Source organism: Pleurodeles waltl, chromosome 11, assembly GCF_031143425.1.
Source record: "Pleurodeles waltl isolate 20211129_DDA chromosome 11, aPleWal1.hap1.20221129, whole genome shotgun sequence".
Classification (NCBI taxonomy): domain Eukaryota; kingdom Metazoa; phylum Chordata; class Amphibia; order Caudata; family Salamandridae; genus Pleurodeles; species Pleurodeles waltl.
Window position 1 is genome coordinate 136,095,015 of NC_090450.1, and position 1,018,066 is coordinate 137,113,080.

The 1,018,066-nt window shown below is 45.1% G+C and overlaps 1 protein-coding gene across 2 annotated transcripts; it reads left to right on the top strand.

Annotated features, from left to right (window-relative positions):
* The first annotated feature begins 165,549 nt into the window (after positions 1–165,549).
* On the top strand, positions 165,550–974,243 carry LOC138266585 (uncharacterized). Of its 2 annotated transcripts, none has more exons than XM_069215427.1 (7): positions 165,550–165,652; positions 433,638–433,858; positions 505,231–505,301; positions 746,161–746,206; positions 762,188–762,322; positions 903,013–903,127; positions 973,544–974,243. In XM_069215427.1, the coding sequence occupies exons 1-7, from the start codon at positions 165,563–165,565 to the stop codon at positions 973,757–973,759; spliced, it is 894 nt and encodes a 297-aa protein (XP_069071528.1). In that variant the 5' UTR covers positions 165,550–165,562; the 3' UTR covers positions 973,760–974,243. The 2 variants fall into 2 exon arrangements, with proteins under 2 accessions (XP_069071528.1, XP_069071529.1); XM_069215428.1 differs by having other exon boundaries at positions 762,188–762,256.
* The last annotated feature ends 43,823 nt before the right edge of the window (positions 974,244–1,018,066 follow it).

Here is a 1,018,066-nt window from a genome sequence, read left to right on the forward strand (position 1 = left end):
CACACTACCCCTGGAGATCCTGGCTTCTAGACACTGTCTACATTTCACTAATAAGAGATAACTGGACTTGGTATAAGGTGTACGTATTTTAGGTACCCAGTACAAACCAGGCCAGCCTCCTACTGGCCCTTAATTTGGATTAAGAAATTCTGGTGTGCATTGATAACAAAGCACTTAGGGCCAGATGTATCAAAGGTTTTTACCCATTCTCTTTCTATGGGAAAATGTGTTCGTACATATGGCCCTTAAAGAGGTGTTTAAGAAAAAAGTTCTGGATTTGATTTGTTCTTGTATATGGAGAATGGTAATTTCCTTGAAGGAGTCCTGTTATGATGTTGAATACATTTTTGTATTAGGAATTACATAGTTGATTGTCAAAATGAGTGGATGTCAGGATAAAAGTGACACATGCAAAGCGTTGGTTGAAGATATAGTGGAGATTTGTACTGTGACTTTAAGGGTGATTTCTGAGGAAGGATAGAAAGAGGATTTATATAAAAATTAGACAATAAGGAATTAATTCAGTTATTGCAGGACAACAGGTGTTATTAAAATGGCTTTGGGTGACATGGGAAGGCTATGTTTGATGGTGAAGAGTAAGTTGTCTTTAGAAACAGGCATAGTGTTGATATTTCCAGAAAGCATTTGGAAGAAAATGTTGGATTTTAGTTTAACATTTGAAGAAAACCTTGAAGGATGGAATTTGATTGGACAGGACAAATAATTTTGATTAGAAATAAGAGTTGCAGAAACGTATCACACCAAATTGAATTTCTCTGCATAGTTCCACTGGAAAGAGTTTATTTGAGTTATTCAAGGCACGTTTCCTTAGTACTAGGTTGTGTTCAGGCTGTATGTGTTGGAATAAAGAGGTGCATTTAATGGTATTACAATGTAGCATTCCAAGAAGCAGTGAAAGACAGCAAGAAAGGCTTGGTTAAACAATGGAAGTATAAAGGATACTCATGTTGAAGTAGGAGATTATGTCAAAGTCAGAGCTACAGCAGGTTTCTCAGAGTAGTTTAAATTCATGAAAGCAAAGAAAGTGGTCAAACTGTTCAAGAATGTGACAGAGAATGACGATGGCAGGATTTGGAATTAAGGTAGGTTGGTTGTACCTCTGGGGCATTTGAGGGAAGATGGTTTTATTGTGTTGCATGGTAGTGATGCATTGGACAAGAGAGCGGTGGAAGGGCTTGGTGGTTCTTGTGTCATTGGTAGATGTAGAAGTAGTGAGAGAGTGTCTAAGAAGCCCTCCTCGAAATTTTGTGATGCACTAATTCTAATTTATTTCATTGTTTTCATCTTTCCATTTTCAAGAACTTATTTTCCTTTAAGTTAGGTTGCTCCATTTATTACTTAAAATCTATTGTTCTCACTTATTGTTTGTGAGAAGGAGAGGTTTGGCGTATTCCATGTGAAGGTTCTGTTGTTCCTTGTTGGGTGATGGGGTTCTATATTCTGTTTTGTTGGGGAGAAAGTTGTGATGGTATTCCACCTTCATATCAACTAAAAAATATTGTTCTGTGGCCCAAAACAATATTTGTTACCTCGACATATTGGTCATGATATTTCGGCAGCACAGAGTGTCTGTTGTTGATATTCCAACGTACAGTTATTGTGATTCAAATGATGTGGGCTGTTTGATGGGAGAGGAGTCCTGAATGAGGTGCATTAAAGGCAGCTCTGCACATACCTGTATCTGATCCTTTATTCTGCACCAAGGTCACCTTGTTACATTAACTTTTGCCAAAGTCCCCTCTGTCCAGAAGTTTGCAGAGTCCATAGAGCTGGAATATATAAGAATCTTGGGTGTTCCCAGGCCAAGGACAGGGATTATGTTCTCTGCATTGCATTCTCTATGTTAAAGAAGGAGTGGTGATTTTTGCAATTCTAGAGATATTCAGAGGGTGGACAAAGCAAGACTTCTATCTCTTTTACAAATCCTATCATTTGAAGCCTTTTTGAGCAGCAACATTTAGGGTCGTAGAACATGCACTCTGGAACTGAATAGAAGTGTTAAATGCACAGAGTCCTAATATGGTCCAGACAAAGGTCAAAGACGAGGGTTGAACATGTAGATGAGAAGAATATTCTGCTCTTATACTCTGGCACTTGAGTTTCGTTTTTTTGCTCTTACAAATGCCACAAATCATTAACCTCCATTTGAAGAAAGCTGCTGATATTTAAATGAGGTTGGGCCCAGGTGGGTGCCACTCCAGTTTTTAATGGATGAGTCTCAGAGGAGAAGCTATGTCAACATTGTCTATGAATCATTCCCCTTCCCCATGCTTTCGTGTTTCTTTCGGTATAAAGTAACTTGAAGACAACTGTGGTCCGTCAAACGTAAGAACACCACAGTTACTGTGTTTTGTACTGAAAAGTCTAACTCAGAGAAGTGCATGCTTGTGAGCATCCGCATGTATTTGAATGTGAACACATATTGGTATGAGGGACGTGTGATTGCTGTGTAAAACTGTTAGTTTGAGGCTTTTCAAATGCTCTTAATAAAGAGAGACTATAGATCAAGAACTACTTTCTGACAGGAATGTTATTTCCGGTGTAGCTTGGAGTAGTAATTCAAAACCTCATATTGTTCTTGACACTCCTGTGGACAGTCTCACAACTCTTGTGATTTAACCAACCGCCCTACTGATATCTGAAACATAAGAAATACATGAGCTTTTTCTACTTTTAGTGGGTGGTTACTGTGTCTCTCACCAATCTACAATTATCCATTAGCCTCACATCCTAAGGTTGACATTTACCCAATACTGTTTCCTATGCCAACAACATTAAGGGGCAGATTTACAAGCCCCCAGCATTTTTATGATGTTAAAACGGCTTTAAGGTTGGCCATTCCCCTGCGCCATATTTACAAAGTGGGCAATTCATGCATTGCACCACTTTGCAAACCCATGCACCAAATTATGCCTTCATCAAACGTAATTTATGCAATGGGTGCGTTCCCATGCAGGGAGGCCTGAAAAAATGTCACAGTGAAATTTACAAGATTTCGCTGATCGATTTTTTTTAATGCTTGCTCAGGGCAGGCATAAAAGAGTTGCACCCATAAAAATCTTTGGGCCTTACTGTGCTTTGCTGCACTAGTGCCAACATTTTTTACGCTAGTGCAGCAAAGCGCCACAACAGCTTCACAAATGTTAACGCAGTCGTGGTAACGACTGCCATGGTGCACCTTTTGTAAATACAGCACAACCATAGTGTTGTTATGGGGTTGGGTGGGGGCAGGAAAATTGGTGCTTCAGACCGATGCGCCACTTTCTTTTAAATCTGCCCCTAAGTATGTTTGGATGTGTCTGTAGGCGGATGCTTACATTGAGGTATCTTCAACTACAAATTCCAAAAGTTTAGGGCCATATTTATACCTGTTTTGCGCTGAATTTGCGTCATTTTTTTTTACGCTAATTCAGCGCAAACCTAACTCCATATTTATACTTTGGCCCTAGACATGTCTAGCACCAAAGTTATGGAGTTAACGTCGTTTTCTGGAAGGGAAAACCTACCTTGCGTCAATGAGATGCAAGGTAGGCGTTCTGTCCAGAAAAGGACGATATGGCCTTAGTGACATATTTATCCCCCTGTGCAAAATCCAGCACAGGGTGATGGGGGCCTTAAATAATGGGGATAAGCTTGCTTAGCCCATTATTTAACGCCTAGGTATGGGCAGGCTTTAGGGGACCTGTAGGCAGATTTCCATGGTCAGAGACCATGGAAAAAGCCCACAGGTGCCTTTCCCTGTCCCCAGGGACACCCCCACCCATCCCCACCCACACCAGAGGTACACTACAGGATAGGGGACCCATCCCAGGTAAGTCCCAGTAAGTATTTTATTTTTTTTTATTCCACGCTCGGGGCCCTGACTTGGGGTCCCCTGCATGGCACTGGCCCCAATGACCATACCCAGGGGACATTGAGGTGGTGGGCATGGCTCCTGTCTTTACTAAAACAGGAGCCATGTCCTTGGGGGTTGTGTGCCAGGAATTGGCGCTACACTGCTTAGAGGCAATTTTTTTGCCTCTAAACAGTGTAGCGCCATAAATCGGCACACCTAGCCGGGGCTATACTTTTTCACGCAAGACTAACGCAGTTTTGCGTGAAAAAGTATCAATCTGGCCCTTAGTGGTGTTGAAAACATGCATAGTTGAATATCAGTCTGACAATATTGGGCCAGTTGACAGATCTGACAATCATTGTTTATTAATACGATTGTAGCGTATTGCATGGAGATTTGTTTTAACAAGATGTGCGGTGGCCTATTGTCTGGATTGCAGCTGTGTGATCTCAAATCATGTGAAAGGATGTGTGCAGTCAGTTGTGTTACAACTGTAATTCTGGGGAGCCAGGAGGGACACTTTTTCAGTCTCTTTGTGACATCGAATTTTTAACCAATTCCCGTCAGACTCGCTCAGATTGACAAGTGTCTTTAAAATTCTTTATGTTTTTTTATTTGTGTATTTATCAACTCTAAACATGAATGCAATTTTAATAATAAAATGAATTGCAGAAGCAATATTGATACAAATATTAATAAAAAAGGGAATAACATTTTATCAGTTCTGGGCAACAAGATATGATTTTTATGACAATAATGTGTTCAATAGGTAATGTAGCAATCATGAAACATCAATAACTTGTTCATGAGCCGTTTTGCCTCCAAAGGTTATGATCCCAAAACACTTTCAGAAGAGTAAAAATGATAGATTTTTTAATGTTTCTTAGTGATGATACACGTTCGCTTTTTGTTAGAAGGAAGAAAATGACATCTTTTCAAAATTAGTTTTATGTTAATGTCACTGTAAATTTCAATGTCATATCCCCCTGCCTAGGTGCCCCTAATCTGACAGTGTCAGAGGGATCTATCTTCATTTTCCCACTCTTTTCATAATCTAATCCTCAACTCTAACATGCAATTAGTGCCCCCGTCGCCCCTCGAATACCAAGCAGACTGATTGCTACAGCTCTCCCTGCGCCATCCGTTTAGCGATGCAGCCTGTAATGAATATGTACGTTTTGAAGACCTCGGCGAGGTGGGTCACAGGCAATCAACCTTGAATTCAATTATGCGAGTCAAGGTTAATGACTCGGCACGGTGGTCAGAGGCATCCGGGAGGCCGCAGATTAAATCAGCCTGTCAGAGCTGACAACCCAGGCAGGACTGAATCACTTGCGCGAGGAGCGGGGAATCATGTGAAGATAAAATGGTGTCACTCTCCGACGAAGATTACATGGAGTTCTCGCTGGCACATCTCATTGTAAATCTCCCTTAGACCTGTAATATGATTAGTCTTCAGAAAGGCATGTCTGGATTGTAACGTCGAGGCTGCTAATAAGGCAGTCTGCACCGCACCTACGCTCGGGGACCGCACCGCTGCCTCGTCATTTACATCCTAATGTAAATGCTCTGCGTAAGACTCCTGCTCATTTTTCTCTCTTCTCTGTACAGATAGCCTTTAGATTTTTTTTTTACCATTTTAATTAAGATATCACTCAACTTTTAAGAAGCTTGCTGCACGCTCAATTACATTTTATGGATTTGTAAACTGCCAGACGAGATCGTACTATATTGGGCGCGACAGTATCCAGCCCTGGCTTTTTACCAGATAAAGCCTTGCATGCTGGGACGTGTAGTACTGGCATAAAACGGGGGTATGATGCAGACCCTGACAGCCCCAGTGGCGTAGGGTGGACCCCAACCTTTCAGAGGGCCCCAACTCTTCAGAGGGCCCACAAAACATCACAGGGCCCACAAATCTTCAGGGACCCACATGGTTCAATGAAACTCTGTGAGGTCTGGGAAAGTCAGGGGCCCTTCATAACATTCTGCAGAGGGGCCCTATTATGTTGTGTTACGCCACTGGCATAAAAGTACTTGCAGAAAAGGTGATGGAAGAAAGTGATAGGGTGAAACACCTTTCCCAAATCTAAGTAAGTGACTATTCGGAAGGGAGAGGGATACTCCTGTTAAGAAGAATACATACATACATGTTCAGAAAATCATAGGCTTTAACAGGTTACTCGAAATATTCCAGTACTTTCATGGTGTGCAAGCTAAGGTTGACACCGCCCTGGGCATTGCAAGTTCACCTTCTGTGAGATCAATTTGAGAGAATGGTGTCAAATGGTGCATTTTAGCACCAGATCCATAAAACAAAGTCTAACTAGCTATGGATTGTACAGGCAGTTCAGAAAAAGCAATTTCATAGGTCTACAATCTACAATACTGCAATTCACGTTTTTTCATTTTCTTCACTGCACCTTCCAAGTTCATTCTCAAGCTGATTTTATACCTGAGAATATCATCTGGAAGTGATACTCACACAAGTAGACCCAGATATCCAAGCCAGAGCCTTTGTTTTATATGAAGGCTTCTTTGTAAGGATGCTATGCTTATTAAACCTTTGTTAGGATGAGGGCCTTTTTATCAGACATGAGCTATGACTGCCAACTTCCAGACTGGGCCCGATCAACATGTGGAGTGTGGCAGTGTTGAAGAGTCACTGGAACACTGAAAGAGACATTTCTGAGGGAATTCCCCTGTCTGAACATTATACTCAATATGTCTCGACTGATTTGCATTGTGCTTGCCATGAGCAGTAGTCTCCAGGACCTCTTGCAGGCTTAGGCCATGAGGTCTATCAAGCAACAAAAGTGAGAGCCAAGTATACTTAGAAGCACTTTGTCTCATCACCGTTTGTGAATACTTGTTGACACTGTAGGCACTCGGGTATAGGCCATGCAAAGTTGCTTTGCATGGCTTTGAATGGCCTCATAGAAATGGAATAAGACAAAGTAGTGGAAGTCGCTCCTTTGCCTTACTCTGCACCAGGGAGGCATTCCATGGGCATTGCAATGGTTTTCCCATGCAATACCTATGGCTTTTGATGCTGTCCCAGATTCTGCAGCACACATACAAAGAGGAAAACGCCTTTTAGGGCTTTTTTGTGCAAGAAGATGTCCCTTCCTGCACAAACACCATCCTGTATGCAAAGCAGAAACACTTGTATCATGGTGTAATGGTGACTGCGTTGGAGCCAGGCAGTCGATTGTTAGCCAGCCATGTCGCATAAATACAATGCATTCCTGCCCTTTCACACTAGCGTAGGGCACCGCAGTCTTGCGGTGCTCCCATACACCAATTCCCCATCAATAAGCCCCAAAGTTATTTTTAACTACAAGTAAAATAAAACATATTGCAACAAGGCTTCAAAAACATGCAACACACCTGCTTTAGAAAGGGGAAAGGGCATGAACAGTCAGGATCTGCCAAACACACATCAACAGGTGACACTCTCTATAACATCAACCAATCGCGCACAGCCCTCCCACAAAGGAAAGCACAACACTGACCAAAAAACACTTATTTCATTGTTTCAGTGAAAATATTTGTTGCCTGTCCTCTCATTGAGGGGAACAATTGTTTGAGGAGGAGTGAGATTATTTACTAGCCGAACATCAGCATCTTCTGCATGTCCATGGAAGCAGCCATTGCAAGACACCACTTCTCACCTGGTGCAATACTTGACATGTTTGTAGGCTGGGAGAAGCAGCTCAATTGATCTACAGCACATGCTCAGACATCACTGCACATGTTAAAATGCTGCCTGCAATCTAGTTCCTTGTCACTTGATTTATATATTTATTTGTTTATTTATTTATCCATTACCTTGTTGAGTGTGCGATTACCCAAGGGGTTTCTAGTGCTAGCCAAGAAAATACTTTCTGCATCCCAATGAGAAATAAGTAAATAACCTGATCAAACAAATAGAAAAGTTTTTACTTCCTCTTCAAAATTTTAAAATATTAGGCTGTAGGCATAGGTCCAAAGGCGTGCCATGCAAATGTCAATATTATAATCAAGCCAGCAGGATATGAACAAAGTAGCCTAGAAGATCAGTATTTTATAAACAATTCCAAAATATATGAAACTCGAATTTCTGGATAGAGAGGTTTGTGAACTGCACAGAAGGCACTAAACTGGCATCTCATCTTAATAGGCAGACAGTGAAGCAGTTTAAGAAGTGGGGAGATACTATCAGATTTTTCCTCCCAAAGATCAGCCTGGCTTCTGCATTTTGTATGAGTTGCAACCTCCTGATGAGAAAGGATCTTTCCAGGGGGGTCAGTGGAGATACCATGGGCATCTCACAGCAATGCAAAGCCATTCATGCTGCTTGTGACAGGTACTGAGATTCATCACGTAATAAAAATAGTTATGTTGAGAACAATTTCAACAGTTGACTCTTTGAAAATGGAGGTGCTGGAGGCTGTGAATGAGTGGCATATGGTTGATGTCTGCCTTTCTATAAAGTTTGGGTGGGGACTAAATGGCATGAGTTGTGATACAAAAACTAGTTGCAAGAGAGAGGAGTTGTGTTCTTACCTTAAGCTGGGATTCCCTGCAACAAACAGCTCACAGTGCACGTTAGAGTGCATGGTGGTGAAGACATGCTCCTTGAAGGGGGGGCGGGGTGAGATGAAGATGAGACACGGGGTCTGCCTCCAGGAAGAACTTTTGCAACCTGCATCCTGGTGAGCACCTCCTTCACCCATCTCCTCTCAACAAGCAGTTTTCTCTCCCCACAGTGCATGCCTCTGCCACAATATTCTGAAAGAGCCTTTCTACTCCTTTCACATGACCATGTTCTGTGCTCACTGGGGATATATGGAGGCAGACCATGTACTTACTTTTAATGATCAACAAAAAAGGTAACAAAAATGTATATCTCCTCTCAGTGAAGATTATTTTCTTCTAAGTGGGCCAGGCATTATTTGGATAACAAGTATGCTTATCGAGTCTTAGATATAACATGGTAAACACACAACATGTTTTGCTTTTGATTGAGTAATAGGTTGGACCCAGGAATTTAACTCTATTGTTCCAGAATCATATTGATGTTATATATGATGATACCACTGGATTCAAATGCCACCACTCAAGGTACCTATAGTAGGAGCTTAGCCTGAGCTTCAGAGGCCAACTAGATGAAAAGATATGTCCAGGAGGTTTTTATAAGAAAACATTAACACATGCCATCCACAGATAACATGATATTAACAATAGAAAATGTTGATTCTAAAGCATCTCAGAACACACAACACTCGAGTAAGTAATAGTAATCTTTATTGCAATTTGGTACAAATATCCTTAAACATTGTCAAAATACAAAAATGTATCCAACGTTAAAAACTCATTATAAATTCAAAACATGAAATAAACCTTAAATACAAAATACTATATAAATCTAACAATCTATATCTATACCAACATGCCTTCTATACTGAATGCTAAAGAAGGGTTATTACTGCCATGCATGTTTGAACACTCTGCACTCCATGTAGATACAGTTTTTAATTGAATGAATGCTCGTACTCATAGAGGAAATATAACACTGCTTGACATACAAATGTAGAGCTTTTCAATACATCCAAAAAGCTCCATAAATTATGGAGAGCATATACAAAGGATACATAATGCTTGGTGAGAGGAAACATTATACCACCACACACATCCACACATAAATGCACATTGCTGTCACCCACACATATCTGCACATGACACACACAAACCACATTAACCATTTATTTTGCATACATTTTCAATAAATCATAAGTGAAGTAAAAAACAATTTGCAGTGTTTTACCAAAATGTTTGGTGTAAATGTGACACTTTTCAGCAGTAAATGTGTGCAAATATTTATACACACACACACACACACTAGCACACACACACATACATATATTACCTACTGGTTTCCCATGTTAATTTCCGTAGACTCCTTAGACACACCTGCAGCCAGAACCGCTGGATGGAAATATACCAAATTTGGCCAAAATTTTTATTTTGGCCAAAGATCATGCTCTGCTTTATTTTGTGTAAATCCTTTCAATAGTTTTTGAGCTATTAAAGGGGAAGTATTTTTTTTACTATCTATGGCTGCTGATCCAAGGAGATCTCCTACCGAGATATGACTGGCTGCAAACACTTCAAACAAGAGGTGTTGGCAGCCATTTTGGAACTCAGCTGAGGCTAGAAAATAAATGAATAGGGGAGCCCTAGAGACCACTACCTCCCCAGGGTTAGATCTAATAGATATGCGGGGGGCACACAGACCCCAAGGGACCACCACCTTCATGGGGATACAATATTAAAATAAGGCAGGGGTAGTGCAGACCCCAAGGCCGTTAGGCCCACCACCTCCCTGGGGTGACATAGTGTATATTTTTGGGGGGCTGCATGGACCCCCCTGAGACCCGTGGACCACCACATCCCATCGGCTAAAATATAAATGAAGGTGGGCCTCCAGACACCCTGGACACTGGGTACCATCACCCCCCAGGCTAGATGTAATAGATATGCCAGGGTGCATAGACCCTGCCAGGCCCCAGAGACCATCGCCTCCCCAGGGCTACAATATTAAAATAGGGTGGGGGCCTGTGCGGAACCCCCCAGCCACCGAGGACCACAACGTCCTGGGGCTGTTGAAAAATAATAGTGCGGAGGGGCTGCACACCCCCCAGGCTTCAGGGACCACTACCTTCCGGGGGCTACATAGTCTATATTATTGAAGGGGCTGCACGGAGCCCTAAGGATCATCACCTCCCAGGGGTTAGAAAATAAATGAATAGGGAGCCCTGCAGAACCCTCTGGGGACCACAACCTCCCCAGGGCTATATGTAAGAGATAGGCAGGGGGGCTCATTGGACCACCCTCCCGGCCCCCAGGGACCACCACCTTCCCGGGACTACAATATTAAAATAAGGCAGGCATGCAAACCCACCGGGTCCCGGGGACCACCACCTTCCAGGGGCGACATAGTGTAGATTGTTGGGGCTGCATGGACCCCCCCACCCCGAGCCCTGGGGACCACCACCTCCCCTGGGCTAGAAAAAAATGAATAGGGGGCACTGTGGACCCATCTGGGCTTCAGGGAACACTACCTCTCCCAGCTGCTAGATGTAATATGTATGTGGAGGGCCGCACAGACCCCCCCAGTGACCACCACCTACCCAGCACTACAACATTAAAATAAGGCAGGGTGGCCGCTCGGACCCACCCTAGGCCCCAGGGATCACCACCTCCCTGGGGCTAATGAGAAATAATGATGCAGTGGCCATGCAAACCCCCCCGCCCCCAGACAACCACACCCCTGGAGCAATATAGAAGTAGGAATAGGAGTAATTCTTTACTTGCCTGATTAATTAAAATCTTAGCAAGACAAACTGAGTGCATGATCATTGCAACAGCGTGCTTGCGAACGATCCATAGGTTTTAACGCAGTGTGTAACGTTTTTGAACAAGATCATTAAGGGGGTCATTCCGACCCCGGCGGTCAAGGACCGCCGGGGCCGGCGGGAGCACCGCCAACAGGCTGGCGGTGCCCCGCAGGGCATTCTGACCGCGGCGGTTTGGCCGCGGTCAGAACAGGAAAACCGGGGGTCTCCCGCCGGTTTTCCGCTGCCCTCAGGAATCCTCCATGGCGGCGCAGCTTGCTGCGCCGCCATGGGGATTCCGACACCCCATACCACCATCCTGTTCCTGGCGGTTCGCCCGCCAGGAACAGGATGGCGGTATGGGGTGTCGTGGGGCCCCTGGGGTCTCCTGCAGTGCCCATGCCAATGGCATGGGCACTGCAGGGGCCCCCGTAAGAGGGCCCCACAAAGAATTTCAGTGTCTGCTTAGCAGACACTGAAATTCGCGATGGGTGCAACTGCACCCGTCGCACCTTCCCACTCCGCCGGCTCCATTCGGAGCCGGCTTCCTCGTGGGAAGGGGTTTCCCGCTGGGCTGGCGGGCGGCCTTCTGGCGGTCGCCCGCCAGCCCAGCGGGAAACACAGAATCACCGTGGCGGTCTTCTGACCGCGGAGCGGTGTTCTGTCGGGGGAACTCTGGCGGGCGGCCTCCGCCGCCCACCAGAGTTAGAATGACCCCCTAAGTCTATTGCGCGCCTCAAGTCACGTGGAAGTCCTCTAAAATTTGTTAAAAAAAATACAAAAGTGCAGCTAAAACCCTACATTCGCTGTATAATATTGTACATGAGTCAGTTAAAATTATGTTAAGTATAAAATCATTCCTAATACTGGAAGTTTTAGACAGAAAAGTGCTTGTAAGTATTAGCTTTGGAATAACGATCACGGGCATCAAGTTAACTATTTAGCTTGCAAGGCTAGAGATTTTAAAAGCATACAACTTATCTGCCATTCAGTTGGATCGAACATTTTTACCACTGCCGCTGGCAGGTACGGACCCAACTCATGATGAATACTGGTTTTAGCAGTTGACGGCGTGCTTCTCTTAAAGCTGGGCAGATACAAATCAGGTGAACCATGTCCTCTCTGCCGGCGTTGCATGGCCTGCATAACTTCTCATCCCCATTCTTCCATGTTGGTTGATCCACTAGAGACGGAAAGGACCCTAGTCGCATGGCAAGCAGCTGGCGTTTAATGTGTACTGGAAATGTTGAAATTAAATATTGTGCTGGTGCCAAACTGTTGTAGCTGTGCATGACGATCCAAGCGTGCGAGCGACCTGCAAATTTGTGCTTGTCATCTACTACAGATTGCACTCTGTTTTCCCTTTTTAGTGTGCAACAAAAGAGGTGGTATGACATATTAGAGTCCAATAAGTGTGTCATTTGCAGAGAGCACTGCAAGTACCTATTGTATACTGGCTTTGGGTCTTTGGCGACCGAATTCCTTAAAGTTGCAACCAAAGGGCTCATTTTATCTCCTCTTATTTTATACCAAGTTTTTATCGTGTGAAATTTCGTGTATAACTGTTGTTGTTTGAGGCCAAACTCTAGCCTAACTTGTGAAGGAGAAGCGGTGCAAGAGAGACGAAAAACTTGCTTATAGATTTTTATTTGTTGCCGTTCCAGGATTAAAGCATCTTTCCCATGTAGTGCTGCGCTTCCGTATGCAATGGCTGATAAGAGTTTGGCAGACATAACAGACAGTAGAAGTTTATAAGATGGCCCGTTTAACCTTTTGGCTAGGGCACAAAGGGCAAAAGTCAACGCTTTAAATTTCTGTGAGATATGCTTCTTTTGAGGCAAAAGATTCAGTTTGTTATCAATGTTGAGGCCCAGATGTTTGTAGTGACTGATCTCTTCCAATCCTGCCTTGCCTAGCTTGAGTTTTAATGCCCGGTTGAAGAAGTGCCCCATGGACTTGGTTTTCGACTTAGTGGTATTCATTTTCAGTTTATTTGTTGTTGAAAAAGTGGCCAGGGTGGTGACTAACCGCTGTAACCATACTTTTGTGTGGCTCAATTAAACTATGTCATCTGTGTATGAAAGATGTGATATAGACAGATTGCCCAGCTTCGGGGAGTGTGAGTTTGTCGCATTCAGCTTTGGAAAGAGATCAGCCATAAAAAGATTAAACAGATGCAGAGCTAGGACACATCCTTGTTTCAGGCCAATGTTTGTTGGAATCCTCCTTCAAAGTTTTGAGTCATCTGCTAACTTGATTGGCACCCAGGTTTTATCATATAGCATTCCAATGCTTTGGAGAATTCTTTCATGCAGGCCCCAACTTCGCAACTTATGCCAAAGGATGGCTCTGTCCACGCAGTCAAAACGCTTCTAAAATCTATGAAATATAGATGTAGCTTTTTCTTTAGGCGTTTTGATTTGTCAGTGTTAGAAATGGGGTCTTTGGTTGGCAGTCAGGTTACCCCCTGTTCAAGCAAGGACCCTCACTCTAGTCAGGGTAAGTCACACACAGTCCAAATTATCCTGTGCCCACACTCTGGTAGCTTGGCACTGAGGAGTCATGCTTATCTTAGAAGGCAATGTGTAAAGTATTTGTGGTATAGATCATACAATTACAAAGTATAACACCACAAAAATACGCCACACAGTGTTTAGAAATATATGTAATATTTATCTGGTTAAATGCAGGTCAAAACAATTAAGATTTAATAAGTACACTTTAAGTTATCACCGTAGGAAATGATAAAAGAAGTCTTTAAAAAGCAACAAATGTATCTTGCAAGCACAGAGTACCTGGTTTGCGTTCAAATTCTCCGCAAGGAGCTGCAGAGGAGGAAATGCATGGAAAACAGGGAGGTGTGTGTCGATTTTTTCTGGCGCACACAGATAATGTGTCGTTGAGTTTTCACGCAGGGAAGGCTTTGTGTTGATTTCCACTGCGCTGACCTGGATCCTCTTCGGGTTGCGGGATTCTCAGACACCCCGGGGACGAAGCATTGAAATCCTGGGTGTGCAGGAGGAAGTTACAGGAGCTGTGTCGATCCGGTGGGCGATGCGTGGAAATTTCTGCTGCATGGCTGGAGCTTGCATCGATTCCTCTCAAGAAGTTGGGCTGCGTAGTACTGGCTCAGCTTTGCATTGATTCTGTGGGTCGAGCGTCGAAGTCCGGGCGCAACGCTGATGCTGAGTCGATCTCCACTTCGGGGAGCCAGGCTGTGTCGTTCCGGTTCGGCGTGCAGTGATTTTCTCACCGCGATGCAGTCTGTGCATCGTTTACTGCAGGCTGTGCATCAAAGTTTCGTCGCACAATGAGTTCTTTTGGAAGATGAAGTCGTTATGGTCCTGAGACTACAAGGAACAGGAGGCAAGCTCCATCCAAGCCCTTGGAGAGCACTTCTCAGCAGAGCCAGAGGGCAGCAAGGCAGCAGAGCAACAGTGGGGCAGGAGTCCTCTGCAGAAAAGCAGTCATGTGTGTCCTTTGGGCAGCCAGGCAGTTCCTCTTGGTAGGTTGCAGATTTTGGTTCAGGGATTCTTCTCCAGTGGTATCTTGTCCAGAAGTGTCTGAGTTGGTAGGGTCAGAGGTGTCAGGCCCGCCACTGTTTGCGGTTTGTCTGAGTGGAATGCACAAGGGAGCTGTCAACTGACCCAGCCAGACGTAGATTGTAAGGAACAGAAGGATTTAAGTGCAGAGAAATGCTCACGTTCTAAAAGTGACATTTCTATAATAGTAATATTAAATCCAATTTCACCAGTCAGCACAATTTTATATGGCCATTCTGGCCATACTAAATATGACCTTGTTACTCCTTTCAGATCAGAATCTACCACTCAAACAGTATATGAGGATAGCCCTAATGTTAGCCTATGAAAGGAGCAGGCCTTACAGCAGTGTAAGAACAAATTTAGGAGTTTTACACTACTAGGACATATAAACTGCACAGGTATAAGCCCTGCCTTTTATCCACATAGTACCCTGCCCTATGTGTCACTTAGGGCCTACCTTAGGGGTGACTTATATGTGGAAAAAGGGGAGTTTAAGGCTTGGCAAGTACTTTAAAATTCCAAGTCGAAGTGGCAATGAAACTGCACACACAGGCCTGAGGCATGGTTAAGAGGCTAGGTATGTGGGTGGCACAACCAGTGCTGCCGGCCCACTAGTAGTATTTAATCTACAGGCCCAGGGCACATATAGTGCACTTTACTGGGGTCTTATAAGTAGATTAAATAAGCCAGCTGGGTATGAACCAATGTCACCATGTTTTAAGGGAGAGAGCATATGCACTTTAGCACTGGTTAGCAGTGGTAAAGTGTGCAGAGTGCTAAAACCAGCAAAAACAGTGTCCAAAAAGTGGAAGGAGGCAGGCAAAAAGTTAGGAGTGACCTTCCTAAGGCTGTCAGGCATAACAGTCAGCAATATTGCTTAATGCTTGTATGTTTATCGTGGTGCCATAGCCTTTCCTAAAGCCAGTTTGATTCAGGGGAACTAGATTGAATGAATTGGACCAGTCAATCAGATCATCCAGGATCAATGGGGCAAAATATTTGGCCTCAGAGTCAATTAGGGCGATCAATCTATAATTGCCCGGATTGGCTCGATCCCCCCTTTAAATATCAGATTGAAAATGGATCCTTTCCATATGTCTGGGATCATTCTAGTTTGCTCTATTTCCATAAAAAGAATTGCAAGTGGTGTAGACCAGTATTCTGGGTCAGCCTTGAATACTGCCTGCGGGAGGCCGTTAGGGCCAGGCGCACCGTTCCTTCTTAATAACTGGAGATACTGCCTTTGCATTGTATTCTACGTGGTTCTGGCGGGGATGGTTGAGGCTTGCTGGCTCTTTTAAGTATGGACTTACTTTGGGTGATTCTTGATTGAGAAAGATGTTAGCCAGATGATTTTCCCATTTTTCCTCGGGAATTGACGAGTAGTTGATATCCCTAGACATCCAGCCAATGCCATTAACCATAGCCCAAAAAGCCCTGGAGTTTGCAGGTTTTGAGTTGAAGAGCAGTTTTGACCAAAAGTTGTCCTCTGCCCTCTTGCGTTCAAGCCATACCTGAGTTTTATAGTTTTTCCTTAGGAACTTTATTCTAAAGCACATGGATTCTGTGACATGCTCTTTTTTTATTCTTCTTAGAGTGTACCTCAACTCCCTTCTTAATTAAAAAAATTTAATTGATAGGTTTAACAATGGTGGCCGTATCTGCATCGTTGTTGGATGCGAGGCGGAACTAAGTGAGGATGACGCAGCTAGAAAGATGGTCCACACTTCAGCTGCTGACGAGTGTGAAAAGATTGCAGTTTGAAACAAGTTTTGATTTTTTTTGCTAATCACTGGTAGTGAGGACTCTGACCAGGTCAGACGTTTTAGGTTGATAGATGCAAGGCTACCAAAATCAACAGTGACTGGCATGAAATATGGGGCATCCAAATTCAGTTCTAAGTGCTGGAATGAGATTTTGAATTTCCTCACTTGTGGTAATTGAGAAAGATTCATGGTGGTGCAACCTATGGTGGAGACCACCTTCGTACTATAGTGAGTTTAACTTGATGGCGTGTCATTTTTGCTCCTACCATTTAGGACCCTCATAACCAAATGCTCTAATACGTCGACCAGTTGCATGCCCAAGGCATCCGGTTTCTTGTGTGGTTGTGGGATTTGAGACAAGACTGACCATAGAGCATTTTCTGAGAGCAGCTGTTCATCAGGGTCTGGAGTATGAATTAAATGTGCATTAAAGTCACCCATAACTAGGATGTCCCGGGTTGGATGGGCATATCTTGTTTTCTCGATCTTATGCAATAATATCTTGAAGAGCTGGACTTAATGGCGTTTCCATGGATGTGCGTAGAAGTTAAATATTCCGAAAGGAGTTGCTTGTCGGTTGTCTCCAAAGGTGAGTTTGATGGCCTGTAGGTCATCGGTTGAGAATGCCGGTTGCTCTGTTGTTACACAGATTGCTAGGCCTCCACTCGGCCTGCCAGATCTGTTTGGTTTAGCAGCACTAATATGGTATAATATGTAACCACCTAGATTAACTGGGTATATTAACCATGTCTCTTGCAATATAATTAATTTGTAGTTGCAGCTGTTTGCTAATGCGAAGACGTCTAAGATGGTGCTTTTTGCTCCAGCGATGTTCCAGGACAAAATACTTATGGTATTCTCCTGATCTATAGTTTCTGCATTATAGTTTTGGAGTCAGTTGCGCCTTGGTGCATTTAAGGTATGGGCCAGCCACCTCCATTCTACATGTAAATCATTCTGTGATAGAGGGGTTACCGGCACATAGTTACAAGTGTTGGGGGTTTGTACACAGGAATTATCATAGTTTCCCACCTTCTTTTCTGCCGGGACTCAGTGGTTTTCATTCCAAATGCGGGTACATGATCCTTTAAGTCTGAATGGTGCTCCTTTTTTTCCGGAGTGGTGAACAAAAAGGGAAAAGGGTAGCGTGGCCTAGGCAGCTCTGAAAGGATTATCCCTCTTGCTTCAAACTGCTTTTTGGTGTCCAGGATCAGTCTAGTAATATCCCTCGATTACCAGATGGCGTGCGTTTGTTCTGGCCCCTGGTGGTCTTTGTTAGGAAGAAATTTCACTGATATTAAGTATGTGGACGTTATCTTCTGGGTTACTGGTAACCGAGCTAACAGCCTCAGGATGTTACCCCTATTCAAGCAGTCTTGTTGGCCTTGTGACGTGTACTGTGGAGTTAAAATGATTTGCCTTGATTCCCAGCTATGTGATGAATTATTACAGTGCTGAAGTTGGGGGGCGCAATCTATAATTGCATGTGGTGCCGAGTTCATCGGCCTTTCAAACTCACACTGTTCACTATTTTGGACCATCATAGATTGGCCCACTTGACTGTTTCATGGAGACTTGTGTTGCAAATCCGCTGTAGCAGTTTGTAGGTTCAGAATCATTACCTTTGTAGTTGTAAGTCCCTGCTCATTACTGATTCTTACCAGTCTAGTTGGGTAACACATATTTGGGATTGTTTCCATGATGGTTTCCCTAAGCTGGGAGCTCTTGGTGCTACGACGCGAATATTTTGCACAGAGCGATGATTCATTGGGCTGACAAACAGAGTGTATTTACTCTGAGCCACCAAGGTACTGTAATTTTGGCTTGTCTCTCTGAGAATCACTCATTTTGACACCCAGACAATCAACCGTATGTTGAGGGGAATCAACTTTTGTGGGTAGCTTTGATTTCACTGAAGGTGCCAGATTCCCGGGGCGTAACTTAACTCTCAGTGCCTCTACCTGTGAGCCATCCGTCGGATTCATTGTTGTTACTGATAGCGTCTTTGGGAGGTCCTGCTGTTATGGAGAGGAAATGAGTTGCACCTCCGACCACTTGTTGCCTGTGTATACTGGCTTGTTTTCAACTGCTGTTGTCGAGCATCCCTGTGTTTCTGTTTTTTTGGATAAAAGCGAATCCTTGTACTTTACATCCCTCATGTCCTGACAGGATGGGTAAAGTTGGTGTTGTTCCGTCATCCTATGCACTACGTATTTAGTATGATTGGGAGAAATTGATGATGTCATATCATCAGAGAGTAACTGTACTGAGTCTTTTACTACCCCTGCCCATGTAACTTTTGGATAGTTTAGGGCCTGGGATTGTCTTGAGGGGAGGGAACCCTGTTCCGGAAGCTTCAGTTGCACTGTAAACATGGGGGGAAAATTACGACTGCTGTCTTCACTTAGGATTTTTTTCCCTAGTCTTTCTGGCTCGTTTTTTTTTTGTCTTTTGGTTGGAAGGTTGGGCATCAGTTCAAATTCATCTGAGTGCTTTTCTCTCGGCGACACGGGCTTAGACGTCTGGTCCCCCATTATGCTGGCATGAAAGATGTTACAAGTATCCAAAGATGTTGAGCTTTTGGATTGGAGTTTTTGTTATTATTGGGTGGTCCAGAAATTGATCCTTGAACAATTCTTCTCTCTTGGTTTCATTTGTTGAGAGACTCAGGGGGTAATTTCGACCTCGGCGGTCTTTTGACAAGACCGCCGAGGGACTGCCGTGCTGAAGACCGCCAGTGGTGGCGGTTTTCCGCTCGGCGTATTATGACTGCTGGCAGCCCTCTGTCTTTTTTCGGACGGAGAGCCGCCAGCAGCCATACTGGCGGGCGGCGGGGAAGTGAAGGTTGCTCCACCTCCACCGCCACGTCAACAGAGCACTGCCCACTGAATCACGTTCTGTGATTCAGCATGGCGGTGTTCTGTTGACGGTGTGGTGGTGGCGGAGCAGCCCCCATGGATCCCGTCCCCTTCCGGAGGATCAACGGACCAGGTAAGTTAATCGTCCGTTAGGGGAGGGGGGTGGGGGGGTGTTGTGTGTTGTGTGCGTGTGTGTATGTAGAGGGGGTGTGTGAGTGTTTGGAAATGAGTGCGTGTCTGTCTCTATGTATGTCTGTATGGATGTGTGCGTGTATGTCTGAATGTGGGTGTGTGTGTATGACTGTGTGTGTGGCTGTTGGCATGTATGTCAGTGTGTGTGCGGGTATGTGTGTTGGTGGTGCCTGCGTGCGTGTCCGGTGTGAATGTGTAATGTAATGTTGGGGGTAGGTGTGGGGAGGGGGTCCTGCCACCTTTGGGGGTGGCAGGGGTGGTGGGGGGTGTAGGGAAAGGAATCGGGGTGGGGGGTGGGAGAGACCCCTATCAGTGCCAGTGGGTAACCACCATGGTCATAATTCCAAAAAATTTACCGCCAGCCTGTTGGCGGTAAGACCGCCGCTTCTCCGCCGACCGCCATGGTTGTAATGAGGGCCTAAATGACTTAATTGTTGCATTGTATGACTGGGTAGGCAAAACTTACTCTCATTTAATTACAATTCATCTAGTATATTTGTTAAGATGATAGGCAGTGTGCTCAGCTTGTCATTGATTGGTCCACACTTACAAGAGTCTTGCTGCGGCTCAGTTGTGGACTTTAAAATAGGTGGCCAGTTGGCTAGCTTATCCAGTTTACGGTTAATGTCAGCAATAGGTGATGCCATGACGTTCATTAGTTCAATATGCAGATCTAATCTGATTGCAAATTGAGTGCTGTCGTTGAGGGGTGGAGGGTATTTAAGAGTGAAGAATGTAGCCGAGTAAGCTCCCCTATCTTGCAACTGTTGGGGCCATCTGAAAGTTGACTCTTGGGGGGTTTTCATTATTGCAACTGTCTGGAAGAACCCATTGACTGGTACATATGGAATATCCATATTACTGAGTTCATTTATTCCCTTGGTGGTCGAGCCTACATCAAGGTGTAAGTCGCTCCAACCACTTGAGATTTCATTAACCGTGGTGGATACTTTTTTTTGTTGGGGTGCGGAAGAGCATAGCATTGCCTCTTTTGGCTGTAGTGATTGGTCCAAATACTGCTCTTTGATATTTGTCAAGACAAAGGTTCTCAAACCCAGAGCCTAGATTAGATCCTTATTGTTTGGCATGGAAATTGATTGCAACCATGAGTCCTCCAACTTAGTGGTGAAAAGACCACTGCAGGCTTCCGGCCACCTTTTGGGGCCCTGTGTATCTGGACTTTGATGCAACATAGAGGTTGACTGCTGATGAGTTCTGATGGACAGTGAGTCCTTAGGTGCCTCCAACTGATCTTCAAGTATAATTGGCATCTCTAGGCTGTGTGGGTTATCTGTTGTGGTTGTGATCAGTTGCGTGTTCTACTGCCCAATGCTATGAGCCATGGTTGTTGTTGGGACATGAACTGGTGCCTTAATCAAAGTACTGTTGGCCTGTGTGTATTTTGTTGGGGGGACTGCGCAGATTCTCCCTGAGCCCCGGAGACCGCCACCCTCCCTAGGGCTGCAAAGAAATTTAGAGGGGGGGTCTGGGCAAATGCCCCAGCCCCAGGGACTACCACCTCCCCGGGGCCATTGATATTTTAAAAATCATAGAGGGGGGCCTTGTGGCCACCTTCCTGGGCCATATATGACTTTGGGCACCACCCCACCGCCAAGGGGCTAGCCCATGCCGATCAAAGGAGGGGGCTTCAAGGCCCCCCTTTCTGGAGCCATTTATGGCCCTTGGGATCGCTAACCCCCAGGACCAGCTCCAGCTATATCCCTAAATGCCCACCCTCAAGAGGTAGCTGTTTGCTTTTGCCTTGCTGGAACTGTGTCAGCTCCCGCCAAGAAAAAGCAAACATTTTGCTTTCAGTAAGTGGCTAAAAGTGGAGATTTCATCTGCTTCCCTGCCCGCTGCCATGCGGGCAGAAAAAGAGATCAGAACATTGCTCCACACGCAGGGAGCTGCAGTTTCAGCGGCTCCCTGACTGGAGGAGCAATGCAGTTCCCACAGGAGGCAGGAAGCCGCTGGTACCACAGGGACTTCAAGGCTTCCCCCGTGGTCCCCCATAAAGGAATAGTAGGTGCCCTGGGTGGGGTCCGGGCACCCACCAGATCATGGCCGGGACCAGGCGATGGGGTTCCAGGGCCAAAATCAGCTGGGGTTGGGGGACATATTGCCCTCGGGGAGGAGGTGGTTCCCGGGCTCCGGGGGATATCTGCGTGGATTACCTCACTATTTCGAATTTATCGCCCCAGGGAAGTGGTGGTCCAAAGGGCCGGGGGGGCTGCGTATCCCCAATTATATTTATTTAATGTTGCCATGGGGAGGTGGTAGTCCCCAGGGCCTGGGGGAGGTCCATGTGGCTCTCCATATATTTATTTAATTTTGTCTCTGGGAGGTGGTGGTCCGGGGGGGGGTCAGTGTGGCCTCCTAACTTTTTAGGGTCGAGCACACAAGCGCTCCGTCCCTGTTGGAATCTCTCTTTGGGCTTTTAACCACACCCATGTCACGCCTGTCATTTTCATTGGTTTGTGGGTTTGCCTTTTAAAATCTACATGATTTCATTAGTGAAAGCCATACATATGTCATGCCTTTTCTGGTGTATAGCCCTCCTCGAGCGCACCGGCCAATTACTGAAAACATGTGGCTCCATTTTTTCAGCCTGGTTTCTGCACTACTTTATCTGTTTATTTTCCACGTAGGGCGATCTCGTTTTACATAGTGCAATCGTACTAGTTTTTTTGTTTTTCAATTTCAGCATGATCGGGCTGGGTTTCACATAGCACGATCTTGCTTGTTTTTGTTCTTTCAAGTTATGTGGCAAGAAAAGTACAGTTAGGAATTCACAACGATAATAGCTCTCACTCCAGCAAATGTGAGACCTGTTGCATTGCAAATGCTTGTTTTATTATGCAGCCCCGGGTGGTGGTGATCCCCAGGGACCAAGGGGGGCCAGGTGGCCCCCCATTTATTTATTTAATGTTGCCATGGAGAAGTGGTGGTGTCCGGGGCCCAGTTGGGGTCTGCGTGACCCCTGTAAAAAATTATCTTATATAACCCCATGGAGGTGGTGGTCCCCGGAGCCCGGGGAGTCCGCGTAGCTCAGGGAAGGCCATGCGTGGCAAGGGTTTGGATATTATAGTGGTTGGCCACAGAACCTGGTCGCAGGCCAGGCTTTGCGGCCATACCCCTATTGTGCACAGCCAAAGGCTTTGTGTGGCGCAGGGTTGGGTGGTTTTAAGGGGTTGGCCAGAGGGCCTGGTTGTAGGCCAGTCTCTAGATGCAACCCCCCTGTTTTTCCAGCCCAAGGCTGTCGTGCTATGGAGCTGGGTGGTTATAGGAGGTTGACTGGCTTGCAGGCCTGGCCCTGTGGCCAACCTCCAACACGCACAGCTAATTTACAGTAATTAAAATTATTTTACTTTAAAAAAAATTGAAAATCGATGAAAAAAACAAAGGTTACAGGGGCGTTATGGTTAGGTTCTGAATTTACTCGCACAAAACCATAGAAATTCAGCAGCTATAGTTGGAGATATTTCAAGTAACTATGTCTTGCGACTTAAGGTGACTATAATTCGTGCCCTCACCATACATTGCTAATTACCCTAGATATTACAGCACTTATGACAACTTTTATAACATCATTAAAAATATCAATGAAACATCAGAAGTCAAATAATTAAATCGAAAACTGTGCATGGCGTAGCACGAATTATAGTTATAGTTACTTTAAGGCGTGAGTTCTAGTTACTTGGAATAACTATAACTGTAACTGCTGAATTTCTATGGTTTTGTGTGAGTAAATTCAGAACCTAACTATAACGTTCCTGTAAGCTTTAGTTTTTTCAGCGAACATATATGTATGTGTGTGTATATATATATCTATCTATAGGCATATATATATATATATACATATATATATATACACCAAGAGATATCAGGAGCACTTTTGGGTGTCTTACTTTTCAGTTATTATTTTTCAATTATTTTTATGAAAAATGCAAAAAGCAAAGAAACAGTTGACGCATTTCGACCAACCCCAGCCCGCGATCAAGTCGGGAGTTGGTCGAAACGCATTGGTGTGCTCTGTTCTTTTGGGTAAGATACTGAACGCACCCAGTAATTACAGAACGGGGTAAATACCACTCAACTCAGAAGTCAAATCTCTGTGTAAACACAATTTATAATCAGGGCCATGGAGGCAAATAATGCCCCGTGCTTCCTGCTCTTCTGTCTGCAGCTCATGCACTAACTCTGAGGTTCTCGAGTTTAGGTATGAGCTGTGGACAAGGCAATTTCGGGAAAAACAAACATATAGACTCCACCTTCATCTTTAGTCCTCACGGAATGGCATAATTATAATGGCACTGTTCTTCACTATTATGCTCTGCCCCAACACATTCCAGGTAGGGAATATACAAACAGGTTGCTCTGAAACACTGAGCGGCAGCTGTGACTTGAGTTTCCACGCTGGCTCTCTTGAGCTACTCAGAAACAGCGTGATAGCGCATTGTGCTACAGAAGATGCAATTTTGTTAACTGATTTATTTTCACTACGTTGAAGGAATATTTTAATCGTGCAAAAAATAGTTTTAAAAAATCTGTTTATTTTATCTTTCCAGTAGACCACATTATCATCTTATACTAGGAAATATCATCTTTTTGAAAAATTCCATCTTCGAAATCTCAAATTCTCCTGAGCCTCAGACGCTACACTGAGTTTAAGTGCATTGTCATCTTTTTGAAAAATTCCATCTTTGAAATCTCAAATTCTCCTGAGCCTCAGACGCTCCACTGAGTTTAAGTGCATTTCCGTTACACTTTAATTGTATTGCATGCAGGACGCTGTAACAACGCACTGTGTAGACCCAAAGCTCTTAAAAGCGCTTTTATTTTCTACAATTGTTTTGTTTATTTTGCCATTCCCAATTTCCCTTCTGGTGTGAAAGAAGCCTGGCAGGTCCTGATGGAGATTTCAGTGCAAGAGACAATGCCTGCCATACACTTGGGGAAGTGTGATAATTACGTTTTGTCAGAGTGCTTGTTCTACATTTGAAATGTACAAAATGAATTATTGTTCTGTGGTAGGAGCAGGAAATAAATGTTTCCCTTCCTACGGTCAATATTTATTTTATCTGTCAGCTGAAAGGACCAACCCGGACACGAGGAAGTGGACCCAGTTCTTTGCAATCAGTTAAGGAGCGCCTGCACACCACTGCCCTGATGACTGCTCATTTCCTTGCTAAAACATCTACATTTTACCACTCAGTTGCTAACAGGGCGGGAAACACACAATTAAACCGATGACAGAAATCCAAGAAGAATAACTACATCGAATTAACTCCTCATTTAAAATAAGCATTGGCAAAACTAATACGTCTGGCTTGTCGAGTGAGTCCTGACCAAGACACTGAAAAGAGGTCTGCATCAGTGAAAAAAAAAAAAACACAAAACAAAACACGAAGTAAAAAACTATGGCCCATATTTATACTTTTTTGCGCCGCATTTGCGTCATTTTTAGACGCAAAAGCGGCGCAAACTTACAAAATACAACTGCTTTGTAAGCTTGCGCCGCTTTTGCGTAAAAAAATGACGCAAATGCAGCGCTAAAAATATGTAACGTGATGTCAGTAACCTTTTAGGATTTGAAATAGTCCCTTTTGTATAGCAATGCAACACTCCCTAGGAGACGAAATGACACACCAAACCAATAACATGAGTAAGGTAGGGTAATAATCCTCAGGGTGGAGTGAACCCCCTATGTATATATTTAGTAGAATTCTTAAAAGAAAAAAGGTCTTTCAGGCAGCTGCCCTAAGAAGCCAGACCCAATAATTGTTTTGAGCGTTTCTTTACCCCATCATGAGATACTTTCATGTTATTTTGCCTTGAAAATTCGTTAGGGACATTGTTGTTGTACCCAGATTGCGTAGCCTACCTGGGTATGGTACATGGTTAAATGAATAAAGATGAAAGAAGAGTACAGCCAACTAATAGGATCGTGTGAAAAAAAGCTGTTGTCAAAATTATATTTCAAATACCTTAACGAAAACTGGAAAATCTAATTTCTGGAGTAGTCAGTGACAAAGTAACTATTTAGAGCATCTGTTTCCATTTTGTGCATGACATAAAAGTCTGGATTACCCTCAAGGGATGCCATCAGTTTCATTCTGGGGACAGCAAACATTCTTGCTTAGCCTCACTGAGAGATCAACTCTTCCAACGCCATACACGAAAGACTGGGAAAAGGATAATGAGGCAGGCGAAATCGTGAGATGTAAATCTAAGCATTATTTTCCTTAAATTCTTATTTAATTTGGAGTTTTACACCTACAGCCTGTTAATACAGATAGCAAATTAGAATAAAGTCAGATTATATTCAGATCCACTGGCCCGGTTTCTTATCTGAGAAATATTTTGGAAATATTTCAAATGGATCATAAGGCTGGATGAATTATAGTGCTAAATAAAAAACAATTCCCTGACCATGAAAACGTAATTATAGGGAGATTTAAAGTAATGAAACATTAGCTATATAGAGAACGTTATAAATTTAATACAAAACATAACACTTGTGAGAGCAATCACAATTGCAAAATGTTAAAAATGGGGTTTCTGGTTGGCTAGGGTATGCACCTAAGCCAGGCTGATCCCACCCACTTTAGTCAGAGCGAGAGAATTACGCACCCAAGATAACTGCTGTTCACCCCCTTGGTAGCTTGGCACGATCAGTCAGGCCTATCCCAGAGGCGATGTATAAAGCGTTTGCACAACATACACAACACATGTGATGCACTATCCCCACCACAAAGGAAACACAACACCAGGTTATATAAAAATAAACTATTGTACACAACATCATTAGGCCAAACACAACATGCAAGTAATACCCTGCTACCCAAGCAGTTGTCAGAACATTACACAGTACTATTACTCTGCTAGCAGTACTCACATAGAACACATAAGTTACCGGATATCCTGCAACATAAGCAGTAGTCAGGTGAACATTACTAAAAAGAATGCACATGTCATAGTAAGCATAAATACCCATAAAAGGAACCTTGGAAACACATGGCAAGTCATCAAAACATATCACCATACATGTAGGATCAGCAGTGCCAAGACATTATCATGACTGCGCATAGTTTGACATTGTAACAAAAGCTCATGGCATACAGCGACAAAATCAGGATGAATGCACCCTCACCAATACTGGTGTCATTATAGACATATTGCCAAAAATGTCAAGGCCTTATCAGCAATGCGCCTTCACCTATACTAAAATGGGGGTTAACTCCAGCCCCCAAGGTGAAAAGTAGGTGCTCCTATGCTCCTTTAATCTCCCCACAGTAGTTTTGTGGGTTTCAGGGTAACAGCCCTGTTTCCCTTACTGGGGGCCGCTACCACAAAAAATGCGGCCCGAAACTGTGGAGTACAGGGTGGCGGCTCCTACCAGCCCCATCTCTCCGTGCTAAGGGACAGAAAGAAATCACCTGGCACCAACTACCAGCAGCTGTCCGCGTCCACGCGGAGTGGCTACCCATCTATGTCAGTTGCCTCGATTAGGCGGCACCCTCAGACCCTCCCCCAGGGCTTCCCAGGTACTGTGTGACTTTTACTGCCAGCCGGGTGGCTCCTGCAATCTTTGTGGATCTTCTGGACCCCGCGCCTCCTCCGTGCGGGGCTTCCAGCTCAGAGGTGCACCAACCAGCTCTCCCACTCCACCTGCAGGGAGGTCCTCTATCCTGCCCGGTCACAGGTGAAAGGACTTCCTCCCTGGGCCCGACACACTTCCAGTGGCCGCTCCAGACCTGCTCGGTCGTGGCGTTCACTCCTCTGGGGAGTAGCTCCTATTTGTGCCCTGAGGGCACTATCCCCAGTGCTCCTGTGCCCCAGGGGGCACCAACCAAAGAGCATGCTCCGTGCGTGCCGTATTTCCTTGATCCGCCTGGGTTGCGGCAGTGATGTCTGTGAGATCATTACACCCAATCCAGCGCTCCTCGTACGCAGCAACTTTAAACAAATAAAATCGCTTTACTTGCGCTTAAAGCTCACCTGGCAATGACAGAAAAGCGTTCTCCATGTGGTAAACAAATAAAGGACAGAGAGCTCTCCAGGCATTTCTGTCCCAGCACAGGAGCCTCAAACACTGCACTGTCCTCATGCTAAAAAGCAAATAACTGCATGGGGCAAGGGCCACAGCACCCAGCCCCTGGAAGACACAAGTGGAGCACAGGGCGGTAGGGCCCACAAAGCAGGCCAGCACAAGGGGTATGCAGTCAGTGGCAGTTTCTCCTAGTGACCCAGCAGGTCACAGGTCAGCACAGCGGCAGCAGTCCAAGTTCCTGGTGAGTCCCTCTAGCAGCATTCTGTCTCCATTTCTTCAAGAAATTTCTCTTGCATTTTACATGGGGACAATCCTCTGAACTTATACTCAGTTTTGCAAAGCAATTTCAAAGAGGGGGAAAAGAGGTTCCAACCTGTACAAACTGGTTCTAGGCATGTCCCTTCTCTCCTCCAGCACAGGCTCCACACATCATTTGGGGAAAAATGAGCCCTTTGTGTGAGGCCAGGGCAGAGGCTTTACAAATGCAGGTGTGCCCCGCCTTCCCCTCACTCAGCCCAGGAAGACCATTCAATATGCAGATGCACCTCTGTGACATCTCCACCCCACCAGTGTAAAGGCTGTCTGAAAAGTATGCACAAAGCCCAGCTGTCACCCTGCCGCAGACGTAGATTGGAGCCTAGCTGCAAAACACCAGAGTCATAAGCACAGAGAAATGCTCACCTTCTAGAAGTGGCATTTCTATAATGATAATAAAAAATCCACCTACACCAGTAAGCAGCATTTCTCACTACCATTACAACCATACCAAACATCCCTACTCTCCCCCACATAAAGCAGACAATACCCCAGGGTCATAAGGCAGGGCATTTCCAATGCAATTCTATGAACAAGGAAGCACTCACAGCAGTGAGAAACCAAATAGGCTGTTTGTCACTACCAGGACAGGCCACACAACCAGGCACATGTCCTGCCTAGATACATAGCACCCTGCCCATAGGGCTAACCAGGGCATAACTTAGTGGTGACTTACATTTAGCAAAAGGGGAGTTCTGGGCCTGGCAAGTACATTCAGATGCCAAATTCCTGTGGCAGAAAACTGTGCACGCAGGCCCTTTGCTAGCAGGCCTGAGATAGGTTTGAAACACTACTCCTTTGGGTGGCGCAAGCAGCGCTCCAGGCCCATTAGTAGCATTTAATTTACAGGCCCTGGGAATAGGGATACCACTGTTCAATGGACTTACAGGTAAATTAATTGTGCCAATTAGGTGTAAGCCAATCATACCAACTTTAGTAGGGAGGGCACCAGGACTTTAGCATTGATCAGCAGTGATAAAGTGCGCAGAGTCCCAGAGCCAACAGCAAGAGGTCAGAAAAAACAGGAGGAAGGAGGCAAAAAGTCAGGGCATGACCCTGCAAAAACGGCCAGGTCCAATCCTAAACCTAGTAGCCAAAATTAGACAACATTTTGACAGTGTTTCCACTTTCAGATCTCTATGCACATGTACAAGAAGACCTAATTCATTCAGAAATTAGAGTAAGTGAAATAAGTTAATTCGAGTAATGACATGTAAATGCTTTGGATGATGAATGTAGATGTAATGAGTGGACTTCATCAATGCAAAACTATTAAAAAATATATATTTTTATATTTTGTAAGACAGTGCTTTGATTTCTGGTATTATTACTGGCGACTCTAAGATTTTCACCTGTTTTGATAGTAATGGGGTCAACTTTGACCTGTCTCAATATTAAGCTAAACTCTGTCAGTTATCCCTCATTTGACATACAGCTCATAGGTATATTGTAGGCATACGTGACTGATTCCTGTCTGTATGTATATCGGTTTACCGAAGTCATCGTCTGCACTAGTGCCAGGGTCGAACTGTTTTCTGTCTTGAACAGCCAGGCCAACAACCACCCAGCTCTGTCACCTTCATTACACATCTTTGCCATATATGGCATGATTTACAAACTGTATTTTGTGGTACTACAGTGTTACTAATCACACCACAAACTGCAGTTCACAAACCTTCATGGTGGCGACCCCAGCCTCGGTCATTCCTATCTTTTCTATGAAGAGATCTCTGCAACACATGCAGAGATCTTTGCCCACATATGTGTACTTTATATATTAAATCTGTGAGGGCTATTTGGGAATGACTGGAAAATGTGAAATACTTTCTACTAAAAGGAAGAGTTTAGTGAGTAATTCAGGGTGTAAGGACGGACATGCAAATTCAAACACCCACCTGTAAGCCTATTGCTATTCATTAACTATGCTTCTAAAGTTAATATAGCCATCAGGTCCCAAAACAATAGTAAATGTTCTCCAGCCCAGCTTTGGAGAAAGTCACCCAAAATACGTGGTAATTCACAGCTATTACACCACACTCGCTTAGAACGGAATGGGAGCAGGGACTTAATATACCACGCTACAGGAATATATATGAAATATATAAAATTATTTTTGATTAAATATATTATCACATTCAAAATGCATTTAGAAAAATGTATATTGTATTATCTTATACTGTATTCTATTCTATTCTATTCTATTCTATTATATAATATTAAATATTCCTATGGCAATATAAATTGTAAATCATTAAATGTAAATCTGTATACGATATATTACATGTATTATTATAATAGATATATTATCAATAGTTTAGAGATTGTATATTACATTATATTTATGCATAATATTTATTTAGAAAAAATCTATTATTTAATTTATTTTCTAAAATATTTTCGAAAGTTTAAAATTAAAAAAAAATAAAACTATTTTAGATTATAAAAACAACTACCTATCAATTAAATTGAATACATATTTATTAAAAATAAGATGGATTTTTTTGTAAAATTGTGATAAAAAGAATATATATAAATTAAGTACACATATTTTAGTTACTTAATTTTTAATGGACATTCACTTTGATGAATTAATGTGCTGTAACATTTTATTGTATTAGATATAGGTTAATAACATTTATTTTAAATTAATTTACATTTTTATGTTACATTGAAATATTTTTTTTTAAATTTAGAATTTCTAAACATTATTAATTTTCCCTAAACTTTACCATAGCGGGATATCCATGGAGAACAGTGAAGGACTCTAGACTTGCATCTAAGTGCAAGAATAAATGTTCATGTGAGTAAATCTACACGTGCAAATTTACTTTTGTGAATAGGGCTCAAGGTTTTTTTAATCTTGGTTTTGCTTCTGTTCCTGTAGCTGACCATTTGAGTCCTTACTATGATTCAGCTCTGTGCTTGTCTTAAGTCTAGATAACATATCATGTTCCAAACTGTTCATCCCTTCCTCCATTTATTCCATCTCTTTTTCTAGCATCTTCTTAATGTCATTGCATCCTAATGTAGTGTTCCCTTATTACCATCTTAAAGGTATCCAATTCAATTAAAATGTAAGTCTTATAATCTTTCCTAAAACTGTGCATTGTTTTACCTTTTATCATGTTTCTAAGTGCCTGGTCCTCCAGTGCAGTTGCCTTGAGTTTGCCAAAAGGGATCACTGATCTATTTCCTCCAATGTACAGATACAGGAGCAAAAAGATTTTCTGTTTGAGCTAAAGATGTGTGGAGGCACCTATAATAGTAAATCTAATCGAGACTAACAAGCGGATAGTTTACATGCAAGAAAACAGTATCTTCTCTGGAAGCTGGGTTAGTTCTTGCCTAGAGTTGACCTATTCCAATTTAGCCGACAGCATCTCACTGCCCTAGCCAGTCACATTGGCCCAGTCTATCTCACTGACACTATTATAATCCCTTCCTGTCAGTATAGGATAGTGTTCATGCATAGATCAGTGAATAGATAAAGACAGGTAAAGAATCAAGAAATGTAGGGGGTCATTAGGAGTTTGGTGGACGTAAACATCTGTCTGCCAAACTCCTGATGAGGTGACCGCCACAGTGCTGGTGGTCTCCCCATCGGCCCCATTACAAATTTCCCACTGGCCTGACCGGCGAAACTAAGGTTTCAGCTGGTCAGCCCAGTAGGAAAAGTGTGGCAGCACTGTTCCCGGCTCATAATTGAGCCGGCGGCAATGCTGTTGCATGCAGGGTCCACCAGCACTCTTGAAATGTGCACTGTCTGAACAACACAGTGCGCTTTTCAAGGGTGCTGGGTAGGGGGACCCCTGCACTGCTTATGTCATAGGCATGGGCAGTGCAGTGGCCCCCGTGGCCCCCTGCACTCTGCCAGCTTTTTCATGGTGGTCAGACCGCAATGTAAAGGCTGTCTGAGAACAAGATTGTAATCAGCAGGGTGGCGCTGAGTTCAGTCTAATTACAACCACGACCACCGTCATTCCGTCAGGATAACTGACCTGGTGAAGACAGAGGTCTTTTGGTGGTCTGACCACCAAACTCCTAATTTGATGGTCAGGCTGTCAAAACCACTGCAGACTGACCCCCCCCCACCGCGAGTATGGCAGTCCAGTGACCTCCAGACTCTTAATTAGGCCCTTAATGTCCTTACATTAGAGGAATAAATGAGTGGCACCAGCAAATATACTCCATTCAGTGTCCGCAAATCAATATGTATTAAACCGCTAGCTCTTCCTGGCTGTAAACTTCTGTAAAGGTTAATCTAGGCCTCACCCATGACAGCACTTCTCTAGGGTATGCCAAGTTCCCGGTGTGAAACAATTGACCCCCCATCATTTATGTGTTATTTGGTTCCCTCTTCTGGTGTTAGATGTATTTCTCGCAGCATGACCAAATACGCCATCACATTCACCTCAATATTAAGCATTTTTTTTACTGAAGCCATGAGTGAAAACCTGAAGGTTGTGACACACTAGCTGCCAAGTGCCCTGCATGCCTATCAAACATTGTCAGTGCCATACCAGTGAGTATCTCCCATCCTAAATACACATTTGTGTATTTTCCCCTGATAATACAGGTCCATAAATAGCTTGCTTAACGCTCCTGTACTGCACGCTGCCCCCAGGGATGTAGAGCAACAACTCTCCACCCTATTTTGGCCCTCATTATAAGTGGCCAGAAGACACCTGGAGTTTTGACACCCTCGTAGTTATCAATTCCCAGGGTATTGGTAACCCTGGTAATGGGGAAAATCTAGACCATCACAAGTTGTCATCTAAGGGTCCACTTAGAAATAAGGAATTTTTCAGGAATCAGACATTTTGGGTATGATTCCCCTGGTGCTTGGTAATTATCCACTGACTTTTCATACAGAGATTCCTGATGCTTTCACCAGCTGAAATCTCTGTGTGAAAATAGTAGGTCTATGGAACCATTGTGTATTTCATAATTCTAATGGGGCTGATAGCTACTGTACCCAGCCCCATCAGAATTAATAGGCCCCTCATAATGAGGGTTAAAACAGATAAATCAGATATCAATTTCCCAACGTCCAGATCAAGTAGGAAGGACCTCTGGGGGATGATGTTGCTCCAAAAAGACATCCCTGCAAGCTGCACCCCTTACAAATATTATACATGTGCATTAATTTGTTCTACAGCCATCCCACCAATTTAGTGATCATCTATATATTCTCAGGTCAGCGATTCACTACGTGGTCAACACTTTGATTGCAGTATTATAGGAGATGTGGTTAAGTTATCATTGTGTTTCAGGACACTATTATTCTCAGAATCTGTGGAATTAGTCTCAAAATGACTCGCTGTTGCCACTGCAGCCTTCCGGTGAATTAGTCCTTGTGTTGGCTTTTCACTACTTTCAGGCCTCGATCTATGCCACCCTTTGTTTAGGGTTGTGCAAAAGTAGCATAATTTGCTTTAGTCAAATTACACAAAGTTATGCGTAGTTATGCAAAAATGCAAATTGGACTTTTTGCACTATAATTTAGCCAAAAGTTTAGGTAAAACATTGTTACATTTTGGAGTTTCTGTGAGTTTGCAGTAAATTGTTACCACAAATCGTGAATTCATGGTTAATTTTTACTGCAAATGGCACATAACTACACAGAGTGACAACATGGTATTATTTTGACAACTGTGACAATTTTGCATAACAACTACAATGCAAAATTCTTGGAATTACATGAATTACACAACAATAATTGAAATGTTGCCCTTGGGTCAGTCCAAGTAGGCAAGCAGCCTTTCCCTTAGTCCGACCTCAGGCTCCCTTAGAGCTGTCAAAGAATAATGTTTTATAATTGTTTAGTACCTTGAGACACACAGGAGAAAAGAAGAAAATGACGAGCACACCCAAGTCTTGATTGACCTCTTGGAAAGTAAAGCACTGATGGTGCACAGATATGACAATTTTTGTAATTTCAATTAGAAAGTGGCCCATCTATGTCTCTCCAATGCAGGAGACATGTCGCCACAAGTCTCAGTAGTGCACCTGAGGGTTTGAGTTCATCAGCTCCCTGTGCACTCTTTGCATCTCTTTCTAGACAGGCAGTGGCGCAACACAGTGCTCAAACGTTTCTCCAAGTAGGAAACCATGTCAGACTACTGTGTATTGCTGCATCAGGAATTACAATTCAGTTTCTTCTATATTGTCCCCATCTGTTATTATTATGCAGTTGGTGTAGTGACTTATTGGCTTAGTAGCTTCAACTGGAGTTCTTGTACTGTACCTCACTTTTTAGTGGATTAATGTTTGCTCATATGTGCTGATGAATAACTGTGCTCATAGGTGGTATGGGCTTAATTATAATCATGTACTGGACAAGAAAATGTGTTTGAGAGGCCTCAAAATGAGTTACTCCCTATTTGCCATGTAGGATCATTGAAGAAGAAGAGAGGCAGGAGGCAGGTAAAGTCTTCAAATGAAGAGCTCCATGACTGGGTGGAGTCCGTCCCAAAGAAGAAGCTTCTATGACAGAGGAGAATGACATTTCTGTTTTGGTTTGGTAGTATAGCCTGAGCTTTCCAAGTATCACATAACAGGAAGTCCAACTCAAGAAGACTTTGCACGACATCGGGAATGATTCAAATCAAAAGAAAAACTTCAACAAGAGGCAGCAGCCCATAAAAGGTGGAACACTTCAGCATGCCATTCTGTGAGTTTGAAGGTCACTATTTTAAGTGTGCAAACGTCAGCCTAGGGCATTAGTAGGATAGTAGTGCCCAACTATTACACTGGCTTCTTCCTTGCTCTGTCTCATGACCCTACATCTCAGCTTGAAAAATACGCTGAGATGCTTAATAAGCACTTTTTTAAAACAGTACTCAGATAACTGTTGACACTGCGTTTTACAGGCATTTTCCACATGATGCTCCAATAAGAGATTTTCCAAAATAGTAGCACCTAGTCATTGAAGGGTTCTGATCTATAATTTTCTGTGCTAAAGTCGTGATTGATGATTTTGGTTTGCTTGCTCTTTAGGCAACATGTCATAGATTTAAACTTGTTGTTAATTTGGTTTGTATTCACATTACAATATTTCTATTACCTTATACAAAATTCTGTAATTCGTTTGCAGTTCTGACTACGGCAACAAAGTCACCCGTATTCACTGGTGGCAGGAAGGCCATCTGTATTATTCCAAATATCTTTCTTTGTGTTCTTCAATGTGTGATACATTTTATTTCTTATAGATGTTAAAAAAGTGGATAATTAAGAGCACTGTTGTTTCACTCCACGTTTAGTTTTCAACATAATTTTCACTTTAGTCCAAAGTGGATGAGGACATAGCTCTTTCAACAGCTAGCTCAGTCATGTGACAATTATGTGCTGTTTCAGTTTACATAACAACTCTGTTCTGTCAACCATGCCAAAGTTATAACTGATGTCTAAAGTGGCTTTGCAAATTGTGGTTCTTTTCTGGTGGCTTTATGTCTCAAATGTATGGTACAGAATATGTTGGGTCTATTTTACAATGATTTCGTTTGAAAATGACTGTTGTAGTACTTTTGACTTGATCCCCAATTCAAGATGTAGCACCTATTCAAAACCATTGTGAATCAGGCCCTTGGTCTGTCATGGACAAGTCCACCTCTCTTTGAACATCTAACTATATAATGTTTCTTCTCACAGGAATTAATGCTGGCTAGGGGGCTCTTTGGAAATGTTCACATCCACCTCAATGAGGATGCTGGGCATGCAACGTCGGGGGTCCAATAGTACCCTCTTTGTATATGTCAACTGCCATGCTTGAGTATTGTTGCATAAGGAACTTTTTGGAAGAACAGGGGTGAAGCGTTGCTTATATTATTGGATTTAGTCCCTGGTGATTTCCATACTTCAGGTGGTTTGAAGCCTCTTTCACCATTTTGTCAGTAAATCAATTGCATACAGGATTCTTCAATTGATTAATCCCTTAGGCAATGCCCAATATTATGGCTTTAACTGCTACTTAAATTTGTGGTGGTTCTGTTCCTTCTAGCCCATAGTTTATTGTCATTCAATGCCTTTGTGTCTAAAACTTATAGATATTGCTTCCATATGCTCTGGACCTCCAGTGTGGAGTGCCTCATGAAAGACAATGTTTTTCAAGTGACTTTCCAGTCCTCTGGTGGTGATCTTTGCTTCGGTATGAGTGGTTACTTGATGATTTTTTCTTGCTATAGTTCATCAGATCTTGTAAGAGTTGTCTTGTAGGCAAATATGTTTAGTTCCTTTCATTTTCCTTGTCATTCAATGATTTAACCATGACTTGATTATGTGTGTAATCAAACTAAGTTGTCTGCCGCTGTCTGCCCAAGATCTTCACCTTTTATAGGTCATATTCTTAAGAGATCTATGGAACAAAAGTATCAGGGGCAAAAGTATTTTTCTAATGGAACCCCCAATAACAGAACCTCCTATGCGTTGCATCAATCATTCTGCCTACCTCCTCTGGAACTTTCTCTTCCCGTGGAAATTAGGTCTAAAACTACCCTTCAATCCTGCTTTCTCCAAAGATGCATCACTTTAGACTGCATCTGTCTCATTTACTCTTCTGTAAAGTAGTTGCTGGTGTTCCTGCAGTCTGTCTATTCTTTATTCTACCCTATTACCTGGTTATTGTGTGCTTACATTCTTTCTTTTCTCCTACCTCCAAACTACACATCCCTAGATGCCACTTGCATCCTCATCACCAGCCTCTTTGCTACTGCATTCTTACTCTACATTCTGTTCCCCCTTTCCCCTTCTTCTCTATCCTCTCCTAGTTCTTGCACTTTCCTTCTCCCTCTCTGTATTTGTCTGGTATCCCTTCTTCAATCTTTCTCAATCCTGTCTCCTCCTTCCGCCTTCTTCTGCTATTCATTCCTAATCCTTTGCTCCCTTTCATGCCTTCCCCACCCTTGCAACTCCTTCCCCTTCTTCCTGCCCCTCTCTCATTTGCCACAATCTAGTTCCCCCTCTCCACCAGTGTTCTAACTGTACCTCAATTCTTCTCCTCGCTTCCTCTTGTTTATTGGTTTCTAGTTCATTGTAAGACCTTACATCGCTGTTACACATCACTTCATTTTGTTTGCTTGTTTCTAGTTCATTAGAAACTGTTACGTTGCTGTTAGGTTTACTATGTAAATCACATCTATACCTCTTGGGCCCATGTAAATCGCATTTGTACCTCTTAGGCTATGTGCTATATAAGACTGTTAAATAAATACATAAATGCTTTTTATCTTCCATGTCACTTGCACTTGAGTTGAAAAGGGCCACCCTTGAAAACAGAATTAGAAGAAGCTCAACACACATCTCTCTTACAAATGAAATGTAAAGTTTTTTGTTGCTCAATTTCATTTTCCACCAACCGAATGTGGTATATTGTTGAAAGGAATGTTTGTATTCATTCTGGTGGCTAACAGCATGTTCCAGAATTCCAAATTTTCACTATATCTGCTCAACACATAAATGAAATCACTGCTTGATATTCTGCACAAAGAAGGGCAGTTTCCAATTGTACCCTCATGGTTTGCAGCTTTTTATGCAGCTCACCAGTCCTGCATCACACACATTTGTTAGAAATGGGGTTTCTGGTTGGCTAGGGTATGCACCTAAGCCAGGCAGAACCCACCCACTGTAGTCAAGACAAGGGAGTTACACGTCCAAGATAACCCCTGTTCACCCCCTTGGTAGCTTGGCACAAGCAGTCAGCCCTAACCCGGAGGCAATGTGTAAAGCGTTTGCACAACACACACAACACATGTGACGCACTATCCACACCACAAAGGAAACACAACACCAAGCTGTATGAATATATACTGTATTGTACACAATACAATTATTAGACCAAACTCCAAAATCAGTAGTATCCTGCTACCTTAGTAGTTGTCAGAACGTTACACATTAGTTACTCTGCAAACTAGCAGTAGTCACATATAACACACAGGTTACTCAGTATTCTGCAACATAAGCAGTAGTCAGGAAACACGTTATTACACTAAAGCACTTGTCATAAGAATATCATAAACGACCATATTAGGAACATTATAAAACATATGGCAAGTCATAAAAACATATTAGCATGTTATGCCCATAAAAATGCCCATAAAATGAACATTTGCATACACCTATGGAAACATCATCAAACAGGTAGGCAACATATAAATCAATAGAAGTCTCTAAAAATAACTTATGTTGTACATATTGTCATTTAGTACCTGGGTACGAGATGAAGGCACCTCCAGTGCCAAAAGAATGAAGAAGGAGCCCCCAGTGCTCCTCTGAGCAAAACTGGGGCTTCCTGAGCGCTTTGGAGTAGAGGGGGCGGCATGCACCCCCTCTGTATTACTGATGGGCCCCTCTGGGAACCCGTGATTGTTGGGGTCCCACTCAGGCCTCCACCGGCCCTCATGAGGGGGGGACCAAGGTCAGGCAGGAATCCAAGAAGGAGGGGGGTGCCACGCACCCCCTCCGTTTTAATGACGGGCCCCTCTTGGGGCAGGCGATCACTGAGGGACCTCCCTCGGGCCTTCACTGGCCCTCCAACAAGGTGGGGGCCAACATACCGGCACCCGCCCACAAGGGGCCACACAAAAGGGACCGGTGGCACAGGGGCCTCCGATGAGGCTTCCGCCCCGCCTGCGGTCCTGCAGCAAAATGGCCTCCGCATCCGGTGGGGCAGGGAGAGACTTCCTTCTCCCTTGCCCTTCCTGGAACGAGGAGAAAGGGCCCCGGTGTGGGGGTGAGCCTCCGATGAGGCCTCTGTCCCTGCCCAACGTCCTCAGCAACACTCAGCGGCCCACTTGGCCGTCCGAGAGGTCAAGCACCAAAGTAGGTGCTTGCCTGTTCCCCAGCGGCACTCCACGGAGCACGCTTCACCCTGGGGGCACAATAGGAGCATGCTTGCTTGCAGTTTTCCTCGTGTCCCGGGGGCACAGAAAGCAGAGCGACTCCGGCGCTGCACCAATTCCAGCCCAGGTCGCGACAGTGATTTATCCCTGCAGTAAAGCGCATTTCAAGCGCTAAAGGAATAAAACATGCCACGCTTTCCCTCCACAAGTGCTAAGCCTATAAAATGTAAAGCGCTTTCCAAAGTGCTAAGTCTTGGCTAATATTGAAGCATTCTTCGTGCTTCACAAGGTTGCAGGGGTCAGGGACCACAGCACCCTGCCCCTGGGGAGCAGAAATTAAGAAGCAGGCCCACAGGTGAAGGGGCCCAGCAACAGGCCAGCACAAAGAGGATGCAAAGAGGATGCAAGCAGGTGGCAAGTCCTTACAGTGACCAAGCAGGTCACAGATAAGCACAACAGCAGCAGTCTATGGCGGTTCCTGGTGAGTCCTTCCAGCCTTTTGTGTTCAGTTCTAAAATGATTCCAAGAGTCTCCAAATTGTGGGGAAAACTCCCCTGTACTTATACTCAGTCCTTACAGTGTTGTACAATGGTAGGGGAGAAGAGGTTCCAACCATTTACAAATGGTTCTGGGGGGTGCCCCCTCTCTTCTCCAGCACCGGCTCCGAACATCAGTTGGGGGTAAATGGCCCTATTGTGTGAGGGCAGGGCACAGCCTCTCCCTTCTCTCAGCCCAGGAAGACTATTCAGTATGCAGATGCACCTTGGTGACACCTCCACCCTCCCTGTGTACAGGCCGTCTGAAAAGTATGCACAAAGCCCCAACTGTCACTCTGCCCAGACGTGGATTGGAGTCAAGCTGCAAATCACCAGAGTCATAAGTACAGAGAAATACGCACTTTCTAGAAGTGGCATTTGTGTAATGGCAATAAAAATTACACCTACACCAGTAAGCAGCATTTATTATCACCATTACAACCATACCAAACATGCCTACGCTACCCCTCATAAATCAGACAATACCCTTTACAAATAAGGCAAGGCATTTCTAATGCAATCCTATGAGTAGGCAGCACTCACAGCAGTGAGACACCAAGTTAGGCTGTTTGTCACTGCCAGGACAGGCCATGCAACCTGGCACATGTCCTGCCTTCTACATACATGGCACCCTGCACATAGGGCTAGCTAGGGCCTACCTTAGGGGTGACTTACATGTAGTAAAAGGTGAGTTCTGGGACTGGCAAGTAAATTTAGATGCCAGGTCCCTGTGGCAGAAAACTGCGCACACAGGCCCGGCGCTAGCAGGTCTGAGACAGGTTTGAAAGTCTACTTCAGTGGGTGGCGCAAGCAGCGCTGCAGACCCACTACTAACATTTAATATCCATGCCCTGGGTATAGAGATAATGCTGTTCAAGGGACTCACAGGTAAATTAAATATGCCAATTAGGCATAAGCCAATCATACCAACTTTAGATGGGAGAGCACCTTCACTTTAGCACTGGTCAGCAGTGATAAAGTGCTCAGAGTCCTAGAGCCAACAGCGAGAGGTCAACAAAAAAGGAGGAATTAGGCAAAAAGTCAGGGGATGAACCTACCACAAGGGCCATGTCCAACAACATTGTACAGCTTTTTGTTAAGGCACTGATGAAAGTACATGCCATGTACAAGAACAGCTCCAAAACAGAACTACTACTGACAACTTCCACATGGAATCTGAATATGATCGCAGGATTTACCCAACCAACACCATACAGAGCCATTTAGTAGTTCTAATAAATAATCCATTTTGAATGGCATTTATATAACAGGCAGAAACCTGGGCTGTTGTTTTAAAAAGTTTTATGTGAAGAAAAGGCAGTTGCAATAGCCGTCTGACCTACGTGGGAATTTGCTGAACAGCATATTCCTTTTAAATTCAGACAGCCATACTTTATGTCGGCTTTGAAGTTTACTTGGTTCCCATAACGCCATAGCAATTGGCTAATTAGTCACTGTGTGGTCAACGTTTTCCTAGTGCATGACATTTGACCCCAGGTCTTGTCTGGTTTTGAACTTCCAACAATATATTACTGCTGCAGAGGGCCCTATAATCTACTTGAGCAGTTCAAGTTAATTAAGTGGTTACTTAGATCCAATTACTTTTCACAGGAAAAATGAAGAATTCATTAAGGCCTATTATCTCTTACACATTATGAGAAACGGGCATAGTGCTAAGTTAGAAGTGTACTGAAATAATAAAAGTTAGATTTTCCGTTTGAATGCAAAACATGGATGACTTCTGCAAGACCTTCTGCGCATTCTTAAGGCCGCACAAATACAGATATTTAATATGTTTCCCTGAAATGTTTGTAGGTTTATCTGACTAGGAGCACTTAGTGAAAATTGGAGCAATTAGGTTATTGGACATTCAAACCAAACAGAATGCTGTAATAATGAATGAACTATCTGAATTATGGGTCGGTCAATCTGCTAGACCTTTTAATTGGTTTGATTAGTTTATTAGAGTAGTACAGGTACTGAACTTGAAGCTTGCATTTGTGATTCGTTGCAAGCTCGAGTTTAATTTCACAGACACGAAAGATCCGTGGCCAGATTTCATTTATGTTGCTTGAATGTTTTAATTTTATTTGTGCATAGCAGTTTATCTGCCATCAGATAATGGCGGCAGCAAGCGGTTGGTAATGTCCAAAACAACAACGTAATTTGTTTCCTGTTTTGCAACTGCTGTCGGTACTTATCTGTAGTACTTCATTCATTTTAAAGTGAAATAATTGCCAACAAGGGGAAGAGTGAGTTGATGGCAGACGTTCATAAGTCAGAGCACATGGCTTTGTGATTTTACCTCTTCTATTCAAGGTACATGAATAATGGTCTCGGTGAAAGAAAACGAGAGATACCAACCATTAGGGGAAATAGCAGAAAAAAACAAGATTGATATTTTACGAACGTAAACAGAAAATTAAAGTGGTAAGTGGATAATGCCCTGAACAGTATTAATTTTGGGGTCAAGCAAAGCAGAGGTTTACAGGCACAAATAAATCTCTCACAGGAGATTTGGTTGTAAAAACACAGGTCATCGTCAAGTCTCCAGCTGGAGGGGAGAGGATGTGGCATTAAGCCAAGTGCTGCCCACTTTGGAAGTGGGCAACCAGGTTCGAGTCCCTGTGTCCGCTTATCATTCTGGGCAAATCGCTTCATCTTCTCGTGCCAAAAGATAACTAAACGATTATAATCTTACTTTGTGTAATGTATCTGGTGCTCATAGAAAGCGCACCAAAGCCCATGGTCCGATTTTGAGCTATAAAAAACTGCAAAAACAAATGTTTACAAATACTACACCTGCTGTTAATCCGACTAGTGGTGTTACAGCTCGCAATCCCCCTAAAAGGCCAGTGTGGCATGGGGAATAACATGCTTTGTTACCATGTCAATTATCCACAACTACAAACTAATGACTTTGACAAGTTCCTCCATGTTTGGCCAAAGTTCTCAAAACACAGTTACTGATTCCAGTTTCCACCCGATTTTATATTTTGGAGGCATTCAAATTGAAGGGCGGTGGTACAGGTGTATTGAGTGTGACACTTGCACAAACACTATACCACAGGGATAAATTAATTCACTTTTACGCTGCTGGGCTTAAAGAGGTGTCTGGCTCTGTGTTGTGCTGCACCAGCAAATCCCATCATGATGCGACCCATAGAACTGCGAGGCACATTTCTCATGAATGTAAGAAACTGAGTCATTAGTTAGAGGGGTGAAAGCCCCATTCATATAATAAACACAGTCCTTGTCAGGGTGAACCACCAAAGCCACTCAATTAATTTGTGCTTACCTCTCTGGTAGCTTGGCTTAAAAGATGTCAAGCTTAATTTAGAGGCAAAGTACTTAAGCTGCACATAAACAGTAATAAAGTGAAAACACAACACAAGAAACATTCCAAATGTATTTAGAATATAAGAGTAAAGATTATTCAATAAAATCATTGAGAATGACAACATTCCAATCAGTAGTACCAGAGATATTAACGTTCAAAGTTTTAGGTAAACATGGCGCCAAGAAGCACAAAGTACCACTCAGATTATCCAGTCACTCTAAAGGCTAGCAGCAGGGCCCAGACAGGTGCAGGCAGGTTCAGTTGGTGCTGGTCAGCGGGGCAGTTGCAGGAAGGTCTCTAGAAACCTTTTGTGTCCCTCTATCTCAGAATAGGCAGTTAGTCATCTGACCCTTGGAGTCACTCTAGGTAGCCTGGGACCAGGGAACGCAAGTCCAAACTTCCTCATTCAGACCACATAGCAGTCCTTCCAGCAGCAAGGCAGTCCTAGCAGCAGGACAGCCCTCCTTCTGAATCCTTCACAGGTATAGCAGTGTTCTGATAAGTGGTTCTGAAGGTCCTATTTTTTTAAATTCCTATTGCCAACCTTTGTGTGTGGGAAAACACAGACCTACCTCCAAAAGTGATTCTGGTCAGTTCTACTCATCCCCCTGGTCCTGGCTCCAAACTGTCTACTGTGACAAGGGTAGGCCTGGTGTAAGGTTTCTTTGTGGGGCTGCAGACAGGACCCTTTGAAATGTAATCAGGGCAGGGGGCAGTTCCTATCCAGTTGACTAGGGCAGTAAAAAGTAACTTAAAATCCAACTTTACCTTTAAAGAGGATTATAAATTATATTTCAATTGAGTGTAAACACAAATTCTCTACCTGCTCTCAATCTGAAGTCTAATTAAGTGTAATAAGGTAACCCAGAGTAAGGGCCTCATTACAAGTGTTGTGTTCTAACGATCACCAGACTTGTGGTGGCGGTAAGACCACCACACTCCAAGCAGTCCGACTGCCACATTACGACCGTGGGAGTCTGACCGCCGTCTCCGCCAGGAACACGTTTACTGATGGGCTGATGGCTGTCAGACTCGTCATCAGCCATGGTGGCGCTGATCTCAGTGCCGCCATGCTGGTCACGACTCCTGTTTCCATCAGCCTTACCATACCTGGGACCCCACAATGAAAAGGCTGGTGAAAACACAGTGCTAGGGTCCCCCATGTCCAGCACCCGCAGAATGCAAACTGTCTGCTTTGCACAGAGTGTGCATTTCAAGAGTGCTATGGTATTTGGAGATGAGACCAATAGCGTAGCAATGTTTGCACCGGTCAGCCCCGCCAGTCAGCTCGGTGGGAGCATTGTAATACGACATGGAGATGCAGCTTGCATGACGGCAGAGTCCTCCCTGTGGCTTTGTTGGTTCCATGGTGGGACCGCCAAAGTGTAATGAGGCCCTTAGTCTATGGGAGAAATCAGCCTCACAACAGTAAAAAAAATCACTTTAGAAGTTATTCACTGTCATGACATGTAAAACTTAAACACACATGTTGCACGTTTTACATACTATACATCCAGCACTATGAGCCTTTGGGGAATACCTTAGAGGGTGTTTTATTAGTAATAAAAAAGAAGGTTTAGGCCCCGGCAAAAGATTTATTTTGCCAGGTTTGAAATGACAGGTTAGACCTGCACCACATGCTGCAGATGCAAGCCTGAGACATGCTTTAAAAGGCTACCTTAGTAGGTGGCACAATGACTGCTACAGCCCACTTGTAGCATTTAATCTACAGACACTGTGTACATGGAGTACCATTTACTGGGGACTTATAAGTAAAGTAACTGTGCCAGTTTGTTGTAGGACAATGTTACTATGGTTTAAGTACCAAGCACAAGCACTTTAGCATTGGTTGGCAGAGGTCCTAATGCTAAGAAAATGAGTTTGTGGGAATACCATGCCACGAATGTCAGGTCTCTCAAAAAGGGTAGTGAGATATGCTGGTTTGGCATTTGTGTATATATATATATGTATATATATATGTATATATATATATATGATTGAAATCATAGCAGTGGGAGGATCATTTTGGGCTGTTTTGGTTTTGCACCGAGCACCTGTTTGTATGCACCTGCAGTTTGCAAAGTGAATTCCTTAAATCTGATACATCTCTCTGATACTGCCTTATTTCGGCAGTACATATTAGAAGCAGAAAGAGAGAAACCCAACTTACTGTTGCCGAGCTATAGTGTTTTAAAATCAAACTCTCAATCAGAGAAATATGGAGTTAAATGGATTCACTTTTTACACAGCTAGCGCATAAAACAATACGCTCAGCTCTGTGCTGAGTCAAAGCAGCCCATCAGGATATACCCCCGGTTGGCAAATTAGTAAAGTTGGTGCAATAAGTAGGGAGGGTGCTACCTTATGGAAAGTGATATTTTGGTTACAGAAAAGGAAGCTTTGTGAAGGTAAAACGTTACTGAAGTCAGGTTCTGATAAGCCATACAAGAAATTTACATTTTAAGTAACAATTATACATAATTCTTGTATGATAACGTCATGCTTTCAAAAGGCACTTCTGAAATGCAACTTTTTTGGTGTGACAGAAGTGAACTTTAGCTCACTAAGGGGCATGTTTATACTTGTTTTGCGCCAAATTTGCATCATTTTTCTTACCCAAATTCAGTGCAAAATTAACTCCATATTTATACTTTGGCACTAGACCAGTCTAGCACCAAATTTATGGAGTTAAGGTCATTTTTTGGACTTGGAAACCTACTTTGCGTCAATGAGATGCAAAGTATGCGTTCCTGTGCAAAAAAAGACTCTATGTTTATCCCCCTTGCTAAAATCACGTATGGGGGAGGAGGGGTCAAATAATGCCGCAAAGCTTGCTTTGCACCATTATTTAAATCCTGGGTCAGGGCAGGCATTAGGGGACCTGTGGGCATGTTTCCATGGAATAAGCCCACAGGTACCCTTCCCTGGCCCCAGGGACACAGCCACCCACACCAGAGGGACAGCGGAGGATGGGGGAGCCCATCCCAGTTAAGTATAGGTAAGTACAGGGAAGTATTTGTTTTTTAAGTGCCATTGGGGGCCCTGAAGTGGGCCCCTCTACATGGCACTGGGTACAATGGCCATGTCCAGGGGACCCTGGTCCCATGGGCTGGCCATTGGGGTGGTGGGCATGACTACTATCTTTTCTAAGACAGGAGTCATGTGGTATGGTTGGTTTTGCATCAGAAAATTACACTAGGCTGGTTAGAGTACTTTTTGCTACTCTAACCTGCTTAATGTAATTTTTTGGTGCAAAACCCCCTTCTTCCATACCGCCTGCCCCACCCGGCTAACATCATGTTTTTTAAGCTGGCCTACCCTTCGTACCGGCTTATGCCATCCCATAAATATGGTGCCCGGCTTGTGCTCAGAAATGGTGCAAGCCTGTGCAAAACCTTTTGGTGCAAAACTGCGTTGGTGCAGTTTTGCACCAAAAAGTATCAATCAGGGCATAAATGTGTAACAAAGGCAATAGGGTAAGAAAAGTGATAGTGAAATGGAGTAAATATGATGAATCATGTTAGTGGCATGGGTCTATTGATCCATTATGCATGCTGATTGGGTGTTAAGGGGTATGCCCATTACTGAGATCTCATGTAGTGTATGAGAGTAAACACCATAAGGAAGATTTGCTTCCCATAAGCAACACGTTGTTATTTGTGCTGCCTGTCCCCTTGTATCTCTTGTCATCTAAACCAAAAGCAGGTACAGGAATGTCAGGGCAAAGAACACATAGAAAGTAGTCATTGCACTTTTTATCACTCTAAACTATCTGAAGGAGAAGGAATCTTCCCTTTAATCAGTGCTTACATGCCTATGAATAGAGAATGCAGGACAACGGGCTACTGACATGACTGAGAGTAACCTGTGATAGGGATCTCTAAAGAAATATATGGGGTGTAAATTGAAACTAAACTAAAAGAAAGATTTGTAGAAAAGCAAATCATGGAATGTTTCATCAATTTTGTTGGAGCCAAACTGAGACAACACTGGATGGGACGGGCTATGAAACCATACGTATGGCAAGCTGAATGGCTATACAGGGTACCAGCATATGGTGAAGGAATGGAGTTGCAGACACATCCACATCCACCAACTGTTCATCAGCCATCAGAGGGAACTAACTGCCTTTGTTTCACTCTTTTGCCTTCTCTCATACTTCTTTTATTTTCCCACACACATCTCCATTACACTCTGATAGTTAGGTCTGTCCAGGCTGGGGGCAGGTGGCGCACTTTGGCCGGGCTTACCACGCAGTTACTCTTTTATTACACTTCTTTGTTTCATTAGTGCATTTGTGAGCAGGACAAATATAGAAACTTTCATAACCCACTAGGCGTTCAATGACATTAAAACAGCGAAAAAACAATTACCAGATGCAATAACTGATGTATAATAAATAAATAATGTAATACTCTAATGTGGAACCACCAGATTACCCAGAGAAATGATAAAACAACATTTAAGGTGATTCTCATCTTAGACATGTCCTTAAGTCATGTTCACAATGGCTTATCACCCCTGTATACAACGATGTATGCTACCAGTACCGTAAAACAGTGATCTTGGAAAAACGTTCAATGAAAAATAATGAACCCTAACAAACATCAATCATCAGGAGATCGCACGGAAGAGCAAATAGGGTTCTTTACCAATCATAGGACCACTGAGCATATATACACAGAACATGTCTTGATTAAGAAATGCCCTAATTGAGCAAAATGTTCACATAGGACAAATATTTGCACACTTTCTGTAGCTCCACAACCCATTTCCTCAATTCTGCACATATCATTCTTTCTAATACTCCTCAAAAATAGTATAGAGGAGAAGGTATATGACCTGATCTGAGAGATAAACTCATAAACAAAAAGCATCATAAAAGCATACAACTTCCAGACATTCACTTTTATTATGTTGTTCTGTTGTGTGGATTTGTAGGGCATACAAATCACCGATGAGGGTATCCAGGAACTTTAGCAGCTGAGTGGGTGTGTGGTCCCTGGGAAGTCCAGTCTTCAGCCTCTTGTGGAACTCAAGCAGTGAGGAGGATGCCATGATTTGTTGAGGGAGGTCATTCTATGTTTAAGGTGTGATGTAGGAGAACAATCGGCCTCCTGTTCTGCTTTTGTGAGTGAGATGGGTGTGTACGAGTGAGAGTGATGAAGAGAGTAGGTGTTTGGCAGGTTGGTGAAAGTGTGTGCTGCTGTTCAGGTATGCTGGTCTAATGTGATGGTCTTTGTATGTTTGCATGAAAAGTTTGAATTGACTGCATTTCTGAATGGGGGGGTTAGTGGAGTTTCTTGAGGTGCGGTGCGATGTGGGTGCAGTGTGGGAGGTCGAGTATTAGTCTTGCAGCTCCATTCTGGATGGTCTGAAGTCCATTGTGATGTATCACCTACATTACGTCTTGAAGGTACACAGATTAGCTGCTTGCTCTTAGCAAATGATCTAGCACTTCTGTCCCAATCAGAACAAGGCCAACAACAAGAAACAACAACCTAATACCTTCATGTAAATAAAAACAAACCAAGTATTGATGCTCTAAGCCAAAGGAACACACAAGTAATAATTGTTTACCTCGAACTGTGAAATATCAAACGCCTAAATTGACATAATTGAAGAAAACTTCCAGCAGATCAGAAAATATCATTCAAGTGTAGGAAAGTGTCAAAGAGAAGACCACACAAGTGATCAACATTATAGAGGACAAGGTCACATGCCTAAACCCCCTATTGAAAGCCTGATGAATTTATTTCATAATGTTTCTCAAATATATACTATGGTACAGCAGTAAAATATGAGGCTCTGTGTACTTCACTGTTTGCACAAATGGGAACCCAGTAAAACCGAAAACATGCTCTTGATGTTCTGCAAATACATAGTGCACAGAACTGCTTCCAACATGTCTGCTCAACAGAACTAGGACAACACTCACTACTGCTGCAACTTTCCATATACACTTCAAGAGAAGTAAAATCAAACACTTCATTAAATAATCTCGCAAAGCCCATACTACTGGTATATTAGTGGAAAGTAACCCTTAACTAGAAAAGATGCACAGTTCACAAGAAAGGAGGAACTCAGCTCAGACACACCCTGCCCAAATATATTTTACAAATACAAGGAAGCAGGCAATCCACTGGCAAATCCAAGTCTAGACACATCCTAAAATGCAATTATACAAATGAATAAAGAGGAAGTGTAACCTAGTGGAGTATTTACTCACTTGAGAATCCCAAACATAGAGACATTAATATACAGAAGCGATACCCTACTGAACTATTTTTTAACTCACTAGGCCCAACTAAAGACAGCTAATGGCTAAATCCAGTATCAACGGTTACATGCGCAGAGATCAAGGAAAGACCTGACAGTTGTAGAAAGTTGAACAAGACCAAATATTTGAACAAAGATACTTGATAGACAATAAGTTACATTTCTTAATATATTGCGCCAAATAATAAGAAACAAGGAATGACTACTATGAGGAGTCCTTGGCAGCATTGCCACCTTCACAAAGCAGAAGGATTAACAAATGCCAGGAAATGTCACATAATACCTGTCAGATTTTAAAAGACTCAGAGTCCAAAAGATTTTTATGTAAAATGATAACACTTTACTTATGGACCAATAGTGTTTTGTCAAATTATATTGAACTGAGAGAAATATTGCGAGGAAAAGAACATGGATGCCAATTCATCAAAATTCCATGGGTAGCGGATGTGACACCATGCATCATTTCATATTTACTTTCATTCACACACACATGCTTACAGAAACACACATTCACTCATACACACAGGTGCATATTTATACTTTTTGATGCAAAACTAATTAATGCAGTTTTGCATCAAAACGTTTAGCACCGGCTTGTGCCATTCTACAGCACCAGCCGGGCACCATATTTAAGGAATGGCGCAACCCGGCGCTAAGATTGGACTAGCGCAAAAAAAAAAAAAAACACTAGCCGGACGGGGGTGGCGATATGGGATAAGGAAGTTGTGCAACAGAAAATGATGCTAAGTTGGTTAGCAGCAAAAAAAAAGGCCACTAACCAGCCTTGCGTCATTTCCTGATGCACAACCATCCAAAAACATGACTCCTGTCTTAGAAAAGACAGGAGTCATGCCCACCACACCAATGGCCAGCACAGTGACCAGTGTCCCCTGGGCATGACCATTGCACCCAGTGCCATACAGAGGGCCCTTATGTGTGGGGCCCCAATATTTTAGGAAATACTTACCTATACTTTCCCTAATTACCTGGGATGGGGTCCCCCTTTCCTGTCGTGTCCCTCTGGTGTGGGTGTTCCTGGGGCTTGAGGTGGGCACCTGTGGACCCATTCCATGGTGTTTGATCATGGAAATGGGTCCACAGGTCCCCTAACCCCTGGTCTGACGCAGGAGTTAAATGATGGCGCTAAGCAAGCATCCCACCCTTGCGTCCGCCTCCCACCCATGCATCATTTTAGCACAGGGGATAGATATGGCTCTATGTGGATAGCATCTTTTTTTGGATGGGAATGACTACCATTGGCGCAAGATGGGTTCACACATCCAAAAAATGGCGCAGACTTCAATATTTTGACACTAGACGGGTGTAGCATTAAAATATTATTATGGAGTTAAATTTACATCGCATTTGTGTAAAAAATTATGCAAATGTGGCAGAAACATAAATATTCCCCACCATTTCTTTTACATAAGCACAGTCTCACCTGCAAGCATGCACACAACATTAATTTAAAATGTTTTTACTTACCTCAGCTACCACAGAGGGTCATGTTACAGCTAACTATACTCGATTTTTTATTACACTAATAGTAAATAACATATTATTCACTATTAGTGTAATTTTAAAAAACTGATTGAGAACGAGGAAGTGGAGTCCCATGCAACGTTCATTAGGACCAGCTGCCCCTGTGTTCCTTGCACTGAATTTGCCACCTCTGAGGCCACGGGTCGCAGAGGCAGTGCCAGGGGCTGCAAGGGGCAAGCCGGGGGTCACAGCTACGATCCCTGGTGAACCCTAAATGACGCCATGGAAAAGAAAGGGAGAAACTGTGAGAGAGAGAAACTGAGAAGGAGAGAGGGGGAAGAGAGAGGGAGCATACAAAGGAGGGATGCATCAAGAAATGTTGAACTAAGTGAAAGCTGGAACTTGGAAGGAGAAATCAGGCACGGAGAATGAGGATGTAAGGGAGAGATGGGATAGTGAGAGACATGGATGAAAGTGCGAAATGTGTCACTGAAAGACATTTTGCTCCTAGAGTATCACAGAGCAGAGACAGATTGGAAATATTGAGAGACAGCTTGCTTAGAGGTGGGATATGCAGAAAGAGTTGTGGCAGACAAAGTTGCCAACATTTGCTAAGATACTGTCATCAGTTGTCCTAGGATGGCCACCAATTTTCAGGTGGTTCAATTATGTGCCATGTATTTCCATAATAATGTGCTATGACATTGCCATTCTAAGACAGGTACTGTCTAGGTATTTTCATTTTCTGCTAATGAACTGAAATATTATGCCTGGTGCCTGGGTATTAGATATCACTTATGGTCATCTACTATCAACATATGTCAAGTATGCAGTCCTTTTCCTAGAAATTCTAACATAGATCAAACACTGCAATCACACGATTAAGTACAGTACGCAGAGGGCCTGATTACAAGTGTGGCAGTCCTCTGACAGCCACACTCGCATTGGCTGTCAGACCGCCGTGGTTGTGGCAGTCCGATCGCCACATTATGATTTTGATGTGCCGCCCTGCCAACCGACCACCGTCACCGCTGGGATCGGAGATCCCGATGGACTGACGGCAGGTGCAGGTTGCAATCAGCCAGGGCGGCGCTGACCTGCTGATTTCACCACCATGAAAAGGCTGGCAGAGAACAAGTGCAGGGGGCCACAAGGGGGGCCCTGTACTGCCCATACCTATGGCATGGGCAGTGCAGAGGTCTCCTTGTCCAACACCCTCGTAATGCGCATTGTCTGCTGTGGGTGCGAGTGGCAGCATTGCCGCTGGCTCTATTGCACATTCCCACTGGGCTGTCCAGCGGAAATCTTGGTTTCTGCCAGTTAGCCCAGCGGGAAAGTCATAATGGGGCCAGTGAAGAGGTCACTACTACAGTGGCGGCCACCCTGTAGAGAGTTTGGCAGACGAGTGTTCCCATCTGCCAAATTCGTAATCAGGGCCAGACTTTGTATCCTTTATGACATGTTTGACTCCACTTGGAGAGTATGGAAATCCTAGGCCAATATGATCATAAAAATCTATTATTTCAAGGTGCTCTGAAATGAAATTGAATGTATGGCTTGGTACTCTTACTTTTTATCTTCTAGTCGACTAGAACCTTCCCTTTATGGTTAGTCCTTCAGTGGCAGAGTTGTGTCAATTTGTGTCAGGTAAAAGCTACAAAGATCTATTGTCTGGTAACTGGTGTGTAAATAAAGGTATGTATCCAACAATGGGTAGATCATTAGAATTGCTTCATGATGGGTTCTTGCTCAGTCTAATCTTAAAGGTCAGTGGGTGGTCTTTCATGGGCCATGGAATAGCACATTTCAAGTTGTCTGTTACGTTTGAAATAAGGAAGCCAAGAGTCTCCTTCTGGCTTGGAATCTACCATTAGTCTCACAAGATGTAGCACATTAGACTTTTCTGTATGGTGACCACAGATGTTTTGCCTTTTTCTGGACTCCATTTTTGGTGGCATTAAAACTGCTTGGAAGGTGTCTTGCTAATCAGTACCACAGTGTGCATATTCTGCCCCATAATGGTATTGGTAAAGTTGATTTCACCCAAATGGTCTATTTAATGGTAAGTTGGTAATCACTGAGAGTTCTAGGATGTACTTTAAGAGAGTCATACTAAAGGGGGTCCATGTTACTTTTTTTATATACTTGTGCCAGCTGAACCCTAGTGGTAGAGTGGCTGATTTCCCCAGAACAATACAGGCATTTGTTGGGCAAAGAATATAATGTCGGCAGAATGATTTCCCTATACATGGCTCCTTACAGTGGAGTGAATAATTGCCAAAAGGAAGCTTTATGTCCCCAAATACTAATAGATTTTACTCTTGTTAATGCGTTACCATTGAATGGAAGGGAACCAGTTTGTGAGAATATTCAAGTTGCCCTACTACAGTGTGAAGGTGCTGAAAGGGCCTAGGCTGTGTCCCGAAAGGCCCCAGGAACTTGTAGGTGACTCCGTGCTAGCCACCAGGCTGGATTTGAGCCCCACCTAAGGTACTGGATACAAACTCTCATCTGTGAGCAAGTGGGCAGTGACCTAGTACCGAAAACTGACACCAGTCAATTGTCTCTGCTTTTTGATTCCTTTATAGACAGGGTTGACCACAGGTTAGGGACAGGGTTCTGACAAAGGAGACAGAAAAGGCCACATAAACTTGCTGGCTATGGTGCTGTCACAGGAGGCATAATGGGCTCCATACCTTGGTTGGCCATGGTGGTACTGTTCGCTTACTTAGAGACATCTATGAGTAGGTTAGGTTTAGTCCTATGACACGTAAGGTCTGTAGATGAGGAGAAGGGGTCCCCAAAGGCCGGATTAGTGTCAAAAACAGAACTTGACAAAGCAGTACTGATAGGTTCACAAGGGCATAGAAGATACAAGTGCCTCTGCAGAAGAGGCAAATTGTCATGGTTTCATCTGCTGAGTAGGGTAGTCTATCAAGGAATTGATTAATTTACTCTAGCCCTCAGCTGTATTGGTCTTGTGTAGCAAATTCACCTTTTCTACATGGTCATCCAGATTTTTTGCCTTTTTCTGGACCCTCCTACTTTTGCTGGTATTAGGACTCTGTGCATAGTACCTTGCTATTCAGTGCCACAGTGTGTTTGTGCTGGTCCAAAAATAATATTAGCAAAATTGGTTGCATCCTATTGGGCTATTTAACTTCCCTGTGAGGCCATAGGAGATGAAGTAGAACATGTGCCAGCATCATGGGAGTTCAATGTCATATGTGAGCTGCAGTGTATATACACACCACCCATATATACAACAAAAACATATGTCTTCCAGAAGGCCCACTGTGCTTTGGATGGGCTGCAGTGTAAAGGCACTGCAGTAACACATGGCAAGGTGAAGTACCTTTTGCATGCAGTGAAATCTATTTTCACATATATTTATAAGTTATTCCTTGTAAGCCCATAAGGCTCGTTATTTGGTATATAAAAAAGGGACACAGGACAGACCTAGGTGTGATTAAAATATTTATTTCTTCATCCCCACCTGAAAAAAAATGCTACACATTTCATTTAAAGTAATTTCTGAATTAATTTTTCAACTCTGATTTCATAGTGAAATCCAATTTGTGATTCCTTGATGGGGGAAGTAACTTTATAAAATATACTTTAAGCTGTCTGTGGCAGCATTGGCTTAGAACCAGTTCTGCCAATCATTACACCGACAGACCTGGAATACGCATGCTTGGCTGGGACGGTTAACAACTATGACTCAGAAGAGAATGGCCTGCATCTGAGCTTATGAAGGATGGGGTGGTGTTGACTGCCTCAGCCTTAGCAATCCTTCTTTTGATTTTTTTTTTATTTGACAATCAAAGGATATGCTCCTATTTATTCCCAAAAGACTCCCAACCCACCAGATCAGCCACAGTAAAAAAGAGGACCAGATTTGAGTCTATCAGGTGAGAGGAGAGTGGATCTAAATTGGCTGTGACTAATGAGATAAAGGCAGGCTTTCCTGAGGCAGGTGGGTGCAGCTATTTTCAAACAAAGGATCCTGGGTAATTTTACAGTAAAACAAATAGTGCGTGCTGCAGGAGGAGGGAGGGTGTCAAGAAAATAGCTAGGGTTCAGTAGCAGAAATTCTCCATTCAATTGCTAGTACACAGGATTAATATGGCCCCTCACCCACCAACTCCTCAGAAAATTCCTTGGCTTGTGAAGACTTCACCTGAAGGAGAAGGCCCTGCTGGAAGTATAATTTTGACTCCTGCTTGTAGAAAAGGTTTCTTTAAAAGACTCAAGAGGCTTGATTCTCAAAGGTGACATACTTTTGAGAAAGTTTAGTACTTTTCAATATTCTCTGAGTGTTACAAAAAACCTAGTAAGTCCAGCACAATGCATGGCCAACCACAAGTACTGCAACACTCCCCCACTGAAGATAATGGAGGTAGGGACTTAAAAGAAAACCCCATAGGAAATACTGTTAAATTCAATTCAATTATTTAAAACAGTATATTATATAAAAATAAATTACTGTTAAAAAAATATGTGAGATAGGACACATTTATTATTTAATTGTACAATAGTTTATTAACCTATTTGTAATTAAAAACAATGTAACAAAACATGTTATTAAAAAATAATTAACTTCATTTTAATTAGCTCTGTACACCACATTTAATAATTATTAATGTACTTTAAAACAGGCCCTGCTAGGTCCCTTTCTGAAGAAAGTCTCTGGTCATTCTACAATCTTCTGTAACTTTCCAACTATGTTTTCTTGCAAAATTGCTAGTTAAAATCCTTAAAACATAAATTATTTCTCAACTTTCTTTTTGGAATACACCTACTTTCTTGATTCCTTCCAGTCTGGGTTTGCTTAAATGAACAGCACTGAATCCTCTCTTGTGTTGAGTCTTTATAATCATATGATTTCTGGTTGCTGTTCTGTATGTAAAACAAATATATAAAACCAATTCAGATTAGTATTTAACATAAAAAGTAGTATAATATTTACTAAGTTAAATATTCTTTCCTAAACGTTACCAAAAGAAGACTATGGAATGTAAAGTATATAAAAAAATAAAAGAACAAAAAAAGTCAATTTAGCTAAAAATTTATATTACAAGTATATCTATTTTTAATATTCATGCAAAATATTTTTTGGTGTTTGCTTTCAATGTAGAACAAAATTGCTACAGCAATTTTGAATCAATTTACAATTATCTTTCTAAAGTTTAAATTAAAAAATATTTTCCACTGTGAGAAATTGAATTGTTTGTTGAGGAAGGTGTAAGCCCTTTTCAAACATCAGCCACAATCCTTGTCAGGATTATTCATAAACAGTCACTAAATTAACCTATGCTCAGCCCTCTGGTAGCTTGGCACAAAAGTAGTCAGGCCTAACTTGGATGCAATGTGTAAAGAATTTATGCAGCACACAAACATCAATAAAGTCCAAACAAAGCACAAGAAAAATCCCACACCAAATTGTAAACATTGAGTCAAATTTAATACATTATTTGACACCAAAACATAAAAAATTCAGTCAGTAGAACTGAAGATATGCACTTTTAAATATATAGATAAAAGTAGTGCCAGAAGGCGCAAAGCGCCACCTGAGGGTATCTGGGTGCGCTGAACCAGGACAAACTCACTCATTTAGGGTGACCGCGATGCAGCCCAGGTAGGGCACAGGGCCAAGTTTGCCCACTGAGGATTGTACCTTATGTCCTTGGAGCGCAGTCTATGCGTTGTTGCTTTGCGTGGCTTACCATCTTCCAGTGCCAATCGGATAAAGCTGTGCTGCAAGGATTTGCTGGGTTTGTGTCACCTTGCATCAGTTTGGATGAGCTGCTTTATGAGGCTTTTCGGCTTTTCGAGGCTTTGCATCACTTGGCATTAAATCCCATGAGGCTGGCAACTGTGCTGTGAGGCTTTGCGGGGCTTCGTGTCACTCAGCATCGGTTCAAATGAAGCTTGCGATTGTGTGGTCAGGCTTTGCTGGGTTTTGCACTGGATTTGATGGAAACATCAGCCAATCCAGGAGATTCTCTCTCTGATGCCAGCCAAAGTCCCAGGACCTTGGCAGGCGTGACTTGAGGATCAGGAACTCGCTCCAATAGAGGTCAGCAGGGCTCAGTCACATCCAGTTGCAGGTCCAGGCAAGTCTAGAGAAGCAGGTCATCTGGGCAATGTCAAGGAAGCCTCTGTAACTTGTTGTGTCCCTGTGGCCTTCAACAGGAAGTCAGTCAGCTGACCCTTGTAGTCACTCAGGTAGCCTGGATTGAAGGGAGCAGGTCCATGCTTCATTCTCACAGACAGCAGGGCAGGTTTCAGGCAGCAGGGACGTTTTTTTCTGTAGAATCCACAGGTCCAGGAGCATCCTGGGGAGAGGGTCTGATGGTCCTTTTTTATATCTGAAGTCAGCTTTGAAGGGGAAGACACTTCTCAAATTTCTCCCAACAGAAGTGTCTGGTATGCCAAGCCTCCCTGCCCTGGTCCCAGTCTGTCTGGGGGCACAATGTGCTACTGGAAATGTCTTTGTATGTGAGCTGAGCCACAGTTTTTGAAGTGCAAATGTGATAGGTGACCGCTTTACACCTCCCATCAAGCCAGGCTGGTACATCCTGACAACACCCAGATCCTCTATTTTGTGGCTGTCTGGGAAGAATACACAGAGGCCAACAGCCAACTATGCCCAGTAATGTGACCCAGGATGCAGGCATCAAATGGTTATAAGAAAACTCCAACTTTCTAAAAGTGGCATTTTCAGAATTGTGTCTTAAAATACGACTCTACCATTAAAGAGGATTTTAAATTACAATTCCTTGGACACTAAACATGACATTTCTACCTGCTTGAAACAAATATGGTCACTTATTAAATGTAATAAGGTAACCCAATGTTATCCTATGAGAGAGATAGGCCTCACAGTAGTGAAAACCTAATGTGTGAGTCTTTCACTGGCAAGCCATGTAAAGCTTAAAGGTAAATGGTCAGCTTTATAAATACTTTGTACCCTGCGCTAAGTGCTGTTTGGGGATTACTCGATGGGAGATTACTTAAATGGGTGGCACAATAAGGGCTGCAGGCCCAGTTGTGCCATTTATTTTTTAGGCCCTGAGTTTCTGTAGTACCACTTGAAACCTATGAGTAAATCAAATGTGCCAATTGGATGTAAGGCAATATTACCTTATTCAAAGGAGAGAGCACACACACTTTAGCTCTAGTTACCTGTAGTAAATTGCACAGAATCCTAAAAGCCAATAAAAATGGGTTCAGAAAATAGGAGGGATGAAGGTAATAAGTTTGTGGGTTGACACTGCTGAAAGGGCCAAAAACTGAACCCGCCTAAAAAAATAATAAAGAGTTAATGTGAATTAATAATTGTTATAAGTGATGTGTAAAATAAAGTATACTTTAAATAAAATGTGTGGTAATCATTTTTTAGATTCAGAATAGAGTATTAAAATATTTTATAACTGAATGATAAGTATGAAATGTTTTATATATCTTTAACATGCTTTTTAATTATCTATATTTGTACCTATTTTAATTTAATTTAACATCATTTCCTATAGGTTTTTATATTAAGCCCATATCTCCATTATTTTCTGTGGGAGGGTGTTACAATACCAGTGGTTACCACGTGTGATGCCTGACTTTCTCCTTTTTTTGGAGTAGCTTTCACTCGAAGTTTGTAAATATAAAAAAATAGTAAACGTACTCAAAAGTGTATATTGCTCAAAAGTGTAAGTTACATTTGTGAATCAAGCCCAAGGACTCCTAAATCCTACTAGCATGGAGGCACAGGAACTGCCATCCAAGAGAAAAGTGGTTTGCCTCGTGTTTTACTGATTCAGGAAAACAAAATGCAGCACAAGTACTTCTGACTCCAAGATGGCCAACCTGAACACAAATGATTGAACCCTGCACAATACCTGTCAGACGAAAGTTCTGGTGCCTAAAGGACCTACCGCTAGCGGCTAAAGGACTGACCATAAGGAACCTTTCCAGTAGTTGGAGAAATGTAGGACCTATTTATTCTTTCAATTTCGAGAGGATTGGACCAAAGTGAACAGCCTTGCCCTGGAAGGTCACAGCCAAAAATGGGCATAAAACAAGTTCATCCCTGGACTTTGTATAAAAGGAATCCACCTCATGGAGCACTGGCCAGCTGCAGCTTTCAGCCTTGCTCGGCTTTAGGATTTTAAGAAACAAAACATCGGCCCCTGAGTCTGTGAACTGATTATAAATTGTACGAGTGGCCACTCCTCAGAAGATACCACTCTAACAATTACAGTTTTACTGGCTGCAAACGTGCAGCCGGTGTGAAATGTGTGAGTGAAACTCAGGAAAATAGTATATACAGGGACCCATCCTGTACAACGTATGTAATTCCCCATTCAAGACCTGAAAGGGGGTTTATGACTTAACAACGCATGCATTTACAACTGCTTGCTTTGTATAGGCAATGCGAAGTAGACGCATTGCATGGTAATGGATGCGTAGTGAAGTCATTACGTTGTGATGCCCCCAAAGTTTCACCCTGAAAAGTTATAAATACCAAGTAGAGGGGCAGGATTTGAAATGCAAGCCAGAAAATATAGTTTTAGAAGCGTTTTTATCCGTAGTCCTGTGTGCGACAATCTCTACTCGGGCCCTGAGACCACCCTGTAAAATGTTTCTAGCGCCCTAGCGTGCTGCATGCTTAATTGAATCACTGTCTTATGTTTAGCGCTGGCCTGCTTTCTATTCATGGAAGGGCTTCTGTTAAATCTACATAGCTTAAAGAACAAATACGCTAGAAAGACTGAAAGTTAAATAAAGCTTAAGAAGGGATTTATCAGGTAAATGTTATGGATTGCTATAATTAAATTTATGGCATTACTCTGACTTTCAATTATTGGGCTTCACACTGCATCACTTTATATTTTGAGCTCTGTAACTAACACTCCTTACACTCGATCTTTCATTTAGAGAGGGATTATCAATAATTAGACACTGCGGCCAAATTGATCACCTAATCAATATCCACATTACTCAATAGCCGTCTAAAAACAATTCACTCTTGACATCGAAAGGGAAGAGTGCAATCAAATTAGCATGCCTTATTACTCACGGGTCAGTACATGCGCTTTTAAACTAAAAGGTAATTGTTAAATCAGGGTTAAAAAGTGCATTTATAACTGCTCAAGGAACTGTCATATAATGCAGCAATAGCAGGGGCGTCTGTTACAACCCTTTCCACAGCCATTTTTTAAATTCCTCTTTCGCTTGTTCATCAGTAGATTAGAAAATATTGAATTTAATGTATAGAGTCAGATGGTCTGGTTTCGAAATATTTATTCAGTTCTAACGAATTGACCATAAAAAAAAACAAAAATACGACATTAATATTTTAAAAACATGATTAAAAAATAAAATAAATTCAAAGCAAATAAAGCATAAAATAGAAATTCCTTAAACAGTAACTATTAAGGAATCCCGTTCAACCAGCTGTTGGCAGGAAATATAATATATACCCTAGTTCTGCCACAGTCCTAAATACAAATGACAATGCAAAGACTTAAAAACACTCAATTGCATATGCAGTATAGTTAATGAATGACCATAGACTCTTCCTCTCTATTCGTAGAAGGGCATTTCTAAATAATATGACTTTAACTCATCGTATACTTCTAGAATATAATACAATAAAAGTTTATAAGGTGCTTAAAATCCAGGTTAGAACTAGAAAGTAATACTTTTCCTAATTCAAACTGCACCCCTTATAAGTGAAGCAATACAATAGCATAATGATGGGTCCATCAGGGCGCACATACATTTTAAGGCAGCCTTATGATCCCAGGCATTTTTTGCAGTAAAAGATTGTTTCACGTAGCATCTCCACAATACATCATAAAAACTACAAAATAAGATAAAGTGCTTAGTGCTCTACTTTAAGGTGCCATTACATGGGCATAGGATCTTATCGATGGGTTGTTGCTTCATAACTGGAAAGGTGACTAAAAAGTGCAATATACTGAACCGCAAACCTAGTTAAAACAAATTGGTGCTGGGGATGTGAGACCATAGACAGATACGATTGGAAACCTTCCCCTCATTCACTAAGCACCCTATTTTCAGACCTAGTACCTATGTAAATGGATTTCATTTCACTCTCATACAAGGCCAACACACTATGTAGGTATTGGATCATAGGAGAGCCATGCAGCTCTTTAAGGGTATCATTACTATGGGAGAGACAAGTTATATTAAGAACATGTTCAAGTGCTAGACAGTCCATGATAATAGATCTTGTAAAAGTCATTGCAGGCTTAGCCTGATTGATAACCAAAGCTGAATTGGCTTACTAAGAGTAAATCCTCCCAAAAGTTAACCCAACCTCTTTGTGAATAATCTATGTCGAAACAGGAAGGAGTACTCAGCAGACACTTGAGGGAGGCATTCTCCTCAATCTATAGAGGCCACACGACACATAGCCCTAAATGCCTCCTCCATATATAGCAGCTGACAATGCTTTGGCTGTATATATATCCTAATAATTCATCTGACAGGGCAGCTAACAAGCCTGCTAGAAAATCTAAAGACACCCTCAGAGACCCTTCTCATGCTTAATCTAGCATTTTGTACAAGACTGACCCATGAGCCATTACTGGCAAATAATATGTCTAAATAGTCAAATGTGTTTACCCTCACAATCGGGAAGCCTTTAACGAAAAAGTGTTTGCACTTCAGTTTTTTTTCCGCACAAATCATCACAAATGTCTTAGTGTTGTTAATCTTCAATTTCCTCCCAAACATAAACTCAACAAAGCGGTTCATCAGTCTTTGCAAGCTGACACTAGCTCTTGACATCAATACCACGTATAGTAACACAGGGACTAATCGGTCAGCAACATTATGGGCGTCGGATTGCAGAGCCCTAAGGGCATCATCGACCCCGTTGATGTAGAGGAAAAATAGGAATGGGGCCAAGACACAACCCTGTCTGATTCCCTTCTTGACTTTAAAAGATTTAGTACATTTCCTGCTTGTGCTGAAGTGTACCTTGGCGGACAAACTCCCGTACAATTTAGCAAGAAAGATAATAATATTCTCAGGTACCCCCAGTAAATATAGGGTGTGCCATAAAATCGAATGGTCCACCAAACCAAAGGCACTGTAAAGGTCAGCAAAACACAGGTATAACGAGCCAGGCTTGGCCTTTGTGTATTTCTCAATAAGGAAGTTCAGGTTGACATGCTGTTCTACTGTCCCGAACCCTTTTTTGAAACCATATTAAACAACTGAGAGAATGGAATTACTGGTAGTCCACTGCTCCAATCTTTGCAAGCGAGCCCTGCCAATCAATATAGTAGAAGAATCAGAAGTGAATCTGGTCCCCCTTCTTAAAGATAGGCATTATGATGGAGTCTGCCCAGCTAGGGGGGATCGTATACTCAGCAGCTGTGTTGAGCACACGGGTCATGATAGGACACTAGAGTTCCCCCACAGCCTTGAAAGTGCCAACCGAGGTACCATCTGGCCACTTTACCTCATGCACTGCAATCTATGGGAAGAAGGACCTCCTCCAAGGTCACTTCGAGAGGTCTGCTACAAGTTGGAATGCCTGTCTTTTCTTTATCACCCACCAGGGAGCCAAATATGTCCTAATAATGCTCAACCCTTACATGAAGTGGCACGTGCAAGGTAGATTTAGGGATTGAGTCATCTTTTAAAAGGGGGGCATTGACAATGTTCCAGAACAGAGTGGCATTGTTCATCTCAGCTGCCTGGGCCAGTTTGACCAAGCCTCTTCCCTGAGGACCTTTGTCCTATTTGCTACTGCCAGATGGAAATCCTTCCTAAGTAGCTTAGCACCCGTGTGGTCCCTGGGTGAACTATGCAGTGCAATCCACAGCTATTTGGCAGCCTGAGTACATAAGTGATCAAACTAACTATGTTTTGTTGAGGACTGGGGGCTAGGTCTATAGGTCAAAAGGGCATTACATGTCCTAGCAATTTCTTCAAATGCATAAACCAGGCTTGTGTTATCTACCCTATCTACCCTATCGCCCACGTAGTATTTAAACTCTGCTGCATTAGAAATTAACAACCTTTGCAGCACCTCTGAAGGCTCAACCCCTGTCCACTTAATATAAACACCACTGGGCCTGGTGGCGTCCATGTTGGCAATAATGTTTTTTATTACCCACAGCCTCTTAGCATGTAGTAACAGAGATACAACTAAAGGGTTATGATCACTTACTGCAGTTGCCATTATTGTATAGCAAGAACAAGGTTCCTAGTTGAGTGGAAGACTAAAACATGGTCAATGGTTGTGCTAGCTCTTCTACCAATGAAAAAAGGGTATCTGGACATTGTTTACTTTGGTATTTGTCTCCAGTAATAATAGATCGTATTTACCAGGAATTAAGAGTCTGCCCACAGATGTTATGTAAAAAGTGTGGGGCTCCCTCATCTTTTCGATCGGTAATGACACACATCAATTTTGCTGAAAGAACACATTTCTATATATTAAAATCCCCAAGCCACAAAAAAAAAAATTTGGGGGGCTGTCTGGCAGGACACCTTTAAGGTAGTACTGACTGCACACCGGGTGGAGTCAAAGATAATATTATACAAGTTAATTAAGACCAAAGTAGTCCCACCCATGATAGAAAGCTGTACAAGCTGACAATAGGACAAGGCGTTGAAAGACCTTCTAACAACCTCAGCCAGCAGATGTGAGATTTAAATTTGGAGACTTCCCTTTGGGCAACCTGATAATGATGGTATGACAGGCGTGAAGATAGCAGAAAACACTTCTACATGGAAGGGATCAATGTACCAGGTTTCCTGGAGACAGATCACATGAGATGTAGAGGTGATATAAACCCAGTCTTCTGCGTTCAACTTGTTTTTAAGACTGAATACATCTGAGGAAGCAAATAAACATTCTACTTTATATCACGCTGAAAATTGTGAAGGGGATACAGCAGTTAGACTGAGGGCTCTTGGTATGACTGGCCAAATGAGAAGAGGATGGTTAGAGGCAAGGGCAACAGACCCAACTGTAGGCCCATGACTGAGACATAGAGAATTAATTACCTGATTACTCACTTCCTCCTTGTGGAATGGGTTACCAAGCATATGATGTCAATCTATCTTCTGCAAATCACTTAGAGCCTCAAACCTATTTGCTATGAAGATGGGAAATTAACAATTATCCGTGGAGGTCTGGACAGAGGGAGAGACAACTGGCATCATGCGAGATGGGTGCAAATGACTATAAAAATACTCCAGAGGAATAAATGTGATATTGCCAGGATTTAAGTTAAAACGTTTAAGGCCCTGGTCAAAATCTCTTGTGCTGCCCTATGATGTTTAACATTTATAATGACACAATCGTCCTTAATAGTTTTCCTGGAAGCTCCAATGCACCCAACCCTTCTTGTCATGTTTATTTGCTTAACTCCTGCAATAGCGAAAACAAACTTTGACTGTAACCAGTGGAGGGCCTTGTTTCTCAATTGATCAGATAACTCAACAGTATCTGGAGGCAAAGTGGGAACATTAGTCATTACTGCCAAATAAGGGCAGCAGGCAGGGGGTAAGTTGATGGTAACATTATTTATTTGCGTTCCCTCCCTCCCAGAGCTGCTATTGTTCACTAGTTGCAGGGGTATGCCTCACGGTGAAGTGACAGTTGGACTTATATTGCAGGGAAGGTGGTCAAGCTGTTAATTCTAGACTGCGTTGACTGGGTGAGGGATGGGTCTCTTGCTGGCCCCTGGACCAAGACATGGGAAACATTGTTCATTTGTCGGAAGGGCCCTTCCACATTCCCAACTTTATCAGCAAGTTGTGACTGGTTATTATGTTGGAGACTATTGCACTTTACAGTGTTGTGTGAAGGTACATTGCAGTTAGTTAAAAGGCCATTCTGACCAAGCAGCAATGGTCTTTGTATCAACTGAATTGTCTGGGCTACTGCACCATCAACCTCACTATGCTTTGACCTAATATGGTCTAAAGGTCCTTCAATGGCCCCCAACCATGCATACATGGAAGACAGCAAGCTTTCCATCATCCCCTTCAAACTGGGCAGCAAATTATCTTGAAATCTCTCCACCACTACAGGCAAAGGTACAGTGGGAATCTCTTTATCAGAGGCAGATGCCCTGATTAAGTTGGCAGGATTGATCTTTTTCACCACTTGTCATCTTTTACATTTGGCCGGGGGAGTGGTGTTACTTGGTGAAGGTAAAATGGTACTAATGTTCCGTCCTCCATCTCCTCAGAGGGATGGCCTTCCTGGCAATGCCTCTTGAGCTGCCAACAGGCCATGAACCACTACTAAAACAGTGGTGGTACCGGGTTGTGCTGATGACTCTAAGATTAGTAATACCACTAGGGCTGCAGCCATAGTGGCCAATAGAAGGCACTCTGCCTGTTTGATCTCCTTATTTAAAGCCCCCACATCACGTTTAATATATCCATCCAGAGATGCAGAGTTTGGGCCAGTGGTGGCAGGAATGGAGGCTTTACGTTTGGTCATGGTGCAGAACACAAATAGGGGCACTCAAAATAAGCTCAAAACTGAGACACCTTCAAAGGTATGACAACTCAAAGGCAGTGGTTCCATTGTTAGCCCCACAACCAGCTACACTTAGCTGTGAGCTAATGTCCTCTAAATTGACTTGGATAGCAGCCAAAATGAAATGCTGCCGCCAAAAGTTTAATTAAAAAGAGTGCAAGGCTAAACATGGTGGGGCCCAGCCCAGCCTCTGCCCAATTGATTAGCCTGGGCACAGCTTGGAAGCATCACTCGCTTTGTAGTGATACCTGGGGGTGTGCCCGCCTCCTTCCCTGCTCAAAAAAGATGGTGCCTCTTGCTGCTAGCTCCCCGGGACACAAAGGGGGTCATTCCTACCCTGGCGGTCCGAGACCGCCAGGGTAGGGGACGGAGGAAGCACCGCCAACAGGCTGGCAGTGCTTCTGGGGCTATTCTGACCGCGGCGGTAAAGCCGCGGTCAGAAAAGGGCTGCCCCTGTGAATCCTCCACGGCGGCGCTGCAAGCAGCGCCGCCATGGGGATTCCGACCCCCTTCCCGCCAGCCTGGTTCTGGCGGTTTTCACCGCCAGAACCTGGCTGGCGGGAACGGGTGTCGTGAGGCCCCTGGGGGCCCCTGCAGTGCCCATGCCACTGGCATGGGCACTGCACGGGCCCCCTAACAGGGCCCCACATTGATTTTCAGTGTCTGCTTGGCAGACACTGAAAATCGCGACGGGTGCAACTGCACCCGTCGCACACCAGCAACTCCGCCGGCTCCATTCGGAGCCGGCTTCCTCGTTGCTGGTGCTTTCCCGCTGGGCGGGCGGGCGGCCTTTTGGCGGTCGCCCGCCAGCCCAGCGCGAAAGACAGAATGACCGCCGCGGTCTTTTGACTGCGGAACGGTCTTCTGGCGGTACCCGCCAGGCGGGCGGCGACCGCCGCCCGCCAAGGTAGGAATGACCGCCAAAGTCCCTTTCAGGTAAGTTGCAGAGTGTCCATATCAAGAGTCAGCTCCACCAAGCACTCAGAGGGGGCATAATTTGTTTTTATTGGCATTAGGGCTCTGTGCACTTTAGCACTGCTAACCAGTGCTAAAGTGTTTGCACTCTTTCACTAAAATATAGTACAATTGGCCTATACCTGATCCCCATTGTCACATTTAATTTACTTATATGTTCCTAGTATATAGTACTACATGGACCTGGGGCCTGTAAATTCAATGCTATTAGTGGGTGTGCAGCACTGATTGTGCCACAGACTTAAGTAGCAATTTAAAACATGTCTGAGGCTAGCCACCCATAAGGCAAGCCCTAAAGGTCCATAGGGCAGGCAACATTGTATTTAAAAAGCAGGACTTGTGTTCTTGAGTTTTACATGCCCTGGCAATGAAAAACTCTTAAATGTGTTTTTCACTAATGTAAGGCCTGACAATTCCATTTAATTACACTGGGTTACGTTATATAATCTAGTCAGTACTAAAGTTTGATTGGGAACAGGTAGGAATGTCATTTTTCGGCTTGCACAAATTCTAAATAAAAATCCACTTTAATGGTAAAGCAGGATTTCAAGTCATAATTCTGAAAATGTCACTTTTAGAATGTTGGCATTTTCCTATCCTAAGCAATTGTGCAGTTCTTCTGCCTGTGTTCTGGGTCACATGAAAGAAAATGGTTCTGCTGTTGGACTTTGTGTAATCCTAACAGACAGTGAGACAAAGTGGACTGGGTGTAGGCAGGATGGGCACCCTGCCTTGATGTCTTGGGACAGAATTGTTCTCTACTTCACTTCTACTGGCCCACTTACCCAGTTACACAGTTGTGGGGATAGGCCAGGATGTCCCTCCTCTTCAAAGTCTGGCACCAGGTATATATTATGGACCCTCAAAACAACTCTTCAGTACTCACCTGGACCTATGGAGGAATTCATAAGGACTACATTGTACGCCAAAGGATAGCCCTTCTGTTCCGGCCTGTCTTCTTCTCCAGAGAACTGCTCTGCTGCCACCAGATGACTGTTCTGTTGGTTGAGGTCTATCGTACTCCCTAGAGGAATGACCTGCTGCTTGAAGGCCTGAGGAGAACCGGACCATCTCTGTGAACCAAGGACACCAAAAGTGACTCCAAGGACCAGTTGGCTCCCCTCCTGTGTGAGCTACAGAGATATAACAAGCTCTAGAGACCTTCCTGCATCTGGCCACTGCTGGAGTTAGTCCTTACCCCCCAATTGGTGCTCTTCCAGTTCTGGATGTTTGGAAGTGGTATTAAAGGTGCTGCTCTTACCTTACCTCAAATCTAAAATTTAAAAGAATGTTCACCAAACGTGCCAGAAGAACCGTTAGAAGACCAGGACCTACCTGCCAGCTGATCTGCCTAAGAGCATCGCTGTTTGGCCTGACTTCACAGTAGCTCTTACTACGTTCTTCTCCACAATAGTTGTTTAAGTCCACAGTTAAAAATCTTCACTGAGGCTCCACATCGACAAAGAGCTTTCCCAGATCCAAGCTCCCCCCCCCCCATCATTGATTACTTCACATAGAGCTGATCCAGAGGCTCACCAGTGACGACAATGCCTAGCAGATGCAGTCTTTTAACTTGCCCCGGTGAACTCTACCTTCTTCTACAGCAGATATTCTAAGTCTGAAGGTAAGGCAAGACCGGGCCCAATCCACGTAATGCATCCAACCTGCGCTCCATTGCAATCACCCTTTACTTTTGACTTGGCGTCTTTATTGTAAGACCAGATACCCGCATTGGCACTTTGATCTTTTAGGCACTAGATTGCACTAAAAAACAAAAAAAAATCATAACTCTTCTTCTACTGACTGGATTCAATTTGTTTTTGTCTCATTTTATTTATTAAACTTGGCTTTATTTTTTTAATTGGTTTGAGGTATATATATATATTTTTTTAACTTTATTACTGTTTGTGTACTGCATAAATACTTCACACATTGCCTGTAAGTTAAGGCTGATTGCTTTTGTGCCAAGACACCAAGGATTAAACCAGTGGCTTTTGTGGTTCAACCTGAAAAGTATTGTGGTTGTTGCTTGAGTAAAGTGTTTATCTCCCTTAATCTATAACACAATTTTTTAAGTTGGACACTAGAGGAAAGTATCTAAAAAAACAACTATGTTGAAGTGAAAATAAAAGAAAAAACTACATTTAAAAAGTCTTCACAAACTTATTAATTTTTTAAAAACTAACAAGACCAGCTAGGGTCCTAAAGGTGGTGCTTGGTCCTGATAACTAGGGAGAGGGTAGAAGCATGGGCTGTATTTGTTATACTGTCGGGACCGGTACTGTGTGACCAGAGGCACACTGTAAACTCTAATCTTAAAAGAATCTCTCTCAAAAAACATCATTGAAAATGCTGGAAACCTTTCATAATCAAATTGATATATCAAGTGCTTTCAATTTTCTGCAAGCCAGCACTAAAACATAACCAGCCTACTTTGGCCTAGCAGTGTATCATTCAACCAACAATGTGTTACCTCTTAAATTATTGAATGTCCTGTGCCAAAAATACTGGACAAAGGCAATGTTTGCTTTCTGTAAAGAGCCACATGCAAGTGCCTAGTAAGTGAAAACAAGATTCACTGAATGCCTTTTATCATTTCTTCCTCTTTTAGGGGCATATTCATACTTTTTGATGCAAAACTGCGCTAACACTGTTATGCATCAAAACGTTTAGCGGCGGCTTGCGCCATTCCACAACGCCAGCCAGGTGCCGTATTTAAGGAATGTCGCAAACCAGCGCTAAGCTTGGGCTAGCGTCAAGATAAAAGATGCTATCCGGGCGGGGGTGGTAGAGGAGCTGGAGGTTGAGCGTCAAACAATGACGCTAGGATGGTTCGAGGCAAAAAATACTGTTAACCAGCCTAGCATAATTTCCTGACGCACAACCATCCATAACACATGACTCCTGTCTTATGAAAGACAGGAGTCATGCTCACCACCCCAATGGCCAGCAAAGGGGACCAGTGTCCCCTGGGCTTGGCTATTGCACCCAGTGCTAATCAGGAGGCCCTATGTCAGGGCCCCCAATGGCACTTACAATTTTTTTAACAAATACTTACCTATACTTACCCTACTTATCGTGGCATGGGATCCCCATCCTCTGGTGTCCCTCTGGTGTGGGTGTTCCTGGGGTTTGGGGTGGGCACCTGTGGGCCCATACCATTGCGTTTAGCCATGGAAATGGGTCTACAGGTCCCTAACACCTGGTCTGACCCAGGCGTTAAATAGTGGCGCTAAGCAAGCTTAACGCCATTATTTGGGTCCGCCTCCCACCCGTGCGTCATTTTAGCACGGGGAATAAATATTGCACCATGGGAATAGCGTCATTTTTTGGATGGGAATGCCTACCTTTCATCTCATTGACGCAAGGTGGGCTCACACATCCCAAAAAATAATGATATCTCCAATATTTTGACAATTGACGGGCTACCGTCAAAATATAAATATGGAGTTAAGTTTGCACCGTTGTTGCATAAAACAAAAGATGCACAAACGGCGCAAACAGAGTACAAATATGCCCCTTAATGTTTTAGTTTTGCATATTGATAGAGACAACTTCATCTGTCTGCAGCAACAAAAACATGTGGAATGGACTTTCGGTCAGCTCACTTCAGCCACTAGCTCATTTATGTAAGCACCCTTCCTCCACAGCTGTGAAGAACATCTTATTCACATTGAGGAATATTCAGGCTCACCATTAGCTATTGGTTATTAGAAATGTTAGTCGTATGGTCCAATGAGAGGCCAACAGAAGGCATACAAATTTCCTTTCCTTGATTGCTTGGTCAGTGGCGGAAAGAGGCTATGCCATGTAGTGGACCAGGCTTGTGCTCCTAAAAGTGTTTATACATTTGTGAAGATGCTGCACCAATTGTGTTTTCCCTAAATAATGTATATGTTCCTAAAAGTGTTTCCACATTCCCACTGATGTTGCACTAAAGGTAATTTTGCATCTTATTGTGATTATGATCCTAAATCTGATTTTTCTAATAAGCATGATACCACAGTGCTGCTTTTTCATCATATGTACATTTACAGCTAAAAATCATTTTTCATCTCAAACTAATTTTTCAGCTATCTGGGACTGGTGTTCATAAAACATTTCCACCCTAATGCTTATGTATCATCAGGTGTTATTTTTCACCTCTGTGTAGTGTCAACCAACTGTGTATATTGATGCACACCTTATACACACAAAGCGACATTTTACTACAACAGTTTCACCTTCTACTAATTGATTTTTCACTTACATGTGATAATGCACTCTTGTTGATTTTGCCACAAAGGTGAGTTTGCATCTAATTGTGTTTGTGCTCATAAACATGATTTTTGCTAATAAATATGTTCTTACAACAAAAGCGTCTCATTGATAGTGTATAAAGGGTGATTTTTCACCTTAATGGTCTGTCAACCATATGTGATGTCATAATGATTCATACAATTTGTTTCACTTTATTTCTCTGTACTGAATGGTTTCGCACCTAACATATTCAAGCTGAAGCTGAATCTAATTTTTTGCCCCCAGGAATCTGAATGAGCAGCCACCAATTCCGAATGTATTTACTGCTGGAAATTTCAGCAAGTGAATGCCTTACAAGAGGAGAAATTTGAAAGGCAGATGTCACTGATAACGAAACGCTATCTAGGATTGCTTTGGATGGTAACAGAATTTGTAGATAAGACACAGAGGCCCTCATTATGGGTCTGGCGGTTGCATGACCATCAAATTCGCGGCGGTGGTCCCACCACCAAGAGGCTGGTGGTGGGACCACCACATTATGACTGTGGCAGAGCCACCAGGGCCGGACTGCCATCACCACCAGGCTGCTGCAAGCCGGCAGCCTGGTGGTCCCGTTGGTTTTCATCCTCCAGGGCAGCGCTGCTTGCAATACCGCCCTGGGGATAAGGAGTCCCCATCTGCCAGCCTTTCCATGGTGGCGGGGCCCCCATGCACAGCCCCGTCGTGCATTCCACTGCCCGAATAATTATTACCTGCTGCACTGACACATTGGCACCGGATCCATGTGCAGACAGTGCACATTTCAAGGGTGCTGGGCAAGGGACCCCCTGCACTTGTTCTCTGCCAGCCTTTTCATGGTGGGGAAACTGGCATGAAAAGGCTGGTGGAGAACAAGGTTGTAATCAGCATGGCTGCACTGAGTTTAGCACCTCTGTAGTCTTCCTCATTGGCTAACATGGGGCTCTATGGAGTATAGAATCCAATGAGGATCACCACCGGCAGTGACGGTCGACACCACCGTAGATGTGACCGCCATTTTCTGACTATAACCTCACTTGATTCCTGACTTTCCACAGGACAACACCTTGACTGCGTGTGCTGCTGTTACCTGTGTCTGGAAACTGCCATGGCCCGTGCGACAGGGGAAAGGGCCCTAGCTTTCACTGCGGAAGAGTTAGAGCGCTTGGTGGATGGGGTATGAACAGCTGTATGGGCTTACAGACCAACAGGTGAGTACACCATGGGGATGTTGCATGCGACAAGGCTGCATGGAGATGTGTGTGTGTGTGCTGGCAGTGTGTTGGGTGGGGGGTATGGCTGGTGGTAGTGTACATGCAGTGCTGGATTTTCTGAGTCATTGTTTCCCTCTGTTTGTGTTTTCCTTGCAGGTCTGCGCCCATCAGAAGGGCTTTTTGCTTGCCATTACCAAGAAGGTGTGGACCCCGGGGGTTTATAGCTGGCAGAGCACCCACTGCAGGAAACGGTGGGAGGTCCTGACACGCTGGGCCCGGAAGATCGTGGAGGTCCAGCTGGGACAGCCTCCAAATGAGGAAGGGGTGCTCGTCGGAACCTGACCTCCCTGATGGCCTGCATACTGGCGGGGCCTATCCAGAGCTGGATGGGCGCTTGAGGGCATCACAGCAGCCACAAGGGGATAAGTCTAGTGTGTGTGACAAACATCTTTGTTGCCTGGCATGGAATTCTGGTGGTGGGTTTTAGTCAGTGGATACCCCTTTATGGCAGCTCATACATTGCTGCATGGTCCAACTCAGGGTTATTGAGCGAATAGCAAAATCTGGATAGCTAGCCAGGTGGCTTTCCATGTCAGACAGGGCTTAGTAGGTCCGAGGAGGGGTGCAGATGGCAGTGTTTGGCTCTTACCTGCTGTGCTACCTAACCAATGGTATGCCAGTGCGGTGCATACTGCTCAATCTTGGTCCCTGTATGTGATGGTGATGTGTATGAGATCTGTGGTGTTGGTGCTGTAATTGACCCAGTGCTTCCTTTCTTTCCTCTCCTGTCCATGTGTGCATTAGCATCATTTGGCGAAGGAGCAGGGGCACTGGTGAGTGAGGGGGCTGCAGCCCACGGGACCCAGGAGGCAGAGTCCACTGATGCCTTGGGGGACCACTGGGATGGAGGGTGAGGGAAGCACCACAGCAGGGACAGGAGGTGACAACACTGACTCTGAAACCTCCTCCAATGGGAGCTCCCTGGTGGTGGCAGACACCTCTGGAACCACCCCAGCTACTGGTACAGCTGCCACCCCCCTAACAGCACTGCCCTCCCAGAGACCCCCACCGAGTTGCCGATGCCCACTCGAAGGGTGGGCATCTCCTTTGCCCCAGGCACCTCAGGTCCTGCCCCAGTGAGCTCTGTTGCCCTCAGTGAGGAGGCTATTGACCTCCTGAGATCCATCTCAGTAGGGCAGTCAACCATAGTGAATGCCATCAATGGGCTGGCTTCCCAGATGCAGCAATGCAATGCCTTCCTGGAGGGCATTCACTGTGGATTGACGGCCCTACAGAGATTGTTTCAAGCTCTGGCCTCCTCTCCGATGGCAGTCAGTGTCCCTGGTCCTACCGTCCCTCCTCCAACTACTACATCCCAGTCTGAGTCTCCTCAACCCCAACCCATCCCATGCACACATACAGACAAGCATGCACACAAAACAACACACAAGAGTGGCACAGATAAATACAGGTGCCACATTTCAAGCCACAAGCACCCACACAAACAACAGACAGATGCACACACAACATCCACGGCCTCCACTGTCTCCCCCTCAGCCTCCTCCTCCCTCACAGTCACATCCGCACTCACACCTGCATGCCCTGCATCAACAGTCCCAGATTCTGTCACCTGTAAACCCTTGCCCACAGACACCACAAGAGCAGACCTGCAGACATGCAGCCCACACACACAAGGCACAGTCACCACCACCATCATTACCACCTCATGCAGCACACCCACCTCACTTGCAGATACCACCACAACATCCATCTACACGTCCTGTTTGTCATCTCCCACCCTGCCTGCCCCTCAAAGAAACACAAACGCTCGCACTCAGACCTTCAACAGCCATCCACCTCACACACGCACACTGTCCATGCGCCTGCACCCAAGTCCAGCACACCTACTACTCCTACTACCACTCCCTCTACCTCCACCCCATTCCTCCTCCCACATCTCTCCCCAAAGTCCCTAAGAAGGTTTTCCTTGCCCATCTAGACCTCTTCCCTACCCTTACCCCTGTCCTACCCGTAAGTGCAAGGTCCCAACCACCCAGCCCAGCACCTCAGCCAACCAGTCTGCCACTGCTCCCACCCAAAACTCTGCTGCTGGCAGTAAGGGACCCCAGAGTGAGACGGCAGCCACTCCCAGCAAGGACACACCTCCACCTCAAAAACAGAGGTCTATGGAGGCGGAACCTGAGAGACAGAGGACAGGGTCAGTGGAGGCACTTCCGAAACCTGGAGGCAAGGACCCAAGACACATGACAAAGGCAAAGGGGGGCCCTCACAGGAATTAACCCAAGGATCCCCATCCACCACCTGAGGGCAAGGATCCCCATCCACTACCTGAGGGCAAGGGTCCCCATCCACCACCAGAGGCCATGTAGCCCCCACTCCAGAGACTGTGGCCTAAGACTCCCCTCCAGGGACAGTGGACAAGGAGCCCCCTCCAGAACCAGTGGGCATGATACCCATTCCAGAGACTGTGGCCTAAGACCCCCCTCCAGAACCAGTCGGCAAGGAGCCCCCTCCAGAACCAGTGGCCAAGATACCCACTCCAGCTGAGGTAAACCCCCACCACCCCCACTTCCCCCTGAGGTGCCTGCCCTTTTTCAACATGATGCCCCTGAACAGTGGAGTCTGGATGATGTCAGGAGTCAAGTTGGGGTTTGGACGATGCCCTGTGGCCATGTGGCCCTTTAGTACTTTGGACCGGCCATTGACCCAATCTGTACATTGACATGTATATAGTTATTTATTTATTCATTATCTTGGCTGTTGGCAGCATATTACAGTGGTTGTACTACAGGCATGTGTCCTTGCATTCTTTCCTCTTGGGTCCTGTAACTGTCGATGTACTGTGCAGCTGGTTGTGTGTGTGTGTATGGGCAGTACAGCCGTCTTGCACACAAGGGAGGGAGGGAGGAAAAGGAGAGTCACACGCACAACAGCCCCCCCAACACCATACACACAATCAGCTGCATTACAAAAACTATTTTATAGTGTAACACGGATGAAAAATGCAAGGACAAAGTGATTTTGCAAAAGTGAATGTAATGAGATCAACACAGCATAAAAAATACCCAGTCCAATATTTGCGTAGTCCACATGGCCACAGGCCAAAGTCCAAGGCTTCAACACGGAGAGAACACTGCAGGGGCATCAGTTGGTAAATAGGCAGGCATCTCAGGGGGATGCGGGACGGGGGGCACCTCAGCCGGGAGATGTTACAAGGCCACTGGTTCTGGTGGGGGGAACATGCCCTGTGCCTGGTCCTGTGGAGTGCAAGGTCACAGTCTCTCATGTGGGTGTCACACCCACTGGGTCTGGAGAGGGCAACATGCCCTGTGCTTGGTCCTGTGGAGTGCAAGGTCACAGTCTCTCGAGTGGGTGTCTTGCCCACTGGTTCTGGAGGGGGCATTGTGCCCTGTGCTCTTGATCCTGGGGACTGTTGGGCATGTGGGTGTCTTATCCACTGGTTCTGGAGGGGGCATTGTGCCCTGTGCTCTTGATCCCGGGGAGTGTTGGGCATGTGGGTGTCTTACCCACTAGTTCTGGAGGGGGCAACATGCCCTGTGCTCTTGATCCTGGGGAGTACAAGGTCACAGTCTCTTACGTGGGTGTCATACCCACTGGATTTGCAGGGTGAGTGTGGTGCTGCTGCTGGTGGGGGGAGGCTCCTGCCCATCCCCTGCAACTTTGGACGGCTGATCAGTGGTGGTGCTGCTGCTGAGGGGGGAGGCTCCTGCCCATCCCCTGCAACCTCGGACGGCTGCTCAGTGATGGTACTGCTGCTGGGGTGAGGAGGCTCCTGCCCATCACCTGCAACCTCAGATCGCTGCTCAGAGGTGGTACTGCTGCTAGTTGGGGAGGTTCCTGCCGATCCCCTGCAACCTGGGATGGCTGCACAACCATGGTAGGTGGTGGGGGCTCCGTCACAATTCCTGCCCCAGGCCCATTGGTCTTCCCGCCTGCTGGTGCAGGCTCCTTGCTCTTCCTGGCAGCTGGGGCAGGCTCCTTTCCCTTCTTGCCTGCTGGTGCAGGCTCCTTGGTCTTCCTGGCTGCTGGGGCAGGCTCCTTTGTCTTCCTGGCAGGTGGGGCAGGCTCCTTTCCCTTCTTGTCTGCTGGGGCAGGCTCCTTTGTATTTCTGGCAGCTGGGGCGGCCTCGTTTCCCTTCTTGCCTGCTGGTGCAGGCTCCTTGGTCTTTCTGGAAGCTGGGGCAGGCTCCTTTCCCTTGAGGCTGCCTGGTGCAGGCTCCTTCAGGACATGTGGCCTGGATCCTTTTCCACCACGAGTGGGTGTGGTAACGACTGGGCCCGTGGACTGTGTGGCTGAGGTGCTTGGCTGGGTTCTTCCTACCCTGCCCATACGTGCAGGATGGGTAGGGAAGAGGTCAATGGTGGATAGGAACAGTTGTTTAGGGACATTGGGGTGGGAAGAGTGAGAAGGAATGGGAGTGGAGGAAAAGGGAGTGGTTGTTAGAGATGTCTGCTGCTTTTGTTTGCAGGTACATGGGCTGCATGCTGTTGTGAGGTGGATGGCTGTTGTATGTCTGAGTGCTTTCATTGTGTACCTTAGGAGGGGGGGACAGACACAGTGGGAGAGGACACAGGGGACGTGTGCTTGACTGTTGTGGAGGTGTCTGCCAGTGAGATGTGTGTTCTGCTTGGTGTTGTGATGATGCTGGTAGTGAATGATGATGTAGTGCATGCAGGTGTGAGTGTGGACGGAACTGGGCGGGAGGTGGTGGAGGAGGAGGAGGGGGAGACATTGGAAATAGTGGATGTTGGTGTGTCTGCATCTGGATGGTGTTTGTGTGAGTGCCTATGGGATGAAGTGTGGTGCTTGTGTTTGCCTGTACCACTATTGTGTGTTGTCTTGTGTGCATGCTCGTCTGGCTGTGTGCTTGGGATGGGTTTGGGTTTAGGGGAATGGGACTGGGCAGTGGAAGTTGGAGTGAGAGGATAGAAACAGGGACAATGGCTGTCATCAGAGAGGAGGCCAGAGCCTGGATCAATCTCTGTTGGGCTGCCAATCCAGTGTGAATGCCCTTCAGGAATACATTAGTCTGTTGCATCTGGGCTGCCAGCCCCTGGATGCCATTCACAATGGTTGACTGCCCTACAGAGATGGATCTCAGGAGGACAATAGCCTCCTCACTGAGGGCAGCAGGGCTAACTGGGGTAGGGCCTGAGGTGCCTGGGGCGAAGGAGCTGCCCAGCCTCCTGGGTGAGCGGGCAACTTACTGAGGGGCTGCTGGGAGGGTGGTGCTGGTACGGAGGCTGGTGGCTGTCCCTGTAGCTGGGGTGGTCACAGAAGTGTCTGCCACCACCAGGGAGCTTCCATCGGAGGAGGTATCTGTGTCAGAACTGTCCTCTCCAGTCTCCACCGTGGTGCTCCCCTCGCCCTCCGTCCCACAGGTGCCCTCAGCATCAGTGGACTCTCCCTCCTGGGTCCTATGGGATGCAGCTCCCTCCGTCGACGGTGCCTCTGCTCCTCCGCCAGATGATGCTAATGCACATAAGGACAGGATAACAAAACAAAAAGGGGGGAGAGACAAAGGATACAATGGGTATCGTTAGCGTACACAGCAACCTCACACACAAGGAACAGGCCTACTCAATATGCCATAGCACTAGCAGAGAAATAGTTAGCAGCCAAGGCATGGAGAGGGGAACACACCCCAAAATGAAGCACACCTGGGACTCATGCAGCCCTGACCAGTTGTGGAAGCCTACGAGCTAGGTAGCAAGATTTTCCCTTCAGAACCCTAGTCATCAGGGGACCTGCGCTGCAATGTCAGGCCTGGCCTAGGGGCACCCACTGACACACATCCCCCACCCGGATACCACCCTACCATGCATAAGTTGTAATGATGGGCACTGTACTCCCCCCTTTATGGCTGCGGTGATGCCCTCAAGGATCCATCCAGCTCAGGATAGGCCACCTCCAGTATATGGGCCATCAGGGTGGTCAGGGTTCGACCAGCACCTCTTCCTCATTGGGAGGCCATCCCCAGCTGGGCCTCCTCCATCTTCTGAGTCCAGCGTCTCAGGTACTCTCACCATTTGCAACAGTGGGTGCTTCGCCTGCCATAGACCCATGAGGGTCTGCACCTCCTTCGCGATGGCATGCCATATACACTTCTTTTGATGGCCTGCAGAGGCAATACACACAGGAAAATAGAATTACACAAACAGTCCTGCCTGTTACACATATGGCCCACCATACCAGTTTCCATCACCATTGGCACACACATGGCCCAGTACACAACCTATACGCCGCCCAGAGGACATTCACCCACCCCCTTACACGAGGCCTTTACACACACCACTCCATGCATTCATGCCACATCCATCATGCCCAAGGTGTACTCACCTGTTGATCTGGAGGCCCATACAGCAGTCAGTACTGTTGGGTAAGACCCCATCCACCAGTCCCTCCAACTCCTCCGCAGTGAAGGCTGGGGCCCTTTCCCCAGTCTCACGGGCCATGGTGGGTTCCAGACACAGGTCACAGCAGCACATGCAGTGTAGGTCCTCTCCTGTGGAAGATCAGGTAGCAAGTGAGGATCAGATGGAAAATGGCGGTCATGTCCGTTGCGGTGCATACCGTCACCGCCGGCTTAGATCGCCATTGGCCACTGTCACCCATAGGGCCCAATGTTAACCAATGAGGAGTTGCACGGTGGTTCCCGACCGCTTCCTGCAACGGTACCCAACATCAGCAGAATTACCTCACCTCCACCTGTCCCTCCACACAGGACAGGCTGATGCCATTTTGGGGGGGTGGGGGGCAGACCCTAGAAAATTGCTGCGTCACTGGTGAAATTAGGACATACTGGACAAATCACACTGACCCATGCAAAGTTCTGTTGTAGCTCCATTGTTCAGTTTGTTACTGGGTCCTCACTCTTTTGCCCCATAAATACCTACCATTGCGGATGAATAGGAGATGGAGTCATACTCCTGTGTACTGACCCCTGGTGGACTTGGCAACACTGGAGGACAGGCATATAATACTCACCTATAGACTTGACAGGGCCACAATCACTGAGCTGTGTGCCCATTTGGAGCCTGACTTGATATCTGCTATCCGTCACCCCACTGGGATCCCCCCTCTTGTGCAAGTTCTATCAGTGCTCCATTTCCTGGCAACTGGTTCTCTCCAAGTGACATTGGGCTTGGCAGCAGGAATATCACAGCCAATGTTCTCAATAGTGCTGACAGGAGTGTTGTCTGCCCTGATTAAACACATGTGCAGCTACATTGCTTTCCCCTAGCTTTTGGTTGGTAGGGGATTTTTTAGGGTTTAGAGTGTGTATGAGTTTTTGGGTTGTAAGGGAATGTATAGGGAGGGTGTAGTTATTGGATTGTTAAGGGACTTTTTACAGTTTAGGGTGGGTATGGGTTTTTGGGTGGTAAGATATATTTCAGGGTTTAAGCTGAGTATGGGTTTTTGGGTGATCAGGGAATGTTTAGGTTTTTTGGTAGGTGTGGATTTTTGGGTGGTAACGGAATTTGTAGGTTTTAGGGTGGGTGTGGGTTTTTGGATGGTAAGGGGATTTTTAATGTTTAGGGTGGCTTTTTGAGTGTTAAGGGAATTTTTAGGTTTTAGGGTGGGTATGGGTTTTTGGGTATTAAGAGAATGTTTAGTGTTGGTATGGGTTTTTGGACGGTAAGGGAATTTTCAGCATTTAGGGTGGATGTGGGTAATATATATATATATATATATATATATATTCATTGATAGATAGATAGATAGATAGATAGATAGATAGATAGATAGATAGATAGATAGATAGATATGTAAAAATGAATATGTATATATAACTTTACCGTTGATGCCTTTACTACAAAAATGTAACTATTTTGCAGGTAAAAATCAAACCATTATATATATAAAAATGTAATTATGTATCTATATATTAACTTAAAAAAGAAAGGTTAAAGGAACGTTATATACATACAAAACCATAGAAATTCATCTGTTATAGTTAGAGATATTCCAAGTTAGTGTAACTCATGGCCTACGGTAACTATAATTTGTACCCCCACGATGCACGGTTATCTCATCCGTAATTTTACTGCAAATGTTACATTTTCAATGGTGTCATAAAAGATGTCATCAGTGCTGTAATAACTGGGGTAATTAGCAGTGCATGGCGAGAGTGTGAGTTATAGTTACCTTAGGGCAAGAGTTTTAGTTACTGCCAACCCCCTAGAACCACCCAACCCCGTATCTTCTGCCATGGGCAGCAGGAGTTGGCTGCAAGGCTTGGCCTGTGGTCAGGCCGAGCAGCCAACCCGCCCTCATAACCACACAAGCCTGTGCCACGCACTGTCTGTTGCTGTGTGTGGCGGGGCTTGACCACAGAGCCTGGCCTGTGGCCAGGCCATGTGGTCAGCCCCTTTAAGCTCCAAACCCCATGCCACTAACGGCTGAAGGGTTTGGAGCTTAAAGAAGGCAACATTAAATATATATATATATATATATATATATATATATATATATATATATATATATATATATATATTTAGTGGGGCCGCACAGGCCCCCCTGGGCCCTGGGCACCGCTAACTCCCTGGGGTTACCAAATAAAAACTGTTGGGGGGGGCTGCACAGACCTCCCGGGCCCCAGGGACCATCACCTCCCTAGGATAATATTTAAAAAATATACCAGGGACCCCAAGGACCACCACTTCTCCAGGGCTGCATTTTAGAACAATATGTAAGGGGGCCATGTGGACCCTCCCCGGTCCCCAGTAACCACCACCTTTCAGGGGTTATTTTAAAAATATGTGTAGGGGTGCTGCAAGGACCTCCCTGGCACCAGGGACCACCACCTCCCGGGGTTATTTTTTAAATCTATGTGGGGGAGCTGCATGGATCTCCCTGTGCCCTGTGGACCACCTCCTCCCCGGGGCCTAATGCATTTTTTAAGAAGGGACAAAGAGGGCCATGTGGCCTCCCTCCCAAGGCTGATTTTTGCCTCAAAGAGCCTCATCCCCCGGGCTCAGCCACATGTCTCTGGGTGCTCTGACCCCACCTAGGGCACCCAATATACATTTCTGGCGACTGTGGGGGGGGGTCTCAGGGCCCATGCAGTCCCACCTCGTTCCGGGCACCTGCCTTCTGCGGGAGCCAACATTGCTCCCACACACAGGGAGGTGCTTTGAATTGCAGCTCTCTGAGTGTGTGAGCATGTTTTCATCTCTTTCCATGCCTACATGTTAGCTGTCAGCTCCTGCCAAGCAAAAGGAAATGGCTACCTCCCGAGCTCCCAGCCTTCATATATTTGTGGGAGGGAGGGGGGCTGTGCTACCCCATCCCCCAGTGCCCCAACTAAACATTTTATTTATTTTTGTGGAGGGGGGGCCACGCAGCCCCCCCTCCACAGGCTGATCTCGGGCCCAGGGACCCATCTCTTGGGGCTGTGACAATGTCAGGGACCTGTGGGAGCCGGCATTGCTTTCACAGAGAGGGTGCTGCTGAAGAAGCTCCTTCTCTGTGGGAGCTATTTCCTCTTTTTCCCTGCCTGCATCTTTGCAGGCAGGGAAACTGAGGACACCTCTGATTGCAGTGAGGGAGAGCTGTCAATCTACCTTGCTGTGAACAGTGTTTGCTGTGACTTGGTGGCATAGTTCAAAGCTGCAGCCAAGCCTTAGCAAACAGCTATATACTGGGGGTGGGCACCCCAGGACATCAGTGGCTCCTCGAGGGGGGCCATGCAGCCCCACTCCAAAGAATATTGCCCCAGGGAGGTAGTGGTAGCTGGGCTGCATGGGGGGGCCTGCTCGCCCCCTCACATTGATTTTGTTTAAAGCCCTGTGGAGGTGGCAGTCCCCAGGGCTGCGGGGGGCACACAGCCCCCCACATAGAATAACAAGCCCCGGGGAGGAGGCGGTCCACAGGGTTGCTGGGGGGCTGCACGGCCCTCCCATATATAATAACAATTAAGCCCCGGAGAGGTGGCGGTCTCTGGGTCAGAGATAAGCCCAGGAGGGGGGCCCCGTGCGCCCCCTCCTATATTTTAAATATACCTCTGGGACCAGGTCCATACGGAAACTTTTATAAAACAAATGCGGGAGACCGCACTTTTTTCTTTTAATTTTTACTGCGAATTCATGATGTCATTGCAGTGGCATATTTTTTTAAAGTGCTTTTTTGATCTGGCATGGTCCCTCTGGGACCCCAACACCGGAGCTAAGGGGTCAGGGTGTTCCCATCCTGACTCCTTTTCCTTCTAGCTACGTTTATTCGTGGGACATGGCTGCCAACACATCCTGGTTGAAGTATTGGCAGCCAATCAGAGCTGTGCATTTCTCTGCACAAGCTCGTTATGGTTCACAAAGTATTCGAGACCTCAGATATACAAACTTAGATTTTCTTTAATTTCTCCTAAACCACTAAACAGATTTACACCAAACACCAGCTTGGACAATCTGAATACGGACAGCTAGCTTTCTGCCAAATTTGATGTAATTCCATCTAGTGGTTTGGGCTGTAGTCGTGTTCTAATGTCCTATGAGTATTAACCTGTTCGCTGCTAGGCTTTTCCTCCCCTTAGGTGCCAGGCCTTTTTTTGGCTATTTGGGGCAGTTCGCGCTTAGGCCCTCATAACTTTTTGTCCACATAAGCTACCCATGCCAAATTTGCGTCCTTTTTTTCCAACATCCTAGGGATTTTAGAGGTACCCAGACTTTGTGGGTTCCCCTGGAGGAGACCAAGAAATTAGCCAAAATACTGCGAAAAGTTTGTTTTTAAAAAAACAATTGGGAAAAAGGGCTGCAGAAGAAAGCTTGTGGTTTTTCCCCTGACAATAGCAGCAACAAAGGGTTTGTGGTGCTAAAATCAACATCTTCCCAGCTTTCAGGAACAGGCACTCTTGAAACAGAAAACCACATTTTTCAACTCAATTGTAGCATTTTACTGGGACAAACCCCATTTTTTACTATTTTGTGTGCTTTCAGCCTCCATCTAGATAGTGCCAGAAATAGTTGTGAAACCAATGCTGGATACCAGACAGCAAAACATTTCTGAATAGTAGACAAAATTCTGAATTCAGCAAGGGGTCATTTGTGTAGATCCTTTATGGTTTTCTTACAGGGCATTTCTCAAATAGGCGTATTTTTTACACACTGTCTTACATTTGGAAGGAAAAAATGTAGAGAAAGACAAGGGGCAATAACACTTGTTCTGCTATATTGTGTTCCCCCATGTCTCCTGATAAAAATGGTACCTCACTTGTGCGGGTAGGCATAGTGCCCGCGACAGGAAATGCAACATGGGCACATCACATTTTTACAATGAAATCTGACATGTCTTTTGGAAAGTGCCTAGCTGTGGATTTTGGCCTCTAGTTCATCCGGCACCTAGGGAAACCTACCAAACCTGTGCCTTTCTAAAAACTAGACAGCTAAGGGAATCCACAATAGGGTGACTTGTGGGGTTTTCACCAGGTTCTGTTACCCAGAATCCTTTTCAAACCTCAAAATTTGGCATAAAAAACACTTTTTCCTCACATTTCGGTGATAGAAAGTTCTGGAATCTGAGAGTAGCCACACATTTCCTTCCACCCAGCATTCTCCCAACTCTCCTGATAAAAATGGAACCTCACTTGTGTGGGTAGGCCTAGTGCCAGCGACAGGAAATACCCCAATATACAATGTGGACACATCACATTTTCCCAAAGAAAACTGACCTGTTTTTTTAAAAGTGCCTATCTGTGGATTTTGGCTACTAGCTCATCTGGCACCTAGGGAAAACTAGCAAACTTATACATTTTTAAAAACTAGATAGCTAGGGGAATTCAGAATGACTTGTGTGACTCTCACCAGGTTCTGATACCCAGAATCCTTTGTAAACCTCAAAATGTGGCAATAAAAACACTTTTTCCTCACATTTCGGTGATAAAAAGTTCTGTTATCTGAGAGGAGCCACAAATTTCCTTCCACCCAGCATTCCCCCAAGTCTCCCAATAAAAATGGGACAAAAAAAAAATAGGCTGATCTGCCCCCAAGTGGGGCAGAAATGGCTTAAAATAAATTTTCCCCACAAGGAGAGCGACCCTTGTCCAAGGCTGGGCCTGGTGCAGGATGTAAAGGTTACGTCCTGATCACCCGAGTAGTGCTGCCCAGGACCTAACCTTTATGTCCAGGGCACCGAAGGGGTTAATATGGGAAACGCAACTTTTTTGACCCAAAGACTCCACCCCCCGCCCTTTTGTCTCTGCCCTTGCTTCACGGATCACTGCAAAACTTTTCATGTGCAACAAGACTCGCCGGCACACTTTTTGGGGAAAGATTCGTCAAAATGTACCAAAGTCAAAAAATGCTTTTTCTATGGAAACATGGTCCTAACTATAACTACCACCATTAGGATACATATTAGGATACATATCTATCTATCTATCTATCTATCTATCTATCTATCTATCTATCTATCTATCTATCTATCTATCTATATTTATATATATATATATATATCTCTATATATATATATATATATATATATATATCTATATATATAGAGATATATATATACATATAGATAATATGTATCCTAATATGTTATTAAACTTGTTTGTAAAGCCATTCCTTGTGATGGCATTTGTTATTCCAGCATACATCACCTCGCGGACTTGTCTAACAAATCGGTGTATGGGCCGTTGTTTGGTCTGTTTGAGTTTTATGACATGGTGGCCAGATTTTCATTTTGATTTCTCTGATATTATCACAAGAGTTTTCTGCAGCAAGCTCAAATGCATGCAGTCTCTCATAACTTGCAAAACGCTCATATAGATTGTCTTTATGTCTTTATAAGTTCAAACCTACCCCAATTTGCAAGGGTAGGACATTGTTGTAGCTATCTGAGTCACTAATGCGGCCTCTTTTTATTAGGTGCCCGGGACCTTTTTCTATCCCAGTCCAATCCTAGTCACAGGATTACCTTGAACAAGAGCAACACTTACCAAATGGACGGTACACCAGTGGATAGCAAACCATGAGAAGGAAGGTTTGGTTCCCAAAGCCAGAGACGTATAGCAGATCCTGGTATGATTTGGAGGCCTAAACTTAGAACACCATGGAGTGACCTTGTGGCTATGTCTTAAATAATTGTTTGTTTGAGTCACCGTCGCATAACTTAGCATTCCAAAGGAGAAGTAAAAGGAACAGTCAAAGAAAGTGGTGTGAAATCAAGAAAACATGTTGCCATATTTCTGAAAATGATGCATAACGAGAAATATGTGAATTTTGTGAGATTTAGCTGGTGTAATAAATGATTTGCCTGGACATTATTAGTAAATACTATAGTAGATATTATGCAAACTATTCTTTGATTCGATAATTAATATTCCAGCTTTCCTACCAATAAACAAAACACGTAATATTATATCTGAACGTTAAAATAAAAAGTAACCCCGTTGAAAACTGATTTAGTGCATCACTAACATCAAATCTACAATAAACTGTTATTGCCAGATATAAGTGGAAATGTGTTCTGGAAACTCAGGGGTGAACTCCTCGGGCACGTCTATGTCGAAGTTATCACTCAGCACCGTACAATATATGCGATAAGAGCTAATGGGCATCTATTGTTTCTAATCAATGGGCGGCTAATTGTTACCGAGACCAAAGCAAAGGAAGAAAATGTAAAATGAGTGTCAAACAGCTCTTAAAGCCTCGCAGTCTTTCATGGCAAACCAAGACAACTTGTTTACAATATAGGAGGACTGACTAAAACTGCATTTAAAAACCGACGCATGTCAAATTATGTTTTTTTTTCAGTAGGCCTAATTTCCTTTGCTGCTTTTTTTATTTATAATTAACTGTTCTTAAACTGCCATGCGAGTAGAAATAAATGTGGCTTCGTAAACACGAGCCACATCTCATTAGGATCTTTGGATAAATATGAGGTCCTTTGACATCAAGAAAATACTTTGAAAAATAAAACAATAATAACTACAATTTAGTGCTGCATAGAGCTTCTAGCTTCTAGGCACTGTAAATAACAGATGCTAACATTACGTTAAATGGCCCTGATTACCAGTTATGCGCAACAAAAATAATGCACGCATTTGTGGATTAATTCGTTTGTGGATTCATTTCGTTCCTCATAATTATGAAATGTTTAGTTTTTCCTCAGTCAGCTGTAGGAAACATGGGAGAACCAACCCCATTTTCTTGCTGGTAGCCGATAATTCTAGTAACAAAACTGCTTGAGGTTTAGATTGCAGAAGAAGTCTCATTCCATGTCTCTTTTTCTAACAAGGGACACATACAATACTCCCCCACTAGAAAAAAAAGCATTAGTTTCCCTCCCCGCATTCCCCCATCCCCTCCCTCAACCCCCATCGCACCTACAAGCCCAGGGATACATTTGCCACTTGCTTAGACCAGGTGAAAATGGAAGCTCTAAATTTGCATGGATGTGGGGACTATGAAGCGCTTAATTTGTGGAGGTGTTTTCCGGTGTTGTGCACCTGCATTTGTTTGTAATCACTGGCATGCAAATCTGCCATATGCTGGGTATATTTTAAGCAACGTTCATTAGAGGAGCATTAAAAAAGAAACGTCTTCAGAAAAAATGATAAAATGTGAAGTTATGTCTGCATTTTTAAGTGACGTGGGTTGAGCGAGCTGCAGTGGACCAGCGAGTAATACTTTAGGCCCTGGCACTTAATTTTTTAAAGATTAATCGCTAGTATTCTCGGTCGTTCTACAACAGGAGAAATTGGTTCAACGTGGTTATTCTCCATTCCATGGGGTCTGAATTGTAATTACATCCTACTGGTTGAGTTTAATATGTGATAATGGTAAAATCGCATATGAATTTACAGCGGCCCAAGTACCGTGCAACTCACAATGAGAGCCATATGTTGATCAATTTATCGACCTTTGTAGGAATGGATAGGCGAATCTGCTTTAGTTAGCTCTACAATACTGTCCAAGTTCCATGTGTCTACCCTGGGGTATGTAATCCAGACTCGCACAGACACCACAAAGGAAACATTCTTTGCATAGCAACTCATATTTTAGATGCATGTATTACAACCAAAATATTCTTTGCAAATTATTCGACCTTCCTTTGACACTAGATCTGCACAATATGAAATACCTAAAAAATAGAAAAAAAGTTAACTATACCAGAAGAAAACACAGTATATATTGCTTGTGTACAAATGCACAAACATTTCAAGAGGAGAGATATGAATCCAAATTTTACTTACCTTATTAAGGTAGAGTACAGCAAAACAACAGAACCATGTTATTTTATATCATAACATTCACATTGACATTCTAAAACACTTTATTTTTCAATTGTTACTATAATACAACCTATGTCAAACATAAATGTTGTTCACTGTCACCCGAAGGCATCAAGCTGAACATTATAATTGCAATAGCTTAGTGAAGGGTTCAGAAGGATCACTCGATTTAAAGGTCCCTTTTAACTGATATCTGCTGGATGTCCCAAATGATATTCCACTCGTCAAACATTAGGTTATTTTTAAATAAACAACATCAGTGGCTACTTTACATTCTGCCTTTTGGGAATCCAGTGGGAAATGTGCTGTTCCTCCACCGTTTACCCCTCCCCCAGAGTATAGGTAAGTACAGCTGGCTTAACCTTTCTGCATAAGACAAGTCGGAAAGGATAAGTGGAAAACTAGAAGTAATACTGGGAGAGGAAGTGTTATGTTGACGAGAGTGGCAGGGGTTTACCCAGAGAGTATAGATCATGATAGGTAGGTATTGGTAAAGCTGTGGATTATTCAAATGGACATTCGAATTTTGTTTTGGTTCAGAGTTGTTGATCCCTGAAAGGCTATGGGAGCACTAGTTTTACCCAGGCATGGGGATTTACAGGATGTTCCAAACAAGTAGAAACACTGACTGATTCTGCTTCTTTGCTGAATGCTATTTTGGAGTTGATCCTTGTTAACAACCTTTTACCAGACTACATGAAGCACTATCAAGCAAGTGTTGTAAAGAGTGTATATCAGTATGGCACAGGAAAAGTGGTCAATGATGTTTTAGCTGCTGCTTTGTGTCCATTGGTTTAGCACCCCACAGCCACCACTAATGCCTGCTTTTTTTGCTGGTAGGACTGGATCTAACAAGGAGATATTAAAAATGACATGGGATAATCTGTTGTTAGCTCTAATGGGTTGAATGTAACAATCCTCAGTACGACTGTCATTGTAAGAACTGCCAATTCACATGGCGCCACTGCGGCACAGGATATTTGTTCTGTTCACCCAATGAAGCGCCAATATCAACCATTCAGCATCAGGTGAGCTAAAGCACCTACTTAGAATGGGTTTCAGCTTGTGTGGGGAGGTCCTGCACTTCTGAAATATATTCTGCATTTCACAACCTCCCTGGATACAAACAAAAGGTAGCTTCGGAAGTCTATTGTGATTTTGTCAAGGTGTGAGAGGCCAACCTCTTTCTAGACCATGACCCCCTCGAATGTCACTCGATGGCACCTCAGGCTGTGACAGACTGAAAGATGTACCCCATTTCCAGGTCCTGCTCTCTCTCTCACTTGGGGAAAATGTTTGTAAGTTGCCAACTCTGCATTGTGATGTCGATGTGGGTGGAAATTAGATTTCCACCCAAATCAGAATTCTATCTTTTCAAGCACACCTTCAGGATTTTCCATGGGCATGTTTTGCCAGGAGAAAACCTGGTGAAATGACTGTGAGGAAAAGGGGCTTGGCATGTAAGAAGTGTCTAGAGAAGTTAGTGAAGTTACTGAGTTTGAAAGTGGCTCCCTACTCCTAAATGTAAAACCAGGACTACTGTAATAATTCAAGAAATTACCATATAAATTAGTGAAAATGAGTGGTATTTCTAAGGGGCAGGCCTATCCAAGATGCTATGGAGCAATATACAGGGACAAAGACCATAGAGTCAGAGAGTGATAAGAGGGTTAGCTGGTTTGTGGACAGTTAATCAATTCTGAGGTAGTGCTTTTTTTAAAGAGGTGTATCCTCAACTATTTCCTAATGGTTTCAGATTTTTACACTTCTTATCCTGCAGTCTGATGTTATCCTGTCTACGCGTGACAAGATGCACAAGAGCTTGTGAGCTTGCCTGCTAGACAAGTGGGGTGCTGGTTGTGTTTGCTTTGTAATTGATGTAGCTGGTGACATAGATGGTGTAGGCTGGTGAGGCGAGCTGATGGACTTCCATCACTATGGAGAGTTACAGAATTACTGTATGTTGCATTATTGGTAATTCCGGGTGCAGAATTAACTGATGCAGTTTTTCCTCATCTCTTTTAATGACGGCCAGTGTATATCAGTTCTGCTACAAAGTCTTGTTTAATAAACCAGAACTTTAGGGTGTATTGAGAAAGAAAATAAATCAGCAAAGTGAAACAGCTGAATGCTTAGGATTTTAACCAGGTAGATGTGTGCTTCCAGCTAAAGTTCTTTATGTAAAGACAGTGTTGCTATTGAGCTTGGCACTTTCTGCAGGATCATCCCTAAACATTTTACCTTCACCCTACTGTGTGTGCAGTTTTAAACTGACACTTCTACTAGGCAAAATAAACCTTTTGCCAGGCCTAAGCCTTCTTTTCTAATACAAACAGGTCACCTGAGGGCTTACACTAAAGAAGTTTGTTGAAACTTAGGACATGTACCTTTAAGTTTTACATGTCCTGGTAGTGACAAACTCCTGCAGTAATTTTTCACTACTGCAAGACCTACCTTTTACATAGGTTAACATTGGAGTTACATTATAACATTTATTAAGTGATAGCTTCAAAATGGGAACAGGTAACCAGGTTGGAATTGTAATAAACAATAGAAACAGATAATCAGTTTGGAATTGTAATGAAAAATCCAGTATTAAGGTAAGGTTGGATTCTAAAAATACAATTTTAACAAGAATTTCCAATGCAATAGGTCTCGCATTTCAGAGCTATTGGTATTTTAAATAACAATGTCTTTTACTTATGTGTTTTGGTTTGGAGTGGAATAAATGCATACCAGGTGCCACATCAACCCTCCCAGGACTGTTGCTGCAGGAGAGAGACAACAAAGCTACCATCTTGGGAGTGTTTTTGCCTCATTACTACAGACTGGCTGCTACACCCTAGAGACGCAACCCTTTCTAGCGTGTTTACCTGAACTTTCATAGCTCCAAACAAGCCTCAAAGAGGCACCTTCATGGCATTTAATCCAGACATGGGGAGAGTCAACAGAGTTAGGAGCAAAGAAAAGGGGGCCGCCATATACTTCTGTGTGTTAAACTTTTAAATTAATTATTCCTCTACATTGGCAACACCAGCCTAACTTTTAAAAACATTGACTGTATACAAAGAGTATAACAGAAGAGGCACCTTAATGAAAATTAATTATGGTGATTTTGTTACGAATGGCATCTGCTTTGCAGTGCTATGAAATGGCAGAACCTCTATTACTAAGCGCTATATGAAAAAACGAGCTATCCCCGGACTGCCCCAACACACACCAAACAAAGAACCCTAGGAGACAACTCCTTTCACCTCTGGAGGTTATCAAGATCACCTGCTATCACTTAGTTTAAGCTCTACTCAAGTCAATTGGTTAATGCACCCACTGCAGACTTCTTGGCAGAACGAGAATGTCACAGATTACAATCCTGATATGGCTTTATTGTTGGAAAGTGAATTATTGGTAAGGGCAGGAAGGTGCCTACATTTAGAAATAGGCCACAACTCCCCCACTTAGGTCCAGTCAGGGTCTCAATAAATTAATTCTGGATCAACCCTTGGTAGCTTGGCAAAAGGGCCTCATTACGAGGCAGGTGGTCTTAAAACCACCAGTCTCGCAGTGGAGGTCAGGACTGCTGCTGCTGTGGCGGTCTGAACGCCACAAAGACCCTGGCGGTCAGACCGTCAGGGTGCCACCATCACCGCCGGGATCCATGATCCTGATGACTTGGCAGTGGCGGAGATCACAGTCAGCCTGGGCGGGGCTGAATGCAGCCCTGCTAATTACAATCTTGTTTTGCACCAGCCTTTCATTGTGGTTTTACCACCATGAAAAGACTGGCAGAGAACAGGTGCAGGGGGCCACAGGGGGCCCCTGCACTGCCCATGCACTTGGCATGGGAGGTGCAGGGGTCCCCCTGCCCAGCACCATCGCAATGTTCACTGCCTGCTGTACAGATAGTGAACATTATAAAGGTGCACCCTGCAGCAGTAGCATTGTCTCTGGCTCGATTACAATTCCGAGACAATGCTGCCGCCAATTTCCTACTAGGCTGGTGGGCAGAAACCAAGGTTTCTTGTCCGCCAATCTCAAAATCAGGCTCCAAGTGTGTAAAGCATTAAAAAATCACAAAACAGTAATAAAATAAAACACAGAAAACTGTTTAAAAATCCAAAAACAATTTATTACAATAGATTATATATCTATCTATAGTTTGACACCAAAACAAATAAAATCAGATAAGAGAAACTAGAGTTATGAATTTTTAAATATTAAATGTATTTTAGTGCATAGAAACTAACAGCGCCAATCTGGACATCTGGTCACACTTGACCGGGGCAAAGTCCAAATTTAAGAACAACTGCGATGGAGCCCTGCGCGACTACAGTGAGCGGGAGACATTGGTCAAAGTTTCACCTTCTGACTTTTTTTCAGGATGAGTTTCTTCAATGGAATGAAGTCGCAAGTTGGATCTGACCTCACTGTAGCCCTCTTCAGGTATGCATCGCAGGGGACCTTGGTGAAGAATTCTACCTTTGGACTTAGATAATTTTTTTGATGTAAATATTTGTCCCAGCCGAACTTAAAATTGGATGCGACCTCCCTGGAGCCCTCTTCAGATTCGCTGCGCGGGAAGCCTTGGTCGACTTTTTACGTTCTGACTTTGTCACTTTTTTGGAGCTTTTTCTCTCCAATGTCGGACGAACATCCAAAGAAAGCCGATTTCAAGTCAGCATTGTCAGATTGCCTTTTCAGAAGCCCCCAGTGAAATCCTGGAAGTCTGGGGTTCCAGAGCTTTTCAGCGGGACGAACTTGCAAGCCAGGCTGGGTCGCGTTAGACGTAAGCCGGCTTGACTCACAACATCGAGCTGGTCCACTTATGGAGCTTTTTTCCAAAAGTTCTCCAATATCTTCCAAACTTCTAGATCTTCTTCCAGAAGGTATTTGATGGGTTATTTAGTAGTCCACAGCTCACCCCAAGGTTCCAGAAGCTCTGAGTTGCTCCTTGAGTGATAGGGCTCCAGCTCCCAGAATGCACCTGGCTCAAATCCAAAAATGATCGTTGGACAGTGGGTAGCTGGTCAGTTTCTTCAGGGCTTAATGCAGGTGACTCTGGTCAGCCATTTTCTACCTGTAGCAAACAGGGAGTCCTTCTTGAAGCAGTTGAAGACAGGAAAAGTCCTTTTAGTGGTGAAGCCCAAGTGTGCAGCCGGTGTAATCCTTCAAAGTGTAGGGTCCAGGTGCAGGTCAGGGGTTCATCAGGAAATTCCTTCTTCTTCTTGCCTTGTTCCTTGTAGGGATCTGAGGTGGGGGTGCAGCTCTGCCAATTTTACCCTTGCTCCTGGGTTGGAAAGCAGGGGGGGCTCTTGACCAATCCTTTGCTGGCCACCACCCTCTTAAGTGACCACTTCCTGCGAAGTGTGGCAAAAATCGGCCCCAGTGAGCCGATTCTCCCAAAATCCAAGATGGCAAAAATTCAATCTCGAAGGTTAGGTCTGGCTGAGCCCACCTCCTGGTGTGGCTAAGTTTCCCTTTACAGACCCATTTTCAGCTCTCTATTAATCTAATCAGGGGACACCTGGCTGTCTGTTTTTGCAGGACTTGAGGGAGGTCCACTTGCTGACCCAAATGTCCTCCCCGCCTTTGAATTACAGTTTAGCTGCTGTCCCCCCATCCTGTGTTATCATCGGCTGAGGCAGTTCTCCTCCCCAGGCACTTCCTTTGTGTTCAGCCCAGGCCACTTCACATCTCATCAAGGAAGCCTGGCCAAGCTGTCAGAGCCTGACCAATCAGAGAAGGGCACTACAGAGCTGAAACTGGTATCTTTTAGGAAGAGTTTTAAAACTCTTTCTAGGTGCAAGTTATATTAAATTCAACAGTGGCAAGTTGTTGGATTTATTGTAACTTTTAATTTGGTAGTAAACATGCCATATTTAATTCCTTTCCATGGAAAATAAGACTGTATTATTTTAAAATAAAGTCTCCCCATGTTAGCCTATGAACCCCATTCACTTCAATAGGGGAAAACAAATGTGGCTATTTTTCCCTCACCAAGGAAACATCTTTTGTAAAGTCCCTGCTTATAGATACACTCCACTCAACACTGGGGACACATAGGGTACACCTTAGTGGTGAGTTATAGGTGAAACTAAGGTCACACCTGACTCCTGGGGGAGGATGTGGCATAAGGGCCAGAGCTGCTGACTTTGGAGCTGGAGAACACGGTTTGAGTCTCAGCGCCAGCTCAATATCCTGTGATTCTGGGGAAATCACTTCACCTCCCCTTGCTCCAAAAATGAATGTGTTCTTGTGTAATGTAACCAGTGCTTGGTTAAAGTGCTGTAATACCTTTGTATAGAGTTCACCCTAACATAACTCTATTTGAAGATGCCCAATTTACATCCAAAGGCTAGATGTTTTTATGCTATCAGGCTTGAGGCCGTGAAGTGCTTGGTCTGGAGTCATGTCTTTTCCACCATTTCAGAAACAACACCTTTCGCCATCTTCTTGCCTAGAACTAACCTATGTGCTTGGTTGGTGACCTTCCGGAGGTTATCAAGCACATGCGCTATCACCTAGTGTTAAGCTCTACTCAAGTCAGTGGGTCAGAGTTCTTGACAGAATGAGAATGCCACAGATTACCAACCTGACATAGTTTTTTCACCTCTTCATCTCTGCAAGGTTGATGCAAATGAATTATAGCAATTTTGTTAAGAATGGCATCTGCTTTGCAGCGCTCTGAAATGGCAGAACCTGTATTACGAAGCACTATATAAAAAAAACAAGTTATTCCCGGACTTCACCAACACGCACCAGGCAAAGAACCCTAGGGGAGAGGATGTGGGGTAAGGGCCAGAGCTGCCCACTTTGGAGCTGAGGAACACGGTTCGAGTCTCAGCACTGGCTCAACATCCTGTGATTCTGGGGAAATCACTTAATCTCCCCTTGGTACCAAAATGAATGTGTTCTTGTGTAATGTAACTGGTGCTCATGTAAAGCACTGTAAAACCTTTGTATCAAGTTTGCGCTATATAAAAATGCAAAAGAAATAAAGCACTCCAATACCTTTGTGTCAAGTTCATGCTTCATAAAACAAATAAACATTTTTCGCATGATGTCCGAAACCAAGGAAGAGGAAGAAACAATATATATCGCCATGAGCGTGAAGCTGCAAGGCAAAATAAAAAAACAGCGTGCTACATTAAGATATCCAGAAGATCATGCAATAATCCCTGTAACAGGGTCAGTCTCCAGATCGGTAACAAAACTGCCTAAAGGTGGGACAAACAAAAGCAGTTATCAACCAGGTCAAGGGATTTTTTGAAAGGCAGGCTTAGAAATTAATGAAGATGATGGGTATAGGATGGGTGTGGTTAAAGCCCACAGGTATAGATTACAACATGACAAGAAGAGCAGCGATTGCACGCTGCTATGCCCAACCTAAAAGTGACACTTTTAGAATGTTGGCATTTTCATTACCTAAACAATTTAGTGTCTGCAGCCTGTCACTGGGTCACATGACTTGGTGTAGTTGGCAGGTGAGTTTTGTGTATCCCCCTAAGCATCCACTCACAATAAAGAGCTTATGTGTGCCTGCATGGGCCATCACTAGCAGGATGGGAGGGAGGAGCTGGGCGCATCCCTACTTACACTTGAATAAGCTGTGTACTGCTTCATAGAAAGGATTGCATATCTCCTGTAGTTAGCCTGGAGCCACGGGAGGCAGAAATCCTGTGCACTTCAAAAGGAAACCTCTAGAAAGGCACCAAAGACTTTTGGGTGCAGCGCCACCTCACCCATCTAAAGTCTTTTATTAATTATAGACTTCTGTGTTGCCATGCTGCCCCCCCCTCTTGAGTCAGAGGGATTGAACCTGCACCTGAACCCAGGACTCTCAGATTCATTCCAAAGTCTAGTCTGCTGACCCTCTGTTCAGAGCCACATGGACATAACAGTCTCCCAACCACCTGAACAGGCACCCAGATCCAGCTGGAGTAAGCCCCTGACTCCCAAATGGTGCCCCTCAGGTCCTGGACCTTGGTGTTTTCTCAGTGGAGCAGACTTGAAGTTTTTGCACTTCTCACAACAGCTAACGGGCTCATTGAAGCCAAAATCTTATTACTTGCACTGCCCAATGCAAAGTGCTGTCAGTCTGACCCTTTGAGCTACAGCACCAACTTCTCGCAGGGAACGCCATCGCAAATCTTTGGCCTGACCATCCACAGCAACAGCAGGATCTTTGAGCTACAGTGATGACTGTCTACAATGCCCACCCTAATCTTTGTGCTACGACCAACATCTGTGGCACTTCACTGCTTCTCATGGCCTACTCCACCATGAGCGGTAATCTTTGTGCTGGACTGAGAATGTAACATTTCAGTACAATTAACCTGGTCTATGGTTCTGACCCATACTTCATTGTGGTCGGCCTGAACATGTGACTTTATGTCAGTCTCACATGACCTGATAGCTGCGAGTGGTGCTTTGGACTTTTTGGCTCTATTTTCACTTAAATCTTTGAAATTTCATGACTCTGGTTCTACTGGTTGGATTTTTGTTGTTTTTGTCTTCATTTATTTATGTATTCATTTTCTTTCTCAATTTTTCTAAATTTGTGTAGGAGCATTCTTGTGTTGAGTTTTCATGTTAATACTGTTTAAATGCTACATAAATACTTTACACATTGCCTGTACATTCTTGCAGAAGAGTTCACAAAAGTGAGCTGCAGGCCCCCAAATGATCATGTGTTTTGCCTAACAGGCTCCAGTGTTGCAATAGCGAAAATAGAAATGTTACATTTTGCTTGGAATTGTTTAACATGTGGAAGGTTGTTTCAAGCTCGCGTGATACTTTCTACCAGGAAAACAGATCCTGAAAAGTCAAAAAGTACGAATATGAAAATGTATTTAAGAAAGTAAAGAATATAATCTAAAATGTATCCCTCACTTAAAAAAATCCAAGCAGTTACAAAGAAAAATCTTAATCCAGTAAATGAAGGCATAGATAAGTGCTTCTGTGATGGAAATCTAATCAGATCCACACTGTATGTACCTTCTATTTTAGAGAAACAATCAGGGCCACTGGAATAATATGATTCTGATATATTTTCTGCATATTTTTAGTTTTTTTAATTTGCCGCATAAACCACCGTTCGCTGCATAATCTGCTGAGCTGAGAACATGTTTTTCTGCTTGTAACTGAAATGGGAGAGCGTGGTATAATCCTGCTGCTATGCAAATGTGTACTGGCCACGTTGTACTTCCTAAATGGTATATTTTCTCGTTATTTCAGTGGCAGCTTCACCCAAATGGTGTTAATATCCACATACACTCGAACTCTTCAAATATTGGGATTTTGAATGTGGTCAGAAGGAAAAAAAAACCGTTTCATATGTAGTTTTTAAAACAGGATTGAGAGAATGTTTCATTCTTTTTAATGGCTTTCTGTTGTTTCATGGTTGATGCCATTTAATGTTTGCAGCACAGAGATCGTATGTGGCCCAAGTTTCGTAAAGTACTGAACAATTCTAAGAGTCTCAAACACTTAATATCTCTTTTTGCCATTTTCATAAAGTGGCTCAGTGAAACACATTATTGGAGTGTAATGTATATTAATCTATAACAGGGCTATCTTTTGTTTTAAAATACTCATTCCGTAATTCCAGGAGCATAAATATTGAATTTACCGTACACTGTGCTTTGGGCAACCGATTTTCATTCTGAGCTCAGATGCACAGAATAACAAGCATTGGCTATGCCAATAGTTCTTGCTAATCCTTGAATATAAACGGGCCCAATTGGCATTCGTCCAGCTAAATGTTGTATTTTCAGCACTAATGGTGCAGTTTTTCTAGTGACCAATATGTGGCACTGAAATGCAGCAAATTGGATTTATTTTAACTTTTTTCTTAGATGTAGGATGAATGATGAGTCTATTGACAGCGACACCACAAAGCTTTTGTTGGAGGGTCAAACAGAAAAGAAGGAAAGCAGCAACAGCAAGGCAACTGAGATTGGCACAAAAGTCAATCAGTCTTGAACAAGGATTGACTTTGAGGTATATTGTAGACAGCGGTGTCTCTTAGTGAGGCTGTAGCTAAGTTGCGTTAGTAGCTGACGAATCTACCAACAAGCAAAAATCAATCAAACCAAATTGGATTTGCAGAGGGTGCTAATCACCCCTGAAGGTATACAGAACCATGAAAAGCTCCTGTGGGTGAGTCAAAAATATCAAAGGAGGAAATAGATAAGTGTTTTCAGGAAAGGCCAGTGTCAGATGTAAACGACTTAACTAGGGTCAGTAGGAAGGTTTTGAAGGACGGGGAGGAACGCTCAGTAGAAAGTGACAGGAAGCCCATTTAGGCCTGGCGTCTTGCTTATTGGTAGCTCCCTCAGAGCTCGTCGCAGCTTTGCTAGGGCGATTGGGGCATCCAAGAGTGCTGCATGCATGGGACGAGGAGGTCCCAGTAGCAGGTGTGCAGGTAAGAATCTATTAGACCTCAAGGGTATCTTCACAAGTGTAAAGGCTTTGATAGAAGTGGTGAAATGCATGCTGCTTTTCCCATTCAGTGATGTCCCAGGTTACGTCACCTGTCCAGATCTTTTCTATATGAGCCCTAGCATGTTGTTGACGCACTTGACCACCAAGAAGAGAACAACCCTGTCCCCCCATCGTAATGCTTCTGTTTCAGGTCAAGGAGGAACTGTCAGCCCCATTGGTCCTGTGATCCATGAGCTATCCTCACAATATCCTTAGCTGTTGCTTATTGCACCTAGAAGGAGCTGACTGATTAAGGCACTCAAGTGCCTCGATCCCAGCCATCAAGCCTGTTTCCATGAAGCGAGACTCCCTCGCAGGTGGGATTGCAGTGGACGAGATGACCCCCTTTGATGGTGGCCTTGAAGCCATAACAAAGTGTGTGTGCCGATACATCCGGAATGTTGCTTAGGTCGAAGTAGTATGTTATTCGCTTCTAGATCTCAGCGACATCAACTGGATTTCTGAGTAGTTGTGGTTGAAGTGACAATGCGGCGGACGTGTGAGTAGAAAGAGTAATCTTGGGTGCCAGAGTGTCTGTAACACCACACGTCCAATAACCCCAAATCTGTAAAGTCTCATTTGAGGGCAGCAGTCATAACCCCCACATCCTGGAAGGAGGAGCACTATGATTGGGTTCTGGGTCCCACACCCGGTTCAGTTTGCCGCCACCACAAGGTCATCAATAATTTCAGGTAGAGTTCGTCCTTGTCATGAAGCATTTTCAGGACACTGGAGCAGGAACCTGCCTTGCACATGATGGCCACTCCTGAGGTCTTAGTAGGGGCACACGCCCAAAAGCGAAGTGGTTATTTCAGATGTGATAAACAATAGCAATTCTCCTGCAGGAGGTGTGTCTCCTGGAGAAAGATGACATTGGGATCCTGTAGAAGGAACTAACACTAGTCCTGTTTACACTTATTAGGCATGTTCAGGTCTGGGTGTTAATAGAGTAGTTTAGTGTGGTATGTAGTGGTCACAACACATGGGAGTGGGTATAGTTGCTATGACATCAAGTGTGTGCAAATTGATGCCCAGGAGGGTGTGCTCTGGGTGCTGCAGCTAGAAGGCATTCCCATCCCCTTTGAGGGCCTGATGCTGGGGTGGGAGCCTTGATAAAGTGTAACTGACGTGGTGAGCGAATTGTGGGGCCCCAATGTTTATATCTTGTCCACTGGTGTATGGCAGTGTGCAGCATGAGCTGGAGGACAGTGGGCCTACTTCCTCCAGAGAGGCACCCGACCAAGAGGGAATAGGAGGCAAGGGAAAGAAACAAACAACAAAGGGCCAACAGAGCTTAACAGCGTCATTCAAGTTGTGGTAGGGCTGGTGTGCAAATGCCTCGGTCCTGTCAGAGTCACCCTCCTGTTGAATGAGTCGAGGTAGGGAAGCCATCAGGAATGTTTGTCAGGCCAATTGGAGAGGGTGGATCCCCAGACAGGGTAGATGGGTAGTCATATTAGCACAGTCAGCGAGCACCCCTTACCCCTGGACCTCCGTAACCAAAGTGGGCTATGGTCAAGGCCCACCAATAATTGAAGACATATCAGCTCTTTCCCATATTTCGTAGATGCTCAATAATGCCATGTTTCGCTCCTGGGAGGCAGAATCCTTGTGGCGTTTGTCCAAGTGGCAAGGCAAAACTGTTGTCCAGGCAGGATAGAGAGCCTCTCTGTTTGGCCAGCAGGGCAGGGCAGCGACAGGTCTCCATCTTGAGGATCAGCTTGTAGTCCTCCCAGGAAATGCTTCACTTCAAGGATCGGATGGTGCTCCCAGGGAAACAAGGTGGCAAAGGGATGGCCCAATTGGTAGTAAATATGAAGCTTTTACCACTTATCAGTGATAGGCTTGAAGTTCCACCTGTGGCACAGGGGAAAGATCTTGAAAAAACTTAAGAATGTGGCCACGGAAGACTAGGTCAGTCTTGATCCTGGAGGCCTGCATGATAGCTTCTTTGTCTGTAAAGAAGTGAACTTGCATCAGGATGTCACGGATGGAGTCAGTGCGCTCCGGTGCAGAGATCATATGATGGGCCCTATCCAGTGCAGGGAGAGGAGCGTTTCCATCACCACAAATCCCCCGCAAAAACTCTGCAGTGAATGCCATAAAGTTGGTGCCCTCTTAGGCATAACCCTGATGCAGATGTTGTTTCAGCAGCTTCGGTTTTCTAAGTCATCTTGCTTCATTGTCACCAGACCTTTTAACCGATGCCAATTTTACTCTAAAGGTCTTTGCTACCTATCAGTTCCCATGCTATTTTCTTGTAATGCTACATATTACCATACAACATTTATTTAAAGCCAGACCTATTAGCATTGTCAATGCTTGTTTGATTATTTTAAATTGCATTGTTACCTTCAATTTGGCCTCCAAATGGGCAATCAACATGACCACTTAATTCACATCTATGATGAGCCACTGCTGCATACGTCACAGTACACAGTCTAGACGATAAAGCTTTGCCACAAATAGGAATTTGGTTTGCAGAGAGAGCTCAATTAAAACGTGGCTGCCTTCAGAATTAAATACTCCAGACTTCTTTTAATTGGTTTATACTTTTTGTATCCACTATTGTGTGTATGATATAATCTTCACGGGCATATATTCTATCAGGCCCTAGAAACAGTACTGAATTTTCTATCATTGCATATGTAAAATTGGTATATTGTACCTTTATATGGTTTATTTCTAGTTAGCGTTCAGTCTTATGTAATAAAGCAATTAGGATTACCCTGTTTACTGTTACGTTGGGAGCTTTATAGTGAAATTCAGATTTTTGGTGAGCTTTTCTTCTAAAACGTATTCTCGATACTACAGGATGGAGAAATTATTGCTCAGGGAAACTGTGGATACGTTGGAATGTGAAGCTCTTTCTAGAAACCATAACCTTTGCTCCCATCAAATCACAGAAAACCACAATTCTTTGTTGTGACTTGATGATTTATGGAAGTGTTGTAGTGTTCAGTACTCACTTGGTCAGCGTAAGGACAATTACCTGATTAAAGTCTGCAGTGTGCTGTAGTAAATTAGGGAATGGGAAAGCATAATGAGTATTTCCACTCACTAGTACATAGAAAATGTATTTTAGACCATTACTATGTTTGTTTCCTAAAAGCACCATAGGTGTTTTCACTATGATGTTTCGATAGTAAGGAGTGCACATCAAAATGCGGCGTCGGAATAGTCTAAGAAACGCATGCACAGTTACACATCCAATAGATTATTTAATGTAAATGTGTACCATAAATCCTTTAGTGATAACAATATATTTTTTTATCAAAAGTGTTACACTGCAATTTTGTAGCGCTAGAAGTAATATCAGAAACGTTCTCGAGAGTGAACTGGTCTTTGTAACCATTTTTAGTACTCCCTGAGAACTTCTATGTTGCTGAAGATGCCTTTTTGTGCAGACCTTCTGTAATCCCTAGGGCATAAATTTAACATCTATACAATGTTAGTAGGATTGGCTCATTACAAGGACCGTGGCACTGCAGTACAGGAACTGCTTTGACCTTGCACCTGTGTTATGTTACAGTGCTGGAACGTGGCTAAAAAAGGTCTGAGGATAATGAGCAAATGACATCCGAGCAGGTGGATTAGGGTTAGTGTTCTCTAAAGGTCATCCATTTGGAATTGGTATGGTGAGTCTGTGGACCTTCCAAGTACTTCCAAATAAAAGTTTCTGCCATGGTCTGCATTGCTCCATAGGAAAGGGTTTCTTGGTCGCCCGAAAAAAACTAGCTAGGGTGTATGTATAGAGAGACCCACTGTATGGCAGAAGCTACGCCACACTCCCTTTATTTTGAAGGGGCACAACATTTGAAAATTGGCCATACTTGTATACGTTTTTCTGTAATCAGGCACAAGATCCCTGCCAAATCCAAACTCAACTAATGAAGGTTCACACTAGCACAACCTGAAACAATGGCCCCAAATTGTGTTTGTTGGTCAGGTGAAAATACTTTCCAATTTAATGATACTGAATTTACCAACCTTTAAAAGATCAACGGGTTGAGTCATCTTCTTGTATACCTTCCTGTTTACAGGAAAGTTCGGCAGTGACCACTTACAAGTTTACGTTTCCAAAACAAACATGATGACAACTCTTCTGACGAAACTATGGCACTCATAAAACAGTTGGAGACGAAAATAGGTGTTCTATTTTCATATCACATCTGAAAATGTGACGTGATCAGTCAAATCTATGCATCTTCAAATGCCCGCATACTAACACAAAGACAGAGGAGACCACAACTTTGTTGCACTTTTCTTCTCGTAAAATCCTATGGGATTTTGCTGCTGCCCGTTGAAGTCAACATTTTCTGGGCAGTCTTTTCTGTGCCAATCTAGGACATTAAGGGGCAGATTTAAGAAAAGTGGCACTGCATCCCCAGGCTCCCCCTATTGCCACCATGTGTGCGCGTATCTAAGATACAGCGCACCATGGTGCAGGGGAGGGAGCAATAGCATCATTTTTATTTATGCTTTTGATGTACTCTGCAGCAGTAGCACCGATTTCAAATCAATGATTTGGCCCTCTGCCTGTAACTGGCACTGGACTCCGGTGATTGGCCCTGCATTCCAGTGACAAAAGTACAATGCAGAGAAGAACAGCAAAATACAAGTTAACATTAAAGCAAATAAACAAAGGCAAAGAGTTGATGATGACCCAGTCCACAATTACGTAGCGTGAGGACTTAGGAAAGGTGACTCAGGATGCTTTTGACCTGCATGTGGCTTAGGATGCCGGTCGCTCTCTCTCTCAATCACAGGGCAGAGGCTCCCTGGGAGTCGAGGCCTTTTCAGTAGAATGTGATGAAATGCCCTCACGCTGGCTCTGAGCAAGCAAAAATGTGCCCAGAGAAAACTCGAAAGTAAACTCTCATTTGCAGAAATTGTCCACTAGAATCGAGAGTTCTCAGGTACTATTAATGAAAGCCATCAATAATTGTAGTGTTGTAAGAGGTAGGAAATGAAAAATAAGTGAAATATTGAAATCGTCCATTTCCTCATTATTTTTCCCACAAATTATATACATCGAAATGCAGAACAAATGTTAGTGCAGAACTAAGTTCTGTTAGTATTTTTGCACTAGGTGGCGCAGTTTTCTGAAATTATCCACTTTGATCAATTAAAGAAGTAAATGGCAGTTCAACAACGATTACTGATTATAAATGCTAAGCAAATTTAAAATGTACTAATTGTTTATTTTTAACTTTGGAATTCGAATAAACTTGCGCATAACACTAAACGTGTAATCTGGTTTCATCTGGTAGACATGGTCATGGTTTTTGTAAGTATACTTTCAGTTTCTTCCAACTTGATTCTGGATAGATAATTTAGCTTTTATTGTGGCACTCAGGCCTTGATTACGACCTTGGCTGATGGGCTGCTCTGTCACAGATGTGACGGATATCCCGCCCGCAGTTTTACAATTTCCATAGGATATCATGGAACTTGTAATACGGCGGGGTATCCGTCACGTTTCCCATCCGCCAAGGTTGTAATCAGGCCCTCAGTGTTTTAATGACAAGAGTCACGTGGTGATTAAAATCCATCCTTCATTTGCAAAGACTATAGTATTTCTAGATTGATTCACAAAAAAATAAAAAAATAAAGGTAAATAGGTATTCCTCATATTATTCGTACATCCACATCCTTTATTCAACTGTAGCCTTTGGACTGGGCACTTACATGCATATAATAAAGCCTTTGGAAAAGGATCTCACGGTTGAACAAACCTTTTAAAATTATATTCTACTATTATAGTGTCCACTTCACTGTTAAGTGCTTCAAAAGAACACCTGCCTTCTGAATCACTTTATATTTGGCAATTGTATATTCATGCTTCTTTTTTCAACAAGTCCTTATTTATATTGACCTTAAAATCTGTCATTATAATTTAAGTGTAAATTGAGCTCAAATAAACCAATGTGGCATGCGGCAGAGTTTCTTAATTAAGTTTTTATTTAACACTAGTACTCCAGAGCAGTAGCTGCTGGCCACCTCTCTACAGATCATATTACTATACTATCAAAACAACTAATTAATTGACCTAATCCACGGTGAACCTAAGATTAGTAAATACTTAGCGTCAGTTTCATTATAACTAGTGCTCTAAATAGGGAGATACAACGAGCAAGGCTTTTAATGGATTCAGAAAAGTTAAAACTGAAATATCTGTTCTTTCTGTTTTCTGCTTCAAGGGCAGATTTCACAGATGGCACAACTCATACATGTGAAATATTTTAAAATGTGTGAAATCAATAAAGAACAGATTTACACAAGATAACTGGCATTAAGCCACGATTTTGATATTGCAATCTTTTTACAATATATGCAAAAGTGTGTACAATTAAGAAAAACTGCTTAATTGGCGCTGATGTCGAGATGCATGTCCAGTGTGTGGATTTCTAACAAATGTTCCTGTTACAGTCCCATAAGAAAGTTTAATAAATCTCATATTTAACACTCTCTTCTTTGCTTGGCTGAACCATGGGCGTGGCTGCAGGAAGGGATTTGGGGTGTATTGTATGCTTTAGTAAATAGTTGGGTATTTTACAGCTAAAATTTTCATTCTTTAGTAAATAGTTGGGTGTAAGTGCTTTCAGTCGGGTAATGGGAAGTGTCTATCAGGTTTCACCTGGGATTTTTACATGCCCGCACTGACAAAAACACACTCCCTTACTCCTGTATATCTTTTGAAAGTCTTAAAAATGTTGATTGATTTGAGAAATGTTGTGTGTTAAGTACCCCTAATTATCCCCCTCCCCCCTTTCCACTGCGCTGTAAGCTCCCCTTATGTCCTACTTCTTATATAAAGGGTTTTAAAAAGACACACCCAAACCCAATATGGTGCCCTTGCTTTTCCACCCAACTGGAGCATTGCGTTTGAGTTGACCGCCTCGCACCCAGTAGTTCCATATTTAAAATGTCACTTATTTGCTTTTTATGGGTGAGCACAAAACGCTCTGTCCATAAAGTAATCTCTCTTTGGGCTTCAAACCTTGCCCAGGTCACGTCAGTCTCTTTTATTGGTTCCTGGGCTTGCTCTTTAAAATCTGCTTGCTTTCATTTGTGAAAGGCATGCATACGTCATGCCTTTTCTGGTGTTTAGCCCGCCTACACAGCACCGGTAAACTACTAGAAACATACGAGGCTCGATGTTTTTAGCATGGTTTCTGGACTATTTTATCTGTTAATTTTCCATCCAGCGCGATGGTGCTGGGGTTTACATAGCGCGATCGCGCTCCATTTTTTCATTTTCAATTTCAGCGCGATCGCGCTGCATTTTACATAGCGCGATAGCGCTGTGTTTTTTTTCTTTTAATTTGTGTGGCAAAAAAAGTTAGGTTAGGAGTTTACAACGCAAATAGCTCCAACTCGAGCAAATGCGAGCCCCGTTGCACTGAAAATGCTTGTTATATTTTAAATATCCTTGGGGTTCAAATGAATATTGACCGTGCTGTTCCTGCCAGACCGCATGTGATACTGAGACCATACAGGTAATCTGCAGACCGTGTTTTGTGGCACTTTACCTTCCATACTGGTTTCTTTCCTTCTCTGGGGACTCATAGCAGCATTGCCAATTGTTTTATTTGTTACCACCTAATACATTTGGGAACTTCAGACTTGCTGTTGTTCCTACTGTTGGAATGTGCCCTGCTTTTTGATTTAAGGTATGTCAGAACTAAACCTTGAGTTCCTGTCTCTCATATGGTCTTCATTGTCTCTAATCAGCGTTACATGTTACACTCCTGTTTCTTTTACACTTCTTGATTTTAGTATGATGCTTACTTACTTGACTTGCTCAGATTATGTCTATTTATTGGAATTTCCTGAGGCCAGTCCTACGCTACGGTAAGTGATATAGCCTCCCTTTTACCACAGAGTGGTGAACTCTTCGCCTTGCTCAGCTTTATCACTCTTGGAAGACATAAGTTAGCATGTTTTGATTAAGAAACCGCTTTGCACAGTCTCCCTGTCTCCCACCATGGACACCGTGGTACACCTGTCACCATGGAGACTTCTTCCACCAGGTTGCCTCGGGGTTAGTAGACAAGGTGTTATGGCTTCCCCTGATTCCTACTTTATGGTATTTTTGCTGACGTGCATTGTTCTTCTTCTTGTTTTATTAACTCTTACCTGGATTGGATCTTGTGTGCAATACCTTGTGCACTTTCAGCTAATAGTGGGACTCGTATGTATTGCTGACTCCTAATTTTATTATGCATAATAATGTATCACCATAATTATTATTAGTACTGCCTGATACTGTGGGACATTTGATTTATAATGCCTGTATCGATCATGGCTGTTTAATATGTAACCGTGCTTTTCATGATTTACCTGATCTAATTTTCTTGCAGAACAAATATGATTATGGGTGATAACACTTTTTTTACATGAATTGTGCCTTCTGTGAACATAACTTTCGGACATTATGATGGATTGTTTGTGCTTTTGAGCCAATATGGGCTTTCAGGCCTGTCTTAATCTGAATTATTGCTGTACATTAATGTGATTCTGATGTTTGACTATGTTATGCCCCAATGGGATTTTGTTTCATGTCCTTTTTGTGTAAAAGATGTATCTATTTAGTTTTGCTGATTGCCTTCTCCTTCTACACCCTTTTTTTCCCCATGATTCTCCCTTTCTGCCTTACCTCATTTAACTTTTTGTGGTCACTAACGGCCAACTAATTTTTCCATCCTGTTTTTGTGTCCTTAATCTCATTACATAACTTTGGACTCACCTGGGTGATTTGCATTTACCTGAACGTATGATTTATAATGTAATGTACTGCCAGCCTTCAAAAAGACCCAGGCTTCTGTGCCAGGAGGGGACAAAACTTGTGTTGGCTGACCATCATTGTGGGTTCATATCTGTTAATTTCAGAAGATTCTGCTGAACCAAAAAAAAATACAACATAATCTTGTCCACCATTTTGGGACTCAGTTGTAACTTTCACAACAATTGGGATTACTCTTTGATTTATTGACTACGCAAATCAGTTTTGTCCTAAGAACTTCTAGTATACAATGTGTGAATGGGTTAGGGGCGCCCCATTATTAAGGAAGAACTGATCACCAGATCTTACTCTATTGAGCAACTCTCACTTTGCGTGATTACATAACCTCTGTTCATCTAGGACAGGTTTTAACAAGATATCAGACTGTGATTGTTGGGAAATCTGAAGCAACCCACACCCCCCAAAATCATAATGACCAAGCTACACCTCTGGGCAGAACCAATGAATAAGGTGATCAAATTGAACTTGACTTACTGCAGCTAGAACTGGACTATTGCTCGGTGTTGTGTCCTGGCTCCCCCTGTGAGTGGGGTGTGGCAACACTGCGAAGCATGTCCTGCAACCATGCAGTACAGATACAGGGTACAGGTTATAGTCCAGCACTAAGCTCTTTGTCCAGTTCTCATGCACTCACTACCGAGAAGTATGACACATATGCTTGTACCTTGTATCCATGCACACCATCATCAATTTATATTTTTTTAAACACCCCTAATTTGGTGAGATTTCTCAAAAATCATAGGGCAGAATTGTATCTAAGCAAAAAAGGACACTCTCATTTGTCTAAGCTTTGTCTCAATACGTCCGTCTAACTTGTGATTTTCTTGGTAAAGTGTCTTTACTAATTTTTGAATTAAATATTTCATTTTACAACGCCTAAAATTACTTTTTCCGCTTTAACCAAAAATCCCTATCCTTAAATATATTGATACATATCTTATTTGAAAAGTTGTGTACAGATGGGGCTGAGTATTGCAGAGATACGTGATCCAAATGCTCTTTTAAAGGATAAATAGACTGAACGGCAGAGTTGTTTCACTGATATACCTGAGGCATATTACAGAGTCGGTGACAGAGGCTCTGTAATTTAGATACAATTCATAATCCACAAGAAAACGTTTTTGTTTGTGCAAAATAATTTTCATCTTAGATCCTTTATGCATATCGGCCAAAGTATGGGAGACAGGTTTATGAGATCGGTCCTACAAGGTTTAGCTAAGACAGGGACATTTTTGTCCAAGGTATAACTGTAAGGATCAACATGACACCGTACTAAAGGGGGGCTTAATGGATGTTGGGTAATTCATTGCAAAGTTAAACAATCTTAAACATTTGCATTTGCGCTTATAAACTTGTTCAGTGTCCGACATATCAGACGAATCTTACTATCTGATTGGCTACAAAAGTCTAAAAATATTTTGTTCAGCACCCAATTTGAGGTGTGCTGACCATACCTTACCATGGAAAAAGAGCTATTTCTGTGGCTGTTGGGGAGGGCATGATAACTCCTAACCAACCTAGGGACCAGAGGGTCCGGGGTAGAAACAGTGCACACCCATGACTGATAAATGCCCTCAATCAACAAAAATAATCAGTTTTGCTTTTGGGAACTGAATTTCTGCGATCACTCTTTTATACAGGACCAATAAATATTCTAAAAGACCACAAAAGGTCTTCCACTAGCATACTGACCACGGATTGGGTCTGTAGGATACACAAAATAAAATGTGGGTGAGGAACTGGGCTTAGGTACCTACAGAGCATGAGCATGCCCGGTACCCATAGGGCATGGGCAGGCCATGCCCAGTAGCTACTGCTTTCAAGGGGGTCTCTACAAAGGGCATGGCCAAATCTGATGTCCAGTCCTGAGTACCCATATTCCATTACTGCAGATAATAGCTTGTAGTTTCCACGGACTAGGATAGGGAACACAAGGCATGCCTGTGTCCAAATAGTCCAAAGTGTGCATAATACTGTCTGTGATCAGTTAGGGCAATAATGAGTACTAGGTAGAGTGTGTGACAATAGGACATGTGCAGTGTGCAGTTCCCGTAGAACATGGCAACTATGATATGTGGGTACTATGCATGATTGCATGATTACTTGGTCCTAAGTCCATGTCAGGTGCTCAGCACAAGAAGGGTACGACCACTGTGTATTCCATGTGGGTACAGCAAGCATTGGTACTGCACATTTGCCATCACATCGCCACATGCATTACGAGATGCCAAGTACCCACAATACATGACAAGAGGGGGAGTACATAATTACGCAGCTGAAGACGTTCACTGTAAAAGCTTTGCTTTAGGGACATGATCAGTCTTCCCTTAGATCTCAGACTGATGCCTGTAATAAAACGTTTATACATACCTGTTAGAAATGGGGTCTTTGGTTGACAGTCAGGTTACCCCCTGTTCAAGCAAGGACCCTCACTCTAGTCAATGTAAAAGAGAATCACCCTCAGCTAACCCCTGCTCACCTCCTTGGTAGCTTGGCAGAGCAGTAGGCTTAACTTCAGAGTACTAGGTGTAAGTATTTGTACCAACACACACAGTAACTTAATGAAAACACTACAAATGACACAACACCAGTTTAGAAAAATAGGAAATATTTATCTAAACAAAACAAGACCAAAACGACAAAAATCCACAATAGACAAGTCAAGTTATCAATTAAAAATCAAAAAGAGCCTTTAAGTAGTTTCAAACTCACACTAACACTGTCAATGCGAAAAAGTACCTTGGGCGTGTCAAAAATAACCCCGCACGGATGAGTGCGCGTCAAAAAGGGCTTGCGATGCATTGATTCCACTCACGAGTGGGACCGTGCGTCGGTTCTCCTTTCACCGGGTCGGGCGCATCGTTTCTTCTCTCCACAGGAGAGCAATGTGTTGATCCGGTCAGCACTCTCGGTCCGGGCAGGCCTTGAATTGTGCTTTCACGCACATCAGTACTTGCGTTGGAAATCCAGCCGCACGATGATCCGAAAACCCTGCAGCGCGGGTTGTGATCTCCAGCCTCCGTCAGCGATGCTGCACGTCATTTCTCCTGCTCTGTGCGTCGATTCTCTGGTTGTGTTTCCTGGCAGCGTCGTTTCTCAGCTGTGGAGCCGGCGGCGCGTTGTTTCTTCAGCTGCAGATCGGAGTTGCGTCGATCTTTTCCCTGCACGGCGCTCTGTGCATGGATTTCCTTGTCTTTAGGCTGCCAGCTTCTCCTTTCAGGGTCCCAGGAACTGGATGGGCACTACAGGGCAGAGTAGGAGCCTCTCTATAGAACCCAGGTGCTGGCAGAGAGAAGTATTTGCGGTCCCTGAGACTTCACACAACAGGAGGCAAGCTCTATCACAAGTCCTTGGAGATTTCTTCTCAAGATGGAAGGCACACAAAGTCCAGTCTTTGCCCTCTTATTCTGGCAGAAGCAGCAACTGCAGGATAGCTCCACAAAGCACAGTCACAGGCAGCGCAGCTCTTCTTCCTCAGCTCTTCAGCTCTTCTCCAGGCAGAGGTTCCTCTTTTTTCCAGAAGGGTTTCTAAAATCTGTGGTTTTGGGTTCCCTTCTTCTACCCAATTTCTCCTTTGAAGTAGGCCTACTTCAAAGTAAAGTCTCTTTTGAATGTGAAATCCTGCCGTGCCAAGGCCAGGCCCCTGGCCCTCACCAGGGGGTTGGAGACTGCATTGTGTGAGGGCATGCACAACCCTTTCCGGTGTGAGCGACCACTCCTCCCCTCCCTCCCTCCTAGCACAGATGGCTCATCAGGATATGCAGGCTACACCCCAGCTCCCTTTGTGTCACTGTCTAATGTGAGGTGAAACCAGCCCAACTGTCAAACTGACCCAGACAGGGAATCCACAAACAGACAGAGTCACAGAAATGGTATAAGCAAGAAAATGCCCATTTTCTAAAAGTGGCATTTTCAAACACACAATCTTAAAATCAACTTTACTAAAAGATGTATTTTGTAAATTGTGAGCTCAGAGACCCCAAACTCCACATGTCCACCCATTCCCAAAGGGAATCTACACTTTAATCAGATTTAAAGGTAGCCCCCATGTTAACCTATGAGAGGGACAGGCCTTGCAATAGTGAAAAATGAACTTAGCAATATTTCACTGTCAGGACATATAAAACACATTACTATATGTCCTACCTTAACCATACACTGCACCCTGCCCTTGGGGCTACCTAGGGTCTACCTTAGGGGTGTCTGACGTGTAAGAAAAGGGAAGGTTTACGCCTGGCAAGTGGGTACACTTGCCAAGTCGAATTTACAGTTAAAACTGCACACACAGACACTGCAGTGGCAGGTCTGAGACATGATTACAGATCTACTTATGTGGGTGGCACAACCAGTGCTGCAGGCCCACTAGTAACATTTGATTTACAGGCCCTGGTACCTCTAGTGCACTTTACTAGGGACTTACTAGTAAACCAAATATGCCAATCATGGATAAACCAATTACATACACATTTTGTAAAGGAGCACTTGCACTTTAGCGCTGGTTAGCAGTGGTAAAGTGCCCAGATTAACAAAAACAGTAAAATCAGAGTCCAGCACACATCAACAACCTGGGGAACAGAGGCAAAAAGTTAAGGGAGACCATGCCAAGGATGAAAAGTCTAACAATACACTAAATGCACTTTATTTCAGGGGGCATTATTGTCAGGCTCCAAACTTCAAATGCCAGTGAAATTCACCAGCAGAAGTTAGGGCTCCTAATGTTCACTACAAGGTACTTTCATGACCTCACAAATGACATTGCAGGTAACATACTTTACATCTTTGAAGACATCACATATGTTACCAACAATAATATAATTCATAATAATTCATAAAACAGTGAATTGCTGGCCAGATGATTCTAGTAGAGAATATTGAAGGCAGAACATTGAAGGGTCGCAACATTGTGGCCAAAATATTGAGGGACAAAATATCAAAGAGGTAAGTGCACAGAGGAGGTATGGATTTACTATTCTAAACTCTGCATCTACATATCCTGAAGATGTATATATCAACAGGACACATATATATGGAGCTGGGTATGGAAAATAAAAAAAAAACTTACCTTTCAATGTTTTGTCTCTTGATAGACTGGTCACGGTATTGTAACCTTTAGATATTTTGTCTTTGACATTCCCGATCTACACCTGGCCAGGCACAGGCTTATTTGAGTCTCATACAATTCCTGACCAGGCTCATATCTACTTTCATTCAAATAAAGAGACATCCATACTCCCAAAGCAGGAATGTCCACTCTGGCTGGCCCACTCTTGACCATCCCTTCCTAGTAAAATCCAAACTCATAGTGCATCTTTCTCTGGAGTGTTGGCCAAGATCAGGAGCTCACTGCCAGCAGGATTAAGGGTCATCCAAGAAATACTTTGAACTTTATGGGCAGTAAAGACCCAGCTTTTGCATAAACATGACCCGATCATGAGCAGGATGTAGGAATGCAGGTGCATGCTAGACTCCATTACCTCTTTACAGACCTACAAGATCAATGTGGAATAACTGGAGCGCACCTCTGGAGCTCATCCGCCCCATCAAGCACTTCACACAAAGGCAAATGCACCCTCACTCCACCAGCCAAATACTGTATTTATGACTTCCCATGTCTAACCTGTTGGAAGATCTTACATATTCTACATTTACAATTCTATCTCGTTTACATCTCTCAGCTCCACTTCATGCTAAGGGATGACAGGTTGAGATTACGGCTCTGAATCTCACATGACACCTGCTGTTTTCCCACTGTAAACCCACACTCTATTAACCATGGGCAAGGCAAGGTGGTAAAATGTAAACCCAGAAGCATTTTGGGGGATTATCAGGGGCATACAAATGCTGCAATATAATACAATGTCATATGTATCTGATTCTCCTCTGTGTAACATGCACAGGGCATGTTACAAGGCCATGCTGTGCATGTGACATTCAGTTGTACACTATAACTCTGTACTTAGCTGCAAACTATAACTTTTTATTTGCTTTGAGTATGGTCAAAAAACATGACTTCCGAACACTGCATATGGACTCAGCCATTTGCTGTATCTTGTTAGCCTTATGCCTTCGTAGGTAGTGGATATGGAGCATGGCCAAAGATCATCCAATGTGTGCACAACTCACTGTGATGCATTTGCTCTGTGATGCTCTGTGCATGGCTATGCTCTCTGTATGCTGCAAACATAGTCTGACTGTTGACCATGGCACAAATGCCCTATGCTCCTGCATGTGGCAGTGATATTCCATGACTGAAACACATACCCTGTGTGGCTATACTTAGAACAATGCACCATACACCAAATGCACTACTTTTTTCTGTCTGTTATAATTGATTTCCTATGACTCCTATGAAGGTAACATAATCCATGCAATGTTGCCTGTAATATGATTAGCAAATCAATTGGATGGCTCCATACCGTACCATAACTTCCCAATTTCATTTATTTTTTCAGCAAATTTGTGAGGTTTTCTATGATGCAGGTGAGTGTTTGCTCATGGTAGGGAACAACAATATCCCAGTAGCAGGTTTTTGGTAGTGAAATATATGTATTGGTTCGCTGGCCAGTGAATGGATTTCTCCATCATAGGTACTTTAGGGCTGGAACATGCAAAGAATTATGCTGTGCAATGGACATGCTGAGTTATACCCAGGGCCACTTGAATTATGTGATTTGCCGCTGCGGCATTTTCTTGCATAATTGTTGATTTTCCACATGATCCACCATCTGCTGCATAATCTGCAGGATTTAAACCGAAAAGATCTTCCTAGACGCAAAGAGATCATAATTTAAAAAAACAATACAGCGGCATGTGCTTCCACGTAGTGGAAGGCCATTCCCAAAGGTTGACTGTCCATGTTTCTGTTGCTTATTGCTGAATCCGGTGTCAATCTGGTACTAAGGGGGTGAAATCTTTGGCCAAAAGTCAATTTATGTAAATGACAAAAAAAAAGATGTAAACCATCACAAAATGTGCTGCATTATGCCACACAATTTGGCTTTTCTTGCCGCATAATCTTGTCATCCCTACTGCATACTTTGGTCCTCTGTTGCATAAATCCAGTGGCCCGGGTTATGCAGATCCGCGCTGGGCCTTGCCGCCTTAAAGCTCACTATTGCTAGTCAACTAGGTTCATGCGTCAGAAATACCAAACCAAACATACAAAGAGTAGAGGGGGCAAGATGACATCATACGTCAGCAGGAACCAATGCTTATTTTGCGCAACTTCTTCCATACATCAATCCAGGGAATAAGACTCCCTGTGCACCCATGTGTTAGCCACTAATCCTCTATGCGGATTTAGGCTAATGAGGGTGCCTGTTCTTCTTATGCAAAGCTCCCTCTCCTTTCAAGCACACTCGGTCTTCATCAGCATCCTAGCAGACATGCCTTAGGCACTAGTTTAAGAGGGAAAATGTACCCTCCATCAATGATTAGATAGTAAAATACTCTCCTAAACAGGTTCCGTCTAAATCAGCCCTCTGGGTCCCGGTGCTAGTACACCTGCCGCCGTATTGTTAAGTACCCTACAGCCCTTCGTTGCCATTGGTTGTCACTAAGAGACACATTAAGACATGAGTGAGACAACCTCATACTTATCACTTAATAACGAGGAAGATGCTTTCCTGCATTAAGCACGTTCATAGGAAAGAAAATATCCAAAACACAAACAGCAACAAACCAGAAACGGGATTAGGACTTTATTTTAAAGGTTTAAGCGATTAAACATTACGTTTTCATTAAACAATTGCACTCAGAAAACCAACACCTCAGGACGCAACACGTTTAATGCCCCTTTTGTCCGATAAAATTCGGAGCAGCTGGGGGCCAAACCGAACATCTGTCCTGAAAGGCCGATATCTCCTGGCTTCACAGCCCTACACAGCGACACATTATAGGGTCACTTTCCAGATAAACTTCCTTCTCGCTGTTAGTTCTATTCATTATATCTGGCATATTAAGTTCCTGTTTCTTGGCACAATGCGCACAATATTGCAACATATTGGCAGGCTCATTTGCTTTTCGCAGCTAGTGTTGTGTCCAAATAAGGCCCCCCTGGGATAAACACGTGTATATAGACTGCAGGAAAACGAGCCCCAGCAGCAGGTGGCCTTTGGCAGCCTAATGAACGTGGCAATCTGTTACTATCACTGCCACGCTTTTCACTAGACAATTAGGCAACTAAGCATGTAATTATTCGGACCAACAAGAAGAGGCTCGTCTCTAATTTCATCTTTTCATTGCTGTTTACTCACCCGCACTCCCCCTCATTAATGAGAGATTTTCCAGTCCATGCTAATTGCTTTCGATAACATTCATTTCGGTTGAAAGGGAAAGATTCTCTTAATTGAGAATCGAAAGCATCTTTTAATTTCGAGTGTGCCCTGCTATGGAAATCCGACTACTCTCAACAGGTTTGAGCTAATGAAATTAAGTTACAGCGCCGGTGCCGTTGTAATAGAAATAAAGTAATTTATTTTCATCGAAGCATGTGGTTGTGGTCCCGGGCAATTAATGCGGCGCGTAGAAAGAACCAACCTGGAGGAGGCTGTCTGGGTGAAGAGACCGCCTTTCGACAGGCAGGGCCCTTCAGCGCCTAGTTCATGCCCATCGTTTCTGGGTTATAGCGCCTCCCTCGTGCCTTTTTACAAAAGATGTAGAGGAAAAACAAAATAAATAGGAGTGTTGGCCTTTTTAGAGTTTGGAGGATGGGTTACTCCTCAACAACATGGTGGATGTCCCATCCGGCAAGTCAATGCATTGTAGCCTACAGCATTTCTAATATGACAGAGGTGATGTCCCCCACATTTTGAAAGACTATCTTGTCTGCCAAATTCTAAGTACAGCCCTTTATGTTCCTTGGCAAGGTGAGCATATTTTTTAATATATATATTTTTTAATGTTTCCAGAGAATAAGTGTTTTTTGACTTGCCTATATTGTTGTCACGCTTGACAAACTATCACAAAAAATATTCCCCAAAAAAGTGACCTGCTGATTCTTTTTGCACACAGAACGTTTTAGGGTGGTCCGTCAAAGGGGGTGCCATGAAAAAAGGGGAGTAAAAAAACGTGAGTTTCCCATGTAAATTCCATAGGAGTATTGAACATGATTACAGCCCGAACAACTGGATGGAATTACACCAAATTTAGCAGAAAGGTAGGTTTTGGTGTGCAGATTACACTATTGCATATTTGATGTAGATTTGTTCAGTAGTTTTTGAGAAATTAAAGGGGAAGTAAATGTGTATATCTAGGGCTGCGAATCCGTCACACCGTTTTTGCTGTGATCGTGGTGCATTTGTGAATGTGCATGCCTACAGGAATGCTGTGATTGGCTGGCTGCAACCTGACCAGAAAGTTGCGGTAGCCATTTTAGGTAACTGGACATGGTCCCCAGGGCTGAAAAATACAACAAAAAGTGGCATAAGGGAACAGGGTGGAAGTACCCTGACCCGAGAGCTGTGATATAGGGGTCTGTGGGGGTGAAATTATGTCCTTAAAAATTATTTTTTTTCAGGCCACACGATATTTGTGAGTACATCGCACTGCTCATTGTGGCCCTCCATGTAACGTTGCAGCAAATTCATAGATATCGGCAACAACAAAACAACATTCACAGTCATTCATACACTAATTCATTTACTCATAGTAGAACTCTCACTTCACTCACAGACCCACACAGACACTCATGCACCCACTCACAGACCCACTCACAGATCCACTCAGACCCTCACACACCCACTCAGACTCTCGCACACCCAGTCAGACCTTCATGCACCCACTCACCAACAGACACTGATGCACCCACTCACAGACACACTCAGACACTGACACACCCACTCACAGACCCACTCAGACATCACACATCCACTCACAGAATCACTCAGACCCTCATGCACCCACTCTCGCACCCAGACACTCTCACCCAGAGACACCCTCACACCCAGAGACACTCTCTCACACCTATTCTCACACCTAAAGAGACAGACCCTTTGGCCGAGCATGGGTTGGGTGGTAATACAGTTTTGGCTGCAGGCCATGCGGCCAACCCCGGCAGTGCACAGCTGAAGGCCGTACGTGGTGTGGGGTTGGGTGGTTATAGGGGATTGGTCACTGCGCCCATCCCCTGCCTCACATGGCCGAAGGCCACTCATGGTTCAGGGTTGAGTGGTTATATGGGTGATTGGAGGCTGGATTAAGGTAGAGCAATTAAAATTTCTTTATGTTAAAAAAACCATGAAAATTCACTTAAAAAAAAAAGGTTACAGGGAAGTTGTAGTTAGGTTCTGAACTTACTTGTACAAAACCTTAGGAATTCAGCAGTTATTGGTAGAGTTATTTCAAGTAACTGTAACTAACTAACACCCTAAGGTAACTATAACTTGTGTCCTTGCCATGCTAATTACCCCAGATATTACAGCAATCATGACAACTTGTATAACGTCATGAAAAATATCAATGGAGCATAAGCAGTCAAATTTATGAAGAAAAAACTGCATGGCTGGGGGGGCATGAGTTATAGTTACCTTAGGGCGTGAGTTATCGTAACTTGAAATAACTCTAACTATAACTACTGAATTTCTAAGCTTTTGTATGAGTATATTCAGAACCTAACTATAACGTCCCTGTAACCTTTGTTTTTTTAAGTGAATTTCTGTTTTTTTAAACACTATTTCCTAACTATAATGTCCCTGTATCCTTGTTTTTTTTCAGTGAATATATATGTGTGTGTGTGTGTGTGTGTGCGCACACTTGCGAGCATGTGTGTGTGTAAATATCCTAGTAGGCTAATTGCAGTGAATTCAGAGCTCTATGCTATCAACATCCTTCGGTTCACACTTTGCAGTTGGGTGATGTAGGTGGTATGTGTGCGACAACAGCATGCAAAAGGAGATTTGAAGGAACTTGAGCCCACTCAGGTAACAGGTTATGCTCTATTGTACAATGGGGAATTCACTACCTGAATGGGGTTCAAGGTATGTCTCTAGGTGCTTAATTTGTGGAGGTGGGTGCCAGTGGTGGGCACCTGCATTCATTTTATTTTTAGAGACCAGGGTTCATTTTTCTACATTAGACCATGTGCCAGAGGAACAGAAAGGCAGAAAAGGAAAAATTAAGAAGGAAAATAAAGATGGGAAACTAAAAAATGTAGAAAGGTGGGAAAAAAAAGAACCTATATGAGTGAAATAAAGAGACAGGAAGTGTTGGGAAGCGGAAGTAAAAGGCATGAAGTGGAATGCAAACCATATTTTACATTTATGTTTGTCCAACCGGAATTAGAGGTGATTTGCGGATAATTAATCGCAGTTATTGCAGATTTTCAGATGGCGGGTTCAAGTGGGCAAATATTTGAATAACTAGAACCAGTGTTTATGTAACTTAAATTGACTGGCTCTATCAATGAAGAAAATAAATAGCCGCCTTTGCAGCAGAAACCAGGTGTGAGGCCTCCGTTAAATTAATTATGAGCTCCATGATTGCTAGTTCAATTGTCCCTCTTTATTAAAATAAAGTACATAAAATAAAGTACATAAAACAAAGTACATAGAACGAATGCAATTATCAATAGCTGATATGTACAGACAGGGGAAGCGTTTGACCATCTTAAGATTGTATGACCAACTGACATGTGCATCAATTATTAATAATAAAAATGCTGTTGTTAAATCTAACTCATTATTTTTAGCCGCATTATTTCGAGTTTTTGAGATTGTCTTCCCCCAGTTTGAATTTTTTTCAATCAAGAGCACCGTTTGCTTGATTTTCACTTGGCCTTTAACTAATTGTCTGCATTTTGATATGCTGCCCTTTCTGCCTTGCAACCGGCAACCTAAAGTTGCTGTTGACCTGTCTTTGGCTTTGCTTTAATATCTGCATTATTCGTGTCCCTTACCAGCGAATATGTAAATGCTTTATGTGCTGTTCTAGATGCCTTCAAAAGATGCATAATGGGGAGCGACATATACAATGATATACTGCATGCAGTTATGAATATTTCAAGGAATTATGTTGTGCTATTGTGTGCACAGCTGAGAGTGCTGACATTTGATTTATAGCTTTATGAGCGTACCTGGGGTTTCTAAGGTTACCCAATTTCATTCATCCATAGATATTTGAGATCTACATAATCCCATCACATCATCCACTGTCTCTCAAAGTGATGTTGATAAATGGGACCTTCCTCAGATGATATTTTCATTTAGGAATGATATATCTCGCGATTTTTGGCTTTTTCAAATATTGAAGATAGTAAACGCTGAGGGCGTATGAATACAGTATGCACAAATGTAAAAATAAATCCAGGATTTAAATGGCCATGGTTGAATATGTGAAAGAGGTAGGTTTCTGTATCGAATACGCCTTTTCCTACTGTTAAGCATGCATGTATTATTGTGTGTGTGAATATATATTTCTTTATCACAGCAACAGTTTTGCAATTTGTAATGTACACTACAAATAGCTTAGCCACGTTCCACATGTGGGTTCCCTAATCGATGTATGGATAATACTTTGTGATTTGGAATTGATATGGATCATCTGGTTATTTTAGTAATTGTTAGAGCATTAAAAATCCGTAACTGTACATTACTTTTGTGCCCGTGCAAAATTGACCTTAATGTGTAACTTTGACCAAACTTCAGTGAGTCAATCTGAAAAAATGAAAATGGGCATTTGGTACCTCATACACAATCCAAGAAAGGAGAAATTTACACAGATATGAAAAGTCAGGGGCAAGTTGTACTAACATTTAGTGAGTCGCAAACCAGTTGCAAACCAGTTGCAAATTGGTTTGCGATTGTTAATTGAGTAGATTGGTATGTGCTATGGCTTTCTGAATGTCCAATTCATACCTTTGCTCATTGACGGGACAAGTTTAGAAATTGCTTTTTTAGCCACTATTAATACAGATTTACTATTTGTGATTCGTAAAATGTAGTGGTAGCTTACTTAGTCACTCTCCACAAATGTTAACTGTGATCCAGGTGATGATGCTGCAAGCACGCCTGGTCCTTAGTAAGTAAAATTACAAGGGGAGGCGTATAGGCCGATGAACCTTTTGGATCGCATGGAGTATCCTAGCTGGGTAGTAATCGATGAACATCTATTATCAATGTAATCAATCAACAACCACTAAAATAATCATCAAGCATGAGACAATAAATCAACATTTCATGAAGAGCCACAGCTCAATTATACGTTTTATCAATTTTATTTCCCTATTAGTTACAATACTAATTCATCAGGTTAGATCAAAATGTATCCAATCAACTCAGAATTAGTTCATTAATGACCACTAATAACATAATCTAATCATAACCTGAGAAAACAAATGCTCGAATGCTTCACCATAAGCCAACAAAGATGAATAGAACAGCATTAATAGCGGAGTTCAGCAATCGGTCCGTCAATCATTTGCCACTGTCATCTTCACCCAAAGAACCCTTACCTAACCCAGATTAGCATTTAGCATGTGGGACTTCATGCAAAAACTGTTTGGAAAACATAAATTTGGAAAACATCTAGCTAAGAGAAAAACTATTAAACAGCCAATTGGTACTTAGAAAGAAAGGTATAAAAGTTAATTAGTCACATTGTCATAGCTACCTATCCACAAAATGGATCAGCAACAAAGTCAGTCTTTGTCTTCAGGTCATCAATCGATCAGCAAAGCATCAGGCTCTCAAGAGCATGAGCCCAATGAAAGAATCTCGAACCGCGTCTCTTGAAGTCATCAATTCTCCCCTCGCATCTGAAGTTTTAGCCCCTTGTCATGACTTTTCATTAGAGTTTTTCAGTCCATCCCCCTAATTCCTAATTGGTCAATCAGTTCTCCATGTGTGACGTTACCCAATACTTTTTATTCTACATATCTAACAGTTCTAATATTTCGTCTTTCTCAGTTCATGGATTGGTCCACTGTACAATGTCTTCATCATCCGGCTCTCCAGGTATCGAAAATGTTACATGTTCCTCTTCAGTCAGTGTCTCTATTGTTCAAATCCTGGCAAAGTACATTCAGCCTACTCTACAGATAATTGTATCAAATTGACTTCCTCATCTCCTGTCCGTCAGTACATTGCAGAAAATTCTAGCAAAGCACACAGTTCACGGTCAGTTCATAGGCACCAGCAACTTCTACATTGTGTGTTTATTAATTCTGCTTCTGCCTGAGGCCTGGCAAGTAGGCCACGACTTCGGCTAAGTTAGCTTCTACGCTATAATGCAAAACATAGGTTATACATCTCATTATTGCACATTACTACATCATTATTACACATTTTCATTATTTCACACATTTTTAGTTCTTTTAGTACAAGTTCGTATAAGTGGCTGACATACCCCGTGGGCACATTTTGAAACATACACATTAATTTTTCTTCTACAATTAATTTCTCTATGAACATTTATAAATCATAACATATACACGTTTATTAATAATTTCTAATTAACATATCTGCGTCAATGCGCTGAAGGAACTTTGTAGTAAGGAAGAGCATGCTGAAAAGTCTCTTACTGTCTGTGCAACACCTACATCACCATCTGACATCCACCCTCAACCTATTGAACACACACGGCCTCAGCAAACATTTAATAAGGAGACAACAGCAGAGACTCAATATGCCTCAATATAGCCTAAGTCACCTAGGGCCAAGGTTGAGTGCGGCACCTTACGTTACCAAAGGGCCAGTGTGAGCCAACACACTGTCACAGGTATACCAGCTAGAGGTCAGTTTTTAGAAGTTTAGAAAGAACTGCTTACAGTGCAGTGTCAACAGCTGTGAAATATAGAGGGAATAGAACAGAACCTTGTTGGTGTTAGGGCAGCAGTGCGGAAGGGACTGAGTGTATTTTGTAAATGTATTAACAACTTAACTAAAACCATTAGTAGTTGCTTCACAGTGATGTCTAATTAATCAAAAAAATTAAGGAAACAACCGCTTATGTTTTCAGGTATTAACACTCATGCAAGCTCTGTAGATAGACTCCCATCCAGCGCCACCATTTTACCGCAGCATACAATTAACTTTCAAAATGAAATGACACATTGCAGTGTTTTACAAGCTACGGTCTAGATGGCCAGTGCACCGGAGGAATCCCATAAAGTTCAAATGCCCACCAGCAATATCAGTTCTTCTGCGAAGGGAAATGAAGACACTGCCACAATTAGTGCTGCATCTATGTCAGGGACACCCACATCCAGGCGATCAAGGTCTCGCAGTACAGAACTGTTGGAAGAGATGAAGGTTTCAGGTGTCCAAAAAGTTTATAATGGATGCAAAAAACAATAACAAATGTTGCTTATAATTGAGTATTTTTATTTCATTGTAAACTTTTGAAAACGTTGTAGATTATTCCCAGAAGTAAGATGTTATGTTTTTGTCTGAAAATGAAAAGTTTTATATTTTGTTTAAAATATCAGAGAAGTATGAAAAGAAGGAAGAATATTTTTCAAAATATTTTTTTTCTTACCTCAGAAGTGATTTAAAGCATTACCCGGGACCCCTTTCGTGTTCAGCATTGGAATGGCTCTGGCTCCTGGTATCATAGCCAAACTGGTAGAGCTATCACTGAGAATGGAGGATTGCTGTCCACGGGTGTTTAACCATAAACACCTAGGCTTCTAGATGAGTTATAAGGATTTTATATATATACTGTTTTAAAGAGCTCCTGTTTTGGATGAGTGACTGACAATGGACAGGACAACTGTTTGAGTGGGTGAATAAAGGATGAATGCACCCTGAAGGAAACATGTTGCTATGGTACGGATGCCCTGTTATGTCAGAGACTAGAAAAAGCCTCACGGGAAAAATGTCCTGGGGGGAAAAGGTCTCTTCTCTCACTGTTGGTGTGATGCTACTCAGGAAAGTGAGCCACTAGAGGAGAAAGTCTCCCAACTGTTTGCTAGGGGATGCAGCGTGCCAGCCAATGTGAGTAAGGAATAATAAGGATTATGATAACAGAAGGATTTGTGAGCAGGCTAGCAACCACACGTCATCTTCGGAAGAACATGTGAAGTGTTGTCAATCCCTTAACCTCTTTACCACTACCCAATAAAGATGATAAAAGGGAGACAATAGTGAAATTCCATGATAAGGGTTCCTGAGTAGAGGAAATGTGCAAGCTTAACCCCAGGTTAATTAAAGTCTTGTCATCAAGTCATAAAAGGCCTAAAAAGACTCAACTGTCAGTCATTAGATATTTAAAAAGTCTTCCAATAATAAATATAATCACAAAGGCAGGGGAAGAAAATGCCCACCCTTGTGTAATGGAGTGCTGCAAGAGCAACAAGGCAGTTAACACTTTATCAGTGGATAGATAGCATCCCACATTGCTATAGAGAACAAACAGTGCCCCATAAAGACTTTTCTCAGAAGGATTTTGAAGTTGGCTACAAATACATTATAGGGAATACCGACCTACGCATGATGACCAGTTGGCACCTCTCTGTGTTTGAGGATGGGTGAACTGGTTTTGTTGGGAAATGTACTGGGAATTGCATCAGCTGCTGTATTTCATAAAGGAATCAAAGTCACAATGTTAAAAACTATCAGTCTTTCATTCTGTTTGTCCTCTCTTGGTTTGTGCAGTTGCTCATGGAGAGCATTGTAAATTCCCTTGTTCATTTTTCTAGACATTTGGGAGAGTCTCTTTTGATTAATCTAGTATACAGATGATTAGGTTGTTTGAATAAATCATTCTTATTTATTCAGTTCTGCCAGATCCACAGAAAATGACCACAGTCCTTCAAACTATGAATATGATGGCTTCGGTAAAAGATAAATTAGTTTTGTTTCTCTCCATCGGTTTTTCTATAGAAATGAGCATACCGTCTATTTTCTTGTGGCTTGTTCAGAGGTTCATTTAATTGTGGCTCCAGGTGAACTTAAGCTCCATCCTCTGGGCAGTTAGCCATGTCACAAACGAAAAATGTTTTAGCATGGATTAGTGTGTGCATTCATCCTCTCTTTCTGATAGTCTGCTGCAAACACATTTGCTATACACGAGTTACAACCAGCTCCCATCACTGTTCCTTTATTGTACTAGAAGAACTCGGTTCTGATAATGAAATAGACTTGTGTGAGTCTTGCACATTGTATGATGAATCCTGTAAGTACTTTTACTGAATCAATTATGTGTTGCCTACAATTTCATGACATTATTGCCTGTTTATTATGGCGTGTTAGTGAACAAAGCTTCAATATCTAATTTAATAATATCTCATCCTCTGATTTAAATTTAGCATCTTTTACACTCCCGGTAAAATCTGTATTACCCCTGATATACAATGGAATAGTCTGAAAAATTGGTTTAAGAAAATGTCTACATTTTTATAACGAGGGCTCAAATACAGAGCAGCACCCAAAATAAAATAATGGATGGGGTGTTGGAACTTTTCAAACACTCACCTCCAGTCACAGATATGGGTTTAATTCATTGTTATTTTGCCTGCCCAGTCACCCCCTTTGGGCCCAGCCCATGGGAACAGTCCAGCCCGAACTCCAAAGCCAGGTTCTCCCAGGAACGGAAACAAGCATCCTGGGACCAGTTTCGGGGTATCACCCCTCATTAGCCAGGCTAGCTTTAATCCAGTGGTGCACCGGGCAAGGTGCCCATGCGTGGGCATATCCTACCCACTTGGGGTGCACATACCAACACCACAAAATAAAACAATGGATGGAGTGATGACACTTTTCAAACACTCACCCGTAGTCACAGGTCTGGGTTTAATCCATCATTATTTTACTCGCCACATCACCCTGGTTTGGACCCAGCCATATGCAGATTAGTCTTGACCCTGCTCCCCATGGGAACAGTCTAGTCCAGACTGCCAAGATAAGTCCTCCCTGAACCGGAAACAAGCATTTTGGGACTGGTTTCAGAGTATCACCCCTCATCAGCCATACAAGCTTGAATCCAGTGGTGCAGAGAGCAAGGGACACATGTCAGCCATTCCCTAGCCACTTAGGGTGCACATAGCAACACAACAAAATAAAATAATGGACGGAGTGTTAAAACTTTTCAAACACTCATCCTCAGTCACAGATCTGGGTTTAGTCCATTGTTATTTTGTTCACCACATCACCCCAGTTAGGACCCAGCCATATGCAAATCAGTCTTGACCCTGCTTCCTATGGGAACCTTTCAGCCTGAACTGCCAAGCTAGGTTCTCCCTGGACCAAAAACAAGCATCCTGGGACTGGTTTCAGATTATCGCCCCTCATCAGCCATGCTAGCTTGAATCCAGTGAGGCAGCTAGCAACAGACCCATGTCTGGGCCTATCTTAGCCACTTAGGGAGCACATAGGAACACCACAAAATAAAATAATGGACGGAGTGTTGAAACTTTCAAACACTCACCCCCAGTCACAGATCTGGGGTTAATTCACTGTTATTTTGCTCATCACATCACCCCAGTTTGGAGCCAGCCATATTCAAGTTAGTCTTGACCCTGCTCCCTATTGTCACAGTCCAGCCCGAATTGCAAAGCCAGTGCCTCGCTGGACTGGAAACAAGCATCCTGGGACTGGTTTGGAGTATCATCTCTCATCAGCCATGCTAGTTTGAATCCAGTGGTGCTGTGAGTTAGGGACCCACGTCTGGGCATATCCTAGCCACTTGGGGTGCACAGAGCAACATCACAAAGTAAAATTATGGACAGAATATTGAAACTTTTCAAACACTCACCCCCAGTCACAGAGCTGGGTTTAATCCACTGTTATTTTTCTCGCCACATCACCCCAGTTTGTATAAAGCAGCACACTGAAATAATGGGGCATTCATGGGAGCCTCCCAGTGCCTTAAGGAATTTTGAACAGTGTATAAAGCTGGGGCCTTGTGATGAGTTTTATCATGAAACTGTAATTCATTAATTCACATTATTCTTATATGCAGTGCTTGGCCGATCAATGTTAGAATCTGCTATTGCAGGTAGACCAGTGGATCACAGAGCAGTCTCACATAAAGTTCTTTAGTTGTTTAGTTGGAATTAAATATGTAAATTGTATTTGATAGTATGTTGTATCACAATTGCACCATCCTTATCTAAAGGCTTGATTGTGACATTTATATTATTTTTAAAGACAGTGAGACCACAACCTCTTTCTGACTTTGAAATGTAGATTATGATATATTTGGTTTTTTTTTCAATATTCTCTACTTCACAACTCTTGTATCTCAAAGTATTTCTACTGGCATGTGATGCAAACGAGTATTAAAGTAAGCACAGACATAGGCTTTTGGTCTACAGTTGGTTTGAAAGATTTTGAAGAAGCACAAAAATTAAAAATGTGTTGAAACAAATGTGGGTGTTCAGTAAATACAAATACTAACACCTTGTAAGACTCATCATTTCATTTGCAGTGGGGAACATTGAGAATACATTGAATATAGGTCTGGTCTCTTGAGAAGAGGAAATAGTTGGATAAGTTGCTACTAAGCACATTGGTTCTGTATTTCACATTTCACTGGTTAGAAATAATTAGTTTACACCCCTCTCCCGCATGCCCGCTATCCACCTCCAACTAAAAGATGGTATTGTGGAGTTGGATTCATGTCAAGGATGCTGAGGTGCAGTGCTCATTCTAAGTTGAGCTTTTTATATTAGTCAGAAAAAGGGCTCTGAAAACATAACAATTCACCTGTTAAAGCTAAGGTGAGTTAGCGTTCTTGTTTACTGCCCACATCAGACATGACAAAACCCACCACCCATCACCATGGATGTGTATAATACCCCTATTCACATACTTACTGAGGCCTCTGCACAGGGCCTGAATATGGATCTTGAGACGTATTAGATAAAGAGTAAGCTAGCTGGCTGCTACATCACTCAGTGACAGCACATTACTAACAATTCATGCGTGGGGGGGGGGGGGTCAAGTGGCCTAAACCCAATAAATACATTGTAATTATGAATTTAATCAATCTTTGGGTAATTAAGTTCAAAACCTTCCTAGAAAACAGCCCAGTGTATGATGTAGAGATATTCATGGTTTATAAGCATTAAAGCATTTAACTGCAAGGTATGTTGTCAACAACCAATAGGTGTGCAGCAAAGGGAGGTAGCACAGGGAACTTTAGTTTGATAAAGACGGAGTAGCTAACAAGAAAGGTTTGATGGCAATGGTAGACAAAGAGAGAACTGTCCATTGTGGCAAGTTGGTTGAGGGATTAAGGATAGAAAAAAATGTAGTTTTAATCAAGAAAAAATCAACAAAATAAAAGGTGATGTTGGTTTAGAACCTTATCTGAATTACATAAGTCAAGCTATAAGTTCTCCTCATATGTAAAGTTTAGATTAAATCCTTTGTCACTTCCTCCTTATTCATTGTTCTTAAAAAGAGTTAAAAGTGAGAGCAACATTAATTATTGTATTCATAATAGCACTGCTAAGGAAAACATACAGCATTTCTTGATCTTTTGTCCCATCTGTATAGGGCCATGCCCCAGGTAGAGGATTACATTGTTGAAAAAGTTGGCACAGTGAAGGTAGTATTGGTAATGTTAGTATGAAACTTTGCAAGACCAATATTAGTTCAATACACCATTCATAGTGATACATTAATTTAATACTGACAGTGAGAAAGTGAGTTATTAATTGGGGAATGGTATTCCACTACAAATACTAAGTTTACTATCTGGTGAGGTCCAGTTAAAGGTTTCTGTAATTTAATAGAGGAAATGTGTAAAGCATTTAAAAACAGTTACTAAGTCAAAACCACAACAAAATAAAAATCCCACTCCATTTTAGAAAAATTAGGTATAATTTTATTAACAAACTGACACTAAAAAAATAAAAATTCAATTAGGGGAACCAGAGATATGAATTTTAAAAGATTTACATAACAATAGCTCCGAAAAGCACAAAAACGCTAATGAGGGTTTAAGGTCACGGTAGAGGGGACATAAGCGCAATTCCAAACTGAATGTGATGGAACTTGTGTCAGATACATCAACTAGTTTCAACTCAGTCAGCGGTTGTACTTGAGACTTAGGGCCAGATGTAGCAAAGGGTTTTTCCCATTCTGTGTCAATGGGAAAATGTGTTTGTACATATGGCCCTTAGTCTCTGAAATTAAAGTAAGAATCCTTCAGCGGGGTATGGCTACAGGCTGCAGCTGAAGAAGTCTTCACGAAGTTGGTTTGGTGTTGGACAAGGTCCCTTTGAAGCTGTTGGTTTGGAGGGGACAGCTCTGAGAGGGTAAACTTGAATTTCACACCAGTGAAGCCCTCTCATTGGTTGGATACTTTTGGCTCCTTCGCCCTGTCAAGATTTTTCCCTTCAGACATAGGGCCTGATTTAGAGTTTGGCAGAGTGGTTACTTCATCACAACTGTGACGGATGTCTCTATTTTAGATCTCAGAATCCACCTGCATGGCAAGGTGGGACTGTGTCCAATGATGAGTTCCAGAAGACCAATGAGGGCCTGCCCAAGAGGATTTGCTGCTCTGAAGGAGCAAAGAGTGGTAGAAACTTGTTTTCTTAGCCCAGAAAAATCGTGCCTTGGCCATATAGTCTGCAGATGTTCTTGCCGTTGTTTCAGACGTTTTCAAGCTCAAAAGTCCTACTTAAGAAGAGGTGTTAGGAGAAGTCCAGTTAGACAAAGCAAAGGGCCTTGGCACCTCAGGAACAGCTGTTGGAGTGACGATTTGTTCCAGTAGAGGGCTCCAACAGAGTCCATATCAGGTCCAGTTGGTACTAGTCAGTTGGGCACTTTAGGGAAAAGGCCCTTTTGGAGCATGTTGAAGCTTTGTAGCTTACACGGTCAGATGAGAAACGTTTGCAGTCCACTTCTTTGTCCTAAGCATAGATGTAGCATCCATTGCCACCCTCTTCAGAACATGCTGCACCTGCAGACGAACAGAAGAAGGGCTGCAACTGCTGTTTGACACCTATTAGGAGACCTGAGGGGCTAGACCTCTTCCCATGTGCGCTTAGCAGAGAGAAGTGGACTCCAAGGGCCTGTTTGCCGACCTCCATTGTAAGTACAGGACCACTACAAGCTGCAATAGGCCTTATCCTTAAATGCATGTCTTCATGCACATGCATGCAGGGGAAAGTCCAGTTGTTTGGACAGGTGTGTGGTGAGGGAATGATGAAAGGAGCAAAAATCAAAGGGTAATCGTCAAAAAGAAAGATAAATAAAGGGGTGGAGAGAAGGAGAAAGACAGATAGGCAAATGAAGCATGAACAAGAACTACATAATAACAAACGAGCTTTGGCAAATCCAATAGGTATGGCTTTTATTAATCATGTAATAGCAGAGCCAATATGTCAGTTGTTTTGTTAGGAGCAGTGTTTAGTAATTGCTGAGCGACTGTGAGTTTATTGATTTCAGATGCCCTGGAAAGAAAATACCATAATAGGTCCACCTCTTAGACTACAGAAGTACGGAAGGTCGGAGTTGTGTGCCTTTGTTGAACAAACTCAGAAGAGTTAAGCAGTACCCTCAAAAACAATGTTATAAAAAGGTAACAGTATTGACGTTGTGAACATATAAATCCTATACAACATATTGTTGCACAGTAGGTACGTTTGGCATGAACGAGTATTTAGGGTCCAACTTCAAAAATGCTTAAGTGCGTGCATGTTTTTGCTTTCTGAAGTAAATAGTTGAAAATCTAACAATATGTTTTCCAGATAGCAAAATAGTCATCATGCCAGTATAATAAAGAATATGCCCCGACCCTGAATTACAAGCAGCGCCTCATGTTGCTTCAGCAATCTAACAAAAGGACTACTTCAGCATGATCACCAATGGGGAAGTAAATAACACAATGTAACAATCTATGAAGTGCCATGGCCTAGATTGACAACACACCGAGGTAATGACAAAGTGGGGAAAACCTAGGAAAGTCAATGGCTGAAGTGGATTGATCCAAAACCTACTCCTACTTTGTGGTACTTTGTACCAGTACCTTGTTAATGCATTGGTTGGATGTCTCCCAGACAGCTAAATCTTTCTGTAGCAGAACCTAACCTAAAACAAGGAAATGAGAAGGATAAATGGAGAGATAAATGGCAGAAAGAGATCAAAGAATGAAAGCAAAGCTCACAAAAATGAATCGCAGTGAGGAAAGAATGGTGGCAAACAGGACAGAAAAATGACATTTAAAGACACAGAAGAAGAAAAACTGAAAGGAAACCAGAATCGTGTACCTCCTCAAACTCTCCAGACTGCAATCCTGCCGCTGCCTGTAAACTGAAAGACCCACTGCCTCCTCACTCCCCGATCGAGGTGCAAGCCCCGGTCTTCATATTGTATTGTTCTTGGCAAATTGATCCCTCTCAATGACGTAAATCTCTTTCATAATTCACCACAGTGGTCCCAGCACCCTCCCATGTCTTTCTTGCACCCCCACTAGCCCCTCTCTCAATCATTGCTCCATTCTTTTATAACTAGTTGTGCATTGTATAAACTGCATAGATAGGTTTTAAGTGGAAGGCGTGAAAATGAAAATGAAAGCAACAATGCTGATCCTTATGAGAGAGAATTAGGAATTCCAGACACAAAAGACGCACATCAATAACACAGAGCAATATACAGGGTGTGGTTTTCCTAAAAGGGGAGCATACCTTATTTTGTGCCTGATTATGACTCAGGCGAAAACAAATAATGCTTTCTTACATTTTATTTGTTAGGTTTTTCTACTCCTGGAGTTTGAGTCTTGAAGGTCCTGAACTCGTTTTTGTGGCTGCCAAAGCTGTATGGAAAAATTGCATGAAGCTTTCGATGCAGCAGCACCCAAGTCTAATTTCTCATGAGAAAAAAAAAAAGCTTTCCTTTCCTTCCTCTACTACCCACAGCCCCCTTACCTCATCCCCCATCCCGTGCATCAACTCCACATATATTTTCCACCTGGTCAGAGCATTGGATAGGCAAATCATTGTTATTTTAAGGCTTGAAATATCAGCCACACACAAAGTAAAATTTCTTGGAGTTTTACTTGTAATTGCATGGTACTGAGGTGATTTTACCACACAAAACTGTAAAGCCTCGTGTAAATTTACCATACAGTACATTCTGGGCCTGATTCTAACTTTGGAGGACGGTGTTAAACCGTCCCAAAAGTGGCGGATATACCACCTACCGTATTACGAGTTCCATAGGATATAATGGACTCGTAATACGGTAGGTGATATATCCGCCACTTTTGGGACGGTTTAACACTGTCCTCCAAAGTTAGAATCAGGCCCTCAGTGTTTAATTTGAGCCTGTGGTTGCTGGTGGGGCCTACCAGCACTCAGTTCTGTGAACGAGGACTTATTTTTCGTTATCAGACTTTGACCCAGAACAAGGGAGCGCAAGGTAGAAAAAGGAGAAAGAGGTAGGAGAAGAAAGATAGAAAAAAAATGATAAAAGGAAAATACAAGGATGAAAAAGAACCTGCAAGACTGAGAAAAAAAAGGCTGTGATCGTGGATTCTTGTATGAAAAGACCCAGAGAGCAACATTTTGAGCCCTACCACTTATTTTACAAATTCGGTACTGAGTAAAATCACGCCTCTACTCTGCAACTGATAATTAGTCTTTATGTGTGGTAAAACCAAATATCATAAATTATATTTTTTCATTTACCAGTTTCCCTCAATTTTTAAGTAGAAACCTTATTACAAGCATGGCACCTGAGTAGGTGATTTTTTTTCCCTCCAGATTAGACAAAGGTAATAGATGCAACTTTTTCTGTTTCCACTCATCTCTATATTGATAAAGTGACTTTGTCACGAAGATCTCCCGACACTCCTCATTCAGGCCAGGTGGGAGGAGATAGTGCGAGAACCCCTAACAGCCAGGGAGTGGGTAAGGGTTCATGAGGGAGTACGAACGGTCAAATCAAAAGGCCAGTTCAACCTGCCACAATACAATTATGTACACCAGACATACCTTTCACCGAAAACCTTACATGCCGTATACACCACCCGATCGGATAGCTGCGTGCTGCAGGAGCCCCACAGAGGACTTTGTACACATGTTATGGGCCTGCCCATCTCTGTCCTCTTATTGGCAAGAAATACTACAGAACCTAAATAGGGCCACTGGCTCGACTGTGCAGCTAGAGGTAAGACAGGTGCTGCTGGGCCTGTTTCCCTCTCCCACCAATAAAAAACTCAGTAGGACGTTTTTGTCCTTCTGGGCTTGTAATTGGAAAAATGGCGTATGAAGATTAAATGACTTAGACCAACACCCCCACCTATATGGGCTGGCTCTGTGATGTCTCCAAGTGGGCAATTGCAGAGGAAGTGCAAATGAGAATGTCTGTAGGGATGACAACCTGAATGACAACTTGAGAGCCTGGTCGGCCATGTTATCAGATTTAAAGTAATGTAAGGTGGCCACCAGGTCTTTTTTAGTGGGGAAGTAGTAGGGAGAGGCATGGCTTGCACATGGATACACCATAGGCTTACACAGATTATTTCCTCTGAATTTACCTTGGATCCCTTTCTGGGACCCAGCACAAGAGAGGGGGGAGGGGGTTATGTCACAAGTTTACTGGGTTTGAATGTAGACCCCCCAGCTATTGTTTTCATTTTTGTTGTTAGACTTAACTGCTCTTCGTGGTTTCCAATGACAATTTTATAGTGGTTTGTTATGTAACACTGATATCCATTTCACCCTGCTGAACTTTAATATAAACTTTATGAATATTTTTTTTTACATTGTCAGGTATTTCTAGGGGCATAATTGCAGTTTAGGCCACCAAGGCACCTGCTTATTTTCCTGCATTTCAATTACCCCAATTTGACTCCTGCTTTACTACTTCTTTTTTTCTGCTATGGCTTATTTGTGCCTGTTTTAGGTTATTTTCTAACGTTTTTATTGCCTCTAAGACAGGAGTTGAAAGGCAATTAATTAATTCATGACCAATATATATAAAAAAAAACATTTCTTAAATCTATATGGCTCCGTTCATAATGTCTCCTTCAGTAGTTGAGATGTATGTGCTCTATGGCAATAATCAATTGATGCTCCATATTACTTTATTTGGGTAAATCTTAAACTATGTTACTTGAAGTACTTTTGGAGATGTGATTTATGATTACGCCAGGGAGTAATTTTAAGTAAATCAGAGTAATATGTATAATTTCAGGAATTCCATGTTATTCTTTGACGAGAAATTATCAATAATTATGCACTACTTCCTATTGTGTAATTGAGAGTGTTATGCAGGAAAATAAGCACAGTAACAACCAATGTAATGAGCATGAGTGACGTCTTGTGCTGCTCTATGTGTTGTTTTGCACCCATGTGTCTGTTTTGGACACAAGGGTGCATTTTGCACTGAGAAACTAGTAATAAATGCTAGCAGTAAGTTAGGGATAACCTACATGAAGAGCACACTTAGTAAGCATGTGCCTCTGCTTGCGCTGCTACTCATGTTTTGCTACATTTAGTGCTATTTCATGCATCCTCACATCTATTTTGGATACAAGGGAGTTTTATTACACAGAAGAAAGGGTGTTAAATGCAGATTTACTTTTCTCACTTAATTCCACAATATCTTTCTGAAGTTTTAGGTAATTTGTGTGATTAAAGGAATTACACGAGTAACACCCACCCCTACTTAGGATCACAAGAATTTAGATTAAGCAAAACATATTGCAGGTCTAAAAATCATTCAAAATGGGGGAAGGATCATACACATTGACTGAATAAAGAAAACTACTTATAGGGCAGAACAGTAACGGCCTCATTATGACCCTGGCGGTCTATAGACCGACAGGTTCGTAGTGGCGGTCTGAATGCCACATTATGACCGTGGCGATTGTGCACCGCCAGTTTTCCTCCACAGGAAGTACTGGCAGGAATGGCGGTCCAAATCCTCCATGGAAGCGCTGCAAGCAGTGCCACCCTGGGAATTATGACCCCCCTCTCCGCCAACATTTGCATGGCGGTAGCACCATGTAAAGGCTGGCAGAGACTGGGTGCAGGGGCCCCCAGGGAGGGCCCTGCACTGCAAATGCGCTTGGCATGAGCAGTGCAAGGGCCCCCTGGCCAGCCCAGTCGCAAAGTTCAGTGTCTGCTTTGCAGATAGTGAACTTTGCAAAGGGTGCTAGTGCACCCTATGCACTACAGCATTGCCTTCGTCTCATAACAGAGCTGGTGACAATGCTGTAGGCTGTTACCTGCTGGAAACTTTGTTTCCGCCCGTTGACCCAGTGGGTAACTTGTAGTTGGGACTGCCGGAAGGCGGTGTAAACCGTCCACCAAAGTCATAATGACCCCCTAAATATGTAACTTTTTCTAGGTGGTGCATGTGTTTTCTGCAAATCCAGTTCTACCATTAAGGAAAACCAGAGGCTTGTGATGGTACATCATGTAGAGGGGGTGCAAAAGTTTTGTAATTCATCATTCACTTTTAGAATTTTAGAATTTTAGAAAACTGGTGAGAAATTATGCATAATAACTCAAAATTCTAAACTGGCATTTGGTGCTGTATTTTGGAAGAAAGGAACATTTTGCTGTAAAAAAAACACAAGCTCTTCAAGCAGCAACTGCTTTGAGTCTGGTATTTTTGCAATATTTCCATACATTTGTGCTACATTTTTGCCATGGCATTTAATTACTCTGCATGGTGTAAGAGCATAACTTCCGGAATTCCATGTGACAAGTTTAATGCAAAATTTATGAAATTATGCGAAATGATGTCAATTTAACAGAAATTTCACCTAGGGCCTAATTATTTTTTGTAAATCGAGAAGATGTAAAAATACAAACTTACAGAGTACTTACAAAGCCTTTGCTATAATGTAGGACATACTGATGCACAGTTAAATCAAATTCAATGGTGAATGCTATGTCAATAATGAAAATTCAATTTTTCCTCAGAAAACATCATGTTGCCTGTGGTTGCCTTTGAGGCCGGACGTGATTTTGGACTTGATTCCAGTGTGATTGTGAAGTAAGTAGGACCATTTGTTTTTTAATTCTGTGTTTATTAATAAAATCATAAATTGCCTGGTTTGCTTAATGCAAAATGAATGTCTGCAAAATTATCAATGCTTTCAATGTAACATGCAATCTCCAAAACATTTAGCATCTATAACGTTTACGAATGTCTTAGAATATTGTGTCCAACTTTAATGCTATGAGATTTCGTCTGACAACGTCTGATAGAGAGAATAGGGGTTAATGCAGGCGAAGGAAAGGGGCAACGGCCGTGCAGGGAATCATAGTGGAAGGCTATGGGGGAGAAAGGCTGTGGTCTTGATGTGAGCTGTGACTGAACTCCCACAACACTCAAGCAATTTAATCCAGAAGAGTACATTTCATTTTCGTGGAATCTGGAGCTCACCTTAGGCTTGTTGTCTTAGCCAACATCATTTTCTTCAGAGAAAAGTATCTGGGGCACATTCCATAACCAGCTAGGCAAAAATAAATGTTTAAAACTAAAGATTATAGACGGTCTGAGACAAATCAATCATACAAAAATATAATATGAATTTTTTTTTTTTTTTAAATATAACATCAGATTTTTCTCCTTTTTGGGAGATCATGAATATTCATTAAAGCTTTTTTTCACAAAGGAAAAAGTCCCCCAGTGGAATTTTTTCGACAAAGTAAAAGTTGAATCCAACGTTTTTATAGCAGTGCCATTATGAAGAAAAATCATCCAGGCTTCACAATTGGCTCCCCAGTCTGGTCAGTTTGTTAGTTGGTGCTCACTACAGTTTCCAGGTCACAAGAAATGTTCAGTTTCAACTGTCCCACTGGATTATTTCCAGGTAGGCTACATCTTCCTCTCTATCTCAGGTCTTTCAACTTCCTTCAGTATTATGGGGATGATGGCAGTGTCACAGGAGCAAAAAGGTATCAATGGCAAGACCTTAACCGTCTATAGCCATGTGGGACAGCAGGAGGTTGGTGACACCAGACTTGGACCAAAATGATCTTCTTGTCAAAGCTGTGAGAGTGGTATGCCACTCATTCATTTTCTCATTTGTTGCTACCTGTAAATCTTAATTGAACCTTTCTGCCTCCTCCGTATTTAATTTTCAGAATTCTACTGCTTGATTGATCTTGAACATCCTATGTTTTCCCTAATCCACTGCACTTTGTCAACCTCAGTAGCACTCGCTCCTCAGTCTAATAACATTTATAAGCAGTCTTTATCCTTCTCACATTTTCCCTCTATATTTAAATTATCATTCCCATTATCATCTTCTAAGCTGCAAGTTGCAGTACTCTTTCTTTAATGTTTCAGGTCCCAATTCTGTTAATTTTGTTTATTTTTTCCTCCTTTTGTAGCTCACAACCTCTTTATACTTGTCTTTACTGTTTTCACGCACCCCTTTGCCATTTTCTCAAAAAAGAACATGATAATGTCAAATAGTCCTGAGGGTGACAATACAGGGGTTGAGATCAGAAAACACTAAATGAAGGGCTTATTTACCATGATGATTGGGCCTGCTGCAGCAGCCCACTAAATGTAATGTCCTCCAACATCCTGGAGAAAATGTGTCTTCTGAAATAACAGCATGAGTGACGTAGAGTCAGTTGTTTACTTCTAAAGCCCACAAATTAGGTGCCTTTATAAGAAATAACTTAGGTATCTGTCCCCAAAATGCTTGATGATTTCTCCCAGCACTTGTGGAACATTCTTAAGCTTTTTACTGTCCAAGAATCCTCTGGTGGGCACAGCTATCCGAGACAGAATTGAAATCAGAAGGAATGTCCTTCCCTAAATATGGAAAAAAACACCCTGACACAATTTCTGCAGAAGTGGAGTCAGTGGCAATGGGTATGTCCTCATCTTAATAAGGCCTTAAATTTTTTTAAAGGTATGTACCAATCAGGAAGGATTTGTAATCATATGTACAGTTCAGGTGGTAGAGAGTTAAAGATTGTTTTTGTGGATCCTGAGAGCATAAGTGTATTTATTCCTTTAAATCTGGAAATTTCAGTTCAAAGAATATTGGGGGTTATTCTAACTTTGGAGGAGGTGTTAATCCGTCCCAAAAGTGATGGAAAAGTGACGGATTTACCACCAGCCGTATTACGAGTCCATTATATCCTATGGAACTCGTAATACGGCTGGTGGTATATCCGTCACTTTACCGTCACTTTTGGGACAGATTAACACTCCTCCAAAGTTAGAATAACCCCCTTTCTGTCTTTTTGGGCTACAGATGCCTTAGAAATAAAAGTAATTGCTTGTTTAATGTCTTAGTATGTGTGATATGCAATTTTAAGTCTTTCCTACAGACCATATCTGTTGTGGGAGAACCATTATTACAACAAAAATAAAGTGAGCTTTGGATCAGCTAATTGCTTATAATTGGTTAGCTTTTTTTGTCACACTCGCTTGATTGTTATTTGATGGCTTTCCTTCCTCTTCTTGTGTGTGTCTCTTCCTTAGATCTTAGCTTCTTAACCATCCTTTTGAATGAAATTACTTTCACCTTTCCACTGCTTATATTCAGGGAACTACGTTTTTCTTTTGCTTTTAGTGCTCTGTAGGTGTCAATGTATTTTCTTGTTCCCTCTCGTGTTTGCTGCTTTCCCATCACATCCTGCTCCTTCACTCTCTGGGTCAGCCCCAAACCCCTGAAGCTCTTCCACTGCTTTCTTATCCCTCCAGGCCTCACTTGTTTTTTTTTTTGCATTTATGTTGTCATTACTTGAAACTCCGCCGACCTCATCCCGTTCTTCCCGCTGTGCAGCATTTGCTTTGCCCAATTACATCCCAACCACTCCAATTTTGCTCTCTCTTTCACCAGTTCATGTCCTCAAAAACTTTTCTTTTTTTCATGAACCCAAAAGCTTCATTTGACTGTTTCCCAAAGTTAGACCTGACAGTCTTAGGGTGGTCTTCCCCAAACTTTTTACCTTTCACCTCCTGTTTTTGCTGAATATTTTTGTTGGTCTTAGGACTCTGAGCGTTTTACCATTGCTGACCAGTGCTAAAGTGCATATGCCTCTCCCCTAAAACATGGTAAAATTGGTGTATACACACCCATACGGTAGGCCCTAGGTAGCCCATGGGGCAGAATGCCATGTAAGTTGAAGGCGACAATATGTACTTTTATGTTTCACATGTCCTGGTAGTGAAAAACTCCCAAAGTCGTTTTTCACTTCTCTGAGGCCTATTCCTCTAATAGGTCAGCATTAGGAAATACGTAATATACCATTCAGCTGTAATACCTAATAAGAAAGAAGTTGCTACATCATGTTTCATGTCATTGAAACAGTAATGATAAATCATCTTTACTGGTAAAGTCATATTTAAAATTATTATTTTAGAATTTCTGCTTTTCAAAAGTTGCCATTTCTCTGCTCCTACAGCTTTGGGTGCCTTGCAGCCTGTTTCTAATACACGCCTGGGCCGAGTGACAGCTACACTTTGTGCATTCCCTCTAGACAGCCACAGACACAGCAAGGGTGGGTGTGACAAAGGACTCATCTGCATTCATCTACATTCTGATGGGCCTTCCTGGCCTGGAAGGGTGGAAGGATGCTCACTCTTACACTTCAATAGGGATATGCTTGTCCCCACAAAAATGGCTAATTGCTCCCCTGCTGATAGTCTGGAGCCAGGACTGGGATGAAGAATTGAAGGAGCTGCTTTGAAGTCACCCACAGTTCAAAAGTACCTTTTGGTATAGGTATGGGCTCTGACCCTAGCAAATAAGTACACTTCTGGACTTGGGAAGAACACTGCTGGAGTAAAGACTGCTGTGCTGTAAGGATTTCTGCTTTGCCTAGACTGACTTTTTCAAGGAACTGCTTCGTTGCTGTGCTGAGCTGTCCTGCTGAATGCTGATCTCTGCCCTGCTGAGGACAAGGACTGGACCCATCCTGCTCTTCCCAGAGTGACTCCAAGGGCTTGCTGGCTTGCCCCCTGTTCTTCTTGCTTGAGGTGCCCCCTCCAGTCGTGGTCCTCAGAAGTGGGTTCTGCAACTGATTTCTGCTAAAATTGACACATAGCTTTGAATGTGGGAGCAATTCTGATGCATTGCTCCTTCAATGCCAACGTAGGGGCTGTTTGACAACAGTGCATTTACAGCCTCTGTGGCCCGACAACAGCGCTCTGCGCAGCTCAAAGACGACGCATCTCATTCCCTTCTGCAGAGCCCGACAACAATGCAGTGACCTGACTGCATAGAAAATGCTGACACATTGCGTCCTCATCATCGACGGTTTGCTCCATCAAAGGTACTGTTTCAGGAGACCTTGCATGGGTTCCAAGCCCCCTTACCCTCCATCGCGGTTGGCCAAACTTTGGATTTGCACCAGTCACTCGCGACCTCAAGTAACCTTTTGACCGTTAGTGACTTCTAAGCACTATTTTACATTTAATCTTTAACAATTTTACTGATTGAATTTTTGTCAGTTTGGTCTTGGTTTACTCAGATAAGTATCCTCTATTTTTCTAAACTGGCGTGGAGTCTTTTACTAGTGTTTTCATTATGCTACTGTGTGCGTGAGTGTTGCACAAATACTTTGCATATTGCCTTTTAAGTTAAGCCTGACTGCTCTGTGCCTAGTTTCCAGAGGGTGAACATAGGTTAAACGAAAGTGTGTAACTAAGGACTCCAACTAGGATTGTGGTCCTTACTTGAACCGGGTGCATAACTCTTCCAACTAGAGAGCAAATTTCTAACACCCACTCTTTGCTGATAAGGCACTTTTGTGTACATTTTATTCATCTGTTTTATTTTATCCCTTCAAGATGGCCTAATAATTAAAATTTCAAAATGATACCCCCTTATGAGGAATGTGTTCACATGCCTAGTGAAGAAGGCACACGAATATATGATTATGCTAGATGTACATATCATGTGTTTTGGGGGGTTCAATGCTATTCAGCATCAGCAATAACTCCTTTTTTCTCTTTGCTTATGCTGAAAACGATCAGCAAAAACATTGGTGAGGGCAATAGGTCTGTTCTGGCAAAGCCAAAAGGTGAAACCTATATCCTTACCAATGCATGTTTATTTAACCCCTTCTGTGCCTTGGACGAGATGATCTCGTCCAAGGCTACAGTTCCCCTGTGCCTTGGACGAGATCATCTCGTCCTAGGCACAGGGGAACTTGGGGGCGCGCTAGCGCACCCCCCGTGCACCCCCCTCCCCCCCAAGTCGGGGATGGAAGGGGAAGACCTTCCCCTTACACCCCCGCCCCCCCCCCTCACTCCCCCCTGTGACGTCAGCGCGCGCGCGCGCGCTGATGTGTCACAGGGGCCTCCCTAGTCGCGCTGGAAGCTCTGCTTCCAGCGCGATTGAAAAAGAAATGCAAAAGCATTTCTTTTTCAATCACTGGGAGGCCCGGAGGGGCTTCAAAGGGAAGGAAAAGTATTTCCTTCCCTTTGAAGTCCCTCCGAGGGTTTCAAAAGCCGGATTGCTTGCAATCCGGCTTTTGAAACCCCACTAGACACCAGGGATTTTTTTTTTTTTATTGAAAGTGACAAAAGGGAGCGACCCCTTGGGCAAGGGTGGCTCCCAGGGGGGGCATTTTTTTGAGAAGGCCTTTTCTGCCCCCCCTGGGGGCAGAAACCTCTAGGCACCAGGGACCATTTTATTTTTTTATATTTTTTTGTTTCATTTTTTTTTTTTTTTGGTGGGGAGCGACCACTTAGGCAAGGGTCACTCCCCTTGGGGGAAAATTATATTTTGGCCATTTCTGCCCCCCATGGGGGCAGATTGGCCTATTTTGATGAGGCCAATCTGCCCCCAAGGGGGGTAGAAACCACTAGACACCAGGGATTTTTATTTTTTTTATTGTTATTGACAAAAGGGAGGGACCCCTTGGGCAAGGGTCGCTCCCAGGGGGGGCATATTTTCGGGAAGGCCTTTTCTGCCCCCCCGGGGGCAGAAACCTCTAGGCACCAGGGACCTTTTTTTTTGTTTTTTGTGTTATATATTTGTTTTTTTGGTGGGGAGCGACCCCTTAGGCAAGGGTCGCTCCCCTTGGGGGAAAATTATATTTTGGCCATTTCTGCCCCCCTTAGGGGCAGATTGGCCTATTTTGATGAGGCCAATCTGCCCCCAAGGGGTGTAGAAACCACTAGACACCAGGGAGTTTTTTCTTTGCGTGAATTTCACGCAAAGGGAGCGAGCCCTTAGGCAAGGGTCGCTCCCTGGGGGGGAGGGCAATTTATTTTAGGCCATTTCTGCTCCCCCTGGGGGCAGATCGGCGCCAGGGCAAATTGTTTTTTTGTGTTTTTTTTTGTTGTTGTTTCTTTTTTTAGAGATGGGGAGCGACCCATCAGGCAAGGGTCGCTCCCCTGGGGGGCAAATTGTATTTAGACCATTTCTGCCCCCCTGGGGGCAGATTGGCCAATTTTAGGTCAATCTGCCCCCAAGGGGGCAGAAACCACTAGGCACCGGGGATTTGTTTTTTGGCGCCAATGTCACGCAGGGGGAGCGACCCCGTAGGCAAGGGTCGCTCCCGGGGGGGGGGTGGGGGTTGGGGGGGCAAATTTATTTTAGGCCATTTCTGCCCCGCCCGGGGGACAGATCGGCCTATTATTAGGCAGAACTGCCCCCAGGGGGGGGCAGAACCCTCTAGGCGCCAGGGCAAATATTTTTTTTGTGTTTTTTTTTTTGTTGTTTCTTTTTTTAGAGGTGGGGAGCGACCCATCAGGCAAGGGTCGCTCCCCTGGGGGGGCAAATTGTATTTAGACCATTTCTGCCCCCCTGGGGGCAGATTGGCCAATTTTAGGTCAATCTGCCCCCAAGGGGGCAGAAACCACTAGGCACCGGGGATTTGTTTTTTGGCGCCAATGTCACGCAGGGGGAGCGACCCCGTAGGCAAGGGTCGCTCCGGGGGGGGGTGGGGGTTGGGGGGGCCAATTTATTTTAGGCCATTTCTGCCCCCCCGGGGGACAGATCGGCCTATTATTAGGCCGAACTGCCCCCAGGGGGGGCAGAACCCTCTAGGCGCCAGGGCAATTTTTTTTTTTGTTGTTTCTTTTTTTAGAGATGGAGAGCGACCCATCAGGCAAGGGTCGCTCCCCTGGGGGGGCAAATTGTATTTAGACCATTTCTGCCCCCCTGGGGGCAGATTGGCCAATTTTAGGTCAATCTGCCCCCCAAGGGGGCAGAAACCACTAGGCACCGGGGATTTGTTTTTTGGCGCCAATGTCACGCAGGGGGAGCGACCCCGTAGGCAAGGGTCGCTCCCGGGGGGGGTGTTGGGGGGGCAAATTTATTTTAGGCCATTTCTGCCCCCCGGGGGACAGATCGGCCTAATATTAGGCCGAACTGCCCCCAGGGGGGGGCAGAAACCTCTAGGCGCCAGGGCAATTTTTTTTTGTGTGTTTTTTTTTTTTTTTGTTTCTTTTTTTAGAGATGGGGAGCGACCCATCAGGCAAGGGTCGCTCCCCTGGGGGGGGCAAATTGTATTTAGACCATTTCTGCCCCCCTGGGGGCAGATTGGCCAATTTTAGGTCAATCTGCCCCCAAGGGGGCAGAAACCACTAGGCACCGGGGATTTGTTTTTTGGCGCCAATGTCACGCAGGGGGAGCAACCCCGTAGGCAAGGGTCGCTCCCGGGGGGGGGGTGGGGGTTGGGGGGCAAATTTATTTTAGGCCATTTCTGCCCTCCCGTGGGACAGATCGGCCTATTATTAGGCCGAACTGCCCCCAGGGGGGGCAGAACCCTCTAGGCGCCAGGGCAATTTTTTTTTTGTGTTTTTTTTTTTTGTTGTTTCTTTTTTTTAGAGATGGGGAGCGACCCATCAGGCAAGGGTCGCTCCCCTGGGGGGGCAAATTGTATTTAGACCATTTCTGCCCCCCTGGGGGCAGATTGGCCAATTTTAGGTCAATCTGCCCCCAAGGGGGCAGAAACCATTAGGCACCGGGGATTTGTTTTTTGGCGCCAATGTCACGCAGGGGAAGCGACCCCGTAGGCAAGGGTCGCTCCCGGGGGGGGGTGGGGGTTGGGGGGGCAAATTTATTTTAGGCCATTTCTGCCCCCCCCGGGGGACAGATTGGCCTATTATTAGGCCGAACTGCCCCCAGGGGGGGACAGAACCCTCTAGGCGCCAGGGCAATTTTTTTTTTTGTGTTTTTTTTTTTGTTGTTTCTTTTTTTAGAGATGGGGAGCGACCCATCAGGCAAGGGTCGCTCCCCTGGGGGGGCAAATTGTATTTAGACCATTTCTGCCCCCCTGGGGGCAGATTGGCCAATTTTAGGTCAATCTGCCCCCAAAGGGGCAGAAACCACAAGGCACCGGGGATTTGTTTTTTGGCGCCAATGTCACGCAGGGGGAGCGACCCCGTAGGCAAGGGTCGCTCCCGGGGGCAAATTTATTTTAGGCCATTTCTGTGCCCCCCCGGGGGACAGATCGGCCTATTATTAGGCCGAACTGCCCCCGGGGGGGGCAGAACCCTCTAGGCGCCAGGGCAATTTTTTTTTTGTGTTTTTTTTTTTTGTTGTTTCTTTTTTTAGAGATGGGGAGCGACCCATCAGGCAAGGGTCGCTCCCCTGGGGGGGGGCAAATTGTATTTAGACCATTTCTACCCCCCTGGGGGCAGATTGGCCAATTTTAGGTCAATCTGCCCCCAAGGGGGCAGAAACCACTAGGCACCGGGGATTTGTTTTTTGGCGCCAATGTCATGCAGGGGGAGCGACCCCGTAGGCAAGGGTCGCTCCCGGGGGGGGGGGGTTGGGGGGGCAAATTTATTTTAGGCCATTTCTGCCCCGCCCGGGGGACAGATCGGCCTATTATTAGGCAGAACTGCCCCCAGGGGGGGGCAGAACCCTCTAGGCGCCAGGGCAAATATTTTTTTTGTGTTTTTTTTTTGTTGTTTCTTTTTTTAGAGGTGGGGAGCGACCCATCAGGCAAGGGTCGCTCCCCTGGGGGGGCAAATTGTATTTAGACCATTTCTGCCCCCCTGGGGGCAGATTGGCCAATTTTAGGTCAATCTGCCCCCAAGGGGGCAGAAACCACTAGGCACCGGGGATTTGTTTTTTGGCGCCAATGTCACGCAGGGGGAGCGACCCCGTAGGCAAGGGTCGCTCCGGGGGGGGGTGAGGGTTGGGGGGGCCAATTTATTTTAGGCCATTTCTGCCCCCCCGGGGTACAGATCGGCCTATTATTAGGCCGAACTGCCCCCAGGGGGGGGCAGAACCCTCTAGGCGCCAGGGCAATTTTTTTTTTGGTGTTTTTTTTTTTTTTTTGTTGTTTCTTTTTTTAGAGATGGGGAGTGACCCATCAGGCAAGGGTCGCTCCCCTGGGGGGGCAAATTGTATTTAGACCATTTCTGCCCCCCTGGGGGCAGATTGGCAGAGTTTAGGTCAATCTGCCCCCAAGGGGGCAGAAACCACTAGGCACCGGGGATTTGTTTTTTGGTGCCAATGTCACGCAGGGGGAGCGACCCCGTAGGCAAGGGTCGCTCACGGGGAGGGTGGGGGTTGGGGGGGCAAATTTATTTTAGGGCATTTCTGCCCCCCCCCCGGGGCCGGCTTAGCTACAGGCCAAACACCACAGGTAAGCACCTTGCAAAAAACACCTCTGTTTTCTGTGAAAAAATATGTTGTATCCACGTTGTGTTTTGGGCCATTTCCTTTTGTGGGCGCTAGGCCTACCCACAGAAGTGAGGTACCATTTTTATCGAGAGACTTAGGGGAACGCTGGGTGGAAGGAAATTTGTGGCTCCTCTCAGATTCCACAACTTTCTGTCACCGAAATGAGAGGAAAAAGTGTTTTTTGGGCCAAATTTTTATGTTTGCAAAGGATTCTGGGTAACATAACCTGGTCAGAGCCCCGCAAGTCACCCCATCTTGGATTCCCCTGGGTTTCTAGTTTTCAAAAATGCACTGGTTTGCTAAGTTTCCTCAGGTGTCGGCTGAGCTACAGGCCAAAATCCACAGGTAGGTACTGCTTTTTATAAAAAAATGTGATGTGTCCACGTTGTGTTTTGGGCCCTTTCCTTTCGTGGGCGCTAGTCCTACCCACACAAGTGAGGTATCATTTTTATCGGGAGACTTGGGGGAACGCTGGGTAGAAGGAAATTTGTGGCTCCTCTCAGATTCCAGAACTTTCTGCCACAGAAATGTGAGTAACATGTGTATTTTTAGCCAAATTTTGAGGTTTGCAAAGGATTCTGGGTAACAGAACCTGGTCCGAGCCCCGCAAGTCACCCCTCCTTGGATTCCCCTATGTCTCTAGTTTTCAGAAATGCACAGGTTTGGTAGGTTTCCCTAGGTGCCGGCTGAGCTAGAGGCCAAAATCTACAGGTAGGCACTTCGCAAAAAACAACTCTGTTTTTTTCCAAAATTTAGGATGTGTCCACGTTGCGCTTTGGGGTGTTTCCTGTCGCCGGCGCTAGGCCTACCCACGCAAGTGAGGTATCATTTTTATCGGGAGACATGGGGGAACGCTGGGTGGAAGAAAATTTGTAGCTCCTCTCAGATTCCAGAACTTTCTGCCACAGAAATGTGAGGGACATGGGTTTTTGTTAGCCAAATTTTGAGGTTTGCAAAGGATTCTGGGTAACAGAACCTGGTCCGAGCCCCGCAAGTCACCCCTCCTTGGATTCCCCTAGGTCTCTAGTTTTCAGAAATGCACAGGTTTGGTAGGTTTCCCTAGGTGCCGGCTGAGCTAGAGGCCAAAATCTACAGGTAGGCACTTCGCAAAAAACACCTCTGTTTTTTTCCAAAATTTAGGATGTGTCCACGTTGCGCTTTGGGGTGTTTCCTGTCGCCGGTGCTAGGCCTACCCACGCAAGTGAGGTATCATTTTTATCGGGAGAATTGGGGGAACGCTGGGTGGAAGGAAATTTGTAGCTCCTCTCAGATTCCAGAACTTTCTGCCACAGAAATGTGAGGGACATGTGTTTTTTTAGCCAAATTTTGAGGTTTGCAAAGGATTCTGGGTAACAGAACGTGGTCCGAGCCCCGCAAGTCACCCCTCCTTGGATTCCCCTAGGTCTCTAGTTTTCAGAAATGCACAGGTTTGGCAGGTTTCCCTAGGTGCCGGCTGAGCTAGAGGCCAAAATCTACAGGTAGGCACTTCGCAAAAAACACCTCTGTTTTTTTCCAAAATTTAGGATGTGTCCACGTTGCGCTTTGGGGTGTTTCCTGTCGCCGGCGCTAGGCCTACCCACGCAAGTGAGGTATCATTTTTATCGGGAGACTTGGGGGAACGCTGGGTGGAAGGAAATTTGTAGCTCCTCTCAGATTCCAGAACTTTCTGCCACAGAAATGTGAGGGACATGTGTTTTTTTAGCCAAATTTTGAGGTTTGCAAAGGATTCTGGGTAACAGAACCTGGTCAGAGCCCCGCAAGTCACCCCTCCTTGGATTCCCCTAGGTCTCTAGTTTTCCGAAATGCACAGGTTTGGTAGGTTTCCCTAGGTGCCGGCTGAGCTAGAGGCCAAAATCTACAGGTAGGCACTTCGCAAAAAACACCTCTGTTTTTTTCCAAAATTTAGGATGTGTCCACGTTGCGCTTTGGGGTGTTTTCTGTCGCCGGCGCTAGGCCTACCCACGCAAGTGAGGTATCATTTTTATCGGGAGACATGGGGGAACGCTGGGTGGAAGAAAATTTGTAGCTCCTCTCAGATTCCAGAACTTTCTGCCACAGAAATGTGAGGGACATGGGTTTTTGTTAGCCAAATTTTGAGGTTTGCAAAGGATTCTGGGTAACAGAACCTGGTCCGAGCCCCGCAAGTCACCCCTCCTTGGATTCCCCTAGGTCTCTAGTTTTCAGAAATGCACAGGTTTGGTAGGTTTCCCTAGGTGCCGGCTGAGCTAGAGGCCAAAATCTACAGGTAGGCACTTCGCAAAAAACACCTCTGTTTTTTTCCAAAATTTAGGATGTGTCCACGTTGCGCTTTGGGGTGTTTCCTGTCGCCGGCGCTAGGCCTACCCACGCATGTGAGGTATCATTTTTATCGGGAGACTTGGGGGAACGCTGGGTGGAAGGAAATTTGTAGCTCCTCTCAGATTCCAGAACTTTCTGCCACAGAAATGTGAGGGACATGTGTTTTTTTAGCCAAATTTTGAGGTTTGCAAAGGATTCTGGGTAACAGAACCTGGTCAGAGCCCCGCAAGTCACCCCTCCTTGGATTCCCCTAGGTCTCTAGTTTTCAGAAATGCACAGGTTTGGCAGGTTTCTCTAGGTGCCGGCTGAGCTACAGGCCAAAATCTACAGGTAGGCACTTCGCAAAAAACACCTCTGTTTTTTTCCAAAATTTAGGATGTGTCCACGTTGCGCTTTGGGGTGTTTGCTGTCGCCGGCGCTAGGCCTACCCACGCAAGTGAGGTATCATTTTTATCGGGAGACTTGGGGGAACGCTGGGTGGAAGGAAATTTGTAGCTCCTCTCAGATTCCAGAACTTTCTGCCACAGAAATGTGAGGGACATGTGTTTTTTTAGCCAAATTGTGAGGTTTGCAAAGGATTCTGGGTAACAGAACCTGGTCCGAGCCCCGCAAGTCACCCCTCCTTGGATTCCCCTAGGTCTCTAGTTTTCAGAAATGCACAGGTTTGGTAGGTTTCCCTAGGTGCCGGCTGAGCTAGAGGCCAAAATCTACAGGTAGGCACTTCGCAAAAAACACCTCTGTTTTTTTCCAAAATTTAGGATGTGTCCACGTTGCGCTTTGGGGTGTTTCCTGTCGCCGGCGCTAGGCCTACCCACGCAAGTGAGGTATAATTTTTATCGGGAGACTTGGGGGAACGCTGGGTGGAAGGAAATTTGTAGGTCCTCTCAGATTCCAGAACTTTCTGCCACAGAAATGTGAGGGACATGTGTTTTTTTAGCCAAATTTTGAGGTTTGCAAAGGATTCTGGGTAACAGAACCTGGTCCGAGCCCCGCAAGTCACCCCTCCTTGGATTCCCCTAGGTCTCTAGTTTTCAGAAATGCACAGGTTTGGCAGGTTTCCCTAGGTGCCGGCTGAGCTAGAGGCCAAAATCTACAGGTAGGCACTTCGCAAAAAACACCTCTGTTTTTTTCCAAAATTTAGGATGTGTCCACGTTGCGCTTTGGGGTGTTTCCTGTCGCCGGCGCTTGGCCAACCCACGCAAGTGAGGTATCATTTTTATCGGGAGACTTGGGGGAACGCTGGGTGGAAGGAAATTTGTAGCTCCTCTCAGATTCCAGAACTTTCTGCCACAGAAATGTGAGGGACATGTGTTTTTTTAGCTAAATTTTGAGGTTTGCAAAGGATTCTGGGTAACAGAACCTGGTCCGAGCCCCGCAAGTCACCCCTCCTTGGATTCCCCTAGGTCTCTAGTTTTCAGAAATGCACAGGTTTGGTAGGTTTCCCTAGGTGCCGGCTGAGCTACAGGCCAAAATCTACAGGTAGGCACTTCGCAAAAAACACCTCTGTTTTTTTCCAAAATTTAGGATGTGTCCACGTTGCGCTTTGGGGTGTTTCCTGTCGCCGGCGCTAGGCCTACCCACGCAAGTGAGGTATCATTTTTATCGGGAGACTTGGGGGAACGCTGGGTGGAAGGAAATTTGTAGCTCCTCTCAGATTCCAGAACTTTCTGCCACAGAAATGTGAGGGACATGTGTTTTTTTAGCCAAATTTTGAGGTTTGCAAAGGATTCTGGGTAACAGAACCTGGTCCGAGCCCCGCAAGTCACCCCTCCTTGGATTCCCCTAGGTCTCTAGTTTTCAGAAATGCACAGGTTTGGTAGGTTTCCCTAGGTGCCGGCTGAGCTACAGGCCAAAATCTACAGGTAGGCACTTCACAAAAAACACCTCTGTTTTTTTCCAAAATTTAGGATGTGTCCACGTTGCACTTTGGGGTGTTTCCTGTCGCCGGCGCTAGGCCTACCCACGCAAGTGAGGTATCATTTTTATCGGGAGACTTGGGGGAACGCTGGGAGGAAGGAAATTTGTAGCTCCTCTCAGATTCCAGAACTTTCTGCCACAGAAATGTGAGGGACATGTGTTTTTTTAGCCAAATTTTGAGGTTTGCAAAGGATTCTGGGTAACAGAACCTGGTCCGAGCCCCGCAAGTCACCCCTCCTTGGATTCCCCTAGGTCTCTAGTTTTCAGAAATGCACAGGTTTGGCAGGTTTCCCTAGGTGCCGGCTGAGCTAGAGGCCAAAATCTACAGGTAGGCACTTCGCAAAAAACACCTCTGTTTTTTTCAAAAATTTAGGATGTGTCCACGTTGCGCTTTGGGGTGTTTCCTGTCACCGGCGCTAGGCCTACCCACGCAAGTGAGGTATCATTTTTATCGGGAGACTTGGGGGAACGCTGGGTAGAAGGAAATTTGTAGCTCCTCTCAGATTCCAGAACTTTCTGCCACAGAAATGTGAGGGACATGTGTTTTTTTAGCCAAATTTTGAGGTTTGCAAAGGATTCTGGGTAACAGAACCTGGTCCGATCCCCCGCAAGTCACCCCTCCGTGGATTCCCCTAGGTCTCTAGTTTTCAGAAATGCACAGCTTTGGTAGGTTTCCCTATGTGCCGGCTGAGCTAGAGGCCAAAATCTACAGGTAGGCACTTCGCAAAAAACACCTCTGTTTTTTTCCAAAATTTAGGATGTGTCCACGTTGCGCTTTGGGGTGTTTCCTGTCGCCGGCGCTAGGCCTACCCACGCAAGTGAGGTATCATTTTTATCGGGAGACTTGGGGGAACGCTGGGTGGAAGGAAATTGGTAGCTCCTCTCAGATTCCAGAACTTTCTGCCACAGAAATGTGAGGGACATGTGTTTTTTTAGCCAAATTTTGAGGTTTGCAAAGGATTCTGGGTAACAGAACCTGGTCCGAGCCCCGCAAGTCACCCCTCCTTGGATTCCCCTAGGTCTCTAGTTTTCAGAAATGCACAGGTTTGGTAGGTTTCCCTAGGTGCCGGCTGAGCTAGAGGCCAAAATCTACAGGTAGGCACTTCGCAAAAAACACCTCTGTTTTTTTCCAAAATTTAGGATGTGTCCACGTTGCGCTTTGGGGTGTTTCCTGTCGCCGGCGCTAGGCCTACCCACGCAAGTGAGGTATCATTTTTATCGGGAGACTTGGGGGAACGCTGGGTGGAAGGAAATTTGTAGCTCCTCTCAGATTCCAGAACTTTCTGCCACAGAAATGTGAGGGACATGTGTTTTTTTAGCCAAATTTTGAGGTTTGCAAAGGATTCTGGGTAACAGAACCCGGTCCGAGCCCCGCAAGTCACCCCTCCTTGGATTCCCCTAGGTCTCTAGTTTTCAGAAATGTACAGGTTTGGTAGGTTTCCCTAGGTGCCGGCTGAGCTAGAGGCCAAAATCTACAGGTAGGCACTTCGCAAAAAACACCTCTGTTTTTTTCCCAAATTTAGGATGTGTCCACGTTGCGCTTTGGGGTGTTTCCTGTCGCCGGCGCTAGGCCTACCCATGCAAGTGAGGTATCATTTTTATCGGGAGACTTGGGGGAACGCTGGGTGGAAGGAAATTTGTAGCTCCTCTCAGATTCCAAAACTTTCTGCCACAGAAATGTAAGGGACATGTGTTTTTTTAGCCAAATTTTGAGGTTTGCAAAGGATTCTGGGTAACAGAACCTGGTCCGAGCCCCGCAAGTCACCCCTCCTTGGATTCCCCTAGGTCTCTAGTTTTCAGAAATGCACAGGTTTGACAGGTTTCCCTAGGTGCCGGCTGAGCTAGAGGCCAAAATCTACAGGTAGGCACTTCGCAAAAAACACCTCTGTTTTTTTCCAAAATTTAGGATGTGTCCACGTTGCGCTTTGGGGTGTTTCCTGTCGCGGGCGCTAGGCCTACCCACGCAAGTGAGGTATCATTTTTATCGGGAGACTTGGGGGAACGCTGGGTGGAAGGAAATTTGTAGCTCCTCTCAGATTCCAGAACTTTCTGCCACAGAAATGTGAGGGACATGTGTTTTTTTAGCCAAATTTTGAGGTTTGCAAAGGATTCTGGGTAACAGAACCTGGTCAGAGCCCCGCAAGTCACCCCTCCTTGGATTCCCCTAGGTCTCTAGTTTTCCGAAATGCACAGGTTTGGTAGGTTTCCCTAGGTGCCGGCTGAGCTAGAGGCCACAATCTACAGGTAGGCACTTCGCAAAAAACACCTCTGTTTTTTTCCAAAATTTAGGATGTGTCCACGTTGCGCTTTGGGGTGTTTCCTGTCGCCGGCGCTAGGCCTACCCACGCAAGTGAGGTATCATTTTTATCGGGAGACATGGGGGAACGCTGGGTGGAAGAAAATTTGTAGCTCCTCTCAGATTCCAGAACTTTCTGCCACAGAAATTTGAGGGACATGGGTTTTTGTTAGCCAAATTTTGAGGTTTGCAAAGGATTCTGGGTAACAGAACCTGGTCCGAGCCCCGCAAGTCACCCCTCCTTGGATTCCCCTAGGTCTCTAGTTTTCAGAAATGCACAGGTTTGGTAGGTTTCCCTAGGTGCCGGCTGAGCTAGAGGCCAAAATCTACAGGTAGGCACTTCGCAAAAAACACCTCTGTTTTTTTCCAAAATTTAGGATGTGTCCACGTTGCGCTTTGGGGTGTTTCCTGTCGCCGGCGCTAGGCCTACCCACGCAAGTGAGGTATCATTTTTATCGGGAGACTTGGGGGAACGCTGGGTGGAAGGAAATTTGTAGCTCCTCTCAGATTCCAGAACTTTCTGCCACAGAAATGTGAGGGACATGTGTTTTTTTAGCCAAATTTTAAGGTTTGCAAAGGATTCTGGGTAACAGAACCTGGTCCGAGCCCCGCAAGTCACCCCTCCTTGGATTCCCCTAGGTCTCTAGTTTTCAGAAATGCACAGGTTTGGCAGGTTTCCCTAGGTGCCGGCTGAGCTAGAGGCCAAAATCTACAGGTAGGCACTTCGCAAAAAACACCTCTGTTTTTTTCAAAAATTTAGGATGTGTCCACGTTGCGCTTTGGGGTGTTTCCTGTCACCGGCGCTAGGCCTACCCACGCAAGTGAGGTATCATTTTTATCGGGAGACTTGGGGGAACGCTGGGTAGAAGGAAATTTGTAGCTCCTCTCAGATTCCAGAACTTTCTGCCACAGAAATGTGAGGGACATGTGTTTTTTTAGCCAAATTTTGAGGTTTGCAAAGGATTCTGGGTAACAGAACCTGGTCCGATCCCCCGCAAGTCACCCCTCCGTGGATTCCCCTAGGTCTCTAGTTTTCAGAAATGCACAGCTTTGGTAGGTTTCCCTATGTGCCGGCTGAGCTAGAGGCCAAAATCTACAGGTAGGCACTTCGCAAAAAACACCTCTGTTTTTTTCCAAAATTTAGGATGTGTCCACGTTGCGCTTTGGGGTGTTTCCTGTCGCCGGCGCTAGGCCTACCCACGCAAGTGAGGTATCATTTTTATCGGGAGACTTGGGGGAACGCTGGGTGGAAGGAAATTGGTAGCTCCTCTCAGATTCCAGAACTTTCTGCCACAGAAATGTGAGGGACATGTGTTTTTTTAGCCAAATTTTGAGGTTTGCAAAGGATTCTGGGTAACAGAACCTGGTCCGAGCCCCGCAAGTCACCCCTCCTTGGATTCCCCTAGGTCTCTAGTTTTCAGAAATGCACAGGTTTGGTAGGTTTCCCTAGGTGCCGGCTGAGCTAGAGGCCAAAATCTACAGGTAGGCACTTCGCAAAAAACACCTCTGTTTTTTTCCAAAATTTAGGATGTGTCCACGTTGCGCTTTGGGGTGTTTCCTGTCGCCGGCGCTAGGCCTACCCACGCAAGTGAGGTATCATTTTTATCGGGAGACTTGGGGGAACGCTGGGTGGAAGGAAATTTGTAGCTCCTCTCAGATTCCAGAACTTTCTGCCACAGAAATGTGAGGGACATGTGTTTTTTTAGCCAAATTTTGAGGTTTGCAAAGGATTCTGGGTAACAGAACCCGGTCCGAGCCCCGCAAGTCACCCCTCCTTGGATTCCCCTAGGTCTCTAGTTTTCAGAAATGTACAGGTTTGGTAGGTTTCCCTAGGTGCCGGCTGAGCTAGAGGCCAAAATCTACAGGTAGGCACTTCGCAAAAAACACCTCTGTTTTTTTCCAAAATTTAGGATGTGTCCACGTTGCGCTTTGGGGTGTTTCCTGTCGCCGGCGCTAGGCCTACCCATGCAAGTGAGGTATCATTTTTATCGGGAGACTTGGGGGAACGCTGGGTGGAAGGAAATTTGTAGCTCCTCTCAGATTCCAAAACTTTCTGCCACAGAAATGTAAGGGACATGTGTTTTTTTAGCCAAATTTTGAGGTTTGCAAAGGATTCTGGGTAACAGAACCTGGTCCGAGCCCCGCAAGTCACCCCTCCTTGGATTCCCCTAGGTCTCTAGTTTTCAGAAATGCACAGGTTTGACAGGTTTCCCTAGGTGCCGGCTGAGCTAGAGGCCAAAATCTACAGGTAGGCACTTCGCAAAAAACACCTCTGTTTTTTTCCAAAATTTAGGATGTGTCCACGTTGCGCTTTGGGGTGTTTCCTGTCGCGGGCGCTAGGCCTACCCACGCAAGTGAGGTATCATTTTTATCGGGAGACTTGGGGGAACGCTGGGTGGAAGGAAATTTGTAGCTCCTCTCAGATTCCAGAACTTTCTGCCACAGAAATGTGAGGGACATGTGTTTTTTTAGCCAAATTTTGAGGTTTGCAAAGGATTCTGGGTAACAGAACCTGGTCAGAGCCCCGCAAGTCACCCCTCCTTGGATTCCCCTAGGTCTCTAGTTTTCCGAAATGCACAGGTTTGGTAGGTTTCCCTAGGTGCCGGCTGAGCTAGAGGCCACAATCTACAGGTAGGCACTTCGCAAAAAACACCTCTGTTTTTTTCCAAAATTTAGGATGTGTCCACGTTGCGCTTTGGGGTGTTTCCTGTCGCCGGCGCTAGGCCTACCCACGCAAGTGAGGTATCATTTTTATCGGGAGACATGGGGGAACGCTGGGTGGAAGAAAATTTGTAGCTCCTCTCAGATTCCAGAACTTTCTGCCACAGAAATTTGAGGGACATGGGTTTTTGTTAGCCAAATTTTGAGGTTTGCAAAGGATTCTGGGTAACAGAACCTGGTCCGAGCCCCGCAAGTCACCCCTCCTTGGATTCCCCTAGGTCTCTAGTTTTCAGAAATGCACAGGTTTGGTAGGTTTCCCTAGGTGCCGGCTGAGCTAGAGGCCAAAATCTACAGGTAGGCACTTCGCAAAAAACACCTCTGTTTTTTTCCAAAATTTAGGATGTGTCCACGTTGCGCTTTGGGGTGTTTCCTGTCGCCGGCGCTAGGCCTACCCACGCAAGTGAGGTATCATTTTTATCGGGAGACTTGGGGGAACGCTGGGTGGAAGGAAATTTGTAGCTCCTCTCAGATTCCAGAACTTTCTGCCACAGAAATGTGAGGGACATGTGTTTTTTTAGCCAAATTTTAAGGTTTGCAAAGGATTCTGGGTAACAGAACCTGGTCAGAGCCCCGCAAGTCACCCCTCCTTGGATTCCCCTAGGTCTCTAGTTTTCAGAAATGCACAGGTTTGGCAGGTTTCTCTAGGTGCCGGCTGAGCTACAGGCCAAAATCTACAGGTAGGCACTTCGCAAAAAACACCTCTGTTTTTTTCCAAAATTTAGGATGTGTCCACGTTGCGCTTTGGGGTGTTTCCTGTCGCCGGCGCTAGGCCTACCCACGCAAGTGAGGTATCATTTTTATCGGGAGACTTGGGGAACGCTGGGTGGAAGGAAATTTGTAGCTCCTCTCAGATTCCAGAACTTTCTGCCACAGAAATGTGAGGGACATGTGTTTTTTTAGCCAAATTGTGAGGTTTGCAAAGGATTCTGGGTAACAGAACCTGGTCCGAGTCCCGCAAGTCACCCCTCGTTGGATTCCCCTAGGTCTCTAGTTTTCAGAAATGCACAGGTTTGGTAGGTTTCCCTAGGTGCCGGCTGAGCTAGAGGCCAAAATCTACAGGTAGGCACTTCGCAAAAAACACCTCTGTTTTTTTCCAAAATTTAGGATGTGTCCACGTTGCGCTTTGGGGTGTTTCCTGTCGCCGGCGCTAGGCCTACCCACGCAAGTGAGGTATAATTTTTATCGGGAGACTTGGGGGAACGCTGGGTGGAAGGAAATTTGTAGGTCCTCTCAGATTCCAGAACTTTCTGCCACAGAAATGTGAGGGACATGTGTTTTTTTAGCCAAATTTTGAGGTTTGCAAAGGATTCTGGGTAACAGAACCTGGTCCGAGCCCCGCAAGTCACCCCTCCTTGGATTCCCCTAGGTCTCTAGTTTTCAGAAATGCACAGGTTTGGCAGGTTTCCCTAGGTGCCGGCTGAGCTAGAGGCCAAAATCTACATGTAGGCACTTCGCAAAAAACACCTCTGTTTTTTTCCAAAATTTAGGATGTGTCCACGTTGCGCTTTGGGGTGTTTCCTGTCGCCGGCGCTAGGCCAACCCACGCAAGTGAGGTATCATTTTTATCGGGAGACTTGGGGGAACGCTGGGTGGAAGGAAATTTGTAGCTCCTCTCAGATTCCAGAACTTTCTGCCACAGAAATGTGAGGGACATGTGTTTATTTAGCTAAATTTTGAGGTTTGCAAAGGATTCTGGGTAACAGAACCTGGTCCGAGCCCCGCAAGTCACCCCTCCTTGGATTCCCCTAGGTCTCTAGTTTTCAGAAATGCACAGGTTTGGTAGGTTTCCCTAGGTGCCGGCTGAGCTACAGGCCAAAATCTACAGGTAGGCACTTCGCAAAAAACACCTCTGTTTTTTTCCAAAATTTAGGATGTGTCCACGTTGCGCTTTGGGGTGTTTCCTGTCGCTGGCGCTAGGCCTACCCACGCAAGTGAGGTATCATTTTTATCGGGAGACTTGGGGGAACGCTGGGTGGAAGGAAATTTGTAGCTCCTCTCAGATTCCAGAACTTTCTACCACAGAAATGTGAGGGACATGTGTTTTTTTAGCCAAATTTTGAGGTTTGCAAAGGATTCTGGGTAACAGAACCTGGTCCGAGCCCCGCAAGTCACCCCTCCTTGGATTCCCCTAGGTCTCTAGTTTTCAGAAATGCACAGGTTTGGTAGGTTTCCCTAGGTGCCGGCTGAGCTACAGGCCAAAATCTACAGGTAGGCACTTCGCCAAAAACACCTCTGTTTTTTTCCAAAATTTAGGATGTGTCCACGTTGCGCTTTGGGGTGTTTCCTGTCGCCGGCGCTAGGCCTACCCACGCAAGTGAGGTATAATTTTTATCGGGAGACTTGGGGGAACGCTGGGTGGAAGGAAATTTGTAGCTCCTCTCAGATTCCAGAACTTTCTGCCACAGAAATGTGAGGGACATGTGTTTTTTTAGCTAAATTTTGAGGTTTGCAAAGGATTCTGGGTAACAGAACCTGGTCCGAGCCCCGCAAGTCACCCCTCCTTGGATTCCCCTAGGTCTCTAGTTTTCAGAAATGCACAGGTTTGGTAGGTTTCCCTAGGTGCCGGCTGAGCTACAGGCCAAAATCTACAGGTAGGCACTTCACAAAAAACACCTCTGTTTTTTTCCAAAATTTAGGATGTGTCCACGTTGCACTTTGGGGTGTTTCCTGTCGCCGGCGCTAGGCCTACCCACGCAAGTGAGGTATCATTTTTATCGGGAGACTTGGGGGAACGCTGGGAGGAAGGAAATTTGTAGCTCCTCTCAGATTCCAGAACTTTCTGCCACAGAAATGTGAGGGACATGTGTTTTTTTAGCCAAATTTTGAGGTTTGCAAAGGATTCTGGGTAACAGAACCTGGTCCGAGCCCCGCAAGTCACCCCTCCTTGGATTCCCCTAGGTCTCTAGTTTTCAGAAATGCACAGGTTTGGCAGGTTTCCCTAGGTGCCGGCTGAGCTAGAGGCCAAAATCTACAGGTAGGCACTTCGCAAAAAACACCTCTGTTTTTTTCCAAAATTTAGGATGTGTCCACGTTGCGCTTTGGGGTGTTTCCTGTCGCCGGCGCTAGGCCTACCCACGCAAGTGAGGTATCATTTTTATCGGGAGACTTGGGGGAACGCTGGGTGGAAGGAAATTGGTAGCTCCTCTCAGATTCCAGAACTTTCTGCCACAGAAATGTGAGGGACATGTGTTTTTTTAGCTAAATTTTGAGGTTTGCAAAGGATTCTGGGTAACAGAACCTGGTCCGAGCCCCGCAAGTCACCCCTCCTTGGATTCCCCTAGGTCTCTAGTTTTCAGAAATGCACAGGTTTGGTAGGTTTCCCTAGGTGCCGGCTGAGCTACAGGCCAAAATCTACAGGTAGGCACTTCACAAAAAACACCTCTGTTTTTTTCTAAAATTTAGGATGTGTCCACGTTGCACTTTGGGGTGTTTCCTGTCGCCGGCGCTAGGCCTACCCACGCAAGTGAGGTATCATTTTTATCGGGAGACTTGGGGGAACGCTGGGAGGAAGGAAAGTTGTAGCTCCTCTCAGATTCCAGAACTTTCTGCCACAGAAATGTGAGGGACATGTGTTTTTTTAGCCAAATTTTGAGGTTTGCAAAGGATTCTGGGTAACAGAACCTGGTCCGAGCCCCGCAAGTCACCCCTCCTTGGATTCCCCTAGGTCTCTAGTTTTCAGAAATGCACAGGTTTGGCAGGTTTCCCTAGGTGCCGGCTGAGCTAGAGGCCAAAATCTACAGGTAGGCACTTCGCAAAAAACACCTCTGTTTTTTTCCAAAATTTAGGATGTGTCCACGTTGCGCTTTGGGGTGTTTCCTGTCGCCGGCGCTAGGCCTACCCACGCAAGTGAGGTATCATTTTTATCGGGAGACTTGGGGGAACGCTGGGTAGAAGGAAATTTGTAGCTCCTCTCAGATTCCAGAACTTTCTGCCACAGAAATGTGAGGGACATGTGTTTTTTTAGCCAAATTTTGAGGTTTGCAAAGGATTCTGGGTAACAGAACCTGGTCCGAGCCCCGCAAGTCACCCCTCCTTGGATTCCCCTAGGTCTCTAGTTTTCAGAAATGCACAGCTTTGGTAGGTTTCCCTATGTGCCGGCTGAGCTAGAGGCCAAAATCTACAGGTAGGCACTTTGCAAAAAACACCTCTGTTTTTTTCCAAAATTTAGGATGTGTCCACGTTGCGCTTTGGGGTGTTTCCTGTCGCCGGCGCTAGGCCTACCCACGCAAGTGAGGTATCATTTTTATCGGGAGACTTGGGGGAACGCTGGGTGGAAGGAAATTGGTAGCTCCTCTCAGATTCCAGAACTTTCTGCCACAGAAATGTGAGAGACATATGTTTTTTTAGCCAAATTTTGAGGTTTGCAAAGGATTCTGCGTAACAGAACCTGGTCCGAGCCCCGCAAGTCACCCCTCCTTGGATTCCCCTAGGTCTCTAGTTTTCAGAAATGCACAGGTTTGGTAGGTTTCCCTAGGTGCCGGCTGAGCTAGAGGCCAAAATCTACAGGTAGGCACTTCGCAAAAAACACCTCTGTTTTTTTCCAAAATTTAGGATGTGTCCACGTTGCGCTTTGGGGTGTTTCCTGTCGCCGGCGCTAGGCCTACCCACGCAAGTGAGGTATCATTTTTATCGGGAGACTTGGGGGAACGCTGGGTGGAAGGAAATTTGTAGCTCCTCTCAGATTCCAGAACTTTCTGCCACAGAAATGTGAGGGACATGTGTTTTTTTAGCCAAATTTTGAGGTTTGCAAAGGATTCTGGGTAACAGAACCCGGTCCGAGCCCCGCAAGTCACCCCTCCTTGGATTCCCCTAGGTCTCTAGTTTTCAGAAATGTACAGGTTTGGTAGGTTTCCCTAGGTGCCGGCTGAGCTAGAGGCCAAAATCTACAGGTAGGCACTTCGCAAAAAACACCTCTGTTTTTTTCCAAAATTTAGGATGTGTCCACGTTGCGCTTTGGGGTGTTTCCTGTCGCCGGCGCTAGGCCTACCCATGCAAGTGAGGTATCATTTTTATCGGGAGACTTGGGGGAACGCTGGGTGGAAGGAAATTTGTAGCTCCTCTCAGATTCCAAAACTTTCTGCCACAGAAATGTAAGGGACATGTGTTTTTTTAGCCAAATTTTGAGGTTTGCAAAGGATTCTGGGTAACAGAACCCGGTCCGAGCCCCGCAAGTCACCCCTCCTTGGATTCCCCTAGGTCTCTAGTTTTCAGAAATGTACAGGTTTGGTAGGTTTCCCTAGGTGCCGGCTAAGCTAGAGGCCAAAATCTACAGGTAGGCACTTCGCAAAAAACACCTCTGTTTTTTTCCAAAATTTAGGATGTGTCCACGTTGCGCTTTGGGGTGTTTCCTGTCGCCGGCGCTAGGCCTACCCATGCAAGTGAGGTATCATTTTTATCGGGAGACTTGGGGGAACGCTGGGTGGAAGGAAATTTGTAGCTCCTCTCAGATTCCAAAACTTTCTGCCACAGAAATGTAAGGGACATGTGTTTTTTTAGCCAAATTTTGAGGTTTGCAAAGGATTCTGGGTAACAGAACCTGGTCCGAGCCCCGCAAGTCACCCCTCCTTGGATTCCCCTAGGTCTCTAGTTTTCAGAAATGCACAGGTTTGGTAGGTTTCCCTAGGTGCCGGCTGAGCTAGAGGCCAAAATCTTCAGGTAGGCACTTCGCAAAAAACACCTCTGTTTTCTCCCAAAATTTTGGATGTGTCCACGTTGCGCTTTGGGGCGTTTCCTGTCGCGGGCGCTAGGCCTACCCACGCAAGTGAGGTATCATTTTTATCGGGAGACTTGGGGGAACATAGATTAGTAAAACAAGTGCTATTGCCCCTTGTCTTTCTCTACATTTTTTCCTTCCAAATATAGGAGAGTGTGTAAAAAAGACATCTATTTGAGAAATTCCCTATAATTCACATGCTTGTATGGTCACCCCGGAATTCAGAGATGTGCAAATAACCACTGCTCCTCAGCACCTTATCTTGTGCCCTTTTTGGAAATGCAAAGGTTTTCTTGATAGCAATTTTTTACTCTTTATATTTCAGCAAATGAATTGCTGTATACCCGGTATAGAATGAAAACGCACTGCAGGGTGCAGCTCATTTATTGGCTCTGGGTTCCTCGGGTTCTTGATGAACCTACAAGCCCTATATATCCCCGCAACCAGAGGAGTCCAGCAGACGTAACGGTATATTGCTTTCCATAATCTGACATTGCAGGGAAAAGTTACAGAGTAAAACGTAGAGAAAAATTAATGTTTTTCTCTCCTCAATTTCAATATTTTTCTTTTTCAGCTGTTATTTTCTGTAGGAAACCCTTGTAGGATCTACACAAATGACCCCTTGCTAAATTCAGAATTCTGTCTACTTTTCAGAAATGGTTAGGTTTCTGGGATCCAGCATTGGTTTCATGCCCATTCCTGTCACTGACTGGAAGGAGGCTGAAAGCACAAAAAATTGCAAAAATGGGGTATGCCCCAGTAAAATGCCAAAATTGTGTTGAAAAATTGGGTTTTCTGATTCAAGTCTGCCTGTTCCTGAAAGCTAGGAAGCTGCTGAGTTTAGCACTACAAACCCTTTGTTGATGCCATTTTCAGGGGGAAATCCACAAGCCTTCTTCTGCAGCCACTTTTTCCATTTTTTTTTTTAAAAACTAAATTTTCACTGTATTTTGGCCAATTTCTTGGCCTCCTTCAAGGGAACCCACAAAGTCTGGGTACCTCTAGAATCCCTAGGATGTTGGAAAAAAAGGACGCAAATTTGGCTTGGTTAGCTTATGTGGACAAAAAGTTATGAGGGCCTAAGCGCGAACTGCCCCAAATAGGCAAAAAAAGGCCTGGCACAGGAGGGGGAAAAGGCCTGGCAGCAAAGGGGTTAATTTCTTATTGTTGTAGCGAAAGGAGTGCTTTCCAATCAGGTGGCAATGTCTTGACTCTGGGTCTGTCTAGCAGAAACAGACAGGATAACTATTGCTTGGGGTAGGGCAAAGAGCTGCTAAATCACTGCAAGCTTTACAGATATTTAGTGTAATGAGTGTTAATGCTCCACAAAGATTATCTTAGTGATCTAGTAGTCAGGCTAGGAGTTAGGATTTTTTGTCTGATGGAGGGTGGAATCCCTAGTATGTTAAATCTCTTTATTAGTTTCAAATACAGTAGTTATCAGTCACCAAATATTCACAAAGACCTCAGGGCATGTATATATTTCTTATCAGTTGGAAAATCTTCATCACTATTAAAGCTCCCATAATATCTGTGCAGCCAGACCCCAAAGATGAAAATCAAATAGCCCAAAAAATAATTCATTCAATCATCTAGATAGTGTGAAAAAGTTCAGGATTTCCTATAAAGGAGGTCCTGCGACACACGAATCACAACTTTGCAGGACTAATTCCATTGCAGATAGAAATTCAGAAGCTTCTGGTGCACTGGATGTGTGCTATGCACTGCATGCTATCTTATTGGTAGAATGCAACACACTCCCCCTTTCTTGTGCCTATGTCAAGCAGGCATTATTATTATTTTTTCACACAATACTCTCTGTCTTAGTAGATCAGACTTTGCATCAAAATCTATGGGTGTTTGCGGTGAACTGCCTCCAGTAATATCCAATTGATGCATAGTAGTGTAAAGTATTTTTTGAGCTGGCCAAAGTGCACCTTTCCTTTGTAAAACACGTTATGCTTTGAATAGTTAATTGAAGCAGGTGCTTCATGTCGCTTTGCAATACCCTTGTACCATTGCAAGCCTTAGTAAATTTGTGCCTGAATCGTATGTGTTGTTTCATTCTTTGAGTTCATTGTGTCCTGGTGACTTGTTGTGGGATTTTGGTATTGAAAGGTGTAGTTAGCCTTTAAATCCCACTCAACAATGACCGCTACAAAAGTTACCTACAATGGCCATCTAGGTATGGGTGAGAATTAATTTTAGTAATGATCAGGTGAAGTTCATATGTAAACACTATTATGCCGTTCTTGCTTATAATCACAAATAATACAATTATATGGCTAAAACATGTCCTGTCTTATTAGCCATTTATTCCCAAATGTGTGTGAGGAACCTATACGCATTAGGAAGCTACACTAAAGTGAATTGAAACCCTCAGCACTAGAGAAAGTAACTTTCAATAATGTGCCTCATCACTTTTATGTTAATACCATTGAAATCAATTTGTGCATTCACCAGCATATTAATCACTTATCATTTGTAGTATATTAATGCTGGTGTGACAAATCCATATAAAATAGCCACAGATTGGAGATAGGCTAAACAAAGCAATGTTTTCTACTACTTGGCCTCACGCTATAAGACTCTAGCCCTCTTGCCCCTAGAAAGACTATGGGTTGTACTGTACCTGGACAGTCCTAAAGCAACAAACCCGGTCTCCACTCCGAGCCTGCGCGCCAGCACAGTAACATGGATGCTAATTCACCAGAACGACAGTGGTAACCGGAGTTACATCACAAACCCCCAGTCTCATTTTATCTTTAAAGGTGGATTACTTGTCCACTCTTACATCCTCAACAGCCTCCTCTATGCTCCTGAGTGGTACCAAGCAGAAGGTAAAGGGAAGTACAGAAATTACACAGAGCGCGTACAGCCAGTACTCTCACTGTTCCTGCTTCTTCCCTCATGATCGTGAAACTAGGGGTAGCAAGAGTAGTGGCAGGCTAGGCTGCTACTCTGGCATTTTTTAGCCTTTAGGTCCACTGCAGGCCAGCTCACAACCAGGTTAGTGCAGACTGGCTACCTATTGCTCTGCACAACCACAGTGATGCCATGTTGTTCTTAGTCTATAGGGATAGAGATCTGAATGTGTTGTATGAAGTGAAATACAAAAAAAGTAGAACGGGGTGTCTGGGGTATAGATGTTAATGGCACAAGGAAAATATCTACGTTGAATATCTGTCCACTAGTTACTTTCACGGTGCACACAGCTGTTAGAGAAAGAGATAATGAATATATATCCCTGCCAAAGAAATAATGACTATACAACGCCAGCGGTTATGTTTGACATGAAAGTGACCATATGTTTACCGAGGCCATTAAATGCATGCAAAGATCTTATTAGTGAATGGTTATTGAGCTCTAGAATTGCATCACTTTAAAGGCCTGTCAACACATTCCCTTGCACTGTGTTCGTCTATCTCCTGGAAGAAATATTATTTTGATAATGACAAGCCAAACAAATTGCAATAACCTAAGTGGATGGAAAAGTAATATGTTTTCCACTGCCAAAGCCACAAATGGACACAGGTTACATCGATGTAAAGAGGTCAGACCACTGGAAAAAAATACAGGTTACATCGGCTATAAAAGTAGGAAGCACTGATCTGAGATGAGTGATTCATTAGAAATATTACCCTAATTGGATTATGCGAAACGGAATATAAACCTGCCAGTAACCTTGGTAAAAAGAAAGCTAAACACATTCCCTTAAGGAAGAAGAGAATCAAATTGGGTGTGTGTGATGACTTTCTTGTTCAGTCCTTTTATGTATTCCTTGCTTATTATTCCAAACGTCACAAACGCATATTCATTTTTAAGTGTGACAAGCAAACCTGCTGAACGTGTCAAGCAGAATATTAAGCAGCTTGCCCTTCGTTTATATCCTGGACAAAAAGGAAGTACACATTTAGCTCACACTTTCTCTTTCCCCCATCCCAGCTACTTTTCTCACCTTTTTTCCTACCTCTCACAAACCTAATGGAATTCACAAACTGTAACAAGCGTCAGTGGATAATGCAGCCGTTTAGGACAAAGAAAGGGAAGCCTTCGTTCTTTTGTTTGAATCCAGTCAAGCGAATGAAGCCATCATCTGGACCTGAAAGTAGACAGCACTTCTGTCCAGCCTAACCCTCTCCCCCAAATTGTTAGTCCCCTGCCTTATCTAAATTGCCTTGGATTATCAAGGCAGTCAGATTGTGGCAGGATTATGGCAATGTGATAGCAGACATCAGAATGGTGATGTAAGAACTGCTGTGATAATGTCAACATTACATGCAGCCTTGCATGGATTCCAAGAGGAAACCGTGCCTGGTGTAGGACTCAGAGACTTAGGTAGTCCCTGGGATTACCCCTCTCGAAGAAGTGCACTCCCAAGACACAATGGTAATCTCAAGGATTCACCGACAAAATGGAACCCCAAATAATTGACTGCTGGTACAGGACAGGAACTTCACTGAGTCCTACTGGCGTGGCCATTTTAGAAATTTTCAAACAATGCCTCTGAAGTCTTCTGGGCTGCGTTCCACAAACTGCATCAACACGGGCATTGTTTCTGGACAATGACCATACACTGAGTAGGAAGAGCCAAAGCCTAGAGCAAGTTGTGTGAGGGCCTGGCTCTTGATCTCAGTGAGCCATTGCAAGCCTCTGGCTCCTTTGTCTCCGAGTTTCCACAGCCACCAGACTGCCACAAGGACTCCAGGTGCTTGGCCTTAAAGCACCATACAGGTAGGGCATGGAATCAATTGGACCAGAAAGTAAGTCAGAAAACCGGTTGGTCTAGGTTGGTAGCCAGTCTTCAATCTGATTAAATTATACAAGTAAAAGACAGCAACGTTTCTTTTCATCTTAGCAGGGGAGTTCTGTACATTATTTCTTCAAGGCTTGTACCAAGTATAGTGGTCCCGCTTGGTGAGATGTAGTCAATCAAGGAGCTTCGCACAAAAATAGTAAGAGTGTTTCACTTATATTTAATAAACCTTACAGAAAACTCACCATCATTTCTATCAATTCTGGGCAACCCTGACTTTGTAAGGGGCATGTTCATGCAGTTACAGAACATATTCAAACTTATACTGTAGTTCCACCCACTTTGATGGAATACTGACTCTTTCCCTTAGATCCTTTTCAAGTATCTAGGAATACAAGCATCAGAAAAAACAAGAATCTCATTAGCATATATTTAGATGCACCCAGCAATGTAACATGGGCAGAAGATTATCTGCCCTTCACACAAAAATTATCTAACAGGTTCCCTATTATGCAGAGACAACCACTGAAATCAAGAACTGAGGCCCTCATTACGACTTTGGCGGTATTTTTCCAAGACCGCCGAAGCCGCTACCGCCAACATACCGCCAGTGTTGGTGGTCCAAAGACTGCCATATTTTGAGTTGCTCAGACCACCTCGGCCTGGCCAACAGAGGAAGAGAGGCGGTTCCACCGCCATGGCAACTGGACTCCGCCCGCCATATTACAATGCGTAATATGGGGTGGCGGTGTCCTGTATGGCGTTGCAGTGCTGGCGGTAGAAGACACTAGGACCCATCCCCTGCCGGACGACCATCTCACCAAAGCAGGTAAGTGGACCGGCTGAAAGGGGAGGGGTCTTGGGTGTATGTGTGTGTTGTGTGCGTGTATGTGTAGCAGAATGGGTGTGTATGAGTACGTATGTGTATGCATGTATGCGGGGAGGGTGTGTGTGTCCAAATGGAAGAGGAGGGAAGGGGGTGTTTTCGGGTGTGAGTGCGTGTGTGTTTGGAATCCAAGGGGTGGGTGTATCTGACTGAGTACATGTATGTGTGAGAATGGGGTGTCTGAGTGCGTGTATGTGTGCGAATGGGGGTGTTTGCATGTGTATATTTGTGCTAATGGGGTGTCTGAGTGCGTGTATGTGTGCGAATGGGGATGTCTGAATGCGTGTATGTGTGTGAATGGGAGAGTCTGAGTGCGTGTATTTTTGCGAATGGGGGTGTCTGAGTGCATGTTTGTGAGTGAGCGAGTTGGGGTGTCTGGATGTATGAGTGCAGTTGGGGGTGGTGTCTCCATGTTTGCGGATGGGAGTGTGTGCAAGTGTGTGGATGAGGGGTGAGTGTGCAAGTGTGCAGATGTGGAGATGTGTGCATGTATGCATATGCAGGGGGGAGTGTGAGAATGTAGGCATGCGTGGTGGGGTGGGGCTGTGCATGAATGCAGAGAGGGTGGGGGTGTGAATGATTGTGGAGGGGGGTGCGTATGTCTGAATGCAAGTGTGGTTGTGTCTATGTCAGTGTGAGAGGGGGTGGGGTGTTTTTGGGATATGTGCGGTTGGGTGTGGGTGGTGTTTGCAAGTGTGTGGATGGGTGGGGGGTGCATTGAAGTATTTGGATATGTGGGGGTGCGCATGGCGGTGACAGGAATGGGGATTCCTGTCACCGGGTGTGTCACCGCCAGGCTTTTCGTGGCGGGGCAACTGCTGCGAAAAGCCTGGCGGTATGCTGCCTCCTAATACGGCCAGTGGTCTGGGGCCTGCCACCGGCCCATAGGAGCTCACCGCCGGCCGCGTCAGTGTGACTGCACTGCCTACTTGTAATGCAGCGTTCTTTATCGCCGGGTCGGCGGTGGTAAGACCACCATCGTGGGTGTGGCAGTCTTAAGATTGCCACACTCGTAATGAGGGCCTGAGTATTTCAAAATCATTGTAAAAATAAAGGAAGAAAAAAAGACAAAAAATTACAGCGTGCCCCCTCCAGACATGGGGCGTGTGCTTCTCCATCAACATACACTTCTCAGGCAAACACCCAGCCCAATTTTAAGCCATAGATGACTACCAAAGTAGAACATATTCAAGAAATTTCCTCATTTTTGGACAAACTACAGTAGACCCATTTAGCTGTTTAAAATGTTTATAAAGTGTTATATCCCGCCTTGAGGCTGTTTATGAACACTTATCCTTTTTTACCTGTATGAAGAGGTGCTTCAAAATAGCAAGAAACTGAGATGAGTCAAAATAAGACCCCAACGTGATGCAATCTAAAGTGAAGAGTCAAGTTATTATTATTATTATTGTTATTATTGCTATTATTATTATTCAATTCAATATCATTCCAATAGAAGAATATTTCATGGTGATGTTTTGTTATTATTTCTTCCTTTAGGTCAGAGCCTAATACAGAAATGATGAAGTGGGTGCTTGTGAAGAATAAGATCCAAACACATAATGGAGAGTCAACTTTATTTAATGAAAGACTGCTTTCCTCCAGAAAGGTACTGTAATCTAGTTATTACGGCAATTTAATCATCCATTCTTATCGCTTCCCTTCCCATCAGAAACACATGCCCTCAGCAGGGCTCACACAGAGACGTGGCCTTCACGTTCTTTCCTTTCAAACAGAATTAGGAAGTAATAGCTCTGAAAATGGAGGGCCAGTGGTGTTCATGCGGTATTCCCTAATTCCAAATGTCACATGACATTGTATATATTTCAGATGTGATGGTGCATTTCGACTAGGTTGGGGCACCACATATGCGTTACATTTGTTGCACATTGAATGGAGTAGATGCTTCCTGTACCTCCTCAATGCAAAGGAATATCAATGCAGAGGAACAAGCTAAAGGCTAAAATCCTATTCCTTTAGCTACAAAATATATGATTTCATACTTAAGACTGGGCAGTAAACACTTGAGATTGTGAACCTTAAAGTACAATTGAAAATATGTTTTCATTTATAATAACCCAGTGGCTAAACGTCGTTTTCGTGCTAAATACATTAGTGCCCTTTCAGCTTTGTTATGAGTGTATTGGTTCTGCAGATCGTGATAATCTAGAAACCTAATTTAATTGGGCTGTTTTGTTTAGTAATACGTAAGGACGTTAGCCCTCTTGGTATATGACTATACTGTCTTACATTATAATGGACTTGATTCCAAAATCATTTTTCGGCCATAAAACCACTTTTAAGGCCAGGGGCGTTTCTTGGTCAATAAGATTGGGGGTGGGGGATGCGGAGGGTGAAAATTAGATCAGATTTTGCAACAATAATACTGGCCTACAATGTTAAAATGCATTATAGGTCAGTCAGGGAGCATGAGAGGGGCCTGAGGTGCAATGGAAAGGGGGAGGAATGCAAATTGGTAGGAGAACTAAGGCCCATATTTATACTTTTTTAGTGCCACATTTGCATAATTTTTTTACGCAAAAGCGGCACAAACTTCCAAAATACAATTATATTTTGTAAGTATGCGCCGCTTTTGCGTAAAAAAATGATGCACATGCGGCGCTAAAAATGTATAAATATGGGCCTAAGTGACAGACAGCACAATATTTTGTAAAATAACCAACATTCAAAACAGAGAGGGAGAAAGTCATGGGCGTAGATTCACGAAAATCCCAGGGGTAGCAGAAGTGACATCACATACCCTTTGACAGTAATGATATCACAAGAAATAACAGCATATGACCTTAGACCCAGATTGTTTTCAGAAAACCACATCACATGACCCCAACATCACACTTTCTCATACTCATTCTTTTTCAGTCTCATTCACTTGCATTCGTTCTTAATCTCCCTCATACTTACTGACACTAAGGCCCAGCTTTACTAATGCTTTGCACACTGTATGCATCCCTTTTGAGACGCAGACCAGGTGAAAAGTGTTAGGGTGGGATTTACTTTCCAACGCAAATCCTGATTTGTGTTGGATAGTATGCCAAAGTAACACAAAATTGCTGTAACGCAAAATTGCATTATTCACTGCTTTGCGTTATTTTGCATCAACTGTTTGGCCCATTGATGGTCCATGGGCATTCACATGCAGTCACCTAGGGGTTCTGACACAAATCCCTAGCTACAAACATTGGTAGAGAGGAATATACACCAAAATCTTATGACTGCTTGAAGTAGGCATAACGAGCAGAACTGTTTTCATTTCGCCTCATTTTCCAACTTTGCATGTGTACACTGGGAACAGCCAAAGCATAGTTTTTGTACTGTACAAAAGCTATGCTTCAGAGAACGCACACACCCTGGCACTATGGTGCCAGGGTGTGTGCGTTATAACTCGTGCCCTCACCATGCACAGTTGTGTTATCAATAATTTTATTTCAAATGTTGCAGTGAAATTATAAAAGGTGGGATAGAAGATGTCATCATTGATATACCATGTGGAGTAATTAACTGTGCATGGCGAAGGCGCAAGTTATAGTTACCTTAAGGTGCCAGTTATAGTTAGTTGAAAGAACTCTAACTATAACCGCTAAATTTCCATGGTTTTGTACGAGTAAATTCAGAACCTAACTATAAAGTCCCTGTAAACTTTGTTTTTCTCAGTGAATTTCTATTTTTTTTTAACATATAGTAATTTTCATTGCTATATGCTAATCCAACCACCACTGTACACAGCCTTTGGCCGTGTCTGGTGGCGGTTGGTCATAGCCAGGCCTTGAGGCCAACCCTCTATAAGCACCCAACGTTGCACCATGCACAGCCAGTCCTTACTGCCAACCGACCTAACCACCCAACCTGATGCTGTCCACGGCTCTTTGCGCATGTACTGCAGAAGTTGTCCGCAGCCTCTCTGGGTGTGAGGATAGGTGTGAGAGGCTGTATCTGGGGGTATGAGTGGCTGACAGAGTGTCTATCTGGTGTGGGAGAGTGCATACCTCAGTGTTTTAGTGGGTGCATCAGTATGTGCATGGATCTGTGAGTGGGTGCATCAGGGTGCTAGTGGGTCTGCGAGTGGGTGTGTGAGTGGGTGCATAACTGTCTAAGTGGGTCTCAATGGATGCATGAGGGTCTGACTGGGGTTGTGAGTGAGTGCACCAGGGTCTGAGTGGGTCTGTGAGTGGGTGTGTGAGTGTCTGAGTAGGTCTGTGAGTGGGTACGCAGGTGTCTGCATGGGTGTGTGAGTGGGAGAACTGATTCAAAGAGATACAGAAAGAGAGAAAGAAAGTGAGAGAGAAAGAGAGGTTTTTTAGCTTTAATATCTCATATACTTAGAATGAAATATTTTTGTTGGATTTAAAAAAATGTATTTATTATTTTCAAAAAAGTATAATATTTATTTTCCCTAAAAAAAAAAAAAATGGAAATAAGTCCAGCTGGACTCGTTCCCCCACAGCTCAGTGTGAAGGTCTGTGACCTTTACACTGAGGGGGGGGGTCTTTTTTTTCCCCTTTCTTTTTTTAGCCCTTTATGGGCTGTCTGGGACCGTGAGGCTCCCTCTTTATTTTTTGTTTTATTTTAAAATTGTTTTAATAAAATGCCCTTCAGCGGCTATTTGGGACCGCGGGGGAAGTCCCTGCTTATAAATTTAAATAATATGCCCTTTACGGACTACCTGGCACTGCATTGGAAGCCTTAAGGCTTCCTCTGCAGTTCCCTTTCTTCAGTAAGTACGGAGCTGCTTTAAAAGTAGCGTGCAGGGGACAGAGATGAAAGCTCTGCTGCTTGACGGCAGGACCTGATTTAAAGGTCCCGCTGTCAAACAGCAAAAAGTATGTCCCAGAGGTGGGCACCCTGACACATGGCAAGAGCCAGCCCTGGGGGGGACAGTCCCCCGGGCCATTAGAGGCTCCAAGAGGGGAGCCATGCGGCCCCCCTCCAACAAGTACTTAGCCCTGGGGAGGTGGTGGTCCCCTTGGGCGCAGGAGTCCCATAGGGATGTCCTTTGTTTTTTTGAAAATTTGCCCTGGGGGGTGGTGGTCCTCAGGGCAGCGGGGGACCACACAGCCCCCGCAATACATTGCATTTTGCCCCAAGGGTGGTGGTCCCCGGGGTGTGGATGGGCAACAGGCCTCCTGCATTATATTAGCTCAATGCCTAGGGAATTGGTGGTCCCCGGGGCAGTGGGAGGGGGCCAGGTGGCCCCCTCATACTATATGAAAGACCTGGGGGAGTGGTGGTCCCCAGGGCAGTGGGGGGTCACAGGCCCCACTATGTACAAATATATAAGCCTTGGTGAGGTGGCAGCCCCCCTCCGACTTTTTTTTTTTAAAGTCCCCACGACCTGGCCCACCTGCGGGCATTAGACTAACTAATTGCTGGAAAGCGCACTTCATCTTTTTAAATTTTGCGAGCGGATTCACGGATCCACCATGACTCCACTCATATAAATTTTAAAAATGCATTTTAGCCACGACTTCTGTTGTTGAAGTGTTATCAGCCAATCAGATCTCTGAACAAGATCGGCAGGGGTTGGGAATCCTTCATGTCCCTAGATATACAAATTTGGGTTTTCTTAAATTTCTATAAAACTACTGAATGGAATTACACCAAAACAAAAAAGTACTCTTCCTCTAGCAGGACCTACCTTCCTGACAAATTTAGTACAAAACGTCTTTTGGGACACTCCTTTTTTCTCGGTCCCACCGAACTTTTCCAGGCAGTGGCTGGCGGAACTTTCAAATGTGGTTGGAAGGTTTGGTGAAAATTCATCAAGTTGCACCAACGATATAGGCAAGTAAATAAACGCTTTTTATATAGAAACTAAGGGCCAGATGTAGCAAAACTTGGTTTTGCGACTCGGAAATTGCGACTTCGAGCGACTCGCAATTTCCAAGTCGCAAAACCATATGCAGAAAGGTGTCTCAGACTCCTTCTGCGAGTCGCTATGGGGTCGCAAAGACCCACCTCATTAAAATTAATGAGGTGGGTCGCAAATTGCGGCCCCATAGCGACTATGGGCACTCACTGATATGGAGGCCTGCTGTAGTAAGCAGACCTCTATGTCCGTGACTGCTTGTAAATAAAGCAGTTTTTTTTTTTTCAAGTGTAGCCCGTTTTCCTTAAAGGAAAACGAGCTGCACTTAAAAAAAAATCCGAAACCTTTTGTTTCGGAATTTTTTCAGGGCAGGTAGTGGTCCTTTGGACCACTACCTGCCCTGAAAAAATAATATGGGGTCCAGTCACAAAGGGAAAGGGGTCCCATGGGGACCCCTTCCCGTTAGCGAGTGGGTTACCACCCACTTCAAGTGGATGGTAACTGCGACTCCATGGTCGCAAATGGAGTTGCATACCACTGCAACTCGCAAATAGGAAGGGAACACCCCTTCCTATTTGCGACTCTGAAATGCATTTTGCGAGTCGGTCCCGACTCGCAAAATGCATTTCTGAATAGCAAACTCCGGTTTGCGAGTCGCAAACGGCGATTTTTGCAGTTTGCGAGTCGCAAACTGGTTGCTACATCTGGCCCTAAGTCCTAACTATAACTACCTAGTGGCAACTGCCACTAGATAATATATATGTGTGTATATATATATATATATATATATATATATATATACGCATCTATAAGTAGATATATATATTCCAAAGGTCTGTAAAATTCCAAAGAAATGTATGCAGACATAGTTCGAGTGCTAAGTGTGGTTTACATATACATATATGCAACTAGGAGAAAAAAAACAGTTTTGCTAAACTACAGTGAAATGTAGGTCCCATTTCCTTGAAACATCATTCAGTAAAATGTGTTGATGCGTGCTAGTATTTCCCAAAAAATATTCATAATGTAAAAATCAGTGTAACTGGTCCCAAAAAGAATATGGGAAACATGAAATAAACAAGCATTGGCAAAGCCAATAGGTCTGACAGTGGTGGTCAGCCTTTTAGTTTTGTAAATGTGTGTCTTGTTTTGACATGGTTTTGTAAAACTTTATTGTTGTGGGAGCTGCTGGACCCTCACCATCATTACAAACATTGGCAAAAAGCAAAAAGTATTTTTGATCTAAAAAAGCACATCTTGCCACAGTAGTTCAGTGCACTGAACATAACTACTTTATGTGCCAAAATGCTCCTTGTGAAAGAGCAGAATCTGCCACTCATAGTGAAGCCAGCTGATAAATAGAAAGATAGATGGAATTGAAATAAAAACAAAAGGTCTTAAAGAAAATCACAATGGTGGACCCATGGTATTTGTCCTTGCATTAGTGCAGATTTGTGGCTTTCATTAATTCACAAGAAGTAGGTCAGGAAATCGTACTCCTAGAAAATATTTGTGAACTGCATTTTAGCACGAGCAAATATGCATGTGTAGATTTGCTCCTGTGAAAATCTGTTGAGTGTTTACAAATTCCCTTTCCCTTCAACCACTTTTTCCCAACCCTAGAAGAAGTTTTATTTCTGCACTTGTCAGGAGTAAATTTCCAGCCTTTGTCTGTACGGGAAAAGATTAGACGAGAGCTGGTAAAACACCCCTAAAAAATACAAGTTAGTAAGTTTGCACAGACTCAAAAGGCATGCCAATCCTGGAACTATTGCTTACTCATATATGTAGATCAGCTGAAAGGTGGCAAAATAAGGGAATTGCTAGTATTCAACCCTTACAATAGTATGAGCCCTGGCATAATCAGAGAGGCTATTATCAGAGCTCATGTTTGAGATTGCTGCCATATCTTGTCACCGCACTACATGACACCAAAGAGAAAAGTGGCATTTTTCACAGGGCAAATAGATTTATGAAGCAATGTGTCCCATGGACAAGTAAATATTTTATAAAATACCACACCCCTGTCCCTAACAATGGTTTTTAAAGTGTGCTCAGACCAGACCTTGAACTTATCCTTTACTGTATATAAATCCACAAAGACCAAAAATCCCTGTGCCCATCTGTCCTTCATGGACTTAACATGTGCTTTTGACACAATGGATCGATCTAAATTATGGTCAATAATGGCACAATTAGAGGTCAATAATGCAATAATAACACTACTCTGTAGACTCCATGAACACACCACAGCCAAAGTTCGATACAGCAGGGAAAGGAATCTATAAGAAGAGTTTACCTCTGTTGCTGGAGTAAGGCAAGGCTACCTATTGTCCCCTTCTCTTTTTTTTTATTATATATTAAAGGCCCTGAGGACTACCTATGTAGTACAGGGAAAGACATATAAAAAAAAATTATGCCTAGTACCTGTACAACTGTATACAGATGATGCGGCCCTTAGAACAAGAACAGCCAATGGCCTCTAAATTTTATTGGACTTCTTTAACGGCTTTATGAGTAATCTGGGCCTTGGGACAATCCCAATAAAATCCTTTATAATGACATGTGGTCCAAAACTAGATAAAACCAGAAAAGTTAAGCTTGGCAGTACAGAGGTCATTCAAGTACCCCATTTTACCTATCTAGGTGTGCCTGTTGATGTTGATTTTAATTGGAGTTTTTTTATTGAACGCTAGAGTCTTACAAATCCAAAGGTTCTATTGATGCTGATTTTATATTTTCTAAAAGGTCAGGGTATAAACCAGTGAAAGAATTACTCTGTGTCTTTAGGAGTAAGTGTCTATCCATTGCTTCCTTTTGCGTGTGAGGTTATGCCAACAGCAACTCCCTTCAAATAGTTGAAAATACATTTTTGAGAAGGCTGCTGGCAGTGCTGCAGTCCACCCCCATGTCCTTTTGTCATGAAGAAGTTGGGCTTGGGTTCATAGAAGACCATATTAATTTACAGCCTTTGTCACTCTGGCTCAGAGTTTGGAAGAACCTAGAGGTCCATTTCTGTAGAACATTTTCTGGCTGACTGTCTGCCTCAGGATATTACCCTAGATATTCCATGGCTTAAGTATATAAACGATAACCTAACAAAGTTGGACATCTATCTAAATCATGTACATTTCAAACAATTTTTACAGTCTTAAAACATATTAAAATTCTTTAATATGGACAGTGTGGTTGATAATAGTGAGGACAGAAGTATCATCAACAGATTTATTATTGTTGTGTGTTGAGACAGGAACATCCCCTGAAAGGTGAACAGGCATGTACTCCTGCTGGGAATGCCTGACTACTTTTGAAACAGGCATCCTGACTTTTAGTTTGGTTCTCTTGTCACACTAATCTAGTGTGTGGGCTGAGGCCTAGGCTTGTTCCTGGTAATTCAATGTCCAGAACCATTTCTGTGGCATGGAGTGGCACTTCAAACGTGTCTTCATTGTGGGCATAGGATTACTATCCGTGGACTAGGTAAGTCACACATGGTGATTGCAGCTTACTGAGTTTATATCTGTCAAAAAGAGAGTGGTCTACTAGCTCCTCTCATATATAGTTCTGCTGTATGTGATACCTAGATCTGTGTGTTCTAGATCTGTGTGTTAGTCAAGTGTGTGTATTTGCACTGAGTGTGTAGCACATGTATGGTTCTAGAACTGTACATGTAGTAAGAGTCTGAATACTGGGATTCAATTTGGATGGCCCCTTGTTTAGCATGGTACTAGACAGAAGGTGGAAACTGTTTTCCCAGACAGTGGATGTGTACTGACAGAATTCCAGTGCATAGAGGGTAGAGACCAAAACACTGAAGTAAAGGGGGATAGAGACATGGATCCCCTTGGAAATTCAATAACAGCCTTGTTAGCAAAGGGCAGCTGATTAGTTCTTCCTAGGCACTGCAATTTGGTGGGTGATAGGCGAGATTACAGTTTCTGTTGTTCAAATTGAAGACACATCTAGATAGTGCTTGTCACACTGTCTGTCACTGATCACTGCTTTAGGAAGGCAGGTGATAGCAGATGCAGAGATCAGCTCATGTCCATCACATACCACCCCGAACTGCTACATCAGAAAACAAGTAACTGCAGAGCTTAAAATTCTGAGTAGGTGGAGAAACTGAGTAGCAGACCAAGGTATTAGGTAGCTGCAAAGAGTGGAAAGTGAACTGAACTGTTAGGCACATCTACATCTTGGGCATAATTAGAGTAAAATACACTTGTGCCTAATAAGTGCCTTGGCCTGTATGGCAATATAGGGTTATATAGACATTGGGGAACCCTGTTTGTGGAAGGTGCATATGAGAGGTGTAGCACCTCAAGAAAGATAAAAAATAGGATTGTAATCTTCTGTATCTTACTCTAGTAATCTGTGCAGCATTATGTTATCCTTTGTGAATGAAGTACTTTTTAAATTCAGAAGATAAGCACTCGGCAGGACTATATGATTTTGTGTCTGTTGGTTGACTATTGAGTTCTGGGTTCTTTCCCCCTACACCACCCTCCTAACTGCTCACTCGTGCAACTCTGAGAGTTATGAACAAAAAGAGTGTACTAGTCCCAGTTTTCAGACATAGTACGACAGAGCACAGGACACCTGAGCAAATTACCTCAACCACCACAGCTGGTGCCCGGTTGGTTCTGTCTTTCCTATTGACCTCATACCAGGTTTTGAATGTCCAGAAAACCATACAGTATATAGTCTGTTTGCTCTGTGCTCATGTTAGTGCTCTTCGGAACCATATAGTGAATGGTTTGCCACAACATGAATAGGCATATTGTTCTACTCTTGTTTGTGGGCAAAGGATATCAAGTAGCAGTTGGTTGATAATGCACTGAATCTGGTTGTGGACAAACAAACAAATTCAACATCAAATGATCTCTGACACAGGGTGACTTCAGCATTCTTATTTGTGAAAGACCTCTGCTGTTAAATAAATATAGAAATGTATATTGCAAATGCTACAGCCAATGGAATTCATATTCAGGTTTTGGCCATTGCTTGTAGATTTTCTCTTCAGAAGTAGTCATACAAAATTATACTATCTTCAGAATTATTGGACTGAATGTACCAGCATGCAAAATGCTGCTAAAAGTAAAGTTAAGTCTGACTTGAATTGCCACACATGGCAGGGTGTAACTTGGAAGTCATGTAACCCATTTTGTAAAAATGCATCAACATCAGCTGTAGCATTAAGGAGTCATTCCACTAACATATCTTAAAATGTCTCGAGGGAAAGAGTTCTAGCTGTGTTTTGACCTAACATAGGTGGAATATTAACAGATGTTGCTCCTTCTTGTTGAAGAGATGCTAACGCTACCTTCTGTAGGGAACGCACTAACAGACTTACACAGCAATTAGCTCAAAAAGGGGGTAATATGTCAGACCCTACACCATTTAGAAATATGTAGCATTCTTGCTACTAACCACTCAATGATAGCCCTAGACATACCACCTACACCCTAATTTGGGATGTAATCAATACTTTACAAAATCAAGCTGAATGGAATCTATTGATGTCAGGGTCACTGTACATGTCCAAAGCCTTTTATGAACTGTACTATTTTACACCAGATGGAGACAATGGCACAGATTAGAAAGGCCTCTGCAATGACAGTTTTCATTTCTATTTGGGTGGGTCTGAAGAGTTTTGATCAGATTTTTCAAAACCCCTACTTCACTGCTTTGTGAATAAATTATTTAGTAAATCTGCGGAGAATTATATAATCATATGCTGAAGAAAGGTGTGAGAGAAACTCAATGCCAAGAACAATTTCCCATTCTTTTTGTCTGAACAAAATCAAATCATGGAGGACAAACAGATGGTGTCAATTGATTTATCATTTAAATGTCTTCTGTTTGTTGTAACCACAAGCAGCTGCGGGAAATTGAGCCTAGAGCCCTTAAGGTGTTAACCTTAGCATACCAAGTGAAGGTACATCTGATGACGCCCTAAAGAAATGCCCTCAAGCAGATTCTTCATGCAAAACGATCTTGCTCAAATGGGTCAGTTAAGGTGCGTGCAAGCCATTTTCCTGCCTCACTGCGTCATTCAATCATTAGATCCATAATTTATACCCATATTGATCATTCCAATAATTTATATCTAGGGAGGAGAAACACCTTCTGAGGAACATAGGTGTATCTAACTGGCTACTATGTGATGAAGAAAGGATTATTTTTTAGAGGCCAATCATAATTTGTATTGAGTCCAAGTGGAAACTATTGTTGAATTCAAGATTATATACCTGTTGTTTAGATGTGTGATCATTCTGTGCCTCACTACCTAAAATTTAAAATAATTCCAGGAAACTATGACCCTATTTTCTGCAGAAAGAATCTTTGCACACATCTTTCATCTACACTATCCACCAATGGAACACAGCATTACTCCTGCAATAGCCACAATATGGACTGCTCTTCCAGAGAATTTATACATAAAGATACTTCAGCGTGATTCATATAAATTTTAAAGTATTAAGTATTGTAGGGGCATACACCCTTCTTTAGGGTATTACAGCCAGTGAGTTGGTGGAAAAGTGCAGCGAAGGGATGCAATCCGCTGACGGGGTGAAAGACCAACCCCCCCTACTTAGAGAGCTCAGTCAGACAGGGGGAGGGAACTCAGTGCCTCCAGAAGAGCTGCCATTGTTGTGGTTCCTCTGATGGTACTGAAGCTTTGTAAACGAGATGTCACGTTGAATGTGCCTGCTTGCACAGATTTTTGTTTTTTCAAAAACAAACTCCCAAAGAAGGAGTTTGATATTGAAAAACAAGAAAGAAACAGCGCCAACACACTGGGAGTTTTCTCCCACTACATGGAGGTAATTGTTTGGTTTCCTATTATGGACTGCCAGACTTTCCCTGCCAGTCTTGAACAGGAAAAATGTATGTAAGAATGCCAGCTCTATATAGGGTGCAGGGTAGTGCACTGACTGACGTCCCAATGCCAGACAGTCTGTGAGTCACAGGTTTCTGATGGTGGAGCCGCCGTAGGCTTTGCTGTTGAAAGCCTGGAGCTTCCCCTAGTTCTACATAGAAATGAAAACACATGTTTGGCAGGCAGGTGGGCTTGCATTTGATTTGCAGATGTCCCTCATTATCAAACCCTAAACTTCCAACCTAGATGACACTCATTGAACAGTGCCTTGAGAATGCACAGCATAAAGTGTTTCAAAACTGCTAATGTTCATCCATTCAATCATTCAAATAATAGTTATAGGTACTTTTGACAGGAGATTCTTCAACAGAGGATAATCCTTCTAAGAAGAAGTAGCTTTTTGATCAACAAATCAGGATTTGGGTTGCCATTAATTCCTAAATCACACTCCTTGTCACTGATCTAAAATGTACATGAGTACTGCAAAACTTTTTTATGAGACTTCAAGAGGTGTTGAGGGTAAATGCCAAGAGAATGGAGGTCAAAATATGTAACCATGATATAAGGGGATTGTCAGTGAAGGTGTAAGGGTAAGCAATCCATGCCAACCAAGAACAATCAGTAAAGTTTTGAATTTAATTTACTACACTTAGGGAAAACTTCACCTATACTTAAATTGAACTGACACAAATATGGTGTAAGGTAAGGTAACGTTTGCCAATTCATTTGAAGTTCTCAGGCGGTGTGTGGGGTAAGGCACCCTATTTTACTGGAGAAAAAAGAATGAAATAAAAAGAAAAGTATGAAATGTAAGTTTTAAAAAGCTAAAGAAGAGTAAGTTACACATGCTCATGAACAAAGCATTAGTCTGTGTTTAAGCAATTAATAAATTGCTGATGCCTATCTTTTGTGTCAGTGAAATCATTTGTGAATATTCAAAACATGTTTTTTACTTCCTCTTATGTATAGGCAAAGCCTTTAAATTTAGAAAGTGTCAACTTGTATCAATTCCTACATGAATCTAGCCCAAACATGCCATTTACTTTAAACTCTATGTGGCAGATTTGATTCAGTGATATCAGTGCAGGGCATACTTGTACAGTGAGAATCTAGCAGAGAAGCCAGTGAGTGATGAATCACCCTTGTCATATGAGTGAATAAAAAATGTGTGTTAATGGAGAGTACTACTGGTATGAACGTGGAGAAATATTAAGAGTTTTAGGCAATTATGGAAATCATTTTTGCCATATTTGAAGGTTTGTCGGATTGGAAGGAAAGCCACCAGTGGTTCCCCGCTGTATTTAACACAGGGGAAAATACTGAGTTGGCATAGGCTCGGGTGGATTAACCCTTGACCCAGCAGTCTGTCTGCCACAGGACCATTGGATCAAAGTGACTATGGTCCTGCTCTATTAAGAGCTGAACAATTACCATCATTATCTTCCTTTATCAGCCTATGGGTGGCCACCCATATCGTGTCTAAAATGCCTGCCAGGAAGTTGGGGATCTCTAAATAAGCAGGCAGCCCACCACCAAGGAGGTGGAAGTCATGACCTTGGCCCCCCTGGTAAAATGGGAGGATGTCCTCCAAGGCCAAAAAAGGGCCATTAGTCCCTACGTTTCTAGGCCCCATCCAGGCACCACAGAGTTGCATGCGGGACAGGGCATGTAGCCTGGTACATATAGACTTGATGTAAAGATAAAAAAATTCAAATTATATGTAAAGCAGAATAAAAATCCCTTGTGAATGTGCAGTGTGAGTAGCTTTTGCAGTAAATTACTACTTGTTAAACACTGCAATTTGAAAATGTTGAATGCAATTAAAATGTAATTTTTAATAGACAGCGCAAACCCAGTTTAGATTAAAGATAAGTCATAAGCAGACCTTTCTGTATGAGGAAGTGTGGAAATGTAAATGGCAGGGGAAAAAGGATTGGAGTGGTTGGAAATAAACGTGGGCACCCCTACAAATACATATTCTTTAAGTGTTCTGTGGATATTCACAACAATATTGCAGTTGTCTCCACGTTTTATGAGAGCCTAGGAGAAGACATTTATTCAGAAATTACATTTATTTTCCTTGGGAAAAAATGAAAAACTAAAGTGCAAGGGCAGTATTATGAACATTCCCAACATCTGTATTCAAGTGCAGAACGAAGTTATGAGCCTTTTTTTCACAAAATCATGCTTATTTAGATTTAAAATAGGACCGATTAACAAATATTTTGCTGTAAATTACACTTGCATTACTCCTGGCTTACTCCTGTTTTCCATATTTAGAATTAGAATTGCAAGAGTAAGGGCCTGATTTAGATATTGGCGGACGAGTTACTATGTCACAACGGTGATGGCTATCCTGTCTAAATCTCATAGGATATAATAGAATTTAGATTTCGGCGGACGACATATTAGTCACCATTGTGCCGGAGTAACTCGTCCCCGAATATCTAAATCAGGCCCTTAGTCACACCCACTTATAGTAAAATCTTTGTTCAATCGGACCTACTAATTCGCTGTGACCTCCTCCTGGTGTACCCCTTGACTTACTCCTGAATTCAAGGAGTCAGCCTGGATTATTCTTCATTTGCTCTTGAAATTTCAGGGGCCCTAATACAGATATAGCACTTGTTTCCTGTTTGTGCTATGGTGCACCTCTTAGCAGGTGCACCAGGTGCAAATAGGGAAATTGCGCCCTAATGTGTTGAATGCGTTGCCCTCACAGCAACAACTAATACGCACTGCCCCCCGGCAGAGCAATCAACAGAAGTAGTGAGCAGCTATTTAAAATCTGCTCGATGTTTCCCTGTGCAGGCGGCAAACCACTTGCACTTTTATGAGGGATTAGAGATCCCATTGCAGGTGTGTGCTGTAAGTGACTGCAGCTTCCTCCAAAGTTATGTCTGGAGGGCCCATGGGACCACTTTCATCCCTCCAGAGGACTGCGTTTAGCAGCCACTTTTTTGTGGCGCACTTTCAGTGCGACTCCTAAAAGCATGTTTGCCTCTGGACCCCCATCAGTGATATGGCATGGGCCCAGAAGCAAGAGATTCCCTCACTTGCACTGGGCCACATCCTCATGCAAATGAGAGAGCACCTTCTAATGACAGTGCTGGCTCTACATGAGCAACAGCGCTATCTGTATTTCAGAAGGGGCCACACAAGCATTTGCTGCCCTTTCTGTTATACCAAAGTACCCCGAGGGTGCACAAAGTGTGTCGCAAACACCCCTTGCACCCTTGGGGAACTTCTGTAATATGGCCCCATGAGTAAACCAGGGCTACTCAAGCGTAAGTCACACCCGCATAAGGAAATATTTTGTAAATCTGGCCTGTTGTCTAGAGCACATTTACTAATTCAGTAAAACTAAGATTTAGAAAATGAACAGCAGACAACACAGCTTGGGAAAATGGAGCAGAGGTTGCCTCTCCATTCTGAGCTGGTCTGCTGTCTGGAGCTCTTGTTCTACTTTTCAGTGTTACCATGTGAATGATGTGTGCTAAAGACAGTGCAATTCCATGAAAACAGGCACACCACTCAGCAAGTGGGGAATAGGACCAATTCACAAAGGCATTTATGAGTGCCTGGATTAGTATTATTGGAGTACTACATTGCATAATCATAAATGCTATTATGACTTGGCCCTAAAATGTTAGTAAAGGTGCAAAGAGGACAGCACACTTTCTTGCATTATTAATTGCACAGTAATATACCCTAAATACTCCTATTTTATATGTTTTGTGTTCAATTCACAAAGGCATCTAATACCCCTTGTAGGAACCCTATGACAGTACTACTTTACATACTAATAAATGCCTCTATTCTATCTAGTGAATGTGCTACAGCCCAAAGGGCTGCATAATGAGCAATTTCTGGGTGATCATGGCATTTGTTTTTAATTAAATCTGTTTACAGCATAAGCTGTAACTCAGCAATGATCCGAGTTGGAGGTTGAGCTGTGGACAAAATATCTCAGAAACTCAGACAATTGGGTGTCAATCTGTTGTCGGAATGTTTCAGAGCTGTGCTGTTTGCAACTCGTGCTCTACCTCTAATTATTATTCAAAGGCACTCAATGAAATAGCAAGGGAATAGTGCTAATGCTTTCAAGTGGTGGGCACTGGCACTTTAGCCCAGGATGTTTTTTCATCATCAGACTTTAACAAAGAGAAAGAGAAGACAGGTGGAAAATTGAGAAAAAAGGAGGCAGAGAAGGTAAAAAGTGGCAAAGATAGAGGAATAAGAGCATGCGAGAGTCAGATAAGGAGACATAGGGGGTCATTCCAACCCTGGCGGTCATCGACCGCCAGGGTGGAGGACCACGGAAGCACCGCCAACAGGCTGGCGGTGCTTCCCTGCCCATTCTGACCGCGGCAGTAAAGCCGCGGTAAGAAAAGGGGATCCGGCGGTTTCCTGCCGGATTTCCCCTGTCTGGGCTGAATCTCCATGGCGGCGCTGCATTCCGACCCCCTTCCCGCCACCCTGTTTCTGGCGGTTTTTACCGCCAGGTACAGGATGGCGGGAACGGGTGTCGTGGGGCCCCTGGGGGCCCCAGCATGATTGTCACTGTCTGCATAGCAGACAGTGATAATCGCGACGGGTGCAACTGCACCCGTCGCACCCCTGCAACACCGCCGGCTCCATTTGGAGCCGGCTTCTGTGTTGCAGGGCCTTTCCCGCTGAGCCGGCGGGCACTCCTTTGGCGGGCGCCCGCCGGCCCAGCGGGAAAGCCAGAATGGCCTCCGCGGTCTTTTGACCGCGGAGCGGCCAAATGGCGGTGACCGCATGGCGGGCGGCTACCGCCGCCCGCCGCGGTCAGAATGACCGCCATAAAGTGTAGAGTTGTGGATGGAAGAGGCATACAGTGGAATCAAGAATAAAAAGCCTTGTTATTTAGTACCCCCAGCCTTTGGGAGCGTCCTTTAAATAAAAATAACCAAGGCTAAGGAACCCTGCATGATTTTTTTTTACCAAACCTACAGGGATTTGAGGAAGTGATTCTGTAGTTATGCGAAGTTCACACTAACCCTACAATCTAGAATGTTGTAAAAATAAAGAATGGTTGCTCCACTAATGGAATCTAACAAATGAAAATCTTTCCTGTCAAGAAGTTTGAAAACTTAATATAATGGTGGAATATGAGGAGGTCTTGTACTTCTGTCAAAACCAATCTGCTGCATATTTGTTTGTGATTAACTATTCTTTGCAAATTCTTTGGCACCGGTTTGCTGACACGAGAAAATCTAAGTGGGAATATGGCTGGGCACCCGAATGACAATTTGTGTGGAAGCATGTGGAAATGTTCATTGTCCTCCCTTGACCTCCGTCTAATTTTCGGAACCGCTTTTCATTGCCAATTTACAGTATATTGGAAACATGTGGACAGATTTAGCTTCACAAGACTGATTTGCTAACTAAGGTCGTGCACAGTAATGAATAGTGATGACCTAAAATGTCCAAGCAAGTTGTATGGAACATTTTGAAGGGGGTCTGCTTACAGACCTGATTGTAGAATAATTAATGGAAACTATAACCACATCAAGATGACATTAAATGGAATTAAACGGCAATATATTTGATACAGCTGTGTGCTTTAATTTACAATCAAGGCTAGATTTTGAACAAACAATGTTATTTTTAGAGGTTTCCAATAAAAAAAGTTTTTTTTTTTTTTTAACAGAGGATTTTTTTAAAACAAATCCAGCACATCAGTGTTTACATTATATTATTCATGAAATCTGAAGAGTTTAGAAAATAATTGCTGCCACCAATGAAGTAAAGGTTCTAACGACTTCCTATTCAGAGACCCTTGTATGGTGTGTTTTTCATGTGGGGAGAGCTTGCTTCACCCAGCATTTTCAGAATGCCTCAAGCTCCATCAGTATTTGTAGATATTCTGCTATTGCCTTCCACTTTGCCGCATCAAATATGCTAAAAGGAATTCATGCTTCTGATGCATGAAAGAAATAAGCTGCCATTTGTGTTCTGACTAATTATTGATCATCTCACTTCCTGATGAAGGAATCTTCCAATCAGATACAGTATCAGACTATGCCAGAGAACACACTCATTGGGTGTTACTGGTGTAGTACCACACATCCAATTTCACACAAAATTACATGCGCTTATTGAAGGAGTTTGTGCATTGTCTGGAAACAGCGTAGCAGTGAAAGCGTTTTGGTTCAAACCACTGCTCGATCTTTCTCTACAGGAGGACTTTGATCACAGGGTGCATCCCTCACAGTGGTGTATTAATGTAAGGAATTAGATCTACAAATTTCAGATTAATACTGGGGAGATTGGCATCTCTCTCATGATGTAACAGGAGAAAGTTTATAGACAGGTCTTTAAAAATGAAGCTACACCCTAGGACCACCTCTTTTGAAGGCTCTTAAGGATACCAGTAGACATATTTATTATTTTATATTGCAGTATTAGAAGCCATTGAACTGCATTGAGCAAGGGTGAGACTGTATCACAGGGCCTTATTCACTAACAATGGCCTGCTGCTGCTCTGTTCCCTTAGCACCTTACACACCTTTCTAGCATGATGCAAAGGACGGTGGGTGATGTCTACCATAGGTTTTTACTGGATATACTTTTCCAGTACAAAATCCTGAGCCTAGACAATTTGTATAACATTCCACACATTGGATGTGCGTGGTACAGTGCGGCACAGGTACATTGTTTGGAATGTTTGAAGAAATTAGAATATTTTTCTAACTTTGCAGCAGGGAGGCATTACGTTTGACTCAAAGCAAAGTCTGACTAATTTAGTAGATCATACTTTGTGTCAAAAGGTATGGGTGCCTGAGTTACATGAATGTAACACCCCTTTGGAGAAAAGTGGCACAAAGTAGCTCAAAGCACAATCACAGCCAAAAAAGAGCACCTTTCCAGTGCAGAATCAGGCACAGTCCAGCTGCTACCCTATTCCACTTCTGCACAGCAGCCCTCAGATCTAGCTAACCTAACTGTATGCTTCTAGGAGCTATAAGTACACTGAATACATGCCAACATTTTCAAACTGGAAATTGGTAGATTTGAAAAAATATAGGCGAATGTATTTCCTGGTTGACATATTTTGAAGCAGAGGCAATTTTAGGCGGGAGACAGCTAGAATAAAGCCATTTTTGTGTTACAATATTGGGAGTCTACTGCCTGATTAGGTCTATTAGCATGTATTATATTCTAATAATTTGCTGTAACTGGTGTCTGTGGTGTGACACTATTCCAGCTACAATACACCTCTTATGACAGATGATAATTGTTTGGAAGTGGATTAAGTAATGAGCTACGAAATCTATGCTAAAGCCAAACTCTGATAGACTATTTTACAAGTCATTCAACAGATGGCCATTCTATTAATGCTTTCAGTTTATGTTCAATCCCTCTACCACACACAGGCAGTTATCAACGCCCACTAAACACCCACCCCACCCACACTCATTCCTTTTGGAAAACAAATGTACACATTTGTGTTTTTCATTTCAAAGACAACTCCACTTAAAAAGCTAAATATAGACTCGCTTTTCTGGATTTACAAGATAGGAAAGAAAGAATGGGGTTCAGGAAATGAAGGGTGTTCTATTTCTAAACAAATCAGCAGCAGCACTGATGGGCCCTGCTTTCCGCCACGTGTTTTTTAGCGCGCATTCACTTCCGGGATTGCGATAGGTTTTTATCAGGGAACAATACCAGGCTGTAAATTCCAGATTTCATTGCCTCTCTTTGCTAAGGAAATGCATTTTTTTCTGTATTCAGGGCAGGTCTGGTCATGGATGGTAATAATGACCCAGTCTGTTAGTACTTACGACTTTTTTCATTAATGATACGTCGCACATGTGGTTATTTAATCTGTTGACAGTGGAGTAGGTGGGATTAGAAGAGACTTTCTCCTGCTTTCTGCCAGCTCTGTCATAGTGTTCCTGGTGGTTCTTGAAAAGGATGCAGTAGCATAGCTTGGGGGTCATGGGCTGTAGCGGGAGCAATTAAACTTGGCCCCCCAGCCGGTACTAAAATACTGCTGTAAATGAGGTGCACGTTTCCCATCACACCCCTGAACCCCGGAGTCACTGCACCTGCTGCATTATGTTAATTACGGGTCTCCAAGTTCCTCATTCTACTTGTCTTTCCTTCTGGCATTCCTATCTCCACCCTGCTCTGCTGTTATCTCTTTAATTCGTTTCCTGCTCTCCTCTTAATCCCCTTTCTCAGTTTCTATCTCTTCCCCCTCTTCTATCTCTAACTCATCCTCATCTCCTTCCCGCCTTCACTCTTTCTTTTCCTTGCCCCCTTTGCTCATCCTAATCTATTTTCTTTTTTTTTTGCTGAACATTACTCCTTTTTCACGTTGTGTTACCTTTTCACCTCTTCTCCCTGTTCTTTTAGCCTCTCTTTTTCTTTCATCCTTGCCTGTCTCTTTATTATTCCTTTATGCTCTACATCCTTGGTGCCCCTCCCACTGAAAAGTAAGCACAGCCAAGACTACCCTACCACTTGAAAAATAAACACTGCCAAGATCCCGGAATGCACTGTGTCTAACGAACACACATAATTGACAGCCTCTGAAATAACAACAACTGGTGCAGTAAAGACTGGGCCCACTGGAACATGCAGTGCAGTGCACCACCTGCACCAATGGTAACTACGCCCCTTGAATGATGGACACATGGAGACGATGGACACATGGAGACTACATTGTTTGTTCAAATACAACTTTAAAAAGTCACACAGTACTGGCAGACTCATTTTGTGTAGTATGTTTTTTGATTAAGGGGTACTAAGAGGACCAGAATCTACATCTCCGGTCTTTATCCCTGTACTGAATAAACTGTTTACTGTTTTTTATCACGTCCTTTTGAAGATATTTCCAATTCCACATCAGTTTCTGGTTCTTTATTGCTTCAATACAGGGTCTGCTTGGAGGTAATGAGCAGTGGGGAGAATACAGTGGGGTGGAGGCTGAGTGGCTTTCTGGGGTCAAGGGAGGCTCTATTAGGTCTGGGGAAGTGTTTTCAGCTCCCCCCGTTGCTCAGAAGAATTACCAGCAGGGGCCAGGTACAACAGACACTGCAGATCCAGCAGATACATATCCAGATCCAGGTTCACTGCTTCCGGGCCAAGAATTGCCAGATGTTTATGGACCTGGAAGCTCCAGGCTACACAAACTCTTCCCGATCAGTAACCCCCCAGGGATACAGCACCGGGACACTTGTGATGAGGGCTTCAGAATGTTGCATACACTTATTCTGTAGGGCATATGTAATTACCAATGCCACATTACACCTTAGATTCATCCTATGTGCAATGCGATTTTCATTCCACTATGGTCCACATTAACACCAAATTAGGACATCAAATATACAACAATGATGACATCCATAGCCAAAGGTAAATAAAATTCATTCATTATGTATAGCACGTTTTGTGTATCTTTTTCATGATTTATGGATTACCGTTTCTAGGTGTGCTGACCATTGCAAGAGGGGGAAGGAATAAGCCTCATAGGGCTCTGAGGTCTTTTACTCCAAATTTGGATGGGCATTTTAATAAAAGCCTCCTGCTCACAAAGACTTGGGAGTTATAATAGCCTTATAGACTTCCAAGTGAGCTAAAGGGGTCAGAATACATTCACCTTCTTGCTGTTAGCCCTCAACTTCATCTCACGTCAGAAAAGCTGTAGTTGATGTATAATGACTAACATAACCCACTGCAGTTGGCTTCAAAGAAAATTCACTGTGTATAGAAAACAAATGTATTCTTATTTGCTTGTGTAGTAAAGTGTTCTATTAAGTTCTCGAGAGCACAGTAGATATTGCTTTATTTTCAAAAGATTCCTTATTGCTTCACACTCTGGTGTGGATTTTTCAAGTGCATTAAGGTAGGCATAGTTGTTAGAAATACTAATAATTCAAAAACAGTTGATAACGAATTAATCATACAGTACAATACGGGGGAGTCACACAAATGTAAGAATACTATGATGCGTGTTGAGACATAGGCATGGATAACATGGAACGTGCTAAGGTACAGAACATTGTAGAGCCATTAGGACATCTTTGTAAAGGTCACCAAAAAAAAAATAACAAGAAACAATAAAAAATATACTCTCTAAGTCTCAAATATATTACTAAAAGGTGCATAGAGTAAAAACATTACACCCTAATTTACACATTTTTAGAATCTCAGAAATGTGGTTTTCGAATATAGTGACCAGTAAAATTCACTGCATCTCTACTAAAGTGCTTCCTATGCCGAGTGCAGACTTTATAAAACCACCATGCCTATTTACAAATAGGAGCTCAAAACGTCTGGCCAGTGACTTCACAAGATCAGCAATAAACTGCATTCATCATCATACATTACAGTTGAAATGGTGGCGGACAGGCCTAACTAACATATAAAATGTGTCATACCAAACATATATGAATCTTCAAATAATATGATTCATGAATAGAAAAGCCGAAAAGCCTTGATAGCCTAAAAATGCTGCATCTCGAATAAGGTGCTACCAGTTTCTAGTGCAAACACTATATACAGTATCAATTCCTCTTACATATCCTTTCAAGTACACAAATAACAATTCAAAACAATGATACTTCAGTACTCGAAAAACTCTGAGCATCATTCTTTCAGGACCTATGCGGTAAAGTGCTCATGCCATAGCTTAGATGCTTTTCAAAGGTCATGGATACGTTCTCCCGTAAACTAACCTATACGTTCACTATATCTTCAACTATCATATTGAAACCAAGCAGCATATCTTCATTATGGAGCACTGCCAGTGTTACATAGCACAAATGTATCTCATACTGCGGAAAACCTTGAGAGGATGCCCACCCGCAGTGTATAGGCTTCCTCAAATGCTTCAGTCTTCCTCATTTTTGCATATCAAAGTTCTATACTTGGACATTCTGGCGTCCTCCATTTTTGCAGGATTGAACTGCGAGCAACTGCTATGCAAATGAACACTAGATATTGCATTTTTTTAAGTATGTGTCGGACATAGTTGTTATCGAACCTTATAATGGGAACCCAAATAAATAAACCGCATACTTGGGCATTTTAATGACATTCTGAGATGGATCTCCTGAACATCAGTTTGATCAGGTTCAATTTAAATAAAACTGTATAAAAAACAGTAGCTTAAAAAAAAAGCAATCATGGGTAAACAGAGGTCAAGAAATACTTTGAAGAGATTGCAATAGGGCTGTCAACCAATTCATATTCAGTCACAGGAAAGACAGCAGATATAGCTTCAGTCTTCTATGGCCATGACTCTAGAACTCACTGATTCCATATTTTCTGGACAAATCACCTTACCATCTTTCAAGAAAGCTCAGAAGACAAATGTTTTCATGGATACTTTTGACATTCATACAACCAACATCTGAAACACACCACCATCAAGGGTCTGAGATCCAACAGTATCTGGCAACTTTGACCAGATGTGTATGACTACTGAGACATTGACTTGCATTGTTTTCCATTAACCGAACTGCCTAGTGGAAATAGTGCAACACTGAGGTACTTTTGGAAAGTAAATTAATAACTAGAGAGAGGGAGAGCTACGGAGAGAGAGAGAGAGACCTTATTTAAGGCTGTAACTGATCGCCAGACAAAATGAACAATCAGACGGTGAATACACAAATATCTTGCTGGGTCCTACTCTTGCAATACTTCTGAGTCACCCTTGAAATCTAGGAGTACACCAGAAGTGAGACATGAGTAGTTATGGCTTACTCCTGCAATTCAGGAGTTAACCAGGTGCATTGCAAGATTAATCAGATCTCCTTATATGAAATTGATTATGAATCAGGTTCAGATCTCTATGAGTCACTCTGATCTTACCCATGGTAGATTGGCACAAGTCAGGGCTTCCCCAGAGAAAATATAGGAGCTGTATTTGACAGAATCAAAACAAAACTAAAGTTGAGAAATAAATCAAATAGAATTTCTAAACCTAGTAAGTAAAATACAATACAATAATGTAATGAATGATTTAAAGCAGTGGTTCCCAACCTGTGGTCTGGGGACCCCTGGGGCTCTGCAAAGCCTCCTCAGGGGGTCCGCGACTGCTTAGAAATTGGAAAAATATTAACAGATTAGGTCCCCAGCTTTTAGTAATGACTCATTGGGGGGTCCCCGGATTTCAATAATGATTCAGTTGGGGTCCCCAGGTTCCAGTAATGATAAAGTGGGGGTCCACAGAAGTCAAAAGGTAGGGAACCACTGATTTGAAGGACACAAAAATCAGAATCAGGAGTTATGTGGCTTTAAATAACAAAGCAAAAAGTGTCCTTAGAAAACAATCTGAAGCCTAAAATTCAATGTTATCATATGAGGCACCCAAGACCGGTACCAAGACGTCTTTTCAGGTTGAACAAAGAAAGGCAACTATTTGTTAAAGCCTTAGCGGTTTTCCCTGGTCAACAGTTTCAGCTTTCAACTTATAAATGTTTTTAGAGGTAAAAATCCTTCATGGGGGTACAGCAGGATGACGCAACCAAACAGCACTACAAACGTTTAACACCTTCCTTTCACTGTCTTGTGGTAGCCACTGTCTTGTGGTAACTTCAGTAACTTCATGCTTAAATGCTCCAAGTAGGACATATTTGGAAAAGCTGCCTGCTGAGGTTCTGTCTAGTTCATTTAATCTTGGAAACATATTTCAGTCCTCCAGAAGTTCTAAAACTTGTAATTTACAACTTTACCAAAGGTTCACTAGGTCGGCAGAGGCTCCAACAACAGATTCTCTTGCAGAAAAGAGCCTGTTGTAACAAATTCTTCCTCTACCTACCAGTGATCTCTGTGCTTTCACACCATCCACGAGTGTTGGGAATGACCTGACAGAAATGATTAATGCAAAGCAGATCCAAAGTTTGTTTACCCACTCTGCAGTCAGGCTTTATTGTACTAGAATTAACTCACACAGCAGGTGTGCTTTTCGCATGGTAGACTTGTGCAGCGAACTCCAAGCTAGTGTCATCCCTACCTAAATAGGACAGGGCAAGCATCACTCTTAGCTGGCAGCCGATTGCCTGATAGGCCACCGGATGTAGGTTCACCACTGCCAGCACCAGCTGAGGTTCTGCCAGTGGAAACCCTGGAGTTCCTCACTTTTGAATGGGGCGGTTGAACAGTGAGACTATTAAATGTAGTGTATGCCATTTTGTGATTTATGCCCCACATCTGCCAATTTCCAATAGACACCTTCTGCTCTTATGATCACACCCCTCAATGGAAGCATTTAGGCAGCTAGATCAACAGACGTGGCTCTCCTACATTGGATCTCAGTTCCTCTTCTTCTTGTAGGACTACCAGAAGATTAGATTTTCTAGCACTGAGAAAAGCCTATGAATCTTGGCATTTTAAACAAATCAGGATCCAATCTTCAGTCATTTCCTACATGACCGGATTGTGCTGCCAGGGGCTTCTTCTATTTCAGATTCCAGCAACGTTCTGATTCCTGTGTGATGGGAGCCCTAATTTGTAGTGTGCCCCCAGCATTGATTGGCAGTAATTTTCCAAAATGACCACATAGGTGGATATTCAGATTCTTTCCCTTGAGTCCCCTATTCTCAGCTCTAAGTCCTCCCATGCTAATCATGGACAGTCTTCTCCCCATCAAAGGAAAATAAGCCACCAAGATCACTTCTCTACTATGTGCCTCGTGGAGATGGGGCCAAGTATGTCTTTGGGAATACTTTTGTCAAAGACGATTCCTATAGTCCTCTTCCTTTGACAAATGCTTGAGATTGAAGATGGTTATGCATATTTTGTGTCACTTAGCAGCCAAAGGTCCCTCCCTTCCTTTCACAGTGGTGTGCTAAGCATAGGACTGGACTGCCTGCCATTGTTAGAAAATTTCAATCGTGCTTCCTTATCTTGATTGGCCTTTCAAGGTGAGAGTCAAGGAGCCAAAAGCTATTGTGCCTTCAGGCAGAGCACTAACTATGCAGGTTATTCACTTTCCATTTCTGTAGTCAACGCTTGACGAAACCCATTTAAACGCACTGCAGAAGGGTCTACCTGGGATTTGACTCCAATTTTCAGAAGAGCAAAGTTTAATAATTTTAAAACCTAGAAACTGGCCAAATAATTTAATTTGTACTTTTTATGAAAATGTTGCAAAAATGAAATGCGAAAGGATTCCTAGCCCTGTCCACAAATGTCTGCAGTGTTAACTTCCACTTCCCAGAGGTAAAATACTGCTATATCCTAGCAAAACTGAGAAAATGAAGGGGTGTTAGTGAAAAAGGTGATTTTCCTTCTGGGCAATATAGATGTACCCACAATAAATAATAAACACATTTTAAGTTATTGCATCCTCAAGGTCCTAAGATTGTTGGGTATTCACACATACGTTTTTAGGTAGTTGTCCTCCTTAGAAAGGCATGTAAAACATCATGTGTTGAAAGCAGTAGAAATAATATCTCACCAAAAGAAAGCATTTTCCCTGCAGAGAAAAGGAAATATCCCAGTTACTTATGCAACTGCTAGAGATTTCCAGGAGTAGACCTGGGATTTTTAGAAGTTGCAAATATACTGCACACATTGGGGAACACCTTTAAGAAGCAGATCTGTGCCTTTTCTTAAAGTCCTGGTTTGAGAATCTGAGACCTGATATGTGAAAATGCTTTGTAGTGGTGTAGCATGGGATTCGCAAAGTCACAGCCTCTATGACTTACAAAAATGTGTTGCAATGTATTAAAGGTACTTAAGTGTGCTGGAAAATCTCCCTGAATTGCAAGAGGAGAAGGCGTCTCCCTCCTGGATTTGAATTAAAATGAAATGTATCAGTGGTTATCAAACCCACTTGCAGTTGCAAACCATTTAATAGGCACCCAAAACCACATGCTTTAGTTTTAGTTAGGTTTCATTTTTCTGCATGATTAATCAAAACCCTTGGCAGAGTAGATAACTAATTATTAACAGCTAAAAGCTTATCGATAATGCCGCTGAAATAACAAATTGACATATGATTAGGCTCTTAAAAGGAGGAGAATGTGAGATGGATACCTCGTCTTCACAGCTATTGGGATCTCCTGTGCGCTAGGTCTATACAAAAGCCTTTGGAATATTTTATGTGCAAATAGCATAATAGTTCGATAATCCACTTAATAAACGTTTTCCCAGTGCAATGTGGAGACTGTGTGTCAACCTCACTGAAGCGCTCAACTGTCCTGGTTTAACACTGTAAAAAAAAAGTAATTATAATAGCAAACTGTTATGAAGATTTCAAAGTAAAACAATGAGATATCATACGTCCAGGGCAGCAGCCATAAAACGGGGGTGACCTTCGCTATGCTTCTCTGATCAGAGTATCTACCCCACAGATGTTCCCCCTTCGCAGTTCACAGCGGCTCGCTGGAGTGGTTTCGTTCTTGGTCTCGTGTGGCCCCGGCATGCCTTCATGAGGTATTTCACAAGACGGCAGTTCAGCTGTCAATCCGCTGGAATAAGACAAGCCAACACCACCCGCCTGCCTGTTTGAATCCCAGCTGGGTGAAAAGTGGCCATAATATCGCTGTCCTCTCGGTCATTAGTTCCTTGCAAATGCACTTATAGCGGGGTGGTGCTTCCGGGTGGTAGGTGCGGGAGCAATGGCAGTAGCAATGTGCCCTATCAGCATTTGGGAAACTTTTCTTTTATGTAGTAGGAGTATCCCATGTAGAGGTAGGGTTGGGCTGCCGCTTTTCTGTAGCTGTGCAGCACCAGCCATCCATGCCAGAGCAGCCTTATCCTGAATTGGCAATATTATTTTAATGGTTTTATTTACCTGTTTCTTAAGGCTGACGTGGGTTGCAGGCGATTCCTAGAGGGCCTGTAGACCAAGATATGTTATGGATCCCGTAAGGTAGGCCTTGGAGGGGAACTACTCCTAGTCATCAGTTCCAGCCAGGGGTGTGTGTTCAGTGTAAGCTCTCGCAGTTCTTGATTTGCTTGTATTACCCGGAGCAGTGGTGTTAGTGTCAGACCCGCCACCTTCTTCCTTCTTCTTTAGGTTTTTGAATGCCAGGGCAAAGATGTTCCCCTTTCTCTGGAGAGCTTCTTTCTTCTGCTTGAAAGAACCCTTTCAGTCTATAATGATGCCTAGATATTTACACTCCAGCCCCAACTCTAGGCATTGGCTTACAATGTACCAGCTTGAGGCTTTCCTGCTCACTCTTTCACTGACAGGGTTTTCATTTTACCAAAATTGATCTGTAACCCATTTCAGCATGCTTCAGTGAAATCAATGAGGCTCTGTAGTCTGACTAGTGTACGACTTACTGGCACCAGGTCTGACTTACTAGCACCAGGTCATCTGCAAAAAGGAGAGTCGGGAGGACTGTACCGCCAGCGTAGGGGCATGAGACTTGCAATAGTCCAGTATTGGAATTAGGTTGGCTAAAAAGAGAGTAAACAAGGTAGGGCCGAGTACACAGCCCTGCTTCAGTTCTTTTGTGGTTGGAATTCTGCTTGAAAGATGCAACCCAGACCCTACCTTTGCCTGGATACAAGTGTCTGTATGTAGTAAGACCGGTAGGTTCAGGTGGGCAGATGGGACATTCATATTAGCCAATTTTGACAATAATTTCTCTTGATCAATGTGGTCAAAGGCAGCCCTGAAGTCAATGAAGCAAAGGTACAGGGTTATCTTACCGTCTAGCACCCCATCTATGAAAAGGGAGATTGCCATGATGTTAGATAGAGTTCCCATATGTTTGCAGAATCAGGTCTGATTTAACGGAATTATGCAATTGGCTAAGGCCCAAGTTGTTAGCTCTTCTAGGATGGTTCCAGCAAAGTACTTGGTCTCCTTGCTGATAAGTGCTGCCAGAAGGCAGTTCTTTGCATTGCTGTTGTTGCCATGCTTGTGAGTTGGTGATATTATAGGCCCTCTACAGGAATCTAGGATTATTGCGTCGACTGAATCTGCCAAAATAAAGGATCCAGTTTCTCTGACCGGTATCTTGGGTCTTGTTTAAAAAGTGCGAACGGGGTCCCATTGGAAACCAGGGCCCGCTCCTGTCTCTGCATTACCTGACTGGTGACTACAAAGTGCTCTGAAGTATGGTCCGGGGGCATGCTTTGGGTGCAACCTACCTGTTTGGCTGCCTTTGTGGTTATGTTGCAAGGCCCGTGGAGTAAACGTTTCCTTGGTGCGCCTGATTGAGTTTTGCTCCACTCAGGATGGTTGAAGTGCTCGTGCAGGAACTTTGCCCAGGTCTCTTCAGTCAGGTGAGAGCTAATTCTGCAGTGGGTGAAGCACTGTAGTATGTTGACTGCGTGCTGAACCGCATATGATCATTGCTCTTTATGTCGCAAAGGAGCTTTGCCCAGAGCTAATCTTCTCCTTTTTTATTATCCAGGTTAGTTTTTTAATGCTGATTTATAGTGTCTCAGCTCCCATTGCAAAATATAATTGCCTGTTCTCCAGCGAAGTTTTCCAAGACTTAAGTTGAGGTTTCTCTAAAGCATCCTTACTAGCTTTAATTGTGCGCTTATCACTTGGCCCTGTTGATTTCCTTGCCTTAGCCCATTTTTCCTTGCCGTTGCAGTTGCGCTTGTATCTCTTAAATCTTTTGTGAAGGCTTCCCTTGTGACTACTGGGTTTGTGGTCTTGTATATCTTGCAGTATCTACTTAGTGGTCACCAAGAGTCAGTCCATTGAAGCAGAGCTGCATTTAACCCTTTAGTTATTCGTAGTATACACAGGCCATAGATTTCCGGCAGATAATAGGCAGTTGATGAACTTGCTTTTACCGAGATCGCTTGTGGGAGTTGGTCACTAGACTCTTCTTTGGCGAGTTTGTATGCTAAGACTTTATGATAGAATGGAAGAGTAACAAAGGTGTAGTCCAGTGCCGAAGAGGCCATCATGGAGTAGAATGTTGCCGCAGGCGGGTCGTCTTCCGCAAAGTGGCCGTTGAAGTGTCTAAAACTAAGATGCTCTAAGTTTCTCAACAATTGCTTGTCTGTTTTTACTTGTCTTCCCACTGGATTCCCCCGCTGCAGGGGGATGTCCCAGTACGAGCATGGAGTGGTTATGAGGTCATTACCTGCATGTGTGCCGAGTAAGTGTAGATTAAAGTCCCCAGACAGAATAATTTGGTTTGTTCTTCTCCCAAGAGCCTTTTTATTTCACTGATCAATATCTATGAACCCTTTGTCCTGCCTTTTGGGTGTAGATATCCATTTAAAATCACAATTTCCAGGTCCTTTCCCTTGCAGCGAGTCATTATTCTCACTGCTTTAGCTTCAATGTTTGCCGTAGATTTCACCTACAGTTCCTTTACTGCACCGATGCTTGCTGTTGAGATGTATATTAACACACCTCCCATGGGGTGGCCAAATATAGCACATTTACTGTCTGGGACATGATAGCCCGTGAAGCACTGCTTGTGAAATGGGTCTTCAAACCTTGTTTCCTGAAGTAAAATAATATCAAACAATTGTAGAAAGTGTAGCACGTGGCCATCAGTTATTTAATTTTCCAAGCCATTAGTATTCCACGAGCATATGCACAGTATGGGGGACTCGGCTTGCGGTTTCTTAATAACTTGCAGTTTTTGTCATGAGGTATTGCTTGCGCCATTTATTGTACGCTATATCCAAGAACAGCCCTAAGCTGATTCACTGTGTGTTTGTATTTTTTAGGTGTTATGCAGGTGTTGCTTAGTTATGCCTGCAGGGGAGGAGCTGCTTGCCTCTTTAAGTATTGAGAAAACCATTTTGGGGTTTTCTGTCCAGGCTTGGGTTGATTCAAGGCTAAAAGCGGTGGTAGATAACCAAGAGTTTAGTACAGTGTCAATGTGATACACCAGTCCTTAAAAACTGCTTTTTTGCTCAGAATCTTCCTGGCTATCTCTACAGTTGCCCATGTGGCCTTGGAGGCCTCCTTTCCAGATGGGCTACCACTTTGAATAAATTCAATAGTAATCACATCACATGATTCAAGGGACTCTAAGTCACTGACTGCAGCTAAAACGTCGCAAGATGCTACCCCTGTTTAATATATCTTGCCTCCCTTGCGATTCGTATTCTAGGAAGAATCTTCTGATGTTTGTGTCTGGCTCTTCTATTGGAGGCAGTGTGAGGGTGCCTGGTGCGCTGCTTGAGTACTGAGCTTGGAGATTTGCATAAACATGGTTGCATTTTTCTCTTTGTGATGTTAGATGAGGCTGTGGGCAGATTGTCTAGTGTTGTGTCCTCTGGCTGGGTACTTTTCAGGAGCCCTTCGACCGCTGGGGTACTAAGATGGTTGGCAGTGCCTAGTTGGGTGACCGATATTCCAACATAACCTAATGCTTGAGTATCTGCATGTGTGATTCCAGCTTGCAAAGTGCTCTGTTCACACGTACTTGGGAAAGCCCCAACATTTGTATCCCTTCTGGATTTTTTGATGGATCACCGGGCAGCATTTCACAAGGTGAACCTTCTGGCTGGGTGGCCCTCAAGGGGCCCTTGGCTGATAGAATGGCGGACTGATTGGCATTACTCTGCTGTCTATCCGCTGTGCCACTTACCTTGGGAGCTTTCGAGTCCGCAGTAGTGGTTGTCATTTGTGAGGGACTAGATGCCACAACCTTCTAATATGTTTTCCCGCATTGTCGTTGTGATGTCTTCCCGCTGCTCCCCTATGGAAGCGCTGAAGGTAATATCCATTCAAAAATACACAGTTATCACGTTCTTTCTGTTTCTGCCTTTTTCTCCTTTTCTTGCAGCGTGCTCAAGCTGTGTTCCTCTGATCTTCTAGTGACAACTGTAAATCCTCAGAGGCTGACTGTTGCTCAATATTGATCGGTTTGATTAGCTCTGGTTTATCTGGAACTTGGTTGGCTGTAGTCCAGAGGTCTTCCAACTGGGGGGCGAGCCCCCCTAGGGGGGCCTCAAGTGATCCCGGGGGGGCCCAGACTCTGGCCAAAATAAATATTATACAGATAGTCTTTGTTTTAAGCAGAAGCATGTTATTGCAGTTTTAAAAAAGGTAACAGCACTTAACTTCAATGTTTAAATAAGTTTAGACATATTTAAACATTGCCATGTTTATAAAATAATTGTGAAAAATTCTGAGGGGGGGCCAATGATTTTTATTTTTCAACTGGGGGCCGCGGCATTAAAAAGTTTGGAGACCTCTGCTGTAGTACCTGTCCATTCAGTCTCTAGCTGACACAGTTCAGGGCCTCTACAAGGAGATCCTAAATTGAGGCATAGTTTGGAAGGAGTGACACCATGGGTGTAGCTTGTAGTTTGTTTTAGGCCTGTTAATAAGTCACCCAGCATGGTGGGCAAAGTGGTTAGTTTTTCCACCACCGGACCACAAAAGCATCCGACTTGCATCAGCTGAGAATCAGCTTGTGCTTGTTTGATAAGGCTGTTCAGCTCGGTAAGCTTTTCATCTATTCCAGAAACTAACACTGCTAAGGAGCTCCCGAGTGTTAACTGGATGTCCATTTTATCGGATTGGCACTGTAGAGCATTCTAAAAGTTGCATAGTGTTTAGGAGCATTGACAAGATGGTATCTGTCTGCTCTTCCTTTTCTAGGCTTATATCATTTCTAACGGTATCCCTTTAATGCCCTAAGGGGTGTTCCGAATAAAAGATGATGGTAATTCCTCCCGTTCTTGAATTGCTAAATATGTTATGTCAAAGGGATAGTCTTGAGGCTGTTCCGCTTGATGGTAGTTGCAGCTTTGCTGGGCTGGACTGTGCTCAAGGGAGTTGGTTTGGCTGAAAATGCAGTTAATAGGTGTGAGAAATGGGGTCTTTGGTTGGCAGTCAGGTTACCCCCTGTCCAAGCAAGGACCCTCTCTCTAGGCAGGTTAAGTCACACACAATCCAAACTATCCTGTGCCCACCCTCTGGTAGCTTGGCACTGAGCAGTCAGGCTTAACTTAGAAGGCAATGTGTAAAGTATTTGTGCAATAAATCATGCAATAACACAGTATAGCACCACAAAAATACACCACACGGTGTTTAGAAAAATATATATTTATTTGGTGAGATGCAGGTCAAAACGATCAAGATTCAATAAGTATACATTGAAATATCACTGTAAAAATGATATAAAGTGCCTTTAGTCTTTTAAAAAGCAAAAAGTTTCTTTGCAAACACAAAGTACCTGGTTTGCATTCAAATTCTCTGCACAGGACCGCAGAGGAGGAGATGCGTGGAAAATGGGGAGGTGTGCATCGATTTTTCCGGCGCACACAGACGATGCATTGTTGATTTTCCATGCAGAGAAGGCTTTGCATCGATTTCTGGCGCATGAGCTTGGATCCTTTTCGGGGTGCGGGGTTTTCGGACGCCCCGGGGACAATGCGTTAAAATCTGGTGCTTGCAGGACTAAGTCACAGGAGGTGCGTTGATCTGGTGGGCGATGCGTGGAAATTTCTAGCGCATGGAAAGCGCTGCATCGATTCCTCTCAGGAAGTCAGGCTGCATCGTTCCAGGTCATCTTTGCGTCGATCCAGTGGGCCGTGCGTCGAACTTCCGGTCGCAACGCTGGCGCTGTGTCAATCTCCTTGTTGGGAAGTCGGGCTGCATCATTCCGCTTTGGCGTGCGGTGAATTTTTCACCGAGATGCAGGCTGTGAGACGTTTCGTGCAAGCTGTGCGTCGACTTTCACCGCACAAGGAGTTCTTTTGCAGAGATGAAGTCTTTTTGGTCCTGAGACTTCAAGGAGCAGGAGGCAACCTCTATCCAAGCCCTTGGAGAGCACTTCCCAGCACAGCCAGAGAGCAGCAAGGCAGCAGGGCAATAGCAAGGCAGCAGTTCTTCTGAGAAAAGCAGTCCGGTTGAGTTCTTTGGGCAGCCAGGCAGCTCTTCATGGCCGGTTGCAGGTGCTGGTTCAGGGTTTCTTCTCTAGGAAGTGTTTGAGTTGGTAGAGTCAGAGACCCTGCTTAAATACCCAAATGTGCCTTTGAAGTGGGGGAGACTTCAAAGAGTGTCTTTAAAGTGCACAACGTCCCCTTTCAGTTCCATCCTGTCTGCCAGGGTCCCAGTAGGGTGTGTGGCAGTCCTTTGTGTGAGGACAGGCTACTGTTCTTTGACATGTAAATGTCAGGCCCTCCACCCACCCCAGCCCAGGAAGACCCATTCAATATGCAGATGTGTGGAAGTGTGACTGAGCATCCTGTGTTTGTGGAAGTCTGAGTGACTGCACAAGAAAGCTGTCAACTGAACCTACCCCGATGTGGATTGTAAGGCACAGAAGGATTTAAGTGCAGAGAAATGCCCACTTTCTAAAATAGTAATATTAAATCCAACTTCACCAGTCAGCAGGATTTTGTATTACCATTCTGGCCTTACTAAATATGACCTGGTTACTCATTTCAGATCAGAAGCTACCACTCAAACAGTATATGAGGGTAGCTCTAATGTTAGCCTATGAAAGGAGCAGGCCACTCAGCAGTGTAAAAGTAATCTAGGGGTTTTACACTACCAGGACATGTAACCTACACAGACACATGTCCTGCCTTTTGTCTACACAGCACCCTGCCCTAGGGGTTACCTAGGGGTGAGTTATATGTAGAAAAAGAGGAGTTTTAGGCTTGGCAGGTACTTTTAAATGCCAAGTCAAATTGGCAGTGAATATTGCACACACAGGTCTTGCAATGGCAGTCCTGAGACATGGTTAAGGAGCTACTGAATTGGGTGGCACAATCAGTGCTAAAGGCCTACTAGTAGCATTTAATCTACAGGACCTGGGTACCTACAGTGCACTTTACTAGGGACTTATAAATAAATTAAATAAGCCAATTGGGTATGATCCAGTGTCACTATGTTTTAAGGGAGAGAGCATGTGCACTTTAGCCCTGGTTAGCAGTGGTAAAGCACACAGAGTCCTAAAACCAGCAAACACAGTGTCCAAAAAGTGGAGGGAGGCAGGCAAAAAGTTAGGGGTGACCACCCTAAGGCTGTCATGTCTAACACTAGGGCTTAATGGAATAATATCCAATTTCACCAGTTCTAGGCTCTCAGCTTCCTCTGACAGGGGGGTGCCCTGGCTGTAACTTGGTGTTTGGAGCTATACTGAGAACATGCCCAGAAGGGAATATAGTCAGAAGTTGTTGGAAAGGCTGTTTGGCCTGTTCTTTCCTGGCCACTCTGAGTTGTGGCTGGGTGTTGTGATGGGTGGACCTCATTGTCCCAAAATTACACTTCTGCCACAGAGTTTCCTTCCTTTTTCCCCTTTTTTTGTGAGCTGGAATATGGGGTATAGTGGACATCTTTCTTCCTTCCATGCTCCCCTTTGTGAAGATGGTGCTTTAGATTGAGGGGTCCTTGGTGCCCTCATTGGCCCATGCTTCTTCTTCTGTCTCCTTGTTTCCTTCCTTGACTTTTGTTGCGATAAGCTGGGATGTAGACTGTGGTGAGCTGCGTTGTTCCACTGTCTGATATGCTTTCTTCTGTTACTATCATTGCCGAGTCTTTGCTGCACAGAATATCTGGTGTGGCTCCCACCTCCTTGAGGAAGCCAGTGACTTCAGGTTGCACAGGTGAGGATATCCCTGTGATCCCATCATTGGTGGTGTATAGGCCTGAGCCACCACCCTTTAAGAACTGGAACTTTGTATATATCTCTGGGTGATTGTTGCATGCTGTCCTGAGCATACTCCTCTTCTTACTGGTTGGATTTCCTCTTGTTTGTGCCACTGATTGCAGCTCTTATTCCTGTGTAGTGACCACTAGGCGATCCTCACCCTTCTGGGGCCTTTTAACATTGACGTGTCATCTGTCCCCTTTTATTGTCCCAGCTGTAGTGGTACTTTGACCTCTCACTTTGCCAGACCTCATGGCGATCTTATGGTTATGGGTAAAATAGTTTGCAACCTTGCTCTGGGTTCTGGATTCTATGTTTCTAAGTTTGCCCACCCTCTAAAGTGCTGAAGAGGTGATGTAACTCATAGCAGAAGTGTGGAAGTGCCATAATTGGTAATGGTGCAGGGAGTCAAGAGAAAGTGAAGATCCAAGCTCCTATTATTATTACCAGCTTGCTCGGTATAGCTTGTGGCTTCTTAGTGTTATGTGTTGTCAGGTTGCTATTGCTCTGAAATAGCATTATAGTCACTACAATCACTACAGAGCTTGGGGCCCAGATGAGCTTTCTCAATGACTCTTGCTCAGGGAAGGTTACAATAGTTAAAGGGTGATGTTTGCTTCTTCTGTGCACCTTCTCACCCCTCTAGTACAGGCTGGGCAATGACTTGTGTAACAAAGGAGGGGGGCACGATCACGTACTCTCAGCCACTTAATGGAGGTGGTGAAGAATAAAGGCCCGGGTATGCTGATAAGACTGCTTGATTCCCTCTTTGTAGGCCCTTTCAGGAGGTGCAGGTGGAGCAGGTGTCGGTGTTGTGGTGGAGCAGAAGTGTGATAGGGCAGTAAAGCAGCGGGGGGCAGTCAGAGCATGCGAGCACAATGAGAGCAAGATGAAAGGGGTGAAGGAGAGGTGAACATGAGACAGTGGTGAGGCGGGAACTCCCCCTGTGGTGCCTACTAAGGCTAATAGGCTGTGGACCACAGCAAATTGCATCCTTGGTGTATTACATTAGCCTTGCCCTCCCATACAGCTCCCTGAGGTGACTGCGAGGTCTCCTGGACCATTGGTGTCTTCGTACCTGTAGCCTGCCTACCCGTTGACTTGAGCTGTCTTGCATTGTTGGCAGAGCCGCTTCTTCCCTCGGGTCCGGGACCATCTGTTCTCCGGCTCAACTGTGACCCAGCTCTGGCTCAGCTTACCAGCTCAGCCACTTCCTCCTCCTTCATCTCCCTCCCCACCATGGCTTTCACTGACTTAGTGCGCTTTGCACGCTGTAGGTGCTCTCTGGGATTGTGGGCGTGCCGACGAGCTCTTGCAATTCTGAACTCTACATTTCACCTCTGATCTCTACCGGATGGGGTTTGCGAAGTGGAAGCTGTCCATATGGCACAGCTCTCACCTAAGGAATGGTGGCTACTGACCATGGATGCACCAGAGTGTGGTTCTTGCTCAACCAGATCTCATTCTCTGGCTCTCACCTTTATTTTTAAAAAAAGTAGTCACTGTCTGTCGGATGGGCAGGGGCTGTAGTCCAAGAAAAATTACAGTTTGGAGGGGTGATTTCTGCTGTTCTGTGCAGATCTTCATCCTTGCATTTACAGGGATTGCAAAATGCCTCCCGTATCATACACATAATTTAGGCTGGAGTTTTTGCAAACACCTGCTATTGGGCTTCTGTGATGTGACTTGGTTCTTAGTTCCTGAAAAATAAAACACAAAGAAAATGTATGGAGGTAGCATTTATATTAGTTTCAATCCTTTAGAATGTGTACCTTTTTGGATGTACTTCCTACAGAGCTTTCCAAAAGATGTCACATTTGTGCCTCATTATTTGGTGCCTATGTTTGATATCTTACTGGAAAATACATTTTAACTATTTTATTAATGAGGACCAAGCTTGAGCAAATACTTTAGAACAGATTAGAAAGAATGGAGCTGGATTCAGAAAATAACATTGATTTAGACATTCAAACTCTGCAAAGTGTCAATAGGAATTTAGTCCTTTTTAAGGAAGATAAACACATTTGGTTATGAATAAGATATGTTAATGCTTTTCTTCATGAACATTTCTGACCCAAGATGTTCTATCTGATGAATCGACATTCACAACTGAAGCTAGACAACAAATCAACATATTTAAATAATGTGATGTACATTTGACTCCAGAAAAAAGAAAGAGAGGTTATAGGCCTGATTTAGAGTTTGGATGAGAGGGTTACTCCATCACAATTGTGACGGATATCCCTTCCAATGTATTACGATCATATAATAGCCTATTGAGATTGTAATATGGCGGACGGGATATCCGTCATGTTTGTGACGGAGTAACTCGTCCGTCAAATTCTAAATCAGTCCCCATGTTTTCAAACCATAAATGTTTATTAAATTTTGATGGGTTTCAAAAGACAAAATCATCTAATTTGTATCAATCAATCATCAATATTTGATGTGTAGGTGCCTATTTAGAGTTAGAAAAATAATACTGAGTACTAGTGATTTTAATGATATATTATTGTCATAAATAATTAACTAATATATTTGAACTTGAAGCACATTTTTTAAAAGGTTTAGTAATATATTTGTATTGTGTCTTATTAGACCGCATTTTAAATGGATGTCACTTTTCCCTCCATGTGTCTATGCTCCAGCATTTACCCCTGATGTTAGAATTCTCTTCTGTTACTCTCTTATAGGCTTCATCAAGCAGGGAATAAATTATGGCATTTAGGGCCTCATTCTGACCCTGGCGGATGGCGGAGGCCGCCCGCCAGGGTACCGCCGCTGAATGACCGCACCGCGGTCAAAAGACCGCGGCGGCCATTCAGACATTTCCTCTGGGCCGGCGGGCGCTCTCCAAAAGAGCGCCCGCCGGCCCAGAGGAAATGCCCCTGCAACGAGGATGCCGGCCCAGAATTGAGCCGGCGTAGTTGCAGGGGTGCGACGGGTGCAGTTGCACCCGTCGCGTATTTCAGTGTCTGCTTAGAAGACACTGAAATACTTTTCGGGGCCCTCTTACGGGGGCCCCTGCCGCGCCCATGCCATTGGCATGGGCACGGCAGGGGCCCCCAGGGGCCCCGCGGCACCCCCTACCGCCTTCCTGTTCCTGGCGGGCGAACCGCCAGGAACAGGATGGCGGTAGGGGGTGTCAGAATCCCCCATGGCGGCGCAGCAAGCTGCGCCGCCATGGGGGATTCTAAGGGCAGCGGTAAACCGGCGGGAGACCGCCGGTTTGCCTCTTCTGACCGCGGCCGAACCGCCGCGGTCAGAATGCCCTGCGGGGCACCGCCGGCCTGTCGGCGGTGCTCCCGCCGACCCTGGCCCCGGCGGTCTTAGACCGCCGGGGTCAGAATGACCCCCTTAGGGTTTTTCAATTTTGTGCATGTAATGTAATTGAGCTTCAGATGTTCAAATACTGATGTAAAAGGGTTACAGTATATTTTCAAGATCTCTTCCACTGTGCCTTGATTGTGGGATAGCACACTGGATCTTCTCTATACTCCGTTGACCTCTGAATGTTCCATTTTAGTTGAACTTCCTATGACATTGTGTTTTTCTGAGGCTGTAGGAAGCTTACTTAGAAAATGGGATAGTATTAATCGTATCTGAATTAAGCTGAAATTTCTGATTTGTCAAATATTAATCACACCATGTAGAAGCTGTGCATTTGCTCATTTGCTATGCAAAACTGAGTATAAATATTCTTGTTCCTGGAAGTGAGCGAGAGACTTTTACCTTTCCTTTGAGCTGCTGATATGCTGTGTTCTTTATGAAACAGATTTAGGGCCTGATTTAGATGTTGGCGGTAATGGTCCTGTAATCTGTTTTTCGAATGAGAACCCGTCCACTGCTTTGGCTTTCCACCTGCCGAATTTAGATGTTGGCTGTCCCATAAATGAAATACTGTGACATGCATATGGCTGGGACACAGTTGTGTTGAACGTGGATGGGCCCACACTGGTAAAGACACATAAGGCACACGTACACAAATGTCATTTTGGTGTTAGTATTCATTGCTAAATGAATGCTGGCATGAAAATGACAGTACAATTACACTTGTCAACTGTGTCCATGTGTGCACATTGTAAGGGGACCTATACTTTGATGTTATGCTTCCGGTAATGTATGTGAGTCTGTACGTATATGTATGTGTGTGTTTGGATTGACTGGTTGAGATGGATGGAGCTGGAGTGAGTTGTGTCAGTATGTGTGCCAAATGCAGCTAGATCTGATTTTGTGTATTGTCGGTTGTGTATTGTGTTGCTTTGTGTTAAATTCTCACACATGGAAACAAATTTAACTATATTGTTTTATAATTATTTCCCAAATCAACCTAAATTATGTGTGGGTAACTGTTTAAAAACATATGAACAAATGACAAACTATCTCAGAATGTCATGCAACACTCAACTCCTTACTTCCATTCGAAATCCTCACAAACTGGTTTCCTCACCTTCTGTTGCCCAGTGGATTAAATGGGTCATGTCTTTAGCAGGGATAGATAGTTCAATTTTGGTACTCATTCTTCCAGAGTGCCATGGCATCTAAAGCCTTTTGGGCAGGTTCACTTCTAGAGGACATTTTGAGATTGGCTGACTGGTCAAACAATAAAAATTTTCGTTCTTTTTATTTCAAAAATGTTCATACTGCTTCATCGGGGTGATAGATATGCTTTGAACACACATAATAGGAGCATCCTTGCCTGCCATAAAATGAAGATTTTCCTAGTATTCATGAAGGCAAGTTTTAATTTTATTATAGCCATTGAGGCGAGTATTATGCCACCTAAACTCCTATATTAATTATGTTTCTCCCACCCTTGCAATGTCTGCTCCATTGACATCTACTACCACATAATTGTTCTTCAAACTGCTTCAGTTTCTGTAATCCAGTTGTTGTGTAGCCATTTTAGTTATAGCTCCATGCACGTTATTTTAACAGACTAAGCCGCTGTGCACTTTAACCTAGATATATTTGATTCTGCTTTGTCTTATTATTGTTACAATAACCATTTTTACGGTTTTGTTTTATTTCCATATACCTAACTGTAGTTGCCTAGGCCAGCACTCTGTTCTCAAACAAGACATTCTGGATCACTCTGTGCTTCTTCCAAGGCTACAGCACCGTGCAATGCCAGTGAACGTGGTAGAAGTTTAATGGGCTAGATGTATCAACATTTCGGTTAGCGATTTCCAAATTGCGATTTTTAAGAAATCGCAATTTTAGAAATGCAAAAAGCGATGTATAAAATTTGAAATTTTCAAATAGCGATTTCTTAAAATTCGCAAACCCAATTTGCGAGATGCAAATACAGAATCGCAAAAAAAATTGCGATTTGGTAAATGAAATTCACAAATAGCAAAAACAGCAAACCGGAACAGCCTGATGACATCACAAGCAGGAAGTGAGTCAGCCCATACTGTTTCCAGGAGCCACACCCAAAGGAGCAGTGAGAGAGACACAGCCCAGCACCAGGGAGTCAGCATTGTGAGGAAGCCAGGAGCAAACTGCAACATGGCCAATGCTGGCAATGGGAAGGAGAATGGAGACAGGAAGGGTAAGCTGACATTTAGTGAGAAAGAATTGGAGGTGCTCATTGAGGAGGTTGTTGTGAACCATGACAGACTCTTTGGCAAGAGCTCACTCCAAGTACCTGAGAGTGAGAAGCGGAAACTCTGGTCTGACATACAGACAAAAATATGCGCAATGGGTGTTGCGCAGCGCTCTGTGGAGGAGATACGCGAGCGATGGTACGACTTGCGGTCCTGTGCCAAGGAGAGGGTGGCCAGCAGGCTTAGGGAGGCAAGGAGCACCGGAGGCGTACCATCCACCCACACACCCTCCACCCCTATGGAAGACCTGGTGGAGTCCGCATTGCTGCCAGAAGCTGTCAGTGGTGTAATTGACATCAACACCTCAGAGACACCCGGCACCAGCAAAGGTAAGGCCAGTGATTATGTGTATCCCCACATCTGTATGTACACATGCCCCTTAGGAAATAGAACCTAGCTTGATGTACAATGAAAAGTAGTCCATGTCACATCTTACATACAACACAACAGTGCCTTCTGGGAGTAGTAGTACACAACCCTAAGGTGAATACACCACATAAATAGCAAGATAGTGGGCAGCCACAGAGAGAAACCCCACAAATGATTCAGGGTGACACAATTTATTTGTACATATAAAGCAACACTGTGTAAATCTGTGACAAATGCTAGAACTGACATGCTGCACATTATCCTTGCAGATGACTCGGTCCCTGCTGCTGCAGGATCAGAAAACGTGGGGGAAGCAGAAACACAGCCACAGTCCGACTCAAATACAAGTGAGTCCTACAGTAATGTTCCAACTAGATGCAGGGCAAGGGTGTTACCACTGCCAGAGTACAACCAGGACTCAGATGAGATGCCAGAACATGACCCCACACCACCACCAGAGCCGAGTCCCACAGGAAGACAGCAGTCCATGCACCAGCGCCAGTCTACTCCCCTTAGGAGGCATCACGATGCAGGCAGACATGGCACAGAAGAAGGAGTGGGCCTATCAATCTTTGGCGGCCTGGAAGCTTCCATGCTGAAGGTGCAGCGCCTGCAATGCAAACATTTGAATTCACTGCACAGACAGTTTGTGTCTCACAATAACAATATGGGGTTACAAAACAAGCACTTGGAGACCCTGATTGAGGGACAGCAAAGAGTTGCTGAGAACACCAAGGAGTTGACACAGGCCGTTGGGGTACTATGCTCAGAGATATGGCAGGAACGTGTCAGCCAGCGCAGGCGCCAGCACCAATATTTGGCTAAGTTTGACAGCTTCTTTAGATCAGTCAATCAGCTTGCAAGTTCAACAGCCCTGATATCACGGCGTGCCGTTGCCACACAGGTGGAGATGGCACATTGAGTAGGGACATTGCACAGGGACTGGTGCAAATTACCAACGTAGTGGATGCCATGCAAACAGCACGCAGTGCCACAACCAGCGAACTGGGTGTTGGTGACAGTGAGGAGTCCTTTAGCCTCAGCAGTCTGTCAGGCCCTGTGATTGATCCAAGGCGTCGCAGTGCCAGACACAGTACTGCAGGTGAACCTGCTACTAGAGGTGCCAGCGAGGGCATTGAGCACTTGAGTGGAGTGCGTGGATGAAAGACGTGATGTTGAGGGCTACAGGGTACCACCTCGACATGTGTAATTAAGTCATGCTATGATGCTAATAGTGTGACACTGTTAATAGATCATGTCTGCCCATTGTGAATAGCTATGTCCTACTGACAAAATGTTTACCTGACGTCAAGGTAATAAAGATGCTAAATACTGAAAAACATATTATTGAAGTGTATTTGTCATTACTTACGTCAAAAATGGTTGCGTGTGATGTCAGCCCATCTTTGCCTGCCTTCTGCTGCACTGGTTCCGTCTGCTGGTAGAAGGGGTGGTAAGGGATCATCATCCTCATCTGAGTCTGGCTCCATGAGTTCCACCGGTATGCCCCTGGTGGTTGCTATGTTGTTCAGGATAGCACATGTGGCCACAATTTTGCATGTCGTCTCAGGGCTGTACTGTAGTGCACCTCCACTCCTATGGATGCACCTGAAACGGCTCTTCAGCAGCCCAAAAGTGCGCTCCACCACGTTGCGGGTAGCCCTATGTGCAGCATTGTACCTCCTCTCTGCTGGGATGACAGGGCTCAGGTAGGGCGTTAGCATATAGGTGTGCACTGCGTAGGCACTGTCTCCTGAATGCACAGAGAGTACAATGAGTACATTTGCTGTCTGACGTCATGCTTACATCAATGCGTTATTGTGAAGTATCAAATTACCTAGTAGATATCCTTCCCCAAACTCCCCAGCTAGCAGTCTTGTGTGTATACTGCTGTGGCGAAAGATGTAGGAGTCACGTGTGCTCCCTGGGTATTTGGCCACAAGATCAGTAATGATGTAGGAGGCATTGCATATCACCTGTATGTTCATGGAATGATGGTTTTTACGGTTGCAATACATATACTCGCTGGCCGATGGTGGACAGATTGCTACATGTGTCCCATCAGTGGCACCTAGCACATGTGGGTACTGTGCTATCTGGTAAAAAAAACTTTGGTTTGTTGTACTGCCTGTGGGATGTTGGGGAATCTGATGTACAGTTGTATGCTGCTCAGCATGGCATTGAAAAATGCATTAAAAAATCTAGAGCGGACACTCTGTGATACCCCTCCAGCTGCTGCTATGACCCCTTGATAGCACCCTGAGGCTAGTAGGTGCAGGGAGCATAATACCTGCACATGGGTGGGCATGCTATTGGTCCTGTGTGTTGTGTGCTTCAGCATGGGTTGTAGCTCAGCTATCAGGTCAAGTATCATGGCTGAGGTCAACCTGTACTTATCATAAATGTCCTCCTCAGTCTGGTCAAAAAGGGTTATGCGCACTCTGAAAATGTGCTCCTGTCTCCTCCTCTTTCTCCTCAAACCTGACAAGATACTCATTCTCCTCGCCATGACGTAGAGTGAAGCCATTGTGGAAGAGGGGCTGAGGCATTCTGGGCCTCTTTATATAGGTTGCACCTGGTTACCACCTGGTTTCAGTTCATGGTAATTTGCATGTGCAAACGGCCATTCTGCAAATAATCGCGAATTGTGATTTTTTGCTACATCACATTGCAAATCCATTTTTGCATGTCGCAATCTGCATCTCCCAAATAGCGGCACGATTTTGGAAATCGCTATCTACGATTCGCATATCTGTATCGCAATCAGCGCTTCGCTAACAGCAATTCGGTAAATCATTTCGCTATTTGCGATACGCTGCTTGCGACATGCAAATTCGTCTCTCATTCGCAAAAATTTGCAGTTTTTGCGATTTCTGAAAATCACACTGCAAATGCGTTTCATACATCGTGAAACGCATTTTTGCATTCGCAAACAGACATTCGCACCGTTTGCAAATGCAAAAACCTTTGATACATCTAGCCCCATGTCTTCAATATTCGTAGAAAATACACATTCTTACATAGGGACACTTTCTCAGAATATCAGCTGTGTTATATACCACCTGTGGATATACAGTTCCATAGGACTCGTAATACGGCTGGTGGTACATCCGTCACTTTTGGGACGGATTAACACCTTCCTCCAAAGTTGTAATCAGGCCCTAAGTCTTCCACCCCGCGGGCGATTCTGCCGCTCAAAATCCAGTGGTCTCATTAGAATAATGAGAGCTTATGCGACATGGCACCGCCAACGTTTGGTCAGGCTCTACTTTTCTGGTCCTCCAGAGTGTCTCTGTCTCATTATAATGATGCCTCAATACTGCATACCGAGACGTCCGTGGTACTGAGGATTTCCACCCCAGCTACGTAGGATACCCTATTTGCAGCTGGAGGTTGTTCAAGCTTGAACTTTAAAAGGAAAAACCCTATTTGGTATACCTTCTCTGAACTTATAGTTTGTCTATAATGGCGAATCCACAGCAGGTACAAATAGCAATTAATATGAGACAACCTCTTACTACACATTTATTAGCAAATGGCCTAACGCCACAGAGGGTACCAGTCACCTTTGTTGTGGATGCCCATGCAGCTTATAGAACAGAACTTTTTTATTCTTGGGCCGCATTTCCAGCCTGATGGCACCCTACCCCACACAATATTACCAGTAAGGTTAGGTCCTCTAAGTAATGATGGCCCTACCTGGCCTTTATTGGCCACTTATACACCACATCATGAAGTTGCAAACTTAGCGGTGGCTGAGGTTTGTTGTTTATGTACTGAATTAACAGCGATATATAGACGATTAGTACAATTCGTAATGCAAACATTAAATACAAGCCCAGCATGTGCTGCTCTAGCACATCCACATGCAGGAACGCCATGTATAAATCCTGCGACTGTACATTCAATAATGGGTAAGGTACCCGCCAAACGGGAGGAAACTCCGTTTTGGTTAGCACAAAAGATTAATGCGCTGGAGGCAGTATTTCCCCATACAGGACCTCAGGATAAACATATAATATTAACAATGTACTTGCCTTATGGGATGGTCCCTACAGTAGATAACTGTAATACCTGGGGCACAGCCTTTGCCACGCTCTCGACAACCGCACACGGTACACCGACACTGGCCAATTTACCGGAGGTGTTGAAACAAATTCAAGATGAGTATGGGGCTGCCCTGGCCCTAGATTTGGGGATGCAATTGATGAGCAATTTTGCCACAGTTTCCTCAATCATTTTAAGTAACCTTAAAGGGGAAGCAGTGCACATGCGGCTCCGTGACGTTCCGCAGCAGGATCAGGAACGCGAGCTGCCTAAAATAATCGCAGAAACTTATTCTAGCATAGGTCGAGACAGTTTAGGGGCCAGACCATCTAAACCATGATTTCAGGGCAAATCAACTAAATATTTTCCCAAGCAAGCTCCTTGGGGCAATAAGAAACGCTGGGATAAAAAACTACACACTCTTATAAAAGAGAGGGGAGAATCTCCGCTTATGGAGACCCCACAGAACAGATATAATCTCAGAGATAATATAAAACCGCCTGATAGATATCAATATACTGATACACGCCAATCTCGTTCCTTTCAGGACTCATCGGAAAAACGAAATGAGAGAGGTGGGCGATCAGAGCGAAGGACAGAGTACATAAAACCGAGACAGGAATCACAACGCTGTTGGGAGGTTTCTGTTAAAAAGGAAGAGAAACCCACCCAACAAAAACCATAATTCAAAAAGAAAAAAGTGGCAGCAGTCACAGTTCGACATGCCACTCAGGAAGAGGGTCCTCTTAAAGAACAAGAAGTGGGCTCTAGCACTGCTAGACAGCGCGGCAGAGGTCACAATAGTTCGCCAGAATCTTCTAGAGCATCTGAAGGTGAAAGCAACTGATGGCTTTATACAAGTAGAAACTGTGGACATGCATGTCTCCACACCTGATAGGGTATATAAAGTAACGCTGCAGTTAGAAGGAGACATTGAGCACATAAGAGACGCAATCTTTTGGGATTGTGTACTAAACATATATGATGTTTTGTTGGCCGAACAAGATTGGCCACCTGAATTTGTCCGCACCTGCCAATACGGAGAAGACGTTATTAAGCCTTCCTTCATGCCCCTTGTTCCAGAGGAACTCGCTGAATCCTATGCCGTTGATTGGGCTTTGGCACAGGCACCAGCGTTATACTGAAATCACGTAGGATGGGATAAGGAATTCCCCTACCATGTAATTCCAATTAAAAATGAACCTCAACCATAACCTCAGTATCCAATATAACATGAAGCAAAGGCACCTGTGAGAGAGATACTCACACAATTAGAGTACCAGGGCATACTTGAACCCTGTGTCTCCCCAATGAATAATCCATTATTCCCAGTAGCCAAACCAGACCATTCATATAGAATAGTCTTAGACTGCAGACACTGAAACAGTCTACACGCACTTATGCTATACAAAACTCACATAGCGCAGCACTAATGAACCATATAGTGTGTAAAAAATATAAAACAACACTGGACATTTCCATTGTTTTTTTCTGCCAAAATATAGCGCCTGAAAGTAGAGACCTAATAATTTTCAGCGCACTAGGCTCCCAGAAAAAATTCTGTAGTTTACCTCAGGGGTACAAGAAGAGTCCAGGACTGTTCGCAGCTCGTGTGACAGCAATTTTGCACGAGATTGATCCTGAAGCATTGTCCTATGTAGATGATATCTATCTTACGGATGATGAAATACTACAACATCTAAGACGGGTAGCCCGCATTGTTGTAGGATTTGCTGAATTTGGCTACAAATTCAATTTAAAAAAAATTGCCTTTTCCTCAGCGTCCTGTTTTTGGGATATGAGCTATCAAGTGAAGGAAAGAGTTTAATGCCACATCTCTTAGAGAAATGCGCACATTTACAACCACCAAATACGATTAAAAAACTCCAATCTCTGTTGGGTTTCCTAAATTTTGGCAGAATTTACATTCCAGATTATGCTACACGCATAAAACCTTTAAATGATCTGATACGTCCCGATTTTTCAAGTAAAATCTGGACAATTGAACATACATTCATTCTTCGAGATTTGCAAACAGACATGCTTGCAGCACAACACTTACACACGAGGGACAATAAAACACATTTGGTCATCAGAGTAATAGCTGGTGTCATTGGTTTCACCTATGTGACATTTAATGAAGGTGAGACAGTCCCGATTGCATACAAATCACACTTATATTCAGCGGCAGAACAACCCTTTGCTCCCACTGAGAAAATTCTCACTGCTGTACAGATGGCTGTCATTAAAGAAAGACCTCTTGCCCAAGGAAAACGCATTATTGTCGTTTCTCCGATCCCAGCCCTAGAGGCTGTTACAAAGCCAGCGTTCCGAACGCAAAAGCATTACATCCACGTTGGATACAATGGGCTACGTCCTTGACAGCCACTGATGTAGACTACATTTTTGACCCAAAGTTACAAACTCAAGAATTTTTACAGTACGAAATAGAATACCCAGTTCCAGCAAATACATTGCCAATTGAACAATATCATAGAGTCATGTACACCGATGGCTCAGCACAACCTGCAATTGGCACAAAACACCAATATTCTGCTGCTTGCGCAGTCGTAAGTGGCTACATGGAGGGTGATACATTTTGTCCTCTACATACCTGTACGCAAACCCTAGGGGATTGCACAGTTTGCAGAACTAAATGCTCTGCTGATGACACTGGAGCACAAGAATTCTGCACAGCCCACGCTGATTGTTTGTGATTACTATTACTGTGTCCAGTCCTTTAATGAATACCTGCATTATTGGCGCCAAAATGGGTTCAGAGATTCCAAAGGCAACACCATAAAACACAGACTTCTGTGGGGGAAAGTAGCAGATCTGAAAGAAACGCTACCAAATGTCCATGTTGTACATCCACTTGGAGACCAGTGCGTTGGGATACAAGTTGCTGGAAATACATTGGCTGATGAAGCCGCAAAGTCAGCAGTGGCTGTGGCTGCTGTAGCTGCAGTGACTCCTTTGAGTTCAAAACCAGACGCAGACATATGGGCTGCAGTGACAGCTAGGGCTGATGGTACACCCTATCCTAAAGGATTTCCAGACAAATATTCCTATTGAATGGGAGGTATGCTGACCGCTGAGGTTAAGATACTGGCGTAGGGGTACAAGACATTCCCAATAGAGATATAAGATCATAATTGATTAAAGTAGCGCATGAGGGGGTGGCATCTGCCCATGCTGGTGTGCGGCTACAATTTCGATCTTGTAGGCCCGTTATTGTGGCCAGGTCTCTATAAAGAGACCAAGCATTAGGTCCTTTGTTGTGACATCTGTCAACAAATTAAAGTTTCCACTGCCAAACGCCCGCCGCAGACACCCCTCTTGATTTCAAACAAACCATTACAATGTATGTAATTGGATCATTGCGGTCCCCTAACACCGGATAGTGCATATAAGTATATTTTAGTCGCTGTTGATTCCTGCTCCAAAGTTTTACTGATGTGGCCACAACACTCGGCTGACGCTCGGACTGTTATTAAAGATTTGTGAGTCTTTATCAGTACATATGCAGTTGTGGCTTTCCATTCGGACCAGGGCCCTGCTTTTGCCTCAAGGGCATTCAGGGACGCCATGGCTTCGTTGGGGGTCCAACTCCAGTACTCGCCTCCATTTCATCCCGAGGGAAATAGTGTCATGGGGCGATTAAACCATGATTTAAATCAATCCTTAACAGCCACAGTCTTAGGTATGGGTCGTAGTTGGCTTAACTATCTATATGGACTCCAGAGAGCACTTAATATTCTGCCTAGAAGGTCCCTGGCGGGTCGTACTTCATATGAGTGCCTGTTCGGAACTCAAATGTATGTTCTGGATCTTGATGGTCCTGGCGTGGAGGCAGCAGAAACTCCTTTTGACATAAATGAACGTGTCACTGTCTTACAGGAATTGCAACAGTACCATGACGATAATTCTTCTATCAGTGCTGCCTCCACAGGAATTAAGGATGTGCCTGTAACATCTATCGGCTGGATTCCCAGGCTTGGGGATCTTTTACATGAGAAAGTCACTGTGAAGAAGGAATTTGGCCCTTCTTACCGAGCACCAGTCCCAATATTAGGGATACATGGTACTAGAACTATAATTTTACCACCGTTGGCATGTACCAAAGAAAATCGTTTTGTCTCCATCGACAATGTCAAATTACACCATGTGGCCAATCCTGCACAGCCGACCAAGAGGAACGTCAAGTAGTTCCCGAATCCCTCTCACTACTGGTCAAGAAGTTCCTCTACAAGTTGTTTATACCAACACCAACACCTCTCCGAGCTTGGGGAGAGTTAAAGATGATCTTGCATTGGTTCCACTAACATCACACAATATAGAAACTGTTGACCGAGTTGACTCAACTCCAACAAAGATGGATGGTTCTATCTATAGTGTCCTACCATGGGAAACACCAACTCCTCCACTGACCACAGCTCCACCATTTGCACTAACTGCTTCTGGATATTTTGCCAACCTCAATGATGACTTCTCAGACTCTTTCGCCTCTTCGACAGCTGATCTGTCAGCAACACATAGGTGGTCATTACAACCCTGGCGGACGGTGTTAAAGCTGCGGTAATACCGCAAACAGGCCGGCGGACCAAAAAAGGGAATTATGACCGTGGCGGAAACCGCCAACATAGACAGTCACTTTAACACTCCGACCGCCACGGCGGTACAGACAAGCAGCGCGGCGGTCACCGCCAACAGACAGGCGGAAGACAAAGTACCGCCCACAGTATCACAACCCGCCAATCGGCCACCTTTTCCGGGGCGGATTCACAGTTGAAACAGCTTTTGCAATGCGAAAACATTCACCGGAACACACTCCACGACTGAAGGAGGCTACCATGGAGCCCGAACTACAAATACTCCCTGCGCTTGTCTTCCTGCTCCTGTACGATCACCAGCAACGTAGGCGCCGAAGACAACGGTGAGTACTGCACCTACGACATAGGGGAGGGGGAGGCAAAAGTCAGGGGGACACACACGCAACACCCCCACCCCCAACCCGACCCTTGCACACTACAACACACACACCAATGCAGTTCCAAACAGCACAGTAACAACCCCCAACCCCCCCGGAAGAATGCAAAGACAAAACAAAATCAGTTCAAACATTGTAATGTATCAAAATACAGTAACCTACTATATACAGATAGATATACACTTTCCAAATATATACATCACGATTAGCAGTGCAGGTATGCACATTTCAATGTCCGTGGACCACTGGGCCCAAAATGCATGGGCGAGGCCCACACTAGATGCCTGTCCACAAACGGAGAGAACACTGCAGGGGCATCAGATAGAAATACACCAGGCACCTCAGGGGGAAGGGAAAGGGGGGCACCTCAGCCGGATTACAGCACCACGCCAGATCCACGATGGGGCTCCATGCCCATTGATGTATCCTGGGGAGTGCAAAGCCACAGTCTCTCAAGTCTCTACAGTGGGTTGCTTGCCCACTGTACCATCCTGGGGAGTGCAAAGCCACAGTCTCTCAAGTATCTACAGTGGGTGGCTTGCCCACTGTACCATCCTGGGGAGTGCAAAGCCACAGTCTCTCAAGTCTCTACAGTGGGTGGGTTGCCCACTGTACCATCCTGGGGAGTGCAAAGCCACAGTCTCTCAACTCGATAACAGTGGGTGGGTTGCCCACTGTACCATCCTGGGGAGTGCAAAGCCACAGTCTCTCAAGTGGATAACAGTCTCCACTGGTTCTGGAGGGGGACTGGTGGCCAGAGTGCTTCATCCTGTGAAGGACAGACAGAGTGGATGCAGGTCTCCACTGGTTCTGGAGGGGGACTGGTGCCCGGAGTGCATCACGCTCCCCGTGACGGACCCTGTTCCGTCACTGTCCCAGCTGCACATGGGCTAACAATGCTTGATTTGGCGGGGCCTTGCCCTGTTCAGCGGTCTTCACCATGTCGGTCTTTGCCCTGTTCAGCGGTGCTTTGCCATGGCGGTGCTTTGCCCTGTTCAGCGGTCTTCACCATGGCGGTCTTTGGCCTGTTCAGCGGTGATTTGCCATGGCGGTGCTTTGCCCTGTTCAGCGGTCTTCACCATGTCGGTCTTTGCCCTGTTCAGCGGTGCTTTGCCATGGCGGTGCTTTGCCCTGTTCAGCGGTCTTCACCATGTCGGTCTTTGCCCTGTTCAGCGGTCTTCACCATGGCAGTGCTTTGCCCTGTTCAGCGGTCTTCACCATGTCGGTCTTTGGCCTGTTCAGCGGTGCTTGCCTTTGCTGTCTCTGACCTGTGCAGCAGTGTGTGGCATTACGGTCCCTCAGTGCCCAGCGGGGCTGTGGCTGCCGGGGCCCTCCAGGTCACTGACTCCGGCGGTGGTCTCCTGACCTGTGACGATTCGGGTGCCCTCCAGGGCACAGACTCCAGCGGTGGTCTCCTGACCTGTGACGATACTGGTGCCCTCCAGGGCACAGACTCCGGCGGTGGTCTCCTGACCTGTGACGATACTGGTGCCCTCCAGGGCACTGACTCCGGCGGTGGTCTCAGGACCTGTGACGATACTGCTGGAGGTGGCGTCCCGTCCGGCGGGGAGGATGGCGCCCTTCTCCGCCGTGCTGCTCTTCCCAGACTTTCGAGACTTCTTCTGCCCCTTCAACACCTTGGGAGGAGTCACAGCAGACTCAGCACTCCCCCCGGGACCCTTGTAAGCTGTTTTTCCGCCAGGAGTCTTCACCCTCTCCCGTCGGCCACTTTCCAACTTAAGGTGCTTTACAGGGGGTGGACCGGCAGTGCTTTGGCTCCGTGTCACACTGGCTGCCCTGGTGGCGGGTGCACTCCACACACCTTTAACACGCACCTCTGGTACCGTACTTTTTTTGGCTGAGGTGCTACTACGGGACCCATGAATTGGAGGGGTGGGGGTGGGGGGAAAGAGGTCAACGTCGCGGAGGAAGAGTTTCTGACGAACCTTGGGATGGGTAGCTGGAGGGGGTCTGGGAGTGGAGGAAGAGGAGGTGGTTGTAGGAGGTGTGACTTTAGGTGATTTGGGTGCAGGTGCAGGTACTGGAGGCTGTCGTGAGGTGGATGGATGTTGGGTGTGTGGGTGCCCGTGTTTGTGTACTTTGGGAGGGGGCGTCACAGACACACTGGGAGTGGACACAGGGGACGTGTAAATGGTAGTGGGGTGGTGAGTGCAGGTGAGCGGGGTGTGGTGCTGGGTGTTCTGGTGCGAGTCCTAGTGCCTGTAGATGTAGTGCATGCAGGTGAGAGTGTTGACGACACTGGGAGGGAGGAGGGAGACGACAAGGAGGGGGACACAGTGGAGGCAGTGGATGTTGCTGTGTCTGTATGTGGGTGATGCTTGCGTGAGTGCCTGTGGTATGTGTGGTGCTTATGTTTGCCTGAGCTACTTTTGTGTGTTGGGGTGTGTGCATGCTTGTCTGATGGTGTATTTGGGCTAGACTGGGGTACAGGGGATTGGGTCTGGGTGGAGGAAGTTGGAGGGGGGAGGCTAGACACAGGGACAATAGCTGCCATCAGTGCTGAGGCCAGAGATTGCAGGGTTCCATGAAGGGCAGCCTGACCAGAATGAATGCCCTCCAGGAATGCATTACCGTGTTGCAACTCCCTTTCTACATCCTGGATGGCATTCACAATGGTAGACTGCCCAACAGTGAGTGACCTGAGGAGGTCAATGGCCTCCTCACTGAGGGCAGCAGGGGTGACTGGGGCAGGGCCTGAGGTGCCTGGGGCGAAGGTGATGCCCACCCTCCTGGGTGAGCGGGCACGGAGCGAAGGCTGAGGGGCTGCTGGGAGGGCGGTGCTGGTAGGGGGGGTGGCGGCTGTACCTGTAGAAGTGGGGGGCAAAGATGGTGCCGCCACCACAAGGGAGCTCCCATCGGTGGACGAATCCGTGTCGCTGTTTGGTGATCCGGTGACCGACGTGAAGCTCCCCTCGCCCTCCGTCCCACTGGTGTATTCAGAGTCTGTGGTGTGGCCCTCCATGGCCATGTGGGATGCAGCTCCCTCGTGCTCCGGTGCCACTTTACCTCCGCCTGATGATGCTGATGCACAAAAGAACAGGGAGAGCACAAAAAGGGGGGGGGGACGACAGAAGAAAGACCGGTTGAGTGCATGGCTTACCGCTACTGTTGGCGGACAATACAGACACAGCAGCCCCCTGCACTACGCCGTGCTCTTGGCCTCTACAGATACAATTCCTGGGATCTGGCCTACATGGCTATAGTGGACTTCTGCACACATAGATGACACAGGGGCATGTATACCTGTACTCGGCACTCTACAGAGGTGGGGTGGAGTGCCACATAGCATGCATTACGGAGGGGCCTAGCCTACCTAACTCGCCCTGGCCTAGGGGGGCCCACAGCCCTCCTCCCCCACCAAGACCCCTCCACCTTGCGCAAAGTCTGCAGAATGATATTGTACTCACCCCCTTGTGTCTGCTGTGATGCCCTCAAGCGCCCATCCAACTCAGGGTAGGCCACCGCCAGGATCCGGAACATCAGGGGGGTCATGGTGCGACGGGCACCCCTCCCACGTTGGGAGGCCATCCCCAGCTGAGCCTCTGCCGTCTTCTTGCTCCAGTGGCGAATGTCCTCCCATCTTTTACGGCAGTGGGTACCCCATCTCTGGTGGACCCCCAGGGTCCTGACGTCCTTGGCGATGGCATACCAAATGTCCTTCTTCTGGTGGGCGCTGACCTACATGACATGTACAGGGGAAGAAGAGAAGTCATTAACAAGTGCACCGTCGAAGTGAGTGGCCCCCATCCCTACCCTTGCCATGTGGCACATGCATTCACAGTCCTTCATGGTCGCTTAACTCTGCCCCCTTGCTACTGACATCCAGCCCTCTCCACCCAGCATAGCCCATACAACGTGCTCCCTGTGTACTTACCTGTTGGTCTGGAGGACCGTAGAGTAGCGTGTACTGGGGGAGGACCCCGTCGAATAGCTTCTCCAACTCCTGAGCAGTGAAGGCAGGGGCCCTTTCCCCAGACGCAGCAGCCATTGTCCCTTCCAGACCGAGGTCACAGCAGCACTTGTAGTATAGGTCCTCTCCTGTCGAAGATCAGGTATCGAGTGATTGAACAGATAGTAAATGGCGGTCACGTCCGCGGCGGTGACGTCCGCGGCGGTGCGTATCATCACCGCCGGCACACTTCGTCATTGGCTCCTGGGACCCATAGGGTCCACTGTTAACCAATACAGCATTGCGCCACGGTCTACGACCGCCTACCGCGACGGTGTACAAGCCAACGCAGATACCTCACACCCCATTGTCCCACTTTAGAGGTCAGGCAGCCGCCATTTCAGGGGCCCACATGGCTTCATTTACTACTGCGTCACACATACCTAGGCCTACACTCAACACACATACATGATGAGTTTTGTATTTGGTGTCGTGTTCTGTGTAGCTGTGGGTACATACCTGGGATTTTGTTGACTCTGTGGTCGCTGTTGTCCTTCTTAGGCACCGTCAGCTGGAACATTTGAGGAGATGGCGGAATCCTCCGGTGTACCGACCGCTGGTGGACCTGTTAACAATGGAGGAGCGACATTTGATCATCACCTACAAGTTTGACCGTGCCACAATCCAGGAACTGTGTACCCAGTTAGAGCCAGACCTGATCTCACCAATCCGCCATCCCACAGGAATATCCCCTGACGTGCAGGTGCTATCAGTGCTCCATTTCCTTGCAAGTGGATCATTTCAAACAACAGTGGCCATGGCATCAGGAATGTTCCAGCCTATGTTTTCCAACGTGCTGTCCAGAGTGTTGTCTGCCCTGCTGAAACACGTAAGGAGCTACATCGTTTTCCCTCAGGTGGAGGATTTGGCTACAGTGAAGGGTGACTTCTATGCCCTGGGACATATCCCCAACATCATAGGTGCTATTGATGGCACCCATGTACCTCTGGTCCCCCCACGCAGGAGTGAACAGGTGTACAGCAACCGGAAGAGTTATCATTCCATGAATGTACAGATGGTATGTTTGGCAGACCAGTACATCTCCCAGGTGAATGCTATGTTCCCTGGCTCAGTGCATGACGCCTACATCCTGCGGAATAGCAGCATCCCTTATGTGATGGGTCAACTCCAGAGGCACCGTGTGTGGGTATTAGGGGATTCTGGTTACCCCAACCTGTCATGGCTACTGACCCCAGTGAGGAATCCCAGGACCAGGGCAGAGGAACGCTACAATGAGGCCCATGGGCGGACTAGGAGGGTGATCGAACGCACCTTCGGGCTCCTGAAGGCCAGGTTCAGGTGCCTCCATATGACAGGTGGTTCCCTATTCTACTCACCAAGGAAGGTGTGCCAGATCATCATCGCCTGCTCCATGCTTCACAATCTTGCTTTGCGACGCCAGGTGTCTTTTCTGCAGGAGGATGGTCCAGATGACGGTGTTGTGGCAGCTGTGGAGCCTGTGGAGCCTGTGGACAGTGATGAGGATGAAGCTGAGGAAGAAGACATAGACAACAGGGAGTCAGTCATACAGCAATATTTCCAGTGGCACACAGGTGAGAATTTTTTTTTAACTATCACATTCACTTTCACAATTCTACCTCTATCCTGTCTGTCAATTAGTAGCAGTATATGGTAACTGAGTTGTACATTTCCATTACGGTTTCACAGGTGTGGTTACCAACGTGTGTCATCTGCTTGCATCCTTCATGGACTTGTGATGTGTGACATAGGTATGTTGACATTACATTTTCGAACGGATTTTGCCATTGTCATAGTTAATACACAGTTTCATAATCACAGACTGACTCCAGATTGTTTTGTGGTTCAAGGGTGTTTATTGAAGTGCTAATTATTGGAGGGGGTGGCAAAATGGTGATGGGTGATGGTGGAGGAATGTCCATGGCAGAGTCCAGTCTATTAGTCACACAGGTGCATTGCCCATATGGGCATAGGAAGTGGAGCTGGGGCAGTTCAAATCTGGACAGGGTAACAAAGTGGGACAGTGGGAGGACAATCAGGGTGGTCTCATTTCTTGGCGGGTGTCTTGCCATCTTGCTCTGTCCTGTTCCTGGATCTCAGGGACCGCTTGCGGGGTGGTTCTCCGTCTGCAGGGGGTGTGGTGCTGGTGTGGTGGTCCTGTGGCGGGGCGTCCTGTCCACTAGCGCCGGCGGAGGTGGTGGGCAGTTCATCGTCCATGCTAGTGTCAGGGGCCCCTTGTAGTGCCATGGTGTCCCTCATGGTCTTTTGTATGTCCTTCAGCACCCCTACGATGGTGCCCAGGGAGGAGCTGATGGTTCTAAGCTCCTCCCTGACCCCCAAATACTGTTCGTCCTGCAGGCGCTGGGTCTCCTGAAACTTGGCCAGGACCGTCGCCATCGTCTCCTGGGAGTGGTGGTAGACTCCCATGATGGAGGAGAGGGCCTCGTGGAGAGGGGGTTCCCTTGGCCTGTCCGCCCCCTGTCGCACAGCAGCCAGCCCAGTTCCCCTGTGTTCCTGTGCCTCCGTCCCCTGGACCGTGTGCCCACTACCACTGCCCCCAGGTCCCTGTTGTTGTTGGGGTGGTGGGTTACCCTGGGTTCCCTGTAGTGGTGGGCACACCGCTGATTGACGTGTCCTGGGTACGGAGGTATGGGCCCGCTGGGTGGGTGCTGTGCTGGTGTTACTGGAGGGTGGAAGGTCAGTGTTGGGCTGTGCCTGTGCAAGGGGAACCGACTGTCCCAAGGCCCACGGGCTGGTCATCTGGATCCATTTGTACAGAGCTGCTGTCATCACTGTGGGCCTCTTCTGTGGGTGGGGTAGAGATGTCTGGACCCTCCTGTCTGGTGACGTTGGGTAGTGGTCCTGCAGGGGTAAAAAAGCATGATTATTGCATGTGTGTGTGTCATTGTGTGCAATGGGTGGGTGTGCGTGTACCCCAGTGCTAGCATTCCAGTGTGGGGCCTTGTGTGAGGATGGTTGGGGGGTGTTAAGGGTATGTGCTGTGGGCATGCTTTAGTGAGGGGTTACCATGCTTTGGTGTTGCATGCAGGGCTTGGTGTTGGGATGTGTAGTGTGTGTATTGAGTACATTAGTGAGGATTTGGCGTGATAGGGGAGGGGGTGAGTGTGGTGGTGTGAGATAGCATGCAGGTAGAGTGGGGGATATGATAGTTAAGATTTGACTTACCAGTGTCCTATCCTCCACCGACTCCTCCGAGGCCCTCAGGATGCATTATGGTCAAGACCTGCTCCTCCCATGTTGTTAGTTGTGGGGGAGGAGGTGGGGGTCCGCCGCCAGTCCGCTGAATCGCGATGTTGTGCCTGGACATCACGGAACGCACCTTCCCCCATAGGTCGTTCCACCTCTTCCGGATGTCCTCTCGATTTCTTGGATGCTGTCCCACAGCGTTGACCCTGTCGACGATTCTTCGACATAGCTCCATCTTCCTGGCTATGGAGGTGTGCTGCACCTGTGCTCCAAATAGCTGTGGCTCTACCCGTAGGATTTCCTCCACCATGACCCTGAGCTCCTCCTCGGAAAACCTGGGGTGTCTTTGGCGTGACATGGGGTGGTGTAGGTGATATGTGGGGTGGTGTATGTGTTGATGAGTGTGGTGATGTGTGGTGGTGTGGGGTGTTTTGAGCGTGGATGTTGTATGGGTGATGGTGTGTGCCTCTGTGTGGTGGGGTTGTCTATTGCTGTTGTCTCTCTCTGGCCTTCTTTCAGATATTTTGGTCGTAGGGGTTTGTGGGTGATGTGGGTGGGTGTTTTATATTGTATTGGGTGAGTGGGAGTGGTTTGTGTATGTGTATCAGGTGTGTGTATTTTGAATTGTCCAATGTGGCGGTGTTTTGGAGATGTGTGTGTATTTTGAGCGCGGCGGTGTGTACCGCCAATGGAATACCGCGGTTGTAAGACCGCCGCGTGGATTCGTGGGTCGTAATAGCATGGGCGTGTTTCTGTTGGCGTGACGGTGGAGGTTTTGTTTTCGCCAGTTTATCACTGACCTTTGGTGTGGCGGAGTTGTGTGGGTGTCTGAATTTCGGCGGATTCCGATATGTGGGTCATAATAGCTGTGGTGGGATTCCGCGGCCGCGGCGGTGTGTTGGCAGTCTTCTGCACGGCGGTAAGTGGCTTTTACCGCCAATTTTGTAATGAGGGCCATAATCTAAAAAACTGGCTTAAAGAAACATATTTTGTTTTTCTATGGAACTATCTATGGCTCTCTTTGACTGTCCTAACTTTCTGCTTCGAATTGGTTTTGTTATTACCTTTTTCTTATTAATACATGATCATTTTCTTCCTGAAAAATCAACCTTTGAATCTGTGAAGTTGGCTTTAAAACCACTTTTTTATCACATAAGGTCCAAAGAGACTAATCCTTTGTGAACATTTCCTCAGTACCAATTCCTGATGGGATTGTTTGGGACAAAGTTATATTTGATATTTATGGTCCCACGGAAGTAATTCAAATACCTTATGTGTTCAAATTATCAATGAATGATATTGTAATACCAGGCATTGTTTCTGATGATTGGGATGTGAAAACAGTTGATTCTATGATGACTGAATTGCAGTATTATACTGTCTTTGAAAACGAAGATGTTATCAATCTAAAGAGAACTACGGTGATATGTTTTGCTATAATTATTATGGGCACCATTTCATACATATAGCAAGCAGCCCCAAAACTGTTTTTAATAATACACAATGGGAACATTGTCCGACTCCACCACAGGGGAGTTCCAAAACATTTTCTGAAAAGTTTACATATTTTTCTCGGCACAATGTAAAAAATGCTGAGTCATATTATTTTAAGGTACCACCTATTAAGAATATACATATATTAATGATGAATACGAAATTTATATATTCAGAATCCTTTGTTTCCCAGTTGTCTATAGAAGCTATGAATATTGGCTGAAGTCGATCAATCTGAAAAGTGTATGGGGAACAAAAAATTGGCAAATTAGGGGAAAGGAAGCTTTATTTAGAACATGCCTCATTCCTGTACAAATGATATTTTTAAATGAAACAGTACAACAAACAAGTTGTTTAGGCTTAGCTAAAATTAAGGAATTAAACATGCCCAGTATACCTGCCCCTGCAAGGTTTTATAAATGCAAAAATATACAAATGCAACTGAAGATCAGCTTGACGAATGGATCCAGAATGTTTCACTGACACGTCCTGGCGGGTGGTTGTTGTGGCCAATATATACCGATGGGTGTCATGAACGTTTTATCAACTCCTCAGGGGGTTTTAGAACTAGTAGGCCGGACCCTCGCTATATATCATCCGAACATGCGGGTATAGTCACGACATATACTGTAGGAAAATTGTGCCAGCAATGGTTAAAATCATCCTCACTAGATGCGGTTAGAGAACACCTCAGCCTCCTCTCTAATAACACTGACTTACAGGACTTCCTGTTAGGCCCCAGAAAACACCATAGGAAGCATTTCTTATATGCAGTATATAATGAAATTTGGAAGCTTTCTCAACAAGAAGTAGCTGTCCGGTTAAGGCAAATAGACCAGGAAAAGCTGAAAAAAGCATTAGCTGTTGTGAATAATGAGATTAATACCTTGTCCGACCGTATATATACTTTAAATAATATCGTCTCTTCTGCTATAGACAATATACAAACAGATATGTCTTCTTTACATCAAGGACAAAGACAACGAAGGTCCATTATGCAGTTGGGTTGGACACTTCAAACGTTGAAGGCGGGTCGCGTTCCCTGGCAGCATGTCAGTGCGAGGGGGATATTTTCTTCCTTTAATTTAACGCGACAACAACAACTGATGGCTAAGAAGGAAGCGACTTATGTCATGCTTAACATCGAGAAATTAGAAAAGTTGCCTTTTACTGCGGCTGAAATACCATCTGCTGAGTGGCTAATACATGGGGTCATTAATCTGCCTATTTCAACACTTCAATTCACCTCCTGTTTAAAACACATTCCAGTAGGCAGATATGAGAAGCTGGGAGATAGTTACATTCATGAGGTGTGGGAGCTTCCCTTCTCGTACAAATGCTTCAGTGGCATGAAAGAAGTCTTTCTTAGCGGTAGTAAATGCAAGACTTCAGTCAGCCATTCGATGGTTTGTAAACAGCTGTCCTTGCATGAGGTGTGCAACGCCTCTGCTGCGAACTTGCCTTGTTATATGAAGGGAGTTCCAGTCCCCTTGATTAGACCCATGTTCCAGGTGCTTTCAAATGGGAGCTACGTCCTCCGCAATGGTGAAGACTGTTGTGGCATGCGGGCCGGAATAGTTTAGTTTTTTTGGTCTCTAAGGTCGTTACATGCTGCTGGAACATACTTCCCCTCCCACTAAAATTAAAGAGATAGCTGACATTTGGCAACACATTGCTACTTCAAATGTGAATTTTGACAAGTTGAGCAGACTCAAGGCTTTACTGTTTCAAAAGCATGTGGCCCTTACATCTGTACGCGAGACCTACGCACTTCAGGTAACAAGGTGATCGGCAGAAATACAGTCCCTATTAAATACAAACTTTCTGAGACACTTTGGTGAGCTTGTGGGATAAATATTTAATGCATCCAGTACAACTGGTATCGCACATTTTTTCAAAGCTGTTGGTTCTGGTTCATTCACACCTTCTCCTCCATATTCGGTTTGATACCATCAGCAATCCACTCAATTTTCTCTAGCATTTTCGGGGGATTTCCGATAACTTTGGCTTTATTAGCTGGCATCTTGCTGTTGCTATTTTTTATGCGCAATGGCTGTCCCGCCACAACAAGGAGGAATGAAGGCGCTCCCATTGGCGCAGCTGTGTCATGAACGCATGATGCAGTTTTTTGGAGCAACACTTCTGGAGCAATTGGAGTCTGGCTGGTCTTTGTCATTTAGACCGGTCTAGTATTGTGTGCAGCCCATGTTTTGGTGCCTCTGGTGCTCTTTCGAACATGCACTGGAAGTGTGTCTTTCAACGCAGCGCTTACCTACATTGGACGCTGATCTGTTGTTGTTCTCGCTGAGGGTTCATTACCGGACATGCGTATTGAGGTTGAGTCTGCTACGAGAAGCTACTTATAAGATACCCTTCTTGGAGAATGTAGCTCACGGCTCATCACTAGGCACTCCATGGAATGCTGCCTTGGCTGAGGCTACGGAACACAACTGCTCCTTGATCCTTCTTGGCAGTGACTTTATGACTTTAACATCAGTAGAAGTGGAAGATTCTCCCTGACTCAGGAATAAATTGGAACTTTTCAAAATTGACTTGCCCTTTGAATTAGGTTTGAATTAGGTGCTATGCCACATGCTCATGTTTTAGAATTGTCACGTTAGATGCTCATGTGTCCCTTCGACTTGTCATCATTTACATTGCTTTTACATATATATCTTAGGTTGAGCTTTTTAGCAATAAATGTATATATCTTTGGCTTTGAACCACTTTCAACCGACAAGGGGAGGGTGTTGTGTAGCCATTTTAGTTATAGCTCCATGCACATTATTTTAACACACTAGGCCGCTGTGCACTTTAACCTAGATATATTATATTCTGCTTCATCTTATTATTGTTACAATAACCATTTTTACCGTCTTGTTTTATATCCGTAAATCTAACTGTTTTTGCATAGGCCAGCACTCTGTTCTCGAACAAGACATCTTTAATCACTCTGTGCTTCTTCAAAGGCTACAGCACGGTACATTGCCGGTGAACGTGGTAGAAGTTTAGTCTTCGATATTCGTAGAAAATACACATCCTTATGTAGAGACACCTTCTCAGAATATCAGTTGTGTTATTATAAAAACACTTCCTTGTCCCTTACACGTTAGAGGGAGATTCCAGCCAGGGAACCACAACTGTATGCCGATTGCCGAATGCTTCGCTACAGATGCTAACGCAGAGTGCAGGCCTTTGCTCAGGTATGGGGGTTGATGTCTTCCCAGGGGAACCTGAAGGGCAGAATTAGAGCTTAACATGCTGTGCTCTATCCTAGCCTAGGTAGGGATTAGTCTATCGAAAATAGTGACAATATGATAGCGTTGTTCTTATGCTTCACTCTTCATATCACAATTTTAATACTATCATGTTGTGTCTTCCTGCTTATTGCAGCTCACGCCTTGCTATCTAAGATGCAGTTGTTTTATTAAACTCATTATTGAAACATATACTGCTTCTGTTCGTCATTTATATATGAGACTGAATTGTAAGTGAGAGAACCGGATGAGACTTGAGTGACCACGACTTCCCTGAGAAGTGCGCTCGGCTGCCCAATCATCACCATCCTTTCATGGGGATGAGGCACTGCTAGTTAGCTGGAGCAAAACCCGGATTGGAGCGACAGGTGTCACCTGCAGTGGATTAGACTTAGTCTCCCACACCGCGGGCGATACTGCAGCTCAAAATCCAGTATTCTCATTAGAATAATGAGAGCCTACGCAATACAGTTTCACCACCAGCAGACATGTCAACCTTCCTCAACACTTCTCATTTTATGACTTTGTCTCATTCTTTAGGATCCAGATAGTTGGACGCTTCTCAGGAGCTGTTTGCTTTTATTTTACTAGTTGCTATTGTCTTTCTTAGTTGGCCCATGTTTCATTCTACTTCATGACTTTTGCTCAAAAAACAGGTCTGTTCACAGTCAAGATAGGTATTATAGGTATTCTAGAGTCTTGATTGATCAACACCTAGACCGCTGTTCGTTCCTGGTTGGCTTATTGTTTTTCTAAGCCTCATGGGTTTGTAGTTTTTTCATGGTTCTTGACTGCTGCTATTTGAATAAAAAGCAATATTACAAGGCATAATAGGGCCTCTGTGTCTTGACATAAAATAAACATTATGTATCAATATCAGGTAGAAGTTTTATTTTAGAGAGCAGTGTCAGTGGGCTTAGCATGAGAGAGCCAAAACATCCTTATTATCAATGTTACAAAACTGTCAGGACACAAGTTACATATATAGATCAGTGATTTTATGGTATCCGAAGAGTGCTATGTTTTCAGCAGCCTTTGACTAGCAACGGGAACATCTAAACAATTTAGTTAAGAAGTGCCAAGTGTGAAAGAACCCCAGCATACCACTTGGCTACTGTTCTTTGTAGGAGAACTTTTAGCACCACTCAAAGTTGAGGCCATTTCAGGGCTCATCCTTGAAGAGTTCTCAGATCTAATATTGCACTGTGGAATTGAAGGGAAATATGTCTGACCACAGTGCATCCACTCAAAATGCTCAAAATGTGTGAAAAGAGGCATGTTATTGTACTTGTGGAATCCCCCCCCCAACCAGATTTACTGTGATAGCATCTGTGGTATGCATCTCTGTCCTATAATGCCACGCTTTTCCAAAACCAGAACGTTTTTTTCCTCACTCTTTGTATCTTCACTGACCTCACAGCACAACCTCTGTCACTGTTCTGGTTCCTTTTCTCTTTCCTTTCCTTGTGCCACGTTCTCCTTAGTTCTGATTCCCCATAATGATGCATCCTTCGCCTTCACAACAAAAGGTTGCCTAAGGTGGGTCGCAACTTGTCTTAATTGGTGCTTCACCAAGACATGTACCTTGACAGCCACATCAAAATGAGAAAGTACCACTGCAAGGGCTGTAGCAATTCTCAATGCTTGAATGAAGTCTAAATCCACAGCCCTAATTATAAGTGTGTCCGATGGGGTTGAGGCGGTTACTGAGCCTTGCAATTACCAACAATGCAGGTCTGATAAATACCTCTTATTATAAGTTTTATCTAAGAAATTGGTCATAGGATGCAGCATTTGGTGCATGTAGACCGAGTGTCCTATGCTTCTGTAATTACCAGACATTTTTCCCAGGTAAATGTTGCCAAGATTGACCTGCTGAAATTGACCTAAGTAGGGAAAACTGGGAAAGTAACATGTTTATGACACTCAGTAACTAGCCCATAAAGAAAACTCTGTAGGGACCAGAGCTCACAGAAATTAAAGCAGGGATCGTAATTGGCTCCCACTCAGAATCAGGACCTACCTCTCTGTAAAGCGCTTCTAGACAACTGTTAAACACTGCAGAGTTTCTAAATAGCTACCGAAGTATTATGCCTTTGCAATAAAATAATACTCTAGTTAATCATTGTTAGGTTTCTATTGTAGGCATCGTGAACACCGAGATTTCAAATGTATATCTAATGGAAAATATCCCTAGGAATACGCTCTTTTCAGAATGTTTTCAACCAAACGCACCCAAATGTGTCTCTGATACTAGTTTTCACCCGCATTCTATGATGGCATAGTTTTGCCACTCTTACCCTAATTCTTTTTTTTTTTTAGTCTCACAGCTTTGAAAATTGTCAAGAATGTACACAATAAATTGTCTAATCAGTGGTTTACTTGATGTTTCTAGATATAGTTGTGCCTTGATTTGTACAATAAACTCTAGCCTTTGCCAGACAGCTGACACAGTTGTACTCGTGCAAGCAGCTGGTATAGTTTCCCAGTGCCTTGCAGTGAGGCCAATCTGCTTCTGACATCACTTGACCTTAATGTCATGAGGTGAAGTGATGTCGCATCTGGGAATTGACATCACTGACCAGTGGCTCAAGATAACCAGTATGGCAATCTGCGAGCGTAAGGAGTGTTCATACAGGAGCTCTTAATTAAATAAGAACACTCCTAGAATACAGAACAGCTGTTTTAAAATAGTAACTTCACATGGCAAAATTACTGTACAATATACAGCACGTAATCTCGCACAGCACATACAAATACAAAAAAGAGCTCTCTCTGGTCTCTTCATGTACACTGTCACGACAGCGTGAGTCAAAAGCAGAGTCAGAGGTCGCTAATCACAGCAGTGGACAGAGGACGCGAGCATAAAACAGATAGTCAATAGCAACATTATAAGAAAATAGATTTTTTAGGAGTGGAGACTCACTGCTTAAGAAACTGGAATTTACGAAGGGCTGCGCAAACGTAATTTTGTCACATTTCATTACTTCAAAATGTAACGTCCATAAAAAAGTGAAGAAATACTTACAATGTTTGCAGAGTCACGAAATCATTTTTCACATTTGCTTATTTGAACTATAAAAATCACAGCCGCTGCAGAGCCTTCTAGTACAGACACACAGTCAATAGATGTTGATTATTAAAGGCCATTAGGTATTGAGAGTCGAGGATTTATTACAGAAAGCATACCCCCCTCGGCCGGCATTGGAAGGCTCTGGGCACTGGGGATTAGGTCTCACAGCTGTTAGTCTAGGGTAATCTATCAGGGGGTGGAGGAGCGTGTTCTCTCAATTAAGGAACAAGCAATTTTACTGATTTGCTATTGGCAGGCTAATAGAGATAATGGGTTTTGCTGGACAGCGCAGGTACAGTTCAGGCAAACAGTGACATTAGATAAATATAAAAACGGTTCATTAAACCATCATGATTGCTGCTGCGAAGCAATGTAACCGAGGGATGCGAGGCACCGCCGTGTCTAGCTGCAGCAGGTCTTTTTTAGCAGAGGGATGCATCGGAAGACGTCTGCGTCTTCTGTGCAATTCAAGGAAATGAACCCTATTCTTGATGACATAACAAATTCGCCATTTTGCTGAAGAGTGTTTTGCACAGCTGTGGTATGCAATTAATTGAGTGCATTCTGGTGCCTCAAAGAAAGACGTTCGTGCTAATATAGTTTAGCAACCATTATGTTATGGGAAGCAAGTATCACAGTAACAACTTGTACATTCGTGTGTCATATTACATGCTCCATAAAATACGCATCCTTTGGTATGCCATTTAAAGTGGCTGATTTGTTCATTCTTGTTAGAGCACCTAATATTTTTAGTTTGCAGTCTCTCCATGGGCCCCATTATGAGTCTGGAGGTTTTCTGATTGACATCCTCCGCCCACCCGGAATTACTGATATGTGGAAACCGGTAGTTCCCTGGAGGGGTAGACATAAGAGCAGGACTCAGTGTTTATGCAGTATTACCACATGCTTTTGTCCAATGAAATATTACTCCTGCCCCTCAGGATTACTGTGGATCCCGTAATTTCAGTAAAACTGCTACCATCTGAACTGAGATTACCACTGGACTAATAATGAGCCCCACTGTCATACTGGGTTTTAAAATCTGCTCTTCATTTAAATGGCAAGGCATTTTACCAACCTCTGTCGCTCATTTAATCTCTAGAGAATTTAAAGAAGGTCCACAGCTACTTCGCAGTAGCATGGTGATCTTGGTCACAAATTCACACTCATACTGTGACACAGCACTTAATTTGTTAAAGAATGAGTACCGGGCCAAAGTTTTGCTCAAAATCCTGCGGCTGGCCGACAGTATTGAAAGTCAGGGTGCCAAATACCAATTTAACTCCACCTCATGCCTCTTTAATTCACCCCCAGGCAATTCCTAGCCCTCTATCTGAATCCTTCAGGTTCAATTTCACCCTCGCTTTCTCTTTTTGTTCAGATTTTCTGTTTTTCCTTACCCCTTCTTTCCTAATTTTATGTTTTTTCTCTGTGTTATTTTGGATTTAGCATCTTTAGAGGAAAAATAAGTGCAAGTCTTCAACAATCAGTGCAGTGTGCCAAACCTTCAACCAGTGGCTCAAATTAAGCACTGCTGAGTTATAATTGATGAGTTAGTTAACTCATTAAGTTGGACTCTTAGCTCTTACTTCCTGGGTATTAAACGCAGTACACCAAATAATTGGACTTAGCCAAATGACATCAGGTTTTACACAGTATCAACCTAAATAGATTTCATCAGGTGGTCTAGAGTTGATATAGCATTGATAACTCTACTCTCAATGGTGAAGCAGTTAACAGGTTAATTACCAATAAGGAACCTGCACATCTGAAAGCTGCTTAACATGAACCCTTAAAACTGTTGACAAGCAGTCTTGGCTTCTGTTTGACAATTACCGCAAGGAGCTTTCTGAAAGAAAAATAGTGAAATCTCAGCAAGAGAACTTCAATTTTAAATTCTTAAAATCCAGTTTTCAAATGTGTACTGTGAGTATTTACAACTTTTTTCTTCTTTTAGTTTCTAGTGTAGACCAAATGTAGAACTTATCACTTTCTATGATAATGAAAACATGGGTGCTGAAGACTAGCGAGCAATGAAATTGTTAATGGTCAAAACTATCAAAAGTCTGAACCTAAATTCTGCATCATAGTTGGATTTAAAGCAGCTGAATGAAAGATAACTTTGATATATAACCCATTTGGAAAATGCATCTACTGTGCTTGTTTCCCAATTTTATTTTTCAATTTGGAATTCTGGATCTTTTCTTTCAACTGCGTCCTGAGGCTTGTAAAACAAACCTCACCCTTAAGTTTGTCTCATCAGCACAGCTCCTACTAATATATTATTATTATGATTCTCACGACTTGAACTCTGCTTGAGACCTTCCATCGTCTTCCTAACTAACCTATTATAAGTGAGCGGTATTGGCACAGTCTAGCCTGTCCTTCTGCTGAGGTGGTCAGTTATGAAACCTGTGATGCACAGTAAATCATCTCCACTGTTTCTTCCCTATAGGCCAACATAAAGGATGCTTTGAAAATCTGATAGACTTGCTGGACGGGCTATATCTCCTTCCAACTGTAACGTCATTAGTACATTGTATCTCCGACTTTATAAACGCTATTACAAAATAGTATATCCTAAATTTAATTTGGTCTGAAAAACTCAACATGCAATCATATTTGAGCTACCTATTTTAACTTTGTGGCTTTTAAAACTGTGACATTGTGTGTCCATTGTAAATATGGTGGCTTAAATGATATGCATATTTGCACCGCAGGACTTTTACCATCTCTTCTTCTTCATAACTTTTGCCTGAAGGACCCAGTTTCACTCAAACTTCATTTATTTATTTAGGAGCCACTACTTGTGCCTCTACAGAGACACGGGCTTATATGCCTACATTTAGTGATACATGTTCAAACAAATACAAACAAGTCTTTTTTACACTTCTTGAACTACTTCATAAAAACAAAGGTTTTATGCATCAGTGGTGATGAACCTTGAAAACAACACCTACAAGAATAATACATGACATAAAATCTGCTCGCCCTATTCACAAAGTTTCCAATTCTTCAGTATTGCTGCTTTACCATTCAAAAAGAAAGATACAACATATATGTCGGTCACACCTTGCACTCTTTCTTTATGTTGTGTGAATCACTTGAGTACCGAGCACATTCTCACAAGTTATTCCAATGTCTTCTTTCACTTTTTGTTTGATATGAAATGTTGTGGCGCTGATTGTCATACATATGATTGGTGTTCCAAATTATCAGTTCTGGGATCACTGTATTGTAATAACTGTCTATCCCAGTTTCCTGGCCAAAACACTTGGTACTCATTTGTCTAGATATGGACACTTTGCGCAATTGCTGGATGGCAAGGATTTAGAAAACCTGTGTTATACTCTAGCATGTGATGGTCGATTGATTTTTTAACTGTTCAGGTACTGTGATCAAAAAAGTACTCAGAGGATTAAATTCAAATCACCCTTAGTTACCCTTCCCTTTTTCAAGGTACACCAGAACCCATACCAGGACTTCACCCTCTGTTCTGGATACATTTAAAAATGTCAAAAATGTTTGTCTCATACTCGATTACACACACAAATAATGACTGGATACTTAAATCTCGATATTATCCCATAAGACTTTGAGTAAATAACATTCTTGCAATTTTTGCTGACAAAGCGTTTTGACATGGCTTCAGTCATATGCGTTCAATATTTTCATGCGGCTGGGCAGATTAGACAGTAAAAAAGAAAAGAGTTATAAATGACATAGAAAACGGTTAGTTTGGGAAAATGTATCCCTATCTAGTCAGCGATTACTACACATCTTCATACTCTACTAACACCAGTCAGGGTCCAAACTGTCCCTAGGTCTCTTCAACAAACATAAATCTCAGAGTTGTCAGCAGAATCTATACATGATACAGATCCCCTGGAGGGCTCTAGCATATTTACCCAACCACTAGTCTTCCAACCGTCTGGGGTGAAGTCAAAGAATCAAGAACGGAAGAGGGAGAGGCCCACAATGTTACAGTTACCCTCCAGGGGACCACCAAACCAGGCAGAAGTACTGCCAATGCCCCGCCCCCCAATAACTACCCATCTTGATATCATCCTAAATTACAATCTCCGATCACACATTTTGCCTTTTCACGAGATTTCTCCTCTCAGCAGAGATCATTAATTTGATCCCACAGAGAAAAGAGGCTTTCTATATTTACAAACGAAACATTTAATGTTCTCTAGAAAACTTAGATTGCCAGCCATCTTTGGGGCAATCAATTCTTTCTGTAATGACACCATAGCATACGCCCCCTTCTAGTTTCAACCAACCACTCCATTATATATCTATAGAAATTCAAACAAAACTAGTATGCAAAGAAACATTCGTATAAAAACAAAAAGATAATATGTTCCCTAAAATATTTCAAAAGACTAATCAATTGATTTGATAAACCTTGAGGAAAGACTTTGTATTATCATAAAACCTGCTGATAAAGTAGGTGGCATAGCCCTACAGGACATAGACATAGACACAAAAGAGACCTTTTACCATTGGAACAATACCTACCATTATGTTAGGTCGGACTATAACCCACTTAAGGACATTCAGGATTTGATTCTATCCCTGGCTACGCAAGCAAGTGATGAAGGCTTTTTGAGCTACAACACATTTCAGGTTCTTAACCCCTTCGCTGCCAGGCCTTTTCCCCCTCAGGTGGCAAGCATTTTTTGTTGCTATTTAGGGCAGTTCGCGCATAGGCCCTCATAACGTTTTGTCCAGATAAGCTACCCACGCCAAATTTGCATCCTATTCCAACATCCAACATTCTAGGGATTCTAGAGGTACCCAGACTTTCTGGGTTCCCCTGAAGGAGACCAAGAAATTATCAAAAATTCAGCAAAAAAAACATTATTTTCAAAGAAATTGGAAAAAGGGCTGCAGGGGGAGGCTTGTGGTGTTTTTCCTGACAATGGCATCACCAAAGGGTTTGCGGTGCTAAAATCACCATTTTCCCAGCTTTCAGGAACAGGCAGACTTGAATCAGAAAACCCCATTTTTCAACACAAGTTTGGCATTTTACTGGGACATACCCTATTTTTACTATTTTTGTGTGCTTTCAGCCTCCTTCCAGTTAGTGACAGAAATGGGTGTGAAACCAATCCTGGATCCCAGAAAGCTAAACATTTCTAAAAAGTAGACACAATCCTGAATTCAGCAATGGGTAATTTGTGTACATCCTAAAAGGTTTTCCTACAGAAAATAACAGCTGAATTAAACAAATATTGAAATTGAGGTAAAAAAACAGCTATTTTTCTCTACATTTTACTCTAACTTTTTCCTGCAATGTCAGATGTTTGAAAGCAATATACTGTTATGTCTGCAGGACTCCCCTGGTTCTGGGGATATATAGGGCTTGTAGGTTCATCAAGAACCCTAGGTACCCAGAGCCAATACATAAGCTGCACCTTGCAATACATTTTCATTCTATACCAGGTATACAGCAATTCATTTGCTGAAATATAAAGAGTGAAAAATAGGACTCAAGAAAACCTTTGTATTTCCAAAACGGGCACAAGATAAGGTGTTGTGTAAGTGGTTATTTGCACATCTCTGAATTCCGGGGTTCCCATACTAGCATATGATTTACAGGGCATTTCTCAAATAGATGTCTTACATTTGGAAGGAAAAAATGTAGAGAAAGACAAGGGGCAATAACACTTGTTTTGCTATTCTGTGTTCCCCTAAGTCTCCCGATAAAAATGGTACCTCACTTGTGTGGGTAGGCCTAATGCTCACAACAGGAAACACAAAATGGAAACATCACATTTTCAAATTGAAATCTGACGTGTTTATTTGCAAAGTGTCTAGCTGTAGATTTTGACCTTTAGCTCAGCCGGAACCTAGAGAAACCTACCAAACCTGTGCATTTTCAAAAACAAGACACATTGGGGAATCCACGATGGGGTGACTTGTGGGGCTCTCACCCGGTTCTGTCACCCAGAATCCTTTGCAAACATCAACATTTGGCCAAAAAAACTCATTTTTCTCACATTTTGGTGACAGAAAGTTCTGGAATGTGAGAGAAGCCACACATTTCCTCCCACCCAGCGTTCCCCCAAGTCTCCAGATAAAAATGGTACCTCACTTGTGTGGGTAGGCCTAGGGCCCGCAACAGGAAATGCCCCAAAACACAACATGGACACATCACATTTTCCCAAAGAAAATAGAGCTGTTTTTTGCAAAGTGCCTAGCTGTGGAATTTGGCCTCCAGCTCAGCCGACACCTAAGGAAACCTACAAAACCTGGGCATTTTTTAAAACTAGACAGTTAGGGGAATTCAGAATGGGGTGACTTGTGGGGCTCTCACCAGGTTCTGTTACCCAGAATCCTTTGTAAACCTCAACATTTGGCCAAAAAAACACTTTTTTCCTCACATTTTGGTGACAGAAAGTTCTGGAATCTGAGAGGAGCCACAAATTTTCTTCCACCCAGCGTCCCCCCAAGTCTCCCGATAAAAATGGTACCTCACTTCTGTGGGTAGGCCTAGTGCCCACGACAGGAAATGCCCCAAAATACAACGTGGATACATCACATTTTCCCAAAGAAAATAGAGCTGGTTTTTGGAAAGTAGCTAGCTGTGGATTTTGGCCTCCGGCTCAGCCGGCACCTAAGGAAACCTACCAAACCTGTGCATTTTTGAAAACTAGACACCGAGGGGAATCCAAGATGGGGTTAGTTGTGGGGCTTTCACCAGGTTATGTTACCCAGAATGCTTTGCAAACCTCAAAATTCAGCCAACAAAACACTTTTTCCTCACATTTTTGTGACAGAAATTCTGGAATTTGAGAGGAGCCACTAATTTCCACCCTGTGTTCCTCCCAATCTCCCAATAAAAATGGTACCTCACTTGTGTGGGTAGGCCTAGTGCTTGCGACAGGAAATGCCCCAAAACACAACAAGAACAAATCACATTTTCCCAAAGAAAACAGAGCTGTTTTTTTGGAAAGTGCCAAGCTGTGGTTTTGGCCTCTAGCTCAGCCGACACCTAGGGAAACGCGGTTCTGTTACCCAGAATCCTTTGCAAACCTCAAAATTTGGCCCAAAAACACTTTTCCCTCACATTTCAGTGACAGAAAGTTCTGCAATGTGTGAGGAGCCACAAATTTCCTTCCACCCAGCGTTCTCCCAAGTCTCCCGATAAAAATGGTACCTCACTTGTGTGGGTAGGCCTAGTGCCAATGAAAGGAAATTCCCCAAAACACTATCTGGACACATCAAATTTGTCAAATACAAAACTTCCTGTTTTTGCGAGGGGAGCACCTCGGTTTTTGGTCCTGGGCTCAGTGGACATACAGGGAAACTTACCAAACCCAGACATTTCTGAAAACTAGACACCAGAGGGAGTCCAGGGAAGTGTGACTTGCGTGGATCTCCCAGTGTTTTCTTACTCACAATCTTCAGCAAACCTCCAATTTAGCTAAAAATCACATTTTTCCAACATTTCTGTGTGGGATCACTACACCGGGCACATTTACTACCACCCAATAGTCTCCTCAGTCTCATGGTAAAAACGATGCCTCACTTGTGTAGGTGGGCCAAGTGCCTGTGACAGGGAAGAACCAAAAACTTGTCGAAATTGAGGGGAAACCAAAGCGAGTCCAAAAGGGAAGTTTGAAAAAAAAACATATTTAGGCTGACAAGTGGGGCAGAATTTTTATCGGTATGGATGAGATAATGCTGGGTGGTAGGAATTTTGTAGATTCCGGAAGGTTCCATCACAAAAATGGGGAAAAATGTGTAATTTCCAGCAAAGTTGGAGGTTTGCAGGGCATTACGAGTAAGACAATGGTGTGGGGTGCATGTGAGGCACACCACCCTGGACTCACCCAGATGTTTAGTTTTCAAATGTTTCTAGGTCTTGTGGATTTTTCTACATGGCAGCGTCCCAAAGTCCAAAAAGTGCAGCCCTCACCATTCCAAGTGGGACAATTTTGAGAGTTAGCCAAGCTCTCATGGCCCAAATGTAAAACCAAAACCCAAAATAATCAAATGTCCTCTTGCTTGCCATGGGATAAGATGTTTTAGTGTGTGGGGGAGAGGTGAAAGACTGTTACCCCCTTCAGTTGAGGTGGGGGCATAACCAAGCCCTTACTGATTGGTAGCCACCACCACACTGTTTTTCTTTTTTAATTCCCTGGCATCTAGTAGGCTTTCTGCCACCCCAGGGTGTGGATCGGGGGCAATTGCCCCATCTGCCCACGGGTGGGCAGAACAAATTGGCCCCATTTATTTGGGGTGGGGGTATGGCCATACCACCACCCTCTGACTTTGAAAAAAAAAGCTTCCCTGGTGGGCTTTCTGCTCCTCTTGGGGGCAGATGGGCCTTCCAAGGGGGCTGATATGGCGAACAGTAATGTGCCCCCATGGGGAGCGACCCTTGGCCAAGATGCTGCCCCCTAAACAAAACACACACATATACCCACAGCAATCCCTGATGCCTAAGTGGTTCCTGCCCCACCCTGGGGCAGATCGGCCTAACAGAAATAGGCTGAGCTGCCCCTAAGGGGGGGGCAGAATTGGCCTAAAAACAACTTGCCAAACCCCAGGGGTGCGACCCTTGCCAAAGGGGTCGCTCCCCTTGTCAATATAAATAAAATAAAAAAAGAATCCCTGCTGTCTAGTGGCTTCTGCATCCCACCAGGGGCAGATTGGCCTAATTAATTTAGGCCAATTTGCCCCCAGGAGGGGCAGAAAAGGCCTAATAAACAAAATTGCCCGCCGGGGAGCGACCCTTGCCTAAGGGGTCGATCCCCTTATCAATATAAATTAAAAAAAAAACATCCCTGGTGCGTAATGGCTTCTGCCCCCCCCCGCCCGGGGGGCAGATCAGCCTAATTAATATAGGCCTATCTGTCCCCAGGGGGAGAAAAGGCCTAATAAAAAAATTGCCCCCCCAGGGAGCTACCCTTGCCTGAGGGGTCCCTTCCCTTATCAATATAAATGAAAAAAAAATAACATCCCTAGTGTCTAGTAGCTTCTGCCCCCTCGGGGGTAGATCGGCCTAATTAATATAGGCCGATCTGCCCCCATTGGGGGGCAGAAAAGGTCTAATAAAAAAATTGCACCCCTTGCCCAAGGGGTTGCTCCCCTTCTTTGTTTACCTATGGTAAACAAACATCCCTGGTGTCTAGTGGGCATTCCTGCAGCACGATCGCTATGCGATCGTGCTGCAGGAATGCTCAGATAGACATGAAAAGCGAAGGAAAAGCCTTTCCTTCCATTTTAATTCCTCTCTACCTCGCCTGCCCCCATACCGAGGAGAAACTAATCTGTTTCTCCTCAGTCGCGCTGGAAGGATGGCTTGGGAGGGTGGAGGGGGAGGCCCTAGGGGGGGAGCGCTAGCACTTCCCCCGAGGGCCAGTCCCATGACGTAATTGTTACGCCCATGGTGCCTGAGCGCCGCACCACCGGACGTAACCATTACGTCTGTGTTGGCAAACCAATTAATAAAGTGCATCTAAGAATACCTGTTTATATATCCTTACTAAAATACTCAAAAATAGACTGAACTATGTAGGCAGACTAAGCCTATCGGCATGCGTGTCCATTCAAGAACTACTAAGGGCATATGTTGATTTCTTTATAAGAGATTTTGTATCTCTCACTGAAACTATATTAAACACAACATTCATTTTATTAATATCATTGAATATCAGCCCTTTTTTAGCAAAACACAGATCTCTCAGTCTCATTCGACCTAGAATCATTATATACCAATATACCACACGAATATTGTTTTCAAATAATAAAAAATATTAAATTCCAGACATTCATAGGTACAATCATCAATCAGTGGCTTTATTTTCCTATTACTCCAGGATCTAAGTAACACATATTCCCAATCAAACATACATCTATGGGAGAAGTTTTACTCTTAGCATTAGGATTAAAATAAGTATGACTGCCTCTGGAGCGTTAGCACAGATCTAAAGTTCACATACCACTACACTGATACTGAAATTGACTGTCCAGATCTCATGATAAAGATCCATGAAGGCGAATTATACACTAGGTTTTATAGAAAGTCTGCTTCAAGTAACGCCGTTTTACACTACGTCCTTCATCATCCTAGGGCTTTGAAAGATCACCTCTCCTATAGCCAATTTCTTCAGATTAGCCAATATAAAATAAACCTCTTCTAGGACACCCAGATACACAGTATTAGGCTTACAAAGAGGAATTCTCCCCTCACTAGTATATAATTAAATAAGACAACACATGGTACTTCTCTAAAGAATGCTTACAACATCTAAGCCAAAGGAATCTGACAGTAAGTTGGTATGTGCTAGCACCCTCAGCCTCTTATCCAATTTTGGGGCAGGGATACTTGTTCTGGACCTAACCATGTTCTCATTTCACAATAGCTGTATTCTAAAGGATATTAAACTTATGAGGATTACATTGCATCACTGCACACTTCAAATGTGGAAATTGTAGTGTGTGTAACCTCATTATGGAAACCAATTAACCCACGTTCTCAAATATTCAGGCACCTCTAACACACTTCTCCTATTACAATTCCCAATATGTTATTTACAACATTTGATGTCCTTGTTATCTCTCAAAGAATTATCAAAGGAACCAAATGGTGAAAAGACAAATTTGTAAACAGCATAGTAGGACTTGGTGCAAGGCCAGTAACATTCCTTTGTTGTCCCATTTTCTTGAAATTAATCATTCCTCAAATAAATGAAGCTTGAATGTGATTGTAGTGTTCGAGATTCCACTTAGAGTAGGAGAAATCACCAAACGTCTCTTGAGACAGAATTGAGATGCATCTTGAGAATTGACACCGTGGATAGAAGGCTGAATACAGTCGAGGACTGGCATGCTGTGGTTTAGCACAAACTCTGCACGTTTGCATGGGCAAACTCATAATTTTTTAAATCATTTCTCACATTCATAGGTTTTTTGCAATTAGTTTTTCAGGCTTTATAGTTGGCCGCCCTCTACTGCACATAGACTTCAGACAATGACCAGGCTGTGCACCTAATCCTATGTGGGTGAACAGTTCCCACAGCACATGGCCTTTGGCTATGTACACGCGTGTTGACCACAGATCCTACACACAACACTCTTCTGGAAACCACATTCACTTTAATCAGTAATATTAGGCTGATCTGCCCCCGGGGGGGTGGCAGAAACCTCTAGGCGCCAGGGCAATTTTTTTGTTGTTTGTTTGTTTGTTTTTTTAGAGATGGGGAGCGACCCATCCGGCAAGGGTCGCTCCCCTTGGGGGGCAAATTGTATTTAGGCCATTTCTGCCCCCCTGGGGGCAGATTGGCCGATTTTAGGTCAATCTGCCCCCAAGGGGGCAGAAACCACTAGGCACCGGGGATTTGTTTTTTGGGGCCAATGTCACGCAGGGGGAGCGACCCTGTAGGCAAGGGTCGCTCCCGGGGGGGGGGGGGGCTGGGAGGGGGGGAATTTATTTTAGGCCATTTCGGCCCCCCCGGGGGGCAGATCGGCCTATTATTAGCCCGAACTGCCCCCACGGGGGGGTAGAACCCTCTAGGCACCAGGGCAATTTTTTTTTTTGTGTTTTTTTTGTTTGTTGTTGTTTCTTTTTTTAGAGATGGGGAGCGACCCATCAGGCAAGGGTCGCTCCCCTGGGGGGCAATTTGTATTTAGACCATTTCTGCCCCCCTGGGGGCAGATTGGCCAATTTTAGGTCAATCTGCCCCCAAGGGGGCAGAAACCACTAGGCACCGGGGATTTGTTGTTTGGAGCCAATGTCACGCAGGGGGAGCGACCCCGTACGCAAGGGTCGCTCCCGGGGGGGGTGGGGAATGGGAAGAATAATTTATTTTAGGCCATTTCTGCCCAATCGGCCTATTATTAGGCCGAACTGCCCCCAGGGGGGGGCAGAACCCTCAGGGCACCAGGGCAAATTTTTTTGTTGTGTTATTTTTTTTTTTTCGAGATGGGGAGCGACCCATCAGGCAAGGGTTGCTCCCCTGGGGGGCAAATTGTATTGAGGCCATTTCTGCCCCCCCTTGGGGGCAGATTGGCCGATTTTAGGTCAATCTGCCCCCAAGGGGACAGAAACCACTAGGCACCTGGGATTTGTTTTTTGGGGCCAATGTCACGCAGGGGGAGCGACCCCGTAGGCAAGGGTCGCTCCCGGGGAGGGGGGCAAATTTATTTGAGGCCTTTTCTGCCCCCCCGGAGGGCAGATCGGCCTAATGTTAGGCCGATCTGCCCCCGGGGGGGGGGGCAGAAACCTCTAGGCGCCAGGGCAATTTTTTTTTTTTTGTGTGTGTTTTTTTAGAGATGGGGAGCGACCCATCAGGCAAGGGTCGCTCCCCTGGGGGGCAAATTGTATTTAGACCATTTCTGCCCCCCTGGGGGCAGATTGGCCGATTTTAGGTCAATCTGCCCCCAAGGGGGCAGAAACCACTAGGCACCGGGGATTTGTTTTTTGGGGCCAATGTCACGCAGGGGGAGCGACCCCGTAGGCAAGGGTCGCTCCGGGGGGGGTGGGGGCTGGGGGGGGCAAATTTATTTTAGGCCATTTCTGCCCCCCCTGGGGGCAGATCGGCCTATTATTAGGCCGAACTGCCCCCAGGGGGGGGCAGAACCCTCAGGGCACCAGGGCAAATTTTTTTGTTGTGTTTTTTTTTTGTTTGTTTGTTTTTTTCGATATGGGGAGCGACCCATCAGGCTAGGGTCGCTCCCCTGGGGGGCAAACTGTATTTAGGCCATTTCTGCCCCCCTTGGGGGCAGATTGGCAGATTTTAGCTCAATCTGCCCCCAAGGGGGCAGAAACCACTAGGCACCTGGGATTTGATTGTTGGTGCCAATGTCACGCAGGGGGAGCGACCCCGTAGGCAAGGGTCGCTCCCGGGGGGGTGGGGGCTGGGGGGGGGAAATTTATTTTAGGGCATTTCTGCCCCCCCCCCTCCCGGGGCCGGCTGAGCTAGAGGCCAAACTCCACAGGTAGGCACTTTGCAAAAAACACCTCTGTTTTCTGTGAAAAAATATGTTCTGTCCACGTTGTGTTTTGGGCCATTTCCTTTCGTGGGCGCTAGGCCTACCCACAGAAGTGAGGTACCATTTTTATTGAGAGACTTAGGGGAATGCTGGGTGGAAGGAAATTTGTGGCTCCTATCAGATTCCAGAACTTTCTGCCACAGAAATGTGAGGAACATGTGTTTTTTTAGCCACATTTTGAGGTTTGCAAAGGATTCTGGGTAACAGAACCTGGTCCGAGCCCCGCAAGTCACCCCATCTTGGATTCCCCTAGGTCTCTAGTTTTCAGAAATGCACAGGTTTGGTAGGTTTCCCTAGGTGCCGGGTGAGCTACAGGCCAAAATCCACAGGTAGGCACTGTTTTCTTTCAACAAATGGGATGTGTCCACGTTGTGTTTTGGGCCATTTCCTTTCGTGGGCGCTAGGCCTACCCACAGAAGTGAGGTACCATTTTTATTGAGAGACTTAGGGGAACGCTGGGTGGAAGGAAATTTGTGGCTCCTATCAGATTCCAGAACTTTCTGCCACAGAAATGTGAGGAACATGTGTTTTTTTAGCCACATTTTGAGGTTTGCAAAGGATTCTGGGTAACAGAACCTGGTCCGAGCCCCGCAAGTCACCCCATCTTGGATTCCCCTAGGTCTCTAGTTTTCAGAAATGCACAGGTTTGGTAGGTTTCCCTAGGTGCCGGGTGAGCTACAGGCCAAAATCCACAGGTAGGCACTGTTTTCTTTCAAAAAATGGGATGTGTCCACGTTGCGTTTTGGGGCGTTTCCTGTTGCGGGCGCTAGGCCTACCCATGCAAGTGAGGTATCATTTTTATCGGGAGACTTGGGGGAACGCTGGGTGGAAGGAAATTTGTAGCTCCTCTCAGATTCCAGAACTTTCTGCCACAGAAATGTGAGGAACATGTGTTTTTTTAGCCAAATTTTGAGGTTTGCAAAGGATTCTGGGTAACAGAACCTGGTCCGAGCCCCGCAAGTCACCCCTCCTTGGATTCCCCTAGGTCTCTAGTTTTCAGAAATGCACAAGTTTGGTAGGTTTCCCTAGGTGCCGGATGAGCTAGAGGCCAAAATCTACAGGTAGGTACTTCGCAAAAAACACCTCTGTTTTTTTCCAAAATTTAGGATGTGTCCACGTTGCGCTTTGGGGTGTTTCCTGTCGCCGGCGCTAGGCCTACCCACGCAAGTGAGGTATCATTTTTATCGGGAGAGTTGGGGGAACGCTGGGTGGAAGGAAATTTGTAGCTCCTCTCAGATTCCAGAACTTTCTGCCACAGAAATGTGAGGGACATGTGTTTTTTTAGCCAAATTTTGAGGTTTGCAAAGGATTCTGGGTAACAGAACCTGGTCCGAGCCCCGCAAGTTACCCCTCCTTGGATTCCCCTAGGTCTCTAGTTTTTAGAACTGCACAGGTTTGGTAGGTTTCCCTAGGTGCCGGCTGAGCTAGAGGCCAAAATCTACAGGTAGGCACTTCGCAAAAAACACCTCTGTTTTTTCCCAAAATTTAGGATGTGTCCACGTTGCGCTTTGGGGTGTTTCCTGTCGCCGGCGCTAGGCCTACCCACGCAAGTGAGGAATCATTTTTATCGGGAGACTTGGGGGAACGCTGGGTGGAAGGAAATTTGTAGCTCCTCTCAGATTCCAGAACTTTCTGCCACAGAAATGTGAGGAACATGTGTTTTTTTAGCCAAATTTTGAGGTTTGCAAAGGATTCTGGGTAACAGAACCTGGTCCGAGCCCCGCAAGTCACCCCTCCTTGGATTCCCCTAGGTCTCTAGTTTTCAGAAATGCACAGGTTTGGTAGGTTTCCCTAGGTGCCGGCTGAGCTAGAGGCCAAAATCTACAGGTAGGCACTTCGCAAAAAACACCTCTGTTTTTTTCCAAAATTTAGGATGTGTCCACGTTGCGCTTTGGGGTGTTTCCTGTCGCCGGCGCTAGGCCTACCCACGCAAGTGAGGTATCATTTTTATCGGGAGACTTGGGGGAACGCTGGGTGGAAGGAAATTTGTAGCTCCTCTCAGATTCCAGAACTTTCTGCCACAGAAACGTGAGGGACATGTGTTTTTTTAGCCAAATTGTGAGGTTTGCAAAGGATTCTGGGTAACAGAACCTGGTCCGAGCCCCGCAAGTCAGCCCTCCTTGGATTCCCCTAGGTCTCTAGTTTTCAGAAATGCACAGGTTTGGTAGGTTTCCCTAGGTGCTGGCTGAGCTAGAGGCCAAAATCTACAGGTAGGCACTTCGCAAAAAACACCTCTGTTTTTTTCCAAAATTTAGGATGTGTCCACGTTGCGCTGTGGGGTGTTTCCTGTCGCCGGCACTAGGCCTACCCACGCAAGTGAGATATCATTTTTATCGGGAGACTTGGGGGAACGCTGGGTGGAATGAAATTTGTAGCTCCTCTCAGATTCCAGAACTTTCTGTCACAGAAATGTGAGGGACATGTGTTTTTTTAGCCAAATTTTGAGGTTTGCAAAGGATTCTGGGTAACAGAACCTGGTCCGAGCCCCGCAAGTCAGCCCTCCTTGGATTCCCCTAGGTCTCTAGTTTTCAGAAATGCACAGGTTTGGTAGGTTTCCTTATGTGCCGGCTGAGCTAGAGGCCAAAATCTACAGGTAGGCACTTCGCAAAAAACACCTCTGTTTTTTCCCAAAATTTAGGATGTGTCCACGTTGCGCTTTGGGGTGTTTCCTGTCGCCGGCGCTAGGCCTACCCACGCAAGTGAGGTATCATTTTTATCGGGAGACTTGGGGGAACGCTGGGTGGAAGGAAATTTGTAGCTCCTCTCAGATTCCAGAACTTTGTGCCACAGAAATGTGAGGAACATGTGTTTTTTTAGCCAAATTTTGAGGTTTGCAAAGGATTCTGGGTAACAGAACCGGGTCCGAGCCCCGCAAGTCACCCCTCCTTGGATTCCCCTAGGTCTCTAGTTCTCAGAAATGCACAGGTTTGGTAGCTTTCCCTAGGTGTCGGCTGAGCTAGAGGCCAAAATCTACAGGTAGGGACTTCGCAAAAAACACCTCTGTTTTTTTCCAAAATTTAGGATGTGTCCACGTTGCGCTTTGGGCTGTTTCCTGTCACCGGCGCTAGGCCTACCCACGCAAGTGAGGTATCATTTTTATCGGGAGACTTGGGGGAACGCTGGGTGGAAGGAAATTTGTAGCTCCTCTCAGAGTCCAGAACTTTCTGCCACAGAAATGTGAGGAACATGTGTTTTTTTAGCCAAATTTTGAGGTTTGCAAAGGATTCTGGGTAACAGAACCTGGTCCGAGCCCCGCAAGTCACCCCTCCTTGGATTCCCCTAGGTCTCTGGTTTTCAGAAATGCACAGGTTTGGTAGCTTTCCCTAGGTGCCGGCTGAGCTAGAGGCCAAAATCTACAGGTAGGCTCTTCGCAAAAAACACCTCTGTTTTTTTCCAAAATTTAGGATGTGTCCACGTTGCGCTTTGGGGTGTTTCCTGTCGCCGGCGCTAGGCCTACCCACGCAAGTGAGGTATCATTTTTATTGGGAGACTTGGGGGAACGCTGGGTGGAATGAAATTTGTAGCTCCTCTCAGATTCCAGAACTTTCTGCCACAGAAATGTGAGGAACATGTGTTTTTTTAGCCAAATTTTGAGGTTTGCAAAGGATTCTGGGTAACAGAACCTGGTCCGAGCCCCGCAAGTTACCCCTCCTTGGATTCCCCTAGGTCTCTAGTTTTTAGAACTGCACAGGTTTGGTAGGTTTCCCTAGGTGCCGGCTGAGCTAGAGGCCAAAATCTACAGGTAGGCAATTCGCAAAAAACACCTCTGTTTTTTCCCAAAATTTAGGATGTGTCCACGTTGCGCTTTGGGGTGTTTCCTGTCGCCGGCGCTAGGCCTACCCACGCAAGTGAGGTATCATTTTTATCGGGAGACGTGGGGGAACGCTGGGTGGAAGGAAATTTGTAGCTCCTCTCAGAGTCCAGAACTTTCTGCCTCAGAAATGTGAGGAACATGTGTTTTTTTAGCCAAATTTTGAGGTTTGCAAAGGATTCTGGGTAACAGAACCTGGTCCGAGCCCCGCAAGTCACCCCTCCTTGGATTCCCCTAGGTCTCTGGTTTTCAGAAATGCACAGGTTTGGTAGCTTTCCCTAGGTGCCGGCTGAGCTAGAGGCCAAAATCTACAGGTAGGCTCTTCGCAAAAAACACCTCTGTTTTTTTCCAAAATTTAGGATGTGTCCACGTTGCGCTTTGGGGTGTTTCCTGTCGCCGGCGCTAGGCCTACCCACGCAAGTGAGGTATCATTTTTATTGGGAGACTTGGGGGAACGCTGGGTGGAATGAAATTTGTAGCTCCTCTCAGATTCCAGAACTTTCTGCCACAGAAATGTGAGGAACATGTGTTTTTTTAGCCAAATTTTGAGGTTTGCAAAGGATTCTGGGTAACAGAACCTGGTCCGAGCCCCGCAAGTTACCCCTCCTTGGATTCCCCTAGGTCTCTAGTTTTTAGAACTGCACAGGTTTGGTAGGTTTCCCTAGGTGCCGGCTGAGCTAGAGGCCAAAATCTACAGGTAGGCAATTCGCAAAAAACACCTCTGTTTTTTCCCAAAATTTAGGATGTGTCCACGTTGCGCTTTGGGGTGTTTCCTGTCGCCGGCGCTAGGCCTACCCACGCAAGTGAGGTATCATTTTTATCGGGAGACGTGGGGGAACGCTGGGTGGAAGGAAATTTGTAGCTCCTCTCAGATTCCAGAACTTTGTGCCACAGAAATGTGAGGAACATGTGTTTTTTTAGCCAAATTTTGAGGTTTGCAAAGGATTCTGGGTAACAGAACCTGGTCCGAGCCCCGCAAGTCACCCCTCCTTGGATTCCCCTAGGTCTCTGGTTTTCAGAAATGCACAGGTTTGGTAGCTTTCCCTAGGTGCCGGCTGAGCTAGAGGCCAAAATCTACAGGTAGGCACTTCGCAAAAAACACCTCTGTTTTTTTCCAAAATTTAGGATGTGTCCACGTTGCGCTTTGGGGTGTTTCCTGTCGCCGGCGCTAGGCCTACCCACGCAAGTGAGGTATCATTTTTATTGGGAGACTTGGGGGAACGCTGGGTGGAAGGAAATTTGTAGCTCCTCTCAGATTCCAGAACTTTCTGCCACAGAAATGTGAGGAACATGTGTTTTTTTAGCCAAATTTTGAGGTTTGCAAAGGATTCTGGGTAACAGAACCTGGTCCGAGCCCCGCAAGTTACCCCTCCTTGGATTCCCCTAGGTCTCTAGTTTTTAGAACTGCACAGGTTTGGTAGGTTTCCCTAGGTGCCGGCTGAGCTAGAGGCCAAAATCTACAGGTAGGCACTTCGCAAAAAACACCTCTGTTTTTTCCCAAAATTTAGGATGTGTCCACGTTGCGCTTTGGGGTGTTTCCTGTCGCCGGCGCTAGGCCTACCCACGCAAGTGAGGAATCATTTTTATCGGGAGACTTGGGGGAACGCTGGGTGGAAGGAAATTTGTAGCTCCTCTCAGATTCCAGAACTTTCTGCCACAGAAATGTGAGGAACATGTGTTTTTTTAGCCAAATTTTGAGGTTTGCAAAGGATTCTGGGTAACAGAACCTGGTCCGAGCCCCGCAAGTCACCCCTCCTTGGATTCCCCTAGGTCTCTAGTTTTCAGAAATGCACAGGTTTGGTAGGTTTCCCTAGGTGCCGGCTGAGCTAGAGGCCAAAATCTACAGGTAGGCACTTCGCAAAAAACACCTCTGTTTTTTTCCAAAATTTAGGATGTGTCCACGTTGCGCTTTGGGGTGTTTCCTGTCGCCGGCGCTAGGCCTACCCACGCAAGTGAGGTATCATTTTTATCGGGAGACTTGGGGGAACGCTGGGTGGAAGGAAATTTGAAGCTCCTCTCAGATTCCAGAACTTTCTGCCACAGAAATGTGAGGGACATGTGTTTTTTTAGCCACATTTTGAGGTTTGCAAAGGATTCTGGGTAACAGAACCTGGTCCGAGCCCCGCAAGTCAGCCCTCCTTGGATTCCCCTAGGTCTCTAGTTTTCAGAAATGCACAGGTTTGGTAGGTTTCCCTAGGTGCCGGCTGAGCTAGAGGCCAAAATCTACAGGTAGGCACTTCGCAAAAAAACCCTCTGTTTTTTTCCAAAATTTAGGATGTGTCCACGTTGCGCTTTGGGGTGTTTCCTGTCGCCGGCGCTAGGCCTACCCACGCAAGTGAGGTATAATTTTTATCGGGAGACTTGGGGGAACGCTGGGTGGAAGGAAATTTGTAGCTCCTCTCAGATTCCAGAACTTTCTGCCACAGAAATGTGAGGGACATGTGTTTTTTTAGCCAAATTTTGAGGTTTGCAAAGGATTCTGGGTAACAGAACCTGGTCCGAGCCCCGCAAGTCAGCCCTCCTTGGATTCCCCTAGGTCTCTAGTTTTCAGAAATGCACAGGTTTGGTAGGTTTCCCTAGGTGCCGGCTGAGCTAGAGGCCAAAATCTACAGGTAGGCACTTCGCAAAAAAACCCTCTGTTTTTTTCCAAAATTTAGGATGTGTCCACGTTGCGCTTTGGGGTGTTTCCTGTCGCCGGCGCTAGGCCTACCCACGCAAGTGAGGTATAATTTTTATCGGGAGACTTGGGGGAACGCTGGGTGGAAGGAAATTTGTAGCTCCTCTCAGATTCCAGAACTTTCTGCCACAGAAATGTGAGGGACATGTGTTTTTTTAGCCAAATTTTGAGGTTTGCAAAGGATTCTGGGTAACAGAACCTGGTCCGAGCCCCGCAAGTCAGCCCTCCTTGGATTCCCCTATGTCTCTAGTTTTCAGAAATGCACAGGTTTGGTAGGTTTCCCTAGGTGCCGGCTGAGCTATAGGCCAAAATCTACAGGTAGGCACTTCGCAAAAAACACCTCTGTTTTTTTCCAAAATTTAGGATGTGTCCATGTTGCGCTTTGGGGTGTTTCCTGTCGCCGGCACTAGGCCTACCCACGCAAGTGAGGTATCATTTTTATCGGGAGACTTGGGGGAACGCTGGGTGGAATGAAATTTGTAGCTCCTCTCAGATTCCAGAACTTTCTGCCACAGAAATGTGAGGGACATGTGTTTTTTTAGCCAAATTTTGAGGTTTGCAAAGGATTCTGGGTAACAGAACCTGGTCCGAGCCCCGCAAGTCAGCCCTCCTTGGATTCCCCTAGGTCTCTAGTTTTCAGAAATGCACAGGTTTGGTAGGTTTCCCTATGTGCCGGCTGAGCTAGAGGCCAAAATCTACAGGTAGGCACTTCGCAAAAAACACCTCTGTTTTTTCCCAAAATTTAGGATGTGTCCACGTTGCGCTTTGGGGTGTTTCCTGTCGCCGGCGCTAGGCCTACCCACGCAAGTGAGGTATCATTTTTATCGGGAGACTTGGGGGAACGCTGGGTGGAAGGAAATTTGTAGCTCCTCTCAGATTCCAGAACTTTGTGCCACAGAAATGTGAGGAACATGTGTTTTTTTAGCCAAATTTTGAGGTTTGCAAAGGATTCTGGGTAACAGAACCTGGTCCGAGCCCCGCAAGTCACCCCTCCTTGGATTCCCCTAGGTCTCTAGTTCTCAGAAATGCACAGGTTTGGTAGCTTTCCCTAGGTGTCGGCTGAGCTAGAGGCCAAAATCTACAGGTAGGGACTTCGCAAAAAACACCTCTGTTTTTTTCCAAAATTTAGGATGTGTCCACGTTGCGCTTTGGGCTGTTTCCTGTCACCGGCGCTAGGCCTACCCACGCAAGTGAGGTATCATTTTTATCGGGAGACTTGGGGGAACGCTGGGTGGAAGGAAATTTGTAGCTCCTCTCAGATTCCAGAACTTTCTGCCACAGAAATGTGAGGAACATGTGTTTTTTTAGCCAAATTTTGAGGTTTGCAAAGGATTCTGGGTAACAGAACCTGGTCCGAGCCCCGCAAGTCACCCCTCCTTGGATTCACCTAGGTCTCTGGTTTTCAGAAATGCACAGGTTTGGTAGCTTTCCCTAGGTGCCGGCTGAGCTAGAGGCCAAAATCTACAGGTAGACACTTCGCAAAAAACACCTCTGTTTTTTTCCAAAATTTAGGATGTGTCCACGTTGCGCTTTGGGGTGTTTCCTGTCGCCGGCGCTAGGCCTACCCACGCAAGTGAGGTATCATTTTTATTGGGAGACTTGGGGGAACGCTGGGTGGAAGGAAATTTGTAGCTCCTCTCAGATTCCAGAACTTTCTGCCACAGAAATGTGAGGAACATGTGTTTTTTTAGCCAAATTTTGAGGTTTGCAAAGGATTCTGGGTAACAGAACCTGGTCCGAGCCCCGCAAGTTACCCCTCCTTGGATTCCCCTAGGTCTCTAGTTTTTAGAACTGCACAGGTTTGGTAGGTTTCCCTAGGTGCCGGCTGAGCTAGAGGCCAAAATCTACAGGTAGGCACTTCGCAAAAAACACCTCTGTTTTTTTCCAAAATTTAGGATGTGTCCACGTTGCGCTTTGGGGTGTTTCCTGTCGCCGGTGCTAGGCCTACCCACGCAAGTGAGGTATCATTTTTATCGGGAGACTTGGGGGAACGCTGGGTGGAAGGAAATTTGAAGCTCCTCTCAGATTCCAGAACTTTCTGCCACAGAAATGTGAGGGACATGTGTTTTTTTAGCCAAATTTTGAGGTTTGCAAAGGATTCTGGGTAACAGAATCTGGTCCGAGCCCCGCAAGTCAGCCCTCCTTGGATTCCCCTAGGTCTCTAGTTTTCAGAAATGCACAGGTTTGGTAGGTTTCCCTAGGTGCCGGCTGAGCTAGAGGCCAAAATCTACAGGTAGGCACTTCGCAAAAAAAACCTCTGTTTTTTTCCAAAATTTAGGATGTGTCCACGTTGCGCTTTGGGGTGTTTCCTGTCGCCGGCGCTAGGCCTACCCACGCAAGTGAGGTATAATTTTTATCGGGAGACTTGGGGGAACGCTGGGTGGAAGGAAATTTGTAGCTCCTCTCAGATTCCAGAACTTTCTGCCACAGAAATGTGAGGGACATGTGTTTTTTTAGCCAAATTTTGAGGTTTGCAAAGGATTCTGGGTAACAGAACCTGGTCCGAGCCCCGCAAGTCAGCCCTCCTTGGATTCCCCTAGGTCTCTAGTTTTCAGAAATGCACAGGTTTGGTAGGTTTCCCTAGGTGCCGGCTGAGCTAGAGGCCAAAATCTACAGGTAGGCACTTCGCAAAAAACACCTCTGTTTTTTTCCAAAATTTAGGATGTGTCCATGTTGCGCTTTGGGGTGTTTACTGTCGCCGGCACTAGGCCTACCCACGCAAGTGAGGTATCATTTTTATCGGGAGACTTGGGGGAACGCTGGGTGGAATGAAATTTGTAGCTCCTCTCAGATTCCAGAACTTTCTGCCACAGAAATGTGAGGGACATGTGTTTTTTTAGCCAAATTTTGAGGTTTGCAAAGGATTCTGGGTAACAGAACCTGGTCCGAGCCCCGCAAGTCAGCCCTCCTTGGATTCCCCTAGGTCTCTAGTTTTCAGAAATGCACAGGTTTGGTAGGTTTCCCTATGTGCCGGCTGAGCTAGAGGCCAAAATCTACAGGTAGGCACTTCGCAAAAAACACCTCTGTTTTTTCCCAAAATTTAGGATGTGTCCACGTTGCGCTTTGGGGTGTTTCCTGTCGCCGGCGCTAGGCCTACCCACGCAAGTGAGGTATCATTTTTATCGGGAGACTTGGGGGAACGCTGGGTGGAAGGAAATTTGTAGCTCCTCTCAGATTCCAGAACTTTGTGCCACAGAAATGTGAGGAACATGTGTTTTTTTAGCCAAATTTTGAGGTTTGCAAAGGATTCTGGGTAACAGAACCTGGTCCGAGCCCCGCAAGTCACCCCTCCTTGGATTCCCCTAGGTCTCTAGTTCTCAGAAATGCACAGGTTTGGTAGCTTTCCCTAGGTGTCGGCTGAGCTAGAGGCCAAAATCTACAGGTAGGGACTTCGCAAAAAACACCTCTGTTTTTTTCCAAAATATAGGATGTGTCCACGTTGCGCTTTGGGCTGTTTCCTGTCACCGGCGCTAGGCCTACCCACGCAAGTGAGGTATCATTTTTATCGGGAGACTTGGGGGAACGCTGGGTGGAAGGAAATTTGTAGCTCCTCTCAGATTCCAGAACTTTCTGCCACAGAAATGTGAGGAACATGTGTTTTTTTAGCCAAATTTTGAGGTTTGCAAAGGATTCTGGGTAACAGAACCTGGTCCGAGCCCCGCAAGTCACCCCTCCTTGGATTCCCCTAGGTCTCTGGTTTTCAGAAATGCACAGGTTTGGTAGCTTTCCCTAGGTGCCGGCTGAGCTTGAGGCCAAAATCTACAGGTAGGCACTTCGCAAAAAACACCTCTGTTTTTTTCCAAAATTTAGGATGTGTCCACGTTGCGCTTTGGGGTGTTTCCTGTTGCCGGCGCTAGGCCTACCCACGCAAGTGAGGTATCATTTTTATTGGGAGACTTGGGGGAACGCTGGGTGGAAGGAAATTTGTAGCTCCTCACACATTGCAGAACTTTCTGTCACTGAAATGTGAGGAACATGTGTTTTTTTAGCCAAATTTTGAGGTTTGCAAAGGATTCTGGGTAACAGAACCTGGTCCGAGCCCCGCAAGTCACCCCTCCTTGGATTCACCTAGGTCTCTGGTTTTCAGAAATGCACAGGTTTGGTAGCTTTCCCTAGGTGCCGGCTGAGCTAGAGGCCAAAATCTACAGGTAGGCACTTCGCAAAAAACACCTCTGTTTTTTTCCAAAATTTAGGATGTGTCCACGTTGCGCTTTGGGGTGTTTCCTGTCGCCGGCGCTAGGCCTACCCACGCAAGTGAGGTATCATTTTTATTGGGAGACTTGGGGGAACGCTGGGTGGAAGGAAATTTGTAGCTCCTCTCAGATTCCAGAACTTTCTGCCACAGAAATGTGAGGAACATGTGTTTTTTTAGCCAAATTTTGAGGTTTGCAAAGGATTCTGGGTAACAGAACCTGGTCCGAGCCCCGCAAGTTACCCCTCCTTGGATTCCCCTAGGTCTCTAGTTTTTAGAACTGCACAGGTTTGGTAGGTTTCCCTAGGTGCCGGCTGAGCTAGAGGCCAAAATCTACAGGTAGGCACTTCGCAAAAAACACCTCTGTTTTTTTCCAAAATTTAGGATGTGTCCACGTTGCGCTTTGGGGTGTTTCCTGTCGCCGGCGCTAGGCCTACCCACGCAAGTGAGGTATCATTTTTATCGGGAGACTTGGGGGAACGCTGGGTGGAAGGAAATTTGAAGCTCCTCTCAGATTCCAGAACTTTCTGCCACAGAAATGTGAGGGACATGTGTTTTTTTAGCCAAATTTTGAGGTTTGCAAAGGATTCTGGGTAACAGAACCTGGTCCGAGCCCCGCAAGTCAGCCCTCCTTGGATTCCCCTAGGTCTCTAGTTTTCAGAAATGCACAGGTTTGGTAGGTTTCCCTAGGTGCCGGCTGAGCTAGAGGCCAAAATCTACAGGTAGGCACTTCGCAAAAAAAACCTCTGTTTTTTTCCAAAATTTAGGATGTGTCCACGTTGCGCTTTGGGGTGTTTCCTGTCGCCGGCGCTAGGCCTACCCACGCAAGTGAGGTATAATTTTTATCGGGAGACTTGGGGGAACGCTGGGTGGAAGGAAATTTGTAGCTCCTCTCAGATTCCAGAACTTTCTGCCACAGAAATGTGAGGGACATGTGTTTTTTTAGCCAAATTTTGAGGTTTGCAAAGGATTCTGGGTAACAGAACCTGGTCCGAGCCCCGCAAGTCAGCCCTCCTTGGATTCCCCTAGGTCTCTAGTTTTCAGAAATGCACAGGTTTGGTAGGTTTCCCTAGGTGCCGGCTGAGCTAGAGGCCAAAATCTACAGGTAGGCACTTCGCAAAAAACACCTCTGTTTTTTTCCAAAATTTAGGATGTGTCCATGTTGCGCTTTGGGGTGTTTCCTGTCGCCGGCACTAGGCCTACCCACGCAAGTGAGGTATCATTTTTATCGGGAGACTTGGGGGAACGCTGGGTGGAATGAAATTTGTAGCTCCTCTCAGATTCCAGAACTTTCTGCCACAGAAATGTGAGGGACATGTGTTTTTTTAGCCAAATTTTGAGGTTTGCAAAGGATTCTGGGTAACAGAACCTGGTCCGAGCCCCGCAAGTCAGCCCTCCTTGGATTCCCCTAGGTCTCTAGTTTTCAGAAATGCACAGGTTTGGTAGGTTTCCCTATGTGCCGGCTGAGCTAGAGGCCAAAATCTACAGGTAGGCACTTCGCAAAAAACACCTCTGTTTTTTCCCAAAATTTAGGATGTGTCCACGTTGCGCTTTGGGGTGTTTCCTGTCGCCGGCGCTAGGCCTACCCACGCAAGTGAGGTATCATTTTTATCGGGAGACTTGGGGGAACGCTGGGTGGAAGGAAATTTGTAGCTCCTCTCAGATTCCAGAACTTTGTGCCACAGAAATGTGAGGAACATGTGTTTTTTTAGCCAAATTTTGAGGTTTGCAAAGGATTCTGGGTAACAGAACCTGGTCCGAGCCCCGCAAGTCACCCCTCCTTGGATTCCCCTAGGTCTCTAGTTCTCAGAAATGCACAGGTTTGGTAGCTTTCCCTAGGTGTCGGCTGAGCTAGAGGCCAAAATCTACAGGTAGGGACTTCGCAAAAAACACCTCTGTTTTTTTCCAAAATTTAGGATGTGTCCACGTTGCGCTTTGGGCTGTTTCCTGTCACCGGCGCTAGGCCTACCCACGCAAGTGAGGTATCATTTTTATCGGGAGACTTGGGGGAACGCTGGGTGGAAGGAAATTTGTAGCTCCTCTCAGATTCCAGAACTTTCTGCCACAGAAATGTGAGGAACATGTGTTTTTTTAGCCAAATTTTGAGGTTTGCAAAGGATTCTGGGTAACAGAACCTGGTCCGAGCCCCGCAAGTCACCCCTCCTTGGATTCCCCTAGGTCTCTGGTTTTCAGAAATGCACAGGTTTGGTAGCTTTCCCTAGGTGCCGGCTGAGCTTGAGGCCAAAATCTACAGGTAGGCACTTCGCAAAAAACACCTCTGTTTTTTTCCAAAATTTAGGATGTGTCCATGTTGCGCTTTGGGGTGTTTCCTGTTGCCGGCGCTAGGCCTACCCACGCAAGTGAGGTATCATTTTTATTGGGAGACTTGGGGGAACGCTGGGTGGAAGGAAATTTGTAGCTCCTCTCAGATTCCAGAACTTTCTGCCACAGAAATGTGAGGAACATGTGTTTTTTTAGCCAAATTTTGAGGTTTGCAAAGGATTCTGGGTAACAGAACCTGGTCCGAGCCCCGCAAGTCACCCCTCCTTGGATTTCCCTAGGTCTCTAGTTTTCAGAAATGCACAGGTTTGGTAGGTTTCCCTAGGTGCCGGCTGAGATAGAGGCCAAAATCTACAGGTAGGCACTTCGCAAAAAACACCTCTGTTTTTTTCCAAAATTTAGGATGTGTCCACGTTGCGCTTTGGGGTGTTTCCTGTCGCGGGCGCTAGGCCTACCCATGCAAGTGAGGTATCATTTTTATCGGGAGACTTGGGGGAACGCTGTGTGGAAGGAAATTTGTAGCTCCTCTCAGATTCCAGAACTTTCTGCCACAGAAATGTGAGGAACGTGTGTTTTTTTAGCCAAATTTTGAGGTTTTCAAAGGATTCTGGGTAACAGAACCTGGTCCGAGCCCCGCAAGTCACCCCTCCTTGGATTCCCCTAGGTCTCTAGTTTTCAGAAATGCACAGGTTTGGTAGGTTTCCCTAGGTGCCGGCTGAGCTAGAGGCCAAAATCTACAGGTAGGCACTTCGCAAAAAACACCTCTGTTTTTTTCCAAAATGTAGGATGTGTCCACGTTGCGCTTTGGGGTGTTTCCTGTCGCCGGCGCTAGGCCTACCCACGCAAGTGAGGTATCATTTTTATCGGGAGACTTGGGGGAACATAGATTAGCAAAACAAGTGCTATTGCCCCTTGTCTTTCTCTACATTTTTTCCTTCCAAATATAGGAGAGTGTGTAAAAAAGACATCTATTTGAGAAATTCCCTATAATTCACATGCTTGTATGGTCACCCCGGAATTCAGAGATGTGCAAATAACCACTGCTCCTCAGCACCTTATCTTGTGCCCTTTTTGGAAATGCAAAGGTTTTCTTGATAGCAATTTTTTACTCTTTATATTTCAGCAAATGAATTGCTGTATACCCGGTATAGAATGAAAACACACGTCAGGGTGCAGCTCATTTATTGGCTCTGGGTTCCTTGGGTTCTTGATGAACCTACAAGCCCTATATATCCCCGCAACCAGAGAAGTCCAGCAGACGTAACAGTATATTGCTTTCGATAATCTGACATTGCAGGGAAAAGTTACAGAGTAAAACGTAGAGAAACATTTATGTTTTTTTCACCTCAATTTCAATATTTGTTTTTTTCAGTTGTTATTTTCTGTAGGAAACCCTTGTAGGATCTACACAAATGACCCCTTGCTGAATTCAGAATTTTGTCTACTTTTCAGAAATGGTTAGGTTTCTGGGATCCAGCATTGGTTTTATGCCCATTCCTGTCACTGACTGGAAGGAGGCTGAAAGCACAAAAAATTGCAAAAATGGGGTATGCCCCAGTAAAATGCCAAAATTGTGTTGAAAAATTGGGTTTTCTGATTCAAGTCTGCCTGTTCCTGAAAGCTAGGAAGCTGCTGAGTTTAGCACTGCAAATCCTTTGTTGATGCCATTTTCAGGGGGAAATCCACAAGCCTTCTTCTGCAGCCACTTTTTCCAATTTTTTTGAAAAAAACTAAATTGTCACTGTATTTTGGCCAATTTCTTGGCCTCCTTCAAGGGAACCCACAAAGTCTGGGTACCTCTAGAATCCCTAGGATGTTGGAAAAAAAGGACGCAAATTTGGCTTGGTTAGCTTATGTGGACAAAAAGTTATGAGGGCCTAAGCGCGAACTGCCCCAAATAGGCAAAAAAAGGCCTGGCACAGGAGGGGGAAAAGGCCTGGCAGCGAAGGGGTTAATGGACAGTGGGCTACTACCAAGATGGTGCCCATTTTTACCTACAATTTTTGTCTTTTCTCTTTAGAATGTTGATGGTCGATTAATACTTTTCCATTTTTTTTTCTTTTAAGATTTGTGATTACCGTTGGAAGGTTTTTTAAATTATCTTTAGGAAAACATCAGAAGTGGAATGGTTATTATACATAGATACACGATCATTGTAGGAGCATTCACTTTGGTATTCTGGCATATAGAAAGTGGACGTGTTTATAGTTGGTATTTCGGTACTTTCACTATGGTGCCGATCGTTTTCTATTTTCATTTTTTTTGGCTTTTAAATAGGATTACTGACAGGCGATCGAGTTTGCGATTTCACGATACACGCAGCTCGAAGTGGAGAGTGTAATATCCGTTCGCTACTGTCTCTTTTGGGATCTATGATCTCGGGTAGGTCCAGTGCTCGTATTTTGATGAATATATGTTGCGGATTACCGCTGAGCAGCGTTTGGGTAATCACGTTGTTTGATTTTCTTAGGGAAGTTACACGAGTCTGCTTTTGGTTTAAGGAGGCTCGTAGCAGTTTTTGAGGTGTTCGCTTTGATATTTTTACTTTTAATCATTTCACCATGTATGTTACCAGATACAATATTTATTGCCATGGTGTTTTACTACACAAGTAGTCTTTGGGAAACCTTTCTTTGGGACATGTGCACTTCGGACCCTTTTGGAATATCACTTTGGTGTTGGAAGGTTTTTAATACATAATTATATGTTATGGGAGTCGCTTTGGGATTTTCTCTCTCTCCACCCTAATCACTATGTAATTTTAGGATGTATCTACTTATATTAACTTGAGTTCTTGTATGGTTACCTTATAATGTCTAAAGAAATATTCAAGAATTATATTTCTCACGTTTGACTTTTGGGCATGTGAATTGGTATACACTGTCAATCAGTAGTCACTCTCCCCATATGTGGGCACTGTTGGTGACAATTCTAGTGTAGTTTGTTCATGGTATTTGCTTCATAAGTTGTATTTTCTATTTGTTATTAATAGAGACTTGCAAAGAATTAAGTTTTAAGCCCCAAGGAAGTCGTTGCGAATATTCTTCACTTGACGAAACACGTGTTGGCATTGTTTTGAAGACGGTTACTACTCTGGCCAAGGGGAAACTACTGGCTGTGTTTTGAAAGCTGTTACTTTTGACATTGTGAATTAAAACGATTGGACTTAAACTGTTAAGTTTTGTTTAATTGGCCCTTTTTTTCAACAAGGAGAAGACGTACGGACACTTACAATATGGACACTAATTCTTTAATTTACACTTAGGGGTCATTCCTACCTTGGCGGGCGGCGGTCGCCGCCCACCTGGCGGGAACCGCCTGAAGACCGTACCGCGGTCAAAAGACCGCGGCGGTCATTCTGACTTTCCCGCTGGGCTGGCGGGCGACCGCCAAAAGGCCGCCCGCCCAGCGGGAAAGCACCAGCAACGAGGAAGCCGGCTCCGAATGGAGCCGGCGGAGTTGCTGGTGTGCGACGGGTGCAGTTGCACCCGTCGCGATTTTCAGTGTCTGCCAAGCAGACACTGAAAATCAATGTGGGGCCCTGATAGGGGGCCCCTGCAGTGCCCATGCCAGTGGCATGGGCACTGCAGGGGCCCCCAGGGGCCCCACGACACCCGTTCCTGCCAGCCAGGTTCTGGCGGTGAAAACCGCCAGAACCAGGCTGGCGGGAAGGGGGTCGGAATCCCCATGGCGGCGCTGCTTGCAGCGCCTCCGTGGAGGATTCACAGGGGCAGCGGGAAGCTGGCGGGAAACCGCCGGCTTCCCTTTTCTGACCGCGGCTTTACCGCCGCGGTCAAAATAGCCCCAGAAGCACCGCCAGCCTGTTGGCGGTGCTTCCTCCGTTCCCTACCCTGGCGGTCTCGGACCGCCAGGTTAGGAATGACCCCCTTAGTGACTAAAATGTCCGGGTGTCTTTACTCTGGCCCCTTTTCCTTTCTTTTGTGCTTTTTGGTGTAAGATGGTGGCCAACATTTCCTAGTTCAAGTGTTGGCAGCCAATCAGAGCTCTGCATTTCCCGGCACAAGCACGTCATTATTTGCAAATCCAGAGAAATAGTAAGTCGTTGCAGCCAGAGATATAGAAATTTAGATTTCCTTTAAATTTCTCAAAAACTACTGAAATTATATATACCAGAAAGGCAAAAGGGCAATCTGCGTAGTGAAAACTAACTTTCTGCCAAACTTGGTGTAATTCCATCCAGTGGCTCGGGCCTTAGTCGTGTTGAAAGGTCCTATGGGAATTAAAATGGGAAACACAACTTTTTTGACCGGCCCCTTTTTTCTCGGCCCCCTGTTTGATAGATCACCCTCAAACTTTCTGTGCAAAACAAGAATCACCAAGGCAGTTTTTTTTTTTTTTTTTTTTTTTACATTTTGTGACGATTCGCCAAACTGTGCCAAAGATAGAGGCAAGTCTATGGAAACAGGGTCCTAACTATAAATGTTTGTGGCGACCACCACTAGGTAATATGTATGTGTGTGTGGTATGTGTGTGTGTATATATATTCATTTTCTCATAATAAATTTAGACACAAATATAGCCTAGACAGCTGAATGGATTTACACAAAATTTAGCATAAAGCTTGGTTCATAAAGAGTGCTTTTTGTGTTTTGGTGTAAATCTGTTCAGTAGTTTTTAAGCAATTAATGCTCAAAAACTCAGTATAATTAGGGACGCAGAGCCTCTGTGGATCCTGACAGATCTCAATCCGATTAGCTGCCACCTCCTCAACCCGGAAATGGTAGTAGCCATCTTAGGACTTGGGACTCAGTCTCGAGTCCAAAAAAAAGTAAAAAATACAAAACAAAGAAGGCAAGGTAGGAATAGTTTGACCCTCTAGAACTGCAGATGGGCTCCCAAAGGGACCCCGCCTGGGGCCGAAACCACTTAAAAAAAAATATTGCCACAAGTTAACAGAGGGTCCATTAATCGACGGTAATTAAAAAAAAAAAAGACAGCCTCTTGCCAGTTTCTATTAGACGTCCCCCAAGTGGACCAGGTGCTGGGGTGTGATGTGGGGTATGTTTTAGAGAGGGGGGTGCAGCCCCCCTTCCTATGCCCCCAAGAGGCCAGACCACCCCATCTCCTGTGGCTGATAACTTAAGTACAGGGGTGGGCAGCTGTTTTAACCCCCTCCCCAGGCCAAGAGAGGCCCGATGAAGCAATCCCCTGGGGCTTTATTTCCATTAAAGAGGAGGAGGACTGCGGGGAACCCCTATCCCTACACTCGCTGTGGCCCCAGGGCCCCAATCCACTGGGGCCAGCTCGGTGACGGTGTCCTGGGGTCACCGTCTTTTTTTTCTCCCTCCAGGTGGATCCACAAAGCTGTTCTTACCCAGTGTAAAAATCTAGATTTGGCATGTCCTGAGTGGGCACCAGGGCACGCCACTTACAAACAAAACTTGCCACCTCCTGCAGGAGCAGGGAGCCAGCGGGGCTACAGGGGCCCTCCCCGTGGCCCCTTGTAAAAAAACAAAAACGTGAGTGTCATGAATGGGGCCGGGATACTCATAAAAAATATTAAACAATTCAAAAGTGATTAATATATGAGCGGCCAGAGCATTTAATTTATTTTTCACTGCTCCTTTAGGGAGTGCCCTATAATGCCCTGGGAGGGCTATTTACATATATTATATATTTGGTGATATCCTTAAAATGGACAGGGCCAGCATCACCATTTTTTTGATGTTGCAGGAGGGTTGTAGGTACCTCAGCAGTCCCCCAGCAACACCAGAAAAAAACAAATATGTCTCCTAGGGCACTAAATCTAGGACATCAGGAGAACTTACTATATATTTTTTTTAAAAGCCTTTCCCAGTATGAAGCTTTTGCTCTACAGCTGGGATTGCATTGCCATCTAGGGGCTGGGTGTATTTTATGTGTTGCAGATGTATCACATAAAAAAATAAGTTCTTGATGTGGTTATTTTCACTATTGTATTTTATGAGGTGTACAATTTTAAGAGGTATTATTATTATTATTTTTTTTGCTAGAAGAACAAATAATATATTTCTAACTCTTTATTTTTACATTTTCACCTCCTAAATGTAATTATAAAAACTGTGTAAAAATAGAAAGAGTCACAGACATGTAGTTCAAAAACACATTATTATATATTATTTAAGTTGTTATTGAAATATGCATTTGATTATAATGATTGGCAATTAATGGAGAAAGATTATAGGTCTGCTTTATAATTAGGGTGAGGGTTTGGCTGCCTGTGGGTGTTGTCCTCTGGGCCTGGTCTTTGGCCATCTCCGCTACCCCCTGCCGTGCATGGCCAAAGGCCCTGCATAGCATGGGGTTAGCTACCTGCAGGTGGTTGGCCCTCCACCACGCATAAAATATTACCTTACATTAAAAAAGCCTAGAAATTAACTGAAAAAAACAAAGGTTAAGTAATGTCGTAGGTGTGTTCAGTAACAAAATAGGGCCTCATTACGACTTTGGCAGTCTTTTTGCAAGACCATTGCAGTGGCAGCCACCAAAAGACCGCCATGTTCAAGGTATTCAAACCGCCGTATTATGAGTCACACTCTGAAGACCACCACTAAACAGCCACAAATCCAACAACGCAAGGACACAGGAGTGGGGGATAGAGGCTGTTCCACCACTAGCACCGCAGTCCAGCAACTTTCCATCTACCTCATTATGAGCCACAATTCACCACAGTGGTTCTTCTATAGCGGAAAACCCCCTGCAGACGAACACAAAATCACATTGGACAGTTTGAATACTCATCACCTGACACACATACACGTACCAGACACACCTACTCACAGCATTATATAACACACCCACACACAACCCACAATCCTTTGCCACCAAAACGACATTCACAGACAGAGAGGAGCCACAAACGAACGACTCAGCACTTGTACACCATAGACATATACACACCTAACACTCACCACATACCACACAACTGCACGAAAAACACAATACACACATCATGACTGCACACAAACACCACAACAGGCCATCACACATAACACCCATCTCAACCCACAGCACAACCACCACCACGTCCCGTCAAAAGCACCCACCCTTTACAGACGATGAGTTGAGGGTCATGGTCAATGAAATCATCACGGTAGAGCCACAGCTGTTTATTGAGAACAGGACCAATAAACCCTCATTGCCAGGAAAATGGAGTTATGGGAGAGAATTGTCGACATTGTCAATTCAGTAGGCAACCATCCACGCACAAGGGAGGACATCAGGAAGAGATGGAATGACCTATCGGGGAAGGTGCATTCCATGACATCGAGGCACCAAATTCCCATGCAGAAGACTGGCGGTGGGCCCCCACCTCCTCCCCCTGTGCTCACCTCGTGGGAGGAGAAGGTCTTGGACATACTGAGGGCCTGACTGGAATACCTAGAGGACTGGACTCTGGTAAGTAACTACCACCCCCATGGCACAAATAAGTCCTGTCCAACATGCTTCCTCATCACCCAAGCACTCCCCAATCCACTCTATCTCCCACAACACCTCCCACCTAATCACTTAAAGCCCCTCTCCTGCATGCCACACCACCACCCAGCCCCAAAGCCCAAATAGTCCCTGGCAAGTGCATGGATAGCAATTTCAATAACAATCACTATGACTTCCACAATGCACTAGCCCAGCTACATCAAAACCTGAAATGTGCACTTCACATCACATCTCTTAAATGTATGACCATTGCATTACCTACACCAACTGGATGCTACAACTGAGGACCACTACATGGCAATGTCAGCAATGCAGTGGCACAACGCAATGGCAAAAAATGCCAAACACAACCACAGCAGTATCACCAAACTAAGGGCCACATACCCTAATCAACAACCCTGAAATGGATTGACAATGGGCTTGAAACAACAAAGGTATACTCCATGCACAACATGCACAGACAGGACAAGCAACCTTACATACACACATACCCTCCTCCCACTTGGACACCATGCTGTAATGTACACGCACATCTAGAAAGCCAGAATTGCCACAGCTAACAGGGCACACCTGTCATGTGAAACATCACACAGGAACAGAACCCACCCACTGAGCAATGTTAACAAGACTGATTGACAACAACCTCTATGGAGCATGGTACACATGTCACTATCAACTATCCACAAACAGTGTCTGCAGTGCTGCATCTGTCATTGCCATTGCTGGGAATCAAGTCAAGCCACTATATGCATCAGGCAAAGAGGCAACCAATCACACATCCACCGTTTAGCTCTCTCTCACTCTATCCACAAGTACCCCTGCCAATGCCATCATGGAAAGGATACCAGAAACCTACCTGGCCCATCTGGGACACCTGGTCAGTCTACCAGTCCCTGCCTCACCCTGCCCACATCAAACCCCCCACCCTGTGGCACCACCATCACAGCCAAACCTTTGTCCCCAAACCTGTGTCCAAAGGACTGGTCAATCAATAGTGTGCCGCACACAAAGGGACATGAGTCTCCACCTCACACCCAAGAAAATGAAGGTCCTGGTGACACTGGGAATGGGCACACAGTGCCAAGGACACAGGCACATGGTGGCACGGGTGTGGAAGGGAACCTGTGGGCAAGAGGATGGGGCACCAAAGGGAGTCACCTGACCAGGAATCCATCACCCAAGTCCAAGGAGCATGACATCAATCCTAGGACAGGAGGGGCCAGATCATTAACATGTTGTGGGGAAAACCAAAGACTGCAGAGGGAACACCACCAGGAGGTCACGCAGCAGTAGCAGGCCCACAATGCCACCATGGCCTCCATTGCAGGGGTGCTCAGGGGCATCAACACCACCCAGCGTGCTTCCTCCACCCACCAGCAGGCCCCTTCCACTAGCCACATCACATGTGAGCCTTCCACATCTGCGCCAGCTAGTGGAATTGAGGCCCTGCCATGGTAACCACAGGCCTCAGGCACCCCTCCCACTGTAGCAGAAGAACCCCCACCTCCGCCAAGGTGGATGTCCACCAAGACATCCACCTGGAGCAGATGCCAAGACCAAACCCACTGCCAGGACCTAACACTCTCCTGATTACTCTCCCTTGTGTGCCACTGAGACACCCTATTGACTGTTCAATGATATTCCTCCATTTTTCTATGGCCCTTGGACAATGGACCTGTGCTACCTACAGCTCTGTCATCTACTCTGATGATTGCAACTACCATGACCCGACTCATCACCTGTTTGCCACTGGATGCACCAAATATGTTTTACTCATATGTCCCTTGTATGCACAATAAATAAAACAGATCACAGCAAATGCACGTGTCTTTATTTTTACATTAACAAATGTTTGCAAAATGTTATGTGGCAATGGCACTCTAAATCAACAGGCAGTGTAATGGACAGCAGAGGGAGGCAAATTCTGCAGGAGACACAGTAAAACAGATATGTCCCAGGGCAGATGTAAGGTACCCATTAGGCCAGCCATGCACACTAGAGTAAATCCACTTATCCAACCTGCAAAAAGACAACGACAGAGAGTTCCATCAGGATAGAAGGCATGGTGCCACACAAACCACATATGCAACACATAGTTGTCGTGCAAGGTGTAGATTGGCAAGTAAACTAGGCACAACAGATATTATTGTACAGTATATGTATGTAGTATTGGCAACAGCGGCCTATCCATGACATGTATAGTCACTGAAGTCCATGTTTCCCTGTGTGTGTTAGAGGTATGTGTTAACTCATATTTGTCCTATCTCTCTCTCCATCCCTCTCTCTCTCTTTGTGTGCATCAGCATCATCTGGTGAAGGAGAAGGGGCACAGGCGAGTGGGTAAGCTGCAGCCAACAGACCCAGGAAGATGCTACCAGTGAGAGCGAGGGACCCAGTGGGACTGAGGGTGAGGTAGTGCCATGGGGAGACCGGATCTACCACCTCATCTTCAGAATGCTCCTCCTGTGGACACTCCCTGGCAGTGGTGGATCCATCTGGGGCCACCTCAGCACCATCTTTGTCCAACACCCCCCTTACTAGCACTGGCCTCCCTGTAGCTCCCCACCCAGTTGCCCATGCCCGCTCACTCAGGAGGGTGGGCATCTCCGCTGCAGGCACCTCTTCCCGAGTCAGCCCTGCTGCCCTCAGTGAGGTGTCTATTGACCCCCTGAGGTCCATTTCTGTGGGTCAGTCCACCATCGTGAATGCCATCCAAGGACCGGCAGCTCAAGTCCAACAGAGCAATGCGTTCCTAGAGGACATTCATGGTGCACTGGCTGGCCTCCAGAGATCCTTTCAGGCTCTGGCCTCCACACTGACGGCAGCCAGTCTCCCTGTGTCTACCGTCCCTCCTCCAACTACCTCTTCCCAATCCCAAACCCCTCTCCCCAAACCTAGCCAAAGCACATGCACCCACCGCAACAGTACCACTGACAAACACTGGCACCACAAGACCGACCACTGGCATGCACACAAGCAACAGCCACCTGACGACACCCCAACATCCACTCCCTGCACTGACTACCCCACTGCCCCCATCTTTCACAGACACTACACCAGGCACACTTGGTGCCACCACACCATCATTCACAGATCCAGCCACAAGTCCTATCTTACCCACAGTAAGCACAATATCAGACCTGCAGACATCCACCCCAGTCACCACATCCGCAGCCACCACAATCACCGACAACCCCACATGCAGCACATGTACCATACATACAGACACCACCCAAACAGTCACCCATCCAGAATGGCATCTCCCTGCACCTCTCCCCCTCCTCCCAAGACACATAAACACCTGCACAGACCCATCCAACAGACACCCAGCACTCACAAGCATTCCACGCGCACACTTGCACTCAAGACAGGCACACCAACACATCTTACTACCACTCCCTCTCCCTCCATTCCCAAACCCTTTTGCCATGACCGCCCTGCGTGTCTAAGAAGCATTTCCTCTCAGAGTTTTTCTTGTTCCCTATCCCTCTCCCACCCCGTCATACACCCAAGCGTTCTTCCTCCCTCCCTAAGTCCAGCCCTTACATCTCCAAGTCCTCCCCTGCCCCTGCTAGTGCCCATGCCCCTCCCACTGCCAAGAAGTCTACCCCTCCCAATCCCAAGCCCAAGGACATCCTTCCCAAACACAAAGCCAAACCCAAGCCCCAGCTCCCAAACCCAAGCCAAAAGACCCCCCCTCCAAAACCCAATCCTGCACCTGCCCTCTGCCCCGCCAATCCCTGAGATGCCTGCCTTCCCCCTTGATGCCCCTACCATGTGGAGGTCAATTTGCAGTCAAGAGTCTAGTTGGGGCACTCTAAGGTGCCATTTGTGTCTGTGGCACTTTGGACTGGCCATTGACCTTTTATTTGTAAATAAGTTTATATTTATATATATTTTTTATTAATACATCTGGCCCAACATGTTGTTGGAATCAATCTTGACATATGTGTCCCACCTTTATTTCAAAATGGCAGTTTTGTGTTTGTGGGCTTTGGTTTGTACATGTGTGACATGTGTATGTTGGTTGTGTCAGCTGTTGTGCTTGGCCTGCATGTGTGGGTGTGGCCCTGCCATTTGTCCCAAGGTCATTGCTGTGTGATGTGTGTAAGATATGTTTGTATTTGTTACATGTATGCATGTGGCAAAATTGTGTATTGTTTGTGTAGAGCCGTGTAATGGTGGTGTTGTGTGCCCTTGTATGGTTGTTGTGTGTGCCGTGATGGCTATGTCATATGTGTTGTGTGTGGTGTTGGTGTGTTGTGATGTATGCTTCATTGTATGGCAGTGTGATTGTGTTTATTGGTTGTCTGGTGTTGTTACGTGTTGTTGTTGGTATATGTTGTCATGTGGAGGTGTGCAATGACATTGCTTGGTGAAGTGTCTGTGTATTTGGGGTTGTGTTGTCATAACGTGTATCGGTGCTGTTGTGGATGGTTGTGTTGGACAGTGCCGGTGCTGTGTCTGTAGTTTGATGTGTGTATGGCACGTGTTTTGACAGTGATGTTAGTACAGGTGTGTGTGTGTGTGTGTAGTATGGGTGTGCGTGTGTGTATGTAGGTGTGCGTGTATGTGCATATGGGTGTGAGGTTACATGTGTGTGTTGCCGTAGCAAGCCATCCCAGATGTGTATGTTGTGTGTGTGTTAGTATGGGATTTTCCTCAAGTGTGAGGCCGGTGTGTGTACTCGCAGTTGTTGTCTTTGCCGCTGTCGCTGGTTCCAGAGTCGTTGTGTGAGCAGGAGCAGTGGGAGGACTTCCATTTCAGGTTCCAATGCGGCTCGAGTCAGGTATGTGTTCCAGAAGGTGGATGTTTCCTTTTATAGAGTTGGTTTCCGCCAGGGTTTTAGTGGTGGTGTGACCTCGGCGGAAACTTTGGTGGTATGCAGCCTTGTTATATGTTTGGCAAGAAAATGGTCCCCGCTGGCCTTAAGGTGCCTACTGGTGTCCATGGCAGCATGTCCGCACTGGCGGTACTAGCGGAGGTTCGGCTGTGTTCTGTTGGGAAGATCGCCATAGTCATAATTTGGCAGTCTTCACAGCCGGGCCGTTAGCGGTACGACCGCAGCCGCCAACATGGCGGTCCTGAGACCGCCAAACTCATAATGAACCCCAGAATGTTTTAAGCCCTAAAAACACAGAAATTCATTCGTTATAGTTATAGCAAGTAACTATAACTCATGCCCAAAGATAACTAAACCTCACAATACACACAAATACCTATGTGCAGAGTATAATACTGTGCCAATGTTTAGCATTGGAAGTGGATAAGAATCTGCAATCCTCCAGTGTGTTATGATGCCCCTCCACTTATATGTTGTGCTATCCATAGTGATAAAGACAACAATAATCTCAAGAAAGCAATGTGTGCTCTGCAGAACGATAACACAACACAAAACTCGTTCTTAGGAATCTTTTAAACGAATTGAAGATCAATACTAGTTACACTTTTTTTACTTCACATTTCTTTAACTATACAAAATCAACATTATATAAAACAGTTTTGATTGTGAAAAGAACATAATGTTTCAACACAGACTCAGAAGATCTGCAGTAGAACACTTATGTATACCTAATCCCCATAAACTACTAAATGAAAACAGAAGACGACCGCCCCCTCTCTTGAAACATAAAAGAATGGGGCAATTATCTATCCATCTATGACTCATTCAGTTTCCTGTCCCCGGTGATTCTTAATCTATATAAAATATTAGATTTCCTACCTAGTTGAGAGATTGTATTGCCAAGATGTAAGCAAAAAGTGACAGCAACAAACTATTTCTAAAAGTAAACTACGTTTAATAATTTAGGTTTGTTTTGGTTTGGTAAATTAATTTCTTTATGGTCTGTGAATGTACCTCAGTTTACCAAATAACGCGTTCCCTTTTACTTTCTGTTTCAGATATAAATTCTTGAAATTGATTAAATCAGAGTTTCATGGCAAGGGATTAGGCCAATATTTATACTTTATGATCGCCGCATTTGGACCGCTTTCTGACGCAAAACGGCGCTAACTTACAAAATACAATTGTATTTTGCAAATTTGCGCCGCTTTTGCGTCAAAAAATGACGCAAATGCGGCGCTAAAAAAGTATAAATATGGGCCTAAGATTCCCATTTAAATGAAATTTGTAACTGGGCACTTGCTCAGTACTGGGTAATGTCACATCCTCACCCTTTTTCTCAACCCCCAATAACTCATTTAATGGTCCAGAACACAGGTTTTCTAAAGGTATTTGTGCCGCCGAAAGGAAATTCTTTGCTGAGAAAGAACGTCAGTAACAGTGGTGTCAGAGAAGTTGCCTTGTCTAGGGCATCTCCTCCATCATCAATTCTGCCTCTATCTGTTCTGTCCCATATCGATCGCCATGTTAACCATGGAATCCCATAGAAGAAACAAAACAGCACATAAATGTCTGCTGTGTACTAGAAGAACCGCTAATTATGTTTTTATTTCTGAAGACGGAGCCTGTCTTCAGGAAAAAAACACAAGAAATGGAAAGTCCGTCATACCACCAGGGCTTGACAGATATGCCACAACTTTCCCCCAAAAATGTTCCAATTAGGCAGGTGGGAGTCGAGAGGAGAGAATGCACTCGTGTTAGGCAGAACACTTCACATGTCCTATAAGGCAGCAGGCCTGTTAAACCTGAAATGACTCCCTTCTGTAAGACACTCAAATTAAAGACCATTTATCAAATAATTAGTAGAACTGTGCTTAGTCTGATCATTCTCTGAGGGGAGTATATCTCTACTTTATTACTCAAGGCCTTTTTTCATAATATTTATTCATAATTCTGTATAAATACCTAATCAATAGCGAAGTCTATTCCAATGCATGGGGTTTATCCACGTTAATGTAGTTCTCATACTTCTCAATTGTATTTCAATGTTATATCTGATTACTATAGGCACTTTCGAACATATTATGTGTTTATTTGACAAATTCACTCTTAATAAACAATGTTAAAGTTTCTCGTGGTGAGATTTTTTGGGTTTATGCAACCATTGCATTATGCGTTAAGCCTATCAAACCTGTTGCAAATGTAGCAGTGTAGATACTTCCACAGTATGACGCTCCCACCGTTAACCAAACATATTAAATTATGTAAATAAGATAAATACTATATTCAGGATCTTCGCACAAAAGTTAAAAAGACAGAACTAATTCAAATATGCGAAAGGACCTTTTGGCACTGGTGATGAAGTCATCAGCCAAATCATTTAAAAACAAATATTACCATTTCCATCACGACAGGAACACAGTCGTTTAGTTAGATGTAACAGAGGCCCATATTTATACTTTTTGACGCTAAACTGCGCTAACGCAGTTTAGCGTCAAAAAATTTAGCGCCGTCTAACGCCATTCTGAAGCGCCATGTGGGCGCCGTATTTATGGAATGGCGTTAGCCGGCGCTAGCAGACCGGCGCTGCCTGGTGTGCGTGGAAAAAAACCACGTAGACCAGGCAGCGCCGGCGTAGGGGGAAAATGGCGTTAGGGCGTCTTAAAATGGGGCAAGTCAGGTTGAGGCAAAAAAATCGCCTCAACCCGATTTGCGCCATTATTTTCGACGCCCAGACGCCATTTAAATGACTCCTGTCTTAGTAAAGACAGGAGTCATGCCCCCTTGCCCAATGGCCATGCCCAGGGGACTTATGTCCCCTGGACATGGTCATTGGGCATAGTGGCATGTAGGGGGGCACAAAGAAGGCCCCCCTATGCCACCCAAAAAAAATTTAAAAATATAAAAAATTATACTTACCTGAACTTACCTGAATGTCCCTGGGGTGGGTCCCTCCATCCTTGGGTGTCCTCCTGGGGTGGGCAGGGGTGGCAGGGGGGGTCCCTGGGGGCAGGGGAGGGCACCTGTGGGCTCATTTTGAGCCCACAGGCCCCTTAACGCCTACCCTGACCCAGGCGTTAAATAGTGGCGCAAATGCGGGGTTTTTTGACCCGCCACCTCCCGGGCGTGATTTTTGCCCGGGAGTATAAATACGACGCATTTGCGTCGCCGTCATTTTTTTAGACGGGAACGCCTTCCTTGCATCTCATTAACGCAAGGAAGGCGTTCACGCAAAAAAATGACGCTATTTGCCCATACTTTGGCGCTAGACGCGTCTAACGCCAAAGTATAAATATGGTGTTAGTTTTGCGCCGAATTTGCGTCGAAAAAAACGACGCAAATTCGGCGCAAACGGAGTATAAATACGGGCCAGAGTACGTGCCGAATGGGACCGTACATCTTACTCAAAGGCTTGTGTGTAAGATTGTTGTCAACTAGGAAAGAGTTAAGCAGGACTGCCTTTGTAATGAGGTTGGTGAAGAAGTGAGTTACTAGAAAGTCTGATTTTATTTCCATAGTGGATATATTTAACGGTGTTTCCATGTAGTGCCAGGAACGGAGCCATTATTCCTTAATGATTAGTGGCATAATTTAGCGAATAATAACTTTTACCATATCTGCAGATGTTGATGGTTAAAAAATAAATATTTCCAACACAACGCCAAAAATAGTATCTGATGTCTTTAGGTGAAAACTGTAGTGAACACTTAAATGTCTGTTTCCAAATCACTCTTTCAAACACTCCGTAGTTTTCTGGAGAATAACATTTAAATATTTTTTTTCAAAAATGTGATTTGAGCAGCTAGCAGTACGAACAATAGGCATTGTGCTTGTGACCTAACCTGATGATATAACCAAAAAACAAGAAAATTAACCTGTATGCCACACAAAACATCATATGGCTATGTGAGCAGCATTCCAGAGAGCTTCTCATGTTCTTCCGTAGGAAACTGGTTAAGTCTATGGGTCCATAATAAGCATAACAGAAGGAGATCACTGTCCTCTTTCTTGCCTCCTCATCATTAATGCATTTTCACCTTTTTAAGACCCATGGAAAACTCTGAGGCCTTAAAAGAAATTCATGCAAAGCACCTGCCAACCACAGTAAACTTTCGACCCTTCTTATGGCTGATATAACTGAGGTGATCAACAACTCTACCACCAGGAAGCCCTCCTAGCCCTCCTAGCCTCTTCTGAAAATAAAACATCAGCTAGTCTGATAATAGATTCCCACTATCGGCTATCTCCGATCTTCCATTTCTCAGCAAAAATGTGTATTGGGCAGGGATCCCCGATGGTTCATGGGACAGGGAACCCTGTTCAGTACACATTTTGGTTGCTATGAGAAGTGTTTGTTAGAAGGTCTGCCGTCCAGTGGGCTCAACTCTGCAGAGAGGGCCGGCGATTCATCATGGTTCATATACGTGCGTCACATTGTGTTTTGTACATTGGAGTTCAGAGAGTGTTCCAATGTCAGTTATGGCATGGGCTGATGGTTACTGTGAACCAAATTCCTGCTTGTTATACAATGCAGTAACAGTAATTGTACTTGAGGACTTAGAAGTATTCCTTGTCTTCTGGTGTCCTGATGAGGCCGTTGCACAGATAGATGGAAACGCGTCAACAGTTTTTTGAAGGAGTCCAATAGAATGGAACTTATTTAGAATAGGTATAGCTGGGCAATTAGGAGGTCCTTTGAACATGGGACACTTTGCAGAGGTCTGACTACCTTCAGGTCGATCAGTAGCCATAGGATTGGTTACAACCACCTCAACATCAACTTTGGAAGTCACAAGGAATTTTGTTATCCTAGAATGTGGATTGATTTTGTTTGTTCTGAATATTGTATATGTTATACAGTTGGTTTTAGGTGTGGCATTGCAGCATTAACTACCAATTGTTTTTATAATAAACAGGTTAATGATTTGCTGAATAAATGCATGTCCGGTGACAACTATAGGGTCATTGGTGCAAAGTAACTGTTAAGTTTATTCCCTTATGGTTCCATAGTTCTTTGTGTTTACTGTTTTAGGGACATCTGAAATATAAAAAAAACATTAACAGAGCATTTAAGACACTTCTATTGTGTCTTAAATTTGGTAAGATCAACCCAAATTCATTCAGACATGTACATTTCACATTGGTAAAAATAGTAATCAATGGGAACGCCAAGTTTTGAAAACTTACAAAAACAAAACAAAATCATGATTGCACATTATAAACTTTGCTGTATCAAACATAGAAAATACATTAATTGCATTATCACCAGGCAGAAAGTAATAAGCAAATGTGTAAAGTGTCATTAAAAAATGGAAACAAATTCAATATTTTTTGAAGCCCAGAGGTGAATTTTAACTCTTACTCATTGAATCACAAAGTAATCAATTTACTCATGCATGTTCCAGCATTTTCTGAAGCGTTAGGCTGTGGGTCTTCATGCAGCAATTGAGCAGCTACAAGAAGCGACGTGGTGTGTTGCATAAGTGCCATCAAATTACCAAAAAGTGGTATCAGTATTAAAGTGAACAATTGTAAGTCAAGAATAGTTGATCCCTTCTCCAAGGATACTGTCTGCATAAATAGATGACTGTTTCATGAGAAAACTAGGCCTCAGTCAAAATGTCTATTGGGCTGACACAATGGCAAGTAATTTCGCCTGGTTTGCGAATTTTACAAAACTACGCAATAACACGTTCATATAATCATGTGCTGTTCGTGGCAAAAATATAAAGTGAGTGCCCCTGAACAACATATACAACCAGAAGTCGAGTGACTGTTGTTTGCGCCACTTGTGACTTTTTCGCTATTTGTATTTTGCGCAAAGTGCATCAACACATTCAAAATTGATAAGAGTATGCATTTTGTAATGAAATAGAGCACCAAAGGCCGGTTTGCCATTTCTTTTAATTATGCTTAATTTTTATGCTTTTGCTAAAATTTTGCATAGTTACTCAAAAGCAGATGAGAAAATATCAGGGTAGTAAGTGCTATATAAATACGATTACAATACAATACAATACAATATACATTCAAATAACGCACTTCACTGTTAAGTGGAGTAGGCGTGGGAAAAAGGCTAAAGGCTTAATGTGCTTCTGCTAACCTTCAATAACACCTAAGTGCAGTGGTTCTTATACAGAAGCAGTGCAAAAGCATAATTTAAGATTCCTTGGCAACCTTTGGGTAGCAAAAGTCGAACTTAAGACGTGCATTCAACATTAAAAAAAGCGGCTGCTGGAATCAAAGTGAACAGGTATAGTGTGATTAAAAAAAAATACATCCACCCAAGAGTATTACAAAATGAAGATCATATAGTAACTAGGAACCAAAAGATATCTGGGTTGTAAACTCGGGAAATAACATTAAAAATGGGCTTCACCAATGTGATAAATTTGACATCTGTATGCATACTTAAATAAAGACAGTGTGGATCAGTGGTTCCCAACCTGTGGTCCTGGAACCCCTGGTGGTCCGCAAAGCCTCCTCAGGGGATCCACGAATGCTTAGAAAAATAAATGATATTAACAGATTAATAAAGAGTATATAAAGTGGATAACTGTCCAATTAGTATTCTCAGATTTATTTGTGGGAGCAATCCAGGTGCGTGATACAGAATATAGTATGGACGATGAATGGCTTCATTTGAATTTGAAACACTCTTAACTTCCTAATAGAATTAAACCTTTTGTTTATTTATATTTGTTTGTAAATTAATAAAATGTGATATTTGTGTATGTTTCTGTATTTTTTGTGTATTGTTTTGCGGTTCAAATCAGTGGGAGGGGTCCCCAGATTCCGAATATGATTCAATGGGGGGTCCCCTGTTCCATTAATGATAAAGTGGGGGTCCACAGAAGTCAATAGGTTGGGAACTACTGGTGTGGATCTAAAGAAGGGTAAACAAATGTTCAAGATTTTGCTAATTTACTTTTCGGATCTTTCTAGCAGGTTATAGAGATATTTAGAAGGTAAGTGGACTTGACTGACTTCAAATTGGAGCCAGGTGACATATTTTAACTTGAGACTCAAAAGAGGGCATATAAACCAACTGGCTTTAAATGGATATAGGTAATGACTGAAAAGTGTTTTTCTTTTTCTGATGAATACCAAAATGATGATGCTTACTTTTTACTACGGCCCTATTCACAAAATGATATTTTAATATACACATGTTTACAGAAAAGAATGCTCATTTTGTACATACTAGGAAGGATTCCTGGCAGGCATACATGAATTTACTACTGCAGATGTCACCACCATAAGTACGGAAAACTCAGTATTAAATCCCAGGCAATGGGCGGATGATTTACAAACAGATCACCATGTAGCTCTGCTAATGCCACAAACATATGTTTGTGAGCATTTTAGAAATCCACTCCAACCCTTCCTACCTTGGAAATGGCCTGAGACTTACTCCAATCAGGACCAAATTCACATGTATATTGCTTTATAGTGCAGTGGCTATTTTGTTTTCTTAGTGACTCGTATCCTGTTAAATTAAAAACCGAAACACACTAACATTATTTTAACCTGTTAGGTGCGGGCGTCGGCCGCTGGCCGACGCCCACACACCCTCCCTGGTGCGGGTCACGACCAGTGGCCGACACCAGGAAGGGTATCAATAAATCCTCGGGTGCGTCGCACCCGAGGATTTTTATTTTTTTTTAAACCCCCCCCGGGAGACACGGAAGCTTCCGTGTCTCCCCCCGCCCCCCCACCCGCCCCTTTGTGACGTCGCGGCGCGCTGACGTTGCAAAGGTGTTTTCCCCATCAAAGCAGGAAGCAGCCTTGCGGCCGCTTCCTGCTTTGATGGGGAAAACGGCCTTTCTCACGTTCGGGAAGGCCTCGTAAGAAAGGGGAGTGTCTCCCCTTTCTTACGAGGCCTTCCTGAAAGTGTTTTCACAGCTTCCTGAAAGTGTTTTCACAGCTGCGATCAGGGGCCAGGAAACACTTTCAGGAAGGCCTCGTAAGAAAGGGGAGACACTCCCCTTTCTTACGAGGCCTTACTGAAAGTGTTTCCTGGCCCCCCGGTCGCAGCTGTGCTGCGATCGGGGGCCAGGAAACACTTTCAGGTTTCCTGGCCCCCCGATCGCAGCACAGCTGCGATCGGGGGGCCAGGAAACACTTTGAGAAGGCCTCGTAAGAAAGGGGAGACTCTCCCCCTTTCTTACGAGGCCTTCTCAAATTTTTTTTTTTTTTTAACCCCCCCCCGGGAGACACGGAAGCTTCCGTGTCTCCCCCCGCCCCCCCACCCGCCCCTTTGTGACGTCAGCGCGCCTCGCGGCGCGCTGACGTTGCAAAGGTGTTTTCCCCATCAAAGCAGGAAGCAGCCTTGCGGCCGCTTCCTGCTTTGATGGGGAAAACGGCCTTTCTCACGTTCGGGAAGGCCTCGTAAGAAAGGGGAGTGTCTCCCCTTTCTTACGAGGCCTTCCTGAAAGTGTTTCCTGGCCCCCGATCGCAGCACAGCTGCGATCGGGGGCCAGGAAACACTTTTAGGAAGGCCTCGTAAGAAAGGGGAGATACTCCCCTTTCTTACAAGGCCTTCCTGAAAGTGTTTCCTGGCCCCCCGGTCACAGCTGTGCTGCGATCGGGGGCCAGGAAACACTTTCAGGTTTCCTGGCCCCCCGATCGCAGCACAGCTGCGATCGGGGGGCCAGGAAACACTTTGAAAAGGCCTCGTAAGAAAGGGGAGACTCTCCCCTTTCTTACGAGGCCTTCTCAAACTGTTTCTGGCCCCCGATCGCAGCTGTGCTGCGATCGGGGGCCAGAAACAGTTTGAGAAGGCCTCGTAAGAAAGGGGGAGAGTCTCCCACTAGACGCCAGGGATTTCACTTTGGGGGGGCGGCCCCCTCGGAAAACGGGCCGCCCCCCCCCCGGGGGCATAATTAATAAAAAAAAAAAAGGTAGGTGCCCCCTGGGGGGGGGGGGGGGGGGCGCGATCGCACCCCCCCCCCAGGGGATTGTTTTTTTTTTTTTTTTTAAATAATAAAAAAAAAAAAAAAATGACAGGGGGTCGCCCGTGGGCAGGGTGACCCCCTGTGGGGGCAATTTTTTTTTTAGATGTTGTAGGGTTTCCCTGGGGGCCATTTTGGCCCCCAAGGAAACCATACAACAACTAAAAAAAATAGATCTATATATAGATCTATATTTATATATCTATGTAGATAGATATATCTATGTACATGGATATATCTATAGATATATCTATGTACATAGATATATATATATATAGAGGTAGATCTATATATACCAAAGAGATTTATAAAGTGTGCTACTCACCTGTGAGGGTCTCAAGGCGCTTGGGGGGGGGCGGGGGGAGGGAAAGGGGCTGGGAGGTTCACTGTTCGAAAAGCCAGGTTTTGAGGCCCTTCCTGAAAAGAAGTAGGTTTTGGGTCTTGCGAAGGTGGGTTGTGAGGGCGTTCCAGGTTTTGGGTGCAAGGTAGGAGAAGGATCTGCCCCCGGTGGTGGTGTGTTTGATGCGGGGGACAGAAGCGAGAGAGAGGTCAGCTGAGCGGACGTTTCGTGTGGGGGTGTGGAAGGTGACTCTCGTTGAGGTAGGCAGGGCCTGTGTTGTGGAGTGATTTGTGTGCGAGGATGAGGATCTTGAAGGTGATCCTTTTGTCAATGGGGAGCCAGTGGAGGGATTTGAGATGTGGAGAGATGTGTTCGTGTCGGCGGAGGTCGAGGATGAGTCGTGCTGCTGAGTTCTAGATGCGTGTAGTTTGCGCTTGAGTTTTAGAGTGGTGCCGGCGTAGAGGGCGTTTCCGTAATCAAGCCTGCTGCTGATGTGTGCGTGAGTGACAGTTTTTCTGGTCTCTGTGGGGATCCATTTGAATGTTTTTCAGTATACGGAGTGTGTTGAAGCATGAGGAGGTGAGAGCGTTGATTTGTTGGGTCATCGAGAGGGAGGAGTCTAGGATGATGCTGAGGTTGCGTGCGTGGTTGGCGGGGTGGGTGCAGGGCCTAGCGTGGTGGGCCACCATGAGGGGTCCCAGGTGTTTTTGTGTGGGCCAAAGAGGATTATTTCGGTTTTGCTTGAGTTGAGTTTCAGGTGATTGGCTGTCATATATATATCACTTTTGTCAATATGTGTGTGGTTTCCCTGGGGGGAAAAGGGTCCGACTTGTCTAGTGGCAGTTTTAGTGCCATAAAGAAGCGCAGAAGGTTTATATGCCTACTGCAAAGAGCAAATCTGTATTTTATGTAAATAGCTGAGTACATTAGCAAAGTCTATGGAGAGATGAAGGGCACTTTTGCTGGGTGGTAATGAGGGAATCCGAGGAGGAGGGAGTGGGAGCACCAATAATGATTGTTGGACTGGGCGCAGGAGGTGCTAAAGACTGTGACGAATGGTATGTGACAAGGTGTTTTTTGAGTGTCTTGAAAGTACGTGCTGATTGAGGGAAGAAGCGCAGGTAAGGTGGCCTCTACTGTTGCACGTATCTCACACACCATCGATTTTGTGACTGTCTACGTAGGCTAGTGTTTTAGAGCAACAGTTTAGCCAATAGCAGAGATGGCATCTTGATGGATGACTGCTGCCTACACTCGGGTTATAGAGGACCGCTCTGACATAGGATCAGAGACTGAGACATCAGATACTGAGACAGCATCTGAGGGATAGGACAATGGCGCAGACTCTGGGAGTGATTTTTCAGTCAGAGGAGTCCCATTCGATAACTCCTCTTCCAGTACATTATGAGGGAGGTGATGAGGACAGTCCTGCTGTCCCTTCGCAAGCTGTTTGTGCAACTGGGTAATAGTGGGTTAGGTCAACCCAGAGAGCAGGTGAATGCGGCGGCAAGCAGAGAGAGTGCGCTCTCTTGGGAGCTCCCCAATTTAGTTCAGCCCCAAATTCCACCACCCAAATCATATTGTGGAGACATCAAAATTATCCATGGCAAAACAAACTGGTTTTGTAAGGCAGGCACCTGTGTTTTTGGTCCTGGATTCGGCGGCCATATAGAGAAACACACTAAACCCAAACATTTCTGGAAACTAGACATTCGGGGGAGTCCACAGAGGTGTGACTTGTGTGGCTTCCCCAAAGTTTTCTTACCCAGAATACCCTGCAAAGCTGAAATGTTGAAAAAAAACTAAATTTTTCTCGCATTTCTGTCACACAAACTACAGGAATATGCTGGGATCCACAATATTCCTACCACCCAGTGACTCCTCACCTGTCCTGATAAAAACACTACCCCACTTGAGTGCCTACACCTAGTGTCTGTGTCAGGAATGGATCACCCCAGGGTCAACAGCTGCCTCACGTAAGGACCAACATTGACCGTTGTGTGATCTATTCATGTCGCAGGCACCAGGCCTAACCACACAAGTGAGGTATCATTTTTATCGGGAGGCTTGGGGGAACGCTGGGTGGAAGGAAATTTGTGGCTCCTCTCAGATTCCAGAACTTTCTGTCACCGAAATGTGAGGAAAACTTGTTTTTTTAGCCACTTTTTGAGGTTTGCAAAGGATTCTGGGTAACAGAACCTGGTCCGAGCCCCGCAAGTCACCCCTCCTTGGATTCCCCTAGGTCTCTAGTTTTCAGAAATGCACAGGTTTGGTAGGTTTCCCTAGGTGCCGGCTGAGCTAGAGGCCAAAATCTACAGGTAGGCACTTTGCAAAAAACAGCTCTGTTTTCTGTGATGTGTCCACGTTGTGTTTTGGGGCATTTCCTGTCGCGGGCGCTAGGCCTACCCACACAAGTGAGGTATCATTTTTATCGGGAGACTTGGGGGGACGCTGGGTGGAAGGAAATTTGAGGCTCCTCTCCGATTCCAGAACTTTCTGTCACCGAAATGTGAGGAAAACTTGTTTTTTTAGCCACTTTTTGAGGTTTGCAAAGGATTCTGGGTAATAGAACCTGGTCCGAGCCCCGCGAGTCACCCCATCTTGGATTCCCCTAGGTCTCTAGTTTTCAGAAATGTACAGGTTTGGTAGGTTTCCCTAGGTGCCGGCTGAGCTAGAGGCCAAAATCTACAGGTAGGCACTTTGCAAAAAACAGCTCTGTTTTCTGTGATGTGTCCACGTTGTGTTTTGGGGCATTTCCTGTCGCGTGCGCTAGGCCTACCCACACAAGTGAGGTATCATTTTTATCGGGAGACTTGGGGGGACGCTGGGTGGAAGGAAATTTGAGGCTCCTCTCCGATTCCAGAACTTTCTGTCACCGAAATGTGAGGAAAACTTGTTTTTTTAGCCACTTTTTGAGGTTTGCAAAGGATTCTGGGTAACAGAACCTGGTCAGAGCCCCGCGAGTCACCCCATCTTGGATTCCCCTAGGTCTCTTGTTTTCAAAAATGTACAGGTTTGGTAGGTTTCCCTAGGTGCCGGCTGAGCTAGAGGCCAAAATCTACAGGTAGGCACTTTGCAAAAAACAGCTCTGTTTTCTGTGATGTGTCCACGTTGTGTTTTGGGGCATTTCCTGTTGCGGGCGCTAGGCCTACCCACACAAGTGAGGTATCATTTTTATCGGGAGACTTGGGGGGACACTGGGTGGAAGGAAATTTGAGGCTCCTCTCCGATTCCAGAACTTTCTGTCACCGAAATGTGAGGAAAACTTGTTTTTTTAGCCACTTTTTGAGGTTTGCAAAGGATTCTGGGTAACAGAACCTGGTCAGAGCCCCGCGAGTCACCCCATCTTGGATTCCCCTAGGTCTCTAGTTTTCAAAAATGTACAGGTTTGGTAGGTTTCCCTAGGTGCCGGCTGAGCTAGAGGCCAAAATCTACAGGTAGGCACTTTGCAAAAAACAGCTCTGTTTTCTGTGATGTGTCCACGTTGTGTTTTGGGGCATTTCCTGTTGCGGGCGCTAGGCCTACCCACACAAGTGAGGTATCATTTTTATCGGGAGACTTGGGGGGACGCTGGGTGGAAGGAAATTTGAGGCTCCTCTCCGATTCCAGAACTTTCTGTCACCGAAATGTGAGGAAAACTTGTTTTTTTAGCCACTTTTTGAGGTTTGCAAAGGATTCTGGGTAACAGAACCTGGTCAGAGCCCCGCGAGTCACCCCATCTTGGATTCCCCTAGGTCTCTAGTTTTCAAAAATGTACAGGTTTGGTAGGTTTCCCTAGGTGCCGGCTGAGCTAGAGGCCAAAATCTACAGGTAGGCACTTTGCAAAAAACAGCTCTGTTTTCTGTGATGTGTCCACGTTGTGTTTTGGGGCATTTCCTGTCGCGGGCGCTAGGCCTACCCACACAAGTGAGGTATCATTTTTATCGGGAGACTTGGGGGGACGCTGGGTGGAAGGAAATTTGAGGCTCCTCTCAGATTCCAGAACTTTCTGTCACCGAAATGTGAGGAAAACTTGTTTTTTTAGCCACTTTTTGAGGTTTGCAAAGGATTCTGGGTAACAGAACCTGGTCAGAGCCCCGCGAGTCACCCCATCTTGGATTCCCCTAGGTCTCTAGTTTTCAGAAATGTACAGGTTTGGTAGGTTTCCCTAGGTGCCGGCTGAGCTAGAGGCCAAAATCTACAGGTAGGCACTTTGCAAAAAACAGCTCTGTTTTCTGTGATGTGTCCACGTTGTGTTTTGGGGCATTTCCTGTCGCGGGCGCTAGGCCTACCCACACAAGTGAGGTATCATTTTTATCGGGAGACTTGGGGGGACGCTGGGTGGAAGGAAATTTGAGGCTCCTCTCAGATTCCAGAACTTTCTGTCACCGAAATGTGAGGAAAACTTGTTTTTTTAGCCACTTTTTGAGGTTTGCAAAGGATTCTGGGTAACAGAACCTGGTCAGAGCCCCGCGAGTCACCCCATCTTGGATTCCCCTAGGTCTCTAGTTTTCAAAAATGTACAGGTTTGGTAGGTTTCCCTATGTGCCGGCTGAGCTAGAGGCCATAATCCACAGGTAGGCACTTTGCAAAAAAACAGCTCTGTATTTTGTGAAAAAAATGGGATGTGTCCACGTTGTGTTTTGGGGCATTTCCTGTCGCGGGCGCTAGGCCTACCCACACAAGTGAGGTATCATTTTTTTCGGGAGACTTGGGGGAACATAGAATAGCAAAACAAGTGTTATTGCCCCTTATCTTTCTCTACATTTTTTCCTTCCAAATATAAGAGAGTGTGTAAAAAAGACGTCTATTTGAGAAATGCCCTGCAATTCACATGCTAGTATGGGCACCTCGGAATTCAAAGATGTGCAAATAACCACTGCTCCTCAAAACCTTATCTTGATCCCATTTTGGAAATGCAAAGGTTTTCTTGATACCTCTTTTTCACTCCTCATATTTCAGCAAATGAATTGCTGTATACCCAGTATAGAATGAAAACCAACTGCAGGGTGCACCTCATTTATTGGCTCTGGGTACCTAGGGTTCTTGATGAACCTATAAGCCCTTTATATCCCCGCAACCAGAAGAGTCCAGCAGACAAAACGGTATATTGCTTTCAGAAATCTGACATCGCAGGAAAAAGTTACAGAGTAAAACATAAAGAAAAATGGCTGTTGTTTTCAGCTCAATTTCAATATTTTTTTATTTCAGCTGTTATTTTCTGTAGGAAAACCTTGTAGGATCTACACAAATGACCCCTTGCTGAATTCAGAATTTTGTCTAGTTTTCAGAAATGTTTAGCTTTCCGGGATCCAGCATTGGTTTCACACCCATTCCTGTCACTAACTGGAAGGAGGTTGAAAGCACCAAAAATAGTAAAAATGGGGTATGTCCCAGTAAAATGCCAAATTTGTGTTGGAAAATGTGGTTTTCTGATTCAAGTCTGCCCGTTCCTGAAAGGTGGGGAGATAGTGATTTCAGCACCAGAAACCCTTTGTTGATGGCATTTTCAGGGAAAAAACCACAAGCCTTCTTCGGCGGCCCTTTTTTCCCATTTTTTTGGAAAAAACTAAATTTTCACTGTATTTTGGCTATTTTCTTGGTCTCCTCCAGGGTAAACCACAAACTCTGGGTACCATTAGAATCCCTAGGATGTTGGAAAAAAAGGACGCAAATTTGGCGTGGTTAGCTTATGTGGACAAAAAGTTATGAAGCCCTAAGCGCGAACTACCCCAAATAGCCAAAAAAGGGCTCAGCACTGGGGGGGAAAAGGCCCAGCAGCTAAGGGGTTAAAGGTTGGAAATTTTCTAAGTGAATTTATAATACTACGATTTGTGCAGAATGTTGGGCAAGGTGCCCAAAAATTGTGATGCAAATGCATGCAAATCGACGTAAGTCATAGATTTTACTGAATACTGCTCCTGTACAAATACTCCCGTGCATTAGTGCTTCATATGAGTAAACGGACATAAATGTCCATTATCACGAAAAACTACTTATATATGTTGCTGTGGAAAACATGTTAGGTTTTCGAACACCCTTCAAACTACCACCGTGCAGGTACTGGCACCCTTCCAAGCACTGGTGGCCCAAGACCTGACATGGGTACTCCAATATTAAAACCCATCTGTTCAGCTGAATGTCAATAGAGTTGTTATGAATCCACTTTGGAAATAGCCCACCATTTAACAAGCGTTTGCAAAATCAATGGATCCAGTCCAGGTAAGTGCACATTGTTTTACAAAAAATATTCAACATGCAAAAGAAATGGCAATATTACAAAATAAAAGCTCAATCCAGCTGCCTAGGCTTACCAGTTCTATCACGGAAGTACACTTTTCTTAAAGCAGTTGTGCACATGTGATAAGGTAAAATGCCATCACTTATTGTCCAAGACAGCCAATAGCTAAAGTAGGTTGACCTATTGTCTAAATATGTGGTGGGCAGAATCAACATTAACGTTACATGCATATGGACCAATATATGAAGAAGGCTGACTGAAAGTCTCTGTGTGTATATAGATATTTATTTTTTATCATGAATTTCTTTGGTAAACATGAAACTTTTATGGAGGCTGCAGCTGTCTCTAAGCCAGACCTAAAAAAAGGAAAACAGGACTTAGGGATTGAGAAAAGCATAACTAAAGCTACTCTTTTACTGCTATTCATTGAATTAAAACATTGTTTTAAAGAATAGTTTGTAATTTGTTAAATTGCTCACCAGGTAGGAGGGACAGAAACCCTTCGTACTGTTGGTTCACATGTGACAGGTTGATGGTAAAAAGCAATCTTTTTAGACCAATATTGCACTATAAAAGTCTAGGTTAAACTATCCAGTCTGCTAAACATTAAATTACAAAAGGCAAGGGAGGGGTCATAACAGAAAGGATAGACTGACTATGCAAAGATAAAACAGAAATGGTAGTTTCCTTAGTTCACAAAGTGTGACACAATCTATTTGAAATGGCACAAACTAAATGAAAGATGGGTATTCTTAAAATTAAATTACAAAACACTCTGAACGCCTTGGCAGCAGCTAAACGTGTCCTTAATAGAATTCATATGGGGCCTCTGATGATCACAATGCTTGGAGAGTAGCCAGATAGTAAGTAATTTAAAAATCACAGGAAATTAAATTTTAGATTTAATTTTGCATAAAGTTTTTTTGTAATGAAAATGTCACACATAAATTATGAAGTCTGATTATATTCTTTTCTGGCTTTTTAATAAAATAATAGAGGTGCTTGACAGTTGAGAACAAATGCATATTTTATGTGAATGGCATTACGCTTAGTGAACGCACTCTTGGAAATAAAAGAGCAGATGTTAACGCTGCTATATCAGTTATCAGGTGCTCTGTTAAACAGCTGCAAACACGTCCACTTATTAAAAACTACTAACAGGCCTGTCTTCTAAATGAGCACATTTTATAATAATTGTGCATGCAGAGTTATATTTTGTTATTCATTTTTAGATTATAGTCCTAAGCACAAACATGCATTAGGACAATCAGTGAGAAAACAGAGAGGTGTCTGGAGTTCTGTCCACACTAGTTCCAAAACACCAATTACAATTTTCTATCTCTCTATTTTGGATACGATATGGTAATAAGCACCCAATTGTTATTTTCGTATGAAGCTCTGAACTTTTCTTATTACAGGCACATTCTGACATCAGAATGCACCTGTAATATGAAAAGTATCAAAACGACATGCTTGCAACAGATAAGTACAATTGAGTAGTGATGTCACAGCACCACTTAGATTTTGTGCCACTGTGTTTGTGGCTATCTTTGAATTGATCCTCTGAAACACATTTTATTTAAAATACAAAGTAAGTATGCCCTGGCACTAATTTTATGTATACCCTGCCAGTCTTTATGCGGCAGTTCACAAAGTATATCCTGGGGTAAGATGAATTTACAACTGGAAAAATAAGAACGTGGTCGTGCACCTATGTTACACATTTGTAATCATGTAAATAGACTTCAATATGCATATATAAGTAATATATGAGTGTCTAACGTACATGTGTCTAAAATATGGAACACATGTATACATCATGGACATATACATTTTGAATATCTCAAAGTGGTAGAGTGGTAAAGAAATTCAAAGCAAATGACTTTAACCATTTGGCAATTAGCAACTTATTGGGTGAAGTCAAACATGTAGAAATTCTCTATTAACATTTGCCTGAGCGCCTTTCTTAAATTTACATTTATCAAGCCAATCTGATGCTGAAAGGTTGGGAAAGTGCACCAATCGGTGCCATAGTAATAGGAATTGTGCTGGAAGGGTAAATTATATATTCAAAATAATGATAATACTGATCAAATGCATTCAAATTAAATAGTCAAATTCCACTAGTTTGTTAACCATATGCATGCATAATAGCCACTGAAAAAAAAATAGATTAAATTATTGTTCTAGTTAGGTTTAAACTTTAGTGACAACGTAACATTTTAAACTAAATAAAGATACTGAAATTCACCAGTTATAGTTATCTCTAGTAAATATAACTTGTGCCCTAAAGTAACCATAATTCATGCCCCCGCCATGAAGAATCTTGTCATCAATAATAATGTTTAAAATATTACAGTGGTGTTATCAATGTTGTTATAGAACCTGTCATTTGTGGGATAATTCGCTGTGCATGGTGAGTGTGTAAGGTATAGTTGCCTTACGGAACAAGCTATAGTTACTAGACATATACTATAACTGATGAATTTTAGTAATTCTTGAGTTTAAACGTTATGTTGCTACTGAAATTTTCACCTAACTTCACCCACTCAGGACGGGGTCCTAAGTCCTCGAGTTCTGTAGTGGCTTAATGCAACATTTTTCTTCATGTTGCAGGCAGCCAGTCAGAGCGCTCACTCCCACAGAAACCTGTTTCCTGTGAGAGCTCAAAAGCTCAAAAGGTAAAAAGTTCCCTGGGACAATCAGAGCGTTCTATTTTTTAAAGCTGGGCTTGAGGAACTCTTGCAAAGGTACATCGAGACCAATCATCCAGATATAGAAACATTTTTGAGAATTAATAGCTCAAAAACTGCAGAACAGCTTTGAACCAAGAACACGCTTTCCAGTTTTTAGTGTTCTTCAGTTCAGCAGATTTGTGGTAGTGCTGACTATAAACATCCACGGAAAATGCATGGGGCTTGTGCATTTTGGGACCCTCCCTTTTTCTTAGCACCCCACTTGACGGATCATTGCAAAATTATTCATTCACAAACTAGGCACATAAAAGAAACTTTAAAAAAAAGTTTTGTCGTTTTGTTGAGATCTGTCAAACAGCGCCAAATTTATTAGCAAATCAAAAACGGTATTTCCTATGCAAATGCTGACCTAACTATAACTACCCAGTGGTGACCACAACAGGGTAACATGAACTGCAAATAATATGTACCTTTAGGTTTCGTAAATTAGAGTATGCTATTGTTATATGTCAATATTCTATATTTATACAGTTGGACAACAACATTCATGCTTGATCTGGAAGCATTATAAGTGGTGACTACCCAAAATGTACTAAACCCTGCTCGTGTGTACTTCAGTCATTCTGCTGTTTAGACATCTGATGCCATAGTTACTCAACAAGCTATGGCTCAACTTACTCAACATGCCTTTATGTGTTTAAACTACAAACCTCCAGATATTTTAAGTGTAACACTGAACTAAAGAAACATTGAAAGTGTAATTATTTGGTAATACAAGAATGATCATAAACATTAGAGGAATTTTGGATTGAGTCCCACATATCAGAGAAGCAGCACTAATTCCTGGGTTCCTACTTTAGGTGTGTGCAATTTTTAGTTGAATGAAAATTCCTATTTCCTTCCAAATCGGCGTTAGAACAAAAAAGTAAACTTAACACAACAGGGGATTTTCCACAAAAATGTTGGCTGGTAAAACTGGAGAAAATCGTATGGTCAAACGGACTTCATTAATTGTTTGTGCACATTGGAATTGAGTATAACATGCAATACTAGCACATAATTCTCCATACTATTGTGTGTAAATGAGAATGGGGTGCAGTATTCACAACAAATAAATAAAGACCTCCATGCATTTGGTATTTACTAAATGCACAATTTGACCTGGGAGGCAGCCCGGTTTCTCACCCACTCAAAAGGAGGATCTTAAGCTCTCTAAAGGCTTTAGGCCCAGATTTAAGATGGCTTAACACCATTCTAAAGACACATTAGCATCATTTGTTTTACGCTAATGTGGCGTTAGAATGCCAAAAACGCTGCACCATATTTACAAAGTGGCACAATGCATGCATTGTGCCACTTTGTAACCCTTTGAGCTACATTGTGCCTGCGCCAGGCATAATGTATGCAAAGGGGGCGTTCGCCCGTTAGGGGGGGCAGAAAAAATGGTGTAAAGAAATCAAAGAGATGTCTTTGCATCATTTTTTTCTGCACTTTTAACGCCTGCTTTTAGCAGGCGTTAAAAGGAGGCTCCCATTTGTTACAAAGGGCCTCTGGGTACTTTGCAGGATTAGCATCAACATATTTGACGCTAATCCTGCAAAGCGCCAAACTAGCGTAAAAAATTCTGACGCTAGTTCCCTAACTACCACCATGGTGCGCCATACATTAAATACGTCACACACATGGTGGCATGGGGTTTGCTAAGGAGGGCTAAAATTCTGGAGCTGCGCCAGGTGCAGTGCCACTTCTCATAAATATGCCCCTTACTTTATTGCACCAGCAGGCTTCTTTGGGAGGGGACAATCTTTCAGGTCACCCTTGCAAAAATTTGCAAGATTTAGCAGAGAATTACAGAAAATAAACGTAAAATCTTGTAGAGCAACCAGAAACACAAATTAGAGCTTTCTATAAAGTGTAATCAGTGGTCTAATAAAAGGAATATTTATGCATGCTAATTTTAAAAGCCAGAATTGTTTGTGAGTGGCCCCAAACACGCAGTTCCTCCTTGCCATCCTTTAAAGTCACAGGTGGTCTCCCCTGACAACAGAAGTAAGCCCTCATTTTGAGTGGGCCGATATGCTGGACCTATTTTGCTCACACCACAGAGTTACCAATATCCAGGGTGTCCGGAACTCCAGGGTTGGGGAAAATCTAACCACTATGAGGGTCCTCTTAGAAATTACAAGAGTTTGTTAATTCTGCGCCAATTCCCAGGGTAATTCCTCAATTTGAGCCAGAGTTTCACCTGGATATTTTGACTGCTTTTATAGAGCTGCTGTCTAAATGCAGTTGCCAGCCCCATCAAGAGTTAAGAGCATTTTATGAACGAGTGGCAGAGATTGGAAACAGTCCTGAAACTACATACTGGTAATCTGACTAATTCTGGTGTATGTGTTGAAACCAGAGTGATTTTGGAATGTGCTTTGATCTCCCCTCCCCCCAGTAAGCAAACCTTTAAGGGTAAGAGGTATAAAGGTTTGTTCAATCCACTGCTTAGTTTCCTCGAGCTAATTCCTAGGGCATCTGTGTGGTGAATACGTTACTAGTTTGTAGAATTGAAATATCTACAGTTACTGAAAAATAGTAGGTATTTATTTAAAGTTGTAAATTATTTGAATGCCCCCTCCTTCTCCATGGCCCTGACCCCAGTCTGGCTGCAGGGATTAATGTGCTATAACGATTGCTGAGGCTATGGTGGCAGCAGGCATCATTAATTATCCTTATTGATTGCAGCTTTCAAAGATAAAGCATTATGCTGACTGGAAAATACCCTCTTCCTGCAAGGTCAAGGCTACAATAAGGAAGCTACATAATTGCATCAACAAACAAAGAAATACAAATAACCTGATGTGGAATTGTGTAATTATGATCCAATTACTGCATTTTCCCTGTTTTACAAAATGACAGCTCCTGTATTGTCAAGTAATTTTCCCGAAATTGCTTCTGTACATGATATTTGCATTGTAGCAGGTGACTGGAACTGAGCACTAAAAGGAGGGATCAGATTCCCTCCATGTCTTCTACTTGCTCCTGCTGTGTGACTAGGCTGCAAAACAGCAAAGGCCCAGAGGGGCTTGTCTGAAAATGCTAATGATATGTTAAATGAATTGGGATATGGAATGGAGGAAGTGATAATTGGTATTTAATCTTGCTATATGTATCTAGGCTAGGAGAAATAATCTAATAGCTTTCACTATTATCTTTTACACTTTCTCTCCCTCTCTCCCTCTCTTGTTCGCTCTTGATTAGTCTGGCTGGTTTGCCTCTCACTCCTCTTGCAGTGGCAAATAAAACAAGACTGACATTTAACATTGAGCAGGATATCTGTGTGTGTTGATAAAAACATGTAACAAGTCTACTGTTTGTATGCTGTCACCTGAAGACCAAGATGACTTTATTGGACTTTAGTGCAGGTTACTTAAAATATATTTTTCATTATTCATAATAGTTTGACACTGCTTACTAAAAAATACGTATTTTTGTAAGAGAGTAATAATTTATTTCCTGACCGTCAGCTGTAAGAGGACATGAAAGTTTATTTATGTTTTTCTGAAAGTGTGATTTATTGTAGGCCTATAGTCCTGTGGTAACAAGCACATTCTGAGCCTGATTTAAAGTTTGGAGGAAAGGGTACTCTGTGAGCCAAGCTCTCAGTATATCCACCTCATTTACAAACAAGTGGCCCCTAGGTGATCCCTTGACAGAGCCTCTGTTTGATCTATGACTGGATAGCATCCTCTGATGGCGAACTCTGTAGAAGCTGTCAGAGGGAGGGTATTATGCCACCCACCTTATTTAAGATGGATTAGAGTAATGTTCTTGTCAATGCCATATAAGAGCAATAGAAAAAAATAATAAATAATGACCCCCCATGCCCAAGCAGAAAACTCCCAGGTTGTGGAGGCCATTCGTTTTTTAAACAAACTCTTCTTTGAAAGTTTGCTTCTGAAAAACAAAATTAGTTTAAAAGTTTCTCAGATGGCTATCAAAATTGACAGTAGCCTTCTACCAACTTTTTGTACCTTTTGTACCTTTGAAGTGAACCGATGTGATATCGGTTCCTTTCAAGGTACAATGATGACCACTGGGCCAGTGGTCATCTCTAAATTTGATGAAGTACCATTGGTATGGCTGAGGTAACTACCTCTGCCATCTCAAAGAACATCACTCAGTCTCAAGCTCTAAATCAGTCATACCGTCTCTTGAAGTGAGGGTATTAGAAACTGCTGACAGCAAAGTATAGCCAACAATGGGGCTTCACGGCAACTAGAATGTTCAGGTTTTGTTTACCTTTTAGGAAAAAAAATGTTTAGTAAACAAATATGAATGATGAAGCTCATCAGTTTGGTTTGGAGATGTCTTTATCTAAAGTCATTTTATAGTTCTCTTAAAGGCATATCCTCCCAGAAGAGCTCACATGGGAGAGTTTGTAAGAGTAAGTGTAAGAGTTTGGCAGCATTTCCTCACCACTATAATGACTAGTTATCATTATCAATTATTTCCTGCAAGAGTATTCAGAGGGGTTCTTGCTTCTTTGAGAGTGAAGTGGTCTCTTAGCAGGCATTCATATTGGGGCACGAGGAATCAAGGCCACATAGAACACCAAACAGCGCACATTGGACCTACCTCTCATATGACAAAAGAGGAATATGGCTCAAAAAAGCACAATAACAAATCTACAGGCTTTTTCCCCCTCTCAGGTGTTTACAGAAGTTGGGGACCTGACAGTCAAAAAACAAGGCTTTTTACCATCATTAAGAGGGTGAATCTAAAGTACATATGGAGAGGAAAAAGTCTGTTTCATATGTTTATCTGGAGGTTGTCCAAGCACATAAAGTTTTTTAAAGAGAGAGAGTTTGACCCAGCCCAAAACACCAATGAAATATACGACTACTCTTTACATTTTATAGAGGAACGTGTCAATTGATAACATTCTAGTCATGATAGAAAACTGTGACAGGTTTAAAAAAGTGTATTGAATTGGAATTGAATGGTAACCCATGTGAATTAGATATTCACAGCAATGAAGAAGAAATAAATATTTGGGAACCAGAGCTCCTAAACTACTGGGAAGTGGCAATAAAATAATGGCTCTCTAGAGCATTTACCTGTAGATATCAGCAAAAGGATGTTCTGAGGAGAATAAATCCATCATTATCATAGAACATGTTGTGGTCCAGGTCATTGAGATAGCCGACATCAGTTGTTCTAAAACTGGGGCATGGTAAATAAGAAACTTTGGTCTCACAAATGTAGCAAGCTTAAAGAGAAAAGTAAGAGTTGTAAATCTTGAGATCTGCTAAGAGTCCCTCTGCACCCGCCCAATGTCCGACTAGGGGCTGTTAATAACAATAGCCACTTAAAGTGAGGTGAAGGAAAAAAAGGTGGAAGAGAGAGAGAGACAAAGGAACCCATCATCTGAAATGGTTTAGTCACAAGATCTTCAAAAGACTAAGGGCCTCATTATGAGGCTGGTGGTCTCCAGACCACCAGCCTCGCAGTGGCGGTTAGACCACAGCACTCCAGGCGGTCCGACTGCCAAGTTACAACCCTGGCAGTCAGACTGCCTCAAGACGGCTGTCCCTGCCAGGAACATTGCTCCCGACAGGCTGATAGCGGTGGATTAATCGTCAATCACGGCGGTGCTGACAACTCCACTTTCCGCCAGCCTTTCCTTGCCAGTCTCACTGCCATGGAAAGGTTGTCAGAAAGCCACCACTGGGTGGTCCACAGGGGGCAGTCGTGGGCAGTGCAGGGCCCCCCCTGCCCAGCACCCTCAGAATGCGCACTGTCTGCTTTGCTGAGTGCCAGTGTGCTACGGTATTGACCTCAGCTCTCTTAAGGGAGCTGAGGCCAATACTGTAGGTACTTTTCCCGCCAGTCAGCCTGGTGGGAATGTCATAATACTATGTGTGTTTGAGCCCTAATCAGGCATGCTAAAACTGCCTTGGAGCACCTTCTGATCCCTAGGCGATTAAACATGGTTTTCTGTGGTTTCTTACCAATAGGGTCTAGCCCTTTACAAAAGATATACAACATAAGCCAAAGTTTCATCTATAGCTAATACAGAGGCGCCACATTTGATTTCATCCTGTTTCCTTCCAAGCAGACCTAAGTATTGACTAAAATACAGCCTAATCAGTTTACATTCTGCTGGAAGGACAACGGATGGAAGAAGCATTTCTCTGCCTCTCAGCTTCCAAATCCACACAGATGGGAAACCATCGGAGGCAATCTCTCTGACAGCCCACGTGGACCACACCCTACCTTTCGCAACACCATCCCTGGCCTTATCACTCTGATCACCATTTGCTCCAACCACTACATCTTCCTGGGAGATCTTAACTTTCCACCTCATCAACCCCAGCGACACCAACACAACCAACTTCCTGGAAAGCATGAGCAACATCGACCTCAAGCAACTTGTCACCAACTCTATTCACATTGCAGGACACATGCTCAACCTAATTTTCATGTCCAGTGACAGAGTCAAGTTTCACAGCTCACTTGGACAAACCACTGCAGCATCCATTTCATCATCTCATGACCTCCCAACACTGGCACCAGTCCCCCAAGCTTCATGCACAGAAACTGGAAAACGAAATCAGATGACCAGTGGAACAACACCCTCAACTCCCACCTCCCAGATTCAACAGGCTTCAAAGAAATCTCCCAGTGGATCACTGAATGCATCGACACAGTCATCCCTGCCAAGCCAGCCAAGTCCAAAGGACCTGCCAGAAGCAATAGCTGGTTCACTGTGGAACTGAAATCCACTAAATGTAACTGTTGGCAACTAGAAAGGAAGTGGCACACCACCTTCAAGATAGAACCAGTACCACCACCTCCTGAAAAAAACAAAGAAGAACATCCTACAAGACCACATGGAAGCCAGCACAAACTGCAGACGGAGCTCTTCACCATCATGAAGGAGTTCTCCACCCCTACAGCCACAGGGAACAACATCATCCCCTCCCAAGATCTGTGTGACACCCTGGCAGACTTCGATGAAAAGATCTCAGCCATTTAGGAAAACTTCAAACCTCAATCTACTGCTGCTGACAGCACCTGCTTACTCACACCCACAAACACAAACCCTGAACATCTGCTTACCCATTGGGACCCTCTCATGACTCAAGCCACAATCTCCATCATGAGCTCCTTGCACTCAGGAGCACCCAAGGACCTCTGTCCTCACCACTTCTCCAACCTCTGGAGCAAGATGATTGGCAACAAGCTCAAAAAAGTCCTGAACACCTCCATCACCTTGACCTCCTCCCTTGAGGACTGGAATCACATTGAAGTGAGACCCATCCTCAAGAAATTATCCACCGACCCAGCAGAATCAAAGAACTACAGGCCACTATCCCTGGTTCCATTTCCAGAAAAGGTGCTTGAGAAGGCAATCAACCATCAATTCACTGAACACAATAACCTCCTGGACCCCTCCCAATCTGGATTCCGAGCCAACTACAGCACCAAAACAGCCCTGATCGCAGCCATCAATGACCTTCATGAACACTGGCAAAACTGCATCCCTCATCCTCCTGAACTTGTCAGCCACCTTCAACACTGTCTCCCCTCACATTTTGACCAACAAACTCCACTGCATCAGAATCCACAGAAACACCCTCAAATAGATCACCTCATTCTTCACCAGAAGAACCCAGAGAATCCGTCTCCTACCGTTCTCCTCGGAACCCAAGAAGATAACCTGCGCCGCCCCTAATGATCGTCCCGCAATCCCACTCTTTAAAAAATGTATTTGACCCATCGGCTCACACCGTCAGATCACACAGACTCAGACCAGGCCGACAACACTCAGCTCATCCTCTCACTGTCAGAAGACCCATCCACCACCAGAGCCAACTTCCACAGACAGAAGTCCTCATCTTTGGGAAACAGGTAACCCCAGTCCCTTCCACACCCTATACATGCTCCTCAAGCTCTTCAGGTGCTCTAAGTCAACACCAGAAGGACCATCATGCAGATGCAGGTACTCGTCACCAGCAGGCTGGACTACGGGAACACACTCTATTTACGAATCACCACCCCCCCACTGAAAAGACTACAGGCAATACGAAACTCAGCAGCCAGAATTATCCTTGACTTCCCCAGATGAACCCACATCACACCCCACCTCAAAAAACCTACACTGTCTCCCAGTCCTGAAGGTACCAGTTCAAAATGTTGACCCATGCATACAAAGCCCTGCACAACAAAGGACCAGCATACATCACCAAATGAATGACCTTCCCCAACCAACCAGGCACATATGATCTGCCTCCCTCTTCCGCACAGACACCGCCTGTTCCACTGATGCAACAGCCGAGGACGCTGATTCTCACACTTGGTGGCCAAAGCGTGCAGCGATCTTCCCCTGCACCTCAGGTCCACTTCAGCACTCCAGCAATTCAGGAAATAACTTAAGACCTAGCTGAACAAACAGATCACTACCTAGCAGTCAGCAATTCCAGTACCTTAAGCTCTTCGTGGGTGATTTGCCGCACAATATTACTTTGTCAAATATTATACAATAGAAACAAATAAAACTACAATCCAGGACTTATTATTAAACTTGATGGAAGTATTATTTCATAAGGAAATCTGTTTAAAACATTTAGGGCCTGATTTATACTTTTTTAGCACCACATTTGCCTCATTTTTTGATGCAAAAATGGCAGAGAACTTACAGAATACAATTGTATTGTCAAAAAATGAGGTAAATGTGGCGCTAGAAAAGTATAAATCAGGCCCTTAAAGCCTCAGTAAAGCACAGTGCAATTCAAGAAGTGCTAACTTGTTATTGTGATTATTAGAGAATTGTATTGTTATTGGAAACAGTCAATAAAGTCAGCAATAAAAAAGCTTTGGCCAACTCTTGCTCAAGGTGAACCAATTAAGGAGAAGATATAGGAGTGATGTTCTAACATCCACATTGGTCCCTGTCTAATTATGAATTCCTTATGACATTTGCAAAAATTTGGTAATCCCATGACTTCATTACTTTCACTAATTTTAATATATTTTAATATAGCAAATTCTCATCAATTTGCTTTTTCGGAATAAATTTGGATATTATTATACCTAGCTGTTTTTAAATAATATCAACTGAAACTAACAATATATCTAATCTTTGCGTTACAATCCCCATTTTAGTATATTACATTTTTCCCCACCAGTAGAAGTACAACAATAACAACTTATAAATGTTGTCTTTAGTTTTCCAAATAATATAACCTCTGGCAGGTTCAATAATTCTTTTAATAGAGTTTGAAAGTAGGATTCCAAGATTTTTGATTTTATCTAGCCATCATAATGTTTTAGTATTTGTTAAGCATATCCAATGTGCAAGGGACATGATGGGGAAAAATTAAGTTTTAATATTATCAAGGGAATGTCCAGACACTGTAGCATAGATATCTATCAATGTAGGATAATTGGAATAGAAATATCAGCAGCACTGGCATATAAATCTGATATATCAGATTGATAAATTAAAAAAAAGTAAAAATTGGAGCTGATACTTGGGGGCTGATTATGAGTTTGTTGAATGATTTACACCCTCCACCTAACTTCAGACGGGGAGGTTGCTGCCATAGTGACTACTTCCCCGCCAGCCCCCAAAAAAGTTTCCAGCTAGGTCAGCTGGCAGAAACCTGAGTTCTGCCTGCTGGCCAAGCAGGAAACAGCCTACAGGATTTTCTCTGGCTCATAATCGAGCCGGCGGCCAGGCTGTACAGCACAGGGTGCACCAGCACCCTCGCAATGTAGACAGTGAAGTCTGCGATGGTGCTGGCCAGGGGGGCTCCTGCACTGCCCATGCCAAGTGCTTGAGCAGTGCAGAGCCTCCCCGGGCAGCGCAGCCCTGGAGGATTAAGACCGCTGCAATCCCCAGACCACCGGGAACTTTGATCCTGGTGGAGCTGGCACTCACCTGGCAGCCTGACTGTCAGGGTTGTAATGTGGTGGTCGGAGCGCCGCATTGGCAGCAGTCCAATCGCCATCTGTCAGTCTGGTGGGCTAGTGAACGCCAGACTCATAATGAGGCTCTTAGGCCCATATTTATACCTTTTTAGCACTGCATTTGCGTCATTTTTTTACGCAAAATCGGCGCAAACATACAAAATACAATCGTATTTTGTAAGTTTGCACCGCTTTTGCGTAAAAAATTACGCAAATGCGGCGCTAAAAATGTATAAATATGGGCCTTAATGTTTCAAATTCATAGCAAAGTTTGAACATAAAGGCCCTCATTACAACTTCGACGGTCTTTTCAAAAGACTCATAAAGCTCATAATAGAGCTGGCGGCAATGTTGATGTGCAGGGGGTGCAGCAGCACCCGTCGCACATTTGAAATGTGCGGTGGGGCTGTGCCTGGGGGCCCCTGAACTGCCCATGCCAAGTGCATGGGGAGTGCAGGGGCCCCCAGGGGCACCCAGAGTCCCCCTTACCCTCAGCCTCTCCATGGCGATGATTACCGTCGTGGACAGGCTGGCGGTTGAGGATTATGATAGTGGTATGTTGGAGTTTGCGCCGCTTTTGCGTTCAAAAATTACGCAAATGCAACGCTAAAAAAGAATAAATATGGGCCTTAATGTTTCAAATTCATAGCAAAGTTTGAACATAAAGACCCTCATTACAACTTCGGCGGTCTTTTCAAAAGGAGCCACTATACTGCCAGTGCTGGCGGTATATCTGGCTCCCTATTATGACTTTTCCGCTGGCCCAGCGGAAAAGTCACATCAGCATTGCTGCCAGCTCATAATAGAGCTGGCGGCAATGTTGATGTGCAGGGGTGCAGCAGCACCCGTCGCACATTTGAAATGTGTGATGGGGCTGTGCATGGGGGCCCCTGGACTGCCCATGCCAAGTGCACCCAGAGTCCCCCTTACCGCCAGCCTCTCCATGGCGGTGATTACTGCTGTGGACAGGCTGGCAGTTGAGGATTATGATGGTGGTATGTTGGAGAGGCCGGCGATATGGCCGTGGCTAATGCGCCACGGTCATAATACGCTGGCGGTACACCACCAGCTTACCGCCGGATGCCAGGGTCGTAATGAGGCACAATGTTTGGCATCTATTTTTTTTTAAAGTAGAGCCAACATTTTTCAGAAACATAACTTGAAACAAGAATTGCCAAATTATGTTTAAATGGTTTTTCTATATCAAGCACCAATGAAACAAAAGGAGTCATAAGAGAAGGTAGTAGAAGACAAATTAGCCAGATATTATTTTGCACAAGTCTGCCTTTCAAGAATCTGTATTGGTCTGAATAGGTAAAGCTACTCAATTATTTCAATAGTCCCTTTGCTACATTTCACCCTAGATCTTTCAACCTTGATGTATTAAAAAGATGGGTCAATAATTGATTACAAAGGTAGGCTGTTGTCAGGTTTCAGCGAAACAATTATTATAGCTTCTTTGAAGGAGCCAGATACAGAGCTGCTTTGACTAAATTCACTTAAATAAGGTGAAGAGCTGTTTCCATTCACAGAAAGCATTTTCTAAAATTCTGCTGGTATGCTAGAAAGGCACAAGGGACTTTTCCTGAGCTGAGGGAATTTACACTTCAATTTCCTCAAGGCGTATAAGGGATTCCTACAATTGTTTATCATTTAGATAGAGCATAGGGAAATTAGAAGGCTTAAAATATAATTATTTCATTAGCACTAATTTGATTTGGTTTATTTAAATTACAGCAAGATATGTAAAATATAGCAATGACATGTTTAGCAAAAGTAACAGTTTTCCATATTTACAATAAATGACATTTACTTGGTCACTGTCTGTTTTATTGTGAAGATAGTTATCAGTAGTTTGTCTTATTTATTTGAAATAAAATATTTGGCTGTATCTATTATATTTGCAAAGCAGCTGTTTCTCTAAGCAATGCATACGATTCATAGCAACGTTTTTGCAACTTCAGCCTATTTGACAGAGGAGACACAGTTGTTCATATTTGGCGATTTTTATTTTGGTTAGAAAATTAGAGTTAAACAGTTTTCATGTGCCATTATGGAGATTGCTGTACCTTGAATATTTTATTTAAAAGTGTCCCAACGTATAATAGTTCAAGTTGTGTTTTTCGTATTAAAAGTAAAATACTGTTCAATTGCAAATCACATTATGGCCCTCATTACAACCCTGGCGGTCGGTGATAAAGCGGCGGTAATACCGCCAACAGGCCGGCGTTAAAAAAAATTGAATCACGACCATGGGGACAGCCACTTTAACATTCCGAACGGCACGGCGGTAGCAACAAACGCCGCAGCGGTAACCGCCAACAGACAGGCGGAACACAATGTACCACCCACACTATTCCAAGGCATCAAACCGCCAGCTTTTCCGTGGCGGTACCAACGTCATCAAACGCACGACGGAAACAGTCTTTGGAACGGAAACCACTCACCTCACGACACCCAATGAGGAACCAGGACGCCATGGAACCCGAGTTACAGGTCCTGCCCATGTTGGTCTACCTCCTCATCTACCAGGAACATCAAAGACGGCGGCGATGACCATGGTGAGTACTACACCTAGTACACAGGGGAGGTGGGAAGGAAAAAGAGAGTGACATGCACAGGCAACACGCAACACCCCCACCCCCACCCTTACCCACAACACCATACACACAAACACATGCAGCAACAGTACATGTACACCCCGTAACCCCCTGTTAGAACGCAAGGACCAAATGAAATGATTGTAACGAGTGTAATAATCGAAAATTCAGATAGGGCAAGATAACTTGAAATGATCAGTATCTACAAATATTTACATCAAGTACACAAGTCCGTATACTGTTTCATTAAATGTCCGTGGACCAGTGGTCCCAAAAAGCGTGGGCGAAGCCCACACATGACACTTGCCTCAAAATGGAGAGAACACTGCAAGGGCATCAGGTCGAAAAAAACACAGGCACCTCAGGGCGAAGGGGGGGGGGGGGGGCACCTCAGCCGGATAATTGGACTACGCCACTGCTCCTCGAGGGGGGCTCCAAGCCCACTGCTGGTCCTGGGGAGTGCAAAGCCACAGTCTCTCATGTCTCTCAAGTGGGTGCCCTGCCCACTGCTTGGTCCTGGAGAGTGCAAGGCCACAGTCTCTCTAGTGGGTGGTTTGCCCACTGGTTCTGGAGGGGGCTTGGTGCCCAGAGTGCTTCATCCTGCCAAGGACTGGGGTTGTGGATGCTGTTCTCCACTGGTTCTGGAGGGGGCTTGGTGCCCAGAGTGCTTCATCCTGCCAAGCACTGGGGATGTGGATGCTGTTCTCCACTGGTTCTGGAGGGGGCTTGGTGCCCAGAGTGCATCATCCTGCCAAGAACTGGGGTTGTGGATGCTGTTTTCCACTGGTTCTGGAGGGGGCTTGGTGCCCAGAGTGCTTCATCCTGCCAAGGACTGGGGTTGTGGATGCTGTTCTCCACTGGTTTTGAAGGGGGCTTGGTGCCCAGAGTGCTTCATCCTGCCAAGGACTGGGGTTGTGGATGCTGTTCTCCACTGGTTCTGGAGGGGGCTTGGTGCCCAGTGATGCTGCACCTGGGGTGTGGCAGTTCCCATTCCCTCACCTGGGTGACTGAGCCACACGATTTTCAGGGAACAGGTAGCATGATACTCCATGGAGGCAGAGACAGACTCCACCCTGCGGCGACTTAGCCTGCCAACTGCTGGTAGTGCCAGTGCTGGTTGTGGTGCCTCATGTACTGTCTGCAGGGTCCAGGACGTCTCTTGCAGCCTTGGACGGCTGCCCACTGGGGATGCTGCTGATGTCTGCTGTAGTGGCACTGGCTGGGCACATCGCGGGGCAGGTGGCGGTGGCTGCGGCGGTGTCTTCGGCGGAGATGCTGCCGGTTGTGCAGGTGTCTGCACTTGTGGAGGAGACACCAGGCCGACTCCTGCAGTCTCGGAAGGGTGCCCACTGTGGATGATGCGGGTGACTGTAGTAGAGGCAGCAGACGTGCAGGGGGCGGTGCAGATGGTGGTCATTGCGGTGGTGCCCAACGCCGTACAGGTTGCTGGTCTGTCTTGCAGAAGGGGTGACACCAGTCCCTCACCCGGAGGCTCCATGCCCTGAGCTGGCTTCCCCTTGCCCTTGTTTCCCTTCTCACCTTGGAATGGCTGCTGGGACCTTGGCACTGTTCTCTTTGGTCCTGAAAGAGGCCTTGCTGGGTAGTTGGTGCGGCTTTTCTCTTCGGCATGCAGGCCCCTTCTTTACCTTGGCAGGTGGCGGAATAGGGTGGTCCTTGGCCTCACTAGGTGGCACACTGGCAGCCCATGGCTGATGGGTGCCGCCTTCGATGTTCCCGGACTTGCAGGGACCACACTGGACGATGATTTTGTGGCTGAGGTGCTGGGCTGGGATCTGGACATCCTGGCCCTCGGGGAAAGACGGGGGGAGGTGTAGGGAAGAGGTCAATGGCAGCTAGGAAAAGTTTTTTAGACACACTGGGACGGGAAGATGGAGGGGGTTTGGGAGTGGAGGAAGAGGTAGTGGTTGTAGCAGGTGTGCGTCTGCTGAGTTTGGGTGAAGATGCATGGGCTGGAGGCTGTTGTAACGTGGATGGCTGTTGAGTGGGTGTGTGCCTGCATCCCACACTGGGAGAGGACACAAGGGACATGTGCATGGTAGTGGTGGTGGTGATTGCACGTGAGCGGTGTGTGGTGATGGGCGTGCTGGTAATGGAGGTAGTGGCTGAGGATGTAGTGCATGGAGGTGTGAGTGGAGACGAGACTGGGAGGGAGGTAGAGGAGGGGGACACAGTGGAGGCAGTGGATGTTGGTGTGTCTGCATGGGTATGGTGCCTGTGTGAGTGCCTGTGGGATGTGTGGTGCTTATGTTTGCCTGAGCCACTTTTGTGTGTTGATGTGTGTGCATGCTGGTCTGATGGTGTGCTTGGGATAGGCTGATGTAGAAGGGATTGAGGTTGGAGGGGGAGGCTGGACACAGGGGCAATGGCTGCCATCAGTGCTGAGGCCCGAGCCTGAAATGCTCTCTGCTGGGCTGCCATGCCAGAATGAATGCCCTCCAGGTATGCACTTGTTTGTTGCAAATGCCTCTCAACACCCTGGATGGCATTCAAAATGGTTGACTGCCCAACAGTGAGGGAACAAAGGAGTTCAATAGCCTCCTCACTGAGGGCAGCAGGGCTGACTGGGGCAGGGCCTGAGGTACCTGAGCGAAGGAGATGCCCACCCTCCTGGGTGAGCGGGCACGGGAAACACACTGAGGGGCTGCTGGGAGGGTGGTGCTGGTACGTGGGTGGCAGCTGTACCTGTTGTTGCGGTTGGCACAGAGGTGCCCGCCACCACAAGGGAGCTCCCATCAGAGGAGGAGTCGCGGTCCTGGTGTCCCTTCCTGTTCCTGTTGTGGAGCTCCCCTCACCCTCCATCCCACTGGTGCCTTCAGACTCCGTACATTCACCCTCCTGGGCCATGTGGGTTGCAGCTCCCTCCTGCTCCTATGCCACTGCTCCTCCGCCAGATGATGCTAATGCATACAAGGACAGGGTGACAAAACAAAAAGGATGGGGAAAGACAGAGGAGACACATGGTCAATGCCAGCAGCAACACCACCGTTGGCGGACACAACATACAGGGAGCAGCCCCATGCACTAGGCCATGCACTAACAGTTCACCTGCCCATGGGGGGCTATGCCTAAGCCCATTTGCTGCACACCTGGAACCCTCAGGAGGCTGACTAGTTGTAGACGGTCACTACCACTATTGGGGTTAGAGTGCCACAGTGCCTGCCTAACAAGGGACCTACCCTACCAAGTTCACCCTGGCCTAGATGAACCCACAGCCCACTTCCCCCACCCAGACACCTCGTAAAGTGTGCAGATTCAGCTGAATGAGACTGTACTCACCCCCTTGTGGCTGCTGTGATGCCCTCAAGCGCCCATCCAACTCCGGATATGCCACCGTCAGGATCCGGGACATCAGGGGGGTCATGGTGCGATGGGCACCCCTTCCACGTTGGGAGGCCATCCCCACCTGTGCCTCTGCCGTTTTCTTGCTCCAGTGGCGTAGGTCCCCCTATCTCTTGCGGCAGTGGGTGCTCCATCTACGATAGACCCCCAAGGTACGAACTTCCTTGGAGATGGCACACCAAATACCTTTCTTCTGGTGGGCGCTGACCTACAGGAAAGGTAAAGTAAGAATGTTTTTTATTCCCCCGTCCGGTTATTCTTACTCATTGGCCACAACTTCCCAACCATGCCCTGAAACACATACACTGACCATACTCACATGCAGGCCACAGTCACCCCCCCCAACCCCATTTATCTTCCATCCACGCCACTCCATACATTAATGTCACATACTCCATGCTCACAGTGTACTCACCTGTTTGTCTGGGGGATCGTAGAGTAGCGTGTACTGGGGGAGGGCCCCATCCACCAGGTTGTCCAACTCCTCTGCAGTGAAGGCAGGGGCCCTTTCCCCAGACACTCTAGCCATTGTCGCTTCCAGACTCAGGTCACAGCAGCACTTGCAGTTTAGGTCCTCTCCTGTTGAAGGTCGGGTATCAAGTGAGTGAAGAGTTAGAAAATGGCGGTCGCGTCCGCGGCGGTGTGTACCATCACTGCCGGCGTACATCGTCATTGTCTCCTGGAACCCATAGGGCCCAATGATAACCAATGCTGAATTGCGCAGCGGTCTTCGTCCGCCTACCGCAACGCTGCACAACGCCAGCGCAGATACCTCATTTCCCCTTGTCCCTCCTTACAGGTCAGGCAGGCTCCATTTCAGGGGGGCCCATGGCAGGGCACCTAACTGCGCCACTGCACTTTTGGGAAGGAATATGGACAGACAGCGCCACACACTGATTTATTCACATACCTATGTGGTATATGACCCTATGCTCACCCTTCTCCTCCATAGGGCACATCCACTGGGGCAGATGATGAGATGGCGTCATCCTCCGGTGTAAAGACCCCTGGTGGACCTGTTGACAATGGAAGACAGGCACATCATTATCACCTACAGACTTGATCGTGCCACAATCCATGAACTGTGTGCCCAGTTGGAGTCAGACCTGATGTCAGCTATCCGCCATCCCACAGGAATCCACCTTCTAGTGCAGGTCCTGTTAGTGCTCCATTTCCTGGCCAGTGGTTCCTTTCAAACAACAGTGGCCATGGCATCAGTGATGTCTCAGCCAATGTTCTATAATGTGTTGTCCAGAGTGTTGTCTGCCCTGCTGAAACACATGCACAGCTACATCATTTTCCCCCAGGTGGAGGATTTGCCCACAGTGAAAGGTGACTTTTATGCCCTGGGACATATCCCCAACATCATTGGTGCCATTGATGGAACACATGTGGCATTTATCCGCAGGGATGAACAGGTGTACAGAAACTGCAAAAGCTACCATTCCATGAATGTGCAGATGGTAAGTTTGGCAGACCAGTACATCTCCCATGTGAATGCCAAGTATCATGGCTCAGTGCATGACGCTTACATTGTGAGGAATAGCAGCATCCCTTATGTGATGGGCCAACTCCAGAGGCACAGTGTGTGGCTAATAGGCGAGGCCAAGGTCCCCACACAGTTTGAATAGGTGTCTGGGTATGGGGTAGTCCCTAAGGATTTGTGTATGTCTAACAGATGCCCCTCGATATTTGCAGGTGACTCTGGTTACCCCAACCTGTCATGGCTACTGACCCCAGTGAGGAATCACAGGACAAGGGCAGAGGAACGCTACAATGAGGTGCATGGGCGAAACAGGAGGATTATAGTGCGGACTTTCCGCCTCCTGAAGCCCAGGATCTGGTGCCTCCATCTGACAGGTGGCTCCCTATACTACTCACCGAAGAAGGTGTGCCAGATAATCGTGGCATGCTGTATGTTGCACAACCTGGCTTTGCAACTCCAGGGGCCTTTTCTGCAGGAGGATGGGCCTGATGTTGGTCTTATGGCAGCTGTGGAGCCTGTGGACAGTGAAGAAGAGGAGGCAGAAGAAGAAGACATAGACAACCGAAACAACATCATCATGCAATACTTCCAGTGAGACACAGGTAAGAGACTGGCACTGCTCCTCTCATATCAGACTACTGTATGACATTGCATAAATCTGCCTTTTTACCTCTGTGTATGGACCCTGACAGTTCACTTTAGCTTTCCTTTTCACAGATCTGGGTACCACATTGTGCCTTCTGTTATGTTTACTGCTGTCCAACAACTGTCATACTTTGGTATGTGCAAATGAACATTGCCATTGATATTTGTCAGAAAGGTTGTAATAACACATTTGTGAAAGTACAGACTGACTCCAGATTTATTTGTGATTCAAGGGTGTTTACTTAAGTGCTCATCAGTGGAGGGGTATGTGCAATGGGCTGGGGTGATGGTGGAGGAATGTCCATGGTAGATTCCAGTCTATTGGTATCACAGGTGCATTGTCCAAGGGGGCATAGGAAGTGGAGTAATGGCATTTCAAGGTGGACAGGGTGACAGAGTGGGACAGAAGGGTGACAATCAGGAGAGTCTTATTTCCTGGTGGGGGTCTTGGCTATGTTCTCTGTCTTATGCCTGGATCGCAGGGACAGTTTCCGGGGTGGTTCTCCTTCTGCAGGGGGTGGGGTGCTATGGCCTGTTGTTCCTGTGGCAGGACCTCCTGTCCACTAGCGCCGGCGGAAGGCTGTTAATAGTTCGTGCTGGTGTCAGGGGCCCGGTGGTGTGCAACTGTCTCCTTCATGGTGTTGGCCATGTCTGCCAGCACCCCTGCAATGGTGACCAGGGTGATGTTAATGGACTTCAAGTCCTCCCTAATCCCCAAGTAGTGTTCTTCCTGCAGCCGCTGGGTCTCCTGAAACTTGGCCAGTACTGTGCCCATGGTCTCCTGGGAATGGTGATATGCTCCCATGATGTTGAAGAGTGCCTCATTGAGAGTGGGTTCCCTGGGACTGTCCTCCCCCTGTCGCACAGCAGTCCTCGGAGTTTCCCTGTTGTCCTGTGGCTCTGTCCCCTGAACCATGTGCCCACTGCCACTGACCCCAGGTCCCAGATTGTCTTGGGTTAGTGGGTTTGCCTGGGGTCCCTGTAGTGGTGGACACACTGTTGATTGACGTGTCCTGGGACAGAGGGATGGGCCCGCTCGGTGGGTGCTGTGGTGGTGTTTCCTGAGGGGGGAAGCTCTGTGGCAGTTTGGGAATGTGGCTGGGTCACCGACTGTCCAGAGGTCCCTGATGGGCCAGGTTGGTCATCCTGATCCAGGCGTGCAGAGATGCTGTCATCACTGTGGGCCTCTTCTGGGGGGGGACTGGATGTGGCTGACACTTCCTCTCTGGTGACGTTGTGTGTGGGTCCTGTGGGGATGTAAATGCAGTGTTATTGTTTCTGCGTGTGACATCTTGAGCATGGGTATGTTTCCCTCTATTGTTGTTATTAGCAAGGCAGCTTTGTCTTGCGTGATTTGTGATTTGGTTGGCTAAGTGATTGTCACTAGTGTGCATGCTGTGTGATGGGTGTCCATGCAGGTCTGTGATGGGGGTCCATGCATTGGTGTATGCAGGGCTTGGTATTGGGATGGGTGGGTTATGATGGTGGGATATATGTGAGTTGGTGGAGTGATGGGGGTGATGGCAGGGGTGGGATTTTGTGATGGCATGCAGGTAGGGGGACTAAAGTAGTAAAGATTTGTCTTACCATAGTCCAGTCTTCCTGCTACTCCTGCCAGGCCCTCAGGATGCATGAACTTCAAGACTTGCTCCTTCCATGTTGTTAGTTGTGGTGGAGGAGGTGGGGGTCCACCACCAGTGCTCTGTACAGCTATCTGGCGTCGTGCAATGACGGAACGCACCTTCCCCCGTAGGTCGTTCCACCTCTTCCTGATGTCATCCCTTGTTCTTGGGTGCTGTCCCATGGCGTTGACCCTGTCCACGACTCTCCGCCATAGCTCCATCTTCCTAGCAATGGATGCCTGCTGCACCTGTGATCCGAATAGCTGTGGCTCTACCCAAATGATTTCCTCAACCATGACCCTTAGCTCCTCCTCTGAGAACCTGGGGTGTCTTTGTGGTGCCATGGGTGTAGTGTGAGTGGTATTTGTGAGGGTGTGTGGGGTGACGTGTTGGGGTGTGTGCTGTGAGGTTCGTGGATGGTGTATGGGTGATGGTGTTTTGTGGCTCTGATTCAGTGGGTACTCCTGGCTTGTCTCTCTCTCTCAGTTGTCAAATTCTTTGGGTCGTAAAGGGTTGTGGCTAGTCTGTGTGTGTTTTATATTGGTGTGGGTGTGTGGGTTTGGTGGGTGTATGTATGTCAGGTGTGTGTAGTTTGAATTGTTCAATGTGGTATTGTTTTGTTAGTATGTGTGTATTATGAGCACAGCGGTCTGTTCTGCCAATGGTTTACTGCGGTTGAATGTCCGCTGCGGTGATTCTTGGGTCATGATGCTGTGGGCGTATTTCTGTTGGCGTAACGGTATGGGTTTTGGTACTGTCATTTTATCACTGACCTTTGGACTGGCGACCATGTGTGTGTGTCTGTATAGTGGCTTATTTCTATGTGTGGGTCATAATACGCGTAGCGGTATACCGCTGCGGTCGCGGTATGTTGGTGGCAGTCAGCATGGCGGTAAGCAGCACTTACCGCCAATGTCATAATGAGGGCCTAAGTCTTTTAACCATTGTGGTATGGACTGGGGAATCTGAGATTTCCATGACATGGCTATCCTGTGTTTGAATAGCACAAATGCTAAGTCAATGAACCTGTGAAGGTATTTATCTCCTTTCTTTTTTGTGCGAAAGCTTAGCAGTCAGGAGGTCGGTGTCACAGGTAAAGGATGAGCAGTCATTTCCGATATCATCTTGGTAATTTTGTGCCAAGTAGTCTGTAAAACTGGACAGTCCATACCAGGTGGTAAAAAAACAGCTGAGGGGAGGTACAAGGCGGGCAAACTGGTTCATGTGTAGGGTACATGCGATGGATGCATTGAGGATCTAGATGCATGATGTATATAATTAAATTTGGTAAACCTGAATCTGGCGTTACGGGATATCTCCTTTACTGAGTGTATCGCTGTGTCCCCATCTGGTGCAGTCAGTTGTTGTGGCAGCGTCGTGTTCCATTTTTCGTGCGCTCTTTGTAAGAGGTTACTGGCAGGCACATGAAGCACTGTATACAGGGTGGTGATAGCACGTTTAGTGGTTCTGGCTGTAATGCATGAGATGTGGTAGACACTGTACCCCAGAGGCTGTGCATGCTTTGTAATCTAATATGATAATTAATAATTTGTCCAGGTGCAATTTTGTAGTTTGTAATCATTTCTGGGAAGGATCTGAGCGTGCCCTCCTAAAAGAAGTGTCCCATGAGGGTGGCCCCTTTTTCTGTCCAATGGGTGCGATCATGTGCTTGTGTGTTCTGTTTTATCCTGGGGACTTCCCATATTGAGAGCTCCGGTGAGTAGGGGATGGAAGGCCCTCTGAAGTGTAAATAACGGTGCCAGCATGTGTGTGCCACTTTCAGTAGTGGGGTCATAGTGGCACCTGATCTATTGGTATTGGTTAGCCAAGTGCATATCGTAACGCTCTCCAGGTGAGCTTGTATGGCCCGTGTTTCCGGGTGCAGTAGGGAAACTAGCCCTAGTCCGGCCATTGCAATTGTGCTGCTGCATAATATGTCTCAAAATGTGGGGCACCCAGTCCACCCTCTCGCAGGGGCCTCTGGAGTTTGGAAAGGGCTACTCTGCAGCGTCTGCCCCTCCAGATCAAATCCAAAAGCAAGTTATCCAATGCTTTAAAGAAGGTACGCCGTATCACTATGGGTAATGCCGAGAAAAAATACTGCAGCCGGGGTAGGATTAACATCTTGGATATTGCCACCCTACCAATCAGTGATAACGGTAATGATTGCCAAAAAGTAAGAGATGAGCGTATATTCGCCATCGCCCTATGTGTGTTGCCATCAAGAAGTTATTTTGTCGTATGATAGATATTACCTCCCAGGTACTTGAAAATATCATTTTGCCATTGCAAGTGGGAATTGTTCCTAGTAAGTCTCTCGGCAGGGTGGCACAGTGCCAACGGGAACACACATGATTTAGGCCAATTGACCTGGAGACCCGAGATCTCCCCAAAGATTGTCAGCAGTTGTTCGAGCTCAGATAGTGTAGTGCGTACATCTCAAATATAAATGAGAGCATTGTCCGCATACCACGTGGAACCTTTGCGAATCCCATATCCTCCAGGCTTCAGCTTGGTTACGCAGGTAGCATGCCAAGTGTTCCATGGACAAGGCAAAGAGGAGCGGTGACAGCAGACAACCCTGTTGCGTCCCTTGCTGTATCTTGAAACAGCTCGATATCACCCGGCCCGTCTTCACCCTAACCAATGGCTCCTTATACAGCATTTTAACCCATCGCAAGAGATGAGGTTTGAATCCCATTACTTCAAGACATGCAAAGAGGAAATCCCATCTCAGGGTGTTGAAGGCTTTCTCTATGTCTCAAGAAGTTCTTTTGTCGTATGATAGATATTACCTCCCAGGTACTTGAACATATCATTTTGCCATTGCAAGTGGGAATTGTTCCTAGTAAGTCTCTCGGCAGGGTGGCACAGTGCCAACGGGAACACACATGATTTAGGCCAATTGACCTGGAGACCCGAGATCTCCCCAAAGATTGTCAGCAGTTGTTCGAGCTCAGATAGTGCAGTGCGTACATCTCAAATATAAATGAGAGCATTGTCCGCATACCAGGTGGAACCTTTGCGAATCCCATATCCTCCAGGCTTCAGCTTGGTTACGCAGGTAGCATGCCAAGTGTTCCATGGACAAGGCAAAGAGGAGCGGCAACAGCAGACAACTCTGTGGCGTCCCTCGCTGTATGTTGAAACAGCTCGATATCACCCGGCCCTTCTTCACCCTAACCAATGGCTCCTTATACAGCATTTTAACCCATCGCAAGAGATGAGGTTTGAATCCCATTACTTCAAGACATGCAAAGAGGAAATCCCATCCCAGGGTGTTGAAGGCTTTCTCTATGTCTAGGGAGACTGCCACTTGATGTGTGACCCCGGGTGACGTATTGTGGATCAAGTGTAAAAGGTGCCTGTGGTGCGGCCTGGTATAAAGCCTGATTGGTCATGATGTACTAATGTGTGTATTACGGGGAGTATTCGGTTATCCAGTATCTTTCCCATTGTTTTACAGTCCAAGTTGAGTAAGGACAAAGGGTGATAGGATCCTACATCCGTTGTGTCTCGCCTCAGTTTAGGTAACACCACAATCAGGGCCTCGCGTAAAGAGTGTGGTAGGAAGCCCTGCTCAAATGTCACATGATAAACCTCCAATAATCAAGTGGTAAGGATGGTGGAGTACGTAGCATAATACTCAATGGGTAAGCCGTCTGTACCTGGTGTTTTGTTGTGGGCTATTTGTGAGATAGCTGTTTTGATCTCCTCTAAGTGTATGGGTTCCTCCATAATAGCACGTTGTGGGGCCGTGAGCCTAGGGAGGGACATGCCCCACAAAAAATCCTGTATACGGCCCACGTCCAGGTCAACCAGTTTCTCATACAACTGTCGGTAGAAATTAATAAAAGTGTCATTGATAGCCAATTGTGATGTGGCTACTGTGCCATCCTGCATCCTAATTGACATAGCACCTCGCGGAGAAGCCAGGCAAGCACCTTGCCTGAGCGATCTCCTTGGGCATGTTGCAGAGCCATTCATGCACGATAATCGTGTTGACTTAAGGTGGATTTCACTTCGTGTCGATGAACGCAGAGATGACAGAGCTGTGATGGCGATAAAGTTCACCTCACATCATGTATTTCTGCTTGACATAAGTCTTGTTCTACTTCAGAGAGGTCACGCAGTAATTGCCACCTAACTTCCCAGGTAGAAGCCAGGCAGTGACCACGGATCACCACTTTATGAGTTTACCCATTCCATTGCCCAAGAAGAGCCTGAGCCAATGTTTGTTAGGAAGTATTGTCGGATGGTCTGCGATAACGGCTACCAGAATGGAGGATCCAATACAGCCTCCATTTGTAGGCGAGAGGTAGGTATGAGGGTCGCGGTAAACCCCAAGTCAGTATCGCTGTCAGTGTGCTGTGGTCCGAGTGCGTTCTTGCTAGGTACTCTAAGCGATCTAGGAGGGGTCCGTTACTAGTGGTGCTAAATAGGATATCAATCCTAGGATCGAGGTCACGTACAGGGGAGTAAAATGAGTATTCACTGTCGTGCAGGTGGCCCATGCGCCATATATCACCAAGTCTCATATGTGTACTCCAAGTCCAAAAGTGGTGGGCTATACGATTACTGGTGGCAGTTGATTATGGGGAGTGAGAGCGGTTCAGTTGAGGGTCCCGAATGCAATTAAAGTCTCCACCCCAGACCGCCGGAACAAATGGGTCTTGGAATAGCACCAGTGTCAGAGAATCTAGGAATTTTGTTTGGTTTGCATTAGGGGCAAATACGGCCACCAGGTTCATGGGTGTGCCATCCAGCCTACCCTCCAAGATGACGTATCTCCCATCTGGGTCTATGGTTTGTGTCTTAAGGGCAAAAGGGATTGCAGTGGCCACCCATATGAGAACTCCCCTGGCGTATGCAGATGTAGTAGTGCCATATGTTTGTCCTTGCCATCTAGATCGCACTTTGCTTAGTTCTGAGGACGTAAGATATGTCTCCTGAAGCATGGCAATGTGCACTCCATGACGTTTGAGATATGAACGTAGTCTATAGCGCTTGGAGTAGGATTCCATACCCCTTACATTCCAGGTCAAGAATCTATATTGTGGAGCGAGGGGCAGTGAGGGTGTGTTAGACATAATTTCTAAAACAATGCATGGGAGATAATATCTTCCCAACTACTAGGTGTGGCTCACTCTAGGATCCCACGCTGCACTCACATCTGTCACTACTCATATTCATCTGCATTATTATCTTCCCATATCCGTAACAGTAATGTCACCCACACCGATGCAATGTTAAAAATAGTGAAGCAAGCAAGTAAAAAACAAAATATAACCCCAACATTAGGAACAATCCCCCCAGGGCCGCAACTATATAGTATACCGCCCAGTACTCAGAAACATGTGCGAAGTAACATTTACCATGATACCTCAATGAACAACTTGTCCAAAGATACATTGTGTGGGGGCGATGTCAACACAGTTACTAAGGTACCCCGCAGTGGAGCCCATGACGGATGATAAGGGAGGGTTCTGGAGGAGTCAATGTCTGCAGGAAGGCCTCATCAATGAATGAGGGAGGAAGTGGTATCAGTTAGGATATGATACCAGACTTATTAGTTGTTTGGATTCAAATGAGGTCGTCCACTGATCCAGGTGTGAGGTGAGGATCCCTGTTGCTGCCAGTTGAGGAAATCTCGGATCCGCCAGTGTTGGACCCCGACGTTTGTATATGTTCAGAGCAGTGAAGGAGTTGTTCTGACATTGTGTCGCTGTCACCACCGCTGAAGCCCGTTCTGATGCTGCTTGATTGTGATCTGGGCGGGAGTTGGGTGGGTTTCTATGACGCCGTCATGGTTTAGGGGTTACCCATGTGTCCATCTCTTTCTCTTCTCCCAGTGTTGCCGCCAGGCCTTTGGCATGCAGCCAAGTCCACACATCCTCCGGGGATTGGAAAACATGTGTTTTCTCTTGATCCATAACTTTAAGTTTCTCTGGACAAAGAAGAGCATATTTGATTTAGGTTGCAAAGCAATTGTTTAACCGATGTGTAGGACCCCCGTTTACGTTGTACCTCCATCATGTAATCTGGATATGCTGAGATCAGTGTACCTTCAAAGTGCCATGGTCCCTTGGTACGGAACAATTGAAGGATCAGGTCACGATCACCAAAATTCAATAGACGGACTATGAGAGGGCGCAGTGGAGCTCCCACTTTGGGGGGACGACCTGGTATGCTGTGAGCCCTCTCTATTTAGAACAAAAGGAGTGTTTTATCTTTTAGCACTGTTGATAGAAGCCATTTTTCCAAGAGCAGTTTGGCACTGGAAAGTTCTGAGCGCTCATGGAAACCAATAAAACAGATGTTGATGCGTTGTGAACGGCCCTCCGCATCTTCCGCCCAAAGGTGAAGGGTAGATAATTCTTCTTGCGTGGACGTTTTTTGCGTTTGTATTGATTGGAAGATCGGTAATACAGTTTGTGTGATTGCTTCGGTCTGGGTGACCCTTTCTGCAAGTTTACGATAATCCGCTCTCAACAAGTTAACCTCCAGAGATACTTAGTCAATCTTAACTTCCAGCGAGGTCCTAGTGTCTAATATTGCATGAAGAATTTTTTCACATTTCTCAGAATGGCTATTAAGCATGGATTCCAAGTGACGATTTGTGATGGAGAGTCCGCTGAATGAGTATCGGCTGTGTGCATAGTGTCTCCCGTCATATTGGTAGGCCACGGTTTCCCCATGACTTTGCGACGGAAGGGGCTAAGACAGCAAGCGCCCTCTTCTGTTGTTGGGTCATTGTTCATGGCGGCACACAAACTGTACTGTTGCGCATAAGTTGTACCAGTCGCAGGATAACAAGTCACACAAATAGCGATGCAGCTGAGCAACATGAGTCGTAACGCTGTGTGGTTAGCGAGTGAATGTTAGGGCGTATGTCTGTATTCTGTAAGGAAGGGAGGGCGAACAAATAGGTACCAGCACATACTTCCGTAGGTGGCGCGACAAGCAGGCTCGGTGTAGTCTCGCACGCACCAATGTTTCCCCGAAGGAGCGTGCAAGAGCCATACGCTTGTGTTTTGTTAGGTCATGGCATTTTGCACTGTGAACAGTAGTTCAGGCCCTCTTGTGCACGCATCCACATTGTTCCTGGGGTCCACTCCGCTAATGATTAGACAAGATCCCAACTAGGAGTTAGGTCGTGCGCAGCAGTGACAGCTGTAATGGGTGCTCTGTTGCCCCTTCCGCGATATCAGACCTACTGTTTTGCGGGACGGCGTCAATCCCTCATCCTCCATGATGTCGCATCCACTTCTCACCAGCTTATGGCATGGGAGGTCCGCAGTCAGGCGTGGCGCCAGCCAGCCTGGCGTCGCATGACGTTGGTCGCTGGATGTCTCCTTTTGTCCCAGGCAGGTAAGGCGGATGTCGGGGGAACCGTCCGCAGTACTCCGGCGGCCCTCGCCTCCTGTGCCATTCCACACACTAGGAGCGAGCTGCCATTTTCACCACTTCTGAGGCCTCCACAACATCGGGTGGTCTGAGTTTCACTGCGCCGCACACCGCACCGCTGACACTGTCTGGGGGTTATGCGAGCGTGGAGCAAGCTCGCAGGTCTGTGTGCTGTCAACAGAACCCCCCGGCTGCGGTAAAAGACAGGATAATGTTTGGGCCCCGTGCGGAGCTCGATAAGGAGTGTCCGATGCGGTCACCATCTTGGACACCCCCCCAAAGAAGTCAGACTTAACGTAGAGGCAATATGTAAAGTGTTTACGCAGTACTAAAACAGTGATACAGTCACAACACAACATGATAAAAATCCAAAACTGGTTTAATAAATAAAGTTAACTTTATTGAATAAAATTACACTAAAATGACAAAAAGCCAATAAGTAGAACTGGGGTTATGATTTTTTTAAAGATTCAAGTAAAAATAGCTCCAAGAAACACAAAGCACCAATTGTTGTTATCTGGTAACACTGGTGCAGGTGAAAGTCACCAGTTCAGGCCGATTGTGATAGAGTGTGGTTCAGATGCAGGGACCAGGTTTGTCCTGGTGCCAAGTTTGCCTTCTCACACTGTCCAAATTCAGTGGAGCACTTACAGCTGGAGCTTGCCATTGGCGAGAGCTGCAAGGAGATTGTTGTCAGCATGAAGAGCGGGTCACCGTTGGAGTTACGTGTTAGCAGAAATGCAGGTGGTCATTGCTTACCCAAAGAGCAGGTCGTCATTGGAGCATTTAGTTTGGCGGGAGATGTGAGCAGTAGTTCAGTATGTGAAGAGCCCAGTACTCCCGGATTTTCACCTGGAGTCGAGTTCTTGCAGTTTGCAGGTTGGAGGAGCACAGTCTGACACCAGGCAAGATCTATGACCTAGAGAGGTACCTCTTGGGAGTTAGGACTCAGTCCAGCTGAGGCCAGAAGCAGGCTCCTGGCCAATGCAGCTGGAGCTGGTAAGCTAGGTAGTTTCAGAAAAGGCCCCTGCAAGCTTGTTGAGTTCCTATAGTTCAAACAGTAGGTCAGCCAACTGACCCTTGGAGTCATCTAAGGTATCATGGGTTCAAGGCAAGCAGGTCCAGTTTTCCTTCTTCAGACAGCCGGCCAGTCCTTCATCTAAATCTTCATAGGTCGAGGAGTGTTCTCACAACAGATTCTGAGGGTACCACCTTTACACCAAGTGGCAGCCTCTGTGTGGGTGTCAATTTCTTTGTTGAACACTAAACTGGTTCTGGTCAGTTCTTTCCCTTCTCATGGGTTATAAATGGCAGGCAGGTCTAGATGAGGGCTGCATATGTCTGCGACAGGGCAGGCAGTTTCAGAAGTCAGGAACATTTTCTGGCTACCCTTAGAAGTTCGGGAAGAGCTTAGTACAATCCCACAGACCATCCTTATTAGGAGAGGAATACCCTTTCCCATACCAAATGCATTTTTGTCCTATGTCTTGAAGAAATACATATCACACCAAAGGAGAGTCATCAACAGTCTTGTGAACCTGCCCACTGACAGAAAGGCACAATAGGTGTAGCCAGAAATATGGCAAAAGTGGCATTTTCAGGATAATAATTTAAAACCTGACATTACCATTAAAGATGATTTTAAATTACAGTTAATAAAATGGAAGAAGTATTTCTCTGTCTTCCCAAAACTGAAGTCATCAATTATTGAATGCAATAAGGCAACCCATTTTTAGTACATGGGAGAGTTAGCCTTGCTACTTTGAAAAGTGATGTGTTTTTTTCACTGCCAGGACATTTCTAATTTTAAGTATACATTTGCTACTTTTTAAATATCAGGCACCCTGTCCTATGAGTGCTTATGGCTTACCTTAGGGGTGACTTGAAAGAATTAAAAATAAAGGTTAATGATAACCTTGAGACATGTTTTATAGTGTTACTTTAGGGGGTGGCACAATGGGTGCTGCAGTCTACTTGTAGCATTTAATTTACAGACTTTGGGTGCATGTAGTACCATAAGTACTGGGGACCATATGTAAATAAATGATGCCAATCATGGGTAGTCCACTTTTACCATGCGTAAAAGGAGGCATCACAAGCACTATACCAGTGGTCATCACAAACAAAGTGCTCAGAGTCCTAAAAGCCAATAAAAATTGGTTCAGCAAAAATAGAGTAGTGAAGGCAAACATCTGTGGGAATGCCATGCAAAAGATGGTCATTTGCCACTGTGTGTCTGCTGTTTACCAGGACAGGCCCCATGGCCCATAGTCCGATAGTGCAAGGTTAAAGTAATTTTTGGCTGGAGTCAGAGATTGAAGGACTAAGACTGCATTTTGTTTAGATGTACTCAATAGCATCAGTTCCATTCACTTCGGGCACCATTGTGAACTTCCACCTAACTCGTGCTCTCAGGGTGCTGAATCACAAAGCAGCATAAGAGGATTCAGGGATACTCCCACAGACTGAACTATGGACAGTGTAGGAGTCAGTGCTTAAGGATTGTGCATTCTCATGGAGAGTATAGCCAATGGGCAACTCACAAGTCGCAATGTCAAGGCACTTAGGCCCTCATTACAACCCTGGCAGTCGGTGGAGAAGTGGGGGTAATACCGCAAATAGGGCAGCGGTAAAATAATCGGAATTACAAGCATGGCGGTGACCACCATGCAAAACCACCACTTCTCTACTCTGACCGCCAGGGTGGTAAAGACCGCTGGGCTGGAGACTTCGGCCTCCAGCCCAGCGGCTGTCACTACACTGCTGGCGGTATCACGACCCCGTATACCGCCATGGATTTAGTGGGGTAGTAGGCACTATCAGTGCCAGGGAATATGAGCAGCCTCCACTTCACAGCCGACCGCCAGTATGGCTGCTGGTGGCGCTCCGTCCGGAAAAGGGCGGAGGGCTGCCAGCAGTCATGATACGCTGGGCAGAAAACCGCCTGCACTGGCGGTCTTCAGCACGGCGGTACCTCAGCAGTCTTGGTAAAAGACTGCTGAGGTTGAAATGAGGCCCTTAGCTTCTGAAGCCCCACAGCCAGCGAACATCAAGAGCTTCTCTGGATCTCCCAAAAGTAAGAGGTTCCTTACCTAATTCAAGTTTATCATGCATTTTCACAATATGTGAAAAGAGGTTTTCATTCAACTTCAGAATTTGAAACATTGTAATTCAATTCTGGGGACAGCAATCAAGTAAATTGTGTTTGATGAGGAGACTTTAGGCACAGCCAGAAATGGAGGCGGCCTATTTAATATCTGCCTTGAACAAGCCCTCACTAAAGTACTTGTTCTACCTATATCTGTTTCTGGATACTCTTTTTCCATTATCCTAAATCTTCAATGGGTGCAGTAAAGTGAGGTGAACAAGTCCATTTACATGTTCACTCTACAGCCATATTTAAGCTGACAACTTTCACTTTGTTTAAAAGAAAATTGTACACTTTAATAAGTGGCTGGGTGCTGTAAAAATGACAAACGCTAACCTCATCAAGCAATAAGATAAACCTAGTCTGCTTTGTTCCCACTGTGGTAGTGGGTATTGTTTTGGTACAAGTAAAGTAAGTAAAATAACAAGTAAGTATTTCACAAGGGAATTCAGAATCAGATAGGGAAAGTCAAGGGGGAAAATTAACTGTACAGAATGTGGCTATTAAGAGGGTAGCTTTTTGTCAATAAAAAAACACAAGGCTGTACTTAAAAGCAGTGCAATGACAAAACACAGCTTGGGAATGATATGCAGATTAGAAACAAATTACTCTATGTTTTTACAAAGCAAACCCATCTTCCCACCCACAAAAGGCCCACCCTTCTCCCCAAACAAATAGCCACAATGTCCCATCAATGTCCAAAGCCTTTCCCAACTTCCCTTCCCAGTACCCACCCTCTCTATCCATAACAAAACAGACCCTCCCACCAAAAAAAAACCTATTACAAAGGGCTTCTTAGAGGTGTCCAGGCAGGAGTGAAGGTATGCCACCTCTGAAGCCACGTTCAGCAGGCCCACACAAATCAGCGCCAGCCCACATAGGGTGCGATGGAGGAAGCCATCTGTTGTCGATGATGACACTGATGAGGGGGAGGTGGTGTTCCGCTGGGTGGCAGCAGTGGGCGATCCCGACTTCTGGAGGTGCTGGCAATGGTGAGGCTGGGATAGAGGCATGCCAAAGGGACTGGAGGCATGTGCCTCCTCCTTCTACAAAGCCAAACAATGTACTGCAGTACAAGGAAGGGAACGGTATATATTGTATTTGCCTAATTAGCCTAATTCAGGCACTTAGTCCAACTTTACATTCTGGCCTCGCCATCCTCCACAAATTAATTTCAACAGATACCCTCACTTTACATTAGGGGCTGATTTTTGTGCTGACAGGGACTCCACGTCAGAAACTCCATTGTGCCAGGAGGTGTGCACCTTTTACTTGTGGCCAGGGAGAGGAACTGACCTAGTGCTTTTAGCTCTCTTTGAACTCCTATGGCATTGGATGCTTGTTGTGCTGAACAAGACTTCATGTCACAATCTCCATTGCACCAGGAGGCACACACCTGTACCTTCGGCCAAGGTAGGAGCTGACCTAGCACTTTTAGCTCTCTTTGAACTCCTGCGCACAGGCTGCTTGTTGTGCTGACTGGGAGTTCATGTCCCAATCTCCATCGCACCAGGAGACCTAACACTTTTAGCACTCTTTGAACTCCTGCAGTGTGGACCATGCCCGGGTGGAGCATGGGTCAAGGGTGGGCCCGCCTGCACCAGTCAGCAGCAGGAAGCAGCAGGGCAGGGACACCACCCTGGGCCTTTGTGGGTTTTGTTCTAGATCTGGAGGACTTAAGTTACCTGATTTGAGACTCTTCGTTGACTTTATGGCCCCATTTGACTCATTCACATCTGACTAATTGATGACTGGTCATCGTCAGGTGGCGGTGTTGGTATTAAGAGAGGTCCTATGCCACAAATCTGTGCATGCCATCAAGGTGTTAAGTTCTCTTTATCCCCTCTTTTCCGTAAATTGGTGCTCGTGCCCTTTGGCACTTGCTGTGAAGGCTTTGATTGATATTTTAACATTTTGTTTTGTTTTTCTAGTATGCTACCTTGTTAGCAATATTTTTCAAATGAAAATATTTGAAGTGTTAATAAGTCATAGATAGTTTATTTCCTTATTGACTATATTGGGTGAGAGTGTGGCTACCATAGCAACTTACAATGAGTAAGATGAAAGCCACTGAAATTGTTTCTGCTGTAGCACCTCCTGCAAAAAGTATGTCCATGGACAGCATGTTGCACAGGGCCCTCATGTACTCAGCACGGAGATAGATCTAACTGAACGTTGTTTGTCTTTACATGTGGGGGAAACTTCAGGTCAGGATCAGGAACCTGACTAAGGGCCAGATGTAGGAAACTTTTTGCATGGCGCAAACAGCGAATTTCGCTGTTTGGGACATGCAAAAAGCACATCGCGATGCACATCGCGATGCCCATTCCCATTTTCTGTTCCCCTCTGTTCCCCTTCCTATATGCGATTCGCATTGCGATGCAGAATTGTGTTGTGACCGCGGTCGCAAAGCAATCCGCAGTTACCACCAGTATCACACTGGTGGTAACCCATTCGCAAAAGGGAAGGGGTCCCCAGGAGACCCCTTCCCCTTTGTGAATGGCACTGAAAACATTTTTTCAGAGCAGGCAGAGGTCCTATGGACCACTGCCTGCTCTGAAAAAATGAAACAAAAACGTTTCATTTTTTCATTTGTATTGCAACTTTAAGGAAAACGGGCTGCATTACAAAAAAAACTGCTTTATTGAAAAGCAGTCACAGACATGGTGGTCTGCTGTATCCAGCAGGCCACCATTCCTGTGAGTACTGCGACTCGCAAGGGGGTTGCAAATTGCGACCCACCTCATTAATATTAATGAGGTGGGCCTTTGCGACCCCCTTGCGACTCGCAGATGGTGTCAGGGACACCATCCTGCATCCGGGTTTGCGACTCGCAAATTGCGAGTCGCAAACCCGGAATTTCGTACATCTGGCCCATAGTTCCTTCCAATAGCACTGTTAGTACTCTAGATATATACTGGAGCAACACCAGCTTACCCTGGAGTACCTTTGGCCCCAAAAAGAGGTTTGCCTCAACGGCAATTGTTAAGTCCACAGGGAGAACTATCACACCCAGCAACTGGCCATGTAAGTTCAGTCGCTAGTGCCGATCATCCCAATCCTATCCCTACATCTCAGGTTCCTACTAGAATATCCTGCAAGGATTATACAGGTGAAGTTTACAACACTAAGCCTAGCAGGACTGATGACCTTTTGGAGATTTGGGTGCAAAAAATGTACGATGTTATTAGGAGTGAACTTTCCTAAATTAGCACGCATCTGGTAGCCATTGAGAGTGGGCTCACTTTAAAAGGGCAAGCAAATGTTATTTCTTTTGCAGCTGAATCTTCTGATCTCAGGTCTCAAAGGATTGGGAAGAACTTATCTAGGGAAGTTCGCTTCAGCAAAATTAGTTCTGGACTTCCCTCTATTGTGACATCATTAAAGCATAGACCAGACGAAGGTTCTCTCCATCAGGGCTGGAATTGTCCTGTTACTGCTCAGGCACCTCAGACATCCAAGCAGCCAGTCGATAATTTGTCCTGTAGAAATCCAGGGCACACAAGACAGGGGGAGTGCAATTCCACCTATCACAGAGATAAGGGCCCTGATAGGAGATCTGATTTACCAGTAGTCAATCTCTCTCCTGCTTCCTGTCCATATGTTGCAATGTTAATGAAAGTTCCCCAGTTACGCTCAGGCCAAACAGAGACTTTTGGATTTATATAATAAAACATTGAGATGGCTTTCGCTGCATAGGGAACTTCCCATGTCATTCTTTTTGTTAGAAGAGCAGCTTGGATTGGACCTGGCAGGGTGGACCGAGGTGAAGATTGTGTCATTGTAATTTTTAGATTCCCCTATTTTGGATCAAAGGATTCTATTCAGTCCTTTGGGAAACAACGTATCAGCTAGGAGTTCCATTGAGCCAATACCCTGTGGTTATTTCTATAGGCCAGCTGTTCTGACACATTTTTCATCAACTTGACAGCGGCAAAGGAGTGGTATAGCCTCAGCCGCTGTTCGCCCCCAGAATAGTACTACTGGTGATAGTTCTTCAATTCCAACTTACAATCGCTTTGAAGTTCTTGCTGAGGTGGATTGACTTAATAACAGTGTAGTATTCCCTTTTCTTTCAGAGGAAGCTGTTTATCCTACACTCGGGATCCCTTAAGTTGCCCCACTGGAGGACTATTGGGAGGACCGACAGAGCCAGGACATATTGGTATCCAACAAATATTGGGGGTTCCATTTTGCCTGGACTGTCCTCCTACTGGGGGTGTCGGAGACAATTCTGGCACAAACTCATTTACTTAAATTAATCTCATCTCCTGGAATGTAGCAGGCTTGGCAGCTAAAAAAGACATCCTTGAGTAGTGTGGGTTTATTGAGCATTATGATGTTTGTCTATTCCAGGAGACTTGGTCCATGTAGGCAGTCTATAGTGGAGGATTTGTGAACTTTTTTAAAGTAGCCATACCTTCTGGAATGGGTAGGCCCGCAGGAGACCTTTCAACATGGATTAATACCACATTGCAGGGTGTGCTGAGAGGAGTAGAGGTAGACTCACCAGATATTCTGTGTATTAATTGGACTGCTACTTCTAATGTCATTTATTATATCTATAATGTGTATATATAGTAGATCTACTTGGAATAATGAAGAATCTATTGTCATTGATTGTTTGGGGAAGTACCCAGCTTTACTTCCAGCTACAGCTAGGAAAATAGTGACGGGGGATTTTAATTGTCAGTATGAGCTCCTGGCCTTTGACATTCCAGCTATTAGTTTTGATGAAGATGGAGCTTGGTTAGTCATGGCCATTGAGGTAGCCCCTATTAAGAAATGGTCAATTTTAGCAGTTCAGATTAATGCCATGACTTTAAATCAAGGTTTATGTGCATGTAACGGCAGATCCTGCTCAGATAAGAGGGGTATTCGTACACATAATAGGCCTAATTATACAAGCTTAATGGACTATATACTGCTGGATGTTAAATTATGGCCTAGTCTGATTGATATGATGGTGTTGTCTCGAAATTATAGTGATCATTTGGCTTTATCCCTCAAAATTAGCCTCCCTATTGGAAGAGTACTGTATAGTGAGGAAGTCCCATTTAAAAACAGGCTTAAACTAACGAGTAACAGATTAATGGTTATGTGGAGCAGTGTGAAGTCTTCCCAAGGGTTTAGTAGCAAAATCTATAGTTTGGCTGTCGAGGGCATGGAAGATTTGGCCACCTGCGACCCAAGAGGAATTGTTGGTGAGATAAGGGGGAAGGTCAAGGAGGTTCAAATGCTGATGTTTTAAAAGTTCAGGAACCTCTTTTGTATTGAAATTAGGCCTATTGTGAGGAAAAGGAGTCCATCATCTTGGTATAACAAGTCGTGTAGAGATGCAAAAACTATGTTAGTTGCAGCAATTAAAAACCAAGCTAGACCTTTGATAGAGGCCGCTGGGCATTTTTAGAAAAAAGCAGTATCTAGCGTTAAAAGAGAGCATGAGAAGGCTGCCAGACTGAAGGACCATTGCTCCTTTTGGAACTTGGAGGTAGATGTATCAAAGGATTTTACCCATTCTATGTCTATGGGAAAATGTCCTCGTACATAAGGCCCTTGGTCTCTTCTGGCAGCAGAGTTGGATATAGCACCATTGAGAATAATATCGCAGCTGGTGTTTAGGTTAATCATTTTTCTAGTACATATACCCAGTATGGAGACTATCAGGCTCAACTTGACAACATTTTGAGCCTCGATGATTTTAGATTATGTAATGTAGCCACTCAGAAGTCAGCAGTACTCCTTGGGTGTCTAGTATGCTCTGAGGAGCTTGACCACCTGAAGGTTACTCCTGAGGAAATAAGTCAGGCTATTAAAAGAATTGGACCCAAAAACGCTCCCAGTCTAGATAAAATTCCGGGATGAGAGGGAAATCTGGACAGCAATATTGAAGGGTGCTCCAACTCCCCCGACACCCCTTAATTATAGACCTATTAGTCTATTAGATAGTTTTCAAAAATTATTTTGAAGACTTATTTGACCAGATTACAAGATTGGATGACGGCAAACAATATTTTGACTCCTGTACAGGCAGGATTTAGAAATTCAACCAGTACTATAGATCAAATGTTTCAACTCCAGATGGTCTCCTGGAAGACTATGGTTCTGCGCATGGGACATCTACATATTGTGCTCAGCTATTGACCTGGTTCCTAGAAAGATTCCCTGGTGGGAGCTCTTTGAGATGGAGGTGCCCAGATACTTGATCGATACACTGGTCAGATTGCACCAGTTAAATTATGCACTGGCCAGGTGTGTTAATGCAGGAGAAATGACAGAACTATTCCCAGTTACTAGAGGAGTCAGGCAGGTGTGTGTACCCACCCCTACACTTTTTACTTTATACATAAATGGGCTCATACATTTTTTAAATTGTTTTGATAATAATGCTACTAGGTTAGTATGAGGGTTCCTGCACTCATGTTAGCTGATGACTCTCTTCTCCTTTCAAAATCCTCTATGGGTCTGCAAAAATTCTTAGAGTGTATTGAGTGCTTTTGTAAGATAAGGGGTCTTGAAATCAGTGTAAGAAAGACCAAACATATGGTCTTAAACCCAGGGTGCTCTAGCAGGACAAATCCCCTATTATCTGGCATTCCTCTTGAACGTGTGCGTTTAGGTATTGCCCTAATGGAGTATATGGGATGGCAAACACACATTATGCAGCGAAGATTAGAGATGGAACAAATCATGGGCAGGAATATTAAAATGCTGCGGGGTTCTCCGTTTTGCCCAGTACAGCTGGCCTTACAGATTTATAGACTCCAGACTTTAGGGCAGCTACTTATGGTGCAGAGCTATGGGGGTACTTGGGTGTGCCCTCCTTAATTGTGGTAGAGAATAGGTTCATGCGACAGTTAGTTGGAGTTCCCATAAGTACTCCACTGCTCTCCCTGAAATTGGACCTCAGGTTGAGACCCATAATAGACTGTGTGGGGATTCGCCCTTTGTTATATTCGAGGAGGCATTGGGTGACCGCTGAGCTTGATTCTTATCGACAGGGGCCTGAGGAGATTTTACCTTTAGTTGGCTCAGGGGAATCCCCTGGCTAAGATTTGTGGAGGTTTCCTTGCAGGTGCATGGGATGTCTCATTTATGGACTTTCCCATGCGCTGCAGGGACGGTCACTAAGTCTAATATTAAAAGTGCCTATTCGTCTCGCAGAGATTTTTTTTTTACTTCACAGATGAGCCATTGTTCTATAATTAATTATTTCCTTTCAGTTAAGGATTCCTTTATGAAGGAGAACCTGCTAGATGAGATTGAGCTTCCGCTGTCCAAACAACTTTATCTACAACTTAGGAATGGAACATTGCCTCTCTGTGTGTTTACTTTTAGGTGGTTGTGTGCACAGAGGGGCAATGATACCTGTTGTCTGACTTGTAGGGCCAAAAAGACTGTAGAGCATGTGTTATTTTTCTGCCCAACATATTTGGCTAGTGGGAAGAGCTGGCTTGTCCCAATATGTAGAAATTTGCATGTCAGGAAATATCTGGTGGCTGTCAGGAACCTGAGAACTGATACTAGTAAACCGTTGGTATATGCTCTGACTAGATATCTCCTAGGCAAGTGGAGAAGAAGGTCGAAGGTATGTTTTTCTCCCCATATTGTATAGTAGGGAAGGGACCTAGCCATCAGTGACTACGTTATACATAGCAAATTAGACTTATTATTTCCTAATATTAGTGCAGGCCAATAATTTGCTACTCCTGTTAACGCATCAATATAAAGTCTCTGAATTGTATTGAAAGTTTTATACTGCTAAGTAAGTTAGAGGGATTAAGCTAGGTAGACCTTTAGCCATGCCATGGTGGGGTGTCACTGATCATCATGTACTACACGTATGCTTAGTCAGTCACTATGGTTGACAAATGAAGAAAGGGGAAAAATTTGAACAGGCGTAAATCCTGGAAACCATGAAATATAAATTGCTTGGAGAGAAAAATGTGGCACATGCCAAAGATTCAAATTTTCTAATTTTTGTAGGATGGGACTGAAGGAAAGAATGATGGAGTGACGTACCAGTAGAAAGTGACTGAGTGGGCAATGGAAAACACACCTTGTTTTCGGTTTTTAATGCATTGCAAAATTCATAAAGTCACATTAACTGAAGCAGATACACAGCCAACACTGCAGTGCTAAATTGAACCATGCTGCAGTTAGGTCACTGGTGGAGAAATGATGTAGGCAAGGAGGTGATAATGAAAGGTGGGATATCTGCCTCACTTAACAAATGAAGAATACTTAACTTGCCAGTAAGCAAGCTGTGTGACTCACCACTCATCCCTGCCACCACTGGGACTCCTCACCACCAGGGCCTCCTCCATTGCACTCCCTGCTGCCTCGCTGCTGGCACTAGCTCTGGCAGAGGTGGTCTGTGCAGCTAGAAAAAAACATAGATTACCCATTTGAGATACTGGGTTTGCCACTGAAGTAATTATTTTTTTGAAGAAAGTACAACAGCAGTACCTCACTACAGTTTGGTTAGCAGTATCTCTATCGCTTTGGGAGGTTTGTTCTTTGACAACGTGTTAGAAAAGCCAGAAAAGTTAGAAAATTCAACCCAAAACTTTTTTCTCCTAATGGAGGGACAGTGTTATGAAAGGGTGAGAGTGAAGCATAATGAAGGGGTGGAATGGTCAATGGTGGACACATGGTCCTAGTTGTCAAATGCAACAGGATCTCATTCCTTTCCTGCCAATTTGCACTGTAATTAAAACTGCTGATATACAGTATGAATAATAAGACAACTTTGGGGGTTGGGGGTGGTCAATGACCATAGCACTCTCTCTGTTTGACTGACGGAGCAAAAAAGCCTTCCCAACAAATATGTGTGGTGAATAAAAGCTTGCTGGGCCCTGCAATCTTCTTCACTGTACCAAAAATCAGTTATCTTTGTCTTACAGTACCACAAGACATATATCAGAGGGGAAGAGAAAGCTTAGTAAAAGAAATCAATGGAAAGCTAGACAGTCAAAAGTAAGCTGACAGAAACAGGAAATATAGAAATGCAGGTATAACAAACATTAGATAGAGGAGTTTAAAAAATAAGTAGTCCGTATATAAAAAAATACAGAAGGCTAGATTATTTTAGTAGTAGGGGGAGGTAAAAGTAAGAAACAATAATGCCAAATAGGACTTCCTGGGGCCAGCAGAACCATCTGCTGCAGCAGCGGCACTGGTGGTGTGGCTCCACCCACCGCGGCAATGGTGGTGGCAGACCCTTCACCTTTAGCCTCTGATGCCCTCTTTTCCTTTGGTGGCAATGTAAGAAATAAAGATTTTTAAAAAAGATTGGCGGTACAGTTACTTTCTAAAGAAATATTTTGACAGGCACGAACTGTAGCTTACTTTCAAAATCGGATAGCCTATTGCTCTATTCCTAATTTCATAAACCTAAACTACATCTTTAACTACTAATGCATTGCAACAAATGATCTTTGCTTCTCCACCTCCTTTCATGAGCCAACTAAGTCTCCCTTTCCAATGCATACTACACATCAAGGAGATTGGGACTATTTGAGCTGCATAAAGGTATAGAGAAGAACGCTAACTCCTTGATATACTACTACCGTAATAGGTAAAAGTGACAGGAAAGAGGAGTCAGCATTACTTTTTAAATATTCAGTGCAAGTGAGCACCGAGCACCTAGCTAGCTCAAGCTGGATCAGATTCAGAATCCAGACTGAATCATTAATTCGATGTCCACTTCACTCCTGTAGTGCAACACCCTCCTGTCTGTCTGAGCCTTACACCATGCACCACTACCCCTTCACAGGCCAGGACATGGCCCAGATTTATCAAGGGTTTGTTGTTTGTGTTGGCCTTGCCCATAAGGATTGTTTTAGTGCAGGGAGGTGTCAACTTCCTGCACAAACAATCCAGGCTTTGATGTACTGTATGTGGCACCCTTGCACTATGGCGCCAGGGTACCTGCATTGACAGTGTAGGATGCACCAGTGGCAATGCAACATATCTTGATAAATTAATGTGTTCCATTCCTGACCTCTCCCTTTGATGCAGCACATCAAGTTGTTAGCTGCCCTATGCTGCGTAAAATAGATGTTAATAATTCTGTGCCCTGAGGCCCTCAGCAAAGTGTATGCATAACAGATAACAGATAAACCCTGGCTTATCACTAAATCATATGCCCACTTATTTCGCAAAAAAAGACTGTGGACACACACAACTGCATGCACTCCCTGATACTTTTGCTAAGTGTATTTATTTAGGTGAGTGCCACATACTATAATAACCACTTGGAACTAGTTGCCTCAGCACAGTAGTGGTACCACGCTCGTAAATAAAATGTCCTTTTTGCACCGTGGGCACACTTGTTTTTTTGTTGAAAAGTTACATAATTACCCATATATCTATCCTATATCTTTACACATATATGATTATACACAAATATATATTATAGATGAATGGGTGGATAAAGGAAACAGTAAACATGTAACACACACATGCTTGCATTTGTACTTGACAAATTCACATTATATATATATTTATTTTTATATATACTTGTTTACATCGTGAAACATAAATATGCACAGTTAACCAATGTGAAATATATTTACATATCGTTATTTTTACAATAAGAAAAAAAGAAACATTAAATATGTATATGTCTGTGCATACATATATATATTTATTACTCACCAAGCCCCTCAACTTCGGCACGTAGCAGGTCGAGTAGGTCCAGTTCATGGTCGATAATGTCAGCCCAGCTGTGCATCAGCAACTGTGTTTTCTGCTGCACCCTTGTGCTGCAGCATACTCTCCCCCACAGCAGCCGATGCTCCCGCAAGTTGTACCCTTTGCCAGACATGCTGCCAGCATGGAGGGGAGGTGGAACTGGATCCAAAACACGAGTGCGGCCATCTCTACCTTAATAAAAATGGGGCAAAGCTGCACCCCTGCTTGATGCTGGTGCCCAAGGCGCGTGCATGACATTGGTTCTGGCGCTGATGTCTGCGTCTGCCAAGGAGGGAGGATATGGAGAAAGAAAACAGAAAGAAAGGAGATGGAAAATGAGGAGAAGGACAAACAGAAAGAAAGGAGATGGAACAGGAGGAGAAGGACAGACAGAAAGGAAAACAAACAAAATGAACTACAAAAAAAGTCACAAAAAAAGAAAAGTAAAAAAAACCACACACATAAAGTACACTCATAGAAAGACACTCGGTGATGAGAAAGAAGTAAGTGACAGGTTGATGATTGGGATGAACATCAGATGGGGTTGATTAGACAGATTTAAAAACAGGTCCGGCAGCACGAGGGGAAGCAGAAGCTGGTAAAACAAAATGGTTGCGCCCGTGCACAATGTGTAGTGCAGCTCTCACTGATTTTCAGCGTGAAATGCCCTACTGGCATGAAAACAACAGTGTGAAGAGCCGGTCAAGCATTTTTCTGCCCATTTGGGGAATTCTGCGGAATCTCGCCGAGTTTTTTTTGTAACTGCGGAATTCAGCGGAGTAAAACTCCACGAGCTCTACCCAGGCCTATTTAAAATAACAACTGAAGCTTGCCTAGAATATTATTTCAACATCTACAATATAGAGGCCAATGTTGAAAATATTAAATATTTTGTTTTGTATAATAAATATTTGAATACAAAATTATGAGCCAAGAGCGCTGTATCCATTATTTCTGTGCGTTTGAAGCAGTAAAGGCTGTTTATTTAGTTGGCTGTTCAAGTTCTGAGATCTTTACTGAGAAAACATTTATCAAGGTGGCCACCACGTTCTTTTAGAGATTCATTGTGAACCAGAACACACCCGTTTAAACCATGTTAGTTGTATGTGACTGTGTGTTGTTGTGTACACAGAAGTGCAACTCTAAGTGATAGTTCGTTTCACATTTTGTATTGCCTTTGTGACTGCCTTGGCTGCGCTTGTGGGATCGCTGAGTCTAAGGGAGATATAATGGGACTGCCAACTCAATCTTTAGGGGGTCTCATGCATTGATTGTAACAGTGAAAAGTCTGCTGTGCAGTCATTATTCTGTTCATCATGAAGACTGATTACTAAACAGTGCAGTAAGGTGTGCTGGTCAACACATGAATGACACTAGGTACCCAGTGGCTGAGGGGGGATGATTTATTTCTACCGCTGTGCGTGTACTGATCCTATAATCTGTTCAAACAGCAGGCACTGTTTCTACACATGAAAGGATGTTTATTTCTTGTAAGTGTCAAAACTGCATATTGTTCAAACACCAGCTCAAACAGACTTAAACTCTAAGGCTGCTGACTGCTTTAACTAACCCCTTAATTCCTCTGTCCCCGCCCCCTGACAGCTAAACATGTTTTTTTAAATAACTTTATTTTTCAGAAAAAAAGGGTGATTCGTACAGCCATGAATCTTACAATCATACATCAAGCTACCATTTGCATATAACAAGCATAGAAATCAGAGAACATAGTAAGTCGTATGCGTTTCCATATGTTAAAGCTTTGACTTTATTTAAAACAAGCGCTGCATATACGTTGAAAGCGGCTTTGTGCTATTTTCAGTTTATGTTCATAGTGAAAATCATTCCAGCTTCCACAAGAAAAGAACTGTTACCGTGAAAGTAAGAATGCGCCACCGTATATTCTGGTTTGTGTTTTTACAAGCATATGAAACAAAGAAATGTGCAGCCTATTTTGCTTCTGGTGGGAAAATGGCCTCAGAGCAAACCTCAAAGATATAAAAGAGGTTAATCTTTTTCATGGCCAAAGCCAAGTTTAAATCCAGTCCAAAAGCCACTTCTCACTCACAGCTTCAAAGGATTAAAATGATTATAGGGTTTTTATCTTCTTGCCTGATGCATAGGGTTATGTCAGAGTTATCTGGGAAACTGACACCGAGTTTCATCTTTGAGGTGAGAAAGTATACTGTTGACTACTGGCAGGCGAAGGGGAAACGTATTAACTCTAATGGAAACCTAGCCCGATGGTTGACTCATGGACATTTTACCATTCAAAATTACAGCAGTTTGTTCCTGAACGCAGTATATTCGTAGTTTCCAGTTTGTTCAATGTTGTTGCAATAGTGCATATGATTAAGCCGTACACCATTTACTATTTCAAGGATTTCAGGTGGAACAAACTGAATGCTGGCTATCATGTTACTTTTGCTCTGCATGATTAGGCTCTCACTATAAGCTGGACAAAACAGGTTGGGGAATTTACAACAAACAGTAAATACTATAACTCCAAAGTGAGGTATTTTCCATGTGTGGTAAATACCTCCTCTTTCGAATTTTCAATTTTAGAAAGAAGCTTAAAATGTGGAATCATATTTATTACAACGGATTCCATGTGTTGTGTTTTCTTAATACCCCCCTTGATAATTTTCAGAAAGTTTGACATGTCAGAATTTATCAGGGTAAAACTGCAAAGGTGTACTAATTGTCTGACAACTCTTACTTCGAATCACTGTGCAAACAAAGGTTAAAGAGACCTTACAGTTATGTGTTGCCATAATGCAAAAACTGATTCAAAACCGAAAGCACACTGAAAATCACCAGTTATAGTTTACTGCCCTAGCAACAACTGGTGCCCCCACCATGCACTGCTTATAACCTCACATATTACATCATTCATGATATGTTAAATCACAACATTGATGATATCACTGATGGCATCTCAAATTACATAATTGATGAAATAACTGATGACATCATTAAAGCTACTTTTCCTCAACTAGCTCTGTAAACCTCTTGATCATCAAAAAAGGCGGTAAAAGGGTCATAAACATTTATATGACAAATTGTATTTATGTAAATATACACCTATACAAAACACTCTAATACTGAAAACAAGTCTGAATCAGTAAATTGATAGTTAAATGGTGCACACTTTAGCTACTATTGAAGTTTTAATGCCAAGCAGTACTTGATATCAACAAGGAAGAGCCTGATCGCAACAAGTATGAGTGCAGATATGTTTCAAATAGGTTGTGGGTTAATTCAAAGCCTATTAGCAAAATGTGAGCGAAACTAAAGCTGTCCTTAAAACACATTATTCAACTTTGGATTTCTGTGCACATATGTTAAAGCATTCTCATATAGCACTATCAACAATTTCTATATAAACAATAGATTTCTAAAATGAGAATAATATACATTTATTATTGCCCCCTGTAGTGGCCCTTCTGGGTCCCCACAAGATGTGCCAGGAGGAGGTTAAGGTATTCTTACCCTGCCCCCTTATATTTTTGTTACTGAATTCCAGGACACAGGAATCTCACACCAGGAGGTTGGCTGCGGGGCCTGGTCTGTGGCCATGCTTGTTACCAAGTGTCCCCTGGGTGGCTAACCTCATGCATGCCCCACCCCACATTTTTCTATTTTATTTAAATACCACAGTCATTCTGCAGTACTGTAACCAAGCATCACCGCTGTGTGCAATCCACCATACAGCGCAAGCTTCAGTCATTGAAGCCTTCATGGTTACACAGTATGATTCCTGTAGGAGTACCACAGCATGTCATGGGAGGGCCGCACTTGTCCTCACTGGAGTACTGTGATACTGTAAGCACATTTAACAAAAATGTTTTGGTCCTCTGTGTCCTCCCTCAATAAGTGCCAGGGGTTCATGGTGTCCCTGCCATGCTCCCCTAGATGTATGTTTTTTACTTAACTTTGGAACTCAGGGACTGAGAACCTGTGTTCCGTAAAGGTGGCGACACCATTTCAGCTGAAGTTGCAGCCAGGCAATCAGTTTGCTTGGTCCTGCAGGACCAATATTGGTAGAATATAAAAAAAAAAGCTCCCTCAGCCAATGAGATTGCTCTATTTTTAGACTGAAACTTAGTAGACAGTGCAGCTAACTGATTTGTTAACAAAGTCTTGGGGACATTTGGACAGCTTCCCTGGGAATACATTCTACCCACTGCTTACCATTGGCTTTGTGAATTGTAACTCACATTTGCTTGCTTTCTATTTTCTGACTTTATTTGTTTTAGGCAACCCATTTCTAGCACAAAACAAAAATTGAATGTCTGTAAGTGAACTGCGCAGATATTTTAGAATATTGAAAGCACAAATGAAGCAATTTTTTTTGGTAATTCTGAAGTGTGATATGCAAACAAATGTTTTAGTATGACCAAAACAAATCAATACACTAGGTGTTGACATTTCCACACATTATCATTTGTGCGCTATGTACTTTAATCAGTAAAACTGTATGTCTGTGCAAATGTAAGGGTCATTTCAGTTGAAGAGTTGTTATCTGTAATGGCAGTGTGCTACCACACCATCTTACTACACTTACCCCACTCTGCACGACTCCATGACACTGCACTCCACTCTCCACCACTCTTTACTATGCCACTCTACTCCACACTGTGGTGCTGCACTGTATGCCACTTTACTCAATGCCTCGCTACCTTACACCACTCCATGTAGATGCACTTTCACCCCACACTCCTCTGCTATGCACTGCTTTACTCTTTGCGACTGCACTCTAGGCAACCTACACTAACACACTCTACTCTACTCTGCATCACTGCACTGACATTGACACTGCAATCTATGACACTCTACTCTACACCCCTGCAGTCTAGCCACTTCACTCTACTCTGAGCAATCCACTCTACACCACTCTATTCTGCTCTGTGCCATTTCACCCTACCCTGCTGCACTCTACACCATTGCAGACTACTATGTGCCAGTCTACTCCACTCTTCCCCACTGAACTCTCTGCCACTCTACACCAATGCACTGTGCACCACTGCACTGCACATCACTGCACTCTACACCACTTTACTCAAAACCAATACACATTATACAACTTCACACTACACCAATTTACTCTTCACTGCTGCAATGTATGCACCTATACTCTATTCCGCAACACTCTACCTTATGCCACTGCACTCTATGCCTCTCACCTCTACACCATTTCACTCTACATACCTTTGCTCAGCACCATTCTGTGTCTCTGTACTCTACACCAATGCACTCTACACCTCTGCATATTGGGATACTCTACCCTACAAAACTGCACTCTGACACTAAACTCTGTTCAACTGTACTCTGCACCACTCTACTCTGTGCCGGTGTATTGTATTCAGCACAACTCTACTCCTTACCATACTACCTCATATATTCACTGAAAAAACAAAGGTTAAATTAATGTTGTAGTTAAGTGCAATGCTGAGTAACAACATAACATTTTAAAATAAAGACTAACACAGAAATTCAACAGTTATAGTTATCCCAAGTAACCATAACTCATACCCTAAGGATACCATAACTCATAATTCGACGTTCCCAGTTTTCAAATTAATAATGTAATTACCCATTTTGCAGTGATATTATTAATTATGTCATTGAAGATGTCATGAATGACGTAATATGTGGGGTAATTAGCAGTGCATTACTTTCACATAAAGTAATATTTTGTTACGTACATAAAGCCAACTCCACGCTGCTCACAGCCATGCATGGCTTTTGCCATGTGCCTTGGGTGGGTTATCCACAGGGTCTGGCCACAGCCACCCTGTGGCAGCCAAACATGTAATGAGTGATGTAATATGTGAAGTCGTAAGCAGTGCATGGTGAGGGCACAAGTATTAGTTAATTTAAGGCATTAGTTATAGTTACTTGAAAACAAATGTGAGCTCCCACATGACAGGAACCTTTTTGCAGCTTCCACTAGGTGGTGGTAGACAAGATTTCCTTGCCCACACTCATACAGGCAAGGAAACTGTGTCCCAGGGGTGGGCTTTCAAGGACACCACAGAAGATCCTGCCCTGGGGATGCTGTTGGTTCCTTTTGGGGCTCAGATATTTGGACCACATGCCCCCTCCCCTACATGTAAAAATAGCACCAGGGAATGGAGTTCTAGGGCCTGAAAAGGCTCGGGGAGGAGGTCACACATTTTCTCCCCTTCAAATCTGTTTCAGCCCTGGAAAAAGGATTCCGAGGCCCAAAGACGGCTTGAGGGGTCCCATATAAAAAGCATTCAGACACTCTCCCCCCAGACTCTGGCAAACTCCAGGTTTTTTTGGTTACGTGCAGAAGCCTGTGGACAGGCCTTGACTTCAACTCCCCACTGGCAGCCAACCAAACTGGAATCGCTGAATTATACGTTTTTTTAAATATTGGAAGAGAGAGTGCACAGTCCCCCTCCTACAGTCTTTGGGGCCCCAGGCACCCCAACCCCTGATGCTGCATTATTTAGTTATTATGAAGGAGCGAGAAGCCCCACACTCTTAGCTTTTCCCTAGGGTCTTTTTTATTTTTTAAGGGTAAGGGCACCCTCCCCAAGCCAATAGTGGCCCCAGAAAACCAATTTCCACAAACACATATTTAAAGGGGTAAGGGCATGTGGCCCCCTCCCTAAGGCCCTAAGTATATATTTAGAAAGGAGTGGGGCTTACGTGCTCCTTCCGAGCCAATAGTGGCCCCAGGGGCCATATCCTGTGGAGCCTTTCTACTTTTTAAGTGAGGACAACAGGTTGCCTCCCCTCCTCAATCCTATACTAGCCCCTAAGATCACAACCCCCAAGGTCTTATGTGGTTGCTCTGCCGGCTCCCCATATGCACCCATCCTAGGTGCAGCGGAAGCCAGCTTTGCAGGTGTTTTTGTTTGCTCCCTCTAGAAGGGAGCAATTTTAGTTTCTCTGCCCAACAAAAGACTGCTCCCACCCTGCGGGAGCATTTTTTAAATAAATAAAAGCAGGCATATGATTCCCTATCTGTACTCTTATTCGGGCAGGGAAACTACTGTGTCCCTGTGGTGGGCTCCCTGGGACACAGTGTATGAGCAGGCTTCCCAGCAGTGGGGTCCTATAGGCCTTTACAAGCTCAGGGAGGGGGGCGAGGTTCAGGCTCAGGACGGGGCAACAGGATGGCCCCTCATCTTTCCATTGATGTTGCCTTGTGTGGAAGGGGAGGCTCAGGGAGGTTGACAGCATGCCCCGTCCCCTAAATACTGTATTACACAGCCTCCTGGGCCCAGGAGGACCAGGGGAGGATTTCAGTTGTGCTTTACTTTTACTTTTAAAGTTTTGCAGCATTTTTTTGTGTTTGATCCTAAGGGGATCCCCTTTGGGACACCACACCAGGCCCCTTTTATTTTTTTATTGCATGTTTTTCTAGGACTCCATAATAAGTCCAGAGTCCTAAGATGGCTGCTGCCACCTTGCCACCTTGCTGTTGATATGGTGGCAGTCAATCAGATCTCAGCTTGGGATCTGTTGAGTCTGCAGATATTCTGAGGCATCAGATATATAGAGTTATTCAGTATTAATTGCTCGAAACTACTAAACAGTTTAATACCAAATCACAAAAAAAACATTTTCTGAACCTTGATCTAGTGTTCTGCCAAATTCGATGTAAAGGCTTTTCGGTTGTGGGTTTTTCTAAAGCTCCCAGGGAAAATAGATGGGGAAAACGCATTTCTGGAACCCCTTTTTATCGCCCTGTTTGACAGTACATCCTGAAACTTTCCTGGAAGGAGCTGAGGTGGAAGAACATTTTTTGGAAAGTTTCATGGAGATTCGTCAAATGGTGCCAAAGTTAAAAACAAACCTAAAATGCTTTTCCAATAGAAACACAATCCTAACTAAAACTATCCATATATCCACATGCAAGTTACCGAAGCCATGCAGTACACTCGAGTCACAGCATCTTTCCTATCTATTTATTCCTCCTTCTATTATGGTCAATATCGCAATATCAGTACTTTCAACTTCTTAAGCATTTAATAGTGAGAGGGTTTTGTTCACCCAAAATCATAACCCACTGAAAAATCACATAGGTATATCTTCATACTGTCATACTGTGCAACTTTACCTCAAGGGATTCAAATCTGACATGTTAAACTCTTTATGTAACTGGCTCAGCATGTTTTGATATTCTAATTAGATTTCACACCTGCCTTTAAAGAAAATAAATGATATGGGAACCAACAGGTGCTGGTTAATTTAATTTTGGAACAAAGAGTGCAGCCAGAGTGCAAAAGTAAACAACAGACTTCAATAGGAGTAGGCTGACAAACCCCAGCAGGTGTTTGCAAAGGATTCCATCTTTATTTTACTAGTAATTGTCAGACGGATAGGGAAATATGTGTATTACAAAAACAATACATGTTTTTACCAAATTGAAAATATATTCAGGTCTGTCATACTTATGCTCCTAGTCTAACTATACAAATAGATTTTTGTCTGATTTTGAATTCTGTGATTTGAAAACTGAAGCCACATGATGCTGTGGCCAAATTCCTGTACTGCAACATAAGGTATTTACAGAGTTAGCAAATTTCATAGAAAATTCACTTTTGAACTTCAGAAAGGAGAACAACGTGCTTAAGGTTTGTTTTATTCCTTGTTTCTAAGGTGCACAACCACAAATATTGCAGTTTGCCTGCATGAATTGCACCAGTATTTTCTTGGTGAAAAAATTACAGGCGAACAGCAGTGATGTTCATAATTACTGCCGTGGATACAAGGCTGATTCAGGTGCAAACAAGAGTTTGCAACCGTATTGGATTTGTGTCATGTTATTTGCCACCTGCCTTTTACTTTCAAACAGGTCTAAACTCTAAACAATTAACCCACACCAAAACAGCATGTTAATATAAGCAGCGTTTTTGTTGTAGGTGCACCCAATTTGAAGACCGGTTTGACCTGGGTGTTATCACTGACATAAAAAATGCAGGCACTGGAATGTCTCCTGCATGGTATATCTGCATATTGCCTGCCCTAAGTGCCCTGATTGCATGAGAGTCAGATATCCTAACTTTTATTTTGACTTTGTGTAATGCACATCTTGCCTGTGCACAAAGACCTAGGCCTGTTCCAGACAATGCATATCCCAAACCTTGTCCTAGAGAGGTACTCCAAGTATGCCCTCATAGGTGCTACAGGAATATATTCCCTGTTGTGGTTTGAGTGTAGTATGTAGTGGTGGTAGCATTCCTTATTGTGTGACTCCTTAGAGTGACCAGGCCTGCTTTAATGAGAGTGAGGCCACTTGGTGCTTCTTGTATTATGTTTTCTGCTTTGTGCAACCCAGAACCATGGTCTGAAATCATGTGTGTATGTCAAGAGTGTTTCCATATAACCCATGTGGTAGTAGTCAGAGTGTGAGTATTGAAGCCAGTGGGATCCGTTATGGATGCCCCTGGTTTAGCATTTCACAGGAAAGAGGATGAGGACAGTATCCCAGGAAAGCCAAAGTGTATTTCCTGCATTCCATTCCTGTTGGTCAAAGGTGGAGAGTGAGACACTGAAGTGAGGAGGATGGAGAAAGGGCCCCTTTAGAAATCCCAAATAATTATTTCTTAGCCAATGGCTGCTGATTAGATCTTCCTGAGCACTGACATTAGGTAAATGCAGGGGTGAAGTATGAGACAGCAGTTTCTGTTCTGCAAAGTGAAGGGGTTTCTTGGTCAGACTGGCCAATGTGCCTATCCCTGATTACTGCTTTAGGAAGCTCGATGACAGCCTCACACTAGGTAACTCTTACTTACACCCAAACAAGCACAAGGTTTCTCATCAATAATTGTGTTGCAAATGTTGTACTTATATTATAAATTATGTCATAGAAGATGTCACTGCTGATGTAATCTAAGGGGTAAGTAGCTTCGGAAGGCAAGGGTGTGAGTTATAGTTACCTTAGAGCACTAGTTATAATGTCTTGATACAAGTATAAATATAACTGTTGACTTTCTATAGTTTTGTGAGTGTAAAATCTGAACCAAACTATGCTGTAGCTCCTGTCAGGCGACAGCAAACTACTACGTCCTAGTGGTGGGCACCTCGGGAGCCGGCCTTGGAGGGTGGCGGTCACCAGGGCCATAAATGCTCCAGGAGGGTCCCGCTCTGCCCCCCCCTCTTCAATTTGCATTGCCTGCCCCGGGAAGATGGTGGTCACCGGGGCCGTATATGGCTTGGGAGAAGGACCACACGTCCCCTTTCCCTATTGTAAATATAGCCTGTCCCTGGTGAGATGGTGGTTCCTGGGGCTGTAAATGGTCTGGGGGGGATCATGTGGTCGCCCTCCCACTGTCATATTTTGACATTGGCCCCAGGGAGGTAGTGATGCCTGGGGCCCCACTCAGCACAAGAGGGGGTCCGTACGGTGCACCTTTTACATATATGGGCCAAGCCTTGGGGAGGTGGTGATCCACAGGCTCATAAACGACCTTGGGAGGCCCTGCCTGGCCCCTCTCCACCAGTAATTTAAATGGCCTGCCCTGGGGAGGTGGTGGTCGTCGGGCTGAGATTGGCCTTTGGAAGGGGGGCTGCGTGCACCCTCCTCCCATATTAAACAGTATTGTTTGCCCCCAGGTCCTGGCCCACCCAAGGGACAAGTTTATACAGGTGTGGGAGGCTGCGTTTGTTTCTTTTTCTAATTTTTACCGGGATCAGTTTTGCGGCAAAAATGTAAAAAAGGCTTTTGGCCCTGCAGTGTCCCTGGGGACCCCTCCACTAGACCTACGTGGTCAGGGTCATCCTACCCTGCCCACTTTTCTTTTCTTTTATCTTTTTTCTTGGGACTCGGCTGAGTGTGAGTCCCAAAATGACTGCCAACACTTTCTGGTTGAAGTGTTGGCAGCCAATCAGGTCTCAGCATGAGATCTTTTGGATCTGCGTAGAGTCCTTGTCTCTAGATATATAATTAGTGTTTCTGTAATTACTCATAAACTACTGAACAGATTTATACCAAATTACAAAAAGCACACATTCTGGACCAAGATCTAGCTTTCTGCAAAATTTGGTTTAATTCTTTCCAGCGGTTCGGGTTGTAGTTGTGCCTAAAATCCCTATGGGACACTGCATGGGGAAAACACTTTTTGGGACCCCGACCTCTTTCTCGGCCCATGCTTCGCGAATCACCCAGAAACTTTCCAACCAGCAGCAGAAGTGAGTGGCAAACTAGTTTTTAAAATTTCGAGAGGATTTGTGAAAAATGGTGCAAAAGGTATTGGCAAAACAAAAAATACTTTTCCTACGCAAACTAGGTCCTAACTATAACTACCTACTGGTGACCACCAGTGGTGATTGAGATAGATAGACAGACAGACAGACAGACAGACAGACAGACAGATAGATAGATAGATAGATAGATAGATAGATAGATAGATAGATAGATAGATAGATAGATAGATAGATAGATACGTGTAGAATATCTAGGCCCTACCTGTTAATATTTTTTCCGATATTTTGCTCTCAATATTCTGCACCACCAATGTTGTTGGTTTGATATCCAGGGAGCACACCTTTGTTTAGGAAGATTCAATTAAAATGTGTTCAATGAGTGTGAAATGAGGGAACTCAGATTCTGAAGTTTAATGATTCATAACTGGAATTGCTAATACAACTAAAATCACTCAATGTACTTTAAAAATTGGAAATGATGCAATGACGAATGGCCTCGTTTAGAATTTGAAAAGCCAGAAGCACCACTATGAATTAGTGGTGCTCCCACCTGAATAAACTAAAGGTTCCCCATCTCAATTAGAGTGGGAGGACCCACGGGTATTCCTATTGAGGAACCTCAGCTTCTTCTGACATCAGAGACCATTTAGCCTTGTAGAAACTCTCTTTATAAAAAGAGAGATGATTTCTATGGATGGGTGAGTTTTATCTATGATCTCTGGACTTTCATACCAAAACATGGATCAAATAAAGAACGTTACAGTAATAAGATTTAAGATCAACTCAGATATACTGTGATAGTGCCATCTTAAGAAGGATTGTGTTTAAAATATGGACTTGTAGTCATGACTGGTGAAATTACTACTGCCATTTTAAAAGGGTCTGTGCATTATTTGGGTAATGTCCTTTCGTCTCACTATATGGATTTTTCGACCAATAATATTTGTGTTAATCTGTGTTAAAATGCTTCGTACTTGATTTATCTGTTCAGTAACTAAAAGCTCGTGTATATGATTTAAACTGGAACTGAACTTTCTCCCACAGCAAACACCAACAGTCATATTTTTATTTAAAAAAAACACGATTCAGCCCTTCAAAAAAACCTATTGATCCTATGGGTTACTGAATATTTATTTTAGAAATAATGTCACTTCGTTTGGGCAAGTTATAGATAATAGAAAAATCTGTAATCATTTGATTTAGTAGAAACGAATGCTACTTTTTAACGTGTTTTGACGTGTCCTAAACGCGGATCTATCTCGACTTTGTTCCAGCAGGGCATCTAATTTGACGTCTCGGTCTATCCCAGGCTCGTGGTGCTTGGGATGCTATAATTAACTCCTGCCTCCCTGCGCCCGTGGAGTCATTCATTATGAGCAGGTCCTTATCTTGTCATACCTTCGTGTCATTAGCAATGCGTTAGTGCATTAGTGGCCCGGCGTAGGTTTAACCCGCAGTGATTACGGCAGAGACTCTGGCTGCACCGTGAGTGATGCTTGAGGTCTAGAAATTGTTTTGCTAATTTCTATCAGAGCGAGATATATGATAACGGCCTGAGAAACTGGTTGCTGGGTGGTTCATTTGGCGACGATGACATCTAAAGCCACTGCATTGGTATATTGCCCGTCTTGATTCATTTATTTTTGCAGAGTTGGGAGTATTGCTTAAAGTTTAAAGAGACAATTGTGTGATGTCGCAGTAGGTTTCAAAACCCCAGATGACATCTTTAAACAAACGAACATTCTAGAATCTTTATTGTTGGTGATCAGAGGTAGCCAACCGGAGAGAGGCCCCTTTAAGAGAGTGAATATTAAATAACCAAAGGAACATGGCATGTGGGATTTTTTCACCTCAAGCCTACGTTATGTGCAACACATTTTACTATCCAAAACTATTTAATTTAAAACGAATTTGAGATAGGTAACCTCCATTTTTAACATAAAAATAAAGAAATACTCTTCACTAGTGTTTTTGGTATTGCAGTGAGTGTGCTGATTTGACTTCGTCCACGGCCTTTCTTTAGAAATATTCAAATGAAGAGCTTAAGTCTTTCCACACTTGTACTTCAGAGGTCTGATTGGTTTAGGGAAATTACTTCAAAACATCAGGCCGATTTAAGAGCCCCTAGCTCCATTCTAACGTCATATTAACGTCATTTTTTTACACTAATGTGGCGTAAAAAGGCCAAAAACGCCGCCCCATATTTACAAAGTGATGCACCAGGCATAATATATGCAAAGGGGGCGTTCACCAGTTAGGGGGGGGGCGAAAAAATGGTGCAAGGAAATCTAACAGATTTACTTTTGTCACTTTTTCTGCACTTTTAATGCCTGCTCAGAGTGGGCATTTAATGGGGGCATGCCATTGATTACAATGGGCCCTAATGTACTCTCCAAGAGTAGCAACAACATTTTGGCGCTGCTCTTGCAGAGTACATCAATTGCGTAAAAAAAACCACTATTCCTCCCTACCCTGCGCCATGGTGCACCGTATTTTAAATATGGTGCACACATGGTGGCAGTAGGTGGGCGCTAAAGGGAGCGAGGAAAGTGGTGGTGCACTGTGTGCACTTTTCTCAAATGTGCCCCATCGTTTGTTGCTCACAAGATAGGCCTCAATCACATAACCATAATGAAATTGTTCCAAACAATGACACATTATTTGATTTTAAGAAAGTTGCATGTCTTGAAAAATGTGAAAAAATTGTGCTCATAGTCTTTTACTTTTGTATTCTATTATTAAAACTTGCAGACTTTAAATAAAGGAAAAGCTGATTCATCTCTAAATCCAAAACAGAAACTCTCTCCTTCACCCAAATCGTTCAGACCATAAAGATTCCCCCATGTCTAAAATATATTATGGTAAGATACAAATAAAAACAATTGTGCAACATTTTGTAACTAAAAGTCTGTATTCAGGAAATGCTCACACTGTGGCCCGGATTTACTAATACTTTGTGCCGGGTCTGTGTAACTTTTGTTGTGTAAACACAGTGCAAGGGTGCGCTTCTTGCTTTGCTTTGTATCAAAGGCGTGTTCCACAGGTGGTACAGGGGAGTTCCCAAGCAATCACCCATTGGTTTTCGTGCAAATTGCCATCTACAAACATTGGTAGACAGGAACTTGTGCTAACATCTTATGCTTCCTTGAGTCGATCGTAGCGATGGGACATGTTTTCATATCTCCTCGTTTTTCCAAATATGCATATGTGATGCCTTGTACATCACTCACACAAAGTGGGTGAAGCCTTAAAGCAAAGTTTTTATACTAGAACACATACATTCCAGTACAAAACCTATGCTTCGGACAAGAAACACACACATGCAGTTGGCCACAAGGCTGTGAGCGTTGGCGCATTACTGCAAAAAGTGTGTCGGCACACGGGGACAGAAAAAAATGCACCACATCTTAGTAGATACATTACGTTTTCTCTCCTTTTGACGCAGTACAGGGCAGAAATGTTGGTGCAGTGTTGCCCTGTGTCAAAGAATAATACATCTTGGCCTGTATTTTGTGGGTCTGAATTGTAGAGCTACACATACTTTTTTGACAAACACATATGCAGGTGTGGTTAAAGCTGTTTCCTGCATCGTTTCATTGTTTAGGCTTGGAAATGTTGAAATGGAAGATGGCAAAGCTTTGGGTTGTCTAAAACTATATTTCTTATCCATTAAATATTTATATAAATCACAAATTGTGCCAGGTGCTTATCATTTCAATCTTCCTTTTTTAGACCTTTTAGTAAGGTCGTTTTTACAATTAATGCTTCAGCATGGTGCTAGAAAGACTTTCACCTTTTCAATAATAATTCTCTCCCGGATAAAATCAACTGTTCCTAGTAGGCGCTAAGTGAAACGGCATTTTTGGTATTAGCTCAGTGCCTATAGCTGTAGGTACTCTTCATACAAGTGCTGGCTAATAGGTAGGTGATGTCTGCAATAAAAGTGGCATACAACACAGCTTGTCGTTATTTTAAAATGTTATATTTTTAGGGATTTCAATTGATTGCAGTGACATTCTGGAACTGCAAATGACTATGCTTACAAATATGTCAACTTAAACTGAGCAGTGCACACCACGAAAGATAAAAAAATATTTATGCCCATCTTTTAACTTTTGAGTCTGCAACATGAGTGAGCAACAAATATCCCCAAATAGGCACCAAGCCAGTATTTACATTGTTAGATCTGGTGTGAGCCTATCCCTATTGGGTTTACTAAAATTATGTGTATAATAAACCCTTTTATAGAAACTTTCAACCATCCCTCTCTGTTATTGTGTCGTTCACGTTGTCCTTCTGCCCACCATAGCATACACCACGGAGCAGTTTGCCAGCTCCCTTTCACTGCAAGTGACGGCATTCTGCCCTTTCACAAGCAGCATATCAAAAAACAAAGCAGTTCCCTTGAGTGCTAGGGACTACTATGGCAATGTGTGCTTTTTTCAATCGAAAAATATATTTGCTCACAGTCAATGTTTTTTTAGATTGACAAGGGCCTGGCAGCTTCCCCAACTATAACATTGTGCCAAACCCATAACAAATTAAAACAGCTATGACAAAGCTGAAAGCACACACTATGAAGCAGTTGGCCAGCCCTCTTCAGCCTTTGCTAATTTCACCGTGAGCAATGGCATTCTGCTTTTTCACAAGGAGCACATCAACAAACTGAAGTTCCCTTCAGTGGCAGGAACTACTATACCAATGTGGATATTATTTGGGAACACAAAATGGTGATGGACGGAGGGCTGAAACTTTTCGGCACTCACCCCAGTCACAGATCTGGGTTTAATCCATCCTTCCTTTGCTTACCATGCCATCCCAGTTTGGACCCAGCCATATGCAAATCAGTCTTAACCCTGTTCCCCAAGGGAACAGTCCAGCCCGAATTGCCAAGCCAGGTCTGCCCTGGATTGGAAACAAGCATCCTGGGACCAGTTTCAGGGTGTCACCACTCATCATCTAGGCTAGCTTGAATCCAGTGGCACAGTGAGCGAGGGACCAACGTCTGACCATATCCTGTCCACTAAGGGTGACTTTAGCAACACAAAATGATGATGGATGGACTGCTAAAACTTTTCAACATTCACCCCATTCACAGATCTGGGTTTAATCCATTATTCTTTTGATCACCATGCCACTCCAGTTTGGGCCCAGCCCTATGCAAATCAATCTTAACCCTGTTCCCCATGGGAAAAGTCCAGCCCCAGCCAGGCTAGCTTGAATCCAATGGCACAGTGAGCAAGGGACCCACGTTGGGGCTATCCTGGCCACTAAGGGCGACTCTAGCAACACAAAATGATGGATGGAATGCTGAAAATTTTCAACACTCACCCCCATTCACAGATATGGGTTTACTCCATTGTTCTTTTGCTCACCATGCCACTCCAGTTTGGACCCAAACATATGCAAATCAGTCTTGACACTGTTCCCCATGGGAACAGTCTATCCCGAACTGCCAGGCCAGGTCTGCCTTGGACCAGAAACAAGCATCCTACGACCAGGTTCGGGGGTATCACCCCCTCATCAGCCTGGCTAGCTTGAGTCCAGTGGCACAGTGAGCAAGGGACCCTCATCTGGGCATACCCTGGCAACATAGGGCAACTTCAGTAACACAAAATGATGATGGACAGATTGCTGATACTTTTGATATTTGGGACCAAAGAATATTTTTGCTTTCAGTTAATGTCTTTTTTAGATTGACGAGGGCATGGCAGCTTCCTCAATCATAACATTTTCCAAAACCCATAAAAACAAAACACCCTTTGCCAAAGGCTATCAAACAAAGTCAAACCTATTGGCTTTGCCAAAGCTTGTTTATTGATAATTGAAACGTGCACATTTTATTCCCTTGAAGAAAAGGTGTATCCGCTCAATACATTCAAGTGGAATGCAGAGATAGGAAGCTATTGCAATATGTTACACTGGAGATCCCTACCTTAGAAAATGCAAGTGTGCCATTATTTAGAATACAATGTGTATGTACAAAATTCCACACATTGATTGTACCCCCTGCCAGCCCCCAGTTTTTTTGCTTCTTGAAAATGTATATTTTTTTACATCAGCAGTTGCTTGTGTCCTGCTAACAAGGTCTAACCCACTATAAGTTATATGAAAAACTTCTTCCCTTCTCTTCCAGTCAAACCTCTGCAATGTAAACTACACCATCATATCAGATATTAGATTTACTTTCGAATGTACCTAGTATCAAAAGGTAGCACATTATATATTTGCTGTTGAAGTTTTGGCCAACCTATATAAAATTCAAGATCTGTGTTATGAGACTGAGGAATGAAATATTTTCACCAAAGAGATATCGTTTAGATTATGTGTACCACACATAAACAAATATGGGAGGTGCGTTCTAAGATTGTATTGATGCCCCTCATTAACATGTCAGGTAAGCTACTAAAATTATGTTAAACGTTTATATCATGGATATTCATAGTACAGCCTGTGGCCTTATGCGGCCCCTCTGACCTTTACATACGGCCCATTAGGCAACAGGAGCACTGGGCAGCTGTTTGCTCGAGCGCACTAACAATAAAAATATTAAATAGACACACAATCATTTATTTCAAACTTAATTGGTGTTAAAGAAAGGAAGAAACTTGGGACTCCTGCACTTAACTCTAGAAACGCCTTCATTTTTAAAGACATCTTGCCGCATAAGTGTAAAACTAAGACAGTCTCTTCAAAATTAAAAAAGAGTATTTAGTTAACATGCAAAACATTTTCGCCTTAGCACAATTTATTTTATCAGTGCATTGAGATGTATTCATTTAAAAGTGATAGTTTTCAAACATAAATTTGGAAACATTAATGCTTCCCCTTACCCTGAGAACACCACAAATAGTAGATTAAAGAGGTAAGTCACTTGGTATGTGCACTTTATTGGTGGCCTGGGTTCCTATCATACATTAACCACATTATAGTTTATTAAATCAAACATAGAAGCAGGTTTTGTGCAACACACACCATGAATCATATATTTCGAGGTCCTCTTAATTGTGATAATGCAGAGAAAGGAGGGAAAGAGAGATTAAAAAACTTCCTAGGATCACAGAATTTTGAAAAGTGGGTAAACCGGGATTAACTCCAGGTTTTCCTGTTTCCTATTGTGTATTTTAGCCACTAGATGTATATTCTTTGCTTCTTCTATATCTACCTTGCCACTAATCCCTCCTGCCACCCCACCCCACCCAACTGCCACTGCCCTGGCATCAATGCAGCCCCCAGGCACATCACAGACCAAACCTTTTGGCCCGAAGGAAAATGTTTGCGAGTACCCATGGTTTATATTATGTGGGTCAAAATAAAAATATTAGTTTTTAATTATTTTGTGTCATTGTGAAGATATGAGAGGTACACTACTTTATACTTGTTTTTTCTTCTGCTGAAATAAATTAAATTATATTTATACTTCTTGACTGGATAGTTTAATCAGCTAAATAGATCTTCACAGCTGGTCATAGTTGCTACCCAAGCTTCAAAGGCTTTCCATTAACTGATAGATTAGAGAGCTGAAGACATGCTGCCCTAATCTGCAATTTTGATTGAAATGAGAAAGTGTCTTGTTACTCAGGTTTGTATAGGTCTGGACATTTTGTGTCCAGGTCTCTGGAGAAGGCTTCTTCACTGTAATTCAGCTGAAAAGTGAAGATTGCATATTTTGTGCAGTTGGCTAAACTGGTGATCAGACAATTTTATATTGGTGTGAAATGCATAAAGAAATGCTAAAATCCCTTTCCATCTTTTGGTTAACAAATATTTAGACATTCCTTAGAAATGAAGCAATCTTGAACGAAAGCTTAGGAGTGGCTAACAATTTTTCACTAATGTGCACTATTGCAGGACCTAGGCTGGCTACACTGCTCCTCAGTTCAAGCCTGGCTAAAATAAATGAAATAATCAATATATGTACTTTTTTTTAAAGAAGACGGTGGTGTTCTGCATTCTAGTGATGATGCTGGGTTCCAGAACACAGCATCATCTCTGGAATGTATGGTTATAGCAGCCACGGGAAGACTGAGGTGCAGACCTTTTTTTTGTCTGCTGGTGTGGCTGGGGCCCATTGGGTATTTTTTCTTTAAATAAATTGAGCCAATCCACTTCCATTGTTGTGGAGTACATTCTTACATTAGGTGATGAGAATGGATTGTTGATCTCAGGGAACTAAACAACTTGTTGGTGGTGGATCATTATCCACTTCCTAACATCAACAAAATGTTACGTTCCCTGAATGATGCTAAACACTTTTCCATGCTTGACCTGATGTTGGTTTATCATCAAATTAAGTAACACCCTTCTTCCCAGGATCTCACTACGTTTGTCACTCTCTTCGGCACCTCCACATTTCTCTGCATGCCATTTGGCTTGACTTCAACTGCGTCTGTCTTTCAGAGAGGTATGGAAAAATATTGAAAGGTGTGGAAGGGATGAAAATGTATTAAGATAACATTCTGATTTTCAGAACTGAAGTTGGTGAACATGATAAAAGGTTAGAGGAGGTTCTTAACAGGTTGCAGAAAAGAGGACTGACACTGAAGTCAGAAATGTGCAAATTTAGTGTACCACATATTGAATATCTAGGCCACATACTCACAGAGCAGGAATTTGACCAAAAGAAAAGTTAGTTAATGCCATCAAAGACTTACCACTTCCTCAAAACAAGGAAGAGTTAATGACATTTTTGGGAATGGCTGAGTTTTATAATAGATTTGCTCCCAGATTTGCAGAGAGATCTAAAAACGTGAGGTTATTGCTTAGCAAAGTTCAGGAATTAGTTTGGTACAAATTCTCTGGTGAGGAATTTGCAGACATAAAACAGTCTTGAAAATGCAGTGGAGTTAGGTAGCTTCGATGTCAATGATGAAACAATACTAATGACAGATGCAAGTTTTAAAGGCTTAGGGGCTGTCTTAATGAAGACGTCCGGTGACCAGAGCAAGAAACATTTATTTCTCTCAAGAAGTTTAAGGGGTGCACAGCTCAATTACTTGGTGGCAGAGAAAGAGGCTTTAGGTGTCTATTAGGCGGTGAGAAAGCTCTGGAAATTTCTATGGAACACATGTTTGAGATCATGACCGATCAGAAACCACTTAAAGAGGTCTTTTCAAAGAGAGGTGTTGATTTGGTGTCACACCACATTTATAGGTGGGTAGTGTCACTACAAGAATTTAAGTATATAGTGTCCTATGTACCTGGAGCAAGAAATGTACAGGCAGACTGTTTGTCAAAATCGTGTCACACTCAAAATGTTGGTGAAGAGGAACATGAAGAGCAGAAGAGAGAACTAGTGAAGGATACATTTTTGAAAAAAGGTTATGGAGATTATTTTGGGTGGTTGGAGTGCAAAGTTAAAAGTCGATTGGGAAATTCAAGGTTATGGATAAGTAAGGAACGAATTAGCAGTGACTAATGGATTGTTGATGAGGGGTAGTAAACTGATCCCGCCACAAAAGTTAAAGAAACGATTAGTTGACCTTGCACATGCCAGCCACATGGACATTTCTAAAAGCAAGAAAAGGGTCTGTGAAAATTAATGATGGCTGGCTATGGACTTGGAAACTGAAAGGGAGGTTAGAAGTTGTTTAGAATGTGTAAGGTGTGACAAAGTACTTGAATGCAGGACTCAGCCCTTGGTAGTGAGAGAAGAAGCAATAGGTTTTTGGGTAGTCATTCCGTTGGACATTTTGGGTCCAGTCAAGGTGACGTCATGTAACAAATATGTGATTGCTTGTATGGATATGTGTTCAAGGTGGCCTGAGATCAACGTTCTGAATTCAGTTGAGTCACAGGTGATCTTTGAATTTTTGGAAGACGTTTTAGAGAGAGAAAGTTTACCTGCATCTTTACTCACCGACAATGGGGTTCAATTAACCTCTGAAGTGGTAAAATGACATATTTGAGAAGTAGGAGTATAAAGCACCAGACGTCAGCACTATATCACCCTGAATCTAATGGCATGCTTGAGCATTTTATCATAGTGCTTAAGGAAAGTTTACAACAGTCTCTGGTGTGTGAGGTGGCATGGAAAAATGAGATAAGGAAAACAATTAGAGGATATCTTTATCACACACTCCATCACTGGTGATTCTCCTTTTCAATTATTCAAGAAAAGTATTCCAAATTGTGAGCTATCTCCGAGGTGGGTGAATGAGAGAAGGGAGAGAGTGGATGAACAAGTAGGAAATGTTGAGGGTTGGAGAGCGAGGGAACAGTTGAAGAGAAAGAGCATAGTAAATGGATCTATGATAGGAGGACAGGTGTAAGAGAAACTATTGTGCAAGTTGAAGGCTGAATTAAAATTAAGTCTCCACAAAAGGGTGGTTGAGCCCCAAAATTCAGTCAACCCTTAAAAGTGGTGAAATTATTCAAAAATGCTGTGAAGACAAGTGATCACAGGATTTGGAACCACAACAGGGTTGCTAAATACTATCCGGTGGACCAAGAATCAGAGTCAGAGATGGGAAGGAGACATGAAGATGATACATCAAAGGCTATAGAGAAAAGGCAACAGAGGGAAATTAAAATACCTGCATGGTTCAAGAATATATTTTGAAGTGCAACATCCTGAAAACTGAAGCTCTTGTTTAATGTTTTTACAGTTCATGTTGTTTTAGTCTGATTTTAGACTTAGTAAGTAAATAGATTTGGTTTCTTTATTGAAATGTTGTGTTAGTAATGTTGTATTAGGTGAGGGGGTGATGTGGTGTTCTGTATTCTAGTGAAGATGCCAGGTTCCCGTACACAGCATCATCTCTAGAAAGTATGGTCATAGATGGCAGGTGACGATTACTGTGCAGACCTGTTTTTGTCCGCAAGTGTGGCTAAGGCACTTTGGATATTTGTTCTTAAATAAAGTGAGCCGGTTCACTTCCATCAGTGTGGAGTACATTCTTACAAAGACTATTTCCTCCTTTGCCTGTAAGGCAGTGGAAATACTAGAATAGCTCTCCTGATTGCCGAACAAGAGGTTGTGCCTTCATGGTCTTGATTCAGTACTGTGAAGCCATTTTCCCGAGCATACTACAAATGGAGGTCTGGTCCACTTTCTGGGACCTAATGTGAAGTCTTCCTTCTGTGACTGGGGCTTCTGAATCCAAAAGCTCACAAAAGAGCTGAATCCAGCTGCCTATTTGGAACCCTAGTTAAAGTGTGAACTTCTGAGGGCCTCTCTAAATCTGTAGCTTGTTGCAAGGGGGGTGTTGACTTTCAGTTGATATCATGCAACTTTTCAGGGGACCTGTCTCCTGAAATCTGACTGCTTAGAGTTGAATATTTTTGAAAGGCCACTCATTATTCCTACTTGGTAAAAGCCAATTTCAGACAGAAAGGCTTAATGACTTTTTACCAGTCTTAGTGAAACGAATGGCAATAAATTGCAGTTGGACTGTATTCAACGGAACCAATGTCTAAGAACCAACTGTATATATTATGAGTATGGGGTAAATTTGTAGGAATCTCAACATTTTCAGGAACCAATTGAGTTTTTTGCATTGAAAAGCTATATATGTGTGTTTTGAATAACCATGAAAATCCTCCCAGTAAAAGCACAACATCAACTTGCTCAAGGTAACAAGTATGCTGCTTCGATAATTTTCACTCATGCAAAACATTTGCTATTCCTTTGAACACACACTTCATTCTTGCCTCAATAACATAGCCTGTAGTTTGGCCTACTGAGTCCAATCAAGTTCCAAGGTAGTTCTGTAGCATTGAGCTAAATATATCGGCTGTGCCAAGCCTCCTCTTCCTGATTTAGAAATGGGTCAAAATTGAACATTCTTTGACTTATGGAGGAAGTGGTAAATCCTGCTTTGGAGGATTCTCCAAAGGCAGAGGAGACTGTGGCAGAATTACCTTGCCATGCAATCTATATAGAGAATGCAGTTTTTTCAGCTTCCTTCCACACTAAGAGATTTACCTTTCCATTATTTCATAAAGAACACCTTGGATTTAAAAAAATCCCACAATCACTACGAACAAAATGTGAACATGAGCGAATGGCACTTGTGCAATTAGCTCTTGGGCAAAGACCGCCAGACTTGGATTCCCATCTCGAGTATGAACTTGAATTTCCACCTAAAATGAAATTAGCCTCAAAGTTGTAGTCAGGGCCGTAGTGGCCAATGAAATATTTCTAAAAACAAATTCACGTTTCTCCAGTGCCCTTCTTTTTAACACTCTATTTATGACATATAGATTGGGAAGCAATTTTAAAATTAGAATAACTCCATCAGTTCAGCATCGATGATTGTTTTCTATACATATTCTTTCCGAGTAATACAGATAGAATTGAAATGTAATTAAAACAGAATAAAACAGAAAATAGTCTCTGGAAATGATTTCATCAATTTGTCATCAACAACACATTCCAGCTTCTACCCATCCCCAAAGAAATTAGTCTCCAGACGACTTTCTTCAAATGATAAAATCTTTTTCTTTATTTGAAACATGGATTAGATGTCGAGGCACAGTTCACCTCCAGCCAGCTTCCTATATTATATATGTGTTGTTTAAACATTCAGCTATCAAAGTAGGCTTTATCTAAATGTAAGCCATATTTAAAAGAATTCTTCTCTAATTGTTTTTGTCTCGTGGTACTGTGATTTTATCTTTTACTAGAATGTCAGATATTTTGACTCAAAACATATTGAGGTGACGGTAGGTAGGTCTTCTTTTTGACAATATTTTTTGCACTTTTTTGTAAAGATAGACGTGAACAGGACATTTTTCCTTTGGTCTTAAATTGCTTAGTCTGAGAAATTAATTGGGAACAGACTACTCCTGTCTCAATTTGAATTTTTTTAGTATGTGCTTTTTATAATCTTTTCCTCAGACTTTTACAAAAGCATCCTTATTGTTCCAAAGTGGCCAGTAACATCAGGCATAAAATTGCACAGTAGTGCCATTGTTGCATGTTCATTGGTTCTCCCCAAGTACCAAATTCCAAGGAATGGAGAACAACAGGTCACACCAGTCTCTCCAAATGTCAAAATCGAACTGTCTCCGAGTTCTCTAATTGCAGGCACGATATTTTTTTATGGCTTGCAACAAGTCAAATAAATTGCTTGGTACCTAATGAGCTGTACTGGTCCCTGTACTGTGGTACTAAAATGACTGACAGGAGAAAAAGCTTTCTCAGCCCATGAGAAGGACCCTATTTAAAATGTTCTGGATGGCAAGAGTCCTGCTGGAATCCTGCAGGAATAAATCCCCGGATATACATAACTTTTAAATAACTTCATGACCACCCTGACCACCTCTTTGAACACAAATGTCTTAAAAACTTTAGAATGAATTTACACTACATAACAAAAAGCATGCTTTTTGATAAGGTTCTAACTGTCTATCAAATTTGGTGTAATTCAGTTCAGCTGTTTTTTTTCTGTATCTGGAAGCAGTGATTCCTATTGGAATGTACATTAGAAATCAATGTTTTGGGACAACCCTTTTATCGTAGTCCCATCTTGATAGATCAGCAGAAATCTTTCCTGTAAGGAATTAGAGTAAATTAACTTTTGTTTTGGAACGTTTTATGCTTATTTGTCAACTTGAGTCAAAGCACTGAAAAAAACAAAGATTATAGGGATGTTATGCTTAGGAAACAGATTTTAAAAATCCTTATAAATTCACTAAAAAAAACAAAGGTTACCGGGATGTTATGGGTTCACAAATTACACACACAAACCCATAGACATTCAGTATTTATAGTTACAGTTACCTCAAGTAACTATAACTCATGCCCTAAGGTAAATATAACTGGTGCCCCTGCCATGCACAGATTTCCCATCAATAATTTCACTGTAAATGTTCTCGTTACACTATCAATGACGTCATAGAAGATGTCATGACTGATGTGATATGTGCGGTAAGTAGCAGTGCACAGCAAGGATGGGGGGCCACGCAGCCCCCTCTCTGTTTTATAATTGGCCAGGCAGATGGGGTCCGTTCCCTCCATCCCCTTAACAAATAAGGTATTCTACCCCCAGGACAAGGGTCACGGGGGGGGAGGCAAAGAAAAGCAAGCACAGGCAACCACGCTTGCGTTTTTTCCAATTTCTCTGCGGTTCTCTGCAGTTTCCTGACAAAACTGAAACAAAAAGATTTTTGGCACCCGCCGGGGTCCATGTTGGACACCGTTACCAGGCCAAGGAGGTCAGGGTTTTTTTAACCCAGCACCCTTCTATTTTCTTTTTTTCTTTTTTCTTTGGGGACTCAGCTGATTCTGAGTTCAAAGATGGCTGGCAACACTTCCCGACTGATGCGTTGGCAGCCAATCAGATCTCAGCTTAAGATCTGTCGGAGCCGCTGACTCTCTGTGTCCCTAAATATCTATAAAACCTTTACTTTAATAACTCCAGAACTACTGAATAGATTTTCACCAAATCACAAAAAGCACTCTTTCTTTACAAAGATCTAGCTTTTAGCCAAATTTGGTCTAAAATCCTCCATGGAAAATTGCATGGGGAAAACGCGTTATGGGCCTCCACCATTTTCTCGAATCCCTCTTGATGAATCAAACCCAAATCATTTAAGACAGCAGCTCAAGTTAGTGGCAAACTAGTTTGGAAAACTTTGTGAAGATTGGTGCTAAAGTTATTAGCAAAATAAAAAACTTTAACTGCCTCTGTTTTTATGCACTATTGAGTATTAATAAACTCGATACTTGTTATTCGCCTGTGGCGCGGTCTATTCCTGCTTTGGAAAGTGGAACATGGAAGCGGGACATTTAAGATATATATATATACTGTATATATATATATATATATATATATATATATATATATATATATATAACATAAATCCTTAACAGATCATTAAGGCTCCAGCACTCCACGATGGTTTCAGGGGTTTATTTAAACAAAGCAGGAACGTGTTTCGGCGTGACCGCCTTCTTCAACCTGCGGGCCGCCATTTTGGCCCCCTTTATATATCCTATGTGTTACCATTCATTTAAAGCAATACACTGCCTTTAAAAACGTAATAACACCCGTGATACAATACATGTGAAAATTATATAATACATGTGACAAAATATAAAAATGTGACAAAAATGTACCAGTGTATAAGGCAAAATCACTAATAAGTATTTACCAGTCTAAATAAATCTTAATAAATCTGGTTAGATTACAATTAATCACAGAGAAACTGATTACGTGTAAATCTTAAAAGGGATCCACCGAGTCCAATCAATTTATACGGTTATTATATAAGGCATTATTAATTGGGACAATCGTTAATAAGCAAAATCTCATATATACAATCAAAATCTTACAATAAATATATATAAATATATAATGAACTTATTCTTGTCGCTATATCATCCATAATTAATCAACCATATCAACCTAAGTGTAGATATAACTCTTCACTCGAGTTCAACCCCACTGGTTCCCTTGAATCGAATGCCAATATATATCTGGACTCTAATTTCCTCAGATGTTTCTCCCTATCTCCTCCACGGATATCCTTTCTGATGCCATCTATTACACTATACTTAACATCTTCTACGCGACCTCCATGAAACTCGTGCATATGTCGGGCAACCGGATAAGACTCATCTCTATTGACTATTTCCCTCAAATGTTGTAAAATTCTTTTGTGTACCTGCAGTTTTGTGCTGCCTACATATAGCTTAGGGCAAGTGCAAGTGCATTTTGGAATATAGATTACATAATCACTTTTGCAGTCATATCTGCCTTTGATAGTATGTATTCTTCTATGCGTTTGTTCAATGGTGTTTAATGTTTTCCCCATTTTTGCACGCCTTACATTTGGTACATTTAAAGAATCCATCCTGTGTCTTTAGCCAACTCTTTTTAGAAGGTTTCTCGTGTCTCACATCGTTTTTAACCAAAATATCCCTCATCGATATTCCTTTCCTATAGGTTATCGTTGGTCTATTACTTATTAATGTGCCTATGACTGGATCGCTTTTGAGCATATGCCAATGATGTTGCAATAACTTTCTTACGGAGTCATGGGCAGTATTAAATGTGGTAATAAATCTCACAATCCCTGTATCTTTCCGTTTATTCTTTTCCATATATCGTCCCACAGCACAAGTTTCCTCTGATAGTAAACACCTTTTCTCTCCCCGGAATCTTCAACCATTTACAATTTTTGCTTGTCCTACATGCTTTGCACTTCATACAGCACGAAAATCCATTTCCCTGATTTGCCTTATAGTCAGTTACACCTGATATCTCACTTCTACATAAGTCATCCCTAAGTGACCTACTTCTCCTAAATGTTACTTGAGGTATTTCATCTATACAACTTTCCAATAGTGGGTCAGTTTGCAAAATATGCCAACTCCTGTTTAATATCTTCCGTACCTCATAGGCTGTGTTACTAAATGTTGTTACAAGTCTCACCTAGTCCTCACTCCCTTTCTTGTTCTTTTCTACGTGGTAGAGTAAATTGTCACTTCTTAATTTTTCCACTTTGCGCCTGGCTTGTTCAATAGTCCTAGTCCCACATCACCTCTCTAAAAATTTCTCACACATCTTATCACATTCTTGGTGAAAGTCCGACTCATTGCCACAATTCCTCTGAGCTCTTAATAACTCCCGATAAGGGATACTCTGTAACAGACTGCTCGGATGTGCACTGCGAGCATCTAGTAAGCTGTTGCCAGCTGTTTCTTTTCTATGCAGCTTTGAAATCAACCCATCTGTGGTTACTGTAATTTCCACATCCAAACATTTCGCATGTCTAGGATGCAAATGTTTAGTAAACCTTAAATTATAATCATTTTCATTCAATTTCTGCACAAAATTCACCGCTGACTTCTCATCACCCTTCCAAATTACAAAGATGTCGTCTATAAAGCGGCACCATAAAATTACATTCTTATCAAATTCTGTCATTGTCTCTGATACCTGTTCTTCCCACCAGCCCATGAATAAATTTGCGTAGCTGGGGGCGAAACATGTACCCATAGCTGTACCCTGCAGTTGTTTGTACAGTTTGTTGTCAAAGATAAATAGGTTGTTCCTAAGACAGAACTTCATCATGTTACATAACATTTCTGAATGAAAGAACAGTGACAGTGATCTTGCCCTTAAAAAGTGCCTAGTAGCATTAACCCCTAGATCATGGTCTATGCAGGTGTATAAGCTGGTAGCATCCAAAGTTAAAAGGAGATAGTCATCTTCCCACTGGATGCCCTCAATGATCTTCAAAAAATGTGTTGTGTCCTTCAAATAAGGTGGTAGCGCCTCAACAAAAGGATGTAAAAAATAGTCTATATACTTTGACGTATTCTCTAAGAGAGAGTCCATGGCCGAGACTATCGGTCTGCCTGGGGGGTTTGTCCTATTTTTATGGACCTTGGGTAGAAGGTATAATATTGGAATTCTTGGATGATCACTTTAAGGAACAAAAATTAATCCCAATCTATTAAACCTTTCTCCCTCCAGTCAACCAACATGCCATAATATTTGTCATTCATCAATTTGATATTCTCATGACAAATTCGTTTGTAACATTCATCAGAGCTCAGCTGTCTTAACCCTTCAGCCACATATTTAATGACATCCTGGATCACTACATTGCCACCCTTGTTGGACTGTCGGATAACAATAGTCCGATCTCTTTTTAAATCCTGGAGAGCTTTCCACTGTGCTTTCGATAAATTCATTTTACCATCCCTCCCTTTGTATCTCAATCTCTTTAGCTGTTTGATGACCTCACGTTCAAATACATTAATAGCATCACATTGAATCGCCAGTAAGAAAGTAGACTTTGGCTTGAAATTACTGGGACAAGGATTATCTAAAGGAATACCTAGTCCCTCCAAATTCAAACTTGCATCTTCGTGCACAGGTGTCCCATCATGCAAATCTGCAAGTGTATGTAAAATTTCAATATCTGAAATACACAAGTTGCTATATTCACATCTTACTTCTTTTTTCTCCATATTACTAACTTTAGTCTGATACCATTTTTTAAGCTTCAACTTGCGAATAACTTTAAAGATATCTATTCTGGTTTGTGCATAATTGAAACAACCCTTTGGGCAAAAGGAGATGCCCAGGGCCAAGAGGCACTCTTCGTCCTTGGATAATATTCTGCTTGACAAATTAATGACATCCATATCATTTACTTTCGGGCACGGGTAACCACTCCCATCGATCTTGAGTTTCCTTCTCCGTCTCCTATTCTTTGCCTGTCTGTTCCTCTTCTTCTTCCTCTGGGCCCACCCCCTCTGCCTCTCTGAGACTGTGACTCTTTGTACTGATCCGTCCATCCCTGATTCAAAAGTCAGAATTGTTTTAAAAAATTGGATCTCTCCATTCCCTTATCCATCACCACATCCTTAGACAATGTTGTGTCCGATACGTCTGACAGGTTACCATCTGAGACATCACTCTCCACTAATTCCTGTAATCTCTAGATTCTTCAGGCTTGATTCAGATACCTCATCTTTATACATATGATCATATTTACGATGAAAAGTTAGAATACGACCTGCTTGATAGTCCTTAAAATCTCTTATAAACTTTCTTTATTTTTTGCTTGTAATATCTTCCTCTAACTTAATTAATTTGTTTTCCAAGTCTCGAATAAAGTCATCCAATGTTTCTTGTGTGGTGATCATTAATAACTCCAAGCGTGTCTTATCAATCTCTTCTAGTATTTTGCTCCTATCCTTAGCTGCATACTTGACTAGTATCCGCATCATGTTCAGTGAGCTCTGTTTGGAGTTTTCAGCCCATTCTACTAACATTTCTGGATCAGGATCTTCATACGTTGGTATGGTAGAGATTCTCAGACCCCTTGGAACTCGCTCAACTTCAATATATTTTTGCAGGGATTCCACCTCCCACCATTTGGAAAGCTCTCTTTTGTGTAGTCTTTCCAGCCTCTCATTTAACATTTGTAGTTTCACTTCCGCACCAATACTCCCTTGACCAGATTGAGTGGACTGTGATCCTTTCATTTGGGAAAAAAACATCTTCCTAGATTTCTCCTTCCATTGGATTTCCCAATCAGAAGCCATGTTTGCTGTGATAACTTTAATAAACTCTTACCCTACTATGCAATATACGGATGTGGATGAAAAACCAAGTTCCACTTCATTAATAAATCATCCACTCTGCTCCTGCAGTACTAATTAGCCAGGGAGATGAGGGCAATTCATTGCATAAACTTTATAACTGTTATGAAATTACATATGAGGCAGAGCAACAATTAGTTCTAATCCTCTAAATGAGTAACTATTCCTGTTATGCTCCTTCAATAAAGTTAGAACCCCAGCGGCGGCAAATCTGTGGTCCCAATGTTCACACAAAAAAATCACAAGGATATAATTATCTTGTGTTTCTCCGAATGCAGCCTCAAGTTCTCCGTAATGGTGTGGCTCCCGTATATTCAAAATCCACAAGAAAGAAGAAGCCGTTGTGCTATGCTGCGTTATGCATCAAGCGCATCGTCGAATGCTTCTATCCCCAAAGCGATCTTTTTATATAATAAGCATTTAGTTATTGTGCTGTCTTCCAGCGCACACTCGTCTGTCCCCAATATCACTTCTAACTCCGAGGCACTCCAACGTTTGTGGACGGAGAGCACAGACGGACTGTTCTTCCGATGTGCCTAACTCCGCAGCGTCCACGTCTCAGACCACTTCCTGGTTCGAAGAAATCCTGCATTCTACAGTTTCTGTTTGCACGGCAGCATTCCTTGAATCCACAGCGTGTCAAACAGCCGCCACATCTCGGGACAGAGCCCCCACCTCACCACTCAATACCTTGCTGCAGTAACTTACGCATTTAAAATCAATATTTCCAAACACAAATTGTCCCCGTTATGCGGCCGTTACCGTGCAGCGGTCCTGGACGGGCTCGGGGACGCCCAAACATATGTTAATCAGCGCTCTCTCCTTACTCCAAAGGGAGACCCAGGTCACCTCCGTATGTATTTAAGAGTTTATTCACAGAAAATCAAACAAAATCCAACGCGTTTCGGCAATTAACCTTGCTCACGGATAGAGCAACATTTCTTCATCTCATTTAAATATCCTAATACATTAACATAAAAGGAGGACTAATTTTATCAGAATTCATGGCAGCCATCTTAACATGTCTATGTTTACCTGCAATGTAGCTACACTGGTACAATATATGTATCATAGTATTAACCATTTTCAAAATTACATCAAATTTTATGATTCTTACGAAAAAATTCATATATACATGCCCTTAAAGATATGATACTGCCCAAGTGGGTAAAGTTACTTTACCATACCGCTATTCTGCACCTAATCTTTTCATACTTGGCGAACGCCTTCCTCTCTTTCTCAAATCTAATGTTGTCCTCGTCTTATGTAAATTGAAAAACTAAAAGAAATTTCATGAAAAGAAAAGAAAATATAACTCAACCCTCACCACAATTTAAAAATCAAAATGAATACATCTGTAACATTCATCATTCATCCCAAATGTGTACTCAGTTCCTCACTGGAGTTTAACCCCATAAGGTCCACTGTCTCAAAATCTATAATATAACGTGACTCCATTACTCTCAACATACGTTCTCTGTTACCCCCTCGTTTACTCAATTTTACCTGGTCAATAACTACAAATTTTAAGAGGTTCTCGTTACCTTCATGGCAACTAGAGAAGTGTTTAGCCACTGGATAATTCTTGTCATTGTTTTTAATTGCCTGCCTGTGCTCTAATGCACGCTTTTTGGCAGTATGTATCGTGCTCCCCACGTATAATTTATCGCAAGGACATATGAGACAATACACACAATATATCGTCCCACAGCTAAAGTTTCCTCTGATAGTAAACACCTTTTCTCTCCCCGGAATCTTCAACCATTTACAATTTTTGCTTGTCCTACATGCTTTGCACTTCATACAGCACGAAAATCCATTTCCCTGATTTGCCTTATAGTCGGTTACACCTGATATCTCACTTCTACATAAGTCATCCCTAAGTGACCTAATTCTCCTAAATGTTACTTGAGGTCTTTCATTTATACAACTTTCCAATAGTGGGTCAGTTTGCAAAATATGCTAACTCCTGTTTAATATCTTCCGTACCTCATAGGCTGTTTTACTAAATGTTGTTACAAGTCTCACCTTGTACTCACTCCCTTTCTTGTTCTTTTCTACGTGGTAGAGTAAATTGTCCCTTCTTAATTTTTCCACTTTGCGCCTGGCTTGTTCAATAGTCCTATCCCCATATCCCCTCTCTAAAAATCTCTCACACATCTTATCACATTCTTGATGAAAGTCCGACTCATTGCCACAATTCCTCCGAGCTCTTAATAACTCCCATAAGGGATACTCTGTATCAGACTGCTCGGATGTGCACAGTGAGCATCTAGTAAGCTGTTGCCAGCTGTTTCTTTTCTATGCAGCTTTGAAATCAACCCATCTGTGGTTACTGTAATTTCCACATCCAAAAATTCTGCATGTCTAGGATGCAAATGTTTAGTAAACCTTAAATTATAATAATTTTCATTCAATTTCTGCACAAAATGCACCGCTGACTTCTCCTCACCCTTCCAAATTACAAAGATGTCGTCTATAAAGCGGCACCATAAAATTACATTCTTATCAAATTCTGTCATTGTCTCTGATACCTGTTCTTCCCATATATATATGTATATAAATATATGTTACCTAGTGGCTGTCACCACAAGGTAGTTATAGTTAGGATCTAGTTTCTACATAAAAAAGTGTTTTCTTACTTGCCTATATCTTTGGCACCGTTTGCCAAATCTTCACAAAACTTTCCAAAAAAAGCTGATAAAAAGGGGGGGGGGGGTCCAAAACACGTTTCTCCATTCATTTTTCCATAGGGATTTTGAACAGCGATATCGCCAAAACTACTGAACAGAATTACTCCAAATTTGGCAGAAAGGTATGTCCTGGTTCAGAAAGATTGCTTTTTATCTTTTGCTGTAATTCCGTTCAGTAGTTTTAGAGAAATTACAGAAAATCCAAATTTGTATATATAGGGATGCGAAGGATTCACAACCCCTCCCGATCTCGTGTAGAGGTCTGATTGGCTTATAACACTTCAATAACAGAAGCTGTTGAAGTTTTGGCAGCCTTCTTGGGACTCGGCTAAAGCAGAGTTACAGAAAAAAATTAAAAAATAAAGAAATGGGGCCAGGGTACGAACACCCTGACCCCTTATCTCTGGTGGTGGACTTAAAAGGGACCCCCCTGAGGGCTATTTTTTTATTTTTTTATGGCCCTCGCTTCATGATTATAAAGCCCCCAGGTGGACCAAGTCCTGGGGTCATATGGTTAAAAATGAAGGGGGGCCTCCTGACTCCCTTCTGCTCCCCCGGGGACTGACGTCTCCCCAGGGCTACACTTAATTATCAGCGGGGGCCTCTTGACCCCCTCCCACACCCCAGGGACCACCACATCCAGGGCAATTTTTTTTTTTATATGTGGGGGAGATCTGATGGTCTCTCCCACAGCCCTGGGGACCACCAAGCTTTAAGGCATCCCCCACGCTGCCAGATAGCCCGTAAAGGGCCTTTTATTAAACAAAAAATAAACTGTAGGGATCATGGGGGAGCCCTTGAGAGCTCCCTAGTGGTCCCAGATGGCCTATAAAGGGCCAAAAAAAGGAAAAAGGAAAACCCATAGTTCAGTGTGAAGGTTGCAGACCTTCACATTGAACATTGGGGGTTTGAGTCCAGCTGGACTATTTCCCTTTTTAAAAAAAAAATGTAAAAAAAACAAATTTTCTTTTTTTTACTATAACAAATACATTTTTTATTTTAAATTGGACACAAATATCTCATACTAAGTATGTCATATATCAAAGCCTAAATAAACTCTATCTCTCTCCCTCTCACTTTCTCTCTTTCTGTCTCTTTCTCTCAATCAGTTTCTCCCACCCGCACACCCACTCAGACGCTTACGAACCCACTCACAGACCCACTCAGACACTCATGCATCCACTGACAGACCCACTCAGATACTCATGTACCCGCTCACAGACCCGCTCAGATCCTCATGCACTCACTCACAACCCCAGTCAGACTCTCATGTACCCACTCACACACCCACTCAGACAGTTACGCACCCACTCACACAATCACCCAGACTGTCACCCACCCACTCACAGACCCACAGAAACCCTCATGCACCCACTCACAGACCCGCGCACACACTGACACACCCACTAAAACACTGATGTACTCACTCTCACACAGTCAATCTGACAGCCACCCTTACCCCCCAGATACACCCTCTCACACCTATTCTCACTCCCAGAGAGGATGCGTCTGACTCCCGCCGTGCACAGCCAAAGGGTTGTGCACAGCATGGGGTTGGGTGGTTAGAGGGTGTTGGCTGCAGGCCAGGTCTTGCAGGCAACCTCTCCTGCACACAGGTGAAAGCTGTGCACAGTACAGGGTTGGGTGATTATCGGGGTTTGGCCTCATGGCCTGGCCATACACTGCTAATTGCCCCACCAATTACAAAACTCATGACATCTTTGATATTATCATTAATATTATCAATGTATTATTTGCAGTAACAATTTTGATGAAAAAACTGTGCATGGCAGGGGCGCGAGTTATAGTTACCTTAGGGCACGAGTTATAGTTACTTGAGGTAACTCAAACTATAACTGGTGAATTTCTATGGTTTCATATGTTTAAAATGTGAGCCTAACTATAACGTCCCTGTAACCTTTGGATTTTTAAGTGAATATATACACACACACAGACACATACATAGCCTAGGCTCAGGTAACAACACGTTAAAAGGCCCCCACATTGCCAAGACATCCAATGGTTCCAAATTCCCTGAGCTGGCCCACCAATCCTCACAGACCCTGATCTGACCCTTATAGATAATCAACTGACCTGCTATTCAGCTCTCTGACCTGTTCTGGTGCTGCTCCACCACAGTCTGACAGACCTGTGCTACATTTTGCAAGAGCGCTACTGTAGTTTTCTGCTAACGCAACAGAACAACTACCATCCATTGGCTGCGTGAGTGCTCTGCTTCCAAGTGAGTCTGCCCATGGCCTGGTGTCCCACAATTCTTCTTCATTGCTGTTGACTGTGTCGGCTCACCGAAGTACTGTACCACTTCAGCCTATCAACTCTGGCCTGCCCCCTGTACCTTCATGTTACCTTACAATCCTACAGAAGGCAGTCTTGTACCCATGATCCTTGCATCATTTTTTACCGCACTTTTAACGCCTGCTCAGAGCAGGCATTAAAAGGAGCAGTCATTAAAAGGAGACTTCCATTATTTATAATGGGCCCCTATTGACTCGGCAGGAGTAGCGCCGATATGTTGGTGCTACTCCTGTAGAGTACATCAATAGGATCATGAAAAGTGACGCTACTGCCCTCTAACCTGCGCCATGGTGCACTGTATTTTAAATGCCGGCACACACGTTGTGGCGGTAGGGGGCGGTAAAGGGTGCAAGAAAACTGGTGCTGCACACAATGCAGCACCACTTTTCTTAAATTTGCCCCCTAGTTTGATAGTGTGCATGTCAGCTTCCATTTTAGGGTCAGGCATGCACTGACAAGGATAATAAGTGACCCTTCATTATTCCTTTAGCAGGTTCCCGTACAAACCACAGCCTAGGTTTCTTCGACTGTCGAGTGCAATATTATTTGTGAAATAAAATTGCCACTAAGAAATAATCGACCTGAAATAAACATTGAATAAAGAAATAGCAGGCATGAAATAAACTTTGCAAACACATATGATCTGCTGCTATTTCTCCACACACCTTCACTATGGCAAACGTTGCCCGGTTTAGTGAAGTGTTGATTTTTTTTGTTTTCCTTAATACTCAGTAGCCATACATTATGTGCCCTTAGAAAATCTATAACGATTTTTAAATTCACCGAACTTTCCTTTAAGAATATATTTTAGACCGTTTGTGCTGAAAGTACCTAAGAATTGCTTATCATTGAAAACACCTTTAACACTGTATCAACATTAGGGACCCAATTCACATTACTACGAGTAGTAGTGGCTTTCTCATTAAGTACACATGGCTCACTCCTGAATTCCAAGAGTAAACGAGAGTACTCTTGGCATATAATCTGCTTTTTTCCAGAAATTCAGGAGCAAGCCAGACCTACATGAATAAATCAAAGTAAATGTTTGTAACTCAAGCCTCAGGTGTTTGTGTGGTCAATTATTTCTTTGCTCTTCAAAGCTACATTTTGTGTACTGTTTGTAAACAGGCTAAAAGTAAAAGGTTCATAAAAAAACAAGGTAGACCAAGAAATGGAATGTTGCCAAACCTTTGTATTCCACGCGTTTTGATTGGCCCGTGGGAATGTAAACAATCCATCTGATGAGCAGGATTCAAGGATTCAAGCTGAATGGACGTGTTGCTGCTGAACAAACTGCCATTTTGGATTTATGAATCTCCTTTGCAGGCAGTCGACTATTGTGGGATGGAGAATAGAACCTAAGAAAGGAGACATAAATGAGAGTACCGAAAGTTGGGAAAAGAAAACCGAAATACAGTCAGCATTTCAAGTCTGGAAAAGTACATGAAAGGTCGCCGATCTAAAAATAAAACTCAGAAATACAAATTAGTGTGAGGGAAAGGAAAACATGTACGAACATGACAAGAATGGAAAAGCCTATTCGTCAAAAGAAAGGTACATTTATGAGAAAGCATACCAACATCCTATGCATGCGGTGTCCCCAAAGCACCTGCACAGGGAGGCCTGCAGCAGCTGGAGCGCCTCTCCATTTGTATTTCACCACCACACAGCTCGTCCACGGTAAGCTTCGAATGTGATGTGGTTAAAATGAGAGAATATTAATATTAAAACATGCAATTGTAAGTCATTTTACCAAGTTACGTGTGCAAGAACCCAAATATTGTGATCAATTGCTAATGCAGGAATCACAATATCTATACAGGAATAATTGCGTAATTTAGCAAGAATGTGGTTTTAGATGGAACAATTTACTCTCTTTCACAGACACCATCATGGATTTCGTCTCATTTTTTTTTTGTAAATCACTGATTCAAATGAGATTATGGTGTACAGTCATGATACTGTCATGTTTGATAGGCATTTAACAATTTTTGTAGTTGGTCAGGAGTGCTCCTTGAAAACATGTATAAGCCCCCTTAACTCTAAAATGTAGTCGTTTCTACATACACCATTTTAAACAGTGTAGTACGTGTGCAAAAACCTGTTGCACAAGTGTCATTTGAATTTGTAGCTTTTTTAACAGTGAAAATATATTTAGAATGCAGGAACCCCTTCCCCTACACTTCCACCAATGTTGAAAAAGATTCTTTCTATTCCCACTTTCGAAAACGATTTAGTCCTTCCTTTGGAAAGAGTACATTACTGGTCGTTTCCATGGAGGAATTAGCCCAGAAAATTTTTGTGAATTGCCACAAAGCACTTCAGGGCATATTCATTATGGTTTTGCCTCACTCACCCTTGTGCCTTGCAGGGGGTGCAAGAACGAGGCAAAAGCTAAGTCAGATTTATCAAGCCATTCAAAGACACCTTGCGTGGCCCTGCATGGCTTGATAAATCCAGAGTAACACAATGCTGCGCAAATCGCTGTGTTATGTTATTCTGCCCCAGGAAGGCATTTCATGGGTGGAGCATTGGTGTTCTTGCTCATCCATCCATGGACTTGGGCACATTCCCAGATTTGCCAACACTGGTAAACGTGGGAATCTGTCAAAATGCGACACCTCCCCAGGGGAGGCATAACGAAGATAAATATCTTTATTTCTCCTAATGTTTATCCCTTTCTAAGTGTGTTGCATTCTGCAGCACACATAGAAAGAAGTAAAAGCCTCCTAAGATTATTTTTTATGCAGGAAGGGGTCCATTTCTGCACAAAAATAAACGGGCTGCCACATAGGCACCCTTGCACCACAGCGCAAGGGTGCCTGCATGGTGCCAAAAGGGCGCCAGCACATAATATGTTAAATATGGCACATTTCCGCCCTTTCAGGCAGCGCAGCCAGGTGGCTTGCTGCACTGCAATGTGTGAAAGCTACATAAATATGTAGCTGCGTTTACTGTATTCCTGCCCTTGACATGTCAATTTTCACGTCTAAGTTTTACCCGATGCAAAAGTATTTTTCATGAATAGCAAAACTGGATGTATGATTTTACCAAAAATGCTATATGTATGTGTAAACTCAACCATCATGCACACATATCTTTGTAAAGTGATCCCCCACGCATATTGTTCATTTGCACAGGATTCTTGAAGAAGTATTACTTCCACCGTAAGCACAGAATGCTTTTTTATTTAGGATCATTTTTAAATTTCACGGTCATGCTACCAAATTACAGGATGACAATTTAAACAAGACCTATATTTTTATCATAGTTTGAGGAACTTCTTAACATTTTTAGAATTTTTTTTAATGACATATAAATGAAAGAGGGTTTTACAGTACCACACCTTGAGAAATACTTGGTCTCGAAATCAGGTTATTGGTTGATGAGGGGGGGTACAATCCTTGTCAGGGTGAACCACAGAAGTCACTTTTTCACCTGTGCCTAACCTCTGGTAGCTTGGCACAAAACCAGAGAGTTTTAACTTAAAGGCACTGTGTAAAGTATTTAAGTAGCAGACCAACAGTGATAAAGTGAAAACACAACACAAGAAAATTCCAAACCAATTTAGAAAAATGGATTATGTTTAAATAAATAACTTGAGGCCGAAACAACAAATATCCAATCAGTAGAAGTGGAAATATTGAACTTTAGAGGTGTAGGCAAAAAGTTGTACCAAAAGGTGTAAAGTGCCAACTAAGTGCACCTGGTCACACTGAGCCGGGACAAAGTCACAAGTTCATGCCGACTGTAATGGAGTGCAGGCCGAGTACAAGACCAAATTTGGCCTGCTCAGGTTTGTACCTTATGTCCTTTGGGAATCTTCACATTGTCCAGAGTTGACTCTGGCTTTGAAGGGCTTTGTGTCATTCGTTTCGATCTGATGGAGCCTGCAGCTATGCAGCAAGGCTTCACAGAGTTTTGAGTCACTCAGCATCAGTTCAAATGAAGCTGTGATGCTGTACAGCAAGATTTTGCGGGTCTTCAAATTGTTTCACACTGGATTTGATAGAACCTTCAGTTAGGCCAGGAGAAGTTCTCTCTGATGTCAGCCAGGGATCCAGGACCTGAGGAGGCACCTCCTTTGGATCATGAACTCACTCAGGCAGAGACCAGTAGGGCTCTGGCAGGTCCAGCTGCAGGCCTAGGTAGGTCCAGTGAAGCAGGGTATCTGGGCAGTTGCAGGGAGTGTCCTGAAGCTTGCTGTGTCCCAGTGGCTCAGACAGGAGGTCACCCACCTGATCCTTGCAATCGCTCTGCCTGAGATGAATGGCGTAGGTCCAGTCTTCCTTCTCAGAACACAAGAAAGGCATCAATCAGCAGCACAGTCATCCAGCAAAAGGGCAGTCTTTCTTCAGTAGTACCCATATGTCCAGAAGTGTACTGAGTAATGGGTCCGAGGGTCCTATTTTTATACCTGGTGCCAGCTTTGAAGTGAAGCAATGTCTGGAGTTCCCTCAGCCCCACAGATGCTTGTGGAATTTCCTTCCTGCCTGCCCTTGTCCCACAAGGCAAGGGGAGACAAAGGGTTAGTGTAAACCCTTTGTGAATGCAGGAGACAGCCACCTATTGAAGTGCAAGTGTGGTAGCTGACAGTTGCACCACCACCCATCTTGTCAGGATGGCCACTCTGTCAACACTCAGTCCCACTGTCTGGGAGGAATACACAAAGGTCAACTGACAACTATACTTAGTCTTGTGACCCAGGACACAGGCTGCAGGTACCAAATGGTTCAGACAAGAAAATGCCAACTTTCTAAAAGTAGCATTTTCAAAATTGTGACTTAAAGTCTTACTTTACCTTTACAAGTTTTTTTAATTACAATTCATTTGAGTGTAAAGATAACCTTCCTACCCATTTCCCATCAAAATCTATTAAATAGACTACTTTTGCTTTGAAATACAGGCTCCTGAGTTGTTATTAATGCAATAAGGGGACCCAATGTTATTCTATGAGAGAAGTAAGCTTTTCAGTAGTGAAACATGTATTTTAGAGTTTTTCCACTACCAGGACATGTAAAACTTAAAAGTACATGTCCAGCTTTTTAAATACACTGCACTCTGCCAATGGGTTGTTGTGGGCCTAACTTATAGGTGACATATGTATAAAGAAGGAAAGTGTAGGCCTGGCAAAAGGGTTATTTTGCCAGATCGAAATGGTAGATTAAAACTTCACACAGGCTGCAATGGCAGACCAGAGACATGTTTAAAAGGACTTCTGAAGTGGGTAGCATAGTAAGTGCTGCATGCCCACTAGTAGCATTTAATTTACAGGCACTGGGTACATTTAGGACCACTTTACTAGGAACTTATAAGTGAATTAAATGTGCCAAATCGCGCAAATTATACCATCTTTTAGGGAAAGAGCACAAGAATTTTAGCAATGGTTCGCAACGGTCAAGTGCACAGTCATAAAAGTCAACAAAAACGAGTTCAGAGAATAGAAGGAAGGATATAAAAAGTTTTGGGGTGACCCTGCAAAGAGGGACAAGTCCAGCTCCTGGTGAATAACAGCTGAGAGCAAAATCAGAGTAGACTGCAGACAGCCTAAAAAACAGTTGTCTGGTTCTTGAGAGAGCCTCAGATGATGGCAAGTTGCCTAGAATAGGAGTTCATCTGCATCCTGAGGTTTGACCATCCTCATTAGACTTTGGTACAAGCAACATTCCTTGAAGAAGTTCTGCTTATCCTCAGTACACTTCTTCATGTCTTCAATAATCGAAAGTGATGATTTTTGGTATGTGGAAAGTTGTACGTGGAGGAAAGAACACTAGATTTTGAACAGCTTATGCTGGAATTTTCACTTAATGAATCAAAAAGTTGTAACAATTCATAGCAAGGGTCTTGGACAAGCCAAGACAGAACATGAAAAAGACAAGTACTCATAGTAAAAGCTTTGAAGATTGGGCCAAATGCAGTTTGTCTCACCTGCAAATACCTTTGTACATTACAGTGAGTTAAATCGAAAAGTTGGTGATTTTGTACCTATTTGTTCTTTAAATCGTAACAACCAAGATCCAGGTTCACAAATATGTATTATTAGGAGTAGCTGGTGCCCACAGTTTTTGCACTCCTGGTTTACTCCAGAATTCCAGGAGGATATCTGAAATACTTCTGATTTCCTCCTTGAAGTCATGGTTTTAACTTGATGTACTACAGCAAAATGTCACAGCACAATCTCTGTGAATCGGGATCCAAATGTCGATTTCCATTTGGTTCACAATCAATGCAAACTCTCTTAGTAAAATCTGTGGTAAATTGCACTACCATGATTAAGTTATTTAACACCTTTGAAATGGATCACTGGCTTTTGTTGATCTACATTTCTACTACATGCTTGTCATGTCACCCTCTCCATGCAGGCACACCACTGGATGCACTACAGAGAGCAGAGAAAATAAATCTTCCTAGATCTACAGGCTGCATTCTTTCCAGCACTAACGCTACTGTTCAAGCATAAAATACCAAACATCAAATAATTTAGAGATTATTGTGCCCACTTGACAATTTAGCAAACATCCTTGTCCTATAATGTAATTTGTCCTTTGTCTTTGTAGACTTAAAAAGAAATGTGTGATTGCTGCACTCATACATATATTTAAACATTAATCTATCACTGAATTTCCCAGTAATGTTTGAGAAAGCAAAGGAAAGTGGCCGAATCAGAATTTGTTTCTTGGTTCCAAGTCCCTAACCATTAGACCACATGTCATCTCTTAAAATAACATACTTGCCTTAAAAAGTTCATATTTTGTATCAATTGACTAGGTTGAGATTAAAATTAATATTTTTTCTGCCTAGAAATCCACAACACAGAGATCAAATTTTCAATCCAAATTGTGAGTTGAACATTATGTTAATATAATCTTACTATTAAATAGACAACCTTTGCTTTGAAATACAGGCTCCTTTCGTTTTTATTAATTAGATTGCTGCAATGTTTCATAAAACAAACAGACATCAATCTGTCTAGATCAGTCTATTTTTAAAGATTTACCACACCATTTGCACCCCACGACAGAGTAGAGAAGAATCCTTTCCCATTTCTTCCAACAACCAATTATTCCATCCTCTCCCAGAATTGATAGTCTTCCCTCTTTTGATTTGCTTATTGTAGGGAATGTATTTGCATAGCAAATACAATACTGGGAAGATATATGGTAGTATCAGAACCTTTGTCTTTTGAACATGAAACTTGAAGTAGGAAGCTTAATTTTCATTCTGTCACACCATTGATATACCATAATTTGTTCATTCTAGAATGCAACACAGAATGGAAGCTGAGTATGACTATCAAAGGAAATTAGCTAATTTTGTTACTAGTCGTTGCCGCAGTGAACCAGTAAGTACTTTCTCTTTCCTGTGTTCATATTCATCACATGGTTCTGAGGCTTTTCACATTCTGTCCTATGAGAAAGTAATGTATCTATGAGGACTACATCACCTAGGGTGCTCCACAAATTATATATGCCTGGTTACTTCCAGTGCACATCAAAATAAGTGCCTGATTTGACACATTTCTATTAAGGTATTAGGAAAGGGTTGTAGTATTATGATGTTACCAGAAGGTAGTTCCATCATTTGGAAAATTTGAGGGGTAATCAGGGGTAGCTTTTTTACTAACTGGTCTTTTACACATCTCTACTTCTGCACCTAAGAGCTGCCAATAAAATGAACGACATTTACTAGAAAATGTGAGGTTTCACCGTCACAATTTCTGTTACTAACTACAATTATTGTAATTGGGCAAGAAAAAAAGATGTCTGGAGCCTGGTTATGTGAAGTTCTGTTCACTCTGCTGATATTTATCATGACACAAATGAGACACACGTTAGCTTGTGCTCAGCTAGTATGTCATACTTATGTTTTGAGTCTAATTCTGGACTTTGGAAGGCTGATTCACAAACCTATTTAGGGTTACGGGAAGTAGTACTACAGGAGTACTGTTATTAAGTATTTATATATGTCTCTTCAAATCTGACCAGGAACATGCAACTGCCTACTAGTGCTGGTGCAAAGATGGCACAGTCCTTTCAATTTGTACTATCTCTTTATGAATATTTCATGAACAGTTTTATTTTATTCACTTTTCAGCTGTCTTAGGGCTAATTCACAAAGGCATGCAGTGCATAAAAGAGGATTACTACTTTACGTACCCAAAATACATTTGTGTAAAGAACCCTGTCAGTTTTTTTGCAACCATGTGAGATAGACATACATTAGGACTCAAAGCTGCACAAATAGAGCCTTATAAAGTTAGTTTCAACAGAAAAAACATTTAATTCTGCATTGGATAATCATGTTAGCAACATTGTACCACAAACAAATGGAGTACCCTAACAGCACATTTAAGCTTCAAAGTTTGAATCAGTAGTTCTTGACACAAGAGAATGTGGTGTCAACTCCTAAGGTGTCCAACACTGAGGTTGGTAAATACATAGTACAATTCAAAAAAGCATACTCAGTGCCTGCTGAATGAGAGACCTGTAAAAGGAGTCACTCTGCCATAAGATCACAGACTAAGACGATTCAGGGCCTGATATGGAGTTTGGCAGATAGCATACAGTCCATCAAAGTTAAAGATCACCACCTCCCCAATGGTAATCTCCGTACCATGAATGCAACTGCCATTATGTCCCCCAGAAAAGGACAATACAATCTTTATACCATGAATCTGCTGTCAAGGAGGTGGAAAACTCTTATTTATACATATTCATATCATTTTTACATATGCTTAAAGATTTGTGTATGTGTTTGTTTGTGTGTGTGTGTGTGTGTGTGTGTGTGTGTGTGTACACACATAGCAACACCACAAAATAAATTAATAGACGGAGTGTTGAAAGTTTTCAAACACTCAACCCCAGTCACAGATCTGGGTTTAATCCATTGTTATTTTGCTTGCCACTTCACCCCAGTTTGGACCCAGCAGTATGCAAATCAGTCTTAACCCTGCTCCCAATGAGAACAGTCCACCCGAACAGCTAAGCCAGGTCCTCCCTGGACCGGAAACAAGCATCCTGGGTCCAGTTTTGGGGTATCAACCCTCATCAGCCAGGCTAGCCTGAATCCAGTGGTGCAGCAAGCAAGGGACCCATCTTTGGGTATACCCTAGCCACTTAGGGCACACTTAGCAACACCACATAATAAAATGATGGAGGGAGTGTTGAAATGTTTCAAACACTGACCCCCAGCCACAGATCCGGGTTTCATCCATTGCTATTTTGCCATGAATTTCACATATTTATGGCAGAAAATTAAAAAATAATGCTTTTTAGGTTCATCTGGGACCCCACCACCAGACCTAAGTAGTCAAAGTAGTCAGGGTGTCCCTTCCCAGGCCAATATTCCCTTTTTTCACCTTTCTTTTCCTTTTTTTCTACATTTTTAGTGGGACTCGGCTGAAGCCAAGTCCCAAGCTGGCTGCCAACATTTCCTAGTTTGAAGTGTTGCCAGCCAATCAGAGCTGTGCATTTTACCTGCACGAGCACGTCCTGAATTCAGGCCAGGGCTCTAGGCAGCTAAAGCTGCCGTTTCAAGCCCCTTGTGCTCCGGCCTGCCTAGGCCTCTTGTGTACTGTCGGTGAACAAGAGGCCTTAAACAGCAGCTTTTTCTGCCTATGGCCCTGGCTAACCAGGCCAACCATGCTTAGCGCTTAAGAGATCGGGTGCTTTCAGGCCAGGGTGCCACTAGGGCAGACAACACTCAGCCGCTCACAGATCTCAGTGGAATGCCAATGAGTTTTAAACCAACTTCGTGGAATTCTTCTGAGTAGAACTTCATGAGCTCTGCCCACCCCTAATATATATATATAGCTATATGCTGTGCATTTCCACTGGCCACCAATAAGCAATAAGCTTCTGCACTCTCAGGAGGGTGCACAACTACGTGCGGGTGGGCTTCATGAATTAAGAATACTTCAAGAAAAGGTCTGTACTCTTGGGTAAGGAATAAACACTCTTTATTTGAACGCGGTCACAACAACAAACACGTTTCGGTGAGCGCCTTCTCAGTGTTGGTGGCCCGCAGTCAGAAGCTCATTTTATTACTCCTAATTGGTCAACAGTTCTTATGTAGACATTGAGAAAGGACAAAAAGTATATCTTAACAAGAAAGAAAACAAAATATAAATGCTGCATTCATCTTAGAAGGATATTATCCCAATTCATTTAAATCCATCTTCACATTCTACAACCTCCTTCCACAATTCACGAAATAAGAAATCAAAAATTTGGTAAACAAAACAATGAATTGGTAATATTACCACCCCTAATCTGTGATTGATGCAAAAATTCATTCAATAATACTTACATAAGTAAATACATATGACAAACTCACAGTGTCCCTCTATTATATAACTGCTGACTTTCTCTCAGTAACATATGTTTTTATTAATACTATCTACATTCAGTGTTAATAAAGCCCTGTATGGGCATATTCTTGTTACTCACTCCCCTCTTATGCCGCCCTATATGGGCAAATCCCTGTATTCTCATAACTTTTACACAACATATATTTACCCTAAATGTGTTGCCAACTCCTATCAAGACCAAAAGGTACTCATGTCCAGATGTCAATAATATAGCGAGGCTATATTTCTGTATATATAGCTGTATATATATATATATATATATATATATATATATATATATATATATATATATATATATATATAGAAATAATCTTGACCAGGCCAGTAGGGTACGTATGAATCCCAATTTCCTTTTACTTGCACTATTTGGGCTTAGGGTCAGCTAGCAATCTAGGAATTCAATTAAACCCATACAATCTTTGGAGTTCCAGATGGTGTGACATGCCTATATCCCACTACATTTTCATACTCAGAATGCCTCGCAAATCTGAAATCCTGGCTAAACATCAAGATTTTCTTCACATTTGTGTGAGGGAAAACTTCCAGAATCTATGGACATCCACAAAGTTCCTTCCACCCTGCTTTCCCACACTTCTCCTGATATAAGATTGATCTAGCACCCATGACAGAAAGGAATCAAACTAGGGACCATGCCAGGGATCATACAAAGTTCAAGTGACAAAACTCAACAACAAAATGTATCTATGGGCCTCATTACGAGTTTGGTGGTCGCACCGCCAGACCATTATGTTGGCGGTTCTAAAAAGACCACCATTTTGGCAGTCTTCCAGACCATCCTATTACGAGTTACATAGGCAGGACCGCCAATCGCTACCCAAAAAAGGCAGCCTGCCAATGGAGCAGAGGCCTGGAAATAGGCAGTCCAACCTCCAGCGCTGTCAGCACTGCGGCAACCACTGACTTTATTGCAAGCACAGAGTTGCGGTCTGTGGTCACAAAAGTAATACATAAAAGCACATTTGATGAATTTGAAAACAACACAGCTGACACACATTGCCACACTGGACACACTTGCAAAGGACACTACAAAATACACCCCTTCACAAACCACAATTCTTTGCATTTTCACTCAGTGCCAAAGAACCACAACCAGCACATATTGATTACACAGATTAAACACCCCTTTTTCAACCATCCAATTGAACACTCTGCACATATTTTTGGCCATTCACACCCTATGGCACTTCCCTTGTTAAATAAGTAATTGTCACCCATTTTGTTTTGCTCTGCCATGTCACGTTCCTAAAATCCCCATTTTTCTGAGGTTGAGTTAAGACTCATGGTGAATGAAATTATAAGAGAAGAGCCACAACTGATGGGAGCACAAAGTCCAGCATACTCCTCCCAGCAGGAAAATCGAAATGTGGGATGGGAAAGTCAAACGTGAATGCTGTAGGCACTAACCTGCACACAAAGGAGGACATTAAGAAGAGGTGGTACAACTTCAGGGTTCATTCCCTGGTCTCCAGGCACCAGCTGTAGGCCAAGAAGACTTGTAGTGGCCCTCCCACTGCACAATTACATCTCTTTCCCTGGGAGGAGGAGGTTTTGGCCACCCTTCGTTCTGGAGGCTTGACAGCAATACCTGGTGGAATGGAGTCTGGTAAGTCATAACACTAATATGTCATGCATGCCAACAGCTCACCCTTTGCCACTTCTACTGTCACTCCACTCACCAGCCCAGTGTTCACCTGTCCAAAGACCTCTATTTGGCAACTCACAATTGAAGTGTACTCACTTGGGAATAGGACATTTGTATAGTGTGTGTAGTAGAGGGACTGACATGACTCCTACTCCCAGCAAGGACAGTTCTATAACTCCAAACTCCAGACCAGTGGTCACTTGTCCACATACCTCTAGTTGGCAAATCACAAATGAACTTCACTCACCTGGGAGGATACCATTTGTCAACTGTGTGTAGTGAAGAGAGTGACCTGACTGCAACTCACAGGAGGCACTGTTCCTCTGACTCCAAACACCAGAGTAGTGTTAACTTGTCCAAAGACCACTGTCTGGAAACTCACAATTTAGGTTTACTCAGCTGGGAGGATACCATTTGGCAAATGTGGAAAGTAAAGGGAGTGACATGACTACTAAGGCCAGGAAGGCCCTGTGTTTGTAAAACCAGCCACCAACCCAGTATTTCCTTGTCCAAATACCATTTTTTGGTAACTCTCAATTGAAGTGGACTCACCTGGGAGGGCACCATTGTATAGTGTGTAGTACAGGGAGTTACATGACTGCAACTCCCAGCAGCCCTGGTGTCTGTAACTCCAAACACCAGCACAGGGTTTACATGGCCAGAAACACCTGTTTGTATTATCTCCAATGTTATTCACTCACATGGGAGTATGCCATTTGTCAAGAGTTGGGAACTACAGGGAGTGCCATTACTTTAAATCCCAGCGGGCCCTGTAACTCCAAACACCAGCACAGTGTACTGTTGTTGAAGGACTCCTGTGTCTTAACTCTCAATTGAACTGTACTCATCTGGGAGGATAACATTTGTATTGTGTGTGCAGTACAGGGAGTTACATAAATGCAACTCTCAGGAGGCTCTGTTACAGTCACTCCAATTGCCAGTCCAGCATCCTCTCCTCTGAAGACTCCTGTTTGGAACTCACACATGAAGTGTACTCATGCATATGTTCATGTACTCATAATATTTGTATAGTGTGTGCAGTAAAGGGACTGGCATGATTCCAACTCCCAAGAGACCCTGTTTCTGTAACTCCAAACACCAGCACAGTAGTCACTTGCCCATCTATCCCTGTTTGTCAACTCAAAAATGAAGTATAATCACCCACCGGGAGGGGGTAATATTTGTATAGTATGTGTACTAGAGAGAGTGACCGGACTGAAACTCACAGGAGGCATTGTATCTGTAACTCCAAACACCAACCCAGTGGCCACTTGCCCATATATCCCTGTGTGTCAACTCTCAAATGTAGTATACTCACTTGGGGGGATAACATTAGAAAAGTGTGTGAACTAGATTGAATACCCTGCAACTCACAGGAGGCGCTGTTTCAACAACTCAAAACACCAGAACAGTGTTTGTTCAGTCCCCTGTTTGGCAACTCTCAATGTAAGTTAACTCAGCTGGGAGGATACCATTTGTATAGTATGTGTAGTAAAGGGACTGATATAACTGCTAAGGCCAGAAGGGTCTCTAAATGTTACTTTACTCACCAGCCTGGTGTCCTTAACTCCCAAGACTCCTGTTTGGTAACTCACAAATGAAGTGTACTCAGCTGGGGGGTTAACATTTGTATAGTGTGTACACTAGAGAGAATGACATGACTGCAACTCCCAGCAGGCCCTGTTTCGGTAACTCCAAACACCAGCCCAGTGTTCTCTTATCTAAAGACCCCTATGTCTTAACTCTCAATTGAAATGTTCTCAGCTGGGAGGATAATATTTGTATAGTGTGTGTCGTGCAGGGAGTTACACAACTGGAACTCTCAGAAGGCACTGTTTCACTAACTCCTAACACCAGTCAATTGCTCAGTTCTCTAAATACCCTTCTTTGGAAACTCACAAATGAATGAAGTGTATTCGCCAGTGGGGATGAAACCTATCAAGTGTATGAAGTAGAGGGAGTGACATGACTGCTAAGGCCAGGAGGCTGGTCTCTCTAACTCCAAACACAAGCCCAGTGTTCTTATGCCCAAATACCCATGTGTCTTAACTCTCAAATGAAGTATACTCAGGATAACATTTGTAAGATGGTGAAAAGTAGATGGAGTAACTGGAATGGAAAGCCCAATAGGCACTGTGTCTCTAACTCCAACCACAAAAACAATGCTCACCTGCCCAAATTAATTTATCAACTATCAATTGAAGTTCACTTATCAGGGAGGATGACATTTGTCAAGTGCATTTAATATGGACAGTGACCTGACTGCAACTCCCAAGAGGCACTCTTTCAATAACTCCAAACACCAGACCAGTAGTCACTTGTCCAAATACCCTTGTCTGCTAGCTCTCAATTGATATTTAATCACCTGAGAGTGACCAAGATACAGATCACGCTCAACTCTGAGATGTGTCTGGCTACCTAGCTCCTTCTTGACCTGCTAACCCAAGATGAAACTATTGAGGGCAGAAAGGGCAGTTTATCAAGTGTGTAAAACAATTTACCCAAAAGCATCAAGATGCATAACCAGAATGGTGTTGGCAGCAGCCACATTCACAATGCACTGACCACATGGTGACTCCAATCACATATACAACAAACTCCTGGGTCTGTCTGCACCACAATCAACTAGGCCTCAAAATAACCAAATACATATGTAGTGTTGCCATAGTTTTTCCTGCACCGGTGGCAAGATGGCATTCTCATGCCACCCTTCCAAGTGCTAATGATCTGCACATTTCAGCATCTGCTTGACTTAAATGGAATTGGCATGCTTCACGAATGTCAGGTCAATACAACCAACACAGTGGTTACTTGCCACACTAGGAATAACTACAAATTTAATTTTTGCAAGCTCTATGATTAATGTTACTATAAATTGTTGGAAGTAGATGTCAAAATACAACCAGTAATATTGTATCTTTCACATCAACAGGTCGAACTGCCACTGGGCACACAGAGGCCACAGAAGAGACTGCCACTACCCCCCTGGATGAAGCCCTCAGTGAAGAAGACACTCCTTAACATCTGGACGTGGAGGACAGTTCCGGCCAATCTGGGCAGCCTGGTGAGACACCAACAGTGAGGCTCACTGTGGCCATATCAACAACTCCCATCCCAGTTGCCTCAACAGCACAGGCAGCCATTTGCTCCCCCCCAACCTATATACCGAGCACAGTGTCTACCATCTTGTGCCCCCCAGTCCTGGATTCTAAACTGCAGCACAACAACTTGGACAATTAGGGTCTAGGAAACAGTGGGAGAGGGCACCCTGTGGCAAGGGCACAGGCCTCTGGGGTCAGGGTGTGTGGGAGGGATGCTGTGGGCCAGCGGGGTGAGGCCAGTGGGGCTGCTTCTGGTCAGGACACTATCAGCAATGTCTTGGGGGTCTATCAGGAGTCCCAAGGCGTGATGGGCCAGGTCTTGATCAAACTCCAGGAGATCAAGCAGCTACAGAAGGACGTGCATAGGGCCATGTGAGAACAGATGAAGGCCCACAAAACCAACATGACCTGCCTAAGAGGGTTGATGAGGGACATTCACACAGTCCTAAGCAGGGCTTAGCAAAATCAAACTTCCCCTTCTTATGGCTCATCAACACCAGGCACATCTACATTGGTGCAAGCCACTGGAAGGGAGGCCCTGCCAGTGGAAGAACCCACCCTGGACACCCTAGCCTCTGTTGCAGCAGGACCCCACTACCACGCAAGCGGGAACTTCCAGAAAAGAATCCAGGAGGTGCGAAAGGCAAAACACCCATCACTGCCAGCAAATGAGTTCTTCCTAAAGAACCTCCTTTGTTTGCCAAACATTCATTCTGTTGACTGATCCTGAACCACCTACCAGTTCCAATGGGAGGAGTACTCTGGAAATTGGATCCTCAGTGGTGTGGCATTTACTCCAATGATTTCATTCACCATGACTGACACTTTCATTTTTTTTTTTCTTCTTTTCTGTCCAAATTGTATTTACTGATTCAGCATTGTAATAAATTCACCCATCATAAACTCATTGTCTGTTTGCTTAATTTCAACATTTTGCTATGTAGACCATGTGACCCATTTGATGAAGATATAACTTACTTGTGCAAGGAGGGATATGTTACATGTACACACTGTCCTGCTCAAGATTACAACCATTGCACGCAAACACAAACGTACAAGTGTATGGTCACACCAAACATTTTATTCCAGTGTACAGCACATAAGCTGTCCATATGTCTAGGCCTTTTTGACACAAGAATGTGTGACTCATACTGAGTCAAATTACACATTCCAAGGTATAGCCCCCAAAACCACGTAATGAAAGGATTTGTCAGACATTGTCCTGTAGAATAGGCAAACATTAAAGTGTATGATGTCAGCAGATTGAGCCTTATCACATATCAGACCAAAGTACTCCAACATCACATAATCCATGATACAGACAGATGGCAGAACATTAGTCCTTGATCACAGGCCCATCGTAACCTAATGACCATGCATCTGGTGGTATGACACAAACATATGTCAGTGTTGTGGCACAGGCACTGTGGACTGCAGTGATGTAACACATCTACAGCTGCATACAGGTCCTACAAAAATAGTGTTTAGCCAATGTGAAGGGTGAATAACTTGGTCACAATCTATGGTTACATATTTCATGCTCACACGATGACACACATGATGCAATCGGCCCAACACAGCACACAAAACAAGTCCAATGTGCACTTCTGACCTTCTACCCAAACACGGTGCAAGCTGCCTTGGCACTGGTCTCATACACCCCGAATCTGCGACCTACATTACCTGGAACAGTCCATGTCCACTTTGTATGTCAGAACAGCATCAAATTCCTGCCAATGTGACAACTCTGAAAAGTACCTGTGCAAAGACACAAAAAGGAGTAAAGGCTTGAATACATTCCTATTATACAAATCACATAGCAAGCAACTGGAAATGTAATTATATTGCAAGGAAATTGACACAACAAAGCAACATCATCAAGGTGGGGATATGTCAAAGGGTAACTCTTCAAGCAGCCTTTGGCTGAATATTGCAGAGTATCAGCTCCCTGGTTGTTGCTAAAACACTCAGCTCCTCACCACAATTCATTGTACTGTCTCAGTAATGACATCACATGACACACACTCATAAAAAGCAGCTGTTAATGAGATCTTCCCGCAAGTCAGCTTCTTCCTCTTCACCACTGTCATCCTCACTTGGCATTTCAGGATTCTCACCCAGTGGCACTGCAGGCTCCACCTCCTGTGGAATGGACAAGATATTTCTCTGCAGGGCGATGTGGTGAAGCAAGCAGCATGCCACACTTTTCCGGGTGAGTAGAAGAGGGCTCCACCAGTCCTGTCCAGACAGCTAAATCTGGCCTTCAGGAGCCCAAAAGCCTGCTCCACTATCTGCTGTGTTCTTCCATGGACCTCATTGAAACTGACTTCCCCCGGCGTAGTTGAATTCCTTAGTGGTGTCAACAACCAAGGACAGTTTGGATGTGCTGAGTCTCCTGTTAAGGAATAGGACATATGTGCAACGAGTCACTCACTTAATCATTGTAACACCTGACATTGCACACACACAAACAGGACAGATGTTATGTATGAACCAGCCAAACCCTCTCTGGGTACAGTTGTGACATCAGCTGGGGTATGGTGCTGTTCTACATAATGAAGGAATCATCGTCTGAACCCAGATAACGGGCACACACATGAAATGTAGAGATCCACGAACAGACAACTTACACGTTGATGGAATGGAAGTTCATTCTGTTGCAATAAACTTGTTCATTGGCCTGTGGTGGGACCAAGCCAGCATGTTTGCCATCAATAGCCCCCACCACATGTGGGATGCATGCAAACCCATAAAAGTCAGCCTTCACATGGGCTAAATCCTTACGTTGGGGAAAACGGATATAGCTGTCAAGGTGTTTCAAAATTGCTGAGAGGACATCCTTCAACACCGGACAGAACGTAGGTAGGGACATACCAGCAGATAGGACCACTGTATGTTGGAAGGACCCTGTGGCTAGTAAGTGCAATAATGACATGACTTTCACAATGGGTGGTAGGCTGTTTGGATAACTGATAGCTGGCATCAGATCTGGCTCCAACTGATGACATAAGTCAACTATTGTTTGCCTATCCAGGTGGTAATACGAAATTATGTGCCTTTGCTCCATGGTCTGAAGGTCTGTCAGTGAACGGTAGACAGGAGGTTGTCACATCCTCCCTCTTCCTGGGTACCTATGCATGACAAGACATGATTTTCTAACATTAGTCAATGTGTCCACAGCAACATACATGATGCATGTCAATGATATCATGTAATAAGGCATTTCTGAGTGATAGACATGGCACCCAGTACACATCACAGCTGCAAATAACACAAGGATCACATGTGCCCCCCATGGTTATCAATATATGCGACCACAACATGGATATTGAGCAAACTCAAAGATGTGCACAATTGCCCCTCAACAGCCAAAATGACTGTTGGCTGCGGTAGACTGTGCCCCACTGTTAAATGCCATCTGTGCCCTGTAACATTCTTCAATAGTGTTTGAGTAGTAGGGCCTGCGTGACAAGACAGGATAAGGATGCCTGTGAGGTCAAAAAACTTTTTTCAGGTTTGATGCAGTTTTTAAAGCCAAATACTGCATTTCAGTCCGCCAAAATGGCAGCTGCCTGACCTGCTCCATTGGACATTAAGAACCATCCACAACTGCTTGCGGAAGTCGTCATGGCAGTTGCAACTGCGGCAGATACAGCCATAGGCTAACGTTGTTGCCAGTGGCGGTTGTGACTCAATGGCTGTGTCCACCAGAGGTGATGACCGCGTACATGGCGGATGTGACCACTGTGTTCTGCGGATTCACTCACTTGACTCTTACACTGCTGCCAGCAACACCTCCACGACCTGTGGGTGCAAACATGACACATCCAGCAGGTGATAGGGCCCCTAACTTCTCACCAGATGAGCTGGAGAGACTGGTGACTGAGTGCCTACCCCTGTATGAATAGCTCTACGGCTCACCAGAGGAGCAGGTAAGTACCTCAGGTGCACAATTGTCTCTGTACTCCTTTCCCTCTTCACAGGCTAGAATGTGCCCATGTGTGGCAGTTACACTTTTTGTATGCCTGTTGTTGCAGTCGGTGTGGCATCAATGGGATGGACAATGTGCAGGTATTGGTGGCCAGTGCCATATATGGTAAGGTCAGTCACATTGTGTTGTGTGAGGTTTTTGGGGTCCTAGATCCTCCTTGTGTTGGATGCACATAACTAGGTAAGGAGACATGAATGCCATCCACTTACATCTCTTACCTCATGATTGTTGTTTTGTAAATGTCAGCCAACTTGTATTTGCATGACAGCATGAGCTGTGTATGCATGTTGTATGAGTCATTTGAGAATCATGGGAGCAATGTGTATAGTGCCACAGATCTGTCAAACCACATCTGGCCTTGTAAAACTGTTGTGTGGAAGGCATATCATGACTCATTCTGCCCTTCAGGTTGCCACACACCACATGCCAAATTGCTGTTGGCTACATGATGCACTGTAATGCATGGAAGTGATGTGAATGGAGTATCATGTAGGTTCTGTCTGCTCAGCCTGCAGAGGCTAGGGCCTGTCAAATGTATCTCCCAGCATGGCACCTAGTCTAAGCTGCGGGAGAGTCACTGTGGCTATGCAACTGTGGCACTGTGCCCTCTCCCTGTACCCCATCAGATCCAAGCTTGTGGCCAACATGATGCTGTATTGGAAAAAAATGCCCTGAATGCCTCATTCCTTTGACTAGATTAAGAATGGGTAAAGAGGTAAATCATTAATCTAATCCAGATGTACATTTAGTATAATTTTCAATATGTGTCTTAGACTCATGACACGTCCCTTAATCCCATGCTCTGTTGTCACAATCACACAGGTCATATTTGTCCTGTACAGACGTATTGCATAACTGACTGTCCCAAAGTGCACTGTATTGATTCATGGGAGGCCTTGATATGTGATTTAGTAGTTTGGTCACATAGCAGAAACTACACAATGCATGCCTTTGTTTGTTGGATGCCATCTCTGTAAGATAGACACATATGTTCAAAGGAGTGTTCTGTGGTACAGGTACATACTACAGAACCCCACCCCTGAGGTGGCTCGAGTCTGAATTTCTTATCCCACATGTCCACACATGGAAAAGGAAGACTCTTCCTTTACTCACAGCCCCTTGAATGTTACTCATGTGTAATGTTGAGGTTTGTACTCTTGCAAATGCCTGTAGGCACTGTATGCTGTGAGTCATTCTCACAAACTGTGAATGTGTTGGTCCATTCAAGCCTAAGGAGTTTACCCTTCAGAAGCCACGTAGGTGTGTAGTGTTTCATTGTGGTTCACATCACAGTACAGGTTGCTAGAGCATGGGCTACCTGATGTCAGTAAGTTTGCTTAGTCATTTTAGGCCATGAGCAGGGTAGTGGGTTAGTCTGCAGATGGAAATATATATGTCTGTAGTCAGGTCCTTGTACTTATTGGCATGTGTGTTTCACACTTAGGGAGAATTAAGAAATAGAAAACCCCTAAATTGGTGCTAGTGACATGTATGTGACTCAACCATTTGTGATAAAACCTGTGATTGTAATCTTTTGATTTGTCTTATGCATCCAAGCACCTCAACGCCCTTCAGAATAAGAAACTATTGAGAGCCATCGCCAGGAAGGTGCGGACCCTGGAGGTCCATAGCTGGCGGAGCACCCACTGTCTCTAAAGGTGGGAGGACCTGAGACGTTGGGCCCGGAAAATGGCAGAAGTCCAGCTGGGGCTGTCCTCCCAATGTGGATGTGGTGCTTGTCATACCATGACCCCCCTAATGGCCAGCATTCTGGCGGTTGCCTACCTAGCCCTTGATGGACGTTTGAGGACAGCACAGCAGCCACAAGGGAGTGAGTACAGGGCACATTCCTGCCTGTCACATTGCCAAGTGAATGTGTTAGGTTTTGACAGCTCCCCCTGATGATTATGGACGAGCCATGTGTAACACAGCAGATGAGTGATTGTTTGTGTAGAAATGTCATGTGTTGCATACTGATGTGGCTTGCCTATTGGCCCAGGGACCTAGTACAAAGCTGTGTACAATCCACAAACAACTTGCTCTTCTGGGACAACGTATGGCTGTGTACATTGATACATTGTTGTTGTAGTGGTTATAAATTCTACGCCACAGATGACTACTCCTCAGTATTACAGGCCAAAGGTAAGGAAAGGATGTATCACTGTCCTCAGCCATGTGTCTGGTTAAATGAGTATTTTGACTTGTGCCAACCTGAGGCTAGTTATCTTCAGCGTATGACGTGTGTTGCTGCCTCACCACTGTCTGCAATTTGAAGATGGCCATCATACATGTGACAGAGCATACATTGTCCTTTGTGTGCAGCTACAGATCAATACTTTCCCTTGGTAAGTGGGGAAAGTCCATTGACAAGATTTATGTGCCAACACAGTTGCCAACATTCCTTGTGCCTACATGTCAGCATGTGTCTCTTTCTCTTTAGCACAACATTTCTAAGCTGCTGTTCCATTAATTTATCTACCTGTTTTGATGGGATGATGTCTGCATTCCCTCACATATATGTGCATGGCAACCTGTGTGTGGAATAAGACATTTACAATGGTGGTACATTTTATGTAGTGTCACATACAGGAGTGTATCAGCATTGTTTATTGGCTGACACATACCCTCATGTGTCACAGCATGCCATTTTGCATGTACAACTACTGTAGCAATGAGGGTCATGACAGGAAGGCCTAGAGTTTTTAGCCACAATGTGCATTTCTATGCCATTGATGTAGAATCATGTAGCAAAGTGCTTAGCACATGTGAAATGGGTAAGGTTTTTAACCTGAATGTTGGCATCCATCATGGGGTGACTTGCAGTTATGTTGAGATCACACATGTTTGGGTACAAGTATTCATCCACAGACATCTGGGTTTGCATGACCATAATGGAGACAATGATGTAGCTTCCAATTGGGCAACATGTTGTGAGTCTTCAACGACTACTTGCAAATCTCTGGGCCTCTCCAACATCCAAGGAACTAAGGGGCATATTTACATGCCCCTAGTGCCACTTTTAGTGACGCACCAGTGGTGCTGTGCACTGTGCCATATTTACAAGGTGGCGCTAAGCAACTTTTTGTGGCTTAACGGCGCCTTGTAAATATTACCCCTCCATCACAGTTTTATGCGACAGAGGGGCATGCAGTGGGTTTTGCTGTGGGTATTCCACTGCAGCACTAATCGCTTTTGATGCTGTCCCAGATTTACAAGGAATCGTAAATCTGAGGCAGCACCAAAAACAAATGCCACGCCAGGGGTGGCGTTAGCATGGCACAACGAGGAGAAATACTTTTATTTCCCCTCATTTTTGCCTTTTCTATGTGTGCTGCATTCCGCAGCACACATAGAAAGAGCAAAAGAAAACTAATGAGTGTTTATGTGCAGGAAGGTGTCTCTTACTGCACATAAACAATCATTCAATAATGACGATTTGCTACTTTATGTGTGCTGCATTGTGCAGCATACAAAGAAGTGCACATCAACATTGTAGATTGTTTATGTGCAGGAAGGGCACCTTCCTGCACATAAAAAATCATTCCCTTCAGCGCAGACACCCTTACACTATGGTGCAAGGATGCCTGCGTTGGCGATGGTAGCTAAGTGTAGCGCCAGTGCTAGGGGAAAACAGTGTGCACCATATTTTTGTAAATACGATGCATCCCTGCGCTTCAGAACTGACACAGGGCAGTGCTGTTAATTTTGCACTAGTTCCATGTAAATATGCCCCTTTATGGTGTCTACTGAAGCACTCAAAGTATGTCATTGTAAGGGGTCCAGACATTAGTGGTGATTTCCCTGGGGCTTGCTGATTCATTGTGTTGTGGAGTTTAGAGACATCTCTCCCTGACATTTTGCACATGATGTCTGCAGTGTTCATTTCCAAGCCAAAGGAGTGGCATATCTGAACAACATTAGTACGGCCTCCATTTACTCCACTGGGATAAATATCACTTGGTGAAGTATGCATTGTGTAACTGCTTCCAGTGTGACATGATTATTTCCATGTCACCTTCTCCAGGCTATTGTACTTTTGTCAGCAACAATGGCAGGATTTTGGAGCATCATTTCTTATTGTTGGGTCATTATGTATGTGACACATATATGTGTGCATAACCTTGTGTGGAATCTGTGGGAATGCAGTTGACATTGGCCTACTATTGAATGACAACAGGAAGCTGAGGTATGCTCCATGGGGCAAATCATTGAGGGTGATGAGGTCTCCTACTAGTTCAATGGTTACTGTGATTGCAGAACTTCAGCCAAGCAATTGTAGTTGTCTGAGATCCTGACTTTCCTGTGGGCAACTGTTGACAGTTCAGTTGGCATGCATGATTATGGTATGGCACATGTGTGGGCCACTTAGGTGAAGTTTTTGCTGTGCCCTACTTGACATCATCGTAATGTTTGCTAATCAGAGCTGTTGTTCTAGTGTGACCATGGACATGTGATGACCCTATTTCTCTTTGTATTTGCAGCATCAGCCCAGGTAAGCGAAGGAGACAAGACACAGCCAAGTGGGGACGCATCTGTCCATGGAATCTTGGGTCAAGATACCACTGACACAGAGGGACCGAGTGGCCCGGAGAGTGAGTGGAGTGCCATGACGGAGATCAGATCAACATCCTATTCATCATCGGATTCTTCACCAGTGGACACTCCCTAGTGGTGGTGGACCCATCAGGTGTACCCCTGTACCATCTTTGCCCACCACTCCCAGTTCTTTCGCCACCCTCCCTGTTGCTCCCCACCCAGTTGACTGTGCCTGCTCACCCAAGAAGGTGGGTCTCTCCTTTGCCGCAGGCATCTCTGCCTCAGACCCTGTTACGCCTGCTGGCATAAGCGAGGAGGCTATTGACCTCCTGAGGAGTATCTCTGTGGCACAGACAGTGATTGTGAATGTGATCCAGGGATTGGCAACCCAACTGCAGCCGAAAAGTGCATTCCTGGAAGGACTTCATGGTGCAATGTCTGGCCTATAGAGATCTGTTCAGGCTCTGGCCTCCACACTGACAGCAGCTAGTCACCCCCCACCTTCCGTCCCCCTACACCTCCCTCTTCTCAATCCAAATCCCCCATTCCCCTACCTACACCAAGCACACAGACCAATCCACATGCACCTACACCGTCATGCAAGCAAACAACCGCCACCCACACACACATCAGTCACCACTTCCCTAGACACCCCCACAAAATAAAGCATACCCACAGGCATCACCACAATAGTCAGTGAAATACCCTCCACAAACAGCATACATGCAGACACCACCCCAACAAACACACACTCCTCCACCTCTCCATATCCCCCAGCACCTCACCTCTCAGCCCTCAAGACATGCAAACACCTACACTCACACACTGAACAGACACCACCCAAATACAAGCATACCTCCCACATGCACACCCCCAAGACATCCACTCCCTCGGCCTCCAAATCCCCATCCCTTCGGCTGACCGTCCCCATGTTCCTAAGTCTGACTTTTTGTTTGAGCTTACCTTTTCCCCTGTTCCCTCCACCCCCTGTTTCAAAACCAAGAGGTCCGACCCACTTTCCAACCCATCCCTTCTGCCTCCAAGTCCTCCCTTGCCACACCTGCCCCCCTGCAAGCACCCATACCCCTCCCCCCAAGAAGAAGCCCACCCCTCATAAGAAGAAGTCCACCCCTCCCAAATCCCAACCCAAACCCAACCATTCCAAATCTGACCCCCACAAAGATGATCCCTGAGCTGCCTGCCTGCCCACTTGATGCCCCTTCCTGTGGAGGTTTCCTAGCAGTTAGCAGTCAAGTGACAGCACAATGAAGTTCCTGGACATTTCAATATGGATTGACAATGGCCTTGGCCTTTTCAATTTTGTTAATAAAAAAACACAAACAGTTGTTTTGCTGGGTGCACATTTGTCTTGCAATTTCTTTTTTACCTTTATGTTGTTCCTGAGTAACTTGTGTTGTCTGCCTACTGTTGTGTGTGTTTAAGCCAGCTTGCTGATCTATTTGCTGGTGTTTGCATTATCTGACTTTGTGCCAGTGCTGGTGTCCCCCAATACAAGAGTATATGTTGACTGTATGGATATGTGGGTATAAATGCAATGGTGGTGTCATAACATTGTCTACTGTTTGGTATGGTAAGTATTTCATCTTATGTTGTTTTAACATGGCACTGGCCTGGGCCTGGCTAGCAGGGCCCTGGGCACAGTCAGAGGCAGTTACCTTCAGTACCAGTCAGCAAAAAAATGGGGTGAACAGAGGATGACTTTGCAACAGGCCCCCTTTGAGAAATCTCCCCAAAATTTACCAAAAAGGTGCTAATGTTTCATGATTTTGTGCATGGAAAGATTTCGGGTGATCAGTCAAGAGGGGTCTGAGATAAAAAAGAGGTTCCTAAGGAGCAAACTCCCCATGCCTTTTCCATAGGCTTCTTTAAGAAGGCCTACAGTAAACATTGGTGAACAGAATTACACCAAATTTGCCAGGGAGCTAGATGGTGGTCCATAGATTAGGCTTTTTGTTATTTGGTGTAAATCGTTCAGTTTATTTAGAAATTAAGGGTCTAAAATATTTGTATAACTGGAAGGTTGGGTGCTCGAGAGGCTCTTGAGCCTCTGGAAGGAGCACCAATTTAAAAATGTAGCATTCTGATAGGCCCAGGGAGTGTGGGATCAAAAGAAATAACAAAATTGTGGTTGAGGCTGCTTTATTTCATTAAGGCACATGTAGTAGAGTACACTAGGCATTTAGGTACAGTTACAACTGGCCTGACAGACCCTGTAAGTCCCTAGTAGCTAATAGGGCATGGAGATTAGACGCCCAGCAGAATTTCTGCACGTGCATTGTGCCTTTTTGTAAATATGGCATGGTGATTTTTGCCTGGTTGAGCCACATCAGTGTCAACTATAACTCACTCCTCTCCCTGCTCTGGCATTTCTGTGCAGCTGCAGAGCTCCCTTCAGGAGATAGCCTCTCCCCTGGACAGCCACGTATCACCTAATCAAAGCAGCCTTGCTAATCCTGTTAGCACTGACCAATTAGAGGGGCCCCCAGACTGGAAATTGGCTTACTGAAAGAAAAGACTAATAACTTATTTTCTGTACAAGTTATGATAAATTCACCAATGGCAAAATGCTGGATTTATGAAAACAAATCTTTGAAGTCCTGAAATTATATATCTACACCTTACCTAACAATATTTACAATCAAATACAAGATTGCAATGTTAGTCTATGGAGCCCAGAATCTACAATGGAAGAAAAATGAAATGAGCAGTTTTCCCTCACCAGGGTAAACAAAACATCTTTTATAAAGACCATTTAAAAATGGGGCATTCTGATAGGCACAGGGAGTTTTTTTTCCCCTTTGGCCAAGTTGCTCCCACAGAAGTCAGACTCTCGCAGGAGCGAGTATTCTGATTGGCTGCTGACCACATCAGAAATATATTGCTGGCAGACATTACAGGAATTGGACTGGGTAGGAATACCATGCGGGGACCCAGGAGGACTCACCTGTGTGAAAAAATATAGATAAATTTTGCTGCAAACCTGTGAGATCGAAAAAATTATAAAATTGTGGTTGAGTCTGCTTTGTTTCATTAAACGTCATTAATCGTCGGGTGCGCCTGGGGCACCCACACCTGGGGACACATCCAGTAGAGAGTGGGGGGATGCACTTCCCCCTCCCTGAGCCATTATAAGGTCCAGGAGGCCACCCCTAGGTCTAAAATCATCAAAAAAGGGGAGGGGTCCCATGTGGCCACCCTACCCAAGCCATCACAGGGCCTGGGCAGCCAACCCCCAGGGTTGAAATTACTAAAAAGGGGATGAGCCACACTGCCCCCCTCAGCGAGCCTCTAAAGGTCCACTAGACGTTTTAAAGGGGGTTGGGGCATCTGGCCCCATCACTAAGCCTTTTATGGTCTGGAGTCCCCACCCCCGGGGCCAGCTCACATGCTATGTCCTGGGGAGCCCACCCCTGAGACACAGCAGTTTCCCTGCCCACACTGGCATGAGCCTGGAATCCTGTGTTTGCTCTCACTTGGCAGGAGCACATTTGAATCTTCCACCATACGGGAGCAAACACTGAATATGCTCACAGTGGACAGGAGCTTTGAAAATGCTCCTGCCAGCTGGGATCAAACTTTTTATCTGTTTCCTTGCCTCCACTGATGCGGCCAGGGAAGCACATCAAGATATTGCTCCCGTCTGGAGGGAGCAGCAGAGATAGCTGCACTCTGCTCGCAGGAGCAATGCCGTCTCCCACAGTATGTGGGTAGCTGGCTCTGGCTGCCTGGCTCTAGGGCTCCCTCCAGGCCCCCCAACAAGTGTGTGGGACACCGGGACCCCACCTTTAATTACTGCGGGGCATCGGGAATGGAGTCAGAAGTGCCAAAACGGCTCAGGAAGGGGCTGCACCGTCTTCTTCGCTTTAAGATAAGTAGTGCCCCCAGGGTCTTTTAAAGGCTTAGGTAAGGGGGGAATATGATTTGTTTCCTATTTATTATATAAACTGGCCCATGAGGATGGGGTCCCCAGGGCATAATAAGGTTTCTGGAGGGGGGCCCACTTCCCTGCGACTTGTAAATTAAAAAAGAGGGAGCTGCATGGTCCACCCTCCTAGTTCCGAATTGCCTCAGGGACAGCCACCTCCCAGGGGCACAAAAAATACTCAAAAGGGGAAGGGGGACCCCCTCTTGGGCCATATTTTTCCCTGGGGACCTCCACTTTCCTTGGGCATGGCCAAATGAAAAATGGGAGTGGGGCCACATGGCCCTCCTCTCGTGCCATTTATTCCCCTGTGGGACTATCACCTCCCTGGGGCTGGCATGAGCAAACTGAAAAATAGAGGGCCAATAATGGCCCTGGGGATTGCCACCCCCCAGGACCGGGTCGCCATCTCCTACTGGAGATAGCAGTTTGATTTTGCTTGGTGGGAGCTTTGCCAGTTTCCACCAAGCCAGAGCAAACTGTAAGTCTGCTTCCAGTCGATGGGAGAAGGAAAACCACTCTTGTTCATTGGGAGCAGACTTTTCATCTGTTTAGGAACACAGAAATACTCTTCTTATGTGCATGTTCAATAAAAAATATCAACAGGCATGACCAAGCTTCCGGTCACGTTCTTGTAGCCAGTGTTGATATGCATAGAGAAAGGCTTTGTCCAGTTACACACAAGGATACGAAGTCTGATGCAAAATTGCCCGCATCCGTCTTGAGCGAAGGTCAACTCTGATAGTACAGAAAACCAAAGCATCTGAGGGTTTACACTGGGCATGTGGAATACAGCCACCAAATGTGTTCTAATTTCTAGGTAGTGGGCAGAAGAAGAATATTATGGGGCATATTAAGTGACATTTCACACAGTGCAGCAGGTAAAGTTCCTGAGTGGTGTTGCGGGAAATGGAGAGAGAGAACAGCACCGTGGGTTTGCTCAACATCTAACCAATTTAAAAAAAAACAGGAGGGAACGACTACCATGCTTAGCCTATATCTCTGTACTTGCCCAAGGGGATCACACTATGGTGTTAAAATGATTCTTGCCCATTGGGATTCCAAGTTGCATGCTTCATCAGAGTCACAAAAATGGGATGCAATATTTTGTGAAATACTGCATCTTATCATCATCCTCCTCTAGTTGTTGATGAATCCCTTCCTCTGGTGCAGTCTGTTCTTCTGCTGCTTGACTCCTATCCACCTCATCATGAAATATGTTGTTGGGATACATAGCCCAAATCCTGCTCCTTCCCAAGGAGCAATGGTCAGCTTTACTCTGATAGTGCACCTTCTTGCACAATATACACGTAACTTCTTGACCACTAATTATTTTTTTTTGGTCATCTGGGTGTCGAAAAGACTGCCACCCCACTGACTATTTTTCAGGCCTAGGTGGGTGTGCTGCTGCAAATGTGGATAAGACCACAATAATGTCATCATCCTGTGATGCTGCACCTGTGCTAGGACTCGTGGATCTTGTTTTTGGTGTCTACTACTGTTCACTTCTGTCTGAGGCCAAGATGGATTCTGATTGTATGCAGGGCAAACTGCTTCTCCAAAATAACAATGTGTGATGTTCCTTTGGTACAGCGGTACTCCCACAGAAACCATACAGCCATTAAAATTGATACATTTTTAGGTGTTGTGGTACCACCATATCTAAAGATGGTAGTTCTTTACCTGTGACTAACAGTAACACCACATCTGAATCGTTGACGTGACTGTAGAGATGTATTCTGAAGAAAATCCAGCGCTAATGCTGCCATTGAGGAGTTGCACTTGTGTGCATACACATCCTCTGGACACTCTTGCCTCTTTTTCAGTGATTTCTCATTTTGTACGGGGACTCAACTAGAAATATATACAAGATAGATCCTGATGGCATCAGAGATGAGCTGGAGAGTCTCGGAAATAGCAGCAGGAGCAAAGGACCTCACCCTTGTCCACTGTTTGGCAATTATTCTCCATAGCACTCGAAGAAAGAAGGTATCTACAAGCGTGGTAACATGCATCCTGTGCGACAGAGAATTTTCCAAGGAAACTGGTAGAAAGTACTCATTGGAAACAACAGCAATTATGAAGCACTTTAATGCGTGGCGCAGCTCACGGTTGAGTAAACATCGAAGACATGAAAAAGATGAGGGTGCATCCACCTCTCCTCCTTCAGTCCATACTCTCCAGCCTGGTGATTCACTGCCTCTAGAAGTTTCTGCCACCAAAACCTGAGACACCAAGTCTTTGTGTGCGAATATTGCATGGTAGGAAACAAAGTGCTGCAGCTAGAGATCCGCAGTTGTCTGCACAGGAAGCCGACAGCAAGAAATATTTTTATTTTTGAGGTTTTTTTTTTTACTCAAGTTTTGAAGCCCTGTTTTTGTTATGTTTAGATGAATAGTTGAATCACAAATAAAATGAAACACAAAAAATATTAGAAATCTCTAAAAAAATAGGATTCTGTTAAAACCACCTTTCCTGGTTCAAAAATCGAAAAAATATATTTTATTTGTCAGACGTACGTCTAAACGTTAAAATGTGTTTCTAAATTTTAAAGTAATATTCTTTAACGCAATGTTGTGCAGCATACAAAGTGCACCACATTCTTCCAAACCCCGTCAACAACAACCACCATCTGTGCATGTCTGCAGCCAGGTTTACTATAGGGCCTGCGACCAGTCCCCCTGAGTGAAAACTAATGCCCCCTGGTGCATGGCCTTGAGCCATGTGCTGTGGGGGGGTTGGCCACAGGTCCTGGACTGCGCACAGGACATGGGCCCAAAGCCACTTAAAGACCACCCAACCCTCTTATTGTGCACAGCTTTTGGCCTTGCCCTGCAGGGGATTGGCCTTAGTACAAGGCCCTGCGTCTAACCTCCCAGGCTGTGGCCAACTTCCATTCTGCACTTCATTTTTTTAGCATTATTTTGAGTTTCGCTCTGGGTCCTCCAGTAGTTTTGCTGTACTGGTGACAAAATGTGGTCTTTTTTTATTATTGGGACGGTTCATATGAATCCCCCCACATGGGCCTTGGGTCAGGATGTAGCCACCTGCCCCCCTTATGGGCGCTTCTAAAATATTTTCACGACCAGGTTCCAAACTTCTGTAATGGCAGCCACAACCTTTTCTTTGCTATTGTAGCAAACCAATCAGATTGTTTCAGTACTGCATGATCAGTACTTCTATACTAAAATGACCAATGGGAGAAAAAGCTCCCTCGACCAACTAGGTCAGAGCATTTTTCAAATTTGGTACTCCATGGGTACTGCAGTACTTTACCTGTGGAGTTCCCCATGACCAACCATCCAGATATTCTTTTGCTTTTTCCTAGTGTTAACACTTTCATTCCATTCCTGAGCACCTCTTTAGACGAAATGCCCAACCCAAGCCACTCTTAAAATCATATTTCTCAAACATCTCAACAAATTTATACCAAATCACAGAACTCACAAAAAGAATGCTTTGTGAGTGAAGATGTAACTTTTTGCCAAATTTAGTGAAATTCTCTTCTGCCATGTATTCTGTAACGGAGAGAAGTTTCCAAATAGAATGAACATGCGACATTGCAAATTTGAGATTCCACCTTTTTCTTGGCTTCCATTTGATGGATCAATACAAATCGTTCCGTGAAGGAGCCGGGATAGATGAATGTTTTTTGGAAGATTTTGTGCAAATTTGTCAAACAGAGCCACAATTATTAGCAAACAAAAACCACTTTCCTTTGGAAACTCTGACTTAATTATAAATACACTTTGGTGACTTCCACTGTGAAATACCCATACATTTATATCCCTGGCCACCTCACATACTATGGAACAGTCTCCTCACATTGTAGGACGTGCTGCTGCCAGACACAAATCCTGACTGATCAGGGTGTACTAATGAGAGCATTACCTGTAGCAAATGGGAGCATAAACAATTGAGTTTTAGAGGTTACATCCAATATGTCTTGATACAGCCTCAGTCCGACAATCAGCAGTGCTTCCATAGTTGGGTGAGCCAGAGAGGCTCCCTGCTTCAATAGAGGCATTATAGTGATCCAGCACCTACTCTTCATATGAGGCATAGAATTTGACCAGTAGGTCTTCTGTACCTGGTGTCATCCCAGTATTCAACGTGGGAATTATGGTTTTGATATGTGCTGCCATAACGGGGGCATTTAGGGGCATATTTATACTCCGTTTGCGCCGAATTTGCGTCGTTTTTTTCGACGCAAATTCGACGCAAAACTAACTCCATATTTATACTTTGGCGTTAGACGCGTCTAGCGCCAAAGTTCCTGGAATTAGCGTCATTTTTTTGCGTGAACACCTTCCTTGCGTTAATGATATGCAAGGTAGGCGTTCCCGTCTTAAAAAATGACTCCGATGCTATTGCGTCGGATTTATACTCCCGGGCAAAAATGACACCCGGGAGTGGGCGGGTCTAAAAAACCTGCATTTGCGCCGGATTTTAGCGCCTGGGTCAGGGCAGGCGTTAAGGGACCTGTGGGCTCAGAATGAGCCCAGAGGTGCCCTCCCCTGGCCCCAGGGACACCCCCTGCCACCCTTGCCCACCCCAGGAGGACAGCCAAGGATGGAGGGACCCACCCCAGGGACATTAAGGTAAGTCCAGGTAAGTATTTTTTTGTTATTTTTTTTGTGGCATAGGGGGGCCTGATTTGTGCCACCCTACATGCCACTATGCCCAATGACCATGCCCAGGGGACAGAAGTCCCCTGGGCATGGCCATTGGGCAAGGGGGCATGACTCCTGTCTTTGCTAAGACAGGAGTCATTTCAATGGGGGATGGGCGTCGTAAAAAAATGGCGCAAATCAGGTTAAGACGATTTTTTTGCCTCAGCCTGACTTGCCCCATTTTTAGACGCCCAAACGCCATTTTTCCCTACGCCGGCGCTGCCTGGTGTACGTGTTTTTTTTTCACGCACACCAGGCAGCGCCGGTCGGCTAACGCCGGCTAACACCATTCAATAAATACGGCGCCCGCATGGTGCTTCAGAATGGCGTTAGCCGGCGCTAAATTTTTTGGCGCAAAACTGCGTTAGCGCAGTTTTGCGTCAAAAAGTATAAATATGGGCCTTAACCTTTCCCTATTATCTGCAAGAGCCTAGGTACATGTATGTCCCTCAGATAATCTGCCACCTCCACTTCACACCCTTTATTGAGCTAAGCTGTGGGCACATAGATGTTGATAATAGTTTGTGAATAATTTGTAATAACACTTTGGGTATGACTAACCTCACTCTAAAAATCTTTCAGAGTATTCATAGGATGCCTATCAATATCATTTTTAATTATATTCACCGGTAGCCTTCCATTTTATTTTACTAATGTTTAATGGTTGAATTATCCTGAGCATTCTAGTATAATTTTGCTAAATGTTTTAATTGTTTACATGCTAAAAGATTAACTTTGTGCCCCTTGTTTGTTTAGTTGCCTAAGTAATTTTTCACTTTTGAACTAACCAGTTACTTATTCAGATAGTTAAGATATACCTATTTCCCATGTGAAACTATTAGCACCAATCTGCTTTATTAGGAGCAATGCTGTTAGTATAGCAAATAATGACATTTGCATGTGTTTCTAGATGCCAAATCTGGACAGCAAATGTGCATTTACAGTCACACCTTACTTAACCTTTTTACTGTCCTAAAGGCAATTATAAAGTGCTTAGTGGCCATCCCAACACATTCGCAACCCTTCCACTCGATCTGCAAAATAATTTGAGAGTCATTTTCTAGAAATCTAGATGAGGTGATGGTAGCAAAGTTTCTCGGGGAGTGGGGGCGGAACATGACAGATTTCCTGAACAATATAGTATGTAAATTAAATACATTTAGATTGAGTGTATTTAGGCTTATTTTATATCCCAGTCTTAAAAATATGGCAGGTAGTTGGCCCTCATAAACCTAAGTTCAAATCCCCTGCTCTTACCATGAGGACTAATTTCCTTGGACAGTGGACACGTGTAGATTAAATTAAACAAGCAGCATAAACGCAATGACCCCACAAGCACGACATATCAAAAAACCTGTTTAAGGGAACGACAGTTTGCCTGCATGCTCTTCTGGGACAACTTAGATGTAAAAGATGTGAACCAATTAGGAGCTAGCCCAGTTATGCCAGTGAAATTATCTCAACGGATCATAGCCCAGTGTACCAAAAACATCTGGTACATTTAAGGATATGAAAAATCCATCTTTGCAGCTGTTGGGAGAAAATCACTGATGTTTAACAGGGCTGACTTTACAATGGGAAATACTAAAGACTGATTACTGAACATCTAGTGTATAGTGGGTGTTGGGTGACTAGCTCCTCAATCACTTTATTGATAAACAACAGAATGGCTGTGGTTTGACAGTTGACCACATTTCTTAAATCCATATTGTTCTTTTTAGAACACGTGCAATTATAGTATGTCTAGATGAAGATGGGGCTCTAATACATTGCAATGAACTGTTTATGATTTCTGTGATTAAGGATGGTTAGTTGACCTGAGCTTCATACTGAAATGTACAGACAGGAATATCGAAGACTGTTGGCTGTGTGATTCAGGTGGTGCTATCTATGGTCTCATGCACCCCCCATATAACAGAAAGGGCACTTCATTGGTTGGTCCATTCATAGGGTTCCAGATTTTAACCAGAAAAATATTGAAGGTATCCATGGGATTGCTGGTGCTATTGAATTTAAGATGAATTAGTGTAGTTGTAATAACTGACGGATATTAAAAAGTTTGGGGCAGTTGAAAAACACATATTGGGAAGTTCTAGAGCAAATATAGGTGCATACAACTAAAACTAGAAAATGGAATGTTAACACACGTTTGCTAGGACTTCAAACACCACATACAATGTTTCTTACGAATACCTCGTGATATTTTATGATATGCCTAGGGTAAATGTTACCTGGTGCATGACCAGCTTCCACACACTTCCCTGCCATTACATCGTGGCTCAGTGCCAGGGAATTCACAGGTTTAAGCTGATAGGTTGATGTGATGAGTCCCTGGATGGTCCCTTAATGTCCCTTCCATGATCATCAGAATGGGGGACTAACCTAAATGTAATAGTGGCAGCTGTTGCCAGCTGTCTCTGCAGGCCATGTTCTGCTATGGGACATGACTCATGCATTTTCAGATTCACATGGAAGACGCTCATTATAAAACCATGAAACATAGCCCTTTGAATGCTGTGTGAGTCAAGAAAGGCAGATATATGGATGGAAGGTTGAGGCCACTTAATTTTCAAATTTCATAGGAAATGCAAATCTGTTATTTTAGGGGATTGTCGCTGAAAAGCAAAACATGAATGAAAAAGTTTACCAAGTGGGTCAAAATGTCAAAATACCATTGCATCCACAAGAAAACGTATTTGTCTTCACAGCCCCTGTCACACCAGCAGTTGTTATGAAGGCTGTGAAAAACCCACTAATAATTTGCGCACCTCACAAAATAGCAAGTGGCCAGCTCCGTATCAAGTAAATCCATGGCTTCTGCTGACGTAAAGGGATAGTGGATTTTTTCTGTTATGATGGTCCTTCCAAGGACAAGAAAGAATTCAAACTGCTCATTGCCAAATTGGTGAACGCCTGCTTATCATGCAGATTTACAAGCTTAGGCATTCATACTCCTAAGAAAAATAATGTTCATGCGATCAGAAGTAAGACTGCTTCTTTGGCTTTACAGCAGCATATATCTATATCTGAAATATGCATGGTGGCCACGAGGGATGTAACCAGACATTATTTCAAACATTAATTAATAGATTATTCATCCAGACTAGAAGTTTTGGATCTGAATAGTGCTACTGAAGTGTTTTATTGGTGCTAGTCCAGAATATACTGCTCGCATCTGCTGTGCTGTATTTACCAGCCACCACCCGTTCATATTGGCTGAGGGGCCAGTTGGCCCTCCCTACCTTTTTCCTGACCTGAATAGGATCCGTCAGGCTGAACAAAGTCAGCCTGACAGATACGCCTTCTGGTTCGGGTCAGACAGCCAGTCTACACTAAGGGGGTCATTCCGACCCTGGCGGTCCAAGACCCCCAGGGCCGGGGACCACGGAAGCACCGCCAACAGGCTGGCGGTGCTTCCCAGCCCATTCTGACCGCAGCGGTAAAGCCGCGGTCAGAAAAAGGGAGCCATGGAGATTCCGACCCCCTTCCCGCCATCCTGTTTCTGGTGTTTTTTATCGCCAGGAACAGGATGGCGGGAACGGGTGTCGTGGGGCCCCTGGTGGCCCCTGCACTGCCCATGCCACCGGCATGGGCAGTGCAGGGGCCCCCTAACAGGGCCCCATAAAGATTTTCACTGTCTGCTTAGCAGACAGTGAAAATCGCGACGGGTGCAACTGCACCCGTCGCACCCCTGCAACTCCGCCGGCTCCATTCGGAGCCGGCTTCCTTGTTGGAGGGCCTTTCCCGCTGGGCCGGCGGGCACTCTTTTGGCGGTCGCCCGCCGGCCCAGCGCGAAAGCCAGAATGGCCGCCGCGGTCTTTTGACCGCGGAGCGGCCATATGGCCGTAACCGCGTGGCGGGCGGCGGTCAGATTGACCACCTAAATGTGCAGACTCCTGGCTGCCTGAGCTGAACTTTGCTGGGCTGAAAAAGTCACAGCCCTGTGGGTGTGACCGCTTCAGCCTAGCAAAGGTGCCCAGAGGCCATCCCCCTCCTGAGGAGGGGGAACGTCACAGCTTGCTTGGACCTGGTCGCTGCAGTTTTAAGCCCTAAAGTGCCCGGGGCCAATTGTCAATCAGTGACACCTCATCACAAAATGGGGTGGAATCAGTAGTCTCACTGGCCCCATACCACTATGCAATGAGTTGGGACTGCTGCCTTCCATCATTGGCTGACCTTAGGCCAGCCAATAAGGGAAGACAGCAGTCCCAACTCTCCTGGGACCTCAGAGGCTTCCATGTCAGGGCTGCTGAGATAAGTATTTTTTTTTACTGTGTGGTGTGTGCATGCATGAATGTATGTGTATTTGTTAGTGAGTGCTTGTGTGAATGAATGGTGTGGGTGAGGTGTTTGTGTGCGTGTGCAACCTACCCCCTTCCCTACCCCCTCCCTCTTAAAATTACAGGCCACCGCTGGTATTTGCTGTGAAAGTTGTCCCATCCTATTTGGAAAGACAGAGTGCATGACACTAGATCGAGGAGTTTGGCCTTCAAAACGATATACTTATTCAAAATCTCCCTCTGTTGCAGCATCCATCTTGCTATTCTCACAGGCACATGGACTTACATACTAGCTATGCGAGTGAGAAGACAAAGACATAAGTGGCAGCTAAACTGGGATGGATCGCGATGCACAGCTGACAAGGCACATTACAAGGCATACAAAGGCCCGCAGTTTGGATCCTTACAACTAAGGGGTCTCTTCCCAGAAGGAAAGTTAAGATTTATTTGGTAGAGAAGGAAATCAAGAATGACCTCTTTCTTATAACATTTGCTACTCTGTCCTTGATGTATCAGTATGTTTTGTGAGGATCCTGCTGCCCTTTGGGGCCCTAGTTTGTAGACTTACACGAAACTAGCATGGCATGGAATGATGGAGCATTTCTAAACTAATATGAGTTTATCTTTTTCTATTGTAATTTCCCTGAACAAATGGTAACTTAATTTTTTGCATTTTAACATTCCCAAAACCATAAGGTCTGTGAGACCCTTATTACGAGTGCCCTAAAGAACGTCTGGTATTCTAGTTCCTACTGTACCTCGCGGCAGAGACATCTTAAGGATTTTGGGGCCCTGGGCTAAACGCATTTTGCGGGCCCTTGTTCAGAACAGCTTTGAAGATGTGGTTTAATTTCAGGTCTTTCATACCGTCGTTTGACCAGTCACTGACAGCGCACAGGTGCTCTCGTCCACATTTTAAATGTGTTTACATTTAATATTTAAGGATAGTGATGTCTCATTTCAATATTGTAACCAACAGCAGGACACTAACATTACTGCAAATATCTCTGTGACACCCTGTCATTTTTCATATGTGAGGTCCTGTTTTGATCTAAAAGAAACTCTTCTATGGATGTTGTTTAAAACATAAAAGAAACACAAGCAAAACGTTTCTCAGCAAAATATCTGTAATAGCCTCTCACATATCATACCTGCTAAAAATAAATGAAAGGAAAACCTATTTAAAACAAATCTGTTTATGAATTATTCAAGGTCATCAGGGCAAGACTCATTGCAGAACAGAGCTGGGTATCAGGGAACCCAATAAAAGGTCAGGGGCCTGGGACAAAGCCCTTTTTGCCCATGGATTAAAATCATATACTAGAATTTCGAGTTCTACGCCAAAGAGAACACAACCACGATTTTCCCAGGTAACTTTCAGCAGATCAAACCGGCCAATATTTACCGGGGGAAACAAGTCTGATAAACATGGGGACATGTAGATTTTGGTGCGGTAAACACCAACATCCGTATGTTTGCCACATGGTGCAGGCAAACTTCGGAATGGGTGATAATTATAGCACCTGATAAATTCCGATCACCTCTGGAACTAATTTTGTTGAATGCCATAAATATAGCATAAGAGACTGGGCCACTCGTAATTACGATCTTAGAGCCTCATTTTGAGATTGGTGTGTGGGCTGCTCATCATGATTGTGAAGGATTTCCTGTCAGCCTTATTACAAGTGCTGTAGGATATAATGCCCTTGTATTAAGGAGGATGAGGATATCGGCCACATTTGTATCAGGGTAACCTGTCAACCAATCTCCTAATCAGTTCGTTAGTCTCTAGTTTGCTTTGCCATTTGGTTGAAGTGGTTCAAACTTAAATTCAATTAATGTCTTGAACATGTTGGACGTTTTTGATTGATCTAACTTCTTCCCTGTTTATGTTAATGTACATTTGCCATCTTTGTCCCCAAAACTTAATTATTTTTACACTTTATAACACAAACGTTTCTACTGAAGAGCTGGCATAGCTTGGCACATTAATTTATGCACTGATTTTAAAGCAGACAGAGGAATTTTCCAAACTGACGTTTGTTAAATATCATTAAGCTAATTTCATTTGTTTCTTTCTTCTCAGAATTCTCATTACAGCTTTGTCAACCTCTTTCTAATCATACCTTCAGACTTATAATGGTGAAGGAAGCTGTATCACAAAAGATCAGAGAAATTAGAATATCTTACACCATCTGCAAATACATTTATTCTAGGACGGCATTTCTGTGTTTTTTATTAATTCACATTTTCTCCATTGCTTTTCGTAAATTGCACTCAGCATAAAATGCTCACATCATCACGTGTGATTCAGAAAAACGAGTACTTTCCCTTGGTCCCTACTCAAACAATATTCAAAAGCTATATAACAAAAGTGGTTACTAGTTGGTAATGATGTGAGCCCATCCTATGTCATAAATCCAAAATCTTGTCAGGCACAATAATCAATTTCAATACATAACCTTGGGCTCAGCCTCTTGTAAGTTTGGCACAAAGCAGAGAGGCTTAACATGAGGAAAACGTGTCAAGTATTTAGTAGTAACAAAACAATTAAAAAGTCATAAGCAAGCCAATACAACTCCTACAACCAATTAAAAAAAAATTGTGAAAATTGTAATTAGAAAAATAAAGTATTAAAACCTATTAGGGGTAACTTGAGATATTGTTTTGAAAGGAATATAGCAAAAAGCAGAATGAAAAAGTAAAACACAAATCACAAGTCACTGTTTGAAGTTAACTGGCACCCAGGCATGACTTATGGCCAACCAGGTTGGGTTAAAGTCAGATACACCAAGCTAGATTTCTTGGTCAAAGATGTTGCCTTATGAAACAGTATCTGAAATGGAAGTCAGTATCCTCCGGAGGGGCAAATTTGAAGGCTGTATCTACAGAAATCCACTCAAAGATGGATAGCCATTAGACAAGGTCATTGAAGTGGATGGTTTTGGCTGGAAAAGCATTGAGTGGGCAAATTCAAATTTCATGGCAGATGAAGTGGTCTTGTATACTATTTGTACCTTCACCCCATCTAGATTTCTAACTTCGTGCCTTAGGAGCTCAAAATCCTTCTGTGGAGCAATCCTGAAACTGTAGCCGATCGAGTTCTCTCAAAATCGGATACCTTTGCCATTTGGTCCTGTTGAATCTGCAGAGGTCCTCACAGCCTAAATGTTTCAAAGTCTCAACTTTTCAGACTTTCTGAAGCACTTACTCTTGGTCTCTGTTGTGGGTTTGTAAAAACTCTTATGGGTCAGGACTCACTCCAGCATAGGCCACCAGCAATGCCCAGTCCAGTTCCAGTTTCTACTAGAGAGCTGGTCATTCAAGGAAAAAGGACTCTTCCAACTTGCTAGGCCTCTGTGGTCTCACAGGAGGTCAGACAGCTGACACTTGGAGTTAATTTCCCAGTCCTGGGTACAGGTGGGAGCAGGTCCTGCTCCTCAGGCCTTTTACTCAGGTCAGCAACAGTATGCCTAGTCGTCTTCTGTTTGTCCACAGGTCCAGAAAGTGGGATGCTGGGGATGAAGTGTAACTTTTGTATAGTGCACCTGCCAGTGGGTGGGGTTGACTCCTGACCTCTCCCTAACCAATGAGAAGAAAGTTACCAAGGGCAACCTTTGAAATGCAATATAAGACAAAGAAGAAGGAGTCCATCAACACCGTTATTGAAAAAAGCTGAAGGGTTTAATCCCAGAAATAGAAACTCCAGCCACACTGGTCAACAAGAGACCTGGAAACTGGCAATCATTGTTTCACATCAAACATAAACATTCCATGAAGAATACAGTGATAAATACACCATTAGTCTGTAGGGAAGGGAAAAAAGGAGGGGAAAACAAACCAAGAGAAATGCTATGCTAAGACATATAGACAAAATACCACACACCCTCCCCTCTCAAACAAATGAAGCATGGGAGGATACACAACATAGAGAAAAGAGAACAATATAAATATATTAGTCCACTAATTTAATTCAGTTGAAGTTCCAAATGTGCTTCTCGTCTATTTTGGCAACTCCCTGAAACAAATTTGTGTCTGTGAGGGCGTGCAGTAGCACAACGTACCCTCTCCTCTTCCGGGCATTTTAAGTTTTAATTAAGTCTCAAACATTAACTGTCTTTGGTATGAAAGCCTTGTAAAAATCATAGTTCTCCTTCCTTCTTGACAGTATCTGTTCTCTCCCTAAGTCCATCATCATGATTGTGGCATTCTTTACATCTCCACTGTAACATTTTACCCAGGGCGGACTTATGGCAGTGTTAGCGTTACATTTCCTAAACATCACAAAAGGGCTAACACCTGTGGTGGAGTGAAGTGCAAACATATATTCCTCAACCCTCCTCTTAACATCCTGAACCCAAAGGTTGCCACTATTCTTAGCTATCTAAATGATTTCCTTGAGTGTTCTGTTAAATCTCTCTACATTGGCATTACTTTCGGGATGATAGAGAGAGTACGTTTGGGTGTTATGCCTATGTCCTTCAGGAAACTTTCCACCTCCTTTGAAGTCTTTTGCACCCCATTATCTGTAAGCATGCATTTTGGAATACCAAATGTGAAGTGCCGGCCAAGATTAAGAAGAAGGTGTCCATTAACACCGTTAGTGAAAAAAGCTGAAGGGTTTAACGCCATAAATAGAAACACCAGTGACAAGGGTAAACAAGAGACTTGGCAACTGGCAATCATTGTCTCACACCAAACATAAACATTCCATGAGGAACACTGGGGGTTTGGAGGAGAGGGTAAACCATAAGTCTGTATGGGAGGGAAAAATAGAGGGAGGCAGACTAAGAGAAACACTATGTTAAGAGAAGATATACAAATACCACACAACCCTTCCCCTCTTTTTAGGATACCTTGTTTGCCATACTGCAAAACAATCTCATGGTGTAGCATTCTAAGTGAAATCCATCATAGCAGACCCTTCTATCCTTGTTCTATCCTTGGTGAAGGTTGATGGCACAGGCAGGGTTGGTGTTGGTCTTAAATGAAAGTACTGTTCTGTGAATATCTTTGTAGTTTTGCTTGAAGTTGCAACTAAATCTAACCCTTGACTGCCCTGTAGAAATTATAGGGTGCTTTAAATTTAGCTGCTTGCAATGAGGATCCATTGAAGCACTGAGATATATCTTTTGTCAAGGTATTTATATGTGAAGATAAGTATCATAAAACTAAACCTACCAATATATACTCACCTTCACAATATTTTGGTAGTTGACATTTCGACTGCAATATCTTGGTAGCACAATATGTAAAATTCAATATTCTGACATACAACTGTTCTAACAATTTCAGTTTGAGCATGAGAAAGTTTAATGCTAAGCCTTGTTATATTCTGCTGTCAGTAATGAATATGTATGCTTGCCAATGTAATTAAATTTGAAAATATATTTGACTCAGACATGCTTTAGAAAAATATTCCTGATTGATAACAACGTGGCAGCAACATTTCCACTATTGAAAGTATGCATTAGTGACATATAAGATATACACACATGTATATTCCCTCAGTTTTGTTTTGAGTCATCTCTAAACTGGAACTGTGAAGAGATTTCTGGTGAATCTGCAATGCTTGCTTCTAACCATTTGCTCAGTTGATCTGATGAATTTCCCGTCAAAGTCAGTTAAATTCTCCATAGGGGCTGAAATACTGGTATCACTTTAGCATCCACCTTTGGCCTATGCAAAACAGCTTAACTGTCCTTTTTCCATATAAAACCATGCATGTTTTTCAGCCAATGCAGTTGTCACTGAATGAATCTCTGTTTGTGGATAATCCATCACCTTAAATTGCACTGCTCTGAATAAAATCAGGCTTACAAAACCCTTGCTTTGCCACTTGAAATGTAAATTTCCCAAAATGTGATTGTTTATTTTCCATAGACATCTGTATTCCTCTGACAACCTTTATTTCATTTTCAGACCCTTGAAACACTATTTGCATTTCTTCCATTTTCATTCGTATAGCTGGCTGGATAGCATTCTCAGTTTCAAAGAGGTGTACTCCGCAGTGTGTCCAATGAAGGCAGAATGCTTCCTCTCTGCGAGAACCGTCATCATAGCTTATGCTTGTTGTATTGTCAATGCTTAATTTGTAAAAAAAAAAAAGAAAAAAAAAAAAAAACGTATTATCGGTGCAGGGGCCCAAAATCTTCCTTAGGTGCGCTCCAAGGCTGCAAGGTCTTGATGACACCTCATGACTCTCTCTCTTCCAGTACCCCATATTTCCTCTAAGTTTCACTGGTGAAGGTTTTTTTTACATCTCTGTTTTCTCCATTTGTCACTGTTTTCGTACATTTCTCTGCCTCTTCCATTTTCTCTTTTTTGAATTAATCTCGCTTACTGTAGGTCAGAGTCTGATGGCACAAAATAATATGTGATCGCCACCACCTGCAGACAGCTTCAGAAATGAAGCACTGTCTCTTGGTCTTGGCTTCCTTATGCACACCATGACGTCATCTAGAAGCTGCTCTTATTTTGCTGAAGTTGTCATACCTAGTTGATTGTTCTAAATACTGGAGTTAGCATAATCACTCTGTACTCAGTCATATTAGGCTCATTAGCTCAAAGTAAGTTATAGAGTGCCCATTGTTAATATCTAGGTGGGCAGTCTTGGATTGATGCATTATGCAGATGCGACTAAGGGTTGCTACACGTGCATTACACTGTTCAGTAAAGTTTGCTTCTATTACTGTTGTATTTCTTTGAGTCTCATCTTTTGGACACTTTGTCAGGATGTGGTTTGAGTATCTACTGTTACCACTGACAGCAATAATTTCCCCTGCTTCTTCTTCTATTTAATCTGCTCTTTCCATTTCCTTTCTTTGTCCCTAATTTGGAATGATAATAAAAATAAGTCGTTATGGCTTGATTTCCTAAATACCATTGCAATACAATACACGATAGAAAACATTAATAAAATAAATAAAACGTATGCAGATAGTCATTACCATTAAAAGTGTTATCATCATCAGTAAAAATCAGACAGCCCTTCTAGATCATTTTTTTTTTTTTAGTATTACGAGGGGGACTCACGTCCTGCCCTGAAGCCTAAACTAAACAAAAATGACCCGTAGGCTTTAAAGCCAAGTGAATGGGTTGCAGAAAAATGTCAAAAAGTACCTTGGGGCTTTTTTTATATAATAATATCTAATAAATAATAAATAAGGTGACGGAAGTTAGGTGCGACACCCAAAGACAGGATAAGTGAATTGCTGTGGACGTTATCAATAGAAAGTGAGGGTGCAGCAGTTTCAATAAATTAGGTGCTTTATTTGGCCGGAAAGACCTTCTTGCAGTTAATGACTGACTAAAGGGTGAGGGATAAGGGATGCATCCGTGGGTAACAGCCTGTGGGAGCAGAGAATTAAGTACTCATGCGTTTACCAACAATCAAGCCCATATGTCAATGGAAGAAGATATAAGGTGCAGCCACCGGGATAAGCTGGCGGCGGCCTTGAAAATGTTGCCATCAGTCTGATTGGTCACAGAGCTTGCTGTACTTGGTAGATGCGGATTGGGAGCCTTCATGGAGATTTAGTGGAGATGTAGATCTTTGGGCTATGCTGTTTAAGGTTTTCTTAGCAGGTATTTGATCTATGCTTTAAGCAAGTCCCCTCCCTCCTCTCCAACAGCTGGGGCCCTGGCCTAAATCTTATTCCTGACTCTCTGGAGGACTTGCACCATTGCACAGTTCAACCTAGTGCCCGTCGTTCAAAGCAGGCCATCACTACTTCCCTGCAGGACCTTATGCCACACTATTTCCATGATCTTCATAGGAATTCATGCCGGTCCTCCCTTAAGGTGGGGTACAGGCAGAGGATGTGAATGATATCTTCCTGACCCTAATCACATAGCCAGCAGTTATCTTGAACTTCCCATCTGATCGAAGCAGAATAGTGACTTGAGATCAGTATTATACCCAGCCTATGTTTCAGGGATTGCATCTTGGTCCGCTCACTGTAGGGTTAACCCAGGTAGTCCTGATGTTTCATCCAGCCACGTTTACATTAACGCAGGCAATCCTTGTCCTCGAGCAATGACAACAACTGGGTGCTTGATTTAACCAGCTTTTTAAACTCCACATAACTAATGGTTGCATCCCAAGAACTGGTTAAGCCAAGAGTTCATTTCGGACGAAAGGTAATGGCCCAGGGAGGCCTCCTTTGTCAACTTACGTTTGTGGCAACACACAGAGAAGGGTTGCCCTTCATGCAAGTAATTGATTAATGATGCCAAATTCCAGCCTGATCTGGGATCAGGCATGGGCAGGGGATGAATAAGAGGGTAGCTGGAAGATTGACCTGTACACCTTAAGTACCATTTTGTCCAGTATAACTCTGTCCCATCCCCTAAGAGCCTTGCTTCCATAAGGTCAAAGTTGGATGAACTTTGCTTGGGTCACCTGCAGAATCTGCATGAGTGATGGGCCTTTCAACTTTCTATAAAGTGATCTAAGGTTGAAAGCCAGAGCATTGCCCTTCCTCCTAATTTCTTCAAGTTGGTCACTGTACCTCCCATTCAAGTTGAAGAGCACTCCAAGATACTTAAAGCTTTTTACCAACTGTACTTTTCTTGGGCCATGAACCACATGGGATTTTGAGTTCTAGAGGCTTGGACTGCTAAGATGTTTGCTTTATTTCGGTTGATTGTCAGTTTGGTCCTTGAGGTGTAGACCAAGGTTGTGTCAAAAAGGCATTGCAAGCCGACCTTGTTCTGGTAATCAAGACAAGACCTCCACATACCACATATTGCAAAAATGAAAGCCTCCTAGGTGGATGAGAGTTAACTGCATTAACAATCTGAGTGAGATTCGATGTAAACAAATTAAATAATATAGGAGCGAAAACACAGCCCTGCTTAAGGTCTTGCATAGTTTTAATTGGTCTGGATAATTGAGATTCATCTCCAATTTTGATTCTGACTCATGTTACTGAGTGCAAGAGTTTGAGGGCCCTTAATTGGCCATCTGGATGTTTAGGTTGGTCAGTTTCTGCCACAGCTCCCCCTGGGCAACTTTATCAAATGCGGATTCGCAGTCAATGAAGCCAATATGAACTGGCCCAGAATTCTTGATGAAGCCAGTATGGTTTGGCAGTATGATGGCATTAACATCAGCCCACTGCTGCAGATCCTCCAGTAGCATCCCTGCAAAATATTTGGCGTTGTTGTCAATTAGAATCACCAGGTGATAGTTCCCAGGCACCCCCCCTTGTCACCCCACTTAACGTTTGGTGCCAGAATCAAACCCAGCCATGGGGGGCATGTGATTAAGCTGCAAGAGAGTGGAAAAGAACGATGTTAGCTGTGCAGCCCAAAATGTTGGGTCATCCTTGAAGATGGCAGGTGGAATTCCGGTCAGGACAGGGTCACTCTCCAGCGACCCTTTCTGATTTGTTTCAGAACAATACTTATGCACCAAGTTGATTCTCGTTCATTTCCCGTACGATGCTTTCGCAGGGTTTTTGAGGTCTCAGAGTCAACTGCCTGAGTGCTAGCTTGGTCTGGCTGTGACTCCGGGTTTAAGTGTTCAAGGAAGAATTGATAACAGGTTGACTCTGAGATGTTGGAGAAGGCCACATTTGGAAGGTATCTGCCAACTGCGTTTATGGTCCGCTAGAAGTTCATGGAGTTGTTTGTCTTAATATCATGCCACAGGTTTTCCCGGAAGGAGTTCCATCTCTCCCTTTGGCTACTCTTTTTCTCCCTTTTTAGCATTTTTCTCACCTCTACTAGATTGTGTAGTATTGCAAGGTCCCTTGGTGACATTTTGAGTGCTCTCCACAGCTGGTTTGCCCTCCTTTTGGTCCCTCTTATAGTATGATTATTTCACCGCCCTAGAGTGAGGGCCGTGTGGTGCGCTTGAGTCTTTTTCTTGGCCTGGACCAGCTTGGCATACCGGTTGCACAATTTTGTGGTGAACCTTTCCCCCCAGTCAGAGGGTCATCCCCCAGTGCAGATGCTATTAATTGTTTCGCTTCAAGTGTCAGTGTTGGGAAAGACTAAATAGTGCTTCTGATACATTTGAGATAAATAGTATGCCCTTTAATCACCTGATCTGCCACACCTGCATAGTTAATCAAGCCTATGTAAAGGGCTAACTCTTGTGGTCGATAATCGCTTTCCAATTTCTCCCCAAAACCATGGGAGGAAATAGTATTCAGCAGGGGGAGGCTCACAAAGTTGTAGTCTATTAGAAATACCCCAGGGGACATTAAATATAAGAGGCCTGCCAGTTTGTCCAGGATATTTGGCCATTGAACGCTGTGAGGCCAAGGTCTTCAAGATTGCCTCGTAAGGTCCGTCCTCTCTTGTCCTCTTTGTGCCTCCCTGGAGTATCTTGAGATGGTATCATCCAGGGACTGTTTTGCTCCTCTGTGATCTCGTTAGCTGGTAGTGCACTCATTAGCCACATATTGAATTCCCCTGATATAATAAGGTCATTACTGGGCCTCTCAGACCTTAGGTCCGTTGTGATGTCAATCAGCTTGTCAGAGAGCTCAGACCTTGATATTGTGTTTGGATGGATGTACACAGTTATCAAGGTGATTTTTTTAGTCTGGCAGTTAGATGTTTTGACCTTCGTTTCTGCTGTCTGCAGACCCACATCATTGCTGTTGTGTTCTAGGACATCCATTGCACTGGTGGCAGATATGTACGTGGCAAGACCACCCTTGCAGTGCTCATACTTGCATTCTTTGGTTGCTGGGATAAAATGATTAGTGTAGCCCTCCAGGTAAAGCGCCATTTGTGACCATGTCTCTTGTAGGAGCACTATATGGAATAAACATAGATACTGAAGGATTTCTGGGTCTTCCAACATGTTAGCCAGGCAATCGATGTTCCAGGAGCATACCTTTAGCACCCAATCCTTGAAATCGATTGTGAGAGTGCGTTGTCATTGTAGACATCTAGTTGAGTTCAAATATGTGACAACCAGAAAATTTCCAGGCAGACGTGGGTAATCTAATTGTAGATTTAAAGCAAGAGATAAAGGTCCTTAAACAGATGCTGATTGAGGCTCCTACTTTACTTCGCCCGGAGGCCTCGAAGAAGGTTATGGTGTCCGTGGACGGGGGAAGTTTTAAATCCCCTCTGCCAAGAGCCAAAGATGGAAATAAGGAATCCGACTTGGGGGATGGAAAACTATTGCCTAGCAAAGGCCCAGGTTTGGGTCCTATGGAAATCTCTACAGCACCCAGCTGTAGTAACCGCTTTCTCCAGTTTAGCTTTCATACTGGATATCTAAGGAATGTTTCCACCAGGCAACGCACGGGGGAAATCCATAACCATAAATGTGGATATTCTATATATATGTGTAATGTTCTGAAATTAGCATCAAACTCGTATGAAGGCAGCCTCTCACTAACGAATAAGGCTATTCATTGAATTAGACACGTCAGGAATTGTGCTTCTATCACTCATTCAAATGTTATCCTTGCAAAGCGTCATATAGGCAAGACAGGCCATGTGGATATAGTTGAGCTAGTATTAGCAACTTCTGACTTGGTTTATGGCCTGTTATCCATAGAAGCACAAAACCCACTATGGAACAGATCGAATATCATTCTCCAACAAAATTGTCCTTCTGGGGATATCTCTATTAAGGAACCTGTGGCCACCATGGGAAATGGTGTTGCCAACATGGGATTTTATGAGCCATCTACTCTTAGCCCATTGGCCCCTTCTTCAGACATTCCTCGGACGGAGTATGAGACCTTGGCTAAGCGGTTTAAAACTCCATGTAAAAGACTAGATTCAAATCCATTAGAAACTGATTGACTCAAAGAAGAACTAGCCCTGTGGAATACTGTTTTATTATATGAGGGTGTGAATTCATTCAAGAACAAGGAGGGCGGTCTCCAGGGGTCATGCTTGAGGGGTAGCACACTGGAAAGGAATCCAAGTATTCAAGATGCTGTACTATCCTTGCCTTTGGTGTCTTGTTGGGGGGGTCTCCAATGATCTTAGACCTAGGCCTGTCCATTCTACTATAATTTCCTGGAATATAGCTGGTTTACAAAACAAGATTAATGATCCAGATTGGGGCTCCCTTATTGATTCTTGTAGCATTTGCCTTTTCCAGAAAACATGGGCTACTACAAATATGTATAGGCAAGGGTTTACATCATTTTTCAAAGAGGCCATCCCATCATCTGCGGGGAGGGCAGGAGAGGGTCTTATCACATGGATAAAGATAGCCAAGGAAAGGGAAGTGAAGGAAGTCACTGTTAATTCTCGTGATATTCTGGCTGTTTCAATCAAACCAAAACTGGGGCCCTTACTCTTGTGGGTAAATCTTTACAATAGGCCAGGTCCCCCTAGCAAAACTTCAGAAACTATATCCTTGTTAAACACTCTTGTGGCTGATTTACTCCCTTCACATTTGTTTATTATAGCTGGCGATTTTAATGCTTTATTAGAGCCCAATCCACTTTTTGCAGAGTTAGCTCAGGAAGAGCATGAAACATGGGGAATTCCATCCTTTCATACGTTGACAAATCAGTAAAATCCATTCCGAGGGTGCGGCAGGTTATCGAGATAATGCTGTCACGCTCTACGGCCAGGAAACTGGCGTTTTCCTTCAGACATTCCAGCATGTTCTACTTTCGTTAGAGGGTCCTATAGTGGTTTGATTGATTATTTCCTTATTGATATCAGCATATGGCATGAAATTAAGGATATTAAAGTTGGAGATCATCGCTATAGTGATCATTTTCCCCTTTTGTTGGAGTTCGAGCCAACAAAGCAAGCCGAGAGAGTCACGCCCGTTCTGGAGGTGGCTAGTCAACAGCAGACATTAAGATGGGAGACTTTTATGAATAAAGGCGCTTTGCTAGCCCAAATGTCCGATTTGGTTTTGAGGTATGTAGTTCCGAATATTTATTCTGCCAATCAGACCATGGCTAAACATACTGAGTTTTTTGCTTCTCTGAAAGCACTTTTTATTGAAGAAAACAAGGAAAGGGGGAGGCTCCGAGCAGTTATATTGAATCCATGGTTTAACAACGCTTGCAGGAGAGCCAAAAGCGCCCTTCTGGAAGCACTTAAATTATGGGATAGACCCGCTATAGTAAAGTCAAAGCGTGATTATGAGGATGTAATCAAGTTTAGCAAGGCTCAGTGGGCGGAGGATATATGGCAAGAATTGTTGGTAGCAGCAGAGGACTCAAACACAAGGCGTTTTTGGACCCAAGTCTCTAATGAAGGAAGAAATTTGAGCCCTAGGCCTGACTGCCACATTCCTCCAAACACCTGGGTCTCCTATTTTACCAAACTTTATAGCCAGGATTTTGATTCATTAGTGGGTGTAGAGGAGGAACGTTTGGCTGGGATTGACTGGGCAGGTGCTATTGCACCTTTCACTATGAAAGAAACCAAGACAGCTATTAGTGCCCAAAAACTAGGGAAGGCTCTGGGATTAGACGGGATTCCATCTGATTTATACAAGCCTGATCTGACACTATGGGGCCCTTATATTAATAAGGTTTCAAATGCTATCTTGGAGACCAACATCCTTCCTCACTTGTGGAAGGGTGCAATAATTGTCCCCATTTATAAAAAAAGGGGACAAATCGGCCCTGGGGAATTATACACTGATTAGCCTACTAGACAACCTCCAAAAAAACTTTTCTTTTCAGGTTTTGGGAAGGCTTAGAATCTGGATCAAAGAAAATGGGGCCTTGATTCTTTTCCAGGCAGGCTTTAGGCATGGGACGGCCACGATGGACCAAGTCTTTCGCTTTCTCACAATAAAATGGAAGGTGACGGACCTGGACGGTGGCAGGCTCTTTGTTGCCTTTTTTGATCTTAGATCTGCTTTTGACATGGTCGCCCATCCTAAGTTGTGGGAGACCTTGGCCAAAATTGGAGTCCCGGGTCCACTGTTACATTTGATTAGGAAACTGTTCACAGATAGCTTCGCCAGAGTAAGGTGGGGTAGGAATGGAGAGCTATCTGATGGGTTTCCCCCGCAGAAAGGCATTAGACATGGATGTGTGTTAGCTCCAACCATTTTCTTGCTTTTTATAAATGCATGTATTCCATACTTGCTTGATACCCAAAATGGTGCACCAAAATTGGGTGGTATCAAGACACCATGCCTGCTGTTTGTTGATGATACCTTACTCTTATCCCAAACTGCCTCTGGATTATCTAAGCTTTTGGAATAATTCTCGGATTTTTGTAAGGACTACGGTCTACGAATACACTGCACCAAAACCAAATGTATGGTATTTGGTGATCCAAACTTTAGGCTAAAGAAAAAAATAGTCCTCGATGGTGAGGTTCTTACACGTGTCAGTGATTTTGATTACTTTGGAATTAGGTTAGACAACTCACATAACTGGACATCACACCTGTCAAAGTCCGTTATGTCCCTGAAACAAAAGACAGGAGGCATTTTGAGATTTGCTGCTAAAATTCCCACCTTTTCCATCGCACCCGTAATGGATATTTACAAAGAGCAGGCATTCTATATGGCACCGAGCTCTGGGGGCATGTCAAGCTCCTTGATATAGGAAGAACAGAAAATATTTTTATTAAAGCCCTGCTAAAAGTTCCATCTAGTTCTCCAACCTTTCCCATCCAAATGGATCTAAATTTGCACTCAATTATGGACCTTGCAGCTTTACGACCGCTCCAATATTGGATCCGGATCTGGTCCACAGTAGCGTAGATCCTTACAGGACATGGCTAACAGCGCTCTTACGAGATCCTCAGGTTGATAAAATCCCATGGTGCAAGTATGTAAAAAGTTTTTTTTTAAACTTGGGATGGGGTCTTACTGGGCAGACCCCTCGCACCTCCCAAAAAATGCCCCCCAGAAGTTGAACGATACATACTGGGAAAATGTCCATATGTTAACCCTCTAGCAGCTGTCTCATCGGGTAGTATGTCAGACAGCTTCTTATCTTTCAAGTGTCACTATGAGTTTGAGCACTTTTTAGACACTATTACACAACCAGTGGCACATGCACTTTATTTAAGACTTAGACTGGAATCTTTACCAGTGCGTGACCTTACCGCTAGATGGAAGCAATCTACTAGTTTGTCAAATTCTTGCCCGATGGGATTTAACACCAGAGAAACTATTAGTCACCTTCTATTTCACCGTCCAGCATTTAAAACGCAAAGGGCCCTTTGGATTAGACCTCTTTGTAAGACAATGGGCATTAGAGACCGTCATTCGGCCCTTAGGATTTGTAGTACAAATATCCATGGGCTGGTGGCGTGTGCCTTTGCGAAGTTTCTAGCAGCTATTTGGCGGCAGGGAGCAGGTTTCATAAATTGACATTCAATGTACTAAAGGGTAGGGAATGCGTTTTCGATTGCCTTCTATTTTAATTTTTAGATTTTGAATTCATGCTTTTATTATATTAAACCTTTTAACATTGGGAGGAGACTCATTGGTTTTGAGAACTTTTCGATGTATTTGCTCAAGTCTTATCTTGTGTTATTTGTTTGAGAAACCAATTTTGGTCAATCACCTATTAAAGACTCTCAAAATTACAAGTGAACAAGCTATACTTATTCCCGACAGAGACTTTTGGGGAGCGATTTCTACACTTCGGATGTTGATAACGTTAAATACTTTTTAGCTGGAAGATCCCACCATTTTTATTGTGATTATTTATTACTCTGTTTTTATAGATGTTCTTGTGAACTTGGTTTTATGTTTGTATCTGTGGCTTTTATGGTACATGTGCCGAAATAAAGCTTGAATTGAAGAAAAAAAACGGTCCAAATATAACTAACTTTTCAACTTCCTAACTTTCAAGCTATTCCAACATATTTTTGTTACATTAACATTTTTAATACTACTGAATGGTTTTGCAGCAAGCCAAGCACAGCCACTTCCTTCAGAAAAGTCCAAGATACATTACAGGCTTAGTGTAGTTCCTTTCAGTGTGTGTTTCTAGGGTGGAGAGCAAGTATTCCTTTGGGAATTAAAGTAGGAGAATTCACTTTTGTAACTTTCTTTGATGATGGATCTGTCCAAAACTTGCTAGGCCGAACCCAAAATTGGCGAACATTTGTTAGAAAGCTTTACGCAAATTTGTTGAACGGTGAAAAAGTTATTAAAAAACCATTAATTGACCTAAGCATAATTAGCACTAGTGTGCATTACACACACACAGTTTTGTTTCAAGCTCAAAGTTACTAAACAAAAAAGCCATACGTTCCTCTAAATTACAGACCCTTTTCAAAGATTAACTGGTAACCTTTCACTTGCTGATTGCAATATCGAGGTCTGAAACTGGTGAAACTGGTACGAATGATGTGCAGATGTACCTAGACAGTATTAATAGCTGTTAAAATGACAAAAGTAGAAAGTAATGCTGCGAGAGAACGAGATGTTCTATGACACATAGGCCCTCATTCTGACCCTGGCGGTCTTTGACCGCCAGGGCGGAGGACCGCGGGAGCACCGCCGACAAGCCGGCGGTGCTTCAATGGGGATTCCGACCGCGGCGGTAAAGCCGCGGTCGGACCGGCACCACTGGCGGGGTCCCGCCAGTGTACCGCGGCCCCATTGAATCCTCCGCGGCGGCGCAGCTTGCTGCACCGCCGCGGGGATTCTGACCCCCCCTACCGCCATCCAGATCCCGGCGGTCGGACCGCCGAGATCCGGATGGCGGTAGGGGGGGTCGCGGGGCCCCTGGGGGCCCCTGCAGTGCCCATGCCACTGGCATGGGCATTGCAGGGGCCCCCGTAAGAGGGCCCTTACATGTATTTCACTGTCTGCTGCGCAGACAGTGAAATACGCGACGGGTGCAACTGCACCCGTCGCACAGCTTCCACTCCGCCGGCTCGATTCCGAGCCGGCTTCATCGTGGAAGCCTCTTTCCTGCTGGGCTGGCTGGCGGTCTGAACGAGACCGCCCGCCAGCCCAGCGGGAAAGTCAGAATTACCGCCGCGGTCTTTCGACCGCGGAACGGTAACCTGACGGCGGGACTTTGGCGGGCGGCCTCCGCCGCCCGCCAAGGTCAGAATGAGGGCCATAATGTGCTTTTTCTTGCATCATAATTTTGTCAACCGTGCTGCATAATTCAGTTTTCCAAAGTTGCATAATTCCAGATGCCCTGATAATGTCTGTATACACATGCACTGATTATAACAGTTTCTGCCCTGACACATCTTTATTAAAATCAGAATTGCTGTAGAAAATGTAAAATGTGTAGTACTCTTTAAATGACATTGCCATTTGGTTTATTTATTTGGAATCGGTCCTGTGAATAACGAACAGAAACTCTAGTTTATTTTTAGAATGTTTTCAAGTTTTCCTATACATTTATAAATTGTGTGTATCATAAAAACGTGTTGAGATGATTCTGTTTTTATCTAAATTGATTTATTTCATTATTAGTAGCAAGACAAACAACCCACTCGCTAAAGTCAGTATACATGTCTGCCGCTTAAGTGGTATTAAAGAGGCTCTCTGTGTTGATATTCCACCAGCCCAGCAGTAAGAAATCAATGTTAATTTAATAGAAGACCACAAACCACATTTTGTTTTCATTGCTTTTTCTTTTAAATATATTAAGATCTGCTTTACAAATAGACTCTGTAATAGCCTGACATGCATCCTGAATGCTGAAATGGTTCTACCTAATTCAATTTCATTTTAAACAGTTGAGGCAACCTATTCAGAGCTATTAACACATTAGCACACTTCCTTTCAACCCAGACGGCCTTGAATACTTCATATGTCTATAGGTATGCCAAGATCTGTTTTTTTTCCGTATCAGTAACATGTTCTGTTTATGAGCTATGTCATATTATCTGACCACAATTTAACCCACCATCTGGTCTTCCATTAGAAATGATGTGTCACTCCTTTAGATATCACAAAAATAGCGCCGCACCTTGACATGTGTGTAAAGTGCTCCCTGTGATTTGTCACTTGAGCAAAGGAGAAAACATCACAAATTGATGTGCTTCTTAACAATGACATTTAACTCAAATACTCCTCAAAACGTCAGTGTCTTTTCTGAGTAAAAGCAAACAATTACTGTTGGTATTTCAGAAGCAATTACAACAGGACCTAATAGAATTGGTTATGTTGCTTTATGTTATGTTATGTCACTTTTTGTTAGTTTTAGGCATGCCTTACATGTATGCTGCAGTTCTATTGATAAAAGAAGAAGCACTACTTCAATCAAAGTAGGCCTACATACCCCACAAACTGAATGAATCAAAACGAATATACCAATATCAATCACATTAACAAACAGGCACATATCTGTAGGTAATATGTGAGAGTCTCATAAACATGTAAGAACTACAGTAAATCATACAAGAGAGGTATCTGAAAGACACCTTACTGGTTCTGTGTGACAAATGCATTTGAAAGAAAGGGAATGAGATGGCAATGGCAAAGAATGCCTTTCAGATGGAAGAACATGAGATGTTTCATCATTAAATCTTGAGTATGAAAGGAAGAGTGAGAGAGGTGAATCCTATGGGTGGGGCTAGAGGACAAGAAAAGATATAGTAGATTGTTTCAATCTCCAGGTCTAAAAGTTCATGGAAGATATTGAGTTATTGGTTGAGGGGGCTAGAAGCCCAACTCAGTTAACAACCACAATCCTTGTCACGATGAACCAAAAAAGGCATTAAAGTTGCCTGACCTTAACCCTCTGGTATGTTGGCACGGAAGCATCAGCCTTAACTTATAGGCAATGTGTAAAGTATTTATGCAGCACACAGCCAGTGGTAGAGTCAGAATACAACATAAGAAAAATCCTACACCACTTTAGAAAAATAGAGTACATTCTACTAAATAAAATTACACAGAATGACAAAAATCAAATCAATAGAATCAAAGATATTCAAATTAAATGCTTTTAGTAAATATAGCACCTAAAACCTCAAAGTGCCACTCCCGGCCATCTGGCTATGCTAGACCAAGGGAAAGTAACAAGTTCAGGCTGACCCCAGTGGTGTGTAGGTCGGATACAGGGACTAAGTTAGCCCCTCTGAAGAGTTACCTTCTGAGTTTGGCTCAAAAAGTTCTATTTGCATTGAAGGAGGTCATGAGGAGCAGCTGCATGGATCTTCATCGATGTAACAAGAAGAGCAGTCGCTGTAATGCGGTTCCTACTAATTTTGTAGGGCTGTGTATTATGTCAACACAAGTTTCACAATATAGAGGCTTAGTCTACTTATATCATCAGTAAAAGTTGGTTTATTAGGCTAGCTCACAGTACCAATTCTAAGCCCCTAACTTCTCAGGTTAATAGATGTTGTTGGTAACCTTGAACATGACAACTCCAATTCTCAAAGAATGTGTGGAAACAGATCTAAGCCTTTCATTTGTTACTTTTTCATACCCAAGGTATCACAAATAAAACATACAAAATAAATGTTCACATTTTATTGAAAAGGTACTATCCTTGTAAATAAAACATGAGCTGCAATTACTAAACAGATGAGACACATCATTGTTATCAAAATTATTAGAATGGTGAGAAATACAAACAATTAAACCATGTTAATTGTTACTAATGTTACTCCTAGAGAGCACAGCAGGAGGACCTGTCTGCCACCCGTGTTGGAATGATCTAATCCCCAAACCTTGGTATTATGTGTCAGGATGCCGACCTCTCTGCATTAACAAATGCACATGTCTAAGTGTGCCAGCCTGCACTCTTTTGTTTGGCCATCTTCTATCTCTGGATGAAGGTTGAGATCAGCAGGCCTGTATCTCAGTCACAGCTCACAGCAGTTCCATCATAACCACAGCGCAAAGTGCTCCTCTCATTGAGCTTAGCATGGATTTTGTTTATATATCAACACTATCTTTATTGTACTGTGCCAGAGGTTCAGAACAGCTTCTTCAATTAGACTAGGGAGAAAGAGTTGTCTCCTGTGAGCACACAGAAAAGATAACAAAGGCATTGTGTTCTAACTGTATAACCCTGGAATTAATTGTGAAGATTAATGGGCAACAATGCCTACCAGGACTAAATAAGTGTGTAGCACGTTCTTGTGTTACGAAAAAACATGTGTAACCCATCATTAAAAAGAAAGGCTAAATTCAATGAAAAGCTAAAATTAAACCAAGGCAGGCCTAGCAACAGCAGGTCACTGGGGCCGTTGTCATTGTAGCTCAAAGAACTGGTCAGGCATCGCAGACAGTCATTGGTGTAGCTAAATGTTGAAGGTCACAGATGGTTGTTGTTACTGTAGTATGAAGTGAGGCTCTTTCACTGCCAGTCCACCATAGAGTGAAGAGCAGATCTCATCAGAACACTGCGTTTGTGGTCATCGTGGGCGGCAGAGTCTCTACATGATAAGTTCTGTTCTCCATCGCAAGGATCCCAAACCTCAGGATGCTCACCTTTTCTTGCAGAGAGGTATACACTGATGCCAGCCAAGGGTCCTGTCAGGCTCCGGGGATGATGATTCCTAGAGTTTCACAGTGGTGGTCACTGTAGGCTCTTGATAATGTAGCCCTCAGTGCAGATCTCGTTTTGTCCATTGTGACTGGCAGCCACTGGAGTGAAAAGAGCCCTGTTCACCAGAGCTTCACGTTTGCAGTCAGTGTGGGCGGCAAGATCTTGGTGTGAATGGGCCCATTTGCAGTCGCAGAAAGCCCCAAACATCAGGATCTATCATTTTCTTCAAAGAGGAGCTCAACTGATGCCACAACAAGGGTCCAGGACCTGGTAGAGGAACTTTTTGCTGATTAGGGACTAACTCCAGCAGAGGCCAGTAGGTCTCAGATATATCAATTTGTAGGTTCAGGGAGTTCCATTTGCAGAAGCTCAGCTGGGCAATTACGGGGAGGACTCTGAAGCTTGTTGTTCCCCAGTAGCTCACACAAGAGGTCTGACAACTGACCCTTGGATGAAGGTAAGCAGGTCAACTCTTCCTCCTCAGACTGCACGGCAGTCCTCAGCAGCAGGTAAGGCTCTGAAAGCAGGGCTGTACTTCTTCTGTAACTTCCACAGGTACAGGAGTGTTCTGAAGAGTGGTTCCAGAGGTCCAACAGTTAAACATGATGTCATCCTTTGTATGAAGTAATACTATGTCCTAAACCCACCTCTAGTCTGGAAAGATATTTCCCTTATCCTGTCAATAATCCAAACTCTCTAGGGGTGACAAAAGGCAGGACAGGCCTCGTGTCAGAATCCTTTGTGTGTGCAGGAGGCCAAACCTGGAAGTATAAGTGGGGTTAGGTACAGTTCCTCCCATTCATACTGCCAGCCAGGATGGCCTATCCTGTCCTTACCTAAGCCCCCTTTGTGTTTTTGTCTGCAAGCAATGCATTAACTCCCAACAGCAGAGTCATTCACAGGAAGCTGGCAGAAGGCACAAATGTTTAAGACAGGAAAATGGCAACTTTCTAAAAGTGGTATTTTCAGAATTGTGACTTAAAATCTGACTTTAAAATTAAAGAGGATTTTAAATTACAATTAATGTGAGTTGAAGCAGCTTATCTGTCTGCTCCCAATCCAAAGTCATCACTTGTATTAATATAACCCAGTGTTAGTCAATGGGAGAGATAGGCCTTACAAAAGTGAAAAATGACTTTAGGAGTTTTTCACTGACAGGATATGTGAAACTTAGGTACACATGTCCTACATTTTACATACAATGCACATGGCCCTAGGAGCAATTAGAGGGCCTTCCTTAAGAGTGACTTATATGTATTAAAAAGTAAGATTAAGGCCTGGCAATAGGTTAAGCTTGGCTTTTGGGGCCCAGAGTACTGTCACATTGTTTATGGTATTATTGGAATCTGTTGTTTGACTGTGGTGGGTTCTGAGTACATTCTCTGTTTTAGCTGATTTTTCTACTATTGGTGAGTGACTTCAATGGGGTGCCACAAGCATCTGAGAGAACGGGAGGATCAGTGTCCATTTCATTTTGATAGGGTGAACCCATTGTGCAATGTGACTTGATGCCCCTTCTATAGCTTCTGCTTCACCACCGGGACAAAGCTGTTTGCATTCTGTGGAAGCCGTGCCAATCTAACAACCAGAATGGGCTGGTTGTTGATGCAGTGTCCCTTCCTGGTCTCTGGCCTTGGAATATTGACAGTGGATTATGTTTGCCAGTTCTTTGTTAGAATATGTTGCAAGTGGCCTTCCAGTTTGGTTGGAAAATTTAGCCAAAAAGCTACCAATCTAAACAAATTCTCTTTCTGTCACCTGGGCTGGCTAGCATTTGTCAAAATCGTTATTTCAATGTAATTTCTTTATTTCTTCTAAAATGTCATTTGTAGGACCTAACTCAAATCACTCTATGGAATGTTCTACCATTTTTCTGGTTGGAAAGCTCCACACACTGCCCTCAGGCATTGGATGGCAATTTAGCAGTACTTATTACTGGCTGTCCTAGTTACCTCTAATGCCCTCTTCGTGTAGTAAAAACGGTCTCCCTTGGATATAAAAATGTACATAACCCAAAATAAGTGGGTTCTGTGCAAACTAAGCAGAATGGGGTTAGGTCCAGTCTCAAACAGCTTGTACTTTCTCTTGAGCATGACTATACAGAGAAACAACCAGTATTTTCCTCCATTACTGACATGCCTCTATACGTTATGATGTGATGAACCATACAGAACTGAACCATACACCCACTTTCTTGTAGTGTGTGTTACAACTTAATACCTCTGCATCCCCACTTCATTTGAACCACCTATGATTGACTATTTAAATGCCTGTGCTTCTGCATAATTATATGTGATGCATCTGTATAGCTACTATGGCTACTGCGTTCAATACTGGTTGGTTTTTTTTGTTTATATGAAATGACATGTGCAAAGACATTCTTTTCAAATAGAGACCACCTAATAAAAGTTGGATTCAGATTATTTTTTAACTTGAGAAAAGCAAGATCATTCATATATTATATTCAAGGGCTTCTTGAGTTTGAGTAAGCGTTTGAAAATTTGGGGCATATTTATACTCCATTTGCGCCGAATTTGTGTCATTTTGTTTAATGCAAATCCAGCGCAAAATTAACTCCATACTTATATTTTGATGTTAGACATGTCTAACGTCAAAATATTGGAGTTTGCACCATTTTTTAGATGTGTGCACCTACCTTGGGTCAATGAGATGAGAGGTAGGCGTTCTCATCTAAAAAATGGTGCTAACCTCATAGCCCCATATGTATTGCCCGTGCTAAAATGACGCATGGGTGGGAGGAGGGGCTAAATAATGGTGAAAAGCTTGCTTTGCACCACTATTTAACGCCTGGGTCAGACCATGCGTTATGGGACCTGTGGACCCATTTCCATGTTTAAACACCATGGAATGGGTCCACAGGTGCCCTCCTCAAGCCTAGGAACACCCACACCAGAGGGTCACCGGAGGATGGGGACCCCATCCCAGGTAAGTATAGTTAAGTATTTTTTTTTTAATTAAAGTGCCATCAAGGCCCAACCTGGGCCCCCCTGCATGGCACAGGGTACAATGGCCATGCCCAGGGGACACTGGTCCTCTGTGCTGGCAATTGGGGTGGTGGGCATGACTCCTGTCTTTTCTAAGACAGGTGTCATGTGGTTTGGATGGTTATGCATCAGAAAATGACGGTAGGCTGGTTAGAGGCATTTTTTTTCCTCTAACCAGCATAACATCATTTTTTGGTGGTGCAAAAACCCCTTCTCCCATACCGTCACCCCACCTGGCTAACGTCATTTTTTTTAACGCTAGCCCACCCTTTGCACCTGTTTGCACCATTCCATAAATATGGCGCCCGGCTGGCGCTCAGGATGGCGCAAGCCGGTGCAAAACTTTTTAATGCAAAACTGCGTTTGTGCAGTTGTGCATCAAAAAGTATAAATATGCCCCTTGTGTTTTCATAATGCAATTTAGTCCATATAAGAAATCTATGAACCAGGTGACACATGGCTACAGTCCCAAATTTATACTGCAAGCCAAATAAGCATGACATTATTCACTGCAGAGGACAATGCACAACATAGACATGAAATACATCTAAATATAATCAATGAGACAAGAAAGACTACAGCCCAAAACAAATGCAGCAGTAACTAAAAAAGTGGAGGAGACAGAGCAAATTTATAAATAATCATAAACACTGGTATTATTGGTGTTGAAACTATCTACATTTGAAAGATCAACATGATACAGACATTTCATAAACAGAAATATACAATTTGATGAAAGAATGTAAAATATTACAAAGAAGTATCCAAGACCTTTATTACAAGTGGTGTGGGAAAATGTACTGGTATTTCTTGCCAATACTGGGGTAATCCGTCCCATTACAAGTTGGATCGTGAGGGTCCACTAAGAAATTAAGACCTACCAGGGAATCAGTAATTCCAGATCCAATTTGAAGGACAGTTGGATGCATCAAACATAGATCATGATCAAAGTTTTTACAGTTTGACTTAGCACCTGATTTAGAGTTTGATTGACAGATACTCTGTCACAAACGTGATAGAATATCCTATCTGTCTTATTACAATAGCTTTAAATCTTAATTCAGATGTAATAAGGCAGATGGGGTAACTGTCAGGTTTGTGACAGAGCACCCATCCACCAAATTTTAGATCAGGTCCTTAGTCTTTTTATGAATTGAATTCAAAATATTTCATCTGGGCAAGGGCCAAGACTGTGACCAGAGATGGTCCCTCAAAGTCAGTTATGTTGGCGTTCAAGCTGTGGCTGAAGCCATTGGATTTGGTGCTGATTGCTCCAAGTAGGTTCCGCCTGGAACTTGTAGCTCCTGAAATTAATTTGGTGCTGGGATAAATCAGCCCTCTCATTCCTGCCCAAGGTTTTGCCTTTGGAATTAGTCATTTTTATTGCTTTTTCAAATTCCTCCAATGGAGAAGGCTGTAAGCTGTAGCCAAACATCGGTCCACAAGGCAAGGTACCTTTAGCACTAGCCCTGTTGAACCTGTTTTTAGCATGGCAAACACCTCGGAGATGAGATGAAACTGGTTTGGGTCTGACCTCACTGGGCAGGCCTCAGCAAAATGTGCAGATCCTTCAGATGCGGAGAAAGGAGCAAGTTACACTTTATTCGATCTGCTTGCACAATTGTTTCTGATCAGACCTACAGCCCCCAGATCCTCATGGCAGGCTTTTAGGCATCAGGTCTCTCTGGAGTCAGGGAACCTGCAGAATACAGCCTTCTGTAGGTTTCTGGGCACTCTTTTAGTCAGGAGTCTTGCTTTTTGTTTCCCTGAAGCAGGCAAACAGAAGACCAACCCCTTGAGCCCTGGAGAGCAATTCCAGTCCCCCTGTGTCAGAAGGAGTCAGGAGCTGTTAACCCCTGGAGTTCTCTTCTTCCAGTAGGTGTCTGAAGCCCTTGAGTCCTTTACTTTCAACAGAGTTTTCTTCTTTCAGACATTGCCTTTCCAGACCCAGGAGCTGTCTGAGGAGCTGATAGTGAGGAGTCACTCTTATCCTATGCATTAGCCAATGATTGGTGAATTCTCTCATGAAATGCATGGGAGAGATCATGTCAGCCCATTTGGGATCAAGTCAAAAGAAGATTGATGGAAAATCTAGTCTAATATACAGAGCAAAACAGTGGGTGTACCTATTTTAGATATATATAGTGTTCCACTTTTTTTTACAGGCACCTTGCCCTGTGGCCATACGGGGTACCCTTTAGGGCTGATTAATTGATATAGAAAAATAGATCTTCTTTCAGGACCAATGAACTTTGACTTGCAATGTGTTATTGCAGTCCTTTTTAACTGCAATCCACCTTGAGCATCATAGTGCTCCTGGCAGCAATAATGTTTTGTCATATATGTGGTTGGGCTAAATACACCCTGCAGCCCATATATGACATTCAACTTTGAAATCACTGGTGCAATGGACTTACAGGAATGTTAAATAGACTAATTGGATGAAACCATTTTTTCCAATATTGATTCATTTTACGGCCAGAACACATGTACTGTGGGGAAAACAACAGAGTCCTAATAACAGCAACAATGGGTTCCAGAAATGGATAAACATCTGGGGTGACCATGTAGAAAAGGTGGCTTATCTCCAGTTTACTATAGTTGAGTCTCCCAAATCTCAAAAACATTTCAGATAATGTTTGTGAAAGCAACCAATTATTGCACTCATGTTTGCAAGTCCAAATCAGTGCACACTAGTTTATTAAGCATCCCAGGGCAACCCACACAAATGCAGCAGAGGTATGCAGGCAATTGCGAAACATATAAAAGCATAAATAGTGATTTACATGAATTAGGTAAAGAAAGTCTAGACCAAATTACTTGTGAATTGGTTATAAAAAGAGCACCTAAGGTGGTTACAACACAAAGACTCATTCCAAACACATCTCCAATAAAGTACATCAGAATCGTTCATATCCATGAATTATTTACCAAATACAGCTGGCATTGTACAATAATGACATGTTGCAGGAGCATTCACAATATGAGAAACAAAACACCACAATAGGTGAAATACCATCACTATATTCATTGCTACAACTCCCTTGTTAAAAAAGTGGGTTGGATGCCACATGATTGTATCTTTCATATCCTACGCTCACATGAGTATAAGGCTCTATTAGCATTTAGATAATGTTAAAATTACTTCATCTTTTTAATAGGTTTCTCCAGTCTTAGTGACCCCATGCTATGTTTTAATTTGGTTACCGACGATTATTCAAACAGATCAAAATTCAAGACATTACCTGTCTTCCACCAGGTTTGAACAGATATTATAATTTTAGCCAACATATATCACTATGGAAAACTATGCATGCCTACACTATTCCTTAAGGCCACGGTGATTTGAAGGAGATATTTTATGACTCATTCTGCACAGTTGGGTAATAGAACAAAACTTGGACCATTATGGATGATCAAGTAAAATCATGTGATCAATTCAAGTAAAAACTATGGGTCTGTTATACATCGTTTTTAAATACTTAGATATGAGTGATTATTTTTCTAATTTCCTTGTGAGTGGTAAAGAAAAGCTCCTGGAGCGCTCACTCGTAACATATAATTTTGGTTAAAAAAAAAAGGCCCAACTTTATGTCCCTAATATTGGAATAATGGAAAAGAGACGAGACGATTTATTAAGATGGGTGGAGAAACGGGCAAAATGAGCTGGCACACCTCTTGATTCATATTGTTCCTGCTGGACCTGCACATTATCTTAACACTTGCTTGGTTCAAGGTGTTGCAATCTCACATTATATTTGATTTTTACATTACACTAGCAAAGATATCGAAAAGGAAGTCAGAGGATCACGATTTTTGCCTACAATGTGAAGCACCCAATGCTAATATATTTGTAACTAGAAAGTGCTAGAGCCTTATTGGATCTGAAAGTCATAAACGTCATAAGAGGACATAGCTATAAGGAGTAACCTACTACTTTTTTGTTATAAAAATCGGGAATCAAAACTCTCTATGAATTCATGAAAGCCCACAACCAAAATACAAAAGAGTGGGAAAAAACGATGCTACCTTTTGTCTGCGACTGGTGGACCAGAACTATTGAAACTCATACATCATACCCTATATCACATGAACTGGGCACTGCAGGTGATAGTTTATGCCATGGTCTCTGCCACAGTTTTTCCCAACTGGTGTTTTACATAGTTGAAGAGTCGGAGAAGAGCTATTTCACTACTGTCCACAGAAGAAAGTGTTTCCTTGTCATAGGAATTTTAATAGCAAATGCTGCTTTTGGCTGGAAATATGGCTATATTTGTTGGTGTTTCGACAGTTTACAACAGAACATCATACAATAACAAAGCAACATAAAAACATCACAAGGCAAACCAAAACAGTCAAAACAGAATGCAACACAACAATCATAGCACATATCATATTGGAATAACGCAGCACAAAAACAGAAAGACAAAACATCCATAGAAGACATAACCTCCAAAACCTAATATGACACAACTAGTAAAAAGTTATTGTCATGTATTACCATCCTCACAATCCTGTTTCATAATACAGTGATAAAAACTGAATGTACCACGCACTACCTTAACTAACTACCAAGGACATCAAATAGCAGCTGTCAAACATGTTTGGTTGTTTGGTGATATGGTCCTAAATCGTCTCAGTCCACAGGGAGTATAAGGAAGTACCAGAACATTTGGCAAGGCTTTGATACTAATTGTTTGTCTTTTACTAACTACTGCTAAAGGATATAGTCGACTTTACACGACTGGCAGGACCTCAAAACCACAATTACTAACAAAGCACTGGCATTCAGAATAAAAGGCTGTACCCACAATTACACACACCAGAAATCTGAATCCCACATGAACTGGCAGCACCAAAGGGCGTGATAACAGTTTACAAAGCCAAGAAAATGTTCTGCTCTACACATTGAAATAAAAAGTTAACATTTATATAGAGAAACGAAACCATTCCAAATATTGGAAGCGATGGGCCTCACAAGGGCATAGACCACAAACACACCAAGAAAGAAATAAGCTCGAGGCCGATTAAACACAAAGTGGAATGGGAAACTATCCTGCCCTACAAAAATGTGTAGGCCTTGACGGCAAGTAAGTGCAGAACCTCAAAAACGTGCTTTCTTAACCGGAGCAGGGCCAGACACCAGACTGGATAAAGTAGTTATTTCTAATTCTTTTAAGAATACTGCTGCAGACATGATTAGTGAGAGCCCAAAAACAATGATCGTCTAACTGCGATTTTTTCACCACTGTTAGAGAATAAGGTACAGCAACATGTTTTAGTTACTTCAAAAATCTGTTAATTATATACCTGAATCCCATTTATATTTCAATCTAGAGTTATTTAGCTAGCTTTTCCTGGCTGTACTGGAATAGCTGCATCACTTTCTCTCTAGAAAAGGTCCAGAAATGATTTAGGGCCACATGTACAAAGCATTTTTCTAGTTGCGCTTTCAACTAGAAAAATGTTTTTGGGAATGTTCAAAGCCCAAATTGTGATTCGGTCACTTGTTACTGAATCGCAATTTGGGATTTGCGATTCGGTATTAGGAGGGGTGTGTTGAGGACGTCCCTCCCAAATATCTGAATCTGAATGGTATGCATGATATTTTACAACCGTGAATTCAGTCGCAATACAATTGCAGTTAACACCAATTTCTAATTGGTGCTAATCCATTTGCAAACGGGGAAGGCGCCCCCCCTCTGGGAATGGTAGCAAATATATTTTTTCAGAGCAGGCAGTGGTCCCACAGACCACTGCCTACTCAGAAAATATGAAAAATAAATATTTTCATTTTTCTTTTTGAAATGCATCCCGTTTTCCTTTAATTAAAAGAAGCTGCATTTTTTTTTTAACTGCTTTGCTTAAAAAGCAGTCACAGACATGGGGTCTGCTGTCCCCAGCAGGCCTCCATCCATGTGAGTGAGGCCATCGTTCCCAATGGGGTCACAAATGGCGACCTACCTCATGAATATTGATGAGGTAGGTCATTTGCAACCCCATTGGGAATCACAGTGTAATTAACACTTTGTCTTGCGACTAGCAATTTGTGGTTCCCAAACGGATTACAAATTGCGGGTCACAAAACAAAAGGTCATACATCTGGCCCTTATTTATTTATTTGGCTATTTTATTTTCTTTCTTGGTTTTTGGAAAAGTTTTAAACCATGTCGCTTTGTGATCACTTCAAATTTTTTAAATTAAGTAGTCCTTGCTAGCAAGGTCAGTTACTTAAAATATAAGTGCTATGTGTACAAAATTGATTGTTCATCCCTCTCATTATCTCCCACAAAAATCCAAAAGTGTGAGAAATAGGTTAGGCATGTATGTATATGTTATTTCTATGGTGTGAACCTTGCTATAAGACAGCAGAGTGTTGTACAAAGCCAAGCATAAAGTCAGAATGAGAGGAAAGTTAGCTGAGTTGTGGACAGTTAATGCCCTTTGATGCAGCATCCTTTAAAGAGGTGAGTCTTCAACTCTTCACTAAATTGGAGAAGCTTTGAGGTGGGCCTGACGGATACAGGTGTGTTGTTGCAGATCATGGATGTCTAGATGGAAAAGGACAGCTGTCTTGTGTTTTGTTTTTTACATATCTTAATCAGCAGTATGTTGGTATCCTGGCTGCTCAGAGACACTGAGTTTGACTGTAGGATAACTAGAGAGGAAGCTAGATGTGATGCCTTTGTAAATGATGCAGCTGGTTTTGAATATGGTTCTGGGATTAACTGGAGCTGATGGAGTTCCTTAGGGATGACCATAATGTGATTATTTTGCTTTAATTTTTGGATGACACATGCTGCTGAGTATAAGGGTGCTAGTGTGGAGTCCGAGATGCCATGGAGCAGGCATTATCATCATTCAGTTGCAGGAAGTGAAGGGCTTGAAGTGCAGTTCTGAAGTAACTTTCTGGAAGAAACGTTTCACCTTTGTTTCGAAAAGAGAGCTGCTATCAGGTTATGTTTGTTTTGTGTTAATGTGTTTCTTGAGGGTGAGGTTGGTTATTACCTGGAAAAGTGTTGCTTCAGAAAGAGTTGTTCAGAGCGGACTAGTGTAGAATGAGGAACAGCGGGTTGGAGGTGAACAGTTGATCGAAGAATACATCATAGAGGTCTTTTCTCCTGTTTAATGGTGTTATATGTTGTAAATTGCCTTTCATTCCAATGCGCAATCTCATCTTCATCTCAGGCCCATAGTCTTGAGTTGGCATCCTAAAGCCATCGAATTTCTATTGTAGTGGCAATAACTTCTAATAGAAATCCATGACATTGCAAACATACACTCAAAGGTCAGGAAATGAATCTTTGCAATTTAAGGGAGGTACTGATACATCAAGTCCTTATGATTTTGGAGCCTGGACATCTCCAGACCTAACACCATCATGGGGCGTTTCACTTATTCGATTAATTACTGATTTCCTACTTTTCGTTGATTCTAGTTACCATATGTTGCACATATAATTAAAATTACAACGATGGAGTTCAGAAATCTCTATTGAAAAGAGTAGTATTTAATTTCAGGCACAGACTACTACACGATAATACCACAGTTCAACTTTTTCAGTGGTTTGGTCCAAGCTGTGGTGTTGACTTTTTGAGATTGGAACAGAAGTAAGTTGAGATATGAAGAATGTTTGTGAACGAGTGAAATTATTTGGGAGTCTAGGGGCAGCACCTGGACATTAGGGGCACTCTGCGGCTCGTTATACACTGACTCTGACTGTGTTTGTACACATTGGCCCATTCGTGGTTGATGTAGGACGTTTTGCCAATGTTTAGTACTGATACTGGCTTTGCCTTCGCATATAAAGTGAGTAGTGGTTTGAGTCTGGGGAGAAAGGGGAGAGCTGACTGGAGATGGATTAAGTTCTTATACAAGTAGCTTCTGTGGTATTAGATTATTTCCATTGAAAGCTCTAGAAGAAGAACCAATCAAACTGTGGTTGCGCGCATCTATTTTGTACAAGAGCCCACTGCATTGTTCACTCATGAAATCCCACTCTGAGGAAAATGAAAAAGGTCCCTTGCGATAGCTTCTATCTGGGCAATATCTACTTGGGCCAATCTGAATTAGGAGGTGGGAATGCAGCCATCGCAAGCACAGCACACAGATCACTATGGCTTTTTTTTTACCCAAACCTGTCCGTGAAGAAATAATATGATGAAATCACTTGACTAACAAGGAGCAACGTATGTTGGGGCCGAATGACCAAAAATATAGTAGCGCATCATGTAACCCTCCATCAAAAATAGTACCGCATAAAAGTGAGAACTTGTAAAAAAATTACTCTTCAAGCATTAATCTCCTCTGGTGTTTAGTGATTCACTGAGACTGCAGTGATAGGGCCCGGTCTGGATCTGAAACCAAGAGCCCTACTTACTCACTGGAGTCCCCCCAGCAGAATATTATTATTAAAATATTCTCTCTCTCTCTCTTCTTTCATCCACAGACACACGTGAAGCTATTCAAATGAGTCAGTAACACCGGTTTTGCGTTTGTAGCAGCCTTATTGTCGGCGAACACATCTCTAAGTGACTGTGCTCCAGAGGAATCTTGTGTTCTCTGCAATGCTGTATGAGGGAAAGATTTCTTTTTTCACACTATCAATTCATTTTATTGAAACCATTATAGTGTTAAGTTAGGGTCAAACCGTAAACCTCCCCTGAGCTGGAAGCTTTTTTTTTTATAACATCAAAGCGAAACGTTCACGGGCTCCCCCGTTCCCCTGACGTGATGCTCACGGGAAAAGATTTTTTTTTTTTTTTCAAAACAACTTCCCTGACTTCTTTCTTGGCATCGGTTTGTAGTTGGTTCTTTTCCAGGTACCAACAGGAATGTAAATATGGAATGAATCAACTTTTTCCGCGTTTTCTCCGGCAGACCGTTTATGAGGAACAGATTTTCCACAGCGGAAATTAAAAAGTACATAAAACCAGGGCTCTGTGGTGTTGCTGAGAAATGCACCAGCGTTCGCTGTCGCTTCGCAGAGGGCGAGTGGCATTAACGGAAAGTACAAAGTTTGTTTCAATTAGATGTGTTTTTCTTTGAGAAGACGGATGTCCGCGGATCCAGAAAACAGGGTTATTGAAAAAGTGATTTGTATTGTTACACCGAAGAGCTTTCCTAGCCAGCATTCTTTTTTCCTCTCCGATTTTTGGGTGGGAATGCTTAGGCTATAAATGTCTGCAATAAACTTTGTTATAGGGTCTGAATAAAAACATTCGCTTGCCATTCAAACTGCCTTAATTTTCGGCCCATATGACAATGACTGTAAATTCGGCAAAAAGCGTGAAAAGCTATTTCCATTACAAATAACGTCTGAATTTTCATTCGAAAATGAATACTGTACGGTGAAAACATACGCCGCCATTACGAGTGACCACTTATTTCCGAGGGTGCCCGAACAGAAATTACTAGCCCTATTGGATTTGTATATTTTCACCATGAGATTTTGCCTGCAAAACCAACCAAAATCTCTGAGTGAAAGTCCCAAGGAAAATGAGATATTGTTAGGAGAATCAGTTCTGGAAGTGCCAACATCCACAGAAATGTCTAACATTTTAGTAGATCCTCACGGTCCAACTTCGTATCGACTGGATTTTCCCTGCCCACGGAATTACTGTACCAACAGTACAGGTAATTCCAAGGGTAGTGAAATATCTGCCAATTTCTAGGCTCTCGGGATGAGGCCCAAAATGTAATGCTGCACTTTGACAAGTATCCATGTACGGTTTTTATAGGTGCAATATTAATCCTTCTCAACGTTAGTAGGTTGATAATGGAAAATTATATTAATTTTGGAGGAAGAGCATCAGAAGAAGATCCACAGAGCGACTTCTTTCATCATAGGGATTGTGTAGTGGAGGGTTACTGTTGGGTGTAATAGACACTCCATTTGCTACAGCTAGAGATAGAGGAGAACCTGCCAGTAGGAGAAAAATATTCTACTCTAGATCTAGCATTTGATCCACACTTTGGAGGATTTTCCATTAGCAGCAAACTCTAAAGTGTGACACTAGCCTTTAAAGTGGTATATATTATGGTCAATATTATGAAGATTTTTTCCACTTTGGCATTAGAATTTAAGGGACTGATTCATGCAAGAAGTTGGTATTCTGAACTAACAGGTTTACACCCCAGCATCCTGCAGATTTACTGATATCAGGAATTTCTAGAGAGTGCTTCTGGAAAACTTTGCCAAACAGATTACCAGGAAGACTTCATAAAAAAAAAACTCTAATACATTTACCCAGGCAAAAATACACATCTCTTAATTTTGAATATTTGCAGGGTATGTACAACTGGGAAAATATTTTTGCTTGCAGCAATACCCTTCCACTACAATCTCCCTGCAGTAATGGAATTGCCCTTCCTATCCTGGACAAATGTATTTTGCAGGAGAAAATATCTAAGAATTTCTATGGTGGTAAGGTATCACACACGATTTTGTGATACAAAGTTATATGTTAGTGGGCTATTACACACTTGCAAAACATGTCGAAACTGAAATACCCACTGATCGTAGCTTTCCCACATGTAAGTCTTTGAGTAATCAATTTACAGGTGTAAACCCATTTTTCTAAAGTAGAGATTTGCTTTTACACTCATAAAGAAAGCTGTGTGTGAGTGTGTACCTTAAGTCTCGGCCATCAGTATCTCATGTAGCACTTCTAATATCAAACAAGTAAGAATTCATACAAAATTCCCATGTTCCACCAGTTTTCTTTCTTCCTCCCTTAGGATGAGCAGCTGTCAGGCCAGCATGCCCTGCAGAGTCCCAAGACAACAAAAGCAGGAATGCATTTGCCTTGTTCTAATGGACAACACTTCTGCAGACCAGAAGGATCCCATAAGTACCTCCAGGCCAGCGTATCTGAGACATCAGTGATGGACCTCACTGAGTGCACAAGGCCACAGAATTCAACCTACGGAGACCGGCTCGGCAGGCCCACCAGATCCAGGTACAGCAAAGCTGGTAGGAACGCACGGATGAATTCACTGCACAAACTTGTATCACTTAAGAACAGCACAGTACTGGAAGTTTAATTGTTATTAGGAGTGTGCAAAGTTTATATTACGCAAGGTAAACCTACCCTAGATTTAGGATGGCCTTTCAGTAGTTCAGTGGGTTTCCTGATTTTTTTTAACGTTTACACACTGTCATATTTTTTTGTTTGCCGCAAAATTGGCAATATTTTTTCCTGGCGCTAGTTAGTGCTAAAAATCAATGTACCAATTTCTCGCGAGTGAACTTTTGAATATTTTTCTTTGCGGCATTGATAATGGAATTCCTCGAATCAGTTTTAAAAGGGTCAAAAGTTCAGACTCTAAAGTGAAAACTACAAGCAGAATACTTCGTGCCCTTTTGGTGGTATAACAATTTGAAAACTACAGGAATCTTTTTTGTTATCTTTTTTTGAGTAAAATAAATAAATTCGTCTTTAATTTTAGTATAACAGTTTAGAAATAATTTCGTTCCCATTTTCTGAGCTGTAATGGCCTGGCCACGTGTTAGTATTTACATAGCAAAAACCTAGCTGAACAGCAGTACAGCTCTGTACATCAAAGTGGGTTGGGAGACGTTTCCACACTGTGCACATTAGGCTGCGGTTTTACACATTTGTATCACACATTTTGAAGTTGATGTGTTTTTTAAGTTGTCAGTTAACGTTAAGACAATAGACAGCAATGATGTTATAGGCCGGAGTCTTGTTTTTAATAATATGAAAATTTTATTTAAACCATGCCATTCTCAACGAAAACAACTGTAAATAAGGCATTGTTGCAAAGCAGATGGGGAACATGTAAAATTCCGAATTTCCAGATAAGGCTGTATTATTATTATTATTATTATTATTATTATTATTATTATTATTACTGTCACGCAGTAAATGGCATCCCAAATGCAGAAAGGATGATTAATGAAAAATGATAATGAGGAAGAGGAAGCTTGTATGTTTATGAAGAGCACTGTGATATACGTCTTTTTCTAAGAGGTGCAGGAGAACGGCAGTGATAATTCTGCCCCTGGAATTGCTGATTTCACATGGATCGGTAATTCCATGATGTGGCCCATATCCTAGGTCACCCCCTTAGAAATGAGGAATAACCACCGGACTCAGCGTTTCCCCAGGCATTGCAGCAGGGTTATGCCACACTGGGCCACCTTTCCCCAAGCAGGTTTGTTTTCACCTGTGAAATGGGCTCGGGGAGGAAATAATGAGCCTGGTGTTCCCACACCATTTAGAATCCTGAATACCATACATTCAGCAATATGGTGCCAATTTACTTGAGCTTGCATTAGATACAAAACATCACCAAGAGTTTATGTTAAACAGTAAACAATTGGGAATGTGGATCTAACAAAAACTAAAATGGATACCACGAAGGTGCATCTCAGCTATCACTTCATTACTACAAGAAGCAGCATATGCAGGGAAGCATCACTATATCACACTCCCTTTATCAGCCTCGAAAATGGAGGTACGGCGAGACCACACCAAGCAAAGACAGCGAGGAGGGCATTTACATGGCATTACATGGGCTTTATAGACTAAATTAAACATAATTGCCATAAACAGTACAAAGTTAATCGCAGACTATCCTAAATTGAAACAGAATCACCAAAGGTAACCAATGGATAAGGGCAAAAAAGGGGAGACATGATTAAATTAACAAGTGTGATAAACAAGGTGAACTGTGTAATTTCATGAATTTATAGGTAAGTCCTTAATAGAGTGAGTACCCATTAACAATGCCACATCCAGCAATGGGTGTAAGACAGGAGTGTGCCTGACGTCTGTCAAAAGTGTGCAACACATTGAGAGGAAAGACACAGCAGTGGCTTAACGAAACTGGAGGGGGGCCCTCTGCAAATAACAGGGAGGGGACTCCTCTGGACTCAATGGGGCCAGGTGCTGTGTTGAGGGAGCTCCATGGAGCTCGGGTGCCCTAGCACTAAATTGACTCATGTATATGTTCAAAATGGGACGGACTAATGAACATTACCCGAGGTTAAGGGATATGAAAGTCAAATCTGGACATTCAGGTGGTCATTACGATTTTGGCAGTCATAGGACACCATGGTGGCTATGGCTGTCACAGCACCAGCGGCCCAGCAGAGAAGACCACCATATTATGAGCATGGCGGTGTTCCCAACAGAACACAGCCAATACAGCGGGAGTACCGCCAGTGCGGAGCGACCGTCACTGCTGACGGCAGGCATCTTCAGGCCAGTGGAGACCATGTTACTACCAACCATATTACAAGGTTGCACACCACCAGGATTTCCGGGACGGTCTCACCGCCACGAGAAGCTTGGCGGAAACGAACAACATAAAAGGAGACACTCACCTTCAGGAACACAGCCACCATGGAATCCAAACTTGAGGTCTTTCCACTGCTCCTGATGGCCATACAACTCCAGAACCAGCGACAGCAATGAAGACAACCACCATAAGTACACCCACATAGCACACACTGGATGGAAGGCACTCAGTACACACCCACACACAACCCCAGCACGGCAAGCCACGGCCACACACACATGCAAAAGTACAGCTGTACCAACATACAAACACATCTACATACACACACAAACAACACACATGTGCCATGCACACACCACACCACAAAAACACACACCACATCCACTGTCAAACATATCCATACAAAACCCCAACGAGTCGCACAACGACAACACCATTGTAACCACACAAATGCTTTGGCCGAGAGGCACAACGCACACATCTACAGGAAAACACATACTGGCAGCAACAAGTAACAACAGCACACAACCAATACAAACATTAACACTGCAAAACAATGTGTCAGATCAAACGCCACGTCCATCCAACACACAAAGTACATCACAGATGCATCACAACACACACACCACTACCACACAATGCCACACAACACCAACACATCAAAACAAGTCCGTAACACAACTCACACACACAACTCATGATGCTTCACAAATACATCACATACACAAAAGACACACACCAAATTGCACATATACAGCATATATATGTGGAAGAAAAGGCAGGACAAATTTGTAACCCTTGGTACCAACGGTTCAGTGGTGCAGATATAATAAATATGTATCAAATGATGTAAAAACAACTATATACAAAATAGGCCTACTGGCCAGTTCAGTTGTTCATAGTGCCCCAGGCACATTGAGCAATGTCTCTGGCCCCAACTTGACTCCTGACTGCAAAGTGGCCTTCAATTGGCAAGGGCATCAATGTGGCAGGCAGGCACCTCAGGTGTGATGGGGGGTGAGGCGGGGGCTTTGGCTTGGGAGGGGGCGTCCTTTACTTTTGGTTTGGAGGGGGGGTTTGCCCTTAGACTTCGACTTTGGGGGAGGGTCTTTGGTTTTGGGTTGGGAGTGGTGACCCTCGTTTTTGTGGAGGTTGAAGTCTTTGCTGTGGGAGGGGCATGGGCAATACCAGAGGGGCCTTGGGAGGACTGGGGGGTTGAAGGGCTGTGTTTGGGGAGGGTAGCAGGGTGCTTGGGGGAAACAGGTACTGGGTCAGTGGGTGGGAATAAGGCAAACTCATAGAGGAATCTTTTTTTAGGGACACAAGGGAGGTCATGGGAAAAATGTTTGGAAGTGGAGGGAGAGGAAGTGCTTAAGAGGTCTGTAAGTGTATGTGCCTTGAGTGCTGGTGCGTGGGTGGATGCCATGTGTGTGCTGGGTGTCTGTTGGGTGTGTGAGTGTGGGCATTTAGGTGTACTGGGAGGAGGGGAGAAGGAGGTGCAGAGAGATGCCAGGGGTATGTGTGAGTGTCTGTTTGGATGATGTCTGGAGGTAAGGTGGATTTTTTGCATTTGGGGGTGTTGGTAGTCATGGTGAGTGTGCACATGGTGTATGGGGTGGATGTATGGGGGTCTGCTATTGTGGTGATGGTGGGCATGAGGTGACTGGTGCCTGGATCTGAAAGTGTTGATGTGGTGATAGCAGATTTGAGTGGTGTAGTGTTTGTGAGGGAGGAGATGGTGGGAGAGACTTGTAGGGAGTGGATGTTGTTGTGTCTGCATTTGTCTGTTGTCTGTGTGCATGGCGGTGGTGTGATTTGTGGTGCCTGGGTTTGTCTTTGCGAACCATGTCTGTTGAGGTGGATGAATGGGGGTCTGATTGTGTGCTCTGGATGGGTGTGGGGAGAGGGGTGTGGGATTGAGCACAGGTAGCTGGAGGGGGGACGGAAGATGAAGGGACACTGGCTGCCGTCAATGAGGAGGCCAGAGCCTGAAAGGATCTCTGCAGGCCAGACAGGGCACCGTGAATGCTTTCCAGGTAGGCATTCGTCTGTTGCATCTGTGATGCCAGTCCCTGGATGGCATTCACAATGGTTGACTGTCCACAGAGATGGACCTCAGGAGGTCAATAGCCTCCTCACTTGGGCTAGCAGGGCTGACTGGGGTATGGGCAGAGGTGCCTGCAGTGAAGGAGACGCCCATCGTCATGGATGAGTGGGCACGGGCAACTAGGTTGTTAGCTACAGGGAGGGCAGTGCTGGTAAAGGGGTTGGCGGACAAGGATGGTGCTGGGCTGTCCCAGATGTCTCCGCCACCACCAGGAAGCGTCCATTGGAGGAGAAATCCAAATAGGATGTTGTTGATCGGGTCTCCTCAGTGGCACGCCCCTCGTCCTCTGCCACACTGGTCCCCTCGGCTCCGTTGGTCTCAGTTTCCTGGGTCCAGTGGGCTGCGGCTTCTCCACACGCCGGTGCCCCTTCTCCTTCACCTGATGCTGCTGATGCACACAAAGACAGAGGAGGAGAGGGTGGGAGGGTTGGAGAGAAAGAAAGGGTGCAGTGGGTCAACACCTACCCATCATTCACACAGAGTAACAACCTCAAATTATGCTGCTATGCCATGGCATTACATGCCTTTACACTGACTTGCACACCTGGGTGTAATCATAGGAAAAACATAAACTGTGCAATGAAAACCTACTAATGTGGAAACATTGTAACTCTTTGACTTGATGAAGGGTCAAACAATGCACAGTAGCACTGTATTTGACACACTACCATGGTTGTTTACACTATACACCTTAGTCAAACGATTCCTGCATGGCACAGTAGCATGCCAACAAATCAATTAGCAATGTGGCCAGTAATATCTTGGCCCCCTGCAGCCATCTACACCTACAGTATGAGGCAGCTGATTGAGAACTCACCAACTTCCTCTGTCATAGTGGCAGACTAATACTGATGGCTATGCCCGAACACCTCAGGTATACTGATGCTGATGGAAGAAGCTGGTCACTCAAAACATGTGTAATGTATCAAGACAAACTCAAACATGGGTGTAAGTCCCCTCATAAGTCATGGAAGAAAGACACATACAGACCTATCGTCTGAACCGTCAGACCATCATGCAAATGTGAACTCAGTTGAAACCAGATCTTTTGGCTGCCATATGTAATCCCTATTCCATCCCTCCAACAGTACATGTTTTGCCCGTGCTACACTTCCTTGCCTCAGACTCGTTCCAGATTACAGTGGGCTTGGCAGCAGGGATGTCACAGCCCATGTTCAGTCGTGTTGAAGGATGTACTGTGTGGTTTACTCAAGCATCTGGACAGCTACATCAGGTTCCCCCAACATGCTGATTTTCCCACTGCTAAAGCTGTCTTCTATGATATGGCCATATCCCTCATGTAATAGGGGGCATAGATGGCACCCACATTGCTTTGGTTCCTCCCAGGGCTAATGAACAAGTGTAAAATAACAGAAACAACTTTTACTCCATAAATGTCCAGGTGGTGTGTCTCGCTTACCAGTATATCTCCCAGGTGATGGCCAAGTTTCCTGGTTCTGTGAATGACTCCTACATTCAGAGGAACAGCAATGTCCTACACATGATGGCACAACTACAGAGAGAGTGTGCATCTGTTATCTCACCTCTCTTCACATTCTGCCCTCTGTCTCTACCAGTATTGTGATGGGTCAAACCTTTGTGCACACAGGTGACTCTGGCTATCCTAACCTACTGTGGCTGCTGACACCAGTGAGATACCCGACCGCAGATGGGTAACACCATTTCAATGAGGCCCACGATGAGGCATGTCATTGAGAGAGCCTTTGGGCTACTGAAGACCAGATTCCGGTGTCTAGATGTCTCAGGAGTAGCCCTGCTCTACAGACCACTAAAAGTCTGCCAGATCGTTGTTGCCTGATACATGCTACACAATCTAGGACTGAGACGTCACATCCCATTACTGGATGTTGACAAGGTTGCAGCTGGACTGGTGGCAGATTACGGTGACATATATAGTGATGAGGAAACAGATGATGAGGATGTAGCTAACACCAGAACAGAGTTGATCGAACAATACTTCCAATTAAATACAGGTATATGTTAATTTTGTTGTATGTGAACTGTACTGCTTTCAGCCTTGCGACATTGCTCCTCCTGATGTGTGCCATCAGTAAAGGTGTCAAGTACAGCTATCCCACTGTGTGAGTTTGGGGGAAAACATGTTGGCCATCAGGGGCAGTGTCACTGTTCTGATGTCAGAACTATTTTAACTACGCTGTCGTTTAGCATCACATCTGCAATGGTTTGGGCAGGTTGTATGTTCCCTGTACTGCTATGTCCATTGCAATTGGACTGTCAAACATATTGTTGTCATCAGTATAGCTACCTATCCTCACTGTACACAATGGACGATGATGGAACATTACTTTTACTGACAGTGGAACTTGCCTTTAGTGGAGTAGCAGCAGCTGTGAGGGATAGACCATTTGGAATGCACGTCTGGAAAATGTGGGTCTACCAATGTAATATGTGTTAACATTCCACTTGCCTATTCGCACTAGAGAGCTCAACAATGAACTGCATGTGTGTTGAGTGTGCAACACTGGCTCCTATTGTGATGGTTGTCCCTGTCTTCGTCTGTTTGGGTGGTGCTACTCTGGTTCTTGGCTTGACTGATGGCTCCCTTGAAACAAGATTTCAGAATATGTCTGTTCTACTGTCATACTGCCTGCACATTGCTCCCCCTTCTGTTCATCTTCTAGACTTTTAATGGTCAATGTGTTAACTGTAATGACATATTGTACAACAGTAAATCTTACTTGTAACAATAAAGACAGGTAAGCAGTAGCTGTGCTTAATGGTGTCAATTGTAAATCACATGTGCAATGGGTGATGAGTGGGGTCATTGTGGATGACATCATCAGAGAAGTGGGATCACCTGTAGGTAGTCCAGCTCCAGTATCCAAGGGGTCATGGGAAAATGAAGACATGACAGTGGACGGTCAACAGAATGCCTCATTGGCACACAAGGGAAAATGTTCAGAAGAAACTCACTTCCTGGTCTTGGCATCAGATCCTGCAAGATGTCTGGATGGATGACCTTGTTTGAGTGGGGGATTCCTCAGCTACAGAGCGAGGGGTGATGGTGGTATGCGGGTCTTCTGACAGGGCCTCCATTTCACTAGCTGCAGCAGAAGTGGATGACTTAGTTGGTATGTGGCTAGTGGAAGGAGCCTGCTGGTGGGTGGAGGACACCACCAGGATGGTAGTAAGTACCTTGAGCACCCCTGCAATGGATGTCCTGGTGGCACTGTGAGCCTGCCACTGCTGCATGGCCTCCTGGTGTGATTCCCTCTGCATCCCCTGGTTCTCCTACGAGGTTGAGAGGATCTGACCAATCTTGTCCTGTGATTGCTGGTATTCTCCCAGGACTTTGGAGATGGCCTCCTGGCCAGTCGTTTCCCTTGAGGGCCCCATCCCACAGGGGCCCTCTCACTGCACTTAGGAAGGGGACTCAGATGTGGGCAGGGTGAGGCTGGTGGTAGTGGACTGACCAGTTGTCCCAGATGGACCAGGTAAGTCGTCATAGTTCAGACATCCACTGGGGCCTTCATCCTGGGAGGGCTGTCTGTCTCTGGCATCCTCTGCAGGGTGGCAGTGGTAGGGGTACCAGTGGATGGAGAGGGAGAGAGTTACATTGTGGAGGTGTACTTGTTAGTATCATAGTCTAATGCATACAGTGGCTTCACTTGCTTCCCAGTGATGGCAATGACAGATGCAACAATTCAAACATTGTTTGTGGGAGATGGATTGTGACATTTTTCCAAGTTCCATTTTTCCATGTTCCATTGAGGGTAGTGGCTAGTGGATAGCATTGCTCTCATTGCCATGTAGTTGTATGCAGTCAAAACATCAATTATGTGTAGCATGTTCAATGGTTTTTCGTGCAGGTGTTCCACTGTGAGGTGGGAATGGCATATTTTCATATATAGGGAGCTATGCATTGTGGGAGTTGTGGTGCTTGCCTTTGTGAATGCCATCCTTACACTAGGAAGGGACTGTGTGGGGATAGTAGGAGTCAGGTAGTGTGGCATGCAGGGGAGAAGCATCAGGTGATTGAGGGGGCAGAAGTGTGAGATGGAGTGAATTGGGGAGTGACAGGGTGGTGTAGACACATGCTGTACAGGAGTTGTGGGTGCTAGGGGAGTGTTGTTGACTTACTAGAGTCCAGTCCTGCAGTTATTCCAGTCAGGCCCTCTGGATGCACAATGTCCAAGACCTCAGCCTCCCACGATGTGAACTATGGGGAGGAGGTGGGGGTCCACCGCCAGTCTTTGCAATGGCTTTCTGGTGTCATGAAGCCATTGAACGCACTTTCCCCCTAAGGTTGTTCCACCTCTTCCTGATGTCCCACCTTGTGCATGGTTGGGTGTCCACTGAGTTGCCCCTGTCAACTATCCTCTTCCATAACTCCATTTTCCTGTCTATGGATGTTTGCTGGATGTGTGCTCCCAACAGTTGTGGCTCTACCCTGACAATTTCATCCACCATGACCCTCAACTCTTCCTCTGTGAATCGTGGGTGCTTTTGAGGGACATGGTGGTAGTGATGTGGTTTTGGAGCTGTTGTGTGCAAGGGTGTGGTGTTTGGGGCTTGATGGGGTGTGAGGTGTGTGCTTAGTTTTGTGTGTTGCGGTTTTGTGGTGTTTGTGTGCAGTTTGATGTGTATATAGTGTTGATGGTGTAGTTGTGTGGTGTATGCTGCGTCTGAAGTGTATATGTGCCTATGGTGTATCATTGGTAGATGATGAGTTTGTGGCTCCTCAATGTCTGTCTGTGATTGTAGTTGCAAAGGATTGTGGTTGCGTGGGGGGGTGTTTTATAGTGGTGGGTGTGGATGTGTGTAGTGTGGGTATGTGTCTCAGGTGTGGGGTATTCATATTGTCCAATGTGGTGTTAGGTTGAGGTGGAGGTGATAATTTGAGCGTGGCGGTTCACACCACCAGTGGTTTAGCGCCATGTAATGATCTCTGTGCTGATTTGTGGCTCGTAAAATGGAGGGCGGGATATTGTCAGCGTGGCGGGGCTGGTGGTGGGTCCGCCTCTCTCCCGCACAGGGTCAGCCTGGTGGTGTCAGATTTGTGTTTTTTTTTGGTGGTCTTCAGTATGTGAATTTTAATATGGCGGTCAGTTACCACCATCACTGCCAGTATTTTGGTGGCCGCCACCACTGTGGTCTTCTGAAAAGACTGCCAAAGTCGTATTGAGGGCCTCAGTCTGAAGCAAGAATACAATAACAAAGTGTAGAAGTCGCAGGCACTGAGATATGGGTCAAAGTACAATCTCAACTAATCGCCGCTGTTACATTTATTTCCTGAGTAGCTCACAAATATTTGCAATTTTAGCTACTTCTACTCAGAAGAAAAAATCCTCAAAGTGATAAGGGGTTTTCATAATTTTCAAGGACTGCAGGAAAATTCTAATAACTCACCTATTTTTTTTTTTTTTCACTTATTCATGTGGCACAATGGACCTTTTGCTGTGCATCACTTTTGGATAGCCATTGGTAGCTGCCTGGGTATCCAGCTTTCCTGTTGTAATGCTCAGGGTTCCATACACGCTGATGGCTTCAGTGATGCTGTACTTTGGATGGACCTTAATGAGCCATGTTTTGAAAACAGAAATCAGTATTAAGTAATACATTAATTCCTTCAATCTTCCCTTAGGGATACTAATACTCATATTTTGTTTTCTGAATAGTCTTTCACAAATACAAATCAGGTGTTATTCAAACCTGCCTGTATTCAAACATCCCTCTATCCATGCGCTACAAAGTTCAGCAATTCTCACATGGATGTATGACATAATTCCTACAGTGGAGAGGAAGAAATGATCTGCCCCTTTGTGGTTTTGTGCTCTAAATGGTAAGAAGGAGACAAGCAGGTAATCAGGTTTGAGAAGTGGGGTATAAATAAATAAAACAAGAGTCAGAAAATAAAAATAAATGCAGACGTTTAAAGTGTTCATGCGTGATTTATGTTGAGATAGTAAGAGAGGAAAACTGATGAGGATAGTTGGCTCTCTAAATTACCCACGCATCCCCACCATAACATATAAAAAATACCTTGTGTCTTATCCTGGTGGATAGGGAACATCCTCAAATAACACACCTGGGTCATATTTACATTCTGTTCCCTCTGATATCCTCTGCTCTGCAATACCCTTCTCACTGTTACCTAAAAATCAAAAGGTTACCTGGTGTCCTGTCATGCTGTCCTACTGAATATGAAAGAGATATGTCACATTTTGTAATTGTATTGTATTGTAATCGTAGTTATATAGCGCTTACTACCCCTGACGAGGCGTTGAAGCGCTTTTCGATGAGTAGCACGCTACTCCGGAACCCAACAAGAATTAGTGATGGATTAGTATCGTTAAATAATGAGTACAGTTTTAGTATTATTATGAGTTAATTTGAGCCACGGATATGAGAGTTTGTCAGTTAGATTGACTGGAGTAATGGAGGGGTGGAGGAGGAAAGAAATCCAGAAGTGTTAATTGGGAGTATATCCTTCATTTACTCAACCCAAAGGCTTGGGATGAGTAAAGGGGGGCGGAGGGGGAAGAGCATGTGGAAGGGTTAGGGAGAGAATAGTAGCAGGGTGAGATGAATGCTTGAGAATTTAGTAGGGTTGTGTGGGAGGTCACAGAGGTAGAGTGAGGTTTGGTGAGTTAGATGTGGAAGTGGAAGGAAGAGCTTAGGCAGAGATATTTAGGAGATGAAAGTGGTAGAAGGGATTTGGGATGAGTCAGAGTGAGAATGGAGGGTAGTTTGATAGAGACATGACATAAGAGTGATGAGTAGATAAGTGTGATAAGATGAGAGCAGGAATTCATAGATATCTAGTATAACAACCCACCCAGGAGCCATGCAATGATCCACGAACATGCCAAGCACTGAAACAACATATACACATACATACATATATATATATATATATACAGTATATTTATATATACACACACACACATGAATACACACACATATGCACATACAATACATAATTAGAATCATGGGTAAAAATACTTAGTCAGACAGGTTTAAAGAGTGTGTGTGTATTTTATTGTTATGACATAGTAGCAATACATATTTTCCAAAGAAACTATAAATAAATAGAAATATATATATAATCTGAAAAAAATATTTATCCACATAGGCATATGCAGTTCATAGTTGTTTAAAAAAGGTGAACTGCTTGAGTAGTTTTCTGAAGACAAGAAAGTTATCTGTGGCTCATATAGTTGGGGGTAATGAATTCCATAGTTTGGCTGCTTGGACGGAGAAGGATGTACCACCTATAGTCTTTTTCTTGTATGGTGGTGTTCTAAGGCGGGGTGCCAATCTTGAGCGGAGGGTTCTTTGTTGGATGTATTTGGTAATTTTCTTTCTGATAAAAAGCGGTCCTGTTCCATGTATAGCTTTGTGGGTGATACAAAGCAGCTTGAAAGTGCATCTTCTGGCGACGGGTAACCAGTGTAGTGCTCTCAAGGCAGGGGAGATGTGGGCTTGCGGCTTTATATGTAGTAGTAGCCTGGCTGCGGAATTCTGGATACGTTGTAGTTTTTTCATAACAGATAGAGATGATCCATGGTAGAGGCTATTGGCATAATCCAGTTTGGATAGTACAAGCGAGATAGTAGCTTGCACCTTGTGTGGAAATCCGAGGTGGGGGAAGATGCGTCGTAAAGTCTTTAAGGTGATGAAGCTTGTGCGTGCTAATTTGTCTACTTGGGCATTCATAGTTAACTTGGAATCCATGGTGATTCCTAGGTTTTTAACTTCCTTGGACAATTGAGGAGGTGGTCCGAGATCGTCAGGCCAGACGCACAGTGGGTCATAATTTTTCCAGTCACCACATATGAGTATTTCTGTTTTGGAGGTATTTAGTTTGAGATGGCTCCAGGTCATCCACTGATCAACGGCTCTGAGGCAACTGAAGATTTGTGAGTTTTCAATGTTTTTGTGGCCTTCTAATTTAAGTAGTATTTGTGTGTCATCTGCATAGTTGTAGCATGTGAGATGGAAATCATTGATCAGTTCTGGTAAAGATATCATGTAGATGTTGAAAAGCAAATGTGAGATGATTGACCCTTGGGGGACCCCTGCTTTTGTGAGGTAGGGTTCGCACGAGAAGGGGGGCGAGTGGATGATATTCGCTCTTTTTTGAAGATAGGAAGTAATCCAGTCGACAGCAATCCCTTGTATGCCGGCTTCGTGGAGTCTTTGAGTTAGGGTGTCATGGTCAACCGTATCAAAGGCAGCTGAGAGGTCCAAGAGAAGTAGTGCAGCAACTCCATTTCGGTCGACTGTGTTTTTAAGATCGTCCCAGATTGCCATGAGTGCCGATTCAGTGCTTCTTCCTGGGCGGAATCCAGTTTGGAAGTCTGAAAGTATAGAATTGTCTTCAATGAATTGTGACATCTGGGCGAATGCTGCTCTTTCTATCAATTTGCCCAGGAAAGGTCCATTTGTGATTGGTCTGTAGTTGTTTGGGTCTTGCGGGTCTAGGTTTGTTTTCTTTAATAAAGGTCGTATGTATGCCTTTTTCAGGTCTGCAGGAAAAGTTCCTGAAGTTAAAGAGTTGTTGATGATTCTTTTTACAGGTGTGGCAGCAGAAGTAGATAGCAGGATGTTCTTGAAGATTTGTGGTGGGCAAGGGTCAGAAGGGCAACCAGAAGGTCTGCTTGCTTTGACCAAATCCATAAATTCATCTTGGGATATTTGTTTTAAGGACTGTAGAGGTTGGGATGGTTTATTCTTAAAGGGTATTTTAGGAAAGGGGTTGGTAGTGGTTGTGTAGTGAGTTGCCAATTTGTGTGTGAAATCTTGAGTAGTGGGATGACTTCCTTCCATGCATGTCGGTTTTCGAAATTCATTGAGAATTGTATAAAATTCCTTGGTTGTAGATTGAGCATTTTGAATTCTGTCTGAGTAGTATCTTTTTTTAGCTTTTTTGATTGATGATTTGTATATCCTGTTAAGTTTGTGTAGCTGCAGTTTGTCTTGACTGTTGTTTGTTTTGAGCCAGGTCCGCTGCAACTTTCTGATTTGTTGCTTTATCTTTTTAAGTTCTGTGTTTCTCCAAGGTGTTGGTTTTCTTTTGTTGTGTTTAGTTTTTCTGAGTGGTATTAGGACATCAAAAGCTTCCTGTAGCCACTCATAAAGTCTTGGTACAGAATTAATTGTATCTAGATCTGTGTTTGCTGTTAGTTGTGTTTCTAAGTGATCCAAATTGAGTTTGCTCCATGGTCGATAGGTGTATGTATGTAAGTAGTTGTGTGGTGTGTTGATTTCTGGAGTTGTATGTCGGAAAGTTATCATATGGTGGTCTGACCAGGTGGTTGGTGTGATGCTATGAATAGTAACGAGTTCAGGCTTATCAAAAATGACATCTAGGATGTGACCAGCGATGTGTGTGGGATTGTGTACAATCTGATGTAGGTTCAATGTGAGTAGGCCAGTGGTGATAGCTTTTGGATGGGGCATATTGGGTTTGTCAAACCAAATGTTTAGATCCCCAAGAATGCATAGATTGGAGTATAGTGTAATAAGGTTTGAGACTGTGTCAAGAAAAGCATCTGGGAAAGTGGAGTTGTTAGGTAGAGGTCTGTAAAGGAGGAGAAAGTTACAGGAGGAAGTTGGAGTAGGGTGGCATCTGGTAAGGAGGGCTTCCCAACTTTGTATGGAGATGTCTGTTTTACTGAGGTTCATTGCCTGTTTGAATATAATAGCTAGTCCACCTCCTCACTTGCCTATACGGTTTTGTGTGATGGTTTGATAGCCCGGAGGAACGGCTTCGTGCAACACTGGTGCCATGTCATCTCCCAACTAGGATTCAGTAATGAATAGTAAGTCACGTTGTGTGTCTGGGAGCAGGTCGTAGATGTGGTGCTTGTTTTTTTAGAGTGATCGAGCATTTATGAGCTGGCAGTTTAGAAAAGGTGTGTTAGTGGTAGTGTTGTTTTGTTTAGTAGAAGGGTAAGTAGTGAAATGTGAGCTTGAAGCAGGAGTGTTGCTAGTTGTGATAACTGTTTGAGGCTCACAATAGTCTTGCTTTTCAATATATTGTTCCTCGTCCAGCAGGTTAAGGAGGCATTTTGTTGGGTCTGTGTGTGTGGGTGGTGGACTTGGTGGCTGAGAGAGCCATGAGGAGTGTAGTGTTTTTTGTAGGGTAGTTTTATTACGAACAGACAAGGGGATGCGAGGCTGCTATGAGTGGCATGTTTATTATTTTGTTTGCGTTTGTTTAGTGTGGATGGAGTATGGGCTAGGGGTGGTGGAGGAGCATGTGGATCATGATGTAAGGCTCTAAATTGTGCAATGGAGGAGAGGCGAGTGAATGAAAGTTGCTGGGTTGGGGTGTTTGTGGTAGGTGTTTGTGAAGAGTGGGGGTGTAGGGGTAGAGATAGGATGGAATTTGTATTCTTTGTGTAGTCCTGGGGGTGGGAGTGGGTATGACGATGAGTGTAATGTAAGTTTGTGTTGCTTTGATGTGTTGATGTTTGTGGTCGGTATTGTTTTTGTGGAATAATGAGAGGGGATATTGGTGTAGTTGTTTTTGGTGAGGGATTTGTATGTGAGTTAGTGCTGCTAAGTGGAATTTGAGTGTTAGATGGGGTGTTGATGTGTTTTGGAGATGAATGTATGAGGTGTGTAAGAGGTGATGGCTGTGTGTCAGGGAAGTAAGTATTAGTTGTGATGAGCGGAAGAGGTAATATATGTGGTGGAGTGAAATGTGGGGATTGTATGGTTGTGTGTAATTGGTGAAGAGAGGGGAAGAGTGTTTGTAGATGATGTGTTTGAAGGCAGGGTTTGGGCATTGTTATGATGACAGGTGGTCTGTGTGGAGCAAACAGCGGATAGTATTGTTGGTTAGTATAAGCAGAGAGTGTGTATCTGGGAAACTGAAACTGAGAGAAATGTATGTTGTAGTTTTGTATTGTGTGGGTGGTGGCAGGTTGTGTTAGTGGGAGTGGACAGAGTAGTGTTTGCTGTGAAAATGAAGGTGTTTGACTGTAGTAGTTGTGGGGGGTATGTGTATATGTGTTGTATGTAGGGTATTGTGTTGGGTGATTGGGCAATGCAATCTGTATGTGGTCAGTGTGTGATGCATGGTTTGGATGCCTTTGTAGAATATGTGTTTGCATGTTGAGGGGTGTGTAGGGGCTGACACCATTCATGGTCATATGCGAATTGGGCAGCATTTCTGGCTCTAGTCCCTAGTCCCTACCTGTCCCGAACAGGCCCAAACAGACAACTGCCCTTGTCCTCTCCGCCCTTTTCTGAGACGCCTGGGCTGAGACACCCTGAGTCCTAGCCTTTTATAGCCCTACTGGCCAATAAGAAGCTGGTCCTAACCCTAGCCAATCCAAATTCAAGCCCTGATTTAGCCAACGAATGGGAGACCCAACCCTAATCACCAGTCATAGCCCTATTTCTGACCACCAATCACAGCCCCAGCCCTAAAACCAGCAACCAATCAGAATCCCAGCCCTATCCACCAATCACAGCCCTAGAACCAACAGCCAATCAGAAACTCAGCCCTATCCACCAATCACAGCCCTAGAAGCAACAGCCAACCAGAATCTCAGCCCTATCCACCAATCACAGCCCTAGAACCAACAGCCTATCAGAATCTCAGTCCTATCTACCAATCACACCCCTAGAACCAACAGCCAATCAGAAACTCAGCCCTATCCACCAATCACAGCCCTAAAACCAACAGCCAATCAGAATCTCAGCCCTATCCACCGATCACAGCCCTAGAACCAACAGCCAATCAAAATTTCAGCCCTATCCACCAATCATAACTGCATCCCAGGAACTAGCAACCAATGAAACACCATCTCCCAACAACCTATCACAACAGCATATGCAACAACCAAAAGGAACTTAAATAAGGAGCAAGTTAACTGAACTCCAGTCCCTGTGGGCAGGGGGAAAGGCAACTGCTGCTCTATTCAGAATCTCCTTGGATACAGACAGGCTGAATCCACACTTCCAAGCTAGCAGAGTCTACTTTCCAGGTAAGAGGGAGATTGTTTAAGAGACAAACACTGCAATAGTGCTGGGCGCACACTCTAAAATCGGGCTTTTTTAAAGGCAAAAATACAGGGAGGCAGACAGTTTTTAAGCACAATTTAAATCACATAAACAGATTAAAACAGTCTCCTAAAGCCACACTCTGCAAGATGTATGTAGCCATTTTACTTAGAAGAGGGGGGAAAAGGGGTGGGGTGAGGGGGGTGCCACAAACTAGCAAGGGAATTCACACAGTCACGGCAAAAACAATTTTTTTTAAAAACACCACTTTAAAAGAGGCCAGCCTGCCTGAAACACAGAGAGTCCACAGTAAAACAAACACTTTTTAACAAATAATACTATTTACCCAGAAAAATCTTTGGCCTCCTTACCTAGGTCTTTTTGCAATCCTTGAACACTGGGCTGTATCAGGAAACAGGGGAGATGCACAGAGGAACACAAAATAGAGGTGCCTGTCTTGGCCTTCCCTCCACAAACGTAAGGAGCCAGAGCAGGTGGGGGGGGGGGGGCGGGTCTCAGGTGCAGCAGAGACTCAGGGAGCCAATCAGCTAAGTCCAGTCCCTGTGGGCAGGGGAAAGGCAACTGCTGCTCTATTCAGAATCTCCTTGGATACAGACAGGCTGAATCCACACTTCCAAGCTAGCAGAGTCTACTTTCCAGGTAAGGGGGAGATTGTTTAAGAGACAAACACTGCAATAGTGCTGGGCGCACACTCTAAGATCGGGCTTTTTAAAAGGCAAAAATACAGGGGGACAGACAGTTTTTAAGCACAATTTAAATCACACAAACAGATTAAAACAGTCTCCTAAAGCCACACTCTGGAAGATGTATGTAGCCTTTTTACTTAGAAGAGGGGGAAAAAGGGGGGGTGCCACAAACTAGCAAGGGAATTCACACAGTCACGGCAAAAACGATTTTTAGAAAAAACACCACTTTAAAAGAGGCCAGGCTTCCTGAAACACAGAGAGTCCACAGTAAAACAAACACTTTTGAACAAATAATACTATTTACCCATAAAAATCTTTGGCCTCCTTACCTATGTCTTTTTGCAATCCTTGAACACTGGCCTGTATCAGGACACAGGGGGGATGCACAGAGGAACACAAAATTGAGGTAAAAGCAGGGATGGTGGGAGAGCAGACTTCCTCTTGAACAGTCTGAGCAGTCTCATTCGAACATCAACATGCCAAGAATTGTTTAATACAGCCTGTGTGACACGAAAGAATAAGAGCTGCTTGATAAAAAAACGTTTGGGGTGCACGCAATGTTCTGCCGGGCACAGCATAATTCCCAAAGTGGAAGCCATCCCTTGGGAAAATGCAAATCAATTACCACCCTAAGGGCCAGATTTATACTTTTTGTGCGCCGCATTAGCATAATTTTTTGACACAAAAGTGATGCAAACTTACAAAATACTATTGTATTCTGTAAGTTTGCGCCGCTTTTGTGCAAAAAAATTACACTAATGCAGTGCACAAAGACCCATAGTTATACTTCTTTAGCGCTGCATTTGCGTTATTTGTTAATGCAAAAGTGGCACAAACTTGCAAAATGCAATTGGATTTTGTAAATTTGCGCCATTTTTACGTCAAAAAGCGGCGCAAATGCGGCGCTAAAAAAGTATAAATATGGGTCAAAAAGTATAAATCAGGGCTTAAGTTGGCAGTCCGTAACTGATCAAGGTTTACATCTGTCATTGTAGTCAAAATACAGCGATACATCTTATGGCGCCTTGCAAATAAGAGGGCACTCCCCCTCCTATTTGCGATTGAAATGAGTTGAAGAAGTGGAAAGGCTCTTTCGACACCTAAAAAGGCTTTTTTACATTATAAAAAAGCTTTTTTACTGTCACAAATCCTGTGACTTCTTTATTCCCAAGCTTAGCGACTCCAAGGATCATAGCATATTAGGCAACTTGTTGTGTATAGACTCTCAATCTCCACTGTGCTGGAAGGAGAGAAGTACACAGTTCAAAGGGCAGATGGAGGAGAACACCGGTCTACTAATAACTATTTAAGAACTAGAAGAACTGGGAATACAGTGATAATTCTTACACATGGATTTGTGACATCACTCAACTGTTAATATATGTATTTATTTGAATTAATAAGCATCTTATTGGTGTGTAAGATATGGTAAGCATTTGCTAGTGAAGTACAGCCTTCTTACATCTTGAGGAAGATACTGCTCTTTTAAATTACTCCACATCATTTAGAGGAGGAACTAAGATGAGATCATTTACTTTCAAACCAGCAATCGGAAAGACAAAGCTTCCTCAATATAGGAAATCTTTAATGACCGGAGTTGTGTTTAAAGGGCGCACCTCACATGATGGAGATGTCCTAAGTGGTAACTCAATCAATAGAGTCGTAGATGAAAGAAAGTCTTTAACTTGGCAATTTATCTGTCTTTGTTAAGCTCATTAAGCCTCCCTTTTAACCAGTCTATAAAGCAACATATTTGTCAACCAACATGTACAGCATGTAGTGAGCACTGGTGCTGAAAAACGTGTGCATTGATCAGAAATAAGAATACGGCGGCAATTTATAGGATTTACTTTTCCAAAAACATACTAATAAAGATTCGTATCCAAATCAGCTGTACATTTACACTATTACACTAGCTGCGGGTTTCTTTTTTTTTTGCATAAAGGTAAATATCTCTAGAAATTGATTTTATTGAACATTCACAATGTAGGCACACATAAGTGTTTTTCTGTTCATGCATCCACTTGTACTAGAATTACGCACTTATGCTACTGAAAAATCATTGTAAAGCAAATTTCCTGAACTTGCTAAACTGAATATGTGACACTTTGTCAACTGCTCTTTATGTAGGTCTACTTTTTCTCTCAAAAACATGTATTCATAATTGCTTATTATTATATCTTAAGACTTAAGAGGATGCTGTTTTGCATTTATATTAATGGGTGGATTGATTGATGGATGAATGTTAGGTATGCACCTTTAATTGGGTAGATATTTCCTAAATTCTGAAGGATGCACCTTGGAAAACACAATCCAAAGAGTTTCAGTGGTAAATGGCAGGCCAGCAAAAAGATTGCATGGCAGCAAACATAGAGATAGAACAATCCTTGTAACTCTTCCTTATTTGTTAACTTTTTCTGGAACATTCACTTAATTATGAGGGTGCCATCTCTACTGGTGGAGTGAAGACCTTCTGTTGAATGCAGGAGATATGGGTTGGTTATCTAGGGGTGGGTCTGATGAGGATTTACGTTTGACTGGCGAGGTGATTCTTTGGAGGGTGGCAGTTCACATAGGGGTATGGGCTCCCCTCTCATCTATATGTACACATTAATGTAGATGGCGGGTGGGTCCCACAGATCTATCGGTGGTGGGCTCTGATACCCTAAGGGACAAGGTCCTGTGTCGACACAATGCATACCATGCCTATAGAGGGACTTCCATTGCTCCGGTGCTCTATCGCATCCGCGACTAATGGAACGTCACGCTCAAGTTTAAGGTAGCTCCACTGTGTTTGTTCCTCAAACTGTTCATTACCATGGCTTTCCTTGACACTATCATATGGATGTTGCAATTGATATGCTCACTCATTGTGCCACCCACTAAAGTAACACATTAAAAACTTGCCTCAGGCCTACCACTGTAGCCTCTACTGCATTCTTAACTTGCCATTGTGACCTTGCAAAATAACCCTTTCACCAGTCCTTAACCTTCCTTTTTAATACATATGTCACCCCTAAAGTAGGCCATAAAGGCCCATAGCGCAGATGGCATTGCATTTAAAAAGTATAACATGTGGGATTACGTTTTATGTGTCCTGGTAGTGTAAAATTCCCAATTTTGTTTTTTAAATTCTTTTTTCACAACTGTAAGGCCTATCTCCCCCCATAGATAACATTGGGCTACCAAATTTAATTTAATAAGCGCTAACTTTGACTTAGGAAAATATAGGGATATCTCATTTAGATTCAAATGAATTGTAATTTAAGGGCATTTTGGCCTCCTGCCCCAAGATGGCGTACAAAGTTTAGGACTGCTCTGACTGGAGACCTATGATCCGTCCACACCTGCTGCCATCTGTGCTCCTTCCGCCCTGCTGCAGACTTTGCTGGGTTGGAGAACAGTAAAATTTGAGCTGTCATACATGCAGGGAGAAGCTCCACACAGTGACTAACATTGCAAACGCCTCTCTGAGCCTGGTCAGCTCACCTACTGCAAACAGCGGCCGTGCAGACCTCAGTGATTGGGACCCGCCTTGTGTGGTCTGGCGCTACTGCAACTGAGGCAGATGAGGCAGTCAAGACACTCAAGATCAGTGTGGCTGGCCATCTGCCAGCATCTACCATTCCCTCTGCGTCTCTGCTATGGCTTGCACTACCTGCGGCTACTGACGCTGTGGAACAGATCGGTTCTTCGGATCTCAGCAGGCATGCCTGGAGTCACAATGAGTGGAATCAGGGGTCAGGGGAGATACATGAGGAGTCTGTGCCCCATTTGAGGGGGGAGGGGGCCTCCCCACCTTTGTGAATGAACACCAATTGTGAATCCAATTATTGGGGCATAGGTGTGGGGGTCTGATTGCCCTGAGAGGAGCCTATGTGGGAAGAGGGCCTAGGCTTAGAGTTAGGAGGTTGGGCTGCTACAGTCCTCTGCAGGCCATGATAGACTGGTTGTGGAGAACTGCCTAACTTCATTTTGGCTGCCCAGGTCCTACCCTCTTGAACGGCACTGGCTCTGGGGGCCTGGGAGTGAGGTGGGCCCTGGGAGACCTGTTGGAAAGCTAGTCGTCACTTAGAAGAAAAGCTGGGGGTGGATTCATGACACCCCTCCCCTCCTGACTGCTGCCTGAAATCTCCCATATTGCCACCTAAGAAGATAGTGCTTGGAGCCCCCAACACCTAAGGGGGGCCCTGAGACTGCTCGTGCAAGCCCATAATGCACTTAGAAGATCAGCGCTGTGGGTCAGGTTGGTCCCAATTGCTCCCTCCTTCACTTTACTTGGAAACTTCTTTCTGATCGGATAAACCAATGCAGCATTGAACATCACTCATGGAATCCGCATGGGGCGTAAAGATGGAGTAGGGTCCCAACTGACAGGCAATACGATTACCAATGCCCCAGGATGCCAGGGCCGGAGCTCGGAACAAACAGTTCGACTCCTACCAATGCAAAACTTGATCAAATATTGAATGCAATCACTGCTACTCGACAGGACCTGGGAGCACGAGTGGATGCTTTGGCAACTGCACTAGGCTTGCTTAAAGAAGACCAGCCTAAACTTGCAGATCACATCACGCATACTGAAAATGAGCTCTCTGAGATGCACCACTCAATCATGGAACTAGTGGGTTAGATTTGCTCACTTACCACTAAGGTGCAGGAACTAGAGGCTAGAGTGGGGGACTCAGAGGGTCTCTCCCACCGAAATAACCTGTGCATAGTATGTTTCCCTGAAGGAGCAGAGGGCACTGATTCAGTGAATGTTTTTGAGACCTGGCTAAAACAGAGAGAACTTGCCGATGGTCTGTGTCAGCACTTCCTAGAGGAAGGAGCACCTCGAGTCCTGGCAAGATGCTAACGAAAGGGGCTCCTCTTAGGCCAGAAGTAGCACAAAGTAGCAATGATCTATAGAGACAAAGAGGCCCTGTTGCAGGCAGCATTCACAGCTGATCCACTTCGCTTCGAGAATGCCTGCATTTTCATTTTTCCGGCTATACTTTGTCCATACAACTGCGCAGAGCTTCCTTTCTGGGATTGAAACACCACCTTAGGCAGGCAGGATTATGATATTCTCTGTTCTTCCCGGCTAAGCTCAAGATTATGATTGGCAATAAGTCCTGTTTTCTCACAGAACTGGCAAACGCGTGGTATTCGGTGGAACAGTGCTGGTATGACTCCTCCACTCTAACTTCTCCGGTGCGTCAGTCTCCCCTGCTTCAGCGCTGTTGACACAGGAAGCGAGCAGCTCACAAATCAGGGAATACATTGCTACCAGGGACACTGACTCCAGAACAAGCAAATGAGGAACAGATGCAGACCCTGTCTGTTGCAACCTCAATGAGGGCGGCCTGACGATCGCCACAGTCTTAGATGCAAGGAGAAGGTACCTCGGAGGATGAATCCACCCATTCCACTGACAGCAGATCATACACAGTGTTGCCTGTTGCGACACCACAGATGGCAGATGGATAGATGTGAGGGGTCACTGAAGATGCATTTACAGTTCAAAGGTTCTTGTGTGGATGCGAGATGGTGAGATGCTGAAGCCAAAGTATTGACAATAACTGTGGAAAATGGTGACTAAGTGAATCTAGTGTAGAAATAAGTCTTCTGTCCAGATACATCATTGACTATATGAATAAACTGCTCTGAGATAACAGCAACCATTATCCAGCTGGCAACCCCCTTACCCTGCTCCTGAGATATTCCAAAGCCTACGGGCCTGCAGTTAGGAGCACCCATAGTATGGAACTGTTCATTTGTTGTTTGGGTGGTCCTTCCATCATTAGGAGCCACCCTGGGAGGAAAGTTGAGGGTTCTGGTTTTAAAGTTAGTAGAGCCATGTGAGATGGAGCTGATTTATTGTATGCAACATTTGTCTTCTGTGAGTGAGCATAAGGGATCAAGTGTTCGGCTTGCATCCTTGCATGCTTTTGGACCTGCTACGCTCCTGCCAATATGGTGAGAATTCATGTATTAATGTGGAATGTGCATGGCATTGGCACAGCATGTAAACAACATGCGGTTCAACAACACTTTAGATGGAGAGGTACACAAATTCCGCTGCATACTGCAGGTGGAGAAGATACCGACTGCAGAAGCGCTGGGGTGGGCAGTGCAATTGCACAACATATTTGGGGTTTGCCAGGGGTGTAATGGTTTGGGTCTGACCAGGATTCCTGTTTTGATGTCTGACGACAGGAATAGACCCAGAGGGGCGCTGTGCGTTAGTTGAAGGTCAGCTGGATGGTAGGCATATATTACTGGGAAGTATATATGAACCTAACACAACACAGCAGGCCTCTTGGGCCCTACTGTCAGACTTACTTTCCAGATGAGCGTACATTCCATGGCTTAAAGTGGGTGATTTTAAGTCTTTTAGACACTCATCTGCAATGCTCATATCCACCTCTACTGTCCTCCTCAATGGTGGCGCCCACTGCTCATTTGATGAGGAGGCTCATGCACTGGCTCCCTGCTGGATTGCTGGTGTTCACTATATCCTGATGCCAGAGACTACTCTTACTATTCACCACCCTCAAACTTACATTTGCGCCTAGATCGTATCGTCTGTGACCCGGCCATGAGACTGTTGGCACTGGGTGAGGAGTATTTAGGTAAAACTTTTTCTGACCACAATCCTTTGCTTCTGCACTTGGAATGGGGAGCGCTCAGAACTTCTGGTCCCCACCAGGTGATTACAACCATCCATGCTGGAAGATCCAGTCTTTCGGGATGTAACTAGGCGATCTTGCAATATTTTGAGGAGAACTGGGGCACGGCCTCTTCTAAGCTTATAGACTGGGAAGCACTGAAGGCAATTATCTGAGGGCACTGCATTCGCATAGTGGTAGGTGTCAGGGCAGAATTGCAGCAAGATGTAGTTATGATCAAGGGGTCACTGCGAGATCTTGCAACTGTGGCCCTAACGCAAAAGTAGAATACTGAGGCGATAGGTTGACATGCGCATTTGATTGAGCAGTTAAGCTGTTTTGACTTTTCGAGCATACCAAGTTAGAACGCATGCAGAAAGTGACAAATTTCTATTAGCATGGCTTCTATGTAGTGCCCAACCGCACACCAGTTACCATGATACGTGCCATTCCAGCACAGTTGGTTGTAAATCAATCGGACATCAAGTCTTCATGACTCATTACCAGTCTGTGTAGGATACATCATCTACCACACATACATCACTTCCTTAACTCACTCGCCCTACTTGGCATTACACCACTGGACAGGGAGGAGTTGAATGCACCCATTACATTGCAAGAAATCCAGGGAGCAAAACAGGGTGCTGCCACACAAAAAACTCTGGGAATAGATAGGCTCCAAATTGAATTTTATAAGGCTTATGAGCACTTAAAGGCCCCTAATCTATTGGAACTTTATCAGACCTCCTTGATGGAGGGTCACTTTCCACCCTCATTAAGTGAATCCTTATTGATATCTTTTAGACCTGACAGCCTTAGGGTGGTCACCACTAACTTTTTGCCTGACTCCCTCCACTTTTGAGATACTGTTTTTGCTGGTTTTTAGACTCTGCACACTTTACCACTGCTAACCAGTGCTAAAGTGCATATGCTCTCTCTTTTTAAACATGGTAACATTGGATCACACCCAATTGGGCTATTTAATTTACTTATAAGTCCCTAGTAGAGTGCACTATATGTGCCCAGGGCCTGTAGATTAAAAGCTACTGTGGGCCTGCAGCACTGATTGTGCCACCCACTTCAGTAGCCCCTTAACCTTGTCTCAGGCCTGCTAGTACAAGGCCTGTGTGCAGTTCACTGCCAGTTCGACCTGGCATTTAAAAGTACTTGCCAAGCCTAAAACTCCCCTTTGTCTACATATAAATCACCCCTAATGTGTGCCCTAGGTAACCCCTAGGGTAGGGTGCTGTGTAGGTAAAAGGCAGGACATGTACCTATGTAGTTTACATGTCCTGGTAGTGTAAAACTCCTAAATTCGTTTTTACACTACTATGAGGCCTGCTCCCTTCATAGGCTAACATTGGGGCTGCCCTCATACATAGTTTGAGTGGTAGCTGCGGATCTGAAAGGAGTAGGAAGGTCATATTTAGTATGGCCAGAATGGTAATACATAATCCTGCTGACTGGTGAAGTTGGATTTAATATGACTATTTTAGAAATGCCACTTTTAGAAAGTGAGCATTTCTTTGCACTTAAATCTTTCTGTGCCTTACAATCCACGTCTGGCTGGTTTAGTTCACAGCTCCTTGTGCATTCACTCAGACACACCCCAAACACAGGATACTCAGCCTCACTTGCATACATCTGCATTTTGAATGGGTCTTCCTGGGCTGGGAGAGTGGAGGGCCTGCTCTCACACAAAAGAACTGCCACACCCCCTACTGGGACCCTGGCAGACAGGATTGAACTGAAAGGGGACCTGGTTCACCTCTAAGCCACTCTTTGAAGTCTCCCCACTTCAAAGGCACATTAGTGTATAAAAACAGGGCCTCTGCCCTACCACCTCAGGCACTTCCTGGAGAAGAAACCTGAACCAGAACCTGCACCCTGCCAAGAAGACCTGCCTGGCTGCCTAAAAGACTCACCTGACTGCTTTCTCAAGAGGACTGCTGTCTTGCTGCTCTCTTGCCTTGCTGCAGAAGTGCTCTCCAAGGGCTTGGATAGAGCTTGCCTCCTGTTCCCTGAAGTCTCAGGACCAAAAAGACTTCTCTCCTGCAGCTGAAATCCCCATGCGGCGAAGATTTGATGCACCGCCTGCCAAGAACGACGCACAGCATTCTCGCGGTGAACATTTCACTGCACGCCTAGTCCGGAACGACGCAGCCTGACTTCACAAAGAGAAGATCGACGCAGAGCCAGCGACGCAACCAGAACTTCAATACACAGTCCTACTGTATCGACGCAAGCCGACTTAGAACGATGACGCCCAGGATTTCACACATCGTCCCCGGGCACCTGAAAACCCTGCAACCTGAAGAGGATCCAACTCCGTGGACAATAACAACGCAAGTCCATGTGCAAAGGGGCGAAACCGACACACACTCACCGCTTTCCACGCATCTCCTCCTTTGCGATCCCTTACGAAGATTTTTCAGTGCAAACCAGGTACTTTGCCCTGCAAGAGACACTTGTTGTTTCTAGGAGAACTTAAGACACTTTTTATTGCTTTTACAGTAATCGTTTAACTCTAAAGACACTTGATATCACTTTCAGTGATATCCCTACATTTGCTTATTTCATCTTTAATCATTTTGACCTGCATTTATTCAGATAAATATTATATATATTTTTCTAAACACTGTGTGGTGTATTTTTGTGGTGTTATATTGTGGTATTGTATAATGTATTGCGCAAATACTTTACACATTGCCTTCTAAGTTAAGCCTGACTGCTCAGTGCCACGCTACCAGAGGGTGGGCACAGGATAATTTGCATTGTGTGTGACTTACCCTGACTAGAGTGAGGATCCTTGCTTGGACAGGGGGTAACCTGACTGCCAACTAAAGACCCCATTTCTAACAATTTCCCTTCCTAAGCAGGGTAGGATCCATTGGAGTTGCCCTCTTATCACCCGCTGTGAATGCTCGGGTCAGACTATTAAATTTTACGCAAGGTAATAGAAGAGAGACTGCATGAACACATACCAAAATGATTTAACTTGAATCAGAATGGCTTTGTGCCTGGAAGATCACCCTCTATTAATGTCTGACATCTCCACAGGGTTATGGAGTCTTCTCCGGCCCAGTGGCAATATGCTGTGAGTGTGGTACTGGACTCGATGAAGGCATTCAACACTGTGGAGTGGGACTACCCATTCTCAGCCCTCACCAAGTTTGGCATCACGGATAGACTATACAGGATCATTTAACTACTGTACTCACATCCCATTGCCAGAGCGATAATAGCCCAATGTATTTCTTTGTACTTCTTGGTGAGCAGGGGGACGTGGCAGGGCTGCTTGCTGTCACCCCTATTCTTTGCACTAGCAATGAAGCCTCTTGTGCAGATGCTTCATCAAATAGGGGGCAACCCCTTGCATGAAGAGACCCATGTTGTCTCATTAAATACAAACAAGGTGTTAATTTACAATATGAATTTCCAGGAGGTTCTATCAGGCATCTTTGACATTCTCTAGGAATTTTGAGCTGCGTCAAGGCTGGGAGTAAACTGGGCCAAGTCTTGTCTATATTCGCTATATCCTAATTGTCCCCCACAAAGTCTACTGGTGGATTAACAGATACTGCACTGGGAGACCCACACATTTCGATATCTCAGCATACACTTATTTCAGACTACAAACAGATTGGTAGATGGCAATCTCACCAAAGCCATAGCATGATTACAGCCCAAATGGCTTTTTGGAGTACCTTACCTCTCACAGTACAGGGCAGGGTCTCACTATCAAAAATGGTGATGCTGCCTTGCTTACTCTATAACTTTCATAATCTCCTGATGCAGGTCTCTAGATCCACATTTCACATGCGGCACTCAGCACTAAGAAGCTTCATTTTGAATAAGGGGAGGCGTAGGGTGGCATTCTGTAAGTTACAGCAGCCCATGGATAAAGGTGGTACGGTAGCCCCAAACTTTGAGCACTATTATCTAACAGCTCAGCTCTTATGGCCCACAAGATGGCTGACAGGTTGCCATATGGAGGAGGTGGAAATGCCCAACCCTACAGAGGCCCTAGAACTGATTCGCCAAGCTTTTCTCCATGTGGACTGGCTCACAGGAGCTAAAAATAACCTGGTGCGGGAGGCCTATACTAGTTTTCAACAGGGCCTGCGACAGATGCAGTGAGTCCAACAATACTCAACTAAAATACCCATCAGCTCCATTACCTTGTTCACCAGTATGATTGGGAGGACGGGCATAGCGACTTGGAAGCCACTGTTTCAAGATGAAGCGATCATACCATTTGATATGTTATAAAAACGTCATGGGGGCTCCAACAGGACAATTTTTGGTCTATGGACATTTACTGGCTGAATTGACTAGGCTGGGGGCATTTCAGACACAGATCCTGACCAACACCCACTAGTGCACACTCTGCACATGATGGGTGGGGGTCACATAGGTTGTTCGCGGCTTAGCATCACTGGGCAGGATCCTTTGTCCACCACACACAGGAGCTGGGAGGTCGACATAGCCAGGGAACTGATGAAAAAAGAATAGGAAAGTACATTATTATACCAAAGAAAACTGTCACGAAATGCCATGTATCAATACATACAGTATAACATCCTGCACCGGGCGTACCTAACTCCGGCTACACAGCACCATATGTGCGGGTTATCCGCAGACTGTCCCTGATGCTCTCAGAGGGAGCATTGTTGGGACTTTTCCAAGGATCTAAAATTAACCACGCCTTGAACTGCTTTATTGACCTTTGCGCTCTTCATCGTCAGGAACCTCATACCATGCACTGGAAAGCCCAAACCTTACCTGATGTACATCACTGGTGTGCAGCCACCCCTAAGTGGAGTAGGGCGGAGGCAGTGGCTTTGCAACATGTGGAAGCCCGTGGCTTATCCAGGGTTGTAATAGCAAGATAGAGTTATTGCTACATAGATTACAGGATTACAAAACCAATTGTAATAATTTAACCTTGTTCAATATACACATTCAACCTCAACAAGGCAGCCTTTGGGTGCTGTTCCCCCAGCCCTTTGAATTCATTCACTTTCCCCCTTCTCCTGTGGCTCATTATAAAATCTGTATTTCTTCATGGTCCAACCTCCCCTCCTATCCTGGCCCACCTCTCTGTATCCTTCTCTGTTCTCTCCCTCTGAGGCTGTGCACATCTCATTACTGGAAATTTACAGGAAGCCAATAAATCATGTCACCAGTGGTTGGGCACATATGTAGACAAGATAAAATATTGTAGATATTGTGTTGTTCCATCATGTACTGAAAACAGACTGATATCCTCAAATGCCCTGTTTTTCCTTTACTTCATTTCCTATTGTTGCCTGTGTTAGGTATACTGATTGGAACCAATATTCCTGACTGTATTATCTTGTTAGAACATCTGTACATGATATGCTGTTGTACTTTTGGTTATGAGTGCTATTGCAATGCTGTGTCACTATCAATATACTTACCTTGCACTGAAACTCAATACAATAGGTTAAAAAAATAATTATAATTTAAAATCCTCTTAAATGGCAAAGCTGGATTTGAAGTCACAATTCTGAAAATACCACTTTTAAAAAGTTTACAAAACAGTGATGGATGGAATGCTTGAATTAATCTTAGCAACTGGTAATCACTTGCCTTGTTGTTCTTGCATTCGACGCCAGTGCACCAAGTATACCTTGATGTGGGTCTAGGGCTCACTGTGCCACTGGAATCAAGCTATACCCAGCTGAAGAGCCCATAACAAGGGGAAAAACTGGTTGTAGGTTCCCTGTATTCCAGTTCCGGGAGGACCCAGTCTGGCAGTTTGGGCTCGACTGTTCCTATGAGGAACATTGTCAAGACTGATTTGCATGTGGTTAGTTTAAACTTAGATGGCCTGCTGGGCTAAAAATGATGGATTGAGATGTGGCCAGAGTGAATGTCAGTGGCTGAGATAAAGGTAAGCATTCCATTCATCACCTTGTTATTATTGCATTTGATGCCCTAAGTGCACCAGGTATGCCTAGACGTGGGCCCTGGGCTCACTGTGCCACTGGAACCAAGCTGTACCTGGCTGAGAAGCCCATGACAAAGGCAAAACAGGTCCTGGGTTGCTTGTGTTCTTGTTCACCTAGCCTAGCAGTTTGGGCTGAGTTGTTCCCAGGGGGAACAGGGTCAAGGCTGATTTTCATAATTCTGGGTCCGAACTGAGGTGGTATGCTGGGCAAACAAAAATGGTTTGGGATGCAGCCCCAAACAATTGCCAGTGGCTGAGATGAATTCAATCATTCCAACATCAACTTGTTTTTACTTTTAGAAAATTTGCATTTTCCAGCCCTAACCATTTGTGCACTGTTAGAAATGGGGTCTCTAGTTGGCAATGGTTTGTACCCTGCCAAGTAGGAACCTTCACTACACTCCAGTCAGGGTAAGAGAATCACACAGCTATGATAACCCCTGCTCATCCCCTTGGTAGCTTGACACATGCAGTCAGGCTTATCGCAGAGGCAATGTGTAGAGCATTTGTGCACAGACACACACACACACACCCACAATAGCAGAGTGAAAACACCACAAAAGAACTCCAGTTTAGATAACTAGCGAACATTTATCTGAGTAAAACAAGACCACAACAACAAAAATTCAAGATACACTAGCAAATATAATTTTTTTTAAAGATTAATGGCCAGACGTATCAAGGTCCCGGTTTGCATTTCTTAAATAGCGAATTTTAAGAAATCGCTATTTTAGAAATGCAAAATGGGATTTATCAAAATTACGAGTTGGTAATTGCAATTTCTTAAAATTCGCAAAAGCAGTTTGCAATTAGCAAATACGAAATCGCAAATCAATAGTGATTTTGTAATTGAAAATTGCAAATTGCAAAAACGGCAAACCGGAACAGGATGATGACATAACAACCAGGAAGTGAGTCAGCCCATGCGGTTTCCAGGAGTCACACCCATAGGAACAGGCAGGGAGACACAGCCCAGATCGAGGGAGCCAGCTTTGAGAGCCTGCCAGGACCAAACTGCAAAATGGCCAATGATGGGAAGGTGAAGGACAAGGGAGACAGGAAGCGCAAGCCCAAATTCAGTGATCAGGAATTGGAGGTGCTCACTGAGGAGGTTGTTAGGAACCATGACAAACTGTTTCGGAAGAACTCACTCCAGGTACCTGAAAGTGAGAAAAGGAAACTGTGGTTGGAAATCTAGACCAAAATATGCACAGTGGGTGTTGCACAGCGCTCTGTGGAGGAGATACGCAAGAGATGGTATGACCTGTGTTCCCTTGCCAAAGAAAGGGTAGCCAGCAGGCTAAACAAGACAAGGAGCACCGGAGGAGGACCACCCATCCAGACAACAGTTGACAGTGTGTGTTGATAGGGACGGCGCTCACAAACTTGTTCACCCCTATATTTGGAATAATACACTTATCCACACAGATTAGAAATATGTGTGTAATTCACAATACTTCGTATCTTTTCACTATTAGTCTTTTGTCTATATCTTAATGTATCTGCTCTAGAGATTTTCATAAATTTATCGTGTGCTTTCTCAATAACACGTGGTTCATATCCACGTTGAATAATAAATCATTTTCTCATATCTGTGATACATCTCTGAAAGTCTAACTCATTGCTACAATTCCGTGTTGCACGTATCATTTCTCCATAAGGTATTGCCAGGATTTGATGTTTCCGATGTGCACTGGCTGCATGCAGTAGAGAGTTACACGTAGTACTCTTCCGATATAATCTACTCTCAATTTTATGGTCCTTAATATAAAGCTCCACGTCCAAAAAAGCTATACTAGTAGTACTATATTCACAAGTAAATTTGATACCGGCATTGTTAGAATTCAAATATTCACAAAAACTATTCAATTCCACAATACTACCAGTCCAAATCATGAAGCAATCATCAATATATCTGCCCCATTACAGGATATAGGTATTCCATTTGGACGCTCCCAAGCCCCAAATCAGTTTTTGTTCCAGATACCCCATAATGAGGTCAGCATATAAGGGAGAAAACATCGAGCCCATTGTCCATATTTATAATTTTGGATATAACATACTAAGGTTTATGTCATATTTGTATTGATTTATGTTAATTTTCAGCCTTGAAAAAGTCAAAGCAAGTACTGTTCACATGACGAAACACGTGTTGGCTGAACAGGTTGGACTTACTGAAATTGAAGAACATATTCAATAAAAAGAAGCACACCTGCTGATAATTTAAATATGGACATTGTTATACTCATTTGACACGAGTGCCTTGGATTATGTACCATCCAGACACCGTCCACACCAATGGAAGACATGGTGGAGTCCACACTGCTTCCAGAAGCTGTCAGTGGTGTCACTGACATTGACACCTCAGGGACACCCAGCACCAGCAAAGGTAAGGCCAGCAAAGATGTGTATCCCCATGTGTGCATGTACAAATGCCCCCTTGGAAAGAGGTGTTACTTAGATGCATTGTGATTTGTAGTCCGTGCCACATCTCACATATAACACAACAGTGCCTTATGGGAGCGGTAGTCCACAACCCTAAGGTCAAAATACCATATTAAAAGCAAGTTGGTGTTCAGCCACACAGCGAAACAACACACACAAGTCACAGTGATACGATGTCAGAGTACAATATTTACTATTGTGCAACTTTTTGTGATATATACATTAATAACATGCTGCACATTGTCGTTGCAGATGTCCTGGACCCTGCTGCAGCAGAAGGTGGAAATGTGAGGGATGTTGAAACACAGCCACAGTCTGACTCCAACGCAAGTGAGGCTTTCAGTATTGTACCAACTAGATGCAGGACAAGGGTGTTACCTCTCCCAGAGTACAACCTGGACTCAGATGAGATGCCGGATGAAGTCTCTACACCACCCCCAGAGGGTAGATCCACAGAAACACAGCAGTCCCTGTCGCAGCGTCAGTCAACTCCCTCAGGAGGCGTCACGATGCAGGCAGACAGCGCACAGAGGAAGGAGAGGGCCCATCAATCTTTGGCGGCCTTGAAGCTTCCATGCTGAAAGTGCAGCGCCTGCAATGCAAACACATGAGGTCAATGCACAGGCAGTTGGTGTCAATCAGAACATGGGCGCAATGAACAAGCAGTTGGAGGCTCTGAATGAGGGTCAGCACACAGCAGCTGAAAACACAAAGGAGTTGACAAATGCCATCAGGGACCTCTGCACTGAGATTCAGCAGGAGCGTGTCAGCCACCGTAGGCGCCATCACTAATTTATGGGAAGGTTTGATGGGTTCTGCAGATCAGTCAATCGGCTTGCTAGCTCAACTGCCTTGATTTCACGATGTGCTGTGTGCAGACAGGTGGAGATGGCACACTGTGGTTTGGGACGTTGCCTAGGGATTGGTGCAAATAACCAATTTCCTGGATGCAATGCAGATGGCACGCTGTACTACAAACAGCAAACTTGGTGGTGGGGATAGGGAGGAGTTCTGTAGCCTCAGCAGTCTTACAGCCTCTGTGATGGATCCTAGGCGTCGCAGTACCCGACACAGTACTGCCTGTGAACCTGCTACAAGAGGTGCCAGTGAGGCCATGGAGCACTCAAGTGTAGTGCGTGTACATAGGAAGTAATGTCAAGGCCTACAAGGGACTACCATAACATGTAACTGTGCAGTTATACTATGATGCTAATAGTGTTTCACTGTTACTCTCACATGGAAGCCTATGGTTCATGGCTATGTCCTATTGACACATACGTTACCTGAAGTCAAGGTAATAAATTTGCTAACTACAGAAATACATAATATTGAAGTGGTGTTGTCATTACTTACATCAGAAATGGTTGTGCGTGATTTCAGCACATCTTTGCCTGCCCTCTGCTGCATTCGTCGTGTCTACTGGGTGATGGGGTGGTGCAGGATCACCATCCTCATCTGAGTCAGGCTTCATTGGTTCAACTGGTATGCCACTTCTCGTTGCAATGTTGTGCAACATTACACATGTGGCCACAATTGTACATGTTGTTTCTGGGCTGTACTGTACTGCCACTCCACTCTTATGGATGCACCTGAAGCGGCCTTTCAGCAGACCGAATGTCCGCTCCACCACGCTGCGGGTTGCCTTGTGTGCAGCATTGTACCTCCTCTCTGCAGGCGTTGCAGGGTTCAGGTAGGGCGTCAATATATAGGTGCGCACTGCGTAGGCACTGTCTCCTGGAATGAACAGAGGGTAAAATGAGTACCGTTGAAATCTGCAGTCACTGCAACATTGTCAACTATTACTTTACCCAGTAGGTATCCTTCGCCAAACTCCCCAGCTAGCAGTCTTGTGTGAATCCCGCTGTGACGAAAGATGCACGAGTCATGCGTGCTACCTGGGTATCTGGCCACAAGATCTGTAATGATGGCAGAGGCATTGCTAATCACCTGTATGTTCATGGAATGATGGTTCTTACGGTTGCGATACACATTCTTGGTGGCCGATAGTGGACAGATTGCTATATATGTCCCATCGATGGCACCCATGACATGTCGGAATTGTGCAATCTGATAGAAATTGATTTTTGTTTGTTGTAATTACTGTGGGGTGTTGGGGAATCATATGTGCTCATGTATTTTGCTCAGAATGGCATTCAGAAATGCATTGAAGAAGCATGAGAGGGCACTCTGTGAGACCCCTCCAGCTGCTGCTATGACCCCTTGATAGCTCCCTGAGGCTACTCAGTGGACATGGGTGGGTATGCTATTGGTCCTGTGTGTGGTGTGCTGCAGTAGGGGTTGTAGATCTGCTATCAGGTCAAGTATCAAGGCTGAGCTTAACGTGTATTTCTCATAGATTTCCTCCTCTGTCTGGTCAAATAGGGTTATGCGCACTCTGAAAATGCGTTCCTGTCTCTTCCTCCCTCTCCTCAGATCTGCCAAGATCCTCATTCTTCTCGCCATCATGTTGAGTGCAGCCATTGTGGAAAAGCGGTGGGGCATTCTGGGCCTCTTTATAGAGGTTGCACCTGGTTACCACCTGATTTCAATTTGTGGTAAATTGCATGTGCAAAAGGACACTCTGTGAATATTCGCAATGACATGGTTTTGCATGTCGCAATCAGCGTATCATAAATTGTGTCATGATTTTGCGGATCGCTATCTGCGAGTCGCACAACTTTGTTGCAGTTTGTGTCTCGCAAATAGCTATTCGGTAAATCATGTTGCTATTTGCGATACGCTGTTTGCAACTTGCAAAACCATGTAATCTTCGCTAAAATTCTCAAATTTAGCGGATCCATATTTTCACACTGGGAATGCCTTTCATACAATGCAAGGGGCATTTTTGCATTTGCAAACGGGTGTTTTTTGCGATTCGCACCATTAGCAAATGCAATTTGTTTTTGATACATCTGGCCCTAAATCACAGTAAAGCGCTTACAAACACAATTGCACCAACTGGGGCTATCACAACATCTTTGACAGAGTCGTTCCCAATAGTCTGACACCACTATCAAAGGAGAGCGGGCCAGTCGCAGAGTTGCATGGACCTTTGAAAATGATGAGGAAATAGTTGTGAACAATAACTAAACAAAGACATGACAAAGTATTTATTTTGGTCAGAGAATTGTGAATCCTCTATTGTATAGGTACTGATTGTGATTGACTAATGATTGCAATCATCTATTTTTTATGAATACTATTAGAAATTATGGCTCTCCTTATGACATTGGTGGTAAATCCCACTTACCACCACGCTGGCTGCCGCCAACTTACCGCCGCGGATATCCGTCCACCATATTATGACACACACACACTAATCCGTCACTATTCAGCCACATATACAATTCCGCCAGTCCAAAGGTCAGTGATAAAGTGGCAGTATGAAAACCTACACAGTTACACCAACAGAACAACAGCCACCACATTATGACCCACGAATCATCATGGTGGACATTCAATGGTGGTAAACTATTGGCGGTACATACCGCTGTGCTCAAAATACACACACTCAAACAAAACAACACCTCGCTGGACAATTCAAACAACACACACCTGACACCCACACACACCACACTCATACCACTATAAAACACACACCCACATTACCCCCAACCCTTTATGGCTACAAACCATTGGTGCGAGACAGACATCACAACCAAAGACAAAACCAGAGCCACACACTACCTACACCCATATACCACCCACGCATCCCACATCACACACCCCAACACGTCACCAAACACACCCTCACCTACACACCTCACACAACACCCATGGCACCACAAAGACATCCCCGATTCTCAGAGGAGGAGCATAGGGTCATGGTGGAGGAAATCATCAGGGTAGAGCCACAGCTATTTGGAGCACAGGTGCAGCAGATATCTATAGCTAGGAAGATGGAGCTATGGTGGAGAATCGTGGACAGGGTCAACGCCGTGGGACAGCACCCAAGAACCAGGGATGACATCAGGAAGAGGTGGAACGACCTACGGGGGAAAGTACGTTCCATTGCAGCAAGACACCAACTCGCTGTGCAGAGGACTGGTGGTGGACCCCCACCTTCTCACCCACAACTAACAACATGGGAGGAGCAAGTCTAGGCAATCATGCATCCTGAGGGCCTGGCCGGAGTAAGAGGAGGACTGGACTCTGGTAAATTAGCTCTATACTACTATAACCCCCACCTGCTTGTCATCACATACTCCCACCCTCACCCTCTCTCCCATCCCTCCACCACTTCCCACACACCCCACCATCACATCTCCCTCATCCCAAAGCCAAGCCCTGCATGTCCTACCAAAGGATGGACACCACTCCCAGACCTGCATGGACACCTATCACTAAAGCGTGCACCATAGAGAGAATCAGCTATCCCACCACATACCAACGTACACAAGTGAAAACTGCCAGGGCAAATACAAACAAAGCGGGCAAGCCACAGATGCACAATATGTCAGACACAGAAACAATAACCCAGCATTTACATCGCCACAGGTACCCCAGCCAATGTCAGCAGAGAGGAGGTGCCAGCAATATCCAGTCCCCCAACAGAAGAGGCCCACAGTGATAACAGCAGCTCTGGACTTCAGGATCTGGATGCCCATCAGGGACCTCTGGACAGCCGGTTACCCAGGCCTAGTCACACACCACCACAAAGCGTCCTTCATCAGGAAACACCACCACGGCACCCACCCAGCTTACCCTTACCTCTGTCCCCAGGACACGTCAATCAGCAGTGTGTCCACCTCTACAGGGACCCCAGGTCACACATCATACCCAAGACAGTCAGGGACCTGGGGTCAGTGGCAGTGGGCATGCGGTTCAGGGGACAGAGGCACAGGACAACAGGGAAACTGGGAGGAGTGCTGTGGGCCAGGAGGAGGACAGGCCCAGGGAACTGACTCTCCAGGAGGCACTTGCAGAGATCCTGGGAGCATATCAACATTCCCAGGACACAATGGGCCAGATCCTGGACAATGTGCAGGAGAACAGGCGGCTGCAGGAGGGACAGTACCAGGGGATCAAGGAGGGCTTGCGGTCCATCAACACCACCCTTGTCTCCATAGCAGGGGTGCTGGCATACATGGCCAATATTATCAGGGAGGCAGTCTCACAACAGAAGGCCCCGGCCACTAGCCAGACATCTGAACTGCCTTTCACCTCCGTTGCCGCTAGTGGACAGGAGGCCCCGCCACCGGACCAACAGGCCACCAGCACCTCTCCCCCTGCAGAAGGAGAACCACCCTGCAAACGCTCCCTGCGATCCAGCCTGAAGCCAGAGACACTTGCCCCGCCAAGAAATTAGACTCTCCTGATTGTCACCCTTGTGTCCCACACAGTCACCCTGTCCACCTTGAACTGCCATTGCTCCCCTTCCTATGTTCCCTTGAACAATTCATTTGTGCTACAAATAGAACAATACCCTGGACTTTCCTCCATCATCACCCCATCACATTGCACTTGCCCCTATTTTACTTAGCACTTCAATAAACAACCTTGGAAAAAATATACGTATGGAGTATGTCAATTTTTTCAAACATGTATTCATTTAACCAGGTTCAAACAATGCAATTCAACTGTACAGTAAATGAGCATATGTTAATGACCTGTAGCTGGCTGCAGTGATCACATCAGGAACTATTGTGAGGCACCATCATCTGTAAAATGAATTGCCAAAGGGTACAATAAGTGGGCATAGAAGTGGGAAATAATAGCATGCCAATGCCACGGAAATTAAATACAATTATAATGAAATGTGAAGTAACACTGTCTTACCTGTGTGTCATTGGAAGTACTGTCTGATGACTGTGGTTCTGTTGTCCTCATCCTCATCCTGTGCCTCCTCATCCTCACTGTCCACATTGTCCACTGCTGCCACATGGCCATCTCCAGCCTTCTCCTCCTGCAGAAAAGGCTCATGACGTCTCAGGGCAAGGTTGTGCAACATGCAGCATGCCACGATTATCCGGCAGACCTTCTTGGGTGAGTAGCACAGGGATCCACCTGTTAGATGCAGGCATCTGAACCTAGCCTTCAAGGGGCCAAAGGTCCGTAACATAATCCTTCTGGTTCACCCATGCGCCTCATTGTAACGTTCTTCTGCCTTTGTCCTGGCATTCCTCACAGGGGTCAGTAGCCAAGATAGGTTGGGGTAACCAGAGTCACCTGCAAATATTGAGGGATACCATTTAGCCACACACTATCCCATATGGCCCACCCCATACCCATACACCAACATATACTGGGAGGGGACCAGGGCTCACCTATTAGCCACACCCTGTGCCTCTGTAGTTGGCCCATCACATCTGGAATGCTGCTATTCCTCAGGACAAAGGCATCATGCACAGACCCAGGATACTTAGCATTGACGTGGGAGATGCACTGGTCTGCCAAGCACACCATCTGTACATTCATAGAGTGGAAACTCCTACGATTTCTATACACCTGTTCATTCTGACAGGTGGGTACTAATGCAATATGTGTTCCATCAGTTGCCCCTGTTATGTTGGGGATATGTCCCAATCCATAGAACTCAGCCTTCACTGTGGCCAAATCTTCCACCTCGGGAAATACAGTGTAGCTGCACATGTGTTTAATCAGGGCAGACAACACTCTTGTCAGCACTATTGAGAACATTGGCTGTGACAGTCCTGCTGCCAAGCCCACTGTCACTTGAAAAGAACCTATTGCCAGGAAATAGAGCACAAATAGAACTTGCACAAGAGGGCGGATCCCATTGGGGCGGCAGATATCAGATATCAGGTCAGGCTCCAATTGGGCACACAGCTCTGTGATTGTGGCCCTGTCCAGTCTATAGGAGAGGATAATGTGCCTGTCCTCCAGTGTTGTCAAGTCCACCAGGGGTCTGTACACGGAGGTATGTGTCCATCTCCTATTCAGCCTCAGCAGTAGCAATCTATGGGGAAAAAAGAGTGAGGAGCCGGTCACAAACTGAACAATGGGGCTACATTGTATGCTGTTAATTTGTAATGGGTCAGTGTGAATTTGCCCTTATGTCAAAATTTAAAAAGTGACGCACCAATTATCCAGGGTTTGCCCCCAACCCTGAAATGGCATCTGCCTGTCCTGTGTGGAGGGACAAGTGGAAGTGAGGTAATTCCGCTGACGTTGTGTGCCATTGCGGGAGGCGGTTGGAACTGCTGTTCAACTCCTCATTGGATAACATTGGGCCCTATGGGATTCAGTGGCCAATGGTGATCATCGCCGGCGGTGACAGTATGCACCACTGTGGATGTGACCGCCATTTTATATCATATTCCTCACTTGCTACCTGATCTTCAACAGGAGAGGACCTACACTGCATGTGCTGCTGTGACCTGTGTCTTGAGCCTACCATGGCCAGGGTGACTGGGGAAAGGGCCCCTGCCTTCACTTCGGCAGAGTTGGAGAGACTGGTGGATGGGGTCCTACCCCAGTATGGACTGCTGTATCGCCTCCAGACCAACAGGTGAGTACACTGTGGGCCCGATGCATGTGGCATGAATGCATGGAGTGGTGTGTGTGAAGGCCTCATGTAAGAGGGGGGAGGATGTCCTCTGTGCTGCGTATTGGTTGTGAGCTGGGCCATGTGTATGCAAATGTTGATATGAAAGGGTATGATGGGCCATAAATGTAACAGGCAGGACTGTCTGACTAATACTATTTTCCTGTCTGTACTGTCTATGCAGGTCAGCGCCTATCAAAAGAAGGGAATATGGCGTGCCATCGCCAAGGACGTGCGGACCCTGGGGGTCTACGGCAGGAGGAGCACCCACTGTTGGAAACGGTGGGAGGACCTGAGACGCTGGGCACGGAAGACGGCTGAGGCCCAGCTGGAGATGGCCTCCCAACGAGAAAGGGTTGCCCATCGAACCCTGACCCCCCTGATGGCCCGCATACTGGCGGTGGCCAATCCAGTACTGGATGGGCGCTTGAGGGTATCATAGCAGCCACAAGGGGGTGAGTACAGTGCCCATCGTTACTACTAACGTCTGGTGGGGAGGTATCCTGGTGGCGGATGTGTGTCAGTGGGTGCCCCTAGGCCAGGCCTGACATTGCAGCGTAGGTCCCCTGGTGGCTAGGGTTTTGAAGGGATAGTCCTGCTACCTAGCTCGTAGGCATCCACTACTGGTCAGGGCTATGTGTGTCCTAGGTGTGCTGGATTTGGTGGCGTGTGCCCCTCCCCATGCCTTGGTCGCTAGCAATATCACTGGTAGCGCAATGCATAGCGCCTAGGCCTGTTCCCAGTGTGTGAGGGTGCTGTGTTAGTGCAGCAATTGACCAAGTGTATCCTTTGTCTCTTCCCCCTTCTTGTTTTGTCACCCTGTCCTTATGTGCATTAGCATCATCTGGCTGAGGAGCAGAGGCACCAGCGACGGAAGGACCTGCACCCCACAGGACCCAGGAGACAGAGTCCACTGACACTGAGGGCCCCAGTGGGATGGAGCATGAGGGGAGACTGGAGGGGACAGTTCTGACACAGATACCTTCTCTAATGGAAGCTCCCTGATTGTGGCAGCCACAGGTACAGCCGCCACCCCCGTACCAGGACTGCCCTCCCAGCAGCCCCGCAACGAGCTGCCCGTGCCTGCTCACCCAAGGGGGTGGGCATCTCCTATGCCCCAGGCACCTCAGGCCCTGCCCCAGTGAGCCCTGCTGCCCTGAGTGAGGAGACTATTGACCTCCTGGGATCCATCTGTGTTGGCCAGTCAACCATTGTGAATGCCATCCAGGGGCTGGCAGCCCAGATGCAACAGACTAATGCATTCCTAGAGGGAATTCACACTGGCTTGGCAGCCCAACAGAGATCGATTCAGGCTCTGGCCTCCTCTCTGATGGCATCCATTGTCCCTGTTTCTACCCCCCTCCAACTTCCACTTCCCAATCCCAATCTCCTCAACCCCAACCTATCCCAAGCACACAGGCAGACGAGTATGCACACAAGACAACACACAAGAATGGCACAGACAATTGGAAGCACCACACTTCATCCCACAGGCACTCACACAAACACCATCCAGATGCAGATATACCAACATCAACTATTTCCAGTGTCTCCCTTTGTCAGGATCAAGGCTGTGCGCGGTCCAGGTTCCACCTGAAGGTCCGTTGCGCGGGTTTGCAGCACTTTATGCGCACCACTGGTCATCCCCGCTTGTTCCAAGAATGGCCAGCAGTGTTGTTTGCCCTGTGGTAAAGCTAACATAGCTGCAGGTTCAGGTCATTGGTGGTCAAGATGCACTTATCAGTGCTATTCTGTGAAGGGATTACATTTCCCATGTATGTTTTTAGAGGCAGCAGCCATCTTGGGGTGTGGCTGGCCTATAAAGCCCAGCCATACCAAAGCTGGTGGCTCACTATTTTGAAGACTTCGATGCAGTCAGCCCTCAAGCGACCTTCCTTTGGAACAAAGCAGAATTTCTTCAAAGGCAGCTTGGCAGAAACTCGAAGGTTCCTGTTATTCCATTTGGAATTCAGGCACAAGTAGGTCGTACTCGTGGGCAATAAGGTTGTGAAGAGCCCAAGTCAGAAGGGAGTTGTTTCTCCCTAACTTTCAGCATTCCCCTAGCCTAACGAGCATGGCGTTTTAGGCCATTTGATTTTAGTGCTTCAGTTCACGGCAGCAACACGCTCAGTAAAGCGCTTCAGTTCACGGCAGCCACGCGCTCAGTAAAGCGCTTCAGTTCAAGGCAGCAACGCGCTAAGAAGATCGCTTTAGTACATGGCAGCAACATGCTCAGTAAAACGCTTCAGTTCATGGCAGCAATGCGCTCAGTAAAGCCCTTCAGTTCACAGCAACAACGCGCTCAAGTAAAAGTGCTTCAGTTCATGGCAGCAACGCGCTCAGTAAAGCGATTCAGTTTACGGCAGCAACGCGCTCAGTAAAGCGCTTCAGTTCACAGCAACAACGCACTCAAGTAAAAGCGCTTCAGTTCACGGCAGCAACGCGCTCAGTAAAGCGCTTCAGTTCACGGCAGCAACTTGCTATTGATATAGCACTTCAGTTCACAATAATAACGCACATTGAAATAGCGCTCCAATCAAAAGGAATAAACGCGCATTGGCATAGCGCTACAGTTCCAGAGGAGAAAAAGGCGCTTTGGCAACAATATTTGAAAGCACTTCAGTTCACAGAAAGCAAAGCGCCCTTGGCTCAATACTTAAAGCGCTTTTCATGTACAGGAGAACATTTATCGAAAAAGGGTTTCAAAGATGAAGAAATCACAGTTTCAAGTTTTAGGATGCATGATATGTGAGATACATATTAAGGTATTTTATAATATGTGAAAAGAACTCTTTAAGTGTTTACTAGTCTTCTAAACTGAGATCTAATGTTTAGAGTTTTATCAATGCATAAGTGGTTCTATGATTAATATTTAAGAGAGTGTCCGTAGTCTAAAACTCTAGTCTTCTTGGGACTCGGAGGTCTCAGTTCATTCTGGTGTTGTGATTTACAGAAGGGGCTATTGCCCATTCACAAAGAGTTTCAATCTGGTGTTATGGTGATGCATGTACGCAAAGGCTCTAATGGTTAATTAGATTGTCATTAATGAGAATATGCATGTTTGTTCTAACCTTTTCCTTTTCAGATCTCTCTCCCAGCTGTTCCCTACCCTAATTCCCTTCCCCCGCCTGGCTTCATCATAACTCTGTGCTATTAAAGCTTTCTGAGTTGGTGACGCTGGGAGGTGGGCCTTCTTGTTCAGCAGCGTGCAGATCCTGAGGAAAAGACACTGTGACATCCCTTCCTCCTCCTCCACCTTCCTCCCAGTTCCGTCTACACTCACACCTGCATGCACTACATCATCATCCACTACCAGGATCACCACCACACATAGGTGAACACAAACCTCACTGGCAGACACCTCCACAACTTCCATGCACACATCCCTTGTGTCCTCTCCCACTGCATCTGTCCCCTCCTCTCCTAAGGTACACAAACGCAAGCACTCAAACATCCAACAGCCATCCACCTCACAACTGCATCCAGCCCATGCACCTGCACCCAAAATCAGCAGACATACACCTCTTACAACCACTCCCTCTTTCTCCACTCCCAAACCTTCTCCCTCTTCCCGCCCCAGTGTCCTTAAAAAACTTTTCCCATCCACCATTGATCTCTTCCCTACCCCTCCCCCCCATCCTGCACGTCTGGCCAGGGTTGCAAAAACCCAGCCAAGAACCTCAGCCACCCACTCCACGGGCCCAGGCGTCACCATACCCATTCGTGGAGGGAAAGGAGCCAGGGCACTTGTCCTGAGGGTGAAGGAGTCTGCACCAGGCAGCCTCAAGGGAAAGGAGCCTGCCCTAGCTGCTGCCAGGAAGACTAAGGAGCCTGCCCCAGCTGCTGCCAGGAAGAGCAAGGAGCCTTCCCCAGCTGCTCCCAGGAAGAGCAAGGAGCCTGCCCCAGCTGTTGCCGGGAAGAGCAAGGCGCCTGCACCAGCAGGCAGAAAGAGCAAGGGGCCTGGGGCTAGAACTGTAATGGAGCCCCCACCAGCAACCACACTGAGCAGCCGTCCGAGGCTTCAGGGGATGGGCAGGAGCCTCCCCCCACCAGCAGCAGAACCACCACCATTGAACAGCTGTCCAAGGTTGCAGGGGATTGGCAGGAGCTTCCCCCACCACCAGCAGCACCACCACCACCACTGAGCAGCCGTCGAGGCTGCAGGGGATAGGCAGGAGCTTCCCCCCACCAGCGGCTGCAGCAGCACCACCACTGAGCAGCCGTCACCCCCTGCGGCCGGTATGTAGTCCTGCCTCCATGGCCTGATGTGCAGCCTGGCCCCTGCAAATACAGTGGGTTTAACACCCACCTGAGAGACTGTGACCTTGAACTCCTCAGGATCAAGAGCACAGGGCACGATGCCCCATCCAGAACCAGTGGGTAAGACACCCATCTACCCCAGCCTCCTGAGGATCAAGAGCACAAGGCACAATGCCCCCTCCAGAACCAGTGGGTAAGACACCCAGCTACCCCAGCCTCCCAGGATCAAGAGCACAGGGCATGGTACCCCCCTCCAGAAACAGTGGGCAAGCCACCCACTCGAGAGACTGTGGCATTGCACTCCCCAGGATGAAGCACAGGGCATGTTGCCCCCTCCAGAACCAGTGGTGTTGTTCCATATGCCGGCTGAGGTGTCCCCCCTGTCCCCCTGAGGTGCCTACCTATTTCCAAACCGATGCCCCTGCAGTGTTCTCTCCATGTTGAGGCAGGTGCCATGTGTGGCCTTGGAGTTTTGCCTGTGGACATGTGGACAACGGACATTGTGGACTGTGTCCTTTTGTATGCACATATGTATTTATTTATTATGTTGCCTCACTTATTTATCTTGATGTGTTGCTATCATTACATTCACTTTTTCTAAAACGTTTTGTCCTTGCATTATTCATCCGAGGTATGGGGTAAGTATGTTTTATTAATGCAGCTGATTGTGTGTATGGTGTTGGGGGTGTGTGTGTGTGGTGCGTGTGTGTGTCTCTCTCTTCCCCCCCCCTCCCTTGTGTGCTAGGCGGCTGTACTCACCGTCGTCATCTTGGCCGGCGATGGTGTTCGTGGTAGAGCAGCATGTAGAAGACCATAGGGAAGATATGCAGCTCAGGCTCCATGGCGGCGTGGTTGGTCCCTGCATCTCCAATGGTGAGTCCTTTCAGCCAGGCTTTTGATGTCGTTGGTACTTCACCCAGAAAAGGTGGCGGTTTGCAGTGTCTCAATATGGTGGGTGGAACATTGACTTCCACCTGGCTGTAGGCCGCTACCGCCGTGGTGGCTGTTGTTTCCGCCTTGGCGGTCAGTGTGGTACATTGGCTGTCTATCGGAGTTAACATCGCCATGGTCATATTTTGGCAGTAATTACCGTCGGCCTGTTGGCAGTATTACCACCACTTTTACACCAACTGCCAGGGTCATAATGAGGGCCTATGTCTCTAGTTGGCCCTGTCCAAGTAGGAACCATAATCTTCATCAGGGTAAGGCACAACACAACCCAAATTATCCTGTGCTCACCTTCTGGTAGTTTGGCACGGAGCAGGCAGGCTTAACTTAGAAGGCAATGTGTAAAGTATTTGTGCAATAACTCATACAGTAACACAGTGAAAACACCACAAAAAGTATTCCACACCAATTTAGAAATATAGATAACATTTATCTGAATAAAATAAGATCAACATGACAAAAATCCAATCTGCACAAGTTGAGATATCACCTTTTAAAGGTTTAAATGAGTCTCAATCTTTAAAAATCAGTGGTTATATCTCTGTAACACAAAGTACCGGGGATGTGTAAAAAAATAACGACTCACGGGGGCTGCAGAAGAGGAGATGTGTTGAAAAATAAGGTGCTGCATCAGATTTTTGGGCACGGCACAGAAGATGCATAATTTCTTTCCATGCTGCAAGGTGATGCGTCAATTTCCAGGAGTGCACCCTTGGTTCCTCACTGCGATGCGGAGATATTTTGACGCCCAGGGACGATACAGTGAAACTCTGTGACGCACTGGCAGAAGGAGCAGGTGCTGCATCGATCCGGTAGGCAATGCAGTAATATTTCCACTGCGAGGCAGGCGCAGCGTCAATTTCTGCTGGCGTTGCGTCGATTTTCCGACGCACAGGGATTTTCTTCTCTGGGGTGAAGTCTTTGTGGCTCTGAGACTTCAGAACAGGAGGCAAGCTCAATCCAAGCCCTTGGAGAGCACGTGTGGGGAAAGCAGAGTACCACCAGCAGAGCCAGAGGCCAGCAGGCAGCAGGGTAACAAACATGGCAGCAGTCCTTCTCAGCAAAGCAGTCAAGGCCAGGCAGTCCCTCTGCCAGAGTCCAGTTGTAGATCCAGAAGTGTCTGATTTGGTCGGTTCTGAGACTCAGTATATATATCCAAAAGTGCCTTTGAAGTGGGAGAAACTTCAAAGAATGGTTTTGAGGTGCACAAGTTACCCTTTCAGCCCAGTCCGGTCTGCCAGGATCTCTGTTGGGGGGAGGATTATCACTCCTTTGTGTGAGGGCAGGCCACTGGCCTTTGAAGTGTAATAGAGAACCTCTCCACCATTCCTGCCCAGGGAGACCCGTTCAGTATGCAGATGAATGCAGATGTGACTGAGTGTCCTGTGTTTATAGCTGTCTGGGTGGAATGCACAGGGGGAGCTGTCAACCAGCACAGACCAGACGTGGTTTGGAGACGGGATGTAAGGCACAGATGGCAGGAAGTGCAGAGAAATACCTACTTTCTAAAAGTGGCATTTCTAAAACTGTAATATTGGATCCAACTTCCCAAGTAAGCAGGATTTTCTAATACCATTCTGGCCATACTAAATGTGATAAATGGAGTCACTAGTTGGCAGTCACTTTGCACCCTGTCCAAGTAGGGATGCTCACTCTAGTTGGGGTATGGGAGATAACCAGCTCATTTAATCCCTGCTCATGTCGTGCCCCTGGCGCGGCACAAGCCGAACATTCGGCTCGGGCCGCGGCACGTGTTCTGAAGACACGCCGCGTTCCCAGCCTGATGTGCACATTACGAGGCCCCAAATTGGGCATGGGGCCTCGTTCTTTTTTAGCGCAACGCGCTTCCAGGCAGGTCTGACCTCCCCCACTCACCTGTTCTTCTTTTCTTCTTCTTTTCATGTTTTGTTGTGCCTTCCTTTATGTTTTTTCCTTTTCCCATATTACCCCTCTCTTCCCAGCATTCCTTGTTCCCTACTCTCTATAGCTCCTAGTCCTTTATGTTCTATGTGTTTTTCCCTATCTAAGATGGTGTCCTTGTACTTCCTGTTGGTCGCTTCCTGTTTGTTGGTATTTAAGGGCTGTGATTCTTTCTCTCCTTGTGCTGCAACACTTCTGTTTGGATGGTGTCTTCGCTCCTGTTTCCTTGCATTCTATACTGGTTCTCGTTTGCTCCAGTGTTTTTTGCCGTATTTTTGCTCCTGTAATTTACCTATTAATTTTGTTCCTGTTCAGGAATCTATCCTTTTGGAGGATTTTTCCTCTTTCAGGGTTTTTTTCCCCTCTGGCACTACTTCTGAGGGACACGGCCTGCTCTTGGCGTATCCATTGCCTGCAGCACCGGGGCTACCAGAAAGAGTCGCCCGTACCTGGGCCAAGGCCGAACATTCAGGAACAAGATCCTTGCCACTCGTTCTGCAGACTCCAGGTTAAAGCAACAAGTAAGTTGTGACTGATTGCAGCGCCCAATACTCCCGACGTCGTCTAACACCGTGGATGACACAGTGGTGGCTGCTGCAGATCCTGATCAATCGCTTCTGGCAACCATTCAGCAACAGGCTCAGGAACTGCAACAATTATGCAATGAGAAGGCTGCTTTACGACAGGCTTTGGCTTTCCGCAGTGCAGATGTTCCGGCCGTCTCCACCTCTACTCCTCGTTTCTCCAGTGAACCAACTAAACTGCGAGAGTTCCTCAATGCATTAACTGTGTATTTCGCCTTCCGACCAACCCAATTCTCCCACGACAAGACAAAGGTGGGATATCTAATCAGTGCATTATCCGGTCCTGCCTTGGCCTGGGCAAGCGCGATGGTATCATTCAATGACCCAGTATTGTCGGACTATCCCGCCTTCGTAAATCGGTTTAAACAGATGTTTAGTCGTCCAGGATTGGAGGCCTCTGATGAAGAAGCATTATGTGACATCCAACAAGGCTCACAAGATGTCCTCCAATATATTACCCGCTTTCGACAGCTAGCGGCTGAGACCACCTGGGTGGAACTAACTCTGGTGACTTTATTCCGTAGAGGACTTAAAGAGGAGAATAAAGATGAGTTAGTACACTTTACCCGAGTTGAGGATCTTCGTGGTCTGATGGATCTAGCTCTTTCCATCGAATACCGTCTCCAAGAACGACGTATGGAGAAGAGAAAGAGTAGAGGATCTTCCCAGCCAAGCACTGCACATGTCTTTTTGCATCATCGTGAGGAACCTCGTCCTCCCGTCAGAGGCACAGAAGGTGAACCTATGCAGGTGGATACCACTCTAGGCCCACTTTCTGTTATTGAGCGGGAAAAAAGACGTAAGAAACGATTGTGCCTGTATTGTGGTGCTGCCGGTCACATGCTTCGTACCTTCCCCGTTCGTCCTCAAGGTCATCGGGAAACGCCACTTCCCATCCTCTGTAAAAAGGGAGGGGACAGGATCATCTGCTATACCTTCCATCAGTTCATTCAAGGACAATGCCACAACTTTGTTTATGTTACCTGTGATGTTACAGTTACCGGACAGTCGTGCAGAAAGAACAATGGCTTTACTTGATTGTTGTGCTAGTGGCATATATATGGATAAGACTTGGGCCACAACACAACAAATACCAACACCACCCAAAGAAGTCCCGGAACAAGTTCACACAGTGGATGGATCCTTAATATCCTCTGGTCCAGTCGATACTACCACCCTGACACCAAGTTTACAATTTGGGAACCACCAAGAACACATCTCATTTGATCTAATATCATCCCCCAATCATACTATCATTTTAGGAATTCCGTGGTTCATAAGACATAACCCTTATGTAAATTGGGAAACCCAGACTATTTCCTTGTCCTCACAGTTTTGTCATGAGAACTGCTTTGCTTCAGATACATATTGGTCACCCAAGAGGTTGATGCCTACTCAAATTACTACCGGATGTTCCATCAATACAGTCCAAGGAGTCCCCGATCACTATCTAGAATTTCAAGATGTATTCCAAAAAACATCCAGACCTGTGTTACCCTCATCGAGATTATGATTGTGCTATTCCCTTGGAACCCGGGGCGATCGTTCCCTTTGGGAGAATGTATTCACTCACGGAACCCAAAAGGGAAGTTCTCAAGGAGTATCTGCAAGAAAACTTACATAGCGGTCTTATTGTACTATCTTCATCCCTGCCTGGATTATCGAGGTCTAAATAAGATCACTGTAAAAGTCCGTTATCCTTTGCTCCTCATCAAGGATATACTCGAGGCAGTCAGAAGGGCTCAACGATTTACCAAACTAGGAGCCAGATGTATGAAAGCATTTTGCATTTGCAAACGGTGCGAATGACCGTTTGCAAATGCAAAATGCCATTTCAGAATGTATGAAATACATTCTGAACGCAATTTTAAGGAATAACTAAAATAGCGATTCCTTAAAATTGCAACCCTGTTTAGAGAGTCGCAAATTGCGACTCTCTAAATTAGAAATCGCATATAAGGATTCCTTATTTGCGATTTCTTAGCACATGTATGAAGCCATTACTAAATGTGATTTTGGCATTTAGGAATCGCTAATTACCACCAAGTTGAACTTGGTGGTAACCATGTGCAAAATTTAAAAATGCATTTAAAATGCATTTTTAAATTGTACATGTAAAGCACACATGCCCTTTTGGCATGTGTGCACCTTACATGTTCCCAAAAATACTTTTGGGGTTCAGCAGAGGGGGCCTTAGCCCCCCAGCACCCTGGGGTTTTGCATTTCCAAAATTGCGATTTCTGGGTCAGAAATCGCAATTTTGGAAATGCAAAAAATTTGCAGATATGGGCCAACATGCCCATAGCTGCGAATGGGGCCAGTATCGCAATTTGCGATTCTGTAATAGCATTTGTGATTTTTAAGAAATCGTTATTACCGATTCGCAAATGTGATACATGGCACTTTGCGAGTCAGAAATAGCGATTTCTTAAAAATCGCTATTTACGAATCGCAAAGGGCCGTGATGATACATCTGGCCCTAGATTTTCGTGGAGCTTACCACCTTTTGCGTATTAAAGAAGGAGACAAGTGGAAGACTACTTTCCGAACCCCATTTGGTCATTTTGAGTACAGAGTTATGCCTTTTGGTCTAACTAATGCCCCCTCAATTTTCCAAAGATTTATGGACTCTGTGTTCTCTGATCTCTTGAACCATACTTTCGTCATCTACTTAGATGATATCCTTATTTACTCTAGACGTCCTGAACTTCATTCTTCTCACGTGAAACAAGTCCTCCAAAGACTCAGATAACATCAACTGTCCTGTAAACCAGAAAAGTGTGAGTTTGCCAAGACCGAAGTCAAATATTTGGGATATCACCTTAGTCCCACTGGAATAGCAATGGACCAGAAAAAGGTACAAGCCATCCTTGACTGGCCTTCCCCTTCCTCTATTAAGGAAACGCAATGTTTTCTAGGACTGGCTAATTTTTATTGACAGTTTATCTTAGACTTTGCAGAACAAACCAGCCACATAACTCAAACATTAAAGAAGGAGAATCTAAAGAAAGACTTTATCTGGACAAGGGCGGCTGAAATAGCTTTTCAGAGTCTAAAAAAGGCCTTCACTCAAGCACTGATATTGAGACACCCAGATACCAACAAACAATTTATTGTTGTAACTGATGCTTCTGAAAGAGCCATTGGAGCTGCCTTACTCCAACAACAAGAAGATGACGGTCTTGAACATCCTGTTTTCTATTTGTCCCGTGTACTCTCTGCGTCGGAACAACATTACTCAGTACTAGAAAGGGAGTAATTAGCCCTGAAAACAGCCTGCCTAGAGTAGAGACAGATTCTTATAGGTTCCAAAGAGCCCTTCGAGGTGAGAACTGACCATTGTAACCTACAATGTTTACGTAATTTTCTATGCCAGAACAGTCGTCAAGCTCGTCTTCAGTCAGTATGACTTTTATGTCACCTATATTCCTGGATACCAAAACATTCTGGCCGATGCTCTGTCTCGCCGTTATCCAGATTGTACTCCTAACCCATCACAATATCTACTTGAGCCCAGTAAAATCATCGGAGTAGCTCAATCTTTCCTGGATGAGGTACAACTGAAATATTCCAAACTGTCTGGTCAAGAGTTAAAGAAACTAAACCCCCGAATATGTAAATGGAAGGGGTATTATTATTATAAGAACCTGTTGTTCCTCCCTACTAACGGAGTAAGAGAAAAGGCACTACAAATGTGCCATGATTCTCCGGTTGCTGGTCATAGAGGCATCAAGGCAACACAGGAACTACTCTTGCGGTCTTTCTGGTGGCCTACCTGGAAAGTGGATGTCGAAAGATACGTTCAGGGTTGTCCCATATGTGCTCAAGTAAAAATTACCCGTACCAGACCTATGGGATTACTACAACCATTACCTGTTCCACCTGCTCCCTGGCACACCATTTCTACTGATTTCATGTGTTCACTACCTCAATCAGCAGGAAACTGGGTTATCATGGTCACAATAGATTCCTTTACAAAGATGGCTCACTTCACTGCCCTGAAGAAATTACCTACTTCCCAAGAACTAAGTCACATATTTATCCATCATATTTTCCGTCTCCATGGACTCCCACACAGCATTGTATCTGACAGGGGACCTCAGTACATCTCCCGGTTTTGGAAACATTTCTTTAAGATACTGAATATCAATATAGCACTATCATCGGGTTTCCATCCTCAAACCAATGGATAGATTGAGCGTCTCAACCAAGGATTGGAGCAGTACCTTCGCTGCTTTTGTAATTCTACCCAGAGCAACTGGAACACTTACCTTCCTATCGCTGAATTCTCTTACAATAACAATGTCAATAGTGCCTCCAAGGTCACTCCTTTTTTCTGTTCTTATGGCTATCATCCTACCTCATTTCCTACTACTCCTCAGTCTACCTCTTCTCTTCCTGCTGTCACTTCATTTTCCAGATGACTTTTACAGATCCATAGATTGATTCGATCTAACTTGTTGAACACCAAGAGATACATGAAGAGAATAGCAGATAAGAAGCGTAGGGATGCTCCAGTATATCACCTTCAGGATAAAGTCTGGCTTTCTTCAAAATTTTTGCCTTTTCGCCTTTCTCAGAATAAGTTTACACCTCGTTACTACGGTCCTTTCCTTATTCTTCAGCTGATTAATCCTGTCACTGTCCGTCTTCACTTGCCTCGTACCTGGAGGATTCATCCGGTCTTTCATGTTTCCCAGCTCAAACCCTATCTATCTGATCCTTGCTCTCGACAGTTTCCTTGTCCTCCTCCTTTGTTAGTGGATGATCTACCAGAATATGAGGTACATGAGATTTGTGACTCTCGTATCTTTCACAAACGTCTTCGGTATCTGATTCATTGGAAGGGTTACCCTCTCAGTGAATGCTCTTGGGAAGATGCATCTTCTGTTCACGCACCTCTTCAGATTCGTCATTTTCACCGCTTGTTTCCGCACAAACCTGGATCTTCGGGGGGGAACCTACTGTTGCGCCACTGCGCGCAGCATGAGCCAAACATTCGGCTTGGGCCGCGGCACACGGTCTGAAGATGCGGCGCGTTCCCAGACTGCTGTGCACATTACGAGGCCCCAAATTGGGCATGGGGCCTCGTTCTTTTTTAGCGCGACGCGCTTCCAGGCAGGTCTGACCTCCCCCACTCACCTGTTCTTCTTTTCTTCTTATTTTCATGTTGTTTTGTTGTGCCTTCCTTTATGTTTTTTCCTTTTCCCATATTACCCCTCTCTTCCCAGAATTCCTCGTTCCCTACTCTCTAGGGCTCCTAGTCCATTATGTTCTATGTGTTTTTCCCTATCTAAGATGGTGTCCTTGTACTTCCTGTTGGTCGCTTCCTGTTTGTTGGTATTTAAGGGCTGTGATTCTTTCTCTCCTTACGCTGCAACACTTTCTGTTTGGATGGTGTCTTTGCTCTTGTTTCCTTGTATTCTATACTGGTTCTCGTTTGCTCCAGTATTTTTGCCTGTATTTTTGCTCCTGTAATTTACCCATTCATTTTGTTCCTGTTCAGGAATCTATCCTTTTGGAGGATTTTTCCCCTTTCAGGTTTTTTTTTCCCTCTGGCACTACTTCTGAGGGACAAGGCCTGCTCTTGGCGTATCCATTGCCTGCAGCACTGTGGCTACCAGAAAGAGTCGCCCCTAGCTGGGCGAAGGCCGAACATTCAGGAACAAGATCATCGCCACTCGTTCTGCGGACTCCAGGTTAAAGCAGCACGTACGTCGTGACAGCTCACCCCATTGGTAGCTTGGCAGAAGCAGTCAGGCTTATCTCAGAGGCAATGTGTAAAGTATTTGTACAAACACACACAGTAGCACAGCTATAAATCCACAAAAGGACTCCACACCAGTTTAGGAAAATAGCCAAGATTTTTCTAAATCAAACAATACCAAAATGACTAAAAATCCAACATACATAAGCAAAGATATGATTTTTTAAAGTAAAAAGAGTCTTAATCCATAGAAATCAATGGATGTGTTGTTTTAGAACAAAGTACTTGGTATGCGTGAAAAATAAAGCCGCACTGGCAAGTGTGCATCAGAAAAGCAATTGATGCGTCAATTCCTTACTCGCAAGTGAGGCCGTGAGTCGATCTTTTCTCCACCGGGCAAGCAATGTGTCAATTCTTTACTCACAGGAAAGGGATGCATCGATTTTTGGACAAGCAGCATCATGGTGATGTTGGAGATTTTGACAACCAGGGTCATTGTGTGGAAAATTCCAACATGCTCTGTGAATGGTTCGCAATGAGAACAGGCGCTGCATCAATTCTCCAGCTGTGAGGCAGGTGCTGCGTCTACTTTTTTAGCCACGGGACAGGCACTGCGTTGATTTTTCTGACACGCACACAGCGGTGCACGGATTTCCTCCCGCAGGGTACTACTTTCCACTTCTAAGGGCCCAGGGACTGGCTTTGGCCCCACCCCTCCCATCAGCGCCTTGAGACCATCACAGGTCAGTAGTGCGCTTTACAAATGCTTTGATTGATTGATTGACCTCGGGTAGGTCGCTCCCCTGCCGCTGCAGCTCCACCTGCCCAGGCCCCTGCCACCTGTATGTGGATCTTAGACTCCACTCCTGCGCTTGCTAATAAGTTGCCTTCTTTCTCTCTTGTTGCCTTTTTCTCTTTTCTGCCTTTCTCGCTCTTTTGCCTTTCTCGCTCCCTTGCCTTTATCGCTCTTTTGCCTTTCTCGCTCTTTTACCTTTACCGCTCTTTTGCCTTTCTCGCTCCTTTGCCGTTAGCGCTCTTTTGCCTTTCTTGCTCCTTTGCCGTTCTCGCTCCTTTGCCTTTCTCGCTCCTTTGCCTTTAGCGCTCTTTTGCCTTTCTCGCTCCCTTGCCGTTCTCGCTCCTTTGTCTTTAGCACTCTTTTGCCTTTTTCTTTCTTTTGCCCTTTTCTCTCTTTTGCCTTTTTCTCTCTTTTGCCCTTTTCTCTCTTTTAACTTCATCGCTCTTTTGCCTTTTTCTCTCTTTTTGCCTTTTTCTCTCTTTTAACTTTATCGCTCTTTTGCCTTTTTCTCTCCCGCCTTCCCGCCTCCCCGCTCCCCCGCATCCTGCTTTCCCACCGCTGCCCCGCCCCCCTGCTCCCATTCGTTGGCCCCCCTCCCGCCTCCCAGCTGACCCCTCCTCCCCCCCTTCCCTCTTATGGCGGCCACTGCACGGCAGAGACAGCGACCCTTGACCCTCGGGTAGGTCGCTCCCCCGCCGCGGCAGCTCCACTTGCCCAGGCCCCTGCCACCTGTGTGTAGATCTTAGACTCCACTCCTGCGCTTGCTACTAAGTTGCCTTCTTTCTCTCTTGTTGCCTTTAACTCTTTTCTGCCTTTATCGCTCTTTTGCCTTTCTCGCTCCCTTGCCTTTATCGCTCTTTTGCCTTTCTCGGTCTTTTACCTTTACCGCTCTTTTGCCTTTCTCGCTCCTTTGCCTTTAGCGTTCTTTTGCCTTTCTCGCTCCTTTGCCGTTCTCGCTCCTTTGCCTTTCTCGCTCCTTTGCCTTTAGCGCTCTTTTGCCTTTCTCGCTCCCTTGCCGTTCTCGCTCCTTTGCCTTTAGCACTCTTTTGCCTTTTTCTCTCTTTTGCCCTTTTCCTCTTTTAACTTCATCGCTCTTTTGCCTTTTTCTCTCTTTTTGCCTTTTTCTCTCTTCTAACTTTATCGCTCTTTTGCCGTTATCGCTCTTTTGCCTTTTTCTCTCCCGCATTCCCGCCTCCCCGCTCCCCCGCATCCCACTTTCCCGCCGCTGCCCCCTTGCTGCCCCGCCCCCCGCTCCCATTCGTTGTCCCCCCTCCCGCCTCACAGCTGACCCCTCCTCCCCCCTTCCCTCTTATGGCGGCCGCTGCGCGGCAGAGACAGCGGCCCTTGACCCTCAGGTAAGTCGCTCCCCCGCCGCTGCAGATCCACCTGCCCAGGCCCCTGCCACCTGTGTGTAGATCTTAGACTCCACTCCAGCGCTTGCTAATAAGTTGCCTTCTTTCTCTCTTGTTGCCTTTTTCTCTTTTCTGCCTTTATCGCTCTTTTGCCTTTCTCGCTCCCTTGCCTTTCTCGCTCTTTTGCCTTTCTCTGTCTTTTACCTTTACCGCTCTTTTGCCTTTCTCGCTCCTTTGCCATTAGCGCTCTTTTGCCTTTCTCGCTCCCTTGCCGTTCTCGCTCCTTTGCCTTTCTTGCTCCTTTGCCTTTAGCGCTCTTTTGCCTTTCTCGCTCCCTTGCCATTCTCGCTCCTTTGCGTTTAGCACTCTTTTGCCTTTTTCTCTCTTTTGCCCTTTTCTCTCTCTTGCCTTTTTCTCTCTTTTGCCCTTTTCCTCTTTTAACTTCATCGCTCTTTTGCCTTTTTCTCTCTTTCAACTTTATCACTCTTTTGCCTTTATCGCTCTTTATCCTTTTTCTCTCCTGCCTTCCCGCCTCCCTGCTCCCCGCATCCCGCTTTCCTGCCGCTGCCCCCTTGCGGCCCCGCCCCCCCTGTTCCCATTCGTTGTCCCTCCTCCCAGCTGACCCCTCCTTCCCCCCTTCCCTCTTATGGCGGACGCTGCGCGGCAGAGACAGCGACCCTTGACCCTCGGGTAGGTCGCTCCCCCGCAGCTGCAGCTCCACCTGCCCAGGCCCCTGCCACCTGTGTGTAGATCTTAGACTCCACTCCTGCGCTTGCTACTAAGTTGCCTTCTTTCTCTCTTGTTGCCTTTTTCTCTTTTCTGCCTTTATCGCTCTTTTGCCTTTCTCGCTCCCTTGCCTTTATCGCTCTTTTGCCTTTCTCGGTCTTTTACCTTTACCGCTCTTTTGCCTTTCTCGCTCCTTTGCCGTTAGCGCTCTTTTGCCTTTCTCGCTCCCTTGCCATTCTCGCTCCTTTGCCTTTCTCGCTCCTTTGCCTTTAGCGCTCTTTTGCCTTTCTCGCTCCCTTGCCGTTCTCGTTCCTTTGCGTTTAGCACTCTTTTGCCTTTTTCTCTCTTTTGCCCTTTTCTCTCTTTTGCCTTTTTCTCTCTTTTGCCCTTTTCCTCTTTTAACTTCATCGCTCTTTTGCCTTTTTCTCTCTTTCAACTTTATCACTCTTTTGCCTTTATCGCTCTTTTGCCTTTTTCTCTCCCGCCTTCCCGCCTCCCGCTCCCCCGCATCCCGCTTTCCTGCCGCTGCCCCCTTGCGGCCCGCCCCCCCCTGTTCCCATTCGTTGTCCCTCCTCCCGCCTCCCAGCTGACCCCTCCTCCCCCCTTCCCTCTTATGGCGGCTGCTGCGCGGCAGAGACAGCAACCCTTGACCCTTGGGTAGGTCGCTCCCCCGCTGCTGCAGCTCCACCTGCCCAGGCCCCTGCCACCTGTGTGTAGATCTTAGACTCCACTCCTGTGCTTGCTACTAAGTTGCCTTCTTTCTCTCTTGTTGCCTTTTCCTCTTTTCTGCCTTTATCGCTCCTTTGCCTTTCTTGCTACCTTGCCTCATCGCTCTTTTGCCTTTCTCGCTCTTGTACCTTTACCGCTCTTTTGCCTTTCTTGCTCCTTTGTCGTTAGCGCTCTTTTGCCTTTCTCGCTCCCTTTCCGTTCTTGCTCCTTTGTCTTTCTCGCTCCTTTGCCTTTAGCGCTCTTTTGCTTTTCTTGCTCCCTTGCCGTTCTCGCTCCTTTGCCTTTAGAACTCTTTTGCCTTTTTCGCTCTTTTGCCCTTTTCTCTCTTTTGCCTCTTTCTCTCTTTTGCCCTTTTCTCTCTTTTAACTTCATTGCTCTTTTGCCTTTTTCTCTCTTTTTGCCTTTTTCTCTCTTTTAACTTTATCGCTCTTTTGCCTTTATCGGTCTTTTGCCTTTTTCTCTCCCGCCTTCCCACCTCCCCGCTCCCCTGCATCCCGCTTTCCTGCCGCTGCCCCCTTGCGGCCCTGCCCCCCTGCTCCCATTCGTTGTCCCCCCTCCCGCCTCCCAGCTGACCCCTCCTCCCCTCCTTCCCGCTTATGGCAGCCGCTGGCGCGCCAAAGGCAAGCCCGTCTGCGCCCGTCTGCGCCTGGACCACGCCCAGCGCCAGAACCCCTGCCCCCCACCGCACCTAAAACCCCCATCTTAGATACGACGCCGCCTCCCTCAACTCACCAAACCCCGGACAAACAGCCAACTGCTACCAAGCCAGCCCCAAACGCACTCATGGACCCTTCGCCTGACAAGCCTGCAAGTACACCTTCCACTGAGCCTGCAGTCCTTCCACCGGCCCACGCACCAACAACCACCTCAAGTGCATCCTCCTCAACACACGCTCCGTCCACAAGCACGCCATCGAATTATGGGACCTCCTGGACACAACAGCACCTGACGTCGCCTTCATCACAGAAACCTGGATGAACGCCTCCTCGGCTCCTGACAGCGCCATAGCCACCCTGGACGGCTACAAGATCACCCGGAAAGACCGTGCCAACCAAATCGGGGGAGGAATCGCCATCATCTACAAGAACTCCATTAACATCACGACCTCCACCGAAGACACCCCCCTCGCCGCCGAACACATGCACTTCCAGATCCACACCGACCCCAGGACCACCCTCAGAGGTACTCTCGTCTACAGGCCCCCTGGCCCACGCACCCTATTCAGCGAATCCATCACTGACTTCATCACCCCGCACGCCCAAGCCTCGCCAGACTACATCCTCCTCAGGGACCTGAACTTCCACCTGGAGAAGAACAACGACACCAACACCTCCACCCTGCTCGCCAACCTCACCAACCTCAGACTCAAGCAACTGATGAACACCCCCACCCACACCGCTGGCCACACGCTCGACCCCATCTTCGTCGCCAGCAACCACATATCCTTCAGCCACTCTTCTGAGCTACACTGGACCGACCACAGATGTGTCCACTTCACCTTCAAACGTGAGACCCACCACCTTCGCACACAACAAATCCCCCGCAGACCCTGGAAAAAAATCTCCATAGAGCAGCTACTCTCAACTCTAAACCATAACCAACCAGCCATCACCACCGACGCCAACAACGCAGCCCTCAGCCTCACACAGTGGATCACCAACTGTTCCGACAACCTCGCCCCTCTCAGAAGCCACCCAAGAGAGACCAACATCAGGAAACCCCCGTGGTTCACAGACGCCCTCAAAGAATCCAAGAAATCCTGCTGTAACCTTGAAAAAACCTGGTGCAAAGAACAAACCACAGAAAACATGTCAGCCCTCAAGATCACCACCCGTGAACACCACCAGCTGATCCACTCCACCAAAAGGGCATCTTTCAAAGAGAGACTTGACAACAACACCCACAACAGCAAAGAACTCTTCAACATCGTCAAAGAGCTCTCCAACCCCAACGTCAGCTCCAACACCATCACGCCCTCACAAGAACTCTGCAACTCCCTCGCTACTTTCTTCCATCGAAAGATCACCGACCTACACGACAGCTTCGGACCCCAAACCCCGCCGCCCAGCACTGAACCTACAGCCCCAGCCACTACCCTCAACGCCTGGACCCCCATCAGCTCCGAAGAGACCAGAACCACCATGAACACCATCCACTCCGGCTCCCCCTCGGACCCGTGCCCCCATCACATCTTCACAAAAGCCAACGCCATCATCGCCCCCTATCTCCAGAGCATCATCAACAGCTCGTTCGCATCTGCCACCTTCCCCGAGAACTGGAAACACGCGGAAGTTAACGCTGTCCTGAAAAAACCCACGGCTGACCCCAACGACCTGAAGAAGTTCCGCCCCATCTCTCTTCTCCCCTTCCCGGCCAAGGTCATCGAGAAGGCCGTCAACAAGCAACTGACCACCTTACTTGAAGATAACAACCTGCTCGACCCCTCCCAATCAGGTTTTCGTGCCAACCACAGCACGGAGACCGCCCTCATCACAGTCACCGACGACATCGGAACCCTGATGGACAACGGAGAAACAACCGCCCTCATCCTCCTGGATCTCTCGGCTGCCTTCGACACCGTGTGCCACCGCACCCTAATAACCCGCCTCCGCTCCACTGGAATCCAAGAACAGGCCCTGGACTGGATCATCTCGTTCCTCGCTGACCGAACCCAAAGAGTCTACCTCCCACCCTTCCGCTCAGAACCCACCGAGATCATCTGCGGCGTTCCACAAGGCTCTTCGCTCAGCCCTACCATCTTCAATATCTACATGAGCCCCCTCGCCAACATCGCTCGCAAACACAACATCAACATCATCTCCTACGCCGACGACACCCAGCTGATACTCTCCCTCAGCAAAGACCCAGCCACTGACAAAGCCAACCTGCAGGATGGAATGAAAGACGTTGCAGAATGGATGAAGCTCAGCCGCCTGAACCTGAAGCTGAACTCTGACAAGATGGAGGTCCTCATCCTTGGACACTCCCCGTCCGCCTGGAACGACTCTTGGTGGCCCACGGCCCTGGGCACCGCACCAACCCCCTCAGACCACGCACGCAACCTCAGATTCATCCTTGACCCCCTCCTCACCATGACCAAGCAAGTCAACGCCGTCTCGTCTTCTTGCTTCCACACCATTCGCATGCTCCGAAAAATCTTCCGCTGGATCCCCGCCAAAACTAGAAAAACTGTTACCCACACCCTCATCACAAGCCGCCTGGACTACGGAAACATCCTATACGCAGGAACCAGCGCAAAGCTACAGAATCGTCTTCAGCGCATACAGAACGCCTCCGCACGCCTCATCCTCGACATACCACGCCACAGCCACATATCCGCCCACCTGAAACATCTGCACTTGCTCCCCGTCAACAAAAGAATCACCTTCAGGCTCCTTACCCACGCACACAAAGCCCTCCACAAAAAGGGCCCTGAATACCTCAACAGACGCCTCTCGTTCTACACGCCCACCCGACAGCTTCGCTGAGCCAGCCTCGCTCTCGCCGCCTTCCCTCGTAACCGCAGAACCACCGCTGGAGGTAAATCCTTCTCCTACCTGGCAGCCAAGACATGGAACTCCCTTCCCGCTCACCTAAGAACCACCCAGGACCACCTCGCCTTCAGGAAGCGCCTCAAGACTTGGCTCTTTGAGCAGCAGTACCCCCCCCCTAGCGCCTTGAGACCCTCACGGGTGAGTAACGCGCTCTATAAATGCCTTGATTGATTGATTGATTGATTGATTGACTTAGCAAGTCAGGACTCTCAGCAGAGGAGCCCAGGCACTGGCAGATGAAATCTTTGATGTCGCTGAGACTTCAGAACAGGGGGCAAGCTCAGTCCAAGCCCTTGGAGAAACTTCACAAGCAGGTTTTCTGAAAGCAAAGTCCAGTCCCTTCCCTCTTCAGGTAGAAGCAGCAGCAGCCGGCCAGCAAAGCAAAGCAACAGGCAGAGTGGCAGGTCTTCCTCAAGCATCACGCTCTTCTCCAAGGCAGAGGTTCCTCTTGATCCAGAAGTAATCTAAAGATGTGGGGTCAGCAGTCCAATAGTCATAATCATTTCTGCCTTTGAAGTAGGAAAACTTCAAAGGAAAGTCTTTGTAGTGCACAAGACCCTGCATCTTCCTTGCCCTGCCCCAGACATATACCAGGGGGTTGAGACTGAATTGTGTGAGGGCAGGCACAACCCTTTCAAGTGAAGGTGTCAGCTCATCCCTCCCACTCTAGCCCAGGAAGGAAGGAACTCGTCAGGATATTCAGGACACACCTCAGCTTCCTTTGTGTCACTGTCTAGAGTGAATTCACAAACTGCCAGACTGACCCAGACGTGTATTCATTAGCCAAGCAGAGGCACAAAATGTTTAAGCAAGAAAATATCCACTTTACAAAAGTGGCATTTTCGACAGACAATCTAAAAACAACTTTACCATAAGATGTATTTTTAAATTGTGAGTTCAGGGACCCGAAACTCCATATCTCTACCTGCTCCCAATGGGAAAATGAACTTAAAAGGTATTTAGAGGCATTTCCCATGTTAACCTATGGGAGAGTTAGGCCTTGCACTAGTACAACATGAAAAACACACCAGTGCATGTCCTTCCTTTGAAATACACTGCACCCTGCCCATGGGGGTACCTAGGGCCTACTTTAGGGGTGACTTATTTGTAGTAAAATGGAAGGTTGGGGCCTGGCAAATGGGCCAGGTCGAATTGGCAGTGCAAAATTGCACACACAGACACTGCAGTGGCAGGTCTCAGACACGTTTACACTGCTGCATGCCCATTAGTGGCATTTGATTCACACGTCCTGGGCACCTTTTATGCACTTTACTAGGGACTTACGAGTAAATCATACAGGCCAGTAATGGATAAACCAATCACCAATACAACTTAGAGAGCACACGCACCTTAGCACTGGTTAGAAGTGGGAAAGTGCCCAGAGTCCAAAAGCCAACAAAAACAGGTCAGAAAAAATAGGAGGAAGGAGGCAAAAAGTTTGGGTACGACCCTGCAAAAAGGGACATGTCCAACAATAAACATGACAGGGCTACTCCTTCCAGATCACAATCTACCACTACCACTTAAAAGTATATGAGGGCAGTTCGAATGCTAGTCTATGAGAGTAGCAGGCCTCACAGTAGTGGGAAACACATTTGTGAGTTTTTTCGCTAGCAGGACATGTTAAACACATAGGCCCTCATCATAACATTGGTGGTAAAAAACGCCTACCACCACGGCGACGTGCGCCAAAAGACCGTCGCCGCGGGTACCAGCCATCCGCCCTAATATGACCACAGCCGGATTTCCGCCACAAGAATCGCAGAAATCCAGATGTGGCCATACTGGTGGATGGTGGTAAGGTGATGCTGCTACCACCAGCAGCACCACGCCAGTAGACCGCCGCCAGCAGTATCATGACACATGATACTGCCTGGCGGTGTTCTGCTGGCGGGCGCTGCTGGCGGTAACAGCGCCCCGTCCCATCTCCTGCCGGAGGACCCCCTGGATCCAGGTGTGTCAGGTCTCCGACAGGGGTGGGGGTGTTGTGTGTGTGTCTGGGGGTGTGTGAATGTATGTGTGTGCATGAACGTGGGTGTGTGTTGAGTGTTGAATGAGTGTGTGCATGTACGGATGTGTGAGTGCCTATATTTTGTGAAATGTGAATGCATGTCTGCGTGTATGTTTGAAAGTGTGTGTGGATGTGTCTGTGATTGGATGCATGCATGCGTTTATGTATGTGTGAATGAGTGTGTGTATGCATGTGTGTGTGTATGTGAAGGGGAGGCGTGGATGTAGAGGGGTGGGGGGGGTTTGGAGAGGTAGGGGTGGGGGGCATCGGAGAGGCAGGGGGGACCCCTATCATTGAGAAGGAAGGAATTCCCTGTCACTGATATGGCCTACCACCAGGGTTTTCGTGGTGTTACGAGCGCCACGAAAACCATGGCGGTAGGTGGGGTAATAATCCCACAGGCGGCACAATGGCGCCCGCTGGGCTGGAGATGGATTTCTCCAGCCCGGGAGCTGTTACCGCCGTCGCGGTCAGAATGGTACATTGGCGTGTTGGCTTCATAATGTGGCGGTAAGTACCGCCAGCCTGTTGGCGGTACTACCGCCACATTATCGCCAAACGCCGGGGTCGTAATGACCCCCATAATGTCCTACCTTTTTTTTACATAGCACCCTGCCCCATGGGTTACCTAGGGCCTACCTTAGGGGTGACGTATATGTAGAAAAAGGGGATTTTAATGGAGGGAGGCAGGCAAAAAGTTGTGGGATGACCACCCTAAGGCTGTCAGGTCTAACAAATACCTTTTAACCCTTCCTGTATTATGAATTGTGTGTTTACTTGTAGGGTTTGTGGTGCCTTTCTCGAATGTCTAGTGATTGTGAATATTATATATCATTCTTAACTGTTTCTGTGGTTATACTATTTGTCACACTGTTCTATTGTGCATTGTGTAAGGACAGGCACAGCCTTATTCAGATGGAAGTGTCAGTTTCTCCCACCACTCTAGCCCAAAGTGGTGTTTTTTTAGGTTAACGTTAAAGTGTTATGTAAACATACCTCTGACTGGATATTAGCTTTTTTTTCAGATGTGATCATTTTGAAACACTATACCAAGATTCAGCTTTCATCACGACTTCACCTTTTGCTTACTCGTAGCAGGAGTATCAAGGAAGCTTGCTGATGTGAACTTTCCTTCACAGAGCCAGTATATGGAGCCCTCTGACTAGGAACCGGTAGCATTCTCAATGTTTGAGTACTTTGTGGCCAATATAGCTGTCAGTCCTGGAGAAATAGTCTGACAGAAGGCAATACTCCTTCACCATTAAGAGTGCCTAGCTATTTTTTGGTGGGACTTTGAAAGTTTTCTATTGGACATGCACATATTTTCAATTCGTTGTGTTTACTCTAGACATTTGAAGCAAATAGGAGGCAGTTGATGGATGTCTTTTTGGACAAGATGTACACCCTGTTATATTACTGAAGGTCAAACTTGTATCATAACACTTCTGCTGCCTTTGGCATGTTTGTGAATCACAATTCCATGGTTACTCAACCCCTCGTTTGATTCACCCGAGTATTGAACAGGTACAATAGTTCAGGGTTCCATATTTTTATGACCAATAGTAGTTTTACTACAGCTGTATTCTATTTAGGGTCACTGTTATCAGTGTTGTCATAGAACAACGCCGTGGGGAATACCATAAAGTTTCAAGATTTTGCAGTTTTTGCTGCCTTTTATAAGCGTACTTTTATGCAGATATAAAAATTCTACAGAAATGCATAATTTCTTATTTCAAACACATTGGAGCACACGGAATCAAACAGCGACTTTTAGACTAATGGACAACATATTACTGCAATATGCATACTATGTGAATAACTCGTTTTTTGTTGTTTCAATACCATTGCTAACTCAAACAGTCAATAGTGTTTCAAAAATATTTTAATTTAACGATGTTGTCATGGTAGCATCACTCAAAAGTGCAATGTAACAAAATAGTTACAAAAGACGCTAAAAAATTAAACAACCATGTACTAAAGGGTCTATATCAATGGTACTCAAAGTACGGCCCGCGGGCCTCATGCGGCCCCTCTGACCTTTACATGCGGCCCCTGGGGCAACAGGAGCACTGGACAGCTGTTTGCTCGACTCCGCTAACAAATATTAAATACACATACAATCATTTATTTCAAACTTAATTGGTGCAAAAGGAAGTAACTAGGGACTCCTGCACTTAACTTTAGAAACACCTTCATGTTTAAAGGCATCTTGCAGCATAAGTGTAAAACTAAGACAGTCTCTTCAATATTAATTAAGTGTATTTAGTTAACATGCAGAACCTTTTCGCCTTAGTACAATTTATTTTATCAGTGCATTGAGATGTATTCCTTTTATAGTGATAGTTTTCAAACATAAATTTGGAAACATTTTTTATTTCCCTTACCCTGAGAACACCACCAATAGTAAATTAAAGAGGCAAGTAACATGGTATGTGCACTTTATGTATGATAGGAACCCAGGCCACCCATAAACAACAGTATAGTTTATTAAATCAAACATAGAAGCAGGTTTTGTGCAGCGCACACCATGAATCATATATTTCGAGGTCATCTTAAATGTGATAATGCAGAAAAAGGAGGGAAAGTGACAAACAATTGCCTAGGATCACACAATTTGGGAAAGTGGGTAAGCTGGGATTAATTCCCGATTTTCTGGTGTCCCATTGTTTATTTCAGCCACTAGATGTATATCCTTTGCTTCCCCTACACCTACCTTGCCACCAATCCCCCTAGTCACCCCACCCGACTGCCACCTCCCTGGCATCAATGCGGCCCCCAGGCACGTCACAGACCAAACTTTTTGGCCCCTGGGAAAATGTTTGCGAGTACCTATGGTCTATATGTTACGACTTTCATAGTAACTTTAATATGTAGAAAAATAACAATAAAGTATACAATTACAAAAGCGACGTAACATTCAATTATGCTTAACATCTATGAGCACTCAGGCCCATATTTGTACTTTTTTTGCGCCGCATGTGCGTCAGTTTTTGACGCTAAATGGGCACAAACTTGCAAAATACCATTGTATTTTGTAAGTTTGCGCCGTTTTTGCGTCAAAAAGCAGCCCTAATGCGGCATTAAAAAAGTATAAATAAGGGCCTATATTTTGAACGTTTGCACCGCCTTTGTGCAAAAAATGACAAAAATGCGGCGTTAAAAAACTATAAATATGGACCTCAGTGTGTTGCAATCAGGAAAATTAAAAACATTTTTTTAGGGAAAACATCTCTGGCATAGCATTGCACCGTAGATTGCACTCTGCAGAAAGACATTTTATGCCACAAAACCAACATTGTTTTTTATTGTTATCGAGCAGGTTCCAAAGAAAGGACAGACATTGTTACAAAACACCAGAAAGGAACGCCCGGTCATGCACTGACATTCAAATCTAGCCGAATGTGGCCGCTGCCCGTACTATTTGATATTATCTTAGACCCCAGCTCCTTGAATACCAGTACTGTGTTTTGGGAGACTTATACCTTTCCCAAGTAATGAACAAGAAGCCGCATACGAGCGTGGCTTAAAAGCGCTAACACCAGAATAATTAAAGTGCACCCAAAACACAGTACTTGATTCTGCAAGATATATAAAGTTCATATAAACACAAGACATGCAAGATATATAAATAGATAAATTGTTCCAGAGCTCGGAAATGTGGATAATTAAAGTGGATCAAAGATACATACTCCATTATGCAGGATATATAAAGTGCAAAGAATAACAGTACTTGAGAAATAAATAAAATGTATAATGATACAGTACTTTCAAATTCACCCCATCGGAACTTAGGGGCATATTTACAAGAAAGTGGTGCATTGGTCACGATGCTCCACTTTTCTTGCGTCACCCCTGCCCCTCCTAACGACGCCATGGTTGCGCTGTATTTCCAATACGGTGCACCATGGTGGTCGATAGGACAATAGCATCAACATTTTTGATGCTATTATGGTGCTTTGCTGCACTAGCGTCAAAAATGTTGATGTAGTGCAGCAAAGCACAGAGAGGCCTATTGATTAAAATGGGTGCTTCATTTTAATGCCTGCTCCGGGCAGGTGTTAGAAATGACGGAATAAATGGTGCAGTGAAGTGTAAATTTCACTGCACCATTATTCGGGCTCGCCTGCGCCGGAACGCCACCCCTTGCATAAGTTATGCCTTGTGCAAGCATAATGTGGCTCAAGGGTTTGCAAAGTGGCGGAATGCAAGCATTTCGCAGTTTGTAAATATGGTGCAGGAGAAAGGTCTCCTCAACTCCGCCTTAGCGTAAAAAAAAAAATGATATTATGGCCGCACAAGGTGGCACCGGGGGGCTTGTAAATATGCTCCTTAAAGTGCTAATGCCACTAAATGGAGCAGTAAAATTAGATGCTAACCTAATTTGAGACAAGGTGAACTACTCCCTATACCTTAATAACACAGTGCTTCCCGTTATTCCTGCAACCTCTTAAGAGGGGAAGTGCAAGAGAAAAATATTATTCAACTAATATACAACTTTTACCCGGCGTATAATTATACCATGTCCCCCCAGTCACACTGCTTATTTAATGCTTCAAAACCCATGGAGCTTGGACAGGCATACGCCCTAAGAATGAGATGAATCAGGCATACGTCCCAAGAATGAGATGAATCAGGCATACGTCCCAAGAATGAGATAAATCAGACATGTAGGCCATCAAATGGGCTAGGCTGCGCTATTTCCTAACGAGTCTAATGGTTTCCAAATAGCTATGAACTTTGTGACATTCCAGTCTCGCTTGTAAATGCTTCTTCAGAGCTCTCGTCCTTATCATTTTCTTATGCCAACCCAGAATAGTTAGGATATTCGGCGTTCTCCAAAATTTTAATATTAAAGAGCATGCTACCATTATGGCAATGGAATAAAATATTGCCCATACTTATTTACTCTGGTACACTCATTGGAGACGCCAAATAACACTGGACTTGCTTCCAGTGTAATCTTGAACTGCACACCTTCAGTAAGGGCTTAAAAAACTCCTCCCAGAATTGAGAAAGTTTGAGACGTACAAAATATGTGCAGCCGGTTACCTGATCCATCACATTTTCAGCAATATTATTGATCCGGGACTGGCGGAAATATTGTATGCAGAACTTGCAGGCTGTATTGTGCCATCCAGCGGAACACAAAGGACATTGTTTTAAAGTTCTCCGCCCTAAGGGATTTGTGCCCTAACTCCGAGGTGAGCTTCCAGTCTTCCTTTGATAGATTACAAATAGCTTTGTCATAGATTTCCCTTATACGAAGTAATTAAGTCTTGATCTGAATTTTTAGGCAACACCCTGTACCAATTTCCAGTTCCTGTCAGCTTGCTCTTGACTAGGGGGCAAACAATTATCTGAACCTCGTTGGCTCATCTCCGGGAAATTAGCTGTTCAAAAACAGGTTATCTGAATAAAACCAAAAATTAAACTGTTGCCATTTGTTCTGGTAATGACGTAAACACATTTTCCTATCTCTCTAAAACCTTTAGATTTTCTGAATCCTAATTTTTCCCCAGATAGATTCAGGCCCAAAAATGTGCAGTCCTACAGTGGGTTAAACCTACGAAAGGCTGGGTCCTGTTGTGACCTGATCACAATGCTATTATGATTTGCCAGCCTGGTAATAGCTATTGGTAATGAAGATCCCTAAGTAGCAGGATTGGCTGGTGAGAGATACCCTGATGCTGCAAAGCTAGTTGAAGATCGCTGGATGATGCATTAAATAAAAGCAGCTCCGTTTTACCTTGATTAACCTTGTACCCACCTATACTAGCAAAATCTTTGATTACGTCGAATACTCCCTGAATATTAGCCCTGTCGGCCTTTAGGTACCAAATAATATTGTGTGCATATAATTTTATTTTTTAATCCCCTCAATAGGTGCCTAAATCAACCCTGAGCCACTAATCTTCTCCGTGACAGGTTCAATTTAAAAAGGTGAAAAGAATGGGGCACAGGGCACTCATGTCGAGTACCTCTATTTATTTTCAAAGAACCCCCTACTTTTGAATTTATAGTGATTTTGTCCTCCACGTCCTGGTACAATTTTCGAAGCATATTTATAAACTCAGGAAACCTGAATTTACACAAACTGTAAAAACGGGCATCCTAATTAACCAGGTCAAAAGCCTTTTCAGCATTTATCATGACTATGGCTGTCCTAGTTCAATTGCTCATGTAAAAATCTATATCATCAATTAAAAAGTTAGTGTTTGCTGCCATGAGCCTATTAGATACAGAGCTGCTCTGATCCTAGCATTTGAGCCACGGGGATAATGCAAGATGCCCAAACGTTTGTTATTAGTTTATAATCCATGTCAATCAGATTTATAAACTGGTAGGAATTGACGTTTGTCAGGATTTGTCTTTCTTGGGAAAGCTGACTATGGTGGATCCTTTAAAAGTTGAAGGGATAGAGGTATCTTCCCTTATTGAGGCAAAAAAATTAGTGAGGAGGTGGAGCAGCTCTTTTGCAAATGCCTTGTAGACTGCTATTGGTATGCCATCAGTACTACATGCTTTTGCATTAGGAATCTTTTGAAGCACTTCTGCCACCTCAGATATTGTTATTTTTGCTAATATTCCATCTTTTTTTGATACTAGACATTTGGGGTAAACGCTGAAATATGGTTCAAAGCTCAAGAATGGAACTGAATAGGAACTCCCATAAAGACTTCTATAATATAAAAAAACTGAGTAATTGCCTCATTCTCAGTTACCGTCATGTGAGAGTTGGGGTTCTCAATCTAATTAACCATTTGTTTCCCCTGCTTGATCCAAGTGGACCAGGCCAGGAACTTTCATATCTGCTTACTTTCTTCATATATTTGTTGCTGGTATGGTTTAAAATTGCTTATTTCCTCCAGTACAAAAAAAATACCCAAGATCCTGTCTGGCCGCCACCGGCTGTTCTTTTGAGTCAGGCCTACAATGTGCAGCTACATAGGCCCTTTTGGCAGAATTAACTGCAAATTGTGGTTCCTGTCTCAGGAAGCATGCTTCTTTTTCAGCTTTACTTTATAAGCTATAACTTCCTCAAACACTGGCTTTGAAGGCCTCCCAGACTACAAAATCTAGGGACATTTTACATTCGACTGCAAACATTTTTTTTGGGATAATCTCATTGCTGTCAGCCAGTCCTGATTTGCTAACAAGGACTTATCATACTGCCATCTAGGTCTCTCTTTTCTGGCAGTTTCCAAATCAATTGGAATATATATTACAGAATGCTCATAAAATGTGTTTGCCCAAATATCTGATGCCACCTGCCTAATTTCCAAGGATACAAAAAATAAAATGCATCTGTGAAGCAGTATTACACCTGCATGAGAAACAAGTGTATTGAGCAGTGCATGGATGGTCTGCTCACCAGGGGTCATCTAGACTAACATCCTACTTTATTATATTGCGCACCCTTGTAGTTTTTGGCCTTAGCAGTTTTTTTCTGCAATTGGGACTGTATGGGGTCAAGTCTTGGGTAAACTTAAAATTATCCCGAAAATCGTGTGCCCGTCTCCCCCATAGCAAGATTGTGTAGCTGTATTAACAACTCAACATCATTAACTGGCCATAATAGTTATCCAGATTCAAAGGGGAGTATTGAATAGTGACATTTAACCAGAGCTATCTTGCTCTTGCATCCCTAATTACATCTCTCACCTGTCAATCAACAATCAATAGACCTAACCCACTAGATCGCCACCCCTGGCATTGTGACCCCAAGCATGGCAAATTGTGCCTGAGAACATTTCTTCAGGATATTAAGTTTTGGTTTGCTCCTTTCGAGATCGGTCTTTTGAAGAAAATAAATTCTGGACTGAATGAGGAGAGCCATCTCATCAAAGCTGCATATTTATATTTGTTCAGCACACTGTTGGCATTGCATGAAAATACCTTAACATCATTCATCATTTAAACAATTCGATATAGTTCATACAAGCACTCCCATTTTTGACCCTCTTCAACCTCTTCCTCTGAATAATTTCATAATTTCCTTAACGCACATAACAGACCTACTAATTTTTTCTGCAGGTGCTCCCGCCCTGAACCCCCCCACCCAAAACCCTAATGCCCCTCTGAGACCCAAAACCTAATAGGGGAATTGTCCACACCCACCCCAACCCCTTCACCAAGTCCATTTGTTGCAATGTTGCTCCACCTGGTATCACTCGTGGCCTCCCCTGAAGGAAAAGTGACTCCTCCCACCCCTTGCTCACCCTACCCTCAATCCAAACCAGTCAGTTATTGTAATACCTAGACCTCTGGTGAGGAAACCAAGGAACAAAAGAAAAAACAAGAGAAAACTAAAGTGAACTCTACATTTTCTACAGACATTCTTGAGCTTTGTCTACATTTACAAAGAGGTGGAACTGGCCCCTCACCATCACCTTCAAATTAGATTGTTGTGCCACAGATGCCTGAGCACACTGAGTTCTGAACAAACCTGAAAGTCTTATAAATTCTCTGTGATGCTGGGGCACGGAGCCCGACATATCTTGAAAAGATTTGAAACTGGACATTTTGAGAGGGAGAGAAGCTTTTTCTCTCAGTTGCTTTAGTCAATATCTGTTCTTTAATGCAATAGTCTGAAAAGTTCACTAAAGTGGTGCATGGATATTTCAAGTTAGGTGAGCATCGAGCTGGTACTTGACGAACCCTAAAGGTAGACAGGTCCCCTATGAAATCAGGCAACACATGGGCTTTAATCAGTGAATCCACCCATTGGGGCTCGTTGTGGCTCTCGCTCCCTTCTGGAATGCCCACAAAGTGGAAATTGGAATGTCTCATATAGTTCTTCTATTTTAATTCTCAAAATATCCCTTTTGCTTTTCCATCCTGCACACCCTTTGCTGAACTGATTCCCCTTTTTAAGGGACTGATATCCTGGATTCTGCCTCCTTTAGTCTGACTGGTAACTGTGACACCATTCTTCTCTATTTTAGTTAGTCTATAATGGAGAGATGCAATGCAAAACAAAAGCTTAATGGTAAAAGTGTAAGTTCTGAAACAGAATATCAATGATTGTACAATTTACATACGTTTGATTGCCTTTCAACCCTTTCTTTTTTCTTTCAGTCTTTTAAGAACTAAGCATCAATTACTTTCTATGTCTAGAAGCTTTCACACAATGCCAACTGAAACACAAGGTTAGTACTTTATACTTTGTAAAGTTATCCTTAGTAGTTTACTTATGAAATTGCCATTAGTCAGATGCTTATTATTGTTGATGTACTTGTTGGCTTAATGGACAGTGCTATATGTTACATTAACTTTAATACAATTGAACTGCTTAGTCTAAACATATGTGTTTATAAATTGAGTATCTCATATACTTAGACATTTTTTAATTTTTGGATTAGGTATTGTGGCACATTTTTAGTCTTCGCCTGCACAGCAGCTGTACTTGCGGAAATCTCTTGTAACGAAAACCAAAACTCTTAAAAAGGGCTTAGAGACAGACCACCCATTACTTACCTTTATTTGCCATTGATTGGCCCACACATCTCTCTCGTCACTTTACCACCCATAACAAGTGCTAAAGTGCTTGTGATCATTCCCCTAAAAATGGTGTGATTGACATATACCTAAATAGCATATTTAATTTACTTATAAGTCCCTTGTAGAGTGGTATACCATATACCCAGGACCTGTAAATTAAATACTACCAGTGGCCCTGTGTTAGAAATTGGGTTTCTTGTTGGTGGAGGTATGTGTCCTGTCCAAGCAGGAACCACAATCCTAGTCAGGGTAAGTCAGATACACACTAAAATTGAACCTGTGCTCATCCTCTGGTAGATTGGCACGGAGCAGTCAGGCTTCACTTAAGAGGTAATGGGTAAAGTGTTTATGCAACACTTTAAACAGTAAAAAAGTGAAAATATCACACAAAAAGACACCACATCTGGTTAAAAAATAGAGCTTAATTCTATGAGTAAAACAAGACCAAAACAACAGAACTCCAATAAAAAGAAGTTGTAATATGAATTTTTTAATGAATATGGACCGGATTTAGAGTTTTGAGGATGGGGTTACTCCATCACACATATGACGGCTATCCCGTCCTCTGTATTGCAATCCCACTATAGCTAATGGGCATCGTAATACAGTGGATGGGATATTCATCAGGTTTGTGACAGAGTAACCCGTCTGCCAAATTCTAAATCAGGCCCTAAATGTTCAAATAGCACTTGGAAGCAATAAGGGGCATATTTATAAGTCCCTAGCATCAGCTTGCGCCACATTAACGTAATTATTTTTGACGTTAGTGTGGCCCAACGAGGCTGAATCCCGTATATTGCACCACGCTTTGCGCTACATTATGCTTGAACCAGGTATAATGTATGCAAAGGGGGCGTTCCCCTGTTAGGGGAGCCGTAAAAATGGCCTAAGGAAATCTATGAGATTTTCTTGCACCATTTTTTATGGCACTTTTAATGTTTTACACAGCACACACATGGTGGCAGTAGGGGGGTGCTAAGGGCTCACAGATAGTGGCACTGCATTTGGTGCAGCACAACTCCCCATAAATCTGCCCCTAAGTGTCTATTGGGATATGTGGCAACGCTCGACTGGGACAAAGTCAAGAGTTCAAGGCACCTGCAATGGAGGACAGTCTGATTATAAGACTCACGTAGGGCCTGCTGAGCAACAGTACTTAAATCCCTGTAGAACTACAATATGCATCGATGATCCCCAGTGCAAATGGGGAGTTGTGCCGGATTTCTTGATGCAGCTGTGGCAATGTGTCGGTTATGAGTGCCTTTGGTTCTGAATGCGATACACTGGGTTAGTCCATGCTTGAGGGGTAATGCATTGATCTTCTCTATGAAGTGCCAAGTGCTGTTTGTAGATGGAAGAGAAGTCTTTGATGTCGTTGAGATTTCAGAACCAGAGGTAAGCCAGCAAGCCCTTGGAGTTACTTTGGTTCTAGGGATATAGAGATGCAGGTCCAGTCTGTCTCACTCCCAGGCAAGGAGGGCACAAGGCAGCAGGGCAGGCATAGCGGAGCAGGAGTCCAGCAAAATCCAGCAGAGTCTAACAGAGTGAGAGTCCTTCGGCAGCACAGCAATCCTCCTTTCTGCACAGTTTCCTCAGGTCCAGAAATGTACCGAGTCGGTGGTGTCAGACGTCCAGTACTTATACCCAGCTGTGCATTTGAAGTAGAGGAAGACTTCAAAGAAGGGTACTGAAGTGCACAGAGGCCCTCTCTTCCAACCCTGGATCCAGACTCACTACGGGGGTTATGCAGTGCATTGTGTGTGGCAAGACACTGCCAATTCAGGTGAAAGTGTCAGCCACTCCCACCCATCCGGGCCAGGATGGTTCATCAGGATGTTGATGGATTACCTGTCACACCTAAGCTCCCTTTGTGTGTGACTGTCTAGAGGGATTGCACAAGTCCAGCTGTCACCCTACCCCAGACGTGTATTTGAGATAGGCAGTAGGCACCAAGGGCCATATGTACGAATGCATTTTCCCATAGACACAGAATGGGTAAAACCCTTTGCTACATCTGGCCCCAAGTGGCTAAAATAAGAAAATGACAACTTTCCAGAAGTGTCATTTTCAGAACTGCAATTTAAAATCCAACTTCACCATCATTTTAAATTGTGAGTTCAGAGACACCAAACTTGACAACCTCATCTATTCCAGATTGGGAATTACACTTATATGGTGTAATAAGATAATCCTAATGTTATCCAGTGGGAGAGATAGGACTTGCTGTAGTGAAAAAATAATTTGGGTCTTTTTTTTCACTACCTGGGCATGTAAATCTTACAAGTACATGTCCAGCTTTTTAAATACATTTCACCATGTCCTGTGGGTCACATAGGGTCTCCCGTAGGGGTGACATATGTCTAAAAAGAGAAGGTTTGATCCTGGCAAGAGGTTTAACTTGCCAGGTTGACATGGCAGTTTAAAACTGCACAGACAGACTGCCATGTCAGGCCCGAGACATGGTTAAGGGGCTGCGTAAGTGGGTGGTACAATCAGTGCTGCAGGCTCACTAGTAGCATTTAATTTATAGGCCTAGGCACATGAGGTGCACTTTACGATGGATTTATAAGTCAATTAAATATACCAGTTGATGTTATGTCAATGTTATCATGAGTTAAAGGAGAGAGCACAAGCACTTTAGCACTGGTTAGCAGTAATAAAGTGCCAAAGCCCTAAACCCAGCAAAAACAAGGTCAGAAAAATAGAGGAAGGCAGGTAAAAAGTTGGGAGGCAGACCACCCTAAGACTGTGAAGTCTAACAGCCTGAAGCACATATTGTGTCACCCACCTATGTAGCACCTTAAAACATGTTCCAGACCTTCCATTGCAGCCTGAATGCAGTTTTAAACTGTCATGTTGACATTCATCTGCATACTGATGGGTCTTCCTGGGCAGGAAAGGAGGCGGTGCTGTCACTTACACTTCAAAGGCTAGTGGCCTGACCCTACACAAGGACTGATAACCCCCCCACAGATCTTCTTATCACAGACAGGACTGTGTTGAAAGGGGAACTGGTGCATTTCAAAACCACTCTTTGAAGTCTCCTCCACTTCAAAGGCACATTTGGGTATATATACTGGGTCTCTGACCCCCTAATATCAGACAATTCTGGACTTACAGCTAGACTCTTTCAGAAAGTCAGCAGTGCTGCCCAAAAGAAGCACCTGGACTGCTTATCTGGAAGGACCACTCTCCTGCTTGTTGCCCTGATGCCTGCTGCTCCCTGACTCTGTTGGAAGGATTTTGCCTTCCCACCACAAGTGATATCCAACAGCTTGTCAGCTTGCCTCCTGTTAAGACGTCTCAGGGCCATCAAAGACTTCACCTAAGAGAGAAATTCCACTGCAACCTGCTTCCTTATCCCAGTGCATTTGCATTTCCACCCATCGTCCCTTGGCATCAAATTTGTCATCAAACCCCGCACAGCAGAAAAGGAACTGAGGCTGCATGACCAGAAATTAACACATCACCCTTCCTGCGAGGAAAGAATCAATGCATCACCTCCGCTGCACAGAAAAATCAGTGCATTGATTTATTTTCTGACGCCTCACCTCCTCTGCGTCTCTAGTGTTGTTATTTTTGATGCATCCCAGGTACTTTGTGCTAACGAGATACATTCATTGATTCCTATGGATTAAGATTTATTTAAACTTCTAAAAATGATATCTTGACTTGTGCATATTGGATTTTTGTCATTTTGGTCCTGTTTTATTCAGACAAGAATCACATTTTCTAAACTGGTGTGGAGTACTTATTGTGGTGTTTTCACTGTGTTACTGTATGCGTCTTTGCACAAATGCTTTACATACTGCCTTCTAAGGTAAGCCTGCCTGCCCTGTGTCAAACTGCCAAAGGGTAAGCACAGGATAATTTAGGTTGTGTTGTGACTTACCCTGAATAGGATTGTGGTCTTTACTTGGACAGGGTCCATACCTCTGCCAACTAGATACCCAATTTCTAACAATTTCTAACAAGTTGAAACTCTTAAGTTGCAAAAGATAGCTAAGTCATGCTTGGTACCAATGAAATTGTAATGACAATCCCTCTTTAATGGTAAAGTCAGATTGTTCATTCATGTTTAGAAAGGAGGCATTTTCCTGCCCTGTTACCTGTAGCCTGTCCTAGGTCACATGACTGGGTGTAGTTGACAGCTAGAATTTGTGAAGTCCTCCTAGACAGTTACACAAGAGAGGGATAAGGTGACACAATGGGCCACATGCTGGCAGGATGGTGGGGAGGTGGAGCTGAGCACAACCCAACTTATACCTGAATAGCCTGTATTCTGCATTCACACAAAGGGCCTCACAACCCTGTTTTGTCACTGCAGCCTGCTTGGATCCAGGGTAGGGGAGTCAGGAAATTCCAAGCACTTCAAAGAACCATTCCTATGAGCTTCCCCCAGCTTCCAGAACAAGGCACCAGGGTATGAAAATAGGACCTTCAGACCCACTCTTCAGTTCACTGTTGGACCTATGGAAGGACTCTCAGAGGACTGCCTGCTGCTGTGACCTGCTGTGCACACTTCCAGGCTGCTGCTGTACCTGGAAGGACTGCTTTTCTGCCTGGAGCGTGTCTTGAACCCTCAGAGGCTAGCCCTGCTGCTGAGCCCAACATCTTCACCTGCACCCAGGACTCCCTGAAGTTACAAAGTGACTCAGAGGGCAAGCTTTGTGGCCTCCTGTTTAGAGTCACAGGGACAAAAAAGGCTCCCAACATCTTGATCTCACACCTGGACCCAGCCTGAATGAATCTTGCATCCCCAGCCAATGTCCCACCAGTCCTGGACCCTTATTTGTGGTGCTAAAGGTTCCAGATGGCCAATTTTCAAAGCTGAGGACTTGGAGAAAATTTGGACAAAAAGTGCTCTGAGAGCCAGGAGGATACCAGGACCAACCTGCTTGCCTATCCGCTTGAGGTGCATCGCCCGTCAGACTGACTTAATGCCTTTGCCACTATGTTCTTCTCCGCAGTACCAAAAAGGGGTATTTTGACCTTGTGGAACTCTCTTTGGCTACAGCCCCCTACTTCATCCAGCCGCAGTGTTTCAAGTCACATTTTGGCAACTAAGTCTGAATGTGGCAATCTTGTGCCGCAGCTTCGACTCAAGGTCATCGATGACAAAGCTCCCTCATTGGACACCTCCTGCAGCCTTGCCCTGCAAAACTGTACCTTCTTAGAAATGTTCTTCAATAATATTTTCAAGTCCGGTGAAAGTGCTGACTGGGCCAATCCACTTCCGAAGTGTCCAAACCCTGCTCCATCTCAGTCAGCCTTAACTTCGACTTTGACCTGCTCTCCCAAACTAAATATCCATGGTTGGTGCTTTGATGTTTTTAGGCACTACTTTTCACACAAAAATTTAAAAAATCATTACTCTTCTCTACTGATTGGATTTTTGTTGCTTTGGTGTCAAATCGTTTATTAACATCTACTCTATTTTTGTAAACTGATTTAGGACTTCTCTTGTCTGGTGTTTTCACTGTCCTTTTTTTGTGTGCTGCATAAATACTCTAAACATTGAATCTAAGTTAAGAATTATTTATTTTGTGCCAAGCTAACCAGACCTAAGCAGAAGTTAATTTAGTATGTTTTTTTTTGGTCCTCCCTGCAAGGGATTGTGGCTTTTGCTTGACCAGGGTTCACATCCCAGTCAACCAACAACCCAGTTTCTCATAACACTGCTGCTATCCTCCACAATGACAATGTGCCTATCACAGTGAGCCCCCAGGAAGCACAGTCTACACCATGGAGGCATACATGTTATGGATTGCTCAGTGTATCTTTAGTGCACTATTATAAACCTACAGATAAAATTCAGTCTTAGTAGTGATTTTCACAGGACTGATAATATGGAGAGTTGCAAAAGTTCAATCTGTCTGGGCTTCTGTTTATATGTCAGCAGTTCTTTTTTCCACTTTCGAGTTGGACACTGTTTTAGAACTGCTTCATGATAAACCAACATGAAGATCCCATTAATTCTTTACAAATTTGGTCCATGTGTGATAGGCACCTCTTGTCCAGTTTATTTATGTTCTGCCACTTGTTCTGATTTTTGTATTAAAATTGAAGACCTTCAAATTCCAAAATGCAAAGATAAAAACATTTGGAGGAGGTGGCTTACTCATATGCACCCGTGGAATTTGGGAAATTGATGCTTCAGGGTGTGCTAGAGGTTACTCCAGGCATCAGTGTTCTGGATTCAGATTGTTATATGTGATGCACAGTCTACACATTTCAGCTGGAGTTTGTACTAATCTGTGCATGCTTTCAGTTGTAGTTACCAATGCTTCTGTGTGACAGAAGCATTGTAGCAGTCAACCCTGCTTAAACACTTGTGATAGTTTAGCAGTGCTGTGCATGAATCCCTACATGATGAAGTTTCAAGTTGATAGGTAATAGTAACACCTCTACTGTGTCACCATGTTGCCACATATTAAATAGAGCGTGCATACGAGCAATACCCAAACACTAGCATACAAATACAGGCAATACAAAATTTAACTTGTGTCATCAGTAGCCCTGTAAACATGTCACAGACCTGCCACTGCAGTATCTATGTGTGCCTTTTTAAACTTCCATTTTGACCTCACAATTTAAAAAAGCATCTTTTGGTGAAGCTGGTTTTTGAATTGTAAGTTTGGAAATGCCACTTTTAGAAAGTGGGCATTTTCTTGCTTTACACTTTTGTGCCTCTGTCTGTCTGCTGAATACATGTCTGGGTCAGGATGACACATGGGCTGTTTGTACATTCAGTCTAGACAGTCAAACAAATGGAGCTGAGGTGTGCCCTGCATATCCCGCTGGCACATCACCAGGCTGATGGATCTTCCTGAGCTAGGGTGGTGGGAGGAGCTGACATTTGCACCTGAATAGGACTGTGCCTTTCCTCACACAGAGCAGTCTCCAACTCACTGGAGTGTGCCTGGGGTCAGGGCAGGGAAAGGCCGGGTCTTGTGCATTACAAAGACTTCTCTTTGAAGTTTGCCTACTTCAATGACAGAAATGAGTATAAGTATTGGACGGCTCACACCACATAATTAGAACACTTCTGGACTTAGAACATTCTGCCAGGAAGAAGAGCTGGATGCTGTAGGAGGGATTGCCACTCTGCCTGTTGCTTTGTTGTGCTGGCCTGCTGCTTACTGCTTCTGTCCTAGGTGTGAAAGGACTGGACTTGGCTTTCTACATCCTCCTTTCCAAAGTTCTTTGAGGGCTTGAACTGAGCTTGCCTCCTGTTAAGAAGTCTCAGGGCCATCAAAGGCTTCACCTACCAGCGTCTGGGTTCTCTTGCTGAGAGCCCTGACTTGCTGTGGGGTGCCAAATCCAATCCCCGGGCCCCTGGAAGTGAGCTCTGCTGCAACCAAGAAGAAACCAACCACATTGACTTCAGAGTGACTTCAGAACCAGTGCCGCTGTCTGACTCCTTGCCTCGTGCTGTACTGGAGCCGTGGTCCCTGCTGAGTGCGACATGCATCACAGGCCCGACTCTGCTGCAGCACCTCTGAAGTCCCACCACAGCATGAGTCCTGAGTGCTGTGGAAATTATGTCCATGACACCCGACTCTGACTCCACCACAGCACCTGTGGCATTGTAGTGTGAACCCAACACCACAAAGTTGATGGCTCGCATCTTGACCTGCTGGATTAATTGACCCCACTGAGACATAAGGAACTGACACCTCACCAATGATGCTGCATAAGTGGGAAAGGGACATGATCTGAATACCTACATACATCACTTGATTTTGACGCTGATTGTGACACATTCACAAGGTGGCATGGATAACATAAATCAAACCACTGCTCTAACTCTAAACCAAGGCAGCCATCGTAAAAGAAATAATAACATAAATAGGCTAAAACAAAGCAGATTAAGTAGTTTAAAAGTCACTAGGTAACAGGGGCACAGACCTGCAATGAAAAAAGCTAAGCTAAACTCCTGATTCCCATGAAAACTAAATAGGATCCACTACACTACCCTGCAACTGTAAGAAACCCCCGCCTCATCTCCCCTACCTAGCAGTAAGGAAGCAACACCTCACCCCCCGGTAGCAGTAAGGAATCGATGCCGCACAGGCTCCAGCGGCGCCTCACCTCCCCAACTCCATGTAATGTCTTTGTTTCCTCATTGTTTACCAAGGTACTATACCTGGGGTATGTGCGACTCCATGACCGGCACACACACACTCGCGAGTGGTGTCAGACCTTTGGGAATGACTTAGTCAAGATGCCGTAATTGCCTTAGTTGGAGCTATTGTGTTTCTAAGCGCTTTACTAAGATTTCATCTTTGAAAATGTATATATTTACTTGTGTATGTTGGATATTTGTCGTTTGGGTCTTGTTATACCCAGATACATTTTGACTATTTTTCTAAACTGGTGTGGAGTCCATTTGTAGTGTTTTCACTGTGTTACTCTGTGTGTGTGTGTGTGCACGCATGTGTGTGTGTGTAATTTACACTTTGCGTCTGATATAAGCAAGACTGATCATGACAAGCTACCATTGGGCTGAGCAGGGGTTATCTTAGCTGTGTGACTTCCTTACCTTAACTATAGTGAGGGGCCCTACTTGGACAGGGAGTACATCACTGCCACCTAAAGACCCCAGTTCTAGCACACTTCCTAGCTTTTCACTGTTATTTTTGCAGTAGAGAATTTATAGAGTGATAAAAGGTACAGTTTGGTCCTGAACAGTCTGTTATTTCTCTTCATAACCCACAAGCCCCATCCATTTCTTATCCCCACACCCACCGTCTACATGTGTTTCTTCTTCCCATACAACACCCCAAGCCCTCACCCTCCCTGCCATTCGTGCATTTCTGTTGGTGTTCTCTATGCTTTTGTGTTATTAGGCATCTTAAAGTAAAAAAAGTACAATAACATGGCCAGCATTGACTGACCCCTTTATAGTATGTTTTTGTATTTTTACTTTAAGCCATGTTGCACAGCAGATCGTGCTGCTGTGCAACATGTTTTAAAAACATTGAAAATACCAGTAGATTTCTTCTAGGTAAAACCCTTTGGCTCTGCCAATGCTTGTTAGCTACAGAAACACTTTCTTCTAGCACTTAAATCTGTTTTATACAATGTGCCATTTCTTCCTCCACTGCTGCCCCTTTTAAAAATCAGTGCTTCCTCCACACTTTTTGCAGCAGTAACATCTGCATCTTCCTTTTGTAACAATGGTGCGCATAGATGTGTAGAAATACACTTGCTAATGTTTGTAAATATCCACTATCACATCTTTGTTGGCACCACATTTGTAAAGAATTTCCCCACCCACTCCTCTGATACAACAGCTGGTGACCCATCATGTGAAACACTGATGGAAAATTTGAGTGTGTCAGTTATGAACATGTGAGTATTTTACATATGCTTATATCTGAGAGAGACTTCTACCTGCAGATTCCTTACCTTTATATTTTCCAGGTTTCAGGCTAGATTCAGATACTTTTGCATGAGCAGTACACCTGTGTTTTATTGGGTGACTTCGTTCAGTTCCACGCATCGTTGGTGCTGGAAGTGACATCACAATATAGGCGCCACCCAGGTGCACGCACGTCATTTATTTTCTTTCAGCGCCAGTTAGCACTGATCCAGAGAAGTGCTACCCCTCTGTCTTTTTTTGGCAGACTTTTGTTTTTGAATTTTGGTGAATATTTTTTCATTGTTTCTCGAGATGTCCCCTAGGAAGGTAGGGTTCAAGCCGTGTGGCGCCTGCCATAGAGCCATGTCAGTTACCAACTCGCACCTTGTGTGTTTGTGGTATCTCAAGCATGCCCACGAGATGAAGTCATGCTCGGACCGCTGGGTGATGGCAGCCAAAGCTTTGAGAGAGCGATCCCTGAAGCTGTTTGCAGCTCGGCAGTCAACGCCACTAAGTGTGACTCCTCGGAGATCTCAGTCCAGATTGAGAAGAAGGTCTCAGGGCCACTCCAGGAGCCACAAGGCCTCTTTGTCACCCTCGAGGTCCTCAGGACGCTTGGGGAAGAGGCAAAAAAAGAAGAAGTCTAAATGGACTTCGACTTCACCTCATCCGTTGGCTGACGCGACAAGTGGGGAACATCGGTGTCACAGGCACAGTTCTGCAGAGCCGTTGCCAGGTCCAACTTTGTGTTTTCCACCTGTTTCCGGGAACCGGGGCAACCCCTCCTCAAATCAAAGACTTTTACGATGCCAAGTACAGTGTATATGAGTGGGCTGACCCCTTCGGTGCGCCTTCGGGCCCACAGGTATGGAGGAGGCCCCATCAGTTTTTGCACTGGCTGCTTCGACTCCGATGGGGTCTCACTGATCCGATCGTGGATCAGCACTTGTCATGCCAACACACCCTTCTCTGGTGCCAGTCCTGATGCAGATGCTCCTGGCACCACCGGTGTCCCATTCTCATCCCGGGCGACTCGAAGTCGGAACGGCTTCAATCGATGTTGACTCCGATGTCAACAGAGCCTAGTGGCTCTAAGCCGTAGCCTGAGCATTTTGAGCATTTTGTGGAGCAGCCAGGCATGGGGAAGAGCAGGGGGGTAAATGGACAATTTAGACCACCAGCTGTATACCCCTAGTGAGACTTTGGACTGGTGTGAGGAACCTGGAGATGCCAGTGTACTGGACATCTCTCCAGATACTGGCTTGTTCTCTCCACTCGCTTTGGCTACAGAGGAGGGAGTGTCTTACGCAATGGTGGTAAAGAGGTCATGCAGAGGTCATTGACCTCGAACTACCCTCGGTGGTGGTCAAGATTAACCTCTTGACCAAAGTGCTTCAGCCTGGGGCTTCCTCATCTGAACCCCTCTTGCCCTTTAATGAAGTACTGACCTGTGGGAAGAAAATGTTTTCTTCCACCAGCCCGGCATTGCTGTCTCTGAGCACCACATGCCTTTTGGACCATTACTCCATTACCCTATGGGATACATTAGCACAAGTACTGCCACAGGTCCTGAAGGAGGCCCGAGCCATCCTCTTCCAAGCAGTGAAAGACAGGAGGGACGCATCAAAGTTCACCATTAGGTGTGGTCTGGATACAACTGATTCACTCGGCATAGCAGTTTTGTCGACCATGGCATTACGGTGCCATGCCTGGCTGAGAACATGTGGCTTTTCGGGGGATGTCTAGGCAAACCTCATGGACATGCCCTTCAACAGGACTTTTATCTCCACAGAGAAGGCAGACTCGGCTCTAGAGCGCTTCAAGGACTCGTTTGCTACTGCTAAGTCCTTGGGCCTCTCGGTTACACCTCATCCCAGTCTGCCTTTCACCCCTTTCATGGCTATGGAGGGGCATGCCACCACCATAACCCTATACCATCCACCACCCTGTGCAAGCTTCCAAAGGCACGCGAGGATGCAGTGTATTCTGACCCTGTGGGTTTGTCAGCCAAAATTCATCCACCACCAACCCCGTGGCAGCTGCAGCCTCTAAGCCCTCCTAGCTTGGCTGTGCAAGAGCATGGGCGCCCAGGTGGAGGGAGAATCCAACATTATCTCCTCCACTGGCAGTCCATAACATCTAGACAAATGGGTCTTGCAGATCATTCAGATGGACTACTCCCTCTCTTTACAATCTTTCCCTTCTCCTATACCGCCAACTCATGAATGGCTGGCGGAGGATCACCTATGTCTGCTCCGTTAGGAAGTTACAGGTCTCCTGGCCAAGGGAGCTATAGGAAGAGTACCAATTTCAGAAGTAAGCAGTGGTTATTATTCCAGCTATATTCTTATTCCCAAAAAGAACAAGGGTCTTCGCCCTATTCTAGACCTACAAACCGTCAATCTCTTCTTCAAAAAGGAGAAATTCAAGATGCTCACTTTGGCTCTGGTCCTGTCTGCCCTAGACCAAGGAGACTGGCTGGTAGGGTTGGACTTCAGGATGCGTATTTTCACATCCCCATCCTGCCTTCCCACAGTCGTTACCTGCGGATCAAGGTAGGCTATGAGCACTTTCAGTTCACCATGCTCCCCTTTGGCCTTACCAGCATCCCTTGGGTGTTTACCAAGGTGATGGTGGTGGTCCCAGCTCATCTGCGAAAGGTTAGGCATTTCAGTCTTCCACTATCTCAGTGACTGCCTGTGGAAGGCAGGCTCGCCCCAGGCTTTCATCTCCCACCTTCAGACTACAGTGCACCTCCTGCATTCGCTGAGGTTCACTATAAACGTGCCAAAGTCACACCTGAGTCAATCTCACATGCTCCTTTTTATTGGGGCTGTTCTGGGTTCAGTGCAGATTTCGGATTATCCTCCCAAGCAGTGAGTCCAGGATTTTCAGGTTTTGATACCGATGTTTCAGTCTCTATACGGGATTTCGGAGAGACTGTTTCTAAGGCTGCTGTGCCTCATAACCTCCAGCATCCTAAATGTGAATCATGCCAGATGGCTTATACGGGCTCTGCAGTGGGACCTGAAGTTCCAGTGGGCACAGTATCAGGGGAATCTCTTTTACATGGTCTAGATCTTGGAGGGAACTGCAAAAGACTTGTGCCCGGATTTATACTTTTTGACGCAAAACTAGTTTTGGTAGGGCAAGGTGTATCCCCAAAGAAAGACTGTCACCAGGTGTAAATATTGGACCCTTAGAACACCTCTTCAGTACACTTGTGGGCATGTGTAAGAATTCAGAAGGTCTGACCTGCTGCTGCCAGATGACTACCCTACTGCTTGAAGGACTGCCTTGCTGCTTGAAGGAAGCTAGGCAATCTCCTTGAAACCAGGTCCAACAGAATTGACTCTAACAGCTAGTTGGTTGGTCTCCCATGTGAGGTACAAGAATATAACAAGCTCCTGAGGCCTCGAACCCTGCAGCTGGCCTCTGCTGGAGTGAATCCTACCCCCCCCCCCCCCAACACCCCATTGATGTCCCCAGGTCTTGGATCCTTGGTAGTGGTGTTGATAGTACTTCTCCAAAAACCTGGGACAGGGTAAATTTTTAACCCAAAATTGCCCAGAGAACTGGCAAAAGAGTGGGACTTACCTTGACAGTTGATCCACCCAAAGTGCATGTCATTCTGACTTCTGGGTAGCTACCGCTATGTTCTTCTCCACAGAAGTGAAACCTGTTCAGCTGGATAATTCAGTGAAGATGTCCAGCCATGTCAAGCCTTGTTTGGCGGTAGCCTGCAGCTTTGTCCTGCTAAAGATTTTAAACTTCTAAAAAGTTGACTAGTCCAAAGCCAAATATTTTCACCACGACTTCTTCCAGCAGCTCCCTGATAATGATGCATCCTCTACGGACACCGCCTGCTACTATGACCTTCTGAACTCTAACTTCTCACAAACTTTTCTTCAGGGTTTTTTCGAAGTCCAAAAGTAATGTGAGTCTGGGCCTAATATACACTTCTATACAACCCATGCTCCATCACAGTCAGCCTCAACTTTTGACTTTGACTTGATCTTGCATGACCAGATACCCGTGTTTGGAGCTTTGATTTTTTAGGCACTATCTTATACTAAAACTTTTTAAAATGTACACCTCTGGTTCTACTGAAGGGATTTAATTTGTTTGAATGGCATTTTATTTATTAAAATTTACTTTATCATTGTAAATTGGTTTGGGACTTTTCTTGTGTTTTGTTTACACATTGCCTCTAAGTTAAACCTGCCTTCTTTTATGCCAAGGTACCAGACGGTTAAGCAAAGGTTAATTTAAAGACTTTCGGGGTTCACCCTGACAAGGATTTTTGTTGTTCCCTGAATGGGGCACCCACACTCCTCAACCTACATCCCAATTTCTTACTCATGGCACATATTACATAACTGGGTAAAGGAATTAGGGTCATGTCAGTTTTTTCTTGTTGCCATGATGGCAAATGGCCGAGAGAAACATAGCTGACCTTGACTGCCATCATTCTAGCTTCCAATATCTTGCCCAAATTCTATGGAATTCAGTTTAAGAGTCATGGGCATCATTCTTATCTTATGGCTTTGTGATGTGTACTGGCAACCACACTTGGACCCGACTGTATCTAACATAAGTAAACATGTATATTATTTAACTATTTATTATAGTCCTTCTATACCACAAGAGTATTAACATAATTCACAGAACATTAAATTAGTCAATATACCCAATAATTGCACCTCTCTTTGGCTAGTGGCCATAGCAACTTCAGCACTAATGTGCTCTACCACACACGGAAAAAGCAGCGATTGCCATCTCTGCGCTTTGTACGTAAGTAAATAACAGACATTTATTAAAGCTCTGCATTCACCTAACAGGTATCTTGGCACTATAGATCCATGCCAGTTCTACCAATGCAAATTGTCTCTCTTCTACAGCTGTATACTCAGATTAATCTAATTTTGGCACTACTGCTATTTCGGAAGGTTTGCAGTGTAGCTACTTCATTGAAGGGATCATCTAGCAAAATAAAATAAAAAATATATATATAGTGGTCTTTGCCCAATTCTCTGTCACTATTCATCACCGATGAAGATTCTCCAATGCCCGGGAAACAGCCATTGCTATGCCGCTGTTTCCCCGACTAGCCTTTACCACGCATGCGTTACCACACAAGCGTCATTACAATGAGTATCCTTTACCACGCACCCCATTACAACGATTGTAATGGGTTGCATGGTAAGGGGTATGGGTTGTAATGCTGGTGAAGGCTATCGGCATTGTTAGAGGAAACAGAAATATCATTCAGTTTCCTCAGAACTACCTGAGATGCACCATAGGAGTGAGATAACGGGGATTGGGCCTGGGGGTGGTGGTTACTGTTTTAGGGAGGGGGTGAGGGGATTAGGTTTTAGGGTGTGGGGTAGGAGTAAGGTGAGGGGGATTGGGTCTGGGGGTACTGTTTTAGGGAGGGGCTGGGGATCAGGTTTTAGGGGGGTAGGAGTAAGGTGAGGGGGATTGGGTCTGGTGGTAAGGGGTACTGTTTTAGGAAGGGGTGGTGGGTTAGGTTTTAGAGCGGGATTGGGTCTGGGGGTACTGTTTTAGGGAGGGGCGGGAGGTTAGCTTTTAGGGCGGGCGGTTTTAGGGCTTGGGGGTATTGGTCCTGGGGGTTACTGTTTTAGAGAGGGGGTGGGGGCATCATGTTTTAGGACAGGGGGCGGTTTTCAGGTTAAGTGCAGAGGGCGGTTTGCGCTTAGGGGTGGGGGGACTGTTTTAGGGAGGGGGCGGAGGTGTGGGGTTAGGTTTAAGGGCGGGGGTAGGTTTTCAGAATTAGGGTGGGGGATTTGGTCTGGTGTGGGGGTATTGTTTTAGGGAGGGGCAGGGGGTTAGGTTTTAGGGCAAGGGTGTTGGTTTTTGGGTTTGGGGGGTATTGGGCCGGGAGGGACCTTTACCATGCATAGGCTTTTACAACCCAGTTCATTGTAAAGGCATACGTGGCAAAGCATATGCGTAGTAATGTCATTCTCATTGTGATAATGACGTGCGTTGCAACAGAATGTGTGTTTCCAACATACAACCAAATTACCCCCCTGTTTGAGGATGCCTGACTGGATTTTGAGATCTTTCCCCATATTTACTGAGGCTTAGCACCATCACAAAGTGACACTATCCAATGTATTAGCAATCATATATTTTGCACTGGAAATATGTTCTTTTCTCATCACAAATAGACCTTTACACTGCTCTGCATCACTTTGGATGAAGGAGGGATTTAATGGGGCACTACTTGGGCTGATCAGCGCAAGGCCCAATCAACTAAGAGAGCCACACAGAGCTTAGCATCAAAAGTTAACCCTTCCTTGAAGCAGTTGTTACCAAGGTAGAATGCTTTAATTTACATGGGAAACACATGCATTGCTTGTGTGCTGATGCACATATCCAATAAGTGGGATTCTTCTGAATTTGTTATGGTGCAAGTATTTGCACTGGAAGGGTCTGCTTCAAGTACAAATCCTATGCAAGACAGTGTACACTCCTTTCTGCACCATTTTGTGTCTTTGTTTCGCACAAGGCAGTCTTATTAGTGCTTAGAGCCTCCAAATGACAGGGATCCGTCCAATCCAAGGATGCTACAACCTCATTCTGTGGAAAGAAAACACAGTCTACTAGTACAGTGAGAATGGTGCATAAATTATGCACTGCTCCTAGTGCATAAGTAGCATTACTCTTAGGTTGGTATTTTAACCAAACACCAACCTCTTCCTTTAACCACTTTTTGAAACTTGTTTATGCACCCTAATATTTTTGAACCTTTTGAGGGTTTGCACCAGTGCCAGCTTTATGACGGTGCAACCAGTACAGCCGTCCCTGGCTCTGACTTGGGTGAGGGGGTCTGTGTTTAAAAATAACTTATGAATTTAAAGGCAAATGAACTTCGTTGTGCTGTCCAGACGTTTTCAGGCAACAATAAAAATGTCAATACAACTCTGGTGATTAATGTTCATGCTGATGAGAGGTCGGAATGTTGTCTTGTGGCAGTTTTGAATCATCATAGTAGTGCAGAGGGAAAATATGCCTGCTGCATAGGAACTTGTACCATGCAGATCACAGAACTGAGGGGCGTATTTACAAGCCCCTTACGCCTCCTTGCGCCGCACTAGCGTCATTTATTTTAATGCTAAGGCAGCGTTAAGGAGGCCCTTCCCAGGTGTCATCTTTCCAAAGTGGTGTAATGGTTGCGTTACACCACGTTGTAACCCCTTGCACCACATTATACCTGTGCCAGGTGTAATGTATGGAAGGGGGCGTTCCACCCACAGAGAGGCCCAGAAAAATGGAACAGTGAAATTTGCAAGATTTCACTGTGCCTTATATTCCGCAATCCTTAACGCCTGACGAAGGCAGCTGTTAAAGTGATGCCCAGGCTATTTGCTATGGGCCTCCCAATTCATTGCTGGACTAGTGGCAGAGTTTTTGGCACTAATGGAGCAATGTTGACGTTATTGTGCTAATGTGCGCCATGTTGCGCTCTATAGTCAATACTGTGCTACCATGGTGACATTAGGGGGGCGCAGGGCGACGCAAGGAAAATGGTGCATCAGAGCTGATGTGCCACTTCCTTGTAACTATGTCTCCGAGTGTTCGTGAACTGAGTAGCGCTGTAAAAAGTGAGATATTTGTCATCGAGGGGCTGTAGAGAGATGTGGGGCACTGCTGGAGGGTGGTAGTGGGCAGTGCTTGAAATGGAAAAATAGAAGTGCAGGTACTCTGTACCAGAGTAGCTGCTTATTTCTGAGAAGTGCCTGTACTCTCTAATTAAAATTATTACGTTTTTCCCAAGAAGTGCAGGTACTCTCCCTCTCAAAATAAAAAGGGCGGGTACTCAGTACCACAGTACCTGCCCATTTAAAGCACTGATAGTCGGTGGAATTCTTGGAGAAGGAGGTCATGGGGGTCACGCTACAGCCCCTCTTGGTTTGCACGTGGCATAAGGCGAAGCTAGGCAACGCAAAGCATTGAGCAAATTACTTGCCATTATAAAAGCCTGCAGACGCAGTGCAAAATTGAGTAGGGCTGCCCAAATGCCCACTCAACCCTTAGTAAATAACCCCCTAGGTTTTCTACATGTCTGATGTTACGTCAAGGCTGCCATCAAACAGGTCTGGCAACACAGTTTAGAACTCGCAAGAGAGAAAGCATCACGTGTTGATGCCTCGAAATTGTATCTTCCCGAAAACCATTGAAAAATTATTTTTCCTTAGAATATTATTGTTTTCAAAAAACACTTTACAAGAATTGTACGTGTTAATAAAACCTATCAAACGAAAATGAACAAAACTAACTTTTTTTCTGCCTGTTGAATCCCAACATGCATTAGGTTTTCATGAAAACTTTCCCAGCTCTGCTCGCGCTATATACAATTGTTTGGCCACGTGGCGCCACCTGTGGGAAGTCTATATAATAGCAGTTCTTTCATTTAGCTAAAAACAGAAAACACTCTAGTACGTTTGTGTCCTACAGTATCAGAATATCCTGCATGTCTACATTGACTTTTAGATTAAATGGGTTACATGTATTTTGTTTTATTGTTCTGTACCCCTGGTTCATTCATCCGTTCTTTACCTTACTAACAATAAAGATTGTGAGATCTTGGTTGTTCGTTTGCTATGGGGTGCACTTAAAGGCTATTAAATGCAAGATAATACTCATTTGTAGTTTCAGCATCTGGTGTGCTAGATTAAAGCACACTAACTTTTAAAATTAAAATTGATTGTTTTAGGGTTACCTCAGATATCCCATTCAATATATAATCTTGAAATTGACCGAAAATTTGGACTCGAGCTTTGGCACTGCTCGAAATCCAGTTGTCTCCTTTTTATCTCCCTACGTTGGGTCTGATTCACAGAGTTTGCTGAATTTGTGAATTTGCAAAATTCCAGAAATAAGTCAAGAGTAAGCCAAAAGTGCTTTTGGTTTAGGGCGTACTTTATATGGTCGTGGGAAAAGGTACTTCATCGCTGTGGCGTCAGAGTACCTTCTTTGCCAACATTAATGGTCCGCCCAACCGATTTTAAATTTAGATGTGGGCGGACCTTTGGTGTAAGGACGATGGAGACAATCCTATTTTCAATGTGGCTAAACCCCTCCAATGCACAATGGAGTAAGGGTAATAGGAGGTTGACCTCTATGTCCGCCCACCTAATTTAGATGAGTGGCATTCAGATTAGTTACTGACAGGAAAACCCTGGTGGAAAGGGACAGTGAAAACTGTAAAATCCCCCCCTCTCCATGGGAGGTAACTTTTTTAATTTTCAAAAACAAAAGCCTGTTTTGGGTTTTTGTTTTTGAAGATAAGAAAAAATCACAACTTTAGCCCTATGGCTCCTTCATGTTTGACGGAGACAAAGGGCAAAGTTACAGTACATTGTCAGGAATCATCTTTAGGGCGGTTCCTGTCAGTGCTTGAAATGTATTACAGCAAATTTGGTCACAGGGTGATTGAGTAATTTACTTTGTCTACCAGATGGAGGATGCCTCGACCGCCAAATTATAAAACCGGCCCTTACTCGGCCCTTACTCATAAAATTCAGGAGTGTTTCTACGTTGGAAAACACTTTGTAAATTGGACTTTTAAACTGTAACTGCTAATCTGACATCTTTTAGTTTTCAGGTATGCAAGGTTGTGCCTTGTGTCATGTTGCAAGGGTGCATGCATTGTAGGCAGGATTATTTTGTGCAGGAAGGAACACCTGAGAGTCATGTTCCTCTTTCTATGTGTGCAGCAGAATTCAGCACATGTACAAAGAGGAAAAACAAGGAGCAATAGAGATATTTCTCCTTGTTACGCCTCATCAGGGAAGGTGTAGCATTTTGGTGCATTCCTAGGTCCACCACTAATGGTAAATCTGAGAATGCGCCAACTTGCGTGACAACCCCCATGCTTCACCCATGGGACAACTCCCTGCTGCAGAGTTACGCAAGGCAGAAATTCACGCAGCTTTGAGTTACTCTAGATTTACTAAGCCATGCAGAGCTAAGCAAGGCGACCTTGCATGGTCTAATACATTTTACTTGGGTTTTGCATCACCCTACCTCCTCCTTATGTGCTGAGGATGAATATTGACATCAAAACAAACCTTCCTATGAGTCTCCTAAACTGAAAAACATAGGAACATTCCACAGGTACAATGGTTCAAAAATCACAGGATATGCTGAGTTCCTTCAGGATATGGTAAAAGAAATTTAACAACTATTGCCTCCACCGATGCGCCCAAAAACTTAATCTGCATCACCCTCAATGCTGCTGCCCCAATTCTTCATCCATTGACAGAATCGCCTCACTCCTTGATTACAGCTTCAGTCACAGTGCCTGTTCTCGATGTTTGTCAAGGCAAAATTCACCTTACAAAACTAATAGAGGTATTGATGGAGATACCGCCAGTTCTCAATAGGAAGAGGATTATCAGGAGGACAATTGAGTATATTTTGATGATAAGCAACCCATTACTTCTTCTGTTTTCAATAATGGTGATGACAATGCTGACCTTCTGATGATCAGACAGAATCACCACCCAAAGATTCGGAATGGATCAAATTAATTTTACCTCCAGCAGTCATCCGGAGCCTGTTTCCAGAGATTCATCACCAGATGATACAGGCAGATTCCATGCCTTGATAGAGAAAGCATCACACCACTTCAGATTGTCTATTTCAGTCAATACCCAAATAAAACAAGGACAACAAATGATTTAAAACCCAACTGCAGCTTCAATCAATTATATTTTAATAGAGAAGTAGTACAAAACCACCACTTTGGTGGCTGCTTGCACTGTGAATCAAGTTGAAACTGAATCAGTAGTCTCTGCAGCAGTGTAGCATAGATCCTGTAATCCATCTACGCCATACACAGCTCCAATGAACAAAGAGGGAACAAAATGTGACTCCATGGGGAAGCTCACCAATGTTCTAGCAGTAGATGCAGTCAAGGTTTCAAATTCTTCAGCTCTGGTGGATAGATGTGATAGGCATAATGAGTAATATGAAGCTTCACTTTCTTTGAAAGATTTGGCCCTGGGTGCTTCTAATTGTGCATTGTGGCAGATAGGCAATGCTATGAGATGTAGCATTGTAGTTGGTCGAGGAGCACTAAGGTGTAGTCGAAAATAATATATATGCTATTTAATGAGAATAACACTTTTGACAAAAAGATTGACAGCGTTATTCACTCATTTAAGATGGGTCCAGATATATCTAGGTATGGTGACATTCTCCAAGTTAGACAGTTTTTTCACAGGCTCCATAGTTAGAGGCTGCTTCAACATAGAAATTTCTGTCACCCATACAAGCAATATAGCAACTCTGGCCACCAAACCAGACTCTTCTCCTCTCGAGCTGCCAGAGGGTGGAAGAACACATCTGATAGAGACTTCTATCTGCAGATTCCTTACCTTTAGAATTTCCTGGCCTCAGCTTGGAATATGAAACTTTTGCAGATCAATACCCTTGCATGTGCCATTGGGTGGTGTCATTCGGATCTGTGTGGCGTTGTTGGAGCCGTCTATGATGTCACAGTCACCTATGAAGGCACCACCCAGGCATGCGTACATCAGTTCTTTTTCTTCCGTGCCGGTTACAGGGCAGATATGGAATTGAGCTACCCTCTGTGTTTTTTGACAGACCTTTTTCATCATTTTCATCAAGATCTTTTTGTGTCTATGCAGATGCCATAGAGGAAGACGGGGTTCAAGCCGCGTGGAGCCTGCAACTGCACCATGTCACCTAGACCGAGACCACGACTCAAAGTTGTGTTCCGACTGCCAAGCCATGGCCATGAAAGCTTCGAGGGAGCAGTCCCTAAAGCTCATGGTGGCACGGCAGTCGACGCCGGCTGGCTCCACTCCTCGGAGGTCATGGTCCAGTCGAGGAGAAAGTTGCAGGACTGCTCCAGGTGACCTTAGTCCTCTTCATCCCATTCAAAGTCCTCCGGGCACTCGGGGAAGAGGCACAAAGAGAAGAAAAAGTCGAGGGGGACTTCGACTTTACCTCATCCGTCAATTGAAGAAGCGAGTCGGGAACATCGACGTTCCAGGCACGGTTTCGCTGAACTATTGCCAGTGCCGACTCCGAGTCTCCCCCACTTTCCGGGAGCCAGAGTGAGGCCACTCAGCTCAAAGAGTTTTACGAGGTCATGTGTCTCGTATTTGAGTGGGCTGGCCCCGATGGATCCTTGCGGGGTCAGTAGAGGCCCCATCAGGTTCCATGCTGTTGGCTCTGGCCTCAGCACCAATGGGGTCTATTAGATCCGATATCGGATACAGAACAACTCCGGGACCGTAGAGCCAACCTCCTCTGGTCTCGCTCCTGACGTGGACACTCCCGGCACCGGTGGCTGCAGCTCCAGTCTAATAACCGATGATCCAGAGCCGGAACCGCATCTCACGATGCCAGTTCTGGCTCCGACAGCACCCACAGGTGCCAGATCATTGTCTGAGCATTTTTACAAACAGCCAGGCCCTGTGGAGGAATGGATGGGGTATCCGGACCCTCTAGAGTCCCAGTTAATGCCTATGGACTGGTATGAGGAGCTAGGAGAGGCCAGTGGACTGGATACCTCACCAGATACAGGCATGCTCTCACCTCCTACTGTGGCTACAGAGGAGGGTGCATCTTATGCAATGGTGGCATGCAAGGCAGCTGAGGTCCTCGACCTTGAGCTTCCCTTGGTGCAGGTCAAGACTATCATCTTGATGGAAGGGCTTCAACCAGGGACTTCAACATCGGAACAGATTTTGCCCTTTAATGAGGCCCTCACCAATATCCTGCTGGGGACGTGGTCCAAACCCAGCACAGGGGCACCTGTAAAAAGGACAATTGGCCGCCGCCATCGCCCAACTCCGGGCGACCCTAGCTTCCTCATGCAACACCCAACCCCGGAGAGCTTGGTGGTTCATGCCTCCACTACCCATGGTGCCTTCCCTTCCGCCCCCTGGATAGGAAATCCAAGAGGCTGGACCAATTGGGAAAGAAGATGTTTTCTTCCTCCGGCCTAGCATTGAGGTCAGTAAACACCTCATGCCTATTGAGCCGTTTTTTCATACACTATGGGATACGGTGGTGCAGGTGCTGCGTCAGGTCCCGGAGGATGTGAGGCAACCCTCCCACGGGCAGTTAAAGATGGGAGAAATGCAGCCAAGTTTACCATCAGGTGTGGTTTGGACCCAGCGGACTCGCTGAGCAGGGCTATTTCCTCAACAGTGGCCCTTCGATGCCACATCTGGCTACGTACCTCTGGCTTTTCGGGGGATGTCCAGGCAAATCTTGTGGACATGCCCTTCAATGGCACCCACCTTTTTGATGAAAAGCCAGACTCAACACCAAAAGTCTGTCTATCACCCCTTTCGAGGCTTCGGAAATGGGGCGGGGTACCACGCCATCCACAAACCAGCCTCCATCCTCTACCAGGTCAGCATCCTGTGCGGGGACTAGTTTGTGGTAACTTCAGACTCAGAGGGTCTGGCCAGAAGAGGTCAACCACCCAGCCCCCCACCTCCACAGCATCCAAGCCCTCCTAGAATGATTCTGCAAGACCATGTATGTTCAGATGGAGGGAGGATTCAATTTCATCTTCCTCACTGGCGGTCCATAACATCAGACAAATGGGTCTTGCAGATCATACAGAAGGGATATTCCCTCACCTTCCAGTTGTTTCCTCCCCCAATGCCTCCCTCAAAAGAACAGCTGATAGTGAATCATTTGGTTTTGCTCTGTGAGGAAGTTACGGCTCTCTTGGCCAAGGGAGCCTTAGAAAGGGTAGGCAGTGGTTGTTAGTCCTGCTACTTTCTGATACCCAAAAAGCACAAGGGTCTTCCTCCTATTCTGGATTTGTGAGACGTCAAACTCTTCCTCAAAAAGGAGAAATTCAAAATGCCAACTCTGGCTCAGGTCTTGTCTGCCCTAGACCAGGAGACTGGATGGTAGCATTTGACTTGCAAGATGCATATTTCCACATCCCCATCCTGCCTGCCCACAGACATTACTTGTGGTTCAAGGTAGGCCACGAGCACTTTCAGTTTATCATGCTACCCTTCGGCCTTACCAGAGCCCCTCGGGTGTAGACCTAGGTGATGGCGGTGGTCGCAGCTCATCTAGGCAGGTGGGGGGTTTCAGTCTTCCCCTACCTCGATGACTGGCTGTTGAAGCCTCTCAGGCTGTCATCACCCACCTTCAGACTACGGTAAACCTCCTGGATTCACTGGGGTTAACTATAAACATGCCAAAGTCACATCTGACTCCCTCTCAGATGCTCCCTTTCATTGGAGCAGTTCTAGACACAGTGCAGTTTCAAGCCTATGCTCCCAAGCAGCGAGTCCAGGATACTCAGGTTATGATTCCAATGTTTCAGCCTCGATCCTGGATTTCAGTGAGACAGACTCTGAGGCTGTTGGGCCTCATGGCTTCCTGCATCCTGTTGGCAAAACATGCCAGATGGCATATGATGGCTCTGCAGTGGGACCTGAATTTCCAATGGGCACAGCATCAGGGAAATATCGCTGATACTGTTCAGATCAATTCTCAGAGGGAACTGCAAAAGATCTGCAGTGGTGGTAAGTGAACTGGGATTGGGTCGGGGCAGACTCCTTTCCCTGCCCCAACCACATCTCACAGTAGTGACAGATGTGTCACTTCAGGGATGGGATGGCCATCATAGAGAGGTGGAGATCGGAGGCGTGTGTTATCCATATCAACTTACTGGCGCTCCGGGCGATCTGACTAGCATTGAAGGCATTTCTTCCTATTGTCAAAGGGAAGAAAGTGCAGGTGTTCACAGACAACACCACCACAATGTGGTACTGCAACAAGCAGGGTGGTGTGGGTCGTGGACCCTTTTTCAAGAGATCCTGCGTCTCTGGACATGGCTGGAACTGCAGGGCCTAACCCTGGTAGTTCAACACCTGGCAGGTTCTCTGAATGCCAGGGCGGACAAACTCATTTGTCGATGTCTAGCAGATCACAAGTGACATCTCTATCCAAAGGTGGCACAAGGACTCTTTCAGCAGTGGTGAGAGCCTTGGTTAGGTCTGTTCGCCTCTGAAGAGAGCACGCAATGTCAGCAGTATTGCATGTTGAAGTTTCCAAGGTGGCAATCGCTCAGCTGCGCTTTTCTTCGCAAGTGGAGTTCAGGCCTCCTGTAAGCCTTTCTGCCCATACCACTTCTGCCCAGAGTTCTCAAGAAGATCAGAGACGACTGGGCCCAGGTAATCCTGATAGCTCCAGACTGGGGGGAGAGAGTTTGGTATCCTGAGCTTCTGAAAATGAGCATCAATCCTCCGATCAGGCTGCGTCTTCGGAAGATCTTCTGTCGCAGCAGCAGCAGGGAGGGTTCTCTGCCCAAACCTGTCAACTCTATGCCTTCATGCGTGGAGATTAAGCAGCAGCAGTTGATAGCCTTTGACCTTCCTCCCGAAGTCTGTGAGATTATCCTGGCAGCCAAGTATCCCTCCACCAAGACGGAATACGCCTGCCGTTGGAAACGCTTTGTATGTTATTGTACAGAAAGATCTATTGATCCTCTTTCTGCTTCTCTCTCAGACATTCTTCTCTTTGTTTTATCCCTTACCCAACAGGGCTCTGCATTGGGTACCCTTAAAGGGTATCTTTCCGCCTTATCGGTGTTCCTTCGGCTGCCTGATCAGCCTTCATTATTCAAATCACCTATTGTACACCCTACACCCTTTGTTATGCCTCAATGGGACTTAAATCTGGTCCTCACATTTCTCATGTGTGGTTCCTTTGAGCCCTCACACAACTGTCCCCTCCGGCTGCTCACCATCAAGACAGCCTTCTTAGTGGCAATAATGATGCAGGCTCTCTCATCTAAGCTGCCGTACTGGGTCAGAACATCGCCCTGCCCAACTTCTTTGCTCCACTGCATCCCTCGAAAATGGAGGGGTGTTGGACCTATTTTGCTTATTCAGTGTCATCCCCAATCTTTTTGCCTCCTGCCTCCTATTTTGTTTCTGACCTGTTGCTGTTGGCTTTTGAACTCTGAGCACTTTACCACTGCTAACCAGTGCTAAAGTGCATATGCTCTCTGTGTAAATTGTAATGTTGATTGGTTTATTCATGATTGGTATATTTGATTTACTAGTAAGTCCCTAGTAAGGTGCACTAGAGGTGCCAGGGCCTGTAAATCAATTGCTACTAGTGGGCCTGCAGCACTGGTTGTGCCACCCACATAAGTAGTTCTGTAATCATGTCTCAGACCTGCCACTGCAGTGTCTGTGTGTGCAGTTTTAACTGTAAATTCGACTTGGCAAGTGTACCCACTTGCCAGGCCCAAACCTTCCATTTCCTTACATGTAAGGCACCGCTAAGGTAGGCCCTGGGTAGCCCCAATGGCAGGGTGCAGTGTATGGTTAAGGTAGGACATATAGGGGGTCATTCTGACCCTGGCGGTAAAATCCGCCAGGGCCAACGACCGCGGGAGCACCGCCAACAGGCTGGCGGTGCTCCCATGGGCATTCTGACCGCGGCGGTACAGCCGCGGTCAGAAACGGAAAACCGGCGGTGTACCGCCGGTTTCCCGCTGCCCTGGGGAATCCATGGGGATTCCGACCCCCATACCGCCATCCTGTTCCTGGCGGTTTTGGCCGCCAGGAACAGAATGGCGGTATGGGGTGTCGTGGGGCCCCTGGGGGCCCCTGCAGTGCCCATGCCAATGGGCATGGGCACTGCAGGGGCCCCCGTAACAGGGCCCCACAAAGATTTTCAGTGTCTGCCATGCAGACACTGAAAATCGCGACGGGTGCAACTGCACCCGTCGCACCCCTTCTACTCCGCCGGCTCCATTCGGAGCCAGCATCCTCATGGAAGGGTGTTTCCCGCTGGGCTGGCGGGCGGCCTTCTGGCGGTCGCCCGCCAGCCCAGCGGGAAACCCAGAATACCCGTGGCGGTCTTTTGACCCTGCAGCGGTATTCTGGCGGTCCCAGCCAGGCCGGCGGTTTCCGGGGTCAGAATGTGTTTTATATGTCCTGACCGTGAAATATTGCTACATTGGTTTTTCACTGTTGCAAGGCCTGTCCCTCTCATAGGTTAACATGGGGGCTACCTTTAAATCTGATAAAAGTGTAGATTCCCTTTGGGAGCGGATGGACATGTGGAGTTTGGGGTCTCTGAGCTCACAATTTAAAAATACATCTTTTAGTAAAGTTGATTTTAAGATTGTGCGTTTGAAAATGCCACTTTTTGAAAGTGAGCATTTTCTTGCTTATACCATTTCTGTGACTCTGCCTGTTTGTGGATTCCCTGCCTGGGTCAGTTTGACAGTTGGGCTGGTTGCACCTCACACTAGATAGTGACACAAAGGGAACTGGGGTGTAGTCTGCATTTCCTGATGAGCCATCTGTGCTAGGAGGGAGGGGAGGAGTGGTCCCTTACACCTGAAAGGGCTGTGCCTGTCCTCACACAATGCAGTCTCCAACCCCCTGGTGAGTGTCTGGGGCCTGACTTGGGCAAGGCAGGATTTCACATTCAACAGAGACTTTACTTTGAAGTAGGCCTACTTCAAAGGAGAAATTGGGTATAAGAAGGGCACCCAAAACCACAGACTTTAGAAGAACTTCTGGAACCAAGAGGAACCTCTGCCTGGAGAAGAGCTGAATAGCTGAGGAAGAAGAGCTGCCCTGCCTGTGACTGTGCTTTGTGGAGCTATCCTGCAGTTGCTGCTTCTGCCAGAGTAAGAGGGCAAAGACTGGACTTTGTGCGCCTTCCATCTTGAGAAGAAATCTCCAAGGGCTTAATCTAGAGCTTGCCTCCTGTTGTTTGAAGTCTCAGGGACAGCAAAGACTTCTCTCTGCCAGCACCTGGAGTCTCTGAAGAGACTCCTACTCTGCCCTGTGGTGCCCATCCAGTTCCTGGGACCTTGAAAGGAGAAGCTGGTAGCCTAAAGACAAGGAAATCCACACACAGAGCACCGTGCGGGGAAAAGATTGTCGCAACTCCGATCTGCGGCTGAAAAAACAACACGCCGCCAGCTCCACAGCTGAGAAACGACACTCGCAGGAAACGCGACCGAAGAATCGACGCACGGAGCAGGAGAAACAACACGCAGCTTCGCTGACGGAGGCTGGGAGATCATAACCTGTGCTGCGGGATTTTCGGATCATCGTGCGGCTGGATTTCCGACTCACGTACTTCTGTGCGGGGTTATTTTTGACGCACGCTCACCCGTGCTGGGTTATTTTTGAAGCGCACCAGATACATTTTCACGCTAGCAGCGCTAGTGTGTGTTTAAAACTACTTAAAGTCTCTTTTTGCATTTTTATTGATAACTTGACTTGTGTATTGTGGATTTTTGTCGTTTTGGTTTTGTTTTGTTTAGATAAATATTTCCTATTGTTCTAAACTGGTGTTGTGTCATTTTGTAGTGTTTTCATTAAGTTACTGTGTGTGTTGGTACAAATACTTTACACCTAGCACTCTGAAGTTAAGCCAACTGCTCTGCCAAGCTACCAAGTGGGTAAGCAGGGGTTAGCTGAGGGTCATTCTCTTTTACCCTGACTAGAGTGAGGGTCCTTGCTTGAACAGGGAGTAACCTGACTGTCAACCAAAGACCCCATTTCTAACATTGGTGATCAGCGGTTGGGATTTGGACTTGTATTTGTACTTGACATACAGTGATTAAGTGTACACTACTGTTTGAGTTCAGACCACTATGTGACCACAAACTACTTGTTTGGTGATCTTTTGCTTTTTCTCTTAAGGACTCCTTTTTGTTCTTCTTCCATGATTTTGCTGATCCCTTGACTGATTCTTTTTACTTCATTGGGAACTTATTTTCTGCCTTTGGAATTTTGCACTCGTGACTATCATGTCTCAATCTGGAGATGCAACAGCTGGAGCTGTCTTTGAAATAGAGAAACTGAAGGAGTACTCAGTTGCTCACTTGAAACAGTTCCTTAAATATCTTGACTGTCCCACTGAGAGCTCCACCAGTGAGGGGGAGCTGCAAAAGGCACAGAGGGGCTGGGTGACAGTCAAGAAGGCTGGAGGGCACACAGAGGAGGAGAATGTGGGTGGGGAAATTCAGAGGATACATAGTGGTGTAGTGGAGGTACCTGTTACGCCTGGGGGGAGGGTCCCCAGGAGGGGTAGCAGTGTGTCACCCAAGGGTCTCACTCCTGAAGAGTTACAGGACAGACAGGCAGGGCTCACCGGTTGAAGTTCAAGGAGTTGAGGATGCAAAGGGAGAAGGAGTTGGAAGAAAGGAGGAGGGACATAAAGATCAAAAAGAGGATTTGGGCTTATGAGCTCAAAATGAAGGAGCTGGAAGTCATAAGGGCTGAATCCAGCTGGAATGGTGGCAGCAACAATTTTATATCCAGTGCTGCTGAAGAAGTGCACATGCCCAGAGATGTGGTGCCCTACTTGAAGGAGAGAGTTAACACACACCAGGAGGTTTAGGGGTATGAGATAGCTCCAGTGATGCACAGGGTCCCTGAGGTGGATTGGGGAACTGGCATGGGGAGTCATATTCCTGCTGGTGGGAGGGACACTCTACTGAATCTAGGTGAGAGTGACAGGGAGAGGGGTTCCCCCCAGGTAGAAGTCCTGGTTATGGAGTGTGAAGACATCCCAGAAGAGTGTGGGTTGAGTGTCAGGGACAGTCAGGTACTGTCTCACCAGTCTCAGGAGGGTGATGTGGGGCTATTTTTTAAAGCAGAGTCACTGGATGGTTGGGTGAAGGGTACTTTGGTTAATTCATGTAAGGGGTTGAGTGATGTAATTGCTGGAGAGCATATGTGTAGTCCTTATTTTCCAGAGCTATTCCAACACCAAGTGGAGTGTGAGTTCTCTGACCCCAGGGAGCTTACAATGGAGGCAGACTTCTGGGTGAGTACCAGAGGGTCTGGAGAGGCATTTGGGGTTGCTCCTGAGAGGAGTGGTCTAGGTATTTCCCAACCAGGTGAGGTAGGAAAGGATTGTAGTGTCCCAGGTAGGTCCCAGTGTAGTGGGATGGGTGAGGGACCCCATGTCCAGTTTCAGAGGAGAGGGAATGGAGATGGGCTGAGGCCCAAGGTGCCCGAGATCCGGTCCCAGGTCCTGGAGGGTTCCATGAGGGAACACCAGGAGGAGAGCCTAGCCTGTACCGTAGGGCCATCTGTTGAGGGAGATCCCACAGTGTCAGGAGAACTTGGGGGGGGGGGGGGCGGCTGTAGCCAGCGTCCCACCCGTTCTGGTGTCTGGCAGTACCACTCCTAGTGAGGGGGTGCAGAAGTCCAGACAGAGAGTTGAGAGGGGGTCCAGTGGAGAATCTGGAGGGTCAGGGATCAGCTCTGAGAGCAGAACCCCCCAGGAATGACCTTGGTGAGACCATTTCTGGGTTGGGGGAATACAGACTATGTCAGATGGGCAGAGGTCAGGAGACCTGCACCAGCCAGACTCTTGTGTGGCCCTTGGGGACGGTGTGTCCCTTGAGGGGGGTAAGTGTGCTCCCCTGGAAGTCCTGGTGTGCCAGGCAATGGTTCAACTGCAGGGTGGTGACTCTGGGTTGGATGACCAGGTTCAGAAGGGTAAACTCTGACCTGGTGGGGGGTACGTATGCCCCCAGGAAGTCCTTGGTTGCCAGGCAGTGGTCCAGTCTGTGGTTAGAGACCCTGGACTGGAGGATCAGGTGCAGGGGGTAAACCCTGACCTGAAGGGGTGGGCGGTTTGCCCAATCACCCCCCTGGTGTGATTTCAAGGGGTACTCTCCCTGAGGAGGGGGGGTGCAGAACCCTGAGAGTAGGGGCAGGGGAGAGAGAGCCTCACCCCTGGCTCCAGTGCAATCTAAGGGTACAGACCCTGGATTGGAAGGCCAGGTTCAGGGTGTCCCCCTTGACCTGGAGGAAGGGGCTACTGCTAACAGTGTCCCTACCATGTTGTCTTCTGGGGGGGGGCACACCTTGTTGGGGGGTGCAGGACCCCAGAAGGGAGGGGAGGGGGAGGGAAGCCTCACCCCTGGCCCTGGTTCAACTTGAAGGTACAGACCCCAGGTTGGAGGACCAGTTGCAGGTTTACATCCCTATACTGGTGGAAGAATTGTGCAGGACTGCTTCTACAAGCACCCTGACAATTTTGGACTCTGGGGGTGCCGCTCCTGCAGGGAGGGTACAGAGCCCCAGAGGGGAGGGCCAGGGTCAGGTTGTCATCCCTGACCTGGTGGAAGAGAGAGTGGTCCAAGCGTGCCAGGCACCTGGGGCTACCACCTCCCACTCTCCACAGTCACAGTGGTTGGAGAGGCCTGAGGTCGGGCTCTCATCCCTGACAGTTGCCCGGGGCCACTGTGGCTTGCTATCCTGGTGGACAGAGTTGCCCCTGGGGGGACGAGAGTCACACCCCAGGGGTGGAGTGGGCAACACCACTGTGTTGGCCCTTGTGGTGCTATCTGCAGATTGGGATACATCTGTGAGCAAAGTAAAGTTAGGTGCTGCACAGATGGTATCTGAAGATGTGGAGAAGGGTTCCCCATGGGTTAACTTAGTGGGCCCTGAGAGTATGGACAGAGGGATCCAACTGGATTCAGGAAGGTGTAGAACTGGAACATGCCCCTGCTGTTGTGGGCCTTGGTCCTTGTTCTATCGCCCCAATCAGAGAAGTACATCAAGGTATTGATTGTTCTCCCCTGGCTTTAGGCTGGTAGGGGGTTGTGTTGGACTTTTTTGCTTACGCAGGGTCATCCCCAATCTTTTTGCCTCCTGCCTCCTATTTTTTTCTGACCTGTTGCTGTTGGCTTTTGAACTCTGAGCACTTTACCAGTGCTAACCAGTGCTAAAGTGCATATGCTCTCTGTGTAAATTGTAATGTTGATTGGTTTATTCATGATTGGTATATTTGATTTACTAGTAAGTCCCTAGTAAGGTGCACTAGAGGTGCCAGGGCCTGTAAATCAATTGCTACTAGTGGGCCTGCAGCACTGGTTGTGCCACCCACATAAGTAGTTCTGTAATCATGTCTCAGACCTGCCACTGCAGTGTCTGTGTGTGCAGTTTTAACTGTAAATTCGACTTGGCAAGTGTACCCACTTGCCAGGCCCAAACCTTCCCTTTCCTTACATGTAAGGCACCCCTAAGGTACGCCTTAGGGAGCCCCAAGGGCAGGGTGCAGTGTATGGTTAAGGTAGGACATATAGTAATGTGTTTTATATGTCCTGACAGTGAAATTATGCAAAATTCGTTTTTCACTGTTGCAAGGCCTGTCCCTCTCATAGGTTAGCATGGGGGCTACCTTTAAATCTGATTAAAGTGTAGATTCCCTTTGGGAGTGGATGGACATGAGGAGTTTGGGGTCTCTGAGCTCACAATTTAAAAATACATCTTTTAGTAAAGTTGATTTTAAGATTGTGCGTTTGAAAATGCCACTTTTTGAAAGTGAGCATTTTCTTGCTTATACCATTTCTGTGACTCTGCCTGTTTGTGGATTCCCTGTCTGGGTCAGTTTGACAGTTGGGCTGGTTGCACCTCACACTAGATAGTGACACAAAGGGAGCTGGGTTGTAGTCTGTATCTGTGCTAGGATGGAGGGGAGGAGTGGTCGCTTACACCTGAAAGGGCTGTGCCTGTCCTCACACAATGCAGTCTCCAACCCCCTGGTGAGTGTCTGGGGCCTGGCCTGGGCAAGGCAGGATTTCACATTCAAAAGAGACTTTACTTTGAAGTAGGCCTACTTCAAAGGAGAAATTGGGTATAAGAAGGGCACCCAAAACCACAGACTTTAGAAACACGTCTGGAACCAAGAGGAACCTCTGCCTGGAGAAGAGCTGAATAGCTGAGGAAGAAGAGCTGCCCTGCCTGTGACTGTGCTTTGTGGAGCTATCCTGCAGTTGCTGCTTCTGCCAGAGTAAGAGGGCAAAGACTGGACTTTGTGTGCCTTCCGTCTTGAGAAGAAATCTCCAAGGGCTTGATCTAGAGCTTGCCTCCTGCTGTTTGAAGTCTCAGGGACAGCAAAGACTTACCTCTGCCAGCACCTGGAGTCTCTGGAGAGACTCCTACTCTGCCCTGCGGTGCCCATCCAGTTCCTGGGACCCTGAAAGGAGAAGCTGGTGGCCTAAAGACAAGGAAATCCACGCACAGAGCGCCGTGCGGGGAAAAGATTGATGCAACTCCGATCTGCGGCTGAAATAACGACGTGCCGCCGGCTCCACAGCTCAGAAACGACGCTCGCAGGAAACGCGACCGAAGAATCGATGCACGGAGCAGGAGAAACAACGCGCAGCTTCGCTGACGGAGGCTGGGAGATCACAACCTGCGCTGCGGGGTTTTCGGGTCATCGTGCGGCTGGATTTCCGACTCATGTGCCGCAGTGCGGGGTTATTTTTGACGCACGCTCACCCGTGCGGGGTTATTTTTGACGCGCACCAGGTACATTTTCACACTAGCAGAGCTAGTGTGTGTTTAAAACTACTTAAAGGCTCTTTTTGCATTTTTATTGATAACTTGACTTGTGTATTGTGGATTTTTTTCGTTTTTGGTCTTGTTTTGTTTAGATAAATATTTCCCATTTTTCTAAGCTGGTGTTGTGTCATTTTGTAGTGTTATAATTTAGTTACTGTGTGTGTTGGTACAAATACTTTACACCTAGCTCTCTGAAGTTAAGCCTACTGCTCTGCCAAGCTACCAACGGGGTAATCAGGGGTTAGCTGAGGATGATTCTCTTTTACCCTGACTAGAGTGAGGGTCCTTGCATGAACAGAGGGTAACCTGACTGTCAACCAAAGACCCCATTTCTAACAAGGGGCAACTACACTGGTTCGACCTAAAAACAGCATTGTTGTTCTAAAAGAGTTCCGAGTGGGTGACCAACTCTTTGTGGGATACGTGGTAGCAAAGAAAGGTCGGGCAGTGCAAAAGTGAACCATTTCACGCTGGGTCATTCTTTGCATTAAGGGGCAAGGCTGCTACCACTGCATTGACACAGGGTGTTCCATTCCTGGGCATCTGCCCGGCAGATAGAGTCTCTACCACATAATGCGTTACAGAAGGTAAGTAACTTGTTCCTCATTAGCCAAGAAACTAGCATATGATCACTTTCAACAAATGGGAATTGGTTATAGTAAAATATGATCATCCTATGGAATTTGTAGAAAAAACTCCAAATGTTTCTCTAAAGAAGGAACACCACAAGCATGTAATAAAATTCCTTCAGGAGGTATCCAAATTAACAGTAGGTACCAAAATCACTCAAGAATGTAGGACTCTATTCAAGACATTTTCGTGTACTAAAGAAATCAGGGGAATGGTAGCCAATTTTACCTCTCAAGAAATTAACCAAATATATAAAGAAATAATGTTTCTGCATGTAGTACAGAAAGTATCTGTTATTCATGGTATCTGGCTGTCACAACCAATTCAAAGCACTGTCTTTTGGTTTAACATCAGTCCCTCAAGTGTTTACAAAATACATGGTCCCCATTGCAGAAATTTTAAGAAGGAACAACCAAGCAACTGGCTAATATCAGGGCCAGATTTACAGAGTTGCTAGAGTATAACTGATAAAACCAATATTGACTCCTAGGACCCTGAGTTTGGTGATCAACAAGAAAAATAATGAAGGGCCAGATGTACAAAGTTATTTTGCAGTCGCAAAATGTGAAATCTCCTTTGTGAGACTGCAAAATGGCCTTCTAGGATTTTCACATTTTCAAATTGGTGGTAACCCATTCGCAAATAGTAAGGGGCCAGAGGGGACAAACATTTGGTAATGGGGGCACAAACATTTTTTTCCCATGGACCACTGCCTGCTCTGAAAAAAAGAAAATGAAACGCTTTGTTTTTATTTTTGAAATGCATCCTGTTTTCCTTTAAGGAAAGCAGGCTGGATTTTAAAAAACTCCTTTATATTAAAAGCAGTCACAGATATGGTGGTCTGTTGACCCCAGCAGTCTACCATCCGTGTGAGTGCCGCCATTAACAAATGGGTCACAATTTGCGACCTTCCTCATGAATATTGATGAGGCAGGTCTCTTGCGACCCATTTGCGAATCGCAAACAGTGTGCTCAACACAGTTGTACATTTGGTTTTGCGACTCGCAATTTGTGAGTTGCAAAACAAAATAGTCGTACATCAGGCCCGAAGTCTCTCTCCCTTTAGAGACTTGGGGCCATACTTAAACTCGTCTTTTTTTTACGCTAATTCAGCACAAACCTAACTCCATATTTATACTTTGGCGCTAGACACGTCGATCGCCAAAGTTATGGAGTTTACATCATTTTCTGGACTTGGAAACCTACCTTGTGGCAATGAGATGCAAGGTAGGCGTTCCCGTGTAGAAAACGACGATATGGCCTTAGAGCCATATTAATCCCCCATGCTAATATCTGGTACGGGGATGGGGCCCTTAAATAATGGCGCTAAGCTTGCTTAGCGCCATTGTTTAACGCCTAAGTCAGGGCAGGCGTTAGGGGACCAGTGGGCCTTTTTCTATGGTCAGAGACCATGGAAAGAGCCCACAGGTGCCCTTCCCTGGCCCCAGGGACACCCTCACCCAGCCCCACCCATACCAGGAAGACACCTAAAGAGGGAGGGACTCCATCCCAGGTAAGTAGAGGTAGGTATGGGTAAGTATTTTTATTTTTTTAAGTGCCATAAGGGGGCCTAACTTGGACCCCCCTACATTGCACTCGGCCCAATGGCCATGCCCAGGGGACATAAGTCTCCTGGGCATGGCCATTGGGCTGGGTGCCATGACTCCTGTCTTAACTGAGACAGGAGTCATGTCCATGGGGTTCTAACGCCAGAAAATGACGCTAGTCTGGGCAGAGGAATTGTTTTGCCTCTGCCTGTACTAGCATCATCCTCTAACACTAAACTCCCTGTTCCCCCTACGCCTTCCCCACCTGGCTACCATCCTTTTTTATGATGCTAGTCAGGCCTTACCACCAGCTAACATCATACCATAAATATGACGCCCGGCCGGCGTCTAGGTATGGCAGCGCAGTTCAGCGTCAAAAAGTATAAATATGGGCCTTGGTTTTTTGTTTAGAGCCACAATCCAAACATGCAAAGGAAAGGTTTTTCCATGTGGAGAGAGGGGCAATAAACTCATCTGGCAAGCAACTGTTCCATCTGCGAGAAACAAGGCAAAGATATGCAGTATGGAACACACGTGATGATCTGTGTGGCAATTTCACTACCATGATTTTTATATGCAGAAACAAGGAGGGATGAAATGTCTGCCGTAGACGAAATAAGCTCAGAAATTATGGAAGTGTCCAATCAACGACAACTTGAATTATCAGCAGAACATTTTCCAGGAATATTCAGTGATGTACCAGACAATCTGAGCAGATAGTAAATGAATTCTCATGACTAGGAAATAGATATCTAACAATGGACATTAGTATTCCCTAAATGGGGCACTCCTATTTGGTACATGTTCCAAAGAAGGAAAACAAGAAATGCTAAAGATTTGAAAGCAGATGGCAGGCCCCACGGCTGGAAGGAGTAACATTTTCAATAAATTGGAGGGGAAAATGCCTGTATGCCTTCCTTGCAATCCCTTTGCTAAACAGTGTGGTGCAAAAAATCAAAGAGGAAAATTGCATAATTATTCTATGGGTGCCTTCTTGGGCCTGTCAACATTTGGATCACAGAGCTCTGGAACATGCCAATTCAAACACCAGTTAATTTCAAGATGGATCCTCAATTACTAACAAGAAAAAAGACAAAGACACCATTACTATCCTCAATCCTTGCATTTAACAGTCTAGATCCTCATGACCTAGTATTTGGTCATATACCCATTTCTGCTGAATGTAAAAAGATAGTAGAAGCAGCAAGGGCACCTTCAACCATTCAAGACATACAATATGAAATGAAAAATATCATTTTTTTGAGCTGAAAAAGAGAAAGTGAACCCTTTACAAATGTCACTGCATCAGTTTTTGCCAAACATATTAGGACTGGTAAAATCAGAACTGGCGTTTACCTCCATCCAGGTTCACCTTTCTGCCATTTCAAGATTACTTTGCATAAATGTCTAATTTGAATAGATGGCGACATAACCTTAGATAGCCTTTACCCATTTTCTGGCTCCTGGTTAACATCACCTGTACATGTGTCCATGGTTAATAAATACTCAAATTGGTTTGAAAGTTCAATGTGGGTAGTGGTTGAAGGTGATGTACTACTGCTAGAACTAGTGAACACTTTAGAATTTGCAACATTTATCTGTTCTTGACTCCTCCCTGAGCCCTCCCTTGTTGTCTTGGCACTACTAGTTTTAATAAAAAACATAGACATGACTTTCGCTTTTTGCATGATAGAGTCCCGTCCTATGTTGAGCATAGTTTCCATCTCAACAAATTTTTCATTGGTTGACTAATTGCAAAATTTTCTGCAGTGTTACCAGGTGTGTTCTGGCCAAGTGAGTCCTGCCCTTTGCAAAGCAGTATCTGAAGAGTCCCACACTGCAGGAGGCTAACAAATGCTTCATGCAGCGCCCCTTCTACCGCCTCCTCCTCCCTGCGATGGGTCACCAGGTATGTTCTGGGAGAGAGAGTCCTACTCATTACAAAGCAGAGTTTGAAAAGTGCTGCACTACGGGAGTCCAAGAACTTCATTTGAGCGTTCCTTGTCCCATGACATCCTCCCTACGGGTAGTCACCAGGTGTGTTCTGTACAAGAGAGTTCAGCACCATGCAAGGCAGTTTATTAAGAGCCATGCGCTGCAGGAGTCTAGCATGTGCTTTATGCATGTTCTCCTTTTCCCGTTCCCCCTAGCTGAGGGCAGTCTGGGAGAGAGAAACCTACCCCATGCAAAACGGTGTCTGAAGAGTCCCATCCTGTGTGAAGCCAACAAGCATTTAATGCACATGCTCCTAGTCTCGGCCTCCTCCTGCTCCCTGCGGGCATTTACCAGGTGTGTTCTGGGTGGGAGAGTTCATGAAGGGCCTTTTCAGAGTCTTTCCGCTTATGGCAAAATTGTACCTGAACGGGAGCTCAATAATGTATAAGCAGCACTGATGTGCACCCCTTTCAAACCTGTTAACATGTCCGACATAAAACAACATTCATGGAATACCATTTCCTGCTGGCAATTTCTCTACAACTGGAGTTAGAGAACTGCAAGTGCTTTAATTTTAGATAACCTTTGTTGCTTGCCATTTTTTCCTAATCCTACCACTTCCACAGAGAGAGCTTTATGCTCATTGGATATCAAAAGATGCCTCAAATTCTACCATCATACTAAATAATTCAGATAATCAGATCAAGTGTTTGTAGCCTTCAGCCCAACAAATATGGGCAAACCCATTTTTAAAATATCTTTGTCAACATGGATAGTAGTATGCATCACCTTGGCTCATAACATCATGAACAGACCTTTAAAAAGAAATGTCAGAGCACATTCAACCAGGGCTATGGAATCAGCAATAGCCCAGGTCAGGGTTTCCTGCTTAAAGACATCTCAAAAGCATTTACATGGAAGAAGACTCCGACTGTCACCAAGGAGCACAGCATTGAGATAATTGCTAAAAAGGACAAAGCAGTGGGAAGAGCAGCCTCTTTTCATAATGTAAACCTCATGCTCAATATTGACTATTGTCATTGTCTTGATTTACACTGCTATGGTAATCTTAATTCAAGAATGTGAACCTGTTAAAGATCCAGTGCTGGTGAAGTATGAAAGCTACTTACCTCTCCAACATTGGCATCTGCTATAGATTCACATGGGACTCACTTTCCTCCCCTTGTTCATAATGAGGTTGTCTATATGACAATTTGACTAAAGATTTTATCAACCTAGTAAATATGCAGCTAAAAGCCTTGACAGGGGAGCATCTGGGAGACTGGCTTTGTAATTGACAGGAGTTTGGGTCATTTGTAAGAAAGTGAATAGGATGCAAAAGTGTTTGTAATCGTCAATGTTAGTGAGCGTAAAATTACACTACTACATTAACATTGTTCATTAAGGAACAATCTCTCTCTCTCATAGATTAACATAGGGATTGCCTTGAAATATATTTCAAGTGTAATTTCACATTCGGAGTAGATAGAGATTTGGAGTTTGGGGTCTCTGAACTCACAATTTAAAAATAACATTTTTGGTGAAGTTGGTTTTTAAATTGTAAGTTTGAAAATTTCACTTTTAGAAAGCATTTTCTTGCTTGATCATTCTGTGCCTCTGCATGTCTGTGGAATACACGTCTGGATCAGGATGACAGTTGGGCTTTTTGTGAATCCACTCTAGACAGTCACACAAAGGGAGCTCAGGTATGCCCTGCATATCCTGATGGGTCTTCCTGGGCTTGAGTGGTTGGAGGAGCTGACACTTGCACCTGAATAGAGCTGTTCCTGTCCTTACACAAAGCAGTCTCCAAACCCCTGGAGAGTGTCTCGGACCAGGGCAGGGAAAACAGGGTCTTGTGCACTTCAAAGACTTTTCTTTGATGTTTGCCTACTTCAGAGGCCAAAATGAATATATGTAAGAGACCTCAAAGACCACAATTTTAGAATCCTTCTGGACTGAGGACATTCTGCCAGTAAGAAGACCTAGATGCTGTAGGAGCGACTGCCACTCTGCCTGTTGCTTTGCTTTGCTGGCCTGTTGCTTGCTGTTTCTGAACAATACTTTCTACATCCTGCTTCCAAAGTTTCTCCAAGGGCTTAGACTGAGCTTGCCTCCTATTAGAAGTCTCAGGGACATCAAATATTTCATCTGCCAGCACCTGGGCTCTTTTGCTGAGAGTCCTGACTCGCCAAGTGGTGCCACATCCAGTTCCTCGGCCCCTGGGAGAGAGTTCTGGTGTAACAAGAAGAAACCAAGTACATCGACTCCAGAGCGACTTCAGAACTAGCAGTGCTGTCTGACTCTGCGTCGATGCCTGCATCAGAGCTGTGGTCCCCGCTTAGTGCACAGCCGTGACCAGCGCCGCAGATCAGAAGCCCCGCAGTGCCTCTGAAGTCCCACCACAGCCGTGGCCCTGTGGTGTGATTGGACACCCCAAAGTTGACGCATTGTGTCTTGACCTGCTGGATTCATTCACCAGCTAGATCATAAGGAACAGATGCCGCATCACCTCCCCTGCAACCGTAAAGTGCATATGCAATGAATAGACCAGGGACACGTTTAGTGAATATATCACCAGCTGCCAGTTGCATGCTCTACAAACACTGAATATGCAATATGTACAGTCAATTAGTTAAAAAGTCCATTAGGGCAACCCCCTCCATCTATTGTACCATGCATGCTCTAGGTATTTAGCAACTGCAAATACCATCACAGCCTTTGTGTCATATTTAAGAATTCTCAGGGCCTCCCTATGATACCTGACACTCAGAAGTTTGCAAACTACAATTAACCATTTTTTGCGCGGGGCAAAAGGAGAGAAAATGAGCCTCTGTTTCTTTATCCAATAGACAAAAGGGGCATATCACTGAGGAATCTTGCTTGCCCCATTTGGCCCTTACGGTTCTTAAAGGTAAAAATCCATATCTAAATTGGCGATAAAGCTGTTTGGTAATGGGTCTGTAGATTTCATCCATGAACTCCTCATTAACTGGAGAACATTTGATAATTAAGAATTGCCCGGTCAGATTCTCAATACCATAGTTCAGCCAAATCTGTTCCAGGGCACGATTCCAATAGGCACTTTTCACTTTCTGCCTGGCTCCCTTAGCAGCAACTGCTTGTGAGTTCCAGAGGTCTATCATTTTCAATTTTTCACACTGCATATTAAAATTTCTGAGCCTTGGCGTAACTACCCTTGTATCACAGGAAATCAGATCATGTGGGGAGTCCCTATAAGGTGCCAGCTTCTCATTTGACCACAGTCTTACCCAATGCAAGAAGGGTTTTAAAGCTACCTCCAGGTTAATAGGTTTAAGTGGTAAATCCAACAGTGGGACTAGGGTCGTACCCTTGCCAATCTTAAATAGACCCCTTATAAAGTTATTCTCACCCACTAATACCCAGATTTCAGTTGCTGCCGGCAAAGCTACAGCTTTGTAAACCTGAAGGACTGGGGAGACCACCCCCCCACCTGCTAACTTCTGTTTCCTACTAATCAGATAAATTCTCATATTAAGAAGTTTTTACTCTTTTCTATTTGATAGGTCCAGGTCAATGTGTCAGACAGCTGAACCCCTAGATAGTCAAAGTGTTAGACCTGTTCAATTGTGGTGCCTTCAAATACCATTCTCCCCTTGAACAATTTATGGGTATTAATGCCCATCATTTTTTTTTTTCCGAGTGTTGATTTCAAGGCCCGCATCTTGCAGAAGGCCACAAAAGAATCCAGCTCTGCCTGAAGATCTATAGAGGTTCTAGAAATGAGCAAGGTATCATCAGCGAACATTAAAATTGGGATTGGGGTTCCATCTAACTTAGGGGCATCATGCATACATTGGGAGAGCCATTTAATTGCACCATTGATGTAGAGGATAAATAATGTTGGGCCCAATACACATCCTGTTTTACTCCCCGCTTGACCGGAATCTTGCCCATTAGGTCCCCACCCAAATTGCATCTTACTTTTGCAAAGGTCTTTGTATGGAGGGCTCTTAAAATCCATAACAGTTCACATGGGAACCCCTAAGCTTCAAGAACCATCCACAAACTATCCCCTAGGACTAATTCAAATGCTGACCGTAGATCTATAAAGGCAACGTATAAATAGTCTTTCTTCAGGGTAATATACTTCCAACACAGCAGCTTGAATCGGAAGTCCTGATCAAGGGTGCTAATAGTGAACCTAAAGCCTGCCTCAGCGTCTTCAAGAATATGATTATCTGCAACCAGGATTGTAGCTTCACCAACACCTGTCAACAGACATTTGTTTGGGCATTACTCAGCAAACTAACTGGTCTATAGTTTGAGGGGAGGTCCCTACTCCCTTTTTTATAGATTGATACGATAACCACTCCTCACCAAGTGGGCGGTAATTCTTCACTCCTCATAATGGCATTACTAAGGGCATTAAGATAGAGACACCACACCTCAGGATGGGATAGAAAAAGGTCACCCAGAATGCCATCAATCCCGGGGGCATTTTCCTTCTTCATTTGCATTAATGCTACCCTTGTTTCTTCCAGGGTGAAGTAGGGGTGCTCTGACTTAATGTTATCCACCTTCTGTAAGAGGTTAGTTGGAGCCACTGGAGCATCAAGGCAACCAACCTCATTATGCTCCTCCAATGCATTCCCAACATGCTCCCACCCCTTCTCACTGTACAAGGCCCTGAAGTGTTCCACCCACCCCTCAGGCTGCACTACTGTGACAAGATGATTATCAATTACTTTTGAGATGGATGCTACCAATTTCCAAAATTCCTTTGTGTTCTTGCTCTTAAGTGCATTAGTCAGCTCTTTCTATTGATCCGTCTCCCAACTCTTTTTCGTTTTAGATTGGGTAGACTTTTAATGATTCCATGTGAAGGTCATTTGTAATTTGGTGCCTGACTTCAGGACTTCCAGGAGGTTGGTCTTAGCATCTCGACATTCCTTGGTGTACCACCCTGGGACATGTTTAAGAGAGCGTCCTCTCTTCCTATCTTTAAAGAACAAGGGCCTTAATTGTTCCATTAACTGGCAGTACTCTGGGACCATTTTGGGCATACACCCTCTCTTTTTAGTTGCCTCAGCAAAATTGTCCACAAACAGTGCATAGATTTGGATATGGATAGCTTTGTTATCCATAACTTCTGCCCATTTGACACTTCTTCTATTATTACTTGCCTCTACCAGACTCATATTGTAAGTTGGGGATAGGTTACTGCTTGTGAACATAGCCACTGCAAATACAGGACTTAAAGCGTCATGGTCGCTATCTACTCTAGAGATGACAGCCAAATCAATTAGAGAGGCACATCCAATCAGAGAGACACATCGTGATCTAGCAAGAGGTAGTCGATATGAAATCTAACAGGACCTCTCTTAAAGGTCGGCTTGGGAGAGATCTAGTGCTTCCATTTGCAATTGTTAAGTCATGCTCAAGGGTCAGATCTTCCAATTGAGTTGCGCCCGCACTCGAAGTTTCTATGATATGATCAAACACCTGTGGCTATCCATTGGACTAATTAGATATGGATATGGAAAGCTATCTAGCCTCCTCAACCCTATTCTGAGCCTCGTGTTACAGTCACCAGCAAAACTTTTCAGAGTACTACCTTTAAGACTGCAAAATATTAGCAAGGTGTGCCACTATGGGGGAGAGTACATTATCGAACATAGACATTAATAATAGCAATGTAAATCACCCGTGGAAGTTTATACTTTTACATCCACCCCCAGCAAGTCCTCAGTCCCCGCTACAACACTTTTCCCTATTGGGAAGAGATCTAGTTTCAACCAAATAAGCAATCCACTGGAGGCACTACCCAAGGTAGAAGGAACCACATCCACTGTAAAAGTGATATACCCACATCTAAATACCAGAGCCACTGCCCATTTTTCCTGCAGAAGTATTATTTGGTGGGAGTCAATAAACTCTCCCCACTCCGGGTCTGCGAGCTTAGCTTGAAAACCTGCCACGTTCCAAGATAGTATTCTTATTGAGTCGTTACCAGGTGACCATCCAACAGTTGTCCACTCCCCCACTATTAATAACCTGGGCTTCCAGAGTAGGGAATCACCTTTGCATACAAGGCTATACCCCATCCCCTATCACTCTTAGCTCCTAACTCTGAGTCCTGTAGCATCCTTCTCCTACTAGTAGAACCCTGAGATTCCAGAATAGAGTTAGCCTCTGAGTGGAAAGCTGTATCCCTTCCCTTGTCTCTATTGGCACCTATCACTGTGTCCTATGTCAGCTGTACTCTAGCCGGCCCATCCAAGCCACCATAAGTGAGTTGGTTACAGGTAGCTTCAAGCCCTGCATTCCCTTGTTGTCAGTCAACTCAGCTAACATGGAACAATCGTCCTTAAAAGCAGGGCACTGTAGAGCTTGCTAGTAAATTTGGGTCACCCTTTGCTGGGTTAGAGTCCATGAGTTTGAGTCTTATATTTGAGCTTGAATGGGGCTTGAATCTTAACTCCCAGAGAAACAGCTCATCTACTATTTTACGGCTCATTAATTTCAGCCCTATATAGTCGGTTTGGAGTCATGGTGGGCTACAACAAGTAGCATACAGGATGTCATCCCTAATTACTGATGTACATCCCCTAGTGTAATGAAGCCAATGGATTACTTTGTTCACACATGAATATTGTGATTCTCTACCTCCACACAGAAGTCTAGGGACATCTATCATGTAGATGTCACTCAAGTTTCGCATGTGCTCCATGTTGCTGCTGGGACCGCAGTACCCAGAGGGATTCTGGTCTCTCTGGCTGACATTTCTCCAAATAGGTTGTGTTTTGTGGCTTAAGAGTATATCTTCCCTCAACGAGCTCACCTCTTTCAAAGCTATGGGGTAATGTGGTTACTTTGCCAGAAAAACCTTCCTTACCCGGCACTAACTCTGGAGCCCTTTCACAGTGTAAACTTGGGGTTTGCCTACTGTGCTGAGTCACTACTTTATCAACACCTACTTTAGTACATATGTTCTCTACCAGTAGTGAAAGTTTAGCTACCTTTATGTCTAAATCGCTAACCAACTCACTCATACACTCACGCAAGCTTTTGATCTCTCCCCTGAGTAGGTGGAACTGTGCAGGAGATTCGCTCAGATTGGACTGGCTAATGTCACTCAAAACTACAGTCTCGGACTGCCAAGAGAATCCTTATTCTCGGGTGAAGCCCCTGCATCAGTGGTTAGAAGATCAAAGTGATTGCAGCAGTCAATATTGATTCAATATTGATTACAGATAATCTTTTCATCTGGAAATTTCCCAAATGCTGATCTCCATCAACCACTGACCCACTTTTAGCTGGAAGTTCTTCACAAGGGGCGGTATTGGCATCCTGCCTTAAACCAGCCATGCTACCCAGATTGGTGGAGGTTTTATTAAAGTATGAGTGTATACCCTTATGTTTTGCGGCTCTAGAGCCCTTCCCTTGGGATGAGACTAGAGAATTAGATGCCAGAATGCTATTAGATCATCTATTTCATTTAAAGTACAGTTTTCTGCTGAGAGCCTTGGCATCTTGCTTATACATGCTGCTCCCGCAGATTTCTCAGTAGCTTTACGTTTAACCTTAAGTAAGAGAGAACAGAACGCAACTAGTACGTTGAATAATAACACAGTCAGACAAATCAAACAGGACAACAGGTCAGCACCCAGTGCATTCTGGACGTGCCCTAGCTCAGGTGTTATAGATAGGCAATACCAGCTTAAAATCGTTCACCTACAAAGTGCTAGCCGTCTTTTATACTGGTACCCAGTCAAACAGCAGTTTATTGGCCTTCAGGACCTGGTGTTATGATGATGGTTCTTTGTTACAAAACAATCTCATATATATCCACCCTCATGGTTAGCCCAGATGTGCCTATGAGATCCTTGATTCACTCAGTATTTACCCCTTCTGAAGATATTAATGAGTAAAGCCAAGGGTGGGTGGCCCTGCCTGTTCCTGTCACTGACAGGTGCAGGTCGGGCCCATCCTTGGCCCAGGCTTTGTCCAGGTGCGGCCTGCACACGTCCTGCGCCGTGTTGAGAATGAGGCTCTTAAGTAGGTGTGCTAATGACAAAGGACTGCCTTTTGGGGCCCAATGCCTGCTGGTAGTGGGAGTCTCCCCCTGTAAAAGATGGTTGCCTAGCACGTCCTGTGCCAGGTTGAGAATGAGGAGCTTAAGTAATGCAGGGTCAGGGCAGATGTGCTAATGACAAAAGACTGCCTCCTGGGACCCAATGCCTGCTAGTAGTTGGAGTCTCCTCCTGTAAAAAACACTTTTGTGTAAGTTTATGATTGTTTGCTATTCACAACAGTATTTTACTGGTAGTATATTTACAACTGCGGAATCTCCACACATAAAATCAGGCCCTGAGAGAGACTACAGTTCTAGGTTTTCCCATATTCTCAGCGTTACAGCCTTGTGAGAACTCATAAACATTCCCAGTGCATTTTCCCATAGGATATCTCAGTTAAAGTATACTCCAAAAAGGGTTGCAGTAAGTGTGAATTTAAAGTGAGTATAATATCATAGTCAAAATATTGTGACTACAAAAAAAATTGTGGAACATAGTGCTAAAGGTAAAGTATGTCACACTTTAGTTGTTGACGGTAAGCTTGATGCTAAAAATATAGAGGTGGATTTTTTAAAATATAGGACAACACCAGTGCAGTAACCAAAGTTTCTGCACTGTGTTATTATAGGGTGAGAAGGTTAGCGCAGAGCTATATTGACTAAGATGGCACTGTTGCTTTCTTCCCCAGCACTGGCAAACAAACAGGCTGCCTAACACTAAGCACATGCCTTTGCACCATAGGGCAAAGGAGTGAATGCTGTCTAGCTTAGGTTTTGTACTGGAAGAGTACCAATATTATGGCAAGAAAACTTTTAACCCTGCACACATTGGATGTGTGCTGTACCATGCAGCACACATGCAATGTGTAAAAAGTCATGCCTGCCTGCCTCAAAGGAGTTATTTGTCATCAAAAAGCCCTACCAACCAATCATAGAAGCTAGAGTTTTGCAGCAAAAGCCAAGAAAGGTAGCATGGGAATGCCCATTTACCACTCATGGCTACACCCTCTCAACACGGAGGAGTCAATTACGACTTTGGTGGATGGAAAATGCCGGCCACCAAAGTCCCGACGGTCAGGTTGCCACCAGTGCAGCTACCCTTCTATGGGGCCCCTTAAGAGTTTCCCGCTGGCCCAGTGGGAAGTGGCCTACAACATTGACGGCAGCTTATAACAGAGACTCCGGCAATGCTCTAGTGTGTAGGGTGCACCAGCACCCGTTGTGATGTTCATTGTCTGCAAAGCAGACAGTGAACTTTGTGACAGGGCTGGCCAGGGGGCCCCTGCTCTGCCCATGCACCCCGTCTCCCCCAGCAGTTACATGGCAGTGCATGCAGCGCTGCCCTTGTAGATTAGGACCGCCAGCATCACCTGACCCTCCAGTGGAGGAAAACTGGTGCTGCACGGTCGTAATGTGGATGTCGGACCGCCACATTGACGACGGTCCGACCACCACTGCGACTCTGGTGGTCTCAAGACCGCCTGGGTTGTAGTGACCCCCTAAGTAGTACAAAGCAGTGGAAATAGCTATATGCAATATTTTAAAGACTACTTTACAGTACAAAAAAATTTCATGCTGGGGAGTAAACATTTTAGCTAAATCTTATGCCTTTTGGTGTTGCTTAACATGGATATGCAACTGTAGAAAGTCTTCATATATTTTAGACTAGGAGAAATTATAATGACTCTGATGTAATTTGCTTATTTTTGTGAATTTCATGCTATGCTTGTTATGAGAAATTACTTAAGCTACACAATTATTATACTTAAATATGTGCCATTCACAGTAAAGGTTTTTCTGATGGATACAACTACCTGTGGATTCCTCACCTATTGAATACTCCCATTGCACCAGCATCCAACGGAAATCTTCTTCCTAGCTTCTGCACGTCGACGAGGACGTCACAATTGCCCACGCGACGCCGTCTGATGTCATACAGGCAATAAGAGGTCCTCGCCGATGTGCCGACGTCAGTTCCCTTTTTTCCGTGCCATTCGAACGACAGTTATTCTTCGAGGGAGCTACTGATACTACTCGACGTAGTTACAGTTATTTTTTGTAGTTTTCTCTTTGAGACACTTTACAATGTCGCAAAGAAAGTCTGGATTCAAGCCCTGCAACGAGTGCGGTGGCAAAATGTCGGTTACGGACCCACATTATGACTGTTTGTGGTGTCTTAGTTCCGACCACAACGTTGACAAATGTGACTCTTGTCAACGGATGAATCCAAAGGCTTTAAAGGAGCGGGAGGCCAAGCTCTTTTTGGCGAAGTCAAAGAAAAAGGAGAAAAGACATCACCGCAAGTCGTCTTCACCGAAGTCGCATCGGCGTCATCGGGACTCCCGGCGTCGTCGAGAATCTCAACGCCGGTCGAGTAGGGAGAGATTGCGATCGAGGTCACCTTCGACTCGACGTCGGAAGACTTGGGAATTTAGTCCCACCATCTCTCCCCAACCGCAGACGCCGTTAGCATCTCCGACATCCCCGACTTCGCAGACGTCGCCTGTGAATCCTCCTTCGGTGTTCGAGGTTCCTCGGCGTCAAGAGTTTTCTCCGGTTTTGCAGATGTCGGGACCGGCGTCGATGTCGCCTTCAACCCAGGCTCCTCAGTACCCGGCTTTCCCGGCCCCTGGAGCCGATAGTTCCGCATTCTTGAATGCGATGTTCTCCATCTTTCAACAGATGGCTCCAGGTGGTGGACCGGCTGGTCCTTCGGGCCCTTTGGCCTTCAATATGGGTGCTCTGGCTCCGTTAAAACCGGCACCCTTTATGCCCTTTCTTCCCTTGAGACCGGCGTCTGGTGGATCCGAGGAGCGGCGTCAAGCTTCGACTTCTGCTGAAGCCATGTCGACGCCGAGGATAGAGGAGAGATTACATTCGAGGAGGCTTGCTCTTCGCCTCCTTGAGGAACAAGAATATCGGAGACAGACATTGGAGGAAGGGGAGATTGAGGAATCTCGAGAGGATCTCCATGGCTTGGAAACGGCTAGTGGTCTGGACACCTCTCCAGAATGGGACTTGTCATCACTTGGAGAGTATACGGAGGAGGCTGCAACATTTCATTCAGTCATCAGAAAGGCAGCTGACTTTTTAGACCTCCCTTTGCCGGTGTCTGAGCCTAAGCCAAACATTTTAACGGAAGTGTTGCATCCTGCCTCAACAACTGCGGAGCCACTTCTGCCTTTTAATGAGGCTTTGTTGGATCCGATCATGAAAATCAGGAAAAAGCCGGTGTCATCTTCGGCGGTGAATAGATCTGTGGCTCGAAGATATCGAGTGGCTCCTGCTGACCCAGGCTTCCTCTCCAGGCACCCAACTCCTGAAAGCCTAGTGGTGCAGGCTTCATGCTCAGCCCGGTCTGCCCCAGGATCGTTTCCAGCTGTGCCCTCAGATAGAGACTCTAAGAAAATGGACATTTCATCAAAGAAGGCTTTTTCGTCATGTAGCATGGCTTTGAAATCCACTAATGCTACCTGTATTTTAGGGAGATACATTTACGCCCTGATGGACGAAATAAAGTCGACTCATACTGAGGTACCCCAAGAAATAATGAGCCTGGTTTCTGATGCTCAAGCAGCGGCAACCCAAGTTATTCAATCTGGGTTAGATACGACTGACTCTGTTGCCAGGGCTATGGGTACTGCTGTAGCTACAAGGAGGCAAGCCTGGCTTTGTAGCTCTGGATTCTCTTCTGATATACAGTCAACCCTCTTGGACCTTCCTTTCGATGGCGATAAACATTTCGGTTCCAAGGCTGACTCAGCTCTAGAGAGGTTCAAGGAGAGTAGGGCCACTGCCAAGTCTTTAGGCTTGCAAGCCTCTTCTTCTGCTTCCTCTAGACTTTTTAGGAGGTTTCAAGAATTTGGTTGTGGTTCCTCCTCCTCCTCCTTTCAAGGGAGATTCCAGCATCAACCCGCCTCTGCTCTCTCCTATAGATCTTACAGAGGGAGGGGTAGGGTCCGGACCAGAGGAGCCACCCAGCAGCACTCTGCCTCTTCCTCTGGAGGGGTGCAGCATGGAAAGCAGCCTTAGACTTCCCCCAATTCCTTCTCACTCCACTCCTGTAGGGGAGAGGTTATTAAATTTTCTCCACAAGTGGGAGATTATCACATCAGACTCCTGGGTCACCAGCATTGTGGGAAAGGCTATGCCCTTCCCTTTTGGGAGTTTCCGCCCCCCATCCCGCCCCGCCCTTCCTACTGTTCAAAAGAGCATCTCCTGTTGCTAGAACAGGAGGTTCAAGTCCTCCTTTCAAAGGGTGCGGTGGAGTTGGTTCCAGAGCTGGAGAGGGGTCAGGGTTGTTACTCAAGATACTTCCTGATCCCCAAGAAGGATGGTCGGTTGAGGCCAATCCTGGACCTGAGGATCTTGAATTGGTTCCTCAAAGAGGAGAAGTTCAAGATGCTGACCCTAGCTCAGGTGCTTTTGGCGCTGAACGATGGAGATTGGATGGTATCTGCCGACTTGCAGGATGCTTACTTTCATATCCCGATACTCAAGTCGCACAGGAAGTATCTCCGGTTTGTGGTGGGGTCGCAGCACTATCAGTTTGCGGTCTTCCCATTTGGTCTTACTTCAGCACCTCGAGTCTTCACAAAGGTGATGTCGGTGGTTGCGGCAGAGCTCAGAAGGAAGGGGATAGCAGTATTTCCTTACCTGGACGACTGGTTGATCAAAGCCAAGTCTCCGGAGCTCGTATTGCATCACCTACAGTCGACAACCCAGTTGTTGTTCGACCTGGGTTTTTCAGTGAATGTGCCCAAATCTCACCTAGAGCCCTCTCAGCGCCTTCTGTTCATAGGGGCAGTTCTGGATACAACATTGAATCGAGCCTTTCCTCCGCCTCAGCGGATCCAGGACATTCAGGCATTGGTTCCAATGTTTCGAAGTGGAGCGGTCGTTCCAGTCCTCAGGTTCCTACGTCTGCTCGGTCTGTTCGCTTCTTGCATTCTGTTGGTCACTCATGCTCGCTGGCACATGAGGGCTCTTCAGTGGTGCCTCCGGAAGAAGTGGTCTCAACACAAAGGGGATCTCGAAGGATCGGTAAAGATCTCCGGGGACGCTGCTGCGGATTTAAAATGGTGGATTGCGGACGGCAATCTTTCCCAAGGAAGGCCGTTCTCGCAACCTCCGCCGGTGACCACAGTAATAACGGATGCTTCCACTCTAGGGTGGGGAGCTCATCTGGGGGACCTGGAGATCAAAGGTCTTTGGTCTCCAGTGGAACAGATGTTTCATATAAATCTGTTGGAGTTGCGGGATGTACGTCTTGCACTCAAGGCCTTCCTCCCATCCCTTCGTGGTCAGTCGGTTCAGGTCCTGACGGACAATACTACCGCGATGTGGTATATAAACAAACAGGGAGGTGTAGGGTGGTATCTTCTCTGCAGAGAAGCTCTACGGATTTGGTCCTGGGCAAAGGACCATCAGATTTGTTTGGTAGCAAATCATCTGGCCGGAGTCTTGAACGTGCGTGCGGACAGTCTCAGTCGTCATTTCTCGACCGATCACGAGTGGCGTCTCCATCCAGATCAAGTCCGTCTAGTCTTCCAGATGTGGGGGTTTCCTCGGATAGATCTGTTTGCCACCCGGGAGAACTCGCACTGCCCGTTATTCTGCAGCCTCCAGTATCCGGTACAAGGAGCGTTGGGGGGGGCGCGTTTCAGATGACCTGGTGCGACCAGTTGCTTTACGCGTTTCCCCCCATACCCTTGATTTCTTGAGTTTTGAGGAAAATTCGCCAAGACCGGGCCCAAGTCATCTTAATAGCTCCGGATTGGCCAAGGAGGGTATGGTACACAGACCTTCTCCAACTCTCGCTATGCCCTCCGCTCCGTCTCCCTCTCAGGGCAGACCTCCTCTCGCAGTCGCAGGGGCAGGTTTTACACCCCCACCTTCAGAGCCTGCACCTTCATGCCTGGAGATTGAACGGGGCAACCTGAGTTCCTTTTCTCTCCCACCTGACGTAGTGGATGTTATTCTATTGGCCAGGCGACACTCCACTAAATCTATCTACGCTAATAGGTGGGCTAAATTTGTGAACCGGTGTGGAGAGAGGCAACTTGATCCCTTACGGATATCTTGTCTTTTGCTTTGTCTCGGTCCCAGAGGGGTTGTACAGTGGCTACAGTCAAGGGATATTTATCCGCCCTGTCAGCCTTTCTATGTCTTCCAGACCAGCCTTCTCTATTCAAATCCCCTATAGTACTTAGATTTTTAAAAGGTCTCTTTAACAAATTTCCTCCCACTCCTTTCATTATGCCTCAGTGGGATCTAAACCTAGTCTTGTGTTTTCTTATGGGTTCATCGTTTGAGCCTATGCATTCTTGCCCTTTAAGGTTATTAGTCCTAAAGACTGTTTTCCTTGTTGCAATTACTTCCGCAAGAAGAGTGAGTGAGCTGCAGGCTCTATCTGTTAAACCCCCTTACACATCTTTTTATGGGGATACGGTGGTGTTGAGGACCAAGGCTGCTTTCCTACCGAAGGTTGTTTCAACCTTTCATATGGCCCAAACGATTACTCTTTCCTCGTTTTATCCTCCGCCTCATCCTTCGAAAGAAGAAGAAAGACTACACCACTTAGACCCGAGGAGAGCGCTAAGCTTTTATGTGGACAGAACAAAGGATTTCAGGTTGGAGGATCAGCTCTTCATCGGGTACATGGGAAAGAGGAGAGGAAGGGCAGTCCACAAGAGAACACTCTCCAGGTGGGTCATTCTTTGCATTAAAATGTGTTACTCTTTAGCAAAGAAGGAACCCCCTGATGGTATAATGGCTCATTCCACCAGAGCTAAGTCCGCCTCTTCGGCCTTGGCTAGGGGTGTTCCTGTGGTCGATATCTGCAAGGCCACAACTTGGTCTTCCCTCCACACTTTTGCGAAGCATTGCTGCTTGGATTCTGAGGTTAGGAGGGACGGCCATTTTGCACGGTCAGTGCTGCAGGATTTCTTGGTTTGACCATTCAGGCACCCTCCACCGAGTGCGGTACTGCTTTGGGACTCTATTCAATAGGTGAGGAATCCACAGGTAGTTGTATCCATCAGAAGAACGAGTTACTTACCTTCGGTAGCGACTTTTCTGGTGGATACATTACCTACCTGTGGATTCCTCACGGTCCCACCCGCCTCCCCGTTGCCTGTCCGGTCTAACCAAGTTGTTCTTGGATGTGCTCCTCTTGGTACTTGGGAGCTTGTACATATACTGTATATATTTATTTATGTATTTGTTTATTTATTTATTTACAAAAAAAAAAAAAAGAGGATCTCGAATTTTTGGAATCGATATTATTAAACATTGTTATTTGATTGTCTCAATGGCCTATTAGTCTCATGCACGTAAAAAATGTTGGTACTGACGTCGGCACGTCGACGAGGACCTCTTATTGCCTGTATGACATCAGACGGCATCGCGTGGGCAATTGTGACGTCCTCGTCGACGTGCAGAAGCTAGGAAGAAGATTTCCGTTGGATGCTGGCGCAATGGGTGTCAAGTAGTCTTATGGAGACAGCAAATAACTTCTCAGAGCAACCCTTACAATAGTGTAGTTTATGGGATTTATACTCACATGGCTACCCGCAGGCATCCCAGTGCTACAATAGAGGAAGAAGAGACATATGTAGAAATGAGCAAAAAGAACAGATGAGGGACAGAATGCTGAACAATTCACCCCCAGTCACAAAGAGCTGGTTTTAATCCATTGTATTTTGCCCACCACGCCACCCCAGGTTGGACTCAGGCAAATGCAAATCAGTCTTGGCCCTCTTCCCCATGGGAACAGTCCAGCCCAAACTGTCAAGCCAGGTCCTCCCTGGACCGGAAATAGGCATCCTGGGAATGGTTTCAGGGTATCACTCTTCATCAGCCAGGCTAGCTTGAAACCAGTGGTGCAGTGAGCACGGGAAACAGGGTCAAGACTGATTTGTATATGGCTGGGTCCAAACTGGGGTGGCATGGTGAGCAAAAGAATGATGGATTAAACCCAGATCTGTGACTGGGGTGAGTGTTTTAAAAGTTTCAACACTCTGTCCATCATCCTTTTGTGTTGTGTTTGTATAGAAATGAAACAAATAATAATGTTTTTTCATCCTTTTATGTATACACCAAACAATGTTTATGATCTGACAATGAAAAAAACAATGTTTATCACTCCTGTTGTAGACACATTTTCATAGTTCATGTCATTTATTTGTTTCAGCAATGGCTTGTGGTACATTTGCAGAATGTTGAGCATTTGAGAAAAGCCTATCTACAGGGACATCTTTTTGTAGCACAGGTGTGCAAGTACATGTTCATGTAAGTTCTGTGGGTAGAGGCTTTAGAAATTTCGTAGATTTTAGCACCCCATCAATATTCTGCCTTGATAAGAACACTGGGCATCCCTGAGTCAAGTTTCTTGTACAGAATATGAAACGGAATTAAGTGCCTTTTCTCGCATTAGCTTTTCATTCAGTTTAGTTTGGCATATGACACATTTTTCTTTGTTGAAGGAGTCCTCAGATTTTGTGGTTAGCAACACTCTGTCAGTAGCTAAAAGGCCTCTACTACCATTTGCTATGCTCATATTTACAAATTTAAATCAACAGAAAACCTTAAACAAACAAATATTAAAATAAATCACCAATATGATGGCTAAAACACATCATTATAGAGCTGCCATTTTGGAAAATGGATGAGGGTTGCTCTGAGGAGTTATTTTCTGACTCTACAAGACTACCTGACCCCCAAAACCTATGTTGTGACACCAAAATGAAGTATTTAGGTCTCATGGTTGCTAAAATATTACATCATCACTGCAACATGCTGGACATTTTTCAAAATGTATCCAAGAACAAATTGGCCCAGATTAGCAATGTCTACCAAAGCTAACTTACTTCTCTAATGAAACAAAATCAAAAATGAAAATCTCTGGACAACAATTTTTTACAAAGGTATATCAAGGGGCCAGGACTATGTAGCACAAAGAGCATATCTTGTCTTGCAGTTCATCGCTGGTGGTTGCTGTAACATGAAGTGTCAGGTTCACCGGTGCTTCGTTTTGCCGGTCAGTGCAGATAGCAAGATCTTGGCACATATGGATCAGTTTGCGGTTGGAAAGAGCCCTAAATGTCAGGAATTCCACTTTTCTTCAAGGAGGAGCTCAACTGATGCCTCACCAAGGGTCCAGGACTAGGGAGGTACCTCTTGGGAATCAGGAACTCACTCCAGCAGAGGCCAGCAGGTCTTAGGCAGTTCCAATTCATTGCCCAGGCAGGTCCAGTGCAGCAGAATCAGCTGGGCAGTTGCAGGAAGGCCTCTAGTGCTTCTTGTGTCTCTGTAGATCACAAAAAGTCAGACAGCTTTTCCCTGGAATTCCTTCACCCTGGGATGAAGGGTGCAGTTCCAGTCTGATTTCTCGCATAGTAGGGCAGACCCTAGGGAGGTCCAGTTGCAGCAGGTCAGCTGGGCAGTCCTTCTTCTGTAATATCGACAGGTCCAGGAGTGTATGGAAGTGTGTCTGGGGGTCTATTATTATACCTTGTGCCCCCTTTGCAGTGGGAGAAGCTTCTGGAGCTTTCCCCTTGCAGAGGTGTCTGGATTTTCCTGCTTTTCTACCCTGGTACCAGTCTGTGTGGGGGCACAATAAGATAGTGCAAAGTCTTTTGTGTGTGAGCTGAGCCAGTGCCTTTGAAGTGCAGGTGTGGTAGGTGACCGCTCTGCCCCCCATTCTGCCAGAGATGACCCTTCCTGCTAACACAAAGACACTCTATTGTGGTGCTGTCTGGGAAAAATACACAAATGCCAACTGCCAACTACGCCTAGGCAGCATTCACCAAATGGTTAGAACAAGAAAAAGGCAACTTTCTAAATGTGGCATTTTTAGAATTGTGACGTAAATTTCAATTTTACCGTTAACAAAGGTATTAAATTCCTGCCTGCTCCCAAGCAAAGGTAATCACTTGTTAAAGTTAATAAGCTAACTCAATGTTATTGTGTGGGAGAGATAGGCCTTGATGTAGTGAAACATTTATTTGAGGGTTTTTCACTACAAGGACATGTACAACTTAAAAGCACATGCCCACCTTTTTAAATACAACACACCGTGCCCTGGGCTGCTTAGGGCGTACCCTAGGGTGACTTATATGTATTCAAAGAGAAGGTTTAGGTCTGGAAAACATTTTATTTTGTCAGGGTAAAATTACAGTTTATATCTGCATACTCAGGCAGCAATGGAAGGCCTGTGACATGTTTAAAAAGTTTCTTAAGTGGGTGGAATAATAAGTGCTTCATGCCCACTAGTACAATTTCATTTACTGGCACTGGTACCACTTTACTATTGACTTACAAGTAAAGTAAATGTGCCAATATGGTGAAAGGTGAAAGGCAATTTTATCAAGTTTTAAAGGAGAAAGCATAAGCACTGGTTAGCAGTGGTAAAGTGCACGGAGTCCTAAAGCCCAACAAAAACGGGTTCAGAAACAGTAGGTTTGAAGGCAAAAGGTTTAGGGGGTGACCATACAGATAGGCTAGGTACAATAATATTGTGTTTTTTTTGTTATACCTTTAAATATAAATACATTTAAGTAAGTTATTACTTTATTTATTCATTTTACAATTTTGTTATGTTATGTTTGAACTGTTAGTATTTGTTTTGATGGTATTTGGTGGGTCACATTTTACAAAGAAATGTATTTACTTTAGTTTTGAATCAATTACAGTTAAAAAAAAAATTGTAACATATGTTTTGATTTGTTTGTGGTTTTGTTGTACCTTATTTGGTTTGATGGGTTGTGGGGGTTATTTGGGAAATGGATAGGAAGTGTTTTAAAATAGATTAAAAATAAAATTTTATATATGCCTATATATATATATATATATATATATATACATATATATGTGTGTGTATATATATCTATATATATATATATGTATTTATTTATCACAAAAAGAATATCTACAATCTGTGTGGGATTGGAGTTATAAAAGTAAATCTTACCCTTCCCTCGTCAAATATTTACACTTTTCTCAGTAAGTTTTCGCAATGGAGTTCCAATTGTAAATCAATATGACTTTTTCAATATATATCCTTTTCACAGTGTATGTGAGATTGGAGTTAGAGAATAGATTTGAACCCTTTCCAATATGTCCACTTTCCTGAGTAATTATGGGATTGGAGTTAAAATAGTTGTATCCTCCACACTCCCCCAAATATCCGTATTTGGGGTAAATCTGAAATATCCCAATATATGCACTTTCTATTTTTGGATTGGAATTAGAGTAACAAAATCACTTTCCCCATTGTGTGTTGCACAGGTATCAGGACAACGGATCTATCGCTTTTATTTGTGGTTTTATTCAGTGTGTATGGGTGTGGAGTTTGTATCAGAAATATGAATTTAAACATGATACTTAGTTAAATAAAATGTGACTGGTACTTAAGTTAAATTAGTAAATATGTGTCTTTCAGTGCTTTTAAATTTATTATTTAATTGTTTTGATAACTATGTTTGAATTTTTCATTTTTTGAATTATTTCAAAATAATATTTTTCACAATATTAATTAATTTTAAATTAGAAAGTCTACTATAATATATTTTTTAATAATCTTCACACTTTTATTCAAATAAAAGTATATTTTTCTTGAAGCATTATGCAGAAAACTTAAAAAGCAAAGAATGTTATGAAGAAGATGATGTAGTTAAATATTTTTTTATATTTAAAACAGAAAAATTATAGATCAATTTTATTAAATAAAGATTATTTATTAACATAGAAAAATATGATTTGCTTGCAAACAGAGTTTAAAGTATTCTGTTTTGACTTTGGTCCTGCCTGAAGCTTGATTCTGCATGACTCTTTTCTGTAGCTAAGGTGCCACCTATGTAGAGCAAACAAAGTGTGACAAGCAGATGTCTATAAGAAATATCAGAAGGAAGAAAAGAACGTGAAATGAATAAACCTCCAGAGGAAGAAAAAGTTTGGAGAAAAAATGAGAAGTTGGTACAAAGATGAGCATGAGGACACTGAACTACCTATGACTGAAATGTGAAGAATCGCGACTCAAGAGACTTGCAGGAGAGCCTTACAATTAGCCTTAAATGCAAGGAAAATACTGAGGATAAAATACAATTTGGACAAAACTCTAAAGTGAGGGGGACAGGATATAAAAAAAATATTATCAGCTACACTGTAGTACACTTTCCTATGAATTCAGCAGCGTTTTACATTAAAGTAACAGGAAGAGACTGCACAGGAATTACAGAATCCATCTTGGATCGGGAAGCAGCTGAAGGAATCCACTTCACCTACCATCGGTGATTGGGGATAACAATATAGTCTAGTTACACTTCTTCCTGGCAAACCAGAGAACATAGAAAGTTCAAGAACACAGGAGGTGACAGCATAGGAATTAAAAGACCCATATTGCATTGGGAAGAAACCATAGGGATATCTTGTGCCTGCCATCCTGGATTGAGAATAATGATATAGTTCAGCTCTGTTTACTCCTGGAGAACTAAAGGATAGAGCCAACAGCAAGGATTATTCCAAAGGGTAATAAAATGACTTATTGCAATAAATGCACTTTCTCAAGCACATTTTTTCATAGGATGCTCCTTGTTGAGGTTTATACTTTAAGGGTAATAAACTGCATGGGTCCACAAAGCACATATGGCTTATCCATTAACTCGTGTCAATGCTCTGGTATCCTCACCATCCTGGAAACCCAAAAGACATACAACCACATGTGGAGTAAAACAAAACAATTATAAAAAATCATGAAAACTGTCTTCTAGAAGGAAATCAGTAGGAAGAGGAAGAATCAAGCACCTGTTTCGAAATCACTGCTTATCATAGCTTTTCAAGCCACTAATAAGGATTCTCGAGGACCCACCCTTACGAGTAAAGCAGCCAGAATCGTAGAAAAAAGCCTATGATTCGAAGACTTACACATATGACTCAATAACCAGGCCTTTGATATGTAGATCTCATAACAAAGATTTGCATGCCACTTCAGAATTTAGTATAATAGGAAAACCTGGCTTTTGAAATGAAGATGGATACACAATTAAGACAACAAGAGAAAATACATAAGATGGAAGTTAGTTTTAGCAGTAGATTTCATGAAAGGATATTCAGGTGTTTACTGCTAAAATAATATATTTAGCTGTTATTTGGACAGCTGAAATAATAGATCTTGCCATAGGACTATGCTACTAGTAGCTGCTATCATAGGAATATTCAAGCAACAAAGCCTCTTATAGGAACATGTTACTATTCAGTTAACATGGCCTGCCATAAGATGATTTCACTACAAGAGTCTAGAATTAGAACATTCCACCAACTTATGAATGCTTGTCTGTACCATTTATAAAATGAGCTTACCTAAAAAGTAGCAGAGTTCTCTACATAATAGGGGTTTTACAATGAGGTGTGTAGAAAAGAGGGCGAGGGTAGCTCTAATGGGTAGATGATTGTGGGGAGGCTTTATAGTAGAGAGTGAAAGTGTGTTGGGTTAAGGCCTTCATAGCAGGCTGGGCAGTAAAGGGAATAATAGAACATTGGTTGTAGGAGACAGGGAATGTGGAAATGGATGAGAGTGAGGACTCATCTCTGATGATACAACGTATGACTGGTTACAATGAGTTGCAGTGCTTGAAGAGATATGTTTTAGTTGCTTGCAACGGTTGGGAGGGGCTGGAGTCTTGCAGCTCTGAGATGGCAGTCAAGGTCCTGAAAGTAGTATAGGAAAATGCTTGGAATCTCATCTTCCTATGTTTGAGTTTCCTGATTTCCAGCATGGGAATGTTGCTGCTGTGTCTCATGCATATTTCATCTTGGTTGCCAGAAATGGTGTGGCACCAGAGTTGAATGCCTTGTAAATGGTACAAAAGACCTTGAAAGTGATGATGTGTGCAGGGGCTGCTAGTGGGCATCTCTGAGTGTTTGTGGAATCCCATTTTAAGAACATTAACAGGGTGTGCCTCTGCATAAAGTTGGCTTTTCATTGGAGACATGTGGATCCCAGGGGTACCAGTCATCAAAGCAGTTTCCCAAACTTGATGAAAAAGGAGCAGAGCAAAGAGATCAGTTACGAAGTCTAATACAAGTCAGACAGTGTTCATTCTGGCAAGCTGCTGATGAGTCAAAATGGGAAACCACCAAGATTCATCTAGGAGACTGTTAGAAATTGGTTCTCTAGTTGGCAGAGGTATGCACCCTGTCCAAGTAGGGACCACAATCCTAGTCAGGGTAAGTCAAAACACAACCTAAGTTATCCTGTGCGCACCCTCCATGAGCTTGGCACAGAGTAGACAGGCTTAACTTAGGAGGCAATGTGTAAAGTATTTGTGCAATAACTCAAACAGTTACACAGTAAAAACACCACAAAAGGTACTCCACACCACTTTAAGAAAATAGATAATATTTATAGATAAGACTAAAATGAAAAAAGCCAATATGCACAAGTCAAGATATCACTTTTAAAAGGTTAAATTGAGTCTCAATCCTTAAGAATCAGTGGTTGTATCCTTTTAACACACAGTACCTGGGATGTGTAAAAAATAACGACACAGAGGAGCAACAGAGGAGGAGATGCATTGAAAAATAAAGCGTTGCAGCAATTTTTCTGGTGCATCAAAGGCAATGCATCGTTCCTTTCCATGCTGCAAGGCGATGCATTGGTCTTCAGGAGCGCAGCCTTTGTTCCTCACTGTGATGCGGGGATACTTTGATGTCCAGGGATGGTGCATGGAAAATTTAGAATGCGTTGAGCAGAGGTAGCAGGCTCTGTGTCGATCCAGCAGGCAACGCGGTGATTTTTCAGCCGCGAGGCAGGCGCTGAGTCGGTCCGGCAGGCATTGCATCATATTTTGCAGGCAGTGCATTGATTTTCTGATGCACTGGATTTTCTCTTCTTTGGTGAAGCCTTTGATAGCCCTGAGACTTCAGAACAGTAGACAAGCTCAATCCAAACCCTTGGAGAGCACTTAAGGAGGAAGGCAGAGTCCTTCCAGCAGAGTCAGGGATCAGCAGGCAGCGGGGCAACAAGCAGGCCAGAAGTCCTTCCAGCAAAGCAGTCCAAATGAGTCCTTTGGGTAGCCAGGCATTCCCTCTGACAGAGTCCAGTTGTAGGTCCAGAAGTTTCTGATTTGGTGAGGTCACAGGCCCAGCATATATACCCAAAAGTGCTTTTGAAGTGAAGGAAACTTCAAAGAGTTTGAAGTGCAGATGTTCCCCTTTCAACCCAGCCCTGTCTGCCAGAAGCCCTGTGGGGGGGGTATCATTCCGTTGTGTGAGAGCAGGCCATTGGACGTTGAAGTATAAGAGAGAGCCCTTCCACCCTTCCTGCCCAGGGAAACCCATCTGTATGCAGATGTATGCAGATACAGCTGAGTGTCTTTTGTTTATGGCTGTCTTGGTGGAATGCACAAGTGAAGCTGTCAACCAGCACAGACCCGGCGTGGTTGGAGACTGGCTAAGGCACAGATGGCTGTATGTGCAGAGAAATGCCTACTTCCTAACAGTGGCATTTCTGAAATAGTAATGTAGAATCCAACCTTACCAGTAAGTAGGATTTTTTACTACCATTCCAACCATTCCAAATATGACAAGTCTAGTCCTCTCAGATCCGAATTTACCACTTAAATGCATACAAAGGAATCTCTAATGATGGCCTATGAGAGGAGCAGGCTTTGCAGTAGTGAAAAACGATTTTTTGAGTTTTTCACTACCAAGAGATGTAAAACTTATCAGTACATGTCCTGCCTTTTACTTACATAACACCCTGTTCTATGGGTTTCCTAGGGCCCACCTAAGGGGTGACCTATATGGAAGAAAATGGGAATTTAATGCTTGGCAAGTAGTTTTGAATACAGCGTTGAAGTGGCTGTGAAACTGCACGCACAGGCCTAGCAATGGGAGCTCAGAGACATGGTTAAGGGGCTACTTATGTGGGTGGCACAGTCAGTGCTGCAGACCAGCTAGTAGCATTTAATTTGCAGGCCCCGGGAACATCTAGTACACTTTACTAAGGACTTAAATTAAATAAGCCAATTGAGTATGATCCAATGTTACCATGTTTAGGGGAGAAAGCACAAGCACTTTAGCACTGGTCAGCAGTGGTAAAGTGCACAGAGTCCTAAAACCACCAACAGAAGATCAGCAAAAATGGAGGAAGGCAGGCAAAAAGTTGGAGGAAGATCACCCTAAGGCTGTCATTTCTAACAGAGATCCATTCTGTTGGTATTTGCAATCACTGATAATAAGCAAAGCTCCCTTCCTGGTAGTGGTCAGTCTGCGATAGGCCATGTACGTCCAGGCCCAAATTGCAGTAGGAGGTTGTACATCAGAAAATAGATTGCAGGAATATTGTCATACAAAAATATTGTAGCCTGTACATTGACTACCAAAATATTGTGAAGGTATATATATGCAGGTAAGTGTAGGTTTCCTCACAATAAGCTTTATTTGATCGACAGACCATCAAAGCAATACAATACAAAGATAAATGACATCATAAATAAGCAGTACAAGTCCACCCTAAACCAATATCAAAAAATAAAAACCCTGATTGCCCAGTCTTAAAATCAGTTAAAAATCATTGTTTATATAAAAGTTGGGTATATGCCATGCTGCTACTAAAAACTTGCTTACTCCATAAATTAACACATTTGAATTGTGACTTTTTAGGAACCTCAGAGCTAAAGCACATTTCCTTATCTTCATTTCCCGACAGATTTTGCTGATCCATTTAGACCTAGGGACTAAGTATGCAGGACAGAAAAACATAAAATGTTCTACTGTTTCAGGGGAATTGCCACACACGGGACAAATATCAGAAGTGGCATTGGATCCCCATCTACTCGTCAAGGTCTTCAATGGTAATGTCCCGAAACGGAATCTGCCATACAGTCCTTTGCCTAATAAGTCAGGTATTATATCTAGATATAATTCAAACTCTGGGTACCATTTAAAATCAATAAAAAGGTTAGTTAGACGGTCATGGGATTTGTGAGAAATATAATTGTTCCGTACATAGGACCAATAAACACCCTTCAATACTTTTACATGGGATTTCTCAAGTTGGTGGGGATTCTCCCAGAAGTCTCCCAATCCCAATGTGCGAAACCAACTAGATACATGTTTAATCCATGGGATAGAGAAAGATTTTGAACATTTTAGCAATTCTAAAAGTGAGATCTTATATACAACCAATTCAGGGACTATCCATAGTCTTACCCAATATAGCAGAGGTCGTAAAATAATTAGGTCGGCCATTCGTTTTAGTCCCAAGTCTAAAAACAAAGGGATTAGTGGGGTGCTGGAAGGGCATGCGCATATGGCCCTTGCAAAACTATTCTCACTTTTGGTGTACCACCAACAGAAGATCAGCAAAAATGGAGGAAGGCAGGCAAAAAGTTGGAGGAAGATCACCCTAAGGCTGTCAGTTCTAACAGAGATCCATTCTGTTGGTGTTTGCAATCACTGATAATAAGCAAAGCTCCCTTCCTGGTAGTGGTCAGTCTGCGATAGGCCATGTACGTCCAGGCCCAAATTGCAGTAGGAGGTTGTACATCAGAAAATAGATTGCAGGAATATTGTCATACAAAAATATTGTAGCCTGTACATTGACTACCAAAATATTGTGAAGGTATATATATGCAGGTAAGTGTAGGTTTCCTATTATCTCCACATCTAAATACCTTGAAGATATAAACATATCAACATGGTACATATATGGATATGTGAGTGTGTGTGTGTGTGTGTGTGTTGTCCATGATATTTCTTTGGCATACCCTGCTACCATTACCAACAAAGGTTTGCTTACCTGTTTTTTAATGGGTTTGCTTGGAAGCTATACATAAGGAGACAACCATCAAAATCATTGTTTTTATTTTCACTAATTATACCTATTTTGGTTGGAGTCTCAACAGTTTCACAACCATTCTACCTTATAGAAATAGTCCGACTAAGTCTTTCTTTGCCATTAATGCATGATTAGAAACTAATGATAAATTAGGATTACTTTAGTATACATTATGTTTAAATGTGTTTGCTTACTTACGCCTACTACCCTTCCTGGGGTATAGGCCAACAACTAAGAATCTTGAACTATCTCTGTCCTAGGTTTTTCTTTCAAACTGACTCTAAGTGTAACCCATCTCTTTGCAGCCATCCTTGAGGCCTCAATGCCAGGTGTTTCTTGGCCTTCCTCTTTTACCTTTCCCTTGAGGGTTCCAGGTGCGGGCTTGCCTGGTAGTGTTTGATGTGGGCTTGAGGAGGATGTGACCTATCCAACCCTAGCGTCTTTTCATGATTTCTTTATGACCTGGGAGATACAAAGTCTGCTGCCATAGGCTATTGTTGCTGGTTGTGTTTGGCCAGTGGATTTGGGGGATTTTCCAATGACAGGTATTGATGAAGATCTGGAATTTCTAGGTGGTGGTCACTGTTGTCCTTCAGGTTTCTTTTCCACACAGAAGGCCAGATTTTATATTGGTGTTAAAAAGCCTGAACTTGGTCTTCAGCGTTAGGTCCTCGGATCTCCAGAGTTTCTTTAGCTGAATGAAGGCAGCCCTTGCTTTGCCAGTTTTTGTCTTGATGTTGATGTCTGTGCTTCCCTGCTTGTCCATGGCACTGTACAGGTTGGTGAAGGAGTCTACGTACCTTGAGTATATAATCATATCAACAAGGTACATATATGCATGCATGTGTGTTTTTGTGTGGGAGGGTGGTTTTTCTGTCTTTGTGTGTATAATGTTCATGATATTTCTGTAGCATAACTTGCCGCCATTACCAATGAAATACTGCTTACCAGTTTTTTTAATGGCCTTGCTTGCAAGTAATAAACCAGGAGACAACCATTAAAAATGTTTTTTAGACTTTCATTATTTAGAACTATTCCAGATAGAGCCTCAACAGCTTCCCAGTCATTCTACCCACTAGAAATGGCCTTTCTTTTGCAATAATTCATTAATAGAAACTAGTGATAAATTAGGCCTACATTTACTATAAAATATAAATATAATTTGTTTGAAGTCATGTATTTTTAATCAGTGAAACTTAGTGGGAGAACAGTCAAGCAAGTAAGATTGGGTAGTGGACTCAACTATTTTCCTTCCATGCAATCCTTCATGTACATCATGGATTCTGTTTTGGACCATACCTTTTTTTCTACACATTGCCTCTTCCATATTACCATTTATATGTATTCACAATTCAACAAACCTAGGGCCTTGTAAGGTGTATGGCCGGCAGCATACTCCCATCACAAACATGGCAGATGTCCATTTACCGTAAGTGCATTATAGCCTGTGACACTTGTATTAGATGTAGCTGCCTCTATTGAAACTAGTAGGGAGTATTTGTTGAAAAATTAAGCAATTACTGCAAAGATTCAAATGTCTGCCTAAACCAAATGCAAGAGACTTCATGTACCAGATCTGGGGCTGATAGACTTGAAGAGTACTTAACAGCCAAATCATTATCACATCTCCCCTGGGAAATATGCAATTGTGGCATTTCCCCTCCTGAACAATTAATGGTGGTAAAACATCAAATTACAGTCAAGATTCCTCTTTAAATGATTAAGTAATTCTGCGTCCTAAATTGACTGATACCCACAGAATTGCAGGATTATCTCACTGCTTAGATGGGTGCAAAGAGGGACTGCACAACTGAATGGACTTTAGTATGAGATGATCTCTATTGCGTATGCAACATGAATGGTAAACATAATCCTCATTGCAGACTTTTCACTTCAAAGACCAACTTAGTTAAACAAATATTTTATTTATCATGCAAAGTCCAGGAATATATATTAGAGCCAACTGTTTTTTTAATGGTGAAGATAAATGCATGTTCATTCAAATGAAGTTTTTAGTAGGAAAAGTCTCTCTGTATAATGCCAATAGTAATTTATGTTAGTTGAGGGCCTATATATCATTATTTCAAGCAAAGTAATGCAGCAAGACTCCCTGATGCACTGCACTGCACTGTATGAAAGGGAGAGGGCAGAAATGTGCCATGTCAAGATATGACGCATTCTTGCTCTGTCCTTACGTTGCTGCACTTTTGTCTGCCCAGCGGAACCATGGTGCAAGGGTGCCAGTGTTGTAAGCAGGAATTATTTTGTGCATGAAGGGACACCTCCTATACAAAAACAATCTATAGAGGTGTTTCCCCTTTTTATGTGTGCTGCAGAAAGAGGGAAAAACAAAGAGAAATTAAAATATTTCTCTTTGTTACACATGACTTCGAATACTCACGCTCCACACTTGGAATGCCTTCTTTGGGCAGAGTATTGCAAGGCAGCGACTTGGGCAGCCTTGCATTACTCCACATTTACCAAGCCACGCAGGGCCAAGCAAAGTATCCTAACCTGGCTTGGTAAATCTCATTCTAGTTTATGAGGCACACTTGGTCTCCTTGCATGGGGCAAGTGCAACGCAAAACATTTGATAAATCTGGCCATTACATAGTTTCTGTTTCTTCCTGCCTTAAAAGAAATGTAGCTTTGCATAAAAAAACTCCAAGTTACATTTAAAATCTAGGCATAAAAATTAACGAATCTTCATTATGAAATCAAGCATATCTAAATCAATGTTAAAAACCATTTCTAAAGGATTAGGAACCATTCGCAAAGGTAATGGAAATTTTGGCAATTTAAACTTGAAAGAGAGACTGTTTCACTAACTAAATTGTCCAGGAGGCCGGCCTCCTTCTAAGTCAATGAGAGACAGGCTTAGTCTTATCACTATTTTTAGATGCTACCAGGAGGGCATCTGAGACTAAACCCACCGGTCATTCACCCATATCCAACTTCTGGGCATACTATGACTAGCACCCCTTCATCCTTTCCTGCTTATTTTGTGTAGCTATTGTTGTGTTTTTTCTCAGAGGAATACAGTGTGGTAGTGTGTCACTAATATGTAATGGTTAAAACCCCTCGTTAATTTCTAACCCCAACCCAGTGCTTAATTTGAGCCAGTGGTTTCCGGTGTGGGGCACTAGCACTTATTTTTGAGGGCCGCCACCTACTCTCTGCCTCAAGCATTAACTGCGAACAATAGACACCAATGGGAAAGATGGAGGAAGAGAATAATGAAAAACTGTCACAAAGGGAGAAAGCACAGAGCTGCAAGAGTGAGCTGAAGGGGCAGGGAGTGGCTGTAAATGGAGTACAGAGGCCCGGGTGGCTTCAGGATTGCTTAGCCTCAGTATTCCATGTTCGCACATTTAATGGCAGCAGCCTCATATTTCAGAGGAGAGTGTTGGGCACTGGCACATTTTTATTTACAAATTAAGTACTGCCCTAACCCCTCCACACCCTGAGACAATATTTTTTCTATTTGGTAACCTTAAACAGAACAGGAAACTGTAATTTTGACAGCGTGGTGGGGACCCACTATATATCATTTAAAAAGAGGTCTGCTGGTAATACTTGTGTCCATATAAGTTCCAAATTGTTCTACATTTATTTCTACTTAATTATTACTTTGAAATGATGTATTTAGTTTCAGGTTTTATTATGTTAATTTAGAGGCATTTGAATAGCACTCTGTCTGCCATTGGTGTGGCAGGAGTGTGGGTGCCCTCTAAATGTGGATTCGAGGAGTGCATCACAGACTGGAGTCTGATTTGCCTTATTTATTTGTGCCATAGGGATTCTGTTTGTGCCTCTTCCTCTATTGGGCAAAGGTGTGATATTCAATGAACAATTGGTGAATATTCCTGGTGTGTGATGGGTAACAATGGAGGGCTATACCAAATTAATTTGTATTATATAGGTTGATGTGCATTCTTATTGACTATGAGGTGGACATGTGTGTAAAGCAACTGTAGCAGTGTGGGCTGTGCACTAACATTGTAGTCAACTAATGCCACACTTGGATTAAGCTGAGTGAATATTAGGAGTTCTATATTTATATATTTTCGTTCCAGGTTAGCTTCTGGAATGTCTTGATTAGTGGTTTTGTTTTTTCGCACATTTACCGCCAGCTCTGTGGAATATCTGGGGTATTGTGGATTTGTGTGAAAGGTTCTGCCTAACTGCATAGTCCATAAAATACTTCATCCGTGACCATTCAACTACCTCGCTAGAGAACTGGCCCCCACCAGAGGGTTTTGCTCCCATAATAGTGCAACCTTCATGAAAAAGGACTTGAGGATCACGTTTCTCAAAAAATGCACCCAAGCTATGGAAGTCTGTTCTTCCAACCATGAGATGAAGTGTCTTCTATTTTAATATAATTTTCACCAGTGGCCAGCCAATAGCATTTTATGGACTGGTGACTCCTTTTTCAACCCGGAAAAATGCCTCTCATTTTACATATGTATACTAATCAATGCTTGAATTACGTTTGTTGTAATCTCTGTAGTACTCATTGATACTCAATTGTAACACAGTCATATATTTTGAATGTTCTTTTGTAAATTGTACCTATGTCAAGCACTCTGCTGCCTATTCTATTGTAGTATGTGCTCTGTGCAATAGCAAAAGAAAAAACAAGCATTTGCAAAGCCAATCAGTCTGGCATGATGCCAACATTTTGGCTTTGTCAACACGTTTATTTGCCATGCTTTTTAATGAAGATTTGTGAGAGCTATGAGTCTCTCACAAAAAAACGGAAAAAAACTAAACTATTTTTTGGGACCCTGGCAGCAAGCATTGCAGTAGTAGCCCTGGGACTGAATGAGCAACTTTGTCTGGATGTGCTTCTTGTGGAACTGTAGAATGTCATCACTCACAGTAAATTATCAAATGGCTGAAGCATCTTACTCATTGCCTTATGCAGTATGCTGCAGTAGGCAGAACAATTTTTTAATGACGCAACAACAGACCAATGGAAAAAGAGGGTTGGTTGAAAGCCTGTATACGTTAGTACATTCTATATACATATAATATTACTAAAAACAAAAGGCATTGTCTAACGGTAGACCTAAAACTATAAATAATGTGTGTGCTGTTGAATAAGCGTAGCTTGGCTGTTCCACTACGTCTCTGGGAAAAAGAACGTGAAAGGGTGATAATTTTTCCGGTGGTCACATGATGGTGGCCACTTTTTGTGTAACATTTAAAATGATTAATTTAATTTCTGCACTGCAAAGCATGTGAGTGGAGTGCATCTTTGTTTATGGCATATAATCAACATTTTATGAATATCTTTTTGAAACCAAAGTTTTGATAGTATTATTTTGCATCCCTGTCTTGTATATTCTTATATGCAGTGTTTAGAATTCATGCAATTTGAAAGTATATTTGTCTTTTATTAACTTGGTGGAGTGAAAGCCTACACATATAATTTTCTTTTTCCACTTAACATTCATTGTGGAGCTTGTTTTCTTAAATGTTTATTTCAAGATGCAGGTGTTAAGAGTGGAGATGGAGTCAACAAGAAGTTCACTGTGCATGAAAGATAAGAAAGCCTGTTCAAACTATACAAGCACAAAGAGAGGAGTGTTCTGGAAGTTTGGCATTCATAACTCTTTTGAATTTGCTGAGACCGAAGAGTATCAAGGGATGCGTCAGGGGTTGGAAATTGTAACTTCCAATTAATTGTACTTAGGGTTCCATTCGAGAAGCTTCAACTGTGATGTCATGGTTCTGGGAAATTGTGATTTAAGGAGGGTTTAATTATCAAAGAGTTATACCCTTTTCTGTCTCTAGAGCTGAACAGACCCTTCTGAGGTATAGACATCATACTTTTTGTGGCTTCATGCCATCACACCGCTCTTGACGGAAGATTCTATTGAATTTCTGTATGCAGACTTTTCTCAAATATTTTCAGTATTAGGATGGTTGGAGTTTAGTTTAAATGGTTAGGAAGGAGAGTTTTGTTCAAGTGACCAAGAATCATATGCTTTTCCTGATCTTTTCATCGTCACAATAGAAGTTTTTGTTTTGTATATGCTACCTAAGTTTAACATTGTATGACACTTTAATTCTCCTTTAGTTTATAATATAGTTTTGAGACTAATTTATGTAACATAGACTTTGAGTCTGTAATATACCCATTTAACCCTATGAGTTGGCTCTGAATGTTATTACGCGACATTTGAGTTATAAAGAAACTGTCTGATGATATTGAAATTTGTTGCTCTTCACCCCGCAGAACTTAGAATAAAAGATTCATCGAACTCCAGAATTAGTGAAAGGGTCCCAGGGTCTATCACTGTTCAATGTTTTGTGAGCTTATGCAGTACATGGCACTTAGGCCCAAATTTAAGAAGGGCCTAGCGCCAACTATCGCCACATTAGCGTATTTTTTTTTATGCTAGTATGGCAAAAACGCTGCACCATATTTACAAAGTGGTGCAAAGCTTGCATTGTGCCACTTTGTAAACCCTTGCGCCACATTATTCCTGCACAAGGCATAATGCATGCAACGGGGCATTCCCCCATTAGGTGGCCTGCAAAAATGGAGCAGTGGAATCTATAAAATTCCATGGGCCTCTATGTACTCTGCAGGATTAGCACCAACATTTTTGACACTAATCTGGCAAAGTACAATAGCGTCAAAAGTTATGACGCTATTGTCCCTAACCTGCACCTTGGTGCCCCGTATGTTAAATATGGCACACACATGGTGGCATTAGGGGTGCACAATGGGCCGCAAGAAAAGTGGCGCTTCATAACATGAAGCACCACTTTTCTTAAATCTAAGCCTAAGTTTTGCACCAAGTTTATGAGTCTAGTTACAAATAAGTGCCCATGATCTTTTCAGGCTTTTCGGGTTCTTGTTGCTCTGCTTCTTTCCTGGTTTCCTACCACCGTAAGCGAAAGCCAGCACATCATTATAATGCAAAGCAGCGTCCCCAGCCTTATTAATGCATTTCACAACTGAAGCTCCTTGAAGTGCGAAGGATTCTAAAATATTGATGTTCATTAGTGTCACAGCTTCCTGTGGCACAAATGCGCGTTAAATTCCATAATGTTTTACAAACAAACAGGAATGTCATGTCAAAAGTATTTACAAAGCTGTTTGCGAAACACGCCGCAATGCTAATATATGTCTGTTTCTTAAATTCTGTTAGCAATTGTAAGGCAGTCAGAGGCCACCCCTGGGATCTTGTGCCCTCATAACGCACAATTACAATGAGAATATCTCATTATCTCATTGGCTTTAGCTTACTCTTCTGTTGCCATGGTTTCAAATACACAGAGGAGTCTGAAAGTGAGAGTGCTGCTAACAAAGAGCATATCCTTGTACAGCGACATCAGATCATGTTAGACAGAATAGGCTTAATTAAATGCCCCCATGCAATGCCCGCCTTCAAAAGTTTGATACTTTTTCAGATAGAACGGCCTATTGTATTGCTGCCTGATAGTTTAAAGATGTAAACCTTTGACGATCTGCTAAGTTGTTCGATATGCTAATAATTAGGCACTTCAAGAAATACATTCTAAATTAAGCAAACCTGTAATTGAATCAAAGGGCTTATTGCTCTTAAAGAAATTATATTCTATACATCTCACAACACAATGTATCATGCAACATCAGGCGTGTCAAAACCCATGCAAAGTGCCACTTCAAGTCTAATACAGTATGTTCTGTGTCCTAACGTTTTTTTAATTTACAGTTTATTCAATGTGTGTATAAAAAATAGGGTTTACTAAAAAAGAAGAAATTATTTTTGAGATATACAAACTATTATTATAATTGTTTACAAAATGAAATCCATAATAATCCATAAATTCATAATATTAACTAAAGCAGGAAAGAATGAAAGTGCAAAACAACCCAAGTGTGATACACGTTACAAGTGTCTGGATGCTGCACGTTGTACAAAACATAATATGAGATTTAGCTATGAAAGGTGTACAAAATAGGGGTGTTAGCTATCACCCTAAAATGTACATCCTTAAAAATGCAAATAGGCATCATAGCGTGTCATCAAAGTTGTTTGAGATGGCTTAGTTCAATTGCACTGCTCCTAATATTATAACCCACAAAACAGCCTAGGGTTCTGTGTTTAATCTTCGAATCATAGCTGCAGAAACTCCACAAATCGTGTCCTTGCCCTTGAGGGTATCAGGTTGCCTAATGTGACAATAATGACATCCCCAGTGGTGTTAATTGATTTTGTCCAAGCAGAGAGAGTAATTTGGCGCCCAAAGCGGCTTTCAGATCACGAGCTTACTGATTGCCTGCTAGGTAGTATTACTCCTAATGAAGAGCAAACACCCTGCCCTCTTTAAAAGACTCTCTGCTAATTATGACAAACAGACTATGGAGGGAAGAAGGTCATTTAGACATTCAAAAAAACAGCACAGGCGTGCACAATGACAAGAGACTAATTAATGGCAGTACCGCCTTACAAAACACAATGATGATTTACATTAAAAGGGTAAACTTAATGTAACAGTTTTGCAGTCCCACGCCAGACAGCACTGTCTGTTGCAGACATTTGTAACCAAAACATCAAAAAAACAATTAGTGGACTTTGGGTCTGCCCTCGCTCATGATTAGATGGCTTGCTTGTCTATTTCAATTCCCGGTTCCTGTTTCCTCTCTATACTTATGTTTGTCCTGCTCCTGTGACATTTGGTTTCACATGGAGTTTGATTGGTTCAGTGTATCCTTCCACTGCTGATCTCGATGTCAGGAAACAGCTTTTGTTTAGTTCCTATTGTATCTATGATGCAGCACTTCATGAAAGTGCATGTTCTGTCCTTTCCTCCCACGCTCTCATTTCAATTTCACTTTTTTCTTTCCACCCGAGTCGTCTTCTACAATGGAATATTTAAGTTTCTTACTGATTTTTTATTAGTTCAGTATTTCCTTCCTTTGCTGATGTCAGAGAAAAGCCTTTACATTTTAGGTGCCGCATTGGGCAAGACCTTTTTTAATAAAAATGTATATCCTATACATACTTGCATACTTGAGCTTTCAATCGGTCTGCTGTAGTGTAAATCGCATTTTGTTTCCATCCACCACAGACTATAGCATAGTGCACAGGGTCAGCCCACTTCAGCCATTGGTTCACCTGATTGCGAGTAAGGGCACTCTGCTTTGATACAATGTCGACCTATTGCCAAATTGCACCAGTAGTCAGTCATGGACTCCTGGTGCAATGTGTGCTTTTACATCACAAAAACATGTGCATTTAGACAATGTTTTAATTACTTAGGCGAAGGCCCGGCAGCTCTCATAACACTTCTACTGGCCCACTCATTTTTCACGTCTTCAGATAAAAACTATTCAGAAACAAAATACGCAGGGGCCATGCCACACGGTGAGCACCGAATGCAGCCAAAGCCAGGCCTATTAGCTTCGCTAGTGCTTGTTTTCCTATTACATTTATGATTAAATTCTTCCTGGAAGTGCATGCTCTACTCCTTCTGCCATTGTGCTCTTTCATTCTCTCTCTCTCTATATATATATATATCTATCTCTATCTCTCCCTCCCTCCCTTCTTTCTCTCGCTCTCTCTTTCTTTCTGTCTCATTTGTCCTTTTACTCACTTGTGCTTTCCCATTCCCTTGGCACAACTGCTTTTTCACTCCACTCTCATTCATTCTCTATCCCCTGTCTCTTTATACCTGTGAGTGCCTGATTTACAGTTTGGTGGATGGGTAACTCCGTCACCAGCATGACAGATATCCCATCTGCCGTATTACGATTTCTATTGGAAACATAGGCCCATATTTATACTTTTTTAGCTCCGAATTTGGATCATTTTTTGACGCAAAAGCAGCGCAAACTTACAAAATACAATAAAATTTTGTACGTTTGCGCCTCTTTTGTGTAAAAAAATGACGCAAATGCGGCGATAAAAAAGTATAAATATGGGCCATAGTTTCCACCTATTATATTGACACAACGTTGTGGTCATTTCGAAAGTATAGAAAATAACATTCAGCCATCTAGGAATGCTATTTTCCAAATACAGCTCATCTTAATGAAACAAGGTGAACATTTTTGGGTCCATATTTGTTATGTTTACAAGTTAGTTACTTCACTGAGAATAGACACAATGTGATAGCATTATAGAACAACAGAAAATAATATCCGGAAATGGTAAAATTATTGTTCTGCACATCCAAGATGGCTGCACAATTGTGTCTAAATAGCATCATTGCCATCTTGCTAATACAGAAATACATGGGACCAGAATATTACCTGTTAAATTTAGGGCTACCAAAATGTCTCTCCCAGACTACCAAAATATCTTGAAGTTAAGTATAAATAGGTAAACATAGGTTTATGATGCTTAAATCCACATATCTGCAGGTTGAGCATATATACTGTCGCAGAACATAGATATTGTGTTATGAATAGTATTTTTAAACTTACCTATATATACTTACCTTCAAGATATTTCAGTATTCAACATTCTGGCTGCAATATTCTGGAATCACAATATATTTGTATTTGATATTTCTACAAACAACCATTTAGAGAATACCATTCCATGATGACAGGCCACTCATATTGGCTGTGCAAGTGCCAGCACAGTTTTACAAGCACTGGCAAACCAATTGAGGCAATCATCAAGCATTGGCAAATTAAGACATTATCTTTGGCAATGCTTGTTAGCTATGAGATACAGTACACTCTGAGTTACAAAGGGTGGGAAAGCACTTAATACAGAACTTTTTTTATGAAACCCGATGATGCATGATATACGAAAATCCCTCTTTTGTGTGATCACCCCCATTTATTGCTGGCTTGAATTGCTGGTCTTTGAACTCCATACACTGGAGCACTGTTGTCCAGTCCCTAGTGTATCTGCTGTGACTACTAATACATGGTGAAATTGTTTAATCCCGATTGGCATGGCAAACTTTCCACTAAGGCCAAAATATATATGGTGCAGGGAACTACACCAAAGGCATGGGCATTTAAATATGACCTGTGGACTGCAGCACTAATTGTTCCATCCACCAGGCTGACAAGAAAAAACATGGCTTCATGCCTACATGTGTATTCTGAGAGCTGCACTTTTTAAACCTACTAGCAGACCTCTCAAAATAACTCTTTTTCACAGGAAAGAAAGCTAATTTTAAATATTTTATATATCACCTCTATGTAGGCCTTGTAGCCCACGAGGTGGAGTGCCTAGAATTAAAAAGAGAAATGTGTAAGAATTTTCTGTTGGCATTTCCTGTAGTGGGTAGGCCCTTAAAGCTATTTCACTGTAAAGAGGTGCAGCTGATCATATGTCAATGAACTAAAGTACAAATACATTACTGTTTTTGCTAACTTGGTTTGGGATAAGCTACATAAATGGTTCTACTTCTGTTTCTAATATTTATTAAAAATCCAATTCAACAATTAAGTTGCATTTTTGATAAATGTACAGGAAGCATAGCTTTTATAAAGTTACACTTTGCCTGCCTGTAGCCCCAATAGATTAATTAGCATTAGCTTGGCAGCAACTGCCCTGCCCCTTTATGATTTGCGAAAAATGCTCTCAAAGCAGAAGAAAATGGCTTACGACTTTTAGCAGGAAGACCTGGATGTGAGGTATGTGACTCCTTCTCTCTTAGGTAAGGCAGTTGAGGAGATTCAGGAACTTCATTAACTTAAAAGGGACTTGGGTGAGGCCCATACATTCATAATAAAGTGTTAAGGGACACCTGAAGAAGTGAAGCCTACATTCCCAGGCCCAACTGTAGCCAGTTTGGCACCAGCCCAATGGGACGGGGAGATGGTGCCAGAACCAGTTTGGTGGGATAGACAAGGAGACTGCCTATTTCCTTACACATACCTTTGGCTGGGACACCAACCACTTCTAAGAGCAGAACCCATATTGGATTTTACTCAGAATAGTGCACTGTGGGTTAGTTTGCTGTAAAGCAAACTAGAGGTACTCTAAAAGTAGGAAGGAATGCCCTTAGGAACGTTTTCTCATTGATGATGGAGTGTCCAGGAGACACCACCACAACCCACTAGGTAGTGATACCTACATAACTGGCACATCATCCCTAACTTATCAAAACACTTTTTGGACCTGTAGAAGAACACAAGAGTACTGGACGTGCTGTATTTAAACTGTCTGGAGACCTCGGGATGGAGATGCTCTCATTTGCACCCAGGACTAAGGAGTTGACTCCAAGGATCAGCTGACTGACTTCCATTGTGACTACATGGGCAAAACTAGTAGCAATAGGCCTTTTTCCCAGAGTGACCAGCAGACCAATTGGACGTGGACCTGTACTGGAACCTGCTGATGGCCTGTGCTAGAGCGAGCCTTGGCCCCTAAGTGCTGTTCCAGATGTCCTGGGAGCCTTAAAATAGCCCAAAATGAACTGGTCCGGAAAGGTTGAAAGGTTGATACCTTCAGAACTTCAGCAAGATCTCACATCAAAGGTGTCTGATTTGAAGAATACTTCATTGGATATAGCTTCCAGGCTTGTCACATTGGAGGATTTTGAGCTCCAAACGATAGACCAAGGGCCTGACTGGAAGATGGGTTGCCACTTGTTACTCCATCAAAAACATGGCTAAATATAATGTCCACATTGTTGCAGGATATAATGCACTTTGAATATGATGAGCAGGATACCTGACTGTCTGCCAAACTCTAAATCAGCCCCTATGTGCTAAGGTAGAAATCTTGATTATCTGAAGGAGCAACACCTATACGATCCTTGGGAGAATTTCTGCGGGTGCAAAATTTAAATTTTCTCGCTCTCATCTTTTCCTACAAAAGCAAAAGGCTTCGGCATGGCCTCATCTAACAGCTGTCTGACTTTGAGAGGATTTTGCCAGATACAGTCTTCTTTGTTGCACAACTGGAGAATTATGACTTCCAATGCAGAGACTAAGGGCCTAATTTAGATATAGGTAGATGGGTTAGGCGATCCGTCACAACGGTGATGGATGTCCTGTCCACCGAAATCTGAATACCATAGGAAATATTAGGATTTAGATTTCAGTGAATGGGATATCCGTCTCTGTTGTGAAGGAGTTACCAATCTGCCAATTTCTAAATCAGGCCCTAAGTCAGGAGGTAAAATGCTTGACTGGGATAACCTTGTTAGTGTATCCGACTTTCACTCTATCATGGTTCCCCTGAAATGAGGCAAGGTCCCGGCCATTCATGATCAATGACTACAGATTGGCACTTTACTTTTTCTCAGTGTTTCCAATCCTAAAACGTTCTATATTTACATCTGTGGTTCCCCTTATTAGATTTTTTAAACCATTTGTTATCATTTTTCTAATGAAAAAATACTCTATTTGGAGAAATTTGTAGTGGGATTTGTACTGTGTTGTGTTTTTAACTTTTCAATTGTTTTGGTACGCCTAAATACTCTACACATTTTTTTTAAGTTAAGCCTGTCTTCTGTGTGCCATAGCTATTGAGACCAATGTTATTTATTGAACTTATTTGTTGAATCAAATATGATTTTGGACTTACTACTAGGGATGGACTTACATCCTGTTCAACTAATAAAACAAATTATTACTTTTGGGAAAAGCAGAGTGATTAGGACTAGTGTATAGCAGTTGCTAGTCAGTTTTAAGTGTCAAAATTAAAATCCCTTTCCTGAATTGACAGAATATATATATATTTTTAAATTTTAACAGGTATGAGGTGTTTTAATGGGTCATTTTTTTCTAATTCATTTTTGATCCTAAATCTTGTACCTTAATATTTTGGGAACATCGAAGTGGATGTGCTGCAATTGAGAGTCCCAGCATTGCGGAGATGAGAAGCCTGGTCAAGCAAAGAGGTCGAAGTTCAGTGAATTCAGGAATGAGGATTTCCACAAAGCCCTCAGAGCCAGGGAAGTGGTCCATCATCTACAGACCACCTTAAAGGAGAACAAGGAAAAGGATGTAGCCAAGAAAAAGAGTTGGCAAGAACAATCCATCTCATGGAGGCTTCTCATGTGCAAGTTTCAGGGCAGTGAGGGAGGGTCCCAATGTCCTGAGCCCCTCTGACAGGCTCTAAGAGAGACAATGCAAGGTCAGGTTGGCTTCTATTGCCCTGGGGAGGAAGGAGATAGCACTGGAAGAGAAGAAACTGGCCTTGAAGGACAAAGTCCAAAGGAGATGGTGGCAGGAAGGATAAAATGCCTACAGGGCAGTCTTCACTTGCTAGATTGCTTAAAGGTGCTGTGCCAAGATCTTTAAAGGAGGATGACATTGACAAATACTTTTCCTCTTATGAGAGGTTATTTAAAATGCATATGGGATAAAAAACAACACTGGGAAGCATAGTTCTGGGCAGTGATGCCTACACAGGGGAAGGATATACCCCTAACGCTAGATGAGGGGGTAGCAGAGTCCTACCCTCATATGAAGGGTTCATAAGTTTGGTGTCATGCCTGATAAGTATCATATAAAGTTTAGAGACACCCACAAAGGTTCACAACAATCTTGGCATAACCTCATAAATATCTTATATAATGCACTAGAGAGCTCTATAAAGCACAGTAAGGCAAATACATATAATGGGCTGCATTACATTTGCTATAGTCAGAACCGTGGATTTGTAGAATCCAATGAGGTCAGATGACAGAAAGTAGGATGCAAGTAGGAGATTTAAAAGAGAAAGGCAATGGGGAAAGTTTTCACTACAATTAGATGTGTATAGGACAATGTAGGGACAGTTCAGGTCATTTGAAGAGAAATAAAAAAAAATTCCTGGTCAAGCACCCACTTAAGTGTGACAAACCAATGGCTTGATATACAAAGTTTTTCAAAATTGCATATTCATTGGAAACATATTTCAGAATTTGAAAAGGCGTGCAGTGATGCATGAAATATGAAATGGCGGAGGAGGGATGTGAGCCCTTCTCAAGCAACAGCCAAAATTCTTCTTAATGTGTGAAGTATTTATGCAGTACACAAACAATATTAAAGTATAAACACAACACAAGAAAATTCCTACACCAATTTAGAAAAAATGTAATATTTATTCTGATGGATACAACTACCTGTGGATTCCTCACCTAATGAATTCTCCCCATGCGTAGCATTCGAGGCATCTAGTATCCACCAGAAAAAGCGTTACCGAAGGTAAGTAACTTGCTCTTGGAGACTAAAATGACAAAAAATCCAGTTTCAAAGATTTAGGTAAGTATAGCTCCTAATAGCACAAAGCGCCACTTGTGGTTATTTGATCATGCTAGACCGGGGCAACGTCACAAGTTCAGGCTGACAAGATAGAACACGGGCCAGATACAGGGACCAGGTTAGTCCCTCTAAAAAGTTGTATTCCCAAAGTCTGGCATTAAGAGTCCAGTTTGTGGTGGAGGAGTTTGCAAAGGGGAACATTGAGGATGGTCATCACTAGTGGCAAGAGCAGGCCAGGTGTTATTGATTGTTGTCCCTGTATTATGAAGATCCTGTTGGAAGTCATGGAAGGTCATTGATGGAGCTTCCCATTGACAGTCACCCAGGCTGTCGTTGTAGCGCAAAGTGCAAATTCCGCTTTGCCAGTCATCTCTGTCGGTCGCTGTAGCATGAAGGACCATCAGAGCTTTTCCATTGGTGGTCATCTCAGGTGGCAAGAGCTTGGCATGAATTAGTCCATTCGTGGTCGGAAGAATTCAATGGGATTTCTCACTTTTACTTCCCTCTGATGCCAACCAAGGGTCCAGAATCTGGGGAGGTGCCTTTTGGGGACTCACAGATTTCCTTGAAGTGGAAGCAGGTGGTACCAAGTGAAAAATATAAATGGAGGACCCAAAATGTAAAACCATCTTTCAAGTGGTAACACTTCAGGCAATGGTGAAATAGATGTGAATCTTGGGAGCCTAGAAGAAAATGGAGAAAAGAAAATTTTCAGGCACAGTTACACTCTTCGAAATGGAGAAGGTAAGTCATCCTTGACTACTTCAAACAACTACAGCCAGTGTTAGACATATAAATACTAAGCAGCCATTCAATCCACATATGTGGTCAAGCCCTTTATGCACTACCTCTGATAGCTTGCTGAAGCTACCAATCCACAAGAACTGTGGCCGGTGGCATAGCCAAGAGGGCCCAATCAGGACCATTTAGGAAATATTTTAATGCTATGTGGTCTAGAATATATGCACACCTTTCCCAGCATGTTAGCTGAATTGCAGAAAGCCAAAGTGCCACCTAATAGGATTGCAAACTTTCTTCAAGGTGTATGATGTTTGACTGGCACACTCATTTTAATTTGTCACCTCTCAGAAATAAAGTTCATTTAGAGCAACAGAAAGAGCTATCTCTCCCTGAACAACCAAGTGGTGTACAATCTTGAGAGCCTCACTGACCTTTTGGCACAATATTCAGGAGTCCACATACCTCATAAATGTTTCAGGATCCTTCAAACATTTTGAGTACTGTTGCAATCTGCTTTGTTCCTGTTGTACATCACAGTGCATAAGCCATGCAAACATCGAGCATGACAGGAACCTGAGGACTCAAATATAGAAGGAAAGGAGTTATAACACAACACACAAACAGACCAAATCTGTGGTGGAGCATGTGTTTGGAATAATACTTGGCAGATGCTGTTGCTGACAGCAAGGTGGTGAGGTACTAGAGAATGACATGGAAACATGCTGAAAAATCATTGTACCATAGGCGTTGTTTCTTAACACTGCAACTAGGAATGGTCTGCCACTTGTAATAAATGATAGGAAATCCCATAATGAGAAACTCCTTCTCATACAATATCTTAGATCAATGCATCAAGAACCACAGAAGCATAGGTTCTTAGGACAGAGATTATCAAGAAGTGTTTCAGAGATAAGCAACACATGATAGAATAATAAATGATTTGTGCAATGGACAGCACGGCTAACATATGTGCCTGTTTATTCACAGAGGCAGCAAAGCAAATACATGACCATGGTTCACTTTTGAACTGTATTCAGTGACAGCTTTGGTGAAGAATTTGAACAGAATACAAATGTAACATGAAACAAATCACACATCTTAACTTTTTTAAATCATAGAATCAGTTTACCTCCTCCTTCCTCTTGATCCACACTAAGAGGCATATTTATACTCTGTTTGCACTGCATTAGCGTCATTTTTTTAAAGCAAATTAAGCGCAAACCTAACTCCATATTTATATTTTGTCATTAGACACATAGGCCCATATTTATACTTTTTTAGCGCCGCATTTGCGTCGTTTTGTGACGCAAAATCGGCGCAAATTTACAAAATACAATTGTACTTTGTAAGTTTGCGCCGATTTTGCGTAAAAAAACGACGCAAATGCGGTGCTAAAAAAGTATAAATATGGGCCATAATGTCAAAATATAGGAGTTTGCACCATTTTTTGGATGCATGCGCCTACCTTGCGTCAATGAGATGCAAGATAGGCGTTTCCATCTAAAAAATTGTGCTATCCCCATAGACATGAATGGCACAGGGTGCAATGGCCATTGCCAGGGGACCCTTGTCCCCTGTCCTGGCTATTGGGGTGGTGGGCATGACTCCTGTCTTTCCTAAGACAGGAGTCATGTTTTGGTGGTTGTGCACCAGGAAATGGTGCTAGTCTGGTTAGAGGCATTTTTTTACCTCTAACCAGGCTAGCATCCCTTTTTTTACGCACAACCCCCTCCTTCCCTATCACCACACGCAACCCCACCCGGCTAGGGTTTTCTTCTTCCAAGTTTAGATCCTGCTTGCGCCATTCAATAAATATGCCGCCCAGCTGGCGTTGTTAAATTACGCAAGCCGGCGCTAAACGTTTTGCTGCAGATCTGCGTTAGCGCAGATTTGTGGCAAAAAGCGTAAATAAGTCTTTCACTTGGGCACCCTGTTGCAATGTATTCACTTTCCCTACTGTTAGAAATTGGGGTTAGAAATTGGGTCTCTAGTTGGCAGACGGATGCATCCTGTCCAAGTAGGGATGACAATCCAAGTCATGGTAAGTCAGATACACTCCTTAAATTAACCTGTGCTCACCCTCTGGTAGCTTGGCAAAGAGCGGTCAGGGTCAAAGTAAGAGGCAATGTGTAAAGAATTTGTACAACGCTTAAATTACTGTAACACAGTGAAAACATCAACAGATGACTCCACACTAGTTTGGAACAATAAAGATTATTTTAATGGGAATAAACAAGACCAAAGCAACAAAAATCCAATAAACACAACACAAGATATGAATTTTTAAAGAGTAACAGCAATATAGAATTTGAACTGCAATATAGAGCTAAAAGGTAACTTGTGGTCACGCTAGACTGTGTTAAATCCAAAGACCAAGCCAACCGCAATAGAGGGTAGGCCGGCTACAGGACTCATGCATGGCCCACTGAACAGTACCTTGGATGGAGGGTCGAGTCGACATCAAGGAGGTGATGTGTCAGTTCTGTTACACACAGTCAGGAGGATGCATCATTGTTGAGCCGAATAGTCGTTGAAGCAGTGTCCTCAAGGTGCGGAATCGAACCCTTTGCGATGAAGGTGATGTGACGTTGTCAAACTGTGCACTCAATGAAGCACCGAGGCTGGTGGTGACGTGTTGATCCTGAACCGTGCAGTCATCAATGTGGAGACCTTGTCCTCGGCAGCAGCAGTGATATATTGGTGTTGAGAGAATATATGGCAGTTCCGATCGGGGCAATGGCATTGATGCATCGATTTTTGTAGAAAAACAGGTACAAACCCCACTTCCAAGGCCCAGTACTGGATTGTCACCTCTTGGCAGGGCGGGACTCACAGTTTGCAGACTCTAGCAGCTGAAAGAAAATGGAAGGAAGTTTTTGGTAGCCCTGAGATTTCTGAACAAGAGGCAAGCCAGATAGCCCTTGGAGTCACCTAGGTTCTTGGAGGATGTAGAGAGGCAAGTCCAGTCCTTCTCACTCCTGGGCAAGAGGCAGCAGTGGGTGGCACAATCAGTGCTCCAGGACCACTATAGCATTTAATTTACAGGCCCTGGGCACATAGAGTGCACTTTAATAGGGACTTACAAGTACATTTAATATGCCAAGTTTGTATAAGCCAAAATCACTATGCTTAGAGTACAGAGCATCTGGACTTTAGCACTGGTCAGCAGTGGTAACGTGCTTAGAATCCTAAAGCCAGCAAAAACAAATTCAGCAAAACGTGGAGGGAAAAGGCATAAATTCTGGGAATGACCCATCATAAAATGCCAGGTCCAACACCTTCCCCATCCTGACAACCTTGACAATAAGTGTTCTGCATATGCTCAAGACCGCCACTTGCAGAGCAGACCTAATTTCATATTTGGATATCTGGATGTCCTTAGGGTCAAATGTGACCTACGTACAGCCTCTTGACACACCTCTATTATAATACATTAACCCCATTTGTAAACTTACACCGCATCAGCACGGGTTGGAGAGAGCAGTAGTAAATGTATTGCCAGGTCAACAAAAGCTCTGCAGGCAACACCTAGTATAACGTTGATGAAGCCTGTGTGCAACAGAGTCAAACTTTACTGCCTACAAAGTGCAGTGACTAGGACGTACTTGAGCCACACCTCATTTCATGGTTTCAAAACTAATGCTTATGTTGGTGTTGAAAACACTTACCCTCCTAGGCAACCCATGAATTGCTGTCACTTGCCTTTGTTTCTTTCAGAGCAATGCCATCTCTAGATTCATCAGCTGATTTTGTTTGCTGTCCTCCCATTTTGGCTCTAAATCACCACCTTAATGGCTGGTGGTGTTGGGTTGGTCTTATGTCTGATTCTGCGGCCTATGCGATTGTGGGACTGGTACCAATGGCAGTAGCACACATGCAGTTCTCTTACCTTGTCACTTTTCCCTCCTTTTGACTGTTCTTCTGTTGACTTGGGAACTATGTTTTTATGGTCTGTTAAGCTTACTTTATCTATAGGGAATAAAATAGCAGTGTGGTCAGTGAGCAGTGAAACATACTTTTCTAGGTTTACACACCATTTGTATTCAGATGAAACAGGAGTGTCCCTCATGACTGTGCTTGTTGTCACACAATTCACACTTGTATGTGATAACCAGGACATGTACAGGGTACATATAGTTAGACTACATGTTCCACGGTGCAATGTGTGCTGAGGCTTATTGTAATGGGGTAGCTGGTACATGGCCTTTCCAAACTCTTGTTTTTTGTTTTATAGGTTGAGTTGAATATGCTTCATTGCGCTTTTGAAATTCTTCTTTATGTGTAAATGCGTTTCTTACAATTATGAGGGAGTCTGGCCCAGCATTGTGGGTCAGGTGCAGATGTGTAGATATTGTTTAATCATTCAATTGTTTATGGTCGAAAGGTGCGTTTTTTAGTCCATCAATGGCTTCGGGTAGAGTTGTGTGCCTCGCTGCCCACCTATTGCTGTTGCCTCCTGTTTTCAGGTGGCAAGCAAGGACTCTGAATGCACGACCATAGAATGTACAACCTTTTCCAAATCTCAGATACTGTGTAGTTTGTCAGCCTTACAGTTTCTTTTTTTTCTGTGTGATTCCAAATGTTCTTTTTTAAGCTTCTTGGGCAGTTAGAGAGTTTTTTCCCAAACACCAGGTTCTTTTCAGCCACAGATTGTCCCACTAGTGCCTCTGTTCATCAAACTACCTGTTACTCCATTTGCCATGTGGCCCCTGACTTGCCCTGATGCCACACACATTGTTGCTATATCTTTGCTCTTCTGGGCCCCCGGTTACTACTGCAAGTGCAATTCGTAGTTCAGTCATGTAATTAGCAACCACTGATGCAACTGTCACTATCTGCAACTTGGTCGGTAGTTCTATTTGCATTTTTTTATTTTTAAATACTTTATGCTCACCTATCCGTTGTCGCAATACTTAATTTTTGAGTCACTGTGACTTTCAAATTGGGAATCGTATTTTTTTCATGTTCGTACATCAGCCCCCAAATCTACATATGGTATCGGCAGCACTAACCACCCTTTGGTTGCATTCTGATAAAAAAGTAATTTAAAGGGCTGATTAGTTAGGGGAGACATAATTGTGTTTTGCAGGCTTGGAGGAAATAAAATGGTCTTTTTTGAACAACTGTTTCTAATTTTTCAGCAAATATTTTTTTCATAGAAAACCCAAGATTCCTTAATAAATGTAGCAGTCACATTTTAGCATGAACTCAAGAGGGTGGACAAATTCCCGTTAAAAATATCTCACTTGCGCTAGGAAACAATAATTATTGCAACAACATTTAACTTGCACATCTCTCAAGATGGGTGGGATTTTAGCGGTTTAGTTGTACGGTCTTGCTCAAGTCACTACAGAGGAATTCCGTGTCAAGCATGCCAGGAAATGGAGCCCTCATGAAAAAAAGACAATTTCCTTTCCTAATTAGTAAAATAACGTCTCTGGGACATCAATAGTAGAGTGACATCTTTCTAACTAATAGGTGTCTGTGCTGAATGGGATGTTTTCCTTCAGCATGCTAAATATTAATGACAAGGAACTCGGCTTTAAAAAGAAAAGCCTTATTAAAAGCCTGTGGTTCTGCAGTGCTGAGTGGTCTTGAAATCTGAACCCAGTCTCTATCGACATTCGTTTCTATACAATTTGCAATACCCCTCTACATCTTCTATTGAAGAGTAGACACACATGCTTTTGAATGGAGTAATTCGCTGGCGTATGGGGTTTAATTATCTATTAAAACGTAATTGGGAGTTTCCCAGTCGATTCTAGTGCATATTAAATGTGTTTCTTTATGTTAAAATGTGTCATTTAGTTTCAGCCGGCATGTGTATATTTTACCAGTAGAATTTTTCTGTTTATTTCTGCTGGACATATGCATTCCAAGGTCCAAATCCCCATATGCTGCAACTGGACTCAGTAGAAAATATTTGTAAATTATAAAAAAATAATTTTCACCAAGATTCCTCCTATTGTTACTCACATAGGAGTGCCACTATTAAGCCTCTTCCCCTGAACACAGCAGGTATTTGTGTACTTTTTAGAACATGCTGGTGGCTTGAGCTTACCCTCAGTATTCATAGCAATAACGAAGAAAAGTTTAAATAGGTTCATTGTTGATCATCATTTAAGTTGGACCTCTTGAACTTCATTCTTCTGTAGACCTGCCTTTCTAACTATATAATTCCTTTTGTTAATCTGTTATTGTAGGAAACTGAGTTACTGGTTAAAGGGGTTAAAAGGGGTGAAACCCTACTCAAGCAGCAACCACAATCTCTGTCAGGGGGAGACACAATAAAATGCTAAATTGACCTGTGCTCAACCCTGTGGTAGCTTGGCACAAAAACAGTCATATTTAACTTAGAGGGACTGCTTAAAGTGTTTATGCAGCACTTCAAACAGCAATAAAGTGAAACCACAAAACAAGAAAAATCCACACCAATTTAGAAAAATAGAGTAAAATTTAATTAATTATTTGGGACCAAAACAACAAGTATCCAATCAATAGAATCGGAGATATACAATTTCGACATTTTAAGTAAAAATGGTGCACAGAAGCACAAAGAGCCAACTGTAGTTATCTTCTCATGCCAGACCAGAACAAGGTTACAAGTTCAGACCACCCACAATGGAGCATGAGTCGGATACAGGGCCAAGTTAAGCCTGCTGAACAAAATACCTTAAGTCCTGCCTGCGGAACATTGAGAGATCTGTGTCAAAGATGCATTGTGGACCAACAGGTCTGTATAGTTATAAGGCTGTGATGCGGATTCCTGTGTCGTTGTCAAGGATGCTTTTGATGAGGGGCTTGCAACGTGAGTCCGGAATCGTAGATGCATTGCACACCGATGGCTCTGAAGAAGCTGCTGGCTGTGATTCAGAGTCCTTTGTTGGCATTAGGGATGCCGTCAATGAAAGGCTTGTGATGCATGGCCTCCTTAAAGAGAAGGCTCTGGAGGTTTCCACTCCCAAGAGGAGTTTGAAATTTCCTGCCTCCCTGCCCTGGCCCAGCTTGTCTGGGATCAATAAAGACTAGTGTTGGACCATTTGTGAGTATTCTCAGGCATAGCCTTTATAATGTACAAGTGTGATAGGTGACAGCTCCTCATGGCCCATCCTGCCAACACTTATTCTCCTTTGTCTCACTGCCTAGGAGGAATAAACAAAGACAAACTGCCTACTACACCTCATCATGTGACTCAGGATGCAGGCTACAGGCACAAATTAGTTAGGACAGGAAAATGCTAACTTTCTAAAAGTGGCATTTTCAAAATTGTAACTTAGAATCCGACTTTCCATTGAAGATGTTTTTAAATTACAGTTCTTAGACACCAAACTCCTCGACACTCCTGCTTGCTCCCAATTGAATGTTAGCACTTATTATTTGTAATAAGGCAACCCAATGTTCTCCTATGGGAGAGGTAGGCCTTGCAATAGTGAACAACTAATTTAAGAGTTTTTCACTACACTGACATGTAAAATTTAAAAGTACACGTCTAACTTGTTAAATACACTACACCCTGCCCTATTGGCTGTTTAGGGCCTACCCTAGGGGTAACATATGTATTCAAAAGTAAGGTAAAGGCCTGTCGAAAGGAGTATTTTGCCAAGTTGAAATGGCGGTTTAGAACTGTACACACAGGCTGCAATGGCATGTTTGAAGGGCTACTTAAGTGGGTGGCACAATCAGGGCTGCAGGGCCACTAGAAGCATTTAACTTACAGGCCCTCAGTAGTTGTAGTACCACTTAACTAGGGACACGCATGTAAATTAAATGCGCCATTTGGGTGTAAGCCAATTTTACCATGATTAAAGGAGAGGGCACAAGCAATTGATCACTGCTTAGCATTAGTCCTAAAGCCAGCAAAAACGAAGTCAGTAAAAGCAGTAGGAGGGAAGGCAAAAAGCAGGGGAAAGCCATGCCTGGGATGTCATGTCCAACAGTTATGAAACATTTAGAAAACATGCTATTGCCATTTCCATATATACGTAACCTTTAATGAGGTAGTCAATGGTTGCTCATGAAATGAGCATTAAATAATATTCAAAGGTGAAACTGTTGACAGTTTACCAGTAACACATATTGTGGTGCACTCAAAAGGCGGGAACAATAGATAGTATTAGTAAGCATTAAATAGAAAAAACTAAACTAATACTGAAAAGTCAACAAAATATGACAAACATGAAATAAATTTGATAAAATGAACAGGATATAATTAATCTTTCTAATGAAATTTGAGAATTATACTTTCACACTATGTTAATTCTTTCCCTAAACCTCCCTTATAATAATTGGAAAAAACTGGATGCAATGCCTTCTCTTAAGACCTTGGGGAGAATGGTGTCACCTTAAAATGGGCAGAGGTAGATGAATCAAAAAGACTTCAGGCTATTATCCAAGAGAAATGGGATGCCTTGTTATATGTACAGAGTGGGGGGCAGGCTATGAAAGGTTGGTGGAGGGCTTTTTCTCAAATTACAACAGCAATTGCCAACAAGTTATATCAGACAGGTAAAGGTCCTGGTGAGAGAGGTAATAACCAGGGTGGTTTAATTCACAATGCAAAGCAAATCAGGAGCTTAGAGAGGATCTACAAGAATCACTGAGAAATGCGGCAAAAGTGATGGAACTTCGTAAAATCTCCTGGTCGACATTAAATAAGAGAAAGAAGCACTTGCAGGAGTTAGCTTAGGCAGATTTAGACCAGGCAGCTAAAACAGGAAAATACAGTTTGTTTGGAAAATGATAAATTCCCCTTTCCTAAAGGAGCGGGATAGTCCAACTATGGAGGTTTCAGTCCCACTCGATGATTGGACTAAACATTTAGCAGGTATTTTTAACCCAGATAATATTGCCATTGATGTGTTTTTGGGTTCTCAATCTCTCTTACTTTTGAGCTCCTAGAACAAATTACTATGGAAGAAGTCAGTGTAGCATTAATAAAAAGTGCTTAAGGTAAAGCCCCCGAGGCTGTTGGGGGTCCCTGTGGATGTTTTAAAGTCACACATCCCTATGGGTCCTGATTTTAACACAAACTTTTAATGCAGCAGCAACAGGTTATCTACCAAAAACCTGGAGTGAAAGTGTGATTGTTCCCATTTTTAACAAAGAAAACAGAGGAGATGGTAGATGTCACCATCCTATCTTGCTCTAAGACTCCTCAGTGAAAACCATGGGTAGTGTGGTTCTAGCTAGGCTGGAAACCTCGGCGCAGGAACAAAGCATCTTGACAGAATCACAATATGATTTTAAGAAGAAATTAGCCACTGTGAGCGGGGAATAAACTTACACTCAATTATTATTAAGTACAAATTGGCTAGGGAGCGGCTCATCAATCTGTGCGTCACAGATCTTTCTAGCGCCATCGACCTGGTGACCATGCCAAATTATGGCAGGTCTTAATAGACTTGGGTGCCCCAAAATGCACTGTGAGTCACCTTTCCCATTTGTATGCCTTCCTAATATCTTGGAATGAGGAGACAACAAATATATTTCAGGTGACCCAGGGGAATAGGCAGGGATGCGTGTTCGCTCTCCTGTTATTATCACTATATATAAATGGGGTAGATAGTTATCTGCAAAACATAAAGGCAGATGCCCTCAGGGTGGGTTCCCGGATTACCCCCATTCTTCTCTATGCAGATGATGCAGTACTTTTATTCAGGCAAGCATCGGCCTCCAGCACAGAAAATTTTGTTATTTTCATGGAAAGCAGAGATTTAAAATTGAACTTAATTAAGACCTACACCATGGTATTTGGAAAGAAGTTAACTAAGGGGACAAGGCATTTTGTAAAGGACACTTGTTAGAAGAAGTAAAAACTTTCAGTTATCTGGGTATTGTCTTCTCCGGTGATGGTGATTGGTTGCCCCATTTGGAAACAGCCAAGTTAAAATTTATAAGGGCTGTTGTTTTGAGAATTGCCAAGAAGGTAGGCATTAAACCATTAAGAGAAATCACCTAACTGTACAGAGGTAAATGTCTTCCAATGGGTCTTTATGGCTCCCCAGAATTGGGTAAGGATAAGCACATTTTCTGATGAATACACCTACCTGTGGATTCCTCACCTAAAGAATTCTCCCCTCGTGCCAGCCTCGACGGAAATTTCTTCTAGCTCTGCACGTCGACGATGATGTCACAATCGCCCAACTCCACACGACGCCGCATGACGTCATCTAGGCAATAAGAAGCCCTCGTCGACGGCAGACGTCAGTTCCCTTTTTTCTGTGTCCGAGTAACGGTTTTTCTTCGAGGCTCACAAGGAGCTGCAGTTTCGAACGACGATTACAATGTCGCAGCCAAGGAAATTCGGCTTTAAACCATGTAACCAGTGCGGGGCTCGGATGTCGGTTACCGATCCCCACAAAAATTGCCTCTGGTGCCTTAGCTCCGACCATGAGGTCGAGTCATGCGGCTCCTGCCATCGCATGAACCCTAAGGCACTCAAAGAAAGGGAGGCAAAATTGTTCTTGGCTCGTTCCAAGAAAAAGAAGGAGAGGCGTCATCGGAGGGAGTCCTCTTCAAGATCTTCGAGATCTCGTCATCACCATGGTGACTCCCGTCACGGTTCCCGGCGCCGATCGAGTAAGGGACGGTCCAAATCAAGATCGGCATCTCTGTCAGCTCGGCGCCGTCCGACGTGGGAGATTAGCCCGACCGTCACCCCTCCACCTCCTACGACCCCGATGTCACCCGGGTCGGTTTTTGAGGTCGAGCCTCCCCAGAGGCCCGAGGGCTCTCCTAGCCAGGAGTTACCTGGCCCCTCTTCGGCATCTATGCCAGCGCCGGTGAAGCAACAATACCCGGCTTTCCCGACTCCGGGAACGGATCCTGCGGCGTTCTTGAACGCCATGTTTAACATTTTTACTTCCATGGCGCTGGGTGGAGGTCAAGCAGGTCCGTCTGGCACTTTGGCCTTTAATTTGGGCGTTCCGGCGTCTTACAAGTCGACGCCTTTCACTCCATTTTTGCCTGCTGCACCTGAAGCAGCGCCAATGCCCTTGACGTCGCCGAGGAGACCTGCTACACCCGCTACAGCGCCGTTGGATTCGCCTCGGATCCAATCCACAGTCAAGGTTCCTGTGGAGCCGGAGGGTCCGGTGTCGGATGGATCCGAGGTTCGGTGCCGACGGAGATCTTCGGCGTCGGCCGACGCCTTATCAACGCCGGGTCTGGAGTCAAGGCTTCGATCTAGACGTCTGGCTTTGCGCCTGTTGGAGGAGGAAGAATATAGCAGGCAGCACCTGGAAGAGGGTGAGGTTTTGGAGCCTTCTGGTGACTTTCAGGGTCTTGATACGGCGAGTGGCATAGATACCTCCCCGGAGTGGGATCTAGCTTCCCCTGGAGAGTTCACTGAGGAAGCTGCATCTTTCCAAGCTGTAATTCGGAAGGCTGCAGACTTTTTAGACCTTCCCCTTCCAGCTGCAGAAGTTAAGAGAAACCTGTTGACGGAGGTTTTGCATCCAACATCTGTAACTGCCGAGCCTCTCTTGCCCTTTAATGAGGCACTCCTGGATCCTATTAAAGACATCTGGAGGAAACCTGTGTCTACCGCTGCTGTCAACAGGGCAGTGGCTCGTCGCTATCGGGCGGCACCAGGTGATCCTGTGTTTCTCTCCAAACACCCGACACCGGAGAGTTTAGTGGTTCAGGCCTCCTGTTCGTCCAGGTCCTCTCCTGGCTCGTTTCCCGGAACACCTGCGGACAGGGAATCGAAGAAAATGGACCATACTGGCATGGCCTTAAAGTCATCCAACGCGACCTGCATATTGGGACGTTATATCCATGCCCTTATGGAGGAAGCGAAAGGCCACCCGAACTTGTCCCAGGAAATGTTGCAGTTACTGGCGGACGCTCAGACGGCAGCGACCCAGGTGATCCAGTCGGGATTGGACACTTCAGACTCAGTGGCTAGAGCTATGGGCATGACCATAGTTTCTAGGCGACAATCTTGGCTACGTTCATCTGGCTTCTCATCTGACGTACAGGTGACTCTTCTCGATCTACCCTTTGATGGCGAGAAGCTCTTTGGAACAAAGGCGGATTCTGCTCTGGAGCGATTTAAGGAGAGCAGAGCCACTGCGAGATCACTGGGGCTTCAGTCATCTGCCTCATCCTCCTTCAGAGCTTATAGGAGGTTTAGGGGATTTGGACGTGGTTCCTACTTTCGTGGCAGATTTCAAGGACCACAACAAACTGCATCCACCCTGCCATACAGATCTTTCAGGGGCAGGGGCAGAGTTCGGACAAGAGGAGCCACCCAGCAGCACTCTGCCTCTTCCTCTTCCTCGGGAGGGGTGCAGCAAGGAAAGCAGCCGTAGTCCTCCTCCACTCCCTGTCCACTTGTCTCCGGTAGGGGGAGACTTGCCCATTTTCTTCCGATGTGGGAGGTTAAAACATCGGACTCCTGGGTCATCGACATTGTGAAGAAGGGGTACGCTCTTCCCTTTCGGGAATTCCCTCCTCCCTTCCCTCCCCACCCATCCTTCTGTTCGGAAGACCATCTTCTCCTATTACAACAGGAAGTATTCTCCCTATTGGCAAAAGGCGCGATAGAGTTGGTTCCCCGAGCAGGAGAGGGGTCAGGGCTGTTACTCAAGATACTTCCTGATCCCCAAAAAGGATGGTCGGTTGAGACCGATTTTGGACTTAAGGGCTTTGAATTGGTTCCTCAGGCAGGAAAAGTTCAAAATGCTGACCCTTTCGCAGGTTCTTTTGGCGTTGAACGAAGGAGACTGGATGGTGTCTGTCGACTTGCAGGACGCATATTTTCATATTCCGATCCTCAAATCGCACAGGAAGTATCTCCGGTTTGTGGTGGGATCGCAACATTATCAGTTTGCGGTCCTCCCGTTTGGTCTTACTTCAGCACCTCGAGTCTTCACAAAGGTGATGGCGGTGGTAGCGGCAGAGCTCAGAAGAAGGGGGATAGCGGTATTTCCCTATCTGGACAATTGGTTAATCAAAGCCAAAACTCCCGAGCTTGTGAGGCGCCATCTCCAGTCGACAACTCAGTTGTTGTACGACCTGGGTTTTTCAGTCAATGTACCCAAATCTCACCTGGAGCCCTCTCAACGCCTCCTGTTCATAGGGGCAGTATTGGACACAACATTGAATCGGGCCTTTCCTCCGCCTCAGCGGGTCCAGGACATTCAGGCGTTGATTCCAATGTTTCGAAATGGAGCGGTAGTTCCAGTCCTCAAGGTCCTTCGTCTGCTCGGTCTGTTCGCTTCTTGCATACTGTTGGTCACTCATGCACGCTGGCACATGAGGGCTCTTCAGTGGTGCGTCCACAGGCAGTGGTTTCAGCACAAAGGGGATCTCGAGGAGTCGATAAAGATCTCCAGAGACACTGCAGTGGATCTTCAATGGTGGGCAGTGGTCGACAACCTGTCACAAGGAAGGCCGTTCTTGCTGCCATCACCAGTGGCCACAGTGGTAACGGATGCTTCCACTCTAGGGTGGGGAGCTCATCTGGGGGACCTGGAGGTCAAAGGCCTTTGGTCTCTGGTAGAACAGAGATTACACATCAATCTGTTGGAATTGCGGGCAGTACGTCTGGCTCTCAAGGCCTTCCTCCCTTCCATTCGCGGTCAGTCAGTCCAGATTCTGATGGACAACAATACCGCGATGTGGTATATAAACAAGCAGGGAGGAGTGGGGTTGTATCTTCTTTGCAGAGAAGCTCTTCGGCTCTGGTCCTGGCTTCAGGACCACAGGATTTGCATGATAGCACATAATTTTGCCGGAGCTCTGAACGTGCGTGCGGATGTTCTCAGTCGACGCAGCTCGATCGACCACGAGTGGCGTCTTCATCCAGATCCGGTTCTGTATATCTTCCAGATGTGGGGATATCCACAAATAGATCTGTTTGCAACTCAAGAGAATGCGCAGTGCCCACTGTTTTGCAGCCTCCAGTATCCGGTGCAAGGAGCTTTGGGGGACGCGTTTCAGATGTCCTGGAAGGGTCAGTTGCTTTACGCGTTTCCCCCCATACCCTTGATTCCTCGAGTTCTGAGGAAGATCCGCCAAGACCGAGCCCAGGTCATCTTAATAGCTCCGGATTGGCCAAGAAGGGTGTGGTATTCAGACCTTCTCCAACTCTCTCAGTGCCCTCCGCTCCGTCTCCCTTACAGGGTGGACGTCCTCTCGCACTCGCAGGGGCAGATTCTACACCCCCACCTCCAGAGCCTGCACGTTCATGCCTGGAGATTGAACGGGGCAATCGAGTGCTTTTTCTCTCCCACCAGAAGTGGTGGATGTTATTTTATCGGCCAGGCGACACTCCACCAAATCAATCTATGCAAGTCGTTGGGCTAAATTTGCATGCTGGTGTGGAGAGAACAGAATCGATCCCTTAAAAGCTTGTTTATCTGACATATTGTCATTTGCTCTTTGTCTGGCACAGAAGGCTTGTGCGATTGCCACAGTCAAAGGTTATTTATCTGCGCTATCCGCTTTTCTGTGCCTTCCTAATCAGCCATCCTTCTTTAATTCTCCTATTGTTTTAAGGTTTCTAAAGGGACTCACTAACAAATTTCCACCAACACCATTTGTTATGCCTCAGTGGGACCTTAATTTAGTTTTAGCGTTTTTAATGGGGTCCCCTTTTGAACCAATGCATTCTTGCACTTTACGGTTGCTAGGTTTCAAGACTGTTTTCCTGGTGGCCATAACATCTGCCAGAAGGGTCAGTGAGCTTCAGGCTCTTAGTGTAGAGCCCCCATACCTTTCTTTCTTTAAGGACCAAGGCGGCTTTCCTTCCGAAGGTTGTTACACCCTTTCACCTGGGGCAGTCAATTACTCTCTCTTCCTTTTACCCTCCACCTCACCCATCCAAGGAGGAAGAGAGGCTCCACTGGCTGGATCCACGAAGAGCGCTGAGCTTCTACGTCGACAGGACGAGGGAGTTCAGAAAACATGATCAGCTCTTCGTTGGATACGGGGGGAAGAGGAAAGGTAGAGCGGTCCACAAGAGAACGCTATCCAGGTGGGTCATTCTATGTATTAAGATTTGTTATTCTTTGGCGAAGAAAGAACCACCTGTGGGGCTTCGTGCCCATTCCACCAGGGCTAAAGCAGCTTCATCTGCTTTGGCTAGAGGTGTTCCTGTGGCTGACATCTGCAGGGCAGCGACCTGGGCATCCCTCCATACTTTTGTCAAACATTACTGTTTGGATTCTGAGGTTAGGATGGATGGCCATTTTGCTCGCTCGGTGCTGCAGGATTTCTTGGTTTGACCATTCGGGCACCCACCTCCGGAGGTAGTACTGCTTTGGGACTCTATTCTTTAGGTGAGGAATCCACAGGTAGGTGTATCCATCAGAAGAATAAGTTACTTACATTCGGTAAAGCTTTTTCTGGTGGATACAGTAACTACCTGTGGATTCCTCATGGTCCCACCCACCTGCCCGTTGCCTGGCTGGTCATACCGAGAAATCCTTGGGTGAGCATCCTTGGTCTTGTATATATGTATATATCTGATTCATGTATATAGTTGTAATATCTGTATATACATTTCCTTTTCAAAATTAGATACTTCAAGGAAAACATGTTCAGACTTGACTTATATATTTTACTCTTATATTAAGTAATTATTACTGTTATTTAACTTTATTTTGTTATAATAAATGTTCTATTTTCATTCAATTGAGATGAATATGTTCTCTTTAGGGTCAACCTGTTCGCCTCTATGGCACGTAAAAAATGGTGATAACTGACGTCTGCACGTCGACGAGGGCTTCTTATTGCCTAGATGACGTCATGCGTGGACCCTAGTCCTAACCCAATAGCCCATTTCTTAAGCAAGCTTCCTGTGGTCAGTGAGCATACTGTCAAGAAGGGGTTGTTGCAGATCTGTAAAATAAAGACTGAGCAGGTGCTCTGTTGCAAAGAAATTGCACAGCCCCTAAAAATCCTTTACCTCACTGCCCTTCACTCAACCATCCACTGCCTTACAAAAGGAACCTACCCAATCCACCCAGATCTGCTGGTATAGCTTCTGACTGACCCTGAACTTTTCTCTGTACCTTTATGGGGTCAGACCAAACGTTCTGATTAGGGCCTCCTTCATGAGGGGAATACCACTGTCACACCCTTCTAGGGCCAGTAAAGTGTCCCTCCCCTTATTAGGAATATACCTCCACAATTAGCTCCCCAATCCTTCTCAGGGACCCTTTGCATCTGTAGGGCAATCTTGTAGGCCTCAACCCATCTGGCTATGTTGTCTCCCACCACAAAGTCAGACACCAGACCATTGGAAATGCGGACCCTCATGTCAGAGGGCACCAAAGAATAGCTGCCATCCTCTTGGCTGGGCTCATCCCTCCTGGCTTTGATGGCCCACCCTCTCATGCTCAGCTCCTGAGCCAACATCATTTCTTTTTCATCCATGGCCAATTGGACCATAACCTGCTCCAGCTTTTACTTTCTCTCCTCCCTCCTATCTGCCAGCTCCTCTGGTGAAAGGTTCCTAGATTAAATACTACTTCCTGGTCTGGGAGGAATCACTGCTTCTTGCAAGGTATCTTCATCCTAACCCACAGGCAGTCCCATATTCTCCACTGAATCCAGCTCTTCATCATCCTCTATTTCCACATCCACTCCTCAGGTGTCTCATATGCTGCATCCCTACCTTCTATCCAGGCCCTCAGTACCCTTTCCAGCTTCACCTTCTTGGGGAAGCCTTTGGTAGAAACCCCAAGCACCTTGAGCTAGGTCACTGTATACGTCTCCAGCTTGGCCAAAATCCAGGTTTTCAGCTACAGGTGCATGTGCAGTGTGAGTTCTCCAATCAGTGACATGATTTATTGGAAAGAAAAAATGCCACTCAGTGAGAAGTGAAAAATTGAAAAACGCCAATCAGCTAGAGTAGAAAAATTACGGGTGGGGATCAGAGACAATTGTTTCAAATTGGTCTAGATGTGGGTGGAAGTGTATAGCAAATTACAGGCCTATTCAGGCGCAAGTGTCAGCTCTTCCCTCCCATTCTGTCCAGGATGTCCCATTAGCCTGGTGATGGCCCATCAGGAACTACTCAGCTCCCTTTGTGTGTGACTGTTTAAGGGAATGCACAAAGCCCATCTGTCACCCAACCCAGATTTGTATTCAAGGCAAGCAGCAGGCACACAGAGCTTAACAGCAGAAAATTGCTAGCTTTCTTACAGTGGCAGTTTTAAAGTTGTAATCGGAAACCCAACTTTACCATTAAGAAGGATGTATTATTACATGTCAGTAGGTAGCGAACATAACAGTCCTACTCCTTAATCCTTATTATACCTAATAAACGTATTAAGAAATCCCCATTGTTATCCTGTGAGAAGGTAGACCTCACAGTAGTCAAAAGCAAATTAGGGAGTTTATCACTACCAGCACATGTAGCACTAAAAAGTATATGTCGTGCCTTTTACCTACACCGCACCCTTCCCTATGGACTACCTATGGCCTACCTTAGGGGTGTTATTTGTGTAATAAAAGGGGAGTTTAAGCTTGACCAGTGGTTTTAAATACCAGATCTGCATGGCAGTAAAACTGCACATAAAAGCTCTGCAGTAGCACGCCTGAGACATGTTTCAGGGCTACATAAGTAGTTGGCACAATCAGTGCTACATGTCCACTTTAGCATTTAATTTACAGGCCCTGGGCACATATAGTGCACTTTTCTAGAGACGTATACATACATTAAATATGCCAATTGTGGATACACCAAGGTTACCATGTTTTAGGGGAGGGAGCACATGCACTTTAGCACTGGTTAGCAGTGGTAAAGTGCCCAGAGCCCTAAAGCCAGCAAACATGAATCCAGCAAAAAGTGGAGGAGGAAAGCAAAAAGTTTGGTTCAAAGGCTGGGACGCACTGAGGCACTCATTACGAGCGGGGCAGTCTAACGATCGCCACAATCATGGTGGCAGTCTGGACTGCCGCCAATGCAGTGGTCTGACCAGCACATTAAAACCCTGGTGGTCGGACCGCAGGGAACTGCCAGATCCGCCAGGATCTTGGATCCCGGAGATCTGGAGGTGGCAGAGATCATAATCCACCAAGGCAGCTCTGCAAGTCTGGCAGAGAACAGGTGCAGGGGGCCACAGGGGGGCCCCTGCACTGCCCATGCACTTGCAAAGGGGTCCACCTGCCCAGCAGCCTTGCAATGTTCACTAACATTGCGAGGGTGCTGGTGCACCCTACGGGTGACAGCATTGCCTCTGGTTCGATTATCAGCCGAGACAATGCTATAACCTGTTTACCATTAGGCTGGTGGGCAAAACTGAGGTTTCAACTTTCCAGTCTAGCGGGAAACTCAATGGGGCCAGCGGGGGTGTAGTCTGTGTGGCGGTAACCTCTCAGGGGCATATTTATACTCTGCTTGCGCCGAATGTGCGTCAAACATTTTGACGCACATTCGGCACAAACCCTGCCCCATATTTATACTTCGACACCCGACCCTGCGGACGTCAAAATACCACCATGTGCGTCATTTTTTGGAAGGTGGAACCTGCCTTGCGTTAATTATATGCAAGGTAGGCATTCCCATCCAAAAAATGACTTTAAGGCCTGTGCGCCTTATTTATACTCCCGCGTCATTTTGACGCACTGGACGGGGCGGGCCTTAAAAAACGGCGCCCAGCCTGATGGGCGCCGTTTTTTAATGCCTGGGTCAGGGCAGGTGTTAAGGGACCTGTGGCTCGGAAGGAGCCCAGAGGTGCCCTCCCATGCCCCCAGGGACACCCCCTGCCACTCTTGCCCACCCCAGGAGGACACCCAAGGATGGAGGGACCCATCCCAGGGAACGAAAGGTAAGTTCTGGTAAGCATATTTAAAAAAAAAAATTAAGTGTCATAGGGGGGCCTGATTTGGGCCCCCCTACATGCCACTATGCCCAATGACCATGCCCAGGGGACAGAAGTCCCCTGGGCATGGCCATTGGGCAAGGGGGCATGACTCCTGTCTTTGCTATGACAGGAGTCATGTCAATGGGGATTGTGCGTCAAACAAAATGGCGCAAGTCTGGTGTGAGGCCTGATTTTTGCCTCAGACCTGACTTGCACCATTTTTTGACGCACAACCCCCATTTTCCCATACGCCGGCGCTGCCTGGTGTGAGTCATTTATTTTTACGCGTACCAGTCCGCAGCACCGGCTAACGTCATTCCATAAATAAGGCTCCCGCATGACGCGTTGGAAAGGTGTTAGCCGGCGGTAACATTTTTGACGCACAACTGCGTTGGCGCAGTTGTGAGTCAAAAAGTAGAAATATGTCCCTAAGTCGGAAGTTCGGCGGACAGTGAAAACCGTCCGCCCAGCTCTTAATGACCCCCTAAATGTCAATAAAATGCCCTGATAAAGTGCCAAGTGCAGATGAAGACATCTATCTATCCATGATGTAATCCCAGCATCTGTTCTTTTGTTAGGCTATCACACCCCTGGACACATTTTACAGGTCATCCCAGAATCTATGTAAATCTAGTTCCTACATCCACAATTTTAAGTGTTTAAACCAAGGTATTTACAGTTGTAAACCCACTGTTTTTTGGAAGATTAGCAATGTGTCGTCTGCTAAGCGCAGAGCTGGAATATGTTGATTGTCTAGCTTTGGGAAATCATCTCTACAGTCTCTTAGGATATCTAATAGACTGGTTTTGTAAGGATGAACGGGGTTGGAGCCACAACACACCCCTGTCTCAACCCTCTTGAAATACCTATGCAGCCTGTTAGTTTCCCCCCCTTACACCATCCATTATTTTCTGATAGAATCAAGTAGGAACGTATGAATAACATTCAAGTCATTTGTTCTTGTTCACAAATTAGGCTTAAGGCAGAAGCAACCTCACTGTATATGCCGGCAATAGTGTCCTTGTCCAGCTATATTGTAGGCCACTTTACTCTCCTCCCATCATTAGAGGATATTATAGGTGAATCTGTTATGCTAAGTAAGGGTTATTAGACAAGTAAGGAATATTCCTCAACTCAAGTACAAAAGCATTATGGTCACTGTCTAACCGGTCAATGACCTTCATATTCCAGGCTGCACGCCATTAGTTCAGATCAAGTGATATAATCAATTCAGATTTTGTATTTAGCCTTCTTGAAAGTGAATTCAGCCATCATGTCTGAGTTTGTTTGCGCATTTCACATCCATAGTCCATGTGCTAGCATGAGTGATGCTAGTTATAAGGCAAAGCTTGCATCCCATTTTAATGGGGGACTTAACAGTTTTGGGATGCCCCTTTCATCTTCCTCATCCTGGATAAGGTTTTAAATAAAGTCCAGGGGCTCGTAAGCTGCGTTCTCAGCTAGTATGACACGGCTACCACTATGAAGGGTCTCCATAATTTCTTCTAGAGCGAATACCGTTTCTGACTCTTGATTGGGGCTGGAAAACCGATTTTATATATATATATTAAAAATTGCAGGACTACCATAACTAGCATGCACTGTTACTCACTTGAGAGGCGTACTGGGGCACACTGGTATTTAAAGAGACTAATCAGGTGCCTGTAATTAGTCAAGCTGAAGCCATGCCGGTCTTTTCACTAAGAAAGAAATGCCTGGAACACTTCCAGCACTGGCTGCACCTACGAGGGTGAAACACTTTTATATTTTTCTCTGCTGATGAAGAGATTGACCCATAAACATGTGTCCAGAGATGATTTTATACCCTAAGGCCTGGAATAATGAAACTGCTTAAAGAATTCACTTTGAGTTGCTGGCTTAGCTTTTTCTTCCCTTTTATATAACCCATTGGGAGTGCGCTTTCACATGAGGACAACTTTGTTTTTGAGATATATATATATATATATATATATATATATATATATATATATGTGTCCAAACCAAGCAGCTCCACTACAGAGCCAGGGGCACTCTTGGATTCCACTACCTCACCCCAGCATGACGCGTTTCGGCGAAGTGTCTTCTTCAGATGCCGGCTCTGTAGTGGAGCTGCTTGGTTTGGACATTAATTACGTGCAGTGCTGCTTGCACGAAGGAGGCACCCACCTGACAGAGTTCGGTAACAATGAGCAGCATTTGGGTGAATGTACTTTTGTATGCTACCTGAACCACAATTGTCCCTTTTTCAAACACATGCCTGCCGCAGAGACAGGACATGACTTACATAAAGTGGCGCAGATTACAATAATCGGCATTTCCAGGCTGTGTGAGGAGTCTCAGGGGTGAGATGTGGAAAGGTGAAATGGATCATTAGAACTACTGATAAAGGGACACAAGCACGTTTTGAAATTCCAGTAAGAGAGAGATGGAGGCTGGGAATGCACTTGCCACTACAGTACAGCTAAGTGCCCAAAACCAAAATGTTCTTGGTATTACTATCCACTGTGAGAAAATATGATTGGGACTGTGTAAAAACAATTAAGAAAAATCAGAGTGGTAGCATATACAACTTGGTGCATTATGGGAAATGAAGTCTGTAATCATGAATGAATTGAAGGAGGAGTAAAAACGTATTTAAACACTAGTGGGCGTGTGTCCTGTAATTACCGGCATCTGAAGAAGGCACTTTGCCGAAACACGTCATGCTGGGGTGAGGAAGTGGAATCCAAGAGTGCCCCTGGCTCTGTAGTGGAGCTGCTTGGTTTGGACATTAATTACGTGAAGTGCTGCTTGCATGAAGGAGGCACCTGTCAACACCAGAGCTGTACGCGCTCTATTGGCGACAAAAATGCAAAAAAACAGCACTCTCAAAACAATGTAATTTATGCATTGTGCTGATATGTTGTGATTTAACCTTTTGCATTGCAGAGTTCAATCCTGAAAACTTATTTTTAATATGTTTACAAATACTGTTCCTTTGCAATGCATTGCTGCAGGTTTTCAGAGTGTGTTAGGGTGTGGCCCCTTTCCAGGGCTTCCAGAGACTTTCCCTGCAACATGCCTGGGCGTGGTTCTGGGCTGGGGCAAGACTCTATAAAAGAGAGTCAGCCCAATTCCCAGTGCTCACTATTCAGAGGTCTCGGTACAGAGCTCCTGTCCTGGTGGCCTATTTGGATCTTCCAGTCTTCTGCCCTCATCCTTCATTGGTGATCATTGTTCCAGGCGGTAAGATGGTGGTTGGACATTTCCCGACACCGTTATTGAGAATTTTTATATTCTTGGTTTTAATTCTTAAATGAATAACAAATTACTTGCGCGCTGCCATTTTTTTTTACATTTATATGGTGGTTTGCAAATAGGCAGGACGCGCGATTTATTCCATAAAGGTTTGACTTCGTTATTCATTACGCGCTGCCATTTCTTGACATTTACGTGGTGGCTTAAGAATTAGCAAGACGCGCGATTCGTTTAATGGTGTTTGGACATTGTTGTCCATTGCGCGCTGCTATTTCTTGACATTTACATGATGTTTTACGAGTTGGCAAGACGCGCAACTCGTTTCATGAGCATTTAACTTTGTTGTTCATTGCGCACTACCATTTCTTGACATTTACATGGTGGCTTAAGAATCGGCAAAAGAAGCGCGATTTGTTTCATTGTACTTTGATCTTGTTATTTATTGTGAGCTGTTATTCCTTGACATTTATATCGTGTTTTACGAATCTGCAAGACGTGCGATTTGATTAATGAGGATTTGACTTTGATATTCATTGCATGTTACCATTTCTTGGTATTTTACATGGTAACACTCGAATTGGCAAGACGCACGATTCTCTACTCGAGTTTAATTCATGTTGTTTATTGTATGCCACTATTCTAAGATATTTATTATGTAATACTCGAGTTGACAAATTATGTGATTTGTTTCCTGAATCCACATTGTGTTATTCATGGTGCAAAATCATTTTATGATCTTTATTATATATATATATCTGCAGTATTCGCAATTTGTGTTGAAGCATTTTAAGAGTACACAGAAGGCCAGAGTTTCTAGATGCAATATTGTATGGTCTTAGTATACATTCTCAAAACAGGGTTTATATGACTGGTTTAAAATGTAGTCCGAATATTTTTTTTCTGATTTTCATGTAAAGGAAAGTACTTGAATAAGAAAGTTTTAATTTAATTCATCTTGATTCCCCTACAGGTATTCGGCCATCTTGAAACTTAGTCATTTTAAACTTAACTCTTAGATTGTTCATGTTTTCAGAGTGACTAGGCTTGGAATCATAGTTTATTATTGATTTCAGGAGATATAATTTTCATATTGTGTGTTCTAACCTTATTCTTACTACAGGTCTCCTACCCAGCTGTTCCCTTCCTAATCCCCTCTTCCCCTCTTGAACTCTCTCAGTCTCTGTGATTTATCTATCAGAGTCTTGGAGCTGTTCAGTGGTGGACGTGTTGGGAACGTACACGGACCCCGAGGATCTGGTGACTCTGACAGCACCCACCTGATAGAGTTTGGTAACAATGAGCAGCATTTGGGTGAATGTACTTTAGTTTGCTACCTGAACCACCATTGTCCCCTTTTCAAACACATGCCTGCCTCAGAGACAGGACATGACTTACATGAAGTGGTGCAGATTACAATAATCGGCGTTTCCAGGCTGTGTGAGGAGTCTCAGGGGTGAGATGTGGCAAGGTGAAATGGATCATTAGAACTACTGATAAAGGGACACAAGCACGTTTTGAAATTAGAGTAAGAGAGAGATGGAGGCTGGGAATGCACTTGCCACTACAGTACAGCTAAGTGCTCAAAACCAAAATGTTCTTCGGATTACTATCCACTGTGAGAAAATATGATTGGGACTGTGTAAAAACAATTAAGGAAAATCAGAGTGGTAGCATATCCAGCTTGGTGCATTATGGGAAATGAAGTCTGTTTGTAATCATGAATGAATTGAAGGAGGAGTAAAAATGTATTTAAACATTAGTGGGCGTGTGTCCTGTAATTACCGGTCTCTGAATAAGGCACTTCGCCGAAACGCGCCATGCTGGGGTGAGGAAGTGGAATCCAAGAATGCCCCTGGCTCTGTAGTGGAGCTGCTTGGTTTGGAAATTAATTACGTGCAGTGCTGCTTGCGCGAAGGAGGCAGCCACCTGATGGAGTTCGGTAACAATGAGCAGCATTTTTGTGAATATATATATATATATATATATACCTATATATATATATATATATATATATATATATATATATAGTCGCTACAAAAACAAAGGTTACAGGGATGTTATAATTAGGCTCTCATTTTAAACGTACAAAACCATAGAAATTCACCAGGTATACTTAGAATTATCTCGAGTAACTATAACTCATTCCCTAAGGTAACGATAACTCACGCCGCAGCCATACAGAGTTTTTTTCATCAACATTATTACAGTGATATCAATGATGTTATCAAAGATGCCATAATTTGTGGGGTAATTAGCAGTGCATGGCGAGGGCGCAAGTTATTGTTACCTTGGGGCATGAGTTAAAGTTTCCTAATTATAACGTCCCTGTAACCCTTGTTTTTTTTCAGTGAATATTTATCTTTTTTTTAACATATGGTAATTTTCATTACTATACGTGAATCCAACCACAGCTGCGCACGGCCTTCAGCTGTGCGAGGAGGTAGTTGGCCACAGGACCTGGCCTGTTGCCAGGCCCTGCAGCCAGACCCTGCGGCCTACTCCTATAAGCACCCAACCTTGTACCGTGCACAACCTTCGCTCATGCACAGCATGGGTTGCCCGCAAGGGTTGACCTACAGCAAGTCCCTTCGGCCAACCACCCTGCACACTGCCCTTTGGCTATGCGTTGTGGGGCTTGGCCTCTGCCTGTCTCTCTAGGTATGAGAATAGGTGTAGGAGGGTGTATCTGAGGGTGAGAGTGGCTGTGAGAGTGTCTGTCTGGGTGTGAGAGTGAGTACATCAGTGTTTTAGGGGAGACGTCAGTGTGTGTGCGGGTCCATGAGTGGCTGCATGAGGGTGTCAGTGGGTCTGTGAGTGGGTGTGAGAGAGTCTGAGTGGGTCTGTGAGTGGGTGCATAACTGTCTGAGTGGGTCTCTGAGTGTGTGTGTGAGGGTCGGACTGGGGCTGTGACTGGGCGCAAGAGGGTCTGAGTACATCTGTGAGAGGCTCAGTGGGTCTGTGAGTGGCTGCATGAGTGTCTGAGTGGGTGTGTGAGTGGGAGAAAGAGATAAGCGAGAGGAAAAGCAAGAGAGTGAGAGGGAGAGTTTTTTAGGCTTTGATGTATGATATAATTAGACTGATATATTTATGCACAATTTTAAAAGAAAAACAAATTTGTTATTTAAAAAGAGTGAGATCACCTTTTCTATGACCCTTAAAAATTCTTACTTTAAAAAAAAAGAGGGAAATGAGCCCAGCTGGACATGAACCCTCAAAGCTCAGTGTGGTCACAGACCTTAACACTGAGTAATTTACATTGTATTTCTTTCAATAGTTTTTGTTAACACTTTATGGGCTATCTGGGATAGTGAGGGAGCCCTCAGGGGCTTACCCGAAGTCCCTACATGTTTTTTTTATTATTTGAAAACATGCACTTTACGGGATATCTGGAACCACAGGGGAAGCCTCTAGGCCTCCCCCACCGTCCCAGTGTTTCACCAAGCAAGGAGCTGCTTTAACAGCAGTTCCCTGCTTGCTGAAGCAAACCTTTCATCTCTGTTCCCTACACGCATACCCGCGTGCTGGGAACAGAGATGAAAGCTCCACTGTTTTACAGCGGACCTGCTTGACAGGTCCCATTGTCAAACTGAAGCCAAGCCACAACAAACAGCTATGTTCCAAGGGTGGGCACTCCTGGACATAGTAGGAGCTGGCCCTGGGGCTTTGAGGTCTTCTGGGCCATCAGTGGCTCCACAAGAGGGGCCTTGCAGCCACCCTCCAATGTGAAGGAAGCCTAGGGGAGGTGTTGGTCCCCTGGCTAATTGGGGTCAGAAATTGACCCCTTTTGTATTGTTTACTCTTTGCACCAGGAAAGTGGGGGGTTCTGAGGTTGCGGGGTCGGGTGTCCCCGTATTATGTGTGAATCCCTGGGGAGGTGGTGCTTCCCGGGGCTGCGGAGGGCCACGCGGCCCCCGCAATCAATTTTAATCAAGCCTGGGTAGGTGGCCGTCCCCGGGGCTGTGGGGGCAGGTCAATGGGCCTCAATCACTCCAATAATTATTTCTGCCCCAGGGAGCTGGTGGTCCCCAGGGCACAGCGGGCCAGGTGGCCACCCGCACTTCATTTTAATAATGCCCCTGGGACTTGGCCCACCCAGGTGCTTAAAAAAACAAAGTGTGGGAGCCCGCGTGCATTTTTAAAATATATTTTTTCCTGTTTTGTAGATCCTCTGAAAATGTTGGTGAACATTTTTTTTTTAATGGTTTTTAGCCCGGGGGGGGGAGAGGGATCCTCTGGGACCCCACCACCAGAGCTAATAGGTCATGGTGTCTGTAGCGTAGACCCTTGTCTGCATTTTTGACATTTTTTGTGGCTGAAGCCGAGTCCCAACATGGCTCACAACAGTTGCTTGTTGAAGTGTTGTCAGCCAATAAGATCACAGCACAAGATCGGAAGGGGCTGCCACTCCTTCGCATCCCTAGATATACAAATTTGGCTTTTTCTTAATTTCTCTAAAACTACTGAACAGATTTACACCAATTAACAAAGATTTCTCTTTCTGGACCAAGAGCTACCTTTCTGCCAAATTTGGTGTAATTCCGTCGAGTGGTTTTAGCACTTTCACTGTTCAGTTTTTCCTATGGGAATTAACACTGAAAACGCTCTAAATTTCACCCCACCTTTATTTTGGCCCCGGCTTCACCCTACAACTTTCCAGACAGCAACTCACATGACTGTCCAATTTTTTGGGAAAGTTTCGTGATGATTCATCAATCGGTGCCAAAGATTTAGGCAAGTGAAAAACAGCTTTTTCTATAGAAACTGGGTCCTAACTATAACTACTTAGTGTTCAGAAGTCATAGGGCAAAATACCTTTAATGCTAATTATATCGTAGCAAAGGATGCCCATTGTTTTAAAAGTCTTTTTATCCTGTATGCCAGGGTCATTTTGACCCATATCATTAGGCCTCCTGATGGCCTCTCTGCAGATGGATATTTTCCTCTATACTATAGTTTATAAACAAAAGACCTAAGAAATGATTTGAAGTCCCAGGTCTCTTGAAAAATGCAGATGTGAAAGTTATCAATGAAAGTTCCCCACTCTGAGTCTATCACTTTAGATTTTAATTCTGCTACCTTCCATGAGAGTAGCTTAAAATGACTTAGATTCTCATTTTGCTTAACAAGAATCATTCTTTCAGGTGTTCCTTCTGTTTCTAATATTACGTCACTGTCTGCTACCATATTTACTTGGGCTAAGAGAAATAGGGAGTATGAATACCTAGTTGACATTGGAATTACCCCGTAGGATGACTCGTGGCCCTTCTCAAGTCAATCAATTTCATTAAGACTCTCCCCATGGTGTCTATTGATAGGCACAGTTAGAGGCTCTTTTGGCTGTGTTGCAGGTGACAATTTGCTTAGGTTATGTTTACAAGGTGGGAAATACCCCTAAGGGGAAGGTTCAATTTAAACTGTATGGGTGAACCCTTTGGAGGGGTAGTTTGCAGGTCTAGTTTCACCAGACTGTTTACATGATCTTCTTTATTCAGCAAAAGAATTATGGCCCTCATTCTGACCCTGGCGGTCAAAGACCGCCAGGGCGGAGGACCGCGGGAGCACCGCCGACAGGCCGGCGGTGCTCCAATGGGGATTCCGACCGCGGCGGTAAAGCCGCGGTCGGACCGGCACCACTGGCGGGCTCCCGCCAGTGTACCGCCGCCCCATTGAATCCTCCACGGCGGCGCAGCTTGCTGCACCGCCGCGGGGATTCCGACCCCCCCCTACCGCCATCCAGATCCCGGCGGTCCGACCGCCGGGATCCGGATGGCGGTAGGGGGGGTCGCGGGGCCCCTGGGGGCCCCTGCAGTGCCCATGCCACTGGCATGGGCATTGCAGGGGCCCCCGTAAGAGGGCCCCTACATGTATTTCACTGTCTGCTGCGCAGACAGTGAAATACGCGACGGGTGCAACTGCACCCGTCGCACAGCTTCCACTCCGCCGGCTCGATTCCGAGCCGGCTTCATCGTGGAAGCCTCTTTCCCGCTGGGCTGGCGGGCGGTCTGAAGGCGACCGCCCGCCAGCCCAGCGGGAAAGTCAGAATTACCGCCGCGGTCTTTCGACCGCGGAACGGTAACCTGACGGCGGGACTTTGGCGGGCGGCCTCCGCCGCCCGCCAAGGTCAGAATGAGGGCCTATGTAGTCAAGCTGCCCAACTTGCACAGAGCAATGCTTAACCTCCATTACATCAGATCCTATCAGGTGGTAGCAGTGTCTGTGACTTCGTATCCAGTGGATCACTTTATTCTTGAGGCAGTCATTATCCTTCCTAACTACTGCAGGTACTCTGGGGACATTTACTATGTAAACCTTTTTAACAGGCTTTCTAGGTACTCTAGTCTCTCAGGACAAGTCTTCCATACTTAATGGTGAGGATCCAGTTTCCCATTTGCATTCGAGGTACCTCCATCTTATTGGTTCTAGTGGGGGATATTGGGGTATGATTCTATTATATCAGCATGACTCCTTCTTTCTGAGGGAACAATCTTTTGGGGGCTGTATGGTGGATTAATGGGGTACGTGAACTCCCTTCCTTGTTGATTGTCCTCCCTTGAGTGTACCTTCACCATTGTACCCTCCCGATTATAAGTACACCTCTTCATTGGATCTACAATCTCTTGTGGGGTCACGATTACCCCATTTACCCTACTACCTTCACTCATACAACTTTTTCAGGTTCCTTTCCCTCCATTTGTTTGCACCATGCATAAGTTCTCATCTTATTCAGTAGCTAGGCAACCTGCAATCCTAAGCTCTGAATTCCCCCAACCCATTTGCAAAATAAGGTCTCTGAGTTCTTCAAAGCTCTTACCCCAGTCACAGTCATTCATCGGATATGGTAACATGCTCCTCCTTGGCTCTTTACCAGGTTGAATTACAGCTTCCGAATCTCCAGGGGGTCAAAGCGATTAGAACAAGGTACCTCAGGGACAATAGTGACAGTAACAGTATTAAATTCATTAGGACCGACTTGAATACCCACCTCATCATTTTCTGCACCAGCAATCTGAACCCTCTCATTGGTGTCATCAGGGACTCTTTCTGCTCTTTTTGACTGGCCTTTATTTTGTAGAAGGTGTTCTAGGTTTTTGTCCTAGCCTTAAACCGCTGTTTGAATATTCCTGCAATTTTTGTACCTGAGCCAGGAGGCTCAGATTTTTTCCTAACAATTGTGTCCACCTCCTCAATGAGGTAGCACTGATTAGGTATGTGATTCCTGCACAGGATTATGGAACTTGTGGTCGCCAGCAGTGGCATTCAGCAGCTGCTCCCCCAGCAGCAAGTCGGCAGGTCAGGAATGCTTGAATAAGTCCCTCAAGGCAGCAGGGCTACACCACACTTATGTATTTGTAGGTGTGTAATTCATGCTCTGGATTATAGGACGTGTGGTCACCAGCTGCAGCATTTGGCAGCAGTTCCCTCGGCGGCAAGTCTACACATCAGGAATGCTTGAATAAGTAATTTTTACCAAATTACTCTCCAGCCATGAAATATAGGGCTACCTGTTCTCAAAAAGCCTCCAACGACCAATCATCCAGCATTCTTTGATGACAATGTTATTTTTTTTCCTTAAAGATTAATAAGGGCCTGATTACAACTTTGGCGGAGGGGGTTAATCCGTCCTAAATGTGACAGATATCCCGCCCACTGTATTACAAGTGCCATAGGACTTGTAACACAGCAGGCGGAGTATCCGTCACATTTGGAACGGATTAACGCCCTCCGCCAAAGTTGTAATCAGGCCCATAATTCTTGGGTTTTCCATATGCAGAGATTCATTATAGAAACACACATTATATACACCCAGAAATGTGATTACATGTCAAATTTGAAAATTGCAGATGGTGGTTCAAGGTCTGTGAGTGAGTGACTGTTGGAGGGGATATCATTGTTAAATCCGGCTTTATAGTGCAGCTCTCTGCAACATCTCGTTGCCAAATCTTAAAGTATAATAGTAGTAGGCTTTGGCTTGCCCCAGAGAATTATTTCTAACTCACCTTATGATATTGGCTGTTTTGTATATCATTCTTTCCCCTCTGGAGTATAACCATTGGTAAGCAGGAGCGACTAATATACCATGCAAAAGCACAATGAATCATACATTAAGGCCCTCATTACAACCCTGGTGGTAAATCCCGCTTTGCACCATGCTGATGGCCGCCAACATACCGTGGTGGCAGCGGAATTCCGCTACAGGTTTTACGGCCCACATCTCGGAATCAGCCACAATACAGACACCCACACAAGTCCGCCACACCAAAGGTCAGTGATAAACTGGCGATACCAAAACCTACACCTACACCGTCACGCCAACAAGAATACGCCCACACTATCACAACCCAACTCAAAATACACACACATTTACAAAACACAACCACATTGGACAATTCGAAATACACACACCTGATACACATACACACACACCACACCCACACACTCACACCACTATAAAACACACACCCACATTACCCACAAACCCTTAAAAAAACAATTTTTTTTTAAAGCTGAGAGAGAGAGAATAGCAAACACAACACCACCATCCACAGGCACACAACACCATCACTCATACAACATGCACGCATCTCAAAGAACACACACCAACACAACACATGACACAGCACAATAAACAGCACCTCACACATCACCCACACAATATCATGGCACCTCAAAGAGACCCCAGATTTTCAGAGGAGGAGCTCAGGGTCGTGGTGGAGGAAATCATCCAGGTAGAGCCACAGCTTTTTGGATCACAGGTGCAGCACACCTCCATTGCTAGGAAGATATAGCTCTGGCGGAGAATCGTCGACAGGGTCAACGCAGTGGGACAGCATCCAAGAACACGGGATGACATCAGGAAGAGGTGGAACGACCAACAGGGGAAGGTACGTTCAGTGGTATCCAGACACCGGATAGCTGTACAGAGGACTGGCGGTGGACCCCCCACCTCCTCCCCCACAACTAACAACATGGGAGGAGCAAGTCTTGGCTATAATGCATCCTGAGGGCCTCGCAGGAGTAGCAGTAGGACTGGACTCTGGTAAGTCATATCTTATTTACCATATCTCCCCACCCCACATGCATGCCATCACATACCCCCACCCTCACCCCATCACTCCAACACCTCATATATGCCCCACTATCAGAACCCACACATCCCAATACCAAGGCCCTACATGAAACACCTATGCATGGACCCCCATCACCAAAGCATGTCCAGTACAGATACCCACACAGACCCCAAACCAACTATCACAAAAGGGCAAACACAATAATGCAAGCACAGGAGTAGAGGGTACCTCACCCAATGCACAAGATGGCACACACAGATACTAAAACTATGCATTTACACCCCAACAGGACCCATACCCAACATCAACGGACAGGAGATGCCAGACATATCCAGTTCCCCCACAGAAGAGGCCCACAGTGATGACAGTAGCTCTGCACGCCTGGATCAAGTTGACCAGCCCGGCCCATCAGGGACCTCTGTACAGTCGGTGCCCCTGCCACTGTCACAAGCCACCACAGACCCTCACCCCTCAGGAAACACCACCACAGCACCCACCCAGCGGGCCCATCCCTCTGTCCCCAGGACACGTCAATCAGCAGTGTGTACACCACTGCAGGGACCCCAGGCAAACCCACCAACCCAAGACAATCAGGGACCTGGGGTCATTGGCAGTGGGCACAAGGTTCAGGGGACAGAGGCACAGGATAACAGGGAAGCTGGGAGGACTGCTGTGCGACAGGGGGAGGACAGGCCCAGGGAGCCGACCCTCCAAGAGGCACTCTCCAACATCATGGGAGCATACCACCATTCCCAGGAGACCATGGACACGGTACTGGCCAAGTTTCAGGAGACTCAGCGGCTGCAGGAGGAACACTACCTTGGGATCAGGGAGGACTTGAAGTCTATTAACACCACCTACTCACCATTGCAGAGGTGCTGGCAGACCCTGTCAACACCATGAGGGACACAGAGGCACACAAACGGGCCCCTGACACTAGCCTGGACGATGAACAGCCCTCCACCTCCGCCAGTGCTAGTGGACAGGAGGCACCGCCACATGAACAACAGGCCACCAGCACCCCACCCCCTGCAGAAGAAGAACCACCCTGCAAACAGTCCCTGAGATCCAGGAACAAGACAGTGAACATTGCCAAGACCCCCGCCAGGAAATAAGACCCTCCTGGATGTCACCCTTCTGTCCCACTTTGTCACCCTGTCCACCTTAAACTGGCTTTGCTCCCCTTCCTATGCCCCACTGGACAATGTACCTGTGAGACCAAGAGACTGGACTCAACCATGGACATTCCTCCACCATCACCCCAGCCCATTGCACCCTCCCCCCCCACTTATTAGCACAGAAATAAACACCCTTGAATCACAAATCAATCTGGAGTCAGTCTGTGCTTTCACAAATGTGTAATTGCAACCTCTCTGAAATATAGCAATGTCAATATACTTGTTCACATACCAGTGTTACACAGTTGTTGGCCAGCAGTAAACATAGCAGAGGGCACAAAGTGACAAGTCAGGGTCCCTACACAGAGGTAAAAAGGCAGATATATGCTAGGTCCTACAATAGTATGAGATGTGGGAAGCAGTGCCATCCTCTTACCTGTGTCTCACTGGAAGTATTGCATGATGATGTTGTTACGTTGTCTACATCTTCTTCTTCTGCCTCCTTTTCTTCACTGACCACAGGCCCCACAGCTGCCACAAGACCACCATCAGGTCCATCCTCCTGCAGAAAAGGCACCTGGCGTCCCAAAGCCAGGTTGTGCGACATTCAGCAGGCCACGAAGATCTGGCACACCTTCTTCGGTGAGTAGTATAGAGATCCACCTGCCAGATGGAGGCACCGGAATCTGGCCTTCAGGATGCCGAAGGTGCGCTCTATTATCCTCCTAGTTCACCCATGTGCCTTATTGTAGCATTCCTCAGCCCTTGTCCTGGGATTCCTCACTGGGGTCAGTAGCCATGAGAGGTTGGGGTAACCAGAGTCACCTGCAAATATCGAGGGACAACTGTTAGACATCCTCCAAACATTAGGGAATCGCCCAAACCCAGACCCCAAATTAAACTGTGTGGGGACCTTGGGCTCACCTATTAGCCACATGCGGTGCCTCTGGAGTTGCCCCATCACATAAGGGATGCTGCTATTCCTCAAAATGTAAGCGTCATGAACAGAGCCTGGATACTTGGCATTCACATGGGAGATGTACTGGTCTGCCAAACACACCATCTGCACATTCATTGAATGGTTGCTTTTCCGGTTTCTGTACACCTGTTTATTCATGCGTGGGGACAAATGCCACATGTGTACCATCAATGGCACCAATTATGTTGGAGATATGTCCTAGGGCATAAAAGTCACCTTTCACTGTGGGCAGATCCTCCACCTGAGGGAAAACGATGTAGCTGCGCATGTGTGTCAGCAAGGCATATAACACTGTGGACAACACGTTAGAGAACATTGTCTGTGACATCCCTGATGCCATGGCTACGGTTGTTTGAAAAGACCCACTTGCCAGGAAATGGAGTATTGACAGGACCTGCACTAGAGGGGGGATTCCTGTGGGATGGCGGATAGCTGACATCAGGTCTGGCTCCAACTGGGCACACAGTTCCTGGATTGTTGCACAATCAAGTCTGTAAGTGATAATTATGTGTCTGTCTTCCATTGTCGACAGGTCCACCAGGGGTCTGTACACCGGAGGATGCCACCATCTCATCACCTGTCCCAGTGGGCGTGCCCTATGGAGGAGAACGGTGAGCAGAGGGTCAGACACTACATGGGTTTCACAAGGCTGTTTAGCACAATTGTTAAATTTTCTCTATGTGCCTTTGTCTGTCCGTATTCCTGGCTTAAATAGGTGTGACACAGTTAGTTGGCCTGCCATGTGGCCCCTTGAAATGGCGGCTGCCTGACCTGTAAGGTGGGACAGGGGAAATGAGGTAACTGCACTGGTGTTGTGCAGCGTCGCGGTAGGTCGAAGACCACTGCGCAATTCAGCATTGGCTATCATTGGGCCCTATGGGTTCCAGGAGCCAATGACGATGTACATCGGCAGTGACAGTACGCACCACTGCAGACGTGACCGCCATCTTCTATCTGTTCCCTCACTTGATACCTGACCTTCAACAGGAGAGGACCTACACTGCAAGTGCTGCTGTGACCTGCCTCTGGAAGCAACAATGGCTACAGTGTCTGGGGAAAGGGCCCCTGCCTTCACTGCAGAGGAGTTGGAGAAACTGGTGGATGGGGTCCTCCCCCAGTACATGCAACTCTGCGGTCCTCCAGACAAACAGGTGAGTAAACTGTGTGCATGGTGGATGGCACATGATTGTATGGAGTGTCGTGGATGGAAGAGACGAGGGGGATAGGCCAGCATGTGAGGATGGTGTGTGTATGTTTTTCTGGGCCAGTGTGGGAGGTTTGTGGCCAATGTGTGAGAAGAACTGTACGGGGGAGTAACATCCATTTTTTATTTCACTATTCCTCTAGATCAGCGCCCAACAGAAGAAGGGTATTTGGCGTGCCATCACCAATGAAGTGCAGACCCTGGGGGTCTACCATAGATGGAGCACCCACTGCCGAAAAAGATGGGAGGACCTGCGCCGTTGGAGCAAGAATGACGGCGGAGGCCAGCTGGGGACGGCCTCCCAACATGGAAGGGGTGCCTGTCGCACCATGACCCCCCTGATGTACCGGATCCTGGCGGTGGCATATCCTGAGTTGGATGGGCACTTGAGGTCATCACAGCAGCCACAAAGGGATGAGTACACTCTCATTCAGCTGACTCTGCGCGATTGATGAGGTGCCTGGGTGGAGGAGGTGGGCTGTGGGTTCCCCTAAGCCAGGGCAGATGCGCAAATGTAGATCCATTGATTTGCAGGCTCTGTCCCACTCGAACCCCAAAGGTGGTATTTGCCCTCTACGCCTAGTCAGGCTCCCATGGGTTCCAGCTGTGCATGAAATGGGTATAGATAGAGTCTCCCATGGGCATGGGCTTTTCCCCTGCCCTGTTAGTGCATAGCTTACTGCATAGGGCTGCTCCCTGTTGTGCCTGCCAACTGTAGTGGTGTTGCAGGCATTGACCATGTGTCTCCTCTGTCTTTCCCCCCTTGTTGTTTTGTCACCCTGGCCTTGTGTGCATTAGCATCATCTGGCGGAGGAGCAGTGGCACCGGAGCAGGAGGGAGCTGCATCCCACATGGCCCTGGAGGGTGAAGTAACGGAGTCCGAAGGCACCAGTGGGATGGAGGGCGAGGGGAGCTCCACGACGGGGACAGGAGGAGACACCATCGACAGTGACTCCTCCTCCAATGGGAGCTCCCTTGCGGTGGCGGGCACCTGTGTGCCCACCCCATCAACAGGTACAGCCACAACCCCCCCACTAGCACTGCCCTCCCAGCAGCCCCTCATCGATTTTCCCGTGCCCGCTCACCCAGGAGGGTGGGCATCTCCTTCGCCCCAGGCACCTCTAGCCCTGCCCCAGTCAGCCCTGCTGCCCTCAGTGAGGAGGCTATTGACCTCCTGAGATCCCTCACTGTTGGGCAATCAATCATTTTGAATGCCATCCAGAGTGTTGAGAGGCATTTGCAGCAAACAAATGCATGCCTGGAGGGCATTCATTCTGGAGTGGCAGCCCAACAGAGAGCATTTCAGGCTCTGGCCTCAGCACTGATGGCAGCCATTGTCCCTGTGTCCATCCTCCCCCCTCCTACTTCCTCTACCCAGACCCAATCCCCTGTACCTCAGCCTATCCCAAACACACCATCAGACTAGCATGCACACTGATCAACACACAAGAGTGGACATGGCAAACATAGGCACCACACATCCCACAGGCACTCACACAAGCACCATCCCCATGCAGACACACCAACATCCCCTGCCTCCACTGTGTCCCCCTCCTCCACGTCCTCCTCCTCCCTCCCTGTCTCATCTCCACTTACACCTGCATGCACTACATCTTCATCCACTACCTCCATCACCAGCACGCCCATCACCACACACCGCTCACATGCAATCACCACCCCCACTACCATGCACACATCCCCTGTGTCCTCTCCCAGTGTGTCTGTGAGCCCTCCTCCCAAAGTACACAAACGCAGGCACACACCCACCCAACAGCCATCCACCTCACAACAGCCTCCGGCCCATGCACCTTCACCCAAATTCAGCAGACGTCCACCTCCTACAACCACTACCTCTTCCTCCACTTCCAAACCCCCTCCATCTTCCCGTCCCAGTGTGTCTAAGAACCTCTTCCTGGCTAACATTGACCTCTACCCTACACCCCTCCCCGTCCTTCCCCTGGGGCCAGGCTGTCCAGGTCCCAGCCCAGCACCTCAGCCACCAAATCATCCAGCACAGTGGTCTCAGCAAGTCCAGGCACATTGCGGGCGGCACCCATCAGGGCTGCCAGTGTGCCACCTAGCGAGGCCAAAGAGCAGGCCATTCCACCACATGCCAAGATGAAGAAGGTGCCCACATGCCGGAGGGAGAAGCCGCACCAGCCACCAAGCAAGGGCTCCTCCAATCGAAAAAGGGACAGTGCCAAGGGACCAGCAGCGACATCAAAGGTGGGGAAGGGACACAAGGCGAAGAGCAATTCAGGACAGGGCATGGAGGCTCTGGCTGAGGGACCAGAGTCACCCCTTCTGTCAACCAGAACATCAACCTGTACGGCGGTGGACACCGACACCTGCACGTCTGCTGCCTCAGCAACAGTCCCCAACATCATCCCCAGTGGGCAGCCATCCGAGGCTGCAGGAGACGTCCTGCTGTGTCCCTCCACAGGTGCTGACACATGCACCACCGCCAGCACCTCCGCCACAGACACCGCTGCAACCACCGCCACAAGCCCCGCAACGTGCTCAGACACTGCCACCACAGCTGACATGGCTATCATCCCCAGTGGGCAGCTGTCCGAGGCTGCAGGAGACGTCCTGGACCCTGCACAGTGTACATGAGGCAAAAACACCCAGCACTGTTTGTACCTGCATGTGGCAGGAGAAGTCGCAGCAGGGTGGAGTGTGTCTCTGCCTCCGTGGAGTATCATGCTACCTGTTCCTAGGCAATCTTGTGGCACACACACCCAGGTGAGGGAATGGGACCTGCCACACTGCATGTGAATCACTCTGGGCACAATGCCCCCTCCAGAACCAGTGGAGAATCACATCCACTACCTCTGTCCTTGGCAGCATGAAGCACTCAGGGCACAATGCCCCCTTCACAACCAGTGGAGAGTCACATCCACTTGAGAGACTGTGGCTTTACACTCCCCAGGATACAGCAGTGGGCAAACCACCCACTGGAGAGACTGTGGCTTTGCACTCCCCAGGATCAAACTGTGGGCATGGAGCCCCCTCGTAGAGCGGTGACGTTGTCCGTTCATCCGGCTGAGGTGCCCCCCCCCCCGCCCCCTGAGGTGCCTTGTTCATTTTCCATCTGATGCCCCAGCAGTGTTCTCTCTGTTTCGAGTCAGGTATCTTGTGTGGGCTTCGCCTATGCATTTTGGGACACTGATCCACGGACAATGATGTCATTCATATCCGGACTTGTGTAGCTGGTGTACATATTTGTATATACTGATATTTTAATTTGGCCTATCTGATTTTTCAATGATTACACTTGTTACAATAATTTCCTTTTGTCCTTGCGTTCTTCCAGGGGTTGATTGGGTGTATATTTAATGTTACTGCATTTATTTGTGTGTATGGTGTTGTGGGTGAGGGTGGGGGTGTTGCATGTTGCGTGTGTGTGTCACTCTTTTTTCCCTCCCCCATCTCCTGTGTGCTAGGTGCAGTACTCACCGTGGCCGTCGCCGGCGTCTTTGCTGCTCCTGTTACAAGAGGAGGTAAAGCAACATGGGCAGGACCTGTTGGCCATGGCGGTCGGAGTGTTAAAGTGGCTGTGTAGGTTGGCGGTTTCCGCCATGGTCGTGATCTCATTTTTTTTACCGCCGGCCTGTTGGCGGTATTACTGCCGCTTTAACACCGACCGCTAGGGTTGTAATGAGGGCCTAAATTATTTCTCTCGTAGGTGAACTATATATATAAGTCGATCATTTTCTTCAATTTTTTTCACCACAGCAGGTTTTCTTTTTATAAATATTTTAGAAGGATTCAAAATGCAAGCCAGACCTATCGACTTTACCAATGCTTGTTAAAACTCGTGGGATGGGCGCGGGTGCAAAGAATACGATTGTGCACCTTGTTGCACTTTACGAAATACTGAGCAGCTCGCATCGTCTTCTCATATGTTTGGAAACTGTTGACTATCAATATGTGAGACTACAATCGGTAATTTAAGTGATTCCAGATTTGCATTTCAAATAAAACTCCCTAAATGCATGAAAGCTGCCCAGTAGTTTATCTCACGAATGGAACGTGGAGCTAGGTGGACCATCTCTGTCATTGATAGTCAATGACAAATGCGGTCTGTGACAGCTCTTAGGAGATCTGTGGGATGCTAGAAATACAGCCATCTGATATGGCATCATTTGGACAGTTCAAAAGATACAAAGAATTCAATTTAGGCTTTGATGTGGTCCTTTGCTGTTGTCAGAACACACGCGGAACGAGCATGACTGACATTTTTTGCAGTGCTTTGAGATTCAGAGTTTATTGAGATGTACCAGTATTTACCTAAAATAAAAAATAACGTGCCATTAATTTAGGACTAATTACAGTTTGAAGTGACACTTTCCTGCTGTCCTATCTATTGCCACAATAATCTTTCCTACCTCCGCCGTCTCACTCTTCTCCATCTCTCTATCTCCCTCTCTCTGTCTTTCTCTCACGCTCTTCCTCTTTGTAATAGCACCTTGCAAAATATCCTGCGCTTGCCCGCAGCTGTCCATACTCCGCTATTTGGCGACCATATTTGTACTTAGCTCGACCTAGCTCTCCAAATCACAACAAGCAACCCACTTAAACCCACACCATCAACGTGTATGCACTCCTCAGTGATGTAAAAAGAAAAATTCGATGAAGGGAATGGTTGAATTGAAAGACAGTGGTGACCACCGACAGTGGCGACAGTTGTCTTTCTAGTGATCCAAAGTGAAATAGAATGATGGGATTGAATGCTACTAAGAACAATTACTGACAAAGCCAATAGGTTTGGTGTTTGAGGCCAGCCTTTTGGTTTTGCATATGCAATGTTTGGGCTGGTTTTGTGAAACGTTATTGATGTGAGCGATGCCACTATAAAAAAAATCATTCCTTAAGCAAAATTGGTTTGTTCTAAATAATCACACATTGCCACAGTAGTTTCTTGTCACTGAAGGAAACTACTTTGTGGGAGGATGTGCTATTTGTGAAAGAGCAGAATGGCTTAAGTGGGATGTCCACACAAATTTGAACGACACCACAACACAACTATGAGGTTGACGATGGACGACTGAAACGCCCTTTAATTAAACATAGGATAGATAACCTTTTTGTAAAATGTAAGTGTCTTGGCTAACGCCAGACCTCACAACAAAAGCGGAAATGAATGATTCAAGCATTCCAGCTCATCACAACTCCGTTCTTATCAGTAACTCCCTCTAATTGAAGAATGCATGGCCAAATGTGGTATCATTGTATGCCAGTAGGGCTTATGTTACACCATACTGATCACGCCAGGTAATACTGAAACTGGTGGGGGTGCTTGTCATCTTGTATGGAGATCGCACATCTAGTACCTCAGGCAGCATGGCATCTTTTCCGGTACTGACAAGATTTTTTTCCATGTGGTTGCTCTCTTTGTGTAGTAGTGTAATTTAGGTTATTTATAAAATGCAACAGTGCCAGCAGATCTAGCTTCAAGGCACTACGATGGGAGAAAAATGTTAAATGGATTGGTAGATAGAGCAATGTCAGTGGTTAGGACTAATTCAAGCAGTCCATTCATCACATTTTAAGTGGAACCTACCAGACAGTTGATTCACAAGGCACATTGTGTGTTTATCAAGAATATACAGGGGGTTCAACCTGCTCATTGTTTACAATTGGGTAGCTTTCCTGTCACTTATGTTTGCCTGCTTCATATTTCCATCCCAGCTTGTCAATCTTGTGTTCGTGGAGCATACTCTCTTTACATTTCTTTTAGTTGTCAGGATTCAGGGGGTCATTCTGACCCTGGCGGCCGGTGGCCGCCAGGGCCACCGACCACGGGAGCACCGCCAACAGGCTGGCGGTGCTCCAACGAGCATTCTGACCGCGGCGGTTCAGCCGCGGTCAGAAGCGGAAAGTCAGCGGTCTCCCGCTGACTTTCCGCTGCTCGTTTGAATCCTCCATGGCTGCGGAGCGCGCTCCGCAGCCATGAGGATTCTGACCCCCCCTACCGCCATCCTGTTCATGGCGGGAAAGCCGCCATGAACAGGATGGCGGTAGGGGGGGTCGCGGGGCCCCTGGGGGCCCCTGCCGTGCCCATGCCAATGGCATGGGCACGGCAGGGGCCCCCGTAAGAGGGCCCCGCAAAGTATTTCAGTGTCTGCCTTGCAGACACTGAAATACGCGACGGGTGCCACTGCACCCGTCGCACCTTCCCACTCCGCCGGCTCGATTACGAGCCGGCATCCTCGTGGGAAGGGAGTTTTTCCCTGGGCTGGCGGGCGGTCTTTTGGAGACCACCCGCCAGCCCAGGGAAAAACTCATAATACCCTCCGCGGTCTTCTGACCGCGGAGCGGTATAATGGGGGCGGAATTCTGCCGGGCGGCCTCCGCCGCCCGCCAGAATCAGAATCACCCCCTCAGTCTTTCCACTGCTTGCATTTGAAGCACTAAGGCCCGGATTTAAAAGAAAATGACGGAGCGCCACACTGGGCTACATTTGGCAGCGCCGTGCTCCGTCATTTTCAAAACACAGGAATGCACCATATTTAATGGAATACGGCACACCTGTGTTTCACCCCTCTGCAGGCACTAAATTAGCTCACCTGCATCCTCAATGCTGCTTCCCCCACTCTGGCCCTCCGAGACACTTCCACCACCCGAACCTTCTATGTTTTTCCCCTTAAGTGCAACAAAAAATGCATTTGCACAGATTTTTTTTATTTACTGATCCAACTCTCCCTGCCAACCTCATATTGTGGCGGTCGGACCGCCACAGCCACGGCAATCCAAACTCTACTGCGAGGCTGGCGGTCTTCGGCCCACCAGCCTCATAATGAGGCTCTTAGTTTGTAATAAAATTTAAAATGAATACATAGTAAACACAAATAAAAATGCACCTGTTGGTGGGATTTTTAATTTTTTTTGTGTTATGAAATATTATTTATATATTAATTAAATCTGTTTTAATTAGTTAATTATTATGATGTTATGTGCTGTATCATTTTGTTTTAGTTTGTTCAATGTTTATTATAAATATTTGAAACAATCTTATAAGTATATTTCATGTTAAAATAACTGTAATAATTTTTTCAAAGAGTAATAAACGTTCATATTTTTCCCTATTCTTTCCCAAAGGACAATATCAGCCACGATGACGGAGCTCCCCACTGATGCATGAAAAGTTGTTAGTTATAGCTTTATGCTCATAAATCCTCTAATAGGAGGCTCTACCAGTGGGTGTAGACATCTAAGTCTACACTTAGATGTAAATCTACATTCGGATATGCCCAATAGCACAAAAGTATAGTTTACACTTTGGTGCAGGAGTACTTTTACATAAGTAAATTTACATGTGTAAATGCATCTTAGTGAATCATGCCCAAATGTGTTTACCTTTGTGAAAAGACCCCATGTATGTATAGCAGGGTGCTAAACACACATTTTACTCATTTTATATGTCCAAACCAATAACAAATTTCTTGTTTTTTTTTATGTAAAAAATACCACACCTTGCAAGTGAAAGTGCAAAACAATTTCCTGTAAGAAATTGAGGTATTGGGATGTGAGCCCTTCAAAAGTAGTCCGTAAGTTTCTTTTTACTAGGGACCAAATACACCATTGCAGCACTTGATTCTCTGAGAATAGAGAAACAGAGCATTCCGAAGCCTACTCAAGGAAAGTAATATTGGCTAGTAACCCCAGCTTGCAAGTATGCAACAGCAAAACTACACCAATTATTGTCCAATCAGTTGTTTTTCATTCAAAAAGTAAAAAGTAAAAGCAAATTTATTACACACAGTCTGCTAAATATTACAAATTGAATTACAAGTATGTACAATCAGGTAGATGGGAATGCATTTGGGGACACCTCTTATCAAGTTACACCTTGTGATAAATTGGATTGTTGGTTGACTGGGGTGTGAGCCCAGGTCAAACAACAGCCACAATCCCTTGCAGGGTGAACCATAAAAAGTCACTAATTTAACCTGTGCTTAACCTTGGGTAGCTTGGCACAAAAAACAGTCAGGCTAAACTTAGAGGAAACCTGTTAAGTATGTATGCATCACACAAACCGGAACACAGTGAAATTGCGTGTTAGGTATTTATGCGTCACACAAACTGTAACACAGTGGAACTATAACACAATACAAATCCTCATTAGAAAAATAAAGAAAATGTTAATAAATTATTTTACACCAAAATCCAATTAGTAGAACCAGAGTTATGAATTTTTAATGTTTTAACTGTAGAATAGTGCCTAAAAATGAAAAGAACCAACCACAGACATCTGGACCCACTAGACCTGGGCAAAGTCAAAAGTTAAGGCCAACAACCATGGAGAGCAGTTCAGATACCTGAAGTGAATTGAGCCCGGTTAGTGCTTACCTTCCGACTTAGAAAACCTTAGAAGAAACGGTCTCTGAGAAGATAGAAGTTCGAAGGGGCAAGGCTGCAGGAGTGACCAAGGAGTGAGCATAATTGTCGGATAGCCATGGAGTGATGCCAGTGAAGATTTTTACCTTTGGACTTAGTCAACAAGAGGGAAGTTGAAAATCTTCGGTGGGGCAAAGCACAAGGCTGTAGCTGAAGACAGTTCCAAGAGGTCGAATATCCCTTTCGGGAAGGACCGCTGAAAAGGATTTGCTGCTGTGGAGAAAAGCATAGTGGAAGAAGCCACAAAGTCAATTATACTGGCGAGTCACGTTAGGCAGATAGGCGAGCAGGTTGGTCCTGTTCTCCTCCTGGTTCTCAGCACACATATTGGCCAAATTGTGTCTGTCCTCGCTTTTGGAATTTGGCAACCTGGACATGATTAGCACCACAACCAAGGGTCCATGAAGGGATGGAGGTCCCTTGGTTGTTCAGGGCTCACTCAGGTTAGGTCCAGGTGCAGGTTCAAGAGGGTGGGACCCTGATATGTCCCTGTGGCTCTGAACAGGAGGCCAACAAAACTAGCACTTGGAGTTACTTATGGAGTCCTGAGTGGAGATGAAGATGCAGGGCTCCAGAGCGGGACTGGCCTCTGAAGGTTCAAGACAGGCTTCAGGCAGCAAATCAGTCCTGCCATGTATTGCAGCACTCTGGCACAATGCATAGCGGGTCGCAGCAGCAGGCAGCACTCTGGGAGTCCTTCCACAGGTCCAGTAATGAACTGAGGAGAAGGTCTGAGAGCCCTACACAGTTGTTAAGGCTATTGTGTGGTGGCAGAGCTCAGCCTATTGATGTACAATTGGAGCTGTGCGCAGCTCCGCCCCGCATCCTGCCAGTGGAAAGGCCATTCAGGCTCTTCTAATCCCACTATTGTGTGACTGTCTGGGATGAATTCACAAAGTCTCATCTGTCACTTACATCCAGTCATGTGACCTAAGGCAGGCTGCAGGCACAGACGACTAAGGGCATAAAAATTCCAACTTTCTAAAAGTGGCACTTTCAGACTTGTAATGATAAATACAACTTTATCATTAAAGAGTGTTTATCATTACAATATCATAGCTATAGATACCAAACATTAAATATCTACCACCGCTGGTTTAGGAATTACAGCTTATTAAATATAAGTAAACACAATGTCATTCATTGGGAGGGGTAGGCCTCACAGTTGTGAAAACAACTTTTGAGTTTTTCACTAATAGGACATGTAAAACTTGAAAGTATTTGCCCTACTGTTTAATTACATATCACCTTACGCTGTTGGCTAGCTAGGGTCTACCTCAGGGGTGACCTATATGTAACAAAAGAGGAATTTAAGTATTGGCAAGGGAATTTAAATGCCAAGTTTACCTGGCAGTCAGACTCTGCCTTCAGGCTGCAATGCAGGCCTGGTGCATGTTTTAAAGTGCTACTTAAGTGGGTGGCACAATAAGTGCTGCAGGCCCACTGGTAGCATTTAATTTACAGGCCTTGGGTATATGGTATACCACTCTAAAAGGAAATTACATGCAAATTAAATATGTCAGTCAGGTATATGCCAATCAAAACATGTTTAGAGGAGTGAGCACAAGCACTTTAGCACTGATTAGCAGTGGTAAAGTGCACAGAGTCCTAAGGACAACAAGAAAAAATACCAACAAGATGGAGGCAAACAGGCAAAAAGTTTGGGGGAATACCAACCTGAGGCTGGTAGGTCTAACACGCCCCCTAGTAGGTCCTGAACCCTATTTTCATAATAGTCACTCCTATACTAAATGCAAGATTGCAATACTAAGAGGGTATAATTATCTATACTATTCTGAGTTTGTCAGGGAGGTGCCACAACAATAAAATCAGCAGAAAGTTATAATTCAAATTTGCTACACCATTTTAATCAATTGTGCTCCTTTGCCCCCAGCTTGAGCATTTTATTAGTGCCTTGCTGCTTGACAAGCAAGGCTTTTCCTTTGTCTTTAATGTGTACGTTTATTATTGTTTAACATGGGTCCCTGTGCTCACTCAGGCACTCAGTATGGCAATTTGTTAGACTTAGGGCAGTAGAGCCCACTCCCACAATGCCCTGCTGGCTCCCTGCACAGTGGCATTATTTCTTGGTGATGTGCAGGAGCTGGCTCCTTCTATACTCCCACCCACTCCGACTGTGATTAAAAGGCTTGAAGCGGGTTGCACCCACAGCCCCAGACAGAGGTATGCGATGCAGCTGGAGCACCCTCCAGTCCCTCTTGTTTCTTCTGTCCTGGGCCAACAGAATGCCCTGGGACACCTTGTATTGTGTCAGATGCCAGACAACGGGGTCTCAAATTATACAGGGAGATTGAAATCAGCAGAGCCCATTTACAGCATATACATTTATCCATGCAAGACGCACTCTCCTTTTCCTTCTCTTTTTGTCTCTAACATGTTTTATCCTCTTTTTATAAATATACTAAATGCCAGTATTGCAATTAATTTTTGAACATTTTTGCAAAGTTAGAAAACAGTGAAGAACGTTAGAAAGGTGAAGTGGCATTTTCTTGTTGGGTGTATGTTATATTGCAATAGATTTCTTAAGACTCAACATTATATTACAGTTTTGGCATAAACATATTTATAGTTATTTTTGTGAACTATTTCTTGCTTTTAAACACAGAGGGGCATACTTATGGGGATTTGGCTCAGGGTGGCGCAGCAAGTCAACTTTCTGCACAGCCCTGCATCAAAGTGAAAGGGCAGGAACGCACAGTATCTATAGCATACAGCACATTCCTGCCCTTTCTCCTCAAGGTGACACTTAATGGGCTGGCTAGCTCCAATGCAGGTACCCTTGCAGCATGGTGCAAGGGTGTCTGTGTTGCATGCATGATAGTTTTTGTGCACGAGGGGCACCTTCCTACACAAAAGTAAACCTGGGAGTCTTTTTCCTCTTTCTGTGTGTGCTGCAAAATGCAGCACAAATAGAGGAAAGAAACATGGAGTAATAAACATATTTCACCTTGTTGCCCCTCCCCTGGGGAGGTGTAAGGTTTTCCTCATCTATCAGGCCACTCAAATCCAGGAAAAGTGGCTTTGCGTGGCCTCATGGTAATGAATTCAAGGTTTGTGGCACCATTGCTTCACAAAAAGTGACGCAACAGTGGCGCAAGGCGCTGATATATATGGCCATGAGGACAAATCACTTGAAGAAGTTGAAAATTACTCAAGAGGACTATTCTTCTGTTAACAGCAGATTTCCAGTTTTATTAGAATCACAGTTTCCAAAGCCTACTCAAGCAAATCTACACTCAGAATAGATGTCCCTCAGATACTCCAATGTGAAAAATATATGCACATGGTATTTCTATAATGGTGAACATTTTGCAGCGTGATTGTGCTTCTACTGAGTATTTGCATAGTTCACTTTTTCCTTCTCGCAATAAATTACATAATTTTTAATTTCAAGAAACCCCTTTTTATCACATCCCTATTAAGCATGGCATCATTTACACCCTACTCTCACTATTCAACAGTTGTTACGCCTGCCCTAACCAGGACTAAATCGATTGTTTCCAGGTGGGAAAACTACCTTAACCCCTCGGGTGCCTTGGACGAGACCACCTCGTCCTGCACCGGGCCCACGGGGGAAGCACTAGCACTCCCCCGTGGGCCCCCGGCCCACACCCCCCGTCAGGGATGGAAGGGGAATCGCTTCCCCTATCACCCCCGACCCCCCCGTGACGTCCGATGACATCAGCACGCGACCGTGTGTTGACCTCATCAGAGGTCGCCACCCGTTGCGCTGGTTGCGTAAGAGAAATGCCTAGCATTTCTCTTACGCTTGGGAGGAGGGGGGCGGGAGAGACATCGGAAGAAAGGAAAGGCTTTTCCTTTCTTCCAATGTCACTCTGAGCATTTCTGCTGTCCGATCGCGATGCAATCGGACAGCAGAAATGCACACTAGACACCAGGGAATTTCGTTTTTTTTTTTATTTACATGAAGGGAGCAGCCCCTTGGGCAAGGGTCACACCCTAGGGGGGCAAATCATTTTTAGGTCATTTCTGTCCCGCCTGGGGGCAGATCGGCCTAAAATAATTAGGCCGATCTGCCCCCAGGGGGGACAGAAATGCCCACTAGACACCAGGGATTTTTTTTTCCTTCTTTTTTTTTCTTTTATATGCTGGGAGCGACCCCTTAGGCAAGGGTCGCTCCCTAGCAGGCCAAATTGTGCTTAGGCCATTTCTGCCCCCCCTGCGGGCAGATCGGCCTAATACAATTAGGCCGATCTGCCCCCGGGTGGCAGAAATGCCCATTAGACACCAGGGATTTTTGTTCCTTTGTGTTTTCTAATAATGGGAGCGTCCCCTTGGGCAAGGGTCGCTCCCTGGGGGGCCATATTATTTTTAGGCCCTTTCTGCCCTCCCTGGGGGCAGAAATGCCCACTAGACATTAGGGATTTTTTTTTGTTTTTGTTTTTTGTTTTTATGTGCAGGAAGCGACCTCTTAGGCAAGGGTCGCTCCCTGGGGGGCCAAATTGTGCTTAGGCCATTTCTGCCCCCCCCCGGGGTCAGATCGCCCTAATATAATTAGGCCGATATGCCCCCAGAGGGGGCAGAAATGCCCACTAGACACCAGGGATTTTTTTTCTTTGTGTTTTCTATTAAAGGGAGCGGCCCCTTGGGCAAGGGTCGCTCCCTAGGTGGTCATATTATTTTTAGGTAATTTCTGCCCCCCTGGAGGCAGATCGGCCTAATATAATTAGGCCGATCTGCCTCCAGGGGGGCAGAAACCTCTAGTCACCAGGGATATATTTATATTTGTATTTACTTTATGTTTTCATGTATGGGGAGCGACCCCTTAGGCAAGGGTCACTCCCCTGGGGGTCAAATTGTATTTAGGCCATTTCTGCCCCCCTTGGGGGCAGATCGGCCTATTTTTGTTAGGCCAATCAGCCCCCAAGGGGGGGCAGAAGCCACTAGACACCAGGGATTGGTGTGTGTGTATGTGTGTGTTTTGTTTGGGGGGTCAGCCCCTTGGGCAAGGGTCGCTCCCCGTGGGGACACATTACTGTTAGCCATATCTGCCCCCGTTGGTCTATTTTTGGAAGGCCCATCTGCCCCCAAGGGGGGCAGAAAGCTCACCAGAGACCGGGGAAGATGTTTTTTCAAAATGAGAGGGTGGGGTTATGGCCATACCCCCACCCTAAATAAATGGGACCAAAGTTGTTCTGCCCAACAGTGGGCAGATGGGGCAATTACCCCGATCCACAACCCGGGGGGCAGAAATTCTACTAGATGCCATGAAATAAAAAAAAATAGTGGGGTGGTGACTACCAACCAGTATGAGCCTGGTTATGCCCTCACCCAAACTGAAGGGGCTAACAGTCGTTCAGCTCTCCCCTGCACACTAAAACATCTTATCCCATGGCAAGCAAGAGGACATTTGATTTTTTTGGTTTTTGTTTTACATTTGGCCCATGAGAGCTTGGTAACTCTCAAAATCGTCCCACTTGGAATGGTGAGGGCTGCACTTTTTTTTACTTTGGGACGCTGCCATGTAGAAAAATCCACAAGACCTAGACACATGTGAAAACTAAACATCTAGTTGATTCCAGGGTGGTGTGCTTTACATGGACCCCTCACCATTTCCTTACAACACAGTGCCCTGCAAACCTGCAACTTTGCAGGAAAGCACACATTTTTCCCACATTTTTGTGATGGAACCTTCCGGAATATGCAGGAATCCACAAAATTCCTACCACCCAGCATTGTCTCATCTATACAGATAACATTTCTGCTGCACTTGTCAGCCTAAAAATGTTTTGTTTCAAACTGCCCTTTTGGACCCCCCGTGGTTCCCCCTCAATTTTGACATGTTTTTGGCTCTTCCCTGTCACAAACACTTGGCCCACCTACACAAGTAAGGTATCATTTTTACCGGGAGACTAAGGGGAACGTTGGGTGGTAGGACATTTGTCCAGGTGCGGTGATCCCACACAGAAATGTGGGAAAAATGTGATTTTCTAGCTAAACTTGAGGTTTGCTGAGGATTCTGGGTAAGAAAACATTGGGGGATCCACGCAAGTCACACCTCCCTTGAATCCCTCGGGTGTCTAGTTTTCAGAAATGTCTGGGTTTGGCAGGTTTCCCTATATGGCTGCGGACCAAAAACGCAGGTGCCCCCCGCAAAAACAGGTAGTTTTCTATTTGATAATTTTGATGTGTCCAGATAGTGTTTTGAGGCATTTCCCGTCGCGGGCACTAGGCCTATCCACACAAGTGAGGTACAATTTTTATCGGGAGACTTGGGGGAACGCTGGGTGGAAGGAAATTTGTGGCTCCTCTCAGATTCCTGAACTTTCTGTCACCGAAATGTGAGGAAAAAGTGTTTTTTTAGCCACATTTTGAGGTTTGCAAAGGAATCTGGGTAACAGAACCTGGTGGAAGCGCCACAAGTCATCCCATCTTAGATTCCCTTAGGTCTCTAGTTTTCAAAAATGCACCAGTTTGGTAGGTTTCCCTAGGTGGCGGCTGAGCTAGAGGCCAAAATCCACAGGTAGGACCTTTGCAAAAAACACCTCTGTTTTCTTTGAGAAAATGTGATGTGTCCACTTTCTGTTTTGGGGCATTTCCTGTCGCGGGCACTAGGCCTATCCACACAAGTGAGGTACCATTTTTATCGGGAGACTTGGGGAAACATAGAATAGCAAAACAAGTGTTATTGCCCCTTGTCTTTCTCTACATTTTTTCCTTCCAAATATAAGACAGTGTGTAAAAAAGATGTCTATTTGAGAAATGCCCTGTAATTCACATGCTAGTATGGGCACCCCAGAATTCAGAGATGTGCAAATAACAACTGCTCCTCAACACCTTATCTTGTGCCCATTTTGGAAATACAAAGGTTTTCTTGATACCTATTTTTCACTCTTTATATTTCAGCAAATGAATTGCTGTATACCTGGTATAGAATGAAAACCCACTGCAAGGTGCAGCTCATTTATTTGGTCTGGGTACCTACGGTTCTTTATGAACCTACAAGGCCTATATATCCCCGCATCCAGAAGAGTCCAGCAGATGTGACGGTATATTGCTTTCAAAAATCTGACATTGCAGGAAAAAGTTACAGAGTAAAACGTAGAGAAAAATGGCTGTTTTTTTCACCTCAATTTCAATATTTTTTTATTTCAGTTGTTATTTTCTGTAGGAAACCCTTGTAGGATCTACACAAAGTACCCATTGCTAAATTCAGAACTTTGTCCACTTTTTAGAAATGTTTAGGTTTCTGGGATCCAGCATTAGTTTCACACCCATTTCTGTCACTGACTGGAAGGAGGCTGAAAGCACAAAAAATCGTAAAAATGGGGTATGTCCCAGTAAAACGCCAACATTGTGTTGAAAAATTGGGTTTTCTGATTCAAGTCTGCCTGTTCCTAAAAGCTGGGAAGCTGGTGATTGTAGCACTGCAAACCCTTTGTTGATGCCAATTTCAGGGCCACAAGCCTTCTTCTGCAGCCCTTTTTTCCAATTTTTTTTAAAAGAACGAAATGTTTACTGTATTTTGGTTAATTTCGTGGTCTCCTTCAGGGGAACCCACAAAATCTGGGTACTTCTAGAATCCCTAGGATGTTGGAAAAAAAGGATACAAATTTGGCGTGGGTAGCTTATGTGGACAAAAAGTTATGAGGGCCTAAGCGCGCCCTGCCCCAAATAGCCAAAAAAAGGGCTGGCACCTGAGGGGGAAAAGGCCTGGCAGCGAAGGGGTTAAGTAAGTGAATGTGAACGTTTGTTGGTGTTCTCCTACAGTTTCAAGAAGCCTCTCTCTGGGCACCCTTCTTGAACTGCCACTAGACCTTTATTTACTATTGCAAAAATTCAAACGTACTAGCAGAATGTCTGCATTCTGTAATGCTGTTCATGCATGATCAAATTCCCTGATTCTGAATCTACAATGAACCCTTCAGCCAAGCACGGCAACCAACCTGCCACGGGCAGCCAACATTTGCCGTGCAGCAGGGGTTTGTCGCTGGGCATGGCCTCCAGCTCTTCACCAAGCCCTACACAAAACCTGCCATGGGGCTCAAACAACTAATTGTACTGAACTAATTAATGGATGTTCGTTGAAGCTAACAGGGGCACTTCCCACAGTAAAGTTCTGGTTTTATGCCAGATTTGGTGATATTTCATTAAGAATGTTTCTTCTGTAGCACAGAGTAAAGAATCAAATGGAAATTAAATTGGGAAATCCCACTTTGTAATCCAAAGTCATGAGCACATTGTGTTTCTATTCTATTTGTGTCCTTTTTTCCTTGAGTCTCTCTAAAGCTCCATGTCTAAACTGCACTCAAAAGCTACAATGAGTATATCACAGACGTTTTGGTTTCAAAGAGACCAAATGTAACAACTCATAAGAATATTAGTGTGACTATTTAACTATTCTATTTTATCGAGTTAACATCAAATGTTAGTTCCAAAAAATCTGAAGGTTTATTCAGTTTTAAAGAATAAATGTGCCTGCGATTAATGATATGCCTTAAACAAAGGATTAGGTGTAAACAGATATTGTATATATATCCAGTTTTCACCAGCTCTGTACAATCCCATATTGCTTATTTAAAATATTTTTGGATTTTTTTTTGCCACTGCTATTCCTCTTTTGTCAGTAACTCCACGTGACCCTGCAGTGTTACTGCAGGCATTGACAACTGTTTCACTGGTGATACGTACTGGGTACTGTCTAGCAGCTGAACTCTGAATAAAGCAGGTTTCCAATCCTCCATCCCAAGGAGAGATGTTTAAATAGATTCTGTGACACAATATCGAAGCCACAAATATTGTGAAAATGAAATATTATGTCAAAAATATCGATCACAAAAATATTGTTTTCCTATACATATAATGGTAAGTACAAAAATATTGAAAAAAATATTGTATAACACTAATATCGAACAACAATATTGTTTTTTTAATATATATGAAGTTAAAAACTGTAAATCATAATTTAACATATAACATTAATATAATAGAAATTTAAAATATTTAAGTAGTATCTAAAAATATATAAATGTATACAAACTCACATATATATGTATAAGTTAATGTTTATCTACACATATATCATGTAAAACTATTATAACAAAGATTAATTTTAATTTGTATTATAATTTTCTATGCTTTAATATATTAGTTTAACAAATAAACATATATATATATATATATATATATATATATATGTATAGTTACACAAACATATAAAAATATGAAATATATTACAAACTGCAAATAAATGTTAAATGTTTCCAATTTAATTAGACACAAAAAGTAAACAATTGATAAAAATACATTTATCTATAACTATGTTAAAAACTACATGCACTTATAAATATAATTGTTATAAAATGAAATACATGAACACACAGTAGTAATATATATTTAAACACTATTAACAAAATTATTAAACTAAAGCAGTAATAAATATACTACTGCCAATCCAATCTATATAACAATAGAGAAATCATTGCACACCAAAAGTATACAATTTACCATTCCCGCTCCAGTGTATCCAACAGTAGGGAAAGTATTGTACTCAGAGGAAGTAAAATCTACTATTCCCACACTAATCGGTGCAACAGTAGGGAAAACGTTGGAGTCATGAAGGGTAAAATTTATTATTCCCACCCCAATCTGTGCAAAATTAGAGTAAGCGTTGGACAACAGAGGAGGAAAATGTATTATTCCTACTCCAGTGTGCGCAACAGTAGAGAAAACGATAGACTCAGGATGGGTAAAATTTACTATTCCCACTCCAGTCTGTGCCGCAGTAGGGAAAACGTTGGACTCAGGTGGGGTAAAATTTGCTATCCCCACTCCAGTGTGTGCAACAGTAGGGAAAACTTTGGACTCAAGAGAGGAAAAATGTACTATTCCCACTCAAGTATGTAAAACACTAGGGAAACTGTTGGACTCAGGAGAGGTTAATTGACTATTCCCATTTGGTAAGTGCAACAGTGGAGAAAGCTTTGAACTCAGGAGGGACAAAATGTACTATTCCCACTCCAGTGTGTGCAACAGTAAGGAAAACGTTGGACTCAGGAGGGGTAAATCTTGCTCTTCCCATTCCAGTGTGCACAACAGTAGGGAAAGTGCTGGACTCAGGAGAGGTTAAATTTACTATTCTCACTCCAGTAATTTCAATAATAAGGAAACGTTAGACACAGGACAGGTAAAATTTACTAGTCCCATTCAAGGAAGCACAAAAGTAGGGAAAGCGTTGAACTCAGGAGGGGTTACATTTACTATTCCCACTTCAGCAAGTGCAACAGTAGGGAAAAGCTTGGACTCATGAGGGATAAAATGTACTATTCCCACTCCAATGTTTGTAATAGTAGAGAAAGCATTGGACACAATAGAGTCAAATTTACTATTCCCACTCCAGTGAAGCAACAGTAGGGAAACTGTTGGACTGAGGAGAAGTTAAATTTACTATTCCCACTCTAGTAAGTGCAACAGTATAGAAAGTGTTGGATTCAGGAGGAGTAACATTTGCTATTCCCATTCCAGTGTGTGCAACAGTAGGGAAAGTGTTGGACTCAGGAGGGGTACAATTTACTATGCCCGCTCGTGTGTGTAACAGTATGGAAAGGATTGGACCCAGGAGGGGTCAAATATACTATTCCCACTCCAGGTGGTGCAACAGTAAGCAAAGCATTAGACTCAAAAGAGGTAACATTTAGTATTCCCACCCCAGCACTGCAGACATGGGGGGAACAACATGGGCACTGGCCACAATCCACATGGACTTATCCGCCTTAGGACTCTTTTTGTGGCCCTTTACCTGCCTTTCTGCCAACCTTTTCATGGTGGTGTTCCAGCCATGAAAAAATCGGCTGAAAGGCAGATCATACTACACACAGTGGTGCCAATGCTGGCACCGACACCTTTGACCGCCGCTGTCCCTACCACTGCCACATCGGTAGCTCAAATGTCAGCGGTGGCGGCGGTCTAACCACACAGATTGTAAATGGGAGGTTGAACCGCCGAGGAGGCACACGGTCAGACCACGAAAGGTAGTACTGCAGCCCCAACACCGCCAAAAATTTTAATCAGCCCCTAAATCTCTTAGTTTTAACACAAATTTTAAAAAAAACATAACCATTACAAATTTCAATAATGATCAACTAACACAAATATCAATTTAAATAAAATACCACACTCTATTCCCACAAACATAACTGCCAACAATTAAAATGTAATAATAATAACAAATAAAGTATAACACAATTAGGCTATTTAATAATTACAAAATACAATTTTTTTTAAATTGAAAACCTTTTTTTAAAATGTATAATTACTTAAATATTACCACATTACAGTACAAACTAAACAACACACCCCTAAAATATAACTTAACATAATTAAATATAATTAAATTACTTCCCACGCTACGCCCATACAAAACCAACAACCCACCTCTAACTTAACTGAAAAAATAAAAATTAATTAATTAGAGAATTTACACAATTAATTGTTAATTAAATCATAAATAATAATTAAAAATTATCATGAATTGATTATAATTAAATTACTTCCACTCTGTACCTCTACAAAACCCACAACCTACTAGAACACTAAACGTTACAATAAACAATTAAATTAAATAAAAAAAAAAAAATTTGCAAACTCTATTAAAAACATGAACAATATACATACAAACAACTTATAACATATACAATTAAAACATGTACTAAAACACATAAAAATAATTTTAAAACAACATTATTGAGAATGATATGTTTGCAAATGATATTAACACTATAGATATTTTTGTAAACAATATTAAGAATGTAGACATTTTTAACATCGAAATTTACAGCATAGATATTTTTAACATCGATATTACTTACCTCAAAAATCGATATTCTTGTGAACGATATCACAGCATTGCAATATTTGTGGATCACAATATTTAAAACTCAATATTTCAGCATCTCAATATTGTAAATAAAATATTTTGTCCGAATACCATTTAAATTCTCTTTTCCACTTCCTGCCTCTGCCTTTCCTCTCTTGCCAGCTTACTCCTTCTCTCCCTGTAATGTGTGTACGGTCACCAAAAACAGTTTCACCAGTCATATTTAATTTTGAGGATATTCAAACCAAACTCCTAATTGTAGTTTGAGCGCATATTGCGGTTTCACTTGAAGTTGGTTGTTCTTTTGTGGGCAAAAGGTATAACTGCTAGAGCTCCGTGCTATTTGCTTAACTGATGAGACTTACTTAACCTACATCCTCCATGTTGTCCACAAGTTTCAAGTGAGGCTTTGTGTTGAATTCCAGTTGACTGGAATAGGTTCCAGTTGTAGGTGTATCAGACCCTGCATTTGGAATCTTATGTGGTCCTGCAGGGGGTGAGCAGCTGCAACGTCAGTTTACATCCTTCAAGGGTATGCACTTGAGAAGGCCAAAGATTTACACTTCAACCTTGGGTGGACATCTGTGTTGTAACATCGCAGGTTAGTATCTTGTGCCCACTTGATCTTAGAGACATTCAAAGTCTCACTATTCTGAATTAATCTATTTGTCTTTCCATATTCAAAAACACAAAGAACACAGGTGCACATTACTTGTTTGTGATATTATGGTAAAGTATTCTGATCTTGCTCCCTTAAGCCATTGGAGGTAAAAGCAATAATTAACCCTTATAACCAGCTTCCGAGGTCTATAATGGTTGTTAAAGGCCCTATGCCTGATTAATCAACTTAAGTTGTAACACAACACCTATAAAGAGGGAGAGGGCCTTTACCAACTGGCATAGCCCCAGGCAGAAGAGCTAGAGTGCTATTAAAGCAATCCAAATGTTGAGAGTATATTGCTCTGGACAAGCACTGCGATGTTGGAGCAGAAGGTCTATGCTAGCCATTAATGTCTGGAGCCAACTCATTGTTTTCAATGGACTTCACTGCATTTCTATGTTCTAATACATGAATAAATGATGCTGAACGTTTATTCATCTGTCCTTGAGACCGCCATCCCGTATCAGTGCTAGTGTTGTGAATCGTCATAAGAGGAGCTACTAATGAAAAGAGTAAAAAAACAATATTGAAATATGACTCCAAGCCTATCAGTTGGCATATTAGTTATTGATATATCTATGATGGGCTTTGAAACTTGGCTCCTCTCACTCTGAATATTTTTTTTGATCCTCTCAGATTTGGCTGACTCACATTTAAACTGCATTGTACAATGTTGAGTCACGATTTCCGGAGCCAGCAGCTTCCTTCAACCAATGTTTCTTGCTGTTTACAAAGTCTGCTTAAAGAGTCTGCATTTGATGTAGTGCTGGATGCAAAACCTCTCCTAGCAGTTACACAAAGGTGCTGAATAAGTAATAGAAAATGCACTGGACACAAAGCCAATTGGCTGATAAACACTCAACAGAAAGAACTATGCTTTAATGCTCCTATATCATTTTACAGAACGGGATATTGGCAGTAAGCAATCTCAGCATCCCAACTCTGGCAGATAAAAGAACTGAGTCAGAACACATAGGCCCTCATTACAACCCTGGCGGTAAATGCCACCGTGCTGACGGCCGCCAACATACCGTGACCGCGGCGGTATTCCGCTACGGGTATTATGTCCCACACTGAGAAATCCGCCACTATACAGACACCCACACAAGTCCGCCAGACCAAAGGCCAGCGATAAAGTGGTGATAGCAAAACCCACACCATTACGCCAACAGGAATATTCCCACAGTATCACGACCCACGAATCACCGCAGCAGTTTTTCAAACACGGTAAACGATTGGCGGTACACACCGCCGCGCTCAAAATACACACACATTTACAAAACACCACCACATTGGACAATTCAAACTACACACACCTGACACATATACACACACCACACCCACACCACTATAAAACACACACCCACATTACCTACAACACTTTCAACGAAAATCAAGATTGCCAACACAGAGAGACACAAGCCAGGAGCACCCACTCAATCAGAGGCACAAAACACCATCACCCATACACCATCCACGCACATCACAGCATACACCCCAACACATCACCCCACACATCTCCCCACACATCCTCACACATATCACTCACACCACATCCATGGCACCCCAAAGACACCCCAGGTTTTCAGTGGAGGAGCTAGGGGTCATGGTGGAGGAAATCATCCGGGTAGTGCCACAGCTATTTGGATCACAGGTGCAGCAGACTTCCATTGCAAGGAAGATGGAGCTATGGTGGAGAATAGTGGACAGGGTCAACGCCGTGGGACAGCACCCCAGAACAAGGGATGACATAAGGAACAGGTGGAACGACCTACAGGGGAAGGTGCGTTCCATGGTTGCAAGACACCAGGTAGCAGTACAGAGGACTGGCGGTGGACCCCTTCCTCCTCCCCATAACTAACAACATGGGAGGAGCAAATCTTGGCAATAATGCATCCTGAGGGCCTTGCAGGATAACCAGGGGGACTGGACTCTGGTAAGTCAAATCTTCACTACTGTTTCCCCACCACCCTACCTGCATGCCATCACAAACTCCTATCCTCACCCGTATCACTCCACCACCTCACACATACCCCACCATCACAACCCACCCATCCCAATACCAAGCCCTGCATGTAACACCAATGCATGGCCCCCCAACACAGACATGCATGGACACCCATCACCACAGCATGCCCAGTCAAGAGACTCAACCAGCCCACAAAATCACCACTCACACAAGGCCAAGATGACAGGGAAATCATAATCATACAGGGAAACGCACCCATGTACAAGATGGCACATGCAGATACACTAACACTGCACTTGGTTCCCCACAGGACCCATACTCAGCGTCATCGAGAGGATTTGCCAGCTACATCCAGTCCCCCCCCGAAGAGGCCCACAGTGACGACAGCAGCTCTGTACGCCTGGATCAGGTTGTCCAACCTGGCCCATCAGGGACCTCTGGACAGTCGGTTACCCTGCCACATTCCCAACCCACTGCAGAGCCTCCCCCCTCAGGAAACACCAGCACAGCACCCACCCAGCGGGCCCAGGCCACTGTCCCCAGGACACGTCAATCAGCAGTGTGTCCACCACTACAGGGACCCCAGGCAACCCCACTAACACAGGACGACCAGGGACCTGGGGTCAGTGTCAGTGGGCACACGGTTCAGGGGACAGAGGCACAGGGCAACAGGGAAGCTGGGAGGACTGCTGTGCGACAGGGGGAGGAAAGGCCCAGGGAACCGACTCTCCAGGAGGCACTCACCAACATCCTGGGAGCATACCACCATTCCCAGGAGACCATGGGCCAGATACTGTACAAGTTGCAGGAGACCCAGCGCCTGCAGGAGGGACAGTACCTGGGGATTAGAGAGGACCTCAAAAACATCTACACCATCCTGGTCACCACTGCAGCGGTGCTGGCTGAAATGGGCAAGACCATGAGGGAGGCAGTGGCACACCAACAGGCCCCTGACACTTGCCAAACCGATGAACAGCCTTCCACCTCTGCCGGGGCTAGTGGACAGGAGGCCCCACCACAGGACCAACAGGCCATCAGCACCCCACCCCCTGCAGAAGGAGTACCACCCCGCAAATGGTTCCTGTGATCCACGCAGAAGCCAGAGAACATTGCCAAGACCCCCGCCAGGAAATAAGACTCTCCTGATTTTCACCCTTCTGTCCCACTCTGTCACCCTGTCCACCTTGAACAGCCATTACTCCACGTCCTATGCCCCCTTGCACAATGCACCTGTGATACCAAGAGACTGGACTCTACCATGGGCTTTCCTCCAACATCAGCCCAGCAAATTGCACATCCCCCTCTACTTATGAGCACTTAACTAAACACCCTTGGAACAAATACAAATCTGGAGTCAAATGATTCACATATGTATTAGTACAACATTATCAAAGCATTGCAACTCAAATGTACAGTGAAATATACTTTGGAATGACCTTTGGTGGGCAGCAGTACACATAGCAGGAGCCAGAGTGGGGCACAGAGATCTGAAAATAGAGATGCCAAAGGGTACAGTCAGTGGCCATAGACATAGGGAAACAGGCTGCCATGTACAATGTCCAACAGAAAACTGAAATGTAAAGTGAACTTACAGTGTCTTACCTGTGTGTCACTGGAAGTACTGCTGAATTATATTGCTTCTGTTGTCAACATCTACCTCTGCCTGCTCTTCCTCACTGTCCACAGGCTCCACCATTCCACAAGACCATCTCCAGGCACATCCTCCTGCAGAAAAGGCACCTGGCGTCTCAAGTCCAAGTTGTGCAACATGCAACGATGATCTGGCACACCTTCGTGGGTGAGTAGTACAGCTGAGAGATGGAGGCACCGGAACCTGTCCTTCAGGAGGCCGAAGGTCCTTTAAATAATCCTCCTTGTCGACCATGTGCCTCATTGTAACGTTCCTCTGCCCTTGTCTGGGCATTCCTCACTGGGGTCAGTAGCCATAAGAGGTTGGGGTAACCAGAGTCACCTGAAAATATCGAGGGACAACTGTGAGACACACACTAACCCTTAGGGACAACCCCATACCCAGACACCTACTCATAGTGTTGGGGAACCTTGGGCTCACCTATTAGCACACACCCAGTGCCTCTGGAGTTGAGCCATCACATATGGGATGCTGCTATTCCTCAAGTTTGGCATTCACTTGGGAAATGTACCGGTCTGCCAAACACACCATCTGCACATTCAGAGAGTGATCGCTTTTTCTATTCCTGAAAACTTGTTCATTTTTCCGGGGGGGGGGAGGGGACAAATGGCACATGTGTACCATCAATGGCACCAATGATGTTGGGGAGATGTACCATGGCATAAAAGTCAGCTTTCCCTGTGGCCAAATCCTCCACCTGGGGGAACACGATGTAGCTGTGCATGTGTTTCAGCAGGGCTGACAACACTCTGGTCAACACTTTGGAGAACATTGGCTGGGACATCCCTGATGCCATGGCCACTGTTGTTTCGAAAGAACCACTAGCCAGGAAATGGAGCACTCACAGGACCTGCACTAGATGAGGGATACCTTGGGGCTGGCGGATAGCTGACATCAGGTCTGGCTCCAATTGGGCACACAGTTCTTGGATTGTGGCACGATCAAGTCTGTAGGTTATGATAATGTGTCTGTCCTCCATTGTCGCAAGGTCCACCAGGGGTCTGTACACCGGAGGATGCCGCCATCTCATATTCATCCTCAGCGGTTGAAGCCTATGGAAGAAAACGGTGAGCAGAGGGTCATATTAACACATCTATTGCACTAATGATGATTCGTTTACTTTACAGAAACAAGATGTGAACCCGACAATCAGTTGCTGTGCCAATGTCTGCTGTGACGCAGTTAGGTGCCATGCCCTGTGCCACCCTGAAATGGCGGCTGCCTGACCTGTGAGGAGGGACAAGTGGAAATGAGGTAATTCCGCTGGAGTTGTGCGCCGTTGCGATAGGCAGTCAAATACCGCCGTGCAACTTCGCATTGGTTATCATTGGGCCTATGGGTTCCAGGAGCCAATGGCGATGTACGCAGGCGGTGACGGTACGCACTGCTGTAGGACGTGACCGCCATTTTCTATCTCTTCACTCACTTGCTACCTGACCTTCAACAGGAGAGGACCTACACTGCAAGTGCTGCTGTGACCTGTGTCTGGATGCGACAATGGCTTATGTGTCTGGGGAAAGGGCCCCTGCCTTCACTGCGGAGGAGTTGGAGAAACTGGTGAATGGGGTCCTACCCCAGTACACATTACTCTTCTGTCCTCCAGACAAACAGGTAAGTACACTGTGAGCATGATGCGTGAGCCATAAATGTATGGATTGCTGTGTATGGAAGCCACATGCAGGTCGGGGGCAGAGGCGTCCTGGCCAGAGTGCTGCATGTAAGGTGGTCAATGTATGTGCATCAGGGGATGGGAGGGATATGGAGGGCCATTACTTTGACGGTCCGTACGGTTGACTAATTCCCTTTTCTGCTGTCTTTTCCATGCAGGTCAGTGCCCACCAGAAAACAGGTATTTGGCGTGTCATCGTCAAGGAGGTGCAGATCCTGGGGTTCTTTGACAGGCAGAGCACCCACTGCTGCAAAAGGTGGGAGGACCTGCACCGCTGGGCAAAGAAGATGGCTGAGGCCCAGCTGGGGCTGGCCTCCCAACGAGGAAGGGGTGCACGTCCCACCATGACCCCCCTGATGTTCCACATCCTGGCGGTGGCCTATCCAGAGTTGGATGGGCACTTGAAGGCATCACAGCAGCCACAAGGGGGTGAGTACAAATTCTGAATCCTGACTTTACGTGCGTTAAGAGGTACCTGGGTGGGGGATGTGGGTTATGGGTGCCCATAGGCCAGAGCGAAGATGGCAGGGTATGTCCCTTGTTGGGCAGGCTCTGAAGCACTCCTACCCCAATAGTGTTAGTGGGCATCTACTACTGGGCAGGGTCCTGTGGGTTTCAGGTCTGTAGCTAATGGTGTTAGGCTTTGTACCCCATGGGCTGTTGACTAGCTGTGTAACTGGTAGTGCATGGCCTAGTGCATAGGGCTGCTCCTTTTGTGTTGTGTACGCCAACGGTGGTGGTGTTGATGGCATTGACCAAGTGTATCCTCTGTCTCTCTCCACCCCCCTTTTTGTTTTGTCACCCTGTCCTTGTGTGCATTAACATCATCTAGCAGAGGAACAGAGGCACCGGTGATGGAGGGAGCTGCATCCCACATAGGCCTGGAGGCCGAATCCACCGACGGTGAGGGCACCAGTGGGACGGAGGTCGAGGGGAGCACCACGACATGAACAGGAGGGGAGACCACAGACAGCGACTCCTCCAATGGAAGCTTCCTGGTGGTGGCGGACACCTCTGTGCCCATCTCTACAACAGGTACAGCCGCCACCCCACCTACCAGCACCACCTTCCCAGCAGCCCCTCAGAGTGTTTCCCGTGCCCGCTCACCCAGGAGGGTGGGCATCTCCTTCGTCCCAGGCACCTCAGGCGCTGCCCCAGTCAGCCCTGCTGCCCTCAGTGAGGAGGCTATTGACCTCCTGAGATCCCTCACTTTTGGGCAGTTGCCATCCAGGGTGTTGAGAGGCTTTTGCAACAAACAAATGCATACCTGGGGGCATTCACTCTGGTATGGCGGCCCAACAGAGAGCATTTCAGGTTCTGGCCTCAGCACTGATGGCAGCCCTTGTACCTGTCTCTAGCCTTCGCCCTCCAACTTCCTCTACCCAGTCCCCTCAACCCTAGCCTATCCCAAGCACACCTTCAGACCAGCATTCAACCAAATCAACACACAAAATTGGCTCAGGCAAACACAAGCACCACACATCATCCCACGGGCACTCACACAAGCACCATCCCCACGCAGACACACCAACATCCACTACCTCCACTGTGTCCCCCTCCTCCTCCTCGTCCACCTCCCTCCCAGTATTGTCTCCACTCACACCTGCATGCACTACATCCTCATCCACCGCCCCCACATCCATGTACACGTCCCATGTGTCCTCTCCCAGTGTGTCTGTGACCCCTCCTCCCAAAGTACACAAACACAAGCACCCACCCACCCAACAGCCATCCACCTCACAATAGCATCCAGCCCATGCACCTTCACCCAAACACAGCAGACAGACACCTCCTGCAACCACTCCCTCTTCCTCCATTCCCAAAATCTCTCCCTCTTCCCACCCCAGTGTGTCTAAAAAGCTATTCCTGGCAAACATTGACCTCTTTCCTCCCCCTCCCCCCGTCCTACCACTCGGGCCAGGGTGTCCAGAACCCAGGCCAGCACCTCAGCCACCAAGTCGGCGTCCGCTGTGGTACCTGCAACTCACTGAGGCTCAAGGGGGGCAACTGTCAGCCCAGCCAGTGTGCCACCAACCCCTGCAAAGGACAAAACCATTCCACCACCTGCCAAGGTGAAGAAGGGGACAGCATGCAGCACAGGCGAGGAGCACAACCCACCCAGCAAGGCCTCCTCCAAAACTCCAGCTGCCAGAGCCAAGGTCACAACAGCAACTACCAAGGTGAAGAAGGGGCAAATAACCCAAGGCCAAGGCACTTCAGCCATCAGAGGCTGCAGGTGAAGGCCTGGTGCCCACCAGCACAACCGCAAGCCCCGCCACCTGCACTGTGGGCAGCACCACTAGCAGCCCCGCTGCAAGCACCACCACCTGCACCGCCGGTAGCACCACTACTGTCAGCAGAAGCATCCCCAGTGGGCAGCCGTCCGAGGCTGCAGGAGAATGGCTGGAGCCTCCCTCACCCACTGGCAGCACCGGCAACTGGACCACGGCCAGCACCGCCAGCAGCCCCACCACAAACACCACCGTAAGCATCGCCACCTGCACCACTGACAGTAGGACCACTACCAGCAGCAGCATCCCCAGTGGGGAGCCGTCTGAGGCTGCAGGAGATGGGCTGGAGCCTCCCACCACCACTGGCCGCACCCCCACCAGCGCCGTCACAACCACCAGTTTGCAGCCTTAGCCGCCGCAGGATGGAGTCTAGCCCTGCCTCCATGGACTATCATGTAACCTGGTCCCTGCAAATTTCGTGCCTCAGACACCCAGGTGAGGGAATGTGAACTGCCACACCCCAAGTGCTGCATCACTGGGCACAAAGCCCCCTCCAGAACCAGTGGAGATATGCATCCAGTCACCCCATCCTTGGCAGGATGAATCACACTGGGCACCAGGCCCCGTCTAGACCAGTGGAGATATGCGTCCACTCACCCCATCCTTGGCAGGATAAAGCACACTGGGCACAAGGCCCTGACTCTAGAACCAGTGGAGAAAGGCATCCACTCACCCTATCCTTGGCAGGATAAAGCACACTGGGCACAAAGCCCCCTCCAGAACCAGTGGAGAAGCCATCCTCTAGAGAGACTGTAGCTTTGCACTCCCCAGGACCAAGCAGTGAGCAAACCACCCACTTGAGAGACTGTGGGGGTCATTCCGACCCCGGCGGGCGGCGGGCGCCGCCCGCCGGGCGGAAACCGCCCAAACACCGCCCCGCGGTCAAATGACCGCGGGGAGCATTCCAACTTTCCCGCTGGGCCGGCGGGCGATCTTTAAAAGATCGCCCGCTGGCCCAGCGGGAAAGCCCCAGCAAAGATGAAGCCGGCTCCGAATGGAGCCGGCAGATTTGCTGGGGTGCGACGGGTGCAGTTGCACCCGTTGCGATTTTCAGTGTCTGCCAAGCAGACACTGAAAATCTTAATGGGGCCCTGTTAGGGGCCCCCAGGGGCCCCACGACACCCGTTCCCGCAAGCCTCTTCCTGGCGGTGTAAACCGCCAGGAACAGGCTGGCGGGAAGGGGGTCGGAATCCCTATGGCGGCGCTGCGGATTCCCTGGGGCAGGGGAAAACCGGCGGGAAACCGCTGGTTCCCCTTTTCTGACCGCGGCTTTACCGCCGCGGTCAGAATTGCCCCGGAAGCACCGCCAGCCTGTTGGCGGTGCTTCCTCTGCCCTCTGCCCTGGCGGTTTGAAACCGCCAGGGTCAGAATGAGGGCCTGTGTCTTTGCACTCCCCAGGACCAAGTAGTGGGCAAACCACCCACATGAGAGACTGCGGCTTTGCACTCCCCAGGACCAAGTAGTGGTCAAACCACCCACTTCAGAGACTGTGTCTTTGCACTCCCCAGGACCAAGCAGTGGGCAAACCCCCACTTGAGAGACTGTGGCTTTGCACTCCCCAGGACCCAGCAGTGGACAAACCATTCACATGAGAGACTGTGGCCTTGCACTCCCAAGGACCACGCAGTGGTGCAAACCACCCATTTGAGAGACTGTGTCTTTGCACTCCCCAGGACCAAGCAGTGGGCAAACCACCCACTTGAGAGACTGTGGCTTTGCACTCCCCAGGACCAAGCAGTGGGCAAACCACCCACATGAGAGACTGTGGCCTTGCACTCCACAGGACCAAGCAGTGGGCAAACCACCCACTTGAGAGACTGGCTTTGCACTCCCCAGGACCAAGCAGTGGGCAAACCACCCACCTGAGAGACTGTGGCTTTGCACTCCCCATGACATCGCTGTGGGGATGGAGCAGTGGCATTTTACCGTCTTCCGGCTGAGGTGCCCCCCATCCCCCTGAGGTGCCTGTGTGTTTTCGACCTGATGCCCCTGCAGTGTTCTCTCCATATTGAGGCAGGAGTCAAGTGTGGGCTTGGCCCATGATTTGTGGCCCAGTGGCCCATGGACATTTGGAAGGGACAATGTAAGGCCTTATGTACATATTGTATATTTTTTGTAAATACTGTTTTTCTATTCATTACGTATATCTTCCTATTTTTAATATATCACTGATTTGACTCAACTCCTTTTGTCCTTGCGTTCTTCCAGGGGGTTACGGGGTGTAAATGTAATGTTGATGCATGTGTTTGTATGTATGGTGTTGTGGGTGACGGTGGGGGTGGGGGTGTTGTGTGTGTGTGTGTCACTCTCTTTTTCCTCCCCCCTCCCCTGTGTACTAGGTGCAGTACTCACCATGGTCGTTGCCGCCGCCTTTCGTGTTCCTGGTAGATGAGGAGGTAGACCAGCATTGGCAGGACTTGTAACTCGGGTTCCATGGCATCCTGGTTCTTCGTTGAGTGTCGAGAGGTGAGTGGTTTCCCTTCTGTGTTCTGTTTCTGACGTGTTTTTGATGACTTTGCTACCGCCATGGAAAAACTGGCAGATTGGCAGGTTGTGATGAGGTGGGCGGTACATTGTCTTCTATCCGTGTGTTGGCGGTTACCGCTGCGGTGTTTGTTGCTACCACCGTGGTGGTCGGAGTATTAAATTGGCTGCCTTTGTTGGCGGTTTCCACCGTGGACGTGATCCCATTTTTTTTACAGCCGGCCTGTTGGCGGTATTACCGCCACTTTAACACCGACCGCCAGGTTTGTAATGAGGGCCATAATGTGGTTAATTCAGAATCCAGGATTAGTATCAATGATGACGTTTAACAGCTAGTAAGTGACCCAGCATATTTTGCTTGAGTACTTTCACTGCATAATCTATATTTATATGCATAGTAATTAACTATTGTTACATTGCGCAGTGTAAAGTGTTAACCACTTATTGTATTCCGGAATCTAATTCGACAAAGGCAATAGATCTGTCTTTATTTTAGAAATGAAAATCCTTCTGTGTGGTCATTGTAGTTTTGTGGGTTGGGGAGAGACGTGTGAGTCCATCAATGAGTGCATGGGTGTATGCAGGACCTAGTGGGTGCAAGGATAGATGGATGCATGAATAGGTGTATTTGTATGGACAATACCAGTCCGTGAAGTGACAACTAAAGGAACAAGTGCATAAGTGATTCATCAGTCCATGTGTACAATCACCCTTTCATTGTTTGCTTGCACTTCCTCATCCATCCACTGAATCTTTCTCGCAATTACCGCCCATCCACACAATTACCCACTAACTCACCAAACTGTGAAGAAACACTCGTAATTATTTTAAAAAGGCAGACAGGCTGACTTTGCCAATGCTTGTTCCTATAGTAGAGCTTCTCTTTTCTGTTCACCTTCCCGTTGGTTCTCAGTTTATTGTTGTGCTTCTTGTGTATTCTACCTCTCTTGCCACTCCTTCAAGAAATTGGTTAGGGAATATCCAATATATAGTTCTTCTGTTGAATCATGTCACGTTATGCTTGTATCCATTCGTTCCTTGGCATGGTTGACACACTCTAGTGGAGTCTGAACTCTAATGGAAGGCACATTTTCAATTACTCGGGTTTTCATGGGCTCCATCTTAAAGCGGATAAAGATAAAATAGATCCTGAATTGGGCTATCATATTGGTGTTTGGGGAGCAAGACAAATCAGTCTTTCCTATTCTGGCGAGAGGATTGGTGTTGGAAAATGGCGTTGGGCTGACCAGTCTCCCCCAATTCATTTCTGTAAGACATCACTTTGCAAGTTATCCCACAGGGACTTTCATTGAGGATTATTTCTGCTATTGATTTGTCTTTTATCATTCGGGCTTAAGCCAGAAACGCTGTCGTCCATATGCTGTATTTAAATGTATGTAGCTCCTAAAGTGATGCCTCATCAAAGGATGTTGAAGAATTCTTAGCTGGTGTCCATCCTCCCACTACATTTGTGATGTATTTAGCTCTTGATGAACGGACTGCTGTAGAGGAAGCGTGCAAATCTGTTTCCAGCACCGGTTGTGACAAATATCTTGGTCATGATGAGTTCCATGTTAATTTTTACACAGTATATATAGACAATATATCACGTCACTTCTTAGGGTGCTATGACAAAATTATCATAAAGAGAATTTTACTCCTAACTATGCATAAAGACATTAAACCTTGAAGCATAAACTGAAAATAACACCTATGAGTTGCAGTTGTTGTTAACTTCTATCTATACTTAATGAAGATATAAAAACAGCACTTCCCCAAAACATACAGTGAGAATTGGATCCCACCTGCTTCAGTCACATACATTATCATAGACAATTGTCATATTAAATTAAAAACCAGAGATAAATACTGTTGCCGCTTACTCAGTTTGGAAAATACATTTGAATCCCTAGATTAGTCTTCCCTGTTTGATGTGCTCCAGAAGATTGTGTTTGAAGTGAATATCCCTCCAATGAATGCTCTAAGTAGCTCAGCAGACCAGGGACCTTTTCAAATGGAATTATGCTTGAGTAATGTACTCTTCAAAACAGCATCAGCCAGCAAAAGCTTCTACCCAGTTCGTTTGTTATGTGTATTGAGTCACTTGTGTTGGAAGGTCTTCTGTTTCATGCTGACTAGGGTTTACAATTGGGTAGGCGTAAAACATTCAGTATGTTTCTGTACATTTCTAATCCTGAAACCAAATAATTTGTATTTGTGTACATGCGTTCACCTTCAGGGCATCAGGTGGTTTGTTGCAAATCTGAACTTTCCCTCACAGACTCAAAACTATGGGCCACAACAAACAACTTTTGGTTGTTTCCTGCTTGAAAAACGGTATCCAGGGTGCATGTGATTAGTTTTGCAGATTCCATTTACTAGGGCCACTTCTTAGGGGTACCAGATGGGCATGTAAGCCAGTTTGATTAAATACTTCCCACTGTTTCCAGTATGTAGAGATTATGGTGGTCATTATAAACAGGGCGGAAACAACCGCAGTGTTCATGCTAGCGAGCAAAACACTGACTGCCAGCGACCCGGAACTCCGCCGGCCAGATAATGAACTTTTCTGTAAGCCTGCGGGCGGAAACCTTGTTTCTGCCCGCCGGCTCACAGGAAGGCTCGGCCGGGACATTGACGCCACATGGAGCCGCCGTCAATGCCTCTGTGAGGCAGGTGCAGTTGCACCCGTCACGCAATTCACTCTGCACCAGGGCCACTGCACTGCCTGTGCAAAGTGCATGGGCAGTGCAGGGGCCCCTAGGGGTGCCCTGGGGCACCCCCTCTGCCAGCCTTTTCCTGACGGGATATCCCGCCAGGAAAAGGCTGGCGGGAGATGAAACATTATCCGCAGGGTAGCGCAGCTACCCTGACTGATGGTGTTTCAACCCGCCGCCAGGTTGCCTGACGGCGGGAGCCTGGCGGTGGGTGACAGCTGCCACTGGCGGTTGTCACCATGTCCATTATATAGCAGTTTGGCCCCGCATGCTGGCTGGCGCGGCATAGCGGGCCAAACCGCCAAGATCGTAATGAGGGCCTATGTCATTAAAACCTTTGTGTTAACTAGCTAGCTCCCAACTTTAGCTGTCTTACCAACCTCATGTACTGTAATGTAATCCAATACATTTCAAGTATATGCACGGTTTTTAAAAGGCATTTGGCTTCCTTTTCCAAATAATTATAATAAATGTCATATTGTTGTCTGCACATACGCATGTATGGTTTGTGCTGTGCTGATCTTTCATGTGTGTTAGCTTCTTAATCTAAAACATATCAAAATCTCATTGCATTGTACCATCATGACATCAGTGAAGGTCATGGGGAGGAATTCTTAAGTGAGAATACGTTCCACATAATAGGGTAATTACATGATATTTGACTTTTGCACCATGGTAATAAACACCTGCACAATTGCTTATTACTGCTCTTCGTCAAATAACATATTTTATTGTGTAAAATTTATTTGCACTTGTGTTGGTCCTGACCACTTCTGCAGAGTCACTCCAAGCTTTTTGCCTTTTACCCCCCACATTTTGCTGAATTTGTTTTTGTTGGCCTTAGGACTGTGTGCATTCTACAACTGCTAACCAGTGCCAAAGTAATTGTGCTCTCTCCTTAAAACCTGGTAGAAGTGGCCTATACCCAACTGTCATATTTAACCGACTTGTAACTCCCTAGTAGAGTGGTACTACATTTGTCCAGGGCCTGTAAATTAAATATTACAAGCACATATTGTTCCACCCACTTAAGTAGCCCTTTAAACATGTCCCAAGGCTGCCTTTAGAGATGTACAGGGCAGCTTTAAACTTCCCGGTCAACCTGGCAAAATATACCCTTTGCCAGGCTCAAACCTTCCTTTGTAAGGCATGTAGGTAACCTCTAGGGCAGGTCCTGGACAGTCCAGAAGGCAGGGTGCAATGTATTTAAAACTTTGGGCATGTACTTTTAAGTTTGACAAGTCCTAAATTTGAAAAACTCTTAAGTTAGTTTTTCCCTGTTGCACGGCCCATCTCTCCCATAGGATAACCTTGGAGTTGCTTTATAACCTTTTATAAGAATAACTTCCAATTGGGAAGATTTAGATTTTTAGAGTTTGGTGTCTCTGGAATCACAATTTAAAGTCAAACATATGGTGAAGTTGGATTTTAAATCGCACTCCTGAAAATGTTACTTTTAGAAAGTTGGCATTTCCTTGCCTTAGCCATTTGGGGGGTCATTCCAACCCTGGCGGTCGGTGATAAAGCGGCGGCCAACCCGCAAACAGGCAGGCGGCCAAAAAAATGGAATTCCGACCCTGGCGGGAACCGCCAACACAGCCCGCCACTTTAACACTCCGACCGCCACGGCGGTACAAACAAGCAGCGCGGCGGTCACCGCCAACAGACAGGCGGCAGACAATGTACCGCCCACCCTAGCACAACTCACCAATCTGCCACCTTTTCCGGGGCGGGAGCCCCGCCGATAAAAACACGGCGGAAACAGACTACGAACGGGAAAACGCTCACCTCTACACACTCCACGAGGAATCTGGACAGCATGGAACCAGAACTACACATCCTACCAGCTATTGTCTACCTGCTCCTCTACCAGGAGCACGAACGCCGGCGCAGAAGACAACGGTGAGTACTGCACCTACGACACACGGGAGGGGGGAGGAGAAAAGATTACGGGCACACACATACGCGACACCCCCCCCCCCCAACTACCTACACATCAATGCAGAGCAACAACTCAGAGTGACACCCCCCAAACCCCCCGGAAGAATGCAAAGACAAAATAATAAGTAATTGTAATACAAATATATTGTAAGGCAAAGTAAATAAGTAAGACGAACATCCCATAACTAAATACACATATGTATATTGTCCCGTCAGAATTGGCTTTCTGTCATTGTACGTGGGCCAATGGTCCTCAACACATGGGCAAAGCCCACACATGAGACCCGAATCCATTGGAGAGAACACTGCAGGGGCATCAGACAGGAAAACTACAGGCACCTCAGAGGGAAGGGAAGGGGGGCCACCTCAGCCACATGAGTCCACGACGCCAGATCCACGAGCGGCCTCCACGGCCAATGTTCAATCCTGGGGAGTGCAAAGGCACAGTCTCTCAAGTCTCTATAGTGGGTGGGTTGCCCACTTTGCCATCCTGGGGAGTGCAAAGCCACAGTCTCTCAAGTCTCTACAGTGGGTGGGTTGCCCACTGTGCCATCCTCGGGAGTGCAAAGCCACAGTCTCACAAGTGGATGACAGACTCCAGCGGTACTGGAGGACTCTTGGTGCCCAGAGTGTATCGTGCAGCCCTGTCCGACACTGATCCGGGCCTGCCCCTGTTGCCAATGTGTCAGCGGTGCTTGAGATGAAGGCCCCAGCGGAGCGGTGCTTGAGATGAAGGGCCCAGTGGAGCGGTGTTTGAGATGAAGGGCCCAGCAGAGCGGTGCTTGAGATGGAGGGCCAAGCGGAGCGGTGCAGAGACAGCGGTGCCCAGCGGAGCGGTGCTTGAGATGAAGGGCCCAGCGGAGCGGTGCTTGAGATGAAGGGCCAAGCGGAGCGGTGCTTGAGATGAAGGGCCAAGCGGAGCGGTGCAGAGACGGCGGTGCCCAGCGGAGCGGTGCTTGAGATGAAGGGCCCAGCGGAGCGGTGCTTGAGATGAAGGGCCCAGCGGAGCGGTGCTTGAGATGAAGGGCCAAGCGGAGCGGTGCTTGAGATGAAGGGCCAAGCGGAGCGGTGCAGAGACGGCGGTGCCCAGCGGAGCGGTGCTTGAGATGAAGGGCCAAGCGGAGCGGTGCGGAGACGGCGGTGCCCAGCGGAGCGGTGCTTGAGATGAAGGGCCAAGTGGAGCGGTGCAGAGACGGCGGTGCCCAGCGGAGCGGTGCTTGAGATGAAGGGCAAGGCGGAGCGGTGCAGAGACGGCGGTGCCCAGCGGAGCGGTGCTTGAGATGAAGGGCCAAGCGGAGCGGTGCTTGAGATGAAGGGCCCAGCGGAGCGGTGCTTGAGATGAAGGGCCCAGCGGAGCGGTGCTTGAGATGAAGGGCCAAGCGGAGCGGTGCTTGAGATGAAGGGCCAAGCGGAGCGGTGCAGAGACGGCGGTGCCCTGTTCAGCGGTGCCTGTCTTGAAGGGCCCTGTTCAGCGGTTCTTGACACGGCGGTGCCCTGTTCAGCGGTGCCTGTCTTGAAGGGCCCTGTTCAGCGGTTCTTGACACGGCAGTGCCCTGTTCAGCGGTGCTTGTCTTGAAGGGCCCTGTTCAGCGGTGCCTGTCTTGAAGGGCCCTGTTCAGCAGTTCTTGACACGGCGGTGCCCTGTTCAGCGGTGCCTGTCTTGAAGGGCCCTGTTCAGCGGTTCTTGACACGGCGGTGCCCTGTTCAGCGGTGCCTGTCTTGAAGGGCCCCGTTCAGCGGTTCTTGACACGGCGGTGCTTGTCTTGAAGGGCCCTGTTCAGCGGTGCCTGTCTTGAAGGGCCCTGTTCAGCGGTTCTTGACACGGCGGTGCCCTGTTCAGCGGTGCCTGTCTTGAAGGGCCCTGTTCAGCGGTTCTTGACACGGCGGTGCCCTGTTCAGCGGTGCTTGTCTTGAAGGGCCCTGTTCAGTGGTGCCTGTCTTGAAGGGCCCTGTTCAGCGGTTCTTGACACGGCGGTGCCCTGTTCAGCGGTGCCTGTCTTGAAGGGCCCTGTTCAGCGGTGCCTGTCTTGAAGGGCCCTGTTCAGCGGTGCTTGACACGGCGGTGCCCTGTTCAGTGGTGCTTGTCTTGAAGGGCCCTGTTCAGCGGTGCCTGTCTTGAAGGGCCCTGTTCAGCGGTGCTTGTCTTGAAGGGCCCTGTTCAGCGGTGCTTGTCTTGAAGGGCCCTGTTCAGCGGTTCTTGACACGGCGTTGCCCTGTTGAGCGGTGCTTGTCTTGAAGGGCCCTGTTCAGCGGTGCTTCACGTGTCTCCAGGGCACCAGATCCGGCCAATAGATGGTGTTCACTCGCCATCCGACTTCTCGCTTGCGGGGCCCTCCTTGCTGGTGGCCCGTGGGTGTCCTCCTTCATCCCCGGAATGGTGCTGGTGGGGCCCTCCTGGGTAGCTCGCCTGCTGCCGGACTTGTCGGCCGTGCTGCCCTTGCCATCCTTGCCTGATCCTCTGTGGCCCTTGCCTCCCTTTGGAGATGTGCCAGGTGGCACCCCACTCTCTGACGGTGCCAGGGTGGTGCCTGTGGAGGCTGTCGTCTCTGTTTTCTCGCGCTGGCCCTTGGCTTTTTTTGTTTTTTCCCAGGGGGTGGGCTGGCTGTCCCTTTGCTGCTGGCCGATGTGGCTGCCCTCGAAGGTGGGTGACTCCAATATCCCTGGACTATGGTCCTTGTAGGTCCAGAGCTTGTGCTGGCTGAGGTGCTGATTGGACTTTTACGAGATGGAGGGGGTGGGTCAGGTGATGGAAAGAGGTTAATTTTGGAGAGGAAAAACTTTTTGGGAGCAATGGGAAGGGTAGGTGCAGTGGGTATGAGAGTGGAGGAAGAGGATGTGGTTGTAGGAGAGTCAAGTGTGCTGTCTATGGGTGCAGGTGCTTGTGACGGAGGCTGTCATGAGGTGGATGGCTGTTGGGTGGGTGGCTGCCTGCGTTTGTGTGGTTTGGAAGAGGGGGTGACAGGCACACTGGGAGAGGACACAGGGGACGTGTAAATGGCAGTGGGGGTGGTGACTGCACGTGTGCGGAGTGTTCTGGTGGGTGCGCTGGTGATGGTCGTAGTGGCTGATGAAGTGGTGCATGCAAGTGTGAGTTGGGACGTCACAGGGAGGGAGGAGGGAGACGAGGAGGAGGGGGTCACAGAGGAGGCAGTGGCTGTTGGCATGTCTGCATGTGGATGTTGCTTGTGTGAATGCTTCTGTGATGTGTGGTGCTTATGTTTGGATGAGCTGACCTTGGGTGTTGAGGTGTGTGCAGGCTGGTCTGTAGGTGTGTCTGGGATAGACAGAGGAACAGGGGAGTGGGACTGGGTGGAGGGAGTTGGAGGAGGGAGGCAGGAGACAGGGACAATGGCTGCCGTCAGTGCTGAGACCAGAGCGTTGAACGATCGCTGATGGGCAGCCTGACCCGAATGAATGCCCTCCAGGTATGCATTGCTCCGATGCACCTCCCTTTCCACCCCCTGGATGGCATTCAAAAGGGTAGACTGCCCAACAATGAGCATCCGGAGGAGGTCGATGACCTTCTCACTGAGGGCAGCAGGGCCTGAGGTGCCTGGGGCAAAGGAGATGCCCACCTTCCTGGGTGAGCGGGCACGGGGCAAACGCTGAGGGGCTGCTGGGAGGGCAGTGCTGGTGCACTGGGTGGCGGCTGTACCTGTTGTTGTGGGGGGCACAGATGTTGCCGCCACCACAAGGGAGCTCCCTTCAGAGGACGAGTCGCTGTCACTGACATCCGCACGAGGGCAGCAGGGGTGACAGGGGCAGGGCCTGAGGTGCCTGGGGCGAAGGAGATGCCCGCCTTGGTATGCGAGCGGGCACGGGGCGAACGCTGAGGGGCTGCTGGGAGGGCGGAGCTGGTGCGCTGGGTGGCGGCTGTACCTGTTGTTGCGGTGGGCACGGATGTTGCCGCCACCACAAGGGAGCTCCCTTCCGAGGACGTGTCGGTGTTGCAGATGTCTCCACGTGTCCCCGTTGTGGAGCCCCCCTCGCCCTCCGTCTCACTGGTCAAATCAGAGTCCGTTGCATGGCCCTCTGGGGCCATGTGAGATGCAGCTCCCTCGTGCTCCAATGCCACTTCTCCTCCCCCAGATGATGCTAATGCACACATGAACAGGAAGAGCAGACCAAAAAACGGGGGGGGAAGAATAAAGATATGTTGAGTGCATGCATTGGCAACACAGTTGGCGGAGAGGACAGACACAGAAGCCCCCTGCACTACGCCGCGCACTTGGGGTACACTACTCAATCAGTGGGACATGGCCTACAAGCCTATGGACGACAACTGCACACATAGATGACACAGGGACATGGATAGCTGTACTTGGCACCCTACAGAGGTGGGGGGTGGGGGCACAGGGCCATGCCTTACGGAGGGGCCTAGCCTACAGAAATCGCCCTGGCCTAGGGATACCCCCAGCCCTCCTCCCCCACCCAGACACCTCCACTGCGCGCATAGTCGGCAGAATGAGAGTGTACTCACCCCCTTGTGTCTGCTGTGATGTCCTCACGCGCCCATCCAAATCTGGGTAGGCCACCGCCAGGATCCGAGACATCAGGGGGGTCAATTGACGCGTGGCACCCCTCCTACGTTGGGAGGCCATCCCCAGCAGAGCCTCCGCAGTCTTTCTGCTCCCGCGGCGGATGTCCTCCCACCTCTTGCGGCAGTGGGTGCCCCGTCTGTTGTGGACCCCCAGGGTCCGGACGTCCTTGGCGATGGCACGCCAAATGTCGACTTTCTGATGGGCGCTAACCTATGTGACACGTACAGGGAGAGAAAATACAATATCAGAATTTTCTGCATGCTCAATGTGAGTGTCCCCCCATCCCCACACTTGCCATGTGGCACATGCTCTCATCTGTCGTTTGATGCATGCCTCATACGCTCCCCTCCGCACCATCTTTCATTCACCCCACTCAACCCAGGCATTGCCCACAAAGCATGGTCCCAGTGTACTTACCTGTTGGTCTGGAGGACCGTAGAGTAGCGCATACTGGGGGAGGACCCCATCAACAAGTTTCTCCAATTCCTCAGATGTGAAGGCAGGGGCCCTTTCCCCAGTCGCAGCAGCCATTGTCTCTTCCAGACCGAGGTCACAGCAGCACTTGCAGTATAGGTCCTCTCCTGTGGATGATCAGGTCTCGAGTGATTAAGCAGATAGAAAATGGCGGTCACGCCCGCGGCGGTGCGTACCGCGACCGCCGGCGCACATCGTCATTGGCTCCTGAGACCCATAGGGTTCAATGTTAACCAATGCTGCTTTGCGCCGCGGTCTTCGACTGCCTACCGCCTCGGTGTGCCACGCCAGCGCATTGACCTCACATCCCATTGTCACACTTCACAGGTCAGGCAGCCGCCATTTCAAGGGCCCACATGGCTTAATTTCTACTGCGTCACACAGGCCTAGGCGTTGCATTGCCACTCATACAAGCCATTCAATGCATAGCGAATCGTGTTCTGTGCAAGCTGTGGTTACGTACCTGTGGGTTGCTTGACTCTGTGCTCCATGTTGTCCTTCCTAGGCACCGTCCGCTGGGACTTGCGAGGAGATGGAGGAATGTTCCCGTGTACAGACCGCTGGTGGACCTGTCGACAATGGAAGAAAGACATGTCATACTGACATACAGACTTGACCGAGCCACTATACAGGAACTGTGTGCCCAGCTGGAGCCAGACCTGATGTCCCCCATTCGCCAACCCACAGGGATTCCCCCTCTGGTGCAGGTTCTGTCAGTACTCCATTTTTTGGCAAGTGGATCATTCCAAACAACAGTGGCCATATCATCAGGGATGTCTCAGCCTATGTTTTCTAAGGTTTTGTCCAGAGTGTTGTATGCCCTGATGAAATACATGCGGAGCTACATTGTTTTCCCTGAGGTGGGCGATTTGGCTACAGTGAAGGGTGATTTCTATGCCCTTGGACATATCCCCAACATCATTGGTGCCATTGATGGGACCCATGTGGCTTTGGTTCCCCCCAGTGAAAGTGAGCAAGTGTACAGGAACAGAAAAAGTTATCATTCGATGAATGTCCAGGTGGTCTGTTTGGCTGACCAGTACATCTCCCATGTAAATGCCAAGTTCCCTGGGTCAGTGCATGACGCGTATATCATGCGAAATAGCAGCATCCCTTATGTGATGGAACAGCTACAGAGACACCGTGTGTGGCTAATTGGTGACTCTGGTTACCCCAACCTGTCGTGGCTACTGACCCCAGTGAGGAATCCCCGGACCAGGGCAGAGGAACGGTACAATGAGTCCCATGGGCGGACTAGGAGGGTGATCGAGCGGACCTTCGGCCTCCTGAAGGCCAGGTTTAGGTGCCTGCATATGACAGGTGGATCCCTAATGTACTCACCAAAGAAGGTGTGCCATATCATCGTGGCCTGCTGTATGCTTCACAACCTGGCTTTGCGACGCCAGGTGCCTTTCCTGCAGGAGGATGGTCCAGATGGTGGTGTTGTAGCAGCTGTGGAGCCTGTGGAGAGTGAAGAGGAGGAAGACGACGGGGACGACACAGACAACAGGGACACAGTGATACAAGAGTATTTTCAGTAGCACACAGGTACGAATAAACCCCGCCATTTTACATTTACCTAAAGTCTCCTGCCTCTCTACTGTATGTGTTTCCCCCCAGTTCCTGTTAACTGAGTTGTGACTTTCCCTTCCATTTTCAGAGCTGTGGGCCCCACTGCGTGACCTCTGCTTTGTTTGCCCATGGACTACAGCTGTGTGACAGTGGTATGTTGTCATCACAATGTAAATGAACATTTTGGCACCGTTATGTCTAATACATTTGTTCAAAATACAAGCAGACTCCAGATTTTTTAAGTGCAATAAGTGATTTTATTAAAGTGCTAAATTTAGGGACATGATTGAAAAACGGTGATGGGTAATGGTGGAGTAATGTCCATGGCAGAGTCCAGTTTTCAGTCTCACAGGTGCATTGTCCATATGCCTGTGGAAGGATGGAGCAGGGGCAGTTTAAGTTTGGACAGGGTGACAATGTGGGACAGTGGGATGACATCAGGGGGTACCCTTGTTGGCGGGGGTCTTGGCATCCTACTCTGTCTTCTTCTGAGATCTCAGGTACCGCTTGCGGGGTGGTTCTTCTTCTGCAGGAGGTGGGGTTCTGGTGGCCTGTCGTTGTGTGGGGGCCTCCTGTCCACTAGCGCCGGCGGAGGTGGTAGCCTGGTCTGGGTCCATGCTAGTGACAGGGGCCATTTGTGGTGCCACATGGTCCCGCAATGTGGTGACTATCTGGTTAAGAGCCACGACGATGGTCCCCATTGCGGAACTAATGTTTCTCAGTTCCTCTCTGAACCCCATGTACTGTTCCTCCTGCAGTACCTGGATCTCCTGGAACCTGGCCAGTACCGTAGCCATCGTCTCCTGGGAGCAGTGGTATGCTCCCATGATGGAGGAGAGGGCCTCTTGGAGAGTCGGTTCCCTGGGCCTGTCCCCCCCCTGTTGCACAGCAGCCCTCCCAGTTCCCCTGTTTCCCTGGGCCTCTGTCCCCTGGACCGTGTGCCCACTACCACTGCCCCCAGGTCCCTGTTGTTGTTGGGGTGGTGGGTCAACCTGGGTGCCCTGTAGTGGTGGACACAACGCTGATTGACGTGTCCTGGAGACAGAGGCATGGGCCCGCTGGGTGGGAGCTGTGCTGGTGTTCCCAGAGATGGTTAGGTCTGCTGTAGCCTGTGGCTCTCTGTGGGGAACCGACTGTCCCGAGGTCCCCGATGGGCCGGGCTGGTCATCTGGGTCCAGGGAGACAGAGCTGCTGTCATCACTGGGGGCCTCTTCTGGGGGTGGGATGGACATCTCTGGACCCTCCTGGGCGGTGTGGTGGCGTTCGGGTCCTGCAGGGGTATAAGAGTATGGTTATTGCTTCTGTGTGTGCCATTTCGTGTAATGGGTGGGTGGCCGTGTACCCCAGTGCTGGCATTCCCTTGTGGGGGCTTTTGTGACGGTGGCTTGTGGGGGAGATGGGTATGTGCAGTGGGCATGCTTTGGTGATGGGTGTCCATGCTTTGGGGACGCATGCAGGGCTAGGTTTTGGGATGGGTGGGTTGTGATGGTGAGCCATTTGCAAGGAGTTGGTGTGATGGGGGTGGGGGTGAGGGTGGGGGTATGATTTGGCATGCAGGTGGGGTGGGGGGAATGAAGTAGTGAAGATTTGACTTACCAGAGTCCATTCCTCCACCTACTCCTGCGAGGCCCTCAGGATGCAGGATGTGCAAGACTTCCTCCTCCCATGCTGTGAATTCTGGGGGAGTAGGTGGGGGTCCGCCGCCAGTCTTCTGCACCGCGATGTTGTGCCTTGATACCATGCACCTTCCCCCGTAGGTCGTTCCACCGCTTCCTGATGTCGTCCCGATTTCGTGGATACTGTCCCACAGCGTTGACCCTGTCCACTATTCTTTGCCATAGCTCCATCTTCCTGGCAATGGTGGTGTGCTGCACCTGTGTCCCGAAGAGCTGGGGCTCTACCCGAACTATTTCCTCCACCATGACCCTGAGTTCTGCGTCAGAGAACCTGGGGTGTCTTTGGGGTGCCATGGGGTGGTGTGGATGAGGTGAGGGGTGGTGTATGTGTTGTAGAGTGTGGTGAGTGTGGTGGTGTATGGTGTTTTGTGCGTGGATATTGTGTGGGTGATGTTGTGATTTGCCTCTGTGTGATGGTCTACTCTATTCTGCGCTGTCTCTCTCTGTCCTTCAGTCGCAATTGTGGTCGTAAGGGTTTGTGGGTGATGTGAGTGTGTGTTTTATATTGTATTGGGTGTGTGGGAGTGGTGTGTGTATGTGTCTCAGGTGTGTGTATTTTGAATTGTCCAATGTGGTAGTGTTTTGTAAAGGTGTGTGTATTTTGAGCGTGGCGGTGTGTACTGCCAATGGAATACCGCGGTTGAAAGACCGCTGTGGGGATTTGTGGGTCGGAATGGCATGGGCGTATTTCTGTTGGCGTGACGGTGGAGGTTTGGTCATCGCCAGTTTTTCGCTGGCCGTTGCTGTGGCGGAATTTTGTTGATGTCGGGTTTTTGGCGGTTTGCCAGTTGCGGGTCAGAATGACCGTGGTGGTTTACCGCGACCGCGGCGGTGTTATGGCGGTCTTCTGACCGGCGGTAAGCGCCTTTTACCGCCGAGGTCAGAATGACCCCCTTGGTGTCTGTTGCCTGTCTTGGGTCAAGTGACTTGGTGTAACTGGCAGTTAGACTTTGTGAATTCCCCCAGACAGTCACACCATAGTGGGACTAGATGTGCCTGAATGGGCCGTCTGCTGGCAGGATGGAGGGGCAGAGCTTAGCACAGCCCACCAGCTACTCAGTTGCCTGTTATGTGTCTTCACATTAAGGGACTAACAACCCTTCGCTGTTACTGCAGCTAACTTAGAGCCAGGGCATAGGGAGGTAGGGATTCACTTCAAAGGAACTGTCTAGAAGCTTCTCCGACTTTCCAGAACCAGGGCACCAGGGTAAAAAAGTAGGGCCTCAGACACCAGTTCTTCAGTACACTTCTGGACCTAACAATGCTCCCCCAAAGAGAGGGCCTGCTTTGCTGCTAAAAAGCCTGGCACTCTGATGGACTGCTTCTCTAAAGGAACTGCTGCACTGCTGTGCTGACCTGCTGCCCTCTTGCCGGGGGAAGAAGAACTCGACCTACAACTTCATCTTGAACCTAGGACTCTAGAGTGACTCAAAGGGCTAGTCTGCTGGCCTCCTGATCTGATTCTCAGGGACATGAAATGCTCCCCAACAGCTTCTGGACCCATCTACAGAGTGTTCCCAACCTCCAACTGCCGCACTTCAGATCCTAGACCCTCAGTGTGGCTCATTAGCTCTTAAAATCAAGCATTTGGGCTATTCATGACTGCAAATGGGCCCGTTAACACCGAGCAACACCCAGGTCACACTGAAATTCAGCGTGAGCCACCACCAGCCCGTCTTTTTGCGCAGCAAGCATTGATCACCTATTGGGGACTGCCAACGCGAAGCATCGGCCACCTATCCACAACACCCAGCCTACTCCTCACACCCCACCAACCACTGCCCATAGCTCTATCCTTGCTTCTAGCTACCCTCTCCAAAGCAAACTGGACTCTTGGCACTAAAACTGGTGAAGGTAGACCTTCAGAAGAACTAATCTGAGACTGTTTGCAGCCTGTGCTCCATTGCCATTGTCCTAAACGTTTGACTGTGACCCAATCCAGTGCAATTAGATGACCATTTTTGGTGCTTTCTGCTTTTAAGGGCTAATTTACAGTTTATTCTTTTAAAAAACTCATCCCATTCTACAGATTGGATTTTTGTCATTTAGGTCATGTTTTATTTAATAAATTAAGGGCGTAATTACAAGTCCAACCACCACATTACGACCCTGGCGGTCCAACCACCAAGGTACCGCTGTCTCCACCGGGATCAGTGATCCCAACGGACAGGGGGCGGGTGCAGGTTGCAATCAGCCAGTGCGGCACTGCACGCAGCGCTGCACTGTTGATTGCAACCTGGTGCTCCACCAGGGCTGGTGGAGAACAGGTGCAGGGGGCACAGTAGGGCCCCTGCACTACCCATGCCTGTGTCATTGACAGTGCAGGGGTCCCACTGCCCAACACCCTCGCAATGAGCATTGTCTGCCTTGGAGACTGTGCATATTGTGAGGACACTAGTGCCCCTTGTGGGCAGCAGCATTGCCGCCAGCTCAATTACGAGCCAGTGATTATGCTGCCACCACTTTCCCACTGAGCTGAAGGGTGGAAACCTTGGATTCCCCCATCAGCCCATCGGGAAAGTCATAAGGGGGCTGGCAGGGAGGTTACCAGTACAATGGCGGCCACCATGGTGGGAGTTTGGTGGACGGGTGTTCCCATCCACCAAAGTCGAAATCAGGGCATAAGTTCTATTTTTTAATCCTGGTGTGGGATCTTTTTGTGTGATATTTCACTGTTCTACTGTTCGAAGTGTTGCACAAGTACTTTACACATTACCTCTAGGTTAAGCCTGGCTGCTCTGTGTCAAGCTACCAGGGGGTGAGCACAGGTTACTAATGGGTTTGCGTGTGTCTTGCCCTGACTAGGATTGTGGTTGCTGCTTGACCAGTGCTCACACTCCAGTCAGCCAGTAACACAATTTCAAACAACTGGCATGGCATACAAATGAATAGTTATAAACAACATCATTCAATTACGATTATGCTTTTATCAAGCGCTGTGTAATATTTGAAAAAAAATATAGTGGGGATAGATCCTTTGCAGCACATGGATGCCTAGTAACTATATCATATTGCCAGTCCTGTACTTCCTCAGCACATGTGAAGGATGAACCATGGCAATTTTGTATGAGGAATCTGTTACTGCTTCAGAATGCTAAATTGTCTGCAGCCCCTCAATTTTATTTCGCTCTGCAGTGTGGATCATTTCTCTCACTACCCTCCTAAGATAAGGAGAGTCATTTTGATATATCACTCCTTGAATCCTACCACTTGCTGATGGCAGGAAGCCAGCGGACTGCAGAGTGGGTCAAATCTGAATCAATTATGTATTGGCCTTATACAGTATTGTTCCCTAGTTACTTTTTAATGCATTACTTGCTTTGCACTGCACCACATAGAGCAAGTTTAACAGCATAACCAATAATACAGGAATACGTAGTCTTGAGCACATCACTTTGGCTTTCTAAAGCTTGTCAAATACAACATTTACAATAAACAGAATGCTGGGAGATTTATGTTGCTAAACAGTAGTAATTTTTTGTGCATGCACATTAAAATTGGTATTTGTTTAGATATATATGAAATGTGATGTCATTATGTTATAATCTTAGGTGAGGCTTTTAAGCTGTTTGACCTTGAACAGCAAGACAGGCTGTCACCCCAATAACTTGTGAATTTCTGTTTTTTTTTTTCAAGTTTTAACTCATAACTATAATGTCTCTTCAATTTAATCTTTTTTATAAGGGAATTCCTTTTGCCATCACAAATGATACCACTGATGGCATCACTGGTGACATCCCAATTCACTTCTCCATCAAAATTATCAGTGACAACACAGGTGACATTACATAACATCTCACATACGGCCAGATTCTCTGCTAAGATCCAGAGCATGGCTTTTGGTCTAGTGCTACAGGAGTTGAAGGAAACGCTTAGGCCCTCATAACAAGTTTGGCGGTTGGACCGCCAGACCCCCATGTTGGTGGTCGCCATTTTGGTAGACATACAGACCTCCGTATTACGAGTTACACAGGCAGGCCCGCCAAAAGCCAGCCAAAAATCTGACCCCGCTAGTACTCCGGAGACCAGGAAATAGGCAGGCCGACCACTGGTACAGCTAGCCCATCAACCAACCACCAAACCTATTACAAGTCAAAAATCACCACAGCAGTCCCGCCATGTTAGTCTTCCAATGGCAGTGCGAGCTGCGGCGGTAACCACAATAATCCACAATACCACAATACCACATTGGCTGGATTTGAAAACATCACAGCTGACACACATCCACACACTCGATAGACCTACAAACCACACTATAAAACATATCTCTCCACACACCACAATCCTTTGCATCTCCACCCTGAACACAAACTAGAGCACTGCCCAAAAACTTCACCAACTTTAGATTAGGCACCCCTGTAACTTGCACTAAGAACAAATCCCTCACCCTAAACACACACCCACCACACGTATTTGCACCTCTACACTCCATTTACTCTCCATCACCTCCTCATTACACAATATCTAACCAGTAAATCTATTTTTCATGATTATTTCCATCCCCATGCCACCACAAAACATCCCTGTTTTACAGGGGACAAGTTAAGAGTCATGGTGGATGAAATCATCAGAGTAGAGCCACAACTATTTGGAGCCGAAGTCCAGCAAACTACTATCTCTAGGAAAATGGGAATGTGACAAAGGAATGTCAACAGAGTGAACTCTGTAGGCAGCTACATGCACACAAGGGACAACTTCAGGAAGAGATGGAACGACCTCAGGTGATGCATGGCATCCAGGGACAAGCTTGCGGTCCTGAAGACTGGTGGTGGTCCCCCACCTCCTCCCCTACAACTAACTTCATGGGAGGAGAAGGTCTTGGACATCCTGCATCCGGAAAGGCTTGACAGGAATACCTGAGGGTGTGGAGTCAGGTAAGTCACAACAACAAAAATGGCACCAAAATATATTGGCATGCATGCTCACTGATCACCTCTTGCCATCTACTATGTCACCACACTCAACAGTCCAGTGTCCACCTGTCCATAGATCCCTGTCTGGCCTCCAACATATCAAGTAGACTCACCTGGGGAAATAACATCCTTGTATAGTGGGTGTAGTACAGGAATTACAGCACTACAAGTCCCAGCAGGCACTGTACCACATCACTAAAACCAGAAGAGTGTAGCATAATCAAAATGATCTTGCTTGTCAATTCCCCATTGGAGTAAACCCACCTTAGAGGATGACATCAGTATAGTGTGTATGTAGTACAAGCAGTGACAGGACTGCTAAGGCCAGGAGGCACTGTGACCCCCCCTACACTCTGCCACTACTGGGTGCTCTAATACCATGACAATTCTCCATCTAGTCAGCCATACAACTGTACTCACTTGAGGGGATCACAACTGTATAGTGTGTGGGTAGGACAGGCAATGAAAGGGCTACTACAGCCAGAAGGCACTGGGACTCTCTCTACACTCTGCCACAACTGTGCGCTCTGCTACCATGACCATTCTCCATCAAGTCAGCCATACAACTGTACTCACCGAGTGGATCACAACTGTATAGTGTGCGGGTAGGACAGGCAATGTCTGGACTGCTAAGGCCAGGGAGCACTGGGCCTCTCCCTATACTCTGCCACAACTGTGTGCTCTGCTACTATGACCATTCTCCGCCTAGTCACCCATACAACAATACTCACCTGATAGGGGAATAACTTTACATTGTGTGGAATACTGGGTTTGAAATGGTTAGTACTCATCGGTGGATCCCGTACTCACAATCCAAGCAACAGTACACTGTACAATTGTAGAAATACCTTTTGCTGAAAACATACATGACATGTACACACCAGAAAAAGTCTAACTGAAAAACTGCATGTAGTACAGTGAGTCACATGACTTCGGAGGCCAGGAGGCTCTGTCTACCAAATCCAATTACCCAAACCACTCTGCATTATCCCTGTTGGTATACTTGGCATATAAGTCCACACACCTCAGAGAACAGACAATATGAACTGTGAGTTGTGTCAAGAACAATGTCAGAATAAATTTGAGGAGGACCACAACATGCAAACCCAAACACCAGACCACTATCCAGATGACATTGTGCCACAGTCCCTGAACCCATGATGAATGTGATACACCTGGGAGGAACAAGGATACAGGTCATGATACACCCTGTGATGTGGCAACATACCCAGATCCATCTAGAGCTGACATGACAAGATGACAATAGGGTAGACAGGAAGGACAGCTCAAATTGTCTGTTAGGAACTTCCTACACAGATCAAAGGCCCCACAATGTGTCTGCTGTATACCATTGGCAGCACTCACTTCCACAATGCACTACCCACAAGATGACAACTATCGCACATCATCCAAGGTCCTGACAATGCCTGCATGACAAACAAATAGCTTTCAAGATGACTCAAACAACATTCTGCCCAGCCAATGTCCTTCCTGCACTGCTGGCAACGCATGAGTCAATTACCATCCTTCCAGCAGCTAAGGATTCCAGACAGTCTGAGGCTAGGTCATAGAACAGGAATTGGTATGTGGCTACAATGTCAGCTCACTACTAATGACAATATGTGTACCTGTCAAATGAGGGAAATCAGCAAATACAATGTGAACATGGTCCTATCAACTGCTGATGGTAGCTGTCCCCATAAAACCACTAACATTATCTCTCCACATCAACAGGTTGTGCTGCCACTGCAATTGGGAATGGCATCACTGACACCACAGAGGAAACTGCTGCTACATCCATGGATGAAGACCTCTGTAAAACGAACACTCCTAGACCGCTGGATGTAGAGGATGGTCTGGCTCATCTGGCCAACCTTGCGAGATGACTCAGGACAGCCTCAGCCTGACCACATCGACTACTCCCAGCTCCATGGCCTCAACTTTGCAGGCAGGCAGTCGTCCCCAGACCTGTGTCCCTACAACAGTCTCCTACATCTTGTGCCCCTCAGTCCAGGTTCCTGAGTCTCAACTTGCCAACCCGAACAATCATGGACCCGGAACCTGTGGAGTGGAGCAGGCTGCCCCAAGGGTGCAAGCATGTGGGGGTAGGATGAATGGGAGGGATGGTGTGGCTGGTGATGCTCCTGCGTGGATACCATTAGCCATGTCTTGGCTGCCTACCAACTTTCTCAAGGTGTGAAGGGCCAGGTACTGAATAAAACTCAGGGAAATCATGGAGCTACAGAGGGATTTTCATTGTGAGATGTGGAAACTGTGGGAGGCCCACAATTCCAGCACAGCCTAAGGGGTGAGGGGTGCTGAGGGACATAAACAGGGACATGAATAGTACCATGATCAGGGATAGGCAACATCACACCCCTTCCTTTAGCACATCCACACCAGGCCCTTCATCGATGCCAGCCACAGGAAGGGAGGACCTGCCAGAAGAAGCACCTGCCTCAGTTGCCCCGCCCCTGTGTTTCTGAGCTCCCTCGCAAGCAGAGAGGTCCAGCCAAGCATCCAGGAGGTGCGGGTGGCAAGACACCAACCACTGCCATCAACTGACCACTTCCTGATGTCACTCCTTTGTTTGCCACTGACTCACTCTGATGACTGTACCTTAACCACTTTCCGCATTCCATGCTAGTAGGACACTGGATTCTGGACCCCAAATGTTGTGGCCTCTACTCTATTGATTGCATCCTCAATCACTGATCCCTTCACCGGAAGGATAGTTTTTTATCCAGTATCACTGTTCATTTTTGTTTGAATGTAAATAAACACACCCATCATTAAAAAACGTCCTACTGCCTTTCCTTGTTCTATCTCTGGAATGTTGAATGCTAATCACATGTAATGTACAAGCATTAGACATTAGGAGACAATGAATGGAGGGAGATGTCTCAGGTAGTGCCATACTGAGGATGACTAACAACACAATGTCACAGGTGTCTGGTCACGTCAAGCATTTTACTGTACTGTACTGCACATAAGTTATGAAGAATATCTGCACACTCATAGCCAAAAACGTCCCAGCCATGTGGAGTCAGGCCAGAGATCCAATTACGAATGTGTACCAGAACAGACCAGAAAGGGCCTGTAGGACCTTGTCTCGTAGATTAGGCAAAGAGAGTCTGGGATTTTGTCCCCAATTTGACCCTTATTACATACCTAAACCAGGCCTGCCAAGTTTACACATGCCATGGCACAGACAGAGGGGAGTACAACAGAGCCTAGGCCCAGACCTTTCTCATGACAATGAGCAAGCACCTGGTGGAATGTCACAAACCTCTTTTAGTGTTGTGGCACAGGCACACTGGCCTGCAATGAGGAAACACATTGACAGCCACAAACAGGTCATACAGGATCAATGTCATCACAATGAGAAGGTGGAAGGAATGGATTGCACAGGATGACATGATACAAGGCCACATGATCACACACATGAGACCATTGGACCAACACACCATGGCAAACAGGTCTATTCTGTAGCTGAGATTCCTGCCCTTCCACTGTCCAGGCACCAAGGGCATAGGACTCATACACCCCAATTCTGCAACCAACAGAACCTGGATCACTCCATGTCCACTTCACATGTCAGACTAGCAACAACCACCTACCAATGACACAACTCTGAAATGGCCACATGAGGATGGCACCTGGAAGGAATCAGTGACATAAGGGAGTTTAGGCAGGTAAAGGCATACTTAAGGCCAAACCTAATTTCAAACTTCAGTTGTTTCACTGACAGTGCAATGTGACTGGTTCAAACAAAGACAATCCTCATGAGAGTCACATCTTCAAGCCGGATATAGGCAGCAATCTAGGGCTGTATGATGCATAGCATGAGATGCCCTGACTCATGGTGACAGAGATACCCTTCTCAACAAATAGTGACCCCTACAGTACCCCATGCAGTCACACTAATAACAGATCACATACTCGCACTCACATGAAGTACTGATTGATGAGATCTACCCGCATGTCTCCACCTTCATCTTCATCACTCTTAATCTCACTTGGCATTTCAGGAGGCCCCCACAGTGGCACTGCTAGCTCCCCCTCATCAGGAATGTATGGAATATTTCTCCTCAGGGCAAGGTTGTGGAGCATGCAGCAGGCCACAATGATCTTACACACTTTTGCAGTTGAGTAGAGGAAGACTCCACAAGTCTTGTCAATGGCCCGAAACCTTGTCTTCAGGAGCCCAAAAGCCCACTCCACAGCACGCCGTGTTCTTCCATGTGCCTCGTTGGAGCAGACTTCCGATGGCATAGTTGGGTTCCTCACTGATGCCAACCACCAGGGACAGTTTGGGTATGCAGAGTCCCCTGTAAGAAAATGTGACAGGTGTATAACCAAGAGTCCAAAGCAGTGCCTCACTAGCAGCAGACATAGCAAACAAACACACATGATATATGTTACTTACCAACCTGCCAGGCCCTCTCTGAGTACATTCGTGTCATCAACTGTGGAATCTCTCTGTTCCTCATGAAGGCCTCATGGACTGAACACGGGTACCGGGCACAGACTTGGGAAATGTAGAGGTCCTCCAGACAAACTACTTGGTTATTGATGGACTGGTAATTCTTCCTGTTACAATAGACCTGTCTATTGCCATGCCATAGAATTAAGGCAAAATGGGTACCATCAATGGCTCCCACAACATGTGGGATGTGTGTCAAACCATAGAACTCTACCGTCACATGGGCAAAATCCTCACGTTGAGGAAACCAGATGTAGCTGTCTAGGTGTTTGAAAATTGCTGTGTGAACATTCGACAAGCCCAGATTAAACATAGGTAAGGACATCCCAGCTGTTAGGGCCACTGTATTTTGCAAGGTCCCTGTAGCCAGGAAGTGCAATACTGACATGACTTGTGCAATGGGTGGATTGCTATTTTGATGATGGATGACTGGCATCAGATCTGGCTCCAACTGACAACAAAGATCCACAATTATCTGCCTTTCCAAGTGATAAATCTGGATGGCATGGCTGTCCTCCATTGCCTGCAAGTCTGCTGGTGGACGGTACACAGGAGATTATCTGATCCTTCTCCACCCAAGGAAACTATGTGGGAAAAATGAAGTCATGGCCATCTTTCATTGTGTACTTTGCATATTACATTATACATGTCATATACGAACTGTGATATGTCATGTGAGTCACTGAAAACATGATGCCCAGCACTCATCAAGACTAACATTGTCTCATTTTTGTAACACATTATCCCCCTTGCTTTTAAACATATGTACACATCCTTTATCTGGAAAGCAACAGTATGTGCATCTGACTTGCAACTGTGACTGTGATTCAATGCCCAAAATCCTGAAATGCCCATGGGGGAGATGGTGGTGACTCTTCCCCCATTGTGTTGTCATATGTGCTGTACCATGTACCAATATGTACACTGAAACAATTGACCTACAAGACAGGACAAAGCCAGAACTCAAGATTCGCAAGGACATCACTTATCAAACTTGTGAAGCATCTAAAATTGTGTTACATTGCAGTGTATGCCTCTAAAATAGCGGCTGCCTGACCTACTCCACTGGACAGTGGGAACTGCCCGCGACTGCCGGCGGAAGTCATCATGGTGGAAGGTGAATGCTCCACACTGATCTAGCCATTGGATAATATTGCTGCCTGTTGTGGTCTTGGGCCAATGGCAGTGTCTGCAGGCAGTGATGGTTGCGTACGTGGCGACATAACCACCATCTTCAGTGAATCCATCACTTGACTCCTGACACTGCCTGTAGCAAAACCTCCACTGCATAAGGCGCTGTGTACCACATCTGCGAGCAATTATGCCTCATCCAACAGGTGATAGGGCCTTTGCCTTCTCACCAGAAGAACTTGAGAAGCTGGTGGATGAGGTCCTACCCCTGTATGAACAGGTCTATGGTGCACCAGAGGGGCAGGTAAGTACCCCATGTGCACAATTTTCTCTGTACTGCTACTCATCTTAGCTCTAGTAAGCCTATGCTTAGGCTCAATTTGTCAGATTGTGTCCTCAAAGCCCTATAGGGGCTGACAGTGTGCAATAATTGTTGAGTCCATGGGCATGTATCTATGTCAGGGACAAGTTTGGAATCCAGAGACAATGTGGTGAGTGTGTCTTTGGGTGTTCCCTGACTCATATTATATTGGATGCACATGAATAGGTGAGGTGTCATGAGATCCAACCCCATGCAACTCTTGGTGTGAAAGTGTATCATGTGTGGTTACATGTGATTGCATGATAGCAGGAAGTGTGGATGCATGTTGTATGTGTCAGTTGCTCACTATTTAAGCTCTTTCTGTGTTTGCACAGTGATGTCTGGCCACATCTGGCCATGTTGTACTGTCCTTCTGCAGACAGGTAATGACTCACAGTGCCTCTCAGCTCTGTACTTAGAAAACTAATAACAATTGGCTTTGGCTACAAGATGTACTTTGATGCATGTGATTTGTCCGATATGGTGTTTGGTGTGGTCCTGTCTATCGTTACTCACAGCAAAAGTCGAAATGTTGTCTGGTATTGATTCCCATTTGCAATGCCAGTGTGACACTGTGCCCACACCCTGCACCCCTGCAGAGCATGTGATGTTGCTAAATCATGCCTCACTGCCAATATGCAGCTTACTGAGCCTCTGTCCACTGATTGATATGCGAATTGCACTGGGGGCAGGCTGGTGATCTGTGAATGATGTGCACTTTTCAACTCTGACAATGTGTGTCACATAGTCTTGACAGATCCCTTGATCCCACAGACCAGATTTCTCTTTCATTCAGCTCTGATGTGTCCTGTGTATGCTCCTTGCACTTTGAACATTGCACATTTGCAAACAGTGTGTTGTTAACTGGTTTGCCATGATATCGGACTCTGTGGTTTGGGCATGAAGCAGAGGACATATACAATGCATGGCCAGGTTTTGCTTAAGGTACTTTATGTTTTGTGAACACACGTGTTGAAGTGTGTATTGTTATGTTGATGTGACACACAGACCCCCACCCCCTGAAGTAGCATGTGCCTGCATCTGTATCTGCAAATGTCCACACATGGACAGGTTTGACACTTTGTGTGCACAACATGTCACTCCCTTCATTGTGGTCCAAGCACAATGGGTCAGTGTTTAGGCTGGCTGTGACCTGTAGGGACTGTATGCAGCGGGTGAAATTTATAGTTAGTGAACGTTTTTGGATGTTCTTTGCAGGGTGGTGCACATGTCACTTGCCACATTGTGTAATGTGTTCCATTGTGTTCCTGGTCAATGTAATGTGGCTTTCTCATGTCCCACAAAAGTCACAGTTGAACTACCTGGTCAGTGCAGGGCCTGAGCTGGGGGGGAGGCACCTTATTGGGGAGTGTTTGTAGTCAGGTCCTTGTGTCCAATGACTGTTAGGTGCCACAGGTGGACAGGATGGCCAAGACAGGATGTAATCAGCTTTGTGCATAGACATGTATGTGACTTAGCCATTTTGTATGGGACTTTCGGGCATGATATGCCGTCTTGACCTTTGCATCCAATCAGGTCAACACCCATCAGAAGAAGAGCATTTGGAGACATTGCCAAGAAGGTGCGGACCCTAGGGTTCCACAGCCAGTGGAGCACCCACTGTCGGAAGAGGTGGAAGGACCTGAGACGCTGGACCCAGAAGACCGCAGAGGCCCAGCTGGGGTTGTCCTTCCAACGAGGACAGGTGCCATTCGGACCATGACCCCCTCTATGGCCTGCATTTTGGCAGTGGCAAACCTGGATTTGGATGGGTGTTTGATGGCAGCACAGCAGCCACAATGGGGTGAGTAAAATGCTAATTCATGCCTGACCTTTTGCCAGGTGATTGAGTGAGGGACAGACTGCTCCCCCTGACAATGTGGGATGTGTGATGTGTCACAATTTATCTGGGTTCACATTGGTGTAGGGGGGCCATGTGTTTCCAGCTGGTGTGCTCAACCTTTTGGAGCTGGGACCTAGGACCAATCTGCGGGCACCTTCAGTCCAATTGCACAGCAGAGAGCACATATGACTGTGTTTAGTATACAAATCTTCTGATTTACCTACTCTGGTGGGTGGTAGTTTCCAACAACAGAGAACTCCTCCCAATCGTCACAGTTCAAAGGTAGGTAGGATGTGGCTCACTGTCCATTGCCATGTGTCTGGGGATATATGTAGGTTGACATCTGCAAATCATATGCAAGTTTTATCCATTGTATGTTTGGTGATGGTGCATCACAGCAGTCTGTGATGCCTGGGTGTCCATCATACATGTGACATGACTTACATGGCAAAATCTTGGTAGCTGTAACATACTACTTTCCCTAATAATTGGGGAATATGCATTGTCATGGGTGATGTGTCTTAAGTGTAGCCAACATTCCAGTTGCCTAAGTGTCTGCATGTGCTTCATTCCCAATAGGATACATGGCTATGCATTAGATGTAGGCATGTGCTAGCTATGCAGATGGGATGATGTCAGGAATCTCTAACATATATGTCAATGATGCCCTGTTGCCATAAAGGTACGTCTGCAATGGTTGCCCATTTACTGTGATAGCCCAAACAGGACTGTGTCATCATCATATGTTGTCAGACAGATACATTCATGCCTCCCAGTGTGTAATTTGTCATTTGTATCTGCAGTAGCCATGATGGACATGACAGGTAGGGCAAGGGTGTGAATCCACTTCAGGACAATTTGTACCCTTGATGTGGAATGTTGGTTGTAAGTGCACAGCTCCGTTGTGTTGTTTGGGAATTGTGCACTGACCTTTAGGATGCATCATGGAATGACTTGCAGTTATTTTTGCAACAAATGTGTTTGGACTTAAGGATTCATCCACAGACAGATGCCAAACTTACCATGTATGATATGTGGGTAGGGATGTAGCTTCTAATTGTATAGAAATTTGGTGTCCTTCAGTTAGTGGTTGCAAGGTTTGTGTTCCTCCTTCCTGCATGGGACAGTTGTCTACTAGAAACACAATCAGAAGTAAACATGGAACTGGATGTGAGACCTTGGTAGGGGCGGTCCTGGGCCTTAAAGGACCATTCGTGTGTGTATTCAGGAGATATCTCTCCATGATGGTTAGGACCTGACTTCATTGTTGTTCCTTGCAACACCACATGTGGGGCACATCTCAGTGGCCTTTCTACTACCTCCTGGTCTCGTTTTGGGCAGGTGTCACTTGTAGGACTGTACATTGTTAGGATGTGTCCATAGTTATATGGATGTTTCCATGTCTCTTAATCCAGGTTTGGCATGTTTGTACAAGTGTTGTCTGCATTTCCTTACCAACATCTGTTACTGTTGGTACATTACATCAGAGGAAGTTGGATGCCTACATAGCCTTGTGTCTGTTCCATCACCACACTCCTGGTTGCTCCCCACACAGTTGGCCATGCCCATTCACCCAAGAGGGTGGGCATCTCCTTTGTCACTGTCACCTCTGCCCGAGCTCCTGTTACATCTGCTGCCCTAAGTGAGGAGGCTATGAGCGTCCTGAGGTCGATCTCTGTGGGTCAGTCCGCCATCGTGAATGCCTTCCAGGGACTGGCAACCCAAATCCAACAGAACAATGTGTTCCTAGAGGGCATTCATTGTGCATTGGCTGGCCTACAGAGATATTTTTAGGCTCTGACCTCCACACTGATGGCAGCCAGTCACCCCTTGTCTTCCAACCCCCCTCCACCTTTCTCTTCGCTGTCCAAATCCACCCTTCCCTGACCCACCCAAAGCACACAGACAGACTCACAGGCATCCACCTTAACAGACAAGGGTATCGCACACAAACAACATCCACCCATAGACACAGCAACAGTGAAGACTTGCCCTGACACCCCACCACCCCCGCCATCACACACACGACATATGGCACATCTACAGACACCACATCAACAGTCACTGACACATCCACCACACCAATCCTACCCGCAGACACCACCCCAGTCACCACACCCACAGACACCACAGGCACACCTACGTGCAGCACATCCACCATACCTGCAGTCACCACCCCAACAGACACCCACCCACCATGACATTCCCCTGCACCCCGACCCCGTATCAGCCCAAAACCCACCCAGCCAACAGACACCCACCACACACAAGCACACTTCCCACAAACATGCACTCATGACATCCACACCTACATATCAGACAACTATACCCTCAACCTTCAAATAAAACCCCCTTCTGATGACCGTCCCCGTGTATCTCGAATAGTTGTCTTTTGTGGCCTTGACCTTACCCCTGTTTGACCCCCGTGCCACCCCCAAAAGGACCATTTCTCTCGTAGGGGATTTCCATGTATAGTCATAAGCATTGAATAGTTCCGCGCGCCTGCGGGGACCCCGGAGCACTGATGTGAAGTATATTCTTAAGTGCAAACACCAGCCGTTTAAAGAAAAGGTCTGTCAAAAAACACTTAAGAATAACATTGTGCAGCCTATGTGAACAGCTACACAGGCCAAATTGTTGAAAAGAGAATCAATAGTAGTGTAAATTCATGTTCAAACACCTATTTATTCTAGAAATGTAATAACAAATACATTCTCATACTTTATTTACACCTCTGATGAGAATAAAACAATGCAGGGCAGTGTAGCCCATAGGCTGCCATTATACAGAATGTAAATAGAGCTGTGCCTTTAAGAAAAGCAAAGTCTTCCTGTTTCCCATCATGCACAGCAAAAGGCAGTTGCCTCAGTTCTTTTTTCCGGCTCCTGCTGACAGGACCCTGAAGCATTGAGCTCTACCTCACAAAAGCTTTTGTGACAGAAATTCATTGAAATATTTTCTGAATTTCATTTTCACTCGACGTTTTTACCTTTGAGTGATCATTTTCTACTGATTTCTGTTAAATTCTGACAGAATTTTGAGGTTTTTCTAGTTAGAAATGCCTTCACTTTTTGATAAATGTCCTTCTTGTGGAAGAAAGAAGGCTAAAACAGATCCACATAGGGTCTGTATAATTTGTCTTCCATCCAGCCACAAACCGGAGTCGTGTGACATCTGTAAAACCTTCTCTAGAAGAACCCTTCGTGACAGAGAGAAGATCCGACTCCAGGCGAAAGAGGACAGGAGAAAAAGTGGCCATTCCACTACAGAGCGAGGAGAAGGTCAGACTTCTACCAGGGCTCAACCTGTTTCCTCCATGACTCCTTCCAGACCTGCTGAAAAACGACATAGATCTCCGACGACGTCGAGAGCGTCGACGTCGAAGCAGGGAACGGCGCCAACATGTTCGCCGTCGAGAAGTGCTTCGCCGGCGAGAAAACGACATCGTTCGCCGTCGACAGCTATTTCGCCGTCGAGGCGGCGAAGACACCCGACGTCGAGAGGATCTGGGTCGCCGTCGACACGGCGAACACAGTCCACGCCAAGGAGATCCGAGTCGGGCTCGCCGTCGACACGGCGAGGGAGATCGCCGTCGAGAGAGAGTGTTCGCCGTCGGAGGCGTTCACCGTCACTGCACCGACGTCGAGGTTCGTCGTCGAGAGGTTCTCAACGGCGAGACGAGTCGACGTCTAGAGGCACTCGGCGTCACCGCAGTTCGACGTCGAGGAGTGCTTCGACGTCGAAAAGACCATCTAAGAGGCCTAGAAGGGTTTATACAACCTCAGAATCCTCGGCCTCGCTTATCCTACTTCCAGCATCACCACAGCTCTCACAAAGGCAGTCGCCTTTACCACAGACGCCGGTAACACCTACGGCTCCTCTTCCGGCGCCTCCTCCAGAACCTGTTCCGAGGACTCCAACGCGATCTGCAGGGCGTTCTGGTTATTCCTCGAGACGTACATCTACCTCAAGGCACCGTCGTCAATCACATCATGGACATTCTTCATCGTCCACACGAGACTACTCTCCAACCTTATCAGACTCACCATCCCCAAGAGTGTCTCCCATAGATGATGTCAACACATTTCAGGAGGTCTTAGTGAGAGGGGCAACCAAGCTGAATATCCCGCTAGCAGCCCCAGCCCAATCGACATCAGTAATCTTTGAGACCTTGCATCAAAGGACATCTTCACGACCTTTACTTCCACTGGTTCCGGGTCTTATTGAACCGGCAATGGACATTTTTCTCACGCCGGCTACAACAAAGTCTGCTCCTTCCAGACTCATTAAAAAGTACCGTCCACCAGAGCAAGATCCTCTATTCTTGAGGTCGGACCCAGTACCAGACTCGGTAGTTATAGTGGCAGCGAAGAAATCGCATTCGACGTCACCGTCTTCCTCTGCTCCCCCAGACAAAGAAAGCAGAAAGATCGATGCTGCAGGAAGAAAAGTATGCTCGACGGCATCTATCACCATGAAAGCAGCCAGTGCCACTGCTTTATTAGGGAGATATGATCGATCCCTCTGGGACTCTATACTACAGTTCTCAGAGCATCTCCCTAGGGACAAAAGGGAAGATTTCCTAGAGGTCGTGAGCGAGGGAGCAATGGTTTCTAACCAGATCATAAGTGCTGCGGCAGATGCTTCAACTCTATCCGCACATAACTATGCTCATGGTATAGCGCTCAGGAGACATGCATGGCTGCGGCTTACATCGCTTAAACCCGAAGCACAGCAGAGGATACAGAACCTGCCTTTCTCAGGCTCCACTTTATTCGGCTCTCATGCCGATGATGAGATGGCCAGAATGAAGTCGGAGCTGGATACCTTAAAAGCGGTAGGCATAGAGCGACCTAAAGAACAGCGAAAGGGATTCCGCCCATATCAAAGAAGACTGTTCACCCACAGGTATCAGGCTCCACATTGGTCGTCTTCACGCCCTCAGCAACAGCAGCAGCAGCAGCATCAGAGGGGCTTCTCCAGAAAGTCGACAAGGGGTCGTTCAACACCTCAGACCCAGACACCTCGACAAACTCCCACGTCTAGGCCCTGAATCTTTGCTTCCCCCTCCTCCGTTACCCACTCCGGTAGGGGGAAGTATCTCAATTCATCTAGACGAGTGGCTACGCATCACAACAGACGCCTGGGTACTGAATATTGTGAGACATGGTTACGCTCTCAGATTCACCAGTTCTCCACCATCTGTTCCACCCAAAACAGCCAACCACCATCTCGAAGCTCTGCAGTTAGAGGTCAATATCCTATTGCAAAAAAGAGCCATAGAACCCGTTCCCATCAGCCAACATGGGAAGGGGATTTATTCGAGATATTTCCTTGTACAGAAAAAAGACAAACAAGAGTTTCGTCCCATCTTAGATCTGAGGACAGCAAACAAATGGATTCGCAAAGAAAAATTCAGGATGTTAGCCTTACACCAAATTTACCCACATTTACGTCAGGGCGACTGGCTATGTGCGATAGATCTTTGCGACGCTTACTTCCATATCCCAGTAGCCAAGAAACATCGAAAATTCCTAAGGTTCACTGTCGGAAAACGCCATTACCAATTTGCAGTTCTACCGTTCGGCCTAAAATCAGCGCCAAGGACTTTTTCCAAATGCATGGCGGTAGTAGCCGCCCACTTGAGGAAACAGCGAATATTCGTCTATCCCTATCTAGACGATTGGCTCATAAAGGCCTCCAGCTATCTCGAGGCACAGCAGCATTTCGAATGGACTCTACAACTGCTACAAAAACTTGGTCTTCAAGTCAATCTTCTGAAATCAACAGCAACACCTGTTCAGAGGTTGCATTACTTAGGGGCCATTGTAGATACCAAGCTAGGAAAGGTGTTTCCTTCGGAGGAACGACGGTTATCGATTCTCCAAAAGTGCAAACAACTGCAGGAAAGACCTCAAGCCACTGCAAGAATAATAGCTTCTCTACTGGGCTCGATGGCGTCTTGTATCCATCTGGTTCCCAATGCTCGTCTCCATATGAGACCATTGCAGGAAAATCTAGAGGATCAGTGGTGTCAACTGAGGGACGATTGGGAGAACAAAGTCCTGCTGTCTCCTCACACCCTACAATCCCTCAAGTGGTGGTGTTTGCCCAGCAATCTCTTGGTGGGGATTCCGTTCCAACAACGACCTCCATCTCAAACCATCGTAACAGATGCGTCACTGCTCGGATGGGGGGCGCACATGGAACATCTTCGAGTCCAAGGCGAGTGGTCACAGAAAGAGAGTCTCTATCACATCAGCCTGCTGGAACTTCGTGCAGTCCACCTTGCGCTCAAAGCCTTCCTTCCCTCTCTGAGAACGGAAACTCTCCTTCTTCAGACAGACAACGTGGCCACTATGTACTACGTGAACAAACAAGGAGGCACCAGGTCCAGAATTTTATCCAGAGAGGCCCAGACAATCTGGCATTGGCTTCTAGCCAGGAACCTGTCGCTAGTGGCAACTCACCTGCCCGGCATCCAGAATGTTCAAGCGGATGCCCTCAGTCGGGTAATAAGCGAGAACCACGAATGGGTACTACACGACGACGTCGTTCATTCCATTTTCGCACTCTGGGGTACCCCTTCTACAGACCTATTCGCAACCCCAGAAAACAAAAAATGCCAAAACTTCGCCTCCAGATATTACCATCCAGGGACACTGGGGAATGCCCTATGGATAAGCTGGTCAGGGGCATTTCTTTACGCCTTTCCACCGCTTCCCCTGATTCCGGCAGTTCTCCAGAAGCTGTCCAATGCTCAGACCAAAATGATCCTAATTGCTCCGGAGTGGCCGCGCCAGTGGTGGTTCCCAGACCTTCTTCACCGGTCACTCAAACCACACATCAGGCTACCATATCGCCCGGACCTTCTCACGAAGTTCAGAGGGCAGATATCTCATCCCAACCCCTCATCGTTGAGTTTGGCAGCATGGCTCCTGAGCTAGTGCAATATGGACATTTGAACTTACCTCAGGACTGTATGGAAATTCTGAGGGAAGCAAAACGCCCTTCCACACGATCAGCCTATGCAAGCAAGTGGAAGAGATTCTGCATTTGGTGTTTACACAACAACATTGACCCGGTTTCTTGTGGAGAACAATCTATCTTACCATACTTGTTAAGTTTGGCAAAATCGGGCTTACAACTGTCGTCAATAAAAGTTCACTTGGCGGCGATAACAGCATACAGAAAGAGTCCTTCACAAACTTCCTTTTTTCGGATTCCGATTATTAAGGATTTCCTAGAAGGTTTAAAAAAGGTTTTTCCTCCCATTAGAAAGCCTTCTCCTCCATGGGAACTGAACGTTGTCTTATCACGTCTGATGCTGCCGCCATTCGAGCCGATACACAAGGCATCGCTGCAGCATCTCACATGGAAAGCTGCTTTTCTGGTGGCAATCACTTCAGCGCGTAGGGTCAGCGAAATCCAGGCCCTTTGCGCTCAGGAACCCTACACGGTTTTTCATTCTGCAAAAGTGGTAATGAGAACTCATCCAAAATTTATACCTAAGGTAGTCTCCGACTTCCATGTGAACCAAACAATTTCATTACCGACTTTCTTTCAGAATCCAGCTACTCCTGCTGAGAGAACTCTGCACTCTCTGGATGTAAAGAGAGTATTGAAATTTTACTTGGACAGGACAAAAAGCTTACGAAAATCACAACAGCTTTTTATTAACTATGGCCCAATCAGAACAGGTTTGGGCACATCTAAACAATCTTTATCCAGGTGGATTGTTTCATGTATAATGTTATGTTATCAGTTAGCAAACAAATCCCTTGGTGGTAGACCAAAAGCCCACTCGACCAGAGGGAAAGCAGCTACTGTAGCCTTGATGAGAAATGTCCCTTTGGCAGAAATATGCAAGGCTGCCACTTGGAGGTCGGTCCATACCTTTACTAAGCATTACTGCCTTGATACAGACGCTAGGGCAGATGCTCAGGTTGGACAGGCTTTGCTCAAGAATTTGTTTGCATGATTCATGTTTTTCTCAGTATTCTTATATCGACTCCACCGCGGTTATGGGGATGGGCTTGCTACTCTATTCAATGCTTATGACTATACATGGAAATCCCCTACGAGAGAAGAAATGGTTTCTTACCTGTAACTCCAGTTCTCTCATAGGGGTATTTCCATGATAGTCATAAGCAACCCTCCCTCCTCCCCGGTGGAGTTGACATAGAACATGAATATTATGGAGGTGGGTACTCCAACAAATGTTTTGTTTTTTCTTCATGTCAGGTAATAGCCTCCAAAAAAGAACTGAGGCAACTGCCTTTTGCTGTGCATGATGGGAAACAGGAAGACTTTGCTTTTCTTAAAGGCACAGCTCTATTTACATTCTGTATAATGGCAGCCTATGGGCTACACTGCCCTGCATTGTTTTATTCTCATCAGAGGTGTAAATAAAGTATGAGAATGTATTTGTTATTACATTTCTAGAATAAATAGGTGTTTGAACATGAATTTACACTACTATTGATTCTCTTTTCAACAATTTGGCCTGTGTAGCTGTTCACATAGGCTGCACAATGTTATTCTTAAGTGTTTTTTGACAGACCTTTTCTTTAAACGGCTGGTGTTTGCACTTAAGAATATACTTCACATCAGTGCTCCGGGGTCCCCGCAGGCGCGCGGAACTATTCAATGCTTATGACTATCATGGAAATACCCCTACGAGAGAACTGGAGTTACAGGTAAGAAACCATTTCTTCCCTCTCAAAGTCCCTCCCTTCCACCTCCAAGGCCTCCCCGGCCCCTGCATGCATGCATGTCCCTCCCCTGCCAAAAAGAAGCCTACTTCTCCCCAGAAGGCTCCCCTTCCCAAGCCCAAAACCAAAACCCCCCTCCCAAGCCTAAAGCAGCCCCCCACCTCGATCAACCCTGAGATGCCTGCCTGCCCCTTGATGCCCCTGCCTGTGGAGGATATATGGCAGTCAGGAGTTCAGTAGGGGGCCAACGACGTGTCTTTCAGCTCATTACTCTATTTTGGACTGGCCTATGGCCTTTGAGGTTTTTTTATGGATCTTGTTTATTAATAAAGTCAACCTGTTGTTGGTTTATTGGATACACCTTTGTCCTGCTTTTCCTTCCCTATCTTTCTGTTGTTCCTGAGTGACAGTGGTTGTATGCCTGTAGTTGTGTGTGTTAGGCCTGCTTGTTGCTCCATGTGGTGTTTTTGCAGTATGTGAGTTTGTGTACTGTGCTGTTGTCCCCCAAGGGAAGGGAAGGGTGTGTGTTCTGTGATGTGTCTGTGCGTGTAGCTGCAATGTTGGTGTCATAGCATTGTGTAGTGTTTGTTGTGGTATATGTTTGTTTTTGTGTTGTGCGGTGTGGGTTTGTATGGTGTAGAACCTGTCCCCCTGACATGGCTATTGTCTACATGTGGTGTGTGTGTTCTTGACTTTTGTCAGTGCAGACATGGTGTGTGTTCAGTTATGCTATTTTGCTTTGCATTTTGTGTGCACATGTCCATTTACGTGTGTGTCACTCTCAGGTGGTTTTTGTAGGGTTATGTCCCATAGAATGTGAGTTGTGTGTGCTTTGCCTCACTTATCTTAGGCAGTGCAAACCATAACTTACACGCTACTCATTACCTCACACGACATCACTGATGACATCTCAGGTAAAAAGATGAATCCATCACTGAGTGAAAGGTGCAGCATGTATATTGCTTACATGTGTTCCAGAATTCTACATAACTGCTCATATAACTTCTGACAGTAAGTTTTGTACGCTATACAGCTTCCCTTTCAGCCTCTCTTTGGCCCATCAGTTTCTTCCTTATCTCTTTTTTACCATAGTATCAAATACCGCGTGGATTATCCATGGCAATATTCATATCTTAACACTTTTACAATTTATTTACATGTCCAAACCATGGGATTTTGTCACAAGTATTTAATGGTAAACAATCTGTAATAATTTTCTTGGTGCACCCTGCCCCAATTTTTGATTATATTCTATGCCATGTTAACAGTGCACTTTTGTAGATAGAGTCTTCCAAAAAGGGTAATGCTAATTCTTTGTGTACATTATATTATGGGGTAAAGCTAGAAACTGCTAACAGACTACATAAAATGTGTTCTCCATCTGCTGTAGCCGTTTAATTTCTTGCAGAATCCTATAAAGTAGATCCTTATGTAACACTACTGATACTTTTACTTTTGTAGAGATGCATATCGTTTATGGGTTTACTATTCATTTTAGCTTCAAACCTAAAGATGGCCTCTGTTCGTTTTACAAACTTCATTTTCATGATCTCCAAATGGTTGTTCCAGGATCTCTTAGTAGAAAAATGTAGACCCAAGTATGTAAAACCAAGGGTTTTTGACCCTTAACCATGTGGTTTTTTTTTCTAGCCTTCCCGGCCCACAGGTCATTACGTGGGTTTTATCCAAATTCAAACACGTCATTTCCTCCATAAATGTTACGAAACCCTCAATCAGCGGCTGCAGTCCATTTGCGGTTCAAGATACCAGGACTGCGTCATCAACATTTAAGAGGCCTGAGACTGGGCAGTTACCTATTTTTGGTGCTTCACCAGACAATTGTTGTAGATAAGCATCTACCCCATTAATATAAAGTGAAAACAAGAGTGGTGCTAAGACACACCCCTGTTGAATACCTCTTGTAGTTCTTAAGCCTGGGGTACTCTCTCCATTTGTCCTGTGACATACCTGGGCAGTTAGATGACTGTACAGCTGTTCTAAAAAGGATACTATATCTAGGGGTTCACCTAGATCTGTTAAACCTTTACAGAATTTGGCATGCTTAACAAGGTCAAAGGCACTACTAAAGTCTGCAAAACACTGACAAAAATGGCCCTTTTTTGCTTTAATGGATTTTCTCACTATAAGGTACAGATTAATACATTTTCTAAAGTGCCGACCTCAGGCCTGAAGCCAAACTGTGTGTCTGTAAGCACACAGTTATCTACTGCCCAAGCCTCCAAGCTTTCTAAGAGGATTCTTCCTACTAGCTTAACTAAGGAATCTAAACAGGAGATAGGTCTATAACATTTAGCATCTCCCCTATTTCCTTTTTTAAAGATAAGGACAATAACACTTTTCATCCAGGAGACTAATATATAACCTTTAGATTCTGCAATACGCACTTGAGTTCAAATAGAGCTCCATAAATTAAGATATAACTAGAAAGCATTCACTAGGACGGGTGCCTTGCCCATTGCAGCTGTGACCTCATCTAAAGTAATGGGGTTTCAAAAGGGGGTGGGGGTGCAATCTCAATTATTTCTGCATGAGGGGATGTCACAGCCATATAGTCTGGAATAAATATCCTTCCAAAGTGGGATAGCCAATCGACTGATTGCACATGCATTACAATTTCTGGTGTATTTATATCTCTAAGGAATGTCTGTTTTACAGTTTTCCACAAAAAAGCACCATTCCTCTCCAATGTCTGCATCATATATATATATATATATATATATATAGCATTTATTAATAATCTCTTTATTTTTAGGTTGAGTTTGTAAGGCTCTTTTGAGCTCTTGGCTTGCTCGGGTGCAGGTGTTATCAAACCATCCCAGCTTTTTTTGCACCTCTAGTTTTCTTGTTCAATATTAGGCTCCTCGATATAGCCACAGCGAGCTTGTGGAAAGCAGATAACATTTCCCGTGGGCATTGGTTCAATTCCATGCATGCTACAATTTTCTTTTATTATCTTTTACATTTGTTGCCATCAAATCAACTTCATTTAAGCCTGCCCACCTTAGTCTGATTCCATTTTGGCCTGCAACTTCTACATTCCTTGGTAACTGCTCCCCTGTTTTATGAGGTGTTCCTATGTTAAACTTTATAAACAGAGGTTTGTGATCGCTAAAGGCAGTAGGTACAACCCTGAGTGAATCAAACATAGATAGACCATTATTAGAAATTAATATATGATTAATGACTAAGGAGTGACCCCCCCCCCCCCCCCGGAAGGTTGGAATCTTGGGAATGTCTGGGTCTCCATCCTGTTCCGTCAATTCCATGTCATATCTTTATATCACTTCGTTCAAGGCAGCCCGATACCTCTCATGCATAAAGTGAGGTTGGGCATTTCTAAGTTCATCCATCTATCCACCAGCCTTCACTGTGGTGGTTTGGCATGCAGTAATATTAAAGTCTCCTACCCATACCAATATATAAGGAGCTATAATACCATCTTGGAACGTTTTTAATTCCTCCTGAATTATGAACACCACCATATTTTGGGAAAAATCAATTATATTATTATCATGATTTATCAATACTATTCTCATCCTATCCTTTAGCTGGTGATACAGAAACTGGAAGCGTGGAGGGTTAATAAAAGATTTTATCAGAGTGAACAAGGTTGAGGTTGAAATTTACATGGCTAGCCCCCCTTTCTCCTGCTAGGGGATGGTGAAGGAGGAGTGATATCCAATAAATATCCTTCGATATAAAAAAAAACCTTATGTCATGTCTCTTGTATGCAGGTAATGTGGGAGGTACTCAATACAGCAAGCCATTAGTTAATTGCTATCTTATTATTTACCCCAGCCATGTTCCACAACATAAATGTCATTAAATTACTCTTTGGGGTTATATAGTTTTCGTTCTTATGATTTTATGAGATCCCGTCTCCTGGACATGCAGGGGCATTGTTGATTTAGACAGTCCTTCTATCACTGGAGTTACCTCATTAGCGGTTAGGTTTCCTCCTCATTTGTACACCCCAGTTGTCAATCCAAATCATTGCAGTCACTGAAGGGGAAAAATCGATTGGAATTTTTCCAGTCATCAAATCCTACTTGTTTCTCAGTTGGCTGTCTTGTACCACCCCATTGTCTTACGTTTATTCTTTTTGCTGGTTTATAAAAGAAACCCAGGGGTACGGCAGTAATTTCTTCCTCCATCAATGGACTGTTTTGCTGTCTGTTGCAAAGATGGAGAAAATTAACCACTTTACAGTCACTATCTTCATGTTTCCTATAAGGGCTCACTCCTTGGACATATCTTTCCATGATAATGTCCTGATTTATACAGTTGCTGAGCATATATACTTCGAAAGCCAATGTATGGTCTCATTACGTAAAGCTGATCACAACTCCGTTGTTCGTGTTCTTAGGGTGTTGGGTCTGGGGGCAGGTGTAAATGATCAAATGGAGCCATCCAAATGATCGCATTCTCATGACTATACTTTTGTTCAGGCCATACTACCCGATTGTCAGCAGATGGTTTAATATGGAATGCTCCTTCTGCTCTGCCATATCATTCCTATTTTCAACCATAAACATCCCCTGGTCTCTGAGATTTGGGTTTGCAGCCAGATCTATCAGAGTTGGGCCAGTATGTGTTTGATTCGTAGCGACATGTCCCATAAAAGCGCAGTTTTGTTTGCCCATAAGTTTTTTAACTGATTGTTCAATCAACACGTTCTTTTATATCCTTAGTTTCAGCCAGTATTTTTGATTCAATATTATCTACTTTGTTATTTTGTTATGTAACCTCTTTAGCTGGAGTTCTAAACCTTTAGGAATGGGGGGACCAAATGGAATAAGTCCTGTGCCACCCTACCATTTCCTAATGTTTCTGGTTTCATTTTCCTTATATTACTATTAGTTTGTGGTGTAGTTACAAATGTTTTCGCTACCTGTCTGCTTTTCTTTTTCTCAGGGTGAGGTGAAATTAGTTAATTGCCATAAGCGATAATTCTGTTATAGTCAAGGGTTTTGTATATTTGGACAAAAGTAGGATTTTTTTAGGTTTCGCTACAAGGAATTCTATATTACCCTCAATTGGTGTCACTATGTAATTAGCCTGGTGGGGGGAACAGTGGATTTGTTTTGTTGTCAATATAATTTTGTGTCTGCTTTCTTTTCCCCATATTAAATCATGCAATACACAATTAGCTTTACCACAAGAAAAGTCCAAATCCCAGGACCAAGAGAGGGGGCTCGGACAGGCCTCAGTCGACTGTGGACGGGCACAGCCGGGTGTGTCCCATGCGGCAGGTCTGCTCCCCAGCACTTATGCGTCTGGTGGTGTACTCAAAGTAGCATAGGTAGTGAGCGCGGCTCCTGCCACTCTGTTGTCTGGTAGGTGTAGGCAAGTATGGGCAAAGGTCCCTCCAGCTGATTAACAATGTCCTGCACTGTGGGTCTGCTCCACAGCACTTATGCACCTCCTAGCATGTGCAAGTTAGCATAGACAGCGTGACCAGCTCCTGCCGCACTGTTGTCTGGTACATGTAGGCCAGTAACGATGGTGGCCCCCCAGCCACTTAGCAATGCCCCATTTACAGATTAACAAATAGTATTGTATATCGGCTCAGCAGAGACTGTGGCCCTCATTACAACCCTGGCGGTCGGTGATAATGCGGCGGTAACACCGCCAACAGGCCGGCAGTCAAAAAAATCGATTATGACCATGGCGGAAACCGCCAACACAGACAGCCACTTTAACACACCAACCGCCACGACGGTAGCAACAAGCACAGCGGCGGTAACCGCCAACAGCCTTGCGGAAGACAATGTACCACCCACCCTATTACAACAAGCCAATCTGCCAGCTCTTCCAGGGTGGTGCCAACGCCATCAAAAGCACGGCGGAAGCAGTACACGGAAGGGAAACAACTCACCTCTCAACACTCAAGGAAGAACCACGACGCCATGGAGCCCGAACTGCAGATCTTCCCCATGCTGGTTTACCTTCTCCAACAACAGGAACACGAACGGCGGCGAAGACGACCATGGTGAGTACCGCACCTAGTACACAACGGAGGGGGGAGGAAAAAGAGAGTGACACATACACGCAACACGCAACACCCCCAACTCTACCCCCACCCCAACACCATACACACAAACAGATACAACAACATTACATATCCACCCGTACCCCTCAGGAATAACACAAGGACAAAGGGAAGTGAGTAAAGTCAGTATAATAATATACATTTCAAGAAATACGTCCTCAAAGCACAAAACAGTATCCACCATATATACAAATGGAGGTACATTGCCCAGTCCAAATTGTCCGTGGCCCACAGGGCCACATCTCATAGGCCAAGGCCACATCTTACTCATGCCTCAATACGGAGAGAACACTGCTGGGGCATCAGGTCGAAATTACACAAGCACCTCAGGGGGAATGGGAGGCACCTCAGCCGGAAGATGGTGCAAGGCCACTGCTCCTGGAGGGGGCTACATGCCCTCTGTGATGTCCTGGGAGTGCAAAGCCATAGTCTCTCAAGTGGGTGGTTTGCCCACTGGTTTTGGAGGGGGACTTGGGCCCAGTGTGCTACATCCTGGCAAGAAGGGGGTGAGTGGATGGCTTCTTCCACTGGTTCTGGAGGGGGCCTTTGGCCCAGTGTGCTTCATCCTGGCAAGGAGGGGGTGAGTGGATGCCTCCTTCCACTGGTTCTGGAGGGCGCCTTGGCCCTGTGATGCAGATCTTGTCGAGTGCAAGGTCACAGTCTCTCACCTGGGTGTCACACCTACAGTCTTTGCAGGGACCAGGACGCACTACAGCCCATGGAGGCACGACTACACACTGCACGCCGGCGGTGACGGCTGCTCAGTGGTGGCAGTGGCGGTCCAGGTGGCAGTGCTGCCTGAGGTGGGGGGAGGTTCCAGCCCTTCTCCCGCAGCCTCGGACAGCTGCCCACTGGGGCTGCTGGCAGTGGTGCTGCTGGCTTTGCAGGTGGAGGTGCTGGTGACAGTGCTGGCGACAGTGCTGGAGGCGGTGCAGGTGGCGGTGCTGCCTGTGGTGGGGGGAGGCTCCAGGCCTTCTCCCGCAGCCTCGGACGGCTGAAGTGCCATGGCTGCTGTATGTCCAGATGCTGCTCCAGCACCAGGCTCCACATCCATCCTGCCTGTGGTGTCTGTGCCTTTGTCAATTGGTAGCTGGTGTTCCGTTCCTGCCCTTGGCAGCTGGTGGTGCCTCCTTGAGTCTGGCAGCTGGTGGTGCCTCCTTGCTTCTGCCAGCTGGTGGAGCCTCCTTGCTCCTGCCAGCTGGTGGTCCCTCCTTGCTTCTGCCAGCTGGAGGTGTCTTTGTGGATTAGACAGCAGGTGCTCCCTTTTTACCCTTCGCAACTGGTGCAGGCACAATGGCTGTGTGGACGGGTGTCTTCACGGAGCCTCTCACAACTCTTGTGGCTGTAGAAATGACAGTGGCCGTGGCCTGGGTGGCTGAGGTGCTAGCCTGGGTCCTGACCACCCAGGCCCCAAGTGAAGGACGGAGGGGGTGGGGGGGCAGGGAAGAGGTCAAAGGTGGAGAGGAAAAGCTTCTTTGGGACATTGGGCCTGGAAGAGAAGAGTGGTGGTAGGAGGTGTCTGTCGGCTGTGTTTTGGTGCAGGTGAATGGGCTGGATGATGTTGTGAGGTGGATGGCTGTTGGGTGTCTGAGTGCTTGTGTTTGTGTACTTTGGGAAGAGGGGGCACAGACACAGTGGGAGAGGAGACAGGGGACGTGTGCATGGATGTGGGGGTGGTGACTGCCAGTGAGGGGCGTGTAGTGATAGGCGTGCTGGTGATGGATGTAGTGGATGAGGATGTAGTGCATGCAGGTGTGAGTGGAGACGCTACTGGGAGGGAGGTGGGGGACGAGGAGGAGGGGGACACAGTGGAGGTAGTGGATGTTGTTGTGTCTGCATCTGGATGGTGCTTGTGTGAGTGCCTGTGGTATGATGTGTGGTGCTTGTGTTTGCCTGAGCCACTTCTGTGTGTTGATTTGGGTGCATGCTGGTCTGAAGGTGTGCTTGGGATAGGCTGGGGTTGAGGGGAATTGGATTGGGTAGAGGAAGTTGGAAGGGGAGGCTGGAGACAGGGACAATGGCTGCCATCAGTGAGTTGGCCAGAGCCTGCAATGATCTCTGTTGGGCCGCCACGCCAGAGTGAATGCCCTCCAGGAATGGATTTGTTTGTTGCAAATGCCCTGCCAGACCCTGGATGGCATTCACTATGGTTGACTGCCCAACAGAGATGGATTGCAGGAGGTCAATAGACTCCTCACTGAGGGCAGCATGGCTGACTGGGGCAGGGCCTGAGGTGCCTAGGGCGAAGGAGATGCCCACCCTCGTGGGTGAGCGGGCATGGGAAACACGCTGAGGGGCTGCTGGGAGAGCAGTACCGGTACAGGGTTTGGCGGCTGTACCTGTAGTTGGAGTGGGCACAGAGGTGTCCGCCTTCCATCAGAGGAGATGTCGCTGTCTGAATTGTCCCCTCCTGTCTCCACCTTGGTGCTCCTCTTGCACTCCGTCCCACTTGTGCCCTCACTGTCGGTGGATTTGGCCTCACGTGCCATGTAGGATGCAGCTCCTTCCGTCGCCAGTGCCTCTGCTCCTTGTCAGATGATGCTAATGCATACAAGGACAGGGTGACAAAACAAAAAACGGGGGTGGAGAGAGACAGAGGATACATTAGGTCAATGCCAGCAACAACACCACCGTTGGCGCACTACACACAGGGAACAGCTCTATGCACTAGGCCATGCACTACTAGTTACAATGCTAGTCACCATGCCATGGAGTACAATGCCTAACGCCAATAGCTCCACAGCTGAAACCCACAAGACCCTGCCCAGTAGTAGATGTCCACTAGCATATTTGGGGTTGGAGTGCATCAGACCCTGCCCATCATGGATCCTACCCTGCCATGTTCGTCCTGGCCGAAGGGCGCCCACCCCGATAACACCTCAACACACGCCATTTTCTGATTCTGAAACTGTACTCAGCCCCTTGTGGCTGCTGTGATGCCTTTAAGCGCCCATCCAACTCTGGATAGGCCACCGCCAGGATGCGGAACATCAGTGGGGTCAGGGTACGACGGGCACCCCTTCCTCGTTGGGAGGCCAGCCCCAGCTGGGCCTCCGCTGTCTTCCTTGCCCAGCGGCGCAGGTCCTCCCACCGTTTGTGACAGTGGGTGCTCTGCCTGTCAAAGACCCCCAAGGTCCGCACCTCCTTGTAGATGGCACGCCAAATACCCATTTTTTGAGGGGCGCTGACCTGCAGAAAAAGATACATAAGCAAAAGGTATTAGTTATACCGTTCGGACTGTTACACTCATGGCCCACCATATCCCTTTGATCCCCTTACGCACATAAATTGACCACCATACATGCAGCACTCTGCCCAGGACCCCTCAGCCACCACACCTTACACGAGGCTTACACACACACCACTCCATGCATTCATGCCCCATGCATCGTGCTCACAGTGTGCTCACATGTTGGTCTGGAGGCCCATAAAGTAAACGTACTGGGGTAGGACCCCATCCACCAGTCTCTCCAACTCCTCCAAAGTGAAGACAGGGGCTCTTTCCCCAGACACTTGAGCCATGGTCGCTTCCAGACACAGGTCACAGCAGCACTTGCAGTGTAGGTCCTCTCAATTTGAAGGTCAGGTAGCAAATGAGTGAACAGATAGGAAATGGCAGTCATGTCCGCCAGTGGTGCGTACTGCCACTACCAGCGTACATCACCATTGGCCACTGGAACCCATTGGGCCCAATGAAAATCAATGAGGTATTGCACGGCGGCCCTCGAACCGCCTCGTGCAACGGCGCACAACAGCAGCGGAATTATCTAATTTCCACTTGACCCTCCACACAGGTCAGGTAGCCGCCATTTCAGGAGGGGGCAGGCCATGGCACCTAACTGCGTTACAGCAGACATAGGCACATTTACACAATTACACATTCACATACTGTTTCTGTCAGAACATGCAAGGCATATTACTCTGAGGATATGTTTGGATATGACCATCTGCTCACCGTTTTCCACCATAGAGTTCAACCGCTGCGGATGAATAAGAGATGGAGACATACCCCCGTGTACAGACCCCTGGCAACAATGGAGGACAGGCACATTATCCTTACCTACAGACTTGATAGGGCCACAATCCAAGAGCTGTGTGCCCAATTGAAGCCAGACCTGATTTCTGCTGTATGTCACCCCACTGGGATCCCCCTTCTTGTGCAAGTCCTATCAGTGCTACATTTTTTGGCAGGTGACTCTTTCCAAGCGACAGTGGCCATGGCAGCAGGGATGTCACAACCTATGTTCTCAAACGTGCTGAGCAGAGTGTTGTCTGCCCTGATGAAACACATGCACAGCTAAATCGTTTTCCCCCAGGTGGAGGATTTGGCCACAGTGAGAGCTGATTTCTATGTACTGGGACATATCCCCAACATCATTGGTGCTATTGATGGTACACATATTGCCTTTGTCCCCCAAGGAGAAATGAACAGGTGTACAGAAATCAAAAGAGCTATCACTCTATGAATGTGCAGATAGTGTGCCTGGCAGACCAGTACATCTCCAATGTGAATGCTAAGTATCCGGGTTCTGTGCATGCTTCCTTTATCCTGAGGAATACCAGCATCCAATATGTAATGGTTCAACTCCAGAGGCCCAGGGTGTGCTAATAGGTGAGCCCATGGTCCCCACCCAGTGTTTGTTGGCATATGGGTGTGGCGTTGGCCCTAAGGGTGAGTGTCTGGCTAACAGGTATCCCTCGATATTTACAGGTGACTCTGGTTACCCCAACCTCTCATGGCTACTGACCCCATTGAGGAATCCCAGGACAATGGCAGAGGAACGTTACAATGAGGCAAATGGGCGAACAAGGAGGATCATTGAGTGCACTTTGGCCTCCTGAAGGCCAAGTTCCGGTGCCTCCATCTAACTAGTGGATCCCTGTGCTACTCACCCAAGAAGGTCTGCCAGATTATTGTTGCATGTTGCATGTTGCACAACCTGGCCTTGAGACGCCAGGTGCCTTTTCTGTAGGAGGAGGAGGCTGGAGATGGTGGTGTGGCAGCGATGGAGCCTGTGGACAGTGACGAAGAGGAGGCAAAGGAAGAGGATGTGGACAACAGAACAACCATAATACAAGAGTACTTCCAATGACACACAGGTAAGACACTGTAACCTCACTTTCCATTGCTGCTTTGTCAAGTTATTTTTGTCTTGCTGGCTGCTGTCCACACTACAAGGGCCACTTATTGTACCCTTTCACATGTCTATTTGCAGATATTTGTGCCCTCCTGTGGCTCCTGGTGTATTGACTGCAGCACATCCTTAAACCATATGACATACTCCATACTTGTATTTTCCAAGGGTGTTTATTTCAGTGCTGAGAAGTAAATGGGGATGTGCAATGGGCTTGGATGATGGTGGAGGAAAGTCCATGATAGGGTCCAGTCTATTTGTTTCACAGGTGCATTGTCCAAGGGGGCATAGGAAGGGAAGCGATGACAGTTCAAAGTGGACAGGAAGACAGAGTGGGACACAAGGGTGACATTTAGGAGAGTCTTATTTCCTGGCGGGGTCTTGGCAATGTTCTCTGGCTTCTGCCTGTATCGCATAGCCCGTTTTCGGGGTGGTTCTCCTTCTTCAGGGGGTGGGGTGCTGGTGACATGTTGTTCCTGTAGCTGGGCCTCCTGTCCACTAGCGTCAGCGGAGGTGGAAGGCTGTTCATCGGTGTGGCTAGTGTCAGGGGCCCATTGGTGTGCCACTGCCCTCCTCATGGTGTTGGCCATGTCAGCCAGCACCCCTACAATGGTGACCAGGGTGGTGTGGCTGTCCCTCAGGTCCTCCCTGACCCCTAGGTACTGTCCTTCCTGCAGCCGCTGGGTCTCTTGCAACTTGGCCAGTATCTGGCCCATGGTCTCCTGGGAATGGTGGTATGCTCCCAGGATGTTGGTGAGTGCCTCGTGGAGAGTCGGTTCCCTGGGCCTGTCCTCCCCCTGTCGCACAGCAGTCCTCCCAGCTTCCCTGTTGTCCTGTGCCTCTGTGCCCTGAACCGTGTGCCGACTGCCACTGACCCCAGGTCGCTGATCGTCCTGCGTTTGTGGGGTTACCTGGGGTCCCTGTAGTGGTGGACACACTGCTGATTGACGTGTCCTGGGGACAGTGGAATGGGCCCGCTGAGTGGGTGCTGTGCTGGTGTTTCCTGAGGCGGGAGGCTCTGTGGTGGTGTGGGACTGTGCCTGGGTAACCGACTGTCCAGAGATCCATGATGGGCCAGGTTGGTCATCCTGATCCAGGTGTGCAGAGCTGCTGTCATCACTGTGGGCCTCTTCTGGGGGTGGACTGGATGTTGCTGGCACCTCCTCTCCGGTGACGTTGTGGAGGACCTGTAGGGATGTAAATGCAGTGTTATTGTTTCTACGTGTCCGATCTTGATCATGGGTGTGTTGCCCTCTATGGTTGTTATTGCCCTGGTAGCTTAGCCTTGTGTGAGTGGGGATTTGGTGGGCTGGGTGATTGTCTTAAGTGTGCATGCTTTGGTGATAGGTGTCCATGCAGGTCTGTGATGCGCGTCCATGCATTGGTGTTGCATGCAGGGCTTGGTTGTGGGAGGGGTGGGTTGTGATGGTGGGGTGTGTGTGAGGTGGTGGAGTGATGGGAGTGAGGGTGAGGGTGGGGGTATGTCTTAGCATGCAGGTAGGGGGGTGAAAGTAGTAAAGATTTGACTTACCAGAGTTCAGTCCTCCTGCTACACCTGCCAGGCCCTCATGATGCATGATCGCCAAGACTTGCTCCTCCCATGTTGTTAGTTGTGGGGGAGGAGATGGGGGTCCACCACCAGTCCTCTGTACTACTATCAGGTGTCTTGCAATCACGGAACACACCTTCCCCCATAGGTCGTTCCACCTCTTCCTGATGTCATCCCTTGTTCTGGGGTGCTGTCCCACGGCATTGACCCTGTCCATGACTCTCCTCCATAGCTCCATCTTCCTTGCAATGGATGTCTGCTGCACCTGTGATCCAAATAGCTGTGGCTCTACCCGGATGATTTCCTCCACCATGACCCTTTGCTCCCCCTCAGAGAACTTGGGATGTCTTTGTGGTGCCATGGGTGTAGTGTGTGTGGTGCGTGTGGGGTGATGTGTTGGGGTGTGTGCTGTGAGGTGCGTGGATGGTGTATGAGTCATGGTGTTCTGTGACTCTGGTTCTGTGTGTGCTCCTAGCATGTCCCTCTCTCTGTTGTAAATTGTTTGTAGTGGTAAAGGGTTGTGGGTAATGTGTGTGTGTGTTTTATAGTGGTGTGGGTTTGGTGTGTGCATGAGTGTCAGGTGTGTGTTATTTCAATTGACCAATGTAGTGGTGTTTTGTTAGTGTGTGTGTATTTTGAGCGCGGCGGAATGTACCGCCAATGGTTTACCGCGGTTGAGTGTCCGCCGTGGTGATTCGTGGGTTATAATGCTTTTGGCGTATTTCTGTTGGCGTAATGCTGTCGGTTTTGCTACCGCCATTTTATCACTGACCTTTGGTCTGGCGGACTTGTGTGTGTGTCTGTATAGTGGCAGATTTCTATGTGTGGGTCATAATATGGGTGGCGGTATACCGCAGCGGTCGCGGTAAGTTGGCGGCAGTCAGCATGGTGGTAAGCAGCACTTATCGCCAATGTCATAATGAGGGCCAGTGTCTTGAAACACATGTTGGCTGTTGTGTTGCTGCATGTATGCAAGATTTGATGTTCTACAACTTTTGGCTGTTTTTTTGCTGTATATATGCAGGATTTGATGTTCTACAACATTTCAAGAGACATATGATAATAAAATAATTACATCTTGGCACATGGAAGAATGGATATGGACAGTTATTCTTTCTAAGATGAACTAGAGCCTGCATAACACATATAGTTATACTTATCTGAAGAAACTATAACTTGTGCCGGAAATCAACCTGATTAGAACATCCCTGTAGCCTTTGTTTTTTTCAGTGAATGCATATATATATATACTAGAAGATGAAGGATCACAAGAAAACAACAGCAAGCCAGGGCAAAATTATGGATCCCAAAGGCTACAATGAGTCACAAGAAAATGAAATATCCAAGAAAGAAGTCACTCACACAGATGGATGGTGACACTTCTTTCTTGAAAATCTCTCTCTCTCTCTCTCTCTCTCTCTCTCTATATATATATATATATATATATATATATATATATATCAAAAAATAAGAAGGTAATACTTGCACATTCAGGATTCAAGGGAAAGCTAAAATTTGTTTAATACAAACACAACGCGTTTCGGCTGACACAGCAGCCTTGGTCACATGATAAATACCACCACTATACCTCCATTAAATACTGTCTCATCATAAACATAGAAATGAGACAATGGACAAGTGATTCAAATACGAACCCATACAGCACAACCTCCTTGCATGTACAGATCTTCATATCATAAATAAGCAACTCTAGTTTATATTACTACACTTTTGCTTAATTCAATATATGTTGCCTTTAGAAAAGGAAGAAAACAAAAGATAGTGCAATTTAATGAGGTTAATATTCCCCGGACCATCAGACTAAATTGTAAAATACTATAGATTAAAGTCCTAATAGGAATAAAAACAGACAATACATCATCAGACACTGTAAATCACTATTCCTACCTAAATGGCTACAAAAATAATCATCACTATATTGCTATAATCAAAATATTCTTATTTGAAACTCTGCAAGGAGGATCACCCAACAATAACGTGACAAATAGAGAGAATGATGACAATAGATTTCCATCCGACCCATCACATCTGAAAAGAGAATTACATATATTTATAGATATAAATATAAATAGATAAATAAATAAATATCTTCATAAATGCAATAATCAATAAATAAATACCTAGTACCAACACTACAAATCCAATCAATCTTTAGGAAGATCTCGTTATTATCATATACAAATAAATTATACTTCTAATAAATTATGACAGTTAAGTAAAAAGTCAGAACAGTTTATTACAATTCATATTATCCTGTCAAAATCTATAAGTCCTATTGGTTATCATATTAATGAGTGTTTAGTTCCTCCCCCATATATACATATATAAATATCTTTGGCACCATTTCACAAATCTTCATGATATTTATTTTTTTAAGTGTGCCAGTGATTCTTGTTGTGTACAGAAAAAAACCTGGGGACCTCCAGCTCCCCAAGGCCAAATAGTTTTAACAAAGAAAGAGGGGGCCGCACAGCCCCTCTCCTGGAGCAATATATGGTCCTGGATACCTCAGCCTCCAGGGCCAGCTCCTGCTATCTCCAGAGGTGCCCACCATCGGTAAGTAGGTGTTTGCTTTTGCTTAGCAGGCGCTGTGACAGCTTCCACCAAGGAAAAGCAAACACTCCACTTCCAGCAAGCGGGAACTGTGATAGGGCTCCTGCTTGCTGAAAGGGAAGTTTTCATCTCTTTTCCTGCCTACTAACATGTGAGCAGGGATAGAGATAAAAATATTGCTCCCACACACAAGGAGCTGCATTTTCAGCAGCTCCCTGCATGTGGGAGCAATGACAGCTTCCGCAGGAGGTGGGGTACCAGCTGGGACTGTGGGGGCCTCGAAGCTCCCCCCACGGTTCCCTAATCATCCTAATTTCTGTTTAACTTGATCACTACTGGTTTTGATAAACTGTAGAAAGTCTGAAGAAGCAGGGAGGTTAACAAAGCAAAGGAAAGGTTTGCGCTCCTGAATATTTACATCCACTTACAGCAAGCGTAAGTTGTTGTGCAATTTGTGAACACTGTAAGCTCCACATCATATTCAGTAAATTGGCACATATTGTAAATGATTGTCCAGGTGATCGTCTTCAAGAGCTTATATGTTGGTGGAAACTCCTCCTCGCAGTGTCATTTTTACTGTTTACCTCAATAAGTGCTTTCTTTCTCACGATCTTCATAGCACGGTCATTCTCATTACTGTCAGGACCCACAAGAATGTTGATAAAGTTGACTTCTGAACAAGAAGGGTTGGGCAACTGAGCTTGGACAATCTCTTTGCTTCCCACCAGAGACAAGAAGGCAGGAGTGAGATAGTTGGGTAGTTGAAGTTTTAAGGGGCATATTTAAGAGCCCCTAGCACTACCATAGTGTCATTTTTTTATGTTAAAGCAGCGGTAAAGTGGTTTTTCTGCTGACAAGATTTACAAAGTGGTGCAATGCATGAATTGCGCCTCTTTGTAGCCATTTGCGCCACATTATGCCTGCGCCAGGCATAATGTATGCAAGGGGGACATTCCGGCACTAGTAGGCCTGTAAAATTGGTGCATTGAAATTTAAAAGATTTCACTGTGCCATTTTTGAAGTCATTTTTAATGCCTGCTCAGAGCAAACATTAAAATGCCGCTCCCATAGTAACCTATTGCACTTGGCTGCTCTAGCGCCCAAAAAATGTACGCTAGTTTTGCAAAGCACCACAAACACGTCAAAAATGTTGGCGCTGTTGTGCTAACAACTGCCATGGTGCGCAGTATTATAAATACCGGTAAGGGGGTTACAGGAAAAGTGGGGCATCATAGCTGACACATGGACCTAAGTCTTTAAACTTCATACAGATTACTTTTAATTTGGTTCTTGCTTCCAAAGTTAGTCTGTTGATGTCTCTCAAATCCTGTAATGTTGTGAAATGTCGTCAAAAATGTGTTTGTGCATGTAGTCAAGTGAGATGCAGAACGGTAGATAGTTTTTAAATTTGCCAGCCAGTTTTTAATACTTCTAATGAGTTTTGCTTTACCAAGGTCAAATTTGGAGATGATTGTTGCTTGACTTACAGAGCAGAAACCAGAATGGTTCCGAAGTGGTTTAAGGAGTTTTATAGAGAAGAGCACTGCTCAAGCCCGCTTATCAGAGTGATTGACGTGTGTTTTCATTGTAAATGCTGAATCACTACAAAATTCTAAGGCTCGGACGTCTTGTTTTACTTAATGAGTGAAACCTATGGCGGTCATTCCAACCTCGGCGGTAAAAGGCGCTTACCGCCGTGCAGAAGACCGCCATAACACCGCCGCGGCCGCGGTAAACCGCCACGGTCATTCTGACCCGCAACAGGCAAACAGCCAAAATACAGACATCCACAAAAGTCCGCCACACCAAAGGCCAGCGAGAAACTGGCGATGACCAGACCTCCACCGTCACGCCAACAGAAATACGCCCACACTATCACGACACACGAATCCACGCGGCGGTCTTTCAACCGCGGTATTCCATTGGCGGTACACACCACACACACTTACAAAACACAGCCACATTGGATAATTCAAAATACACACACCTGAGACACATACAAACAACACTCCCACACACCCAACACAATATAAAACACACACCCACATCACCCACAAACCCCCACTCCTAGAGATTCGTGAACACGCACAGAGAAAAGAGACCCGAGCACCCAGACACGCAATTCACTGTCACCCAGCAATATTACCACGCACTTCAAACTACACACCAATGCACATCACCACACTTAGCACCACACAATCCACCCCACACATCACCCACACCACCCCATGGCACCGCAAAGACACCCCAGGTTTTCTGAGGCTGAACTCAGGGTCATGGTGGAGGAAATTGTACGGGTAGAGCCACAGCTCTTCGGGACACAGGTGCAGCACGCCACCATTGCCAGGAAGATGGAGCTATGGAGCAGAATAGTGGACAGGGTCAACGCTGTGGGACAGCACCCAAGAAATCGGGACGACATCAGGAAGCGGTGGAACGACCTACGGGGAAGGTGCGTTCCATGGTACCCAGGCACAACATCGCGGTGCAGCGGACTGGCGGCGGACCCCCACCTCCTCCCCCAGAATTTACAACATGGGAGGAGCAGGTCTTGGCGATCCTGCATCCTGAGGCCCTCGCAGGAGTAGGCGGAGGAATGGACTCTGGTTAGTCAAATCTTAACTACTTCATCCCCCCCACCCCACCAGCATGCCAACTCATACCCCCACCCTCACCCCCATCACACCTACTCCTTGCAAATGTCTCACCCTCACAACCCACCCATCCCAACACCAAGCCCTGCATGCGATTACAAAGCATGGACACCCATCACCTAAGCATGCCCACTGCACATACCCATCCCCCCCCCAAACCACTGTCACAAAAGCCCCCACACAGGAATGCTACACAGGGGTACACGGGCACCCACCCATTGCACGCTATGGCACACACAGAAGCAATAATCATACTTTTATACCCCTGCAGGACCCGAACGGCACGTCACCACGCAGGAGGGGCCACAAATGTCCACCCCACCCCCAGAAGAGGCCCACAGTGATGACAGCAGCTCTGTCTCCCTAGATCTAGATGACCAGCCCGGCCCATCGGGGACCTCTGGACAGTCGGTTCCCCTCAGACAGCACAGGCCACAGCAGACCTTCCCCCCTCTGGGAACACAATCACAGCACCCACACAGCGGGCCCATCCCTCTGTCCCCAGGACACGTCAATCAGCGGTGTGTCCACCACTACAGGCCACCCAGGTTAACCCACCACCCCAACAAGAACAGGGACCTGGGGGCAGTGGTAGTGGGCACACGGTCCAGGGGACAGAGACCCAGGGAAACAGGGGAACTGGGAGGGCTGCTGTGCGACAGGGGGGGGACAGGCCCAGGGAACCCACGCTCCACGAGGCCCTCTCCTCCATCATGGGAGCATACCACCACTCCCAGGAGATGATGGCCACGGTCCTGGCCATGTTTCAGGAGATCCAGCTTCTGCAGGAGCAACAGTATATGGGGTTCAGGGAAGAACTAAGAAACATCAGTTCCTCCATGGGCACCATTATAGTGGCTCTGAATCAGGTAGTCACTACATTGCGGGACACTGTTGCACCACAAAGGGCCCCTGACACTAGCATGGACCAAGAACTGCCTACCACCTCCGCCGGTGCTAGTGGACAGGAGGCCCCAACACAAGACCAACAGGCCACCAGAACCCCACCCCCTGCAGAAGGAGAACCACCCCGCAAGCGGGCTCTGAGATCCAGGAAGAAGACAGAGTAAGATGCCAAGACCCCAGCCAGGAAAGGATACCTCCCTGATTGTCATCCCACTGTCCCACATTGATACCCTGTCCAACCTTACGCTGCCCCTACTCCACTTTCCACAGGCATCTGGACAATGCACCTGTGATACTGATAGTCTGGACTCTGCCATGGACAATCCTCCACCATCACACCTCAACGATTTGCAACCACCCACCAATTTAGAGCACTGTAATAAACACACTTATTGCATAAAACAATCTGGAGTCTGGCTGTGATTTTGTACAAATGTATTAGACATTACCGTGCCAAATGGCTTATTCACATTATGATGCCAACATACCACTGTCACACAGCTGTAGTCCATGGGGAAATAAAGCAGATGTCACGCAGTGGGGCCCACATCTCTGAAATCGGAAGGGAAAGTCACAACTCAGTTACCATACACTGGGGGAAAAGGTCAGACAGTAGAGAGGTAGTAGGGGTTAAGTATATGTAATATGCCGGTGTGGATTCTTACCTGTGTGTCATTGGAAATACTGCTGTATTACTGTGTTCCTGTTCTCTATGTCGTCCTCTTCTCCTTCCTCCTCTTCACTCTCCACAGGCTCCACAGCTGCTACAACACCACCATCTGGACCATCCTCCTGCAGAAAAGGCACCTGGCGTCGCAAAGCCAGGTTGTGAAGCATACAGCAGGCCACGATGATCTGGCACACCTTCTTTGGTGAGTACATTAGGGATCCACCAGTCATATGCAGGCACCTAAACCTGGCCTTCAGGAGGCCGAAGGTCCGCTCGATCACCCTCCTAGTACGGCAATGGGCCTCACTGTACCGTTCCTCTGCCCTTGTCCTGGGATTCCTCACTGGGGTCAGTAGCCAGGACAGGTTGGGGTAACCAGAGTCACCAATTAGCCACACACAGTGCCTCTGGAGCTGACCCATCACGTAAGGGATGCTGCTATTCCGCATGATGTACGCGTCATGCACTGAGCCAGGGAACTTGGCATTAACATGGGAGATGCACTGGTCAGCCAAACAGACCATCTGGACGTTCATGGAATGATAACTCTTCCTGTTCCTGTACACCTGTTCACTCCTGCTGGGGGGGACCAAAGCAACATGTGTCCCATCAATGGCACCAATGATGTTGGGTATATGTCCAAGGGCTTAGAAATCACCCTTCACTGTAGCCAAATCCCCCACCTCAGGGAAGATGATGTAGCTCCGCATGTGTTTGAGCAGGGCAGACAACACTCTGGACAACACCTTGGAAAACATGGGCTGGGACATCCCTGATGATATGGCCACTGTTGTTTGAAATGACCCACTTGCTAGGAAATGGAGTACTGACAGCACCTGCACTAGAGGGGGGATCCCTGTGGGTTGGCGAATTGGTGACATCAGGTCTGGCTCCAGCTGGGCACACAGTTCCTGTATAGTTGCTCGGTCAAGCCTGTATGTCAGTATGACATGTCTTTCCTCCATTGTCGACAGGTCCACCAGCGGTCTGTACACGGGAAGATTCCTCCATCTCCTCGCATGTCCCAGCGGACGGTGCCTATGAAGGACAACAGCGAGCACAGAGTCAATCAACCCACAGGTACGTAACCACAGCTTGCACATAACACGATTCCCAATGCATTGAATGGCTGGTATGAGTGTCGATGCAAGGCCTAGGTATGAGTGACGCAGTAGAAATTAAGGCATGTGGGCCCTTGAAATGGCGGCTGCCTGACCTGTGAAGTGCGACAATGGGATGTGAGGTCAATGCGCTGGCGTGGCACACCGTGGCGGTAGGCGGTCGAAGACCGCGGCGCAAAGCAGCATTGGTTAACATTGAACCCTATGGGTCTCAGGAGCCAATGACGATGTGCGCCGGCGGTCGCGGTACGCACGGCCGCGGTACGCACCGCCGCGGGCGTGACCACCATTTTCTATCTGCTTAATCACTCGATACCTGATCTTCAACAGGAGAGGACCTACACTGCAAGTGCTGCTGTGACCACGGTCTGGAAGAGACAATGGCTCATGCGAATGGGGAAAGGGCCCCTGCCTTCACTGCTCAGGAGTTGGAGAAACTCGTGGATGGGGTCCTCCCCCAGTATGCGCTACTCTACGGTCCTCCAGACCAACAGGTAAGTACACTGGGACCATGCTTTGTGGCCAATGCCGGTGTTGAGTGGGGTGGATGAAAGATGGTGGTGAGGGGAGCGATTGAGGCATGCATCAAACGACAGATGAGAGCATGTGCCACATGGCAAGGGTGGGGATGGGGGGGCCACTCACATCGAGCATGCAGAAGGTGATGATTATTCTTCTCTCCCTGTACATGTCACATAGGTCAGCGCCCACCAGAAAATCGATATTTGGCGTGCCATCGCCAAGGACGTCCGGACCCTGGGGGTCCACCACAGACGGGGCACCCACTGCCGTAACATCCAACGCTGGAGCAGTAAGACGGCAGAGGCTCAGCTGGGGATGGCCTCCCAACGTGGGAGGGGTGCCAGTCGTACTTTGACCCCCCTGATGTCCCGGATCCTGGCGGTGGCCTACCCCGATTTGGATGGGCGCGTGAGGACATCACAGCAGACACAAGGGGGTGAGTACACTCAAATCCTGGTGACTTTGCGCGCAGTGGAGGTGTCTGGGTGGGGGAGGAGGGCTGTGGGTATCCCTAGGCCAGGGCGATATCTGTAGGCTAGGCCCATCCGTAAGGCATGGCCCTGTGCCCCCGCCCCCCACCTCTGTAGGGTGCCAAGTAGAGCTATTCATTGCCCTGTGTCATGTATGTGAGCAGAGGTCGCCCATGGGCTTGTAGGCCATGTCCCACGGATTGCGTAGTCGACCCCAAGTGCGCGGCATAGTGCAGGGGACTTCTGTGTCTGTCCTGTCCGCCAACGGTGTCGCCAATGCATACACTCAACATTTCTTTATTTGCCCCACCCCCCTTTTTTGTTGTCTTCCTGTTCATTTGTGCATTAGCATCATCAGGCGGAGGAGAAGTGGCATCGGAGCACGAGGGAGCTGCATCTCACATGGCCATGGCGGGCCATGCAACTGAATCGGAATTCACCAGTGAGACGGAGGGCGAGGGGAGCTCCACAGCGGGGACTCATGCGGATGTCAGTGACAGCGACTCGTCCTCTGAAGGGAGCTCACTTGTGGTGGCGGCAACATCTGTGCCCCCCACAACAACAGGTACAGCCGCCACCCAGCGCACCAGCACCGCCCTCCCAGCAGCCTCTCAGCGTTTGCCCCGTGCCCGCTCACCCAGGAAGGTGGGCATCTCCTTCGCCCCAGGCACCTCAGGCCCTGCCCCTGTCACCCCTGCTGCCCTCAGTGAGGAGGTCATTGACCTCCTGAGGACGCTCATTGTTGGGCAGTCTACCCTTTTGAATGCCATCCGGGGTGTAGAAAGGGAGGTGCACCAGAGTAATGCATACCTGGAGGGCATTCATTCGGGTCAGGTTGCCCATCAGCGATCGTTCAACACTCTGGCCTCAGCACTGATGGCAGCAATTATCCCTGTCTCTAGCCTCCCCCCTCCAACTTCCTCCACCCATACCCTATCACCTGTACCTCTGCCTATCCCAGACACACCATCAGACCAGCCTGCACACACCTCAACACCCAAGGGAAGCTCATCCAGACATAAGCACCACACATCACACAAGCATTCACACAAGCAACATCCACATACAGACATACCAACACCCACTGCCTCCACTGTGTCCCCCTCCTCCTCGTCTCCCTCCTCCCTCCCTGTCACGTCTCCACTCACACCTGCATGCACAACATCTTCAGCCACTACGTCCATCACCAGCACACCCACCAGAACCCCCCGCACACGTGCAGTCACCACCCCCACGACCATTTACACGTCCCCTGTGTCCTCTCCCACTGTGTCTGTGACCCCCTCTTCCAAGCTACACAAACGCAGGCAGCCACCCACCCAACAGCCATCCACCTCACGATAGCCTCCAGCCCAAGCACCTGCACCCAAAGACACCAGACTGAAGACTCCTACAACCACAACCTCTTCCTCCACTCCCATACCCACTACACCTACCCGTCCCTCTGTTCTTAAATTGGTTTTCCTTTCCAAACTTGACCTGTTTCCTACAACTCCCCCACCCCGTCCATCTCATAGGACTCCAGTCAGCACCTCAGCCACCACAAAAGCGGGACCTGGAATGACAGTGTGCCATGGACTTTGGAGTCCCCCACCCTCAAGGGCAGCCAGTTCAGGAAGGAGCCAAGGCACGGCCAGCCCACCCCGGTAAAACATCCGAAGATTGTCAGTGGCCGGTGCGAGAGGCCAAAGACACCAGGGACCAAAATCCCGACCATGGATCCGGCAGGAAGTGTGGTGCCACCTGGCACACCGCCAAAGGTGGGGAAGGGCCACAGGCGAACAGGGAAGGCTGGGAAGGGCAGCACGCCCGACAAGTCCGCCAGCAGCCCAGCTGAACAGGAGGGCCCCGCCTGCCCCATCCCAGGTGGGCAGGAGGACACCCACAGGCCCGGTACTGCAGCCCGGGAGGGCCCCGCCAGCCACACGACAGATGGGCAGGAAGGCACCGCCAGCCACAGGTCAGGTGGCGAATGACCTCCGTGCCATGGCCGGATCCGCTGAGCTGGACACTCATCCAATGCACTGCTGAACAGGGCACCGCCGTCTCAAGCACCGCTGAACAGGGCACCGCCGTCTCAAGCACCGCTGAACTGGGCACCGCCGTCTCAAGCACCGCTGAACAGGGCCCTTCATCTCAAGCACCGCTGAACTGGGCACCGCCGTCTCAAGCACCGCTGAACAGGGCATCGCCGTCTCAAGCACCCCTGAACAGGGCACCGCCGTCTCAAGCACCGCTGAACTGGGCACCGCTGTCTCAAGCACCGCTGAACAGGGCCCTTCATCTCAAGCACCGCTGAACAGGGCACCGCCATCTCAAGCACCGCTGAACAGGGCACTGCCGTCTCAAGCACCGCTGCGCTGGGCCCTTCATCTCAAGCACCGCTGAACAGGGCACCACCGTCTCAAACACCGCTGAACAGGGCACCGCCGTCTCAAGCACCGCTGAACAGGGCACCACAGTCTCAAGCACCGCTGGCCCATTGGCGGAAGGGGCAGGCCCGCATCTGTGTCGGGCAGGGCTGCACGAAGCACTCTGGGCACTAGTCCCCCTCCAGTACCAGTGGAGACTGTTATTGACTTGAGAGACTGTGGCTTTACACTCCCCAAGATGGCACAGTGGGCAACCCACCCACTTGTGAGACTTGAGAGACTGTGGCTTTGCACTCCCCAGGATGGAACAGTGGGAAACCCACCCACTGTAGAGACTTGAGAAACTGTGGCTTTTCACTCCCCAGGATGGAACAGTGGGCAACCCACCCACTGTAGAGACTTGAGAAACTGTGGCTTTGCACTCCCCAGGATGGAACAGTGGGCAACCCACCCACTGTAGAGACTTGAGAGACTGTGGCTTTGCACTCCCCAGGATGTAACAGTGGGCAACCCACCCACTGTAGAGACTTGAGAGACTGTGGCTTTGCACTCCCCAGGATGGAACAGTGGCCATGGAGGCCCCTCGTGGATCTGGCGTCGTGGACTCATCTGGCTGAGGTGCCCCCCTTCCGTTCCCCCTGAGGTGCCTGTAGTTTTGCTATCTGATGCCCCTGCAGTGTTCTCTCCGTTGGAGTCAGGTATCCTGTGTGGGCTTTGCCCATGTGATTTGGGCCCAGTGATCCACGGACAATGCCTGATACAAATATCGGACTGGACAATTTATGTATATAAAAGTTTTTGATGTGTGATATATTTTAAAGCCAGTCATACAATATATTCCAATGTTTATAATCATTTCCTTTTGTCTTTGCAGTCTTCCGAGGGGTTTGGGGGGTAACTGTGATGTGTTGCTATGCATTGATGTGTGTGTTGTAGTGGGTGAGGGTGGGTGTGTCGCATATGTGTGTCCCCGTGATTTTTTGCCTCCCCCCTCCTCTGTGTCGTAGGTGCAGTACTCACCATTGTCTTCTGCGCCGGCGTTCGTGCTCCTGGTAGAGGAGCAGGAAGACAATCGCTGGGAGGATGTGGACTTCGGGTTCCATACTGTCCAGATTCCTCGTGGGGTGTATGGAGGTGAGCGTTTTCCGTTTGAAATGGCTGTTTCCGCCGTGTTTTTATCGGCGGGGCTACCGCCCCGGAAAAGGTGGCGGATTGGTGGGTTGTGATAGGGTGGGCGGTACATTGTCTCCCGCCTGTCTGTTGGCGGTGACCGCCGCGCTGTTTGTTTGTCCCGCCGTGGCGGGCGGTGTGTTGAAGTGGCGGTCTGCAATTTAGAAAGGTAATTAAATGTGGTCATTTTCAACTATAGTTGTGCGTCGTCTGCATATTGACCCTGGACACACCTAAACTCCTATTAATAGAGAGAGTGATTAGATGTATAAGTTAAAAAAGTAGGGACCAGAGTGAAACCCTGAGTACCTCTGCTCATAACTATATCAAACTCGGGTCTGGAATCTCCCATTCTAACCACTTGCTTCCAGGGTGAAAAATGTGTTAAACCGACTTACAATGGTGCTGAAAAGTCTATCTATCTAGCTATCTATCTATCTATCTATCTATCTATCTATCTATCTATCTATCTATCTATCTATCTATCTATCTATCTATCTATCTACCTATCTATCGATGTGTGTGTATATCTACTTACTAATATTCCCACTCGTTTGCACTCTCATTCTCTCCAAATCTGTTTTTTCATTTTTCCCTTCCGGTTTCTCTGTATTTTCTGTCTTCAATTATTTTTGTTCATTCTCTTTTTTCTCTCTATTTGCCTTCTTCAATTATTTTTGTTCATTCTCTTTTTTTTAGCTTTGTCTTTGGCTTCCTTTTGCTATAGTTTTTTTCTGTTTTCAATTTTGCGCTAATCTTATTCGTCACCGTTCTTACTGCTCACCTTTCTTTTTTTCTCTCTTTTCCCATATTAAGCCCATCGACATCGATACAAAGAAATGCCAGGGGTAGCGAAAGTGACATCATACGCCCCTTGACCTCCATTTTCACTCACACACACATACTTACACATAGGCACAAGTCTCACTTACACACACTCTTTCTCAGATAAACAGACTCTCTCCCGCAAGCATGCCCACAATATATATTTTAAAGCATTTTTTAATTACCTCAGCTGCCATGGAAGTGCATGTTCCAGCTAATGATACTCCATTTTAATACACTAATAGTGAAAAATGCATTATTAGTCACTGTTAGTGTAATGAAAAATAGACAGAAAACAAAGAAAATGGAGTCCCAAATGACGTCCATAAGGATGTCACTGTGTTCCTGCCACTGAATTTGCACCTCTGAGGCCAGCAGAGGTGGCCCCTCCTCTATGGTGGAGGTGTGTTGCCCATCTGCTGAAAGCAGAAAAATAGGGGGATAATAAAAGTTTTTTTTTTTTTATCCCTTTATTATTCCACTTTGGTAGGGTGGGGCGGGGCCACCTTCCTCTACGTTGACAAGTGAAGGAGGAGTGGTGGTGTGCTTCTAAGTGCGCATGTCACTGCTGTCCGTCTGAAGCACGCCAAACTGACTTGCAAACGTAGCACTCTCCACCCGGCTGTATTTTACAGCAGGGTGGAGACCAAGCGCAGTGACCCACTTCCTTCCTGAGCTTAATATCTGCCCACTCAGTCCAATCCCGGCACTTCTCTCATGCTGTGTAACAGCATGAGAGAAGTGTCAGGATTGTTTGGGGAGGGACGAAGAAGACTGGAGGTGGCTGGACCAGGAGCGGTGGAACACGGAGGCACGTTTTTTTTTCTTGTTTTTACTGTCCCCTGTGCTCCTACTCTGTGTGCTGCCCCCCCCCCCCCCCCCCTACACACTCCTTCCTGGCACCAGCTGCGACTGGAGGCAAGGGGTCGCAAAGTCAGTGCCAGGGGTCGCAAAGGACCACAGCCACACAATTCCTGACTCTTCTCCTCCGTATTCACTTTATTATTTCGTTCCCTTTCTCCTCACTTTGGGACGGTCGTCGCACATTGTAGCTGTTGAATATAGGCAAACAGACAATATAATTTCTCTTTCCAACTCAAAGTGTGTCCCGGTTTGCAATTAGTGTGAAGAAAGCATGCCCTTCACTACACAGTTTTCTTTATGAGTTCATTTAGCAAATTAGTTGACAAAAGACATACGGAAATGCCAAGGAAAGCTGTGAGTGCTGTTGCCCAGCACACCTTTAAGTAAATCTTGCAGACCAATTAAACATCCTGTTCAAAAATACACGTTCTGCCATGTGGCTGTCCCACGACCTTGTGTTGTACCTGTGCTGCTGGTGAAGTGTTGGGAAATAATGGGTCAAGCCCAAAGACTCTGCATGTTGGCTTTGCATTGATGTTTAACAAGCAAAGATCGCACCGTTAATTATAGAACATCATGTGGTTAGATTTTGGTGATGTTGCAGACTCTTTTTGTTGAAATTTCTATTTTTGCAAGGACATGCTTTGCATGTCGTTTTAATGACAAGTGAACAATCCAAGCAAGAGAAAGAAGGAAGCATTTACATGGGAGAGGTGAGGAGGGTTGAAGTACAAACTTTTATATGGAAACACTACAGCGGCAAGCACCGTTTTATTTTAAGCCTCGTTAAATGCAATAAAATACTCGGCGTTTGTATGCACAGCCTCCAATGGTAATACGTGCTTATAGCTCCATTATGGCTTTAACATTACTTCCGGGTGAGCAGGGTCCTGCAATTGTGCCTCATTTAATCATTCATCATAAATGTTCACACCAACCCTTTTGTTACCTGCTCTGTGTGTTGTGTCTAGACCTTCAAATAATCAGTCAAAAGTGCTGAAAATAATTGCTAACACAATGGGTTTTGTCCAGGGGCGTAGTTGGTCAGTATGTCTGGGAGGGGTGTATGTGTGTGTGTGTGGGGGGGGGGGGAAAGAGGGGAGGGTGTTAGATTGAGTTTCAGATTTCCCAAAAATCATATTGAGACATCTTGTTAAAACATATTATATGAGAAGCAGAACTTGAGGACGGAAAACATACAGGCACTTCACATTAACCGACTGAAAGCAGCTTTACCCCCCATTTTGGGGGGAGGGGGTGTGCTTAACACCCCAAACACCCATCTTGGATCTACGCCCCTGGTTTTGTTGAAAATGAACAAAACAATTTTGAATGAATTGAAACCCAGTTTATTGGGGGTGATATCCTTTGACTGATTTGGTGTTATTTGCTCTTGCTCTTTTTAATCTTCTTTAGCCTCAGTCACACTGTTTTTTTCGATCTCTTTGCGAATGCAGACCCCCAAAAACATGTAAGGTGTTTTGTGCAACAAATCAATCAAGCAAGAAAAAATGCAGTGAAAGATGTTCTCTCCACGTTCAAGTAAAAACAAAGAATTAAATTGCGAAAGACTAAGGGGCATATCTACGAGAAGATTGCATCATGCTTGCATCACACAAAGTGGAACATACATGGCACAAACCAGATCTTTGAAGCCATGCAAAACTACTTGAGTTCAAGCAGAAAAGCAGGTCTCAAGCAACAGGACAGTCACCTAAGGGCAAAGGGCAGGCTTCAGACAGCAGGTCATTTACCTGAGAGGCCTTCCAGAGGTCCAGAAGTGAACTGAAGAGTGGGTCTGAAGGTCCTATTTTGTATACCTGATACCATCTTTGAAGTGGAAGAAACGGTTGGTGGTTTTACCCCTCAGAGGTGTATGGAATTTCCTGTCTCCCTGCCTTGGTCCAAGTCTGTCACAATAGGCTAGTGTGAAGTTCTGAGGCAGGGTCTTTGACGTGCAAGTTGGGCTTTGCACAGCCCCACCACCCCTATCCACACAATCCCAAAAGATTGCGTCTATTGTGGGTTCAATGCCTCCTTCTAACTATAACATTACTTTGTACACCCTATCAGGCGTGGAGACACGCATGTCTGCAGTTTCTACCTGCAGGAAGTTATCAGTTGCTTTTACCTCCAGATGATCTAGAAGATTCTGGTGAAATATTGTGACCTCTGCCACGCTGTCTTTTTCTTTTTAAATTGTGGATTTTGCTGTGGAGGTTTCTCTTCCTTTTTAACAGAAACCCCTGTTGATCATTGTGATTCCCGTCTCGGTTTCATGTACTCAGTTCTTCGCTCTGACTGCCCACCTCTCTCACTGTGTTTTTCTGTTGAATCCTGAAAGGAATGAGATTGGTGTGAATCAGTATATTGATATCTGTAGGCGTTTTTATACTATCTCTATTTCTGAGATTATATCTATTCTGTGGAGTCTCCGTGTGCGGAGAGTCTCCCCTTTCTTTTTTCGGAGTCTGTTGTTTTTTGTCCCAGCGTTTCTTATTACCCTCATGAGCTTGCTTGGTAAAATCTTTATTAGATTTACCTTGTAATTGTGGTTTTGTTGGTCTGGCCCCCATACTATCTTGACCAATACTAGAGTTGGTCTCTGTGATAATCCTAGGCAGCTCTCCTTCTTGATCCTGGGGAAGAACGTCCAGGAGCCGCATACGCACTGCTAGTGCTACTGCTTCCCCTTTAAAGTTACTTAAAATAATTGAGGATATAGTGCCAAAATTCCCCATTAATAATCGTGTATCCCCACGTCCAGGTCCGGGGCAGCCCCCTATTCATCTTGAATTTGTTTCAACACTTCTGGTAAACTGGCAAGTGTTGGTGTACTGTGTGTGGTAGTATAGAACGTGGCAAATACCGTGCCCCATGTATTACAGTTATCTATTGTGGGAACCATCCCAAACGGCAAGCACATAGTTCATATTCTGTGCTTATCCTGAGGTCCCCTATGGGGAAATACTGCTTCCAGCGCTTTTATTTTTTGAGCTAACCAAAACGGAATTTATTTTTGTTTGGTGGGTACTTTACCCATAATCGAATGTACAGTTGCAGGATTAATACCTGGCGTTAATGCATGTGGTTGCGCTGGTCCAGCACCTGCTGGGTTTGTGTTTAATGTTTGCATTACAAACTGTACTAATCGTCTATATATTGCCACCAGCTCAGTATATAAGCGACAGACTTCAGCCTCCGCTAGGTTGGCTGCAGCCTGATGAGGTGTGTAAGTGGCTAATAAAGGCCATGTAGGCCCTTCACTACTTAGAGGACCTAACCTAACAGGTAAAATTGTGTGGGGGAGGGCACCATCAAGCCAATAATTATGTTCTTGATAAGATAGGGGTATTTCTAAATATGCATATGCTCTGTCTTGTCCAGGTGCGTTTGCAAGTGTATAGTGATGAAATGTATTTGTCAATTGCTGGAAATGTGACCCAAGAATAGAAGAGTTCTGTTCTATAAGCTGCAAGTGCGTCAACAACAAAGGTGACTAGACCACCCTGGGTCGTTAGGCCATGTGCCAGTAAATGTGCAGTAAAGGGCTGTCGCATGTTGACTGCAATTGCTACCTATTGCAAATTCGCCATATTAAATGGTAAATTTGTTCAGAGATAAGCACACCAAATGGGAATTATACTTTTAGAGTTCAAGCTTGAACAACCTTCAGCATCAGATAGGTGTTCCCTACTTAGCGGAGGAGGAAATCCTCAATACCACAGACGTCTCTGTATATAGTACTGAGGTGTCTTTGTATATAGAGACAGAGATACTCAGGAGGACCAGAACAATAGAGCCTGACCAAACGTTGACTGCGCCATGTCGCATAGGCTCTCATTATTCTAATGAGACTACTGGGTTTGAGCGGCAGAATCGCCTGCGGTGTGGGAGACTGAGTTCTAACCCACTACAGGTGACACCTGTCGCCCCAATCTGGTTTTTGCTACGGCTAACTAGCAGTGTCTCACCTCTACCCAAGAGCAGGGATGATTGGGCAGCCAAGCGCATGACATAGTTGATCTCTCAGGGAAATCGTGGTCACTCAGGTCTCATCTGTTTCTCTCAAATACATTAGTCTCACATACAAAATGGCAAACAGAGGCAGTATATGTTTCAGTAAGGTTTCAATGAAGCAACTGCATCTTAGATAGCAAAGCATGTACTACAATAACTAGGATGATACAGCATGACAAGATTAGAATTGTGACAAGAGTGAAGCATAGAAATAACGCTACCATATTTTCACTAGAGTCAATAGACTAATTCCTACCTCAGCTATACTAGAGCACAGCACAGCATGTTAAGCTCTAATTCTGCCCTTCAGGTTCCCCTGGGAAGACATCATCCCCCATACCTGAGCAAAGGCCTGAAGTCTGCATAAGCAGCTGTAGCGAAGTGTTCAGCAATCAGCATACAGTCATGGTCCTCTAACTGGAATCTTCCTCTAACGCAGAGGTCTCCAAACTTTTAATGCTGCGCCCCCCCAGTTGAAAAATAAAAATCATTGGGCCCCCCCTCAGAATTTTTCACAATTATTTTATAAACATGGCAATGTTTAAATATGTCTAAACCTATTTAAACATTGCAGTTAAGTACTGTTACCTTTTTAAAACTGCAAAAACATGCTTCTGCTTAAAATAAAGGCCTGTTATCTGTATAATATTTATTTTGGCCAGAGTCTGGGACCCCCCCTGGGATCACTTGAGGCCCACTAGGGGGGCCCGCCCCCCCAGTTTGAAGACCTCTGCTCTAACGTGTAAGGGACAAGGAAGTGTTTTTATATAATAACAGCTGATATTCTGAGAAAATGTCCCTACGAAAGGATGTATGTTTTTCTATGAATACCAGAGACAAACCTTTTACCACATTCACCGGCAACCTATCTTACTGCAGCCTTGAAGGAAGCACAGAGTGAACAAGAATGTCTTGTTTGAGAACATAGTGCTGGCCTAAGCAAAAACAGCTAGATAGAGAAAAATAAAACAAGACCCCAAAAGTTGCTATTGTTAAAATAATAAATGAAGCTAAATCAAATATATGCACAATGGCAGGTCTAGTGTGCTAAAATAAGGTGCACGAAGCTATCATTAAAATGGCTACACAACATAATAAGGTACCCCAATGTTATCCTGTGGGAGAGTGGGCAGCACAGTAGTAAAAATTAATTTGCGAGTTGTTCTCTATCAGGACATGTAAAACTTGAAAGTACATGGCCAAATTTGACCTACAGTGTACCCTGCCCTGAGGGCTGTCTAGGGCCTACCTTAGGAGCTTTAGGCTTTGCAAGGGGATTATTTTGACAAGTGGAATTTGCAGTTTTAAACTTCATACAGGCTGCAGTGGCAGGCCTGAGACATATTTTAAGGGGCTACGTAAGTTTGTAGCGCAAACAGTGCTGCAGGCCCACTGGTTGCATTTAGAATTCCAGCCCTGGGTATATGGGATACCACTTTTACTGGGGACTTATTTGTAAGCTAAATATGCCAATCAGGTGTATGCCAATATTACCATGTTTTAGGAAGTGAGCACAAGCATTTTAGCACTGGTTAACAATGGAAAGTGCACAGAGTCCTAAGGCCAACAAAAAGGTATTCTGCCAAAATAGGAAGGGAGTAGTCCAAACATCCAAAGCAATGCAAGTGTATTGCTGACATTCCTGAAGTTGGACAGATTAGATCTAGACACTGAAATGAGAACACAGGAGACAAGATTTGTTTAGAAATGTAATTAAGCATTTTGCTGAGAGGGGCTGCTGATTAGCCTTTCGCTAAAACTGCATTTTTTTTAAAACGATGGGGATGTAGGGTAGGACCACAGACTCTCTTTTGTTAAAGTGAAAGGGACCCCTGGAGGTGATGCCAGAGTTTTGCTATTTCCTGATAACTGTTCAGTGTGGCTGTTAATAAACAGGCACATAAAACTCACACCTCTTTGTGCCTCTGACATGTGTGATCCAGGCTGGAGACTCTAATGCTGTAGGGATTATCATTCTTCCCGAATGCTGTATCTGGAGAGCAGCAAGCAATGCAACCTTGAAAAAAGAACTACCAAACCAGTTCTAAAAGTGCAGACAATGAATTCACACTTCTGTTCTGCTTTGACTTTATAAAAATTAGAGTCACTGACCCACTTGCTGTTCGAGTTTCAAGTGCTCTTGTTTTAGAAAGGAGGTAATCGGGATAGCCTTAGAAAGGTGAGGAGCATCACCTGAAGTCTCACCTTGTTTGAAGAAGCTTTTCTTCTGACCTGAAGTGCCTAGAAGCCAGCCTGCTAGCTGAGGGACAGAGCCTGCCAACTCTGCAAGTGGTGTGACTGTCCAGACTCTGTGAGAAGCAGCTTGAGCCCCCATCGTGTGTGGGTCCACCAGAAGAAGGATGACTGTGGAGAGTGATCTGCATGCTCTGAGGAATGTGAGTGCATGATCTTGCTTCTTGCAGTTCTGGGCAGAAAACAGGGACATCATTTCCACTGGAGACAGAAACAGTGCCTAAGCTAGATTGTGCTGCTGCAGCCGAGAACTATGCCAGAGGAAGATTGTGCCACCACAAAATAAGACTGTGACTGAGGTGGACCCTGTGACTGCAACCAAAGGACTTGCTGCTGCTGCCCTTGTGCCTCTGGGATCCCAGAACTTTGGCAACTCATCTGATGAACCTGACCAGAAGCCCAAAAGCAAATCTACCATCCGCTGGATCCCTCCACATTGCCAAGAGTGAGTGAATATGAAGGTGTTGTTATGCTGTGCCCATCATTGAGATCACAGGCCATACCTCCAGCTAGTACGTCTTCTCCCAGAAACAGGAATGAAGAGAGATACAAGCTGTAGGTCTTCACCGTCTGTCAGGAAAACATTAAATCTGCGCGGAAAGAAGAATTATTTATTAAATGAGTGCTTCGTTCTAAACGAAAGGGTATTCTTCACCTGAGCCTTGATATATTCATCAGAGGAGCTCTAAACCCAGGGTGGGAGGAAATCCTGCTTAGTACTAACAAAGGAGGACAAACGGGAGGAGGCAGGAGCGAGTGAGGTAGAATCCAAAGGTCGGTAGCTTAGTTGGCAGTGTATCATTTGTACCTGTGAATTGTTCTGTGAAGTATCGCATTTTATGTGTATAGTTTAAGTGCTTTTCTTTTACTAAACTAAAACAATGGGATGGACAATCAGTTAATGCGCTGCTTGTTGATTGTTGAGTTCTGAGCTTGTGCACGCCCATACTACCTTCCTGAGAAGACTGTGACTACTCACCATCGTTACCACTAAGAAATAAATGCTGAAGCTGTTATAATTGGCCCAGTTTTACAAAAACATAGCAGGATAGACCCAGAGATATCAGAAACAAACATTGCGTTCCCTCATTGGCCCCTGCGAGCCTCCTGGCCCCCTGAATGGCCTTGTCAGCAACTGATCTGTAGTATGCCATTAAAGCACCTTGACAGAAATCAGTACACTTGCTCAGCAGAAAGGTGGTGATTACTTTACATTTTACGTATTTTCCAATGTCATATGAATACCTGCTATGCAGCCATGTCGGGCCCACTGTACCTGGGGCTGCACTAGGAGTATAAGGTCACAGAAACTAAACAAACCATACCTGGCTGAGGACTTTGCACCAGGCCTCAGGCTAAAGAAATATTCGTAATACCACAGAGCCAAAATATAAACACAGGTGTAAATGCACTATGCAGGTTCTTACAGCAGAATGCACCATCAAACATTCATTGTATCTAGCCATGGGGAGTGATGTAGCGAAGCAACTGATTCTTCAGTGATTTCTCACCTCACAGATGTGACCTCCAGCAACTCCACAAGCTTCATCGTACTGTAAGAAATGATTCTCATAGTTTTAGCATTGCATTCTAAAAGATCATTTTGCCTCTGGAGCAGTTTTTCAGTCTGTTTCAAGGACTTTGGTATGTGAATGTCCCTTGTATGGTATACAGGTGTGTATGCCTGCGCTGTGTGACCCAGATGAGTGTGAAACTAGTATCAATACTTTTTACTAGCATGCCTGCCCTGTGTGACCCAGATGAGTGGGAAACCAGTATCAAGACATTTTACTAGCACATTTATCACAATAATCTAGCATGTGTGCTGCCGCCTAGGCCTGTCTATGCTAACAGCAAAGTCCATAACTGGTTCTGTGACCTGGAGGAATTCACAAAGCAGGCTTTCTTTTGTCGATCTGACTACTGTCCATGTGCTGGACTGCTTACACCAAGTGGAAGTGGCATTTACCAATTTTTGTGAATTATTAGTTCTGAACAGAGTTTTTGATGTGTCACAAACAGTGTGGCCTACCAGCTCCACCTGGATGACATTTCTGCTTCAGTGTGGCACCCAGACACTTGCACTGACATTCTGTAAGTGTTCAGTGTGTGTTTACATTGTGTATGTGTGTGACACATACCTGACAGTGAGACTGTGTGCGATGCTGGTATGCTTCTTGGGACCAATGGGATGCATTTTTGATGGTGGCAGGTTTAGCATGACTGATGACGAATCACAGTCAGTCCCTCTGTGTATCTTACAGGAGAAGCTGAGTTTATGGTTAACGCCAATAATCGTTCCTGCCTGGCAGACAGAGAAGGAGATTACCTCATCTATGGGAGAGACTATTCAAGAAGAAAAGATCAGCATGTTGTTGGTGTGTGGTACACCCAGAAGTAGCCAGTCTCCCAGTGTGGTTCGGATAGCCAACTGTGTAAAGAAACTATTAGAAGAATGACAGTATGCTGTCTGGCACCCGTTCAGCATTCGAAGGACAGATGTTGCCGCTGCTGAACATGGTAGACTCTGTGAGGAGCCGTTGTAGTATCCAAAGCAGAAGTTCTGTTCTCAGCCTAGAGGCCGCAACTGCCAAAGTCGAGCACTCAACTGCACTCTGCCTGAAGCCAGAAACAGCCGAAGATGAACAACTATCTGCACTAGGCCCATAGGCTGCAACTTCCAAAGGGGAGCTCGTCTGCATCTATGTCAGAGGCCTCAACTGCCAAAGACAAGTGGAAGGTGTACCACACTGCTCAACCATAGTGGGCAACTGAAGAGCAGGACTGCTGTCTGTGGTCCTGTATCACCAGAGTTGACTACAATGGTTTGAGATTGCTGACCGCACCACTCAGTGCTGCCCAACACACAACTCTGTTGAGCAGGTAATACTGGGTCTAACTTTGTAAAGACTGAAAGAGTGTGTTTTAATAGTGCAAAGACATACTTGCGCATGGAAAACTAACCTATGCTACATCAAACTCTTTTAGCTTCAAGAACTATTGAACTGACCTATGAAGTATCCAGTAAGATAACTGCTAGTGATTTGCATCTGTGTGTAATCAATGCCTATCCTAGTACTTTTCCATAAGTTGCCTTAGATATTGCGGAAGTTGCTAGAGATACAGGCCCATATTTATACTTTTTGACGCTAAACTGCGCTAACGCAGTTTAGCGTCAAAAAATTTTGCGCCGTCTAACGCCATTCTGAAGCGCCATGCGGGTGCCGTATTTATGGAATGGCGTTAGACGGCGCAATCAGACCGGCGCTGCCTGGTGTGCGTGGAAAAAAACCACGTAGACCAGGCAGCGCCGGCGTTGGGAAAAAATGACGTTAGGGCGTCTTAAAATGGCGCAAGTCAGGTTGACGCAAAAAAATCGTCTTAACCCGATTTGCGCCATTTTTTCGACGCCCAGACGCCATTTCATGACTCCTGTCTTAGTAAAGGCAGGAGTCATGCCCCCTTGCCCAATGGCCATGCCCAGGGGACTTGTGTCCCCTGGGCATGGTCATTGGGCATAGTGGCATGTAGGGGGGCACAAATAAGGCCCCCCTATGCCACAAAAAAAATAAAAAAATAAAAAAAATTCTACTTACCTGAACTTACCTGTACTTCACTGGGATGGGTCCCTCCATCCTTGGGTGTCCTCCTGGGGTGGGCAGGGGTGGCAGGGGATGTCCCTGGGGGCAGGGGAGGGCACCTGTGGGCTCATTCTGAGCCCACAGATCCCTTAACGCCTACCCTGACCCAGGCGTTAAATTCAGGCGCAAATGCGGGTTTTTTTGACCCGCCACCTCCCGGGCGTGATTTTTGCCCGGGAGTATAAATACGACGCATTTGCGTCGCCGTCATTTTTTTAGACGGGAACGCCTTCCTTGCATCTCATTAACGCAAGGAAGGCGTTCACGCAAAAAAATGACGCTCTTTCTTCATACTTTGGCGCTAGACGCGTCTAACGCCAAAGTATAAATATGGCGTTAGTTTTGCGCCGAATTTGCGTCGAAAAAAACGACGCAAATTCGGCGCAAACGGAGTATAAATACGGGCCACAGTGCTTCACTGTTACTCGTAGGTGAGGTCCCAAACCTGCAACAGTAACCCCATTAAAGTGTGTAGCATCTTGTTAGGCTGGAAGTGTAATTTTATTTTTCTGGCTGGACAATGAGTTATTGTCTTAGTTGGTTGCATGCTGAGATCTGAGATCTTGTTCCCCAAACTACCTCCCTAAGAAGCCTTTGACTACTCACCCAAATTTACCGCCAGCTAACGCCATTCCAACGCGCCAGGCGGGCGCCTTATTTATGGATTGACGTTAGCCGGCGCTGGGGGCTGGAAAGAGTAAAAAAAATGACTCCAACCGGGCAGCGCAGGCGTAGAGAAGAATGGGGGTTGTGCGTAAAAAAAATAGTGCAAGTCAGGTTAGAGTAAAAAATCATGGCTCTAGCCGGACTTGCGCCATTCTTTGACGCACAACCCCTATTGAAATGACTCCTGTCTTAGGAAAGACAGGAGTCATGCCCCCCTGCCCAATGGCCATGCCCAGGGGAATTCTGTCCTCAACTACCTGTACTTACCTGGGATCGGTCCCCACATCCATGGGTGTCCTCCAGGGGTGGGCGAGGGTGGCAGGGGGTGTCCCTGGGGGCAGGGAAAGGCACCTCTGGACTGCTTCCATGGTCAGAGACCATGGAAATGAGCCCACATTTCTCTTCACGCCTGCCCTCACCCAGGCGTTAAAAAACGGCACAAATAAGGCTGTGTGCCATTTTTTAAGGCCCGCCCCCTCCTCTGCGTCAAAATGACGCAGAAGTATAAATAAGGCGCACATGCCTTATAATCATTTTTTGTGCGGGAACACCTATATTGTATGTCATTAACGCAAGGAATGTCCAGAAAATGATGCACACTGCTGAATTTTGACGTTCACGGGGTCGGACATCAAAGTATAAATATGGTGTTAGGTTTGCGCCGAATTTGCGTCAAAAATGTTGACACAAATTTGGCACAAACAGAGTATAAATATGCCCCTAGGTGTTAAATGATCCCAACTAACACAACTATCTGCCTTGTGACCCTAACCAGGAATTCCACACCACTAATACAGGATGCCTTACCTCATTACATGGTAGCACAAGCTCTGGTCACATATTTATGCGACATTAGCTATGTTCTAGCAATTACATTTTAAGTAGTTATGTAAGGAATATGAATTTAACAGAAAAAATAAAACAAGAAGAATCATTTGTATAAACTCTGCAAATTTTGCACATGCTCACATATTTTTCGAACAAGAGTGTTGACCAGGAACATATGGGCCCTTTTTTCAAAATGTTTTTATTTGGCATCGTTTAATGAAATAATTAATGTGTGCAATTCCCAAGGCCGGGGTAGGACAATCAGACCGTGCTACGGTGTGGGCCGTTTTTTGGTTATTTGTGGGCCAGTTTCATGATGTGTTGGGTCATTTTTTAGCGTTGATTTACCAGATATTCAAACACACACACTGCCTACAGCAAGCTCAAATCCGTTCAGTCTTCTATAGTTCGCAAAACACTTATATCTTATGTCTTTAAAAGTTCAAACCTGTCCCACTTTGCAAATATTAGACACTTTCTTTAGCTTTTTAATTCATCAAGGAGCCACTTTTATTTTGGTGCCCTGGCCTATTTTGTATGTAATGCCCACAGGGGCATTTTCACAGATCACCACCCACAGAAGATAAAGATAGAAAAGCGAATAAGAAAAACTATACATACAAAACACAGCATATTTTTGTTCTCCGTGGAGAATGTAAGAAATTCTGTTTTAGTAAGGAGGTTAGGACGGAAGAGCAAAGCTGTCCAAAAGAAAACAAAGATCACAAGAACCATGTCAACTGTTTTTTTTCTAAAGAAAATCGAAATCGGAGAGCTGATTGCACAAGTAAAACAATTCATGTTTCAAAGGGAGAGAACGGCTTTGATAACAATCACGACATTTTGGGTGTCTTTTGAGGGCCTTGTAGCTTTGTAAAGGAACATTTTCAAAATGTTCAAGAGCTAATTAACAATGACAGTTGAAATGAGAACGAACAGAGATAAGTAACATCAAGACCCACCCAAAATCGATGGTACCGATGGGAGAAAATGTAAGCAAAAAAAAAAACCTCAAAGTGAAGGTATTGTAAAACAAAGTCAAAAGAGAAAATGTCTCATAGACACCGTGGCCTAAAATATTTAAACGTGCAATTGACATGAGATGGTTTTATAGTGTACAAATCATCGGCTTGTTCTCTGAAGAAACATAAAAAAGACAGTTTTTACTTTAGTCTGAAAAAATATTTTTGGGTCAAAAGAGACACAAATATTTTCAGCACTGTTGTCTTTCATGGATATACAATAGAAATTGAAGAACTCCAGATAATTTATGAGGCATGAGTCTCTTGGTCTCATGTCTATCATATGATAACACAGGTGTAAATACTGAAACATTTTCTGAAATAAGCAAGGGTTAAAAAGCACAGTACAACAGACGCTTAAGCAGTGTTTCCCAGGAAAAGTTTAATTCGATGAGCCTGGCATACTTTCAATCTTTGTAAAAACCCTTTTACAATTGAAAATGACTGCAGTATAAAGGACCCCTTGATTTCTGAAAATATCAGAGTGAATATTTTAACCACTACCATGGGCAGAATATCTATCAGGTATACCTATCTCAATATAACTTTAAATCTATGTTTGCAACTGTATACGATTTACAATATTTGGCAACAAAAATTCTCATTATTCCACATGTTTAATATACACAGTAACGTTTCTTTAGTTGTTTGAATTTAAATACCTCTAACCCAGGGATCACATTTCACCACAATAATTGTATTAGGAAACACGTCCTAGTAATTTCTTGTGAACTCAATTTATGAGTTATGTCTGTTGAGTAACCTCTGATCCATATTCTTCTCTTTATCGCGGTTGTTTAAACACAATCGTCAGTGTGCCACTGATATCATCTGCACTTCCTCCTTTTTGTATAGATGTTGTTTTCAATATTTAAAGGATTTTAAGATTTAATTTTTCTTCCAATTCCCCTTAAGTTTATATTCTAGTGAATATAGTATATATTGTTTGTAATACCTTCTATAGGCAGGAGGCAAAGTCCTGGTCAGCGGCATCGTATTATCATGGCTCTTCCCAGAAAAGATAGACAGAGGAAAAAAAAAATAATTTGAAAAACTAAGGCCCATATTTATACTTTTTTAGTGCCGCGTTTGCGTCATTTTGTGACGCAAAAGCGGTGCAAACTTGCAAAATACAATTGTATTTCGTAAGTTTGCACCATTTTTGCATCAGAAAGTGGCGCAAATGCAGCGCTAAAAAAGTATAAATATGGGCCTAAGTATCCATTTTATCTACTTTCGCTAACCTATTTCCCCTTTCCCCTTCCAGCATTCTGACAAAGTTCTTCATTTGTTAAAGTTATTACATTTCTTTTTCATTTCAAGGAAAAATTGTCACAATGAATATATGCAAATTTTCCAGTCCTCGTTCATCTTCCCTTCTGCTTTTCCTCTTTTCACCATCAAGTACTGAAGCACTGACTCCCAACCAGAACCAAAGAAAGGGCTTATAGGTCTAATATATGCTATTCTTCTGCCGATTATTTATCTTTCAAGTATCCAATTGCAGGATGGGACTGTAGAAAATGCAGTAATAGTGCAGGGTTGCATTGCTTATGTCCCAATGTGAGAGTGTCATCAAGCAATGCTGACTGATTGGGAAAGTCAGCTAATAGATGGCCAGTGGTACCTCAACCTACCTCTTCAATTAACTTTCCCCCTGGATGGGATGGAGTTTCTGTGACTGGGATCCATATACAATGGCTACAATAAGCTTGGGTGTCAGAATTTTATTAGGATTCTTTTATGTTTTATTTCTTGTTTCAAAGTAAGAATATGATGCCACCACGTTCTTGATACAAATGCAAGAATGTGGTGACAAACATTGACCCATGATCACTGCATGTAACATATGAGTTCTCAGCATAATTGTCCGAAATTAAACCTTTACCTCAGCAAGACTTTATAGGTCTGCTGCTCAAATGAAAGGAAAGAGAGCTGAGTGGCACCTGGAAGTAAAGCATAGTCAGTTCCTCCCAAATCTAGAATTCCCATTAGAGTGCTACGGCACAGCAAAGACAAAAGAGACATAAAGGAAGAGGCCTTGAAGCACATGTAAGCTTTCTAGATGTAGACTTTTGGAAAAAGATAATGACAATTACTATCTCTCAATACCTTGTTGGTATGCTGGGTCTGGATTCCTCTGATAAATGGATCAGAGAACATTCCATGAGTCTTGACACTCATGTAAGGATCACACAAGCTTTGGTGCACTCAGCAGAAATGAGGGTGCAACTGATCCCTTTAAGGTAGAAGTGCCTCAGCAGAATTATACATTTGAGGGAGCAGTAGGCCTTCTTAACTACTAGAGTGTTTACTCAGATTAGCAGTCTCACATACATTAAAAAGCTCAACAATGCCACTTAAGTGTATGTTGATGAAAATATAAAAATGTGCCTACAGTTGAGACAACAAAGTGGAGAGCAAACCCAAACAGCATATGAGTGGATCAGTGAAAGCTAATAGACGCTTATCCTGTACTACAGAGATGAGACATAGAGGAGGAAAAACTGATTACTGACTGAATTTTACTTGAAGTTATTAACCACCAAAAGACAAAGGAGATTGGGGTCCATTTTAGGCCGTAATGCTCCCTAAAGGATAATGAAAAGAGACACTAAGGATGGTGCATATGCAATAAATATTTGTACGATTAAGACTGAATGTTATTCCTGGATTTTAGTTTTGTATATTTCACATTCAGTTCTTTGGCACACAAAAAGCAGCCAGAGTTTGCATCAGAAGACAGTTTTAATTCAGGGTCTTGTCTGTTGGACTCACTTCAGATATTTAGAAATGTGTTCAATTTAGTGGCCCTTATCAGTGTTTTGAAGGGAATGCAGTATTCCCTTTTGTGAATGACTGGTTGCTGAAGGATTTCCTACAGCATTACAGAAAGCATTGTCACTGCTGCATGAGTTGGGGATTTCCCTAAAACTTTTCCAAGTTGAAACTCTCATCAAAAACATATTAGTTAATTTGAGTAGTATTACACTTATTAGATTAAGGTCTTACCTTGTCTGGGAGATTTGAGCACATCAGATATATTGTCCCTTTAATATTAGTGACCAGGACTCTTTAAGAGGTTGAGTTGTTCTACTGCCCCTCAGGAAAGGTAAGGTAAGATTGAGTTTGCTATCACAGTCAATTTTATTCTCAGTGTTTGCAGCATTGTGGCCAGTTTATTAGAGGCCATATTGGTTAGGCAAAATGTTTTCTAGCATGAAAGTGTAGGAGCTTTGGATAGTTTTAGGGAAACTCTGAACTCATGCAGTAGTGGCACTGATTTCGATAATGCTGTAAGAAATACTTCAGCAATTTCGATATAATGTTGTAAAAGGAGAACAAGTAGAATTACGAGGAGTCTGATTCACTTGGCGATGGATGCCTCCCTGATGTGACGAGTGCATTTGGATGATCTGAGTCAGAACACCCTCTGTCAGAAGCAAATAAACTTCTCAGAATCAGTCCACCACCAGTCAGAGTAATCACATTGCTTCTGGCAGCCCTTCTTGCCAAAATGCAAGGTAGACACGTTCAAGTATCAATAGAACATTCTACTGTTATGCACGTTCAAGTATCAATAGAACATTCTACTGTTATGCACCATGTTTACAGCGTGGGGGATTGGGATTATTGAAGCTGAACTTTGCAAGAAAGTATTTTGGCTGAATGTTAAAATTGTTACCAGGGGTACAACATCTTTTTTTTTTTAAACCTAGGTGTCGGTATAAGTCTAGGATATTTCAAAAATTAACATTCTGCAGAAGTAACAAACTATTTATCAAAGCAAAAGTTACCAAATATAGGTTCACTTTTTTCTCTCCTCTTCTTCCACTTGGGCTCCAGCTAATATATTTTTTGCCGGTCCTGCAGATATATGGAAGGCACAGTGACTTAGAATCATACGAGCAAGACTTCAACATTTTTCAGGTTTTATTTTTCCATTTATTACAATCATATATACACATCAATTAGTGTAATTCACCACTTACAAATGCTCCATGATACATCAACATTTCCTGAAACTAAGGGACAAACAATGTGAACAGTACAGTTCAGTCCAAGTCTGTAAGCTAGTCTAGTTTATGCATATTGTATCTCTACCTGGTGGCCATGATTCCAGCATATAACATGTAATGGAGCCTGGGCCCATCTCTAATTCTGGGGTCCGGTGACTCTTTTCTTCTCAGTTCTGAGTTATCAAATCATTTAAACATTTTCTGTGTAACCCAAATATCACACAATGATATTCAGAGTCAAATCAGAGATTCATAGGCCTTTATTACAGGTTCAAAGTCAATGTTACATGAATGAGTCTCAAAACCATAGTATACATATATAAAATCACCAAAGGAGAATTACAGCATCGTACAATATTAAACTTAGACAGCATATACAAGACCAAGACTTTGATTGCCACAATACAGAAAATCAGAAAAGGCATGTGGTTATTGGTCAACAGAACTCAGTTCTCCAGCCTAACCATTTAAACTGAGCCCTAAACTATTCTAGTTCTATTTAAAACAACTGAGAAAGGTCAGCAAACAGACATTCTGTGGGATATTCTGTTTGGAGAGGTGCATGTGGCATGAAGCCCCATGAAATCAAAGTGTGAGGTTTGTACCTCTGAAAGGTCCATTGAGCTTCAAAGGTGGAAAAGGATTTGCTCTCTCACTAACTAAACCTTCTTTAAATCAGTTTCATAAGACAATGACATCACATTCAAACTTCTCGGTTGAACCCCCAATTATTTTTAATTAGAAGTTACAACTTTCAGAGACCTCGCACATCGGACCTTGATGCTCCTTGGTCTCTGCTAAATCAGAAGGTTACAACTTCCAACTTCCAGAACACTCCTCTTCATCCTTGCATAGCTTGTTTCAGGCTTTCTTATCTCTTCCGCACAATAGGTTTCTTGTTAACTCTGTCTCAGTTCCTAATGCCTCAATTTTGGAGAGAAAAAAATTAAGAAAACAAACTCCACATTGAAAGTTAACTGTGAAAAGAAAAATAGTGTGTAGGACTTCACTCCAGACAAGTTAATAAAACACAGATATTCTTTCGGAGTAAATGAATTCTAAGCATTAAATGTGAGAATATACAAAATGATTATGCAGAATAATACTTTCAAAGCGTTAGTTTCAAATAGATATACATGAAACGTTACTTAAGTGTTAAATCCAGTGGTGCACTCCACTCCTATTCTTTGCAGTGCAATAATTATATAAAAAAAACTACATCATGTTATACAAGATGTGACCACCAAATTGTGACTACCAGAAATTGACCCCTTTGCATTCTTATTTCAGAGACATAGTGGAGCAGCCAAGCTATGCTCCTCAACATGACTAACTGTAAATCTAACACCCCACTTCTCCTGATTCCGAGTCGGTGTCTGGGTCTCTCTTTATTAAATCCGTCCAATAGCAGCCCTCATGTTACCACATCCTCAGCAGCTTCCTCATCAGGACAGATGCAGGTGTTGCTCCTCTGCAACCCCACAGTCAAGCACATCCTTAATCCAGGGTGTCATGTGTGGAACACATGATCCCACCCACCTGATAGGTATCTGCTGTTTGGCCAAGAGGAGTGCAAACTGTAAGAACTTATAGGCGATCTTCCATCATCTGGTTTTGCCACCACTCCAAGCAGGCAAGCCTCAGGGGCAAGAGAGGTTGTGACTTTTGAAGCCGTTTCCCTTCTCCTCACAGCATGCACGTCACTGCCCTGGTGGAATCAGTCTTACTCAGAGTAAAAAGTTGTCACATGTGTTTGATGCAGGTAGTTAAAATGTACTAATTTAAACCTGCTATAACTGAATATGTTCTCACACCATCAGTCTTCCCATTTGGAATATTAGAGTCTTTCTAGTATTAACTTGAAGGCCAGAGACCCCACTGAACGCAGTCATGAGCCTCATCAACACCAGCACAATATCCCTGGGAGAATGGACATAAATCAACGCTTAATCTGCATATAATGAAACAATATAGTTTGACTCTCCCACTCGTAAACCTCAAGACCCCAGTTCTCAATGCAGTAGAATCACCAAAGGCTCAAGTGCCAAGGCAAAGAGGAGTGCTGAAAGAGGTAAGCCCTGCCGAGTGCCTCCCTCTACCACCCTGACTTCTGAAACTGCACCCACTACCTTGATACGGACCATGGAGTTGATGTATAGCAGTCGCACCCAATCACTAAACACCTGCCCAAATCCCTTCCCTGGCAATACTGCTATCAGATAATACCAATTAATGGTATCAAATGCTTCCTACAAGTCTATTGATACTAGTGCTATATATAGGTCCATCCCTGCGGTCTAATGCAGTCCCTGGGTCAGTCGTCGGAGATTGAGGGCCATGCTGCTAAACATTATAAAACCACATTGATCCTCATGCACCAATTCCTGTACAACCCCTTTCAACCTAGTCAACATCAATTTGCAAAGTATCTTGACATCTGAGTTTATCATAGTGAGTGGTCTATAGGAGGAGGAGTCCTCGTTACCTCCCATCCCCAGATACAACATGAGGCAATTAATGCCCTCACGCATTGTAAGGGAAAGGATCTTTTTCTTCTGTGCCTCCAGAAAGACCTTCAAGGGTCTTTCTGTGAGCAATACAGAATAAGTCTGAAAAAACTCCACAGGGAACCCATCCTCACCAGGGCTCTCAGATTTATTGAGATCTCACAGTGCCAATCCCAATTCCTACAATTTAAGGTCACCATCCAAGCAGTGCCCACAATCAAGCCATAGGCATGGTAGTTCCATCAAGGAACGCCTCCACTGCGCCTTCCTGGCAGACCTCCCCAGCCCAGTAGATGTCCAGAAAATGTGCTCTAAGGGTATTCAAGACATTCTGGTGACTCGTCATCAAACACTCCCCCCCTTCCCCTGAGGTTCAGAGGTGAGGTATAGGTGGTGTTTATGGGTGGTGTTGATGTATCAATATCCAGCTAGAAGCCTCTGTGCCCCGCATCTTCTTTCTTTTTGAAAACAAAAAAATGCTAAAAAGATAAAACCACTGATTCCTCTGAACTAGCTTAAAAAATAGTGATGCTAGTTTTCCTAACTACCACCATGGTGCGCTGTATTTGGTGGCGTTAGTGGGGCACTAAGGGGCACAAAGAAAGTGGCACTGTACTGGGTGCAGCTCCACTTTCCTTAAATGAGGCCCTTTGCTTTTAGTACAGTAAGGAACAGGATCACATGGAATGCAACTGATTCTGGAAATTGTTTACCATGAATCCTTCAATTCCTCAGCTTTCAGTTTGTCTTAAACTGGGACTCCCTGCAGTGTCAGAACCACAGATACGTGTATGTATTACGGTTGATTATTATTCAGTGCTGAGAACATCAATGCTTCTCAGTTAAGGAACGAAAGTGGTGCAAAATGTTCCCTTGGATTTACTGATCAAAACAAATGTATCTCATATTACATAGATGGACAGGATGTGCTCAAACAATTCTCGAAATTAATTTAAAGACGAAACCAATGCACGTTTGTCTACATTATAATTAGGACCCACGTCAACTCCTCATTACTTATGTGTATGCCCTCAAAGGTATCTCAACTCTGCACTTAAACCAAATATACAGTTTATGACCCTTAAAATATCAATACAACACGTTAATATTCTTGATGGAACAAAGAGGGGCCACGAACGAGGGAATGTTATTTATGTCACTTGCTTGATGAATCGCTAATCCATATTGTCTCAATCTGTCCAGATTTAAACCTTCCTAAAAAGCGACTCCTACATATCATTTTTAAGAACATAAGATTAATTATTGGCTAACTGCATTATGATTATGCCTAAAGGATAAAACCAATGAGATTTGCGATTGAGTGCTATCGTTTCTATTAGACAACATTGGGCAAGTAAACATCTTGCAAAACAGCTAAGGCATCACAGTCTAGTGGTGACTAACTCTGTTTTTTATTTTGTTTATACAGCCTTCTGCACTCGTATGCTAAATTTGCATTGTATTCATTGATTACATAATTTGCATTGTTATAACTTCTAATTATAATTCCGAATTTTACTTTGACAGTGGAGCAGTACCACATGCTAATACGTTTTTAACTATGCCGTGGCACCAGAAAAGTCTTAGAGGGTTTATAACTTAAATCTATCATTTCCTCATTATATTAGTTAACTATATATTAAGAGAATACTGATGCATTATAGCCAACATGATATGTAGTGTGTTCTGCAACTTCAGAGCTTCAGTATGTGTATTTGAACTGCTAGTTCCGAAAGGTGCGTTTTTTACTTGTGTGGTAAATGTCTTCGAGTTTTCTTGTGAAAACGAGGGCTTAGGTATACAATTTTGTTAATTTCTGCACCGAGTTTTGCAAGTCTCGGTATCTAATGGGCAATTTTCCGGGTTATATTTTTTCTGAAGCCTTGCCCACCTCTAAAGCAGCTTAGGTACTTGATAAAGCACAATTTTGAATTTTAAAATTCGCACCAGTTGGATGAACTCACGCTCAAATTTGATAACCTAAAATGCCGTTTTTCACTAAGTCAATGTCGTATGTAATTGACTTCATGCTTTATCTTTCAGCAATGCCCTATATAAAATACACCACCTGAACATCGAACATTGAATAGCGATATATATGAAAGTGACTGGAAATTAACTTTTATGCTCTTTCTAGAGAACAGTTTTGTGTGGAGTTTGATTGATTCATGTAAATTTTAATTTGCTTTTTGTGGCAAGCTATGTTCATGAGAATCGTCCCACAGAACCTAGTCGATTGCTCGGCATATTATTTATAACCCCTTTGAATTATTTAGCGTGCAATGAGTCATTTAGAATTGCAGTGGCTAGTGTCGTTTCCTAATACTTAGTGTCATGTTGTGTTTGTGCAATTTCCTGAACAGTCAATCTCCCAGTCCTTTTGTATGTCCTATCTGTCTGACGACACACATTAAATGTTCCTCTGTGTTCTGCTTCAATGCTCATTAAATCTACTCAAAAGTGAAACAAGGAAAGCTGATGGAGAGGAAGGCCTGAAATCTTTTGTGTTAATGTTAATTGAAGGAAAGCATACTTGCCTTTTCCTTAGATCAAGAGCTATTGGTGTTTAGTTTAAACTTCAAGTCTCATTAAGAAAACGGAAATTCGGTGAACGATGCAGATGTGGAAATGTTGCAATTAGACAAAAACGTACAAACACACATTCTCCCTACAAAAACACATTACCCGGCTGTTTCAGAAGAATGGAGTTTATATTCTGGGACGTTGCATTTAGTAAGTTCAGACACTGTGCAACATCTTTATATCCTTCTTATTAACGATCACCCGGTTCATGAAAATAGTAAATTAAATATTTGCACCTACGTTTGAATTTATGATGTTTCATACATTTAAAAAAAAAATTCCTACTGCTCCTGGAAATCTGTAACAGTTGAAGCTGTCTTGTCTTCTCAGGAGTAGACAATTACACATGTGTAAAAACGCAGGGCGTATATTTACATGTGTGCAAATGTTTAATTACAGAGCTTTAGCACACGCTAAGTTTTTCTTTATCATGTTTCACCCTGGAGATGAACCCCCTTTTCATACACCAATACCTCCACCATTTCTAACCTTGACAAGAATTTACTCACACTTTTGACAGTCGTAAATTTCCCACTTTGTCCAGGAAAGGAATGGGCTGTGAAGTACATTTTGCTTTACTTTATTCCTGTAGTACTATTGACTTATTCCTGAATTGTGGCAGTAAGCCTGAAGTACTCCTGGTTTGATCCTGAAATTTAGGAGCAAACCAGGAGTACTACACAAGTACGTCACATTTACTCAAAGCAAAATCTTTTTTAATCAGACCTCTTACGAATACCTTCAAAGTAAAAGGTTTCTTGTTGTTCATCAACTTCACATGGCATCCCCACCCTGCAATACCCACTCCTCTTCAGTGGAAGCAGATTTACTCTCAAGTAACATTAGACTATCATGGGATAATATTGTGGGTGACTAAGTCATTTTACAAATGAAAATTCAAGTTCTATGAATTGAAAAAGTAAACTTGCTCTCACAAACAAGGCTATTTGCCTGGTGTAAAAATGACTGTGTTAATTGGGTTCATACTTCTTGTTTCACAAGCAACAAATATTTCTAAATTGTCGCGGTTTATATAATATGATGCAGAATATAACTACCATATATAACTAACAACTGGGTACATTGTGGTTATCATTCCTTCTTTCTTTTAGACTGCACTAACATGGCGCCTCTTGGCTGCATCAGAACATCATGCATTCCGTTAAGTATTGTTCACTTTGTAAATGCAGGCGTCTGTATGCGTCTGTATGCTACCAGCCACGCTACCACGCTACTATGACTGTTGGTTGTAGGGATAATGAAGCGCAAATAGCAATACATTGACGGATGGTAATGATCTTCAAAATTGAAGGCAGTTAGAAGTATGCACTTATTTAATGAACATGTAAAATTATTTGTGAGTTAATTTTTACACCTGTTAAGGCTATGTGAAATAGATTCCGGTGTCACAAACCTACATTGTGAGTAGTTTTAAATGAGCTGTGACAAGATGATTGTGTTAACTAGTAAACACAGAGGACTACTATGATGTGCATCTTTTGTAGTATTTTTTCTACATAAAAGAAAAAAGGCCGCAACTTTATGCAGAGCAACTAAAATATTTTTATTATGCAAGGAGTTTAGATACAATTCAGAAATCGAAGGCGAAAAATTTGCAAGTGGCTACATTTACTGCCCCAGTGTCAGTTGATCCATTTGTGTGGTGATCACATCAATACCTATGTCACATTTTTTTACCGATGATTACAGACCCATGGTGCTTGTTGTAAAGAAAATCATATGGGTGAATGATTGAATCTTGACAGCAACCATTATCAAAAACCACACATTCATTCTAAAATGCTGCTTCTAAGCTTGCAAATGTAAATTTGATGTGCATTTTAATTATTCTGTTGCATATATGAGTAATTAAACTATTTGGTGAATGGGTTACTCCATCTGCCATTTTGTCATTTGATAGAATGCACTTGTAAAACAGTGAATGGGATACCTATCAAGCTTGTGACAGAGTAACCTAGTTCACCAAAATCTAAATCAGACCCTAAATTTATTACAAATGGGATGTATTGATTTCAACCACTTATATGGTCATTATGTCGCAGATGAGCCCTCCTCAATATCATCAACAGTTAACTTAGAGCGTTTTTTCCATTAGCTTTAGACATTGTGACATTTTATTGTCTGTATTGCTTCTTTTTTATTGCAAATGTGTGGTTTAGGGATGCGGTCTAATACACTTTTAGTCATTAGGTATAGTGCCTAACATTACCTAAAAGTGCAGAAGTGCAGATATTGAAAGTTGCTGTTTCTATCTTTCCAGCTCAATTTGGTTTCATAAATATTTACCAATGTTTTGTGTCACTGGCATTGTGACATGTTTTTTTTTCGTGTGGTTGGGTTGTTTGATGATGTGCATCTGGACATGCAAATGTAAGTAATATCAAACAGTGGGTAAATGGTGTTCTAAAATATGTGTCTGATCCTGGGTGTGTTTTTGGTTTCAGAGTTTGTGGGATTTGGAGGGTTTTTATTCTCATATGGTGCATATGGGCTTTTCTACTTGCAAATGCAGGTTAACTACTGAGGGCATGTGGCTGTCTTAGATTGGAAGTGGAGACTTAGAATGAGTGATTGCATCTGAGGATGTACAATGCAATTTAAGAAAGAGCTCATTGTCAAAAAGATGTTTTGATGCCTGAGGTTGATTGTGGATGTCAGAGGGTATGTGACTAGAAAATGAGTTATATGTGTGTCAGAAAGGAAGAATGGATGTTAGCGGATGTGAGGGTGTATGAGAAGTTGTGTGGCTTGATGAAGGTGTATGGTGATAATGTGAGGGTGCCAGTCTCAGGTGGTGAGTAGAGATGTTTGAGGTGTTTGGGGTCTTTCAGGAAGTGTGCCTCAACATGTGAAGTTGTGGGTGCCAATGTGTATAGTGGAGTCTGAAGGCATGTCTGTGCTGTTTGAGGATTGTATATCAAAGTCTGAATTTCGTTCCTCAAAGGTGAGTGGGTGTCTAATGCTGTGTTTTGTTGTGTGTCTGAAATTATATGTAGTTTCTGAGCTTGTGTTGAATAAGTGTGAGATTGCAGGAGGGTGTGCAAGCTTTATTGAATGTATGTTAAGGAGTGTATTTCTGTGTGACATTTTCAGAGGGTATAGTGGTGCATGTGGACATAGGTGCTGGCAGAATGCATGTATGATGGATTGTTGTGGTGTTTGGAAATATGACTGCTTAGCTTGGGTGTCTGACATTGTGTGATCGGTGTGTTATCTGAGGTGGCATGAAAGGCATGTCTGCATGCCAAAATGTTGATGACAATATGAGAATGTGCCTGTGTACTTCAGAGTCTGACAGTATGCCTGGCTGTCTGCTGATATGGTTGAGTGTCTGATAATTTTCTGTGTCTGATTGTGCACCTAAGGGATGGATATTGTTTCTAGGGTTTGTTGCTGTGAGGTCTGATGGCATATGTTGCTTTCTTAGAAAGTGTTCTTGGGTGTTTGAAGATCCCTACCTTTGAGGGTCTGCATGCATGATTGGATATCATTGTGCTTGGTGTGGAGTATGTGAAGCTGTCAATAGTCTATGCATGCATTTGAGAAGCTCTTATTATAAGTGGATATCATTGGCGTTTGTGTATGTTTTTGAGTTAACAGTGTTTTGTAGCAGGTTTCTTAGGTACCATTACAAAGTGTGTGGATGTTTAGGACTGGGCAGCCAACGAAGTGTGTGCATAGGTACCTCACTATGTGATTGGACATTATACTCTGGCTGTCTGCCAGGTTGTTAAAATTCAGGCATGTGGGTCTCATCCTAAGTGAGAGAAGGTCCCTGAAGGGTATGCCTGCATACCTCAACAGTTTGGAGTTTTGAGTGAAGTGGGTGGACATCTGACAGAAAAGAGTGTTTAGGGGATATCTCAAAGGTGTCTGTCAGTGTCTTAGGTAACGCAAATTTTGAGGAGGTTCCGCTGCCTGACGGTGTCCAAGTAAACATGTGTGTCTAGGAGAAAGCTTCAGGAAGAGTGAGGATGGAGGGGAAAGTTGCAGGCATAGAAGGAAAATGATCTTAAGAAGCAGCTGTAAATGTTGCAGGCAAGTGTGATGGAGAAACTGCAAAATGGAGAGTTGAGAGATGGGGATATAGTGAGATGCAGAGGAGAAAAAAGACCTGGAAGAGAGGGAACTTGAAAGGACATATACCGGAGAAACAGATGAGACAGTGAAAAAACATCAGTCCAGGATACATGAGGATGAAATCTGAGCTTTAAAAATAGAGCAGTGGGTTAAGGGAGTACTGTTGAAAGAGAGACAAGGGAAAAGGTAAATTACCTAAACAGGCAGTGGAACTTCAGATCACAGAAGCTGTTAATAGCACACAAGGAATCAAGAGATTTCTTGGGTCCAAAGAAGCAGAACGCTATCCATTGACATTGACAATGCTTGTTTTATATGTCTCTAATGTATTAAAAGAATAACACAGTTTCAAATTAAAGTATATGCTGCACTGTGGCCAGCTCCTGAAATGTTTAATGCTTTCAAGCTGCATTTACATTGCAGTTGTATTTTGCACTGAAACACATGCTGGTTTCTTAAAAGTGGATAAGGCTAAAGCCTTAGCTGAAATAAAGAAATATGAGTAAGGGTAACGTTAAGTAATGGGACTATAAAAAATGGAAAGAGATCTCCTCACCTGTAGTGGCTTGCGGCAGGGAAAGGGGGTGGGACTTCGCAGCGAGTGGTAAGGGGGGATAAAATAAAATAATAAATATTTTTTTTAAACTTGCCTCAGTCCTCGCCACACCGCGTTGTTCCGCTCCTCCGCCGTCCACTCCAGGCACAGGATCCCAGCCTGCCCTGTGGCCAATCCTGACGCTGCTTAGAGCAGCATCAGGATTGCCTAGTGGTGCCCAGCCAGGGCACTCCCAGGGAGACTGGGAGCCTGTGCAGGCTCTCTCCAGCCTGGCAACACAGTGCCGGCTGGAGAGAGCCTACTGCACATGTGTGTTTGGCCGGCCAAACACACATGTGCTCTGAGGGGAGTGCACAGTGCACTCCACTCAGTGCACGTCGCAGTCCTTGGCCCCATCCCATTTAATACATAACAATAATAAACATAGTTAATTATCAGTTTGCATTAAAGGGTTTACAGCTGCTACTGCTAGCGGGGGCGACGCCTCTCCGTCCTAGCGGAGGCGCCACCCCTGCTCCTCACATTGATTGGCTACGCAAATGGGAATATATTTGTAGATGATCCCTGCAATAGTGACAACAGTCTTACCACTTCAAGGTAAGAGAGTAAAGTTTATTAGATCATGTGGTGCAGGAGCATCGTACATATTGCTGCAACCTCTGATGTCACATTCGTAATCTATATGGGCTCATAACCTGATGTATAATGTGTGTTTTAACATTATACTAATGGAACGTGTTGTACACAAATTCAATAATATAGTGTATTCACTGTAGTTAGAAAAACTGTGTTCACTGTGCCTTAACCTTATTAAATGAAATGTAATCATGGTATTTAATTTCATAACAATCCTCATGGTATTTGAGAGTATTTGTATTAGAAATGAAAATGAATTACACAATGTGTGCACTAATCGTGTATAGAGAATGTTAAAATGCATTTCCCAACCATTCTTAAGCTTGTGTAGTAATAAAGTCTGCATTTATTTTAACGGTAATGTGAAGTTTCACTTGGATCTATGTAATTTACATTAAGATAATGTAGAAATTAATATGTGCACAGTATAATGTGGAATTCATTTTCTGCGAACGTGTCATTTCATTGCAGGTCTAGTCACATAAAATTTTAGTTTGGAAATAGATGTATTATTGTTTTACAAATAGAGCATGTGAGAAAAAGTCCTTGATAAAAAGAACATGAAGAAACTATGCAGGGCATTACTGCCTCTAGCCATACATGTTGCAAATGATGTCTAGAGGACCAAGGACAAGAACAATCTCAGCACCGTTCTGGGAGAAAAAGAAAATGTAGCTAATTAAACCTTGGGACAGGAGAGAATGATGGTTCTTGTAATGGCGTAATTGAGGGTGTTACCTACTAGAATTGTGTGGTATTAACTAGGGCCTTTACTGATTGATTTTATGCAGACTTTCCCTGAACTTTGAGAGGTACAGACCTCTGACTTTCACTTTTGTCCCCGATGCTTCATTGGGTGTGATTTAGGCTTACCCATAACTCCCTAAGAAGACTCTTGACTGAGATTCGCAAGTGCTGAGATCTTCCTCTTCATTTTCCCATTCATTTTTTGCCTTGTTTCAATTTTTCATCTTTCATCCGCACGTCTTTATTTAGATAGTTTTTTTTCTATTTGAGATAGCTTACATTCTTTGTGATTTCCCCTGTTGACCTATAGATTAACTTAATTAGAGGCTTTTACCTTGCAACTCCTGTGTAAGAGAAACAACCAAAGACTTTTCTCTGAGCATCACATTTTGCATTTGATATTCTGTATCAGTGCTACTGAATTCCTGGTTTCCCTTATGTTAATGTGCCTACATTTCTTCAGGAGATTTGGTTATTCTGTGTTTATTTTGTATCTTTACAGTATTTGTTTTAGATTTGTTTACATTAACCTAAGTGTTAATTTGTAATAAAACCCTTTAACTTTATTTCTGGTTTGGGTATTCATTGTGTGGCCAAATTGGTTACACTACAAATGAATGATGACTAATTGTTACCATATTTCCCAGTTAACCCCTTTGCAGGGACATAGAGGACCAACTCCGAAAGAAAAGAGCATACAAATGCTCCATCAAAGCTAGTAGCAGAGGATGTAGCTAGTGGCTAAACTGGTGGTTTAATATTATCAATGTCCTAAGGTCTCAGAAGTAGACTATGAACTAAATGAATGTTTTAGAGATACTTATAGATTCTCCAGCTTGATCGCTAGTTTTTGTCATGTGTAGCGCAATCAGGTCCTGATTCTGAAAGACAATAATCACAGATTATTACTTCAAAACACATCGATAAATAAAATCCTTGCATAACTGTAATGGGACATGTTGCTGTGAGAGCCTCAGAATTCAGTGGATAACTCTGCTCTTACCGAGCATTCGTGGAAATAATCAGCCATTTTTCAGGTGTTATAAGTCACAGGACTCACACGGGTATTAGATAATGCCAGCAGAGGAGCGATTTGAAATGTAAATCTGGCATTTCCATTACAACAGAGAACTTGGACCATACGTAACACCACTCCTATCTGCATACAAATCCCTTTCTCATGGTGGCATCTCTGAAAGCAATCTCCTAGAAAAAAGGAGTCTGGTCATTGTTTTCCCAGTTGTACTCAAAAGCAATGACTATGAAGTTCACATAGATTTCCTCCTTCCATGAGAATACTGTGCCCAAATCTAGGTTGTGTTAAGTGTGTCCAGGAGCTTTTATGAGGCAATATGGAATGAACAGCAGGGGCAGAAAGAAGGCAGAGCAGCTGAGGGGAGTACTGGAATTTAATTTCCAGCTCCTACCATTTTTCCCGCAGCCCAGTAGCACCACACACATATTGGGGTCTGGTCAACTCAGCGGGGAATACTGCTCTGGCGCACCCATAATAAGCACCTTGGCGAGTATGGATTGGACCCTCCTTTTGTCCACTCTACTAATGGTCTAAACACTCGGGGACTGGGTCACAAAAGTAAACGTACACTTTCCTGTAAGTTTACAATTGTTTGCTATTCACCAAGGGTTTTATGAGTAGTGTTTTTACGAGTGCAGAGTCTTCACACATATAAAGACCTAACTATTTATATGCAGAGACTCCACACTCATAAAGATGCTACTCATAAATCCCTTTGTGAAAAGCAAACAACTGTAAACTTACACAAAATTGTAAGTTTACCTTTGTGAATCAGGCCTTCAGATGTTAATAATAGACTCCTTTCCTGAATATGTTAAACTTCAAGTGAGACATTGCAACTCATAAACCTTCAACAACAGATTTTTTTTTAAAGTGGAGTAATGCTGCTGGGACACCAATTGGAGCTGGAGAGTAAAGGAGTGAGGAGGCCCGCAGCAGGACAGGTGTTTTTTTATTTTATTATTTCCCCTCCCGCACCCCCACCACTGTACAGATTGGGTCTTTTGGCTAGCAGGCTTCATGTTTTTGGTCTTTTAACTTGTCATTCACATTTTGCATGCAGAATGGAACAATGGTTTAGCTCAGTGGTTCCCAAACTGTGGTCCGCGGACCCCTAGGAGTCCATAAAGCCTCCTCAGGGGGTCCGCGACTGCATAGAAAATTAAATAATATTCACAGATTAGGTCCCCAGCTTTCAGTAATGATTCAGTAGTGGGTCCCCCGATTCCAATAATGGTTCAGGGGAGGTACCTGGGTTCCAGTATTGATACAGTGGGGGTCCACAGAAGTGAAAAGGTTGGGAACCACTGGTTTAGCTCATTTTACCGTTTGACTCCCTTTACTTAAATGGCTGCATAAAGCCTTTCCACATTGTTCACAAAGGAGGTTCAAGTTCTGTTTTTTTTATTTTTCTTATTATCTTCAAATAAAGGCTTTTATCTGCACTTGTTTTAAAGTTTATGTACTAAAGTGACTAAGGGGCATTGCAACATTGTAGTTCCCTTTTATTTGAGTGCTTTGTTATGTGATGTAATATTCGTGTTGCCTTCAAAAATAAAAATGATGAAATGCAAGGCACAACTGGAAGCCTTGTTTTTTTTAAAAAAACACATCACTAGTAAACAGCTGCCTAGGTGATTTTTTTACATGAAGTTTTTTATTACAAGCATACCTGACCATGTTCAAGTTATGGCTTGTTTTCTTTATTCTTTTACAAGCACATTTTTTCAATAAAAATGTCTTTGCCAGTGCCTGTGTTTTGTTCACTCAAGGTGCTTTCCACTTTGTGAAGATAAAAAATAGTTTCAGATAAAATGTATAATGCTTTGAGTGTCATGTGACTTTACTACTTTGCATACTATTGGTCTGGAGCAGACACCTCACTGCATCAGCAGAGGATTACAGAACCCTTCTGTGCCAAGAATACCTTGTTTTCTGGTTCACTTTACTCATGAAATTGTGCTAGATACCAAAGAAAGTAAATAACGATTGAATCATTGTGTAGAGAGGCGGTGTTGATGGTGAAACTATCATTAATGTAGGTGTACTGAATGAATTTTGACACATGTATCCCTTCCTAAATATTTTGCTTTTGAACTACTTGGTTTGTGGATCTCTGCTGTGTGTGAGTCTCACTGACTGATTTTCAGTCACTGTAAGCTTGGGTAAATTGTATTTGAGTACTAATCACCAGTTTCCACCTTTCAAAATAAGGTCCAAATGCTCTGGCTTGTTGCATATGACGTGGGAGGACTGAGTCAGTAGGATCACTGCCTTACTGGGCCCCGTACCTGCAAACAGGTGGTTGGTTGTAGATGTGACTTTTAGTAATTTGTTTACGTCCTTTTTAGGCATTATAATTTATTTGGCTATTCAAAAGGAAATATTCCTGTTTCTTTTTGTCTATAGAATGAGTCTTTATTGCTTCACTGTCCGTCTGTAGTGCATTACTGTATTCACACTGTAGCCTGCACCACAATAAACCACTTCACATTGACTGAACTTAAATCAAAGGTTAACCTGTGCTTCCCTAGATAAAGAAAGATTCAGAGGGCAAATGTTAAGTTATTTGGTCATATACACACTTCTTCATGTACTTGGAATTCGGTCATAACCTTTTGAGTCATCTGTTAATTAGAAGTGGGCTGTCAACTACCATGCTGGGCCAAGTTACTTACCCTGCTGGCAAGCAGGTGAAGTAACAACTTCCCAACACAATAGGCCTATTTTGGAGGGATTAAGCCTGCTATTGGGCGTGGAAGAAGGTGAGGGCAGATTCTGTATAGGATTATTGCACTCACATTACCTGAGAAGCTTTAGCATACCGGTCCCAGAGAAGCAATAAGGGAGAAGCCAGGTCTTTATCTAGAGTCACTCTCTTCTGGAGGTTTCTTTGGAGTTCTGGTGGGAAGAAACCAGTTTGTGCGTGGCAGTTGGATGCAGGGATTAGAGGTCTCAGAGTTTTCTGACTATTGGCAACTTAAAGTCACCAATTTGAAAAATCACAAGATGCTGTGCAAGAAGAATAGGATGAGGTGGAGTGTTGGTGTCATGTTTGATTAGGCCCAGGTGTCCACTTACTAGACCTTTCTACACCCATTTAAAAAGCAATGCAATGTGACATTGATAAGCAATAGAATGTTCAGGACCTAAGGACAGATGGTCTCTATGTAGATAAATCCATTTGGAGTGGTGGAACACTCCATACTTGTGCTGACATTGACAGGAGGCCAAACATAAATACTCCTGGTGGCTAGAGAAAACATCAGAACCACACCTGGAAACCACATGCAACTCATCCCAGTGGGCCAAAGAAAACAGCATTTGTTACTTCTACTCATTGCTTAACCTCACACCTAGGGGCATATTTATACTTGTTTTGCACCAAATTGGCGACATTTTTTTTATGCATATTCAGTGCAAAACTTTCTTAATATTTATTCTTTGGCGCTAGGCCCGTCTAGCGGCAAATGTGTCGCGTTAAAGTCGTTTTTTGGATGTGGAAACCTACTTTGCGTCAATGAGATGCAAAGTAGGCATTCCCGTGCAAAAAATGACTATGGCCTTAGCGCCATATTTATCCCCCCATGCTAAAATCACGCACGGGGGAGGAGGGGTCAAATAATGGTGCAAAGCTTGCTTTGCGCCATTATTTAACACCTGGGTCAGGGCAGGCGTCAGGGGGCCTGTGGGCCTATTTCCATGGTGGAACACCATGGAATAAGCCCACAGGTGCCCTCTCCCAGGCCCCAGGGACACCCACACCAGAGGGACCACGGAGGATGGGGGACCCCATCCCAGTTAAGTATATGTAAGCACAGGTAAGAATTTGTTTTTTTTAAGTGCCATTGGGGGGCCTGAAATGGGGCCCCCTACATGTCACTGGGTGCAATGGCCAAGTCCAGGGGACCCTGGTCCCCTGTGCTGGCCATTGGGGTGATGGGCATGACTCCTGTCTTTTTTAAGACAGGAGTCATGTGGTATGGATGGTTTTGCGTCAGAAAATAAGCTAGGCTGGCTAGAGTCTTTTTTTTTTTTTACTCTAACCTGCCTAATGTCATTTTTCGGTGCGAAACCCCCTTCTTCCGTACCGTCAGCCCCACCCTGCCAGCGTAATTTTTTTTTCTGCTAGCCTACCCTTTGCACTGGCTTGCACCAGTCCAGAAACATGGTTCCCGGCTGGTGCTCAGAAATGGTGCAAGCCGGTGCTAAACGTTTTGGTGCAAAACTGCGTTAGTGACTCTGGGCTTGTGAATTATGACACTGTGCATTGTGGCTTTCTAATAGCCTCCCAGGAATATGGCATCCTAGAGGATCAACACGTGGAGCAAAGTGCCTGGCACCTAGGCCCTACTTTGCAAAGGACAAAGGGGGGACAGGGCTATAGAGGTTAATTAATGTGCATCCACAGAACACCCACTCTATAACTAAAGAGGCTCCTGGGTAGCGTTGTTGTTTTGTCCTTTAGGGCCATGGGCAGAGGAGAAGCAGCTGGGAGTCAGAGAGTTCCTATGAGAGATACAGTTGTTTCTCTTGCCTGGGCAGGAGGAGTGGAGAAAGCAGCTGGCTCCCTTAGTGGTGCCAGGCAAAGTGTCAAGCAATTGGATCCAGTAGGCCTGGACATGGAGCTTGGTTTCTGTGCACCCCACAAACTGGGACCGTGGGTGGGGACAGGGACACCTGATAAAAAAAGGCACAAGTAAAGTATTTAATGTGCTGACTGCATCAAAGGGCCTGCTGGAGGCAATATGAGAAGGATCACCCCATAAGGCTAAAGATCCTTGATGATTAATATAATCTTTCTGTGGTGGGGTACAGGCTAAGCTTTTGGAGACGTTTGCTGTGGGGGCCACCCACGAATGACAGTGGTACCTCCAGTTCTGGCTAAAGTGTCCAGGTTGAGGTTTAATTGCCACCCTATGGGTCTAAGATGCAAGAAGGTGTGACTTGGGGATACTTTTTCTAACGAGGCAAGACCTCCTGGAGCTTGGTCTTTTAGCTTTATGGTATATGTATATTTATTTCTATGTTCTGAGACTGCTTTGGAACTAGTGGAAAGGTTGAAGAAATAATTATACATAGCATAGTAAAGAACATAACAGTAATAATAGTGAATAATTGAAAGGGAGCACTATCCTGAAATGTGTTGGTTATATTGTGCTTAGCTATTTCAAATTTGCCATGATCTGTTCTTGTAATACCTTGCTAATGCCAGTAGACCTTTGTTGAGTGCTTCCATTACATGTTGTTATGCCACTTGGTACGATAGTGCAGTTTTAGGGTTCAGGTATAGTTCATATACTGTTAGAGGTGCCTCCAGTGCAGAGCTACATGCTACATTTAAGTTACTTGACCTGTGAACCCTGTCTTTAGTGTGCTTCCCTGTTGGCTGCAAGGCCCTTTAGACACCATAGGCATTTCCATCTGTCATTCTGAATATATTTGAAATGTGTGAATAGTATTTACTAGTGCGTACAATAGATCACTCTTCCATTTTATAAGAAAAAGCACTGTAGAGAGCGATGCATTAAGCGTTGTGAGTCAAGTTCTATAAAGGGTACTTTATTCCAAGTGAAGCCTCCACAACATGTAGTCCCCAGAGCGCCAATGATAAAAAAAGCCCAGTCGTTACATTTGGAACCCAGTGTTCCCCTTTCCTCCCTGGAACCCTCCATCTGGGAATCTGGGATTCCAGACAGTGGGCATATCAGGAACCTTGTTCAACGCTGAAGTAATGGACAGACCCTCCAGGCAACATATGACACCCTGGTATGAAATACAAGCAGCCACTCCAGTCCAAAACAGAAACACACAGGTCATTGGAAATTTAAGGAGAGGCAAAAATGTCACACTCCGGATTCCCAAGGTCCCTTCCACACACATTCAATCCAGTAATAAAAAGGTAAGGATAGGGAATTGCCAAAAAATTAAGACTTATCATGGGCATCAGGTACAGTACCTACAGTTTCTGCAGTACTACCCCATTTTTCAGGGCACCCTCATTGTGCAAGTTGGCATACCTCATAATTCCCATATACCAGAATTATTGCTGCAACAGGGAATGACATTTCTAGGAATTAGAAAACCACATCACTATTCCCGCCCACCTTTAAATGAGGGCCTTAGGCATAAGTTAACGTCCTGGCTGTATATAACACAGCATTTGCAAGCACACAATACAATATATTCTCATTAGAAACCAGAACAGTAATGTGTGAACTGCAAGTCGAGCAAACGTTCTAACAAAAGCTCTGAATGGAATGCAAATTATTTAACAGCTGTGCCTCCAGGGTTCAATCAAACATGCAGTAAGACCACTTACCTAGATTAAATCAGATCATTCGAATACATAATGCAAAAATAAAAAACTCCAGCCCCATTACGTGTTATAGAATAATAAATACGGAACCGATTTAAATGTGACACCGTTCAAAAACAACTATGGAGCCATTAATTAATCATTGTGTTGTGGAGGCGAAGACTTGGCAAATGACTAATGCATTTCATTTGTGTTTCATTGCAGGGTCTTCAGAGCCGTCTGCAAGGAGATCCTGCGAACAGAGCGAGGAGTATGTTTTTTTTTGTTTCTGAGCTATTTGTATGATGTGCTCCTTTGCTAATGACCACTAAGTACTCCTTGCTTTTCTGAGCAGGAAGCTTATGTCCAACTAATTAAGTTTTAATGAGAGGAAACCCAGTGATTGTGATGTTTCCTTGGCACATGAGCCGGTGAAGGTTGTGCGCATTTCGAGTGGCTGGTGGCTGGCTGGCACTGCTGCTTGCACTTTCACTGGTGCACGGTGTGCGTGCCCGGAAAACTCATGTTTGCAAAAAGCCTTTGGTGAAGCCTATTTGTGATAGTTCTGCTCTTAAACAGCTAATTTATTGGCCTTTTTCTGTTGCTAGTACTCAGTGAAAGACATCCCTGAGTCACAGTGAAGATGCCAAGTAATTTCCTTTTTCACCAAGTTTGATCATACTTTGGAGTCTCCATGGTGTGAGTGATGAGGGATGTTGCATTACAAAACAGAAGGCTGTAACACATAAAGTGGGCACTGAGAGTGCAAATTTAGTAGAGGCCTCTGCCACAGTTTGGACTAATGGGTGAAATAAATACCTGAGGAGCCCAAGATGTGGTTTCGTACTACCTTAGGCAGTGGTGAGTTTGCATTCCACTCTGGAAAATTAAAGAAATGTTCTGTTTTTGGAAGGAAATGTAGCAGGATGTGCTGACATCTCAAAAGAGGGAGTAATTGTCACATTTATCTTATATCAAGTTACATCAGGTACTAGAGGTGGGCCAGTCACTGAAAGCTCAAGCCTGGCTCTAGTCCAACTCAAGGTCCTGTTGGAACCTCGAGCCCATAACAAGCCCATCTTTCATGTGGCTTCTAGGCAGGGGGCGCGCACCAAGGCATAGCGCTCCCCCAGGGCAGGTGCACACCGGATTGGACCGGTTATAGGCGGCAGCCCAACGGTGGGTGCCATTAAAGTTTTGAAAATCGCCATCACCTCCGCGTGGTGAGCCGATTGGTCAATGGGGGCGTGGTGGGGGCCCCTGTGGCGATCAGCAGGGGCAGCCAGACAGGGGTTAAAAGGGACTGTGAGTCCTGAGAGGGTCATCTTGCTCACTTGACCCTGGCTGCCCCTGACGATCGTCGATGCACACACCTCCAGAGGACTGGAGGAATTCTTTCCCTCCCACCCATCCCCAATGAATAGCAGGAGTAGCAAGACCTTAGGAGGGAAGGAGTCATGTTTGGGCACAAAGCAGGTGGACAACCTTGGCATCAAGAATACTAGTGCAGCCAAACTCAAGAAGGTATCAGAAGCCTTTCGGCTCAAACCAGGGTGGCAGTGCTGTGGGTGTAGAAAAGGGGCTTGGGATGACCGCTACCACAAATATCCATAGCTCCCCCCGCGGTACTCCATTACAACACCCTGGGAATTTGGGGAGATGGAGACCAAGGTATGGCCCGGTTGCCCAGGACCATCCCCATCGGGTGCCAGGGGGAATCCCTTGCTTAGGATTGGCTCGGGCATGGTGGGTTTGGGGGACAGTTTTCATGCTGGCCCGCGCCCCCTTGACCGTGTATTTTGATGCATTCCCAGATTTACAAGAACTTGTAAACCTGGAAATGTCCCAAAAAGATACGCCACCCAGGAGAGGCATAATGAGGGTAAATATGTGTACTTCTAATTTTTCCTCTTTCTATGGGTGCTGCTTCTGCTGCAATGCAGGGACCCTTGCACTAAGGTGCAAGGGTGACTGTGTTGGTGCCAGGCAGACAAAAGAGCACCAGCGAGGGGGTAAGGACAGAAATGAGCTGTATGCCGTAGATATGGTGCATTCCTGCCCTTTCACTTTGACACAGAGCAGCGCAACAAGGTGTCCTGCACCAAATCCCTATAAATATGCCCCTTGGTGCTTAATTCTTTCATATGAAATAGAGCATGTTTGTAAACATGAAGAATAAAAATGAGACCTTAGTGCAAAATTAAAAACATGAAATCTGTTAGATATTTGCTTCAAACAAAGATTAGAAAAAAAGAAAAAAGTCCCAGTAGCTCAGAATGTGTAGAAATAAGCAGAAAAATTCTAGCTTTTCTCTAACTATCTCAGAAAGTGCCAAAAATAAACATGTTCTCTCTTCTTGTCTTTGTAAGCTAGAAAAATAGAGCAGAACAAAGAAAAGCAGTTTTTAATGATAAACAGCTGCTTCAGTTATGCTCTGTGACCTGCCTTTCACCTCCGCTGCTGGCAGCATTGTTATAACTTATAATAGTATTCTGATATCTTTTCATGACTGGGTATGTCAAATTAGAGACAGGCAAATATACAGGGATCAAAGAATCCCATGCATTGTAAATATATTTATTTGATGAAATACGAACCCAGTCCAGTCAGAAAAGTTCTCACGTAGGCCCAACTAAGCAAGTGAAATGCCTTCTCAGCGTCTAAGAATGCTTCATGCAGTGAGTTGATGAAAAGTTTGCAATTATTTACCTACTAAATTGGATGTGTGGACTAAAGAGGTCCATATTGAACGATTGAGCTGTATTACAATATAATCACCCTGGCTCATATCCGGAATATTGGATTTCTCTTATATTCCGTACCTACTGAACACAGGCAGGTGGTATATTACAAATTTGCTGTTTTTTTGCCAAGCTATAGTTTAGAAAGCTTCAAATATCAGAAAAGTCTTGTCCTAAGTGTTGATTTTAGTCTGTTCTGGGTGTGTACAGTAACATTACACAATGAAGAAGTGAGCAAGAGTCCTCATTTCTATCTTGCATCTCTTTTTTAGTCATCTTTCTATTCTGAGAGTTTTTTTGAATCTGGCTATCGGAGTAAAAGTCAGACTTCATGGCACTTGCATATGTAGTAATTGTCTGCGAGGGGCTGAGAAAGAGGGTCGTGCAATCTTTAAAGTTGAGGAATGAATTTGCTCTTATTATATTCTATTTTTTTAATTTTGTTATGGCTAGCCAATATTGCTATCAGGAAAAAAGAGCATTTAGCAGAAGGCAATTATATTGATAGCTATGTGATCTGTGCCTGGTTCATTTTAGAAACCTCTTTTGTAAAGCACAGATCAGTGTGTGACACGCATCACTAATTTGCATTACTTGGAAGCAATTGTCATCACCAATAATAACACAGACACATGCTGTTAAGTATGGTAGAAGACAAAAACAACCTGTATTGGGTTGTTTTTCTGAATATCCAATTCCTAATTGCGAGATTCTGCGAATCGCAATTAAGAATCGATATTCTTAATGTATTATGTATGAAACTAGTGGGTTGCACATTGACCTACCTCATATATATTAATGAGGTAGGTTGCAATTTGCAACCCACTAGGAATAGCTGCCATCACAGCTATGGTCGCCGGCTAGGGTCAGCACACCACCATGTTTGTGATTGCTTTTAAATAAAGCAATCTTCTTTTTTTTAATGCAGTCCATTTTCCTTAAAGTAAAATGAAATGTTTCAGTTTCAATTTTTAAGAGCAGGCAGTGGTCCATGGGATATTTATTCAACCATTCTCAAACGGGAGGGGGTCCCTTGTGGATTCCTTCCCATTTGTGAATGAGTTACCACCAACTTTCAGATGTCGATAAACTGCAAATGTTTTATGACCGCATTTTGGTGGCATAAACTGTGCACATAAGACTGCAAAGTGGTATTAGGAAGGGACGCCCTTCCAAATACTTTATCGCAAAACCCAAATTAAGAATCAGTAACAAGTTTCTGAATCGCAATTTGGGCCTTGTTTATCAGAAAAGGCATTTTTGTGTTTGCAAATGGCCTGATTCTGCAAATTGGGTCATTTACAAACACAAAATACTTTGTACTTATAGGCCTTGATTTCTATGAAAGTAGGAGCACTAAAAGCAGATATCACAAACACCATGTAAGTGTTTGGCTCAGTAAACAAATTGAAATCAGTAATTGTAATATATTGTTTTATTTTTCTCTTATGGAATGTCAAGGCACATCTGGATTTTAAAGCATGAATATAAATACAAGTAATTCTTTTGACTAGTTTTCGCACAGTTTTGTCCTTGGGTTTTAAATTAACAAGTCAGTGCATTGTATAAGATCTACTCCACATCTGTTTCGACTAACCAATTCATTTTATAACAATGTGCTGGAAAGAATATATCATGTTTGATGTAGATGAACCATCTTGCACACATAAGTGTACCTATGTTTATTTTAAAGAGATGAAGGCGCTGAATCAGAATGTCAGCATCTTACATATAATTAGAGCAAAAAGGTCAATGATGGAATAGGAATACACGGAATACTGCATTGTTTCCAATAGGTGATACTTCCAAAGAGGTCACTGATTGAATGGGCAATGGCAATTAATTATTCCATAACATACTAAAAGGTTTTCCTTGAAACAATGAAAGAAAGGCTTTGCATATGTTTCATAAAATTCCAGTATCTCTAGACAATTACATCTAGAATTAAGAACCATTTAGGATGAAGGATTGGTGTCAAGGGTATCATACAGGCCACCACAAACCCCACAGTGCAGGGAGGCTTCTCACCATTCGAGGGCTCCTCAATCAGCTTGGCCTATGAGTTTCTTTGAGATATGTTAAACTCAGGGACCCCACCATATTCTGCAGTGTGGAGGGTATCATTTTGTGTTACAGCACTGATTGGTGCTACTTGACAATGTGGACTTTCTCCCTTCAAATTGTTGATAACCAGTAGCAGATATAAACGCAGTACGACTACTGTGAATTAAAACCATCTTTAATTCACATGAGGGAAACAGCCAGCAAAAAGCACAATTTGCTATACTATTTATTGAATTACAGAGACTGAATCAGGGAAATTCCTCATAAGTTTGAAAGATGATGGGGGCATGGCCGGGGGCGTGAAGATGGCGGTCGCACTCTGAGAGTGCTCTGGACCCCTCCGTCATCCACTCCAATCTGTATGCCATTAGACCAACCCAGCTCCTGCTAAAGGGGTGCTGTGGAGTCCAGGATCCTGCCTTCTCCATCCAGCTTTATGATTGTCATAGCATCCAGGAATTGGACCGACATGTCCTCTCCTATTTTTCCAACATGGTGGCCACCATTGAAACAGTGCTGCAGGTCAGAGGAGGCCTATAACACCCCTGTCCAACTAACTCGCTGCTTGTGCCTTGCAGCGTCACAGGAGGACTGGGGTATCAGACTGGCACCTGCCAGGGGGATAGCTCCCTTCCTTCTGAAGATTAGTTGGCAACTCATTCTCCACCCCACCAGGACTGCGGAGCGAACCTATGCAACAGGCCTACCCTGTGAACGGAACCACACAGTATAGGGGAAGCCGATGTTCCACCCAGCTATCATCGGGCTGCTGCTCCATGCCAGCTCGAGGACTCAAATGCAATGGGGGGGGTGAAGATCCCCAGCACTCATCGAGCCATCTACTCATTGCTGGGCTCTTTGAATAGGCCACCCCACGAGTTGATGTCAGGTGCTGCAACCTGCGCTCCCAGCAGGCGATTACTGAAAAGCCACCCTGGTTGCCCAACATGGCACTGGAGATGGTTCTAAGGACTCTCATGAAGCAGGTACGCTGCCATATGCCATTAGGGACCGCACAGCTACCTCAAAACTAACTCTAAGGGGACCCACTTCAGTGAGGGCTTTGGTACACCAGAGGAATGCAGTTCTAGCAGGCCCTCCCTCCCTCCAGGAACAGTAGCAATCCACAGACTGCCCCAGAGGCCCCCGAGCCATGCCAGGAAGAGGCTGCAATTAACCTTGGTCTGCAGCATATTTCCACAAACTGCCCTACCCACCCGCTCCTTACTGCCTGATGTGCTATGCACGTGTTCTGCACTTGGCATACTTCACTGAGAACCTTAACCCTAGATGAACCCATACAGAGCGCTTTGTGATCCCCACCTCGCTGGGACCACAGACCCATGACCTCAGGGACAAAATCATCTAGGCATTCACAGAGTGGATCTGTGGCATTGGCGCAGTGCCGCTGGGCCTTGTACATTGGGGACTGGGTGATCTGGCATTAAATTAATCTTCAACATGAAGGATGGACTGCGATGTTTCACGCCTGCTCACCTTGCATGAGTACATCCTGAACACCACCCAAGGACTTCCTCCCCTCTTCTTCTACAACCTTACCATTATCCGTCGATTGCTGCCTGTCTCTCAATGATATCTGGTGATAACAGCATCTCCAGCCTTGCAAATGCCTGCGGCTCTTGCTTTGAGATCGCTGGTGGCGTGAATGCAGGCCTGTGATGCTTCACGACACCTATATCATGATCTGGCTGCTTGTGCTGCTGCGTCCCCGCAGTAAGCAAGCCGGGCCCCCTGGTGACTCTACATCACCTTCAAAGTCACCATCACCATGAGTAAAGATAGACCTACCCATCCGATGACTTCCCAGATCCACATGGACCAATACACAACAGATCAAGGCAGTGCTGGGAGCAGCCCAACCAAGCAATCACCCCTGCCCGAAGGAGACCTAGCGATGATCCTTAAAGCTATCAGTGCCTCCCAGTCTACCATTGAAGTCAAACTAGGAGATGTTTGTGAAGACATGGGGGGCAAGATCTACATAACGCATTTGCTAGAATCACCAATGCTGAAACTTGCCTGTCCAAGATGATGTCACCCAACTGAAAACACAGGTATCCCACCTCCACTCACGCACATTGGAGCTCCATCACTGAGTGGAGGATGCCGAAAACTGCTCATGATGAAACAACCTGCACATTTGTGAGATTCCCGGAGGGTGTCAAGACTTCACAAGTCGCTGAATTTTGAAGACCTGGATTAAAACATGTTTCCTACCAAGAAAATTGTCTTAGTAGTTCGCAGTTGAGCAAGCACACCAGGCCTTCATCCCGAAACTGCCTCCGTGAGCCCCACACAGACCCATGATTGCCCTGATTCTATATTTTAAGGACAGGGATAATATCCTGAAAGAAACCTGCTCTTGTCCTGACCTTTGCTACCAAGACGTCTAGGTGCTCATTTTTTCTGATTACACTAAAGAAGTGCAGATGCAATGGCTGTCATGTACGGCGATTAAGAAAAAGCTCCAAGCGATGAATATCTCCTACAGACTCCTATTCCAAGCTCGGCTAAGAGTAGTGCACGCTAATAAATCCCATTTTTTTGACAACCTGTTGGTGGCATGGACGTGGCTAACCAAGGAGCCGCCACTTGGCCGTTCATGTAGCTCTCATTCATGGGAGGCCGGCCGCCCCGAACTGACTTCGCTGTTAGCCAATCCCATACAAAAGCAGTACCACACTCACGCGTGTAGAGGCTAAGGACTGAAGGTGTCGGCATCACCTTCTCCACCTCTTTGCCCTCGTGATCTGCTGCCATCCTCAGCACACTTCTCTCTGCCATCCAGCACGGCAGAACTATGAGTACCTCAAACCGACCTTCAGGAAGTGACCTCATTGCCCCCTCCTGGCAAGACAGAAGATACAGACCTATCTCAGAGTCCTAAGATATGATCAGTCGGCAGCAGAAATCCTGTGCTAATGAGATCACGCCGAACGACATGAGATACACATTTTGACCCCTGTTGGCTAGCATCGAACCTACATGATAGAGAAGTCCATCACTCTATTCACGGTTCCAAGTTGTTGTATAATTTTGGTACTAGTTTTACACTAACACATGCTTCTAGGGTAGAAGTATGGGGTTGGGATTTTGGTGGGGTTAAGTTTACTTAGGTCTTAGATAGGGACTTTGGTTTATTTGTATTTTGTTTGTTTAACATTGCAAGCAGGCACTCACTACAGCTGCACCAACTACAACATATGCCAGACTCTTGGTTACCATTTACACACAATGAATGAACACACAGGGAGATCTTCTTCATGAGGACACTAGCCATGGCTTGACAATATAATTCTTCACCAACATGGGTTGCATCACAGTTAGATCCTGGAATGTTAACGGTCTCCTGAACCGCGTGAAGCAAACTGTGGTCTTGAAATTTACACACAGGTTCCTACCAGATGTTCTAATGCTCCAGGAGACTCATTTGCTGGGAAACTCCTGTCCGTCCTCACATGCCTGGGGAATGACAGGGTCGTTCAATACACCCCGGGGGTCCCGAGGTGTAGCAATTCTACTACACTGCTCCTTTCCCATGTCCTTTATTTGAGAAACAGAAGACGCTCAGCATCATTTTCTTGCCCTTACTGGAACGGTAGAGGGGCACGCCATCAACCTGGTTGGGGTATACATGCCCTATTGGCTCTGGACACCTTCCTTCAAGAACTCTCCTAAATCCTACTAGCCCCTCCCAAGGGGCTCACAGTGATAGGGGGTGACTTTAACATGGTTCCGACTCCTGAAATCGATGCCCAAGGCCCCCCCTCTGCCTCTCAAAGAACTGGTGCCTGCCTGTGTCCAGGAGTAGACTTCTGCAGTTGGTCTTTGTGATTTCTGAAGGATCTGGCATCGTTGACATCGCCAATACACTCATACCTCTGAAGCCCACCATACCCAATCCTGCATAGACCTCCCCCACATCCCGGCCCGGGAATGCCGGGAAGTGTGCCAAGTTCAAATTCTCCCCTGAGGCATCTCAGACCATGCTCCTCTTCTTCTAGCCCTGGGTGCACATAGGAGCGACCCCCCATGTACAAGCCCTTGAAACAGATTTAAAAGCCTACTCTCAACAGAATGATGGCTCAATTAGCTACGCTGGCACCCTCTGGGCAGCCAGCGAAGCCTTATAAGGGGACTCATCAAGACTTTATCCGTGTGCAATAACAGGCACGGTCTCACCAGGTCACCCAACTAAAGGCCCATGCGCTCAGCTTGGAAGCAAGTGCTGCAACAGACTCAGGGGAGGAGATATCCCAACAGTTAGACCTCGTACGAGAAGAGATCCTTCTTGTATCTATAAAAAGCCGCAAAAAAAAAATGTGGCAAGCTATGACAGCTTGGGTATACATTTGGGAAGATAAGAATCGTAAGCTTCTCTGCTGGCAGGCCAACTGCCTGCAAGCAAATAGAACTATCCCTACGATTACAGATGAATATGGTCGCACCAATCACACCCTTCAGGACATTGCGCAAATGTTCATGGCTTACTACAGATGCCTGTATGCAACTCCTGGGAACAAAAGACCAGATCCAGATCCTCATCTTCTAAGCAAAATACTCCTTCTCGACTACCTTCCTTGGAGGACTCATTGTTGGACCAGCCTTTGACCGCCGAGGAGGTGGGGGTGGCCATCTCATCGGTGACCTCTGGAAAAACCCCGGGCCCAGATGGGTTTCCCACAGAGTACCATTCAAAACTCAGAGAGATCCTGATACCCTGGTTACTGGCCCTCTACAATGTAGTGCTCGAGAAGGGCACATTCCACTCTGAAACAGACTCATCCTGTATTATAGTTCTAGCAAAGACCCAGCCTCTGTCATCCTCCTGTTCTAAATACTGTCCATTCTTACTTATCAAAAGGGAAGTCAAAATCTATGCAACAATGTTGGCTTCTCATCTTAAACAAGTACTGCACATGCTTATACATCCCGATAAGTGCGGTTTTATGCTGACTTGGAGTACGCGGCACTGTTTCCGAAGGCTCCAGGTAGCCCTGGCCCACCATCTTTAGCACTCTCCTGACTGGCATTGCTATCCATTGACTTCAAAAAAGCATTTGATAAAATGGACTGGAACTACCTAGAACGTGTGCTGGTACACAATGACTTTGGACCCATTTCAATGAGCTGGTTTGTGTACTCTACATCAACCCCACCACAAGGGTTCAGATTAACGGTGTGCTCTCTAAGATTTTTCCTATCAGGAGAGGGATGCCACAAGGATGCCCTCTCTCTCCCTTCTTTTTGCACAGCAATCGAGCCCCTTGCATGCCTGATCCGGTGCGATGCCATATGAGGGGATTGAGGTGGGATGCAGAGCATGAGGATTGTATTGCACTTTACGCTGATGTGGTCCTCCTGAACTTGGAAGACCCAGCAGTGAGTGGTCCTCGCTGTCTTCATATCCTTGAGATGTTTGTAGGAGGCCTTAGGCCTCCTTGTTAATCCAACCAAATTGGTTTTGGTACCTCTCGATATCACCCGTGATTATATTGATTGGCAGAAAGACATCCCGATACGTCGCCTTAGGTTTTGCTTCCTTGGGATTTGTGTGGCGCTTCCCTTATTCTTAGACTGATAACGATGGAATTCCCTGCCATTTTATGTCATGGGTAGGATTGTGCTCCATAAAATGATGATCCTACCCAGATGCCTTTACATTTTCCAAAACATACTGATTCTCATATCTCAGGGGCAGGTGGCCTCCTTTTGGTGGCAAAATGCTAGATCCCGCCTGGCCCTCTACCACTGTCAATGGTTCCCCTATGTAGGGGGGTTGGGGATGACTAACCTCTGCCATTACTATGTAGCAACACGCCTTCTCGTGATCAACTACTGGCTCACTGGGGGTGGTCGACCCCGTATATCAGCTTGAATTGACAACCTTAGGATTTCCCCAGATAATGGCCATGATCTATGGATTGCACCATTTTTACCACTGTCCCAGTAGTGACCAGAGTGATCTTCCTTGTGTGGAGGGCAGCCCTCTGACATACACAGTAGGACACCAAACGTACGGACCAAACCCCCCACTGTGGCATAATACATAGCTGACAGAGTTGTCGGGCTGGCTATGGCTATGACCCATGATTCAGAGATACTGGACTGCAGTGATTGGGGAACTTACAGAGGTATTGGGCTGGGATGTTCCCCGTTCTCCTTTGTTGTTGATACTTGGTGTTCTGGAAGGGTCTGGAGGCTCAAGAGTGGACCAAACGTTCCTGTGCACTGCAACAGTAGTGGCCAAGCGAGACATAGCGGATTGTTGGAAGAACCCCGTTCCTCCTCGGTTGATGCAATGGAGGAGAGGGGTAGACTGGTTTGTACAACAGGAGAGGCCTGCCTAAGGGGGCCGTGGATGCCCCTTGAAACAATGCCAGATGTGGGGGAAATAGCTGGGACAGATTGACTAAACTGCCTATCTACTCACATCCAAAGGCCTTTTATCCTGCCTGTAAATCTCTTCTAATGTGTAATGAATGGCTGTACAGTGGTCCTTCATGTAACTGTGATAACATATGATTTTGTGCCTGTTTTTATACGAACACTAACAAAAATTAGTTATCAAAACAAAGTTTGAAAGATGATGTACCCAAGGTCTTTTAAGACCATCTGGATTTTAACTTTAAAAGTTTGTGCTTTTGGGAGTGATATTTCTGTCTTAAATATAGTATTGTTTATTAGTTAATAAAAACCATAAACCTACATGTCAACAATTCACTGCAATGCATATCACAATAAAACACATTAAAATCAATGATAAAACAATACACAATAGGCATATCATCTTACAATAAGAGCGCATAAATGATAATAAAATCAAAATGCACCCCTGGGAAAGGATGCCGTGGGACCCTAACATGATGATTGTCATAAACAAGGGCATCAAGTGCTTTCAAGATGCAGATCTCTAACTTCCTGCATATGGCAGGTGGGGGTTTCTTAGAACTACCTAAGATTTATAGAGTATAAAATGCCTATGTGCCTCAAGTGTAAGTGCTGAGTGTACACAATGTAAAGTGCTTGTGAACCTAAAATACAAAGGCCCTCATTCCGACCCTGGCGGGGTCAGAATGACCCCCAAAGTGCCAGGGTGCATGCAACATTGTATCTTTCACGAGTGTCCATGGTGTTGGATGTGTATTTAGTGCTCCCTGATTAAATAGCTCAGTTAGGAACAGTAAGGCCCTCTCTTTTGCAGCCTACACTCTCCAAAACGAAGGCATGTGCTATTGCTCCTGCAGGGCAACATAAAGCATATGCCACTTTTAAGAATGTGCCACCATACTATGAAAAGTTACTCTGTATGATGCAATTGTTTTGTCACCTAAAATGTATGGAAAAGTGGTGCATCATTCATGATTCACCACTTTTCTAGTGCCCCATTGCATCTCCCTAACGACACCATGTGTGCACGTATTTCCAATACGCCACCCCATGGCAGCCGTGCCCACATTAGCATCATAATTTCTGGCACTAAAGTGGCACTTTGCTGGATTAGTGCCATAAATTATGGTACTAGTATAGCAAAGCACAGGGAGGCCCATTATTTTTGGGAACGTCATCTTAGCACCTGCCATAGACAGGCGTTAATAATGGCGCTAGAAATAGCGCAGTGAAATCTAGTAAATTTCACTGAACCATTTTTCTGGCCCTCCCTATGTGGGAATGCCCCCCTTGCATACAGTATGCCTGGTACCGGCATAATGTGCCGCAAGGGTTTACAAAATGCTTGCAGCGCACCACTTTGTGAATATGTCACATGGGAAACGCAACCCAAATGCCACATTTGCATAAAAAATTACGCAAATATGCCCCATAGTATTTTATTCTGTGAGGTCACCCACCAGCACAAATTGGGTGTCTGTGCCCATTTTTCTCATCCAGACCATGGCCCTCTAATACATGGCAGGATATTTTGCGCAGCAGCACACATGTATTTTTGCACTCTGCAGCCAAAACATAATAGGGCAGACTTATGGAGACATTGAGTTCCTGAAAAGTCACACAAAGTGATGCAAACTAGTGTAAAGTTTTGATAAAAAATGCACTTTCCAGTGCCAAACTACATTTGTACTAAAGCTTTGTCCTAACAAGAAAGCAAGTAGTGCTTTGGATTGCCTTGTACTACTTTGCATCAAAGGGGAATTCTCTGGACAGCACATGGGTCTTCTTATGGTATTGTCGTAGTTGGACTCTTGCTCCTAGGTGAGATTGCTGAATTAGGGATGACAGCACTTTTGTTTGTAGGTGACTGAGTACTCCAACAACAAGTCGCAACTGATGGCACAATCCTCCCCTCTCACAAGCAGTACCTCATCAAAACCCAGAATGCAAAGATTATTTCTGGCAGCCTTATGCATGAACTCTAGATTGCAACATCTTTGGAAAAGTCATGGTGGAACGGAAGTTACCCTTTTCCCTCCTTAGCAACAAGGCTCTGTCATACACAGGCAATGAAGGAGATGCAGGGTATATATTTTCAATATATTTATTGAAAAGACTTCAATCTACAATAAAATGCATGATTTTCAATATATTTATTGAAAAGACTGCAATCTACGATAAAATGCATGAGCTACAATGATTAGGATAAAGAACAGTAAAGGAAGCATAATTGGGTAGATAGGAGTTGTGAATACAAAACCCACCACCATCTTACAATACAGATGAGATGTAAAATCCCCAGCAAAGAGAACCTAATCTCTAACCTAATGAGTGCTAGGTATGATAAACCTAATCTGTCAGTACTATGCCCATGAGGAGCACCCCCCACCTCTTGTTACCTTGGAATGAGGTCTTTAGGTGAGACTCCGTGGTGACAAAAAGGCTGAGTCCTGCAGCAAGGTGACATGCAGTGTAGATGGCATCTGGAAGAAATCCCTCTAGTGACCTTGTCCATGTGAGATGTATTTATACAGATCATGTAGGACCCCTGACACAGGTCTGTTCCTAAACAACTGATAATGAGGCAGACTTGTGGCTGCAATTATATAAACAATCCTCAACAAGTGTACATTAAGTTCCTGTCACACGTAAGTGAGAAAGGGACATGATATTAATACGTCATTACTGATCACGACACTGATAATTACGATTTTACAAAGTGGCACTAATAATGCAAATCAAAACAGTTCTATAACTATAATCAATGGCAGTCATCTTAAAAGAAATAATAAAAGAAATAAACTAAAACAGAGCAAGCTATGTAGGTTAAAAGTCACTAGGTGACGGGGACCAGGCCTGCAAGTCAAAGGGCTAAGATAAACTCCTGAGTCCCAAAAAAAAAAATTTGCATTCACCACACTGCCATCCATGTTTTTGATTAAAAACCCTATCTACTAAAATTGGTAGACATGGTTTTGTGTCAGAAAACAAAACCTCCTTGAGACAGGCATTCACAACAAAACATGTTTTTGTATCTCCCAACTTTTCAAAAATTGCCTTTGTGCACTATAAGTACTCACCCAGTGTGCAAAACGTTTTAAAGTTACTCTAACCATAGTATTTTTTCCTGGAAGTGTATCCTCCCAGTACACAGCCTGTGCTAGACATCATGCACACACCTTAGCACTGTGGTCCAAAGGTATGTATGAGGTGCTAGGCAGGCTGGTAGTACACCAGCACTGGGGAAGAGAGCAGCAGCATACCTTAGAAGATAGAGATCTGTCATGCCATTCTCTCCTAGCCAAAAGCAGCCCTGTGCTGCATTGCATTGAACAATTATAAATCTTTCCCGCGGTGCGAATTTATTTGGCATAATGTTAATGTGTTATCTAATATCAATTCTCCAGGGAGATGCTTACATTCTTCAACAGCAAACCTCATCTGCATCGCTAAATTAAGGAAGATAAGACAGGGTGGGAAAGCATTTATGGTTAGAGCAACCCAGCTCTGGAAAGGCCTCTATGAGATCCTCAGCTGATGTATGGTACTTTAGAAAAGCATTGGAAACTTGGCTTTTACTTAAGTAACCTTGTATTGTACTCTTATCACCTACATGTGCAGCTGCTTATTGCCCGTAGAGGCCTGTAGCACCAGGTTACCATTTTGGTGATAGTGCACTTTATAAATTTTTTAAATAAATAAATAAATGAATAAGTCACACAGTGTGATCTTGGGAACCCCAGTTGTGTGACTCCACTATTTCAAACTTGATAATTATAAATGACATCATCAAGTAATCCCAGATGAGGGATCAGCAGGCTTGGACTCACTGAGCCCGGATGTGTACCTTGTAACACCACAGGCAGGGGCTGCAAGAGCACCATCCATCCCCTAGTCAATGCCAGTAAGTTCGTGGGGGGAGGGGTAAGGTCCCCCTTTGGCCACAGCCTTCCATTGGCATGAATGTCCTCTTCACGCTATATTTACAAGCCCGCAGCCTGCATGGGATACCAACCGAAGTTGGAAATTCTCTGCTGCTTGCTCTGATTACGTATAATAATTTGTATGAAAACTCTACCAAATGCACATGGATCTAAAAGTTTGTGGGCTTTGAAGGGATTAGTGGGTCGCAAATAGACCAACCTCATGCAGTGTAAGGACTCACCCAATGTGTGAAAAGTTTTAAAGTTACTTAAAGCATAGTATTGTGTTCTGGAAGTGTACAAACCCTGTACTAGACATCACACACACCTTAGCACAGTGGTCCAGAGTTGTGTGTGTGTGGTGCTAGGCAGCCTGGTTGTACACCAGCACTACGGAAGCGAACAGCAGCACCATACCTTAGTGGATAGAGCTCTGTTATGCTCTTTCCTCCCAGTCCAATGCAGCGCTGCGCTGCATTGCACTAGAACATGATAACCCCTTCCCACTGCACTACTTTAATTGGCGTAAGGTTAGTCGACACCAGTAACTTCATGGGGGGAGGGAAGTGCTCCCCCTTCAGGCAAATCCTTTCACTGGCACGTTACGTTTACAGGCCCACAGGCTGCATGGGATACCAAGCATGGATCTCAATGTCTGTGGGCTTAAAAAGGGAACTCGTTTTAAACTCTTTGCAGTATTGAGAGGAATTGCGCATTTCTTGATCAAGAAAGATCTTACAAAAACGCATGATGTATTTTAAAGGTATTCTGTATGTGCTGACGTTTCTCACCAAAGCCTTAACGTGTATTTTATTTGCGATTGATACTGTAATTGCAAAATGTGTTTCACGCTGTAAGATTATCTTTTCATTTGATACAATATGGAAACCAAGCAAGACAGCTTCAGCTGATAGCCTTCCAAAGAGCTTCTCCTTTTAAGAGGATATAAATCCCTTTTAAGTGTATTTTATCTACTGTCTGATGGAGGCCCTGGGGGTATATTTTACTTTAAAAAAACACGTTTTGATTGTTCACAAATTCTTTAGATTAATATGCAGCTGTCATTGAGCACAGATTCTAAATCTGCTTTTATCTTTCATTCCCTCTCCCTAGGCTGCAACAACTGTCTGCCTCCCTGGGAGAAACGGTGCATTCATTTCTGGTTGGTGCCCGATACAACAGGTCAGAGGCAGAGTACATCAACTTGTCTTCATTTAATACACGTCGCCTATCACGCAGTCACAAAAAGTAGGCACAGAAATCATGTGAAAAAAACTGAGTACCGTGCTCTTGGTAATGTTTTTTCATAAGCTGCATTCTGTCAGAAAACGTCAAGTTTCGGCATATTTTTGACATTCTACAATATGTACCAAAATTGTTTAAAAAAACCATGAGCCAGGCTGAACAAAGTGAAGCAATGCGCTGAAATGTAATTTGAAACAAATAGATGCCACTTGCCTAACCTCTTAGTATTCGTAAGGTAGAGCAAGCCTTTAGGCATGGTTATGTATGAAACACTGATGACCATAAGTTACTACTTCATTGGGAATACTTCTCTTCCAGAAAATCATCTTTGTGATACTGAAATATGTGCATTATTACTCGTGGTATGGGATTAACAGCGCCGTTAAATACCCTAAGGCCCTCATTACAACTCAAGCAGAGTGGTATGACCATGCTGGCTATCCCTCTGTGTGATCACGACTGACTCAGTGTTCTTGCACCCGGTTTTTGTGGGAGCGGAAACACCAGGCCAATTTTACCGGCTGGTAATTCCAGCCTATAATATCACATGAGGGTCTGGATAAAACGCCAGCCATGGCCTTTGTCCTCATCCCTGCTCAAGCACTGTTTTTTTAAGGCATGAGAGCTCATATGATCCTTTCCCCTTGACAGGGCCCCCTTTCCTCTTCCTTTCCCTACATTCCCAAAACCACTCCCTCCACCCCTGTGGAGCACAAGCCCCTATCTCACATATATACCTGCTCAGAGTACGTGGTAAATGAGAACGCTGATCCTACTGGAACATGGAAAACTGTAGAATCCCACCCAGTAAAATAAGGTCCACATCAATATTTCCCATTGGAAATTTGACATGTTATTACTCAATACATGAGGTGTTTTCGTGCACAGTACTGGCAATTGCGAGTGTAGAGTTCGCACCCTGTCATTATCCTGTAAATTATACCGTGGAATGACGTAGTGCTGCAAGAAGTATTGAGTGAGATGTAGTGGCAGTAACAAGGACTTGTAGCAAAAACAACCATTACTTGTGGTGCTACCTTTTTTGCTTTTTAATTATGCATTTGGGCCCTTGGGCCTTTGCCCACAAAACCATATTTGCAATAAGAGATAAAGGGAGTAGGGCGAGGAAATGGATAGGCATGAGGATAATGAGGGCTTGTGGGAATAATCAACAAAACATAACAAAGCAGAACAACATCATGATGAAGTCCTCCCCCTTTGATATCAAAGTCAAATTCAGTCTTACACTTATACATGCGCACCAAAACATGTCTCTAATGCCATTGGTAACCTGGTCCTACAGTGTGATGGTGGGGGGGCTGGGTATTTAAAAAATATATCAATAAAAGCATGGCCATGGTGTACTACATTAACATGATAGCAGTTTTGGTGTCCATGGGCCTTGGGTTGGGAACTAAGAGCCATATGTACGAACACTTTTTCCAATAGACACAGAATGGGCTGGCCCTAAAACACTTACATCAGCCTTTGAGCCTTCAAAATGTCTTTTGGGTGGCATCAGCACGATCATATATACAGTGTGTTAAGATGTTCATCCAGCGACTCATGTTTCAAGTAGATTTGGAAGTGGACCTTGCTTAATTTGTAATAAATAATATATGAGCGCTGGTTACTAAACTTTTTCTTAGAATCCACTTCTTACTTCCACCACAGGCATGGACAGTGAAGCAGAAACATTAAGCACACAAATTAAAAACTTTGTTTGCTTGGTTTGGGAAGGCTTCCTTTTTAGGTGTCATAGAATTTCTGTGAATTTATTTTCTCAGTCATGTGCGCACCTTGGCCCATATTTATACTTTTTGATGCAAATCAGCGACAGAGCAGATTGCGTCAAAAAGTTTACTGCCGGCTAACACCATTCCAACGCGCCAGCCCAGCACCTTATTTATGGAATGACGTTAGCTGGCGCTGCAGCCTGGTTAGTGTCAAAATAAATGACTCTAACCGGACTGAGGAGGCGAAGGGAAGACTGGGGGTTGTGCACCAAAGAATGGTGCAAGTCAGGTTAGAGTAAAAAATATTGGCTCTATCCTGACTTGCGCAATTTTTTGATGCACAACCCCCATGGAAATGACTCCTGTCTTAGCAAAGACAGGAGTCATGCTCCCCTTGCCAATGGCCATGCCCAGGGGACTTCTGTCCCCTGAGCATGGCCATTGGGCACAGTGGCATGTAGGGGGCCCAGGTTAGCCCCCCCCCCATGCCACTTAAAAAAAAAAACTATACTTACCTGCATTCACTATGGATAGGTCCCCCCTTCCATGGGTGTCCTCCAGGGGTGGGCTAGAGTGGCAGGGGGTGTCCCTGGGTGCGGGAAAGGGCACCTGTGGGCTGCTTCCATGGTCTCTGACCATGGAAATGAGCCCACAGGTCCCTTAATGCCTGCCCTGCCCCAGGCGTTAAAAAACAACGGAAATCTGTCTGGGTGCCATGTTTTAAGGCCCGCCTCCTCCTGTGCGTCATTTTGAGACCAGAGGATAAATAAGGTGCACATGCCTTATAGTCAATTTTTGCACTGCAACGCCTACCTTGCATGTCATTAGCGCAAGGTAGGTTTTCACGTCAAAAAAATGACTCAAACTCCATAACTTTGGCGCTGGACGGGTCTAGCATCAAAGTATAAACACTGAGTTAAGTTTGCGCCGAATTTGCTTAAAACAAAATGACGCAAATCCAACAAACAGAGTATAAATATGGGCACTTGTTTTTTAAGGCTGGGAAAAGGCATCTATGTCCTTTACCTAAAACATCCCCATTTTTTGTGTCTTTTCGACAAAATGCCACAGAGTAGCCTTGTTATATCTGAAAGCACAAAATCTGGCAAGCTTCCTCAGAAATACTTAGGATTGCTATCAAACCGTCGTCATGTGTGGTACCCCCCACCCCCCACCCTGGTATCAGCTATATTGTTCATAAATAGATAGAGATTGTGAGCAAAAGGTTGCATAGGCAGTTTGAGTTGTCGCCTTGATAAACATAACTAGCTTAATCTTTAAATGTGTAATTATAGATTGCACTCAGCAAATTTATCCACTCACATAGGCCATCCGTCGCTGTGGTGATCATTGGGGATGGTGCCAACTAACACTGTTGCACAGGGCGTCACCAGCACTAAGGCCGTCCCTGTGAATAAACATTTATAAATAGGCAAGACTTCAGTTATTACTCCTTGTGTTTGGTTGTCACTAATGGAGACAGGCTGAGCCCAGGATAGGGTACCATCCACGACCCACTCACCCTGCGCCCCCCCACTGATCCAGCATCCTGTTACCCTGAGCAAGGAAGGCAGTAAGATTGTCTACCTGTTGATTCATGGGGCAACATACATAGCAAACATCATACGTTTGACCACTGCAGCCCTGTACACACCAGGCAAAGCCAAGTAACACGTTTATATAAATAACCTGAATAACTATGCCCACATACTACTGGCACCATTAGCCCATGTCGTTCCTCTCTTTTCGGGGCATGATAAAACCACAGAGAGACCTTGTAGAGTGCTATGGGATCACTCAATATTGAAAATGACTTTTTTTTAAATTGTGCGTCAAACTTTTTTGAAGCACGTCATTTTCCACTTGTATTAATAATGCCTTTTGCAAAGAAAAGATGCAAACTTAGCAATGTGTGCATAAAACATCAGCACCACTCAATGGATAAGTTTCACGATGATACAAATTAAGCACAGCTGCGTGACTCAATGTTCAGAATAAGTTCAAGTCACCAAAAATGTGTGCAGTGGTTACTACTGGAAACCAAAAAAACAAAAGTACACAGTTCCAGCCAATAGACTAGTACAAATGTATACAGTAAGTAACAGAGTCTATGAGTCTGCTCTTATTAGAACAAGAGCCCTCACTCACCAAATGGTGACATGCTTCATCATCGGGCTTTTGCAACTTGTCAGGCCGGCACTGCAATGCCTGACGGGCCCCTTGTGGGGGCTCTTTGCCGGAGATCTTTTGAGTGTAAAAAATGCCGGTAGGTGAGTGCTAGTATGTGGGATTGGTATATGGGTATGTGAAAATAAAAATGGCTAGAGGTCTGGAAATATCGTATTTAATCAACCCAGACCCCTGTCATGATTAAAAACAGAGTGTGGGTAAGGATTAGAAGTAATGTCTAGTCCATCCTCATAAACAAAAAAACTGTCAGTCCCTGAATTGGGGGAATGTGGAGAGTTAGAGTACAGAACTAACTATACTTCTATCATCGGGGTCAACACGTTTCTCGCAAAAAATGGCTGTTAAGATCAGTGCGATTCGTCAGGACCAAAAAACTTACCTAATCCACATGTTATAACCCAATACGGGATTTCTTCGTACCACAAAACCCCTCCTTGTATTAAAGGATGGGCCCCATCGGAATAGCGATAAGCATCAGTGGTCCAGTGTAAATTTTTTATGTTTTTGGTTTCATTTTTATTATGATGAAGATTAATTTTTTGATTCTTCTTTCAAAGTTTGTATAAATATTACTTTTGATGTTGAACCTAAACTATGCTTTCCTTTTTTGTTAAAGAGATATCAGTTTTAATTATTTGTTGTTGTAACATTTTATATTAGAATTTTTGCATTTTGGTTATGTTTTTATTTTAATTTTCATTGTTTGTGTTACTATTAGATTTTCCTAGTTATTTTTGGGAATTTCTTTTCCAGTATACCTGTATTGTAATTAAATATGTTTATTTCATTTAGCACTTTCTTGTTGTGTGATATACATTTTAATATTATGTTGTTAAATGTAATTGCAATTAAATTGTAATTATTCTGTATAATTGTATTGTTTTCTGTTTTTATACATGTATACTATATAGTTTTTGTTTTTTACATTTTTAATTATTATGTTTTTTTTTTAAATAGTTGCATTTAATTGTACAGTGTTTAAATGTATAATTTTTTTAAGAAGTATTTAAATGTATTTGTCCAAGTGATTTTACATTTTGTTTACAATTTAAGAATATTTTATTTCATATTATTTGAAAAATAGTTTTAATGTAATTTAAACAATATGTTTGTTTTTTCTAGCAATCTCCCATCGTTCTTACGTTGAAGTGGGAAATGTAAATCAGACAACAACAATGTCCACTGCTTTCAGTATTTGTTGATTATGATGATAAAAAAATAGGAAGTCTGACCCCTCTAAACGTCAATGATGTTCCTAGTATTGCTTAGGTTGGAGTGTGATTATTAATTCTGACCACGCCTAAACCCAGTTCTCTAACCACACTTGCTTGGGTTGAGAGAAACGGTATATCTCACCACCCACAATGTCCATTATTTCCTTACTATTGTTTTGTTTGGAGTAAATCTCACCCCTCCAAAGCCAAGTGCTTTCCCTACTTCTCCTTGGAGTAGAGTGGGAATAGTAAATCCGAGCCCCCAAAGTCCAATTCTCTCTCTACTGTTGCCTAGGTTGGAGTGGGAATAGAAAAACCCTGATGTCTCCAAAGTCCAACACTTTAATCAGTATTGCTTAAGATAGTGAGAACATTGAGGGGCATAATTATACTCTGTTTGCGCCGAATGTGCATAAAATATTTTGACGCACATTCGGCGCAAACCGTGCACCATATTTAAACTTTGACACCCGAGCCTGCGGTTGTCTCAATTCCTCCGTGTGCGTCATTTTTTGGATGCAGGAAACCGCCTTGCGTTAATGACATGCAAGGTAGGTGTTCCCGCCCAAAAAATTACTTTAAGGCCTGTGCGCCTTATTTATACTCCTGCGGCATTTTGATGCACAGGAGGGGGCGGGCCTTAAAAAACGGCGCACAGCCTGATGTGCGCCGTTTTTTAACGCCTGGGTGAGGGCAGGCGTTAAGGGACCTGTGGGCTCACTTCCATGGTCTCTGACCATGGAAGGAGTCCAGAGGTGCCCTTCCCTGCCCCCAGGGACACCCCCTGCCACCCTCGCCCACCTCTGGAGGACACCCATGGATGGGGGGACACATCCCAGGTAAGTACAGGTAAGTTGAGGTAAGTATTTTTTTTTAATGGCATAGGGGTGCCTAATTTGGGCCCCCCTACATGCCACTGTGCCCAATGACCATGCCCAGAAGGAAGTCCCCTGGGCATGGCCATTGGGCAAGGGGGCATGACTCCTGTCTTTGCTAAGACAGGAGTCATTTCAATGGGGGTTGTGCGTCAAAAAATGGGGCAAGTCCGGTTTGAGGTATGATTTTTGCCTCAAATCTGACTTGCACCATTTTTTGATGCACAACCCCCATTTTCCCCTATGCCGGCGCTGCCTGGTTTGAGTAATTTTTTTTTACTCTGACCAGACCGCAGCACCGGCTAACGTTATTCGTTAAATAAGGCGCCCGCATGGCGCATAGGGATGGTGTTAGCCGGGGGTAACATTTTTGACGCAAACCAGCGCCCGCGCTGGTTTGCGTCAAAAAGTATAAATATGGGCCTAAATCTGCTCCCCTCTGAAATTCTAAATGTTCCCTACTGTAGTTTAGGTTGAATTTGGAATAGCAAATTATATCATTCTAAAGTCCAATACGTTCCCAACTACTGTTTTTCGTTATTGTATTTTTGTGCATTTATTTGACAGTGTATTTGTATTGTATTTTGAGATTTTTGTTTTAATTATTTTTAATGTAAACATTAATAATGAAAAATTTTATTTTTTATTTAATAATTATGCTTTATACTTTTATTTTGTATTGTTTAATATGAATGTATATTATATGTATTTTGTGTTTCACACTTTTAGTTATTAGTTGTTTTAATTATATATTGTTTATGTCTGTATGTTTTAATTTGTATTTTTGAATAGATGTGATTTCCAATACAAGTTATATACTTATTTATGAATATGTTATTTGATATGATATTTTTATATTAATTTTTAATGTTGACAGTTAAAGAAACATATTTCATTATAATGATTGTATAGTTTCTTTAACAATTTCCCCATTGTTTCTTAGGTTGGCATGGGAAAAGTAAATCTGATTTCCCAAACCCCCCCCCCCCACACAAAGCTCAACACTTTCACTATTGTTGTTTAGGATGGAGTGGGAATAGTGAATCTGACCCTTACAAATCCAACACTCTCCCTACTATTGCTTAGGTTGGAGTGTAGCTGATAAAGCTGGCCTCTCTTAAGTCCAATTCTTTCACAAAATATGCTTAGCTTGAGTTTGACTGGTAAAATCTCACCATTCCAAAGTTTAATGTTTTCCTTATTGTTTTTTAGGTTGGAGTGGGACCAGTAAATCTGGCTGCTCCAAAGCCCATTATTTTCCCTAGTTTTGCTTCTGTTATACTGGGAATAGTAAATCTGGGGCCCTATTACATATAGGGCGCACTTTCTCTGTTTGTGCCTTGGCGCACCTTAAAACAGCTGTGTGTGTGTGTATATATATATATATATATATATATATATATATTTTTTTTTATGTATCCCAAAGGACACAATGAATCACAAGAAAATGAAATATCAAAGAAAGAAGTGACTCAAACGGATGGACTCATCAAAAAAGAAAAATATATTTTCACTACGTTTCTGCTTCCGCCTTCCTCGGGTAGTACAAGATGATTTGCTCAGTGGCTGACAGCACAGCTTGATTACTGCATATCTGAAGAGTTCTCAGGACTGCATTGATTCAACATTCCTAATGGAATCTTCACTCATGATTCTTTTTGAAAATCCAGCATTGTCAGCTCTGTGGCCACTGAGCGAAACCATCTTCCCGAAAGCTAAAAAGGAGAAAAGGAGCCATCATCCCACAGGTCTTTGAAGTCGCACAAGAAGCAGCGCAGTCATACTTCATTGTGTCATTCATCTGGAGATCCACCCCTTGGTCTTTGTGTCCGGCTTCGAAGTCCCAGCGCTGCTCGACTTGGGAAGTTAGTCCTACTCTCCTCCACAACCGAAGTCAACTGAGGCATCACCAATGCAATCTTTGGTGAAGATCTCGGCGTCACCCAAGCGTCCTGAGTTGCAGTTCTATCGTGTAACTTCACCTGATCACTTCTTAAATGCTATGTTTAGCTATGGCCCCCTCTGCTGCACCTTCGGGAACCACTGGTCTATTGTCCATCTCTCTGGGAACTGTCCTGGTGCTATATAGGCAGGGTCCTTTCCTGCCTTTCATGCCTATGGCCCCGTAGCATTGGTCTTTAACGCCACCGAGAAAAACATCACTACGATTGGAGGAGTTGTCGGGGCCACCAGCACCGATTCTGACATCGGTTAGATATCTTCCGGCGTTGAGTCATTCTACCCCTGACCGGAGTAAGGTCCCAGTGCTGACCCCCAGCTTTGCCAGCGCTGCAACAGGCTTCATCTCCGCCAGCGCATCCTCTTTCGATGCCACTGCTGGAATCCAAGCTGAGACCCACGAGGGAAACCTTGAGGCTTTTGGGGGAGCAACAGTATTTGGAGGATGAACGGTATCAGGACCTTGAAGAAGTGGAGATTCCGATGCCTTCCCAGGAGTTTGACGGCATTTAGGTGGTGAGTGGGCTTGACACGTGCCCTGAATGAGAATTATTATCCCCTGGGCATACCCCCTTCGGAGGTTACTTCATATCATGAGATAATTAAGAAGGAAGCAACACTTTTGGACCTAGCACTGCCCACTACAGAACTAAAATCTAACATTTTAACAGAGGTTCTTCATTCTTCCTCTGCAGCATCAGAACCTCTGCTGCCATTCAATGAGGCTTTGTCGGAGTAAGTCCTAGATCTGTGTGCAGAAACCTGTTTCTATTCCTACAGTTTCAAAATCTATTGCCAGGAGGTGTAGTGCAGTACCAGGGGATCCTCAGTTTCTGGGCCAACAACCAACACCAGAAAGCCTGGTGGTACAAGCTTCAAGCTCTTTGAGGTCTGAACCTGGTTCCTTTCCCATGACTCCTGCTGACAGGAAGTCGAAGTGGATGGAGCAGTCAGCAGATGGGCAGGTACATCCATGCGCTGATGGATTTGGCCAAAGAGGTCATCCCAAACTGCCACCGTATGTGCAGAGTCATTTTGTGGAACTCTCGCAAGACAGTCAGGAGGCAGCAAAGCAGTTTATACAGTCAGGCCCGGATACGGCAGAATCTGTTGCTGGGGTCATGGGGACTTCAATTGTCAACAGAAGGCATTAATGGCTGAGAGGATAAGGGTTCTCTCCTGATGTGCAGTCCACGTTAATGGATCTTCCATTTGATGGATCCAGGTTGTTTGGGGCCAAGGCAGATTCGGCGAGAGAGATTTAAGTAGGGCAAGGCCATGAAAAGTCCTTAGGTTTTCAGACGCTCTCCATGACCTACAGACCTATGCGTAGGTTTAGGGGGTTTGGCCCCAGCTCATTCTTTTGTGGGAGGTGGGGCACTTCCATCAACAGCAGTCTGCCAACCCCTTCTATAGCTCCCTCAGAAGTAGTGGGATAGCTAGCCTACATGGTGCAGTCCACCGGCCTTCCTCCTCCTCCCCTTCATCCTCCTTAGCTAACCTTTCAGGAAAGCAACCCTAGTTCTCCCACCCTTCATGAGCATGTGTTACCCGTAGGGGGGAGGTTGATTAATTTCCTTCAAGAGTGGGAGTCCATAACAATGGACAGTTGGGTGTTAAGCATTGTAGGAAATGGGTATGCCCTTCCAGAAGTTCCCCCTCACTCTCCTCCCCAACAAAGTTTATGTTCGGAAGAGCATCTGCTGCTGCTTCCACTCTAGGGTGGGGAGCTCATCTGGGGGATCTTGAGATCAAGGGTCTTTGGTCTCTGGAAGTACAGAGGTTTCATATCAATTTGCTGGAGTTATGAGAGATACGTCTGACTCTCCCGGCCTTCCTCCCTTCTATTCATGGTCAGTCGGTACAGATCTTGACAGACAACACTACCCCGATGTGGTACATCAACAAACAGGGAGGAGTAGGGTCATATCTTCTCTGCAGTGATGCTCTATGACTCTAGTCCTGGGCTCAGGACCATTGGATTTGCATAGTAGCAAACCATTTGGCCGGAGTTCTCAACGTATGTGTGGACAGTCTCAGCAGCCACTTTTCAGCCGACCACGGGTTTTGACTTAATCCGGAGGTGGTTCTTCATGTCTTCAAGTTATGAAGGACGCCTCAGATAGACCTGTTTGACACTTGCGGGAACGTGCACTGCACCTTGTTCTGCAGCCTCCAATATATGCTGTAGGGAACGCTGGCAGGCGCGTTTCAGTTGAGCTGGAGCAACCGACTGCTTTATGCGTTTCCCCATACCCTTGATTCCTCGAGTTCTTAGTAAGATTTGCCAAGACCAGACCCAAGTCATATTGATTGCTCCAGATTGGCCAAGAAAGGTGTGGTACACGGACCTCCTTCAGCTCTCATTGTGCCCTCCGCTCTGTCTCCCTCACAGGGCAGACCTCTTCTTGCTGTCCCAGGGGCAGGTTCTACACCCCCACCTCCAGAGCCTGCACCTACATACATGGAGATTGAACAGGGCAACCTGAATTCCATTTCTCTCCCCCCTGAAGCGGTGGATGTTATTTTATTGGCCAGGCGGCACTCCACCAAAACTGTTTATGCTGGTAGATAGGCCAAGTTTGTCAAATGGTTTGAGGACAGACATACGTGGCAACTTTAAAGGCCCACTTATCCAATGTTTTGCAATTTGCTCATTCCTTGGCAAAGCAAGGCTGTGCTGTTGCAACAGTGAAGGGCTATCTTTTGCATTTATTTGTTTACCTGACCAACCCTCTTTATATAAGTCCCCTATTGTTTTAAGGTTTCTTAAGGGTTTGACTAATATGTTTCCTCCCACTCCGTTTCTAATGCATCAGTAGGATTTTTCTCATAGCGACGCATTAGTGAGCTGCAAGCTCTGAGTGTAAAACAACCATTTACCACTTTTCATGCCAACAGGTGGTTTAGAGAACCAGGGTGGCTTTCCTGCCAAAGGTAGTGACTCCTTTTCATTATGGCTTTCCATCACCCTTCCATCCTTTAACCCTCCTCCCCATCCCTCTAAGGAGAAGGAAAGGCTGCATTGTCTGGATCCAAAGGGAGCACTGAGCTTCTACATGACAAGATGAGTGATTTTAGGATGAACGATCAGCTGTTCATTGGCTACGTGGACAAAATTAAGGGCACAGTCATTCACAAAAGAACGCTGTCAATGTGGGTCATTATTTGCATTAAAATATGTTAAGTGCTGGCAAAGAAAGATCCTCCTGAGGATATTAGAGCTCATTGAACCAGAGCTAAAGCTACTACTTTAGCATTGGCTAGATATGTACTAGTTGTAAAAATTTGCAAGGCGGCAACCTGGGTTTCCCTCCACACTTTCCCAAAAAATTACTGCTTGGACTCAGAAGTGAGGAGGGAGGCCATTTTGCCTGTTCAGTGCTACAGGATTTTTTCATATAGGCAGACAGGCACCCACCTCCGAGTGCAGGATTGCTTTGTGACTTTATTCAAAGCGTCAGGAATCCACAGGTAGCTGTATCCATCAGAAGAACAAGTTACTGACCTTTGGTAATGTTTTTTTGTGGTGGATACAGTATTCTACCAAACATCTTGCTAGTCTGATTCTTTGAAGTCAATGTATGCAGAGACCATGACAATGACAATCTCTCTCTCTCTTCCATCCCTTTGTGGGATGGAAGAGAGAAAGTGACAGGACCAAAGGGGGAGCCTCAAGGCAGCCGCAGTCCTAACCAACTGCCCACATCCTGCGGAAGCCGACATTTCTCCCACAAGCAGGGAGCTGCTTTAAATAGCAGCTCCCTGCTTGTGGTAGCAATTTTTTCATCTGTTTTCCTGCACACATATTTGCGTGCAGGGAAACAGATGAAAACTTCACTTTCTGCAAGTAAGAGCTGGTTGACAGTTCTCACTTGCAGAAAGTGAAGTGTTTGCTCTGACTTGACAAGCAATTGGAGATATACAGTTGGTGTACTTTGATGCACATTAGCAGTACTACATTATTTTTTATATTTGTTCTAGATATAGCAGATGAATAATTGGATTAGAATTGCAATGATGTATGAGATCTATGCCAGGTGAATATCAGAATTTGGTCCCGGCTATATGGTATACATAGTGGATGTCACTAACTCAGTATGGTAATTTTTCTGATATAAGGTATTACAAATTTTGTGTTTGGGTTTGGTATTTATGCAATCTATAATAACATATGAGATTATTTTATTGAACATTATCAAACATGTGTTTAGCAATAGCATTAGATGATATGCAAATGAAACACTGATATCTTACAAGTACGATGAGAAAGGTCATTTAGGCATATTATTTTATTTTGCGTTGCACAAACAGGTATTTAACCCCTTCGCTGCCAGGCCTTTTCCCCCTCAGGTGGCAGGCCTTTTTTTGGCTATTTGGGGCAGTTCACGATTAGGCCCTCATAACGTTTTGTCCACATAAGCTACCTTCGCTTTTTTCCCAACATCCTAGGGATTCTAGAGGTACCCAGAGTTTGTGGGTTCCCCTGAAGGAGACCAAGAAATTAGCCAAAACACAGCGAAAAGTTTGTTTTTTTTTCAAAAAAATGGGGAAAAAGGGCTGCAGAAGAAGGCTTGAGTTTTTTTCCCTGAAAATGGCATCAACAAAGGATTCGCGATGCTAAAATCACCATCTTCCCAGCTTTCAGGAACAGGCAGATTTAAATCAGAAAACCCAATTTTTCAACACAATTTTGCCATTTTACTGCGACATACCCCATTTTGATGATATTTTGTGCTATCAGCCTCCTTCCAGTTAGTGACAGATATGGGTGTGAAACCAATGCTGGATCCCAGAGAGCTGAAGATTTCTGATAAGTAGACAACATTCTAAATTCAGCAATGGGTAATTTGTGTAAATCCTGCAAGGGGTTCCTACAGAAAATAGCAGCTGAAATAAACAAATATTGAAAATGAGGTAAAAAACAGCCATTTTTCTCCACGTTTTACTCTGTAACTTTTTCCTGAGATGTCAGATTTTTGAAAGCAATATTCTGTTATGCTGCTGGACTCTTCTAGTTGTGGGGATATATAGGGCTTTTAGGTTCATCAAGAACCCTAGGTACCCAGAGTCAATAAATGAGCTGCACCTTGCAGTGGGTTTTAATTCTATACCGGGTATACAGCCATTAATTTGCTGAAATATAAAGAGTGAAAAATAGGTATCAAGAAAACCCTTGTATTTCCAAAATGGGCACAAGATAAGGTGTTGAGAAGCAGTGGTTATTTGCACATCTCTGAATCCCGGGGTGCCCATATTAGCATGTGAAATAACAGAGCATTTCTCAAATAGATGTCATTTTTACACATTGTCTTACATTTGGAAGGAAAAAAGTAGAGAAAGACAAGGGACAATAACACTTGTTTTGCTATTCCTTTTTCCCCCAAGTATCCCGATAAAAATGGTACCTCACTTGCATGGGTAGGCCTAATGCTCGTGATAGGAAACACAAAATAGACACATAAAATTTTTACATTGAAATCTGACATGTTTTTTGCAAAGTGCCTAGCTGTAGATTTTGGCTTCTAGCTCAGCCTGGCGCCTAGGGAAACCTACCAAACCTGCGCATTTTTGAAAACTAGACACCTAGGGGAATCCAAGATGGGGTGACTTGTGTGTCTCTCTCCAGGTTCTGTTACCCAGAATCCTTTGCAAACCTCAAAATTCGGCCAAAAAAAACACTTTTTCCTCTCATTTCGGTGACAGAAAGTTCTGGAGTCTGAGAGGAGCCACGAATTTCCTTCCACTCAGCGTTCACCAAAGTCTCCCGATAAAAATGGTACCTTACTTGTGTGGGTAGGCCTGGCACCCGCAACAGGAAATACCCCAAAACACAACGTGGATACATCACATTTTCCCAAAGAAAACAGAGCTGTTTTTTGCAAAGTGTCTAGCTGGGGATTGTGGCCTCTAGCTCAGCCGGCACCTAGGGAAACCTAGCAGACCTGCCCATTTTTGAAAACTAGACACCTAGGGGAATCCAAGATGGGGTGACTTGTGGGGCTCTCACCAGGTTCTTTTACCCAGAATCCTTTGCAAACCTCAAAAATTTGGCCAAAAATACAATTGTTTTCTCTCATTTCAGTGACAGGAAGTTCTGGAATCTGAGAGGAGCCACAAATGTCCTTCCACCCAGCAGTCTCCCAAGTCTCCCGATAAAAATGGTACCTTACTTGTGTAGGTAGGCCTAGCACCCGCGACAGGAAATGCCCCAAAACACAACGTGGACACATCACATTTTCCCAAAGAAAACAGAGCAGTTTTTTGCAAAGTGCCTCGCTGTGGATTTTGCCCTCTAGTTCAGCCGGCAGCTAGGGAAACCTAGCAAACCAGAGCATTTTTGAAAACTAGATACCTAGGGGAATCCAAGATGGGGTGACTTGTGGGGCTCTCTCCAGAATCCTTTGCAAACCTCAAAATGTGGCCAAAAAACACTTATTCCTCTAATTTCGGTGTCAGAATGTTCTGGAATCTGAGAGGAGCCACAAATTTCCTTCCACCCAGCGTTCCCCCAAGCCTCCTAATAAAAATGGTACCTCACTTGTGTAGGTAGGCCTAGCGCCCGCGACAGGACATGCCCCAAAACACAACGTGGACACATCACATTTTCCCAAAGAAAACAGACTTGTTTTTTGCAAAGTGCCTAGCTGTGGATTTTGGCTTCTAGATCAGCCGGCACCTAGGGAAACCTAGCAAACCTGCACATTTTTAAAAAAAGAGACACCTAGGGGAATCCAAGATGGGTGACTTGTAGGGCTCTCTCCAGGTTCTGTTACCCAGAATCCTTTGCAAACCTCAACATTTGGCCTAAAAAACACTTTTTCCTCTCATTTCGGTGACAGAAAGTTCTGGAATCTGAGAGAAGCCACAAATTTCCTTCTACCCAGCGTTCCCCCAAGTTTCCCAATAAAAATGATGCCTCACTTGTGTGGTTAGGCCTAGTACTCGCAAAAGGAAATCCCTCAAAACACTATCTGGATACATCAAAATGATCAAATACAAAACTACCTGTTTTTGCGGGGGCAGCTGCGTTTTTGGTCCTGGGCTCAGCTGCCATCTGGGGAAACCTACCAAACCCAAACATTTCTGAAAACTAGACACCCGAGGGAGTCCAGGGAGGTGTGACTTGCTTGGATCCCCCAATGTTTTCTTACCCAGAATCCTCAGCAAACCTCAAATTTAGCTAAAAAAACACTTTTTTACCACATTTCTGTGTGGGCTCACCACACCGGGACAAATTTCCTACCACCCAATGTTCCCTTCGGTCTCCCAGTGAAAATGATACCTCACTTGTGTAGGTGGGCCAAGTGCCTGTGGCAGGGAAGAGCCAAAAACATGTCAAAATTGAGGGGGAACCAAAGCGGGTCCAAAAGGGCAGTTTGACCCAAACAAATTTGGGCTGACAAGAGCAGCAGAATTTTATCGGTACAGATGAGACAATGTTGGGTGGTAGGAATTTTGTGGATTCCTGCAGATTCCGGAAGGTTCCATCACAAAAATGTGGGAAAACTGTATGATTTCCAGCAAAGTTGGAGGTTTGCAGGGGATTGTGGGCAAGAAAATGGTGCAGGGTACATGTGTAGCATACCACCCTAGAATCAACCAGATGTTTAGTTTTCAGATGTGTCTATGTCTTGTGGATTTTTCTACATGGCAGCGTTCCAAAGCCAAAAAAGTGCAGCCCTCACCGTTCCTAGTGGGACGATTTTGAGAGTTACCAAGCTCTCATGGGCGAAATGTAAAACTGAAACCTAAAATAATCAAATGTCCACTTGCTTGCTGTGGGATAAGATGTTTTAGTGTGCGGGGGAGAGCTGAGAGACTGTTACCCCCTTCAGTTGGGGTGGGGGCATAACCAGGCCCATACTGGTTGGTAGCCACTACCCCACTATTTTTTTTTTTTTATTTCATGGCATCTAGTAGATTTTCTGCCCTCCCGGGGAGTGGAACGGGGGTAATTACCCCATCTGCCCACTGGTGGGCAGAAGATCTTTGGCCCCGTTTATTTTGGGCGGGAGTATAGCCATACCCCCACCTTGTTATTTTGAAAAAAAAAATCTTCCCTGGTCTCTTGTGAGCTTTCTGCCCCCCAAGGGGGTCAGATATGGCCAACAGTAATGTGCCCCCATGGGGAGGGACCCTTGCCCAAGGCCCCCCCAAAAACAAAACACACACATACACACACACACCCCACTCCCTGGTGTCTAGTGGTTTCTGCCCCACTTGGGGACAGATAAGCCTAACAAAAGTAGGCCGACCTGCCCCCAAGGGGGGAAAGAAATGGCCTACATACAATTTGCCCCCCAGGGGAGCGACCCTTGCCTAAGGGGCTGCTCCCCAGTCATAAAAACATGAAGTAAATACAATTATATATATATCCCTGGTGTCTTGAGGTTTCTGCCCCCCGAAGGCAGATCAGCCTAATTATATTAGGCCGATCTGCCTCTGGTGGGGCTGAAAAGGCCTAAATATATTCTGCCCAGCCTGGGGAGCCACCCTTGCCCAAGGGGCCGCTCCCCTTATACATTAGTATAAAAAAAAATCCCTGCCTTCTCACTAAATATATTAGGCTGATCTGCCCCCAGAGGGGGCAGTAATGGCCCAAAAATATTTTACCTCCCGGGGAGCGGCCCTTGCCCAAGAGGCTGCTCCACTTATGTGTAAGTATAAAAAAAAAATCCCTGGTGTCTAGTGGTTTCTGCCCCCCCCCCCCCCCCCGGGGGCAGATCGGCCTAAAAATAATTTGGTCCCCCCGAGGAGCGACCCTTACATAAGGGGTCACTCCTCACACATATAAAAAGAAATAAACCAGAAAAAAATGTATCCCTGGTGTCTAGGCAGATGATCCAGACCTAGGGGGGGCACAAATGGCCCAAAAATATTTTTGCCCCCGCCGGGGAGCGGCCCTTGCCCAAGGGGCTGCTCCCCTTATATGTAAGTATAAAAAAATAAAACAATCCCTGGTGTCTAGTGGTTTCTGCCCTCCTCTGGGCAGATCAGCTTAAAACTAATTTGGCTCCCCTCATGTATAACAAAAAAAAATATATACATCCCTGGTGTCTAATTATATTAGGTCGATCTGCCCCCAGGGGGAGCAGAAATGGCCCAAAAATATTTTGCCGCCACCCGGGGAGCAGCCCTTGCCCAAGGGGCTGCTCCCCTTATGCGTAAGTATTAACAGAAAAAAAACACTGGTGTCTAGTGGTTTCTATCCCCCTGGGGACAAAAATGGCCTAAACACAATTTGCCCCCCCCCCAGGGAGTGACCCTTGCCTAAGGGGTCGCTCCCTACACATAAAATAAATTTTGTTTTTATCCCTGGTGTCAAGGGGTTTTCTGCTCCCCCGTGGGCAGAAATGGCCTAAAAATAATATGGCCCCCTAAGGAGCGAACCTTGCCCAAGGGGCCGCTCCCTTTATTGATAGTCCCTAAAAAAAATTCCCTGGTGTCTATTGGGCATTTCTGCTGCCCGATCCATCGTGATCGGGCAGCAGCAATGCTTTGAGAGACAAGAAAGGAAAGGAAAGGTCTTTCCTTTCCTTTCTTGTCTCTCCCGCCCCACCTCCCGGTCAGAAGAGAAATGCAAAAGCGATTCCCCTAACATCCCCTACTGGGGGTGTGGGAGGGAGTCCCCCCGTGGACCGAGTGCAGGACGAGCTGGTCTCGTCCCAGGCACACGCCAACCCCCGCCCGCCAAGTTGAAACCGCCGGGCGGCCGCCAATGCAGGCGCACTCCAGCGGGGCCTATTTGGAGATCCCCGCTGGGCTGGTGGGCAGAAACCCAGCGGGGATCTCGGGCGCAACACGGGATCCGGCTCCAAATGGAGCCGGCTGTGTTCCAGCTGTGCAACGGGTGCAGTTGCACCTGTCGCGCTTTTCACTGTCTGCTATGCAGACAGGGAAAAGCTGCATGGGGCCGTGGCAGGGGGCCCCTGCACTGCCCATGCCTGTGGCATAGGCAGTGCAGGGGCCCCCAGGGGCCCGCGACTCCCCTTTCTGCCAGCCTTTTCATGGCGGTTCAAACAGCCATGAAAAGGATGGCGGGAGGGGGACTCGTAATCCTCTGGGCAGCGCTGCAAGCAGCGCTGCCCTGGGGGATTTAAACCGCCAGGAAACCGCCGGTCCCAGCGGTGCGACCACAGCACTTCCGCCGCGATGTAATTCCCCAGGAAGCACCGCCAGCCTGTTGGCGGTGCTTCCGTCAAAACAGCCCTGGCAGTCAAAGACTGCCAGGGTTGTACTGACCCCCTATGTTTTAAAAGATTTAATATGACTGCAGTAATTTATTTCCCGAAATGGTGCTCGAGATACCTTTGAGAGCAATAGGATGGCAAGTTGAGAAAGGAGGGTGTCTGAAAAGAAACGATGGACAACAAGCATATATTGGGCAGTTGTTTGTTTGAGTGGAATCGCCGAAACGCATCAACGTTTTGTGTGGGGAAGCACTTTTGCAAAATAAATTAAATGGACCGATCCTGTGTTGTTATCTGTTCAACAAATACAATGCCGTGGTAAATGGTTGCTGTGGTGCGGCTGTGGGCGGTGGAAGGAAGCTCACCGGAATCACTATATATATATATATATATATATATATACAGGGAGTGCAGAATTATTAGGCAAGTTGTATTTTTGAGGATTAATTTTATTATTGAACAACAACCATGTTCTCAATGAACCCAAAAAACTCATTAATATCAAAGCTGAATATTTTTGGAAGTAGTTTTTAGTTTGTTTTTAGTTTTAGCTATGTTAGGGGGATATCTGTGTGTGCAGGTGACTATTACTGTGCATAATTATTAGGCAACTTAACAAACGAAAAATATATACCCATTTCAATTATTTATTATTACCAGTGAAACCAATATAACATCTCAACATTCACAAATATACATTTCTGACATTCAAAAACAAAACAAAAACAAATCAGTGACCAATATAGCCACCTTTCTTTGCAAGGACACTCAAAAGCCTGCCATCCATGGATTCTGTCAGTGTTTTGATCTGTTCACCATCAACATTGCGTGCAGCAGCAACCACAGCCTCCCAGACACTGTTCAGAGAGGTGTACTGTTTTCCCTCCTTGTAAATCTCACATTTGATGATGGACCACAGGTTCTCAATGGGGTTCAGATCAGGTGAACAAGGAGGCCATGTCATTAGATTTCCTTCTTTTATACCCTTTCTTGCCAGCCACGCTGTGGAGTACTTGGACGCGTGTGATGGAGCATTGTCCTGCATGAAAATCATGTTTTTCTTGAAGGATGCAGACTTCTTCCTGTACCACTGCTTGAAGAAGGTGTCTTCCAGGAACTGGCAGTAGGACTGGGAGTTGAGCTTGACTCCATCCTCAACCCGAAAAGGCCCCACAAGCTCATCTTTGATGATACCAGCCCAAACCAGTACTCCACCTCCACCTTGCTGGCGTCTGAGTCGGACTGGAGCTCTCTGCCCTTTACCAATCCAGCCACGGGCCCATCCATCTGGCCCATCAAGACTCACTCTCATTTCATCAGTCCATAAAACCTTAGAAAAATCAGTCTTGAGATATTTCTTGGCCCAGTCTTGACGTTTCAGCTTGTGTGTCTTGTTCAGTGGTGGTCGTCTTTCAGCCTTTCTTACCTTGGCCATGTCTCTGAGTATTGCACACCTTGTGCTTTTGGGCACTCAAGTGATGTTGCAGCTCTGAAATATGGCCAAACTGGTGGCAAGTGGCATCGTGGCAGCTGCACGCTTGACTTTTCTCAGTTCATGGGCAGTTATTTTGCGCCTTGGTTTTTCCACACGCTTCTTGCGACCCTGTTGACTATTTTGAATGAAACGCTTGATTGTTCGATGATCACGCTTCAGAAGCTTTGCAATTTTAAGAGTGCTGCATCCCTCTGCAAGATATCTCACTATTTTTGACTTTTCTGAGCCTGTCAAGTCCTTCTTTTGACCCATTTTGCCAAAGGAAAGGAAGTTGCCTAATAATTATGCACAGCTGATATAGGGTGTTGATGTCATTAGACCACACCCCTTCTCATTACAGAGATGCACATCACCTAATATGCTTAATTGGTAGTAGGCTTTCGAGCCTATACAGCTTGGAGTAAGACAACATGCATAAAGAGGATGATGTGGTCAAAATACTCATTTGCCTAATAATTCTGCACTCCCTGTATATATGGTTCTTTCCCAGGAAGCCTGCCCCAATCTGCACACTGATCTTCGGGCAATTCTGAGAGACGGCACAAATCCAGTTTGACTAGTTGTTTTTCAAAATGGATTTATTATTTCTTTCAATAAAGTGCAAAGTGTGAGGTGCTATAAAGAAAACCTGGCCTACGCATTTCGGCAAAAATCCTTTGACTGGGCCATCCTATAGTGCAGTGCAAAACACAGATTTAAAGGGATCTCCTAATTTTTGTCTACACCTTCTCTTAAAGGTATAAACACACACAAGCCACTCGTGTAACCATGTAGAGATCTTCCTATACAATCAATCTTCCTTATGGCAGTATGAGAATCCAACTCAAATAATGACCTTGTAATGAGTTACAGTTTATAGAATCACATGATCATTTACATCAATTCACTCATTTTTTGATACAGTACTTATTTTGATAAAATGCTATTTCTTACTAAAGTGCTGATCATAGGCTTGACTCCGTAATATCATAATTATTTATATCCGCTACAGCAAATAATTTACTATCTTTCACTATTAGCACATGATCATTTATTAAAATTCACTTAGTTTTTGGTACAGTACGTCTTTTGACAAAGTGCTTTTTCTTAATAAAGTCTCATCATAGGTTTGACTCATTGATATCATAATTATTCACATTCACTGCAGCAAATGATTTGCTATCTTCCACTATTGTCATCCAATCGAGAAATAAAGTGCGAAGTGCCGCAAAGAAATCTGACCCTGTAAAGTACCTCATGATTCATCCTTATCTAAAAAAACAGTCATCCCCATGGGAATAAACCATATAACAAATAAATAATCCATCAAATATTTGCTTGAGGTGGAACTATCTCCCAGTAAAGTACTTATATTTCATCAAGGATTCATTATACTGGCCTCATATAAGCTAACAATTTCATGACTGTCACATTCTCATTTATTTCCCCATGTGAACACTTACATCTCAAAAGAAAGAGAAGATTATATAAGGGACAACCTAAATATAAACGATGTAAAAAAAAAAACGTGTGCAAAGATGGAACAGGTGATAGGCAAATGGATGGCATCATCTTCTTTCTTTGAATATTCGCCTGTTCTAAATTTTAGAGATTTCCTAACAACCTTTATAATTTTCATATTATTTATAAATGGTCATGAAGTTCAGCATCTGTATTCAAACCCCAAGGTATTTCTGTTCCTATTGGTTTGATCCATCTGGATTCCACTCACCTAAGGGTCAGCTCTCAATCTCTCCTCTTATGTTGGTTTTCACATGATGGATACCATAGTAACGAATGTTCTCATAGTCTCCATGATGGTGATCCCAAATGTGTTTGGAGATGACATAGGAGTAGTCTATATTTGCTATTGCTCTTACATGTTGCAATATGCGTAGTTTCAGTTTGCTTACAGTACCACCAATATACTTTTTGCCGCAATTACTTTCTAAGATGTAAACAACAAATGGGGTTTCAAATGACATCCGGTTCCTGATCCTCCTCACGGATCCATCAAAACATTTGAACTCAGTCATTCTCTTACCATACCGGCAGGCTTTGCACTTCATGCACTTGACAAAACCTTCCGTTTGGAGCCAGCTTCTTGTTCCACTTCCTTGAAAGGGTAGATAGCTTTTGATTAGCAAGTTGTTCAAAGATGGTATTTTTCTATAGGGGATCCTTGGATGTTCCGTCACCCATTCTTTCAATTCTTGATCTTTCCTAATAATCCTCCAGTAGCATAGCAGAACTCTGCGAACTCTGCCCAGGCCTATTAAATATGAAATGTTGTTTATGAGGTAGAGACTTCTAGTTTCAGATTTTTACCTTAGAATTTCACCCAGGTGTCAGTCTGGATCTGTAGATTTTTTCTTCAAACAGTACCCTTACGCGTAGTTAGGTGGTGTCAGTCAACTCTGCATCTGTCATTGCTGTCATGGTCGCCAGATATGACGTCGCGTGTCGTATATAGGTGCCACCCTGGTGCGCTGATGTCAGTTCTTTTCTACACGCAGATCTGGAGAGAGCTAACCTTGATGTTACTTTTGACCGGTCTTTTGACTTTTTATTGAAGTTTTTTTACTTCTAGTGCGTCAAGATGTCATCAAGGAATACCGGCTTAAAGCCCTGCAACTCCTGTCAACTGCTGTGTCTGTGGTGCTTGGAGTTCGACCATGACCTCAAGTCGTGCTCCTGCCGGGTTTTGAGGGAGCAATCCCTAAAGCTGCATGCAGCCCAGCGTCTGGCTCTGCATCGCTCCTGGTCTCAGTCAAGAGGAAGGTCTTAAGACCGCTCACGAAGCCATCACCACTCCTCCTTATCCCATTCGAAATCGGACAGACATTTGAGTAAGCACAAGAAGGAGTCAAAGAAGCACAAGCATTCTTTAACTTCACCTTGTTGGTCAGGCGATGCTATGTGGGAGAAGGAGCATCCTCGATCTAGGCCTTTGTTTTCTGAGCCTATTTCTGGGTTGGCTCCACTCCTCCCTGCGATTCCAGGAGCTGGAGCCACCCCTGCCCAATTAAAGGAAAGGATTTTTACGAGGCCATGAGCCTCATCTTTTGGCAGTCCCGCCCTGTCAGGGAGCCTTCGGGCCCCGCAGGGTTGGAAGGGACCCCTTCGGGTTACACGTTGGCGGCTTCAGACCCGGCTTGGAGGGGGCACCCAGCGATCCTCTTCTGGTTCCAAACCAGGGTTGGTCATACCATTGCGACCTTCCATGACGACGGTTCCGGTGTTGACGCTCCTAACGCTGCCTAGGCCTGTGTCAATCCTATACTCATCGCCAACTCTGACACTGAGCCGGAGCAGTGTCGCTTAATGCCAATTCTGATTTCAGTGGGGACCTTGGTCCCTAGATTGGATCCTGACGTTTATTCTAATGGGTACGAGTTTGGTGAGATTATGGAGGGGTTGCTGGAACTTTAGAATTCCAGCTTGAAGACCCTACGGATTGGGTTCAGGAATTGGGTGAAGTCAGCAGTCAGGATACCTCTCCTGAGACTGGTATGCTTTCCCCCCAACCAAGGCTATGGAGGAGGTAGCTTCTTACTCCATGGTGGTGCGGAGAGCGGCTGAGGTTTTGGGTCTCGAGCTGCCTTCGGTGGCTGTCAGGATCAATCTCCTGACTGAGGTGCTGGGGCTTTCACGTCAGAACCCCTTTTCAATGAAGCCCTCACTGATGTCCTGCTGGGGACCTGGTCCAAACCCAGCACAGGGGCTCCTGTTAATAGGACAATAGCCCGCTGCCATAGGCCTGAGTGTAATAACCCAGCTTTCCCGACCCAACATCCTACCCCGAGAGCTTGGTCATCCAAGTCCCAATATCCCATTGCACGTTCCCTTCCACTTCCCCAGATAGCGACTCAAAGAGCTAGACTACCTTTTTGAAGAAGCTGTTTTCTTCTTCCAGGCTGGCATTGAGATCTGTGAACACCTCATGTCTTTTGGGCCTCTACACCCATACTTTATGGGACAGGGTCAGAGAAGTGCAGCCACAGGTCCCGGAGGAGGCCCAGACCATTCTCTTCCAGACTGTTGCTAATGGGAGAGATGCAGCCAAGTTCACAAGCAGATGTGGGCTGGATACGACCGACTCTCTGGGCAGATCAATTGCTTCAGTGGTGGCTTTGAGGCAACACACGTGGTTTAGGACATCTGGCTTTTCAGGGGATGTCCAATCTACTTAGATGGATATGCCCTTTGATGGCACCCTTCTCTTCAGGGACTAAGCAGGCTCACTGCCACTCACCCCCCTCAGTCTGCTTTTCACCCATTTCATGGCTTTGGAGGGGGCACCCACCCACGTCCGTTCCCCTTCAGCCACCATGCCACACAGGCTGCTCAGCCTCTGCTTGGCCGGGGATGTGGGATCCTCCATCCCCATGGATCAAGGACCCAGCAGTCTAGCCAGTCTGCCATCCCCCTTCAGCTGCGGCCTCCAAACCTTCCTAGTCTGACATTTCCCCACCAGGGACCACCCAGTGGCAGGATTACCCTTCACCTGCCCCCTGGAACACCATCACGTCAGACAGGTGGGTTTTGCAAATAGTTGGAAGGGGTTACTTCCTCCCCTTCAAGACTACCCCTTTCTCCATGCCACCGTTCTATGAGTAGATGATGGAGGAGCACCTGGCACTTCTCCATGTGAATGTTATGGCGCTCTTGGCCAAGGGAGCCGTAGAGAGAGTCCCTGTGCCAGAAGTAGTTTGTGGTTGTAATTCCTGCTACTTTCTGGTGCCCAAAAAAGGCAAGGGACGAGGGAGAAGTTCAAAATCCTCACTCTGGCTCAGGTCCTATCTCCACTAGACCCAGAAGACTGGATGGTAGCATTGGACCTGCAAGATGTTTATTTCCATATTCCCGTCCTGCCCGCCCACAGACGTTACTTGCTGTTTGTGGTAGGACAAGAGCATTTTCAATTCACCATGCTCTCCTTTGGCCTTTCCAGCACCCCTTGGGTGCTCACCAAAGTGATGGCGTAGGTCACAGCTTATCTGCGTAGGTTAGGGGGTTTCACTCTTCCCCTACCTCAATGCCTGGCTGTAGAAGGCGGGCTCACCCCAGGCTGTCTTCTCCCACCTCCAGACTACGGCAGACCTTCTGCATTCACTGAGGTCACTATAAACGTGCCAAAGTCACACCTGACTCTCTCTTAGGTGCTCCCTTTCATCAGAACTGTTCTGGACAAAGTGCAATTTCGGACCTATCCTTAAGAGCAGCAAGTCCAAGATATTCAGGCTATGATACCGATGTTTCAGCCTCTATCCTCGGTTACAGTGAGAATGACTCTGAGGCTACTAGGCCTCATGTCCTCCTGCATTCTGCTGGTGACTCATGGCAGTTTGCATATGCAGGCTCTGCAGTGGGACCTAAATTTCCAGTGTGTGTAGCATCAGGGAAATCTCTCCAACATGGTCCAGATCTCGGAGCAACTGCATAAGATCTGCAGTGATGGCTTTTGAACCGTGACTGGGTCAAAGGAAAATCCCTGTCCTTTCCCCAACCAGATGTGACAGTAGTGACCGATGCGTCACTCCTGGGATGTGGCAGCCACATCAGACAGGTGAAGACCAGAGGTGTCTGGTATCTGCCATAGTCTGAGCTCCGTATGAACCTTTTGGAGCTCACAGTGATCAGACTAGCATTGAAAACATTCCTTCCCTTTCTCAAAGGGAAAGTGGTGCAGGTGTTCACGGCAACACCACTGACATGTGTTGCTGCAACAAGCAGGGCTGGGTGGGGTCATGAACCCTTTGAGAGGAGGCTCTCCATCTCTGGACATGGCTGGAACTTCAAGACATATCCTGGTTCAACATCTGGCGGGCTCTCTGAATGTCAAAGTGGACAAACTCAGCTGTCAATGCCAGGTTGATCATGAATGACGCACCATCTGGAGGTGGTGTAAGGTGTCTTTCAGCAGTAGGGAGAACCTTGGTTGGATGCAGAGAATGCGCAATATCAGCTGTTTTTCGCATTGGACTGTCCAAGGTGGACCTCACTCAGCAACGCTTTTAGTCGCGAGTGGAACGCAGGCATCCTCTACGCCTTTCCGTCAATACCACTTCTGCCCAGAATTTTCAAGAAGACTAAGATGGAACGGGCCCAAGTAATTCTTGTGGCTCTGGACTGGGCCCAAAGAGTCTAGTAGCCCGAGCTCTTGAACATGGCCATCAGTCCTCTGATCAGACTGCCCCACTAGGAGAATCTTCTGTTGCAGCAGAGGGGGGACGGTTCTCTACCCGAACCTGTCCAGTCTCCGCCTTCTATCGTGGAGTTTGAGCAGCGACAGATGACAGCTTTTGACCTTTCGTCTGAAGTCTGTAATGTTGTCTTAGCAGCCAGACGTCTCTCCACCAAAACGGTATACGGCTGTCGGAACAAATTTGTGGCATGGTATACAGACAAGTCTATTGACCCCCTCTCTGCCTCTCTTTCTGAGGTTCTTTTGTTTATTCTTTCTTTGACCCAGCAGGGCTCTGCTCTGGGCACCCTAAAGGGTTATTTGTCTGCCATCACGACTTTCCTTCGATTGCCTGACCAACTCCCCTTGCTTAAATCTCCCATTGTTGGACGATTTCTTACCCATCTCTTTCCTACTTCATCATTCATAATGCCCCAATGGGATTTGAACTTAGTTCTTACCTATCTAATGTGCGCTCCTTTTGATCTGCTTTACAACTGCCCACTTCACCTGCTTAATCTGAAAACAGTCTGTCTCGTAGTTATCGCATCTGTCCGCAGAGCGAGTGAACTGCAGGCTCTCTCTTCAAACCCACCTTTCATTTCCATCCACCCTGATAAGGTGGTGGTTCATAATAGGGCTTCTTTTCCAGCTAAATTGGTCATACACTTTCATGTAGGCCAATCAATCACCTTGCTTACTTTTTACATGCCCCAACATCCTTCTAAGGAAGGGAAGAGACTCTACCATCTGGACCCAAAAAGAGCACTGGCGTTCTATCTTGACCGTACAAAAGAGGCACACAGAAGCACTTTGAAATTTAGGCTACTGTTTCAAGTAAAATCTTTAATTTTCTTTTCAAATACAAAGCTATGTGCCTCCTGCTTGCACAATCTGCAATCTTTCTTGAAATTTGCCCCACACTGCTGCTTCTTCAAAGAGAACAGTAGTCCAGGCTTTAATTTTATTAAGACGTGGCTACTGTACCTCACTCTATTTGGGACTCCATGTTAGAGTTCCTGATAGTTTTCAATGTTCCAGAAATATTTCACCTTATCGTCAGTCTTTCATTAAACTCTCACTTCTCTTTACACTTTGTCTGTCTCATTGTGCTTTTTTTTAGTTACAGCCCAAAAAAATCTCAAAAGTATTTTGGCTGGTAGCCAAGTCATGGCTCCGTACAAAAGAGTTCCTGGTGGATGCTCAACTCTTTGTGGGTTATGTGGGTGCAAAGAAACGTCCATCACTGTGGAAGAGAACCATCTCTAGATGGGTAGTCCTCTGCATTAAAATGTGCTATGGATTGGCTAAAAAGCAACCCCAGAGGGCTTGCACGCTCATTCTATCAGAGCAACAGCTGCAACCACTGCGTTAAAACACAGAGTTCTAGTCCTGGACATCTGCCAGGCAGCTATGTGGGAGTCCTTGCACACATTTAGTAAACACTACTGCCTGGACAGTCAGGTCCGAAGGGATGGGTACTTTGCCCATTCAGTCCTGCAGGACTTCCAAGTATGAACTTGGTTCGCAGACATACCTCTGGGAATGGTATTGCTTGTGTATCTATTGTAACGTAAGGAATCTGCAGCTAGAAGTCTCTATCAGATAAACAATGTACTTATCTTTGGTAATAAATTATCTGGTAGAGACATATTCTAGTTGTAGATTCCTTACTGACCCACCAATCCACCCCATTCTATGAACTAATTTCTATGGACAGGGACTTCCCATTCAGGGCCCTAGTTATGGCACACCAGAGTCAGGGGTCATTCCGACCCTGGCGGTCCATGACCGCCAGGGCCGGGGACCGCGGAAGCACCGCCAACAGGCTGGCGGTGCTTCCTGGGCCATTCTGACCGCGGCGGTAAAGCCGCGGTCAGAAAAGGGGGAACCGCCGGTTTTCCCCTGGCCCAGGGAATCCTCCATGGGGATTCCGACCCCCTTCCCGCCATCCTGTTCCTGGCGGTTTTTACCGCCAGGAACAGGATGGCGGGAACGGGTGTCGTGGGGCCCCTGGGGGCCCCTGCACTGCCCTGCCACTGGCATGGGCAGTGCAGGGGCCCCCTAACAGGGCCCCATAATGATTTTCAGTGTCTGACGGGTGCCACTGCACCCGTCGCACCCCAGCAACTCCGCCGGCTCCATTCGGAGCCGGCTTCATCGTTGCTGGGTCTTTCCCGCTGGGCCGGCGGGCGGCCTTTTGGCGGTCGCCCGCTGGCCCAGCGGGAAAGCCAGAATGGCCGCCGCGGTCTTTTGACCGCGGTGCGGTCATTCGGCGGTGCCCGCCGCGGTTGGATTGACCGCCTCAGTGTTCTTCATAGCTCCCCGCTTCTGGTGTGGAAAGTAGTGAAAAGAAACTGATGTCAGTGCGCTGGGGTGGTGCCAATATATGACCTGAGATGTCATATCCGGTGACCACAATGCCAACAACAGATACAGAGTCGACTGACAACACCTAACGGCCCACAAGGGTACTGCTCGAAGAAAAAAATTCCAGATGCAGACTGACACCTGGGTGAAATTCTGAGGTAAGGAATCTGGAACTAGAATATGTCTCTATAAGATTTTGTTACCGTAGGTAAGTAACTTGTTCATTTAGATAATTTTGGTCCACTTTCTCCTGTCATCCAATATAAGGACATTATTGTGTGCTCATGTTTTAATAGGTCTGGCCATAGAAACAGGCCTATATTTTTATATGCGGAATCTCTGCTGCAAGTTTGGAGTCTCTGCATTTGGAAAATTACTATTAGGAAAATTAAACTCATACTTTGTGAATACCAAAATATTAGTAAACTTACACAAAAGTGTAAGTTTACATTTGTGAAATAGGCCCACAAAAAATTCCAAAAAGGAAGCTTTACATTTAATTTCCCAGTGATATGGGTTACCTTAGTACCATGCAAAAACACTCAACACTTAAATCCATACTTGGAAAGAGTGCCAGGAAAAAAATAATATTTAACAAGGATAGCATTTGAAAGAGAATTCTTCAAAACTGGTACAACATTAACCACACGTCTCCAGCATTATTAATGTCAAGAGTTTACAGTACAAGGTCCTATTGTGAGGCATTAGGATAAAGATCCCCATCCACCTCACATCCTCCCATTCTCCAGGTCCCTGCCGACATTGACCTCTCCATATCCCTAAATGGGGCCAGATCCCATATCTTCAGCTTCCTATCAAAAGGGGCTTGTCTGAGTACATGTTTAAGTACCTGCTCACAGATCCCAGTAGTGATCCTGGCCAGGTAGGGAGCAGCAGGTTCAGATCTACCCCCTGACATCAGTATATGCACCAATGACCACCCATCGCACATACCAGCATACAACCTCTTCCCCCAGCTATCAGCATCCATCATCCACTTGGCAGCACATTGCAAATGTGCGGCATAATAGTAATATCTAATGTTGAGAATCGCCAGCCCACCTCCTCAAGATCCCCCTGCAGCACAGACAATGCCACCCTGTTCCGCCAACTGGCGACACTGGAGAAATAAGCAGACTGTCCAAACAACGAAAAAGCCATGCTGCCAAAGAATACAAAGAGTTCTGTACCAGGTCTAAACACCAGGGCAGGAACACCATCTTTGCCACTGCTGCCCGACCCATCACTGAGAGAAGCAACCTATTCCAAAAGGAGACAGAGCGATCCAGGCTCGCCACTACTCACTCAACATTGTGTTTATCATGCACAGCCACAGAATTATTGACCCATATACCCAGGTACCTGAAACTCTCAACCTCCCTCCGAAGCCCCGCCTCAGGTAGCTCAGCCTGTGAAACCCCAATGAGGGACCCCAAAGGAGTGACTTCTTCTTGTTGATCCTAAGACCAGAGACAGCCCCAAAAGCATCCCAGCCTCTGCAGCAGCATCGGCCCCAAAACGCGGGGATCGCGTACATAAACCAATGCATCATCGGCATACATGGAAATTACATGTGTGGACCATTCCACCGGAATCCCCCACTGTACCAGCTCCTCTCGAAGCCAGATCGCTAGAGGCCCCACCGCTAGAGCAAACAGAAGAGGCGAGAGCGGGCATCCCTGTCATGTACCCCTGCCTATCTCCCAAGTATTCGAGAGCTCTCCCCCCACTCGAACTTGTGCAGTTGGAGCAGTATACGGCAGCCAAACCCAAGCACAGAAACCGGGGCCAAACCCCATGCCCTGCAAGACCTCCAAAAGATATTTCCACTCAACTGTGTCAAATGCTTTTTCCAAGTCAAGAGACACCAGCCTCAATTCTGTCTCCACACCTTTGGTCTTGTGCAAAATATGTGCCAATCGACGCAGATTATAAGACGTACTACGATCAGGGATAAATCCATATTGGTCCTCGTGCACCAGACCCTGAATCACCCCACAAAGCCAGGTGGCTAAAATCGCATGGTAAGCGGGTGATACAAGGAGGGGTCACCTGGGTCTCACCCGGCTTAAGCACCAAACATACAATACACAACAATGTCTGGCAACATTCCACACACTTGGGCATCCTCAAAGACCTCCATGAGCTTCTCCCGTAATGATAAGGAAAACGCTTGACACAACTCAAAGGAAAACCATCACTTCCAGGGGATATGGATTTAGCCATTGCAGCCACTGCCTCACCCACCTCTTCTACAGTGATCAGAATCTCAAGAGCGTCCCTACTCTCCGGACCCAAGCGCAGAAGCCGCATCTGCCTTAGAAACTCCCCCACACCTTCCTCAAATAGCACAGCACCAGCCCTCGATACCCTTTGGAGGTGCGCAGCCAATTCCCATAAGACGTTCGTGCTGCTCCGTGAGCATTTCACCCTCATCATTCCTAATATGCAAATCAGGAGGGCCTCCACCTCCGTTCTCAGAATCCATGCTAAAAGCTTGCCAGATTTATCTCCCTTTGATGTAGTCGCTGCCTATACCCTCTGAGTGTTGTTGGGCTTACAAGTATTAACGTCCCGCCCAGCCATGCTCGCATCCAGTGACTGTTGCTGCATTTCCCCCAATTTCACCTCCAGGTCTGTTAGATCCCGCTCCAATTGTCTGCCTATCCCACATACCATGCCTATGCACTCTCCCCTTATGACTTCCTTCATAGCCTCCCACTCCAGGTCCCGAGACTCAGTCATGTTCCAATTCAATTCCATATACTGTTTTATTGCTTCACCCACCCTCTCCCTACACCAGCATCAGTAAATAAATCCACAGGCATACGCCAGCCTTGCGCTGTGCAGGTGCCCGCTGCTCCCCATTCTAGTTGTACCCGCACTGGCACATGATCAGACAAGCACCTACCCATATGCCTGACGTCCAACACTTGTGAGCCACTGAGACCACCCAGCAGAAACCTGTCCAGTCGGGTATGAATATTATGGCTCTCATTACAACCCTGGCGGTAAGTGCCACCTACTACCGTGCTGACGGATGCCAACATACCATGACCGCGGCGGTAATCCGCCACGGTTATTAGGACCCACACATAGAAATCCACCACTATACAGACCCCCATACAAGTCCGCCAGACCAAAGGTCAGTAATAAACTGGCGATAGCAAAACCCACACCGTTACGCCTACAGGAATACGCTCACAGTATCACGACCCACAAATCACCATGGGGGTGTTTCAATCACGGTAAACCATTGGCGGCACATACCGCTGCGCTCAAAATACACACACACTTACAAAACCACACCACATTGGACAATGCAAACTACACACACCTGGCACACATACACACACCACACCCACACACCCAATCTAATATAAAACACACACCCACATCACCCACAACCCCTTACAGTGAAAAAAAAATAGCAAGCAGAGAGAGACAAGCAAGGAGCACCCACTCAATCAGAAGCACAGAACACCATCACCCATACACCATTGACGCACATCACAGCATACACCACAACACATCACCCGACATATCCTCACACATATCAATCGCACCACATCCTTGGCACCCCAAAGAGTAATGGTGGAGTAAATCAACCAGGTAGAGCCACAGCTATTCGGATCACAGGTGAAGCAGACGTCCATTGCAAGGAAGATGGAGCTATGGTGGAGAAAAGTGGACAGTGTCAACACTGTGGGACAGCACCCAAGAACCAGGGGTGATATCACAAAGAGGTGGAACGACCTATGGGGGAAGGTGCGTTCTGTGTTAGCAAGACACCAGATTGGTGTACAGAGGACTGGCGGCGGACCCCCACCTCCTCCCCCACAACTAACAACATGGGAGGAGCAAGTCTTGGCAATCATGCATCCTGAGGGCCTCGCAGGAGTAGCAGGAGGACTGGACTCTGGTAAGTGAAATCTTTACTACTTCATCCCCCCACCCTACCTGCATGCCATCACAAACTCCAACCCCCTACCCTCACCCCGTCACTCCAACACCTCACATATACCCCACTATCACAACCCACCCATCCCAATACCAAGCCCTGCATGCCACACCAACGCATGGACCCCCCATCACAGACCTGCATGGACACCCATCACCCCAGCATGAGCAGTAGGGAGACTCACCCAGCCCACAAAATCACAACTCACACAAGAGCAAGCCAACAGGGAAATCACAATCATAGATAGAAACACACACATGCACAATGTGGCTCACACAGATACATTAACAATGCATTTGCATCCCAACAGGACCCCCACTCAACGTCATCAGAGAAGAGGTGCCAGCTACATCCAGTCCCCCCCCGAAGAGGCCCACAGTGACGACAGCAGCTATGCACGCCTGGATCAGGATGACCAAACTGACCCATGATGGGCCTCTGGACAGTCGGTTCCCCTGCCACAGTCCCAACCCACCACAGAGCCTCCCCCTCAGGAAACACCAACACAGCACCCACCCAGCGTGCCCATACCACTGTCCCCAGGACACGTCAATCAGCAGTGTGTCCACCACAAGGACCCCAGGCAACCCCACAAACACAGGATGATCAGGGACCTGGGGTCAGTGGCAGTGGGCACACGGTTCAGGGGACAGAGGCACAGGACAAAAGGGAAGCTGGGAGGACTGCTGTGCGACAGGAGGAGGACAGGCCCAGGGAACCCACTCTCCAGGAGGCACTCTCAAACATCCTGGGAGCATACCACCAATCCCAGGAGACCATGGGCCAGTTACTGGCCAAGTTGCAGTAGACCCAGCTGTTGCAGGAGGGACAATACCTGTGGATTAGGGATGACCTAACAAAAATATACACCATCCTGGTCACCATTGCAGGGGTGCTGGCTGACATGGGCAAGACCATGAGGGAGGCAGTGGCACAACAAAGGGCGCCTGACACTAGCCAAACCGAGGAACAGCCTTCCACCTCCGCTGGCGCTAGTGGACAGGAGGCCCCGCGACAGGACCAACAGGACCAACACCCCATGCCTCTGGAGTTGGCCCATCACATATGGGATGCTGCTATTCCTCAAGATAAAGGCATCATGCACAGAGCCAGGATATTTGGCATTCACATGGGAGATGTACTGGTCTGCCAAACACACCGTCTGCACATTCATCGAGTGATAGCTTTTACTATTGCTGTAAACCTGTTCATTTCTCCGGGGGGGGACAAATGCTACATGTGTACCATCAATGGAACCAATGATGTTGGGGATATGTCCCAGGGCATAAAGGTCAGCCTTCATTGTGGCCAAATCCTCCACCTGAGGGAACACGATGTAGCTGCGCATGTGTTTCAGCAGGGCAGACAACTCTCTGGTCAACACATTAGAGAACATTGGCTGAGACATTCCTGATGCCATGGCCACTGTTGTTTGGAGGAACCACTTGCCAGGAAATGGAGCACTGACAGGACCTGCACTAGAGGGGGGATTCCTGTGGGCTGGCGGATAGCTGACATCAGGTCTGGCTCCAATTGGGCACACAGTTCTTGGATTGTAGCACGATCAAGTCTGTATGTGATGATAATGTGTCTGTCCTCCATTGTCACAAGGTCCACCAGGGGTCTGTACACCAGAGGATGCCGCCATCTCATATGCTGCCTTAGTGGTTGAAGCCTATGGAAGAGAATGGTGAGCAGAGGGTCATATTTCCACATCTTTTGCACTAATGTTGAATAATTTACTTTACAGAAGCAGTATGTGAACTTGAGAGTCAGTTGATGTGCCAATGTCTGCTGTGACGCAGTTAGGTGCCATGCCTTGTGCTCCCCTGAAATGGTGGCTGCCTGACCTGTGAGGAGGGATAAGTGGAAATGAGGGGATTGCGCTGGCGTTGTGCGCCGTCGCGGTAGGCGGTCAATGACTGCCGTGCAACTTTGCATTGGTTATTATTGGGCCCTATGGGTTCCAGGAGCCAATGGCGATATACGCCGGCGGTGACGGTATTTACCGCCGCGGACGTGACCGCCATGTTCTAACTATTCACTCACATGCTACCTGACCTTCAACAGAAGAGGACCTACACTGCAAGTGCTGCTGTGACCTGTGTCTGGAAGGGACAATGACTCATGTGTCTGGGGAGAGGGCCCCTGCCTTCTCTGCGGAGGAGTTGGAGAAACTGGTGGATGGGGTCCTACCCCAGTACACATTACTCTACGGTCCTCCAGACAAACAGGTGAGTACACTTTGAGCATGATGCGTGGGCAATGAATGTATGGAGTGCTGTGGATGTAAGCCACATGTTGGGGGGTGCTGAGGCATCCTGGCCAGAGTGCAGTATGTAAGGTGGTCAGTGTATTTGCGTCAGGGCATGGGTGGGAACTGGTGGGCAATGAGTATGACGGTCCGGACGGGTGAGTAATTTCCTTTTCTGCTGTCTTTTCCCTCCAGGTCAGCGCCCACCAGAAAAAGGGTATTTGGCGTACCATCGCCAAGGAGGTGCAGACCCTGGGGGTCTTTCACAGGCAGAACACCCCTGCCGCAAGAGATGGGAGGACCTGTGCCGCTGGTCAAAGAAGACGGCGGAGGCCCAGCTGGGGCGGCCTCCCAACATGGAAGGGGTGCCCGTCGCACCATGACCCCCCTAATGTTCTGCATCCTGGCGGTGGCCTATCCGGAGTTGGGTGGGCGCTTGAGGGCATCACAGCAGCCACAAGGGGGTGAGTACAGAGTCAGAATCATGACTTTGCGCGCGTTAAGGTTTTACCTGGGTGGGGGATTTGGGCTGTGGGTGCCCCTAGGCCAGGGCAAACATGGCAGAGTAGGTCCCTTGTGGGCAGGCTCTGGAGCACTCCTAGCCCAGTAGTGTAAGTGGCCATCTACTACTGGGCATGGTCCTGTGGGTTTCTGGTGTGCAGATGCTGGTGTTAGGCATTGTACCCCATGGGCTGGTGACTGTCTTAGTAAATGGTTTGGCATGGCCTAGTGCATAGGGCTGCTCCCTGTGTGTAGTGTATGCCAACGGTGGTGTTGTTGCTGGCATTGACAAGTGTATCCTCTGTCTCCCACCCCCCTCCTTTTTGTTTTGGCACCCTGTCCTTGTGTGCATTAGCATCATCTGGCGGAGGAGCAGAGGCACCGGCGACGAAGGGAGCTGCATCCCACATGGGCCTGGAGACCGAATCCTCCAAGGGTGAAGGCACCAGTGGGATGGAGGGTCAGGGGAGCACCACGAGGGGGACAGGAGGGGAGACCGCAGACAGTGACTCCTCCTCCAATGGCAGCTCCCTGGCGGTGGCGGACACGTCTGTGCCCACCCCAATAACAGGTACACCCGCCACCCCTCCACCAGCACCGCCCTCCTAGCAGCTCCTCAGCGTGTTTCCCGTGCCCGCTCACCCAGGAGGGTGGGCATCTCCTTCACCCCAGGCACCTCAGGCCCTCCCTGAGTCAGCCCTGCTTGCCTCAGTGAGGAGGCTATTGACCCCCCGAGATCCTTCACTGTTGGGCAGTTAACCATTCTGAATGCCATCCGGGGTGTCAAGAGGCATTTTCAACAAACAAATGCATACCGGGAGGGCATTCACTCTGGCGTGGCAGCCCAACAGAGAGCATTTCAGGCTTTGGCCTCAGCACTGATGGCAGCCATTGTCCCTGTGTCTAGCCTCCCCCATCCAACTTCCTCTACCTAGGCCCAATCCCCTTAACCTCAGCCTATCCCAAGCACACCTTCAGACCAGCATTCACCCAAATCAACACACAAAAGTGGCTCAGGCAAACACAAGCACCACACTTCATCTCACAGGCACTCACACAAACACCATGCCCATTCAAACACACCAACATCCACTGCCTCCACTGTGTCCCCCTCCTCCTCATCGTCCACCTCCCTCCCAGTATCGTCTCCACTCACACCTGCATGCACTACAGCCTCATCCACTACCTCCATCACCAGCACGCCCATTACAACACACCCCTCACTGGCAGTCACCACCCCCACAACCATGCACACGTCCCCTGTGTCGTCTCCCAGTGTGTCTGTGACCCCTCCTCCCAAAGTACACAAATGCAAGCACCCACCCACCCAACAGGCATCCACCTCACAACAGCATCCAGCCCATACACCTTCACCCAAACTCAGCAGACAGACTCCTCCTACAACCACTCCCTCTTCCTCCACTCCCAAACCCTCTCCATCTTCCCGTCCCAGTGTGTCTAAAAAACTTTTCCTGGATAACGTTGACCTCTTCCCTACCCCTCCGCCCCCGTCCTTCCCCTCTGGCCAGGGTGTCCAGGCCAGCACCTCAGCCACCAAGTCGGCATCCGCTGTGGTACCTGCAACTCCCAGAGGATCAAAGGGGGCACCCTTCAGGCCAGGCAGCGTGGCACCGACCCCTGCAAAGGACCAACCCACTCCACCACCTTCCAAGGTGAAGAAGGGTCCAGCATGCAGCACAGCAAAGGAGCACGACCCACCCAGCAAGGCCTCCTCCAAAACTGCAGCTGCCAGTGCCAAGGTTCCAGCAGCATCTGCTAAGGTCAGGAAGGGGCAGAAAAGCCAAGGCAAGGTACTTCAGGCCTCGGAGGCTCCAGGTGAGGTCCTGCTGCCCAACATCAGAACTGACAGTCCCGCCACCTGGACCGTGGCAAGCACCGCCACAAGCACCGCCGCAAGCACCGCCACCTGCCCTGCCGCTGCCACAACAACTGTCAGCAACAGCATCCCCAGTGGGCAGCCATCTGAGGCTGCAGGAGATGGGCTGGTGCCTCCCTCCACCACTACCAACACCTGCACCAGCACCGGCACTACCACCAGTTTGCAGCCTTAGTCGCCACAGGATGGAGTTTGGCCCTGCCTCCATGGAGTATCACGCTGCCTGTTCCCTGCAAATCTCGTGCCTCAGACACCCAGGTGAGAGATTGTGAACTGCCACACCCCGAGTGCAGCATCACTGGGCAAAAAGCCCCCTCCAGAACCAGTGGAGAAATGCATCCACTCCGCCTATCCTTGGCAGGATGAATCAGACTGGGCACAAAGCTACCTCCAGTACCAGTGGAGAAAGGCATCCACCCCCTATCCTTGGCAGGATGAAGCAGACTGGGCACAAAGCCCCCTCCAGAACCAGTGGAGAAAGGCATCCACTCCCCTATCCTTGCCAGGATGAAGCAGGCTGGGCACAAAGACCCCTCCAGAACCAGTGGAGAAAGGCATCCACTCCCCCTATCCTTGGCAGGATGAAGCAGACTGGGCGCAAAGCCCCCTCCAGAACTAATGGACATGCCACGCCGTTGAGAGACTGTGGCCTTGCACTCCCCAGGAGCAAGCAGTGGGCAGCCCACCCACTAGAGAGACTATGGCTTTGCACTCCCCAGGAGCAAGCAGTGGGCAACCCACCCACTAGAGAGACTGTGGGTTTGCACTCCACAGGAGCAGGCAGTGGGAAGCTCACCCACTTGAGAGCCTGTGGCTTTGCACTCCCCAGGAGCAAGCAGTGTGCAACCCACCCACTAGAGAGACTGTGGCTTTGCACTCCCCAGGACATCGCTGTGGGCATGGACCCCCCACAAGGAGCAGTGTCGTAGTACCATATTCTGGCTGAGGTGCACCACCTTCCCCGTTCCCCTGAGGTGCCTCTTTTTGTTCGACCTGATGCCCCTGCAGTGTTCTCTCCGTATTAATGCAGAAGTCAAGTATGGGCTTGGCCCATGATTTTGGGCCAGTGGGCCACGGACATTTGCAAAGGACAGTGTACGGCCTTCTGTACATATTGTAAATATCTGAATATACTGTTTTTCTATTTGTTAAGTATATCTGCCTATTTCTAATATATCACTGATTTAACTCAATTCGTTTTGTCCTTGCGTTCTTCCAGGGGATAACGGAGTGTAAATGTAATGTTGAGGCATGTGTTTGTGTGTATGGTGTTGTGGGTGGGGGTGGGGTGTTGCGTGTTGCGTGTGAGTGTCACTGTCTTTCTTCCCCTCCCCTGTGTGCTAGGTGCAGTACTCACTGTGGTTGTCACCGCCGCCTCCTTTGCTATTCTTTGTGTATGAGGAGGTAGACCAGCATCGGCAGGACCTGCAACTCGGGCTCCATGGTGTCCTGGTTCTTCGTTGATTGTCGGACGGTGAGTGGTTTCCCTTCTGGGTACTGTTTCGGCTCTGCTTTTGATGGCATTGGTGCCGCTCCGGAAAAGCTGTCGGATTGGCGGGTTGTAATAGTGTGGGTGGTACATTGTCTTCCGCCTGTCTGTTGGTGGTGACCACCGCGGTGTTTGTTGCTACCGCCGTGGCGGTCGGAATGCTAAAGTGGCTGTCTGTGTTGGCGGTTTCCGCCTTGGTCGTGATCCCATTTTTTTTACCGCCGGACTGTTGGCGGTATTACCACCGCTTTAACACCGACCGCCAGGGTTGTAATGAGGGCCAATGTGTTCTGTGGTGACAAGTGTATTCCCTACCCTCAGGGTGCAGTTACCTCAAACTATCCCCTAGCCCCCAAGTGTGCCATCACTTCCATGAGATATTTCACCATCAGGGGCTTAGTTCCCAGCTTCGGCGGAAGGTAGTCCAGATCCCACACAACACACAATTGTAAACCCCTGCCCAGACCAAAGGTCTATCCACACTGTCCCCCAAAATCTCAGGTATTCTGGTGTAGAAGGAGTGATCATCCGTGTTGGGGGCATATGTATTGAGGATAACAATGGGTAAACCATCTAGCATGCCCTCCACCAGAACTTATCGGCCCTCAACATCTACCTCACTGTATACATGAGTGAAGGGAATCCTGGGAGCCAACCACACAGACACCCCCGTGCATAGGAAGAGAAGGAGGATGAAAACATTTGTCCCCGCCGTTTCTTAGCCAGTTTGTGTGCTTCCTCATCAGTCATGTGTGTTTCCTGGAGACAGGCAATATGAACCTTATGCCTCCTAAGGAATGAGTGCACCCTATGGCGTTTTGTGTAGCTCTTCAGGCCCCTGACATTCCATGTCAACATGTTAATAGGATGACCCACAGTGATACATTGTTGTCTCTACTCCCCGTTGAACACTTTCCCCTGCGTGTCACACCCTGCGATAAGACAAGAAAAAGACATATTGCACATCTCGCCCTGATACCCGCACTGTTGAATGAACTTCAAACATTGACGAACTCTACCCATCAAACCCCCCCCACACCCTCACCCCACCCCAGAAATACAGTAAAACAACCAGAACAGACCATACTGTAAGTTCATTTCATGAATGCTGCCAGGACCACAGCCTAATCCCCATCTTGCCGTGTCGAAAGGCCTACCAAAGTTGTGGAGTGACCCCCCCGGCATCAATCTACAAATGTACCGGGTAACACCCCGACCTGAGTTCCCTAAGTGTTAGCGGCACCCCACCGAGGGCCAGTGTAGTTCAGTCTGTAAATAAGACCCAATTGGGACCCGAACCAGACAGCGCCGCAGCTCTCCACCAGAGAAATACTCTCTCCATTGTCACCAACCCTGCATAGAGAAGAAAGAAAGGAGGCACGCCGGCACCCTGAATCAGGAAGATCGCAGTCAGGCTACCGCAGGATCCCCACCCACTCCCAGCCCCCGCTCCAGGGCTTTACCCCCGGCCAGATCAGTAGCCACCACAGCCATTGTTCTGACCTGCTGTATCTCCACTCTGTGATGAGAGCCCATGGCAGACCCGCCGGTCCCTGCCTCCACCAGCCGACCAGCGTCACGTGACCTCCTATCTGGGCTCTCCGCTCCGAGTGGAGCCACCAGGTCCCTCCCCGGGGCTACCTTGTCCCACATCTCCAACCATCGCCACACCTCCTCCGGATGATTGAAAAAAAGTTGATCGCCTCCCTGAAAGAACCTTTAAGCATAACGGATACAAGAGCATATATCTAATGCTCATGGCTCGGAGTTTTGCCTTGACCTCCATGAACCCCTTGTGAGAACTCTGCACCTTATTTGTGCAATCAGGATAAATAGATATATTACAGTTCGCGTATATTGCCTTATCCGAGTCAAGTGCGGCCCTCAACACACAGTCCCGATCCTTATAGTTCAGCAGGCGGGCAATAATAGCCCTAGGCGGTGCGCCCGGCCGAGGGGCGCAACAAGGGCCCTGTGCGCACGCTCCACCAAAAAAAAACTAGATATCCCTGTTGGCTGCAGCACGTTTCTGATCCAGTTTTCAAATAAGGATTCCGTGGTGGACCCCTCTGTGCGCTCCGGTAAGCCAAGCACCCTGACATTGTTCCACCGGGACCTCCCCTCCGCATCCTCCAACCTCACCTCCAGCCGTCCAACCATGGTGTTGGCCTGCACCATTTGTTTCTGCAGTGCCCCACCTCTCTTTGTAGCTCCACAATAGAGCTCTCCGCCACCTTAACCTTGTCGGATACCTTCCAGAGGTCGGCCCGTAGCAGATTGACCTTCACCGCCAAAGTCTCTATCTTACCCTCCAGTGCCAACCTAGAGCCCTGGATGGCCTCAAGGAGCTCAGCAGATGAAGGCTCCTTGGGTTTCAGTGGCACCCTCCTTTCGTCTCCGCTCACCTCCGATCTGGCCTTGTGCTGGGGGAGAGGCACCTGAGTAGTAAACTGCTACATGGTGTTTCCCTGTGAAGAATCTGTCTGCTTGTGTCACCCCATTCCGCCCCTCACCCACACCCGGGCTACAATTCAGTCCCAATTGTAGCAGGTGGACAACAATAACGTCTCAAACACAAAGTGCCACAGAGATAGTGTCCACTTTTCTCCACACCTTTAGGCACCACTATCTCACCTGGTGGCCAGAGCAGGGGCCTCAGATATCTCCATTAGAAGAGGACCACTCTCGAGGCAGTCACAGGTAGGGGCCAACAAGATAAAAAATAAAAAGAGGAAGTTAGAAAAAAGGGAAAAAGTTATTTGGTGGTCCATGGGCCACCACCGCACACCCCTGCTATGGTGTGCGCCAACCAGCCACTGCTGTCCTACAGGCCCTAGTGTAATCCTCCCCCACAGAATGCCGCTGCTCATCTCCAATCCCGGGCGACCATCTCCACAGGTTAGAGACCTCGCATTCAACAAACACACCAGGGTCAGCAGCCCGGAGGAGCAGCCCGCCCTCCCTGGCTGCACACGGCAGTAGACCCAGCAGTCGATCTGCACAATCCAAAAGGAGGCCTTGTTCACCACCTCCACTACTGCCAGGCCTTGCGCCATCCACCGGGGCCCCACCGTCTCATCCGGAGCCCCAACATATATAGCCGCCTGTCTCGCGGCCCAGAGAGACATTCCTGCAAGGTGGGGGCCGCCCCCACCGCAGTCCCCCCGAAGCTGCTGCGCCTTTGGGCAGCCACCCGCCACTCCCACATGAACTCCGCAGTCCTTCCGCTGTCTCACGCGTGGCCCAGCAGAGGCGCGTGAACACCACCTCTGCGCCGGCTCCACGGGCTTCCAAAATGGGATCCAGCCACGACCGAGCCCTCCGGGTGATATCCCACTGCAGGAGGGGGGTCCCCACGGGCTCGGGCACCCTAGGATCCCTGAAGGTTGTCACCGGTGACGGGAGCTCACTAGGAGCGCGTCCTGCCACCCATGTTTCTTGGCCACACACACCTTTTTTAACCTTTTTTAAAAAGAATAATTAATTTGAATAATTTTCCTATGCTTTCCCTTTAGAAGTTCTGTGTTTTTGCGTGGTTACATAGTTTTTAAAACATTAGGTTCTAGGTTGGGCATAAAAGGTGGCAATTTTGCACAACTCTGATAATCCACAGTGATAAATGTAATGAAAATATTCAGAATGCACAAATACTATGAAGATTTAGTGACTCCTGAAACTTCAGAAAGGTCTGCAGGAGCTAGAGAGGTCCTAGATTCTCTGAATCCAGCAAAGAATTTGAGAATCCCATTAAAAGAATCATTTTTTAAAATATCCATTGTAGTGTCAGGGTATTCTCTGAGGCCACCCACAAGGGCATGTGGGTCAGGGCCACCCTGTCCCCTTATGTTCTTTTTATACTTATGTTTTTTGTCATCATGCTCAGTGCACTGCATTGGGTAATACTAGAGATATTTTTCTGTGACACCAAGCTAATCAAAGGACAACAGATTTGTAAATGGACCACAGGAGAAAAAGTTCCCTAGTCAAAAGAAGTCTGTGGCCGGAGCTATTAAATGTCTGTATACTGATACTAACACTGCTTAGCCTTGAGACCACCTCAGACTTCTTTAATGCGCTACCAGACAACCCCTACCACTTTACCTCACTCTTGCACATTCCTGCTTTCTCCCTTTCTGACAGTTTTTCCATCTATCTGTCCTCCGTCTTTCCATTTTGTGTGTTTTGTGTCTGATGTGGGAAAAATAAAGGGCCAGTTCCCAAAAATGAGACGGGGTGGCCCTCAACAGCAAACACTGGCTCAAAAAAAGTACTGAGTGAAACCCAGAATACACACAAACCTATTTGATAAAGAATCCAGTGTGAGTTCCATCGAGTCTTACATTTTGTTATATTTTACACATGGGACCACTTGAGGGTAAAAGGGTCCAAAAACGCTCACATTACGATTTACAGAACGTACATTTGGTAATTTCAAGTCCCATATGAGATTTCTAGAGAAATTGATGTGAACACTGGCATATTATCTTGTGGTCCTTTCCTAACTCATAGTAACGTATGCAAAGTTACACAATATTAAAATGCACAGGGTTTTGCTACATGCATGGCTCCTGAAGGGTCAAATTTAGAAGTGTCATTATCACAGATATGAAGGCACTGTAAATTAAGAGAGAGACAAGTGACAGTGTTTGAGTAACTGTTTTTGAGGAAGTGATTATGCATAAGCACATTTTAGTGGTGGAAGCATTTTCAGAGTGTGGTGCTGCCATTATATCACCGAAGTCTTAGGGACTGTGAAAAATCCAGGCATCATACAAAAATACAAGTATAGCAAATGTGACAAGGTATTCAGCAGGACAGTAGTCAGGATGTGGTATGTAGTTGGTGGTGCATTTTTGATTACCAATACATTTTCATAGACATGCAGTTTTACTGATAAAACTATGTAGGGTGAAAAAGACAATGGGGGTCATTACGACCCTGGCGTTTGACGGAGAAGTGGCGGTTTTACCGCCAACAGGCTGGCGGTAAAAAATTTGGAATTATGACCATGGCGGTTACCGCCATGGTCATCCGCCACTTCTCCGATCAGACCGCCATGGTGGAGACGACCGCTAGGCTGGAGACTTGGGTCTCCAGCCCGGCAGCCGTCACAAGACCGCCGGCGGTATCATGGTCGGGCTTACCACCATGGATTTCATGGGGTTTGGAACCGAAATCCATGGCGGTAAGCACTATCAGTGCAAGGAAATTCCTTTCCTGGCACTGATAGGGGTCTCCTCCACCCCCCCACCCCCTCCCCTGAGTCCGTCCCCAACACACACCCCTGCCACCCCCCAAAGGTGGCAGGAGCCCCCTCCCCACCCCTACCCCCGACATCACAACAAAGACACACACCCGACACGCATGCAGATACCACCAACACACATTCCCGCACACACACGAACAAAAATGCCAACAGACACGCACACAATCATACACGCACACCCTCATTCAGACATACATGCACACATCCATACAGACATACATACAGACAGACACGCACACATTTCCATTCACACTACACCCCCGCATGCATACACGCACTCACACCCCCCCTCTACATACCCACACGCACACCCCCATGCACTCACACATCACACAACACCCCTCCACCCCCCTCCCCTAACGGACGATCAACTTACCTTGTCCGTTGATCTTCCGGGAGGGGATGGGATCCATGGGGGCTGCTCCGCCGCCAGCACACCGTCAACAGAACACCGCCACGCCGAATCACAGAACGTGATTCGGTGGGTGGTGTTCTGTTGGCGTGGCGGTGGAGGTGGAGCAACCTCCACTTCCCCGCCGCCCGCCAGTATGGCTGCTGGTGGCTCTCCGTCCGGAAAAGGACAGAGGGCTGCCAGCAGTCATAATACGCCGAGCGGAAAACCGCCACCACTGGCGGTTTTCAGCACTGCGGTCCCTCGGCGGTCTTGTGAAAAGACCGCCGAGGTCGAAATGACCCCCAATATGTGGTGATTAGGTTTCAGTTAATATTTATCAACACAGCACATCACATCAGTTTTCTGATTTGTTTTGATCAGATTATGGGGGTCATTACAACATTGGCGGTAAAAGCCTCTTACCGCCGTGCAGAAGACCGCCAATACACCGCTGCGGCCGCGGAATTCCGCCACAGCTATTATGACCCACATCTCGGAATCCGCCGAAATTCAGACACCCACACAAGTCCACCACACCAAAGGTCAGTGAAAAACTGGTGAAAACAAAACCTCCACCGTCACGCCAACAGAAACACACCCATGCTATTACGACCCACGAATCCACGTGGCGGTCTTTCAACCGCGGTATTCCATTGGCGGTACACACCGCCGCGCTCAAAATACACACACTTCTACAAAACACCGCCACATTGGACAATTCAAAATACACACACCTGATACACATACACACACCACTCCCACACACCCATTACAATATAAAACACACACCCACATCACCCACAAACCCCCAAAACAAAAAATTTCAAAAGAAGGCCAGAGAGAGACACCGTCATCCACAAACTAGCATCCACAGGCACTCAACACCATCACCCACACAACTTCCACACACCTCACACAACACACCACTACATATCACCACACTTATCACCACACACACCACCCCACACATCACCCACACCACCCCATGGCACGGCAAAGACACCCCAGGTTTTCGGAGGAGGAGCTCAGGGTTATGGTGATGGAAATCGTATGGGTAGAGCCACAGCTATTTGGATCACAGGTGCAGCACACCTCTATAGCTAGGAAGATGGAGCTATGGCGAAGAATAGTCGACAGGGTCAACGCAGTGGGACAGCACCCAAGAAATCGGGAGGACATCAGGAAGAGGTAGAACGACCTACGGGGGGAGGTGCGTTCAGTGGTCTCCATGCACAACATTGCGATTCAGTGGACTGGCAGCAGACCCCCACCTCCTCCCCACAACTAACAACATGGGAGGAACAGGTCTTGACCATCATGCATCCTGAGGGCCTCGGAGGAGTCGGTGGAGGAATGGACACTGGTAAGTCAAATCTTAACTATCATATCCCCCACCCTACCTGCATGCTATCACACACCCCACCCTCACCCCCTCCCCTATCACTCCAACTCCTCACTAATGTACTAATAACACAAACCACCCATCCCAACACCAAGCCCTGCATGACACAACAAAGCATGGGCACCCATCACTAAAGCATGCCCTCTGCACATATCCATAACAACCCCTAACCATCATCACACAAGCCCCCACACAGGAATGCTAGCACTGGGGTACACGCTCACCCACCCATTGCACACCATGACACACACAGATGCAATAATCATGCTTTTATACCCCTGCAGGACCACTACCCCCAACATCACCAGACAGGAGGGTCCAGACATCTCTACCCCACCCACCGAAGAGGCCCACAGTGATGACAGCAGCTCTGGCCAACTGGATCCAGATGACCAGCCCGGACCATCGTGGGCCTCGGGACAGTCGGTTCCCCTCACACAGGCACAGCCCAACACTGACCTTCCACCCTCTGGTAACACCAGCACAGCACCCACCCAGCGGGCCCATACCTCCGTACCCAGTACACGTCAATCAGCTGTGTGTCCACCACTACAGGGAACCCAGGATAGCCCACCACCCCAACAACAACAGGGACCTGGGGGCAGTGGTAGTGGGCACACGGTCCAGGGGACGGAGGCGCAGAAACACAGGGGAACTGGGAGGGCTGCCGTGCGACAGGGGGCGGACAGGCCAAGGGAACCCACACTCCACGAGGCCCTCTCCTCCATCATGGGAGCATACCACCACTCCCAGGAGACGATGGCTACGGTCCTGGCCAAGTTTCAGGAGACCCAGCGCATGCAGGACGAACAGTATTTGGGGTTCAGGGAGGAGCTCAGAACTATCAGCTCCGCCCTGGGCACCATCGTAGGGGTGCTGAAGGACATACAGAAGACCATGAGGGACACCGTGGCACTCCAAGGGGCCCCTGACACTAGCCTGGATGATGAACTGCCCACCACCTCCGCCAGCGCTAGTGGACAGGATGCCCCGCCACAGGACCACCACACCAGCACCCCACCCCCTGCAGACGGAGAACCACCTCGCAAGCGGTCCCTGAGATCCAGGAACAGGACAGAGCAAGATGGCAAGACCCCCGCCAGGAAATGAGACCACCCTGATTGTCATCCCACTGTCCCACTTTGTTACCTTGTCCAGATTGGAACTGTCCCAGCTCCACTTCCTATGCCCATATGGGCAGTGCACCTGTGAGACTAATAGACTGGACTCTGCCATGGACATTCCTCCACCATCACGCATCACCATTTTGCCACCGTCTCCAATAATTAGCACTTCAATAAACACCCTTGAACCACAAAACAATCTGGAGTCAGTCTGTGATTTTTAAAATGTGTATTATCTATGACAATGACAAAATCCGTTCGAAAATGTCAACATACCTATGTCACACATCACAAGCCCATGAAGGATGCAAGCAGATGACACACGTTGGTAACCACACCTGTGAAACCGTAATGGAAATGTACCACTCAGTTAGCAAATACTGCTTCAAATTTACAGACAGGATAGAGGTAGAAGTGTGAAAGTAAATGTAATAGTAAAAAACATTGTTCTCACCTGTGTGTCACTGGAAATATTGCTGTATGACAGAGTCCCTGTTATCAATGTCTTCTTCCTCTGCTTCCTCCTCATCACTGTCCACAGGCTCCACAGCTGGCACAACACCGTCATCTGGACCATCCTCCTGCAGAAAAGGCACCTGGTGTCATAAAGCAAGATTGTGAAGCATAGCACAGGCGATGATGATCTGGCACACCTTCCTTGGTGAGTAGAATAGGGAACCAACTGTCATATGGAGGCACCTGAACCTGGCCTTCAGGAGGCCGAAGGTCCTTTCTATCACCCTCCTAGTCCGCCCATGTGCCTCATTATAGCGTTCCTCTGTCCTGGTCCTGGGATTCCTCACTGGGGTCAATAGCCATGACAGGTTGGGGTAACCAGAGTCCCCTAATAGCCACACACGGTGCCTCTGGAGTTGACCCATCACATAAGGGATGCTGCTATTCCGCAGGATGTAGGCGTCATGCACTGAGCCAGGGAACATAGCATTTACCTGGGAGATGTACTGGTCTGACCAACATACCATCTGTACATTCATCGAATGATAACTCTTCCGGTTCCTGTACACCTGTTCACTCCCGTGGGGGGGGACCAAACCCACATGGGTCCCATCAATGGCACCTATGATGTTAGGGATATGTCCCAGGGCATACAAGTCACCTTTAACTGTAGCCAAATCCTCCACCTGAGGATGTAGCTCCTCACGTGTTTTAGCAGGGCAGACAACACTCTGGACAACACGTTGGAAAACATAGGCTGGGACATCCCTGATGCCATGGCAACTGTTGTTTGAAATGACCCACTTGCTTGGAAATGGAGCACTGATAGAACTTGCACTTGAGGGGGGATTCCTGTGGGATGGCGGATTGGTGACATCAGGTCTGGCTCCAACTGGGTACACAGTTCCTGGATTGTGGCACGGTCAAACCTGTAGGTGATGATTAAATGTCGCTCCTCCATTGTCAACAGGTCCACCAGCGGTCGGTACACCAGAGGATTCTGCCATCTCCTCACATGTCCCAGCTGACGGTGCCTAGGAAGGACAACAGCGACCACAGAGTCAACCAATTCTGAGGTATGTACCCACAGCTACACAGAACACGACACAAAATACAAAAATCTTCCTGTATGTGTGTTGAGTCCAGGCCTAGGTATGTGTGACACAGTTGTAAATGAAGCCATGTGGGCCCCTGAAATGGCGGCTGCCTGACCTCTAAAGTGGGACAATGGGATGTGAGGTAACTGAGCTGGCATTGTACACCGTCGCGGTAGTCGGTCGTAGACCGCGGCGCAATGCTGCATTGGTTAACATTGGACCCTATGGGTCCCAGGAGCCAATGACGAAGTGCGCCGGCGGTGATGATACGCACCGCCGCGGACGTCACCGCCCCGGACGTGAACGCCATTTTCTATCTGTTCAATCACTCGATACCTGATCTTCGACAGGAGAGGACCTACACTGCAAGTGCTGCTGTGACCTCGGTCTGGAAGAGACAATGGCACGTGCTTCTGGGGAAAGGGCCCCTGCCTTCACTGCACAGGAGTTGGAGAAGCTCGTGGACGGGGTCCTCCCCCAGTACATGCTACTCTACGGTCCACCAGACCAACAGGTGAGTACATAGAGTGCAAGTTGTATGAGCTATGCCTGGGTGGAGAGGGCTGGATGTAAGTAGAAAGGGGGCAGAGTTATGCGACCATGAAGGAGTGTAAATGCATGTGCCACATGGCAAAGGCAGGGATGTGGGCCACTCACTACGACGGTGCAGTTGGTAATGACTTCTCTTCTTCCCCTGTACATGTCATGTAGGTCAGCGCCCACCAGAAGAAGGATATTTGGCGTGCCATCGCCAAGGACGTCCGGATCCTGGGGGTCCACCAGAGATGGAGCACCCACTGCCGGAAGAGATGGGAGGACATTCGCCGCTGAAGCAAGAAGACGGTGGAGGCTCAGCTGGGGTTGACCTCCCAACGTGGGAGGGGTGCCCGTCGTACCATGACCCCCCTGATGTTCCGGATCCTGGCGGTGGCCTACCCTGAGTTGGATGGGCGCATGAGGGCATCACAGCAGACACAAGGAGGTGAGTCAAACATCATTCAGCTGACTTTGCGCGCAGTGGAGGGGTCTGGGTGGGGGAGGAGGGCTGTGGGTTTCCTGAGGCCAGGGCGAGTTCCGTAGGCTAGGCTCCTCCGTAATGCAGGCCATGTGCCACTCCACCCCACCTCTGTAGAGTGCCAAGTACAGGTATACATGCCCCTGTGTCATCAATGTGGGCAGATGTAGGCCATATCCCAGGAACTGCATCTGTAGAGGCCAAGAGCACGGCGTAGTGCAGCGGGCTGCTGTGTCTGTATTGTCCGTCACCGGTAGCGGTAAGCCATGCACTCAACCTATCTTTCTTCTGTTTCCCCACCCCTTTTTGTGCTCTCCCTGTTCTTTTGTGCATCAGCATCATCAGACGGAGGTACAGGGGTACCGGAGCACGAGGGAGCTGCGTCCCACATGGCCATGGAGGGCCACACCACGGACTCTGAATACACCAGTGGGACGGAGGGCGAGGGGAGCTTCACGACGGGCACCGGATCAGCAAACAGCGACACAGACTCGTCCTCCGATGGGAGCTCCCTTGTGGTGGCGGCAACATCTGCGCCCCCCACTTCAACAGGTACAGCCGCCACCCCCCTACCAGCACCGCCCTCCCAGCAGCCCCTCAGCCTTCGCCCCGTGCACGCTCATCCAGGAGGGTGGGCATCACCTTCGCCCCAGGCACCTCAGCCCCTGCCCCTGTCACCCCTGCTGCCCTCAGTGAGGAGCCCATTGACCTCCTCAGGTCACTCACTGTTGGGCAGTCTACCATTGTGAATGCCATCCAGGGTGTCGAAAGGGAGTTGCAACACACTAATGCATTCCTGGAGGGCATTCATTCTGGTCAGGCTGCCCATCATCGAACCCTGCAATCTCTGGCCTCAGCACTGATGGCAGCCATTGTCCCTGTGTCTAGCCTCCCCCTCCAACTTCCTCCACCCAGACCCAATCCCCTGTACCTCAACCTATCCCAAGCACACCATCAGACCAGCCTGCACACACCTCAACACAGAAGGGCAGCTCAGGCAAACATAGGCACCACACATCCCACAGGCACTCACACAAGCATCACCCACATACAGACACAGCAACATCCACTGCCTCCACTGTGTCCCCCTCCTCATCGTCTCCCTCCTCCCTCCCAGTCTCGTCTACACTCTCACCTGCATGCACTACCACTACAGCCACTAGGACTCGCACCAGAACACCCAGCACCACACCCCGCTCACCTGCACTCACCACCCCCACTACCATTTACACATCCCCTGTGTCCTCTCCCAGTGTGTCTATGACGCCCCCTCCCAAAGTACACAAACGCGGGCACACACACACCCAACATCCATCCACCTCACGACAGCCTCCAGAACATGCACCTGCACCCAAATCATCAAAGGTGACACCTCCTACAACCACCTCCTCTTCCTCCACTCCCAGACCCCTTCCAGCTACCCGTCCCAGTGTTTGTCAGAAACTTTTCCTGAGCAACCTTGACCTCTGTCTCATCACCCCCCCTTCAATTCATAGGTCCCGTAGTAGCACCTCAGCCAAAAAGATTCCGGTACCAGTGGTGCCTGTTAGAGGTATGTGGAGTGCACCAGGCACCAGGGCAGCCAGTGTGACACGGAGCCAAAGCACTGCCAGTCCACCCCCTGTGAAGCACCAGAAGTTGGACAGTGCCCGACGGGAGAGGGGAAAGACACCTGCCGCCAAAGCCGCCCACAAGGGTCCCGGGGGGGAGTGTCGAGTCAGCTGTGACTCCTCCCAAGGTAGTGAAGGGGCAGAAGAAGTCTCCAAAGTCTGTGAAGAGCAGCACCGCGGAGAAGGCCGCCATCCTCCCCGCTGCCCAAGACTCCACCGCCAGCCCCATCGTCACTGGTCCGGAGACCACCGCCAGAGTCAGTGCCCAGGAGGGCAGCACAATCGTCACTGGTCAGGAGACCACCTCCAGAGTCAGTGCCCAGGAAGGCAGAACAATCGTCACTGGTCCGGAGACCACCGCCAGAGTCAGTGCCCGGGAGGGCAGCACAATCTTCACTGGTCCGGAGACCACCGCCAGAGTCAGTGCCCAGGAGGGCAGCACAATCGTCACTGGTCAGGAGACCACCGCCAGAGTCAGTGCCCAGGAGGGCAGCACAATCGTCACTGGTCCGGAGACCACCGCCAGAGTCAGTGCCCAGGAGGGCAGCACAATCGTCACTGGTCAGGAGACCACCGCCAGAGTCAGTGCCCAGGAGGGCAGAACAATCGTCACTGGTCCGGAGACCACCGCCAGAGTCACTGCCCAGGAGGGCAGCACAATCGTCACTGGTCCGGAGACCACCGCCAGAGTCACTGCCCAGGAGGGCCCCGACTGCCACAACCCCGCTGGGCAATGAGGGACCGCCATGGCACACACCGCTGCACAGGTCAGAGACAGCAAAGTCAAGCACCGCTGAACAGGGCAAGCACCGCTGAACAGGGCAAAGACCGCCATGGACAGCACCGCTGAACAGGGCAAAGACCGCTGAACAGGGCAAATACCGCTGAACAGGGCAAGCACCGCTGAACAGGGCAAAGACCGCTGAACAGGGCAAATACCGCCATGGACAGTACCACTGAACAGGGCAAGCACCGCTGAACAGGGCAAAGACCGCTGAACAGGGCAAAGACCGCCATGGACAGCACCGCTGAACAGGGCAAGCACAGCTGAACAGGGCAAAGACCGCTGAACTGGGCAAGCACCACTGAACAGGGCAAGCACCACTGAACAGGGCAAGCACCGCCAACTCAAGCATCGTTTGCCCATGAGCGGCAGGGGCAGTGACGGAACTGGGACCATCACGGGGAGCGTGATGCACTCTGGGCACCAGTCCCCCTCCAGAACCAGTGGAGACTGTTATCCACTTGAGAGACTATGGCTTTGCACTCCCCAGGATGGTTCAGTGGGCAAACCACCCACTGAAAAGACTTGTGAGACTGTGGCTTTGCACTCCCCAGGATACATCAATGGGCATGGAGCCCCGTCGTGGATCTGGCGTGGTGCTGTCATCCGGCTGAGGTGCCCCCCCTTCCCTTCCCCCTGAGTTGCCTCTTGTATTTCTATCTGATCCCCCTGCAGTGTTCTCTCCGATTCAGGACAGGTATCGTGTGTGGACCTCGCCCATGCATTTTGGGCCCAGTGGTCCACGGACATTGAAATGTGCATACCTGCACTACTAATCGTGATGTATATATTTGGAATGTGTATATATATCTGTATATATTAGCTTACTGTATTTTGATACATTACAATGGTTGTACTCATTTCCTTTTGTCTTTGCATTCTTCCGGGGGGGTTGGGGGTTGTTACTGTGATGTTTGGAAATGCATTGGTGTGTGTGTTGTAGTGTGCGAGGGTCGGGTTGGGGGTGGGGGTGTTGCATGTGTGTGTCCGTGACTTTTGCCTCCCCTATGTCGTAGGTGCAGTACTCACCGTTGTCTTCGGCGCTGCCGTTGCTGATGTTCGTAGAGGAGCAGGAAGACAAGCGCAGGGAGTATTTGGAGTTCCGGCTCCATGGTGCCCTCCTTCCTCGTGGAGTGTGTTAAGGTGAGCGTTTTCCCATTGCAAAAGCTGTTTCCGCCATGTTTTTATCCACGGTGTATCCGCCCCGGAAAAGGTGGCGGATTGGCCTGTTGTAATACTGTGGGCAGTACTTTGTCTCCCGCCTGTCTGTTGGCGGTGACCGCCGCGCTGCTTGTCTGTACCGCCGTGGCGGTCGGAGTGTTAAAGTGGCTGTCTATGTTGCCGGTTTCCGCCAAGGTCATAATTCCCTTTTTTTTCCGCCACCCTGTTTGCGGTATTACCGCCGCTTTAACACCGTCCGCCAGGGTTGTAATGACCCCCTTATATTCTTTATTTCCATCACACTTAAGAATTACAAAATATGCTTAATGCGTGCTTTTCTAATGGCTGATATAATTTTAAATATGCCTAGAGTTCTTTTACTGCTATTTGAATGTTTGTTAGAAAAGAACCAGCATCCTATAGTCTTTCCATTCATTTCCTGTACTTCAGCAGGATTGTCACCCAAAACACTTTTACAAACTGCTCTCACTTTTCAATCAGAGAAATAAAAGTACACGCAAGTTTCTAAATGAGCAGAAATTTGTCAGAAAACATAGCCTGACATTTGACCTTTGTCTTTGAGCATGTAGCAAATGTGACAAGATAAACATAATATTTTAAAGGCATCTTTATTGCTCAACTACCTTCTGAACTCCTGCATGATTATTTCGTGGGGGGTGCTGCAGCACCTCCAGCACCCCTATTTTCAGCACCTATGATGTATTGCTTGATTTGTAGTTTACGTTCACAGGCTAAACACGTACCTCTGCAAAAAAAAATCAATATATGTACTCTGTGATATAATGTTCCATGATGTGATGTGAGCACATAGACATGAAAGTGTTTTTTCGGTACATGATTATACACTGACGTAAAAATGAAAACAGAAAGATAATTAAGGAGTAACCTAATCATCAAATACATTTTCTCACAAATAGCCTTCAAAAACGGTTAGATAGTGGCACCTCTTCTCATGAATATATTGTTGCAGTAACAAACTGTACATTTGAAGTCCATCCCATTATGCTGCATATGGCATGATCATTTTCATCACATCACAGTTTACTAAGACTGATTTCCAACATCCACCTTCCTCCATATTGAAAGCCCATCTTCCTGCCAAGGAACATGGCAAACGTTGAACAAAGGTGTATGGAAGAGGTGTTGCCATCTTCATCTGATATGAATGTGCCTTATGGACTTTTATTGTTGCCACTGATGAAACGACAGCTCTCACCAGGTGAAGTCTTCTCTCCTTGAAAAGGGAAACACACAACGTTGTGCCCATGTAAGTTTCTATTATTGTGGTTGAGTATGGTGTAGCAGAGGTGATACAAAATGGGCAAGATAGTCTTCAGTGATATGGTCAATAGACCACCTCGTGCCAGAACGCTGCTCTGTGTAAAACCTATCAATAGCATGGGCAATACAAAAGAAGACTTAGGGCCTTAGCTACAGTTTGGTTGATGTAATACTCCCTCAAAATGTGACAATTATCCTGTCCACTGTGTAACAAATAGCATACACTGTACAGCACTTATAATAAAGTGCACAGGGCATCTGCCACATTTGCACCAGGGTATCCCGTGTGCCAAACGCTAGAGGAAGCCTTTAGTCAATCATGTCTGCCATGGGCTTGAAGGGTGTTTGAAAGTCTCCCTGAAAAGCCATAGTTTGTTAACAATCAGAGGAGTGGTACTGAATTCCTCCTACTGTATTTCGAAATTTGAGCATTATAAATTGCTACATTACCTCACGTTCATCATAATCATTGACACATGCTTGTGACTATCCCTCTTTTATTCTTGTCTGACATCTAGAAGATGGATGGAATGACGGTATAATGTACTGTGCAGACTAATGTTGTCTAGGTTGAGACTGATTGCCTCCTCTAGCTTCTTCTTAGGTAACTCTTCCTAAGGGTATAAAGGATATATTAGTCACAAAAAATAAAAACAATGGTCCCAATTACAAGTGAGCAACTTTTAGCTATCTGGAGACAGTTTGGCTGAAATTAATATTTACTGCTGGTAAATGAATCTGTCTATTCTGAGTTATTTTGCCTAAATCGGAAATTTCACATGGATCTGGTTTTATCAGATAAAATCCTCATGCAGCTCCTCATTCGAGGGGGCATGACTATTTCTTTTCTGGCTCTGTTACAGCTTGCCCTGTGCATTTGACAAGCGGGAGAGGGAGTGCGGAGTACATTCAGGCAGGGGAGGAGGAAGTTAGACAGGGTGAGTCATCCATTCTTTCTGTGCTGTAGAAGTGTTGTGGTTATTATACCAAATGAGGCAAACCCATATAACCCTTAGACCTGGGTAATTTAAATAGTAAACACAAATTAGGTCAATTTGGGGGAAGTATATGCCTAAACTCCCATGGCATTAAAAAATAATAATAAAAACCTGTTCTCTTAAAAATATGTGATTACCTCAAGTTAATTTGTATCACCTTTTATTATTCAATCTAATGGAAAAAAAAACTTTAATCATAAAAACTTCATTAAGAAATAGGTGCTCCCAATTCTTTTTTTTACGATGTAGTGAAAGTGATAAAGTGATAAAGTGGTATTTGTGCCAAAGTGTTACATACAATATATACAAATGACTTGTCAAGTCTGTGTTTGGAAGAAAAAGAAGGCTGCAACACGAATGTTTTTTTCTTCTGAACACGGACTTGAAAAGACGTCCAAAGGCAAAATAAAGGAATGTCTTTGATGCTATATAATCATTAAAAGAGGTTTGCCCAATCAAAGAGGATATATGCTGTCAGAATCAGAAATTACAGAAGTGAGGAGACGTATTCTATGTACTACTAGGAATCACTCGTAAAAAGACTCCTGTAAAAAAATCTTAGAATAATAGGTGTTTCCGACTAGAAGAATTGTTCAGTCCTGAGGATGACCCACCAATGATTTATGTCTTGATGTAGGGTCGAAACATTGACTACATTATATGTAGATTATACATGAGTGACTCCAAGACACCTGGAATGAAGGGGTCTTATTGAAGTTTGCCTCCTTCCTATATGTTTTTAACCACATTTGTATATATTGTATATAACACTTTGGCACGAATATCACTTTATCCTTTTCACGGCGTCGTAAACATTGGGAGCACCTATTTCTTAATGAAGCTTTTATGATTAAAGAAACAGTTTTTTCATTAGATTGAATAATAAACGGTTTTACGAATTAGCTTGAGGTTATCAAATATTATTAAGAGAACAGGTTTTTATTATTATTTTTTAATGCCATGGGAGTTTAGGAGTAGAAGTGTTGTGGGGCAGGGTCAGACTGCGCCTGTGCCAGCAACACCTCCCCAATCCAAACATGATTTTACTGGCCAGCTTTTCTAGTTGGTAAAATCCGACCTGATGTTCCCACACCCAGTTACTCTGAGTGTGTGCGTACAGGACCTCACGTGATTGGAAAGGCAATATCCCACCTAGAGATACCCCTATGCCTCACCTTTAATCAGCCTGATGAGTCTTTTATGACATATTTGTATAGTGATACTGCACACACATGCACACCGCCTGGTACGTCTCAGTAGTATACCTGACATTTGATTGATAAGAACACTAGACTATAGCACTGAACCCTTTTATTGTGCAAACACAAAGTGTAAAGCAGTATATCCTTGTCTTGTGTTATAAAACTTGTAATGTGGATAATATAGATATATCTGAGTTTGTGCATCCCCTGTGTAAGAGCTGGACTGATAGAGCTGATAAGTGAACACAACTGTGACAGCAGAGTGGGTGCTCCACATTTGTCAGAAGGGGACTAGTCACAGCAGCAGAGGAGCTGCTAGGCACTCTGTCACTACCGTGACAGTGCATAGGGTGAGTGCTCGAGAGCATCCCAGAAGTCCTTCCTGCTCCTTTACTTAGCTGGGAAAGGCCAGACAACATGCACAAAAACTCAGAAAGATGTCCTGCTATGCTGTGATATCAAGACATCTGGGAGGGTGTGTGGTGTTCGCGAGCCCCTCAGACCCACCTATAACAATTAGTGCTGTATCTGCTGGGGTCCACATGCTGTTCTCTGTGTTGCCTTTGAGGCAACCGGTACAAACAGGAATGGGACAGCAGGCAACACCAGTGCATTCACACACTTGTGAGATCTCGGCTGTCACCTTCTGTGTACAGAGACCACACAGTTAATCTTCTGACATAATCATCAGGTCAAATGGTCAAGATGGACATCTTTGCAGCTAAATCACCAATGCAAAATGTAAACCAAAAAAAAATCACTGTATTGGCACAGGCTGACACAAAACGTGAAGATGCTGTAGCTCAAGTAGGCTCACCAAAAATAGCCTGAATGCAGATGGTCTTGACCACCTCTATGTATATTGTTGTTGTTCTGCCTTTTTTGTTGTATTGGCATGAGCGCCACAGAGAGAGATATTGTCCTTAACTAAACCCCCCTAGGTCTTGTTTATACCAATACAGTGACGACTGAGGCTACAACTTGTACAAAGATCTGGTGCAGCATTACAGGATGCACATGAAGTCTGAGGTGCACATATAGACAAAAACCTCAGTGGAGACCAAATGAAAGGTTGATGGTTGGATCCCTCACCACCTACAGTTTTAGAAGACATTACTGCCTGATGAAATGAGATCCACCCCAAAAAAGTTTTGAAATCTGTCTTTTCTGTAGCTCGGTGGTTCATCTAGACCTGCACTCTTAGATGACTTACCAAGGTTGTTGGGTTTTTATAAATCAAGATTTGGATTTAGATGTCGATGGAGGAAGAGGTGACATCCTGGCATGCCTGGAAACAGGGAAGCAGAAGCAATTTATTGGCCAGGGATGGTTCAATCTTTATTAGTAATGTTGTTCTCACAGTTCAGGTTTCACTGCACTTAAGTTAAAAGCTTGACTGAAATGATAACATGGCGATTACACTTTGCAGTGTGATAGTGAAACGACAAACAGATGACACATTTTTATTTTGTGAGGGCTTACAATAGGACGCTTCTATTCTTAAGTTCACTCTCTGCCTCATCTTTATCTCAGAAGACTGCACAAGAAGACATCAATCCATATTTCTCCAGATAATGTAATGACCATGAACGCAGTTATCCCTGCTTCTGTGGCGGCTGGAGGTAATGTATTTGTGCCTGTCTTCCTGCCTGTCAGCCGCTCTAGCTATCTGCAGTAGGCAGTGGGACGTAACAGCACCACTCAGGCCCTCGTCCACTCTAGTAATCTCTCCGATGACTTATATTAGCTGTCATATCCAAGTAGCATTCTGCTAACGTGTGGTAATTCGAGAAAGAGCAGTAGTAGTGCTTTCACTTAGTGACTGTAATGGCATCGCTTTCCCCCACATTGCAGAACGTTTATATTTACTCCTCCGTGTAAAATGCATCATTTAAACGAGAGGCCATAATCGCTTGGTTACAAGCATTATACTGCTGATTCCAATCCAAAAGAATTCTTCAAAACCGCTCGAATTCTCATTCCCCGGTAATCAAAGGGATTTGTGATGGTGTCAGAGAAACGCGAGTACACTGTAGGAAAGGACACACTTGGAGCAATTTTATTTTCAAAGTGGTTCTTTACGTATTTCTCGGTGTTCTGAAAAAAGAGCTTCGGCTGCCAACCTATTACAGCATGGCCACTATTTTATTTTCCTAGTAGCTGTTTAAATATTTCTCAATGTTCTGAAAAATCGCCAAGACGCCAACAATTTAGACCATGAGTAAAATGGAAAATTAAAATGGCGATCGTAATTGTGAAATGCATCTCTTTTGAAAGTTTGTGTGGTTGCTACAAGAGCTCTGTGGCTGGGATCTTTGATAATATTTCTCCTTTGGCAAATAGATACAACACGCTAGTTGAAGAATCATACAGACATACCAAACTCACAGAGTTCTTTCTACATAACTTTTACAATACTTGTATTAGGTGACCCACATTTAGGTGTGATATGAGCTCCTAGGGATAATTCAGGATGTATGATTTCCTTCTTGTCCCGAGAGAGACCCTCGATGCCCCCCCCCCCCTGCAAATGAGAAGTTGCAGTTAATAACACGTCATTTAATGCACATTGCAGCTTCTTATTGATTTGAACGTCGGCTAGAGGGCAACTCTGGCATCCTGTCCACTTATTTTTTGACCTGTCTGAGTGATCTGGGGCTTACACAAATAGTCGAAGGTCCAACTCGTTATAACATTGATATTTTAAATACTGTGATCACCAAGCATGTTAGTGGCTCTGTAGGTAAGGCCTCCTCAGTGATTTTGTCATTACTTCTTAATTGATTTTCAGTCACATGAATTAGTCCACCTTGACACCAGAAGTTCTAATCTCAAAGAGGTCTTCTTCGTTAACTGAATGATCTTGGGTGATCCTAGGTCTAAACTATTTACGCAGATGATAGCTTATGAAGGGGTCCTCTAGTAATCAATTGAGGTCTGTGAGATGTCTTGTGGTTCTTTACTTTTAGTAAAACCTATGTAAACAAAATAGTAGAATGCAGCGCACACGGATTAAGAAATAGCAGACCCATCCCTCATTAGGACCAATGGTTATACACAGCCAGGTGGGACAAAAAAACTCTGACATTGAGGAATTCCTAAGGGAAGTTACATTACCAGTCTTGAGGCGAAAGACAGAGGAGCACTAGAAAATAACCGCTTGGTTGAAGAAATAGAAGAGCCTTGACCCGTTTCTCAAACCTCACCTCCCAACTATGTATCAAGCAGCCAAAAGAAAGCAAACTCCCACTAGACTTGAACCACGCAATTATAATGGAAATTCCCAAATCAGATAAGTTCAGAAATTAGAGTGCCTCATATGAGCCTACCTCTCTCTTGAATACAGAGAGTAAGGTGTTGGCTAAGATACAGCCGCTAGGCTAGCCAGATTAATCATTAACCTGGTACATGAAGATGTTTTCCTCTACTTCAGACTGGGAAAAGATAAAATGAAATGAATGGCAACAACTGAGCACTCTTAGTTTGAGTAATAAATTCATAAAGGCACCTCTCAAGGTTCGTACAGTGAAAGCGTATAGGTCAAATGCAGCAACACAAGTACACTACTGAAAATAATCACAGCGGTAGTATAATAATGATAGAAAAAACAATGAAAATACACTACTACAATCATGGATAATATATCTATATGTATAATGATTATATATTCATGCACAATGCAAAGCTAAAAATAAGAATTAAAAATGCATCATCATGGGGCTTGACAGTGACATCATCTCTTCGCCAAATTCAAGTCGAGAACCCAGATGACTGCAAAAAGAGAGAACCACCCTCAAAGGGAATCGGGGCAAAGGCGTCCCCTTCCCGGAATGAGTTCTGTCTATCTCAGTCGTCAAGCTTCCCTCTTAAGTACCTTAAACAAGCTGGAGAGGAGAATTGTAGAAATTCCCCCCGTCCCATACTGTAAGTTGTTGTTCAAACACTGGCCACACCAGGTCAGTGTTGGAAAGAACACGTGTGAGACTGGCCAACACTCACAGTGTTTTTCCAAGACCAAGCTGTTCCCTGCCTTACCAAAAACATTCTCAGCCTGGTGCATCTTATCATCAGTGCTCTTCACTCCTCTATGTTATGTACCCATCCTTCAGTGAAAAAGAACGAAAATATGTTGCACAAGCTGTGCGCGGAAAAATACCTGATGGTGTGTGAAGCGATGCTAAGCACGAAATGGAGTCAATGGTCAAGATGGAGCTGGTGGTTAAATATGAATAGCATTACAGAGGACCAGATGGGATTCATGCTGGAATGAGCCACCTGTCTCAATCTCAGACAGTTTCTTGTGTGGCTAGCCTTAAGAAAGGGACCCAAGAGCCTAGAGAAATTATTTCCCTAGATGCCACAAAGGCAGGGGTGGCTGCTTTGTTAGGGCAAAAGGGCTGCACCCCCACCCGCCTCAATTCTTATCTCTTACTTATTTTTAAAACTGTAATTCTAGTGATTTGTTTGGAGCTTCTGACCCTCGCTCTGTGTGAGGTCAGGCAAAATCAGGCTCTTCAGAAAAACACTTGTGCGCAAGTGCCTGGCATCACAGGATTTACAGGGCTTACCTCATTTCAGCCCCGATCCTCTGTGTCCTATAAGGCTGCAAGGCCACAGTCCCGTATGACGCACTGAAACCTCACTGACTGAAAACAACCTGGGGGCTTTACTCTTAAGCCCTGCAATTCCAGAGGCTGTTTGTCAATCGGCGAGGCTGCAGTGTGTACCAGTGCAACCCCACCCATTTCAAAACTCATCACGGGGTAGGGTGGGAACATGCCTCCGTGGTCCCCACCTCGTACTGGGAGGAATTGAGAAATATGTGAGGTGCACACAAGGCTGTTGAGGCTGATGAATAAGGAGATCGAAGTCTGCAGATGCTGGAAGTTGGTGTTTAAGGCAAGTATGTGCAAACAAAAGAAAAGAAAAATAACGGGCCTGGAGACGGGTCCTTAACAGGCCTAAATGTATTCACTTTCACCACATTAAAAATTCAAAATACTAAAAGCTGTCAGTGGAAGTCTACCAAAGTTGGGATCGTTCTTGTGTTGCGTGATTTCTGCTCTCCTTGGATCAATTGTTGCCTCATGTCCATCCACCACAAAGTTAAACAATTTAAAAAATGTTACATAGAAATTATCTTGCTGGACAAATGTGCTGTAGCTTCAACACACGTTTGAACAGTCTGATAAGTGCTCATGTCTGTATACCATTTTTTAAACTATTTAACTTTATGGGGAGTGAACATCGGGGCTGGCTATACCCCACATGTGTTGAGCTCTGGTGCTGTGCTTAGAAATAACTTATGGCTTGAAACCCACCAACTGCTGAGTTCCTTGTGTGTTGTCATGCAACAATAAAAATGCCATAATAACGCAAGTGATTAATGTTCCTGCTGGAAGGAGATGGAATTTTGTTCAGTGACAGTTGTGACTCATCTTTGAGGGTTAGTGTGCTTGCTGCAAAGAACTTGTATCATGAAGATGAGAGAACTGCATTTTATGTGGATAGTTCAGTGGGTTACTGCTTTTGAGAGACAGATATATAAAGAATAATCAACTCGCTCAAACTCTTATATGCATCAGTGGACCATCTAACGTGTAAATGGTTCCTGCATCAGCATGCCTGTTAAGCAGAATCACCCCCCTGTTTGTCATCAATCTTGTTGTTAAACATTAATTCCTGGAGGCCTCACTTCCTTCTTAGTTCAAGGATGCATGCATTACTTCCTTCTAAAACACTAATTTAGATGCTGTCACTCACTCTAATTTTATGCCTATCATCATCTGCCAGTCTTGGCAAAATTATGGACAACCCCGTAGTCCTTCATCTCCAACAACAAACGAAAATACATTTTACAACCATGGTTCAGACTTAACCATGGTATTGAGATCATGTTGTTGGGTTTTTGCAAAGACATTCTTAAAGAGGCAAATGAGGGGCGGTCTGTCTCCTGGTCTTGCTAGACTTTTTAACGAGCTTTGATGCCATGACCCAACCAATTTTTCTTCAGAGGATTATGGAGATAATGTTCGGTGGGACCAGTGGCCTTGAAGTGGTGTGGATACTGGAAACAATAAAATTCAGCTTTACAGGATCCTGGAGGTCATGCTTATCAGCCATTGGCCATCAAGTGGTTTAGTGCTTTCCTAAAGCAAAGAATATAAAGTGCGATCTGATAGAGACTTCTAGCCGTACTATCCTTACCTTTGAATTTCCCCAAGTGTCAGACTGGATCCGGAAGATTTTTCACAAGCAATAAGGGTATTGTCGGTAGATGGCATCGATCAGCTCTGCATGATGTAATCAGAATCCTCTGCACCAGAAATGACATTCGCTCTCCTATTTAGGAGCCACCTGGGTGTGCTCACATCAGTTATTTTCTTTCCATGCCAGTTTGCGCTGATCCGGAGAAGAGCTACCCCTCTGTTGTTTTTGACAGGATTTTTTCAACGTTTTGTTGACTTCTTTTTTGAGGTTTTTCTTCCTGGTTTGTTGAGGATGCTTTTGAGGAAGACATGTGGTACCTGCCACTGCGCCATGCTGGTTATTGACCCACTTCTTGTGAATCTGTGGTGTCTGGAGCACGACCACAAATCCAAGTAGTGCTCCGTCTGCTGGGCCATGGCAATGAAGGCTTTTAGAAAGTGGTCCTTAAAGATGCTAGTGATCTGGCAGGTGACTCCATGTCACACGACTCCTCTGAGGTCTCAGTCCTGGTCTAGAGGAACATCACAAGCCTGCTGTAGGAGCCCCAAGTCCTCTTTGTCCCACTGAAATTCATTGGGACACTTTGGTAAGAGGCATAAAAAGCATGAATAGTCAAAGCATGCTTTGACTTTTCCTAGTCCAATGGCCGACATGAAGAAGAAGCATCTGCATTCAAGAGCTGCACCAGGACTGACTCTGCACCTTCCAGCTTTTCGGGGAGCCAAAGCGACACCTGCTCAACTCAAGGAGTTTTACAAGGCCATGTGTCTCATCCATCAGTGAGTTGACCCCTCCTGAGTGCCTTCAGACCCTGTTGGGTCAGAGGACCCATCTGGTGCCACACTGGTGGCTCTGGCCACAGCTCTGATGGGCCCCTATGGATCCAATCAAGAAACTGGACCAGCCCTGGTCGTGCTAATGTGACTTTCCCTGATGCCAGTCCCAACACCAATGCATCCTAAGCCATCTGCACCCACCAGCGGCGCCAGCCCCATCTGGATCCAGGAATCAAAAAAGGAGCCGGAATGAATACAACTGCATCCTGTTCTGGTGCCAATAGGACCCGTGCATTCCAAGCTTCTGCCTCAGCCTTATTCTGAAGAGACAGGCCTCAGGGAAGAATGGGAGGGGTCACTGCACCCTTTAGAATGCCAGTCAAAAGGTCAGGATTTGGACTGTTGGGAGGAACTAGGTAATGCCAGCGGACCGGGTACATCTCCAGATAACAGTAAGCTTTCTCCCCCGCTGCCGTGGCCCACAGAGGAGGAAGCTACATATGCTATTGTGGTGCAGAAGGCGGCTGACATTGTGAGCCTCGAGCTGCCATCGGTGAAAGTCAAGACTAACATCTTGATGGAAGTGCTGCAGTGTGAAGCTTCCTCTTCTGAACCCCTGCTCCCTTTTATTGAAGCACTAACATATGTCCTGCTAGCCACCCGGTCCAAGCCCTCACAGTGGCTCCTGTGAATTAGGTCACTTGCCTGCTGCCACCACCCTACACCTGGGGACCCAAACTTCCTTACCCATCACCTCAGCCCGGAGAGCTTGATGGTCCAAGGTTCTACTTCCCATGGCACGTTCCCTGCCGCATCCCCGCACAGGGAATCCACAAGGCTGGATAGCTTCAGAAAGAAAGTGTTTTCTTCCACCAGCCTTGCATTGTGGTCCATGAACAATGCGTGCGTATTGCGCCGCTATTCCCACACACTATGGGATGCAGTTGCGCAAGTGCTGCCACCAGTTCTGGAGGAAGGCCAGGCCATTCTCTTCCAAGCGGTCAAGGACAGGAGGGATGCAGCAAAGTTCACTATTTGCTGTGGTTTAGACACAAACGACTCAATGGGCAGAGCACTTTCCGTGACAGTGGTGCTCAGATGCCACGCTTGGCTGAGGAAGTCTGGTCTTTCAGGGGATGTCCAGGCTTCTCTCCTGGACCTGCCTTTTGATGGCAACTGTCTCTTTGGAGAAAAGGCATACTTGGTGGTCGAGTGCTTTAAAGACTCATCGGCTATGGCCAGGTCCTTGGGCCTCTCAGCTGCCCCACTTCAACCCAATCTGCCTTTTGCTCCTTTTGTGGCTATGGAAGGGGAGTGCAACCATGCCAACCCTATACCAGCCACCATTCAGCTCAAGCTTCCAAGCCTATGCATGGACGAGGACGCAGTTCTTACTGACCCCATGGGTCAAGTAGCCAGCGGGCTGCCTCAACCATCACTGCCTGGCAGCTGCAGACGCTAAGCCCTCCTAAGTTTGCCTTTCATGATCACGGGTGTCTAGTTGGTGGCACAATCCACCATCATCTCCACCACTGGCAGTCCATAACATTGGACAGGTGAATCTTAAGGATCATTTAAAGGGGATATTCTCTCCCCTTTGAGTCTACCCCTCCATCGATCCCTCCATTGTACGACCAGCTGATGGGAGATCATTTGTCTTTAAGGAAGTCAAAGCTTTCTTGGCCAAGGGAGCCATAGAGAGGGTTCTGGTGCCAGCAGTTGACTGTGGATACTATTCCCACTACTTTCTGATTCCCAAAAAGGGCAAGAGTCAGCATACTGTCCTATATCTTTGAATCATAAACCTCTTCCTCAAGAAGGAGAAGTTCAAAATGCTCATATTGGCTCAGGTCTTGTCTGCCCTCGACCCAGGAGACTGGATGGTATGTTTGGACTTGCAGGACACCTACTTTCACATTCCCGTCCTGCCTGCCCCTCTGCGTTATCTGCAGTTTACGGTAGTCGAGAAGCACCTTCAGTTCAACTACTTCCCTTTAGCCTTACCAGCAACCCTCGGGAGTTCACCAAGTTGATGGTGGTAGTCGCACCACATCTGCAGAGATCAGGGGTGCCAGTCTTCACCTATCTCGATGACGGTGTTGAAGGTGGGCTTGCCCCAAGCTGTTGACTCCCACCTCCAGACTACGGCGAACCTCCTGCATTTGCTTGGGTTCACTATCAACATGCTGAAGTCGCACCCTGACTCCCTCTCAGTCACTCCTTTTCATCTGAACTGTTCTGGGTTCTGGATACAGGGCAGTTTTGGGCTTATCCCCCGAAACGGCGAGTCCAGTATATTCAGGCTATGATACTGATGTTTCAACCTCTATCCTGCATTTAGGTGAAAATGACTCTGAGGCTGCTGAGCCTCATGGCCTCCTGCATCCTGCATCCTGCTAGTAACTCATACCAGATGGCATATGCCGGCTTTACAATGGGACCTGAAGTTTCAGTTGGTGCAGCATCAGTCTCAGGGGAGTCTCTCTGATATGGTCCAGATCTCAGAGAGAACTGCACAAGATCTGCAGTGGTGTGTCATGAACCATGATTGGGTTAGAGGCAGACACCTTTTCCTTCCTCAACCAGATCTGACAGTAGTGACAGATGCGTCACTCCTGGGATGGGGCAGCCATCTGGGAGAAGTAGAGATCAGAGGTCTCTGCTCTTCAGCAGCATCTGTACTCCACATCAACTTGCTGGAGCTTTGAGTGACCTTACTGGCATTGTGTCAGGAGCAAGTTCCTCAGGAGCAGTACCCTCCAATGCCCACCTTCTGGCAGCACCAACTCAGTTAATGATTAGGCACCTGATGGGAGAAGGGGCCAATGAGGGGAAGGGTTTTGGGGAGGGTATTGTGGGAAGGGAGACCTGGAACATTTAATACTTATGATTACTATTGATAGAAACAAAGAACAACTGCTTACTGCTGGTATATGTATGTGTATGCGCTAAACTCCTCACAACTGTTTGGGGATTTAAAGGTGTTAGCTTTCCACTCCATCACAACTCACAGACATTGCTGTTTCGTAGCATAAGTAACTTGAATTATAAAAATGACACGTGAATGTTCTCCCAGTGTTCGCACTATAATGCAACTCAAAATTTTATTTTATGGATCATTGTTCACTTCACACATTTCTTATCCCTGTTTATGTTTGGGTATGAGCCACCATGAATTAACTCTACTTTCAGGGTTTGTATTGAATTAATGCACCGCATATGTGCAAATAAAGAGTGTCTGCTGCAAACGCATTTAGAGTCTGTAACACTTTAATACAACTAACTGTTATGCACTTTTACTATGGTTTGTATACAGTTGTCTATGCACACAGATTCTGGTTGTAAAATGTCCCTTTATCCTTTGTGTGCCTTTTCACTGAAATGCCAAGTTCTAGGTCTTAATGCTAGTTAATATTTCTTTCCCGTATGCCAATAATGCGAAACAAAATGCTTTACAATTCTGGGAGTTTTCTCTGGGACACCCTTCTAGAGGCTGTCCAGACCAACCGGGAACTGGGAATGCAGTGGGAGTTTAAAGTTCCTACTGCAATTCAGTTGCTGGGAACAAGAGCTGAGGCTGCTGCTAAGACCAGCGCTAATCACGAGCACTCGGTATTGCGTTGGGTCCGTCTTTATACTCCGCTGTTACGGCTACACCCAGCATAGCTGCTGCTACTGCATCCAAAGTAGCCATTGTGACTGCACCCAATATGGCGGCTGTGGAATACTAGAATGTAAACAATAAAGTCAGTGGGTGCAATAGTGTTTACACATGCAGAGCGCACCGTGCATGTTGATGATGGAGTACTGGCCAATGCGTTTTGAAGGCCGTGACATTGACTGATCCACTAACATTCTCTCGGTGCACATAATAATTACTTGACAGTCTGAATAGAAGGACTGAACAGCACGTAGGATGCCCCAGAACTGGCCTGACCAAATCATGACATATTGAAGCCCTTTCTACCCTCCGGCAATGGAAGGCTAGTGGAAGTGTTCAAAGACCACACCACCGCAATGTGGTACAAACAGGGTGGGGTGGGGTTGTGGACCCTTTGTTAAAAGGCCTTCAGACATAGCTGGAAAAGAGGGGCATATCTCTGGTGGTTCGACATATGACACGTTTTCTGAACAACAGAGCAGACAATCTAAACCACTTATGCTTAGCAGATCACAAGTGATGTCTTCATCCGCAGGTGACGCAGGGTCTATTTCAGCAGTGGGGAGGGCATTGGTTTGATCGGTTGGCCTTAACAGAAAATGCACAATGTCAGCAGTTTTGTATGCTGGAGTTTCCAAGGTGGATATTGCTCTGAGATGCTTTTTGTCTTGAGTGGAGCTCAGGCCTCCTGTACGCCTTTCTACCCACACCACTCCTGCCCAGAGTTTTTCAAGAAGATCAGGAATGACCGGGCCCAAGTCATCCTTGTGGCTCCAGACTGGGCACTGAGAGTCTGATATCTTGAGCTTCTGAACTTGAGCATCAATCCTATGATCAGACTGCCCTTCTGGAGGACCTTCTGTTGCAGTCCCCCACCTAAGCCTGTCAACTCTCTGCCTTCTTGCGTGAAAATTGAGTAGCAACAATTGGCAGCTTTCAACCTTCCTCACGAAGTATACAATGTTATTCTGGCAGCTAGGCATCCCTCCACCAAGACGATATACATGTGCAGATGGAAAAAACTGTATTATTTTGTACAGAAAAATCTATTGACCACTTTCTGCTTCTCTCTTTAATGTCCTTCTTTTTATTCTTATCCTTGCCAAGCAGGGGTCTGCTTTGGGCACTTTGAAGGGTTATCTTTCAGCTCTGTCAGCATTCTTGCGTCTGCAAGACCAACCCTCTTTATTAAAATCCACCATTGTAAATGGATTTCTGAAGGGTCTTGTACATATGTTTCCCCCTTCTCCTTTTATTATGCCTCAGTCACACACAGTGGGACCTTAATTTGGTCCTCACATTCTTGTTGTGTGCTCCTTTCGAGCCCCTTCATAATTGTCCCCTCTGGCTACTCACGATCAATAAAGCATTTCTCATGGCAATTACATCTGCCTGGAGGGTGAGAGAGCTGCAGGATTTCTCATCCATGCCTCTGTTCTTTTCAGTTTTTCCAGACAAACCAGTGCTTCATGTTAGGTCCTCTTTCCTGCCGAAAGTGGTGACACCATTTCATGTGTGCCAATCTGTCCCCTGGCCCAATTTATACGCTCCTGACATCCCTCTAAAGAAGAGGAACGACTCCACCATCTGGACCCAAAAATAGCATTGTTGTTCTACTTTGACTGCACCTGAGAGTTTTGGGTGGATGACCAAGTCTTTGTGGGGCATGTTGGGGGTGAGGAAAGGTTGGCTGGTGCAGAAATGGACCATCTCTTGATGGGCATTCTCTTCATCAAAAGCTGCTATGCACTGGCATAGTATCAGCCTCCTGAGGACTTACAGGCTCATTCGACTAGAGCAAAAGCTGCAACCACTGCATTAGCATGTGGAGTACCAGTCTTGAACACATGCCAGGCAGCAATGCGGACTTTCCTGCACATGTTTTACAAATATTACAGCCTGCACAGTCAGATCAGCAGGGATTGACATTTCGCCTGTTTGGTCCTGCAGGTTTAAGAGACCCTAGCGCCTCCTTGTGCCACATTAGCATCATTTTCTTTTACGCTAACGTGGCCCAACAAGGCCAAAATCACCACGCCACTTTGTAACCCATAATGTATGCAAGAGGGCCTTCCCCCATTGGGGGGCCGTTAAAAGTGCCAATAAAAATGATGCAAAGAAATCTCTTAGATTTCTTTGCATCATTTTTATTGGCACTTTTAACGCCTGGTCGGAGCAGGCGTTAAATGGAGGCACACCATTGTTTACAATGGGCTTCAACGGTCTTTGCAGGATTAGAGTCAACATTTTTTACTCTAATCCTGCAAAGCTTTGAACTAGTGGTAAAAATGATGAAACTAGTTCCCTAACTACCGCCATGGTGTGCTGTATCTTGAACATGGTGCACACATGGTGACGTTAGGGGGCGCAAGAAAATTGGTGCTGCACTGGGTGCAGCGCCACTTTTCTTAAATCTGGCCCTACATTTCTCTGCTCTCCGGCTACTAGGGGTGATATTGCTTGGGTATCTATTCAAAGGTAAGGAATCTGTGGCTAGAAGTCTCAGATGAACAAGTTACTTACCTTTTGTTACACCTTATCTGGTAGAGGCAATATCTAGCAGCAGATTCCTTAATGACCCACCCTCCTCCGTGCTCTGCAGACAGATTTTTAGGGTTAGGGATGATCCCTTTCCAGCCCCTAGCTTGGACACACCGGTGCCAGTCCACTTCATGGCTTCATGCTCCTGGCGTAGAAAGTTGTAAAAGTAACTGACATCAGCACACCAAGGTGTCACCTAGATAGGTGACACGGACATCACTTCTGGCACGGATGATGTTGATGATGCCACACAGAGCCCATTGGGGTACTGCTACAAAAGAGCTCCCTGATACAATATTATACCTGGGGAAATTCAAAGGGTATGAATCTGCGGCTAAATATGTCTCTACCAGATAAGGTGCTACCAAAGGTAAGAAACCTGTTCGTTAGGTTCAGTTCTGTGAGCACTAGTGTCCCAGGTTGTGGGTTCCCACAGGACTCCCTATTGTTGCTCATTTTAATCAACCTCTATAGGGATCCATTTTCCACCTGTTCACTATTTCAGAATTAAAAATGCAATCCTACAAGGGTGAAGGAGAAGTGTAGAGTTGGTTATCCAAAACCTATTCATTTTTTGGTTTACAGGGCCTCTTGATGTTTTGCAATGTTTTCGTTCAGAAGAACATGAAGGAAGAAAAATGGGTTCAGCAAAATACAACTGAGAAACAGATTTCATTGAGTTAGTGTGAAAGGTTGGAGATGGGGAGGACTGGAATTTAGTGGCTGACACACACTCACCTGAGTGTTAGAAGAGGAGGCAAAAGAGCAATCACATTGGTTGAGGATAATTAGAAATAGAGTCAAAACTAAAGGCATGGAACCTTGCAGTACTTCGTTTGTTGTAGGGCTTCTGTTTAGACTTAGTACTTCATCATGTTCGCATCCCACATCTTTGTTACTGTGGGTTTCCTTCTTTGGTTTGCATTTGTCACTGCCTTCCCCCATTCCAGAGATGTCAAGGTTTTTGCTACCTGTAACCTCATCTACAACACTTCTGAATTTGTGCACCTCAAGACAGAGATGTAGTGGAATCTACAGTACGAATCTCTTCTAGGTTCTGTGTTGTCTCTTTGGGTCTGCAAGGGACCAGCATTGTCTACTCTGTCGATGGAACTAGTAACTCACTTACACAACTCATGTGTTGTACCGGTTCTCTTCAGGGCTTGCCCATGATATTTATGGTGTTAAGCTACTCATTGAGTGATGGGGCTGCACAAACCCCGACATTAACCCAACACGGCCACTGCTTGCACAAGTGTGTAGAGGTTCCCACTTATATGGAAGACTGCAAACGTGTTCTGTCTTCTCAACCTTCCTTTTCACTATAACCCTGTTTCGACATGCAGGATTATTTCTTAGACATGGATAGTGTCATCACACTCTGTCGACATTCTGTTCAGGAAGATGGTGAGATTATCCTTCAAATCCGTTTTAAACAGGTCTATCATCTTTGGAGAAAAAAATCGATTGGAGAGCTGAGGTCTTTTCATCTCTCTGTGATGTTGTCGCCAACACCAACTTTGTGCGCTTCGGTTAAAACTCTGAGCCTTATATTCAAACATAGGATGTTTCTAGAGACCCAGACAGGTGGGTGGTGGGTGGTTGCTTTCATAAAACTGTTCCTCCCTTTGACCACAGTGGGCTGGAAATGCGGTAATACATGCTGTGGTAGCTATGAAACAGAGGGACCATGGGGCATATTTATAGTCCCCTAGCGCCACCTTGTGCCACATTAACATCATTATTTTTTATGTTAATGTGGCCCAACGAGGTGGAAATCGCTGCTCCGTATTTACAGAGTGGTGCAATGCATGCACTGCACCACTCTGTAACACTTTACACTACATTATGCCTGGACCAGGCATAATGTATGCAAAGGGGATATTCCCCCGTTAGGGGCGCTGGAAAAATGGTGCAAGGAAATCTATGAGATTTCCTTGCGACATTTTTTTACAGCACTTTTAATGGCTGCTCAAGAGCAGGTGTTAAAAGAGGGCTTCCATTCTTTAGAATGGCCCCCTATGTACTCTGCAAGAGTAGCGCCAATATTTGGGCACTAATCCTGCAGAGTACATCAATAGCGTCATGAGAAATTACGCTATTGCCCCCTACCCTCTGCCATGGTGTACCGTATTTTAAATACGGTGCACACAAGCTGGCGGTAGGGGATTGCTAAGGGGCGCATGGAAAGTGGCGCTGCACTGGGTGCAGAGCTACTTTCCATAAATCTGCCTCCACATCTCTCATACAAGAATCACTGCACATGCACCTTGTCATCAACTTGCTCCAGTTTAAATTGGCCTAATAAATGATCATGTAGTTTTCTATTACTTATGCCCAGATTGTGTAAGTCATTTCCCTATATGCTGTGTCGCATCGAGTGCCGTCAGTATTTTGAAGTGATGGTGTAAGGTCAAATCTAGAGGTTGTAGAGCGTCATCTGTACCAGTTCCTACCTTCTGAAAGTCCAACCCACTCCATTCTAGAGCGTTTCTCACTTTCTTCAGCTACAATACAGCTTTGAAAACGTACATTTCTAGACGTTCCCTAAAACCTGCAGCGAGATACCTTTTCTGAAGTAGGGTGTGTTCTTTAGTTGCCACTATTTATTCATTAGACATATCTGAATGCCAGGCTAATTGCCAATATTTGCTCATTTTCTCCCCAGGAAACTTCGCGTAAATTTTCAGGAGAAGTAATTATAATTCCAGCGTCTCCGGAAATTCCAGATTCGGATGATTACTCTGGAATGCACGGTCCTTGGAACGAGGGTCACAGGGTGGTCCTTTACTAGGCAGTTTGACCTCCTCATTTCGAGTTTCCGTGTTCGAAATTAGGAATAACATGTGATATAAAAGTTTGTATATTGGAATGCAGCAAGTAATCCACCTTTCCAGTCAGTTTCCTTGTGCAGAATTTAACAGACATTTGCTGGGAAAATTTACACCAGATTCTTCCAACTTGTAATACCAAAGGGGGCACAAAAACTAATTTGCATGTGATTCAGAATGACCATGCCACCTAATGAATGCAACTGTAATTTTTAATATGATGTCTGCATGAATCCAAAGTATTAATAACTTCTAAGGACAATGGGCAATCGTAAAGTCATGTAAGATTTATTTTATTACCATCTTTATCATCACATTCATTAAGTAAAAAGAGTTTAGCCACCTCACGAGGAAGGCACCCCTCTACCGGCACGATCAGAATTCAAGTTAGGGATCCAGTCTCCTGTAACTCTCATTTTTTCCAACCTTGGCCATCATGGGTCACCTTCCCTCGCTGACGTTCAAGGCCCCCTCCCTTGGGAGGGAAGTCCCATTGTTTTTTGGTGTGGCCCAAAAGATACATGATAAATCGTTTTTAGTATTTAACTAGAAGCATAGATACATTATTAATAAATAGGAGGGGCTTTGAGACACCACCTCAGCCAAATGTCAATGCATAAAGTGCCATTCACATTCTGACTCTGCCCACAGTTGGAATACATACATCGGCCAATAAGTCAGCTCCCTCGTGATAGTAGCTTTGCTGGCAGTGTCAGTGTCCTAGGCACCACACACCTTGTACCATGTTTATGGCTGCGGATGACTGCTTGGTGCCTCCGTAGGATGCACACTTACTGCACCTTTCATCGTCCCCCTGGTATGCACTATGGGGCGGAAGGATTTGTGGTGCTGGTGCCTATCCAGCTTACCTAAGAGCAACTAATTCAAAGAAGTATAATTTACAACTCACTCGCTGATGGAACACACCTTCACAGGTGATGATAAATCAGTCAATGGGACAGTATAACTTTAAACTCTGCTCTCCTCAAATTCAAAGCTGCATTCAGAAAGAACTGCTAGTGCAGGAGATGCTCCTTCAACAGATTAGGGAGCTCTCTCTGATTTTGTGGAATATCATCGTATGTCCCATTTTGTCCCATCTTAATGCGTGGTTCTTTCTCGGTTTAAACCATATACACACCTCACTCAAATGTGGTCGGACAATCAGGTCATAGAAAATAGAAATTAACCTGCTTTAATGTGTCTAAATCTAGGCCAGAAGGGCTTAATGAGCTGTATGTGCAGCTATGTTGAAATAACTACCATATTAGCATTTCACAAGAAAATTAATGATGCTTTGCAAGTGAACAACAATCTTCTTTTTGATGTAAATCATATAAGTATCAAAATGCAGATACTTGACTTAATCCAATATAAGATACATTATTGAGCCTTTTCTAGAAAGGAAGTCAACAAGAAAGGGTGTAAACCTATGATCTGCAGGTTATTAGAAGGATATATTTGCTGCTTGCATTACTCTGTCATCTAGCCTGCCTCATGCCTAGTTTAAGGAAAGTAAAGAGTGAATATACACCAGCTCTACGTTCTGTCTGTTGCACCGTCTTTTGTTTCTCCTCTTTGATGTCTACTTGTTCCTCACCCTCTTTCTATGTCAGCTACCTTTGTTACTTCTTTCCCCTTCTTACTCTACACCCATCATTCTTTCCTTTGCTGCTGTCCCTTTGTATTTCCTTTTCACTTCTTCCTGCCTTTCTTGCATCTTTCCCTCATTCTGCTACTTTTCTGTTGTCCCGTCTTTTTCTTGGTCTAATTTTGTTCTCCATTACTTCTGGATCATTTCCCTCTCTCCTCTTTCTTTTTCCCTTTTCTCTTCTCCCCCTTCTTTCTGCTTTTTATTGTCTTACTTCACTTTCTATCTAGTCCTCACGTCTTTTTTGACCATTTTTGCTGCCATTATTAATTTATTTTTTCCTTTGTCCCACTTGTTTCTCCTCTCCCTTCCTCTAGGTTTTCATGCCCTTTCTCGATATTCTCTGGCTCTCTTCAAGACTTTCTTTTCCATTCAATTTGCCCCACTTTCTGATAGAGCCTCAGTTTTTACTTACCTTTCTTTGACTCATCTATGTCAATATGCGGGCTGAATGCATCAGTAATAATGAATAAACAATGGCATTTCTTAGGTTCATGCTACCTTGAAAAAATACCTCTTGCCTTCCTGGGGAGTCTAGAAATTGGATTTTAGGACTGCCTTGAAGATTGCAAGGCAGTTTCTCTCTGAGAGTCTTGGCCTTTCCCCATATTCCACAATGTTAATAAATATTATATTACACTTTGCACATCTTTGTATGTCCTATAGTCACAGACAAAACAGAGTTTAAGTACAATTATAATTAATAATTACTATTGTCACTATCGTACCTCATTTCTAGTTGTTTGCTGGTCACTATAGCTGTTCTTTTGTATCTTTAGACTTTTGATTATGAGATCATTTGCATGCTTTTATTGGTTACGCTCTTCCAGCATATTCCTGAAAATTTGGGCCTGACCTAGGCATGACAGGCGGGCCGCTATCAGGGTGGCAGAGGTCATTAATTACCTCTTTCACCCTGGCCATAATCCTGGGTGGCATATCTAGAGACCAGCACCAGAACCGGTGGTGATCTGTGCTTTCACTGGAGCCACTGATATGGTGACTTCTCTGAAGGCACAGAAGTTTGGTGTGTGTCTTTCACGTTTCCAGTGGCTGCACACCAAACGTTTTTGTTTTCAGAAACAAGTAACATTTGAGTTTGCTTCTGAAGAACAAAAACAATAGTGATCCCCACACTGTGGATATTTATCCAAGTCTGTGAGGGTCATTGCTTTTTGTGTTCGTGACACCAGCTTTTTCCATGCCACTGCTCACTGTGCTCACTTGTGCACTAGAACCAAGCTGCTCCCGATTGAAGAGGCCCAGTCAAGCCAAACTGGTTTTGTGTTGCTTGTGGCCCTTTTCTAAGAGGACCTGGGTTGGCAGTTAGGAGTGGACTGTTACTATGGGAACAGGGCCAAGTCTGATTTTAACACTGTTGGGTCTAATTTAAGGTGGCATGGTAGGCAAAAGAACAATGGGTAGGAAGTCTACCAAGAGCATTTGCAGTGGTAAGGAAATTGCAACCATTCCACCCATCACTTTTTCTGTCAACCAAGCTGCCCCCAACTGAAGAATCCAGCGAGGTCATAAACGGCCTTCGGTTGCTTCTGATGTGGTTCAGAGGACCAGGCTTGCCATTTCGGACAAGACTGTGCCTATGGAGCTGGATACTGATTTACATATGGCTAGGTGTAATCTGAGTATAGGTACACCATTCTTTGTATGTTGTCCAAGTTAATTTATATTAGGTACTAAATTCAATATAACCTATGCTTCTAACCATAGACATTAGACAGGGAAGTGTCATTCCTGCCACATTATTTATTTTTCGTGCATGACTTTGCTCCATTTGATAGCTGTGTCCTAGTGTACCATTGATTAGGAGGGGCGAACCAACCTAATTTCTATTATTTACTTAACACTGATCATCTTACCATCAAGAAAACAATTAGAAGCAACCAGAGGTAATCACTGTAAAAAGAAATAAAAGGTAGAACCTCTGATAAGGAATATCTAAACAGACATTGGAAACAGTATTTATATTTATTTCTTTTGATATAAGATGTTGTCCAGGAGTGTGGGGGTGTGCGAGGGGTAAAACGAAGTACATAAAATTTCAGTGGGCCTTACAAGTTATGCATTCTGTGTTATATTGGGAGGTTTGGAGGTCACACAACGTTACACAATCTAGGAGCTTATCAAGAAAAGTTAATTGCCTTTGCCTTCCATTAATTTTATATTTGGGATGTACAACGTAACCCCTATTAACATATTTGTACTCAGTGCTGGAAAGGCAAATATACAGAAGTCAATCAATTCCTATACATGCCTTGGTTCTATGTACACTTTATCTATTGGCGTGTAGCGGGGCGGAATAATCGTGTACCAATTCCTTTGATACATTTAAGCAACACTGAGTCATTTCATGTTGGATGCTAGTTGTTCCCCTTGAATGGATTCAGGTGGTATTTTCCAGTTTTTCAACAGATTGCATGTGGTGATCAGCTCTTTCAAGAAGATGGCAATAACACCGCTTTTGAACAAGAACGTTGTCATGTAAACTTGCACATAATCCTTATTCAGTAAATGCTTCCTTTACACTAGTGTGAAGTTTGAAGCCCCCCACGTCCTGAAATTTTCTGCCACTATGCATGCTCACCATCACATTAGATCCAAGGATGGACCTAGGTCTCACGCCTACTCTGCACCCATGAAGCTTTATCTGTCTCACTGTGTGGGTTCTTGCCATATGTTGCTGCATATGTTGACTCCTTGCTTATTTGCAACCATAGTTGCTTCCGCTTTGACTTATCCACACTACGCTGGTTTGGAGCTGTCTCAGTAGTGGTTATTGTAGTCAATGTGGACCTATTTCCTGCAGTAGTCTCTTTGGGATCCTCGTCTTCCCCAGTGTGAAACCAAGCCTCCTCTGTTTCTTGAGTCTCTTCATCTATTGGTTAAATGTAGGCCATACTGTAACAAATATATGTTTCCTCAATAGTTACATCTGTAACATTATAGGCCTAGTAATGTTTCAGTGGACCTGCATGTTAAATAATGCATTCGTGCGTTTTCAGTCAAACATAATGGAAGCAACAACTTGCTTGTTGATATTCTACTGAGATGCTGCAATTTCCATAATTGCTCTGTTTTGCTAAAAGATGAATATCGTATGGATGTTTCACCAAAGATTTTTAATATAATCCTAGAGAATACCTACGATACACTTACACCATGCTTGTTTTACTCTACATGTATGGTATATTAAAATGCGTTTGATTTTTTCAAAGAGTGAGTGTCTACTGGATTTCTAAAGATGTTTGAAACCAGTGTTTGATCATCCTGCTATTGCTTCTGCACTCTATGGCCTCCTCACACTGGGTGGATGGTGGCTGTGTTGATGCCCTCACTCGAGTGCAATTTGCCTCCTTCTGTCGGATTTCTATTTTTTTCTTGGTGCAGAAGTGTAAACCGTGCCTTGTCTTTCTTACTTAATCCATTCTCCTAGAGGTCCCACCCACTGAATTAATTTAAGTCTGGACTCTGCTTCATATTATCTTTTGGGTGCCTCAGGCAATCTCAGTGATGACTTGCCAAAAAACAGACAATTTTCGTGCACACGCTTTTCAGCAAAATTGGGCAAATCTTGCTCACTGACCTTCTTCTTCAATTGTGCACCGTCTCTTATTTTAGTGGATTTTGTGAAGCCATTCCTTAATGTCTGGCAACTTACTTGGCACTTTGCCCCTCTCCCGTTTTGCACCTCAGAGGTGGAAGTTCTCATTCACTTAAAGCTTGTGGTCATCAGTCACGTCCAGTGAGATGGTTACACATTACTGGATAGAAAATTGTGATTAATGTAAAATATTGTAGAATTCAGAATCTGAGAATGTTAAAGATATGCTATTCAGAAATAGTAAAGATAGGATTGCAATTCACAATCTTCTTTCAAAACTCCTTGGTAAACTGGGATTTATGATTCAGCAACTGTGATTCATTATTATATACAAATTCACAAAAAGTTGTTAGTACATTCAGAGCTTTACTATTTGGGTGGATAAACGGGTCAGGGGACAAAGAAGTGAAAGAGTTAGTAGGAATAACAACAGCAAAATGATTGGCCAAAAATGGAGGAGTAGCATGGGGTGGGAGGGATTGAAAATAATTTTAAAAATGAATGAAAGTTAGGTATTTGGTGTCCCTCAAAAAATAAGAATTATGGAGGAGGAGAAGGAAGAAGAAGGAAGTGAAGCAGCACAAGCAACTTCAGACTGATTACACCCTTTTGTGTCTCATTAGTGGGGTGCACTCTGATCATCCCCAGCGTGTACTTTGGTTGCAGGGAGTAACCTTGGTATGTACAAACAGAGCTGCATCTCAGAAACCACAGTGGTTAAATTTTCTCTAGTGAAATGGCACATCTCAAGCATGCACAGACAACTCTTGCTAATACCCTTCTGTGCTACTCCAAGATATCTATGTCAATAAACTATTATATTTAGTTCACTCAAATTCTTATTAAATTCTTGGGGATTAAATACTTACTCCTTACAGCGTTAAGTTGAATCCTCAAAAGTCCTTCTCCTTTACTTATGGAGACCCAAACTTATTTCCTAATTCTAAACCTGCCACCACTGCACCTATCTCATCAAAAGAATACAAATCTACCTAATCAAAGTGCATTTGGAGAATCATCGCTGGCCCAGAATAATTACTAGAGCCACCTCTTTCAAAATCTGCCAGCCTAATTAATAGTGAGACTTCAAAAAGTCCAAAAATGGAGCCTCGTGAGTGGTCAAGTGAAATGGCTAATATAAAGCATATCTTGTTTTTGTTGTTGAACACAACCTTGTTCCTAGCCCAAAAAAGGTCTTAACAGCGACCCTGGTCCAAAAAAATGATGAATGCAATGCTTGAATTAATCTTTGCCACTAGCAATTATGCTGGGCAACATTTGAGTCCATTTTTGTCCACTATACTACTCAACCATAGGCAAATCAGACTTGGTCCTTCTCTAACTGAATCAATCCAGCAGAAACTTTTATATCAGGTTCCTTATAGACAGAAAAATAAGCAACTGCAGATCGATTTGAGCCTTTTTTTAACTTCATTAGTGAGGCTCAGCCTCCTATGCAACAGGGAAAAAGGGACACCTGTTGCACTTAGGCCATCTGACATAGAAAAACAAACATTCTCACACGTGAACAACAACGAAAGCTATAACTACCCTAGTTTGAAATGGATATCATGTTCCTATTGTCTTTGCCTTCTCAATATAGTGTGCATTAAAAATATTGAAGGAGCAGGGTTGCAGCGCAACATTATCTCAGCCCTTTTGACTGAATTTAGGATTGTTGAAAACATATAGGCCCTCTTTACGACACTGGCAGTGAGTGATAAAGTGGCGGTAATACCAACAACAGGCTGGAGGTAATTACCGCCAAATTATGACCATGGCTGTGATTACTCCCATTGACAGCCAATGTACCACACCAGCCACCAGGGTAGAAACAACACTCACCACAGCAGTAGCCAACAACAGCAAGGCGGAAGACAAAGTACCGCCCACCATATTAAGACACTGCAAACCACCACTTTTTCCGGGGCGGTACCAACACCAACAAAAGACCTGAAGAAACAGAGTTGAGAAGTGAAAGGACTCACCATTGGAGACACAGGGAGGAACTACGCCGCCATGGAACCCGAACTGCAAGTCTTCCCGATGATCCTCGACGTAATGCTCCACCTGGAACACCAATGCCGACGAAGACGACAACGGTGAGGACAGCCGCCTAGCACACAAGGGAGGGAGGAAAACAACAGTGACACACACACCATACACACAACAAGCTGCACATGTAAACCAATGTCACACAGCACCCGGCATAATAAAACACAGACCAGATTACTGAAGTACTGACAATGTATTAGCTTAGCAAAAAAAGCACACAAACCAAATATATACAGATGTTCATAAAGGGCCAATGCCCAGTCCAAATTCATAATAGCACACAAAGCCACAGGGCAAAGTCCAGGGCCAAACATGTATCCTGACACATCCAGAGAGAACACTGTAGGGGCATCATTTTGCAAGTGGGAAGTCACCTTAGGGGGATGATGTGGAGGGGCACCTCAGCTGAATATGGGAAATTTTCCACTGGTTCTTAAGGGGACTCCTTGCCCATTGCTCTGTCCTGGGGAGTGCAAGGCCAGAGTCTCCAGAGTGGGTGACTACCCCACTGGTTCTGGAGGGGGCAACATGCCCATTGCTCTGTCCTGGGGAGTGCAAGGCCACAGTCTCTCAAGTGGGTGACTACCCCACTAGTTCTGGAGGGGGCAACATGCCCATTGCTCTGTCCTGGGGAGTGCAGGGCCACAGTCTCTCGAGTGGGTGACTTTCCCACTGGTTCTGGGGGGGGGGAACATGCCCATTGCTCTATTCTGGGGAGTGCAAGGCCACAATCTCTCGAGTGGGAGACTACCCCACTGGTTCTGGAGGGGGCAACATGCCCATTGCTCTGTCCTGGGGACTGCAAGGCCACAGTCTCTGGAGTGGGTGACTTTCCCACTGCTTCTGGAAGGGGCAACATTCCCATTGCTCTGTCCTGGGGAGTGCAAGGCCACAGTCTCTTGAGTGGGTGACTTTCCCACTGGTTCTGGATGGGGCAACTCGCACATCAGCTCCTGGGGTGTGGCCTTCATAGTGTCCGCTGGCGGTAACAGCTGCAGTGTGGTGGTGGATGGAGGAGCCTCCTAGGAAGCCTCTGCACTGTCTGATGGCTGCAGTGTGGTGGTGGATGGAGGAGCCTCCTGGGCAGCCTATGCACTGTCTGATGGCTTCAGTGTGGTGGTGGATGGAGGAGCCTCCTGGGCATCCTTTGCACTGTCTGATGCTTGTAGTGTGGTGGTGGATTGAGGAGCCTCCTGGGCAGGCTCTGCACTTTCGGATGGCTGCACTTTCTCAGCTGGCAGTGGGGGCCCAGTGACAGCTGGTGGTGGTGGAGGTGTCAGCCTGACAGATTCCGCGGGTGTAGAGTGCTTTGTCTCCTCCAGTACATGGGGCGTGGATCCCTTACCCGTCCTGGCAGGGGTGGATGGGCTCTTTTCCTCTCTGCCTGGTGGTGCAGGCTCCTTCCCCTTCTTTCCTGGTGCTGCTGGCATCTTCCCCTTCTTTCCAGGTGGTGCAGGCTCATTTCCCTTCTTTCCAGGTTGTGAAAGCTCCTTCCCCTTCTTTCCTAGTGGTGCTGGCTCCTTCCCCTTCTTTCCAGGTGGCGCAGGCTCCTCTCCCTTCTTTCCTGGTGGTGCTGGCTCCTTCCCTGTGGTGCTGCCACTTTCCCCGTGGCCTTTTTGGCTGAGGTGCTCGGCTGTGTCCTTGGTACCCTGCCCATACGGGCAGGACGGGGGGAGGGGTAGGGGAGAGGTCGAATTGGGAAAGGAAAAGCTTTTTAGGGACGGTGGGGCCGGAGGAAGGAGGAGTAATGGGAGTGGAGGACGAGGGAGTGGTTGTTGGAGGTGTATGTCTGCTGGACTTAGGTGCAGGTGCATGGGCAATGTGCTGATGTGAGGTGGATGCAGGCAGGTCGCTCCCTGCTCCGCCGCCCAGCGCCACCTCCTCACCGTCCGTTCCTTACTAATTAAAATCCCCAGCCGCTGCGTCCCCTGCGGCCCCTCCCGCCTCCCCCTCCTCCTGCCCGTCCATTCCTCCTTTGTTAAAACCCCAGCCGCTGCGTCCCCTGTGGCCCCATCCCCCCTGCCTTCCTATTCGTCCAGCCCTCCCTCCTCCCAGCTGCCAATCCCTCCCTCCCCCCATTTATGGCAGCCACGGCACGGACGCACCGACAACAAACACAACACCCCCAACACAATACACACCTGCTCTGCCCCCACCCCCACCAACCAGCTCTTCCGCACACCACCCCACAACCAGAACACACCCCGCAACAACACCCTCATTCACCACAGCAACACCACCCACCACAACCACCTCAACTGCCTGCTCCTCAACACCCGCTCCCTTCACAAACATGCCATGGAACTCTGGGATCTCATCACATTACACTCACCTGACATCGCCTTCCTCACAGAAACCTGGACCAAGCCCTCCTCGGAAGCCGACATAGCCATCGCCACCCCCAAGGGATACAAACTCCTACGCAAAGACCGCCTCAACAGGCCAGGTGGTGGCATCGCCATCCTACACAGGGACACCATCAAAGTCACCACCAGCTCCCAAGACACTATCGACAACACAGAACACATGCACTTCCTAATCCACATTAACAACAACTCCACCCTGAGAGGAACACTAATCTACAGACCACCAGGACCACGCCCCGCCTTCTGCGACACCATCGCCGACACCATCAGCTCGCATGCCCTCACCTCCACAGACTACATCCTCCTCCGTGATTTCAACTTTCACTTGGAGAACCTACAAGACCACAACTCTACCTCCCTCATAGACAACCTCGGTCTAAAACAACTGGTCACCGCACCCACCCACTCAGCAGAACACACGCTTGACTCAATTTTCACCTCAAGCCAACACATAGCCTACACCCACACCACCGAACTCCTCTGGACTGACCACCACTGCGTCCACTTCTCCCTCACTAAACCCCCCAACACACCACCATCAGCACACCACACCCTACCGCATGTGGGACAAGATCCCCACAGAACGCCGGAACTCCCAACTGGCTCACAACCCCCCCACACCAAAGACCCCAACACAGGAGCACACAACCTCTCGAAATGGATCACTACCTGCGCAGTCACACTAGCCCTCCTCAGAAAACACATCACCACCTGCAACATCAAGAATGCCCCATGATTCACCCCCGAACTCGAAGACTCCAAACGCAAATGCCGCCAAGCGGAGAAAATATGGTGACAAGAACCCTCTCCAACCAACTTCTCCACCCTCAAAGCCACCATTCGCATCCATCACCAACTCATACGCACCACCAAAAGAGAACACTACAAGACACGCCCTGACAACAACTCTCAAAACAGAAAAGAACTCTTCACCATCATTAACGAACTAGCCAAACCCAAAGCCAGCAACATAGACCCCTCACACACACAGCCCCTAAGTGACGCCCTCTCCAACCACTTCCACCACAAAATCCTGGACATCCACAACAGCTTCATACCACACACACCCACCACACACACACCCCTCACTCCCTCAACTCAACCCCCACTCATGATCCCCCACCACACTCACCACCTGGGCCCCCACCACACAAAAAGAAACCGAAAAAAAATGAACTCCATCCAATCCAGATCCCCCGTGTCCACATCGCATCTACAACAAAGCCAGCCCAACCATCGCCCCCATACTCCGCGACATAATAAACTCCTCCTTCGACTCCGCCACCTAACCAGACCCCTGGAAGCATGTGGAAATCACTGCTCTCCCAAAAAAAAAACAAAGCCGACCTGGAGATACTCTCCAACTATCGCCCCATCTCCCTCCTCCCTTTCCCTGCCAAAGTCACCGACAAACTAGTCAACTCCCGCCTATCCCACTTCCTCGAAGAAAACAACACGCTTGACCCCTCACAATCCGGGTTCCGCAAGAACCAAAGCACAGAAACCCCCCTCATCGCATGCACTGACGACATTAGGACCAACGTCGACAAAGGCGAGACCGTCGCACTCATCCTCCAAGACCTCTCCACAGCCTTTGACACTGTCTACAACCACACACTCCGCACACGCCTCCACAACATAGGAATTCACCACAAAGTCTTAGACTGGCTCACCTCCTTCCTCACTGACCGGACCCAGAGAGTCTGCTTTCCACCTTTCCACTCCACTGCTACCAAGATCATCTGCGGAGTCCCCCAAGGGTCCTCCCTCAGCCCCACACTCTACAACATTTACATGATCCCCCTAGCCAACATACTCCGATCACAAGGAATCACTATCCTCTCCTATGCAGATGACACCCAACTCATCCTCTCCCTCACCCGCAATCCCACCACCGCCAAAACCAACCTACACGCTGCTCTTCTCGACACTGCCAACTGGATGACAACTAACCACCTCAAGCTTAACTCCAATAAAACCGAGATCATCATCTTCGACCCCAACAAAACCATATGGGGCAACTCCTGGTGGCCCACCGCCGTAGGCCCGCACCCACCCCCGCAAACCACGCACGTAACCTCGGCATCATCCTGGACCCATCCCTCTCCATGACACAGCAAATCAATGCTCTGACCTCCTCCTGCTTCCACACACTCCGCCCTCTAAAGAAATCCTTCAAATGTATTCCCCCAGAGACCAGGAAGACAGTCACCCATGCACTCATCAGCAGCAGACTAGACTACGGTAACGCCCTCTATGCCAGCACCACACTCAAACTCAAACGCAAACTCCAGAGAATCCAGAACATAGCCGCATGCCTCGTCCTTGGCCTCCTCCGCCACGAACGATTCTCACCACACCTCAAATCCCTTCACTGGCTCCCGATAAACAAGAAAATCACATTCAAGATCCTCATCCACGCTCAAAAATCCCTCCACAACACCGGCCCGACCTACCTCAACAAAAGAGTGAACTTCCACACTCCCACCCGCAACCTCCGATCAGCCGACCTCGCCCTAGCCACAGTCCCCCGCATTCAACGCACCGCCACAGGAGGCAGGTCCTTCTCCTACCTCGCCCCCAAAACCTGGAACTCCCTCCCCACCAACCTTCGAAAAACCAAAGACCTCATGCTCTTCAGAAAGAACCTCAAGACATGGTTGTTCGAACAGTGACCCACCTGCCCCCCTCTTCACCCCCACCAAGCGCCTTGAGATGCTCACGGGTGAGTAGCGCACTTTACACATCTTTTTGATTGATTGATTGATTGATTGATGGCTGTTGGGTGTGTGAATGCTTGCGTTTGTGTCCTTTAGGAGAGGGAACAGACGGGCGGGGGAGAGGACAGAGAAGACTCATGCATGGCTATTGTGGAGGTGTCTGCCAGTGAGGTGTGTGTTCTGCTTGGTGTGGCGATACTGGTAGTGGATGTTGATGTACTGCATGCAGGTGTGATTGTGGACGTGACTGGGAGGGAGGTGGTGGAGGAGGAGGGGGAGACAGTGGAAGCAGTGGATGTTGTAGTGTCTGCAACTGTATGGTGTTTGCGTGAGTGCTTGAGGGATGAAGAGTGGTGCCTGTGTTTGCCTGTGCCACTCTTGGGTGTTGTCTTGTGTGCATGCTCGTCTGTATGTGTGCCTCTGATGGGCTGGGGCTGAAGAGAATTGGACTGGGAAGTGATAGTTGGAGGGAGGACGGTAGAAACAGGGACAGTGGCTGCTATCAGAGAGGAGGCCAGGGCCTAAATTAATCTCTGTTGGGCTGCCAATCCACTGTGAATACCCTCCAGGAATGCATTACATTGCTGCATCTGGAATGCCAGCCCCTGGATAGCATTCACAATGGTTGACTGCCCTGCAGAGATGGATCTCAGGAGGGCAACAGCCTCCTCACTCAGGGCAGCAGGGCTCACTGGGGTAGTGCCTGAGGTGCCTGGGGTGAAGGTGATGCCCACCCTCCTGGATGAGCAGGCACGGGCAACTTGCTGAGGGGCTACTGGGAGGGTGGTGCTAGTACAGGGTGGCGGCTGTAACTGCAGCTGGGGTGGTTACAGAGGTGTCCGCCACCACCCGGGAGCTCCCATCGGAGGAGGTAGCAGAGTCTGTGTTGTCTCCTCCAATCTCCGCCACATTGCTTCCCTTGCCCTCCGCCCCACTGGTTCCCTCGGCGTCAGTGGACTCTCCCTCCAAGGTCCTGTGGGATGCAGCTCCCTCTCTCACCGGTGCCCCTGCTCCTCGACCAGATGATGATAATGCACACAAGGACAGGATGACAAAACAAGAAGGGAAACAAAGGATACACTTGGTCAATGACTGCACCAACACCACCATTGGCATGCACATCACCGTCACACACAGGGAACAGGCTTAAGCACTATGCATTGCATTACCAGTGATATGCCTAGTCACTAAGGCAAGATGAGGACCACACACCGCCAACTGCAGTACACCTGGGACCGACGATGCCTTGCCTGAAATGGACTGCTAACAAGCTAGGTTACCTATATTTTCCATGCAACCATTACCCTTCAGTTGACCCACGCTGCAATGTCTGGCCTGGCCTTAGAGGCACCCACTAACACACATCCACCAGCCGGATACCACCCCACCAGCCAAAATATGTAATTAAACCCGCTGTACTCACACCCTCGTGGCTGCTGTGATTCCCTCAAGTGCCCATCCAGCTCAGGGTAGGCCACTGCCAGTATGTGGGCCATCAGAGGGGTCAGGGTCCAACGGGCACCCCTTCTTCATAAGGAGGACATTCCCAGCTGGGCCTCAGCGGTCTTCTGTGCCCAGCATCTCAGGTCCTCCCGTTGTTTCCGACAGTGGGTGCTCCGCCTGCCATAGACCCCCAGGGTCCACACGTCCTTGGCAATGGCATGCCACAATCCCTTCTTTTAATGGGCGCTGACCTGCAGAGGTAATACAGACAGGAGAACTCCATTAAACAAACAGTCCAGCCTGTCACACACATCGCCCACCATGCCCGATTCCATCACCATTAGCACACACCTAGGCCAGTTCACAACATGTACACTGCCAACAAAGAATCCTCCCTCCCCCCACCCACACTTACACAATGCCTTCACACACATCTCCATGCATCCATGCCACATGCATCCTTGCCAAAGTGTACTCACCTGTTGATCTGGAGGCCCATACAGATGTCCGTACTGGGGTACTGAAGCGAAGGCTGGGGCCCTTTCCAGTGTCACACGGGCTATGGTAGGTTCCAAACACAAGTCACAGCAGCACACACAGTGTAGGTCTTCTCCTGTTGAAGGTCAGGAAACAAGTGAGGAATCATATATAAACTGGTGGTCACATCCGTGGCGGTGTACACCGTCACCGCTGGCGTACATCCCATTGGCCACCGTACTCCATAGGGTCCAATATTCTCCAAATGAGGAATTGCACAAGACCTCATTTGCGGCAAGACCACCTACCGCCACGACACCAAACGTTGGCGGAATTGCCTCACTTCCAACTGTCCCTCCATACAGGACAGGTGGTGGCCATTTCAGGGGGGGCACAGGCCTATCCACCATTACTGCATCACAGGTTAAATAGCCACATCCTTCGACATTTACACTGTCCCAATACATAAGTGCACCATGTAGACTAATGTTGTGGGCGAGGTGTTCAAATTGTGACAGCCTGCTCACTCCTTGTCCCTTAGATACCTACTGCTGCGGATGAATACGAGTTGGAGACATACCCCTGTGTACAGACCCCTGGTGGACTTAGCTACACTGGCGGACAGGCACATTATACTCACCTATAAACTGGACAGGGCCACAATCGCAGAGCTGCGCGCCCAGTTGGAGCCTGACCTGATCTCATCTGTCCGTCATCCGACTGGGATCCCCCCTCTTGTGCAAGTGCTATCAGTGCTCCATTTCCTGGTGACAGGTTCTTTCCAAGTGACAGTGGGCTTGGCAGCAGGAATGTCACAGCCAATGTTCTCAATAGTGCTGGCAAGAGTGTTGTCTGCTCTGGTAAAACACATGTGCAGCTACATAGCTTTCCCCCAGGAGGAAGATTTGGCCACTGTGAAGGCTGTATTCTATGCAATGGGACATATCCCCAATATTATTGGGGTGATTGATGGACACATATTGCATTTGTCCCCCCACCCGCCAGAAGGAACAGGTGTACAGGAATCGTAAGAGTTTCCACTCTATGAATGTGTTGATGGTGTGCCTGGCGGACCAGTACATCTCCCACGTCAATGCTAAGTATCCTGGGTCGGCGCATGATGCCTTTGTCCTGAGGAATAGCAGCATCTCAAATGTGATGGCCCAACTACAGAGGCACAGGCTATGGCTAATAGGTGAGCCTTGGTCCCCCCCCAGTGTATGTTAGTGTATGCCTCTGGTGTTAACCTCATAGGATAGTGTGTGGCTACATTTTGTCCTTCAATACCTGCAGGTGACTCTGGCTACCCAGACCTATCAAGGCTGCTGACCCCTGTGAGGAATGCCAGGACACGGGCTGAAGAACATTATAATGAGGCACTTCGGCGAACCAGAAGGATCATCGAGAGAACCTTCGGCCTCCTGAAGGCCAGGTTCAGGTGCCTCCATCTGACAGGTGGATCCCTGTCCTACTCACCCGAGAAGGTCTGCCAGAGAGTAGTGGCATGCTGCATATTGCACAACCTGGCCCTCAGACGCCATGTACCTTTTCTGCAGGAGGAGGAGACTGGAGATGCCCCTGTAGCTGCAGTAGACCCTGATGACAGTGTGGATGAAGAGGCTGAAGATGAGGATGACCGAACCGCAGTTATTAATCAGTAGTTCCAATGACCCCCTGGTGAAATAGTGCAACTTCACATTTCTATGACTATTTGTGTATTAGGTGTGGCTGTGGCATAATGGCATTACCAACTTTTTAACTCTATTTACTGTCACCTATGGATTATCATTTTACAGATGTTGGTGCAATGACAACTGTTTACTGATGTGCTGACTACAGCCAGCTACAGGTCATTATTTCTATGCTTTCACACTATACAGTTCATTTGCAATGGATGTAACTGTTCCCCTCAATACACTGTTTAAACACATGACATACACAAATTTGAGTTGTGTTCAAGGGTGTTTATTGTACTGCTAATAAATTGAGCAGAAAGTGCAATGGAATGGGGTGATGATGGAGGAAAGTCCAGGGTATTGTTCCAGTCTGTTTGTGGCACAGATGCAGTGTCCAAGTGGCCATAGAAAGGGGAGCAAAGGCAGTTCAAGGTGGACAAGGTGACAGGGTGGGACACCAGAGGGACAATCAGGAGAGTCTCGTCTCCTGGAGGTGGTCTTGGGAATTGTCTGTGGATTCTGTCTGCGTCGCAGGGAATGTTCGTGAGTTGGTTCACCTTCTGCAGGTGGAGGGGTGCTGGTGGCCTGTGGGTCCTGTGGCGGGGCCTCCTGGCCACTAGCGGAAGCGGAGGGCTGTTCAGTCGACTGGCTAGTGGTAGGGGTCCGCTGGTGTGCTGTTGCCTCCCTCATGATGTTGGCTATGTCTGCCAGCACCCCTGCTATGGAGATCAGGGTGTTGTTGATGGCCTGCAAGTCACTCCTGATCCCCTGATACTTTCCCTCCTGCAGCTGCCTGTTCTCCTGCACCTTGTCAAGGATCTGGCCCTTCGTGTGCTGGGCATGTTGGTAGGCTCCCAGGATCTCGGAGAGTGCCTCCTGGAGAGTCGGTTACCTGGTTCTTTCCTCCCCCTAGTGCACAACCATCCTCCCAATGTCCCTGTTGGCCCATGCCTCTGTCCCCTGAACGGTGTGCCCACTGCCACTGACCCCAGGTCCCTGATTGTCTTGGTATGAGGTGTGGCCTGGGGTCCCTGTAAAGGTGAGCACACTGCTGATTGACATGTCCTGGGGACAGAGGTGTGGGTACGCTGGGTAGGTGCTGTGGTGTTGTATCCTGATGGGGGGGCCTCTGTAGTGGTCTGTGAGTGGGCTTCGGTAACCGGCTATCCAGTGGTCCCTGATGGGCCAGGTAGGTCATCCAAATCCTGAAGTCCAGAGTTAGTGTCATCACTGGGGGCATCTTGTGTTGGGGGACTGGATAGTCGTGGCACCTCCTCTCACTGACATTGGCTGGGGCACCTGTCGGGATGTAAGTGATGCATTATGCTTCATGTGTGAGACATATTGTACATCCCTGGCTTCCCCTCTATCGTTGGTGTTGCCCTGCCACCTTTTGCTTGTGTATGGTGATGCATTATGTGATTATTAGTTTCCCTGTGCTGTACATGCTGTAGTGATGGGTGTCCATGCGGGGCTGGGAGGGGTGTCCATGCGTTTTTATAGCATGCAGGGCCTGGCATTGTGGTTAGTCAAATGTGTAGGTGCAGTGTGTTGGGTGTAGGGGAGTGAAGGGAGTGAGGTTGAGGGTGTGTGATGAAATGCAGGTATGGGGGTTGATAAGTGTTAAATGTTGACTTACCAGTGTCCAGTCCTCCGGCTACTCCAGCGAGTCCCTCAGGATGCAGTATTGCCAGTACCTGCTTCTCCATGCTGTGAGCTTTGGAGGAGGAGGTGGGGGTCCACCGCCAGTCCGCTTTATGGCGAGCTGGTGCCTTGCTGCTATGGAATGTACCTTCCCCCGTAGGACGTTCCACCTCTTCCTGATGTCATCCCTTGTTCTTGGGTGCTGTCCCATGACATTGACTCTGTCCACGATTCTCCGCTATAGCTCTATCATCCTTGCAATGGATATCTGCTGTACTTATGCTCCAAACAGCTGCGGCTCTACCCTGACAATTTCCTCCACCATGACCCTTAACCCCTCTTCAGTGAAACAGGGGTGCATTTGTGGTGCCCTGGGTGTTGTGTTGGTGAGAGTGAGTTGAGGAACGTGGTGGGGTGTGTGATGTGGAGTGTGTGAGGGATGTATGGGAGTGAGTGGTGTGTGTGTCTAGTTGTCTCTGTGCTGTTTGTGTCAATCTCCTGGCAGTAATTGCTGTTGGTAAAGGGCTGTGGGTAATGTGGGTTTGTGTTTTATAGTGGTATGGGTGTGTGGATATGGTGTGTGTATGAGTTGCAGGTGTGTGTTTTTGGTATTGGCCAATATAGTGTTTTGTATGTGGGTGTCCATTCTGAGCGCAGAGGTATGTACCGCCAATGGTTTACCACCGTTAAATTTACGTTGTGGTGATCCGTGGGTCATAAAGTGATCAGCGTTGTTTTGTTGGCGTAACGGTATGGGTTTTAGGACCGCCAGTTTAGCACTGACCTTTGGGCTGGTGGATTTGTGTATCTGGCTGTATTCTTTTGGATTGGTGTGTGTGTGTCATAATATGGTGAACGGATATTCGCCACCGCGGTAGTATGTTGGCGGCCATCAGCGAAGCAGTAGGTGGCATTTCACACACACAAATGAGAGTTTGCGCCTGAATCAGGATTTTCAAGATGTGTGCAAATTTAGCAACAACCTCCTTTTTCCCTGCACATTTTTGCATGGACTGAGTGCAGCAGTGTTTCCTGCATTAGGTCAGAGGAGCGTCACCTCTCCACTGCAATGCCAGTAAACATGAAAAATAAAATGATAATAACACAAATGTATTAGCATTTTATTTTTCATGCAGGCACCTTAGTCTGAGTATGGGGTCAGCAGCAAGGAGTAGAGGTCTGCAGTTTAAAGTGCGCATGTGACGTTGGCAAGCTGTCTTGCGACGGCCAGCTTGACATGCAGTTTAAACACTCCAACCCAAGCAGCCTTAGACAGCTGAGAGGAGTTCATGCACAGACCCCCCAGTGCTTGCATGAGTGTCGAACAAGCCCGCTCTGGCCAATCCTGGTGCCTCTCTCATGCTGTCTGCGTAGCATGAGAGCAGCATCTGGATTGGCAGAGGGGAGCTGCATGAGGCTCTAGGACCCTATGCTGGAGCCAAGGCTGCCAACAAGAGAAGCACCAGATAAGTACATTTTTTTGTATTAAATTGGATTTAACTCACTGACAGGCATTCTGAGCAACTCACAGTGCCTTCAGTCTCAACCACAGAGTTCTCAATCGTGGCCCGTTATAAACACTGTTTAAAAGGGACCACAATTGAGAGGTTTGGTGTTGAGCCTAAAGTCACTGCTGGTTTTTTTCAGTGCCTGTCAGTGAGTCAGATATTCACCCCACCACTTATATTTGTCGCTGGATGCCACTAAGTGTAATTCAGTGAAGAAAATGCAGGGTTCTGAGTATTGCAGCTCAGAAGGCTGTTTCTAAACACATGGAAAAATCCCACCAACTGGTATCAGTGCATACCCAGTGCAGTATTATGCCCTAAAAACACCTGGCTATTTGGAATAATACCCTATATTTTCCTCCAAATAAGCAGTCAATCAATCAATCAATCATAGTATTTATAGAGCGCGCTATGTACCCGTTAGGGTTTCGAGGCGCTGAGGTGGGGGGGGGGGTGGAGAGGCTGTTTAGCGGTCGAAGAGCCAGGTCTTGAGAAGCCTTCTGAATGTGAGGAGGTCCTGGGTCTGGCGTAGCGGAGTGGGGAGAGAGTTCCAGGTTTTGGCGGCGAGGAAAGAGAAGGATCTGCCGCCGGAGGTCTTGCGCTGGATTCGGGGTACGATGGCTAGGGCGAGGTTGGCGGATCGGAGTTGGCGTGTTGGGGTGTAGAAGTTGAGTCTGGTGTTGAGGTAGGAGGGTCCGGTGTTGTGAAGCGCCTTGTGAGCGTGGGTAAGGAGTTTAAAAGTGATCCTCTTGTCTACCGGGAGCCAGTGGAGTTCCCTCAGGTGTGGGGAGATGTGGCATCGGCGGGGTATGTCGAGGATCAGTCGGGCGGAGGCATTTTGGATCCGTTGGAGTCGTTTGATGTCTTTGGTAGGGATGCCTGTGTAGAGTGCGTTGCCGTAGTCAAGTCTGCTGCTGACGAGGGCCTGGGTCACCGTCTTTCTGGTTTCTGTTGGAATCCACTTGAAGATTCTGCGGAGCATACGAAGGGTGTTGAAGCAGGAGGAGGAGACGGCGCTGACCTGTTTGGACATGGTGAGGGCGGAGTCCAGGATGAAGCCGAGGTTTCTTGCGTGGTTGGCAGGGGTGGGCGGAGGACCAAGGGCGGAGGGCCACCAAGAGTCGTTCCAAGCCGAGGGAGTGCGCCCGAGGATGAGGACTTCCGTCTTGTCGGAGTTGAGCTTCAGGCGGCTGATGTTCATCCAGTTGGCGATGGATTTAAGTCCCTCGTGGAGGTTGATAGCTACATTCCCCACATTCTTTCCTTTATCACAAATCTCAAAGAGTTCCCTAACGCATGTACCCCATCATTACCTATTAGTAGGGGACCACTGCTGCACTATGACTGCCGTCTGCTGGAATTCCATACAATTTATAGCAGCACACAAAGCTCACTCGTGTAAAAGAATTTCACTCACTCGGAGTCGCCAATTTATTTTCATCAATCACCAAATGTGATGTAAAGTGTGACAGGTCCGTTTTGGCTCAGTTCACATTTTCTTTTTTTACAATATGTCATTCTTTTTAGTGTCATTTTGAAAAAATGCATAGAACAAAGAAGAACGTGAAAACAGAATAATTTTTGTCAATACTTAAATGTTCATAAAAATGTATTAAATCTTAGACCTCTATCGTGTAGCATAAACTCCAAATTTCAAACCACAGCATTGATATTTCTCATACACATGAGAGGTAAATCGTTTGGAATTTGATAAGATATTACCCAAGGAATATATAAAGATACTATAAGGAGACCAGATAGTTACTACTTCTGTTTTCCACACGCTAATTATTTTCCTGTGTTTTACAAGCTAAAAATCATCACACTTTTGATACTTCCTGGTGCTTTAAAAGCTTCACTGGCATCACGGGATGGTCAGGATTGTGACCCAGCCTTAATTGTATTTACTTAAAAATCAAAGCCGTGCAAAAGCGACGAGCAAATTACTGCCTCTTTTGTAGACTGGATAATAAACTTCACTGGGTTTGGCCAGGAAAATCACAGCAGCATAGTAAATACAGTCAGCCCAAATTCAACCACTGTAAGGAAGAATCCTTGCAGATGTTGCTGTAACGAAGCAGCTACTTGTGAACTGAACAATACTTCTACAAGGTATGCTTTCTTTGATGAGTTATCTCATTTCTGCAGGCATCTAAAAGTTGGCAAAGGGAATACATGTGCATTCTTTGTAGGCTCAACCTTACTGCAATATGTAAGCCCTTTAAGTTCACTTTGTTTACAATAGCCCAAATGTGTTTAATATTCACTTTTTCTTTGGTTCTTTTTATCATCTTTTAAGGTATGTTCTTAATTGAGATGTCTGTGTGTTTTTTTGCATATGGCAAATGCCAAAACCTATCGCAGCTTCTGTAGATATTAGATGATTGATATAAGTGCATCAACAAAGTGTTCTAGCCTTTATGGATGCTGGCCATAAAGGCGAAGGTGCAGGGAGGCCATGCAGCGGAAGCGCCGCTCATGTACCAACAGCGCACCAAAGGCAATCCCGTCTGTGCCCATCCACTCCTGGATGGGGCCAGGGGCCAGAACCGCTGGAACTTTCATGTTAGTTCCTACTCTGTACACAAAATGTGAACTAATGGACTTGCGCCCGGCCCCCCCCCCCCAAAGTTTGTAGTGGATCCCTAAACCTAGAAAAGCTGGACTCCAGATGCGGCCATTGTGGTTTTTCTCTCCCAACTGCCACTCCCACTGTAGCCAGACTCAACCCTGTGGTACCTGAATAACCATTTTAATATTGTATCTCTTAATTGTAGGTTGCTGGTTAAACATAAAATTTAAATGCATGATTTTATCGATGAGCATCGGCCCGATGCAGTTTTTTAAACTGAAACATGGCTCAATGAGGACGCCTCCCCCAATTTTCTCCAGACAATTCTGCATAACTATTTGATTGCTAGGCAAGAAAGATTATTGCGGAGAGAGGGAAATCGCTCTTTTGGGCTAATATCTAGTTTCTCCACCTCATTAGCAGAAACATTGACCCCGTAAATTCTGCGATATTCTAATCTGATGACTTTAGGTAATTTTAATATTCATTTCAATGGTTTGAATTGCCAGATAGCTAAGACCAATATTGGGGACTTAGAGGGTCTGCTGCTTTCCCGGGACCTGCAACTTCCGTCCACCTGAGGATCGCAAGAGGAGGGGCTGGGCCCTCTGATCAAGCCAATAAAGCGCTCAGCTGACTCCTGCTGCTGCTGCCAGGGACCTGCAACATCCGTCCAATTGAGGATCGTGAGAGGAGGGGCGGGCCCTCTGATCAAGCGCATAAAGCGCTCAGCTGACTCCCGCAGTGTGGGATGCGCGCGGGCACGCCCGGGCCAAGGTCGGGCCCGTCCTGTGCCCGTCGGGGATCAGAGGAGGCCGGGCTGGGCCCCCCCTCTTACGCCTGCAGTAAAAGAGAGCTGTCCACCATCATTTATGAGGCCCCAGACCCATTCTATATTGAAGCACAACATATGGCTATACATGGTTATCATCTAACCTGAGCAGTTTTGTTCATCCTCCTACGGTTGCTATTAATAACAGGCTGCTCCCACAAGCCCCCCCTCTCTGTTTTACCTGGTGGTTACCACCTGAGGGCTGTGTTCAAGCAAGCTCCTCGCTGACGAGTGGGACGCCTGCTACCATCCAGTAGAGGTTTGGCAGGCAGGGCCAGATAACTCAGCCACAGGACAATCACCATACAAGTAAGGGAAACATTTATTTTTCCTTGTATTCTGTTTTATTGACTTTACGATTACCTGCTTACTATGGGGCAAAGAAAGGCTGTAGACATATCTGTGCAAACCAAGGGGACCAAAATAGCGAAAAATCGGCCATGTAGATCTCTGAACCCGGGACCCCTGAACAGGCCAAACTCACTTGATGAAATAGACCTTCTACTCGAAGAAGTCGAGTCTATATTAGGTACACAACCGACGGGAGTAAACCATCTGAAGAAAGGTCCTCCTAAGGATAGGAAAATCCCGGAATATTTAATAAGAAAGGGAAGAGGATCTCTTCAGATGTAACAACAGAGGTTGATGGAAATGGGGACCTGCATATTTGTAGGAACCCCACTTAAAACTCTATACGTAGCACAATACGTTTTCCAGTGCCTCAGAGGGGCTCCCCACCTGTGCCACATACACCGCCTCCCCTCCCGTTAAGTCCGGTGATTAAGGTGGTTCCAAGTTTATTGTGTACCAATCGTTTCGAACCATTGTCGGCAATAGAGGAATCACCTGCGCCTATGAGTGCGCCCAAGTCTGTAGCCGGAATATCCAATCCCAGTGCCACCACACTGATTCCCCAGCTTGACCCAGAAAGCACTGATCCAGTAAACAGTAGAGACAACCTGGCTACAGTCCTCCAGAGAGTGGATGAAGTCAAGGGGCTGGTTCAAGTATTAATAGATCTTATGGAAAGTAATCTTGTGTACCAGCGTAGAAACAATTGTGCTTGCAAAAGGGCTTGTGGGGCTTGTAGGGAGGCGAGGGGAAAAGAAGCATTTTCCTCTACTGTCCCAACTATCGGGGTTGGGATAAGGGGTAATCTTGATCTCCCCAATAGAGGGGGGCTAATTTCATCAGGGAGAGAGGATCACCCTTTCAACCCCACGAAAGATAATCTGAGACACAAAGGGAAGCCTGAAAATGTACCCAGATGCAGAGATCGCCCCAAAAATTGGGCAAGCAATTTTGACTATTCAAATGATGACAAAGCCAGAGGTAGGATTGGCGGGTCTGACCTCCCGGAAATTTCCACGCAATCCTCTATTAGGCCATACAAAACTTCTTATAACAACAAATTCTCCTCCCGTAACAACCCTGGGAATATAGCCAAAAAAGAACAGGATTTGGGCACGAGCTGTTGGTCAAACAAAATGTATTTGACTGATGTTCCAAAATTGTCGCCAGGGTCGGATGAGAACCAAGCTTCCTTGACTAACAAAGTTATACACTGGATACGTTCCAGACAAAATTGCCTTTCTGTTATTCGTTCTGACATATTATCGGGCGAGAGAAGTAGTATCCCAGGAACCAACCTTGATACAATTACCATTTACCTTGAAGATAAGACCTTGGAGACCCAACTAATTGACTTTGACTCTCGTACCCGCTTGAACAAGGTGACAACTGGGGGGGATAAGACTCACACTGGACCCATTCAATCCTAGACCAGATGGAGGATCAGATGGATCAGATGGCTTAATTAGTCTCCGTGGAGGTGCCCCATGTATGGCAGCTACATACCTCCGGTTGATGCCCGATCCTGTATGACTGGTTACTGAACCAGTGACACATATGGTGGCCCGCCCTGAGGACCCATATTCCAAGGGATGTGACAGGATACCATCATTAGTCACCTGTAGCAATGATCTGGTTCTGGTGGATGCAGGCTGTTTAACCTCGGCGATTAATCAAGACAAATGTACGCTGGAACTTATGTCCTGGAACATTGCAGGTTTGGCTAAGAAATTGGACGATAGTGAATGGGCTATTTTTATTAAAGATATAGACATCTGCCTGTTCCAGGAACCCTGGGGAGAGGATGTTATCAATATAGATGGATTCCTCTCATTTAGTGTTCCTGCTGTACCTCCAGAGAAGGGGTTGAGTCGGGCTAAAGGTGGGCTGCTACTGCTTTTAAACAAGAACCTGCAGTGTGAGTATAAGCTTTTGTAAATTGATACTGTTGATGTAAAAGCTATGTGTATCACGTTCAAACTGGGTTTATCAATTGTTATTGTTAATGCTTATATACGATCAGTTACATGCAGTTCTGAGTCCCACACTCTGGCTATTTTGTCCGAATTCGTAGAAAGCCTCTACCCTTCGACTATTTTAATCATAGCTGGAGATATCAATTGTACATTTGAACCCTCTGCCCTTTTTAGTGGCCTAACTGATGAAGAAGATGAACTGTGGGGGATCCCATAGTTATCTATTACTCGACCCTGTAAACGTTCTCGTGTGGCCATGCAACTAGCTACACTATGTTTAAAACATGGCCTCAGGGCTTGCAACGGTAGAACACTATCTGATTTGAATATTGCACCAACGTTTAAAAGGGGTATGTCCATAAGTACTATTGATTATTTTTTGGTTGACGTCAGGCTGTGACCTTATTTGGAAGATATGAAAGTAAAAGTGAGATGTGATAGTGATCACTTTCCCTTGCTTCTAACCTTGTCTGGGGAAATGTTTAGGAGAACACTAAATAATCATGCCACAATGGTTTCACCATTATGCTGGAACAATAATTTTACCAAGGTTACCTGGCCAAAAGTGATATCCAACCCATGCTTGATTAGAGCAATATATCAAACCTTTTTAGATAGTTTGGCTGAGTATGAAGACCAGGCTGTGAAAAATATTCTGATTCTCAAAATACATCACAGTCTGGCTATTCAGCCACAGGGTTTTTTCTGCACAGTGGGACGGTCAAAGCCCAGCGAAGGGAAAAGGGCCCGCAAGGAATGGTTTGATGAGAGGTGCTCCAGGGCAAAGTCTGGGCTAAAAGCAGCAGTAACGTCTGGTTCTCAGGAGGAGATCAAACAAGCCTGGGGTACATATAAAGGAACCCTGTCCAATGCGAAAAAGCGGTGGGAGGATTCCCTGTGGCAGGAACTATTAAATGCCTCTAGAGAGAAGAACAACAAGCATTTCTGGGAACTTTTGTCCAAAAGAGAAAATGGAGGCAGGAATTGCCCTAGCAACCATATACAACCCAAAAGCTGGGTAGAGCATTTTTCCAGCCTTTATGCCCTACCAGAGGACCTAACGGACATTAATGTAGTCCATCCTCCACCAATGCCATTGGATCCAAACCCTAGCTTGCCCCCCCGAGAAGGGGTCCAGTGCGCCTTCAAGGGTCATCTTATTTTTACAATTGAAGAAACCCTTGAGGCCATCAACAGTTTAAAACCCGGCAAAGCACCCGGACCGGATAAACTCCCTGGAGATCTTTACAGATCGGAATCAAATATTTGGTCCTGGTACACTAATACTATCTCAAATAGCATTGCTGCAGGGGGACAAATCCCAGGTACATGGAAGGGTGCTGAAATCATACCAATCTATAAGAAAGGAAATGCTAATCTCCCAGCCAACTACAGGCCAATTAGCCTTATAGATAACTTACAAAAGATTTTTGCCAAACACATCTTACAGAGGCTAACTAGCTGGGTTGAGGATCATCAAATCCTCTCCTCACTACAGCAGGATTTCGTGTGAAAACTAGCACGGTAGACCAGGTTTTCATATTGTCCATATTGCATTGGAAATATGTACTTATCGCTAAGCAGCGTTTATATGTAGTATTTATAGATCTGTGCTCCGCCTTTGACCTGGTCCCAAGAGCTAAATTATGGGAAGTGTTGGGTAGATTGGGAGTTCCAGAGGATTTATTACTCCTGCTAAAACGATTACACGAAAATACCTATGCCCGTGTGAGGTGGGGCGAACAAGGCAAACTTACTGAACAGATCCCAATTAGAAGTGGAGTTCGCCAAGGTTGTGTGCTAGCCCCCTTACTATTTACTTTATTTATTAATGAAGTGGTGAAGGCTGTGACTACTTGTCAGAATGACGCCCCTTCTTTGAATGCACAAAGAATTCCCATTTTTCTCTTTGCAGATGACTCACTGCTTATTTCAAAGACACCAATGGGGCTGCAAAATCTTGTTGACCGATTTAATCTATTTTGCAGTGATTATGGGTTGGAGGTCAACATTAACAAACAAAAATTGATGGTGCTATCCAAACGTCCTAGCAAAAGATGCTCTATCTATATTGATGGAGTTCCTCTGAAGGAAGTTAGCTCCATAGACTATCTGGGAGTCAGGCTAACTAGTAAATTAACATGGGAAGAACATATCATAAAGAGCGCAGGGCTGCTACAATATAGAGCTTCATCTATACTGCGCTTTTATCAAAGTTCTTTTACAAAAGTTGTATCCCCAGCAATCAAAATCTATATAGCCAAGGCACAAGGAGCAGCATTGTATGGAGCAGAAGTATGGGAATTTTCCAATTGCAATAAGATATCAGTGGGGGGAAATAATTTTGCAAGGGCCTTGATTGTGTGTCCACGCACCACACCCCTGTTCCCATTATTTTCTGACTTGGGGTTAAGTCGAGTAGCAGATTTAGTTATCCTAAGACCCCTTATTTATTGGATCAGGATATGGACTACTCCTGAATTAGATATATACAAGACTTCATTACTCGATTTATTAAAATGCCAAAATGTTAATACCCTCCCCTGGATCCGACACGTATCTCACTGGTTTCGTCTGTTGGGTCTGGGTGACTATTGGAAAAATCCCCATAAACTAGAGAGACGAAATAAAAGTGGTTTAAAGTCAACCTACTGGTCTTTTGTCAGGGATAATCAAATAACCTGTAAAACACATGGTCGTTTAACCAATTCTTTTATCGATTTTAAATGGTTTCCAAAGTTTGAACCCTATCTGGATATCATACCGGATTTGCAGGGTAAAGGTTTATGCGCAAAGTTTCGGTTTGGTTCTCTGCCCCTGATGTCATTGATCCATAGTTGGGGGCAGATTAGTCTCCCTGACATATGTCCTGTTAGTGGTGGTACTTCTGAAACCGTTGAACACTTCATGTTTTTTTGCCCAGCATATGTGATTCCGCGATCAAAATGGATTTGCAGTACTTGTAGGACTATGGGATTTAAAAACTGCTCCTCGGCTATGCGGGTTTTAAAAAGTCATAATTCAGTTGATGTAATTATTGCAGTAAGTAAGGGCCAGATGTAGCAAGCCGTTTGCATTTCACAAACTGCGAAAATCGCAGTTTGCGCCATGCAAACGGCCTCACGCGATGCTCATTCCCAAATTGCAAATCGGTACCGACTAACAATTTGGGAATGCGACTCGCAAATAGGAAGGGGTGTTCCCTTCCTATTTGCGACTCGCATCGCAATTCAGAGTTGCTTTGTGACCGAGAATGCGGTCGCAAACCAACTCGCAGTTACCACCAGTGCCACACTGGTGGTAACTCATTTGCAAAAGGGAAGGGGTCCCCATGGGACCCCTTCTCCTTTGTGAATGTTGACAAAAATATTTTTTCAGAGCAGGCAGTGGTCCTATGGACCACTGCCCACTCTGAAAAAACCAAATGGTTTCGGTATTTTTTTCATTTTGCAACCCGTTTTCCTTTAAGGAAAACGGGCTGCAAAATGAAAAAAAAAACTGCTTTATTTAAAAAGCAGTCACAGACATGGAGGTCTGCTGACTACAGCAGGCCACCATCCCTGTGAGTGCAGGGACTCGCTATGGGGTCGCAAAATGCGACCCACCTCATGAATATTGATGAGGTGGGTCTTTGCGACCCCACAGCGAGTCGCAGACGGTGTCTGAGACACCGTTCTGCATCCGAGATTGCGACTCGGAAATTGCGAGTCGGACTGACTTGCAATTTCCGAGTCGCAATCTCGGACTTTCCTACATGTGGCCCTAAGTACCTAGTGACAGTATGGCACATTCGTTGCAGTTTCTCAAAAGTAACACAAGGTTCCATACAATTGATTTGATTTTATGTGTAATTTTGACCTTATTGTATGGTTTAATGATTTCATGCTAACTTATAGATGTTATAGATGTTGTATTTAAAAGCGAATATTCATTTTACTTACTATTTATTGCTTTGGTTGCTTTTATGGTCAATTGATCGAATAAAGCTGATGATGATGTCCACTGAAACATGGCTTAATGAGGACGCCTCCCCCAATATTCTCCAGAGAATTCCGCATAACTATTTGATTGCTAGGCAAGAAAGATTATTGCGGAGAGACGGAGATTGCTCTCTGGGGGGGGGACTAATATCTAGTTTCTCCACCTCATTAGCAGAAAAATTGACCCCATAAATTCTGCGATATTCTAATCTGATGACTTTAGGTAATTTTAATATTCATTTCAATGATTTGAATTGCCAGACAGCTAAGACCATTATTGGGGACTTAGAGTGTCTACTGCTTCCCCAGCAAGTACTTGATCAGCAACACAAAATGAGGCGTATTCTCAATCCCATGTTCCCTAACACTGCCAAAATTCAGATCTGTATATCTATTCCTTTGGTATGATGTTAGATCTGGCATCATTAGCGTGGTCTCCCCAAACTTTTTGCCCTCTGACCTCCTGTGTTTTTCACCTACTTTTGCTGGCCTTTAGGAATCTGTGCACTTACCACTGCTCACCAGTGCTAAAGTGCAGGTGTTTTGTCCTCTAAAACATGGTAACACTGGCTTTTCCACAATCAACATATTTAATTTCTTGCAAGCCCCTCGTAAATTGCACTATGTGTGCCCTGGACATGTAAATTAAATTAATTAAGTGGGCCTGCAGCACTGATTGTGCCACCCACTATGGTAGCCTCTCAAACATGTCTCAGGCCTGCCACTGCAGGGCCTGTCTGTGCTGTTTTAATCTGTCATTCCAACCTAGCAAGTGCACCCACTTGCCAGGCCCAGACCCTCCTTTTTATTAAAAGTAAGTAATTCCAAAGGTAAGCCCTAGTTAGCTCCAAGGGTAGGGTGCAGTGTATTTAAAAAGCTAGACAAGTACTTTTAAGTACACACACGTCCTAGTAGCAAAAAACTGCTAAATCATTTTTTCACTAATGCAAGGCCCATCTTTCTTATAGGATAACATTGGGGGTTCCCTTAAAATATCTTTAAAGTCTAACTCCCAAATGGGATGAGATAGAAATATAGAGTTTGGTGTCCCTGGACTCACAATTTAAAATCACAACTTAAGGTGGAGTCGGATTTTAAATTGTAAGTCTGAAAATGCCACTTTTGGAAAGCTGTTTTTCCTTACTTCAACCATTTGGTGCTACTGCCAGTCCCTGAATGCACATCTGGGGTAGATGACAGTTGAGCTTTATGATATTCCCACTAGACAGGCACACAGAAAGGGAGCTTGGGTGTGGCATTAGCATATTGATTGTCCATTACCTGGCTGATGGGTCTTCCTGGACTAGGTGGGAGGGGGTTGCATACCCCCTGCATAGTGTCTGGAACTGGGGAGGGCAAGGAACAGACCCTGGGGACTTCAAAAGAATATCTGGATGTTTCTCCAGCCATCCAGATTCTGGGCATCAAGGTATAAATGCTGGACCCCAAATCCCACCAATTTAGAGCTCTACTGGAAAGGACGCACTGCCAGGAAGAAGGATGTCTGCGCTGCCAGGAGGGACTGCCACGCACCTCTTCATTGCTGTGTTGGCCTACTGCTGCTGTGTGCTGGACTATGGGAGGGGCTGGCACTTTACTGCTGCACTGTGTGCTGGCCAGCTGCTTCTATCCTACAAGGGGAGGACTGGACTCTCCCAACTCCGACCCCCCATGAGTCTCCAAGAGCTTGTTGGCTTGCCCCTGGCTCTGTGCGAGGTCTCTTGGACATCTGAGACCCCGCTCATTCATCAGCTGTTTTCTTTTGGTGCATTATTCACTGTTGGAGCATGTTCCCCCGTGTTCCAGGACTGTGCAATATACCCAGTGTGCCCTAATTTCCCTGGGGCAAGGCATCAGCCAACAAACGCTGAACTGCTCCCCGCAATGCTGGGAGAACTTCTGAAGTGCAGGCTGCGCTCCATTTCCCCTACTTTGAGTGGGCTGCAGGACGCCTCTACTCCATGTCACCTGTGTGATGTGCAGCACTGCTCTCCAGGTGGGACTGTGCTTGGACATCGGAGACCGGCACACACCGCCCCGCCTTGTCATTTTTCTCTGTGCAGACCGCGCTTCCCTCATCAAGCCCTGGAGCAAAACCACTGAGTTTACCTGATCATGGCGAACTGGGCTGCTATGCAAACACACCATCCAGGTGGGCTGGGCCCTGAGGGTCGGACAACCCACCCCAAACATCCCCTGCATGAGATAAGGTGCCTCCACCTCACACCAGGGTCTCGCCCGGACCACTTTTGAAGACTGCTGCCTACATCAGACTCTTGAAGATCTGGAGACCTGTGGCTGCTCTCCCTGAGCCGCCTGGGGCAGGGTCGTAGTCTCCCTAGTAGAAGCAAAAACTGATTCCTTGTTTCATACTTTGCCATCAGTCTCACCACACTGGGAAAGCATGAGGCCTATGAAGGGACGCTGCAAAGGATACATATGGACTTCCCATTGACATCACCGGGGAGTGCAAAAAGAGAGTAATGAATACGTGGCACCTATATTTCTTACCCTAAAGAACAAAACGTCTCTCCAAGCAACGTCTTTTGGTCTTATTCTGTAGAGATAAATAACCTATATTTTTTTTATCCAGTGTTGAGTCCTTTTCTGTGTGGTGACTTTCACTGAGTTACTGTAACTAAGTATTGCACAAGTACTTCACACATTGACTTCTGGGTTAAGTCTGCCTGCTCTGTGCCAAGCTACCAGGGGTGAGCACAGGTTAATCTAAGGAGTGCAACTGACTTACACTGACTACAATTGTGTTCCTAACTTGGTCAGGGCACATTGCCTGCTAACTAGAGACCCAGTTTCAAGCATATGGTCAGATCACTTAGCGATTCCTACAAGGCTACTCTGTGCTAGTACAGCGGTGATCCCCATACCCACTCACATTTAGACCCAGAAGTGGTCTAAAGTGGCTCCTGTGAGACTTCATAAGGTGCTGAAAACCAATAATTTGAGCTTGGATCATAATGTAAGTAAAGCCAATACTCAACTGGACAGCTGGTTAAAAAAAGCCATTGACCAGATTGCCTCTCAGGACAAACAAGCTGCTTGTAGACAAAAGCGCACAGGAGGGTGGTTCAATGATGAACGTTTTGCAGTGAAAAAGAATTGTAAGAGGCTGTAGCACCTCTGGCGTAAAAACTATGACCTTTGTTGGAAGGCAAATTACAAAACACTGTTAAAAGCATATCATCAGATAATTTGTTGCAAAGCGAGCATACTATTAACAGAAACTCACAGCTGCTAATAATTCTTCGCACAAAATTTCAGATTGTAAAATCGCTCGCTGTGCTAGCTGCTGTCTCACCTTCTTCTCTGCCTTTGGAAGAGAGCTGCAAAACATTAGCTTCCTTTTTTGTGGAAAATTAGACTAAATCTATACGTCCTTCCTCACAGAGGGTAGGTGTTATCCACAGCTGGAGTAGCTGTTTGATCCGCCAACTACAAGTGCTTAGCTACAAAAAATATGTCCAATCTTCCCTACAGATCTGGTTTCCCCTTACTTTACTACTAAATCAGGCTCTCCTGAGGATACAATTTTCCCCACCATCTTGGATCAGAGTTGGGAGATTATTCAAACCGCTGTGCATGAAATTATTAATCTTTCTTTGTTGGATGGGTATGTTCTCCAACAATGGAAACATGTCATGGTGGTTCCTTTGTTGAAAAGCCATTATTGGATACATATGGGCCTGAAAATTATAAGCCCACTTCACAGTTACCTCTATTTGGAAAGAAGCAGAAAAGCACATAAATAAACAAATGTTCAGCTTTTTGGAGGATAATAAGATCCTTCACAGAACCCAATCAGGCTTCCGTCTCTGGCACATCATGGACTCAGCTCTGTTACTTGCCTGCGAATCGTCAAGACGAATTATGGATGTGGGCAATATGGCGGCCATTACGCTTGATCTCAGTGCTGCTTTCAACACTGTCTCACATAATATCTTGATCAAGCGGTTATGGAACAGAGGCATCTGTTGTACTGCACTACAGTGGCTGGCCTCTTTCTAGCAGGGGGACTCCTTTCAGGTGTATCAAAACCCATTTAAGTCACCAACACACTCTCTGCATCATGGCGTGTCTCAGGGCTCGTCATTGAATCAAACTCTTTTTAATATCTATGTCAGCCAGTTGTCAGAGACTATTGAACAATATGATTTCACCATATCTAATATGCTGATGGCACTCAACTTGTCATCACTCTATCCACAATAGTGAACATACGGCCTCCTCTCTTTGGGCGGGTCTATCACATGTTGCCACCTGGATGGACCTCAACTGTCAAAAAGTTAATGCTGAGAAGATGGAGGTTTTGGTATTGGGCAAGCATCTCAATATTTGGTCCTACATGTGGTGGGCAGATGACCTAGGCTCTTTACCATCTCATAAGCCCAAGGTTAAGAATCTCAGCATCTGGTTTGATGAGTCTCTCTCCTTTGATGCCCAGATTAATTCCCTTGCAGGAAAGAGTTTCAGTATGTTGAGATCCTTGAAAAAAATGATTCACCTCCTTCCCGAGTCCGCCAGAAAACAGTAGTCCAGGCTCTGGTTCAATACAGGCTGGACATCCTTTATGTTCTTCATCTGGAAGTCATTCAATCACAACTCATTATGCTTCAACGTGTGTAGAATGCAGCTGCTTGGACTCCGCAGGGACTCTCGAGGCAAATTTCTATTATTACCGCCTTAAAGACATTGCACTGGTTGCCGGTGAAACAGCAAATCACTTTCAAGGCTTTCTGTTATTGCTATAAGGCACTGTCCTGCCAAAGCCCTACCTATCTACAATCCATGGTCTCTACCTATATTCCAGAGAAAAATCTGAGATGGGTTTCTGCTAAACTGATTTCTGCCCCAGGGTCAGATAAGCCAGAACTGATAGATGTTCTTTTAGTCACCTGACTGCAAACATGTGGATTTCTTTACCTCAGGAACTTTAGTTAGCCCCCACTGAATGGAATTTTAGGAAAAAACTGAAAACCAGGCTTTTTGGTTTCAGCTAAGCACTCTTGTCTGTATGCCAAACTTTCTCGTATGCAGCCTTCTAGCAGTGGTAAACTATGGTGGAAGTAACCATGCACTTACAAATGGCATTATTATTATTAATATTATTTATGAGGAGTGTTGGTATTGTTTTCTTCCAGTAAACAGCTCATTGGACACCCAAACAAATAGGGCATGGTATTGCCCAGCTGCACAGTACTCACACCTAGGTGCATACCACCTCAGAAGTAAATTGATTTGTATGTTCATCTTGGGTAAATTGCTTTCTTCCTGGTAGAACATACAGTCAAGAACAAATGATTAAGGCCTGATTGGAAACAAAAATCAGCCTTGACAAAAATGCTCAAACCAGTCCCACTCCCTCGCTCTTACCCCAGATTTTCACAGATGGTGGCCACAGATGTCCCCTTCTGGATTGTGGCAGCCGGAGCATTCAGAGGGCAGCACGCTGTACCATGGAGGCTGCTGTTCAGGCGATCACGGAAGTGGCAGTGGCAGAGTCAGCACAAGACAGAGCTTTCGGCTAGTAGGGGGTATAAGTGCTGGAACAGCGGTGAGGAGTCAAGGCAGAGGGACGTGGCTGACAAAGGGAGTGGACAGCTCCCTCAGTTAATGGAGAATGTGGATCAATGCTTAGTGGGTGAGCTAGTTCAAGGGGCTGGTGCTAACTCTGGGGTACAATATGTAAGAAAAGCACCTTATATGAAGCAGGGCTGTGTTGAGAGATACTTTCTAAGGTGTTTTAAGCCTTGTAACTTGCAAGAAGGTGGTGAGAAAGACAATTTTGGCTTAGAAAAAATGAAAATAGGGGCCCCTACTAGAGCGACTAAACCCAGGTCGAAGAAATTGTTAGTGAAGACTCCCCATTCTAAAAACTCCTCAGTGACATCAGTTGTAGAGAGTCACCAAACTGAGGAAAGGTCCCTTTAATTAAAACCCCCCAGAGAATTACGCCTTCCTTAAAAAACTACATTAAAATTAGAACTGACACAAGTGGCTGCTTTACTGAGGATAAGGTGAAGCAGAAGTAAATAAAAGACCACGACTATGGAGTGAGAGACATGGAAACTGAGAGAGCTGACTCCCCAGAGTCTTCTACCTCGGTAGCCACGCCAGTGATAACGATGCTATCAATGCACAGCAGATTTGCAGGTTTGGGAGTGGATGCCTCAGATTTAGTCGATAGGGGGTCTCATAAGGGAGAGAGTGGGATTCAGCCTGGGCCCCAAGAGACTGAAGACTTAAATACATAGAACAGTGGGTCCAGTGGGTGGGACCTGGTGCAGCAGATGCTTGTTCAATTATCCCAAGAGATTAAAGAGCACTTTCCAATTTCAGCAGCAAACCAGAAGGGGATTCAGGTTATTGCTCTAGCTGAGAAGCCAAACTTGAGAATTTAACCCAGAAAACGCAGTTTCTAGAAGAGGGGTTTCAGGTACTCCAGACTGAGGTGAAAGAAAATGCCCAGGAGGTGACGCTCCTAAAGACAAGACTTGAAAGAACAGAAAACAGTGCCAGAAGAAACAATGTCAGAATTCTGGGGGTGAAAGAGGGCCTGGAAGGGGCAGATATTAAAACACTTGTAGTTAACCTTTTCAGGAACTCTTTTCTGCAAGATAGCTGGATGGATAATTTTGAAAGAGAAATTCAGCGAGTCCACAGAGACACAACACCCCGGGCAGAAGAGCCCCCCGGAAGATCCTGGTAAATTTTCTTTCATATTCAGTCAAAGAGAAAATATTGGGCCTTTTCCTAAAATCAGGCTCACTGCAAGCACTAGGGGCATCTTTCAGGATCAGACCTGATATTCCTAGAGAGACAGCTGACAGACAGTGGAAGATGGGGAAAAGACTGGAAGATCTAAAGAAGCTGGATGCTACAGCACAATTGAGGTTTCCAGCTATTATGAAGTTTATGTGGCAAACTAAGATGAACAACTTCTCTGAACCGGCGGATTTGGACAATTTTATTTCTCAGATAATGAGGGAAGGGCACCCAGGTGCAGCTTAAGTGTGAAGGTGTGGTGATGGTTTCCCTTAGGGTTGGGTGAAACTGGCATTTGATATGCCTAACAATAGACGGGAGGGTTCTCAAGGGAGGTCACTTGTGGTGGGGAGCAGTGGGAGAAAAAGAAAAAAAAATCATGTCCTCAAATTTGATCAGTAGTCAGATGGAAGCACCAACCAGAACTATGGGTTTAGGGCACAGCAGGAATTGGAATAGTAGGAATGAGTTTGGGTGAGAGAAATATCATGAAAACCAGGGTGATACTCTGTTGGAAATTAAATGGGCTTCAGGTAGCCAAAAGGCAGCAGATAGCCTTACATTATTTAAAAGAAAGTAACGTTCTAATACTTATGCGTCAAGAGACACATCTCTTGTGTCAGGCGTGCAAGGAGCTTTTTTCAAAGTAAAGGTGGGTGGAGACCATGGTAGCAAAAGATCAAGCACATTTTACCAAAGGAGTTGCCCTAGTATTAAAAGTAAATTAAGGGGTGAGTCTAGTCTGGTATAAGGCGGATGCAGGAGGACGATGGATAATTGCAGAGATAAAGGTTCACAACTCTTTGTATACCCAAGCAAGCTATTATGGCCCAATTGTGGATGATACTACCTCGTTATCTGAGCTTTTTGAAAATCTTGTTCCTTTTAAATGCCCCTATTATTTTATGGGGGGGACTTTTGTGTCTTATTAAATAATGTGCTAGACAGGTCCTCAGAGAGGATACAGATTAGTTCCCCAAAGATGAGAGCCTATCTGCTGGACATGATGGAATTCTTTGACCTATGTGATGTCTTGCGGAGACTGAAAGGGAATTATAGAGAGCACACTTTCCATAGTAAAAAAAATAGACACCACTCAAGGCTAGATTATTTCTTCATGGAAAGAAAGGAGATAGAGAGAGTTATTGGTTTTGATCATCTGCCCATCCATCTATCAGACCACTCGGCTCTGCTCTTATAAACTGAACAGAAGAATATTTGGGAGGAAAGGAGATGGACAATTGACAGAAGGATGTTGGCACAGTCTGAATTACTTGATAAGATATTACAATAATCTGAGGAGTTTTTTTCCTGGAACAAGGAGTCTGCCTGACACATGTGGTATGGGATTCATACAAAGTCTGGCTAAGGGGGATAATAACTAGTTTAGTGGCCCACTGGGTAAGGCAGGAGAAATCACAATAGGCCCAATTGAAGAGAAAGATTGTGAGACTGGAAGAGGTGCTAAAAACCAGCACTTTAAACGAGGCAGGAAGTGTGGAATTTTTGAAGGAGCTACAAGACTCACAGTTAAAGTTCAGGGTCATGATGGAGGAATAGGTTTCACAGCATTGGGAAGCTAGTAGAGCACGTAATATAACACATGGAGAAACTTGCTGTAAGCTGCTAGCATGTTAAACCTGGTTGGGAAAACGTCAGAATAACATTAAGAAGATAATATGTGATGAAACAGGGGGGTGGTTGAAGATAATCCCAAGATAACAGCAGATTTTAAATCCTTTTTTCAGGAGTTATATAAAGTAAATCTGGAGCCAGATTTAGGGGCAGTAGGAGCGTGGCTTGAGCAGAGGCACCTCCTGAGGTAATCTACTGAGCAAAATCAATTATTGTGTCAGGAGATATCTGGTAGTGAGACTTTAGCTGCTATTAAAAAGGCAAAGAAATGGAAAGCAGCAGGGCCTGACGGGATCCCCTGTGAACTTTATGGTGCGATGGAGGAGGATATTATCCCAGTTTGGGTACAGTTGTTCAATGCCATATTGCTAGAGGGTGGTCTTATCCTGAGATCCTGGAATGACGTGGTCATTTTATTAATATTGAAGCGAGGTATAACCCCCTACGGTGTCATTCCAATCGCCCAATATCCCTACTTAACTGCAATTATAAAGCCTTCACTAGTATTCTAGCAGAGCATCTAAATAAAGTCCCGGTCACATCTAGATCAGAGGGGATTCCTGCCTGGTAGGAATTTGAGAGCTCTTAACCATACTTTAATCAGCTGTATTGATCTGGCCACAACACTGGATATCTCACTAGCTATAGTGACAGTGGATGCCACTAAAGCATTCAACTGTGTGAATTGGCAATATCTTATGATGGTGTTAGCCCATTTTGGAATAGGCAATTCCTTCACTAATGTGCTGGCAAGGATCTATTGTGCACCAACTGCAAAACTTCTGGTGAATGGCAGCTTTTCCTCTGCAGTGAAGATATAAAGAGGGACTAGACAAGGCTGCCCCCTCTCACTTGTCCTTTTTGATCTTTAAAAAGAGCCTTTTGCAGAGTCTGAGGTTAAACGAGCAGATAAAGCCTTTTGTGGTAGGAGATTTCTACAGGAGAATGGCGCTATATGCAGACGACTTGATGGTATATACCTCAGATGGTACTTTTGCCCTCCTGAACCTTTTAAGGAAAGCTATGGTCTTCCCAAAGATGGCTGGCTATGAGATAAATGAGGAAAAAACAGGGATAATGATATGGAACCAAAACAGTGAGAATCCTAGAAGGTCTCGGAAATGAGGTACTTAGGTATTAGAATAACTCAGGACGAGGGAAAGTTAGCAGATAGAAATCTGGAGAAGGTGGCAGGTGATGTCGGGGTTCTTCTGAAAAAATGGGGTAATCTGCCACTTACTATATATGGGCATGTTAACTTAGTAAAGATGTTCATCCTGCCAAAAATGACCTTTCTATTTGATAACATCCCCCTAAATTTTTATAAAAAGGTTATTTTAAAACTACAAGGGAAGATATTCTCATTTATCTGGGCCAGTAAAGGCATTCGCCTATCTTGGAAAAAACTGAAGAGGAGGGTTGATGTTTGAGGATTGGGCCTTCCTGACCTGCAGCTCTGCTGTTGGGCCTACCAGTTAAAGAATAACAGAATGTTATTACTGACCCCAAATAAGTCGATAATAGGGGCCATGTGCAGGGCAATGCTGGCAGGTCTATCTGTGGACGGTTTCTCCTACAAATTTGGGGCACTGAAATTCTTCAAAAAAGTCAGATTGAAGTACTTGTGGGCAGCTGCCATCACCTGGTACGAGATAAGATCCCTCCTAGGCATTGGATATTACAGTTAGTTAGCTCCCATCTGGGACACATCAGGGACCCGGGAGTGTTTATTGGACAGTTTAGCTTCACCTGTTAAGCAAAGTGGAGTTACTAGGTGGGGTCAGCTAGCCAATGAGGGCCAATGGTTGACATGGGAGTGTTGGAGCCATAGGACAGAAGGGACTACGGGGCATATTTATACTTTCTTTGTGCTGAATTAGCGTACGAAAAAATAGTTTTTTCTGATGATAATTCAGTGGAAACTTAACTCCATCTAATTATATTTTGCCGCTGGACCTGTCTAGTGTTAAAATATTGGTGTTAAAGTCATTTTTTGGATGCGTGAAACCATCTTGCATCCATGAGATGCAAGGCAGGCGTTCCTGTCCAAAACATGACTCAAAGCCCCTAGCGCCTTATTCATCCTCCTGTGCAAAAATGGTGCACGGAGGGGAGGCAGGCCTAAATAATGGTGCTAAGCCTGCTTAGCGCCATTATTTAGCCCCTGGGTCAGGGCAGGTGTTAAGGGCCTGTGGATCCATTTCCATGGTCAAACACCATGGAAAAAGCCCACAGATGCCCACCCCAAGCCCCAGGAACACCCCGAACCCCACCAGAGGATGGGGGGGACCCCATCCCAGATAAGTAGGGTAAGTAGAGGTAAGTATGTTTAAAAAAAAATGTAAGTGCCATTGGGGGCCCTGAAATGGGCTGGGTGCAATGGCCATGCCCAGGGGACCCTTGTCCCCTGTGCAGGCCATTGGGGTGGTGGCCATGACTCCTGTCTTTTATGAGACAGGAGTCATGTGGTATGGATGGTTTTGCGTCAGGAAATGATGGTAGGCTGGTGAAAGGTATTTCTTTTGCCTCTAACCTGTCTAGTGTCATTGTTTGGTGAAAAATGCCCTTCCCCATACTGAAACGTCATTTTCCCAGACGTAAGCCCACCCTTTGCACCAGCTTGCGGGGTTCCATAAATTTGGTGCCCAGCTAGCGCTCTGGAAAGCAAGCGGGCACTATACTTTTTGACGCAAAACTGTGATTGCGCATTTGTGCATCAAAAAGTATAAATATGAGCCTACATCTAGATTCAAGATTTTCCAGGTTAATGGATGGCTTAAGAGGTAGGGGGGTCTGGGCCCTGAATCAACTCAAATGGAGCTAGATCTACAGACATAAGGGGCCATACAGAAGAAAGTTGCACAATGGTATCAGTACCTTTAAGCAGCAGTGGAGAACTCGACCATTGTATTCCAGATGAAGTGGATTCCTACCGAACGATGAGCTGGAGCAGTTATGGCAAGTATCCTTTGCTACATTATATTCAGTGGTTAAATCTGCTACCCTAAAGAAAAAAAACACTTTTTACCCTCCATAGAGCGTATTGGATGCCCCTAAAATTGGCAAAGATAAGAGGAAGTGCAACCTCCAAATGTAAGCAATGTTGGAGTAGCGAGGCGGACGACGTCCACATGTTCGCTTCCTGCCCGAAACGAAGGGGGTTTTGGTCTGCGGTGGGTCAGACAATCTCAGACTCTTTGGACCTTATAATTGAAGTGAGCCCCCGCTTAATTATGATTGAGATTTTGGCTCTGAAAATTGGTTGCCCTCCTCCCAAGTCGTTCCACAGAGACCTGGCATTTTACTTGATATTACTGGCAAGGAGAGAAATTTGTAGAAGCAGGGGTCAAACCTCCGCTCCAAGTTGACATTAATGGAAAAGATCTGTACTCTTCTTCAGAGAAGTAGATAAAAGAGAAGTAAAGAGGAATGGGAAAGGGTTCTGGGACCTCTTAAAGTTCTGATGTGCTCAAGGTGCTAACAGGTCCGATGATTAGTCGCCCCTGAATGGTTAGGCTGGGAGTCCACCCCATCCCATAACCTAGAGGGACATGTCCGTCATCAGCCTAAGAGGTTGTCGGTTTTCTAGTTGGAGCTTATGGTGACATCATTATGAGGACCAAAAAAAAGAAACAAAAAAAGTACTGGTGCACCCCCTCCATCAAACAACAGACTTATCCCAAAGTTCTTTCATTTACTCAATTTTCACAACAAAAAAAATCCAATATATATATATATATATGTGTGTGTGTAGAGATATATATATATATATCTATCTATATATATATATATATATATATATATATGTGCAGCAGAGATTGGTAGGGATTGCATACAAAGAGAGTGACCCTTTCCCTCCAAATCTAAATGAACCCTTCCTTCCTGTCAAACATCTTTCATGAGGCCGCAGCAAAATCCTTTGAAGATTACAAAAAGGTTTTAAAGTGGGTGAAGTGGACAGGTTATTTTATCTCCACCCAACTTATAAAGAAGCGACCATATAAGACTTGACGCCCACAAAGAAATATCTTAGAGTGAGTACAGTCTCTAAAGGGGTGATCTCAGCCTTGTACACTATACTGTTAGAGGACTCACTAACCCAGTCACACCCATACACCTTCAGTAGGGCTAAACTTGTGAAAGAGTCACCCTCAGACATGCAATGGTTACAAGCATGGAGGGACCCTGATAAAGTTACACGCAGTATATAGGGCAGAGAAGTGCATCATAAAGCCCTCTACAACCGGCATAAGTACCCAACGAAATTACATGAATTCTACCACACCTCTAGCCCAGTATGCTGAAGATAATGTGCCAGCATGGGGAACCTTTTACATATATGGTGGACATGTCCCAAGATACGTCCTTTCTGTAATGAGGTCCTGGAAGTCCTGTGGACCATGCTAGGATACCCCACCACAGAGACACTGGCCTTTGTTCTCCCTGGAGTGACTCCGAGAGCCTGCCCATATCCTTGGTGGGCAAGGCTATTATCTGGAATTGTCAGGGGGGCAGTGAAAACAACCGTTGCAGCCTCTTCGAAGAAAAAGGAACCCCCGGACATGAACAAATGACATTCACGTCTATGGTCGCCCTACCCATGGAGAAACTGGCATCCCAGCTCATTGAAGACATCAGGAATTGTGATGCAGTGTGGGAACCCTTGCTGGAGACCCTCTCAGAGGGTATCCGTATCATAGCACTGCACTGAGGATAAAGGCATTGAACGTGTTCTGACTCAGAAATGACTGAAGGGGGGTAACATGTCTGTATATTGATTGCACGTTGGCTCATACATAAGCCTATTATTTCTTGGTTGTGGAATATTCACCCATTTATAGAGTTCAGATGACAGCACTAAATATATTGCAAATCAATAAGGCTCAAATGTTGAACACTACAGATACGTCCCATGGACTGTGTTTTTGAGGGTAAAAGTAGAATCAGTGTCCTTTCAGCTGACACAAGTTAGCAGCATATTTATATAGGGTTTACACCACTGCATAGGGGATAAAAAGCACACAAACTGGAAGAGTGTCTTGGTAAACAATTTACTTTCCAATGCAAAACTTATTTTTGCGCTGTAAAGTTGTCTAAAAGTGACTCAAATAGTGATTTGCGCTCCCTTGTGTTTCCTTCTACCAAGCATGGGTGTCCCCATGCTACCACTCATGGTTTTTGATGCAACACCAAATTTACAATCAAAGGTAGACCGAATTCTGCCCCAAAAAATGACACCTCATTGAGGAAGGCACAAGAGTGAAGAAACATTTTTGTCTGACCAAACTTTTCAAACTTTGCATGTCAGCTGTACAGCACAACACACATCCAATATGGAAACAATTTCAAACTATGTCTGAGCACTGTATTTTCTAATGGAGAACAAGCCTCACAGTACAAAATCTGTGATAGACATAACACTTCCACCTTTCCACTATGGTGCAAAGGTATGTGCATGGAGCTACGAATCCTGTTTGTGTTCCAGCATCTTGGAAGGGAGGAGCAGCACTGTATCTCAATAAATATGTCACTGTCCTGATCTCGCACGAAACATATCACAACTTTGGTTTCTGCACTCTGTTGCATGAAATAGTATCAGTATCACTTTATTGTTCAGTTAATTAAAACCATTACAAAGATCACAATTGGTAATATTTACATAAAATTTACCAAAACAAATCTGTAAAACAGGAGTTAGTGTTTGTCTCTGTTTCAACAAAAGCACTCAGGTTTCCTTTGGCCGTGCACAAGCCTTGCTGTCCGTCCCCATTGACAGAGCTAGCTGGCACCTCTGAATTGTCTTGTGCTTTGCACATCTAGCCAAGGCCCAGGCAGCAGAGTGTGAAAAGCAGAGATTAAATATCTCCTTGCAAGTCTGCGCCCCAGTGCCAGAGCTGATGGAATTATTAAGTGTCTCTTATTGGCTGCTAAAGTGTGGCAGCAGTACAGGAGGTGTAACCAACATTCTTGGTGGTAGGAGCAGAGCCTGCAAGGTCGGTTGTCACTGTGTGCAGGCCATGGGCAATTAAAGCCCTTGATTGGCAAGACTAGTGTACGCATGTACAAGATCTGTTTTCGAATTCCTGCGTTTATTGCTTCTTGGAGGTATGGTTGAGGCTGAGTGCCACAGTGTCTGCCAGCTGGATGGAGTTGTCCGTTTCAAAGGTCTTGAGATCCTTACTTAGCTATGTGAACCATGGGTTGCCCGGAGTCTCGAAGACAATTCTCAAGTGTTGTTTTAGTGTGGGCATATTGGCCTTCCTGAGCCTTATGTAATATTTCAGGATGGTAGCTTGACAATCTACCTGCTGCAACACCAAGGACGGCTTTTCCATTAGGGCAGAGGAGCGTTGGCCTCCACCAGCAGCGACAGCTGCAAAACCTTTTCAAGAAAACAATAGTAAACTGTGTTTATTATCATTTTCTTAAAAAGGAGCGGGGCATTGGGGGTGACGAGCACTTGAGGGGAGTGCACAGAGCACTCCCCTCAGAGTGCGTGTGTGTTTGGCCGGCCGTCTTGGGCCAACCAAACACACATGCACAGTAGGCTGTCTCCAGCCTGGCGAACACAGGCTTCCTGTCTGCCTGGGAGCACCCAGGCTGGGGGCTCCCAGACAATCCTGACACGGCTTTGACCAGCGTCAGGATTGGCCGCAAGGCAGGCAGGGAGCCTGTGCCTGCAGTGAGGAGACGGAGGAGCGGAGCGGCACACGGTAGAGGAGGTAAGTGTTTTTTTATTTTTTTATTTAATTGTTATATACCCCCCCTCCTGCATGCTGCCCCGTCCCTTCTGGTTGTCACGACTGTGCAACACTAGGCCTAGTTCCAATCCGAGCCTAGAGAGGCAAGTATACTTTGGTTATTGGAAGATTTTTAGATATGCTTTACAATGAGCTAGATCTATGGTAGATTTTAAGAACCCATGAAATGCCAGGTAACCATATTGCAGAGCAGGAAGTAGAGTTGCCTTTATTACCTCAGTATTGGGGCTGCTGAAGCCTTCTCAGTTGATTACTCAATTGAGCGATTCTGTATGAGATGGCTGCAGCGCTTTGTCTGATCGCACCTTTCTGTTTACCTGCCACGTTATTCTCATCGAACCATACCCTGAGGTAATTGAATTTCATGGAAGTACTGATGGTCTGGCTTCCTAGACACCAGGTTGAAGTCTTTTTGTTCTTATATGTTTGAAATATGGGGACTTTTGTTTTTGCCTCCTGGTTTACTGGAAGCTGGTTATTCGTGTTAAATGTGTTCAGGGCATTTAGAGCTCACTGTAGGCCAGTTTTTGTGCAGTCCATTATCACAACGTCATCAGCATATATAGAATTATTTGGAGTTTTGTAGGGCCAATCTTTGTTAGAACTAGGCTGCTGGCCTTCAGGTATTTCTCTAGGTCTGCAGTGTACAGAATAAACAGTAGTGGGGCCAGAACGCAGCCCTGCTTCAGGCCTCTGTTGGTTTCTATTTTCTGTGATAATGTTCCTGGACCTGTTAATACACGGACCCAAGTATGGGTGTACAGTAAGATTTTGGACCTTAGGAGTTGTGCGAGAATATCCCATGCTGACATCTTCCTCTATAGGATATTGCAGTCTACCCTGTCAAAGGCCGCACTGTAGTCCATGAAGCAGCAAAATAGCAGCAGATGATTAGTGGTAACTGCTTGCTGCTGCCGGTATGACAGTGACATGATGTTGTCCACTGTTGAGGTCCCATATCTGAAGCCAGATTGAAAAGACGGCTACATTTGACACTCCTGTATGCAGGCTTCTAGTTGGTTCAACAGCAATCGAGCATACATTTTTGCCTCCACGTCCAGGAGAGCTATTAGATGATAGTTTGAAGCTACTGAGCCATCTACCTTTTTTTGGATATGACAGAGTATGGACCTTCTCCTGGAGTCTGGGACGATGGTCAGCTGATACGCACTATTAAGAAGCCGAGATAGCCTCTCTGCCCAATCTGCTGGAGAGCATTTGAACAGGGAAGCTGGAATACCATTTGCCCTGGGGCGCTGTCTTTCCTGGTACTGTTTAATGCGTTCCCTATCATTCTAATGGAAAAGTGATTTGGCTCCACGCCTTCCGCCACCTCAGGTGCAAATGGCTGGTCGACTTTGTCCTCTCATTGTTCTTTGTTCACTGGGGGGGCATTACACTGTGAGGGAGAGCAGGTTGCTCAGTCTTATCAAGCCTGGTGATGGTCATGTCTGATTCTGATTCGGAGGTCCTGCACAAGAGTGAGACTTGAGAGACCCATGCAGTCTCTGATACACTGTTCTCCCTAGTCGTATGGCCATTCCTTAACTTATTTACATGCTTCCAGAACCGAGAGTGATTTGGGTCCTTTAGCTGCTGGAAAATGGTCTCCCATTCTTTCCAATCTTTTTCCATCTTGATTTCCCATGTTTGATTCTTAAGGGATCTTCTGTTTTTTGTTACCTGAGCCGCAGTGCCCTGTGTGCCCTGTTGTTTATGCTTGTGTAGGACACCACGTAGTGACCACCTTGCCTTGATAATGTCTTTGTCTAGTTGTAATGTTGTGCTACCTTGGGCAGGGCGAGGTGGGTAAGCATGAAATAGTAGTATGTTTGCCCTTAGCTTGCAGGAGCAGAGAGAATGAATACATAGTGAAAAAAGCTGAGTATGAATGCACCGAGGTAGCAAAAATGCACGCAGCAGCAGAGAACAGCAAATAGGTAAAGCAAGAACCTTCTCTCAAAAAAGTACTAGTATAAATCAGTAATGATTGGAGTTTTCAGGCTGTGGGGTTCCTGGATTGTGTGCACTTGCTGTCCAAACGCCAGTGTCAACTTAAGGATTTAGGGGGCCTGGGCAGGACATAATTTGGTGCCCCTGTACAAAACACATTTTGATTTGTATTACCCATTTCCTGCTAACTCGAGCCCACATGATGCTAAACAATATTAAGTAATATATCAAACTTAAAGATCGTCACACAAAAACAGTTGAAATATATGTCTTACCCGCGAGATCAAAATCCTTAAAATGACATGGATTACAGAGCCAGTGGTATAGGTAGGCTGCAAGGGAGAGAGATTTATACTGAGAAATTTAAGGTCAAAGATAGAAAATTAACTTTGCCTGTGGGCTCCCTGGAAATTCAGGGCCCTGGGGAATTGTCCACTTTACCTATGCCATAGAACGCCTCTACCAAAGACACTCTCAGTGTCAATCAATATGCAAAAACAATGAAATAGTTTAAAAGGCACCAGAATAAATTAAATGTGCCTGTTCAATTTTACACAATTCTTCAGTGTTTATTCAGTTGGGTAACACAAAACGATGGGACAGCCCTTGCAAATTGTGATGAAGGGCCCCTGTGTCTCCCATATCTAATAGATATTCAATGACTTTGGGTTGAATGAGGCCTGCTTGAAAGATTGAGGGCCCTCTGGAGGATTGGGGCTCCTGTGCACCACAGGCGCTGCAGGGGCCTACGTTATGTTTATCACTCTTAGTCAAATCAGAAATTGTATGCTATTGCCAACACGTGTTTAACGACTGAATTGCACTTCTCCAGGCAGATTAGTGTTTTAGCTTTCACTCTGTTTGGAAAAACAGAAAAGTTATTTGAATTTTTGTGTTGTATACTTTTGAAAATGAGCAGTTTGTGGTATATGAGAAGAGACTCGTTGATATGGGAGTGTGCATGCGTGAGGCTAACTGCGCTCTGACAGACAGGGGTGTACTGTGAAACACAGGGACTGGGGCAGTGACCATGGAAGGACCTGACATTGTGTTTGTAATTATAACCTTTCAGTTGTTCAAAATTACTTAGTTCATTACTTCCAAAATTTCATTACATCACGTCCTCTTGGATGTGCATTTGTAGAAGGGTTATGCAATGCTTCATAGTACTGCACATCATTTTGAAAATTCACTTTAGCACATCTGCCAACGCTGTTGGTGAGAAGCATATAAACAAGCAAAGCATCTAGATAACAATACTCACAGGTGACATATGGAGTGGGCCGGGCTGCCACTATAACTCAGGTACGATCAGTGAGGACATCCGAAGAAAGGGGCATTGCTTAAATCTATTAACAGTTGGAAAAAGAGCAAAGCACACAGTTGTCTGTTGCTGGAATGGGACGGTGCTTGTTTAGAACAAAAACCTAAGTTATTTACAGAGCTCACATTCACTCCTGAGCAGTCCTTTGTCACCTTTGGCTGATAACAAATGTTTATTGTTGCCCAACTCAAAGTCACTCATTTTATAGATTGCTGAAGGATGAAAGGCCGACTGACCTGAATCAGTGGCCATGAGGTGAAACACAGCTCCATGAAATAGATGAATTAGTCCACTCAATTGCCCTATTCAGCGTTATTTGCATATCAGACACAACTCACTTTCTTTTCAGGTCTCATTTCATGTCCAAGTAATGTTTTCCTCAGGCATATAGGGTGAAGTGTAAAGAAGAACACGCGCAGAATTATCTGGTTGATATACTCTGCACTGAGAAGGCCTTCCATGGGTGGAGAATGGGCTTTCCATTGCACCCACTGATGGATATTGATGCAATCCTAGATTTACTAAGGTTAGTAAATTTGGGACCACATCAAATTTCTATTCCTTCCCAGCAGAGGCATAAAGAAAATAAATATGTTTATTTCTCCTCAATATTCCCTCTATGTGTGCTGCATTCTTCAGGACATGTAGAAAAAGGAAAATGCCTTAAAGGACTGTTTCTGTGCAGGAAAGTATCCCTTCCTGCATACACACAAGCCTGTCATGGCACAAGTGTGCCTGCATTGGCGTTAGGCAGCACTCAGAACCGCAGGGAGAGAGCAGGAATGCGACATATCTTGGTAGATATGGTGCATTCCCACTCTCTCACACAGCGCAGCATGTTATCTTGTGTTGCACTGAATTGCATGACATACTGAAAATCTGGCCCATATATAGACTAGTACCAATTACACTCGAAAGTCATATTTCTGGATGTGGTTCTATATGGGGGAACTTAAATAAACAGATGTTCACCTAATGGGCTAGTCTTTTTAAGAACCCGTAAAAAAACCTGTGTGGTCCTCGGCTCTTAAGTAAACTCATCATTAATACTTGCACCAAGAACTGATAGCATCATACATCAATAAAGTATACTTAAAGAGTAAGATGTTCATTTTGAGGTTGGCAGAGTGGAAGGCCAACTGTTGTTTGTGTGGGCTCTAAGGTTGCAATGCAGGCTGATTTAGATTTGGAGGAGTAGTTCATCAGCCTTCATGTTCTGTGGAGATCGTCACCTTGGCCCACTGTGGATGCTGCCTATCCAAATAAGATACCCCCACAAGCTTGATAGAGGTTGTTTTTGCATAAGAACTTCCATAAATATCACAGACACAACTCCATCAAAATGCTGGGTGCACGGTCTCCTGTCATGAGGCCCATCCTGTTTGGCATTACCTTTTTTTCTCGGAAGCAAAAAGTGTTTAGTTTTAAGAAACTAAAAAGTAATGACCCTCATGAGAAATAAACTTTCTGCAGTTCAGTTGGGAAACTGATTATTTTTCCTCGTGGGCAACGCCACGGCCCTCAAGGCAGAAACAGGCAAAGAAAATATGTGAGAAGGCCTATTCCAAATTGACAGCACTTCTAATATAAACAAATTAGCAGCCCTGAGTGAATGGACAGTGGTCAAAGGTTTCCAACACTGGACCCATCTCCAATAAGGTGAGAGATCTGTGGGTCTCTGATCAACCAACTAAGAATGACCCCCATTAGGCCCTCATTCTGTGTGGCAGACTATGTAGAACTGGTAAAACCACACAGAGAACTAATGGTACTGCATTGTGTGGTATTTCCCAGGCCCAGTTTTACCTCCCTATTCTGATTTTTAGCTCAGAAAGAGAGCTAACCACTGGTATCAGAGTTTGCATTCCCGACTGCTACAGATGTTCCCTCTTACTAGCCAGTTTCCACAAACCAAACTGTACTATTTTTTCTAGTGAAATATGCCCTGAAATATTCTTAGATGAGGGGTGAATTATCGTACGTTCTAATGCCTAATTTACCGTTTAGAAGACATGGTACTCCACCCTGTCTACCAAAATCTTGGACTGTGCTTTTTTATGAGTCCGGTGCACCGTTGTCTTTCTGATGGCAGCGCCCTGCTGTCTCTGCAATTGGAAAACTTACTCTGATGGGTCAAAAGAGTACAGCCCATCAGAGTAAGGACCACAGACTGTTCAATTTAGTTAGCACAGAGGCAAAGGGATAACTCTGTATTCCAAGGAACGCGAGTAGAATAGGTGTATAAATAAACAGTGTTCGAATATTAAATATTTGGTACTCACTCAATTCTCAAAAGGAAACCTCAATATAGATTTCTCCAGCTATACACAAGCAATGAATGCTACAAAAAAAGGTAAGATACTTCACCTATGTAAATTATATTGAAAACAGATCACAGATATATGTATTATAATACACAGGCACGAAATTGTAAATGATCCACACCATATGTGGATAAACAGTCAGGATGTTTATTCAACACCCCTCATCCAGCGCTTCCCTCTAGTAACTGCCATCCCTTGGAATCATTCTCAATCAAGGTTCCAATTACCCTCAAGCTTCTATTACTTACGACATTACACTTCCTCCTCTCTCTAAGATTTCAAATACTAAACCCCAAATGAATGTATAAATAACTCTGTCACATTTGTATAGTGGATTCACCCATCATATAAAACATAAAACAAGCAATCAAATAAATATATACATATCTCTGTTACATTTGTATAATTAAACTACTAATTCACCCAAACACATGCAATGTAAAATAAACAAAAAAATATTATCACATTAACATAGCAGAACAAAGAATAATTATCAAACTCTACATGAACCCCATAAAACTGTACGCATAAAGAAAATTAACCCTGAGTAAATTCTTTCAGATAAGCAGGACTTCTTGTTTTTCTTTTACTTCTTTGTATAACAGAATACTCCACACAGGTCCCACAGCATGACTCATCACTTAACAAAGCAGTAATACCAGTACCCTCATTTGGCCCAGTCAAACTTTGTTCTCGACACTTAGAAATCCTATTAAAATTCCACATTCCCTTGTCATCTGTTTTTTCATATTCCTAAATAACATCACCACTTGGATCAGTTTAGAGAATTTAGACCATGAGGGGGTCGGTCTGTTGAAGCATGAGGACACATACGATATGCGAAGATTTTATTTTTCATCTCATCTTTCCATGACGTTATTCATAAGTGCAATTTGAATACCTTTCTTCAAGTTTTTAATAAAGTGCTCAATTACACCATTTGTGCCTAGGTAGTACAGTGCACATTTCTCATGGAAAACATCATATGTAGCCAGGAATTCCACCAATTCCTTCGAACAAAATTGTAACTTTTTGTCTGGCAGTAAAGATTTGGGATACGCTTCCTTCAGCAATAATTCCTCAAAGGATTTTATCATACTCTTAGATGAAGTGTCCATCACAAATTTGCCCCCAGGCCATTTCAAAAACAAGTAAATAAGTACAATCACATATGGAGTAGTATGTTCCCCTTGTATCAGGCCCATGATATCAATTGTAATTTCTCCCCAAGGAGCCTCCGGCAACCATCTATTCTGCATTGGTGGTCTTTTAAATTTCAGTTACTATTATAGCATGCAACACAGTCTTGTACTATTCACTTGACCACAATGTCCAGACCAGGCCACCAAAATCTTGCCTGGTCCACTCTTTTGTTGTAACTATTCCGAGATGTCCCATGTGGGCTAAATCAAAAGTTATGTGCCTAAGACTTTCAGGAGGACTAAGTTGTGATCCCTGAACAATAATCCATTCCTCGCTCTTAGGTCCTCCCCCACATTCCAGAATGGTTTCAAGTTTTGATCTTTTTCCTTCTAAATTTGACTCCACTCATCTTTTAATCTCATCATTACTCTTGTCATTACACTATCCTTACCTGTCTCTTCCTTCCATTGACCTTCGGAAATCACTCTGTTAGTTACAACACATGCATTCACATCCACAAAACCATCCAAATCATCCCCATTATAATCTTTTCTACTGACCACTCTTCACAAACAATTTGCCACTCTTGTAGGCCAATTACCCATTGTCTTATTCTGGAAGACACCACATTAAACACCTTCTTCATAAAAATCTCTTGTAATGGCTTTTGAGTAAGTAGTCTTCACTACAAAATGTTCACTCCTAAATTTCTTAACAGCCCAATGTACAGTAAGTATTTATCTTTCTATGACTGAATAATTGACTTTAGTATCTTTTAATGCTCGACTTGCAAATGCAACCATTACGTCATCACCTATTAGCTTCTGCTTTAGAACTGTCCCAATCCTTCTATACTTGCATCTAACAATAAATGTGTCTTTCCCAGGGACAAAAACTTGTAAGATTGGTGCTTCTTGCAAACATTTTTGGTCTCGGAAACTTCTGCCTCACATTCATTCAACCACTCAAAAAACGATCCTGTCTTAAGTAATTTCCTCATCACTTGTGTCTTTGTCAGTACTCCTGGAACAAAACGATTATAAGATTCTAGCATTCCAAACTAAGACAACTACTGTTCTTTATTTACAAGTGACAGCATCTCACTAATTGTCTCCACCATTTCTTTCTTTGGATGAATTCCCTCTGCTGACAATATGTGTTACAGGTAACGCATTTAACTCACATCAAATTTACTTTTTTAGTTCTCAACATCAAACCTTTCACCTAAAAGTGAGACAATAGTTGCTTCAACCTTTCATTATGTTCTTTCCACATATTACCACACACCAGCACGTCATCTTGATAGCATGTCACTCTATCAATAGCATCCAGTAAACTTTCCAATATCCTTTGAAATACTGATGATGCCGAAACCAACCCAAAAGGCATATGTAAAAATGTATATGTAAAAAAATGGAGTGATAAAAACTGTAAGATCTTGACACTCTTCATGCAGTCACACCTGATGATAAGCAGATGCCAGGTCTAAAGTTGAACAATAGTTGGCTCCAACAATCAAAGATAACAATTCAGACGTATTAGGTTAAGGATGGTGGTCCACAATCACTGCCTTGTTTAAGTCCCTCAAATTAATGCACAGCCGAATAACACCCCTGGGTTTCTTTGCCACCACAATTGGAGCCAACCTTTCCCTAACTTCCACTGGCACAATCACACCTTGTTCTCCTAGTTTATCCAAAGCCACTTTCACCTTGGTATGCATACCTTAAGGTAAATTCTTACAAATAAATTCACCACAGCCCTTCAATTTAATTTTGTGATCATATGATTTCATAGACACAATTTCATCACGGAATACTTCAGGGTACTTACCAACAGCAGTCATACATTCAGCTTCCACCATGCATACTTGTACTCGTGGTTGCATGTTGCATGCTTGGATCAAGATACATACAAAGGTCAGTCTGTACGGGCCAACTCAAAATATCATCACCTTTTTCAGAGACATAAACCTTTCCTCTTGACATTCTGTGTTTAAATTATTAGATTGACATTAAAATAGCCAGACATTGGAATTTCCAGCCCCCTACAGCCTCCGGGCTTTAAATCCAAAATATTTAGTTCTGCTTAATTCCCATTCAGTTGGTTATATTTTTCATTAGATATTATCATTAACCTTGAACAGGAATCAAAAAACATGTTCCATCCTCCATTCATTTTTAACATTCTACATGGATTACCACAGGATGCACTACACAATTCCAAAACTATCTCATCAAAACAGTCATATATCTCCATTGTTTTCCTATTTTGCATGGTTGACTTACAACAGTTCATAAAATGTCTCTTTTTTCCACATTTGTTAATGTAGCTGTTTGCTATCTGTACCTTGCTTCTTCCTTGATGCTCTCAACACACTCACAATTGATTGTGTTTTTGTCCCTTGCGTATCTCAGGCACATACGCTCAACCCGTTTTGTGATGATTAATACTTCTACCAAAGGTGGTTCATTCTTTAACCACAGCTCTTCTCTCAACCTGTCATCTTGCAATTCAATAGGAATTGGTCACAAATACACTCATCACACACAAAGCCAAACTTATAGGTTGCTGCCAATTTCCTTAGGCTGGTCACACATTCTTCTGCACTCTCACTCTCTCCTTGACTGGACTCTTTTCGCAAAATGGAAACGTTCCAAAATAGGTTGGGCTTGTTAGGCAGCAATCCCAATCTCCTATAATGGCTGCCAAATGCTTCATCTGTTTTCTATATAAAACTGGGTTGTCACTTAACATTTTTTGTGTTGCTGCGTCTCCATTTTCTTCACATCCAATAGAGCTTGTTAAGTTCATCTCAAGTCATATTCGGCCATAAGCTTTTCTCTCTTATTTGTTTTTTTTAAAACTCAGCCATTACTAGTTTGAGGTGGTTATAAACTGCAGTCTCTGATTTCCTTATAATTGGCGATTTGTGGTGCACACAATCACCGATTACAAAGAAAATACATCAAAGCTGGACTATTATAAGTTATTACAGTCATGTTCTGATGTCATAGTGCCTGCAGTCAGAACCAGCAGCTGAGGAGAAAGGCAAGGCAGGTCACAGAGTGAAATTGAAGCAGCTGTTTAAAGCAAAAGAAATTACTATTTTGTTTTTATTTCTTCTGTTCTATTTTAATAACTTACAATGACAAGCAGAAAATATGTCTATTTTTGCACTTCTTAAATAGAGAAACGCTAGAATCTTTATGCATGTTTCTGCACATTCCGCTTTTTTTGATAAAACTGACTTCTATTGAACTATAGCTAATATCTGATTTCAACAAATATCTAATAGGTTTTTGCACTGGTGGTTTTATTTCTCTTCTTCATTCAGGTTTGCAAACATGCTTGGTCTTTCATAAGAAAGAGCTACGCACCAAGGTTTTAAGTGGTTTGTGGGAAAGATGATGGTGTGACCATGTATTATGTCACATAAAGTACCTCCTGCTGTACATGATAAGGGTAATGCAAGTCATCTTGGAATTCCATCACCTTATAACGGAACTTGGCCTTCGGCCTCTTTCCTCTATATGGTTATGGAACTTCTTGGTGGCTTGCAATATCTTTTTCATGTACACCAGGGGATACTTTATCCCTATATATATATATATATATATATATATATATATCATAAACAAGCAAAGTTTAAAATGACATAATGAGGTGCTCCGGGTGATGGTGCAGTGCAGAAGAAGGGTGTGAACCAAGTACTGATAAACACAGTGTACAGACAATGTAGAAAAATGAGAGCCCTTCACACTAGGATATATTCAATTAAACTCCACACCAATGTTCATATTATAATATGAAGTCATGCAATTAATGAATAGTTAGGACAGCAAAATGCCGACATTTTGACTCTTCCAAGTGATTTATAAGTAGTCTTACTTAGGACTGAGAAAACAAGTAGCAACAGTAGCAACCTGGCTCATAGATTTCTGTTGCAAATGAGAATACATCCTAGGAATTGGTTATCATGACCTTGAATTCAAGTACCTATATTTACTGAGGCTCACTTAGGCCTTGATTTATACTTTTTTTGTGCCACGTTACTGTCATTTTTTGATGCAAAAACGGCGCAAACCTACAAAATACAATTGTATTTTGAAAGTTTGCGCTGCTTTTGCGTCAATACATTACAGTAATGCGGCGCAAAAAAAGTATAAATCAGGGTCGTAGTGTGTTGGTCTACTGTGATTGACGATGTGAAAAGCCTAACAATTTGAGCAGATGATCTGATTATGTTTTTTCTTGTCCGTCGTTGCCGGTAAAAACCTGTGGCTACTGAACAGAAAATAAAGGGAAAATACTCACACAACCTCGGAGAAAATGATCATGGTCTAAGGGTCAATAGTTCTTTGTGTTTCAATAATGTCAATAATATTTTTCAATGAGAGAATATGTGGCTTAATGGTCAGAGCTGCTGACTTTAGAACTGGGAAACAAAGAATGAGTTCTGGCCCTAGCTCAACATATCGTGATTCTAGATAAATTACTCAACCTCCCAAGCCTACAAAATATGTAATGTATTCTGGTTCTTATGTAAAGTGCTTATGTATGCTTGGGCCAAGTTCATATCATATAAAACTGCAAAAATATTCCAAACTCCTGCTATGAGAGTTTGTTTTTGGAAAATGAAAAAGTTTGATGTGTGGGCCAACAAACGATGGCTATTGTACACTATACTTGCAGTCCCTTCAGAGGAACCACAATGAGGGTGGTTCATCTGAGGCTACAGAGATAATTACTGTGTGGTGGAGAGCTCTAAATAAGGTGGGCAGAGACCAGCCACAAAGGAGGACAGGCTTCTTCCGCAACCCTCATAGATGGAGGGTTGCCTTCCAAACAATAAATCAGTACTTTAAGAATTCAATGTCTGGCAATTTAAAGGAGCAGTTCAGGTTTGCAACCTTTTTATCCTTCCAAGGTCGGCAAATTAAGTAAGGTTAGATTACCTACTAGTAAAATCCATTATTTATAGGACCTAGATACGCCACAACTCTAGTATGAATAGTTACATAAAAACAATTTGGATACCAAGTTTTTAAAATAATTATGCTAAATAACACTGGGATCCTAATGCATCATTTTGCTAGTAAAATAAAGACAGCATGTGCTGTTCAAAAATAAAAAGTGCTGTAATGATGGAGACTAAGCTTTACACATATTTGTGTATATATTGAAGTGGGAGAAATGTGTACATTAATATATCCAGGATGAGTAAGTTCTTTATTAGGAGTATCCTATCCACCCACAACTGAAGAACATCCATCTCTCTCCATCAGCTGAGGCAGAACATTCCATACACCCAAGAATCTACTATGATGTCATGCATGACATCTGCCTCAGGAATGAAATCCGTTACATTCTACCATCTAATAAGATGTCAATGATACTTGACATCTACCACACACCGTCCCTCTTAAAGACAAAATACATGGTTATAATATTCAAAACAATAACAACAAAATGGAAACAAAAGAAACTATGGGAGAATTATGTACATGCACTTAAATTCATGAAACTTTCTTTGAAATGACAACGTAATGGAGATTCCATACCCTTCCATCCTTAATCTTGACAGCGTTCCTGAGATTCCATACCCTTCCATCCTTAATCTTGACAGCATTCCTGAATAGTTTGATGACTTCAAATGGACCCATAAACTTACTTCCACTTTTACATAAGGTTGGTTTCCTAACTAGAATGTCATCCCCCACCTTCACTTCAATGTTACATGTGTTCTTTTTTTCATCAAAATATTCTTTCCTTCTTTGTATACATTTCTTCTCAAATCACTTTCCCCACTCATGTCACGCCAAGATATACTGTCATTTTTTCCCCAACATACCCAACCTGATGCCAAAAGTGTGTTTGCTTTCCGACCTCTAAAAAGTTCAATAGGAACTTTACCAGTGGTAGAGTGAGGAGAGAACCTGTAAGCATGAAGAAAACTTTTAAGACCATCCTTCCAATTCCTGCTTGCTGCAACTTCCAATTGTATACATTCCTTTATACATTTATTAAATCTCTCCACTGTACCATTTCCTTCTGGATGATATAAAAAACACTTTCTATGTTCAATGCCTCTGCACCTAAAGTATTCCTCCATTTCAAAAGAAAGAAACTGCGGCCCATTATCAGTCACGATAGTATTCGGCAAACCTTCACGGCTGAAAATTTCATTAAAGAATTCAAATATTTTCTTGGTTTCCATAACACTACTGATGCCTATTTCAGCCCACCTGGAAAACTGATCCAACAAATCAGGATATAGTTGGATCCATCTTTCCCAAGAATTAGTCCAACAACATCAACAGCTACTACATCCCAAGGTTTGTTTTGAACATCTCTAATACACATAGGTGGTAGTCTAGTCTTGTATGCTTTGTCACTATTGCAGCAATCTGGACAATCTCTGACCTTCCTTTCAATCATTAGGTTCATGCCTGCCCACCAATAGTTAAGACGAATTCTAGCTTTCGTCTTACTCATCCCTTGATGTCCCTCATGTCCCAATTCTATAATTTTATCTCTCAGGACAGTCGGAACAACTAATCTTAAACCATGCAAAAGTAGACCCTTCTCCATAGACAATTCCTCTCTCACCTTCCAAAATCCTTCTAATTCTTCATCTCGCTTCATATTCAACTCCCACCCATACCTAAGTCCTTTGCACACATGCTGTAACATAGAATCTTCAACTACCGCTCCTAAGCATTCATCTTGTTCTACAATTCCTCCTGTTACACTACACACACTAACTTCATTTTCCTGAACCTTTTCCAAACATTCTCTGTTTCAGAACTAAGCCTCGATAAACAATCAGCAATCCTATTATTGGGTCCTGGAACATAGAACACCCTGAAACAGAAATCTTGTAGTCCAACTATCCACCTACTAATCCTACTAGAAATCATATCTAGACCTTTCTTCATAAAAACCTCCACCAGAGGTTTATGGTCAGTGAAAATCTGAAATTCTCTTCCCCACACAAAATTCTTAAATTTGTTGACTGCCCAAAATACGCTTAAGGCTTCCTTCTCAATCGTAGAATAATTCATTTCAGCACTTTGTAAAATCCTGGAACTGTACACTATGGGCTTGAGAACACCTTCACCCATCATATCCTGTAACAAAACTGCCCCTAGACCTCTCATGCTGGCATCTGTCCTGATCACACATTTCTTATCCGGATCAAACAAATTCAAGCTCCCAACAGTAGACAGTTCCTTTTTTATAATTTCAAATTCCTCCTTACATTTATCATCCCACACAAACTCAATCCCCTTTTTTAGCAGTTTACGCATGTGAACTGTTTTAGAGGCTAAATTTGGTAAGAACTTGGCATGAAATTCTACGATTCCAAGAAAAGACAACAATTCCTCTTTCTTCTCAGGATTACGTAGTTTCAAAATGTTCGTAACAAGATCTTCCTTTGGACACAAACCCATTGAACTGATTTTATGGCCTAGATATTCAATTTCAGTTTTGCAGACAGAGCACTTCTTAAGCTTGAGGGTCAAACCATAATCTTTCAAAATAGTAAGAACCCTTCTAACTCTCGTCTCATGCTCTGCTTCAGTTTGTCCATGTATTAAAATGTCATCCTGGAAACATTTTACTCCAGGTTCTGAACCGAACAAGTTGTACATCATACGTTGAAATACCACTGCTACAGACACCAACCCAAAAGACATTCTTCTGAATCTAAAAGATCCAAATGGTGTGATGAATGTGGTATAGTCTTTTGAGTCATCATGTAACATAACTTGATGATATGCTGAGGTCAAATCTAACTTGCTGAAATATTTAGACCCATGCAATAACGTGACCATCTCAGTTATGTTGGGTAGCAGAAATTGATCACTGACTACACACTTATTGAGGTTTCTCAAATCTACGCATAATTTAATTCCTCCCGTTTGTTTGCGTGCAACTACAATGGGTGAGATCCATTCAGGGGATTCTACTGGCTCAATTATCCCTTCATCACATAATCTACGTATTTCTTTCTTGACATCATCCTTCATAGAGATGGGAATGGGACGTACATTGGCAGCCACAGGAACAGAACCCTTTTTAATCTTAATGCGATGAACGTACTTCTTTAGACAACCTAATCTATCATCGAACACTGCCTTGTAATCTTTAACAAAGTCTGGTGGAAATTCTCCCTTTTCATCCTGCACAGAAAGTTCACAAACACTCTGCAGCTTTTCAATAAACTCGTTCTTGATCATAATAGGTGTGGATGAATTGGGGTCCAGAATAATATTCAGCTCCCTCTGGTGCGGCCAACTCAAAACACTGTCCCCTTTAACCGGAACATAAATGTTCCCAAAAATTGTGTTTGTTTTGAAAGAAATTTCAGATTCAAAATAACCTCTCAGTTCAATGATTTGCCCACCATACGCACCGGGAGTAACATCAGGATCTTTGTTAACTTTGTGACTTAAATGTTTGTCAAATAAATCATTCAATAACAAAGTCAACCATGCTCCTGAGTCGAACAGTACTTCGTTCTCAACACCTAAACTAGTAACAATATCTCTTGGATGCCTTTCATCTGAGTGCACGTAGAAACCGATAGAATGCAGTCTTCAACAACTTTCACCGACGTTAGACTTTTGGTAGACTTGCAACACTTGGCAAAATGACCATTTTTATTGCACAGTTTGCAAATCATATTGATGGCTGGACATTTCTTAGATGAGGCATAGTGACCATTATTCCCACAACGGAAACACCTTGTGTCTTTGAATCTGGTCCACTGTCCTTGATTAATTTTATCTTCCTCTTTATCATTATCTGCTTCTTTTCCTAAATTTTCCTTTTTTTGTAGTAATTTTATTTATCGCAGTATTTTCCCTCTTTCTAATTCCTCAACACAAGCTAAAGAGTGTTCCACGCTCTTAGCTAAGATGAAAACCTCATGTAGGGATGGATCATCCTTGTTCCATAATCCTTGTCTGATTTTATCTTTCGAACACCTTAACATAAACTGGTCTCTAATCCGCTCATCAATAGTAGCTCCAAACTTACATGTAGATGGCAACTTCCTTAGAGCAGTGATGTATTCTTCAATACTTTCCCCAAGTTTTGCTCCCTCATGCCAAAATGGTACCGCTCCGAAATGGTACTAATTTTTGGTAAGAAATGCAGGTCTAGTTTTTTCAAACATATTTCAAACTCATTTAAATCAGTTCCTTCATCACCTGTATTGGGTAGGGTTTCAAAAATCTCTTGTCCTTCACACCTTAAACAATGCATAAGCAAAGCTGATTTCCTTTCATTAGATAAATTAGTGGCACATACTCTGGAGTAGTGAAGAAATGTCTTTTTCCATTTTGACCATTTTATAGGTGGTTCTCCTGGCATGGTTAGGAAAAAAAGGTGGAGGTGATATATTCTGCATTGTCAAATTCACTAATATTTAATTGTGCAAATGCACAGTTTGAATAGTCAAAGAAAACAAAAAAAACATTTTTTTTTTTTTTACTTTTAGAACTATAAACAATGTTTTATGCAGATATGAGTTCCAAAATATGTCTATATCGTTGTAATCGTTGTGGCAAAAGGTCTGTTTTCTAAAGGAAATCTCCCTTATCCATATTGTGAAATTGGCATCTATCACGTTGTAGAATGGGAAAGCACTAAGTATGTTTTCTAAAGGAAATGTCCCTTGTACACTCTGTGACATCGTTAATGGATAAACTTCCTTCACTTCCTCCGTGAGCCTCTTTAGCCAGCTGAATGCCCTCGTAAATGCAGAGACTTCCTTCACTTCCTCAATGAGTCTCTTTACACAGCTGAATGCCCTCGGGAAATCACACATGCAAGTAAGAACAACGCGTGGCACGCGTGCAGTACGTCTCGGCTCCGAAAGAGAGCGAACACATGCACACGAAATAATAACGTTTTAAAGGTTGAAAAGTAATATTTAAGAGTTTGCGATGAAAATAAAGTTTGGCTCACCAGAACGATAGTTTAAAGAAGATGGTTAAACAGGTTTTCCTTCAAAGTCTTCAATAGAATGATGTTTATGAAAGTGTTCCCAAATAGGAGATCCAAATGGTTACACACTTGAAACTGTGTTAGGATACTCCCAAAGTCTTCACCTCGTCGCCAAATGTAATAACGATGAGAGGTCCAAATAGGATGAGTAGGTTCTTTATTAGGAGTATCCTATCCACTCACAACTGAAGAATATCCATCTCTCTCCATCAGCTGAGGCAAAACATTCCATACACCCAAGAATCTAATATGATTTCATGCATGACATCTGCCTCAGGAATGAAATCCCTTACATTCTACTATCTAATAGGATGTCAAAGAGACTTGACATCTACCACAACAAAGATGTGTTCTTTTATGTGCTCACTAGCAACCTTTGCGATATGTGTAATGTCCATCGGCCAGAAGTGCAGTGAGCATACTGGTGTTTTTAATAATTTCCCAGACGTTTGTTTTCTTTTGAAATGCAAGCGGACTTTAATGTTAAGGTCGTAATTTCTTTACAACATTTAAGTAGCATTATTTTTGTTTTGCATTGTGCAGGGTAGAAAATAATAGAAGCCTGAAGGAAAAGTAGTCCATTTTCTCATACTGTCTTTATTTCCTAAGATTTCACCCTTACCATTGCAATTTGTACAGCCCTTAGGCCATGAATATTGAACACAATTCTCTGTTTTTGGAATCATTATTATGCTGTTTTAAACACAAAACAGCATTGACAACTATTTTTCAGCTAAGCTGCATATTTAACAAAAGTACAACTTTTCAGCATTTGTTTACTTCCCATAATTATACTGATATATATATGTACATACATCAGCTTTAGCAGTATCGCACCATAAGCTGTTTATTTACCTCATGCCACAAACTACAGTTCAATCAAGTAAATTAATATTAGAATGTTTATCAATTACATTACCTGATGCATAAGAATATTTAAATTCATCAGAACACTTTCGCTCAAAATAGTACCAAGTCATTAAATTCAAACATTTACTTGTCTCAAATCTAGTGACAGAATTATTATAGAAATATTGGCGCAGCAGTTATCTTTGCAAATCGTGTAACTACTGGAAATTGCAGAGAAGACTGGCAACTCCTTAGGCTGTCTTACCAATGAACAAGTAATTGTGACTTTATTCAGATCCCTACATTGTGCATCTGGCATCTACAGAACAGGAAGCGGACAGAGAAGTAGGATTGATACCATTGATACATGTTCCTTAATGGGACAAGAAGTTACATCGCTCAATTTTCTATGAATTGCATTTGGATTGCCTATGCAAAGCAGGAAGTTGCCTCCCATATCTTTAATGAATACAGCTACTTATTAAGAGTGCTACCATATTACAGAAGCTCCCATAAAATTTGTTTTAGGTAATCTGTCTGTAAAAGCTTTAAAAACTTGTAAAAACAAATGACAGGAGCTTGGCAAGGAAAGTAGAAAGAAAAATTTAATTTAACGTGACACAGAGACTCTGATTGGCAAAGCCAGTTTTGAGAGTCCAAATTGCAGAACGTACATACAATCTTTTATCCTCCCAGCCCACAAAGGAGTAACCAGGCGTTTCATCTCTGGACCAATCAATATTTGACACCTGTTCAAGTTCTCGAACATTACAATCAAAGTTCCAGTCACAGTTTCATAACATTGGTTCATAGGGTCAGACAGAGGAAAATAGTCACAGTGGTTACCATACAGTGGCCAACGTGTGCCACATGATAATCAGACGACTTTCTACTTAGGAAAACAACACATGCCCAGGAAGACAGATGTCTCAGCATTTTGTTCAAGCAAGCATGTATGAGTACACCATGGTGCTGTCTTTGTGGAAAGCCTTGCATCATAACTGTGTTCCCAGCATACAGAGTGAAAAACAGTAAACATAGTTCATGGGCGTTATAAATTGTTCAAGAACAGGCATTGCTTTATCACCGAGTATCATAGAGCCAGGAAGTCCAACATGGACTCCATTCCTAACAGTGACTGCAATTCTACAAGCTCACATGCAGTAATCCTTACATTTGTAAGAAGCAAGCCATTTAAAATAGTTCACATACTTGAATCCTAGTAGGATAGTAGAAATGTCTTGTGGGGGCTAAGTTTATATGTAGGTGTACATATTGATTAGCTAAAACATATGATAGCTGGGAAGACACCGAGAACTGAACACGTGAGGGCACCTAAGTGAAGAGTCCAGCTAGATTAATGATTCAAGATCTAATCCATTGCTATGTTCGAAATGAGTCTACAGTCACTCAGGAGGGCTTGGATATTGGCCTTCTCCATCTGTGGATAAGATGCTTCACAAAGAAAAAAGTCTCTCCAGGCCCTTCCTGAAAAGGAGGTGCCATGGGGATAGACTAGCAGACGTTTACTAAGTTGTTCAATACTACTAAAGAGTCACTGTGTGAGGCAAATATTTACAACTGTGGTATTTTAGGCATTGCTCTATATAGCAATTGTGCCTTTTCTGTGTGGACATCCCAGATGTTTTTTTTTTTTGCTGGACTCTATTTTTGCTGGCTTTAGAACTCTGTGCACTTTACCCCTGCTAACCAAGAATAAATTGTCTGTGCTCTCCCTTCAAAAATTGCTAAATTGGCTTATTCCCTGTTTCCATCTTTAACTTGCATATAGGTCCCTAGTGTCTGATGGACAATTTCCACCCAGGTATCTGGAAAATAAATGCCACTAGTGAACTGCAACACCACTTGTGACAACCACTTCAGTGGCAGTGAGAACATGGCTACAGGTGTAACCTGTGTAGCCTGACTATTGCAGTGTAAAACCTGAAATGGGACCTGTCAAAATAATATTTTTTGACAGATTGACCTCTCTTTTAATTATTGGTAAGTCACCCCTATGTAGGCCTTATAGCACACACAGGAGCGTGCATAGGATTTAAAAGTAGACGAGGTTGAAAATTACTATTACCATGTCCCTACAGTGACAAGGCCCAAACTTTATTTCACTGTGGCATGCCTGACATATATAGAAAACCAAATTACAGTTTAAAACACTAATATTCCTAACTCAGGAATAGGGCGAAAAAGAAAAATAATTAAACCACCATTTTTATTAATTATTAAAATCCAATTTAATGGTGAAATTGGAATTCAAATATATGTTAAGAAAAAGTAACTTTTAGAAAGTTACCCTTCACCTGTCTGAGCGTTTAAAAGGCTAATTGGCATTATCTTCAGCCAACTCCTAGCCTGTAATCAGCCCGGAATAATGTGTGAACTAAGTGTGAAATCCCTTCGAGGAGCTACAGAATAGATTGACCTGAATGGGTAGGAATGACTCCTCTGAGCTCTGAAAAAGCTTCAGAGTGGGGGCTGTAGGAATCCTACTGACACTACAGTGTTACAAAATGTCTAACAGGTCTGTGTGGGCTACATGTAACACTTTGGCACACTTAAAAGGAAGAAACCAGGATTAAGGATAATTCTTGTGTATCCCCTAGGTGCTGTAGGACCCTACCTTTGTCCTACCAGGCATTGGTCTCCTTGTTTGTTGAGGAGACAGGGACTGCTTGAAGCAGATATTAGTTTTAGATGTTGGAGTACACAAGTGAATTCCATAGTGCACTCAGTTACATACCCACAGTCCTCAGAGCCCCAGTTTAGAGTGACCAAAGACTTTTGCCATCATGAAAATGCTGTGACACATGGAATTTTTGGCCTCTTTCCAGTAAACCACAAGAGGAACTTCTGCAAATGTAGATAGGGTCACCACTGGAAACCTTTACCCCATTGATTATGGAGTGCACAAGAGTCCCCCCCATTGACAGGCATAAATGGTGCAGCCCAAAGCACCCAATCAGAACACTTTCTGGACCTGCAGAAGAACAGAAAGGGACTGGACCTCCTGTCTGTGACCCGAGAGGAGCCCTGAAGAACAGGACCTACTCCCTCTAGTACCCAGCAAAAGAGGTAGACATCAAGGATCAATTGGATGACCACATATGTGGCCACAGGGACACAACAAGCTTCAAGAGATCTTTTCCCTGAATTGCTCAGCTGAATAGTAGGAGTTGGACTTGGACTATATTTTGCAGCTGGCCTCTCCCTTACAACTTGAGAGCCTCTAAGTGCCTTCCGCTGCAGTCTTGTGGGACTTGTTTGAAGTGCACTTCAACGGTTGTCAGGGCACCAGAAGAAAGTTTGGAAGCTTTTCACCGGGATCAGTCCATTTGATGTTTCCCACCATGGCTCCATCGAGGTTAGCCTCAAACCGTGTCTAGGTACTGGTCTAAAGACTATAATTGGTGCTTTATTTTTATTGGTGCTGTTTCTATTTAAAACTTTGGAAATTAATATCTCCAGTCCCTCTCTGGTTTTTTGTTGTTTTGGTGTCATTTTATTTACAGGGAGTGCAGAATTATTAGGCAAATGAGTATTTTGACCACATCATCCTCTTTATGCATGTTGTCTTACTCCAAGCTGTATAGGCTCAAAAGCCTACTACCAATTAAGCATATTAGGTGATGTGCATCTCTGTAATGAGAAGGGGTGTGGTCTAATGACATCAACACCCTATATCAGGTGTGCATAATTATTAGGCAACTTCCTTTCCTTTGGCAAAATGGGTCAAAAGAAGGACTTGATAGGCTCAGAAAAGTCAAAAATAGTGAGATATCTTGCAGAGGGATGCAGCACTCTTAAAATTGCAAAGCTTCTGAAGCGTGATCATCGAACAATCAAGCGTTTCATTCAAAATAGTCAACAGGGTCGCAAGAAGCGTGTGGAAAAACCAAGGCGCAAAATAACTGCCCATGAACTGAGAAAAGTCAAGCGTGCAGCTGCCACGATGCCACTTGCCACCAGTTTGGCCATATTTCAGAGCTGCAACATCACTGGAGTGCCCAAAAGCACAAGGTGTGCAATACTCAGAGACATGGCCAAGGTAAGAAAGGCTGAAAGACGACCACCACTGAACAAGACACACAAGCTGAAACGTCAAGACTGGGCCAAGAAATATCTCAAGACTGATTTTTCTAAGGTTTTATGGACTGATGAAATGAGAGTGAGTCTTGATGGGCCAGATGGATGGGCCCGTGGCTGGATTGGTAAAGGGCAGAGAGCTCCAGTCCGACTCAGACGCCAGCAAGGTGGAGGTGGAGTACTGGTTTGGGCTGGTATCATCAAAGATGAGCTTGTGGGGCCTTTTCGGGTTGAGGATGGAGTCAAGCTCAACTCCCAGTCCTACTGCCAGTTCCTGGAAGACACCTTCTTCAAGCAGTGGTACAGGAAGAAGTCTGCATCCTTCAAGAAAAACATGATTTTCATGCAGGACAATGCTCCATCACACGCGTCCAAGTACTCCACAGCGTGGCTGGCAAGAAAGGGTATAAAAGAAGGAAATCTAATGACATGGCCTCCTTGTTCACCTGATCTGAACCCCATTGAGAACCTGTGGTCCATCATCAAATGTGAGATTTACAAGGAGGGAAAACAGTACACCTCTCTGAACAGTGTCTGGGAGGCTGTGGTTGCTGCTGCACGCAATGTTGATGGTGAACAGATCAAAACACTGACACAATCCATGGATGGCAGGCTTTTGAGTGTCCTTGCAAAGAAAGGTGGCTATATTGGTCACTGATTTGTTTTTGTTTTGTTTTTGAATGTCAGAAATGTATATTTGTGAATGTTGAGATGTTATATTGGTTTCACTGGTAATGATAAATAATTGAAATGGGTATATATTTTTTTTTGTTAAGTTGCCTAATAATTATGCACAGTGATAGTCACCTGCACACACAGATATCCCCCTAACATAGCTAAAACTTAAAACAAACTAAAAACTACTTCCAAAAATATTCAGTTTTGATATTAATGAGTTTTTTGGGTTCATTGAGAACATGGTTGTTGTTCAATAATAAAATTAATCCTCAAAAATACAACTTGCCTAATAATTCTGCACTCCCTGTATGTACTGTATAAATACTTTACTCATTGCCTTGAGTTAGGCCTATCTGTTCTATCCCATAGCTACAAGGGAGCTGGGCTCAGGTTAATTTGGTGACGTTTAGAGTTGACCCTGATGAGAATTGTGATTAGCAGTTTAAGCCGTAGTAAGATTAGCAGTTACTGCTCCACATCCCAAATATTAATCTATGTTCATGAATTATAGAAGTACTGTATAGGTATTTAGAGAGACATGGCTGGTGTATCGATTTCAAAATTACTGGCGAACTTAAGTTTTGAAAAACTGTCCAGGATGATGATAGAATGAAACAGTCACCATAACAGTGCCTACACTGCATGATTTGATTTTTACGGAAAAGGTTGTGTATATTCATAGTGATATATACTCTTCATACGGAAGTCAAGGGGGGTTGCCATCTCTCCTTCGTTTTCTGATTCTGCTGTTTCTTAGGATCATGGAATTATGAGTTAACCCAGCGGATTAAGCTCAACAATAGGTTATGCTTGAATCCACATTTGTATGTTATTTGTATTGGATTTTGTGATTATAAAATATCTGTTTGCCCTGTCAGTATCGTATTAATGCAACATGAGGGCAGTTTAATGCACTTATGATGTTGTGAGAGCACACAATTGCATTGAACTGTAAGGATGACATGACATTGTGGCACCAACCACAGTGGCGCTGCTTCAGGACTTTACTGAAAGTGGGTTGGAACATCACCTGCAAACCGTCCACTGGTGACTGGAATTCACCTTTTGCCAGGAAATGTAGCACTGCCAACTATATATGCCTACATTAGGCTATATTTTGTCCCATATGTCAGGCAGCAGGTCCTGTATACTATCCGTGCCCAGGCTATTCATGCTATGGATGTAGGTTGAAGTAATGATGGAAGGGTTAGTGCACCTCCTGTAGAGCCGCAGATGTATCCTGTGTGGCTGGACAGCTGCCTCTTTTTGTTTTCACAGTTTTGTTATCTAGGCTTGCATCTTCATTATTTTTAGCATAATAACCTGGTCAGCTGCTCTCTTAATGGTGTTGATTGGCACTGCAAGTAAGGTGAGCTGCTGTACTTACTTATAGTCCTTTGTACTACTGCGCATGTGGGTGTTTATAAATTGCTCATTATTGCTGCCTTTTTCATATGGTATGTGTAGTGACTTCACAACATGTCAATATGCTATAAATATTTATAAATTGTATATTTCCTATGGTTTAGACATTTCTACTTTTTGATATTTGGTTCACAAACACGTTTTTGGTCATTCCCACCAATTTACAAATTGCTCTGAGCTGGTGGAAATCTTTTGTGGTATTTCCTTCTGCATTACAGCTTCCTCTGCAACTTGTGATGTGGGTATTTATTATGTGCCCAGAGTTCCTTCATTTATCGCACCCTAGAAAATCGGAGAGTATTAAAAAAAAAGTCCTGTGTGGTTGTTCCCTGTGTGTTTACATGCAGGGATCATCCGAATAGCTCATGGCAGCTCGAGTTTTCTATTCACTTTTGACGGGTGTCGTAAATCGGGAGCGGTGTTTGAGCTGGTATTCACGATGTGGTGAAACTGCACCCGCTAAACTTGTATTCATCCAGAGTGATAATATTACCAAAGAAAGCATGCAGTAATTACACTCCAGACAACTAGAAATGTAGGCCTTTTTGTGGGACAGCCCATTAAGTTTTAAAGAGAATACTGATGCTAGGGAGCATGCCATAGTATTAAATATTACATTTTTAAAGCCTGTAATATTGTAGATTGCAAATAGGTGAAATATATATAATAGAGATATAATACATTATTTTTCCATTTTTAGGAGCTCTCTTGATTCACAAGCATTACAAAAATATGGACTTTATATCTCAAGAACCCAGCCGCCTGTTTCCTTTCTCATTCAGTGTCAAAGGGATCATTTAAAGAAACAAGAAGAGGTATTGTATTACGATATGTTTACAGTGTTTTACAATAAATTTATTTAATAGTATGAAAACGTTCATATTTTATTGCTGGCATTTCATCTTACTGTCAGGGCACTTACCTTGATTGGATGAACTCCTTATTAATGTTAGTGAACTGTTGCTTCAACAACACAATATACGTGAATCGTAAATAAATGGAATGGTTTTATTTTCATATATCTAGAGATGAATTTGTTATAGAAAATAGACATCAGGAGTAGAGTCCAGTCTATTGATGTCTTCCTTAATAAAATAGCACAGATCATTCTTAAAATATGCCTTTGTGCTAGTGTTTTAAACATTTTGGCCCAGATTATACTTTTTCACACAAAACTGCGCTAATGCAGTTTTCCGTGAAAAGGTTTACCGCCGGGTAGCCCCATTCCAAGACACCGGCTGGGTGTAATATTTATGGAATGATGGTAGCCGGCAATAAGTCCTGGCTAGCGTCTTGAAAAAGGACGCTAGCCGGTGTGGGGGAGGCGTAGGTGGAACAGGAGGTTGTGCCCCAAAGGATGAGGCTGGTCTTGTTAGAAGCATTTTATGCATCTTTAGTAAAGACAGGAGTCATGCCTACCACCTCAATGGCCATGCCCAGGGGACATATGTCTCCTGGGCATGGCTATTGGGCTTAGTGCCATGTAGGGGGGCCCAAGTTAGGCCACTTATAGCACTTTGAAAAAAAAATTACAATACTTACTGTACTTACCTTACTTATCTGGGATGGGGTCCCTCCATCCTCTGGTGTCCCTCTGGCGTGGGTGGGGGTGTCCCTGGGGCTAGGGAAGGGCACCTATGGGCCATTCCTTGGTCTCTGCCCTTGGAAAAAGGCCCACGGGTCCCCTAACGCCTGCCCTGACCCAGGCTTTAAATAATGGCACTAAGCAAGCTTAGAGTTATTATTTAAGGCCCCCTACACCCTATGCTTCATTTTAGCATGGGGGTAAATATGACGCAAAGGCCATATCGACCTGTATATAGAGTTAGGTTTGCGCTGGATTTGCTTAAAAAAAAAGACACAAATTCGGCGCAAACAGAGTATAAATCTGGGCCTAAGGGTCTGCTGTATGAAACGGTTATAGAAAAATGACTTGTAACATAAGGGCCAATGCACTGTCTCTAACCCATACACATGTAAATTGATATGCCATTTTTTAAGCATCAACATCATTTGATTAGGTTTAGTCTCTGTCTATGTATGTAATGTATGTATAGAATATACCACACATATTGACAAACCTGTCTGGCTTTAGTTATTGAATCTATGTATAAATTTGCCTAGGGTCATAAAATAAACCAATTCTTAACCTTTACATCTATTGATTTTTTTTTCTCATGTACATAACCCTTATCATTGATACTTCAAAATATTATGATACATTTCTCAGTCCACAAGGCTTTTAAATTATTATTATTTACCTTTTGTTAAATTCACTGAATTGGTGAGTATATAATTTACTTTATCCTTTAAGAATTGAACATTAAAACCTTCTTGAATTTATGCTATCCAGTTTAGTTCCTGCTGGTGGGTGTGAAAAGTGGCATAATCTGCAAATCCCTTCACATGTACCATCGAGAGAGAAATACACCTTTGTTACTGAAGCTCTTCAAGTTTCACAATGGTGTTACAAATAAAAAGGGGAATCAGAATTTCGTCATTTGCTTTAAGGAGCTTGGTTGAGGATTTCGGGCCAGACGTATCAAGCAATTTTGCATTTGCAAACGGTGCGAATTGCAAAATTCGTCCATTTGCGAATGCAGAAATGCCTTTCAAGATGTATGAAAGGCATTCGCTGTGCAATTTTAAGTAATCACTAAAATAGCAATTCCTTAAAATTGCGACCATATTTAGAGAATCGCAAATTGCGATTTTCTAAATAGGAAATCCCAAATAGGGAATTCCTATTTGCGATTTCCAAAGCACATGTATCCAGCATTTCCTAAATGTGAATTGGGCATTTAGGAAATGCAATTACCACCAAATCCAATTTGGTGGTAAAAATATAACATTTTAAAAAATGCATTATAATGGGCATGTGTGTGCTTCACATGTCCACAAATATTTTTTTAAGGTGCATCAGAGGGGGCCTTAGGCCCCCATCACCCTGGGGTTTGCATTACCTAATTTGCGAATTCCAAACTGGAATTCAAAAATTGGGAAATGCAAAACCATTCGCACATATTGGCCTACAGGCCTATTTGGATGAATAGAGTCGCATTCTCTAATTGCGATTCAGTAATAGCGATTGCGAATTTTAAGAAATCGCTATTACTGAATCTCAAATTTCATACATCCCATTTTGCATTTCTTAAATAGCGATTTCTCAAAATTCGCTATTTAAGAAATGCAAAACAGATCTTTGATACATCTGGCCCTTAGTATGGAAAAAGCCTTTCACAAAAAGAATGTGACTTTGACCAAGACTAATATCAATCAACAATGCTTAACAGAACCTTAGTAATCCAAGATTCTGGCTTATTTAATACCATTAACATTTCTAGGCAAGCCATGTCTGGGTAGATGCAAATTTTATCCAATTAGGATTGGTATCAAGAGCCTGATATGCCAGGAACTTTAAACTATGCATGATTCCCCTTCCCTACGTGCTCATCTTTAAAACTACAGATCTAAAAAGCCATCGTAAAGGTGTCCATGGCTATCTGGCTGAAAAGCTCATTACTTAAAGTTACTCTTGGCACAGCTGCAGCCAGGAACCCATCAGACTGGATATGAAGAAGAGCAAAAAATAAAAAAACACAAGGAAACAGACGTTTTCCATCTATGCACCCAGGATCGGTAACGGCATCTCTGTATCTATCAGGACCCGAACTTGCTCCTGCTCTCTGAAAAACACAACATCAACACAGAGGTATAGAGGCATGGACTCACCATTAACAAACTTCAGGGAGTGGTTGGCCTAACTGGACTTAGTGGATACACAGAAGATGTCCAATCTAAACAACATTGCCTACTGTCATGCCTGCTGAAACTATGAAAGGCTCCACCATTTACTGGTGGGGAGTAGTCTAGATGCACATGCATTGTCATAAAACCTTTTAAAGTGACAATTGCAATGTGTGACTGAAGAGGCAAAGGTCAAATGGTTGATTTAATAAACTTCTCGTCCATGATACACCTAATTTGGGGGGGAGATTAAGAAGACTTTTGCGAACTTCATGAAAGAAAATATAAGGGATGTAATGCTGTTAGCAGCACTTTGAGACATGCTCAGAGTGGTTCTCCAGGGCATTTTTATATCAGTGTCCTCGCGCCTTAACAATACCTCTGCTGACGTAAGAGCTAATCTCAAACTTGAACCGAGAGAACTAGAGACAACCACAAATTGATCCCAGTTCCAAAGACATGGTGCCATATTTTAGCACTGCAAACTTAGATGCACAATATTGGATCTAACCCTTTCTGTAGGGTCACCCCAGACTTATTCCTCTACTTGCCATCCTTTAGTGAGCCCATTTTTGTTGGTTTTTATGGCACTGTCATTTTAAATACTGTACCCAGTGGTGGAGTGGTTGTGCCCTTCCTTGAAGCCATGGTAAAAGTAGCCTACACCTGATTGGTACATTTAATTTACTTATAAGTCCATATTACACAGTACTACACTTACCCTGTGCCTATACATTAAATGCTACTAGAGGGCTGCAACACACATTGTGCAACCCATTAAAGTAGCCATTTAAACATGTCTTAGTTCCTGCCACTGCAGCTTTTATAACAGTTTTACACACTCATTCCAACATGCAAAATAAACATTTTTCCAGACCTAAACCTTCCATTTTATTGCTTATAGTTCACCCCTAAGAAAGGCCTTAAAGGAACATAGGGCAAGGTGCAAGGTGTTTAAAAAGTAGGACATGTTTTTTCTAGTTTTACATGTCCTAGCAGCGAGAAGCTCTCCAAATTATTTATCCCTGTTGGAAGACTTCTCTCTAAAAGACTGACACTGGGTTACCTTATTACACCTAATAAGTAATAACTTCAGTTTGGGAACAGTTTGTGTATTTCTTTCAGGGATGGAAAGAAAAGGGTCTTGCGGCTGGGACAGGGTGTTCACTTTCTGAGCAGGATGCCCCCACCCAGGGGTTTTACTCAGCTTTCCTCAGCTTCAAAATGTAGCCTCTGAGCTTATGTAGTGTTGGTAAATGCCTACCGTTCTCGAATGCCGGGCGCGAGGAATTCCACACGCGCTGGTATGTATTGGAGGCATTCGAGAACGGAGGTGGTGACGGTTTTGAATGGTGGACGGAGCAACTGCACGTCTCCCTTCTTCCATGTACTTGAAGAAATAAAGTAATTTCCAGACTCACTCGGTGTGGAGATTCTTACAATTGGCGACGAGGAGAAGAATTAATCCGAGCGCGTCATCTTGAGGAGTGTGCTGCACAGTGGGTAGCCACTATTCCGGGGCTGTGAAGCATTTTGGGTTACAGCTGAAGATCGTCTTTTCTACACTGTGAGTTAGAAACTGGGAAAGATGTTCCCAGCAGGCTAAGATCAACATTGATTGAAGCAGTGTCTGTGTGGGTGTGTGCTACTACCGGGACTGCCTCCAACTGACATCATCCTGTTTCGGTGGCCATTTTCGATTGGTCAAAACATGACAATGCATCATTGCTAAGTGGCCGCCATTTTAAGTTGGGATATGTAAAGAAATGGCTCCCTGTTGCAGTTACCCCCCACTTTTTGCCTGATACTGATGCTGACTTGACTGAGAAGAGTGCTGGGACCCTGCTAACCAGGCCCCAGCACCAGTGTTCCTTCACCTAAAATGTACCATTGTATCCACAATTGGCACACCCTGGCATTCAGATAAGTCCCTTGTAACTGGTACTTCTAGTACCAAGGGTCCTGATGCCAAGGAAGGTCTCTAAGGGCTGCAGCATGTCTTAGGCCACCCTAGAGACCCCTCACTCAGCACAGACACACTGCTTACAAGCCTGTGTGTGCTAGTGAGAACAAAATGAGTAAGTCGACATGGCACTCCCCTCAGGGTGCCATGCCAGCCTCTCACTGCCTATGCAGTATAGGTAAGACACCCCTCTAGCAGGCCTTACAGCCCTAAGGCAGGGTGCACTATACCATAGGTGAGGGTACCAGTGCATGAGCATGGTACCCCTACAGTGTCTAAACAAAACCTTAGACATTGTAAGTGCAGGGTAGCCATAAGAGTATATGGTCTGGGAGTCTGTCAAACACGAACTCCACAGCACCATAATGGCTACACTGAAAACTGGGAAGTTTGGTATCAAACTTCTCAGCACAATAAATGCACACTGATGCCAGTGTACAGTTTATTGCAAAATACACCCCAGAGGGCACCTTAGAGGTGCCCCCTGAAACTTAACCGACTGTCTGTGTAGGCTGACTAGTTCCAGCAGCCTGCCACACCAGAGACATGTTGCTGGCCCCATGGGGAGAGTGCCTTTGTCACTCTGAGGCCAGTAACAAAGCCTGCACTGGGTGGAGATGCTAACACCTCCCCCAGGCAGGAACTGTGACACCTGGCGGTGAGCCTCAAAGGCTCCCCCCTTTGTCACAGCCCAGCAGGGCACTCCAGCTTAGTGGAGTTGCCCGCCCCCTCCGGCCACGGCCCCCACTTTTGGCGGCAAGGCTGGAGGGAACAAAGAAAGCAACAAGGAGGAGTCACTGGCCAGTCAGGACAGCCCCTAAGGTGTCCTGAGCTGAGGTGACTCTAACTTTTAGAAATCCTCCATCTTGCAGATGGAGGATTCCCCCAATAGGGTTAGGATTGTGACCCCCTCCCCTTGGGAGGAGGCACAAAGAGGGTGTACCCACCCTCAGGGCTAGTAGCCATTGGCTACTAACCCCCCAGACCTAAACACGCCCTTAAATTTAGTATTTAAGGGCTACCCTGAACCCTAGAAAATTAGATTCCTGCAACAAGAAGAAGGACTGCCCAGCTGAAAACCCCTGCAGCGGAAGACCAGAAGACGACAACTGCCTTGGCTCCAGAAACTCACCGGCCTGTCTCCTGCCTTCCAAAGATCCTGCTCCAGCGACGCCTTCCGAAGGGACCAGCGACCTCGACACCCTCTGAGGACTGCCCCTGCTTCGAAAAGACAAGAAACTCCCGAGGACAGCGGACCTGCTCCAAGAAAAGCTGCAACTTTGTTTCCAGCAGCTTTAAAGAACCCTGCAAGCTCCCCGCAAGAAGCGTGAGACTTGCAACACTGCACCCGGCGACCCCGACTCGACTGGTGGAGATCCGACGCCTCAGGAGGGACCCCAGGACTACTCTGATACTGTGAGTACCAAAACCTGTCCCCCCTGAGCCCCCACAGCGCCGCCTGCAGAGGGAATCCCGAGGCTTCCCCTGACCGCGACTCTTTGAACCTAAAGTCCCGACGCCTGGGAGAGACCCTGCACCCGCAGCCCCCAGGACCTGAAGGACCGGACTTTCACTGGAGAAGTGACCCCCAGGAGTCCCTCTCCCTTGCCCAAGTGGAGGTTTCCCCGAGGAATCCCCCCCTTGCCTGCCTGCAGCGCTGAAGAGATCCCGAGATCTCTCATAGACTAACATTGCGAACCCGACGCTTGTTTCTACACTGCACCTGGCCGCCCCCGCGCCGCTGAGGGTGAAATTTCTGTGTGGACTTGTGTCCCCCCCGGTGCCCTACAAAACCCCCCTGGTCTGCCCTCCGACGACGCGGGTACTTACCTGCAAGCAGACCGGAACCGGGGCACCCCCTTCTCTCCATTCTAGCCTATGTGTTTTGGGCACCACTTTGAACTCTGCACCTGACCGGCCCTGAGCTGCTGGTGTGGTGACTTTGGGGTTGCTCTGAACCCCCAACGGTGGGCTACCTTGGACCAAGAACTGAACCCTGTAAGCGTCTTACTTACCTGGTAAAACTAATCAAAACTTACCTCCCCTAGGAACTGTGAAAATTGCACTGTGTCCACTTTTAAAACAGCTATTTGTCAATAACTTGAAAAGTATACATGCAATTTTGATGATTTGAAGTTCCTAAAGTACTTACCTGCAATACCTTTCGAATGAGCTATTACATGTAGAATTTGAACCTGTGGTTCTTAAAATAAACTAAGAAAAGATATTTTTCTATATAAAAACCTATTGGCTGGATTTGTCTCTGAGTGTGTGTACCTCATTTATTGTCTATGTGTATGTACAACAAATGCTTAACACTACTCCTTGGATAAGCCTACTGCTCGACCACACTACCACAAAATAGAGCATTAGTATTATCTATTTTTACCACTATTTTACCTCTAAGGGGAACCCTTGGACTCTGTGCATGCTATTCCTTACTTTGAAATAGCACATACAGAGCCAACTTCCTACATTGGTGGATCAGCGGTGGGGTACAAGACTTTGCATTTGCTGGACTACTCAGCCAATACCTGATCACACGACAAATTCCAAAATTGTCATTAGAAATTGATTTTTGCAATTTGAAAAGTTTTCTAAATTCTTAAAAGACCTGCTAGGGCCTTGTGTTAGATCCTGTTTAGCATTTCTTTTAGAGTTTAAAAGTTTGTAAAAGTTTGAATTAGATTCTAGAACCAGTTGTAGATTCTTAAAAAGTATTCCAACTTTTAGAAGCAAAATGTCTAGCACAGATGTGACTGTGGTGGAACTCGACACCACACCTTACCTCCATCTTAAGATGAGGGAGCTAAGGTCACTCTGTAAAATAAAGAAAATAACAATGGGCCCCAAACCTACCAAAATACAGCTCCAGGAGCTTTTGGCAGAGTTTGAAAAGGCCAACCCCTCTGAGGGTGGCAACTCAGAGGAAGAGGATAGTGACTTGGAGGAAAATTCCCCCCTACCAGTCCTATCTAGGGAGAACAGGGTCCCTCAAACCCTGACTCCAAAAATAATAGTCAGAGATGCTGGTTCCCTCACAGGAGAGACCAACACCTCTGAAATCACTGAGGATAACTCCAGTGAAGATGACCCCCTGTTAGCCAGGATGGTCAAAAGATTGGCTTTGGAAAAGCAGCTCCTAGCCATAGAAAGGGAAAGAAAAGAGATGGGCCTAGGTCCCATCAATGGTGGCAGCAACTTAAATAGGGTCAGAGATTCTCCTGACATCCTAAAAATCCCCAAAGGGATTGTAACAAAATATGAAGATGGTGATGACATCACCAAATGGTTCACAGCTTTTGAGAGGGCTTGTGTAACCAGAAAAGTGAACAGATCTCACTGGGGTGCTCTCCTTTGGGAAATGTTCACTGGAAAGTGTAGGGATAGACTCCTCACACTCTCTGGAAAAGATGCAGAATCTTATGACCTCATGAAGGGTACCCTGATTGAGGGCTTTGGATTCTCCACTGAGGAGTATAGAATTAGATTCAGGGGGGCTCAAAAATCCTCGAGCCAGACCTGGGTTGACTTTGTAGACTACTCAGTAAAAACACTAGATGGTTGGTTAACTGGAAATGAAGTGTGTGACTATGTTGGGCTTTATAATTTGTTTATGAAAGAACACATTTTAAGTAACTGCTTCAATGAAAGGTTGCATCAGTATCTGGTAGACCTAGGTCCAATTTCTCCCCAAGAATTGGGAAAGAAGGCAGACCACTGGGTCAAGACTAGGGTAACCAAAACTTCCACTGGGGGTGACCAAAAGAAAGGGGTTACAAAAACTCCCCAGGAGAAAGTGGGTAACACTAGAAACCAAGAAAAAGAGTCCTCTGTAGGCCCCCAAAAACCAGAACAGGTGGGTGGGCCCCAGGATACAACCCAAAACAAAGGTGGGTACCAGGGTAAGAACTGGGATGCCACTAAGGCATGGTGCCACAACTGTAAACAGTCTGGGCACCACACCAAGGACACTTCTTGTCCCAAAAACAAACCCCAGAACAAAATTCCAGGGGTAACCAGTGTAGCCATGGGAGATGACTCCTCAGATGAAGAGGTCTTCATAGCCTTCAACTGGAAACAGGGCCCAACAGGTGAGTTGGAGATTCCAGAGGGAAGTAGACACTTCCACCACCTACTGGTGAATGGAATCCCAACCACTGCCCTGAGAGACACTTGTGCCAGTCACACTATTGTGCATGACAGGCTGGTGCTCTCAAACCAGTACATCCCAGGTGAGACTGCCAGGGTAAGAGTTAGCCTAGACAGGGTCACTAAGAGGCCTGTGGCTTTAGTGCCCATAGAAGTGGGTGGCACTCTTAGCTGGAGAAGGGTAGTAGTCAGTACAGACCTCCCCCTTGATTGTCTCCTTGGAAATGACTACCCAGAGGTTAGTCAGAGCCCAAGAGAGGAACTGGTCCAGTGCCAGTCCTCTCCCAAGGATTCTGGAAGTCCTGCCTCTGCAGTAAATGCAAGCAGGCCCCAGAAGAAGAAGAAAAGAAAACAGAGTAGGAAGGGTGGACAACCTTTAGCCAAGGTTACAGCAAGCCAAGGAGATTCTGCTCCAGTAGGGGAGAACTCCAAAAATGGCCCTGATAAAGTCCAACCTGACCCACAAGAAGTCCTGGCTAGTCAGGCAACTGTTAAACCTGAGTGGGTGGCTCCTCAGCTAACAGAAGAAAGAGTGGAAGAAGGGTGTTTACTACAAGATGTGGTAACCCCCCACTCTAATACAGCAGACAGGCAACCTGAACCCAAAGAGGCCTGTAACTTAGCCCCTTCCCTTTTAGGTGAAGAGCTAAAGGTGTGGTTCTGGGCACTGACAGCTGTCAGTGGCCTCTGCTGGGTGTTAGCCTTTATGGCTGCACTATCCTTAGCATGGTGGTCTGACCCCATGCCAAATAGCAAGTTAGGCCCCCTGACCCTATTGGTCATGGTGGGGTTACTCCAGCTCTGGGTAACCTCTCTGGGTAAGCTAGGGGTAACCCTGGCCAAGATAAGGTTAGCAGAGGTGGATACCTCTAAGACCAAAATAGAAAGAATGGGTGGAGACATTGAAGAGGCAGACAAGAGGCAATTCAGACTAGGTCCTATCACTGTGGAAGTAGGTCAGTTCCCCAAAGGGAATGACCTGAACAGAAGGATGTAAGGCAGAGTAGGCCCTGCAACTAACCAGCCTATTTCTCCTACTCTTCCCCGCCTGACAGACTAGGAAGACTCTCCCAGCTTGGGCTGAGTCTCCTGGCCTGTGGGCTGGGGGGGGCTTGTGTAAAGAAATGGCTCCCTGTTGCAGTTACCCCCCACTTTTTGCCTGATACTGATGCTGACTTGACTGAGAAGAGTGCTGGGACCCTGCTAACCAGGCCCCAGCACCAGTGTTCCTTCACCTAAAATGTACCATTGTATCCACAATTGGCACACCCTGGCATTCAGATAAGTCCCTTGTAACTGGTACTTCTAGTACCAAGGGTCCTGATGCCAAGGAAGGTCTCTAAGGGCTGCAGCATGTCTTAGGCCACCCTAGAGACCCCTCACTCAGCACAGACACACTGCTTACAAGCCTGTGTGTGCTAGTGAGAACAAAATGAGTAAGTCGACATGGCACTCCCCTCAGGGTGCCATGCCAGCCTCTCACTGCCTATGCAGTATAGGTAAGACACCCCTCTAGCAGGCCTTACAGCCCTAAGGCAGGGTGCACTATACCATAGGTGAGGGTACCAGTGCATGAGCATGGTACCCCTACAGTGTCTAAACAAAACCTTAGACATTGTAAGTGCAGGGTAGCCATAAGAGTATATGGTCTGGGAGTCTGTCAAACACGAACTCCACAGCACCATAATGGCTACACTGAAAACTGGGAAGTTTGGTATCAAACTTCTCAGCACAATAAATGCACACTGATGCCAGTGTACAGTTTATTGCAAAATACACCCCAGAGGGCACCTTAGAGGTGCCCCCTGAAACTTAACCGACTGTCTGTGTAGGCTGACTAGTTCCAGCAGCCTGCCACACCAGAGACATGTTGCTGGCCCCATGGGGAGAGTGCCTTTGTCACTCTGAGGCCAGTAACAAAGCCTGCACTGGGTGGAGATGCTAACACCTCCCCCAGGCAGGAACTGTGACACCTGGCGGTGAGCCTCAAAGGCTCCCCCCTTTGTCACAGCCCAGCAGGGCACTCCAGCTTAGTGGAGTTGCCCGCCCCCTCCGGCCACGGCCCCCACTTTTGGCGGCAAGGCTGGAGGGAACAAAGAAAGCAACAAGGAGGAGTCACTGGCCAGTCAGGACAGCCCCTAAGGTGTCCTGAGCTGAGGTGACTCTAACTTTTAGAAATCCTCCATCTTGCAGATGGAGGATTCCCCCAATAGGGTTAGGATTGTGACCCCCTCCCCTTGGGAGGAGGCACAAAGAGGGTGTACCCACCCTCAGGGCTAGTAGCCATTGGCTACTAACCCCCCAGACCTAAACACGCCCTTAAATTTAGTATTTAAGGGCTACCCTGAACCCTAGAAAATTAGATTCCTGCAACAAGAAGAAGGACTGCCCAGCTGAAAACCCCTGCAGCGGAAGACCAGAAGACGACAACTGCCTTGGCTCCAGAAACTCACCGGCCTGTCTCCTGCCTTCCAAAGATCCTGCTCCAGCGACGCCTTCCGAAGGGACCAGCGACCTCGACACCCTCTGAGGACTGCCCCTGCTTCGAAAAGACAAGAAACTCCCGAGGACAGCGGACCTGCTCCAAGAAAAGCTGCAACTTTGTTTCCAGCAGCTTTAAAGAACCCTGCAAGCTCCCCGCAAGAAGCGTGAGACTTGCAACACTGCACCCGGCGACCCCGACTCGACTGGTGGAGATCCGACGCCTCAGGAGGGACCCCAGGACTACTCTGATACTGTGAGTACCAAAACCTGTCCCCCCTGAGCCCCCACAGCGCCGCCTGCAGAGGGAATCCCGAGGCTTCCCCTGACCGCGACTCTTTGAACCTAAAGTCCCGACGCCTGGGAGAGACCCTGCACCCGCAGCCCCCAGGACCTGAAGGACCGGACTTTCACTGGAGAAGTGACCCCCAGGAGTCCCTCTCCCTTGCCCAAGTGGAGGTTTCCCCGAGGAATCCCCCCCTTGCCTGCCTACACGCTGAAGAGATCCCGAGATCTCTCATAGACTAACATTGCGAACCCGACGCTTGTTTCTACACTGCACCCGGCCGCCCCCGCGCCGCTGAGGGTGAAATTTCTGTGTGGACTTGTGTCCCCCCCGGTGCCCTACAAAACCCCCCTGGTCTGCCCTCCGACGACGCGGGTACTTACCTGCAAGCAGACCGGAACCGGGGCACCCCCTTCTCTCCATTCTAGCCTATGTGTTTTGGGCACCACTTTGAACTCTGCACCTGACCGGCCCTGAGCTGCTGGTGTGGTGACTTTGGGGTTGCTCTGAACCCCCAACGGTGGGCTACCTTGGACCAAGAACTGAACCCTGTAAGCGTCTTACTTACCTGGTAAAACTAATCAAAACTTACCTCCCCTAGGAACTGTGAAAATTGCACTGTGTCCACTTTTAAAACAGCTATTTGTCAATAACTTGAAAAGTATACATGCAATTTTGATGATTTGAAGTTCCTAAAGTACTTACCTGCAATACCTTTCGAATGAGCTATTACATGTAGAATTTGAACCTGTGGTTCTTAAAATAAACTAAGAAAAGATATTTTTCTATATAAAAACCTATTGGCTGGATTTGTCTCTGAGTGTGTGTACCTCATTTATTGTCTATGTGTATGTACAACAAATGCTTAACACTACTCCTTGGATAAGCCTACTGCTCGACCACACTACCACAAAATAGAGCATTAGTATTATCTATTTTTACCACTATTTTACCTCTAAGGGGAACCCTTGGACTCTGTGCATGCTATTCCTTACTTTGAAATAGCACATACAGAGCCAACTTCCTACAGGATAGCTCTATAAACAGAGTGGCAGCCATTTTAATTTATACATTATTTATGCGGCAGCCATTTTAAATTGGGAAAGTACGTGCTAACAAATTTATTGCTAGCTTGACTAACATTAGGAATTGCCTGTGTTTTTTTTTATCAGTTTAATACATCTTTTAAACATTTGTAACCAACTATTAGCAATTATAGTGGTTACCTCTACTTAAGTGGATAATTTTAGAAGGGAGACAGTGCAAATACATGGCGGCAAACAACCCATGGAATTTATCACCTCCACAATCATTTATTCCTGTTGCTGGTTCACCTATATTAAAATGGGAGGAATGGAGTGAATATTTCAGGAATTATATCTCCGCCATTGAGGAGGAAGAAGAACTTTCTGCAGAAAAGAAATATAGGATCCTCTTACATTGTTTAGGACCAGGTGGTCTGAAAATTTTCAAAAACATTAATAAGAAACCTAGGCAAGCGGGTGATGGTGATCTGTATAAGAATGTGCTTGAAGACTTAGATAACTATTACAGACCTAGAGTTTGCATAGCTGTGGATCGCTATAAATTTTTTCATCGGAAGCAAGGGAAGGAGGAACCAGTAGAGGATTACGTGTCTGCCTTAAAAAATTTAGCAATAAATTACAGATTTGGTGATTTACATGACGAACTTATTCGTGACCAGATTGTTATGCAATCGTCAAACTCGAACGTTCAAGACAATCTGTGGGCCAAAGGAGAAAGCTCTTTGCAGGAGGTCATTGACATTGTAAAAAGGGCAGAACTGACTGGAAGGTGTGCGAAAGAAGTTTTAAATGAAAATAAAAGAGAGGAGACCATAATTGCAAGAGTGAAAGGAAAAAAACACACTAAAGATTTTAAGAAGAGAAGCACAGGGAGAACAGGAATAGAATCTAAGAATTTTAAGTCTGATGATAAAAAGAAGTGTTACAGATGTGGCAGTTATGACCACTTGGCGAATGATAAAGTGTGTCCGGCAAAGAAACAGAAATGTTTAAATTGTGGAATTGTAGGCCATTTCCAAAAAGTGTGTCAGAGAAAGACTGGGGGTAGCAAAATCTTGGATCTGGAAGACACAAACTCTTCTGAGGATGATGATTTGAACATGTGTATTTTATGTGTAAATCCTTCCGACGAAGACACTATTCTTTGTATGAGACAAGAAGAGAAAAATAGAATGAAAAAGCCAAGTTGTGAGATTATGTTGGGAGGAGTGACTATGCGCATTGTAGTAGATTCAGGGTCTCCATACACTATTATTAATCAAAATGTGTGGGAAAGAAGTCTCAAATACGTTGTGGGTGAAGAGTTATGCTCACCAGACATAACAATCAAGACATTTATTGGGGAAATTATTGAATTGTTAGGCTACAAGGAATTGAAATTCCAGTATAAGAACAGAGAAATGATCGGAAAATTGTACATTGCAGTCACTGGCCCTTCCGTTTTGGGATGGATTGATCAGAGGAAATTGGGTATAATATTGGACCCCAATAATCCTGAACCGGTATTGTCTATAGATAAAGGGGTAGGAATTGGTCAACTGGTTCTGCAGAAATTCTCCAGAGTATTTACGGGAAAGATTGGAAAAATGAAAGGCTTTATGCACCTTATTCATTTAAAAAAGGATGCTGTACCACAGGTGCATAAAGTAAGAAATATTCCCATTCCCTTAAAGGAATATGTTAAACTGCAATTGGATAAATTACAAGAAGAGAAAATTATAGAACCTATTGAATCTTCTGAGTGGGTGGCCCCATTAGTCGTGGTGAAGAAAGCCAATGGGGGTTTACGATTATGCATCGATTTGAGAGATCTAAATAAGAATATACTAGTTGATCAATTCCCCTTGCCACATATTAGTGAAATGTTATCACGTACTAGAGGAATGAAATGGTTTTCCACCATTGATTTAAAAGCGGCCTTTCATCAGGTACGGTTACATCCCAGTAGTAGGGACTTGACTGCTTTCATTACACCCTTTGGATGTTACAGGTTTCGGCGAGTGCCATTTGGTTTGGCATCGGCAGCAGCCATGTTCCAAAGATTAATGTGTTCAATTCTTGCAGGAATAGATAATACAATGGTCTTCCAAGATGATATCCTGGTGATGGGGAGGTCAAGAGATGATCATGATCAGACCTTATTAAAAGTATTGAATATGTTGGAAGGAAAGGGCCTGACGGCAGAATTTAGTAAATGCAAATTTGCTTGTGACCATGTCAATTACTTGGGGCATGTTGTATCTGCTCAGGGAATTAAACCTAAGGAGGAGTTATTGTCTGCAATAAGCAAGGCACCTAATCCTCACAATAAGGATGAGGTCTGTGCTTTTCTAGGTTTAGTGGAATTCTATTCCAAATTTGTTAATAACTTTTCTACGAAAACATATGATTTAAGGCAATTGCTCAAAGTAAGGAACAAGTTTTTGTGGACAGAGGCGTGTCAAAATGCTTTTGACATGTTGAAAAATTATATTTGCAAAGCCCCACCTTTGCAAGGCTTTGATCCAAGTCTTAGATGTGTCATTACAACGGATGCTAGTTGCAAGGGAATAGGAGCGGTTCTCACCCAAATTAATAAGGAGGGGTATGAAGACACTATTGCTTTTGCCTCACGTTCATTAACTCCTACTGAAGAGAAGTATTCAGTTATTGAGCGGGAGGCACTTGCATGTGTATGGGCATTGGAATATTTTAGACAGTATGTGTGGGGTACTACAGTCATATTAAGATGTGACCACAAACCACTTGTGAAGGTTTTAACCACAAAGGGGTTGTATAAGGCTTCTCCCAGGCTTGCCAGAATGTCTGTACGATTGTTTGATTACAACTATGTGGTGCAATACTTACCTGGAGTGAAGAATATAGTTGCAGATTTTTTAAGCCGCATGCCTTTGCCATCCAACGATACGGATGAGTTCCAGAATTCTGATGAAGATAGTAAAGATGACATGTGGGTGGCTATTGTAGAGGAAGGTGTATGCAATGGTATTATGCGAGATGAATGGAATACAGAGCAGAACTTAGATGAGGTGATGAAAGAATTGAGCGTCGAGATTACTAAAGGGTGGCCGTTAAAGAAAATGGTTAATAAAAATGTGTTACCTTTTTGGGAAGTAAGGGACGAATTAACTATGGAAGATGGTTTATTTCTTAGGAATGGAAAGGTTATACCTCCCATCACCTTAAGGGGGAAAATTCTTGAGATTTGTCACGAAGGCCATCTTGGCATAGGGAAAACTAAGAATAGAGTGAAACATTGGTACTGGTGGCCGGGGATAGATAAGGAGGTAGAAAGAATGGTGAGAGATTGCCATGTTTGTGAAAATGCAGATAAAACACATGTGATGTTGAGACCGCCTTTGCATCCCATTCCTTCTCCCAACATGTCATGGGAAAGAGTTGGTATTGATGTGATGGGACCAATTGGTGAAGGTGAAGAGCAAACCTTCCTGTTAGTGCTTGTAGATCACTTTTCCAAGTGGCCGGAGGTAGGTATTGTAAGGAAGGCTGATGTGAGCAGTATCATCAAATTTATGGGCAACATTTTTGTAAGAGAGGGTTTACCAAAATGTATTGTGTCGGACAATGGGACACAATTCACGTCATCTGCTTTCCAAGATTATGTGGGAAGGAATGGAATAAAACATCATACTACTTCAATTTACCATCCTGCAGGTAATGGTTCTGTAGAAAGATTTAACCGTGTACTTAAAGGAATGATTCAATGGTCTAATTGCAACAATTTAGTTTGGGAAAGAGAATTATGGAAAACCTTGTGGGCCTTTAGGATTACTGCATGTGACAGTACAAATGTTAGTCCGTTTGAACTCATGAGGGGTAGAACTCCCATGTCTAAGGATAATATTGGTTGGCTCAAAGCTGCTAAAAGAGTAAATTGGTGTCCGGAGGAGGTGAAGACAAATATTGAGAAAGCTCAGGAAAAATATAAGAAGTATTATGATGACAGACACAAGTGTAAGGAGGTTAAATTGTGTGTTAGTGATGTTGTGAGAGTCAAGAGCAATAAACACACAGTGAAGGGACAAAGTAAATTTTCTTCCCCCATGAGAGTAATTGCTGTGTACAATAATTCAGTGCGACTCAATGATGGTAAAGTGTGGCATGTATCTGCTTTGTCACTATGTAAAAGTACTGGAGTTACCTTGGGAACGGAGACTAGTATTCCGAAAAGTCATATGTGGAAAGAATGGTTGGAAAATGAGGGAAGAGAAGAACATGTTCATCAATGTCAATATAGAGAGAATTCAGGGAGTACTGATGATTGTCATCTTCCATCAAATGACCTGAGGTCATCTAACAGTTCCAGTGACTCTAGTAGATTGGAGGGAATCCATTGTAGGAATGGTAGGTGGAGTAGATCTGGCAGGAGAATTGTAAAACCAAACAAGTTAAAAGATTATTATTCATGGTAATGTTCTATAGAAACTGTTTATTAGGATGTGTTCGACTGATTTATTTATAGGTTTATATATGGTTATTTTCATATTGTTTATATATATTTATTGTTTATTTTCATATTGTTTCTTCTGTAAAGAGAGAAGATATGTAGTGTTGGTAAATGCCTACCGTTCTCGAATGCCGGGCGCGAGGAATTCCACACGCGCTGGTATGTATTGGAGGCATTCGAGAACGGAGGTTGTGACGGTTTTGAATGGCGGACGGAGCAACTGCACGTCTCCCTTCTTCCATGTACTTGAAGAAATAAAGTAATTTCCAGACTCACTCGGTGTGGAGATTCTTACAGCTTACTCATCCCCTTCCTGATTTCAAAGGGCTGCCTGCCCTGCCTCTGTCAAAAGCAGCATACATCTAAGCCTACCTGCCCTTTGTAACCCAAGGCATTTTGGAGCCAGTTTGACAGTTTAGAGCCAGTTTGGAGCCAAATCCAGGAAATGGGGTAGGTTAGATAAAGGGGCCACCCCCCACCTACAGGCTAGCACTAGGGATAAAAGTGGCACCTTCCAAACCTATCATCAGAACAAACTTGCATCCACAAAGGATTCACAGGAAGAACTCTGCTGTTTTCTGCTTGAAACCAGGCTCCCTAGAAGTGACTCCAAAGGTCAGTTTACTCACCTCCTATTTGAGCTACAGAGACACAACAATCTTCCAGAGGCCTCGCTGCAACTCGCTTCAACTGCCCATCTGACCAGCACCATCTGGACCTGCCAGGACCTGTCTGATGCCTGCTGCTGGCCTCTGGTGGAGTGAATCCTGATCCCTAAAATGTGACCCAACCCTACCCAGAGGCTGGACCCCGGTTGGCATCAGAGTATCCTCCTGGTGAATACAAGATGAAGATACAGAATGTTTCTTTATGCCAAGAAAGGCTTGCCCACGTCCCGACCAGTTATTTATGCCACAACAGTGACTGTTCACAACGTTCAGCCTTGTCCTTGTGTCAACACAGTCCTCCCTGTAGCTCCAGGCAATTTGAACCTTCACACGCAGCTCCTCACGAGAACATGGACTCCAAAAAATTAAACTTTTCATTGGGACAAAATTGTTCCCTTTATCTGACCCATGCTACATCTGGGTCGGCCTGAACTTGTGACTTTACCCTAGTCCAATGCGAAAACGTAACTGTGGACGGTGCTTAGTGGTTTTTCAAGCTATTTTCACTCAATTCTTCAAAAACTCATATCTACTGCTCTACTGATTTGGTTTTGGTTGTTTTGTTGCCATTTCAATTGCTAAATAGTGCTCTATTATTCTAAATTTATATATGGTTTTTCTTTCTTGTATATTCATTTTATTACTGTTTGCAAGCTACATCAATAATTTACAGTTTGCTCGACTGCTTTTGTGCCAAGCTAGTAGAGTATTAAGCACAGGTGTATTTGATGACCTTTGTGATTCGCCTTGGCAAGGATTGTGTTATTATTTGAGTGGGGATTTCCTCTTAACTAATAACCCAATTTCTTAAACATGTCAATGATATGGACAATGCAGAATACACCCTTTTGGGAACCAAGCAAAAGTTCTATGCCTCAAGTAAAAATGCTGGCAGTCTTCTGGCTCCCCAATTCAGAGCAAAACGGTTAGTGGTCGAGGGATGTTGATACAGGCATGACAGACAAATCTGTTGCGGGGGCGAGGGAATCGCACAAGTTGTCAAAAGTCCTAAAGTAAATTGTAGAAGGAAGAAGTCATAGATGAGGCTAATGTGGAATCCTTCCTACAGACTTACAGAGCACAAACTGTGATGCCGCTGCAGGGAGGAACTCTAAAGGAACAGATATGTAGCATAATTATACTGAAGACAGGGGAAGCACAGGGCCAGATGGATACAAGGATTATTTTTAAGTCATTCTGTAAACCAGTCACACAAATTCTAGCAATGCTCCTTAACTTCTTTGGAGGGATGGTTGGGGTGAGCAATTAGATGCTACAACCCTTGGTATCAGTCATATCCAAACCAGGTAAGGATCCATTCCAATGTGGGCCATGGAGATCAATATCCCTGTTGAACCTCAGTTCTAAATTTTTCAAACATACTCTGGATTCCAGGTTGAACACCATTATGCAGAGAATAGTATATTTTGACAAGGCTGGCTTCATCTCAGGTTGCAATGTGGTGATACTATGAAAAATATATTATATAGCACAAAAAAGTCAAATTAACCCCTAAAATGCCTTGCTCCTCATCCTGGATTTGGAAAAGGCACTTGATAGGGGCAACTGGGCAGACATAATGTACCTCATGCCCTCCCAAAAATTTGGCCCATAGTTCTGATAGTGGATATTAGTTACCAGAACCAAGCCTTATACTTCAGCCCTTCGCTGATCAGGTGCTGAGACAAGAGAACATTAGGTGCATATGGATTGGAGTGGATTCAATGGGTTGTAATTGATTCCATGCTTTTCATACTCAGGTCTTACACAATCTCTAAGTTCTAACTTAACATTATGAAATCTATCTAAAGCACAAATTCTCTGGGCACTGACAGAACTACTGCAAACTATTTGTATGCTCTTTCCTATTTGGTGGACCACTAAGGAAGTGCCATACTTTGGAATCTGGGTAGGCTCCTCCAGAGCACAAATTATAACTCTAAATTACTCTTAATTACCCACCACAATTTGAAGAGAATTCCAACAATGGCATGTGACAGTTGTTAGAAATGGGGTCTTTGGTTGGCAGTCAGGTTACTCCATGTCCAAACAAGGACCCTCACTCTAATCCCGGTAAGTCAGTCACAATCCAAATTATCCTGTGCCCACCCTCTGGTAGCTTGGCACTGAGCAGCCAGGCTTAACTTAGAAGGCAATGTGTAAGGTATTTGTGCAATACATGATGCAATGACACAGTATAAACACCAGAGGAATACACCACACAGGTTTAGAAAAATATAGAATATTTATCTGGTTAAAATAAGGTCAAACAATCACAATTTGCAAAAAGTACAAGTTGAAATATGAATTTCAAGAGTTGTGAAATAGTCTTTTGATAAGAAATAAACAGTTAATGCTATGTTTTTCAAAGTACCTGGTGTACAATACAAATTACACACATGGGGATCACAGAGGAGGAGGTTGCGTGGAAAAAGAGAGGGTGTGCATCAGATTTTCTGGCGCCCACAGATGATGCGTTGTTTCTTTTCCCGCAACATGGGACTTGCGTTGTTTCTTTTGATGTGCAGTCTGGGTTCTTCACTGCGGTGTGGGGATCTTCATTGCATCCTGGATGAGCGGGGCGAAGTCACAGGCTTCCGTGGTTCCAGTAGCGTGTTCCGTTGGATTTTCGGTTGCATCGCAGGTGCTGTGTTGATTCTCCATCCCAGAGTCATGCTGCATCATTCCAGCTCGGCTGTGCGTCGATCCAGTGGGCTGTGTTTTGCATTTCCGGTCTCAACACAGGCACTGTGTCAATTTTCACTCTGGAAGTCGGGCTGCATTGTTCCCGCTCGGATGTGCAGCGATTTTCTTGTCATGGTGCAGGCTGTGCGTCGTTTCCAGCAGGCTGTGTGTAGAATTTGCGGCACAAAGATTTCTTTGCAGAAGGTGAAGTCTTTTTGGCCCAGAGACTTCAGCAACAGGAGGCCAGCAAGGCAGCAAGGCAGCAGTCCTTTACAGCAAAGCAGCCCAGGTTAGTCCTTTGGGCAGCCAGGCAGCTTCCCTTGGCAGGTTGCAGGTTCTGGTTCAGAGTTTCTTTCCCAGGAGGTATCCTGTCAAGAAGTGTCTGTGTTGGTAGGGTCAGAGACCCCGTTTAAATACCCAAATGTGCTTTTGAAGTAGGGGAGATGTCAAAGAGTGGCTTAGAAGTGCACCAGGAACCTTTCAGTTCCATCCTGTCTGCTAGGATCCCGTAGGGGGTTTGGCAGTCCATTGTGTGAGGGGAGGCCACTGTCCTTTCAAATGTAAGTGTCAGGCCCTCCACCCTCCCAGCCCAGGAAGACCCATTCAGTACGCAGATGTGTGCAGGTGTGACTGAGCATCCTGTGTTTGGGGTTGTCTGAGTGAAATGCACAAGGGAGCTGTCAACTAACCTACCTACACGTGGATTGGAGACAAGCTGTAAGGCTCAGAAGGATCTGAGTGTAGAGAAATGATCACTTTCTAAAAGTGGCATTTCCAGAATGGCAATTTTAAATCCAACTTCACCAATAATCGGGATTTTCTATTACCATTCTGGCCATCCTAAATATGACCTGTTTACCCCTTTCAGATCAGAATCTACCACTCAAACAGTATATTAGGGTAGCCCTAATGCTATCCTACGACATGAGCAGGCCTCACAGTGATGGAAAATTAATTTAGGAGTTTTACACTATCAGGACATATAAACTACACAAGGACATGTGTTGCCTTTTACCTACATTGCACCGTGCCCTATGGGTTACCTAGGGCCTACCTTAGTGATGACTTATATGTAGGAAAGAAGAGTTTAAGGCTTGGTAAGTACTTTTAAATGCCAAGTTTATGTGGCAGTGAAACTTCACACACAGGCCTTGCAGTGGCAGGCCTGAGACATGGTTAAGGGCTACTTATGTGGATGGCACAGCCAGGGCTGCAGGTCCACTAGTAGTATTTAATTTACAGGCCCTCGGTACATGTAGTGCACTTTGCTAGGGACTTACAAGTAAATTAAATATGCCAGTTGGGTATCAACCAATGTCACCATGTTTTAGAGAGAGAGCATATGCACTTTAGCACGGATTAGCAGTGGTAAAGTGCGCAGAGTCCTAAAGCCAGCAAAAATGAGGCCAGAAAAAGAGAAGAAGGAAGGCAAAAAGTTTGGGGGTGTCCCTGCAGAAAGGCCATTTCCAACAAGAGTCTTGTCACTGATAGGCACAATTTCCATGGTAAAGATGGCAGTATTATAATAAACCTATACCTATTGCAAACTATTCAGCTTCCACTTCTGCCCTTTTTTTGTGGCAGTTTCACCTAATTCATAACCCCTCCATTATAGAGGAAAGACTCTTATAATTTGATTTAAATTTCTATATGTCTCTACTACATGTGGAAGATGAACACTTGCAAATTTAGTTGGCTGTTTCCAAGCGTTGCAGATATTTATGGTTTAATAGGGTAAAATAGAGATACATAAGTAATAGTGAGATAGGTATATATATATATATATATATATATATATATATATATATATATATATATCCTTCTGGTGGTCACCAGTAGGTAGTTATAGTTAGGACTTAGTTTTAATTGAATAAGTGTTTTTTGACTTGCCTATATCTTTGCCTCCTGTTGATGAATCTTCACGACATTTTCCCCAAAAATGTAAGGCTCACTTTAGATGCTGTTTGGAAAGCTTCGGAGTGATTCGTTCAGCAGGGGCTGAGTAAAAGCAGGAGTTCCAAAACATATTTTCCCTATGTTAATTTCCATTGGGATGTTGATCACAACTACAGCCAGAACCGCTGGACGTATTTACACCAAATGTGGAAGAACGCTAGGTCTTGGTCCAGAAAGTGCCCTTTTTGTGATTTGGTGTAAATCTATTCAGTAGTTTTCTAGTTATTAAGTCACAACCAAGTTTGTATATATTGGGACGTGGAATCCTTCTAAGATCCTTCATGATTTCGGAGGAAAAGCAAGGCCCTCATTGGCTGGCTGTAATCTGACAAAAAAGTTGTGGCCACAGATTTGTTTCTCGCATTGCCAAAGAGGTGTGAAACAACAGTGTAAGAACATATAAGGGGTCAGGATTCATGCGTACCCCCTTTTTGTCCCTTTTTTTTCAGCAGATCTGCAGGTTTGAGGATCCTCCTCTGACCCTCCTCAGAGCCTGGGAAAAAGCAAGGGTGTGATTGGCTGGCCGCAACCTGTCAGAGTGACACTTGATATATGGGACAAAGTGGGCAGAAACAAAAGCTTTGCGGCTTACCAGTCACCTTTCATGCCAATCTGTGAGAACCTAGACTTCACGATTAGTCAGTAGAGGGACAGCTTAAAAAAATAATAGGAATGCAAGTGTTGATTGTTGATGGGTTTCCTATTCATGGGAGTGGCCATCAAACCTTTTGAGGGGCTCAAGAAAGTGTATGATCTGCCAGAAACTGAACACCTGACATAACTACTGGTTTGTCACAGGGTGATACAACCTACTGTATGGGAGGGAGCAGCTCATGCACTCACATAATTTGAAAAGTAGGCAAAAGGAGGTGAGAATAACAAAACACATGATCTCCACGCTATACAAAATGATTCTTCTTTCCAACTGACCAAGGAACTCATCAGGTCAGACATAATGGGAGAAAGAACCAGGCAGAGAGGTAAACAATGACTGAGAGAAAACGTGTGATATAACTGGAGTAGCCATTAGAGGAGTGAAGGGAAGGGAGACCTTGTTCAAGGTCCTTACATAGTATCAGACACCTAGGAAAGGGAGTGGGACAGGACAAAATAACCCTTCTGTTGAAGAGCCTGTGCAGCAATAGGCTAATTGCTACATCTTCTTTTGTATTGCCCAAAACTGGGTACTTACTGGGAATAGATCATGGGAATAGAAGATAAAGGTGGCCATTACGACCCGGCAGTCAGCGATAATGTGGCGGTAAGTCAGGATGGCAGTACTTACCACCACATTATGATATTGGCGGGTTGCCTTTGCCAATGCACCACTCCGACTGCCATGGTGGTAACAGCCGCCGGGCTGGAGATAGCCATCTCCAGCCCGGCGGCAGCCATTTTTCCGCCTGCGGGATTATGACCCTGCCTACCGTTATGGTTTTTGTGGCGTTCGTAAGGCCATGGAAACCATAGTGGTAGGCCATATCAGTGACAGGGAAATCCTTCCCTGTCATTGATATGGGTGTCCCACCCACCTCTCCAGTTTCCCCCACCCCTGCCTACATCCACACCCCCCTTCACACACACACACTCATTCACACATACATACAAGCATGCACACATCCAATCACACACATCTGCACACACTTCCAAACATACACACAGACAGGCATTCACATTTCACAACATACACGCACTCACATGTCCGTACATGCACACATGCACTGAACACTCATCACACACCCGCATTCATGCACACACATACATTCACACACCCCCACACACACACAAAACACCCCCCCCCCCACCTCCCCTGTCGGAGACCTGACTTACCTGGATCCAGGGGGTCCTCCGGCAGGATACAGAACGGGGCCCTGCTACCACCAGTAGCGCCTGCCAGTAGAACACCTCGAGGCCATATTATTTGTCATAATACGGCTGGCGGCGGTCTACTGGCGTGGCGCTGCTGGTGGAAATCCGCCAGTGTGGCCACAGCCGGATTTCCACCATTCTTGTGGCGGATATCCCACTATGGTCCTAAAATGGCGGATGGCTGGTAGTGGCGGCAACCGTCTTTTGGCGGCCGTCGCCACGACGGTAGGCAGTTTTTGCGCCAATGTAATAATGAGGGCCAAAATGTTTAATATCCAGTTCCTGTGGGACACTTGGGTGGTGTATATGGATTCCCAGATTTGTTTGTACTGAGGTGCAATGCGTTTCAGCATTTGCTGCTGAACTCAGTGTGTGAGCTGCAGTTCATAAATTGGAAAAAGTTGGAATGCAAGCAATCCAGCTCAGACTTTTATCCTGTCCAATTCAAGATATTATTATTATTATTAATATTAAAAAAAGACTTACTGTTACTCCATCGATTCAGATTCGTAAATATGGTGGAAGTAGCCTTTTTCATTAGAGCACTTCTCTCTGGAAGTCCCTAGCTCACAATTTGGGACTTGAAAGAACTACTTCAGCTCCAGGAAATCCCTGAAGACACATCTCTTCACCTTGGCATTTGGATAATATGCTTCTGTTCAAGAAACATCATATTAACGCTCTGACATCTAGTCCGCTGCTCAGGCAGCTACTATGAGGCTGTTCCCAACACCCAGGCTCTGGACAGCTGGTATGACAATTTAACAAGATCCAATGGCTGTCTTAATACTTTGAGCCACCTAATTCCAGCCACTCCCACATGTGGAGTTCTCCGAGACCACTACTTATTTGGGCTACAGCGCTTAGTGAAAATCCTGATTAAAATTATAAATAAATAAAATTCCATATGCATATGATGAATAAGATGGCCAAACTATAGATGCATCAACAAATCCCGAGTTTTTAATTTTTGTCCATCCAAACAGATCTGTATTTTCTCCGTGTTTAAAGTATGTAAGTGCCGGTAATTTGTCACAGCCTGCAAACAACAACAGTAGAGATACCAAACAGTCTGTCATCAAAACTCAGAGGCTTGTAGGTCTTTAATTCTAATGCTTACCGATTCTTTTGAGCCAGGTCCACTGACCATTGCTTAATTATTAGGGCTGGCAGTACTTATACATAGTGTTGCCAACACTGCCCTTCATTTTGATTGTGTAGCTAAACTATTTTGTCTTTCAAGTGCAGTTTAGATTCTGCATGTAAATGGTAACAGCATATAAACAACAGCAAGGTGGTCAGGCACTTGCATCTATCATTTGAAATACTAAGGGGCAGATTTATGGAAAGTGGTGTTGCACCAAGCGCAGTGTCACTTTCCTGGCGCCCCTTTGTACCACCCTACCACCATGTGTGAGCCATATTTAAAATACGGCGCACCATGGCGCAGGGTTGGGGGCAACGGCATCATTTCTCATGGCGCTATTGATGTACTCTGCAGGAGTAGTGCTAAAATATTGGCGCTACCCCTGAAGAGTACATAGGGCCACATTCTAAAGAATGGAAGCCCCTTTTAAAGCCTGCTCTTGAGCAGTCCTTAAAAGTACCGTAAAAAATGGTGCAAGGAAATCTCATACGTTTCTTTACGCCGTTTTTCTGGCTCCCTTAACGGCAGAACACCCCCTTTGCCTACATTATGCCTGGCGCATTCATAATGTAGCGCAAATGGTTACAGAGTGGCGCAATGCATGCATTGTGCCACTCTGTAAATACGGCGTGGGATTTCGGCCTCGAGGACCACATTAACATAAAAAATAATGACGTTAATGTGGTGCAAGGTGGTGCTAGGGCATTATAAATATGCCCCTAAATAGTTAAATGAAAGGCTGTGGTAGTTACCTTAGCACCTAGTAAAATTCCAATTTTATTTCTGCTGAAGTGAGAAAAAGAATCCATGAATGCCGGGTTGCCATGGGAAATAGCTTACATTAAATGTTTTATCAGCATAGATTACTTGTTCTAGGTTAAAGGAATATTGCTATAAGAAAAGAGATCAGTGAAAAAAGAGAAGTTTGAATGAAAGTGGACGCTTGGGAAAATAAAACAGTACTCCATGAAGCACAGGTTTCGCATTAATTCAATGCATGAAATCCATTGAAGAAAAAAAAAAATACTCTCTAAAGATTTTAGAACTTTGCAGTGCATTACATACGGAAAAACTTGTTCATTTACTAATTGTTCTTACACAATCCTGTCACAACTAAAGTGATATAATTTTAAATTATCACATGTATGAAACACAGGAAAGTAGGCTAAATTGTTGTCTTCCTGCTTTCTTCCACTCTTATCCCTATTTTCATTTATTAGATGCACTTTACACTTCCATTATATACTAAACAAAATGATGTGTTAAAACATGATACAAAAACTAGTTTTTGTGATGAACCTCTTCTTTGCAGACCAATAGAATAAAAATAACGAAAGAAAAAACAGTGGAGCGTGGCCACGTAAGATGGCCAACAGGACACATTCATGAGCGGCCCCACATTGACCCCACTAGAACCCACATAATTCTGCTGCGTGTTGCCTCATTGATAGACTGGCGGCTGCAGGATTCTTTGGCATTCCACGTCCGCGCTACAGATTTGGGCTCCTGGTCGGCGCCGTTGCTCCTGGGGTGAGTATTCCCTCTGAGCGCTGCAGGCCTTTCAGTTGTTGGCGGAGGCCTAGATGAGCTTGCACAGCTCCCTATGGCTGGTGCTGGGCGGGACTGGTGAAGCTTTCAGCCAGCTCGCAGCGGGTGTACATAAGGCGGCGACTGCAACTCGGTTTCCTTCCTCTCTCCCTTTGACTTTGTGGTTAATCAGCCTGGGCTGCCCTGAACACCTGGGACGTGATATGGAGGTTCACATGATTAGGCCGCCTATGAGAAGCACTGCTTGGACCTGCCAAGAGCTTGCACTGTAGTGGCATTTCTTTGCCTGGTCTTGGCCTGCCCTGGGGGCCCTTACAACCCTTACAGTCATCCCCAATCGGATCTGGGGGGCCCATCAGTGCATTACTTGCTACTCCTGGACTGCATGTGAGTGTGGCACCAGGGGGAATTGTCTGGTGTAACAGCAGGTATGCACCTGCTCTTGTGACTGTGACTTCGGGGGGCCCTCCCTTCACCTCTCGCCTGTAAATTTAGTTGTTGCTTGAGGGGGGCTGTGTTGGAAATTGGAGTGCTCCGGTACTACTCCTGCCTGCTGCTCTGCCCCCTGGAGTCGTGCCTCGTCTTCTGGGGTGTTCCTGTATGGACTGCATCTTTGTCTGGAATGTGTTCCTGAACAGACGCCCTTCCTGGGCAATTAGGGCGTCCTGGATAGTGGCTGCTGGAGGATGCTGAGGAAGAGGAGCTTGATGAGGCCCAGGTGGTGGCTGGTATCCGCATTGAGCTTGCTGAAGGGACTGGCAGGAGCAGGTGAAGACAGATGTACCAGAGATCTAGGGGACCCTGTGCCAACCCACCTAGTGACCTTAGGGTCTCCCTGGCCTGGGTGCTGCAGGAGAACACTCTAGAACACTACATCATGCCAGCATCCTCCACGTAGCGGCAGACTTGGCAAGTTGGTGGTCAGGTTGACCTGTTGCTGGACTAGTAAGCTGAGGAGCCTTCAAATCAAATCAAATCAAATCATTAACATTTATAAAGCGCGCTACTCACCCGTGCGGGTCTCAAGGCGCTAGGGGAAAAAGGGGGGGTTATTGCTGCTCGAACAGCCAGGTCTTTAGGAGTCTCCGGAAAGCGGAGTGGTCCTGGGTGGTCCTGAGGCTGGTGGGGAGGGAGTTCCAGGTCTTGGCCGCCAGGAAGGAGAAAGATCTCCCACCCGCCGTGGAGCGGCGGATGCGAGGGACAGCAGCGAGTGCGAGGCCAGAGGAGCGGAGGAGGCGGGTGGGGACGTAGAAGCTGAGGCGTCTGTTGAGGTATTCCGGTCCCTTGTCGTGGAGGGCTTTGTGTGCGTGGGTGAGAAGTCGGAAGGTGATCCTTTTGCTGACTAGGAGCCAGTGCAGGTGTCTCAGGTGTGCGGAGATGTGGCTGCTGCGGGGTATGTCGAGGATGAGGCGGGCCGAGGGGTTTTGAATGCGTTGCAGGCGATTTTGGAGTTTGGCTGTGGTCCCGGCATAGAGGGTGTTGCCGTAGTCCAGGCGGCTCGTGACGAGGGCGTGGGTCACGGTTTTTCTGGTGTCGGCGGGGATCCAGCAGAAGATCTTGCGGAGCATGCGGAGGGTGAGGAAGCAGGCGGAGGACACGGCGTTGACTTGCTTGGTCATGGTGAGAAGAGGGTCCAAGATGAAGCCGAGGTTGCGGGCGTGGTCTGTGGGGGTCGGTGTGGTGCCGAGGGCTGTGGGCCACCAGGAGTCGTCCCAGGCGGACGGGGTGTTGCCGAGGATGAGGACTTCCGTTTTTTCAGAGTTCAGCTTTAGGCGGCTGAGCCTCATCCAATCTGCGACGTCCTTCATACCCTCTTGTAGGTTGGTCTTGGCGCTGGCCGGGTCCTTGGGAGGGAGAGTATAAGTTGCGTGTCGTCGGCGTAGGAGGTGATGATGATGTCGTGCTTGCGTACGATGTTGGCGAGGGGGCTCATGTAGACATTGAAGAGTGTCGGGCTGAGTGATGAGCCTTGGGGTACGCCGCAGATGATCTCGGTGGGTTCTGAGTGAAACGGAGGGAAGTAAACTCTTTGGGAATGGTTTGAGAGGAAGGAGGCGATCCAGTCCAGGGCCTGGCCTTGGATTCCGGTGGAGCGGAGGCGGGTGATTAGGGTGCGGTGACAGACGGTGTCAAAGGCAGCCGAGAGGTTGAGCAGAATGAGGGCGACTGTTGAGTCTTTGCATGCGAAGATCTTTGCAGCTTTGAGGCCTTCTAGGGTTCCTTTGTGGTGTTGGAAGGAGAAATTGAGACAATGACCCTTTAAGTGAACCTCCTCCATACCGGTCTACGAAAGGTGTCAGAAAAAGTCTGAGTTACTGAGAGATCTATTGCTGAACTCCAGTCAGAGGTGGCTTTGCTCACAAGGCGGGTGGCTACTGTTGCATCCAAAACTGGAGCCTTGGAGGTGAGGACAAAAGATGCAGAGGGGAGGTCATAATAATTTTCATCTTCTGGGGTTCCCTGAGTGGGCTGAGGGGGGTGAGACAGAGAACTTTGTGGAAGAATGGATTCGGGACACGCTATGGCTTACTGGGTTTTCCTTAGCCGGGGTCCCCATCACGGCCATCATAAGATGAATTTTGAATTATAAGGACATTGAGAGCATCCTGCATGCTGCCAGGGAGATTGAAAATGCCCGTTATGAAAACCATAAGCTCTCTGTCGATCTCGAGTATGCTCAGAGGGTGGGAGGACCTGAAAAGCTTCTAGGAGGTTAAGGGTAAGCTGATGGCCATGGGCCTCCAGTACACCTGACCAGACTGCTGGTGATCTCAGAGGGCAAATCTAATTTTTTTGACTCACTGGAGGACATTTGGAGGTGACTGAAGATGTTGAGACAAGGTCCCATGGGACAAAGTGGGCTCATAGAGAACTAGATTCGCACTGACAAATGGTCACATAGACCAAGCAGGAGATTGCAAAAGGGGCCTGTGGCTGGTGGGACTTAAAACCATGATGAATGGGCTTTGTGAAGGTCGTTATACAGGAAGATAGAACCATGGTGCTGGCCTTCCCTAAGTATGTACCAGGACCAGTGGAGGTCCTGTCTGCTTGGCAGAGGCCATAGTATCGGGGGACTCGGCTACATGAAGGGGTAAATTGTGTTGTTTTCATGTCTATTGCTATTTTTCCCTCCTTGGACGGGGTGGTATCCTGCCAGGATACAGACAGAGCCATGCCAGATTATTGTTGTATATTTTTGGTCTTGTTTGTTGATGTGTTGATTGGCACAGTATTTTTGTGGGACTGTGTGGAGTCCTCTCCACAAGTAATGGTTGACCATGTTGTGGGTGGCGGGTTTAGGCTGCAGGTCCTGGCAGCATTGACACACATAGATGAGCAGTTTGTTTTTTGTTGTGCTGCCGTTTCTCCGGTGTGGGGTGTTGAGTATGTTTTATTCCATTTGCCCTCTGTGTTGGAGGAGGGTGTGGTTATGGTTGCAGTGAGGTGCTACCTTATTCAGTCTCCTATGGTGGGGTCTTTGGGTCGGTCATTGCTGTGTGAGGATGTCAGTATAGGCTTTGGGGGATGGGCTGACTGTACGACTATATTCACATGGAATGTTAGAGGATTAAAGCGGTACAGGGTACACTCATATATCAGAAGTATTACAGTGCAGATAGCCTGGTCCTGGCAGCATTGACACACATGGATGAGCAGTATGTTTTTTGTTGTGCTGCTGTTTCTCCGGTGTGGGGTGTTGAGTATGTTTTATTCCATTTGCCCTCTGTGTTGGAGGAGGGTGTGGTTATGGTTGCAGTGAGGTGCTACCATATTCAGTCTCCTTTGGTGAGGTCTTTGGGTCGGTCATTGCTGTGTGAGGATGTCAGTATAGGCTTTGGGGGATGGGCTGACTGTACGACTACAGGGAGTGCAGAATTATTAGGCAAATGAGTATTTTGACCACATCATCCTCTTTATGCATGTTGTCTTACTCCAAGCTGTATAGGCTCGAAAGCCTACTACCAATTAAGCATATTAGGTGATGTGCATCTCTGTAATGAGAAGGGGTGTGGTCTAATGACATCAACACCCTATATCAGGTGTGCATAATTATTAGGCAACTTCCTTTCCTTTGTCAAAATGGGTCAAAAGAAGGACTTGACAGGCTCAGAAAAGTCAAAAATAGTGAGATATCTTGCAGAGGGATGCAGCACTCTTAAAATTGCAAAGCTTCTGAAGCGTGATCATCGAACAATCAAGCGTTTCATTCAAAATAGTCAACAGGGTCGCAAGAAGCGTGTGGAAAAACCAAGGCGCAAAATAACTGCCCATGAACTGAGAAAAGTCAAGCGTGCAGCTGCCACGATGACACTTGCCACCAGTTTGGCCATATTTCAGAGCTGCAACATCACTGGAGTGCCCAAAAGCACAAGGTGTGCAATTCTCAGAGACATGGCCAAGGTAAGAAAGGCTGAAAGACGACCACAACTGAACAAGACACACAAGCTGAAACGTCAAGACTGGGCCAAGAAATATCTCAAGACTGATTCTTCTAAGGTTTTATGGACTGATGAAATGAGAGTGAGTCTTGATGGGCCAGATGGATGGGCCCGTGGCTGGATTGGTAAAGGGCAGAGAGCTCCAGTCCGACTCAGACGCCAGCAAGGTGGAGGTGGAGTACTGGTTTGGGCTGGTATCATCAAAGATGAGCTTGTGGGGCCTTTTCGGGTTGAGGATGGAGTCAATCTCAACTCCCAGTCCTACTGCCAGTTCCTGGAAGACACCTTCTTCAAGCAGTGGTACAGGAAGAAGTCTGCATCCTTCAAGATAAACATGATTTTCATGCAAGAAAATGCTCCATCACACGAGTCCAAGTACTCCACAGCGTGGCTGGCAAGAAAGGGTATAAAAGAAGGAAATCTAATGACATGGCCTCCTTGTTCACCTGATCTGAACCCCATTGAGAACCTGTGGTCCATCATCAAATGTGAGATTTACAAGGAGGGAAAACAGTACACCTCTCTGAACAGTGTCTGGGAGGCTGTGGTTGCTGCTGCACGCAATGTTGATGGTGAACAGATCAAAACACTGACAGAATCCATGGATGGCAGGCTTTTGAGTGTCCTTGCAAAGAAAGGTGGCTATATTGGTCACTGATTTGTTTTTGTTTTGTTTTTGAATGTCAGAAATGTATATTTGTGAATGTTGAGATGTTATATTGGTTTCACTGGTAATAATAAATAATTGAAATGGGTATATATTTGTTTTTTGTTAAGTTGCCTAATAATTATGCACAGTAATAGTCACCTGCACACACAGATATCCCCCTAACATAGCTAAAACTAATAACAAACTAAAAACTACTTCCAAAAATATTCAGCTTTGGTATTAATGAGTTTTTTGGGTTCATTGAGAACATGGTTGTTGTTCAATAATAAAATTAATCCTCAAAAATACAACTTGCCTAATAATTCTGCACTCCCTGTATATTCACATGGAATGTTAGAGGATTAAAGCAGTACAGGGTACACTCATATATCAGAAGTATTACAGTGCAGATAGCCTGCCTTCAGGAAACCCATCTAATGAGTAGTGAATCTTATAAATTGCGGAGGAAGTGAAGGGGACCGCTCTTTTTAGTGACATACTCTTCATACGCCAGGTTGTTGGCTATTTGAAGTGCTCCCAGGGTTCCCTTTCATCACACATATCCTGAGGTAGATGTTTAGATGGGAAGGATATTATTATTTTAAATACCTATGCCTCTAATCTTGATGACAGGGGCTTCTATGAGGGGATGCAACACTTACTTGAAGGTAGTATGGGTTCCTCAGTGATTTGGGCAGGGGGACTTCAATTGTATTTTGGATGGTAGTAGGAACCAGCACCCGTCAAGGCAAGGGACGAAGTCACTGATGACTAAATCACTTGCCTCAGTCATGCAGAACTTGGGGTTCCTGGATGAATGACGTGTGCCGCACCCAGAGAACCTTGAAATTACTTGCCACTCCTTGACTCATAACACTTATAGTCACCAGGACCACTTACTGTGGGCTGGGGTGGATCCTGCAAGGTTGCATGCTCTCATTTGGGGAGGTATCTCTCCGCTTTGCTCGGACTTGGTGCATGCCCTCTGAACTCCTGACTGATGTAGTCTGCAGGGACTCACTGGCGTCCAACTCACCAATTATTTGACACTGAACTGAGGAACCACCAATGCCAGGGCTACTGAGCGGGAGGCTGTCAAGGTGGTTAAGAGGGGAACATGTATAGGGATCACTTGTGGTGTTCTGAAGCAATTGGGGGCAGATATCAAGGTGCACGAGCAGCATCTAGCAATGCTTCATAGGTCAGAAGCAGGGTCCATGGAGACACAGGCTGAGGTGATGCCAACTCAGCAGGATATAGGGGACCTTTGGAACACCTTCAATAGGTGTACTCTCAAGGCCTACCACCAATATTTGCATAGGGAGGGGGATAAGTCCTGGCTTGAATCATGAGACATGAACTGGAGCCTCCCCCCATTCTGCATCTTTTGCGCATCGGATGGGGTCTGGCAACAAGTAAGCAAGATATTCTGCACACCCTTGGGGGTGAACTTCAGAACTGTGTATTGCACCAGTATAGTGGAATGTCTGGATGAGGTGGAGTTTCTTGAGGAGGTGGGTTTGCCGCACCTGATGTGTGGGAGCTAGATGAGATGCTCACTTTGGAGGAGCTGGTGCTGGCTTTTGGTGAGCTCAATAAACCCATGGCCCCTGGTGGGTAATGGCTTCCCTGTTGATTTTTTCAGACCTATTCCACGGAACTTAAGCAAAAGCTACTTGTGGTACTACTTAAAATCCAGAAAGCATGGATCCTTCCTCCCATCATGTGCAAGGGCATTATTTGCCTCATGTTGAAGCCTGGTAGGGATCCTTTAGACCAATCCTCGCATAGACCACTCACCATGCTCAATTCAGATGTTAAGATTTTTTGTAAAGTGCTGGCAATGAGGTTGAGGGGGATCATGTGTGATCTGGTGAATGAGGATCACTGCGGGTTTAGCTGACCCATAATAACTCCTTCAATCTTCATCGGCTCAACCACGTCCTGCATGAAACTAAGGGAATGATCAGGATCTAGCCCTGGTCTCCATAGATCTGGAGAAAGCCTTTGATATGGTGGAATGGGGCTATATGATGGCAGTGTTGCAGGGGATGCAATTTGGACCCATGTTTTGAGATTGGGTGTAATTACTTTATAGCCACCACGTAGTGCGCATCAAGGTTGGTGGGGTCTCTCTCTGAGACTTCTTTGGTGGGGAGGGGATCACAGCAGGCTGCCCTCTTTTGCAGCTCCTATTCGCTCTTGCAATCAAACCCCTGGCTTTGCTGTTGTGCATGGAGCTGGAACCTTGGGGCATTTGGGTGGGCGATTGTATCCATATTACCTTGTTCTATGTGGATGATGCCCTTATTTACCTTCATTCCCCCAGGAAGGCAGTGCCGCTCCTGTTGAGACTGTTGACTGACTTTGTTGTGGTATCTGGCTTCAATGGCAATGTTCGGAAGACATTGTTGTTTCCTTTGGAACCACTCCAGAGCAGTTTCTGGACCTGAGGATCCTTTGGGTAACAGAGAGTTTCTGATATCTAGGCACTATGATTACACTCACAGACGCCTCTCATCTTAGCCAGAATTTAGACAGGGTTTTGGTGGGGTGGTCTGGTGGGTTCAATTAGGTTCTGGAATAAATTGCTCCTGTCAGTGATGGGTAGGGTGGCAATTGCCAAAATGGTTTTTCTCCCATGCTGTCTCTATCTGGTACAAAGTTCTCTTTTCCCGATTCATCCACAATTTTTTCATCAGCTTAACAGCCTGTTTGTGCCATTGATTAGGCCGGGCGGTGGAGCCGGATGGCTCTGTCAGTTATCAGAAGGGACATGGAGGATGGCAGCTTGGCCCTTTATGGATATGCAGTGTTATTATTTCGCTAGACATTTGCAGCATGCCATTCGGTGGCTCGCAGTGCCCAACAATTGGGTGAAGCGACTTTTCTGGGATCTGCTTGGTGAAGATATATTGGCCTGTTTACTGATGGGAGGGGGCCGATCGAGCTCTCTCCTCCATATCTGGTGAGGCACACCACCACAACATGGGAGACAGCAGTAAAGAAGGTGTTTTAGTGTCATTCCACATGATAGATTCTACCCAATGGAGGGTGGGTGGTTGTCAGGTGGCCAGACACTTGTATCTGGCAAGGTTTTTCTCTCTGTCCCAGAGGTGTAGGAAGCGGGGGCACTTCCTCCACTATGCCAGGCTGTAAGACACAGCGCAGGAAGTATTGAGCAATTTTATGGTAGCCCCTCAGTCCTCCCAGGTGTTAGGCGGACCGGGGGGACACGATGCAGCTTCCCAGTAGGCATAGGAGACTGAGATGGGGGAACCCATTGCAGATGTGGACTGGGTTCGTGCATATGAATTGGCGAGGACTGTCTCCTACAATAATAGGTTTGAGCTGCTGCACTTTAACTATCTGCATCGCACCTATGTCCCCCCCTTCCAGCTTAACAGGATAGATCCCTCTGGGGGAGTGAAGTATGTGTGTTGCGAAGTGATGGGTGCCACCTTTTTACATCTTGTGCTGTGTAGAGGGGTTCAGGAGGGAATTGGTTCACAAGATTGAAGAGGCTACTGGCCTCACAATCTCCTTTACTCCTGGGATCTGCCTGTGTCACATGGTGGTGAGGCCCAAGGGACAGAAACTCCTGTATAAGATTTCTCAGCTCGCTATCCTCCTGGCTTAGCAGCAGGTGGCCTTTGTGTGACATGGACCCAAGGTTGCTCTGGATTAAAAAAGTCCTTGAGTGAGGGGTAGCGGAAAAGCATCACTTGCGCCTGTCCCAAACATATGAAAGGGCTGTCAATTATGTGATGGCCTGGGGGTTACTGCCGGATAGATTCAATGGGGGTGCAGAGTCAGGGCCTGATTTAGATTTCAGTGGAGGGGTTACTCCATCACAACAGTGACAGATATTCCGTCCTCTGAACTCTAAATCCCATAGGAAACAATGGGATTTAGTTTTCAGCAGTTGAGATATCTGTCACCGTTGTGACGGAGTAACCCCCTCCGTTGACTCTGGATCCGAGGACAAGAGATAAAACTGCAGATTCCATATTGGAGTTGTGGCTGCCAGGTATAGTTTTGAGCTCTACATGTTAGTCTAGCTCTGTGTCTTGGTATATGTTATGCTGTATGTTTTCTTCCCTATCCTCATGATATCCCGCTTTATATGTCTTGAGATGGTTATCATTGGAGACTGATATACTGCTTACTTATGCTGTGCAAGATATGTAACCTGGATTTTTTTGCATTGTTTGTTTTGTTGGTTACACAGAAAACTAATAAAACAAAGTTAAAAAAAAGCCCTTTGAAAGTATGGATTTATTTCTGAGGATCCAGTTTAGGTGAGATCTGTGACACTTTAGGGTGTTAAATGGGGTAAGAGAGCCTTATTGATGGACATGAGTTAAAACATTTCCAGCTTAGCAAATGCAACCTTTGATTTGTTTTTTTGATGCAAATGGCAATGCCTTTGCTACTATCAAATCAGGGATCACTAAGCCAGTGACAGAAATAGAAAATAAACAGTTACCTCAGAGCCATATTTACTATCTTTACTTTCCACTTCGCCCTCCAAACCACCATCAGCCAAATGGAGCTTTTGAAGACTTGTACAAGGGGTCAACCCTATGATATAATCAGCATTTAAATGGTTAATGACATACATTAGCTATTCTTAGCTTTTTATTGACTTGACATGTCTGGTCTCATGATATAGAATGTACGGTCCTGAGGCATCTTCAGGGCTTAAGAGGCCACTGGTGCCTCAACTAGAAAAGTGTGATTCCAGTGTAGGGTCCTTTGGCTTGAAAGTTTACTTTTGATTTTAGTTATTCTACAGATTGATGATATAACACTGAGCCATATTTGGGAAGGTAGCACTGAAAGTGTTATATTTTTTAAAAATTACTCTTACAGTGTTAATTAAATAAAATTGGAGCACATGAAAGAATGTATTATCACCAGTGATGTCCAGACTCACCTTGTTATAAAAATTTATAATTCTACTTTACTTCTGGTACGGGGTGTGGAATTTCCAATTACTATGTATGATACTCTTTCTTTGATTATTCTCTACTATTTAATTATACAAATGTGTCAGTGTAATTGTTTTTATAGAGGTAGCCTTGACTACTCCACCTTGCTACCTCTGAAATCTCAAGTACACAAAAGAGGTTTAACATTAGAATACCTTTGACAAAAATATAATCTGGCAGTCATAATGTGCCCGAAATATTATTTAGAAAAATGTCATCCGATTGGTGGCAGTTTTTCTGTAATCGACTCCCATGGGTTGTATTTTTTAAAACTGTACTTAGAACACAATTTATTTTGTCAGGCGATATTAATGCAACGGTATTCTGGTACCATCAATCAATCAATCAAAGAATGAGCATTTGTAGAGCGCAACACTGTTACCCCTAGGGCTACCTGGACTCTAACGGTGTTATGTTTCAGTCGAGAGCCAGGTCTTGAGTTTCTTCCTGAAATCCGCTAGGGTGGGTGCTGTTTGGAAGTGGAAAGTAAGGTCGTTTCAAGTCTTAGCGGCAATGTAGGAGGAGTGGCCCCCTCTGCAACAGATGTGGGGGTTGTGAGCAAGGGTGAGTAAGGTGGAGCAAAGGTGTCTTTTGGGCCGATGGAAATTCAGTCGATGATTGATGTAAGACGGTCCCTGGTTGTGTAGAGCTTTGTCGGCTAGCATGAGGATCTTGAACTGGCATCTCTTCTGGATGGGGAACCAGTGGAGGTCTCTGAGGTAGGGGGGAGATGTGGGTGCTTCTAGGGAGGTCCAAGATGAGACTGGCTGCCATGTTTTGTATGTTCTTGAGTCTTCTGAGGAGCTGGGTGGAGATTGAGGCATAGAGAGTGTTTCTGTAGTTGAGACAGCTGGTGACGAGGGCCTGTGTGATAGTCTTTCTGGTGTTGATTGGGATCCATTTGAAGATTCAGTGGAGCATGTAGACATGTGGAAGAAGGAAGAGGCAACTGCATTGATTTGTCATTTCATGGTCAGTTGGCTGTCAAGGATGATGCCCAGGTTGCGTGCGTGGTCTGCTGGTGTGGGTGTTGGTCCCACTTCTGCTGGCCACCAGCTGTGGTCCCATATAGAGGTGTTGTTTTCGAAGATTAGTACTTCTGTTTTGTCTGAATTCAGTTTGTGACAGTTGTTTATCATCCAGTTGGCTATGTTGGTCATGACATTGCAGAAGTTGGTTTTGGCATTAGAGGGGTCTTTAGTGAGCAAAATGATAAGTTGAGTGTCATCTGCTTAGGAGAATATACTGAGTCCAAGGGGTCTGACAACATCTGCTAGCTGGGCCACGTAGATATTGAAGCAGGTGGGACTGAGGGATGATCCTTGGGGTATGCTACACATGAAGCCTTTGGGTGCGGAGGTGAAGGGAGGTAGTCGGTGTTGAGACGGGGCCACTCACCTGAAAAGCAGGATGTCTGCAGGGGCGATGGTATGCCCCCAACCTCCCGGAACACCTCTCGTCACTTCCTGGTGGACACAGAAACCCTGGCAGGTGACCCAAAAGGAAAGGGGCAGTGGAAGAGAAAGAGACAAAACACTGCTACGTCTTGCCGGTCCATCCAGGCACCCGGTATCTTTGGGGGGCAGGTTGTTGTTGACAGAGTGATAGGAGAGTTAGTGCACTCAACTTCCTTGAAACTGAATCTCTCTTTCTGATATGGGCACGGGAGGGGTAGAAGAACACTGGGATGCTCCAGCACTTTTCTTGGATAATAATACAGGGAGTGCAGAATTATTAGGCAAATGAGTATTTTGACCACATCATCCTCTTTATGCATGTTGTCTTACTCCAAGCTGTATAGGCTCGAAAGCCTACTACCAATTAAGCATATTAGGTGATGTGCATCTCTGTAATGAGAAGGGGTGTGGTCTAATGACATCAACACCCTATATCAGGTGTGCATAATTATTAGGCAACTTCCTTTCCTTTGGCAAAATGGGTCAAAAGAAGGACTTGACAGGCTCCGAAAAGTCAAAAATAGTGAGATATCTTGCAGAGGGATGCAGCACTCTTAAAATTGCAAAGCTTCTGAAGCGTGATCATCGAACAATCAAGCGTTTCATTCAAAATAGTCAACAGGGTCGCAAGAAGCGTGTGAAAAAACCAAGGCGCAAAATAACTGCCCATGAACTGAGAAAAGTCAAGCGTGCAGCTGCCACGATGCCACTTGCCACCAGTTTGGCCATATTTCAGAGCTGCAACATCACTGGAGTGCCCAAAAGCACAAGGTGTGCAATACTCAGAGACATGGCCAAGGTAAGAAAGGCTGAAAGACGACCACCACTGAACAAGACACACAAGCTGAAACATCAAGACTGGGCCAATAAATATCTCAAGACTGATTTTTCTAAGGTTTTATGGACTGATGAAATGAGAGTGAGTCTTGATGGGCCAGATGGATGGGCCCGTGGCTGGATTGGTAAAGGGCAGAGAGCTCCAGTCCGACTCAGACGCCAGCAAGGTGGAGGTGGAGTACTGGTTTGGGCTGGTATCATCAAAGATGAGCTTGTGGGGCCTTTTCGGGTTGAGGATGGAGTCAAGCTCAACTCCCAGTCCTACTGCCAGTTCCTGGAAGACACCTTCTTCAAGCAGTGGTACAGGAAGAAGTCTGCATCCTTCAAGAAAAACATGATTTTCATGCAGGACAATGCTCCATCACACGCGTCCAAGTACTCCACAGCGTGGCTGGCAAGAAAGGGTATAAAAGAAGGAAATCTAATGACATGGCCTCCTTGTTCACCTGATCTGAACCCCATTGAGAACCTGTGGTCCATCATCAAATGTGAGATTTACAAGGAGGGAAAACAGTACACCTCTCTGAACAGTGTCTGGGAGGCTGTGGTTGCTGCTGCACGCAATGTTGATGGTGAACAGATCAAAACACTGACAGAATCCATGGATGGCAGGCTTTTGAGTGTCCTTGCAAAGAAAGGTGGCTATATTGGTCACTGATTTGTTTTTGTTTTGTTTTTGAATGTCAGAAATGTATATTTGTGAATGTTGAGATGTTATATTGGTTTCACTGGTAATAATAAATAATTGAAATGGGTATATATTTTTTTTTTGTTAAGTTGCCTAATAATTATGCACAGTAATAGTCACCTGCACACACAGATATCCCCCTAACATAGCTAAAACTAAAAACAAACTAAAAACTACTTCCAAAAATATTCAGCTTTGATATTAATGAGTTTTTTGGGTTCATTGAGAACATGGTTGTTGTTCAATAATAAAATTAATCTTCAAAAATACAACTTGCCTAATATTTCTGCACTCCCTGTAATTGTTGCCACAATTACTAACACTGCATTACCAAAAACCCAAACTGGGTACCATAACAATAAGTACTGCAATACTAAGGCTGGCTTCACAGAGATTAACTGTTGCACACTACAATTAGAACTGTGGTTGCACTTATCATGTACAAGAAAGGCAAACAAGGGCATTCATTATATCAAGTATAACTTTCCTGAATACATAGGGTTAAACTAAAAGGAACAAAAACAATCCAAGAAATAAAAATGTCCACTCTGGGTTTAAACCGTTAGGGTGGCACAGTTTGATTTGGTTTCACTGTGTGTGTGAAAAACCCTTCAAGAGCAAATTCCTCAAACCTGAAACACAGACATGAATGACACAATTTAAATACAAGAGTTATGCTATTAGAGAAAGAAAAGTCACGTAAATGCTCTTTTAAAATTGCACTGTCACTTTTTGTAGTACTTGACCTCAAGCAGATTTCCTGAAGCACATTTAGGCAAGTAACTACAATAATAATGTAGAATGTTCAGAAAACATTTGTCTCTTCAAGATAAGCACTCTGCCAAAATATGAGGTCTGAAATACACCAGCTGTTCTAGGAAAGTGCGGCACACAAAGAACAAACTCCCTGCAGAATACTAGTCACTTAGCTGCAGTCTTTTCCGGAGTGCTGGAGGAATGCCTGGTGTCAGCTGGTACTGGAATGAAGAAAATAATTGCTTCAAAAGTCCTGAATACGAGGATGACAGCAGGGGCTGGACTGCCAAATCAGATGATGAGATCAGGAAGCAAAACAAAGCCAAGCAGGGAGGCATGCTTCACTCTGCTATTTATAGCCAATCAGGAAAGCAGTTGAGTTTCCAAATGTCGATGAGTCACCACACCCAATTATAAGCACATGTCTACACCTGCTCACATTAGCAAACATGCATTGGTAAAAACAAGCATTGATATAAAACCAATTGTGTAACACAGCATATTATGTTTACTTAGAAACATGAAGGTTTAACCAAGAACAGAGATATGATTTAACCCTCATCCCTGGGGATGCTGACAGATAATGCAGGAGGCACCTTGGGGATTCCTGACAGTCGGATGCTTTGTGTACATACTGTCAGGAAAGAGGCAATCCACTTGAGGGTGTTTTGCTTTATGCTGATGTTGCAGAGTCTGTCGATGAGGGTCTGATGAGAGACAGTGTCGCAGGCAGTGGAGAGGTCGAGGAGGATCAGGGCTACCATTTCTCCGTGGTCAAGGAAAGTTGTAATATTGTCGGTGGCAGCAATAAGTGCAGTCTTGGTGCTGTCGTTGGCACTAAATCTTGACTGAAAGGCATCAAGTAGGTGGTTTTGTTCAAGGTATTCTGTGAGCTGTAGGTTGATGGCAGTCTCAAGTACTTTGGCTGGGTAGGGGAGCAGTAAGATCGGTTGGTCATTTTTAAGGTTGCTGGAGTTGGCCAAGGGTTTCAATGTGTGTTTCCATTTGTCTGGAGAGTTGCTGTTGAGATGGATGTGTTGAGGATGGTGTTGAGTCCAGAGCTGATATGATTGGTTCCTAGGTTGAAGAGGTGGTAGGGGTAGGGGTCGGTGGCTGCTCCAGAGTGGATTGTCAACATGATGTCTACAGTGGCCTTCAGTTGTTGCTCGTTGGTTGTTGGGGTTTTCAAGGCTGCAAGTAGTGGGTTGGAAGTTAAAGTTATTGTAGATGATGGTGATCTTGCTGTGGAAGTGGTCCAAGAGGGTGTTGCAGTGGTTTTTGGGAGAGGTGGATGGTGTTCTCAATGGCCATCTGGTTAGAGAGTTCCTTGACTATCTTGAAGAGTTCCTTTGTGCTGTTGGCCGCTTTTTCGATGCAGGCGGAGATGGCTGCTCTCCTGGCCTTCTTGATGCACAAGTGGTAGTTTACAATGGCTGTTTTGTAGGTGGCTGTGTTGGAGGGGTTCTTGTTGCAGTGGTTTTGCGTCCAGATTCGGTAGCAGTTGCGTTTGGTGGTTCTAAACTTTGTGGTATACATGCTGGCTTGTTTTGAGGTTCTGTAGGCCTTTGCTGGTTTAAGAAGAGCAACTCTGTTGGCGCATTTTTGTGATCTAAGCAGACAAGTTTTGGACAGCTTGGTCCAGGTCTGCTGAAGTTCTGGGTTGTGTGGTGCAGAGGGCCTGTGTCCAAGGAGTCTCTGTAATCTTGTCCCAACAGCGGTGAAGGGGAACTGTAGTGCTCTGTACAATACCTAGTAAGGTAGTCCTAGCAGTACTTGGGAACCTGTCACACCAGCAACCACTGATATTTCCCAATAACCCATCAACATAGATATTTCCCAGTAACCCATCACCAGTGATTTTTCCCAATATCCGACCATCACTGATATTTCCCAATAAATGCTCATTGTCTCTGAACCTGGATAAAAGGTTTGTCATGTTAGACAAGCAATATGGATCCATGGCCTGAATTAAATAACTACAATATTAGATGATAAACCCAACTTCTACAGGCGTAGACTCCCAACTTAAGGTAGCTCACTATAGAATGCTGTATGCTTGCTTGTATTAGATTAGTGAAAGCAGCATATAATTCAAGGCGCTTGGAGTACATTGGTGTAGCTAACACTGACCTACTATGTGAATCTATGGCTATGACATGTACACTCAAGGGGGCGCTTGTGCAGACAATTGTTACAACAAAAGCTCTCTATAACTGGAATCCTGAGAAGAGTCTTCATCACAGCTAATCCTGCTTACCCTGATGGATAGTCACCAACTCTGAACCTGCTCATGTGAAGATCAATTAGTTTGAATTAGGTAAGTAGAAATCCAGAAAGTTTAAGAAAAACATTTAGGGTATAGCAGTTAAGGATATACAAAGCTGAAAAACAAAGAAAAAAAGAATAAGAGGAAAATAGTAGTAAATTCCTCTTGGAGTGCATATTCCTCCCAAAGACTTTTGGTTATACATTTGGTGCAGGTCGCTGTGAATGCAATCCTTCCTTTAGTATCACTTGCTTCCACTCAGAACGTGCACCCATTCCCATGATCCCAAGGACTTTATAAGGATTTGTTTAGTCTTCTGTGGCTGGTGGTAGAGTGAATTTAAGTTGCCATGTGACATATAGAAGCTTCCTGAAGCTGAGAAAGTAATAGTGCTAAAGAGTAGCCTACCCCTCAGTGAGAAGGAGTTATACAATTCAGCAATGGCAATAGAAGAATGAATATATGAAGTGTGCAGTTGTGAGAGAGAAAGAGCTCACTCTAGAACATTATTTTAAATAGTTTGAAAGTGCATTGAGACCCCAAAGTCCTGCAGTCATTAAATTCCTTTTGGACACTTGTCATGGAGAAATACCGCAGCATTTTGTTGACACTCAGATTGGTGGCCTACTGCTGGTGACTGCAAACAAGGTGACACAGCATTGCCGGGGTCCACCTCAACCCAAAGAGGGTACAGATAAAAATCGTCAGCAGAGCATGCAGAACCATTCTTTTTACAGACATGTCAATTCCCAGGATACCCACAAGGAAAGAATTCCAATGAGTTTTTTAAATCAGCACCAGACACCTAAAACAGGCAAGGGGCCTAGAGGATATAGTGATATTTATTAACCTTTGTAACAAGTCTCACCTTAGGGGATATTGTTCTGGTCTTACCTCTGCTATCCAGATAGTTTGTGGTGCTCCACATGGAGGAGGTGAGCTTCTGTGGGACTAAGGATGGCATCACTCTGCATAAGGGGTGTACACTTGAAAGCCATTTACAAGGTACCACTGAAGGCCCACCCATTTCTACAAAATAGAAATGAACAAACATCTGGATTAGCTATGGATTCTGGATCCAGCCTGACAATAGTTGGCTTCAGTGCCATGCTACCTGGGAAATGCACCTCTGGACTTAAATGAGCACAATGACGAAATCTTATAACTACATCCCAGTTGGATACAGAACAGGTCAGGCACAAGCTAGTACAAAACGTCAACATGTGTGTGCATATGTGTACCTGTGACCTTTCCATGGAGTTCCAACAAGAGAATTATATGATTGAGCCGTGTTTTATGAATGCTCTACTGACATTGGAAGCAGGTGTTGCACCAGGGGTGTCCTCTGATGAAAAGACTGACAGACAAATCGAAATAAAAGGTGAAACTAGAAGGTGCCCATTCTAGTGGCAATTTTCTCGAGATAGTTTGAAGATGTAGAAGCCAAGATAAAAGATATATAGGTCTTGGGTCTCTTGGGTTAAAAGGCCAAGATAGAGATGAATGTTTAGAGATGTATTACATTGGGTATTCGGTGAGGCAAGATACTAATCAATTCATTTTATTGGTTTATTTGTTTGTGGGGGGTTATTATGTTTTTTCTTTGGGATATTATTTGTTTTTATTGAATGGCTTATGTTGTGTTAGCAGGATGTAAGTTGTTTTTAACATTCGAGTATATATACTCGAAGAGTATATATATGTTTATAGGATCTATGATTAAAACAAACTGTAATGAGACGGAATGATGATTAAAACTGGTTTGTGCAAATTTTGAACAAGTGTTTTTTGTATTATATATTGTGGTAATTCTTGTGAAAATTTTGGAATTGAGGAGCATGTGTTTTTAGAGAGTATATGTATGGTCTTTATCATTTATTTAGTGCTTGATTCCCAAGGGGAGATTTTTTTATGGTTACCAGGACCGATATGACACTCCGCCCAGGGGTAGGGGGCCAACAGTCACATACACCACCCCAAAACCATATCTTGGTTCTTCTTGAGTGTTTGGCACACAAAGTCCCGGGCTGTGGGCACCACATGTCTTAATTGTGCCACTGACCAAAACAGGCAGAGCTGGTGTGACTTGGGGTGCTGAATCTCAAAAAGCATGCACAATGCCAACTCTACAGTAGACAGGCCAGAATTTGCAGTCCAGTATCAGTAAAGTTTCCACCCTTCCAGGCAGCCAGTGGGGCTCCCATCAGCAGTGACGTCGTAGATTGTAGAGGTCATACATGAGACTAGTGTAGTGAGCCTTCCAAAGAGCCTCTGTCAGCGATCAGTTATACTTCACCCATAGTGTCTACTGTGTGCCATGAACGCTGAAGGGGTCTTTCATGCCTTGTGCATGAAGAGCTCCACCCTGTGCCTTACCTCAAATCTCGGCAAATATGAGATGAGCATGGCCGCGGGGCAAGTCCTCATTGTCCTCGCTGCTTGCTATGCGGTGCAGATGGCACCAATATCTCGGGGTGGTGCTTCGAGGCAGGGCCAGTAACTGTGGGGGATCTGCAGCCGGTCAGACATTTTCCCCCGGCCATCTCAGAAGGCCCGCAACATCAAGCGTGCTACACCGGTCCCTTCAGCTGCTCAGTCAGGAGAGGGGGGGGGCCTGCCCAGCAATGGCTGCCCCGGTGCGAAACTAGCACCTAGGCTCCAGCCGCGGTCCCTAGCAGACAGATTCAGTTCCCCCACAGAAGGCGCCCATGGGGAGATGTCCAGAGATGCTTATCTTACCTCCTTGCTAATGAGGAATAGCCTTCCTTTGTGCACCTCCAATCTCTGGCGACCCACCGCTCTCCTGCACAGCAGCCACCAGGTGCCATTCCTGTCCTCCGGGGAGTGGGCTCTCCCACTCTGTGGCTGTTCTCTGAAGGGGCCCCCTACGAGTGGCACGATGTTGCCGAGTCCTAAGGAGCGACCAGCCATCAGCAGTATAAAATGGATTTTGTGTGTGGTGGCACGGTGCAATTTACAGAGAGCCACGCCCCCAAGTGTATCTGAGATTTTTGAAGATTATGTTAGACCTCTGTCAATCACATTCCCCACAGTGCAAATTGTATAATGAAACTAAAAGTTAAATACAATATTTTGTAACGGTTTAACTAAATCAGACATAACTATTTAGCAAATTGCTTTTTACATCACTGTAAGAAGGCTAGTCTGCTTTCAGAAATATATTTAAATTTTCACTGCTGATGGCTGCTCAGAATTCTATCCCCGGGAGATATTCCACTGTGATATTTATGTAAATAAAAAAAAGTATAAAAATATATTCTGGTTTCCTTTGGCTTTTGGCTAGCATACAATTTATGAAAACGAATAAATCATTCAAGGACCAGCAATAGAACAGAACGATTTCAGTTTGGTTGTAATCAGCTTCTAGAATGGATAGCAGATGTTTGCAATAATATTTGTTTAATACTGTTTGGAATTGTTTTCTGTTTCATATAAAACGGTAGAGGAAATCCAAGAGGAATCAGTTCTTGTGATCTCTCAGAAGTAAACCTCCTATTCAAGGTTTTCCTCCGAACCATCCTGTGAATTGCAGGATGGTTGGACTTTATTCATATTTATTCAGATTGTTACAAGGTTGTCCTTGTGTTTATTCCAGATGTGGCTCTTTCCATATTAGGACTTTGGGATGGATGGGTCTTCTACATTGTCTACTCAATTTTGTATGGCACATGTATGTTTAACATATGGGTGCAAGAGAAAGTAATTTTCACTTTGAAATTTCACATTATGATTCATGGATTCCGATTGTATTGATTTTTTGAACCGTAAAGTGTATTCTACAAAGGAAAACGTTTATGGATGGAAAGGGGGCCTCTTGTAGGGAGGGGTTCTAGCTGCAAAATTCAGTGAATAACCACAAACTCACACGTTTGTTAATACTCAAAATTTCCCATCTTGGAATAATCTACTCTTGTTCATGTTAAAGGCATGAATAAATACCATTACAAGGAGAAAAAGGGATGGGAACTTCCTCATATTACCTGGGGGCACAGGCGAAGCAGTTACTCTGTAGGTAAATATGTTCTCCATCTGAAAGAAAGGAAAGGTTGCACATGCCTTTTTGTGAGTGATTGGCTTATGATTATTTGGGTTAGTAGGATTAATTCCTGAAACATAATACTTTGATTTCTAGGAGTTATTCTGGTACTCTTCCAGGCCCTGATTTATACTTTTTGGAGCAAAACGGCAGAAACACAGCTTTGCACCAAAACGTTTAGCACCGGCTTGCACCATTTCTGTGCACCAGCCAGGCACCATATTTATGGAATGATGCAAGCCGGTGCAAAGGGTAGGCTAGCGTAAAAAAAAAATGTTAGTCGGGTGGGGCTGGCAGTATGGAAGAATGGGGATTTGCACACAAAAAATGGCGTTAGGCAGGTTAGAGTAAAAATAAAATGACTCTAACCTGCCTAGAGTCATTTTCTGATGCAAAACCATTCATACCACATGACTCCTGTCTTAGAAAAGACAGGAGTCATGCCCACCACCCCAATGGCCAGCAAAGGGGACAAGGGTCCCCTGGGCACAGCCATTGCACCCAGTGCCATGTAGGGGGACCCATTTCAGGCCCCCCAATGGCACTTTAAAAAACAAAATACTTACCTGTACTTACCTATACTTACCTGGGATGGGGTCCCCCATCCTCCGCTGTCCCTCTGGTGTGGGTGGGGGTGTCCCTGGGGCCTGGGGAAGGCACCTATGGGCTTACTCCATGCCTTTTGTGAGTTAAATACACAGTGCAGCTAACAGTATTTGATCCCGTTTTAGAAATTCTATTAGATTGTAAATGATTTCATGGTTTCGGTTGTTTCCATCTTGTTAAATAAATCAGATAAGAAAGTAGGTTGCTACATGTCTATATATCTTCCAACTATGGGACTGCTCAATTAAACATTACTTTTGATCATCTGTTATGACTTTATCCACACTATACCACAATATTAACCTCAAGAAATGTCTTTATAAATGTAGTTATTTCATTGCGACTTGACACAGTATGAAATACTTTACAAAATGTACAAAAAATGTGCAAGGCACTAATAATAATAAAGAAAAAAGAAGAGGCAAAAGAGATCCATAGCCAAATGGTTGTAATTTCATTCCGATTTACAGGTTACTTTCGAATCCTAATCAATTCTGTCTTTACTCTCCTGGGGTCCCATCTGCTGTGGGGTTGCTGTTATGGACTGCTTAAACTGCAGCTCTCAACAAAATCAGGACCCTGATGGCACCTCTTTGGGGGCCGAGCCTAATGCTGTGTGTGATTGGCCCAGCCTGGCCAGTGGGAAGCCTCAAGATCGCTTCAGGAGATGCCGGGGCGTGGCTGGCATTAGGACTTCTAGAGAGAGGAGAGATGAGAGGCTGCTGCCGGGAGAAGGTTAGATGTGTCAATCAAACTCTGAGGGATCGAGCTCCTGTCTGCAAAGGAGATTCTGCACCGGTGTGTGAAGAGCTGAATGACACAGTGAAGGCCTTTGTGTTTTTCAGTCTCATGATTTGTAGACAGACAAATCCATGTAGAAACAAGACCTGACACACTATAAAGGACAATACATATATACTTACTTTCTCCTCTCTGAACATCCAGTAGCATTTTCCCATGTATCTATCGCTCCTATTATGTGAGTGGGGCCTGCAACTGTGCCCGGCTGAACCTAACTATGAGAAAGCAACACAAAGACGTATGACAAAGCAAATTGGGTGACTTTGCACTATGCATGACCCCAGACAATTCACTATCTGATGACAATCTGGATTCAGATAATACTATCCAATATCACACCGGGCATCAGGCTGAACTAAAAGCCGTCTGGCTGACAAAAACATATTAAGGATACTTTCATTAATTTAAATGGCCTAGATGTGAACTTAGAGGCCATGAACGCATACTGGATAGCCGGGGTGAACTGCTGAATGAAGCAGAGGTAAAAACTGATTGAGAAAGGTTACTGAGTTTGCTCTGTTTCCAACCACCGGCGCTACAGATATGTACTGGTCATGTAATATGAGAAGGGAGTTCTGCTAATGTAAATATTTAATGCCGAATGCTTGGGTTAGTGATATAACTGAACAGTGATGTTAAGCTACTTTCATAGAATATCAGAGTTTTGAGCAACCTGATTAAAGCTAGAAAGGTTCAAAACTAACTGAATAGAGGTGAAATCGGCATTGCCATACTGCAGTCTGCTGCAAAAAACACATAGAATTACACATAGTCTTGAAGGGTTTGGAAAGAAATGGGGATCCCAGGTACGTTTCGTCTTATACCACTAACCCTACAGTCGTTCTCACAATGATACACTCTAGACAAAATCTTAATAAAGTAAAAGTAATAACAGGCCTTAAGCGGCACTACTTAATAGGACACGGTATCACATCCAGCCTAACCATGGCATTTATTAATGTTTATTCCCCAAAATAAATCCCCAATCTTCACAAAGATGTAATTGGACTGTGTGAGGAGTTCCTGGATTCCTTATGGATTTGGGGTGGGTATTTAATACCACTACGTAGGTATCTCTAGACAAAGGTAACCCTAATGCTCATGGTATGGATGGGAGTAATCTGAAAGTAAAACTCGTAATGGAGCAGCTCAGTTCGATTGGTTCGTGGTGACTTTTCCATGGAGACCTGGCACAATTTACTAATTGTTCAGATAAGCTCAGTGCATTCTCCAGAGTAAACCTCATACTGATGTCAGTGTTTCTGATTAATTGTCTAGTGAGTGTAAAGATTTACTCATCCAAACACCTTCTGATAACTCCCAGTAGGGAGTTTTATGAAAATACCTGACTTGCAGTTTCCTAAGAACACATGGTGATTTCACAGGGCAAAGCCTCACAAACCCAAAATTCAGTGTCTCACTCGAGGATTAGATTATTGGCCTCTATGAACATTGTTGGACCTGGCATCCTTGGCATGGTTTCCCCTAACTTTTTGCCTTCTGACCTCCTGTTTTTCTTACTTCATGTTTGCTGGCTTTAGGAATCTGTGCACGTGTGAGTCCCTAGTTGTTAGACCAGACAGCCTTAGGGTGGCCTTCCCCCAAATTTTTGCCTGCTTCTTTCCACTTGCTGACACTTTTTTGCTGGTTTTAGGACCCTGCACACTTTACTACTGCTGACCAGAGCTAAAGTGCATATGCTCTCTGCCTTAAATATGGTAACATTGGTTCATCCCCAGTTGGCATATTTGATTTACTTATAAGTCCCTAGTAAAGTGTAGTACAGGTGCACCGGGCCTATAAAATAAATGCTACTAGTGGTCCTGCAGCACTGATTGTGCCACACACATAAGTAGCCCCTTCGCCATGTCTCAGGCCTGCCATTGCATGGCCCGTGTGTGCAGTTTCACTGCCACTTCGACTTGGTATTTAAAAGTATTTGCAAAGCCTTAAACTCACCTTTTTCTACATATAAGTAACCCCTAAGGTAGGCCCTAGGTAGCCCATAGGGCAGTACGCTATTTTGATAAAAGGCAGGACATGTACATATGTGGTTTATTTGTCCTGGTAGTTGAAAACTCCTAAATCTGTTTTCCTCTGCAGTGAGGCCTGCTCCTTTCCTAGACTAGCATTAGGACTGCCCTCATGTACCTTTTGAATGGTAACTTCTGATCTGAAAGGGATAACCAGGTCATATTTAGTATGGCCAGAATGGTAATAGAAAATCCTGCTTATTGGTGAGGTTGGATTTTTATATTACTATTTTAGAAATGCCACTTTTAGAAAGTGAGCATTTGTCTGCACTTAAAACTATCTGTGCCTTACAACCACGTTTGGTCTGTGCTGGTTGACAACTCCTTTGTGCATTTCACCCAGACAACCGCATACCCAAGACACTCAGTCGCACCTGCATTCATCTGCATATTGACTTGGTCTTCCTGGGCTGAAACAGTAGAGTGCCTGACACATTTCAAAGGCCAGTGGCCTGCCCTCACACAATGGACTGCTAAGCCCCCTACTGGGACCTTGGAAGGGAAACTTCTGCCCTTCAAAACTACTCTTTGAAGTCTCCCCCACTTCAAAGGCATATTTATTTAGGTATATAGACCTGGTCTCTGAAGCTACCAATTTCTGGACCTACACCTGCACCCTGTCAGAGGCGCTGTCGGGCGGCCCAAAGGACTAATCTGGACTGACGTTGCTGGAAGGACTCTGCCTTTCTCCCAAAAGTTCTCTCCAAGGGCTTGAATTAAGCTTGCCTTCTGTTTTCTGAAGTCTCAGGGCCAGGACCAAAAAGACTTAGTCCCTCTATGAAATTGGCAGTAAATGCAACTTACTGCCGCGCTGGCGAATATCCGTTCACCATATTATGACACACACACACCAATCTGACAGAATACAGCCACATACACAAATCCACCAGACCAAAGGTCAGGGATAAACGGGCAGTCCCAAAACCCATATTGTTACATCAACAGAACAAAGCCCATCACATTATGGCCCACGAATCACCAGGGCGGACATTCAACGGCAGAAAACCATTGGGGGTACATACCGTCGCGCTCATAATGGACACCCACAGACAAAACAACACTACATTGGCCAATTCAAACAACACACACCTGACACCCATACACACCACACCCACACACCCTCACCACTATAAAACGCACACCCACAGTACCCACAACCCTTTACGAATAAAAATCATTGCCACCAGACAGCACCAAGACCACTTCGACAACTAGACACACACACCACTCACACCCATACACCCCTCACGCACTCCACATCATACACCCCAACACATTACCCAACACACCCTCACCAACACATGTCACATAACACCCATGGCACCACAAAGGCACCCTCGTTTCACTGAGGAGGAGTTAAGTTTCATGGTGGAGGAAATCGTCAGGGTAGAGCCACAGCTATTTGGAGCACAGGTGCAGCAGATATCAATAGCAAGGAAGATGGAGTTATGGCGGCAGGGACGACATCAGGAAGAGGTGGAACGACCTACGGGGAAAGGTATGTTCCATAGCAGCAAGACACCAGCTCACTATACAGAGGACTGGCGGTGGACCCCCATCTCCTCCCCCACAGCTCATAGCATGGGAGGAGCAGGTACTGGCAATACTGCATTCTGAGAGTCTGGCCAGAGTTGGAGGAGGACTGGACACTTGTAAGTCAACTTTTAACAGTTATAACCCCGTACCTGATTTCCATCACACACCCTCACCCTCACCCTCACTCCGATCACTCCAATACATCCCACACAATCCACCATCACATCACAATAATCCCAATGCCAAACCCAGCATGCTGTACCAATGCGTGGACACCCCTCCCAGCCCTGCATGGACTCTCATCACCAAAGCATGCACAGCATAGGGAAACTAACACTCCCACAATACACCAACATACACAGGCAAAAGCTGGCAGGGACACGACAAACACAGAGGGGAAGCGAGGGAAGTACAAATGTCAGACACCTGAAGCACCATACATAATTTACATACCCACAGGTACCCCAGCCAATGTTACTGGAGAGGAGGTGCCATCACTAACCTGTCCCCCAACAAAAGAGGCCCTCTGGACTTCAGGATCTGGACGATCTACCTGGCCCATCAGGGACCAATGGACAGTCGGTCACCAAGCCCAGTCACAGACCACCACAGAGCCTCCCCCATCAGGATCCAACACTACAGCACCCACCCAGTGTACCCACACCTCTGTCCCCAGGACACGTCAATCAGCAGTGTGCCCACCTATACAGGGACCCCAGGCCACACCTCGTCCCAAGACAATCAGGGACCTGGGGTCAGTGGCAGTGGGAACACCGTTCAGGGGAGAGGCACAGGCCAACAGGGACACTGGGAGGACTGCTGTGTGCCATAGGGAGGACAGGACCAGGGAACCGACTCTCAAAGAGGCACTATCTGAGATCCTGGGAGCCTACCAACATTCCCAGGACACAATGGCCAGATTCTAGACAATGTGCAGGAGAACAGGCGGCTGTAGGAGGGACAGTATCAGGGGATCAGGGAGGACTTTCAGGCCATCAACAACACCCATATCTACATAGCAGGGGTGCTGGCAGACATGGCCAACATTTTGAGGGAGGCAGTGTCACACCAGCTGGCCCATACCACTAGCCAGTCATCTGAACAGCCCTCCACTTCCGTTGCCGCTAGTGGCCAGGAGGCCCCGCCACAGGACCAACAGGCCACCAGAACCCCTCCTCCTGCAGAAGATGAACCACCCCGCAAATGTTCCCTGCAAACCAGACAGAAGCCAGAGACACTTGCCAAGACCACCGCCAGGAAATTAGACTCTCCTGATTGTCCCCCTTATGTCCCACTCTGTCACCTTGTCCACCCTGAACTGCCACTGCACCCCTTCCTATGTCCACATGGACAATGCACCTCTGCTACAAACAGACTGGAACAATACCCTGGACTTTCCTCCATCATCACTCCATTCAATTGCACTTTCCCCTCTATATTTTAGCACTACAATAAACACCCTTGGATAAAAATTGACTACTAGTATTTAATGTATTGCAAATTTGTATTGGTTGAAACAGCTACAACCATTGCAAATGAACTGTACACAGAATGAGCATAGAATGAATGACCTGTAGCTGGCTGTTGTGATCACACCAGGAGAATGTGTCATATCACCAACATCTGCAAAATGAACATCCAGAGGTAACAGTAAGTTGGCAAAGAATTGGGAAATGCTAGCATGCCAATGCCACACAGAATACAACCAAAGTCATCAAAATGTAAAGTTGCACTGTCTCACCTGTGTGTCATTGAAAGTACTGACGTATCACAGATGTTTTGTTGTCCACATCCTCATCCTCTGCCTCCTCATCCTCACTGTCCTCAGGGTCCACTGCTGCCACAGGGGCATCTCCAGTCTCCTCCTCCTACAGAAAAGATACATGGTGTCTGACGGCCAGGTTGTGCAACATGCCACTACTATCTGGCAGACCTTCTTGGGTGAGCAGCACAGGGATCCACCTGTTAGATGGAGGCACCAGAACCTGGCCTTTCGGAGGCCAAAGGTCCTTTAAATTATCTTCTGGTTCACCCATGTGCCTCATTATAACTTTCTTCTGCCCTTGTCCTAGCATTCCTCACAGGGGTCAGCAGCCATGATATGTTTGGGTAACCGGGGGTCACCTGCAAATATTGCGGGACAACATTTAGCCACGCACTATCCTATATGGCCCGCACCTTAGGCATACATCAACATATACTGGGTGGGAACCTGGGCTCACCTATTAGCCACACCCTGTGCCTCTGTAGTTGTGACATCACATTTGGGATGCTGCTATTCGTCAGGACAAAGGCATCATGCACCGACCCTGGATACTTCTCATTGACGTGGAAGATGTACTGGTCCGCCAGGCACATCATCTGCACATTCAGGGAGTGGAAACTCTTATGATTTATGAACACCTGTTCATTTTGGCGGGGGGCACAAATACAATATGTGTTCCGTCAATCGCACCAATTATATTGGGGATATGTCCCATTGCATAGAATCAGGCCTTTACAGCGTCCAAATCCTCAACCTGGGGGAATGCAATGTAGCTGCACATGTGTTTTATCAGGGCAGACAACACTCTTGTTAGCTCATTGGAGAACATTGGCTGTGACATTCCTGCAGCCAAGCCCACTGTCAATGGAAAGAACCAGTTGCCAGGAAATGGAGAACTGATAGCACTTGCACAAGAGGGGGGATACCAGTGGGGTGATGGATAGCAGATATCAGGTCCGGCTCCGATTGGGCACACAGGTCTGTGATTGTGGCCCTGTCCAGTCTATAGGTGAGTGTTATGTGCCTGTCCTTCAGTGTAGCCAAGTCCACCAGGGGTCTGTACACGGGGGTATGTCTCTATCTCCTATTCATCCGCAGCAGTAGGTATCTAAGGAACACAAGAGTGAGTAGGCTGTCACAAACTGAACAATGTAGCCACAACAGCAGTCCGCAATGTGCAAACATGTTATGGGACAGTGTAATTTGTGAAGTATGTGCCTATTTATCCTGTGACGCAGCATTAATCAATGTGCCTATTCACCCCCCCGAAATGGCATCCGCCTTTCCTGTGTGGAGGGACAGGTTGAAGTTAGGTAATGCCACTCTGCCCTCCCAGTAGCCCCTCAGCATGTTGCCCATGCCCGCTCACCCAGAGGGTGGGCATCTCCTTTGCCCCAGGCACCTCATGCCCTGCCCTGCTGTCCTAAGTGAGGAGGCTGTTGACCTCCTGAGATCCATCCCTGCAAGGCAAACAACCACTGTGAATGCCATCCAGAGGCTGGCAGCCCAGATGCAGCAAACAAATGCATTCCTGGAGGACATTCAAAGAGGATTGGCTGCCCAACAGAGATCGATTCAGGCTCTGGTCTCCTCTCTGATGGCAGCCATTGTCCCTCTTTGAACCGTCCCCCCTCCAACTTCCACTTCCCAGTCCCATTCTCCTCAACCCCAACCATCCCAAGCACACAGCCAGATGAGCATGCACACAAGACAACACCCAAGAGTGGCACAGGCAAACACAAGCACCACACTTCATCCCACAGCCACTCACACAAACAACATCCAGTTGCAGACACGACAAGATTCACTATCTCCACGGTCTCCCCCTCCTCCTCCACCTCCCACCCAGTTATGTCCACACTCACACTTGCATGCACTACATCAATATCCACTACCAGCATCATCACCACACCAAGCAGAACACACACCTCACTGGCAGGCACCTTCACAACATCCATGCACACGTCCCCTGTGTCCTCTCCCACCGTGTCTGTCCCCCCTCCTAAAGTAAACAAACGCAAGTACTCAGACACCCAACAGCCATCCACCTCACAATAGCATACAGCCCATGCACCTGCACCCAAATCCAGCAGACAAACCCCTCCAACAACCACTCCTTCATCCTCCACTCCCATTACTCCTCCCTCTTCCCACCCCAAGGTCCCTAAAAAGCTTTTCCTTTCCCAGATTGATCTCTTCCCTACCCCTCGCCCCCCCCCGTTCTGCATGAATGGGCAGAGTAGGAAGGACACAGCCAAGCACCTCAGCCAAACATTACACCGGCCCAGTGGTAGCACCACCGTACTCATGGATTCCAGGCCAACAATACTTAAGGGGAAGGAGCCCGCACCAGCTGCAAAGAAGGGCAAGGAGCCTGCACCAGCTACTCAGCAGGGGAAGGAGCCTGCATGAGCTGCTAAGAAGGGGAAGGAGCCTGCACCAGCTGCAAAGAAGGGAAAGGAGCATGCACCACCAAGCAGAGGGGGGAAGAGCCCATCCACCAGTGCCAGGAAGGGTAAGAAGGGTAAGGGATCCCCAAACCATGAGCAGGAGGAGAGGAGGCAATCTACACCAGCGGAAGCTGCCAGCCAAACAACGCCACAACCACCAGCTGTCACAGGGCCCCCACTGCCAGCCAGGGTTGAGCAGCCATCAGAGAGTGCAGGGGCTGAGCAGGAGCCTCCCACAACCACCACCACAGTGCAGCCGTCACCGCCGGCAGACACCACGTAGTCCAGCCTCCAAGGGCTGCTGTGCGGCCTGCCCCCACCAGAACCAGTGGGCAAGAAACCCACTCGAGAGACTGTTGCCTTGCACTCCCCAGGACAAATAGTACAGGGCATGATGCCCCCTCCAGAACAAGTGGGGAAGACACCCACTCAAGAGACTGGGGCCTTGCATTCCCCAGGACAAAGAGCACAGGGCATGTTGCCCCCTCCAGAACCAGTGGGGAAGACATCCACTCCAGAGACAGTGGCCTTGCACTCCCCAGGACAAAGAAATGGGCATGTTGGCCCCTCCAGAACCAGTGGGCTTGTTCCCACATCCGGCTGAAGTGCCCCCTTCCCTCTGAGGTGCCTGCCTATTTGCCAACTGATGCCCCTGCAGTGTTACCTTCGGATTGGTGCAGGATGTGAGTGTGGCCTTGAACCGTGCCCTGTGGCCATGTGGGCCCTGTGAACTATGAACTGGGCAGTGTCCCTTTTTTATATACTTGTACAGATCTGTTTAATGTGTAAATAAGATTTTTAATTTTATTGTTGGACTGATTACAATCATTTTTGTAAATTCCTGTTGCCTTTGCTTTTTTCTACAGATTTTTGTAGTCAAATTGTTTTTGTAATGCATATGGTTGTGTGTATGGCGTGTGTATGTCGGGTGTGTGTAGTGCGTGTGTGTGTCACTATCGTTTTCCTCCCACCCTCCCTTGTGTGCTAGGTGTCTGTACTCACCGTCGTCGTCTTCACCGGCATTGTTGTTCCAGGTGGAGCATAACGTAGATTATCGGAAAGACTTGCAGTTCTGGTTCCATGGTGGCGTGGTTCTTCCCTATGTCTCCAATGGTGAGTCCTTTCTCTTCTGTGCAGTGTTTACGCCAGGCTTTTGATGGCATTGGTACCGCCCCGGAAAAGGTGGCGGTTTCGTGAGTCAAAATATAGTGGGCCGTACTTTGTCTTCCGCCTGGCTGTAGGTGGCTACCGCCGTGGTGACTGTTGTTTCCGCCCTGGCGGTCGGTGTGGTACATTGGCTGCCTATCGGAGATCTCACCGCCATGGTCATAATTTGGCAGTAATTACCACCAGTCTGTTGGCGGTATTACTGTCATTTTATCACCAACCGCCAGGGTCGTAATGAGGGCCTTAATCTCTTCAGGAAACTCCTTGTGCATCAAAAATCAATGCACTGCCTGCCAAAATCGATGCAAAGCCGGCATTGCGACCAAGAAATCACTGCACAGCCGACTGGAACGACGCAGCCCGATTTCCCGACTGGAAATTTGATGCAGTACCTACCTTAAGACGGAAAATTCAATGCATCATCTACCAGATCAAAACAGTGCCCGTGCCTTCTCCCAGAACATCAAGGACTTTCCCTGCATTGTCCCTAGGCATCAAAATATCCCCACACCGCAGTGAGGAACCAAGACTGTGCAGCAAAAAACAACGCAAACCCCTTGCAGCGTGAAAAGAAACAATGCATCGTCTGTGCCGCGTCTGAACATTCAACGCAACACCCGATTTTTTCAAGCATCTCCTCCTCTGCAGTCTCCGTGCGTCGTTATTTTTGATGCATACCAAGTACTGTGTGTAAAAAAGAGACAACTGCTTATTTCTAAGGATTGAGACTCTTCTAAACCTTTTAAAAGTGATATTTCAACTTGTGCTCATTGAATCTGTTGTTTTGACCTTATTTCATTCAGATAAATATTATCTATTTTTCTATACTAGCGTGGTGTATTTATGTGCTGTTTTCACTGTGCTACTGTATGATTTATTGCACAAATACTCTACACATTGCCTTCTAAGTTAAGCCTGACTGCTCACTGCCAAGCTACCAGAGGGTGGGCACAAGATAATTTTGATTGTCTGTGACTTACCCTGTCTAGGATTGTGGTCCCTACTTGCAAAAGGGTGTATTCCTCTGCCAACTAGAGTCCCCATTTCTAACACTACTAAAGTGCTTTATATGTGCTCGGGCTCTAAATTAAATTCTACTGGTAGACCTGTGGCACTGATTCTTCCACCCATTACAGTAGCGCTCTGAGCATGTTTCAGGACGGCCACTGCAGAGCCTGTATGAGCATTTTTAAACCTCCATTTTGACCTGGCAAGTGCACTCAGTCGCCAGCCCAACCCTTCCTTTTTATTACACCCCTAAGATAGTACCTGGTTAGCCCCAAAGACAGGTTGCAGTGTAATTAAAAAGTTGGACATGTACTTTTAAGTTTCACCTGTCCTGGTAGAGAAAAACTGCTAAGTTCGTTTTTCACTAATGCAACGCCCATCTCTCCCATATGTTAGCATTGGAGTTACCTTGAAGCAACCTTTAAGTGTAACCTCCAACTGGAAAAACAGAGTAATTTGGAGTTTCATATCTCTGGATTCATTTTAAATTGTAGGTCTGAAAATGTCACTTTTAGAAAGTTGGCTTTTTCTTACTTTAACCATTCTGTGCCTCTGCCTGTCTCTAAATACACATCTGGGGTGGATGACAGCTGGGCTTTGTGCATTACCTCTAGACAGTCACACAGAATGGGAGCCTTATGTGACATCTGAATACTGGTGGCCCATCATCAGGCTGATGGGTCTTCCTGGGCTAGATGGGAGGGAGAAGCTGACGCTTACACTTGAATAGGGCTATACCTCTCCCCACACAAAGGGCTGCAGAACCCCCTGAAAAGTGTATGGAGCCAGGGAAGAAGGGCAGGGACCTTGTGCACCTCAATGGCCTCTCTTTGAAGTCTTTCCTACTTGAAAGGCTCAACTCAGTATAAACACTGGACCCCAAATCCCACCAAATCAGATCTCTTCTCAAACCAAGGACATTCTGCCAAGAAGAAGGACTGTTGTGCTACCATGAGGGACTGCCATTCTGCTGACTGTATGGCTGTGTTGGTCTACTGCTTGCTGTGTGCTGTGCTTTAGGAGGGATAGCCACTTTGCTACCTGCTTTGCTTTGTGGGCCTGCTGTGTGCTGCTTTTTGCCTGGAGTGAGAAGGACTGAACCTGTTCTCTACGTCCTTGTACACAAGATTCTCCAAGGGCTTGTTGGCTTGCTCCTTGTTCTTGCAGTCTCAGGGACATCAAAGACTACATACTAGTCTCCTGATGCTGCTGGACTCTGTCATCTGTGAGTCCTACTCCTACCCGAGGTGCCTCCCTTGAGTCCAGGGCCGCAGAATTGTGTTTTGCAGCCACTTTCTACAAAACCAGAAGCATTGTCATCACTGCACCGTTTGGAACCGACAAATTGCCCCTTCAACATAGAGGCTGTTCGATGATAACAGATTCACAGCTTGTGGGGCCCAACGACGATGCTCTGAGTGACAACAATGCATCGCATGCAACTCAACAGAGCCCGAAGATGACCCAGTGACCTGTCTGTGCGGAAGTATAGACACATCGCATGCTCAGTCGCTCCTCAACATCAACATTTGCTCCAGCTTAGGTACTGTTTCAGCCGACACTGGGTGGGTTCTGTAGTTGGCCTACCCTTGTTGTGGTCGGTTTGAACTTTCGATTTGCACCAATCCCTCGCGATCTCAAGTAACCTTTTGACCACTAAGAACTATTTTTTGTTTATTCTTTAAAAATTCATGTCTCAACGTCTACTGATTGGAATGTTGTTATTTTGTTCTTGTTTTACTCAGATAAATATTCTCTGTTTTTGTAAACCGCTGTTAAGTATTTTTGTGGTGTCTTTAATTGTGTTACTGTAATTATGTGTTGAACAAATATTTAACACATTGCCTCTTAAGTTAAGCTTGACTGCTCTGTGTCAAGCTACCAGAGGGTGAGCACAGGTTAATTTAGGGTGTGTATCTGACTTACCCTGACTAGGATTCTGGTCCCTACTTGGACAGGCTGCATATCTCTGTCAACTAGAGACATCATTTCTAGCATGCGGCCAGGGTATGCCCAGAAGTGGGTTCCTTGCTCACTGTGCCACTGGATTCAAGCTAGCCTGACTGTTGAGGGGTGATTCCCGAAACTGGTCTCAGGAATCTTGTTTCCAAACCTGGGAGGACCTAGCTTGGCAGTTCGGGCTGGACTGTTTCCATGGGGAGCAGGGTCATGACTGATTTGCATAGGGCTGGGTCAAAACTGGGGTGGCATGGTAAGCAAAAGAACAATGGATTCAACCCAAAACTGTGAATGGGGGTGAGTGTTTGAAAAGTTTCAGTACTCCATCGATCATCTCGTTGTGTTGCTATGTACAGCCTAAGTGGCCAGGGTATGCCCAGACATGGGTCCCTTGCTTGCTGTGCCACTGGATTCAAGCTAACCTGGCTGATGAGATGTGATACCCTGAAACCAGTCCCAGGATCCTTATTTTCAGTCCAGGGAGAACCTGCTTGGCAGTTCAGGCTGGACTCTTCCCATAGGGAGAAGGGTCAAGGCTGATTTGCTTATGGCTGGATCCAAACTGGGGTGGGATGGTGAGCAAAAGAACGATTGATTCAACACAGATCTGTGACTGGGGGTGAGTGTTTAAAAAGTTTCACCACTCGTCCATCATCTTGTTGTGTTGTAAAGTGAGTCGGTAAACAAAATCCACAAAGTATAGGAAGCATTCAAGGTGTTTGCATGGGGTTATTGCATACAACACAAAGCAAGTGTACGCAAGATAGTGAGGACAAAATTGCAAACAAAAATTGGACAACTCACCCAGCCACATAAATCCACTGATGACAGGGTAACTCAAACTGCAACTACACAGAAGCTAGATCAGTTGCAAGAATCAGAAGAAAGAAACATCAGATTCTTGAGCAGAATGCCAGGAAGTATTGAGAAGGAACCTGCCCTTGCAGCATATTCATATCATTGCTTAAGGGGGAAAGAGATCCTCAAATTATTACAGGAGTTAGGAGTATAGATGGGGACTTGGTCATTACTGACTGCAAGATCAGGGATGTTTTATAGTCCACTTCAGCATAGTGCAACATGATATCATTGGTCTGGGTAGAAAGGACATTCAAGTACCACTAAATGAGCCCATTAGCATACAAGAATTAAAAGCTGCTAAAATGCAACTAAAAGGAGGAAGGGTGGTTTTGATGGGTCACACAGACATATAGCACATCATGTGCTTATGGTAGTTGAGGAGGCACTAATGTATAGCCAACTGGTGCCTACTGATTATGCTGGTCTGAGACATCGGAGCTGAAACAAGGTAAGCCAAAAGACTTCTGTTCCTCCAATAGGCCATTGTCTTTACTTAATATAAACAACAATCTCCTAGCAAAAGCAATTGTGAACAGCACCCTGCCCCTAGTGCCAGAACTGTTGTTTTTGGATCAAGCAGAATGAGTGCTGGGATGATTCAAATCATGTAGTTTCTGCAGACGGATGGCACTGTTATGCCAGGTGAAACCAGAGCTTCTCTAGTGACTTCAGTTTTTGATGCCAAGAAGACATTTGTCTATGGAATGGTCTTTCCACTTCCTGGTCTGGGTCTGGAATAATATAAATGATAACCATTATTTACCTCCAGTATAAGGCACCAACAATGCAGATTTCCTTTTAGGGAAAATATATGATTCTGTCACTACCACTGCGGTACTAGACAGTGGTGTCCCCTTTCTCCCCATGTGTCTGCACTAATAATTGGTACCCTTGCCTCCTTAAAAGCATATGTACAGACGCATATTTTTTCCTTCGCAAAGGGTATCTTGTATGTCAGACACCTGAACTGCAATCTAAATCTAATTATGGGTGGTTTCAGTATTTTGGCAAATTTCTAGAACGCATAGCAATCTGAAAAAAACATAGTTACTTTGTCTGATAAAGTACACTGAGGAGGCAGCCAATGGGTTTCAATGGTGCCAGGGTTGGTATGGTATTTGGCTATTGTTGTTAGCAGAGATCAGTTCCTTTTAATCTTACATAATTATGCATGAGCTTTTTTGTATTGTGCAATAACAAAATTAGGTTAAATGCTGGAACCAAATGCCTGTATGCATGATGGAACGGGCATCAGTTTTTTATTGAGAATTGTATTTCCCAGATTTCTAAATTTGATCTCTAATATTCCTATTCCACTTAGAAAAGATTTTTGGGAAGATTCCGTTCATTGCTGTTATCAATCATGTGGGCTGGAAAGGAGGCCATGATGTCTTGGTGAGGTGACATGACAGAGGGGGTTGGGACTGTGGGATCTAGAATGGGATTACCTTGCATCTCAGGCACGGTAAGCCCCTTACTAGTACATAGCTCCTAATAAACCCTCACATGTATACCTAGAAGGAACCCTGACAAGGCTGCTGTGACATGATTCAACCATTACAGGCTCATTCAAGACAGAGTCGATAGATATAAGTACATGGAAGATGGTTGGAGTAGCATACTGTAGACTGGCCAAACTCTTAGGACTGAGCAGACCACATTCCTCATTACTACAAGTCAGCGTTGTTCGGATTGGGGATTTCCTCAGAGTTGGTCTTCGCTACAGATAGACCAAATATGTTCGTTTTTTAGGACTAGTTCCCAGAGAAAGCCGTTATAAGTCTTAACAACTCTACCTCCCTCATAGACAACCTCACCAACCTCAGACTCAAACAACTGGTCACCGCACCCACCCACTCAGCAGGACACACGCTTGACGCAATTTTCACCTCATGCCAACACATAGCCTACACCCACACCACCGAACTCTTCTGGACTGACCACCACAGCGTCCACTTCTCCTTCACCAAACCCACCACACACCACCAACAACACACCACACCCTACCGCATGTGGGACAAGATCCCCACAGTACGCCTGAACTTCCAACTGGCTCACAACCTCCCCCCCCCACACCAACGACCCCAACACAGGAGCACACAACCTCTCTAAATGGATCACTACCTGCACAGACACACTAGCCCCCCTCAGAAAACACATTGCCACCCGCAACATCAAGAACGCCCCATGGTTCACCCCTGAACTCCATGACTCCAAGCGCAAATGCCGCCAAGCTGAGAAAATATGGCGACAAGAACCCTCTACAACCAACCTCTCCACCCTCAAAGCCACCATTCGCACCCATCACCAACTCATACGCACCGCCAAAAGAGATCACTACAAGACACGCATTGACAACAACTCCCTAAACAGCAAAGAACTCTTCACCATCATTAAAGAGCTAGCCAAACCCAAAGCCAGCAACATAGACCCCCCCAAACACACAGCCCCTATGTGACGCCCTCTCCAACCACTTCCACCACAAAATCCTGGACATCCACAACAGCTTCATACCACACACACCCACCACACACACCCCTCACTCACCTAACTCAACCCCCACTCATGTCCCCACACCACACTCACCACCTGGGTCCCCACCACACACGAAGAAACCGAAAAAAACATGAACTCCATCCACTCCGGATCCTCCTCCGACCCCTGTCCACATCGCATCTACAACAAAGCCAGCCCAACCATCGCCCCCATACTACGTGACATAATCAACTCCTCTTTCGACTCCACCACCTACCCAGACCCCTGGAAGCACGCGGAAATCACTGCGCTCCTAAAAAAACCAAAGCCGACCCGAAGATTCCCTCCAACTACCGCCCCATCTCCCTCCTCCCTTTCCCCGCCAAGGTTGCAGAGAAACTAGTCAACGCCCGCCTATCCCACTTCCTCGAAGAAAACAACACTCTTGACCCCTCACAATCCGGGTTCCGCAACAACCACAGCACGGAAACCGCCCTCATCGCATGCACTGACAATATCAGGACCAAAGTCGACAAAGGCGAGACCTTCGCACTCATCCTCCTAGACCTCTCTGCAGCCTTTGACACTGTCTGCCACCACACACTCCGCACACGCCTCCACAACATAGGAATTCGCCACAAAGCCTTAGACTGGCTCACCTTCTTCCTCACCGACTGGACCCAGAGAGTCCGCCTTCCACCTTTCCACTCCACTGCTACCAAGATCATCTGCGGAGTCCCCCAAGGGTCCTCCCTCAGCCCCACACTCTTCAACATTTACATGATCCCCCTAGCCAACATCCTCCGACCACACGGAATCACTATCCTCTCTTACGCAGATGAAACCCAACTCATCCTCTCCCTCACCCGCAACCCCACCACTGCCAAAACCAACCTACACGCTGCTCTCCTCGACACCGCCAACTGGAGGACAACTAACCACCTCAAGCTTAACTCCAACAAAACCGAGATCATCATCTTCGGCCCCAACAAAGCCATATGGGACGACTCCTTGTGGCCCACCGCCCTAGGCCCTGCTCCCACCCCCGCAAACCAAGCACACAACCTCGGCATCATCCTGGACCCCTCCCTCTCCATGACACAGCAAATCAATTCACTAACCTCCTCCTGCTTCCACACACTCCGCACTCTAAAAAAATCCTTCAAATGGATTCCCCCAGAGACCAGGAAGACAGTCACCCATGCACTCATCAGCAGCAGACTAGACTAGGGTGACGCCCTCTACGGCAGCACCACACTCAAACTCAAATGCAAACTCCAGAGAATCCAGAACACAGCTGCACGCCTCGTCCTTGGCCTCCCCCGCCACGAACGAATCTCACCACACCTCAAATCCCTTCACTGGCTCCTCATAGACAAGAGAATCACTTTCAAGATCCTCATCTACGCACACAAATCCCCCCACAACACCGGCCCGACCTACCTCAACGAAAGAGTGAACTTCCTCACTCCCACCCGCAACCTCCGATCAGCAGACTTCGCACTCGCTACAGTCCCCCGCATCAAACAAACCACGACAGGAAGCAGGGCCTTCTCCTACCTCGCCCCCTCAACCTGGAACTCCCTCCCCACCAACCTCCGCAAAACCAAAGACCTCCTACTCTTCAGAAAAAACCTCAAGTCATGGCTGTTCGAACAGTAACCCCCCCCTTCTCCCCCCCACACAAGCACCTTGAGACCCTCACGGGTGAGTCGCGCGCTCTATAATTTGTTTTGATTGATTGATTGATTAATGATTTTAAAGATTGCAGCCTCTGTAATGCTTTAGATGTGTTTCTCTATTTTAGGGCGATGCCCTCCATGAGGCATACATACATATCCACTGCAATCTGAGGTATTCAAGGCATAGTAGAACACCATTAATTCTTAGGACATAGGTGGACTGGTCCCAAATATCTAGAGCATATCAGTTGCTGAATGTAAGATAGAGGTTCAGAAAGTAAAACAACAATGGGAGGAAGCTCTAGATGAAAAGCGGTGACATATCTGTGCACACACAAAAGAGACAGTAATGTATTACAGGTACAATATAAATGTATACATCAATATTACTACTCTTGGGCTCGCCGACACAGAATAGATCCTAGCATAGCAGAAACCTGCTTCAAAATAAAGTGGTTGTCCTGATTATTTTATACACAAGATATGGTCCTGTCCACTAGTGAAGAGGTTTTGCCTACAAATTTTTGATTAAGTATCTACCATAATAGGGGCCCAGTTAGTTCATAATCTTATAGTAGCGCTGCTAAGTGGTACATGAGGAATCCCTAAATGTTTTGGAAAATTTGTGAATTTCATGCTGGTATTACCGAAGAAGAGTATGGCAATAACTTGGTTAAAAGGGCCAGCCTTCTCCAAGGGCTGTTTGCTGAAAGGCACTTTTTTTACAGCACTATGAAAGAAGATTATTGTAAACTGAACTCAATTGCACGAAGAACTCAAAATATATGGAAGAAGTGTGAACTGAATAGGATTAGAGCTGTTACATAATCTCTTTTTAATGCTATGGGACCTGTGCTGATGCCTGAGGGGACTCAGTGAACTCTTAAATAGTTGGAAGGATATAGAGCCTGAATGAGTCATTGAGCCACATTCTGGCTCCTCTCTTCCATTTCAGGCAGTAATGTTAATGTCCCTTTCAAAGATGAGGATAAGCAACATACCAAGCTGACATATGTCAAATATGTGAAATCTGGATACATATATTCGATTGATGTTGAAAAAGAATATGCAAAAACAAAATAAAAGCACATAAAGATATTGATTCTGTAAATACTCACAGGCAGAATTGCTTTGTTATTAATGAAATGGCATCATACAAAAAAATAAAAAAATCCAATTTGTTTCTAATATTTTATTTGTTACAAAACCAAATCGGGTCCCTTAAGGACTTGGAAGACCTTCCATAATATCAGCACACAAATATTTACCCTGTAGGGTTTCTGTAAAATATTAACATTTTCTGAGCAATTTATACCCTAAAGCTTGCCACAAACGGAAAGGGGGATTCGAGAACCCACTCTTGCAACATCTTTGGCGTTGTTGTAGAGAGACTACGATGTGCTACCTCAAGTGACAAAAACAACCCATCTATATTTAGTGTGGCAAAACGTCCTCCTTTTCATGTTATAAATATGTAATGCCTCTTTGCTCATGATATCGGCGAAGAATCTTGTGCTTATAGATAATACAGAATGAGGATTTTACTCTACGTATGCATCACAAGGAGCAACGGGAGAACTAGCTTGTGTTTTTCTTCGATATCTTTTCCTATGTGTATATAAAGACTTGTTTTAAGTTAACATCGCGGAAAGGGAACACCAAACACCAATAGACTGCGCTCAGGGGGACTGCCCTTTTTTCCAAGGCTTGCAAAAGAACATGTTCTGCAGAGCCCCGCCCGCACATTCGCCATGCTGGTTGTCCCTCCTCACCCCCTCCACACCACACACACAAACACACCCCTTGCTAAACCTTTAGAAATATTTGTGAGTTGAGTGGACATAAAAACCTCAGATGATTTCAAGCATCTCGAAATGAGTTCCCATGAGGACTGCTTATTGACAGGTTACGTTCTTCCTGACCTTACTAATATTGTGTTTTGATTTTACTTAGAAGTAAAGATATGAACAGGGGGTGCTAAATCCATGACATTTCCCTATTTCTCTTTTAGCTCCAGAAAAACATTTGTTTTCTTGGTTTCCTGCCAAAAGCATGATTAGTAAAAGTAACTCTGCATGTATTATTCACGTGAAACAGGAAACCATATAACCGATAATTATGGTTTAGGATGAAAAAAAGAGTATTTACTCATCGCACCTTGGGTTACAGACTATCCCTCAGCCCTTTATTTGGACCATGTTTCCTAGGCTACATTTCGCTGAAAAATAATATGTTTTATCAACTTTGTGAAAGAGACGCTTGACACTGCAGATAGGGATAGATGGTTATTTATATTAAAGGGACGCTCAGACTCGCACAGTAGCAAGGTATACACCGTTGGTCCAAAACCTAAACTATAAAAAGAGAGCACAACAATATAGCCTGAACGCACGGGGCCCATTTTAGAAACTGCGCTGGGGTGAAAGCAGTTTTTTGTCTCCTGGGGCAATTTGGTATTACAGAACAGGCTTCAGATACTTGGGTGGTCCCCTGATAATACTGATTGAGCAAAACACTGGCACAGCTATCCATAGCGAAGGAGCTGCAATAGCACAAAATACCATTCCACCAAAATGAGCCACTGATTTTACTAGCAAACCAGGGGCTTGGGAGAAAAGGTTTCTAGCTTGTATTAGATCCCAAGACACAATTGGAATATAGCTGGTGCAAAATTTGCACCAGCATGATCACAAGCGCACATTCCCTCAAGGGGATATGGCCCCATAGAAATAAAGGAACCCTTTGCCATTGTACCTTAGTTTTATTACAGACATGGGCACATTGGCAAAGAAGCTGCTAGGAAGCACACTTATTGTGCCCCACAAATTGGTGACCACAGTTTCAGTGTGTTACTCAACAATGCCAGTGGCGGTAACAAAACTTGAGGGGGCCCTCCTGCAAAGTATATCGAGCCTCCCCCGACCAGTCAGGAGCTCTCAGGCAGGGGCCCTACACCGTGTACTGTGCTGGGGAAGCCCCCTAGAGCTTAGGCCCAACCCTGCACCGCTGGGGCTTCGGGGGCTATTGTTACGCCACTGAACCATGACTCCTTGAAGGGGGGCTGTTGGGTTCCAGGGACCCACAGGTGTGCCCTTGTAGGGGGCAAGGAAGTAACATATTGCACCCACTTGCAGGGGCAATCCTGTTGCTTCCCCTTTTTAACTGAGGGTGTGTCTCTTGCTGTAAGTGAAAGGCAGGCTGGTGGCAGCAAACAGCTGGGATTATGTTACACATAGTGTCCCCGTGCACAGTGGAGGTGTACGCCAGTTTTCTGCACTCCTGGGGCACTGTAGTATTACTGAAGGAGGTGCTGACACTTGTGCTGCATCTTCTGTAATGCATAATAGTGCCAGTGCACATAGAGCACTGCTGTTGTCTTCAGGGTGTGCTACCTGATTAGAATGGGGGCGTGGAAATAAGGGTAACGCTTTGCCTATGTAGCCGTGCCCTATTGTGGATGCAGATGCAGAGACAAATAAGTTATCAGGAGGTGCACTCACTGTGTGCCACAAAAAGGTGGTGCAGTTAGAGCACCCCTGAGTGCAAACACTGCAAGGGGGAAATGGATCCAATGGAACCCCTACAAGGCATCCCCTTGCAGGCAGGTACAGTCACTCACTGCACCTGCATGCAGTTGGCTCTATGTTCCCTATAAAGCCTAGGCAGGTGCTGCCCACACAGAGAATGATGGAGAGACCACCGGCGGCTGCCGCAAATGTCAAAGGAGAGTGTGGGGGGATGATGGGGGAAATAACATTTAAAAAAGAAAAAGACTTACTGTTTTCATTGCAATGCCCGTCTCCCGCCTTCTCTAGCCCACACGCTCCTCTTGTGGTGCCCTAGCATTCACTGGGACACCAGAAGAGGCTCCCTAGCCATCTTGTCACTGCTTTAATGCTAAACATTGCATGAAAGCAGCATCTGGATTGGTCTTAGCAGCAGTAACTGCCGCTCAGATACAGCCCTGGGGTCTGTGCGGTTTCTCCAGCCCATCTGTACAACACATCTGGGCTGGAGAAACCTAAATGCGCATGTGTGTTTGGCCAGCCAAACACACATAAGCCCTTAGGTGCCCTCTCTCCTCCTTCCCCTTCCCACCTCCTGTGGCCCTGCCCCTCCACTCTTTCTACTGCTGGCTGAGTCAGCAGATGAAAAAAAAAACAATAGTACAACTACTGTTTTATTTTTCACCTGGTGGCTCAGCCAGTGGGGTGACTCGTCACCCTTGGGAAAGGCTGGTTCAAACAGCCACTTTGTATCGCACTAATGTGCTGCCCTCATGACAGCGCACGTTTGCGGCTGCCCTGGAGGCGGAACATTACTCGTAACAGGGTGCACTGACCGTATTTTCACGTGGTGCACCTGCTAAAGGGTGCACAGTGATGCAAGCAGGGAGAGTACACCTGTTACGTAATATGGGCCCTGGTCTGCTTATCACTAATGCACAGTCCGGAATGCAGGAGTAGGTTTGCACCTGCATTCTGAACAGCTGATTGATTCTAATAGGGCCTGGAACCTCCAGCTAAAGGTGTGCTACGGCACAACGTGGGACAGTCTACCCTGTATGTAAATGGGGTGCAAACAGATAGATAGATAGATAGATAGATAGATAGATAGATAGATAGATAGATAGATAGATAGATAGAGAGCCCATCAATGTAATGTAGATGCCTTAACTTATGAAGTATATCATTTTCTCTCTTTGCTTCTTGTCTGTTTTTTCTAGAAACATGACCTTCACGTCAGTAATATAAATGAGTGTGCTCAAAAGTCACGTTTTGAAGACAACGGGAGTTCTCGCAAAGAAACCAGCATTTTTTCTCAGCATGTTCAAGAAACCGACGGAAACTGTAATAAAGGCTCGAGCAATAACTGTGTATCTGGACCCACGAATCAGAACAGAAACAATTATGTAAAACCCATTAAATCTTCGGTTTTTTAGTTACAATCATATCAACCTTCCTAGGCTGAACGTAGCCGTGGGTGAAAGCAGACACAGGGTGCTGCAAGGGAAGGGAAGATAACCAATACGCGCAGCGAAGAAGTTTCCAGAGGTCATACATCACTGTCAGAAGCTTTTTAGCCTATAAATATCATATGATTGCAAACAACAGCGAGCTGTCTGAGATACTGTTTCTTTGGCGAAGCTGAAGGGAGGTTGCTCTTTCAGAGAGCACAGTTCTATTCTGCACGTCTCATTGAATGGTACATTATGTTTTCATCAATAGTTTGCAGACTTACACATTAATAGCACGGCTGCAATTTTCATGAATTCCAATCCTTTGCAATATGTAAGAAAAAGAGGCTAAAATCTTTACAAATATGTTGGGTAGTTATAGAAGGAGTTCATAAAAGAGAGTGATGTCTATAAAGTGATATATACACACACATATATATATACTGTATATGTGTATATATATATATATATATATATATATATATATATATATTGCAAATTGGTGATAATGTTTCAACTAAAAGTATTATAATTTTGCATATGAATTGTTGCATTTAGTCTCCATGAACTCACCCATTCCTAAATATATGTTTGAGTCCCAAAGCAGTTAATTGTGTGCTTGTGTTGTATTGTATGAACTAAAGGGGATGTTTAGCAAGAGGTTTGCATCATCATTCTTGTGCCACAGGTGGTGCGCAAGGGCGATGCAAAACTTAAGTGAGATTTATCAAGCCATGCAAGGCCTCCTTACGTGGTCTCGAGTGGCTTAATAAATCTGGTATTTAGGCAAGGCAGAGCAAATCGCTGCCTTGCGTTACTAAGTTACTAGGGAGGCGTTCCATGGGTGGAGCATGGATGTTCCCATGCATTCAACCAAGGATTTTGGCACATTCCCAGACTTACCAATTCTACCAATACTGGCAAACCTGGGAATGTGTCAAAATGCTACCCCTTTCCAAGGGAGGCACAACAAGTAAAAATATCTTTATTGCTCCTTGTTGTTTCACCTTTGTAAGTGTGCTGCATTCTGCAATACACTTAGAAAAAGGAAAATGCCTCTGAAGGTGCCCCTTCCTGCACAAAAACAATCCTACCTGCAAAGCAGGCCCCTTGCACCATGGCCGCACATTGCTCACCAGCACAAGGAAAGGACAGGAATGTGCAGTATGATGTTAAATATGGGGCATTCCTGCCCTTTCCTTTTCATGCAGCACGGCAAGGTGGCTTGCTGCGCTGCGTGAAATAATGATAACTCTGCCACTAAGGTACCGCAGATGACAAAGGTATGTCTATCTACCTCTTGAAGGGGTTGATCAAGGTCGGATGTGGCAGTGTATCATTTAGGTTCGAAAAGATGCGTAATTTCAAACAGAATATTTTCATCGCTTGACGGCTGCACTTCGGACATGCACTGGACTAGTAAAAGGCTCATCTGGGTCACTTAACTTTTTAGGCTCTTCAATAATGCAAATCTTATTATTATTTAATATACAACAACGTATTAATCGAGTTGGAGCACCTGCTTACTTATAGGAAAATCTAATAAAATGGGTTACACCAAGCATTTTGGAGATCTTTTTTTCTTGGCCATCAAATCTGACAAGCACATTTTGTAAAATTAAAATATCTTCGTTCTGTATTTTATGATTGAGTGTGCTCTCAATATTTAAATGATATTCTTGATATAATTCGTATAATTGTAAACATAATTCCTATATTATGTTTAATGCTAACACTACTGCTACAACTAATAATGATAACTAATTGTTACCATGTGTATGTTCATCATGTTGCCACATAGACAGAGTTTAGTAAAGTGGAATTACTACATGGGGTCCAGCAATAATTCCAGCCTGAATAATTACAAGTTTACCAGCTGCGCCTCTACACCTCATGACACGTCTCCCAGTATTTCTGGGTGAAGAAAAATAATACCCAATTTGATCTGGCTGAGATAGGAAATTATCATAAAAAAATCTCCTCTACTTCTGAACAGGTAGCAAATGTTACAAAATCCTCTAATCAATTCATGTTTTTTGTAAAAAGCAAAACAAAAAATGTTGAAACACCACTGCTCAACCCAAATAAGTGCATATAAGCAGAAAAATTCACAAAATACATAAATATAATGCTTTGTCACATTAGGCAGCATAACTTTGAGTCAGTTGAGTGCTTCTTGAATAGTGTGAACACAGCCCCCATTACCATTAAGGTGAACACAATTTTAAAATCTGAACATGATAACTGGTGTCAAACAATATACACAAACACACTCACACGCGTGCACACACACAACCACTACCACAGATGAAGTACAGGATCACTTGTGACCTCAGGAATTCGAACTGTTGGGCATTCAAGGACAACTGAAGGTACATGTTAATTACCACTTTCAATAAGATAGGCCCCAGACACCGCCTAGGAGCAGGTGAAGTCCCAGATTGTCAAGGAGATGCCTTTTACACATTGCACATGTTCAAAGAATATCTGCTCAGAACATATTTCATGAACAACGACAGCCAAAGTTTGCTAGATGCAAAGCCTCCTACCTAATGTTAGGATAAGTAGAATGAAGAAGATGGCTGTACAAAAACTGGTGGATACCTAGCTCACCTTCGGTAATCTGCAGGCATTGTGAACAGCTCAAAGAAGTGATCAATGCAGTTCACAGTTGTCCTATAATGTTTGATGCATCATGATGTCACCTTCCCCAGGGACAAAGAGATTGTCAATAACTGGAAGACTAGGTTATATGCCATAGGTACCTTTACGATTCAATTTGTGCCCTAGACTGCACAAATGTGTCTCAGCAGACTTAAATTTGCAATTTGTCTGTAACACAGACCTTCTCATTACTAACTTCTGAGCTAGCATCCCTGGATTGATGCATGATGCAGTCATCCTATGGAACAACAGGATGTCACATATATATTTCTTAATTTATTTTTATTGGCATTTAAGATAGAACAAAAGCAGTACAATTTCTACATTGATGTGGGGAGGAGGGTAAGAAGGGGGTGGGAGAAAGAGTTGAGATAAGAGGGGGATACAGGGAAGAAAATAGCATGGTATCACATTGGTACAAGTAATAGAAAAGACTGCAAATGAAAATACCCCCTTCACGCATTGCTCAAAATCAAGCGTTTCCGGCAGGGTGTGCCCTTTCCCTGCATAACAACTAGGCAAGTCACAAAAATAAGTGTTTGTGCGTCACCGGGGTTCCAGGATTGTACAATAGCATATGTTAGTGTAAATCATCACATAGGTGGTCATTACAACCCTGGCGGTCGGTGCTAAAGCGGCAGTAAAACCGCCAACAGGCCGGAGGGAAAAAAAATGGAATCACGACCGTGGCGGAAACCGCCAACAAAGACAGCCACTTTAACACTCCGACCGCCACGGCGGTACAAACAGCGCGGCGGTCACCGCCAACAGACAGACGGGAGTCAAAGTACCGCCCACAGTATCACAACAGTCCAATCTGCCACCTTTTCCGGGGCGGATTCACCGCTGATGAAAACACGGCGGAAACAGGCATTTCGAAGGGAAAACGCTCACCTCTAAACACCCCACGAGGAACGAGGACACCATGGACCCGGAACTCCAAATCCTGCCAGCTATAGTCTTCCTGCTCCTCTACCAGGAGCACGTACGCCAGCGCAGAAGACAACAGTGAGTACTGCACCTATGACACAGGGTAGGGGCGAGGGAAAAAACAGTGACACACACACGCAACACCCCCACCCCCACCATATATACACACTAAAAACTATTATATACACAAAATTTACAAGTCCAGGCATTGTACCAGGCATTGTCCATGGACCACTGGGCCCAAAAAACATGGGCAAAGCCCACACCGGATACCTGACCTAAACAGAGAGAACACTGCAGGGGCATCAGATAGCAAAACTACAGGCACCTCAGGGGGAAGGGAGGGGGGGGCAACTCAGCCGGATGAGTGCACGACGCCAGATCCACGAGGGGGCTCCATGCCTACTGTTCCATCCTGGGGAGTGCAAAGCCACAGTCTCTCAAGTCTCTACAGTGGATGGGTTTCCCACTGTTACATCCTGGGGAGTGCAAAGCCACAGTCTCACAAGTCTCTACAGTGGGTGGGTTTCCCACTGTTCCATCCTGGGGAGTGCAAAGCCACAGTCTCTACAGTGGGTGGGTTTCCCACTGTTCCATCCTGGGGAGTGCAAAGCCACAGTCTCTCAAGTCTCTACAGTGGGTGGGTTTCCCACTGTTCCATCCTGGGGAGTGCAAAGCCACAGTCTCTCAAGTGGATAACAGTCTCCTCTGGTTCTGGAGGGTGCCTGTTGGCCAGAGTGCTTCTTCCTGTGCAGGAATGAGGTAGTGGATGCATGTCTCCACTGGTTCTGGAGGGGCCCTGGTGCCCAGAGTGCATCGTGCAGCCCTGTCCGACACAGATGCGGCACTGCCCCTGCCGCTCATGGGCCAGCGGTGCGTGAGATGGCGATCCCCTGTTCAGTGGTGCTTGAGATAGCCGTGCCCTGTTCAACGGTGCTTGAGATGGCGGTCCCCTGTTCAGCGGTGCTTGGGATAGCCGTGCCCTGTTCAGCGGTGCTTCAGATGGCGGTCCCCTGTTCAGCGGTGCTTCAGATGGCGGTCCCCTGTTCAGCGGTGCTTGGGATATCCGTGCCCTGTTCAGCGGTGCTTCAGATGGCGGTCCCCTGTTCAGCGGTGCTTGAGATGGCGGTCCCCTGTTCAGCGGTGCTTGAGATGGCGGTCCCCTGTTCAGCGGTGCTTGAGATGGCGGTTCCCTGTTCAGCAGTGCTTGGGATAGCCATGCCCTGTTCAGCGGTGCTTCAGATGGCGGTCCCCTGTTCAGCGGTGCTTCAGATGGCGGTCCCCTGTTCAGCGGTGCTTGGAATAGCCGTGCCCTGTTCGGCGGTGCTTGGGATAGCCGTGCCCTGTTCAGCGGTGCTTGAGATGGCAGTCCCCTGTTCAGCGGTGCTTGGGATAGCCGTGCCCTGTTCAGCGGTGCTTCAGATGGCGGTCCCCTGTTCAGCGGTGCTTGAGATGGTGGTCACCTGTTCAGCTGTGCTTGGGATAGCTGTGCCCTGCTCAGCGGTGCTTCAGATGGCGGTCCCCTGTTCAGCGGTGCTGGCCATGCCGGGGTGCTCATGTGCCATCTGGCCTGGGCCTGGCGGGGCCCTCCTGCCCACCTGTCCTGTGGGTGCCGGGGCCCTTCTGGGCAGCTGTGCTGGGGCTTTTGGTGGCCTCCTGGCCAGCTGGGATGGGGCTTGCGGGGCCCTCCTGGCCAGCGGGGCTGATGGCGGTGTTGTCGGGCGTGCTGCCCTTCCCAGCCTTTCCTGCTCTCCTGTGGCCCTTCCCCACCTTGGCCGGTGTCCGAGCTGCCTCGACACTCCCGCCGGGAGCCCTGGTAGGGGTTTTTGTCCCTGGTGTCTTGACCCTCTGCCGCCGTGCACTGGCATTTTTTGGATGTTTCTGGGGGGGGGAGGGGGGGTGGCTGTGCTGTGGCTCCGTACCAGACTGGCTGCCCTGGTGGGCGGTGCACTCCAGTGACCATGTACGACATGCACCATCAGGCCCGGTGATGTAGTGGCTGAGGTGCTATCTCTGGGCCTATGACATGGACGGGGTGGGGGAGTTGAGGGAAAGAGGTTGTGGTTGTAGGAAGTGTAAGTGGGGTGGCTTTGGGTGCAGGTGCCTGGGCTGTAGGCTGTCATGAGGTGGATGGCTGTTGGGTGGGTGGCTGCCTGCGTTTGTGTATCTTGGGAGGGGGCGGCACAGACACACTGGGAGAGGACACAGGGGACGTGTAAATGGCAGTGGGGGTGGTGAGTGCACGTGTGCGGGGTGTTCTGGTGTGTGTGCTGCTGAGGGACGTAGTGGCTGAAGATGCTGTGCATGCAGGTGTGAGTGGAGACAAGACTGGCAGGGAGGAGGGAGACGTGGAGGAGGGGGACACAGTGGAGGCAGTGGATGTTGGTATGTCTGTATGTGGATGTTGCTTGTGTGACTGCCTGTGGGATGTGTGGTGCTTATGTCTGCGTGAGCTGCCCTTGGGTGTTGAGGTGTGTGCAGGCTGGTCTGATGGTGTGCTTGGGATAGGCAGAGGTACAGGGGATTGGGTCTGGGTGTAGGAAGTTGGAGGGGGGAGGCTGGACACAGGGACAATGGCTGCCATCAGTGCTGAGGCCAGAGTCTGAAAGGCTCGCTGAAGGGCCGCCTGACCAGAATGAATGCCCTCCAGGTATGCATTACTTTGGTGCACTTCCCTTTCTACACCCTGGATGGCATTCAAAATGGTAGACTGCCCAACAGTGAGCGACCTGAGGAGGTCAATGACCTCCTCACTGAGGGCAGCAGGAGTGACTGGGGCAGGGCCTGAGGTGCCTGGGGCGAAGGAGATGCCCACCTTCCTGGGTGAGCGGGCACGGGCAAACGCTGAGGGGCTGCTGGGAGGGCGGTGCTGGTGCGGGGGGTGGCGGCTGTACCTGTTGTTGCAGGGGCAGAGATGTTGCCGCCACCACAAGGGAGCTCCCATCAGAGGACAAGTCAGATCCACTAATGTCCGCTCGTGTCCCCGCCGTGGAGCTCCCCTCGCCCTCTGTCCCACTGGCGATTTCAGAGTCGGTAGTGTGGCCCTCCATGGCCATGTGGGATGCAGCTCCCTCGTGCTCCGGTGCCACTGCTCCTCCGCCTGATGATGCTAATGCACACATGAACAGGAAGACCACAAAAAGGGGGGGGGGGAAACAGAAGAGACATGTTGAGTGCATGCATTCCCGGTACCGTTGCCGGACAGCACAGACACAGAAGCCCCTTGCACTACGCCGCGCACTTGGGGTCCACTTTGCAATCCCTGGGATATGGCCTACAAGGCTATGGGCGACATCTGCACACATAGGTGACACAGGGCCATGAATAGCTGTACTTGGCACCCTACAGAGGTGAGGAGCGGGGGCACAGGGCCGTGCCTTACGGAGAGGCCTAGCCTACGGAACTCGCCCTGGCCTAGGGATACTCACAGCCCTCCTCCCCCACCCAGACACCTCCACAGCGCGCAAAGTTAGCAGAATGTGAGTGTACTCACCCCCTTGTGTCTGCTGTGATGCCCTCACGCGCCCATCCAACTCGGGATAGGCCACCACCAGGATCCGGAACATCAGGGGGGTCAAGGTCCGACAGGCACCCCTCCCACGTTGGGAGGCCACCCCCAGCTGAGCCTCCGCCCTCTTCCTGCTCCAGCGGCGAATGTCCTCCCATCTCTTCCGGCAGTGGTGGCCCCGTCTGTGGTGGACCCCCAGGGTCCGGACGTCCTTGGCGATGGCACGCCATATATCCGTCTTCTGGTGGGCGCTGACCTATATGAAATGTACAGGGGGAGAAGAAAAGTAATTACCTTCTGCACCATCAATGTGAGTGGCCCCCCATCCCTACCCTTGCCATGTGACACATGCACTCACTGTAGTTTCAAGCATGCCTCAATCTCTCCCCCCCCCATCTTTCATCCCACCCCACTCAACACAGGCATAGCCCATACAGCATGCTCCCAGTGTATTTACCTGTTTGTCTGGGGGACCGTAGAGTAGCGCGTACTGGGGGAGGACCCCATCCACAAGCTTCTCCAACTCCTCTGATGTGAAGGCAGGGGCCCTTTCCCCAGTCGCATGAGCCATTGTCCCTTCCAGACCGAGGTCACAACAGCACTTGCAGTGTAGGTCCTCTCCTGTCGAAGATCAGGTATCGAGTGAATTAACAGAGAGAAAATGGCGGTCACGTCCACGGCGGTGCGTACCGCAACCGCCGGCGCACATCGTCATTGGCTCCTGAGACCCATAGGGTCCAATGTTAACCAATGCAGCATTGCGCCGCGGTCTTCGACCGCCTACCGCCACGGTGTGCAACGCCAGCCTCACATCCCATTGTCACACTTTAAAGGTCAGGCAGCAGCCATTTCAGGGGCCCACATGCCTTACTTTTTGTACTGCGTCACACATACCTAGGCCTTGCATTCACACTCATAAAAGCCATTCGATGGGTTAAGATCCGTGTTTTTTTAAAGCTGGGGTTACGTACCTCTGGGATGTTTGACTCTGTGCTCGCTGTTGTCCTTCATAGGCACCGTCCGCTGGGACATGTGAGGGGATGGCGGCATCCACCGGTGTACAGACCGCTGGTGGACCTGTCGACAATGTAGGAGAGACATCTCATCCTGACATACAGGCTTGAGCGTGCCACTATTCTGGAAATGTGTACACAGCTGGAGCCAGACCTGATGTCACCTATCCGCCATCCCACAGGAATCCCCCCTCAAGTGCAGGTGCTGTCAGTACTCCATTTCGTAGCAAGTGGGTCATTTCAAACAACAGTGGCCATAGCATCAGGGATGTCCCAGCCTATGTTTTCCAACGTGTTGTCCAGAGTGTTGTCTGCCCTGCTGAAACACATGCGGAGCTACATCGTTTTCCCTGAGGTGAAGGATTTGGCTACAGTGAAAGGTGACTTCTATGCCCTTGGACATATCCCCAACATCATAGGTGCCATTGATGGGACCCATGTGGCTTTGGTCCCCCCCCCACAGGAGTGAACAGGTGTACAGAAACCGGAAGAATTATCATTCCATGAATGTCCAGATGGTATGTTTGGCAGTCCAGTACATCTGCCATGTGAATGCCATGTTCCCTGGCTCAGTGCATGACGCCTACATTCTGCAGAATAGCAGCATCCCTTATGTGATGGGTCAGCTCCAGAGGCACCGTGTGTGGCTAATTGGTTACTCTGGTTACCCCAACCTGTCATGGCTACTGACCCCAGTGAGGAATCCCAGGACTAGGGCAGAGGCACGCTACAATGAGGCCCATGGGCGAACTAGGAGGGTGATCGAGGGGACCTTCGGCCTCCTGAAGGCCAGGTTCAGGTGCCTCCATATGACAGGTGGATCCCTATTCTACTCACCAAAGAAGGTGTGCCAGATCATCGTGGCCTGCTGTATGCTTCATAACCTGGCTTTGCGTCGCCAGGTGCCTTTTCTGCAGGAGGATGGTCCAGATGGTGGTGTTGAGGCAGCTGTGGAGCCTGTGGAGAGTGAAGAGGAGGAAGACGAAGAAGACGACATAGACAACAGGAACACGGTGATACTGCAATATTTCCAATGAACAGAGGTAAGAATACAAACCGGCCTACTACATGTACTTAAACACTACTACCTCTGTACTGTCTGTCCTTTTCACCCAGTGTATGGTAACTGAGTTGTCACTTTCCCTTACGATTTCAGAGATCTGGGTCCCACAGTGTGACATCTGCTTTGTTTCCCCATGGACTACAGCTGTGTGACATTGGTATGTTGGCATCACAATGTAAATAAGCATTTTGGCACTGTAATTACAGATAAATATATTCACATTCACAGACAGACTCCTGATTGTTTTGTGCAATAACGGTGTTTATCAAGGTGCTAATTATTGGAGGGGGGTTGTAAATTGGTGAGGGTGATGGTGGAGGAATGTCCATGGCAGAGTCCAGTCTATTAGTCTCACAGGTGCATTGTCCAAATGGGTCTGGGAAGTGGAGCTGGGGCAGTTTAAGGATGGACAGGGTGACAAAGTGGGACAGTGGGATGACTATCAGGGTGGTATCCTTTCTTGGCGGGGGTCTTGGCATCTTAATCTGTCCTCTTCCTGGATCTCTGGGACCGTTTGCGGGGTGGTTCTCCTTCTGCAGGGGGTGGGGTGCTGGTGGCTTGTTGGTCCTTGGGCGGTGCCTCCTGTCCACTAGCGCCGACGGAGGTGGTGTGCAGTTCTTGGTCCATGCTAGTGTCAGGGGCCCTTTGTGGTGCCACAGTGTCCCTCAAAGTGGTCACTACCAGATTCAGCACCCCTATGATGGTGCCCAGGGCGGTGCTGATGGTTCTGAGATCCTCCCTGAAGCCCAAATACTGTTCCTCCTGCATGCGCTGGGTCTCCTGAAACTTGGCCAGTACCGTAGCCATCGTCTCCTGGGAGTGGTGGTATGCTCCCATGATGGAGGAGAGGGCCTCGTGGAGAGTGGGTTCCATGGGCCTGTCCCCACCCTGTAGCACAGCAGCCCTCCCAGTTCCCCTGTTTCCCTGGGCCTCTGTCCCCTGGACCGTGTGCCCACTGCCCCCAGGTCCCTGTTGTTGTTGGGGTGGTGGGTTAACCTGGGTGCCCTGTAGTGGTGAACACACTGCTGCTTGACGTGTCCTGGAGACAGAGGTGTGGGCCCGCTGGGTGGGTGCTGTGCTGGTGTTTCCAGAGGGGGGTAGGTCTGCAGTGGCCTGTGGCTGTGTGAGGGTAAGCGACTGTCCCGAGGTCCCCGATGGGCCGGGCTGGTCATCTAGATCCAGGTCGACAGAGCTGCAGTCATCACTGTGGGCCTCTTCTGGGGGGTGGTGGACATTTGTGGACCCTCCTGTGTGGTGACGTTGCATAGGGGTCCTGCAGGGGTATAAAAGCATGATTATTGCATCTGTGTGTGGAATGGTGTGCAATGGGTGGGTCCCCGTGTCCCCCAGTGCTTACATTCCTGTGTGGGGGCTTTTGTGTCGGTGGTTTGGGGGGGGTATGGGTATGTGCAGTGGGCATGCTTTGGTGATGGGTGTCCATGCTTTGTGGTCGCATGCAGGGCCTGGTGTTGGGATGGGTGGGTTGTGATGGTGGGACATTTGCAAGGAGTAGGAGTGATGGGGGTGAGGCTGAGGCTGAGGGTGGAAGTATGTGTTGGCATGCAGGTGGGGTGGGGGGGATGAAGTAGTGAAGATGTGACTTACCAGAGTCCATTCCTCCAGATACTCCACCGAGGCCCTCAGGATGCAGGATCGCCAAGACCTGCTCAACCCATGTCGGAAATTCTGGGGGAGTAGGTGGGGGGTCCGCCGCCAGTCTTCTGCACTGCAATCCGGTGTCTGGATACCATGGAACGCACCTTCCCCCGTAGGTCGTTCCACCTCTTCCTGATGTCATCCCGATTTCTTGGGTGCTGTCCCACTGCGTTGACCCTGTCGACTATTCTGCTCCATAGCTCCATCTTCCTTGCAATGGACGTCTGCTGCACCTGTGCTCCGAATAGCTGTGGCTCTACCCGGATGATTTCCTCCACCATGACCCTGAGTTCCTCCTCCGAAAACCTGGGGTGTCTTTGCGGTGCCATGGGGTGGTGTAGGTGATGTGTGGGGTGGAATGTGTGGTGATAAGTGTGGTGATGTGTATTGGTGTGTTGTGTGAAGTGCGTGGTATTTGTGTGGGTGATGGTAATATGTGCGACTGGGTGCTCGATTCTTCTATATGGTCTCTCTCTTTGTGCGTCGTCCCGATTTTTTTGTGGTGGGGGTTTGTGGGTGATGTGGGTGTGTGTTTTATATTGTATTGGGTGTGTGGGAGTGGTGTTTGTATGTGTATCAGGTGTGTGTATTTGGATTTGTCCAATGTGGTGGTGTTTTGGAGATGTGTGTGTATTTTGAGCGCGACGGTGTGTACCGCCAATGGGATACCGTGGTTGAAAGACCACCGCGTGGATTCGTGTGTCGTGATAGTGTGGGCGTATTTCTATTGGCGTGACGGTGTTAGTTTGGTTATCGCCAGTTTATCGCTGGCCTTTGGTGTGGCGGACTTCTGTGGGTGTCTGTATTTTGGCGGTTTCCGAGTTGTGGGTCATAATGACCGTGGCGGTTTACTGCGGCCGCGGCGGTGTGTTGGCGGTCTTCTGCAAGGCGGTAAGCGGCTTTTACCGCCAATGTTGTAATGAGGGCCATAGTCTCTCATGAAACAGTGAAAGTATTGTTAAAGATCTGGAGGGTGCGGAGTTATCTCCTACATTAGTCCCTCCTGGTTAGGGTGTGGGGGAGCCCCTTTCATGTAGATAAGATGAAGAGACTCCCATAAGCTCTCTGGGCAAGATTGTAATGGCATCAATTCCAAAATTTTGGTCAGTTGCTCTTGGCAACATGTTGCATCTCACAACCAAGCTGTTATAGAGGGAGAAGGTCACTGACCCCAATGTGTGGCCACTCTGCATTTAGTAGAAGAAGAATTGCAATGAGTCAGCAGTCACAGGCCAGAGCATCTTTAACATAGCCCAAGAGGTCCACCAGGGGAGTGCAGGGTAGAAAGTGACTAGTAATAGTGTTTATGGTTGAGAATACTCCCTCCCAAAACTGTACCACCCTCTGACAATCCCACTCAAGGAGTATGAAGGTGGCCTGTGGCGAAGCGCATCTCAGGCAGCACACAACCGCAATAAAGCCCATTTTGTGTGGGAGTTCAGTATAGTTGATGTAGAAACTTAAAGTGTATCCATCGTAATCTGTAGGTGAGTGAGTTTTTTTTCTGACTGCAGCTGTAGGACCATCGGGCGTCAGTGAGGAGGATCTGTGTCTGTTATCCAGGCTATGCAAGCTGCTGGTGTTGTGATCGCTGCAGAGGACTGCATGATGGAGTACTGGCGGGTAACAAGTTTACGAGGTGATGAGTTTTTAAGTGTGTGCCTCAGAGCTGGAAGTGTTGGAGGGGGAGAGGAAAGTTGTTATAAAACCTGGGGCAAACGGCCCTAAGTTGTGGTACTGGAGTATTTCTAGAAGTGTGGGTCGTGAGGTTGTGAAGGCTTTGAAAAGTGGTATAAAATGGTCTCCTGGGTACAGGTCGGAAAAAGTTGTGAGGTCTTGCCCACGGGCTCGCATTCTGGTGACTACGTCTAGCAGGGGTGGCAGCTGAGTGTGATGTCTGTGCAGGATGGATGGGGCACAGAGACAAGGGAGTTTAGCACATCTCCTCATGCCATCCCATGACCAATGCACACACTCCACCATGTCTATTTCCATCCTTGGTGCCTTGTCGGGTAAATACAGAGCTGTGGTATGGGGCTATGGTACTGTTTGGTCGACTTTGCTGGCCACTTGCGGCTGAAATAGTCTTGGGTAGAGACAAATGTGTAGGTATTTCACCTAAGCGCCTAGTGCATATAACCATATGTCGGGTGCACCAAGGCCTCCCTGTGCAAGCGGTAAGGTGAGCAGTTCCCATGTGATGCAGGGCTGTTTACCTGTCTAGTTCAATACTACAAGGTTGGAATGCAGACGACACAGAAATTGAGCTTTAAGGGGGAGGGGAGATTGAGAAAAAGATAAAAAAACTTTGGTAGGATGACCATTTTTGCGATCGTTATCTGTCCAGAGACAGGCAGCGGTTGTCAAGACCAGAGTGTTATTCTGTCCTCTAGCCACAACATGTCGCAGCCGTAGTTGGCCTTCCAATTCATTCCAAAATTCATCTGGATTTCGACTGTAAGGAAATGCCTCCTTGGCATGGTTACCCCCTGACTTTTTGCCTTTGCTGATGCCAAGTTATGATTTGAAAGTGTGCTGAGGCCTGCTAACCAGGCCCCAGCACCAGTGTTCTTTCCCTAACCTGTACCTTTGTTTCCACAATTGGCACACCCTGGCATCCAGGTAAGTCCCTTGTAACTGGTCCAAGGGCCCTGATGCTAGGGAAGGTCTCTAAGGGCTGCAGCATGTATTATGCCACCCTGGAGACCCCTCATTCAGCACAGACACACTGCTTGCCAGCTTGTGTGTGCTGGTGGGGAGAAAACGACTAAGTCGACATGGCACTCCCCTCAGGGTGTCATGCCAACCTCGTATGGCATAGATACGTCAACCCTCTAGCAGGCCTTACAGCCCTAAGGCAGGGTGCACTATACCATAGGTGAGGGCATAGGTGCATGAGCACTATGCCCCTACAGTGTCTAAGCAAAACCTTAGACATTGTAAGTGCAGGGTAGCCATAAGAGTATATGGTCTGGGAGTCTGTCATACACGAACTCCACAGCACCATAATGGCTACACTGAAAACTGGGAAGTTTGGTATCAAACGTCTCAGCACAATAAATGCACACTGATGCCAGTGTACATTTTATTGTGAAATACACACCAGAGGGCATCTTAGAGATGCCCCCTGAAAACATACCCGACTTCCAGTGTGGGCTGACTAGTTTTGCCAGACTGCCACACACCAGACATGTTGCTGGCCACATGGGGAGAGTGCCTTTGTCACTCTGTGGCTAGTAACAAAGCCTGTACTGGGTGGAGGTGCTTCTCACCTCCCCCTGCAGGAACTGTAACACCTGGCGGTGAGCCTCAAAGGCCTCAAAGGCTCACCCCCTTTGTTACAGCGCCCCAGGGCACTCCAGCTAGTGGAGATGCCCGCCCCCTCCGGCCACGGCCCCACTTTTGGCGGCAAGGCCGGAGGAGATAATGAGAAAAACAAGGAGGAGTCACTGGCCAGTCAGGACAGCCCCAAAGGTGTCCTGAGCTGAGGTGACTCTGACTTTTAGAAATACTCCATCTTGCTGATGTAGGATTCCCCCAATAGGATTAGGGATGTGCCCCCCTCCCCTCAGGGAGGAGGCACAAAGAGGGTGTAGCCACCCTCAGGGCTAGTAGCCATTGGCTACTAACCCCCCAGACCTAAACACACCCCTAAATTGAGTATTTAGGGGCTCCCAGAACCTAGCAAGATAGATTCCTGCAACCTGAAGACGAAGAATGACTGCTGACCTGAAGCCCTGCAGAGAAGACGGAGACACCAACTGCTTTGGCCCCAGCCCTACCGGCCTGTCTCCCCACTTCAAGAAAAACTGCAACAGCGACGGGTTCCACAGGGTCCAGCAACCTCTGAAGCCTCAGAGGACTACCCTGCATCTAAAAGGACCAAGAACTCCCGAGGCCAGCGGCTCTGCTCCAAAGAAGAAACATCTTTGCAACAAAGAAGCAACTTTTAAAGACAACACGTTTCCCGCCGGAAGCGTGAGACTTTGCACTCTGCACCCGACGCCCCTGGCACGACCTGCAGAGAAACAACACTACAGGGAGGACTCCCCGGCGACTGCGACCCTGTGAGAAGCCAGAGTTGACCCCCCTGGGCCCCCCCAGCGATGCCTGCAGAGGGAATCCAGAGGCTTCCCCTGACCGCGACTGCCTGCTTCTAAGAACCTGACGCCTGGTAAAGACACTGCACCCGCAGCCCCCAGGACCTGAAGGATCCGACCTCCAGTGCAGAAGCGACCCCCAGGTGGCCCTCTCCCTTGCCCAGGTGGTGGCTACCCCGAGGAGCACCCCCCTTGCCTGCCTGCTTCGCTGAAGAGACCCCTTGGTCTCCCATTGAACTCCATTGCAAACCCGACGCCTGTTGGCACTCTGCACCCGGCTGCCCCTGTGCCGCTGAGGGTGTACTTTTTGTGCTGACTTGTGTCCCCCCCAGTGCCCTACAAAACCCCCCTGGTCTGCCCTCCGAAGACACGGGTACTTACCTGCTGGCAGACTGGAACCGGGGCACCCCCTTCTCCATTGAAGCCTATATGTTTTGGGCACCACTTTGACCTCTGCACCTGACCGGCCCTGAGCTGCTGGTGTGGTAATTTTGGGGTTGCCCTGAACCCCCAACGGTGGGCTACCTTGGACCCAACTTTGAACCCTGTAGGTGGTTTACTTACCTGCAAAACTAACAAACACTTACCTCCCTCAGGAACTGCTGAAAATTGCAGTGTGTCTAGTTTTAAAATAGCTTATTGCCATTTTTTTGAAAACTGTACATGCTATTTTGCTGATTCAAAGTTCCTAAAGTACCTAAGTGAAATACCTTTCATTTGAAGTATTACTTGTAAATCTTGAACCTATGGTTCTTAAAATAAACTAAGAAAATATATTTTTCTATACAAAAACCTATTGGCCTGGAATTGTCTTTGAGTGTGTGTTCCTCATTTATTGCCTGTGTGTGTACAACAAATGCTTAACACTACCCTCTGATAAGCCTACTGCTCGACCACACTTCCACAAAATAGAGCATTAGAATTATCTATTTTTGCCACTATCTTACCTTTAAGGGGAACCCTTCGACTCTGTGCATGCTATTTCTTACTTTGAAATAGTACATACAGAGCCAACTTCCTACATCGACTGAGCAAGATTCCCAGTTAACGTACCGTTTCAGATACCCTCTTAAACATGGATTCTGTAGGGAAGGACTGGGCACTGTCTGTAAGAGAGAATAATACAGACTTGGACCAGTTTACCTGTATGCCTGCAAAACCTCCAAATCGTATGAACTAACATGTTATTGAGGCAAGGTTTTCCTAGGGTTTACAGATGTATAGGATGACATCATCTGCATACATTGAGATGGCCAACCCCCAGCTTATAAGGCCAAGACCTCGGGGAACATGATGTTGCCTAAGATGTGCCACCAGCGGCTCCATTGCAATGGCAAAAAGAATGAACAAAAGTGGGCATCCCTGTTGCGTTCCGCAAGTAACCGGGAATGGGTCTGATATCATACTGTTGAGACATACTTGGGCTGTGAGTAGGGTGTAAAGAAGTCATATCTGGCAAAGGAATCGAGAACTTAGACCAAAACATGCCAGTATTGGGAAAAGGGGTAAAAGGTATGACTACTCAGGAGAATATAACGCCTTAGTTTCGTCAAGTAAGGCAGCTACAGCTGGAAGCTGGGGGTACTGGTGGTGCATGACCACAAAGATAGTGTGAAGATTGTGTGATATGGAGAGGCCAGGGATGAATCCAGATTGGTCAAGCCTTACAATCTTAGGTAGCGGGGAAGAAGGCAGTTAGCTAAGATTTTATTGATGATCTTTTAGCTAAGATTTTAATGAAGATCTTATTATCAACGTTAATCTTAGAAAGCAGTCGGTGAGAATCACAATGATACGCTAGTTTATCAGGCTTGAGAAGCATCATAATAACTGTCTCCCTGAGGGATGGAGGTAGGGAGCCTCTATCAAGAGATTCCTCAAACATTGGCACCAAATGCGGAGCAAGAGTAGGCGTAAATGTTTTGAAATCGCGTGGTTAATCTGTCCAGGCCGGGTGGTTTATCACCTGGAAGAATGCGAATGACCTGCATGTATTCTTCTGTTGTAATAAGCGAACCGAGATAGGCCCAATTGTCCCGATCTAGCCATATGAGATGAATAGCATCCATATATGCATATAGTTCATCCTCTGAGTGTGCCGGGGTTGCAATTTATAGTATGGCATAGAAGGACGTGATAGTTTCCAGTAGCTCCTTAGGGGTGGATTGGCAGACCTGGTGGTCTTCTAGCAGTTCTACCACATATGTGGAAGCCCACAGTTTGCAGAGTAATCCTGCAAGGGTTCTCCCTGGGTGGTCACCCTCCTGGTACCAGTGGGCCTATTCTTTGTGGTCTAATTAGTTAGTTCCTTGAGTGGCCTCTTTGGAAAACTCTGTTAATTTATGGCTTTCAGGTCCCCTGGTTGCTTTTTGATACACACACCGCAGATGACCACGTTGTAGGCTTCCCAGAACATGGACGGGGAGCCTATGGAGCTATTGTTGTGCATGAAGTACTCCAAGAGCTCTTGACAGATCTCTTCACGGAATGCTGTGTCACATAATCCCCCTGGGTGCATTCACAAGGTGAAAGCGTGAGGGTCTGAGTGTGGAATCAATAACTCCAGCTGGACCGGGGCATGGTCAGAGAGGGTGAGGGGTAGGTGTGATACTTTTATGACCTAGGTCTGGGCATCTTATGATATCAGCCAGTAGTCTATCCTCGACCATGCATTACGAAAGGCTGGGACACAGGTGCTCTCTACATGTGTGGTACGTGCATGTCACCAGATTTCTTGTAAATAATTATCTTGGATGTTAGTGATGAGTTCCAATACTGCATTAAGATGTGGGCACCTAGATACCCACAACTGGTCCAGTGGGTCATCCAATATAACATTAAAGTCACCTCCCCATAATATTGCCCCAGGGCCTAGGCTAGTTATCAGCCTCCATATCTCTGAGTCATCATTGTTGGGTCCGTAGACAGCAGCCTATATCACCGGTTGCCTCTGGAGGGTGCCGGGAAGATGCATATTGATCACTCTCATCACAGAGTACGCATCGCAGTTGCCATTGTAGGCTACTATGCAGTACTATAGCGACACCTCTAGCATAGTTGGAATAGAGGGAGGTGCAAGACTCTTCTCACCACTGTGCGCTCAGCCTGGTGCAGAGGGTTGAGTTAGGTGTAACTCTTGAAGAAAGCAAATATCTACATGATGTCTGGTGAGGTATGCACGTACTAAGTAAACCTAACTGTGGTCAATAAGCCCTTGGATGTTCCAGGTCAGGAATTTGGTTGCTGTCATGGCATCATGGGGAAGGGATGCTCGGAATGTGCAGATGAGTAATGTGGAGCAAACCATACATGGAGTGGTGTAAGCATGTTGACTGACTGTGCTGGGGAGCAAAAGGGTAACTAAAGCAACAGCAAACAGCAGTAATAACTAATAACCCGATCCCACCTACCCCCATTTCAACCCAGAACCATGGTTGAGTAAAGCAACCCTAACCCAACATACCACTAGAAAAGCAATAACCAATCGGAGGAGAGTCAGGTGGATGCCCCAGCCAAGTTTTGGCATGATGACTGAATGGGCAGTAGTCACCCGAAGGTCTGTCAGCAAGTTCGTCATGACAGAGTAGCAGACCATGGGTTGCGGCAGCCACCTGGAGGGACCACGCCATCCTACTACAGTCCAACACCAGTAGGGGCCATTCTCAACAGACCAGTCTCAACTGAGGTCTGTCAGCGAATGCCAGGTGGTCTTTTCACCCACTCAGCCAGCCACCTTCACTCACACCACCAAACGCCACTGGAATGACCCCCACTGCGACAACTTTTCCTACCTGAAGCCCATCACCCACCACCAACATCCGATTCCCAACCGCAAGTGGAACAAGATCTCCAAGGAACAACTGATCTCCAACCTCGCACGAGCTCCACCTCTCAATACCCACGACCCAAACACCGCCGCCCTCAACCTCACTCGATGGCTAGAAGCATGCGCACTCCCTCACCCCACTCAAAAAAACGACATCCGCACCAACAAGATAGCCCCCTGGTTCACCGCAGAACTTCAATCTTCCAAACGAGGATGCCGGAAAATCAAGAAAGCCTGGTGCCAAGAACCTTCAGTGAGCAACTTCTCCACCCTCAAATCAGCCATGCGCAAACATCACCAACTCATCCGGACCACCAAACTATCCTTCTACAAAAAACGCATAGACGACAATGCGCACAACAGCAAGGAACTTTTTGCCATCATTAAAGAACTCACCAAACCCAAATCCTGCGCCACCGACCCTCCACACTCCCAAGACATCTGCAACTCCCTCTCCAACTACTTCCACCGCAAGATTGTAGACATACACGAAAGCTTCACATCGGTGTCTCCCACCATCACCACCACCGACACAGCCAACACCACTGCACCCTGCCACACCAACGTACTCAACTCCTGGACCCCCACCAACGATGAAGAAACCAGCAAAACCATGAGCTCCATCCGCTCAGGCTCCCCTACAGACCCCTGCCCCCACCACATCCTCAACAAAATAATCGCTCCCCAGCTCCGAGCCATCATCAACAGCTCCTTCGAGACCTCAACCTTCCCGGATATTTGGAAACACGCCGAAGTCAACGCTCTACTCAAAAAACCCAAAGCAGCCCCTGAAGACCTTACAAACTACCACCCCATCTCTCTACTCCCCTTCCCCGTGAAGGTCATAGATTAGATAGTTAACAAACAACTATCTCACTTCCTGGAAGAAAACAACATACTCAACGTCTCCCAGTCTGGATTCCGCAAAATCCACAGCACCGAGACCGCCCTCATTGCCTGCACAGACGACATCAGGACCAGATTGGACAAGGGCGAAACCGTCCCCCTCATCCTCCTAGACCTCTCCACAGCTTTCGACACTGTATGCCACCAAACCCATCGCACACGCCTCTTCAACGCCGGAATTCGCCACAAAGCCCTGGACTGGCTCACCTCCTTCCTCTCTGGAAGAACCCAAAGAGTTTGCCTTCCTCCTTTCCGGTCTACTGCCACTGAGACCATCTGTGGGGTCCCCCAAGGATCCTCCCTCAGCCCCACCCTTTTCAATATCTACATGGCTCCACTCACCAGCATCATCCGCCCCCACAGCCTCAATATCATTTCATACGCTGACAACACCCAGCTCGTCATCTCCCTCACGAGGAACCCATCTATCGCCAAGAATAACCTACACGCCAGACTCCTCGCCATCGCCAACTGGATGACAACAAGCCACCCCAAATTAAACTCAGAAAAAAATGAGATCATCATCTTCGGTCCCAACAAGCCAGCATGGAACGACTCATGGTTGCCCACCATCGTAGGACCACCCCCAACACCCACCACCCACGCACGCAACCTCAGCATCATACTGGACTCCTCTCTCTCCTTGACTCAGCAAATCAACGCCATATCATCCTCCTGCTTCAACACTCTCCGCATGCTACGCAAGACTTTCAAATGGATTCCCCTAGAAACAAGAAGAATGGTCACCCACGCCCTCATAAGCAGCAGATTGGACTACGGAAATGCCCTCTACGCAGGGACCACAGCCAAACTGCAGAGAAAACTCCAGCGCATCCAGAATGCAGCCGGGCATCTCATCCTCAACCTCCCTTGCCACGAACACATCTCATCCCACCTCAGATCCCTACACTGGCTGGCCATCAACAAAAGGATCATCTTCAAGATCCTAATCCACGTTCACAAGGCTCTCCACGACACCGGACTGGCCTACCTCAACGAACAAATCAACTTCCACAACCCAATTTGACAGCTCCGCTCTGCCGACCTCGCAACAGTCCCCCGCATCCAACGCACCACCTCTGGCAGCAGATCCCTCTCCCACCTTGCCGCCAAGACCTGGAACTCTCTCCCCACCAACCTATGCTAGACCCAGGACCTCCTAACTTTCAGAAAGCATCTCAAAACTTGGCTTTTTGAGCAGTAAACCCCCCCCCCCAGCACCTTGAGACCCTACCTGGCGAGTAGCGTGCTTAATAAATTTGATTGATTGATTGATTGATTGTTCATCAAAGATGGATTATCTACATGACTGCATGGTGAACTTCTTGGTGAATGCTGATTTGCGATGATATGTTTAGCAAATTTAAGGGCGCATTTAGCAATAGTGAAAAAATGAGGTTTCCCCTCAAACGGGACACACAGCTTAGCCGGGTACAAAAGAACGTAGGAAATATCCGCCTTTTGAAAGATTCGTTTGGCTGGTAGGAATTTACAATGTATAGCTTGTACTAACTGAGTGAAGTCCAGATAGAATGAAAGTTAAATCCCTTGATAGTTGATGATACGGTGGTCTTGTGCTAGTAGTAGAATGGTGTTGCAAATCTCTGTAGTTTGTAGTCTTTCAACAATGAAGGAAGCCAAAGGCCCAGGACGGGGACATGGTCCAAGCGAGCGGTATGTTTACTTCACTATAAAAGCATAGGAGAGGGCCTCTTCAAAGAGCACACAGAGCAGGGACTCCACAAAGTCCTCCAATTAATTGATAGTGGTCAATTCAGGGGGGCAGAGATCCTAAGGTTGTTTTGTTGTGATCTAGTTTCCAAATGTTCATTTTTTAGCTTTGATAAGATCAAGTATTTTGTCAATTCACAAAAGGTGTTCCTTCAAGTCACCTTGGACATCATCCACGTCAGAAACCCGTTTTCTAAGAGGTCCAGTCTATTTTCATGCTTATCTATGTGTTGTTTCATATGGAATGGTGATTAGTGAGGATATCCAACTTTGCATCAATGGCTTCTAGAGTGGTCCTTACCTCAACCAAGAGTCCCTTGAGGTTGATATCTGCCTGGGAATCACCCCCTAAGCAGTTGGAGGAGTCTTCTGTTGATGGTTCTTGCTCAGCATGGTGAGTGTGATGGCTACCCTCCAAGGTGAGTTTCTGTTGTCATGCATCGTGCTTGCCCATATTGACCATAGAGAAGGTCTGGATCTTGAAGCAGTGGTAGGGATAGAGGCCACTGAGAAGGATTTATGCATCGTGGAGCAGGACTGCGATAGCACAAATATGGTGAGGATGAGTAATCATCAGATGGGGGCAAGTGACAGTCTTGTGGTCCCCAATGTGCCCCGCCACTCCCCGGATTACCATCAATATTTATTACATTTTTTAAATTAATTTGGTATTGCACACAAACCACCCCAACCGAGGTATCTTGGCGTTATGGCCAACAACAGTAGGCAGAGCACTAAAAACTTGGAACGGAGCAGTTTTTAATATTTTTTTTATATTTGCTGTAGTTAGTGCAAGTACGAACATGGAATAGCAAATTGTTCTAATAGGTGGGGGCCAGGTAGAAGAAGGCACCACTGCACCAAAGATTGTAAGAGGTGGGAAATGGCCAGTAACGTTTTGTCAGTGGAACCCAAATTCCTAGTAGGGCCATAGAATTTAAGCTTCCGATGTAAATAGTTCAGACCTTTCCCTAGTAAGGCTTAATGGGTTAGGCAACATATTTTAAGTATGATTCTTTTCTTAACAGGCAGCCAGTGTAGTGATTTTAAAAGAGGAGTAAAGGCAGTTATTGAAGGAAGATTTTGCACGACCTGCAATCTGGACAGTGATGTGTCTTTAGCAGAAGCTATTAGTGGAATACCATAGTCCAACCTGCTAACAATAAGAACCCATACCAGTGTTTTTCTAGCCAGTAGTGGGAGAAATGGAAGAGCTATCCACAGTAGGCACAGCATATAGAAACAGATAATCATTGTGTTAGGAAGCCGTCTTTTCATTGTAAGCTCCTGATCTAGCCTGTCACCAAGATTTTCCACGACCTTGCTGGGAATATGGCTTTGCCCAATTCTGAAGGCCACCATTCAGGGGTCGAAAGTTGTTGAGCTTTCGGAAAAAGTATGATTTCTGTTTTTTCTGGGTTTACCTGAAAACAGTTATCAGACATCCACACTGCAATCGCTTTCATCACACTAGAAAAGCAATGCTTCACTTTGTCTGTCTCCTTATTGAAGGAAAGGACCAGCTGTGTGTCATCAGCATAAGGCATAATTTCTGGCCCAAAGGATTTGATGACTTAAGCAAGGGGTGTCACACAGAATCAAATAGAGTAGGGCTCAAACATGAACTCTGAGGGACCCCCCCTTCACAACCAGCATGGTCCAGGACTTGTGATCTAGCTTCCAAAAAGTCACTGAACCAAGCTGCAGCTGTCCCAAAGATTCCTATCTCATTCAGTCTCTGAAGTAGTATGCCACACAGTGTCAAACGTTATGGATGACGTATCAGCATCCAGCGAGAACCAAATAGAATCTGTCAGGGCAACCAAGGCCGATTCAGTGCTGTGCTCCACTCTGAAGCCTGATTGTTGTGGATCCAAAATCTTATTTTCTTCAAGTTAATCGGTCAACTGTTTAATAATTAAATCTTCCAGCAGCTTGCCCAAGAGTGGAAGCAGTGAAATGGATCTGTAATTCGAGAGACTAGAGGGCTCCACATTAGCCTTTCTCTGAATAGGTATAATCTGTGCAGATTTTCAGGCTATGTGAATTTTCCCTGACTCTATTATATATTAAGGCCCATAATTATACTTTTTTAGCCCTGCATTTGCGTCATTTTTTTACGCAAAAGCGGCGCAAACTACATAATACAATTGTAAAAAAGTATAAATATGGGCCTAAATACCAATCTAATTCCTGGAACAATGGGCCAGATGTATCAAACTATTTTGCATTCGCAAACGGTGCGAATCGCAGATTTTGTCCGTTTACGAATGTAAAAACGTGGTCTGCGATGCATGAAAGGCATTCGCAGGCCAAAAACAAGGAATTGCAAAAATGTTGCGTCTCGCAATTTGCGACATGAAATACCGAATCGCTATTAGCATTTCACGAATTGCGAGTAGGAAAAGCAACTCGCAAATACAGATTTGGTATTTCACGTCAGAAATTGCGAGATGCAAAATGCGACACGCAAAACCATGTCGCAATTCGATGCATCAAAAATTCGCGAATTGCAAATTTTCGCAGAATGGCCTTTTGCACATGCAAATTACCACGGAGTGAAACCAGGTGGTAACCAGGTGCAACCTACATAAAGAGGCCCAGAATGCCTCAGACTCTTTTCCACAATGGCTGCACTCTACATCATGGCGAGGAGAATGAAGATCTTGGCAGGTTTGAGGAGAGGGAGGAGGAGACGGGAGCGCATTTTTAGAGTGCGCATTACCCTTTTTGACCAGACTGAGGAGGAAATATATGAGAAGTACAGGTTGAACTCAGCCATGATACTTGACCTGATAGCTGAGCTACAACCCATACTGCAGCGCACAACGCATAGGACTAATAGCATACCCACCCATGTGCAGGTATTATGCTCCCTGCACCTACTTGCCTCAGGGAGCTATCAAGGGGTCATAGCAGCAGCTGGAGGAGTATCACAGAGTGCCCTCTCTAGATTTTCAATGCATTTCTAAACGCCATGCTGAGTAGGATACACCAGTACATCAGATTCCCCCACATCCCACAGGAAATACAGCAGACAAAAATAGATTTCTACCAGATAGCACAGTCCCCCCACGTCCTAGGTGCCATAGTTGGGACACATGTTGCAATCTGTCCACCATTGGCCACAGAGTATGTGTCCCGCAACCGTAAATACCAACATTCAGTGAATATGCAGGTGATATGCAATGCCTCCTACATCATAACTATCTCGTGGCCAGGTACACAGGGAGCACACATGATTCGTACACCTTTCGCCACAGCAGGATTCACACAAGACTGCTAGCTAGGGAATTTGGTGAAGGATATCTACTAGGTATTTTCCCTCTGTACACTGGTGCATTGATGGCAGTGTGACGTCAGATGGCTCAGCTACTCATTACACCCTCTGTTCCTTTCAGGAGACAGTGCCTACGCAGTGCGCACCTACATGATGACGCCCTATCTAAATCCTGCAACACCAGCAGAGATGAGATACAATTCAGCACACCGGGCAACCCGCAATGTGGTGGAGCGCACCTTTGGCCTGCTGAAGAGTCGCTTCCGGTGCATCCACAAAAGTGGAGGGGCACTACAGTACAGCCCGGACACGACCTGTAGAATAGTGGCCACATGTGAGATCTTGCACAATATAGCTACCACCAGGGGCATACCTGTGGAAATATCAGCTCCAGACACAGTTGGGGATGATGATCCCATCCCACCCCTACAGCCAGCAGACAGGACCAGTGCAGCAGAGGGCAGGCAAAGGCGTGCTGACATCACGCACAGCCATTTCAGATGTAAGTAATGACAACACAACCTCACTGACATGTGCTTTAGTTAGCACCTTTATTACCTTGACTTCAGGTAACATACGTGTCACTAGGAAAAAAAAGAAACACATGTATCATAAATGAGTCATTTGTCCTCATAGTTTCCTGTAAATCAACATGTGCAGTCAGTCCCCTGTGGCCATCAAATTCACTTTTAACGGCCACGCATTCCACTTGAGTGCGCAGTGGCCTTGCCAGCACCTCTTGTATCTGCCTCAGTGTCAGTGCTGTGCCTGGCACTGCGACGCCTAGGATCCGTCGTGGGCACTGCAAGGCTGCTGAGGCTAGATAACTCCTCAGTATCCCCTAGTCCAAGTTCACTGGGTGTAGCACTGCGATTAGCCAGCATAGTATCCAGAACATTTGTAATCTGGACCCTATGGGCTACATCCCGACTGGTGTGTGCTGCCTCAACCTGTGCGGCCACAGCACGCCGTGATATGAGGGCAGTAGATGTCGCAAGGCGATTGACAGATCTACAAAAGCCATTAAACATCCCCATGAATCGCCTTTCATTGCTGCGGTGGCTGACTCTCTCATGCCTGATCTCTGTACAGAGTTCCTTCACTGCATTGGTCAGTTCCCTGGTGTTCTCCGCAGCTGTAAGCTGTCCCTCATGCAGCTTGCAAATGTTTGTATTGAGGCACTCCAACTGCTTCTGCAGCCCCCCCATGTTGGCATTGTGTGCCTGCATCTGCCTGTGCATTGCCCTCATGTTCTTGTTTTGCAGGCGCTACACTTTAAGCATTGATGATTCCAGGCCACCGAAGAATGATGGGCCCTTACCTACTTCCACGTGCTGTGTGCCTGCATCGTGAGGCCTCCTGCGGAGTGTTGAGTGACGCTGGGGAAGGGACTGCTGCCTTATGGTGGATCAGGCTTCTGGGGATGGAGTGTGGCCTTCATCCCGCTTGTCATCCGGGTCCAGGCTCAAATCGGGGAGAGGTACAACCCTTACCCTGCATCTGATTGGCGCACTACTCACTAACTCGCTGGTGTTGGAGTCTGATGCAGGCTGTATTTCAGCATCTCCCACAATGGCACAATCTGCTGCTGCTGGGCCTGGGCCATCTGCAACGACAATGTGCAGCATGTCATTTATGTATGTATCACCAAATGTTGCACAATGGTAATAAATGTACAGTTACATCGTATCACTATGCAGTGGGTGTTGTGTTCTTTTGGGTGCCGCTCTACTTAATTACATTCTATGTGCTACTTTCAGCTCTGGGTTGTGGACTACCACTCCCATAAGGCATTGTTGTGCCGCTTCTAAGATGTGGAATGGACTACTTATCACAATGCTTTGCACTAATTGCTATTTCCTAAGAGGCATTTGTACATACACATATGGGGTTACATTTCAATATTGCACTTACCTCTACTGGTGCTGGGTGTGCCGGACGTGTCTATGTCAGTGACCCCACTGACAGCTTCTGGGAGCAGTGTCGACTCCACCAGGTCTTCAATGGTGGTTGAGGGTGTCTGGGTGGATGGTCCGCCTCCTGTGCTCCTTGCCTCCTGTAGTCTGCTGGCCACCCTCTCCTTAGCACGGGAACACAGGTCGTACCACCTCTTTTTTATCTCCTCGACTGAGCGCTGCACAACCCCCACTGCACAGATTTTGGTCTATATGTCAGCCCAGAGTTTGCGCATCTCACTCTCTGGGACCTGGAGTGAGCTCTTCCCAAAAAGCCAGTCATGGCTTCTCACCACCTCCACAGTGAGCACCTCCAGTTCTTGCTCACTGAACTTCAGTTTTCTTTTCCTCTCTCCCTTCTCCTTCCCATTAGCAGCATTGGCCATGCTGATGTAAATTCCTGGCTTGCTCACAGGCTTGCTCCCTGGGGCTGGGCTGTGTCTCTCTCACTGCTCTTTTGGGTGTGGCACCACCAAACAGCCTGGTCTGACTCACTTCCTGCTTGTATTGTCATCAGGCTGTGCCAGGTGTGCGTTTTCGCAAATTTGCGATTTTCAAATACCGATTTTGTTACACTGCATTTTGCGACTCAGAAATAGCGATTTCTTAAAAATCGCTATTTGCGATTCGCAAAGGTTTTTTTTCATACATCTGACCCGAAATGCTTAGACAATAGTGCTGCGATCCTGGGCAGATACAGATCCGAAAGAAAGCTGGATTTAGCTATTTCTAGTGCTTGCTGTGTTTGTTCATGTGACAAAGTCTTGAACTTTCTCATTGTTGTAGCCACTGTTACCAGGAGTGAGATCATTTTCAACCTAGTAAAGGACTGACAAGGCCGGCTGACAAAGTTTTGGTAAGTTAGCTTGATCGTATTACAAAAAAGTCCGCAAGAGAGTTGCATACTTCTTGCGAGTTCTGAAGCTGCTGGGCACAGACATGGGGATTCATAAAATCATTAGGAGTTTTAAACAGCTCTTTGGAAGAATTTCCCACCTCCTCAATTTGATTATTTATATTCAGTTTCGCATTTTTTTTATATTTCGATGATATATAGTAAGTGTATTTTTGAAGGCTGCTTTATCATCTAGATGATAAGTCAAGCACCAAAGTCTCTCCAACTTCTTGCATGTAGCTTTTTCTAGTCTTAACTCTGTGGTGTACCAAGGTGAATGAGGCCTGTGTTTAGTATTTGTCAGTGTTTTCAATGGAGCAATTTTGTCAAAAGCAGAGTTTAAGGCTGTGGGAAAGGAATCAGGAGAGACATGAAGCCATTGTCTCGTAACTCCCTTAGAGCCTGTTTTTAACTTTTCTGACTTCTCAAGATTAGTGATCTGAAAACAGATGAAAGCATGGCCTGTACAAGAAAGGGGTAGAGGCAACTAACAAGTTAAGGCTCTGGAACTGGTGAAAATTAAATCCAATGTGTGATCAGCCAAAAGAGTGGGGCATATAATTTTTTGATGTAGGCCCAGAGTCTCTATATCTGCTAAAAGCTGAGCCGCTTCTGAATCAGAGGGGCTTCTGTGTGGTAGTTACAGTATCCCAGAAACTGAAAGTTCTGTGCAAACAGTACATGGGTCACAATGCATTCGATAAGACAATGGCTAAAATCATTTTTGACCCCGGGGGAACCTTTCCAACATTCCTTGAGGGAGAATTCTATTTTGAAAACACATACTTATGCCCTGTCAGTATTTAAATATTCACTGAGAGAGACTTTAACTGTGTCTTGAAAAATAATGGCAATGCCACCCCCTAGCCCACTCAACTGTATCAACTTTTAGCATTCAACAGTCATGTAGGAGAGCCAGAGTTATAGCAGATATTGTATTGTATTGTATTGTATTGAGCATTTTTAAAGCGCATTCCGGCCCTCGGGCATCGAAGCGCTGACTGAGAGAGGCAATTAAGAGCTAACCAAAGACGCTCCCAAACTTATTGGGAAAACAGCCAAGTTTTGACCAGTTTCCTGAAAGTTAGATGATTATGTTCTTGCCTTATGCTTAATGGAAGAGAATTCCAAATTTTTGCTGCAACGATGGTAAAAGCTCTGTCTCCCCATTTCACTTTCCTAGTTCGAGCTATTTGGATTTGATAGGCACAGGCTGAACGCAACACACGATTAGGCTTATGCCATTTCAGCTTAGTGGTTAGCGTTGCAGGCCCAATCCCATGGGCCGCTTTGTGAGTGATGCAGAGAGCCTTAAAAGAAAGCCGATGGATAATTGGTAGCCAGTGTAGATCTTTAAGGCCCCTCTTGACAGAGGCCCCCCGGGGTAATTTTAACAGCAACCTGGCAGCTGTATTCTGCATCAACTGAAGCCTATTCAAAGCATCTTTATTCAAGTTTAGTAAAAGCGCATTACCATAATCCAATCTGGAAATGACAAGGGCCAAAACAACAGTGATTCTGCTAGTCTGAGGAATAAAGGGGAGGATTTTTCTTAATTTCTTCATTGTCCACACACAGGACTTAATTATCTGATTAACCTGAGGTTTAAACGACAATTGTTCATCGAATACTACTCCTAAATTCCTTGAGTGGGACCGCGGGACAGGAAGTGACCCACATTCTTCCGGCCACCAACTAGAGGTCCAGTGCACCTTGTCAATTCCGAAACACAAAATCTCAGTTTTCTCGCAGTTGAGTTTCAGCCAATTGGACTTCATCCAGTGACTAAGTGCCACCATACAGGCATTGAAGCGAGTAGCCACTACTTCAAGATCATTATCAATCGGGATGATAATCTGAGTATCATCAGCATAGGAGGTGGGAATGAAGCCAAAGGAACGAATCAACTCAGCCAGTGGAGCCACATACACATTAAACAGCGTTGGGCTCAGAGAAGAGCCCTGGGGGACCCCACACGGCAACAGATAGGGAAGAGACTTAAAATCGCCTCAGCTAACTGTGGCCCATCTATCAGATAGAAAAGATCCAATCAGTTTAAGAGCCTGGTCTCTGATGCCTGTCTGATATAATCGGTCAAGCAAGATGTGAGGAGCGATAGTATCAAAAGCTGCAGATAAGTCCAATAGCACCAGAAATGCCCCCTGCCCCTTATCCACCAATCTGCGTATGATATCAGATGATGCAATAAGAGCAGATTCAGTGCTGTGGGCTTTCCGGAAGCCGTGTTGAGAGTTATCCAAGCCCTTAGAACTAGACAGGAAGTCTACTAGTTCCTTATTTAGGTGTTTTTCCAGAATTTTAGCCGCATAGGGAAGAAGGGCTATAGGACGTAAGTTCGTTAAGTCATCCGGTTTACCCGCTGCTTTCTTTTTCAGCGGAATAATAGTAGCTTCTTTCCAAGCCATTGGGTAGAGACCCGATGCTAGCACTTCCTGAAAAATAGGAGCCAACTTGGAGACCACTAACTCTGGTACTAGTTGGAGAATGGTCGGGGGGCAGGGATCCATGGGGGAGCCCGATTTACATTCCCGGAGCAATTTGCACATAGCCTCCGAGGTAGGCATCTTAAAATTAGATAAAACAAGTGGGTCGTCCGATGTCCCGTTGGTTGTCTCCTCGGGGTACGGATGAACCATCAGTCGTGGAGATGTGCTGGTTAAAGTCTCCTCCCGCCTAAAACTGGAGTAAATATCTAGCACCTTACATTAAAAAAATTTGGCTACTTTGTTACAGAAATCTTGGGAGTTTTCGACTCTGGGTAGATCTGAAGGAGTAATAAGAATGTTGACCGTTTTAAATAGTTCTCTAGAGGAGTTAGCTGCTTCATTAATTTTACATGTGTAGAAAGCAGATTTGTCTGCCAGACAGGCTTTTTTATAGTTGTAAGTTGTAAGTTGTATGATGGTGGGACTTAGCCAAGATTCAGTCAAAAAGCCTACCTATGGTAGTAAGGATGAAAGAAGGCCTCAACATTCCGTAGCATATTTTTGTAGTAATCTCACATTGCATAAACAAATTATTAAAACCATGAGTGGGCTGATGAGACAAAGGTGAGGAGTGATTTCTAAAGGTACTTGGGGTAGAGGATATTATAGTGCAGGAGCAGTTGTCAGTCACCTTATCTCCTGAATTCATGTCTCTAGAAGTGTTATGCTTTAAAGTGGCATTTAAAGCAGCCTATAGGGCCTTCCAAGGATCGTGGAAAGCAGGTAAAGCAGCTTCGATTCAGAGAAATTAAAGCTCTGCACCTCTCACCAATTTTGTGGAGTACTGCAGGGGAGTACATAATTCTTGAAAAACTGACCTCTGAGGAAAAAGGAGCAGTGGTTCTGCCTCCTGGTGATGGTCGGGTGCAGAAGCGCTTGCCTTTTGTGCACCTTCAACTAGTCAGTGGCGCATCTGCTATGCATCCAACCCAGCGTTGGATTTTAAAGCAGCAAGTAATTGGCAGCTGAACTGCTAACATTCTAATGGAAGAAACTAGCCAGATGTGGTGGGGGGGTGGAGCTTGCTGGGCCACAAGATGGCCACAAGTTGATCGTGCTCTGACAGCCGCCGCAATCCGTAACGAAATCTGAAATCCCTGGTTGCTTGTAACACTTTGCCGCTGTCTCCAGACCCTACAGGACACCTGCGGACCCAAGATTGAGGGGCTCGGCGAGGTCAGACGCTCTGGATTGCCGAGACCGCAGAACAGGCAGCGAGGCGTGGGTGCGGCTGCCACCACCTGTGGGTACCTGGAGATTGGTGGCTGAGCCAGAGAGAGCTGGGGCCCGTAGGGGGGCTTGCCACCGAACCCCCACCGAGTCATGTGGACCATTAGTGCACCAGTCCGTGGGGCTTTAACAGGCCCTGATCCTGTGTGCCCTCCGGAGCAGCTCTACACCGGGATGAGGCGGCGGGCCACCTGAACCAATGGGCCTGGAGAGAGCCTACAGGAGACACATTGTCAACTCGGAAGGGTGCTGTAGCATCTCCCTTCCCCCCACCCCCAGCTGACAGTTCTGATTCGCAATCCCGTGCAGCTATGATCCTGTGCTGAGCTGTGGAGTCCTTCTTTTTCACCGTCTACCCTGCTTTGGACTGCACCGGAAGGCATCCTGCAGCCTCACACAGAGACAGTAAGGGCCAGATGTAGCAAAGGTTTTTACCCATTCTGTGTCTATGGGAAAAAGTGTTCGCACATATGGCCCTAAGTGACACTGCAAGCGCTATTACCGCACGCTTCTACCTCCATGCTGGATCATATGAATTTACATTGAGTCCACTGCTCTCCCTGACTTTCCTGGAGTGCTCACTCACAAGTACTTCAGGATAACGAGGCTGTGGTGGGTGATACTTAGCTACGGACTTACATGGTACACATCAATATAGTGCTGCTATCGGACGGGGGCACAAAGGCTGTTTTATAGTTGGATACATGAGGACATATGATCTTTGTCTACACAACACCACTCCCAGGTCCCTATAGTTGCAGTGCACAACTAGAACAATGTGCAAGGTGGATAAGACCTAGGCCAAGCTCCATTTTGAACAGTGCAAGTCACATAGGACGTGTGAGGAGCAACAAGATGACACTGGACACGATGTAGAAAATCTGGACTCTGAAGCAGAGCCAAATCTCAAATAAATCCTCACTGCAAGCCAACACAGCCTTGCCACAATCTCCGGTAAAATAGATTCATTGTCTTTTAGAATGGATAGAATGACCGAGCTGCTTGATAAGCACGCAAAGCGCCTTGACACAAATGAATGCAGAATCTCTGACAAAAGAGGATGAACGTGTCACCATGGTTGCAACACAGTCCACGAAGGGGAAAACAATTACTGCACTCTAGGCCAAGGTCAAAAACGTAGAGGCCCGCTATCAGAGGAACAACCTTGGCGTGGTGGGCATTGCTGAGACAACATCAATCAACAACATGGTGAAATATATCGAACAACTGCTTACCACCACCCTTTTGGGTTGCAAAACTTTCTCTGACATATTCATAGTTGAGCAAGCGTACCAATAACTGGCACCTAGGCCGCTGCCTGGGGCACCTCCCAGGCTGCTGATAGCTAAAATATTAAACTATACAGCTAGAGATGTGCCTTTGAGAAAAGCACAGGAACTGAAGGCACTAAGGCATGAGGGATCAGATATCACACTTTATCCTGGTTTTACACAGCTGGTCCAAGAGGCACAATGACTATTTCTCTCTGCAAAAAGGCAACTTGGGGATCTGGGTCTAGACTAATTGATGCTATATCCAGCTAAGTTGCAAATTATGGAGGATGGGAAGCCAAAGGTTTTTACAGACCACAAACAGCTTACCCAGTTCCTGAAACACAAGGCTGCCATGAACAGCCAACTGGTTGTTTAACATTACAATTTGCTTTCACTAACCTCTTTTCCCTTACAGGTGGTTCTGTTTCCTTGCTTCTCTGATGACGGTGGGGTGGGAACGGGAGGTACTCCACCACTGATCATATTCCCAGTCAGATGTAGAGGACACAGCTGATTAACTATTAGCATACATATATACCGTTATGTGGGGACACTATGACTGAATATTTGATGAATTCCTTAGATTGTATTATCAGGTGCCTTCTACACTCTTGTGTTTTATAGCACTGTGGTTTGAGCGTTGGGAGGACCAGATCGGGGACTGCACTGGCTGCAAAGACGAGACCTTCACTTCAGCGTATAGTAGGGGTGTAACAACAAGCATGAAGGTGGCCTGATGGGAGCACTAAGGGGTGCAGCCTGGCAACATCTACCCCAATGTGTGCTCCACACTGTTCTATTAAGGGGTTCCTCATAATGAGGATGTATGGGATCCAGCGGGATTCTGAGTATCAAGACGGGCGGGTTGGGGATCAGCTTGTCGTGGCAGGGGGGAGGGTATCAGTACATAAGTTGGGTATTGTTATAGTTTTTGTAGAAGTAAAGCAACAATAGATGATAACTTGTTTATTCAGACCAGGTACAGCATATAACCCATTACTTGTCATATGGCTGCACATGAGGTAGACCCTGTTGGCCCGGTGTGACCCGTTATTTGAAGCTATTTGTGTGGAATGTCTGAGGTTTAAATGATAATAGGAAGGTGAGGAAGGTGATAGCCTACTTCATGATATAGATCTGGCAATTTTACAAGAAACACACCTAGCCCCAGATAACACTGTTCTTACCACAGGTAGACTTCAAGGGCAGTTTCTTGCTGCAGGTTTTACCTTGCACACGCGGGGTATTGAGCTGGGAGGGCAAGGAACTTGTGGGTTCTCCTACGGGAATTAGCAAAAGATCCTAGTGGCAGGTACATTATAACACATTGTACTAAGAGGGATCTTCCGTTTTTGTTGGTGGGACTTTACGGACCAAATTATCATGATCCCCCATTTTACCCGGGTTTGTTCGCACAACTGGCTGTGTGTGGGGAGGCTTCCCACAAATATGGGTGGGGGATTTTAACTGTGAGTTGGACCTGACAGTGGATCATTCGAATGGTCCCCCCAGGAAGCCCTCTGCTGCTGCTCGGGCGATAACTACGATGGACACTATGGACAGACACTGGTCTGGTTAACATTTGGAGAGAAAGATTTCCCACAGAGGGATGTTACACTCAATACTCAGCAGTCCTTGATTTGCAAACACGTATTGATTATTGGCTGGTGACCAGGAGTCTCATATCCAGAGCTCACATACATAGTCCCTGGCCCAGGATGTATTCAGACCATACACCAGTGTTCCTCATGCTAGAGGTGTGGAATCGCCGTGTTGTCCCACTTACGTGGCGCTTTCCACCATACTCACTCCTATATGTAGCCTTCCATCAGGACTTCAGCCAAAACATAGAAGAATTTTTCTGCACAAATGTAGGCTCAGTCATTAAATTTAGTACTATGTGGGAAGCTTTTAAGGTGCACATTCGCAGAATGACCATTACAAAGCATGTCGGGTGCTGAAGTCCCTCCACGGGGCGCCTGGCACATTTGTAGAGGGAGATAGCGCACTTGGAAGGGGAACACCTGGCCACTGGGGATGCCCATTTGCTTGGGCTTATGCAGGAGAAATTAATGGAATTTCAAAGACACTGCACACACCACGATCCAGCACATGGGGAAGTATGTCATGACCCCACACATGGGGGAAGGGAATCGCCCAGGAGCAACACTGGTGATACTCCTACACCCCAACAGAGAAATTGACACTATTCTGGAGATACAGGATTGGGGGGGGGGGCTGCTGAGAGACCCAGTTGACATCGCCTATTGTTTTATTGATTACTATATTGCACTCTACACTTCCAAAGCAACTTCCAACCCAGCTTCAATATTAGATTATCTCAAACACATAGCTCTGCCCTGGATGACTAATTCAAACAGAGAACACCTAATGGCACCTCTGCAACCAGGGGAGATATGCCACGCCCTTAAAAGAATGGCGATGGGGAAAGCCCCGGGCCCTGATGGGCTCCCAGTAGCTTTTTACAAGACATATCAGGACCTTCTGATACCACACATGATGGCACTATCTGAGAAAATGGCTGGGGATAAAGAAATGCCACCCTCTATGAGAGAGGCATTAATAGTTACACTTCTTAAGCCAGGCAAGTCCCCACAGCAATGCTCCTCTTATAGACCCCTTTCTTTGATTAACGTAACACAAACATTTATGCCATGATCCTAACGAATAGACTGGCGTGGCTGCTGCCAGGGATGGTGAATGCAGAACAGGTGGGATTTGTTCCAGGCCGTAGTCTTACACTGAATCTTAGGACTCTTTGACAAAAAAACAACACATAGACCCTTCGGTAGAAGCGGTTGCAGTCTTCTTAGACACTGAAAAGGCATTTCACTTTGTCAAGTGGGTCTTTATGTTTGAGGTGCTGCGTCGCATGGGTGTTGGTGTGGTTTTTCTGCAATTGGTACAGACTTTATATGCCGCCCTGATGGCTCCAGACAGAGTTAATGGGGGAATCTCTGACCTAATACCGATTTCCAGAGGCACAAGATAGGGCTGCTCGCTTTTGCCCTTGCTGTATGCACTAGTGGTGGAGACTTTATCATGTGCATTGAGCGAGTACCACAGTCACAGGGGTGGTCGCTTTTGGGGCGACAGGTTGGTTTTTATCTGTTTACATGGATGACACTTTGTTATATATCTAGGATCCGGTTCGTAACCTCACGCCTGTGCTTCAGGAGGTTGTGCATTTTGGCGGCCTCTCGAGTTTGAAAATTAACTGGAATAAATCTATTGTGTTCTGCCTTACCTCAATCACGGCCCTAATCCTATTAGGTTTCCCCCTCAAATGGGAGACAGAATTTGTGCATTATTTGGGGATACAGATTCACACGGACCCTGCGGTTGTCATGACAGATAACTATGGGAGAGCTATAGAAAAACTAACCGAATCAGGGGAACAGTGGATCAAACTACCGCTCTCATTAGCAGGGCGCTTTGCTGTTATTAAAATGGTGGTACATCTGAGGTTTTTGTTCCTTTTTCAGAATATCCCCATACTACTGCCTAAGCATGTATTCTCCACAATACAGTCACTCTTGATCAGACTGACATGGGTGGGAAAACAACCAAGAGATCAGTTGCATGTTTTGACACACCCGTATGACATGGGGGGACTTAATGTTCCTCAGTTGGAGACCTACCATAGGGTAGCCCATTCTAGGTTTGAACACACCTGGATTTATGGCTCCACAGGCCTACCACAGTTACATATAGAGCGAGACATGTCAGCATCCCACACTTTGCCCTATCAAAAAATGTTGTCCCCTAGGCGACGACACGGCGGGGGGGTGTGGCTAACTGCCCAAGATGGTGGTCGTCTAATCGCGGAGCTCCTGGTCCGGGCACTGATATTGAAATATCTGTACCCAAATGGGGTCATCTGTCAAGGGGGGAGACGGCAGCCACCCTTGACTGACAAGCGAGTACTAAATGGAGCTCCCATCCGTCATTGTGCTGGCGAAGACGAGCTGCAGAGAGAGACGGGCCTTGTGAGTGGCTGGCCGCGCTCTGATGCGACAGGCTCGAGACAAGCAGAACATTGCTGTGGGTCGTGGCGGGGTGTGGGGGTCTGGAGGGGGTGGGGTCGAGATCGGCATCGACTGGGAAGAGCTGGGGCTGTGACGCCGGGGGCCCCCTACCACTCCCGGGTACCCACTACCCCCCACCCACCCCGCGGAGTACCATGGAGGCCTGGCGCACCCGATGGCAGGGGATGCTAGATGCCTCGAGTTGGGAGGAACGCAGCTAGTGGAGAAACGCTGCAGAATAGCCTCGCTTCTACTGGCGGTGAGTGACGCTCACTGAATGGCCTTAACTGAGAGGTAGCCTCAGTATATGAGAAGTCAACTAGGACAAGGGTGCAATGGGCGTCCACTTCTGGACCCCAAAACTGATGCTGTGACTTACCGGTGAGAGCGAGGGCCGCCCACCTGTGTGAGATGTTGTGAGGGTCGGGACTGCATTGGAGAGGGCCCCTCGCTGGACCAACTATTGGGACTAGAGTACCGATCTCTCAGGTCAGGCACAATGCGCGTGGGCGAGACCATGGTCCGCTCAAAGGGCAAACTTGGATGGCACCGGGACGCCAACCCCAGGAAACTATGTGCCTGGCCACAGCAATAGACACTCCAATGGATAAACTGGACGTTATATTACAGCAAATTAGAGAATCACGGCTGGCAATAGAACAAAGACTAGGCTCTAGCACAACGGAACTTGGTATCCTGAAAGATGATTAAAAAAACTAACGGACAGAATAAAACAAACGGAAACGGATGTCGCTACCCTCCTCTCTGCCCACAAAGAAAGTGAGAACGCAATTCAACACCTACAACAAGAGGTGGAAGCCATGCAAGAGAGAGTCGGAGATGCAGAAGGAAGATCACGTCGTAATAATGTCTGTATATTTGGCCTTCCGGAGGGAAAAGAAGGGCGAGATTCCACACAATATGTAGAGACATGGCTGAAAACTATAGCAACGGATGGGCTATCGACTCACTTCATGATAGAGAGAGCACACCGAGTCCCAGGTAGGAGGCCTCCACCAGGGGCGCCACCCCGGCCCATGGTGGCCCCGGTGTTGAACTACACGGATTGTGATGCCCTGCTGCAAGCAGCAAGAGAAACGAACCCCATCATCGTGGATAATGCTCAAGTATCCTCATACCCAGACTACACGTTGGCAGTCCAGAGGCGTAGGGCTTCCTTCCAGTCAGTAAAGAAACAACTACGAGCAGAGGGGCTATCATATGCCCTACTATTTCTGGCCCAATTGCGCATCACGCATAACCAGAAAACTCATTTTTTTTAAACACCTGAATTGGTATGTGACTGGCTGGACACGACCTTCCCGCACTCAAGCCACAAATAAGAAAGTGATACCCTGCCACCGAAACAGGCCTGCCGGCCCAGCAAAAACAGAAAAGCCCGACAACACCCAACATGAAGAAATACTGGACCAACATTGTCGCAAGTATTGGAAAGTCAGAGAGCAGAGAGCATACTCCATACAAAGAGAAGGTCTCCTCCTCCCAGCATTGCCTCCTCTGTGGACAGCACTGTAGTGTCCGACTCAGAAGGAAGCATAGCATTATTTCCTTCCATAACTTCACTGACGGCGCATGAGCTCTAACGAAATGAATGTGTGAAAGTGGTCTCCTGTTTGGTTATTCCCAAGACCTAAAGTAAAGGCTCCGTGGAGTATTACTGGTCGCCCACCCAGACCAGAAAGTAACTCAGAGCGGACAGATCTGGATTTGACAAATCGCCTAATTACAAGAGTAAATTCGCGTCTTGTAAAGGGAGGAAGGACCCGCTGTGGAAATTGAGCATTGATGTACATAGGTGGAGGGTGTTCCCCTCCGCTGGTAAATGAGTCCCCACCTCCTGTGGAGATTATAACTCCTATAATAAGTGGTGGGCCCAGACGGTCGATCTCTGTGATTCCTATATTGTATGAGAGAAACTGCCAATCAGAGAAGAGATGCACATAGCCTATATCTTGTACAACCCCCATAGCGTAGGCTTGTTTGTTTACATAATAATGGTTATACACTGGTTACGTTCCTATTATGTAATGGTTTGGCGGAGACAGTTTTGGCTCTGCCTAGCATTGTGCACAGTTGGGGGAAATGTTATGACATCAGCACATGTATTACAAAAAATATGTATAGAGAACAGCGGTATGGATTGGGAGAGGAAATGGCACACTAATGATATATCATGTTATCAGCAAGTAATTACAATATTATCACTTGGAATGTACGTGGAATGGGGTCTATCCACAAACAGCACGGAATATTGGCCCAATTAAACTGCCGTAAAGCACATACAGTATACCTACAGGAAACGCATTTCCCCGCCTATGAGGCGGGGAAACTCTGCAAAAAATGGAGGGGGCAACTGCTCCACACCTCATATTTTGCGTTCGCTCATGGGGCGGCAATATGGATATGATCTGGTGTTCCTTTCGAAGTACTAGACACAAAAGTGGATAAAGATGGCAGATACACTTTGGTCAGAGGTAACTTAGATGGTAAGCCCGTGGTACTGGGAAGTCTTTATGCCCCCAAACAGTGGTCAGGATGCTTTCCTACAACATCTATTGAGTATCCTCTCGCAGTGTGCGCACATAGCCTGATACCTACTTTAAAACACTCCATTCTATATCGGTGGACCTCATCTGGGGGAGGGGAAGACGCTGGATTAGCTTTGTAAAACTACAAATGCCGGCGGACAAGGGAGGCATGGGTGCGCCAGATTTTAAAGCCTACTGTGTGGCAGGCCAACTTCAATGGCTTGCATACTGGTTGGCTGGACGGAATTTGCACGAGCTAGAGTTCACCCAATCAATGTCAGATGGGGGCTACCTTCATTCGCTGATCTGTCCCGTATCCCGTCCCCCCCAAGGGGCTGCCACTTTTGTTGTGGGTGGCCCTGCAGTACTGGAAGCTTGCTCTCAGATACACCACTGACACGATTCCCAATGCCTCAAATATTCCACTGCTGGGGCTACCCGTGAATGTTGGAATACTGACTCAAAGTAGGATACAGGGGTGGACACAGGAGGTAGTAGATACTATTGGGATGCTATTCAAGGACCATCATTTACTCGCACATATGGATTTCATTCATGAACACAACTTGTCTACCTCACTATTTTTGCTATATGCAAGCATAGTACACTATATCAAAGACCACTGGGCTCCAGGTGGTATAGAGCCCCCAACGCATGATCTTATTCATACATTGTACATCATAGGGCATGGGAGACACCTAATCAAACGGCTTCATAGAGGGCTTAGGGTACATTTACAAAAGCCCCTAACACTCCTAAGAACTAAATGGGGAGCAGACATGGGCAGGGAACTCTCAGATAAAGAGTGGGCTTCCATTCTAGAGTACCCAAAACAGGTATCCCGAAATACGAGGTTCAAGTTCATACAATATACCATATTACACAGAACGTATCTTACTCCACATAGACTACACATACTATTCCCAACACTCTCGCTGGCATGTCCAAGATTCGGGGCGGACGATGCTGAACAACTACCTATGCTTTGGAGCTGCCCTAGTATCACTCAATACTGGCACAACGTGAGTACCATATTAGAGAAGGTGACGGGAAGCTGTGTCTGGAGGACAGCGGAGGCGGGCCTGCTCGGTCTATTCCCCCACACAAAAAAAGGGAAGGTGCCATCACGGTTTGCACACTTGGCCCTACTGATGACAAAACGCTTGCTAACTAGGCACTAGAAGGCTACAGTAGCACCCTCGATACTACAGTGGAGGGCAGAGGTGAGGCAGAGGTGATAGAGTGGGGCACAGCGGAGAGTACCGCTCTCAGAAGAGAGGAGAGTAGGGAGCTGAGAAGACACCCTATGGTATTAGACTGGGATGAGTTGTTAGAAACTTCTAAAATAGCATGCGAGGATGAGAGAGAGACTGACTGAAGAAATAAAGATTACTCATAATATACTACTGAGATTATCAAACCCCACCTGTAGGTACTGAAAATTGGAGACAATAGCGATGGGCTATGGGATTACTATCCCCGGGTCACAAATACACTGCAAGATCTCTTACGAGCAAGAACTATGGTGTGATCACGTGTTGCATAGTGAATGGTTGAAGTGAAATACATCACTGCTGTGACTTATATGAGAATTTAATGTCGAGTTTAAATGGGAGGGGGCTGTTATTTGTTATAAGTTATTAAAAGAACGCATTATCAACTGTCAGGGTTAAATATGCCAAGCTCATGCTACATAACTATGCATCGGGCTGAGATGAGCCTTATAGTCGAACTTTGGCATAAGATTGGATGTTAAGACTATAACATAAGAATGTAAACTACCGTGACAAAGACTATAAATGATATAAAAAACATGCCGCAATGTACAACATACATGATATTGTATAATATATGATGAAAACAATAAAAATGTGTTTAAAAAAAGAAAGCGACGGCACGGCGTGTTTGACTCTGTGAACACCACCACACATGCACTGCATAATCTTATGACCAAACAGGGTCTCCCTTTCCTATACTCACCCCAAGTAAAACTTGAGTGGTGCACCTGATTTTCCTTGAGTGAGGATAAGGGAGCAATCTCAGCACTGCGGAAAATGGGTATTGAGAAACTTGGGGATTTGTTTTACAATGGGGTGGTACGGCCCTGGGAATCATCAAAGAATATGTAGAGACACCTACACCATTTTCACTTTACCAATACTATAGAGCAAGGCACGCAATGCATGACCTCCTGGGAGATAAGTTACTAGAGCCGCCAGACATGCAAGCTCTCTCCACGGTTATAGAAGAGACCTCACATAGCAAATTGATATCTAGACTAAGGCCCTCATTTTAAACATGGCGGTAATGACCACACCACCGGTGGTCATTACCGCATTCGGCATGGCGGTACAGACCGCTATATGATGGTAACACTACTACCCACAGCCAGGGCAGATTCGACCGCCGGGCCAACGGTAGGCACTTTCGACCCGGCAGTGGAGGCCAGACCCACCAATGTTCCCATTTCCACCAGGGATTTCCTGGTGGGATACCCCACTTGGAAATCCCTGCTGAAAGGACACGGGTGACAGGAATTCTCATTCCTGTCACCTGTATGTGACATGCCAGCCCTCCCGCCACAACCCCCAACCACCTCCCCAAGCCCCTAGAACCACCCCACCGCAAACCCTGAAAATCGATCCCCATCCCTCCTCCCTCCAATCGCCCTGTAGGCCCTGCCCAACCCCCCCAAATCCATACAGGTCCCCCCAACCCCTAACCCCCACATACACATGCACCCATATTCCGACATACACACAAGCATTCATACACGCAGACACACATCCCCCTTCACAAACACACATGCACACCCTCACTCACTCAACACACACACACACACACACATACACCCCTCCCCTTCTCTCTCGGGCAGCACTTACCTGTTCCGTGTCGCTGCTCCGGGAGGCAACGGTCTCCTAGGATGCTGCTCCACTGGCTTTGCCATGCCTTCATACACTGCCACGGCTTTGACTGGATCATTACAGGCGTGGCGGTGTCTGGACTGATGTGGCAGTGAGGGTGAAGCAGCATCCACTCCGCCACTGACCGCCAGCATGGAGCATGGCGGTCCTCACCACCATCAATGGCGGTGAGGCTCCATGCATCAGAATATGAAGGGATGCCTGCCGCCACCACTGGTGGTCTTCCGTCGGCGGTGGGCTATCCCGCCATGTTCAAAATGAGGGCCTTAGTGCCTGCACTCAGGAAGCACGCATATCAGGATTAATAAAGGTTAGGTTAGATTGGCAAAGAGACCTAAACATAGCTATAACAGATACACAGTAGCAATACTGCAGTTTCGTGACCCGCTCCATCTCCCCTAGCGGGAGGCACAGATTAATTCATTTTAAATACATAAATCAGATATACTATAATCACAGCGGGCTATATAAATCTGGTCTGTGCCCTACAGCCGACTGCCCGAGATGTGGTGAGGGGGAGGTGGGCTTTCTACTCATGGCATGGAACTGTCCCGGGATACAACGGTTTTGGTTACAGGAGTTGAACGACATCACAGGAGTCTGGCTGGCTGCGACACCTCGAGAAGTGGACAAGGAGGTAAGGACCTTTTAGCAAAGCGCAGATTAGCCATAAGATGGAATCATGGCCCGTTGCTCACCATAAAAGTATGCCATGCTGATATGATATATTGCAATACTCAAGACTTAACCCTACCACAGAACCGCCCAAGGAACTACTGGGGGTCAAATCAAACATATTTATTTGGCCAACAAACCAGTGAACCTGAGGGTGAGAGCTAGCACAGTTACGTTGGGCACTAAACATAAGTATTGTCCCCATAATGCTTGCTATAAGATCTGTTTTAATTTAAATGCCTATGTGGAAGAGCCAGGGAATATCTCTGAGGGTTTCAGTCACATCACTATTTATGGTATTGTCTGAGGGGAGGGACTTGATGGGTGCTAGCCAGTGGACCATGGTTACAGTCAATGAGGATGAGTCTCCAGGCACGCGACCTCGGGTAGGTGTGTCCGCAGGACCTTTGGAAGAAGTCAATGAACTCTCCTTTGGTCTGAGGTTTACGCGTCCCTATGATGCCCTTTTTTCCACGTGGGATGGGCGACCTACCAACCAACTGACAGTGACAATTAGTCTACGTCCAGTAAGTGACCTTTCAGCACTTACCGTTTGTTTTTCTAGGAGAAGTTATACTTCACGGTCCTGATGAAGCGCCATTGGATCAATTTCTGACCGTAGAGGCGCGAAACATGTCGACCACACAGTGTTAGGACAGAGTACATCTCCTCCTTTCCCTTTTTTAGGAGTACAGGGGGACATTATTCCCTTCAAGTACTCCTCTGCTTGTTTTTTAATCTTGGCCTGATCCTCATTTTGAGTGATTAAATTTAGATACCGGGGGTTCAGAGCTAATTTTAACCTATCTTTCACTCTCCTTTCTTTTCTTTGTCAGTACGTACTGCAGACCCCTCTGGATCTGCGACACCATCTCCGGTTGAGTGCCACCACTACATGTGTGGTGGTCCGCCAGACATTGCAGTGCCGGTCTGACGAGGAGTAAGCCCAATGATGATGCTCAGCGTCCTAAACGATGCTTGAGGGCTCTCCTACTAAAGTACTGACACCTCTCGTCCCTGTAAATAGATTTTTTGGAACAGTGTACTCAATTCATTTTCAGGTTCACGCTTAGGGAGCACGTACACTGGATCACAATTCTCCCAGTCCCTCTTCTTTTTTTAATGAGGATGTATTGCCATGCCTAGGCCCTCATCATTACCCTGTGAGTCCGAAGACCGCCACGGTGATGGTCTCACCGCCGACGGGCCGATGGTAAAGACCGCCACATTATGAGTGTGGCATGTTAGCCTCTGCCAACCCACCACATCCCCACCTGTACCGTGAGGGTGGTTGGACATCCGGGCTGGAGATTAGCATCTCCGACCTGGCGGTCCAATGAAGACCACCGGCGGTATCAAGAGTCGGCTTTTCACTGGGGTTTCCTTGGCGGTAGCACTGCCATGAAAACACTGGCAGAAAGACTACCTGTAACAAAAAAGTTATTTCCTGACACAGGCAGATGACTCCCCCAACCCCGCCCTGAATCCCAATACACCCACACCCCCTTCCATACCAGAACCCCCAAACCCCGTACAAGAACAGCACCCCTCTCCCCC

What these genes read in the sequence shown, in the direction of transcription:
- LOC138266585 (XM_069215427.1), top strand. Translation starts at nt 165,563, where the DNA reads ATGATGAAGTGGGTGCTTGTGAAGAATAAGATCCAAACACATAATGGA. An exon ending in GACTGCTTTCCTCCAGAAAG is followed by an intron (nt 165,653 to 433,637) that starts GTACTGTAATCT and finishes TTCCTCCCTTAG; the next exon opens with GATGAGCAGCTGTCAGGCCA. An exon ending in TCCTGCGAACAGAGCGAGGA is followed by an intron (nt 746,207 to 762,187) that starts GTATGTTTTTTT and finishes CCCTCTCCCTAG; the next exon opens with GCTGCAACAACTGTCTGCCT.